Below are 1105785 nucleotides of genomic sequence, written 5' to 3'. Positions count from 1 at the left end.
AGCCAGGAGGTGTTGAGATATGTGGTTCCCTGGGACAGAGAGCGGACAGGGAAGGGTGATGGAGTAGACAAATGTCACTGCTCCACCTACCCCCACCTGCCACTATAGCCAGTAAATGGTGTGGGTCCCCCTCCCAGTTCACTTGGGAATTCTTTTGCTCCTGATTTCCTAACCCCACACTGGGGCTGCTCATGGAGGAGTGGTCTGAGCCCTGGATGGGCAGCAGTGTCAGCTCTGTGGCCAGCCTCTCTGGTGCCCATGGACCAGCCTGAGCCCCCCTTTTGCTCAGCCTGTCCTGGGAATACATGGCAGATCACACTCATCCCCCCTTACCACCACTATGCCCACACCCCACACCCAACGCCAGGGAGATCTGAAAGGACTGAGTGTGCTTCGTGGTACCTGGAGCCCTGCCCATAGCTCTGCACTGACTTGCTGCCTGCTTTTCACGCCTTGCTTACACGGCTGAAGGTGGGAAAAGCTTTCCAGGTCCTTCACCCTTGAGGGAGTACCAGGGGCATAGGAATGGGAGGCCTAAGAGCTGCCCTGAAGTGGCAGAGAGGGACTGAGTGTCTGCTCAGCTGGAGGGTGGGGGTGAGAGTATGACAGTATAATGTTCTATGTTAGATCAAGCAGGAGTTATAAACAACTCAGCAGTGAATTCAGCAGACAGGTAACCCCACTTGCTTTGAGACTGGAATCAACCAGCATCACGAACACTGTCCAAAAGCCCCCAGTGCCGATTTTACTTACAGGTTTACTGAGCCCCAGAATTGCTGTTCTTAGTAGAGAAGTCCTGAGAACCCTGGAAAGAAAAGTTGATATAAAAGCCTGGAAGGCCTCTGGCCCTTGCATTTCTGTGTTTCTGGCGGTAGCACCCAGGGTCCAGGGAGGCGGGTCTCTGCCTGCCAATCTGGCCTAGCAGGCGGCTCTGCAATGCCACTCCCTCGCCATGGCCATCCTGCCCGCTGCTGGGGATCAATTTCCTCACCCTGAGGAGGAAAGGGCTATCTGCTTACCCAGAGACTCCTGGAAAACTCCTAGGAGCTGTTGCCCAGGGAATATTAAATGTCTCAACTAGCATATTCTTGTAAGCATCTGGCCAGGAGCTCACCTGGGCCCTCCTTCACCTGGAATTTGCTGGGTTTTAGGCAAACTCTGTCAGGATGCAGCTCTCCTTCTCATGGTTTGAGGGAAAGGCCATAAATGCAGCAACTGAGAAAAATTCCTTGCTTTTTTGCTGTCTTACACCATAGAGCGGCAGGAATAGCTCTGCCTTTTTAGCTGCCCTGGGCCTCGAGGTGCCACCCTGAACCCCCACCTCCACCAATGCATGCCTGACCTTCGGAAGCCAGACAAGTGGCCCAGTGGTTCTGCTAATGTCCTCAGAGGCCTCTGAGGGTCCTTTGGTCCCCGTGGCCCACCTCTCTCCATGGCTACTCCCCTCTGCAAGGTGCTCCCACTGAGTTCTGTCCTGTGCAGCCCACATTAGCAAAGGGGGGCAGGTAAGGACAGAGCTCTGGGTCCATGTCTACACAGCACTGTGGGACTGTTTCCTGTCCCTGTAGGAGCACCTATGGTGCCTCCTGGGCTTGGCACCTCCTAGTGCCCATATTCCTGGCCTGGGGTCCTGAACAAAGGCATTTCAGACCCGTCTCCTGTGCTGCTCCCGCCTGATTCATGTGTGTTTTCTCAGTGAGCTCAGTCTGGGGTTTCCAGTGTCATGCCCATCCAAGTGCCGTGCACTCACCAAACTACAGCAGCACGCCGTGCCTTAGCAATCAGTCGTAGCAGCTGCCCTGGGCGAGCTGGCTGTATAAGCACGAGGGAAATGACAGTCAGCCCCAGAAAGTGGCCTCTTCTTCCCCTTAGGTAGAGGCTTTTGCCGAGGAGGTTAGGGCTAGTTAACAGGTGTGGGAGAGGAATTAGAAAACGGAAAGTCAAAGAAAACATGAGTAAGGCCAAAAGGACAAACTTTTAACTTCAGAATTGATTATGCACCTTAGAGGGACATGTGGGTATAAAAGCAGTTGTCAAATGGGAAGCCCTGTTTTTTGCCTACCTTGAGCACACCCAGCAGCCCATGGAAAACAAGAACTTACTACTGGATTTACAAAGTAAAATTCAGGGCGGGCAAAAGGGGTAAAGGTAGTCAAAAGGTAAGAGCTTCCAGTTACAAAATATGTAAGTTCAGGGATTTAATGGAAAGCATGGTGACTTTAGTTAATAATACTATATTGTATATTTGAAAATCACTAAAAGAGTAGATCTTAAAAGGTCTTAATCACAAGAAAAAATGTTTGTAACTATGTGTGTTGATACATGTTAACTATACTTATTTTTATGATCATTTTGCAACATATACAAAGGCCAAACTATTACATTGTATACCTGAAACTAATGTAATGTTATAGGTGAATTATACTTCAATTTCTTTAAATGCACAAAATTTATTCCTTAGACCTTTGACATTTCCTAGCTAACACACAGAACCCTAATTTTTTAAACTCCCAGGTGATTCCAAAGTTCGTTGGGGGCTTGATGTGAAAGCAGGTGGACAGGGTGGTGGCAGGAAGACAGGAGAGAGGCGAGAGGTCTCTGAGGCTCACGGAGGTACACTGTGTGCTGACTGGGAGCTCAGTCCAGAGCCTCAACTGGCCTGAGTGGGGAAAGGAAGACAGGAGAGAGAACCGGGGTCCCCGAAATGTTCTGCTGTATTTGAGAACTCACTTTGGAGGGTGCAGCCATCACCAGTCCCTGATTTTGGCTGCTTGAAATTTACCACAGCTCCTGGAGATAGCTGGTCTTCCAAGAGGATGAATGAGCACCTTCCCTACCAACCTGCCGCCCTGCAAGTAACTAACCCTACATGTCCTAAAGGCAGGAGAGCTGGGGTACTGGCTGTACTTGGGCAGGGAGCTCACCTCCCTTCTCTGGGAAAGGGGCTGTGATCCATATGTCTGTCTCCCTCCTCGCTGCCCTTCTGTCCCCACCTGAGAGGGCTTGGGGAGGAGCCCCATTCTGCCACAAAGTGGGCCATGAGCCTGTCAAAAAGTGCCTTGGCTCCAGAGGGAGAAGGAAAGCCCCACTGTCCAGCTCAGGGCCTCAGCAACCAGGTAAAGGAGAAGGGGGTTGACACTGCTGGAACCTGCTGTGTTCTAGGTGCATGTGGGGTGACTCTTATCTCTTATGAAATTAAAGCACTGTATCCAATGAGTTTGGCATTGCTATCTCCATTTTATAGATAAGGAAGGAGGGAGGCTCAAAGGGCAAGATGGAGTTGCCCAAGGTCACACAGCTCTGCAATGGTGGTGCAGGCCTGGCTGACCCCAGTGTCTTTGGGGGATAGTGCAGGCATTCGTTCTGTACAAACACTGCGGCTCCAGGTGAGGCCAGGATGTCCCCTCTCCTGTTTCAGTAGCATCTGCAGGCGTAAGGCTTCAGCTCTGGAGGAGGCATACTAGAACACTCTACATATTTTCTCATGGATGAAGCAGGTGTTAATACTGTCACTCCACTCGTGAGTCTCAGAGATGCATGGCTCCTGTCACTTCCCAGATTTTTACAGCAGATGGGGCAAAGCTGGAAAGCTAGCCAAGGTCTCTTGACCAGCTATACTAAAATGAGAAGGAATATACGACATTTACAGCTTTGGGATTTTGCATGCAAAGCTGATATGTTTACAGTCTCATCAAAAGACAAAGCTAATTCAAATGCAAAGTTTTCATTCAGAAATCTTCCAGTGCCAGTTATGCAATGCTCAGATAAATGAGTGCTTCAGAGCTTGTCAGAGAATAGGCCCAGACACATGTTATATACCGGCATCACTCTTCACAAAGAACGTCTCTGTGTTTCATGTAGATTTCCATCTCACCCCTTTTGTTTTCCATGCTTGTCCTCTCTGAGTAGTCAGAAATTGCTCTGGGCTTCCATAAGTCACAGTCTGTCCCTTCCTCCCTTCCCCTCTCCCTTAGACAAATGCCCTGCCTTCCTGGGAACTGCTTAGGAACATGGTTGAGATCAACTAAATCATTTTAAAGAAGAAAATTGCTTCTTCTGCTGTTTCAGCATGTTACCAAAGGTAAAAAAAATAACAAAGTACATAATTCCTGGGGTAGATGGAGCCTCTCTGTGTGCCCTAATTAATTAATGTGCCCCAATTCTCTCTCCTATCTTTCTTTCCTGACTCAGGCCAGTTCAGACTTTGGGTTGAGCTCCCAGTCAGCACACAGTGTACCTCCGTGAGCCTCAGAGACCTCTCGCCTCTCTCCTTTCTTCCTGCCCACCATCCTGTCCACCTGCTTTCACATCAAGCCCCCAACAAACATTGGAATCACCTGGGAGTTTAAAAAATTATGGTACCTAGAGCCCACCCCGAGAGACTCTGGATTTAGTTGGCCTGGGGTGTGGCCTATACATTGGAATTTTTTAAAATGCTGCCTAACAAAAATCATAGGCGTCCGATTGCATCTTTCTGCCAGTACTGTCCATGTACACACCTAGACTCACAGGTGAGCCCGCCCCTCCCCTCCCACTTGGCTCCAAACTCTCTGTTCTGCATACTGCTGCTTCTTTGGAGGTTAAGCCTGAAAGCAAACTCTCCCACTTTCTCTGACATGTAGCTGCTCAGTTCCTATCAGGCCTATCTAAGCCTCTGAAAAAAGGTGATGATGGGGGGTTCAGGTACTTGTTGCTTATGGGCAGAGGGACACAAGAGAGGAGCCTGGTGGCAGGGGCTGTGATTAGCAGAAGCTATGTAGCCAGGCGGACTTGGCAGGGTCCCTAGCCTGGCGTCTGCAGGTAGGATTCAGGGCATCCATGAACTCAGGTGAGAAAATGCTATCATTGCTTACACTAATCTTCATCTAAAATTTAGCATTTCCCATCATTAGAAACTCAGGCAAAACTCCACAGTAGTCTTACCTATAAATTTGTCACCCAGAGAAATCACTGCTACTTTTATATGACAGTTAAATTGTTGCAGATAATGGCATAGTATTGATTTTGTTCATGACTACTTCAAAATTATGGTCCTGCTTAGACCTGTCACCAGATCTTGTTGTTGATTCTTGAAGGAAACATTGTGTTACTCCATCACAAAATGCGTTATCTAATGTTTAAGTAACACTATTTCACCATAATTGGGTTCCTTTGTAGTCCTCTGTATTTTATTTTATGCATCGAAAATACTCCAGAGGCTGCACTGGAATCCAAAGTGATCCCTGGCACAGACGAGGTCAGAACTGTGGAGGAGAAGTTGAGGCAGGGGGTGTTCAGAGACCAGGAGGTGGGAGAAGACTCCTGTCTATGCCAACTTCACTTGTTCAGCTGTGCCCTGGTCCCTCAGCCAGCCAGTCTGACCAGGACTCTCCAACCTTGAGGCCCTACCATGCATCCCAACCTCTGAGCCTGGGCATCTGGCTGCAAGTTCTGCCTTCACCTCTCCTCAAATAGGTTGTGACTCCTTGCAGCCAGGACTGCTGATCAGCACCGTAAGGGTGATAGCTTCTGAGCCATGCTTGGGGCCTTTCACTGGAAAGACAAGAGTGGCCTTCACTGCAGGCCAGGGGCCTCCAGGGAGAGCTGGACAGAGACCAAGAAATGAGAGGCAGGTGAGGGCTCACTGCCATTTCCGGGGCTTCCCATCTGTCACAAAAAGGGATGCCCAGTGCCCCACAGCATGGACCCTCCAGCCGGCCTGCTGCTCTGTACTTTGTACTTCGAGAGGCTGTCATCTCCACTAGGAACCTCAGCCTTTTCCTGATCATCTAAAAGCTTCTTGGAATCCTAATTCTGAAAGCAAAAACTTCACAGCTTCTTCCCTAGGGCTACAGACGGAGAAGCCTGCAATTTCACACCCCTTCCCTGTGCTCCGCTCTGTACGCTGGACTGTATCTGCAGCACTGGTCAGGGGTGAGTAACTGCATGATGGGATTGAAGAGTGAGTGCTCCCTGCTGCCCCACAAATCCCTGAAGGGAAGGGAATTCTTGGATTTGTTTTGTAGTTTTTTTAAATATATTTTATTGATTATGCCATTACAGTTGTTCTATTTCCCCCTTCATTCCCCTCCACCCTTCACACCCCTCCCCCACCATTCCCCCCTTTAGTTCATTTCCATGTGTCACGAGTTCTTTAGATTCTATATTTCCGGAGACTTCCGCCAAGATGGAGGCATAGGTGGATGTGCCGTGCCTTCTCCCACAACCAAGTTTAGAGATAATTAAATATTAGCAACAGAAAACACAGCCAGAACACGGAAAATTGAACTTTTCGGAAGTCCGTTAACAACAAATTCTTCAGCCTGACCGGTAAGGGGCGAAACCAGCGGCTGGTGAAGCGGGGTTGCACAGGAGGTCTTGGTCAGCCGGACTCAGGCGCAGAATCCAGATGCGCGGAATCCAGGCGCAGGGTTGGACCTAGTGAGCCACCGAGCAAGCCACCAGGCGAGCGACCGCGGGGGAGACAGCGGGGGAGCGGTGCTGCGTGTTGACTGTGGTCACGCATTTGTGCGCTGGTGGACAGGCGAGGGAGTAGGCGGGTCCCCGAGGCCAGCGGCAGTGGAGGGCACCGCCATTTCCCCGCTCTGACCCCACCTCCACATACAGCGTCATAACCCAGCGACTCTGAGTGGTCCGGCCCAGGTGAACCACCTAAGACGCTAATCCTCACCCAGCTGTGAGAAACAGCAGAGGTGTTTCCCCGCTCTGACCACGCCCCCACATACAGCGTCACAACCCAGTGACCTGGGAGTCCAAGGCACCGCTTCTCACACTTAAAGGGCCAGAACAGACCAAAAATGTCGCAAGATCTCAAAGCCCCAGAGCCCATAGATCTAAGCGATGAAGAAATAGCAAAACTCTCAGACGCACAGTTTAAAACACTGGTCATCAGGAGCCTCACAGAACTGGTTGATTATACCGACAAATTAGACAAACATATGAAGGCGAAACTAATTGAAATGAATGGAATTGCACAGGACACCAATAGCAATGAAAAGGAAACTGGGACTCAAATCAATGGAGTGGACCAGAAGAAAGCAAATAATGGCCAAACAGAAAAGAGTCAAGAAGCAAGAATTCAAAGAAATAAGGAGAGTCTTAGGAACCTCCAGGACATCTTTAAACGCTCCAACATCTGAATTATAGGGGTACCAGAAGGGGGAAAGGCACAGCCACCAGTGGAAAACTTATTTGAACAAATAATAAAGGAGAATTTCCCCAATCTGGCAAAGGAAATAGACTTCCAAGAAATCCAGGAAGCTCAGAGTCCCAAAGAAGTTGGACCCAAGAAGGAACACACCAAGGCACATCATAATTACATTAGCTAGGATTAAAATGAAGGAGAGAATCCTAGAAGCAGCAAGAGCTAAGGGGACAGTCACCTACAAAGGAGTCCCCATCAGACTGTCAGCGGATTTCTCAAAAGAGACCTTACAGGCAAGAAGGGGCTGGAAAGAAGTTTTCCAAGTCAGGAAATTCAAAGACCTACAGCCAAGATTGATCTATCCAGCAGAGCTTTCATTTAGAATGGAAGGACAGATAAAGTGCTTCTCAGATAAGATCAAATTCAAGGAGTTCATCATCACCAAGCCCTTATTATATGAAATGTTAAAGGGACTTATCTAAGAAAAAGAAGTTAAAGAAACATGAACAGTGAAAGGACAACAAACTCACAGTTATTAACAACCACACCTAAAACAAAAGCAAACTAAAAGGACAGCTAGATCAGGAGTGGAAACATAGAAATGAATATCTCAAGGAGGGTTAGCAACAGGGGAGTGGGAGGAGGAGAAGGGGGAGAAGGTACAGAAAATAAGTAGCATAGACAGTAGATAGAAAATAGATGGGGGGGCAAGAATAGCATGGGAAATATAGAATCTAAAGGACTTGAGACACATGGTCATAAACTAAAGTGGGGGTAATGGTGGGGATGGGGGGTAGGGTGGAGGGGAATGAAAGGGGGAATAGAACAACTGTAACAGCATAATCAATAAAAAATTAAAAAAAAAAAAAAAGAAAGACTGCACTGGGGTTGGGGGGGCATTTTAGCCTGAATTATATACTGTAGGCCTCCATGTCTCAGATGGCCATTTCCAACTTTTCTGTGAGGAAGAGCTGGGGTTAAGATTTGGGGGCAACAATTTGCAGGGTTGTAACAATGGCTGGAGGTATTTGAAACCTGAGAAATTATTATTAAATTAGTAATACCTACCTCTTATCAGACAAAAAAAATTCTATATTTCCCCTACTACTTGCCCTCCCCCCATCTATTTTCTACCTACCATCTATGCTACTTATTCTCTGTACCTTCTCCCCCCTTCTCCTCCTCCCACTCCTCTGTTGCTAACTCTCCATGTGATCTTCATTTCTATGGTTCACTCCTGATCTAGCTGTTCTCTTAGTTTGCTTTTGTTTTAGGTGTGGTTGTTAATAACTGTGAGTTTGCTGTCCTTTCACTGTTCATGTTTTTTTAGCTTCTTTTTCTTAGGTAAGTCCCTTTAACATTTCATAGAATAAGGGCTTGGTGATGAGGAGCTCCTTGAATTTGATCTTATCTGAGAAGCACTATATCTGCCCTTCCATTCTAAATGAAAGCTTTGCTGAATAGATCAATCTTGAATTTAGGTCTTTGGATTTCATGACTTGGAATATTTCTTTCCAGCCCCTTCTTGCATGTAAGGTCTCTGTTGAGCAATCAGCTGACAGTCTGATGGGAACTCCTTTGTAGGTGACTGTCCCCTTATCTCTTGCTGCTTCTAGGATTCTCTCCTTCATTTTAATCTTGACTAATATAATTATGATGTGCCTTGGTGTGTTCCTTCTTGGGTCCAACTTCTTTGGGACTCTTTGAGCTTCCTAGATTTCCTGGAAGTCTATTTCCTTTGCCAGATTTGGGAAGTTCTCCTCTATTATTTGTTCAAATAAGTTTTCCACTTATTGCTCTTCCTTTTCTCCTTCTGGTACCCGTATAATTTGGATGTTGGAACGTTTAAAGATGTCCTGGAGGCTCCTAAGCCTCTACTGATTTTTTTGAATTCTTGTTTCTTCATATTTTTCTGTTTGGTCATTTTTTCTTCCTTCTGGTCCACTCCCTTGATTTGAGTCCCAGTTTCCTTTCCATCACTATTGGTTTCCTGTGCATTTCCCTTCATTTCAATTAGTTTAGCCTTCATATGTTCCTCTAATTTGTGACTAAAATCAACCAGTTCTGTGAGCATCCTGATCACCAGTGTTTCGAACTGTACCTCTGAAAGTTCGGCTATTTCTTGGTCGCTTAGAGTTATTGGCTCTGGGGCTTTGAGTTCTTCTTGAGCCATGTTTTGGTCTGTTCAAGACTGTTACATATGAGGAGAGGAGCCCTAGGTGTTCACCAGGGTGGGGCCACCCAGGTCACTGTGTTTTGACACTGTATGTGGGGGCGGGGTCAGAGAGGGGCAATAGCGGTTCCCTCTGCTGCTTCCCGCCACTGGGGCCTGCACGGTCTGTCTTACTGCTGGCTCCTTTGCTGGTTTATCTGTGTGGGAATGTGTGACCGCAGTCAGCCTGCCACCTTGTGCCCTTAGTGGGTCTGCCCTTTGCCACCCCACACCTAGGATCTGCGCACGGCTGCCTGCGTGCCTGGGTCGAGTGCCTGGGTCAGTCCGGTGGATCTTTCCTGCCCGACCCCACTTCGCTGCTGGCTTCGCACCTCTTACTGGTCTGGCTGAAGTTTTTGTTGTTGTCAGACTTCCGTATAATTCAATTTTCTGTATTTTGGCTGCGTTTTTGTTGCTAAAACTTTGTTTTTAAACTTGGTGGTATGAGGAGGCACAATGTTTCCACCTATGCCTCCATCTTGGCGGAAGTCTCTTGTTTTGTAGTTTTAATGTGTGATCTAATTGATACCAGCACATACTTTCAAAATGAAATTACACAAAAAGTTTATTATTAAAAACAGTGCCACTCTGGCCAGTGTGGCTCAGTGGGTTGGGCATTGTCCTCCAAACTGAAAGCTCACTGGTTCTATTCCCTGTCAGGGCACATGCCTCGGTATCAGGTATGGTCCCTGGTCTGGACACGTAAGGAAGGGTCGATGTTCCTCTCTCATATCCATGCTTCTCTCCCTCTTTCTCTCTCCCTTCCCTTCTCTCTCTCTCTAAAAAAAGAAAAAAACAGTGCCCTGTCCTATTCCTTCTACTCCCCTGGTTCACTTCCTGGAATAGTTTTCAACCCTTCAGTATTTTTTCTGCTATTTATCTTCGTATTGATAAATAAAAGACTTACACTACTGAATCTTGTTTAGAAAGATATGAAAAGAGACTTTTCCTGTTATTGGTCAAAACCCCAAAGTAGATGTCAAGAGGCTTAACGTCCCCACATTCTAGAAATAACAGCAAAGAACTGCCTGACAGCCTTCTAAGGGCACATCAGAGGAGCCCAGACTGGCCTTGGGAACTCCTCTTCCCCACCGTGCCTCGGCATTTTTGAGAAGTGCACTGGTGTTTTTCCTCCCACAGAGCTGGAGGCTTTGTGAGTGCCCCTCCCCCCTTCTTCACCGGGATGTTTGGCTAGGCCATTTGTTGGGGGGACCCCTAATAACAGTTTCTCTAGAGAGGAGCCGAGTGGAGAAGAGGAATGGTGAGGGAGAGGAGCATCTCAGCATCCCTTAGCCTCCTGTTTTCAATCCCCCCACACTCGCCCATGCCTGATGCCCCAGCGATGAGACCCTGTGATTTACCCACTCCAGAAAAGACCCTGTAGTCCACTGTGGTAGGAAGACAGGAGGGCACCAAGGGCTCTGAACAGTGTGCTACAATCCTCTTTGTCAGCTTCTTTCCTCCCCTTACCTCTTCCCAAGGTGCTGCTCACAGCGAAGCCTTTGGCAAATCCTTTGGTGGACAGTTGATGGTTATTCCATTGCTGGTTTAGGACGTGACTTTTGTGGGGCTACTGAAGCAGGAGTATCAGTTTCCACTCATCCACCTGTTTCTAGGTTCCAGACTTCTTTTGTTGTTTCCTCTGCAGTTTTCCTTATCTTTTGAGTTTTATGCCTTTATTATATCTGTTTACTGGGATTTTAATGGATGTTTGGGAAAGAGCAAAATTAGACGCACGTGTTCCATCTTCCATCTTTATCTGGAAGTCCCCAGTTTTGTTTTTTTTTTCTGAGATATATGAGGTTGTGCATTTTATGTTTTCGCCCTTCCCTGTAGGCTGCAAGGATGGGGGCAGGGACAGGAGTGGACAGAAGGCACCAGAGCACAGGGCCGACACGCTGCCAGTCTTTGTTAGGATAACTGTATTCTGCTGTCTTTTAAAAATGGTTAGGAGACTTCCGCCAAGATGGAGGTATAGGTGGATGTGCCGTGCCTTCTCACACAACCAAGTTTAGGGACAACTAAATATTAGCATCAGAAAACACAACCAGAACACAGAAAATTGAACTTTTCGGAAGTCCGTTAACAACAAATTCTTCAGCCCGACCGGTAAGGGGCGAAACCGGCGTCTGGTGAGGGGTTGCACAGGAGGGCTTGGTCGGACGGACCCAGGTTCGGAATCTGGACGCGAGAATCCAGACGCACGGGTTCCAAACGCAGGATTGGACCTAGTGAGCAACCGAGCAACCCACCAGGTGAGTGACTGCAGAGGAGACAGTGGGGAGGCGGTGCTGCTTGTTGACTGTGGTCGCCTATTTGCGCGCGAGCGGACAGGCGAGGGAGTGAGCGGTTGGACTGGCTTTGGCGGTAGAGGGCGCCGCCATTTCCCCGCTCTGACCACGCCTCCACATACAGCGTCACAACCCAGCGACCTGGGAGTCCAAGGCGCCGCTTCTCACACTTAAAGGGCCAGAACAGACCAAAAATGTCGCAAGAAGACCTCAAAGCCCCAGAGATAAATCTAAGCGACGAAGAAATAGCAAAACTCTCAGACGCACAGTTTAAAACACTGGTCATCAGGAGCCTCACAGAACTGGTTGATTATAGCCACAAATTAGACAAACATATGAAGGCTAAACTAATGGAAATGAATGGAATTCCACAGGAAACCAATAGCGATGAAAAGGAAACTGGGACTCAAATCAATGGAGTGGACCAGAAGAAAGCAAATAATGGCCAAACAGAAAAGAGTCAAGGAGCAAGAATTCAAAGAAATGAGGAGAGTCTTAGGAACCTCCAGGACATCTTTAAACGCTCCAATATCCGAATTATAGGGGTACCAGAAGGGGGAAAGGCACAGCCACCAGTGGAAAACTTATTTGAACAAATAATAAAAGAAAATTTCCCCAGTCTGGCAAAGGAAATAGACTTCCAAGAAATCCAAGAAGCTCAGAGAGTACCAAAAAAGTTGGACTCAAGAAGAAACACACCAAGGCACATCATAATTACATTAGCCAAAATTAAAATGAAGGAGAGAATCCTAGAAGCAGCAAGAGCTAAGGGGACAATCACCTACAAAGGAGTCCCCATCAGACTGTCAGCTGATTGCTCAAAAGAGACCTTACAGGCAAGAAGGGGCTGGAAAGAAATATTCCAAGTCATGAAATCTAAAGACCTACAACCAAGATTGCTCTATCCAGCAAAGCTTTCATTTAGAATGGAAGGACAGATAAGGTGCTTCTCAGATAAGATCAAATTCAAGGAGTTCATCATCACCAAGCCCTTATTATATGAAATGTTAAGGGGACTTGTCTAAGAAAAAGAAGTTAAAGAAACATGAACAGTGAAAGGACAACAAGCTCACAGTTATTAACAACCACACCTAAAACGAAAGCAAACTAAATGGACAGCTAGATCAGGAGTGGAAACATAGAAATGAAGATCTCAAGGAGGGTTAGCAACAGGGGAGTGGGAGGAGGAGAAGGGGGGAGAAGGTACAGAAAATAAGTAGCATAGACAATAGATAGAAAATAGATGGGGGGGCAAGAATAGCATGGGAAATATAGAACCTAAAGGACTTGAGACACATGGACATAAACTAAAGGGGGGTAATGGTGGGGATGGGGGGCAGGGTGGAGGGGAAATGAAGGGGGGAATAGAACAATTGTAACAGCATAATCAATTTTAAATAAATAAATAAATAAATAAATAAATGAATAAATAAAAAAATGGTTAATTAATCACAGGCTGCATTTTTTATTTTAGCTCACTTGGTTAGTTACTGGGGGAGAGGATATCTATGTGGAACTTTTCATTGATTACTGGAATCCATGACTTGGAAGATTCTCCATAATTATCTTTGTGCATCAACATGGTCCTTCTTGAGGCTTATTTACCCAAAGTGCCTGAGGGGGACAGTGAGATGTTGGTCAGGGATCTGGAGTTCTGGACTGAGGGTTGGCATCTGCCCTCCTCCTCCACAGTGCGGTTGCTTCACACAGTACAGCCAGCCCTGCATGACACAGCATCCTGGAGTGCGCTGAATAGGAAAGCCCAAATCAGAACAACCTGCTTTAATTTGGGGACTTAAAATGTTATTTGCTTTTATAGAACCAAGTTTTTAGTTTAAAAACTAAACGTTTTTAGTTTTTAAAGCACCTCCTTCCCCAAATCCTAGGTCTAGTTGAAAAACTCAACCAGAGTTCCACAGTCTTCTCCCTAGCCCTGAACTGGAGTTCCCTGGATTTGGGTTCCTGACCTTTAGACTTGTTACACAGAAGTGATGTCTCTGCGTGAGAAAGAAGCCAGTCTGGGATCCCTGACTATTTTGTTTTCAGCCTTATGGAGAAAATCTGAGCTACATTTGTCTCTATCACAGTTTTTGCTGTCTCTGCCTCTGGTTAGTGAACATGGAGAGGTTGAAACCTAGGGGGACTGGGTGCAAAGTCTCGGGCACCTCTGAGCCCTACGATGGGGACAGGACTCCCTCCTGGGTACAGCACCTGCTGAGGACACAAAGACAGAAGTCTGCTGGAGCCAGGGACAAGGCTAGGCTTTAAAGAGGAAACTGGCATCAGGAGTGACAGAGTCTGTCCTCAGAGCCAGGCTCAGGCACACTGAGAAGGGTAGAGGTACTCTTTGGACACGTGTGTGCCTCACTAAGGACCACTAAGCAAGAACTGGTCCCAGCCCTGGCCAATGTGGCTCGGTTGGAGTGTCATCCCATAGCTTAAGGGTTGTGGATTTGATTCCTGGTCAGGGCACATACTTGGGTTGCGGGTTCAGTCCCAGGTCTGGGTGTGAAAGGAAGGCAAATGTCGTATCAATGTTTCTCTCTCTCCCTACCCCTTTCCCTTCCTTTCTCTCTAAAAGCAATGGAAAAAATGTCCTAGGGTGAGGATTAAAAAAAAAACAAACAAACAGAAGAACTGGTCCTATTGAGGAATTACCCTGCTCCTTCCCTTCTGCCTCTCCCTCAGCCCCTGTCCTGTGCTAGAGCTGGCTCTTCCAGAATACCCACTGGTGTGTTTGAGTGGGGCTGACCAGGGTGGGGCCCAGGAAAGGCTCCCTAAGGGCTTCCTGCCTGTGCTCTGCACCTTTACAAAGGGAGGGACTGTGACTGGTGTTGTGTATGCCCTCAACCCACCCTTGCTGCCACTAGATCCTGCCTCCTGCCCACCTGCATAGAGCTCCAGGAACAGGGGCACTCTTGGCCTGCTCTTGAGGGCCCACCCAGATGACATTATTGCCACTTTTAATTCAGAATACCTGGAAGTTCAATTTTAAAAACACTGAAATATCAGGGTGGGAAGGACTGAGCCAGACCCAACAGTGGAGAGAGCAGAATAGGGAAGAGGAAAAGCAGCCAAATGTGATATTTCAGGCAAAGTCCTAGCCTCTGCCTGATACTGAGGAGAACTCTGGAGTATAAATTACACTTGGGAGTTGATTCAGCCTCAAAGCAGGGAGCTGAGCCTTTCTTCACTAGCAGTAAAGCGGTGGCTACAAGCTACTCTGGAGGAACATAAAAATCTAAGCACTTTCAGTTCACACAAGGGTTAAGGAATGCTCAGGTGCTAGCCCTGAGAAGGGGCTGGGTGCACAGCCCTGATGAATGGGTGCTACAGGACATGAGCAGAACACCAAAAATGCCTCCTGCATTTAGCAAGTAATTGGAATGAAATTTCCCCCAAAGATGAGCAGTGCTCGGTGAGACACAGAATTCAAGAGTAGGAAGGAAGGTCAGTTGTCACTATAGGTAGCCTCCTAGCTTCTGCTCCACACTCTCTGGAGACAAGGAGGCTCCCTTCCCTTACAAAGATTTAACATTCGAATTTAGTCACCCTCTCCATAGCCCACCAGAGTGTCCCACCTGACCCATCAGCTAACTCTCAAGCTACTAGAAGAGCCTTTGGCCAACATCTTCTCAGATGACTGCTATGACCCTAGTACTCACCTCACCAGCCCCCTCCATATTCACTCTTAGGAAACTTTCAGCAAAGAAGTTATCTGACGTGAAAAATTTCTGGTGAATCTGTCTGCTTCTCCCTTTTACCAGGTTTTAGAATTGACAAGTGTAGGGGTTTAGAACAAACCACCCAAGATGTACCTCAGCAGTATGCAGTGAGTTAAAAGCAATGGAGACCCTGTAGGCCCCAGATAAATTTCTGTCATCCCCCCCAACTATCTAAAACAATTTAAATTAAGGGTCTAGCACATGATAGGAGTAATCACTAGAAATGACTTTTTACCTATTTACTTATTTGTATGACAAGGCAAACTAATTCCTGAACATGTGCTCTCCCTGAAGTTACCTTCTGAGCCTTCAAGGTGCCTTACTTTCCTCATCCCTAGCTCAGAATGTCATTTCTGTCTCTGAACCTCTCTTGTAGCTGGGGTCTCTGACTCTCATGTATGTTGGGTTCCTATACACATATGCATGTAAATGAATTTAGTTATTCATTTAGTTATCTTACTAATCTGTCTCATGTCTATTTGATTATTAGGCCAGCTGTGAGAACCTTGAAGGGAGAAGAAAGTTTCTTCCTCTTCTACACCAGCAATGGATATAAAATCCTGAGGCTTCCAGAATTTGCCTTTTCTGCTTTCTATGTAGTGTGTCATTTATCCTCTTTTAGTGTGTCCTCTATCCCTGAGGGGTCTGGGTGCAAGGCCCACACCTGCTGTTTTCACCACTGTGTCCCAAGGTCACTCACTTCTAGGGCCCAGAAACAGAGGGAGGTGCTAAGTGACTGTGCATTGAACAGAGCTGATATCACAGGGTGGTTTTTATAAAACAAAGTGTGAAGAATAAGCTTTGTCTCAGTCTACATTATTTGGAAAACAGTCTGAAGCAAAAGCTTAGGTGCTAACACTTTTGGGGAGAGTAAGTCCCGGGGAAGCAGGAGTGAGGCAGGCAGAAAGGCAGGGAAGCAAAGGGAGGGCTTGACTGTGCTGGCCACAGCACTGTAATAAGGTCAGTGATTACTTAGCCATCTATGATGTCTTTAGAGGGGCAGTATGAACCATCGTGATGCCAAGAAATCTGCCTTGGAGAAGGAAGGGAGAAGCACTGACCAAACTCTCATCTCTGCATTGCTGCTTATTGAGTGTCCTGGACAGGAGCCTCTCCACCCTGCGCTTGTGTGTGGTACCCACCAAGGCCCAGCTAGCACTGAAAGAACTGAATCCCAAGGCCATGGTGGCACATCTTTGGCATTGGCCATTGCCTGTGGCTTAAGCTAGACAGTAGGCAGAAGCCGGTGGCACAACCCACCTGCCCTCCTGCAGCCCGTAGCTCTGCAGACTGGCCTTTCAGGTCAACAAGCATGTTGACCGCTATGGGCTTTTGGCTTTTCAGTGTCTCTGTATCTGGAGTTCTGGGTACCTTACCTTGAGACCAGCCTTGAGACCGGCCCTGGGACTCAACTGACCATGCCCCCCAGCCCCTGTCCCTTTCAAGTGAGTGCCATTTGTCAAGTCTGGAATCCTCACCATCCAGCCCTCAGAGATCCCACCTTGGCACCAAAAGACTTTAAGCTGCCTAGAAGCCCCTGGGGCAAGACCTTCCTGACTGAGTGGTTCTCTGGGAGGCAGAGAGTACTCATTTCACAGATGAGGCACTGGTATAGACCAGAAGCCAGCTTCAGCATACCCAAGGACACCCTGAAAACAAGGACACCCTGGAGTCCCAATCTGGTCCATCCTCCTACTCTCCCTCTCTGCAGTCTTAGAGCATCCCATGAGGGAGGCCTCAGGCCACCCCAGGGGCCTCATTGCAACCACAAGGTACAGCAGAGAGCCACTCTAGACAGAGCCCTGCATCTCTCAGACCTCAACACCCCAGGCTTGGAGTCTGCAGCTACAGATAAACCAGGCAGGCAGGTGCCTTATAGCAGTGACAATGCCAGTTTAGAGACTTTGCTACCTGAACCACTGCAGGGGAGGCACCAGTTACCCCCTCCACAACCTTTCTGGGTCCCCTCCTTTCCTGGTGCGTGCCAAAGCACCTGACTGCACCCCCAACCTAAAATTCAAACCCGTCATAGCTTTGATTCTCCCTCAGAAAGTCCATACATTGAATGGACAAACTCAAATGTAGTTCTTCTAACCCAAGAAATTAATTGTAAAGTGACATCTACAGGGAGAAATACATGCAAACAGTGGGAAATTTTTTACAAAAGAAAAGAACGAAAAGAGGCCCATGTCTTGTCAGATATAAACAAAATATTCACCAGAAAATCACTGTAATAAAACACTGTGGGAGTAACAAAGATAAATAAACAGATCGACAGAACAGAAAGTATACAGACCAGAGACCCACACACCCGCATATTTGTATGTCACAGGCCACACTTTCAAACTCTGGATAAAGAACAGACTATTCCATAAATGATGTTGTTAAGGTAATTTTCATCCATTTTAAAAAGAAATAACTTTTCACGGCAAACATTTAGTAGTTTTTAAAAATCAGTCATAATAACAGAGCAAAAACAATACAAACCAAACCAACTAAGCAAAAAATTTTAGGGATATATTTTCATAATTGTATAGATCTTTCCAAAACATTTCAGAAAAAAACAAAGCCACACAGAAAAATATTGACAGGTTTGTCTACTCAAAAATATAAATTTTATTTACAAAAAAATGCAACAAACACAGGCAAATTATAAGTACAGAAAGAGCATTGATGACATGTGTAACAGACAAGAAGCTGATATTTAAGTTTCATTAAAACAAATTGAGATCCCAGTAGATATCTGGAATCTGGGAAAAATATGTAAAATAGCCAATCACAAAAGAAACACTAATGGCCAATCAGGATACAAAAGACACTAAGGCTCACTAACATACAAAGAAGTGCACATTTAAAAAACAATGAACAGGCTTAAACTCTTCAGCAGTTTTCTTTTTTTTTTTTAGTATATTTTATTGATGATGTTATTACAGTTTTCCCAATTTTCCCCCTTAACCCCCTCCCTCCTACCCCCCCAACCCTCCAGCCTTCCCCCGCTTAGTTCATGTCCATGGATTGTACATATAAGTTTTTTGAGTCCTCTATTTCCTATGCCATTTTTATCTCTCCCTGTCTATTTTATGCCTACCAATTATGCTTCTCCTTTCTTGTACCTTTCCCCCCTATTCCTCCCTTCCCCTTCCCCACTGAAATTCTTTTGTGTGATATCCATTACTCTGATTCTGTTCCTGTTCTGGTTGTTTGCTTACTTTTTGTTTTCATTGTTTATTTTTTCTTTTAGGTTCATTTGTTGATAGTTGTGAGTTTGTGGTCATTTTATTGTTCATATTTTTTATCTCTTTTTCTTAGGTAAGTCCCTTTAACATTTCATATAATAATGGCTTGATGATGATGAACTCCTTTAACTTGACCTTATCTGGGAAGGACTTTATCCGCCCTTGCATTCTGAATGATAGCTTTGCTGGATAAAGGAAGCTTGGATGTAGGTCCTTGCCTTTCATGTCTTCAAATACTTCTTTCCAGCCCCTTCTTGCCTGCAAGGTTGTTTTGAGAAATCAGCTAATAGCCTAATGGTCACTCCTTTGTAGGTAACTCTCTCTTTTCCTCTTGCTTCTTTTAGGATTCTCTCTTTATATTTAATCTTGGGTAACTTAATGATGATGTACCTTGGTGTGTTCCTCTTTGGGTCCAACTTCTTTGAGACTCTCTAAGCTTCCTGGACTTCCTGGAAGTCTGTTTCCTTCCCAGAGTGGGGAAATTTTCCTTCATTATTTATTCAAATAAGTTTTCAATTTCTTGCTGTTGTTCTCCTTCTGGTACCCCTATAATTTAGATATTGGAATGTTTCAGGTTGTCCCAGAGGTTTGCAAGACTCTCTTTACTTTTTTTAATTCTCGTTTCTTAATTTCGTTCCAGATAGATGTTTATTTTTTCTTTTTGTTCCAGGTTTGACTCCTGGTTTCCTTCCTGTCACTGTTGGTTCCCTGAATATTTTGCTTTATTTCACTTTGGGTATCCTTCATTTGTTTTTTCAGGTTTTGACCAAGCTCAATCAGTTCTGTGAGCATTTTGATACCGGGGCTTTAAATTCTCCATCAGATATGTTGTCTATCTCCTCATCACTTACTCTCTTTCTTGGGCTTTGCTCTGTTCTTTCATTTGGGCCATATTTCTTTGTCTTGGCACACCTGATAGGTTGTAAGGGGGTGGAACCTTAGGTATTTAATGGGGCAAGGCACCCCTCTTTGCTACTCAGCAGTGCTACCTGTGGGGGAGGGGCTAGAGAGGGAACAGTGCAGCTCACCTGCTTACCTGCTTGTCTCTAATGCACTTTCCAATAGACTCTCATGTGAGACTGGGAGTTTCTCCCACCACTGCAACTGCCAGAGCCCACAGCCACTGCCGAGTCTCAGTTTTGCCTTCAGCCAGTCAGGCCCATGCAGCCTGCAGCCTCCCCACAGCCGGCCTGCTCGCCCCATTTGCACCTTGCTGCTGTTTTTCTGGGTCAGCCTGAGGGGTCCACTGCCTTACCAGTCTGGTTGATTTTTTCTTTAATTTCTTCGTTGTCAGAGTTCCCTGAAGTTTGATCTTCTGATGCTTTTGGTTGTTTATTGATTTTAGATTGGTCGTTATCCTCCTTTTGGTTGTGCAAGGAAGTGAAGGGTTTCTACCTATACCTCCGTCTTGGCTGGAACTCCTCTTCAGCAGTTTTCATTTCTAGTTATAGTGGCTTGTATTAAATTAACCATCCTGCTGATAATAGTTACAAATCCTACACAAAATATCTTTTCTCTCTCTCTTATTTTTACTTTACTTTTATTTTGTTGTTATTACAGATGTCCCCATTTCCCCTGTCCCGCCTTTGCTCTCCTCCACCCACTCCGACCCTCCCTTCCCTCAGGCCACCACCACACTGTGTCTGTGTGTATGGGTCATGCATATATGTTCTTTAGCTAATCCTTTCACCTTTTTTCATCTAGTCCCTCCTTCCCCTTCCCCTCTGACAGCTGTCAGTCTGTTATTGTCACATGTATCCATGCCTCTATTTCTATTTTGTTCATTAGATTCGACATCTAAATGAGATCATATAGCATTTGTCTCTTTTCAACTGGCTCATTTCACTTAGCATAATACTCTCCAGGTCTAGCCATGCTGTTGCAAAAAGGTAAGATTTTCTTCTTTTTTACAGTCACATAGTACTCCATTGTACAAATGTACCACAGCTTTTTTTATCCACTCATCTACTGATTGGGCAAAATATTTTTGAAAGCAACTGTTTGAAGGGGTTTGAGAGCAACTAAAAGCAGGCAGAAACCAGAGAGAGGGTATATGGTCCTTGAAAGAAAGGAAGAACATGGAGTGAGATTCTTGTTTACCCAGCTTTTCTCCTTGAGATCACTCACTCCTCAGATTCTGCATATCATGACCAGAGTGGAGTGGGTGGAGGTGGAGTGGGGATGGGAATAGATCTCAAGCAGAAAGATGCCGACATACTGAGCTGAGGAATCAGAGGTCAGGGCTTCAGAGTAGCTGAAATTGTGGGGTGGCACAGAGGGAATCTCAGAAACAAGGGGATAACAGAGGGAAAACCCCCAAGCGTGTGTACAAATTCTCAAATCCTTGGTTGACTGATTCCTAAACTGTATATGTATAATGAAGACTCCAAGAAATTCAGAGGAAAGCAAGAGCTTACCAGAAATTTCAACAGCTCTCTAATGCTAGAGAAACAAGAGTTTGGAGCTCAAATCCCATCAAATTAGAAGAGCTTTGCAGACACTTTGGCTTTCTCATTGAAAACCCAGAAAGACCGCTTTCTGGGATGAAGGACTATAGCCTGGGACTAAGAGCAAAATTGAAGCAGACCTGCTCTAAAAAGTCTAAAACTAAGGCTTCATTGGACCAAAATATCTGCCTATGATTTAGCTTCCTCCAAAAATCAAACTTGACACTCATAAGTGGAAGGTAACAGAATTTAAATTTTAAAATTGTACCAAGCACAGTATTCACAAGCCAATAAAAATTTGCCAGCCATAATAAAAAGCAAGAAAATGTGACTCATAATATAGTGGGAAATGGTTACTAACAGCAAACCAACTGGTGATAAAGATGTTGGAATTAGCAGCCAAGTATTTTTATTATTTATTTATTTATTTTTAGAAGGCAGGGAGGGAGGAGAGGGGGAGAAACATCGATATGAGAGAGAAACATGGACTGGTTGCTTCTCCCATGCTCCCCAGCTAGGGGACTGAACCAGCAACACAGGTATTTGTCCTGACCTAGAATTGAACTGGCAACCTTTCACTCTGTAGAATGCTGCCCAACCAACTGAGCCACACTGGCCAGGGCAGCAGCCAAGCATTTTTAAATAAGTACTATAAATATGCTTAAGAATGTGTGGGAAAATAAATATGAAAGGTAAGAATATGGAAATTTCAGGAGAGATGAAAATTCTAAAAGCGAAGCCAAATGCAGATGCTAAAACTAAACATAAACAATATCTAAAATTAAAAAAATAATATTGAAAGACCCTAAAAGTAAATTGGACTGCAGAGGAAAGAACCAATGAACTTGAAGACAGTCAATAAAAACTATTCGAACTGAAGAACAGAGAAAACAGATCAGGACAAAAAAGAACAGAGCTTCAGTAACTTGATAAATGAAGGCTGCATATTGTAATTGTTAGAGAAACTACTAAAATTATAATGTGAAAAGCTCTCGGTGAAATGGCAATAAATTAGATAAAATATAATACTTGAAAAAATGTTCAATTGACCCTAAAGAAAGCCAGAGAGGTGATACAAAGAATAAATAAAACAAATAAAAAATAAATAGCAAGGTGAAATAAATTCAACCATGTAAAACTTACACTAAATAAAGATTACTAACATAAATTAAAAGCAGAGGATAGAAAGTGGAGGAAATGAGTGAAGGTGGTCAAAACCTACAAACTTCCAGCTCTAAAGTTAATAAGTTCTAGAAAAGGTGACTATAGTTAACAATATTGTGTTGTATATTTGAAAGTTGCTAAGAGAATGGATTTTAAAAGTTTTCATTGCAGGAAAAAAATGTGTAACTATGTGAGGTGATAGATGTTAACTAAACTTATTGTGGTGATCATTTCACAATATATACCTACTCATATATCAAATCATTGTGCTGTACACCTTAAACTAACACAATGTTATATCTCTGTGAAACTGAGGAAAACATTAAAAGGCATAGATGATCAGATTGGATAATAAAGCAAAATACAAGTATTTACTGCTTACATATAAGCTGAAAACAAAATGGAAAAGCTGTACTGAAACTGATAAAATATACACCTAAACCTAATACAAAATAATATTGAATGTAAAATGTAATTTAAAAATAAAATTTGAAAAGCGACTACACTGCAGCTGGAATCCTGGCATCACAAAAACCCCACAAAATCTGATATGGCTATACTATTATCAGACAAATTGCACTTTAAGGCAAGGAGCAGTATCATAGATAAAGAAGGGCATTTTATTATAATTTTACCAATTTATGCCAATCAACTTTATTTGCAATAGCATACCCACAGTTCTTTCTTCTTTCCATCAATCACCTACTTAATACTAGGTACCTTGAAGCCATCTAGGTTGTTGGGAAAGTGTTATGAGCTGAACTGTAGCCTTCCACCAAATCCATATGTTCAAGTTCTCATCTCCAGGACCATAGAATATGTTTGTATTTGTAGATAGGGTCTTTAAACAGGTAATAATTAAGGTTAATGAGGTCATTGTATGGACTGTAATCCAATATAATTGGTGTCCGTCTAAGAAGAGATCAGGACACAAACACAGGACAGGAAAGACCATGTGAAGAGACAGAGAGAAGATAGTCCATCTAAAAGCCAAAGAGAGAGGCCTCAGAATGAAACCAACACTGGCAATACGTTGATCTTGGACTTGTAGCCTTCAGAACTGTGAGAAAATTAATTTTTGCTGTTTAAACTACCCAGTCTGTGGTACTTTGCCAAGGAAGTCAGAGAAAACTCTTACAGAGAGCAATACCTTTATTCTCTTCTTTCTGAGCAATTTTATACCATTGAAAGGATTTACTGGTGACACCTAAATCCATTCAGATTTTCATTATGATTTAACAGGAATGCTCTTTGTTTTGTTCCTCACCTAAAGGTCTAGTTCTAATTGTGCTTTTCTTGAAGGGCCTCTCAATTTTATAGTTTTCCCTATTGAGGGTGAGAAGCATTTGCCACTCCCAACCCTGCAACTTCCTGAATTTCTACATGCTTTCTATTTCCCTCAATCCCTCCTTATGATAAACTAGTCCATTATTTTCTGGGTACTTCCCTTGCTTAAAGTATCTTGTCATAGGCAGCTAACCTTGACCAACACATGCTATTAACATTTTGTTCTTTTGTCTCTTCTCCTGGAGCTATAAGCTTACTAGGTTTATTATCTACCTTCTAAGTTACTATAGGTGATGGTTTTGAAAGTTTGATGGTTTGAAAGTTTGAAAGTTTAATGGTTTTGAAAGTGTACCAATATAAATCAGTTTTCTTGCCCTACCAGTTGATCCTTGCTTGAGTCAATGTCACAAAAATAAGGTTCTTGTTAAGGCACACTCCATCTCCCAGCATCAATTTCTTTATCAATTGGGGTATGATAAATTAAGTGAAAATCTTAATGACATAAAATTGTTACTAGAAAAACCCTGGTTCTTCTTGCTGATGCAGTAAAGAATTACAGGTCAGCAAGCCTATTAGTGTGCTTGGGAAGTCTATTAGTAAATGGGAGAGCAAAAGCAAGGGTAACTAGAGCAAGGATGGCAAAAATCCCAGGAGGCCAGTACCCAGATGGCCAGAGTCTGGATACCAAAAAGGTCCAAGAGGCCAGGAGAAGAGAGAGAGTCCTTTGTTCTGATGACTTATATAGTTGGTGGGATGGGGGTGAGGGAGTTACATATTGATTGATGGGTAAAAGTGGTGTCAGCTTTTGCCCCAGAAAATGTGACTACCCAAACATAGGTATGGGTTGGGGTGTGTTAGCCTGAATCCTTATCTTTTTAAAAATTGTTCAAATACAGTTATCTCCATTTTCCTCCTACCATCCCCCTCACCCCAGCCATCCCCACCTCCCACCCTCGATCCTACCCACCTCAGGCTTTGTCCATGTGCCCTTTATATATGTTCCTCGATAACCCTTCCCCCTACCCCCGCCCCCAATATCCCCTCGCACCTCCCATCTGGTCACTGTTAGTTTGTGCTTAATTTTCTTATCTTGTTCCAGACTCTATTTGTTCATTTTATATACATGATGAGAGGCAAGCAGTAAACCAAAGTTGTTTTATGGCCCTTATTTTGGGCACCTGTTCCTGGGCCCTTACTTCTGCTTCCTGTTTCTGGGCCTTGGGATGAACATAGAGTCTCAAGATTTTCCTTTCCCCAGCTTGTGGAGATGATACACACAGAATTTCAAGGGCTTTTCCCCTGCACTATCATAGTTTACTTGTGTTGTTTGGAATGCCTGGCAGCCTTATCAGACCAGACTCAGGATTACTGGGTCACGGATGAGGCATGTCATCCTTTGCTTTTAGCCTCCTGTATTAAGTTCTTTGTACGGATAGCAATGGTGAGGGCCCTGCCTTCATTTCCCCTCTGGTCACTTATTCCTAGCTGCTACTTAAGTGTTAAAAGGCGTTGCCACCAATCAGGATGCTAGCAGCTGGCCAGCAACTGGCCAGCAACTGCAGCACTGTCTCAGAGCTCTTCCTATGCTATCTCCTACAACAAAATAACAAAGCTTATTTCTTGTTCATACTGTACATCTGTTGCCAGTTGCTGTGGTACCTGCATTTCGTACCCTCTCATGCCAAGATTTAGGATAAAAGAGCAGTCATGCCAGACTGAGAAGCATAGATGGCATTGTAGAATATGACATATTGGCAATTAGATGTTCTGGCCCTGAAGTGACACACATCATCTGTTCTGATTGGCCAGAACTAATCATGTAGTTCCCTAGCCAACCACAAGGAGGCCAGGAAGTGCAAACAATCAGGTACCCTGAAGGTGGATAGCAAGTATTTGGTCAAGAGCATATCCAACTGCATATGAACTATATAATCAAATATATTCTAGGTCTGGTGAATAGAGTAGCAACTTTACTAGAGTTGCAGCCCCTCATAAGCCCATTTCCAGACCCAAGAGTCCCATGACCAGTTTTTTTGACAGCATGAGTACATACTGTGAAAATTTCTCCTAGTCTTCCACCAAGGAACCTGTTGTGCTTTTGCGAGGTAAATGTGCCAGGTAAAGAGGTAACTTCTAAATTTTCCATTAGAATAGAGCCTGACTCTGAGATAAAAACAATCCCTTAATACTCAGACCACCAACTTGGTCCACCAATTAGGGCCTTAAGGGCATCAGGTTAAAAAAAAAGACCGGATTTCTGCCAAGATGGAGGCGTAGATGGAAGCACTGTGCCTCCTCCCATAACCAAGTTTAAAAACAACAAAGTTTTAGCGACAAAAACACAGCCAAAACCACAGAAAATTGAACTTCACGGAAGTCTGACAACAACGAACCCTTCAGCCAAACCGGTAAGAGGGGCAGAGCCAGCAGCAGAGCGGGGTAGGGCAGGAAAGATCCACCGTACTGACCGGGGCGCATGACCCAGGTGCACCTGCAGCCGTAGGTGGATCCCAGGTGTGGAGAAGCGGGCAGATCCACTGAGGGCACAAGGCGGTGGACTCACTGAAGGCTAACCAGGGTCACACATTTGCGTGCAGATAAACCGGTGAAGGAGGGAGCGGTAAGACAGACTGTGCAGGCCCCAGTGGCAGGAAGCAGCAAAGGGGACCACCATTGTCCCTCTTTGACCCCGCCCCCACCTACAGCGTCACAACACAGTGACCTGGGTGGCCCTGCCCTGGTGAACAACTAAGGCTCCACTTCTCATACCTAACAGGCACGAACAGATCAAAACATGGCTCAAGAAGAATTCAAAGCCCCAGAGCCAATAAATCTAAGCAATGAAGAAATAGCCAAACTTTTAGAGTTACAGTTCAAAACACTGGTGATCAGGATGCTCACAGAACTGGTTGATTTTAGTCACAAATTAGAGGAACATATGAAGGCTAAACTAATTGAAATGAAGGGAAATGCACAGAAAACCAATAGTAATGGAAAGGAAACTGGGACTCAGATCAAAGGAGTGGACCAGAAAGAGGAAAAAAATGACCAAAGAGAAAAGAATGTAGAAACAAGAATTCAAAAAAAATGAGGAGAGGCTTAGGAGCCTCCAAGACATCTTTAAACATTCCAACATCCGAATTATAGGGGTGCCAGAAGGGGAAGAGGAACAGCCACGAGGGGAAAACTTATTTGAACAAATAATAAAGGAGAATTTCCCCAATCTGGCAAAGGAAATAGACTTCCAGGAAATCCAGGAAGCTCAGAGAGTCCCAAAGAAGGTGAACCCAAGAAGGAACACACCAAGGCACATCATAACTATATTAGCCAAGATTAAAATGAAGGAGAGAATCCTAGAAGCAGCAAGAGATAAGGGGACAGTCACCTACAAAGGAGTTCCCATCAGACTGTCAGCTGATTGCTCAACAGAGACCTTACAGGCAAGAAGGGGCTGGAAAGAGGTATTCCAAGTCATGAAATCCAAAGACCTACATTCAAGATTGCTGTATCCAGCAAAGCTTTCATTTAGAATGGAAGGACAAATAAAGTGCTTCTCAGATAATATCAAATTCAAGGAGTTCATCATCACCAAGCCCTTATTATATGAAATGTTAAAGGGACTTACCTAAGAAAAAGAAGATAAAAAAGATGAACAGTGAAAGGACAGCAAACTCACAGTTATTAAGAACCACACCTAAAACAAAAGCAAACTAAGAGGATAGCTAGATCAGGAGCAGAACCATAGAAATGAAGATCACATGAGGGTTAGCAACAGGGGAGTGGGCGGAGGAGAAGGGGGGAGAAGGTACAGAGAATAAGTAGCATAGACAGGGGGAAGGCACGAATATTATGGGAAATATAGAATCTAAAGAACTTGAAACATGTGGTCATAAACTAAAGGGGGGAATGGTGGGGGAGGGTATGTGCAGGGGGGAGGGGAATGAAGAGGGGGAATAGAACAACTGTAATGGCATAATCAATAAAATATATTAAAAATTAAAAAAAAGAAAACCAATTAAAAAAAAAGACCATCAGGTGATAACTGAAGCTTTAACCAAACTAAACAACATGAACTATAAAGCAGCAATCACCAGTGTCTTAGTTTCTGAGTGCATAGATAGAGCAGATGGCTTGACTGTCATGGAACTGCTCCCCAACTTAAAGAGTGAGCCTACTGTAAGAATTGCAATAGGAATCACCAAGTAGAAGCCACTGGAGCAACACCCTTCCTGGCCAAAGGAGGAAATGAAAAGGAAGCTAACTCCCTTACTCCTAAGATTTGAGGTTGTGGGAGTGGTGTTGCCTTGTCTCCTACACTTGAGCCTTTGCTCCCACCTGGCTTTAAGAGTGTGCGCAGCTCCAGAAAGTGAGTCAGTGAGAAACCAGTAGAGACTCAGATAGGAGTCCTCATGTGGTACCTAGGGATAGCCAGTCACCAGGGACCAAATCCAGAGCATTTGCAGAGTTCTTCTTGGGGAGGAAGTGAGAGACCTATTTAAGGGCAAGTAGGAGTGAGTTCACAAAGCCAAAAAAAAAAAAAAACCATCTAGAAGGACAAGGAGAAGCAGAGTCTTCTCAGGAAACGCGTCTGTTCTTCTGTAACTAGAAAAGCATTGTATATAACCAATGGATGAAAACTCCTCATCAGAATATCTCAGGGTTTTTTCCCCCAGTTTTGGTTCATTATGAATACATAAAATTTTGAGATGTAGAAGAAATAGTTATGTCTGTGTTCACCTATTTTATTAGTTACTCATATATATTTTTTAAATGTTTATTGATTTTAGAGAGAGAGAGAGCCATCAATGTGAGGGAGAAACATTGATCAGTTGCCTCCAATACGTGTTCCAACTGGGGATTGAACCCGCAACCCAGGTATGTGCCCTGACCAGGAATCGAACCCCCAGCATTTTGGTGTAGGGGATAATGTAGTAATACCAGCCAGGGCATAGTTACTCATATTTTAAGCTACACATTTTGTAAAGCAATATTTCAATCTATATATTTTTTCCATTCTGCATTTTGTCAAACAACCCCAGAATCTTGATCACCCCCAAAGCTTCCTGTTGAGTCATCCAACAGGTTTTTTAAAAAACTTATTTCTTGAGAACAACAAAACCAAAAGCTTTGAAAATTTTCAATTCCCTGCTTATCGTCAAAAAGGTCTCACGGAAACAAGTTTTCAAATGGTGCACTTATCGTAGGCAGAAATGAGGACCCACTAGACCTTTCTGTGAAGGTGTGAGGCTGGTGTGACACTGAGGGGACACCCAAAGAACTGTCTACCAAGGGTGGTAAAAGCAAATGACCCTGGACTGACTTGTGAAATGGTCACAACAGATTGTGTGACAGACAAAGAATCCAAAAGTGCTGCTTAGGTTAAAAAGAGAAAGATTTGATAGATTAAAAGTAATGTAAGTGTCCAGTCAACAGAATGCAATGTATGACTCAAACCAACATTTGGAGACATGACTGGATATTATATGTTTTTAATAAATGATTGTTTATTTAAAAAATAAGATAATGGTATGGTGCTTATGTTAAAAGAGTCCTTTTCTTACAGATAGTGTTTAGCATTTACTTTAAAATAGTCCAGTAGCAGAGGCTGGGGAGGAGACAGAGGTTGGAGAGAAGAATAAAGAAGAAACAAGACAGGCCATAGCTGATCGCTGGTCAAGCTGGGTGACATGTACCTAGGAGATGATTATACTATTCTCTCTATTTTTAAGTATGACTTATCCATATTAAAAATAAAACAAAGAAACATAGAATATTTGCAAAAGTTTGGTTTTCAAACTCAGGTAATTTAAAGTAAATTTCATAATCTGAGATAGCTTTTACTTTTTTATTAATTTATTGAGGTGATGTCAGTTAATAAAATTGACACTTAGAAGGACTAGATTATTATTCCCTCTTCTCTGAAAGAGTCTATGAAAACAATAACTCTCAATATTGGTGTCTGTGTTGGTAATTGAACTGAAGTCACACATTTACTAAATAGTAGAGTTTGGATTTGGTCTCTGGCAGCTTCACTCCAGAGCTTTCTCCCTTAATAACCATGGTACTCTGAGTTGTAGCCAACCACCTCAGAACCTCAAATTAATTTAAAACACAGCTCTCTCTTCTGTCTTGATTTAGATTAGGACTTGTATTTGGTCAGCTAATCAGGCAGAAGTGACCACTTATGCTGGAAAGTGGCCTACCAGCCTTGAACATTCAGTATGCCACAGGCATTGCCAATGTCTTTTTTTTTTAATATTTTATTTATTTTAGAGGGGAAGGGAAGGAGAGAGGGAGTCTCCCTGGGGCGTAAATAAGAAAAGGAAAACAAGGGTCAACCTGGAAATTCAGTTAAGTGAAGTTCAGTTAAAAGAAGTGGAGTTCAGTTAAAATAACTGCTATTGTATTTTGAGGAAATAGTGTATTGGTCAGCTTTTCTGTGGTAACAAACAGCCCCTAATCTCAGTGATTTATAATGATTCATTCACATTGCATGTTGGGAATTGCACATTGCGAATCATTCATTTACATTGCATGTTGGTGTATGCAAATCAGTGGTAGTAACTTCATTTCATGTCCTCATTCCAGGACTAGCCTGAAAGAACAGCCCCTGTTTAGGATATGCCATTCTTATGGCAAAGAGAAACAAGCAAGAAACAGGGCTGAATCATCTAGTGGCTTCTTAAGTTTCCACTCAAATGGGGCGTGTATTACTCCTGCTCATATTCCAGTGGTCAAAGCAAGTGTCATATTGCCAATGATGTGGGGAAGTGCACTCAGCCTTTGGGAAAGCGCTGCAGATCACACATAACCCTCTTATAGGGAAGAGAACAGATGGTTGGAATCAATAATCCAATTTCCCGCATAGTCTAAAATGTTAACTGCAGTAGAGTGTAGGAATATGGGTATTATTTTTCCATTCTCACAGTTTCCCTTTTTGAATTATTTATATAATTTTTATAATTTAAGATCTGTTCTGTTAGGGTGAATTATAATGTCTACTATCTGGCCTTTAATATGTTGAAGAGATTTGCTGACTGAAAATCACACCATTCATCTTGTATCAATCAATCTGTGTGAAACTGGAAAGTCAGCATTTGTGCTGCCTGTTACTACCAGAACCAATAAGTAGAGACAAGGATTGAATCTTCCTATGGGTACTTTATTTAGATGCCAGTGATCTGAGAAGACAGTGGGTTATTTACCCTTAAAAACCATCTTAACATCTCATCTCAAGCAGACCTTTCTATAGGAAGAAAGGGTAGGTTAGGGGTTTGGAAGAAAGCTTAATTGGATAAGAGTTGCAGTCCAGGGCAATTTTCCTTGTATTTCTTTATTTGTTGATCAATGATTCTTTATCTGTGTCCAGACATTTCCTCCCTGGAAAACAATGGCTTGCAGACACCTGGGGAACAAAGGTTGAATTGCTTGTTGACATCTTGGAGTCATGTAGCTCATGTATTCCAGTTCCTGGAATAACAGCTGTCCACATGCATTAATCACTTAAATCTCTCAACTAAGGCTAAAATATTTAACTCTTGAGCTCCCTTAATATATGCACTTGATTATTTGTTGTTGTTGTCTTGTGTAAAGATTTTATTTATTTATTTTTTTAGAGAGATTGGAAAGGAGAAAGAAAGAGAGGTAGAGAAACATCAAAGGGTTGCCTCCTGGCCTGCAACCCAGGCATGTGTCCTGACCAGGAACTGAACTGGCAACCTTTTGGTTCTCAGGCCAGTGCTCAATCCTCTAAGCCACACCAGCCAGGGATGTTTTTTTTCTTTTTTATTTTTATTTTATTTTATTGATTATGCCATTACAGTTGTTCTATTCCCCCTTTTCATTCCCCTCCACCCTGCACCCCCTACCCCCACCATTCCCCCCTTTAGTCCATGACCATGTGTCTCAAGTTCTTTAGATTCTATATTTCCCATAATATTCTTGCCCCCCCATCTATTTTCTACCTATTGTCTATGCTACTTATTTTCTTTACCTGCTCCCCCCTTCTCCTCCTCCCACTCCCCTGTTGCTAGCCCTCCTTGACATCTTCATTTCTATGGTTCTGCTCCTGATCTAGCTGTCCTCTTAGTTTGCTTTTGTTTTAGGTGTGGTTCTTAGTAACTGTGAGTTTGCTGTCCTTTCACTGTTCATCTTTTTTATCTTCTTTTTCTTAGGTAAGTCCCTTTAACATTTCATATAATAAGGGCTTGGTGATGGTGAACTCCTTGAACTTGACATCATCTGAGAAGCACTTTATCTACCCTTCCATTCTAAATGAAAGTTTTGCTGGATAGAGTAATCTTGGATGTAGGTCTTTGGATGTCATTACTTAGAATACTTCTTTCCAGCCCCTTCTTGCCTGTAAGGTCTCTTTTGAGAAATCAGCTGACAGTCTGATGGGAACTCCTTTGTAGGTGACTGTCCTTTTACCTCTTCCTGCTTCTAGGATTCTCTCCTTCATTCCAATCTTGGCTAATGTAATGATGATGTGCCTTGGTGTGTTCCTTCTTGGGTCCACCTTCTTTGGGACTCTCTGAGCTTCCTGGATTTCCTGGAAGTCTATTTCCTTTGCCAGATTGGGGAAATTCCCCTTTATTATTTGTTCAAATAAGTTTTCCACTGGTGGCTGTTCCTTTTCCCCTTCTGGTATCCCTATAATTCTGATGTTGGAGCATTTAAAGTTGTCCTAGAGGCTCCTAAGTCTCTCCTCATTTTTTTAAATTCTTGTTTCTTCATATTTTCCTGTTTGGCCATTTTTTTCTTCCTTCTGGTTCACTACCTTGATTTGAGTCCCAGTTTCCTTTTCATCATTGTTGCTTTCCTGTGCAATTCCCTTCATTTCAATTAATTTTGCCTTCATGTTCCTCTAATTTGTGACTAAAATCAACCAGTACTGTGAGCATCCTGATCACCAGTGTTTTGAACTGTGCATCCGAAAGTTTTGCTATTTCTTCGTCACTTAGATTTATGGGCTCTGGGGCTTTGAGATCTTTCTGAGCCATTTTTGGTTTGTTCGCACCAGTTAAGTATGAGGAGCAGAGCCTTAGATGTTCACCAGGGCGGGGCCACCCAGGTCACTGGTTTGTGACGCTGTATTGTGGGGGCAGGGTCAGAGTGGGGAAATGGCGGCCCCCTTTGCTGCCTCTTGTCGCTGGGGCCTGCTTGGTCCCGTCTCACTGCCCACTCCCTCACTGGTCTATCTGCGCACGAATGTGGGACCAGTCAACCCACTGCCCTGCGCCCTTGCTGGGTCCTCCGATCGCTCACTGGGTTGCTCAGCAGGTCGCTCACTGGGCTCGCCCTTTGCAACCCCACACCTGGGATCCGTGGGCCTGAGTCCCTCTGACCGAGTTTTCCTGTGCAACCCCGCTCTGCCAGCTGCTGGCTTCGCCCCTCTTACCCGTCAGGCTGAAGAATTTGTTGTTATCAGACTTCTGAAAAGTTCAATTTTCTGTGTTCTGGCCATGTTTTCTGTTGCTTACATTTTGTTGTCTCTAAACTTGGTTGTGTGAGAAAGCACAGCGTCTCCACCTATGCCTCCATCTTGGCGGAAGTCTGAATTTCTCAGGGCTGTTTTTTTTTTTTTAAGAGTTTATGTATTCCTACAGAGAGGGGAAGGGAGGGAGAAAAGAGAGAGAGAAACATTATATGTGAGAGAAACATCAATCGGTTGGCTCTTGCACATTCCCAACTGCAGACCCAGCCCACAACCCAGGCATGTGCCCTAACTGGAATAAAACCAGTGACCTTCCAGTTTGCATGCTGGTGCTCAACCTACTGAGCAACACCAGCCAAGGCTTAATTTGTTTTTAACAGAACTCAGGATGCTTTGCCTTCACCTTCACAGCATTTGTGACTGAACCCCTCCCTCTCCTAGGGCATAGAGAAATAGTCACACCATATTGATAAGTGAAACTAGTCAATCACAATATGATCCTTTTTGATATATTTACATATAGTAGAAATATCACTGAAAATATATCCAGTACAATGCTAACAGTGACTTCCAGTCAAGATGGTGGCATAGGTAAACATGGTTCACCTCCTCACACAACCACATCTCAAAATTACAACTAAAATATACAACAACCATCACTCAGAACCATCAGAAATCAAGTTGAATGGAAGTCTGACAACTATAGAATTGAAGAAATCACGTCCCTCCAGACTGAGCCACAGAGCTGGCAGGTAAGTACCATATCTGAGACTCCATCAACCTGGCTAACACTGTTTGCTCTGCCCTGGAGATCCTCTGATACTCTTCCCACCCAACTTATGGGCCCATACAAGCTGTTAACAGAGAATTTTCCAAATGAATGGCTGGTCTTGTCTTATGCTTCACAACTTCCTAAATACTCTAAAAATAAATAAATAAATAACAGCTGGCCTCATTGAACTCCAGCTCCCTTACCTCTTGATAAGTGGCCCCAGGGTCAGCACTAGCAACAGCCAGCCTAAATTCACAGCTTGATTTCACCTGGGAACCTCCAAGCCCAGCACAAATAGCAGCCATCTCAGATTGCTTTATGGACCAGGCAGGGTAACCCTGGGCAAAACACAGGAGGGGGCTGAACTTGGCCTGCACCACCAGGAAACACCAGAGCCCAATGGACAGCTACAGATCGTGTTGGAGCACCATGACCCTGCCCCTGCATATCTGATCCAAATGGAGGGTGGATACTGGTGGTCAGTGGTCACAGCCAAACTTTTAGCTGGCTGGCCTGGGTAAATCCCTCCCACTGACTTGCCAACAGCAATGAAGGATTAACTACAAGAGGAGGGTGTACTCAGCCCACACAAAGGGTGCGCCTTTAGTACCCAGCTTGGGGGAGGCTATGCCACTGGACCCTACAGGACACTCACTACATTAGGCCACACTACCAAGGCATGGAGTCAGAGTAGCTCTATCTAACACATAGAAACAAACACAGGGAGGCTGCCAAAATGAGGAGACAAAGAAACGGGCCCAAATGAAAAAACAAATCAAAACTCCAGAAAAAGAACTTAACAAAATGAAGGTAAACAAGCTGTCAGATGAAGAGTTCAAAATAATGGTTATAAGGATATTCAAGGAACTTAGGACCTCAGCAGCATAAAAAAGATCAAGTCAAAAACGAAGGATATACTAATTGAAATAAATAACAATTTATAAGGAAATAATAGTAGAGTGGATAAAGCAGAGAATCAGATCAATGATTTGGAATACAAAGAAGCAAAAGCAACCAATCAGAACAACAAAAAGAAAAGGAATAAAAAAACAACAACCTGAGAATAGTGAAAGCAGCCTCTGGGACTACTTCAAATGTTCCAACATTTACCTCATAGGGGTGCCAGAAGGAGAAGAGAAAGAGCAAGAAATTGGAAGTCTATTTGAAAAAACAGTGTAAGAAAACTTTCCTAATTTGGTGAAGGAAATAGATATGCAAGTCCAGTAAGCACAGAGAGTCCCAAATGAGATGGACCGAAGGGGCCCACTCCAAGACACATCATAATTAAAATGTGCAAGGTTAAAGATAAAAAGAGAACCTTAAAAGCAGCAAGAGAAAAGCAGATACTTACTTACAAAGGAGTTCTCATGAGACTGCAGCTAGTTCTCAAAAGAAACTTGTAGGGGACCGGTTTGTCTTGGCCTGGCAAATGTGACTCAGCTCTGTATGGAAAACCTACAGATGCAATGTGGTGGGCAGGAGCCAGATCTTCAAACCGAGTTTTCCCATGGGAATCAGGCCTAGAAAATACTTACAGACTGTTATGGCTTGCTCTTGCTAAAACCCCATTACCCTGGTCTAAAGCAACAAATGTATATTGTTTATCCTCAAGGTAACTCCCAAAACCCGAGTGAGCACTCCCAAGGACAGAGCTAATGAGCTCATTGCCATCCCCTCTGCATGCTATTTCTATTTCCTTGATTGTACCTAGAATGTAGATAATAATGCTCTGTGTGATAGATAATAAATCTTTCTTTGATGTAAGACCCAAGGAAGACAATAAAAGCCTGTCTAGGCAGGGGCCAGGGCACTCCCCTCTTGAGGGAGTGGCCGAGGCACCATAGGCACTCACCCCTTGAGAGAGTAGTCGTGCCTGTTCCCTTTTTCCACACAGGGTTGTTGTCACCTGTGCATGTATACCACAACAGGCGGACTCTGCTGGCCGGGGTCTGCAACAGAAACTTTGCAGGTTAGAAGGGACTGAAAAGAAGTATACAAAGTGATGAAAAGCAAGGAGCTACAACCTAGATTATTCTATCTAGCAAAGCTATTATTTAGAATTGAAAGACAGATAAAGTGCTTCCTGGACAAGGTGAAGTTAAAGAGTTCATCATCACCAAACCATTATTATAAGAAATGTTAAAGTTACTTATTTAAGAAAAAAGATCAAAACTATGAACATTAAAATGGCAATAAATACATAAATATCAACAATCGAATCTAAAAAACAAACTAAGCAAACAAGCAGAACAGAAATAGGATCTTAGATATGGAGACCCTTGGGATAGTGGCCAGTAGGGAGGGGGGTCTAGGGGAATGGGGGAAAAGGTGAAGGTATTAAAAATACAAACTGATAGTTACAGGGTAGGCAGGGGGATGTTAAGAGCAATTATAGAAAATGGAGTTGCCAAAGAACTCATATGCATGACCCATGGACATGAACAAAGGAGAGGGATTGCTGGACAGAGTAGGGGGTTTGGGTTGGGGGGCCTTAGGGGAAAAAGTTATGACAACTATAATAGTATAATCAATAATTTTTAAATTAAAAACAAAAAATAAAATAGTAATGGTTTTCTTAGGGTGGTTAGATAATTAGTGACTTTATACATTTGCAAGATAAACAAAAATCCTTTCTGTTAGAAAATTATATCCTACCCTTAAAATTACTCCAATAAAATTTTTAGCACAGTTTCCTGCACACAATCAATAATAATCAGATTTAGGAGAAAATAAAATAATAATAACAAGAGTCAGAATAATGCTCTCCCTCTAGGGAGAAACCCAGCCCTCTCTTCTTCCATCTTCTCCTCAAGCATGTTACCTTTGCTTTTCCCTCTCTAAAGCTCCAAGGGCCCTTATTTTGTTTCTATAACTTGTTTCCTGAACCTACACAGGCCAGCTGGCTAACTCCTACTACCTTTGTGACTTTCTATGTAAACTTTGTTATCATTTGAAAAACAAGAATCATAATAAATAATAATCAACAGAAAGAGACTCACAGATACTTCAAATTGTGGAATTATTAGGTTAACACACCTCTGAAATAAACTGTAACCACATTTTGGAGAACATATAATCTTGTTAACTATCCAGTAATCCAGTCTCCACTTTTCTTCTTCCACCTCCATGTAATCTTTATTAGTTCCCTCCTTAATTTCAAATGTATAAAAGAAGCTGCAAAACTGTTGTTCTTGGGAGCATTTAAGATTTTGCTCTCCAGCACACATCATCAGTTTGGCTCAAGTAAACTCTTACAAAATTTTCTACAGGTTTGGACATTTCTTACATCAACAAAGGCCATTTCCATTCAGAACACTTCTCCTTTCACAGGAGCTTAATACAGTAATCAGAGGCTTTCCCGAATCTAAGCAAGAAGGCGAGCTACTGGGGGAGCCAAGACAGATATGATGCAGTATCTGCCAGAGCTCCCAGAGCTCATAGTGGGGAGGTACACTGACATCTAATGACTTTGAACGGCAAATCAATGGCTTCACTTAGTTATGATAAGTGATTACTCCTATTTGGGGAAGAAAGATGCATTTGAACTGATCGTTGAGCTTGGGTGAGTCAATAGGTCACATAATACAGTGTGACCAGGGCTATGCTATTAGCTCCCAATGCCCCAGGTACAGGCGAGGAGGGAGGGATAAGTCCCCGCTGGCTAGGCAAGGATTTGCTAGATGCATCAGAGTGCCCAGGAATTTGGAAAGGGAGCCCAGGGCCTCAGAGCAGCCAGCCTCCATGGTCTGGTATCTGCCCACGGCCCTGCCACCCCACGAAGGCCTGCCTGGAGGAAAGTGGGAGAGGCCCCTGCTAAGATTTCTCTGGGAAGTTGGGCCACCAGCACTCAAGGTTTTGCACTGCTGTGAAAGAGAGTCTTGGAGGGACTAAGATAGCTTGGTGTGAGGGCCAGAACATAGGGAGAGAAACAGGAACCTAGCTACCAGGTCCACAAACTGTGTGAGACCTAATCCCAAATACTTCGCTCATTGTTCACATCTGTAAAATGGATCATCCATAGGGGATCTTATGTTCTTCAAGTTCTTTTCAAGTTTCAGAGTTCTTGCAATCTAATCCTAAAGATCCACGAACAAATAAAATCATTTTGTGCAATATAAATGAAAAAGCAACATATTTAATGTATATGATTGTAATTCTTTAGAAATAACATACTTTAAGTAGTATACAATAGTTATTTGCTTATTTCAGCCACCTGTCTGTATAACAAATTCCGTTTGCCCTTCAGACTTAAGCTCCACCCTTCTCCCCCTGCATCTGCTCTTTATGAATTGCATCAGTTTGCTTTCAGATGCATTTGGCCAATGGGAAGAACCACAGGAATACAGAACCTCGCACTTATGCCCTGGCTTCAGGAAGTTGCACTAATCTCCAGGAGAGATGGGAGCCACCTGCAAGTTTATAGCCAGGGTCGAGACAGCACGGTCATCAGCAGGAACACAGGAGGCTGTAGCGCAGGGCTTACTTGGCCACAGCCCCGCACCAGCACCTGGTTAACTCATAGTGTAGGCAAGCACTTGGCGCCGGGACTCTGAGCCAGGGTCCAGCACCAGCTCCAGGAAGGAGGTTTCACCCGCTCCAGCCCCACCCAGAAAGTGAGATTTTTCGAAGGATGGGAGTGTTTACTGGCTGGGGTACGGGTGGAGAATCAGCGTCCTGGACTAAGCTCCTGAGGTTTGCAGAAAGGAGGAGGTCAGGGAGGGACGAGAGGGCTCTTTACCCTCTACAGGTCCCGACTGTGACACTAACAAATTAGAACTTTTCAAAGCAGTGGCAGATTGGAACCCGTTACACTGTGTGTCCCCACTTAGTACTGTCGGAACACTTTGGGATCCTCCACCAGCCCAAGGAGCGGAGAGCGCCCATTGCGCAGACGCAGAGCTAGAACGCGGAGAGGGTGCGTGACTTGCCCAAAGGGTGCTCTGCAGGCGCAGGCGGCTCAGGTGGGGATCTGGAAGTCCAGCTCCCGTCTATCCTTCGGACTACCCCAGCTGGTAGAGAAAGCCATTGAACCTCATTGAAACGCCAGGGCTTGGCCAAAACACCCGATGTGGGCCAGAGCCCGCATCTCTGCAGGAGCTCTCGGCATGGACGCTTTTGCCCCCTTATCGGCCCGCTCCAGGATGTGAACTTTCCTCTTCACCTGGAGACAAAGCGTTTTGACTCCTCAGTGGTTCTCACACTTTGGTGAGTATCAGAGTCACCTGCGAACTTGGTAAAAATGCAAAGGCCCAAAAGCCCACCTACTACAACTATCCACAGCTTTCGTGTTTGTTAGTAGCTCCCCAGTGATTGTTGGAGAACCACTGACTTAGAGCAATGACTGTATTTTTGTCAGAGATGCTGGACCACCTGAACTACACAGGGAAAAGCTCTCAACACCCTCTAGCCATTCCGAAAGTCACGAATGTCAACCCAAAGATCTGCTGAATCTCCTCAAATTACCGTATAGATATGCTCTCCAGTAAAAGCCACTTTGAATTTTGAGGAAACTTAAGGAATGAGTTCCAAATGAGACAAAAAAAAAACGAATGTATAGCCTGTGCTGGTGTGACTCAGTGGACTGAGTGCTGGCCTGCCAACGAAAGGTGGCCTGTTGGATTCCCAGTCAGAGCATAGGCCTGGGTTGCAATATGCAGGATCCACAGTTGGGGGCGGGCAAGAGACAACTGATGGGTGTATCTAGCACATCGAGTTTCTTTCCGTCTCCTGCCTCCCTTCCCCCCTATAAAAATAAATAAATTAATTATTTTTAAAAAATTAAAAATGAATGTATAAGTAATAACGAGTAGCAACATAATTAGTCATGGGGTAATTCAACTTAAAACCACAATGAGATGCAATTTTATACCCATTAATTTGAAGAAAAGAGGAAAGTAACAAGTATTGGCAAGGATGTGGAAGGATTGGAACCTTATGCATTGCTGGGCTACGTGTTCTTATTTTGTTACGTATGAGGAGAGGTGCCTTAGATGTTCACCAGGGCGGGGCCACCCAGGTCACTGGTTTGTGATGCTGTACGTGGTGGCAGGGTCAGAGAGGGAGCAGTAGCGGTCCTCTTCGCTTGCCCAGTCCACCTCACCACTCACCCCCGCCTGTTTATCTGAGTGCAAATGTGCGAGCCAGCCTCCCTGCACCGCCAGGGCCTGCTCAGTCTCAGTGCTCGTCTCTTCACTGGTTTATCTGTACGCAAATGTGGGACCCACCTCAGACAGCCAGCCGTGCCTCTTCCCTGGGTCCACCTGTAGCTAGCCCACACCTGGGATCCACGCCCTCGCTACCTGTACACTGCCCGGGTCGGGAGATCTTTTTTGCCTGACCTGCTCCACTGATGGCTTCGCCCCTCTCACCGGTTTAGCTGAGTGTTTCGTTATTTTTGGACTCCGTATTGTTCAATTTTCTGTGTGGTTTGGTTATGTTTATTGTTGTTAAAACTTTGTTGTTTTTAGATTTGGTTGTGCGAGGACACAAAGTGTTTCCATCTACACCTCCATTTTGGTGGAAGTCCCCTAATATCTCCATTTTAATATCTGTCCAATATCTGTGGATTTTAATATCTGTGGATTATCTGTGGATTTTAATATCTGTGGATTTATCACGGTCTCCTATTGGTGACTGCTTCTATTACTTTAATTTTGCACTGTTGTCAAGAATGTTATAATAAATCTCCTTGAATAAATCTTGGGGTACACCTACTGCTATTTCTTTAGGAGAGATACTCAGAAGTAGAATTTTAAGGCAAAGCACAAATATAATTGAAAGGGCCATTGGTATTAGGGGTGAACTAAATCCTCAAAGAATGGTAGGAGTTTGGACCCTAAAACGGCACTTGCTGATCCACATGCATGGCCTGCCTACTGGCAAAATCTCCAGGGGGACAGCCAACAACACCTGCTCAGGAGTCCAGGACCCCAACCAAAAACCTTTAGAGGAACCTTTCTCAGCGTTTGAACCAAGGTCCCTGCAGAGCACTTTCACTCCAGCTTCTGGGCATCTCCTAGAGAATTGGTTGAGCTTTATATTTGGTTGTTTATTTGATTAAAATTCTAGATTTGTTGAATATACTTTTAACCTTTGAAGCCCTGCCGCCACGTTTGATATTTTGGTGCTCTTCCTAGAGAGCAGGACCTATCACTTCCCAGGTGAGGACCCACTCTATTAACTTGACTTTCTTGTCGGTCCCACAGCTGTGTCATATATTTGCTGGTTGGGCACAGGGTGCAAAAGCTGAAAGCTGATTTTGTGTTTCTGTTCTCTCCCTCCTCACTCTCTCTGGTACACAAGGGCAGCCCCATCCCCTTTTTGAACAGTGGGACCCCCTCTTGCCCTCCATCTGAACCCAGGCCGGACTTATCCTTGCTTCCTGGCTCCACCCTGTAAAGATAAACCTTATCCCTTGTTCCAGAGCTGCTCCTCCCTCTCTCAAGGCCAACTGCACTCCTTATCTGGAGTACAGGTCCCATCTATTGCCTGAGCAGGGAAGCTTTATTCTATAACTAAAACTCTTGCCAATTCAAGAAAAATGCTTGAGGGTAGAGAAGGTTTAAGGAGGGAAAACTTCATCCTCTTCTGGAATCAGGAGTCCTGGAGCCCCATGAGGGTCAGCACAGCTTTGTAACAGTATAGCCTAACCCATGTGACTTACTCATGAGCAAACTAAGGCCCAGAGATGGGTGTGGCAAGTCCAAGGCCACACAATGAGAAAGTGTCACAGCCAGGACTAGGATAGGGGTCTTCCCCTGCCCCCTCTGCTGACTAAAACCAAAGTCAAAGGCTGACTGTTTCCATGAATTTGGCAGGTGCAGCACCTCTGCATTCCTGCCATACATCATACACCATACTTATGAGGATAAAATGGAGTGGATCCCATGTTGTCCCAGGCACTGTAATTGGCTGAGGGATAATAGTACAAACTAAACAGGCCCTTCACTTGCCCACACTTAGCCTGTATAGGTTCATTTATTCTTCACAACCCAGCCAGGCAGGTACTATTGTTATTCTCCATTTTATAGATAAACTGAGGCCAATGAAATTAAGTAACTTGCTTGCAGTCTCACAACACATAATGGGGAAAGCTGGGATGTGAATCTAGGCTGCATAAACTAGATATTTGTAGGTGCAAGCATATGAGAAGCTCCAGATGAAGGCAGTGTCTGAGCTGAATTTTGGAAGTTTTGATAGACTGGCAAGGGAGAGAGATCAGGAGGACAGGGAGAACCGCATGAGCCTCAGGCAGATAAAGGAACATAGAGCCACATCTCTGTGCCCAAGGATCCCAAAGGCACTGGGTATACTTCTCTGCTGCTGTACTCCCATTTTGACCCTAGCTGTGGGGTACAGGAGGGCCCTAAGGTTGAAGTTGGTTGCCTTCAACTCCTGCAGGAAGTGGCTACCACCGGCAGGGGGTAGGGCAGAGGGACCCTCTTTGAGCACCATCAGTACAACTATCCTGCCACTGGGTGACACTGCAGCTCCTCAGAAAGGGAACAGTGCTCTCAGAGAGACTGGAAACAAAAAGGAGTGGGGGTGCAGAGCCAATAACTCTAAGCGGTGAAGGAATAGCCAAACTCCCACATGCACAGTTCAAAACACTGGTGATCAGGATGCTCACAGACCTGGTTGATTTTAGTCACAAATTAGACAAACATATGAAGGTGAAACTAATTGAAATGAAGGGAAACGCACAGGAAACCAATAGTAATGGAAAGGAAACTGGGACTCAAACCAAGGGAGCAAACCAGAAGGAAGAAAAAAATGACCAAACAGAAAAGGATGAAGAAACAAGAATTCAAAAAAATGAAGAGAGGCTTAGGAACCTCCAGGACATCTTTAAATGCTCCAACATCCAAATTATAGGGATACCAGAAGGGGAAGAGGAACAGCCACTAGTAGAACACTTATTTGAACAAATAATAAAGGAGAATTTCCCCAAGATGGCAAAGGAAATAGACTTCCAGGAAATCCAGGAAGCTCAGAGAGTCCCAAAGAAGTTGGACCCAAGAAGAAACACACCAAGGCACATCACAATTATATTAGCCAAGATTAAAATGAAGGAGAGAATCCTAGAAGCAGCAAGAGATAAGGGGACAGTCACCTACAAAGGAGTTCCCATCAGACTGTCAGCTGATTGCTCAAAAGAGACCTTACAGGCAAGAAGGGGCTGGAAAGAAGTATTCCAAGTCATGAAATCCAAAGACCTACAACCAAGATTGCTCTATCCAGCAAAGCTTTCATTTAGAATGGATGGGCAGATAAAGTGCTTCTCAGATAATGTCAAGTTCTAGGAGTTCACCATCACCAAGCCCTTATTATATGAAATGTTAAAGGGACTTACCTAAGAAAAAGAAGATAAAAAAGATGAACAGTGAAAGGACAGCAAACTCACAGTTATTAAGAACCATACCTAAAACAAAAGCAAACTAAGAGGATAGCTAGATCAGGAGCAGAACCATAGAAATGAAGATCACATGGAGGGTTAGCAACAGGGGAGTGGGAAGAGGAGAAGGAGGGAGAAGGTACAGAAAATAAATAGCATAGACGGTAGGTAGAAAATAGATAGGGGGGAAGGGCAAGAATAGTATGGGAAATATAGAATCTAAAGAACTTGAGACACGTGGTCATAAACTAAAGAGGGGGAATGGTGGGGGAGGGGGTGTGCAGGGTGGAGAGGAATGAAGGGGGGGAAATAGAATAACTGTAATGGCATAATCAATAAAATATATTTTAAAAAAAGGATTGGGGGCATCCCTGGGGCCCTCCTCTGCAGGAATTTGGTGTTCAAAGAGGTATGAGAAATAGCTCCTTCCTTTCGGGAGCCCATGGTGAGGCAAAGGAAAACATGGGTAACTAGTACATTGCTCCAATAATAGACATAACTGTTTCAACAGCTGGTTCCAACTGAGAGTACCAGGGAGAAAGTGGCATTTGAGCCTTGATGTAAAATTTGTGGACTGGCCATTCTAGGACAGGATGGCTGTGATGGCACTGGCTCCCAGGGCACTGCACACAGACATGGGGATGGAGAAGGGGGCTTGCATAGTCTCTATGAAGGCAGGGGTTGGGAGCTGGGAGTTGGGGGTGGCAGAAGGGGGCCTCTGTACACAGAGGCTTCAGCACAGCCTTGCCAAGGCACTCTTTATCTCCATGAAGCACTTAGCTCAGAGACAGAGGAGAAGCCCCTGATGTTAAATGACTGGAAAGATGCTGGAAGCCCCAGGCAGGAATGGAAGACAACTGGCCTCCTGCCCTCTTGCCGTGCCTCCTTGGGGAGCACCTTCAGTCCCACCTTGCCGTAGGACCTGGGTCCAGATATGGCAGTTCTTGGGGCTCAGTGACTCTGCCTGTAAAAGGGTTTTTTCATGTACACAAATATATTGAAAAGTGAAAAAGGTTAATCAGAAGCCACAGGGTAGGAAAAAATAAATCCAGCAGCAAGAAGAACAGCCTCTGATGTCTCCTGCCGGTCTGAGACCAGCCCTGGTCTTCTTTTAGGAGATGGGGCATTGGGGAGGAGGACCCCCTCTCTGGCTTCAGGCCTGGGCAAGGCCCAGAAAATACCGTTGTCCTTGGAGAACAATTCATCTTCACGGTGTCTGTAAAATTTGATGGGCTGACCTTAGCAACACGGAGATGGTTTCATATCTATCTGGTAGACACACTTTCATTACATTTTTAAAGGTAAACAAAGACTCCCTATTTACAGAAAGTTTGTTCAGAAGTTAACCCATCATGGTGTTGAAACCCACATCCTAGCAGTTGAAGTAAAACTGGCTTCATAAAATCAAACACGAGGGGAGAGAGACTGGCTGCAGTTTGTGGCTAAAGCCTTCAAACCACTGGAATAGTCCTGAGGGCCTTTGCTGGACTCTTGCCCACCTGCATCCATCACCTGAAGGGGCCACCTGTTTCTGCTCAATCCAACAACAGGAACTGAGGGGTAAGGGAGCCGGGAGCTGTTGGCCAGGGCCCAGTGTATCATTTCAAGTGGATATTCCCATACTTCCTTTTACTATTTGCAAGTAATGCTGGTGAATGGTGATAAGGGCTCTTGGGGGCACCAAGGGTTTGCCAGGTTTGCCAGGCTGCTCCTCACACTGTCCTCCACCCATGTCCAGCCCCAGAACCAGATTTTCCCACCTAAACTGGTCACCTTTTAGAGAGATTTTTTCCTTCAACCCAAAGACGACTCTAAAAAAGGTACAAAGGCTTTTCTACAAGCTACATGTATAGCATGTACAAATTTTTCATTTAAATAATGTATTATATAGATCAATTAAATTGCAGTTTTCCAAAGATGCTTTTATTTACACATTTCACTTGAAAACAACAGATAATTATTAGAATAATAACGAGGGGAGGAGAGGAGGATGCCTGTGAAGAGGTTATGGGGATTAAGGGAGATAAAGCTTTTCTACTCCTGCCCTCCCCTCTGCCTTTGCCCCTGTTTGCTCCTAAACAATTACTTTTTAAAAAGTACAGAGTCTTGCGGCAATAAATGAAGAAATGCATCCCTGGCTAATGTGGGTCATGGGTTTGGGCATCATCCTGCAAACCAAAAGATCACTTGTTCAATTCCTGGTCAGGGCACATGCCCTTGGTGCAGGCTAGGTCCCTAGTTGGGGGTGTGCAAGAGGCAACTGATAGATGTTTCTCTCATACATCAATGTTTCTCTTCATCTCTTTCTCCCTCCCTTCCCCTCTCTCTGAAAATAAATAAATAAAATCTGAAAGGAAGAAGGAAGGAAGGAAGGAAGGAAGGAAGGAAGGAAGGAAGGAAGGAAGGAAGGAAGGAAGAAGGCACTTGGCCCAGGTTTTGGGGTACCACACTCTGTAATCAGATTGTATGTAATTTCATTCCCAAATTGATAACTGGCCAGATTTGATGCACAATTGCTTCAGCTCTGCACACAGAAAGCTGACCTTGGAGGAGGGGCCATTGAGTTCCTCCCCTTCTCTCCAACACACACACACACACACACACACACCCCATAGACGTATTATCTGCAACTGTATGTCCCAGGAGAGGATTTGGGGGACCTAGGAATTTATCTATCCCTCTTTTGCCCTGCAGAATACTTTTAATCTCTGTAGGTTTCCTGGCACCACTGAGTTCTCTTTATCAATTTAACACATATGAATTTAAGTAATTGATGTTTTGTCTGGTCTTTCCACCTGAGTTTACTGTTGATTTTGTCATATCTTCCTTGTATATTATCTCTAATACATAAATAATTCATATAAATAAAATTAAAATGAGTATTTCCATTAAAAAATGAGAAAAGATGTGATAAACACAATTCACAAAAGGTTAGAAAATGCCCAGGGTTAGTGAGGTGTAACTGGCCCTCACTTTCTATGACTATGCATATAGTTTTATACGGTTCTTTCAATCAGGCATAGTTTCAAAATTTTGAATGTGTACTCTTTAATCAAGCAATTCCACTTCTTGAAATTTATCCCATGGAAACATTTGCCAAACTAAGCAGAGGCAGATGTACAAGGATTTTCCTTGTAGCATTATTTACTATATAGTCCATCAAGAGTAGGTCAGTTAGCCTTGGCCAGGCAGCTCAGTTGGTTGGAGTGTCATCCTGTACACCTAAAGGTCGTGGGTTTAATTCCTGGTCAGGGCACATACCTAGGTTGTGGGAGGCAACAGACCGATGTTTCTCTCTCTCTCCTGTCTGTGTATGTATGTGTTGCCTGAGAGTGGGCTGCTGGAGCCCACTCTGATCTCAGAACAGTCCAGAAGAGACAGAGGGTTAATCCTTGCATGTACTGGCCATTTATTTAAGTGCAGGCAGCAGTTGGTGCATAAATACACCTGCTCCCTCCCTTCTCAGGTGGAGTAACATGGAAGCAGGTATTCTACACTGGCTTCCAGAGTTCTATAGCATGACCTCTAGTTGCCTACAATAGTAACTTGCTTGATAACATACTCTGTATTGACTTTCTTCCCTATCTTACTTTCTCATGCCCATCCTAGGGTTTCCAGGGACCCCTTCTCAAATAAATTACTTTCACTTAAATCCCTATCTCAAAATCTGCTTCTGGGCTTACTCAAACTAAGGCACTGTGCTTTGTTAGCCAGTAGGAAACAGGAATCAGCCACGGTATAGGATCCAGAAGGTCTGAGAACAATGATCACACACCACATGGCTCCTCGATGCCCAATTAGAGCTCCAGGACAACCTAGAAAAGAGGACGTATCAAACTTCCCTCAGTTTCAGCGTTCTAGGACAGGGTTGGTAAACTTTTTCTGTAAAGGGCCACCAGTAAATATTTTAGGTTTTGTGGGCCAGGTGGTCTCTGTTGCAATTGCCCAGCTTTGCTATTGTAGCATGAAAGCAAAGACGTACAGCAAAGAATGAGTGTCTGTGTTCCAAAAAACTTTATTTGTAAAAGGGCAGCAGGCTGTAGTAAAACTGTAGTTTATTGACCTCAGGACTACAGAGAGAGCTGGGCAATTAGCTGACCTGTATGGTGTGCTAAGGGCAGGGCCAGGGGCGGGGGAGGGGAGGCCAGTGCTGCCTTAGATTCTATGAGTCCAGCCACAGGACTCTCTGCATTAAAGTCCCATGGCTGTGTAACCAAGCCAGGAAATACTATAACTCTGTTAATAATGGTGCACTCAGTGTATTAGTTTCCAAGCTCAAGACAAGCTTTCTACTTCACTTTTCTGCTAATAGGCCACTGTTCCTAATAAGGAAAGTGGTGCCCTGTAAGAAAAAAAATTAGGCCTACCAGAAGGAAAAACAATTTAATATTTTAAAAGATACATAAAATGGTGAATTCAACTGATATTCCAAATAAGACAAAGAATGCAAAACTTGATTACAAATGATTTATGAAGCAATAAATGGAGTCTTTTGCTAGAAACTGAAGGTGTAATGTTGATAGATGACTGTGAGAAAGACTTTGTTTATGATACTAAAAAGTACAGAACCAAGTTCACCAAGAGGGAGTTGATTTAAAGATGGGTGAAGGTGTTAGTAAAACAACTATTCTAAATAATACAGATCTCCTGATCTGGTGAATTACATTTTGGAAAACCTGCAAATAAGCTACAAAGCTGCAGATGGTTACCCTTTTCAGTTCCCAAAAAGAATTCTCTATAGTGAGCTTCCTGTAGCCCCTAAGCCATGTTTAGACCTAGTTTTTGGAGAGGTTCATTTGTGAGCTTACCTAAAAAGGCAGTGAGCCCCAGAATGAAGAACAAGTAGTATCTGACTATTTTCTTTTTGATGATGTTTTTGGGCTGATGCATAAGAAAATGAAGAAGACAGAAGGTGTGACAGAAGCATATGTTGAAATATTAATCTTTGCGCTTTTCCCTGTTCCCTTCCTACTACCTTCTGGCCCTCCAAACACAGTCAGCCAGGACCTTCCCACAATCCTGCCTTAAGGTCAGATGGGTACAGGTATCAAAGAACTCTTAGAGTTTTAAAATAGGCTTTTGGCATTCATGACAAAGATAGCACTTTGATAGACAACATATTGAAATTCCCAAAGCTTTCTCTGGCCTTCAATGACCAAAAACAAACGAACAAACAAAACCCACAAAAGAATTCAGGGCATATAACTTACACCACAAATAACTGTTTTGGGAAGTGTAGATAAAATGACAAATTAACCCCAACTCACACATAGGAGAAAAAAGTTCCACTGATTGGCAAAACAAACTTGAAGAGATGGTAGAAGGGTTCAAGTCATTGTTCAGCAGAGGGGAGGGCTGTTGGCAGGGGCCTGCAGGATGCCACTTCAGTGAGGGGCTTGATCATGGCCTTTGCTTTTCTGGGCGCCACTCCTCCCACCTGCCTGATGCCGCGTGCCAGTAGCACAGACCCGATTCCTCTAGTGCTCTTGGGCGATGCTTTGAGCAGTGTCACCCTTTATGCTAGAAAGCTGGTGGGCACTATGGGGAAAAAACAAAACAAGAAGAAAGTGGAGGAGGTGCTAGAAGAGGAAGAGGAATATGTGGTGAAAAAAGTTCTCCACCATCGAGAGGTAAAGGGCAAAGTGGAGTACCTCCTCAAGTGGAAGGGGTTCTCAGATGAGGACCACAGGTGGAAGCCAGAAGAGACCCTGGATTGCCCCGACCTCACTGCTGAGTTTCTACAGTCATAGAAAGCAGCACACAAGACAGATAAATGAGAAGGAGGCAAGTGCAAAGCTGACTCTGATTCTGAAAATAAAGGAGAGGAGAGCAAACCAAAGAAGAAGAAAGAAGAGTCAGGAAAGCCATGAGGCTTTGCCTGGGGTCTGGAGCCGGAGAGGATTATTGGAGCTACAGACTCCAGTCCAGAATTCATGTTTCTGATAAAATGGAAAAACCTTGATGAGGCTAACCTGTTTCCAGCCAAGGAAGCCAATGTCAAGTGACAACCCAGGTTGTCATATCCTTCTATGAGGAAAGGCTGACGTGGCATTCCTTTCCCTTGGAGGATGATGACAAAAAAAAAAGATGACAAGAATTTACTCTTCTGAGTACCAGCCCCTGTCACATCTGACTGTGGGTTTCATGTGGAGTGGGGAAGGAGTTCTACTTGTCTTGACACCATAGAGGTGGCTTGAGAAAATGTCCTTTGACAAGCCAGTATAGTTTCTGTGTCCTACGGCAGCCCAAATGTTTTTAAGCCATTCCATATTGTATAGTTTGCACACCCATTCGAGTGGAAAGGAATGAAGATGTTTCAAGGCAACCTATGCTGCACTTTGCTGAGAAAAGCAAAGGGCCTTCTATGAAAGACAAAACTTTCAGAATGGGGTGCGGGAGAGCAGAAAGATACTGCAGATCTTCAAAAAGCATCTCCACAACCCATAGCTTTCTGCCCAATAGCGTTAACTGCATTTTTACAGCATAGCATGTGTGTAGTTTTTTTACTATTACTGGTGACTATTTGGGGGTCGGAGGGGTGGAATGGGAAAGAAGGAAAATGGGTAGGATTGTTTTAGTTAAAATTTGGAGCCCTGGCTGGTGTAGCTCAGTGGATTGAGCACGGGCCTGCGAACCAAAAGATTGTGGTTCGATTCCCAGTCAGGGCACATGCCTGGGTTGCAGGCCAGTTCCCAGCAGGGGCCAGTTCCCAGAAGGGGTCGCATGAGAAGCAACCATATATTGATATTTCTCTCCATCTCTTCTTCCCTTTCCTTCTAAAGATAAATAAATACAAACTAAAATAAATAAATAATTTAAATTATTTTTTAAAATTTGGGTCCATTTTGGGGAAATGGTGAAACAATGTATAGAACAAATAATTAATGATTTGGTTGTGTGTCCAAAATATTTTATCTTTTCAAAAAACACCATTGCCAACTAATTGAAGACTGTGAGAAACTATTTAAAAGCCGCTAATGCCTGAAACTTACAAGACAAGGTGTTCCCTGCCTGAACTTAATGCTGTTCCCAACAAAGGACTAAGCCAGTTGATAAATTCTCAAAGTTGCCATTTTGGGGAGTGAAACTGGTTGAGAAGGGCAAGTCTTTTATTGGAGCATATACATAAGCAGGTCATTCTATTTTAGAGGTGCTAATTCTTGAAATTGATGAGACCCTTTCTTTTCCAATTACGATGCTATAAATAATAGCTTGTCCATTCAAGTTACTGGTTGGGGTTTTTAGGGAGGGGAAGAGAGTGACATAGGAGGCATGAGAGTAAAGAGAAGAACACATGCTCTTAGGGTAGAAAATTCTTGGTGCCTCTCTGTTTTTTGAACTTTGGACTCTGAAACCATTGGTGGCAGGGTTTAGTCATTGACAGCACAAGTTCATTGAATCACTTGAAGAGTTGGATTATTTCAACAGCCCTGGTCTCAGGAGAAGATTAAACTTTCATGCTAGGGCAGTGGTTCACTTTAAAAACACATTCACACAAACCTTTTTTTCCCTTGAAAAATATTTTATTGATTATGCCATTACATTTGTCCCATCCACCCCCTTTATTCCCCTCCACCCTGCACACCCCTCCCCCACCACTCCCCCCCTTTAGTTTGTGTCCATGTGTCACAAGTTCTTTAGATTCTATATTTCCCATACTATTCTTGCCCTCCCCTTGTCTATTTTCTTCCTACTGTCTATGCTACTTATTCTCTGTATCTTCTTCCTCCTTCTCCTTCTCCCACTCCCCTGTTGTTAACCCTCCATGTGATCTCCATTTCTATGCTTCTACTCCCGATCTAGCTGTCCACTTAGTTTGCTTTTGTTTTAGGTGTGGTTGTCAATAACTGTGAGTTTGCTGTCCTTTCACTGTTCATCTTTTTTAGCTTCTTTTTCTTAGGTAAGTCCCTTTAACATTTCATAGAATAAGGGCTTGGTGATGATGAACTCTTTGAACTTGACATTATCTGAGAAGTACTTTATCTGCCCATCCATTCTAAATGAAAGCTTTGCTGGATAGATCAATCTTGGTTGTAGGTCTTTGGATTTCATGACTTGGAATACTTCTTTCCAGCCCCTTCTTGCCTGTAAGATCTCTTTTGAGAAATCAGCTGACAATCTGATGGGAACTCTTTTGTAGGTGACTGTCCCCTTATCTCTTGCTGCTTCTAGGATTCTGTCCTTCATTTTAATCTTGGCTAATGTAATGATGATGTGCCTTGGTGTATTCCTCCTTGGTCCACCTTCTTTGGGACTCTCTGAGCTTCCCGGATTTCCTGGAAGTCTATTTTCTTAGCCAGATTGGGGAAGTTCTCCTTTATTATTGTTCAAATAAGTTTTCCACTTATTGCTCTTCCTTTTCTCCTTCTGGTACCCGTATAATTTGGATGTTGGAACGTTTAAAGATGTCCTGGAGGTCCTTAGCCTCTCCTCATTTTTCTGAATTCTTGTTTCTTCATATTTTTCTGTTTGGTCATTTTTTTCTTCCTTCTGGTCCACTCCATTGATTTGAGTTCCAGTTTCCTTCCCATCACTATTTGTTCCCTGTGCATTTTGCTTCATTTCACTTAGTGTAGCCTTCGTTTTTTCATCTAATTTGCGACCAAATTCAACCAATTCTGTGAGCATCCTGATCACCAGTGCTTTGAACTGTGCATCTGATAGGTTAGCTATCTCTTGGTTGCTTAGTTGTTTATTTCTGGAGCTTTGATCTATTCTTCTTATTTGGCCATTTTTTTTGTCTTGTCATGCTGTTATGTCGTGAGGGGCAGAGTCTTAGGTGTTCACCAGGGTAGGGCAACCCAGTGTCTGGGTTTTGACACTGTATGAGGGGGCAGGGTCTGAGAGGGAATAATGGTGTTTGCTCTGCTCTCTGTCAGATTTCAGTCCCTTCTGCTGCTTCCCCCAACCAAACTGGGCCTTTTTGGTGCTGATTCTCGTGTGGGCGGGCTTGTGTACATTCTAGGACCCTGTAGGTCTCTCCAACAAACTCTCCTGTGAGGCTGGGAGTCTCTCCTGCACTTCAACCCCCACACTGCTTGAGGGGGTTGTGTTTTCAATTAGTGTTTTGAGGCTTTATTTCCCCAAGCTGGAGCCCTGGGTTGTGTGGTCTGTCTCACTCCCTAGTTTCACTTGGTTTATCTGCATAAGAATGTGGGACCGTCCAGTCAGCCAGCTGCCTTGCACACCATGCCCCACTTCATAATCACTGCCTCACTGGGTCTGCCCGTTGCCACCCCACGTTCAGGGTCTGCCAGTCACTGCCTCAGCATCCAGGGTCTGCTCCCTGCCATCTTGCGTGCCTGGAGTTTGTCAGCTGCTGCCTTGCGCACCTGGTGTCACTGCTTTTTTTTTTTTTTTTCTATAACCCATCTCCACCTGGATGCCTGACTCTGCCCCTTCTACTGGTCTGGATGAATGTGTCAATTTTAACTCCTTGGTCATCAGACTTTCATACAGTTCAATTTTCTGTCAGTTCTGGTTGTTATTTTGTTTCTAAATTTTTGTTGTTCTTATTTTGGTTGTGCAAGGAGGCACAGTGTGTCTACCTACACCTCCATCTTGGCTGGAAGTCATCGAAAACATTCTTTCTTTCCCATAGAATAGTCTTGGCATCTAGTTGAAGTCAATTAACCATAAATGTAAGGGTTTATTGTTAGATTCTAAATTCTACTTTCAGGGTTGTTATGAGCAACAGAAACCAATTCTGACAGATTTAAGAAAAATGGAATAAGGAATAAGCCCTATGAAATATAAACAAAAAATCACCAAAGAAGATATATCAATGGTCAATGAACACAGGAAAAGATGGTCACCATCTGTTATTATGAGGGAAATGTAAATTAAAACTATGATCAGATACTATTACACATCCACTAGATCAACTAAAATGGAAAAGACTGACAATTGTTTATGATTATAGGGATAAACTAGAACTCATATATTACTTTTTTGTTGTTTTGTTTTTTAAACATTTTATTTATTTATTTTTTTAGACAGGGGGGAAGGGAGGGAGAAAGAGAGGGAGACAAACATCAATGTGCAAGAGAAATATTGATCAGTTGCCTCTTGCATGCCATACCCCAAACCGGACACCTGGCCAGCAACCTGGGCTTGTGCCCTGACTGAGAATCTAATTAGTGACCCTTCACCCTGTGGGAGGACTCCCAACTCACTGAGCCACACCAGCCAGGGAACTTTTTTTTTTTAAATGATAGTGTGGGTGGAGGAACAAACTTTCCTCTACCCTCAAGGTTCTTTTGGCTGGTCTAATAATCAAATAGACATGAAAGAGATTAACAAGAGAAAATAATCAAATTCAACACATACATATGTACAGAAATCCCACATGCACAAGATAGTCTGAGCCCCTGCACACATGAGAAGTTCAGAGACAGAAAGTATGATTGACGCATATAAGACATCCTGAGCATCCTGGCCAAGTGGCTCAGTTGGTTGGCATGCCATCCCATACACCAAAAGTTTTCTGGTTCAGTCCCCAGTCAGGGCACATACTTAGGTTGTGGGTTCATCCCTGGTTGGGGCACATAAGGGAAACAACCAATCCATGTTTCATTTCTCCCTCTCTCTTTCTCTTTCCCTTCCCTTCTCTCTGAAATCAATTAACATACCCTCGCATGAAGATAAAAAAAAAAAGTTAATTATTATTTTTTAAAAAGACATTCTAAGCTAGGGATGAGGAAATGGCCCTTGAGACTTCAAAGGATCATTGCAGGATAAGAGCAGGTTTTTAGTAAATAAAAGTTTACTTTAACATATATGTGAGTCAAAATGAGATTATCACTGATAATGCTTTATGGGCAAGGCCCCTAATTTAAGTTCTTCTATGTAATTAAAGGGAGGGACTGAAGTCTCTCTTGAGCCAAAGCTAAAATTGCCTTTAGCTCAAAATAATTCTTGTCCCAGTGAAGCACATTTTTGGGTGGCTCATTCTGAACCCCTGCAATTGCTATCCTAAGAGTATGAAGTGGTATGTCATTGTGGTATAATTGCTTTTTTAATGGATAACCTCACAAAGCACGGACTATGCACCAAACCCTGTGTGATCATCAGCTTTCCATTCCATATCCAGGCCCTTTCGAGGCCTAAGTATGGTTGTTTCAACAAAGCAGAAAATTTCCCCAACACTGAGGACTTAGCTTAGTCTTTGGCATTCATGCCACATATCTCATCTCTCAGCCTGCATCCCAGATTCACACTTCGGCCTCCTATACCAACACTGATATATAAAAATGTATGTCCTTGACAACATTTGCTTATAAAAGCAAAAAAAAAGTCTACCATAACAAGGTAATTGTACCACAATAGGGGAATGCCAGATAAATTACAGCACATCTTCTCAATGGATATTATGCAATGATTAAAACATGATGATTTGAAGTCTTTGTTGAACCATTGAATCACTGAGAAACATTTAGTGGATAAAGATATCTATAGTTATACAACAATATGTATTTATATAAAGGCAGGAAACACCCCCCAAAAAGTTGCTATATTAGGGTATGGGATAATAGGTGATTTTTTTAATCCTCACATGAGGACATACTTATTGATTTTAGACAGCGAGCAAGGGAGAAATGGAGAGAGAGAGAAATATCAATCGGTTGCATCTTCTATGCACCTTGACCAGGGATGGAACTCATAACCTATGCATATGCCCTGACTAGGGATTGAACCTGCAACCTTTTCGTGTATGGGATGATGCTCCAACTACTGAGCCACCCTGCTAGGGCTACATTTTTCTATTTAATCTCTGAGCCACGTATCTTCTGTTTCCTGTTCCATAACCATTTTTCACCCCTCTGCACCCACTGTGTGCCCCAGAGACTAGCTAACCTGAGACAGAAGCAGCCAGATCTTCCCTCCTCCAGCTTCCCCTTGGTTTTGGCCAATGAGAAGCAGTAGCAGGAGATGGCACACAGAGGAGAGAGCACCTGAGGTGCTGATTCCCCAGGTCTCTCTGCAGACTTTCTACTGGCTCACTGGGTCCCGCCACCAATGGTCCCATCTCCCATAATGTGACCCTTCACAAAACCTCTCTGTCTCCAGATTTTGTCCTCTAGACCCAAGGGAGGTGTCATCTGTTTTCTGCCAAGGCCCTGACCGATATAATCCCTAAAGAGACAGGGAGTAACTCATTCAAATGGAAGAGTTAGTAAGTAGTATAACCAGGTGGAAAAACAGGTCTGTCTGTATCTTTTCTTTTTAATTACTTTATTGTTGTTCAATTACAGTTGTCTGCACTTTCCTCCCACCACTCCCCCCACACCCCAGGCAAACCCACCTCCCTCCCTTGTTTCCACCCTCCCCCATGGTTTTTTCCATGTGTCCTTTATAGTAGTTCCTGAAAACCCTTCCCCCCACTGTCCCCTTCCCCATCCCCTCTGGCTATTGTTAGATTGTTCTTAGTTTCAATGTCTCTGGTTATATTTTGTTTGCTTTTTGTTGTTGTTGATTGTGTTCCAGTTCAAGGTGAGATCATATGGTATTTGATCCTTTACCACCTGGCTTATTTCACTTAGCATAATGCTCTCCAGTTCCATCCATGCTGTTGCAAAGGGTAGGAGCTCCCTCTTTCTCTCTGCTGCATAGAATTCCATTCTGTAAATGTACCATAGTTTTTTGATCCAGTCATTTACTGATGGGAACTTAGGTTTCTTCAGCATTACTAGCCATCAAAGAGATCCAAATTAAAACCACAGTGAGATGCCACTTCACACTGGTCAGAATGGCCATTATAAACAAGTCAACAAACAAAGTGTTGGAGAGGATGTGGAGAAATGGGAACCCTGGTACACTGTTGGTGAGAATTTAGACTGGTGCAGCCACTATGGAAAACAGTATGGAATTTCCTCAGAAAATTAAAAATAGAACTGCCTTTTGACCTGGAAATTCCACTACTGGGATTATACCCTAAGAACCCTGAAACAACAATGCAAAATAACCTATGCACCCCAATGTTCATAGCAGCACAATTTACAATAGCCAAGTACTGGAAGCAGCCTAAGTGCCCATCAGTAAATGACTGGATCAAAAACTCTGGTACATTTACACAACGGAATTCTGTCTGCATCTTTTGCCAAGTCAGACTGCACTGTCCAGGAGGGAGATTGCTTGAGGACAGGGCAAGTTGGGCTCCTGAGATGTGATCCAGCACTGAGCATAGGGGATATACTCTTTGCCTGCTTAATGCCCTAGACCACTGCACAGCCAGTGCCCAATCCCTCTTCTGTCTTTCCTGAAATTGGTGTGTGTACCCCTCATTATTAGCTGTCACTGCATTTGTCCAGGAAGCTTTTGCAGATCCCAGAGGATTCTCCTTAATGGCCCCTTTAATGGTTTTTAAAACATGTTTACAAATTCCTGGACATTCTTCCATTGGGAGTGGAGTCTAATTCTCCTCCTTCCCCTGAATATGGGCTGCCCCTGGTGATTTGTTTCCAACAATTACAATACAGAAGAAGTGATGTGGCATCACTTCTGAGGTGAGGTCATAAAAGTTGATCAGTTTCTGCCTGCCTCTCTCTTCTTGGAATACTCATTCATGAAATCCAGCTGCCATGCTGTGAGGAGACCTGGGCCACCTGGAAAAGCCATATATGGGCTGGGCAATCTAGCTGTTAAAAAAACCTTTGACTCCCAGCCATGGTTTGACTACACCTACATGAGATAACCCACTGAGAACTACCTAGCTGAACTCAGCTTTCTCCAGGAATGGAGAGATAATGATAAAACAGTGTCCATTGTTTTTAATATATATATTTCATTGATTATGCCATTACAGTTGTTCTATTTTCCCCCTTCATTCCCCTCCACCCTGCACACCCCTCCCCCACCATTCCCCCTTTAGTTTATGACCACGTGTCTCAAGTTCTTTAGATTCTGTATTTCCCATACTGTTCTTGCCCTCCCCCCTATCTATTTTCTACATACTGTCTATGCTACTTATTCTCTGTACCTTCTCCCTCTTTCTCCTCCTCCCACTCCCCTGTTGCTAACCCTCCACGTGATCTTCATTTCTATGGTTCTGCTCCTGATCTAGCTGTCCTCTTAATTTGCTTTTGTTTTAGGTATGGTTGTTAATAACTGTGAGTTTGCTGTCCTTTCACTGTTCATCTTTTTTTAACTTCTTTTTCTTAGGTAAGTCCCTTTAACATTTCATATAATAAGGGCTTGGTGATGATGAACTCCTTGAATTTGATCTTATCTGAGAAGCACTTTATTTGTCCTTCCATTCTAAATGAAAGCTTTGCTGGATAGAGCAATCTTGGATGTAGGTCCTTGGATTTCATGACTTGGAATACCTCTTTCCAGCCCCTTCTTGCCTGTAAGGTCTCTTTTGAGAAATCAGCTGACAGTCTGATGGGGACTCCTTTGTAGGTGACTGTCTCCTTATCTCTTGCTGCTTCTAGGATTCTCTCCTTCATTTTAATCTTGGCTGATGTAATTATGATGTGCCTTGGTATGTTTCTTCTTGGGTCCAACTTCTTTGGGACTCTCTGAGCTTCCTGGATTTCCTGGAAGTCTATTTCCTTTGCCAGATTGGGGAAGTTCTCTTTTATTGCTTGTTCAAATAAGTTTTCCACTTGTTGCTCTTCCTCTTCCCCTTCTGGTACCCCTATAATTTGGATGTTGGAGCGTTTAAAGATGTCCAGGAAGTTCCTAAGCCTCTCCTCATTTTTTTGAATTCTTGTTTCTTCATCCTTTTCTGTTTGGTCATTTTTTCCTTCCTTCTGGTCTACTCCCTTGATTTGAGTCCCAGTTTCCTTTCTGTTACTATTGCTTTCCTGTGCATTTCCTTTCATTTCAATTAGTATAGCCTTCATATGTTCCTCTAATTTGTGACTAAAATCAACCAGTTCTGTGAGGATCCTGATCACCAGTGTTTTTGAACTGTGCATCTGATAGGTTGGCAATTTCTTGTTTGCTTAGATTTATCGGCTCTGGGGCTTTGAGTCCTTCTTAAGCCATGTTTTGGTCTGTTCTCGCCTGTTATGTAGGAGGAGAGGAGGCTTAGGTGTTTACCAGGGTTGGGCCACTCAGGTCACTGGGTTGTGACACTGTTTGTGGGGGCAGAGAGGGACTTACCTAAGAAAAAGAAGTTAAAAAAAGATGAACAGTGAAAGGACAGCAAACTCACAGTTATTAACAACCATACCTAAAACAAAAGCAAATGAAGAGTACAGCTAGATTAGGAGTGAACCATAGAAATGAAGATCACGTGGAGGGTTAGCAACAGGGGAGTGGGAGGAGGAGAAGGGGGGAGAAGGTAGAGAAAATAAGTAGCATAGATATGGTAGGTAGAAAATAGATAGGGGGGAGGGCAGGAACAGTATGGGAAATGTAGAATCTAGGGAACTTGAGAAAGGTGGTCATAAACTAAAGGGAGGGAATGGTGGGGAAGGGGGTGTGCAGGGTGGAGGGGAATGAAGGGGGAAATAGAACAACTGTAATGGCATAATCAATAAAATATATTTTAAAAAAGAAAAGGGAAAAAAATAAAGTATTAAGTTCCAGTTTTTAAGAGTTTTCCCAAGCTGGCTTCTTTCTGTGGCTCCTTAGAGGCAGTTTGCTGCTTCAGGATGAAGCTGAACACTTCTTTTTGGCTGCCAGAAACTCATTGAAGTGGACAATGAATGCAAACTTCATGCCTTTTATGAGAAGTATATGGCCACAGCTGTTGATGCTGACGCTCTGGGAGAAGAATGAAAGGGTTCAAATCAGTGGTGGGAATGACAAACAAGGTTTACTCATGAAGCAGGGAGTCTGTACTGAGTAAGGGGCATTCCTGTTTTAGACCAAGGTGGACTGGAGAAAGAAAGTGCAAATCTGTTCCCAGTTGCACTGTGGATGCCAATCTCAATGATCCCAACTGGGTCATTGTAAAAAGAAAAAGGCGGAGGAGAGGGGACTATGGAGATATTCCTGGTCTCACTGATACTTCTGTGCCTCATCACCTGAGGCCCAAAAAAGCTAGCAGAATCTGCAAACTTTTTGATCTCTCTAAAGAAGATGATGTATGCCAATATGTTTTGAAAAAGACCCTGAACAAAGAAGGTAAGAAACCTAGGTCCAAAGCACCCAAGATTTAGTGTCGTGTTACTCCACGTGTCCTGCAATACAAACATCATATATTGTTCTGAAGAAACAGTGTATTAAGAAAAATAAGAAGGAGACCACAGAATATGCTAAACTTTTGGTCAAGAGAATGAAGAACCTGAGAAGAATGCTGGGAACAGATTGCCAAGAGTTGTAGGCGATCCTGAGAGCTTCCACCTCTAAGTCTGAGTCCAATCAAAAATGAGTTTTTGTAAGAATAATGCATAAATAAGAATGGAGATTTTTTTCCTGGGCAAGGAGATGCTTCTTTATTGGTACTGGGGCTGTTCCTGAGGGAGTGGGGTCATTGGATCCTCACCCTCAGCTACTTCCTCCTGCAGGGGATACTCTGTCCCAAGGGCACCTCTTTCATCAGCTTCTGTAACAGGCAGGAGTGGTAGGCAGTGGCATCCTCCCCAGCCAGTGGCTGCAGCACACGTGCAAGTAGTGCTCAGCAGTCATCTCCAGCTCCTCTACCTCATACAGAGTGGTTGGGTCCAGTGAGTGGGCATTGATGAGGCTTGCAATATACTCTTTGTACTGTGCCTGGCAGAGACCCGCATAGCCAGTGGAAGACTCCTTGACACAAGCTTCATCCTGGACAGATTTTTTTTAAAACGAGTTTTCCTAAACTGAATATGTCACCAGATAACATGTCCTTCCCACTAGAGAAGTTGTTAATTTATTCATTTATACATTAATTTTCTCACTCACAACATCATACAGTGTTCCCTACATACACAGTGGTAGTTTTTAAGAATATTAAGAACTTTTTAGAACTCTAAGCCTAATTTTATAGAGACAATTTTTGCTTAAGTTAACCAAAGTTGGTTTTTAATTTTGCAATGAACCCTTAATAGAATAGCAGTTCACATAAAGTGTGAGATGCAAGCAAATAGACTCTCAGGGAAAAGGAAAGAATCTGAGGCTGGTCATCTTCCCTGGATAGGGCAGAAGCTATTTGTGGTAGGCAGTCTTTCAAGATGGCTCCTGCTATTCAGGCTATTGTGTAACGTGGACCCATGATTTGCTTCTAACAATGAGTTTGATAAAAGTGATGGGATATCACTTCCAAGATTAGATTACAAAAGACTCTGACTTCCACCTTGCTCTATTGCCTTCTATGTTTGCACACTTTAATAAAGCAAGCTGATATGTTGGAGAGGTCCAAATGACAAGGAACTGAGGGTGACTTCTGACCAAAAACTCTTTTTTAAAATTTATCTTTAGAGGGGAAGGGAAGGAGAGAGGGAGAGAAACATCAATGTGTGGTTGCCTCTCGTGAGTCCCCTGCTGGGAACTGGCCTGCAACCCAGGCATGCGCCCTGGCTATGAATCGAACCCCAATCGTGTGGTTCACAGGCCTGCGCTCAACCCACTGAGCTACACCAGCCAGGGTGACCAACAACTCTTAAGGAACTGGATCCTGTCAACAACCATATTAGTGAGCTTCATCATGGATTTTTCATCAGTCATATCTTCAGAGGAGACCACAGCCTTAACTAATACCTTGATTGCTGCCTTGACTAAAGGGTGCAAATAAACTGTGCCCAGATTCCTGCCATACAGACATTGTGAGATAACAAGTATGTGTTAAATTCCTAAACTGAGAGTAATTTGTTATGCACCAATAGATAACTAACATTAATTATTTAGGGATGGGAACTTTCAAGTCATAGCATGTTGCTTACGGTTTCCCATAATGAAGTACTCTTTGAGACAAGGCTCTGGGGTACCTAGTGGCTGCCACAAAAAAATATCACACAGGAAATGAGGAATTCAAGAATTATGCGTGATGGCATTGCTTTAAACTCTATTGGACAATTTAAGGAAAGAGATTGGTAAAAACAAGGTCATAAATTACTTTTCTGTTTCTACTTCCTTTTACTTTTATTCTTCCCTTCTCTTATTTTCCCCTACCTTCCTGAAAAATGCAATCCTAAAAGTATTAGGCAGGGCAAAGGAGGGAAGGCATTTGTGGCCAAAGACGGTGGAACTATGGAGGCACAAGGTAGAGTACTGCAAATGAATTGAATAGGGAGAGCATTTGCATAGGAGGGCTGTCCAAATGAAGAGTCAGAACCTGAGCTGTCAGAGGAAGGCATTCACATAGGATTGTGGTCTTGCATAGGTGTCAGAGTCAGAAGTTTGAGAAGGACAACACGCAGAGGAGGAGCTCAGTGAGGTGTCACAGCCTGAGCAGGGTAATGAAAGTGTGTTAGTTATCTCTTGTGGCATAAGAAATTACCCCCAAATTTAGTAAGTCAGAAAAATAATCTTTCACTACCTCATTGTTTCTGCAGGTCAAGAATACAGATAGGGCCTGTTTCCGTTTTGTGCCAAGTGGGGCCTTGGCTGGCAGACTGATTGACTGAGGGCTGAAATCATCTGAAGCATTGGCTGAGACTTCTATAAGGTGGCTACTTCATTCCTGGAAAGTCAGTGATAACAAATTGGCTTCTTTCCATGTGGGTCTATCCAAACATGGCCATCTTCACAGGACTGTTGAGTGGCCTCATGAAGCAGGAGATAGAATAGAAAATCCTGAGACACAGCAACTGTCATAATTCAGCATCCTGCTTTCTGAGAATCACCTTGTGACAGCTGATGATAATTAGTACTGTGGTTTTCTTCCTGAGTGGAAAATCAAGGAGGATTGTGGGAAATTGCATGTGTAGAAGTTTAAGTAAAAATCCTCTGAAGCCTGTAACCATTCAATAGAAGGGAGCCATTCCCTGGCCAGAGATGGCCCACTCCCATGTGTTGGGAAGTGTACTTTCCTTAATAAATTTCCTGCTTATTTTGCTTTACAATCTCTGTGTTATTAGTCCAATTCTTTGTTCACAATCACCAAGAGCCAGGACGCCATCTCCATCTGAGCCAGCCAGGAGGTTTTCTGTGAAAATGCCAGAGTGGTAAGAGCCTTTTCACCCCCTCCAGTGGTTGGAAGAGACTTTCATTCTCTCTGTCTCCTTTATGCCTTGGGACACTGGCTCTTTGAAGAGAGTTTGTCACTTTTGTGATAGGTTGGGCAGTTAAGAGCCAAAAGGGCACCTGCCACCTAAATGGACTCCCAAGTGAGAATTACCTGGTCATGGATTAGGATTAGAGACTAACTTCCCACCAAGCACGAGACAATATCCACGCATGAAGGCACTCTAACACATAACATTGCTCCTTCCCTTCAGATTTCCATTCAGAACCATTGTAACTCTTGGAAAGGGTTGCCAGGTGCACATCCCTTCTTTGCTATGTCCTCTTGTACTATCAGCTTCATTTACAAGGCAACCACATTCCTCCTAAGACTTGCTTTACCCACTAAATTTTGGCCTCTATTTGTACCTCTTCCCTGTGTGTCTACATTTGCTGAACTGAGGCCAAGGTTGGTGAGCCCTTTAAAATCCTTCTGGAGGCCTTCCCAACCCAGGTTAGGTTTGTAAAAAAAGATAAGGAAGAGCAGACATAGTAATCAATTACGAAATGCAGAGGAACAGAGGAAACTAGAAGTTAATCAATTATGAAAACATTTCAAGTAGCAGCAGAGGAAACTAATTCAATTTCAAGGAAACTAGTTTGAGGTAACCAATTATGAGGAGCAGAAGAGACTAGTTCAAGTTAATCAAGGATGAGGAACAGAGAAGAGTTCATCAATATCCTCTAGTACTTTAAAAGCAGTTTTTCTTTTGGTCTTAGGAAATGTTTCAAATGACTGGTAAAGTCTCCTCCCTACAACTCCTTGCAGGAGTTCAAATTAGCCAGTCTCTTGAGGCAGACCATGTCCAATTTACTGAAGCCTCTGAATTATATACCAGGAAAGAGGGTACAATTAGTCCATGGCAACTCTAGTTTGTTTTCTGCTGATCAGCACACTCAAGCCCTCTTAATTTCACAGAGATGTCTGGTAGCTTAGAACAGTGGGATAATGGGGGATGCCCTATAACCCAATAGAGAACTCTTGAGGTAAATGAAAAGGGACGCTTCTAGGGAGCAAGGGAATTCCACTCTCTTTTTCTTTTCCCCAAGTATGCCACAGACAAGATGGGTAATACACCCTTTATCCCCTTAGAATCCCCGTTGGGGTGCATTTTTAGAAATTGGGAGAAATTTGATCCTAAAATCTCAAGAGAAAGAGGCTAATTTTTTTTTCCAGTATGGCTTGGCCTCAGTAAAAACTAAGAGTTAGGGAATTTTGGCCTGAAAGTGGTAGCAAATATTAAAACACCATATCCAGTTAGACCTGTTTTATAGAAGGTTAGGCAAATAGTCAGAAGTTCCCTATCTTCAAGCCTTCATGATACTGTATCACAACCCAGTCCTTTGCTCTGAGCTAAGGGACACAGCCCTTCTAGGGGTCAATAATGACATTCCAGTTGGCCCCCTTCTCAGTTTCCCACTTGCCTCATAGGAGGAACCAAGTAGACCCCGGAGTCCTGAAGCCTCTGCTCCAACCTCAGAGGAATTAACTTCTCCATCCTACTACCAGAAACCAGTCCAGCAAGGCATACTCATAGCAGAGCTGCATATCTCCCCACCAGTCCTGCCCTCCTGACCCTAAGAAAAGTAGCAAGTACAGAAGGCCCTATGTGGGTACATGTACCCTTTTCAATAACTGACCTGCAGCGGTGCAGGGCTAGACTAGGAAACTTCTCTGAGGATCCCTCATGCTTCACTAGTGACTTCCAAACCTTAACCTTTGTCTTTACATGTTTTGGAGAGACCTTTATATAATCCTGACCACTTGTTGCTCTCCAGAAGAAAAGCAACAAATCTAGGAAAGGCCCACACACACGCATGCCAACCACATGCTCAAAACCCCAATGACATAGGACCCACAGCTCAGGCATTCCCAGATCAGCATCCTGAATGACACTACAATACAGTGGGAGGGAACAGAAATAAAGACACTATGATATAGTGTTTATCACCATAATAAAAATTGTATTAAAACAATAGTGAACTATGATAAAATCAAGGAAGTCATGCGGGGAAAGAAGGAGAACACTGCTCTTGTCTGTAAGCAACTGGTGGAGGCATTCTGGAAATATACTAATTTAGATGCATCCTCTCCAGAGGGCCAAGTACTAGGAGGACAACACTTTATCAGACAGTCAGCCACTGATATTTGTAGAAAGCTTCAGAAATTACAAATGGGCCCACAGACTCCTATAGCCCAGTTAATAAATATTGCCTTCTCAGTCTTTAACAATCGTGTCTTGCAAGAAAAGAGCAGAGCCAACATAGGAAAAAGGGGGAGGAAAGCAAGCCAAACCAGCGGTGCAAGCTGTTAGCAGCACAGTTGGCAATGCCAGGCTATCTCAAGGTAGCCCAGGAAAGCCACAAAAATGGCAAGGGCAAAAAGATTGAACATGCTTTAAGTGTAAATGTTCTGGACATTGGGCGAGGGATTACACTAGGCAACCCCCAGGACCATATCCCGTGTGCAAAGGTGAAAACCCTGACCCCTGGCACTGGAAAGTAGACTGTCCCTATTCCCAGAGTGGAAAAGGGTCATCACCTAGGCCCATGGCAGCACAAGGACTGAGGGCACCCAGGGAGCAGATCGATCCCAGCCTACACCAGCATTTTGATCTCTAATGAGGAACCCTGGGTAACTCTGGATGGGGCAGGTAAGAAAATGAACTTTCTTGTTGATACTGGGGCCACTTATTCTATCCTCAATTCTTACGCTGGACCTCTCTCCTCTAGGTCAATTAATATTATGGGTGTTGAAAGAAAATCTTGAACTTCTTTTTATACATCCTCTGTCATCTGTCAATTTGAAAGCCAAATTTTTAAACATTCTTTTCTAATTATTCCACAATGTCCTATACCATTACTAGAACTAAACTTTGGCCAGATTAGGGGCCATTTTGAGGTGTCAGGAGGTTCCAGTTAAGATCTATAAAAGTATGTTAGCTGATGAAAGAAAACTAGCAAATGGCATCCAGAACAAATTTTACAAAAAGTAGGTCCCATAGTTTGGGATGCTGGAGTTCCTAGAAAAGCTAAGACAGCCCAACCAGTTCAAATTCACTTAAAGCCCAGGATGGCCTATCCCAGTAGGAAACAGTGTCCTGTCAAACAGGAGGCCCTAGAAGGTCTGCAGCCCATCACAGAGAAATATGTAACGCAGAGTTGCTAGTGCCCTGTCAATCCATCTGAAATTTTCCAATTCTCTTCTGTTCTTAAATTGACAAGGAAATACAGATTGGTCCAAGATTGAAAACTAGTTAACAAGGCTGTGGTTGCCTTCCAACCTCTTGTAGCCAACATTTACATCATACTCACACAAGTACGAGCCTATACTCAGTGGTACACAATTTTAGACTAAAAGATGCCTTCTTTGGCATCCCTGTCCACCCAGATCCCCAATACCTGTATTGTATTTGAGTGGACAGACCCCAAAACAATGACCCCTCAGCAATATACTTGGATGATACTATGACAAATGTTTAGAGATAGCCTTCATCTATTTGCAAAAGCATTAGAAAATGATTGAAGGGAATTATAATTACAAGAGTGAGCTGTCTTACAATGCAGCCCTCAAAAGAAGCCTCAGATCATAGTACCATCCAAACTCTGAACTTTCTTGGGGACTGGGGATATTGAATCTCTAAGAAAAAGGCCCAGCCCTGGCTAGTTTGGCTCAGTGGATTGAGCGCCATCCCATAAACCAGGGAGTTGCTGGTTCAGTTCCCAGTCGGGGCATATGCCTGAGTTGCAGGCTAGGTCCCCAGTGGGAGGCACGTGAGAGGCAACCACACATTGTTCTTTCTCTTCCTCTCTTTCTCCTCCCCTTCTCCTCTCTCTAAAATGAATAATAAAATCTTTTTTAAGAAAAGAGAAAGAACTTCCGCCAAGATGGACGCATAGGTGGAGATGCGGTGCTTCCTCACACAACCAAGTTTAGAGACAACTAAATATTAGCAACAGAAAACCCAGCCAGAACACAGAAAATTGAACTTTTTGGAAGTCTGATAACAACAAATTCTTCAGCCTGACCGGTAAGAGGGACGAAACCAGCAGCTGGTGGAGCGGGGTAGCACAGCAAAACTCGGTCAGACGGACTCAGACGGGTGGAATCCAGGCGCAGGGTTGGACCTGGTGGGCAACTCAGCAAGCAATCTCAGGGAAACAGCGAGGGAGCAGGGCTGCGGGTTGACTGTGGTCACGCATGCCTGTGTGGATAGACGAGCGAGGGAGTGGGCGATTGGACAAGAGCCAGCAGCCCCAGAGGCAAGTGGCGGAGGGTACCGCCATTTCCCCGCTCTGACCCCGCCTCCACATACAGCGTCATAACCCAGCGACCTGGGAGTCCAAGGCTCCGCTCTTCATACTTAAGGGACGCGAACAGACCAAAAATGGCTCAAGAAGATCTCAAAGTCCCAGAGCCTATAAATCTAAGCAATGAAGAAATAGCAAAAGTCTCAGCCGCACAGTTTAAAACACTGGTGATCAGGATCCTCACAGAACTGGTTGATTATAGCCACAAATTAGACAAACATATGAAGGTGAAACTAATTGAAATGAATGGAATTGCACAGGACACCAATAGGGATGAAAAGGAAACTGGGACTCAAATCAATGGAGTGGACCAGAAGAAAGCAAATAATGGCCAAACAGAAAAGAGTGAAGAAGCAAGAATTCAAAAAAATGAGGAGAGGCTTAGGGACCTCCAGGACATCTTTAAACGCTCCAACATCCAAATTATAGGGGTACCAGAAGGGGGAAAGGAACAGCCACCAGTGGAAAACTTATTTGAACAAATAATAAAGGAGAATTTCCCCAATCTGGCAAAGACAATAGACTTCCAGGAAATGCAGGAAGCTCAGAGAGTCCCAAAGAAGTTGGACCCAAGAAGAAACACACCAAGGCACATCACAATTATATTAGCCAAGATTAAAATGAAGGAGAGAATCCTACAAGCAGCAAGAGATAAGGAGACAGTCACCTACAAAGGAGTCCCCATCAGACTGTCAGCGGATTTCTCAAAAGAGACCTTGCAGGCAAGAAGGGGCTGGAAAGAGGTATTCCAAGTCATGAAATCCAAAGGCCTACAACCAAGATTACTCTATCCAGCAAAACTTTCATTTAGAATGGATGGGCAGATAAAGTGCTTCTCAGATAAGATCAAATTCAAGGAGTTCATCATCACCAAGCCCTTATTATATGAAATGTTAAAGGGACTTATCTAAGAAAAAGAAGTTAAGAAAACATGAACAGTGAAAGGACAGCAAACTCACAGTTATTAACAACCACACCTAAAACAAAAGCAAACTAAAAGGACAGCTAGATCAGGAGTGGAAACATAGAAATGAAGATCTCAAGGAGGGTTATCAACAGGGGAGTGGGAAGAGGAGAAGGGGGGAGAAGGTAGAGAAAATAAGTAGCATAGACGGTAGATAGAAAATAGATGGGGGGAGGGCAAGAATAGTATGGGAAATATAGAATCTAAAGAACTTGAAACACATGGTCATAAACTAAGGGGGGGTAATGGTGGGGACGGTGGGGTAGGGTGGAGAGGAATGAAGGGGGGAATAGAACAACTGTAACAGCATAATCAATAAAAAATAAATTAAAAAAAAAAGAAAAAGGACCAAATTACCAGACAGAAAGTAAACTGTTTTTTTCAAGATTACATTTACTTATTTTTGGAAAGAGAAGAAGGGAGGGAGAAAGAGAGGAAGAGAGAAACATCAATTCATAGCCTCTTGCATGCTCCCAACCAGAGACCCAGCCTACAACCTAGGCATGTGTCCTGACTGGGACTCAAACTAGTAACCTTTTGAGTCGCAGGCCAGTGGTCAATCCACTTAACCACACCAGCCAGGGCAGAAAAGTAAACTATTTAGGATATATTCTCACCCCAAGATCTAGACAACAGTCAGAAGAAGGAATAAAAGCAGTCAGTGACCTAATACCATCTGCTACCATACAACAACTCTGCTCTTTCTTAGGAATGGCTGGATATTGCAGAATTTGGATCCCAGGCTTTGGATTAATTGCAAAACCTTCACAGGAACCTATTAAGGGACCAGATACCAAACCCATTATATGGGGAAAGAAACAAAATCAGGCTTTTAATAAAAGTAAGTAGCCCCTAGTTGAGGCCCCCAGCCCTAGGCATCTGTAACTTAAACAAGACTTTCTGTTTATACATAGCAGAGAAGCAGGCAATAGCCTAAGGGGCCTTAGTCCCATGAACCTGGACTGGTTGCATATTACTCTAAAAATCTAGGCAATGTAGCAACAACCAGGTGGCCTCCATCTCTAAGAGCAGTTGCAGCCACAGCTACGCTAACAGAGGAAGCTGCAAAGTGAACTCTCAGGCAGAGGTTAAAAGTCTTAACTCCATATCCGGTACAAGGAGTATTAAATATGAAAGAGTATTTCTGGCTAACAGGAAATAGGTTGACCAAATATCAGGCCCTTCTGGACGATCCGGAAGTAACTGTAAAAACCTGTAATAGCTTAAATCCAGTCTCCTTCATGCCTATAGAATCATCTCCAGACTTGATGCATTCCTGCTCAGACATTATTAATCATACCTATTCCAGGAGAACTGACTTGCTAGACCAATCAGAAAACCCTGATGAAGAGTGGTTCACTGATGAAAACAACTTGCATAGAATGGGCAGAGAAAGGTGGGATATGCAATAGTTAATGTGAAGCATGATCCCTTCTACCTTCGACCTTGGCCCAAAAGGCTGAAATTTTGGCCCTTGCCCAAGCTCTTATTCTAGGACAAAGAAAAAAAAAGGGTTAATATCTATACAGATTCCAAATATACCTCCTTTGTTCTGCATGCTCATACTGTCATATGGAAAGAAAGGGGGATCCTTACTCTTAGGAATTCTACCATTAAACACAGACCGGGTATCCTAAATCTATTTGAAGCAGGTAAGCTCTCTGAGCAAGTGGCAGTCATGCATTGCAAAGGTCACCAGAAGGGTATGTCCCCTATCTCCCAGGAAAATAGAAGGGCAGACCAAGAGGCAAAGAAAGCAGCGCTAGGGACTATTGAACAGCTGAGCTTATTCCCCTCTGTGGATGGCTCAGATATCAAGCCCAACTATACATCTGAGAAATAATTAGGGCTTTGGAGCAAGGGACCATCCATGAAGGACCTTGGATATACATTTGCCAAAAACTCTTCCTTCCCCAGGCCTCCCAGTAGAAATTTTTAAAGGCTTTGCATGACTCCTTCCACATAGGAAGGGATGCCACAAAAAAAATGGCTTACAAATTATTTGTAGGCAATGTACTAACAACTACCATAAAGGATATTTGTCAAGCCTGTGCCCTTTGTGCCCACAACATCCCTGGGGAAAAACAAAAAAACCCTTTCCCTGCTGTTAAGAGCCTATTCAGTGAAGAAGGACCTATCCGGGAGAAGACTGGCAGATTGACTTTGTCAAAATGCCTCCCTGTAGAGGATATAAATAAAGAATAGATACCTTTATTGGATTGACTGGGGCATTTTCAACAAGGGCAGAGAAGGCCACAGAAGTAGCAAAAGCTCTCCAAAAGAAAATAATATCCCAATTTGGTCTTCTATGCTTCCTATGAAGAGGTAATGAGCCACCCTTTACATTAAAGATTATTCAATCAATCTCTGAGCCTCCTGGCATAAAATATTACTTTCATTCTGCTTGGAGACTTCTCAAGGTCCTTTGAGAAAGTAGGATCGCAAATCAAGCCTTGAAAAGGGCATTGGCAAAGCTCTGTCAAAAACTTTGGAAAATTTTGGCCCTGGCTAGTGTAGCTCAGTGGTTGAGCACGGGCCTGTGAAGCAAAGGGTCATAAGTTTGATTCCCAATCAGGGCACATGCCTGGGTTGCAGGCCAGGTCCCCAGTGGGGGACACATGAGAGGCAACCACACATTGATGTTTCTCTCCCCCTCTTTCTCTTTCCCTTTCCCTCTTTCTAAAAATAAATAAATAAAATATTTTCTAAAAACTTTGGAAAATTGGGTTAAATTACTACCTATAGCACACGTGAGAATCAGGGGCTCCCCTGAGGTCAATACTAGACTCAATCCACTTTACATGCTAAATTGTAGGAGTTTCTTAACTCTAGATCTAATATTTGATACAGAGACCCATCAAATAGCTAAGTATATAATAAACTTAGGACAGGTACAAAAAGCACTACAGGTATATGAAAATAAGGTTTCAGTTGCTCCCAAAGGAGAATTCTGGGGGATTGGGTACTTCTCAAAATTTGGAAAGAGGGACCCTGTACAGAAAAACTTAGTCCTAAATGGAAAGGACCATACCAGGTTGTCCTAAGTACCCCCATATCTGTGAAGCTACTAGGGGTAGATAGTTTTGCCCATATTTCTAGAGTAAAACCACAGATCCTTCCCCAGATCAGCAGAAGAAATGGACTCTACCTATGCCTGTGAACCCTTAGAAGACCTCAGATTCCTGTTCAAAAAGAAGAAACCATAAAGGTGAGTCAATATTAAACCTCTTCTGGCTAACAATCTGCACTCTTGCTACTCCTTCTTAGGTCAATAACTCCCTCTTGCAAATTACCCAGGATTTGTTCTGGAGCAATACTTCTAACAATTGATGGACTGCCATCACCAACCAAGTTATAGTGGGTGAGGAATAATCCCTAATAGTACTTTGGGCAAACAAACTACCAATAGATAGTCCTAACCTCTGGCCTTGTATCTTTCCAGTCTTGAACAGTGCCACATCAACAAAATGATGCTCCAAGGTTTTCAATGAACCCCTAAGGAATCCAATGCCAACACCTTACAATACCAGGTGTCCATGCCAGTCTTAGGAGCTCCTCCCCAATCACTAGATAAGATAGGGTGAGAGTTTCACGGTTCTTAGCAGGCAGGGTTTATTGTCCTATTCCAGCAGGAATTAAATATGGAAGACTGGCTACCTTTATCAGTAACCTCCCCCCCAAAAAAAAATTTCTGAGAACCAGGTCTCTCAGTGGGGAGTTGAAACAGAAGATGGAAAAAGAAACCATGAGACACTGTAGCTGTCATCAGTCAGCATCCTGATTTTTGGGAAAAAAATCACCTTGTGACAGCTGATAACAATTAGCATTGTGGTTTCCTCCCTGAGTGAAAAATCAAGGAGGATTGTGGGAAATCACATGTGTAGAAGTTTAAGTAAAAATCCCATAAAGCCTGTAATTGTTCAATAGAAGGGAGCCATTTTTTGGTCAGAGATGGCCCACTTCCATTAATAAATTTCCTATTTGCTTTGCTTTACAATATCTATATCTATGTGGTCAGTCCAATTCTTTGTTCATGACCACCAAGAGTCTGGACCCCTTCTCCATCTGCAACACTCACAACATGGCAACTGGCTTCCCTGAGATCCCTGAGATTCTCAGTGATCCCTGAGAACGAGCCAGGAAGAAGCCATTTTTTTTTATTACCTAGACTAGAAAGTCTTGTAGTGTCATTTCCATCATATTTTATTCATTAGAAGTGAGTTACTAAATTCAGGTACCAGTCAAGGAGAGGGGTTCTACTTTTTTTTAAAGATTTTATTTATTTATTTTTAGAGAGAGGGGAAGGGAGAAAAAGAGGGAAAGAAACATCAATGTGTAGTTGCCTCTCACACCCCCCCCCCCACTGGGGAACTGGCCTCCAAAGGGGTTCCACTTTTTGAAGAAAGGAATATCAAAGAGTTTGCAGACACATTTCCAAACCATTACAGAAGACATGGAGGGGCAGTCTGGTGCGTGGGCTCAGAGCCTAAGCAAAGTGAAAAGGGTATACACACAGAGGCTGGGGAGGGGGACAGCTAGCATTGGTGTCAGAGCCCCAGCAAAATGAAGAGATACACATGCAAGTGTACGTATCCATGCACGGATCCATGCAAGGATACACATCTTGCATGGATACACATCCATGCAAGAGATACACACTGGTGTGGGGAGCTGGACTTCAAGTGTATTTGAGGAATCCTGTGAAGTTTCTAACATCTAAGGATTCACCTGGAGATTTCTGAACCATTCTTGGTGGCACATCTAGTCAAAGCAGTTTTTGGGAGATTATCTTGGAAGTGACATCATCAAAGGGGTCCACAAGCCAATGATGCAACCTGACAAATTCTGAGAGGGAGCTAGACTAACAGGGAGGGAGGGGACAGAGAAGAGCAAAAGAAAAACTGTCCTAGGAGCATGTCAGTAACAGGGACGGAGAAAAATTCAATGAAATAAAAGTCTAGGAGGCAACAAGCTCCACGCCTGAAGGTTCGACCAGCGGCTGTAGTGATGCAGGTGTTCGGAGGTCCAGAAACCAGGGCTCTGCAACCCAGTGTGGGCTCTTGGCTTCACACAGGAAAGAATTCAAAGATGGGCCAGCCGAGGGTTTAAAGTGAAAGAGAGTATATTAGTAAAGCAATGAGACAGAGAGCGACTACTCCACACACAGAGCAGCCCCTCTCTAGTGGGTTTTAATTCTTTTTTAAAACTTTTTCTATTTTTTTTAATTATTGTTCAAGTATGGTTGTCTCCATTTTCCCCCATCACTCCCCCAGGATCCCAGCCATCCCCTTAATTCTTTTACTGAGGTGTATTTAATAAAAGGGTAGGGCATTCAGTGAGAGGAAGGAACATTCAGAATTTTTCAGGGTGGGGGGAAGATGGAGACTTCTCAGAAGAGCCCTCTAGGCCATTGTGTGTCCCTAGATGGGCTGTCCTTTTCTGATCATGGTGGGGAGAGGTATGGTATTTAGCATGCTACTGTGTTACAATGAGCTTATAATGAGGGTAAGGATTGCTGCAAGGTGAGACTAGTTGCCATGTTGGATTGAGCTGGTCTTCTGTTGGATCTAAGCCATAAATCTGTGGGGGATTGGTTTTACTGTGTCCTAGCACTTACAGCCCTTTGGCCACATACCCTATTCTATCTCAGTTGCAGTGAAGAGGTGATGACCCTTGGCTGTGGTGGAGGGTGAAGGAACAGAACCTCAAAGGGGGGCATTCCATTAGGCAACTCACTGCTAACAAAAACCCTGGAACTGAATAGCCCAGGTAACTGCTATGGAATAACAAAGGCCAAGAGAAAGGAGAAAGGAGGTATAAACAGGAAAGTGGAGTCTGGGAAAGTCCTGGAACTGAATCCTTGTATCTGGGCCTGGGCAAATTTCATGTCCTGGCGCCCGAAACTGGATGCAACATTGAGAGACAACGTGCATTTTTCAAGGCGGAGTTAAAAACAGGGTAGGCATCCTTTCTCAGTGGTTGAGACTAGTAAGCAGTCTCTGTAACTGTCAGGCAACTGGCCCTGGGCAGGGCGAGATAAAACTTGTAGCTGCCTGGGATGGACCTTATAGTTAATCAAGGTGTCCTGAAGCAGCATGGCCCTTAACTCACTGGTGCCTCCTAAAAACCTTTTGGGAGGAGGGAAGAGAACTGTGTAATTGTCCTCATTTTTTCAAAACTGATAACCAATTCCCTTTCCACAATCTCAAGGGCACTCTTGGAGGTAATTCCGTGATTCCAGAGACAAGTGCACAGCCCGAGGTGAGTATGGGAGACCCTGTATGAAAACATTTATTCTCCAGGGGAGGCCCGTGTGGAGGGAAGCCAAGGCCTGGGAAAGCCGAGGGCGCACACAGCTAATTATAATTGCAGGTACGAGCTTCGTAGAATGCTATCAGGGGTCGTTGAGGGGTTTGGGAGTAGAGGGAGTAGGCCATGGGCCAGAGGGTTTGGGTATTCTGTGTGGATGAGCTGAAGCTGGACGAAGGAAGCGATGCAGGTGTGAGCTTGGGGCGGGGGGAGGGAAAGGAGAGCGCTGCAAAGACCCGAAGGAACCGTGAATCTGGGGGCTGAAGCTCTGGTAGCACTAGACTGTGGCTAGGTAGGCAATGCAGCTCGTGAGCCGCCATTAATGGGTCTCGGGTGCCCAAAGCCGGCTCCCCACGGCAGGTTCGCGCCCACGCTTTCTCGGACTGCGACGCCGCGCCACGATGAGACGCAGTGGGCGTCACGGGAGGCACGGAGGTGCGAGGTGTTCGTTCATCTAGTCGGGGCTGGGTAAGTGCCCGTTGCTAAGCCCTTTTGACCTCAACAGCCACAAACAAGGAGGTCAAAGCCCAGAGAGGGTGGCCAGCCAATCTCGCAGCCCCCAGTCGGTCCCCCACTGCTCTACAGCAACCGACTGCAGAGGCCGCGCGCTTTGGGACCGAAGGAGCCCTAGGACCTGCCTTCACTCATCGCTCTGCATCTGCTTCTCCAGCTTCGACATTTCAGCCCGGTAGCCTTGGGGCCATCGACCTGCCCAGAAAGTAGCCGGGAGGTCATTAGCACACCAAAAGCAGGCCCAAATGGTGTCTCTGTCTTGTAAATGCAGAATCCGGCCCCAGGGGAAAGTGGAGCCCCAGGGTACCCCGAGCTCGCTCCAGCCCATCTCCCACCTGGAGCACATTTATTTGAAATGAATGTAAATATTTTGAAGCTTCCCTTTTGTCCGGGTCTTGCTCTTTGAAAGCAGGCTGAAGCCTCTGGAATTAGTAAACAAACCAAACCTGCTTTTGGCTGGGTGGGAACCGGATAAACATTTGTTGCGCTAAAAGAGGGAGGAAGGCAGTACGTAGACAAACGCGGGTAAATTATTACACAGCGCCGGCCACTCTTTCAGAAGACCATTTTGTGCACACATTCCAGGACAGACCCTGATTTGCACCCCACAGTGTTAGGGGTGCTGTTGCGTGGCCTTTGACCTTAGCTGCGTGGCTTTCCGCCCCCGCCTCGAGCAAAAGAAACTAGGTCACTGGTAGAGGCGTTGGTGGGCGGAGCCAAGCCTCAGTCCCATCCCGGTCCAGCTTGGCTGGAGCCCAGCACGGTTCCACTGTGGAACTGTAGGCAATCATAGTACCCGCAAAAGAAAATAGTAACTTGGAGCACTGACACTCCACCAGGCACTTTTTCGGAGCCCTTCACGTGGATTAACCTGTGAAAAGACTTAAGTCATCGGAATCGCTTCTTTCTAGAAAGGGTACATTACCTGCTCTCCATCCACCGCATGAGGTGAGAACAGATTGGGCGGCGCGCCTCGGTTGTTTATGGGGTCCCAATTGTGCAGGTATGCCACCCACGGCCAGGTACTTGTGTGTGCTGGGGAGGATCTGCGGCTGTCACCGGGGCACTATTTCGTGGTCCTGAAACGCTGCCAGGCCTCCACAGTCCTCAACTTCAAGGTTCTTTAATCCACTAAATCCTCCAAGCAGTTGCTGTCTGGTCTCCCAAAAGACTTGCCTCAAGCTGGGAAAGCCCAGTAGAGGAATGATCATTTTTCAACCACGGGAGCCAGTAACACTCATACGTAATGAAGCAAGGCACACAAAAGACAGAATTCTTTCCCACTCTCCCTCAGCCCAGGCAATCTCAGACTGCCCAACCTACCCAAACTATGGGCCAGGCTGTGGTGTATACAGAGGAAAGGTGGCTCACTGAGGAGCTGTCATACTCACTAGAAGTCTGGAGTTGGTCACCAAAAGAAATCCCAGCCTGAATTTTTCATAAGCATTTCTTAGAAATCCAATTCCTCCTTTTTCTCCTCCCCAAGGGCAGTTGTGGATGCTCTGGACCAGCTGAAGGGCACAGGGAAGGGAAGAAAAATATAGTAGAGGAGCCCCCCTGTATTCCAGTGACAGCATCTGGGTGCTGTCAGAGGACCCAGTGGGCAGGGTAGGAAGAGGCTGCATCACTTGGTTAAGAGAAGACACTGTGGCCTCCAACTGGTGATGCCTAGCTTTGTATATTTTCATCTGCCCCTCTACCCTTGGTGCTCACAGAGATCATTCCTGACTCCTCTAACCTGGCCTTTTTCCTCTGAACACCTCTGAGATCTCAACTGGAGCCTCACTTCTCCGGAAAGGTCTGAACCTCCTGCTTGAAAGGACAAGCAGGATAGGGTTTTTCTACCTGGCATATTTAGGACCAAGGATAGAACATGCTTCATGCCTATAACCCTTGGAAAAACGGACACCTCTTAAGTTGCTGGGTGACCTTGGGCAAGTCATTTATCTTTGTGCAGTATTCATTAAGTCTCCCATCAGTGAAATGGTGGGGTAGTACATCACTGAAAGGGAGATGTAGAGATATCTGCACTGTAAACTCTGCACCTGGAAGCCTGTTCACCTGTTACTGCAATCTCTCCTGAAGCTCCACTATTAAGATGGTAGGGAGAGAGAGTAATGTCACTGCCACACTGTCATCAGTCCTGGAAGTGAAATACCTGAAACCTAATCACCCTGGCATCCTGGTTTGGGTGAGTAGCAGTCAGAGGCAGATTAGCTTTCAGAGCAGGTGAGGTCTCTCTCCTATCGTGCTAGGGAGGCAGTCAACTAACACCATCTCACTGCTAAGATGGATCTTGCTTCCAGCAGGGTATCCCACTGCCTTCTGCATAGGAAGTGAGCCCAAGGAAACCTTCACTAACATTCAATACCTTCCTTATTCTGCTTCCGCCGTTTCTATCTTAAGGATATTAATCCCCAGCCTGCCCATGGTTATCAGAATTCTATTCCAGTATTTCCAAGATCAATATGTAAAATCCTATTATCCACTTTCCAAACCGGGACAAAATATCATATTCCTGGTTTTCTGTGCCTACTTTTAATTTAGAACCTATGGAAATAAGGAAGAGAGGATGATTGACTTACATGGGAGAGTGTATGACACATGATAGGGGACTGCATGAGTCCAGCAATGGAGGCTTGAAATCTTTGAGCCATGTTGTTAACAGCAGGGGAGGAGAGGAGGCGGGAACCAAGAGTGTGTTTGGGTGGCAAAAGGCTGTAAATGACAATACAAATACCAATGGATATGCACTAATTTCTGGGAGACAATGGGGAGTCATGAAAGTTTTTTAAGAGGAAAGTGCCTTACTAAGTTTATGTTTAGAAATACCTACTTGGTGGTACAAGAGTGGATTAATTTTTTAAAATACACTTTTAAGTTCACAGAGCAATTGCATATATATGGGATATAGAGCTCCCATATGCCTTCCTCCCAGGCCCCACATTTATTATTGTAGTGTATTTGTTACAATTAATGAGCCAATACTGATACATTAATTAAAGTCCATAGTTTACATGAGCATTCACTTTTTGTGTTGTACAGTTCTCTGGGTTTTGAAAAATGAATAATGTGGACCCACCTTTACAGTATCGCACAGAATCATTCACAACTCTGCAAAATCTTGGCACTTTGCCCATTCATTACTCCTCTTCCTCCCTCACCATGAGCCCCTCCCTGGCTTGATAGCTCACTTATATTGGTAAGTCTATTTTATATTTTCCTTCAATAAATATTTACTGAACTTCTTTATGAGTCCTCTAACACAGAAATACAATGCAACTAACAAATTTACTTCTAGTGGCTGCATTAAAAAGGTAAAAAGGTGAAATTAATTTTAATAACATTCTACTTACTCGATATATTTAAAATATTTTAACATTTAATCTGTATAAAAATTGAGATACTTTATATATATTTTTTGTACCAAGCCTTTGAAATCCAGTTTATATTTTATATATCCAGCACATCTTAAGTTGGTCTAGCCATGCTTCCCATGTTCAGTGGACACATGCGGCCAGGCAGTGCATTACTGTGTGGGGAGAAAGCAGGGATCTGAATAGACAATGTCCCTGCCCTCACGCAGTTTATAGTCTAGGGTGGGAGGCAGATAATAAAGAAGTAAAATAATTTCAGAGAGTGTTGTTATAATTCAATGCACCTGAATTATACAGAGACGAGGAAGCTGATTTAGATTGCTAGAAGCCGATTTAGTCGGGGAAGGCCTTCCAAGACTGAAATCCAAATGAGAGGCATTAAACATCAATTATCTATTGCCACAATAATGCTGCAGAACAAACCATTCCAAAATTCAGAGGCTAACATAATAACTAGTTATTATTGCTCATGAGTCTGTAAGTCAGCTGGGCAGTTCTGGTCCCAGGTGGACGCACATGTGCATCTGTGGGTGGCTGCAGGTCAGGGAGATGGCTATGCTGATTTTGGCTAGGCTTGCATGTTTGGGGTCTGCTGGCTGTTGACTGGTGTTGGATGACCTCAGCTCTTTTCAATGTGGCTTCTCACTCTCCAGCAGGCTAGCCCAGGCCTGTTTTCATGGTGGAAGCAGGGATCCAAGAGAGAATGTGGAAACATTCAAGAATTCTTAAGGCTCAGAACTATATCGTTTCTGCCATGTTCTTTTGGCCAACCCAAATTACAAGTTCAGCCCAGATCTGTGGAGGAGCTGCAAAGTCACATTGCAAAAGGTGTGCATATAGGGAGGGATGGAAAGTACAAGTAATTTTTGCAATTAATCTCCCATATGACTTAAAAAGCTCTCAATTTCACCAGGAAGTTATAAAAATTTTAACTACTTATGTGTGCCCAATATTTTATCCTCAAAATATAAACGCAAAAGTAAAACTGCAGGGAGAAATTGGCCCTGTCTGGGTAGCTCAGTTGGTTAGAGTATTGTCCTAATATGCCAAGGTTGTGGGTTTGATCCCATTGTCAGGGTACATGTAAGAATCAACCAATCAATAAATGAAAAATATAAGAAAACTTTAGAGAAAAAAAAGTTACAGGGAGAATTTGACATAATTACTCTTCAACTGGGAGGTTTTAATGTACCTTTTGCAATTATTGGTAGGCCAAGCACACATAAAACATTAGTATATCTTTGTAAAGATATAGAAGAGTGGAACACAATTTACTAGGTTTTCGGTCAACTAATACTTATAGCACAACTTCTGTGTGTGAGGCACTGTTCTAGATCTGCTGGGCAGATAGCAATGAACAAAAGCCAACAATCCCTGTCCTCAAAGAGTTCATATTCTAGTGGAAGAAAACAAAAAATAAACAAGTTACTTATATAAAACAAACATGATGATTACTTTGGGGAAAATGACAGGTAAAGGATGTATGAAGTGTGGGGGGGGCAAGGTAAGGAGCAGGCACTACTGGGCAGACACTTGAGTGAAGAAGACCTGAAGGAGGTGAGGGAGTGAGTCACGTGCATATCTCCAGAACTAGTGAAGGGAACAGCAAGTACAATGACCCTGACAGGAGCTGGTTTGGCAGGTTTTAGAAGTTGACAGAGGCAAACTTGGCACTGTGGGAAGAGATGGGAGTAGTCAGGGGCCAGATCATGCAGGACCTTGTAAGCCATGCTAAGGATTTTGGATTTTCCTCTTGGTGATGGGAAACCCCAGGAGGGTTTTTTTCTGGAAAGAAGGGGTGAACACGGTGGGGAGAAGACAGCTATTTCAAGACAAGAGTCAGGTAGCTGGGCTTTAGAGATTGCTGGGTACCAATCCTTGTCAGGCAACATGTCCCCAGGTAATTTTCCTAGTTTTGTCTTTCAACTACCTACACAGCAGTTTATTTCCCAAGAGATATCACCACCTCTCTGGAGCATATTCCAATTATCCTGGAAAACAAGGTAATTGGGATTACAGTAGTATTATTTTTTCCAGTCTCAGAATGAAAACCTATCCAGAGCAAGAACAAAACTCTAACTCCAGAAAGCACCCCTCTCTCCATTGGGAAAACTGTCAACAGTTTATGGAACCATTTATTCAACAAATATTTGTTGGGCACCTGCCATGTGCCACACGCACACATTCTAGGTACTAGGGATACAGCAGAAAACAAGACGGGCAATGATCGCTGCCCTCACAGGGATGATAAACATGTCAGAGAAACATACAAAATGTGACATCACATGAGAATATAAATGCCCTGGAGGAAAATAAAGTAGGAATAGTGAGCATTTGGGAATGTGGGTGTTCAAATTTAAAATAGGTTGGTCAGGGTGAGATTAATTGAAAAGTCACATCTGCCCACATGGGCAGAGTTGGAGAGTATCACAGAGAAAGGACAGTGCCTGGCCCACCTCTTGTAGGGCCTTGTAACACAACTATTATAAGGTCTAAGTGTACAATTTATACTTTTATTTCACATTTGATGACAAGGAAGGATTTTCTGTAAATGTGTTAATTTCTGATTTCCAGTTCTCTGAACTGAGTTTTATAAGTTGTAATATATTTTACTAACATTATCAGAAAAAAGACTGAGCAGCTCTATTTAGCAACTCCAGTTCTGAGAGTTCCCATGTCAGGAGTAGAACGAAGGCATAGTAATGGCAAAACAGATTTTTCTGTTTTCCTTGCAGGATTTTCTTTACTTAGCTAAAGTCCACCTAAGTGGAACCCAAGGTCAAGGGGATTCTGCCCTCCTCCATGCAGCATAGAGGAGGGGGTCCTGCTGTACCAAAGGGTACAAGCTTCGCACAGATCCGGGATTTCAGTTTCTGGCATAAATATGACAACAGGGAGAAAAAGCCCTGCCCAGCATGATTCGGTTGAGCATTGTCCCTCAAAGTCAAAGGCTGCTGGTTTGATTTCCAGTCAGGGTAGAAGCCTGGGTCACAGGCCTGAGAGGCAACCAGTTGTTTTGCTCATACTTCGATATTTCTTCCTTTCTCCCTACCTTTCCCTCTCTCTAAAATAAATTAAAATTTAAAAAACACCCAGAAAAAAAGTCAGATGTTTGAGAGTTTGCATAGAGGCAAGCTAGCAAAGAAGAAAGCACCTAGCTACCTGCTGTGTGAGAGGCAGATCTGAATGAAGAGAACCAATCTAGATGATGGAGTATAAACTGAGGGAACTTAGCAAAGAAAAGCAAAATAAAAATAAAATAAAGCTGGTTGCCTATGTGTTATTTAAACTGGAATCCAGTTTGCTCACTTTGGCGTGGAACTTGGGGCCAAGTAAAGGGAAGAGGGGCCTTCAGGGCATTTGCTTGCTACATTGGAACCGAGGAGGTAAAGCCTGCAGGCCTAGAGCCTGGGCTTCCTCCAAAAGGGGTCCTACGGTGGGCAGGCTCTCCACTTGTCTCAAGTGGGGGGCATATAAGGGTCAAGAGGTCTACCTTAGCTCTGCTCCATACTCATATACTAAACTTCCACATACTTAAACACAATTTTTTTATACTTTTCAAATCATATATCATTTTCTACCAGATCCGAGAATGTCTACAATAATGGAAATCAAATATTTAAGAAAAAGATCAACTCCCTCATCAGTTGCAATGCCTTGAGTGAACGCCAACCTCTCCATTTTCTTGCCTGTAAAATAGTGATTAACAGGCAAGGACGCATGCGAGGCTTTCCAGAAGAGCCCAGCCTCATACATACTTGACACAGAGTAGGTTCTTAATGTCCCCTCTTGCTCCTTCTTCATCCAAACAAACAAACAAACAAACAAACAAAAAATCAAGCTGTTGCCAAATGCTATGCATATACTTTAAATCAGCAATTGTCAACCTTTAATGTGTGGACCAGCCACCTTGGGGAATCCTGTTAAAGTGGAGATTCTGATTCAGTGGAGTTTGGTTGTGAACAGGAATGCTGTGTTCCCAACAAGTTCCCAGGTCAAGCTTATGCTGCTGACTAGGGAATCATTCTTTGAATAACAAGAATTTAACACTACTAAGTTCCATTACTTAACACTATTACCATATAAAAAGCCCTCAAAAGAGCTCCACAGATTGTCCATTTCTTTTTTAAAAAGGAACTCTTCATTTTAGCTTAGTGCCATCACTGACCCAGTCAGTTCCCAGCACCAACCAGGCCAGGGCACAATGAATTTATCCTGTGGTCCTAGAGGGTTTACAGCACCCTTCTACAGAAAGATCTTGAAATTGTTTCTCCACCACTGTAGGCTTTTTGATCTTAGCCTTTCCCTCTGATAATTACCCCATAACTACCACCTACCATAGTGTTATTTAAATAATTATAGTAAGGGCAGTATGCGCCTCAGGGGGGAATCTTCAAACAAACTGATAAAACAAGATTCTACACTGATTTTTTAAAAAAAGACAAAACTGACCTAAGTATGTGCACACCAACCACAGTGGAATATACAAACTTGTTATAATTTCCATTTTCATGGGCTAAGAGCTGATTTATTTTGAACCAAAGAAAGTACCAATACAGCATTTGGAAAATTGTAAATGTCAGAATATTAATTTTGCAAGCAGTGGTGTGAAAGTTAAATACTTCAACCACGCTAAGATCCATCTCAAATTCCTATTGGGAAGGGCTGCAGGATATCAACTACTTTTTCCTTTATTCGGAGTTTTCTGAATATATTGGAGGAACTTGGTATTTTCTGGGTGCCTTCAAAGCAAATTACCCGTTTGTGGAAGAGGTTTTCCACTGAAAGCAATGAGCAATTTTCTAATTTCCCAGATGGATCTCCATTAACAGCCCATCAAAAGCAGGGCTGTCGGAGCCCCAATAATCGTGCCCCTCTCGGGAGAAAGCGACTGCGCTACTCTTGAGAACTGTTTTCCCTTACAGCCTTAAAAAACAAAACAAATAAAACAAAAACACCTTTCTACTTTTATAAATATGGGTGATATATTGACCCGCGAAAAATCTTACCTGGCACAAAAGATTGCATACTGAAAAAGACTTTTTTTCTATCTCCCACCTCTTTGTCCTCCCCGACAATCATTGTTTAACTTTTTATTATGAAAAATTATACACAAATAGAGACTGAAATAATGAACTCATGTGTACACATCACGCAGCGTCAACAAAAAACATCCCATTGGCTTGTTTTATTCTTTTTCCAACTCAGTTTCCATGGGAGTTAAGGTACATTCCAAGTACCAGCATCAGATCATTTTATCTGTCAAAACTTTAGGATGTCTTAAACAAACAAACAAAAAGCCATATTACCGTTATCACACACCCCAGAAGGTTAGTGTTAATTCCTTAATACAACCCAATATTCTCGGGGTCACTTTTAACGGGTGCGCGAGTCGGAGAACTACGAAGGTAAGGAGCGAGGGGTTGGAGCGGACGCATTAAAATGCTGCGGCCGGCGGGTGCCCAGCGTCCGGGGCCCCTCTGCTTCCGCTGTCGTTACCTGCGCCGGGCCAACACCAACCAGGCCCGGTTGATGGCAGCTCTGAGACCCGAGCTCCCGATTCCCCCACTCCCGAGCTGCTGCTGTCCCTGTAGGCCCAGCGCAGCTGCACAACCCACCGTCCCCAGACACCGGCGGGTCCCTGGAGGGGAAACGATTGACACAGCTGCTTGCACTGTGCCCCCGACCCTCCCCCGCGACACGTGCATCTGCCGGCGGGGCCGGGATCTGGAGTTGGCTACCGAGTTCGGCCAAGCCACGGCCGCCGGAGGTGCTCGGCCAGTCGCCCGCTCCCGCGCGGAGATCTGGGCACCCGCGACCTCGCAACCTGGACTACAACTCCCGTCGGGCCTCGCGGTCGGGCCAAAGGCGGGCACCGGAGCGTGCGGGGCGCGGCGCCTGCGCGGCGGTTTGAGTAAGCGGCCGCGCGATTGGCTGCGGGGTCAGGCGGCCGCGCGGAGCCTGTGGGAAGCGGAGTGACGGAGCGAGCGGCTGTTGGAGGAAGGAGGTGGGGGCCGGGAGCGCAAATGGCGTTGAGATGGTCCAGGGCCCTGTTCAAACTCCAGCGCTGACCATTCACCGGCGGAAGCGGCGGCGCAGGAGGCGGCGGCGGCCCAGCGGGAGCACGTAGCGGGGCCCGGTGGCCAGGGAGGCCTAGGCCCAGACTCGGTTGGCGGCGCTCAAGGCTAGGAGGGAAGTTGCGGTGCCGCCGCTCCCCCCCCACCCCTCCTTCATCGGGTTTCCTATTTACCGCGAGCGGAGTCGCAGGTTTTGACGGTGGTGGAGCCCCTTGGCACTCTTCGCGCACCAGTGGGCCCTGTTCTTCCGTGCGGGACTCCGGCGCCCGCCCGTGGGCCGTTGGGGGCGGGAGAGGCGGAGGCGGCCCGAGGCCAAAGCACCCGCTTGGCGCCGAGGGTAAGTGAGGTTCCGGGCGGCTGTCTAGGGCCGGAGCGAGCCAGTGAGGTTGAGGGAAGCAGGATTCTGGCTGGGGGTGAAGATAGTCTCGCTATCTCACCCACCCGGCTTCTGAGGAAGTTGGGTAGGGGAACCTGAAGAACTCTCCTTTTCCTCTATTATTTGTCCCTTTTCTGAGTTCTTTCCGTGTGGCTGCATTTACTTCCCACCCCAACCACGGTCGAGTGAGTTGGTTTCAGCCCTGACTCCTTGGCCGTCTTCTCCCTCTTTCCTGGCCGCTACCGAGGCCTTACACTGCCCTGGGGATTCGGTGGCAGAGGCTTCCGGGGCGTCGGAAGCGACATCCCTTTCCTGGGCGGTGGGGGCGGGGAGGAGAAAAGTTGCGTGAGCTTCCAGCCGGAGGGGGGCGGGGGTGCCTATCCTGTGGCGCACCGATGGGCCGCAGGTGAGGCTTTCTCGGTTAGCTTTAACCTTTCCGGTTTTCATTCCTAAAGGGAACCCCTTAAACCTTTGGGGAGCCGAAAGACACTAGATGTGGACGGGGTTTGGCAAGTGTGAGGACTTTTTATCCCAGAGCACTTCCCTGACAATTCGACCTGGCTTTGGGCTAAGGAAGGAAAAAAACCAGCGACCGAAAAAGACTGGTTTTGAATCGTTCTTTCCTTAGTAGTAGGATGATACAGTCTTTTGGAAGTCGAAGCCTGAACAAGATAGCGTGGATACTTAAAAGAATAAAAATATGAAATAAAACGTAAAATGTCAAGTATATTTGCACAACTATTTTGAATTTATACGTATTTTACATTAGTGACTTTAAAAAAAGGACTGTAAAGGAAAGCAAAAGTAGGGGATATTATATAATGAACCCCCGTGTAGTTATCTCAGATTTAACAGTAACTCCACTAAAATTTTCTCGTTTACATGCCTTACATTCTACACCCATTAACGTGAGAGAATCGTTGACATTATTTCATCAATATTTCAATATATCTTTGTAAAAAGACACAAATTCCCTTTAAAAGTATAGGCATTTTTCTTTAAAATAATTCCCTTAGGTGCATGCAGACTTTAAAGTTACAGCAGATTGTAGGACTACTGAATGCTTTATGGTTCTAGGACCATTTTTGCAATGCATTTTTCTGGTGTGGTTCTAAAGGAGCTCAAGTTTAGATTTTTAGCTTGGACTTCAGTCAACATTTTTAGGTCATTACCGTGTAAGTGTATCCAAAACATTCCAGCTTCATTGGGGTGTATGTGTAAATGTAGGTCTGTAGATCAGGGCTCTATATTATTGTAGGAATGAAAACCACTTTATTTTGTAATTCTTGTAGCTGCCAAATGTACTTAGTTTTGGTTAGGATATATCTAGAAAGACAATAAGATTTTTTAGTGTAAATCTACAGTAGAAAGGAGAAAAGATCTCCTTAGCAAAAAGTTTTGTGATGTGTTAAAAAGGTTTTCAAACAAACTATTCATGGAGTCTTAATGTAGACGTGTGTCTACATTAAGACACGTCATGGAGACGTGTGTGAAGATTAAATTATTTTGTCGTATTAGAGTTAGCTTCCAGTCATACATGAGAGGAGGAAGTCCTGTACTGAATGTATATGTGATAAAGTTAATGAAGAGAGAACATTTAAAGGTAGATCAACTCTTATTCAAGTATCATTCCAGTTGTTTTAATGGTGAAGATATTTTCAGTCCCTTAGGCAGTTGTTCATTTTTTTCTAGTTATATTTAAATATTGATATTTAAACTTTAAGAAGGTCAAAGAGTAAGAAATGGATGAGTTGGAAGCGCTTAAAAAGTACTGTAACTTTTTAAGTTTTTGATAATTTTGATTTATGTCCTAAAAATTTTTGTCCCAGTAATTGTTATTAAAATGTAGCTAAATCAGATAAATCAATGTATCTCTTATAAAGGGAAGAGAAAATTAAAGTTATGTTTCTGTGCTTCCTTTAATAATCCATGGACCACTGTAATACGCTGGAATTCACCAGCTCCAGAAAATGTCATTTCAGCAATGAGTGCAACGCTGTAGGGACAAGAAGACAGAATAAGTATAGTCTCTTGTGCTTATGGAGATGACCAACTAAAGAATATTTTTCAAATCACACTTCAGATTACATTAGATCAAGAATTAGAATTTAAGGTTGGGTTAAAAGCTGCATGTTATATGTAAAAAAGCTCACAATTCCCCCCCATATTAATAAGTGTTCTTAAATTTCAAAGAACTAAATTTAGTCAATTATTTGGTATTTTGTGCTTAACTTTTATATTAGGGAAAATTACCTTTGAGATTGTTTTTTAAGGTATAACTGGTGTTCTTAATAATAGTAGAGTCATTTGAAACAAAAAATGTGCTGTTCTACTATAAGTTGGTTTTTGTATATGCTGTATTATATAAGTCGGTTAGTCTTACTCTAAGGAACATATGAATACATACTTATTAAAAAATTGACAAGCAGTAGAGTAAAAACTGAGCTTCTTTCTTTACAGCCTCTCCCCATATTTATTTCACGACTTTAAAAGATTTTTATCTTGAAAATTGAGAAGTCACTCAAGGAGAATTCCTTAGTCCTTATTTTTGCATTGTGTTAACATTTGTGTATTTGGTGATTATATATTTTCTTACATTTTTTTCTGCAGAGAATATGAAACAGGTGTCAAAATGACATCCAGATTTGGGAAAACATACAGTAGGAAAGGAGGAAATGGCAGTTCAAAATTTGATGAAGTCTTTTCCAACAAACGGACCACCCTTAGCACAAAATGGGGAGAGACCACATTTATGGCCAAATTAGGGCAGAAGAGGCCCAATTTCAAACCAGATATCCAAGAAATTCCGAAGAAACCTAAGGTGGAAGAAGAAAATACTGGCGATCCTTTTGGATTTGATAGTGATGATGAGTCTCTACCAGTTTCTTCAAAAAATTTAGCCCAGGGTAAGGGTTCCTCATACTTAGAAACAAGTGAAGCTGCTCAGCTGGAGGATGTCACTTCTGTACTTGAAGCTAATAGCAAAACTACTCATGCAGTGGATGAAGACAATGTTGTGATTGATAAATGCTTACATTTGGAGGATACTTCACTTGAGAAAGAAAAGAACGCAAACCGAATCTTAGAAGATGATGCAAGCGAAAGTAGTTGCGCTAAAGTAATGACATTAGGTAAGTTTCGATTTTCTGTATTGTAAGCCAAAGAATTTTGTTAAAGGGTTAACTTTAAATGGTCAAAGCATTTAGTTAAAGGATTTACATTGTAAAATACCATACTTCTTGGGTTTTCTTCCTGCATTTATGATTAATGGGGACTACAAATAATTTTGTAGAAGATTTAAGAACTTCAAAGAAACCAGTTAGGGGTTGAAATTTTACAAAATACCTGGATAATATTTCTAGGTTATATCTCATTTTGGGAACAGTCTTTTATAAATCCTTAATTCCAGTTGCAATAAGAAATATCTCTTTTTGCTGTGTTAGGATTACACAGTATCTCATTTTTATTACTGTGGAGGATTTGGATGGCTACTGATAATGAAAATGAAATGAGCATTTACAATGAGGATTAGGTTTAGGCGTGGTCGGCTTTCCTCCAAAACTAGTTTAGAAAGATTAAGGAGGTATTGAGTGCAAATGCTGAAGAATTGAATTTCATGGCAAATTGATATTAGCTTGTAGTCTGTTCTGCACAGGTAGTAATTTGTATTAATAGATTTTAATTCACAAAATTAGATGTATTTTTAAAATGTTAATTTGTAGATCTGGCAGCTAGTGTTCATTCCTAAAACAGTGTATTTTATCAGTTGTACTCCTTTTGTAAAGGATTTGAGACTTATAATAAATGATAAAAGTGCAGTGAATTAAAACATTGGAGTGCTAAGATCAGAGGTGGCAGGGGAGAAACACTTGCATCTTATCAGCAATTGGACAACAGTGCCACTGTAGTTGAAAACAAACCTTAGTTCTTGACCTATATTACTAAACTTGTGGCAAAGTTTAGTAATATAGGTTATATAAATCTCATGTTTTGAAAGAAGACAAAACTTTAGTACTCAGTTCTTAAGAGGAATTTGTTCTTTGGAGGCTTTTAATATTGGGAGGCTTCAAACAGTATGATAAAAGACCCCCTTGCACAGTTTTTAGTAAAAACGCTGGAGCTTTTTTCACTCCCTTGAATGAGAGGACGAGCCAGCTCTTACTGTCATTCCCTTCATCCTCCTGGTTAATTCTGATTGGACTCTCCTTATGCTTTGGTCATGTTTTTCCTGAAGCATTATTCATAACTTAGGTTAACTTTGCATAAAAAAGCAGAGCATAAAAACTTTCCCAAAATCCGTTCTTAAAAATGTATTATAATGGAGCCAAAATGAGCTTTATTGTATACAGATATTAATTGATTGATTGATTGATTGATTGCTTGATTGCCTGCGGGACCATGCTCCAACCAACAGAGCCATACTGGCCCAGGCCACACAGCTGCTTTTATTTATTTATTTTTAGACAGAGAACAAGGGAGGGAGAAAGGGAGAGGAACATTGATCAGTTGCCTCTTGCATATACCCAACCAGCTGAGTCACATTGGTCAGGGTGATCCAAAATGAAATTTTAACTCAGCTCTTCTCATTTTATAATCAAGCTCAAAGAGCTCAAGTGCTTATCCAAGGTCAGCTAGTAGGAGAGGTGGGATGGGATTGATTTATTGATTTTTCAACACATTGAAAAATGTGTTGAAGAACAGTTGGAAGAACAGTGGAAGAACAGTTGTGTGTCTTCCACTTTGCTAAGGCTCTTGAAAGGCTATATTCTTACTGTCATATCTTGTCCTCTGACAGTTGACCCACAGTGTGGGGCAAATAGACTAGAGGAAGATGAGGCTGGGGAAGTGATAAAATTGGTCAAGGAAGGCAGACCCCAGTCTTCCCTCAGGGCTGTCTTTCGGAGGATAATAGATTGTCGTCATTGGCAGGTAGGGGGTGTCAAAAGGATGAATGTTTATGTAGAGGGAGAACAGGAAAGTTAAATATTCAAAGGCAGCAGCTGCATATATTGCTTTGCTGATGTTAAATCTATATATGAGGGAGACCTCCAAAAAGCAGAATTATCTTCTGGAGGGAGGGTCCCGTGTAGTACAGGCTTCCCTTGCTAGGCGAGTGTTCTCATCCTAGTTGGTACAAGCTGGTGTTGTGAAAGGCTGCGTTGGGCTTCAGTGAATTTTTTGAAGACTTTCAACAAGCTTGCCCATTTCATGATGGGTGATTTAGGAGTGCACCCGCCCACACCATACTGTGTTCAGCAGTTTTTGACCAAAAATGCCATGAGCCCTGTTCCCCACCCTCCCTATTTACCCAGTCTTGCCCCTACTGACTTTTGTTTCCCTGCATGAAAAAAGTCCTCAAAGGGAAACATTTTGCCCAGGTGGAGTAGGTGGAACAAAAAACAGCAGAAGTACTAAAAGGCATCAAAATTGACAAGTTCAAAAACTGTTTTGAGCAGTGGAAAAAATGTCTTAACGGGTGTATTGCATCAAATGGAGAGTAGTTTGAAAGTGACTGAAGTTTAAGCACTTAACAATAAATACATAAGTTTTTTTTTTAAATTATATTTTTTAAAGAGTGAAAGGGAGGGGGAAAGGGAGAGAAACAACATGTGGTTGCCTCTTGACTGCCCCCTACTGGAGACCTGGTCAGCAACCTAGGCATGTGTTCTGACTGGGCATTGTTTCAGTGAGCCTTTGATTCACAGACTGGCACTCAGTCCACTGAACCACAGAAGTCAGTGCTAAATATACTTTTTTAAAAAATTAATTATTTTTCAGGGAGAGGGGAGGGGAGGTAGAAAGAGAGGGAGAGAATACATCCATGAGCCAGAGAAACATCTATCAGTTGCCTCCTGCATGCTCCCAACCTGGAACCCAGCCTGCAATCCAGGCATGTGTCCTGCCTGGCGATTGAACCAAGTGTCCTTTCTGTTTGCGGGCCAGTGCTCAATCCACTGAGCAACAGCAGACAAGGCCAATATTTTACAAATAAATTATGGGTTTTTTTTTTTATACAATACCTATACCTCATGTAATGTATTGTATATGTCCAAACTACTATTTGAAGTTCCATGGGAATTGGAAACCGTTTTGTGTAGAAAGGAGATACTAGCTTCCTAGGCTGATGCAGCTAAATGATAATTAGTTTTGTTGCTGATACTGTGGCTTGACTGGCAATCCAAACTCCATTATAATGGGCTTGTGAGTAGAAAATGTATACCAAAATACGGATAAATAAATGTTAAAGAACATCTTGTCCCTATTCTTTCCTCCTTTGCAAGGCACCTATAGTTGGAGGGCTGTAGCACTGGGAATATTTCATTTTTATCTCCTCTCCTTTGGCCACTCAGAGCTCAGCAACCCTGGCAGCCCCTTGTAGGATAAGAAGGGACCTTTGAGGGAGTGCTTTTAAATCTCATGGTAGTCTCATCCTCAATTGTTCTTACAAAATTTAGTTCACAGGTTTACAACTTGGTTACAGTTCTGGGAATACTTCGATAAGTTACAACCTTTTCCTTTGCCTCTGCCCTGTAAAATTTGGTTTCCCTGTGTCTGAATTCTTTTTTTTTTTTTTTAATTTTATTTATCTGTAGAAGGGAAGGGAAGGAGAGAGGGAGAGAAATATCAATGTATGGTTGCTTCTGGTGCATCTTCTGCTGGGAACTGGCCCCTGCTGGGAACTGGCCTGTAACCCAGGCATGTGCCCCAACAGGGAATCAAACCATCAAACCGCGATCTTTTGGTTTGCAGGCCTGTGCTCAATCCACTGAGCTACACCAGCCAGGGCTGAACTCTTGAATTATGTCTGTCAGATTGTCATTGCCTTTATTCTCATCCAGAAAGCCTTCTAATTTTTATAGAATTTTAGAAACCCAAACCTAAGTTTTTGATAAAAGGAAACTATAAATGTAAAGTGGTCAAAAACATATTTATTTACTTTTAGAGAGAGGAGAAAGGAGGAAGGGAGGGAGAGAAACATCAATTGGTTGCCTTACTTAATGTGCCCCATCCGAGGGCTAATCTGCAATCCAGGCATGTGTCCTTACCAGGAATCCAACTGGCAACCTTTCACTTTGCAGGTTGATAACCAACCAACTCAGCCACACTGCTCAGAGCTCCTAACGTTTTTTGAGTTGGAGATCCTTCTGAAAATGATAAAATTTTGGGCTTAAGATAAAAGTACTTGTATACCTACTTAATGTCATAGAAGTCTCTGAAATCCTTTGCAGGTCATGTTCAGGCATTTTATTCAAGAACCTTTGAGAAGTTTTATTATCAAGCTTATTCAGAGTGTACACTTTCCATAGTATTCTTTCCAGTAGAATGTTCCTGTTCATTCAGACCATTTTTCACTGTATAGTTAGAGTAGTCCCCCCTTATCTGGAGGGGACATGTTCTAAGACCTCCAGTGGAATCTAGAAATTACAGGTAGTATTGAACCCTACATATACTATGTTTTTTCTTATATATACCTACTTATTGTAAAGTTTAATATATAAATGAGGCATAGTAAGAGATAAACAATAATAAACTAGAACAGTTATAATAATGTTCTGTAATAAAAGTTTCATGAATGGCTTTGAGGTCGTTATTAAGTAAAGTTTACTTCAAACAAAAGCATTATGAGACTGTGACAGTCATGTGATCAGTGGAAAAAGGCTTCTACTAAGTGACTAATGGATGGGTAGCTATATAAAGTGTGGATATGCTGGAAAAAGGGATGATTCAAGGCCCTGCAGGTTGGAGCAGGATAGTGAGATATTTTATCATGCTACTTAGAAAGGCACACAATATAAAACTAACAATTTCTTTATGTCATTTTTCATTTAATAATTTTGGGTCCTGGTGACTGTGAACAATTGAAACCATTGAAAACAAAATTGCATGTAAGGGTGGAGGGGTTTGCTGTTGTATATCACATCGGTGGAAAGGGCTTATCTAAGCTCAAACTTACTATATCATTTCTCCTGGAATTAAGTTTTAAAGTGATCTCTTTCTCTATAGGGGGGTTTGTGGTTAATTTTTAGATACTGTTGAAATTCTTTGTTTTAAATATTTTATACTGGATAATAGTTAAAAAATTACGACTTATTTGAAGAGGAAACTCAGAATGGTGAGGTCATGATAAAACATAATGGTTGCCATTTTCCAAATAGATGCTTTTGCTTGATGGGTAAGGGAATAAGAAGTAAGATTAGAGACTGAGAACCACAAGGAATAATTGAGTTAGTAAAATGTTCTAACTTTTGACTTAAAACAACAAAACTAAGCTAAAAACTTAACCAGCTTCGGTGGTTGTCAGCATATGGCAAATTTTATTTCATTTATTATATATACTGTTTTCCATCTTCCATCCTCTACCCTCTCCAGATTTAGGATTTCCTATTTATAAATACTTCAGTTGCAGTTGCTATTAAAGCCATGGGATCTTAATCAGGTGTGCTGCTTAAAAATGACTGTTAATAGTACCTAAATGTTTGCCCTTTTAAGACATCTTGGAATATTCTTTAGTGTAGAATCCAGAGCTGTGTGCATTAAGGGAAAAAGAAAGCTTCTCTTATATTTGTATAAGGTTATTCCATTTTCCATCTGTGCTTTCTGCTCTAGATTTTTAATCTGGAGTCTAGAATAAAGTGGGCAAAGATTTATATGTCTGTTTGGCACACTTCACTTGCCAGCCAGCTGGGATTCAGTCTACACATCCTGCCAAATATTGAGATAACTACTGCATAGGTTTTTGATTAGCATGACTGATTTTGTAGCAAGTAAATTTTGTTCCATTTGCTTAAGCTGTATGGAATATGTGTGTAAGTTAGAGGGATGCTACTGTCAGAAAGTTAAGAACTTCGATTTAGAATTGAGGATGATTTTTAAAAAGGGAAATGATTGTTCTATTTCTGAAAGCTTAAAGTAGGCCAGGAACTTACGACCTCAGATGAGATTGTCATCTGCTCATTGGATAGATGAAGTATAGGCGATTAATGAGATTTTTATTTTATAGGATTTTAAAAAGATTTAAAAAGATTTCATTCATTTATTTTTTAGAGCTAGAGGAAGGGAGGGAGAAAGAGAAACATCAATGTGTGGTTGCCTCTCACATGCTCCCACTGGGGATCTGACCTGCAGCCCAGGCATGTGCCCTGACCAGGAATTGAACTGGCAACCCTCTGGTTTGCAGCCTGTGCTTAATCCACTGAGCTACACCAGTCAGGGCTGGTTAATGAGGATTTAAATAATTCTGAAAATAAGTATCAGCAAGAGTTACTTGCCTTAATTTATGTATTGAATGTATTTGTTGTATAAAATATACTTAAGTCATACCTAAAATCAGCTTCTTTTAAGAGAAGTGTGTAGGACTCTGCCATAAAAGAGAATGAAATCTTACCATTTGCTACAGCATGGATGGACTTAGAGGGTATTATGCTAAACTGAAGTAAATCAGTCAGAGAAAGACATACTATATGATTTCATTTATTTGTGCACTCTAAAGAACAAAATAAATGAGCAAACAATTGAAACAGATTCTTAGGTACAGAGAACAGATTAATGGTTGTCGGAGGGGTGAGAGTTGAGGGACTGAGTGAAAGGTGAAAGAATTAAGAAGTTACAAATTGGTAGTTACAAAATAGACATGAGGAAGTAATGTACAGAGTAGGAAATATATTGACTGTATGGTGCCAGGTGGGTACTGCAAATATTGAGGGAGTACTTTGTGAAGGGTATGAGTGATTGCATGATCACTGTGCTGTGCACCTGAAGCTAATACAAAATAATATTGAGTGTAAACTAAAGGTAAAAAGAGAAGTGGGGAAGATTCCTATTGTTTATCAAGTTCCTACTTGTGCCAAGTTTTTAATACATCAATTGATTCTGAATCACAACTATGAAAGGCAGGCTTTACTCCCATTTTTTGGCGGGTAAGGCACAGTTCAGAGAGGCTGAATAGCTTGGAACTATTAGGTGGAAGCTCTGAGAAACATAGAAAGTATTCTTTTCATATAGTGCTGCTTTATTTTGATGTGAATAAATTTAATTTTATCATATTTAAAGTATTAGACTGTCGCTAAATGATCTGTTTTGTCTTGAGGTTGGAAATAACTTTATTTTGACAAAGAACAAATTATGGGTTCTCTCTAAGCAACTAAAAAAAAATTTTTATTTTTTTAGAGAGAAGGGAAGGGGGGAGAAGGAGGGAAAGAATTGGTTGCCTCTGATACACCCCCAACTGGGGACGTGGCCAAAAACCCAGGCAGGTGCCCTGACTCGGAATCAAACTGGCAACCCTCTGGTTGCAGGCTGGCATTCAGTCCATTGAGCCACACCAGCCAGGGCTATTTAAGTAATTTTTAAAAATAATAAAAATCATGGCCAAACTATTTATGATACTTAATGAATAAAACTGACCTTCTTTTTACAGGTAATAAGTATATTCTACTTTTTAATTTTTTTGTGCTATATTACAAATGAAAATTCAACAATATGGAAATTCTGAAGGAAGCACTGTAATTTTTTTTTAATTCTCGCCTAAGGATATGTTTATTCATTTTGAGAGAGAGAGAGAGAATGAGAGCTAGATAGAGAGCTAGATAAATACAGGCCCCTGCACTGTGGATCGGACCCAAAACCTAGGTATGTGCCCTGACTGGGGTTTGAATCTGCAACCTTTCAGTATACTATCAACTTTTCAGGGTGATGTTCCAACTAAGTGAGCCACCTGGCCAGGGCAGCACTATAATTTTAATTAAATTCATTTTGTTTTAAAGTAGAACTTTAATTTTTTGTAAAAGATTTTCTTAGTAAAAAAAAGATCGTTCTTACGGCTTGAGCAACAGCAAAAGTGCAGGTGACAACTGCACATTTTTGTATAGTATAGTACTTGATGCTTTTCAAAATTTTCCTTATGTATTTCATATTAGAATTTAGACCGGGGGTAAATTTTCCTTATGTATTTCATATTAGAATTTAGACCGGGGGTAAATTTTTCTGGTGTAGCCACTGACTCTTCAGGAAGCAGTCCTCAACTTTTCCAGAGCCCTGAAGGTAGAGGAGGATGAATTTGTTCATCAGAAGATTTGGCGGAGGCCTTTTTTCCAGCTGTCTAATTCTTATTTGGTGTCCTTTATGTCAGGAGTAGCCAACCCCTGGGCCTCCGACTGGTACCAGTCCTGGCCACATAGCAGGAGGTGAGTGGCAGGAGAGCAAGTGAAGCGTCCTTTCTGAAGAAGATACTGCTTATTCACATTCTACTGTGCAAGACAGAGATTGAATAAAAAATGAGAAATGTGTTGGAAATTATGGAAAAGTGTAACGTGCTATGAGAGTGTCGATGTGAGCTCAGTGGAAGGAAGATAAGATTGTTTATGGATAGAAGCGTTGTTTTGTTTTCTCCTATGCAGTGATAGAAGTTAACTCTGAAAAGGAGAAGGTAGGGTAGGGATAGTGTGGGGGCTCCAAGGGAGAAGCACAGGGTTCAGCTATGTTGCAGAAAGTGGAAGAAGCAGCTGTCTAAAGAGAGGATTTCTGGGTATTATTGGGGCCTAAGTTGAAGTTTGACACTAAAAACTTGTCACTAATTCACTCATTTTCTTAGTGACTATGTCCCCTCCCCCCAGTAGGACTTATTAGCCAGAACCCGAACAGAATAAAGAATGTTGGATAGGATAATTAGAATTATTCTGAATTGGCATTTTATCTGACAAGATGTGGAATGAACAGCTATTAGAAGAAAGAAAATTTCCCAGAGAGTGATGGACTTGTGGAATTTAAAATGTACAGTAACTGCACAGGCCTGGTTGGTAAGAGAAAGGAGAGAGAGGGTGAGTATACTGAGAGTCTTAATAAATAAAAGTCAAGAATGGGATTATTGGAACAAGCAAAGAGTGTAGTTGGTAGGTTGTATTAAAGTATTAAAAGTTGTTTTTTTGGTTTTAATACTTATGAAGTGAAATCTTTTAGGATATAAGTTTCTGGCAACATTGTAAGAACTGGTGGCTGAGATGGAACGTAGAAGACTGTTGATAGGAAGTTAAAGAACTGGGAGTTTGGGGCTTGGGATTTGGTGGAGTTCAGGATGATAACAAAACTGGCATGGAGAGGTGGATTATAAATCTTGTGTAAAAAATACTGTAAGTAAATGAAAACTTAGAGGTTGTTAGGTGATAGCTGTGAGAAAGATTAGAGGGTAACTAGCTAGGTGGCACAAGCCTCACAAGAATGGGCTTTTATAAGAGGGTAGCAGAGTAACAGTTTCATAAAGAAGCTCTGGGGAGCCAGCATACCATTGACCCCCAAACATTCTTAGTTAGGTTTCAGCTATGACAAGGAAGTGGGAGGAGAGCGAATGAGCCCCAAGTACACATGAGCATGCTGATGACTCAGAGCTGGATACTCTGGATTTAAAGCATGGGTGGGGTGGTAGTGGTGGGGGGGTTGTTGGATTGTTGGATTACAAGATTGGAAAGACATACAGATGCATTTTGAGTATTAGAGTATGAGGAAAGGTAGATGACAAGATGTGTTTACATTTTGTATCATGACCCAGAGAAATGGATGAGAGGCATGGTGGCTCTAGAACCAGATTTTACTAGAGCAGTTTTCAAACCTTTGTTTATAAATCATCTGAATAGTTTTTTGAAAACTGTCCCCACTTCATACATTTACCCCCTTTCCCAGAATATTTTTAAAGTTTTCATTTTGATGTATTAGTCAAGGTTCCAACTGGAAACAGGTGTCATGTTCCAGTTACTCTTATTAGAAAAGTTAATTTATGAAGGGGTTGGAGTTAATTTATGAAGGGGTTATGAAGTTATTTAACAGAGATGTGGGAGGAATGTTAGAGAAAGCAAAAGGTATGATACCCTGACCTTGGTTAGCTGCATTGAAGCTCATATCCCCCATTTTCATAGGGACAAAGGATTATCTATCTGAGGAGGCTATCGTTTGTAGAAGGGCCTTGTAAGGAAAACACTAGAGGAAGGGGTAAAAAATACCATATTCAGGCCATAAGATGCACCTAATTTTTAGAGGAGGAAAATAGGAAAACTTTGAAGCAAAAAATGTGGTGAAATATTTAATAACATAGATACTATAATATTTCACCAATGTAAATGTAAACAACTCAACAGCAGCATTAACAACCATTATTCCGCCCAAATTGGGGGTGGGTGGGTGTGTCTTATAGTCCGAAATGCCCAGTACCTGAACCTAAATTCTTTCCTTCCTTTGTCTTCCTGGGGCTCCTCATGGGTTGAATCCATGGTAGCCTGGGGGGTAAAGAAACTATTTTTACAAGTCACCTCCTAGGGCTGAGATTAGGGTGGCGAGTAAATCTGGAAGGACTAGTGGAAGATATCTGGTGTATTATCTAAAATAAGAACCTAAACACCAAACTAGAGTTATGTGGAAATATATACAATTATGTATTCACTGTCTAGAGATAGAATAATAGACTATTTCCATCACCTGAAAAGTTCCTCTGTGGTCAGTCTCTTCTGTCTCCAACCCCTGGCATCCACTGATCTGTTTTATGTCCCTGTAGTTTTTTGTCTGTTCCAAAATGGCATATACATGGGCTCATTTAGCATGTAGCCTTAACAGTCTGGCTTTTTTCATTTTGCATAATGCTTTTAAAGAGTATTCAATGCCATTGCATCATTAGTTCATTACTTTTTATTATTGGGTAGTATTGCATGTGCATTTGTCCCATGATCCATTCAGTAGTTGAAGGACATTGGGATTGTTTTCCGTTTCTGGCAATTATGAATGAAGCTGCTATAAAATACTCACATTGAGGTTTTGTGTAGATATGTCCTCATTTCTCTTGGGGAAGTACTAAGATGCGGGATTTCTGGGCTTGCAAAGGTTGTAATTTCTTGTAAATACATTTTAAAATAAAACTAACGTGTCCTTTAGGTATCATAGTGATTTCTTTTAACCTTTTTATTGTAAGATAAAACATGCAGAAAACTACATAGCATGATATATAGAAATATATATTTAGCTTAATGAATTATTTATAAGAGCAATAACCTTATACCCACCACCTAGGTCAAGAAACAGATTTTGCCGGCCATTCCAGAAGGTCTTCCATGTGACCCACTCCTTTACCCACCAAATAATTGCTATTCTGTCTTTTATCATAATCTCTTTGATTGCAAATGCTGTAACTATTTACTGTTCACCTTCATACATTAAAAAAAAAGTTCTTTAACAGCCAGATTTATAATGCTCCTTTTCCTTTTTGAAATTGTAGGTCTCTCCTACCTCCTCTTCAGAATTTTATACTAATGAATATGTGTAGTATTTTAATGGTCATTTCCCCATAAATCTTTGAACAAACTGTATATTTATATTTAAACTTCTAAGAATTTCTATGATTATAATGCTCTGGGTATTGAAGATTCTTGATTTTTATGGTCACAATTACTAGTGTATAATTGATCAAATATGAATGCTGTACATTTTAAAGGGAAATTGATTGGAAATGTACCTCTTAATCACATGGTGGGGCTTTTTCCATTTAGTTCATGTATATGGATGAATATAATTTCAATAATAAGACAAGCTTTGACATCCATCTTTATTTTTTTGTCCGTGTAAATATTGAGAGACTGTATTGATAAAAATAATGGACAGTTACAGCAGTTTCTATTTGGAGAGCAATAATTGGGAAGCAACTAACATGCAGAGGATTTGTTACCTAGATGTTAAAGTTACTCAGTTATTAAAAATAGAAGCCAATAGTTAGAGCAGTGTACCATAGTAATATTAAAGATAGGTGAGTGATAGGCTGTTTTTCATAATGTGGGAGAATGATTAATTACCAGTAGGTGGTTTGTGGACCAGAGTACATGTGAGGTTGAGGATTTAGAAGTGAATTTCCTTAAAACTTAATTTCTTTGTATATGAGGTCTGTCCCGAAAATGTCCAGCCACTGTTAATATAATGAGAATGATTTGTGTGATATCAATGTAACCTAGCAGTCGAGGAGAGTGGACTGGAATGCAAATGTGTGAACAATGACTACTTCACTGTACTAGTCAGTGGGGGTGCTGGACACCATTGAGTGATCATGTGCATTGTGGGGCCGTCGCATTCAAAACGACTGAGCGAGTAGAGTAACAAATCTGTGTCAAATTTTGCATTAAACTTGAGCATTCCTCTGTGGAAACTATTGGGATGATTCAGAAGGACACAGCTATGGGCAACTGGTAATTGGCAGCTTCATCACAACAATATGCCTGCTCATGTGTCACATCTTGTGCAGAGTTTTTTGGCACAACATCAAATCACCCAGGTGACTCAGGATCCCTACAGCCCAGATTTGGTGCCCTGAGACTTCTGGCTTTTCCCAAAACTAAAATCACCTTGAAAGGGAAGAGATTTCAGGCCTTCAATGAGATTCGGGAAAATACAAAGGGGCAGCCAATAGCTATTGGGAAAACTGTGTAAAGTCCCAAGGTGCCTACTCGCAAGGGGACTGAGGCATCAATGTTCCATGTACAGTGTTTCTTATGTCTTGTATCTTCTTCAGGAAATGTCTCTGTTTTTCATATTACATGGCTGGTTACCTTCTGGACAGACCTTTTTGGAAAGTGTTAGTGTAACTTGAGGGGCCTGAGGATCTAATTTAAAGAGTTAATTGCCACCTAGAGTTAATTGCCACCTAGAAGGGAGGCCCACTGGTTGAGGAGTTGCTGGGGTATGTGTTGTGCTTCCTGTTATATTGGTAAGCAGGTTGGGTAGCTTGAGCAGGAGGCCACACGCTCAGGTGGGCTATGGTAGTTGGCAATATGGCTGGCTCTCAACAGGCTGTGTGGATGTGGGATTAGGGGAGGCAGAGTTGACTGTAGTGGACCAAGTTGAGTAGTACTTCCAAAGTTCTATGTTTCTCTCTCTTTTTTTTTTTTTTTTTTTAGATTTTATTTATTTATCTTTAGAGGGGAAGGGAAGGAGAGAGGGAGAGAAACATCAATGTATGGTTGCCTCTCATGCATCCCCTGCTGGGAACTGGCCTGCAGGGAACCTGCCTGCAACCCCGGTATGTGCCCTGACTGGGAATCGAACTGCAATTGTCTGGTTCGCAGGCCTGCACTCAGTCCACTGAGCTACGCCAGCCAGGGCTCTATGTTTCTTTTTAAAATTACATGTAAAAGTTGTGTTTCATAGGTATGTTTTATGAAATATAAAAATGTTTTAAATTACCAGTTGAAATGTTTAACATTTTTAAAAGTACTTTTTACTTTCCAGTCTTTGAGTAAAATTGATCTAGTGTGGAAGATGTGGCTATTTTTCCTGTGGCTTTTTCGGTGTCTCTAATAAAGAGCCACATATCCTTGTTGACAGTGAAAAAAATAATTTCTTTTTCATAGAAGCAAATAATTTCTTACATAACTTTTCATTGTTTAATGTGCCATAGCATCACGTCTTTTTATCCTTAACTCACACATCACACAAATGGGAGCAAGATTCTCTGTGTGTGTGTAATATGTTTTATATAGAGAGAGAGTATTGTGCCTTTAAAAACACTTAAGGAAAGAGTTTTAAGATGTGTACTTAACTATTTTTAGATCTACCTTGTTCTTGTTTTTTAGCAGCTTCATGGTTTTCCATTGTATGTATGTACCTTGTACCTTAGTTTAAACTAGTCTTGGAATTTTGACTATTTTAAGTTTTTTCCTATTACAAATAAATGCTACATTGATCATCTTTGTACTTACATTTTGAAGCATTGTGTTTCAGTATAGGAGATGTTTCTAGGAGTGGAATTGCAAGGGCATACATTTTCTTTTTTCCCTTCTTCTCCTATTAGACTAGACTTTGCTAACTGAAAAGTAGAAAAATGTTTATTTGGGGGGCATAATTTAAAAATTTTAGGATATGTACTTTTTTTTTTTAATTAAAATTTTTTTATTTGGAGGCTTCCCAGTCACCGTTAGTCATCTCTAGGGTGACCATTTATTGTCGTTTCAGCCTTTCTGGTATAATGCTATGCACATCTGAGTAATTACGTGTGTGTGTGTGTGTGTGTGTGTGTGGTTAAAATCCACATGCTCTTTTGCATCTTTCTCTTTCACTTACTGTATTTTGGGAATGATTCTCTATCAGTATATAAACATTTTTTTTCTGGCCTCCATTCATGTTTTACTTAAGATATGGCTGCATGTTGTGTCAGTTTCTATACATGCTATGAATTCCTTAACTGGGTCTACCTTGATGTCAGATTTTTGAGTTGCTTTCACTGTTTCTGTGAAAGTGAAATTTTTAAGTTGCTTCATTTTTCAAACAAACACCATTTAATAACTGTGACCATCAACCAATAACTTAAGTGTACTGTTTATTATCTCCAGAATGGGGTACAGGCTCACATTTTCTTATCTGAAACTTTTGGTGCCAGATTTGTCTTGGAATTTAGAATTATTTTGGAATATAGAAAATGTATACATTTTACATTAATCCATCAGGGTCTGAGGTGTCAGTCAAAGATAGTTTTTCTTCATAAAAATACCATCCTAATATACTATTAATAGCCTCACTTAGGTAAGGTCAGGTTTTGCTTCAGAATTCATTATTCATTATGAGAAAACATTTAGTTTTCAGAACTTTTTGGATATTGGAGTTGTGGATAAAAGCATATAAACTTGTAATAGTACCTTCCTCAGATGGTTGTTATGAGATCAAATGAATTGATAGAAAGTTTTTAGACAATACAAGGAACATGCTGATGGTTTTGTGAATATAAATATAGTTCAACTTTGTTTTACGCTGATTTTTTCCCTAGCTTTATTGAGGTTTAATTGACATATAATGTTGTGCACTTTGATTTTTTAAAAATATTTTATTTATTTATCTTTAGAGGGGAAGGTGAGAGAGGGAGAGGAACATCAGTGTATGGTTGCCTCTCCTGCGTCCTTTGCTGGGAACTGGCCTGCAACCCAGGCACGTGCCTTGACTGGGAATTGAACCACGATGCTTTGGTTCACAGGCTTGCGCTCAATCCACTGAGCTACACCAGCCAGCGCTGTGCACTTTGATTTTTAATTCTGAATGAAATAGACTCTCTCGTTGTAAGTTATTCATTTCTATTTTTTTGTATTAATTGCTTCTATATCTCTAGTTTTTTTTTCTGTTGGGATGTTGGATTTAGTGATGTGTAAAAATTCTTCATATATTTTAAGGAAATTAGAATTTTATATTTTCCTAATAACTAATGAGTGCTTGTTTGATATTAGCATAGTTTGGTGATGATTGTTTGGGTTTTCTGCTTATTTTTATTTTTCTCCTTTTTTAAAAAAGATTTTATTTATCTATTTTTAGAGAGAGGGTAAGGGAGGGAGAAAGGGAAAGACACATCAGTGTGTGGTTGCCTCTTGCATGCCCTGGTGCCCTGCACAGGGTGGGGAACCTGGCTCATCAGTGTGTGGGTGCCTCTTGCATGCCCTGGTGCCCTGCACAGGGTGGGGAACCTGGCTCACAACCCAGGCATGTGCCCGGACTGGGCATTGAACCATTGACCCTTGGGTTCACAGGCTGGTGCTCAAGCTACTGATCCACACCAGCTAGGGCTTGCTTATTTTTAATTGGATTGTTAATTTCTCATTGAACTTCAAAAGTTTTTTACGTATTCTGGATACAGGGCTTTTTATCAGATATATTTATTGCAGACATTTCTTCAGGTCTGTGGCTTTCTCTTAACAGTATTTTTTGCAGAGAGATGTTACTAATTTTAATCAAGTCCCCTTTTTAAAAAGATTTATTTTTAGAGAGAGGGCAAGGGAAGAGGAAAGGGAGGGAGGAAAATACTGAAGTGCAAGAGGTACATCAGTCTGTTGTCAGTCTGTCGCCTCTCACATGCCCCCAAACTGGGGACCTGGCCTGCAACCCAGTCATGTACCCTGGCTGGGAGTCGAACCATTGGCTCTCAGACCAGCACTCAGTCCACTGAGCCACAAGCCAGGGCTGATCAAATCCCATTTTATTAAACATTTCTTTTATGAGAAAGAAGTATACTCTCTTTCCTAGGCAGCTCCTTCTTTGTTGAAATATTTTTGCTTATCAATTCTTACAGTTTTTATTGATTCAATGATTTCTACACATTGAATAATTTTTTCTCTTCTCCCCAGCTAGGTACTTAGATATTTAATTTAAAAGCAGTTTGTATCCTGACTGGTGTGGATCAATTGGTTGGGCATTGTCCCACAAAGCAAAAGGTTGTTAGTTTGATTGACAATCAGGGCATATGTCTGGGTTGTGGTTCAGTTCCCCATCAGAGTGCACATGAGAGTCAACCAATTGATGTTCTCACATCAATATTTTTCTCCCACTCTCCCTCCCTTTCCTTCTCTAAATGAATGAAATCTTTAAAAGCAACTTAGACGTGATGGCAGCATCCATTTACCTTCCAAGTTATTTCATGGGTTATGATATACAAAGCCACTTATTTATTATTTGTACAGCCCTCTTAGCAGAAGTTGTAGGGGTGTCTGTGTGTTTTAATTGATTTGAAGGGGAGATAGAAACATTGATTTGTTGCTCCACCTGTTTATGTTTGGTGTATTGGGATGACTCTCTAATCACCTGAGGTACCCCTCCAGGGTTGAAGGTTTTCTTTAAATTTAATTCTCAGCACATCATGTGATATACATTTGTGATATACATTACATTTTTAACTGCTCACTTGGATGTTTTTATTAATGTAGATTAAAAGATTAAGTAAAAAAATGAAGGTCAGCAATAAAAAAGAAGATAGTTTGTCTACTTTAGTATTTCAGTTTTTTTAGCGGCCATCACTATAGCTAGTGTGATATAATACAACTCAGTAGGGGTCTTTTTGTGAGGTCTTGGGCCATTGGTTTAATTGGTAGCCTTTGCTGTTTGTTAACCTCTTTCCTCATCTGTTTGGTGAAAAGTGAAAGAAAATATTTTCACTTTTTTTATAAGAAGGGTGAAGGAAATATACAAGATCTGTCCAGAAGGTATCCAGCCATGTAATACGAAAAAGAGACATTTCCTGAAGAAGATACAAGACACAAGAAACACTGTACATGGAACAATGATGCCTCAGTCCCCTTGCGAGTAGGCACCTTGGGACTTTACACAGTTTTCCCAATAGCTATTGGCTGCCCCTTTGTATTTTCCCGAATCTCATTGAAGGCCTGAAATCTCTTCCCTTTCAAGGTGATTTTAGTTTTGGGAAAAGCCAGAAGTCTCAGGGCACCAAATCTGGGCTGTAGGGATCCTGAGTCACCTGGGTGATTTGATGTTGTGCCAAAAAACTCTGCACAAGATGTGACACATGAGCAGGCATATTGTTGTGATGAAGCTGCCAATTACCAGTTGCCCATAGCTGTGTCCTTCTGAATCATCCCAATAGTTTCCACAGAGGAATGCTCAAGTTTAATGCAAAATTTGACACAGATTTGTTACTCTACTCGCTCAGTCGTTTTGAATGCGACGGCCCCACAGTGCACATGATCACTCAATGGTGTCCAGCACCCCCACTGACTAGTACAGTGAAGTAGTCATTGTTCACACATTTGCATTCCAGTCCACTCTCCTCGACTGCTAGGTTACATTGATACCACGCAAACCGTTCTCATATTAACAAAGGCTGGATGTTTTCTGGACAGACCTTGTATGTGTTGTTTGTATGTGTATGTGCATCCATCTTCAGTAAACATACATAGATAGTGTTGTCTTTTGGGGTGTTTTTTTTCTTTTGAAAATTGTTTATTTATTTTTAGAGAGGGGAAGGGAGGGAGAAAGAGAGGAAGAGATATCGATCAGTTGCCTGCCCTATGCAAAACCAGAAACCAAACTCACAACCTAGGCATGTGCCCTGATGGGGAATGGAACCAGCAAACTTGCTTTTATATTTTTCTCACCATCTATTCTCTTTTCAAAATGGATTATTTTGAATTAAGCTTAGGCATTGTATTTCATACATAAATGTAATTCTTTTACAGGTATGGTTTCAAAAAAGATAACTACAGTACTACTGTAAAGTACTTATGTACATTGGTGAATTTTTATGTTTTAAGCTCTTGAACAGGCTATATGTGGATAGTACACTACTCAGGAGATACAGAGATGTCTTTTCACTCATCCCCATTCCTAACTAATGGCAGTTATATTTACATATAATATTTTATACATAATGTAGATTTGCCACATTCTTTTTTATAGTTACATAGTATTTGGATATGTACTATATGATAATTTAGTTTTTTAATGATGGGTATTTGTATTGCTTATGAAAAACAAAAAGTAGAAAACAGTGTTGTGAGTTTCCTTGTTATATTTTATACTCATGGATAGTTTTTGTAAATACTTACAAATAAAACTGCTTGCTTAAAGGAAAGTTTATTTCTTCGACATGTACATTTTTAATTTGAGAAATACTACCAACTTGCTCTTCGTAGTGGTTGTGCTAGCATATGCTCCTATGGAAATGTAGTTCTATTTTTTATCGCTATGCAGTATTTCTTTGTATGAAAAGATTACTCTCTAGATTATACTGTTAATATTTAGATTTTATTGTTTTGCAATGATGTTGCTGTGAGCATATTTGTTATGTTGAATGATGTGGAATTGCTAATATTTGATTATTTTAAAAATGAGTTTTATATGGTTCAGTTTAATAGGTCTTTTGGTGCATATATGCATGAGTTTCTCTTAGGTAAGTACTTTTTAAGTGGAATTTCTTGGTCATATGATGACTTACGTTTAACACTGGTCATGTGGTAATATCTCATGGTTTTAAATTGCATCTTTCTAATAACTAATGAATGAATATAAGCACCTTTTAAAATACATATATATATTTTAATATGTTTATTGGATATCCTTTCTTATCAAGTGATTGGTCAAGTCTCTTGATATCTTTTACTGTTGAGTCGTTGGCATTCCTTTTGTAGTTTGTATACCTCCCATTTCTACTATAGTTTGTCTGGTAGTTCTCGTAAGTAGTGGGGTTTTCTGTTGTTTTTTTTTTTTCTAGTGCGTGTGTGTTTAATGTGCAGATTGGCTTTTGATGAAATATCTTTTCCTTTATAGTTAATGCTTTTGGTATCTTGTTTTTAAGAAATGCTTTCTGTGCCTGAGGTCATAGAGATACACTCCTGTTTTCTGCCCTGGCTGGTGTAGCTCAGTGGATTGAGCGCAGGCCCGCGAACAAAACAATTGCAGTTCGATTCCCAGTCAGGGCACATGCCTGGGTTGCAGGCCAGTTCCCAGCAGGGGATGTATGAGAGGCAACCGTATATTGATGTTTCCCTCTCTCCTTCCCTTCCCATGTAAAGGTAAATAAATAAAATCTTTAAAAAACAAAACAAAAAAACCCCTTTACCTTTTCTCCTTCATTTAGGTTTTTGATTTATCTGGGTTTGTAGGAAGAACTCTTTAAGGAAATTGACCTTCTAAAAATACAATGAATTGCAATTATATTTTCTACATTTTGTTACTTTTGACAAGTGTTTTTTTGCAGGGCTGAAATTTTAGATTTTATGTAAATTAATGTGGATTATGAGTTATCTATCAGAGAAGGAACTTCCTCATTCTAGGGTAATGCATTTTTAAAAATTATCTTTAGTGCCCTGGCTTGTACGGCTCAGTGTATTGAGCAATGGCCTGTGAACTGAAAGGTTAGATTTCTAGTGGATTCCTGGTCAGGACACATGTCTGGGTTGTGGACCAGGTCCCCAGTAGAGGGCATGTGAGAGGTAACGGATGAGGTGTTTCTCTCTTTCTCCCTCTCTTCCCATCTTTCTAAAAATAAATAAGTAAAGTATTTTAAAAATTCTTTATAAAATATATCTAGTTCCAGTTTTTGTGTTTATGTCTTAGATTCATCTAAAATATATTTTTGTGTTTGAGAGAAAATCCAACTTTTCTTTTTCCCACATATTTAAGTACCTTTATTGAATAATCTATCTTTTCTGTAGAGATTTGAAATTACAGTGAACATGTACTGATCTCCTGCATTTGGTTTGCTCTTTCACTTGTTCTTTAAACAAATAAAAATAAAGCATGTTTGGAAACTTAGTAAAACTACAGATGCTCTCCTGGAAAAATGTGTGCATAAACATTTTTTTAATACAGTTTCACTAGATTTGCATAACCTCTGAAAGCCATTCATAGATCTTTGATTAAACTTCTCTTCCTACTTTTTAAATACTTCAGCAAGTTCACTTCACTCACTGAAGCCTTGCATTGGGGCATCAAACTCATTTTTACTGGGACCCACATCAGCTTGTGGTTGCCTTCAAAGGGCTAAGATAATTTTAGGACTGTCTAAATGTAACGGTTAAGGCATTGAAATTACATTCGGCCCTTTGATGGCAATTGCAAGGTTGATGTAGCCCCTGGTGAAAATGAGTTTGACACTCCTGCCTTACATCATCTCACCTGTTTAATTTCCTCTATATAAAACTGTGGAGGAGACTTCCGCCAAGATGGAGGCATAGATGGAGATGCCTTGCTTTCTCACACAACCAAGTTTAGAGACAACAAAATATTAGCAACAGAAAACACAGCCAGAATACAGAAAATTGAGCTTTTTGGAAGTCTGATAACAATGAAATCTTCAGCCTGACCAGTAAGAGGGGCGAAGCCAGCAGCTGGCGGAGTGGGGTTGCACAGGAAAACTCGGTCAGACGGACTCAGGTGCATGGATCCCAGGTGTGGGGTTGCAACGGGCAGACACAGTGAGGGTGCAGGGCGGCGGGGTGACTGTGGTCTCTCATTCCTGCGCAGATAGACGGGCAAGGGAGTGGGCAGTGAGACGAGGCGAGCAGGCCCCAGAGGTGGGAGGCAGCAGAGGGGGCCGCCATTTCCCTGCTCTGACCCCGCCCCCACATACAGTGTCACAAACCAGTGACCTGAGCGGCCCTGCCCTTGTGAACACCTAAGGCCACTGCTCCTCATACTTAACAGGCACAAACAGACCAAAAATGGCTCAAGAAAATCTCAAAGCCCCAGAGCTTGTAACTGTAAGCGACCAAGAAATAGCCGAACTTTCAGATGGACAGTTCAGAACACTGGTGATCAGGATGCTCACAGAACTGGTTGATTTTAGTCACAAATTAGAGGAACATATGAAGGCTAAACTAATTGAAATGAAGGGAATTGCACAGGAAACCAATAATGATGAAAAGGAAACTGGGACTCAAATCAAGGGAGTGAATGAGAAGGAAGGAAAAAATGACCAAACAGGAAATATGAAGAAACAAGAATTCAAAAAAATGAGGAGAGACTTAGGAACCTCCAGGACATCTTTAAACGCTCCAACATCCAAATTATAGGGGTACCAGAAGGGGGAAAGGAACAGCCACCAGTGGAAAACTTATTTGAACAAATAATAAAAGAAAACTTCCCCAATCTGGCAAAGGAAATAGACTTCCAGGAAATCCAGGAAGCTCAGAGAGTCGCAAAGAAGGTGGACCCAAGAAGGAACACACCAAGGCACATCATCATTATATTAGCCAAGATTGGAATGAAGGAGAGAATCCTAGAAGCAGCAAGAGCTAAGGGGACAGTCACCTACAAAGGAGTTCTCATCAGACTGTCAGCGGATATCTCAAAAGAGACCTTACAGGCAAGAAGGGGCTGGAAAGAGGTATTCCAAGTCATGAAATCTAAAGACCTACAAGCAAGATTACTCTATCCAGCAAAACTTTCATTTAGAATGGAAGGACAGATAAAGTGCTTCTCAGATAAGATCAAATTCAAGGAGTTCCTCATCACCAAGCCCTTATTATGTGAAATGTTAAAGGGACTTATCTAAGAAAAAGAAGTTAAAAAAAGATGAACAGTGAAAGGACTGCAAACTCACAGTTATTAACAACCACACCTAAAACAAAAGCAAACTAAAAGGACAGCTAGATCAGGAGTGGAAACATAGAAATGAAGATATCATGGAGGGTTAGCAACAGGGGAGTGGGAGGAGGAGAAGGGGGGAGAAGGTACAGAGAATAAGTAGCATAGACAGTAGGTAGAAAATAGATAAGGAGGGCAAGAATAATACGGGAAATATAGAATCTAAAGAACTTAAGACGCGTGGTCATAAACTAAAGGGGGGGAATGGTGGGGGTGGGGGGTGCAGGGTGTAGGGGAATGAAGGGAATGGAACAACTAATGGCATAATCAATAAAATAAAAATAAAAACAAAAATGTGGATACACTCATTGAAAAATACTGATATACTTATATTTTTATTATTAAGGGAATCATTTGTTTCCTTTTAAAACCTAAGAATTCTTAAGGGAATAATGGGCATTTAATTTTTTATGTGAGGTTGCTCACTTTTTTTTTTTTAAGATAATTAGAATGAGTCTTAGAGAAGTAATATGACTTCGCAAACTTTTACACATCTAGTTGTTGGCTTAGCTGGGTGGTTCAACCCCATGCTATTCAAAACTCTCAAGTTCTGTGTAGTGTTCATTAGGATAAATTCCCTCCCTTGTGTGTTACCTAATACATTAAAGATTGAGTAACTATCTAGTGGTGTTAAAATGTAAAGAAGTCAAAAGGCATTAAGTATCGCCCTGGCTGGTGTAACTTAGTGGATTGAGCACGGGCCTGCGAAATGGGGTTGCCGATTTGAACCCCAGTCAGGGGACATGCCTGGGTTGCAGGCCAGGTGCCCGTTGGGGGACACATGAGAGGCAACCACATATTGATGTTTCTCTCCCACTCTTTCTCCTTTCCTTCTCCATTCTCTAAAAATAAATAAACATTTTTTTAAAAAGGCATTAAGTATCTAATTGCAGATGATGCTCAGTTAAGTCTTGTACCAAACTTTCTGCATGTCAGTGTTGTGCCGTCTAGCTTGAGGAAAACCAGTAGGCCTTAGAATGTGGTTATGGATTCCTTGCATGAAACTGATAGACACAGGACATAAGGGAGTTAGGTTACTTTTTTTATACTCACTGGAGGACATGCATACCGATTTAGTTTTTTGGTAAGAGAGGGAGAGAAACATCATCAATCAGTTGCCTCTTGTACCCAGGCTTGGCTGGAGACTGGACCTGCATGTGCCTTGACAGAAAATTGAACTGGTGACCTTTTTTTTACTGGATGATGCTTTAATCCACTGAACCATACCAGTCAAGGCAAAAGCATTTATTTTATATATTTGGATACTCTTGTCGAGAACTTGGACAGCTTTTCTTAGGCAGAACTTTTTGTTGATTAAATTGGCTTCTATTTGTGTAGTGTATTGCAGAAGTTTTAAAAATATGTAATATACTGTAATAATACAGCTAACTGTAGGGTTGTTTACACTATATAATTAAATACATGAATAGATTATACTTACTAATACAATCTAATTATATTTTTTAGGTGTAACTTGTTTCTGTAGGGTGTATTACTCTTTGCACTTAAAACAGATTTGTAAGATAGGCTCACAACTCTTATATAAAGGCAGCTTATTTATGAGATAGTTACTGTTAAGACATAATATGGACTCGTTCTGATCTTAGGGTAAATGGATATAATAAGTGAAGCTTGGAGTAGTAATTTTTAAAATTTGGGTAATAAAGTTTATTGTTCATTTAAACTTTTTATTTTAAGTCAGAAGGTGTTTATTACATAAAATAATTAGGAGCAGCCTAAATAAATTTTGTGACATTAAGACAATGGGATGTGCTGTACAGTTATAAATATGATGTAGTATGACATTCAGTTGACATCTTATGGACCTTTGTGTAACTAAATACTAATCATTTCCATAAACACTTAGTACTAAATAGTTCCTTCAGTAACAAGATAAAGTAGTCTGGGTCAGTGGCTTCCTTTTTCAACAGGTGAGGGAATTAAAGTCTTCAGAAAAACTACCAAAGTTAGGGGTCTTACCCGAGCTCTAAAAGAACTAGTTTAACCACGGAAATAATAGTTTCCAGATTCAGCTAATAGTGCTCTTTCCATTTGTTATAAAAGCAGTCGTATTATTTCTTCAAGTGTGAATTTAGACTTGGCCTCACTGCAACTCCTTTTATTTATTTATTTTATTTTTTAAAGATTTTATTTATTTGTCTTTAGGGGGGAAGGGGGGACGGAGAGAGGGAGAGAAACATCAATGTATGGTTGCCTTTCGTGCTTCCCCTTCTGGGAACTGTCCTGCAGGGACAGTCCTGCAGGGAACCGGCCTGCAACCCAGGCATGTGCCCCGACTGGGAATCAAACTACGATCATGTGGTTCCCAGGCCCGTGCTCAATCCACTGAGCTACACCAGCCAAGGCTTGTAACTCCTTTTAAAGTATCAGATGTCACCCTGGCAGGGTGGCTCAGTTGGTGGGTGTGTGGTCCTGGGTTCGACTTCTGGTCAGAGCATGTGGCTAGGTTGTGGGTTTGGTTTCTGGTTGGGATATATAGGAGAAGGCAGCCAATTGATATTTTTCTCTCACATCTATGTTTCCTTCCCTCCTTCTCTCTAAAAATTTATTGAAAAAATGTCTTCAGGTGAGGATAAAATAAGAAAGTTTTCTAATGTCATAGTAGTCAGCTTTTAAATTTGGTTTTTAATATTTTATGCTTAGTGATTGGAACTTCTAAGGTTATGATATTATAGTTCCTAGCCTTGAGCTGGGAAATATCTGAGAATAAAAGATATACCTATAAGTTAGATGTGTTCTAAAGGTTAGTAAATACAAATGTTAGCAAGTTAAATAATATTTAAACCCACTGGTTAGCATTAATAGGGACACTTTTATTTTTTGGTGTAAACATTTACCAGTGTTTTCCTACCAGTGAGTGCTGGGAAAATTAACATAACATCAGTTTGAATTGTATTTCCATCTCTCATTTAGAAAGGTTAACAAAAATGTCTCTGATAAAAAAATAGAGACAACAAGAATGATTCCTCAAGTACAATATGAATAAGCAGTTTAAAGTTTACTCCTGGCTGATATGCATAAATAACCACTTTAGCCACTTATGCATATCAGAGCCACTATTTAAAAAAAATTATTGGTTCTGACCATTGTGGCTCAATGGGTTAGCTATTCATCCTGCAAAGCAGAAGGTCACTGGTTCAATTCCTGGGCAGGACACATGCCTGGGTTGCAGGCTCCATCCCTAGTGTGTTTGAGAGGCAAATGATTGATGTTTCTCTTTCATATCAATGTTTATCTCTCTCTCTCCCTCCCCCTCTCTCTGAAAAGAAAGAAAATCTTTTAAAAAACCAACGTCTTTGAAAAGATTTAAAAAATTGTTGAAGGGGGGTGGGGTGGGATGGGAGAAATAGATTTAAAAAAATGTACTTGAAAAGTAACTAAATAAAATTTAATTTAAAAAAATTGTTGAAGTCATATGGCTATTAATTAATATGAAGAAAGAATGGAAAGCAGAGAAATAGCTAAGTAGACCTGATCCTGTGACAGGTTTCTGGACAGAGCTGATTTGCCTGATGCGTACTCTTACCCTAGAGAAGTGCAAATATATCAGAATGTTTTCATTTATTGTATTGATACTGTTTTTATTCTACTAAATACATTTTAATTTTAAGCATTTTTATTTGAAAGACCTATGTGCTTCTGAGGTTTGGCTGAGTCATTTACACGTCATTTTGAATTGATCCAGTTCCTTAGCACTACTGAAATCTCTTGAATTAGAGTAATCTCTTGAATTAGGTTAGTAATTTTAAGGGACCTGGGTGCCTATGGAGAGGTCACTAGAAGGCATGAAAGCTATATATATACATACAAAAAATGTGAAAGGGGAAATGTCAAATATGTAAACATTAATTTTATAATTTAAAATTATTGCAGTTACTTCAAAATTAATTGATTCTGTGCTTTTAGTCAAATATCCTTATTTGTTAACTTACTTTGATGTCTCTTGTCTTTAATCCTTTGACATATTTTTATTTTTATAGATAAAGTGGAGAATTTTAGTGATGAATATGAAAAGAATAGTCACCATATTTACAAAAATGCTGAAGACATTACTAAGAAACTCAATGCAGAAACTATAGTGGCTTCTGGATACAAAGCTGATGAAGTCAAGGAAACAAATGATACTTGGAACTCCCAACTTGGAAAAAGGTCAGACTCTCCATCAGAAATATCTCTGATTAAGGGATCTGTGAGAACTGGTTTGTATGAATGGGATAATGATTTCGAAGATGTCAGATCAGAAGATTGTATCTTAAGTTTGGATAGTGATCCTCTTTTGGAGATGAAGGATGAGGATTTAAAAAATCGATTGGAAAATCTGAATGAAGCCATTGAGGAAGAAGACATCATGCAAAGCGTCCTTAGGCCAAGCAACTGTAGGACGTACTGTAGGGTCAATAAAGCAAAATCCTCACAAGGAACATCAAATTTTGATAAGCTATTAGATGGCACCAGTCAGGCTTTAGCCAAAGCAAACAGTGAATCAAGTAAAGATGGCCTGAATCAGGCAAAGAAAGGCAGCGTCAGTTGTGGGACCAGTTTTAGAGGAACAGTTGGACGGACTAGAGATTACACTGTTTTACATCCATCTTGCTTGTCAGTTTGTAATGTTACCATACAGGATACTATGGAACGCAGCATGGATGAGTTTACTGCATCAACTCCTGCTGATTTGGGAGAAGCTGGCCGTCTAAGAAAAAAGGCAGATATTGCAACTTCTAAGACCACTACTAGATTTCGACCTAGTAATACTAAATCTAAAAAGGATGTTAAACTTGAATTTTTTGGTTTTGAAGATCATGATGAGACAGGAGGTGATGAAGGAGGTTCTGGGAGTTCTAATTACAAAATTAAGTATTTTGGCTTTGATGATCTCAGTGAAAGTGAAGATGATGAAGATGATGACTGTCTAGTGGAAAGAAAGACAAGCAAAAAAAGAACTAAAACAGCTGCATCATCCTCCTTGCATCCTCTTCCAGAAAGCAATGATAATTCCCAGGACAGTCAATCCAGTACTAATAATGCAGGTAAGATTTTAAGAAAATACTATTGTAATAAATCCTTGTCAAGCTTAAATCAGCAGCTATGTAGTTTCCTCCTAGATACTCAACTTTAACTTATGTTTTGTTTTAATAGAAGTACTGTTTAGAACAGGAGTGCCCAACCCTTTGGCGTCTCTAGGCCACACTGGAAGAAGAGTTTGTCTTGGGCCACACATAAATACACAAATACTAATGAAAACTGATGAGCAAAAAAAGGTCCATGCATAATTTTCATGTCCACCACCACAGATAAGCAAAAATAGTCCTCACATAATAACCCCAATTATGCAGCGGCCCTTCGATAATCTATTAAAATCATCAAGCAGGTCCCAAGTTTGTGCTCACTAATATAAAAAATTGTACGTATCTATGGGAGTAAAAAACAGAAAACTCTACGTACAACAATTAAAATAGCAAATTTAAAAAATTGTATGCATCTAAGTAGTAAAACCTACTATATAACTAATGTTTTAACTAAATTTACAATTTTGTGTTGGGCCTCATTCATAGCCATTCCTGGGCTGCAAGTTGGATATCCCTGGTACCTTATCCAAAGGTACAACATTTTAGATGTTAATAATCAAGTTCTACATTATAAGGAACTAATTTGTAGATTGTGGAGTCTTTCCATATTTTTGAATTATACCTTTAGTACTTGAGAATATTTAAGAGAGAGTGAGTATGTGTATGTTCAGGGTTAGACATCTTAATGTTTCAGTTTTGAAAATTCGAATCCACTGGAGACATAAGGATAGATTTTGGACATTTAGAACTACACTGATAGTAGATGGTAGTAATGAGGGAAATAATCAGAAAATTAAAATTGATTAATAGCTGTGCATTTGGCTCAAAAGTAATCAACTAATGTTTAAAACATCCTAAAGAAATCTTAAGTTTAAAGATTTAATAAAAATTAAATCTTTAACTTTTTTTTTTTAGAATTGAGAATGGATTCATTTAACTTTCTTTTTCTTAAAATGTATTTATTTAACACGTTTTAAAAATGATTTTATTTATTTATTTTAAATCTTTAACTTTTTTGAAGGTTAAAATTAAATCTTAAAATTTTTTCTCTTAAACTGATTTAATAAAACTAAAAAGTGATAGTGAAGTATTCATTTTTAATAGTAACAATTAAATTTGTTTTTTAATATAGTAGGATCAGTAATGGGTCCTCAAGGAGTTGATATACTTCACTGTGAGAGACAAACAAAAGGTATAGGTTAGCTTTGCTATAGTTAAGTCATTAGCTGGCAGAGGCTTTGTGAAGTGGATTGACTTTTGAGTGAGGAAGAATATGTGAAAACCTCTGGGACAGTAGCTATATTTATTTGTATTAGACCAAATGCAGTTTTTCTGCATTTGTTTATTTATTGCATAAAGCTTTTGTCCTGCTAGGGTCAGAGGAAGATGGTGAATTAGAAGTCTAATAGTACTCTTCCACATAGGTTTTCACATAGAGTGTAAGTCATATTTGAGACTGCCTACTATTTGGCCTTATTTGGCCTAAAAATAGTTTTGCTAGATTAGAATTACTGTTTTTTTTTTTTTAAAGATTTTATTTATTTATTTTTAGAGAAAGGAGAAGGGAGAGAATGGGAGAAACAATGCGTGGTTGTACCTCGCATGCCCCCTACTGGGGACCTGGCCTGCAACCCAGGCATGTGCCCTGACTGGTAATTGAAACAGCAACCCTTTGCTTCGAAGTCTGGTGCTCAGTCCACTAAGTCACACCAGCCAGAGCTAGATTAGAATTACTATTCATTTCAAAACTGGAATTATACAGCCCTCTAAAGTGTTCACCTCTGACTCCCCTGCTGCAAAAAAAATAAATAAGTGTATTGTCAGAATTTTCAATGTTGTCTTTAATGTCTTTGGAAAACTGAAAATTTAAGAATCTTGCTATATAATTACTTGAGATCTGACTGGGAAATCAGATTTAAAGTTGCTATCTCAGGGGGATGATAAGTAGCAATGTATGAAAACTGAGCTGTCCTGCTACAGTTTATGTAGCTCTTTTGCTAACCTTGATAGCAAATTACCTGCAATTGAAAATATGTGACTGAAATTTACATCTTGGGATAATGTAACTTTTTAAACTTAAAAAAGTGAAATCAGCTCTGGCTTGTGTGGATCACTGCATTGAGTGCTGCCCATGAAACGAAGGTTCAAAGTTTAGATTCCCAGTCAGGTTGCTGGCCAGGTCCCCAGTTTGGGGCATGTGAGAGGCAAATGATTGATGTGTCTCTCTTACATTGATGTTTCTCTCCCTCTCTTTCTCCTTCCTTCCTTCTCCCTCTCTAAAAATTAGTAAATAAAATCTTTTTTTGAAAAGTGAAATCATTAGGCTCTTTCAAACATTTAAGTGGATATCAAATAAAATTTAAAAATTAGAGACCATTTGAGTTGGCGTTTGAGTCTTCATAGAAAATATAAAATAAATAGCAAACATTTTTAATATTTGATCTTGAGAAAAGTTGTTTTTCTCCTAAGCTTTAAAAAAACATAATTATTTGGGAATTAATCTAATCTTTTCTTAGTTTTGTGTGAAGACCCCTTAAATTATTGAACTACATTGTATTAGGTCCTTTTGTATCTTTTGTGAAAGATAGCTATCCTTTAAAATCTTTTAAAGTATATGTAAGTGGGCATTCTTTGAAGGCCAATATGACCGCGTCCTTAAATTCTAGGAAAATACTACAGATACCACTTGATTTTGTGTGTGTGTGTGTGTGTGTGTGTGTTTAGACTATGCCAGTGTCAGTGCCCATATCCAGGAGTTACTTTGTAAAAGAATTGATTTTACCATTTATACAAAATAAAACTGGAACAACTAAGTTTCTTATTTTTTTTCTTGATGGGAGTGGTGGGGTGGGACAAGTACAGTGAGAATGGGAGAATGAGACTGAATATTGTTGGGAATATTTCCTATTTTGTCAACTGTGTAGTGCTTTTATTCCTTTCTTATTTTTTCTCCACAATATGCTCCCTCTCTCCCCATCAGATGTTTAGAGGTCGTTTGGTAGATAATTTCAAGTATTAGAAAGCTAGCTACTTTTGATTACCATTTCAGAAAACTTGGACTTTACAGAGGACTTACCTGGTGTACCAGAAAGTGTGAAGAAGCCCCCAAATAAACAAGGAGATAAATCAAAGGAAAATACCAGGAAGATTTTTAGTGGCCCAAAACGGGTAAGTAAAGCATTATCTATGAGTTACATTATTTGTTTATTATTGGAGGGCTCGGTGTTTTATGTTTTTTATTTGGAAATTACTGACAAACATGGCAATTAAATTTTCTTGCAAAGAATAAATGCAAGTCATTTTTTTAAAACACTGGAACCATTTCTTTCAAAGTGTGGTAAAATATATTATATGCAAATAGACAACTTGGTGACATTAAATGCATTCACAGTGTTATGTAACCATCACCATTATCTATATCCAAAACATTTTAATAGTGTCTAACAAAAATTCTGCACCCATTAAACAATAACTCATATGACTCTCTGTACCTTTACTTCCTCCTCCCAGTCCCGGTAAACACTATTCTTTCTGTCTCTGTGAACTTGCCTGTTGTACATAGGTACCTCATGTAAGCAGGTTATTTTACTAAGTATAATCTTGTCAAGATCCATCTATACTATAGCCTGTATCAAAACTCCATTCCTTTTACTGGCTAAATAATATTCCATTGTCTATCCATTTATCTGTTGTGGGACATTGGGTTGTTTTTATCTTTTGGCCATTTGAGTCCCTGCTTTCAATTCTGTTGGATATATACCTAGGAGTAGGATTTTCGGGACACATGGTAAGTTTTTGTTTAACTGCCCAGCTATTTTCTACTTGGGCTGTATGATTTTACACTCCTACCAGCATTGCATGAGGATTCTGATTTCTCCAAATCCTCACCAGTATATATTTTTTAGGTTGTTTTGTTTTGTTGATAATAGCTATACTAATGGCTGTGAAATAGTATCTCATTGTGGTTTGACTTGCATTTTCCTAACCAGTGATATTGAACATCTTTTCATGTCCTTGTTGGCCATCTGTGTATCTGTTTTGGAGACATGTCTAATTCAGGACCCTTTGCTCATTTTTGAACTGAGTTGTTTGTTTTTATTGTTGAGTTACAGTTCTTTATATATTCTAGATATTAATCCCTTATCAGATATATAATTTGTACATGGATTTCCCCATTCTGTGAGTTGACTCTTTACTCACTTGATAGTATGCTTTAATACACAAAAGTTTTAAAATTTTTATTCTTTTTATTTTAAGATTATTTTATTTTTTATTTTAGAGAGAGGGAAAAGGAGAAAAGAGGATGAGAAACATCGATTGGTTGCCTTCCTGCGTGCCCCAGGGGACCAAACCTGCAACTCAGGCATATGCCTTGCTGGGGAATCAAACTGTGGTGACCTTTTGATTTGCAGGGCGATGCCCAGCTAACTGAGCCACACTGGCAGGGGACCCAAGTTTTAACTTTGGCGAATTTCAGTTTATTTTTTCCTTTTGTTGCCTGTGCTTTTGGTTTCATATCCAAGAAATCATAGTGAAATCGAGTGTCATATAAGCTTTTCTACTGTATTCTTGTAAGAGTTTTAGTTTTTAAACTTACATTTAAATCTTTGATTCATTCTGAGTTAATTTTTGTATATGGAGTGACGCAGACATCGGCCTACCGTGTACGCGTCATTATGGATGAAATGAAACATTTGCAGGGACTACCAAGTCCTGTGGAGGAAAAGGGCAGGCATGTCTTTTCTCTTGAGGGGAGCAAAAAGCCTTGGCCCTCTCCAGTAGTGGCCTTTATTGGGTTTCTTGGCACATTACATGGTGGTCCTCATTTACTATGCACAGGTTGCTTTAAGTGGTTGGTTACCTTTTACAGAAAACAAATGAGAGGATGCCACTAATCAAATCACAGAACAGGGATATTTGCAAATGAAAAGCCAAAAATGTTTGCCACAAATCTGGGTCAGGGATTTTTTAGCAAAAAGCAAGACTCAAAGTGGCCTAGGTACATGGAAGGTTTTCTTAGACTCCACTGGGGAAGAAATGCCAATTAGCCACAAAGTTAGGCAGTATAGAGCTTTATTGGAGTTTGCGCACCCGGGTGAGGTTCTTCAGTCCACAGAGTGGGGCCGGGGAAGTTGCACGCTCCTGCAGGGGATATGGCAGGGTTTTATTTTGGGTGGCTCTCTTTGTGGGAGCTGGGGATTGGTCCCCTTTGAAAAAAGTGGCAATGTATCATTGGTGGTGCTCTTCGGGCTCAGGTTGCTATGCGGATAAAGCCCGCCCTTTTGGCTCTCTGGTTTGACGTCCTCCGTCTTTTCCGGTTGTAGTTCAGCCGCCATTTTGTCCTACCTCGCCCATCCTGACAGTATATAGCAGGCCTGATCCCCCATGGGAGAACCTATCCATGGGCATGGGTCCTGTGCATCTCCCAGTGGGAGCTGGGCCCATACCATGCAGAATGGTCTCATACAATGGTATAAGCAGTGGTCCCCAGCCTTTTTGGTACCATGGACCAGTTTCATGGAACACAGTTTTTCAAGGAGTGGGGTTGGGGAGTGACGGCAGGGGTGGGATAGGAGGCAGAGCTCAGGTGATAATGAAAGGAAAGCTTTGCTCACCTGCCGCTCACCTGCTGCTGTGTGATGTGGTTCCTAACAGGCCACAGATCAGTACTGATCCATGGCCCAGGGATCGGGGACCCCTGGGTGTAAGTTAAGGGTCCAGCTTCATTTTTAATGCATTATGTGTCATTTTAATATAGTTTAGCATAGTATTGTGAATAATTTGCTTGACTTTACCTTCTTATTACAAATTTCTTAAATTAGCTTGCTTTATAGTATTAAATTTATTTGTTATTAACATCACAGTTAGAAGTTGTCTGAACCTTTTATAGATTGAATTAATTTTAAATAACTGAGAAATGAGTGCTTTTTTATGGCTTAATTTAATTTTTACTTTTTAAAGTCTCTGTAAAGAGGAAATTGGGAATCTTGTCAAAGTAATTGGGCTGTACTCCTGTGCCCCCAGGTGCCCCACCCCCAGGTGAAAGAAAATGTGCTTAATGCTAATTTCAACAGCGCTAACTTGTTCTGGGGCTAGGATCCAGAGTGGTATGGTTTAGGCTGTAGTCATTAATGCTTAGGTTAAGTTTCTGGTTTATTGAAAATTGTGTATGGCATGCATTGATTTCCAGAGCAGCGATTTAAAGCAATCTTTATTTTGGTCTCAGGACCACTCTACAGTCTTAAAAAAACTACTGAGAATCACAAAGAGCTTTTGATTATATGTTATATCAATATCAAATTAGAGAAATGAAAATATTTCAAACATATTTAACACTATTCTACTTTAAAATAACAGTAACCCATTACATATTAACATATTTTTATGAAAAAAATTTCTTAAAAATAGTAGAATAACATTGTTTTACATTTTTTGCAACTTTTTTTTAAAGTTTGGCTTAAAAGACAGCTGGATTCTCATATCCCCTTCATTCCATATATTTCATTATATTATTTTGGTTGAAATATGTGAAGAAATCCAGTCTCACACAAATACGTGGTTATATTTTCAGTAGCCTATTCATGTATCTGTCAATAATCTGTGATACTACACTAAACTCAACAAATAGGATTTTCTTAAAGAGTAATTTCTTAAAGAACTTGGGATCTAAAACCATCCCAGTGATCTTTCTGTGCTGTTATGTTGAAATCTATTAGTCTGTCTTGCACATGTGCCTGCTTGTAACATACATTGGTCATTTGGAAAATTCTGGCTATATTTATGCAGATCTTTCAAAGGGGGTCACACGTCATTATGCAGCATCAGAAAATTATGTTAATATCGCTGCCAAACTCATAACAAAATCTTATAAGACCAGGACTCTAACCCACCACAAAATTCTTTTAAGTATTGGGAAGCTCTCAGGTTCACAGTTCTCCAAAATGTTAGTTTTTGCTTAAAAGTTGAAAATGTTTTATTGGTAGGAATTATTTCAGGGAATATGACTGACAGTGAGGGGCTCACTTTGTTCAATTTGAGAAAATGTCTGCCTAATAAAGTCTGTGTAGGCATAGTTTGTCAATCTTTCAAGTAAGGAATGGTGTGCCAGAAAAGAAAGTGGCTAGTTTAGCTTGCAACTTGAGCAGTAATGTTTTTTTCTTTAACTGAACCACTATACCTTGTACACAGCAGAAGAGTTTTATGCATACTTGTTTTGTCACACAGAATATTAGTGCATTCAAGGGTTGTGATTTGATAGATTATTAATTTTTTCATCATGGGCCTTTTCTAATGTGAACATGGCATTTTATTTTTTAACTGTGAAGTAGGTGGCAATGAAGAATCTGACTACTTAGTACACTTCGGAGTCTCTACCCAGTGTGGTAAGGCACCAACAGCTTTACCACAATTGCTTTTGTGCTATCTGTACAAATGTCAACATTGTGAAAAAGGCAAGTAACATTATTATTGTGGAAATGATTTTGGCTTTGTAGACAACCAGAAAGTTTTGTGGATCCCTAACAGATACACTTTGAGAACTTCTGAATTACAGCGTTCTGCTTTATTTTCCTCCCTCTGAACTTTTTTATTTTGAAAATATATGAAAGAGCAGTACCATGAATTAATTACCCATATTCCTCTACCTAGATTGATTTCCACATAACATTTTTACATAATTGCACACATACGGTGTTCTGTTTGTCTGTCTCTCTGTCTTTCTCTATGATATATACACATTTTTTTTCCTGTTTTATGTGGAAGTAAGTTGTAGGTAGTATTCGTTTCTTAAGAAAAAGGACAGTCTCATGGCTGTTTTTGGTGATGTGATTATAGTATTTGTGTCTTTATTCTTGAGCACTCACCTCATCTTTTAAAAATTTCCCATGGAACTGATTTTTTTTTTAAAGAGCCCAGGGTATTTGTCTTATAGAATGTACCATATTCAAAATTTATGTGATTGTTTCCTGATGACAATCCTGATGTAAGCTTTTATACCACTATTAAAGTTAGAATAGTGTCAGAGAACACTGGAAGTTAAGTCTGATAAGCTTAATTGGGTTCACATTAAATATATTTTGGCAAGAATACATCAAAGTGATATTGTATATGTTGTTTTACATCAGGAGCCACTATTCTTAATATGCTTGACCACCAAATGAAGGTTGTGATCTCCAGTTTTCTCCAAAATAAGGGTACATTTTTTTTCTTTTACAATTTATTTAGTAAGTAAGCTTCTGGGTACTGCTCTGGTACCATGTGAATATCTAACCTCCATTATTGTTTTATTTCAGTATTTTAGCATCCATTGTTAATCTTTGCCTGCATCATTTATCACACTGTCAGTTGAAAAAGAGAGTTTTCTAATTGCTATTTCTTCCACATTTAATAACTGGAATTCTGTAAAGAGGAGTTCTCCTCCTTCTGTAACTGAATGTAGGTCTGCCTGTGTACTGCTTCAAGAGCCCATAACTTGAGAGGCAGGTCCTGAAGTTAAGGAAAGTGATTTTTTTCAGGTCCCAGCAACATGTAAGATGGAGGGCTTGTCTCAAAGCCCATCTTAACATCTCAGTGCAGGCAGGGGTTTTTATAAGGAGGGAGGACAAGGAGAACAAAAAGATCGGGGGGAGATGCTGTGGACCTGCAGACAGTATCCTTTCTGGTCCTGATACAGATCTTTAATGTCAGCATTCTGGAACCAGTCGGTGCCAGCCAGATTCCTGCAGTTGGGTGATCTGTGTCACCTAAAGTTGTGGTCATGGCGTTTTTTGTACAAGCAGGAACTGGAACTGCTGGCACTTGCAATATGCTTACAAAAAAAACAGTCAGTATGTGAGTTTTTTTTTTTTTTTTATCAGTTTGTTGGTACATTTTACTGTAATTCCATTTCATGGTAAATCAGAATTAGTATAAAGGCTTCATTTCCTGTTACACCTCACCCCACTCTCTATCACAATAGACCAATAATTTTTACTTAATAAACATACTTAAATAGATTTGGCCACTGTGAACCTTTCAAGCTATCTCTTGTGTTCTTTTGCTATAACCCCATCATCTTTGAACACTTTCCTAGCTTTCTGCACAAAAGATTACCCAGGCTTATCTTGTACTTTATGTGTTTCAATCATGGAATCTTCCACTGATCCAAGGATCCTTGGTTTTTCTGCATGTGTGGATTAGTATTTAGAACCTGGATCAGAGTTCTGGGCTCTTTCATTGGACACATCTATGAAATATGTTGAAAAATAAACTATGAGTTTGTATCGATAGTTTGATTTTAAGTTCAACATTGTAAAATTTTGTACATAGCTTACTTGCTGTATTCTACAGCACACATTACTTTTAAAATTATGTAATTTACCAGTATTATGAATACTATGAACAGTAAATAAAGATTTCTTTACAGTTCTTTTTATCTTCAGATTATTTTAGTAAGGATGAAATAATAGTGATGGGTTCCCACAAGATACTTGGGTTATGGGTTTGGTCCCCAGTTGAGGCAAGTGCACAAAGCAACCAGTTGATGTTTCTCTCTCACAGGAATTTTTTTCTCTTTCCGTTCCTCTCCCTCTAAAATCAATAAGTATGTCCCCCAGTGAGGGTTAAAATTTTTTTTGAAATTTTATGTGCTTATGTTAACTCAATATTTATTTGAATTCATTTGTACTGATTTGTGTTCACCTTTTTAACTTTTGTTTTAAAATTAACATTGGAGTCACGTTTTGTTTTGGGGGGTGGCTAATGAATGGCATAGAAGGCAGCAGTATACATGTACTTGACCTAATTATGAAGGAGTATTTCTGGGTTAAAGTAAATCAGGTCATGCAACCTAGTAGGCAGAAGACCTATTTACTGTTGATAGATAATGTCAGAGGAAATATTACTTGTTTATAAAACCAAAAGATCCTTGAGGTTAAACTCATTTGAAAGATGTAACATGGTTAAAGCCCTGCCTTAAAACTATAGTCCTAAATATTTCCTGAAGAGGCTTATTTCAGTAAATGTTTTAATTTCCTTTTTTTTTTTTTTTTACAAAAAAGATTTTATTTATTTTTAGAGAGGGGGAAGGGAGGGAGAAAGAGAGGGACAGAAACATTGACGTGCTAAAAAAAACATCTGTCAGCTACCTCTCACACGCTCCCAGCTGGGGACCTGGCCCACAACACAGGCAGGTGCCTTGATGGGGAATAGAACCAGTAGCCTTTCCGTTTGGAAGCTGGTGCTCAATCCACTGAGCCACAACAGCCAGGGTTTAATTTCCTATTTAACCTCCCATTGCAGTATTTTTTAATACCCTTTTAATTTTAAGTGGAATTTAGAATTTTAAAATGTAGATACTACTACCATTAAGACAGCTCAGTAAGCTACAAAAATGAACCTTTGATCCTTAGTCTTTACTTCTTTTAAAAGGAATAAAAAGTATTTTAGACCCCATGAAAGTTATATGTTATGATGAAAATATCTAGGAAAAGAATTTAGCCCTGACCAGTGTGGCTCAGTTGGCTGGGCATTGTTCTGCAAAATGAAAGGTCTCCAGTTCAGTTCTTGGTTATAGCATATGCCTGGGTTGCAGGTTCTGTCTGGGTCGTGTATGAAAGGCAAGAGATTGATGTTTCTCTTTCGAGTTGATGTTTCTCTCCCTCTGTTTCTCCCTATTTCCCTTCTCTCTAAAAGTAAAATAAAATAGTTTTATAAAAGAATTTAGAAGCCTACTTCAGGAAGAGAGCAACAAGAAGTTTAGCAGCATAAAATCCCCAGTGTTTGTAAGAAATAGGTCATCCATTTGCCTTTAAGACATTAAAAGACTACTTAAAAGTTGTTAAAGATAATCATTGAGAAACAGAAATAAGGAATTATTTTACCTATTGAGATTTGATGAGTATAAAGAAACAGGAAATAGATGGGGTCAAAGTTTTTTAATCATTAAGTTAGGTTACATAAATTTATATAGTAAAAATAATAGAACTGTTTTATATATAACAAATTAGGATTCATGTTTTCTGTGCAAAACTAAGATAAGCTCAGTTTCCAAAGGAATTTTTATGTAGGTTATCTCTCAAATCTCCAGAGAAAGAAGAAAGGTGGGGAGCGCTTGTAAGTGGGTGTAGGAAATATTCTCAGTAGTTGTTCCACTTCTCCATTATAATAGAAACAGCATCCTGTAGCTTATAGGTCAGTGGGAGTATCTGGGTCTTCAGGACACTAATGACTTAATTTTCAAATGCTAAAGAGGTAGCCAGCCCATTGTTTATAGTGGCAGGAGTTTTCTTCCCTACCTATCAGGCTTAGCCTCACCACTGGAGGTGTTTTGCACTGAATAAGTCTTTGTTGTGGAGGGTGGCCCTGCATATTGGAGGATTGGCAACATGTTTGATTTCCACCCACTAGATGCAACACCACTCCCCTGTGGTATGCCCCCTTCCCCCACCCTCTCATTTCAACCAAAAATGTCTTCACACATTGCTAAATGTCTTTTGGAGGGTCAAAATGGAAGAAGCCCTTCCCATGTGGGGTTATGAATGATTTGAGAGTATGGTGCAGACCTGATGTCCATTACTCCTAAATACTTTAGCGTGTAGTCTCTGTACACAAGAGCACTCTCTTGTGTAGCTATAGCATGAAGTCTATCCAGAAATTATCCAGCAACTTAATAAGAACAGAGACATTTGTTGAAGAAGATAAAAGATACAAGAAATACTGTACTTAGGACAATGACACCTCAGTCCCCTTCAAAGTAGGCACCTTGGGACCTCACACAGTTCTCCCCGTGTCTCTTTACTGTTCAAAACATTCTGTAAAATCCTTTGTTGGAGTTGCCATCAGCTGCCTTGTATTTTCCTGAATCTCACCAATGGTCTGAAATCTCTTCCCTTTCAAGGGTGATTTTAATTTTGGGAAAGGCCAGGGTGCCAGATCTGGGCCAAGTCACCGGAGTGATTTGATGTTTCACCATAATCTATGCACAAGATGTGATGCATGAGCAGGTGCGTTGTCCTGATGAAGCTGCCAATCACCTGTTGCCCATAGTTGCAGCTGTTTATGTGGTATTACATTTCAGTCAATGGAGAACATTGAGGTGTAGTACTCTTTATTAGTTATTTGGCCTCGAGGGGTGTACTTGTGATTGACAACATCTTCCCAATCAAAAAACACAGTTAACATGGTCTTGAACTTGCTGCAATTTTGCTGCACCTTCTTCAGGCATGGAAACCAGGTGACCTCCATTGGGAGAACTGGGCCTTGGTTTCTGGATCATAGCTGTAAACCCATGGTTCATCTCTGGTTGTGACCTTCTTGAGGAAATGTGGTTCATTGGTAGTGGTTTGAATCAAGTCATTAGCACAATGTTCCTTCATGGAACGAATTTTGCCATGACATGATACATGCTGAGAACCACCTTCAAAGTCAGACACAGTAGTTTTTTGAGTCTTCAGATCAGCTTCTAGTCCTTGCACTGTCAGTTGCCGATCTTTGTTGATTGCAGTACATGTTCAGCATTCTCAGGTGTTCTGCCTGTTGCAGGCCTTTCAGAAAGTCGATCACTTTTCAACAGATTTTTGAACATCTTTGAAGTTTTGTGCCACACTTTTATTTGCATTGCACTCGTATTGCATTGTCCCCCTAAGCCTCCTGAATCATCTGAATAATTTCTGTGGAGGAATGTTCAAGCTTAATGCAAAATTTGATGCAGATTCATTGCTCTACTCACTCAGTCATTTTTAATGTGATGGCCCCACAGTATACATGCTCATTCAACAGCATCTGCTGCCTCCCACTGACTAATACAGTGAAGTTGTCATTGTTCACACATGTGCATTCCAGTTCACTCTCCTTGGCTGCCAGATTACATTGATGCCATGCAAACTGTTCTCATTATGTTGACAGTGGCTGGAATTTTCCTGGACAGAGCTCATATACCCATCAAAACCAATGCAGTAATATAGTCTAATACAAAAATTAATTCAAATTTCACCATTTGTCTCAATAATGGTCTTTATGGCAAAACAAATCACCTATTCCAATCTCCCAGAGAGCCCATGATCTAATCCATAACCATATGTACTGTATTTAGTTGTTATAAATCTCTACTCTCCTTCATTCTGTAACAACTGTGTCTAGTTTTTTTTCATGTCTTTGGCATCTTTGAAGAGTTAAGATGAGTTATTTGTGTAATGTGCCTCAATTTGTGTTTGTCAAATGCTTCCTCGTGATTAGATTTTGGTTATGTGTATTTGGCAAAAATACCACAGAAAAGATGCTGTGTTCTCACTGCATCATATCAGATGGCACAGTGTCAGTTTGTACCATTACTAATGGTATAATCACTTGGCATGGTATCTGTCAGGTTCCTAACTTCCTCATCAAACTTTGATCCACTAATTTCAGCATTGGTTTTTTTAATTATTTTTTAAATTTTATTTAATTATTTTTCAAGTATAATTTTCTGTCTGTTTCTCCCATCCCATCCCAGCCCACCCCATGCTCTCCACCTCTTTCCCATTTCCACCCCCCTTAGTTATTGTCCCTGTGTCCTTTCTATTTGTTCCTCTAAATCCCTCCCCTTTTTCCCCTTAAATTCCCTCCCCTCTCCCCTCTGGTCACTGTCCCCCTGTTTTCTATCTCAGTGTCTTTGTTTTTATTTTGCTTTCAGCATTGATTTTTGTTTGGATCAGTTTTTACTCTGATGGTGGTTTTGTTTTTTTTCCTTATTACACTATTTCTTCTGCAGTTATTAGTATTTGACTTTCTGCTCTAAGGTAGATCTTTTTCTCCCTCCCATATCTATAAGAACACATGTATTCATATATTCATTATATAATATAAATATATTCATGTATTCATTCCTTTATGTCAGTGTGAACATGAGTTCTTGTTTTATTAAATCATGTATTACTGTTATTTAACTGATAGTTTTAGAATTTGCCTGTGAATGTTACTTCACAGTGACTTTTAACATGTCCCACCATTTGGCATTTTCTTATACACTATGTTCAAGGCCCATCATACACATCCCAAGCCCTGTGTACAGCCATGGAGCCAAGGACTCCTGTTTCCTTTTTCTTTTGTTCTGTTTTTTTAAAATATTTGTTTATTTTTATGGTGGGGAGGGGAGGAAAAATAAAGGGAGAGAAACATCTGCGTGAAGAGAACCATCAGTCATTGTGTCTCTCATACAGCACCCAACTAAGGACCTGGCCCACAATCCAGGCATGTGTCCTGACCTGGATCAAACCAGCATCCTTTTGGTTTATAGGATGATGCTCAACCCACTGAGCCACATCAGTCAGGGAGACCCCTATTTTCTTTTAGTGGAGAATGGTATTTAGAAATAAAGACCTGGTCACTAGGTATGGTCATTTCCTATGGGGTGTCATTGCCTCTAGATCTTTTTTGAGTTGACAGAGCAGGAAAATTATATGCATATTCCCTTCTCTCTCACACACATACCCTTTTGTTTTCATATATGTTTAGAATCAGGAGTTCAAACTGATAACTTCAATTCTAGTTCAACACCATAATGTCTTATTCTGACCCTTAGCACTTTCTAAATTTTTTTCATCTGGTTCCTCCTATGTTCAACATGTTTATGTATTTTGTCAATCCTCATGTATACAACCAACTTTCTTTTTCTTCTCTCAAAGATTTTATTTTTAGAGAGGGGGGAAGGGAGGGAGAAAGAGAGGGAGAGAAACATCGATGTACAATAGACACATGATCAGTTGCCTTTGATCATGGCACACACACCCCCCACTTGGGGCACTGGATTGCAACTCAGGCATGTGCCCTCACTGGGAATCAAATCAGTGACCTCTTGGTTCATAGGTCAGTCAGTACTCAGCCCACTGAGCCATAGCAGCCAGTGCTGTATATAACCAGTTTTCTGACCACACAAACCATCTCCACAGGTTTAGTGCCACTGACCAAGAGGTCCATCTTCCCTTCCCTCATTTCCCCATGTTGGAAAGCATTAACTTTTAAAAAACATATATTTTATTGATTATGCTATTACAGTTGTCCCATTTTTTTCTCTCCTTTATTCCCCTCCACCCCCCTTTCTACCTGTATTCCCCCCTCCCTTAGTTCATGTCCATGGGTCATACATGTAAGTTCTTTGGCTTCTCCATTTCCTATACTATTCTTAACTTCCCCCTGTTTATTTTGTACATACCATTTATGCTTCTTATTCCCTGTACCTTTTCTCCCATTCTCCCACCCTTCCCCTCCCCACTGATAACCCTCCATATAATCTCCATTTTTGTGATTTTGTTCTGTTCTAGTTGTTGGCTTAGGTTTTTTTCTTCTTTTTTTTTAGGTTCAGTTGTTGGTAATTGTGAGTTTGACATCATTGTCATTTCACTGTTCATAGTTTTGATCATCTTCGTTTTCTTAGATAAGTCCCTTTAACATTTCATATAATAAGGGCTTAGTGATGATGAACTTCTTTAATTTGACCTTATCTGAGGAGCACTTTTATGCCCTTCCATTCTAAATGATAGTTTTGCTGGATAGAGTAATCTTGGATGTAGGTCCTTACCTTTCATGACTTGGAATACTTTTTCCAGACCCTTCTTACCTGTAAGGTTTCTTATGAGAAATCAAACAGTTGTATGGGAACTATTTTGTAGGTAACTCTCCTTTTCTCTTGCTGCTTTTAAGATCCTCCTCTTATCTTTAATCTTGGCTAATGTAATTATGATGTGCCTTGGTATTTGCGTCCTTGCATCCAACAAAAAAGTTAGGAGACTCTAAGCTTCCTGGACTTCCTGGAAGTCTATTTCCTTTGCCAGATTGGGGAAGTTCTCCTTCATTATTTGTTCAAATAAGTTTTTTGGTTTCTTGCTCTTCCTCTTCTCCTTCTGGCACCCCTGTGATTTGGATGTTGGAATGTTTAAAGTTGTTCTGTTCCTAAGCCTCTCCTCATTTTTTTTGAATTCTTGTTTCTTCATTCTGAGCTGGTTGAATGTTTATTTCTTCCTTCTGCTCCAGATGGTTGATTCGAGTACCAGTTTCCTTCCCTTCACTGTTGGTTCCCTCTATATTTTTAATTTATTTCACTTTTCATGGCCTTCACTTTTTACTCAAAATTTGTGACCATACTCAGCCATTTCTGTGAACATCCTGATTACCAGTCTTTTGAACTCTCTATCTGATAGGTTGGCTATTTCTTCATCTTTTAGTTCTGTTTAAGGAGCTTTCATCTGTTTTTTCATTTGGGCCATACTTTGTGTCTTGGCACATCTGTTACATTGTAAGGGGCAGAGTCTTTGGTAATCGCCAAGGCAAGGCAACCCACTTGGAGCTGTGTTGTGGCACTGTATGTGGGGGAGGGGTCTGAGGGGAAATGATGCAGCTTGCCTTTCCCAACCTAGCTTTCAGTCACTTCCCCTGTTACCCACAAGTAAATTGGGCCCTTCTGGTGCTGATTCCCAGGTGGGTAGGTTTGTGTACATTCTAGGACAGTGTGGGTCTCTCCAATGAAGTCCTGGGGGGCTGGGAGTTTCTCCTGCTGCTGCAACCCCCACAGGTTTTTACATCCAGAGGTTTTGAGGCTTTATTTCTATGTGGTGGAACCCTGGGTTGTGTGGTCTGTCTCACTCCCAAGTTGTTCCTTCCTGTTTATCTGCACACAAATGTGGGACTATCTAGTCTGCAGCTACCACCTTGCTGTGTGTCCTCTCCACCTGGCTGCCCTTCTCCACCCCTCCTACCAGTCTGGATGATTGTTTCTTCTTTAACTCCTTGGTTGTTGGACTTCCATACAGTTCGATTTTCTGGCCGTTCTGGTTGTTTTTGTTTCCTTCTTTTGTTGTGTGAAGAGGCAATGTGCATCTACCTATATCTCCATCTTGGCGGGAGGTCAGAAAGCATTAACTTTTTCAGCATGCCAGCTGTGAATTTCCTTCAACACCTCACCAGCGTGGGTTGTTTATAACAGTATTGAGGGCTGGCTGGAGCAACACATGAGGCAGAAAGAAGATGAGGAGGGTGAAGAAAACTTCTGGTAAGAACATAGTTGAAATGATTACTCAGAAGAGTTGTTACTTGTTGCCCTGACCGTTTTGGCTCAGTGGGTCAGGCATTGTCCAGCAAACTTAAGGTCGCCTGTTCAGTTTCCAGTCAAGGCACACGCCTGGGTTATAAACCACGTCCCTGGTTGGGGGTGTGCAAGAGACTACTGATTACACATTGATGTTTCTCCTCTTCTTTTTCTCCCACCCTTTCCCTCTCTCTAAAAATAAATAAAATCTTTTTTAAAAGGTGTCACTTGCTGGGGAGAAAAGTAAAGATAGGGTTTGAGAGATTGGATTGGGACATATCTGGATATAAGTACATGTTTCACCATACAGGTTTGTTCATAATTTGGCGATTTTAATGCCTTTTAAAAAAAAAATGCCATCATATTTCTGATCACTGGCTACCATTTCCCAGCATCCTGTTATTTGCAGTTCTCATATGTGTGCTGGTATACTTAGTTCTATTTTGCCTTCCTTGATTTTTGTTTAAATTTTAGCTTTTCATTCAGCTGCTGCCCATCTGCCTTCTTCATATTGTTTTACTTATGGGTACCTTTTTTCTGTGTTTGGAAATTTACTGACCATGCTGGGATCTAATCATTAAGACGTGACTGGGAGATTCACTGTATTCTCATGGACTAGATAGAAACCTGAGACATACAATGGATGTGCAGTGTGAAGAAAACAGAGATTGTAGCTATTGGTTTGCTAATGAAGGATACTGGCTGAAATAAAAAGTAAAAAGCCACAGCTGTGAATTTGGTGATCAAAAGAGCTGTTATAGCTGAACATGTTCTGGCAGAGCCTGGATGTGGAAGTGGGTCAGTGTTAGCTGGCTTTTCTTTGTCACTTTTTTCTATTTATTGATTTTAGAGAGAGGGAGGGAGGGAGAAAAAGAGAAACGTTGATTTGTTGTTCCACCCATTTATGTGTTCATTGGTTGATTCTTGTATGTCCTCTGACGAAGGATCGAACCCACAACCTTGGTGAATTGGGGCGATGCTCTAACCAGCTGAGCTTACCAAGCCAGGGCTCTTTGTCATTGTATTTATTCAACATACTTGTATACTACGTGTGTTTCACTGTGCTAGGTGCTGGGAATACAAAAAGAATAAGATGATTGTCTTAAAAATTCTGTCTGGTGAGGTATGTTTTTGCTGTATGGAAACTTTTCAGTAGTCTTAGTATTTCCTCAGTGTGTTTGTTCTGAAGCAGAAGCATTTACCTTCCTTTCATACAGATAGTATTTAACTTAAATTTTAAGTCACGTAATTAGATCATTGATCTGTATTACATGAAAACTTTGGAAAATCTGTATCATTTTTTCTGTGTAGTCTAAATCTTGTGGGGTTTTTTTTTCCTGTAGTATTTTATTCTGGAAGGATTTTAATGAGTAAAAGTACTATTAATATTTTTATTTCCTTTAGTTCAAGTGCCTTTAAAGTTTGAAAGTTCAAAATATTTCACTGTAATTTATTTTCTAGAAAATGAAGTTTGAAATGAGACAATCAAGAGCCTGGGAACTTTGACATACATTTGACACTTTGCCGAAGAGTGTGCGTGTATGTGTGTGTGTGAGAGTATTTATAGTATGGAATTTATTTTTCCAATTTTTCATATACTCTGTGGTTCATCAGGATTCAGACATTCAGAAAACGCTCTTGAACTTTTCTTGATTCTCTGACGACTTCATGCTAATGATAACCACAAGTTAACATAAGGTGTAATATAAGGTGGGAGTGTTTTGTAGGTGGTCACCATATTTTTTTCACCTTTAAATTTCCAGAGTCTGAAATGTACGAGGAGTTCATAAATGTTTGTTTCTGGAATTTTTGGAAGTACCTTTCAATAAAGAGTGGACAATTTAGTACTAAATACTATTTTTATATGTCTTTGAAAATCAGTAAGCCTATTAAATTTCAAAAGATTTTAGCCATCATTCTTCAAATATTTTTTCTCTTTGTCTCTGTCTCCCTTTGGAAATTCCAGTTTACACTTGTCTTATATCAGTCAGCCTAAAATCATCAGGTAAAACATGTAGTCTGACAAAATCAGCCTACTTACTGTAACAAAGGATATTGTGTATCAGTGAAGCCATGAGGCATTTTACCAAAGAAAAATTTTTGTAGGATTTGGGGGGGAACTGGGGATTTTAGGTGAAGTTCAAATGAAACTGTTTAAGGAGAAAAGTGGTACTGTCTGTGAAGGGCTCAACATCAGGTTGGCTGCAAAGTAGGCCCAGGGGTTCTCTTTACTTGGGAACCATGATATTAAAGTAATTGTGGAATGTTATCTCTTAAATCTCCTTATTTGAAGCTCTGCACCTCTCCAAAGGTATTTAGATTGTCCAAGAGAGTGTGGGACATTTGAATCTTAAGATTTCAAACAGCAGAGTTTCTGACAGTTTATGGTTACAGTAAATAAAGTTTCACTTGAAATAAGCAAGCAGCTGTAGTAGTCAAAGAGGGTATTTTTATAATACTACAGCTATAGCATGTTCTTTGGAACAATACTGTTTCCTATTGACTTTACAGCTTTTCCCCCTGTCCTTCCAGTCTCATGAATGACAGAGCAGAGTTTTATAATTGTAGTTCATTTTTGCCTTGTATACTTTAGAATCTAAAGTTCAGATGTTTAGTTTCTATTGCTACATTTTCAGATGTTCTGCAATGTCTAATCTGCTATTAACCACAACCATTATAATCTGAAAGTTTAGTTTGGGTCTATTTTATAGCTTTCTTATCTACTTAACATGTTCAGTGTTTCCTATACCTTATGTGGAATATAATTACAGTTATTTTTAATGGGCTTGTCTACTAATACCATCATCTGTATCATTTCTGGTCTGTTTGTATGGTTGATTTTTCTCCTCACTATGAGTCACATTTTCCTGCTGTTTTTGTATGTTTGATAGTTTTTTTTTTAAAGATTTTATTTATTTATTTTTAGAGAGAGGGGAAGGAAGGAGAGGGAGAGAAACATCAGTGTTTGGTTGCCTCTCACCTGGCCCCCATTGGGGACCTGGCCTGCAATCCAGGCATGTGCTCTGACTGGGAATTGAACTGGTGACCCTTTGGTTCACAGCCCACACTCAATCCACTGATCTACACCAGCCAGAGCTGTCTGATAATTTTTGATTGGATGCTAGTTATTTAAACTTATACTTTGTTTGGTACTGGGTATTTCCCTATTAATTTTTGGCTTATTCTGAGTGTACCTTTGTTATTCTTTATCTTTATGAGGCTTGTAAATTTTAAATGGGAGACCAGCCTTTTTAGGGTTCACCTCCTCTCCCCCAAAACATATTACCTGGCTGCCCTGAATTAAAAGATTTTCTACTGTAGCTAGTAGGAATATGAACGGTTTTCATCCCTGGGACAAAACAGTTTAAGGACTATTTCCTTTGGTTTTGGGGGGAAGTCCTTTTCCTTGCCTCAAGTACTTTTTTTTCCCACACATTACTTCATCATTACTCAGCCACCACTAGTTGAGGAGGACCCTCTGTAACTTTCTGAGTTCTTTGTGCAGCTCTCAGAGAAGAGCTGTGTTCCATGCACTCTAGATACCTTCATCTTCCTGGACTCCAGAGAGACTGCTACTGGTTGGACTCTGCATTCTCGCTGTGGTAATTATAGGGCTTATATCACGTGTTTCCCCTTCTCAGGGTTTATTGTGCTGCCTGATATTCATCGTCTGAACACATTTCGTAAAGTTTGTTCAGTTTGTTTTGGGTGGAAAGGTAAATTTGGTCTCTTTACTCCATCTTGTCTAGAAATGGAAAGCCTAGATTCATGATGAGTTAGGAAAATTGCTATGTTCTATATCCTGTAGTCTAGAAAATGGTTTTTTTTTTCCCTTGATGATGATTTAGGAATATAATGATTAACTCCAAAATTAATGAACCATTCTTGTTTCCTTCTCTTTTTTTTCTCTTCTAGCCTTGCTTTTGACTTGATCTGGAATTTCATATTAAGTTGAAATATAGTTGTATCCTCTTATGTTTAGTCATGATTTATATATTGCCTATATAAAAAACATTTTAATCTTTTGGTATGGTTATGTTTTAATCTTTTTCTGTGCCTCAGAGCACAGAACTGAGGTAGTATTGCTATTAAACCTTAATTTGTTATTGACGGGTTATTAACAATATTTAATTTTAGGGTATAAATGAAGGATATCTTTATCCCTTCCCACTTTGTAAAATTGCCTGTATTAAGGTTATATTAATTTTTTATTGCTCTTTGATTCCTTTCTTTTACCTGCATTTCATCTAGTTACTTCATGGGAATTAAAATTTTGTTAACTGATAGAATAATAAATGATTCATACTTTTTCTACTTTATAAGTTTTTTGAGAGAACTTAAAAACTTTATTTGGAGATAATTTTTTTAAGTTATTTTGGAAATAATATAAAAATTGTGGAAGAGTTATAAAAACAAAACAATACAAAGAACACTTCTTTTTTAAAAAAAGATTTTATTTTTTAGAGAGAAGGGAAGGGAGGGAGAAAGAGGGGGAGAGAAACATCAGTGTGTGGGAGAGACATATGTATCAATTGGTTGCCTCCCGAACATCCCCAACTAGGGACCTGGCCTAGAACCCAGGCAATGCGCCCTGACTGGGAATCGAACTGGTGATCTTTCTGTTTGTAGGCTGGTATTCAGTCCACTGAGCCATATCAGCCAGGACCTTCTTAGTCTGATTACCTTATAAATTTATTTCTAGTCATAGTTGACATGCAATATTATGTTAGTTTCAGGTATACTATTGATTCAGCGTTTACATACCTTGTGAAGTGATCACAGTAAGCCTGTCCACATACACAGTTATTACAGTGTTAATGACTATTCCTTACATTGTACATTACATCCCTGTGACTTATTTTATAACTGCAAGTTTGTACTTAGGCCCTTTTCCTACACATCTCCTCCCCCAAGCATCAGTTTGTTTTCTATATCTATGACTTTGTTTGTTTCATTTTGTTTGTTCATTTGTTTTGTATTTTAGATTTAACATGTAAGTAAAGTCATGATATTTCTCTTTCTCACCTAACGTAATACTCTGTAGGTGTATCCATTTGATTTTTTTATTGTTAAGTAATATTGTAAATATATACACCACATCTTTATTTGTATCAGTGGACACCTAGGTTGCTTCCTTACCTTGGCTATTGTAAGTAATGCCACAGTGAACATAGGGCTGCATATATCTTTTTGAATTACTGTTTTCATTTTCTTCCAATAAATACCCAGAAGTGGAATTTTTGGGTTGTATGGCAGTTCTCTTTTTAATTTTTTGAGGAATCTCCATACCGTTTTCTGTACTGGCTGCGCTAGTTATAATCCCACTAACTGTAATAGGGTTCTCTTTTTCCCATATCTTTGCTAGCAATTGTTGTCTCTTACCCTGATTATCTTAACATTTGCTTTTTCATTTGTTATCTCTCTGTTTTTGTGTGTGTTATATACACCCATACATATAAACACTTACTTCTTTTTTCCTGGGTATGTTATAAATACCATAGCCCTTTACCCCTAAATACACTGTACATTTCCTAGTCCAGTTATGTCCCCATCACAGTAATCAACTTCTGCAAATTTAACATCGGCTGGCGTTGTTATCTATTGTGTCACTTTTGTCAGTGGACACAATAATGTCCTTTATAGCATTTCTCTTCTGATCTAGGGTCCAGTTTAGGGTGAGCTACTCCATTTAGCTGTTACATTTCTTTATTCTTTAACATGGAATATTGCCACAGTCTTTTCTTCGTCTTTTATGACATTGACCTCCCCTGATCCCTTTTAAAAAATCTTGTCATTTTTGTTTATTCTGAGGTTTCCTCATAATTGGGTTCAGGTATTCATTCTAGGTCTGGATTCTGTATAAGTGATGTTTTCTTTCCATGTACCACATTTGGAGAATGTTAATTCTGATCAACCAGTCAAGAGGTTGTCTATTCTCCTACTGTATAATTATCTTTTCCCCTCGCAACTAAAAAGCAGTCTTTGAAGAGATAATGTAAGACTATTCAAATACCTTATTCCTTATTAGAATACTCTCCAACTTAGATTACATTTCCTGATCTGGTGGTTACTATGCTGCTTGTAAAATATTATTTTCCATCTCTCACACTCCTCTGTGTTTACTAGTCCATTCTCAATACTGCTATAATTGTGAGCCCACCCTTCACCTATCTCTCTATCTGTCTGTCTGTCTATCTACCTACCTACTTACTTACTTATTTATTTATTTATCTTTTATTAGTATGGACTCATGAATACTTATTTTTGTTTTTGAAGTTCAAATTGATTACTTATTTGGGGGTTAAATTTGTCTTTATTTAGCTAGTGGGACCTCTTCAGGCTGGATCTTTTGTCCATGTGACATGACATAATTTTATGAGCATTTCCTTTTTCTGGCATAACATAATGTTCCAGGTTCATCTTGTACCTGTTTGCTCCAGCCTTGAAATCAGGCCTATTCTCTGAGGAATTGTTGTTCCATTTAGAGGGATATGATACTAGAGACCAAGATCTGGGCTCTAGGTGTACTTAGTGCTCTTTGGCCCATTTAGCAGATGGTGATAGGAAACATGCATATGTATGCTTATACATTAACATACTGTCATATATGCATATAGATTCTTGCATATGTACATATTTGTTCCAGAAATCATGAGTTCACATTATCCCCACTAATAATCCATCCCCACAGGGTTCTTTCCTTGCTTTCTATCTGAACCCTGACTCCCATCAATGTCAATACATTTACTCAAACCTATAATACATTAAAAATAGTTACAGAATTTCTTTGTCCATTCTGCTACAGTGAATTAATTTAATGTGTTCAGGATTTCTTTGCAATCCTGCACATGCTCCACTTTAACCCAGTGCCTTACTAGTAGAGGGTATAAAGTCGAATACTGTGTTCATAAATTACTTAGATTAGTTCTATCTGCCTGCCTTTTGATTTGTCTTTCTGTTTTCCCTTTAATGTGTCTTTTTCTCACTTCAATTACAGGTAGGTTTATTTGTTCTGGCTTGCTTTCAGTTTTAGTTTTTTTCCCCCTCTTCCATTTTTAATGATTTATTCTTTTGAATATGTACAACATTAAAATGCTTCTAGAAGTCAAAACTACAAAAAGGTGAGTTCAGTGAAGGGGGTCACTTTATTGAGAAATATTCCAGTCCCTCATCCACCCCTCGTAGGGTTTCCTGCTTTGTCTTTTTTGTTTCTTTTTATATAAATAAGTGCAAATTTTTAAATTTTTCTTTATTCTTATATAAACAGTAACATCTGTAAATGCTTTTTTGCACTCCACTTTTTAAATTTAGTAATAACTTGCAATCTACTCTGGATTTATAGAGATCTTCTTGAGTATGTATATTTACATTTTTTTAAAAGTTGGTTTTGGACTATATTTTGAAATTATAAATTGTTTCTTGTTAAGCCTATTCGTGTATAGGTTAGATATGTGCAGTAAGGCCGCATTTAACATTGTTGATAGGGTCTGCAACTTTAATTGAAAACATATAACAAAACTAGTTTTACCATAGGTTAATGGATGTAGATAGGAGTTAAGTTCTTATGGTATTGATGATGGTTCTTTCATCAGTGTTATAATGAAACGATGTTATTATATTCAGCACTTTGGTTCTATTTGAGTTGGAGATTGTTCAAAGGTTGTTGTGTCAAGGGTTGGTTCAGTTGCTGTAAGAGAAGTTTCAAGTTAGTATTTATATAGGTAGCTTATTTTTCTGGCTTACCAGTTCTTAGGAGTTTATCTGTGGACTGTTTTCATCTTGTATTGTTGCTGACTTCCTCTCTTGTAGTGTTTTACCATTTCTAGACTATTGCAAGAGTGTAGAAGGAATGAGAAAGGGTAGGCAATGAATAGTCCTAGAAGACCTGGACCCAGATTTGCCCACACAAATAACAAGAGATGTTGGATAATCTGGTCAGGTATCTGTCAGTTAAATATTCTTAAAGAAAAATGAAGGGGATAACGAATATTCTCTGAGCACAGGTGTTTCAGTGTGTTTACAGTTTCTCTTTTTGTATTTCTAAGTATGATGATCCTTTCCCTAATACAACTGGTCCATTATATATTTAATGGTATTTTTACTTGTAAAAAGCTGATACCTATTTCAGCTGATATTTTTATCTTGGCCCATTCTAATATTTTTAATAATTGTTGAATTAAAGACTGAGTTGTATTTTTACAAAGTGCCAAATGTGGAATTTTGTGTTTTGTTACCTGGGCTTTTCAGAGTCCAGGTTATAATTCTGATGAACAATAGTTTGCTTTTATAAACCTTCTACTACCAATTATACTTTTGAAGTTACACTCACAAATAGCAGAGCTGTACTGCACATTATTCTTCAGGTAGATAATTAAGTTTTCTTATAAAAACAGCAGCATCTTTAAAAGGTTTATCTGTAGTAAATTGAATCAGGCAGTAAAGAAAGATTTTTTTTTTAGCTCTACTACTTCCTTGTACTTGTGGAATATATTCTCTTCATAATGCTCTGTATTACATCTAGTTCTTAGCAGTACTGACATTCTTGGTTTTAGTTTAGTGATAACTGGCAGTCTTCCCTCCAAATAATTTAGTTCTCTAATTTTTTTTAATTTTAATTTATTTGTTTTTAGAGATGGGGGGAGGGAAGGAGAAAGACAGGGAGAGAAACATCAGTGTGTGGTTGCCTTGAACTCTCTGTACTGGGGACCTGGCCTGCAACCCAGACATGTGCCCTGACCGGGAATTGAACCAGTAACCCTTTGGTTTGCAGGCTGGTACTCAATTCACTGAGCCACACTAGCCAGGGCTAGTCCTCTGAATATTTAACAAATTATGAAATTTTAATTTTATTTTTGTTATAGTTTAGAACATTTTGAAATTATATGATTGTGCTCAAAAGTTCTAAAAAGCTAAAAGTTACCTTAATCTTTGTAAAACTTTTACCTCAAACTTTCTCGGTGTCTAACACCCATTTTTAAAACAAAATTTCTTAACAGTTTTTTAAAAGGCCAAACCCAGATTAATTTTCTCTTTTGGATTGCCATCAAAGTACCATGCATACATGTACATTGCAGCCCTTTGCTTTTTTCAGAAGTCACTTAGTTTTATTGTAGAGCATGCTGATTGAATGTTGGTGAGAATGACTGGTTGCTTTTTTTTATATTCTTGAGTGGATGAGTCCTGATTAGCATACTGTATTTGTCCTCATTTAGTACAAGTCTTTGAAATTCAAATCAATTTAGTAATAATGTTTAAAAATCTTACATGACCCAAAGGAGTTACTTTAATTTTTTACCCTTTTGGGAACCAGTTTAACAAGGGATAGCATAATACTGCCATTTTTTTCTTAGCTTTTCACGAAGGAACTCTTCTTTCTTCTGCTTTTTTATTGTGATTTGGTTGACACACCAATTTGCTAACTACAGTCTTGGCATTATAATAGTAAAAAACTGATTTTTGTTCATTATTTTGAGAGAAACTGGGTTTTCTCTCATTGATAAATTCTTCTCAAGTCTGTCACTGACATATTTTTTTCTTAGCTATAATGGAGTGTTAAGATTCTCTTTCTTGTCATACCCTGGATAATTGAATAGTAAGAAGTAGTATGTTTAAGATGCTTAGGACTGAAATATGTTAGTAGAGTATTCCTAAAGAGCTTTCTATTTAATTTATTCTAAATAATTTTCCTCATTAGATTACAGAATAAACAGAAATCACAAATAACACAGAAAATACAAAGAATCTGGTTAATATGAAGTGTCTGCTTTTTAAACCAGAGTAAATTAACAAGATTAAGGATAAGCCTGGTGGGGCAATCAGAATGGCCCAATTAAAACTTAGGTTGCTGAATGGTAAGGATGATTTTCATTTTCTATGAAAAGTTGACTGTTTTCTTCTTGCAGATACTGTACACAGTAACTTTCACTGATTGACATTAGCATGTGACATAGTGTTGTGATTTTCATATACAATTCATTTAGGTGCATGTAAATTGTCATGTTGTTTTTAGAATAATGTAAAGCTCTCATTCCGTCATTGTCATATACCTGTGGTCCCCCTCTCCCAGTGTGTATTAGCCACATTCATATATGTTTTTTATCTCACTAATTTTTTAGGTAGTAGGATGTGTCTTCACTCCTCCCTCTCCCTATAATAAACCTTATATTAACCGTGTACAACTTTCAGTTAATAGTCAAAAGTTATCATTGGATCTGTTTTCTTTCAGATTACTTATTAGCATTAAAATGCTAAAAACATCATCAAAAACATTAAAATTAATAGGTCTTGGCTGGGCTCAGTTAGAGCATCTTTCTAGTATACAAAGGTTGCAGGTTTTATCCCAGATCAGGGCACATACAAGAATCAACCAACGAATACATAAATAAGTGGAACAAGAAACTGATGTTTCTCCCCGAGTAAAATCATTAAGTAAAAAAAATAAAAAATAAAATAACTTTAATAGTATTACTAGATAAACAAAGTTTATTGAATGTGTTCTTTTAATATAACTTACTCAGTTATCCTCTACATAGTTTTCAAGCGCTTTTGAAAAAAATTCATGTGGTACCCTCTAAGGAAAGTTTTCGTGATAGGCCCCTATGCCATAATGTCTGCTAGGCTTCTCATTTTTTGAGTCCAGTTAGCCACAGGAGCCCTTCTTAGTAGGTGCCCTTTTTTCCCTTTCAATATTTACAGGGTTCGTCCATATTTTAGCATATAATAGGATTTCCTTCTTTTTTATGGTCAAATAATACTTGGATGTGCAGCTGTATCTCATGTTTTCTTCATCCATTCATCCGTTGACCAGTTAGGTTGTTTCTACTTCTTGCCTATTGTGATAAAATGCTGCACTGAACATGAGAATGTAGATATATTTTTGAGATCCTGATTTCAGTTCTTGTGGATAAATAACCTTAAACTAGTAACCTTAAACGCCACATTATGTGGCGGTTCTATTTTTAATTTTGGGGGGACTGTGTTCCATAATGGCTTCACGATTTAAATTATCACCAGCAGTGTTCATGGAACCAGTTCTAATTTGTCTGCATTCATGCCAACACTTGTTTTTGTTTTTTTTTAATACAGTGTGATGTGATACTGTGATTTTTTTGAAAGGTTTTATTTATTTTTAGAGAGGGGAAGGGAAGAGAGAAAGAGGGAGAGAAACATTGATCGGTTGCCTCTCACATGCCTTAACCAAGAACCTGACCCACAATTCAGACATGTGCCCTGACCAGGAATTGAACTGGCAACCTGTAAGTTTGTGGGACAGCACCCAGCCTGCTGAGCCATTCCAATGCAGGACTCATTGTGATTTTGATTTGCAATTTTGTTTTATTTTTTATTTTTAATATGTTTTATTGATTATGCTATTATATTTGTCTTATTTCCCCCCTTTATTTCCCTGTACCCTGCATACCCCCCTCTCACCCACATTCCCCCCCCTTTAGTTCATGTCCATGGGTCATACATGTAAGTTCTTTGGCTACTGCATTTCCTATTCTATTCTTAATCCTCCCTGTCTGTTTTCTACCTACCATTTATGCTACTTGTTCTCTGTATCTTTTCCCTTTCCCTCCCCTCCCCACTCCACCACTGGTAACCCTCTATGTGATCTCCATTTCTGTGAACCTGTTCCTGGTCTGGTTGTTTGTTTTTGGTTTTGCTTTTGCTTTTTAGGTTCAGTTGTTGATAGTTGTGAGTTTCTCATCATTTTACTGTTAATATTTTTCATCTTCTTTTTCTTAGATAAGTCCCTTTAACATTGCATAAAATAAGAGCTTGGTGATGGTGAACTCCTTTAACTTGACCTTATTTGAGAAGCACTTTATCTATCCTTCCATTATTAATGATAGCTTTGCTGGATAGACTAATTCTGGATGTGTAGGTCCTTGCCTTTCATGACTTTGAATACTTCTTTCTAGCTCCTTCTTGCTTGCAAGGATTGTGTTGAGGAATCAGCTGATAGGCTTATGGGAACTCCTTTGTAGGTAACTGTCTCCTTTCCTCTTGCTGCTTTTAAGATCCTCTCCTTTAGTCTTGGCTAATGTAATTATGGTGTGCATTGGTGTGTTCCTTCTTAAGTCCAACTTCTTTGAGTTTCTTCTTCGACTCTGAGTCGAAGTTCCTTTGCCACGGCTTTCCTTTGCCAGATTGAGGAAGTTCTCCTTCATTATTTGCTCAAATAAGTTTTCAGTTTCTTGCTCTTCCTCTTCCCCTCTGGTACCCCTATGATTTGGATGTTAAAACATTTAAAGATATCCTGGAGGTTCCTAAGCCTCTCCTCATTTTTTTGAATTCTTTTTTCATTCTGTTCTGGTTGAATGTTTCTTTCTCCTGGTCCACACTGTTGATTTCAGTCACGTTTTCCTTCCCACCACTGTTAGTTCCCTGTACATTTTCCTTTATTTCACTTAGCATAGCCTTCCTTTTTTCATCCAATTTGCAACCATATTCAACCAGTCCTCTGAGCATCCTGATTACCAGTGTTTTGAACTGTGCGTCTGATAGGTTGGCTGTCTTCATTGTTTAGTTGTATTTCTTCTGGAGCTTTGATAATTTCTTTCACTTTGACTTTTTTTTTGGGAGGGCGGTCTCCGTGCGCTTTTATGTAGTAAGAGGCAGAGCTTTAGGTATTCACCAGGGTGGTGCAACCCACATGGCTGTGTTGTGAGGGAGGGGTCTGAGAGGGAGCAGTGGCACTTGCTCCGCTCTCTGCCAGTTTTCAGTCACTTCTCCCGCTACCCACAATCAAATTGGGGGGGGGCGTGTTGCTGATTCTGCGGGTGGGTGGGTTTGTGTATGTTCTAGAATCCTGTGGGTCTCTCCAGAGAACTCTCCTGTGAGGCTGGGAGTTTCTACCACTGCTGCACCAACCCCCACAGATGTTGGCAATCAGAGGTTTGAGGCTTTATTTCCCGGAACTGGAACCCTGGATTGCTAGGTCTGTCTCACTCCCCAGTTATTCCTTACAGTTTATTTGCACTCAAATGGGGGACCACCCAAGTCAGCCCGCCCAGGTCTTGCAGTTGCTGCCTTGGAGTGAGTCCTCTCCACTAGCTGCCCCTCTCTGCCCCTCCTACTGGTCTGGGTGAATGTTCGTTTTTTAACTCCTCGGTTGTCAGACTTCCATACAGTTTGGTTTTCTGTCAGTTGTGGTTGTTTTTTGTTTTCAATTTTTTTGTCCTTTTGTTTGTGCGTGGATTGCGAGGAGGCGCAGTGTGTCTACCTATGCCTCCATCTTGGCTGGAAGTCTTGAAATCTCCCTTTTTTCTTTTAAAATGTATTTCACTGATTATGCTGTTACAGTTGTCCCAGTTTTCTCCCCTTTACCACCCTCCACCTAGTACCCCCATTCCTTCTAGTGGTCTCCAACTCCTTAGTTCATGTCCATGGGTTATACATATAAGTTCTGTGGCTTCTCCATTTCCTATAGTGATCTTAACATCCCTCTGCTATTTTGTACCTACCAACTGGTACTTCTTAATTCCTGCACCTTAACCCCATTCTCTCCTTTCTGCCTCCCAACTGATAACCCTCCATATGCTTTCCATATTTGTGATTCTGTTTATGTTCTGCTTTGTTTGGTTTTTTAGAATCAATTGTTGATAGTTGTGAATTTATTGCTATTTTAATGTTTATAGTTTTGATACTCTTTTTTTAATACAGTTTCTTTTAACATTTCATGTGATAATGGCTTGGTGATGATGAACTTCTTTAGCTTTACCTTGTTTGGGAAGCACTTTATCTGCCCTTCGATTCTGAATAACTTTGCTCAGTAGAGTAATCTTGGCTGTAGATCCTTGTCTTTTATCACTTTGAATACTTCTTTCCAGTCTTTTCTAGCCTTGGAGTTTCTTTTGAGAAAGCAGCTGACAGTCTTACTGGGACTTCCCCTGTCGATAACTAACTCCTTTTCTCTTACTGCTTTTAAGATTCTTTCTTTGATCTTTGGCCTTTTAATTATGATTTGTCTTTCTGTGGGCCTTTTTGGGTCAACTTGTTTGGGACTCTGTCCTTTCTGCACTTGTATGTCTATTTCATTCACCAAATTTGGTAAATTTTATTTATATTTTTATTTTTATTTATTTTTTCAATTTCGTGCTCTTCTCCTTCTGGCACCCCTATGATTTGGATGTTGGAATGTTTGAAGATGTCCCAGAATGTTTCTTAGCCTATTATAGTTTTTTTGAATTCTGTTTTCTTCTTGTTGTTTTGATTGAATGTCTTTTTCTTCCTTACATTCCAAATCGTTGATTTGATTCTTGGCTTTATCCCCTCTATTGTTGGTTCCCTGCAGATTTTTCTTTATTTCAGTTAATGTAATCTTTGTTTCTGCCTGGGTCAGAAATGCTGTTGAAGTATCCAGTGAGTTCTTTGAGCATCCTGATACACCAGTGTTTTGAACTTCTCATCTGATAGGTTGCTTATCTCCATTTTGTTTAGTTTTTTTTCTGGAGTTCTGTTCTTTCATTTAGGACATATATCTTTGTCTCTTCATTTTGGCACCCTCCCTGTGTTTGTTTCTATGTATTAGGTAGCACTGCTTTGGTTGTCTGTCTTAGTAGCATGGCCTGTTGTAGAAAAGCACACTTTTAAGTTGTATGGGGTGGAGGCTTAGGTAATAGCCACCCGTGTTACCTCTCTTTGGCTCTGCGTGGGGGAGGACTCGGAGAGGGGACCTACTGCTTGGCCTCTGGAGTTCTGCCTGGGAGGAAGCTGTCACCCCCCGTATGCCACTAGTGCCCTTTTATCTGTTGTCCTGGTGCTGAATTCCAGAGGGAGTGAGGGGATTCCAGAGGCCTGTAAGTCAGTTAATGGGCCTTTTAGGAGGAGTCTCCCAAGAATCCTGCAGTTTCTTCTGCTGTCCCAGTCCCCACTGGTTTTTATAACCAGGAGTTATGGGGACTTCTCTTCCTGGTGCTAGAACCCTCGGCTGGGTGGTCTGATCTGGGGCTGAGATCCCTTGCTCCTGAGGTATCTCCTGATTTTTATCCACCACATGTGGATGTTGGACTGCCCATTCTGTGTCTCTGTGCAACTTGTACCACTCAGCTGTGCTTCTTTACCTGTCCACATCTCAGCTCCTTCTACCCATCTGGATGAATGTGGCTTCTTTAAATCCTTGTTTGTCACACTTCCATACAGCTTGATTTATGATTCTGGGTGATAATTTGTTTTGTGGCCTAGTTGTAAGTTTTTCTGTAGTTGCATGAGGCATGTATACCTATATTTCCATCTTGAGTAGAAGTCACCAAATTTGCATTTTTTCTTTTTTATTTATACAAGAACATTTATTAGACTATATAAAACCAAACTAATAGAGTCATGCCAGTGGGCTGGCAAGTGAATTTCTTCTGGGTTGAAGGGAAAACCTAAGTGAAAAGTGCAGACTGATCTGAAGGAGGTGTCTGGGGGTGGGTGGTATGTGCCTGTCCTCAACTTTGGCCCTGGCCCAGCCTAGTAGGGATGAGTGGGTTCTGGCAGCAGTGACTCCAAGGAACTAGACGAATAGGATAGGAAATTGATCAGGTACATTCTCTCAGTGGTATCTGGATGGGGACCTTGGGACCCTCCCCTATTGTCTCGTCTTCCTTCTCTTTTTTTTTTTTTAATTTATTTTTTTTATTGATTATGCCATTACATTTGCTCTATTCCCCCCCCCTTCCCCTCCACCCTGCATACCCCTCCCCCACCATTTCCCCCTTTAGTTCATGAACATGTGTCTCAAATTCTTTAGATTCTGTATTTCCCCCTACTATTCTTACCCTCCCCCCTATGTATTTTCTATCTACTGTCTATGCTACTTATTTTCTGTACCTTCTCCCCCCCTTCCCCTCCTCCCACTCCCCTGTTGCTAACCCTCCATGAGATCTTCATTTCTATGGTTCTGCTCCTGATCTAGCTATCCTCTTAGTTTGCTTTTGTTTTAGGTGTGGTTCTTAATAACTGTGAGTTTGCTGTCCTTTCACTGTTCGTCTTTTTTATCTTCTTTTTCTTAGGTAAGTCCCTTTAACATTTCATATAATAAGGGCTTGGTGATGATGAACTCCTTGAATTTGGTCTTATCTGAGAAGCACTTTATCTGTCCTTCCATTCTAAATGAAAGTTTTGCTGGGTAGAGCAATCTTGGTTGTAGATCTTTGGTTTTCATGACTTGGAATACCTCTTTCCAGCCCCTTCTTGCCTGTAAGGTCTCTTTTGAGAAATCAGCTGACAGTCTGATAGGAACTCCTTTGTAGGTGACTGTCCCCTTAGCTCTTGCTGCTTCTAGGATTCTCTCCTTCATTTTAATCTTGGCTAATGTAATTATGATGTGCCTTGGTGTGTTCCTTCTTGAGTCCAACTTCTTTGGGACTCTCTGAGCTTCCTGGATTTCCTGGAAGTCTATTTCCTTTGCCAGATTGGGGAAGTTTTCTTTTATTATTTGTTCAAATGACTTTTCTACTTGTTGCTCTTCTTCTTCTTCTTCTTCTTCTTCTCCTTCTGGTACCCCTATAATTCGGATGTTGGAACGTTTAAAGATGTCCTGGAGGTTCCTAAGCTTCTCCTCATTTTTCTGAATTCTTATTTCTTCATTCCTTTCTGTTTGATCATTTTTTTCTTCCTTCTGGTCCTCTCCCTTGATTTGAGTCCCAATTTTCTTTCCATTACTATTGGTATCTTTTGTATCACCATTCATTTCAATTAATTTAGCTTCCATATGTTTCTCTAATTTGTGACTAAAATCCACCAGTTCTGTAAGGATCCTTATAACCAGTGTTTTGAACTGTGCATCTGAAAGACTGGCTATTTCTTCATCACTTAGGTCTGTCGGTTCTGGGGCTCTGAGTTGTCCTAGTGCCATTTTTGGTCTATTCGTGCTGTTAAGTGAGCGGAGCGAAGCCTTAGTTGTTTACCAGGACGGGGCGACCCAGGTCGCTGGTTTGTGACGCTGTGTGTGGGGGCGGGGTCAGAGAGGGAGCAATGGCGTTCCTCTCCGCTAGCCCAGCGCATCCAGTCACTCACACGCCTCGGGCTTGTTTATCCGATCCTAATTGTGCGAGCCTGCTGCACCGCGTGGGTTTCCCTTCTCACTGGTTTCTCCGCACGTAAATGCGCGCGACCGACCGACCGACCCACCGCGCCTCTTCCCTGTGCGCTCCGGCAGCCAGCTCGCTGGCGATCAGCGCCCTCGGTTGCCTGCGCACACCGCGCACCGCCCCGGGAATTTTTTCTTGCTAACCTGCTCCGCTGCTGGCCTCGCTCCTCGTACCGGTCCAGCTGAGTATCTAGTTGTCCTTTGGACTCCGTATTGTCGATCTTCCGTGTGGCTTGGTTGTGACTGCTGTTAAAAATAGTTGTTCTTAGATTTGGTTGTGCACAGAGGCGAGGTGGATCCTCCATCTACGTCTCCATCTTGGCGGAAGTCCCTCGTCTTCCTTCTCTTGAGGCCCTGTTTCCTCCCTGGGTCTCTCCAGGATCTGGTGTTCTTTTAGCTCAAGCATGGTGGGCTTCTTCTTGGCAGCAAAGTGCTTTGTCCAGCTGGCTATGGATTTGTCAATGGTTCTTTTTTGTTGTTGTTCTTTTTTTAAAATATATTTTATTGATTATGTTATTACAGTTGTCTCATTTCCCCTCTTCATTCCCCTTCACTCGGCACACCCTCTCCCTCCTACATTCCCCCCCTTTAGTTCATGTCCATGTGTCTTAAGTTCTTTAGCTTTTACATTTCCCATACTATTCTTGCCCTCCCCTGTTCTTTGATATGCATTTCTCTTAATGATTACTGATGTTGAACATTTTTTCCATGTATTTTGTTGGCCCTTTGTCTTCTTTGGAAAAATGTAAGTCCTTTGCTTATTTCTTGTGGGTTTTTTTTTTCCTCATTCTTTTTTGCTGTTGAATTGTAGGAATTTCTTTTTTAATTGACCCTTGAACAATTTGGGAGTTAGGGGGTTCTGACAGCACACCCCCTCTGCAAGTCAGAAATCCACATATAACCTTATTTTTTTTTAATTTATTAATCTTGGGGAAGAGAAACTTTGTTGTTCCACGTATTGGTTTATTTATTGGTTCCCAGCTGGATGTTGTTCTAACCACTTGAACTACTCAGCCAGTATAGAAACCATGTATAACTTTTGACTATCCAGAAAACTGTAGTCGGTACTTAGCATGCATGGATTCAGCCAACTGTGGATTGAAAACAGTATTTCAGTCTACAGGTGGGAATTGGAAAATACAGTTTTTGATCCACTATAGGTTCAGTCTAGTGTTGGTTCATCTGTAGATGCAGAACTCAGATACAAGGGCCAACTGTATTTACTGAAAAAAATTGTGTATTAGTAGACCTGTGCGGTTTAAACCCCTATAGTTCGTGGGTTGACTGTATTTTGGATAGTAATCTCTTACCAAATATATGGTTTGGAAATATTTTCTCTAGTTCTGTAGGTTGCTTGTTCACTCTTAATCTTTTCCTTTTTTTTAAATTAAATTTAATTTTTTTTATTGATTATGCCATTACAGTTCTATTCCCCCCTTCATTCCCCTCCACCCTACCCCCCATCCCCACCATTACCCCCCCTTAAGTTTATGACCATGTGTCTCAAGTTCTTTAGATTCTATATTTCCCATACTATTCTTGGCCTCCCCCCATCTACTTTCTACCTACCATCTATGCTACTTATTTTCTGTACCTTCTCCCCTCTTCTCCTCCTCCCACTCCCCTATTGCTAACCCTCCATGTGATCTTCATTTCTGTGTTTCACTCTTGATCTAGCTGTCCACTTAGTTTGCTTTTGTTTTAGGTGTGGTTGTTAATAACTGTGAGTTTGCTGTCCTTTCACTGTTCATCTTTTTTACCTTCTTTTTCTTAGATAAATCCCTTTAACATTTCATATAATAAGGGCTTGGTGATGATGAACTCCTTGAATTTGATCTTATCTGAGAAGCATTTTATCTACCCTTCCATTCTAAATGAAAGTTTTGCTGGATAGAATAATCTTGGTTGTAGGTCTTCTCTTTCTAGCCCCTTCTTGCCTGTAAGATCTCTTTTGAGAAATCCACTGACAGTCTGATGGGAACTCCTTTGTAGGTGACTGTCCCCTTAGCTCTTGCTGCTTCTAGGATTCTCTCCTTCATTTTAATCTTGGCTAATGTAATGATGATGTGCCTTGGTGTGTTTCTTCTTGGATCCAACTTCTTTGGTACTCTCTGAGCTTCCTGGATTTCTTGGAAGTCTATTTCCTTTGGCAGATTGGGGAAATTCTCTTCTATTATTTGTTCAAGTAAGTTTTCCACTGGTGGCTGTTCCTTTCCCCATTCTGGTACCCCTATAATTTGGATGTTGGAGCGTTTAAAGTTGTCCTGGAGGTTCCTAAGCCTCTCCTCATTTTTTGGAATTCTTGCTTCTTCACTCTTTTCTGTTTGGCCATTATTTGCTTTCTTCTGGTCCACCCCATGGATTTGAGTCCCAGTTTCCTTTTCATCGCTATTGGTGTCCTGTGCAATTCCATTCATTTCAATTAGTTTCTCCTTCATATGTTTGTCTAATTTGTGGCTATAATCAACCAGATCTGTGAGCATCCTGATCACCAGTGTTTTAAACTGTGCGTCTGAGAGTTTTGCTATTTCTTCATTGCTTAGATTTATAGGCTCTGGGGCTTTGAGATCTTCTTGAGCCATTTTTGGTCTCTTCGCGCCTGTTAAGTATGAGGAGCAGAACCTTGGACTCTCAGGTCTCTGGGTTGTGATGCTGTGTGTGGGTGTGTGGTCAGAGTGAGGAAATGGCAGCCCCCTCTGCTGTTTTGCACTGCTGGGTGAGGAGCTGAGCCTTAGGTGGTTCACCAGGGTAGGGCCACTCAGGTCGCTGGGTTATGACTCTGTATGTGGAGACGAGGTTAGAGCGGGGAAATGGTGGCGCCCTCTGCTGCGCTCGCCGCTGGGGCCTGCTGGGTCCTGTCTAACCGCCCACTCCCTCGCTGGTTCCCCGCGGTCGCTCGCTGGGTCGCTCACTAAGTCCACCCGTTGCAACCCTGCGCCTGGGTTCTGCACGCCTGAGACCGTCTGACCGAGTTTTCCTGTGCAACCCCGCTCCGCCAGCTGCTGGTTTCGCCCCTCTTACTGGTCAAGCTGAAGAATTTGTTATCAGACTTCCAAAAAGTTCAATTTTCTGTGTTCTGGCTGTTTTCTGTTGCTAATATTTAGTTGTCTCTAAACTTGGTTGTGTGAGAAAGCAAGGCGTCTCCACCTATGCCTCCATCTTGGCGGAAGTTAATCTTTTCCTTTTCTTTGCAGAAACCTGTTAGTTTGATGGAGTCCTCCTTGTCTGTGTTTCTTCTGTTGCTTGTGCTTTTGGTGTCATTGTCAAGATCATTATTACCTATCTTTTCTTGCACTTTTTCCAGGAGTTTTACAATTTCAGGTTTAATATTTAAGTCTCTGATTCATTTTGAGTTGATTTTTGTGTAATCCACTTTCCCAGCACCTTTTTTCTTTATATTTATTTAATTCATTTTTTATTTTTAGAGAGGGGTAAAGGAGGGAGAGAAACATCAATGTGTGGTTGCCTCTCACATGACCGCTGCTGGGCACCTGGTCTGCAACCCAGGCATGTGCCCTGACTGGGATTCAAATTGCTAACCGTTTGGTTCGCAGGCTAGCACTCAGTGTACTGAGCCACACCAGACAGGGCCCCAGCACCACTTGTTGAAGAGACTATTCCCATTGTGTAATTGGTCTTGGCACCAAAAGAAGATCATTTGACCATATATATGTGGATTTAATTCTGGGCTGTCCATCCTGTTCCATTGGTTTGTATATATTGATAATACCTCTATGCCAGTACCTTAATGTTTGATAATGGTAGCTTTGTAATGTGTTTTTAGGTCAGGAAGTGTGAGTCCTCCATGTTTTCAAGGGTTTTTTGTTGTTGTTGTTGTTGTTGTTATTTCTCAAGTTTGTTTTGGCTAGTTAAGGTTGTTTAAGGTTGTTTGTGGTTCCATATGATTATTACTTTTGTTTTATTACTATAAAAATACCATTGATAGTAATACATCGTATCTGTAGGTCACTATAGATAATGTGGACATTTTAACAATATTGTTTTGCAATTTATGAAGACAGAATGTCCTTCCATTTCTTTGTGTCTTTAGTTTCTTTTAAACAGTGCTTCATAGGTGTTGGTATACGTATCTTTGGCCTCCTTGGTTAAATTTATTCCTAAGCATTTTTATTCTTTTTTTTTTATCCTCACCTGAGGACATTTTCATTTGCTTTTTTTAGGGAGAGGAAGGTAGAGAAGAAACATTGATGAGAGAATCAGTGATAGGTTGCCTCCTCATGCACCCTGACCAGACATTGTATGCACTCAAGCCAGGAATGAACCTATAACCTAGGCATGTGCCCCTAGCAGGAATCAAATCTGTAAACCTTTGGTTATGGGACAATGTTCCAACCACTAACCCACAGTGATCAGGGCTGCATTTTATTCTTTTTGATGCTACTGTAAATGGGTTTTTATTCATTTCATCTTTTGGATTGTTTTTTGTTGTACAGAAATGCAGCTGATTTTTATTTGTGATTTTGTAATGTGCAACTTTACTGAACACATTTACTAGTTCTAAAATTTTTTTGGTATGTATAATCTTTAGTGTTTCTAACATGAGATTATGTTATTTGTGAATAGAGGAAATTTTTACTACTTTCTGTTTTATTTTTTTTCCTGCCTGATTTCTTGTGCTAATATGTCCAGTACTAACTATGTTCAATAAAAGCAGTGAGAGGGTGTCTTTTTCTTGTTCTTGATGTTAGAGGAAAAGCTTTCAGTTTCTCATTGTTGAGAGTGATGTTAATTGTGCTGTGGAATTTTTTATAGATGCCCTTTATTATATTGAGGTAATTTCCTTCTATTCCTGGTTAGTTCGTGGAGTGTTTTTATCATGAAAAGGGGTGGAATTTAGTTGAATGATGGTTTTTATGTACCCGTTGAGATGATTGTGTGATTTTTGTCCTTCTTTCTGTTAATGTGGTTGGTTGATTTTCATGTTGACCCTTCTCTGCATCCTAGAGAGAAATCCCACTTGATCATGGTGTATGATTTTTTAAAAGATTTTATTTATTTGTTTTAACAGACAGAGGAAAGGAGGAAGAAAGAGAGAAACATCTATGCGTGAGAGAAACATTGATCGGTAGCCTCTCACTCACCCCTAACTGGGGATCTGTCCCGCAGCCCAGGCATGTGCCCTGTCTGGGAATTGTACTGGCAACCTTTTAGTCCACAGGCCAGCACTCAGTCCATTGAGCCACAACAGCCAGAGCATGGTGTCTGATTTTCTTTTAGTGTGCTATTGAATTTGTTCTAGTATTTTGTTAAGGATTTTTGCATCTATATTCATCAGGGTTATTATCCAGGACTTTTGAGCTGAGTTAGATTACTGTATCAAAGTCTGCTTTTAATGGTATTAACAAAGTGTTTTCATGTCAGTTACTCTATTTGTTTATTGCAGTCTCTCTGTTAGTTGGGTAGAGCATATATTCTAATTTTTCATATGAGGACTCTGTACTCAGAATTGTATATGATCACATAGTAATCGTTATAATTAGTATTATCAATAATTCTTGTGTAACATATATTGCTTCAGGCACTCTTATAAGTGTCTTACATATATTTATTTAAGCCTCAAAACAATGCATTGCAGTCAGTGGGTACTGATATTAATCCTATTTTACAGATGAGAAAAATGTTGAGTGACAAGTAATAGTAGAGCTTACTATTTATTTGGATTTTGTTTTTATTTTTTTTTAAGATTTTACTTACTTTTAGAGAGATGGGAAGGAAGGGCGAAAGAGAGGGAGAGAAACATTAATAGGTTGCCTCTCACACACCCCAACTTGGGACCTGGCCTGCAGCAACTCAGGCATGTGCCCTGGCTGGGATTCAAAACAGCAGCCTTTAGGTTTACAGGCTGGCACTCCATCCACTGAGCCACACCAGCCAGGAGTGAATTTTAATCTAGACTGTCTGGTTCCTGAGTCTGCTTTGTTGACTGGTGTGTTGCCACTTACAATTAACTAGAAGGGTATTAAGTATTAATTTAGTATATAACCTTGACCTGCTCTGGTATTTTGTTAACCTTTGGAACAAGATAACCTTTTAATTCCAAAGATTTCCTGAAATCAGTGCTTTAAAAAAAAAGTCCTTGAGGTTTGAGGCACCTGTTCTTTCCAAAAATTGGTTATGACTGTGCTTCAGATATTATAGGTTGCTTAAATGAAGAATCTCTCACCTAGTAGGCATATAGGTTATACAGCATATGCTTGAGTGCCTCAAGAGGCTTAAGTTATTGCATCAGTGCATAAATTGCTTTAGATTACTAATGCATCATCACTTTCTGGAAACATTTTACACAAGAATAATGGGTCTGTATACTGAATACAAATGAGATACTTTCTACATGTAATTTTCACAGTAACATTCTTTTTAACATTAAGATTTCATAACACATTTAGCCCTGGTGGGTCAGTTTGGAGCATTGTCCTGTACACCAAAAGGTGGTGGGTTCAATCCTAGTTGGGGCATGTATGGGAAGCACTTATCAGTGTTTCTTTCTTACATTAATGTTTCTCTCTCTCTGTGTCTCTTTCCACTTCTCTCCTCCTCTTCCCTCTCCTTTCCACTCTCCTAAAATCATTAAACGTATCTTTGGGTGAGGATTAAAAAAATTTCTTGACACATCTAATATGTGAATCCGTTTTAACTTTATCTTTTAAATACTAGTTCTTGTGGAATTTACACTGTTATCTTGATGTCATACATGGTTATTTCAAAGGTATATTTGCAAAAAAAGATAACTTTGTATGAATCTTAAGTATAGTTACATTAGTTTGTTGCAGGCTAGTAAGGGAAGATGGTGATTTTTTTTTTTAAGAATTTTTTTTTTATAGAGAGGGTAAGGGAGGGAAAAAGAGAAACATCAGTTGGTTGCATACTCTCAACTGAGAACCTGGGCGACCTTTTGGTTCACAGGTTGGCACTCAGCCCACTGAGCCACACTAACCAGGGCAGGTGGTTGATTTGTTAATACAGATTTTTCCCAATCTTAAAGTAGTATTTCTCCTCTTGTACTCTTTTTTTTTTTTGTATGTATGGCTGAAAATTTGATTATTGCACTCTTAATAAAGACAAAATCTCAAATGAGATTCAAAACATTTATTTGAAGATTAAAGGACAAATATTAACATTACTTTTGTAAAAGATGGACAAAATAGTTTTGCTTTTTGTTTATTTAGTCTCCTTTGAAAGTAAGGATTTGTACCTTTTGTACAGCTTAAATCCTATGGATTTAGTTATACAGGCTCACAGTTCTTCTCAGTTCTGAAATTCAAATGATTAAACTGAAAGTTTTTTTCATTGTTGTACTTGATTTGCCAGCAAATTACCCTGAACTGAGGTGAGGCAATACCCTACTTAGTGTAAATATGTGTACATTTTCCTACAGAAATCATAGATGCTATTATATAGTACTGCTTTAGAATCTACTGTGTTTTGTAACATGTGGCATATGTACCATATTTACCTTTATAAAATTTGAAAACTTTTGAATAATGGCACTCTGGCCACAACAGTTTTACTTAAATGAATATGAGCCTTTATCACTTGTCGTAAGCTGCCTGATTTCCATGGTTGGAGGAATGTGGGCTGAATCAGCAGCATGAGGAATAAGGAACATGTTGAATGAACTATATTGATTAATAAGTTAGTACAAGTTTGGGAAGAGTTTTAATTTCTTCTCTTGGATGATAATGGTTGTTCAGAGTACTGATTGTCAGTTTTGTGGCAAATTACCACAGTGACTTCGTCAGGCATTGTCATGGGAGTATGGTGGGAATACAAGCCAGATACTGTGTAACCTGCTGTGGCTAAGGTATATGCTTATGCATTTGTATTATTCATTATGATCTTATTTATGAAATAAGACAGTTTTATAAGAATGTAAAATATGGAAACAGTTGACCTTTCCCCCCCCCTCATTTCTATAGTCTCCTACAAAAGCTGTATATAATGCCAGGCATTGGAACCATCCGGACACAGAAGAACTACCTGGGCCACCAGTAGTAAAACCTCAGAGTGTCACAGTAAGTGAACTGTACTTTTTAATTTTTTAAATTTTGTGTTATTTGATTTGCTATCTTTGTATATAATTGGAAAGTCCCTGACTTTCCTGTTTAACTGATTATCTTTTATTATTTTTAGAGAGAGGGGAAAAGAAGGAGAAGGAAAGGGAATGAAACATCAGTTGGTTGCCTCTCACATGCCTCCATTTGGGGACCTGGCCCATAACCCAGGCGTGTGCCCTGACCGGGAATTGACAACCTTTTGGTTTGTGGGACAACGCCTAGCCCACCAGTCAGGGCTAACAGTTTCTTTTGGAGTTCCTAACTAAAATTTCGAGGCTTCAGTTTGATTCTTTGGAAAAGTAAGGAGTGTGGACAGGATTACAAAAATTCTGTTATTAGGTTATAAATAAAAGCCTTAAAAAATATTTAACCACTTTTTACTTCTGACCCACATCTTACGGAATTATAGTATTTAGTTTTAAAAATGCAAATTAGTCCATATTTGAAATTTGTATTAAATATTAAGAGCTGGATTATAAATTACATCTTAAATCAATCTTAAAGTGACTTTGAGTGGTTAATTTGCTTTTTAGAGGACTTTTTTTTCTGCATTTCTATAATATCTTTCACTTCAAAACACATTTGAAAAAGATTCTTACCAAATTACTTTCTGCAGAATAACTGGTAGGACCATACATTAATACTTCTAGGTAATGGTAGCAGCTCAGTCATCTGGAGCTATCAAAGAGTGAGTTCCTTATAACAAAAGTCAGGAATAGAGATATTTCTAAAATATAATGTATAGTTAGTTCCCTCTCTTCTTAAGTTGGGTATATTAAACTCCTTTTACTAGTATAAAACACACAGTGTGATTTAGCAATTAGTGGTTCCTTTAATGGTCCTGGAGACCAATAACAAGTAACAGATTGTGTGAAAATGTTAAATTTGAAAAGAGCAGAAGGAATTCCTGAGTGCTTCTTTTGTAAGTAAAATCTATATTAATCTTACCTAGTAGTGAATGGAATTTTAAAATATCTTTTATTATTGCCCTGTGACTGGATGGCTCAATTGGTTGGAGAGTCATCCTGTAACCAAAAGGTTGCCAGTTTGATTCCTGGTCTGGGCATATGCCTAGGTGTTAGGTTCAATCCTAAGTCAGGGTGCAGGTGGGAGGCAGCCAACAGATGTTTCTCTCTCACATTGATGTCTGTCTGCCTCTCCCTCCCCCTCTCTTTCTCTCCTGCTCTCCCTTTCCTCCTCTCTCAAATGAGAATGAAATAAACCTCTAAAAAAAATGCCTTAGGACCTTTCAGAGGTGTCCTCCCGTTTTTTTTTTTCTTAAGCTAAATTTTGCTAGGTAGAAAAGATGTTACTATTTTTATACATTTTAGAATAACTAACCACCTTTTTCAATAGGTAAGGCTGTCTTCAAAGGAACCAAATCAAAAAGATGATGGAGTTTTTAAGGCTCCTGCACCACCACCTAAAGTGATAAAAACTGTGACAATACCTACTCAGCCCTACCAAGATATAGTTACTGCACTAAAATGCAGAAAAGAAGACAAAGAAGTAAGCAGCCATATAGTTTTACTGCACGTGGATAGATTTCTGTATGTAACATTTAGCTTTTTAATGTCTGATATTCACAGCTTAGAGTCACGAACTTAATCTTGTATTAGTACTACAGTGTTTTAAAAAATCTTTTAGTTGCCATGTAATGATTTTATACACTTAAATAAAGTACAGAAAACCCATAGATTTAACTAACTATGCTAGTTCATAGTTAAAAAGAAGGTGGGCTTATTTTTTCTTGGCAGTTATACACTGTTGTTCAGCATGTGAAGCACTTCAATGATGTGGTAGAATTTGGTGAAAACCAAGAGTTCACTGATGACATTGAGTACTTGTTAAGTGGCTTAAAGAGCACTCAGCCTCTAAACACACGTTGCCTTAGGTAAGTTGTTCTTTTTATGTTTAATAATTGTATGTATGCTATAGCTCATTAAAATTTCCCAAGTGGATAGAACTAAACATTTGTGATTTAGTTATCATGGATATAGTTTATAGCCGGTGATAATATGTTAAAATATGATTGATTTCTTTAAGGGGCTTGACTTTACACGGACAAAGGAAAGTTGGATGGTCATAGCTTTTTAGCATAGAATATACTTAAGTTTCCAGGTTCTTGAAAGAAGTGTTATGTTAAAGAATCTTTTAAGTTCTTTTTCAGTCCAAAATTTTAGACATGCATGTGATAATTACATTCATTTAAGCATTTTTTCGTTTGGACAATCTTTTGCATACTGTAGTGGATTGAATATCTTTGAATTATCCAATCACAATATAGCCAATGAAATATTTATATATTCATGTATCAAAGGCTTTATGAAAAGCATCTGAAACTTTCTACTTTTAATGGTAGTAGAATGTAAGAAATACACTGAAGACGATTGTTTGTTATTTATATAGTTTAATATAACATACCTAATTATATATTATGCATGAATAAATTTTTAGTAATTTAGTTTGCTTATCGTTATATTACCATCTGCACAAGCAGTACTTTGACACCCACCCCCATTTGCTTGTTTTAGTATTGTACAAACAAAATACTAACGCACTAGCTATTTTTAGTCTCCCTAACCTAGTCTGTTTTCTCCCAGTGTTATTAGCTTGGCTACTAAATGTGCCATGCCCAGTTTTCGAATGCACCTGAGAGCACATGGAATGGTAGCAATGGTCTTTAAAACCTTGGATGATTGCCAGCACCATCAGGTATTTTTAAGTTTCTGGGGTTGAGAAGCAATATTTTAAAATTACACTCTATTTGTTTATTGACAGATATCTTTATTTGATATTCACATACAAATATTTCCTGGGTATTGGTTGAGCTTGCTAAATATGTAGAGCTTCATACCAGAAGTTATTGCTTAATAAATCATTTAAGATTATTTTCTTATGACAGTTTTCCCTCTTGTAGTTTTATACTATTAAAACATTATTCAGCCCTTGCAGGTGTGGCACAGTGGATTGAGCACTGGCCTGAGAACCAGAAATTTGCTGGTTTGATTCCTGGTTAGAGCACATGCCTGGGATGCAGGCCAGGTCCCTAGCTGAGGCATGTGATATAGGCAACCAGTGAATGTTTATGTTGCACATCAATGTTTTTCTCTCTCTCTCTCACTCCTCTATCTAAAAATAAAATTTAAAAAATTATTCAGGTATCATAGCTAACATACCATATCATACTGGATATTTAATTCTATGGGCACTGATTTTCTCTAATCAGAAGGTACTGGAAAAAATTTTACTACTCTTTGATATTAATAGCATGACAAAAAAGGTTTTGAATTTTTTTTTAAAGAATTTTTCTGGATGTTGAATTTGGCTCATTGCAAAAAAATCATTTTTATTTCTACTTTGATGCATTCTCTCAAAAATATGTAATAAAAGTCGTGTTTAATGTTTCTGAAGTTAAAAATATTGTCACTAATTATCAATAGTGGTATTTTAAGAGGGATTTATTATATTTTTGTTCAGGGAAATCATGTTTCAAATGCAGAATAGTATACATAATCTAATACTTAGTCTTCTGAAATGGAAAGCAATGTACTTAACCTTAAGTGAGAATAACTTTATTACCAAGTTGTAATACATATAGAACAATGAGAGAGGGAAAGAAAAAAACTGTTTCCTTTGTTACCCAGTTAGAAGAGGACCAAGGCGTTATTTAATGTGTTCTTGGGGGGAATCTCCCAAGGCCTCTACTTGTGTCATTCTAATTTCCAAAAGTAATTTCCTATGTAAGCATTTGATTAGTCACTTAGTCTGAAATCTCTCTACTTTGGGGGAATTAAAGTTTAAATGTTTACATAGTTAATTGTGTTTCTATGCATTGAAATAAGTATAATAATTACAGTGTTACTATATGTTGGACTAATGTTACCTAAACTATATCACTTTTATTACTTGTAGATTTTACAGCCTATTATAAGCAAAGTGTGCTGATTCAAATGATTTTGAGAACACATAATTTTATTTTTAATTACTTGGTTCAAACAAATCTGATTGGTTTATTTTAAAGAAATTATCTAAATATGTTTATTTGGGCTTCTTATTTTTATATATTGACACAGACTCAGTTTTGTTTATTTTACAGGAAAAATGTAGCTAAGTTTCTGATACAGTTTTAAAACAAATTACTGATTTTGTTAATTGAAATTGGGCTTTATCTGCTTAATCATAAAGAGTAAGAGTGAAATGTATTGTAAAATAGGATTATAGAGAGAGAGCTGAAAACAACATGTTTTGTAAACTCTTCCTTTAGCATGGAATGACCAAAGAAATATGTACCTCTACTTACATTCTAGCTTTGGAGCATTCATGTAGGGGAGATCTGTAGAAATCAAAAATTTAAGCAGCAGTACTTTTTTTGTTTGTTAGTTTGTTTAATTCACATATCTGTAGAATATTTTAAGAGGTAGGGGTTTCAATAAATAACATTTTTAAGGCTTCCACCATGTCAATAAATGTCAAAATGATCTTATTTCCTGAAATTGCCACTAATTGATTACATTATATTTTTTGGGGTCTGTTGAAGAATCTGTCCCTTTGTACAGCTGCCCTCATGTACATATTGAGTAGAGATCGTTTGAACATGGATCTTGATAGAGCTAGCCTAGATCTAATGATTCGACTTCTAGAACTGGAACAAGATGCTTCTTCAGCTAAGCTACTGAATGAAAAAGACATGAACAAAATCAAGGAAAAAATTCGAAGACTCTGTGAAACTGTACACAACAAGCATCTTGATTTGGAAAATATAACGGTGGGTTTCCTCCTTCTTTCCACTATAAAATGAAAATTACTTCTAGAAAGTTTTTAATTAGTCACAGCAAGTGTGTAACTTTGGACAAATCATTTAACCTCTTGGTTTATAATTCAGCAAATTCTCCTAAGATTTAGTTCTGAGCATAATTTCTGTTTGAAGTTCCTAAACTAGCTAATTTTATATTACATTTTGCCTAGTCCTTTTCTCTCTCTTTTTTAAATATAGAAACTACATTTAAGCTAATTAGGAATTTGAATTCTCATTCTCTCTGGATCTCTGCAGTAAAGATTCAGAGAATTTGCAACAGCCATTTTCAATGAGCATTCACTTATTCCAGAGTATCTCAGAGTGTCTCATTAACTGCTTCAAAGAACCAAGGCTCAGAAGGAACATTCCAAGACACCTCCCTCTCTGGAGCAGTGTACCTCATAATCAGGGTCATAGCCAGTTGGCTACCCTTATTCTCAACAAGTCTCTAAGTTTAAGATGACTGTGCTGCTTTTCATTGATTCCAGTTCTTTTTACTTTTACAATCAATAATAGCCCCTGAGATTAATGGGCCAATGGAAGATAATTTGTCTCGTTGCTTTGAAAACATAAGATTATTCATATATAACCTGACTTTCAGGTATTTCCAACATCAAAACTATGTAAACAGTATTTTTTTTCTACTACCCACTAAACCGAAGACTGTGCTAATTGCCTCAAAAATGATAGACTCATTTGTTGTGCTAGCCATATATGACTTAAGGATATTGCTGTGTTTGGAGAAGGTAGTAGAATAGAGAGTTTGTGTAAAGTGGGGTTTGAGGGGGAAAAGCAAGTTATCTCTAAAAGACAAGATACAAAATTGACATGTACTATTAAGTAGTACTTTCATGTATTAAGGTTAGACAAATAGTATTTTTATGATCAGATGGTAGATAAATGGTCCTTCTACCTCACTACTGTTTTTATACTACTTTACAAATTTATTAGTAATTTCTACTTGCTTTTAATATTTTTACAACATAGACAGATTTCTACTAATATAAAAATAACTTGAGCCTCTAATTCTTATTTGCTGCATAACTGAATAATAAATGAGTCTTTATGAGGTTTTATTTATTTGTGTGTTTATTTGGGGGGGGACAGGGGAAGGTCTTCCATATTGTTCAACATTTAGATTCTTTCCAAGTATTTGGTATTGACTAACATTATAAACTTGTTTATTGACTTTCCTTCATGGTTGTTGAATTTATTAGGATGGTAAATGCCAGCATAGTAATTTTCTTACATTTTGTTGAATAGTTTACTCACATGATTAAAACCAGAACAGAGTTGCTAATTTTAGAATTAGCAACAAAGTCCCTCCTAAGTTAATATTGTGTTTGTTTTAAATCTTACGTAGACATTGTTTATACTGTGACTGTCCCCTGTGCATAAGTTTTGTTTGTTTTATCATTTAATTTCTTTCTTGAAGTATATTGCTACTCCCGATATGCCATGGATAATTTAAAATATTGCTGTTATAATGTTTTCAGATATAACTCAGATAATAGAGCCAATTTGGCTGTGCTTTGCCTCTTTGAGGACTATTTCGGTTTTCAAATAAAATGTTTGAATTGTAGGTTGTGTTAAAATGCTAGTTTATAATACACTGAAAATAGCCTAAATGTCAACAATTCTCTTAATGCCAGTACAAATGATAAAGTTCCCATTTAGTATAAAAACTTAGGAACCTTTGCCATATTAACATCAAATTATTATCCCCTTTTTTCCTAAATAAAGAATACTTCATTAAGCTTCAGATTCGCTATGACTCATGAGCCTAATATACCTGAGCCAATCTCATTAAATTAGTCTTTCAGGGAATTAGAATGAGAATTGGGCAAAATGGATTGTTTTTGTGGTATTGAATTTTAGTTCTGTATTTGTCACTTAGGACATCAAGCTTGTTAAAGAGTACGTTAAAATGTTCTAGATGTCTTCTAAATCTGTAATACTAAGATTTGCTGGTAAGATGTGTTTTTTGCATAGCTAAATACCTAATTTATATTCAGCTCCAAATAGGTCAGCAGGGCTTAATGTAAATTTTCATCTTTCAAAGAAAAGAAGCTTTGGGAAGAAAACCAGGTCTTTTCAGCTTCATGCTAAAGTTGCTAATGCAGTAAGAACCAGATTGCTCTTTGTTGGGGGCTAGCTGTATACTTTTTAAAAGAAACACAGTAGAAGTTAAAATAATAATTAAAGGCAAATAAAGAGAAAGAGAAACTTCAGCCTGGCTGTGAATAGAACTTACTGTTCTATGTTTCCTCTAGTGGTGGTCCTGAATCATTATTTTATGTATAATTTTGTCGTGGTGGCCACATGATGTGTATCCAAGCTGCTCACTCTGCAGTATAAAATTTGAGCCTGGTAAATCTGAAACATGAAAAGTAACGAAGGATTTTTATTTGGAATAGATTAAAAAACATATATATAATAATAAGAAAAAGATAAGCAGCCTTCAGGTAAATAAGGAAAGAAGAATTGATAGGGGCAACACAGTTAATTAGTATGTGAAAAATACTGAAGTTTATTATAATTGGAAAAATACAAACCAAAGCAATAAGATACCATTTTTTTTTTACACTTAGGAAAATATTTAAAGTGATAAGCTTTTGAGGATTCAGGGCAACTGATAAATCTACACTTTGCTCCTGGAGCGTTACTTGTTATGGCCTTTGTGGTATATTAACCCAATAAATTGATGTACATTTGAATGCATGTACACTTTAATTCAACAGTTCCACCCTTAAGTCTCTATACCTTAGAAATATCACCAGTATATATCATTGAACTGATAAATGATAGACTAGTTTTAATAATATTTTTTTTCTATGAAAACAAATCCATAGTTAAACATTTCTTCAGCTTTTACTTACTATTCAGATAAAAATTAAAATCACTTCAGTTTTACTTTTAGAAGCACTTGCTACATTATAAAGAATACTGTGGGAAAAAAAAAGAATACTATGAGCTTGTAGCATGCAGTGAACTTTTCTAAAGAAAATCTGTAGAAGTGTTGCCTCAGAATTATTGCTAAGAGTGAATATTCATTAATGGTACTTCTGATTTTTAGACTGGGCATTTAGCTATGGAGACGTTATTGTCCCTTACTTCTAAACGAGCAGGAGACTGGTTTAAAGAAGAGCTTCGGCTTTTGGGTGGTCTGGATCATATTGTAGATAAAGGTAAGATAAATGCATGTATAACATTTTTATATATTACTTAAAATCTGAAGAAAATATTTTATTTACATAATTAAAAATAATGGCATCAGGTTGAAAAGATCTGTTCTTTTAGTAGCATCTTGCAAATCTCTTAACTTTTAAAGGAAATGCTATTAATGCTTTGAAATTGGGAAGTTATAAAATAATCACAATACATTAGTCTCATACATTTTAACATCTCATAGTGTAAAACATAATAAATAATGTTCAGGGAGGTTCCAGCATATTCATAGCATGTGTATAGAAGGTTTTTAATGTTAGTTAAGGGGGCTAGGTATTGAGATAATGAGACATACTAATGTATTTCCACTTACACTTCTTTTCTTCTAGTGAAAGAATGTGTGGATCATCTAAGTAGAGATGAGGATGAAGAGAAACTAGTAGCCTCATTATGGGGAGCAGAGAGATGTTTACGAGTTCTAGAAAGTGTAAGTATGGATAAGTATTTGAGGAAAATTCTTTAATCTTAATTGTGACTGCATGAGACTGTTAAATCACTTATATAGTTCCAGGGTTTTACTTTTTTAAAGTCCAGATTGAAATTGTATTCTTTGAGCAACCATTGTTAATGAACAAGTTAAATGAAGAGCAGTTTAGTCTTCCAAGAATACGTGCATGTCAAGTTTGTTTCTATTGCCAAGTGTTATTAATATGTTCTTTCCTTAATGTGGAATTCTGCTTAAATATCTTGTTTGAGGAAAATACTTAAATGCAGTCAGATTATTTAAAGAAATTAATAAGGATTTTCTTGATTTAGCCCTTACTAGAGTCAATTGTTTGTAATTGTTTATAGTAAATTTGGTATTGAATGATACTATTGAACTAAGTGCCATGAGTATATTTGTTTTGCTCTTATGAATAACTACCCAGTTCAGTGTAGTTTAGAATTTATGCTGCCCGTGAAGTTCAGGATGCATAGATTATTTGTTGATCAGTTGTAGTAGCTAAGTGCTTTTTGAAATCTGGGAAAATAATCTAGTACAACTGAAAGTTTCTAGCCCTGGCCAGGTAGCTCAGTTGGTTAGAGCATCATTCTGAGACATGAAGGTTACGGGTTTGATCTTGGGTTAGGGCACTTACAAGAAGCAACCAATGAGTACATGAGTAAGTGGAACAACAAATTGATATCTCTCTTGATGTCTTTTTCTGTTTCTCTCCCTCTGTCTTAAAACAATAAATCAAAATTTTAAAAAGTTATGGCATTGTTGAAATTAAAATCGTTTCTTCTGGAATGCATTAGGTACATTTCATAAACATATGCAGAGATGGGCAGAAGTATGTTTATAGTTGTTCATGGGTAAATAATACCATAAATAATAATACAGTAATAAACTGTTTCATATACTCACAAATGTAAACCTACTTTTGCCCAACCCTGTATATTTGTTTATTCTAATGAATCCATTTAAGAACTTTATTGTATAAGTTAGAGACTGCTCTTTTAATTTTATTAATAGAGTGATCGCTCTATTACTTTAAATCTGGAACATGTGGATTGTTATTCCCTTACATGACAAGGACTGAATATTCTCATCTTTATGTATTGTAGAGCAAGCACCAGGCATAGTGTGTTGTATGTGAATGAATAAAAGTTATGTATTGCCACAATGATTTCAAGATTTTTCCTTCTAGGTAACAGTGCATAATCCAGAGAATCAAAGCTACTTGATAGCATATAAAGATTCACAACTCATTGTTTCATCAGCTAAGTAAGTTTTTCTGAAATATGCTTTTTATTTAAAGCATTTGGATTGATCACAGAGGAAATATTATTGTGTCACTTTTCTCCCTAAAATATTTCTGTCTGTTGAATTCTGTGTACCAGAAGTAGTATAGCATAGCATAGCATAGCATAGCATAGCATAGCATAGCATAGCATAGCATAGCATAGCATAGTAAAGTAAAGTGAAGTACAAGTTAGGAATACAGATTCTGGAGCCAAAAAGACTTGAGTGTGGATCCCTTCTTTCTAACTTCAGTGTCTGGAACTTTGGGCAAGGCAGTTACCATATTTTTTGGACTATAAGACACACTTTTTACCATATTTTTTGCCTCAAAATTTTTTACCCTATTTTCCTCCTCTAAAACCTAGGTGCATCTGGGGTCCACTCCATAAGATGCACCTAGGTTTTACAGGAGGAAAATGGGGGGGGGGATTTTTGAAGCAAAAAATGTATGTTTTATAGTCTGAAAAATACAGTACTGGCTGCAAGTTCTTCAGGGGTATTAATCGTATCTACTTACTCAAGGTGGTTGTTTTAATAAAAAGAATTAATATACATGTTATGTGTTAAGTTATGTATAACATTTAAAATGTTTCTTGTATGTTTATATATTATGAAAAATATATTAGGAGAGTTCACACAGTGTGTGAAGTCTAGAACAATGCTCGATGTGTAGTAAACACTAAGTATTAGTCCTTATTTTTATTATACGGGAACTTCACTATTCCTCTTCTGCCCTTTTGTTACACCTGTTTTTCCAGATCTGTATGTAGCTTCTTCCCCCCATTCTGCACTCTCTCAGTCCAAGTTTTATGACATTAGGCAAATGATATCACCGCAGTGCAGCAGCCTCTTTCTAATATCTCTACCCTAGTTCTTGATATCTCTGGCCTCTTGCCTGTCCAGTACAGTATCACAGAGGGTTAACCTTCCTCAGATCTCTGCTTTATAAAATAATCCCAAACTCCAAATCCCTGTGGTTACTTTTTTGCATGTATGTCCAAAGTCCTTAGTATAGTGTCAGAGGCCCGCTAACTACCTGACCCTTATTTTGGAGAATTTCATACATGACAAAAGGAGATGAAATATGTAAACATTATTGAGCTTGAATAATCATTGATCATATCCAATTTTGTTTCCATCTGTAACCCTGTCCATTCCCCCTTTTATATTATCTTGAAGCAAAGTACAGATTTCTTATCATTTCATACATAGACACTTAAGTACATAAAAGCAGAGTCTTTAAAAATATAACTACTTTAGTATTTAATACCCTATATATTAATTGCTTAATATTATCATATGTTTAGTCAATATTCAATTTCCAGTAGTCTAATTTCTAGTAGTGTCTAGTTTCTGATAGATTTTCTTAATCTATAAATTTCCCCTCCATTTCTTATGTTCTGTATTTTTGTAAATTTTGTATCACCCTTAGTGTGTGTACCCTTAAGGCATGTGTTCTAGGTTTTTTTGGTTTTTTTTTTACCCTGTTATACCCTCCCTTACCAGAGAGTGTTGTTGCAAGTTAAATCTATTTCTTTTTCTAAAATGTCTTGTGTATTTTTACTCCTTACAGGGATAGGTTTTAGCTGTTTTGTTGTAATTAGGAACTTTGCCTCAAATGTCAAATGTCTTAGGAGTAGAGGTTAAAGCTGGATATTTGTGAAAGTTCACTCATCTGGCTTTTTAAATTATTCTGTAGAACTCTGATAAATGCAAGAATAGCATACTTGCATTCTCCACTTACCTCTCAACCCAAACTGTGATATAGCTCAGTACTACTTAAAGCATTTAACAATAACAGCATGGTAGTTCTGGCTAATGTCCCTAAACATATAAGTAAATGATTTTAGATGAGACAATGAGGAATACCTTTGTAACCAAAGAATATGATATAAGGAGTAGCTAGAGGGGGAATAGATACAGTACAGTTTTCTTAAAGGGCTTTTTGTGTTTGTATCATACAGTAAAATCAACTGACAGAGTCAGCTTATATCATCTCTCATCTTTCATGTCCTTCTTAATGGGCATGGTGATTTAAGGAGAATCTTTAGAAATACTAGGCCTGCTTAAACATCACTTTGTTGTTGTTATTTTGGGTAGCATGGTGAGAATCCTGGGGTGCAGCTGATACCTTGATGTCTGCCAGAACACAAACATGTATCAGTTAAATGACCTCTTGTCATTTGCTGTAATGTTTATGAAATATTTAATACCCATCTATACAAGGGTATTATGCAACATTAATATAAATAATATTCTCTACTTGCTAAGAACATGCATTGTAAATGAAATTCAAAATATTTGGTGTTAGCTCTTAAAACTTTTAGCTTGGCCCTTGCTGGCGTAGTTCAGTGGATTGAGTGCCAGACTGCAAAGCAAAGGGTTGCCAGTTCAATTCCCAGTTGAGGCACATGCCTGAGTTTTGGGCCTAGTCTCCAGTAGGGGATGCACAAGAGGCAGCCACACACTGATGATTCTCACCCTTTCTCCCTCTATTCCCCTTTCTCTAATAAATAAATAAATAAAATCTTTAAAAAAAACTTTTAGCTTGTTTGGGGAGGGGTTGTGGTGTGGTAAGTTACTTGTGTTGGAGAGATTGGTAAAGTGGGAGACTATAGGTAGTAATACAGACAAAAACTTCTGTATTAAGTTTATAGTTTAACTTGGCCTGGAAAAATCAAAATTATCAATTTTTCCCAAAATAAATCAAATGTTGCAGCTAGTGTGATACCAGACATGCTTGGTACCTGATTGAATTGTTGATACATTGTAACTTTGGGAATAAAAAAAATAAATGAATTTGGCAGCATTTATGACAGATTTGAAATATTAAAGTCTTAAGTAAATAGAAATTTTTGGTATAACTCTTTTTGTTTAGCCTAATAGTCTACATTTTGTTTTTTCTTAAGAGCATTACAACATTGTGAAGAATTGATTCAGCAGTATAACCGTGCTGAGAACAGTGTATGCTTTCCTGATAGTAAACCTCTGCCTCAGCAGAATGTAACTAATCATGTGGGCAAAGCAGTGGAAGACTGCATGAGGGCCATCATTGGCGTGTTGCTCAATTTAACTAATGATAATGGCAAGTAATATTTTTTATGTATGTTCTCATTGAAAGAATGTCTATTTACATGTAAAAATAAGTTATTCCCCTTATTTCTTAATGTAGTAATTTTTTAAATTGCCATCATGTATGTAATTTGCTTATTTATATATAGATTTAACTATTTTTAGTTGATAATTTGGAACCAGCCATGTATCTTGGCTTGGGAATATATAATAAAAAATGTATTTCAAAAAAGAAATATTTCATTTCTAACTTTAGTACCCTTGTTAATAAATATGGTGTCATACTTATTATTATAAATATGGTGTCATCTTTATTGGTGTCATAAAGAAGAATCAGTAACGGTTTTCACACTCGTATTTTGTATTTTAGAGTGGGGCAGCACCAAAACAGGAGAACAAGATGGCTTGATTGGCACAGCAATGAACTGTGTGCTTCAGGTTCCAAAGTACCTACCTCAGGAGCAGAGATTTGATATTCGAGTGCTGGTGAGTTGAAGTGACTATTTCAGAAATGAGTCCTTAAGTACTTGATTGATGATAAAAACTTCATCTTAGTTTTGGGGTTAGAACCAATTATTTGCTATATCATGGGTTTCAATAGATCTTTATGAATATAATTTCATGGTACAAAAGATCTACGAAGGGCCCTATGTACAAATAATAAATATACGAACTAAAAGTGATTTTTTAAAAGCGGTGAAATCATTCTTTGGGAAGACTTTACATGCTAGTTTTTAATCAATTTTGTGGATGGCAGGATGCTGATTAGGTGTGTAGTTGCCAATAAAAGTTATGTATATTGGGTTATTTTGCTTTTATTTCTCAACTAGTAATAATGCACATTTTAATTTTTGTAGGGCCTAGGTCTACTGATAAATCTAGTGGAGTATAGTGCTCGGAATCGGCACTGTCTTGTCAACATGGAAACAGCGTGTTCTTTTGATTCTTCATTCTGTAGTGAAGGAGATGATAGTTTAAGGATAGCTGGACAAGTTCATGCTGTTCAGGCTTTGGTGCAGGTAAGCAACAAGTTAAAACAAACTAACAACCTTAGTTTGTTGCATCTTTCCAATTTCCTTATTAATTGTACCTTCAATCCCCTGTGCCCCCACCTCTCTCACTCTCATTTTTCTTTCACCAGTTCAGCAAGGGGTACACTGGTTTAGAATGAATACCCTTACTTACGTTTACTCTCCTGACTGTATTCAACTGTTGTAATCACTTCTTAGGCATTGTTAGTGAAAAGCATAAACAAGGCATAATTGTTTATGAGTCAAAAATTGATTATTAATAAAAAAAATTAGGAATCATCATCCAGCCTCACCTTATCCAGTGTAAGTCCTGAATCATTTATTGGTCTGACCTAAATGTGGGGCCATACTTTTCAAAGTACATCTGTGAAGTAGTTTTCTGGCTTAGGAATTGTGTCAGAAGGTATATATTTAAAATTGATGTCCCCAGTTCACCCCATTCCAATCACCACACACACACACTTCCTCCCCCCAAACAACTATAAGTTATTATTTCTTGATAATGGTAGGCATTATAATTTTTACTTTTTGCCAGTCTCATAAGTTCCTAGCTACCTTTGTCATTTCCTTAGATATCCTTTTGCATATGTTCAGAAGTGATAATGAAACCCTTCATTGTTTCTGAAGCCTTTGGTAACCTGTTAATCATTTTGGCCTCTTTGAAACTAATAATGCTTGAACTGTGTCTTCCAAAAGTAATCTACAACAACTTAATCTTTTTCTTAATTGTAATTAGAAGCCCATTCTCTTCTCTTATTTTGATCTCAAGCCTTTATACTCTTGCCCTGGCCAGTGGGATCCAGTAGTTAGAGTGTTCACTGGTTGTGGGTTCAGTTCCTGGTCAGGGAATATACCCTAGGTTGTAGGGTACCCAGTTGTATACCCAGTCCAGGTGCATTTGATCCTCAGTCTAGGCGCACATGGGAGGCAACTGGTGCTTCTCTTTGCATCGATGTTTCTCTTTTCTTCTCTCCCTTCCTCTCTCTTTAAAAACAACGGAAAAAAGGTCCTCTGGTGAGGATTTAAAAAAACAAAAAAGACTTCTTTATACTCTTAAAAATTATTGGGAACTCCTGAGTTTTTTGTTTATGCGTGCTCTGTCTTTCCATATTTACCAAATTAGAAATCAAAACTGTGAAACACAGGCACCCGTTCCATTCAGCCATTACAGCAGTGATATAATCACATGACATGTATTCTGGAAAACTCATGACAAAAATGAAAGGAGTTACCTTGACCTTTTGATACTGTTATGAATGCAATTTTGACCTCACAGACTTCCTGAAAGGAACTTAGGGATCTTTGAGCCAATTTTAAGAAGTACTATACTTTAAAATGTAAATTTTATTTTGTAAGGGTATTAAGGTTTATATACCACTAGTCTATATACTAAGCAAATCTTGGAGATCTATTTGGCATTTTATTTTCAAGTAGTTGCCTTGAATAAATTGGGGTTTTTCCTAAATCATCATACCAGTATGTTTAGTGCTTTCTGTATGATCAGCGCTGTACCAGCACAGGGGAAATAAAGTAAGTGAAGGCAAGGAGTTTGATGTATTCCCATTTTGACTTAGAGCTTCACTGTGTACTTCCACTGACAATTGCACTTCCATTTTTAATAATATTAGTTGAGTTCCAGTTCACGGTCTTTCTCTGAGATCTTTTGCTCGTTACTTTTTCACTGGCTTTTTAGTTTATCTCTTAAATTTTCTTTTAAAGTAGCCATGTTGCTTTTACCCAATACTATGTAGTTTTAGTCAGTACTCTTTCTTCTTTTCAGTTAATCCATCCATTCTGCTTGGGTTTTTAATTTTTTTTTTTTAAATCAAGTTTTTGGGTGTTTTGCTTGAATTTTTTTGCAGTATTATCCATCAAAAGAAAATGATAAGATTTTCATTTTTACAAACAGAATGCCTCCATCATTAGTAAACACACTTTAATTTACTTGATTGAATCCCAATAGCAATTATACTTTTGTTTTGGCCTTCACAGGATGTAGAGCAAGGATGGTCAGAGCAAGGGCTTTTATTGATACTTAACCTTTGGTCTACTACCATACTACCCTGAACATGCCTGATCTCATCTGGTATTTAACCTTTTGATCAGAAAACATGCTTCCTGGGGTTAGTGATGTTTAAAAACAAAAAAACTTTATATTTGAGTACATATATGTTAGTTGGTGATGTCGTTTTAATGATCTTCAAAAATAATTTTTGTCAGCTATTCCTGGAACGAGAGCGAGCAGCCCAGTTGGCAGAAAGTAAAACAGATGAGTTGATCAAAGATGCTCCCACCACTCAGCATGATAAGAGTGGAGAGTGGCAAGAAACAAGTGGAGAAATACAGTGGGTATCAACTGAAAAGACTGATGGTACAGAAGAGAAACATAAGAAGGAGGAGGATGATGAAGAACTTGACCTCAATAAAGGTATACTTATTTTGGGTGGTGTATTCAAATAGAAAATAGTGGCGTATTTTTCTTCAGAACATACTTTTAATTCATATGTTACAATCTTTTATTTAATCTGTTTTATGGCCTCTTTACTTCAGTACACACAGGCTTTGATATTTCAGTGCTCATAGGAGTTCTTTGCTGGCTTCCTGGCAGTGAAGAAGGCATATGTGCAGTTCCAGAAAGGTCTGCCTTTCCTTCCTGGGCCAAGCTACTTAACTGTAAAGAGAAGCAGCCAAACAGTTTGCTCTCTAAAGGTTTTTACAATTATGAAATTTTGAGATTCTTTTATTGGCCTCACTTTATAAACTGAGATCTACTGTCAAAAATCATCGTTCTCTTCATTTCTATGTTTCCACTCCTGCTCTAGATGTCCTTTTAGTTTGCTTTTGTTTTAGGCGTGGTTGTTAATAACTGTGAGTTTGCTGTCCTTTCACTGTTCATGTTTTTTTAACTTCTTTTTCTTAGATAAGTCCCTTTAACATTTCATATAATAAGGGGCTTGGTGATGATGAACTCCTTGAATTTGATCTTATCTGAGAAGCACTTTATCTGTCCTTCCATTCTAAATGAAAGTTTTGCTGGTTAGAGCAATCTTGGATGTAGGTCTTTGGATTTCATGACTTGGAATACCTCTTTCCAGCCCCTTCTTGCCTGTAAGGTCTCTTTTGAGAAATCCGCTGACAGTCTGATGGGGACTCCTTTGTAGGTGATTGTCCCCTTATCTCTTGCTGCTTGTAGGATTCTCTCCTTCATTTTAATCTTGGCTAATGTAATGAAGATGTGCCTTGGTGTGTTTCTTCTTGGGTCGACAAGGGGGGAGAAGGTACAGAAAATAAGTAACATAGACAGTAGATAGAAAATAGATGGGGGGGGCAAGAACAGTATGGGAAATATAGAATCTAAAGAACTTGAGACACATGGTCATAAACTAAAGGGGGGATAATGGTGGGGACGGGGGCATAGGGTGGAGGGGATGAAGGGGGGGAATAGAACAACTGTAATGGCATAATCAATAAAAAAATAAATAAATAAAATCATCGTTCTCAAATGGTATATACATAGTTGGTAGCAAACACAGTAAGGAATATACTGAAGGTAATGTTTTCATTAACTAGACGTTACCTACCATTGTCAGGAACCACGATACTTGATTTATGCAAGTTCTGCAAAATAGCCACTTGTAATTTCATGTCACTTAAGTTTGAAAATTTAAGTAATATGTTCATTTTCACCCAGTTAGGAAGCAAGCACCAACAGTGCTTCTCAGTCTCTTTCTTTTATGTCCACTGCTCTCCAAATCTAATGTCATTAGTTCTGGCATTGTAATAAATGTTTTATTTTCTCATTTACTAAGTTTTGGTGTTTTCTTTGGCATAATATTTTTGGTTGCTTAGCAGTCTTTTAAATACTAGCTTTTTGGGGGGGATAAGTATTAGCTTGTGAGGGCTACCTTTGCAAAGCACCATAGACTGAGTGGCTTAAACAAAAGAATTAATTTCCTCATAGTTCTGGAGGTTTTAAGTCCAACATCTAGGTGTCATCACAGTTGGTGTCTCCTAAAGCCTCTCTTTTTGGCTCTAGATGATCAGATTCCCCTGTGTTTTTACATGGTCTTTCCTTCGTGAATGTCTTTGTTCTAATTTCTTATGTGGACAGTAGTTAATATTAGATTAAGGCCTACCCTAACAGCCTCATTTAAGTTAGCTGTCTTTTTAATGAAACACCCGATGTCCAAGTGTAGTCATGTCCCGAGGTCAACACATAAATTGGGTGGGAGATACAGTTCGGCCTCATATAAGATAACTCCATCCTTTTAAAGTAAACAATTGAGTAGTTTTCAATATGTTCACAAAGTTGTGCAGTCATCATTGCTGTTTAATTTCAAAATATTTTCATCACCCCCAAAAGAAACCCTGTACCCATGAACAACAATTATCCCTTGTTCTTCCCTCCTTAACCACTAGAAACTACTAGTCTACTTCTCTCTCTGGATTTGCCTATTCTGGATATTTCATATAAATAATATAATACAATATGACCCTTTGTGACTGGCCTCTTTCACTTAGCCTAATGTTTTCAGTGTTCATCCGTGTTATAGCATGTCTCAGTACTTAATTTCATTTTTATAGCCAAATGTTATTTTCCATTGTATGTAGATATCACATTTTGTTTATCTAGCCATCAGCTGGACATTTGGGTTTGTGTCTGCCTTTGGTTGTTAGGAATAATGCTGCTATAAACATTTTATATACAACTGTTAAATTATTTTCCAAAGTGGCTGTGTCAGTTTAATTTCCTACCAGCAACACAAAAGGGTTCCAGTTTCTCTGCATCCTTTCAGTTATTTGTCTCTTTCATTTTAGCCATCCTAGTCAGTATGAAGGTATATGTCACTTGGTTTGCAGTTCCCTAGTTAATAAATCATGTTGAGCATCTTTTCACATGCTTAGTGGTCATTTACATATCTTTGCAGAAATATCTATTTAATGCCCATATTACTTTGTGTTTTTGCTGCGCAAATTCTTTATATATTTTGGATACCTGGCCCCGATTACAGGTACATGATACGCAGATATATTCTGAGGGTTGTCTTTTCTTTCTTGATGGTATATGATAGGTTTCGAAACAAAAAGTTTTAAATTTAATGAAGTCCAACTTCCCTGTTTTTTTTTTTATTTTGTCACTTGTGGTTTTAGTGTTGTATCTAAGAAACTGTTTCCTAACAATGTCACAAAGATTGAGTATGTTTTTTTCTAAGAGTTTTATGGTTTTAGCTCTTATATTATCTTCCATGATCTTATATCTTCCATCTGAAATTTTTTTGTTGTTAATTTGTGTGGATATCCCATTATCTTAATATCATTTATCAATATTCAACAATTTTGAAGAAAAGGTAACTAGCAGAGTTGAACAGACTTCCTGGTTTCTTGAGTTTTTATTTTGATATACTGTTAACAGTTTTTTGTTTATTCTTAGCCCTTCAGCATGCTGGCAAACACATGGAGGATTGCATTGTGGCCTCATATACAGCATTGCTTCTTGGGTGTCTCTGCCAGGAGAGTCCAGTAAGTAATAGTTCAGTGTTGTTTTATGTGCGCTAAAAAAGATTCTATTATGACAGCTTCATACCATTATCTAATTAACTTATTTACTACTTTGACTGGTGTGGCTCGGTTGATTGTCTTGCAAACTGCAGGGTTGCGCGTTTGATTCCCAGTCAGGGCACATGCTTGTATTGCAAGCCAGGTTTCCAGTTGAGGGTGTGTGAGAAGCAACCGATGGATGTTCCTCTCCCTCTCTTTCTTCCCCCTTTCCTCTATCTAAAAATAAATAAAAAATTTTAAAGATAATTTTAAAGTATTTGGTCAACTTTTTTACATTTTATTTTTCAATTACAGTTTACATTCATTGTTATTTTGTACTAGTTTCAGGTGTACCACATAGTGGTCAGATAGTCATATGTACTTTATGCGTTCTATATTTCCAGTACCCACCTGGCACTAACAGTTATGACAGTATTAATTGATTGTGTTTCCTATGCTGAATCTTAAATTCCTGTGACTATTTTGAATTTGGGTGAACTTTCAAAGGTACATTCCAGAGTAAGAGTATATTGGGTTTAATGAGAGCATTCTTGACTAATGGATGATGAATCAATTCACATCCCTTAGGTTGAAATAAAAGAAGAGCATAATATGAAACCTATGTTCAGTTGGCTTAAGATGGAAAAGTCTAGCCTCAGTGATACCAGGGACTCAGATAATTTCTGTCTTTAAACTCTATTTTTCCTTTGCTAGTTGCCTTCATGGCCCTGTGCTGGCTCTAGGTATATCTAGCGGAAAATGGTGACTTCTTCATGTATATTTCTTTTTCAGAGTAATGCTTTTTTCCCCACATAGGACCCATTCCCACCCACCACAATAAGTAGACTTCCCCTCATCTTGGCCAGTATTGGCTCACATGCTTTTGTTTGAAGTACTCACTGGCCAGGAAAATGGAGATTTAGGTCATTGTGATTTAACTACCAGAAGTGTGAATTGTCTAGTCAGTCCTGCGCTGAAAGCATGAAAGTGGATGGTTCTGGCTTTGGGAGAGTCTGCTTTAAAATGGGAAACTCATGGGGTGGGGGGTTCAGTTGTTTTGCCTCTTTTTTTTTTTTTGCTTTCTTTTTTAAAGAAAAGGGACCAGTAGAAAAGCAAAATTTTAAAAGTCAGGATTTTTTTTTTTTTTCGGCATTTAGGAGGCAAAAGAAAGTGTCTATTGTGTAGTGGAAAGGTTAACTTCTCTTTTCTGAGACTGGAAAAAAGCACAGTGATAATGTGAAGGGCTTTTTTAGGAGAGGCATTCATGCTGTAGGCCTGTCTACCACCAGCACTTACTCATTTTTCCTATCCAGTTTTCTATATTGCCTTTTCCCTACCTACCTCCCCTGTCCTACAACCCTTCCTTGCCCCATCCCATATCCATGTGTCTTAAATCCTGTATATATCTCTTCAGTGTTTATATTGTAGTCAAGCTCTAAATGCACAGTAGCCCACTTTGTTATGGCTCTTGCTGGCACCACTGCTTTTAGGGTCAAGAGCAAATTTCTCATCATGACTCTGGAGAGTCCTGCAAAAATCTTCATTTTCTTTCTTTGAATCTCCTCAGTTAAGCCCTTCCAACAAAGGGAAGAAGGAAGAGGCAGATCTCAAAAATGGAAGAGGGGGCAGAGTATTTAAATTTTAGCGTCTTCTGACCACTCTTGTTTTTATTCGTGTTCTTTCTTAAATAATGGTTTTTGAAATTAGCTTGTTTTATTGCCCCATGTGGTCTGTCTTGGGACATCTTTCCTATTCATTTTACCTTATGTCTCTAAAGAAATGATAAGGTCTCTACATTGTGGGGAATGTTGTGAATTCATAGAGCCCAGACATCTTTCTTGTCTTGGGAATCATTGTAAGTAACCATAAAAAGCTAGCCAATACCATAAAATGTGAAGGAAATTGGTTTGCCCAGTGTGTAAGTGGAAGAGAGACAGGAAAGCAGGTAGTTATATACAGTAAATGCTAGAATGAAGGACATCATGCTTAGGAAGCCTCGGAGACCTGGTGTCATTTTCCATTGCTCATCAAGCACCTGGTGCATGCAGTGGTCAGTCCCCTTAATGGTCTCCTGTCTTGACTCTCCATTCCTGAAATCTAGTATACTGCCACCATAGCTAACTTCCTTAAGAGCACATTTGATCACATAACTCCTCTTATGAATTTTTCTTGGCTCATGTCATTTAGGGAGTGATGACTTTGTTTACTACTTACTATAAGACCCCAGATTTAAAACTGCTTCTCCAGTTTCTTAATCTGTCATACCCCTTGCATACTTTCTAAATTTTCCAAATAGGCCATGCTGTTTCCTCCTGTTCTTTTTGTACCTACCACACTACTCTTCCTATCACTGTACTGTCATGCTTCTTCCTAGAGAATGGTTAAAGACATTCTTTTTTTTTTTTTTTTAGATTTTTATTTATTTGTTTTTAGAGAGGGGAAGAGACAGAGAAAGGGAGGGAGAGAAACATCAATGTGTGGTTGCCACTCACACAACCTGGCCTGCAAACCAGGCGTGTGCCTCAGGTGGGAATCAAACCAGTGACACTTGGCCTCTCAGTTCCGCACTTAATCCACTGAGCTACACCAACCAGGGCTCTGTCAAAGACATTCTTAAATCCAGTTTTACCTTGCCATTACCCTTATATCCTCTACTTCAGTATATTTTTAAAACATTTTTAAAAATCTCTTAAGTGTTTTAGCTACAAGATTTGTGCTAGGGGGATCTATGGTGGCTTTTGCTGGAGAGGTTCACTTAGAATATGGGTGATTATATCACATATAAACTTAGCACACAGTGATTTTAGCAACTTGTTAAAAAAATCGTTGTTCAAGTACAGTTGTCTCCATTTTCCCCTTCCTCTCCCCCTGCTGTACCCATCTCCGCCTCTCACCTTATATATGTTCTTTGATGACCCTTCCCCTGTTTTCAAAGTAGGGAACACTTCACGAGTTTGCCTGTCATTCTTGCACTGGGGCCATGCTAATGTTCTCTGTATTGTTCCAGTTTCAGTATATGTACTGCTGAAGTGAACAGTTTCAGCAACATTTTTTATTAGATCTTTTCTGAAACTCTATTTGCACCAATATTTTGCTTCTTTACAATTTCAAAAGTACCTAGACAAGAATAAAAAACAGGAGAAGGGGACTTGTGGTAGATTTCCTAAAAGAGAGTAATTATAGTTTCTCCTTCCCTGCCCCCATCAACAAAACTAAAATCAGAAGAACTCTTGCCCTTGACCACCCCTCACCACCAACCTCAGGACAACATATTTCCTTTTTTTTTTTTTTTTTTTTAAATTTTTTTAAATTGATTATGCTGTTACAGTTGTTCTATTCCCCCTTTATTCCCGTCCACCCTACCCCCCATACCCACCATCACCCCCCCTTTAGTTTATGACCATGTGTCTCAAGTCCTTTAGATTCTATATTTCCCATGCTATTCTTGCCCCCCCATCTATTTTCTATCTACTGTCTATGCTACTTATTTTCTGTACCTTCTCCCCCCTTCTCCTCCTCCCACTCCCCTGTTGCTAACCCTCCTTGAGATCTTCATTTCTATGTTTCCACTCCTGATCTAGCTGTCCTTTTAGTTTGCTTTCTTTTTAGGTGTGGTTGTTAATAACTGTGAGTTTGTTGTCCTTTCACTGTTCATGTTTTTTTAACTTCTTTTTCTTAGATAAGTCCCTTTAACGTTTCATATAATAAGGGCTTGGTGATGATGAACTCCCTGAATTTGATCTTATCTGAGAAGCACCTTATCTGTCCTTCCATTTTAAATGAAAGTTTTGCTGGATAGAGCAATCTTGGTTGTAGGTCTTTAGATTTCATGACTTGGAATACCTCTTTCCAGCCCCTTCTTGCCTGTAAGGTCTCGTTTGAGAAATCTGCTGACAGTCTGATGGGGACTCCTTTGTAGGTGACTGTCCCCTTAGCTCTTGCTGCTTCTAGGATTCTCTCCTTCATTTTAATTTTGGCTAATGTAATTATGATGTGCCTTGGTGTGTTCCTTCTTGGGTCCAACTTCTTTGGGACTCTCTGAGCTTCCTGGATTTCCTGGAAGTCTATTTCCTTTGCCAGATTGGGGAAATTCTCCTTTATTATTTGTTCAAATAAGTTTTCCACTGGTGGCTGTGCCTTTCCCCCTTCTGGTACCCCTATAATTCGGATGTTGGAGCGTTTCAAGATGTCCTGGAGGTTCCTAAGACTCTCCTCATTTCTTTGAATTCTTGCTTCTTGACTCTTTTCTGTTTGGCCATTATTTTCTTTCTTCTGGTCCACTCCATTGATTTGAGTCCCAGTTTCCTTTTCATTGCTATTGGTTTCCTGTGCAATTCCATTCATTTCAATTAGTTTTGCCTTCATATATTTGTCTAATTTGTGGCTATAATCAACCAGTTCTGTGAGGATCCTGATCACCAATGTTTTAAACTGTGCGTCTGTGAGTTTTGCTATTTCTTCATCGCTTAGATTTATTGGCTCTGGGGCTCTGAGATCCTCCTGCGCCATTCTTGGTCTGTTCGGGCCCTTTAAGTGTGAGAAGTGGCGCCTTGGATTCCCAGGTTGCTGGTTTGTGACGCTGTATGTGGGGGCGTGGCCAGAGCGGGGAAATGGCGACCCCCTCTGCCGCTTCTCACAGCTGGGTGCAGAGGAGCAGTGCCTTAGGTGGTTCACCTGGGCCGGGCCACTCAGAGTCGCTGGGTTATGACGCTGTATGTGGAGGTGGGGTCAGTGCAGGGAAATGGCAGCGCCCTCCACTGCTGCTTGCCGTGGGGACCTGCCGCCCGGTCCAACCGCCCACTCCCTCGCCTGTCCACCCTCGCACAAATGCGCGACCTCAGTCAACACGCAGCCCCGGGCCTGGCTGTCTCCCCCGCGGTCGCTCGCCTGGTTGCTCGCTGGGTCGCTCACTAGGTCTTACCCTGCGCCTGGATTCCGCGGGGCTGAGTGTGTCTGACCGAGTTTTCCTGTGCAACCCTGCTCCGCCAGCCGCTGGTTTCGCCCCTTACCGGTCAGGCTGAAGAATTTGTTGTTAACGGACTTCCGAAAAGTTCAATTTTCCGTGTTCTGGCTGTGTTTTCTGTTGCTAATATTTAGTTTTCTCTAATCTTGGTTGTGGGAGAAGGCACGGCACATCCACCTATGCCTCCATCTTGGCGGAAGTCCTCACAACATATTTCTTTTGTGTTTTTTATTACTGGTGAACATTTTTAAAAGAGCTTTTCCTTTTATTTTTTATGAATTTTTAAAGCATTTTAAAGACATACTGAAATAGTTTATTTTCCCACAAATAAGATTTTTTTGTTTATCATCAGTAAGTTTGAATGTTAAACAGATCCTTGGACTGAAAGCTTATATCCATCAGCTCATTCAACTTTAAAACCTATCTCATCCTCAGTAACTTTTCCAGAACTGCTAACCTGAGTTTTTCCAGTTCAAACTTGGGTTTCTTCAGCATTTTGACTTTTCTAACAGTGACATTATGGTACAGATAAATAGAGGCAGGCCTTTTCTTTATCTTTTCCAATGTTGTCTGGGATTAATGTATTGACCACTTCTTCCAAGTTGTTTGTTTGTACCCTCTGTCATGATTTCCATCATTGTCTCCAGATTTGGCAGAACTGTCTATAATTGAGAATAACAGGTCCTCCAAATCTGGTTGTTTTGGTATTTAGTAAAACTTACAGAATAGATGAAGCAAATAACCACCAGTAAATTTTGACATCAACATGACTTTGAATCAGGTTATGTCATTTTTTGACCGTGGAGCACATTTTTGTCTCCGGTAAGATCCCTAGAAATTAGGCGGTTTTTGTCCGGAACATCCTCAGTAATTTAGCTTGAATTTTTTTAATGTAACTTCCTAATTCTGTAGATTAGCTAGGGTTACTTCAAAACTTGACCCTTGAGACCATCAGACATGATGTTGGTTCCTCGAGTCATTTTTCCACTATGTGTTTTCCATTGAACATAGCTCATGCTTTTACATCGTACCAGTCCTCTTAGAATATGGATCACCCACTTTGTTCTTGGCTCCCTTTTTGCTGCCTTTTGTAAGGTGCTCGTTTTTACCAACTGCCATGGTGCTGCTCAGAGAGCCAAAAGGCAAATAGAACAGTTTTTAAAGCAGGTTGTATATATTTTTTTAAAACAGATTGGTTTATATATAGTTTGGCTGCCTCTGGCTAACAATGTAGGGAACACCTTAATCTCTCCTGTTTTGATGGCATTTTCCTCCTGGATTATACTACACTTACTGGAAAGATCTAGTTCATTCCTAACCTGTGTAATTAGTTGACTTCACCTGTGGAATGTGAGAAATGTTCTTTGATCTTTCTCTTTCTGTTTCATAAACAGTCCTTGAGTACATTCTGAAGTGTAACTTTTTAAATCTGCACTCCTTCCTCCTCCTCTCCTAACAACCCTTCCCCCATAATATACACATAAATATACACACAAATATACACACTCAACAGCACATTTTCTTTTAGGCACTTTTTTGTGTATTTACAAAAGTAAATATGCACACATAATTTTCTTTTATAGCCTTGACAGCTTTACCTTTTTTCTTTCTGTAGATAGGATGGGCTAGGGAATGAGTGCACACATGCAGGCACAGTTAGGGAGTATGGAAAAAGGAAATTGTATGTTAACCACGGAGTTTCAGGGACCCTACAGAAAAGTTTGCAACAGAATGTATGCCAAAACCACCAACACAGTGCAAGGTGTCAAGCTCATGTTTTCTGCCACTGACTAATACTTCTTTGATGTTTCCTCAGATTAATGTGACCACTGTGAGGGAGTATCTTCCTGAAGGGGACTTTTCAATAATGACAGAGATGCTCAAAAAATTCCTGAGCTTTATGAATCTTACTGTAAGTAACTTCTTTTGCAACTTTTATGGTTTTATATATAACTATGATGCATTAATGACAGTAGAAATAAAAATACTATTGCCACAGAGTGGAAGGCAAAATGGATCTTTTAAGAAGTATGCTCTATTTTTTTAAAGATAATTGTTAAGTATTATGGCCAAATATATTGATAACTATATTATCAAAGCCACAGTGTAATCTCACTGTCTTGATTATAGTGTTCAGTTTAGTAAAGCTAAAGAATTTATGCTTTGCTGTAATACTTTTAAAAATTTGTAAAATATTAACTGTTACTTCCTCTCTACCCACCCCACCCTCCCCCTTTCAGTGTGCTGTTGGAACCACAGGCCAGAAATCTATCTCTAGAGTGATTGAATACTTGGAACATTGCTAGCTGCTTTACCTTTGCTTCAGGTGCTTGGTAATGCTGGAGCTATTATTAGACAAAGAAAAGTCATGAAAGAAGTCCTTGAAGATATACCAAGAACATTCATCAGTATCATTCACATTTGGATTTTTAAGGCCTCCTGATTTCTTCGTCATGCATTCTGCATTTGCTAAATGACAGTTACTACATCAATCTGCAGCTATCAAAAATGAGGGAAAAGGTTCAGGCTGTTAATTCCATGCAGTATTTAATTACACTTACTTTGGCAGAGTTTATACTATCCCCTTGTTTTCTTGCTTTAGTCTGGGCAAGTTTTAAGGGGAATATTTGTGCTGCTGTTAGTGCAACTGCTGTGTATGTTGAGCCACTGTTGTCATGCCAGCCAGGTGCAAAGGCAGCTTAGCTACTGAGGTATCGAATGTTCTGTGGACATTCTAGACAACAGCTTAGTTCCTTTTTTCAGGCTCATTTGCTTTTGCTATTTTGTTGAATGATTCCAATCGTAAATAAAGCTTCTAATAATTTTGTGAATTATTTTTCTTGTTGTTCCCTGAACTACTGTCTATATTTAAAATTAGATGGAATCCAAAGACACAAGGGATGAATAGCATATTTTTTATTCTTGATTTGATTTGGGTTGTCAAACTATTTTTCACTTTTAGAGACCATGACCATGTTCATTATGTTATAATAAGTCATAACTATAAACACAAGAAAACAAATAACAGCTTAAGGGACTATTAATGTAAGATGATGTGCCCTGTTAAAGGTTGAAGCAAAATAGACAAACCCAGGGTAGTTTACGCTTAATGTTAGGGGAGGCTCTTGAAACATTATTAAGTTTTATTGGAGGACTCTCTAGATATATTTTCTAATGTTCAGTACAGTAAATATAAGAAAGCTAAAACACCAATGTGGAATTCATGTTTCCAGATAACGTGTATATTCTTCTGTAGAGTGACAGGATCAAATGCATAAACGCAAAGCCTTAAATTGCTGGTGTAGAAAAGATCCTTTTTTTTTTCCCCATTCAGATTCTTAGTTCACAGAGCAGTGTGTTGTTTGGAAAACAGTCATGAAACACAAAACATATATTTAATTTCACAACATTGCAAATTTTTTTTGTATTATTGTTCAGACCACTGGTTATACATTTTATCTTAAAATTGATTGGGCCTGAACACAGGCATTCCAGAGATCTATTTCTTTAATATTTTTAATTACCTTTCAGATAGTTATATCATGTTTCTTTATTGGATTTGTAAAACTTGAAGCCATAAAAATATTAGTTTGGTGTGTACTGGGGAAAATAGCTAAAAGTCTAATTTTTACTCATTTAGACTTTGTTATTTCCTTGTATAAAGTGACAAATCGGGGCTCTTGTATCAGTGCCAGCTGTAATGTTTTTTAATGCAGTGGCTGCCTTCTAATGTCTTCCTATTTTTGATAATGCAGATTGTTGGGAAATCTATAAGGAAGTAACTGGTTGCAGGCAAATTATTTTTTTCTTCCTCCTACCTACTCCGACCCCACCCATCACCTTTTGAGAGCATAGTATGCCAGTGTAACTTGGGAAAGACTGAGGTTGTATTTGCCCTGAGTATAAAAGCTAGCCTAGCCAGCTATTTTAAAAGCTTATCAGTAAATGATATCCTTAAAATTGCATCAGATATATTTTGTTTAATTTTAAAGTACATTGATATTTATTAATCATTGATTTAAGAAAAGGAAGAGATTTAGGTAAAACTGACTTGTGACAGGTGGTAAAAAAATATAAAACATTTGGATGAGAACAATCAGGGCGAACTACATTTTCTGTTACACTGGTAATCATTTGAGAATTGATTTACCTCAGTGTTTAACAGTTTTTTGTTTTGTTATTTAAATAATAACTAATTGTCGAGCACTGATAGAGATGTAGATTTTGGTGGGGCAAGGTGGGGGAGAAATCACCTCACCAAACTGCAGTGCATTTGTGTGTTTAACCCTCAGAGAACTCTGCATTTTAGGGTACTTGAGGCTGACTTAACAAATTAAAGTTTTAAAGTAATGTTTTTTCCATTGTAAATATTTCTGTAAATATTACCAATTGGAAATTAGAACAGTAGAGTACTTTTCTGAATTCAATCTTATTTTTATTTTATACAGTATTTCTCAGCTGTGATCTTTGGAGCAAAAGCCAACGGCAGGAAAAAAATAGTTTGTACCAGTTTCATGAAGTATGTCTTTGGGTTTTTGTAAATAATTTTAACTCAAATAAAATTGCTACTTTCAATACACATGTTGTCTTTAACATAAATCTATTAAACTTTTGGAGGAAGAAGTCTCTTCTGAATTTGATATAGATGACCAATGGGAAACATAATGTGTCACTTAAGTGAATTTCACACTTTCAACCTACACATAAAAATTTAACCGATTTTTGTTAAATATTACGTACTTCTCCATGTTTTCAATAATACTCGTGAATGTAATGTTAATTCTCAACAACTCAGGTTCATTAGGTATAGTGGTTTTCTGGTTGTGTAGTTAGGTCCTTGATGTGGTTTTTACAAACTTCCTTTACTTGTTTATGCCTCTGAATATGACCTAAGACTGAGTTTCTACAGCTGGTTTTTAGTTTTTTTCAGTTTTTCTTCTTAGTGTTAGCCTTTTAAGTTTCGTGCATTTACTATTGGGTTGGGTAAAAAGTCCATGTGTTTTTTCTGTAAAATAGAAGACACATTTTTCATTTCCATCAATAGCTTTGATTTGGATATTTTGAGTATGTCAGCTATCAGCCACTATTGGCTTCTAGTGGGTAGAGGCCAGGGGGTGCTGCTAAACATCTTTCAATACATAAGAGCCCCACAGCAAAGATTTGGCCAAAATGTCAGTAGTACAGAGAAATTTCACAAACCACTTTTTTAAAAGTTACATTTTATTGGTTATGCTATTACAATTGTCCTGATTTTTTCCCTCTTTGTCCCCTGAGCACCCACCACTGCTTCAGGCAATGTCCCCCCCACCCTTATTCGTGTCCAGGGTTCCTGTGTTTAAGTTCTTTGGCTACTCTTTTTTATACTGTACTTGCATCCCCATGGCTATTCTGTAACTACCTATTTGTACTCTATTCTTTCACCTCTTCACTCATTCCTCTATACAACTCTCATCTGACAACCATCAAAACACTCTGTATGTCCATGATACTGTCTTTGTTATTCTTGTTTGCTTAGTTTTTTTAGAGTCAATTGTTGCTAGATTTGTATTTTTTGCCATTTTATTCATAGTTATGATCTTTTTCTTAAGTCCTTTAAAAATATTTCATATAATATTGTTTTGGGGGTTATGAACTCCTTTAGTTGTTTCTTGCCTAGGAAGCTCTTTATCTGCCCTTTGATTCTAAGTGATAGCTTTGCTGGGTACAGCAGTCTTGGCTGTAGGTCCCTGCTCTTCATGACTTTGAATATTTCTTGCCAATCCCTTCTAGCCTGCAGAGTTTCTTCTGAGAACTCAGCTGACAGTCTTCTGGAAACTATCTCCCCTATAGGTAATTAATTTCTCTCTTGCAGCTTTTAAAATTTTTTCTTTAACCTTTAGCAATTTAAAAAAATATTTTATTTATTTATTTTTAGAGAGGAGAAGGGAAGAAGAAAGAGTGGGAGAGAAGGATCAATGTGTGGTTGCCTCTCATGTGTCCCCTAGTGGGGACCTGGCCTGCAACCCAGGAATGTGCCCTGACTGGGAATCAAACCAGTGACCCTTTGCTTCATAGGCCCATGCTCAATCCACTGAGCCACACCAGCCAGGGCTAGCATTTTAATTGTGTCTTGGAGTGGGACTCTTTGCAGCCATCTTGTTTGGGACTCTGTGCTTCTTGGACTTGCATGTCTCTTCCCTTCACCCAAGTAGAGAAGTTTTCTTTCATTATTTTTTCAAATAGATTTCCAATTTCTTGCTCTTTACTTTTTATGGCACTCCTATTCTATGAATGTTGTACCTCTTGAAATTGTTCCAGAGGCTGCTTAAACTATTCTCTTTTTTTATGGGTTCTTTTTTTCTTCTGATTGGTTGTGGGGTTTTGTTTGTTTGTTTTCTTCCTTATGTTCCAAATCTTATTGCTTTAATTCCTGGCTTAATCCACGCTACTGTTGTTTACCTATAAATTATTTCAATTAGAGTATCCTTCATTTCTGACTGGATCTTTCTTTGTGATGCTGTGCTGAGGTCGTCACTAAGTTCCTTGAGAATCCTTATAACCAGTGTTTTGAACTCTGCATCTGATAGATTGCAATCTTCATTTCATTTAGCTCTTTTTCTGGAGTTCTGATCTGTTCTTTCATTTGGGCCATGTTTGTTTCCTTGTTCTGGCAGTCTCCCTGTGTTTGTTTCTATGTATTAGGTAGGGTTGCTTTGTCTCTGTGTCTTGGTAGTGTGGCCTATTGCAGTAGGTGTCCTGTAGGGTCCAGCGACCCAGCCTCCCCTAACACCCAAAGCTGCATACTTGAGCTGTGTCCTTCATGTGGGCTGAGTACATCCTCTTGTAGTTGAGTCTTGATTGATGTTGGCAGATCAATGGGAGGGATTTACCCAGGCCAGTCAGCTGCAAAGATTGGATGTGACCACTGATCACCAACCTCCATGCTCTGGAGCATCAGTTGTGCAGGGGCAGGGTGGTAGTGCTCTGGTGTGGTCTGTAGCCATCTACTGGGTGCACTGGCCTTAGGGTGTCCCGGTTGGTGCAGGCCAAGGTCAGTCCGCACCTGTGTTTTGCTGCAGGACCACCCTTCCTGAGCTGTCAAGCAATCAGATGGCTACAATTTGTGCTGGAGAGTCCCAAGCAAACCAAGTTGTGAATCTAGGCTAGGTGCTGCTAATGCCAAGCCTATAATAGCTCACTTAGGCCAGCTCTTGTTTGATAAGATTTAGGAAGTTGTGAAGCATGAGCCAAGACCAGCCATTCATACTGCAAACCAGCTTGGGTGGGTGGGGCAGAGTCTCTAGGGATCTCTAAGGCGGGTCAAAACATTGTATGCCAGGTTGATGGAGTCTCAGGTATGGCACTAGCTTACTGGCTTTGTGGGGGGAGGGTTGGGAAAAGGGGCAATGGCCTTTACTTTCCTTGATGTTAGACACGAGTTTCTCCCTGTGTATCAGTGGTGCCTTTCAAATGGCAGTACACTGGTGTTGGAGCTCAGAGGAAGTGAGTCTGAGTAGGTGAGACAGTGTGGTTTCTTTTAAGAGGAACTGTTTTGGGCTCCAGAAGTTACTTCCACCGACTAAAATCCCCACTGGTTTTTGCAGCCAGAAGTTGTGGGGACTTACCTTCTGGCCTTGGAACCTTGTGCTGGGGGGTCTGATGTGGGGCTGGGACTCCTTGCTCCTAAAGATAACAAATTTTTGCCTACCGCATGTGGGTGTGGGACCAATCTGTTCTGTGTCTGAACCCCTCCCACTAGTCTCAGTGGAAGTGTTTAATGTCTTACTTGTCAGACTTCCATTTAGCTCAATTTCTGACAGTTCTGAGTGATGGTTCTATATTTCAGTTGTAGTTTTGATGTGGTGGGAAGAGGCGAGCGTGTCTGCTTATACCACTATCTTGACCAGAAGTCCACAAACCACTTTTGACATGTTTGATTATTTACCACACCTCCATACACTGAACAAATCTTTTTTGTGTGTTTCAGTTGCATTTTTACCTTTCTTGAAATAATAAATCATAATCTGAAAATGTTGCATGTTATCTTTCATCTTCAGTATTAAAATGGCTGCACAAAAATTCAGTTTTGGTGTTTTTTTAAAATGATATGACGGCTGTCACAATACAGTCTAATGAAATTGTTCTGAATGAAGTTAAAAGACAACTAAGCACTACTAGAGCCATCTTACAGAGAAAAACTAAGGGAACTTTTTGGCCAACCCAGTACTAGTGCACCTCTCCTCACTTCTTTTAACCACAAAACTGGATTGAAGGACCTCTCCTGGGAGTTCAATCTACTTTCCCCCTTTACATAAACAATGTAGAACCATGTTTGAGAATGCAAGGTATGGATATAGAAGGACCTAAAATCATGTAAATTTTGAATATTAGTAATGTTTGTTTTATTGACTGAGCAAACTTCTGAACTAACTTCTGTTTCCTCGACTAGAAAATGGGGATAGTAAGTAGTTACGTAAGGGTTGTGAATGTTAAGTAAGACAATATATGTGAAGCATTAGCATAGTGTTCCAAACCCCCTGGTCTTGGTAAATAGTAGCTTTCCCCAAACAATTCTGTTCTAATTCTGTTGGGAAATTTAAATGTTCTAAAGAACAGAATACTTGACTATTTTGGACACTTGGACATTTCATATTAGGGAGGTGACGGAGTTTGGTGTATTTATTTTTGAAGATTTTACTAATTTTTAGAGTGGGGAACGGAGGGAGAAAGTTGGAAAAATATATTAACATGTGACAGATTGGTTGCCTCCCTCATGCCCCAAACTAGGGACCTGGCCCACAACCCAGATATGTGCCCTCACTGGGAATTGAACCATTTAGTTAATGGGCCAGAGCTCAATCCACTCAGCCAACACCAGCCAGGGCAAGTTTGGTTTGGTTTACTTTTAACAGCAAGTTTCTGAAATTGTCCCCAGAATTTGTATTAATATCTTGGTAATGACTAATAACACAGAGGCAAGGTGGAACTAACTTTGGAGTAAAATGTCTTAAACACATCTTTCAGGTTTTTAACAGGAGGAAAAACTAAGAGGTTTGCACTATTCTCTGTCAGTTAATAGTCTTCTGATACAGGATGCATAGATTAATAACTTCATGTACAAAGTTTTTAAACAAAATTTGAAAAATACTGTTGAGTGTTTTGGTAAAACCTATTTACTTAGATTTTGTATTTGCAGTTTGAAAACTTAAAAGACCATGTACTAGGTTAAGGAGCAAAAATAGAAACCATATCTGTATACTACCTAGTTTTCAGTTATCTAAAGGAACTCTCTCCTATCCAGAATTGTATTTCAGAGGATGCAGGTAAATGAATCATTCTGTTGCAAGTCTCATAAATCTTAATATAAAGGTGCATGTTAAAATCCTTATAAGCATCCAGTAAAAAATAGTGCAAAGTGAGAATAGAGCTTACAAGAATCAGAATGAAACACAAAAATGACTGACCAAGTGAAGGTGGGGAAAGACAAAAAAGTATAAGAAAAATAGAAACAAATAAAAGCAAAAAGTGCTTTTCTCCTAAAACAGGAACAAACTAACAATGTCCACTAAACCTAATGATTCCAATAAATATATTAAATGTAAGAAACAAGTTCTCAGTTAAAAGGCAGTGATTGTTAAACTAAAAGGTGGAGAGACATTCATTAAGTACAAATATACAAATAGTTTGAAAGAAAGGATGGGAAAAGATGTGCCATGCCAGCGCTAATTATAAACTTGGAGTGATAATCAGTAAAAACAATTATGTGTGCATCTTGATAGTAGGGCTGTTAAAATCAACAAAAATTCAAAGTCACAATTACAGTTTGATATTTTAACGGCCCTGAGGAATTGATAGGATATATTTTAAATATGATCTGAATGACTATCAACTCCTTTGACCTAATTGATACTGTACAGTACGCTCAACTATTTGTCAAATGCACAAGAAAGTTTCTGTAAGATCATATGATGGGTCATACAACAAGTCTAAATGAATTTCAGATTATTGAGTCCTTGACCACAGGAAGTATATTGGGAGTCAATACAGTACAATAGGTAGGAAATATTAGAAAATTAAACACAAAATAGTAAAAAAAAATGAGACATTAGTATTTTAATCCAAGTGACAAAATACAAGGATTTGTGGAATTCGGCTAAAGCAATGCTTGGAGGAAAAGCTTGACATATTTAGGAAGAAACCTTCATTCAAATCAACCATCTTAATTTCTACTTGAAATTAGAAACATAAGGAGAAATAAAAAATTTACAAAGCCAAAATTTGATTTTTCAAAAAGTTAATAAATTGATAGATGATTAGTAAGAATCCAGAAAAAGAAATTATGAATAATCAATGTCATGAAAGGTGGACTATTTATGAGTCTATAGACCTTTAAAAGAATATTACGAACAACTTAAGCCAGTAAGTTTTACAATTTAGGTGAACAAATTCCTTGAAAAGCAGAACTTACCTTGCTGACTTTGAGTCAGCAAGACTGACTCAAATACAAAACCTGCCCTGGCTGGTGCGGCTCAGTGGATTGAGCAGGGGCCTGTGAAGCAAAAAGTCACTGGTTCGATTCCCAGTCAGGACACATGCCTGGGTTGCAGGCCAGGTACCCAGTGCGGGGGGACATGGGAGAGGCAACCACACACTGATGTTTCTCTTCCACTCTTTCTTCCCTTCCCCTCTCTCTAAAAATAAATAAATGAAATATTTTTAAAGATTTTATTTATCTTTAGAGGGGAAGGAGAGAGGGAGAAAAACATCAATGTATGGTTGCCTTTCGTGCATCCCCTGCTGGGAACTGGCCTGCAGGGAACTGGCCTGCAACCCAGGCATGTGCAGGGAATCGAACCCCGATCCTCTGGTTCGCAGGCCCGCACTCAATCCACTGAGCTACACCAGCCAGGTAAATGAAATATTTTTTAAAAGTTAAGTATTTAAAAAAAGATACAAAACTTGATTTGCACTATTTCTATAAAAAGCAATTTATATTTTTTAATCTTCCTAAAAATAAAGGTCCTGTGCCAGAAAATTACTGGTGCATTATAAACCATTTAAAAAAATATCTTCGAGAATCTTCAAAGAATTCAATCTTCAAGATTTATTGAGAGCAGAGAATAATTCTCTGCGATTCACCCACATATCTCTAATACGAGGCAGGGAATGAGGGGGAAACAGCTTAAGACCAACGTTTCATACATGTTACCAAACAGAAGTGGGATACGGCTGCGCACTGCCACCCATATAGGCAAATTCCAGAGGCAGAGGTTTGGTGGGAAAGAGTTCTTTCACCCAAAAGCTGCAGAATCTGGCGGGATGGCAGGCTTCTGCCTCAAAGTCCATCCCATCTGGAAAAACCAGCCACTCTATGTCAGATTAGTTGAAGGCTGTACCCAGAGTTCCTTCTTCCACTGAAAAAATACAATCCTTTGGAAACTGCAGGTGGCCGCTGCATGATTATCCAGAGAGCTTGGTTTGTTCCAGGTTGCATTCTGGCTTTAGCCTCTGCCAGCAGCAAGGCAGTGGCCCGCACATCTGGACCAGCGGTGGGTTCTAGAGAAAGTGGGGGCTCTCCCTTCCCTCGATTTATGTAATCTACGCCTGTGGGCCAGGCCAGGTGCTCCAACTTCCGCACGCTTTGGGAGGGTCCGTCCCTCAACCCAACCAATCCTGTCTCTTCTGAGGCTAGACTGACAGGTCTCCACCAGACTTCTAAGGGAGTAGAGGATTTTTCCCTTAGCCAATCTACGCTTGCTAGCCTTCTATAAACTCAGCACAACGATTTCCTCCCGGGGCCTCCTGAGGTGGTGGTGGCGAGGAGGGGGGTAGTGTATCTATGTTGCGTGTCAAGCTAGCCTCGTTACTCAGGCAACGCGGTGCTTCCTCTGCACCTCTCCCGTTGGCTCCTGGGGCACTGGCCAGGGTCTGGCTATCCAATATAGATAAAAAATCTTTAACAAAATATTAGAAAATAAAATTTATTAATACACAAAAAGGATAATACATCACAATCAAGTGGGGTTTATCGAAGGAGTACAACGTTGTTTTAACATCTAAAAGTCAAGGTAATAAACTGTTAACAATATATTGCATGATCATGTCTTTAGATAGAAAGTATTTGACCAAATGCAACACCCATTCATAATTTTGGAAACCCCAAACTCTCAGCAAACTAGAAATAAATAGGAGCTACCTTAATCAGATAAAGAACATCTATGGAAAGTGCAATAATGCAATGTATAATGTTTTATGCCTAAGCAAGAGCAAGGCAGAGATGACCGCTATCAACACTTGTACTCTTCTAAAGTAGAATTGATGAGATGACCTCGAATTCATGTGGAAACAAAGAACCTAAAGTAGTCAACATAAACTTAAAGAATAACAAAGATGTACACTACTAAACTTCAAGTTTCATCATAAAGCTACAGTAGTCAAAACCATGTAATATAAGCACAAGTACAATATAGATTAGTACAACAAAGAGAGCCTAGAAATACATCTACATATATATGGTCAACTGATTTTTGACATAAAAAAATCACCTAAGCAATTTAATATAGAAAGAAACATATTTTTAACAAATGGTTCTAAAACAATTGGATATACATTGCAAACAAAAACTAAACTTGACCCCTATCTCATGCCAAACACAAAAATTAGTTACAGAAGGATCATAGATCTACGTGAAAAAGCTACAACTATAAAGCTTTTAGAAGAAAGAATGAAAGAACATCTTCATGAGTTGGGGACTGGCAATTTTTTAGACAAAATATAAAACCAGGAGCCACTAAGGAAAAAAATTGATTAATTAGAGAATCAAAATCAACAACTTCTCTTCCTTAATAGACACCATTAAGAAAATGAAAAGGGTCCTGACTGGTGTGGCTCAGTGGATGGGCATTGTTGTCCCACGAAGCAAGAGGCTAGATTCCTGGTCAGTGCACATGCCCAGCTTGTGGGCCAGGTCCCTGGTTGGGGGCGTGCTACAGACAACAGATCAATGTTTCTCTCTTTCTCCCTTCCTTCTCCCCCTCTAAAAATAAAAAATAAATTAGATCCTTTAAAAAAAGGAAATGGAAAGGCAGGCCAAGACTGGGACAAATTATTCACAACTCATATGCTTGACAAAGGACTTGTATCCAGAATTCATTAAGAGAATAATACTAAATATTGGCACAATGATCAGTTGGAACGCTGTGCATGGGAATATAAAATCATAACACTGCTTTGGAAAAGTTTGAGTAACTCTTCATAAAATTAAAGATATCTCTGTCCTTCAAACCAGCATTTCTATTTTGTGTAGGAGAAATTAAAACATTCAACAGAAAAACTTGTGAGAAAGTATTCGTAGCCATTATATTAACAATACCCAGCCCTGGCTGGTGTGGCTCAGTGGATTGAGTGCTGGCCTGCAAACCAAAGTGTTGCTGGTTCAATTCCCACTCAGTGCACATGCCTGGGTTGCAGGCCAGGTCCCCAGTAGGGGGTACATGAGAGGCAACCACACTGATGTTTCTCTCCCTCTCTTTCTCTCTTCCCCCTCTCTAAAAATTAAATAAAATCTTAAAAAAACACAACAATAGCCAAACACAATAACCAAACACTGGAAACAACCCAGCTGTCCATCAACAGGCAATGGATAAACAAATTGTGATACATTTACATAACAGAATATTACTTAGCAATAAATAGGAACGAACTCTTTCAATTAACAAATGTGGATGAATCTCATATAATGCTAAGTGGAAGAAGCTAAATAAAAAGCTTACATATAACATGAATCAACTATTACAAAATTGTAGAACAGGCAAAACTAGTCAAAGGTGAAAATGGTCACAACATTCATTTAAAAGACAAGAACAAAAATTAGATGAAAAATTCTATATGTTTACAAATTTTAAAATGCACATCTTGATAACTCATGGGTTTAAAGAAATGATAATGGAATTTTTTTTAAGAATTAGAACTAGCCCTGGCCCATGCAGCGCAGTTGGTTGGAGTATCGTTCCATAACCAAATGGTTGCAGGTGCAGTTCCCCATCTGAGCACATACATACCTGTTGTGTTTCTGGTCCAGAACGGAGGCAACAAGCCGATGCTTCTCTCTCACATCGATGTTTCTCTCTCTCCCTCTCTCATTCTTCCTCTCTCTCTAAAAGCAATGAAAAAATATCTTTGGGTAAGGATTAAAAAAAAGAATTAGAATAAAATGATAAAAATAAAATGTATTAGAAATCCTGGGATGTAGCAAACTGTATATAAGGAGAAATGTTTAACCTTAAATGTTTATATTTGGAAACCAAAATGGCTGAAAAATCTAAATTATACACTCTCCATTTTAAAGACAGAACAAGAGTTATAGACTAAGGAAAAAGACGGTAAGAAAAAAGAAGGTGATAGAATGTTAAAATAATTTGGCCAAAAATGGATTCTTTGGAAAGGGTAATCTAGCTTTGGGAATACTGATCAAGAAGGAAGAAATAAAGTACAAATTTAAAAATTAAATGTAAAAATATGTAAGTACAGAGACAGAGATAAAAAGTCATTAACTGAATACTCTGAATAAATATTTGTGAATGAATTTAATAAATGAAGTTAATTACTGGAAAAATAAAGTGAACAAAAACTGACACAAAATGAAATGTAAAGCTGAATCAGTATTAAAAAAATTCCGTAACACATATAACACAAAGTTTATGATTTTGAGAGTTATTTTCACTAAATTTCAAGAAATAAACAATTCCAATTTTATACAAATTCTTCTAGAACATTGAAAAAGTGGGAACTTCCCCTATATACTCAATAAAGTCTGTATAACATGGATAACAAAGTAAGACAAGGGCAACAGAGAAAAGAAAAATTGCAGGGTTATTCCACTCATAAACATTGACACTAAATTTCTTACTTAAAGCTTGTTAGCAAGTTGAGTCTACTAATTTATGAAAAGATAATACAACATGTCCAAAATGGATTTACCACAGGCATGCAGTGATAAATTAACAGAGAAATCAGTAACCACTGGCAACTCACCACACATTGATGGGGTAAAGGAAGAAAAACATGAGGTCTTCTCCATGGATGCACAACAGCATTTAATGAAATTCAAGTAGTACTGAAAGATAAATATTCAAAGTAAAATATTAGCTAAAATAAATATTTTACATTGGATATTTGATATTAACAAAACAAAGTCAAAGGTACTAAGGAAAAACAACTTTTAGCAAAGTAGAAATGGAAGGGAATTTTCTTGAAACAACTAAGGGTATCTAGTAAAAACCTACAGAAATTTTTCTTAGTAGTAAAATCCCTAGAAGCATTTGTTTTAAAATCAGGAGCAAAACAAGATTTTCCAGTGTTGGTAGTTCTATTTAACATTATATTAGAAGTCCTAGTATTGTGATAAAACAATACAAACAATTACAGACATAAAAGTTGGAAAGGAATAAGTAAAGCCTGACCTATGTGCAGATGATAATGGTCCACCATGAAAATCCAAATAAAAACACGGAGAATTTGTTAGAAGTAAAAGACAGGTTAACAGTTTGGCAGATATAAATTCAAAAAACAGCCAACAAAGGAGTTCAGATCAACTCTCCCGTAGAAAATAAATAAAATGCTGGATTTTTTTCTTAAAGCTTTGCAGCACTCACAATGGCACATTACTTGGCCTAATGAGACAAGGTGAGTAGGAAGAACCTACCGCCACAGTCACTTTTGCCCGAGTGGAGGGATCTGCTACTCCAGAAAAAGTAACAGTGAAACTCAAATGTAACAAGTTTTATGAGTCATAAACATTACACTTTCATTTTCTAGTGATAAAAAGGTCAATTCACCAGGAAGATAGAAAAGTTTAAAAATTGTTTTTACCTAATAATATGATCTTGAAATACATAAAGCAATAATTTCCAGAATTCTAATGATAAATAGATTGATAAGCAGGACTTTATCACAATCAAGACCTTCTGTTCTTAGAAGGACACTACTCAAAGAACAAATACACAAACGACACACTGGGAGATACATAAAAACTCTAAAAACTCACTCACAAATGGGCAAAAGATTTCAACAGACACTTCACTAAAATAAATACAGTACACATAATTGTTATGTGGGTTTGTAGGCTATGCAAGCAAGTGTCATGAGAAAACTTTTGGGGGTGAAATACACACTCATTATCTTGATTTTGGTGATAGTTTCATTGGTTATACCCATGTCAAAACTTACAAGATTGCACACTTTAAATCTATGTAATTTATTTGATGTCAGTTATACCTCAATAAATTTGTTAAAAATAACATACCTTCCTATAAAGAAAATAGTAGGCCCATTTACCTTTACTGGTGACTTTTCCAACATATTAAGGGGAAAAAAATGACAGTCTTACACACTCTTTCAGGGAATAGAAAAAAAGAAGACACTTCCCAACCAAACCATTTTATGGGACCAGTTTATCCTTCATATCAAAACCTGACAAGGACATTACCAGAAAGAAAAATTATAATCCAATCATTCATGATTTAAATGTAGAATGGTAAATAGAATATTAGTGAGCTGACTTTAGCAATATTTTAAAATGTTAATACCTCAGAACCAAGTTGAACTTAAATTAGGACCAAAGACAATCTGGGTATATGTACAAGAGCTTGCTGAGTGGCCTGGTCTCAATCCGTGGCCCTCTTCTCTGTCCCTCACCCCACGGTGGTCTTACCCAAAGTCATGGGTTCGAATATCATCTATGGACTGGTGAGTCCCAGCCTGACACCATGCTCACCCTTTCCCCTCGTTCATCTAATAGGCCTGTCTACAGTGAAATCCATGTCCCTCTTTACCCACAACCTGTGCTTAACCCATCAGGCTTTCATATCTCATTTCCTTTTGCTGAGCTTTTAGACTTCAAACTTGGAAAGATTTGGACCTTCCTCACCCTCTTTACATTGAATTCATTCGTCACCTCTCATTTTCATCTTCAGATATGCCCAGAATCCAATTACTTCTCACTACCTCATTGCCAGGTGTTGTATTTTCATTATTTATCATCTCTCACTCCCTCACTAGCATGAAACCTTTGTGAAGGCATGTCCTCACCTCTTCCATTACTACTAAGTATCAGTAGTAAGGTAACATCACCTGACATGTACTAGGCACTCAATCAATATTTTTATAATGAATGACCTACAGTAACTTTTCATATATCACAAAAGCTTAAAAAGTCGATAGCAATTTTATGAGGGTGTAGGGCCACAGGCACACTGGGGGTGTGACTGTAATTTGTTACAGCTTTGTTAGACATCAATTTAATGATGTCTATTGAAATTTTAAAGATATATATCTTTTGACCCAGAAATTTTGTCTCTAGGAATTGACTTGGAGAAAACACACTGTACACAAACAGTAAGTACTAATATGGTGCAAAGTCATTGTCAGGGGGGAATTTAAGTTGTGTACAACTTGCAGTCAAAGTATATATTTACATCATATACATGTACTTTGAGTCCATAGGTAAAAAGATTCTGGAAGTCTACTTATTAAGCTGATAACAGTGAATAAATCTGGGGAAAGCTAAGGGGAGGTATCAAGGTGACCTTGTTTACTTTGTATTGATTTGAATTTTTAAAAATATATTTATTCCTTTCATATGTATTAAACTATTTAAAAGGACAAAAAAATCAAATGAATAGATGGAAAGTTGGTATTATTGGCATTGCTACTCGGTAGCTGCCTGCAGAGGGTACTAAATATCGAACTATTCCTAAATGATGATCTGGTTATATTCAACAAGGTCCCAGCAAATCACACTTAACTTAGTTACAACAGTTCTAATAGCTCAGCATAAACTTGACCTTTGTGGTAACAGATTATTGTTATTGACAGTGGCAGGCAGTGAATATAAATGACATGTTACCTATAACTAAGAGTTCTTGAGGGGTTAGCAGGTAATGTACATTTCCCCACACACCATATGAATAGGCTAATGTACAACTGGAAATGGCTCTCAGAACTTTTTACTGAATGTCTTAATCCTATAAAAGTACCCTGGAAAACAGTGAATATTATTGAAAACAGAGTGGGTTTCCAAATAGTTTAAGGTATTTAAAGTGTTTTAAAATATCGGAACAGAGTGTAACTCAATAAGCTCTGAGCAAAGCTGTGATGAGAATGTGACTATTTGCTGATAAACAGTCACGACTGTGGGAGGAAAAGCAAGCCCTTGAGCGGCAGGAGCCCGACTGACTCTCTGAGGGAGTGTCCAGGGGAGGGAGGTGCCCAGGACTGTGGCCCTTTAAAAACAGTTCTTTAGCATTTAAGTTACACTAATGATGACTAATTGAAATCATATACTTCTCTGGGAGTGCGAGATAGCAGAATTTTTACTGGGGGAATTTTTCTCACAACCATGGCAAGGAATTTCTGACATAAAAAACTTCAGAGTTCATGCTCTGAAATGTGCATGAACTGAAATGAAGTTACCACCTTCCAGAAAAATTGAGCTTTTTACTCCTCTAGATACAAAACCGCAACATTGCAAACAATTTTATTATGCTTTCTGGGAGGATGTTATGATGCGAAATTCTTATTGGCATAAGTCTAAGGTATGTAGCCCTTAGATTTTATTTGGAGTGTTTTTGTGACTGCAACTGCTGAGGTTGGAAGGGCAGTGCTCTTTTTTTTAAAAGATTTTATTTATTTATCTTTTAGAGAGGAAGGAAAGGAGAGAGAGAGAGAGAAACATCAATGTATGGTTGCCTCTTGTGAATCCCCTGCTGGGAACTGGCCTGCAACCCAGGCATGTGTCCTGACTGGGAAACGAACCGGCGACCCTTTGCTTCACAGACCCATGCTCAATCCACTGAGCTACACCAGCCAGGGCCCAAGGTCAGTGCTATTTGAAAGGTCCAGTGTGGTGCTAGGTGCTTTCCATATCTCTTCTCTGATATGATCTCCGCAACGTCTGGAAGGGAGTGATGTCTGTGTTCAACTCAGAAATAAATCAAGGCTCCAGGAGGTTAAGTTGGTTACCTAAAGCCCCACTAGAGGCAGAATCAGGCCAAATCCATGTCTGCCTTATTCCAAAGGCAGGCAGGGGCCCAGCACCCACACTGCCTTTCTGGGGTGGCCTCTTGTTGTCTCCCCTGCATCTTTACGTGATCTCGCATATTTCTGTTCTATGGGTTTCCGGGCCCAGACTAAGTTTGCTGAGGGCAGGAAGCCAGGCTTGTTCATGTTTGAATACTCAGGGTCCTGATGAAACTATCTTAAAATAACTTTTTATTTTTATCTTGGTCAATTTCTAAAATAAATTCCAATTTCTTACAGCAAGGAAGAAAGGCTTAAAGTTCTAAGGAAGAAAGTAATTAGAAATTGGAGGACACCGGGAGGGACATAGTTAAGGAAAAAATTAAGTTAATGGGATACCTCATCAGGCTGAATGTTTTGAAAAGTGATTTACATGCCAGTTGGCGATTTGGGATGAATAAGAGATAGGGACTTAGAAAACAAAGCAAATTGTTGACTCAGAGGTAACAAAAAGTTACACAAGAAATGTAATCATGGTATAGTTATATGTGGCTCATGTAACTATATTATTACATTAATATTTAGTTAATATTATTAATATTATTTTAATATTTAGTTAATATTGTAAGTATTAACTAAATATTACAGATAGTAATATTTATGTAGCTGCACTACTCGGTCCTCACATTGAACACCGATCTCACCCAAACTTGTGATACAACGATGTCGGGAGAATACGTATGTGTGCAGGTGGCACCTAGGGGAGGGGAACCACAGGTTTCTAGGGGAGCCAGTCAGCAGAGATAGCAAGAAGTAGCAATGTAAGCCCAGGGAACCATTATATTTCATTTTAAGCTTTTTTATTGTAAAACTTTCGACATTTAAAGTACACACACATTTTACTCTGAAACAGATAAAACTTAAATTATAAAAGGAAACTGAGTGCCAGCTGGGACTAGCTGTAGGGTAGAAACCACATCCTGAGTCAAACATTTAGACCATGAACAGCTTCCGAAGTGCTTCAGCTTGAATTCTTGCATGATCGGTCATGTGAACCATCAAATAATTTTTGGTGATTAGACTAAAATAAAAAATAAGCTTTTAGGATTTCAGTATTGTAGCTATCAGTACTCTAGCTATATAACATATCAAAAAAATTAAACAATACAAACCAAATATTACTTAAGTATGTATTGGTTAAACACAGTTTTCATGAAAGTAGTTCATTGGTACTGAACATTCACTATATATACACCAGACCCTGAATAAACCTTTACCCTTGGATCACTGAAGAGTGTCTGAAATGGTAAGCATGAATGACTGTAGAGTCTACCATGTCCAGCCAGAAATAGTTTAAGTGGACTAATTTTAAATACATTTATTTTTAGGGTTTTAGGAGTAAGTGACATAGCAAAATCACATACAAGAGAAACCAAAATGGAGTTAAGCAAACTATTTTTCTTAGACACCTGTTATTTTCCCAACTGCTACCTCATCTTGCCTCCCTAACCTAGGATGACATTTTGAGGGATGTTTAGTATAAATTACTAACATTTATTGAGCACCTAGGATTTGCCTGACATGGCCTTCCATTTTTAGATACTTCCAGAAGAGCTGCTATTTCAACTCTGGGGTTCCAGGTCCATGCTTGAAGAGTTCATAAAGTGTGAACAAGCTACTCCTAACTAATGTCCAAGACAGTGCAAAGGTAAAAAAGCAACAACACAAGTTCCCCTTGAGCCTTGCCCCAAAGTTAACCTGTGCACACTATGATGCACCATGTAGATCTTCTCTACACATCAAATTAAGATGATGGCATTTCAGTCAAACCTCTCAGCTGGTGAAATGACTTGACAGTGACGCGCACTCCAGGGGTGAGCCACAGTATGCCCAGCCTTGGGTGGCAGGAAAGTGGGGAACCACTTTGCAGGAGGCAGTGCCAGATGGGGACAGCCTCCTGGGGCCTGTTCCATGACTGCCGATAAAGTGGGTGGACATGGCCGACTGTCTGCAGGGCTGGGCTGCTTCAGTTGTCCCAGTAGAAGCCAATACCCAATGAACACCTGTCAGGTACTATGAATGGTGTAGGGGCTTTAAGTGCACTGTTTCATTAATCATCACACTAACAGTTGTGGGAAATGTAGCCTAGAGAAGGCCACGGCTACAGTGAGCAGATAAGGATGAAGTCAGTTGTACCCCAGTTCTTCAAGCCTGTCCTGTAACAGTGACACTCCCTGCCTCTGCAAGCTCGGAAGGGCACAGGAATTTCCTGACTGAGCTCCATGGTACTCCCTGAAATAATCTGCTGGGTCAGAAAGCTGATTGATGTGTTTGATCCATTACATCTTTGATATTGATTTCTCTTTAGTTCTACCTACATTTATTTGTACTGATGCTTTGGCTTTACAACAATCTAACCTGGATGGGAAATCAAGGAAGTAGCTGGGTGTAGCAGGGAACAGTGTTAAGAGAAGGGACTGACTTCTTTGTCCAGTCTGGGGTTTACCCAAGATAAAGTTTTCTTTGCTTTCTTTTTTTTAAATATAACTTTTAAGGTTCTTTTTTAAAGATTTTATTTATTTAGTTTTAGAGAGAGGGGGAAGGAGGGAGAGAGGGACAGAAACATTGATGTGTGGTTGCCTCCCAAGTGCCCCCTACTGGAGACCTGGTCTGCAACCCAGGCATGTGCCTTGAGTAGGAATTGAACCAGCAACACTTTGGTTTGCAGGCCAGCTCTCAATCCACTGAGTCCACCCGCCAGGGCTCTTTCCTTTCTTAAAAGAAAGAAAATATTTTTAGACCAGCCTTAGTCTCCTAATCATAGGATGGACAATATCTCTGCATTTCCTTAAGTATGATTTCTTCCAAACACAGAGAATAACTGATGCAGGTACAAAGCCCAAGGCCCTGGTTTAACATTTGTTTATGTTTGTTTTAGGGATTATGATAGCTACTATTTGAGTTTTACAAGACCTCAAAGGGAAATAAAGTAATTCCTAATGAGCTGGTATTGTAAGAAAAGGGACAGCCTAGCTTTGCTGCCCCAGATTGTTACAGAAACAGGGCCAAGGGGGTACAATATACTATTAACGAAAGGACCCCCACTAGGTTCACATTGTTTGCTGCCAGAAAAGACATCTCTCAATGCAGGAAAGGAAATGTTTATTTAAAGCTATACAGACTTAAAGTAGTGACCTAATGTCCCCATTAATATATCAAAGTCCTTTAGGATACCCACAGACGCACACAGTCCTTCCTTCTCCCTCTGCCCTAATCTGGGGTACCGTATCTCAAGAAAAGAAGTAGAATGTCCATGATTCGGGTTCCCGGCACATCAGCTGTGTCCCCATCCAGGCAGGATCTTCAATTAATCCAAAGTCATGTGGCACCTTCTTATGGCCCACCAACAAAAGTCCTTGCACCCTTTTTCTTCCAGGCAAAGTCTCTCTTATTTCTTAAGCCATGTGGCCAAAGGGAACACCCCAAAGCCATGGGGTCCTCACTCTCACCAAAGCTGCAGGGGTCCCCCATCAAAGCTGTGGGGGTCCCCACTCTGGCAAAGTCACATGGTTCTCCCGGGGCAAAGCCATGTGGCAATTCTCTCTGCCACATGGTTGTGGGAGTCCCCACTCTGGCCACTGCTGCGTATACTCTCCTACCAAAGCTGCAGAGGGCAGAAGGTCCCCCACTCTGGCCAAAACCATATGGTTCTCCTCTTAATGGCTGCCATGTCTGGGTTTTAAATCACTGTGCCAATCTTCCTCTGCACCTTCATTTCTGACTCCTCCTACAATCGGTTACACTTGCCAGCACTCCCATATTTTCTAGCTTTTCTGGGCTGCCATAGTGGGTCTGGGCAGGCATGGCCCTGTGTGTGGAGCCAATCATCTCCCAGCTCTCATGCAGGTGCTGTAACCAGGAAAACCTGCCCCCAGTTACATCTTGGGTGAAAGTCCCTTCTGTCCCCCTGGCTCAAGGCATGGCCACAGTTATTTAACATATCTATGCAACCAGTTAAAGGTTATAGATATGTTAAATGACCAGGCCATGGATTAGCCGCAAAGCTGTGGCTATACAAGACAGCTCTGCATGTTCCTGCTCCATGTGTTCCTTCCCCCAGCTCACACCTGTAGGGGAAAGGGGTGAGGACATCTTATATGTCTTTCTACTATTTGCTGGACACCTTGAGTTCTGGACCCCATTCCAAATCCCTATTTGGGGCCCCCGTCTTGGCTGCACCCTGTTACAAGATGACACCATGTCTTCACCTAGCTCCACTCAAATTCTTGACCCACAGAACCATGAGGACAAAATGATTGTGGTTTTAACCTACTAACTTTAGATATACTTTGTTACATAGCTATAGCTGACTGAGACAGATGCTTATTAGGAAGAGCCTAGGTTGAATCCAAGTCAAATTAAACTCATGAGACACAAGAGGTCCACAGAGAAAAGGGTGAAAAGGTGAGAGGGTGAGGCAGGTTCAGAGGAGAACAGAATCTCTGGGGAAAGATCAAGCCAATTCTGTTGTAGAGGGATAAATAAGACGGCCTGACCCTTTAAGGAGAACTTTGCACAAGTCTGCACATGGCAGGTATTCAAAAGTGTTTGTTGAAGCCCTGATCATTGTGGTTCAGTAGGTTGGGTGTCATCTGGCAAAGTGAAGGATCATCAGTTTGATTCCCAGTTGGGGCACGTGCCTGTGTTGTGGGTTTGGTCCCCAGTCAGGATGTGTATGAGAGGCAACTGACTGATGTTTCTCTCTCACATTGATTCTCTCTCTCTCTTTTTCCCTTCCTTCCCTTCTTCCTAAAATAAATAAATAAATAAATGACTTAAAAAAACATTTGTTCAATAAACAAATTCCTGAGGCAGTCAGCCTTCCCATTCTGCTTATCTCCATTCTATCAGCAAAGTACATTCTTCTCAACTGTGTATATCTTATGAGCCATTTTGCACTTCTAATAAAACTCTTTAAAAATTAAAATTTTTCTTTAAAATTAAAATTAAAAAAAATGTTTCATTGATTATGCTACTACAGTTGTCCCATTTTCCCCCTTTCCCTCCCCTCCACCCTACACACCCTCTCCTACCCACATTCTCCTTTAGTTCATATCCATGTATCATAAGTTCTTTAGCTTCTACATTTCCCATACTATTCTTACCCTCCCTCTATTGTCTACCTACCGTATATGTTACTTATTCTCTGTACCTTTTCTCCATCTCTCTTCTTCCCACTCCCTTGTTGCTAAGCCTCCATGTGATCTCCATTTCTGTGGTTCTGTTCCTGTTCTAGTTGTTTACTTAGCTTGTTTAAGTTTTCATTTTAGGTGTGGTTGTTAATATTTGTGTTTGCTGTCATTTTACTATACAGTGTATTTTATCTTCTTTTTCTTTATTTTTTTAACTTTTTTTAATTGATTATGCCATTACATTTGTTCTATTCCCCCTCCTTTCCCCTCCACCCTGCACACCCCTCCCCCACCATTTCCCCCTTCTTTACTTCATGAACACGTGTCTCAAGTTCTTTAGATTCTGTATTTCCCCTACTATTATTACCCTCCCCCTATCTATTTTCTATCTACTGTCTGTGCTACTTATTTTCTGTACCTTTTCCCCCCTTCTCCTCCTCCCACTCCCCTGTTGCTAATCCTCCACGTGATCTTCATTTCTATGGTTCACTCCTGATCTAGCTGTCCTCTTAATTTGCTTTTGTTTTAGGTGTGGTTGTTGATAACTGTGAGTTTGCTGTCCTTTCACTGTTCATGTTTTTTTTTAACTTCTTTTTTCTTAGGTAAGTCCCTTTAACATTTCATATAATAAGGGCTTGGTGATGATGAACTCATTGAATTTGATCTTATCTGAAAAGCACTTTATCTGTCCTTCCATTCTAAATGAGAGCTTTGCTGGATAGAGCAATCATGGATGTAGGTCTTTGGATTTCATGACTTGGAATATTTCTTTCCAGCCCCTTCTTGCCTGTAAGGTCTCTTTTGAGAAATCAGCTGACAGTCTGATGGGAACTCCTTTGTAGGTGACTGTCCCCTTATCTCTTGCTGCTTCTAGGATTCTCTCCTTCATTTTAATCTTGGCTAATGTAATTATGATGTGCCTTGGTGTGTTCCTTCTTGGGTCCACCTTCTTTGGGACTCTCTGAGCTTCCTGGATTTCCTGGAAGTCTATTTCCTTTGCCAGAATGGGAAAGTTCTCTTTTATTATTTGTTCGAATAAGGTTTCCACTTGTTGCTCTTCCTCTTCCCCTTCTGCTACCCCTATAATTTGGATGTTGGAATGTTTAAAGATGTCCTGGAGTTTCCTAAGCCTCTCCTCATTTTTTTGAATTCTTGTTTCTTCATTCTTTTCTGTTTGGTCATTTTTTCCTTCCTTCTGGTCTACTCCCTTGATTTGAGTCCCAGTCTCCTTTCCATTACTGTTGGTTTCCTGTGCATTACCATTCATTTCAATTAGTTTAGCTTTCATATGTTTCTCTAATTTGTGACTAAAATCAACCAGTTCTGTGAGCATCCTGATCACCAGTGTTTTGAACTGTGCATCTGAAAGTTTGGCTATTTCTTCATCACTTAGATTTATCGGCTCTGGGGCTCTGAGTTGTTCTTGAGCCATGTTTTTATCTGTTTGTGCCTCTTAGTATGAGGAGAGGAGCCTTAGGTGTTCACCAGGGCGGGGCCACTCAGGTGGCTGGTTTGTGATGCTGTATGTGGGGGCGGGGTCAGAGAAGGAGCAATGGCGGTCCTCTCCGCTCGCCAGCCCGTCCCACTGCCCCGGCCTGTTTATCGGGAACTGTGTGAGCCCACTGCCCTGTGCTGTGCGGTCTCAATGCTCGCCTCTTCACTGGTTTATCTGCTTGCAAATGCTCGACCGACCGCAGACAGCCAGCCATGCCTCTTCCCTGTGTCCGCCTGTAGCCAGCCGGCACCTGGGATCTGCGCCTTCGGCTGCTTGTGCACCACCCGGTCGGGGATCTTTTTTGCCAACCCGCTCTGCTGCTGGCTTCGCTCCACTTACCGGTTTAGCTGAGCGTTTCGTTGTCTTCGGACTCCATTTTGTCCATTTTCTGTGTGGTTTGGTTATGTTTATGTTGTTAAAACTTTGTTTTTAGATTTGGTTGTGTGCGGATGCAAGGTGTTTCCACCTATGCCTCCATCTTGGCGGAAGTCCTCTTCTTTTTCTTAGATAAGTCCCTTTAACATTTTATGTAATAAGGGCTTGGTGATGATGAACTCCTTGAACTTGACCTTATCTGGGAAGCACTTTATCTGCCTTTCCTTTGTAAGTTAAAGCTTTTCTGGATAGAGGAATCTTGGATGTAGGTGTTTGGATTTCATGACTTGGAATATTCTTTCCAGCCCCTTCTTGACTGTAAGGTCTCTTTTGAGAAATTAGCTGACAGTCTGATGGGAATTCCTTTGTAGGTAACTGTCCCCTTATCTCTTCCTGCTTCTAGGATTCTCTCCTTCATTTTACTTATTTATTTATTTATTTAAAATATATTTTATTGAATATTTCATTACAGTTGTCCCATTTTCCCCCCTTCATTCCCCTCCACCCTGCACAACCCCTCCCACCCACCTTCCCCCTCTTTAGTTCATGTCCATGTGTTATAAGTTATTTAGCTTCTACATTTCCCACACTAATCCTGCCCTCCCTTATTTCTCCCCACTGTCTATGCTACTTTCTCAGTACCTTTTCCCCCTCTCTCCTTCTTCCATTCCCCTGTTGCTAACCCTCCATGTGATCTCCATTTCTGTGGTTCTGCTCCTGTTTTAGCTGTCTGTTTAGTTTGCTTTTGTTTTAAGTGTGGTTGTTAATAACTGTGAGTTTGCCGTCCTTTCACTGTTCGTGTTTTTTTTTTATCTTCTTTTTCTTAGATAAGTCCCTTTAACATTTCATATAATAAGGGCTTGGTGATGATAAACTCATTGAACTTGACCTTATCAGAAAAGCACTTTATCTGTCCTTCCATTCTAAATGAGAGCTTTGCTGGATAGAGCAATCATGGATGTAGGTGTTTGGATTTCATGACTTGGAATACCTCTTTCCAGCCCCTTCTTGCCTGTAAGGTCTCTTTTGATAAATCAGCTGACTGTCTGATGGGAACTCCTTTGCAGCTGACTGTCCTCTCATCTCTTGCTGCTTCTAGAATTCTCTCCTTCATTTTAATCTTGGGTAATGTAATGATGATGTGCCTTGGTGTGTTCCTCTTTGGGTCCACCTTCTTTGGGACTCTCTGAGCTTCCTGGACATCTATTTCCTCTGCCAGACTGGGGAAGTTCTCTTTTATTATTTGTCCAAATAAGTTTGCCACTTGTTGCTCTTCCTCTTCCTCTTCTCCTTCTGGCATCCCTATAATTTGGATGTTGGAACGTTTAAAGATGTCCTGGATCTCTTCATGTGTCTCTGGATATTCTGTATGTCCTCCTTGGAGAAGTGTCTGTTCAAGTCCTTTTCCCATTTTTTAATTTGGTTGGGTGTCTTCTTAGAGTGGAGCCGTGTAAGTTCTTTGCATATTTTGGAGATTAAACCTTTGTCTGAGGTATCATTGGCAAATATGTTTTCCCATACAGTTGGTTGTCTTTTTAATTTAATACTGTTTTCTTTAGCTATGCAGAAGCTTTTTATTTTGATGAGATCCCATTTGTTTATTCTTTCCTTTATATTCCTTGCTCTAGGGGACATATCGGTAAAAATGTTGCTGCGTGGAAGATCTGAGATTTTCTTGCCAATGTTCTCCTCTAGGACTTTAATGGTGTCATGGCTTATATTTAAGTCTTTTATCCACCTTGAATTTATTTTGGTGTATGGTGTAAGTTGGTGCTCAAATTTCATTTTTTTGCATGTAGCTGTCCACAATATTGTTAGCTATCAGAAAGATGCAAATTAAAACCACAATGAGATACCACTTTACACCAGTCAGGATGGCTATCATAAACAAAGCAACAAACAACAAATGTTGGAGAGGGTGTGGGCAAAAGGGGTCCTTAGTCCACTGTTGGTGGGATTGCAGACTGGTACAACCATTATGGAAAACAGTATGGAATTTTCTCAGAAAAATAAAAATTGACCTGCCTTTTGACCTAGCAATTCCACTGCTAGGATTATATCCTAAGAATCCTAAAACATCAGTATCAAAGAACCTGTGCACCACAATGTTCATAGCAGCACAATTTACAATAGCCAAGAGTTGGAAGCAACCTAGGTGCCCGTCAGTAAATGAATGGATCAAAAAATTGTGGTACATATACACAATGGAATTCTATGCAGCAGAGAGAAAGAAGGAGCTACTATCCTTTGCAACAACATGGATGGAACTGGAAAGCATTATGCTGAGTGAAATAGGCCAGGCGTGGAAAGACAAATACCGTATGATCTCACCTTTAACAGGAAGCTAAACAACAAAACAAACAAGCAAACAGAATAAAAACAAAGACACTGAAATGGAGAACAAGTGGGCAGTGACCAGAGGGGAGAGGGAAGGAAATTTAAGGGGGAAAAAGGGAGGGATTTTGAGGGAAGGGAGGGAACAAGTATGAAAGACACAGGGATGAGGACTAGAGGGGGAGGAAATGGGAGAGAGGTGGGGAGCAAGGGGCGGGGGGGGGGTGGCTGGGATGGGAGAAATAGACAAAAAACTGTACTTGAAAAATAACTAAATAAAATTAAAAAAAAAAAAAGATGTCCTGGAGGTTCCTAAGCCTCTCCTCACTTTTTTTTGAATTATTTTTTCTTCATTCTTTTCTGTTTGGTTGTTTCTTCTTTCTGGTCCACTCCCTTGATCTGAGTCCCAGTTTTCTTTCCATCACTATTGGATCCCGGTGCATTTCCCTTCGTTTCATTTAGTGTAGCCTTCATTTTTTCATCTAGTTTGTGTCCAAAATCAACCAGTTCTGTGACCATCCTGGTTACCAGTGCTTTGAACTGAGCATCTGGTAGGTTGGCTCTCTTGGTTGCTTAAAAGTATTGGCTCTGGGCCTTTGATTTGTTCTTCTGATTGAGCCATTTTTGGTCAGGTTGCGCCTGTTAGGTATGAGTGGTGGAGCCTTAGATGTTCACCAGGGCAGGGCAACCCAAGTTGCTGGGTTGTGACCGCTGTTTGTGGGGTCTGGGTCAGAGAGGGCACAGTGGCGCTTGTTCTGTGCTCTCTTGGATTTTAGTCCCCTCTGCTGCTTCACACAGGCGGCACTTTTTCATTCAGTGCTTTTAGGCTTTATTTCCCATTGCTGGGTCCCTGGGTTGTGCAGTATGTCTTGCTGCCCGTTTTTGCCTAGTTTAGCTGTGTGCGAATGTGTGACTCCAGTTAGTCCTGTGGCGCCTGCACTCCTGGGTCAGGCTGCCACTGCCTTTTCCTGCTGTGATCCCTCTCCACCGGCCGCTGACTCTGTCCCTCTTACTGGTCTGGTTAAATGGTTGTCGGACTTCTGTACAGTTTAACTTTCTGTCTGTTCTGGTTGTTTCTGTTTCTAAATCATTGTTGTCTTTAATTTTGGTTGTGCAAGGAAGCACAGTATTTCTACCTATGCCTCCATCTTGGCCGGAAGCCTCTCTCCTTCATTTTAATCTTGGCTAATGTAATTACGATGTGCCTTGGTGTGTTCCTTCTTGGGTCTAACTTCTTTGGGACTCCTTGAGCTTCCTGGATTTCCTGGAAGTCTATTTTCTTTGCCAGATTGGGGAAGTTCTCCTTTAGTATTTGTTCACATAACTTTTCCACTTGTTGCTCTTCCTTGTTGCTCCTTCTGGTACCCCTCTAATTCGGATGTTGGAACGTTTAAAGATGTCCTGGAGGTTCCTCAGCCTCTCCTCATTTTTTTAAATTCTCGTTTCTTTATTCTTTTCTGTTTGGTTCTTTTTTTCTTCTGGTCCACTCTATTGATTTGAGTCCCAGTTTTCTTCCTATCACTATTGGTTCCCTGTGCATTTTCCTTTATTTCACTTAGTGTAGGCTTCATATTTTCATCTAATTTTTGACCAAATTCAACCAATTCTGTGAGCATCCTGATCACCAGTGCTTTGAACTGTGCATCTGATAGGTTGGATATCTAGTCATTGGTTAGTTGTATTTTTTCTGTAGCTCTGATCTGTTCCTTTCGTTTGGGCCTTTTTTTTTTTTTTGTCTTGACGCACCTATTATGTAGTAAGGGGCAGAGCCTTAGGTTTTCACCAGGGCAGGGCAACCCAGTGTCTGGGTTGTGATGCTGCATGTGGGGGAGGGTTTGGAAGGGAACAGTTGTGTTTGCTCTGCTCTCTGCTGGATTTCAGTCCTTTCTGCTGCTTCCCCCAAGCAACCTGGGTCTTTCTAGTGCTGATTCCCAGTGGGTAGGCTTATGTATGTTCTAGGACCCTGTGGGTGTCTCCAACAATCTCTTCTGTGAGGTTGGGAGTCTCTCCTGGCACCCCAACCCCCACAGGTGTTTTCAATCAGTGTTTTGAGGCTTTATTTCCCTGCGCTGGGGCCCTGGGTTGCATAGTCTGTCTCACTCCCCAGTTTCACCTGGTTTATCTTCACTTGAATGTGGGACTGCTGGGTTCTGCAAGCCCCCTTGTGCACCAAGCCCCTCCACAATCTGCCGCCTCCCTTGGTCCACCAGCCTCTGCCTTGCATGCCTGCTGGGGTCTGCCAGCTGCTGCTTTGCACGCCTGGAGTTGTCCAGTCACCACTTTTTTTTTTTTTTTCCGCAATCCCTCTCTGCCCAGCCACCTCAGTCGGCCCCTCCTACCGGTCTGGATGAAAGTGTTTACTTTAACACCTTGGTCCTTGGACTGCCCTACAGTTCAATTTTTAATCAGTTATGGTTGTTATTTTGTTTCTAATTTTTTGTTGTCCTTACTTTGGTTGTGGAAGGAGGCACAGTATGTCTACCTATATCTACATCTTGGCTGGAAGAAAAACTCAGTTTCTTTGTTATGTTTTTTGCTGTGATTCAAGTTGCTTTCCTCAGGCAAAATGTCAAGGGGTCCAGAATTCTTATACAGAGAATCCCGGAAAGGAGAAAACTGGTTGAAAGGGAATACTAGAAGACTTTTTAAAAAGGGTATAACCTATATATAGGTACAAACACAAATCTTCATTAAACAATGCTATAAATATTTGCATATGTATATGCCATATAACCATTCAGATCAAGATCTAAAATATTCCCATCATCCAGAAGTTTCCCTCCTATACCTTCTAAGGCAAGACCTTCTCATACCAAGAGGTAGCCACTATTCTAATATCTATCATCATAGATTAATTAACCTGCCCCTCCTCCCATACACACAATTATTTGCTCAACATAGTGGAGATGAACCCATGTTGTTGTGTATCAGTAATTTGTTCTTTTCTATGTATTAATATAGCATAATTTATTAAACTTGTTAATAAGCATGCAGACTTTTTCCAGTTTGAGGCTATTGTGAATAAAGCTGTCAACATTCTCATGCATATCTTTTGTAGACATATGCACTTATTTCTGTTGGGTAGGTATCTGAGAATCAAATTGGTGAATCATAGTGTTGAGCATAAATTTAAACTTAGTAGTTAATGACAATTTTCAGATACTCCATCCATATCCTTGTCAGTAGTTACTATTGTCAGTTTTACATTTTAGCTGCCCTGTTTGGCATGCAGACGTATGTCACTGCAGTTTTAATTTGCATTTCCTCAATGAATGATAAAATTGAGTACTTTCTCACAGGCTTATTGGCCATTAGGATATTATCTTTATGAAATGTTTATTGCAGTCCTTTGTGTAATTTCTAATTGCACTGTTTGCCCTTTTCTTATTGGTATGCACATGTTCTTGTATCAGACATATATATATAGTGAATCTCTTCTCCCAGTCAGGCACTTGCTTATTAATGACATCTTTTGCTTAGTATAAGCACTTAATCTTAATAAACCAGGGCTTGTTTTTAGAAATATATAATGTAAATGTAAGCTATAATAATAATAACAACCTGAAAACCTGCAAACCAACCCAAAACTTCAGATCTGGAACATGATCACCCTTACTTCACAGCAGCATGCCCATCATTAAGTCACCTATTCCTTCCCCTGCCTTGAATTTTGTGTTTGTCATTCTTATGCTTTAAAAAATATTGTCACCTAATATGAATATATTTCTCAGAAACATGTTGCTCAGTTTTGCTTCTCTTTGAGATTTATAAAAACAGTGTCTTACAGTGTGTTGTCTTCTGAGGCTTTCCTTTTTCTTATTCACTTTATGTTTCCAAGATTCATCTTCAGTGCTGCATGTACTTACCAGTCATCCATTTTCACATCTGGGTAACATTACATGAATTTTTCAGTTTATTTATACATTAGTGCATCCATGAAAATATGGGTTGTAATGTTTTTTAATTTCAAAGACTGCTATTATGATCCATCTTGCAAATATCTCCTTAAACACCCATGCAAGAATTTTTCTAGGCATGTACCTAGGATTGGAATATCCTGCTCATGGGATATGCACATATTCAGTTTTATGAAATACTGACAAATCATTCCCCAAGTGGTTGTACCAATTCATACTCCCACCTGCAGTAAAGGCAACCTCCATGTTTTCACCAACACTTTGAACTGTCAGATTAAAATTTTTCTTTTCCAATTTGGTGGGTATAAAATGGCATCTCATTGTCATCCTGAGTTCCATTTTCTGCATTACTAATGAGATAGAGCATATTTATGGACCACTGGTTTTTCATTTTTCTATTGGGTTGTTTATCTTTTTATTATTTATTCTTTAAATTCTTTTTATTGTTTAAACTATTATAGTTGTCCCAATTTTCTCCCTTTGTCCCCCTCCTCCCAGATCCCCCTTTCCAGTCAATCCCCAAACTGTTGTCCATGTCCATGGGTGCTGCATATATGTTCTTTGTCTAATCCCTTCACCTTCTTTCAACCAGTCCCATCCTCCCTTCTCCCCTCTTAGAGCTGTCAGTTTATTCCTTATTTCTGTGCCTCTGATTCTATTTTACTTTTTAATTTATTTTGTTTCTTAGATTCCAGTTATAAGTAAAATCATATGGTATTTGTCTTTTATTGCCTGGCTTGTTTCTCTTAAGGGCAAGAATTTCTTCTTTTTTATTGCTGTATAGTATTCCATTGTGTAAATGTTCCACAACTTTTTAAATCCACTCATCTACTGATGGGCACTTAGGCTGTTTATCTTTTTCTTACTGATTATTATTTATTTGTTCTGAATACTCTTCCTTTGTTGCTTATATATGTTGTAGATATGTTCTCCTAGATGGTGGCTTGAGTTTTTACTTTCTTTAAAGCATCATTTAACAAACAGAAATTCTTAATTTTAATATAGTTACATTTATTAATCTTTTCTTTCATGATTAGAACTTTATGATCAAAGCACCAGAAATATAACCAAGTGATGAAGAGATAGCCAACCTATCAGATTCAGAGTTCAATACACTGGTAATCAGGATGTTCACGGAAATGGTTGAGTATGTCTGCAAAATGAAGGAAGAAATGAAGGCTATACAAAGTGAAATAAAGGAAAGTGTACAGGGAACCAGCAGTAACAGGAAGGAAATGAGGACTCAAATCAATGATTTGGACAATAAGAAAGAAATAAACATTCAACCAGAACAGAATGAAGAAACGAGAATTTTAAAAAATGAGGAGAGGCTCAGGAAACTCTGGGACAACTTTAAATGTTCCAACATCTGAATCATAAGGGTGCCAGAAGGAGAAGAAAAAAATTGAAAACTTAATGAAGGAGAACTCTCCCAATCTGGCAAAGGAAATAGACTTCCAAGGAAGTCGAGGAAGCTCAGAAAATTCCAAAGAAGTTGGACCCAAGGAAGCACACACCAAGGCACATCATAATTACATTACCCAATGTTAAAGATAAGGAAAGAATCTTAAAAGCAGAAAGAGGAAAGAAGACAGTTACCTACAAAGGAGTTCCCATAAGACTATCAGTTGATTTCTCAAAAGAAAATTTGCAGGCAAGAAGGGGCTAGAAAGAAATATTTCAGGTCATGAAAGGCAAGGACCTACATTGACGAATACTCTATCCAGCAAAGCTATCATTTAGAATGGAAGGGCAGAGAAAGCTCTTCTCAGGTAAGGTCAAGTTCAAGGAGTCCTTCATCACCAAGCCCTTATTATATGAAATGTTAAAGGAACTTATCTAAGAAAAAGAAGAAGATGAAAAATATGAACAGTAAAATGACAAGAAACTCACAACTATCAACAACTGAACTTAAAAACAAAAACAAAAACAAACTAAGCAAACAACTAGAACAGGAACACAATCACAGAAATGGAGATCACTTGGAGGGTTACCATTGGGGAGGGTGGGGTGGGGCAAATGGAGGAAAATGTACCGGGAATAAGAAGCAGGAGTGGTAGATACAAAATAGATGGGGGAGGTTAGGAATAGTATAGGAAATGGAGAAGCCAAAGAACTTATATGTATGACCCACGGACATGAACTAAGGTGTGGGAATGCTGGTGGTAGGAGGGGTGCAGGGAAGAGGGGAATAAAGGGGAAAAAAAATAAGACAATTATAATAGCATAATTAATAAAATATACTTAAAAAAATTAAAACCACAAGGACATATCACCTCACACCTGTCAGTATGGCTGTCATCTATACGTCAACAAAAAAGTGTTGAGAAGGGTATTGAGAAAAGGAAACCCTACTGCACTGCTGTTGGGATTGTAAGTTAGTGCAGCCACTATGGAGACAGTATGGAGATTCCTCAAAAAGTAAAAACAGTTGCCATATGATCCAGCAATTCCACACTGAGTATTTATCTGAAGACAGCTAGTAATAGCTAAGATGTGAAAACAACCTAGATGTTCTTTTATAGATGAATGGATAAAGAAGATGTGGCATATATGAAATGAAATATTATTTAGCAATGAAAAAGGTGAAATCTTGTCATTTGCAACAACAGACCTAGGGGGTATGTGCTAAGTTAAATAAGTCAGAGAGAGAATGACAAATACCAAAATGATTTCACTTACGGGAATTTAACAATTATTTTTTAAAGATTTTATTCATTTTTAGAGATGGGAAGGGAGGGAGAGAGAGAGAGAGAATGTGGTTGCCTCTCACATGGCCCCCACTGGGTACCTGTCCTGCAATCCAGGCATGTGCCCTGACTGGCAATCAAACCTGTGACCCTTTGGTTCACAGCCCAAGCTCAATCCACTGAGCTACACCAGCCAGGGTGGAATTTAACAATTACTGAATTAACATTTCATTTATCTTGATCACTTGGTTGTTTGGTGCCCCTTGAAATTGTGTGCCCAAGGCCGGTGCATTTCTCTTCCCAATCTGGTTCTGGACATGAGTGGGAGCTTCTCTCTGTCTTTATTATTCACATCTGACCTTATTTTGATTCCAGTCCTAACACTTGCTGTCCATTGTAGTTTCAGTCTGCGAAGGGAACCCTGGTGGCTCAGTGTGAGAATTCATAGGTCTTACTGCAGATCCCTGCCTCATTCACTGGTAGAGTGAACAAAGTCCCTCCCAGTCTCAGCTGTAGGTCCTTGCCTGATTCCTTTACTCTTCTCGAGCTTGTGTGGGGGGTGGAGGGGTGTGTGCTCACTCATCTTGCACTATGCTGTGTGTGCAGGGTCCTTAGGTGCCCTGGTACCCTTCTGCTTCATTCTGCTCTCCCCAAACCTCATACTGATATTGTGCAGGTCTCATGACTTATCTACCTGCTTGTATTTTGTAGTGACAGGGGGATTCCTTGTCTGATTGTCTTGTAAATATTGTCCTTGGATTTTGGTTTTAATACATCATTGTTCTGTGTTTATTTGCAGATTCTGAAATACACAAAACTATGTTTCTACCACCACTACCATCTTCCCAGGATTCTTAAATTTATTTTACAAAAATGATAATTTAAAAGAAAACAATAGAGACCCGAAATTCTTTTTTAATATACAGAAAGCATTAAAAAGTTATGCACACAAAAAGGGAAAATAGAGGCAGTTGTCTGCCCAAGGCCGGGATCTGTTTTCACGGTTAACAAGAGAGACTGCAACATTGCAACTGCTACAGATCTAACTGCTCCTGGTCTAGGCAGAATGGCAGCCCAGACGGTCAGAACAACCTTGTGTTACAAACACCCAGACATGTGATGGCCTGGCTAAGCTCAGATGGGAGAAATGCAAAGTCCCCATGAATGAAGAGAGAAGGGAAAACCAGGCTGTAAGTTCATGATCCAATGCTGCAGGTCCCAGGGTGGGCATCCTACTATTGGTCCAAGGAGTGAGGGGACTGAGTTGCACTACCTTATGACAGAAAATGAGGCAGGGATTAGGGACAGACACACATAAAGCTAGATTGTATGCCTAATGAAAGGTTTCCTAGAAAATGTTCTAGTCACTGAGGCAGCTTTATTGTCTGGGCTCTGAGTGACAAAGAAAAAGACTCCCCTGAGGTGAAAATATTCCTAGACCTGTGTTATAGACTGAATATTTATGTTCCACCTCCCCCAATTCATATGTTGGGATCCTAACCCTTAAGATGAGGATATTAGGAGGTGGGGCCTTGGGATGTGATTAGGTCATGATGAGGGCAAAGCCCTCACAAATGGGATCAGTGCCCTTATAAGAAAGGCCTGAGAGAACCCCCTTATCCCACAAACACATAATGACAGTGAAAAGATGCTGTATATGAACCAGTAAGGGGACTCTCAATAGACACTGGATTGATAAGCATCCTGATTTTGGACTTTCCAGCCTCTAGAACTGTGAGAAATACAAGTGTTAAACTTCTTTTGCTTATATAGCACTCAGTCTATGATATTTCTTTTCTTTTTTTGAAAAAGATTTTATTTATTTATATTTAGAGGGGACGGGAAGGAGAGAGGGAGAGAAATATCAATGTATGGTTGCCTCTTGTGCGTCCCCTGTTGGGAACTGGCCTGCAACCCAGGCATGTGCCCTGACATAGAATCGAACCGCGATCCTCTGGTTCGCAGGCCCATGCTCAATCCACTGAGCTACACCAGCCAGGGATATATATATATATTTTTTTTCTTTTCTAAAAGAGGAGTCTTTTTTTTTAAGATTTTATTTATTTATCTTTAGAGGGGAAGGGAAGGAGACAGGGAGAGAAACATCAATGTGTGGTTGCCTCTCGTGTGTCCCATGCTGGGAACTGGCCTGCAACCCAGGCTTGTACCCTGACTGGGAAGATATTTCTTTTTTTTGACAGCCCAAATGAACTACCTTTAATTTGAGAAGGTTTGGGATCAAAATTTGATTTTCAAAACATCCAAGAAGTTAGCATAAATCTGTTCATTCTGGTGATGTTTCTGCAGCCTTTTGAAGAAGCAAACATAAAACCACAACAGAGATCCGCGGTCGTCAGCAGGGTGCATTAGAGTCCCACAGACAATGCTCCATGGAAGAGAGGCTGGCAAGGTGCATGAAGTCCTCCAGCTTGAGATGGAGGAGTAAGGTCACCACCCCCCTCCTTCAAACTCTCCTAAGGGCAACAAGCGGAATAAGAAACGGAAATGCAAACTCTGTCTTCACTTAGACTAAGGAGCAGCTGAAATTCTGAACTGCAAAATAGCTGGGAAGGCATTTGAAAGAATTGGGGATTCAGTTAGAGCAAGCAGAGACAAACTTTCAGGGACTGCAGAGCTGGCAAAGCAAATGGCTTTAAGACAAAGAACACACTCTGAGGTTTAGAATCAAAAACTTTTACAAAAGTAGAAACAAGGAACCCAAACTATGAGCAAGAGTTTCCCTGGATCTATTGTGGTCCCAAGAAGCAGAGGAGGTGCAATGAATGAGGAACCAAATAGAGAGAGAGAGACCACACTTGTGGGGAGTAGTCCTCTGGGTGGAGAAGAGAGAAGGAAGACTTGTGTGGTGAGGAGCCCTACAACACCTCCTATTCTTCTCCACTGGTTGGGGGTGTGGTGGTGGAGGCTAAAACAACACAGACAAAACTCTGAATCTTAAAGATAATTTCTGCCAGCCTGGAACATGGCCCTAACCCCTTCCAAAGAAGAGGCTCCTGTAAAACAGGTGGCTTAACAAAGAAAGAACCCCCTCCCCAAAGACAACTGCAGACCAGTCTCTCTATGAAAGTGATGCAACACATTCTATCTACAATGTCAGGAAATTCTATCTACAATGTTCTAGTCACTAGGAATACAATAATGGGAAGAAAGTATCAGTGTTCTTACTGTCAGCTGGTGATAAGTGTTATGGATATAAATAAAACAGAGGAAGGGGGTGGGGGTAGGAAGTGGGGGACATTTTATTTTAATTAGAGTGATGAGTGAAATGTTTGTGTTAGAAGGAACCAAAAGGAAATTATATTTAAACAGAAAACTATATGATCATTTCCATAGGACCTAAAAGTACATGAGAAAAATTCAAAATCCTTTTCTGATTAAAAGACAAAGTACCACTTAACAAAATGGTGATTGTAGAACTGTCCTTAGCATGATAAACAAATACATTGCAACCCTAATACCATCAAGGATCCACTGTCACCAAAACATGCCCTCAATCAACATGAACGAGAGTCAGCAATCACTACAAAAAGTATTAGAACTTCAGGAAATACAATAGTCTAATGAAACCATAAAGTAAATTCTTCTAAATTGTTTAAACACCTAAAAGATTCTCTTAAAACCATAAGATAGCCCTGACTAGTTTGGTTCAGTTGGTAAGGCATTGTCCTTCAAACTCAAAGTCTGCCAGTTTGACTCCTAATCAGGGTACATGCCTGGGTTGTGGGCCTGGTCCTGAGTTGGGGCATGTGTGAGAAGCAACCAATTAATGTTTCTCTCTCACTCTTTCCCCTCCCTCTCTCTATAAAAATAAATAAATCTTAAAAAAAAAAACCTCTAAGATACTATGAAAACCATAAGTTACTATGAAAAAATAACCAGAAAATCAGAGAAACAAAACAAGATAAAAATAATTTCTCCAACTTGAAAACAGTGACATGGAAATTAGAACACCATTGGATGGGTTAGCTATCAGAGTAACTAATGTTGGAGAGAGAATTAGTGAACCAGAATGCTGCAGAGAGATAAAAGGATGGAGAATAAAAAGAGGGTAAGTACAAAAAACATGAAGTATAGAGGGTCTAATACACATTGGAATCTTAAGGTAAGAAATGGAAGGAATAGTGAGGAGATAATGTTTGAAGATTTTTAGAATTACTGAAAAACATGGCCCCAGCTGGTGTGGTTCAGTTGGTTGGGCATCTGTGTCCAAACAGTCAATGACTTTAAAAGTCCCAGTTCAATACCTGGTTGGGGCACATGCCTGGGTTGCAGGTTCAGTCTCAGGTTGGGCAAGCAATTGATGTTTCTCTCTCACAGTGATGTTTCTCTCCCTCTGTACCTCCCTCCCTTCCCCCCTCTCTAAAATAAAAAAGAAAATTAAAAAAGAAAAAAACAGTAGGTTATTTAAAATTAAAAAGAATTATTGAAAAACATAAATCTCCAGATTTAAGTCCTGAGCAGGAAAAATAAAAAGAAACTCAAACTTTGCCAGATAGTAACAAACTTGTAGACCATTAAAGACAAAAGACTTTGGTACAAAAAAGGAGGAAGAGGCAGAGTTCCAGAAAGGAACATCAGTGAGAGACACAGCAGACCACTCAGTAATAAGGACAGAACACAGTGGAATGATGTCTTCAGAGTACTGAAGAAAAATCACAGGAATAGTCTAGTTTTTATTCTAAACTATCATTCAAGAATAAGGGCAAAATAAGAATATTTCAGATAAGGAAATAAAAAGAGAGTTCCACTCTCAGATTCTCACTGAGTGTGTGAAGGAATATATGTAATGAGTCCACAAAGGAAGGAGTGGAGTACAGAAATGTGAGGGCACGAAATGGGTAAAAGTCTAAGTCCAAACAGGCATTGACTCTGTACAACAAAACTAAGAGTAGTGATAAAAATAATAATCACTAACTTAGGGGGCATAAAAATCATTCCTTACTCATCTCACATATTATCTTTGCACAGAACTTTTACTACTTCATTTTTATGCCTTCAAAATTAGTCATTGTTATTTTGTTACTCCTATTACTGTCGGTTTGTATAGTCAAAATGAAGTAGAACTGAAAATTCTAGACAAAGATAATGTGTAAGGTTGGTAAGGGGTGATTTGAAGCTTTCTTCAATCCTTCGTATTGTGTGGAAGACAGCAATGTTGATTAATTTTAGGCTTTGATAGGTATTCATATTACAAATTTAAAGACAACCACTACAAAATAGAAATATAGACTTTCTGCCAAGATGGAGGCATAGGTAGACATACTGTGTCTCCTCACATAGCCAAAAGGAGGAAAACAACAAATTTAGAAACAAAAAATAATCAGACCTCCCAGAAAATTGAACGGTATGGAAGTCTACCAACCAAGGAGTTAAAGAAGAAACATTCATTCGGACTGGTAGGAGGGGCAGAGATGGGCCGCCAAGTGGAGAGGACTCCTGGCAAGGCGGTGGCTGACAGATCAGGCAAGGCAGTGGCTGGTGGACCGGGTGGTCCCATGTTTGCATGTGGATAAACTGGGAGGAGCAACTGGGGAGCAAGACAGACCACACAACCCAGGGTTCCAGTGCAAGGGAAAAATACCTCAAAACCTGACTGAAAACACCTGTGGAGATTGTGGTGGTGGGAGAAACTCCCAGCCTCACAGGAGAGTTTGTTGGAGAGACCCACAGGGTCTAAGAATGTACACAAACCCACCTACCTGGGAATCAGTATCAGAAGGGCCCAATTTGCTTGTGGGTTGTGGGGGTAGTGACTGAAAGCTGGCTGAGAGCCAAGCAAATTGTTCCCTTTTGGACCCCTCCCCCACATACAGCACCATAACACTGTCCTGGGTTGCCCTGCCCTGGTGAATACGTAAGGCTTCACCCCTTACTACGTAACAAGTACACCAAAACAAAAAAACTACGGCCCAAATGAAAGAACAGATCAAAGCTCCAAAAATACAACTTAATGATGAAGAAATAGCCAACCTATCAGATGCAGAGTTCAAAACACTGGTAATCAGAATGCTCACAGAAATGGTTGAGTATGGTTGCAAAATAGAGGGGAAAAAAAGAAAAATGTATAGGGAATCAACTGTGAAAGGAAGGAAACTGGGACTCAAACCAAACCATTTGGACTAAAAGGAAGAAATAAACATTCAATCAGAACAGAATGAAGATATGAGAATCTAAAAAAACGAGGAGAGGCTTAGGAACCTCCAGGACAACTTTAAATGTTCCAACATCCAAGTCATAGGGATGCCAGAAGGACAAGAGGAAGAGCAAGAAATTGAAAACTTATTTGAAAAAATAATGGAGAACTTTTTCAGTCTGGCAAAGGAAATAGAGTTTCAGGAAGTCCAGGAAGCTCAGAAAATTCCAAAGAAGTTGGACCCAAGGAAGCACACAACAAGGCACATCATAATTACATTACCCAATGTTAAAGATAAGGAAAGAGTCTTAAAAGCAGCAAGAGGAAAGGAGACAGTCACTGACAAAGGAGTTCCCATAAGACTATCAGTTGATTTCTCAAAAGAAAATTTGCAGGCAAGAAGGGGCTAGAAAGAAATATTTCAGGTCATGAAAGGCAAGGACCTACATCGACAAATACTCTATCCAGCAAAGCTATTATATAGAATGGAAGGGCAGATATAGTGCTTCTCAGATAAGGTCAAGTTCAAGGAGTCCTTCATCACCAAGCCCTTATTATATGAAATGTTAAAGGAACTTATCTAAGAAAAAGAAGAAGATGAAAAATATGAACAGTAAAATGACAAGAAACTCACAACTATCAACAACTGAACTTAAAAACAAAAACAAAAACAAACTAAGCAAACAACTAGAACAGGAACAGAACCACAGAAATGGAGATCACTTGGAGGGTTACCATTGGGGAGGGTGGGGTGGGGCAAATGGAGGAAAATGTACCGGGAATAAGAAGCAGGAGTGGTAGATACAAAATAGATGGGGGAGGTTAGGAATAGTATAGGAAATGGAGAAGCCAAAGAACTTATATGTATGACCCACGGACATGAACTAAGGTGTGGGAATGCTGGTGGTAGGAGGGGTGCAGGGAAGAGGGGAATAAAGGGGAGAAAAAAATGGGATAACTAATGGCATAATCTATAAAATATATTAAAAAAGAAATGTAACATATAATCCATATAAGACACAAGAGTTCACCACATACTACCTGACCTAACAAGTGTCAACAAATCCCAAAGAATTTGTAATATGAAGATTATGTAAGGCTGCCCTAGCTGGTGTGGCTCAGTGGATTGTGTGCCAGCCTTCAAACCAAAAGGTTACTGGTTTGATTCCCAGTCAGGACATGTGCCTGGGTTGCAGGCCAGGTCCTCAGTTGAGGGCATAAAAAGGCAACCACATACTGATGTTTCTTTCCCTCTCTTTCTCCTTCCCTTCCCCTCTATAAAAATAAATGAATAAAATCTTTTTAAAAAGATTATGTAATTCTAAAAAAATTTAAAACAAAAGTTTTAAAAACTCCCATACATTTGGAAATTAAAAATATATTTCTAGATAATCTAGGGGTAAAAACAAAATAATAATGGACATTGAAAAACATTTGAAAGTAACCCACAGTAAAAAAATTACATCAACACTTAAGGCATACAGCTCAAACACTGGTTTCAGAAATATTTCTGGATGGACTAAAAATCTAACCATAAAAAGCAAAATTGTAAAACATTTAATAAGAAAATATTGGAAACTACCTTATGATACCAGAGGTAAGAAAGAACAAGATACAAAAAGCAAACCCCGTGGAGTGAAAGAATGATAAATTTGACTATATTAAACTTATAAGCCAAAAAATAAACAAAAAGGCAAAATACAGCATAGGAAAAGGTATTTCCAATGCCTATTGTTGACAATTAACATACAAATGTATGACAAACCCAGATAAAATAAGAAAAAGACGTGCATGGAATTTTCTAAGAAAACGAAAAATGGATCTGCCTTTTGACCCAGCAATTCCACTGCTAGGATTATATCCTAAAAACCCTGAAACACCAATCCGAAAGAACCTATGCACCCTAATGTTCATAGCAGCACAATTTACAATAGCCAACAGTTGGAAGCAACCTAGGTGCCCATCAATAAATGAATGGATCAAAAAACTGCGGTACATTTATACAATGGAATTCTATGCAGCAGAAAGAAAGAAGGAGCTCCTACCCTTTGCAACAACATGGATGGAACTGGAAAGCATGCTGAGTGGAATAAGCCAAGCGGTGAAAGACAAATACCGTATGATCTCATCTTTAATAGGAACCACAAAACAAAGACACTAAAGCTAAACAACAAAACAAACAAGCAAGCAAAATGTAAGCAAAGACACTGAAATAGAGAACAGGCTGACAGTGACCAGAGGGGAGAGGGGAGGGAATTTCAGGGGGAAAGGGGAAGGGTTTACAGGAACAAGTATAAAAGACACATGGGCAAAAACTAGGGTGGGGTGGAAATGGGAGGGAGGTGAGGAAGGCTGGGGATGGGTAGGCTGGGATGGGAGTAAAAGAAAACTGTACTTGAATGACAATTAAAATAAATTTATTAAAAAGGAAAAGACATGCAACCTAATTAAAAATGTGTGAAGAGAGAATGGGCAGTTTGCAAAGGAGAAAACATAATTGGCCATGAAGAACACAACCTCACTAATAATTGGGAAATGCTAGTTAAAAAAACAAAATATACACTTGTACACACCCATAAGATCTGCAGAAATTACAAAGCCTGATAATACACTGAGCTGGCGAGACTGTGGTGGAAGCAGGAAATCCTGTACTCTGCCTGGGGGAATATGAATCAGCTGACCACTTGGAAAGCAACTCGGCAACCCTACTTAGATTTTTGTATCCCTTGTGATATGATGATGTCATTTTTAAATGTATGCTCTAGAGAAGCCCTTTCCCATATTCATCAGGGCACATTACCAAGACGTTCACCGTGTCACTGTCGATAATTCTAGAAAGGAAATGACCCAACTCCACCATGGTTGGGGAATGGGCGAGTGAACACTGGCATTGCTCCAAAGCAGCAAAGTCAGCAAGGAAGAACTCCACCTGCATCACTCACCTACACATCAAAGACACGGTGCAAGAAACAGGCAAGTTGCCTGTGACAAGCATTGAAAAACACATGGAAACTGTAATATTCATTATTAATGGAGATATACACATATATCAAAGTATAGAAAAGTCAATGAGACCTTACATCAGAACACTTAACCCAATAACCAATCCTGCATAGCAAAGCTTCAGTGCTTAGGGAGGGGATGGGCCTCAGCTATAGCTAGAATGATTTATTTCTATTATCAGGAGAGTGTAAGGCCCCAAAGCATAAGGACATTGTGGGTTATTTCTGCATGGTGGGTACAGCAATGTCTGTTATATCTTTACTTGTCTGCATGTTTATAGGTTTTATAATTACAATATATTAGCTCTGCATCAGGACTGTTTTTTCCCATTGAAGTAATCAGAAGAGTTGGAAAATAATCAGGAAGGATATAACTTTATTGCTCTGTGGCTCAGTGCTGTATCTTTGGTGAATGGAAGAATCACCTCCTAGCCTACCAGCAGCTTTTTGTGGGGAGGGCTGGCCCATGCCCAGCAGGCATGTGCCCAGCAGGTGTTTTTTTTCTCTGATGCTTCTCTTGCTGCTGGCTTCTTCTCCTATTTCTGGGACTCACCCCTAATCCATCCTGGGGCCCTGCTCAGAGGCATGTTCTCCATGCTGTCTACAGCATCCCCAGCCCTGTGTTCCCCCCTTACTTTCCCCTTATTTATCTGGCAGTGCTAGAAATACATGTGAGGTCATAAGGAGTCTCACTATGAGAACACAGTGACAGAATGAACATTTTAAAAGAAAAACTGGCAGCAGCCCCCTCCTAATCACACCCCAATAGTTGTGTTTCTCCCAGGTGTGTCTATATTCCTGGTCCCCACCTCAGTGTGTGGGGGGAGCTGTGCTCACTGACCATTATATCACTTGCACACTTTTCTGCAGCTTCAGTCCGTCTGGGAGGATCAGTGTAGGGGACAGTGTGGGGCCCCACTCAGGAGGAGGAGGGGCAGAAGGCTGGCAGGAGTATGACTTGGTCCTTCCCATTTCACTTGTCTTGGAAGCTCTTGTGACTTTCACTCATGCTGCTCAAGTGAATTCCTTGGGACACCCAAATATTGTCTTTAAGCATCATTCACTTACTCATTTTGTTTATCCACCTATCCCAGCCCATCCTGAGCTATGTCTGACCTGAGTTGCCGGTGGGCACAGGCACTAGCTTTGTTTCAGAGCGCTTGTATGGGGACAGACAGGAAGGAGAACCTGAGCTCCTCTGGCAGTCTGTGAAAAGATTTCCAGGAGGAAGAAGAACCTGGCTGGGCCTGGCAGGGTGGGGCTGCAGGGCTGGAGGTATGAGAGCCCAGACACAGTGAACATGCTTCCCCTCTGGTTCCCACCTTCCCCTTGCAGCTCTTCCAATTGCTCTGCCTCCTCTCTCTCTCCCTCCCTCCTTTCCTTATACTCGGAGTATTCTCTCCCCATTGCAGACTTAGGGCCCCACACCTACGGAGAGTAGGTGGGGTAAGGGTCTGTTTCTTCTCCTCCCATCTAACCTTAGCCTGGGAAGGATGTAATCTGTCTTCCTTGCTGCTTTTGGAGCACATCTCCTTTTCTTCCAGACTTTCCTTGTCTTTAAACCCCTGTGCTCCACACTCCACTCTTGTTTTTGGAGGACAGGGGAGCCACAGTGTTACCTCCTTATTTCAGGTTCCTCACATGCTCTTTCTTGCCCAGCGCCTCCCTCCTCTTCTCACTCTGAGGTGGGCCCACAGGGCTCCGGGGCCTGCTCCCACACCCCCTCCTTCTCTCCTCTTTTTCCTGGAGGTTTTCCAGCACCCCAACTCGACCAGCAGGCCCCACCCTAAAAGAAAACAAACCAAACTTTCCTTGATTCCACATCTGCCTCCAGTTGCCCTCTGCTGTCCTTCTCCTTTCCATCTGCAAGCTTCTAAGAGGAACTGTGTACATGCCCTGCTACCCATTCTCTCCTTTCCCCATCTTTCTTGGTGGCTTTACTGTACACTTTAGTCTATCCCCACCCAGCATCTTGTCTGCTAAGGTCACTGGGGACCTCCCAGGGCCTTGTCCAGGTCCTGAAGCCCTTGACCTTCAGAGTTTGCTGGCCTCGGTCTCCTGGATGGCCCCTTCTCCTCAGCTGGCCTCTCAAATTGCACCCTGGCCCCCTCCACTACTGCTCATATCTTGCAGAATCTCCTTGCCTGCCCTGCCTAGAGCACAGATTCTCAGCTCTACCCATGAAGCTCTGTACAATACTTATGCCCAGGCCGTCTCAGTCTGAGCCCGCGGGGGAGGGGTGGGGTCGCTGGTATTTTTTCAAAGCCCTCAGGTGATGGTGATGCCCAGATTGCTTCCCAGCCTGACTCCACTGCTGAGCGCCTGCTGCTGGTGGGACAGCGCCACCTGGCGGCTTTCTCAGGACATAAAGTGGGGTGGAAAGAAACAACTTAAAAAATCTGGTGTTTATTAAAGAAATCTGTGCCTGCAGTTTGAGTTTGTCCAAGATACTCACTGCTCCCACATGATCAAGTCTCCTATCAAATACAAAATTTTTTATAATGTGCCTGGCACTCTTTTAAGTGCTTCACCACAATCATATGACATAAATATTATTATTCCCATTTTACAGATGAGAAAACTGAGGCACAAAAAAATTGCCTGAGGTCATGCAGGTAGCGGAACTGAAGCTGGGATTACAAACTCAGACAGTCTGGCTTGACTATCACATTCATAACCACAGCATTGGCTGCTGCGAGGCTGCTGTCTTCGCGGGGCACAGAGGCTGGCAGGATCAGCTTCTTGGGCTGTGCATAGGTTGGTATAGGGACAGGCAGGCAGATGACGGCTGCCATCACAAGAAACACTTGACACTCTCATTTGCTGCTGCATTTATATTCCTGTCCTTGGACGCTTCACCCCAAGAATGAGGCTGGCTGTAACATTTTATCCAGGTCCAACGCTAGTATTAGCAGAGTCCAACTTCACCAGTCACAAGAACATTTTCGTCAGCTGGAGCAAAAATACCCTCAGCTTCGCTGGAAGTCCCCTGATAGGCATTTTCTCCCAGTGACCTCAATAGGAAAGTGGATCAAATTTTATCTAATCTCTAGTTGTCTAAGTTTCAGTAAGGTCCCAAATTGTATTCTGGAACTCTCTTTTCACCCCTCACCCCCCCCCCCCCCCATCACGCAGCAGCTCCATCTCCGCAGTTGCTCAAACCAGAACCCTGAGGGGTTGCTGTGTCCCTTTCCTTCTTCACTTCGCATGCAATCAACTTACGCCCGTGTCCCACTGAACTTCATAATAGACTGATCAGCGCCATCGCTGCCACTGTTCCTACTTCACACTCTTTCCCTCCATTTCTCATCCTTATCCAAAAGAGGGATTAAAAAAAAGAAACAAACCTGTAAACTATCTGGCACTTCGGGAAAAAGTCCCAAACCTCAGCCAGCCAGCTCTCAAGCCCCTCCTCCTCCCAGCCACCGTCCTAGCCCTGCTCTCCTCAGTCGAGCCACATTGACCTTAAACCAGTCGTTCGAGATGACTCACCTTCAGGTTGTAGCTCAAATAACAGAGGTCCGTCTGTCCGGAGTCCGCGGTTCCTCCGCCAGGCCTCGGCTCAGGGTCCCGGGCACTGCCAGTCCTTTTGGCTCAGCCTCACTGGTCGCAGGAGGAAGGAGCAGGAGGCTGGGATCTGGGGCAACTTCAGGTGCGCCCAGCGGGATCTGTCGCCACCTTGCGGCAGGGGCGGACCTGGCCCTCTGGTTCCTTCACAGGTCCTGTGATGCCTTGAGTAGTCCCGGACCGGGAGAATAGGTCCCGCAGCGCCCTCCGGGTTCCCCGCTAGCTTCACACTTAACCGCACAGAGCATCTAGCTGGGGAGAGACTTCAGACTTCAGATACTGACCGCGCCCCACTGCTGGTCCCGCCCCTTCAGTTTCCTCGATGTTAACCAGGTTGATTGGTGGCCCGACACATGGGTGCAAATTCTCAGTTCTGCAGTTTTACTATGCAACGTGTGCAAGTCATGTTTATTTATTTTAGGAACGGTGGCCCACCCCCTTCTACGTGCCAGGCACTCTTCCAGACACTGGGTGTGCCGTAGTGAATAAAACCGACAAAAACCTGCTGTTGGTAGCTTACGGCCTAGTGTGGGGAGACTGATAAACAAAATAAATGAGTTTAAAAAGTATAGTATGTTAGATAATGATAAGTCCTTGGCGGAAAATATTTTAACACCCTAAAGAATCTTCAGAGCCCTGGCTGGTTGTGGATCAGTGGCCGGAGCTCCAGCCTGCAAACCCAAAGCCTGCAGATTCGATTCCTGATCAGTACACATGCCTGGATTGCCTGCCAGGTCCCCCAGCAGGGGGCGCGGGAGTGGTGACCCATCCAGGTTTCTCTCCCATATGGATGTTTCTCTTCCTTTCTTTCTCCCTTGCTTCCACCCTCTCTAAAAATAAATAAATGGAATCTTGAAGAAAAATCTTCCCAGTACTCCTCTCCTTCTGCTCTTCTCCTTCAAAAGAGAAAACGAATGGGTTTTCTCTTTTGAGAAGTATATGTTCAAATCTTTTGTCCATTTTTTCTGTTGGGTTGCTATTCTGGTTCTTTATTGCTGCATTTATAAAAGAACATCCCCAAACTTAGTGGCTTAAAGGGGCAGCACTAACTTTGCTCATGAGTCATCAATTTGAGCAGGACTGGGCTGTCAAATGGCTGAGATGTGGATCAGCTGAAAAATGGCTTTCTCACAGCATGTCATCTCAGCACAGTCAGGTTTCTTACATAGCAGCTGGTTTCCCCCAAGAGCAAGCATTACGAGAGACCTAGGTGGAAGCTGCATGTTCCAGATATGTTGGCGAATGCGCCAAGCAAGTCGCTAAGGCCAGCTACATTCAAGCAAAGAAGAGTCCACCTCTCGATGAGAGAAATATCAAGGAATCTGTAGTCATCTTTCACCTGCAGTTGTTTAGCTTTTTCTTATTGATTTAGAGAAGTTCTTTATATATTCTGTGTGTGTGTGTGTGTGTGTGTGTGTGTGTGTGTGTGTTTTGGAATGATCTCTTTCATCATGGCTTTCTTTCTACTCTTTTTATGTCTTTTTCCTGTTTTGCGACTAATGCTTTTTGAATCTTGTTTAAAATGTTTCTCTCTCTCTCAGGATCATAAAAATACTTTCTTTCTAACTTTCTAAACTTCTAAAAGCTTTCTAACTTTGTCTTTCCTAGTTGTGTCTTTAATCCACCTGGAATTACTTCAGTGTGTGTTGTGAAGCAGTAGTCTTTTTTCTATGTGGATATTTAAGTACCATTTATTAAGAAAAATGTAGACTTCCGGCCAAGATGGAGGCATAGGTGGAAACACTGTACCTCCTTGCGCAACCAAGTTTAAAGACAACAAAGTTTTAGTAACAAAAACATAGCCAAAACACAGAAAATTGAACTGTACAGAAGTCTGACAACAATGAACATTTCATCCACACTGGTAAGAGGGGTGGAGTCAGTGGCTGTCGGAATGGGGTTGGGCAGGAAAAAGCAGCAGGATCAGACTGACCCAGGCGTGGGTTGGCAATGGGTGGACCCAGTGAGGACACAAGGCGGCTGGCTGATGGCCGTCACACATTTGCACGCAGATAAACCAAGCAAAGGAGTGAGCAGTGAGACAGACTGCACAGGCTAGGATCCCAGCGATGGGAATTAAAGCCTAACAGCACCAATTGGAAAAACATTCAGGGTTGAGCTGTCGGAAGAAGCTCCCAGGCTCACAAAGAGTTTGTTGGAGAGACACAGGCCCACATACCCAGGAGCCGGCACCAGGGGGGCCAGGTTTGCTTGTGGGAAGCAACAGAGGGGACTGAAATCTAAGAGAGCAGAACAAATGCCATTGCCCCTCTCTGACCCCGCCTCCACATACAGCGTCACAAACCAGTGACTTGGGTCCCCCCACCCTGGTGAACACCTAAGGCTCTGCCCCTAACTACATAACAGGCATGAACAGACCAAAACATTATGGCTCGAGAACAGCTCAAAGCCCCAGAGCCAATAATTCTAAGTGACCAAGAGATAGCCAACCTATCAGATGCACAGTTCAAAACACTGGTGATCAGGATGCTCACAGAATTGGTTGATTTTAGTCACAAATTAGAGGAACAAATGAAGGCTACACTAAGTGAAATGAAGGGAAATGCACAGGAAACCAATAGTGATGGAAAGGAAACTGGGACTCAAATCAAGGGAGTAGACCAGAAGGAAAAAAAATTACCAAACAGAAAAGAATAAAGAAACAAGAATTTAAAAAAATGAGGAGAGGCTTAGGAACCCCCAGGACATCTTTAAACATTCCAACATCCAAATTATAGGGGTACCAGAAGGGGAAGAGGAAGAGCAACAAGTAGAACACTTATTTGAACAAATACTAAAGGAGAACTTCCCCAATCTGGCAAAGGAAATAGACTTCCAGGAAATCCAGGAAGCTCAGAGAGTCCCAAAGAAGTTGGACCCAAGAAGGAACACACCAAGGCACATCATCATTACATTAGCCAAGATTAAAATGAAGGACAGAATCCTAGAAACAGCAAGAGATAAGGGAACAGTCACCTACAAAGGAGTTCCCATCAGACTGTCAGCTGATTGCTCAAAAGAGACCTTACAGGCAAGAAGGGGCTGGAAAGAAGTATTCCAAGTCATGAAATCCAAAGACCTACATCCATGATTGCTCTATCCAGCAAAGCTTTCATTTAGAATGAAAGGGCAGATAAAGTGCTTCTCAGATAAGGTCAAGTTCAAGGAGTTCATCATCACCAAGCCCTTATTATATGAAATATTAAAGGGACTTATCTAAGAAAAAGAATATAAAAATATGAACAGGAAAAAGACAGCAAACGCACAGTTATGAACAACCACACTTAAAAACAAACTAAGCCAACAACTAGAACAGGAAGAGAACCACAGAAATGAAGATCACATGGAGGGTTAGCAATAGGGGAGTGGGAGGAGGAGAAGAGGGGAAAAGGTACAGAGAATAAGTAACATATACGGTAGGTAGAAAATAGGGGGAGGACAAGAATAGTATAGGAAATCTAGAAGCCAAAGAATGTAAGACACATGCACACGAACTAAGGGGGGAAAGTGTGGGTGGAAGAGGGTGTGCAGAGTGGAAGGGAATGAAGGGGGAAGGGGACAAGTGTAATAGCATAATAAAATATATTTAAAAATGGAAAAAATGTTTTTTGCCTTTTGTTTGATTTTCTATATTATGTTTTTATGTGTTTTATATATCATCATTTTCTAGTCCATATTATTTTTTAATTCTACCTTTTGAGTATTTCACTTTTTCTAATGTTTGAAATAGATGCTTTCTCATTAATGTTCTGTCTTTCTTCCTTCAAGACTATATAATTCTCCTTTTAAGTATTCTAAGAACTTCTTAAATGGAAGCACAAATCTTGATATGTAGTATTTTGTTATCATTCTACTCTAAATATTTAAAATTTTCCATTTGTCATTTCTTTTTTCCCACTAGGTTCTTTAAAATGTATTTCTTAATTTTAAATACATGGAGATTTTCAAAGTATCTTTTTATTATAAATTACCAAGTTAATCAACATTGTTTTTTTGTTTCACATGGTGTACTTTTTTCTTCTTCTTTTTTCTTTTATTGATTATGTCATTACATTTGTTTTATTTCCCCCCTCCATTCCCCTCCACCCTGCACACCCCTCCCCTGCCATTCCCTCCCCCTTTAGTTCATGAACACGTGTCTCAAGTTCTTTAACTTCTATATATTCCCATACTATTCTTACCCTCCCCATCTATTTTCTATCTACCATCTATGCTACTTATTTTCTGTACCTTCTCTTCCCTTCTCCTCCTCCCACTCCCCTGTTGCTAACCCTCCACGTGATCTTCATTTCTATGGTTCTGCTCCTGATCTAGCTGTCCTCTTAGTTTGCTTTTGTTTTAGGTGTGGTTGTTAATAACTGTGAGTTTGCTGTCCTTTCACTGTTCATCTTTTTTATCTTCTTTTTCTTAGATAAGTCCCTTTATCATTTCATATAATAAGGGCTTGGTGATGATGAACTCCTTGAATTAGACCTTATCTGAGAAGCACTATATCTGTCCTTCCATTCTAAATGAAACTTTGCTGGATAGAGCAATCATGGATGTAGGTCTTTGGTTTTCATGACTTGGAATACTTCTTTCCAGCCCCTTCTTGCCTGTAAGGTCTCTTTTGAGAAATCAGCTGACGGTCTGATGGGAACTCCTTTGTAGGTGACTGTCCCCTTATGTCTTGCTGTTTCTAGGATTCTGTCCTTCATTTTAATCTTGGCTAATGTAATTATGATGTGCCTTGGTGTGTTCCTTCTTGGGTCCAACTTCTTTGGAACTCTCTGAGCTTCCTGGATTTCCTGGAAGTCTATTTCCTTTTTCAGATTGGGGAAATTCTCCTTTAGTATTTGTTCAAATAAGTTTTCCACTCGTGGGTGTTCCTCTTCCCCTTCTGGTACCCCTATAATTTGAATGTTGGAGCATTTAAAGATGTCCTGGAGAATTCCTAAGCCTCTCCTCATTTTTCTGAATTCTTGTTTCTTCATATTTTTCTGTTTGGTAATTTTTTTCTTCCTTCTGGTCTACTCCCTTGATTTGAGTCCCAGTTTCCTTTCCATTACTATTGGTTTCCTGTGCATTACCATTCATTTCAATTAGTTTAGCTTTCATATATTCCTCTGATTTGTGACTAAAATCAACCAGTTCTGTGAGGATCCTGATCACCAGTGTTTTTGAACTGTGCATCTGAAAGTTTGGCTATTTCTTCATCACTTAGATTTATTGGCTCTGGGGCTGTGAGTTCTTCTTGAGACATGTTTTTATCTGTTTGTGCCTCTTAATATGAGAAGAGGCGGCTTAGGTGTTCACCAGGGTGGGGCCACCCAGGTCACTGGTTTGTGATGCTGTATGTGGGGGCGGGGTCAGAGAGGGAGCAATGGCGGTCCTCTCCACTCACCCAGTCTGTCCCACCACACACCCTCGCCTGTTGATCTGAGCACAAATGTAGGAGTCCGCCACCCTGCGCCACGTGGTCTCAATGCTCGCCTCTTCACTGGTTTATCTGTGGGCAAATGAGCAACCGGCCGCAGACAGCCAGCCGCTAGCCTCTTCCCTGTGTCAGCCCCTAGCTAGCCTTCACCTGGGATCCACACCTTCCGCTGCCCATTAACCATCGGGTCGGGGGATCTTCCCTGCTCGACCTGCTCCACTGCTGGCTTCGCCCCTCTCACTGGTTTAGCTGAGTGGTTCGCTATTTTCAGACTCCGTATTGTTGATTTTCTGTGTGGTTTGGTTGCATTTATTATTGTTAAAACTTTGTTGTTTTTAGGTTTCGTTGTGTGAGGACGCAAAGTGTTTCCACTTATGCCTCCATCTTGGCGGAAGTCCCTTAATTAACATTGTTGTTAGAAATCATGTTTAATACTATTTCAATCAAGCATGGTCTTCTTGTGAATGTTTCATGTATACTTGAAAAATGTGTATAGTCTTCTCTCATTGGGTACAGAGTTCTCGATGTCTCCTTTCAGGGGTGTCCAAACTTTTGGCGTCCCTGGGCCATATTGGAAGACAAGGAATTGTCTTGGGCACACACATTAAGTACATTGTAACATGTAATCACAAATAAATTCTCATAATGTAAGTAAATTTACGATTTTGTGTTGGGCCGCATTCATAACTGTCATGGGACACATGCAGCCCACTGGCCTCAGGTTGGACACTCCTGTGTATGTTAATAATATAGTTCAAATTGTCTGTTTCTTTATTACATTTAAACTGTTTTGACTGCTTTTTCTATGACTGGGAGACTCACAGTGAATTCTCCCATTATGATTTTGGTTTGTCTATTTCTTTTTGTAGATCTATAATGCGGGGTTTTATATGTTTTAAGACTCCATTATTAAGTGCATACAAATTTAAAATTGTTATGTCTCCTTGGTAAGTTGAACATTTTATCGTCATGTAATAACCCTCCTTACTTAAAATCTAGTTTGATAGTCACATAGCCACCCCAGCTCTTTTGTGGTTAGTACTTATGTAACACGCTGTTTTTATTCCCTTTACTCTCAATCATTCTATATCTTTATGTTTTAGATATAACTTTTTTGAACAATATGCAGTTGGAATTTTAACAAATCCAGTTTAGTACCATTTGCCATTTAATTAAAGCATTTAATCCTCTTACATTTAAAATAATGAGCCCTGGCTGGTTTAGCTCAGTGGATTGAGCATGGGCTGTGAACCAAAGGGTCAAAGTTCGATTCCGAGTCAGGGCATATGCCTCGGTTGTGGGTTAGGTCCCCAGTGGGGGGGCCATGTGAGAGGCAACCACACATGGATGTTTCTCTCTCTCTTTCTCCTTTTCTTCCCCTCTCTCTGTAAAAGTTTTTAAAAAAGAAATAAAATATTTTAAAAAATTAAAAAAATAAATTAAATAATCATTGTTGTATTTGAGTTTGAAAATAACATGTTATTTTGTGCATTATACTTGTCACTTCTTCTGTTTCTTTTTTCCTTTTTTGTTGAATTTGATTATATTGTATTATTTTATTCCACCCCCCACCTCAGAAGTTTCCTCTGTCACTTTTTCTGTGTGTGTTTTCCCTCAAAATTAAAATATACATTTTTAATTTACCCAAATCCACAGTTACTCAATATTTTCACCATATTCCTTGACAACACATGTGTTGTCTTGTATTTTAACTCCGATTTTTTTTAACTCCATGGACATTACTGTCGTAAACAGTGTTCATTTGTACTTACCCACATATTCAGACGCTCTTTGCTTTTCATCCCTCCTAGTGTGTCAGACCATCCATCTGGGATCACGTTCATCTCCTGAGTGTCTCTAGCATGTCCTTTAGTGAATGTCTGCTTCAAAATAAATGCTCCAACTTCTTACTTGTCTGAAAATTCTTATTTCATCATCATTCTTAAAAAATATAATTCCCTTAGTCTGGAGTTACAGGTTGAAAATGTTCATTCAGTTCATTAAGCCATCATTTCACTATTTTCTGTTTTTTATATGCATGTGAAGGAGTCAACTGTCACCCTAAGAAATCTTTTTTTTTTTTTCACTAGCTGCTTGTAAGATTTTTCTCTCTGTGTTTGGTTTTCTCTCATTTCACTATGAGGTATCTAGATGTAGCTTTCTTATTGATGATGTGATTGAATTCCAAGGGTGTATCGAGCCAGTTTTAGGAGTTCGTGAGGGCTGGAAGACAGGATCAGCCAAGGGGATGTACAGGCTTTGCAGGGGGCTGGGATCCCATATCTTGGAGCCTCAGTTGTTGGCTCAGTAAAAAAGCGTTGGTGATATTTACTTTGAATTCTGTATTCATTTAGTAAACATTTATTGACACCCTGGAAGGTGTCAGACCTTAACCTCGGTAGTGGGAACCCAAAGATAAGCCTCTGCTCCTGAGACTCTGCCAGCTAGTTTGGAGGCAGAGGTGTAAATAGGTGTGAATGGTGGGTGTGCTACAGCCAAAGGCAGTACAAATGGGGGTGGGGGGGGGCGGTGATTTTACATGGAGTTGGGTAACAAAGACTTCATGGTTGGAGGAGCTTGAATTTCTCTTAGAGGTTGAGTAAATTTTCACTTCTCAGGAGAGAGGGCATTCCTAAGAGGGAACTGATCTACATAAGCAAGGGCTCAGAGGTGACAAATAGTGTGGCTCATTACTGTTTCTGAAATGTTTTGTACTGAGGTCCCATTGGAGAGTTTCTGCCTTAGGCGTGTGTCTCTGGTTGCCAGTGACTAGAACAAATGGCAGAAACTCACACCCCAACTGCAGGGTGGGCAGGGTTACCCTCACCACCTCTTCTCTCTGCTTTTCTGGGTCTTCCGCCCAGCAGGGGTCATGTCTGCCTGCCTCACCTGAGTTTATATCTCACATTTACCATCACCCAAGAGAGACTGATTCTTTCTCTTCCAGTTCAAAACATCCTGAGGTGGGGGCTGCCGATTGGCCTACTTTGGATGAGGTAGTCATCCCTAGACCACTCTGGAATAGCCTGGGGTCTTCTAAGAACTTGGTTTCTCCCACTATGGCCCCTGGTGTTGATGCAGTTCCCAGGGGAGGGGACCTTAAGGGGGCATCAGTCCTGCAGATGTTCACTACAGGGCGAGGAGTCTGACCTTGGCTCTGCAGTGAAGGGGGCTCAGTAAAGGGCTCATTTTATTTAACTTACTTTAAATTTTTTTAAAATTACAGTTTACATCCAATAATATTTTGTATTAGTTTCAGGTGTACAGGATGGTAGTTAGACAATCCTGCACCTTACAGAGTGGTCCTCCTGATATTTCAGTACCCACCTGACACTGTACAGAGTTATCACAGTATTATTGACTATATTCCCTGTGCTGTATTTTACATCCCCCTGACCAATTTGTGATTATCAACTTGTACTTCTTAATCCCTTCACCTTTTTCATCCAGTCCCCCAAACCCCTTCCCTAATTTACTTTTACTTTTAACTGTGATAAAATACACACATAATACAATTTGCCACCTTAACCATTTTCAAGTGTACAGTTCAGTGGCATTAAGTGCATTCACAGTGTTGTGCAAACATCACCACCTGCCACCTCCAGAACTTTTTGATCCTCCCAAACTGAAATGCGATAACCATCAAATGTCAACTGCCCATCCTCCCTCATTTCCTCCAGCCGCTGGCAACCACCATTCTACTTCCTATCTCTATAAATTTGGCTTAGTTGGATGCTAGGTATGAGTGGAATCATACAGTATTTGTCCTTTTGTGTCTAGTTCATACACTTACATAATGTCCTCAGGGTTCACCCATGTTGTAGCATGTGTTGGAATTTCTTTTTAAAAGCTGAATAATATTCCATTGTTTGTATATACCACATTAAAAATTATCTGTTGGTGGACACTTGGATTGCTTCTACCTTTTGGCTATTGTGAATGCTAAAAACATAGGCACATAAATATCTCTTTGAGGTTCTCTTTCAATTCCTTTATGTATATGTCCCAAAGTTGAATTGCTGGGTCATATGGTAGTCCTATTTTTAGTGTTTTGAGAAACTCCCACGCTGTTTTCAGTGGGAGCTACATCATTTTACATTCCCACTAACTGTGCACAGGCTTCCAGTTTCTCTATATTCTCACCAATCCTTGTTAATTTTTTATTGTTTTGGTATTTTTTAATACTAATAGGTGTGAGGTGTATCCTGTGGTTTTTTGATTTGCATTTCCATGATTAGTGATGTTGAACATTTTTTCATGTGCTTATTGGCTATTTGCATATCTTCTTCAGAGAAATGTTGACTTAAGTTTTTTGCTCATTTTAACACATTGTTGTCATTATTATTGAGTTGTAATAAAGGGTTTTAAACAGGGTATCATAAATTGACCTGTGATTTGGGAAAACTTTTTTGGAGCTTGAAACTTTTGCAGTTATAGCAGACTGTTCTGCATGTGGTGGACCCAGACAGGACCCACGCCCACGGATAGGTTATCCCATGGGGAATTAGGCCTGCACTGTACCTAGGCTGCTTTGAGCCTGGCTTTTGCTAAAACTCCCTCACCCCGAATTGAGGCAGAAAACATTTACTGCAAAGTAACTTTCTAAAATCCATACTAAACCTTCCAAAGATGAGTGTAACTGGTTCAACTACTTTTCCCTTTGCATTTGCAAATATCCCTCTTCTGTGATGTGATTAGTGGCATCATGTCCTTTGTTTTCTGTAAAAGGTAACCACCTAAAGCGAAATTATGCATAGTAAATGAAGACCATCATGTAATGTGCCCAGAAAAAAATAAAGGCCTGTCATGGCGAGGGCTGAGGCTTTTTCTCCTCTTGAGAGAAAGGCCATGCTGTCCCTTTTCTCCCACAGGACTCGTAGTCCATGTGAATTTCTTGTGCCTCATCCACAATGTGGTGGACCCCACGAGCCAGGGTCCGCATCATGCAGTAATTGCCGTGAGAGGAGAGAAGGGCCAGAGCTGTAGGCTTTGGGGAGGACAGACGCTGCACACAGATGCCTTCCCAAAGGCCCACCTGGGCTCTCTTCGTACTCTGTATCTGGGATCTGCTGGGATCCTAGTAGACCCAGGGAAGGCTAAGGGCAGCCCCATTAGGTCCAAGGGAAGCATAGGGTCTCAGTCCTTGCACATGTGGCCCAAACAGAGAATGGTTATAACTGGGGATGCAGTACAACTGTCTTCTCTTCTGTAGCAGTGGTCTGGCCATAAGGGCTCAGCTCTAGAACTGTAGAAGTTACACTGCTGGGACATGCGAAGGTAAAGTCTCTGTTTCCTTTTCTGACTATGGGATGGTTCAAAGGTTGTTGGGCTGTGGAGCCAGACTGCCCAGGTCAAATCCCACTTTGCCAAGTAATAGCTGGGAAGGTTAAATAATCTTTAAAAAATTTTTTTTACCTCAGTTTCCCCCTCTGTTCCATGGGAATAATTAGTGTGCCTCCCTTATAAAGGGTAGAATGAGGATTAACTGAGTTAATAATGTATGTAAGGTATCAGAATGGTGGTTGGCTCATAATAACTGTTGGCTATTTTGCTGTTATTTTCACTGAGATCAGGCCCTGTCTAGATTTCGACTGACCATCTAGCTGTCCACAGCTCTCCCAGTCCAGGTCAAGGCACTTTTATCCTTGAGCTTTGTCCTCAGGTTTCACGGGGCTCTCAAAGCCCGCAGCCGGGCCTGTTCCCCAGGCCGCCGGAAGGGGGCAGCATTGCACCATGGCTGACCCTGGGCGAGGGCGTCAGTCAAGTCTGGGTGGCTGCATTTTTTCGTGGTCCCTCCAGCCAGGCAGGCTTGGTGGCTTGGCACAGGAGCCTGGAGACTGCTGGCCCAGGGCTCGTCGGGATCTGGGAGCCCCACCGCCTTCGCCCTACCCGCTCAGCGCAGGAGGCTCTTTCTTGGCACCTTGAGCAGCCTGGAACCGCCAAGCCGTGCACTGGATGAGTGCACTCGATTAGTGCACTCATCCAGTGCACAACCTCCCCCTCGTGGAATGCGGTGTCGCTGGGCTTGCGCCAGGCTAGCACGCACGTGTTTTCCGCTCAAGGCTGGTGGTGTGGTCCTGAAGAGAGGGCCGATCTGGGCACGAGGGAGGGAGCTTGAACACTGGCCAAAGGGATCCCACCTTCATCACTTAGGGTCACACACCAGCAGATGGTGGCAGATGCAGGTCAGCCCCCCCCCCCCCAGGACTCCCGTGGCAGGGAAAGACCTACCGAAGAGCAATAAGCTGGTAAAAGAGCCCTGAATGACCCCAGTGTTCAGGAAATGTACATTAAAACAACTTTGAGGTAGAACTTTTAAAAAAAAACCCCAAACCACCGGAAATTAATAATGCCTCATGTTGGTGGAGGTGCAGAGAAAAGAACATTTTCATGAATTGCTCGTGAAAATGCAAACTGGCTTTAAAAAACAGCTTTCAAGAGCAATTTTGGAAATATGCATTAAGAGATTTAAATTATGCATAACTGTTCTAGGCATTTATCCTAAGAAAATAATTGCATAAGAGCTGAAAATGCCTGTATAAGTATTTTTACAGTAGCATTGTTTATAATGGTGAAAATTGGAAAAAAGTGTCCCATAGCAAATGACTGGTTAAATAAAGTTTGATAGATTCTTGGGATGAAACCGTAATTGGCCATTAAAAGTAATGTTTTCAGGAAGCAATTTCATGGCAGGGGGAAATACTCACATTAAAATGTTCATTTATTCATTAATTAATTCATTGGTTTAACTAACATTTTTGAACATCTAGACATGCCAGGCATTGTTCTATATAAGAACAATATAAGGGAACAAGACATTGTTCTATATAAGGGAATAGAATTATAAACAAGATGGATAATATTCTTCTTCTCATGAAACTTATCTTCTATAGAGGGAAACGGACAATAAGTGAAAAGTAAATTAATTTCAGGAAGTGGCACTTTTATCTGCTTCTATTTAAAAATTATACCTGAGTAGAAAAAAGTACAGGAAGATAAACATCATGCTATCCAAGGGGTTATTTCTGGTTGGTGGTATCAGTTAGGATTTGTGTTACTAATAACTGAAAACTTTCAAACAGTAAGGGCTTAACTGTCTCATGTATACAGGGTTGAGAAAGCCCATCCCTGGCGTCTGGTGCTTTTGCCACCCTGGGACGAAGCTGTCACTCCCCATGCATGGCTTCTCAAGGCCACAAGATGGCAGCCTCTCTTCTGAATCTCCCCCCTGCATTCCAGGTGGGCGGAGGGGAAGTCTTTTTCCTCCTGAAGTGTTGCCTCTTTATTGCGAAGAAATAGAGCTTTAGCCATCTTTTCATTGGTCAGAAGGGGCCAGCCTACTCCTACCTGAAGGGAGATAAGGAAGAACTTGGAAGTGGTATTATGAGTGATTGTAATTTCTTTCTTCATGTTTTCTGGCATTTTCTAAATCAAACTAGATATTAAAACAAGTTTCGCATAGAGGGAAAAAATAGCTTTTTATGTTTTAAGACAAAGGGTGGGTGCGGATTGCTCCAGGGGAAGCCAGAGCAGAGTGAAAGCAACTGTAGCTGGGCTCAGACACACCTGAGAGGCGCGTAGGCCTCTGCCACTGATTCCTGTCCCCTTCGGTCTTGTGGGCTCTACCCCTGTCCCCACTGCAGGCTAGCACAGTTCTGAGAGGATGACGCGAGGTACCGGTCCACGGCTGCCCCGGTGAGGACTGCTCCCTTCTGTCTGTCCTAGCTCTCTCCATTTGCTGGTCTGCAGGAGGGGTAGATGTTTGCAGCCTGGGCTAATGCAGGGCTGGGCCCACTGGCCCTTGGGTCTTTCTCTGGAAATAAGCTGGAGTTTGTCCCCATGCCAGGCCCACCTGGGTTTGCATCCTGGCTTCTGTACTGTGTTTATTTCCTGTGGCTGTTGATTCAAATTACCACAAATGGGGCGGCTTAAAACAACAGAAATGTATTCTGTCACAGTTCTGGAGGCCAGAAATCTGAAATGTGGCAGTGGCTTTAGGGGAGAATCCATCCCTTGCCTCTTTGGGCTTCTAGTGGCTGCTGGCATTATTTGGCTTGTGGCTGCACCACTTGATCCCTGCCTACATGGTCACATTGCCTCTGTCCGCTTCTCTTATGTGGACACTCGTGATGTCATTTAGGGCCCACGCAAACAATCTAGGACCATCATCTGCAAAGACACTTTTTCCAAATAAGGTCACATTTACAGGTTCTGGGGATTAGGACCTGGATGTCCTTTGGTATATATATTTCAGCCTATCACACCCATTAACTGTCCAGGGACCTTATTGCTCTGAGTCTCTTATTTCATCTGTAGATTGGGGATGAGAACCCTGTTTCACAGGGTCTTGTATGGATCACCAACCATATGAGCAGGTGATAATGGGACTGGGCCTCTTTGCAGTCGAGCCCTGCCCTTCCACTCTGAGGTCTGAGGGCTATTCTCATCTTCTAGGGCAGCTTCTTCCTCCCTCCCCATTTAACATTGGCCTATCCTCTCTTCTGCAGATGCTTGTCCTCATCTCCACCCATTTCTCCTTGCATTGCCAGCTCCCTGCAGCAAGGTGGATGCAGTGCCTGGTGCAGTGCCCAGGCCTGGCACTTGGCAAGGGTTAGTCACATGCTGGTTCCCTTCTTCCCCTGGGGGCCTCCCCTTGGGACTTTTGCTCCCTCCTAATCTCACTTGTGTTCTCAAACACCAAATCCCTGGGTCTCTCTATTTCCCAGATAAATGTCCTGGAAGTTAGGGACCTTGCCTAACTAAGCCTGCCCAGCATGTCAGTGGTGGGTCCAGGGCCTGTGCCATCTCCCTGCCTCTTCTTGAGGAGCACTGGGCCACCCCTGCTCCAGGCTGAGTCCCCAGGAGCATCGCTGGGAGGTAGCACCTTTACTCTTTGGGTTTGTAGGGTGCTAATTGCACCGTGACGCTCAAACAGAGAAAATCAATCAAAATTTCATTTCATTGCCAGATAAAGAGGTTTACAGGCCAGAGATCCTGCTCTCGGGAATGGGTGTGTCCACTGTCAGATCTGTTAGGGGCTGCATAGCACAAGGGCTGGGTCTGGGGAGGGGGGGTTTGCCAGATGAGCCAGGGCTCCAGGCAAATGTAGCTCCCCCTATCTGCTCCCCTGGGATGGTGAGGGGCTCAGCTCTGAGAGGCGACAGGCCCAGGCTGGAGGGTGCTGCTGGGCTTTACCTGACTTAGGATGAGAAGAGGTGGGATGGGTGAGCCTCTCACATTCATTTAACCAAGTGTCTGGGGCCTCCTCTGTGCAGCTCCAAGCCTGGTGTGCAGGCTGACACCTGAGTACCCCTCACAGGTGTGAAGCAGGCTGGAGTGAGCCCTAAGGTCCCACCTCACCTTGGATACCTGCAGCTCCACCCCTGGGGAGGGCAGATGGCATATGAATGGCACTGAGCCAGGATGGGTCAGTCTCTTGCGAGCACCCTGGTGGCCAGGGGGACAAGGGCCTTACCTCTCTGTCTTGATTCTCTGTTGTGTATCAAGGGCCCTATGGGTTCCCCAGGATGCCCGCTGAGGACATGATGGTTGACATGACTCTGGCTGCTGTGTGGGGTCATCCCAGCCCTTGCTCTGTGAAGACCTGTCCGGCAAGGGGTGAGCCTGGCCTCAGCGTCTCCCACTCGGGCCATTTAGGCAACTTCCACCCCAGCCCTGCCACTGACTCTTCTTCACATCTTGCTGTTCTGATCTCTGCGCTCCTTCACAGGCTTCTACATCCATGCCTTTCTTTTGCTGGTCTCTCTGCTTGGAATGTGTACCTCTTTCTTAACTCAGTTCAACCTGCATGGTGTCAGTCCACTGCAGGGACCCACCGCAGCAGATGGGAGGGACAGGAGGAGACTTGGGCAGTGGTGGAGGGGCAGGAGGTCTCTGTGATGCTCCATGTCCTGGGTCTGGAAGGTTGTGACTAATGTTGGGGTGGCGGGGCATGACTTCAGCTCGGGGAGATAGATGGGCCAGGATTTGGCTCCCTGCCACTTGGCCCTACCTAGGGAGTCAGGAGCTCCCCAAATGCAAAAGGGGAAGAGCTACAGAGCCCAGGGGCTGGGAAGAGAGGGGAGAAGCTCCCTAGGCCTTGTAGCTTGGAAACAGGGACCGCAGCAAGCAGCCTAGGAGGGGCCTGGGCCAGCCTTTGGGTTTAGAGAGAGACACTTTGGGGCTGTGGTTTTCAAACTTTAGACTCTCAGTAGCCATACATCTTCCTCACGCACAATGAACTCAGAGCACCCATGTGTGGCAAGACTGACGCAAGTGGCATAGGTCTAGAGCCCCAGAAGCCCCATCTCCTCTAAATAGACTCCTCGGTCAAGGCTGGGGGGTGCACGCCTGGAGGATCACTGCTTTAGGAGGAGGTTGGGATACAGGCTGCCTCAGGTGGCCTGACACTAAGATGGCAGTTCCTGGGGGGCCTTCCTGGGAGCAGAACCTTCCTTCCCTTTTGTTTTCCTTTGGTATTTGGTAATGGCTTTGTGCAAACTCCAGCCTGCCTCTTCTGGCCTGAGAGATGGGTACACCTGGAGAACATGGTACAGGGACCAATTTCTGTAGTTCCAGCTTGTTTTTGTGAAGGCAGCATCTTGTCACACAGGTACCTTTTTGGACTACCTCGGTTCTAAGGAGACTGAGCAGCCTATCCTGGGCCTGTTTCTGGACTGTATACTGCAGATAAAGAGGGTTTATTTTGCCCTGCAAAAATGAGGAAATGCTGTGTATGATTTCCTTCTTCCTCATTGAACTGTGGGGCGTGGCTCCAGCAAGCAGAAGCCCCCCTCACTGGGGCTGCCGGCCATGAACACATGCCTTGTGCCGTGGGCAGTGCTCTGGGAAGGGTACCTGACAAATTCCAAAACCTGGTGTGGCTGGGGCATGGCTCCAGCAAGGCATGTTCAGGGAGGGCACGTTCAGGCGATCTCCCCCCACGCCTAACCCTGGGAAGACTGAAGGCTGAGTGAGCAGAAGGCTGGAATAGTAGAATGAGTCGTGCAAAAGACTTCCAGCCTGGAAAACTGAAAATAAAAGCCCATGAAACTACTAAGAGTAAAAAATAAAATACAGAATATGGTAATACAAAAGAAGATCAAATAAAGCAAATACAAGCTGAGAAACAGTAAAAATGAGATGAAAGAGTTTGACAAGGTGTAAGGAAGACAAAATAGAGATGGGCAGTTAACATACAAGGAAAGGCAGCTATTGCAGGTAGGGTGAAATAAGCAATACATAGGGCTTTTCTTTTCTTTTTAAAGAAAACTCTGGTGGGTTCCGAGGGGTTTCCTGAGCTCACATACTGGCAGAGAGTGGGTTCCCTGGAGTCCAGGGGTCAGGCCCAGCCTGGAACTTGGTCTATAGGGACCCATGCCTAGTTCCTTCTAAGATGCTGACTGGCCCCTTCCTGGGCAGTTGACCCCCAAGACTTGGGTTGGCCTCCTCCTGTGTACTCAGGAGACCTGGTCTTCTGTACCAAAAACCTGCAGAGAATCCCCTAGACTAGCCCTTGGTCTCTTGTGCTGGCATTACCCTTATGCAGAACCTGGGCTGAATTGTTTTGGAAATCCATAAAGCCTGGGTCAGCTCTATGCTGGAGAGAGAGGGGCCAAGGCAATCTTTCAGGGTACAGTACCATGTCTAGTACAGGGCTCTCTAGGAGAAACACGACTGGGGAGGGCGCACCTCTGCAGGGGTTGGGCTTTGATAGTTCCACATGGAACAGGTAGCTCTCAGGGACTGTGCCAGGGACTGAGAGGGTCCGAACTTCAGCTGGCCCTTCCTTAGCCCTGTTTTGGGTGGGGTGATAAAGAAGGTGACAGAGAAAGAAGAAGTCTGAGATTGTGGAATGACAGAGGTTAAGTTACAATAATTTTGGCTTCTGAGTGGATCACCATGGCCTCTCTCTTTTTGCCTTGACATTTAATCCGCAGCTTTGGTGGCAAACTCCTGGCTTCCAGTAATGTTCCAGTGGAGATTCTCAATGGCCCCAGTTTATTTTTCTGCACCTTCCTTCAGTTTTCTTGTGTGTAAAATGGGATAAGATATAGGGTACTAGGCACAGTGCCTGCCTGTGGCTAGAATCAGTATAACTGAAGGTTCTTTAGAAAAACAATTATCTCTGTTGGATGAACTCTGTGCAAGAGAAAAATTTATTGACTCAGTTTCAATTTCCGTGGGTACACCTTTGTGTGGTGAGGAACAAAACCAACAGGGCTGAGCTCTGGGTGTGCCAGTAACTCACTGGTGCCTTGAGCAAGCCCCTCCTTTCTCTGAGCCTCGGTTTCCCCTCTGTGAAATGAGTATGCATCATATGACCCAGATAATGCTAATGTATCTTCTCCAACCAGGTCCTGACAGTAGGGGTGAACTTACTCACTGGGTAGAGTGCCTTCCCCAGAAGCTAGTTTTTGGGCAGGCAGTTTTTGCAGTCTCAGAGGTTATCAGGGCTTAAAGGGACTGGGCTGGCCAGGATCAATAATTAGGGTCTTGATGAGCCTGGTAAAGCCCTGATAGTGTCCCTGAACCTGGCAATTCTAACTTAAGATGGCCCTTGAGATGGGTGTGCAGAGGGCACAGTGATCTCTGGGCCTGCCTCCCAGCTCTAGGAAACATGGGACTGGTGCAGAGTGACCTCTATGGCCAGGAAAGGGGTACCCAGGCCACTCTAGTCTGTCAGAGAAACTGGCCTGGCTTGGCAGCGTAAGAGGATAAGCATCTGGGGATGGTGAAGGACCCCACACTGTGGGAGATGGAGGGAAAACAGGGACCCAGGAGAGGAGGTGAGGTTGCTCCAGGCCAACAGCTTCCAAGGGGTTCCAACCTGAGTCATTACCCTCAGGTGCCAAACCACAGGGATCTCATCAACCATTTCATCATCCAAACTAGAAACTCGGATAGAGGTAGTCCCCAAACTGTGTGTGTTGGTGGGTTGCCTTCTTAATGTTTGGAAGTAGGTCTTACTGCAGTCATGCTACCTCTACTTAGCATAATATACATCAAGAAAAACTTCAGGCTGGGTTACAAGAATCACATACCTCCTTTACTGACACAGCAGGGGCTCAAACAAGTGAGCTTGGGGGTCCTTCATCCTATGGCTCTCGACCTCAGATTTGAATGCCTGACTGCAGCCACCACAGGAACCAAATTGTTATATAAAAAAATCCTTTATTTTTTTTTTCTCCTTACAACCGGTAGATGGAATTTAGAGGGGATGAGAACAGAGGCTGGGGTGGGGGGTTGGAGAGGTCGGGTGAGGTGTGTTTTACAATCCAGGGCTCCTAAGGCAGGTGCCTTGAGGAAGTGCTTTTGTGTGGGCATCACACTCACCCCCATGGCCCAGCCTCCCGCAGACATAGCCATTCCTCTCCCTTCTCACACTTTGGCCTCCTCATCCTGAAAGTCACTACCTGCTTATGTGGCTCCTTGAAACTTCTCCAACCCAGCTTCTCCTCTCCACCAGGCTGCCCCTGCCTAGCTGAGTCAGCCCCACTGGCCACTGCAAAGATTGCCTCATTGCTCTCCAAGACTGGCCCCATCTGCACCGACGCCTTGCCCACCTTTCCAAAGTGAAACTTGCCAGTACGTCTTCTAAGGGCCAGCCCAGTCCCTTTAAGCCCTGATAACCTCCAAGCCTCACAGCTTGGGGGACACACACACACACACACACACTTCTTTTTCTTCCTGTCTTGGCTGGCTAATAATCAACATCCAGTGTCTGTAGTCCTCCCTTCTTTCTTCCTTGGTAACGTCCACTCAGCCTTTAGAACAGTCACCTCCTCCAGGAAGCCATCCCTGACTGTATTCCAGGTTGTCTCAGAGCACGGGATGCATCTATGTTTACATAGCTCATTCAAGGAACTTGCCACATCTTTTAAGGATCTGTTTTTGTGTCCGACTCTCCCACTGCTCAGGGAGTTACGGGCAAGGGGTGCTGCCGTGCGCACTGCATGGCTTGGACCCCGGCAGGGGCCTTGGGACCAGATCCCCAGGGCCAGTGGGCAGTCCCGGGCTTGCGGGTACGGCCCGTTGCAGAAGGCGCTGCCAGGCGCGCCCAAACCGAGCTTCCGCGGAATCCGGGTCCCGAAATCGTGGACGTGCCACGTGGAGCCCAGTCTGCCTGGGACTTGGGCAGGATGTGGAGCTGCGCGTTTGCCTTGCGACCTCTTCCCAGGCTTAAGCCCGAGCAGTTTAACGCTAACACTGGTAGTGGGCGGCTGGAGACATTCACCCGGTGGCGGAGGGGGCCCCAAGTCAGGGCTCGCGCGTGAAGCTCGCTCGGTGCAGCCTCGGAGACTCAGAACGCCGCCGCTTGGAAGGCTCCTCACGTCCGGGCGCAGCGGTCACGGCTGCGCCGGTTTCCGGCCATGAATTGGGCTTCAGAGTCCGAGCCTCCTGCACGAATCCCGGCTGAGCGCGGGACCCGCGGGGCGGGGGGCGGGTGCACGCCAACCTCCCGGCGGCAGGCTAGGATTCGAGCCCGCAGTCGCCCGTCTGCTGGGTGACGCTCGGCCGCGGCGGGTTCCCCTTGGTTCCCGTGCCGTCTCGGTGCCCCGCCTCGTCTCTCTCCGTGGGCCCCCGAGAGGGGCTCTACGCCTCCGGCGCGGGGATGGCCGGAGAGGCTGGGCGGCCGAGGTCGGCGGGCGCCGGCGCTCCGGGACTCTCCGAGGGCGGTCGGTGGCCGAACCTTCTCCAACCTCCCGCCCCCGGCCGAAGTGGGAGGGGGGGCGCCAGGCCCAGGGCCGCCAAGTCCGTGCGCGTCTAAGGCCCGACCGACCTTCGCCACAGCACCGGCCTCCGAGTGTGCCCCGGACCGGGAGCACCGAGCGCCCGGCGCCCGCTCCGAGCCGTGCGCGCGGGCGCGGCGCACGTTGGGGCTGAGGCTCCGCAGTCACGTGGTGGAGCGGAGGGCGGCGGGGCGGGAGGCGGGCGGGGAGGGGAGGGGGAGCGGAGCCGGGGGGAGGGGGAGGGGAGGGGGCGTCCTCCGCAGTTCGCTCCTGGCCGGGGCTCAGACACCCGGCGAACCCGGAGCTGCCTCGCCGGCCCGGCCGCCGCGCCACCGCCTCCACCGCCGCCACCGCCTCTGCAGCCTCCGAAGCCGCCCGAGCCGCGGGAAGCGCCACCGTCGCCGCTACCGCTGGCCGCCCCCGCCGCGCCGGCCTGGGATCCGGCTGCCACCGCCTCTGCAGCCGCCACCGGAGCGGGAGCGGACCGAGCTGGGCTGGGCTGGGGGTGGGGGGGCACCGGGAGCAGGGGCGGGCGCGCGGGGAAGACGCACGGGCGCGTTCGGCTCTCCCGGGGACCAGCCCGGGACTGCACCCGGACGGGCGCCTCCCCGCTCCGCGCTGCCCTCGGCCTCACCCCGGGCCCGGGCGGATGAGCCGCGCGCCTGGGGGACATGGAAGCGCTGACGCTGTGGCTTCTCCCCTGGATATGCCAGTGCGTGTCGGTGCGGGCCGACTCCATCATCCACATTGGTGAGAGCAGCAGGCGGCTGGGCGAAGGCTGGGCGGGGGCCTCAGTAGCGCAGGAGGTGCGCGGCATCCAAACTTGGCGGTTCCCTGGTCCGAGGGGCTCCGAGGGCTGTGCTCCAGAAGGGCCGCGCCGCCCCGCGGAGGAGCTGGGCACGGGCCGCGCCGCGCCGCGCTCCCGCGGGCCCCTCGGTGCTCCCCCTTGGCTCCATCCCTGCGCGCGGGGGCCCCTCGGCCTCTGCCAACATTTAGGGCCGCGGCTGCGGGGACCCCGGTGCTGGACACGCGCCCAGGCCCGCACCCCTGGAGGAGCCGTCGGTGGGCTCCGGCTAGCCCTTCGGCGCAGCCCAGATCAGTGGGGACCAGGGGACGGACGCAGCCCGGGATCTCGCCAAGTTGGCAGGGCAGAATCTGGAGAGGCCCAACCCGAACCGTGTGTGGTGGGTGGGTGCTGTCAGCTTGTGCCGCTGTGTGTGCGCCTGGCCCGTGTTGGTATCTCGGCGAGAGGGCGTTGGGGTGTGTGGGGCTGTCTGAGCTTGTGTCGGTGAGTACGCGACTGTCAGCCAGCCTGTTAGAGTGGACCCAGTGTTTGTCTGTTTCTCCCGTGTGTGTCAGTGTATCTCTCCGTGTATGTGTGGGTGTGTGTGTATCTGGTTGTGGCGACTGCAGCCCAATCCTAGACAGTCCGAGAGTTTCCTGATGTTCAAGTCTTGGGCTCCAGCGAATGCTCCGGGTAGTGGGAGCCGAGGGAAGAAGAGTGTGGGCGGCGGCGGCGGCAGTGGCAGTGGCAGTGAGGGGAATGTGTGTGCGCTGAGCGGGAAGAGATGGATGGAGGGAGAGAACCCGTAGAGAAGAGGAGAGAGTGGAGAGGAGGAGGGGCGGACGGAGGGGGAATGTGTGGGATTTGGTAGCAGGAGAATAATCCTAGGAAGTTGGGCTGGGTCGGGGGGCCGAGGGCAGTTGATTTGGGTGAGCCCCTCTGCATCGCCTTTCCGGAAGTTGGGGAAGACCAGCGAGCACGGAGAAACTGGAGATTCGGAGATGTTAGAGGAGGCCCGGATGGTGGGCAAGGCGGGCGAGGGAGGAGGGCTTGGGGTGGAGAGGGGTGATGAGGGACCTAGGCTTGGGTTTGGTGGGCTGCATCGCCCCCCTTCCCTCGCCTGGGCCCGGGGATCAAACTACTTCCCATGGGGGGTGGGGTGAGTGTGGGTGTGTGGGCACTTGGGTCGGGGTCAGCCCCTCTGGGTGCATCCTGGAATTGGGGTCCCCCCTCCGCCACCAGCTCTGGGAGGATCATTGGGCCCATTTCTGGGTTGGTGGGCATTTTGGAGTTGCCCAGGCTACAGGGCCAGGCCTGGCCAGACAGAAGCTCAGAGTAGGCAAAGGCTGTGCTGAGCGTGAAAAAGGCCAGCCAGAGGCCACCCTTGAAGAGCTTCTGGTAATTCTAGAAGGCACTTTCAAGATCAGCTCTATTTGGGCTTCTCAGCCCTGCTGGGGCAGAAGGCAAGGGGTCGAGGGGACATTCCCCTCCACACAACATTCAAGGAGGAAGAGGAAGTGGGGAGAAATGGGGAGCAGAAGTTGGAGCCCATAGGCAGGGCTGGGCAGTGTTGCCCAGGAGCCAGGGTGGCACTGAAATGCTGGTTATTCAAGGCCCCGGAGCAAAAAAGCCTCTGAGCAGGAAAGCCACCTCAGACCTACCTGCTTAGCTCCACGCACAGGGGAATGTGCAGGGCAAAAGGAAGTCATCATTCGCTTTTGGGTTTGGGGCCGGGGATCTTCCTGGCTCCTGGGATGTCAGAGCATGTGTGTGCTACCTGAGGGCACTCCAGCTCGGCTCAGTCAGTTGTGTGGGGCACAGATGGATCATGAGGGAGCATGGTTTGAGACACTCATGAACTGGTGGGAGCATGTGTGATATGCATGTGTAACTCATGTCAACTCTGCACATGTGTGTCGTGTGTGTGGGGGGCATCCTGTGTTGTTTGACTTAGAAAAGCCTTTAACTGTTCTGAAACTTCAGTCCAGAACTCCCACCACCTGGCAACCAGAGGTTCTGCCAGCCCCATGACCAAGGCAGGAGTGGGGGTGGGGTGGGGAGGTAGAGCTTTTCAGGCCGGTCTTGACCCCTCGTCTCCTCCAGGTGCCATCTTCGAGGAGAACGCGGCCAAGGACGATAGGGTATTCCAGCTGGCTGTATCAGACCTGAGCCTCAACGATGATATCCTGCAGAGCGAGAAGATCACCTACTCCATCAAGGTCATCGAGGCCAACAACCCGTTCCAGGCCGTGCAAGAAGGTGAGGAGCCTCGGTGCCCAGGGTTAAATGGGCCGCGGCCTTCCAGGCTGCGGAGCAGAGGAGGTCTGTGAGCTTGCGACAGGCTTGGCCGTGCAGGGCCTCCTGTGTGCCTGGGCAGCCGCGCTGCCAGCCACGGTGGCGCTCTCTGCACCTCCCCAAAGCAGCGTTGCTGGTAGTGCTCTTACAGAGAGGCTGGGCAGGGGAGCTTGTGAGCGCGGGGTGTGTGGTAGGTTTGTGAGCCTCCTTTCCAGCTGGGTTGGCGCGTGTGCGCGTCCTGTGCTGGTCGCGCAGGAGTGAGTAGCTCAGGGCTGCGTTTGTTTCTTGAGTGTTTGTGCGTGAACGCGTCTGCGTCCGTGCACCTCCCCTGACCTCGATGGGCCGGTGTATGGTGTCTTCCTCAATGCCAACCGAGGACAGCTTGGAGGCTGAGCCTGCAGTCTCCTTTCTCCGGAACGCGGCCCAGAACCTGCCGCATTTCTCGTCCTTCGCCTGCTCAGTGCTTTGGCTCCTCGCTTCTCGGCCAGCCGTGCACCTCTGCCGGGTTTGGAGGAGCTGATTTCTCTGCTTTCGCTGTCACCATCTCGGGCCGAGGCGCCGCATGGGCCGGAGGTAGGCGCTGTTTGACCAGGAAAGGAGTGGAGTTGGTCCAGGCCTGGCTGCAGGTAAATCCTAGCCTGCGCCTGGGCAGCCCGGGGCCATACCTCTGCCTCAGATCAGGCCTGGGGGCAGGGACAAGTGCACGGGGCACTGGACAGGGTGGGGAGGACGGTATTTGCTGTTCCCTCCGCTTATTCCCTTCTTTCTCTTCTACCTGGCACTAGGCTGGTTCTGGAACCTGGGTTCCTCCCCGACACCGCTTACTTCCTGGTAAGGGCCTGAGGCTCTATTCGACCCTGACATCTGCCCAGCCCAGGTCCCTTTCCTTTCCTCTGCTTTCCTCCTCTTATCTGTGCGTGGACTAGACTTTGAGGCCAGGAGTGCTGAGGATAAAGGGCATAGCTGGTGGCACAGAATGTGGGGATTTTTCTAAGGAGAAACTGGCAGGACTGTGGGTGTAAGGAGGAGGAAGGTTGGTGGGGGACTCCAGGCTGCCCCTCCCTCCCCCAGCCTGCTGAGCCCAGAGTCTTTCTGCTGCCAAGGGTTATAGGTAGGCTGTGGGTTTCTTGGGTACCTGCAAAGACAGGGTGACTCGGTGAAGGCTCTGGTCTGGGCTCGGAGTTCATGCTAGAGAGAACTTTGCGTTGGGAATAGGTCTTTTGCGAGTCTCCTATTCTTAGGTGTAATAGAGGGAGAAGGCCCAGCTCTGGGGCCCGAACATCCAAGTAGTGTGTCTTAAGGTAGTTATATAAACCCAGAGTTCTGAGGTTACGCTTTGGGGGTTGTAGTGAGTGGGGTGAGGTTGCTGTTGCCCATTATGAGAACTGCTGCTTCCTGGCCTTGGCAGTACCCATGGTCAGATGTCCACTGGAGTCCTGGGGGAGGAATCCCTGTCGTTGGTGTGTGGTCCCACCAGCAGTCCCTGCCCCCCACATCGCCCACCCCTGGATTTCTTATGTGAGCCCTCGTGAAAGTGGGCTCCAGCCAGGTGATGGTGGGCCTCATTAGGCAGGAACGACTAACTTGAGTGGGGATCTGGTGACAGAAACTTGTCCAGTTATATGCCACCATTTTCAAAGAGCATCCTGCTTCTTTGGTATTGGTCCCACACACTTGTCTCTGTGGACATTCATTCTCTGTGCTGGGGGCTGAGGACAGTGCAGGGAAGCGCACATTCCCTGCACCCGGGAGCTCACAGTGTGACGGGACCCTGCCTGTGTGTTCCACAGCCCTAGCCAATTTTGCCATCTGGGAATGAAAATCCTAGTGTTGTAGATATGCTTAGTTTTTAAAAAGAGGAGTCCCAAATCTGGACTTTAATGTAAAATTTGATTTTGAACCACTGTTAACTAATCAAATAATTTACCAACATATTATAAGCCCAACAAAAATAGCTATGGGGCATTCAGCCTCCAAACCCCAATGCAGCTTTTTCCTGGAGACACAGGGCTCCACCCAGGGACTTTTTCTGATGTAAACCTTGCTTTTCTAGGTCTTAGTTTCTTTACTTGTGTAACTGAAAAATATCTTAGGCTCCAAAGATCACGGGCTGATACAGTCTCACGTGGGGTGAGAGCGAGTATGTGTGAACATCTGTCCTAGGCAGTTGGATTCTGATGTCTGCAGTTGTCCAGGTAGAGGGGTAGTGACCAGGTATTGCTGAGCTGTGTGCAGCCCAGAAGAGTATGTACTGGTTAAAGATGGTATGTGCTTTCAACTTATGAGCTATGTGGGCAGAAAGCCGGAGTGTTATCCCATTCCCTTATGTAGAACCTTGGATGTCTATGAGGGATGGGAGGGACCAGCCCCTCCAGGGCCTCAGGGAGTACAGAGAAGTGCTCAGAGGCTCCTTTTCCCTAGCCTGGGGATTGGCTGGGCAGGCACTCAACTTGCTTAGAGTCCTTCCTTCTCTGCTCTGTGGCTCGCTGTCCATTTGTGGCTTGGCCCTGCCTAATGGATATGTTATCTTTCTTGGGCCTGGATGTTCATTGCAATAGGACATGGGTGGTAGACACGGTTTGGGTGGGAAGGAAAGAACTTTTGGGGGTGGGGGAGGGGCCAAAGAGAAAGGGGGCAAAGATAGACTGGGGTTTAATCTCCCTCATGGATTGGAGAAGCTCCCAGTGATCCCCTGTGGATTGGGCTGATTCTGTCCCTGTTTTGGTCCAGGAGACAGCATTGTAACGGGGGTCCAGCTGCTTGCCACCATGTGCAAGAATAACATGAAGATTTGTGGGGAAGGAAAGAGGTTTTTGTTAACAGGGGACGCAAAGTGAGGGGGCCTAGAGCATTCCTGTTCCGAGCCAAGCTCATTCACAAATCACAGGAGACCAGCCACCCCCAGGACCAGAGTCAGAGTCTAGTCACCTCGCCCCATCTTATCTGTCCTTTTGAAGCTCATGGCAGCTACGTGAATGGGTCTCCGTCCTCAGGTTCTCTGTCTTTCTGGTGCACATGTGGGTCCTAGTGTCGCCATCACCTTGCTGCAGCTCTCTCTGCTGAGGTGTCCTTCCAGATCACTCCAGATGGCTGTTCAGGGGAAGCTACATCCATGGGGCCGTGGTGTCCAAGGTTGCCCGTGCCCCTGGGGCTGAGGAATGTTCCCAGATCATGCCTCTGTGTGCTGCTCTCAGGGTGAGCCCAAGGGCTGGTGCTGTTGAGGCCTGTGCCAACTTGGGACTGTGACTCTGCGACCTGGCTCCTGACTGTGCAAGGCCTAAGGCCTGAGTGCACTCCAGCTGAGGATGGGAGGCAAGCAAGAGTATAGGTTTCTGCCTGTGTTCTGTTTTCAAGTACGCTCCCTAAATCCCACCCACTGTGGGAGTGCCCAGCTTTTCAACCAATGTGTACTGTTGTATGCCATGTTTGTCTTTGCCCCTCTTCTGGCCACCATGTTCCACAAGGGGGCAGTGTTCAGAGCCATGCACTAGTCTATGGCGTCTTGGCCTAGGGTGGGGCTCTGGCCTCTGAGGTGGCTTGCTGAACTCTGCCATATACACAGGTGTTTGGACCTTTTCTGCCTGTGCAGCCCCAGTATAAGCTCCTCCTGGAGCTCAGCTGCCAGGGCCATGGACACTGGGTCGTTTACAGTTCCTCCAATAGCCTCCTCCTGCTGCTGCCGTTTTGATCTGTGGCCTTGGCATTTCTCCCTGCCCTTCATCCCTTCTCTGGGGGAGTGCAGCCTCTGTGCTGGGTCAGGGTTCCCCTGGATTAGAATCTCCCTCACTCCCCAGCTATCTGGTCAGACCGTCCTGTTGTAGCGCCATAAAGGGACTGTTTTCAAATCCTGTCTGTCTCACTTGCAATGTGACCCTGGGGGAGTCCGGGCTCTGCTCTGAGCTTCTGTTGACGTATGTTAAAAGGAAACAATCATAGTACCTTCCTTATAGGATTATTATGAGGATTAAATGAGTGAGATGTGTGTGCATTGTCTGTGGAAGGCCTGTGTTAGGTGTTCAGTAAACACCGAATCCCTCTCCTTTCCTTGTTCCAGCTGTGAATTCATCTCAGCTTCTCTTGAGGCTGTTGTTGTTTTCAGCTGCATCATTTCTTAAGCTAGTGTATTTCTTGACAGCAGACCCTCATTGACCTTTCTACAATATTTTCAGCTTTTTATTTAGCTCTCTCACCCCCGATTACAAAAGAAATGCATTGCTACAATGAGCATGTGTTAATTTAAAAATGTACAAAGAGAAAAGGCAATGCATGTTCAATTTATAAAATGTGGAGTGTACAGGAAAGATACAGGACAATTTATATTTGGGAGAAATTAGATTTATAACCTTGCAGTTTACCCAAAACTTCCTTACTTCCAAGTCTTGCTTGATTCTCAGCAGGAGACTTTGTCAGACTCATAATTAAAATGATGAAAACTGTAAATAACTTCTTTCAGGCTGAAAAAATGTTTTGTTTTAAAATAAAATAAAGTTCTCTTAAAGTAAGTAAAAAAAGAGACAGGAGAAAATCCTTCTGAATTCTATATTTGTTATTTCCTGCTAGTTTTTTTCTCCACTATATTTTATAAATGCTCAGAGCTCCCATTCAGTTGTTTGTCTTCCTTTTTTCATTTAACGTAGCGTTGATTTTTTCTGAAATCACTGTGAACTATTTGTAAACATTACTTTTAGCAGCTGCATATATTTTTCAATATTCAAATCAACTTATTGTTATTTTTAATACTTTTGATTTTTATTGTTGTTCAAGTACAGTTTTCTTCCATTTCCCTCCTCTCTCTGCACCACCCCAGCCCTCCCTCCCTCCCCGTCTCCACCCTCCTTGTTATTGTCCACGTGTCCTTTATAGCTGTTCCTTCCAAACCCTTTACCCTTTTTGCCCATTATCCCCTCCCCTTCCCTTCTGGTTACTGTCAACTTGTTCCCAGTTTCAATGTCTTCGATTATATCTTGCTTGCTTGTTTGTTTAAAACAACTTATTGTTTAAAAAATGGAATCATTGATGCTGAGATATGCTTAAGTATTACTGAAAAAAATAAGAAACTACTTTGAGTTTTGGTCCTATGATTTGCACCCACAATTTCTTCAGGCCGATTTTGTATATAAGCTCCTTACAAACTACCTTTTAAGCTAGTTGTTCAGTCTTTATGTGTTTATGTTAAAAAATGAATCACACTTGATGAAATATGCACTTGATGAAGATTTAAAGTTAGCAAATAATAACAGAAATTATATTTAACTCTTAAAAATGTTATATCTTAGATTTAGTTGGCAAAGATCATATTAACAAAGTGTCAGAATTTGTCTTCTAGATACTAGAAAAGATGCTAATTTGTTAAATAAAAAATTTATATTGTTTTACAGTGCCTGCTCAAGGAGAAGATTATATAAATGCATAAATGAATAAAATAACTGGCTGAATACTAGTCTTCCCTGTTCACAGTATTATCTTGTGGTATAAGTAAAAAACTCAAGTCATGGGTTATCCTGTAGAGATATCTGTCATAGAGTGGAAAGATGACAGTTTAAGGAAGAGGATGAATTAAGGAACATATGTGAGGCAATATTCCTTTTAAGCACAAGTGTTTTAGGAAGACAAGGTAAAATCCACCAAAGCATAGCTTAGTGTTCACAGAATGAAACAATGAAACAGTGAAATAAAACGAAGATAAACTCAGCAAGCTTGTTGATGGCCCTCTGATGGTCTTGGTTGTTTTGTGTTGGTCACTCCTAGGTTGTCACCCTGCCCTCACACACTGTGCTGGTACAGAGGCATTCTGCTAGGTGGTATTTCTCCCTGAGCTTTGATGCCTCTAGCATTTTCCTTGGCTTCCCTTCAGAATTATAGGTCCCATGGCAGTCGTATCCTTGTTGGATGGACTTCGGTATAGTTCAGTCTTCTGTCTATTTTGGTTGTGTTTTTGTTTCTATTCTTTCTTGTCCTTAAACTTGGTTGTGCAAGGAGGTACAGTGTTTCCACCTATGCCTCCATCTTGGCCAGAAGTCTCTTTTTTAGTATTTCTACTGCCATGTGCTTGTTCCCAGATTGGGAGGTTGGGCTTAACTGGCAGTGAACAGGTGGACACCTCACACCACTTCTGTAGGTTTCTCTTGGAGGGTAGCTGAGTTTGACCCTTCGCACTCAGAGCCACATCTTCTAAGGGCCGATAGAAATTGTCTCTCTAAATTCTTGTCAATGCCAGGTCAAAATCCCCTAGCCTGTCCCCTCTAGCCATCATCTTACTTCTTTACTTGGCCTTCTCACTACCCAGAAAATGCTGTCTCCTAAAAACTTGGAACATTCAGTCTGTACTTCTTGTTCCTAAACCATTTGTAACCCAGTCTGATCCCTGCATGTGAATCTTTTTAGATTTGGCTACTCAGGGCAGTGGCTCTTTGTCCCTACCCTTTGGTTTTGTTCTGTGGTTCCCTTTATGTCAGTCAGGAGAGATTATGTTATGCTGTGGTAACAAATAATTCCCAAATCTCAGTGGCTTAACATAAAAATTTATCTCTTGCTCATGCTACAACGGCCATCGTTGATCAGCTTAGAGCTTGGTTCATCTTGGTCATGGTCACTCGGCTTGAATATTGCCATTTGCTGTGCCAGAAGAAAAGAGCTCTGGATGTGACACATCCATGTCAGTTCTGTTCAAAACTTACTGGCTGAAACTAGTCGTGTTGTCCCAGCCAGGCTGAAGGAGTCCAGGAAGCACAGTCGTACGATGTGCCTGGAAAGGGGAGAACTTGGAGTATTTGGTGAATGACACAAGTGCCTGTGGCCCTATTCATGCAAAACAGCCTCCCATTTCCTTGGTCACTTATTAAAACAATAACAACAGTTTTAGGTCATGGATCCTTATTGAGTCAAATCCATGGCGCCTATCAATTTCCGTTTGCCCATTCATTTACTTTTCCTTCTGCCCCCCAAAGATCTGGGCAGCCCTTCGGTATGGTGGGAAGTCAGAAAGTCTGGGTCCTCAGCCCCAGCTGGGCTCTCACCTTTTATCAGTGTCTACTAATCTTGTCCCCTGAAAACTAGGGCCTGGACTGGTCCTGTTCTCAGAAGGCTTGGGTCAGATGCTTCCTAAGTAATGAGATGGAGATTGGCATCCAGGCTTTGCCATTGCTGGGGCCAGCACCAGTGAGCTCCCCCAGCTGGACTTCAGCAAGTTGGCCCTTCCTGTGGCATCAGCAGGGCTCCCTGTGGACCTGCTCCTCTTACAGACTTCTCCTGCTTTCTCCTTCATCCCCTCCCCATCCCCTCCTCACCCCTGCCTGCCTGCACAGCAGCTCCTCTTTCTTTGGTTACAGCATTGGGCAGGGCAGAGACTCATCTCTCTGCCATGGGCTGGCCTGTTACAGCCCTTTGGGAGTGTGGCCTCTCTGACTGGCCCGGAGCCTAGCAAGGTGATATCCCATCAGCTGGGTTCTCAAAGACCTTCCTCCCAGTGTATAAATAGCCAGTTTTCTGGCCAGTGGCCATAGATTGGGAAGAGAAAGACCCAGAGTTCTCCCTTCTAGGCCTGAAGCATCAGTAGCTGTGAGGTGATTAGATGGCCTCTTTCTTTATGTTTCTGGGCTTAAGCTGTGGGTGGGGCAGGCACACAGTGGGGGAAGCCACAGGCCGCCAGCTGGGGGCCCAGGATGGTCCTCAGCTCGGGCTGCATCTCCTCTTCCTGCCAGATCTGGGACATGTGGCCCTGGCTGGCCCAATCTACCCAATTGCTTCCCTCACATCAGTCCTTCACCAGACCCAGACAGAGGCAGCCAGATGTCACAGCTGCATCTCTGCGCCTGTCCCTTTCCAGGGCTCAGCCTGGGCTGCCCATGCCTCCACATGAGAACAGGCCTGGTGCTCAGGAGATGGGGGCAGGAGGAGGCTTGTTGCTCTCCCTTACAGACTGGGGTTCCCGTTCCTGCTCTGCTCTCTGACTCTGTGCAGGTTTCTGTGACTGGAGGAGGAGTAACAACACAGAGGACAGCTGTGACGATCAGCTGAGGAAATGAACTAAAATGCCTAGCTAAGGGCCAGGCAAAAAGCTAGGGATGGTTGTCACATTACCAGCCTGAGTGATCCCAAGGGTTTTTGGTCTCCAGCCCTTCCTCACCTGGGCTGGGCAGGATCCTCCAGCTGCTGCATCATTTAGGGGAGCTGGGAGTTGTGCTGTAGCCTTTTGCAGTGTCCCAAGGGAGCAGGGAAGGAGGTCGGTACTGACAACATGGTCCCTACGCAGGCTGCCTAGAGCCGTCTGTGTGGACTTGGGCTCCGGGAACCTGCAGACTGCCCCTGAACGATATTGCAGTCTTGCTTTTCTGAGTGCACAGAGTGGCTGGAGTCTGCCCCATGTGGCCTAGCCCCCCAGGAACCTGCCATAGGGCATACATAACTTGCTCTATTTAGTGGAAAGGTGTCAGGCAGGTCTGGGTTTAGATCTCAGCTCTGTGACTGATGAGCTGAGAAGTCACTCGCCCTGTCCTCCAAACAGTTCCACCATCTGTGAAGTGGTGATGGTTCTAGAGAAGTGATACATGCCCAGCGGGAAGAAGGCTGTCAGCCAGCAGCAATGCCATGGGATGCCCAGTAGAAGTGCCTCATGCTGGGATTAAGGGTTTGGGTAGTGGCATATAAGAGAGTTGGTAGACATTTGTTCTTAGGGTGTCCTGGGCCCCTGCCAAGGGTATATGATACCCCTTGGTGATACCAACTCTCAGGTAAGGGCAGAAATGGACTCCACTGGCTAAATTCCATCCCCTCTCCACCCCGCCCCTAGCAGTAGCCATTTCTGTGCTGGCCGCGGCATGGCCCGAGCCCCTGCACATTCAGCCTCAGCCTGGCCAGGCTGGTGGGCTCTGCACTGCCTCCCTGTGCAGAGGTGGAGCCTAGAGGTCTTGCTTTGGCTCTTCTCCTGGACTGGGGCTGGGGGCTTTCTTCTCAGCACCCAGAGGCTGGAGAAGAGAGGGACCACGTTTGGGGGCTCTGGACTGGGCTCCCTGTGCTTGTCTCAGCAGTGGTTTTTATGTGGGCTGGTGCCAGGCGCTGAGGTGGCCCTGACTTGGCTCTGACCTAGGGTGCCCTCTGCCTTTCCTGTCACGGCTACAGCTGTCAAATGCTGTTCCTCAGCCCTAGGACTCCCACAGCTCCACTCAGAGTTCTAAGTAGCCCACACAATCTGGTGGGGTGCCTCCGAGTCCTACAGACTCCTATTTTGGGCTTAGAGCTCTGACAGTGCATCTCTCCCTGTCGATGAGCCCCAAGCTAGAGCCTCTGCTTAGGGCCTTTCCTGGGTGCCTGATAGAGGCTTTGTGGGGCTGAGGTGTGACACTACATGCTCACAGCGCTGAGCTGGGGCTGCACAGTGTGTCTATAGCCAGTGTTCCTCCAGGGACAGTAGGCAGGGTGGCCATGCCCCTGGGGGAGCATGTTGTGATGGGCAGCACTGAGGAGGGAGGACTGTCAAGGAGGTTGGGTCAGGACCTTGGCAGTCTATGAAATCTAGGCAGAGATCCCTGGCCCTGTGTACGCATGAGTGCGTGAGTGTGTATCTATGTGTTCTTGAGTATGTGTGAGTGTATATGCGTGTATGTGCATGTGTGCTTCAGCATGTGTGCATGAGTGTGTGCACTTGAGTATGTGTGAGTGTATATGTGCATGTGGTGCAGATACTCGTGCTGCCCGGGCACATTCAGCAGAACTATCCAGCAGTGCTAGCTGCTGCTTGGAGCCCCTCCAGTCCCTTCTCTCTTTGTCCTCCTCCTGGACTTCCTTCAGGTCTCAGTCCAGAGGCAGCATGCCAAGGGCGCCCCCAGTGCCCAGAGGAACCTGGCCTTGTCACATGTTTTCCCTTGATTGGGCTGCAGGAAGAAAGGGACTCAATTTCTTTTGTGGCCTGTTGCATCCTCAGCTCTAAGACAGGGCAGTTCATGAGGCACTCAAAGAATATCACTTCCCCCTGACTCCTGGGGAAATCCTTGGACCCAGATGTGTGGTCCTGACTTGGGGTCCCTCAGAGATCACCCCAAAGACATGGTCATTGTGGTGGTAGCTGTTCAACTTGGCCAAGGTCAGGAGGAGGCTGTGGGCAGTAGCGTGGGCCCGTCTTCATTGTTGGTGTCCCCTTTGGCACTTAGGCATCATGTCTGTGGGGTGAGGGCGGGAGCCAGTCTGCCTGCCCACACCAGGGAGTGACTCTCCTGTGGTCCCAGCCATGTAGGTATTAAGCTGAATCAAAGGGTCCTGGTGTCCAGAACGGGAGGTGATGTGGTTGTGCATCCTCCCAGATTCTTCATGTGTTGGAGCCCCAGCTCTCAGTGCGATAGTATTTGGAAGTGGGGACTTTAGGAGGTGACTAGGTTTAGATGAGGTCTTGAGGGTGGGGGCTTCATGATAGGATTAGTTATAAGAATAGACCAGAGAGCTGCTCTCTCTTTACCCTGTGAGAAGGTGGTAGTCTACAAGCCAGGAAGAGATCTTATGAGGAACTGGATCAGCCAACACCTTGATCTTGGATTTCCCAGCATGCAGTCTGTGAAAAATAAATGTCTGTTGTTGAAACCCCGAATCTATGGTATTTTGTTATGGCAGTCTGAGCTAAAGCTGGAAGGGCAGGACTGTGGACACCCCTGGCCTGGCACTAGACTCTCTGTGGGAGAACTCACTGAGGGAATTGGGCCAGCCCTGCCCCTCCCAGGACCTTGGGGCTCACACACATCGGATAAGAGCCAGGTACCTTTGAGGATCAGAGATTCTTGTCTTTAACCTAACTTTGTATTCAGCCAGGCTGTGTCTACTACCCACATGTTTGAAGACAGCCACTGTGCCCCTCAGGCTTTCTCAAGGCTGCGCATCCTGGAGCCCAATGACGTTTCACCTGATTCTCTTTTGGATCCATCCGTTTGTCACTGCCCCTGTTAACACTCTTTGTGTCCCTCAGTGAGGGACTTAACTTGCTGACCTCAGTTTTCCTGCCTATAAAATGGGGACAGTGGCACCTCCCTTAACAGGTTGTCTTCAGGACCAAGTGAGGTGGCTGTAGAGAACTCAGCCAGTGCCTAGCACCACGGAGGTGCTCAGTAAACAGGAGCCACAGTTGTTGTCTTCACTGTCGTCTGGCCAGTGCAGAGGGAGGGGGGCTATCACTACTTCTTCTGGACTCTCTGCTGATATTAACGAAGGCTGAGTGAACACTGGCTGTCAGCACCGCCTCTCCCTGCGGCTCTGGGGGAGCCTTTGGTCCTGGAGCCTGGACTCTGTCCAGGAAAGGGCGATACCTCAGATGCCCCGACCTGGAGCCTGTGCTGTTTGACTCCAGTGTGCACCGTCACACCGACTGCTTTCACGTCCAGTTTGCTCAGGGCTTTTGGACGCTCACTAGTGCCTCTGGGGGCTGGCTCTCTCTCCCAGTCAGAGCCGGCTTGCAGGAGGCCTGTGCTGTCTTCACTGATTTCAGAAATGCTCCAAATGCCAGGCCTAGCCCCTCCCACTGCCCAGCTCCCTAGTCTGCTGTGGAGCTGATACTGGGTCTAACCAGCACCCATGGGACACAGGGTTGCATCAGATGGAAACACTGATATCTCACTAGCCACTGCACCACTGCACCTGACTCGGTCATGCACTATTTCTATCTGTGCACGTTGTCTTATGTACGGGCTTCACGAACCAGCGCACTGCAGTCCTCTGGGAGCCCGAGCCTTTTCAGTTCATCCTCCCTTCGTTGTAGAAACCTCAGGCATAGCCACGAGGGTGGTGCTGGGAGCCAGCACAGGAATCTCACCAAGGGAAAGAATATGGTGGGCTTGGTAATGTTTGTTCTACTACAGGATCCTGGTGATGGCCTGTTAAAAAGCTTAGGTATCTGGCGATACCTGGTGTCTGTTGACACCTTGTGCCCAGGGCTGGATGTGCAGCATCGCAGGATGAACCTGGGTGCCGCTGGGAATTATACAGGGAACAAAACTAAGTAGAGATTGCTTAGGAAACGTGAAGGATTGGCGGCCAAGTCAGGACTCTCCTCGTTATTTACCCGTGACCCTCCTTTTATCCTTGGCCCTTGTCCAGTTCTTTCTGCTTTCACTGCCATCTCTTCAGCTTCGGGTTGGACCTCTGCAGTCACTTGCTCACTGTTCCCTGCCTCTGCCCTCCTCTTTAGGCCCCTGTTCACACAGCAGCCAGAGTTACCTGTAAAATCAATCCAATCATCTCCCTCTCCTGTAGAAACCCTTAAATGGTTCCTGCTATATTAAAAATAAAATCCAGACCCCTTGCCAGAAACTGCAAACCCCTAAGTATCCAACAAGGTCTGACCTCACCTGCTCTTGATCTCTCTGCTTTAGCCACATTGGCTTTCTTCACGTCTCCAATAGGTGAAGCATGTTGCTGCCCAAGGGCCTTTGCACGTGCCATTACTGCCATCTGGAAGGCTCCTCGCTTGACATGCTCCTTTCCAGCCTTCAGCTGTGCCCCCGATATCACCTTCCAGGAGTAACTCCTCTTGGCTCTAAGCAGGGCCCCTCTTATTCTGTGGCAAAGCCTCCTTTTCCTCCTCTGTGTGCCTCCCCATCTGTAGTTGTTCTTAATTTATTTCCAAGGAACATCAGGTCCGTGAGGGTAGAGAAGTATCTGTCTTATTTACTGCCAAATTCCCAGAGTCAGGCCTGGTTTGGGCTGGTCATGGTTGCTCAGAAAAAGTCCCTGGATGGGGGACAGAATGGACATGTGGGACCTCCACTCTTGAGACCCCTGCAAGCTCACTGTGGTCCTGCCTTCCTGTTCTGGACTTGGAGCCCTGAGATATGGGCCTGGAGGCTTGCTGCACTTACAGCAGCCCTGTCCTGCCCACTAAAGCCCACTTGTGCTGGCCTTTCCCTCCCAGCCAGTTCTGGATTTGAAGATCTTTTCTTGGAGCTGATGGCGTTGCTCCTCCTTGGCATGTCTCTGGGGCAGTGAAAGGTCAGCATGAAGGGTACAGCTGGCATGGAGGAATCTTCCACACTCACTGGCCGGTGTGGGACACAATTTTTGTGGCTCCATTTCGGAAAAGTATTTCCCTACCTGAGTGCCCTGTCAGGAGCTCAGGACCAGTGTCCTGTCCATACCCTCTGTAGGCCTGAGGTGTGCCTGTGAGGGGGGGGAGTGGAGTTTGGTGGGGAGGGTAGCTATACAGGGGAAGCAGAAGCTCCCCTGGGCCCAGGTGCTAGCTGTTGGGGCCTCTGTGGCTGGTGGCTGCTTGGGTATTGGGTTGAGCCATGACCTGGGATTCTAGTCTTATCTGCCACCTGGAGTTCTCTGGTGGGCTTGTGAGACTCGGTCTCCACATGAGTGAAATGGGGATGAGGAGGGCAGGAGAAGGGTTTAGGGGAGGGAGGAGCAGCTGCAGGTCTGGATCCAGGGACCCTGGCCGCTCTGAGCTTGGTGGGGCAGGGCACTGCCCAGTACTCCTACCAGCACCTCTTCGGCAAGTGCTCCAGAGGCTGGGAAGCAGTGACTGTGCTAGGATGTAGCTGGCATCTCTACCACATTGGCATCTGAGGAAGCAGGAACTAGAAATCTCCTGGTGAGCAGGGGCTGTAGGGCCTTTGAAACTCAGTTGTTAATGATGAAAACTACATCAGGAGAGGACCCTGAGCATGGTTTGGGAGTCCGACTGTGTCAGACTGCTTAGCTCCTGCCAAGAACATGAATTTCGCTAAAGGGAGGAGAGCAGGTCTGTGATGCGTATTAGCACCCACTGATCAGTACTGGTGAGTGCTCTGCCCTGGCCGTGCCTATGGGACACCAGTACATTTGCACAAACATGCAGTGTGCATGGCAGCCCAGGTACCTGCACAGAGCGGGTGGGTCCCTGTCAGCCTTGCACCTCAAAGCCTACCAGGGCATTTTCCAGACACCCATGTCTGGCCAGGCTCCTGGGCTCCTGGCCTGCAGGATGGTGTCTGTGGTCAGCATTTGAGCCCTCATGGTCTGGCCCTAGCTGGGTGTCAAGCCTTGTCCCTGCTGCATCTGGTTGCCCTCCCTGCCAGCAGAGAGGGCATTGCTCTACTCTGTGTTCGCCCTCTTGCTCGCTCCTGTACCTCAGTCTCTCCATCATCTCGAGGTCTGGTCTCAGTTTGGCATGCTCTGCAGGAGGCCTTCCCTGACTGCTCTGCTCCCTTAGCTGGGTCTGGGGTCTCCTCTTTTCTGCCACCCTCTCCTGCATGTGTCCCATTGTGTCTTAGTTGGTGCCTGTGAGGCCTGTGAACTCGGGTACCTTGAGTTCTGCCTCTCAGCACTCTGAGTCACACAGGAGTGAGAGTCCCAGTGAGCTCACAGATGTACATCTACAGATGGGCTGAGACCTAAAGGCAGGTGGGGCCAAGGGTCATCTCCACAAAGAGGCCCTCCCTAGGGGAGCCTGTCATGTGGCTTGTTGGGGATGTGTTACGAGGACCCTGCCAGATGGCTGAACCATGCTGCCCTGGGGTGTGTGCCCCCACTTTATTTGTAGTTACAACCCATGCCCTTGGCCTCAGATTCAGCCTTCTGCACGTTGGTGGGTCTTTCCTATCTCCACATACCTATTGTGGGCAGGGGTCTGAAAAAGGGGTCTCCCTTTTTCCAGATGGCCCATGTGTGTCCGCTCCTGGGAGCTCTGTTCAAGGATCCAAGGGAGCGGAGGAGCCCTGGGCTGGCAGCCTCCTGACCGGCTCTGCTCACCCTTCTCTCTGGTGGAGGCACTGCCCCAGGTCAGCTGCAGGAGGCTGAGCTGTCAGGGCAGTACTAGGAATGCAGGGGGCGGGGGGCGGGGGAGTGGGAGAGGACCGGGTTCTGCCACATTGTCAAAGGCTCCTGCAGCCTCATGGGCAGCTTCTCCCTCCCTCTGAATCTGAAGACTAATTGAATAGAAATTCTCCAAACCGGGAGGCAGAGCTGGGGCCCTCCCTAATCTTGTTAAGAGGTCCCCTGATAGTCTCATTAGGTGGCTGGCTGCTGGGAGAAGGGTATATCTCTGCCAGGCGTGGTTAAGCCTTGGAGGCTGTTACTGGGATCAGGCCCCTGTCCAGCCACCCCTTCCAAACACAGGCCCAGGCAGAAGTGAGGCTGTAATAGGTTCACCAGCCACCAGTACTTATTTAATTGGTTACGGTTTGCTGGGCTTAATTGCTTAAAAATTATTAACTTCAGTTAGAGCAAGCAGGTGACAGGGGTTGAGGAAGAAATTTGAGCCTCCTTATGGGGCATGAGGTGGGCCAGAGCTACGAGGATGGTTTCCAATTAAGACCATTCTCTGGGGGAACCCAAGGGCAGGCTGTGCTTAGCAGCAAGGGCCTGGCCCTCCTGGCTCCCCACCCTGCTTGCTGTGGCAACAGAGCTGGTTGTGTCAAGGGCAGACCAGTGGGCTAAGAATGTGATCTCTACTACAAGAGAACAAAGCCATCTCAGGGCTGTGGGAACACAATGTGGCGCCTAAGCTAGTGTGAACTTGGGAGCAACCAGAGGAGGCTTCCTGGACGAAGAGACTTTTGGGCTGAGTTTTAACTGGGGAATAGGGGGTTGGTCAGGTGACGAAAGGGAAGCTGAATCTCTAGGTGGTCGAACAGCTTGAGTGACAGGCTTGGAGGCATGGCCTGGCAGGATCTGTGAGCTGTCCAAGGTTCTGGACGTAGGGGGAGGGTGCTGACATTCTGGTGAGATCCGCAGGGGTGTTAAGAGCTCCCTTTCTGTGGTCCCGGCAGCAGTGACTCAGTCTGTGGGCACTGAGCCTTTGCTTGGGTGCAGGCTGTAGACCATAAAACGGACATCAGGGCCCACAGCTGTACACCTAGGTCTAGGCTTTGATCTATGAGGGGAGAGACCCATAGGGATGTGGAGACCCCAAGAGGACAGTCAGCTCTACCCACTCTCTGCCCCTCCAGACCCACAGTAGGTGGAGCTGATGGGGTATGTACAGCTGTTGATTTTCTTCATCAGAGCTCTGGGCGGGCTCCTTCAGATCAGGCTGAGATGCATACTTTTGCTCTACGACGAGGGGTTCCTGGCTGGGTTACGAACTGTCATTTAGTCTGTCCCCCGTCCCAGGCCCTTTGGTTTTCCCTTCCCAGACACTGGGCTCTGGAGTTCAGTAGAGAGAGAGGAAAAGGAGAACCAGTCATCACTCACTTTGAGACCAGGGTCTCCAGAAGGTACCCTCACCCCCGTCATGTTGGCTTATGCGGGGGCCACCTGTTTTCTGACTTGGGAGCCTCAGCTACCAGATGCTGTGTGCACCCAGCAGAGTTCTGAAGTGGAGATGGCTTACATTCTCTGTAATGCATATTTCTCTGAAAGGAGTGACTTGTCTCATCTGATCAGGCAGTGGAGTGATGGTATGTGCATGTTCTAATTCATAATTTTACAGTAATTTTTAAAAAACTCAAGATACTGGTTTTGTTTCCATTAGTGAGATGGTGGCAGGCAGTAAAGTCTGCTGTCTTTTTATAATCAGATTTAAATTGTTTTAATTATACAGCCCATATTCTCCCAGTAACATACCATCTCTGTGAGTTAATGGGCTTTGAAATCTCCCTTTGTTGCATACTCTGTAGATACAGATGTTTTTGTTAAATGAGTTATTTTATATATAGAAATTCAGAAAATTAGCTTTGAGGTAGCTTCAGATGAGTATTGGGAGTTTCTGTTATGTTAGAAGAAGGCAAATAAATGCCTCTAGAAAACCCAGCCCAGATTCCTGGGTGGAATTCTTAGTATCTCCCCATCTCAAGAGCAGAGTTTTAAGAGCATAAATGATGTGCGGAACTATTAGCACTGCTTTGACAGCAGCAGAGAGAACATTTATTTGCTGTATAAGTTTCTCTGTTGATCCTTCAGTGGCGTATGAGAAAGGGTATCTTCACTCACTCATTCATTCATTCATTTGTTCGTTCATTGGTTCATTGGTTCATTTGTCCATCCATCCATCCATCCATCCATCCGTCCATCCATCCATTTCCTGAGCACCTACTGTGGCTTGGCCCTCAACTTGGGGATGCACAGCAAGGAAGGCCATGATCGTTATTCTGGGAGAGCTGATGCTTTACAGGGAAACATTTATTTATACTTGGAAATGCTTATTCCTAAGTGAGACCTTTTCAATGGATGGTGCTTCCACACACTGAACTGCTGCGCAGGCTCACCCTCTGCTAAGGAGGGTACTTGGCAAGGAAGCCGTGCAGGCTCCCCGTGGATTCCTGGAGGTGGGGTGGGCCAGGGAATTCTCCTGTTACCCAGACCCACAGCTCCCCTCAGCGGGGGACCTGATCGTGTCTCAGGACCCCCTTGGGGTCTACAAGGGCCCACCTTTGGTCAGTGGACCTCTAAACTGGATGGGGCTACCCCGGTCAGGCCATTTGTGTTGCCAGAAAAGATTCCTGGGTCCTGGTGGCCATTGGCTGGTGATTCAGATGGTGTGTGTGTGTGTGTGTGTGTGTGTGTGTGTGTGTGTGTGTATTGTGGGCAGGTGGGATTCAGCCTCCTTGGTTTCCCTGACCTGGGCCTGAGGCACCATTGGCATCAGAACCTGGTTGACCAGGAAGTGCTGTGTGACTTTTGTGATTCATAGCCTTCTCTGTACCTGATGCTGGCTGTGGCAGCATGTGCAGTGGTGCATCTCAGGGGACGTGCCCTCCAGTATGAGAGCAGTGTGACCTGGTCCTTCTCCAGCACCCTCTTCTTGTCCCTGCTTCTGGAGTACATGGGCACTGTATTTGGAGCTCCTTTGGCTAAAGGTCTCTTAACACTGGGATGGGGAAAGGCGTGAATCTCCTAAAGGACTCAGGAGTGAGCAGGGTGGGCAAGGCTGAAGAACCAGCTGTCCCTTGCCTGCACCACCCCCTCCATTGCAAAGGCCCAGAGTGACTCTTCTTTACCAGATGTCCCAGTAAAGAACTTCAAGCTTAGAACCCTTTCCCAGCCTATGGGAGAACTTCTAAAATTTACCATTAAATCTGGACCTTCCCCCCTACCCCAACTAGGCTCAGAAACCCTGGCAAAGCATCCCAGGCTAAGAATCCCCATGGCAAAACCATAGGGTCTGCATCTCTAAGTCAACCCCTCAAAATAAAAACTGCAGCCTTAGAAGGCTGTAGCCTAGAGAACCACTTTGGAAGCCTGCCTGCTCAGACCCTCCCAGCCAGGTCCCCTGTACCCTGCCCTCTCCCACCTCTCCTCCTGCCATAGTCAGATCAGTGGTACATTACTGTTTAGAGTCTTTGCATCTCTTGTTCCACGTTTTATTTCCCTTGGTGTTAATGACTGACTTTCTGGTAGTTTGGTGCTTTGATTTCCATGCATTTCTTACTAATCCCCATGCTGGTGGTCGGTCATCTGAATTCCCTCTTTCTTGGCCCATTCACATTGGCTGTGGCTTCCATTCCACCTCATGACCTGTGTCCTGGAGCCTCCAACTGCTACAGGGGCCTCTCCCTGAAAGTACCTGTGAGGCTTACTTATACCCTCCCTAGTCTGCTCAGAATGTCGCCGCTTCCACAAGCTTGTCCCTAACCCCTGTTCAGAATTTCATCCTGTTCCCCGTGCCACTCCCTGGTACTTTTGATGGTGCTTTCTTTCTCTCTGGAACTCATCTCCCTCTAATGTGCCATTTGTCTAGATGCTTGATCTTGTTCTTCTTTGTCCACTCCCATCTTGAGTGGAAGCTTTAGGAGGGTGGGCACTGCTGTCTTTTGAGTCCCCGTCTCTGGCACAGGGTCTGGCACACAGCTGATGCCAGTCAGTGCAGCTTGCATGAACAACTGAATGCTTCAGAGCTGGTCACCAGACTCTGGCACAAGATGCTGTCAGTGATTTCCTGAGAGGCCCTCACTTGCATTTCCTGAGGTCACCTCTCTTCTGAGGCCACCTCTGGTTGTGTTGACGTCCAGCCTTCCTCTTCTGTTCCCATGGGTTCCTCAGCTACGTGTGGCTGGCCTCATCACTGCCCATCAAGTGTGCTCAGTGTGGCCATCTCTGAGGGCTGGCTCTTGGCCATCCTCCCCAGTGGGAGAACGACTTCCCCAGTGTGTACCGTATAGTACTGTTCTGCCTGCCTGGCCCAGCCTTGAGGTGCAGTGGGAACTACCTGAGCCTCGGGAGAGGCAGGTTAATTAATGTGGCTGGAGCCAGCTCTGAGTAATTACTGACTCCGTCCCCAAGCGCAGGCACCATCTCGTGTGCGGGGCTCTGTAGTGCCAGGGCCCAGCCTCTGCCAACCTTGTGTTTTCTTCTACTTCACACTCCCACTTTCTCCTCTTCCCTTGCCTTCCCTGCAGCTCTTCCCAGGGGCTTTTCTGGAGGGCAGGATTCCTGGAAGACTCCTAGGAGATGCCCAGGTGTGGTACTGCTGTGGATATCTGTTCACTGGTGTCATGTCTGGGTCAGCAGCTGTGTTGGGTGTTGGGGTGGGTGGTGGATGTGGCAGGCACATGGAGTTCCTTGTCCAATGGAGAGGGGTTGAGAGACTTTGGAGGCAGAGTTTTTTTACCGTGATAATTTATTTAAGCTCCCTGATCTTCACCTCCCTCATTAATAACATGGGGATACTTGCGGGAAGCAGCAGGGGAGACCTAAATCTGAGAGAGCACAGAACAAGTGCCATTACCCCTCTCTGATCCTGCCCCCACATATAGCGTCACAACCCAGTGCTTGTGTCGCCCTGTCCTGGTGAACCCCTAAGGCTCCACCCCTCATACCTAACAGGAGCAACCTGACCAAAACATTATGGCTCAAGCAGAAGAACAGCTCAAAGTCCCAGAGCCAATACTTATAAGAGACCAAGAGAGAGCCGACCTATCAGATGCACAGTTCAAAACACTGGTGATCAGGATGCTCACAGAATTGGTTGATTTTAGTTGCAAATTAGATGAAAAAATGAAGGCTACACTAAGTTAAATGAGGCAAAATGCACAGGGAACCAATAGTGATGGAAACAAAACTGGGACTCAAGTCAATGCAGTGGACTAGAAGGAAGAAAGAAATGACCAAACAGAAAAGAATGAAGAAACAAGAATTCAGAAAAATGAGGAGAGGCTTAGGAACCTCCAGGACACCTTTAAACCTTCCAACATCCGAATTATAGGGGTACCAGAAGGGGAAGAGGAAGGGCAACAAGTGGAAAAGTTATTTGAACAAATAATAAAAGAGAACTTCCCCAATCCGGCAAAGGAAATAGACTTCCAGGAAGGCCAGGAAGCCCAGAGAGTCCCAGAGGTGGACCCAAGAAGGAACACACCAAGGCACATCATAATTATATTAGCCAAGATTAAAATGAAGGAGAGAATTCTAGAAGCAGCAAGAGATAAGGAAACAGTCACCTACAAAGGAGTTCCCATCAGACTGTCAGCTGATTTCTCAAAAGAGACCTTACAGGCAAGAAGGGGCTGGAAAGAGGTATTCCAAGTCATGAAATCCAAAGACCTACATCCAAGATTGCTCTATCCAGCAAAGCTTTCATTTAGAATGGAAGGGCAGATAAAGTGCTTCTCAGATAAGGTCAAGTTCAACCATCATGAGCCATGAGTCCATCATCACCAACCCCTTATTATATGAAATGTTAAAGGAACTTATCTAAGAAAAAGAAGATAAAAAAGATGAACAGTGAAAGGACAGCAAACTCACAGTTATTAACAAGCACACCTAAAACAAAAGCAAACTAAGAGGACAGCTAGATCAGGAGCAGAACCATAGAAATGAAGATCACATGAAGGGTTAGCAACAGGGGGGTGGGAGGTGGAGAAGGGGGAAAAGGTACAGAGAATAAGTAGCGTAGACGGTAGGTAGAAAATAGGCAGGGGGGAGGGCAAGAATACTATGGGAAATATAGAATCTAAAGAACTTATGACACATGGGCATAAGCTAAATGGGGGAAATGGTGGGGAAGGGGGTGTGCAGGGTGGAGGGGAATGAAGGGGGGAAATGGGACAACTATAATGGCATAATCAATAAAATATATATAAAAAGTAACATGGGGATAAACATAGCACCTGCTGCCCAGGTATTTGAGTGAATTAAAGTGGAAACAGGATGCTAAGAGGGTGCTTGCCATGGGTGGGTCTCGATCACACATCAGGGTGGCTCTGAGGAATTTAGTGGCATTCCATAAACTGGCTCCAGAACTCTAAGAACTCACCATGGAAGGGAGAGGAGAAGGGGAGAGGGTGAGATGAGAGCTGTACTGGACAAAGTAGCAGAGGAGTAGGACAGAGTTGAAAGTTTCAGGACATTCCTGTCCTGAAAGTAAGACAGGAATGGTCCTGGGGCAGTGGGACCTCCTGGGTCCCTACAGGGAGGCCGTTTCTGCTGGACTTAAGGGTTGAGCTGAGCTTGGTAAAGAAGGGCAGGGAAGGCACCCTGGGGATGTTGGGATGGGCATCGTCATGGAGTTCTTATGGCAGGTGGACCCTCAACATGGGTAGGAGCAGCAAGTTTCTTAAATGAATTCTAGTCAGAGCTCCTTCAGTTGTATGGGACAATGTTCAGCGCACCCTGGCCTTTGCTAAATGGGGGTTTAGGAAGGGCTGGATCCTGGGCTTTAGAGTGAAGTCTTTGTTGGTTCTGCTTGGCTTCATTCTTTTGCCAGTCTTCCTCCATCTGTCACTCATTCTTCCTTCTTAGCAAAACTGGCAGGGGAAGAGACCCATTTCCTATCTGCTCCAAGGGATCAATCCTCAGAGGACTCTAATTGGCCCAGCTTAGGTCATGTGCCCCATCCATGAGCCAGTCAGTGCTACCAGAGATGGGAGTGTCCTCACTGACCAGCCATATACCTCACTCCTCTCCAGGACTGCATGGAATTGGAAGAAAAAGTGCCTTGAAAGAAAAAGACTATTAGAAAAATAGGGTGAATGAGTAAATATGCTGGTCATTCAGAACTGTAACTGCCATGGCCACCTCAAGAGCACTTCTGCCTCTGCAGCTATCCTCGTGGGCCACTGTTTTCCTCGCCATGTTGTTTTCACACTGGGCCTGGGTCTTTCCTCTTAGTGAAGAATTTCCTTAGTTTAGGATAGCACATGTCTCCTTTACAGCTCTGGGGAAAGTCTCAAGTTTGGTCAGTGTCTCCCTAGGCAGGGCCTTCTGTGGTGTTTTACCTGGGGCCCTGCTGTGTTTAGGAGCTACCTGCCCCTTACAGGACAGTGTCCTTGGGGGGAATGAGCTGGCCACAGCCTCCTTGGCACATGAGTTAAGGATCAGAGGCTCCCACTCCTGGCATACCTGGAAGCAGACTCTGGTTCCGTCCTACCCACACTTAGTTTGGAGGGGTGGGCTGGCTTGCTTGGGACCTCTGTCATGGCCGTGTTCATGGCGGGTGGGCTTGTAGCCATCCATTGTTAAGTGATCAGTCAGTCAGATAGAGTGGGACAGGCAGTCAGCTCGGCTGTGCGACAAGGTCTCTCTAGAATGTGTACAGTTGAATGGGTGATGCTTGCATGAAATAAAACAACTGTCAGAAACAATTCACAGCTGTGTTCCCATGGAACCAGGCCTGGTTGTGACTTTGCATGTTGCCTCCTGGCAAATGAGGTTTGTCACCCAATCATTGCACAGTATCTGCTGCGAAAGCCAGCCCTGCAGCTGGCTGGGCAGGGGCACCCTAGGGCTCCAGGCACCCAGGGGATGGTATGGGGAGCTGATTCATGTCTGGGAAGGCGTGGAACCAGGGTAGATGGGAAGCAGCTCTAGGTGTGACAGTGGAGAGGCCAGGCTGTGGACACATACTTGGATTCATTATGTAGCTGCCTGCTTGGGCTCTAGAAGACCTCCTGAGTCAGCAGGCTCCATGTGCTGTGACTCTGTTTTAGGGGCACCAACATTCTTGGAGGACCTCACTCCCTGCCCTCCTGTCGCTGAGGTATCATAGCTCTTTCTTTCAGTCACCAAGCTTAAATGTGGGCTTGGTTTGGGAGTTAGGAGCTAGAGATCACAGTGGACACTAACTTTTAGTGTCTGCATCTGCCATTGTTAGTGTCTTCTTAATGTACATGTGTACACCTCATTGTAAATGCAGTGAAAAATCTTAGACACAACATTGGATTTATTAGTCCAGTGATCAAACTTTAGGAGGACAACTTAGTATCTATGACGACCCCAGGCTGCAGAAAGGTGGAACAGCTGCTGCCACTTTGCTGTCTCCAATCAGAGCCAACATTTGTGATCAGCTAGTGTGATGTTCGTGTGACCCCTGAATTCCTACCCCTTCACTGGCTGCAGAGGCCCCCCAGAAACCATAGTCCATCAACCACAGGGGAGGCTTCTTGAGGGTTTGCTTTGGGCCAGGTCCAGGAGAGAGTCAGGAGCCTGTATATCCTTTCCCATCTTCACAGTCTCCTGGGGGAGGTGCCCTCCTGTTTTGGGAGAAGCGGCCATGGGAAGTGCAAGGAGTTGGGAGTCAGGCAGTTCCAGAGGGCTCTCCAAGCTCTCCTCAATGTGCCAGTCCACTTGGCATCTCTTTATGCAGCTCCCAACTGCGTGCTGAGGGCCTGCTGCATGTTGCTGTCTGTGCTAGGTGCTGGGGATATAGCAGCGAATGGGAGAGACTTCATGAGTCTGTGTCATCATTTCTAAAATGGGGACAGCCATAGCTGCCTTCTAGGGCTGGTGAGAATGGAATGAAGTAAAGGCATGTCCCAATGTGAGTTCTGTAGAACTAATGCTACAAAATGTTTTGGGAGAGAGACTTTGTGGTTGTATACATGTGACTCAAATGCTTCTCTTGGAGACATTGCCATGCACGTTGGCATATTAAGGCTCTGAGAAGTCCTGCAGTCAAGAAGCTCAGTACTTTTGTGAACTCAGCATTTGTAGGCTCAGTTGAACATGAAACTTTCTTTGGCAGAGCACCTAGTAACAGTTTGTATGTCAACCCATGGTTGTTGGTGCCAATTCAAATGCCAGTAAGAATTCCCAATTTGAGAGGTGGTGAAGAAAGAAACTTTATTCAGTGCAAACAATGATACAGCATGGTTGTGAAAACAGCACTGCTGTGGAATAGCTCGACAGCATTACAGTGCTGCTGTGAAAACAGCATGGCTGTGGGGCCGCTCTTGGGCCAGGAGGCCCTGGGGCCAGGCTCTTCTCCAGCTAGACAGCTCTGCTCTGCTTCTGGAGGGTCTGCTTTGCTCTTCTCAGCTCCACTCCATGTTGGGCACTGCAGACAGTTGTTTCAGCTTAGCCGGGGAGAGGCAATCAGTGGAAAGGGAAAGTACTCTCCCCAAGTTAGAGGGGAGTTGGCTTATATGGACAGACATCTCTGTCCTGTCCCTGATTTGTCTGTCCTCATATAAATCAGGGCTCCAAATCATTGCAGTTTGATTGGCTCAGAAGGCACTGTCCTGATTGTTCATAATAAAGCCACTCTGATTGGATGGGGAAAGCCTCAATCCTATTGGTTGAAGTAGGATTCCAGGAAACCTTTATAAAGCTTGGCTCAGATGGCAGGAACACAGTGCAGGCAGGCAGGACAGTGCAGAGGCAGGCAGTTTAGCTCAGGCTTCTCCGTGAAATGTGAGAGGCTCCTGTGCAGAAATGACTGCTAGGCTCTGCTTTTTAAAATTTTGAGTGCAGTTACCTGCCAGGAGCACTTCTTACTAGGTGTCTTTTTTTTTTTCCTCAGGATTTACATATGTAATTACTGCTTCCCAAAACCCATTTTGGAAATGCCCAGGCAGCATCTCCAAAATACCCTGGGGAGTGCCCTGCACCTGGGAGGCTCTCAATAACTGTGAGCGTCTCTCTGTCTCTACCTTGAAGGAGGTCTAGGGACAAACCAGGCCCTAGTTGCCCACAAATCACCTTGGTGGAGCTGATAGTAGTTAACACACTCGGGTTTTAATGGTTATAGCAATGACAGTCAAAGTGAGTTTAGTTGTAAAAAGGCAAGGAGTGATTCCCCCATGCTCTGCCCAAACAGGACTCCATAATATACTGCAACAGGGTCTGCTGGGTGCGGGCATAGCTCCTGGTGGGGAAAATCTATGCACAGCACCATCCAATAGCAAATGTCTCTCTCTGCCCAAGCCACTTCTGTTCTTGCTAGCAGAACATACCACTTGAAAGATTTACCTGTCAGTGCCACTGGCAGGCTTGGGATGGCAGCTGATTTCCCAGGTCTGTGTTCTGGAAGAGGCGTCCCTGTAGCCACTGCAGTGGGGAGGGATGAGGACATGGGAAGCTCTGCAGACCTGGCCGCATCTTCAGCCTCCCAGTCATGGTGCAGGATCAGGGAGTCTCAGTTTAGGTCTCTGGAACATGGGAACCATCATGCCCAGCACCATCTCTGCCTTGAGGCAGGGACTGCATCATTCCCTCCTGTGTTGTTATAATCCGGCACAGGTGAAAATCAGAATTGGGTTTTGAAGGATGAATAGGAGTTTCTTATGCATACAGTAGATGAAGAGCATTCTAGGCAGAGAGCACTCCATATACAACGGCATGGAGGTTTCAAACAATTCCGACATGAAATGATTCATACATAATGAGGCCCAGGGGGGTATGTAAGGACTGGACAAGTGACAGAAAATCCTTCTCACTCAGGTTTGTTAGGGCATCTTTGGGAATGTGCTTCCTGTGCCAGAGAGACACCAGGAAGGGAAACACGGTGTGTTCAGAGACAGTGGTGTTCCTTGCCCTCACCCCACTCTAGAGAACTGGTTTACATCCTGACAGCCAGCAGCAACAATAAATGAGGGAGATGGAACGTGTTATTTTAATTATATACTCTCGCCACCTAATTATAATTTTAATTGATATGTGAGCAGGTGTTGTGCTCCTCTAAGCAGTTTAAGGAAGTGCATTCCCTGGAAAGGAGCACGGGTTGTTCTATTCATTAGTCAAGCAGATGGACAGACTGAAAGTGCTGGGCTGGAGCCAGGGGGCCAGAAGGTCAAGGGGAGGGGGAAGCAGCTTTTGCCCTGAGTGGTGTAGGAGGTGAGGGTCTTGCCCTGGAGGGGCTGGGCATAACATGAGAAAAGAGGAGTGGAGGGGAGGGAAGGAATGGAGGGGACAGAAGGGAGGGGAAGAGAGGAGGAGGTGGCTGGCGTCCTATGCTAGAGTATATGAATTCATTTAATTTTACCTCAGTAAACATTTATGGAGACCTTGCTGCAAGGCAGGCTCTGTGTTAAATGCAGAGGATTTCAGCATGACTTCAGCACAATTCTTCCCTCAGCATGCTCCCAGTCTGGAGGGGGAGGGAGGATATATGTGGAAACCAATCATTATAGTTCATGAAATAAATGGGAAGTTATCATAGAAGCAGCATAGACTACAGGGAAAGCTCTGCTCTCTAGTGAAGTCAGGGAAGGCTTCCTGGAGGACACTTGAGTTGGGGTTTTGAAGTGTAAATAGGAGTTGACCTGGTTGTCTAAGGGTAAGGATAGGAGAGAGTGGCATTCTAAGCAGAGGTGGGAAGCTGTGTGGGATGTGCAGGGAGTGCCTTGTGGTTTTCTGGATCACTGGTATGGGTGAAGATCTGGTGAGATGAGGCTGGAAATTTGACTGGTAAGAGTCTCTCAAGCACAGGAGCTGGACCTCAGTGTGATGGCAGAGAGGAGATGGGAGAGATTTAAAGCTGGGTGATGTGATGCGTTTGGGTTTCTGGGAGAGCTTTCTGGTGGAAGATAGAATAGAAAGGCTGATGTTGCAACCAGGGGGAGAAATGGGCAGGAGCTTCATGAATCCCAGGGCAGGTGCATGGCGGTTGGACTCTGGACTTTGTAGCGAGGGAAGGGGAGGGTCAGGGTGAAGGTCCAGTCTGGGCTCAGGCCTGTAGGGGAGGCCATACCTGAGATGGGAAGTTTGGGAGGAGCAGAGGGAGGCAATAAGGTTAATGTGGACTGTGGAGTCTGGGGTACCTGCAGAGTCTCCTGGTTGAGACATCCAGGAGGAGAAGGCTCTGCTGGAGGCAGTGCTGTGGGAGTCATTGTTGGAAGGCAGGGATTAGGAAGCCCCAGCAGGGATGAGGTAGGTATCTGGAACACAACTTTAAAATTTTAGCAATTATTTTTATTCCATTTAAAAATCATTTTTATTTTTCAATTACAGTTGACATACATTATTATATTAGTTTCAGGTGTATACCCCAGTGATTAGACATTACATAACTTACTAAGTGATCATCCTGATAAATCTTGCATCCATCTGGCACCATACATAGTTATTAAAATATTAGTGACTATATTTCCTATGTTGTACTTTACATCCCCATGACTGTTCTGTAGCAACCAGTTTGTACTTCTTTTTTTTACACTTTATTGTTTAAAATATATTTTGATTATGCCATTACAGTTGTCTCATTCCCCCCCTTCGTTCCCCTCCACTCTGCACACCTGCTCCCCCACCATTTCCCCCATTTAGTTTATGACCACCTGTCTCAAGTTCTTTAGATTCTATATTTCCCATACTATTCTTGCCCTCCCCCCTGCCTATTTTCTACCTACTGTCTATGCTACTTATTCTCTGTACCTTTTCCCCATTCTCCTCCTCCCACTCCCCTGTTGCTAACCCTCCATGTGATCTCCATTTCTATGGTTCTGCTCCTGATCTAGCTGTCCTCTTAGTTTGCTTTTGTTTTAGGTGTGGTTGTTAATAACTGTGAGTTTTCTGTCCTTTCACTGTTCAGATTTTTTATGTCCTTTTTCTTAGGTCAGTCTCTTTAACATTTCATATAATAAGGGCTTGGTGATGATGAACTCCTTGAACTTGACCTTATCTGAGAAGCACTTTATCTGTCCTTCCATTCTAAATGAAAGCTTTGCTGGATAGAGCAATCTTGGATGTAGGTCTTTGGATTTCATGACCTGGAATGCTTCTTTCCAGACTCTTCTTGCCTGTAAGGTCTCTTTTGAGAAATCAGCTGACAGTCTGATGGGAGCTCCTTTGTAGGTGACTGTCCCCTTATCTCTTGCTGCTTCTAGAATTCTCTCCTTCATTTTAATCTCAGCTAATATAATTATAATGTGCCTTGGTGTGTTCCTTCTTGGGTCCACCTTCTTTGGGACTCTCTGAGCTTCCTGGATTTCCTGGAAGTCTATTTCCTTTGCCAGATTGGGGAAGTTCTTTATTATTTGTTCAAATGACTTTTCTACTTGTTGCTCTTCTTCTTCTTCTTCTCCTTCTGGTACCCCTATAATTTGGATGTTGGAAGGTTTAAAGGTGTCCTGGAGGTTCCCTAAGCCTCTCCTCATTTTTTTGAATTCTTGTTTCTTCATTCTTTTCTGTTTGGTCATTTCTTCCTTCTGGTCCACTGCATTGATTTGAGTCCCAGTTTTGTTTCCATCACTCTTGGCTCCCTGTGCATTTTGCCTCATTTAACTTAGAGTAGCCTTCATTTTTTCATCTAATTTGCAACTAAAATCAACCAGTTCTGTGAGTATCCTGATCACCAGTGTTTTGAACTGTGCATCTGATAGGTTGGCTCTCTCTTGGTCTCTTAGAAGTATTGGCTTTGGGACTTTGACCTGTTCTTTTTGAGCCATAATATTTTGGTTTCTTTGTGCCTGTTACATATGAGGGGTGGAGCCTTAGGTGTTCACCAGGACAGAGTGACACCGGCACTGGTTTGTGACGCTATATGTGGGGGCTGGGTCAGAGAGGGAACAATGGTGCTTGCTCCACTCTCTCTCAGATTTCAGTCCCCTCTGCCACTTTCCACAAGCAAATTGGGCCCTTCTGGTGCTGGTACCTAGGTGTGTGGGCTTGTGTATGTTCTAATACCCTGTGGGTCTCTCCAGTGAGCTCTCTGTGAGCCTGCGAGCCTCTCTCAGCACCTCAACCCCCCAAAGTTTCTCCAGTTGGTGCTTTTCGGCTTTAATTCCCATTGCTGGGGCCCTGGTTTGCAGGTTCTGTCTCACTGCTTGCTCCTTTGCCTGGTTTATTGGTCTGTATGAATGGTTCATTTTTTGTCGGACTTCCATACAGTTCAATTTTCTGTTTGTTTTGGTTGCGTTTTTGTTACTAAATCTTTGTTGTCTTTAAACTTGGTTGTGTGAGGAGGTACAGTGTTTCTACCTATGCCTCCATCTTGGCCGAAAGTCTGCAGTTTGTACTTCTTATTCCCATCACCTTTTCTTTCTTTTTTTCCAATAGTTTTATTTATTTATTTTTAGGGAGAGGGGAAGGGAAGGAGAAAGAAAGAGAAACTTTAATGTGTGATTGCCTTTCGTGTCCCCCCTACTGGGGACCATGCTCACAACCCAGTCATGTGCCCTAATTAGGAATCAAACTGGAAACTCTTTGGCTTGCAGGCTGGCACTCAATCCATTGAGCCACACTAGCCAAGGCCTCTTCACCTTTTTCATCCATTTCCAGAACTGTCAAAATGTTCTCTGTATTTGAGTGTGTTTCTGTTCTGATTTTTTCTTTATTTTGTTTTTTAGATTCAATTATTGATAGATATATATATAAGTTGCCATTTTATTATTCATATTTTTGATGATGAGCCCATTATTATTATTATTATTATTATTATTATTATTCCTCTTCTCCTTTTCCTTTTTCTTCTTTGTGTTTTAATGTTTCATATAATACTGGTTTGGTGGTGATGAAGTCCTTTACCTTTTTCTTGTCTGCAAAGCTCTTCATCTGTCCATCTAAATGATAGCTTTGCTGGGTAGAGTAATCTTGGTTGTAGGTCCTTGCTTTTCATTAGTTTGAATATTTCATGCCAATTTCTTCTGGCCTGTAAAGTTTCTGGTGAGAAATCAGCCGACAGTCTATGAGAACTCCTTTGTAGATAACTAACTGCTTTTCACTTGGTGCTGGTAAGGTTCTCTCTTTGTTTTTAACCTTTGGCATTTTAATTGTGATGTGTCTTGGTGTGGGCCTCTTTGGGTTCATTGTGTTTGGGACTCTCTGCACTTTCTGAACGTGTATGTCTACTTCCTTCACCAAGTTAGGGAAGTTTACTGCCATTATTTTTTTCAAATAGGTTTTCAGTTTTTGCTCCCACTCTTCTTTTTCCAGCACCCACGCGATGCAAATGTTGATTTTGCTTAAAGTTGCCCCAGAGGCTCCTTACACTATCCTCATCTTTTTTTATTCTTTTTTCTTGCTTTCCTGATTGGTTGTTTTTTGTTTCCTTATACTCCAAATTGCTGATTTTATTCTTGTTTTCAACCACTGTACTGTTGATTCCTTGTAACTTATTCTTTATTTGAATTAGTGTATCTTTCATTTCTGAGTCCTCCTTTTTTATGCTGTGGAGGTTCTCAGTAAGTTCACTGAACATCCTAATAACTAGTGTTTTGAACTTGGCATCTGGTATAGATTGCTTGTCTACATTTTGTTTAGCTCTTTTCCTAAACTTTTCCTCTTTCTTTCATTTTGGACATATTTCTTTGTCTCCTTATCTTGGCAGCCTCCCTGTGTTTGTTTCTATCTATTAGGTAGGGCTGCCACATTTTCCAGGCTTGGTAGAGTGGCCTAATGTAGTAGTTATTCTTTAGTTTACAGTGGCACAGCCTCCTCAATACCCAAGCTAGGCACTTGAGGTGTACCACCTGTGTGGACTGTGTACCCCATCCTGTTATAATTGAGATTTGGTTGTTTGTGGCACGGTAATGGGAGAGATTTACTCCTAGGCTGATCAACTGCAAGGACTTGCTGTGTCCACTGACCACTGACCTTTGACCACTGTGGAGGATCAAGTCTGTTGGGGCCTACCCCACAGAGCAGTACTTACTTCACTGGGGCTCTGGTGCCCACTGAGTCTACCACTTGAGTGTGTCACTTTTGGAGGGGGTGGGGTGGTAATACTTCAGTGTGGTCTGAAGCTGTACACTGGATTCGTTGGCTCTGGGGATGCCCAGGATATTCAGGCCAAGATTAGCTGCTGCCTGTTTTCTGCCTGGGGCCACCTGGTATGAGCTACAAAGTGACTTATTGATGGCTGCTACTTGTGCTGGGCTTAGAGATGCTCAGGCAAGTTCAAGCTGTGAGTAAGGCCACTGGGGCCACTTAGTGAAAGGTACAAGCATGCTGAGGCCAGATGCTGCTTGTTTGAGAGATTTTAGGAAAATCTGAAACATGAGCCAAGATAGGTCATTCATATGGAAAAGCCAGTGGAGACAGCTTAGATGGGCCTGAAAGCTGGGTGGGGCAGGGTCTCAGGGAATCACTAGGACAGGGCAAACAGGGTGAGCCAGGTTTATGGAGTCTTAGATATGGCACCTGCCTGTTGCACTGTATGGGGTGCACTCACCAAAGGAGCAGTGACCTCTGCCAGCACTTATTTCTGGAAGAAAACTTTCTTCTTCAGCTCTCACTCTGATGCCAGGTAATTCAGTTCCTTCCAGTATGTCTCTGGTGACATTCAAGCTGCTTGCCTAGTGCTAGAACTCAGAGGGAGTGAATCCAAGTAAGTCTGTGTGGGGGTGAATGCCTGGGACTCCAGAAACCCCCTGCCTCTCTTGGCCTAAATCCCTGCTGGTTTTCACAGTCAGAAGTTGTGGGTACTTCTCTTCCTGCCACTGGAACCCTGGGCGGAGGGACCTGTTATGTGGCTGGAACCACTTATTCCTCAGGGAGGACCTCAGCAATCAAGATACCCTTCCCAATTTTTAACTGCCATACATGGGTGTGGGACCAGCTCATTCCTCATCTGTACCTCTCCTACCCTCTGGATGTGGCTTCTTTAATTCCCTAGTTGTAGGACTTTCCATTCAGCCAGATGTAAGGCAGTTCTGAATGATGGTTATTCCGTAGTTTAGTTTTGATGTGGTTGTGGGAGGAGATGACTACTCCATTTACCTGTGCCATCATCTTGCCCGGTAGTCTACATTATTTTTAATTTTTATTTTACTGTGGTAAGAACACTTAACCTCAGATCTATTCTCTTAACAGATTTTTAAGTGTACAGTAAAGTATTTTTAACTATAGGTACAATGTTGTACAACAGATCTCTGGAACTTACTCATTTTGCATGACTGAAACTTTATACTCCTTGAAGAGAAACTCCCCATTTTCCCTTCCTTTCCAGCCCCTGACAACACCATTCTATCCTGTTTCTATGAGTTTGACCATTTCAGATACTTTATATAAATAAAATCATGAGTATTTGTTCTGCTGTGACTAGCTTATTTCATTTAGCATAATGTCTTCAAGGTTTATCCATGCGGTCACATATTGCAGGATTTCTTCCTTTTTTAAAGTTGAATTGTAAGGATATATCTCATTTCTTTATCCATTCACCCACTGATGGATAATTTTGTTGCTTCCACACCTTGGCTGTTGTGAATAATGACGCAGTGAACACAGGAATGCTAATATCTCTTTCAGATACTAATTTCAATCCTTTTGGACATATACCCAGAAGTAGAATCGCTGGATCAAAGGGTAGCTAAATAATTTTTTGAGGAACCTCCATACTTTTTTCCATAGTGGCTACACCATTTTCATTTCTACTAACAGTGTTCAAGGCTTCTAATTTCTCCATATCTTTGCCAGCACTTATTTTCTTTTCTTAAAGTATATTTTATTGATCATGCTATTATAGTTGTTCCATTTTTTCTCCTCATATCGTCCTCCACCCTGAACCTCCCCTCACCCTCCAGCATTTCCTCCCACCCTTGGTCCATGTCTATGGGTTGTACATCTAAGTTCTTTGGCTTCTCCATTTCCTATACTGTTCTTAACCTCCCCTGTCTATTTTGTACATACCAATTACACTTCTTATTCCCTGTATCTTTTCCCCCATTCTCCCCTCCCCCTTCCCCAATGATAACCCTCCACATGATCTCCATTTCTGTGATTCTGCTTCTGTTCTAGTTGTTTGCTTAGTTTTTCTTTTTTAGGTTCAGTTGTTGATAGTTGTGGGTTTGTTGTCATTTTACTGTTCATAGTTTTTGATTTTCTACTTCTTAGATAACTCCTTTTAACATTTCATATAATAAGGGCTTGGTGATGATGAACTCCTTTAACTCTACCTTATCTGGGAAGCACTTTATCTGCCCTTCCATTGTAAATGATAGCTTTGCTGAGTAGAGTAATCTTGGATGTAGGTCCTTGCCTTTCATGACTTGGAATACTTCTTTCCAGCCCCTTCTTGCCTGTAAGGTTTCTTTTGAGAAATCGGCTGATAGCCTTATGGAAATTCCTTTATAGGTAACTGTCACCTTTTCTCTCACTGCTTTTAAGATTCTCTCCTTATCTTTAATCTTGGGTAATGTAATTATCAAGTGCCTTGGTGTGTGCTTCCTTGGGTCCAACTTCTTTGGGACTCTCTGAGCTTCCTGGCCTTCCTGGAAGTCTATTTCCTTTGCTAGACTGGGGAAGTTTTCCTTCATTATTTTTTCAAATAAATTTTCAATTTCTTGCTCTTATTCTTTTTCCTCTGTGACCCCTATGATTTGGATGTTGGAGCATTTAAAGATGTCCCAGAGGTTCCTAAGCCTCTCCTCATTTTTTAAAATTCTTGTTTCTTCACTCTGCTCTGGTTGGATCATTTCTGTGAGCATACTGATTACCAGTGTTTTGAACTCTGCATCATATAGGTTGTCTATTTTCTCATCACTTGGTTCTTTTTCTGAAGTTTTGATCTGTTCTTTCATTTGGGTCATATTTCTTTGTCTTGGCACACCTGTTACTTTGTAATGGGTAAGGGCTTAGGTATTTGCCAGGGCGGGGCAACCCTCTTGGCTGAATTTTGGGGCTGTCTGTGTGGGAGGGGTCTGAGAGGGAACAATGCTGCTTGCTTGCATGCTTGACTCTTGTCTCACTTTCCATCACTTCTCTCACTTCCCACGAGCAGATTGTGCCCTTTCAGGTGCTGACTTATGGGTGGTGAGTTTGTCTATGTTCTAAAACCCCATGGGCCTCTCTAATGTACTCTCCTGTGAGAACAGAAGTTCTTCTTGCCTTTGCAACCCCCGCAAGATCTTATAGCCAGAGCTTTTGAGTCTTTAGTTTCCTGCACTGAAACCCTGGATTTCTTGGTCTTTCTTGCTTTTCTGTTGTTCCTCCCTGCTCATTTGCCTTGCCTGCAAGGTCTGCCACTTTGCTGCATGTCCTGTTCGTCTGGCTGCCCATTTCCATCCCTCCTACCAGTCTGGATGAATGTTTCTTTAACTCCTTGGTTGTTGGAGTTCCATGAAGTTTGATTGTCTGGCAGTTCTGGTTGTTGTTTTTTTTAAATTGTTATCCTTCTTTTTGTTGTGTGAGGAAGCAAAGTGTTTCTATCCATCTTGGCTGGAACTCTTGTTTTCTTTTTAAAATATTTTATTTATTTATTTTTTAGAGAGAGGGGAAGGGAAGGAGAAAGAGAGGGAGAGAAACATCATTGTGTTTGCCTCTCACACACCCTGTACTGGGGACCCGGCTCCACAACCCAGGTATGTGCCTTGACTGGGAATTGAACTGGGAACCGTTTGGTTCGCAGGCCCATGCTCAATCCATTGAGCCACACCAGCCCTAACAGCTGGTATTAGGGTTTCAATACCACCCTAACAGGTTTGAAGTAACATCTCTTTGTCATTTTCATTTTCATTTTCCTGAGGATTGATTACATTGAACATTTTTTCATGTACTTATTTGCCTTTGTTTACCTTCTTTGGAGAAATGTCTATTCAAGTCCTTAGCCCATTTTTATTTGGGTTATTAGTTTTTGTTTTTTTATGTTTTTTTTCCTGTTGGCCAATGGAACAGAGTAGAGATACCAGAAATAATCCACACAGTAGCTTCAACTGATCTTGGATAAGAAGATGCAATGGGAAAGAATAGTCTTTTCTACAGATGCAGCTGGAAAAACTGGATATCCTCAATCAAAAGAATGAAATTGTGCCACTGTTTTATACCATATACAAAAATTCCCAAATCAACTCAGAATGGATTAAAGACTTAAACATAAGATCTGATACTGTATAACTCCTAGAAGAAAACATAGGGGAAAGGCTTCATGACAGGTCTTGACAATAATTTCGTAGGTTTCATACCATAGCCAAAACTGACAAGTGGGAGAATATTAAATGAAAAAACTTACACACAGCAAAGAAAATAATTAACAGAGTGAAAGGTAACCTATGGAATGGGAGAAAATATCTGCGAATTATGTATCAGATGAGGGGTTAGTTTCCAAAATATATATTGAGTTTGGCTTTTAAGAAGCTTTTTAGTGGGTGCTCTTGGGATCCATGCCTGGGAAGGGAAGGAAAGGGACAGAGTCAGGCCTGGGCAGGCGCCAAGACAAGGAGTGAGGCCATCTCAGGAAGCCCCCGCAGGCACCCCAGGAGCTCTGAAGATGAAATGTGATGACCCTGCAGAGGTGTTTTGACTTGAATGCAGAAGGCCAGGCCCATCATACCCCATGCTCTTCAGCCCTGAGGAGCAGCTGTCCATCAAGAGGACATGGCTTGGGTTTCTCATCATCTGGGGAGATCCTCTTTGGGGGCTGACAGTGAAGAGCATCTGAAAGCAGCATCCCAGGAGTCCTTCACTCCCAAAGAGGGGTTGGGGCACATTTCAGTGCCACTATATGTGGTGTTGAAGGAGACCAGAAGAGAATGCAGGCCCAGCTTCCACGCCCTCATCACCCTTGCTTTTTCTCACTTGCCTAGAGTTCTCCTCCTGAAATGCTTCTCTTTCTTCTCCATGGGCTATTCTCACCTGTCCATCACCTGGATAGTCTCTTATCCTTAGTTAAGAAGTCGACCTTGATTCCAAAGGGGTAGGGGAGGGCTGTGAAGGAACCAGTCCAGCCTTGAGGGTGGGAAAGGCCAGGGGCAGACAACTCCATGTTCTATCCTGCTACTAGCTGGCTGTGTGACCTGGGAAAGGCACTCCCTCCCTGTGCTCCAGTGTTTCCGTGGCTGAAGTGAATGGCCTTGATCCCACATGTTCTGACGTGTGCAGGTGGTTGTGGTATTGCAGGTCTGCCTCAAGCTCCCTCAGCCTCTGTCTGGTCTGCCCCCTGCAGTCAATTTCTACTCTCTGTGTCACCCCCATCCAACAAGATGGCCAGAGTTCCCAGCTGGGGACCTGTGTCTGCTTCAACTCTGCCTACCACACAGTGTTCAGTGAGATCCTGCAGTGACCAAGGGCCCACTACCATCTCTCTGGAGAAGAGGCTATGGCCCTGTTTTACCTCTTTTGTACCAGGTGTATTACAAGCAGTAGAGTGTTTATTTCTCAGGACAACCTGTCTGCAGATGAGGAAGCTGAGGCAGAGACTCTCAGTGTCTGCCCCAGGGAGCCAAGCTGGGACAGAAGTGACAACTGAGCTGGGAACCCAGGTCTGGTGACTCCAAAGTCTGGGCTCTTTCTGTTTAACCTTCTCCTGAGGCCCTGAGATAACCCTGAGGGGAGATTAGAGGTCTCTGTTCCCCGTTTAGCCCTACTTGGTAATGTCTACCATTATGTTGACCCTGGGCACTATAGTTTCAAATGGTGCTGGGGTGGGAGGTGCTGGAGGTACTGCCATGGCAGCTGAGCTCCTGAGCCTCCCCTCTTGGCCATTCACAGAGCTGCTCAAACTCAACTGTGCACTGACCTCCCTGCATGAGAGATCCTTTCAGGGTGGTTTTGGGTGTGCTTCCTGTCTTGTTCAGGGGTGCCCCTCATGGACAAAATGCTCAATGGGAATTTGGGAAGGTGCTTAAAGAGACCACAGGGCTCTGGGTAGCTGGGGAAGTGAGGGGTGGGGAAAAATGGAGTTTACCACATTCCACAGAACAGTCCAAGCCTCCAGCTTTGCACTGGTGACAGTGATCATCTGCAAAACCCTGCCTGCATGTGCTGGCCCTGCCAGCGATTGTCTATGGCAGGACCCTTGTCATCCTTCTGTGATGGGGTGTCCTGAGAGGAGGCCTGAGCCTGGGGCACACAGTCTGCCATCCCCTCTGTCCTGCTGATTTTCTTCTCTTCTTTCCTCCTTACTCACCAGGGTGAGGGGCGTTGTAGGTCTCTTGCACTGGTCCTCCAGCCTTCTGGGCCTCAGTTCCTGCACTGTGATGTGAATGTGGTGACTGGTGCCATGGGCTTAATGGGCCAGCTTGGCACATTGGCAGCTTCCCTGGACTTGTTGGTCTGTCTCCTCCCTTCTCCCCCACCCTCACACCTGGCCTCACTAGGGCTTTGCCATGAGCCATGCCAAGATTAGTTCCCAGCTCCTTCTTTTCCTGGCTTCATGACCTCACATGAAGACTGTCTGGGCCTCTCCTTGCTGCCCTGCCTGATGGTGACTGACTGTGACAGCAACCGTCTCACTTGATGAAGGGTGGACTGCATGCAATGATGTGCATGATGCTCAGTCAGGGCTGGGAAATGAATGCAGCCCTGTTGGTGATAGTGTGCAGCCTCCAGCTGTCTGCTCTAGGTGGCCTTTCTTGGGCCCTGGGCTGCGGATGAACTTGCGGAGGGGGTGCTGGCAGTCGGGAGACCTGCCCAGCCCCAGTGGTACTGTCAGCCGGCAGAACCAGGGGTCTGCAAGGGGCATCCTGTGCCTGCCTGAGGCACTCCAGAGGGAGGGGACCCTGAGCTTCCCTGGGATAGATGGAGAGGCTGGAGGGAGAAAGGAAAGTTTGTCCCCTCTGGAAGGGAGAGTGTGCACACTACCCCTGAGGCAGGAAAGGTGAGCCTGTGGTCAGAGGGCAAGGCTGTGTACCTGGTTTACTTAGCAACATTAGTTTGAGCCTCTCCAGCGGGCTGGAGACTCAGAAGAAACAGAGATGTGGTCCTGTCCTGGGGGACTTCACAGTCACATCCTCATACAGGTCCTGATGCCTGACTGCTGGGATTGGGGTAGAGGGGCTTCAGGGACAGGGGATGGAAGGGGTAGACAAGGCTCAGCTTGTGAGGGGGGGCATAATGGAGGCAGGAACATGGGGGCTGGACAGGAGCCGAGGAGGAGGATGTTGCAGTTGGGTTGTTGGATTCCTCATAGAAGCTGAACTGAATGGGAGGGCAGTGAGAAACCACTGATGTGGGGCTGCTAGGCTGTGATGTGGCCTGGTTTGCACTATAAGAGGTTCCCTTCAATGCCTCCAGAAAGATCAAGACTCTGGGTTCTTGATGTTGAATCTTGAGTTGTCCAAAATGTGGGTAGGGAGGAGATTGAAGTGCTGGGCGGAGCAGAGTGACCCCAGCAGGGCCCTGTCCCCTGGGAGTCTGCAATTGGGATCTCTGGGTTCTGCCAATTGGTTGGTAAGGGGGTGAGTGGTATGGTGTAGGGGATGGTCATTTGGGCCATTCTGTCATTGTCAGATGGGGCAATTAACTCCTCTTGGCCTGCTCCCATCCTCCAACCCAAAGGCAAGGGGTCCTTGTCCAAAGCCCTTCCCAGGGAACGTAGCCCACAGGCTCTGGTTCTTAGACATCAGCTACATTCCCTTCCCCTGGTTTTCATGGAAACATGTTGGGGTACTTTGCTCTCCAACCACATGGACCACAGACCCTTGGCTTGTTAGCAGTTGGTGGCCCTCTGTAACCACAGAGGCCCCTGAAGTCCTGACGTGGTTGGGGGTGCTCAGGGACACGGTGAGGCTGCAGTGGTGGGGTAGAGGCAGCCCAGTGTTGGCAGATCAGCTGGCATGTCTGAGGCTGGCAGGGCTGGCGAGGGCAGGTGAGCCAGGCAGCCACCTTATAACTTTACTTCTGACAGTGGAAAAGCTACATGTGGAGGACCCTGTACCCCTGCGCCAATCAGTCCCTTAGTTGGGGCTCCTTGGACCCATCCACCTATCCTAGCATGGCAGGACTTCTGAGGGGGTGGGCACTGAATCACATCTCAGGACATGAGAGAACCTGTAGGGAATCTCTCCCAGTGGAGCAGTGGGCTCCAGCCATCTGCACATAAAAATGTTTGCTGAAGTTTTCTGATTGTAAAAGCAACACATAAGGCACTACAGAAGAATTGGGATATACTGAAAAACACAAGAAGGAAGATAAATTTTGCTAGGAACCCCGTCATGCAGAGAACCTCTGTTCACATGTTCCAGCCTCTTTTCTTACAGACTTCCTCCTCACATGGTTGAGCTCATACTAATCACTTGGTTTTGTCTTCAACCTTAACACTTCAATTTCTTTAAATGTCACAAATGCATCCATTATAAAAGATTTAAGAAATAATTATAAGAAATAAAAGTCCCAGTTCCCTCATCAGGGGAAAACTGAAATCAGATTGCTCTATATCCTTCCAGAACTTTCTGTGTTTACATTTGAGTACACACAAAATGGAATATAGTGTTTTGCTTTGTGTGTTTTAACTGTATAAATAAGGCTGACTATATGTGTTATACTGGACCTTGTTTATTTTTACTCACCAATGTGTCTTGGCAAGCTTGCCATGCTCTTTCATATAAACACACTGTATTCTAAATAGATTCTTGTAACACTTCTCCCTGTTAATAGCTATCTAGGCTATTTCTGATTTTTCACAATTACAAGCCATATTGTGATGAAGATTTTTATACATGTCTACGAATATTTATCTAGGTAGATTCCAAGATATGGAATTGCTTGGGCAAATGGCAATGCATAGTTAAATTTTACCTTTTGCCCAATTGTCTTCTAGAAAGCTGAATCAATTTGTACTTTCTCCTGACAGTGTAAGAAGAGCATCTACTTTCTCACATTCTCCACAGCACTTGATATTATCAGCCTTTTGATTTTTGCCAATCTGATGGCTAATAAGTGGTACCTCATTGTTATTTTGATTTGCATTTTCCTATTACAGTGAGTCTTTTCATACTAGCTACATGACATGTGTTATTCTAGCAGATTTTAATCATTAATAAAGAGTATTTAAATTTATCCAAATAGTTTATTGCAAACATAATTAACAAAGGCTCCCTCCTCTGAGAGAACACTTAGTGCACTCAGTGGGGAAATCAGCACTCACTACAGCTAGTGATAGATTGGTGCCTACTGATGTGCACACTGTCGTTCTCAAGGTAGATGTGCTGCACTTTTTTGGAGCTTGTGTAAATTCTTCAAGATGTTGTTGTTGAAGGGTGAGGTCTCTGGCAGTGAACAGAGGGACTGCCTAGTGCTCTGGGTATAGATAACTAGTGTTTAACCAGGGTTCCAGTGAGCCTTGGGATCTCCGAGCACTGGGATTTTAGGATGTCCTACTTCCATATCTAAGTGAAAATAAAAACAGTGCCAAACTGCAGCATGAGTGTGAGGATGTCCAATGAAGGTGTTAGTTTTCTCAGGTTGACTTAATTTGAAATCAAATTATTTTAGAAACCTATTTGTGTTTAGAGCCCCTCCCACTGTGCTGGTCATCTGTAGGTAATCTGGCATGTGCTTTACTCTGGCCTCTGTTTAACTTGCAGTGTGCCTGAAGACTTGGCCATACCGCTCACGTAAGTGCGTTCAAGGGACCCAGCTGGTTAGTGGAGCATGGCACTGCCCTTGCTTGGACTAGTAGTACTCCATTGCTGCCCTTCCAATGGCCAGTCATTCTCCTCTGTCTTATATGCCCTTTAGTGCTTTAAAATTAGATTTTAATTTTAGTTTCATGGTCTGTTTGAACTGCCTTGTACTATTTAATTCTTTTCTCTGATTTCTCAGTTTTTCTTATGATTTAGACCATTTTACCCTTCTTAAAAACTTACACACATTTGATTAAGTAAGTGCTCTGAAAATGAATGAAATTCTTATAATCATTAGCTTCTTGTCACCTGCTTGTGTTGGCAATTGTAAATGAAAAGATGTGTCTGTCACTGGGTGCTTCGAATATGTAGGCTGATGAAGCAAGAGCTGCTGTTTTCACATCCCGATAGTCACCATGCAGAGACATAGTGTGTTTCTCTGCTTATTTGGAGTGTTTGATGCTTTTAATAAAGTTTTACATTTTTCTTCACATAGATCTTGCACATTTCTTATTAGGTTTTCCCTAGGGATTTTGTAGATGTTTTTCCCCAATATGAATGAGTTTTCTAGTAGATTACGTTTTCTAATCGGGGGTGCTGGCGTACACAAAAGCAATTCATTTTGCATATAGATTTTACATCCAGGAGTTTTGCTGAACTCCCTTGTGACCTCTAATAGTTTATTAATTCATTCTCTTTGGGCTTATTGGTAGATGCTTATAATTTCTACAAAATATACCAATTTTTATCTCATTTCTTTTTCAGGTGTTATCACATTGTCTAGGACAATGTTACATATTGATAGTGGTACAATATTTAAAAGTTTCACATTTAAGTATGCTTCTTGCTGTAGATTTCTAGGAGATGTACTTTATCAAGTTAGGGTAGTTCTTTTTGATCCCTATTTTACTAAGAGTTAGGAAGAGTTTTACTGAGGGTACTATTTTGGTCAAATCTATCAAGTTCCTCGATTCAAATTTACATCTAAATAGTCTGGAATTTCTGTTGCCATGTTCATTTAAGGCAGCAGTTATGAAAAAGAATGTTTTAAATTTTCTAAGTATAGCCCTGGCTGGTGTAGCTCAGTGGATTGAGCATGGGCTTGCAAACCAGAGTATTGTGGTTTGATTCCCAGTCAGGACACGTGCATGGGTTGCGGGCCAGGTCCCAGGAAGGGACTCACAAGAGGCAACCGTACACTGACATTTCTCTCCCTCTCTCCTTCCCTTCCCCTCTGAAGATAAATAAAGAAATATTTAAAAAAATTTCTAAGTATATAGATTGGAGGTGGTTTCTTTTCATTGTTAATTCCCAATCTTATTGCATTGGATTCAGTTAATGCACAATAAATTCATGAATAATTTCTCCTTTAGGATTCCACTGAGATTTTCACTGTTGAGAGTTGGGCGTGCATGGCAAAGACTGTGCTGTCTCTGTTGGGCTCCATGGAAGAGGGCTGAAGCTGAGGCTGAGACCCGACTCTGGGGTTACTGCCTGGACTTGGGCCCAGCCTGCTGACTGCATGATGGTGGGTAGTGGCTGGGCATCATTTTCATCCATGTAAAATTGGCATCACAAGAGTGCCTATTTTTTTTCCTTCTGAATCTGAAATGAAAATGTTGACCTCACCTTTGTGATTGTGGATTTGTTGGTTTCCTCTTTAATTAGTGTCAGTTTTGCTTCATCTATTCCGAAGTTGTGTTGTGAAATTCATAACATACCTGTTATATTTTTGGGGTGAGCTGTACCTTTTATCAGTATGAAATGTCCCTGACTATTCCTTTGAGTGCTTTCCATCTTGAATTATATTCTGTCTGATAAACATCTTCCTTTTCTTGAATTATTTTTTTATTTGGTATTGTGTTTCTTATCCTATTATTTTTAACCTTCCTGGCTATTTACCTTTGTATCTTTTGTAAAATAAAAAAAAATCTGCTTCATTTATTGCAGTATTTATTAGGGGAAATTAACCCATTTACATTTAATGGGATGACTGATAGGCTTGGACATTTTTGTGCCATTTTATTTTGTGCTTCTTATTTATTCTGCTTTCTTGTACAGTTTTTCCCTTTTCTTGACTTTTGTTGGGTTGATTGGGTTTTCTTTGTCTTGATTTTCTTCCTTAAAGCAATGTTTTCTGTAGTAGGGGTGCTGCTGGCACTGCTGTCGTTTTGGGTAGGGCTGTCCTGTGGAGGTGGCACTCTTCCCTGAATTGTAGGACATTTAGCCTTCTTGGCTCTGGACACTAAAGCACAGGTAGACCCCCTACTCATCACTGAGACAACTAAAAAATGTTCTCTTCCCTCTGTTCCCTATGGAGAACTATCTAATAAGTGCTTACATAATGTATTTTTGTTTTCTAGTGATTACTTATATTTCCGAGAACTATTTGAGCTCACATTTGATCTCACCATGTAGCAGTGTTTCGTCTCCCTGAGCAAATCAAGAACTTTAGTGTGCCTTAACTGTTTCGTACCCAAACCATGTCACCACTTAAGAAGAGACAAACTAGGATTTTAGTTTGAAATTTTAATATTTACAACCAATAGGTGGTTTTAATAGAGAATTCACAATTTTTCTCACCTCTGCTTTTGCTTTTCACATCTTGTTCTTTGATTTATATATTCTTTTTGTTGTCATTGAGGCAAAATTCATTTAACATAAAATTCATGATTTTAACCATTTTAAAGTGTATAATTCAGTGACTCCAGTACACTCGCAATGGTATACAACCATTGCCACTATCGATTTCCATAACATTTTCATCCCCCAGAAAGAAACTCTACTCACGAGCAATCATTTCTCATACCCCCTTTCCCCCTTTGCCCACTCATCTGTTGCCTGGATTCATTTTCACGGTGCCTGGACCACACCACTTGGTAATTCTTTCCATGTGGGTGATGAACTTTTCTGCTGGAGATGAACCTTCTGTGTACTAATGTGTATGAGAATGCCTGTTCCCTTCTTAAAGACTGAGAGAATTTAAGGTTTATACTATTCCTTCTTCAGCGCTGAGGTGTTTCACTGCCTTGTGTGCATTGGATGTTCTCATAACAGTATGAGCTGAATCTTGTACAGGGGCTCTATATGCCAGGGCCTTACACACATCAGCCCATCAAACTCGGACATCACTCTGGGAGGGAGGTACTGTTCCCCATACAATGGACAGAGGCAGTGACACAGAATGAGGACCACACTGTAGCAAGGAAAGAGGGGTTGTGGTTCACAGCCAGGCCACCTGACTCTCAGGTCGACATCGATTACTCTGACATTTGTTCCTCTGTAGGTGACCCATGTCTTTTTTTTTTCTCTGGAAGAATTTGGCATTTTTTCTTTTTTCTCTGGGTTCTTTTTTTAAAAATATATTTTATTGATTATGCTATTACAGTTGTCCCATTTCCCCTCTTCATTTTCCTCCACCCTGCACACCCTTTCCCACCCACATTCCCCTCCTTTAGTTCATATCCATATATCATAAGTTCTTTAGCTTCTACATTTCCCACACTATTCTTACCCTCCCCCTGTCTATTTTCTACCTACTGTCTATGCTACTTACTTTCTCTACCTTTCCCCCCTCTCTGTTCCTCCCACTTCCCTGTTGCTAACCCTCCATTGTGATCTCCATTTTTGTGGTTGTGTTCCTGTTATAGTTGTTTGCTTAGTTTGTTTTTGTTTTAGGTGTGGTTGTTAATAATTGTGAGTTTGCTGTCATTTTACTATACATGTTTTTTATCTTCTTTTTCTTAGAAAAGTCCCTTTAACTCTTTTAACTTGACCTTATTTGAGGAACACGTTATCTGCCCATCCCTTCTAAATGAAAGTTTTGCTGGATAGTGCAATGTTGGATATAGGTCCTTGCCTTTCATGACTTGGAATACATCTTTCTAGCCCCTTCTTGCCTGCAAGGTCTCTTTTGAGCAATCAGCTGATGGTCTGATGGGAAGTCCTTTATAAGTAACTCTCTCCTTATCTCTTTCTGCTTCTAGGATTCTCTTCTTCATTTTAATCTTGGCTAATGTAATTATTATGTGCCTTGGTGTGTTCCGCTGTGGGTCCAACTTCTTTGGGACTCTCTGAACTTCCTGGCCTTCTTGGAAGTCTATTTCCTTTGCCAGATTGGGAAAGTTCTCCTTTATTATTTGTTCAAATAAGTTTTCCACTTGTTGCTCTTCCTCTGCCCCTTCTGGTACCTCTATAATTCAGATTTTGGAACATTTAAAGATGTCTTGGAGGTTCCTAAGCCTCTCCTCTTTTTAAAAAATTTTTTTTTACTGATTATGCTGTTACAGTTGTTCTATCCCCCCCCATTACCCTCCACCCTACCCCCCGTCCCCACCATTACCCCCCCTTTAGTTTATGACAATGTGTCTCAAGTCCTTTAGATTCTATATTTCCCATGCTATTCTTGCCCCCCCATTTATTTTCTATCTACTGTCTATGCTACTTATTTTCTGTACCTTCTCCCCCCTTCTCCTCCTCCCACTCCCCTGTTGCTAACCCTCCTTGAGATCTTCATTTCTATGTTTCTGCTCCTGATCTAGCTGTCCTTTTAGTTTGCTTTTGTTTTAGGTGTGGTTGTTAATAACTGTGAGTTTGTTGTCCTTTCACTGTTCATGTTTCTTTAACTTCTTTTTCTTAGATAACACTTCATATAATAAGGGCTTGGTGATGATGAACTCCTTGAATTTGATCTTATCTGAGAAGCACTTTATCTGTCCTTCCATTCTAAATGAAAGTTTTGCTGGATAGAGCAATCTTGGTTGTAGGTCTTTGGATTTCATGACTTGGAATACCTCTTTCCAGCCCCTTCTTGCCTGTAAGGTCTCTTTTGAGAAATCCGCTGATAGTCTGATGGGAACTCCTTTGTAGGTGACTGTCCCCTTAGCTCTTGCTGCTTCTAGGATTCTCTCCTTCATTTTAATTTTGGCTAATGTAATGATGATGTGCCTTGGTGTGTTCCTTCTTGGGTCCAACTTCTTTGGTACTCTCTGAGCTTCCTGGATTTCCTGGAAGTCTATTTCCTTTGCCAGATTGGGGAAATTCTCCTTTATTATTTGTTCAAATAAGTTTTCCACTGGTGGCTGTGCCTTTCCCCCTTCTGGGACCCCTATAATTCGGATGTTGGAGCGTTTAAAGATGTCCTGGAGGTTCCTAAGACTCTCCTCATTTCTTTGAATTCTTGCTTCTTCACTCTTTTCTGTTTGGACATTATTTGCTTTCTTCTGGTCCACTCCATTGATTTGAGTCCCAGTTTCCTTTTCATCCCTATTGGTGTCCTATGCAATTCCATTCATTTCAATTAGTTTCGCCTTCATATATTTGTCTAATTTGTGGCTATAATCAACCAGTTCTGTGAGGATCCTGATCACCAGTGTTTTAAACTGTGCATCTGAGAGTTTTGCTATTTCTTCATTGCTTAGATTTATAGGCTCTGGAGCTTTGAGATCTTCTTGATCTATTTTTGGTCTGTTCTGGCCCTTTAAGTGTGAGAAGCGGCGCCTTAGACTCCCAGGTCGCTGGGTTGTGACGCTGTATGTGGGGGCGTGGTCAGAGCTGGGAAATGGCAGCACCCTCTGCTGTTTCGCGCCGCTGGGTGAGAAGCAGTGCCTTAGGTGGTTCACCAGTGCTGGGCCACTCAAAGTCGCTGGGTTATGACGCCGTATGTGGAGGTGGGGTCAGAGCCGGGAAATGGCGGCGCTGTTTGCTGCCGCAAACCCTGGGTCCTGCTCAGTCCCGTAGTCTCACCGCCCACTCCCTTGCTTGTTTATCTGCGCACGAAAGCGTGACCACAGTCAACCCACAGCCCTGCTCCCTTGCTGTTTCCCCGAGGTTGCTTGCTGAGTCGCTTACTAGGTCCAACTCTGCGTCTGGGTTCTGCGCGCCCGAGTCCGTCTGACCGAGTTTTTCTGTGCAACCCCGCTCCGCCAGCTGCTGGTTTCGCCCCTCTTACCGGCCAGGCTGAAGAATTTGTTGTTATCAGACTTCCGAAAAGTTCAGTTTTCTGTGTTCTGGCTGTGTTTTCTGTTGCTAATATTTAGTTGTCTCCAAACTTGGTTGTGAGAGCAGGCACGGCATCTCCACCTGTGCCTCCATCTTGGCGGAAGTCCCCCATGCTGTCAGTGTGTTTTTAAATGCTCGTTCTGTCTCCCTTTCTCCCTGAAAGTCCCCCTCCCCCATATTTGGGAATTGACAGTGCTCTTAGGAGGTGGCCTGAGCACCTCTTCATTTGTGTGCAGAAGGCCTTATCCTGGAGATCGCCATCCTTATTCACTTAGTGATTCATCTCAGAGCCAGAGCTGAGTAAAATGAAATTTCATTCCCAAAAGGGCTGGTCTGAAAGTTTGTGCCGATAAACGTGCTTTACTGTAACCTGTACATGTTTTGTGTTCTGCCTGCTCTGTTAGGGCTGCATCTGCCAGGGCTTTGCTGCCATGGGCTGTGGGGCCCAGATGTGGGAAGGCCCCATGACGCTCTGTGCCTGTGGGCTGCATGGGGGTGGTGACAGTGAGGGGGTGTGGTTTAAGTATGAAATGGCATTTTTATTACTTTACTACTGTCACTGAGGGAGTGAGGGGCTCCTGGTCCAGCTGCTTCTCACTGCAGTTCATGTTTGGATATGTGATACTAGGAGGAATTTCACAGAGTACAAGAGGAGGCGGGAGAGGGCCACCAAACCCAGCAAACCCTCTTTAAAACCGTCAGCAGAGTCCTTGCCACCCTTACTGTCCCCATCAGCAACTTCTGCAGACAGCAAGACTTCCTACTGCCCAGATCATCTCAAAAAACACTCTGAGGCAGCCATGACCACAGCCATTTTATAGGTGGGTAAATGGAGGCTCCTCACCCAATGTTGCAGCTCTGGTTTGTTCCTTGTGGCAGGTTGTATGCTTTATCCATGCAGTGAGGACAGCCAGAGGTCCATAGGGTCTGGAGCAGGCATGAGGAAGCAGTGGGAGGGGGAATCCTCATCAGTCCTCCCTGCTCTCCCACTTTCACCTCCCTGGGCTTTAGCAGGGACAGCAGAGCTATGCCAGTTCAGGCACCATTGTTTCTGCTGCTCACTGCAGGGGTTGCCCTGGGGAATGTGCGAGACTGGGCCAGCCAGGTAGTGGTGCAGTAGACAGAATCTTCTTAGGGTCCTGGAGGCAAAAGCTAGAGACCCAGGCTGGATTCCTGACTCTACGACCCTGGATGAGTGACCTGGGATCACCCACTTAACCCTTTAGAGCCTTGTTCTCTGTTGCTGTCACACCCTTGGGTTGTGGTGAGTTTTACTAAGGTTGATATGTCAGTCTGGTTTCTGTGCTTCTATTACCAGCACAGCTGACAGAGTGAGACTTGTAAAACAAAGGCAGATTATATCACTCTTCTGGCTATAACCTACCATGGCTCCCCATTCTCTTAGAATTGAAGCCCATGAGGCCACTCATGATCCGGTCCCTTAATACCTATTGAGTCTTATCTTTTTCTTCTCTCTGTGTGCTCCCTCTGCTTCAGCCACACAGCCTCCTCCAGGCTACTTGAGCATCCTAGGCATGGCCCAGCCTCCAGGCCTTTGTGTTCTCTGTTCCCGCTGCCTGCAGTATCCTTTCCAAGATACCCATGTGGCTTCCCTTCCTACCATCTCTGAGTGTTTGCTCACATGTCACCTTCTCAGTAAGACCTATCCTAGTTTCCTATTTTAAGTTAAAGCCCACTCCCCAATCCCAATTTGTCTTTCCGTGCTTGGACACTTGTCACCTGTATTTACTTGTGGGTTTTTTTTTAAAATTTTTATTTGTTTTGAATTTTTATGCATTTATTTGAGCCAAATTGACAGCAGTTGCCGAGAAGCAAAACCTCAACAGTTTGAGAAAATGTTCCCTACTTGTTATTTATTTATTATTTGCCCTTTCTCCTACTACAATGCTTGGTACACAGTAGGTGCTCAGTTAAGTCAATGAGTGAGTGAGTGAATAAGAGTGTCTAGCAAGTTGTCCTGCTTGGGATATGGTCTCAGGAAGAGTGAGTTCTTTCCTCTCCCACACTCCCTTCCTTTGCCCCTGTCCTTAGGCCTAGTCCCCTGGCTCAGATGTGTCCCAGCAGGGGGTAGACAGGCAGGACACTAGTCTTCTCACCTCCAGTACATCCCTGGGACATCAGAAGTGGGGCTTTCATAGCAGGAGGAGCAGCATTGTGGGCTTTACTCACAGCCCATAGTCTGGCCCTGCAGGTGTGGAGCAGGGGTTTGGAGCTGCTGCTGTAGCAGAGCACAGAGCTTGACTGGGGACAGAGTGGGTGTTTCCAACCCCGGTATGGCTTCTGCCTAGAAGTGGTGGCCTTGCCCATGTCTGAGTTAAATGCAACATGTAGAATTAAAGCCAGACTGAGAAATGATTTCTGGGGTCAGCCTTATGTCATTATCAAGAGGAACTTTGGTGGACAGTATTGAAGCTGACTGCTTAGCTCCTGTGTGTCCCTTGTGTCCCATAGCCCGCCCTGTCCTCTGCCTCTCTTACCCTGAGAGTTCTATCACTCTCCAGCTGTGCTGACTCTTAACAAGGGGCATAGCACTGTGGGGAGAATCAGCCTGCTATACCTGCTCAGGAACAATGGGCACAGCTGGAAAGAGAGGGTAGAATCTACTAAAAGAAGTGTGAAAGGCTGGCTTCCTTACCATCTAAGAGAGAGGCGTAGGCATCTTGTTGTAGGGAAGGCTGGAAGGAGGCTATGTCCATCAGCAGGGTCTGGTAGCTATCTGTTAGGGCAACTCTGCCCTTGGGTTCTTCACCTGTGCAGAGTGAGAATCTGCATTGTGGGTAGGCTGGTCACACGTGGCACGAGCACCAGGGTGTTGGGTCATTGCTAGTAGTGGCCCTATTGAGGTGGGCCACGGCCATTCTTTGAAGAGCAGGCCCACAGTGGTGTGCGGTGCCACAAGCACTTGGGGCTTTTTTTTTCTACTTGGGAAGCTCCATCTGGCCTTTCAGACTGTATGAACCAAGTGAATATACTCTGGGAGGTACCCCTTGGCCTCCTTCTACCTAAGTCAGAGCCTCAGAAGGGGACCCATTGCCCGCATGGCCTAGCCAGAAGCAGTGGCTGAGATCTCTGGGTGCAGGGTGCCTGCTGCATGTGGCCTGTCCATCGTTTCTTGCCATCCCAGTGAAGGCAGGGTGTGAACATGGCAGATGGGTGGTCCCTGGAACAATGGCAATGTGGATAATTCATTTCAGAAGGTAGATGTAGTTGGGGGTAATTGAAAACACTGTCATGCTATTTGTCATAGTTCATACAAGTGCTTTCTCCTTGGGTCATCCATAACACTTGCAGAAACCCAGTGCCCACAGAGTACCCCTTCCCTGTATTCCTCTCTGTGGAGTCTACATTGCTCAGAGCAGGTGGCTGGGGGTGCTAGCGGGTGGGCCAGCCCAGCAGGTGGAGGCATGCAGGCCTGGGCTCTACAGTCAGGGATCTGAACATTGCAGGACAAGGCACAGCCTGGTCATAGCACTGAGTTGCAAGCCAAGTGTTTAGAATCATGAAGTCAGGAAGTTGGAACAAAGGGGCAGCTATGCTCCCTTGGGCTGAGCCCTGAGTCCATAAGCAAGGGCCCAAGGTGGGCTGGGGATGACAGATGGAGTGTCTGGAGATAAGGAGATATCTCCTTTATAAAGGAGGTAAAGGATGGGGTCTTAGACAGTTCACTACGGAGAGAATTTAGGTATGTAGTATTCTTTGGTGAGTGGCCCTGGGGCCACCTGTCAGAATCACTGAGGATGGATTTCCATACAGCTCACCGTTCCCACCAGCCCTGCCTAGTCTTTTGGAGAAGGGCCTGGGATATGCATTTTAACAGGTCTGGTTCTTGTGATTCCTGTACACACTGTGTGAGAAGCACTGGCTTAGAATAAGGTGGTTCTGAACTTTAGTCTGCCTCTGTCTTGGAGAACACTACACAAGACCAAGATAGGTACTTTATCTGGAGGCTGAACAAGCTAGTGTTGGGTTTCTATGTTTGTGAGCAGTGTCCATAAAGATGACCTTGGAGTGACAGAGGCTGGTGTCCAGGACCACTCAGGTTTCACACACTTACTGCCAGGTCCTTCCAGGCCAAGCCCTCTAGGCACCCATCCTGAGGGACCACGGGACACAGGAAAGAGCTCAATGGCTGGGATGAGCCCTGGTCTCAGGGATCTGAGCCATCTTTATGCCACCCACCCTCACTGGAGCTTCTGACATCAGGGCTGGGACAACCTTGGGATTTGTCACATCCATGCTCATTTAGAGCTTATTTTATGGTGGGTTTCAGGCTGGGGGTGTCAGCCCTCATCAGTTCAGACCTTGAGCAACCAGTGCTACCTCTTGAGAGAAAAGTTCAAGGGGCAGAGCATGGAGCCTCAGGAATGAAGAGCAGGGAGCCCCCATGTTTGGGAGGAAGAAGAGAGGAAATTGGACCTGAGCTGGCCCTAGCAAGGAAAGATAAAGCTCGAAAAACAGAAAAGTTATTTTAGTGCATTAGGCTATAGATGGGAGAGACTGTTTATGGATCATTTTGTCTTTGGATGGTGATAGGATAGTAGTTAGATCAGTAGGAAGCCAGTCAGCTTGAAATGAGGACATTAATTTATGAGATTGCAAAGGGAAAAATTGTTTGCAAGAAGTACAGGGGTTTTGTTGTAATAGCATCAGGTTTAACAGAAATAACAAGCACCGGCAGGCCCGGTTGTGCATCAGGGAGCCAACGACCAGGAGTGCAAATCTGTGGGCTGGGAATTCAGGGGCAGTGGGAGCCTCCAGCTCTCAGCTGCTCCCCAGCCTGGAGAATCCCAGCCTGGAGGAGGCTGTTCCTGTTCTGTGGTGTTTCTGAGCTTTGGCATTGAGGTTTCAGATCCTGGAACCTGGCCCCATAGTAACCTTGGTGATTGTGGGGGTTGGGCAAGACCCAGATGCCACCAGTCCTAGGACAGTATTGCATCCCATGCCAAGTCATGAGGCACTGCACCTGTAGAGGGGAGACCTCCCTGCCATGAAGACCCAGAAAGGAGGCTCACAGGTAGCTCTTCCGGTTCCTGTGCCACACTGCGAGATTGGGTGATGGGGACCTTAGCAGGGAATCCCAGAGGCTTGGAGAGTCCTGTTTATTACATAGACATTCCTGTGCTCAGCTCACGTGCCCAAGAGATGGGCAAGGCCACAGGGACTGGGCTCCAACTCCAGCCCCTCCACCTGGTGGTTGAGTGGCTTGGCAAGTGGTGGAGCCTTTCAGAACATTCGTGTCATCATCTGTTAGTATCCCAGGGTTGTCCTGAGGGTACTCTGAGAAGATGTGTATCAAGAGCCTGGCACAGTGCCTGGGACATGGTTAGTGTGGGTTAATGGCAGCTGCCAGTATAATTACTATATTATTAATGGCAAGGGAGTAAAAGATAGCCTTCCAAGCCCCAGGTTCTGGAGCCCTCTCCTCACTGCCTACCCTTAGCCCTGGTCCCCTCCATGGGAGGCACCTCTTTCCTGGGCTCCTTCTTGTCCCAGGCCTTGACTGGCTGCTGTGTCCTGGCTCTCTGCTCTTGGCCTCTCCCTCAGCCCTGGAGCCCTGCTGTAGCTGAGCCTGGTGAACCTTTGCCCCCAGTGGTACCATGGACAGAGTCCTGAGTTTGGCATCCTCTGTCTTGGTTTCCTGTCTTATGGAGCTATTTTGAGGTCCTGTTGCTCCTCTGAATAGGAAACCAAAGTTGTTGGACCATTGCTGATGTTTTCCCTGGGATTTCCTGCAGGGGATGAAACCCTGGTCACCATCCACTGCAGTCTAGGTGAGTTGCACACCTGGCGATGGGGGGAGTTGGCTGTCCTGTCAGCACTTGATCATTTGCAAAGGGCTCATTCTCCTTAGCTGTCTTGTGAAATGTGGTCAGTGGTCACTTCCAGATAAGGAAATGGAGGCCAGAAAGTGGCAGGACTAGTAAGTGGTGGACCAAGACATGAGCCTCTCTCCCTCAGCCCTGCCCTGCCTCTTCCCACCCCACTGCCTCCAGGCCAAGCCTGTCCTGGGTTCATGGTTTGCAGGGAGGCAGGACCAGTGCCTCTCAATCCACTACTGGAGGCAGACAGAGAGAAATCCTTCCCTGGAGGAGCAGCTTGGAAAGGAAGGAAAGCAATCATTTTCCCTTAGCTGACTAATGAGGGGTGAGCCTGCTCCTTGGGAGACAATAAGTGGATGCTCTTGTCTGCAGCAGAGAAAGAGACAGCGTATTTAGGGCGGGGCAGGGGACCAAAGAGCACATTTTCTCCTTTCACGTCTCAGCAACACTGTAGAAAGTCATTTTTCCAGGTAGAGGAAATTTCATTTTTGAAAGTAAAATGACTCTAATGTCATCTGGGCTTGATGGAGCTAAACCACCTGGAAACATTAGGAGGTAGCTTTGCTTTGTTTTCACCCACATTTAACTTCACAGTAGCCAAGGTGGTCTGAACTTCACAGAAGTGTCCCCGTCAGCAGAAAGAGCCTGCACAATGGCACTCAGCCAGGAGGCACTTTGCACAAATTACAAGTGCTGGGAAATAGAGGCCAACCCAAGGGAGAAGCTGGCTTTCCACTCTGTCAATGTGGGTGGGGCAGGTACCCTGGGCTGAGTCATCAGGGACCCTGAAAGCGGTTGCCTCGAGAATTGCAAAACCAGCTAATTAAAACAGATTGCGGTGCTGCCAGTGGGGCTTTGACTTAGCTTCTGAACCCCAAACTCTGTTTGGAAGGATGGACAGACAGGGAGAGAGAATGAAGGATCATGTTGCATTTCTTCACTCTGGGCCTGGTGTTCTCAGGAGTTAGGAGGCCCATGACACTTCTCTAGGTGTTGGGTCAGAAAGGTGTGGTCTTGGCGTTTGCCTTGCCTGGTTGGGCAGGGGTGGTATGTGTGTGTGTTTGTATGTGCGTGAGAACAAGTAACACCTTCAGGTTTTGATGGAGGGAGGTTTTATTGTGTGTGGGGTTCACACTCCATGTGTGATATGATGGAACATTATGGGAGCAAGCCTGTGGGTGACACCCATTCTCTATGACTGGGCCTGCCAGTTGCCCTGAGTGTTCTCCAATTCCCAGTTGGAAACTTCATGTTACAGTGCAGAGGGCATGGGCTTTCACATGTGACAGTCTGAGTTTGTATTTACTGACTGTGTACTTTCAAGAATATTTCATAACCTCTCTGAGCCTTGATTTCCTCACTGGTAAAGAGGGAATGAATTTCTAACAGGCTCTTGGGGAATTGAACAAAACATCACCATATGTCTTAGTTCTCTGGCTGGCACAGAGGAGGTGCTCAGAAAATGTTAGTCTCTCCCTCCTAAACTTTCTCTTTCACATCCCTCACTGTCCCTTTCTCTTCCTCTTCCCCACCTCCTCCTTACGCTCCTCCTCCTCCATCTTGACCCATGAAGCTCTTTCAGGATGGGTTGGCTGGAAATCTATCATGCTCACCTTCCCGTACCCTCTGCTGTCTGGGGCAGAGAGATCTGAGCTTGGAGGTAACAGGTTATTATTGTGCAGACCGCTTCATAGTATTAGCAAAGCTGGCCAAGTTGTACACTCCTCTGGCTTTGGGTTTTTGGAAACTCCAGAAATAAATGTGGGGACATTTCAGACTCCAGCAACCGAAGTGCACCTGGAGTTTCTGGTACAGGATGACAGAAGGGCAGCAAGTGTGTTTGGCTGGGTCTGAGTGGCGTCAGCTGCCTCTTCTGGAATTTTCAGCCTCTTTGCAGAAACAAACAAAGCAAGCAGTGGGAAGCCTGCAGTCTGGACCTCTGTATGCCCCTCCCCTAACACTCAGACAGCTGGCTTCCCTGAAAAGACACTGGAAGGATGGTGAATCAAACTGTAGTTGGAGTCTTGGAGACTCAAGGCTTATTGGTGGGGTCAGGCACAGGCTGAGAGCTGACAGAGCCCTGTTCTTACCACTCTGTCCACCCTGGGTTGGGAAACACCCACTGTAGGCCCTGATGAGAGTTCTGGGTGATGAGGAGGCACCAAGTCCAAGTATATAAAGACTCGAGCAGCACCTCGGGGTATAGTCTGTTGAGAAGGGAATGGTGGGAAAAGATATGGAGCCCTGGGCTGTATATGTTTACAGTAGGAATCCACTAATGGCTGTTGCCTTGGTTAGAAGGATATAGGCTTGGGGATGAGGAAGGGGGAGTGAGAGCGGTCCCTAAATTACTCTGGGTCAGGGTAGAGCCAGTGGAAGAGTGAGATGAGGTGGGCAGACTGCCCAGTGAATTTGGGCTCTGGCTCAGGTGACAATAGAAGGGATTTCAAGCTGTGCAGATGGTGAAGCTGAGGCTACTTACTGGCCTTTTCAGGTGGTCTTGGTCCAGCCAGCTTGGACCTGAAGGAGTGGCAGTAGGCTTGAACAGATCTGTCTGTGAGTTCTGAGAGAGGATGGGGTAAAGAGACAGAATGGAGCTGACTCTGTCCTGGATGTGCGCATATCACAGGGTGGAATGGAGGGCAGGGTTTAGAACTCCAGCGGCTGAACTTTTTGAGGCACTGGCTTCGAAGATGCACTGGAGAGGATGAGGGCTTTGTAGGAGGAGCAGCGCAGTGCAACCTTTGTGTGTGCATTGCACAGGATAAGTTTCAGAAGGAAGACTATTGAAGGGTGTTGATCCCACTGCACTTATTGGTCTCCCCTAAGTGGGTTCTTTGATGGTAGTGACCATGGGGGCCAGAGGTCATGCTGCTACTAATTCAAGCCCATAATAAGAGTCACCAGAACAAACACTGTAATTTTCAATTCAGGATTCCTTTGGGGTAGAGGTGCTACCAGGTAGAACAGATGAGGCAGTGCGGACTCCTCCCATTTTCCACTCTACTTGAAACTATATGAATAAGAGACACAACAGGCAGATATGCCCACAACTCCCTACAATGTGTGCTCAGTTGTTTCACTTCATAAATAACCTGGCCTTCACCCTTACACCTTTTTTCTTTGTCTACTATTCAACCCCTCTATTCTACCCCAGAACCACCTCTAGAATAGTCCTTATAGGATCAAGTGTTTCCGGTTACTTCTTTTGTTAATTATCATTTATTAATATAAGAAGGAGACCCCTTCATGGGTGACTGAGAATGGAGCCTGCAATTTTTTTGTGTGAGCTGGACCCTTTTTTTCACTTTGTCAAATCCAGCTGTGTTTATGACTGTTGATGCTCTGTAATTTACCACCCCTTATATCCCCTGTGATTTTATAAATCTTAAGTTCTAAGACAGGTTCTCCTATATCCGCTAGTTTATTATATCATCTTACCATCATCTAAAGCATAGACTGTTTCCAAACATAAATAAGAAAATAATTATATCTTTAGAAACTCTCTAACAAGTATATTTTATATACGTACTATTGAATCCAATATATTCTCCTTTTCCAGCACAGCAATTTCTCTTTTTATAATAATTTGATTAATATCACATGACAGGAGGGTTTATGGCTTGTGAAAAATGACACAAGGTCACTCTGACACTGTGGCATTTTTTGTTCATAGTCCACCAACACATTTGGGCATAGACTTCCCAACTTTTTAGAATATATAGGAACAACAGCCTGTTTGAACCAAATATCTACAGATGCTGAAGTGGCTCTGGCACTGCCACCAAGGGTCAGGACCTCACCCCTATGTCTGATGGCCCTAGTTCAGGTCTAAGGGTAGAGGGACACATCTGATCACTCAGAGGTGGGCTAATTTCATAGGTCTATGAAGACTATGGTAAGCTGTATCTTGGGCAAGGTCTGGCTGGAAGGTAAAGTGTCTGGGGAAAGTAGCTGAGAGGGCTTGAAGCAGGAGGTGAGGGCAGACCTGGTACTTGAACTCTGGATGGTAAAATTGACTCCAAGATGGCAGTCAGGTATGGGGATAAAGAATGGTGGTCCAATATATAGAAGAAAGCACGCTGATACTGGTAGGAGGGACAGAGATGCAGACCAGGCTGGTCCCATACCCATATGTGTTGGGTAAAACCAAGAGGCATATCTTGACTGTGGAGGTCCTCCACTAAGGAGTGAGCAGGTGCCAGCCCCACAGCAGGCTCCCTAGCCCAGGGTTCCAGTGTTAGGAAGGAAAGTCCCCATAAATTCTGCCTGTAAAAACCGGAAGGGATTGTGGCTGAGTGAGAAAGAGGACTGTTGTAATTGCAGACATTCCTTTTAAAGGGCCCATGCACAAACTTACTTACTGACAGACTCACTTACTCTAAGTCCAACTCTGGGAAAGCAGCTGGAAAAATACCAGGAACATATGGGGAGGAACTGACATATCTGGCTTTGGGTTGAGGGCTGGAGGCCTTTCTCCCAGACAGAAGTGCTGGCAGAAGCCATTGTTCCTTTGCTGAGCCCTACCCCCTGCGGGTGCAGGCAGCCGCCATATCTGAGTCTCCATCAACCTGGCTCATAGTCTTTGCACTGGCCTTGTGATTCCCCGAGGTTTCAGGCTCAGCACTAGCGGCAGCTGGACTCAATTTGCAGCTTGACCTCTCCTGGGTACCTCCCTACAAAGCATAAGTAGTATCCATCTACTTTGTAGCTCATGTTGGGTGGTCCTGGTCTGGGCATAGGTGGCATCTGACCTTGGCTTGTACCTCCTATGTGGCCCCAAAGCCAGTGCACCCAGTGGCTAGCTCAGACCATGCCAGAGCACCACCCAACCATCTCCATGAGCCACACATTCAAGGGTTAGACTCAGTGGTACCAGAGCCATGCTGAAGTAAGTTCTGCTCCATGAGGTTGGCTACTGCACAGTAGCTCCTCTGCTGGAGTTGTGGCTGGTCCTTGTAGCTGCTGGGCCTAAGGGTCAATCCCTTTCATTGACAAGCCAATAGCAGTGGAGGCTCAACTACAACAGGGGGGGGTGCACACAGCCCATATGGGGGGATGTACCTGGAACCCAACTATGGTGTTTGGGGATGCTGCATCGCTGGGTCCTACGGGACATGTGCTATGTAAGACTACCTTGCCAAGACTGGGAGACATAGCAGATCTACCTAGTATATAGAAACAAACATAGGGAAGCAGCCAAAATGAGGAGACAAAGAAACCATGCCCCAGATGAAAGATTAGGAGAAATCTTCAGAAAAAGTGCTAAGTGAAGCAGAGGCAAGCAAACTACCAGAGTTCAAAACAATGTTTATAATGGTGCTTAAGGAACTTAGGGAGACTGCAACAGCATGCAAAAGGACATATAAACCATAAAAAAAACTGTCAGAAATGAAGAATATAATTGAAGAATACACTAGAAGAAATCAACAGCAGATTAGATGAAGCAGAGTATTGAATCAGTGAATTGGGAGACAAAGTAGCAGAAAACACTCTATTAGAGCAGAAATAATGATTAAAAATGAGAATAGTATGAGGGGCCTCTGGAACAACATCAAGAGTAACAATATCTGCATCATAGAGGTACCAGAAGGAGAAGAGATAGAGCAAGGGATTGAGAACCTATTTGAAAAAATAATGACTGAAAACTTATCTAACCTGGTGAAGTTGAAGAGGCACAGAGAATCCCAAACAATATGAACCCAAAGAGGCCCATATCAAGACACATCATAAATTAAATGGCAAAGGCTAAAGACAAAGAATCTTAAAAACAGCAAGAGAAAAGCAGTTAGTTATCTACAAGGGAGCTCCCATAAGACTGTCATCTGGTTTCTCAATATAAAATTTGCAGGCTAGAAGGGATTGGCAAGAAATATTCAAAGTGATAAAAGGCAAGGACCTAAAACTAAGATTATTCTATCTGGAAAAGCTATTGTTTAGAATTGAAGGATGGATAAAGAACTTCCCAGACAAGAAAAAGCTGAAGGAGTTCATCACCATTAAACCAGTGTTACAAGAAATGACAAAGGGTCTTCTTTAAGAAGAAGAAGAAAAAAGATAAAAAGATGAATAATAAGTTGGTAATAAATACATTTTTATCAACAATTATTTTAAATGCAAATGGTTAAGTGCTCCAATTAAGAGACATGATGGCTGAGTGGATAAGGAAACAAGACCCTTACATATGCTGTCTATGAGAGACTTACTTCAGATCAAAAGACATACACAGACTGGAAGTAAAGGGATGAAAAAATATATTTCATGAATATGGAAGCAAACAAACAAAAAAGGTGGGGTAGCAATACTTATGCCAGACCAAATAAATCTTAAAGCAAAGGCTGTAACAAGTGACAAAGAAGGACCCCACAATTCTACTTTTAGGTATTTACCCAAAGAAATCCACAACACTAAATCAAAAATACGTATGCATCCCTATGTTCATGGCAGCATTATTTACAGTAGCCATAATATGGAAGCAACCTAAGTGGCCATCAGTAGATGAATGTAGAAGTGGTGCATATAGAGAGTTAAATATGACTCAACCATAAAAAAAATGAAATCTAGCCATATGTGACAACGTGTATGAAAGTAGATGGTATTGTGCTGAGTGAAATAAGACAAAGACAAATGCCAGATGATTTCACTTATACTCATATGTGGAATCTAAAAAACAAAATAAAGGAGCAAGCAGAACCAAAACACTCACAGATAGAACATTTTGATAGTTGTCAGCTGGGAGAGGGGTTGGGGGATGGGTGAAAAAGGTGAAGAAATTAAGAAGCACAAATTGGTAGTTATAGAATAGCCATGGGGATGTAAAGTACAACATAGGGAGTATAGTCAATAATATTGTAATAACTATATATTGTGTCAGAGGGGTACTAGATTTATTGGGATGGCCATTTTGTAGGTTATGTAGATGTCTAATCACTGGGTTGTACACCTGAAACTAATATGATATTGTATGTCAACTGTAACTGAAAAATAAAAAAATATTTTTAAAAAAGAATGGTGGTTCTTCCCCTCCTAGCTCTGGTCAAAGCCCGCTTCAGGAGTGTAGGTCAGAACCTCGGACATAGCCAGTGTAGTGCCATTATCTCAAGCACTTCTGAGTCTTGATAGCCACGAGTGCCCTGCTTTCTCTCTGGAACTTTTAGTTCTTAGGGAACCTTGGATCCCTTTATGTCAACATGTGCCCCAGGACTTTGGATCTCTGTTTCAGGAAAGGTCCTTGTTTTCTAGCTTAGGAAACAGATCTCCTTTCTCCCGGTACCATTCTCTTCCTCTTTTTCTTCATTGCTTTGACTATTGTTTTTTTTTAATTAATTAATTAATTTATTTTTTAAATTATTTTTCAACTACAGTATTCTTTCTTTTACTCTCTTCCCAGCCCACCTCCCCATGCCTCCCACCTCCCTCCCCTTTCCACCCCCCTTTGTTGTTGTCCATGCGTCCTTTATGTTAGTTCCTATAAATCCTTCCCTTTTTCCCCCTGAAATTCCCTCCCCTCTCGTGACTACTGGTTTTTGAAAGCCAGACTATGAGAAGGACAGGAGGGAGAGAATGGAGGGAATTGAGATTCTTTGATTTGAGTCCAGATGTTTCCGGATAGCTTTTTGGCCTCTTCCTGTGATTTGGAAGTCTTAAAGCAGACAAGAGAGTGCCAAATGTGATTAAGTACTGTTTTAAATTACTGAGAGGAAGGTGACTGGGGAGGGTTACCCAAGCAAACAGCATTCTCCACTGGCCTTAGCTCAAGAGAGCCCTGGACAAGCTACCAGGGCTCATTCACACTCACAATTCTTGTGGGAGCCTGCTGGGTCTGGGACTGTGACAGGAGAGGCCCCCAAAATGGGCCATTTTTTTTTTCTAATTTTGGAGAAAAGGCTGGGACCCAAGTTGTTTGTGTAAAGAGTTTCTTGAAGAATCTAGATGGAATGATACCTGAAGGCATTTCCTCTTCTCTGCATTCACTTGTCAGGTATAGTCAGCATATCCCATGCCTGGGAGATGTCTGAGGAAGGAACATTTCTAAATGCAGTCAGGGTAAATTTTGGGGTGCTTATCAGCCCCTAAATGTTGGTGGGAGGAATTGGGCTGGATTTTGAAGTCAAAATACTCATTTGTAAACCTGGCTCCCTGCCATCTTGTCTCAGGGTCTTTGCAAGGAGGGCTGTGATGCTCCTCCAGCCCCAGGTGCCTCAGCTGTAAATGGGGTCAGTGTTGCCTGCCTTATAGACTTGTGAAAATAAGAGACAAATACACAAAGTGCTCAGAGGGAGTGTGAGCCTTCCTATTTCAGAGGAACCAAGACATTTTGTGATCCTTCAGAAATCTTTGGAGGGAGCCTGGCCCTGGAGGAGGACCTCACTGTTATTCCCAATTCCTTGTTTCTGAAAGTTGGTGCCTGTGGCTAATGTAGACCCCCACCCACTTCTCTGTGCATGGGAGGCTGAACTGAGGAGCCTCTCTCTCCATGCAGAGGTTATCCTGGTGATGCCGGCATCTCTCCCCTTGCCCCACAACCCTCCAGCCACTGGGGCTTCTTATCTACATGTTAGATATTCTGTTGTTCTCCAGGGCAGGAGGGAATGAGGGGTAGGAAATGAGGTCTGAGAATCCCATAGTTGTAAACTAACAGCTCTTTCTTCTAGGTTTTACACAATCATAAAGACAGGATCAATCCTTAGCCATGCTACTTCCAGTCACTTTAAGAGAAATAAAGGAAGATCTATGGGACACACCTCAGGGTAGGCACAGGCCCTGCTCCCTGCTTACCTCTCAGCAGCATGCTCCCCTGACCCTTCCAGGATCTTGAGGGAGGGCTTCTTTCAGGAGGTAGTGTATTTGTCAGGGTTCTCCAAAGAAAAGAACCCATAGCTATGCATGTTTCTGTCTCTCTTTCCCCATACAGAGATAGAGATAGAGAGAGAGAGAGAGAGAGAGAGCGAGCAAGTAGGGGTGGGAGAGTGGTTGGTGGGGGAGATTTATAAGGAATTGGTTCATGTGATTGTGGGCACTGGCAAGTCCCAAATCTGCCGAGCAGGCCAGCAGGCTAGACACCTGGGGACTGTTTTCCTTGGGGGACCTCATGTTTTCTAAGGTCTTCAGTGGGTTAGATGAGGTCCACTTACATTATGGAGCATAATCTGTTTTACTCAAAGTCTGCTGAGGTAAATGTTAATCACATCTAAAAATACATTTACAGCAACATTTACACTAGTGTTTGCCCAAACAATTGGTCACCATAGCCTGGCCAATTTGACACATAAAATTAACCATCACAGATGGGGACAGTGCCATCCAGTGGTTATGTTTAAATGTAAGAGGCTCAGATCTCGGAACAACCACACCTTGACCATGGAAAGAGAGTGGGTTCTGCATATGCCAGGCTGGATTCTGGTCTCTGCTCCTCCATGTTCTTGGCAGTGACATGTTACGTTGTCCTCCTTTGGGCCTTAATTTTCTCATCTGTAAAATGAAGATTATTTTATAGGAGTGCTAAAGATAGATTGAGGTCATGGGGATCATGGGTGGGGCACAGTCTAAGTTTACTCCCAATTTCTCTTTCTACCTTTGGGGGCCTCTGCCTGCAGCCCTGGTACCTGCCATACTCTCTAGGCTGAAGGAAGCGGATGGAGCTGAGTTCTGCAGGGCTGAGCAGGTGACTGCTGGATCCATGTCTGGGGTCCAGGAGAAGGTATCACTCTCTGAGGGACCTCAGCCACAGACTGTGGGTAGGGAAGGGCCAGAGTTCATGGGAAACCTGATGTGGTAGCTGAGGATGGGACATATGGAGTATGTGTTCAGTTGTAGGAAGGGGTGAGAAATCCTTTCTGCCAATGTCTTTCTCCTCTTAATCAGGTCCCCACTCTGCCCTTCCTTTGCCTTGGTGCATCTTAAATGTGCAGCTTCTGGGTTCCCCAGGAGAGGGCCTGTGGTATGCCACTGGGCAGAGTGCATTTTGAAGCAGGTTGTCGAAGAGGCAGACCATGTAGGCAGGACAGAGAAGTATAGTGAACTGAGCTGGGGACCCTCTCAATGCCTCCTCCGAGTGAGGTAAGAACAGAGTTTCACCACCAGGGTCAGAAGCTTCAACAGCCTGCCTGGGAAGAGTGGTTGAGAAGATTTAACATTATATCTTCCCATGGCACCACCGCCCATTCACGACCGAGTCCCAGGAACTTGGTTAAGGCACTGCTATTTGTTTCTAGGATCCGCCTGCAGGAGCCTTGGCTGGGTGTGGTCCATGACAGATGCCAGTGTGAGAGAAGCTATAGGTCAAATACAGAGAGCTGTGCAGAGTGAGGTGAGGCTTTCAGCAAAGCTGGGCCAGGAGCCAGGGTGAGTGGGGAGTAGAGTCAGAGCCAGTCAGAGTGAGTGACTCAGGAGAGAGGTGGCAAAGAATGCCCTGTGTCTGAAGTCCATTTTGGGGGTGCGACAACAACCTTGATGGCTTAAGAGGCTGCTTCAGATACAGAACAACATAAAACTCCAGAATATGTTCACTCTATTGAACAAGCAAGCATCCTGCTGAAGGGGAGGGAATATTGAAGATCAGAAAGGGCGGTATAATGAGAAGTAATGATCTGAGACTAGAAGGAAAATTTGTTACATCTTTGAAAGGTCAACAGCTGTGAGGTCAGTTAGCCTGGAGATAACTTGCAGAGGTGGGTCTTGGACAGAGTGTCCCAAAAGGCATCAGCATGGGCAGGAACAGCTCAGGATGAGCCTCGTCCCCTCTCCAGCCAGCATCGGGTGCTCGGGGAGAATTCAGGTGAGGCTTCTCAGATACCTCTTTCTGAAACCAGGAGGGCTGCTGGTGGGTTGGAGGTAACTGGGGTTGTCACAGAAATCCTGGCCCCAGCCATTGCCAGCTCTGTGATGTGGGGTAATGTGATATGCAGTAGGCAGCTCAATTGCAGTATACTACTTGTAAAATGGGGCTAATAAGGCCAGTCTCTGAAGTAGTGTGAAGATAAATGAGGAAAACAAATATCAACTATTCCCATGCCTAGTAGGTAGTAGGTGCTCAAGAAACATGTATTTTCCTTTTGCTTACATGTTCTCTACTCGCTCCCTACCTGCTGAGCCTAATCCCCACAAAGTCAGAGAATCACTTGGGCTGACTGTACCTTTTGTTTAGAAAATCTTTTTATGAAGTAAAATATTCTTTCCTTTTATTTCTAATTTGTATTATATAATTTTTCATATATACAAAGTAGTAGAATAGTATAATAAACACCCACATATTCATCACCTAGATTAAAATTGTTAACATTTTGCTACATGTCTGCTTCATCTATTTCTTTTTGGAAATATTTTAAAATAAATTACAGACATTATGATATTTTACTCCTACATACATAATAAATCCCTAAAAATTTAAGGACATTGTCTGCCCAATCACCAAACCATTATTATGCCTATCTGAATAATCATAATTCCCTATTATAATCTAACAATCCATATTGAAATTTCCCTAGTTGCCCTCAAAGTATCTCTTACAGCTGATTGGTTCAAGTCAGGATTCGCTATATATTGCCATTGGTTGTTATTTCTCATAGTCTCTTCTTATTGAGACTAGGGTTTGTCAGATTTTCATGTGTGCATGTGATTTATTTACCTGGAGTTTTGCTAAAATGCATTTTCTGATTGGAGGGCTGGAGAAGAGCCTGGGATTCAGCATTTCTAGCAAACTCTTAAGGGATACTGCTGCTGGTGGTCCATGGAATACACTTTGAGTAACAAGAGTCTAGAACATTCTGCCCATTTCCTTCCTATGACTGTGACTTGTTGTAGAGCATGGGCTGGTTGCCCTGTAAAATGTTTCCTCTGCTGAATCTAGCTGGTTGCTTCTTCCTAGTGTCATTTTACTTTTTAATCTACCATTGTATTGGAAGTTAGGTCTGGAGGTGAGAGTGATCCAGGTAAGACATTTGTGGCAAGAAAACATCATTGAGGAGTTGTGTGCTTTGTATTGCATCATATTGAGAGGCACTTAAAAACATCATTCATTGTGATTTATGGTTGGACATCAAAGTGCTTGACCACTTGGGATTGTAGCAGGTGCTATTAGATGTGAGGGTATACCTTTGTGGATTCACTAGCTGTGTCAGATTCTCAAAGAATTGTTACAAGTTTTCAGTCACAAAAGACACCTAAGAGTGCTTCTCAAACCCTCAAGTGATATCAGAGCTGTCCCTGGTTCATCCATCTGACCCATCTCCTCACCCGCAGAAGTACCATTGCAGTGTAAGGGTCATTGCCTTTTGCTGCTGTGTCTCCCAAGTAGGTGTGTTTACATCTTTGCACCGAGTCCCAGAAACTTGGTCAAGGCACTGCCATTTGTTTCTAGGATCCACCTGCCGGAGCCTTGGCTGGGTGTGGTCCATGACAGATGCCCGTGTGAGGAGAGAAACTAAAGGTCAAATATATGGAGCTGTGCAGAGTGAGATGAGTCTTTCAGCAAAGTTGGGCCTGGAGCCAGGATGAGTGGGGAGTAGAGTCAGAGCCAGTCAGAGTGAGTGACTCAGGAGAGAGGTGGCAAAGCATGCCCTGTGTCTGAAGTCCATTTTTGGGGGTGTGATGACAACCCCGATGGCTTAAGAGGCTGCTTCAGGTACAGAACAACCTAAAACTATAGAATATGTCGACTCTATTGAATCAGAACAGCTGGTATTCACAGTCTATAAACAGCTGCTCTCTTTAATAGTTACTGAGGTCTTAAGAAGGGTGAAGAGCCTGATCATAGAGGGGAACTTGGAGTGGGTTATCAGTGATTATTGTCAACCCCTGGGACCAGAATGACATTGGTTCAGGCAAACACTGCGTGGGGGCCAAATGAGCCAAGGGATTGATGAATTGGCTCTCTGATTCTGAGGCCCCTGGAATCCTTGCTGCCCCTTTCCCTGGAAAAGCTAGTCTACAAGTTGAATGGTACTATGTGTTTGAGAGTGCATCAGCTGGGCTGGTGTGCACTTTTAGAAATGGGTCTAAATCTAGATGAGATTTGTGCCTGCTCCCCTCTTTAAAGAGTAGGCAGAGCTGGAGAGAAAAGCACATGTGTGCAGGCTCAGGGGAAAGATAATGTTGTGTAATTTTATATCTTATTTTATGCTCTGGCTTAGCCACACACTGTTAGCACAACAGGAAGGAAAATGAACGGAAGTGAAGGGTGTCAGTGACTGAGATAGAGATGGGGTTTGATTGAATCTAGGTTTTTCTTTAATGTACTCCAAAGGGGAAAGTCAGTGAGATGGCCTATGTCAGAGTCAGCCCGGGCTTTGGCACCAGGGCCAAGCGGAGGCATCAAAGGTCTGTGTACTCTGAGCTTATCTGTGACTTGCAGCTGTAGTGGTGGTGAGCAGGCCTAGCTGTCTCTTTTTTGCTTCTCTGGTGGGTTTATTTTACTTTTCAGGTAAGTATTTATTCTCTTTGCCTTCCTTGGAGGACAGAAGGGCTCTCTAGGGCTTGCACATGGTTTAGCTCTCTGGTGTGGACTAGCATGGTGGGGAGTGGGAGTGCCATGCTCCCCACTTTCACATGCTTGCTGAGTTTCTGCTGATAAATGGTGGAGGTGAAATTTGAACTCAGACTTTCTGCTTCCAAAGTTCCTGCTCTTCCTGCTGCCTCATAACATGGTGGTTCTGCTGTCTCCCAATTTTTTTCTCTCAGCCCAGGCTCCTGGGTCCTATCTGGACTCTAAACCCATTTTCTAGGTGGGGGTGGGGAATTACTGTCTGCCCTGGGGCAGAGCCCAGGAAGTTTCTTCCTGGAGCATGTGAAGACCATGGACAAGTCCTGAAAGATGGGGAGTTTTCCAGGAGGTGGGGTGGCTCAGGCATCCTAGGAGAAGCAGGGCAGAGGTCTGGGGCTCCCACAGAGCCTGAGCAGGCCAGGCCTGGTTGGGCCCTGGGGCCTGATCCAGAATGGCCAGGGGTACCACGAGTCCTGAGCCCTACATGGTTTTTGGAACTCAGAGGTGAATGTCAGGTGAGGCTGACCACATAGCTGAAGAGATCCCTTTCTCCAGGTTTTGATGTGATACCTAAAAATGCTATTCCATTGGAATGGAAGTAATAGAGCTAAATCCCATGGTTCTATTTTCATTTTCTATATTTCCATACAATCCTTGTCCATAGACATATTTGTAGTCACAGTGCAATTGCAGTTTTGGTTACAACTTTATTTCTTATACTGTAAACATTTTCCACTGTAGCTGCAGAGTTTTTTCATAATTATCATTTCAGTGACTGCATAAATTGACCATTAAGTTGATGTTCTCTCTCTCTCTCTTTTTACTTCATGTAATTTTCTTTTTTTCCCTTGCAGTTTTTTTGAATAATTAACATATACCATGGTATAAATTTAAGGTGTACTAAGTTGATGTTCTTTATGTAAACATTCCCTTTTGGTAGAAGTTTAGATTGTTTTTTTTTGTTGTTGGATATTTTAAATCATGTATTGTTGAACATCTTCAAGTAGTCTTTTCCTTCTAATGAATTATTTTTTTCAGGAAAAGTGAGATTATTGGGCCAAAAACCATGGGCATTTTCATGGAACTTGCAGTGGTAACGCCATACTGTTTTCGAAAAGGATATTTCTTCATCAGCTGTGGGAGATCAGTTTTATTGCAACTCAGTAAGCATTTGGCATTACAGTTACAGTTACAAACCTTTGTTTTCCTTTGTTGTTGTTTGAATAGATGTGGAATGACTTACCATTTGATTACCAGAGAGATGGAGCCTTTCTGTGTCGTTGCTAAGGTTAAATCTTCACATGTGGATTTTCTGTTCAGTCCATTCACCTGTTGGCATCTTGAAGTTTTCATAATGATTTGTGAAAACAACACTCTGCCAGACACATTGCTGTAAATGATTTTCCCAGACTTTTTATTTTAGTTATCCTGTTTCTTTTCTGCAAAGCTTTGTGCTTTTATATTGTTGAACCTGTTATCTTTTTATTTTATTTTTTTTATCAGTGTGGAACTTGAAAAGTTATCACTCTCTCCAAAGAACAGATAAAGTTTTTCTGCTATTTTTTATTTGACTTTTCTATTTGATTCTTTTATCTCTCCAGAGTTTATTTTTGTTGTGTGAGGGAAAGTGTGTTTATGAATCAATTACTTTTCTTCCAAACTACCAGTTATTACAGCACAATTTATTCATTAACATTCGTTTCTGCATTATTTGATGAGGTCCACCTTGTAATACATTAATTTTTATGCACAATTAGGTCTATTTATGGATTTTAAAATCAGGTCCATATTTCCACTTTGTACCAGTTCTAAAGTACTTTTTTTATTATTGCTTTATAATGTATTTTTAGATCTAGTTTCCTTTTGTTATTTTTCTTTACCAAATTTTATGTATTATTCTCATCTGTTTATTTGCAAAATGACTTTAGAATAATTTTATTTAATTCCTTGAAGAAATTCTTTTGAGATTTTAATTAGGGTTGAATTAAATTTATAAATTAACTTTTAGGAAAATTGTCATTTTTAAAAGATAGTGTTCCCATTGGGGTACAGTTATTTTCTCTATTTATTCAAGTTGTTTTTTATAACTCCCAATAAAATTTGGTAGTTTTCTTTAGTAAGTCTTGCACATCTCCAGTTGAGTTTATTCCTAAGTAGTTATACTCTCTTGCTGTTGTGAATGAGATCTTTGTTTTAACTATATTTTATATTTACACCTGGCTGGAATACAATGGTAAAATAATTAGTTTTTAAACATTTATATAACCAAGATGGCAATAGTAATTGCAGAATTCAAAAAGAAAGCAAGGAAATAACTTACAATCTCACTAGTTTATTTTACTTTATTTTATTGATTTAGAGAGAGAGAGGGAGGAGGGGAGAGGGAAAGAGGCATTGATTTGTCGTCCCACTTATTTATGTGTTCCTTGGTTGACTCTTGCCTGACCAGGAATGGAACCCACAAACTCGGTACATGGAAACAATAATCTAACCAACTGAGCTACCTTGCTGGGGCAGTCTCACTTGTTTTAACAAATAAATGGGTTTAATTTTTCTTTTTTAAAAAATTATTTATTTCTTAATTTTAATTGTTGTTCAAGTACAGTTTTCTGTCTTTTACTCCCATCCCAGCCCACCCACCCAGCCCTCCCTGCTCCCTGCCATTTGGTTTTAATTTTTCTGTGGATCTTTCTAGAACTTATCCTCAAACAGATGTTGTACACAGCTGTAACCACAGTGGTGATCTGTTTGGCATCCTGCAGCTTCTCTTATAGTATATTAAAAGCATTTCTTTTCTTGCTGCTGAATTTTGTTAATGGTCCCATTTAATGGTGAGCCATGGGGATTGCATGTTTTTTTCTCAGACATTCTGATGAACATGTGGGGGCATGGGAAGTCAGCTTTGGCACTGGGCGTGGTGGGGAGGTGCAGTGATTAACAAGAGGTTGGCCGAGTGAGCATTATGGGAAGGCTGCCTGGTTCCCAGATCGGCTTCCCAGGGTAAGGCTGATCCCAGCTCCATGAATCTCCCTGGAAACTGGAGGAGCCAGGTATCAGAAGTACCATCTGCAGGGGGAATGGGGAAGGCAGCTTTTGAATCAACTGATGGAAATTGCCCTGTAAAGTCAGAGGAATAGTATATTTTCCAGCTATTTTTGGCTTTGGTGTCTTTTGGGCACAGTGCACATCACTGGTATGTCTGTCTCCCTCCCTCATTGTTACTTCTCTCAAATGTTTATGGAGTACCTGCAGAATGTTGATCAGTGCAGGAGATACAAATGAACACAAGCTCAGATGTGACCTATAGTGTCCTTGGACAAAGCACCAACCTGCTGCTCCTGGTGGAGAAAAATGAGCTTCCATGCTGACCAGTCTCAATTAAAATTCATGATGCCTACTTCAGGGGATACTTACTCATACTGGCTCCATCATAGTGCATTTCTCTAGTCCATTCATTCTACCATTTCCCTTGACCTTCTTGTCTCTTTTCACACCTCTGAGACCTTATCCCATCCATGCTGCCCAGCCCCACTAACAGACTTGCTTCCCATACATAATATCATGGAGAGAAGAGAAGCCAATGGAAGGTAACTTTCCCATGCTGACCACTACGTCAGCCTCCCCACCAGTCTGCCCACAGATGCTGCTCTGGGTCCTCCTGACTTGCTCAGGGCCCCAGCTTTGGCCATGCCTGCCCTCAGGCACTGGGTTCTATCCCCTCTTGCTCACTCAAGGCCACTGCTCTAGCAGCTCTTCTCTCTTTCATCCTCAGGTTTCCTTTTCTGCTAATCATTCCCATCAGTTTCCAAGCAGACTGTGCTATCTCCTGCCTAAGAAGCCTCTCACTAGGCCCCACTGTCTCTCCATTACTATCCCATTTTCCCCTCCCCTTTACTGCACCATCTGTCTACTGTCTCCAAAGCCTCGCCTTTCAATTGCTCAGGCATGTGCTGTCACAAGGATGCTGTCAGGACAGCCCCTCTCAAATGAGAGGGGCAGCCAGGGTGGAGAGAATGCGGGGGGCGGTGGGTGAGGTGGGCGGGGGGGTGATGAGGTATGGAATAACTGGGAGGTGAGACAGACCATGTAACCCAGGGTTCTAGCACAGGAAATTAAAGCCTCAGAACCTCTGGCTGTAAAAACTTGTGGGGGTTGTGGTGATGGGAGAAACTATCAGTCTCACAGGAGGGTTCATTGGAGAGACCTATGGGGACCTAGAACATACACAAGCCCACCCACCTTCAAATCAGCACCATAGGGACCCAGTTTGCTTGTGAGCAGCTGGGGAAGTGACTGAAAGAGGGGTGAGGGCTGAGCAAGCAGCATTGTTCCTTCTTTGACCCCTCCCCCACATACATTGCCACAGTGCAGTGAAGTGGGTTGTCCTGCCCTGGGGAATAACTAAGGCTCTGCCCCTTACAATGTAACAGGTGCTCTGAGACAAAGAGATATGGCCCAAATGAAAGAACAGATCAAAACTTCAGAAAAAAAGCTAAGCGACAAGAAAATAGCCAAACTATCAGATCCAGAGTTCAAAACACTGCTAATCAAGATGCTCACAGAAATGATTGAGTACAGATGCAAAATAGAGGAAGAAGCAAAGGCTATACAAAGTGAAATAAAGGAAAATGTACAGGGAACCAACAATGAAGTGAAGAAAAGGAGGACTCATATCAATAATTTGGAACAAAGGGAAGAAATATACATCCAACCAGAACAGAATGAAGAAACAAGAATTATAAAAAATGAGGAGAGGCTTAGGAACCTCTGGCACATCTTTAAATGCTCCAACATCCAAATCATAGGGGTCCCAGAAGGAAAAGAAGAAGAGCAAGAAATTGAAAACTTATTTGAAAAAATAATGGAGGAAAACTTCCCCAGTCTGGCAAAGGAAATAGACTTCCAGGAAGTCCAGGAAGCTCAGAGAGTCCCAGGGAAACTGGGCCCACTGAGGAAAACACCAAGGCATATCATAATTAAATTACCCAAGATTAAGGGTAAGGAGATAATCTTAAAAGCAGCCAGAGAAACGGAGATAGTTACCTTACAAAGGAGTGCCCAAAAGAATATCAGCTTATTTCTCAAAAGAAACCTTACAGCAAGCAAGGGCCAGAAAGAAGTATTCAAAGGCATGAAAACCAAAGACCTACAACCAAGATTGCTCTATCCAGCAAAGCTTTCATTTAGAATGGAAGATCAGATAAACTGCTTCCCAGATAAGGTTGAGTTAAAGGCGTTATTGTTACCACACTCTTACTAGATGAAATGTGAAAGGGATTTACCTCAGAAAAATAAGATTAAAACTATGAGCAGTAAAAGGACAACAAAGTCACAACTATCATCAACTGAAACTAAAAAACAAAAACAAACTGAGCAAATAATTAGAACAGGAACAGAATCACAGAAATGGAGTTCACATGGAGGCTTATCAATAGGGTTGGTGTGGCAGGAGAATGAGGGAAAAGGTACAGGGAATAAGAAGCATAATTGGTAGGTACAAAATGTGACAGGGGGAGGTTAAGAATAGTATAGGAAGTGGAGAAGCCAAAGAACTTATATGTGTGACCCATGGACATGAACTAAGGCGGGGGAATGCTGGAAGGAATGGGGGTACCAGGTGGAGAAGGATAAAGGGCAGAAAAAATGGGACAACTGTGACATAGCATAATCAATAAAATATACTTAAAAAACAAACAACCCCCCCCCAAGAAATTTAACCAATTAAAAAAAGAACAGCTCCTCTAAGCATCTTAAAGACTTCCACGTCACTCTGTCCAGTGATCCAATCATCTCAGTCCTCTTCTTACCTGAGCCAGGTTGGCATTTGTAACACCTGACACACCCCCTTCCCCTTTCCACTGGGCTGAGGGGAGCCAGTAGGCTCCTTTCTCCCAGTTCTTCTGCTGGCCTTCCTAGTTCTGTTGCCTGGTCCCATTCATCTTCCTGACCTCTACATATTTCAGTGTCTCATGCCTCAGACTTTGAACGTCTTCTCTAGTTACATTCTCTTCCTCAGTGATCTGGGCACTGCTCATCACTTTGAATACCACATACACCAATGACTCCCAAGTGTCAAGATCCAACTGGCCTCCATTCTCAATTCTAGGCTTGCTTGTTCACTGGATGTCCAAGTTGTCCACTCGGATCGCTAACAGGCCTCTCAAATGAGCATTTCCCCAGCAAAGCTTGGTTTACTAGTCTAAGGGGGCTCCCCAAGTTTACTACGTCTGCCCAATACTGTTCCAGGTGCTCAGGCTCAATGCTGTGGGATCCCCCTCACTCTCCTCTTTTTCCCTTGTTGCAGAAGTCCATCCTTCCACCTCACCCCACTTAATACCCCCACAGCTGCTGTTCTTTCTTTTATTTTTTAAAGTTTTTATTTATTTTTAGACAATTCAGGAAGGGAGGGAGAAAGAGAGGGAGAGAAATATCAATGTGTGGTTGCCTCTTGCACGCCCCACACTGGGAACCTGGCTTGCAACCCAGGCATGTGCCCTGACTGGGAATCGAATCAGTGACCCTAAAACAGCTGCTATTCTGATCCAAGCTGCCACTGGCTCTCACCTGGATTATTGCAATGGCCTCCCTGCCTCTGCCTTTACTCCTTTAGTCTGTTCGCATCCCAGCAATCAGAGTGATGCTGATGCAAATAACTCAAGTCACACGACTCCTCTGATCCCACCCTCCCAGTGGCTCCCATGTCACATGGCAAAAGCTAACATCATGATGGTGGTGCCAGGCCCTGCACAGGCTTCTCTGACTGACCCAGTTTCTCCTGGGCCCTCAGCACTAGTGTGGCTCCTTTGGGGACTGTGCCCCAGGTGCTCTTTCTGGAGCTCCACGAGTCACCCTCCCTAGCTTCAGAGACATTTGCTTCAAGTGCTCCCTCAACAAGGATTCCTGGCCTCCTTTCCATACTCCTCCAACTCCCCACCCGCGGCTCTTGAGACCCCATTTCAGATTTAGTTTTATCTACAGTGGTGATCACCAACTAATACACTCTATAATCTACTAAGTCATTTTCTCTTGTCTTGACTAGAGTGTAAACATCTAAGACATCAGGGATCTTTGTCCAGGGTGAAATGACTGCACCATGTGCCTGGCGCAGAGTGAGTGGTGATAATGTTTGTGAATTAATAAATAGTGAGTGAATGAAGGCCTTTCACTCCACCAAGAATCTCCCCCTTTGTATGGCTGGTGATATGCACCTCCTGAGGTTGGCCTTCCTGCTGGAAGCTTGATGTGGATGCAGGTTAATATGTGTTCTCCACTCTCCCAGCAGGGTCACCTCCCTGAACTGGGGCCTAAGCCTAAAGACAACGGCCTGCTTTGTGGAGAACACAGAAGGGTTGGGTCTGACACTGGCTTGGGGTTTTTTGTTTGAAATGTAATGTATAGAATATTAACAATAAAAGAAAAAATCTTTAACATGTATGTAACTGGCTCTGCTTGACAGAACCAAGTAATCAAATCAAATGGCTCTTCTTTTATGCCTACCCCAATTCCCAGGGCCTCTGCTGGCACTAAAAAGTTTCCATGGGGCTTTGTGAGCAAGCTCGTGGGGTGACTGTAGGAGCCTCATGGCCACCCTTTGGGGGCTGGGGCAGGACATGGGGTGAGGCCACTGTCTGCATTTGGCATATGTGAGCCCCAGAGGCCACAGGGTAGCCCTACAGTGGTCCAGAGAGAAGGGGGAGAGTGACTGCATGTCTTTGAAAAAGGCCTGGACTCTAGGAGACCCCGGGCTTCATGGGACCATCCCACAACATCCTCTGGATAGTTCTGGGCTGGGCACAGTGCGAGGCATGGGAGCAGATTACGAGCTGGATCTGCAGCAGGGCTGCCATGTGGCAGGTCTCTGGGGTACTTAGGCCTGGGGTTTTCAGAGAGTCCTGTGTGCTGTCTTTCACTAAGTCCATTTTTCTGAGCCCATCCATTTCTTAACACATATACCCACACTCACATGCACACACAGACTTACATCCTCTCACATCCACCCCCCCTTCATGCACTCATACAAATATACATATACACTCACACATGCATATACACTCATATACCCGCACTCACACTCACATGCCCACATTCATAGAAACACTTTGTGCTCTCAGGAGAGGGAGGAGGGAATTTGGTGAAAGCGTGGCCCAGGGCACAGGCGGCTCCCTCTAAGCACCAGAGGCAGCAGATCTGTTTCTCTCGAGGCCCAGAGGAGGTGCCTGGGGGTGGTATATTCTGGGAAGTTAATAGGAGCTTACCAGCAAATGCAGTAGGCTCTGCCTCCTTGAGAACTGAACCTTTCTTCCCAGTATAGTGATGCTTCTCTGGGGCATGTGGCTGCAGGGAAACGCAAGAATTATTTTCCTTTGTCATTCTGTTACCCTGCGTGTCTTGACAACCTCTTGAAATGGAGTTTGCAGCTGAGCAGATGAAGCTGCGTCCTGCAAATAGGAGCCATGGATGGGCCACCCACTCTGCAGCAGAACTGGGGCCACAGCAGAATGGGAGTAAGTGGACATGGAAGACCCCTGAGTGTGTGCTGGGTGTTGGCTCCTGCCTTGGACAGACCTGCAGTCGTTGCTTCTGCGGTCCTTCCAGGGAGGGAAGGGTATCTGTGGAGGGGCTTCCCCAACAATGTGCAGTCCTCAGCCTCCTCCTCTGCCCCAGTTTCCAGGTGTCAATGACAGTGAAGGGGAGGAGGAGGCTCCAGTCTGGGTTTGAGTCCTTCTGGTTATGGGGCCCTAGTTGTGTCACTGCCTTTGATTTTCTCTGTGAAATGGGGACACTAACCTTCCATCAAGGGCCATGTGTTGTTGGATTGCTGCCACCACAGGTGTGTGCTGTGTCCGTGTGTTGTGGTCGTGGGGTATGGTGCTAGCATTTACTGCGTAATACTTTGCTCTGGATATGGTGGAAGTGATGGACATGGAAGCGTAAATTCAACCCTGCACTGATTCTTGTACCAGCTGAGATTAATATGGGGGCAGGGGAAAGTCAGCCTCTTACTCTGGAGGAGGTGGAATAAGGTCTTCCTTCACAAGGAGGATGGCTAGTACTGAGGCCTGAAGGGTGAGTGGGAGTTTTGTCATATGTCCCAGGGCTGAGGCAGGGCCATTGCTGAGAAGGCTACTGTGGGCTGAGCTGGTGCTACCTGGAGGGGGCATGGACCCTGACTCAGCCTACACCTTCCCTGGGAATGACTCCTTCCTGCTTTCCCTGGCCTCCTCAGCTCCCCTTCCTCTAGCTTTTGATGCCATTTCTGGGCCAAGACTTGAGCCAGCTGAGGGCTGTGAGGCCTGGGAGTGGGGGCCTGAGTTCTGATCCTCCTCTGCCCCAACTTTATGTGTAGACTGTTGACCTTGAGATTTCTGGGCTCCCCATTTTTTTTTACCAGTGTCTCCTCTGGCTTATTAATGGGTCTCATGTACATGGCCTAGGGTGGCCACACCTTTGGGGGCCTCTGAAGCTCTGGGAGGAGAGCAGCTGGCACTCCCACAATCTGTCCTGGTCCTGTGAGTCTTTCAAGGCCTGCACCTTTTCTGTTCCTTCTGTACCTCTCTGGGCCTGGCAATTGGACCTTCAGGATGTCCTCGTCCTCCCTGGGGTACTTTCTTTCCAGGGCTCCTCTCTCTGGCCTGGACCTCAGGGATGCAGTGTGGCCTGATGGCAAATTCTTTTTCAGTTGTCTATGAAATGAGGTATGAGTGCTTCCCACATTGTAGCCTTTGCTTCCTTGCCTCTTCCCATTGTAGCCTTTCATGCTTTGTCATTGCTGCTACCCGAAACATCCTTTAAGGGATGGCTTGGCTCCCTCTTCCCCAGGGGAGCACCCCAGTACTCTCAGACATGGTGTACCCTCCCTCTTCAGTGCTCCCAAGGTTGCTTTGCCGTTCCTCTTTCACTGAGTCCACTGCTTATTGGAGGCATGGGAAACTGTGCTAATCAGGACTATTTTAGTTGTAAGCAACAAAAATTCAAATTAAACTGGTTTAAGTAAAAAAGTGAAAAAATTTTTTTGAAACTTAAAGACAGGGTGGTGATCCAAGGATATGGCTCGCTTCAGGCATGGTTGAATTTAGTGGTGAAGTATCTTCAAGATTCTCACTCTTACTTTTTCTTTCTTGCTTCTTCTGTGTGTCTTGTCTCTCTTCTTCCCACATTTGGCTTCATTCTCAGGAATGGAGTACCAGGTGCTCCAGCTTCCCTGGTCTCTGGTGTCTACAGTTGTAGCACAGCTGAGGGTTTCTGTTCTGAAAGCTCCAGCAAAGACCCTAGGGATGTTATGTTGGCCAAGCTTGAGCCACTAGCCGATCCCAGAGCCAGTCAGACACTTGATATGGACGGGCCTCCAAGTAGGGTAGTGGGGACAGCCTGCCAAAAGTCATGCACTCGGCCTGGAGGAGGGTGTCTCTGCAAACGAAAATCAAGGATGGAAAGCTGGATAGTGGATGGCCCTGCAAAAGTCATCCGAGCTTTTTCAGCAGGGAACTGAGGGGGATCGGAGCTGTGCTTTAGAAAGGTTAAGCCAGCAACAATTAGGTGAGTGGGTTGGTTTGGGTGTAGCATCCTGGGTCTGTGAAAGCATGGGTGGAGGAAGCTGAGGTAAGAGCTTGATCTTGGCCTGTATGGAATCACTATGGGCAACAGAGAGGTCCAAAAGGGATTGTAAGTTATAGACAGTAAAAGTTATTGATGTTCTGTTTATCAGGGATTCACAAATAAGTGAAAATAATGCCAGTGTCTCATGACACCTTCCTGTCTTCCTCATGCAAGTGCATGCCTCAGGAGTTCTGCTTCGTATTGCCTGGGGCTAATGTCTCTGGGTGCTGATTACTCTTTGTAGGGCTCTTACCCTGCAAAGGGAGAGATGTGCTCTCTTTGCAGAGAGCTTGAGGGTGCATTCGGCCTCACAGACCATGCTTCTCCCAGCTTGCATGGTGGGGTTCCCTGGTCTATCCATCTGCTGACCTTGAGTGTCAGGACTTATGAATGTGCCTGTCAAACTTGTGAAGGTGGGCTCTTGGGGCGCAGTGAGAGCTGTGGGACAGCGTATTTTTGTTCACATCTGAGCTGGGGCAGTCTGTTCAGGGCCTGCTGCAGCTGCTGACCAGGGAGGCAGACTTAGTGCTAGGAAACTGGGAGATTGCAGCTGTCCTGAAGCCTTTGCTCTGCAGCTTGTCTGGTGCTCGCACAGCCTGCTGCTGAGGAGGCCAGTGCAGCTGTGTGCGGTGTTCAGGGCAAAACCCTGGCCAAGTTATTTGGCAGTTTGAGTGCTGCTGCTTTGGGGCTGTTGTTGATTTTGGCTGCAGTGAAGTGTCAGGGGGAGCCTGAGGACTAAGGTGCCATTTTGAGGAGGCTACGATGAAACCGAGATTCTTTTCTAGAATGCTCCTTAAGGACCACGACGGCTGTTCAGCAGGACTTCTGGGTCCTCCTAAGGCCCTACATGTTTCCAGTTTCTGAGTCAATTGGAGAGGAAGGTTTTAAAGTGAACGGTGATCACATTCTGGAATAAAGTGCTCCATAAAAAACTCTTTCATAGGCCTATTACCTATGTCTTGAACTGATCTTAAGCTGATGTTGCTAGAGAGAACCTCCTTCCTCAACATGTAAGTATGCACAAACTCTCTAAATGAAAGGCATGGTTATTGTCCTTCTTAAGTCCTAACTGGAGACGATGGGTTCTCACCTCTTTGAGCATGTTTCTGGTGTGCCTGGTCCAACTGAGGGGCCGATTGGTCAGGAGACACTGGAGTCTCTTGGTGTTTGCTGCTGAATGCAGATCTGGCATGGCAGGGAGGTGCATGGGCAGGGAAATTCTGACCTGTGGTGAATGCAGCCCCATGGTCAGAACTGAGAGTCCCATCTTCCCTCCATATGCACAGGCTTGGGGTCCACTGGCCTGCAGTCCAGTAGAGCATCTCTGGTGTGGTGAGCAAAGCCATGGGGGCCTTTCCCCAGGAGGCAGCGGTATGACTCAGCAAGCAGCACTTGTAATGGAAGCAGAACACGGCAGGGACTGGGGGGCCATGGACATGGCGCTGGGCCCACATGGAGTGCATGTAGACCTGAAAGTTCTGGGTCATGTCCCCACTGAGGGCAGACTGAGGAGGAGTTTCCTGGAGCCTGTGTACACATCTTCCATTGATCCAGAGCACAGCCACCTAATGCCTTGGGTGGCTTGGTAACCTTGGAAAATCCCAGAGCAACAGTTCTGAATTAAAAGCACATGGCTCAGAATTGAGGTTGATCACATGAGATACTATCCAAAGCAGGAAACTTCTGAGAGTGAAAGTTGGTACCATCAATAACTATGCCAAAGAACCAGTGCAGCTGGGCTGTGCTGGGTGAACCAGGATGTGTGTTACCCTGCTAGGGCAGGCTCTGTGGAGAGAGCCAGGGTGAGGGCCTGATTGCTGCAGGTCTGCCTGAGTGTCACATCCTCCGGACTAGCCTTGCACCATTGTCTTTGCTTCTGGCTCAGTCCACATGGCCTGTTTGAGTCAGGGGGCTGGGCCAAGTACTGTACAGTTGTTCTTTTTTTTTTTCTCTTGCAAAATGCACTTGATTAAATAATAGCAGCAACTAACTGTAATTCAGTGGTAAGCCTTTTGGATCAGGGGTAATGCCCTGGACTTGCCCTTAATCATGCCTTGCTTTGAGATGGGCATCCAATTGTCAATTAGGGGTGAATTAGTGACAAACAAGCCCCAACCCCTCAGGAATACCTTGGAGAACTTAGGGGCCCTTTACAATGAGAGCTTCTCGCATGGCATGTCACATTCTGCCCGGCCTTGTTTCCTCTCCGCCCTCAGTGAGGCTCTGTCCCCAGTGGGCCTCCTGTGCCCTCGCACCTGGCTTGTGTATGCTTCTGCATCTCTCTGTATCACCCTTGAGGGTCCTGTTTTGTGTAGCCCTCTGGTTTCTGGGTGAAGTGGTCACCCTGTCCTGCTCTCCAAGCCCCTGTGGCACCAGCAGGAGTGAAGTGTCTATCTGCCTCACCAAGCTGGGGTTCTCCTGCTGGCACACGGGAGCCTGAACAAACACCGCCTCAGCTGGACAAAACAGGCATGCCTGCCGGGATCATGCTCAAGGAGGTGAGAACCTGTCGTCTCCGGGTAGGGCTTGATAAAGATAATAATGGTGCCTTTCATTTAGAGACTTTGTGTTCATTTACATATTGAGGAAGAAGGTTTCTCTCTAGCAAACACTTGTGGGTGGCCATGTGTATGACCCAGGACCTAGGATCTTGTAGGTGCCCAAACAGTGGTGGCTCAGTCCCAAGGGACCTTCTGCTGGGATGGGGTCTCCAGGGCCCCAGTTTCTTCCCCTCTTGTTCTCCACATGGGCCCAGCTTACTTTCTAGTCACAAGGGAGCATAGGCAACATTGATGGAGCCCTTGTGGGATCCAGGCCCAGAGTAGAGAGCTTCCTTGACTTTGTCATGAGGTGTACACACTGCTATTACCCCTGTCTCACAGATGAGGAAGCCAGGTTAGAACCCAGTAACTCCGTCCTGGTCACACAGCTATGCCCAGTGGGGCTGTGATTTCATCCTACACCTGTCTGACCTGATTCTAGGACAGTAACCCTGAGCCAACCTACTGAGAAGCATTCCCTCCCTGCCTGCTGTGGAGGGTATTCCCTGCCGCAAATTCCTGCCTGGCTCCTCGTGGCTTCACTTGTGAGAGGAAGCTGGGCCCAAGGAGCCCATGGTTGGAGGTAGAGCTACTTGACTGGGAATCTCTTCCCTGATGACAGAGCCACAACAAATGCTTCCATCTCCATCCCTTGACCATCCAGAGATGGAGTACATAGGCAGCTCTTCAAGACATTCTTCCTGGGTCCTTGATGAGAGCCAAGGCTCAGCTGTAGGGTCACTGCTGAGTGGTGATCCAGGCTTACCACCATCCTTGATTCCTCATCTGTAAAATGGGGGAATTGAATATATGATACTCACAAGGTTGTGGTGAAGATTAAGATTGAACCTATATACACACATTTAGAGTATATAAAATAAATGATCTAATTCATCTAATTATCTAATTTATTTTTATCTAATAAATAGAATAAAAAGATTTTATTTACCTATTTTTAGAGGAGGGAAAGGGAGGAAGATAAAAAATTTTTATTCTATTTATTTATTTCAGAGACAGGGGAAGGAATAGAAAAAGAGGGAGAGAAACATCACCATGTGGTTGCCTCTCATATGCCCCCTACCAGGGACCTGGCCTGCAACCCAGGCATGTGCCCCAACTGGGAATCAAGCCAGCGACCCTTTGGTTTGCAGGCCAGTGCTCGATCTACTAAGCCACACTAGCCAGGGTGATATGTATACACATGCATTTATAACTCTGAATACCTCTACTTCCACCTATATCTAATCTGCATTTATGCCTATGTCTACATCTATATCTGTATCTATATGTAATCTATACCTATATCTATATTTATACATTTATATATATATACATCTAATACATACCTATAGTTATATCTATACCTGCATGCACATCTATATCTCCCTATCTCAGAACAGTACCTCGCCTGCAGTGAGTACTGTGCATGTTAGCTGACTTACAGTTATTATTACTTAAAGCCAAGTGCTGGGGTGCAGTGCTGAGGACCTGGAAGCACACCCACCCCACCCTACCCTCTGCCACCTCCTTGCCTTGCACTGTCCCCAGGCCTGACCTGCAGACCATGTGGCCCAGGTTTCCTGTTTTATTGACCTGTTTTGCAGGGACCCTGGTCATTTAAACAGCATGTTTATTAGAAGCTGCTCCCTTTGTTTCTGTGTCTGAAGTCTCCCTGGCTGCACCCTCTTTGTGGATTGTTAAGAATGTCACACTTGGTTTAGGGGAGCTTGTCACCACAGGGCTTCTCTGTGAGTATCGAGTGCAGGGTGATCCTGAAGGTGCCATCCAGGAGCTCCCCTGCTGGCAAGCTGAGACTGAATGGGGGTTGGTGTGTGGCCCACATGTCATCTGGATGGCCACGGTGCCCTGGCTTGAGGGGCATAGGGCTTCTCCAAGCTGCTGAGTCTGATGTTGCTGGTGCTGGGGGGGCAGTCTTTACAGGAATACCTTGGACCCTCACCCTGCCTGCTAGGGGCAGAGGCAAAGGTCCCTAAGGTCACCTCACTCAAAGGGAGAACTGTTGACATGTGGAGTGTGAAGCTGATGTAGTAATATGTAGGGCTGGGTTCGGGAACAGCAAAGCCCCATTGTACCCTTCAGTGACACCACTGCTAATGTTTCTGTTGTGTAGGTCATGACACTTGAAGCCCAAGAGTGACGGAGCTACTCCAGGCCGCCTTGTGGATTGGGGCAGAGACAGACCTGTGTGACCACAGGTCCACTTCTCTTCGCTTGTGCCACAGGTCTTGCTCATTTCAGCTTGGCCATCTAACCTTACTCTCTCTTCCATGACTCTGCCCTTTCTTTAGATTCTGACCAGGATGTTGGCACCAATGGCAGAGGTGGTTCAGTCTCCCCCACAGCATCAGCTTCTTCTAGGGAGTGGTGCACTTGGCCTCTCTGTCCGGCCCACTGGCCACACTCGTAGCCTGCTGCGGACCATACTGCCGTGTGGCCTGGAGGTCTCACATTCATTATTTCAGATGTGCTTTGAGATGGGAGCATGAGGGCTCTTCTTGAATATGTGCTGTGTGCTAGGATCTCTGTGAGGATCTTGAAGTCTACCTTCCCATTTCATTCTCTAGCATCCATGACAAGTGAGAACTGCTTTCCAATTCTCTGTTAAGCAAACCGAGATTAAGTGGTAGAGTCACTTTTCAGGGTCCCAGTCTGTATGGTTGGGATGTAAATCTAGGTGATAGATGCTAGGGTCTGTTAGTGTCTGACTACTGGGCTAGCCTGCCTTCCACAGAGCGGTACAGAGAGTGAGGCAGGCCTTGCCTCTAGCTGCGGGCACTCTCCTTTAGTACCTATGTGCTGGCACTGAGGAATCCTTCCCAGGCTCAAGTTCTCCACCTGGCTGCCCAGGAGAATCATCTGGGGAGCATTTAAAATATGCTCATGCCTGGGCCTAAGCTCCGATCACTTGAAATTCCATTTCTGAAGGTGGAGCATGGGCTTCTGTGTTTACAAAAACCCACCTGAAGCTGATTCTGATGCCCAGTGAAGGCTCAGGACCACTGGTCCCAGGCCTCAGGTGGGTAGGTATCCGGGCAGCAGAGTCCAGAGTCCCTGCTTCCTCCTTCTAACTGCGGAAACCTGGGCCTCCCAAGTCTGGAAAATTTCATAAAGAATAAAGTTACTCTTTGCTTTAGTTCTTCATTTTGAGTTGTTGTATGAACTCTTAACAGGCCTGTGTTAGGCCCAACCACCTGGCTTGTGGGCAGGAGAGGACTGTAGATGTGGAAGAAAGAATGCCATAATTTCCCTCCAGCCCAGCACAGCCCTGGCTAGAAATTCTCTCTGAAAAGCTAGTCGACCTTACTGTACCTGATAACCCCTTAGCAGCCCCTGTGCACCTCAACTTCTTCCACATTTCCAGCAGTTCAGTGCCAGGCACAAGGTAAATGTCAGACCCCCTCCCCTTCTCAATTTTCTGCCTTTCTTTATCCATGGGTTTTTATTCTCTTCCTCCTTCAAGAAGTTACTTCCTCCCCTTCTTTCCTTCTAGCACTTACTGATGTTGTTTTTCTGTCTGTGCCAGGCCCTGTGAGAAGTGCTTTGGAAGTTGTAGACATGAGCCAGATATAGTCTCTGCCAGTGTCTTTCAGTACAGGGATCAGACAAAAAAAGAAAAATGTCCCAAAGGGAGCCAGCTCCTGGCCTCAGTTGAGGGACAGCATGTCCTGAGAGCTCAGAGGCAGTGTGATCCACTTGACTGGTAGAGTCAAGACTTCTTGAAGTAAGAGGCATTTTTAGCTGATCTCTCGGGGCTGGGAAGGATTTGGATGTGAGCAGAAGGAAGAGTGATTGAAGCTGGGGAGGGAGCCTAACAGGGAGGAGTGGGGGTGAGAGAAAACAGGAGGAGTTTTTAAGCACTGACGAGGGACACCTAGGGGATGTATGGGGATCAGTGAATCAGTTAAGCTGATAGGGAAGGGTCAGCTAAAGAGGTCAATGGAAATAACATTGGAAAGGTAGGTAGGGGGTTGGGGGTGACCTGTAAAGCTATGATGGAGTCCAGATAGTTTTCTAGTTGGGGGACAGGATGATGACAGTTTTTGTAAAATAAATGAAAGGGGGGAGAGCTAGTCAGTCCCTGTTACAGTGCAGGTGACTAGTGACTGAGAGAGGAGGGCCTTGCTCCCTGACACCCAGAAGGACTCTCATTATAATGAATAATCCCCATGTTAATTGTTAAAAATCTCATTGCAACTGATACCATTGCTGTTCTGAGTTTACCAGCCTCACTGAGGAATTTTTGAGCTTGACGTTGAATTTGCTCCTGAAATGGAGAGGCAAGGGATCATTGAGGGAGCAGCATATACAGGGAGGAGGAAAAGGAGGACATTATCTTGGCAGAAATTTTGTCAGACATGTCCCTACATACTTCATATTTTTGATGCTATAATACATTTTTTGGATTTTTAAAAATTTTAACTTGTGATTGCTTATTGCTACTATGTAGATGTGCAATTGACTTTTGTATATTGATCTTGCACTTAGCTGCATTGCTAAGCTCACTAGTTTTAGCACCTTTTTCAGGTCTCTTACATCCGATTTTCTACATAAATGATCATGTCTATGAATAAAGACAGTTACTTTTTTTCTAATTTGGATGACTTTTCCATTTCATTTTCTTGCCCTATTTCAAGTACTAGAACTTCCAGTAAAATGTTAAATAAAAGTGGTAAGAGTGAACAACTCTATCTTTTTCCTGATTTGGGGAGAAAAATCATTCAGTCTTTATCATTAAGTATGATGTTAGCTGTAGATTTTTAAAAATTTTTCATTTATTTATCTTTAGAAGTGGGGGGAAGGAGAGAAGGAGAGAAATATCAATGTATGGTTGCTTCTGGTGCATCCCCTGCTGGGAACTGGCCCCTGCTGGGAACTGGCTTGCAACCCAGGCATGTGCCCTGACGGGGAATTGAACTGCAGTCTTTTGGTTTGTAGGCCCTTGCTCAATCCACTGAGCTATACCAGCCAGGTCTATAGATGTCGTTTTATAAGTCAAACAGTCCCCATCCCTGTATAGTTTTCTGAGAGTTTTTATGAGAATGGCTAAGAGTTTTTATGAGGATGGCTCTTTTTGTGTTTATATATATATATATATATATATATATATATATATATATACACACACACACACACATACATATATATATAGGGGTAGGTAAAAGAAAGTTTATTCATATAGAAAAATAATATAATAATAATAAAAGAATAGATTCTATATTGCATGTACTCACAACTATAAACCTACTATATCTCTATATCTCTATCTCTGTATAATGTATTAATATAGTGAATTGTAGCAGTTGATTTAAAAAATATATTTAATTTATTTTAATTCTTGTTCAAGTACAGTTTTCTGTCTTTTACTCCTATCCCTCCCCCCCCAGTGCTCCCCACGTCCCTCCCATTTCCACCCCTGTTAGTTCTTGTCCATGTGTCCTCCACACTTGTTCCTGTAAGCCCTTCCCCTTTTCCCCTGAAATTCCCTCCCCTCTCCCCTCTGGTCACTGTCAGCCTGTTCTCTATTTCAGTGTCTTTGGTTATATTTTGCTTGTTTGATTTTTTTGTTGTTTAAGTTCTTGTTAAAGGTGAGATCATATGGTATTTGTCTTTCAACACCTGTCTTATTTCACTCAGTGTAATGCTTTCCAGTTCCATCCATGTTGTTGCAAAGGGTAGGAGCTGCTTCCTTCTTTCTGCTGCATAGAATTCCATTCTGTATATGTACCACAATTTTTTTATTCATTCATTTACTGATGGGCACCTAGGTTGCTTCCAACTCTTGGCTATCGTAAATTGTGCTGCTAGGAACATTGTGGTGCATAGGTTCTTTTGGATTGGTGTTTCAGGGTTCTTGGGGTATAACCCTAGCAGTGGAATTGCTGGGTCAAAAGGCAGGTCAATTTTTATTTTTCTGAGAAAGTTCCATACTGTTTTCCATAATGGTTGTACCAGTCTGCAATCCCATCAACAGTGAACTAAGGTCCCCTTTTCCCCACACCCTGTCCAACAATTGTTGTTTGTTGCTTTGTCAATTATAGCCATCCTGACTGGTGTAAAGTGGTATCTCATTGTGGTTTTAATTTGCATCTCTCTGATAGCTAACGATATTGAGCATCTCTTCATGTGTCTCTGGATATTCTGTATGTTCTCTTTAGAGAAGTGTCTGTTCAAGTCCTTTTCCCATTTTTTAATTGGGTTCGATGTCTTCCTAGAGTGGAGTCGTGTAAGTTCTTTGTATATTTTGGAGATTAAACCTTTGTCTGAGGAATCATTGGCAAATATGTTTTCCCATACAGTTGGTTGTCTTTTTAATTTAATACTGTTTTCTTTAGCCATGCAGAAGCTTTTTATTTTGATGAGATCCCATTTGCTTATTCTTTCCTTTATATCCCTTGCTCTAGGGGACATATCAGTAAAAATGTTGCTGTGTGGAATATCTGAGATTTTCTTGCCAATGTTCTCCTCTAGGGTTTTAATGGTGTCACGGCTTATATTTAAGTCTTTTATCCACCTTGAATTTATTTTTGTGTATGGTGTAAGTTGGTGCTCAAGTTTCATTTTTTTGCACGTAGCTGTCCAGTTCTCCCAACACCATTTGTTGAAGAGGCTATCTTTACTCCATTTTATGTTACTGCCCCCTTTGTCGAATATTAATTGACTGTAGAGGGTTGGGTTGATTTCTGGGCTCTCTGTTCTGTTCCATTGGGTCTATGTGCCTGTTTTTATGCCAGTACCAGGCTGTTTTGATTACTGTGGCTTTGTAATACAGTTTGGTATCAGGTATTGTGATCCCTCCTACTTTGTTCTTCTTTCTCAAAGAGCAGCTGCTATTTGGGCTCGTTTATGGTTCCATATAAATTTTTGAAGTGTTTGTTCTATGTCTGTGAAGTACGCCATTGGTACTTTAATAGGTATTGCATTGAATCTGTATATTGCTTTGGGTAGTATGGACATTTTGATGATGTTAATTCTTCCAATCCATGAACACAGTATATGTTTCCATTTGTTTGCGTCTTCCCTGATTTCTTTCTTCAGTGCTGTGTAGTTTTCTGCATACAGGTCTTTTACCTCTTTGGTTAGGTTTATTCCCAGGTATTTTATTTTTCTTTTTGCTATATCGAATGGGATTTTTTCCTTGATTTCTGCTTCTGCTGATTCATTGTTGGTATACAAAAATGCCTTTGATTTCTGGATATTGACTTTGTATCCTGCTGTTTTGCCAAATTCATTAATTCATTTGAGCAGTTTTTGGGTAGAGTCTATAGGATTTTCCATGTACACTATCATGTCATCTGCAAACAGTGACAGTTTTGTTTCCTCCTTTCCTATTTGGATGCCTTTTATTTCCTTTTCCTCCTGATCGCTGTGGCCAAAACTTCTAATACTATATTGAATAGAAGTGGTGAAAGTGGACATCCTTGTCTTGTTCCTGATCTTAGTGGAAAAGCTTTTAGTTTTTGCCCATTGAGTATGATATTGGCTGTAGGTCTCTCATAAATGGCCTTTATTATATTGAGGAATGTTCCCTCTATTCCCACTTTGCTGAGTGTTTTTATCATAAATGGATGCTGGACCTTATCGAAAGCTTTTTCTGCGTCTATTGATATGATCATGTGGTTTTTGTCTTTGCTTTTGTTTATGTGATGAATTACATTTACTGTTTTGCGAATGTTGAACCATCCTTGCATCCCTGGGATGAATCCCACTTGGTCATGGTGTATAATCTTTTGGATATATTGTTGGATGCGATTTGCCAATATTTTGTTGGGGATTTTAGTGTCTATGTTCATCAGCGATATTGGCCTGAAGTTTTCTTTCTTTGTTGTATCTCTATCTGGTTTTGGAATTAGGATGATGCTGGCTTCATAAAAGGAGTTTGGGAGTTTTCCATCCTTTTGGATTTTTTGGAATAGTCTGTGAAGAATGGGGGTTAGCTCTTCCTTAAATGCTTTGTAGAATTCTGTGAATCCATCTGGTCCGGGGCTTTTGTGTGATGGGAGTTTTTTGATTACTGCTTCAATTTCTTTTGCTGTTATTGGTCTATTCAGGTGTTCTACTTCTTTTTCATTGAGTTTTGGGAGATTATATTTTTCTAGAAATGTGTCCATTTCCCCTAGGTTCTCAAATTTCTTGGCATACAGTTCTTCATAGTAATTTCTTACAATCCTTTCTATTTCTGTGGTATCAGTTGTAATCTCTCCTGTTTCATTTCTGATTGTGTTTATTTGTGTCCATTCCCTTCTTTTTCTTGATGAGCCTACTTAAAGGCTTGTCTATTTTGTTTATTTTTTCAAAGAACCAACTCCTGGATTCATTGATCTTTAGAATTGTACTTTTAGTCTCTATGTCATTTAGTTCTGCTCTGATCTTAGTTATTTCCTTCCTTCTACTTGCTTTGGGCTGTTTTTGTTGTTGTTCCTCGAGTTCTTGCAGGCGCAGAGTAAGGTCATTTGTTTGAAATGTTTCTGTTTTCTTTAGGTAGGCCTGTATTGCTATAAACTTCCCTCTCAGGACTGCCTTGGCTGTATCCCATAAGTTTTGGGTTGTTGTGAGATCATTTTCATTTGTTTCCAGAAACTTTTTGATTTCTACCCTAATTTTATTCTTGACCCATTCATTGTTTAATAGCATACCGTTTAGTCTCCATGATTTTGGGTGTTTTGGGTTTTTTCCTTTGGGGTTGGTTTCCAGTTTCAGTCTCTTATGGTCAGAGAAAATGCTTGGTATGATTTCAATATTCTTGAATTTGTTGAGGCTTGTTTTGTGCCCTATCATGTGGTCTATCTTTGAGAATGTTCCATGTGCATTTGAAAAGAATGTGTATTTAGCTTCTTTTGGGGTGAAGAGCTCTGTATATATCAGTTAGGTCCATTTCATCAAGGTGTTGTTTAATGCCGCAATGTCTTTGTTGATATTTTGTTTGGAAGATCTGTCCATTTTTGATAGTGGGGTGTTAAAATCCCCCACTATAATTGTGTTGCTGTCTACATCTTTCTTGAATTCCTCTAAGATTTTCCTTATATATTTTGGTGCTCCTATGTTGGGTGCATATATATTTATGATGTTAATGTCTTCTTGGTGGATTCTTCCCTTGAGTATTATGAAGTGACCTTCTGGGTCACTCTTTATGGCTCTTTTTTTGAAGTCTATTTTGTCTGATATGAGAATTGCTACCCCAGCTTTTTTTTCTTGTCCATTTGCTTGGAAAATTTGTTTCCGTCCTTTCACTTTTAGTCTGTGATGGTCTTTTGTCCTGAGGTGGGTCTCTTGTAGGCAGCATATGTGTGGGTCATACTTTCTTATCCATGACGCTATTCTGTGTCTTTTGATTGGAGCATTTAATCCAGTTACATTTAAGGTTATTATTGATAGGTACTTATTCATTGCCATTTTTGTACCTGTGTTCCTCTCTGCCTCTCTCTTTTCTTTCCTTTCCTTAAAGTAGTCCTTTTAGTATTTCTTGTAGGACTGGTTTGGTGGAGGCATATTCTTTTAGACTTCTTTTGTCTTGGAAGCTCTTTATTTGGCCTTCTATCTTCATTGATAGCCTTGCTGGGTAAAGTAGCCTTGGTTGTAGGCCTCTGTTTCTCATTACTTGGAATATTTCTTGCCAATCTCTTCTTGCTTGGAGTGTTTCCATTGAGAAGTCAGTGGCTAACCTTATTGGGACACCCTTGTATGTTATTTCTTTTTCTCCCTTGCTGCCTTTAAGATTCTCTCTTTGTCTTGGAATTTTGCCATTTTAATGATGATGTGTCTTGAAGTGGGCCTCTTTGGGTTCCTCTTGAATGGGACTGTGTGTGATTCCTGGATTTGTGTGACTTTTTCTTTTGTCAAATTGGGGAAATTTTCTCTCATTACTCTTTCAAATATGTTTTCTATCCCTTGTTCTTCTTCTTCTCCTTCTGGTATTCCTATTATTCGGATATTATTACGTTTCATATTGTCTTGCATTTCTCTCTAATCTCTCTTCATTCTTTCTGAGCCTCTTTTCCCTTTTCTGTTCTTTCTGTGAGATGCTTTCTACTTTGTCCTCCAATTCACTAATCCGATCTTCTGTTTCATTCACCCTATTTTTAATGCTTTCCACTGTGTTTTTTAATTCAGAAATTGTATTCTTCATTTCCTCTTGGCCCTTGCTAATAATTTCCATTTCCTTTTTCATGTTGATATAGTTCACAGTGAGATCATTGTAGCTTCCCTGTAGTTTCTGGTAGCTGATTGTGAGCTCTTTGAACTTCCTGATAACCAGTGCTTTGAATTCAGTATCTGAGAGTTGACTTGCCTCTATTTCATCTAACATTCTTTCTGAGGATTCCTCCTTTCCTTTCATTTGGGGATTGTTTCTTTGTCTTTCCATTGTTTGTGAGACTCTTCTTGTTAGCCTCAGCTTCTTAGATTAATCTGTTTTGACACCCTGGGTTTATGGTATGAACTTTTGTGGTGGAATGCCTGTGAATTTCAATGGTGCAGCCTCTTTTGGTTATCCTGTTGTTCTCTGTTTCCACCTACTCAAATATGCAGCAACTTTTGGCTTCTCTCCTACAACAATGTGCAATTTGTCTCTCTGACTCTACTATTGGGAGGCCTCTTCTATGGGTCCAGCTCTGGTCTTTTCATATTTTCAAGTTGATTGTGACTCTTGTGGGTAAAAGAAATAAATGATAAGGAAAGAAATAAAAGGAAGAAAGAAAAAAATTGTAGGGGAATGGAAGAAAGAGCAATAAGTTTAGAAAGAAAAGAAAAAGAAATAAAACAGGAAATCCGGGAAAAGAGGACAAAAGTATGGAAAGATGAAACAGTAATAAAGTTTAAAAGAAATAACAGATTACTTTAAAGAAGCAAAAAGATAAAGAAAAGGAATGGAGAAGGAAGAAAGGTAAAAAAAGAAAGAAAGAATAAAAATAAAATAAAGTAAAAAAACAAAAATCGCACAAACAAAAATAATCTCTCAAAAACAACCTCAGAAAAGGAAATGTCACTTGTTGGCTTCAAACTAGCCGAACCGGTTTTTCTGGTTGCAGTTGGCTGAGGGTCGATTGTTGTGATTTTTTCAGCCAGCCCCTCTCAGGATCCAGACACTTGGCGCCTCTCCCCCAGCTCCCTACAGTGGGGAACTAGGACTTTCTCGCAGCGCTCCCCTCCCAGGGGTTACTGCCATAGTCTGGTTTGCTGTGTTTGCAGGCACCTGCACCAGCCTAGTTGCCTGGTTCCCTCGGGATTGAGCACAGGCCTGCCCCCGTTCAGTTGGGAGGCCCCAGACCCTCTGCCCAGTCCTGGGCTCGCTGCCAAGCTGGGTGTGAAGCAGACCAGGCTGCAGTGTCTACTGGATTCAGAGCCCCAGGCTGCACCTCTGAGTTCTCCTGGGCTGGCAACCACAGAGTCTTTGGTTGGGGCCCTTTGTCCTCAGCACCCTCTCTGTAAACTCTATCAAACAAGTCTCTCCTGGCCCCCCACCCTTGCTTGGCCAGAAAGGGAGGGGGGTTGAGGGTCTCAGCTCTTTTCCCTGGACCCCTCAGCGTCCCGGGCTTCCAGATAGTCTGAGGGGGTAGACTGGAAGCCGGGAGCCGATCTGAGGACTGGGCGCCGACCTAGAAACTCTGTGTGCTCGTCATGGCACGCTGCGTGGTGTGAATCCCTTCTGCTCCTGTGTTTGTCTGGGTCCCCTGGCCAACCTCTGGTAAAAAAAAAAACCTAGGGATGTAGCAGCACCACGCCGGGTGCTGGACCCAGAACTGTGTGCAGGCTGAAATCTCCTCTGCTCCCCTCTGGTTGGGTCTCTTGGCCGGTCCGGGCCCAAAAATCCTAGGGAGAGAGCTTTCTGGGCACTGAACCTTGGCCTAGGCGCCCTCAGGCACTTGCCCAGACACACTGCGTGTGGAGCGACTAGTTCCCCAAATTGCGAGCAGGCTGAAATTTCTTCCACACCTCTTTGCCTGGGCCACTGGGCCTGCCCGGCAGAAAAATCCCAGGGAGGGAGCCGTCGGGGCGCTGAAGGCTGTCCCAGGAGCCGTTGGAGCAGGGCGCTGGTTCCCCTACCCTGCACCGGCTGTTTCTCCCTGCTCCGCCCCAGAGACTACTGTACTGCTGCTGTCTCCCTACCGTCTGGTTCCTCCGTGACTGATGAGGTTTCTGGTCTCTTATTTTCATATATGCTTGGCAACTGCTGGCTTGCTGGCCTCACCTCCTCCGATCGGATAGGTTTCTGTCTCTTTTGTACTAGGAACTGGTACCTGCTCCGTCCTAGTCCACCGCCATCTTGAAACCCCCTCATTGCCATTTTTGTACCTGTGTTCCTCTCTGCCTCTCTCTTTTCCTTCCTTTCCTTAAAGCAGTCCTTTTAGCATCTCTTGTAAGGCTGGTTTGGTGGAAGCATATTCTTTTAGACTTCTTTTGTCTTGGAAGCTCTTTATTTGGCCTTCTGTCTTGATTGAGAGCCTTTCTGGGTAAAGTAGCTTTTGTTGCAGGCCTTTGGTTCTCATTACTTGGAATATTTCTTGCCATTCTCTTCTTGTTTGGAGTGTTTCCATTGAGAAGTCAGCAGCTAACCTTATCGGGGCTCCCTTGTATGTTACTTTCTTTTTCTCCCTTGCTGCCTTTAAGATTCTCTCTTTGTCTTGGAATTTTGCCATTTTAATGATGATATGTCTTAAAGTGGGTCTCTTTGGGTTCCTCTTGATTGGGACTCTTTGTGTCTCCTGGATTTGGGTGAGTTTTTCTCTCATCAAATTAGGGAAGTTTCCCATCATTACTTTTTCAAATAGGTTTTCTATCCCTTGCTCTTCTTCTTCTCCTTCTTGTATCCCTATTATACTGATATTATTATGTTTCATATTGTCTTGCATTTCTCTTCATTCCTCTTCATTCTTTCTGTGCCTCTTTTCCTTTTCTTGCTCTTTTCTGGGTTTTTTTTTGTACTTTGTCCTCCAACATGCTGATGTGATCTTATGTTTTATTGATCCTGCTTTTGATCCCTTCCACTGTGTTCTTCAGTTCAGAAATTTTATTCTTCATTTCCTCTTGGCCCTTGTTGATAGTTTCTGTTTTCTTGTTTATGTTGATATAAGTTTCAGTGAGTTCATTGTAGTTTCCCTGTAGTTTCTGGTAGCTCATTGTGAGCTCATTGAAATTCCTGATAACCAGTTCTTCGAACTCAATATCTGACAGTTGACTTGCCTCTATTTTATTTAGCATTCTTTCTGAGGCTTCCTTCTTTACTTTCATTTGGGTATTGTTTCTTTGTGTTCCCATTGTTTGTGAGATTTTTCTTGTTAGGTTCAGCTTCTTAAATTGATCTGTTTTGGTTCCTCGACTTTATGGTGTGAACTTTTGTGGTGTAATATCTGTGAGATTCAGTGGTATAGTCTCCTTGATCTCCCAAGCTCACTGGTCTTGGGCTGTCGTTTAAGTTAGCTTTGTGTTTGTCTTTGGGTTTTGATTGCTGTTTGGTCTTACTTCGGTGGGTCCTTCCTACCAGGTGGTTAACTGAGGGTCACTTTGTCCACCACCTCTTGTATTTTGTGCTGGTGAGGGAAGGTTGTGTTGAAGCTAGTTCTTCCATGTGTACAAGGTTTTGAGGATTCTCTTTTGTTCTTGTTCAGTTTTTTTACTGGGTAGTTTCTCCACTATTTAATTGTACTTCCAGATAGGTCCTGGATTGAAGTTTGTGTGGCTTCCACTCCCTCCTTCACCTTCTTCTGTGGCTATCTGTTGGTGGTTCCTTTGTTGTTGGGTTTTCTCTTCCAGTGAGTATCCTGCTGGTCACCACTTGTACCTGCTCTTTTTTTGTGATCAGTTGGAGGGGAAGGCAAAATGGTTTAAGGCAGCAGGAGAGTATTCTATGATATTTACAGTAGCAGCCAGTAGAGAAGAGATAGGAGATCCTTTGGCTATATATAGGGTTAACCGTGATCTTCCACCCGACTAGCCACTTTTAAGAAAGGATGGAAAGAAGATAGGACTCTTGTTGGGGAGAGAAAAATTGTGAGTTGGATGTAGAAAGCAGTGAGATTGTGGTAGGTCAGATTCTGAGGTAAAGTGAGAGTAAAGGATAGTAAATAGTTGTAGTGTGTGAGAGAATAGAGTTAACCACTACAGTGATAGAGTTCAGGAAACTGAAGCGGGCTAAGATCCAGGAGGGGTATTGTGAAGTATTTACAATTGTATGGAACAGCTGTTTTTTACAATAAAATTAGAGCAACAATGGCATGACAGAGTCTTTGTGGTCTGGATAACATGAATAGGGGACATAAACTTTGAGTGGTGTGCTAAAGGAACACAGATGATGTGAAGGACAGTAAATTAGCAACACAGTATGAATGAGAGAACAGGGGAAACCTTTCAAATGATACAATATAACCAGCGAAGCAAAGAAGACTATACAGAAAGAAGAGGCATACAAAAATGCTATTAAAATAAAAGATGTGAGAATAATGAAAAAAAAAAAAAGAATAATATAAATATGCAGTAACTTGCAGTTTCTCTGCAATAGCAAAGTGAAATTTGTCTCACTGTCTCAACTTTTTGGATGCCCACTCTTTGGGTCCAACTCTGGTCTTTTCACAGTTCCAGATTTTTTTCTCACTTGTGGGTATTAAGAAAAAATAAAAGCAGGAGAAGGGGGGAAGAAGAGATAAAATTGGAAAGAAAGGAAGAAGGAATAAACCAAGAAGGAAGGAAAGAGAGGAAAAAGGTATTGAAAGATAAAACAAAAATAAGTTTAGTATAAAAAAAAAAAAACAAGAGAAAACAAATCACCTCTTGTCGGTTTCAAACTGGCCAAACCGGTTTTTCTGGCCTTGGTGGGGGCAGCAGGCTGTGGGGCAATTGGTATGGCTTTTCTGCCGTCTGGATGTGTAGTCAGCCAGTCTTGCACACACTCTCTCTAGAGCTGGTTTGGCATCTCTCCTTGGTGTCTTTTGTGTGGGATCCAGGTTGTTCTCAGAGGCTCTTTCCTCACAGTTACCGCCTGTGGGCTGGGGTACGGGTGAGCTCAGCCAGACTGCCTGGGTCGCTTTGCAGTGCTGTAGGGGTATGCAGGGCCTTTCCCCTAGCCTTCCGCATGCAACCTTCCTTGCAACCTTGGGATCGCTGGCTGGGAGGGGAATAGGCCAAGCGGCTCTTGCTGGAGAATTCTTTAAACAGTTTTTCTTTTTGAGAAATTCCTCCTACTCAAGCCTGTCGCTCTGTATAGCCCAATTCTGCAGCCAGACTGGTGACTATTGGGGTCAGTGCACGTCACTGTGTGACTCTCAACTCTCCCAAGCCCATGACCACAGATTCCGCGGGTGATCACAGCCCCTGTGTGTTTGCTTCTTTGGCCTTATTCCCCATTCTGAGACTTCAAACAAGGAGGTCTCTCCCCGTGCTGCTTAAGCCTTGTTTGGCCAGGGAGGGAGGGAGCAGTTGACCCGGCTCTCTCCCAAGGACTCTGTGGCAGGCCCGCAGCTCCCAGGGAGTCTGTGGTGGACCCTAGCCAGGCAGGGTTCCGGGCCTGGGGCTATAGCAGCCCTGGTCCCTGAGCTGGTCCCTGGTACCTTACTGTCCTGAAGCACTCTCCTTACCGTCTGATTTTTCAGTGTTCGCTACAATTTTTGGTCTCTTATTTTCATATATGCTGAGGTACTGTTAACTTTTTTCTCAGTTCCTCTATAGATCAGCCATGTTTTTCTCCTGTGTGTAGGGGGGAGTGGAATCTGCTCCCTCCTGCTTCGTCACCATCTTCATTCTCCAGCAGTTGATTTTCAAATGTTAAATTAACATTGAATTCCTGGGATTAAATCCAATTTAGTTATGATGAATTATCATTTTTATGTATTGCTGGACTTCATTTGCTGAAGTTTTTAAAGTCTTTGTTTATGAGGTATATTACATATAATTTATTATTATTATTTTTAAAGTTTTTGGTGTTGTCAGGGTAACCTGCAACCAAGGTTATTTTGGCTTAATAATATGAATTGAGCAGTATTCACTTCTTTATAATTTTCTGAAAGGGTCTATGCAGAATAAGTATCACTTATTTCTTTTTTAATTTTTAAAATTAAAAAATATATTTTATTGATTATGCCATTACAGTTGTCCCATTCACCCCCTTCATTCCCCTCCACCCCTGCAGACCCCCTCCCACCCACATTCCTCCCCTTTTAGTTCATGTCCATGTGTCATAAGTTCTTTAGTTTCTATATTTCCCACACTACTCTTGCCCTCCCCCTATTATTCCCCACTGTGTACAGTACTTATTCTCTGTATCTTCTCCCCCTGGTCCTTCCACTCCCCTGTTGCTAACCTTCCATGTGATCTCCATTTCTGTGGCTCTGCTTCTGATCTAGCTGTCCTCTTAGTTTGCTTTTGTTTTAGGTGTGGTTCTTAATAACTGTGACTTTGCTGTCCATTCCCTGTTCATATTTTTTATCTTCTTTTCCTTAAATGAGTCCCTTTAACATTTTATATAGTAAGGGCTTGGTGATGATGAACTCCTTGAACTTGATCTTATCTAAGAAGCACTTTATCTGCCCTTCCATTCTAAATGACAGCTTTGCTGGATAGAGCAATCTTGGTGGTAGGTCCTTGCCTTTCATGACTTGGAATACTTCTTATCAGCCCCTTCTTGCCTGGAAGGCCTCTTTCGAGAAATCAGCTGACAGTCTGATGAGAACTCCTTTGTAGGTGACTCTCTCCTTATCTCTTGCTGCTTCTAGAATTCTCTCCTTCATTTAAATCTTGGCTAATGTAATTATGATGTGCCTTGGTGTATTCCTCTTTGAGACCACCTTCTTTGGGACTCTCTGAGCTTCCTGGACTTCTTGGAAGTCTATTTCCTTTGCCAGATTGCGGAAGTTCTCCTTTATTATTTGTTCAGATAAGTTTTCCACTTGTTGCTCTTCCTCTTCCCTTTCTGGTACCCCTATAATTTGTATGTTGGAATGTTTAAAGATGTCCTGGAGGTTCCTAAGCCTCTCCTCATTTTTTGAATTCTTGTTTGTTTGTTCTTTTCTGTTGGATTGTTTCTTTCTTCCTTCTGGTTCACTCCATTGATTTGAGTCCCAGTTTTCTTTCCATCACTGTTGGATCCCTGTGCATTTTCCTTCATTGCACTTAGTGTAGCCTTCATATTTTCATCTAACTTGTGACCAAAATCAACCAGTTCTGTGAGCATCCTTATCACCAGTGTTTTGAACTGTGCATCTGATAGGTTGGCTGTCTTTTGGTTGCTCGAAAATATTGGCTCTGGGCCTTTGATTTGTTCTTCTGATTGAGCCATTTTTGGTCAGGTCTCGTCTGGTGGGTAGTGAGGGGTGGAGCCTTAGGTATTCACCAGGGTGGGGCAACCCAGTCTCTGGGTTGTGATGCTGTATGTGGGGGTGGGGTCAGAGAGGGAACCATGGCACTCGTTCTGCTCTCTCTCCAATTTCAGTCCCCTCTGCTTCCCACAAGCTGGCACCTTTCAGCTGGTGCATTTAGGCTTTATGTCCCATGGCTGGGGCCCTGGGTTGCACAGTCTGTCTTGCTGCCCATTTTTTCCTAGTTTATCTGCATGTGGATGTGTGACCACGGTCAGCCCCACACCGCCTGTGCTCTTGGGTCTGGCTGCCACTGCCTTTTCCTGCTGTGATCCCTGTCCTCCAGCCACCGACTCTGCCCCTCTTACTGGTCTGGTTAAATGGTTGTCGGACTTTCATACAGTTCAATTTTCTGTCTTTTCTGGTTGTGTTTTTGTTTCTAAATCTTTGTTGTTCTTAATGTTGGTTGTGTGAGGTGGCACAGTGTTTCCACTTATGTCTCCATCTTGGCCAGAAGTCAGTATCACTTATTTCTTAAATGTTAGGTAGAATTCATCAGTGAAACCACCTGTTTCACTGAAGTTTTTCTTGTTGGAAGGTTTTCAACTACAAATTCCATTTCTTTGGTATGTATCAGGGTTATTCAGTATATCTTTTTCTTGAGTGAACTTTGGTATTATGTGTCTTTCTAGGAATTGGTCTATTTCATCTATATTGCTGAATTTGTTGTGGGTGTTCCAACAGTATAGTCATTTCCTACTGAAGGATATCTTGGCTTTCAAGTTTTGGCAATTATGAATAAATCCATTATAAACATCTTTATGCAGGTTTTTGTGAGGACATATGTTTTCAGCTCCTTTGAGTAAATACCAAGTAGTGTGATTGCTGGATCATCTGGTAAGAGTATGTTGCCAATCTGTCTTCCACAGTGGTGGAACCATTGTGCATTCCCTCCAGCAGTGTGTGGGGTTCCTATTGCTCCATATCCTTGTCAACATTTGGTGGTGTCAGTATCCCAGATTTTGGTCATTCTAATAGATGCATAGTAGTGTCTTACTGTTTTTTACCTGATTATATATGATGTGCACCATATTTTCATATGCTATCTTATCATTTGCCATCTGTCTATCTTCTTTGGTGAGGTGTCTATTAAGGTCTTTGGCCTATTTTTTAAATCGGGGTTTTTATTTTCTTATTGTTGAGTTTTAAATGTTTTTTGGGGTATATTTTGGATAATCATCTTTTATCAGATGTGTCCTTTGCAAGTACTTTTTTCTTGCTCTATACCTTTTTAAAATTCTCTTGGTATTGTCTTTTGTAGAGTGCAAACTTTTAATTTTAATGAAGTTCAGCTTGTCAATTATTTATGTCATTGATCATGTTTTTAGTGTTGTATTTAAAAAGACAACACCTTACTCAAGACCATATAGGCTTTGTCCTATCTTTCTTTTAGAAGTTTTGGGTTTTTGTTTTACATTTATACCTATGATCCATTTTGCATTATTTTTTTGAAACATATAAGGTCTGCGTCTAGATTATTTTTTTCTTTTTCTTTTTTTGCATGTGGATGGCCAGTTGTTCCAGCAGCATTTGTTGAAGAGATTGTCTTTACTCCATTGTATTGCTATTGGCTGCTTTGTCAAAGAGCAATGGACTATATTTATGTGGGGCTATTTCTGGGCTCTCTATTCTGTTTAATTGATCTGTTTGTCTATTCTTGTACCAAAACCATCTAGTCTTGATTACTGTCGTTTTATAATAAGTCTGGAAATTCGATATCATCGGTACTCCAACTTTGTTGTTTTCCTTCAATATTGTATCAATATTGTATGATTGTATCAACTGTGAACAAAGACAGTTTTATGCCTACCTTCCCAATCTGTATATTTTTTATTTCCTTTTCTTGACTTATTTTATTAGCAAGAACTTCTAACATGATGTGAAAAAGGAGTGCTGAGAGAAGACATCCTTGACTTGTATTTGATCTTAGTGGGAAAGCTGTAAATTTCTAACCATTAAGTATGATGTTAGCTGTAAGTTTTTTGTAGGTGGTCTTTATAAAGTTGAGAAAGCTCCCATCTATTCTTAGTTTACTGAATTTTTATTATGACTAGGTATTGGATTTTGTTAAGTGCCTTTTCTGCACCTATGATATGTTCATGTGCTTTTTCTTCTTCAGCCTGTTGATGTGATGGATTACATTGATTTTTAAAGTATATTTTATTGATTATGCTATAACACTTGTCCCAATTTTTGTCTCCCGTTTCTTCCACTCCTCCCTGCAATGCCCCCCTCACCCTCTAGCACCCCCCCCCCCAGTTCACGTCCATGGTGGTACATGTAAGTTCTCTGGCTTCTCTATTTCCTGTACTATTCTTAACCTCCCTGGGACTATTTTGTACTTACCTATTCTGCTTCTTATTCCCTGTACCTTTTCCCCTCATTGTCCCCCTCTCCCTCCCCACTGATAACCCTCCATGTGATCTCCATTTCCATGATTCCATTCCTGTTGTAGTTGTTTGCTTGGTTTTTCTTTTTTAGGTTCAGTTGTTGATAGTTGTGCCTTTGTTGTTATTTTACTGTTCATAGTTTTTGATCTTCTGTTTCTTAGATAAGTCATTTTAACATTTCATATAATAAGGGCTAGGTGATGATGAACTCCTTTAACTTGATCTTACCTAGGAAGCACTTTATCTGCCCTTCCATTCTAAATGATAAATTTGTTGGATAGAGTAATCTTGGATGTAGGTCCTTGCTTTTCAAGTCTTCAAATACTTCTTTCCAGCCCCTTCTTGCGTGTAAGATTTCTTTTGAGAAATCAGCTAGTAGTCTAATGGGCACTCCTTTGTAGGTAACTGTCTCCTTTTCTGTTTCTGCTTTTAAGATTCTCTCCTTATCTTTAATCTTGGGTAATGTAATTATGATGTGCCTTGGTATGTACTTCCTTGGGTCCAACTTTCATGGGACTCTCTGAGTTTCCTGGCTTTTGTAGAAGTCTGTTTCCTTTGCCAGATTGGGGAAGTTTTCCTTTATTATTTCTTCAAATACATTTTCAGTATTTTGTTCTTCTTCTTTGCCTTCTTGCATTCCCATGATTTGGATGCTGGGACATTTAAAGTTGTCCCAGAACCTCCTAACCATCTCCTAATTTTTTTTGAGAAGAATGCAAATTTTTTTTTGCATTCTTCTTTCTTCATTCTGTTCCATTCAGATGCTTATTTTTCCTTTTGTTACAAATCCTTGATCTGAGCCCAGGTTTCCTTCCCTTCACTGTTGGTTTCCTGTACATTTTGCTTTATTTCATTTTGTATAGCCTTCATTTCTTCCTTCATTTTGTGACCAAGCTCAACCAATTGTGTGAACATCTTGATTACCAGTGTTTTGAACTCTGCATCAGAAAAATTGTCTACCTCCTTGTTGCTTAGTTTTGGAGCAACAAGGAGCTTTGCTCTGTTCTCTCATTTGGGCCATATTTCTATGTTTCAGTGCACCTGTTAGGTCTAAGGGGCAGAACCTTAGGTGTTTGCCAGGGCAGGACAACCCACTTTGCTGCTTTGTGGTACTGTCTGTGAGGGAGGGGTCAGAGAAGGAACAATGTCACTTGCTCTGTTCTTATCCCACTTTCTGTCACTTCCCTCACTTCCCACAAGCAGTTTGTTCTTTTTGGGTGCTGATTTGCAGGTGGGTGGGCTTGTGCTTGTTTTAGGATCCAGTGGGTCTCTCCAATGTACTCTCCTATGAGGCTGGAAGTTTCTCTTACCACCACAATCCTCGTAGATCTTTTCTTCAAACTGTGGTTTTGATTCCCTAGTGGCCTGCACTGAAACCCTGGGTTTTGTGGTCCATCTCACTCCACTGCTTTCCCCCAGGCTTGTCTCCACACAAATGTAGGATCGCCTATGGGGTCATCCAGTTGCTGCTGTGCCCCATCCTCTCTGCCCCCATGCCTATCTCCGTCCCTCCTATTTCTGGTTGAATGTTTATTTAATTTCCTGGTTGTTGGACTTCTATGGAAATGTTTTTCTGGCAGTTGTGATTGTTCTTTGTTCTTTGTTTTTAAGTTGGTTGTTCTCCTTCTTTTGTTTGTGTGAGGAAGCGAAGCATTTCTGCCTATGTCTGTGTCTGGGCCCCTCTGGTACCTAAGTCCCATTAATTGATTTTCGAGTGTTAAATCAGTATTGCATACCTGAGGTAAATCCTTTTTGGTTGTGGGTTAAAATTCGTTTTACACATTGTTGGGTTTTACATGTTAATATTTGTTGGGAATTTTTGCATCAATATTCTTGAGAGATATTGGTTTGTAGTCATCTTCAGATCACTTTGTAGCTCATGTCAGGTGATTATGCACAGAACAGAGGGTACAGCTACCTCCCAGAAGCCCTAGAGCCAGTTCACTCAGCAGACAGCTTCACGCTACATCAAAGCCTTACCACCCAAACATTTCCACAACTGAGGCACTGAAGAGGCACACTCAGTGGACTCCAGAGCCCCTCTGAAGTAATTCCTTCTTTGTGGGACTTACACCTGCATGGCTGTTTGTGCATGGTGGTTGGAGGTTGATGGTCAGTGGTGGCAGCCAGTCCTTGCAGCTGCTCAGCCTGGGGGGTTAAATCCTTCCCATTGACGTGCCAATAGCAATAAAAGCTCAACTACAACAGGGGGGTGTACACAGCCCACAGAGGGGCACACCTTGAGTGACCAGCTCGGGTGATAGGTGAGGCTGTGCCATTGGATCCTACAGGATACCTACTACATTAGGCCACTCTACCAAGACAGGGAGCCATAGCAGTTCTACCTAAAACATAGGAACAAACACAGAGGGGCTACATAAATGAGAAGACAAAGAAATGTCCCAAATAAGAGAACAGAACAAAACTCCAAACAAAGTGGAGACAAGCAATCTACTAGATGCAGAGTTCAAAACACTGGTTGTAAGGACGTTCAATGAAATTAAGGGATGAGTAGATGAACTTGGAAAGAATTTCAACAGCATATAAAGGACATGGAAGCTATAAAAAAGAACCAGTCAGAAATAAAGGATACACTAATTGAAACGAAAACTAATTTACAGGGAATCGTCAGTAGAGTAGATGAAGCCTAGAATCAAAATAGTGATTTGGAATATAAGGAAGCAAAAAATACCTAATAAGAACAGCAAAAATAAAAAAAAATGAGGATAGTGTAAGGAGCCTCCTGGACAACTTTAAGCATACTAACCTTTGCATTATGGAGGTCCAAGGAGATGAGAAAGAGCAAAAAATTGAAAACCTATTTGAAAAAATAATGACAGAATACTCCCCTAACCTGGTAAAGGAAATAGACATGCAAGTTCAAGCAGTGCAGAGTCCCAAACAAGATGAACCCAAAGAGGCCCACGACAAGACACATCAGAATTAAAATGCCAAAGGTTAAAGACAAAGAGAGAATCTTACCAGCACCAAGTGAAAAGCATTTAGTTATCTACAAAGGAGTTCCCTTAGATCGTCAGCTGATTTCTCAACAGAAACTTTACAGGCCAGAAGAAATTGGCAAGAAATATTCAAACTGATGAAAAGCAAGGACCTATAACCAAGATTTACACAGTAAAAGCTATCATTTAGAGCCAAAGGATACATAAAGAGCTTCCCAGACAAGAAAAATCTAAAGGTGTCATTACCACTAAATAAGTATTATATAAAATGTTAAAGGATCTTCTTCAAGAACAAAAAGGATAAAAATATGAATAATAAAATGGCAATAAACTGGCAACTAAATCTAAAAAACAAAGTAAATGAACAAGCAGAGTGGAAACAAACTCATAGATACAAAGAACACTTTGATGGTTGCCTGGTGGGAGGGCAGTGGCGGGGGGATGGAGCAAAAGGTGAAGGGATTAAGAAGTACACATTGGGAGGACTTCCACCAAGACGGAGGCGTATGTGGAAGCACTGTGCCTTCTCACACAACCAAGTTTAAAAACAACAAAGTTTTAGCAATAAAAACGCAGCCAAACCACAGAAAATTGAACTACATGGAAGTCTGACAACAACGAACCTTTCAGCCAAACCGGTAAGAGGGGCAGAGCCAGCAGCAGAGCGGGGTTGGGCAGGAAAGATCCACCAGACTAACTAGGGTGCGCAACCCAGGCATGCCAGCAGCTGTAGGTGGATCCCAGGGGTGGAGGAGTGGGCAGACCCACTGAGGGTGGAAGGCGGTGGACTCACTGAGGGCTGACCAAAGTCACACAGTCGAGCGCAGATAAACTGGTGAAGGAGCGAAGCAGTGAGACAGACCGTGCAGGCCCCAGTGGCGGAAAGTGGCAGAGGGGACCGCTATTGTCCCTCTCTGACCCCACCCCCACATACAGCATCATAAACCAGCAACCTGGGTGGCCCCGCCATGGTAAACACCAAGGCACCTCTCCTCGTAGGTAACAGGTATGAACAGATCAAAATATGGCTCAAGAACAACTCAGAGCCCCAGAGCCAATAAATCTAAGCAATGAAGAAATAGCAAAACTTTCAGATGCACAGCTCAAAACACTGGTGATCAGGATGCTCACAGAACTGGTTGATTATAGTCACAAATTAGAGGAACATATGAAGGCTAAACTAATTGAAATGAATGGAAATGCACAGGAAACCAATAGTAATGGAAAGGAAACTGGGACTCAAATCAAAGGAGTGGACCAGAAGGAGAAAAAAAATGACCGAACAGAAAAGGATGAAGAAACAAGAATTCAAAAAAATGAGGAGAGTCTTAGGAACCTCCAGGACATCTTTAAACGTTCCAACATCCAAATTATAGGGGTACCAGAAGGGAGAAAGGAACAGCCACGAGTGGAACACTTATTTGAACAAATAATAAAGGAGAATTTCCCCAATCTGGCAAAGGAAATAGACTTCCAGGAAATCCAGGAAGTTCAGAGAGTCCCAAAGAAGTTGGACCCAAGAAGAAACACACACCAAGGCACATCATAATTACATTAGCCAAGATTAAAATGAAGGAGAGAATCCTAGAAGCAGCAAGAGATAAGGGGACAGTCACCTACAAAGGAGTTCCCATCAGATTGTCAGCTGATTTCTCAAAAGAGACCTTACAGGCAAGAAGGGGCTGGAAAGAGGTATTCCAAGTCATGAAATCCAAAGACCTACAACCAAGATTACTCTATCCAGAAAAGCTGTTATTTAGAATGGAAGGACAGATAAAGTGCTTCTCAGACAAGATCAAATTCAAGGAGTTCATCATCACCATGCCCTTATTATATGAAATGTTAAAGGGACTTACCTAAGAAAAAGAAGATAAAAAAGATGAACAGTGAAAGGACAGCAAACTCATAGTTATTAACAACCACACCTAAAACAAAAGCAAATTAAGAGGACAGCTAGTTCAGGAGCAGAACCATAGAAATGAAGATCACATGGAGGGTTAGCAACAGGGGAGTGGGAGGAGGAGAAGGGGGAGAAGGTACAGAAAATAAGTAGCATAGATGGTAGGTAAAAAATATGGGGGAGGGCAAGAATAGTATGGGAAATATAGAATCTAAAGAAGTTGAGACACGTGGTCATAAACTAAAGGGGGGTAATGGTGGGGAAGGGGTGTGCAGGGTGGAGGGGAATGAAGGGGGAACTAGAACTGTAATGACAAAATAAAATATATTAAAATAAAAAAATAACAAATGAGGAAAAAAAAAGAAGTACACATTGGTTGTCACAGAATGGTCATGAGCATAGGGGATATAGTCAATAATATTCTATTAATTTTGTATGGTATCAAGTTGGTGTGAGATTTGTTGGGATGACTACTTAGTAAGTTATGTAATTTCTAAACACTGGGGCATGCACCTAAATGCAATATAATAATGTGTGTCAACTGTAATTGAAAAATAAAAAGTGGTTTAAAGTAAAAAAATACTATACTGTCTATTAGAAAATGATAAATTTCACTTTAATAAACCCAACTTAAATAAAAATAAAGGGGGAAGGAAGGAAGGCAGGCCAATTTTTCCAGAAAATTGGGGAAATTAAGACAACTTTTTAAATGTCGATTTGTCTCATATTGTCACACATTAATGGCCACTACATATATTTTTGAAGTTATGCTATTTTTAATTTTAATTGTTGTTCAAGTACAGTTGTGTCTTTTACTCCCATCCCAGCCCATCCATCCAGCCCTCTCCCTCCCTCCCATTTCCACTGCACCCCCCTCCCCAATTTTTGTCCATGTGTCCTTTATACTTGTTCATGTAAACCCTTCCTTTTTTCCTCTGAAATTCCCTTTCCCCTCCCCTTTCCCCTCTGGACACTGTCAGCCTGTTCTCTATTTCAGTGTCTTTGGTTATATTTTGCTTGTTTGGTTGTTTTGTTGTTTAGGTTCCTGTTGAATGTGAGATCATGTTGTATTTGTCTTTTACCACCTGGCTTATTTTGCTTAGCATAATGCTTTCCAGTTCCATCCTTGCTGTTGCAAAGGGTAGGAGCTCATTTCTTTCTGCTGCATAGAATACCATTGTGTAAATGTACCATAGTTTTTTGATTCATTCATTTACTGATGGGCACCTAGGTTGCTTCCAGCACTTGGATATTGTAAATTGTGCTGCTATGAACATTGGGGTGCATGGATTATTTTTGTTTGATGTTTCAGGGTTATTAGGGTATAATCCTAGCAGTGGAATTGCTGGGTCAAAAGGCAAACCCATTTTTAGTTTTCTTAGAAAATTGCATACTGTTTTCCATAGTGGCTGTACCAGTCTGCAATCCCACCAACAGTGGCCACTATATTTTTAATAAAATATATTTTTTGTACGGACCTAAGTCAAAGAGTTTGTACCTGTAGTGGGTCAAACACTGTGGTCCCAAAAAAGATATGTCCATGTCCTAATACCTAGATTCAGTAAATGTTATCTATTTAATTTAAAGATCCAGCGAAACTATACTTCCAAAACTATATACAACAAAACTATACTTCAAAAATGAAAGGAGATTATGCTAAGTGAAATAGCATAAAAATAGATAAAGATCTTGAGTGAAGCTCCTCTTGGAATTCTGAGTAGACCCTAAATCCGATGACAAATCTTTTTATAAGAGACACAAGCGGAGAACAGATAGACACATGAAGAACAGGATATAAAGTGACTATGAATGCTGATCTGGGAGTGATTCATCAATGTGGAGTGCTGGCAGCCACTGGAAGCTAGAGAAGAAAGGGAGGATTCTCTTCTAGAGCTTCCGGAGGGATTGAAGCCCTTCTGCTACCTTAAGTTCAGACTTCTGGCCTCCAAATTGTGAGAGAATAAATTTCTGTTGCTTTAAGTGACAAAGAAGAAAAAAATTACATAACATAAAATTTGTCATGGTTATACCATGCTTAAACATACAGTTCAATGGCATTAAGTACATTCACATTGTTGTGCAATCACTACCCTTCATCTCAGAAATTTTTTGTCTTTCCAAACTGAAATTCTTTACTCATTAAGCAATAACTCCTCAATCCCCTTTTTCCTCTCCTCCTGACAACCACCATCTACTTTCTGTTTCTATGAATTTACTCCATGTGCCTCATGTAAGTAGAATCATACAGTATCTGTCCTTTGATTACTGGTTTATTTCACTTAGCATAATCTTTCATATTTGAAATATAGTTTTGCTGGATACAGAATTCTTTGTTGACAGCTTTATCTCTCCTCCCAGCACTTTAGGTATGTCATCTCCACTGCCTTCAGGTCTCCTTGATTTCTGATGAAAAAATTGGCTATTAGTCTTACTGAGTGTTATGGGTTCAATTGTCACTCCCCATTCATATGTTAAAGTCCTAGTCCACAGAATCTCAGACAGTTTATTTTGAAATAGGATCATTGCAGATGTAATTAGTTAAGATGAGATCATTAAGCATGGACCTTAATTCTGTATTACTGGTGTGCTTATAAAAATGAGAAATTTAGACATAGGCATATATACATAAAAGGAAGATAATGTCAAGGGAAGAAGGAAAAATAGTCATATACAAGCCTAGGAAAGAGGCCTGAAACAATCCTTCCCTCACAGTCCTCAGAAGGAACCAACACACTGCCAACACCTTGATTTCAGACTTCTGTGCTCTAGATCTGTGAGACAATTTCTGTCTAATCCATCTAGTTTGTGGTACTTGGTTATACTACCTCCAGTAAACCAATTTATTGGGGATCAGTTGTACATGATTAGTTGCTTTTCTCTTGCTGCCTTTGAGATTCTCTCTGTGTCTTTCAACAGTTTTTTATGATAGGTCTCTGTGTGGGTCTCATTGACTTTATTCTACTCAAAATTCATTGAGCTTCTTCAATGATAAATTTATGTATTTCATGACATTTGGGAAGTCCTTGGCCATTATTTCTTTAAATATTATTTCTTCCTTCCTCTCTTCCTTCTCCCTCTGGGACACTCATAGTGGTATTATTATGCCCCCCCCAAATCACTGACTGGTGTCCTTATAAAAATGAAAAATTTAGATGCTTAGCATGGGCTGCTATAACAATACCATTGACTGGGTAGCTTAAAATATAAATTATTTTCTCATAGTTCTGTAGGATGGGGAGGTCAAAGATCAAATTGCCAGCAGATTTGGTTCCTGGTGAGGACTCTCTACCTGGCTTACATGGTGGAGAGAGAGAGAAAGGCACTTTTTGATGTCTTTTCCTATAAGGACACTATTCCTGTTAGATCAGGGCTTTACCTTTATGACCTCTTTTAACCTTAAATAATGTTCTTGCTTCAAATATAGTCATGTGGCTGGGGGAAGGGCTTCAACATACAAATTGGAGGGGGGCACAATTTATTTTTTGTTTGCCTGTATGTTTTTATTTTTATTTATTTATTTAAACATTTATTTATTTATTTTCTGAGAAACGGGAAGGGAAGGGGAAAGAGAGGGAGAGAAATATCAGTGTGTAGTTGTCTCTCATGTACCCCCTACTGGGCACCTGGCCCACAATTCAGGCATGTGCCCTGACTGGAAATCAAACTGGTCACACACCCTTTGGTTCAAAGGCCTATGCTCAATCCACTGAGCCACACCAGCCAGGGCTTTTTTAAAAAATGGTTGATCAAGTACAGTTGACTCCATTTTCCCCCCACCACATCCTCCCCACCCCTCTGCTCCAGTGAGGGGCACAATTTACTCTGTAAAAATCACTTAGGAGATTGTTGTTCCTTTGTACAGCTTGGGGTTTTTTTCATATGTCCTTTTGTTTTAATCTGAAGGACAGCTTTAAGCATTTTATAGAAGGAAGATCTCAGCTTTTGTTTATCTAGGAATGCATTTTTATTTTTATTGTGGGAAAAATATATAACATAAAGTTCACATTTTAAAATTCTCTTCTTACTGTTAATTTCAATCGTTCTATCTTCAAGTGTACTGTCTTCTGCCTGCTCAAATCTTCTGTTGAACACCTCTAGGGAATTTTTCATGTTATTGTACTTTTCAGCTTTATTATTTTTAGAAATATTTTATTTATTTATTTTTAGAGAAAGAAGGGAAAAATCAATGTGTGGTTGCTTCCCAAGTACCCCCTGTTGGGGGCCTGGTGCTCAACCCAGCCATGTGCCCTGACTGGGAACTGAACCAGCAACCCTTTGGTTCGCAGGACTGCACTCAATCCACTGAACTACACCAGCCATGGCACATCTTTAGAATTTGTGTTTGATTCCTTCTTAATAATTTTATTTGTTGATGTTCTCATTTTGTTCATACATAATTTTCCTGATTTTGTTAGTTCTTCGTTTATATTTTCCTTAAGCTCTTTGAGCACATTTAAAACAGTTACTTTGAAGTTATTATCTAGTAATTCTGATGACCCTGTTTCCTCAGGGATAGTTTCTATAAATTAATTTTGTTCCTCTGCATGGACTATACTTGACTATGTTCTTGTGAACTTTGTGATTTTTGTTGTTTTTGAAAACTGGATCATTTCAGTATTATAATGCAGTAACTCTGGAAGTTATATTCTTTCTCAGAGTTTGATATTTTAAAAATTGTTGAAGTCTGAGTATTCCATTGCTTAGTGATTTTTTTTTCAAACTGTTTTTGAAAACACCATATACCTTGTTTTGTGTGTGGTCACTGAAGTCTGTTCCTTCAGCTTATGTTCAGCTACTGTTTTGATAGAGATTTTTTTCAAAGCCAGGAGTTCAAAACAAAGGAAAACAACAACAACTAAAAGAAACACAAATAAAAAAAGAAAAAAATTCAAAACATCTCTGAGAGAGGTTTATAGATTTATGGTGTGCTAGAGAATTCCTTTAACACTTACCCAGGCTTGTGCTGAGTCTAGGAGTCAGCCTGAGGTGAAAGTTTAGGGTTTTTTAAGGTTTTTTTCTGAGCATCTATCATTCCCTGTGATAGTGCAGCTTTCTAAATTCCTCCATACAAATGGGTGCTTTTGTATATCCTAATTTTCCAAAGAATCTGCCCCCCCATGTTTTTTTCCTGAGCCTCAGACAGACTCTCTCAACTGTATCTTTTGCCTCAACTGTATCTGTTTCTGGGTTGTTGTTTACCCTGCACTTTTTCAACTAACATCTGCTGCATTTTCATCTAAGTTTCAAGATAGGCAAAATATAGACTAGACTAGTGCCTAGTTCTTCAGGTAGCCCCCAGATAGTACATAACAGACGTACACAATAATTTGTGAAGAGGGTCTGCTCTGCTGCCTTCAGACACAGGGATTAGGGTTCTCCACTGGGAACACAGGCTGCCAAGATTTTAAGATTCCTGCTTTGTTGGAGTGGGAGTGGGGCAAAGCAAGTGAAAATGCCACAGTGTTTTCCTGCTGTTTTAAAGTTGCCTTTTTCTTGATTAAGTGTTCTCTTGGTTTCTGTAAAGCTTTGGCTCTTTTTGAAGAGTTGTGACAAGGTTCGTTAATAGGAGTTTCTGCTTGTGGGTTTTTTTTTTAAATTTCTGTAGGAAGATGAGAGCTGAGAAATGCCTATTCTGCCATTTTGCTCCACTTTCATTTATTTTGCATGATATTTTTGCTGGATGTAAAAATCTAGGTTGAGCCCTGGCTGGAGTGGTTCAGTGGACTGAGTGCTGGCCTGTGAACCAAAGATCACCGGTTCAATTCCCAATCAGGGTACAGCCTATGTTGTGGGCCAGGTCCCCAGTAGAGGGCACACGCAAGGCAACCACACATTGATGTTTATCTCCATCTTTCTCCCTCCCTTCTCCTCTCTCTAAAAGGTAAATAAATAAAAGGTTAAAAAATCTAGGTTGATAGTTTTTTCTTTTATTAACTTCAAAGATATTGATTCATTGTCTTCTATTTTGAAATTTGTTGTCATCCTTGTCCTTGTTCTACTGTATAGAACACATCTTATTTCTCTGGGTGTTTTTTTAAATATGTTCTCTTTATACTGATTTTGAACATTTTGATTATGATATGCCTTGATGCAATTTTCTTCTTCATGTTTCTTGTACCTGGGAATTTTTAAGATTTTTGGATATGTTGGTTTATATTTTTATTAAATTTGGAAAGTTTTCATGCATTATTTGTATCAATATTTTTTCATTTTCTTCTTCCTCTCCTTCCCTCTCCTCTGGAACTTTACTTATACATATGTTAGACCACTGGAAGTTGTTCCACAGCTCACTAATATTCTCTTTCTTTCTTCTTTTTCTGTGTTTTATTTAGGACTTTTTGGTCATGTCTTCATGTTTGCTGATGTCTTTTTCTGCTATATCTAACGTGACATTAATTTACTTAGTTTATGTTTTATCTCATACATTGTAATTTTATCTCCAGAAGTTTAATTTGCATCTTCTTTTATATCTTTCATGTCTCTACTTAACTTTAAAAAAATTATTTATTTATTGTTAGAGAGAGGGGAAGTGAAGGAGAAAGAGAGGGAGAGAAACATCAGTGTCTGGTTGCCTCTTACATGTCCTCACTGGGGACCTGGTCTGCAACCCAGGCATGTGCCCTGACTGGGAATCGAACTGGTGACTCTTTGGTTGTCAGACTGCACTCAATCCACTGAGCCACAGCAGCCATGAATCTACTTAATTTTTGAACATATGGCATGTAGTAATATGCCTGTTTTAATATCTTTGGTAATTCTGACATCTGTGCCAGTTTTGGTTTGGTTTTAATTGATTTTTGTCTTCATATGGGTAGTATTTTTCTGCTTCTTTACATACCTCATGAGTTTTGATTGGATTATAGACATTGTGATGATATTTCTGTATTTCTAGAAATACTCTTGAGCTTTATTCAGGGATGCAGTTAAGTTTCTTGGAAATGTTAGATCCTTTTGAGTCTTTTTAAAAATATTTTATTTTATTTTATTTTTATTGATTATGCCATTACAGTTGTCCTATTCCCCCTCTTCATTCCCCTCCACCCTACCCCCCGTCCCCACCATTACCCCCCTTTAGTTTATGACCATGTTTCTCAAGTTCTTTAGATTCTATATTTCCCATACTATTCTTGCCCCCCATCTATTTTCTATCTACCATCTATGCTACTTATTTTCTGTACCTTCTCTCCCCTTCTCCTCCTCCCACTCTCCTGTTGCTAACCCTCCTTGAGATCTTCATTTCTATGTTTCCACTCCTGATCTAGCTGTTCTTTTTAGTTTGCTTTCGTTTTAGGTGTGGTTGTTAATAACTGTGAGTTTGCTGTCCTTTCACTGTTCATGTTTTTTTAACTTCTATTTCTTAGATAAGTCCCTTTAACATTTCATATAATAAGGGCTTGGTGATGATGAACTCCTTGAATTTGATCTTGTCTGAGAAGCACTTTATCTGTCCTTCCATTCTAAATGAAAGTTTTGCTGGATAGAGTAATCTTGGTTGTAGGTCTTTGGATTTCATGACTTGGAATACCTCTTTCCAGCCCCTTCTTGCCTGTAAGGTCTCTTTTGAGAAATCTGCTGACAGTCTGATGGGAACTCCTTTGTAGGTGACTGTCCCCTTAGCTCTTGCTGCTTCTAGGATTCTCTCCTTCATTTTAATCTTGGCTAATGTAATGATGATGTGCCTTGGTGTGTTCCTTCTTGGGTCCAACTTCTTTGGGACTCTCTGAGCTTCCTGGATTTCCTGGAAGTCTATTTCCTTTGCCAGATTGGGGAAATTCTCCTTTATTATTTGTTCAAATAAGTTTTCCACTGATGGCTGTTCCTTTCTCCCTTCTGGTACCCCTATAATTCAGATGTTGGAGCGTTTAAAGATGTCCTGGAGGTTCCTAAGACTCTCCTCATTTCTTTGAATTCTTGCTTCTTGACTCTTTTCTTTTTTTTTTAATTTTTATTTTTTTAATTGATTATGCTGTTACAGTTGTTCTATTCCCCCCTTCATTCCCCTCTACCCTACCCCCCATCCCCACCATTACCCCCCTTTAGTTTATGACCATGTGTCTCCAGTCCTTTAGATTCTATATTTCCCATGCTATTCTTGCCTCCCCATCTATTTTCTTTCTACTGTCTATGCTACTTATTTTCTGTACCTTCTCCCCCCATCTCCTCCTCCCACTCCCCTGTTGCTAACCCTCCTTGAGATCTTCCTTTCTATGTCTCCACTCCTGATCTAGCTGTCCTTTTTAGTTTGCTTTTGTTTTAGGTGTGGTTGTTAATAACTGTGAGTTTGTTGTCCTTTCACTGTTCATGTTTCTTTAACTTCTTTTTCTTAGATAAGTCCCTTTAACATTTCATATAATAAGGGCTTGGTGATGATGAACCCCTTGAATTTGATCTTATCTGAGAAGCACCTTATCTGTCCTTCCATTCTAAATGAAAGTTTTGCTGGATAGAGCAATCTTGGTTGTAGGTCTTTGGATTTCATGACTTGGAATACCTCTTTCCAGCCCCTTCTTGCCTGTAAGGTCTCTTTTGAGAAATCTGCTGACAGTCTGATGGGGACTCCTTTGTAGGTGACTGTCCCCTTAGCTCTTGCTGCTTCTAGGATTCTGTCCTTCATTTTAATTTTGGCTAATGTAATGATGATGTGCCTTGGTGTGTTCCTTCTTGGGTCCAACTTCTTTGGTACTCTCTGAGCTTCCTGGATTTCCTGGAAGTCTATTTCCCTTTGCCAGATTGGGGAAATTTTCCTTTATTATTTGTTCAAATAAGTTTTCCACTGGTGGCTGTGCCTTTCCCCCTTTCTGGTACCCCTATAATTCGGATATTGGAGCGTTTAAAGATGTCCTGGAGGTTCCTAAGACTCTCCTCATTTCTTTGAATTCTTGCTTCTTGACTCTTTTCTGTTTGGCCATTATTTGCTTTTTTCTGGTCCACTCCTTTGATTTGAGTCCCAGTTTCCTTTTCATTGCTATTGGTTTCCTGTGCAATTCCGTTCATTTCAATTAGTTTCGCCTTCATATGTTTCTCTAATTTGTGGCTATAATCAACTAGTTCTGTGAGGATCCTGATGACCAGTGTTTTAAACTGTGCGTCTGAGGGTTTTGCTATTTCTTCATCGCTTAGGTCTATGGGCTCAGGGATTTTGAGAATTTGCGACATTTTTGGTCTGTTCTGGCCCTTTAAGTGTGAGAAGCGGCGCCTTGGACTCCCAGGTCGCTGGGTTGTGACGCTGTATGTGGGGGCGTGGTCAGAGCGGGGAAATGGCAGCGCCCTCTACTGCCGCTTGCCGCGGGGACACCGGGCCGGTCCAACCGCCCACTCCCTCGCCTGTCCGCTCGCGCACAAATGGGCAACCACAGTCAACACGCAGCACCGCTTCCCCGCTGTCTCCTCCGAGGTCGCTCACCTGGTCACTCGCTCGGTCGCTCACTAGGTCCTACCCTGCGCCTGGATTCCGCGTCTGGATTCTGAGCCTGAGCCCGTCTGACCGAGTCCTCCTGTGCAATCCCGCTCCACCAGCCACTGGTTTCGCCCCTTACTGATCAGGCTGCAGAATTTGTTGTTAACGGACTTCTGAAAAGTTCAATTTTCCGTGTTCTGGCTGTGTTTTGTGTTGCTAATATTTAGTTGTCCCTAAACTTGGTTGTGTGAGAAGGCACGGCACATCCACCTATACCTCCATTTTGGCGGAAGTCTTGACTCTTTTCTGTTTGGGCATTATTTGCTTTCTTCTGGTCCACTCCATTGATTTGAGTCCCAGTTTCCTTTTCATCACTGTTGGTTTCCTGTGCATTTCCATTAATTTCAATTAGTTTCGCCTTCATATGTTTCTCTAATTTGTGGATATGATCAACCAGTTCTGTGAGCATCCTGATCACCAGTGTTTTAAATTGTGCGTCTGAGAGTTTTGCTATTTCTTCATTGCTTAGATTTATAGGCTCCGGGGCTTTGAGATCTTCTTGAGCCATTTTTGGTCTATTCTCGCCCGTTAAGTATGAGGAGCGGAGTCTTGGACTCCCAGGCTGCTGGGCTGTGATGCTGTATGTGGGGGCATGGTCAGAGCAGGGAAATGGGTACCCCCTCTGCTGCCGTTCGCCGCTGGGGCCTGCTGGGTGCCATCTAACCACCCACTCCCTCGCTGGTCTATCTGCACACGAATGCGCGACCACAGTCAAATCTCGGCCCTGCTCCCTCGCTGGTTCGCCATGGTAGCTTGCTGGGTCACTCACTAGGTCCACCTGTTGCAACCCTGCGCCTGGGTTCCGTGCGCTTGAATCCATCTGACTGAGTTTTCCTGTGTAACCCCACTCCGCCAGCTGCTGGTTTCGCCCCTCTTACTGGTCAGGCTGAAGAATTTGTTGTTATCAGACTTCCGAAAAGTTCAGTTTTCTGTGTTCTGGCTGTGTTTTCTGTTGCTAATATTTAGTAGACTCTAAACTTGGTTGTGTGAGAAAGCAAGGCGTCTCCACCTATGCCTCCATCTTGGCAGAAGTTTTGAGTCTTTCTTTTATCATTTGTTTGGCAGGGCCTATTGCTGCTCAATCAGGACATTTCTGTGTAATCTACCCACTGTCTTTTGAATCATGAATTTTTCTAGTCTGGTTGGAAATAGGCACTGTTTTAGCATTCTGTGAATGCCAGGCACTATTCCTTCAAATACTTTTGGATTGTTCTTTTCATGGCCTTGGAAAAGTTTTACTGTACTAAGTATGTGAGTGGGACTTTCTGAAAAATGCCCAAATTTTTCTCCCTGGGTACATCTTCTTCTTCTCTGGTATCTGCTCTGTGAACCCTGGCTACCTTGATTTTCCTGGACTCCCAGTTTCAAATCCTTAACTCAAGTCATTTGCTGGACTCTGCCTATGTAGCTCCCACTCTGTGCCACCCTGGAAACTCTTATAACATAGTAAGCTGAGGCAACAGTATGGCTCACCTTGCTTTATTTTAGTCTCTCAGAAATCATTGTTCTTTGTTTCCTCATGTTTGGTGTCTTGAAAACTATTTTCTTCATATATTATAGCCCTCTGTTTTATTTTCAGGAGGGAGAGTATTTCTGGTTTCTGTTATTCCATCTTGGTCAGAAGCAGGAGCCCAAATTACTATTGTTCTTAATATTGATAATTTGGGCTTATTTAATGATGGAGGGAGTGGAGAGGATAAAGATGTGAGGGATGATGGAACAGAGACAATTAATTGTTGGAATGAGGTGGAATGGGGAAATTAAATTCTTTAATCTACTATTGATTAATACTCAAGATCCTATGGGTATTGGGTGAATAATTCATAGTCCCTGCCTTCAAGTAGCCCATGGTTTGAAAGGGTGGGGGAATGGTATATAGTTGTTTTAATTGGAGACACAGTTGCCGAGACAAAGAAGATGTTTCATGTTTCTAAACTCTAAAGAATTAGATTTATTTAAAACATTTTTTTCACTTAATGCAATTATAAATGCTGTTCCAGGAAGGCCTACAAATCAAGATAAATTTGTTCAGCCTTTAAGGGAAGATGATAGTTAATTTTGTGAGAAGACTATAGGAAGGAGCTTGAGATCTGGGCTCAGAAGACTCACCTGTGAGCCCCCTTGGCTCTTCCCTCAGGGTGCCTTAGTGCCTGCATGCACAGTAAAGTGGATCATGGCTGGCATTTTGTAAGGTTTTCTTGGGGTATACATGTAAAGGATCCAGCAGGATGCCTAGCACCTAGGAGGAGATCTGCAGATGTGGTTCCCATGTCTTTATGCAGAATGAGTCCTTGGTTTGTGTCTTTGTACAGTGTGACTCTCTGATGGGCATATCCTAGTGAGTACCATGTCCCCATACCTGACAGAGGTGGACCCTCTGCAGGTAGAAACTTTGGGGGCTTTGGTTTATATACTGCAATCTGCAAGATGCAATTTCTGGTTCTTATGAGTCTCCTTGTTCAATAGCAGTCACCCCACTGTTATTGCCTTTAATCAGACAAGTTTGAAGACTTAATGTGACAGCAGGAGGCAAACAGATGTGCCCATATCTCCAAGAGTTGTTGCCAACCTGCTTACAGAGTGGGTTCTGCTTGGGAATGAAGAGTAAAGGACAGTAAAAGCATCCCTAGATGGGCCCTGAGGAAAGGGCATTGTGATGCAAAGAGGAAGAGAGGAAGGATGAGTACAAGGGGAGGCATGAGGATGAGGACAGGAGGAATCCTTATGAACAAAGTATCAGTGCAAGTCAGGGTTCAGGTGCAACAGAGGAGCCCTAAACAGGAGCTCTCAGAGTGCTGCCGTTTGTCCATGTGCATGTGTGTCAGGGTCAGGCTTAACCTGGGGCACTGGCTTGGTGACTTTGGTGGGTCCAGGAGCCTGGGGCCTCTTTGTGCCCTGTGTGGGTGACAGATGCCATCATCTCAGATGCAGCCTGTCTTATGTCGGCTGGATGGTGCCTGAGCCTACCCATACCAAGCTGAGGGATCAGACTGGCACATCCTGCTCCCTAACCCTCAGACATTTTGGACCCAATCAGAGGGACTAACAGCCTTCAGCAAAGGAGGACTCCTAAAATGCTAGTACTTTACATGCAGTGTTTGTACTCCTGAAATTTTAGGAATACCCCAGGGGGATAAGCATTGCCGCACCAATTTTACAATGAGGAAGTGAGGTTCACAGAGAGTTGTCCAAGCTGAAATGTGTCTTAGCTTGGATTTGAACTTGTCTGCATCCAAACCTCAGTCTTTCTTTCTTTTTTTAAATAAGATTTTATTTATTTATTTTTAGAGAGAGGGGAAGGAAGGGAGACAGAAAGGGAGAGAAACATTGATGTGCAAGGGAAACATTGATTGGTTGCCTCTTGCATGCCTCCAGTCAGGAACCTGGCCCCCAACCAAGGCATGTGCCCTGACTGGGAATTGAACCAGTGATCTTTTGGTTTTGGGGACCATGCCCAACCTAGTTGAGCCATACTAGTCAGTACCAAACCTCAGTCTTTCTGACGTGACCCAGTTTCCCTTTCTTCTGGAGATTTAGTCATGTGGTCATCACAGGCCTGTAAAACACATCCAGAAGCAGGCCTGCTTAGGAAGCCAGCAGGGGGCGGTGTGTGTTATGGTATCCTATAGAGACCTGACACCTGTGCCTTCCTGGGCAGGTCCAGGAAGCATTTGTTCTCTCATTCATTGCCTTGCCCAAACAGGCTAGCCTATGTGGCTGTAACAAGCAGCTTCCAATCTCAGGAACTATGAGCTTGTTGTTGCCTTTTCACTCCAGAAACCAGGACAAGGAGCAGCCACTATCCAAAACACTTCTGATGATATTGGTAGAGAAGCAAGAACCAGCTGTGGAACTTCTGCCTGGAATGAGTACATATCACAACTGCTTACATTTCATTGGCCAGAGCAGGTTACGTGCCTGGCCTGGCTCAGTGGCAAAGGGGAGTTAATCAGGCATTGGTGACAGTAACAGTTTACAATGGATGCTCTGTGCTGTTCCATCAGTGATGATTTTCACAGCCCCTGAAGGTGTCTCCCTTTGCCATAGCTGGGACTGTCCTGGGGCTGTCTGGGGACAAGGGTCCTGCTCTCTGGACCTTTGAGCTCCAGTGAGCTCCAGGAACTCACTGTCTAGTGGAGAGAAAGCCATACTCCAAAATGGGCTGCTTCTGAGACAGAGGAACTTTGTCTGACACAGGTGAACACAGGGCTGGGGGGTACACAGAGGCGGTGTTGCATTCTGCATATGGAGATTTGCAGAGGAGCAACGGTTAGACACAACATTCAAAGATAAGAAGTCCTTAGCAAGGGACAAGAGAGGAAGGGGCCCTTCCGTTTGAGGGGCAGGATGTGCAAAGGATGGAAAGCCAAATGAAAGTAGGAGGTGTGTATGGAGCCCTGGGGGCTTCTGGGAGTGTGGTGGAAAGGGGAAGAGGCCAGAGGGGTTGGGGGGCCAGGAGTGAGGGTTTCAGGGACTTTGCTGTCTCCCTGCTGAGCTGTAGTTTTGGAATTTTAGCCTGTGGGTGTGGTGGGCACTGGGAATGGCTTCCCAGGAACCCCAGCTAGGTCCTCTCCCTACCTGGATCAGCCCAGCCTGGGTTGCTCCAGGCTACAGAGCCAGTCTAAACCCTGCTTCCCTGCTGGCAGCTCTTGTTGTTCACCCTGGGGGCATGAATCAGCTTCATTCTTTGAGAACAAAAGCTCCTGGGTTGCCAGGGAGATGCAGGGGCTGCCGCCTGCACTTCCTGGAGCTGCTGTTGGTGTTAGGAAGAGATGGGCACAGAGCTCCAGAGTCTTGTCCTGAGTAGGGCGGGGCTGCATGGAGGTGCCTCTCCTATGTCATCCTAGTTGAATGGGGTTTTCTGTGGGTCAGAGCTGAGCAGAGGATCTGTACAGACTTGGGTTTGAATGTGGCTCAACAAGCTGGTGGCTATACAAGTTTAGGTTTCCTATCTGACCTCTGATTCCTCAAATTGTTTGGGGTAATACTAATTACCCTAAAACTAACTACCCCAGCCGGATGGCTGAGATATTTCATGAGAGAATAGGTGGAAAGTCCTTCATCCATTCATCTATTCAGTAAAAGTTATTACTGTCTGCTGTGTGCCAGGCAGGTCCCAGGTGTGGACTCTCTGTGCTGATGTGAGGCTGACATGGCCCTGTGCGGAGTGAACAGCCTGGCTGGCACCATTCTGGGCACACGGGGCCACTCGCTAAATGGTAGTTGCTATTGTTCTTGAGGTGAGGAGCTCTGTGGGGGCTAGAAGAGCCCACTCAGGTTTTGAGCATTTCTGGGAAGTGGAGGAACTCATGGAAAACCCTGTGGATTTAAGCTCTGTCCTGTCCGTGAGTCCCAGGGTATTTCCTGAGCCAGTGAACGGTGCTACAGTTGGCTTTGGGCCCACCTGGAGTCAAAGCCCAGAGCAAAGTGGGGCTTTCTCCATCTCTCCTAGCAGGCTACAGAGCTGCGGGTGGGGAACCAGTGTGGGGAGGGCTCTGAGCTGAGCTGATACCAGTTTAGAGACCTGGGAGGGAGAACAGAGTCAAAAGTTCCCTCCCTGGGAAAGGACCTGTCTCATCTGACACTGCTGCCTTGACCTCAGCACCTGCTCACACACGGAAGGTGGGGAGCCTTGGGCCAGATTCAGGCAGGACTGCAGCTGGTGCAGAGCCTGGGGGCTCCTCAGCTACATGAAAGTGCTGGGAATCTGTGACATGTTTGGGGACCAGATGTGGTAGTTTGGGGGTTGTTGACAGAATTTGGGAGTATTCAGGAATGCTGTATGTGCATTGTCCATGATGGGATTTAGGGAGGGAGAGGGGTGTGTTTGGAGAGCTTTTGGATGGGTTGTTGGTGCTCTGTGTTGATGGCAGGTGCTGGGGATCATAGTTGTGTTGGAGAGTCTGTGACGCTGGGGTATTTGGAGAGGATCATTCATAGTGTACTCAGATTGCAGGCCAGTGAGGATGGGGTGGATACTGGTGGCCAGGCAGTCATCAGTGACTGTCCCTGTGGCTTCGTGCTTGAGCTCTGAAGGTGTGTTTCTTGTCTCAGCACCCCAGGGCCTTTGCAGCTTGGGCCTGAGGCTCCGAGAACGGGTATTGGGCAGAAGGTCCTCTCTGCAGGCTGAGTCTGGGGGCAGGGAGAGCAAGGGGGGTCATGGAAGTGGAAGGGCTGAGACAGGGCAGCTGGGGCTTAGGGGGCTGATGCTCAGCAACTTTTCAGATCCTCAGGGTCATTATATGCTGTTGTTAGTGGGAGAAAGTTACAAAATGAAAATCAACTGTTGGAGAAGATTGATTTGTTTGATGTCTAACCAGGAGCAGCCTTTTATTGTTGTAAAATGATTTCCTCTCACTGCCAAAGCAGGGGAGTCTTAGTGGCACTGAAGAAAGACAGACCCCTATTCAGAACTTGCAGAAAACATGCCTACGGGGACCAGGTATCTACCCTCCATTCACCATGACTGCAGGAGCAGACTTAGTGTCCAGTCAGATTTCACTCATAGGGCAAGAAGAAATCTGTGGGCATAGCAGCCACACAGTAGGCTGGTGGTAAGACTTCGGGCTGTAGATTCAGATACAGCTGGGTTGAAATGCAGGCTGGGCCCCTTCGAAGCTTTGTGCCCTGGGCAAACCTCTGTCCTCAACAGTGAAGTGGGGGGTGTGTGGCTGTTTTTGCCTTCACAGCACTCAGTAACAGTGCCTGGCTGGTCTGGGGTTATCGGGGTGGGGTTGGGCTGGCCGTAGCTGGAATGATCAGAAGCTGATGTGGTCCAAGGCTCAGATCACTTTCCTAGTAGCAGCATCAATGAGGAGTGAGCATTAGATTGAAGGCAGGACACAGGTCAAAAGATAGGGAAGTGGAATAGGCTAGTGAGGACAGTTCTTTAAGATGAGATTTTTGCCAAGATAGGGGCATCAGGAACTCATGTCTACTACTGGAGGCTGGTCAGTGTTGGCCATTCAGCCTAAAGGTCTGGGCCAGGCTGGCCTGGGGAGGCATGAGCAACACCTATCTGTCCCTAAGGTATGGGGAGCTTCTAGCCCATGACACTTTATTTTCTTGATTGTGGCTAGGAAGAAAGGGGCTGGGCAAATGCAGGTCCCACCTGGCTGGTCTTAGGCCTCAATGGCGTATAGCAATGTTTGGGGACTTACCAGAGGTTAGGAAGCAGCCATCCTTTCCTGGGAGCTTCTGGGTGACAAAGGGTGCAGTTGGCTGCAGGTTGGAGGGGCTTCTTCATCGGTGGGCCTGAGGAGGAAGGGGCAGTAGTGATGCAGCGAATGTATGGGAGGTCTCTGTGTTGGGCATCTGTCTGCCCGCATGCCTGCCTCTTTGTTTCTCTGAAGGAGGCAGGGGCTGGGCCTGCAGCTGCCTGGGCAGAGCGGATCCTTCGTGGGACACAGTTCCTCTCTCTGGTTACAGAATCACCGCCTCACTCCTCATCTACCTCGACAGTCCACATGGTGTATTGGGCCAGCCTATTTGGAGTGAGAAGACTGTGGAAGTCTCATTCTCCAGGTGGAGCAGCCAGTGCTCTGGGATGTGTTCAGGGAATGGTCCTGGCTCGGGGACAGTCCCTCGATTGGTGTGGTGAGCTGCAGCTGGGTGTGAGCCTGCATCCAAAGCTTTGAGGTGGTGGGGACAGCAAGGCCAGATGTCACTCAGTATCTAGGCTGGTCTCCAGCCCTGGGGGTGGGGATTTAGGGTGCTAAGGGGCAGACAAGATGTAGGGAGGACAAGCAGTCCAAGGAGATGCTGCAGAAACTGGAGGATGAAAAGAAATGACAAATGAAGGACAAATGGACAAGGAAGTGCCAGCTTCAGAGTGGGGGATGTGGAAGTTTGAGTGTCATGAGGTTTCACTGGCTGGTGGGGCTAGGCTGTCAGCTCCAGGGTGGGACAGTGCTGCAGCTGCTGCAATGGAAGAGGGGGGTGCCAGCAGGTATAATTCATGCTTGATCTGGCATTAGGTAGAGGCTGCTAAGACCCTTACTGATCATTAGGTGAATGAGCACTTTGGGGTCTCATGCTGCAAACAAAAAAATCTGACCTGGGGGCAGAAGGCCTGGACTGTGCTCCTAGCTCAGTCATGAACTTGCTGGAGGCCCTGGAGAAGTTCCTCTCCAACTTTCAATGTGTGCCTCCGTAAAATGCAAGCCATGGAGAGGTAGAAGGGCTTTCAAACATTTTGAAGCAATGGTATCCTTTGTTTAAATGAAATATTCTATCGCTTCTCGAACTCTTCTTAACTGAGTGAAAGGGTTGAAATGTCTGGGGGTATGGGATGGGGGAGCTGGTCAGTGCTCTGCTCACCTCCCCCTTATTGAGGAGACATTTAAGACCCAGTGGTCTAGCCTATTTCCAAAGCTAAGCTTGCATACACTTGTCCTAGATTTTTAAAATTATGTACATTTTAAACCAACATTTACTAAGCACTTGATATGTGCCAGGCACTGTTCTAAGCACATTATGATTACTAACTCATTTAATTCTCACAACCTGAGAAAGGAGGTGGGGAAACTGAGGCACAGAGAGGTAGAGTCACAACTCGAGGTCACACAGCGCTTTAATGGCACAACCAGGATTCCAGCCCAGACCAGGGGGGTATAGGTTCAGCTTTCCCGACTGTTCCCTTTGTCTGTAGATGACACCAGAAGGAGGTGGCTTGTCTCCTGGGAGAAAGGCCACCCAGTACGTGACTCAAGGCCTGTTGCTGCAAGCTCCTGTCCCAGACAGTGAGTCTCTGTCTGTGGATCCTGGACGTGGACCAGTTGGGAGAAACCAGATCTTCCTTGCTGTCCTCTCCCCATTTTCCAGCTGAGACCACCGAGGCATTGCGACATCAATGGTGGAGTTTATAACTGCAATATTGCAAGCATTGGTGTGTAGGAAATTGAATGCAGGAATTTCTCCACCAGGCACACACTCTAACCACCAAATTTATTTAAGCAGATAAAATGCAGGGGATGTAATGTCAGATTAATGGATAAATAACTGTTCTGGTTTTTGGCAGGATGGTAGGGAGCTGCAGTGAGAAGCCTCATTATGTGCTGCTCTGCCTCGAAGAACAAGTCTTGCGCAGCAACCCCAGCACCCGGGCCCGTGAACAGAGCATTAAATTGTTGGAAATGGCTCCCCTTCACTCGCAGAACAAAGATGTTTTCTCCAGAATAAATTGACTCCCTTTCAGCGCGCTGAGCCCGGGTTTCCCACAAATGCAGCCTATACTTGTCCTCCCCTCGGCTCAGCTCATGGGTGGGGAGGAGGAGGGAAGGCGTGCAGTCCTGGAAACCAGGCGCCGGGCGCTTCCTGCTGGGCGAGGGCACTGGCCCAAGGGGCTTCTGGCTACGGGGCTCTTTGTTGCCAGGCAATGGACCAGTGGATTTATGGGATCCAACCCGTAGTCGTGCGAGCAATGCAGGAGTTTCTGGAGGAATGAGGTTGGAATGAACACGCGTTGAGAGGCTGTGTGTGTTGATAGGATTTTGCATTTAAGGTCCCCTGGTTTGCGTGTTGCTCTCTAGCGATGTGATCTTCAGGCAAGGTATTTAACCTCTTTGAGCCCAGTTATCATGGAAATGGGGATGATGGCTCCTCTTACTGAACTGTGGGGAGTAATGAGATAGATAATGCAGACATTAACTCGAGGACTTCAGACTGGGCTAGCCATGGCCAACTTTTGGGGGTGGAGGCATGAGCGCAGTCCCACAAAGACTCCACCTCCTTTTTCAGCAAACCGGATGCCCAACGTGGGCTGGGTGTGGAGGGGACCAAGGAGGCTGCTGTGCTGCTGCTGGGCCTTGACCTCCTATCATGAACCGGGGGCTGCACTGAAGGACTCAATCTTCTTAAGGAGGCTGGGGAAACAAGGCTCCCTACAGGCTCCCCAAGGGCAGCCCAGTGCATGCCAGGCCCCTGGCTAGTTGGGATCGGAATCTCAGGGGAGACTGGGCTTTGCTCTGAGGTAGATTTGGGCTGCTGACCTGGGTGCCCAAATTGGGTACCCTGGGCTCAGTAGTGGCGGGGCTCAGAGAGGCTGCCCAGGGGAACATTACTGCTTTCTGCTTTAAAACAGCCTTTCCTCCTTCTCCTTCCTCTACCTAGAGGACATTTAGTGTAGTGGAAAGGGTTCGGGCTTTGAGGACAGATTCACTGCTGTCACCTCCTAGCTGTGTTACTCTGGGCAAATTGCTTCCTCTCTGAGCCTCTCAATTTTGCGCCCCCTACAGACAATGAAATAATATTCCCCCTGGTTTGGATATGAAGTGCGGAGTTCCTGGAGCAGTGACTGGCATAGAGTAGGCTCTTTGAGCAGTAATGTTCTGTAACATTGTGAAACACCTGCTCTGTACCAGGCCATGTGCTGGTCCCCAGAGATGCAATGGTGAGCAAGGCAGCCGTGTTCAGGCCTGGGGGTTGGATTGGGGAGCAGGGCTGACATGTATGCTGGGGGTTGCCTGGATGCATACATTTCCTTATGTGCTACATACACGTACCTGTCCTGGGCCTTCAAGGGCGGGTAATCTGGGATTCTGTGTGGGCCTGGGGATGCAACTGGGAACAGAGGACAGATCCTGGCAGTATCTGGCCTTTGGGCCAGTGGGCTGCCTCTCTCTTGCTCTGCCTTTCCCTTCCTCCTTCATGCCCTCCCCCTACTCCTCACCTGTTCCACCAGAGTTTCTGACTCATTCAGCCCAGAGTGTAGAAAAGGAAAGTTCAGAAATGCCACAGGCCCACATCTGGTCAGATGAAGCTTGCTGCAGGTCCATGGGTTACAGACTCCTAATCGTTAATGGGGTTTCTCCTACCAGGTGTCATCAGGCCCTAGAGTCCCGGGTGGGCAGAGTAGATGAGGTCCCTGTCCTTAGGCTTTCAGTCTTCTGAGAAATGACAGGTACTGAGCACTTTCCCAGCATCAGGCTCGGTGCTGGTGTTTTACACATCCAGTCTTCACCAGGAGATGGACGGTCTGTGGTCAGCTTTGAACCCCACCCCCTCCCATGCTGGCAGGTCCTGGGTGCCCTCCCTCCTTCCTAGGGTCCTTCAAGCCCTGCCAGGATGGAGCTCTGGGCTCAGACAAGTTGCATTGGAACTTGACTCTGTCCTATTATATTGCAAGTCACATAACCTGTCGGAGCCAGTTTCTTCATTCAAAAAATTGGGATAATACTCGTAAGCTCCCCCAGGGTATGAGGAGGGAACACCGAGCACAAAGCTGGGAGTGCTCTGGGGTTTGTCCCAGGCGACTGGGCCTTCTGTTCCCGGGGAACAGGCTTGGAGATGACAGTGGCACCCGCCGTCCCATCCCTGCTCCTGCCATGCCTCCAGGTTTGGAAACACATGTTTGGGGGGCATGGGAAGCTCCTGTGGCAGTTCTCCGCCCCCCTGCCCCACATCGTTGTTTAGCTCCAAATTAAAGCCCAAACAGAAAACACAAAACATTTCCTTCAAGGTGAGTCTGTCTCGTCACGAGAGTTGTCTGTCTTGTCAGCCCTAGAGCGAGCATGTGGCTGGTAATTGTGGAGTCTGGCTGTGAGGGTCTCCCCTGCGAGGCTCACTTTCCATCACTGTCTATGTCTGTTATCATGGTTCTCACATCCCCAAGCAGACACTGAGGGAGAAGTGGGGCTGACTGGTGATTTTCTGTTTTCTGAAGGCATAGCTTCCACCTCTACTTGCTGGCTCATTCTAGTGGCTCAGCTCCTTAAGGCTCTTGTTGGCCTCAACTTGGAGCCTTCCGAGAGGACCTGATATTGGTATAGTTTATTTCAGTTTGTCTGTGTGCTCATGAGACTGTGAACTCCTGAAGGCCCAGCTGGGGTCCAGACAGAAGTATGCCGCCTGGGACCATTAAAAAAGCTCTGATGAGGAGGGCAGCAAAGCACCTGGGGAGGGTGCAGACCTCAGAGGCATACCTGGCATCTAAATCTAGCTCTGTCACTTGCTGTGTGACCTTGGGAAAGTTGCCTAACTTCTCTGAGCCTTGCTTTCCTATTTCTAAAATGAGAGTGATATTGGTTCCCACTGGCTGTAAGGGTTGGTGTAAAGATCATCATGAAGTGATATCCATAGTGTGCAGCTAATGCCTGGTACATAGTCAGTGCTTAGAAACGTTGGCTCAATAGTGGTAAGAAGCCACATAGGCCGTTTCCAGATTTCCCTGTTGAAGGTAGAGCAGAGAACAAGGCATAGAAATGGATGGGTGCTTGTTGCCCAGGTCACTCTCCATGAGTGTCCCATTGGTTGGAGTGGGTTCCACAGGCTGGGATAGGAGCCAGACTCATGGTTGTCTTAGGACCAAGTGGGGCTGACTCCCACCAAACAGGCTCATGAGAGACTAGTTTTTTGTTGAACACATGCCAGCATGTTAATTCACAGGGAGAAACCACTGCCTGGGCTTTCACATGCTCCTCCAATGAGAAATCCCAGTAGGGAGTCCAGTCGCAATCAGCTTGTCTGTGAGCCAAGTACCAGGCATGCACCCTGTCCATCTCTCCTGGAGGGAGCCTCCCGGGTGGATCTAAGGAGCCCCCCGGATCACCATGTGGAGCCTGCTCTGGAAAGACATCAGGGTGCTCCTGTAACCTGGCTCCTGCACTGGCTGCACTTCTCACTGGGCTCTTTCCATCCTTCTTTTTACCTTTACCTCCTTTCCTTCTTCCCTGTCCCACTTCCACATGTGCTGAAACACAGACAGGCACTATTAGGAATGCAGTTCCAGCTGTGCTGTGCTCTTGATTAAATTGAAATAATTAACTTTTTTTTTTCTGATTTGAAACTTTCAGATTTCTTTCCCTCTGTTGGTGGTACCCAAGTTTCCCTCATTTCTCTTTATAATTTATATGTTAATATTCATCTAATTATGTATTTGTATGACTTAATAATATTCTGTGGTGGTTCAGAGACATTTTGTTCTCTGCATGCAGGTAGTTCACAGACACTAATAAGAAGGGTGGAACTATAATGTCCTTAGTGAACAAGGGTGCATGCAGAACTGAAAGAGAGGAAATAAAAAGACTGTGTGGTCTGGGAGCGGCCAGTCTTGTATTTACACTTTTGGGGAGAACTATTGAACTGACAGCTTGCAAAGAGGTCAGCCTGGGCTGACCTCCTGGGGCAAGGGGCTGGACTCATCAAAGGAAGCAAATCCATGTTCTTATGTATTCTCTCCAGGCTTTGAGGGCAAGGCAATGGAGCATGTGACAGTCTTCTCCTTGTCATTGTCAGCCTGCGTCTACGGGTCAGCACCCACCTGTGTAAGGCTAAAACTGCACCATTTCTCCATCAGTGTATCCCTCTTTTTTTCTTTGAAATGTAAACATGATTCAGTTATAAAACTTAGCATTACTTCCTGTGTACAAACTTTCCCTTAGACAGGGTGTGTCCTTCTGATTTCTAATCTCAGTTGTTTGTTCAGTTCCAGGAACTCTTCTGTTTGGCTTATGAAGATAGCTATGATGTGTTTCTCTGTCTTCTTTGGGAATCATAGCCCTTGCAGTTGGGTTCTGCCTGTACTTTATCTCATATTTGTCATATTCCCCATTTAAGAAAGAGCCTCCACTCATTTATTCTATTATTCTGGATATGTGTAGTCGATGGTCTTATTGTTTAGAATATTTACTGCTTCTTTCCATGGTAGAATTTGAAGTCTGTTCTGATGATGTTCCCTTCCATGTGACTTGTTTGAGCCAAAGAAATAGAGATGAGAGTGACATAAGCCTCTTCTGCACAGAGGATGTAAGAGTTGTCATGTGGCTCTGGCATGAGAGATGGGGGAATATGGATAAAGATGCTGTGGAGGTAACCTGCAGTTGATTGCAATAAATACGCAGTCTGGGAGGAAAGTAATCATTTGTTGATTTAAGCTACTCAGATTTGGGGCTAGCTTGTTATGACAGTATATCTTAGCTTAAATTGACTAATACAATACTGATACAGATGTTTCTCAAATGTATTTTTTGTCTTACTATACAATTCTTTTGGCAGTACCACTTCTGTTTTTATTGCTTCCAATAGTGGTTTTATTAGAACCAGAGATATTAATTTTGTTTTTATCTCTGTTATTCAATTGATGCAATACCTTTTTTTCTCTTTGAAAACAACTGGTAGCACATTTCTAAAATCTTATGCTCTATATGTGTGCTGGTTTTACGGTTGGCTATTCTGAAATTGTATTGCTTTTTATTCCACTGTAGGGATTTTTATTCCTTTTACCTATTTACATATCTTTGGTTTTTGTCTATTGTCCCTTTCTATTTTGCTGAGGAATTGGTAGCCTTATGGGGTAAAAAGCTAGGTTGTAAGGTTGTAAGGGGACATCCCCTCACCTTCAGGACCCTTGGGAGGTGGGAAGAAATATGTGGTTAGAAGCTGGGCACATTTTTGGTTCATCAGTGTTGGTCCTGCTGACGCTCTGTGTTTCAGTAATTGCAGACAGTTTTAATTGGATCAGAGGGAGAAAGTCCTTGGCACTGCTCCCTCATTTTTTATCGTCCTAGAGGTAATCAATTTAGGTGTCTGGAATTGGCTCTCTGGTTATCTTCCTGCTTGTCCTACCTCTTCCCAGGCTTCATCTGGTTGCCTCCCTTGTCCCTGGCTTTTACTTGGCTTCAACCACTGGGAGGCATCAGCAGGCGCTCGGAGCCCTGAGCTGGATTTGCAGTGACTGTGTTCCCCCGTCAAAGGACACAGCTCGCATCGGGCTGGGCCTCTCTGCCTGCTGCATCCCTGTCTAGGGTTCAGGCTCAGGAGTGGTGCAGTACCCTGGGACCATGAGTCCCTGAGTGTTTCCCCATCCCTGGTCAGTCTGTTTCTTGTCCAACACAAATTCACCTAGAGAATGTGCACGCTTAGGCTTTGATATCGAGTTGAATTTCAGCAAAGTATTCCACAGTTCTCTCTGAGGTGGGCTGTCTGCCAGGACAATTAGGTGGATTCAGAGATTGGATTAACCAGATCCAAAGAAGAATGATTCATAAAAAACAGCAAAGTGTCTCTAGTGATATGCCTAAGGGCTCTGTCCTCAGACCTGTCCATTCGACATTTTTATGAGTGACTTGGCAGAGGACATTGATTGCTACTGATCCCACTGTAAAGATAGTTAATACAATGAATGACAGTGTTTGGGATCCCAAAAGATATCAGCCATCTGGAACAGTGGGCCATATTCAGCAAAATATATCTCAGCAGAGAGAGATGAAGGTTTGGACGTTTAGAAGACCAATAGCATAAGAAGAGGTAAAGATTCAGTGAGAAGCTTGTGGGAAACAGATTTGGGTTCCACTACCTGTAAGTTAAATATAAGCCAACAGACTGATGTGGACAATACTGGGTGATTAACAGTATGGCACCCAGGACAAGCAGGGAGAGACTTCTCTTGAACAGGCCAGATGTCTGCTTCAAGCTGAGCTCCACATTCCAAAGAGGACAGCCAGGCCAGCTGTATAGGACACAGGAACTCACCACAGACATGGCTGCACTATTCCCGAGCCTGAAGGAGCAGGGGTGGGGGCAGTGTCAGCGAGCCCTAGACAGGGATGCAGCAGGCAGAGAGGCCCAGCCTGATGCGAGCTGAGTCCTTTGATGGGGGAACACAGTCACTGCAAATCCAGCTCAGGGCTCCGAGCGCCTGCTGATGCCTCCCAGTGGTTGAAGCCAAGTGACTAGGTTGAAGGGACAAGTGACTAGGAGTAGAGTCCCTGGAGGCTAGCCTTGACCTGGAGGGCACACAGCAGGTTGGATCAGGAGGGCTAGTAGAATAAGTAGCTTAGCAGGTCAGGCTGCGACCACGTGCACTTCCGCAAAAGTGCTGCCTAACCTCCATGTGGTGCTACACACAGTTACTTTATTAATGTTCTAAATACTCCTGTGAATTAAATATTTGTTTGAGGACTGATCCTTTGTAATAGAGAGAGGGCTTGTGTATTGTCACTTGTGGATTTGTTTACCAACAGGATGAATTTGATTGCATTTGACGGGCTGTGATGATATTTACATCATTTTTGCAAATTGGATGCCTGTGAGAGCCAGCCGGGCCATTGCTGGTGGGAGCAGAGGCCCTGTCCTGGCTAGACACATGGTCTCAGGCCAACAAAAAAGAGAGAGAAGAACAAGCAGAGTCCCCAGATTGGGAGGGGTCGGTTGGGTGCGCATGGAGACACCCCTCTCTGTCCAGCACTGTTCTGAGCAAGGCACACAGATAAAATCACACAGACACACCTGTGGGGCTAGTAGAGCTATGTCAGCTTCTGAAAGAGCTGGAGAGTTTCTGGTCCACACCTGCTTTTGAAGGAAATGAGGGGTTACAATCTCTGGTCCTGGTGTCCTCTCCAGGAGTGCTGGTTACCAGCTGTTGCGTGCACTCTGGGGAGGTGGTGTGATGGTTGAGGGTATGTGGGACATACAGAGGTCTCTCTAGCTGTGCAATCCAGGGCCTCGGCCCTACAAGGCCAAGTTGGGCTCTCATGGGGACAGTGTTGAGGATGGCCCGGGATCCCTAGGGACAGTGCAGGACCCCTCTGAGGCCCCAGGCTGGCACCGGGCTAGGGAGCTGGTGAGAGCAGCAGGAGGAGAGCCTTTCTAGCTGTGTGCTCAGAGCCGGACCAGGTGTGCCCATAGGCTGCAAAGGGGCTCAGCCAAGACATTGGGGGTGGGGGGTGGGAAGGACAGGAAAGGTTCCCCTGAAGGACTGCTGTGTGTGACATCGAGCTAGGTCATAAGGTATGGAGACAGTTTGTTTTAATTGTTGTTTTCATGTATAGGGGTAATATAATTATATGACAGAATCTTTAAAGAAGAAGAACAAGAAAAACCCTTCCACATTGTAGCCTAACCAGGGTTGCATTTTGGCTGTTTCCTCTCAGTCCTTTCTCAAACATTTGTGATTCCCGAGGGAGTAGAGGGCAGGAGTCACAGTGAGGTGGCATTTGGTGGGTGGAGGTCCCATGGAGCAGGAGATAGGGCGGTAACAACAGGAAGAAAGATTGGCTCCCAAGGACAGGCCTGGCCATGGGCTTTGGGGGCCAGGCTCAGACAGGACTTGTCCACTGTGAGCTCCTTCCCACTTCCTGCCCTGGAGGCTGGTCCTTATCTGGGCTTTCTGCATATCTGAGGCTTTCTGCTGTGAGTGCCTGTGGCTGTCAGTGAGTTAACAAGCCGTACTGAGACTGGCCCTGCCAGTGTGGGCCCCTTTGTACCATGGTCGGGGCCGTGCTGCAGGTGTGTGTCCAGCCAGGTCTACTTCCCAAACTTCTGGTCCCTGGGCATTTTTGTGGCCTAGAGGGGAGCTCTTGGACACCAGATGGGTGATGGCCATTCACAGGCATCAGGTGACTCTGCTGGCAGCATAGCCGGGAGCTTGCTGGGCCCTATCTGCTGTTCTGAAGAAGCGCACTGGGCCAGAGCTCTGGCTCTCAGCCCCAGATGCACATTAGAATCACCTGGAAGATATAAAAGCGGTGATGCCAGGGCCCCAGTATTCTGGGAGTACAACCTGGGTATCAGGTTTTGAAAGCCTCACAGGTGCTTCTCAAGAGCAGCCACAGTGTTCTTAAATTTCATGTGTCTCAGAATTACCTGGAAATCTTTTTTGAAAACCTCACAAATTTTAAGGCCCCACCTAAAATGTTTCTGATTCATTAGGTTTTGTCGGGGCCTGAGAATTTACAAGGTACTGAATTTCAGCACATTCTCAGGATGCTGTTGGTCTGGGGACAACAATTTGAGAACCACTGGCTTAGTGAAGATAATCAGGGAAAATCCTGGTACTCCAGGTGTGAGGAGGGGTCTCAGCTCTGCCAGCTGATAAGCGCAGGTGTTTTTGTCTGCCACCTAGAGGTGGCAAGAGATGTTTGTTAAACATGGGGAAGGAAGGGGTTGGCTGTCACAGGTGGTGAGGGAAGGTGCTGCTTGTCCCAAGTGGAGAGGGAAGGTATTGGGTTACCAGATGGTGAGGAAAGCTGTTGTCAGTCACACACCTGGGAGGAGAGAAGGTGTTGTCGGTTACAGGTGGAGAGGGAAGGTGCTAGCCCTCCTGGTTTGCTAATAGGGACATTAGATACTGAAGTGGAAGCAGCCTCTGGTTCCCAAGTTCAATTGCCTGTCTCTCCTTTCCTTTTTCCTGATGCCCCCTGAGCCTGGCCTGTGGGTCCCCCTATGCTACAGTATAGCTGGGGTCTGAGAAGGGCAGTGGAGCTCCACGGCCTCCTTCGAGGTAGGTGTGTTTCTTGGCCTGGGAGGGAGGGGTGTTAAGGTAGGGAAGCAGCACTGGGGCTCTGTGGTGGAAAGGGTTTTGCACCCTAGCGTGCTGGTCGTAAATAACACATTTGCCACAGAAGGATGGCCCCAGGAATCATAACTTCCTGGCATGTATTTAGGAGGCACATTTCAATGCAGAAGCCACAGGAAGAGTGTCTTCATCTCCATTTTTTTTTTAAATCATCAGTTTCCAGCTGAGAATTGCAGCACCTCATGTCCTGGGGCTGCAGCCTAGTACCTGTGGGAAAAAACAGTTCCCCCAGAGCAGGCTGCCAGAGGTAGGAGTTGGAGCCCAATCTTTGGAGCCGGTAACATGCAGATGAGCTGTTCTTGGGGGGAAAAGACAGAGCTGTCAGCAGGGCTGAGTCTGATGTCCCTCGTTTCTATAGCTACAGTAAATGTAATTACCAAAGAGTAACCCTTTATGGATTTCATTGTAACCTCAGATAGCTAATGACATTTACTGCATTTCCAGCAATCTGGAACAAAATGCTCATTTTGAATTATCATGAATAATGCCATTTTCCATCTTAGTTAAGTACTTTGTGTCATAAAAGAGTTATCTGCACAGAGCCCCTGGTCCTGTCAGTAAACATATTACAAATATTATCGCCACTTATTTTCTGGATGAAAGATGTGGTGAGGCCCAGAGAAACACTCCCCCCCTTACATTATGACTCTGCGTGGAGACTCGGCAAATTCAGCATGAAATCATCATGGAGGTAATTCAGACTGTGCACCAATATCTCACATGCAGCTGGAGGCCCCCAGAGATAGTAATGTTATTTCAGGGAGCCCAAACTATGTAAATACATCCTTCCACCAACAGCCACGGTAGGCATGTCAGTGTCACTTGGCTACCAGCACAGATGATGCATACTGAGTGTCTCTGGTCTAGAAAAATGGAAGTCACTGACTGCAGCTTGTTAGGAAGAAGGCACATCTCCTCTCGGTCTCTGGAGACATAAAGAATTTGCACACCAAAGTCGATTTGGCACCAAACCACATAATCGTTTCTCATTCATTTATTCGTGTGCCTTGTGATCCCATCAATAATCATTACAGCGCAGTGTGATAGGGGTTCTGATGGAGGGGTACCAGGAGGGCTGTGATGGGAGCGAGCACAGTGGGGCAGGCACATGAACTCCCTGGGGGAGTCCAGCTAGTCCCATTGGCAAGTACTGTTCAGTCAGGGCCTGGGTGGTGCGATGGAGTTGGGCAGCCTGAGACTGAAGGAAGCCGCTGCAGGCTGGGCATAGTAGGGGAGTTCTTCTCAGGTCAAGTCCAGTGTCTGTCTGGAGAGAAGACTGGCATTGCCCTGCCTCACATTGGACCATTCACTGCTTCGGAGGTTCATGGCTGGAGGGAAGAACTCCAGTGGGAGCTCAGAGATCAGCTGGACTCAGGCCCTATACCTGGCTCCGCCACTTAGTAGTGGGGCTACTTTAGGTAAGTCCAGAGCCTCCATTTCCTTATGTATAAATGGTCACACTCATACCTACCTCCTAGAGTGTCGGTAAAGGTGACACAAAACAATGCACCCAGATGCAGGTGTTTCTGCAGGTCTTGTGCAAGGCACCTACTGTATTATTTGGAGTGTAAGATGCAGTTTTTTCCCCAAATTTGGAAGGGATAATGGCTGTTAATGCTGCTGTTGAGTTCTGTTTACATTTACATTGGTGAAATATGTTATTTATGTTATTAAATATTTTACCACATTTTTTGCTTCAAAAAAATTTTCCCTATTTTCCTCCTCTAAAACCTAGGTGCATCTGTCTTGTGGTCTGAAAAACACAGTAATTTAGGCAAGGAGAGCACCCATCAGGCTACTCCCCAGGGAGGTCTGTGCTCGCCGTACTTTCCAGGACAGCCCTTGGCCCAGGTGGATCTAGAGAAGCCTCACCAGGTGCCTAGCCCTGAGCTGCCTCCTGGCTGCACAGATGTGTGGGAGGGGTCTGTGTCTGTGCCAGCTGTTCATGCTCCCTGATCTCGGTGATCCTATTGAGTGACCATAGAGGCAGCTGGGCGTTTGAGGGTCTGTTTCACTCAGACCATCACCTCATCCTGACTCTGACTCTTACTGGCAGTGGTTGGCAGACAGATTCCAAAGTGTGAGACCTTTGGAGGCCGTGTTCCTGTGTTGCCCTCCCAGCAGTGGATTGAATAGATTCAGGTGGCAGTACCCACCCCAACTCCAGATCCATAGCCTGCTGCTGGGGCCTGACATTCTGGGGATCCAAGTGGAAGGGTACAAATCTAGGATTTTCCAGGAAAAGCTGGGTGGTGGCCTTGCAAGGCTTGTGGGGACCAGCTCCTGGCAGAGGTGAGGAGTCTGTGAGTTGTGGGGTTGGGGGTTGGCTCTAGCCCTAAGGCTGTCCATTATTTAGGGCGATTTTGTTATGTTGCATATAAAAATACACTCAATATTTGACAGGCTTACTGAGTGACTCCGTTGGGGAACTGAGATGCAGAACACTCATTGAGCTGGATCTTTAGAGAAAGTTGGGAGCTCGGCTCCCAGCTGCTTCTTGAGACCATTTCCCTTTGTCCCCTGAAGACACTCTGAGGCTGAGGCCTCCATGAACTGCTGTTCCTGGAAGGCCTGTGTTTGGAGAAAGTAACTGTGGGAATGAAGGGGGTGTTCAAAGGCAGCAGAAGGGAGGAGCTTAATGTTGAGGGGATGCTGGAGAAGTCACCTCATCCATCCCTCTGCCTCTGCATAGAGCAGCCCTGAAAGCCCTGAGCAGAGAGAAACATGTGCCATATTTGTTCTCTGGTGAAAGCGTGTCTGTATGGAAGGAATCTTGGCCCCAGGAGACATTGTCACTACTGGCTCCTGCCTTTGCATATGCTTTGTGGGTCATTCTTGTTAGACTTATCCTTCCATCCATTCTTGCAAACATTTATTCATCCAAACATGTAATCACTGATTCTTCCATCCATTCATCAATATTGATGGGGCTGCCTATGAGCTGACCCTGCACCAGTAACTGGTGATTGGAAGGTCCCTTGCAGGGAGGCAGACATAGAAGCAGATGTGCAAGAGGGACCTGACCAGGAAGCCCAGTAATGGGGTGATAATTGAAGGCTTTCTTATTGGGGGGAGATGCCTGCCCTAAGTCTGAAATTCAAGAAGGCATTAACCTGGCAAAGTGGTGATTGACAGAAACAAGTCCAGGCAGAGAGGACTGACTGGGCAGAGGCATAGAGACCTGGAACTGCTTTCTGTTTGTGGTGGGGGGTGGTGGTGAAGACATGGAGGTGAGTGGAGTTCAGCAGAGGACAAATGGAGGTGGAGAATGGTGAGAAAAGAGCCTGGGTTGTAGGTGTGACCCTCAACGAAGATGTGACCTGCTGATGTTTTGCTCTGAGGGCCCAGCGGGGGTGGGTAGGACAATTAGGTCTGTGTTCAGGTAGATGTGTCTGATGTCAGAGACTGGAGAGGGTGAGGTAGGGGTATTGATCGGGGAAAAAACTAGTTCTAAAGGGGACCTTGAGGTAGGATGGATGGTGACCCCAGCTGGCTTCCCATGGCCAAATGCTGGGTCCTTTCTTGACTCTCGGTTCCAACCCAGGGCACAGGTCCTGCTGTCAGGAAGGGGCACCTGGGAACCTTCGGATCTTCTGAGATTCAAATGAGGGTGGCCTGTCTCTCCATCTAATGATATCAAAGGGAAAGGTACTGGGGGCAGGAGGGTTTTCTGGGGGCCTTTGTGGCTACCCCGCATCAAAGTAAGTGCGGGCCTCAGCACCTGGTGGCGTGGCCTCCTCTGGGAAAGTGAGGGTGGGTGTGGCTCCGCTTTCCAGAGCTCTCTCTCGGCTTCTTCAGTCCTGACAAATACTGGCAGGTGGGGATTGTCACACCCATTTTGTAGACAGGAGCTGAGGTTTAGAGAGAAGACTGTGATTTATCTGTAACTAGCCCAGAAAGTAGGGATTCTTTCAGGTCTGCTCATTCCAAAGCTCTAGGCTATTTTTTTTGTTGATTCATATAATATTGTTGTTGTTTCAACTACTCCAGGTAGCACACTCTGCCTCCTCTCCCTTCTCCCAGTTTGGTTCTGCAAATCTGTCTGAATATGGCCACTCACCTGGCCAGCCTCAGCACTCAGGAAGCCATAAGCCTGCTAGGGGGTGAATGTGGGTGAAGGTGACTGGTTGCTGGCAGAAGCCACCTCATTAGACAGTGCCTTGCATCTGAAGCCACTCTCTCTATTCTGTCTCCCTGCTTTGCTTGTGGGTTTTTGGGAAAGGAATCATAGATTTTTAGAAAGGCCCATGCTAGGCCTTTGGGAAAGGATTCCTTGATTAGCCATCTTTATAGAGGTTGTGGTGGCATGTGTCCCTGGTCCCATGTGTCTGGGGGACCCTTGGCCTCTTTCCGGGCTCATACCCCACTGTGCTGTAAGCTGGCCCAGGGGTGTCCAGATTGAGTGAGAGCTGTCTGGAGTCATCATCAGAGCTCCCTTGCGTATTTCTTCTGGTGGTGGCCCTGGTCCGGTCCCAGCCTGGACTTCTCTCGGGTCCCAGACTCACCATTCCCATCACCAGAGAGGCCACAGAGTGAGGAGGAGTGTCTATGCCAGGTTCTCAGTGAGCCCAGGTGTGCCATGTGGTTTCCCAGGGCCCTTGCCTTTGCATGGATGGCTCTGCTCAGAGGTGCTGGGAAGTGGCAGGGCCAGTGAGGAGAGGCGAGCTGAAGCCAGAGGCCTGGGGGTGGGGCCGTTCTGGCCAAGCCTGGTCCCTAAGCATAAGATACGTGTTAACTATGAGTAATTGAGTAAAGCTCAAGATGACAGGAGTTATGACCATAGTAATAACAAGCCTTGGGAATAGTTGACCATTTGAGGGGTGGGGCAGGTGCTGGGATGTGAGCCCCTGGGTGGGCAGCATTCTAACCTCCTAGGACCCCTGCCTAGACCTTGTCGTGAGCCCCTTGCCCTGAGGTGTTTCTATGTTAGCCCCAGGCCTGGTAGGTGGGGAATGTGTCTTGCTCCCCACCCCTCCCTGGGTGAAACTAGTCCCTGAGGGCCTGGGAGAGTTGTTTTCAGGTATTAGAAGCTGGGCACAGGCCTGTCAGTCTTTGAGGTGCCCCAGGCCACATGTCAGGCCAGGTTCCTGGTATCTAAGGTATCTGCCATTGCCTTGGGAAGGGAAAGGGACAGAACGAACACAGTGAATCAGTGGGACAGGGAGCTGATGGCCCTGGGTAGCATCAAGCCTCCAATTTTGGCCCTGGTGCTTCGTTTATTTGGGGTTTTTAAATATTTACCCAAAATGGAGGGGAAAAATCTTTTGGGCTGCAAGGCTATTCTGGTGGCAATGTGCTGAGAAATTCATTAAACCACAGTTAACGAGGGGATGAAAGATACATATATAGCTCATTAGTTCAACCCCCCTCACAATTCAGCTGAGGCTAAGAAATGATATCTTGAAACACAGCCTCTTTCTGTGGCTGCCTCTCTGGGCCTATAGGTCTGGGAGGGGGTGGTGGCTGTCCTTCGTCTGTCTGTCTGCCCACGAAAAGGGAAGCTGTGAGTCTCGCTGCCACTCCTGCTTTCCATGGGAGTGGTTGGCTGAGCTCCCACTGCAGGGATGATAAACTAGGCTGTGTAGCCCTCTCCAGCTGAGTTGCTTAGCATAATGGTGCCTTGTCTGAGCAGATTTAAAGCCCTATCGGATCCGGTTCCTAGATTGAGGACATTATCCCCAATTTAATCTGTAGCCATCAGAAAAATCAGGGCTTGAGCATCAAATCCCCGTGCCTCTTTACCAGATAATAGTTCTTGTTCTGATGCTTGCCTGGGCCTCTGAGGGGGCTGGGGCTGCCATGGCCTGCTGAGCCTGGCCTTGACACCCAGCTGGCCCCTGGAAGAAGAGCCTGCACCTTCTCAAGAACCTTCCTGACAACTTGGGGCTATGACAGGATTACTGACCTTGCTGAGGTTACCATTTCCTCACTGTCTCTTGTGGGGACCTGGGGGAAGGTAGTGTTGGTGGAAAGTGGGGTTGGTTCATAAAAATGACCTGTTTATAAAAAGTACCTGGCCCCACCATCCAGTGCCTACTCAGACTATCATAGACTGTCATAGTTTGGAAATAGAGACACGGAGAGGAAGGGAGAAGCTCTGTGTGCGTGTGCATGCGCATGTGCATACAGAGGGATGGCAGTGAGGGCCAGAGGAGGCTGGACTGAACATCCAAAAGAATTGGCATCTGCCCAAGTTATGTGGGGGATGTGAGCAGAAGGAGAGTGACCATGAGCCTGTGGGTGGGCATCCCACTCAGCTAGTGAATGGCTGTGGCACTTTGCTAAGTACCTTTCACTTCTAAGCCTTGGCTTCTTCATCTGTAAACTGGCAGCAATAATCCCAATTCTGAGGGAATTGGCACCAATTCAGGGAGATGGTGCAATGGAAATTCTTTATCCAGGGTCTAGCATGGAGCAACTGCTCAACAGGTGTTAACTCTTTTCATTATTAATTTTTGTTACTTTACCTTTCAGCCTCCAGGTTCTCATCTATTAAACGGGATGGATATTGTCTGTCAGTATAGGACCCAGCCACCTGGCTGGCTTGGGGGTCATATGGATGAATGGGGACAGGTGGGCAGAGCCTGGTGCTGTTTGGTCCCCTAGCCTGTGGTGGGACTCTGGAGTAACTGAGCCTTCAGATCTTCACCTGAGGACACCTGGCCTCAATCATGGCCTTCCTCAGTGAATCCCTGCTTTACTGAGCTCTGGTCTGTCAAGACAGACTATGTCCTCTTCCTTGGGATTGGTACCTGTTTCTGATGGCACACCTGTGCCAGGTACCTTGCTGTGATAGGTACCTTGTTGTAATAACACTGCAGCAGTGGCACCTAAAGTGACAGGTGACCTGCATTGTCCTTGTACCATGTGCTGGGCACCGTCCCTGGAACTGACATCCTCACCTCCATCCTGGGAAGTGGGCACCTTTGTGACCCTTGTGTTATAGGGAGCTTGAGCCTGGTCCCAGGCCAGGCCAGTGGAGGGGGAAGTGTGCTTGGGTCCAGGTAGGGGTTGGGTGCATGGCTGATGGAGAGGCCATGTCCATCTCTCCCTCTGTCCATCGGCTGTGAGGGTTGGATCTCTGCCTTGTCCCTTAACACTGTGATAGTGGGCAAATCACCTGAGCTTTGTACCTGAGCTTCCTCATCTGTGACCTGGGGTGTCATCACTCAGAGAAGATGGGGTGAATTTGCCATGTGACATGCTTAGCCTTGTACGGGGTACATGGAGAGCTCTCATTATTGGGGTCTAGGGAATGTGGTAAAATGTGCTTCTAGGGGACATGGGGGTGGGGTGCCTCTTAGAAGAGTGGGCCTGGAGCTGGTGCTGAGGTCCTGAGGCTGGCACATGCCACTTCCCTTACTGGGGTCCTTTTAGGTCCAGGTCCTATACACTGTCAGCTGGACTGTCAGCTGGCTGTATTACCCATATGGACTTGTATAAGCGACCTGAGCAAGGCTGTGCCAGGGTCTGCCAGGGTGAAGCCTCCTGTGGGAAATTCCTAGGAGTGTGGCTCTGGAGGCTGCCATACCCTGCCCAGCCTCATTCCCCTCTGGACATGGAAGTGTGTCAGGTCCTTCTGCCTGTCTCCCCAGGTCTCTTTGTCCCTCCATGCCCTTCTCAGCCTCATATGGGGCTCTCGCCCAAACACTCTCTGGATGATCCAAAAACTAACCACATTTCCCAGGGCCACCATGTCCTTCTGTCTCCAGGTCCTCGTACATACTATTCCTTCTGCTTGGGATGCCTGACCCTGTTTACTAGGCGAGCCTAGCTCAGCTTTCAAAGCTCAATTCATGCTTTTAAAAACCTCTAACACCTGCCAGGTGGGTTTATTGGCTCCATCAGACTCTACTGTGTTGATAGAAGTGGCACAGGAGTTGGCACATAGTAAATACTCAGGAAAGATTTGTGTAATGAATTAACACCCTTTCTTTCCATCTGTCTGCGCCATGTCTCTGTCTCCTCCATCTGAGCCCTTGAGGCAGGGCCCTGCAGGTGTAGGTTTGCTTGATCCCTGTGTCCGGGCAACAGCATGTGAGAGGTGATTCCTGAAGATCTAATCTGCACAATGCCACCCCTCAGGCTCTGGCCAGGTTGGCTTGGGTTCGAATGTCTTCTGCCCCTTCTCAGGCCAGGCTGGGTCATGTGCCCTCAAGCTCCTGGCAGGACATCTGCCTGCTGGCACCAGCTTTCAGGGGCAGTAGTCAGGAGTTTGTTCCAGTAGAATTGAGTAGGGACTCAATTGAGTAGGGACTTGCACTTGAACAGTTATCACTAATTATTTATATTGTGGAATTAAGACTCATTCCATTACTCACTGATGAGAAAATTAAATATCTATTGATATTGCAATAATTAATTGAACAAAAAGTGGAAATAACTATACAAACTCTGTCAGGGATTAAGTCAGTGCTATTAACTCCCCAGTTGTTAGATAGTGCTGAAGAAGAGTGTTGCTTAAGGGGAGTGTGGACTGGCCATGGTCAAGGGACCTTGTCCATTGGGGGGAGAGAGTGTAGGCTGATGGTGGCGTTCTCACTGGCTGGGTGCTGCCCAGAGAGCTGAGCCTGTGCCTGAGCTGTGGGGGGCCCCATAAGGATGCCTCATTCCTAACCTGCCAGGGATGAAGGGGTCCCAGTGGCCAGGGCCAACCAGAGGGCAGAGCCTTTCCCCGGAAGGGTTGGGGAGGGGGCTGGAGTTACCAAAAGGAGCCAGAGGCACTGAGCCCTGGGCAGGTGAGGAGAGGAGGAAGCAAGGTGGTTGGCAGGGCCGGGAGAGGCCAGGGCAGGTGGGCTGAAAGATCAGGGAGAATGGTGAGTAAGTGACTGATCCTCATGTATGGTAGGAGATGGGAGCAACTTAAAGCATAGGTCTCAGACAACTCATGAGAGAATACGCAACTGCCACCCACTCAACAGGAGATGGTCTCTTCCCAGAGCCCTATTGCCTAGATGTCAGCATCAGACTGTTTCCTCATGTAGCTCTGTAAAGAGACCGTGTCCACTGATGCTAGGTCCTCAGGGATCTGAGGGGCTTTTTCAGGGGCTCTGCCTCTGCCTGGAAGGTAGACTTGAGGTGCTTCATGGAAGGAAGGACACCTTTTATACCATTTCATGTGGTGGGGCACTGCTTCATGCCTGGCCCTCCTGCTCTGTGCTTTGGGCTTCCCAAGTCTGGTCCAGGGTTCCCATCCTGCTGCCTTTGGAGGCTGAGGACATGGAGACGGGTACAGGGGAACCACTTCGTGCTGGTGGCAATGGTTCTTTGGCCGGAATGCTGGAATAGTTTGCTGCTGCTCCTGTGTGCTGGCAGGTAGGGAGTCCTGAGACAGCATAGCCTTTAAGCTAGAGGACTTCGAGGAGAGCACCCTCTCTGATCTCCATCCTGTGTGTGTGCCTCACACTGGCACTGTGGCTGCTCCAACTCTCCACCAGGGAGCATATCTCATGCACACATGAGGTCTTTCCTCATCTGGAGCTAAAATGTTCTCTCTTGAGTTCTGGCTGTGCTCCTGAGGCCCTAGAGCACAGCTGGTTGCTCCCTCTGCTGAGGAGGTAGGGTCCTGGGGCATGTCTTTCCTCTAGACTCACACGAAGAATCTCTTAATGTTCTTGCTAGGAGCTTGCTTCTGATCTGCTCACCAACTTGCTGCCTTCTCTGCTCTTTCCTCTAGGTGCTCCCTGCACCTCCAGTATGGGGCTTAGTGCCGGGGGAGAGGGTAGTCAGCCCTCAACCCTCAGAGGCACCCTGAACCCCTCTGCGCCTGTTGTAATTCCAGGAAAGTTTCTGTGTCCTAGTGGAGTGGGTTGTGCTGGGGTGAGGTAAGGTGGAGAGGATGAGGACATAAGGTCCCCAAGCCAGATGGTCTGGCATGCCTGCCCCAGCTGTGAGCCTAAGGCATGATGCCACCTTCTGAGCCTCGATTTCTTATGTGGAAATGAGGCATTTTACTTTCCTTGGGTCATCAAAATGAAGCACCCCAGACTAGGGGGCTTAAACAACAGAAGTGTATTGCCTCACAGGCCTGGAGCCTAGAGACAGAGATCAAGATGTTGGCAGGGTTGTTTTGTTCTGGGGTCTCTCTCCTTGGCTTATAAATGGAAGTCTTCTCATTGTATCTTTCAACAGCATCTTCCCTCTGTGCTTATCTATGTCCTAATCTCCTCTTCTTACGAGGTTTGGAAGACACTAGTCATATTGGATTGGGGTCCACCCTAATGACCTCTTTTTAACTTAGTTATCTCTGCAAAGTCACTATTTTTAAATAAAGTAAATCACATTCTGAGATGCTGAAGCGTTAGGATCTTAACATGTGAATTTTGGGGACACAACTCATACCATACTGTGGGGTAACGTCACTTTCTGTCACAGTTGTAATGAGGGGATGGTATAGTGTCCTCTGGTTCTCTCTGGCTGACAGTGCCTTCCCGGGGGAAGAAATGCAGAAGCAGAAGCAGAGAACTGTGCCATCTTGGCAGCACGTGGAATTAAACATTGTTCATGAATGCATCTTGTCTGTAACCATTCTAGAATGTGCTGTGTGCCTTGTCATTCTCTGTGTTGTTCTTGTGCCGTTCCCTCTGCCAGTATATCTTGTTGTCCTCCCCCTGGTTAATATCCTGTGCCTTTCAGGCTGTGCTCCCTTCTCAGTGCTCACACAGGGTTCTCTCCTACTGCCCTGTACTCCGCTTTGCTGGTAAGAGTAGACAGGGACCCTGGAGAGAACATGGGGGGATGCCAGCATGGCTGTGGGTCCAACTTGACCAAGGTTCTCCTCTGCACCAAGCCCACACTGGGTGCTTCAAGTCAAAGACAAAGGCCAGAACTTGACTTCCAGAGATGGTGTCGATGATGTCGATGGTGGTGGCTCCAATTACTGAAGGCTGAATGTGTGGCAGGTCTCATGCCAGACACTTTGTATACATCACCCCTGTTCTTCATTGCAGCATGATAAGGTGTTATGATGAGCTCCATTTACAGATGAAAAAATGGAGAGGTTGAAATATTGCCTGAGGGGAAATATTTGCAAATCACTTATAATGGATTTGTATCTAGACTATATAAAGAACTCCTACAACTCAGTAAGATACAGGGGGCAAACACAAGGCCCGCAGACTGAATCCGGCCCTCCACCTTGTTTTATCTGGCTCAGCACCTTGTTTCTACCTGGTGGCAGTGCCGAGCTCTTGCTTAACTGTTAAGGAGCAGTTACATTTATGCAGTCCTAAAATTACATTCAGCCCTTCGAAAGCAACTGCTAGGCTGATGTGGCCCCTGGTGAAAATGAGTTTGACACCCCTGCAATAAGGCAAACCATCTAATACAAAATGGGCAAAAGATTTGAACAATACCAAAGAAGACATACAGATTACAAATAAATGCATGAAAGGTGCTCAACATTGTTAGTCACTAGAGAAATGCAAATCAAAACATGAGCCCTGGCCAGGTGGCTCAGTTGGTCAAAGTATTGTCCCATACACCAAGAGGTTGTGTGGGTTCAATCAGGGTGCAGATGGGAGGCAACCAATCAATGTCTCTCTCACACTGATGTTTATCTCTCTTTCCCTCTTTCTCTCTTAAATCAGTAAACATATCCTAGCGTGAGGATTCAAACAACAGCAACAACAACACTACCACGAGGTGCCCTTTCACACCTGTTGGGATAGCTGGGGATAAAGACAGACAGTGACAAGTGGTTCAAGGCTGTGTAGCCACTGCAACCCTTGTATACTGCTTTGGGAATGTAAAATAGTACAGATCCTTGGAAAACAGTTTGACAGTGTCTTAAAAAGATAAACATATACTTAATCATTCTATTCAGCAATTCCAGTCCTAGGAATTCACACAAGAAAAGTGGAAACCTGTCCATACAAAAGCTTGTACAGGAATGTTCATAGCAGCCTTATTTATGATAGTTCCAACCTGGAAGCAACCACAATGTCCATCCGCTGGGGAACAGATAAACAAAACTGGGCATATCTATTCAGGGGACTACTACTCAGCAATAACATGAAACAAATCACTGAGACAGGCTACACATGGATGAACCTCAGAAACAGTACTTTATGTGAAAGAAGCCAGACACAGAATACTTTATGTTGTATGGTTCCATTTATGTGAAATTTCTTGGAAAGGCAAAGCTACAGAGACAGCAAGAAGCTGAAGTGTTGCTTGGGACTGGGGGTGGAAACAAGGATTGACTACAAACAGGTATGAGGGGACTTTTGGGGGGTGATAGCACCATTCTAAAACTGGATAGTGGAGATGGTTGAACAACTGTATACATTTGCTAAAACTCAAAAAATGCGCATTTAAAATGGCTAAATTTCATGGTATGTAAATTATACCTCAGTGAAGCTGTTTAAACAATCTTGCTGAAGACCACAAAGCTTTCAAATGGCCAAGACAGACAGACTTTAAACAAAGGCTAGTCTTTTCCAAGGCCCATGCCTCTGGCCCACACTGTTAGGTAGGGACAGAGAGGTCAGGCTAAGCAGGAGTTGAAAGGCCTCTGCCCTCTACAGAGTAGGAACCCCAGGTGAGGTTATAATTACATTTGGCAGTGGTCGGAGGACTGGGAAGTTGGAAAGTGCCTTCTGGAGGGCCCAGATTTTTGGGAAGGGAATGTGCATATGTGTAGGGATGGGTGAGGGTCTGGCCTCAGGGTGCAGCCAGAGGCTAGGTGGGCTGGCCCGCAGCTCCAGGTTCTTTCTGCAGAGTCTGTCTGTATGTGCGTCCTCTGTGCTGTTTCTCCTCTCCACTCTACCTCCCTTCCTTCAAAGTTTCTCTACTGCTATTGATTGGGCTGGTGGTTCAGCTCTCCGTGAGCCTGCAGGTAGCGAGTGCAGAGATTTTCCCCAGAACACATCTCAGCTCATTAAAGAAGCCATGGCTCCTGGGGCCTCCAGAACCCCTGCTTGTGATATTTTGCTGATGGGAGGAGAGCCGGCAGGACCATGGAGGTCACTTTCTCACCTTCCTATTCCCATCATTAGCATTCCAAAGTGCAAAACAAGCCTGGTGTTTGCTGCCTAAATATTTATGGACTACTACTGGGGTCAGAGGATGGGAGCAGCAAATGAAATTAAAGATTTACACCAAAATACCAACCAGAGGAGGGCTTGGGCCATGGCTTGTTTTCTGTGTTGCTTGGAGGAAAGGGTTTTCTTTTTTCTTTCAAAAATTTTGCTTTTATAGATTTTTGAAGCAAAACACGTGAAATTTTAATTTTTTATTGTTTTACATCACATCTTCAAAAGTTGTTTCTGGGGAGCAGGCAAGCTGAAAGTGTGGGTACTTGTGTGGGTACTTATGTGTGTGAGACGCATACTTGGGGGTTTTGGAAAAACCAGCTCCTTTGCTTGGCTTTCATTCTCAGGAGGGTTGTTATACATACAGTGTGGGGGGAGCTATGCTCTGCATAAGGTAAATAAATTAGCGGGGAGCAGAAGTGCAGGACTGGGGCTGTCTCAGTACCCTGGCAATGGCATACTTTTTTATGGGGCTGCCTCTGATCAGACTGTGCATTTCATCTGAGGAGGTGAGGGAAGCTGGAGCATTCATTGCCTCCTGGATCACTAGAGGGCTGGTGGGAAAGGAAGGGTGCACTCAAAGGGTAATTGGAGTGAGGTTAGTGACCTGACTTTACAAAAGTGTGGGCAAGGTTAGGGAGACCAAGTGAGCCAGCACTCCTGGGGAGCAGTTACTGTCCCAGTCTGGAGGCAGCAGAGGGGACAGTGGTGAGAGCATGGATGCAGACACACCAATGCAGCAAGGAGGGAGCAGGGGAGCACCCCTCACTTCACCCTCTTACCCTCTCACCCTCTCATTTCCTGCTGGGGTTCCCCTTGGCCAGATCACAAAGGAAGCAGAGGACAGGAAGTCCTGGTGATGCCAGCAGTTAGCCTTCCAGGTTGCAAAAGTGGCTCCAGTGGGAGGGGCACATTGTCTTTGCTCAGGCTCCTTAGGAGCAGAGCCTGGAGCAGGGGATGAGGTCTGTGCTCTTTTGAGGGAAGCAGAATAGAGAAAGAGAAAAAGCCAGGCAAGAGTGTGGTGTCATGTAGGTCTAGTCTGTCCTGACCTGGGGACTCGGGGGAAATAGGATTGTCCCCTCTGGGGCTCGGGAGGAGGCAGCATTCTCTGCTACCATGACTGTGTGTGAGCTGCCCTTAAGTGGGGCGTGAGCCATTACCTCGGGCAAGGTGGGTCCCTCGGGTGAGGGGAATTTGCTGAATGAGGGAGCAGCTGTGACTTAGTGCCCCAACAATGGAGCAAGTGGGAGTGGGAGCACGGCCCAGTTAGAGAAAGGCTGCCATGCCACAAATGACTTTAAGGGCAGACTAAAGTCAATTAGCAAATGTCTCTGAATCAGAACCCAGATTCGTACTGCTTAAGCAGGTATTTAATCTGAATGCCAGTCTTCCAGAAGCAGCAATGATCCCAGATAGCTTGTGACAGCAGAGGCAGAGTCGCTCTGAGGCTGATGGACATTCCTTTCAAGGTACCCAGGGCTGTTCAGCTGTCACCCAAACACTCCTGCCTACCACGTAAGTTGGTCTGCCTTCCTGTCCTGAGACACCATGGCCAATGCAAAGGTTTAACTGAAATGCTCCCTCTGGTTACCTTGAGAAATTATACTGGAGGGTTTCTGCAAGTGCAGAATTTTTGATGAGGATATTTATCAGAGCCAAGCATTAATAATAAATGTTGCATGATTTTTTTTTATTAGGGGAGCCACAAAAGGATAGTTGCTTCAACTTTTTAACTCTGTGGAATCTTGAAGTTGCAGGCCACTTGGCTGTGGGAAAGTGCCTGGCTAATCAGTTCCCATTCATATGCAAAGTACTTGCTTAGCCAAGTACATCAAAATTCAGTCATTCCTTTAAAAAAAAATGTATGGTATATAGGCCTCCCTTCCTTCAAGGGACTATGAGGAAGGTGGATTGAGAAAAATACAAATTGTTAATATCCTGAAAAGGAAGCCTTGCTCTGAGCCCTGCTAAGCATTTCCTGTTCTTTGAAAAAAACTTAAAAATGGGCATTTACAGGTATACTGTGGCCTTCTCTACTTGCCTTTACTCCCTCCTCTTGTCCCACTGCTTCTCGGTGTCTCTTTCCTTGGAGCCTGGCCTGATTTGTCCTGGGGGTGGACAGGACATGGAACCTGGGAGGAAGCTACCTATATCAAGACTACCTTGGCCATTGCTGGGCATTGTGCAGGCCCTGCCTTTATGGTGACCCTGTCCTCATTATAGCGACTGGAAAACTGAGGCTCAAGAGAGATGCCCTCGACTGCCAGGTAGAGAGGGCTCCGTGTGTCGGTTCTTAAAAGAGCAGCACCCGGAGCTTTCAGGACTGGAGTTGCTCGGCTTTTCCTTCTGCTTGGCCCCAATCTGATGGCTGCTGTGTTACTCTGGACACCTCCCTGGACTTCTAGTTACTGTGTTTTTATAGGGACAGGGAGCCAAGATTCAGGGCTCCCATGCCTCCTTTTTCTAAACTTTCTTCTCCTCTCTAATCCCCAAGGGCAATGAAAGCAGGACACCGTAGTCCTTGGGAGGGAGGAAAAAAAAAGTCAATACAGGTACATGAGAGGGTTTGCAGTGCGGGTCCAATCCTCGCTTCATTTGCTGCACCCGCAACACTTGGGCATTTGTGGAGCGTGTTCTGTGTGCCGGCTGTGGGAATCATGGTAAAAGGGCCTGGGTGGCCTGCCTGCTGGGGAGACACACTGGCAAATGTAGATGACTGTAGAGGTCTTTGCTGATGAGGAAATGAAAACACAGTGGATAGGCACAGAATGGGAATTGGATCAATATCAGATATCCATTGATCCTCCTGGGTGCTCATCCTCTGCTGCCTCCCATGGTAGCAAGTATTTTTTTGAGACAGAGTTGGAAAGGCTACTTTTTCCATTTGTCAAGTGGGAAAACTAAGGTCTTTAAAGACACTGTGATTCATACAAAGTCTTGGGTGTGACAGTACTTGGATGCCTACCTGAGAGGTGGTCTCTCTGAGGGCCCCTGGTGTGTGAATGTTTGAGCAATAGATCTCTGTGCCCACCTAGTCTCAGCCCACTTCTGGCTCAGGGCATGGGGGTTTGCAGTGAGGCTGGAGTAAGGTTACAGGTGGCCTGCTGGCTCAGGGGCCATCAGAGCTGGGGCCTCTGTCCTGGGTGCAGAATGACTGGTTCTGAGGCAGACGGGCTATGCCTTAAGTGTTCGGAGATAGTGGGGGGAGATCAAGAGGGCATCTATGGCCTCCTAGGAACCAGCCCCAGGCCCTCTGTCATCCATCCAGGGGACACTCTCTTCAAATTTTTAGGCAAATTAGCAGGGAGTTCAGCAAACCAATCATTTCCATTTGGAATTTGAAATTGATTGTGGATGATTTTATGACATGTGTGCCTCCTGCCACTTGCAAAATGTGTATCACAGGCCCCTTGTGGAAGCCTGGCTAGGCAGGCAGCATCTCCTGTGTTTCTAACCATCACATGGGGTTCCAGGTTTGCTGGAGACAGCATTGTGTTTAGGGACCTTGGATAGAGCCCAGTGCTGAGAGGCTCTGAGGACAGAGAGCCTGGGAGAGCCTGGGATGGCACCTTGGACAGATGCAGGGCCACTTGGGGCCCATCACTGTCCATACTACAGGGCAGAGGTGAGTGTGCATCATTCTTGTACCTGTCCATGGACGGAGCCTGTCTATAGGGATTCCTTCCAACCAGCCCTGAGCAGGGGGCAGGGGACGCATAGTTGGTTTGGATATGGCCCTGCCTGAGGAAGCTCACAGATCATAGGGGAAGGCTGTTCTGGGAATACAGAGAAGGGACCTGGGAGAAATCAGGGAAGACTTTCTGGAGAAGATGACAGCTGAGCAAATTCTTGAAGCCACAGGTATGGGTGCATAGTGGCCAGTGTAGAGTTTTGCAGATGGAGGTAATGGCATGCAGAAGTGCAAAATCTTAAAAGGTGAGGTGGTTTAGGGAAGAGTAAGATGTGCAGGTATAGAGACAGAGCAAAGGCCTATTTCCTTGCCAGGGGCTTGGCTCATCCAGAGTGAACTAGTATTTGCTGCCCTTTTATTGTACATCACACGACCAACGGGGTTCTGGGAGGGATGAGGTTTCATAGAGGTCTGGCACGGCAATTCCTGGTTTTCTTGTCCATACTCGGAGACTCATTTTCTCATCTGTGAAGTGGAGATCATGATGAAAACTCCCACAGGTGATTGTGAGACAAGTGGAGACCAGTGGTGGCCTTTCTCCTCTGTCATTCTTGTCATTAACTCCCCAGCCCTGGTGAGCAGAGACTCTGGGATGGGGCAGGAAATGTAGGGCAGGGCCACATGGGGTCTGGAGCCAGATTTAAGAAGCTAGGACAGGTTGGGCTGTGTGTAGGGGTGTGTGGGAATGACAGTCAGGAGGGCTGAGGTGGGAGAAGGAACCTCTTTCATGAAATGAGCCCTGGAAGCTCAGGATGTCTGGACTGACTGTCATTTTTTTTCAGTGGACGAACACCTGCAGGGGTCTGCTGTATGCCAGGTTTTGTGGCAGGGGATTCTGAGGTGAGCCAGACAGGTGTGGCCATATGCTAAGAGAGTGCCTCAGAGACAGGGGCAGTGTGAGGTGGTGAAATTGTGCAACCTAGACTGGGGGCCAGGGCAGGTCAGGGAAGGTCCCCAGAGAAGGGTGCCCAGGCTGGACTTGGTGAAGTGGAGGCCGTGGAGGAGGCTACCAGCGGTTCCAGGGCCTGAGCAGGAGGACTGGCCTGCCATGCTTTCAGGGGGCATGGAGGGCACAGTGCTCATCTCTGCTGACCTGTCCCAAGCAGCCCTCCAGGGATCAAGGAAGGGTTGGGGACAAACTGCATGACTTGGAGTCCCTCTGGAGCCCCCTCCCCATCCCCAGGAAAGCATAACTCAGGAAAATTCCATGACCTAAGCAGTGACGGTCCAGGTGTTAAAAAGACGTTTTGGGTAACTGTGTTCCAGGCAGACTGGGCAATTACAGACCTGCTCAGAATTAAGTTCCATGGTGCCTGGAATGGGTCCCTTTACTGAGTTTTAAATAGTTTCTGTTTTTGAGGATGCAGACCCCTCTCTGGCCCGAGGTAGGCCCTCATCACTGATGTGCCAGTTGCCTCCATACAGCTCACCCTTGTTTGGGACACCCCTGGGCAAGCAGAGGATGTGGAGAGGATGGGCCCCTCTCCCTTACTCCCTCACACAGATTGAGATGCCCTGACCGGGAATTGATCCCACAGCCTGTTGGTGTGCAGGACAACACTCCAACCAACTGAGCTACTGACCAGGGTGAGGTGCCAACTATTTAGAGTCGTGACCTGTGGCTGGTGAGTGTGGGAGGAGTTTGGCCAGGGCAGAGGGGATCCAGGTATTCATTTCCTGAGGTTGACCTAGCTCATTTGGGAGTGTAGGGTCTCCAAGCTCTGCTCTGGGCTGCTGCCCACGGGGACTAATGTCCCTATTGGGCACTGGAGACTCAGACGGGTGGCTTTGCTCCAGCTCCTGTGGTCCCTTATATGGGGCCAACACCCAGGGGCTCCAAGTTTCCTGGCTAGGGTTTCAGGTGGAATTAACCGGCAGCAGGGGCAGGTCTGTGCTGATTGAAGCTGATTGCTGGAGGCAGCGGCCGCAGGCTGCACAGAGCTATTTCCAGCAGCTCCAATTGTATCAGGGAAGCTTAATCCTTCTTAGTTCGTTTGTGTTCTGGCACATTGAGTGAGGGCAGGGGGCCAAGGCCAGAGCAAGGTCAGACTTCCCCTGGTTGTCTGCATTTCCCTTTCCTTCTGCCTACCCATCTGTCCATGTGCCCACCCACCTACCCATCCATCCATTCACCATTCATCCTTCCACCCATTCACCCCTCTACCCAGCCACCCCCCTGTTGTCATCAGTCATTCCCTCCCACCCTCAGTGTTCACTGTTTATCTACCACATGCCAGTCACCATGCCAGGACCCCAAGATTTGAGGCCTGCCTTTCCCTGGCTCACAGTCTGGGGGTGGGGACTGCACTGAGGTCCCATGGTGGGGGGGAGCATGGCCACCATGGCAGCACCAGCTTGCCTTGGGAGGCGATCTGTGCTCAAGCTGTGGATTGGGGACTAATAGGGACTTCATGGGTGAGACTTGGGTTGACAGTCCTGCAAAAAGGGGGCCAGCATGGGTGAGGGCTCAGAGGCAGGGGGAAGGGCAGCAGGGGGCAGGAAGTCCCCTGTGTAATGCAGTGTGTGGGTGGGGCAGGTGCTAAGGAAGGGAGTGGAGAACTGGAGACTTAGCTCATGGGTGTTGCTCCAGGCCTAGGAGGGTGGCTGGTCCCATAGGGATGGGAATCTTTGAAGGTCCGACACAGGGGAGGGTTTTAGAAAGATTGCTTGGGTGAGGAATGTGTCAAAGGGCCAGGCTAGAGGCAGGAAGATGAAGGAAAACTCCTGAACTCGGCTTCAGAGCCCTATTCCCTGCTTCAAGCTGGGCATCCTCTCTCCTTCCCTCCAGGGCTATGGCCCCTGCTACTATCCAGCTGGCTCTGTGGGAGGGCTTGGGGTGGTGCCCCTGGGACTCAACGGGCCAGGCTTGTGGACTCTCTCAGGTACCTGAGGCCTGTCCCCCACCCCTTCCAGTGGATGGGTGGCTTCAGTGGCCACTGTCCTCTGGCCTCTTTTTCTTGACGCATTGTTCCCCAGCTCCTCCCTCCCCTGGGCTTCGTCTGTCCTCTCAGGCTTCTCCCTCACTGTGAGGGGGACCTGCTGTGGCTACACTCAGGCCCAGGGGCAGCCAGAGAGGGCGTACTCTGTTCTCCTGACAGTTCCCAAAGGGCTTACCCAAAGGGCTGTTTTAGGCTTCCCTTCATTGGGGTATATGTCCCTGCAGAGAGGAGAGAGAGTGCTGAGGCAGGATACCGAGTTCAGGTATCTCCAGGAGTGTCTGGAGTCACCCCTGCCAAATCCTAGTGAGGCTCAGTGGCCTGGGTTGTGGCTAGGGCGGCTGCTCCAATTGCCATGGGAACTCCTTCTCCGGGCAGAGCAGCCTGTATGTGCCTGTCTGGGGCTGTGTGGGTACAGGTGGTGTGGGTGCCTGCATGATTGCTGGGTGGGGTGTTCAGAAGGGCAAAGCCCCCAGTCCTGCAGCTTCCCCTTTCTTCTGACGTGGACGCTGGTGGCTGTGTTTTACCCCCTTGTCCCTTTGCCTTTCTTCAGGGAAGGTGTTTGGGCAGAGGAGAGAGGGGGCACTGCCTTCCATGCCTGGGGCGAGGTTTGTGCTGGGCACCATTTCAGTCTGCTGTGTCTTCTAGGCCTAGCCTTTCATGTGGAACCTCTTTCACAGCAGGAAAATGCCTTGAAGGAACACAAATCACGATGAGTGGCATATTGGGCTTTTATTTGGTAGGGAAAGAGGGGTGATTCTCATCTACTCTTAGAGCCTTTCTGCCCTGGTTTGGTGTACGTACCGCATTGCCCCCTAGAAGCAGGCCTTTGTGTGGGAATGTGTGTTTTTTCCAGCAGGAACTTACCCAGGCCTGTGCCCAGCTGAGCTCGCCCTGCGGGCCCCCACCTGGGGATGCTGCTGTTCTATGTGTGCACCTGGCACTGCCATCTAGTGGTGCCTGATGGTGAGACAGGGGGTTCCTGCTCCCCTCCTGCTCTAGGGAAGGGCTCACGTGCTGTTTTATGCCCCCTGTGACTTGGAGAGTTCTGTGACACAGCTCTGCCTGTGCTTATGCTTTCCGATGCCTTCAGAGGTCTCGGACATGATTAATCTCAGTGACAGGGCTCCTGTGCTTAGGGTCTCCCTTTAGTACTGATGTCCTGCATTGTCAGGCCATGTCTTCTAGGGTGAATCTTTTTTAAATTTACTTTAATTTAATTTAATTTATCTTTAGAGGGGAAGGGAAGGAGAGAAATATCAATGTATGGTTGCCTCTCGTGCATCCCATGCTGGGAACTGGCCTGCAACCCGGGCATGTGCCCTGACCGGGAATCGAACCACGATCCTTTGGTTCGCAGGCCCACGCTCAATCCACTGAGCTACACCAGCCAGGGCTTTAGGGTGAATCTTTTAGTAACCAGTAACCTCTTCAGTAACCAGGTCTGGCTGCCACATGTGCTGTTGTGTCTATGCCCCCAGATCAGCCTGGCCTGTGACACACATGGCCTGTGCCATTAGTGGCAGAGGTGGGTGAGAGCCACGCTTTCCCTTCCCATGCTGATCCACTCTCCTCTGCCAGCCCCTTCCATGGCACTCAGGTCTCAGACCTCTGGGGCACCCCAGTTGCTGACTGAGGGCTGAAGGGCTGACATCACTTCCTCCTGCCCTTTGAGCCTTTTGCCTGGGCTTAGGGTGGGCAGCTTGTACCTCTTGGAAGGCCTGGGTTCTGGACTTAACTTATGCTTACACCAGCGGGGTGTGCATGATACCTGCCAAGAGACCTCACATCTTCAGGCCTTGGCTGTCACCTCAGGAAAGGGGGGTATGTTGACCTCGTTCTAGGCCTATGGAGGATGCCAGGTGATGATGTGTAGGGGTAGCACGTGTCACCAGGTGGTAGATGTCCCTCCTCAGCCCTGTTGGTTCTGGGGCAGGGCATGGGCTCCTAGATTCACCCACCTCCTTGCCCCCCTAACTCTGTGCTTTTAGCTGACTCTGTTCTCTGACCTACAATGGCCCTGACTGTCCTTACTGCCTCCTGCCCCTGCACTCAGTACTCTAGGTCCTCCCAGGGAAAAGAGCAAGAAGAGGGAGATTAGGCCTCCTGTCCTCTTGCTGTGTCCTCACTGGGATCACCTTTCTAAAGGCAAGCTCTGAGCAGACCTCACCTGTGTTCAGGAAGCCTTCAAGCCTTTGTGGTGCTCATGGATCAAAACAAAGCCCCTCAGCTGAGCAGATGGGAAGTCCATTGTGAACCCACCCTCCTTAGACCCCCCCTTACCCTGGCATGAGAGGCCCAATCCTGGCAGATCCATAAATGCCATGTGTGTGCCTTGGCTTATGCCAGACTGCTAAAATGGTTGCCCTTTTTTATGGTCTTCTTTTTATCTATGTTCTTCCCTAGCATCATCTGCTCTGTGAAACCCTCTTTGCACTCTGGGCCACATGACCACCTGCCCATACTCCTCCTGTCTGGCATCCTTCTGTGGACAGTGAGCCACATCCCGATCCTACCCCAGCTCCCTCTCCAGACGGCATTTCTGGGACTTGGGGCCAGATCTGCATGATCTCCATGTTCCCAATGTAGACCTTGGAGTGGCTAGGATCTTGGAGAGATTTGTGGTGGGCTCAGGGGGCAATCTGATTATCCGGTGGGGAGGACCTGGCTCCCAGCCTGTCCTCTCATGGCTGGTAAGGTGCCAATGGCAAACTTGAGCCCCACCAATCAGGTTTCTCATAAGTTTCTGGTTTGTGAATTTTGTTGTATTGTTTTTCAGTTTTCTCTAAGCATCTGCTACTGTGAAATTTTTCATTATCACTGTCAGAGATCCCTTCTCATCCCTGCAGGCTGCAGGAGATTTCTGATTTTTCTCCCCATCTACTGCAAAGCACCTGGGAGCTGGGATGGGCAATGTCCCTGAGCCATTAGGGCTCTTTCTCCCAGACCTCGGGGTGAGCCATCTCTGAATTGGAGTCAGCAGGGCTGGCCCGAATGGTCAGGGTGGTGCGACCACACCTGTGTCCTGAAGGCTTTGCCTCCACTTCCTTGGGATGCAGGGTTGGCCCAGCTGGGAAAGCTGCCTTTGGGGGTCAGGCTAGCACCTGCACCATCCCCTTTCTGTTCTTGGCAGACGCTCAGATGTTGGCCACTGGGCACAGGGGAGCTGCTTCCTGTAATGGTGGCACTATCTTTACAATTTTGGAAGCTGGTGCTGCTGGTTGTTGTGATGTCTGGAGTATGATATGTTAGAAATCTTGGGATGAGTGAGAAAAGCAACAGTGGGCTTTGGCAGGTAGACTCCAGATTGAGTGTTGACCCTACTCACCCCATATCAGCAGAGCTGCTCCTGGGACACACTGGGGAGAGGATGGCCTTGGGCATGTTCAGCACTAACATTCAGCCTGGCCTTGCTTCCCTGGCCAGGTTCTGGGTTCTGCTGTGTTTTTGAACCTGGCTGTGTGGTACTTTTCTCTGGTCTTAGTTTGTTCTGTGTATAGCAGGTGATTGGTTAGCTGCACTTACCACTGGTGGCCAAAGTGCTTCCAGGGTTGTAACTTATTTGAGTGTTATTGATACCCTATAAGGTTGGTACTGTGTGTTTTTACCCTTTTTTGTTTTCTTTTTGGCAGTGTCAAGATAATGCATCTTTATTTTATAAACATGGAAATGATTTATTTATGTTTAATACTGTATAATTATTTATTTAACAAATACTTATTCATTTATTTATTTTTTCCAGATTTACTGGGATATTTGACACATATAACTTGTATATGTTAAAGGTATACGATGTGGTATTTTGCTATACTTACACACTGTGAAATATTCCCTTTTTCTTGATTAAGTGTATAGTTGACCCCTGAATAACATGCTGTTTCGTGGTGCCAACCCCCCATGCAGTGGAAAAGCAGCATATAACTTGACTCCCCCAAAACTTCATAGTTCCAGGACTCCCATGGGTCCCCAAACTGAGGATTCTCAAGTCCCCTGTATAAAATGGTGTAGATCAGTGCATATAGTTGGCGTTCCACATTTGTGAACTCCCAACTGTAGGTTGAAAACAGTACAGGCATTTATTGAAAAAAATCCATGCTCTGGCTGGGGCTTAGTTGGTTGGAGCATTGTCCTGTGCACCAAAAAGTTGTGTGTTTGATCCCCCATCAGGGCACGTACCTGGTTTGGTTCCATGCCTGGTTGGGGTGTGTATGGAAGGCAAATGATTGATGTTTTTCTCTCACATCAGGGTTTCTTTCTCTTTCTCTGTCTCCCATTTTCACTCTCTAAAATCAATAAACATATTCCTGAAAAAGGAGTAAAAAAAAAGTAATGATTGCCTCACTTTGGCTTTGAATCCAGTATCCTCTTATTATACTACACTGTCTCCACTAATAAAATCACTATTCTTTAGACATTAATAAATGTTAATTATAAATTTAAAAAATCCATGTATAAGTGGACCCGTGCTGTTCAAACTTATGTTGTTCAAGGGTCAACTTTATTGATTATGTTTGAAATCACTGTGATAGCCCATTTTGAGGTAGGGCACGGAGCCAGTGTGACTTGCCCATAGCCACCTGCCGCTCTAAGACTCACAGCAGGCACCTGAGTCCAGGCAGTTCAGCATCAGAACCTGTCCTCTTACCACTGGGCAGCTCCATCTTTCTCTGTGGGAATGAGCACTTTATTCCTTTCAGTTTTAGCCCCCAGAGGGCTGGATAGCAGCCTGCCACCTTCCCCTGTAGGGTAATTGGGCATCCTCTGCACTAATGTGGGTTTTGGTTTAAAAGAGGCTGGGAAGGAGGATGCTAAGCACATGATAAAGGAATGAATGATCAATGAATGAATGGACACTTCCCACAGGGAAGGAATTATCATCTTAGCATTGCTAATGATTCAATATGTATTTTGTGCCAGAGGCTGTACTGTCATGGCTTATGTGTGATGTGGGTGCTGTGACCTATTCTTTCCTGTCCTCTTCCCATTTGATAAAATAAGACACTGATGTTCTGACAAGTGACCAGCCCTGGCTCCTGGATGCCAAATGACATGATGGGGCCTGGACTTCATGACTGCCCCCTTCCTTGGAGGAGCATCAGTGGCTGGATGGACAGAAATTTGTAAAGAGGCACACCAGGAATTTGTAGGGCCACTTTTCCAACACTGTTTTGTTCAGTCAGCTGTGGGTTTGGACCGCAGGTGTGTGGGCACCAGCCTGGTTGGACTTCTGCACACAAAGACCATGACGAGGATGTGAAGAACACAGCAGGGCCTGGATGGTGTGACAGGTTCATTGGCTACCACCGGTCCCGGGTGTTGCCACTACCTGCTCCTGCGCTGGTGTCATGTGATGAGGGCTGTGGGGAGTGGTCTGCAGAGGTGTGAGGGAGTATGAAGGAGCTGTCCCTTTCTGGACATTTCTCTGGGCTTGGCTGCAAGACATGGGGTTAGATGGCAGCAAGGGCGTGGGCAGGTAGGCTGGACAGAGTGAGGAAGGGGCTGCACTATGGATGGCAGCACTAGAGGAGAGGTCGGCAGCCCAAAGACCTTATTTATATAAGGAACATTGTGTAAGGCGGGTGCAGGTCTTCTAGCTTTGGAATCAGGGAAGGTGGCAGGATGGAGTGGGGGTTCCCCTGGGTTAGTAGAGCCTAGAAGCTGGGGGTTCAGTGGTTTTCTCCCCATGAAAGTGGGCTATCCCTGCCCAGTGTGAGACCTTCAGGTCAGTTCTTCAGTTCAGGTCCTCACCAGGTGACCAGCTGGGGGAGGCAGAGAGGGTTAGATCTACTCACATTCAGTCTTCCCAGGCTGTTGGAAGGGGACGGAGATGTGTGTGAGTGTCCCTGTGGATGCTCACCCTAGAGATGAACCCACAGGGTGGTAATGACGACTGATTACCTGAGGTTTGCCTGGTGATAGCAGCCATCTGAGGCTGCCCCCGACATGGAGGATGGGCCAGAGCCAGCATTATGCTTATCTCACATTGTCCTATTGTTGCCTGCCCTCCTGGTGTACCTGGCTGTCCAGTCCCAGGCTGGGTGCTAGGTACAGAGAAACCCTGGACTGGGAGAGAGCTCAGTCCAGGGGGAAACAGAAGCCCACAAACAGACAATGACACTGAGCTGCAATCATGTACAAATCAGGGAGGAAGCAGGGGCATGGCCTGTGTTGTCCTGACTGGGTGAAAAGGCATCTGGAGAAGAGGCACCTGAACTGGGTCTGAGTGATGATGAAGGGACAGCAGGGGAATACAGGTGCAGAGATTTGAGTTTGATGCATTACAACCTCCTGGACCCCTGCTTTGCACCTTGAAGCCTAGAGGTTGCCTTCTGAAAGCCTTCTGGCAGACATGCCAAGCTGCAGAATTAGTGGAAGGTCTTGGAGCTGGGCTCAGAGCTGGAGTTTGGCTGTTTCTGTGCCCTACAGTGTTTCCAGGATGGGGCCATGGCTGAGAGGTGATTCTTGCTCCCACTATACTAATCCCCAGTGTGGGAGGGACAGGGGTATTAAGTGCTTAGCAGGCAGGCATCCATGGGTAAGCTTTCAGTCCAGGATGGAGACTGGGAGCCTAGACACAGATGTGGGGCTTGGTACCTTTCAGCCAGTCAGTCCTACCAGGGAGAGAGGGCACAGGCTGGGTATAGAGATATGAACAAAGAGCATGGAACATATGAAAGTTGGGAAATAGACCAGTGCCTTGCTTTTGGGGGAAATTCCAGTGCCTTGTGGAGTTGGAGGGTGGTGGGAGAGCCTTACAAACTGACTTTCAGGAAGTGGGGAGCATGGCAGGTATTTTGGGGGGTATGTATCGTGCTGAACTTTGGCCTGTAGAGTGGGTTGGTGGAAGAAGATCAGGGAGTATGGAGACCAGGGAACTGACAGGGGATTTGGGCAGACATTGGTCGGGGGTGGCATCACATACAGTATGAGGGGAGCTCAGGGAGAGATATCTGGGCTCAGGGCACTGACCATGCTACAAGAGGCCCCTGGGTGCTTGCTTGCTTTCGAGGTTCTTCATGTCTCCTAGGACTCTGTTCTGATTTCCCTTCCACATTGCACATTTCTGTGTGCCTCCTGGCCTGGAAGCCTGGTGTGCCATTGACAGAGCAGTAAAAGTCATGAATGAGGAGCTGGAAAACTACAAATGAGCCAGCAGGATCCCACCCAGGAGTGTTCCCTGAGTTTCTAATCTGGGGAGCAGGGAATCAGTTTTGGTTCATTAATTTGTATAAAGATGAGGTCCCAGAGATCGGTGTGGTGTCTCCAGCTCTTCCCTGCCCTCCTGCTTGGCTCTGTGCATCCTGCCTGCAACAGCTGTCCTTCCTCTAGCTACTGTTTGTCATCCAGTGGGACCCTTTGGCATCCCTGGGCTGGGCTGATTGTGAGGCCAGTGGGCTGTGGGAACTCCCAGCCTGGAGGTGTTCCAGGAGAGACACCTGCCTGGGTGCTGCTGCTCAGGCCAGGCCTCAGGCTCACTGTCTCCTTGGCATTCTCTAAAATCCTGCTGAAATCCTTTTTCAGAGCGGACGGTTGGTTTTCAGAAACTCCCCTTGTTCAAATTGTGGGATGTGGCTTCACTTTTGGAATGATGAGCATCTAGGGACCTTGGCAAGTTTGAAAATTGTGTCTGTACCCTAAAATATGGGCACCGACAGTGCTTATCTTAGCAGAGTGGTTAGGATTATTAATTACATAGTTTGTTGCTATGCGATGCCAAGTTGAGCACTGGGCTAGGGGTTGGGAGGATAAGCAGTATACAGATGATTCTGTTCATGGGCTCGTGATTTAGGGAATGACGACTGGCAGCAGCAACAACGTAGTTCACAATGGCAAACATGGGTGAGTGCTATGCAGACAAAATGCAGTGAGGGAGTATCAGGGTCACAGAAAGTTCTCTTGAGGGAGTGATGGTTACCCACAAAAGTACAGAATGAGGAGAGTTAGCCAGACAGATGTGGGAGGAGCCTTGCAGGCAGGTAGGGGGTGTGAAGAGACCCAAAAGTGGCAAGAGCTTGGGGTATCTGAGTTACTGCACAATGGCCAGCCTTCTGCAACACAGGATGTGGATATGATTAGGCAGGGCCTTGCAGGCACTGTTGAGCATGTGGAATTTATTTTAAGTACAATGGGAAGCTAATGCAGATTTTAACTGGGGACTGCACAGTCTGGTTGGTATTTCATGAAGGCTGCTCCACTATGGTGTGTAGAACCGGTGGCATGTGTCCTGGGGGGAGGTCTAGTGGGGGGTCATAGTGGTTTAGATGAAGGTGGTGGCAGTGAAGGTGGAAGAAAGTTGACAGATCTGAGATATATTTTGGAGATAAAACATCCAGGACTTGGTGATGGCTTGGGTGCAGAGAGTCAGGGAGAGAGAAGGGTCAAGAGCGAGTGGGTGGATGGGGTTCTATTTTACTGAGATTGGCAGATTAAGAGGGACAAGATAACACCCAGGAAGCTCAGTGTTGACATGCTAAGTTTGAGCTGCTAGTGGACTTACCAAGAGAGACCCCCAAACTGGGGGTCAGGAGCCTGGGGAGGGTTGTGGGCTGGAGCAATAACTATAGAATCATCAACGGGGCTGGGGGGTAACTTTTAATGGGATGGGTCTGATATACAAGGAAGGTTGATGATTTTATTGAAAGAGGACATAAGTGAGGGGTCTGGGCCTGAGTTTGGGGGAAGGAAGAGGTGGGACCACCCAGAGCTCATGAGCCCATGCTTGCTTAAGACAAGAGAAAGCTCTCTCTTCCTCATCTTTTGCCAGATAGGTTGAAGGATATGGTAGTAAGAAGTGGGGCAAAGTCCTAGTGATGATGGTTTCTATATTTATCTATGAATAATGAGCAAGGTCATTAGTTGAACTTGGGGGAGAAGCCCAGGAGGGTTGAGGAGAACAGCAAGGGAGTTGGTGGAGGGTTGCAAGATGAAGGGCAGGGTGGAGAGTCCCATTGAGGTTAGTGGTGCAACTTGGCAAGGGTCACTGTGTCACCGGCTGTGTGACTCTCTGACCCTCTGATTGCTCACAGTCATGGAGAAGTGTTTGGGCAGCTTGCCCCACCACAGGCTGATCCCAGGTTGGGATTTCACCAGCTGGGCTACATAGGAGCAAGAAGGGAGTGAGGGGGTCTGCAAAAGAGTGACTGGAAGGACCAACAGACGAAAAGTAATCTGAGCAAGGGACAGGGTGTAAGGGCAGGAAGTAGCTGGTGGGAGGGTTGCTTAAGCAAAGGTCTACAGGACAGTATGCTTGTCAGGACTGTCCTGTGCTCTGGAGGGAGGGCAGGGAGGGCAGGGAGGCCTTGTGACCCTCTGCTCAGGGGTGCCTCTTCATAAAGAGTGGCCTTTGTATAACTCTGCCACTGGCTTCCCCCATTTTATGGTTTTGTTTATCTTTTAATAAAACATGAAAAAACATATTCTCTATAGATCAATAATTTACTCTGAGTTATGACAATACTAAATTTGGTCAATTATTCATTGACTATAAAGTATTTATAAATACTATTTTAATTTAAAAGCATTAGCCATTAGAACTCAAATATTAATAAAGCTGGTACCAGCTAAAAGGAGGAGGGTAAGGGCACAGGTAATGAGGGTGTCAGGAGAGGGTGAGTCCTGTGGCTGTTAAGATTATTTGAAGTAAGGAGGTGGTAGCGAGAGCCCCCTGCTGGGGCAGGCGGAGGTGCTGGCGTGCCTGGGCTGGCCTTCTGGACCTCCTCAGAAAGAGGTCCTTCCTTCTGGAGGACTGGGCTGAGCCTGGGGCTTCCCAGACCCTGGCTCTCCCTTCCACTGCCTCCAAGACCAGTGAAGCCTCGCCAAGCTTCTTTGGGTTGAGGGTGCCTCTTCTATAGGCTGCTTGAGTGTCCAGGTAGAGTGTCCTCTGTGCCTTGTGCATCTGGAAAAGTCCTGTCATTCTGACTTTCCAAAGGCTATTTAATAGCACAGGATGTTGAGGGGCTTGTGGACTTGGAGTAGTAGGGGCTGCCTGAGTGGATCTTCCCTATTCAGGGACCACAGGAGGAGCAGGTATGGGTGTACCCTGGAGCATGACGCATTCAGGGCATATGGTGGAGGGAAGGACTGGGTTGGTTGTGGCTAGCATCACTCCCAGGTAGTGGCACTGGAAATTGTGCATCTCTTCTAGCACGAGCCTTTTATGGTATATTTTCTCCTGGCCCTGGAATTTCCTGGGAATTCCCATGGGTATCAAGAAGGTAGGACATGGATCAGCAGTGGTGCCAGAGTGATCTCAATGTCTGGGGGCACTTATCTTATCTCCAGCACCCACCCACAGGCAGGCATCCAGTGATGAGCTCAAGATTTGTCCTCAGAGAAGAGAGGCTTATGGCCTTCTTCTCTGGGGCCAGTGCTAAGTGTGGAGTTGCCCCAGGAGTTTCCATCCAAGGGAGGGTGGGGTAGATGCCCCAGGATCCTGACCTCTGTCTCGTTCTGGCTACTATGTCTTCCTGGGACTGGCTATGTAGGTACCTGGTGGTCTGGTTCTGAAGCTCTTTGTGCCATTTGCTCTCTGCCTGTGTGGCCCCCGACAAGTGGCCAGCCTTCTCTGAGCTTCACCAGGGGATCAGAAAACTCGTCAGGGGTGCAAGTTATGGAGATTCCCACCTTATGTGGCCAGTGCTGTGCCTGACTTGTCTCGCCCTGAGTGCTGTGTGTGGAGAGCCTGGATCAGCAGGGTGCTGACATCTCAGGGAGACTGATGGGATGTAATTGTGGGGCTGTCTGGGAATGTGGGCTGAGTCCCAGGAGTCCTCTTCTTTGGCCTCAACCCTGGCCTCTGAGCAGCCTCTTTCTTCCCAATTCCTGGGAAGCTGTTGAGCGACCCTCTGCTCTCCTAGGCCACCAGGCTCAGGTAGTGGGGCGCGAAGCTGCTCATTACATTCATCTCTGCTTCTTACTTTCCCAGCTGATGAGCCATTCTCAGGGAGCCTTTATCAATTCATCTGCCTGCATTGTTGTAATCAAGAGAGATCAGCTTTATGACCATGTGATATTGGAGGCAAAAAATTATTACAAAGGTTGTTATCTTCTAGTGAGCCACAGAAACACCTTTGGGATGGAGAGGCAAATAACAGTGGTGACTCCTATATTCCTACTATGTACTAGGTCATGTAAATGGCTCTTCACATACTAAGACCTTTCACTGGACATGCACAACAGCCCTGTGAAGTAGGTGCCATTGTCTTTACTGGAAGAAAAAAAAAACAGGCCCGGCTCCTTGCCCAAGGTCCCATGAAGTGTCTGTACCAGGGCCCAACTTCAGACCCAGGCTATTGGACCCCTCACTGGTGTTTAACATCTCTCTTCACAACCATGGTGTGAGTTGTGTAACTTCCTGTCCTGGGAATGAGCACGCAACGTTGATTAAGCTAATAGCTGATCTCGCTTTGATCTGATGTATTTTGATCTTATTATTTTTATGTTAGGAGCCTAACATAACCATCTAAATAACCATCATTTCAAGAGTGCCCCAATTAGCAGGCCATTCACAGTGGATTGGAAATTGATTTGCATCAGGCCTCTCCATTAGTCCCTGGGAGAGGCTTCCAGCCTTAATTACCCACCCCGTTTGCTGAACCCAGAGGCTTGAGGAGCTTGCATGCAGCTGCAGGTGGCTATAGGAGCATGAGCTGGTGGTGCCCACCTCCGAGGGGAGGGCCGTCAGCTGCAGGAGTGAGGTCACCCTCTATTGTACCTACAGTTTCTTAGGATCTTATGCATGACTTGGGTGGGGACATTGATGGGGAGGTGGGGGTGCTCAGGGAGAGGGGCAGGAAACTGACATCTATTTAGCATCTTTCCTATGCCAAGCATGGGGTTGACACTTGTGGTCCACATTAAGTCACTGCTCTTATAGCTCTGCTGGGTAGAGATTCTTATCCTCATTTAATAGAGACCAGAGGCTGAGAAAGGAGACATGACACAGTCACATGGCTGCTGAGTAGAGCAACCCAGACTGGAACCATCAGATTCCAGAGCTAGTTCTGCTGTCCCTGTGAACCCAAGCCTGGCCAGAGAGCTAGTGTCTCTGGCTGCTAAGGGGGCTGGGGCAGGTTGACCAGTCAGATACTTGTGTGTTCTCTGAGCATGTCCCTGCTGCCTAGCCCTGTTTCGTCATACTGCACTCTTATCACACTACTCTCCCCATCTCTGTTGTCTAAATCTTGCTATTCTTTTGAGGTCCAGATACCAACTCCACATGTGTTCACCCTCCCCTGGGTTCCTCTCTTTTTTCTAACAGGCTGAACTGTGGGGTCTGTCTCCTTGGTACATCGAAGATGGGACCCCTGGTCATTCTTCTCTTTGTTCTCCCCCCACCAGTGCTTAGTGCAGGGGTTTGCAAATAGGGGTGTGCTAAGTGTGTGTATGGAATGGGAGGTAAGGAACAGTCCACGAGGAGTAGGAACCATGTTTACATGGGGATACTGAGGCTCAGAAAAAATCCACCGTATTGGAGTAGGGACAGAGTTTGCCATCAGAAGTCAGATGATGGCCTGGCAACAGACACCTGGGACCCAATGAGGGCCACAATGAGGCATCTTCACTGGTGTCCTGGGCTGAGACCAGGGCTGGAGTTCCTGGATAACTTTATGTGCAGTTTATTTTGTAGGTTTACTTTTTTAAAAGTAGTAAGTGCAATGTATTGTCATTAAAGAGCATGTGCAAGAGAGGAAAGGGCAATCCTTTTTATCATAGCACCTTAGCGTTGAGGGCTTTCTCTTGCCTTTTTTGTGAGCATGCTTTTCACCTAGTTGTCATCCTAGTGAGGTCACAGTTCCGTGCCCTGGTTTTGTCACTTAGCCATGTCTCAGAGGTGTTTTTAGATCAGATGGCATCTTAGTCCAGCACTGTCCCTTATCAGTTGTGTGGCCTTATAACTTGATATTTGGAAAATGGGTGCAGTGACACCTACCCTATACAGATGTCATGAACATATTGTGAATTCATGTGTGTAGAGTACTTGAAAGAATATTTGGCACAGAGAAAATTCTCACAAAAGGGTCCCTCCTTTTACATAGCTTCATACTTATCTATTATTGTAGGGTTATATTCTTTGCTAAAGGAATTTTCTGTTCACAACATGAAATTTTAGCAAAATACAGAAAAGAAGGAAAACCATTTTTAGGTCTCTTTTAAAATGTGATCACTTTTAACATTTTTCAGGATTTCCTTCTGGTCTTATTTTCATGCATGCTCTTTTATTTACTTGATATTATAAAATATATACACTTGTGTATTATTTTCAGGTAACTTTTATGACAAGCACTTTCCTATGTTATTGTCGTGAACAGTTTTAGAGACTGCATGTGTTTCCAGCAAATGGAGCACTTTCATATCACTCACCTATTTGTATCTTTTAGATTGTTAGCAGTATTTCAAGAGTATGCACAAGTGTCCTTTGTAGTGTTTTTGTATCTAGAGCTATTTCCATAGTTTGGATAGGTGTCCAAAGTGGAATTATTGGCCAGAAGGCACGAAACCATCCAGGCTTATGGTATTTTTGCACCAGCCTTTATTGACTAAATGGGCTGAACATGGTGTGTGTCTGGGGAAGGATGGTGAACAGAATGGGTATGACCCTTGTCCCCTGAAACTTGAATTGATATAGGAGAGAAAGAGTAGGGAAGTGTGGGGTGCAGAGGGAGCACTGGACAAGGAATTCCTAGCCAGTCTGGGGATGTAGACTTTGAGTCTTAAAACTAAAGTTAATGTGAGGTTCTACAGGCAACAGAAAACATGGCAGATTCCATGGGCCAAAAGTTGGGCCACTGGTTGGGCATAGTAGGCAGAGGTATGTGAGCAGTGTGAAGCCACATATCTCTGGGGACTACTTAAGAGGTTTGACTCTATCCCCAAGGCTTTTCAGGAGCCACCATGATTGGATTTCTGTTTAGTGGAGAACACTACAGTGTAAAGCCTTGGATGAGGCTGCTTGATTCTCAAGATAGACTTCAGAGAGTCTCTTGTTTAACCATCCCAACCCCTGCCTCATGTGTGGAGACTGAGGGGTCAGCAGGCAGAGCTATGGGCATTTGAATTATTGTCCTGAGTGTGCAGTGTGAGTGTCCTCATATGGGGAGCAGCTATTTGATAGCATGGAGGTAATCCCTTTCTGTACATCCCAGCCTCCCACCACCTTGTTCTTTGGGGGTGCCTCTCCAGCTGTTGGACTTCTGCACCCAGCCTCACTGAGGCATTACATAAAACCATGGGCTCTCAACCAAAAGAACTGCATTGTCAAAGTTGTTCAGAAGTCTGCCGTCTGTAGCAGATGGCCTGCTGACATTCACAGGCTGTGTTTTGAAACTGCAGCTGCTTTCCCACATTTTTGCCATCACATGAAGCATTATTAATAAATGTTGCTCCAAAACTAGTGCAGGGGGGTCCAGTATGGTGAGATGTATCTTTCTGTTCATTGGTCTGATGTGCCCAAAAGGTCTAGGTGTGTAGGGGCGTCCTTTGTAGTCACTGAGTGACTTTAAAAGGTGAGTGCAGCTGTCCTAGAAAGGGCTGCTGGTGCTGCCTTGTGTTGGTTCTTTGAGCTCTGGTAACTGTCCTCAACTGGGAGCATCTTCCTTTGTTATTTTCAAGTGGCTTTTGAATAATCCTGGGCTTCTGGAACTAGCTGCTTCATCCTGGGTTTGACCTAGTATTTTTATGATATGAATAAAGTGGACTTGGCCAGAAGACAGAGGGTTCTGTCTCTCTTTTTACCGACAACCAGGTCCTCTGGGGTAAGTGTCTTCCTGATTTTCTGATGTAATTGACTCCCTTTAGCCCAATCAGTTCAGTTTAGCCAACAATTGAAGAGCAGAGCACACACTGTTTTCCTGGTCTGGGCCTGGCCTTGGGATACACAGACCAAAAAGATTAGTTCTTGACTCTTAAGGAGCTCACAGCCCAAGTAGGAAAGAGGATGGTTAATTTAGCAATGCTGATAGATGTCTCAAACAGATGTGGGCCGAATCCCTACTCTGCTACCCCTTCCTTGAATAGCCTAGGGCAAATAGTTCTGCCTCTCCTGACCTTTGTTTTCTTATCTGTTGAGTGAGCACAAGGATGTCAAAGTGGCAGGATCACTGAGGGCATTAGAGAGACTATGTGTCTGAGAGCCACTGGCGTGGCCTGGCCTGGCCTGGGATGGGGTCTTCGTTCTTGGAGGGGGGCAGCATTTCTTGGGGCTCAGGCATGAGCTGCTGGGCATAGGCTGTGTGGATCACAGCCAGTGCAGCATTACCCCCACGCTGACCCCTCCCTGTCTCTCCCCTCTCTTTCTAGCTTGTGACCTCATGACCCAGGGGATTTTGGCTTTGGTCACATCCACTGGCTGTGCATCTGCCAACGCTCTGCAGTCCCTCACAGATGCGATGCACATTCCGCACCTCTTTGTCCAGCGCAACCCAGGGGGGTCACCACGCACTGCTTGCCACCTGAATCCCAGTCCTGATGGTGAGGCCTACACACTGGCCTCAAGACCACCTGTGCGCCTCAACGACGTCATGCTCAGGCTGGTGACAGAACTGCGCTGGCAGAAGTTTGTCATGTTCTACGACAGTGAGTATGGTGAGTTGAGGGGGACTGGGGCTACTCTGGGGCTCCGATGGAGGCACAGCTGGGTGCTGGGAGGCCTGTGTGCTGGGCCATCGTGCATGGCAGCCAAGCGCTTTGGAGCATGTGTGGAAGGTGTGGGAAGCAATGGTGGTCTGAGTCAAGTGGGTCTCGGGTGATAGGGCCCAGCCTGGAGCTCTGTGAGTGGGGGAAGAGCTGTGAAAACAGATCCATAGATGGGCAGTAAAGTTGCCTAGCAACACCACCTTATCATGACAACTGAAATTGGAATCATCTTAGAGATTTCAATAAAATATTAATAAACTGCTGGCAGGGATCCGAAGACTGCAGGCAGGCGGTGCGGGAGAACAGCGAGCATGGGTCCTCTGGGAAGCCCCCTCTCCAAAGATTGCCTCTTACACTGGAAGGTTGCCCAGCCTTCTCAGCTCCTTCCTCTGTCCAACCTAATCAGCCCTTAGTTTTCTGGTCTCAAACCAGTGTCAGGGGGAGGGACACCCCTAGTGTCATAGAGCCAGGGTGGGGTTGTGTGGATCTGGGGACACTGGGAAGGGTTGGACATAGATTCTTTGAATACCTGCCATATGAAAAAAATCATAATTTGCTTGTTAGAAAACTGGAAAAATGCGCTATAAAGAAATAGCTTTAGGTGTTCTTATGACTGCTCTGTAAAAACAGACCAGTCCTAGTTCTAAGATAAGGTGGTTTTCACATTATGCATTTAAAAAAAAAACTTTATTTTGAGATAAAGATTCACATACAATTATGAGGGATAACACAGAGAGATCCCATGTGGCCTTCATCCAGCTTCCCCAGTGCAGCATTATGCACAACTGTCATACAATATCAGAAGGAGTATTTGACATTGACACTATCCATAGACCTTTTTCCTTTCCCCCAGTTTATATGCAGTTGGGTATGTGTATTCACTTGTGTGCTGTTTTATTATGTATGGATTCATGGGGCCCCACAGTCAGGATGCAGAGTGGTTTCCTCACGAGGATCTGCTCTGCTACCTTTTAATAGCCATGGCCACCCATTATGTGCCTTTAAAGGGGATGGGGGCTGTTGAAGGTTGGCAGCCCCATAGTTAGGGCCGGGATGGAGTGAGTGAACCCTTGAAAGTCCTACTTTGTCTCTTGGTGAAATAATTCCTTTGCCAAGAATGTAACTAAGAAAAGAATCCAGTATATGTTTGCATTTGCCTAAATACTCCGCTGCTCTAGGACTGGAGTGTTTTCCTCAGTTCTTGAGCAAATATACTGTTGGAGACTACCAGGAGGAATTGAAGGAACAGTTACTGTGCTGAAATAAACATGAGGCAGTGATGGGGGCAGGGCAGCCTGAGACTCTGGGCTCTGGGACTGGACTATGTCCAGGACCTGGCCTCTCCCTCCCACCTCCTCTTAGTCTCTGGCCCTGGGAGAAATTGGAGACATGTCAGAGCCCTGTGTAGCCCTCAGGGCATCCGTTGGGACCAGCCTTCCTCTGAGAATTCTTAGTGTTGGTGGCTCAACCCCACCGTTGGGCCAGCTCTGTGTGGGTAGGTGTGAATGTGGCAGGGTTGGAGGATGCTGAGGTCCACTGTCTATGGACCCTTCCTACCTTATTTCTCCTGGCATCTTTGTTCCCCTTTTGCTCTGACCTACAGAAACTCTTCAAGCCCTGGTTCTCCCTAAGGCTTCGAGATGGTTTTGGTAGGAACCTTAACCACAGGAGGTAGGGACCAGCTGTCTAGCCTGCCCATCCTGTCTGGACTCCTGTAATTCTTTTGTTTTAAAGATTTTATTTATTTATTTGTTTAGGGGAAAGGAGAGAGGGAGAGAAACATCAATGTGTGGTTGCCTCTTGAGCACCCCCTACTGGGGACCTGGTCTGTAACCCAGACATGTGCCCTGACTGGGAATCGAATTGGCTTCTGTAATTCTTGCGGACTGAGTGACACATGCTCAGACTCTGTGTTTTCTTCTTATTATGCCCCTAACCCACATTCAACTCCAGACAAGTCCTCAAGGAATGGTGCCCTGACCTCTGCCTGTCCAAGCCTCCTCCCTTTCTTGTGCATCTGGCTCCATGGTTACATGCTCCCATAGGCACATGTCTCCTTCCCGTGGTCTGCCCTCAGGTGGCCCTAACATACTCCTGAGGGCTGATCTTTGATGAACACTGTGCTCCTGTTCCAGGCTGTTAGCCTCAGAGAAGTGGGCTATGTGCTATTCACCACTGTGTCCCTGTTGCTTAGTGTGGGGCCTGGCACAGAGTAAGCCCTAAGAAATTGTCCTTGTGTGAGTGAACCAAATCATACAGAGGGCATGGAACTTTCAAAAAATTTTAGCACAAGACGAAGTAGAAATATGGGGAAATACAAGGGCACTGGGTGGATAGTCTGACTTCTGAGGTAGGGAGATGGGTTAGGTAACAGATGTTCATTCTCAGACACTCTCTCCTATGCCTCTCCTTTCTTCTTTCACCCAGAACCTCCAGTCAAAATAAAAGGTGTGTGTGCCCCTGTCTTCAAACACCTACACTGTTGAAACTTTTGGTGAGGTTGAAGTAAGTTTTCAAACAGACTGGCCTTTATCAGTAATTCCATAAATATGCAGGGTGACCAATAGCTCTCCTCTGGTGGACCACAGCAGGCAGTTGGTTCATTCTTGAATGTGAGGCTATTTGTGGGCAGTAAATGGAAAGTGCTGATTGCTCTGTGAGGCCTCCATTGTACAGGGGAGGGACTAGCAAGAATCTGACATGCTTGCTGATTCTGATCTAGGAGGTGGGTCGTGCAAACCTGACGTAATTTGAACACCGCTGTCCAGGGTGCTGACCCATTGGACTTACAGACTTTTTGGAGGCCAAAGCTCTTTCACTGGATTCTGTGCTGGACCTCCTGCCTTTTCCTACCATGGTCATCGGCCATGCTGATTTGACAAAGTTGGAGGCCAAGGTTTTGCCTCCAGACATTCTCTACTATAAAACTTTAACCTCCTGCCTCACTGCTTGTCCTGGCTCTGTCCCTCACTCACAGCCCAGCCTCTGGCCTGTTTCCCTATTCTTGTGCTAGGTGATCCCAGGAGGTGGAAATCCACATGCTCTCTGACGCAGCACATTTATTCCAAGAGTGCAGGGTCTGGGTCTCCCTCGATATGGCTGGCATTGGCCTGTCTGAGGGCCTTGGGAGGATTTACATTGCTGATATGCCCAAATGGGGTCTTCAGAACTCCTTTCCCTACCACTACAGCACTAGCTGCAGATAAGCCCAATGAAAGTCAGATTGACTCTGAAGATTGTATAATTCCTTCCAAAGTCAAACAGAAGTGGTTTGAGGATATAGGAAATTTTTGGGATGCTGATCTGCAAATGTTTTTACATGTATTATTTCATTTAAGACACTTGATTGACTCCCTTGGGTGGGCTAATTGCTGCATTTTACAAATGAGGAACGCAGGTCTCAGAGAGGTTCTTTTTTACTGTAATGCTCCTCTACTTGGTCAAGGCACCATCCTATTTCTGTAATTTAGAGCTTGCTAAGCTCCAACTTTCCTATCCTGTTCCAGTCAGGCAGAGTTGATGCCAAGGAGGAGGGTGGTGGTTTGGAATTGACTTGGCATGAGCTAGGCTGATGTCAGTTTAGTGCATGTCATGAGTAAGGTCCCAACCTTACTGGGCAAGGCCCCTTTTCCTCACTTGCTTTCAGCCTTCCTTTAAACCCAAGAATGTCCTGCCCTGGGTAGAGCCTCAGGACTGGCCATTTAAGTGAGGAGTCAAGGGTCAGAGAAGCAAAGCAGTGGGTCCTGAAACAGAACTTGGCAGAGTGGTGAGAGGGGTTTGTATGTATGTGGTTTACAAAACGCAAGATGTGCCATTTGGTAAGATTTTCTTGAAAATATATGTATGCTTGTTACAACAGTGAAAGGAAAAATAAAAGAGAAGCTGACATTTGGGAGAGAAAATCTGTAACATTAAAATACCAAAAGTTGGAGTGAGCAGAACAGAGAACTCTGACTTGCCACTGAAAATTCTGGGATATCCATTTGTGTGTTGGTGGGGGGCTGTGCTAGGAGCTGCAGCCATAATTCCTTCCTAGTGAATACTTTTGGATGAGTGGTGGAGTTGCGATAGGATTTTAGAAATCATTGACTCATTCATTCAACAAATATTCACCAACTTCCTACAATGTACATTTTAATTATTTGGCTACACACTCATTTTAGAGGAAGAAAAAGATGAGCGGAGTGATTTGGATGAAGTTGCACAAGGCTGGGCTGTGAAGTCAGGGCCCCAGATCTCTTTTCTCCTGGAGTCTCCACCTCTGCCTCTGGGCTAGCTGGCTGGCCTGGGATCTGTCAGCTGCTAGAACTCCACAGAAACATAAGCTCACTGCCATTGTCTATTTGCACTAGTTCTAAAATTATTTCGAAAACTTAAAAGCTGCACATGATTACAATATATATGTTAAGTTAAGAGAATGACAATAAAATGAAATCTCACGGATCCATACCAGTTTGAACAATACAAAGGAGCTCTACCCCAGGGACAGCTGCTCTCCTGATTATGTGCTCACCAGTTTCTTGTTTTTCTTTATAGTTTGTCATATAAAGAAATACAAAATACAGCCCAGGACAGGTGGTTTGGTTGGTTGGAGTGTTGTTCTGTACACTAAATGGTTCTGGGTTCACTTCCAGTTGGAGCATGTACGGGAGACAACCAATTGATATTTTTCTCTCTCTCTAAAGTTAATAAAACATATCTTTGGGAGAGGATAAAAAAAAGAAATACCAAAATACATGTGGCTTAGGTTGGTTTGTTTGTGAAACTTAAGTATGTGGAATGACTCTTCTGTATGCTTTTGTGTTTGCTTTATTCACTCATTGTTAGGATTTTAAGATTCACTCATGCCATGATGTAGGTATATTCAATCATTTTGATTGCTGCATAGTGTCATGTGACTCAGTTATGTATTTTACTGTTATGGCATGTGGGTTGTTTCCAGGTATTTGCTATTACAAATGTTAATAAGAACATTCTTGTATTTGTCTTCAGTGTTCCTGTGAGAGTTTTTTGAGGGTCTCTCCTGAGGAAAAGAATTGCTGGACTTTGGATTTATGCATGTTTCACTTCATTAGGTCACTCCAAATTGTTTTCCATCCTACCTCTTTATACTGCCATCTGCGATGTATGAGAGTTCTCAAAGCCCCCAAGCACACCGACACCTGGTAGTATTTGAATTTTAAGATTTTCATGTGAAAATGGTGTATTACTATGATTTTAATATACATTTTCCTGAAAACAGATGGGTTGAGCATCTTTTCATGTCTTTATGGGCTATTTTTATTTTCTGTTTTATGAAATGCCTATTAATTAAAAAATTTTTACCCATTTTTAAATTGAACTTTTTTTGTAAGTTAGGTATTGATCTTTCAGTTAGCTATCTTAACACGCAAAAGTTCTTTATTGCTTTCTTGTCAAATTTATTCATCTTTTATATGCTTAGCTTTTTCTTGTCTGTTTAAGAAGTTCTTCCCCACCCAAATGTCATAAAGATATTTTCCTGCTGCACTGAGGGCAGATGTTACCCTTCTGGCTTGGTGTCCATAGTTAGGTCCCCATGCAGGGTGCACCTGGCTCCTGATGCTAAGACACCTCTCCCTGCAACTGTGGCCCAACATTCCCTCCCTGTTATAGCCTTGGGGCCAATCTTTTTCTTGGTAGTGATTGTACAGCTTGTGGCAACGTGGTCAGGGAGAACTTCCTGGAGATGGTGACGTGTAAGCAGGGCCTAGAAGACTATTAGGAGGTAGGCAAGCAAAGGGCTCTGGGATGGAGGGGCATAGGAAGAATATCCCAGGCAGAGGGAAGAGCATGCTGCAAGGCTGGGTGGGGGTAATGGGCAGAGGGAAAGATCATATGGCTGTACTGTGGACAGTGGCTATAGCTGGGCAGGCCTTAGGGGTCTCACTGATGAGCTCAGGATCACTGGATATTTGTGGGATCCATCCCGTGATACCTCAGATGATGCCTCTAGGCCCTATTCTTCATGCCCATTCCAGAGCCTGAGGGCAGACATAGAGCCTGGTGGTCTTGATCTCCAGAAGATTCTGGTCCTTCCACTGCCTGTGTCCAGACTCACTGGCTGCACCTGGAAGGGAAGAAACTGACACAGGTAGAGGATCCATGATCTGACTGAGAACAAACCCCAGGCCCAAAGTTCAAGCCAGTGGCAGGGCCTGAATGTCCTGGATGACCCAGGTGACTTAGAAAACTGAGGAGGCTCAGGTGTCAGTGAGAGGGGGCTCATGTCTCTACAGCCCTTAGTCCATGCTGGGCACAGTGCAAGTGCTTCAGCTGCACCAGCTCACATCATCCTTACAGAAACCCTTCCAGGTGTTTGTGTGGTCCTTGTCTTACAGATGAGAAAAGGGGCTCAGAGAAACGAAGAGACTTGTTCTAGGTCATGTGGCTGGAGGGTGTGGGGCTGGCCAGGTCTGATTGCCAGTCCTTGGGTCAAAGGTGTGGGTAGCAAACACCACAGGTAGATTCTTTTTTTTTTTTTAATGCACAAGGTTTTATTGCAGCATTGTTGGTAACAGCAGAAATTGCCATATGTCCATCTTTAGCAAATTAGTTAAGTATGTTATGTTATATACATTTAATGGAAAACTGTAGTTCTTTATCTACTAAGAGGCAATCATTCCAATACATGGTGCTGTTAGCTGACAACTGCAGTGCAAGAACAGCGGTGTGGTGTTGCTCTTCACAAAAGCAAGCTTGTACGTGCGTGTATGTGAGCACACACACAGTATAAGAAAGTGTTATGTGTGGGAGGGAGACACAGTGACTTGGGACAGGGATGGGAGATAGATTTTTCACTGCATTTTTTATGCCTCTTGAGTTTTGTAGTAAGTGCAAGAATTAATACAATAGTAGACCGCCTCCCCTCTCTCGTACTTACTGCCTTTGGTGACTTCTCTGAGCTTCGGCCTCCTTGCCTAAGGAACAGGGATGGGGATTCCTGGGTCACAAGAGTAAAGCAACAGGTAGAGTGTCTGGTGCATGGCAAGCAGTCTGATAATAAACTATGTGTGGGAACCAGGAGTGGCAATATTATTTCTTCACAGGGCTAGATGTGGGCACAGGACCCTTATGGTACAAAAGGTTGGGTTGTTGTTTGCCTGTCTGTCCTGGTTAGGGGCATGGACTCAGGAGCAGTCCACCTGGGTTGAATCTGGCTCTGTCTGTCTAGCTGTGTGATGCTGAGCAAGGCACTCAATCTTTTTGTGCAGCAATCTCCTCACTTGTAAAATGGGATAAAATAGTCGTCCCTACCTGCTATGGTCTATGTGTGGATTAAATGACTTAATGCACTCAAAGGGCTTTGCCAGTCCTGGCATATGTTAAGTAGTCAGTAAGACTTTGTACTTAGGAACTGTGCCTGGTGGCCGCTTATTGCTGCCCCTTCTTTCTTGGCCTCCGAGCTGGTGCATCTCTACTGTGGCTTGTTCTCTGGCCCACACCACGTCTTGGTGTGTTCTTGGTTCCTGGGGAAACAGAGCTTGGAGTCAGCCCTCTCTCCTGCAGGGGATACTCTGGGTCTCCCTGAAGTCTTTCTGCAAGGTCACAGGTGGCTCTGGTGAGCCATCACACCTTCCCAGCGGGACAGCCTGACTGGTTCTCGCAGCAAGTAACCATCAGCTGTTGGACCTCACTCCCAAGCTTTCTTGAAGCAAAACTCCCATGAAAAAGGGAATTATTAGGACAAATGCTATTTAATTAATGTTCCATGCTGACAATGTCTAGTTTCTGGCCCCTGGCAAAGCAGGCCAGATGACTAAACCTCATTGGTGAGTGATCTTATTAATAACACATGGTATAATTATGGCATTAGTTTAAATTAAAGTAATAAATACTTTTTCAAGAACAAATGAGTAAGTGAGTTTAATTGCTAAGACACCTACTAAGAAGTTTGACAATAACTCTACGGGACGAGTGTTTTGGGTTTTGCTCTTCAATTTAATTACAAAGCAACTGTACTTCAGGCATGTTAATTGTAGTGTTTGCTAGAAGATTAAAGTTTATTAACTCTGAAGTTCCGTCACCACCCCCATCAGATTCCAGAGCCTGTCTAGGGATGTGAGGTCTCGCCTGATGCAGGCATGGAGGAAGGGCTGGAAGGTGAGACCACTCTGCCTTGTCACGCCACATGCCCCATTGTGCACCTGGCCCTGAGGGAGTTGGCGTGGCTGCAGAAGAGCTCTGCCAGACCTCTGTGCTTCCTCTTCCCATGTCACACTGTACTGTCCCTTGGAGGGCCCTAAGACATTTCCTTCCTGCTGACGTTGATTCTCTAGGTCTCTTTGGCTCCTGGACACAAGATGAAACAGCTTTTATTGTTAATTACCAGATTTTCAGCAAGGACACTAACAAGATATGGCCCCATCTGGGAGGACCATTGGCCCAAATGGGATCCCTCTCCTCCCCTAGTGAAGCAAAATATTATGTGCTCTTCAGGGTCTCAGTTAAACTGTCTCCTACACTCCTTTAGGGGAAAGCAGTGGCTCTTTTCTAATGGGACCCAGCAGTGTCAGGAGAGTGCCTTCATTCTTTATTGAGGCATAATCGGCATGTAATAAAATACATTTGTTAGATGTGTACTGTTTGATGAGTTTAGACAAATGTACATACCAGCATACCTGCCACTGCAGCTGAGGTACGAAACATTGCCACATATAGAAATGACTTTCTTTTGAAGAGAGAAAATTGTCAGTCACTTGCCCCTCACCCCAGTCACTTCAGCACTGGTCTGGTGGCCACAGGCTCTGTGCCTGGAGTCCGTGGGCAGCATCTCTGTAGCCGCTCCTCTGCTCCTATGAGGATTCTCAGGGACTGTGGTGTGAGTGTGGCTGGACAGAAGAGAGGGAGCAGGACAGGGATTTGTGGAAGGCAGGGAGGGGGTAGAGCCAGGGAAGCCCTTTGATGGAAGCACTTTCCAGCCAGGAAGAGAGTTTTTGATCATGGGCTCGCTAACCAGAGGTGGCTACTCAGCCCTTGCCAAGTGATGTCTGGCCCCTCCTTGGGGGTGGCATTGGGTGGTTAGGAGGACAAGTTTCCATGTCAAAAAGAACTACATTCCCTGTTCCAGTTCCTCCTTCATCCCAGGTGAGCCTTGTGTGCTTCAGAGCCTTGTTTTTTCTGATCTCTGAGATGGGTATCATAGCATCTTCTCCTAGGCTGCTGGCAGAGCCAGGCCATGCATGTGATCAGAACACAGTAGCAGGATGAGAACCTTGCACTTTGAAAGTTCTTTTGCCTTTTGCAAAGGGATCTCACCTGATGCCAATGAGCTCTGAAGAAGCCTTTTTGGAGGACTAGGAAGTAGGTTTGTCTGGCCAGTTGTTCAGCATGACTTGACTGGGCAGGGCCTGTGAGGGGAAGGCCTGTGGATCTTGCTTGTTTGTGTCCAGACAGCATCTCTGAATCACCTTTAGGAACATTTTTCCCCTTGGGGTCTCAGGAGGCAGGAAGCCTCTGGGGTGACCCCAAGATGTTTCCCTGTGAAGTGTCCTGTGGGAACCTTAGATTTTAATCCAAAGGACCACTGTGGCCACTAAAACTTTCCACCCTGCACTATAGTAACACCACTGTCCTTGCAGGAGCCTCTACACCTTGCCCGCTGTTGCCTCCCTTTCTCCAGCTGCTCCCCTCTGGCTGTTCCCTCTGCCTGGGACACTCTTCCCACAGGTGTCTGCAGGCTGTTTGCTTATCTGTGGGGCTTTGCTTTAATTCCACTCACAATGAGGCCTCTTTCCACCAACTCATTTAAAAATGGAACTTGTCTTCTCTTGAAACCCTTGCCCCCTTTTCTGACTTATTAGTTTTTCATCAAGTTTATTACAATTTATTTTCTTCATGTTTGTCTTCTCTCAGCTAGAATGTGAGTTCTACATAGGCAGGGATTTTGTCTGTTATGTTGAATGATGCTGCATACCCAGCATTTAGAACAGTTCCTGGGACATATTAAGTACTCAAGAAATATTTGATGACTGAGTGAATGAATCTATACTTTGTGGTGTTTCATTGTCTATTTATTCTTCCAGAAAGCATTTGTTCCTTTATTTCAGATTTCTAATTACAACAGTAATGCATGTTTACTATGGAGTCCAAAGATGTTTGAAGGCAAAGCTCTGCCCTCCGCTCCTCCCAGTGAACCGGTGTGCTCAGCCCACTGGATTTCTGTCTATACCTTCCTCCTTGGCAGGTGTGGAGGAAGGGCTTGCATATATGGGGCCTGGGCCTGGTGAGACAGGCCCAGTCCTTGAGAAAGTTCAGCTTCACTGGAGAAATGAACATGAACTAAATGTTTATATCACAATGTGGTGGCAGTAGTGGTGCCAGGGTTTTGTGGATGAGCCTGTGGGAGGATTTGGATTCCATTCTGCCTCAGCCCTTTTCTAACTTACCTCTGGGCACACTGACAGTTCTTTATCCTCCTTAGTTGTCTCACTTTATAGTGGAGATATAAACATGCCTACCTCAGGGGGTTCTTGGTTGTTGATATGAAATGAAATGATGGATCTGAGAGCGACTGAGCTCCCAAAGGTCCCAGGCCCTTTTTCATTTTTCTTCTTCCTCCTTGGCACCCAGGACAGGGCAGCTGACTGGTCTCTGACTGGGCCGAGTACTGGATAAAACTGCCCTGAGAGTCCGGAAGCAGAAAGCCCCGCTCTGCCCCTGGAGGTGGTGGATGTTGACTTACTTTCGGGAGCAAGGAGAGCTTTGTCGAGTAGAGGGAGAGGAAGGAAATTCCAGTAAGGGGAAGCTTGGGTGTAGAACATCAGGGTGTGAAACAGTGTGGTATGCTCACAAGGGAGGAGGGCCGGGAGGGCCGAGACTTCCTTCAAGAGCTGGGAAGTGATGGGAGGTGAGAGTGGGATGGGTGGGTGAAGCTTAGTCACCAGACTTGGGGGCATCTGAGTAACCTATTTGTCCAAGCTCATGGTAGGGCTCACCCTGGTCTGATGTGAGGCATGTACCGTGACATCAGGCCCGTCCTCCTGCAGGACTTCTCCTATTTAGTGGGACACTCAGGAATGGAAGCCTGAGTTTCCAAGGAACTGTCCTCCTTGCTTGCATCACTGGGGGTGTGAAGAGGATGAAATTGTTTGAATGTGGTGTGGCCAGTTCTCCACTGTAACAAGCCCAATGTTTTGGATTGTGGAGGCAGCTGTCCACCCCGTTTCCCAGGGGAGGCTCTGAGAGTGGTGACAAGGCCACTTAGAACCAGAAGATGAAGGTCATGCCTGACATGGCCATTGTTCCCATGGGGAGCATTTGTCTCCTCTCCAGGCCTCTGTTTACCTAATTCCTTGACCAAAATCCACCCCCTCCAATGCCACAGGATGTGTGCCTGTGAGGGCTTGCTGGCTGCCACCCCCCAGTCCCCACAAAGGCCTGGTACACTGTGTTTTGATTTTGGGTTTGTTTTGGGTTGCTGGTCTGCCTGTTTGCTTATTTCTTTATTTTCTGCACACATTCAGAGAAGGTTTTGGAGGCTTAGAGAGACAGAGAGGTTAAGACAGTGGCAGTCAGAAAATTAAGACAGGGCTCCCCTGGCTGGGAGGCTGGCAAGGATGCTGTGATTACCATCCTTGGCAACCCCCGTGAAAAGGGAAGAAGCCGTGGCTTACAGCAGCAGTCACCAACTTTTTGGCACCAGGGACTGGTTTTGTGGAAGGCGGGTTTCCCACAGATGGAGTGATTGGGGAGAAGGGACAGAAAGTGGAGCCCAGGAGGTAATGTGAGAGAAGCTTCGCTTGCTGGCCCACTGATAACCTCCTGCTGTGCGGCCCAGTTCCTAAAATGCCACGGACCGGACGGGTACCAGTCCACAACCAGGGGGTTGGGGATCCCTGGCTTATAGGGCCCTCTGGGTCCTCGAGAAGGAATAGCAGGCAGTTTGATCCTCAGAGGGCCCAGTCTTCTCCAGCTCTGTAAACGGACCTGATCTACGCAGGGAGACGGACGACAGAATGGGTGCTAACTCCTGCTCAACTTTAAAGCAGGTGCAGAGGTGGTTTTGTTTCTCAGTTGAGTATTGTTTGCTGACTGTGGAGTGTGGCCTTCTGACTGCCTTGCCCATCCTGTAGTAATGGCCCTTGCCATTCCCAGAGGACGGCAGGGTTAGGGTGGCCCTGGAGAGCTTTCTTTAAAGAGGTGACAGAGTTTTTGCATTCCTCTTCTGGTGTTTCTTGTTGGCCCCAAAGTGAGGCCTCTGACCCACTGAGGTCCAGGTACTGTGTGAGGCTCCAGGAAACTACAGGTGAGCATGGCAGGCTCGGTCTCTGCGTCTTTGGCCCAGCTGTAACTGCCATGAGCAGGGATGAGGATCATGATGAAGGCTGCTCTGAGGACCCTTGAGCTTTGGCAGGGAGCTGGGCTTGCCTGAAGAGCCTGGGAAGGCATTTTGGAGTCAAGTTGAGCCCTGGTAGAGTGAGGAAGGCTGAGCAGAGGGGAGGGCAGTGGAGAGAGGAGGCAGAGCTGTTCCGCGAACTGGAGGAAATGGTGCCTGGCTGGAGTGTGGCGTGTGGGATTAGGGGCTGAGACATGGGGCACCTGGCCCAGCTGGCAGACATGCTGTGTGTTCTAGGGAATGTGGAAATGTGGAAAGGTAGTACGCTTTGCTTTTTTCACCTGTGAGTTTTTTTGAAATTATTTTTTACTATGTAAAATATGAAATGAATATGTTCTTGTTTTTAAAAATGTAATGCAGACTGGTGCAGCCACTGTGGAAAACAGTATGGAATTTCCTCGGAAAACTAGAAATGGAACTGCCTATTGACCCGGCAATCCCACTGCTGGGATTATACCCCAGGAATCCTGAAACACCCATCCAAAAGCACCTATGCGCCCCAATGTTCATAGCAGCACCATTTACAATAGCCAAGTGCTGGAAGCAGCCTAAGTGCCCATTAACTAAATGAGTAGATTGAAAAACTATGGTGCATTTATACAATGGAATACTAGGGGGTAGAAAGAAAGGAGCTCCTACCCTTTGTGACAGCAGGGATGGAACTGGAGAGCATTATGCTAAGTGAAATAAGCCAGGCAGTGAAAGACAAATACCGTATGCTCTTTTGGTACCTAATAAGAGGGTATCAAATCATTAAAGTGGGACCTAATCAACAAAACAAGCAAGGAAAATATACCAGAGACATTGAAATAAAGAGCAAACTGACAGTAACCAGAAAGGGGGTTGGATGGAAATAATGGGGGAAATTAGGAGAAGGGCAATCAAAGAATGTGTATAAAAGACACATTGACAAAACCAAAGGGAGTAGGTTCGAGGGTAGAAGGCAGGGATGGGTGGGGCTGAGGGGTGTGTTAGAAAGTGGGGGACAACTGTACTTGAACAACAATAAAAAATATAAATAACATAGACATTTACGATGACAACTGTAAGTGCCTTCGAGGCTGCCTTCTCTCCTTCACCATCACTGGCTTTCCTTTAGAGGTGAGGGAAGGCCTTTCCTGGCCATGTCATAAGTATCAGCAGACATCCACATTCACATATGTGGTGCTTCTCAAAAGCAGAAGGAGGATCATGCCTTATGTGTAGTTTGTGCCATGCTTTTCACTGGAGCTGCTTTGGACCTTTCAACTCATGCTGGCCCACTTAGTTCAACCTTGTTCTCCTTACCTGCTGCACCACATTGCACAGGGTAGACTGTGAGCTTTAGTCATCCATTTTCCCATTTGGGTGGTTTCTAGTTTGCTATTTTAAATAGTGGGATAATGCACACCTTTGAATGCAGAGCTTTGTGCATGTGCCTAAGTATTTCTGTGGGATGGATTGCTAGAAAGTGATGGATTGCATGAGTTGTAGGGGACTCTGTTTTTAGTTAGGGAGCTAGAAGATAGTGGTGAGGTATTCAGTACCAAAAGAAGGCAGGTGGGAAGGGATGTGTTTGGAGGTGAACAGACCCTGTTCTGGTCCCTGTTTTTTTCTATGGCTTGGAGGAAGAGAAATTCTTGGATGTCAATGTTGCTAAAAAGAGAGTGATTAGGGACAAAATCCAAAATAAGAGAACCAGATGAAATGGGGCAGGGGTTCCCTTAGGTTAGTAATAGTGTTTGTAATAAGTGATGTGTGTTGAGTCAGCTGCAGCTTGGTGGAGGAGGGTAGTAGGAAATAGGTGGTGAGGAAGGAGGTGGTCCCTGTGGTGTGTCCTGCTCTGAAGAGACCACATCTGTATGGTGGGATTGAACCTAGCTGACATGAATGCAGTGAGAAGAGACCCCAAGGTCTCAGGAGGAGTAGCTGAGGGGCCAGGGTTGGGAGAAAGACTGATGTGAGGTGGGGAGGGAGGTGGGGGGCTGAGGGTAGGGGGTGTCCTCAGGGCCCTGGAATCAGGAGATGCTGTACTACAATGAGGCCCTGGAGCTGCTCCACCATCTCTTCATGCCCTTCTGCATCTCATTCTCCAGGCCCTCCTGACATACACTCTGGCCCCTCATAGGCACCATTCACAGAGGGACACACACAGAGCTCAGCTTTCGGGCCAGAACTCAGAGGCTGCACTCTCATTGTTTGGTTGGTAAGGATTTTGTTGCTGGAGATCCGTACAACTCTGTGGCATTGCCACAAATGTCGGTGTCACCTGTTAGTCCTTTTGACATGTACTGGAGTCTGCCTGTGCTGGGAACTTCCCACTTTGTGTTTTCACTTATTATTATTTTTTATTGAGGTAAAATATACAGTATGAAAATTACCACTTTAACTATTTGTAAGTGTACAATTCAGTGGCATTAAGTACACTCCCACCATTGTTCACCCATCACCACCATCCATCTATAGAACTCTTTTCTTCTTGCAGAACTGAAACTCTGCCCCCATCAAACATGAACTCCCTTCCCCTAGCCCCTGGCAACCATCATTCTACTTTCTGTCTCTGTGTGTTTGACTACTCCAGGCACCTCATATCAGTTGGATCAAACAGGATTTGTCCTTTTGTTACTAGCTTATTGTATGGCACAAAGTCTTTAAGGTTCATCCACATTGTAGCTGAATAATATTCTAGTGTGTGTATCACATTTTATTAACCTGTTTACCTGTTGATGGATATTTGGGTTGTTTTCACCTTTTGTCCACTTTGCTTTCTGAGGGTATTAGAAAAAAGTGTAGTCACTTGGGAACTTGTGTGTGGGGGGCATGGATTGGTGTGGTGTGTGTGATGTGAATTTTTATGTTATATCTTTTGGATGACATCCATTCATTCTTTATTTTGCCAACAAAATCACGTTCCTTATATTCAGTGCCCTGCTTAGAGCCTGACAGTGGCAACCTGTCTCTTCAACGATTGAGTTCAGATCCCTTCAGATAGCCCATGAGGTCTTTATGGTCAACCACTCACCCTTTCTGACCGCTTCTGTCATTACACCAGACTCCCTGTATGATGGCTACATAGGACGTACTAATGATTCAGAGAGGAAGGTACTTAACAGGGGGGACTACTGACTCGTTTCGGCAGAGGTGAAACGTCTAGTGGAATCAACCCAGACCAACAACTGTAGTAGGAAGGCATACTTGGTGTTGAGGGGGCAAATGGAGATGGTTCTAGAGTCAGGACCACCCAGTGGGGCTGGGACCTCCCAAAGGGACCACCACTCTAAGGGAGCTGAGAGCATGGAGGAGGCACTGAGCTAATGCTAATACTCATTGTATTAAATGGGTTAGTTGTAACAGAAGCTCACACACACACACATACACACACACACACACCACCACCACCACCACCACCACCACCACCACCACCAACCTTCAGGTGCCTGTGGTAATTAAAGTCAGAGGTACAGATATATGAAGTTTGTGGCCAGCTATGAGTCTTGCCAACAGTCACCAGGAAAGATCAGTAAATTTGCCTCCTTCTAAGTTGGTACAGGTTTCACTGGAGGGTCTAGGGCAGCTCAAGGTGAAAAATTTCCTGAGGATTTCCGGTAATGGACTACTAGGGGAGGAGAAATCAGACTGAAAGTCAGATGCATTTCTGACCTACAGGATAGGGATGGTGTGTCAGAGAGGCCTTGGGGCCTGGGGAGGGGGCTGCAGGAGAAGCATTCCTTCCTCCCAAGGGGTCCACCTTGGGCCTCTTTCTAGCCTTGGGGACTGACACTGCAGTCAGAGGCCTGGCCAGAAGGCCAGGCTGTGCCATGCTGCCTCAGCCTCTCTCCAACACTGTAGAGGGCATAGGCATTGGCACAGTGAGATTCCTCGGGCTCCCACATTTGTTGTGGGAACAGGGGCAGTGAGGGGAGGAGTGTGTGTGGTGCCCTGGAGCCTGTGTGCACAGGCTCACTAGAGCCACTGGGCCACCTCTCCCCATTTCCATGTTCAGTGACAGCACTTTGGTACATAGAAATCAGTCACAATGGGAGTACTTACACCATGAAAATCAGCAAATCTGTGCACCAGGGCTTTTTATTCTAGGGCCACATGTCCCACTCTCAGGGTTTTTGTCTGCCTGGTGATGGGGGACATGGTGGCTAAACAGGGGATAGTTAAGGGCACATTTTATGCTGAAAGAAAGGTGGGCGGCATGGGGCTGAGTCACAGGAAGGCTTCCTGTGGGGCCCTCTGGACCCTGAAGGGCAGGGAGATTTGGGTGGATAGAGCGGGGGCTTCAGGAGGGGAGCAGCCTGAGCACAGAAAAGCACCAAGGTTCTGAGACTGGGAATCATAGGAATTAAAGTCAGGTGAATTTGCAGGCAAAAATGAAAGGCCTGGAAAGCCATCTTAGAAGTTTGGACTTTAAAGACTTTCACCAAGATGGAAGTGTAGGTGGAAATACTTTGCTTCCTCACACAACCAAATCTAAAAACAACAAAGTTTTAACAACAATAAATGTAATCAAACCACGCAGAAAATCTAACAATATGGAGTCTGAAAACAATGAAAGGCTCAGCTAAACCAGTGAGAGGGGCGAAGCCAGCAGCGGAGCTGGTCCAGCAAAAATGATCCCCCTGACCAGGTGGTGTGCAAGCAGCTGAGGGAGCGGATCCCAGGTGCGGGGTAGCTATGGGAAGGCTCTGTGCAGCTGGCTGTCTGAGGTCGCGAATTTATGCACAGATAAACCAGTGAAGAGATGTGTGTTGAGACAGATCAAGCAGGCCCCCGGTGCAGGGCAGCGGACTCGCACATTTGTGCTCAGATAAACAGGCGGGGGCAAGTGGTGAGGCAGATAGGGTGAGCGGAGAGGGCCGCCATTGCTCCCTCTCTGACCCCGCCCCCACATACAGCTGTCACAAACCAGCGACCTGGGTGGCCCCGCCCTGGTGAACACCTAAGCCGCCTCTTCTCATACATAACAGACACAAACAGATCAAAACATGGCTCAAGAAAAACTCAGAGCCCCAGAGCCAATAAATCTAAGTGATGAAGAAGTAGCCAAACTTTCAGATGCACAGTTCAAAACACTGGTGATCAGGATGCTCACAGAACTGGTTGACTTTAGTCACAAATTAGAGGAACATGTGAAGGCTAAACTAATTGAAATGAATGAAAATGCACAGGAAACCAATAGTAATGGAAAGGAAACTGGGACTCAAATCAAAGGAGTGGACCAGAAAGAGGGAAAAAATGACCAAACAGGAAAGGATGAAGAAACAAAAATTCAAAAAAAATGAGGAGAGGCTTAGGAACCTCCAGGGCATCTTTAAATGCTCCAACATCCAAATTATAGGGGTACCAGAAGGGGAAGAGGAATGGCCACGAGTGGAAACCTTATTTGAACAAATAATAAAGGAGAACTTCCTCAATCTGGGAAAGGCAATAGACTTCCAGGAAATCCAGGAAGCTCAGAGAGTCCCAAAGAAGGTGGACCCAAGAAGGAACACACCAAGGCACATCATCATTGCATTAGCCAAGATTAAAATGAAAGAGAGAATCCTAGAAGCAGCAAGAGATAATGGGACAGTCACCTACAAAGGAGTTCCCATCAGACTGTCAGTGGATTTCTCAAAAGAGACCTTACAGGCAAGAAGGGGCTGGAAAGAAGTATTCCAAGTCATGAAAACCAAAGACCTACAACCAAGATTGCTCTATCCAGCAAAGGTTTTCATTTAGAATGGAAGGACAGATAAAGTGCTTCTCAGATAAGATCAAATTCAAGGAGTTCATCATCACCAAGCCCTTATTATATGAAATGTTAAAGGGACTTACCTAAGAAAAAGAAGATAAAAAAGATGAACAGTGAAAGGACAGCAAACTCACAGTTATTAACAACCACACCTAAAACAATAGCAAATTAAGAGGACAGCTAGATCAGGAGTGAACCATAGAAATGAAGATCACATGGAGGGTTAGCAACAGGGGAGTGTGAGGAGGAGAAGGGGGGATAAGATACAGAAAATAAGTAGCATAGACAGTAGATAGAAAATAGATAGGGGGGAGGGTAAGAATAGTAGGGGAAATATAGAATCTAAAGAACTTGAGACACGTGTTCATGAACTAAGGGGGGGGGAGATGGTGGGGGAGGGGTGTGCAGGGTGGAGGGGAATGGAGGGGGGGATAGAAGAAATGTAATGGCATAATCAATAAAATAAAAATATATTAAAGAAAAAGAAGTTTGGACTTTACCTTGTAGGGCAGTGGTTCTTGGTGGAACATTGGCTTATGTCTGGAGACATTTTTGGTTGTCATAATAGGACTGGGGAGGAGTGCTAGTGGCATCTAATGGGTAGACACCAGGGATGGTGCTGAACATCCAGTGCTCCTCCACCCAAGACAGCCCCTGACAACAAATAACTTTCTCACCCCAAATGGCAATAAAGCTAATGTTAGGAAACCCTGCTATTGGAGCAGATTCATGGTCAGGGATGTATAAAGTTGTATTTTTAGTTTGGTGAAGAAGTGTGTGTGTTTGTGCATGCATGTGCATTCAGGTGCATGTGTGACCAGAGATGGAAGCACATTGGTTAGGGTGGTGCCAGGCGAGGAGGTAGGCATCAGATGATCCCTGAAGACCCGAGTACAGTGAAAGGCAGTGATTCGTTGATCCAAAAGAACAGAGCAAGAGAAAGCTGAGAGGGAAGCGGCAAGTCCAGTTTGAATTATGGATTTTCAGGGAAATAGGATGTTATGGAAATGACCCTGTGTACCCCCTTTCTTTTCAGAGGAAGGCAGTGGAGCCTCAAAAAGTGCCGGCAAGTGCATGTGGAGTTTGAGACAGCAGAAAATCAGAGGAAAGTGTCTTTGGACAGTGGAAAATGGGTACTTCAGAATTAAGGTCACTGCTGCTTCTTGGGCAGGTATCAGGAGAGTCCTGGGCCTGGCAGACTGTGGCTTTGCTTGTGGCTTCCATGCCCCAGATGCCTATTTCCCTTGTGTTCCTTGTGGTTAAATCTCAGAAGGACAGGTTCAACTTCTGTCTGCTACTTTTTTAGCTCGACCATTCTGACCCTCAGTTTTCTTATCTGTCAAATGGAGATAACACTAGTATCTATCTCATGGCATTATCAGAATATTAAATGAGGTCATTGGTGTGCCAGGCAGGGGTAGCAATGAGTGGGGTGTTGTGATTATTAATTTTTTTATTGTCACCTGATATGTTTCATTGCTTTTAGAGGGGGAAGGGAGGGAGAGTGGGAGGGAGAGAGAGAGAAATATCAGCTGGTTCCCTCTTACATGTGCCCTAACTAGGGATGCAACCTAGGTATGTGCCCTGACTGGGACTTGAACCCATAACCTTTTTGGTGTATGGGACGATACTCCATTCAACCTAGCCATCTGGCCAGGACTGATTATTAATTCTCTAACAGAGAAGGTTGGCAGGGGTGGGTGGGGGATGGCAGGTGGAGGGGACACGTATTCTACAGCTCCAGAGCAGCTCTGGGTCTGTCTGCACTGAGGTGTGGGGGTCAGCCTCCAGTGACATCAGTTACAAACTCTCCCCCATTTAGAGCACAAAAGCAAGGGCTCTCAGTGACTCCTAAAAGTAAATATATCTCTCAAGTAATGACCATATGCACTTTCTGATTGTAAAATTTCAAACAACACCAAAATATACAAAGTAGAAATAAAATTTCTTCTTTGCACTCCCTCCTGTGGCACCCAGTTTCCTCTTGTCCACAAGGCCACCACCAACATTGTCTTTAGGGGTCTCCCAGCAGGACAGTCAGTGTGTGTTTTGGGGAAGAGGGGCTGCTCATACTGCCATATACTTTGTTCTGTATGTCACTTCAAATGTGTATGTGTTACTCAGCAGTGCTAATTGAGGGTCTGTTCTTAGGATCTACAAGGGATGGGTAGGGCAGGGCAGGGTGAAGGCCTAGAGACCAGCCCCTGGGCCTTGGGTGGGTCTCTTCCTGTGGGACTCATTTCTGCCATTCATCAGGACAAGGGTGGTCCCTGTGGCTCTGGCAGGGAGCCACTCTACTTATGTGTCTCTCAGTGGCCACGCAGTAGAAGCACCTTAGAAGATGGGTGGTGGGTGCTTCTCCTTGAATTAATTTCCCCATGCAACTGCTGTATGGAAATGAACCAACAACTACCAATTCCAGGTGCAAAGCAGCTCCAGGCCCAGGTCAGCTTGAGCAGGTGTGATGCCTTTGCACTGTAAGTACCTCCCCTGGAACTGAGGCAGCCCCAAGAGTGGCCTCAGTGCCCAGGAGCATCACCTGTTCTGCCTGGGGTGCCTGGCACTCTGTCTGCTTTCAGGGATCTGAAAGTTCCTGGCCAAGTTCAGTGCTGGGCCCCCAGATATATTTGTTAATTCTCACAAAATGCTGGTAGAATAGTCTAATTAGCAGCAGTAGATGATGGTTTAGTACTCAGCTTCTGGTGTAGACTGAGTTCACATCCCAACCTCCACCATTCTAGCTAATGTGAACTTGAGTGGGGTGCATAATCTGTGTGTGTGTTTGATTACCCATAGGTTTCTACAGCATAGCATTCTAGTGAGGTTTAGAAGAGCTGCCACTGGGATAATAATGCCTGGCATGCACAAAGCACTTAGCAGGTGTTTGGTATTACTATTAATTTCATTTGCCAAAGATGAAAATGAGCCTCAGGTTAAGTAATTTGTTTGAGGTCACAGATCCAGCAAGTGGCAGACCAGGTATAGTTGTTCTGAAAGACCATACTTTTCCCCACTACAACCTGTTTGGATCCGTGTCCTCTGGATATTTGTTAATTGAAGAAGGGTCACATGCTTAGGTAAAATTTAAAAGGGATCAGGGGAAGCCTTTTCTTGATTATTCCTTGGGATACCCACCAGCACCACTGATTACATGGAAATGCTGTGTCTGGGTTTCTGATTTTTCCAGCTTGGACCCCTATAGCTAACTCAGAGGTACAGGTGATTCTGCTTAGGTCTTAGTTTGTGCATCTTGGTTTGCTTGTCTCTGCACCTGTTTGCTTCTCTGTACATGAATAGACCAGACCTGTTGGACTTTCCAGCTGCATCAACTTCTATATCTTTTGACTGTGGGGTACGTATGTTCCCTTGCATGTTACCTGAGGAGGATGGAGTGATTGCTTATCATAAAAAGAGAAGAAGCACTTTATGAACAAATGTTGTGGGCTAGCGTTAGGTGTGGTGTTTAAAATTTGGTCTCATTGAATTGTCACAACAGCCTTGAAAGGTAAGCACTTTATTCCCATTTTCCAGATGGGAAAACTGAGGGTAGGACAAGCTATTTAGTTAGACTAAGGTCACAAAGCCAGAAAGTTACAAAAACCGATGACTATATGACTGGAAATTCCATTACCTCTTAGAAAGACAGAGGGTCTCAAATCAAGGATGTCAGCTTCCACCTAAGAAACTAGAAATAGAAGAGCAAATTAAATCCAAAATAAGTAGGAGAAAATAAGTAACATAGATAGGTATGGAAAATAAATAAATAGAACAAAAACAGAGAAAATAAATGAAACCAAAAGCTGGTTTTTTTCCTGAGGACAAAATTGATAAACCTTTATCATGATTAGGGGAGAAAGAGGGAGGGAGAGAGAGAAACACAAATCACCAATATCAGGAATGAGAGAAGTGACATCTCTACAGATTCTAAGACATTAAAAGAGTAATATGGGAATACTGTAAAAAACTTGATGACAGTAAATTTGACAAGCAAGCTGAAATTCCTTGAAAGACACTAACTACTAAAACAAGAAAGCTGTAATAGTCCTGTATCTATTAAAGAAATCTATTGAATTTATAGTTAAAAGACCCCAGGGAAGGAAACTCCAGATCAGGATGGCTTCACTAGGCCCTGGGGTAGTGGAGGGGACTCACTCTTTCCCTTCCCTTCCCTTTCTAGATGGCTTCACTATTCAATTTTGCCATATATTTAGGGAAAATATTAATAGTTTTACACAAAGTCTTTCAGAAAATGAAGAGAAGGAAATATTTCCCAATTCATTCTATGACACCAGTATTATCCTGATACTAAAACTGACCAAAAAAACAGTTACAAGAAAACTAAACCAATATCCTGTATAAACACAAACACATAAAAAACTTCAATAAAGTGTTGACAGCATGTAAAAGGGATGCTTCATTATGACCAAGTGGGGCTTAGCCCAGTGATGTAAGGTTAGTTTAGCATTAAAAATTCAATTGATGTAATTCACCATGACTATGGATTTAAAAAGAAAAACCATAGGATTATGTTGCAGAAAAAAATTTGACAAAATCTAACATCCAATTCTATTAAAACTCACAGCAAACTAGGGATATAAAGGAACCTTCTCAAGTTTTTATAAAGGGCATTTATGAACAGCCTACCACTAACATCATACTTACTGGTGAAAGACTGAATCCCTTCCCTTTAAGAGCAGAAATAAGACTGGAATGTTCATTCTTACCACATCTATTCAGCATTGTATCTGAGGTTTTAGCCAGTGTATTTAATAGGAAAAAGAAAAACCTTCCAGGTTGAAAAATAAATAAAAACCTTCCGGGTGGAAAAGAAAACTTTAAAAAGTTTTTAAAAACTAAAACTTTTTATTTGCTGATCACATGATCATCTATGTGCAAAATTCAATATAACCTACAGAAAATATACTACATATTAAATCAACACATTGTCTCAGCAACATTATAGTATAAAAAGTCAATATACAAAGATCCGTTGTATCTACATAATGTAATAACAACAGACAAAATAAAAATAAAATGTACTATTTACAATAGTATAAAATGTGAAATATGTAGAGATCAATCTGATAAAAATCAATAAGATTTGTACACTGAAAACTATGCTGCTGTGAGAAATTAAAGATCTAAATAAATCGAAAAATACTCAATGTTCATGGACTGGAAGACTCATTACTATTAAAATATCAGTTCTCAAATTAATCTATAGATTCAATGCAATTTCAAGAAAAATCCCAGCATACCTTTTTTGGGAGGGGGATAAAATTTACATGCTGATTTTAAAGTTCATATGGAAATGCAAAGTACATAGAATAGCAAAAACAACTTTGAACAGGAAGAATAAATTTAGATGACAAACTACAGGATTTCAAAATATTTCTAAAAGCTACAGTAATCAATGCTGTATTTTTGGTGTAAACATAGACAAATAGACCACTGCAACAGAATAGAGAACCCCAAAAGAGACCCCTCATGTATGGACAATCGATTTTCAACACTGATGGAAAGGCAATTTACTGGAAAGAGTATAGTCTTTTCAACAAATGGTGCTGGACTAAGTAAATATGTGCTAAGAAATAAACTTCAATCTAACCTTGCATTGTATATAAAAAAATAAATAAAAGATGGATCACAGACATATGAAAAACCTAAAACTATAAAACTATGAGAAAACACAAAAGGAAATCATTTCGGCCTTAGGTTAGCAAAAATTTCCTAGATATAACACCAAAAGCACTGTTGATAAAAGAAAAAAATTGATAAGTGGGATTTATTAAAATCAAGAACTCTAAGAATTAGCTTGCAAGATAGTGGTGTGGGCAGATGTGCCTTGCCTCTTTGCTCAACCACATCAAAATTACAACTAAAATGTAAAACAACCATCACTCAGAACCATCAGAAATTGCATCGAGTAGAAGTCTGACAACTACAGAATTAAAGAAACCACATCCATCCGGTATGGTAGGAGGGGTGCAAATGCAGAACGGGCTGGTCCCACACGCATGTGTGGTGGATAAAAATTCAGGAGAGATATCTCAGGAGCAGAGTCCCAGCCTCATACCAGCCCCCCTAGCCAGGGTTACAGTGCTAGGAAGATAAGTCCCCACAACTTCTTGCTGTAAAAACAAGCAGGGACTAAGTCAGTGGAAGAGACTGCTGGAGACTCAAGCAGTTTCTTTTAGAGAACCTACACCCAGACTCACCTACTCAGCCTTGTTCCCTCGGGTCTCTGGCACCAGGGTGGCAGCTTGGAAGGTACCGGTGTCGTGCTGGGGGAGACTGAAGTGTTTGGTATCAAGGTGAGCAGAGGACAAGTTGTCCCTTTTCTGGGCTTTACCCGCAAGAGCCACAGATCTGGCAAGCTGGTGCCATATCTGAGACCCCATCAATCTGGCTGACACTGTTTGACCTGCCGTGGATATCCCCAGAGTTTCTCCCCACCCAACTCATAGGCCCACCCAAGCTGCTTTTCCATATGAATGACTGACCTTGGTTCATGCTTCACACCTTCCTAAACCCTTTCAAACGAGCAACAGCTGGCCCCAGTGAGCCCCAGATTCTGCACTAGCAGCATCCAGCCTAGATTTGCAGCTTGCTTTGCCTGGGAACTTCTAATCCCAGCACTAGTAGCAGCCATCTCAGATTGCTTTATAGCTCAGGCAAGGTGGCCCTGAGCAAAACACAGGTCAGGGCTGACTTGGCCTGCACCACCTGGGAAATACCAGGGCCAGTGCACCCAGTGGAGAGCTATAGACCACATTGGAGCACCACCACCCTGCCCCTGCACACAGAGTCAAAGAAGCTCTACCTAATACATAAAAATGAACACAGAGAGGCTGCCAAAATGAGGAGACAAAGATATATGGCTCAAATGAAAGAATAGATCAAGACTCTAGAAAAAGAGCTAAACAAAATGGAGATAAGCAATCTGTCAAGTGCAGAGTTCAAAACACTGGTTATAAGAATGCTCCAGGAACTTAGGTGAGAACCTCAGCAGCATAAAAAAGATCAAGTCAAAAACAAAGGATATACTAATTGAAATAAAGAATAATTTACAAGAAAATAATAGTAGAGTGGATGAAGCCAAGAATCAAATCAATGATTTGGACCATAAGGAAGTAAAAAACAACCACAGAAAACAACAAGAAGAAAAAAGAATCCAAAAAAACGAGGACAGTTTAAATAGCCTCTGGGACAACTTCAAACGTTCCAACATTTGCATATAAGTGGTACCGGAAGGAGAAGAGAAAGAGCAAGAAATTGGGAAGTTATCTGAAAATATAGTAAAAGAAAACTTTCCTAATTTGGTGAAGGAAATAGACATGCAATTCTAGGAGGCACAGAGACCCAAGCAAGATGGAGGCAATGAGTCCCACTCCAAGACATATCATAATTAAAATGCCAAATGTTAAAGATAAAGAGAGAATCTTAAAAGCAGCAAGAGAAAAGCACTTAGTTACCTACAGGGGAGTTCCCATAAGACTGTCATCTGATTTCTCAAAAGAAACTTTGCAGGCTAGAAGGGATTGGCAAGAAATATTCAAAGCCATGAAAAGCAGGGACCTACAGCCAAGACTGCTGTACCCAGCAAAGCTATCATTTAGAATCTAAGAGCAAGTAAAGAGCTTCCCAAAGAGGCAAAAACTAAAAGAGTTCAGCATCACCAAACAATTATTATATAAAATGTTAAAGGAGCTTACTTAAGAAAAAGAAGATCAAAATTATGAACAATAAAATGTCAAAAATACATACCTATCAACAACTGAATCTAAAAAACAAACTAAGCAAACAAGAAGAACAGAGACAGGGATCATGGATATGAAGTACATTTTGATGGTTGCCAGATGGGAAGAGTTTGGGGGAGTAGGTGAAGAGGTGAGGGGATTAAGAAGTACAAATAGGTAAATACAGAATAGCTGTGAGGATATAAATTACAGTATAGGAAATGGAGTAGCCAAAGAACTTATACATATTACCCATGGACATGAACAATGGTGGAAGAATTGTCTGAGGGAGTCGAGGATGTTGGGTGGAGTCAGGCAAAGGGGGAAATATCAGGACAACTGTAATAGCATAATTAATAAGATATAGTTTAAAAAATAAAGAATGCTTAGACCTCTTTAAAATTAAACTCATTAAAAAGACACAGTTAAGAGAATAAAAACACAAGTCACAGACTGGGAGGAAATATATAAAACTTGTATTTGATAAAGGAATCACATACAGTTTATAAAAAACCCTTAAAACTCAATAGTAGTGCCTTGGCTGGTATAGGTCAGTGGACTGAGCGTGGGCTCAGTGGGATTGAACTAAAGGGTTCCCAGTTCAATTCCCAGTCAAGGCACGTGCCTGGGTTCAGGCCAGGTTCCCAAGTAGGGGGCACACAAGAGGCAACCACACATTGATGTTTCTCTCTTTTTCTTTCTCCCGTCCTTTCACTCTCTCTAAAAATAAATAAATAAATTCTTAAGAAGAAACTCAATAATAAACCACACAATTAAAAATGGACACAATATTTGAGTAGACACTGCACCAAAGAAGATACATGAATGACAAATAGGCTCATGGAAAGCTGCTTATAATGATTAGGGAAATGCAAATTAAAACCACAATGAAAAGGTTTTATATATCTATCAAAATGGCTAAATTAAAGAGATTGACAATGTCAAGTATTAGTAAGGTTATGGAATGACTGTTGGTGCAAATGTGAAATAACACAACTATTTTTGGGAACAGTTTGATAGTTTCTTAAACTGTTAAACATACACCTACCATGTTAGCTATTCTTCTACTAGGTATTTTACCCAGGAGAAGTAAAAGCATATGTCTACACTGAAGATTTATATAGCGGCTTAATTTTTAATAACCTCAAAATGAAAACAACTGAATGTCCCTCAAAAATGACTGGATAAACAAATTGCGTATTTATACAATGGAATCACTACTCAGCAATAAAATGGAATCAACTATTGGTACAAGCAACAGTATGTATAAATTTCAAAATTATTAGAGTGAAAGAAGACAAAAAGAGTACATACTGTATGACTACACTTACATAAAACTATAGATCATGCATACTAATCTGTGGTGACAAGCAGATCAATCAGTGGTTGCTTTGAGATGAGTGTTGGTGGGAGGGACCACAAAGTGGCACAAGGAAACTTTGGAGTTTTATGACTATGTTCACCATCCTGACTGAGTGGTGATTGCGGTGATACATATGTCAAAAATGTATTTAGATATTCACACAAATAAAATGGCAGAGCAGGATTTGGTATCATGATCTCTGTGCGGTTTGCACCACACGGTGCTTCCAGAAACCCAACTCAGTGGGGACAGAACTACAGGAATCCTGTAAGCCCTAACAGTGGGCTGGGCCTGAGCTTCTTGGGAGGATTTCAACAGGTCAAAAGATGGAGAAAGGGAGCTGCAATGTCAGGCAGGCCTCTGGACACCTAGTCCCAATGTTGAAGATAAGTTCAAAGGTGGAATCAGATGACTGAAGTCCAGCACACAGCCCTGCCAGCAAGTTGCTTTTCAGAATGAACCTGGTCTGATGATAGGAATGTAAGAGGAAACACTTCTACGCAGCACTGAACCTTGCCACTCCCAGGATCCCAGATGGTGGGGAGTAAGTGGGAGCTACATTAATATCCTCCCAGGAGCAATCTGGAATTACAACTAAATTGTAGAGAAATCATCATGAATAACCAACTGAACACTAGATGGAGAGAAGCCTTATAACCAAGAAAAGACAGAAGAAGCCATTTCACCACAATGAGACTGGTAGGAAGTGTGGAGGAGGTATGAGAGAGCTAGCTGGGCTCTCATGGGTTGCATCTGAAGATCCAGAGGGCTATTTCAGCAGCCAGGGGGTACCCCCTGAGAAGTGTGGGGACTAAATCCCAAGCTGGGCTCCCTAGCCTACAGCACTAGTGCTGGAAAGGAACCCAGATAACATCCAGCTATGAAGACTAGTGGGGTTTTTCTCTGCCAGGGTGAGATGGCTGGAGATGACGAGAGCCTCTTAAAGGGCCAACACACTTAATTTCATTTGCAGCCACATACTCTGAGCTCCAGCAGAAGCAGTGGACCAAAGACTCTTGAAGAGAGTCTGGGGTTGGTGACTATAGGGCGAGAACTGAAGGAACAGCTGCCAGGATCCCTATGCTGATTCATTCCTCACACTGAAGAAGCCATCTTTCTCATGCAGAGCACTCCTCTCCAACTGGCATCAGCCTGGGGGAAAGCAAGAGGCTGCCTGCAGGAATTACTTTTTCCCACTCTCTGGTGCTGATTACAGCTTGATTAGTTTAACAACTAAGGCAGAAAGTACAAAGAAGCAGACAAAACATGAATACAAAGAAACAGACCCCAAATGAAAGAAGAAGATAATTCTCCAGAAGACGAACTAAATGAAATGGAGGTAAGCAATTTACTAGATATAGAGTTTAGAGTAATGATTATAAGGATACTCAACAGCATGAAAAAAGACATAGAAACCATTAAAAAAAGGACCAGTCAGAAATAAAGAATGCAATAACTAAAATAAATAATACCCTGGGAGGAATAAACCTTCCAGGGTAGGTTAGATGAAGCAGAGGATTGAATCAATGATTTAGAAGACAAGGTATTAAATAACACCCAGGCAGAGCAGCAAAAAGAAAAAAGAATTTTAAAAAAAAACAAGGAGAACTTGAGAAACGTTTTGGACAACATGAAGCATAACAACATCTGTATCATGGGAATACCAGAAGTAGAAAAGATGAGCAAGGGATTGAGAACCTATTTGAAGAAATAATGACTGAAAACTTCCCTAATCTGGTGAAGGAAAAAGAAAAGTCCAGGAAGCTCAGAGAGTGCCAAGCAAGTTGAACCCAAAGAGGCCTACACTGAGACACATCAGAATTGAAATGACAAGGCTTAAAGACAAGGAAAGAATCCTAAAAGCTGCAAGAGAAAAGCAGGTAGTTACCTACGAGGAAGCACCAATTAGATTGGCATCTGATTATTCAAGAGAAACATTTCAGGGCAGAAGGGAGTAGCGTGAAATATTTAAGGTGATGAAAAGCAAGTACCCCAACCATGACTACTTTACCCAGTAAGGCTATCATTTAAAATTGAAGGAGAAATAAGGAGCTTTCCAGACAAGAAAAAGTGAAAGGAGTTTGTTAACACCAAACCAGTGCTGCAGCAGATGTTTGAGGGCTTGCTTTAAGAAGAATTAGAAAAAAAAGAAAGAAAAACAAGAGGAAAACAGTCTAATACTAAAATGGCACTACATATGTATCTATCAATAATCACCTTAAATGTAAATGGCTTAAATGCTCCAACCAAAAGACATAGGGTAACTGAATGGATAAGAAAGTAAGACCCATATACAAGGTCCAGCCGAAGTAATGCCTGTTTGACTGTGGTGGGAAGGTAATAATATAGGTGTAATACTTTATAGTTTTAATTTGAACATTTTATCTAAAATGTCACATGGTATGGTTGAATGTGATATTGTTATATTACAGAATTACATGCTTATGATTTTATAATAAGAAATTTTGTGACAAAAAAGGAATGTTATTTGTGCCCTGCCCAGTATATGCTGCCTCCAAGATATCCATCTCAGATCAAAAGATACACACAGACTGAAAGTAAAGATATAGAAAAAGATATCTCATTCAAATGGAAAAGGAAAAAAAAAGCTGGGGCAGCCATAGGTAGCCATACTTATATTCAAGACTATAGTAGGAGACAAGGAAGGATACTACATAGTAGTAAAGGGAACAATCCAACAACAGGATATAACCCTGGTAAACATTTATACTCCCAACATATGAGCACCTAAATATGTAAAGCAAATCTTGATGGACATAAAGGGGCAGATCAACAGAAATACAGTCATAGTTGGGGATACCCTATTGACTTCAATGGATAGATTTTCCAGACAGAAAGTCAACAAGAAGACAGCTGCCTTCAATGACCCCTTCAATCAGGAGTGCCCAAACTTTTGGAGTCTTTGAGCCACATTGGAAGAAGAAGAGTTTTCTTGGGCCACACATTAAATATATTGCAACATGTAATTCCAAAAAGTCTCATAATGTTTTAAGTAAATTTACGATTTTGCATTGGGCTATATCACAGCCATCTTGAGCTGCATGTGGCCTGCAGGCTGCAGGTTGGACACCTCTGAGACTAGATTAATGGATTTAATTGATATCTTCAGAGCATTTCACCCCAAAGCAGCTGAATATACATATTTTTCAAGTGCACATTGAATGTCTTCTAAGATAGACCACGTGTTAGGACATAAAACAAGTTTCAATAAGTTTAGTAAGATTGAAATCATATCAAGCATCTTCTCTGACCACAATGCTGTGAAACTAGATATCAACCACAAGAAGAACAGTGAAAAACATGCAAAGCATGGAAGCTAACTAGCAGTTATTAAACAATGATTGGGTCAACAATGAGATCAAGGAAGAAATCAAAAGGTACCTTGAAACAAATGAAAATGAGGACATAACAATCGAAAATCTGTGGACACTGGGAAAACAGTCGTAAGAGGGAAATTCATAGCATTACAGGTCTATCTCAAAAAAAAAAAACAAGAAAAAGCTCAAGTAAACAATCTAACTTATACTTAAAGGAATTTGAGAAAGAACAGCAAACAAAGCCCAGAGTGAGTATAAGGAAGGAGACTAGAGAAGAAATAAACAAAATGGAGTCTAAAAAATGATACAAAAGATCAGTGAATCCCAGAGCTAGTTCTTTGAAAAGATAAACATGATTGACAAACCTTTAACCAGACTCATCAAGAAAAAAAGAGAAAGGACCCAAATACATAAAACCAGAAATTAAAGAGGAGAAACAACAACTGACACCAAAAAAATACAAAGGATTGTACAAAAATATTATGAACATCTATATGCCAATAGCCTGGACAAACTGGATGAAATGGATACATTCCTAAAACCATACAGTCTTCCACAGCTAAACCAAGAACAACCAGAGAATCTGAATAGAAAGATTATACCTAGTGAAATCGAAGCACTGATCAAAAACTCCCAATAAACAGAAGCCCTGGACAGGATGGCTTCATAGTTGAATTTTACCAAATATTCCAATAAGAACTACCTTTCCTTCTCAAACTATTTCATAAAGTTCAAGAGGAGGGAAGGCACCCAAAAGAGAGAAAATTATAGGTCAATATACCCGATGAACATAGGCACTAAAATCCTCAACAAAATATTAGCAAACTGAATACAGTGATGCATTGAAAAGATCATACACCATGATCAAGTGGGATTTATTCTGGGAATATCAAGGTTGGTACAACATTTGCAAATCAATAAGTGTGATACACCACATAAACAAAATGAAGGATAAAAACCACATGATCATATGAATAGATGTAGAAAAGCACTTGATAGAACCCAGCACCCATTTGTGATAAAAACTCTCAGCAAAGTGGGAACAGAGGGAACATACCTGAACATAATAAAGGCCATATATGACAAACCCACTGCCAGCATCATACTCAACAGACAAAAACTAAAAATGTTCCCTTAAGATTGGGAACAAGACAGGGATGTTTCTGCTTTCACTTCTCTTATTCAACATAGTATTGGAAGTCCTAGCACACTAATCAGTCAAGAAGAAGAAATGAAAGGCATATAAATTGGAAAAGAAGTACAACTGTCTTTATTTGCAGATGACTTGATACTGTAAATAGAAAACCATAAATATTCCACCAAGAAACTACTAGAACTGATAAATGAATTTAGCAAAGTAGCAGGATACAAAATTAATATCCCCAAATCACTTTTATTTTTATATACCCATAATGAACTAACAGAAAGGGAAATTAAAAAAGCAATCTCATTCATAACTGTTCAAAAAAGATAAAATACCTAGGAATAAACCTAACCAAGGATGTAAAAGACCTGTACATGGAAAATTATAAGACACTGAAGAAAGAAATTGAAGAAGATACAAATAAGTGGAAGCACATACTATGTTCATGGATAGGAAGAATTAACATCATTAAAATGTCTATACTACCCAAAACAATCTATGCATTCAACACAATTCTTATCAAGATTTAAATGACATATTACATAGAACTAGAACAAATATTTAAAAAATATATATGGAACTACAGAAGGCCCTGCATAGCAACAGCAATCCTGAGAAAGATGAACAAAGTTGGAGGAATCATGCTACCTAATATCAAACTATACTACAAGGCCATAGTAATCAAAACAGCATGGTACTGGCAGAAAAACAGACATATAGATCAATGGAACAGAAAAGAGAGCCCAGAAATAAACCCACACCTTTATAATCAATTAATATTTTACAGAAGAAGCAAGCAGAACATACAGCACATACATTGGGCTAAAGATAGACTATTTGACAAATGGTGTTGGGAAAATCGGACAGATATATGCAGAAAAATGAAACTAGACCACCTTCTTATACCACACACAAGAATAAATTCGAAATGGATCAAAGACTTAAATGTTAGACCCAAAACCATAAAAATCATAGAAGAAAAGATAGGCAGCAAAGCCTCAGATATTGCTCATGTTAGTTTTTTATTGGATATATCTCCCCAGACAGGGAAAACAAAATAAAAAGTAAACAAATGGGACTACATCAAACTAAAAGTTTTCTCACAGCAAAGGAAATCATCAACAAAATAAAAAGACAATCCACAGAATGGGAGAACATTTTTGCTGATACATTTGATAAAGGGTTAATATCCAAAATTTATGAAGTACTTATAAAATTCAACACCAATAAAACAAACAACCCAGTTAAAAAATGGGCAGCCCTGGCTGGTGTAGCTCAGTGGATTGAGTGTGGGCTGCGAACCAAAGGGTCACTGGTTCGATTCCCAGTCAGGGCACATTCCTGGGTTGCAGGTCAATGTGAGAGGCAACCACACATTGATGTTTCTCTCCCTTTCTTCCCCCCTCTCACTCTCTAAAGATAAATAAAACTTTAAAAAAATGGGCAAAGGATCTGAATAGTCACTTCTACAAAGAGGACATACAGATGGCCAATGGACATATGAGAAGTTGCTCAACATCACAAATCATCAGGGAAGTACAAGTTAAAAAACCACAAGGAGATGCCATGTCACACCTATAAGAATGGCTATCATTAATAAATCAACAAACAAGTGCTGGTGAGGATGTGGAGAAAGAGGAACCCTTATGCATCGTTGACGGGAATGCAGATTGGCACAGCCACTGTGGAAAACAGTGGAGAGATAACTCAAAATATTCAAAATGGATCTTTCTTTTGACTCAGCATTCCCATTTCTGGGAATATATCTGAAGGAATCCAAAACACTACTTCAAAAGAACACAAGCACTCCTATGTTCTTTGAAGCATTATTTACAATCACCAAGATATGGAAGCAGCCCAAGTGCCCATTAACAGATGAGTGGATAAAACAACTATGGGGCATTTTGCAATGGAATACTACTTGACCTTAAAAAAGAAGAAAATTTTACCCTTTGTGACAGCATGGATGGTCCTGGAGAACATCATGCTAAGTGATAAAAGCCAGTCAGAGAAAGACAAATACCATATGATTTCAATCATATATGGAATCTAATGAACACACTGAATTAACAGCAAAACAGAGACAGACTCGTAGATAGAGAGCAGATGACAGCTAGTGGTGGGGTAATTTAGGGGGTGGAGGGATTGGACAAAAAAGAAAAAGGACTCATGGATGTGGACAACAGTGTGGTGATTGCTGGCGGTAGAGGGGTATAAGAGGACTGAATGGTAATGGAAAAAATACAAGGATGATTGAATAAAAATATAAAGAGGAAAAATATATTAAATTGTACATTGTATATTTGTAGTTTATTGCATATCAATTATACCTCAATAAAGCTGTTAAACAAATTCCTTTGCCTTTTCCAGATACCATGCTGCCTGTCACAGTGGTTTTGTTCCCATGCCAGAGAAACCATCATGCCTGAATTCCTGCAAACAATTGCATATTCCTTATGGTCTCCAAAGGCATGTTAGTTTGATAATCCATCTGTGTAACATCCATCACATAAGTGAATCATGCTGCCTTGCTGGAATCTGTCTCACATGGAAGAGAAGGGATGGAGCTGTGATGATTATATCAGGACTCCTTCCCCTCCCCCTTGAGTGATTTCAACTAATAGTCCTTGAAATGCACTACTAAGAATCTAAGTGAATCGAAATCTTCTACAAGCCGACATCATGGTTCTTGATCTCAGTGTTATAATTTTCTTCCTTTATCAACTGTCTGCATTAAGGTTGATTAGTAAGTCTCTGGCCTTCTCAGAAGCCATCAGGTGGGGGCAGATTAGCATGTCAGTTATGGAACAGTGGTGGGGAGAAGCTGATCAGATGTAGCCAGACAGCTACATAATTAGCATGCTTGAGACAGCAGGCTGCTGCACTGGGGTGGCCTTGGCCTGACTCACTGTGGAGCAGTTTGTTCCTTTCCACAAAGAAATTCATTAGTGGAGATCAATGGTGAGCAGTGTGGAGGCCCCAAACCCCTACCCCACTGCTGCCTAGCATCTCTGTGGCCTGGAGGCAGAGGTACATGCTAGTTTGCTGGCTGCTGTCCAGAACCAGTGGGCAGGCTCTTCAGGGCAAGAAAGACCTCGGAATTCTGCACACCAACATCGTGTCACCTCAAACTCCCAAGGGAAGGGCTGGGCACTCAGCTATGGGGCTTGCTGCTTTTGTGCATGTTGGTGTGGAATTGATGCCAAGTTCTGGTGGTAGTGGTGGTGGTAAGGTCTGAGGCTGCTGAGTTAAGCTCTTAAAGAAGTCCACTTCTTTTTGTGGTTTGTTCCACGCTAGTTTGCAAACCAGTGGGAGCAAGTCTATAGCAGCTAAGTACTGAAGCACACAGTTGTAAATCTCTTCATCTGACAAGTATTTATTATGTTCCTGCTGCATGCCAGGCTCTGTTTTAGGTATTGGGCATTCACCAAGAATGGTGGAGTCAAAGTTTCTGTTCTCATGGAGTTTATAGTCTAGCATAGGAAACAGAGACTAAATAGTAAGGAAGCAAAAAGATAGATACCAATAAGTAATTAATAATAACTTGCTATTACTTAATGCCCAAAATACATATGACTTCATCTCATTTAGAGCTTCTCTTCTTGGGTTCATGGACTCCATAAGCCCCTTGAAATTGTATGGAAAAGTGTGTGTGTGTGTGTGTACACACTTATGCATGTTTCTACTTTTTGTCTCTGGACAAAGTCTAGTTTTCACCAAATATTTAAAATGTCCATGTTTCAAGGAAGAGTAGATCCATGACTGTAGTTCACCAACAGCTCTCATGTTGATGGACACAGGCGTCCATTCCTCACTCTCTCCTGGGCCCACCATGACCCTTTCCTCCTGTCTTTCTGAGTCACCTCACTCCCAGAGAGGTTTGTGTTCCCTTCTCCCAGTTGTGCTCTAAGCTGTTGCCAACCTTTTTGGGATCACATTGGGCTTTCTGAGTGACGGGGGCCACTGTGCCCAGTACAAAATCTCCCTGCAATAATGAGAATGGGGTCTCTATGTACCATGGGATGTCCAGGTTCCAGGGGGTTCCAGGGGGTCAGGGCTAGTGGCCTTTGGATGAGAGACCATTTATCTCTGCCACCCCCACCGGATTGTTGCATACCAGTCTCTGGGGCTCTCTGTAGTACCACCAGAGTCATCCACCCCCTCTACCCCTCACCCACCCCGGCAGCCTGAGCTGAGAATTGCCCCACATGCAGAGAGCTAGATCCTCAATGCTGAGTCTCTTATCAACCCCTGGCACACATTTCCAAGAGCTGCAGAGCTGATATCTGCTCATGGCTTTTCAGTGGTATTGGTATGGATGACCTTGTTGCACCAAGGTTTCTATGCCTCCAACAGGGCACCTCCTGTGTGCCTCCCCTGAAAGCCTCCCCAAGGCTGTAGGGCCTACAGTCCAGGGCACCTTTCACCTGCATGGGTCACAGCCAGAATTTCTTTTGTCTTGAGAGTCCCAGGGAGCCATGGAATGCCTGCTGCCATCTGGTGCTTAGGGTTTCAGGAAATTTTCTTTAGAGCAAACTGCTTACGAGACCTGAGAAATGATGAAGGGCACTTTATCTTTGTTTTAGAAAAACACAGTGCTGCTGGTGCTGGTTGGAGCCAGAGTGTGTGGGCCTTCAGGTGCTCAGAAATCTGCTTTCCGTGTTCCTGACAAGGTCACCAAAGGCTGGTCAGGAGCCCACTGGCACCAAGTCTGAGCTCTTCCAGTTGTCCAGCATCCAAGTGAGGATTCTGATTCAGTCTGCCTGGGTCCTCAGCAACACTTTGGATCCTCCAGGTTAATTTACCGTGAGCTCACTAGGTCCATCCTGGGCATGGTGGCTTCTCTGGTCTGGCCTGGGCTCCATTGGCTTCTTCTCAAAAGGGTGCTGCTGGGGCCAGAGGAGCACCTGTTGCTATTTTTGTCTTAGTCCCGGAGGACTTTCATGGCCCAACTCCAGGGCCTGCCTTCAGCCCCTCACAGCTGCCTTGCTCCTGTCTGTAGGCCACACAGAGACAGGGCCTTTCATGGACAAGCCCCAGCAGAATGTGGGGGAGCCTTTGGAGTAAGTGGTACACTTGGGCTTTCCACCATGAGGCTCCCTTGCTCAGGCATTTGCCTTAGCCCAGCTTAGAATATGAAGCATATGGGGCTGGCATCTCTGGTTCCTCAAATGGTCCTTGCCCTTGGCTGTAGGACATTTACTGAGGCTTCCCTAGTCATGGCATGGATTGGGGGGCTGTCTCCAGAATAGATGGTCCCATTTAGAATTAATGGGGATGCTGGGGAGAAATCATGTGCTGGGAGAAGCATGGGTTGGGGCTGGGGAGAGGAAAGCCTCTCAAAGTCAGAAAGGCCCAGGAAAGCCTAGCTGCGGCTCCCAGGCACTGAGGTATGGGCCAGGGGGCTGCTGAATTTAAAGAGCCCCTGGTTCACCATGTGTAGAACATAGTTCTGAGGAATGAGCCAGTTGCTGGTCACCTGGAGGTTCCACGTTGGAGCATAGTCTGTCTTGGGTCTGTCGTTTGTGGCAGTTGGATAAAACCCTTCCTGGGGCCCCTGAGCAGCAGCAAAGTGGCCCATGGGCATGGTTCTGCAGCATGGACGGGAGCAGCTGTGCCACCAAAGACACTGTGCCCTCACCAAAGGCACTGTGCCAATTAGCTGAAAATCAGGCCAGTTTGCCTTTAGAGCAGTCATTGGATAGCCAGTTTTCTGAAAGCTCAAAGAAATTTTCCAAGGTGTGTTGTCACCCCAGCCCCTGCCTCTGCCCCTGTGATTTCCTCAGGCCAGTCCTTCTCCTTCTCCTGCTGTTTTCTATGCAAATGTAGGCAGGGGGAGGGGTAAGATGAATACAAGGGTGGGCAAAAGCAGGTTTAGTTGTTGCTATAGAAAGACGATTATTATTATTATTACAATAGCTTTATTAACTCAAAATAATAGAGTCTGTTTTTTTTCTTAGAATTTTTTAGCTTTTTACTTTGAAATAATTTAAAAAGTTGGTTTTTTAAATTTAATTGTTGTTCAGGTACAGTTTTCTGTCTTTTACTCCCATTCCAGCCCATTCCCCCAGTGCTCCCCACCTCTCTCCCATTTTTGCATACTCAAAACTGTAAACCTACTTTTGCTCACCCCTGTGTAACATGTAGGGAAACAATTCTCAGTGATACCAGTTGGCATTTGGGAAACCAGTGATCTTGAGATTTGGCTTCTGGTGAGTTGGCCCCTAGAACAGGTCACTAGATCTTGTCATTTGGGGAACTGACTTTGAAGATTTAGTTTTTGTGGAATTCACCTGATTTCTGAAGTGAAATATCACACAGAGGTTTGCAGGAAGCCGGATGCCCTCTCCCTTCAAAACGAGCACCTCACCCATTGTGACCCTCAAGACTGTGACTTGTGGAGGGCAGCAGGGCACGTTCTTCACCACTGTGGGCTCAGGTCTCAGGTCTCTCTCACTCTTTTTCTTTCACACTGGAGTCTCTTTGTCTTTTTTTCTCTGACACATACACACATGGAGGAGTCTCTCTCTCTCTCTCTCTCTCTCTCACACACACACACACACACACACACACACACACACACACACACACTCACTTCTGCCTGCAGTCTGCAGAGGAGAAGGCAGTTGGATGTCGTGGGCTTTTCCCCTGGGTGGCTCAGAACACAGCCATAATTGGAGGGAATGGGGAAAAGACAATGCACTGCAGTCAGTCTAAATAACCTTTTTTACTGAGTGTTAAAGGCAAATAAGTTCTTCAGGAGCAGACACAGCTTCTTCCTCCCTTGGGTTTTCTCACTGTTTCGGAAGTACTTGTTCTTCGAGGATGCATTCATCTGTCTCCTCTCAGGATGGGCGGAGGACCCTGCATGCTGCTGGCCTTTGTTGCTGCAGGGGCGAAACACTGACAGTGATGTGATGGCAGCTGTGCTCTGTGTGCCCAAGGCTGTTTCACAGATGCAGTGTCTGGACTCGCCACTTCTCCCCCATATTTGGTTCCCTTTGGTCTTGGCCAGTGGCACCACTGTCACCCAAGTGATATTTCTTACTTACAACTCTCAGATCTTCCTGAACATCCTTTAGTCTGCCCTTTTCCCATCCCTACTATTGCAGGTCATTCTTACCTAGGTTAGTACCGTAACAACCTATCACAGTTTCCCCAACCAGTATCTCTCTAATCGATAGCTACCAGAGGACACTTGGGAACATGAATGTGATCAGTTGAATTTCAGCCTGAAAACTTTCAGTGACTCTTGACTGACTCAGGATCAAGTTCAAGCCCTGCAGTATCACCTCTAAGACCCTTCCCAATTTGGGCCCTCCCTTCCCTCCAATACCGTTTTTCCATACTCTTCCACCTGTGCTATTAGTCTCCAACAATGCTGGATTGCCTTAGTTCTCAGAACCTGTGTGTGGACTGCTCCCTGCTAGTGCCCCCACATTTCCAAGCTGGGAGGAGAGAAACAGAGAAAATAGCCAGGTCAACATTTGGAGACATTATATCTATATCTATTTTCAACTTATGATGAAGTTACGTCCTGATAAACCCATTGTAAGTTGAAAATGCATTTTGTATACCTAACCTGCTGAATATCACAGCTTAGCCTAGCCTACCTTAAACATGCTCAGAACACTTACAGTAGCCTCTAGATGGGAAAAGTAATCTCACACAAAGCCTATTTTTTAAGATTTATACATTTATTCTGTGTGCCCCATCTAGGGATCAAACCTACAGCACTGGTATATTGGGACAATGCTGTAACTGAATGGGTACCTGGCCAGATCCTTGCACAAAGCCTTTTTTACAATAAAGAGCCAGATATCTCATGTAATTTGTTAGGTATATCATTTTTGCACAATCAAGAAGTCGAAAAATCTTCAAACCATCCTGAGTCAGGGATGGTGTGTATTTACATCTGTTTCTACATCTGTTTGCGTGTATCTCAGTCTTTTTGGGCTGCTATCTCTGTATCTCTATTTCATTTCCCTCTACACAACGCACACACACACTCACACACACACACCACTCACACTGGTCTTAATGTAACTTTTCATGATTCTCAAAGGTCCAGTGGAACACTGGTGTGCTGCTTAGTAAATAGATACATAAAACAACTGGCTGTGTGTAAGGGACTTTATTAAGACCCTGATTTGAAAAAAGCTGAAAAAAATTTAGAAGGCCTTGCAATATTTGAATATTGATTGGATATTGGAAGTTATTGAGGCAGTGTTCACTTTTTTGGATGTAGTCATGGTTGTGTGTGTGTGTTTTTTAAAACCTTGTCTTTCAGAGATATGATTGAAATATTAACATGTAAAAGGTAGGATATTGGAGATTACTTCAAATAATTTCAAAATAATTTGGGTGGCTGAGGTATAGGTGATAAGAGTTGAAACCTTTTCAAATACTTGAAGTTTTCCATAGTACAGAGTAAAATAAAATCATATAATAGCAATTTCCTCTATTTATGCAGGGAATATTATTTCTTTTTTATTTTAGGTTTTATGCCTTAACTTTTCTGGAATCTTAGGTGCTGTTATCACTTGCATCTAGAGAGAGGAGCAGATGGCAGGATGAATGGATAAGTATGAGCAAATATTAATGAGAACATGAAGCTATCAATTGAGTTTCCTGGACAGGTTGCTTTTGTCCCTGGATACTTCGTAAAATGACATGCATATAATATGTCATATTTATTTTTTGTGAGGAAATGATTCATATCATGGAATTAGGTGGGCCAGTACTTTATGGTGGTGGAGGTTCTGAGAGGCTTGAGAGTGGGCTCTGGAGGCAAACTGCCTGGCTCCGCATATAGTCATCTTCTGACCTTGGATTGTAACTCCCCATCTGCAAAATGAGGGTAAAGATAGCAGCTGGAATATTATTCAGTCACAAGAAGGAACGGAGTACTGAAAAATACTACAAGGTAAATGAGGCTTGAAGCCTTTGTGTTAAGTGAAAGAAGACAGTCATTAAAGACCACATATTGTGTGATTCCATTTATATGAAATATTCAGAATAGCCAAATCCATAGACATAGCAAGTGGTTGCCAGGGAGTGGAGTGTAGGGTATATCTCAGTCTGTCTTGGCTGCTGTAACAAAATACCATATACCTGGTGGCTTCATAAACAATGAACATTTCCTTCTCACAGTTCTGGAGGCCTGGAAGTCCAGGATGATGGTGTCTGGTGAAGAGCCTTTTCTGGATTGCAATGGCCAGCTTCTGGCGCTATCCTCATGTGGTGGGATAGGGTAGGGAGCTCTGTGGGGTCTCTCTTATAAGAGCTCTGATCTTATTATGAGGGCTCCACCCTCACAACCTAAGCATCTTCCAATACTATTAGAGTTTCAACATGTTAATTCTCGGGAGGTACAAACCTTCAGACCGTACCTGGGAGTGACTGCTAATGGACAAGAACCTGTCCATTGAGATGATGGGAATGTTCTGAATTAGACTGTAGCAATGGCTGCACAACTCTGAATATATTAAAAACCATTTAACTGTACACTTAAATGGATGAACCTGTGGCATGTAAATTATGTCTCAATAAAGCTGTTTGAAAGGCCTCACCCATATCATAGAGTTTAGTTGAGGATGAAGTACAATACTGTGTGTAAAGTGTTTGGAAGAGGTCCTGGCACATTGCACAGGGTTTATAATCCTAGATCCTTTACTGAAATCACTGGGAGTGATTTCCTCCAGCATTTACTTTCTGTAATGTTTAACGTGATTCATGCTATGAAAATTCTGAGTCAGTGGTTTAGGCAGAATTACCATCTCAAGGTTTTAATGACCACACACTGGTCTGGAATTAAAAGCCTTCTAAACAGCCCTAAAATAGATTATTTATATTTCTCTACATTTTTGGTCTTTAAAAAAAACCTCTTTTAAAGAAGCTGCAAATACTTTGGACTGTCTACAAACTGGCATTTTCTTGTATTGTTCCTCCCACTGCTGTTCCCCATATCTCCCTCCTTAGATTGTCTACTTCCAATACTCCAATTTTTCAGGTTGTAGAAATCTTTTTAAAAATTATTTTATTTATTTTTGGAGAGAGAAGAGAGGCAGAAAGAGAGGGAGAGAAACATCAATGCGAAAGAGAAATACTGATCGGTTGCCTGTCACACGCTGTCTGACTGGGGGACCAGACCCACGACCCAGGCATGCGCCCTGACCAGGAATCAAATCGGTAACCTTTTGCTTTGCAGGATGACGCTCCAGCCAACTGAGCCACCCTTGTCACGGCAGGTTGTAGAACATTTTGAATCTTGGTACAATGTCAACCTTTAGATTCTTACTTCCATTAAAAGGTTTAAAGCTAATTAGTAGCTAATCTAATTGATTCATCACCTCCTAATTTATCCTCTCTTTCGTCAATAATCCCTTAATTGACTAAATTGTTGTGAGAGAGATGGAGAGAACAGACCATAGAAGTGACTGAGAATTGGCCTTGAGGTTGGGGGTTTCCTGTTTTTTTCAAATTCCAGGCTTGCAGGCCATATCCCTGGGCTCCAGGCAGATGGCCCAAGCACCTTCTGCTCCCCAGGTCTATTTTTCAGTCCCTTTCTGGAGTACAAGGTAAATGAGCAGAATCCTTGTACTTTGTACTTTTGCTGCCGTGGCAGAGCTAAAGCATGCTTCCCATGGTGGTTGACATTGGAATTACTTGGGGAGATTAGAAAAATACCAATGCCCGAGTCCTGCCTCTGGGTGTTCTGATGTAACTGGTACATGGTGCAGAGATTATTAAAAGTTTCCGGGGGTGTGTTGAGACAGATCGAGCAGGCCCCTGGTGCAGGGCGGCGGGCTTGCACATTTGTGCTCAGATAAACAGGCGGGGGCAAGTGGTGAGGCGGATAGGGTGAGCGGAGAGGGCTGCCATTGCTCCCTCTCTGACCCCACCCCCACATACAGCTGTCACAAACCAGCGACCTGGGTGGCCCCACCCTGGTGAACACCTAAGCCGCCTCTTCTCATACATAACAGGCACAAACAGATCAAAACATGGCTCAAGAAAAACTCAGAGCCCCAGAGCCAATAAATCTAAGTGATGAAGAAATAGCCAACCTTTCAGATGCACAGTTCAAAACACTGGTGATCAGGATGCTCACAGAACTGGTTGACTTTAGTCACAAATTAGAGGAACATGTGAAGGCTAAACTAATTGAAATGAATGAAAATGCACAGGAAACCAATAGTAATGGAAAGGAAACTGGGACTCAAATCAAAGGAGTGGACCAGAAGGAAGGAAAAAATGACCAAATAGAAAAATATGAAGAAACAAGAAATCAAAAAAATGAGGAGAGGCTTAGGAACCTCCAGAACATCTTTAAACGTTCCAACATCCGAATTATAGGGGTACCAGGAGGGGAAGAGGAACAGTCACAAGTGGAAACCTTATTTGAACAAGTAATAAAAGAGAACTTCCCCATTCTGGCAAAGAAAAGAGAACTTCCCCATTCTGGGAACAGCAATAGACTTCCAGGAAATCAAGGAAGCTCAGAGAGTCCCAAAGAAGTTGGACCCAAGAAGAAACACACCAAGGCACATCATCATTGCATTAGCCAAGATTAAAATGAAGGACAGAATTCTAGAAGCAGCAAGAGATAATGGGACAGTCACCTACAAAGGAGTTCCCATCAGACTGTCAGTGGATTTCTCAAAAGAGACCTTACAGGCAAGAAGCGGCTGGAAAGAAGTATTCCAAGTCATGAAAACCAAAGACCTACAACCAAGATTGCTCTGTCCAGCAAAGCTTTCATTTAAAATGGAAGGATAGTTAAAGTGCTTCTCAGATAAGATCAAATTCAAGGAGTTCATCATCACCAAGCCCTTATTATATGAAATGTTAAAGGGACTTATCTAAGAAAAAGAAGATAAAAAAGATGAACAGTGAAAGGACAGCAAACTCACAGTTATTAACAACCACACCTAAAACAATAGCAAATTAAGAGGACAGCTAGATCATGAGTGAACCATAGAAATGAAGATCTCAAGGAGGGTTAGCAACAGGGAAGTGGTAGGAAGGATAAGGGGGGATAAGGTACAGAAAATAAGTAGCATAGACAGTAGATAGAAAATAGATAGGGGGAGGGTAAGAATAGTAGGGGAAATATAAAATCTAAAGAACTTGAGACACGTGTTCATGAACTAAAGGGGGGGAAATGGTGGGGGAGGGGTGTGCAGGGTGGAGGGGAATGAAGGGGTGGAAATAGAACAAATGTAATGGCATAATCAATAAAATAAGAAATATATTTAAAACAAAAAAAAAAGAAGTTTCTGGGTAATCTATTACAATATGTGGCAAAGTTTGAGAACCACTGCCTCAGTGTGAAGACACACCAGATGGGAGGTGTGAAGGCAGAGAAATCAAGAGTACTTAATTAGAGGGGGGAAGAAAGAAATGTGGAGGGTAAACATTTGACTTGGTGTAGAGGAAAAGCTGTGAGTAAACGTGCTATTTTAAACTGTCTGGCATTCTTCTGAAAATAGATGGGAAGCAAGAGTCCAGTAACCCATTCGGCTTTTTGAACATGGTCCAAAATAGCTTCCTTTCTGCTCCGACACATCCACGGGCAGGACTCTTCTTCCTTTGTCAACCAAACATGTCAGCAGCTGTTCTCTGACACTTAGGCATGTGTGCGCTGGTGACAGTGGGGAGGTTTTGCTCAGCTACAGGCTCTTCGTGGAGCACTTCTCTATAGTTTCCTGTTGCTGAGGCAGCAGAGGTGTGTGTCCTACTGGAGAAGAGCGGGCCCATGGGGAGGAGAAAAGGGTCCCTTCATTAAAGAACACAGTGTTGGCCTCTCTGGGGGTAGGCACCTCTTGAGGCAGGCACTGACAAGTTCCATTGTTCTCTGCAGGCTTCAAATTTTACTTCTATAAAAGGGCTGTCCTAGCTTCACTGTACAGGGAGTAAACTGAGGCTGGGGTGGGGCTGCTGTGTTGAAGGATGCACAGTTGCTGAGTGGTAGAGCTGGGATGAGAACCACATCATGTGCCCCCTGAGCAAGAACCCCTGGGTGCAGGAACCCAGTCCTGGGGCCTGGCCAGCGCCCCAGAGTCTTGGACATCACCACCCACTTTGGACCCTGGATTTCCTGAAGTCCTAGGCTTGCCCAGAGACTTCCTGGAGAGGTGGCTTGGGAAATTTGATTTTTATCCAGCATAGTGGGAAAGGCCTGCCTCCTGAGAGCCCCAGGAATGCTGGTTAGGAACTCACTTGGACTCCTCTGCTACCTCCTCTATCCCCTGCCAGCCCCAGCTGTGCCCTGAGCAACAGGACAGATTAGGTACTTTACCTTGCAGAAGGGGGGTTCTCAGAGCTCCAGGTGGAGCCATAGGGATGGCCTCTACGCTGTTATGACAATAAATCTCTTGGGATGGGATGTCTTTTGACAGTGTGGGAAAAGTGGTGGGGCTTTGTCTCTAGAACTGAGGCTTTTCCTCAGTGTGGGAAGGACCTATGTTCTAGAAACCTCAGCCTGGATTGCTGCTTGGAAATGTGTGGAGGAATTTTGAGTTCCTCTTAAGTTGCTCGACTTGCAGGCCCATATCTTTTCTCACCATACTGACTGAGTCAGGGGAATGAAGGCCCACCTATGCACAAGCTGACTTTGCCCTGTGGTGCCTCTGATAGCGTCTGGACTTCCTTGCCATCATGCCTCTGAGGGATTTCAAAACACTGATGCCTGTATCTACCTCCTCCAGGCAGCCTGCCTTGACTGTTCCCTTCTTCTCCTACCCTCATTGAACCGAGTCATCTCTTAAGTCTGAACTATGTGCTCAGGAGATATGGGGTCTGCATTGCTTATTGTTGCTCCTTCCTTCCATGAGAACCCACTGTGGGCCTGGCCTCTCCCTGCCCAAAGTCCTAGCTGTTCAGCCCTGGGTCTCCCCTCCCCTTGAAGTATCTTCTGTCTTACAGGTGTCCCTTGAGATGCTCAGGCCAGATGCCTGGGCTGTTGCTGCCCTAGACCAAGCCCAATATTCAGTTAGCCTTCTTTTGTGTCTAAAAGTTAGAGGCTGAGGAATAGACTTGGGAGGCTGATCTCACAAGTAGCTATGAGGCAGAGAAGTCAGCAGAAGCTCAGTTTTCTCATCTCTAAAACAGGGACAATGCTACAGACCCAACCTGGCCTTGGTAAAGCCAAATAGGATGGTTCAGGCCCAGCATGTTGGCCAGAGCTGGAGGACGCTGTCAGGAAGCCCTCCCACCTGCCACCCCTGCAACAACTTCTCTCTCCCCTTAGGACCTTGGGTCTATTTGCCTGGTTCTGATGTCCTTAGGAAGAGCTGGGTGAGTAATGTGTGTGACCTCTGGGATCTATTCTTTGCATCTTCCGGAGATGCATCATTCTCTTCCAGAGGAGACAAGTACTCTGTCTCTGGCTGGCTCAGTAGTTCCTATTGGAAGACAGGCACTATTTCTGGGAAAGGCCTGTATGAAGACTTTCAGGCTACCTCTGTGGCCCCCTGCCCCTGATCATCCACAGGAAGACAGGTACAGGGAGGGTCTGGCCAGATCCTGTCCAGTGGCTGAACATCTTCCAGGACTGGGCCCTTTGTTCTGCCTTGTTGGAAGCCCCAGGTTGGCTCCCCAGTGGACCAGCTCTTAGACTATAAAATGACCTTTTATCTCCCTGACAAGATGGCACCAGGGTTTTGGGGGAAGATTGCAGTGCCACAGGGAGGGGGTGGTATTCTCCTGCCCTACTTTGTAGGGTCTTTCCTGGGCTGGTGAGGGGAATGCTGTCATTCAGCCTCTGCCAACAGAGCCCTACTGTTTTTGCTGGAGCAGCTGGGCAGAGACTCCCACATGCTCCCAAATTCTGAGCCTGGGAACTTGGGACTTTGGGTTTGGGTCCTGGCTCAGGCTTAACTCTTTGGAAGGTAAGGAGGAACTGGGAACAGGCTAGCAACCAACCCTGCCACAGTGTGAAAATAGAGACACCCAGCAAAACCTTAGATATGGAGGTGGGCACCGATGGAAAGATACATCCTGTCACATATAATATTCTGGTTTGGGAAAGCAAAGATGGAGTATTTGTTCCTACCTGAACTTTTAAGTGTCAGCTAAACCAGCTTCCACTGTGTACTTGCAATTGGGCCATCTTGGCTACAGATTCTCTTTGATACATCCTAGCTGTGGTGCTGCATTCAGTTACTTATCCTCTCTGAGCCTTAGTGTCCTCATCTGCAGAATGGGACAATAATATAGATCTTAAAGAATTCTCATGAGAACTAAGTGAGAAAATGGTAAAGCTGGGCCTGAGGCCCAATTAGTGATGTTAATGACAATGACAAAAAGGACTGCTGATAAAGACAGAGCTCACATTATGGAGGCTGATTCATGGGGAGCTTTTACTCCATAGTCAGATGAGGTGTTGTGAACCATGCTTAGGATGGAATAAAGGAGAGTAGTTAATGTGCACTGAGAGCAAACCTGTAGGATCACAGCATTATTTGTGTTTTTTCTATTGGACATAGAGGGGCTGCTGGAACCCCCAGTAGGTGACTGCTCTGTGGTTGTTAGTTCTGCCAGGTGCCCAGTCTGCCTCAGGGAACACATAGTAGGCCAGCTGAGGGTATCCCTGCAGGGTTGGGCTCCTGGATTTCCACCCATCGCTGCTCATTTGTTTTCATCCACTGTTCTTTGCGCCCGAGGATGAGTGGCTTTTGATCTTAGGTCTGGTTCTTGGCTTGCAAACATTTACAGATATGCTTTACCATGGCCTCCCCATGCCACTGATGTGCAGGAGGAAGTCTGTACCCCACCTTCATGCCTATTTGGGGTCCCAAGGGAGGGGCTGAGTATGTTTAGGAGCCAGTGGATTAGAGGGAGGGCTTCTCTCGGGTCCTCTCTTGTTCTTTCATCTGCTCAAATGCATTCCCTCCTCATACCCCTGGCAAACTCCTTCTCCAAGCCTCAGCTTAAAATTATTTCTCAGGCAGCCCTTCTTAACCCTTCTGACCAGCACACTGAGCCCTTGTTTAATGTAAGGTAACTATTTGGTTGTGCAATGATCCGTTTAATTACACACTGTCTCTCCCCTGTTGTGGGTGCGAGCAGGGACTGTCTTCTAGGCCTGTGTTGAGTGGGCTGCTCGGAACACAGGTGCAACTCTATACATGTTTGTATTACATGTTTGTATTGAGCTTGGGGTCCAGGGCTGGGCCTCCAAGCCAAGTGTTCTTTTCTGTGCTCCAAGGTGCCAGCGAGTGTGGGCCCAGCAGTTCTGGTTTTGGGAGTCTCACCCACCCTCAGTTCTGAGCCTCTGTCTTTCCGGTTGCTAGGCTGTTGTGTGAGGTCACTGGGCAGGAGCCTCCCCCAGATTTTGTCCTTTAAAACTCATTGATTTTTTTGTGCTGACTTTTACAGTACAAATGTCATTGTTAGATAAAGTAATTGAAGCGAGTAATCTATTCGCTGAGCTCATATGGCCTCCCCCACTCTGTTTGGCCTGCTGTGTCCATGAAAGTGCTACTGGGGGAAAGTGCTTTGTCTCTACAACAGGCCCCACCTGGGCCCACTGGGGTGAGCAGGATGGGGTGATGCAAGATATTAGGCTGGAGACCCATCCCTGCCATACCAGTGCCTTCTAAGAGGCACAGTGTGCGTGATGAAAGGGGATGGGTGAGGCTGTGCCAGCAGCTGCTCACCAGCTGGGGTCCTGAGGCCACTCTATTTCTCAGCCATTCGGTAGGGATAATCATACTTCCTTAGAAAGATGATTAAATAACAGACCCCACACCAGTGGCTTTCACTGTCCTGGCCCCAGAGTAGGGACTCAGCAGGTATAGCTCCCTCCTCTCCTGAGCAAGTCCTCCAGGTATGGGAGGGGCCAGGTAACCAGCAAACTGCGTATTACATATCACTTGAAACAAAAGGGAGTGGGTACCCCAGAGAACAGAACTATATCACAAAGAACGGAAAACTGCCACTCTTTTGTTTTCAGGAGGTTTTTTTAGGTAAGTTGCACAGCAACCCCCAGTTTCTACTTCCAGCTTTCCCACATATGCCCTGTGTGACCCCTGGAAGGTTACTTCTCCTCTCTGAGCTGCAGGCACTGACCTTACAGTGAGGGTACTTATTCCCACCTAGGATTGTTTTGAGGGCTAAATGAGATAGAGCACGGTTTCTGACACACAGTATTCCCTCAATGCATGCAGATGGCTTTTTTCTCTCTGTAATGCTGAGGTTACTACTGATAAACTTCTCTCTGCTTAGCATGTGTGGAGCAGAGCTGTGAGCAGGCACTCGGGCTGGACAGTGGAGAACACTAACAGGTTGCTGGCTCCTGGCCATATAACTTCCAGATCCTTTGTTGACTTAGCCTCCTTCCCTTCATCTGAATGCTAGAGGTACACATCCGACTTCCCTCCTGTTGACATGGTTGTGTAAACTGTTGAAGTCATTGTTCCTAAAAAGTTACTCGAGAGTGGCAATGTCAGGTTTGGCCTGCAGGAGGCACGGTGGCTAGAGAGGACGGACAGAGTAGGTGGTCGGGAGTTCCATGTGTTTGAGATGCAATGTGTGCTTTGGAGAGGTGTGCTTAGTGGGGAGAAAGGAAGGCATAGAGTGCTCACTTACAGGATGACTTATCTTCAGCTGGGGACATTGGCAAGACTGGGCATAGTATTCAAATGGTAGGCCTTCTTTGCAGACAAGAGAGTCAGCCTAGCCCCATCCCCCAGCTTAGGGATTGGTGTCATGAAAATATGGGGTAGGGTGTCTTTTTGGCCCATGCGACGATGATGATGATGATGATAGTGATGATGATGGTGGTAGTGCTGATTATGATGGTGGTAGTGGCAATGATAATGATGTTGGCGATGCTACTGCTGCTGCCATAGTGATGGAGTTTGCAAAACAGTTTGCAAAAAAGTCAGGGACCAGCTTTGTTGGCCTTACCTGGATCATGTGTCCTCTCCTGAACCAGTGAGTGGGAACAGAGGGCTATGGATTATTATGTAGGTACTATTATGCTCATCTTACAGATGAGAAAAATTGATATTTGGAAAGGTTTGAAGTGACTTTCCAAGGTCACGTGGCTGGGGGCACTGAGTGGGCTAGGTTTCAAACCCAGAGCTGTCTAGTTCCAGACCTTGGCTCTCTTCACTCCAGCATGCTGCCCCTGAGTTAACATCTGGTAAGTGCCTGCTATGTGCCAGGCAGAGCTCTGGGTCCTGGGGACACAGTGGAAGAGAAGATGTGGGGACTGACTGATGATTATTTCAGGACATGAAAAGTGTTATGAAGAGGAGGGGCAGGGTTTGGCACAGTGTCACAGGTAGTGTGGAGAGGGGCCACCTGGCAGCTCAAGGAAGGGTCCTTTGAGGAAGTGACACTGAAACGATAGGGGGTGCATTGAAGGAGTCAGTAGATAAAAACTGGGGAAGAGCTTTCCAGCGGACGGAATAGTAGATGTGAAATCCCTGAGGTGGTGATGAGCTTAAGAGTGTCTGAAAAGAGAACGGAAGTCTGTGTGACTGGAGGGTGGGGAAGGAGGGGAGAGAGAGAAGCTGGGTTGGAGAAGGAGTTGGGCTATGTCTTTCGGAGCCTTTTGGGTCCTGGGTGACGAATTCAGATTTTATTCTAAGCATGTTATGAGGCCACTGGTGGGTTTTTAAGCAGAATAGAGACCTGTCTGCTTTATGCATAGAAAAACTGGTGTCTGTGTTATGTGGTGGACAGACTGCAAGAGGTGGGGGTAGAGGCAGGAAGGCCAGGTCATGGGGAAGAGGCTGTCAGAACACTGTCTGAGAGATGTGCATGGTGTGGCCCAGGGAGGCAGCAGTGGCAGTGGGGACACTGACAATAGAGAGGTTGAGTTTGAAGTATCTTGTGGATTAGAGGTGAGGAGTGAGGAAAAGGGAGGTCTCCAGGGAGACCCCCAGGTGATGCTCTTCATTGGGATAAGGATTGAGAATTGAGAGTTCTGTTTCGGTTGTTTTTTTGGGGAATCTTGTATCCAAGGGGACAGATATGTCTGGAAATCCTGGCAGAGTCCCGGGTAGTGATTTATGTCGGGTGTGGGTGGTACTTGAAGCCATAGGACTGGATATTATCTGGAGGGGAGAAGAGCCTGGTCAGGAACTGGGAGGGAGTGGGGAGCTGATTCCCAGATCCGAGCAAAATGGAGTCCCTCCTCCCAAGAAGCTCCTTCCCCATGGCTGCAGGAATTTTGGCAATAAACCATGACCTGAGAGCCCTATGTCCCCTTCCTTCTGAGACCCCATGCAGTTCCTAGCCTCTGAAATCCCAACTGTGCCTCTAAGGGAGTTGGTAGGCGAGCCCGGGTCCGGCACTCTGAGTCCTGACCTGTGGTTTCCAGGAGGAGTATGAGGTCGGAGCATGGGCTGGCCCCAGGCGTCTGGGGGGCTTGCTCCTATCCATCAACAGACCTACCTGGTCGCCCTTGGACATCTTGCAACACCCTCATTCCCTTTATGTTTTTCTGCCTTCCCATCCTCCTTGGACCTGTAGCTGTGCAGCAGGTCCTCAGACTTTCCCTGAGTGGCACACATCAGAGACCTGCCAGAGGGTCAGGGCTCTCCTCCCTCCTACACTCTGGTCTCCTCTCTCACAGAGAACCCTGAGGACTGTTAACCTGTCCCTTCCTTATTCTGATGTATATAGTCAGGAAAAGGCAGGGGAGTGGAGATGAGAAGGGAGAGCTCCTGCCAGAGCTCTGACATCTCCGACTGCCTAACCCGTGCCAGCCGACAGACAATTGGACCCGTCTTTTCTTCCGGGGACAGGGCTTGCTCTGAACTGCAAATATTTCATTCCGGATGGAGTTTTATTGCTACTCTAGACTGGTAGGATTAATTCTAAGTGCTTTCTGGGATGCTCATTTTCTTCTAAACTGAAAATCACTATCATGGCAATGAAAACTCACTCAGAATTCGAATCTGCATCTGCAGTTGCTCTTGTGAAGTTAGTGAAAAAGGCAGCTGTGGGCTGTGAAAAAGCCCATTTGGTGTCCCAAGCAAAGGCTAAGTGGCTACTGTTGCGAGACTGGCACACTGGCCATGGACCTCACCTATTCAGCATGATGACATGGGCACTGAGCAGTCACCTGCAGGCTGTGGTGTCTCTGTCCTGGGCCACGTAGGGCAGTCCTCAGTCCTTAGTAGACTGTACATAGTGCTGGCCTGGGGGGAGGACACTGGGAAGAAGGTGGATTTACTTTTGATTATTGGTTCTCAAATAATCTTTCTGGAGAGAAAGGGTGCTCAAAATACTGAGGGTCTGTGTGGCAGACATGTCCCCATAAAGCAGAGAGGCCAACTAAAGGCAGGGGCTTTGGAGTTGTGGCTTTAGCAGTTCCCTTCTTAAGTCTCAGTTTTGCTGTCTGTAAAATGGGGTAATCATAGAACGGCCTCCCAGCGTTGCTGGGGTGAGCAGATGAGATCGGGAAAGTACATAGCTGGGCACAGTGGCTGCATTGCCAGGGCATCGTCCATGGTTACTGCTCCTGGGGAGGACCCAGCCCCAGTGGGGTGTGCACCTCAGTTCAGGGGATTCTTCTTGGACCCGAGCTTGGACCCCTGGACAGAGAATTGCTTTTCATTAATTCACATAGCTTCCACATATGTCTTTATTGAAATGCTAGCAGGTGCCAGGCTTTGTGCTTTGAGCTCAGAATGTGCAGGATCCTGGGCCACTGGCCAGACATACGTGTTGCAGCTGGGATGGACCCCCTGAGATACTGAGGCCAGCCCAGAGTCAGACTGCAGTCAGGGGCCCTTCTCCAGGTCAGTCATGGACTGTGGTCTGTGGGGCTTGATGGGTAGGCCTGGCCAGCCTGTATTACCTGAGTGACTGATGCTCCTGGGGCTCCAGTTTTCTCATCTGTAAATCAGGAATGCTAACAGTGCTTCACAGGCTTGCTGTGAAGAGGCCACAAGTGACAGCATGTGGGGATAGCACACAGGGGTGCTGCATGGCTGGTGCTTTGCTCCCTTCCTCCTCTGGTCTCGAGCTCCTGGCAGGAAGGACATCTGCCTTTGGGAGGAGGTCTAGGGGTGGCATTGTGCTGGCAACCATGGCCCTGTTGCCTCACTGGCAGTGATCATACTATAGTCCAGTTGTCCCTATCTTCCTCCAAGCCCTAGAGTAGCCCTGGCTTTTCTAGGGCCTTCTGATGGCTGATGATGGATGACCCGACAGTTCAGCCTTCACTTGGGGCAGGCCTGGGCAGGGGCAAGCATATGATGGATCAGCTCAAGGATGTATTTTGGAATGAAAGTTCAAATTATGTTTCAGGATAATACCTGTCTCCCCTGGTCCCCACCCTGAATCCCATTTGTAATTTGGACCAAGAGGTTCTGGTGGGTATTAACTAGCTTGTGATGGATGGGCTGCCAGTCCTATTAGGACTGCAGATCCTGGCTCTTAATTAATATAGCTGTGGGTTTAATTTTGGGATTTAGCAGGCATGTTTTAAAAGCAGGGCTGTGTAGGGCCACAGAAGCCTTTGTCTACTATGTTTGCTCCCAGAATGGCCTGGCTGCCTGGGTTGGGGCATCCAGCCATGTCACCTTCTCTTTGCAGAGCTTGTAGTCTGCTAACTACCCACTTGATTATGACTGATCTTTGCCATGGTCTTGCTTTCAATGACCAGAGCGCGGTAACCTCTGCTTCCCAGGCAGCACAGGGAAACTGCAGTGCGCACACCTTCTGGGGGAGTCAACTCCCCAGCCCAGGGAGGGTGGGGGAGGAGCCAGTGAGCAGGATGTACAGTTTCTTCAGCCTCTGTGCAGCCTTGACTCTCCTTCCAGGCCTGGGCGTGGTTTCTGATGGTAATTTTAAGGCAGATGAAATGCTGGCGCAAGCGTAACAGTGAGAGTGTATTGTGTGTGGATGTGTGTGTGTGCACGTGAGTGTGTGCATGTGAGTTGAGTGCCACTGTGAATGTGTAATGTGGGTGTGGTATATGTGTGAATGAGTGTATGCACAGGTGCATGTGAGTGTGGAGTGTGTGAATGTGGGAGCATTGTAAGCAGTATCATGCTAGTAAATGTTTAACCACTGGCCTCCAAGAAAACAGAAAACCTTGACTTCTGGGGTGTAGATACTCTCAAGGTGGCTGATTTGAGCATCATGGTTTCACTGGACATGGATTTGGGAAGGGATGGCACACCATTGTGTGGTATTTCTGCTACAATAGGCATTAATAGCCTCATGAGCATGGATGATGGTAAAATGAAGCAAAATAGGAGGTGATGAGCTTTGGGTATTTATCAATTTCGTTTGTATTATAATTGGTTTAATTATACGTGTATATAATTTAATTTATAGTGGCTGTGTTTAATAACTGGCTCACAAATTTCCTGAAAATTTAACAATTGGCACTAATGTGATGGTTTAGGCCAGTTCTGGAACACCGCTATATGGGCATGTGTGTGAATGAGTGTGAGTATAAATGTGCAAGTGTATGTTTATATGTCAGCAAGTCTGTGCATGAAGGTATGTGTGAACATGACTGTCACGTGTGAGTGTGAGCCGGTGAGTGAGTGAGTGTGCCCATGCAAGCTGCCGGCTGGGAGGCCACCCTGCACTGCCAGTACAGGTCTGCCCAGGGTGAGCCCCCGCTCTCTTCCTGCCTATGTTTCCGTCCCATGTCATTCCCAGTCACCCATCCGTGAGGCATGACCTGTGACTGTCATCCTGTACTTCTTTCATGCTGTACTCTGCAGTCAAAGGCCCTTCTGTCTACCCCAGGCTCCTGCCTGCATTCAGGCTCCACTGGGCCTTGGCTTCTGATGGCCTCCCGACCTTCGCCCTCCAGGCCATACCCCCTCTTTCAGAATTGCCAAGTGGACTTTTGAAAATTAAATCCTTTCTTGCACCCTGCGGTGTGTCCACACTGTCCTCTGTGGCCTGCCCTGCCTTGGACTCCAGCCTCCTCTGCACCACATCCTTGGGATACCCACTCTTTGCTGCCTCAAAGAGGGCCTGGCAAAACCATCAGCACACCCACTGACTGCCCCTAACCCCAGCTCAGCCCGATGCCCAGCTCTACCCCTTCCCCAGCAGTGCCCAAGCAGAGGACTTGCACTCTCCTTCTGCCTGGCACGGCCTACACTGTCCTCAGGGACTGGCACAGAGAGTTGCTCCCGGGATGGTGTGAGGTCTTCGTGGGCACCATCTACCCCACCTGGTCCCCATCTGGCACAGGGAGGTGTGAGGCTCTGTACATGGTACCCAGGCTCGGCCGGGGCTGTGTTCTTTTGCAGAGGTGGCATTCAGGGTCCCCCAGGGAGTGGCAGTGGCGTTCAGAGACCCCTTGCCATGCTTCACTCCCAGGTCTGGTTGGCATTGCCTTGTCAAAGGCAAGTTCCAGAGGAAACAAATTAAACCCAAGTAAATACCAGAGAGTAATTATGTAAATTAAATCCATAAGTGAAAGAACATCTGTCATGAGGTCAGTGGAGCACTGTGAAGGCAGAGGCTTCCTGCACCAGGGCTGGCAAGGAGCAGGAGGTGCGGGATGGCAGTGGGGGTGGTGGTGGCAGTGGAGAGGCGGCCGTAGTTCCCAGTCCTCCCCACACCTGAATTCTGTCTCAGGTGCTGTGTCCATCATCCCGTATGCCCCTCACCATGGTCCTGCTATGTAGGAGGCTCCACCCTAAGCATTTCACAGAGGCAGCAACTGAGGCTCAGAGAGCTGAGGAAGCATGTTCTAGCCACAGACAGCAACGTGGATGGGCCCCTCCCCAGGTATCAGGCTGCCGGGCTCTGGCCGTAGGGGGCACATGCTGGGGCTCCTGGCTGACTCCAGAGCACTGATTTTTGGGGCCCTCAGTTGTTCCTCTGCCTCAGAGACTTGACATGGAGTATGCAGGAGGGGTGGACTATCGTGGGTGGGGTTGTCCTGCTGGGGCCATTGACCCTGGTCTCAACTGACCCACAGACTGCCTTGATGCCCTTCCTTCTGTCCGATGCTTTCTGGCCAGTCCCAGGAATGCCACCATGGCCGTTTCCCTCAGGCCACCTCAGGATTCATGCCTCTCCTGGCCAAATAGGACCATCGGTGGATTCCCCAGGTGGGCTGCTGGGCGCCAGGGGGCCTTTGATCCTGACATCTTTGTGGTCTGGAGAACTCATCTGTCTGTCTACCCAGAGAAGGGTGGATTCTCCTGCAAATCCCAGTTCCTGTGCTGAGCTCTCTGGAGGCTTCCTAGAGATTTTTCCTCCCCCAGACAGCACCTGAGCAAACACTATCCTTCCTATCTATTTCTCTGGGTTCCTAGCATATCTTTGAGAAGTGCTTGCTTATCTGTTTCCATTGAGCTCCTTGTGTGATCCATCAGAATCTGATCCATCTCTCTACCTCCACAATGGTGTGGCGCAGTATGGGCACCAGACATGTGCTTGGAGAAAGCCTGAGTGATGAGGTGTTCATATGGCCATACCATATCCTTGTCACTGAGCAGGTGAGCAAGGAGGAGGGTCAGCAGGTGGTGTCCCCAGCAAGTGGTAGCCCCTGGGTAGGCCTGCAGATGTGGAATCCATCCCAGTTGAGGCTGCTGTTTCCAGAAGCATGGGCTTTTCCTCAGAGTGAAAATTTATAGAATTAATGAAGATGCTACATTTCACTTATAATAATGTCAGTTATTAATACTGATTGCAATTTAACAGCTGGTAATGGCATGCATCACATTTTTATCTTGTCACCATTCTTAAAAGCTAGACTTGAGCACTTGACCAGTGTGCTGCATAGTCTCTCTGGAGCTCCATGTGCCTGGCCTCTTCCCCACTCTGGGCTGGGTGAGGAAGAGGCCTTGGCGGCTCCCATCAAGTCCCATGCCTGATGTGGCACTGAGAGCAGAGGCTCTCATTGTAGATGAGTCTGGGGTTGAATGTCAGCTCTGTTCTGAGCCCAGGACTTACTGTGAAATGGGCATAATCTAACAATTCCCCACAGGTGCTTAAGGCTCAGATGAACCTCAGCATCTACACATGACTGGAGGAGCTGACCTGCCTCCTTTTCATCTCTTTCCAGGTGCCTTTGGCTGATTGGCAAATGTTGGTAAAGTGTCCTGGGTCTGGTATCAAAGGCCCGGGTTTGAACCCCAGTCCTGCCTCTGGCTGGATGACTTTGGGCCATACCTCAGGGCATCAGGGAGGCAATACTGCGAAAGGCTTAGCATAGCACCTGCATAGTCAGGCCTTAATAAACAAGTGCTGTGATGGTTGTGCCAGCAACCTTACCGCCTGTGACACGAGTCCTACCCTGCCATGGAGGGAGGTCATTTGCTTGTAAAATTGGAAATTCAAACATGGCTGTCTTGGGCAGACACTGGGAAATCAATCACTTTTCTAGATTTGCTTTAGGATCTTACTTAAATTAGAGAGAAGTCCAGGAAAATAGCCCAAACTTTCTTAAAGCATGACTGTGGGTCATTCATCTTGCCTGCTATGTGGTGTTAATAGAGGGAGTTGAACTCTCAAATTTGGTTTTCCCATCTGTGAAATGGGATATTTATCCCTTCCTCATAGGCTGTTGCAGAAACAGGAAAGAAATGAAGCATCTAAGCACCGTGCGGCTCTGGGAGGGGGAATTCTGGCTCTGGGCCTGCCTGCCGGGCACCAAGGACCTGAGGCATGGAGCGGCCTCTCTGGGCTGGAGGCCAGTCTCCTGCAGATGAGTCTGGAGGGGTCTTGCTCCCTTTCTGAGAGGCCTGTTGGCACAGGAAAGAAGCCTATTGAGAAAGGCAGTTCTTGGTCCTCCTCCTGAAAAGATAGCATCAGAGCTGCAGGACTTTGCAAACCAACCCTACAATCTTGGAGGAAGAACCACTAAAATCAATGTCAAATACCTCGTAAGTGAAAGGTGACAGGAATATCAAACTTTATTTGTGAAAATTCTAAGATCATTAGCATGTTATGGATTTTTTAAGAAAATGATCTTACTTAGTTTGCAGAAGGGAATTGCAAATCCAAGGGACCATTTATTGCAGTGGGAATAAGGGACCTGCTAGATTTTAAAAAAACACTGAAGGAGACAGAGATTTGAAACACAAAGACAATAGCAGATCAACACCGCAGAATTTATCCAAATACTGGAACCCAACTTGGAACAGAAGTTGGTGAAGAATTATTTTATGAACCTATTTTCATCATAACATGTGTAAAATGCAAATGTTGATCATTATGTAAATTAGTTACTTGGTGTAATTTACTTAATTCAAAGCACTTAATGCAGCGTGGTATGTTTTTTCCAAAGTGCCAGAGTAGATGCTTATTTTAAATTGTTTTTAATCTTGATCTTACAGTCTGATTATTTAAAGTGCTTTCTCTTGTGTTTGTTTTTTAAATGGAAAGGAACAGAACTTTGGAGAAATGAACAAGTTATGATCAGGGGATGCTCTCCATTGCCAGGGCTTCAGGCCAGGACTATGGGTAGGGCTTACGCAGGGACGTCTGTGTCTGAAATGACACTCCTGTCACATACCATGTGTGCAAATGTGATCACAGATGACATTCTTCTTTCCAGAACCTGCTCTTGGATGGTTTCCTGGCTGGTCTGAAACCTGCTGGAGCAGAAGACTCCTCAGTATTGTGGGCTCCTGTTATGGGTAGAAATTTGTTCTCTTTCTCAGAGTTGTTAATGACAGACCTTCTCCTTCAACCACTTTACAATTTTGGAATTTCCATTATCACAGAAGGGAGAGCCAACCATTTTAGTCTTCTATTGTGTCATCTGATTATCAGGATGGCACCTCCTGTCTTGATGAGCCCCTAGAGGAAGAGAGATGACTTATTCATTTGAGAACCTTTTGGGGGCATTCCCAGGGCTGATGAGAATGTTGGAAGGGAGCCGACAGCCACCGAATATCTATTTTGCACCGTGCAGCAATGACGAACCCTTCTCTGAAGAATCAGCACTCCTATGAGGTTGGTGGTGTTAGCTGATTTGCAGATGGAGGAATGGACTCAGAGAGGTGGCTACCCAAAGTCACTGCCTAGTGAAGGGGGGGGGATTCAAACCCAGGCCTGTGCTTATTCTATGCCCTGGGGGAGTGTGACCAATGGGACTGCTGCTGCTATATTCCCCCCACTCCAACCTCAGGCTGCATCCCAGGTCACCATGGGAGAGGGTGACTTCTCATTATGCAGGCATGGAGAGACCAGCAGATTGAGAGACAACCTTCACTGACAAGGTAGTTTGTTACTAACAGTTCCCAGGAGGAGGGGTTGCACTGCACCAAGGGGACCATCAGGGTTGGTCAGGGGGCAGAGGGAGAAGGGGAGCTGTAGGCAAGCGTCTTTGTTGTGGTTTCTGCAGGACAGATTGGGTGAGGCAGGGTAAGCAGGCCAGTTTGAGTAATTTCAGTGGGCTCTGGGGCACAGGGGTGTCCTACATTGTGTGGTGCCTGGCTGTGGGGTGATTAGAGTAGGTGGATAGGGCCCAGTGTTTGAGAGCACACAGAAGAGATTGGTGGGGAGTGGGCTTTGGAGTGGTTGATTTGCATAGGATAGAGGTGCTCTGGGGAGAATTGTTTACTATCTCTAGGAATTGGCTAACCCTGGAGCGCAGTCCCTCCAGAGTCAGCAAATCCTCAGATATCAAAGCATCACAACACAGAAAATAAAAGGGCGTGGTTAATACAGAGAGTAGGGCTTTGGAGGGGTTTAGGGGTAGGGTGTCACTCTGAAGGACTCCCAGGGCCAGGTCTGCCAGGACTGCTGCCTGAGTAGCTGAGGCTGTGACTGGGAGTGGGGAGGCCTCCCTCCCAGAGAAGATCCTCAGCAAGAAGATGTAGAGCAGTGGCACAGTGACCCCCACCCCCAGGACTCTGGGACACGCGTGAGGGTTTTTCTGATCACCTATAGCCAGGCCTTGCCTGGGCCCTTAGGATATTTGCTCTGGGGGACCTAGTCACCCCAAGACTCAAGTCAGGGACAGGTCTGCCTTCTGTTTTACTGTAGTCTGCTAGATATGCCACACTTGTGTGTCTCTGCTCTTCCCTTTGTTGAACTCTTGTGGGCCTGCCTATTGCCTGCCTCTCGTCGAGATGCCCTTCGTCATACCTACATGAATTGACTGCCACAAATGAATTCATCCATGAAATGCAGACTGTGAATGGAACGGGTCTGGCATGTAGGAAATGCTCAGTACATGGCAGAAGGGAGCCACTGTCCGCTTTGGGCTCAGTCTTACTGCAGGACTGAGAGTTCCTTGAGGACATGTCTGTAAAGTTTTTTTTTTTTAATTTATTTATCTTTAGAGGGGAAGGGGAGGAAAGAGGGAGAGAAATATCAATGTATAGTTGCCTTTCATGCGTCCCCTGCTGAGAACTGGCCTGCGGGGAACCGGCCTGCAACCCAGGCGTGTGCCCTGATTGGAAATCGAACCACAATTGTCTAGTTTGCAGGCCTGCGCTCAATCCACTGAGCTCAATCCACTGAGCAATCCACCAGCCAGGGCAGGACATGTCTATAGTTTTACAACTCCGCTGCACTAGTGCCCAGCATAGGGCCTGACTCAGAATAGTGCTCCAGGAATATTTCAGGATGGAGGAAAGAAAGGGTAGAAGGAAGAGAAGAGAGAGGGAATGCATAGCCCAGGTTTTGCAGATGAGGCACCAAATGGATTCTGAGTAGAGGGAAGGGATATTAGTTTTGATTGGAAACATGGAAGGTGAGTCTTTGCCATCTTTCTTCTTGGAAACACTGGTTGCTTCATCACCTGCAGACCCAGCCTCCATCACACCCATTTCTGGAGCTGTTCCACACCTTGGTGATGGGGACAGCAGTGGGTAAATGAGGAGAGGACCTGGGCAGGAGTCTTGGGAATGAACTTGAATTTGGGTAAACTACATCTGGGAGGGAATTCAAAGCGTATATTTAGGGGCCAGATAAGAAGTCAAAAAAGTCCATAGAACCAAAATTGTGTTTCAGATTTTAGAAAATTTGCCAACAATTTCCAAACACTTGTAACTGTGAACTCCATCTGGGTGTGAGGAAACAGCCTTCTCGTGTGTGTGTGTGTGTATGTGTGTGTGTGTATAAAACAATGCTAAAATCTTCTTCATAGGTACTCTCAGTCGTTGGACCTTGCTTGGAAATTGAAAATAGTTGGATGAAGCAATTGGAAATGTGTTCTTTTGTTTCAGTTTTCAGAAAGAAAGTATTTAAAATACCCAGGGCCTATCTGATTTTTAGAGGGAGTATTAGAGAAGTCACAGGTACAATCTTAGATTTTGAAAAAACTTTTGCTCAATTTCAATTCCTAGCAGTAGGGCTTTGACTTCACCAGATACGTGACCACAGTGTGGTTGTTGAAGTTGCTCTGCATTTCAAGCTGGTTCTTACTTTGGTTCAATTTGATTCCACAGACTTCTACTATCTTTCACTCTGTGCATCACACTGAGCCTTGAGGTATGTAGCACAGGAGCCCCAAACCAGGCAGCTGCTTAAATGTTCATGATATCCCGACAAAACCACCTGGTGAACTTGCTGGTGTGGACATGCCATTTATTACTCACGTTACAGGGGAGTGCACTGACAGTGGCAGCTTGTGCAAGAGACCACACTGCCTCCGGTCTGAGGCTTGTTATAAGGGGTTTCAGACAAATAAGGCACACATCCCATGCATGACTCTCAACTCTATTACTTCAGTGTGTAAAAGGGTCAAGAAACAGTCACCGGATAAGAAGCCACTACCAGAAGGAGATAAGGAGGGAGTTACAATCCATTTCTAAAACAATATGCATTTCTTCCGCCCAGTGGTCATCTGACCAGTCCTCAGTCATGGGAGGGGGAAGGGCCATGTCCACTGACCCCACAGAGTGAATGGAGAAATGAGAAAGACCTAGCTCCTGCTTCCCAGATCCTTGAGTTAAGAAATTTGAGGGAAGTTTTAATTCTGACTCTGGATATGACAGGGTCTCTGATGAGAGGTATGACTTCAGTTGGGTCTTTTTTTTTTAAAGATTTTATTTATTTATATTTAGAGGGGAAGGGAAGGAGAGAGGGAGAGAAATATCAATGCGTGGTTGCCTCTCGTGGGTCCCCTGGTGGGAACTGGCCTGCAACCCAGGCATGTGCCCTGACTGGGAATCCAACCATGTTTGTTTGGTTTGCAGGCCTATCCTCAATCCACTGAACTACACCAGCCAGGGCATTTTCAGTTGGGTCTTGATGAAGAAATAGTGTTCTATAAATTGCAAATTGGGAGCACCCAGGTAGTGGGTATACATGTGTGCGGTATGTGTGTGGATGGTAGTGTGTGTGGTGTGTGTGTGGGCGGGGGATGTCCAGGGAAAGGCAGAGCTTCTTTTTTGGAGTTTGGGTACGTGCTTTCTGGTAGTTGCAGCCCCTTCCCCAGTGCCGTGGGTGCTCCCTAATGCCCAGTGAGCCCACTTCCTTCCATGGCAGCTCCGTGGTCCAGGCCTCCCTTTATGTGGTGGCACAGATGCAGAGGTTTCCATAGGCTTTACCCTGGTCTCTTCCCAGGAACCTTTCACACCCTACCCCCAGTTTCCTCCAGCCCAACACTTGTTTTCCTAGGAGCTCTGAGCATTGTTGGAAATGACCTATTTAGTACATTGTTTATTTGTTCTGGTCTGTTTTTCAGCCCCTGAAATGTGAGTTCCGTGACAGCAGGAACACTATGGGCTCATTCACTCTTGTTTTCCAGCCCCGAGGAGAGGGATCAACAGAGAAAGCTCCGAGTGAATATTGGAAAAAGGAGGGAGTGAATGAGCCTTGACAGGACAACTTGGTCGGGTGTGGGTATTGCAAGACTTCTGGTGATAGGGTCCCTTGAGAGCCCAGAGGGAGGATTAGGGAAGCTGAGGCCTGTCCTAAATGTTGTCACACCAGATTCCTCACCAGGACGGACTTGCCCATGCTCACTGAGCTGCCTCCTTTCCTAGGAGTCAGGAGGCCTGTCCATGTTCCTGTGGGTGGCTGATGCCCTCTACGTGGTTCCTGGTTCTCCTCACTGCCTCAGAAAGCCAGGGCCTTTGCCTTCTCCTGCCATTTCTGAAATGGGGCTGCTGTGAGGCCTGCTGTGGCCCCATCAGCTTCCCCATCGCAGGTGGGTCTGGTTGGGGAGAGGCACACGCATGGTAGACTGGGCCCACCAGTCTGCACAGGGGATGGCTTGGGCCAGGGTCTGGGGTTTTGGGAGCAACAAAGGGGGTACTGGGTGTCCATTCTACTGCCTATTGGAGTAGCCTCAGCTCTGTCCCAGATCTACTGTCTTGGAGGATCTTTCCTTCCTGGGGAGCAGCAGTGGACAGCTGGCTCTCCTGGGGGGTAGGGTGGCATTGCAAACTCAATCTCCTGTAAGAAGAAAGAGATTTTTGTTGGAGAAGCAGGTTTCCTTGGCCTCATTCATGGGGAATGGCAGGAAGGCCAAATTTAGCTTGTGCTCTCAACTGGTATTCTGACCCTAGCCTTCCTCAAGTGCAGCTGAATAAGAGCTTCAGAGGCTGAGAGCTGACCTTGTCAGCCAAGTGGGAGCAGGCAGTTGTAGCCAGGGGCTGTGGTCCCCTGGGAGTGCTGCCTTCATCATGCATCACTTATTCTAGGTGTGAGGATGCAGCTGCTTGACAGGGAGCTTAACTTCTCCCTGATAGCTCTGTCAGGGCAGCCTGAAAAGAAGGTAGACAGCAGCAGCTGGGGACATGCGACAGCTCTGAGGGTTTGGTTTTCTGTGTGTGCGTGCTCTCATGTCTTCTTGTGGCACCTGAGATACCTGTCACCCCCCTACCCACTCCTAGCACATTCTCTTCCCCAAGGAAATGAAACATTCCTTTGGGTTGTGATAGCTTTAGGCAGAGGACCTCAGGGAAGGGACTGAAGGGACTTCTCTCTGAGCCTGAGAAGAGTGACCATGTGGCATAATGCTGAGGTCCCTGGAGCCCTGCCAGACTTGTGGAGCCACAGGCACATACACAGAGCCTTGCCGGAGCCCTCCCTGAGCATGTGCTCATGTAAACATGCAGAAAGCATGCTGACACAGACACTGCCAGTCTCCTACACTTTAAAGACTTACAATGGCCTTGGAAGGCACTTGAAGAAGATTGGGAGCTGATAGATGGCATATGTCAGGGCATATGGCATATGCCTTCGTGCCTGTCCTAGGTGGTTCTCCCCATCTTGTTCTCTGTTCTTAGGTCTAAGTCAGAGCTCAGGTCATCAGAGTGAGGACTGTTGGTGTCCAAAGGGATAGGGCTGCAGAAGCTACCAGTGGTCTTACTTTGGGACTGGCTCCCATTCAGCCTCATGTGGGCAGTGGCATAGGAAATACATAATGCATCTGGTGAACTTGGTCTACCAGTTAGTTATTGCTGAGAAAAAAATCATCCCATGTTTTAGTGGCCTAGAAGAGCGGTCATTTATTATTTTTTACGTTTGTTGATCATCCAGGCAGTACTGCTCTGGCCTCACTTGTGCATCTGAATTTGGCTGGCATGCGGCTGGGGGTGGCTGCCTGGGGCCAACCTGGTTCTTCCTGATGTGTGTGCACCCTCCAGAAGGCTGGTCTGGGGATGTTCTGTGGCAGTGCCAGAGTCCAGGAGCAAAAACAGAAATGTGTAGAACTTGATTTAAACCTCTGCTTACGTCAAGTTATAACTGTCTTGTGGGACAAAGCAGACCATCTGTTGAAACCCGCAGTGGGGCTAGAAGGGTCGTCAGAGTGACGGGGAGAGGCCTGGAAATAGGATAGCCATTGCCAGGGGCCCAAATGCAACTGCTCTCCCAAGTTCGGAAACATTTATAGCAGCTTTGTGAAAGGACGGTTTCTCAGGCAGCACCATGCAGGAGAACGTTCTGTGATGATCCATCATACATGATCTATATCTGTGCTGTCCAATATGATAGTCACCAGCCAGATGTGGCTATTGACTACTTGGGGTGTGGCTGGTGTGACTGAGGAACTGAATGTGTGGTTTCATTTAATTTTAATGAATTTAAATTTAAATTTAAGTAGCCCCACGTGCCTAGTGGCTACTGTATTGGACAGGTCGGGGGAAGAACCGTCACGGGCACTGGTTGAAAAGGAGCTGGTTTGATCATGGATGTCTGCTTGGTGCTGAGATGTTCAAGCTAGTAACCGGCAGGTGTGAGTTGTGCTGTTCTCAGGAGAGGGAAGGTGCAGAGTTGACAGCAGCCCTGAGTTTTTCTAGTTGGGGGGGTCCCCTGTCCCTGTTGCACTTCTGCTTCCTGAGCCATTTCTGCATGTTTGCCCTGCCATTCTTTTGGATCGGTGAAGAAGCTCTGAAGGACCTCTTCATACTTTTCTTTTGAGAGTCTTTGGGGCCACAGATCTCCAGGGAAGGCTGATGGAGACAGCATGACCTCGCTGGGGATCGGAGGGTATTGACAACCTCGGGCCTGTGCGTCAGAAGCCCCAGTACTGGGCAGGCGTCAGGAACTGTGTGGTCTTCTGTCAGTTACCTTTCCTCACTCGGCAGCTTTGGGTGAAGAGGTACCATTATGCTACTGGGCACCTTCTTTCTGTCTGACTCAGTGGGCAGAGCAACACCGAGGTCCCCCTGCTTTGCCAGGCAAGCGGTTCTGGGCACACGTCTGTACTCCCGGGGCCACGCTGCCTATGGATGAAGCTGGCTGAGGTATGGCTGGACTGGAACACAGGGGCCACTGGCTTGAGTATCAGTCATGCATTTGCCATCTCTAGTTGGGCTCCTATTTGGGCACTTCTCGGACCTCCCTGTGGATCATAAGGCGCTTATGTCTTTGGGCCTCCCAGGTGCAGGCCCCTGAAGCACAAGCAGGTGATACCTTCAAGAATGTGGTTTTTCACAGTTCTGTGAAAACTGTAGTTGGTGACTTTCATCTCCAGTTTACAGATGAGCCAGATGAGCACAAACTGGTTGGGTGATTTGCTTGAATGTTTAAGGAATGATACTTGGTTGTAAGTGTGGTTGCCCACCGCTGGCCCTCAGGCCCCCCATCCTGAGGGCTTTTCTGAGGTGGGGAATAGGGCCTGTGTGCCGACCCCAGGACCCCAGTCAGGACTGTGTGCTCTGCTCCCCTCCCTGGCACTGCGTTTTGTTCTCCATGGCTACTCTTGTCATGTTCAGCTGACACTAGACTTACTGGTAAGCTAATCCATGGTAAGACAGGCAATGCAGGGACCCCGTGGCGCTCTCATGGTGCCCAGCATGTGTGGAGCTCTGGAAGTTTGTGGAATGGGCCTGAGGTGAAAGTTTGAGAGAGAAACTGGTTGGGAAAAAATCCGGTTGAATTAACACTATTTACTTTGAATTTGATTCTTGTGGTAGCCCATGGGCATCTGAAGCACCAGGAGAGCACAGCTTATGAAATCTTGGCAGGTCCAGAGTGTCCTTTAGAGGGAGTGGCTCAGGTATGGGTCTCGTCTTTGGGACCTATGGGCAGATATGGGCCAGATGAAGGAAACATCCCAGGCTTTGAAAAAGTGGCTTATGGGTTGAGACTTTGGGTTGCAAGTGATAGAAATCCACTTGACTTGACTTTGGCTCATGGAACTGAAAAATCCAGCAGAGACAGGCTGGACACAGATGGACCCAGAGGCTTAAATGACATCATCAGGACCCAGTCTCATGCTGGGACCTGCTTGCCTCTGTGGGCTCCATTCATTGGCAGGTCTGAGAGAAGATTTGGGCTCTGGCTAAAAAAAGGAATATTTAGCATTTGTGGCCCTCAGAAGAGGAGGCCTCTCTCCAGCCCAGGGCTTGCATCCTGCTCTTTCGGTGTCCACAGGGGAAAGAACAGTCCTCTCTTCTGGGTGCTGCACCAAAGTGCCAGGAGGGCACTTACTGGACCATCTTGGACCATCTGCTCTCCCTGTTGGACTTGGGATAAGAGTCACCCTGGCTAGAAAGAGAGTGGAAAAGTGTTTCATCCAGGAAAGTCAGTGTTTTCATCCTGGGAAGAGGCCTCAGGGCTGGGGTGTGAGAATACATAGGCTCTTCAGTCACAGGACTGGGGCAGGGCCTGCTTCAGTCAGGGCAGTCAGTGGCCTTAGATCACCGCTGAGGGTCAAGGAACCTCAGCTGTGGGGATAGTGGGAGGTGGAGGGAAGCAGGGGCCAGGGCCAGGGACCACCAGCACGTATAGCCACAAGGACAGAACTACCAGAGCTTTCACTCTCATTGGGTGAAAGAAATAGGGAGAGAAAGGGAAAGAATAGGGAGAGAACTCCTCATAAAGGATACTTTCTGGCCACAGGACCTGTTGAGTGGCAGAAAGTGCTCTCCATAGTGCGAGACACACTCTGGGACTGCATGTAGCCCAGCGATACATGGTATGTGTGTGCTTAGTTTGTCGGTGCCTGGGTTAATCAGGGATTTCTTAGGTAAACATGTCCACTAGGGGTTAGGACCCTCTCATAAAGACAGGCTCATATGTTTAACAGAAAGTCCATTAACTTTAGAACAGACAAGTAGAAAACACTCTGAGCTGTCTGATTGGTGCCAGCCCTGGTGGTCTGATGGTAGAGAGATGACAGCTGGAACTGGTGGGTTTCTCTCTGGCCCCAGGATGGTTTTAGGGGGCAGGGGCCATGCTGGTGAGCTAGTGTGCCCAGGAGCTGGGGCAAGCAGAAGGGGGTACCGGGTGGGTGGCTGTATGCTAGTGACAGGTGTTGGGCCTTAGTCCATGCCTTTATTCAGTGGACCACTGAGGTAGACTTGGGCCCTTACTTCTGTGGTGGCCTGTACCAGGTGGGAGTGTTGGAGTTAGATCTTCCACAGTCTCTTTCCACTTAAAGATTGTTCTCTCCTCCTCTTCTCCCCCTACACAGATATCCGTGGTCTCCAAGGCTTCCTGGACCAGGCCTCCCGGCTGGGCCTTGATGTCTCTTTACAAAAGGTGGACAAGAACATCAGCCACGTGTTCACCAGCCTCTTCACCACGATGAAGACGGAGGAGCTGAATCGCTACCGGGACACGTTGCGCCGTGCCATCCTGCTGCTCAGCCCACAGGGGGCTCACTCCTTCATCAACGAGGTAGGCGGTGGGGCCTGCAGCCACAGAAGGGGCTACACAGGTAGCTCAGGTGGGCTGCAGCCATGGTCCTCTCATTGTGAGTGGCCCAAACAGGCATGGGAGCCTCTGGGTGCTGAGATCACAGCACATGCCAGGAAGGGGGAGACCAAGCACAAATTGGCTCCTGACTGGTCCTCAGCAGGTTACCCAAGACTTGCCCAGTTGCTGAGAGGCTGGGGGTAGTGAGTAGGAAGCCTGTTTACAAGGCACTGCCAGAGATTTCTGAGGCAAAACTCAGGCTGGTAGTGTTTTTTTTTCTTTTAATTTTCTTCTCTTTTTTGACAGGTGTAAACCTCTAGAGATAAAGTAAATTTCCAGCTGTCTGCAGAGGGGGGCAGCTCTGCTTTGGGATGTGTTAGCACGTGGGGGAGGTGTTTAGCCCAGTGATACATGGTATGTGTGTACTTAGTTTGTCGGTGCCTGGGCTAATCAGGGATTTTTTAAAAAAACATGTCCACTAGGGGTTAGGGCCCTCTCATAAAGACAGGGCTCATATGTTTAACAGAAAGTCAATTAATTTTAGAACAGACAAGTAGAAAACACTCTGAGCTGTCTGATTGGTGCCAGCCCTGGTGGTCTGATGGTAGAGAGATGACAGCTGGAATTGGTGGGTTTCTCTCTGGCCCGGGTTGGTTTTAGGGGGCAGGGGCCATGCTGGTGAGCTAGTGTGCCCAGGAGCTGGGGCAAGCAGAAGAGGGTACCCAGCGGCTGAATGCTCTCTGTGGCTTCTCCTCCAACTCGTCGCCTTGTTGGCCCTCTGTGATTGAAAGTAAAATGAAGTAAAAGGCAGAATTATACTAATTCTGTTTGCTGTTCTTTGCTTGCTTATTCTGCTTCCCCCTCTAATTAATTATTACTCAAAATGCTACCTCATGCATCAGGAACCAGCGTGAAGCCCACTGCTGGAGAACTTTCAATTTGGAACACGTAATTTGGTGCAGTTGGCCAGCAGCCCTGACGCAGTCCACTAATCAGGCCTGGATCACGCTGGTGGTCAGCCAGGCCGTGATGTCCTGTCGGCACTCAACGTTTTCACCAGAACACATTTCCCTGTAGGGGGCGCATTCAGGCTGGTCATGGGTAGCCCAGGAGTAGCAGCTCTAATGTGTCCAGGTGTTGTCAGAATGTTTCCAGAAGTGTCTGCTCACAGGAAAGCTTTTCTCCGCCTTAAATTCCCCAGCTGGAGTTAGCTCCGGTGATGGTGTCTGCTGATTCTGCCGCCAGCCCCATCCCTCTTTTCTCACCAGTCCCTTGCCTCCTCTTTTTGCTTTCTCTCCTCCTTGTCCCTGCTCTTGCTGTTAAGCTTGGAAGTGGGAAGAATATTGGTTTGAAAGTTATACAGTTTGGGGGCAAATGCCAGTACTCCCTGCACTTACTGATTATGTGGCTTTGGGTAATTTGCCTCTCCTTATAACCTCACTTTCTTTGTCTATCAAGTAGAGATGAAGGAGATGACAGGTACAGATAAAGCATTCAGTGTGTAGCTTCTCAAGAAGCACCCATTATCTTTTCACTGCACACGTTCATCATATCCCTTCTGGAGAATTCAGCCTTTCCTCTGTCCCTAGGCCCTGCAAAAATTTAACACAAAACTAAGAATGGCCTAAGGATATTATTTCCAAGTGGCCAATTATGTAGACTCCTGCAGGGTTGGATGTGCTTGGCTGGCTTTGGCCCGTTGTTGTCTTCTCCTTCCCCTAGATCGGTTTGCAAAGCCTTTGCTTTGCCTGGTGCTGCAGAGCTGGGGATGCCCCTGGAGTGAATATCTGGCAAGAGTGACAAGGCCCTGCAAGTGGTGGCTGGAGACTGTGGGGAAAGACAGCAGCTGGGTTTCATTCCTTCAGCTCCAACTGGTCAGAGTCTTGGTCTCTGGTTCCATGTGCCTACAACCAGGAGGGGTATACTATCCTTTTGGGGGTGTCCACCATAGGCATCCCCTAATCTTCCCATTTACAGATGAGGGAACTGAAGCTGAAGAAGTTAAAGGATTTGCTTAAGGTCATGGAAATAGTCACCAGGGGACTGGACGAATCTGACCCACCCGTGTCCTCACTGCTGTGCTGCTGGGATGGCCACAGAAAGGACAAGGGGATTGCAGTGACTGTAGTGGCTAAAAGATGGCTATGCTGGCTTCATGCGGAGAGTATGGTTCCAGGGTCTGACATAAGTTTAGGGTGTTGATGCTGAAAGAATTTTAGTGCATCTACTGTGAGCCATAGGGGAAGGAATCTGACCCTAGAGGTGAACATGACACGTATGACCCATGTGGCTGACTAGCCCAGCAGGTCCCCTGGTAAGAGACCTGGGGATGCTATCCCAGCAAGGAAGTTTTGTTCACTACCTGGAGGCATTCCATGGGCTTATTGAGCAGACTGACACAACCTCTTCTTTGTTGTGACAAGAACGGACAATGTTCATAGGGTGACACAGTACCAGGACATGCCCTGAATTTGTGAACTCAAAACATTGTTATGGGGCAGTAAATGCCTCCCCACCCCACTGCTATGGATGGCGTGTAGCTGTTGTGCCTGACCAGGGCTGGCCTGGGTGACCACAGGAAAGATGGATTATGTGGCCCTCCCAGCTGTAACTGCTCCCCTCCCCCACTTGAAAAGCTTGGCTGTTGGAATGGATGGAACTGGAGACGGTAATGCTAAGTAACATTAGCTAGTTGGTAAAAGACAGACACCATATGATCTCACTTATGAGTGGATTCTAACAAACAAAATAAACTAATGAGCAAAATAGAACCAGAGGCGTTCAATCATGGAACAGACTGGCAGCTGTAAGAGGGCAGGGGGGAGGTGGGGACTGGTTGAAATAAGGCGAGGGGATCAAAGAACATACATGAAGGATCTATGGACATGGCCAACAGTGTGGGGATTGACCGTGTGAGTGTAGGGGAGCAGACTGGGTGGAGGGGGGCAAAGGGAGAAAATTGAAACAATCGTAGTAGCATAAACAATGAAACATTAAAGAACGAAAGGAAGGAATTCAGGGAAGCAGGCAGGCAGGCCTGGCTGTTGGGAGTCAGGGAGGAAGATGGCTTTGCTTGAGTCTTTTATATTTTGCTACATGTGTATTGTTGGGAAGGCTGGCACTTACATGGTCGTTGGTGACAAGTTCTGCACGACATGGACTTAGCTGCCTGGGGTCAGCCTGGCTGTCCATGTGCTGGATGTTGGGGGCCACTGCCTCTCCTGTGCTTGTGGGGGTCTTGGCCTGGGATCCCTGTAACACTAGCTTCTCTGTGATCCCTTTTATGGGGAGCTACCCTTGCTGGAGCCACAGGTTTGGGAACTCTGTGGACTCTGTGGTAGGTGAGAGGGTGGGGGGTGCAACAGGCTGGGGTACGGGGGTCTGCCTGGGGGACCGGGCTGCTATAACAGACCCACCTCCAGACCCCTTTTATTGTTCCTCTTCTTAAAGATTATATTTATTTATTTTTAGAGAGAGGGGAAGAGAGGGAGAAGGAGAGGGAGAGAAACATCAATGTGTGGTTGCCTCTTGTGCACCCTCTACTGGGGACCAGGCCTGCAACTCAGGCATGTGTCCTGACTGAAAATCGAAGCAACAATGCTTTGCTTTGCAGTCAGGCACTCAATCTACTGAGCCGCACCAGTGAGGCTTATTGCTCAGTTTTGATTCCACATCCCCTTCTTTGATTCCACATCAGTGCATTGTCTTTAAAAGGCTCCCCTCAGGGAGGCTGAGTTCAGGGGCGACAGCCATCTGGTCCTCTGACCCAAGATCTAGAGCCCATTGTGAGCTGCCCTTGGGGGCTGCCAAGGGCACAGGCTGTGGAAGGAACTCTTCTCAGCAGGAAGGCTGCTGCGCCTTGGGCTTGGTGTGGGAGCTGAGTGAGGGTGGGGGGGCTTTATAATGACCCTGTACCTGGGAAGTGAGTTGGAGTCTTTCTGTCCTTACCTGGGCCTCCGCCCCTCTCTGGATTGCTGGCTGCTATGTGAGGCTTCACCGGGCAGTGACAAGCACCCCTGATGCTCTGTTCTCACGTAGCCCATCAGCCTGAACTACTGGCCAGGGCAAGTGTGTTTCTTCTCTTCACTCTAGGGCAGTGAAACTCCTGAAGTGATCAAGGTGACAGCCGTTGGAAGGGGCCAAGAGCAGAGGCTGTTCCCTGGGGACTCCTGCCTATGGGTGCTGGAGCCTTCTCCATTCTGTTCATGGGTTCCTTCTTTTATTTCTCCAGCATGTTTATGAGCCTGAGCGCTGTGCCAGGTTCTGTGCTGGACACTGAGGCTATTGTCCCTGCCCTCATGGTGTTCCTAGCTTGGTGGGGAGGATAGAGGTATGAACAGACCCCTTTGCCTGTAATAGCAGAGGTGTGGACCTGCGAGAGCACCAAGGACTAGAGCAACACCCTCTGCCCAGCGACAAATGGTGTTGGCCAGAGGGTCAGTGATGCTTCCTGGAGTAGGTGACATTGTGGCCACGTCTATGGGAACAAACTTTCATTAACCCCATAGCCAAGGCAGGCCTGGGGGAAGAGAGCTCAGGGAGCCCCAGGGTGTTCGAGGACTCATATGTCTTCGGGTTGCAGCAGGGGGTGTGGAGGGTGCGAAGGGGCTAGAGCTGAGGCTGAGATGTCAGCAGAAAGGGGTTCCCTAGTCTAGGGAAGGGAATCCAAACTTTAGGATGGTTTATTCTTGGGTCTTTTTCGGGGTCTTTGAGGTTAATGGCCTAGAGCACATTCCATAACTATAGTACCGCGGCTCTTGGGCGGTATGTGTGTCTTACTGTTCTTTCTTCTCCAGTTCAGGTTTGATGGGCAGATCTCTAGTTCACAGTCCATTTTGGCCCTGGGCTTCATCTCATCTTCCTGGAGGAGATTCCTTTCGTCTGTCATCTATCTGTCCATCCGTCCATTCATCTATCCATCCATCCGGGGTGCCCCAGGCACCCTGTTATCAGTCCATCCAATATGAATTGGGTGCCTATGACAGACCAGGAACCATATCAAGAGCTATCTGGGAACACAGAGGTTCCCCTACTCTATGGCCATAGTCATTCTGGGCATTCTTTCCAGTGGCCTGTCAGACAGTGCAGGCGCAGGGCCCTTGTTCACTGAGGCCTCCTCTGGGCATGTGGGGGGCACTCCAGGACTTTGTCCTTTCAGCTCTCATTCCTCATTTCTGTGTCCCATCTCTAGTTGTACTTAGGCCTTCCTCTTCCTTTTTGTGTCCTCTTTATTTCCTCTTCTCTTCTCCCCTCCCATCTCTATTGTTTCACTGGAAAGAGTAGAAAAAGTAAACTGTTTTAAGCTACTTTAAGTGATTGTGCTTCAGGTGGCCTTTGCTTTGCAGTTAGATGCCACCGATCTCTTCCTGTAGTGAAAAGGGTGGGAGAGAGGACTTGAGGGCAATGGCCTGTTGGTGGGACAGCTCCCATTGATCTCCGAGTGGGTGTCACCTGTCACCCAGGCTAGGAAGGGTGAGTATATGTGAAGGGACAAAGGTAGAAACAGCCACTCGCAACAGCTCTCCCCACCCCTGCCCAGACTGGTTCCCCAGCAGGGAGTGTGGCTGGAGGCAATTTAACGCTCTGTGGAAGCATAGCCTGGGGTGACTCCCGGCTTCTAATCATTGCTTTTCAGAATATGCTGCAATGAGTGAGCTCCCTCCCACAATTTGAATATAAAGACTGAGCTTTTTAATTCATTTGTAGCAAAGGTAAATGAAGTAATCACAATGCTCTGTTGTCCCACATGATATATGCAAATGTTTCCCACTCTACCACGGTAACTCTTCAGCAGATGACGTTATCACTCAGAGCTAGGATTATTCTGTGCTATGTAAGTATCATTTACCAGAATATTTTAAATTACTAATTAATTATAGATTAATTTTTAAATGTGGCCCTGCATTTGCATTTAATTACATCCTACTGTTTATGGATTTTAAAGCCTCAGCACTGTAGCAAAAGTGCTACAAGTCTGAGAAATTCTTTCCCTCTGCCCCTCTCCAGTTTAGAAATTCTTAGAAATGAGATTGTGAAGAAGAGGTGTTCTCTAGAACAGGGGTGTCAAACTCATTTTCACTGGGGGCCACATCAGCCCCACGGTTGCCTTCAAAGGGCTGAATGTAATTTTAGGACTGCATAAATTTAACTACTCCTTAACAGTTAAGTGAAAACTTGGCACTGCCACCAGGTAGATACAAGGTGCTGGACCAGATAAAACAAAGTGGAGGGAGGCCATTGTGTTTGCCACCTGTGTTCTAGAGTTTTTTCTGGCAGGTTTGGAGCTCAGTGATGCTCAGGGCAGCCAGCACTCGGGGCCTGGCTGACATGGAGAAGGGAACAGGGAGATATTTGGCCAGGGCCTGTGTCCCAGATTCCACATGGCCACTGTCTCCTTCCTTCTCTGTCTCCGCACTCTGCTTATCCTTCCAAACCCTTTGCGTGCTGTGGAAGCCATTGTGGACTCCCTCCCTGGATATCAGCAACTTCTGGGCTCATCAGGCTCTGTGCATCCCAGCCCACTGTGCCCTCTCTGTGATGATACCTCACATCCTGGGCACCTGCTGCACTCTGACCACACAGCCATCGCCATCCCCACTCTGACCATCTGTTTGTACCTCCACCCATGGGACCTAGGAGTGCGTGAAGGCAGGAGCTGGGACATACGCATCTTTGTTCATTGCCTTCTGGGTTCTGTGAATATTGGTTGGCAGGCAGATGGAATCTAGGAGCTCCAACCTCTGCCCCAAGCAAACATTTTGTAGAAGCTGATTGCCCACTGTTCAGACTAAACGCATTCATAACTCTTTAGCCAAGCAGGGATGCTTGATTGTTCTGAAAGTATTTAATGTTTGATTTTTTGATATTTCAAAGGAGCATCCAAGCCCTTGTCAGGGGGAAATGCCAAATGTTGCTGGACCTCCTGGTGTTTGTTTTGATTGATTGTTGTCTCAATTTCCAGTTTGCCAGGAATCATGCCACACCATTCATGAACTCAGGGACAAGGAAGGCCTTACTGTGCTGTCTGGGAAGCCTCTTGGCCTCCTTTCCAGGGTAAAACAGGGGGGTTGTGAACCTGAAGTGTAGGCTTGGAGACACCTGGTATTCTCTCCTTCTTTTTTAGGTCATTATAAATAACCAGCAACACGTGTCAGTTCCTCCCTGCAGGAGTCTCTGTGGCTTATTAGCAGGTAGCCCCTGTGGTTGGGAAGGCAGCAAGAATGAGAAATAAATGTTTACAAAAGGAAACATCCTGCAGCAGCCAAATGACTCAATTAACCTTTCTGCTCCTGGATCCACAAGGCCATTGAGCTTGGGGGGCCCTCCCTAGGGTGGTGAGTCAGCCATTTGTTGATTGAAGGGGTGGGTGGGGAGCCCAAAGGGGAGGCAGCAGAACTTCCCCAGCACTGCAGGAAGCCAGAAATCTGGGATTGTGAAGAGAGGCAGAGGTGAAGCAAGGTTACCTAAACTGGAACAGATTCATTCAGAGAAGCTGTCTGCCATACAGCCCACATCTGGTGCCATCCTCTGTATGTTCCTAAATAGAGCCCTTGGTCAGTGCCAGCAGGAACTTGGCCTTGGCCACCTGTGTTTTAGCTGCCATTCAGCTTGGAGAAGGGAAGGCCTCTGCATCAGTTAGCTGGTGCTGTGTAACATACCATCCCACAACTCAGTGCTGTGAATAAAGCCTTTATTGTTGCTCATGAGTCTCCCAGTCAGCAGACTTGACTCTACTGATCTGGCTTTTACTTGCTTGTGCATCTGTGGCCAACTGGCCACTTGGTGGGGCTGGCTGGTTAGGATGGCGGTTGGCTGGCTGTAAGTTGGGGTGATGGGGTGACCAGGCCATGGGTCTCTCTAGCCCACACTTAACTCATATGGCAGCAGCAGAGTCCCAAGAGAGCGAATGCAAGTGCTCAGGGCCACTCCAGGCCCAGGCTCAGACCTGGACATCGTCATTTTTGCCATGATCTCTTTATCAAAGCAAGCTGTGAGGTCAGCCCAGACTGAAGGGCCAAGTGAGGGAACTCCTGGGAAACTTCTCCTGGGAGGATCCCTCCAGCTGGGATCCTGGGGGAACTGGGGTCCTGGGGGACCTCCTCCTGGAGGTCACATTGGATATAGGTAGTGGATACGGGAAAGGAATGGCAAGTTGGGGCCGTTTTGCAATCTGTCCACTATGTCCCAGTGTGCATATGGGCTTTTGGGGAAGAAGCAGACAACGTGCAGTTCTGTGGGTGACAAGATCATATGCAGAGGCACATGATCTTTCAACCTTGCTCAACTTTGGGGTGAGAGTAGTGAGGAGGGGCATATGAAACAGAGAGAGAGAGAGAAATGGAACGGGCCCTTGTTTATCTAGCTCCCATTGTGGACCAGTTAACTCACCTGACCTTCCAAATTGTGCCAGAAGGGAAGTGCTGTTCAGAGTAGGGGAGCCTCAGATAAAGGGACAGAACTGGGATGTGAGTTCAGACTCCTTGACTCAGAGCCCAGCTGTTTTCCACTAGTGCCATTGGCAGGAGGAAGCTTATTGCCAGTTTCCTCCTAGAGCATGCTGAAGTGAAGACTCGGTGACCACGACCACTGAGGTGGGATTGGGGAGAGAAAACTGGACACCTCTGAGAACTCATCTGAAGAATGGGGACACTCTCTCCCACCATAGTCCTGTGTCCACTAACACACCTGCAGAGAGTGTGAGGTGATGGTCAGACCGCCAGTACCTCTCTCCTTGACAGCTGGAAGAGCAGCTTCCATGAGACCCTCTGGTCACCAGTGAGTCCGAGAGCATTTTATGTAACCCTTTTGTGGTGAGGTCAGTGGGGCAGGAAAGGGCAGAGCTCCCAATGGACCTGGCCTGGCTCCTATTCCCCCTCCTCACCATGTGCCTCTCTTATCTCTGCTTCCCCATCTGTGCAGTGGATTTCATGACACTTGATGTACAAGGTTACCTTAAGAATTAGGCATGGGAGCATTCTGGGGCACGGGTCTCCCGTATTTTCTCTCATAGTTTCTAACACAGAGCTGGCACCCAGAATGTGCCCAGTAATTGCTGTGTGAATGGGGAGATGGATGAGTCTTAGAAAATGTGAAGATTTGGGGCACTGAGGGCATTGAGAAAAAGGAAAAGTCTTCTGTGACTTTGGGCAAGGTCAATATTCCCAATTTTGAAATGTGCTTGTGATTGAAATCAGGGATTCTCATGGTGACCTGCTGCTGAGTTGATTGAAGGATAGAAGTGGGCATGGTTGATGGACTGCTAACAGGCTTGTTTAATGCTTATTTCCCAGCTGTTTGCTGTGTGGGAGTGGTATGGCATCTCCTTCCCTCAGTGCATTACTGGCACATCTTTAGTGTCTGTGACCATGAGTGATGACAGGGAGAAAGCAGAGGATGGGGGTATGGTTTACAGTTAGAACCATGAAGACCTGGGGAGAAAGGAGCTGCTGTGGGTGATCAGTGTGAAGGTGAGAGAGAAAAGAAGAGATGGAAGCAGAACGTTGAAGGAGACATGCATGCATCTTCTAGCCCTACCCACAGAGCCCTGGTACGCTGGGGGCCAGGGCTGGTGTTGGGTTCCACCATACAGGAAAGGCAGAACTACAGGCACTTTAATTACAGTAACTAGAGACAGGGCAGAAGACCTGAGTGTGTCCCCCACTTCTGCATCAACCCCCCCTCATTTCCTTCTTCACAGAGGAAATCTGAGGCTTTCAAATACTTGGTTGGGAACACGATGATGCTTCTTTAGGGGCTATGGCTGCTGACTGCACAGAGGAAGGGGCATTACCTTTGGAGCAAATAGACAGCTCAGATCCCAGCTCACTGCTGGTGCCATCTTTCTGAGCCTGTTTACTAGTCTGTAAACTGGGATAATTATGCCTTTCTGTCTGTAAATGGTGTTTGGCTGAGATTGTAGAACCAACCTGGGCTGTTGGGGTCATGGGTGGATGTGTCAGTGGCTCAGACAAGCACTGCTGAGGCCAGTCTGACAGAAGGATGGCTTGACACTCACTCTGTGTCAGGAGGCATAGTTCCCGGAGCCAAGTGAGGAAAACCAGATGCAGGCTGCACCAGGTGGGGGTGGGGGGGACAGGGCTAGCAAAAAGTGACCAAGTGCTCATGCCCTCAGCCAGCCCAGAAGGGACTGAGCACCAGACTCTTGTGCCAGCATGCAGCTGGAGTGAACATTAGAGTCCATGGGAGATGGGGGAAGAGAGGGCTGCCGATGCTGGCCCAGGAGCAGGGTGGGAGTGCTCAGGGAACCTCCCATCTGGGCCTCCTTGGCTGGTAGGAGCAGGCACAACTGCTACTGGTTTCTTAGGACTGCTGGTGGCTGGGATGATAGAAGAAGGTGCTTTTTGGCTGTAGTATTACTCTTTGAACAAGAAAGTCTCATTTAGGTGGCCAACCATAACCAAGATAGAAGGGGCTCCTGCCCCCAGACCCCATGTACTAGGTGCTTTGGGGGAGAAAGAAACAGATTCTGCCCCTAAAGAACTGCCAGCTTAAATGGAGAGAAAATTGACACTCAGAAAAAATTATGAGCAGGAGAACTGGGTGCTCAGCTGTGAGCACCCAGTTGGAGACAGCTCCATGCCTAGTGCAGCAGAGTGGGGAAGGTGCTGCGTAGCTGCTCTTCCCTCTTTGGGTCCATCCAACCCACACAACTACATGAACCACTCGAGAATAATTCTGTAACTTGGGGATTTTGAAGATAGCCAAAAAATTAGATAAAAATGGCTAAAGCCACCCTTCGGGATTCTAGCCAGGCAGGTATAGCATGTCACAAATCTGAATGCCCATGACATCCAGGCAGGAATATCAAAGTTAAGAGGCAGGTTCACTGTAAGAATGAAGCATATAGCAGCCATGGGGACCTGGAGGGTACATCCTTCCCTGAAGGGGCTGGTCAGACTCCAGTGAGGTTCCACAGGAAGATCTGGTGTAGCCACTGCTTCCCGTGTCTCAGGAGGAGCCAGAAAAGAGGGCTTTGCTATGAAGTGTCTTAATTTTTTAATGTTGGCAATTAATTACAAAATTTATAAGCTCTCCCTTGACCACCTTTGCCTGTGGCAAGGCTGAGGGCAAGGAGCCATGGGTAGACTTAAGGGGAGAGGAGCCAGAGCAGGTAAGTGTGCATGGCCTTGGAGTTAGTGCATTTGAGGTTAGAACCCTAGCATTGTTCTATGTCTGCTGGCTGTGCACAAGTTATAAAGTTTCTCCAAACCTTTGTTTTCTTATTTCTAAGGTGGGGATAATGATGATGGTGATGATGTTGGTGGCAATGATCATGATATCTGTTGCTGTGATGATGATGGTGATGGTGGTGGTTGTGATGGTGATGGCAATGGTGCTGCAGCTATGCTTCCCACCAGAACCACTGTCTTTGGCATCATCTTTATCTTGCTTGGAAACATGAATAAGCTAGAGGTCTCAGCTCAAGTACTGAGTGTTCAAGTCAGTTTTTATTTCATTTCTGGATTGGTGAGAAGTAGGGAAAGGAGTCCCTGCTGTGTGGGGTTAATGGGTCCTGGGGCCCAAACCCTGTGTTTATGGAGTTTGAATTAATGTTTTAGAAGCACACCAGGGGGAGGGACAGAGTCCCCCCAAAGAGGGACAGATCCTTCTTTGTCCCACAGCGGGACCAGGGCTGTTAGGAAAGCTGAAGTCAAGTTCAACTCCTGGAAGAAGGATCAAGAGTGGTTTACTTCAGTGGCTCTAATGTTGGGGTTTGTCCTGGTTATCTATTGCTATGTGATAAACTATCCCAAAACTTAGTGGTTAAAAACAAAAAAACCATTTTATTATTTCTCATGTTTTTCTTGGGTCAGTAGGTGGTTTGGCTTAAAATCTGTCATGCAGTTCTGGTCACACAGTGGGTGGATCAAGAGGAGTGAGGGGCTGGGTAAGCTGGCCATCTCTCCTTCCTGAGATCTCTCCAGTATGCTAGTTTGAGCTTCCCCACAGCATGGTGGCCTTGTAGAGGGAAGATCTGGTTATGTGGCTGCTCAGGGCTCTGGGTTATGAGGGCTACAGCAAGAAAGAATGAAGCTTGGGCTTGTCTGTTTTAGAGTCCTGGCTGCATCCAGGGTGAGACCGTGCTGTGGTGGGCACCGCATATATTTGGCTTTTGTGGAGTAAACCTTCATGGTCCTACCACTTGAGAGTGGCCTAAAAGTGAGTAACAGAAGGCAATGTTTTTGTCAAGACACAAAATGAAATTACAGTTACTCAAGGGATGGAGCCAGAGACAGTTTGTAGGGTGGTTGGAGGGGAAGGAATGGTATAGGTTGGAGAATGAGGTGGGGCCTTCCTGGTCCACAGTGAGCTCAGCATCCCTTCCCTGACTTAGCAGGGCTACCTGCACCTTGTCATAGCTTCTGAGGGTCCCTCATTCCTCGTAGTTGCTCTTACTTGTTATGGAGGGAAATTGAGGTCATAAAGGAATGTGAGATACTTGGGGCTTGGACAGCTACCTTGAGAAATTCATCTGCCTAAGGTCCTTGGCTCATCCAGACCAGGGAGTCTGCCCTAAGGAATATGAGGGATGGGGTCCATATCAGGGCCAGGGGCCTGGAGCCTGGCTCAAGCCAGGGAAGAGGCACGTTGCTTTGAGGACAGTGGCAGCCGGCAAACTAGATGTTGTTCTTGGCATGACTTCCTCATGACAAAGACAATTCTCATCAAAAACTGGTATTTCTAAGCCCTGTAATCTCATATTTGGAGACTAGTCACATTGAGGGTGATATTTAATATATATGTCCAAACTGGCAATACCTGGAAATTAATTATCCTAGTTATAATTAAATCTAGTGATCCATTTCATTGCCATATAATGGAATGTGGTTATATAGGATTCTACTGAGGACAATGGAATTCTGAAGAGTAGAATTTGTAATTCAAACCCCAAGAACAAAAGCTCTAGATTGCAGGCCATGATTTTTTAAAATATACTTTATTGATCATGCTATTATAGTTGTCCCATTTTTCCCTTCACTCCCCTCCACCCTGCACACTCTTTCCCACTCACATTCCTGTCTTTAGTTCATGTCCATGTGTCATACTTACAAGTTCATTCATTAGCTCCTACATTTCCCACACTATTCTTACCCTCCCCCTGTCTATTTTCTACCTACCATCTATGCTACTTGTTCTCTGTACTTTTTCCCTCTCTTTCCTCCTCCCTCCTTCCCCTGTTACTAATCTTCCATTTCTGTGGTTCTGTTTCTGTTCTAGTTATTTTCTTAGTTTTGTTTTTGTTTTAGGTATGGTTGTTAATAATTGTGAGTTTGCTGTCATTTTATTGTACATGTTTTTTACCTTCTTTTTCTTAGATAAGTCTCATTAACATTTCATATAATAAGGGCTTGGTGATGATGAACTCCTTTAACTTGACCTTATCTGAGAAGCACTTTATCTGCCCTTCCATTCTAAATGAAAGCTTTGCTGGGTAGAGCAATCTTGGATGCATGTCCTTGCCTTTCATGACTTGGAATACTTCTTTCCAGCCCCTTCTTGCCTGTATGGCTATGATTTTTTATCCTGCCTTTTTTTGGGGGGATTTACTCATCATTAATTAAACATTTGGTGAAGACTGGCATTAGAGCTGTGTGGGTGAGACATCCCTGTCTGTCTGCAGGGAATGTAGGAAACCATCAACAGTACAGGATAGATGCAAGTATAGGGGTGATTGGGGTGCCCACCAAAGCCAACACGTCCATCCTGTGGTGAGGGAAGGCTTTCCATAGGAACCAAGATATGACCTGATTCTTGAAGGACAGGCAGGAGTCAGGCACAGAAAGCAGTGGAGAGAGAGAGATCCTAGGTGAGGGATCAGCAAATGCAGAAGCATGGAAGGGAAGCACATGGGAGCTAGAGGTATTTCATTCAGGGAAAAAGCAATAAGTATTTTAATACGACAACATCAAGAGAAGCACGTAAAGGAAGAGTAAGAGGCAAAGCTGTGAAAGAAGCCAGGGTGGCATGATGGGTGTTGCACTCACCCCTGCGGGCAGAGGGAGCCATCACAGTCTGGGTGTGCTTCATCACATCTGTATGGTCAAAGCTCTGGGTGGCCTCAGACAACAGCATAGATCAGATAGGGAGATCTGGAGCCAGGGAGGGAGGGTGGTATCAATATTTGAGTGAGCACAGATATAGCACTGAGGAAGGCAGAGGTGGTGGTGAGCGGGGAACAACTTGGAGGACTATTCAGGAAGTATATTGTACCGGACTTAGGAAAAAGTGTGAAGATGGTACAGAGAATTCTCATATACGCTACCTCCAGTTTTCCCTATTATGAGCATCTTGCATTAGTATGAGACATTTATTATAATTGATGAACCATTGTTGATACATTTGTTATTAGCTGAAGTCTAGCTTTATCCAGATTTTTGTAGTTTTTACGTATTGTCCCTTTTCTGCTCCAGAGTCCCATCCTGGCCACTACATTACATTAGTCACTGTGTGTCCCTAGGCTTCTTTTGTTTGTGACAGTTTCTTAGACTTTCCTTGCCTTTGATGCCTTGACAGTTTTGAGGAGTGCTGGCCAGGTGTTTTGTAGAATGCCTCTCAATTGGTATTTGTCTGGTGTTTTTCTCTGGGGGTATGGCTTTTGGGGAGGAAGGCCACAGAGCTAAAATGCCATTCTCATCATGTCATATTAGGGTGCCTGCTATCAACCCTGTTGATGTTGACCTTGACTAATTGGCAAGGGTAGTGTTTATCAGGTTGCTCCACTATAAAGTTACTCTTTTTTCCCTTCCCATACTGTCTGCTTTGGAAAGATATCACTATGTGCAGTGCATATGTGACTAGGGGGTTATACTTCACCTCTTTGAGGGTATCTACACACATTATTAGGACGTTGGGTTTTGTGTGTGTGTGTGTGTGTGTGTGTGTGTGTTTACATGGAAGAGTCCAATTCTCTTTTTGAAGGGAAAATTAGCTGGCTGTGGCCTGTGAGGTTGTTGGTACGTATGTGGCAGGAGAGGACTCAGAGTTGCCTTGAGAAGCATTCCTTGGGCCAGCTATGCTCCTCAGGCCTAGCAGTAAGCAGTAGTCTGATTGGTGGTGGATGGAGGACTTGGATACATTCTGAGCCTCTGAGGTGAGTAGGGCTCAGCACCTCCTCATACCAGAGCTCTCCTCATACCAGAGTCCTTCCTTCCTCATCTCCTCTTAAAGTACAGAAGGCTATTTAAATGAACTTAATTCATTTCAAGTCAAGCCTACAAGCATTTCTGCATGTTGAATTTTAGGTGTGTGTCAGACCTGGAGCTGATCTCTAGGAACAGAAAGATGAGTAAGACACATTCTCAGCCCTCGAGAAGCCCACCACCGGTGGGATTATCTTCCTCCTACAAGCAGACTCTAGCTCCATGGCCTCTCTCTAAGGCAAACCAAATTTGCTGGTGCTTCTAACCCTGCCCCTTTTGTCTGCTTGGGAGGGACATCTTCTCACCCCTGGGGCTTCTCCCTGAGTGTTCTTTTGGGAAGAAGGGAAGAGACTTGCTTTGGGTGTTTACATGACACTTTGGGGGTAGAGGCATTGCAGACATGCCGTGGCATCCACATTCAATGCCCAGCCCTTCCCAAATACCTATTTTCCATGTTTGTTATTGTGTTTCTGTAAAAATATTTTGTAAGCACTTACTGAATATAGCCAAGAAGGTGACAAGTGCTCTTGGTTGTTTTTCCTGCCATTTATCCCTGAGCTGCTGGAAGATATGCACATGTTTTGTGCTCCCAATGTCAGAGCCAGCAGGCTCTTTCATGCAGGAGCAGCCAGGCTTGGGTGACACCCTGTGGTGGGGTAACTGGCTCTGCCTGTCCTTTATTATGAGCAAGCTGGATCTCTGCTTGGTCAGTAGAGTGGCTGAGCAGATGGGCCAGGAAGCATCCTCCTGAGGTGCAGTTCTGGCTCTGCCACTTGCTACCTGTAGGACCACAGGAGAACGTCTCACCTTTTTCACCTGCAAAATGCAGGTAATGTTTTATTTACCTTGTAGATGGTTGCCAAGATTAGATAAGTTAATACACATAAAGCACTTAAAAAAGTGCCTAGTCAGCCTTTATGTAGGAAGTGTTTGCTGTTACTGCTTCTAACATAGACAGGATAGACTTAATGACTTTGTGGGCTAAGCAGTGTATTTTGGATTCTCATCCATTCATCCATTCATTCATTCGTTCATAAAATATATCAAGCATATATACATATATTCATAGATCATTTTATAGTCGACTATTTGAGGAGACATTTACTCTTTCAGAATTGGTGGTGGGGGCAACAGCCACTATGGAGAGATGAGAAAAGAGCTGAAGTTTTTTTGTATGTAATTCTAGGTATGTCCAGCATAGTAAGTTGCAGGTATTATCAGAGGAGACTGGTGTATCATTTATTTGTAATCATGTATAACCAGTGGTGTGTCATGTCCCTCTCTCTTTGTAGAGTCACATTAAGAGGAAAAAACAGGAAAGCGATGACTGCTTAACAGTTCTTTACTGTTGTCCTTTGAAGACTGTTAGAAGAGCTGATTTGTAACTCACACCACATCCTCTTAGAATCCTCATTCACTGTCTGTCTTCCCCCTTGTTTCTCACAAGTCACTGTTTCCCAAAGTTTTCCAGATATGTCACTGCTCATAGTCTATGGGTGCTCTTGCTTTTTCCTCTTTCCTCCTTTCTGTCCCTGTTTTCTCTCCACCGACTTTCTGTTCCTATAAAAGGACGGGAGCCAGCTCAGGAAGCCTGAGGAAGTGGAGAAGATACCAAGGCTGATATTGGATTCCTGTTAGTGGGCTGGGAGGGAGGAAGATTCAGACGTGACTTTGTCCTGCCACGTGGTGATTTGGCTGTCCCATGTGAGCAGCTGTGCCAGGTCATAGGAAGGTGACCGTGGTGTGCACAAGGAGATCTGTGCCTGCACAGTGCTGGGAGGAGACAACATGCAAATGCACTTGATCTACCAGTTTCCCTCCGAATGGGCTGGGTGACTGAACAAGGAACTGAATGCAGTTCAGACTTATGCTCCATCCAGGGAAGTTAAGGGGCTTTATTTTCTCAGAAGACAGGGAAGGCGAAAAGGCAGAATGAACTGAGAATGTTTCTAAGTGGGCAGACCTAAAATTGGAAGGAATTGCTTGGCATGTTGGGTGTTGAGGTGGCAGGATTTTAGACAGTGACATGTGTCAGATCTGACCTCAACCCCTGGCATCATCAAGACCCAGTGCAAAACGTGGATGAACCTGTCCTCCCTGGACCTGGTTTCCTCATCTGGGGGATGGAAGTCATGTCACCCCTTATAGGGCTGTGGGGAAGGTTGACTGGGACAAGCAATCAAGTGCAGGTCGTGGTATTCTGTAACTGCCCTCTCTTTCCCCTTCTTCCCTGTTCACTCTGTGGGCTTGTGTCCTTGGAGGAAGGCACAGGCCATGAGCTAAGTCCTGCTAGGAAGGTGCCTACTTCCACCTGCGGCCCCATGGAGATAGTCCTGCCTGGAGCTCCTGCTTTTATATTAAAGGGAGTAAGGCACATTTACTCCCCTCCACGTCTGGTGGATCCACGTGCTTCATCCAACAACTTGGCCCTGCCCTGAACAAAGTACCTTGGGGCCACACCAGAGAATGAGTCCTTGTTCTTGATCAGGGGAGTATGATTTGGCCAGGAGAACAAGACTACACCAGAAGAAACCAAAGTGGATGTTGCCATGACTTGTAGACTCAGGAACCTAGAAGGATGCTCATCTCTTCAACATAGACTTCAGCTGTGGCCTCTGCTTACATACTTCCAGAGATGGGCAACTCACCATCTATTAAGAAAACCCATTCTGTCATTGGGTAGGTATTTCAACAGTGAGAAAGCGTCTACTTAATGTTATACCAAATCTGTCTCATTACTCCTGGATCAGTGTTCTGGGGCCACATAACAATTTATATATTTTCCCGTGTCTGCTCCTCAGTTATCTGAAGATAGCATGCATTTACCTTGTGGTCCTCTTGGTAAGCCAGACCCTACCAGCTCCCCAAATGGTCTTTAGTCCATCGATATTTATTGAGCACTTTCTGTGCATACCCAGGCAACCATGCAAGGTGCTTGGGTATGGTGGGGAACAACATGGGTGAGGTCTTCATACTTATGGAACTTACATCATAGGTGCAAGAGGAAGAGAAAAAAAGCAAGGTAACATCAAATGGCGAAGAGCCCTGGGTCGGTCATTCAGTTGGTTGGAGCATTGTGCCAAACACCACAAGGTTTTGGGTTTGATCCCTGGTCTGGGCACATACCTAGGATGTGAGTTCTATCTCTGTTGAGAGTGCGTACAAGAGGCAACCAATTGATGTTTCTCACATCGATGTTTCTCTTTCTTTGCCCCTTCCTCTCTCTCTAAAATCAATAAACATATCTTTGGGTGAAGATTTAAAAAAAATGGTGGACAGTTCTCTAAGGAACCTAGAACAGGACGATGCAGTAGGGAGTGCCAGTGTGGCTAGGCCTTTGCTTTGGTAAGGGAGGCTTCGCCATTTCCAAGGTCCCAAGGTGAGAATAAAGCCTGGCTTGTCAAAGAACAGAAAGAACGTGCCGGTGCGACTGGAGCTTAGTGAGAAGAAGAAAGAGGGTGTGCGGGGATGTGAGAGAGGAGGGTGAGAGTATGCCACTTTGGGCTCTGGAGCCCTTGTGAGGAGATTTTAAGTGTGATTCAAAGTCATTGGAGTGTTTTTATAGGATGATGACATGACCTATGTACCATTTAGCTGCTCTGTGGGGAACAAGATGGATAGTTTTGCACACATTGCATGAATAAGACCCTCCAAGACTCACTTTGACAGCACTGGGCAAATCGGAGGCTAAAGTTCTAGTCTCTCAGCAGAGCTGTGGTCAATGACAGTGTCTGAGTGTTGGTCCCTTGAATATCCAGCTACTAAGGTTTTATCTGCTAATGTAAAATTTGTCTGTATTTTTAGCCCCAATTTGGCATAACCTTGGCCAGTGCAAAGCCTGCAGGCCTCAGCCATTGCTCCCAGGCTCTGTGCATGGCCAGGCCCGGGAGAAGTGTGCTCCTGACACCTTCACGTCAGCAAGCCACAGTGCTGCCTCATTCTCATGATGTATCATTAGAAAATATATCAGTGGAAATGATATATTTGGTCTTTCATCTTCATCAGCATCACTTTTGTGTTGTGGAAAAGGCTCATCCTCATTAGGAGAGGGGAGGAGATGAGATTTGAGTAGGAGCTCCATGGCAGATCCTGCCACTGCTGCTGCCACCCCCACTCCGACTCAGCCACAGTTGTCATCGAGCTGTATTTCACTCCTTTCATCCTTCACTTGCTGTTTGTCATTTTTGGAAAAGGATCCTCTCTGTTAGCACATTTGGAAACCTATTTCATAGCAGAAGAGAAGGGAACAATACAGGTTTTCATCTCAGACTAATTATGCCTCCAATACATTGATGCTAAATAAAACCAAGGGGAAGGTAATTGGAAATTCTTGATGTGACATTCACAGCTTTGAGGAAAACAGATGTTCACTTGAGCTGGGAAGAGAATGTGTATGCCTGTGACTGGTCAGTGAGATCAGTTCCAGTAGGCTGTGAGTAAGACCTGGGTCACACCCCTCATCTTGCAGACTTGGCCTGAGGATTCTCTGTGAGCCTATTTGTTTCTTGTTGGCCTGGCCTGTGCTCTCTCCTCACCTGGGCTGACATGGATTACTCATGTTGTCATCTAAGGCATTTAGTGCAGCTCAGGTTTGCAACAGAAGGCATCTGTTTGCAGCCTTGTATAAGCTGTGGGACTTTGGGCAAGGACTCTAGTCTCTGTGATTTTCCATTTCCTCATCCATCACACGGTTCCAGCACCTCACAGTGCTGTGCAAGTTCTTGGGAGAATTTGATGAAACAATGTGTGTAACATGGAAGGTTCTCCAGAAGTCTCCATTTTCTTTCAAAAAGATGGTACCTTCCTGAGGATTGAGGCTGTGCTTATCATGAGTACTTCTTAACATCGGTTTGAATTTTTAAAAATATTTTATTTATTTATTTTTAGAGAGAAGGGAATGGAGGGAGAAAGAGAGGGAAAGAAACATCAATGTGTGGTTGCCTCTCACGCACGCCCAAGTGGGGACCTGGCCTGCAACCCAGGCATGTGCTCTGACTGGGAATCGAACCAATGACTCTTTGGTTTGCAGGCTGGCACTCAGTCTACTGAGCCACACCAGCCAGGGCTGAGTTTGAAATTTTCAGCATCCTTAAATGACAAGACTGGTTGGATCATCCCAGAGTTGGTTTCTGTTAGTCTGGGAAGTGGTGCATACCAGATCTGCTTTCTTTTTCACATGAACATCTTCATCAAAATGCAAATATATTGGAGGACTGGAGCAGTGGAGTATGTCTTGAGCAAGCCCTTTGATCTCTCCAATGCACCTCTTCTCCACTTGTCAAGCGGGATGAGACCTGCCCCGTTCAATTTATAGGACATGCATATAAGGGGAATGGGATGGGACAGGTGTCCTTCAGGCTACAAAAGACTCTGGTCCCAAATGACTCCAGTGACTGGGGCAAAACTATATTGTCTGCAATTATTCTTGATTGTTTTCCCTCTATAGTTCAGGAGGAGATCTTGAAGGGCAGGGGCGGGGTGTGACTCACTGAGCAGTTGCTCTAAGTTCTTCATCACACCCTGCTGACTTCATGGTGGGTGCAGTATACATCCTGTGCTTTGGGTTTGGGTTCAGCCATGTGTCTTGCTTTGTCCAACAGTGTATAGGCAGAGATGACAGTGTACCACTTCTGAGCCTGGGCCATAGAGATACTGTTGTTTCCACTCTCTTTCCAGAGTTTCTGCCACCTTCACCATTAAGAAGAGAAAAAAATCCCGGGTAACCCACTGGTCCCAAGAGGGTGAGAAAGAAGGGGCATACTAGAGCCACTGAGTGGATCCACAAACCTATAGTGAGAAACACATCTGCCCCAACCAACCTATACATCTGTGAGAATAATTGATGGTTGTTTTAGCCACTGGCTTTGGTTGGTTAGTTATGAAATATTATTTTGGCAGTGTCTCTTTCTCTTTGCATGTGATGTTTGTTTCTTTCTCCCTTTGTTCACCATGTCCTGTTAGCTGCTATGCAGAGGACCTTACAGAAGTTGAGGGAATGGTTGTTCTGACTAACAGGGGAGGGAAACCACCTGCAAGCAAGAAAACAGGAAGACAGATTTGTGATGTGAAAGATGTTCAGTGTCTGCCATGGGTGGAGGAATGTTTGCTTAGAAAAGGGTCAGGAGAAAAGCAGGAAAAAGAGGAAAATAAGGAAACGTGGAATAAATATTTGGATTTCTTTAACGTAGAAGGCATTCAGGGCTGGGCAGAGGAGAGACCTCAGATAATGGTGTAGAGGGAGGGAAGGAGCTCCGAGGGGATGTGGGCCAGGCTGGGACCATGAAGCCAGCTGGGGCCAGGGCTGCCCTGAAACAGCCCAGGAAGCCCGGGGGAGCAAAGGCAGTAGCTGCCAGACTCCAGGCACTCATGGGCTCTTTGATGCAGCGCCTTTTCCAAAGGCACTGATAGGATTTTGAAAGTGAGCAAAGTCCTCCCCTATTAAACACAGAATGGGCAAATCAAAGAGTGTGGGAAATTAGAAAGACTAGAAGTAAGGTAAACAAGAAAATGTAAACAACCCTGTGGAGAAAAAATGAGGGGAGTATGGTGCAGGTGGTGGGTGTGAGGGCTGGCACTGCCCCAGCCCAGAGGCTTCCCTGGTGGGGCAGGGACGAAGTTCGGTCCTAGAATATCACCTGTGCATGTGTGCCTGTTTGTGCTCTCCTTTTCTAGTGGAAGTTTCCAGTTCCAGAGGAGAACAGGGCAATTTGGTGAGGAAATTTCCATTCCAAGAAGGTGGTAATAACAGGTAATATTTGTTGAGGCTTACCGTGGGGCAGGCACTTCCCAAACACTTTTTGTGTCTTTTCTACTTGAGTCCCTTCAGTTCCAGAATATGTATTTCTTTTTAAAAATCCATCCCTTTTCATTTGGGGAAACTGAGATGCAGAGTTTAGGTAACCTTGTCAGGGTTTGGGATGGCAGTCTGGCTTAGGGCTGCCTTCGGGGCTTACTGCTAACATTCGTGCTGCTTGTGTATTACACAAGTTCAAGGGACACCTTCTGACTGTGGTCACTGTAGCTGTGGACGGTTATCACAATACACTCCCAGCTGTCAACAGTCTTTAGCAGAATTGCTACGTGGGCTGGAGCAAGCCTCCTGTCTAATCCTGGGTTCCCTCCCAGAGGAGCAAACAGACAGCAGGAATGCGAGGTCCTGGGTAGGATGCAGTGAGTGGAGGAACTCCCCAGGCTCCCTCTGCCCAACCCTAAAGCTCCTGGAGATGCCCTTGAAGTTTGGGGTGTGAGCTGCCTGGAGGAGGGAGAGGCCCAGCAGACTGAAGGAGGGATAGTGTGCATGCTGAAGGCCTGTCAGCCCCTGGCATGCCAGCCCCAGACTGGCACCCAGTGCCCGGTGCTGCCTCAGGCAGTTGTGCTCACACTCACTGAGCCATCAGCAGGCATGGCATCTGGGTTCCAGGCCTCAGTGTTCCTGCTGTGCCTGTACCAGGAGAACCTCCTTTTCCTGGGCCTGTCCTGCAGCACTCCATTTGTGTCCACTTGGGGTTTCTGTAGGCAGGTCTGGTTCAGCCACACCACAGGGGTCTAGATTCCCATCTCAGGATTCTCTTAAACTAGAATCCATCTCTTCTTGGACTCCATCCCTCCATTAAACTCCTTTTTGCTTTTGTCAGATCTTACTATTTTTTCTTCACTTCTGGATGCCTTTACCTTTTCACCTCCTTTCTCCCATCATCTTAGCTATCAGTTCCCCTGACCACACCTGGAACTTGGGCAGCCCCAGAACAGCTCCACTTCTGGGCTCAAAACTTCAAAACTTCCATCCTGCTCTGTTGCTTACCTAGACATGTCTTTTGACCTCATTGAGACACCCTTATCCTAACCTCACAAGTGACCATGAATAAGAGAGGTAAATGACTTGGCCCAAGGAGCAGAGGTTTAACTTGAACTTAAGTCTCCCTTTTCCCCTCCCCGCAAACAGAAATCTCTGTTCCCATCCCCACACCTGAAAGCAGGTCCCTCCTCCCATCCCCACACCCAAAGGCAGGTCCCTCCTCACAGTCTGACCCCTATTATGTTTTCTTATAAGTCATTATGACCACTTCAGGAATAATTTCTTATCCCCCGCTGCTTAGCCCAGCCACTCTTTTCCTCGTCTGTGTTCTTCTCTGACTGCTTGTGTATCTGTGTTGCATAGAGGTACTCATAACCTAGATGCAATTTTGTCTTCTGCTTTTTTGGTCGAACATTCTGGTGTAAACATTTCCTGTGTTGTTGCAAACCCTTCCTAATGATCATTTTTAACGATTGCATTGAGACAAAGAATTGATGTTCCATAACCTACCTAATGTTTCCTGTTATTGGACATTGAGGCTATTTCTACCTTTTCAGTCAATTTTTTTGATGATGTTTCAATGAAAATCTTCATGTAATGTTTCATTTTTATCCTTGGATTATTGTTTCTGGGAAATTTCCAGAAGTGGGTCAGAAGGGTCAGTGCGTGGGCTCCTTAATGGCATCATCTTTTGTCTTGGTCCCCACGCCCAGTAGTGGGCATTGCCACCCTCCTTTTACAAACAGGAAAACTTCCTTTCTAGAATCATCTCATTCTGGCTTCCTCTTCCTGGAGCAGCCTTCACTCTTGTGCCCCCTTTGCAGGCTTCACTAACTCCCATGATTCTTTGCATATCAGCCCAATTGCTGCCCCACTGCACCGAGGCCTGTTAGACATGTGCATGACACCCGTGTTTTTCTTCAGAGAGTGTATTTCACGCTGGGATGCCATATAATTATTTGACCCATGTCAGTCTTACTCTCTAGATTCTAATCTGTATTACAGAGGGCAGTACAGCCACCATTGTCCCCAGTCCCACTCAGGGTCTGGCATACTAGAGGGTCTCACTAAGATCAGGGAATGAAGGCCCCATGTGCCCAGAACACTGCTGGTAAGGGGCCACTGGCCCCTTGGGCTCTGCTTTCCTTGAAGAAAATGATCTCCACACAGTCTACATGTGTACCTTGGAAGGTGCATCTCAGGCCTGAGAACTGAGTGAGAGACACAGGGGGCAAGAACAGTGAGCAAATGAGAGGTGTTCTTGGGAGACAGCATGGTGCAGTGGGATGAATGGGGCCGCAGTGGCAGGGGGGATGTGCTTCTGACAAACTCTGCACTCAGTAACTGTGGGACCTCAGTTGCTGCAAGACCCACTCAACACCTGTGGGTCTCAGCTTTCTTACCTGGCCAATGGACTTGGGAATGACCTTCCCTTCCCTGTCTCCTTGGACACATTAAAGCCACTCCAGTGCCCATGTCATTTGGCTCTCTCCACATGTATTTGGGATAACACTTGTGAAAACAGTCCATAAATTGAAAGTGTTCCTTCAACTTCAAAGGAATGTGGTAAAATCTTCATCCAGGAGTTCAGAGCAACTGTAAATCCCTGTATTTTAAAAAAAAACAACCTAGGTTATAATTACGTGAATAAATCATGAAGTCAGAAGTGGGTAGGATTGATTCGTCAGGAAAATTAATCTCAGCAGCAAGTGGAGGCGTGTGGGGGCAAAGGACCTGTCACAGCCCTGTCACCAGCTGCCAGTCTTGTTTGCTTTCCAGCTCTTGCTTCTGCCTCTGCCCTTCTGTTTTCCTCACCTTATAGCCCTGCACCTGCTTTCCAATATGCTGCTTGACCACTGGCCTCAGGGAAAGACCCAGTATACTGTCTCAGGCTCTGGAGGGTCCTGGGAGCAAGGTGTTGGGGTTGAGTTTCAGCAGAGCCTGAGTGTGGTGTGAGCCTGGGTGCAGGCATGTGTTGGACGCTGAAGGCAGGTCCTTGTCCTGAGGACCTGGGGTGGAGGCTACATGGGGGAAGACATGGATGGCTCTCGGCACTCAGTTTGCTGAGTTTGGCTCTGATGTAGAGTATGAGCTGTTCTCTGGACACAAAGGAGCTGGCCCTCCCTGTCTGCTTGTCTGCTGCCAGCTAGGGCTGGGCCCTGGGGCCTTGAGACGTTCTGAGCATGGTGGTCATTGCCACTGTCTGGGCCATCCTTGTAGCAGAGACCTGTCCCCTTGGCAGGGACCCCAAGTCCCCACCAAGAAAATGGGTATGAACTATACCCCCCTGAGGTTAAAGGATATAGGGGTGGGTGGCCTGTATTGGGCCTTTCCAGGGTGGTTTGGGTACCCCTTCACTTGCTGAGGCCTTGCCCACAGAACCCAGCAGGTTTGCAGGTTTGCATTGGGAACCAGCTGTAAGTGCATCCCAGGCTCTTAGCTGGGCTGCCTGGCAGCTTTGTAAGAGAAACAAGCTCTTCCTACCTATCAGGCACATTTGTACATGAGCACATTTATTTCTTATAAGCCAGGAGAGTCATCTTATAGGTGAGGAAGCTGAAGCTTGGGGGTTAAGTAATCTGCACAGACCTGTACAGATTAACCCCCAAGGGCTAAGTTAGGGGCCTTCATCCCCCTAATGAGTGGCAGGTTTGGGATTTGAATCCTGGTCCGTGTGTCTCTAAGCCTGTTCTTATCAACTCTGTGGCATTGAAAAGAGCCAGGGTGTCAGTGGGATGCTGCCTTACCCCCTGGAATGGGCTCCCACTTACCTCTCAGCATACTGGTGTGTGTGTGTGCATGTGTGTATCTGCATGTGTGGCCAGAATAGACTCTGAGGGCCACCCCAGAGATCACTGGTGCTTACGAGAGAAGTAAGGCAGAAGGAGCCATCCCTTTGAGGTTTGGGATGAATAATTTGTAATAAATGTCTAGAGATGGGGTAGGAACACTGAGGTATGTGCCCAGCATCCGTCATTGGCAGGGCTTGGCCCAGCAGTGCTTAGTGATGATTTTCGCTCTCTCGGTGGTTGAGGTCAGGGGAGGTGGGCAGTGTACCAGGGAGCTGTGCTCTGCTTTGCTAGCCTTGTGGTCTAAGGCATATCCTTTCTTAAGAACTATGGCTGGGAAAGAATGTGAGATGCTGTGGAATAAGGGGGACCTTTCCCTCACACCCGAGAGTTGCTATGTGACCAGCAGTGGGAATGCCCTCCCTGCTAATCCTGTCTGCAGTGTCATCACTCATCTAGATGGGATCGCAGCTCTGCTTGCCCTTGGGAGTCTGGGTGCATGACCTGGGATGGTGGACCATGGATTGGGATGAGGTGGAGTCTCCTTGGGTAGCAAATTGTAACTATAGCCCCAGGGACTGAGCTGTGGCCCATGGTAGGCAGGAGGCTATGACATCCATCACAGGTTTACCAGGAACTGATGAGGGGTCCAGAATTCCCCATCTGAGCCCTGTAAAGAATTCAGGGCCAGCTCCAGTCTCTGGCTTCGGGAGGAGCCAGACTGCCTTGGGTGGCAGAGTGGTGCTCAACTCTAGCACTGCCTTCTTCCCCGCGGGGCTCCCCAACAGTGCACTCAGGCTCAGGGGGCTGATGCCCGTGGAGTGTGGCAGGCCTGTGAGCCCCTCCCATTTGCCTTTGCTCACTTCATACCTTGTTCCCCTGCCCATCCCTAGGCCTTGTATTTTGGTTATGAACGGTCCAGGGGAAGTCCCAGCCCCCACCCTTGGGGCCTCTTGGTGGCTCTTCCTAGGCAGCTTCTCCTGGGCTGGGGCACTTTCGTGCTGTTGGAATCATTTTGGGAGGAATTCTGATGTACACTTATCTTTAGAAGAGTGATTGGTTCTCTCTCTGACATAAGGCACATGGTCTGGTGATGCTGAACAGCTCGCTTCTGGAACATCAGTCCTGGCTCTGCACCAGTCCTGGGTGGCCATGAGCAAATGTCTCATCCTCTGTAATCCTGGACTGGCCTTCTGTGTAAAAGAGGCTGAATACCCTCTCTTCAGTTGCTCAGGGCAAAAATTGTAGTGCTGTCTTTGAAGCTTCTTTCCCTTACATTTTGTAATTAGTCCTTCAAGATTCTGTCAGCTTGACCTTCAGGGCATCTGGAATCTGGTTACTTGTCACCGCGAAGTGGCTACCTCTCTGATCTAAACCAGCATTGTTCAAACAGCAGCTGTAATTGGCTCTCCTGCTTCTGTCCTTGCCCCCTTGTAGCCATAGTAATCCTGCTAAGATGCCTACTGATCACATCATTCCTCCGCTCAGGATCTTTCCATAGCTTCCCATCTCATCAGGGTAACAGTGGGAGTCCCTACCTTGACCTGAGTCAGGTAAACACTTCCCCATCTGCATGGATGGTTCCCATTTACACCTCTTGTCCCAGAGGAATAGTCACTCTGAAAATACTCACCCTGGTCCAATATATGTGAATGCATACAGCAGCTTTATTTATAACAGCCCCAAACTGGAAATAACCTAGAAGTCCTTCAGCTGGTGAGTGGATAACAAATCGAGTAACACACTGGAATATTATTCAGCATTAAAAAGGAATAACCTACTGATTACACAACAATGTGGGATGATTCTCAAAAGCATGTGCTGAGTGCAAGAAACCAGACTCAAAAGACTTTATTATACTCCATGAGTTGGTTTAATGATGTTGAAAATGGGCAAAAACTATAGGTGCAGAAACCGATCAGTGTTGTCGAGGACCAGGACCAGGGACATCGAGTATAAGCAGCACAGGGAATTTGGGTGGGTGATGGAACTGTTCTATATCTTCATTATAGTGTTGGTTACAGGACTATCTAAGTTCATCAAGTTTATAGAATTGTACCTTAAAAATAATATTTTGCTATATGTAAATTATACTTTAATTTTAGAAATGCTCTGTTGTAGATGATAAATTATATGGTCAACCTCCAAAGTGTTGCTTGACCCAGCCATTCATCATCTCTTTGACCTCATCTATTATCCTCCAGTTCTTGCTGTTCTAGCCTCATGGGCCTCAGTGCAGTGACTTAATTATGCAAGGTGGGCCCCTGCATATGATCTCTATCTATACTTGTTCTCCTCTCTGGAACAGTCAACCCCCAGACAAGAAAAATAGCCCCTTCTCTCACTTTCCTAATGTCTTTACCAAAAAGTCCCGCTGTCAGTCACTGATGACCACATAATGCTGTGTAAAAAACAACCCCAGATTTCACTGGCACTCAGCATCTTACTCATCCTTGCAGGCTGGCTGGCGTGGCTCAGCCAGGCTAGAATTGGTAGTTTCTGCTTCCACCTTTGGGTCTGCTTCCTGGCATCCCGGCTGGGGCTGAGGATGGAGGATACTCTTTTGGTCATGGCAGAAGCACAAGAAGGCATGTGCCTGCAAAAGCATATTTCAGGCTTTTGTTCATGTAAGGTTTGTTAATAATCAGAACTGTCACTGTTGCCTTCCCAGGGAGGCCTTCCCAGGGAGGCAGCCCACTGAAACGTTAACCCCCAGCCAGACTTGCTCTCCTTCCTCTCTGTGTTATTGTTTTTATCACTACTCATGCCCATATAACTTATTATACATTGTATTTATTTATCTTGTTTATTTTCTGACTTCCTCACTGGAATGTAAGTTTCACTGGAGCAGGGACATTTGTCTGTTTGTTCATTTCTATATCCCTAGCACCTAGAAAAGTGTTGAATAAATATTTGGCTAAATGAATGGGTTATGCTGAGAAATTACTGAGATGATGTATGAGACATGGTCAAAGTACAGCCCTGCATGCAAAAAATGTTCCGTAATTGTGGGTCTTGTTAGTCTATGGATGTTGTTGGGAGAGGCAGAGTGTCAGTTATGCTTGTGACTGCAATAATTTGTGTGATACACCTTTGAAGGAAGATCTGTTTTAATTTTGGCTTCAGAAGAAAGGCACTGAGGCACAGAGAGGCTGGCTTGTCCACAGTCTACAGTCACTTGGTGAGCCAAGGTCTCTTTGACCTGGAGGTCATGCATTTCTCCAGTATCATGCTGCCTCTGTACCTTCCTTCATGCCAATGACCAGGCTCTGGCCTCTCCGTGCACCAGAGTCCCTATGGAATCAGAATAAGTGATAGGATCAGAGCTTGGTTCCTTGGGGGTGCAGAAGGTTGGCCTCAAATACCTGTAAGAGCTTCCTGGGAGCCAGATGCAATGTGGATACTGGTGGCTGCCCTGTGTCACCTCAAGACACTAGGCCTCAGTGTCCTGAGACCCCATAGGGGTAGTGCTCTGTAGACTGTGAGGTGGTCAGACCCTGAGGTGAGTGGCCACGGCACTCATTCTGGTTCTAGCTTTGCTAATTAGTGGTCATGTGACCCTGGAAAAACTAATTTATTCATTGGACCTTTGCTTTCTGATCTGTAAAATGGGGATTACAAATTTCATTAGGCCTGCAAATAGGACTGTTGTGAAAAATCAAACCAGAGCGTCTTTGTATTAAGTGTTCTGTAGATCTAAAATATAGATTTCATAACCATTAATATACCAAATGGGCATCAGTGGCCATCAATAAACAGGGGATTTGTAGCAGAAGTGTGACAGAGGGCTTAGAGAAACTTAAGTATGATATTGATTATTCTTAGTAGGTAAACGTGCAGAGAAAACCATCAAACAAATCACAAGAGAACAGGCAGCTTGTTAAACATATGGGAAGCCACTAAAACCCCAGTTGTAGTCAAAGCAAAGACAGGATGCCATTTTCGCTGCTCAGTTAAAGAATACCCAGTGCTGGCAAGACTTGTGTAAAATGAATACTTGCTTCTGCTCTACATCTGGGGAAGGCTTTCTGGAAGATTACTTAGTAATGAGTATCTGGAACTATAAAATGTTTATACCCTTTGACGTTGTGATTTCATTTTTAGGAATCTCTCCTAAGGGATTATCCTAATTACATAGAAAACTTTCTGCAGGATGCATAATTCAGAGCATCTAGTGATAATCTAAAGAGCCAATGTTATGGGAATGGTTAAGGAAATTGGCATAGCCAAGTGACAGAGTTTCATACCTGCCCTCATTTCACAAATGTTTGCCAAATTGCATGAGATGAACACATAGACTATGAGGAGAAAAGTAAGCCACAAGATTGTACATACCTTGGGGATCTTTGTTAGATAGATAGATAGAACCAACTCTAGAAGGATTGAACAAAAATGTTAATAATGGTTGTGGTAGGGTGGACCGAATATGGGTAATTTAAAATCATCATTTAATAGTGAGCATGCACTCTTTTCATATCAGAAGAGTAGTGGAATAACCACATTGACTTTTAAGTGGCTGTAAGTGGCAACCTGGATGCTGCTGAACGGAGGTGTGGTGGTTGGCACACCGGGGTCAAGAAGCTGGTTTTTAATGTGGAATTATCATCAAAATTCATTTTTCCAGAAAACAAAGAGCTGCATTCTGATATGTCCTGCTGGAAAATAACCACTTGATTGTATTTTCTTCACACGTGGAATTTTTTGGATTTTTTTCACATTTAGTTTCTTATTACTTTCCCTTTTTCTTAAAATGTAACCTGAATCTTTTTGTTCTGCTTTCAAACTGAAGAGACAGTTTTTATACACTTCAATCATGATTAATCCCCATGCAGTTGGAAGGGAACAAGGCCTTGTCTCCCACCTTCTGGAGATAACCACTGTCAACCACTCCATTTTGAAATGGAGCCCATTCAAAAGCCAAAGGGAACCCCCAATTTGGAGTGTGTTGAAGAAGAAAACTCTATTCAGTGCAAACAGTGCAATTGTGCTGCAGCAAGGCTCTGAGGCTCTGTTGGGGCCAGGTCCCTTTTCAGCTAGGTAGCTCTGTTCCTGTGAGATGTCTTGGACGTTTCAGGAGAAACAGTCTTCAATCTTCCATAAGAAGGAACAGTGCACTCCAGAGCCAGAAGATAGAGGGTAGCTGGCTTATATGGACAGAGGTCCCTGCCCCTGGTCTCTAATTAGTCCAACCTTGGTGCAAATGAAAACTCTGAATCCTCACAGTTTCATTGGTTTAGTTAGAGATGCTGTTCTGTCTGGTCAGAATAGAGCTGCTCTAATTGGTCAAAAATTGTACAGCTCTGATTGGATGGAGAGAACCTCAGTCCTATTGGTTGAAACAGGACTCCAGGAACTCCTTTATAAGGGCTCTCTCTGCTGGTAGAAACACAGTGCAGGCAGGCACTTTAGTACAGAGGTGATTCAGTGCAGGCTTCTCCATGAAGTGCAGTTCATCTGAGAGGCTCCTGTGCAGATATGGCTGCTAGCCCCTCACACCCCACTTTGCCTTTTTTTAAAAAATAATTTGAACCCAGTTAGTCACCAGGAGTCCTTCTTAATAAGTGTCTTCTTCCTTTTTTTTTTTACATTCAGGGTTCATATCAGCCTTAAGAGTTTAGTACATATGTCTACCTTTTCCAACATGTACAGTGTCATGTAATCACACTTTATTCTTTTTGTAAAGGTTGGGTCAAAATATGTATCTATTTGTTTTTCATTTAGCAACATGTCTTGGACGTTTTTCTATTTCAGTAATATAATAGTTGTAGACAAATGTTCCCTCTCATACACTGTTGGCGGGAATGTAAATTCATATAAATATGTTGGATGGCAGTTTAGTAATATGTGTTATATTAATAATTTAAAATTCTCATATCTGTTAACTCTAGTCCTGAGAGTGTATCCTCCAGAGACACTCTGTTATGGACAGGATGTTTGTGTCCCCCATTTCCTGAATTTATATGTTGAAGTCTTAACCTGGATATGATGACGGTATTTGGAAGTGGGACCTTTGGAAGGTAATTAGGTTGAGATGAGGTTATGAGGGCGGAGTCCCCATGATGGGTAGCATTCGTGTAAGAAGAGGAAGAGGCTATTGTTCCCTCTCTTTCCCAATGTGAAGGTACAACAAAAATGCAGTCTGTCTCCTCTGCAAGCCAGGAAGGGGGCTCTTACCAAGGAACCAAATCTGCTGTCCCCTTGATCTGAGACTTCCCAGCCTCCAGAATTGTGAGAAATAAATGCTTAGATGTTGTTTAAGCTACCCAGTTGGTGCTATTTTGTTAATAGCAGCCCAAACTAATTAAGACATACTTCCCACAAAGAGACGTCTACTGGAGTGTTCAGTTGGCACTCTTATAGCCCACACTAGCACTTTGGTGTCTGGAGAATCAAGACACTTGCTTTGATAGGACAAAGGACACGTGGGTGTGGCAGCTCAGTCTTCCTATGGGCAGCCATGGGAGGCTGCACAGAAAGAAGCTTAGCAGGGCTGAGACAGTTAGCTGATGAAAGCCCTGGTGTGGTTAGGGTGACCAGGCGACGCCAGGTGCATAGCTTAAATCCAGGCACTGCATTCTTAACAGGGCTTTGCAAGTTGGAAGTGAGAAGGAACAGAAATTTTGCTGTGCATCCACTGTGTTATGGGTGCTTTACATTTACCCTGTTTAAGAGTGCAAACGTCGATGTCAGATGAATCTGGGTTTAGATTCCAGATGAGCCAGTCACCAGTGCTGATGGTAACATTGGGGAGTTCTTGACCATCTCTGAGCCTCTGCGTCCTTCTCTGACCCTAGGAATGTCTGCTATTAGAGTGGTGGAGGTCACCAAGCACAGCACCTGGCTCATAATAAGTGATCCATAAGGGTTGATATTACCATTGTTATTATTAATGAATACTAATACCTATTGTGTAAAGCAGGCATTATTAGCTCATTTACACATGAGTAAATAGAGCATTTATACAATTTTCCCAAGGCCTTATAGCTGCTTTTTTTTTGTAGCATAGCTGGATTCAGGTACACAGTTGTTTTTCCTCAGAGCCTTTGTTGTTTGAACCATGTCCAAAGGCACTGTCCCCTGCTTAGAGAGGCAGTGAGCTCCTCACTGCTGCATGCAAACAAATTTGACCATTGAATCCTTTTCACTAGAGTATCTTGTAAACCTAGTGTTCCCTAGAATGTGCCCTGGACAAGAGGCTTGCTTGACACTCTTTCACTTGGCATGTGCAAAGTCTGTGGCTGGGCTGGAAGGTATCTCCCAGAGTGACCCAGCCTCATGGTCATTATCTTGCCAGTGTATTCATGAGTCAGAGCCTTGTCCTCGGAACTGAGTGGTTCTGCCATCTTCTCCCTCTCATGGCCTCGGCCTCATGCCTCCCCCCTCTTAAATCAGTGTGCTGTGATGGGCAGCAAAGGTCAATGGCCACAATGGGACGCTGTGGAACATCTCCTTTGCCATCCAGGCGCCTCAAAAAGTTGCCTTCTGTGAGGACGGTCCAGCTCCTTTTCATGCTTCCTCCTGTGCCATGAGCCATTTAGGCTCAGGAATGGGCGGCTTGTTTCTATACTTTGTGGGGCTCCTGCAAGTGGCCATCAGGGATATTGTTTGGCATCCTGGATGCTGGACTTTGCTCTGTCCTCCACTTCTTTTTAAGTTAAACATTTTACTGAGACATAATTGTAGATTCCAATGAAGTTGTAAGAATAATGCAGAGATACTACAATGTATTTTTTTCCAGTTTCCCCAAAGGTAACATCTTGCAGAACTAGAACACAATGTCGATGGCGCTGATACAATGAAGAATATTCCTGTCACCAGCAGGATCCCACTTCCCTCCTGCCCCCAGACCTGCTTGACCCCTGGCAACCACTAATGTGTTCTCCATTTCTGTAATTTTGTCATTTCAAGAATGTTATGTGAATGGAATTATACAACATGTAGTCTATGGAATTAATTGTTTTTCACTAAACATAATTCTGTGCAGATCCCTCCAGGTTGTTTCATGTATCCATAGTTCATTTCTTTTTACTACCAAGTAGTACTTTATGATATGATGTTACCACAGTTTAACTAGTCATTCATTAAAAAAAAATCTGGGTTCCCTCCACAGCATCCCCTCAGTGTTGGTTATTACAAATAATGCTGCTATAAACATTCATGTGTAGGTTTTTGTGTGATCATGTTTTCACTTCTCTAGAATAGATGCTCAGGAGTGCTATTGTTGGGTCATATAGTAGGTAGTTGCATTTTTTTAAAGACTGCCAAACTGTTTTCTAGAGTGGCTGTACCATTTTATATCACCAACAGCAGTGTATGACTGATCTCATTTCTCCTTGCCCTCATAAGCATTTGACATTGTCATTGTTGTTTATTTTAGCCATTCTAACAGGTGTTTGGTGACATATCATCGAGGTTTCCCCATTTGCATCTCCCCTGTGGCTAATGATGGTGGATATCTTCACACGTGCTTATTTGTCACCTGTATATTTCAGTGAAGTTTCTCTTCATGCCTTTGTCCTTTCTAATTGATTTTTTTTTCTGTCAACTTTTGCTAGTTCTTGATATTCTGGGTAGCAGGTCGTTGTCAGATATGTGTTTTGAAAATGTTTTCTCCAAGTCTGCAGTTTGTCTTTTCACCCCTTCGTAGTTTGAAAAATATCTCTGGATCTTTTGCTGAAAGTTTTTCATTTTGATGAAGTCCAGTTTATCAATTTTTAATGATTTCAAACTTTATGGATCATGCCTTTGGTGTCAAGTATAAGAACTCTTTGTCTAGGCCTACACCCTGAAGATTTTCCCCTATTTTTTTCCTAAAAGCTTTATAGTTTTAGGTTTTACATTTAAGTCTGTGATTCATTTGGAGTTCATGTTTGTATAAGGTATGAGACTTAGTTTGAGATTATGTATCTATTTATTTATTTATTGCCTGTGGATGTCCAGTTGCTCCAGCACTGTTAAGGCTGTTCTTCCTCCACTGAATTATTTTGCACTTTGCTAAAGATCCATGTGGCATATGTGTGTGGGTCTGTTTCTGGGCTCTCTGTTCTTTTCCACTGATCTGTGTTTCTCTCTCCATCAGCACCACGTGGTCTTGGTTACTGTAGCTATAGCATGTTATAAAACCGAGTAGACTGATTCTCCCCACTCTTCTGTTTCTTTAAAGTTGTTTTAGCTGTTCTCATTTTTTCCCTTTCAAATACTTTTTAGATTAAATTTGTCTATATATTGAGAACTTGCTGGAATTTTGCTAGAAATTACTTGAATGTATACTTCAGTTTGGGTAGTATTGATGTTTGTACTATGTTGATTCTTCCAATCTATGAACGTGATACATCTCATCTCTCCATTTATTTAGATTTTTCCCCTTTAATTTTATTCATCAGCATTTGTAGTTTTCTGCATACAAGTCCTATACATGTTGTACTTGTTAGATTTATACTTAGATATTTATGTTTTGCAGTTGTATATGGTAATGTATTTTTAATTTCAGTGTCCATATGTTCATTGGTAGTATATAAATGTAATTGATTTTTATATGTATATCTTTTATTTATGTGGCCTTGATGAACTCATGATTTCTAGAAGATTTTTATAGATTCCTTGTGACTTTCTTTATATCATGTGATCTGCAAATAGGGCCAGTTTTATTTTTTCCTTTCTCATTTGTGGGCCTTTTATTTCTTACTTTTATTTGATTGAACTGGCTGAAACCTTTAGTGCTATGTTGCATAAGAGTGGTGAGAACAGATATTCTTGCTTTGTTCCTTATCAAATAAGAAACACGTGAAAGAGGAAAGCATTCAGGTTTTTTTTTTTTTTGCTGTTAAATATGATGTTAGCAGTAGGTTTATTGGTAGATGCTCTTTGTTAAGTTGAGAAAGTCCCTCCCCTCTATATTCTTTTTTTCTGAGAGTTTTTTATCATGGACAGATAGTGTAATTTGTGAAATGACTTTTCTACATTGATGGATATGATCATGTGAGTTTTTTTAACATGTTAATATGGTGGATTATTACACTGATTCATTTTCAGGTATTAAAACATACTTGCATCCCTGGAAAGAGCCCTACTTTGTCATGTTGTATAGTCCTTTTGTATATGACTGGGTTCCATTTACTAACTGTTGAGGATTCATGCATCTATGTGCATGATGATATTGGTCTGACATTTTCTTCTTTTGTACTGTCTTTGTCTGGTTTGGTGTCAGGATAATATTAGCCTCATAAAGTGATATGGGAAGTATTTTCTCCTCTTCCATATTTTGGAAGAGGTTGTGTAGAATTTGTGTTATTTCATCTTTAAGCATTTGACAGAATTTGTCAGTGAAACCATCTAGGTCTAGAGAATTCTTTTTGGTAAATGTTAAAATTATGAATTCAATTTTCTTAGTAGTTATAAGGTTATTGAAATTATCTAAGTCATACTGGGTAAATTTCCTGGTTTGTGCTTTTTGAGGAATTTGCCTATTTCGGCTAAATTGTCATATTTAGATGTGTGGAGTTGTTCTCAGTGCCCTCGTCATCCTTCCGATGATTCCAGGTTTATAGTAGCGTCCCCTGCTTCATTGCTGATGGTAGTAATTGTGTCTTTTTCTTTTTTTGCCAGTCTTGCTAGAGGTTTGTCAATTTTATTGATCTTTTCAAGGAAGCAACTTTTTTTAGTTATCTTTTCTACTTTCTCTGGTTGTTCTGTTTGTTTTCATTGATTTTGAGTTTTATCTTTATGATTTTCTTCCTTCTCCTTGTTTTGGGTTTATTTTGCTCTTCCTTTTCTAGACTGTTTAGGTATGAGCTTAGTTTATTCATTTGAGATTTTTCCTCTTTCCTTTTCTTTTTTAAAAGATTTTTTAAAATTTATTTTTAGACAGAGAGGAAGGGAGGAAGAAAGACAGGGAAAGAAACATCAATGTGTGGTTGCCTCTTGCGCTACCCACACTGGGGAGCTTGGCCTGCAACCCAGGCATGTGCCCTGACTGGGATTCAAACCAGCAACCCTCTGCTTTGCAGTTGGACACTCAATACACTGAGCCACACCAGCCTGGGAAGATTTTTCCTCTCTTCTAATGTGTGCATTTAGCATTGTAAATTTCCCTTGCATTACTGTTTCAGCCATGTTCCACAAGTTTTGATATGTTGTATTTTCATTTTCCTTTAGTTAAATGTATTTTCTTGGTTTTCCTTGTGACTCTTCTTTAACCTATGAACTGTTTTGTAGTGTGTTGTTTGGTTTCCAAGTGTTTAGAGATTTTAATGTTATTTTTCTGTCATTAATATCTAGTTTGATTTTATTGTGATCAGAGAATGCACTGTGTAAGATTTCGATTCTTTGAAATTGTTAACATTTGCTTTATGGCTCAAGATATGGTCTCTCTTGATCTGCGTTCCTTGCACACTTGAAGAAACCTGTGATCTGCTGCTTTGAGTGGAGTGTTCTATAAAGACATATCAAAATCTTTTGGTTGATGGTACTGTTTAGGTACTTCTATATTCTTGCTCATTTTCTGTCTAGTTGTTCTATCAGTTGTAGAGAGAGAGAGATGTTGAAGTCTTCAACTATAATTGCAGATTTTAATACTTAGCCTTTTAGTTCTATCAATTTTTCTGTGCATATTTTGTAGTTCTATTGTTTAGTGCATGTGCATTAAGGATACTGTGTCTTCTTTGTGGATTGACCTTTTATCATTATTGTAATGTCTCTGCCAATTTTTTTTGCTTGGAAGTCACTCTTGCTTTCTTTTGTTCAGTGTTTGCATGACATAGCTTTTTCCATTTTTTATTTTTGACCTTTATGTTTTTTGTATAGGAATGATGTTTCTACAACAAACCTGTTTGTTATGGAAAGCATACTTGCTAATGGTTTTTAATGTACTGTGCTAATCTCTTCTGGTTGTTGTGTTTAGCCTATTTACATAGTGTCATTTTGATATGTTAGAGCTTTAGTCTGCCATACTAGTTTTTGTTTTCTGTTGATTTTAGTTTTTGCTCCTTTGTTTCTTTTTTCCTGTCTCCTTCTGCATTACTTGAACACTTTTTAGAATTCAGTTTTGATTAATCTGTAGAGGTTTTAAGTGGATCTTTTCACCTAGCACTTGAAGTGGTTGCTGTAAGTATGACTCTCTCACTTTACACACACACACACACACACACACACACACACACACACACACACAGTCTCGTCACAACCTACTGTTGTTAGCATTTTACCAGTTCAAGTGAAGTATAGAAACCTTACCTCCCTTTGTTTTTTACCCTTCCCATTAATAATATATAATTGTCTTATCTTATGTATTTACCCTACATACACTTACAACCACATCAAACAGTGTTATAATTTTCTTCCAGCTTCAACCATAATTTAGAAAGCTTAACTGAAGAAGGAAAGTATATTGTATTTATGCATATTTCTACCTACTGCACTCTTTTCTCTTTTATAATACTCTAAAGTATTATTATATCTTTTTCTATCTGTTCAGAAAACTTCCTTTCACTATTTGGTTAGGTCTGCTGGCAACAAAGTCTCCTAGAGGCTCTTCATGTGAAAGTACTGTTGCTTTCCAATCATTTCTGAAGGATCTTTTTAGTGGACATAGGGTTCTGGACGGTAGGTTTTTTTCTTTCAGTGTTTGTAAAATAAAATGTTGTGTCGCTTCCTCATGGCCTTGATGGTTCTGATGAGAAATCTACTGTTACTCAAATTGTTTTTTCCCCCATCAGTAAGGTGCTGTTATCTCTTGCTGTCTCAGATAATTTTTTCTTTGTCTTTGGTTTTCTTCAGTTCGACTGTGATGTGTTTTGATATGGTTTGGGGAGCTGTGCCTGTCTGGGGTTCACTCAGCTCCCAAAACCCATAGATTTATATCTTTTGCTCAGTTTGAGTTTTCAGTCACTGTATCTTCAAGTACTTTTTTATGAGCCCCACTCTCTTTCACCTTACTTTTCATGACTCTGATGACATGAGTGTTAAATCTTTATTTTTTAAATAAGTCCCTCAAATCCTGAGACTATCTTCATGTTTTTCCAGCCTATTTTACCTTTGTTGTTAGATTGAGTGATTGATATTGTTACTTCTGCTGTCAAGAACTCCACTGAGCTTTTTTTATTTTTATTTTTTCAGTTATTGTATTGTCAGTTCTAAAATTTTAATTTGTTTTTTCTTTACAGTTTTTATTTCTTTCTGAGACTTTCTATTTTTTCATTTGTTTCAAGTGTATTCACAGTTGCCCATTGGAGCATTCTCATGATGGCTGCTTTAAAATCTTTGCCATATTGTTCTTAAACCTTTTCCTCATCTCCCTGCTGGAATCTATTGTTTGTTTTCTTTCTTTTTTTAATATTCACTTTGAGTTCTTCCTGGTTCTTGGTATGAATAATGATTTCAGTTGAATTCTGGACATTTTTTTAGGGATTTTGTTATGAGGCTTTGGGTCTTACTTAAACCTTCTGTTTTTGTTTTTTTCTGATTTCTTCTGACTACACTGGAGGGAGGGGGCTGCTGTCTGATTACTACCAAGTAGAGTCAAGTCCAAGTTCTCCTCTTGGCCTCTGTTGGGAGGTAGTTTCAGGATGTTACACTGGGTCAGATGTGAGATTTCTCGCTCCACACTAAGGCCTCATGGATCCCTCCCTGGCTGGAAGAAGTAGGGGTGCCCATTACTACTCCCCATGTGCACTGATGCCCTGAGGGAGTTGAACTCTCTATCCCTGGGTGGTAACAAAAGTCCTGACTCTCCACTGAGCTTCCTCTGGTATCATTGAAGTGGGAGGAAGGGAACCTGTCACAGCCTAGCGAAGGTGGAAGTCTAGCATCCACACATGCTTTTGCTGTGGTGGGTGAATGTGGGGTGATGCTTTGTTCCGGAGTTTTTGGCTGGATAGGGTGGTCATTGCCTGAAAGTTTTCTGTCTTGTTAGGCTACCCCCTCCATGGACCTTTGGTTAGAGAGAATGGGCTCTTTTATTTTTATTTTTGCCTGTTTCTGTTTTCAGGTTGTCAACTCTTTAGCTCCAAGTCTGGAATATATGAAGCGAAAGGAAAACCTGGGGACCTCATTACCATGTACTTCAGGTTCCAGGGTCCCTTGCCAGTGGTCTGACTTCTCTCTGTTCTTTAGGCTTTCCTTATGTTTGTCTTCTCTATAATGTTTGGGGTTTTGAACTGCCTTTAGTGGGAAGAATAGGGGAAAAATGTCTGCTTCATTTCCTTGGAAGCAGAAGGGCACACTCTGGCCAGCCCTGAAATATTAAAGCCCCTTTTTTGTTGAGCCCAAGTTTCTCTGAGTCACTGCCTCAGAGCTAGAATTCCGGTGCTCTCTGAACAAGTTTATCTGACTCTAAGAAAGTATTTAAGGACTCTCAAGTGGAGGATATTTATTTAGTTCTGAATTAACAGTTGTGATCTGCCTCTTTTTTCGCCTTTTCCCCCACTGTTGTCTTTTAATTAAACAATTTCTTCACAGGATGTTCTTTAGTAATTATGAATTATTAAAGATGTAAGCTTTCCTTTATCAAACCGTGAGCTGTGTAATTGCTTAGACTTTATGTTTTACTCTGGGGAAATTTAAGAATTGTAGGAGAGAAGGTGCTTCATTAATTGGTTGAGCAAGATTGTGCCTTTAATGGACACAAAACTACGGAAGCATTTGTGGGGCTGGAACAGTCCTCAGTTGTTGGTGAGGACAGAGGCGGCCAGTGTTGGGACTCTGCAGGCAGTTCCTCCTTCTGCACTGACTGCAGGACGTGCCCTGCATGAGCCGATGGAAAGGCCAGGGACTGGGAGGACTACCCTCTGCAGGAGCCGGAACGGGAGCTGGTGACTGCAAGCCAGCCTGAGCAGACCCTTGAGAACTTGGGCTGCCTTTTCAGGGTGGGGTGTCAGCAGTCCAGGGGGTGCTGGAGGACAGGTGTGAGTGGAGAAACGAGGCTGTCTCCCTTGTGCTGTCTGGGCTGGGTGCTCATCCCATGACACCAGGAGGCCGGACCATCTGAATGGGGAGGCAGGAGAAGGGAGAATCCTAAGCTCACTTGCTGTTAATTAATCAATTAGTCAGTTGTGTTTCTCAGACACCTAGTAAGTGGCCAGTGATGGAAACAGAAGGAGCCCGCCCTCTTCTCAGGAGTTTGTACTCTGGAACAGGCAGGAAATACACATATGCACACACTTAAGTCTACACGTAGATTCACAACCATAAAGAGTCTCAACAATACATCACACAATGCATAGATACTCCCAGACATACACACAAGACTTCACCCACCCAGAAACACACACTATTTTCCCATACAGAGTTGATGTAGCAGGCAGGGTGGAGAGGCTCAGATGGGAATTGTGTAGAGCCATTGAAGAGACATCGGAAGCTGTGTTGGTTCCAGGCTCCATGCTGTTCATTTAAGTACATTCATTTTTTAACCCTAAACTATTGCCAGTCTAGCCTCTATAGTCTCAGGTGCACTCATATCTCTTGTCATACCCATGTAGAAAAGCAGAGGAACTTGAAAAGTGATAGGTCACATATATATAGCTCTTCGGCTTATAATTGGTTCAGGTAACTTTTACTGAAGCTCAACTGAAGGCCCTGTGAAATGTGCTGGGCACAAACATGTGGAAGAGGTGAAGTCCCTCTCTTCCTATAGCTCCTGAACCTGTGGGATGGAGCCATCCTGGCCCAGGGTACTGGCCAGCACACCTGCAATGCACACTCTGATACAGGCCACACCTGTGCACACCCACACATATATACCCACTGTTTCATTTTCTCTTGTGATCCCTGTGGGCTCTCCTGGACCGTTAGACAGACTTTGAATCCCTGGCTTGTCACTGCCTACCTGTGTGACTGGCAGTCATTCTCCTGGGGCTCACCTTCGCACCTTTAAAGTAGGGATAGTAATTCCTATCTCCAATCAATTTCCTGATAGATCCGATGAGACTATAGGTGCAAAAGTGCTTGGCAGATAGTATCCATTGGTTTAGTTAGTCCAAGTATTTCTGACTCCTGTGTGCCCAGTGCTGAATCAGGTGCTAGGCCAAACATGACAGGTAAGACCCAGCCCTCATGGAACTACATGGTAGTGGGAGACAGATGGCAAATTAGTAAGTGAATAAACAGAGACAACATAAGTGGGGTAGATGAGTGTGGAGAGTGGTGAGCTCTGTGGAGGGAAGGTGCAGGGGATGTGTGAGAGAATAGCAGGGGGGTCAGGGAGCACCTCTTTGGGCTGAGGCCTGAAGGGTGAGCATGAGCCAGCCCTGGGATTGGTGAGCAGCACTCCTGGTGGAGGGGACGAGTGTAAAGGCGCGGAGGCTCTGAAGGGCTTGGCAAACTGAGGAACAGGAAGAAGCCCAGTGGGGTTGGGGTGTAGAGAACTGGAGAGTCAGGGTGCATGCCCAATGCAGGATGGTTCTGGTGGCCGTGGGGTGAGCCTGGATTCTGCTGGCAGGACATGACATGGTGCCGTGAGCATCAGGACCCGTCTAGTTCCTCGGCCTGTGCCTGGCCTAGTGCCATAATTAGGTGATCAGCAAGATGTGTGGGTCTGACATCTTCTCTCTTCCTGCAAGCCTTATGCACCCGTGGGGCCCACAGGTACATGGAGACTTCCAGGTGGAAGTGACAGCACCCAGCTGCCCTCCTGCCCTCCTGGGTGGCCAGGCAATGAAGGAACCGCGAGAGGTCCCTAATGGTTCTCCATTTGTTTTATGGGAGGATTCCTCTCTTTTGGCTTTGTCTTCCAGGAGTGGGCAGGGGGTTGCCTTCAACTCCTGGGGAGTGTAGCTCTTATGGGCTGCAGTGAGGTGGGGCATATTCTCACACTGGCCCAGCCATCCTCCCCTGACCTTGATCTGACTTTACTCTTGGTTCCAGTGTTTTCTCACACTTGCCTGCATCTGCTGGTCCCATTGTAATGTCTTGTCCTTGCGTGTCACCTGTGTCACACTGTCCTTCTTGGGACTGGTGTGGCAGGGCCTGTGGAATGGCCAGAGCAAGGCAGAACCTCTGTGGGCTGGTGGATGTGGGTGCGTCCCAAAAGCCCAGGAAGTGAGACCAAGGATTTGGAAGGCTTGTTGACAGTCCAGACTACCACCCTGCTGTCCCTGAAGGGTGTTCCTGCTCACTCCAAGGGCAGTTATTTCTACCCTCCCAACTCTGATTTCACAGTGCTTTGTGCAGAAACACTGTCCCCTGGATGGAGACTCCTCTTCATATTTCTTTCTTTCTTTATTTTTGAAATTGGGGTAATATATGCATAATGTAAAATTTACATTTTAACCATTTTAAGTATGTAGTTCAGTGGCATTAAGTACATTCACACATTGCTGTGCTGTGGGGGCGACTTCCTTCGCTAGTCCCCCTGTGTGCCAAGGATGAAAGTGAATATGACCGAGACATGATGCTTAGGGAGGAGAAGTGAGCAGTGGCCAGTTTCTCTGGGGAAAAAGGCCAGCAGCGGCCAGTTCCTCCAAGGAGAAAAAGGCCCCAAGCGCCCTCCTCCATGGCCTTTTATTGGGTTCTAATACACAGGAATATAGGGCAGCAAGGATCAAACAGTAGATACCATTTCAAAGAAGTGTGAGGGCTTCGAGTCTGTCAAGAACAGAGTTTTAGGGTTTCCTGCTCAAATTCTTAACATATGAATGAAAGCACTCTTTGCAGAGCAGATTTCATAGGTTTATCAGGAAGTCTTTGTGGTGCCAGATTTTTCCCCAGGACACGTTCTGGCCAGGTAGGGAGCTGCATCTCTCCCCATCAGGTATTCAGGTTTTAGGGGATTAGAGCCAGGAAGTGCTTCTCCCAGAGAACATGGGGACTCAGGCTATGTCAAAGCTGGGGGGTGAGAGTCCATTGCTCTTTGTTGCAGCCCCCCGAGTCCTGTCATCATGGCCTCCCAAGTGGTGGAGTCTGGCTTAGGTTGCTCCCTGCTGTGAGGAGACTTACTTGCCAAGGACTTCCGACCATGCTTTGGGGGCAGGGAGAGGAAACTGAGGCAGCGTTTGCTACCAGAGACAGGCTTTGTCTCCTGTGGCTCACACCTCTTGCCCTTAGCCACAAGGGGTAGAGATACAATTCCTAAAACCAGGCAGAGCGGCCCACAACGCTGTGCAACTGTCATCACTGTCCATCTGCAGAACTCCTTTATTACCTCAAAGTGTAGCTGTGTTTCCATTGAACGACTTCCCATTTCCCACTTCCCTAGCTCCTGGCAGCCAGTGTTCCACTTTCTCTCTCTGTGAATCTGACTACTCTAGGTACCTCATATCAGTGGTATTTGCTTTTTCTTGTTTTCCTTTTTTAAAGAGGATTTTGTTTATTTACTTTTAGAGAGGGGAAGGGAGAGAGAAAGAGAGGAAGGGAAACATTAGTGTGTGGTTGCCTCTTGCATGCCCTCAACTTAGGGACCTGGCCTGCAACCCAGGCATGTGCCCTGACTGGGAATCGAACTGATGACCCTTTGGTTCGCAGGCTGGCACTCAATCCACTGAGCCACACCAGCCAGGGCTGCTTTTTCTTTTTTGTGACAGCCTTCTTTTACTTAACATTATGTCCTTAAGGTTCATCCATGTTGTAGCATGTGTTAGAATTTTCCTCATTTTTAAAGCTGAATACTATTCCTTTGCATGTATATACCACATTTTGTGTATCCCTTCATCTATTGATGGAAATATGAGTTGCTTTTACCTTTTGGCTATTTCGAGTAATGCTGCTATAAAGATATTTCCTTTCAAATAGTACCCAGATGTGGAATTGCTGGGTCATGTGATAGTTTCATTTTTAATTTTTTGAGGGACTGCTGTACTGTGTGACTACACACATTTGCATTTCCACTAATAATGCATAAGTATTCCAACTTATACACATCCTAACAAACCCTTTCCTGTTTTTTTCTTTTTCTTTTTTAAATTGACTCAAGGGAGCACAGAGAGAGAGGGAGACAGAGAGAAACATCGACTTGCTGTTCCACTTATTTTATGCATTCCCTGGTGCTTCTTGTATGTTTCCTGACCAAGGATCAAACCCATATCCTTAGTATATCGGGATGATGCTCTAAGTGACTGAGCTACCTGGCCAGGCTGTTTTTTTTTTCCTTTTGAAATTAATAGTAGCCAATCTAGTGGGTGTGAGGCCTCTTTATTTTTTAAGACAAAGGCCAGCCATCGCCTCTTCTGGGAAGTCTTCACTGGTGCTTCCAGCCTGGCTGGGCACCTGGCTTCCTGCGATTACGTTTGGTCGTGTGCAGCTTCTCCCCGGCCTGTGAGCATACAGAGGGAACAAGCTGTGAATGCGCAGTGCTTGTCTCCCTGTTCATGCTAGGGTCTGACCCACAGGGGGCGCTCAGGAAATCTTTGTGGAATGAATGCATAACACTCAGATTTAGGCTCGTCTCCAGGGACTGCGGACTCAGGAAAAGAGCCAGGTCCCCGACCCTGAGGCTGCTGGTCCTAGGACATCAGAGGAGATTGAAAACACTGAAACACAACTTAGTGAATTAGAGTTTGGGCTGCTCGGGAGTGGGGTATTCAGGCAGACAACTGCACGGGAGGTATGTGCTGAGTGGAGGTCTTTGGTGGTGTTAGCCAGGGTGACCTGATTCCTGAAGCTGATGGTGGCAGATTTATCATTCTTGTTTCCAGTGATGAAGATAATAGCATAACTTATAATTTTGGTGATTTAGTGGCAGCCTGTTTATTTCCCAAAATGGCCAAGAGACCTGGATCTGAAGGTCAGAGAGCCTTTTACTATGAGCCACAGCTGTCCTCATCCTCTGGGGAACGTTGGCTTCTGAAACAAGGTTAGGGAGCAGACTTCTTTGCAGGGGTGTCCCCTTGCATCGAGGAAGGGGATGAACTGGCCATAATTGAGTGCCTACTGCATGTCAGCACTGTGCAAACCCTCAGTACACTTTCCCTCACTCTGGCCTCCCACAGCGCCTGAGGTAGAGAGCACCGCATGGGGCTTACAAAGCTGCGCTGACAGTGTGGGGCTCCTGCAGCTGGCAGGCTCAGGCCTGAGCCCCACTGAAGCCCCTGGTGTCCTTCTCAGAGTTGGAAGCACCCAACAAATGATGCTTTAGAAAGGGCTCTGCATGAGATAATACTGTTCAAGGGAAGAAGAAAATGTGGCTTTAAATTCCAGGTTCAGCTGGAAGGTGGACCAGGTGGCATATTATCCACATATATTCACTCATTTCCCTTAGTCATTCTCAGATTTTCTAGAGCCCCCAGGATGTGCCAGGCTTTATGTTGGCCGTGGTGATAAGATGAATAATGTGACCCCTTCCATCCTCCAGAAGGTCCTGGTCTAGTGGAGCAGAAAGGCAGGTGAGCCCTTCAATTGCAGCGTCATAAATGCTGGAATAGAAACAGGAGCCAAGAACTGCAAGAGCACAGATTTCTTCTGTGAACTTCAGCTGGGCCTGCAGAGGAGGGAACATGAGGTCTGGAGGGACAAAAGCAAAGAAAGAGGGCAGGTCAATGTGTGCGAGGGCACAGTGGCATGCTTAGCTGTGGGAGCCCTGAATGGCAGGAGCAGTGGGTGTAGGGGGGGATGGGGAGAGGAGGCTGGAGAGCCAGGCTGGGCTAGGGTGGCTGAAGGTTTCCTGTGTGTCATGTGAAGGAGCCTGGTATTTATCCTGTAGGCAACTGGGCCCCAGCAGAGACTGCAAAGCAGGGAAGTGACCCTCTTAGCTGAGTTTTCTTTGAAGCTCTCTGGCACTAATGTTGAGGATGGACTGCAGTCTGGGGGGCCAGTGAGTGGCTATTACAGTGGTCCAGGTGAGAGATGATGAGGATAGGGCAAGGGGAACATCTGAAGAAGCTTGCTTGCCTAGAACAGCCTGATCCTGGTTGAATACACTTCCTTTGCACTCAGTGCCTGCAGCTACACCTGGGCAGTCAGATGTAGTTGAAGAAAAACCCACAACAAGGCTGCAGCTGGTCTCTCTGTGACCTGGCTGCCCACCTAAAATAGGCCCTTGGTGCTGCCCAGGGATCCAACCACCTTTCTTAGGCCATTCATTCTTCCACTCTCCTAGATGAATATTTCACATGTTTCCTCTCCTTATTTCTCCAAAATGTACTTATTCTTTGCTGATTTTTTCTTTTTTAAAAGTTAATAGACGTTATTTCTTTTAAATATATTTTATTGATTATGACATTACAGTTCTATTCCCCCCCTTCATTCCCCTCCACCCCAAACCCCCCGCCCCCACCATTCCCCCTTTTAGATTATGACCATGTGCCTCAAGTTCTTTAGATTCTTTATTTCCCCTACTATTCTTGCCCTCCCCCCTATCTATTTTCTACCTACTGTCTATGCTACTTATTCTCTGTACCTTCTCCCCCCTTCTCCTTCTCCCACTCTCCTATTGCTAACCCTCCATGTGATCTTCATTTCTATGGTTCTGCTCCTGATCTAGCTGTCCTCTTAGTTTGCTTTTGTTTTAGGTGTGGTTCTTAGTAACTGTGAGTTTGCTGTCCTTTCACTGTTCATCTTTTTTATCTTCTTATTCTTAGGTAAGTCCCTTTAACATTTCATATAATAAGGGCTTGGTGATGATGAACTCCTTGAATTTGATCTTATCTGAGAAGCACTTTATCTGTCCTTCCATTCTAAATGAAAGCTTTGCTGGATAGATCAATTTTGGATGTAGGTCTTTGGATTTCATGACTTGGAATACTTTTTTCCAGCCCCTTCTTGCCTGTAAGGTCTCTTTTGAGAAATCCACTGACAGTCTGATGGGAACTCCTTTGTAGGTGACTGTCCCCTTATCTCTTGCTGCTTCTAGGATTCTCTCCTTCATTTTAATCTTGGCTAATGTAATGATGATGTGCCTTGGTGTGTTCCTTCTTGGGTCCAACTTCTTTGGGACTCTCTGAGCTTCCTGGATTTCCTGGAAGTCTATTTCTTTTGCCAGATTGGGGTAATTCTCCTTTATTATTTGTTCAAATAAGTTTTCCATTTGGCTAAACTAAGTGAAATAAATGGAAATGCACAGGAAACCAATAGTGATGGAAAGGAAACTGGGACTCAAATCAAAGGAGTAGACCAGAAAGAGGAAAAAAATGACCAAACAGAAAAGGATGAAGAAACAAGAATTCAAAAAAATGAGGAGAGGCGTAGGAACTTCTAGGACATCTTAGACGTTATTTCTTTTGGGCAGTTTTATTTTTACAGAAAAATTAAGCAGAAAGTACAGAGTTCCATATACCTCCTCACTCTCCTTCCTAACTTTCCCTATTAATATCTTACATTAATGGGGCATGTGTGTTACAAATGATCAACCAGTATTGATACATTATTATTAACTAAAGTCCATAGCTGAAATTAGTGTTCACTCTTGGTGTTATAATTCTTTGGAGTTGAACAAATGTATAATGACATATGTTTACTATTATAGTATCATATAGAATAGTTTTGCTGCCCTAAAAATCCCATGTTCCACCTCGTCCTTCCTTCCTCTTTCCTAACTCATGATAACCACTGATCTTTTTACTGTCTTCATAGTTTGCTCTTTCCAGAATGTCGTATAGTTGGAATCCTTTTTAGATTGGCTTCTTTCATTTAACAATATGCATTTGAAGTTCCAACATGAGTTTGTGTGGTTTAGTAGCTCATTTATTTCTAGCACTGAATAATATTCAGTGTATAGAAATACACAATATTTCTAGATGTACTATAGTTTATTTATTCATTCACCTATTGAAGGGCATCTTGGTTGCCCCCAAATTTTGGTAATTGTGACTAAAGCTGTGATAAACACAATGACCTTGCTTCTAAAATCACTGAGAAGACAGGAGCTTTGGTGACAGAGGTATCTGTACACCTGCTGCTACACACACAGGCTTCCATCATTGGTACCCATGAGTTTTGGCCTCTGTCCTGATGCTGTGTGTAACCACTGCAGGCCCTTAGAAAGGAAGCTGTCTCCTTGGATGAGGGAATCCATTTCCAAGGAGATGACAGATCCTGTCATCTACTCAAGGCTGGAACTCTTGCATTGTTAATGTTTCCTTTTCAAATGGGTCGCATAACATGCTATAATTTTCTCCATCTTTGCATAACCCTCTTTCCACCCCATATTCACCTCCTCTTTAAGTAAAACCTCTTCAAAAGAGTTGTCTGTACTTGCTATTTGCACTTCATCTCTTCCCATTCCTTCATGGAGCTGCTCTGTAGCAGATGCTGTTAGTGACTGGTCCACACCCCTCAGATCCTTCCCTTTTCGGTGGGCTCTGCCTGTACCTGCTTTTCTGTGCCCACAGTTTCTTTCTGGAAGGTGGAAGGCCATGCTCTGCTTCCACTCCTCACAGGCAAGAAGTACCGGAGAACTAGCACACCTGGAAGAGCCCTCAACTGAAGATGGATGGGAGCTGGTGTACAGATACCTTGTCCCCTGTCCCATGGGTGGCGTAATCCTGAGGCCCATACTGTTTTTCAGGAGTTCCCTGTGGAATGAAGCTCCAGTCTCTGTGTGGAAGCTTATCAACAACCCCACTACTGGCTGCCTGCCCTCCCCTGCATCACTTCCTACTCCTCACTGATTTTCTCTGCGCCTCCCAAATGAACCCCTGGCACTTGAATCCTTGTCTCAGTTTGCCCCTGGGGACCCAAACTCAGATGCTTGGGCCCAGGCCTAGGTCACTCCCTGGGCATCATCTGACTCTATTGCTTGATGGTTTCTGGCCCCGTTGATCACTTCCTCACTTGGGCTATGGGACATGTTCCCTGTGGGTCTACTTTACTGGGTGGTCCTTCCACAAACTTTTGCTAGCTGCCAGGGCTCAGCACCCACTGCCATGCAGGTCAGCCAACATATACAGAAAGGAAATTGCATGTGATTCCAAGAGAGCAGATGTCAGTTTTCTCTGACTTATAGGTCGAGGGGAAAGGCGATGAGGGCCCAATATATGCCAACACTTTGCATTGTTAACTCACTTGATCCTGGTTACCAGCTTATAAATAAAGCTGCTATTTATCACCGTGTACAGAGTTGGGAACAGAGGCTCAGACAGGTGGAGTGGCTTGGCCAAGGGATTCAAACCCTGGCATGTCCCACTCCTTCACCTTCACGGAGGGAGCTACCTCTGAGATAGCTGGGCTTGAAGGGGCCCTGATTTCTTTTTGTCTTCTTTCCCCCTCATTTCCTGCCCTGATGGATGCTTTTTTCCCTCCAGCCCAGTGCCCTGAGGCCTTGAATTGGCTTAGCCATGGAGTAAGCCCCAGAGGGTGGAAGAAAAGGTTAAATTATCAGTAGTGTGGAACCCTAGCCACTGGCAGGTGGCCCTCACCCTCACCTTCCTGTAACATTCAGCCTCCAATGGGGAGAATGAGGCTGACTTCAGAATTCCTTTTTGGAACTGTGTTTAAAGGTTCTAGACCATTGGCTAGAACAGGGCTGAGTAATTCAGCAGGCCACTGCAGATGGTGCCTGTGATTTGGCCCAAGCAGAGCCATTGAGGCTAATAATGGGGCTTCCTGGAAGTGATGCACCCACAGCCCCACTCATGCCTCTCTGACACTTGTGCTGCAGCCCTGTGAGGAAGCACTAGGCACTGGGTACAAAGCAGAAGGCCCTTCGTGTGTGAAGGAAACTGCAAGTGCTGGTCTATCACTGAGTTTCTCAGGGCTCTGGTACCCTCAAGGCAGCTCTGCCCTGGAAGGCTCCCTGCTCATGCCTGTTGAGCTCCCTGGAGGTAGATCTGATGCAGGGCCTGGTGTAGGCAGGCTACTGTCAATTCACACATGCGAGAAATGCCTTGCTGGCTTTCCTCTCTGGTGCTGATGCTGGGAGAAGGTGAACTCAGTGCCAGGAGGTTAGCTGCGATGCCCAGGTCACCAGGAACCTGGGCTCCAATGGTGAAGGTTGGGGTTGGACATGTGCCCACCTCTCCCCAGTGCCATGTGCGGCTCCTGCAGCCCAGCTGGCCCTGGGCCCTGAGTTGTGCCCGCTGCTCTGTTAACAGTGGAATGGGGTGGCAGTGAAGGCAGAGCCACATGCTCCCATATCCATTGCGTGTTTTATTTCCCATTCATGCAAGACAGAGGACAGAAGGCAAGGCTTTCAACAACATGAAGGCTTTTGAGAAAGAAGGTAGAACCCTTAATTTACACAACAGGGAGAAGAGTGGGGAGTGAGAGGGAAACAGTAAGGTGAAGGTATGTGGAGAAGCTGCCGCAGGCACAGGGCGCACCTGCTCCACCACCTGCCTGTGCTGAGGGGGCAGCTACTGGCTGTCCACAAGGGCACATTTTGGATTTACATACTTTATCCTTTGGGGTTTTGCAGTGAAGAAACAGCCATGCATTTTAGAAGTCATGAGGAGGAGGCAGAATGCCCAGGCAGGAAAGAATCAATTGTGTTGCCTGTGAAATTCATTTTAGGGCTTTTCCAAGTATATCCTTGGAGTTGTAGTGGTGTCTTGGCCTTTGGGAAAGCTAAGCCGTGTGACCACAGCCCTTATCTAGCTATGGAGTGGAACATCAAGCCCCATGCATTTCCTTGGAGATAACTTGCGTGTGCTCAGGGTAAGGGCTGCCAAGGGTGATGAGTACTGGCCCTGGCACTGCCAGGTCTCTCTTTAATCTATGTCCTGGAGAGTCTTTGGGCATTAAGGCCACTGTGCTGGCTATGGAGCTAGATGTTGGCTCCTGTAAGCCCCTTGGGTAGTCTCAGGGGAACCTTCCAGGTGAGCTCAGGAAAGTTCTCTGAGCTTGCCTTGTTAGCCACGACTATTGAGCCAGGTCCTTGTCACTTGATGTCCATGCAGAGGTGTGTGGGGTCTGAGGCCAAGATTCCTTCCCATTCATGGTTTAGCTACCTTCTGTACATTTGTTCCCCAGCCTCCCTTCCTGACATCTACCTGTCTCTCAATATATGTTGTCAGAAGGCTGCAAAGAGCTCCCAATCTACAGGGGGAGATAGCTCAGGCACTGTTCACGTCAAGATGGGGGCAGACTCCTCTTTTCTCCTTTAACATAGATGAATCTCTAATTATAGTCACACTGTACATGTTTTGATGGGGGTTTGTGCAGCTAGAGACATAGAAAGTAGAGCACATGATTCTGTCTGTAGGGAGCAGGGACCGCTTCATGGAGGAGAAGGCCCACCTAGTCCCAGCTCACAAGGTCCAGATGGGACAGAATGAGAAGGGGAAGGGCACTCCAGGTGGGAGAAATAGGTAGGCGAAGGCCTGGTGGCTGGAGACTGCAGGAGACTTCAGACAGTGAGGTGTGGTTTGGAATTATTGCATCAGAAGGCTTCACATGGAAGAGTTGGTGGTTACCAGATCAGGAAGGGGCTTTGGAGATAGTGGTGAGGAGCTGAGGCTTATTTTGTGGTAATTTGGAGGTAGGAGGAAGGTGTTGATGAATTGTGGAGGGAATGCTAAAGTCTGTGCTATTGGTCAGTTTTGGAGGAGGAATTGGAGGGGGCTGGGCTAGAGGTCAGAAGGGCAGTGAGGACATTGGTACGGGTCCATGGGGTGAGTGCTAGTGGGACCCTTTTCCAGTGCTGTGCTGGCCACTATTCTGTTGAGTCTGAAGTCTGGGAGACCTACTCGGTGTTGCACTTCAGGCCTTTCCAGCAGCAACTCACACTTTAATTCCCTAGGGATGACTAGTTTTGTGTCAGCCTGGCTGGGCCATGGTGCTCAGATGTGTGGGCAAACACCGTTCTGAAAATTTCTATGAGGATGCTTTTGGATGAGATCAACATGTAAATAGGTTGAGGGACACAATTCGATATAACAGGCTGCAACCACTGTCTCTGAGTCAAAGAGGCAGGGTTGGGTGGTGGTGTGTGAGGAGCCTTTTGTGAGGACCAAGGCGGGTGAGCTGAGCCAGGGCCCAGCCCCTCTGCACCTCTCATTGTGGGATGTTATGCTCAGATAGAAGCTTATTCTTTTTATACATCCATTCAGCATGTACAGTAATACTCATTTATCCATTCAATTACTCATTCCCATTCGTTCACACATTTATGGAGTTTGTCTCTTCATTCATTCATTCATTCATTCATTCATTCATTCAATGCAACAATAGTATTTGGTCATTTACTCCTTCCCTCTATCATTCACATATCAACAGTTCTTCCTTCCTCCCTTCCTCCCTTCCTCCCTCCCTCCCTCCCTCCCTCCCTCCCTCCCTCCCTCCCTCCCTCCCTCCCTCCCTCCCTCCCTCCCTCCCTCCCTCCCTTCCCCCATAAAAGGTAGTGGACCCTTGTCCTGCTCCATCATTGTACCAGGAGCTGAGGTTAGGTTTTAAAAACAGCTGTTGATGCCCTTCCCTCAAGGAACTCCCCAGGACTCTGAAGGTGAGGAACGGATTTTTTCTCTACTGTCTTTTGACAGTTAAACTGTTGAGCTAGCTCCATGTCTTCAAAGTGGTGTGGTTTCCAAGACTGAAGGAATATAATGGTTTGATGATGAATGGATCTACATTGTCTACTTGGTCTCTTAACCACTTCCACTTGGAAGAATGGGAATGGCCCACAACTGGCAAGGGTGGTACTGTGTCCTGCATTCCCATCACAGATCCCTGGGCTACACTGGTTTGAAACCAGTTCCTGTCTGCCATTGCCTCACCTGTCCATACCTCTATGTCTGGGTGCTGGTCAGCTGTGCAGGACATGTGTGTTCCTTCCTGTGTTCCTGCACATGGCTTTGTGTAGGTTCTGAGTCTTGCTCTGAGGATTCAGGCCCAGTGATGTAGTGATGTTGGTTCCTAGTGCTTAGATCAGCCTCAAACTGGCACTTGAGTGGTGCTCACATTGTGACCTGGGGTTTGCTGGAGGCCTGAGAGTGTTTCTAGTTATCCCTGGAGGAAAGATGTACACTTAAACTTCCCATCTGCAGGATAGGGCACCCAGCCTCCTTTTCCCTCTGGATCATTTCAGCAGGAGGCAAGGAAATAGTATCATTGAAACCTCTGTTTCTGGATGGCACAACCACATCCCCATGAAATCCACCACGGCCCTGTTGTGGGTAGACAGTGGGAACCAAAGATGTCCCACGAAGAAGGCAGTGGCTCCTGTCTGATCAGCAGCCACTCTTCCAGGATGCGGAGGCTGTCCTCAGCCAGCTCGTGTGCGAGGGAGGTAAACACTGGGTTTTCTGACACACAGACCTGAGTGAATCGGTCCCACCCTAGGTTCACTCTGACGGGCAGAAGGGCTGCATTATGAACGTACATATTAGTTTGCTTAGATGTTTACAGAGTCTGTTTTACTAATCATTTTATTCAGAACTTATTTCACTTACTGAAATATCTGGGGCTGTAAATGTATCCTCCTAAATCCCTTCAACAAGCGAGGATTTTTCCATTACTAGTAAGTTACCTCCAGGAAATATGAATGAAGGTGTTGCTCTCTATCAGTTCCTTATTCTTAGGACTCACAAAGCTACATTTGGATAATAAAAAAAACCCTATCAATTATCTCGATGTTTCCAAATATTGTGATTTGGGCCTTGGCTAGATGATAGAATGGAATTGTAAGTAATTCACATCACCAGTGTGCTGTGTGGACGCAGTGTGTGCTGGGTAGGAGTGTGCACCTTTGGCTCCAGTAATGTGGGTGAACTGAGGACACGTTGCCACTTGTTTTCCTATGTGTCCTTGGTGTAGACTGAGGTCTGTGACCATCAAAAAGTGTGGGATAGATTGAAGAAAACACGTTGGAGAGGTAGGAAAGGCAGTCTGCTGATAAGATCTGAGCTGCTTTGTTTTTGGTAAGACTCCTAATGTAGGCATACTGTTGGATTTTATTTCTTGACTCAGCTTGAGAACTTGTTTGTCTTCCTAAAGGATATATTTGGTTTTCTTTCTGATATTTTATATTTCTCGCTATTTCTTCTGGTTTTGTTTTTTGATATGTGATTTTGGGTTTCCATAGAATTATTTTCGCTAGTAATTTGGAATGAATACATCTCATTTTACATTTATAGTATTGTTTTGAATTACCTGTACTATTTTAAAACACATATCTGTATTTCCTGAAACATACCTGTATTTCTTTATGAGAGAGAGAGAGGGAGAGAGAGAGAGAGAAATGCAATTGATTCTTCTGAATAAGATGAGGAAATGCTGGTTACTGTCTGAGGGTGAAAGCAACAATTAGCCTAAAAAATGGTCAGGCAGTGCTTGCCCATGAGTCTTCCTTCAGCACTGTAGATATTACAAATTGCAAAAGTCTCTCCTGGCACCTGGCCTTTGGATAGCGATAAATCTGAATTTACCATTTTCATCTTGGTGTGAGTCTTCATAGATTTTTCTGAAGAGAAGTTGGCTGACATATGGATTGTTGCCAGATACTGTCTTAAGCTTGAAAATTTAAAAGATAAAACTTACTTTGTTAATCCCCTGCATAAAACCCTTCTGTGGTTCTCTACTGCCCAGACTCGTGTCCTGTACCCCCAGCCCCCGTGGGGTCCCCAGACAGCTGCCAGCCTTTCCTCGTCACCCTCCCCCATTTCCTCGAGCCTTCCCTTCTCTGCCAGCAACACCAAATGACTCCTGTCCAATCCTCACACTCTCCTTTCCTGGCCTCTGCCGGTCCCTCTAGGGCTTCTGCTCCTTCTTTGCCTTACTATTCCTGCACATTCTCCAACACCCATCCAGGTGTGGTCTCCTCCCGGAAGCTGTCCCAGCACCTGTCCCAGTGGCTGCGAAGGCTCCCCCAGTGGCAGTCTGGGCTCTCCTCTTTCACCAGCTACCATCTTAGGTTAGCATTTTCGCTCATGCAGCGGTGCCCTGGTCTTTCTCAGTAGACCAGAAACTCCTCGGGAGTTTATGCCCTACCTCCCTACCACCTCACCCAGCATACATGGGGCACAGAGCACAGCACATATTAGGTGCTCAGAAAATGTTTGTCATAACCTGTAAGAAGAAAGATCTCAATCATTGGTTTGTCAAAAAGAAGATGCATGAATTTAATGGAATGAGGGTAAAATTAGAGTAAGTAAATGGCTTGGACTTGAAGACAGAGGCCGTTGTCTGGGCTGCCACTCACTGAGCACCCAGCACACTGTCACAGCACACTTTAGAGGGCTACGAACCCCGTTTTATGCATGAGGAACCTGAGACTCAGAGAAGGTAAGTCACTGAGTTTGCTGACAGAGCCAGGACCCAAGTCCATGTGCTGCTGCACCTGAACTCTGCATTCATGCCAGGCAGACAGTCTGAGCAGCACCGGGGCGAGGGGCCAGTTTCTCTACCCTCCCACAGAGGTGCTTGCTCAGAGCAGGCCAGAAAGGGCCTGTGGAGGCTGTGTGTGCCTGCCTGTTGGGGAGACACTCCATCTGAGTTTATGCTGAAGTGGTTTTTCTTGTAGAAATGTTAAAATCAGGCCAAGTGATTAAAAATGTTTACACAAGTTACTACTTAAAGGGAGTGAGCGGAGGGCCACAGGCTGCAGCCTCAGTAGCTGTAGGTGAAAAGGGACAGGGCATGCAGTGGCTCCCAGCCCGTTCCAGACACATCCTTCTTTGTTGGGTCTCCTCCATTAGTCCCGGAGCTCTTCCAAGGCAAGAATGCAATCTAATCCATCCTGTTAATCTCTCTGTTGGCAGTGCCTAGTTCAGAGCCTGGCACATTCAAATGTTTGGTGAGAGGCCATTTAATACGCAAACTAGTGGTGTCATGTCACCGGAGTTGCTTTCTCTCATTGCCACTCTGGGGGTCTGAGAGGCCAATGAATACTTCCCATTGTTCACTGTGGAGGAAAGGGAACTTGAGCACCTTCTGGGATTCCCTTCACCCTGTTCTAGTCCAGACACCAATATAGGTGAGGATTCCTAGGGAGGGGCTTTGGGGGGACTGTGGGAGCAGGTAGGATGATGTCAGAGGAAGGGTTCCAAAGCCTGTGCCCATCCCAGACTGGCCAGTCAGAGTCTGAAATAATTAGGTTAATTTGAGCATAAGACCTCAAGGGCTAGGCTGGGAGGAAATTGCCTCAGTGTGACAGATTGGGTTCCGGAAGGAGATTGCTGGGTGAAGGTGGGGTTGGGTAGAGGGTGCGGACTGACTCTGCGCCCTGGGGGTTCATGTTTTGTATCCGCTGCTCCCTGGAATGCTGGCAGCCACACTGCCCACCCCCTGGTATTCTCATCTAGGCCTGGTGTCTAGTACTGTTCTGGACAGCCCAGCCAAGAGAGACTTGAACTTCCTCAAACTTTCTCAAGCACTGAGGGGAAATAATAAGGAGGTCAGCATGGAGTACAGGAAGAATAGATCAAAATGCTGATGTTCCTGGGCTTATATTGGGGTTACCATTCCACATTCTTCTGAGAAATAGTCTCGTGCTCCAAAGCCGAGAGCTGAAGTGACCACAGTGGCTCCTCACCAGGCTCCCTCTTTCCTCCTACCAGTTCCTTTCCTTGGCAGGCATCATATCAGGACCCAGAACAACCCAGGAGTTTCTCCCGGGGCGTCCCTGTCTCACCATGGTCATGAGCAGGTAGCCTCACTCCCTTCACACACCCACCATCCACTTGGGGCTTGCTGGGCTTGTTTTCTGCACCAGGAACAAATGATCCCTTCATCAGACCTCAGCTGAGGCATAGAGAGTGCTCTGCTCAACGGGAAAGGAAGATGTTGCTGGACTAGCTTACCTTGTGACTTCCCAGGAATTTTCGCACTAAAAATGGAATTCAACATGTCCTCACTGGTGAGGCTTCTCAGCTGTTTGGGATGTCTGTCAGGGAGTGAAGTATTCTCAGGGGCCTGGGATGTGTGGTCTGGAGTAACCCCCAACTCTGATAGCTGGGGCTTGCTTAGAATTCTGCTCATACCCGGGGAGAGCACACCAGCAGCTGGCAGCCATCCCCAAGTCTGCAGTGCCAAGTGTGGTTGCAAACCTGGCCTGGGTGAGTGGGGCCCGCTCCTGTCTGCTGCTCTCATTAGGGATCTCAAGTACATAAACATGCCCATGCTCCAGTCTTGTGCCTCACTTAGTCCTCCACTTCCCAATCTTCCCCTGCTGTTTGCTCACACTTCACTGCCCTGGGATTCCCCAGGAAATTGTCAGGTCAAATCTAGTCAGAGGCAGAGGGGCTGCTGACCAGATTGGAGTTTTGCACTGTGGCTGAAGAGCCAGGACTTGCTGCACCTGTGGGAGGGGGTGTGGGCACAGAAAAGTGAGACTGCGAGAAGGGAGCTTCCCCCAGCTCATGACCCCATGCTCACAGCATGCTGCCTGGCAGCTCTGGGGTCACCCCCTGGGACAGAAAGGAACATCCACACAGGAGTAGATGAGGGTTAAACTACCTGCCTCTTAGGAATGGTGGTACCCTTGGGTGATACCACCCAAGCAGTCTGCCTCTGCTGAGAGGTTCGTCACGGAGCATGCTATAATTAAGCTGGAGTGTTGGGCAGTGTCAGAAGGCACTGTTGCTGGTAGGAGCCTCCTTTACCTTTATCTTTATGGAAACTGTTACTTCCTTTAGGTAGGAGCCAAAAGTGGGAATGTGTGCCTCAATCAATTGACCAGAGAAATATGCCTCCTAAATAAAAATGTGGGGCATGCTTTACAATGGGGAGTCAGAGGGGCAGCCAGTGATTAGTTCCTTGCCACCGATATGTGTGGCCTCTTTTGGGGGTGCTGGGACGCACAGAATGGTGATTTGAGTACCTTTGCTCAGTGTGGTGAGGTTTTCTTTCTTCCTGCTGGTCTGTCAGCCTCGTCTGTGGGTCTTTTCGATCTGTATCTTTGTTAAATTTCATTCTCTCTTCTGACTTCACACAGCTCACGATAAACATGGGGAAGCAACATGGTGTCATGGAAACAGACTCTCTTTGACTTCAGCATTCACCAGACCTGGGTCGAATCTCACCTTTGCTATTTAGATACTATGTGTCCTTGGCCGAGTCACTTTCCCATTCAGAGCCTTGGTTTTCTTATCTGTGAACGAAAGCCTTATTCTATACTTCACAAGTTTATTAAAGAAAGTTAGTAAAATAGTGCATGGGGAATGTCTTAACACAGTGTCTGGTGCATTACTATGCTCAGAGGTTAGTACTTCTGAGCCCTAGCCTCTCCTGCTTGCATCTGCTTCCTCGGATGCAGAGCCTGCTGTTGCACAGTGACTGTCTCAGGGCAGCTGTCAGGTGAGAGTCTCCAGGGTGTGAAGGAAGCAGGACAGAGCAGGAGAAGACGCTGGGCAAAGCTGGGGTTCCTGGAGTAGGAATTGTAACACAAATGTATCCAAGCTTGAGGGGCTGGGCTTTTTTGTCCCCTCATCCATTGGCCACATCACCAAACTGCCCCCCCCCCCCCCCCGAGGGAGGAGGTAACCTCCCAGGCATTTCTGGGTAAGGCAGAGCCTGCAGCACAGCGGCTGGTACAGGGTCTGGGCAGGGAACCAGACCCGGCTATACAGTCCCCTTGCCAACTCTGAAACTTTTTATCCCAGGAGATTTTGTATCAGCTATAAATGTACGCTTGAGAAAATTGTTACTATGTTTCTGAATACCTTATACTTAAATGTTATTTGGTGCATAAGGGGTGTGTCCTGTTGTGGCCAGTTTCCCTGGCCATCTGGGGTGCAGCATGCTGACCCTGTCCCTTGGTGCTTAGTTCCATCTCCGTGCCCTGGACAAGCCACAGGGCAAACCTACCTGCCCGGCAGCTTTGAGTTGCTGGAGAGGGCATCTGCTGCCGACTTGGGATCAGTTCCAAATCAAGAAGATCCCAGCTTTAACTGGCCAACCCCGCAGTGTGTGCTGGAACAGAAGCTCTGTGCTGCTGGAGCAGCCTCTAATCAGCATTTGCTAAGGTTTATTAACACTTTATCAGTGCTTGGGACACTCAGTGTACACTACCTTGTCAGTGCCATAATCTCACTCCAGAAAACCTGGAAACATTAGATGCAGAGCCATCCGGCATGCCTCATTAGCTGTTCAAAGCGTATGTGGTTTGGGTGCCATCAGGGGGAAATCCGTCAGCTCCATGTGATGTTAAAGGAGGGTGATTGACAGGTTAAGCCTATGCCGAGGCTCTGCAGCAGCACCAGGGGCTCTCTGGGTAGGAGTGACAATGGCTCATGGGAAGCCCCAGGCTCTGCTCACCTACGGAATGCTTGTGCCCAGGGTTAGCCCAGGGGAAGATGGGAACTGGGCTCAGGGTGTGTGTTTGCCATCTGAGTCCATGCTGCTGTGCAGTCGCACCAAAGCACATTTCCTTAAAGGGGAGGAGGTGGCCCCATGGCAGGAAGGAGTACCCAGAGCCTCTGGAGTTAAGGAAACGGGTTTGGCCTCTGCTCTGCTGCTTAGAAGTTGTGTGAATTTGATGTTTCCCTGTCTCTCCTCATTTGGGAAATGGGCATAAATCCTTTTTTCAGGGATGATAAGTAACCTTGCCTTACACGCTGCCCATTGGAAAGTTCCCAGAGCATCTCTGGGAAGGGCTGGGGACTGAGGGGGATGGTGAATGACTTTTCAGTCAACTTAGCCTCCCGCTGTGTGTGGGAAATTGTACCATCTTAATATTGCTCTCCCCCCTCTTTAAACTGTCTTTTAAGAATGTTCTGTCAATTAGAAAATGCTTGTCAGCTAAGTGACTATTCTGGAAAACAACCTACATGACTTCTCTAGCACTTGAAGAATTTAAAATAATAGAAGGGGATTAACTTGCAGGGGAAGGCATTGTTAGGAAGAAGGACTGCTATTCAGAACTGCCTCCTTGTCTCTGTGGCTTCATTAATAACACCTTTCATTCTATAGCCTTTTGCATCTAGAAGGATCTTAAGTGATTAACGGATGCTGTGAATAGGAATCGCTTCATCTTCTGCTGAAACACTGTAGCTTGTACTGGAGTGGCAAGCATTTTATTCTTGACAGTCTTGTCATGTCTGAGGAGGGCTGAGGCTGCCTCATGGTGATTCTTGCCTCAACAAATCAGGAGGATGTACATAATCACCAAGTGAGGAGATTCAGTTCTGTAGAAGTCCCTGAGCCCCAACTGGGGGGCCTGGCTCTGTGCCAGGTGTTACAGAGGGGAGGGATCAGGATGGCCTCCACCCAAAGGAATCTCATCCCTAGGGAGATAGTTGGACAGGTAAATGACTGGGGACACAGGGCAGAGGAGTGCGTGAGACATAAGGGTAGCCCATTCGGTCATGAGCTGATGCAGGACTGAACACTGCAGGGACTGAGGATGGAAGAATGGAGGTTAGAGGTAGGGAAGGCTGGTGTTGAGAATACACAGGCTGCCTGCTGCTTGGGTGAAATCCCATGGTGCTGGAGCAGAGAGACTCACATTTAAGTGGCCGTCAGTCAGAATCCTGTGGGAAGTTGGATACAGTGTGGGTCGTTGGGCCCCATCCATGGAGTTTCTGGTTCAGGAGGTCTAGGATGGGGCCGGGAATGTGCATTTCTAACAAGTTTCCAGGTGCTGCTGCTGCTGCAGCTGCTGCTTCAAGGCCAGGAGACACACCATGAGGTGCACTGCAGTAGAGCATTAAATGCAGGGATTGCAATCTTAGCTCCCTAACAGAGGCCAGCAAGGGAACTGGGTGGAGGCACAAATGGGGTCTGTGGCCAACTGGGAAGCATGCACCCTGTGAAGAGAGAACAGCTGCTACTCAGCCACAGACTGTGGAATGTGGGATGAGTGTTACTAGATCTTCCATTTGGTCTGGAAAGACTGGGAGTCCCAATTTTTTTTCATAAGGTGCTTATTTTTATAATGCCACATGGTGTGAGAAAACACATCTGCAGACATCCGTGCCCAGTAAGTCCTTAGTTTGCAACCTTTCTTTTAAAGAATGAATAGAAATTTGTAAGTGGCCAGAGGGAGGGGACTTTCCATGCAAAGGGAACCTTCTGTGCAAATACCCAGAAGTCTAAGATACCTTGAGGGGAAAGGGAGGGGTGGAGCTGGAGCAGAGGGAGAGAGGCAGGCTGGGGACAGCCCTCTGTAACCTGCGGAAGGTTTAGATTTGATCTCTGATCCCAGCATTGCTGGCTTTGCTTGCCGACCTCAGTTTTTCTGCCTCAGACAGAAGACAGTTTGATTACCATTGCAATGGCCCTGGTAGTTGGAGGTATGCACTGTGGACACAGAGTTCTTATGCGTCACACCTGCGTAAGTGACATGCTTCCCATCAAGGCCAGTTTCTAGGAAGGGCCTTGGGTTTATGATGATGACTCCTGAGAGAGGGCCCTTTGCTCCTGCCTTCTCAGGATGGGGCCCTGGGGTCCCTTATTTTATTGTGATTCTGAGAAGGTGTTTATGTCAGACAGACCCAGGCTGAGGTCCCACATTCACCACTTGCTGGGTGACTTTGTGCAAATTACTACAACTTTCTCAAACTGGGTTCCTCATCTATAAAATGGAGAAAAATCATTGGGAGCACTAGTAAAATTATTACTATTATTGAAATTATTTTTAACATAAAAGTCAATATATTATTTTTCTAAACTACATGCTTTTAATAAATATATACCTACTACCTTAAAATAAACATTATTAATATTTTAATATTAACATTTTATATCTATTATTCTAGAACCTGGACTAACAAATTAATTCTTTCTTAAGGTGATATGTAGTAATAAGTATTGATGGTTTGTAGCACAGGTGGTCTCTGTCACAACTACTCAATTTTACCCTTGTAGCCTGAAAGTAGCCAGAGAAAATTCGTAAGTTGATGGGTATGGTTGTGTTCTAATCAAACTTTATTCCAAAAACAGGCCTGTGGGTTATAGTTTGCTGGTGCCCGCTGCTCCCTCCTCCCTCTGAATGAGGATGCCCAGTGCCATGCCAGCCAAGAGGCATGAGGCCACAGGAGGAGAGTGCCCCAGGCAGCAGGGATGATATGAAGTTGCTGCAGAGTGGGCAGCTGCTCTGCCCCTCCCCTTGGGCTTTGGGAAGGGTGCACTTGGGAGTCCACTGATGCCCTGATAATGGGGAGCTGGGAGCTCAGCTCACTCACATTCCAGCTCTGTTAGGTGTGGCTGTCCAGAGGGCTTTGATGCTGTGAAGGAAGGAGCTGCTGGTGGATAAGACACAGGTTCAAATGTCAGCCCAGGGAGGGACCCCAGAGTCTAAGTGGCTTGTCAGATGTGGGGCAGTTCCCTGTGGCCTGGAGGCTCAGGGTGTTGAACCAAGACTTGGAGCTGTGGTCTTGGGAGGGGTTGTGTTCACCCTGAACTCTGGGTACTGTTACTGAAACAGGAAGGGGGGCTGCTGAGGCCAGGGCCCTACTGTGGTGGAGCATTTGACACCGGGGCTTCAGACACAGTTAGGAGACAAGAGTTCAGAGTGGGGCAGGCAGGCTACAACCTTGGTTTGCCCTTTCATGCCTGTGCCCCTGAGCTGGTCAGCCTCCCAGGCCTTTCTGGACCTGATCCTGGGGATATGCTACCTTCAGATTTTGGGTATGCATGTTAGGTGCTGGGGCTGGCAGGGCTTCTTCTGTCTGATGGGTAGCACCGGACCAGCTTTCACTCTGCCTCCAGAGCTAGTTCCCATAAATGCTAGAATTCAGAATGGCTTCCAACAGGAAGCCACTTTTTGCATTTTGCTAGTGGGAATGTCCTCTTTTTAGGGGAGAGGCTCAACTTGAAGTTAAACATATGAAGTCTTAGAGATGTAGATAAAAGAGTCAGATGTCTGTGTGTAGCATTGGATTTATTAACTTAGTTACACAACCATATTTAAACTCACATGTTATGTAAAATAATACATTGATTTTAGAAATACTGCTTTCTTCCCCTCTCACATTTCATGGAGCAGTTTTATTCAGAGCCTTCCCAAGCCTTGTCAGCTTCCGTTGCTGCCAGAGCGGCTGTACGCAGTGACTAACCTAGTTTTCCAGGGGACAGAATCTCTGCTTCTATCGTAGTTGTTTGAGATCCAGCACTTTGTGGATCTCTGTAAAATGCTGTCACTGGAGATTTTATCCCAAGCCACCCCCATCATTTGCATAACATTAGGAGAGTGTTTTTTTTTTTTTTTTTGTACTGTAGGTTTATTCATGCTCTCCACAGTGTGACTACTTAGGGTCTTGCCCTTTATAGCAATTTGTAAAGGCTTGTTTAGAACAACATCCCAGCTTGCAATTCCAAGGTCATACTCAGGAATAATTATTGAATAGGGGTCAAGTATTTTTGCCTCTTTTTTTTTTTTTTAACAATTTCATCAGGCAACCTCTTATAAGCATCCAAAACTAGCATTGATTGAGGTCATTTCAGGCTAACGTCTTTTCCCCAAATGGTACTTTGCTGGTTAAAAGAAAATAAATGAGAGAACTACCCTTTAATAGGAGAGAGTTTGTCAGGAATTTAAATATAAATTCACTCTTTCATTTTTTGAAGGATGATTTTGCAGAAATTTATCCTGCTTTCTACTTGGTCATAAGGAGTAACAGTCGCTCTATCACTATTTGTTGAATTGAGTGAATGAATAAATCTAAGGATTTTATAAATACTTAAGTTTGGCACAGTGCCTGACATGTAGGAGGTACTCAGAAAAAGCCAATTCTTCCCCCACTCGCCTGAGTTTCATGGCACCTTTCCTTCTCTCTGTTTAAGAGGCGACCAGCACAGAAACAGATAGAAGGGGGGGGCAGGGGCTGGGTGAACATGGGCATAGATGGGGAAAATGGGGACCTTGTAATAGTGTCAACAATAAAATTCAAGTTAAAAAAAAGAGGTGACCAGCAAGTCACCTTTGCGTGCCCTCTCTCAAATGTGATGTTGTCAGGCCCCCTAGAATCAGGGACCTTTGACATCACCCTTCACAGCAGGACTCAGGACTGGAACAGGTCTTGCTTCCTCTGCCTGCCTTGTTTCAGACAACACCTGTCTTCATCATCTGTTTCTCCACTTTGTCATGATCCTCTTGTCAAAGGGCTTTGCACATGCTGTTCCTTCTGTTCTACACGCTTTCCCTGGCTCCTTCCTTCTCATTAACTCCTATATCAATCTCCGGTGTCCCTTCTTTAGGGAGTTGTTTCAGGTCTCTAAAGGAGGTCATTTCCTGCTCCTCCCCTCTCAGTTCTGAGTACCTTTCCTTCTCAGGTTGTAATTGAACATGCATTTGGGTGGTTGTTTGGTGCATGTTTCTTCTTCTGGATTATAAGCTCCTTAAGATCAAGGACCTCATCCACATTTACAGCTATGCTCCCCATGCTCAGTGTGGTGCCAGACACAACACAGGTGCTCAAGACGATGTTTGCTGGACATTTTGAAGAGTGCATGGTAGCTGTAGATTAAGAAGTTTGATGGAGGACGAGGCATGCTATTCATACAATCTCGACCTGCTTCCTGTATCTTGAATGCCTTCCCATTGGGCTCTGGTAGATGTTGGTTTTTGTCATTATACATAAGTATGATGGGAATAGAAAATGCCTGTGGATGCCCAGAGCCTCCATCCATGGGTCATGGTGCCATTTCTTCCCTTGGGAGAAATGAGTTGGACCTTTCAGTGTAATAGCCAGTTTGGGGATCACATGGAGCCAAGGGAAAGGGCTGAGAGTTATCTTAAAAGATTCTTGTAATGGAGAAGCTAAAATTGAGTGCAGATGAGGAACCGGTAGTAGTGAACACAGAGTTTGGACCTGATAGTTTCTGTATCAGCATATCTAGTGTTTGGGCCTGGGATCAGCACCAATCAAGTAGAAAGGCAAGCAGAAATGGGCTGATTTCTTCCTGTCTTCTACCTGACTTTTCATGCACACAGGTGTTTCATTCAGCCTCTAGTTTCTCCGTCCTCCCCTAGCCCTCTAGTCCAGGGGACTCACTTTTGCACCTGGGGCACCCTCCCCTCCCCTCCCCTCCCCTCCCCTCCCCTCCCCTCCCCTCCCCTCCCCTCCCCTCCCCTCCCCTTCCCCCTTCCCTTCCATCTTCCCTCCTCCCTGTTCCTCTTTCTCTAATAATCCCTCCTGGTTTTATTCTCCAAGGAAACTGAGTTATACTAAACTTTTTGTACCAGGATCTGCGTATAGAGATACCCAGCATAAGATACCATGGATCCTCCATTCCCCAGAGCAAAACTCTCAGAATTCTTGCAATCCATCCATCCATCCATCCATCCATCCATCCATCCATCCATCCGTCCATTCGTCCATTCATCCATTCATTCATTTAACAAATATTTGTTGAATGTATACCATGTACTGTGTTAGATATTAAGCATGCCTTGGTTGGTGTGGCTCAGTGGATTGAGTGCAGGCCTGTGAACCAAAGGGTCATAGATTTGATTCTTAGTTCAGGGCACTTGCCTGGGTTGCAGGCCCGGTCCCTGGTTGGGGGAGTGTGAGAGGCAACCACATGTTGATGTTTCTCTCCCTCTCTCCCTCCCTCCCTTCCCCTCTCTCTAAAAATAAATCAATAAAGTCTTTAATAAATAGATATTGAGCATACAAGTATAAGCAAAAGCAGGCACAATTCTTGCTCTCATGGGGTTTATCGACTTGTGAGAAAGGTGAAAATTAACTACAAAATTAACACTGACAGGAATATGACTTCAAGATGCATTGAAATGCAGGGAAAGAAAGGGATGTAGTTCTGTGAGAGAGAAATCAGACATGCTGACCCAACCTGGAGGGTCAGAAGAAACTACCCTGAGAAGTGATCTTTGAGGTGAGACCTAAAGGCATGGGAAACATGTGCCATGCCTGTGTGTGAGGAATGTGGCTTAAGGAACAGAACGAAAGCCAGGGTGCCTGGAACCTAGCAAGAGATGGTGAGAGTGAACCCATGAGAAGGCCAATGGAGGGGCAAAAGCCAAACTTGCAGGATCTTGTATTGAGGAGTATACTCTTCATTGAAAAATAAACCAACCAACCAACCAACCATGACTTGGTTTTAAACAGCATAGTAGCAATAAGTAGGGTGGGGATCCAAGCCATTTTGATGGCCATTGAAGGAGAAGGTAAGACCACATGCTGGTGAGCCTGGCACATCTAGGAGATCGATATTTGGGTAGCATAGGAGACAGAGTCTTTATCTACTTCATTCCTAACTTGAGTCCTAGATATCTCCTAGGCAACCTCTAGGGAAGGGATCATACGAAAGATCTTCCTGAAATTGCAGCGCAAAGATCGTGTCTTCTGAGAAGCTTTCTTTAAGGTCTTTCCTGTTCTTCTTAATCTCCAGACCAGAGTTGGTTGCCTTTTATGCACACCCATAACCGTATAAACCTCTGTAGGACTCTTCTCGCTACTTGATTAGGGTCCTTTAAGGACTATATTCACTTCTCATTCATCAGAGTGTTCCCAGAGCCCCAGAGACAGTGACTCTTTGCCTGTGTCCTGAGTGCATTTCATCTTTTCTAAGAGTTCCACTGCAGCCTGAAGGCTGGAGCAATGCTCCAGCTCTGAGGGAAGCACATGTTATCCTCTGATGCTTCATGGAATCTGAAATGAAACTCTCTTTGCACAGCAGTTGGGCCCCAAAGTTCCAGGGGCTCCTGATTGCTGTGTGGTTTGCAAGCTCTTGGAAGTAGCTGCCAGGCCACCATGTGAATGGCAATAGTCAAACTGCCTTCAGAAGCTACTACCTGTGCTACAAGGTCGACCGTGTGGCCTTGGAGAAGCTGTAAGGGGCTCTGTCTCCTACCTGGGCACAGACTACTGCTGTCTTTATGGTGATGGGGCCTAAAGCAGCCTCATTTCCTTGAATGTCCACTAGGGACCTGGGCCCCCCAGCTACTCATGCTGTGTTAAATGTGTGGCTCAGCAAGCACATTTGTGGAGATGGGTTTGGGGGAAGGTGGGTAATGGGGTAGGAATAAGCAGCTCCTAGGAATTTTGGTTTCTGGAGCTCAAGACTGGGATTTTTGGGGCACTGGAGTTGGGAGCAAGATGAAAATTCCTGAAAGACAATCCTTCCTTGTTCTTATTATCTATGGAGAGGCAAAGCAGACCAGTGTAGACAAAGGAGCAATTTCCTTGGGCTAGGAAAACTGCTTCAGTCTTGTCTTTGCTTTATGTATAGCCTGACAATTCATTTGGATCATCTGGTCTTCAGCATTATCACCTCTGTAATGAGGGAGTTGGAGTTAATGCCTTCCAGGTTTGTTTCCAGTTATATAATTCCATGTGCCTGGGACATTTAGGATTACAGGATAGCTCAAAGCAGAGGCAGCTGTTGGGTGTGGCAGAGAAATATCTTGGAAGTGGAGCCTACCTGCTCTGCTTACAGCCCTGAGGCTGTGAACGATTCCTTAAGAGCACAGGCTTTGGACTGCTGTGAGATCTTATCTTAGTCAGGTTGGGCTGCCCTGACAAAATATCGCAGGTTGGGGGACCTTAAACAAGAGACTCATTTTCTTAACCATTCTGGAGGCTGGAAATTCTACTTCAGGCTGGTGGCATGGTTGGCTTCTGGTGAAGGCCCTTTTACTGGCTAAGAGACAGCTGTCTTCTGACCATGCATTCTCCTGGGGTGGGGCAAGGGAGAGGAGAGTGAGAGAGAGAGAAGGGGAAGAAAGAGATTTAATGAGCTCTGGTGCTTCTTCTTACATGGGCAATGATCCTATCAGACCAGGGCCCTCCCCTTAGGACCTCATAGAATGCTAATTACCTTTCAAAGTCTCTATCTCCAAATACCAACACATTTTGGGGTAGGGTTTCAACATATGGATTTTGGAGGATACAGATCATAAATTCACTCCATAACTGGAAAATTTCTCAACTTGAATGTGGCAACAATAGTGTTACTCACCTGTATCTGTTATCTATTGCCATAATAATGCGGTGAGACAAAGTATTCCCAAAGTTAGCAGTTTAAAACAATCATGTATTATTTTTCATGCATCTATAGGTTAACTGGGTGGTTCTGCTGATCTGGGCCCAGCTTGGCTGATCTTGGCTGGGACCACTCACATCTGTGGTTAGTGGGGGTCTAGGCTGGTCTAGGTGGCCTTGGCCAGGGTGACTCTTCTCCACATGGTCTCTCACCTCCAGCAGGCTAACCCAGGACTGTTCTCAGGACAGTAGCAGGATTACAAGAGAATGAATGGAATCGAGGTCTAGGATGAGAATTGGCACATTATCACTTCTGTTTTACTTATTTTGCCAAAGAAAGTCACAATATCTGCCCCAAATCAAGGGGTGAAGTACAGACTCTACCTCTTAATGCAAAGCCTCATGGGACAGAGCACACACACAGGAAGAAGTAGAGAGGTGGGGTCATTGTTACCATGAGTCTTCTACACTACCTCCTGCCCTTGCTGGTAGACTTCAATAAATATTGTTTATATTATTGCAGTGCCTGATAGTGAAAATACATTAAGTGATAGCTGCTATTATATTATTAATAGATTGATGATTTTTTTGTGACTAGGTACAGGGTCAGCCACTTAATGTAGCCAAAGGCCAAAAGTGAGAAGTACATCTGAAGACTCAGTCTTTGCAGGGCAGGCTCAGAAAGAGAAAGTCTGTGGAAGAGTGAGGGGCCTTCTCCTAGAAGGGGAGTCAGCAGGGCGCTGGCCTTGACCTTCTTTTAGAGCCAAGGGAAGATCATCCAAAGTTTGAATCTCCAACATTGTCATCTTTGATGGGAGGTGCAGCTCAGCATATTCTCAAAGTTAGTCCACACTGCTCTGGTCTCTGCTGAGGGAAGGTATTTTGACCCCCCTTCCTCAGACTTTCTTTGCTTCTCAAGTGCCCATTCTGGTTTTACCTTGCCTGCAAGCTGCCCAACACTCATTTTGCTTTCTGGTAGACGGCACAGCCACTCTCTGCCCTGCCTCATGAGTCCTGTTGAATCGCACCTCTGGGTCTTTGTCTATGCTTTCCTCTGTCTGGGATAAAGTCCCCCTGGGCTGAGTCCTGAGAAGGCATTTCCAGGGATAATCAGAGTTATGTGGTTTCTTGGTTCTCGGACTAAGGCACAGGGACAGAACTTTGTGGGGGTAGTATTCCAGTGTTTTTATCTGAAGACTCCCTCATTAAAGTTACATCTTAGGCAGAAGGCCTATTTGTAAAGTTTGAACAAGTGGAGCTACTCTAAGTGTGTGCATGTGCGTGTGTAAGGGAGAAGCTAAGTGTGGGGTAGACCCTCAAATCCTGCCTTCTTCCCTCTTGCTCTCTACAGCCCCTGAGGAGTTTTTGGATTTCATCATTAGTGCAATTTAAAAAATACTGGAGTAGGGAATCTGGACAAGTGATGTGCAATAGGGTAGATCTCTTGGATATCAATAAACTAAGCTGAACTTTTCCTTCCTCCATCTTTTTAATAACATTTATTATTTTTTGTTATACAAGTAATACACATTCATTGAAGAAAATTGGAAAAAATATGCAAAAAAGGAATAAAAGTCACCCATAATCCCACTCCCAGAGATAACTGCAGTGAATATGTTAGTGTATGTCTTTGCCAGCAGAGAGTAAACATCTTTTGGTATCATTAAATATTTGGCAGAATGAATTTGACGCTTGCTTGCCATTCTTTTGTATGGGAGGCCATGATTTGTTGACTTTATTCTTTAGCATTTGCTTATGAGGTACAGTTTTGTGTCTAAGTCTTAAACCACATTCTTAATGATTTTCCTAAAAAAGGCTTCTAGATATTTAATTGCTTGGGACAAAGGGCATTCATTGCTCATTAAAATGTTTTGAACTATGAAATGTGCATAGGTTACACGCACACACGAGTTTCATATTATGTATGTGAAGAGTTCAAAAGCATTAGGACAGATACATCTTATGTTTTCTTTCTTTGCAATCCCAGTTATTCGTATTTGGCACTTGTTTGTTGAGTCCTACAGACCTTGTCCTTTTCCTTTCCCATCATTCTCTTTCTTTTATGCTCTCTATCTCTGTAGTTCTAGAGTTTCACTTTATTTTTGTCATCTCTATAATCTATTTTATTAGCATTTATTTATTTTGAAAAATAAATTTAACATATTAACTTTTGAATAAATAATGCATTCCCATGGTTCAAAAATTAGCAGTGTAAATAGGTAGATAGTGAAAATTCTCCTAAGCTCTATTCTGCTCCATCCCTTTCTGGTCCGTCAGATAAACACATTAGTAATTGTGGTGTGTGTGTGGGTTCTTCCCAGATTTTCATAAGTTATAAGCAGATATGAATATGAATCCACATCCCCCACCTTTTATGCTAATGGGGGCATGCTACGTGTAGCTATTCTGCATTTTGCTTTTATCACTTGGAAATGCCTCTAAGAGGTATTTCCATACTGGTATATAAGGAATTTCTCTATTCTTTTCCCCCGTTGCATCATATAATATTATATGGTTGTGCCATAACCTATTTAACCAGGGCCCTAATGATAATATTTTGGTTCTCTTCAACCTTTTCCTGTGAAAAACAGGGCTACAAAGAATAATTTTGTAATGAGGTCAGTTTATATTAATGCAAGTATCAGATGAAGTCCTAACAATGGAATTGCAGGGTAAAAGGACGTTTGCACTTGTAGTTTTGATAGAAACTGCACAGTTCCCTTCCAAAAGGGTTGTGCCAGTGAATGCTCCCACCAGCAATGTATACGCCTGCTTGTTTGCCAATAGTTTCGTCAAGAGGATACATTATCAAACTTTTGGAATTTTGTCAATCTGATAGATAAAAATAGTATGAGAGAATAGTTTTAGTTTGCAATTCTCTTTTGAGTGAGAGTAAGCATCTTCTCATATACTCAGGAGTTATACGTATTTCATTTTCTGTGCCATGAACTTTTCCTATTTTTTAGTGGTTTTAGGGAGCTCTTTATATTATAGATTTTATCCTTCAATCTTTTGAATAAGTTGAAAATATTGAACCCAGTTTGTTGTTACTTTGGTTTTTTTGTGTGCAAGTTTTTTATAGTAACTTATTAATCTTTTCTTTATTAACCTTTTATTAATCTTTTTACAGTAAAATTATTAATCTTTTTTCTTAATAAAATAATTATAATTAAAAAATATATTTTCAATTATAATTTACATTCAATATTACTTTGTATTATTTTAGGTGGTTAGGCATCATATAGTTTACAAAGTGGTCCCCCCGATATTTTAAGTACCCACCTGGCACCATGCATAGTTATTACAATACTATTGACTATATTTCTATGCTGTACTTTATATTCCATGACTATTTTGTAACCAGTAATTTGTACTTCTCAGTCTCTTTACCTTTTTTATTCAACTCCCTAACGCCCTTCTGTCTGGCAACCATCAGTCTGTTTTTTGCAACCATGAATCTGTCGCTGTTTTGTCTGTTCATTTATTATTTGTAGACTCCATATGTAAGTAAAATCATGTAACATTTGTTTTTGCCTGTTTGACTTATTTCACTTATCATAATACCTTTTTGATCCAACCATGTTCTTGCAAATGATAAGATTTTATTTTTTGTGGTTGAGTAATATTCCATTGTATATATGTACCAAGGTTTTTAAAAAGCTTTTTCATATTGTTGTTCAAGTACAGTTGTCCCACATTTTCCCCCATTGCTCTCCCTTGTCACACCCATCCCCCTTTCCATAGCCTCCCCACCCTGTTGTCCATGTCCATGGGGCCTCTATACATGTTCCTTGACTTGCCCTTTCCCTTCTTTCCCTATTATCTCCCTTCTTTTTCCCCTCTCCATTCGTCTATTGATGGGTGCTTAGGTTGCTTCCATATTTCGGCTGTGGTAAAATAACACTGCAGTGGAGATAGGGGTGCATATATTGTTTCAAATAAGTGTTTTGGATTTTTTTTGCACATATATCCAGAAGTGGAATCGCTGGACCATAAGGGACTTCCATTTTTAATGTTTCGAGGAAACTCCATACTGTTTTTCAGTGTGGCTGCACCAATCTGCATTCCCACCAACAGCGCACAAGGGATTCCCTTTTCTTCACATCCTTGCCAATGCTTGTTGATTTATCAATGATAGCCATTCTGACAGGTGTGAGGTGATATCTCATTGTGGTTTTAATTGGCATTTCTTTGATGATTAGTGGCATTGAGCATTTTCATATGTCTGTTGGCCATCTCTATGTCCTTTTAGGAGAAATGTCTATTCAGTAGATTGTATGGTCTTTTGTTGATTATTTTTTTGGTGTGCAAAAATAGAATGGGTTATAATCCCATTTGTTTATTTATTTTTTGTTTCCCTTGCCTGAGGAGATATATCATTAAAAATATTACTAGATTTTACTGCCTATGTTTTTTTCTAGAAGTTTTATAGATGAGCCTTACATTTAAGTCTTTAATCTATTTTGAGTTTAATTTTGTGTATGGTGTAAAAAAGTGGTCTAGTTTCATTCTTTTGGCATGTCTCTATCCAATTTTTCAACACTTTTATTGACTAGACTCTCTTTAACCCATTAAATACCAATCTCATCATTTCTCCCTTTCCAACCTGGTTTCTGGCGGAATTAGATTAGCAGATAATTTGAGATTGAGCTCTGGAAATTGCTTAATATGCATGGGTGTGCTCCATGGGAATGGTGGAAGAGAGTCTCACCTCTGAAAACCAGGTCTTCTTTGTTAGGAATAATGTCTGTAAGAAAGAAATTGTATGGTCAAAAGTATCTTCCTTGCTAGAATGTTGGGTCAGATCTAATGGGATAAAATTTGATGTGAAACAATGTAATATGTAAGAGACATCACCTCATCCCAACTATCTATTTGAAGTCTGACCCAAACTTTGGGTTGGTGGAGTGAGATTGTGGTTTCCACGTGAGAAGCTGTTGTGGGCCTGGTGTTTACACACACACACACACACACACACACACACACACACACGTGTGGTGGTGATACCTTCAGGATCTGATGAAGGCATTTAGTTTTTCATTGTCTGGTTGACTGATTCTCAACACACCAAGTTCAAATCTCAACTCTGTGATTGACTAGCTAATGACTTTTGGACCAAGTTGCTTAACTTCCCCAAACATGAACTTTCAATCTGTGAAGTAATAATAGTAATGCTATGTTCTTGAAATGCCTGAGACTGAGGCAATATGTATAAGTAGGCTGGCACCAGGATTGACATATAGAAGAGCTCTTTTTTTTTCTACTTCTTATGCCAATTCTGTGAGAGTAGTGAGTTACTATTTCCATTTTTCAGAGAAACTGAGCCTCAGAAAAGAGGAATTAAAGATGTGTACCTAGGTCTGTGGGGCTCTAACGCTGGTGAACTTTTCAGATATTCCTCAGGGTCCCATAAATTGTTATGATTATTTTTTGACATTAAGGACAAGGTGAGTGTTCAGTCTGATATGTCATGAACAAAGAGCCTAAGTGGCTTTAGGCCACATGGACTCACAGTTTTCAGCTCTCTCTCTCGTCTCCCAAATGGCATTTCTAGAAGCACCTACCCAGCCTCCTGGGTTAGGAGGTAAGAGACCTTTAGCATCAGCAGGAAGCATTGGCATGGACCCTGTGCACTGGATCTTGGGCCCAGACCACTGGTCTAGGGCCACTTTTTTGTGAAATGGCTTTATTTTTGAGTCTGATTGTATGCCCTGCCTCTGAGCCTGGAGGAGCCACTTGGGCCTATCCTGATAGTCTCTCTAACATAGAATATGAGGTTGAGCAGCTGGGGTTTTAGTGTTTTCTTCCTTGGAGGTCCCATGAGGCTTTGTAAAGTGCCAAGAAAAGTGACTGTGTTCAGAGACTCATAATCCCAGGCAGTGGTTCCTGTCTGCTATGCTTCTGCTTAAGATAGGTGCTCAAGTGATCTTTCAAAGGTCAAAGAAGTCAGTGTCTCTATTTTTTAAAGAAAGGCACTCTGCTTGATATGCCTATGAACTTGAAATAAAATGAATGCCAAATAGAGCCCTTAACTGGTGACCTTTGATCCTAGAGTATCAAAATAGTTTATCTTCTATCCTAGGCATTTGGAGTTAGCATCCAAAAATGAGGAAAACCTATAAATATGTTCCTTTGTCTTCTAGGATGATAAACTTGAGATCAAGTCCAGGAGAGCAAAAGCTGGAGGGGACAAGGGAATGCAGCCATCTCATTGCCACGTGTGTGTTTCCTAGGACAGAGAAGCCATTCATTTCCTCCTGGGAAATCCCGGTCAGCTAGAGAATGAAAATCCAAATGCCTTCATCAGCATAGTTTACATTCAAATTCTCCATGGCTTCTGAGAACGGAAGCTCAGTATTACAGTGAGCTCACTTGCTGGTGGTTTTGTGACTGTTTTTATCTAATTACACATGTAATTCCATTTCCCAGTCTTGATTAAAAGTCATTTTTCTCCCTGGACACCGTGTCTCCTGTGTTTCGGCTGCACTGTGGAGTGCATTGAGGTAGCTTGTGTGTGGATGAAAGGCCGTCAGGACGTGGCTGGTGCAGGATCACCACTGAAATTATCTCCAGCAATCATTGCTGGGTTCCAATTAGCCCAGCACTTCTTTGATTTCCTCTGTCCTTAGAGTTTACTTCATCACAGTGTAAAGGCAGGGAGAGGCACAGGGTTAGGAACTCAGTTTAAGCTAGGTAATGTAGTTGTGCTCTCCCCCCAAATCCTAATTAACCATGAAATTGTGCACACTGCCCTGGTAGTAATGAGTCCCTGAACATCTCCATTCACTGGGAATAATTGCATCATTTCTCAGGCGGCTGCCATGTCACAGGAAAGGGCCAGCACTATTAATCACTTGATGCAGAATAAATGATTTTTAGCTTATGTTTTAATAATGTGTGCCTGGCTCAGGTTTGTGGACTCAAGGCTTGGCTCTAGTCTGTGCTTATGGGTTACTGTTCAGCCTGTTGTCACACTCCCATCAGGGTCTGAGTAGCTCAGAGGCTAAGTTATTTAGATCAATGGGTTTCGTGCTGGGGAGCTGTCTTTGATGGTGAATTCAGGTTTGGTCTTCTCCGTCATTGATGGTGAGGCTTCAGTGAGCTTAACTAAGATTAATTGGTTTTGACTAGGAACAGCTAATTAGCTTAAAGGCAGTCCTTTGTTCTGATGCTCAGAGAACATGTTACTAAGCTCTGGAGAAGTTCTGCAACCCACTGTTCCAGTGGCCTGGCTTAAATGAGGACGGAATGAAGCCTTGGCTGTTAAATAGACCTAGATGGTGTCCCCACTTGACTGCTTTCTAACTGTGTGGCCTCATGGAGACCCCTCTGAGGCTCCATGTCTTCTATATGAAATGGGCTTAACAATTTGCAGTGTCTTGCAGGGAATCAATGCATTTACAGATGTAAAGCAGCTGCATAATAGTAATCAATAGTTGGGAGTTTTATGGGAGTAGTAGTCCAGAGATGAACAAATGGTATTTCCTTCCTTGATGGTGTCTCTTGCCAAGATAACAATTCCTCTTTCCTCTTCTGTTGGCATGGCGAAACCAGTCCAAATGGATCAGGATGAGTTTAGGATTTAACTATAATGTATGATTTTTGTCAGACCAATTCTTTGAGGGGATAAACTTTAAGAAGAGAATAAAGAGAGAAATTCTTTTTTTAAAAATTTTTATTTAGTTATTTTTCAAGTAGAGTTTTCTGTTTATTTCTCCCATCCCAGCCCACCCCACCCCATGCACCCCACCTCCCTCCCATTTCCACCCTCCTTAGTTTTTGCCCATGTGTCCTTTATACTTGTTTCTCTAAATCCCTCCCATTTTTCCCCTTAAATTCCCTCCCCTCTCCCCTCTGCTCGCTGTCCCCTTGTTCTCTATTTCAGTGTCTTTGTTGTTATTTTGCTTGCTTGTCTGTTTTGTTGTTTAGCTTCCTGTTAAAGGTGAGATCATATGGTATTTGTCTTTCACCGCCTGGCTTATTTCACTCAGCATAAATGCTTTCCAGTTCCATCCATGTTGTTGCTAAGGGTAGTAGTTCCTTCTTTCTCTCTGCTGCATAGAATTCCATTGTGTATATGTACCACAATTTTTTGATCCATTCATTTACTGACGGGCACCTAGGTTGCTTCCATCTCTTCGCTATTGTGAATTGTGCTGCTATGAACATTGTGGTGCATAGGTTCTTTGAAATTGATGTTTTGGAGTTCTTAGGATATATGCCTAGCAGTGGAATTGCTAGATCAAAAGGCAGGTCGATTTTCATTTTTCTGAGAAAATTCCATACTGTTTTCCATAATGGTTGTAACTTTCTACCTGATGTGGTCATGCTGGCTATAACCAAGAACTCCACAGGCAACTTTGTATCTTGAGACCAAGATAAAATCACCTTAATACCATTGTCCAAGTCCATGGCCAATGAAATTCCAAACCTGGCCCAGAGATAACCACCTGTCTCCAATGGTTTATAATCTGCTGGCCTCCTTTCTCTCTGGGCCATGGTTTCAACATGTGCATCCTCTCCCTGGCCCCATGTCTCCCCAGTGGGAACCTTAGCTCTCTTCTGGTTCCAACAATAACCAGAACAAGCCTTATGTCAGTCAACAGTCATCACACCAGCCAGTCACGGGACTGGGAGACTTTCCTCAGGATTTGCTGGTTGGGGCATCCTGAGACAGTCAGCTATCACTTGATGCCTAGCCTTCCTCCTGCCATCTTGCTTTCTCTTCTCCTCTCCCTCTCTCCATCTCTGCTCTTTATTCTTTCCTTCCCAGATTATTCCAGGGGCCCCATACTCTTTTCTTCTATTAAATGGACTGCATTCTCCTCCTCTGAAGCTTGGGGCTAGTCAACACTCAGGCCTTCTGTGGCTCATCAGTTGCCCTAAAGCAATTGTCAAATTCTTCCCTCACTAGATAATTCTCTCCCTAAGAAAAACCCCAGTCTTACTTGTCAAGATAATTTTTCCCACTTCATTACCTATTGACCACCTATTGATCTCCTCATTATATGTTCATTTTGCCTTGCAGTAACTGCTAGAGGACACGTGGATGTGGTAAACCAGCACCTCCAGACCTCTGCCCCATCAAGCCGCCATAGAGGCAGAGTAAGGGGTGGGATTCCAGTGCTGCCAGTGATAGTTGTGAGACCCTTGGACAAGTTATTTAACCTCTCTGTGCCTCAGTTTCCTTGTGTGAAAAGTGGAAATAACAACAGAATCTATCACATTGGGTTGTTTGTGGATTAAATTAGTTAATGCAGATAAAGCTCTAAGAATACTATCTGGCACATGATAAGCACTCAGCAAATGTTATCAATATTGAAATAATTTCCATTAGACTCTGATCCACAAGAACAGAATTTGTAAGTCTCTATATGCCAGTTTGGAGAGAGGGCCTAGCACATGACAGCTGTCCAATAAACATCTGAGGAATGAACGTATGATAAGTTTGCCTGACTTGGAGACCAACTGAGCCAAGGATGCTTTCTAGATGTTTTTTTGACCTGTATGAGACATCTTGTCAGAATGAGCTGCCAAGTTCTACCCAAGAACAAAGGGTTTAGACTTCTTTAGCAGAGGAATGTGTGATTTCAATGAGGGTCCCAGAAAGCCTGGAGATTACTCTAGTTGCTCTCCCTGACCAACTCCCCCCACTCCATACTGATTTACATCCCAAGGAGTTGAGAATTCCCTGAGGGGTGGGGGGCCGTAATAGCACTTTTGTGATGTGATTAATAGTTTTGCCTCCTTTGAGTAAGGCTTTCTATGGAAGGTCAGGAAAATTGGGTGGGGTATTATACACTCTCTGTGGACATGCGATAGAGAGAAGCCTGCTCAGATATGGAATTGCTTTTATGAATGATGCCTCTTTCTTCTCTAAGAAAATCATATAGCCTCTGCAGAACAGTAATGTTTCAGGCCTTTCTGGCTTGGCAGAAGGACTGGAATTAAAATATAAGCAAAGTTAAAATCACTGGCTGGCATATCAGAAATGGTTAGGCCAATGCAGGTTTATAAGCTTATGCACCGTGATTACCAAGAAGGAAAGGAGGAAGGTTGTGGGGATGTTTGCCTGAGATTTGAAAATTACTGGACACACTGGAATGCCATTGATTCCTTCACTCCTTCATTCAACAAACATGTAGTGCACGGCACAGAGAATTGAACAGAGCACAGTTCAGTTCTGGACCTTCGACTCCACTCTCCTGAGCAGTGTTTATGGAGCTCCAGTACACTGGAGCTTGGTAACATAGCTGACGTTTCTCTCGCTCTCTCTCTCTCTTTGACATTTTTAATGGATGATTAAAAAGAGATGTAAAAGTGATATTACACATTAATACATTACTTGCTTTCTTAATATTGAATACATGTGTAGATGATGTTTATTAAGTCTTTCGGTAATCAAAGTATTTTATTTTTATTCCCTATTGTCATGCATTAATTCTCACTGAAATTTAAAATCCTGTAGACCTATGTCACCTGGTATAATTCACCTTGTAGGTAAAGGATCTAGTTATTTGAAGTTCCAGAAAGTACAAGTTTCATAGATTAGTGAAATTTAATGTAAGGGCTGACATTTGGGGAAGAGAAATGGAAGATGTGAGAAGAAATTGTTTTTGTTAGAGTGGTCAGAATCTGGTGGTTGGGTTATTTATGATACAGTTATAGTTCTGGAGAGGGTTTATTGAATTCAGTCGAGCTATGAATTTGCCAGAGATCAAATTGAAGCTCTGGCTGCATGTAGAGCTGAGGTAGGTCACCTATAGCCTGCAGCCTGCCCACCTGTGTCCTTTCTTGCACCTACAGCCACATCACTGGTAATTCAGGCTGGAGTCAGCGGGAGGCCTGAAGGAGAGCCTTTAGGACACAGTCCTAGGGAAGGTGTGCCTGGGGCTCTCTGACTTCCTTGATGAATGGCCTGAACCCCCTGTCTGTCATGAAAGTCTTCCTTTTGCTGATCTAATTCCCTTTGGATGGAGGGGGAGTGCTTTTCTTGGTTTTGTTTCTCAGATTATTTATAGTCTTTTGAGGAAGCCACAGAGGTGGAGGGCTCAGGGTGTGTAGAGGTGAGAGACTCTGAGAGGGCTCATGTTCTGTGGGAAAGTCAGGCTGCCTCAGGTGGACCCGCAGCTGGCCCCCTCAGGCCTCCCACTCATTCCATTTCAGGTCACCACCCCCCATAAAGAATTGGCCAGGGAGGTTTCTAAACAAGGTCAGCTCTTCCCTGGGGTCATGGCAAAGGCCCTTGGGCTTCTCCTTGAGTCCCCGATGGTGGAGGTGGTGCAAGCAGGTGAGCCTCTTGCTCTGTTTCTGTGGTGTCTGCAAGACTTCAGGCCTTGTAAGGGCCTTGGGGCAAGGACCCAGGGCCTTGCCTCAAAGGCTGACTGACTGACACCCAGGTTGGTGTGCAGGTACAGATTTGAGAAGATCCACCCTTAAAACTGCTGGTCCAAGGTATTCTGGGAGGTGGATGAGTGGTTGGAGCATGATGTCATCCCTCTGTGATCTACGAGTGGTTGGCATTCCTACACCAATGGGCAGCCACATCACAGATCACACGTGCAGTGAGCACAAAAGAGGAATGATAAGGAACCCAGCAAGAGGGGAGACTGCAGAGGGACGCAGAACCATAGAGAGTGGCCCTCTGAGCTGTATCTGGAGCCCTCCAGGCTGAGTGTGTCCCTGCCCCGCACTGCAGAAGGCTTGTGTCCTGAGCCCAGAAGCTCAGGTTGGCCCAGGAACCCAGCTTGGCCCAGCTATTTTTTAGCGTTAGGTCCCACAACAGCCAATGTTCTACCTGGAATGGGGTGTACACTCCATGGAATGGGCTTTCCTTTTCACCTCTTCTTTCACTACCTGTGAGCTGGTTGATGAACGTTTACCAGCAGACCACTGGTTGTGGCTCTCACTGCCAACTCGTTCATCAACCTTTTGGTATATACATCCATTTCAGTGAGGTTGGTGACTCTTCAGAGAAAAACAGCTTCTGAGTTTCTGCATGAATAAGGCTAAGAACAGGCTCTAGAGCAGGAGTGTCAAACTCATTTTCACTGGGGCTGAATGTAATTTCAGCTCCTTAACAGTTAAGGAGTAGTTACATTTATGCAGTCCTAAAAATGTTTCCATACTTTGAAGGCAACCATGAGGCTGATGTGGCCCCTGGTGAAAATGAGTTTGACACCCCTGCTCTAGACTGTTCATGAAGGAAAGTTTGAGGCATCTAGGCTACCCAGTGTGCAAGGTTTCCCAAGATGATACCCTCTTGAGTCTTCCAATGGAAGTATATACTGGAATAATACTGGCAACCTCTTTTGGCTTCTCCGTATGGACCAGTCATGAAGTAAGCACTTGGCATGAAGTAACATATTAGTCCTCATAGGACCCCTGCAAGTTGGTATTATTATTACTACCATATCAGTTTCTGCATGAGAAGCTTGCCTAATAGCACACTTAGTACTCAGCCAAGCCAGATTCCAGGCCCTTGATGCCCATGCCCTTGACCCTTAGGCTTCTGGGCCCCACTTCTCTCAGGTCACACTGCCTCAAGTGACTGTTATCAACTCTTCCCAGAGGCCAGATCTTGGTCTTTGACAGTCTTTGGTTTCTTTCAAGAAAAGAAGGAGATCTTTTGGTGATTGAAGTGTGGATGGTGGGTTTGGTGATATTTCTATTGTTCTAGAGCCTCTTGTTCTGTCCCAGAAATTGGTGTCAAAGGGTACCTTTAGAATCCACTCTCACTGCATAAGAACTTTTAATAATACATCTGTAATTTGTGACATATATTCTCTAAGCAAAATATAGTAAGCCATGCTTCAGGGAACACACTGTGCTGCTGTACTAATTAATTTGTCAAGTTGTGGCTAATTATAAAATGCAGTGTTACTTATTTTGATCTGTAATGAAGCCTACATTGTTTGAACTACTAAATGGGAACTGGCAGAGTGTGGGAGAGCGGATACTTCCCTCCAGGCTTCAGAAGCCACAGGCCCAGTGTCTGGATTCCCTCTGAGAGTGTGTGTTTCAGCTAATCCCCCACTTCTCCCTGTAAGGCCAGAAGTCCTCTTGGACTCCTCATGCTCCCCCAGGTGGTTCCTCTCTCAGCTAGTCAGCTGGCTGCTGGGTGCTCTCACCTGGGAATGCATATTCTGAGGAGAGACTTTTGGGGTGAGACCAAAGCCCTTAGTTTTCCAATTCCCCCACTCCTCCCCCTGCCCCCCCCTCCAGGGATTGGGAGGCCAGACAGGGTCATTCCCTGTGGGCCTCTGTTGGCTACAGGGGAATGTCAGAGGAATTGGCTGTAGATCTCAGGCTGGGCCTTCTCAGGGTTGGGGGTGACAGGCTCTAAGGGAACAGTGGGGTAGCCACAGCCAGACAGAGGGTGGCTTCCAAGACTTCTTGGGGGGCAGTGTTCCTTGGGAGATGCACCAGTACAGGGGTGGGTCTTTGGATTGACTCCTTAGAAGCTTGATTTTGTCAGCACTTTTGGAGGGACTTCCTTCCCAGGATATACTCACAGCGAGGAAACTTGCAGCCAAGGAGTCCCAAGTACGTCCCTAGGCCAGGACACCTGGGACGGCAAAACGTGCACCTCCTACCTGCCCATCAACTGTTGTCTCCCAGCAGGGATGCCAGTGTCTGAGTCATCATCCCAGGGTCTGGGAGGCTCAAGTCTGAGGTCCTGACAGCACTTCCATGGGTGCTACCATGTTCGGCCCCTATTGGCTACCTTCCCCATGTTCCATGCTGATCACTTCCCCTTTCTTTTCCCCAAATTGATTATGATACATTTGGTGAGGTACCCCCACAGCCCTGTGCTCAGAGATTACCCCAGGTGGGCTACACTGGGGTGGGCTACAGAAGGCTCTTTTGGTTTGAGGCTCCCACCGCAGTGTCTGATGACATCAGTTTTCTACCCCCATCTTGTTCTATTAAAACAACTGCTATTTTCATTGGGAGTGTGTATTAGCTTATAACTGTCTATATTAATATTTATATATGTTATATAATATGTTATGTTGTAAAAATATTTACTTTATACTTATTGTCCATTTTCTTTATGAATAATATCTGTTTTGTTCACCAGGGCATACTTGGTGGCCAGCTCAAGGCCTGGCACCTGTGGGTACTTAATAGCTGCTGAATGCATAATTTCAGCCCTGAGAAGAGACCCTGGGAACACCTCATAGACCTCTGTGCTGCTGGCCCTTGGTTCTGGGCAGCCATTCATGGCATTTGCCTGGGACTCATAGGCATCCAGCTGCCACTGGATCCTGCACAGCACACCCCCACCTTCAGTGTTTCCATAGTCAAGAGGGTGCTTGATGAAATTGAAAGGCTACAAATTTAAAATAGATACATGGGAATCCTTTGGGGGGCAACATACAATTAATCAACCTTTGAAAGTCAATCCTGCAGTATATCATTGAGACAAATAATTCAGCATGACTAAGGAGGGGATTAGAAACCTCTATGAATAAGAATAGCATCTGATATCAGGAAGCTTCCCTTTCCAGGGAAACCCATCCCAGTGCTGTTAGGTAAGATTTCACTACCAGCTGTGGTGAAGGGAGATAAAATAAAGAGGGCTGGGGAGAGGGAGGTTGTAACTACTTCCCTTTGCTTGGCTGGGGAGAGAGGCCCTGACACACAAGGCAGCCCAACCCCAAAAGCCTCTGAACAAATAACCCTGATCCCTGAAGGCTAGAACCTACACTCAGTAAGCCCCCTATGATTCCGTGCATGTATGCCTCCACCCATCCATCCATTTGCTTATCTACCTTTCTGTCTCTTGCATCCTTCCATCCATCCATCCATCCATCCATCCATCCATCCATCCATCCATCCATCCATTTTCCCACTTGCTTGTCTGTCCATCCATCAATCAAGGCACAGTGCAGGGATATAAAGGTGAAAATATAGATGAAGCTCTTATTTTTGGAAACTCATAGCCCAGTAGGGGGAACATATTGAAAACAGACGATTGTAATAGTGCACAATGAGAGTGATTGCAGGGGACCTTCCAGATGCTATGGGAACCCTGGGGAGGGCCTCTTACTAGGAAGTGAAGCTTCAGCTGGTTCCTGGGAAGCATTGTTATACTGTAGAAAGAATGTTTGCTTTGAAACTAATCAGAAATGAATACTGGCTTTATTGTTTACAAGAGTGACTATTGGCAAATTATGAACCTCTTAGAGCCTTCATTTTCCTACCTTCAAAATAGAGACAAAGACATCCAAGCTGGGTCCTGTGGCAAGTTGGTGAGATGTCGTTGGTGAAGGGCTCAACAGAGTGTCTGCCACTAGGAGCTGGGGGATGAGGGGTAAATTTTGACATCTTTCCCTCTGCTTGTTCTGTGATAGGTCTCCTTTTAGTTAGTTAGTTTATAAGATACAGATACTGTTTAAGGATGTTTATATATCTTTTATTTAATGCATACACATTCACACATATCCATAGAATTGACAATTCTCAATTCAGTATTAAAGCCTTTTCCTGGACAACTCAGGAGGACATCTGTTACCTTGATGCCATTAGCTTCCTTAGTACGTATGTAAGTGCCTTGTTAAAAAAATTAAATACTAACACATATAGAAGGAGCCTTGGGCTTTCTGTTCGATTACTCTGAAGGGTAAGTCTACTTAATATGAACTAATTTGTAATTCTGAAGTTGTAAATTTAAATAACACTGTTCTCTTGGAACTTTTTTCTGATGAATCCAATTGTAGACATAGAATCTGCATTTCAGTGGTGGGGATTGGGGGTGGAACCCAGGTAAATGGGGTGAGGTAATACAGGATGGCACCTAAGGCAGAGGGAGTGGACTTAGTATGTTTTAACACTGGATCCCAGTTGGTGGGAATTTGGCATGTGTGGCTGCTATGGGGTGATTACCATTTCCATCTTGGGACCCCCCAGAGAGCCATTGGTTCTGTGGGTACAATGGGAGAGAGCTTATATTCTTGCCTGGTGGCCAGGATAGCTTGGAGGTCCAGTTCCTAAATGAGAGAGCTCAGGGTGGGAGTGGGGATGGGGGTTGACTGGTTGGGCAGTGCCTCCCTGTCTGGTGCTCCTGGTGGCTGACTGCAGTCCACACTTCTGTAGAGCAAGTCTGTAGTCCTCCTACAGGGCTTGAGATTTCCATGCAAGCCTAGGTAGGGTTTTTAAAAAAGGAACTCTAGCTTATTTCACTTAGCATTATGTTCTCCAGTTCCATCCATGCTGTCACAAAGGGTAGAAGCGCCTTCTTTCTCTCTGTTGCATAGTATTTCATTGTGTAAATGTATCACAGTTTTTTGATCCACTCATTTACTGATGGGCACTTAAGTTGCTGCCAGCACTTGGCTATTATAAATTTTGCTGTTATGAACATTGGGGTGCATAGGTTCTTTTGGATTTATGTTTCAGGGTTCTTAGGTTATAATCCCAGCAGTGAAGTTGCTGGGTCAAAGGTAGTTCCATTTTTAGTTTTCTGAGGAAATTCCATACTGTTTTCCACAGAGGCGGCACGAGTCTGCATTCCTACCCACAGTGCACTAGGGTTGCCTTTTCTCCACACCCTCTCCAATACTTGTTTGTCGAAAGCCAGGCAGTGAGGGACAAATACTATATGATCTCACTTTTAACTGGAACCTAATCAACAAAAGAAAAAAGCAAGTAGAGTATAATCAGAGACATTGAAATTAAGAACAATCTGACAGTAACCAGAGGGGAGGTGGGAGGGGATAATGGGGGGAAGGGTTTTCAGGAACAACTATAAAGGACACATGGACAAAATTAAGGGGTGGGAGTGAAAGCAAGGAAGGGAGGTGGGATTGGCTGGGGTGGGGGGCATTGGTGAGGGGTAAATGCAGACAAGTGTAATTGAATAATAGTAAAATAATTAAAGGAAAAAAGGAAGCCTAAATCCCATCTCAGCTGTACCAAATTCCTAGCCTTCTTTGACTCCGCTTTCTTCCCACCCTACTGACAGAGGCTGAAGCATCATTCATATTAATGAGCCTCCCATTGTCTGCTGTTCTAGTTTTCTCTGTCCCTCTGAGGAGCCTGCCAAGCAGGGCACCATGTGCTTATGGGTCCTTAATAAATGTTTGATGATGGTAATTAGATCATGGGCAATTTGTTACCATAACATTTATTTTTTTACATTTTTCTTAGACATGGTATCTGTCTCCAGCTCTGCTTGACTCAGGACAGTGATTTCATTTCTGTAAAGAGTGTGGCCCAGAGAGGCAGTGGTACACTGGTGAGGACAGAGCGCAGATTTTAGAGCCTTGCTGCAGGGCTGAGCCTGATGTGACATTAGGCTTTTTGACTGTCTAGCTAGATGAATTTCGATGAGTTGAATCTTGGTTTGAATTTTCATTATTGGTGAAGATACCTATATCTAAATATAATTCTCATCATTAATAAAATATTTCAGGGCAGGCAACAGATACTCATTTTGTTGGTCATGATCAGGGCCAGGACTACTTACCTGAAGTCAGATAGTAAATCAAGATCAGAGACCTGGGCTTCGAATCCTTCGGTCCACGACCCCAATTCTGTAACTTTGCTGGGTTTATACAATTCCATTATCTTCCCAAAATGAAGTGGGCAGAATTGTTCCCAACTTCAGCATACAAAGGTGGGAAATTTGTTCATTCACAGAGATGTGGGACTATTTAGTTGGGTGGGTCAGGGAGCAAAGAGGCTCTGTTGGAGACAAGGAGCAGCAGGCTAAGATGGCCCTTTGTTAATAACTATTCCATCAAGGAAGCATTGCATTGTGACATGGGATGGGCAGCCTTGGGGCCAAACACACATAGGGCTGACTGCTTGCCCAGCCTCTCTGTAGCTGCATAATTTGAGACAAGTCACTTTAGTGCTCTGAGCCTGAGTTTTCTCATCCATGTGACAGGGTGCTAATTCCTACCTCAAAGGGTGGATGTATGGATCAAGTCAGGTAAGGAGGCAGCACAGGGCCTGGTGCCAGACCTAACATTTGTTCTCTTTCCTCAACTATATGCAGCCAACAATTCATGTTGATGATAGTCACAGGTTAATGATGAACAGTTACTGTAATGACTATTAGAATAATGTGAGCATGGATCTTATGCCAATTAATTGATTAAGAAACCAGAGCTGTGGAAACACAAGGTGGAACCTGATGTTTAGGCAAAACAAAGACAACATCTGTGAATGGAACAGCCATCAGCTGCTGGCTTCATGTGAAGAATTCATTCTCGGGAAACTGGGAGGAGCATCTCCTGACCCCCTAAGGATGATATTTTTATCTGAGTTAATGAATAAAACTGTGAATCTGAAGCGATATTGCTTTCATCCATTAAAATGAGATAAGCATTTCATAGCAGTACTGTTCACAATGGCCAAAGAGTGGAAACAACCCAAACGTCCATTAGCTGTTGAATGGCGAAATAGAATGTGGTGTATATCCGTACAATGGAATGTTATTCAGCCAGAAAAAGGGATAAAGTACTGAAACATGCAACAATTTGAATGAAACTCAAAAACATTATGCTAAGTTGAAAGAAACCAATCATAAAAGGACAAATATGATTTGGATGTGATTCTGTTAATAAGAAATGTGCAGAATAGGCAAATCCACAGAGACAGAAAGCATGTTAGTGGTCGCTGGACCTGGGTATGGGAGGGGGGCCAGAAATGGAGAGTGACTGTTAACAGGTACAGGATTTCGTTTTGGGGAGATAAAATTTTTTTGGAACTAGTTAGAAGTGATGGTTGCACAACATTGTGAATGTACCAGATGCCACTGAATTGTACATTTTTAAATGGCTAAAATGGTAACTTTTATATCACATGTATTTTACCATAGTTAAAATAACCAGATAAGGGAGGTTTGGGTTCCATCTGAGGAGGCTCTCAGGGTAGACTGCCACCACCCTCCCCTGCTGCTGCTCCGTGGGTCGGACATGGCACAGAACACTTTAGACACATTCTTTCTTTCTTTTTTAAAATTTATTTTATTTTTAGAGGGAGGGGAAGGGAGAAAGAGGAAGAGAAACATTGATTGGTTTCCTCTTGCATACACCCAGGTGGGGACCTGGCCTGCAACCCAGGCATGCACCCTTATTGGGGATTGAACCAGTGACCTTTTGGTCCGCAGAATGATGCCCAACCCACTGATCCACACCAGCCAGGGCATAGACATGTTGTTTCTTAATCTTTACGGCAGGTCTTGAGTTATGCTTTATAGTCCAGGAGCCTGAGGCTGAGAGAACGTCATTCATTTCCTCAAGTCACAGAGCCAGCATATGCTGAGCTGATGTTCAAAGTCTAGCTGTCTATCTCCATGGTAGGGTTAGGCTTTCCAACATAAATGCTGGTTTCTTGTCAGCCATTATAGTCATTGCCATTTATTGAGCACCTACTATGTGCCTGGCTCTGTGCTAGGTTTGGGCTGCCTTCTCACCACCAAGGTTTGCTTCTGAACCCCCATGCCTAACACAGTGTGTGACCTCTGAAGGAGGGTAGAAACTGAGTGTTTGATAAATAAGTGACAGGTTTTTGTCATTGAGGTTGTTGACTTGCTGGTTGATTGTTAACAGAACTGGATGGGGGAGGGGTTTTCTCTTTGACCACCATTAATGTGAGTGATTTCAGCAATTGTGCGCCTGTCTCCTAACTTCTCTGAAATAAAGCTTCTTGAAACCATCATCTTCCTTTCCCCTGATACTTGGCAGCCACAGCTCATCAAGCAGTTGAAAATCATTTTTATGTGCAGAAATGAACAGCTCAGTATTGTAAATTTAAAAAATGAAGAAATTTTTAAAGTGTAAACAGTGTACTTCAAGTCACGGCAGAAAGCAAGCATTTCCACTCTTGTGAGAGCAATGTGTGCACATGTGAGTTTCAGATATTACCGAGTGACTGCAAAGCATATGTCTAGAACCTGCCATCTATATGCAAATAGTTTGTGGTGTGGTGCATAAATCCCCCACAAACAGTGTGAAGTGTGTATAAATTACGCAATAATATAGATGTTGCACATATGTTAGTTTGAGCTAATTACCATTGAAACTTTGGGCTTGTGGTGGGTGCATTAACAACACATTTACAGGCCCGATAGGGGCACTGGGGATGGTCTCTTCTGCAGTGGAGTGCTGGAGAACAGTGTGGCCCCTCAGGGCACTAAGAGGAAGGGCTAGACCCTAAGGCAGAGGGCTAAGAGCTAGGTTCCCAAGGCAGGAGCCTGGCTTTCAGTTTTGCAGTCCTGAAATTCAATTTTAAAGGAGCCCTGGGGAGTTCCATGGGCCAGAGGCACTGTTTTACATTAGCTGAAGGGCTGAGACTGGGTTCTTCATAGTGAGAATTCCACTGACCACTGGGCTAGACTCTCACCCTGGCTGAGTTGAGTGGGTTCAGCGCAGAGCACAGACATTAGGTTCTTCTCGGGTTCAAAATCCAGCCCTCTCACTTAGTGACTGTGTGTGTGAGATACCTGGGGGAAGCATGAACCCTCTGTAAGGGTCTGTTTTCTCTGTAAAATGTGGGGAGAATGGGTCCGCTCTCAGGGTTGTAGTGGGCATCAAAGTGATACCATTTGGAAAGAACTTGGCATGCATAATGAAGCCCCGCGTGTGGGCCCTTGACTGTGGCTGTGATTGTAGGAAAGAGGATGCCAATTCTGGTGAGAGGACTGCCTGGTCGCCTTATCGGAGCCAGGCGATGGCAATGGCAGTGTCAGTGAGCAGTGCAGCAGAATGCAGCATCTCCCCATTAGGGCTGGCACTGTCACCACACTACGACACAGGGGGACTGCTATAATCACAATTTTTGAGGACCTACTATGTGCCAGTCAAGTGCTTTGTATATATATTTTTTGCTCAATCTCCCAAAATGGAGGGGTGGTATTATTACTATTTCTGGTCTACTATTCCAGGAAATTATAATTCAGAGAGTGGCAGCCATATAATATACCCAGGCCACAGAGCTGATTAGAGGGAGCCAGGATTTGAGTCCAGCCCTGTCTTGAGTTTGGACCACGCTGCTCTGTGGCTGTCTTTTTCCATCAGTGCAGCCCCTCCCCAAGTAGTGCTATCCACATGGGGACATGCTTTTGCATTTTGAGCTCTTCTCATTACATTCTCTGTGTTTAAAGCAATTTCAAAACCATTGGTGCTATTTCAAGTTTCTGCTCATTGAGACTGACAGTGCAAACTTCTCAGGCTTAACTTTCTGGTATAAAGACCTCTGAGCCTCAGATGATGTCTTAGGATGACTGGCCTCACCTCACCTAGTATTTGGTGTTTATTCCTTGTTTATGTCTTGGCAGATGAGACTGAGGATCTCTCTGCTCCCAAAGTCCCTCTGTTCTGGGAAACTGGTAGCCCCCATATGCCTGCACCAGCAGTGAACAGAACACAGTAAGGTGCAGGCTGCATTGTTGCTGCGGTGGATTGTAGTGGCAACTGTTGCTTTGTCTTGTGTGTCTTGATTTATCTAGCCTTTTTTGGGCACACTGTTCACCTTTGGACTCACTCAATGAGGAAGGGAGCTGGGACTCTGGATCATCTTCCTCAGCTGGTCAGGGGGGACCCTGGGACAGAGTGGGAGGTGGCCATATAAGAAGGTGGCACCTCTGAGTGCCCAAGGCTGGATGAAAGGCCAGGAGAGCTGGGGTTGGTCTTCCCAGGAGCAGTGGTTAAAATCTCCTGTGGGTTTGCCCATGTGACTCTAGTTTGGGCCCCGGTTTGTTAATAATCTTATGGGTCTTGAAAGAGATGTTTGTGATACCATCTATTCTTTAGTTGACTAATGGCTTCAAACTAGCCCCTCGAGGAGAACTTGGGAGGAAAAAGAACTTCAGAACCTTCCTCATTCTCCCACATTTCTTGACTTTGAGATCCTGGGGGCTGGCATTGGCTAGCCCCTGGGACTTCCCTAGCCATGTCCAATAGTCTTTCTCTGTCCAACATGGGAATCACCAGCTACATGTGGCTACTAAGCACTTGAAATGTGGCTAGGGCCTGACTTTTTAATAATATTTAATTGTGATTAATTTAAATTAAAAAAATTGACAATTCCAGCATTAGAAAAATTTTAGATATTTTGGGACAACTTGATTATCTGAATCTACTTTTCTAAAGGTAAATTTTATGAAATCTAAATCAGATTGGGTATTTCTCATACAAATTTAGCATTCAGAGTGAGATGTGCTAAATTGTGTATGTGAATGTAAAAATACACACCAGTTTAGAAGGCAATACAAATGTAAGCTATCTTATTAATAATAATTTTATAATGATTACATGTTAAAATGGTAATATAGTAGTTTCCCCTTATCTACAGTTTCACTTTCTGTGGTTTCAGTCAACTGCAACCCCAAAAAATATTAAGTGGAAAATTCTAGATATAAACTACTTAAAAGTTTTTGATTGTGTGCCATTCTGAGAAGCATGATGAAATCTTGCGCTGGGTTATCACATCCCTTAGTCCAGTGTACTCAGGATTTATAAGTTACCCACCCATTAGTTACTTAGTAGTCATCTCAGTTACCAGATCTATTGTTCCAGTATCATAGTGCTTGTATTCAAGTTACTGGTGTGGCTCAGCAGATGAAGTGCTGGTGTGTGAACCAAAGAGTCGGTTCGATTCCCAGTCTGGTCACATGCCTGGGTTATGGGCCAGGTCCCCAGTTGGGGGCATGTGAGAGGCAACCACACATTGATGTTTCTCTCTCTCTCTCCCTTCCTTCCCTTCTCTCCAAAAATAAATAAGTAAAATAATTGAAAAAATGCTTATTTCACTTCATAATGGCCCTAAAGTGCGAGAGTAGTGATACTGACAATTTGGATGTGTCATAGAAAAGACGTTAAGTGCTTCTTACAAGTGAAAAGGTGAGAGCAGTACGTAAGGCTATTTTGAGAGAGAGAGAAACAGAGAGACCAATTCACATAACTTTTATTACAATATATTGTTACACTTTGTTATTGTTAATCTGTTACCATGCCAACTTTATAAATTGGTATGTGTCATAGGGATACCTTTTATCATAGGTATGTGTGTATAGGGATAAAGGTAGTATATATAGGGTTTGGTATTATTCACAATTTCAGGCATCCACTACCATATACTCCATGGATAAGGGGGAGTCTACTGTATTTTGGATCTATTGGGCTAAATAAAATATGCTATTAAAATTAATTTCACCTGTTTGTCTTTACCTTTTCAAGGTGGCTACTAGAAAACTGGGTAGACTGACTCAGCTTCTGGTCTGAGAAGCTCACAGCTCCAGGTTTCACTTAGAGAACATGCCATGGGGTGAATGTGGAAGTTCTGCAGGTTGAAACAGAGCAATCATAATGTGTGGTAAACTGTGGACTTGTGGTGATGGTGATGTGTCAGTGTAGGCTGCTCAGTGTTAACAGATGGGCCTCCCATGCAGGTGGGAAGCTCTGTGTGGGACAGGGTCAGGAGGAATGTGAGAACTCCCTGCACTTTGTACTCAGTTTTGCTGTGAACCTAAAACTCTTCTAAAAAATTGTGTATTTAAGAAAAATGCCAAACTTCAAGCAGAGGAGTGGGGAAAACAAGAAACAAACAAGAATCAAAACCAGACATCTCAGTGTGCCATCAATGCTTTCTTGGTAAAGAAATTTGTTCAATTAATCTCTCATCAAAGAAGACACCTGCTTATCAAAGCTTGTCATCATCAGAGTGTCCTTGAGACTGCCTGTCACAGCGCACAAAGCTGAGATGCAGGCAGGAGCTGCCTGCCCATAAAGTGAGGAGTTTCTCTTGAGGTTGTCATCAGGAAACTCAGAGAGGGCCAGAAAGGAAGGCAATGCTGTTTCTTAATTTGTCCTCTGTTTTGGAGAATAAGACCTCAAATTAAACCTGGTGATTACAAGCATACTGCTTCCCCCCCCCGCTCCGGCTTTGATCAGGGACATGGTTTTACACTGTAGAGCCAATTTCAGACACTGATCCTTTTCCCGGGCCCAGGGTTGAATTAAGCATGTTTGAGAGTCAGAAAGGACAAGAACATCTTGCAAAGTGGCCCTCAGGAGTTCTAAGGGAACTGTTAATATTATTTAATTTCCTCAGCTCTGTGTTCATTTATGATAATCATCAGTCTTAGAATTTTTTACTTTTCTGTTCACATATTGCACTCTAGTAAACATAGCATACGTGATGAAAGGCCCCAGATGTGGCCGTCACCATCACCAAACCCACAGGGAACTGGAGGGTGCTGTTGCCCAAGGGGCTTTTCCACCTCCCCCAGGAGGCCTGGCTGTCCGTGCTGGCTTTGCCTCTTGAGGGCCTGTAATGGTGGCTGAAAGGACATGATGCTTTAGGATTTTGCAAATGAAGGGGATGGAGTTAATGGTGATGGATGGCCAAGTACTTTCCACTCCTTTTCCACCATCTGCTACTTCCTCTGACCTACAGTCACCTTCACAGACTTCTTCATTTTAATAGGCTGGAAACTGGGGCCTAGAGAAGCCAAGAGACTTCAACATGGTCACTGGGCAAATATTTGAACTCAGTTCAGTTTGAGTCCCCTGGGCCCCACAGACTGTTACCAGGGGTCATGGTCCAGGGCTACATGGGGTCCCAAAGACTGCAGCTAAGTTGGTGGGCTGCCCCTACTGTGGGCTAGTCTGTCAGTCTGTCAGTGTCTAGGAGCCATCCTGCCAATCATGGGATCAGCTGGTGTTCTTCTCCTGTACCAAGCTCCATCCTTCCTCCCGTCTGGCACTTTACAAATGTGTGACAGCCGCCCCGCAGGCCCCACCACCATATAATGTCAATCAATTTTTCTCCCACATTGAATCACATTTGCTCATGAGTGGCTCTGCAGCATCTCACCTCTGCCAGTGTGTTGCCAGCCCTCAGAGGTGAGTGTGCAGAATGCTAAATGTGCTCCCTTGATGTTACACCTGAGACGTGTTTGTGTTATAAATGGGTACAAATTGAATTTGGCTTTAGGTGATGTATGATGTCTGTCACGTTTTTCCCCATGGTAGGACAGTTAGAGGAGAGCTAATTTGTTCCAGGTTGGGTATTTCCAAGCCTTTGGAGTGTTTGGGGCTGCCGTCTTCCCTCTGTGATTGGTAGGATGGAGCCACAGCACTCTGGTTGGAGAGTGAGCTGGCCATTGCCACCAGAATGCTTGCTCAGGCCCTCTGACCCTTGGCATGCCTGCCCAGGATGTCCTGTGGTCCTGACCAGAGGTGCCTTTGCCTTTTTTTGACCCCTGAAGACCTGGCTTGGAGTCAGACAGTGCTATATGTGAGTTCTAATCTGCTGTTCATTATTACCTACCACATCGGGGTGTGGCTTGAAGCAAGCCACGTGCCTGTTCTGCACCTGAATGCTAACTTCCACTCAGGGGCTTCTGGGAGGATCCAGAGGACAGTCTGACAAGGGCCTAGCAAGAGTGTTCCATACGTGTCAATTACTTTTTCTGATCTGTAAAGTGAGAACGTGAGGTCCACCTGCTACCCTGACAGGCTGGAGTGAGCAGGTTGGAGTGGGGTTGCGCTCCTGGGCAGGAAAAGGGGGAGCATCCTGTGTCCTGAAGCCCCCGGTCTTGCAGAAGCTCAGGGTTTGCTGCCTCCTCTCTGATGGGGTGCTGTGACCTTCATCATGATAACCTGTGGTGAGCATGTGGGGGCTTGCTGTTGCAGTGTTTGTGGGAGCACAGTCACTTTATGGGGGTGCAGTGTTTGTGCAGAGGGAAGCTGGGGTGGAGGCAGCAGCTGTGAGGCAGGCTTGCAGTTGTCGCACTGGGAGTAGGTTGTGTGCTGGCCCCTAGATCCCTCTGTGTATCAGAAGCCAAATCTGTCTGGATGTATCCCCGGGAGGGCTTCCAGGGACCACCAGGCCTCTGGCTCAAATTCCTTATGTCCCTCCCTTTGCCCTGACTTGACCAGAGACCCCTTCCTGTCCTAATGGTCTCTGAGTCTGGTATTCAGTGTTGGGTCTGCTGACTGTGCATCTTGATTTGGGGGTTTGCCAACTGTTCATTCCATGTGTTGAGTGTCTTTGAGAGGAGGTCCCTTGTGGACTGGATCTCCTGGGATGTGCCAAGTACAGAAGAATATATGGTTGTATCATGAGGAAGGAGGCGAGGGTAGTGTTTTGTGGCTGCTGGCAGAACCCTGGGTCTGAGGCTGGTGGAAACTCCTGCTACTCAGCCTTTGACAGGGCTGGGAGACAGGGCTGCTCCTCTCAGTAATACATCAGAGCCCAGTGCTGCACACCTTGGGGATGAGTCTGTGGCCACAGCATTTAGCTCTTTGTCCTGATCTGGTGGGCTCTAAGAGCTTGAAAGGAATAGCCTCCGCTGCCCAGCAGCTGGCATGGGCCCTGCTGTTGCATGGCATGCACCAAAGCCAGCTGTTTGCTCTTGGCCTTGGAGCTGTAATACAGAACCTGGAACTTGGAGTGAGAGATGGGTGGTTGTGCTGTGCTGACAACGTTGTATGTGTAATTAATGTTGCAGTGTAGGACATGTCTTCTTGTAGCATTTGCTCACTGCTGTCTTCTCTCTCCCAAAGAATGTGGGAAGCCGGAGAGCAAGTTATTGCTTCACTTGTATCTGCCACAGGTGCTCCCCAAATCCTGACTGAGCTGAGCATTTTTGGTGTTTCAAGGACAGGTGTCTGATGCCAGGGTTTGGTTATGGTTCATGGTGTGGAGGAGCTCATGAGAAGTTTATGTCCCCAGGGCTGAAGGGGATGACTCAAGACTGTCACCCCTGAAATGATGGTGTTGATCCTCCAGCTTGGAATGTAACCATTGCCCCAGACTTTTCCCCTTTATCCACATTTATGAGGCAAACACACCACCAGTTGAGAGGTGGTGTGTTTGCCTCATACCAAATGCCAGCAAGTCCAATTTTTTTTCTGTACTCTCTACTCTTCATAGTGACCTGTGTATAACCTCTTCCTGGGCTTTCAGACCCTTTCTAGCTCAGGGTCTGAAACTCTCCCAGAGTCTCAGAGTCTAGCTCTGAGTCTAGCTCTTCCAGACTCTCTCCTGGGAGAGTCTGTGCTGGAGGAGCAAGAAGGGTGCAGCAGGTGTGTGGTGAGCAAGAAGGGTACAGCAAGTCTGGGGCTGGACTGTTGGACTCAGAGATGGGCCAGGCACTCATGCGGGGGGGGGAGTCTCCTTGTCTCTTGGTAGCATTGCAGAGTCCACAAAGGCCTTGAATTCTTTCCACTTCTTCCTCGTTTCCCCTACATGTAATCTCTACAGTTGCCTTTCTTACCTAAGCATGCTCAGTTACCAAATCATTCTGTTTTCAAGCCCAGCTACACTGATTCAAGTGACTCAAGGGTAGGACATTGGAATAGTAAGCTGGACTCTGATTGGTTGTCTACCCCTTGTCCTGATGACATTAGGGACAAAATGACTCACTGTCACAGTGAGTAATGACCCTGGGATGCCTGCTCAAGGATTCCAGGTAAGGTGGTGGGTGAACCTCCATTTCTGCAAACAAGGCTGAGGCAATGGGCAGCAAAAGGTGAGATAGTGTTCTGGGGCTGTGTCAGTGCTCACCCAGATCTGATGTGGGGCCTTTCAGCCCAGCCCTCCCTGACAGCTCAACTTGCTCTGTGACCAGACACACATTAGGTCCCATGGGAGTTGCAGAGAAAGGAGCTGGAGAGCAAGGAAAGGTGATAGACATCTCTTGATACTTATCCACATGCCTGGACTTTTATGTTTAGTTGTTACTGTCATAGGTAAATGATGGAACTGAGCCTCACAGAGGTTTGGCTCATTTGCTCAGTGTCTCACTATAGCAAATAAATGTTGGGATAGAATTCGAACCCAGCAGGTCCAGTCTTTTTTTCTGTACCATCTCACCTTCACAGTGACATGTGTGTAACCTTTTCCTGGGCTTTCAGACCCTTTCTAGCTCAGGGCCTAACAGAATACCACTACATTATAGTGTTTAATAAAAGTTTATGGAGTGAATGAATGAGCCAGCGCTAGACTTAAGATTGATACTGTCCCTCACCAAAGTCCCCCGGTCCCGTGTATGTTGAGTGTAAGAGGTGAGGTCTCTAGTCTGTGGTCTCTCAGCCTGATGGTTCTGCCCATCAAAGTGCTCATTGTTTTGTGGGGAGACAGAATAGTGCACATATAAGAGGGACTGAGTTTAGGGGTGGAAGCCCAGGCTCTGAGAGAGAGAAGAGGACCGAGGTATGTGGCCAAACACGCTTCAGAGGCAACAGCAATGACATCACAGAAGCATGAAAGATGTGAAATGGAGGAAAGAAAGGCTTGAGTTCATTCATTCACTTTGTTTTCTTTTTTAATTACGGTTGATATTTAGTATTTTTTATATTAGCTTCAGGTGTACAGCATAGTGGCTAGATGTTTATATAATTTATGAAGTGATATTCCTGATAAGTGTAGTAGCCCCCTGGTGCCATACATAGTCATCACAACATTAGTTACTGTATTCCCTATGCTGTTCTTTACCTCCTCATGACTATTCTGTAACTACCAATTTGTACTTCTTAATCCCCTCATCTTTTCCACCCATCCCCCAACCTTCTTCCCATCTGGAAACAGTCAATTTGTTCTCTGTATCTAAGAGTGTTTCTATTTTGTTTGTTCATTTATTTTGTTCTTTAGGTTCCACATATAAGTAAAATCATATTGCATTTGCATTTTTCTCTGTCTGACTTATCTCACTCAGGTATGCATTTTAGAGAGGACTCATAGAAATAAACTTATTTATAACTTTTAACTATGTGGTTGGAAATGAAGAGGGCTTGCTTCCTTTGATTCCTCAGAAAAAAATGTGCTCTTCTATGTACTAGGGATTCTGAAATGATGATCTCTGACACTTAAGATACGCTGCTCTTTGGGGCCAATCTGACTATTGGGACTTTGGCCCCTGGATAACTCTTTCTCACCAGCCCAAGTTCAGACATAAGACTGGGTGTCTTCACTGACCATGTGGTTACCCTTCAACTATGTGACTTCACATTTCCTTTGACCTTATTTTCAGTGACCCTCTCCTCCATTGCTCTTCAGCTTCCTACCTGTGCGGCTGCACCTTGGTCCTTAGCATCCTCTGAAACTACTCCACCTCCAAGCTTCAGCTTTCTGACCACATCCTTAACACTCCCTTCTTCTTTACCTTCACCTCCTGTACCTTCAGGGTTTTGATTGCAAACAACAGAAATCAATTCTTGCTAACGTAACCAGTGAAAATAGTGAATTGTGAGGATATTGGGAAGCTCAGAGAATCAGTGTGAAGTCTGGGTAATTAGCTTGAGGAAACAGGCATCAACCAAGTGAGTTTGGGTCACAGAGGACACTCTTAAGTCACACTCTTGACAAGAGTCTGGTTAGACAGCCCAGCCATTGCCGGAGTCCTGCTGCCAGTTAGTTGCACTCTGCCCCACCTTTGTTATCACGATTGTTCTATTGATTGTACCACCGTGGTGTCAATACTCTTAGAGTTTTTGCATATTTTACCACTTTTATTAGACTTGGAAAGTTGGGAAAGACCCCATCTAGTTTCTGCTTTTACAGTAGCGGCCAGGGTATTGGGAGAGGAAATGTCTAGCCTCATGTAGTACTCTTATTCAGAGGCATGACCTTTTCTTCTACAAAAAGTAAAGTCATGGTTGAATTTCACCCAAACTTGAGGGGAGTTTAGATGCTGGACAGCCAAGTGAAAGCCAAATGGTCACTACATTTCATCCTTTTCACTGACTAAAGCCCGGATGCATTTATGCAATAACTACTTCTGAGCACTTGCCATGCGACTGGCTCTGTTCTAGGGGCTGGGCAGTGCACAAGACACAAGAATTCCTGTTCACGTGAAACTTAGGGAGATAGACAACAACTGCAATAAATAAGGATATGGTATATTTTGTGGTGATATATTTTATTTATTTTAAAAAAGATTTTATTTATTATCTTTAGAGGGGAAGGGAAGGAGAGAGGGAGAGAATATCAATGTATGGTTGCTTCTCGTGGGTCCCCTGGTGGGAACTGGCCTGCAACCCAGGCATGTGCCCTGACTGAGAATCGAACTGTGATCCTTTGGTTCACAGGCCGACGCTCAATCCACTGAGCTACATCACCCAGGGTGTGATACATTTTATTAAAACAATACAGAAAAAGGCCCCAGCTGGAGTGGCTCAGTGGATTGAGTGCTGGTCTGTGAACCAAAGGGTCACGGGTCTGATTCTCAGTCGGGGTACATGCCTGGGTTGCAGGCCAGGTCCCCAGTAGGGGGCGCAGAACAGACAACCACACATTGATGTTTCTCTCCCTCTCTTTCTCCTTCCTTTCCCCTCTTTCTAAAAATAAATAAATAAAAATTTTTATAAAATACAGGAGAAGGAGATATGAAATGTTTAGAGAGATTTCAAATATGGTGGTAAGAGAAGGTATTACTAGGAAGTTGATATTTGAGCAAATACTCAGAAGGTAGAGAAATGAGCTATCTGAATCTCTGGCAGAAGAGTATTCTGAGTAGAGAGGGCAGCCAGTGAGGAGACCTTAATGTGGGAGCTTGAATAGATGTGGGAACTCAAATGTAATGCTGTCTAATGAGGTGGGAGGCCAGTGTGGCTGGAGCCACATGAGACAGGCAGAAAGTAATAGGACATAAAGTGAGGCAGGTAATAGTGCCAAGTCTGAAAACTTGCTCCGTTTAAGTCTCTGACAATATGGTCAGTAAGATACCTACAGGCTGAGTGTTACTGTAGTGCTATCACAGTTCACTTCTGGTTAGCATCTTTAAATTTTGGCTAATGATCTTTATAGTATGCCTGAATTTGTTCCTCCATTCTCAACTGAAGGCAGGCCTGTATGGGTTGATGTCTTGTATGGATTGAGAGAGGGACTGTTGTAGGACCAAATGTGATGTTTGTGAGAGATGTTCTGGTGGTTTTCTTGTTGCTTCAGAACCTGACCAGGTATGACCAGGGATATTCCACTTGCACTGGATGAGGGGATGCTGGTACACATATCTCCTCTTTTGACTCAGAAAATCTGAAAACATCCAGTATACTTTGGGAAGTTCAGCCTAAGTGGTGATATTGTTTTCATTGTTGGGCATCCATTCTCTCCTAAGTCTCTTGGCAATTCAGATGCTATTTTGTAAGATGGGAATAGCTACTTTCCAACAGGGCATAACTGCTTCCAAACCCTAGGAACCTCCAGACAGGCCCTACTTTCCTGAGCTCTATACAGCATCCTGACTTACTGTTGCCACGTTGAGTCTGAGTTATGGGAGTGGAGTTGGCAGAGCAGCCTGGACAAAGCAGAGAGATCACTCTCTTTGGGTTCCTACTCAATGTTCTCAGAATTTCAACTCATGCAGTGAGTAGTTGGAAGTGATACACTTAAAGATGATGTTATTGCTTCTGAAATCCCAGGAGGTCCAGAACATTGGCTCCCCCAAAAATTTGGCCATGTTTAGAAGGTTCCTGTACTTTCATAGAAATTGTTTTCTAGTTATATACACGTCTTACTGAGGCACTTGGTACCTGCTAATTTATAATCTCCACATTTTATCAACATAATGTCCTCAATGTATTGGACTAGCATGATGTTCTGTTGGATGGTCAGACAGTCAAATTCTGGTGAACTATGTGGCTCAGAGCCAGAAAGTTGATATTGCCCTCAGGTAGGACATTGAAAATTTATTGTTGTATCTACCTGGAGAAAGATAAGTGCTTCTAGTGGGTTTTGTTGGTTGGTAAAGAAGAAAAAACATACTGACAGATAATAACTATGTACCAGTGGCTAGGGTCTGTATTGATTTGATCCAGTAAGGAGGCCACATCAGGAACAGCAGATATAATTGGAGTCACTACTTGATTAAGTTGATGGTAATCCATTGTCACTCCATATGACGCATTATGTTTTGCATCTGTCAATCTAGAAACTTACATAGGGATGTGATTGGAATCCTCTGCTTTACACCTTTCAAATTTTAATAATGATGCTAATTTCTCTGATTTCCCTAGGGATATTGTAGTGCTTTTATTTTTGTCTTTTGTCTGGGAGAGAGAAATGGTTTTCACATTGCCTTTTCTGCCTTATTAGCCCTTAGCCAATTTTCAGGGAGTCAATTAGGAAGTTCATCATATTGCTGAAGATATCTATTTCAAATACCCATTCAGAAAATGGAAAAACAACCTTTGAGTAAGGCTTGGGTCCTTGGACTTCCTATGAGGCTGACTTGGGTCAAAACTCAATTTTTCCTTTGACCTGCATTAGCCCATCTCTGACCGATGGCCCCCAGTGATGGTCCAGGTTTCTAGGAATTAGGATTAGCCAAGATTCAGCATCCAATAATACCTCGCAGGTCAGGCTGTTTCCTTTTCTCCAGTGAAAAGTTATCCTGATAAATAGTTTCAGGTCTCTTTGAAAAAGGCTAAGAACAGTCATGATACTTAATTGTGATGGTTCAGGAAGTTCAGGTCTTCCTTTCATTGAAAGAGTTCAGGGTCATTCAGGGGGCTCAGGGTTTGGACATTGGATGAAAATAGTCAATGGTTCTGTTTTTATGGATTAAAAAGAGACCTCTTATTTATCCCGCCCCCTGCCCCAGTTTTATGAATTAAGTAAGGTGTTGGTCGGTCACCAGTCTGCTTTGTTTTGGGAACCTCAGGGTCAATTAATTAACCATCAGCTGTCCCTGGAAGTGAGAACATTATGATGCCCATCTGGTCCTGCTGCTTATTCCAATCACCAGGCTCACTACCTTTGGTGTTTGGGTGCTGCCACTTGTCTTCTGTCTGCCTCTGTTGAAATAGGGCATCTGGTTTCAGCTGCAGTTGAACTCTATAGCCTGTAGAGATCATGCTCTGAAATATTTTCCCAAATTGCTGGTACTCCTCTCACCTTTGTATCTCAATATTTGTCAACACTTGGTGAAGGGAGTGGCTTAGGGGAGTATGTTTGAGGGTGAGTAGAGGGAGATGGCACATGATTAACTGATTTTAGTAATCTATGGTCTTTGGAATACTCTGTCTGCATTATGTCAGATAAGTTCTGGCATTTCACCTTCATTTGGAGTGAATCACTGTCGACTTTAGATGTCTGTCAAATAGCCGAGCAAACAATTAGGTGGCTTCTAGTTGCTTGAGTTAGAACATTAAATATAGAAGTCTGGCAAGTGCCTCCATATCAATAAATTTAATCTGATCTGAGATTGTATTTTGGTGTCCTTGGTCTAGTCCATTCAGGGTACGTTCCTGTACATGTATTCCTGGTGTAAATTAGCTAAGTCCTGTGACATTTTGTGTGTGAGCAAGCCTTCCACTGACAGGCTTAACTTTGCAATTGGTCCTCCAAAGATGCTGGGACTCTAATTATAGATGTAGAGACAGTGAAGTGTGTGTGTGTGTGTGTGTGGGGTGTGAAATAGTCAGTGGTGTTGGGGCATGATGAAATTGAGTTTCTTGTTTCAGAGTAGAAGCTGCAATCAAAGGAGTTTGGGCCCTGCAAACAAAGGAGAATTATGCTTATGGGGAAGGGAAGAGAGGTTGTTTCAGCTGATACGGGAGGCTGAACAGGATTGAGAGTAATGAGGCTACTTTGAGTCCTCTTAAATTCCTCCATTAATACCCATTTCAATCATTTGCTCTCTACTCATTCTCAGTCATTGCCCCAGCTCCACCATAAGAGACTTGGTGAGGTTATGAGTGCAACTAATATTATATTTCAGCACCTGTAAGGCCTAAAATTCAGAGATCTGAGTTTTTCTTTCATTTTTACAGTACAGTTAGAAACCGTCACTCTAACTGACTTCATTCTCATTATTTTCTTCATGCCTTTCATACTGCTTTTTGGGAGTAGAGCCTTAGTCCCCCAAAACCTTGCCTTTAATTAATGAATCAGTCCATTAAGTCATTAATCATTTTATCAATCCATTAATTAACCATTTAATAGTCCATTAAGTGACCATTTAATAATCCATTATTAACCATTTAATCACTCTATGAATTAGTCAATCAATTAATTAATTGATCCATCCATTGAATAAATACTTAATGAGTATCTATCATTAGGTATTATTCTAGGTGTTAAGCTATAGCAGAGGAAAACAAAAAACAAAACAAAAAGAAACTGAGAAAAATCCCTGACCTCATGGAGCTCTCAGTCTAGTAGACATTTTATTTCAGATGGTCACAGGTAATAATTTAATGAGTTGTTATTTCATCATTGCAAAGTACTGTTGGCTTTCAGCTTCTCATTACTGAATCCCAACGAGAACTTCATTATTTTACCCTCAGTGGCACCAGATTGTCAGTTCCAGATATCTCTCATTATTTCTTATTACAATAGACTATTAACTTGTCCTTACATGTTCACTGTGACCACCTCTGATCCTCATTCAGAGTGATTTTTTTCCAAAGGCAAAATGTAAAAGTCATTTCCTGCACCTACTCTCTCTTATCCAAAATTCCCTTTAAGATTTTAATTGAATTTGGGTAAAGACCAGAATCTTAAATGAGGCCTTTATAGTCTATCTACCACCGAATTTTGCACATATTTTCTCTGCTTTGTTGTTGCTTCAATCACACACACACACGTACACACACTTATAAGAGATTACTTCATAAACAGTTTAAAGCTCACTTTCTGACCCCCTTTGCACAGCTGCCAACATGACCTGTTCCTTCAGCACCCTACCTGCTCTTTAGAGCCCTTGGCTATGTATGTGATCAAGCACCCAGCATTAGGACTGTCTGATGAAGGGTTCTTCCTTTGCTAACAAATAAGTGGGGCCCCAGACAGCAGATGCCATGTTGGTGTTTGTTTACCATTGTATTCCCAGTGCTCAGCACAATGTCTCAATGTAGCAGTATTTAATGATGATTGCCTAATGAATTAATAACACCATGATATGCATTCTAAAGACTGCCCAGTTGCTGAAAAAATATAGATAGTACTGGTATTATTGTCAGTTGGGCCAGAGGCCCCTGTAAGGATTCCAGGGGGCAATCAGGGATGGCTTCCTGGAAGAGAAACAGTGAGCCAAGAAGTGAACTAAGTTTGTCTCTAAATGAGTGTTTGACAGTAGGCTGGGTCTTTTTGTTCTAGGTCCTATTCTATGCCTAATATTGAAAGCTGGCTGAGGTAATTGATGGTTTGAAATCACTGTCTGGAGTCAAGAAAGTGGAAAAAAGTAGCACTTTGGAGTATTGGCCTTTGGAGACCAGTGAACATGGGTTTCAGCCTGTAAACTTCCTCCTTGTTTATCTGCTAATGATTATGATCTGGCTTTTTGGGTTTATTTTCTTTTTGTCCCTTCTGGTTTCTGATACAGAGAATTTAGGCAGTTTATAGACCCCGGCTTAGGCTGGATTAGGAAACTTCCTTCCAGGTTATGTGTCCCTGTCCCTGGTTCTCCCAGGTCCTTTCAGAGAGCAAGAAAGCCTTTGCAGGGGAGGAGCATAAATAGTGTTTGGACACTAGAACATAACTACAGCTTATTACATTATTCTAGCTATTTTTACCTTTTTTCTAGGCGATGAGGTCACCTCTTTTTATCACTGCTATTTCATTTGTCCAATAAACTCCCTGTTATCCATCTTCAATAGCATGGCTTAGCTTTATCTCAGGCAAATCGGTTCCAGCAGATAGACTGATTATAAGCCATTTCCTTCTCAAATTCAGTATCTTGATGTTCCTGTTAACTTTCATCATTAGGCCTGTAGAATTCTCTTTTGCTCTGCTCAAATGCTTGCATAAATAAAAATGGCTGCAGCTAAGCCCCCATCCACTGCCATTTAAATCCCCATTTATCTCACTCTGGGATGCTGGCACAGAAACCTCATTTATGCTATTGCTCTGAGGAATGTCAGGAGGGACTTGCTGTTAAAGAATTCTCCTGCAATAAACATTTATGCCCCTTGCAAGGATGAGGTCACAGCATTTGCCTGACCAGAGAAAGTCAGGTGTCTTCTCAGAAAAATGTTACTACATTTTTTCATTTATATTTTGGACCTCACAATTGGATTAGTCATAGTCCCCAGTTTATGACACATTCTCATTACTCGATGTAGCCAGAGTTCGTTATATAGCATTTTGAGTGCTATATAATATTACAGTGGGATGCTATTGTAAATGGTGCCTCCTTTCTAATCCATTCTCCTATTGATGGGCATTAGGCATGATGCCAAGATTTTGCTATTATGAACTGTGCTGCTGTGAACATTCTGGTGCATGTTTCCTGCTATATATACATGGATAACTTTGTCCTGGAGTGGCATTGTTGGATTGTCGAACTAAATGTGCAATTTACAAGAAAGTTATAAATTGCTTTCTAAATTGGCTGTATCAATTTATCCTCCTCCCAGGAATGCATAGGAAGTGCTCTCAATTCACTGCTCCACAGCACATGGAGGGCCCTTGATCTGTGTCGACAGGGTGTGTGTAAATGGTGTTTTATTATGGTCTTCATGCTTATTTCTGTGACCACCCAGGAGAGGAAAGGTCTCACAGCTTTATTGTTCACAGGAGTTTCTTTTTTCTGAATTGCCCGTTTCTGTCTTTTGCTCATTTTTCTGTTTGTTTGAAGATTCTTTTCTTTGTTGTTCTTTATATATTATTGATATTAACCCATTCTCAGTTAAAACTTATAAATATTATATTATTTGTCTTTTTTACTTTCTTGAAAGTTTCCATTGATAAACAGGTGTTTTTAATTTGGATATAGTCAATATTTATCAACCATTTATTTTATGTAGTTTTTTAACTTAAGAAACTCTTTTCTGTACCTAGAGCAGAAGATATTTATCTGTATAAAGGTGTTAATGGTGTTAATCCGATTATAGTTAATGTTTATATTTGGAGTGAGTTAGGGATTGAAATTCACTTTTTTTCCCAAATGGATAACCATATTCTCTGGATCCATTTATTGAATAGTCCCTCATGTGTCCCATGACCTACCTGTTCTGCCACTTTTGTCGTCTAGAACATTTCCATATGCCTACAGTACGTGTTTCAGGGCTGTGTATTCTATTTCATAGGTTAGTCTACCTGTTACTGCCCTTGTACCACAATGTCTCAAGCTGTAGCTTCATAATAATTCTTGGTATCTGGTAACAGAAGCCTTTTCTCATCAGTCTTATTTCTTGGTAGTATATTGGTTATTTTTGTTCTTTATACTTCCATGTAAATTTGAGACCAAACTTATTAGGGTCCACGAACATCTTATTGGGATCTCGAGTAGAATTGCATTAATTATACAGATAAATTTGGGAAGAATTTACGTCAACATAATGGTATGCATCTTCATTTATTTAAGGTTTTCATAGCTCAGATAGAACCTTGTATCCCAATTTTCTCTTGGCTGCTGCCATGAGAAGCCCTCATCTATTTCTCAACAGTCATAACAGAAGCCATACCCCGTAATTATACATTTACATTTCTGTATATTGTCATAATTCAGTGTCTGATCAGTTACTAAATATTACCAGGAGGTAATGAATGTCTGACATCAAGGAGTCTGGGCTTGGTTGTTGCGGTCATAACTGTGCCCCTCTGTCAGGATTTTGACCACAGATCCCTTATTTGACATTGGCAGTTAATTTATCAATGGTTTTTATAGGTGTTTACTTTCACTTCTCTTGATACTGTTTTCCTGGTAGTCCAGGTGTCTTGTGCTTTGGTAGATATTTCAATCATGCCCACACCTTCATTCACCTGCTACCTAACTGATTAACCAATTGGTTAGTCTGCATGATTAACCAGGACACTCCCCAGCAGCATTTACCCTTGTCCTTGGTTTCTCTTAGTGTGTTAAGGGAAGCTCCTTCTGTGGTAGGAGGGCTGAAAGTTCTGTCTTTGTTTCATTCATTTAGCAAGTTTTTATTGAGTGGGGCTGGCCACTGGCATACACTGATGTATGTGTTGGGGGAAGAAGGTATCCAGGGAGCTCAGGGCAGAGCCATCAGGGTCAGCTGGTTAGAGCTCTGGGCCATGCATAGGGTCTTCTGCAGAGAAAAGCATGTTCAAATCAGCAGTCCTAACACGGAAACTGATCAGCTTTGAAGATTTCTGACCTGTATGCTATTTGTGTTTGATGGCTGGCAGAGCCAAGCCATGTCTACCACCTTGGCTTTTGTGTGCTTGTATGCTTTAGGGAAAGGTGTGGGATTTGAGTCCAAAAGTGCTTTGTCCCTATGTATCCAGATGATTACAGATGGGAGACCTGGACAAGTTGTTTAGCTTCTCTAAGCCTCAGTTTTCCTCCTAATAAGATGGGATTAATATTAACAATAGGTACCTGAGAGTGTGATTTTCTGATAATTAATGGCTTCTTTGTGGTTCTTTCAAGAGAGTCAAGACAGGAGGGAATAGGAGCAACCCAGCCAGGCCTTTTTTTCCTGCCCGTTGACAACTAAATTTGGGCTGCCTCTGCCAAGCAAGGGCTGGAGAGAGGGTATATGAGTCAGGGTCTTCCAGAGAAATAGCACCAGTAGGATGTGTGTGATTTATTTGTTTGTTTGTTTGTTTATTTATTTAAATAAGTGGCTCATACAGTTATGGTGGCTGGAAAGTCTAAAATCTGCAAGGGGACCAAGGAAGAGCCGATGTTGCAGATGAAATCTGAGGTCTTCTACTGGAGAGTTTCCTCTTGCTGGGGGACGTCAGCCTTTTGTTCTCTTTAAGCCTTCAACTGGTTCGATGAGGTCCACCCATATTATGCAGGGTAATATGCTTTACTTAAAGTCTACTGATTTAAGTGTAAATCTCATCCAAAAATGTCTTCACAGAAACATCCAGAGTAATGTTTGACCAAGTATCTGTCCACTGTGGCCCAGCCAAGTTGACACATAAAATTAACCATCATGGAGGGGCTTTGGGAAGTTCTTTTAGCACCTATATGTCTTCTTCAGTAACTAGAACATTTTTCAAACATATGTAAACATCAGGGAGAATTGCAATATAGCACCATGTCCATTTCACAGAGGCAGAATTCCAGAGTGTAAGAGCATAGATTTGGGGCTAGATGGGCCTAGGTTTGAATTCTGGATGTATAACCTTGGGCAAGTTACTTACCTTGTCAGTGCCTCAGTCTCCCCATTGGTAAATGGGGTAAATAGTACTTTTCCCTCAGAGTCACAGTGAGGGTTACATGATGTAATATATGTAAAACATAGATCAGTCACTGTTTCTATCACATCCTAGGTCTAATGAGTTTTAATGTGCTATGTTTGCTTCAGATTTTTAAAATTTTTTATTTATTTATTTTAGACAGAGTGGAAGGGAGGAAGACAGAGGGAGAGAACCATCAATGTGTGGTTGCCTCCCATGTGCCCCCACTGGGGACCTGACCTGGCCTGCAACCCAGGCATGTGCCCTGACTGGGAACTGAACCAGCGACGTTTTGGTTCATAGGCCAGTACTCAATCCAGTGAGCCACACCAGCCAGGGCCTGCATCAGACTTTTAAAATGAAAAATCACATATAGTTGAAGTCTCCTATGTTTCTCTCCTCAAGCTCACTTCCCCTTTTCACTCCTCAAAGGCAGCATTGTCTTGAATTTGGCATCTAATTTTTTCTGCATGTTAACTACATATCCATTAACAAGATAAAGCCATGTTTTCTGTGTTTCAGCTGGTGAAATTTGATATCATATTGTACATAATATCCTGTAACTTGCTTTATTTCTTACTCAGTTAATGTTTTGGGGATTTAACAACTCTGACATACAGAGATTCATCTCATTTTAGCTACCCATTTAGTTGGGTTTCTTTGTGTGAACAATTGACTTTCCTGGACCTCTGTTGCCAGACATTGGGGAGTTTCTAATGTTTCACTGTAATAGGCAGTGCTGTGATGAAAGTGTCCCATGGCTTTCCTTGTGTCCTGTGTGTGATGGGCTGCAGTTAGGGTGGTATGTTGGAAGTTCCCTGAGTGCCAAAGAACTCTCCAAGTTAGCTGTACTTTATTTTTTACACCCTAACACTTGGTTGATATTGTTGGACTTTAAAGTCTGCCTATCAGATATGTATAAATGGTGCCTTGTTATCACATGTAGCCTCCTGTTTGCAGATGTTTGAACATATTTTCAGATAAGCATAGGTCATTAAGTTTCAAAACCCTATAGAAAGAGAGCCACCCTCACATTTGGTGTCTGCTGATGGCAGCCTCCTGCACATACTTGGGCCTGGTGAAGACAGCAAAGTGGTCAGGGCCAGCCAGGGCTTCACAAGCCAGCTGCCCCATGTCCTGCTGGCTGCCAGAGGCCTTGGTAGCTTTGAGGAGCATCATGAGCTCTTCAGAGTCCAGAGCGGTTAGGCTCTCCTGGTTAGTGACTGAAGTAATGTTCTAAGTGGGGCACAAGTGCCAGAGAATTAAAAATACTTCTTGTTTTTGAATAGGAAGCTGACATGTTCTCAGGACAGCAGGGCTATATCTGGATGAGCAGCTGTCGGCTGCCTCGCGGGCTCTCCCAGCCAGCTGATGTGCCGAGGGCTCCCAATCTCCCAGCATCCTGCTTCCCAGGAGCAAGTCTAGAGTAGGTGCAGGTGCAGGCTCAGGGCCTGCAGCTCTCTACTGCCACTGCAGTTCTGCTACCCTACAGGGCACTTGGCATAGTGTGGTTGGGCACTTTCATTTGTTAATGAATATGCCAGGTGTCTCTGGCCTGTTCTGAGCTGTGTTGGAAAGGGGAGGTAGAAGAAGGGGAATATGCCTTTGTCCTTATGGGCTTGCCACTGACATGGCAAAATGAAACAAACTACTTGCAGGGCAGTCACCCCTCACTCTCCAGGAAGTTAAGGGCAGCCCCAAGCTCCCAAGGTACCCCAATGAAGAGGCTTAAAACAGTTTTTTTTAAATCAGTTTATGGCTTATCCTATTCATATTTGCACCTCCAGCAGAATATATAGGATATGGAATATAGTACATGTTCAGTGAGTATTTGCCAAGTGAATAAATAAGCCATTGAAGGAAGATGCATGATCCTGCAGTGACCCTCGTCAACTGTGGTTTTGAAATGCTGCTTTTGTTTCTGTGCACTATGAAATTTAAATTCCCCAATCTTTTAATGTATGCATAATTCAATGTAGTTACTTTAATCAAAGGAACACAGCGTTAAACATGTCTCCTTCCTAGAACATGTGGCTGAATCTGGGGGTTTTAAGGGGTTACAGGTTTGTTTATACCCCTCCCAGACCCAATAATTACCATAATTATTTTGTGAAAAGGCCAGACAGTTAAACAAGGATTTTACTGAGACTTAGGAAATTGAAACATGGGAGAATGCAAGTACAAAAACACCATTAAATTTTACATCTGTGAAGGCCGGTTCAAAACTTTAAAAGAGGTACAGCCTATATTATTCAGGGTGGGGCAAAAGCAGGTTTATAGATGTATGTGAAGCAGAATTTATTCTTATATTACCACTTATTAATTATTGTATCATTTTCACATAAACAACTATAAACCTGCTTTGCCTCATTCTGTATAAAAAACATACAACTCAGGGAGGCTCTTTTTTTCTAAGCATTTCAAAAATGTGATTCAGGATAGGGGTGCAGAGAATTAATGCCACTGGACCGCTTTAGCATCAATTGCAATTAGTACTTTGAACAAGTTAATGTAGGGCTATTGTTTTACCTGTTTTTTCCTATTTTCTATAAAATCTTGATTTTGTAGGTTGAATTGTATCCTCCAGAAAGGTATGTTGAAGTCCTAATTTCCCTTAGCAGTCAATGTGAACTTCTGTGGAAGTAGAGTCTTTCCAGATTTGATAAAATTAAAATGAGGTTTAATTAGGGAGGCTGTAATCCAGTATGTCTGTTGTTCTTGAAGAAGAGGGAAATTTGGACACAGACACACAGAGAGGAGACCATCAGATGATGGTATAGACACAGAGGGGAGACAGCCGTGTGAAGATGGAGGCAGGTTGCAGTGATGTGGCCACAAGCCCAGGAATGCCTGGGGCTACTAGAAATTTGGAGAGGTAGGCAGGATCCTTCCCCAGAGGCTTTGGAGAAAGCATGGGCCTGCCAGTACCTTGATTTTGAACCTGTAGCCTCCAGAACTGAGAATGAATACATTTCTTTGTTTTAAACCACTCACTTTGTGCTTACTTGGTTATAGCAGCCCTAGCAAACTAATGCACTTGATGTAGCTTTAGTTTCAATAATCAGTATGAGACATATTCTATGGATAAGGGGACTTTCTGAATCATTGGGTGGGATGCTGAGCGTGGAGCAGAATCAGACACCACTGAAGCCAAATCTCTGCTTTTATAACAGATGCCCTTTCATTGCATGGCCAAATTCCTTTAGGAAACCCTTTCAGACTGCATACAAGAAAGTTTGGGGATCAGTGCTATAAGAACTAACCAAGTTCAGGGAAAAGTGCCTGAATGGTGCTCCAGGCTCAGGAGGGGACCACATCTGCTCCATTAATGATTTATCATTTTTCTTCTGTGTCTTCTGCTTTCTGTGTGTTTTTTGTTTTATTAGTAAATTTTTAACCTAAGAAGCTCTCATGTAAGGACTTAGAGACTGATTGAGGCATGCCACTGTGCCCCATCTGGTTTGTGTCATTTTATTGCTGTTGTTTCTTTTGTTTTTGTTATTAGTCCTCTGGATCTTAACACATATGGAGATTCATAGGGTCACCACCTCAATCAGGATACCCAAGAGTTCCATAAACATTTCTCTCATACTGTTCCTTTATAGTCCCACCATTTCCCCATGCATTACCCCTGATCTTTTCTTCATCATAATAGTTTTATTATTTTAAGACTGTCATATAAATGAAGTCAGACAGTATGTAGCCTTCTGAGATTGGTTTCTTTCACTTAGAATAATGCCTTTGAGACTCATTCATGTATGTGTCAATAGTTCACTCATTTTATTGCAGAGTAGTATTTTATTGGATGTACCATAGTGTGTTTATCCACTCACCTGCTGAAGACACTTGGATTGTTTCCAGGCTTTGGTGATTATGAAGAGTGCTGCTAAAAGCATTTGCGTACATGTTTTTGTGTGAAGATTTTATTACTCTTGGGTCAACATCCAAGATTCAGTTTACTGGGTCATATAGTAAGTGCATGTTTAACTTAATAAAACAGCCAAACTTTTCCAGAATGATTGACTTATTTTGAGCTAGCTCTTATATAAATTGTGAGGCTTAGTTGAAGGGTTTTTTAGGGGCAGGGGGTGTATGGATGTCTAATTGTTTCTACACCCTTTGTTGAATATCTTTCTCTATTGAGCAGGTTTTTCACCATTAAAATCGATGGGTCATATTCATGTAAGTTTATTTCTGGACTCTTTGCTCTGTCCTGCTGATATGTTTGTCTATCCCTTTACCAATATCATGTCTTGATTACTTTAGCTCTTTAGTAAGTCATAAAATTGGATAAAGTGATTGTTTCAACTTCTTTAAAATTGTTGTAGCTATTCTAATTTCCTTGCCTTTTAATTGCTTTTCAAATACATTTTATGAAAAACATGTCCATATTTAAGAAGTACTCCTGGGATTTTGATCATATTTGCCTTAAAGTTATAAACCTATTCTGGGAAAATTGACATCATTGCTATGTCAAGTCTTCCAACCTGTGATCACAGTTTTTCTTCCATTTATTTAGGTCTTTGATTTTCTGTATCAGCATTTCATAGACATTCTTTACAAGTTATGTTAGCTTTATAATTCATTTCTCTTTTGGAGCTGCTGTAAATAGCAGTGCCTTAAAATTTTGTTTTCCAATTCTACATCGCTTGTATATAAAAATACAGTTGATTTTTGTGTGTTGATCTTGCATTCTGTGTGCTTGATAAACTTAATTTTTGGTTGTAGGAATTGTTTTGTAGAGTAATTCAAACTTCCTACATAGACAATCTTCATGATTGTGAATAGGTCAGTTTTATTTCCTTCCAATCCATGTGCTTTCATTTCTTTTTCTTGCCTTATTGGACTGCTTATAACCACTAATGAGATGTGGAATAGTGGACATCTTTGCCTTTTCCTGATGTTAAGGAAGAGCTTTCAGTATTTCAATATTAAGTATAATGTTAGCCATAGTCCAGAAAGGTTTTTTGGATATCCTTTATCAAGTTGAGGAGGTTCTCTTTCATTCTCAGTTTTCTGAGAGGTTTTTTATAATAAATGCATTCTGAATTTTGTCATATGATTTTTATGATCCAGGGATACATGTTTTATTCTTTAGTCTGTTAATATAGCATATTATATTAATTTATTTTTAAATATTGAATTAGTCTTATAGATCTCACATAATCATTGTTTATTATTCTTTTCATGCAGGGTCTGGCAGAAGTAACACCTGCTTGAGTGTGATTGGTAGGGTAATAACATGGGTGTAATAATTTATAGTTTTAATTTGGACATTTAACTTAAGATGTCATATGGTGTGCTTGAGTGTGATATTGTTATGTTACAGAATTACATACTTATGATTTTGTAATAAAAGATTTTATAATAAAGAAGGGGTGTTATTTGTGCTGGACCCTGTATATTGCTAGATTCAATTCTCTAAAAATAAATTTTTTGAAGATTTTTGTGTCTATGTGCATGAGAAATATTGGTGTCTGGTTTCCTGTTTTTGTGCTGTCTTTGTTTTTTTTTTAGTAGGGTATGCTAGTCTCATAAAATGAGGGAAAATGTACCCTTCTCTTATAGTTTCTTGAAGAGATTTTATAGAATTGGTTTTATGCCTTCTTTAAGAGTTTGGTAGAATTTTCCAGTATGATCATCTAGGACTGAGGATATTTTGGGAAGCTTTCACTATGCTTAGATTAATTTGATACTTATAGTACTATTCATGTTACTGATTTCATAACTTTAATAGTAACTATGGTGAATTTTGGTGTTTGTGTTTTTCAAACACCAAAATTCACCAAATTTTGTGGATTAGTCTGTGTCATCTAAGTTGCTGAATTTGGGCAGAATCATTCATTGTATTCCCTTATTTCCCTTTTTAATGTCAGCAGAGTCTGTAGTGAATCCTCTTACATTCCTAACATTGGTGATTTGTGTCTTCTCTCTCTTTTAATTTTTATTTTTTGGTCTTGTTACTCTTTGTTACTTTTTCTGAGAGGTTTATCAATTATGTTGATTTTTCAAAGGACTCATTTTGGTTCTATTTATCTTATCTGTTGTATCATGTTTTCAATTTATTTGATTTCTGCTTATCTTTATTTCCTACCTTCTGCTTGCTTTGAGTTCAGAAAAGCTGTTCCTTTTCTACTGTCTTAAAATAGAATCTTAAATTTTTGCTTTGAATTATTTCTTATTTTTTTAATGTAGATATTTTAATTCTACCATTTCTCTCTAAGCACTGCTTTACCTGCATCACATAAATTAAAAGTGTTGTGTTTTTATTTTTGTTTAGTTAAAAATGTTTTCTTACTTTTCTTTAGATTTTCTCTTTGATCGATGGATTATTTATGTGTGTTTTTAAGTATTTTAATGTTTTTGTATTATTTTTGTTACTGAATTTTAGTTTAATTCCATTATGATAAGAAAAGCTTTTTATGATACAATTATTTAAAATTTTTAAATATTTGTTCTATGAGCAGGATATGGTCTTTCTTGGGGAATGTTTAATGTGCACTAGATAATAAAGTACATTCTGCTGTTGCTGTGTAAAGTGTTCTATAAATGTTAATAAGAAGGACTAGTAGGTTGATGGTACTATCATGTATATCCTTGCTGGCTTTCTGTCTACTAATTCTATTGTTGAGAAAATGGTGTTGGAGTGTGTATAATTAAGAGTTTATTTATTGCTTATTTCATTTCCTCCAGGGATGTTTTTGTACATTTGAATTTCTGTTTTTAGATACATACACATTTAAGGGTGTTATATTTTCTTGGGAAATTGACCCTTTTATTATTATGTAATGTCCCTCTTTATCTATAGTAATTTTCTTTTCTCTGATGTCTCCTTTGTCTGATATTAATATAGCTGTTGCAGCTCTCATCTGATTATGTGTTTTTCTTCTTTTATGTTTCATTTACTTATATTTGCAGTGAGATTTTTTTAGGGAGCATATAATTAGTTTGTATGTAAAACTTCATTCTTACCACCTGTCTTTTGATTGGTATGTTCAGGGTTTTACATTTAATGCATTTGTTGATATGTTTAGATATAGGTGTATCATTTTCTTGTTTTTGTTTTATTCTTGTCATTTTTATTTCTTTGTTTTCCCTTTCCTGCCTTCTTTTGGGTTAATTTAACATTTTCTTTTTAGTATTTCTTTTGGATTTATGTGCTGTGATTTTTGTACTAGTACTTTGAGAGAAGGCGACTATTGTACTGTGTACTGAGATTCAATATTCTACCATTTTAAGTTAGTATATAAGTCTTACCCTCTTTTAGTTTCCTTTATTCTCCCTCAATTTATGTTATAGTTGTCTTACATGTTATACCTACACATATCAGAAACTCAGCCATTATTTCTTTAAATATATTTTTTCTTTTTTCATTCTTTTTAAATATATATAAATACTAGATCTTTTGTTTTTCTTCTACAGATCCTTGAGTTTATTTTTAAACAAAGATTTTGTTTATTTATTTTTAGAGAGTGGGGAAGGGAGGAAGAAAGAGAAAAACATTGATGTATGAGAGATATATCTGTTGGTTGCCTCTCCCATACCCCAGCTGGAGATCTGGCCTGCAACCCAGGCATGTTCCCTGACTGGGAATCAAACTGGCGACCCTTTGGTTCACAGGCTGGCACTCAATCCACTGAGCCACACCAGCCAGGGCTGAGGATCTGTTCATTTTTTTAAAATCTTATTTTCTTCTCTTAGTGGTAATTTCTACTGATGTGTTTTCAAGTTTATTCAGCATGACAGTTCCTCTATCATCTCCATTCTGCCATTGAGCTAATCCAATGAGTTTTTTTAATGTTATTGTACATCTCAGCTTAACATTTCTATTTGGTTGTTCTTTATTTCTTCTACTTTGTTGAGATTTAACTTTCCAATTTGTTACTTTTTAAAAAATATATTTTATTAATTATGCCATTACAGTTGTTCTATTTTCCCCCTTCATTCCCCTCCACCCTGCACACCCCTCCCCCACCATTCCCCCCCTTTAGTTTATGACCACGTGTCTCAAGTTCTTTAGATTCTATATTTCCCATACTAATCTTGCCTTCCCCCCTATCTATTTTCTACCTACCATCTATGCTACTTATTTTCTTTACCTTCTCCCCCCTTCTCCTTCTCCCACTCCCCTGTTGCTAACCCGCCATGTGATCTTTATTTCTATGGTTCTGCTCTTGATCTAGCTGTCCTCTTAGTTTGCTTTTGTTTTGGGTGTGGTTGTTAATAACTGTGAATTTGCTGTCCTTTCACTGTTCATCTTTTTTATCTTCTTTTTCTTAAGTAAGTCCCTTTAACATTTCGTATAATAAGGGCTTGGTGATGATGAACTTCTTGAATTTGATCTTATCTGAGAAGCACTTTATCTGTCCTTCCATTCTAAATGAAAGCTTTGCTGGATAGATCAATCTTGGTTGTAGGTCTTTGGATTTCATGACTTGGAATACTTATTTTCAGCCCCTTCTTGCCTGCAAGGTCTCTTTTGAGAAATCAGCTGACAGTCTGATGGGAACTCCTTTGTAGGTGACTATCCCCTTATCTCTTGCTGCTTCTAGGATTCTCTCCTTGATTTTAATCTTGGCTAATGTAATTATGATTTGCCTTGGTGTGTTCCTTCTTGGGTCCAACTTCTTTGGGGCTCTCTGAGCTTCCTGGACTTCCTGGAAGTCTATTTCCTTTGCCAGATTGGGGAAGTTCTCCTTTACTATTTGTTCAAATAAGTTTTCCACTGGTGGCTGTTCCTCTTCCCCTCCTGGTACCCCTATAATTCGGATGTTGGAACGTTTAAATATGTCCTGAAGGTTCCTAAGCCTCTCCTCATTTTTTTGAATTCTTGTTTCTTCATCCTTTTCTGTTTGGTCATTTTTTTCTTTCTTCTGGTCCACTCCTTTGATTTGAGTCCCAGTTTCCTTTCCATTACTATTGGTTTCCTGTGTATTGCCATTCATTTCAATTAGTTTATCCTTCATACGTTCCTCTAATTTGTGACTATAATCAACCAGTTCTGTGAGCATCCTGATCACCAGTGTTTTTAACTGTGCATCTGAAAGTTTGGCTATTTCTTCATCGCTTAGATCTGTGGGCTCTGGGGCTCTGAGTTGTTCTTGAGCCATGTTTTGATCTATTCGTGCCTGTTACGTATGAGGAGAGGAGCCTTAGTTATTGGAAAAACAACTTTCCAATTTATTTTAAGAGTCTTTACAATTGCTTGTTGGAAAATTTTAAAAAATATTTATTTTAGAGCTTTTGCCAAAAAATCCCAACATTGGTTATCTTGGAGTTGAGGTCTATTCAACTCCTCTTTCCTTTTGGAAAGAAGTCTATCTTTTCCTATGTGTATCGAGATTTTGCTGTTTTTTTTTTAATTGTGAGCATATTTGGATTGTATCTTGGACAATCGAAGATACAAGATACATTATGGAATATTGGAATATTATGAGATTCTTGGTCTCATCTACATCCTATGCAGGATATTGGTATTTTTGTTTTAGTGTTTAAGATAAGGCCACAAGTTCTAGCATGTTGCTTGTGGGTTGTTTCTAATGTCAGTTCTCTTCTCAAAGCATATGCAGTGTTCTTCTGATCTGTCCCATGCATATGCCTCCCAGTGGCCAGTCTGCAACTTAGTCGTAATCTGTTTTTAAATTTTGTTCTCACAGTTTTTCTTGTGTTTTTTTTTGTCTGTTTATTTTATATTCTGATCAGCATTCTACCCATGCATGAGGAGCTCAGGATGAGCCCAGGAGTTCATAAACAGCCTGATGGAACTGCTTTCCTAAGTTCCTTTCTCTCTGTGACATTCCCAGTACTTTTCTGTTTCTGGGTATTCTCTTTAATGGTCTTCCAGCCAGATATCTGTCACTTCTGTGTTTTCAACCTGCTGTATACTTTTGTGGCTGCACCTATCCAGGGCCAAGTGGTAAGAGAAAAAGAGGGGAAAAAACTTGATAAACTTAAAGCTAGTTTGGTGCTACTTCAAATTCTTGTTCCCTTTCTATATCTGTCTGCCACTATTTACTCTTCAGATTCTTCCAATAGCTGCTCCATGCATTCTGTCCAGTTTTTGTGGCTACATTCCAGGGGAGAATCCAGGTGGTGTGTTACTACACTATCGTGTTCTATCAGTGCTTCTTAACCAGATGTGCACTTTTAAATCTGGTATGGAATGTTTTTTCCTTGTGTAGTTTTTATGGAGCCCTCTAAGTGGGGTTCACAAACTTTCCTCACCCCTAAGGCTGCAGACCTTGAACAATATAGTCATGATGGGGAAGTCCCTAGAAACTGATACAGAACCAACGGACAGGGTGCAGGGGACCCAGCTGCTCCCTAGTTGGGGACTACTCTGCTAGCCAGATAGATGTTCCTAGGACATTTGGTCTACCAAGAAACAAAATACAGGATAGCCAGTAGATGGGAAATCAAAGAATTGGCTCGTAATACTATATTGAGAACTACTTTGTTCCTCGGTGAGGCCTCTACATCGAGTTGTTACATGTGAAGCTTCAGTTTCCTATGGGTGCAAAATAATTTTCTATGGGTGCAAGATTCCACTTCTGGAAAATCACTTTGTAACATAAAGGCTCTCAAGTCTAACATAAAAATAAATGAAAAGACCACACAACACAAAATTATATGCCTTTGAAACATTTATAGTAAGTTTTTGAAACCAAACAGGGTCTATAAAGGTTAATTTTACATTTGCCTCTGTTTCAACCAGATATGGGCTGGCAGCAATGCTGAAAACTATAAGCCCAGTGGCATTTGGAGTGAAGATACCATTTTCTCTTCTTAATAAATCTCATAGATTAGGTGGTGTTTCATTGTTCCAAGAAACTTTAAACTTCATTAAAAAAATAAGGTATTCTTGTCCACACAAGCCTCTCCCTTTAAAACACCACAGGCTGCTCTCCCTAGTGCCTGGTTAACTGGAGATAAGGTTCCAGCCATGGTTCTCAGACTATCATTTGACCCCCTGGGTGACCCCAGCATTTTGTCCACTGTCACAATTTTACCTCATGTGCCCAGCATGTAATAGCCCACCAGTAAATGAAGTGGGTGCTTGGTGCTCTGGCCAAGATAGACCTCTATTTTTGTGTCCCAGGACCTCCCAATATGTCTTGGATTCAGTTGGTTTTATAGATACACAGAAGTGGCAGCCGAGGGTCTGTGTGGTCCTCAGACCTTGACTCCAGGTGTGCAATTCAAGGGCAGCAGTGTTGCAGAGACTATAGTTGTTAGCAATTATTGGCTGGACTTCAGGCAACTTCAATCTAAGTCAGGTTTCCCCCCAAAAAACCACCCTGCCTGACTTCTGCCTGCTCACAGACATAGTGACTGTGATCCTCATGGCTGCCCGTGAGGGCCCAGCTGCCCAACTGTGGGTCACTGTACAGCATCTGTAAGACCAGATGGAGCATTTATTTTTTGGCTGGAAGAACTATTTGGGGGCATTAATTGAGCCCCTTTCTGGGTCTAGTCTGCTTATTTTTCTTTTCTGTTTTTCTGTTGTGTTTAAAAAATGTAAACAGCTTGCAGCCCCTGGCCCAAGAATGTCTGATTAGCTGAGTCATCATGGAGATGACTCAGCAGGGCTGGAGTCCAGTGAGGTTAAAAGATGTGGTGCTCATCCCTGTGGCAGGGATACCTGCTGTATATGGCTGGGCAATGGCCTGATAGGGCTTGGAGCACCCTCTGCAGGAGGGTTGCCCTTCAAGGAGACATCATATCCAACAACAGAAGAGGGTTGCCTGACTTTGACTCTGGGCAAGTCTCATTACTAAGCCACAATTCTCTCATCTTTAAAATGGGCATATAACTTAATTTACTTTGTAGCTTTGTCATGAGGAGTAAATAAGAATGCATGCAAAAGCAATCAGCCACAGGTCTGCCATGGAATAAGGGCTTACTTATTAATACTTACTAGTTGTGGGTCCTGGGTGAGATACCTAATTTCTCTAAATTTTCTCCTCATGCGTAAAGTGGGAAGAGTAATATCTTCTCTGCAGACTTGTGAGAGGAGTGGATGGGACACAAATATAATTAATTGTCTTCCTAACCCTCCTTCATTTATATACATATCTATGTGTTGGAAACATTTGCTAATATATAAAAAAGGTGACCCTTGTACAGAGAAGTACCCAAGAGAGGTAGTGTCCTGGGGTTAACCACACCATCAACCAGAGAATCAGAGACTGCAGCTCCAAAACCATCCATTTCCACTATGTATCTGTCAAATCCCATCTGGCTACCCCCGAACCTACACAACTTGTACTCTCTGTCCCTTTCCAAACCCTTTCTCTCTCCCTGTGCAACTACATGCCCTGGCCTCCATCTCTTCTCTTTCCCTAATTACCTTAACTCACACCTGTTGTCCTCTGGGGGTGGCCTTCAAGTTGAAGGTCTTTTTTCCCACATTCTGTGTTCCCCAGGAGGTATTGTCTTTGCTCCATATCACTACCTGCAGACCATTTCTTTGCCTTCTTCCTCTAGCACCCCAGCTCTTTCTAGACTCTGCCATTTGCCTGTACCACTCTCTCCCCCACCTCAAGGTCAGTTCCCTCCCTGCCCTTCCCTTTCTGTTCACTGAACACTAAGGCTCACTCTCTTTCCATCTCAAATCTGGCTCATTCCTAATAATTTTCACATCTTGGCTTCTCATTTCCTTAAACTCTGTATCTCCAATTACATTTCGCACCCACCTGAACCTCTACCTTCGTGAGTATCATACCCTAGACCTGCCCACCAGAAATAACTACACTGGATCTGAAATGCAAACATGATATGGCATTCCCCAAGCATTGCCAGTTTTTGAGCTGAAATAGTCTTCAAACTTAGTGAGGCCTCTAACCCCACACTTTTTCACAAAAGCCTTCTCTTCATGCCTTCTGAGTTCAACTTTAAAATAGTGATTTATAATAATTCTTTCCTTGCCCCCCCGCCCAACTTCTTGGATCCTTTCCTTTGAAACATTCACAGGAGCTGAACCCTGTAGCCCCTTTGCCATGTGCATCAGAGCACTGAGTGTTGTCGTAGAGAATCAGAAAACCAGGTGGCTGGTTTTACTCTGAGCTTCCACCACAAATCTCAGTTTGTGTGTTCTTCCTCCTTAAGTCCCCATTTCATACCTTGTCTTCTGCTCTCAAACCTTCCTCCTCTTCTTTTCCCACTTTTAAGCCATTAGGTGGGAGCATCATCATCTTCCATCTTCAGAGTTATAACCCCACTGAATCACACCTTTCGGCTCCCATCCCCAACCTGTTATTCCAGGGAGAGTAAGTGTCCCTCCTTGCAAAGCCACTTCCTGTCCTGGTCTCTGGATCTATCCCCTTTCTTCCTCTCTGATTTTGCCTTTCCTTTTCATATCTCCTTCCTATGTTATCAGTCTCTCCTCTCCACTTGTTCATTGCTGCTTTTGCCTAGGAACTTGTTTTACAATCTTCTATATAAAAACAAAAAAAACTACTAGGAGCATTATACATTTTCCCACACTCCCCTCCAGCTACTGCCCTGTTTCTTTAATCTCCATTTCCTCTCCTTTTCTCCACTTTTCAACCCACTACTGATATTAACCATTCCTGCTCTGAAATGGCTTCATCAGAGCTAAAGTCTTCATGTTTCCAGTCCAGCATGGTTTCCTCTTCCTTGCCTCTCTGGAATCTTTGACAAGGTTGAGCATCACTTCGTTGACACTTTCTTTTTCTGGTCTTCTAAGTTGTTACCGTTAGCCTGCCCTTCTGTTTCCCAGGCCCTTCTCTGCCATCCACAGGGCCCCTTCTCTTACCAAACCGTTCTGTTGGCAGTCCCCTAGGAGCAAGGCTGTGCGGCTTCTCACTTCCGTCAACTTCTCCCTGGTGATCTCATCTATACCAGTGCCTTTAAATATTTGCACATTAAACTACTTCAAATGTTAGTTTCTCGCTCAGGCTCTTCTTCTGAGCCTTGGCATCTGCCTGGATGTTTCACAGGATGTTTCCCAGGCACCAAAGCCCTAACAGACCCTGAAGAGAATTCTCCAACCTCCTCTTCCCCCAATTGTCCCACTGCACAAAATGGTCCCACAGCCATCCAGATACTTGAGCCCTAAACAGAAATCATCCCCATCCTCCTTTCTTTCACACTGCATTCTATTTGATGGGCCCTCCAGCAACATAAGGAACTATATCCAGCCAGTAGGAAACTAGGGGCCCCCACCTCATCGACACAGGATCAGATGCCTTAGACAATGCTGGCCACATCTCTACATCTGCTCCCTGCCCATGTAGGCTAGAGGAGTAGAGGCCTGAGAAGTAAGCGGGGACTCATAGGGGACCATACTTCCTTCCCCAGGACAAAGATTAGTCATGCCTTAGAGGACAATGTGAAAAAGCATTAAATGGGGTTGAAAGAGTCTGGAGTTTTAAATAACCAACAATGCTTAAAGTTTTGGGTGTGACTCTGGAACTAAGGAGAATGAGTGAAGGAAAAGAAAGCTTTATATATTTTTATTTCACTGGGTTCTGATTGTTAAATAAGCCAATGACAACAAACCTCCTGTTTAAGACTTTTCAAAGGCTTTCTATTAAACTTAAAAGGAAACCTGACTTCTCACAGTTTGTGTGTTAGCTGTAGGGACTCAATGGTGAACAAACTGAATGTTTTACCTTCCTTCATGGAGATTTCAGTGACTGTGGGATGTAGACATCAGGCAGATAATTGCTCAATCACGCAAAATGGTACAAATTGTGATGCCTGGAAGGAAAAGTCAAGGATATTAAGATGTGAGAGAGTATTGTTAAGGGTCTGATTCAGATCCAGTTTCTGGAAAGGAATGTGAAGAAGTGTCACTTATGCTTGGATATGAAGGGTAAGGATGCTTTTTTTAAACAGGAAGTCATGGGAAAGAGCATTCTGTGTTCGAGAGGAAGAAAGAGCTGGGTGAGGTAAGACTGAAAGGGGTGAGGTGAGGCTGAGAGGGAGGGAGGAGAGCCTGAGGGGAGCAGGGTGAGGTCTGCTATGAGTAAAGTAAGGCTGGGAGAGATGTCCTGATCCTCACAGTGAGGCTTTAGAAGGGTGAGGATAATGACTCCATCTGGGCAGGTTTCATTTTATTTATTTATTTGTAAATATATTTTATTGATTATGCCATTACAGTTGTCTCATTCCTCTCCTTCATCCCCTCCCCCCTGCACACCCCCTCCCACCCACATTCCCCCCCTTTAGTTCATGTCCATGTGTCATAAGTTCTTTAGCTTCTACATTTCCCACACTACTCTTGCCTCCCCCTATTTTCTCCCCATTGTCTATGCTACTTATTCCCTGTACCTTCTCCCCCTCTCTTCCTTCCACTTCCCTGTTGCTATACCTCCATGTGATCTTCATTTCTGTGGCTCTGCTCCTGTTTTAGGTGTTTGCTTAGTTTGCTTTTGTTCTAGGCGTGGTTGTTAATAACTGTGAATTTGCTGTCCTTTCACTGTTCATATTTTTTATCTTCTTTTTCTTAGATAAGTCCCTTTAATATTTCATATAGTAAGGACTTGGTGATGATGAACTCCTTCAGCTTGGCCTTATCTGAGAAGCACTTTATCTGCCCTTCCACTCTAAATGAAAGCTTTGCTGGATAGAGCAATCTTGGATGTAGGTGTTTGGATTTCATGACTCGGAATACTTCTTTCCAGCCCCTTCTTGCTTGTAAGGTCTCTTTTGAGAAATCCGCTGACAGTCTGATGGGAACTCCTTTGTAGGTGACTGTCCCCTTATCTCTTGCTACTTCTAGGATTCTATCCTTGATTTTAATCTTGGCTAATGTAATTATAATGTGCCTTGGTGTGTTCCTTCTTGGGTCCACCTTCTTTGGGATTCTCTGAGCTTCCTGGACTTCCTGGAAGTCTATTTTCTTTGCCAGATTGGGGAAGTTCTCCTTCATTATTTGTTCAAACAAGTTTTCTACTTGTGGCTGCTCCTCTTTCCCTTCTGGTACCCCTATAATTTAGATGTTGGAATGTTTATTGATGTCCTGAAGGTTCCTAAGCCTCTCTTCTTTTTTTTTTTTGTATTCTTGTTTCTTCATTCTTTTTGTTTCTTTCTTCATTCTGGTCTACTCCACTGATTTGAGTCCCAGTTTCTTTTCCATTACTATTGGTTCCCTGGGCATTTTCCTTTATTTTGCTTAGTGTAGCCTTCATTTTTTCATCTAATTTGTGACCAAAATCAACCAGTTCTGTGAGCATCCTGATCACCAGTGTTTTGAATTGTTCATCTAGTAGGATGGCTATCTCTTGGTTGCTTAAAAGTATTGGCTCTGGGGCTTTCATCTGTTCTTCTGATTGAGCCATTTTTGGTCAGGTCATGCCCGTTATGTATTAGTGGCAGAGCCCTAGATGTTCACCTAGGGTGGGGCAACCCAGTCACTGAGTTGTGACTCTGTATGTGGCGGCGGGGTCAGAGAAGGAACAGTGGCCCTTGCTCTGCTCTCTCTTGGATTTTGGTCCCCTCTGCCACTTCCCACAAGCAAATTGGGTCTTTCTGGGCTGGTTTCCAGGTGGGTGGGCTTGTGTATGTTCTAGGACCCTGTGGGTCTCTCCAACAAACTCTCCTCTGAGGCTGGGAGTCTCTCCTGGCACCATTTCAATTGGTGCTTTTAGGTTTTATTTCCCAACACTGGGGCCCTGCGCTGCACGGTCTGTCTTGCTGCCCATTTTTGCCTAATTTATCTGCACTCGAATGTGTAATCGTGGTCAGTTTTGTGCCTCCTGCACTCCCGGGTCTGGCTGCCACTGCCCTTTCCTCCTGTAATCGCTTTCTGCTGACCGCTGACTTCGCCCCTCTTACCAGTCTGGTTGAATGGTTGTCGGACTTCTGTACAGTTCAATTTTCTGTCTGTTCTGGTTGTGTTTTAGTCTCTAAATCTTTGTTGTTCTTAATTTTGGTTGTGCAAAGAGGTACAGTGTTCCCACCTATGGCTCCATCTGGGCTGGAAGTCTGGGGCAGGTTTTAGAAATACCACTCTAGCTTCTAGTCTGGGGAACTGGTAATACCCTCTGAAGCCTGGGCATTAGCATTGGGTAGCTACTCTGGAGTCTGTTGAGGTGCTCCACTCCCCTCAGTCCCCCTACTCTGGCACTGGCCCTAGATGGAAGGAGTGGTTAGGGTGGGGCAGGGAGGCAAGTTCTGACCCATTCTGAAGCTGAGGCTGAGTCCCCAGGAATCAGCACCCACAGCTGGGAGATGCAGCCATGTTGGAAGGGGTTGTTCTGACCAGGGAACTGAACAGGGGCATGATCAGAATCTGGGCTTTGTGGAATGAACTGAGCAAATGGGGACTGTTCCTTTTCCCACTCTCATGGAGGCTTTGAGAGAGAAGGCAGGTTTTTCTGTGTTGTCTTTTGCTGCATTTCAGTACCTAGAATGATCCTTTGGGCTTAGTGCTCAGCAAAGACTTGTTGAATAAATGACTATTCCACATATGTTAGACTCATGGGCAGAGACAGGTTGAACTGACCAAGGAGCCAAGGTAAGTTCCAGAAGGCTCCAGCACCCCTGCCCACTTCCTCACCTCTGTGGGCTGATATGCCTTTGCTTGCTCAGACCTTTTCTTTCACCCAGTGTAGCTGATAGGCAGGGCCAGTTGCAGGCAGGACTGGCTGGGATGCTTCCCACAGCTGGCCCCGTTGTCAGGCCTCTCTCTGCAGCTAATTAATGCATTTCCCCCAGCAGAATGTATAAATGCTTCAGACAACAACCTGAATTATTTTTTTGTCCTCTTGGACTGACTGCTTCGGTGCCCACCAAGGGCTTTCCATGGACATCTCACTAGGAAATATTCTGGGCTTGCCATCTGTAGTTGGTTCCCTTTAAGACAAAGGCAGTCTGAGACAACTTCATTACCTTCCAGGTTTTTCTTTATTGAATCTGGGCTGCCTCAAATATGGAAGCATGACCTAATGTGGATGTCTTAGCATACATTCTGTATGCACTCAATTTATCTGTAAGTTCAAAAACACCTGTGAGGCATGCAAAGTTTTTCCTCTAGTCATGTTTAGTGTTTTATAATTTTATTAAATGATTTATTGAACACCTTGAGTACAATAGACACTGTTTTAGGCATTTAGCCCCCAACATCTTGTTTTATTTCCACTACTATGTCCCTGTGAGGTAAGCATTGTTATTATTATTATTATTTTTTCTTTGAGAGATGAAGGCACTTCTCCAGAATTTGTCAGGATTTGTACCAAGGAACTGGGCCTTGCTCTTTTCTCCTTGTGGACCTGACAGTGGGGAGACAGGCTGAAGGCAACTGACTTGTTCTATTTTTGTCTCTCCCTTCGGGCCAGGCGGCCATATCTGGGAGAGCAGGTGGGGCTGCTTCTGGAGATGGGACCTCCTCCAGGCACTGCTTTAAGTCCTGCCGATAAAAAGGTGGATGGAAGGGAGGAGCTCAGAGGGGGGTGCACAGGAGAGATCGACACAAACAACTATTCAACCAGGCTGTGACAGTAGGCGTTGGCATTCCAGGGGCTCTGCAGGCACTGAGCAGCTATCCTGAGACCCTGGGAATGTAGGCTTTGTGCTGATAGTGGCTCCTGCAAAGAGGGGTGCCCCATAACATTACTGTAGCATGCTATAGGCCCTGCCTGTGGCCTCCGAATGCCATAATCTAGGAAGATACAGGGAGGGTACTTCAATTTTATTACTCAGGTTCACACATTTTCCTCATGGTTACTGTTGGAGAAGTCTGAAGTAGGTGGCAACTTAGTGTAGCTCTTTGCATTAGGAAGTAGAGTTATGTAGTGGAAGATGCCTTGTGCTTTCTTTGAATCAAAAAGCCCTGGGTTTGAACACAAGTCTGCTCCTTGTTTCATGACCTTGGTGAAGTCAATGAAGCTTCTCTCAGTCTCACTTGCAGCTTGGGATAGAAGTATCTACTGCTATTGTGAGGAGTAAATGGTATATATCATTGGTTCCCAACTCAAGATGTTTGTTCCCCAGGTGGCTTTTGGCAGTACCTAGAGACATTTTTGGTTGTGACAGCTGGTGGGGAGAGCCCAGGTGCTGTTAGGTGCTCTTGAGTGCAGAGAGCAGTCTTCACCAGTGCAAATTATTCAGCCCAAATGTCAGTAGTGCTGGGGTTGAGAAACCCGGGTGTCAGTGATAAGCTTCACCTAGTGCTGAGTACCCAGGAGGATGTTAATTAAGATGAATTAGATCAGAGGGTTAAAAGTGGGAGGCCTTCTTGCTGGGAGTCCTGTCAAGTACCCCGATGGTCCACAGTGGGTTGCTGGGACCCGGGGTGAGGGTGGGGGACTGTGAATCAGGGTGTTCATTGTCAGGGAGCATGAGGGGTCCTGGGATTTGCTGACTGAGGACACTTCCCTTTCCCTTTGGGGTCTTGTTTCCACCACCTGTAACAAAACATATCCAACAGCTTCCGAGGCCTATCTGGGTCTAATGTTTCTTTCCAGGGGCCAGCTGAAACTGGCCAGGACCAGTGCTTTTGAGGGCCTACCCCCTCCCAGCTCCTAGCCCAGACCAGGCATACTCCAGACTGCACCTGCCTGCACTTGCTAGAGAGAAGTCGCAGCAGCTGGGGGAGGGCTCTCTTTCCCGGAACCCTCATCATGGGCTTGGTTCTTGGCATAGCAGCTTGTACCTTGGCCTCAGACAGCTAGGTGGTAGATAGACAACAGACTGCACCAGGTATGGTGAAGGAGGCCCTTGAGCTTAGACTGGGGTGACAAGGAAAAAGGGAACTCTTGTCTCTTACTTGTTCCACATTGGCTGGTTCCAGTTTTCTCTGAGGCCACCAGGTAGGGGAGCCAGGGGCAAAAAGAATTGGGCATCTGTGAGAGTTGCTGGCAGCAAGTGCAAAGGAGACTAGTGGGGCAGGGAGAAAGCCAGGGGGATGTGCTAGGGTCTTCCTCTGTGGTCAGGGAGAGGTGAGGCCACTGAAGGTCATGGGGGTGGTGTGGAGAGAAGGGGTGGATTTTTGCCAGGGTGTGGGGCATGGCAGGGTGTGGAGGACAGAGGCTGACATCTAGGTGTCTAGAGGAGACAAGGGACAGAGGGAGGTGGAGCAGGCATGGGAAGAGCTCAATTTGGACAAGCTAAGAGTGAGGGGTCCTGGGAGCACTGGAGAGAACAGAATTGTGTGGTGAAGGATGGAGAGTGGGAGCCCTCTTCTCTTGGCTCTCCCCAAGCCCAAGGCCTAGTGAAGAAGTCCTCCCTCCTTTGATGGAGACTTGGCAAAACAAGTTCCTTGAGTGACAGACATGGCCTTGAGGAAAAGCTGGGCACCTGAAAGTGCCCAGCTCTCCATGGTCCTTCCTTGATTTGGCTACTTCCTACTGACCATCCACAGAGTCCAGAGGCTCATTGATCTAACAGCCCTTAATGTGATACACTGGCTCAGGGCAGGTTGCACAAGCAGGACTCTGGGTTGTCTTGGGGGTGGTTCATTCTGTTCAAGTCTCTGTTCATTCATCCCCTCTCTGGGCTTCAGTTTTCTCTTCTTTAAAATGGGATAATCACTTCTGCCTGTTCCTCTCACAGGACAGCTGTGAAAATGAACTGGGCTCATTTCTGAGGCAATGCAGCACTGTGAATTCAGTAGTTACCACCAGCTGAGGGCTTTCTCAGGGGACACTGCACTGGGGCACACAGCTTGTCTCCCTCCGTGAATTTGCATATGCACCCTGCTCCTGTCTTCCCCTCCCCCTTCCTTCTGCATGTGGCTCCCACAGCCTTCCTGGTTAACTGGGTCCTACCCCAAGCCGGGGCCCACTTGCCAACTTAGCAGAGGCTGTCCAGTCACACTCACTTCAGACAGAGTGGTGGGCACAGGACAGGGATGCCTACCTGCTCCTCCAGAAGCAGGTCACTGCCATTGTCTACTTCCACTTGGGCAGCTTACCCCTCAGCCGGTTGTCATGGGCTCCACAGCAGAGGGCCTCAGGAGAGAACGCCATGTGTGTTTCTAAAGTGTTTTTAGGGAGCCATAAAAGTGCCAGGCCATGTTCTTTATGGTGGTTTTTAAGGTCTGATTTAAGAGATTCTTGAGATTTCCTGTGTTTGCCTGTGGGTTGCTGTTGCTGGGAAACTTGTACTCCTTGGAAGGAGTCTTCTTTCCAGCTGCAGCAATCCTTACAGGGAGAAATTCTTCCCACAGAGTGGAGACAGTAGTGGAGGATAGAAAGTCCTGGTGTGAGCCAGGTGCTCTGCCAAGCAGATCACGTCTTATCGCTTTGCACTCCTAGTAGAGACCCATGCCGCACTGGAGTTGTCCGGGGACAGGCACTGAGGTTCCCAGAAGCCCCTGACTTGTCTCAAATCATGCAGCATTGAAGGGTTGGGCTTACTAGAGTAAGTCTTTGCCCTCCTCCCCTGACCATCAAAAATACCAAAAGCACTTGGACTGACCCTCTTAAATATAACTCGGATCATTTTTGTTCAAAATGCTTCCAGTGGTCTCTGTTCTCACATAGAATAAGACCCAAAGTCTTTTATTTTTTTGTCACCTTTAAGGCCCTCATGAAATGGCTGCTGCTCCCTCTGGCCTTCTCTCTGACTTCCCTCCCCCATGCTTACCTGATGCCTGCTTCCTTGTTCTCAAACATGTCAAGAAAGCTCCCACCTCAGGGCCTTTGCACCAAGTGTTCTTTCTAATTGCATCACCTTTTACCCAGAGGGCTGGGACTCTGAGATATGCTGCCTCATCAGAGCAGTTGCTGACTGCCCTTCCTAAAATAACACCCTCTTGCTTCCTTCTAGCCCTTGCCCTACTTTACTTTGCTGTGTTTTCATGACTGGATGCTCTATCACATGTTAGTTTGATGTTGATGTGTCTCTCCTACCACACTGAGATCAAAAGGGACTCTGTCTGTCTTGCCCCTATTGCACCCTCTATGCCAGTAGTGGCTCCTTGGTGAATGAAGGACTCATTGAATGAAAATCAGGATCCAAGGGCAGTGGGGAAAAGGAAGCACAGAGAGTGACAATAAAGAGAAGACCAGGCCTTTTGGACAAAGCTTCCAAGTGTGGATACCTAGGCCTAAGGACACCCGCTTGCCAGGGAGCCCAGGGCAAGAAGGCCCAGTGTGAAGGAGCTGGGGCACCATTTGAAGGAGGCCAGCATGAAGTCGTCTGCCTAGCACCCTCAGCTTTTTTCTTTGGTAATATACCAGTCTTTTACCCCATGATGTCTGGGTGGGAAAGCAGGAGTGTTTCCCATGGAGCAAAGAGCAGAGAGGTTTTTCTCCTGGCCAGGAAACTCCCAGAGATTAGATGCTGAGGGAGAAATCAGGGCAGTTCTGGGTAGGCACCAGCTTGGGAGCCAGTAGAGCTTTGGCTGAAAAGTTGAAAGTAGGAGTAAGATTTTTGTTAGCTGGGCGACCTTGGACAATCATTTCTGGTCTCAGAAAATCAGTTTTGTTGTCTGTTATATGAAAATAAAAGTTCTCTTTGTAGCTAAAGCTTAGTTTTCCTATGAAAAACACGAGAACCACCAAAATATCAGCATACCTGGCTTCTGCTGTAGGAGATTGAGACACAGTGGTGGTGATGGGGATTTGCAGGCGATGCTGATGTGCATCCTGGGGGTAGGGAGGGCTCCTGCAGGCCTCCTGCTGTGCACTGGTGCCCTTGGTCCTCAGCTGTATCATTGGGGAAAGCCAGACCACCAGGAAGTTCTGCACATGGACTCCATTATGCCCTCAGGCCCCTTTAGAGCCCCTTACACAAAGTGACAGCTTTTGTCAAGGGTTCTGAAGGAGACAAGCCATGTGAGATTTGCCTCAGTCTCTGGCTGTCACTAGAGAAGGAATCAGCACCCCTTCCATGCTGGGTCATGTTCTTGTAAGTATCTGTGGGCTGGGATGGTTCTCTATGTCAAGGATCTCATAGTGTTCCCAGCATGTAGTCGATAGTCAATAGCATTTGCTTTGTCCCTTGAGGAAATTGTCCATTGCCCAGTTTGGAGGAATATCTTTGAGAATTTAGTGAACATCTGCTTCTTCCTCCCTGACAACATGATCCATGAAACCGAACATATTTTCCTTTGTTGTTTTCACTGCCAGAAAGGTCAGGGCTATTAATTCTGTTGTTTGCACAATTGTATTCCCCTTTCCCTTGTTCTAATTTATTATGCTTTATTTATGTTGTGCCAGTGATTAAATATTTTCTTTGTGGTAAGCCACACCAGTTCCTCTGGAGAAAATGCTTATAAGTAAATGCAGTATATTTTTTGACGTTGATGGACACATCACTGGCCATGCTGGGGCTGTTAGCCTGGCTGACCGGGAGAGGCGAGTGATAGAGCCTTGCAGCTGCTAGGTGCTGGACTCAAGCTGCAAGGATGTGGCTTTGGGGCTAGCCCTTTGATCACAGGATGGGTGGGAGCTTGCTGTATGTGGGAAGTGTGTAGTTGCCACAGCCTGGAGTTTCTGCAGGAACATTGGGGGCCTGTGGTATAATTTGAGGAAGAAAAAAAAGACCATGTTACAGCATCGTGTCCTCAGGGAGCAGCCTTGAGTGTGTATGCAAAACAGAGCGCTTCCAGACTCTGCAGGTGTCTGTGGGGGCCTCACTCCGCTCTGCTCACTTTATGTTGCTAGAAATGTCCACAGGGGTTCTTATGTCCCTGATTTCCAGATTTCTCTCTCCTTCAGAGTTGAGAACTCACTGTTCATGGGCTGAACCTCATGCAGAGATGTGTTTGTGTGGCTGCGTTGTGTGTTTACAACACACATTGGAATGCCTTTAGGTGGGCTTATACTCTCAGGTCAGGCACAGGCCTCATCTCCCTCTTGGGCTTTTTTCCTGCCTGTTCCCTTCACTCCTCACTGTATGACTTTCCTGGGTCAGAGTCCATGCTGCCTCCAGCTCTGGTAGGTTGACACCATAGGCTGTAGGATGGAAGGAAAACACTGAGAAGTCACTTTCCTAAGCATTTTTACAACTCTATTCTTCTCCAACTATTTCAATTCCACAGTGTAGACATTAATTGTATTTACAGTGGAGGGGGCTGAACCCCAAATCAATTGTGTAAGCAGAGCCTATTTCAGTATTTTAAGCATCCTTAGATTCTACATAGGCTCTGGGGGTGCCACCTCTCCCTGGGGACTGTGTTTTGTCACAGGGAAGACTAGTCTGGGATCCATGGGCCAGCACCACCTGCTTAGGAATACCTGTTCTCTAAGGGCCTTCTGTATGGGGCAGGAGAGGGACAGTGGTTCCTCTGATGATTTCAGATCACTGTGGTCCCACAGCTCATTGGTCAGTTCCAGATTCTGCAAACTTGTGCCAATGTGCTACATTTTTCCTGCATGCTCAGCAACTCTGCATTTCTGTTTTTGCCTGTTATCTGGGGCTTGTGAAGATGGTTAGTCCTGAAGACAGAAGTTTGCAAATAGCAAGACAGGGACAGGGGGATATGGGCTATTGAGGCTGTTTTTCCTCGGGCTGCTCTAGGGACCCTGGGATACAGAACAGCTGTGTCTCCTAGGTATCAGCCCAGAATTTGAGCACTACTACTATTGGTGCATGCATGGGAGGGCCTGAGGTGGCAAGGGCCAGGGAGGCCAGTTGGGTGGGTCTAGTTTTCTAAAAGCAGGAAGCAGAAACTTGCTCCCTTTGTGAGTTATGAGGGGAGCCAGAATCTGGAGCTTTCCTTCAAGGTCAGTGAAATCTGGGAAGGGGCCACCCTTCTCTGCAGAGAGCCGGGCATGGTTCTGTTGAGTGATAGTTCAGACTGTCTTCACCCAGGCTGGAGGCACCCCTATTCCTCTGGGAAGTGATTCCAAATCATCTGACTATAGGCCACTCTAGCAATTGTGCTGTATTGATAGAGCAGAGCACCTACTGATTAGTGTGGATCAAAGTGCTCAGCAGAACTCAGCCTTACAGATAGATTGCTTCAGGGAATGATCACAGTAGGATCTTGGTTATTTTGTTTTTACTGGAACACAGAATAAAAACATAATAATCAAATTAGAGAAAATAAATGCTTTTATATTATGAGTAAAAAAATAAAGAGCATAGCACAAACATATTCAGGTTCTAAGAAGGACAGGACATATAATATGGAAACATTGGCATCCATTAAATAACACTTGCCCACACAATGGTTAGCTGGTGAAGTGAACAGAGGCAGAGAGTCCTGAGCCTTAGGTGAGCTCTCTTAGGGCTTCCTGGCACTCTGACATATGGTACATTATTTCTAAATGATTTTGGAGGAATAAAAAAGAAAATACATATGTATTGTTGATAGTTGTCATGTTGGTGACATATATTTTATAAGAAAGTAAATCACGATTGTGTTTTTTTATGGGGTGGGGATATGGCTTATGAGAGGACTTAACCTTGAGTACTGACTTCCTTGATTACCCATTGGGCCATCTACTGCTTCATGGGAGCTTGCTTGAAGGAAGCTATTTGGAAACCCACTGAGCACAAGTCTGGATAAGGATAAGCTATTCCCTGGAATTTTGAGTTCTAGCCGAGCCTACTGCAAACTGGCCCCAACTCATTGTCCACAGGGAGGTATAGTGGCTTCCTCTGTCTGCAAATTCTAGGCTGATCCCCATGCTGATCCCAATCAGAAACTCACCACCTACTAGGTCTAATTGAGCATCTTATAGATTTCATTTCCCATATGACAGAAGAGTTGATGAGAACAATTGCTACCTTGGGCTTAAATGTGGATGATGTAGAGGAATTGTTTGGCAAAGTAGAAGTGAGAAAAACCTGGTGCCAGGCTGCCCAGATGATCTTCCAGTTTCTGAAGTCAGGAATGGAAGGCTGGGCAAGCACATGCTCACCCCAGGCCTCCATAAGAGGGATTTCCAAAGGTCAAAGACATCTCAGTGTGTGTCTGTGTGTTTGTGTGTGTGTTTAATCCTTACTCGAGGACATTTTCCTTTGTTTTTTTAGAGAGCAATTGGAAGAAAGAGAGGGAAACATGGATACGAGAGAAGAACCGATTGGTTGCCTTTGTATGCACTGAGACCAGGGGTAGTACGTGCCTGCGCCAGGGCTTGCACATGCTGGCCGCACCTGAACTAGGGATGGATCTGCAACCCAGGCATGTGCCCCAGCTGAAATTGAACCCATAACCCTTTGTTTAGGGGACAATGCTCCAACTGCTGAGCATACTGGCCAGGGTGACATCTCAGTGTTTTTGTCAAAATAAGGGAAGATGGTTCTTTGGGCTGAAGAGACCCTGAACTGAATGTGGGCAAATGATCAGAATGCCCCCAGAGGAGAGAGGGGAAGTTGGAGCAAACTGACAGAGTCATACTTGGAGATTCTGGACAAATTCACATTTAGGGCATGGACATACAATGGGTAATTGTATGTGTAATTTTAAACATATGTACCCAGAGGTTATTGATTCACTGACTGATGTCAATCAGAAGAGGGCTTCAGAGTTGGCTTTGTCTCCTTTAACATGTCCACCATCTGTGAAGAGCAGTGGCATGATGACTAGACATGCAAATTACAGCAGATCAGCAGGGACAGCTATTTCCCTGGTAATATGTGCCAGCTAATACATGAGAGCCTACTTAGTGCAGGGCTCTCAGAGTTTGTTTACTTGATGGGTGACAATCCCAACTATCTCCAATGTCTGAAACAATGTGTCAGAGAGAAGGTCAAATCTGACATGGAAAAAGTGAGAATATTCTACCTTGGTTCAAAAGGTCAATTGCAGTATTTAGTCCAAAAATAAAAACAATAACAATACTTGACATTTATTGAGCTCTTGCTACTCATTAGGCATGATGCTGGGTGATTGTCAGACAAATCCCATATAGTCCTCATGGCAGCCCCATGAGATAGGCCTTTAGGTAACTGTCCCTGAGTCATGTGGTATGGTAGAGTAAATTACTGTACATCAAATATCCATTCTTTTCCCTAAATGTCCATTAGTGAGTTTAGTTCTATGTACAATCAATAGTGAACCTGACCATGAACTTGCTTTGGCCAATGACATGTGGGCAAAAGTGAGTGTGAGTTCTGAGCCTAGGCCTTCAGTGGGAAGGCATGTTTCCACCTGCCCTTCCTCTTCTGACCATGAGAAAAAGAACGTGTCCCAGGTACTCACTGCCTCCTCACTGAGCTCAAGAATGAGACATGTGAGACTGTGTCATCCAGCTGCCCCAGAGACCTGCCAGTGGAGAAAATATATCCTTAATGTTATATACCAGCAAGGTCTTGTGGTTGTCACTTAAAATGCTGACTGATAAATAGCTCCAGTCTGTAGTTGAGCTGTAATTCAAATGCAAATAATGTGACAGTAGAGCCCCTGCTTTTTGACATGTAGCCATGTTTGATTGAAAGAAATAGGGAGGAATAATTGAGGAGACTTACTATATTCCCAGGTACAATCTTTTGGCTAAATATAAAAAAATCTATTCTCAACTTATAATATAGTTAAATGTCTATCAAGATCTCAATCAAAGTGCCTATTAGTAGACAAGTGAATAAAAACCTGGGGTAATGCATACAGTGGAATATTACTTAAACATAAAAAAGAACAAAATCTTTCCATTTGCCACAGGGTGGATGGACCCAGAGGGTATTATCCTCAATGAAATAAGTCAGTCAGAGAAAGGCAAATATCATATGATGTCACTTATATGTGGAATATAATGAACAATATAAACAAACAAAACAAAACAACTCATAGATACAATACAGAGAACAGACTGATGGTTGCCAGAGGGGAGGAGTTGGGGGACTGGGTAGTAAAAAAGTGAAAAGGATGGGGAAGTACCCATTGGCAGTTACAAAATAGCCAGGGGATGTAAAGTCATAGGGAACATAGTTAATAATTATTGTAATAACTGTGTATAGTGTCAGGTGGGTACTGGAAATGTCAGGGGGAACACTGTAAAGTGCGTGATTGTCTAACCAATATGCTGTACAACTGAAACTAATACAGAATAATATTGAATGTAAACTGTAATTGAAAAAAATTAAAAACAATTTCAGTCAACATTGCTATTGTACTTTAACAAAATGATTACAAATTTGCACTGGAAAGAGAAACTTGGCTAATATAAAATTACTCAGGAAACAGAAAACAATAAAGGAGACCAGTATCAACAGATTTTAGAACATACAAACCAGCTATTTGATGAAGTAGAAGTGAGAACAATCTTGTGGCAGGCTGCTCAGATGACCTTCCAGTTCCTGAAGTCAGTAATGAAGGCTGAACAAGCACATGCTCACCCAAGACCGTGGTAAGAGGGATTTTCAAAGACCAAAGAAATTTCATTGTTTTTATCAAAATAAGGGAAGATGGCTTTTGGGGCTGTAGAGACTCTGAACTGAATATAGGCAAAAAATCAGAATGACCACAGAGGAGACAGGGAAGGTTGGAATAAACCAGCAGAGTCACACATGGAGATTCTGGACAAATTCACACTTAGGACTTGCCTACAATGGGAGTGGGGATGCCTAAGGTAGCATATTCTTACAGACCATTTGGATATCCTGTTGAAATCTTTTGCCAACTTTACTTTTTCTTGTTGTTGGTCTTTTTCTTTCTGATTTTAGGAGAATTATTTAAAACATATTCTGGATATGAATCCTATTTGGGCGTATGTATTATAAATATCTTCTGTCTTTCACTTGTTTTTTTTCACTCTCTGGTATCTTTTGATGAACAGCAGTTATTAACTTTAATAAAGTACAATAGATCATTATTTCTAAGGTTACTATAGTTTGTGTCTCGTTTAAGAAATCTTTGTCTACTTCAAGATCATGAAGTTACAAAAGTTACTTTTTTGTATTTCATTTTAGAAGCTTTATTATTTTACCCTTTACATTTAGGTCTGAAACTGAACAATTCCTGGGGAAGGTTGTTACTGGGGAATCGCTGTATCTCCTTTCCCTTAGGTTTGCTAATTATATTCCTAAATATTTTATCTTTTTATGCTGTGGTCAGTAAGATCGCCTTACTGATTCATGTTTGGACTGTTCACTGCTAGCAGCATATAGAAATACAGTTGGTTTTGTATGTTGATCTTGTATCCTGCAAACTTGCAGACTTAGTTTATTAGCTCTGATATTTTTTTGTGCTTACCTTAGGATTATCTTTCCACAAGTTCATGTATCTGCAAATAGAGATATTTTTATGTCTTCCTCCCTACTTATAGATGACTTTATTTTTTTTCCTTTCTTAATTGTCATGATTAGAAACTGCAGTACAATGTTGAGTAGAATTGGCAAGGGTGGGTATTCATGTTGTGTTCTGATCTTAGAGACACAGCATTCAATCCTTAATCATTAAGGATGAAAAAATATGTTTTTTTAATAGATGCCCTTTATTATCAGGTTGAGGAAGTTTTTTCTAGTCCTGATTTGTTAAGTGTTTTTTATCATGAAAAGGTGTGGGATTTTTTTCAAATGCTTTTTCTGCTCATATAGAGATAATCGTGTGGTTTTTGTACTTTATTCTGTTAATATATTATATCACGTTAATTAATTTTTTAGATGTTAAATAATCTTGCATGTGTGCATGCCCACACCTCCCCTGTTTCTGTCCCCACAGGTGGGTTCTCTCTGCCTTTCTTTTGCCTCTGTAACTTGGAGAGAGAGAGGGGGGGGGAGAGAAATTGAGAGATTGAGAATACCCTGAGGAAAGAAGAAAAGAAAGACTGCACCTTAATTTTAATTCTAATTCTGTTAAGGTCATATAATAGAATTAAAATCACTGTATGGGGGACCTCTGGCCAAGATGGAGGTGTAGGCAGCTACACTTTGGCTCCTCCCACAACCAAAAGTAGGACAACAAATTTGAAAACAAAAAATTACAAGAGCTGCCAGAAAATCGAACTGTATGGGAGTCCTTCTACCAAGGAGTTAAAGAAGAAACATTCATCCAGACTGGGAGGAGAGGTGGAGACAGGCAGCTAGGGTAGAGAGGACTTGTGGCAAGGCATGGCTGGAGGACTGGGGTGGGTGGTGGCTAGCAGAGCAAGTGGTCCCACATTTGTGTGCAGATAAACCAGGAGGAACAACTGGGGAGCAAGGCAGACTGGGCAAGCCAGGGTTCCAGTGTGGGGAAATAAAGCCTCAAAACCTCTGACTGAAAAAAACCTTGGGGGGGGGTTTGAGGTGGCAAGAGAAATTGCCAGCCTCACGCCAGTGTTCATTGGAAAGGCCCACAGATTCCTAGAACATAAACAAAACCATCCCCCAGAAATCAGCACCAGAAGGGCCCAATTTGTTTATGAGTAGTGGATGAAGTGACTGAAAGCCAGCAATAGCTGAACAAGCAGCATTATTCCTTCTTGGATTCCTCCCCCACATATAGCACCACGATGCAGCAATGCGGTTTGCCCTGCCCTGGCAAATACCTAAGGCTCCTTCCCTTACTACATAACAGGTGAGCCAAGACAAAAAAGTATGGCCCAAATGAAAGAACAGGTCAAAGTTCTATAAAAAATACAACTAAGCGAAAAAGAGATAGCCAACCTATCAGATGCACCGTTCAAAACACTAGTAATCAGGATGCTCACAGAATTGGTTGAATATGGTTGCAGAATAGAGAAAAAAGTGAAGGCTATGCAAAATGAAATAAAGGAAAATGTACAGGGAGCCAACAGTGACAGGAAGGAAGCTGGAACTCAAATCAACAGTTTGTACCAGAAGGAAGAAATAAACTGTCAACCAGAACAGAATGAAGAAATAAGAATTCAAATAAATGAGGAGAGGCTTATGAAACTCCAGGACAACCTTAAATGTTCCAACATCTGAATCATAGGAGTTTTAGAAGCAGAAGAGGAAGAGAAAGAAATAGAAATCTTATTTGGAAACATAATGAAGGAGAATTTGTCCAATCTGGCAAAGGAAATAGACTTCCAGGAAGTCCACGGAGCTCAGACATTCCCAAAGAAGTTGGACCTAAGGTAGCACACACCAAAGCACGTCATAATTATATTACCTAAGATTAAAGATAAGGAGAGAATCTTAAAAGCAGCAAGAGAAAAGGAGACAGTTACTACAAAGAAGTATCCATAAGGCTATCAAGCTGATTTCTCAAAAGAAACATTATAGGCAAGAAGGGGCTGGAAAGAAGTATTCAAAGTCATGAAAAGCAAGGACCTATATGCAAGATTACTCTATCCAGCAAAGCTATCATTTAGAATGGAAGGGCAGATAAAGTACTTCCCAGGTAAGATTAAGTTAAAGAAGTTCATCATCACAAGCCCTTGTTATATAAACTGTTAAAGGGACATACTTAAGAAAAAGAAGATAAAAAATATGAACAGTAAAATGAAAACAAACAACCTTCAACAACTGAACCTAAAAACACAAAAACAAAAATGAACTAAGCAAACAACTGAAACAAGAACAGATTCATAGAAATACATACCACATCTAGAGTTATCATTGTGGAGGGTGAAGGGGGAGAATGGGGGAAAAGGTACAGGGAATAAGAAGCATAAATAGTAGGTACAAAATAGACAGGGAGAGGTTAAGAATAGTATAGGAAATGGAGAAGCCAAGGAACTTATATGTGTGACCTATGGACATGAACTAAGGGTGGAGAATGTGGGTGGCAGGGGGTGTGCAGGGCAGAAGGGAATAAAGGGAAAAATGGGACAACTGTAATAGCATAATCATTAAAATATGTTAGAAGTAAAATAAAATAAGTTGCCTTGTATTTTAACCCTTTTAATTTTGTTGAGGCTTATTTAATGAGATAGCATATGATGGATCTATCCTGGGGAAATGTGTGCATGAGAAAAATGAGTATTTTCTCATCTTGTTGAATGGAGTTTTCTGTAGAATTCTGTTAGATCAGGTTGATTTATAACTGTTTCATTGTTGACCTTCTTTCTAGTTCTTTTATCAGTTATTGAAAGTGAAGTATTGTACTTTCCAAGTATTATTGTTGAAGATCCATTTTTACCTTCTTTCAGTTTTTGCTTCTTGTGTTTTGGGGGCTCTGTTTTTAGATATATGTATTTATACATATTTAATTAGATATAATTGTTATATATTCCTGGTGGATTGACTATTTTATCATTATAAAATACCCGACTTGCTTTTAATAACACTTTATATCTAAAAGTGTATTTTGTCTAATATTACTCTCTTTTTGTTGTTGTTTCTGTTTTTTTAAACTTATTTAATTACTGTTCAAGTACAGTTTTCTGTTTTTTCCTGCAATTCCAGCCCACTCCCCCCAGTGCTCCCCATCTCCCTCCCATTTCCACCCCCCTTAGTTGATGTCCATGTGTCCTTTATGCTAGTTCCTGTAAATCCTTCCCCCTTTTCCCCTGAAAATCCCTCTCCTCTCCCTTCTGGTCACTGTCCCCCTGTTCTCTATTTCAGTGTCTTTGTTTTTATTTTGCTTGCTTGTTTCGTCGTTTAGCTTCCTGTTAAAGGTGAGATCATATGATATTTGTCTTTCAACCCCTGGCTTATTTCATTCAGCATAATACTTTCCAGTTCCATCCATGCTGTTGCAAAGGGTAGGAGCTCCTTCTTTCTTTCTGCTGCATAGAATTCCATTGTGTATATGTACCATAATTTTTTGATCCATTCATTTACTGATGGGCACCTAGGTTGCTCCCAGCTCTTGGCTATTGTAAATTGTGCTGCTGTGAACATTGGGGTGCATAGGTTCTTTTGGATTGGTGTTTTAGGGTTCTTGGGATATAATCCCAGCAGTGGAATTGCTGGGTCAAAAGGCAGATCCATTTTTAGTTTTCTGAGAAAATTCTATAATGTTTTCCATAGTGGTTGTACCAGACTGCAATCCCACCAACAGTGAACTAGAGACCCCTTTTTCCCACACCCTCTCCAACACTTGTTGTTTGTTGCTTTGTTTATGATGGCCATTCTGACCGGTGTAAAGTGGTATCTCATTGTGGTTTTAATTTGCATCTCTCTGATAGCTAGTGATATTGAGCATCTTTTCATGTATCCCTGGATCTTCTGTATGTCTTTCTTGGAGAAATGTCTGTTCAAGTCCTTTGCCCACTTTTTAATTGGGTTGCTTGTCTTCTTAGAGTGGAGTTGTGTAAGTTCTTTATATATTTTGGAGATTAAACCCTTGTCTGAGGTATCATTGGCAAATATGTTTTCCCATACAGTTGGATCTCTTTTTATTTTAATACTGTTTTCTTTAGCCGTGCAAAAGCTTTTAATTTTGATGAGATCCCATTTATTTATTGTTCCCTTTATGTCCCTTGCTCTGGGGGACATATCAGTAAAAAAGTTGCTGTGTGAAATATCTGAGATTTTCTTGCCAATGTTCTCCTCTAGTACTTTAATTGTGTCACAACTTATATCTAAGTCTTTTATCCACCTTGAATTTATTTTGGCGTATTGTGTAAGTTGGTGCTTGAGTTTCATTTTTTTGCACATAGCTGTCCAGTTCTCCCAGCACCATTTGTTGAAGAGGATATTATTAGTCCATTTTATGTTGCTGCCCCCTTTGTTGAATATTAATTGACCATAGAGATTTGGGTTTATTTCTGGGCTCTGTTGTGTTCCATTGGTCTATGTGCCTGTTTTTATGCCAGTACCAGGCTGTTTTTATTACAGTGGCCTTATAATACAGTTTGGGATCAGGTATTGTGATCCCTCCTACTTTGTTCTTCTTTCTCAAAATTGCAGTTGCTATTCGGGGTCGTTTATGGTTCCATATAAATTTTTGAAGTGTTTGTTCTATGTCTGTGAAGTATGTCATTGGTACTTTAATAGGTATTGCATTGAATCTGTAAATTGCTTTGGGTAGTATGGGCATTTTGATAATGTTTCAATGCACATATTTTACTTTCAAACTGTATCTTTGAACCTATAGTGTGTCTGTTGTACACTACATCTGGTTGGATCTTTAAAAAAATTCATAAGTGCCAGTCTCTACTTTTTAAAAAATCCTTACCTGAGGACATCTTCTTTTTTTTTTTTTTTCATTGCTTTCAGAGAGAGAGGAAGGGAGAGAGAGCAACACCAATGCTTGCTAGAGAAAAGCATTGATTGGTTGCCTATCATATGTGCCTGGATCAGTTGTTAAAAGTGCAAGTTAGATATGTGCCCTGACCAGGTGTCAATCCTGCAACATTTCAGTTGTGGGACAGTGCTCCAACCAACTTTGCCACACCAGCCAGGCCCCAGTTTCTGCTTTTTGATTGAGGTGTTTATCTTATTTACATTTAATGTATTACTGGTAAAGTATAATTTGCATCTTCCACTTTGCCACTTGTTTTTATATGCTTTATGTCTTTGTTTCACTATTACATTATTACTGCCTTATTTTGCATTAAATAGATATTTTCTAGTGTAAACTTCTAATTCCCTTTTTATCATATATTTTTGTGTTATTTTTCTTAGTGGTTTCTCTGAAGATTTCAATTAAGATCTTAAAACAACCTAGTTCAAATTAATAGTAGCTTAATTTTTTTATTGATTATTCTATTACAGTTGTCTGAACTTTTCTCCCTTTGCCCCCCTCCACCCAGCCTACCCCATTCCTTCTAGTGATCCCCCCTCCTTTGTTCATGTCCGTGGGTCATGCATGTAAATTCTTTGGCTATTTTCTATAAGTACCCTTAATTCCTCTACCTGTCCTGTAACTATCAATTTGTACTTCTTAATCCCTTCACCTTTTACCCCATTCCCTTAGACCCCCTCCCCACTGGCCACCATCCCAATGGTTTTCATATCTATGATTTTGTTTCTGTTCTGCTTGTTTGCTTAGTTTGTTTTTTAGATTCAGTTGTTGATAGTTGTGAGTTTATTGCCATTTTAATGTTCATTGTTTCAATCTTTTTTTCTTCTATAATTTTCTTTAACATTTCATATGATAATGGTTTTGTGATGATGAACTCCTTTAGATTTACCTTGTCTGGGAAGCATTTGATCTGCTTTTTGATTCTAAATGATAGCTTTGCTGGATAGAGTAATCTAAGTTGTAGGTCCTTGTTTCTCATCACTTTGAATACTTCTTGCCAATCCCTTCTAGCCTGCAAAGTTTCTTTTGAGAAATCAGCTGGAAGTCTTATGGGAAAGCCCCTGTGGGTAACTCACTTCTTTTCTCTTGCTGATTATAAGATTCTCTCCTCATTTAACCCTTGGCATATTAATTATGATGTGTCTTGGATTGGACCTCTTTGCATCCATCTTGTTTGGGACTCTCTGTGCTTCTGGATTTGCGTGTCTGTTTCCTTCACCAAATTGGGGAAGTTTTCTTTCATTATTTTTTTCAAATAGATTTCTAATTTCTTGCTCATTCTCTTCTCCTCTGGCACCCCTATGATGAGAGTGTTGGAATGTTTGAAGTTGTCCCAGAAGCTGCTTACATTATCCTTGTTTTTTTGGATTCTTTTTTCTTATTGTTCTGATTGGTTGTTTTTTACTTCCTTTTGTTCCAAATTATTGATTAATTCTTGGCTTTATCTACTCTACTGTTATTTCCCTTAAATTGTTCTTTGTTTTGATTAGTATATCTTTCATTTCTGACTCAATCTTTTTTATGGGGCTGAAGTCCTCACTAAGCTCCTTGAGCATCTTTGTAACCAGTGTTTTGAACTCCGCATCTGATGACTGCTTATCTTTATTTTGTTTAGTTCTTTTTCTGGAGTTTTATTCTGTTCATTCATTGGGGCCATATTTCTTTCTCTCCTCACTTTGGCAGCCTCCCTGTGTTTGTTCTTATGTATTATGTAGAGCTGCTTTGATTCCATGTCTTGGTATCATGGTCTAATGTAGGTGTCCTATCCAGCAGCAGAGCTTCCTCTATCCCTCAAGCTGAGTACCTGAGTACACACTCTTTGTGGGATGAGTACTCCCTCCTCTTGTAGTTGAGTTTTGATTGATGTCACTAGGTCAATGGGAGGGATTTACCGAGGCCAGTCAGCTGGTAGGACTGGCTCTGACCCCTGGCCAGAAGCCACCTCCCTCTGTGACTTGTGGAGGTGGTTGGGTGGTGGTGCTCTGATATGGTCCGTAACTCTCCACTGGGTGCACAGGCTCTGGGTTTTCCTGGATGGTGCAGACTAAAGTCAGTCCGTACCTGTGTTCTGTCTGGGGCCCCTTGGTGTAAGTTACAAAGTGATCTGCTGATGGCTGCTGCTGGTTCTGGGTCTGGGGCCACTCAGTGATAGGTACAGGGTCTTGGATCAGCTGTTGTTAGTTTGAGTGGATTTAGGAAGGTCTGCATCCTGCATCTAGCCTGGCCATTCATATGGAAAAGCCCCTGTTTGTAGCTTGGGTGGGTCCATAAGTTGGATGAGGCAGAGCCTTAGGTAATCATCAGGGAGAAAATAACTTTGTGAGCCAGGCTGGTGGAGACTCAGATATGGTACCTCTGCACTGTGACTCTGTTTAAGGGAGGGCTCAGAAAAAGAAGAGTAGCTACTGTCTGCATTCTGTCTGGGAGGAAGCTGTCCCCCAGGTCTTGTCCTGATGCCAGACACTTCAGTTCCTTCCCATATGCCACTGGTTCCCTTTAAAATGCTGCCCCAGTGCTGGACCCTAGAGGGAGTGAGTCTGAGTATGTGGGGCCCTGCAACATGAGATGCCACAGTTTCTTTTGCCCACCAAAACTACACTGGTTTTAACAGACAAGAGTTTTAGGAAATTATTTTACTGGCACTGGAACCCTGCTCTGCATGGTCTGGTGTGGGACTGGGATCCCTTGTTCCCACGGTATACCTCCATTTTATATTCACCACACGTGGGTTCAAGACCAGCTCATTCTGCATCTCCATGTCTCTGCCCCCTGCCTCTCCTACCTATCTGGATACATGTGGTTTCTTTAATTCCTTAGTTGTCAGACTTCCATACGGCTCAATTTTCTGACAGTTCTGAGTGACATTTGTTCTGTAGTTTAGCTGTAATTTTGTTGTGGTTGTGCAAGGAGGCAAGCTGTGTTTACCTATTCCTTCATCTTGACCAGAAGTCAATAGTAGCTTAATTTTGACATTATACAAAAACTTTGCTCCAATATAGCCGTTTCTTCCTCTCCTATTGTACTATTATTGTCATATGGATTATGCAGAAGAGTGATAGCCAGCACCTGGGACTAAGGCAGTGACAGTGGCTAAGGGAAAATAGGAAGGGAGGGAGCAGAGAAAGAATTCAGTAGTGAAATCCATGGCCTTGGGACCTAGTTGTATGTGAAGGAAAAAGTCAGAAGAACCAATTTACGTCTGACAAATGGAGCTTGTTCCACATGAAGAATGCCATGGACTATTGGTTTCAGCTGGCTTTAGGAACACGTCCCAGAATCTATAATGCAGGTGTAGCAGAAATGAATGTGGGAGCAGCAGTCCCCAGCGCAGGCATTGGCAACACAGATAATTTTTCAGACTCTCTTGGCTGGTTGTGAAGCTCTTCCTAAGTCCATACAGAACCTACTTTTTATCTCCAGTGGACTCTTAGCACAATATTGTAAAATTATCTGCTTATATGCCTATCTTTCCTTGGAGACAGTGAATGCCTTAAGCATGAGAACCATTTTGAGTTGCTGGCTTATCCCAGAATAGAAGCTTCCCAATGGTGTGTTGAACTGAAGGTGGTTTGGGAGGAAAAGGGAATCTATCTGGCTAGTGCCTAGTGGTTCCATCAATTCCTAAATCCCTCTATAAGTTTAGGACTTCCCAAGCTTGAGCAGTGTATTTAGCAGTGTATTCTCAAAGAGCTGAGAATCCACAGATTGTGAATCTGGTGCCTAGTGATCAGTGTGCCAACAGTGGACAGCATCATGAGTGCTTACTGAGCAAGGAGACTCAGCTTCCCAATTCAGGGTGGCCAATTGTGACTTGGCCTTTCCCTAGCTTGCACTGCCAGTCCTTGTCTAGGTGGTGAAGTCGCTAACACTTCAACCATTCTCCCAGATCAATTGACTCTTTTACTCCAGGTATTTGTGAGGTCCCTGCACTGACTTGGTGGGGCAGGGCTCATTGAACTAGTGCTCCTATACTTGTTATCATGTGCTTAGCAGGATTGTGTCCACCCTCTGGAACTGGGCTCTTGCTTTCTGGTTAGGCGTGAAGTTGTCACAGCCCTCCTCAGTGTGCAAGATACCTCCCAGAGCAAGCTGCTCCCTGATGCATAGTGATTTCTCCAGAGCCACATCCTTGTTTTCCACGGTCCCCCCTGAGAGCTCCCAGGTACCTGCGGGCCCATGCTGCACTGGAAACAACATTGTGATGATGTATTCTTTCTTCCTGAGCTGAACTTTTCCTGACTTAGAGACAGGCAGCTTCAGGTTGTCTCCTTAAGTGGAGAAGCAAAGTAGAACCTGGGGGAGAAGGCTGAAGGGAGGGCTTCTCAGCAGAAGCATCTCCTCCCAGTCAGGTCCAGCCTCTGGATGCTAAGCAGCTTTATAGTCAGAAAAGTGAATCTGTGGATGTTTGGAAAGAGCGCTGAGGAAGGAAGAAGGGAAGGAAAAAAGAAGGGAGGGAAGGAGGGAGGATGGTAGAATTGCTGGGTCCTATAGCCTGAGGTGCTGGAACACATGCCTCCATTTGCCTCAGAGCCCCATTGGTGGGATACCCCCTTAACTGGTCTGGGCCTCATTGTGTTCCTCATACAAGGTCACTGGTGGATGCTGACTAGTTCTGTTCATAGCTTCTAGACTGACAGATATGAGGACTTATTCAGCACAGCTAATGAGCCTTGTGGTGCTCGCTGGTGGGTAGGGAGCAGACTGGGCAAGGAGAGACAAATGGGCCCTACCTTTGGGGAATAGTTGCCGTTTTTCAAAAAACACTTTAATATACATTACCTCATTTTATCCGCAGCAATATAATGAATGTGTTATTACCACTCTGTTCTTTTTAGAGGAGAAAATCTGGGCTTAGAACAGTCCTGCCACTCAACTGAGGCAAGGCTACTCCTGAGGCTTATGACACCCAACCCTGGAGCCCTTCACTCCAAGGTCCAAACAGCCACACTGAACTGGTGTTTGCCAGCCTGTGTGTGTGCAAGAGAGACTCCTCTAGTGGGCCTCTATCTGTCAGTCCACAGGGTGAAGGCAAGCATCAGTAGGAGACTTTGCAGAAGCCTCTCTTCCCGCCCCAAGCCATCTACTTCAGGAATCAGCATTTTCCTCAAAAGACTGAAGGAAATTTTTTGCCTAAGAGAGGTCAGTGCTCAAAATTGTGCACCCCCCAAAAGAAAGCGGGGTCCAATTGACTGAGGCAGGCATGGAAGTAGAAGTGATTAAACCAGGCTCCATTCATCATTCATTCATTCACTCATTCATTCATTTTGTTGTTCATCACACATGTACCAGGAAATGGTAATGCCAGGCATGGTGCAAGATTCTCAGGGCTGGAGGTCAGGGGAAGAGACATCCACATGAATAATACAGAGTCCTGCCTTTAGCAACTAGAAGCACAGAGTGTTCTCCCTTCTCAGCTGGGCCAGTGTTGTGTGCATGATTGCATGTCACTGTGCACACTGGAGGCACAGAAGAGAGTTCAGAATTGAGGGCTAGAGAAGATTGCAGCCAGTAGGGGACTCCAGACCTGGCCCTGAAGGCCCACTGCACTGTGATTGAGTAAGAAGCTTTTTTAGCCTGCATACCTGCAGGACCCACATGAACACCTCTTTGCTGTCTGCGGGAGTAGAGTGGTAAGACTTTGCTCCTGGGAGTGGAAGATAGTGCAATCACTTTGGAAGACTTAAAGTTGAGCATAAATTTACCTCATGAGTCTACTATTCTGTGCCTAAATATTTACCCAGAAGAAATGAAAACATATATCCACACAAAGACTTGGATGTGAAGTTTAGAGCAGTTTTAATCATAATAGAAAATATCTGGAAACAATCTAGATTCCAATTTGGTGAATAGATAAAGAGACTGTCATGAGTTCAGGTAATAAAAAACTACACAATAGTAAAAGAAAACCTGTTGATCCATACGATGATGAGGATGAATCTCAAAAACATCTCTCTATGTGGAGTAAAAGAAACCAGATAAAAAAAGAGTACTTTATGTATGATTCCATGTATATGAAACCCTAGAAAATGCTACTCTGATCTATGGTGAAAGCAGATCAGTGTTTTCCCGGGGTGAGGTGAGTGGAGGCTGACGGGGCAGGGCACAGGGAACTTGCTAGGGTGAAGAAAATGTGCTATATCATGATGATAGTGGTAGGTGTGTATACACTTGTCAGCTCACTGATTTGCATACCTCAAAGCACAAGCTGGAAGAGCTTGGGAAACATCTTGGAGAATTCCTGCTATGCCATGTCTTAACCCCTTTATCTGCCAGATCTTGGGAGGCCTAGGGTTCCCAGGAGAGGGTTCAGTGTGGCTAAGACAGTAGAGAGGTGTTACAGAGAGGTGTTGTATTAAGGCTCTCTAGAAGCACAAACAACAATATATACATATGTCTTATATATAATATTTTATATATATATAAAGAGATTTACTATGAGGAATTGGCTCACACAGTTATTGAAGTTGCCAAATCCCTAGTTCTATAGTCAGCAAGCTGGAGACCTTGGAGAGTTGATGGAGTAGTTCTAGCCTTAGACCAGAGTCCTGAGACCCAAGAAGATCTGATATTTCAGTTTAAGCCCAAAGGGAAAAGACAGATGTCTAGCTCAACAGTCAGGCAGGAGGAGTTACCTCTTACTCAGCCCTTTTATTCTATTTAGTCTTCAGTTGATTGAATGAGGTGCACTCACATCAGGAAGGACAGTCAGCTTGGCTGGGACTACTGATTCAAATGTTAATCTCATCCAGAAACACCCTCACAGACACTTGCAGAATAATGTTTTCATTTGACCAGTTTGGGTACCACATGGTCCAGTCAAGTTGACCCACAAAATTAACCACCACAGGGGTCTGTCTTGGGCCTTGGAGCAGTAGACAGGTGTATTATTTTGTCTGTGTATGCAGTTTAGTGTTCCAAGGTACTTGTGGGGCACGGAGGTAGTTTGGAACAACCCTCCTGCCTCCCCAAAACAGAATCAGTCTGTGGCTGGTGTAGCTCAGTGGATTGAGCATGGGCCTGCGAACCAAACAACTGCAGTTTGATTCCCAGTCAGGGCACATGGATTGCCCTGGATTGCAGGCCAGTTCCCAGCAGGGGACACACGAGAGGCAACCATACATTGATATTTCTCTCCCTCTCCCCTTCCCTTCCCCTCTAAAGATAAATACATAAAATCTTTTAAAAATTAAAAAAAATAGAATCAGGTTTCTCCCTTTTGGCACACATGCTTTTTACCCCACCAGCCCTTAATCTACATTTAGAATCTCTGATGCACAATTGGAAAAAGAAAATCAGTATTTCCTATAGACTTGTGACCACACTGAAACAGGAGTGATACATGAATAATTGGGATGTAGAAAATGAGCGAGTAAGGCTTAGTTTGTTCATTCATCTGTTCAGTGACTAATTTAACGTGTATTTACTGAGTTCCTGCTTCTGTGTGCTAGATGCTAAATGCTGTTAACATTTGTGGTGTCCTCGTCCTTGAAGAGATTATGATCCCGTGAGAAGAGCCATTATGAGTAAAAGTCACCCAAGGAAGTAAAATTCAGTCTGGTAATGCCCATGTAGGGGTTGTGTGGAGTCCAGGAGTGGCCCTTGGGTGGCCTGACCGAAGGTGTGTCAGGAGAGGTTTCTGGAGGATGATGGCCTTGGGTCTGAAGGTCTGCCTTTGTTATCAGCTTACTGAGTTCTGCCATCACCAACCTGAAAGGTCTCTTTTTCCTGATGGTCTGTTGTGGTAGTTACTGTGTTTGTAAAGGTGCATCTGAGTGACAGGTTCACCTGATGAGCCAGAAAAGATAGACCTCCCAAGCCTACCAGACTTTTCCTTTACCCCTCATCTGCAGCTCTGGAGAAGGTGCGTTGGGGAAGTGTGGCTGACCCTCTTGACTGGTGCACAGAAAGAGTGGACTGCACAGCAGACTAGGGGTCTTGCAGGGTCACCTGTGACTGTGAGCCAGAGTGTCCGAGGCAGGTATGACCTGCCAGGAGGGCTCAGAGTGTTTATCTTCCTTTTCTCTGGGTGGGCACTTCTATCTTTTCCTCCTCCCGCAGCTGTGTTCCTTTTGCAGAGCTGCCTCTTCCTCTGTGTGTTGTTTGGGGGGATTTCCCCCCATACAGATGACATGGGCCCCGATATTTTTCCTCTCTGTCTCATACAGCTAGAGGGGGCACCAAGACCCAACCTAAAGATTGCATGCTTTTTTGTGGGGCTTAGAAAATTGGAGGATCAAAGACCCACCCAGCTAGAGTTAACTCATCTGTGGGTGTACAGCTGGGGGACAGTCTTGTCACACCATTCTTGCTCCAAAGTTATTTCTGTAGTTTGTTCTCTAATCCCTGGAGCTGCCTCAGATCCCAGCTTCATTCTTATACCTTTGGCAGGAATTCTGTGAGCTCCCATATCCCCTCCAATAATTCCCTGACTTTAATTAGAACTAATTCCTGATGCTTATACTGGAAAACCCAGTGGTGGTTGTAACTTCCTGGACCCATTTCAAGTTGATGCTTCCCATTCTTATCCTGCCCTGCACTGACATCATCAGTGTGAGGAGGGCACTTTCAGTCAGCTCAGTGCATCTCTGTTAATTAGAGTTTGTAGAGTACTGGACTGTGAAGGGGCTGTTCTTGTGCTACTATTGCATATGTGGGCAGCTTATGGGAATTAGGCCACACCCATGAGCAGAAACCAGGCTAAGATTCTCTTGGGGTCAAAACTGCACTTAGTCCTCGCCAGTAGCTCAGTTGGTTGGAGTATTGTCCTGTACACAAAAAGGTTGCAGGTTCCATCTCTGGTCAGGGCACAAACCTAGGTTGCAGGTTTGGTTTCTGGTCAGGCAGGGCACATATGGGAGGAAATTGATTGATGTTTCTCACATCAGTGTTGCTCTCTCTAAAAAAAAAGTAAATAAAAGCAATAAACATATCTTTGGGTGAGGATTTAAAAAAAAATACCTGCATTTAATCCCCACCTGCCTCCATCTGAAAAGAAAAACCCTGAGTATCTATTTTATACTTTCTTAACACATGACATTTATGTAATATATTGAAGTTGCAAATATCCTCCTGAACTTTGAAAGGAATGAGCATCCAGAGAAGAGTATGGGGAAGGTTTGGGTTAGAAGGAGCTGGAATAGACGTTGTTTGGGAAGGGAGTTGGCACAACCAACTAAAGGCTCAGATGGTCAGTGGGGCCCAATTGCAAGGACTTTTCTAGCAGGCCAGACCATTTGAGGTAGAAGTTTACAATCTGATTCAGGAAACTATCTTGGTTAAAATTAAAAGCAAAAAAAATGTGGATAATGGAACATGAGCATGATGGGTGTTGAAGGGGGAGAGTATGAGCTGTCTGGCTGGTAGTGAGGCTGCCCAGAATGCTGAGCACCCTGGGCCCTAAGTAACCATAGCTGGACTGTAGCCCTCCACTTCAAGGTCCAGAATTGAGACTCAATTCTGCCAGGGTATTTGGAGGTGACTCAAGCTCACAAAAAGCTGTTGTATGTGTCAGATCTAATTTTCTTATTATACTGAGAATTAGAAAGGGCCTGGCAGCCCACATGGCCAGTGGCAACCAACAGACTCCCTTGTGGAAGCTGAGGTGGAGTAGCTTCATGAGGGTCCAGCAGTATATGTGTGCTGGGTGTGAGAAGGACAGTAGTGTTCCCTCCAGCATTGTTCACGGTGCCACTGGCAGACAAGGGCAACGTGTCTGGCACATAGAATGCTCAGTAACGCTGTTGACTGATGGACTGAGTGAATGAATTATGGAGGCCCGAAGTCTCCACCTATCTGTCAATTCAGACCTTTCTGTGCCACTGGACCCTCTGCTATCAAGAGCTTTCTTTTTTCTTATCCCAGGCAGAACTAGAGTCTTGGAAACACTTCCATTCTTCACTCTGCCCTGGGTCTTGCAGTAGAGCAATAATACCCTTAATGGGTTCATGTTCCTAGGTCCTGCTGTTCCTGCTTTGACTGCAAAGACCTTCCTAGGCCAGGGGCTGAGTAGCAAGCTTGCCAGACCCTTTTCTACTAATTTCACCAGCTTTACATCCAAAGGAGGACCTGGCATTCAGGTTCTCAGCACTTCCAGGCTTCTCATGGGTAGAGGTTGGAAACCTGGGTGCAGTTTCTGGGGGGCCTGTTGAGATCTCCATTTTTTTGTTGCTTGTTCATGGCTAGAGGTTTGCCACCATGACACTGACCACTAGTCCTTGTGGGCTGGGACTGTGGAGCAAGGTCAGAAAAGCTTCTGTGCCCTAATTCCTGCTGAGTGAGCAAGTTCCTCCTTGTACCATGCAGGGGACAGGGGGTGGGATTCTTTCCTTCCAGTTCTTAGCAGCTCATCATCTCAAAGGCCTGAGCCACTGAGGGGATCACTGCCCTCTCCACTCCATCAGGTTCATGATCTGCCCAGGGGAATGGGCTGAGAGCTGACAATCATGTATTAGAACAATGAGTATACTTGTATCTATGCACTTTAATTCTTTACACCTGTTTCAGAGAATGTTCTAGAAAAGGAGAAAAACCCTAAAGTTCAACAAGCACATGCAATGGGGTTGACATTTGCTATCCATGACCTCATTTAAACTCCAGTATCATGGGGAACTATGGCTCAGAGGGATTAAGTGGTTTATTTTAGATTACACAATTAGTAAGCATTTTGAGTTCACACTACTTCAACAATTATTAAATTTACTACCTTTATCTGTATCTTGAGCATTTAACGCAGTTTAACAAGATTGAAAGGACCTGGGAGGCAGGTATAGGAATAAATAACACTCAATTTTCTGCTTATACTAGAGCACATAGTTTATCACTTGGCATATTTGTTTGATACAATAATTGGCAGCCATTGATCTATAGTAGAAGTGATGGTGTAGTTCTTTCTGACAGTTTATATTTAATTGAACATCCTCCTCTTGTCACTCATCTATCATTAGAGGGCCATCCAATTATTACCTTCATTAATGGCATTTCCTGGTGGGACCAGGGCTTCCCCCAACTCCTTCTTTCCTCCATTGTATATGTTTGTTAATGTCAGGTCAGTTTCAGCTGCTTCCTGTACTTTGTGGAGCAGACTTGGTTGTGAAGTGCCAAATCCAAGTTCAAAAGCTCTTGTTACTTGGAGATTATTTAGCCCTCTTTTGCAAATTAATTTTTCTTGCAATGATAGCCAAAGCACCACAATGATTTTCTACCACAGAGAGTTAATGAGGCTTAGGGGAAGATGTTTAATAGGAAAACATTGTCCCATACTGAGTATTTCGAACTCCGGGTGGAAAAGAAGCCGATGAAAATTAAAACCAGAAAGTGTGATGTTTTTGTGTAAGTGTTTCTGTGAGAGTGCACATGTGTTGTGCTGAGGAGTTAAGCCTGCATCTTCATGCATATTGATATACTCACACAGACTGAAATGATAGGCCTAAAGCAAGGGAGAGGGGTGGGTATGTGATAGAGTTACTGCTGGGAAGCCAGGAGTATCCCAGGGCCCATGGAGTCTACACAATGGAGAAGATTTTTTAGCTTTATGTAGTCTGGAAATTTCTTCTTCCAAAATGTCCTAAAAACTCTATTGTTCTCGCAAGGTGATAGCCTAGATCTGTGGAAGTAAAAAAAATTCATACCAGTGAGCTCACAGAACTGAGATGCAGAGATGTAGTTCAGTTCATTCGTTCATTCCTTCCTTCTTTCCTTCCTTTGAAGATTTTATTTGGAAACAGAGGCAAGTTTTGGAGGAAAACAAACCTCCTTAAATATAAGTTTGTGCATATACTGAAGGCATTTCAATAACATTGTGATTAATAGCAGAGTGCCCACTGCATCACAGATGATTTGAGGAACTGACTTGTAGGGGGGGATTCAGGAAACAATGAAATGGATCAGTAAAAGAAAACAAAAATTTCTGAAATAGCAAAGTTCTGTCTAGCTTTCCCTTTGTATAGAATTAAAAATAGGCTGTTTTGTTGTTCTCTGAATTGTTTTGAAGTTTTAGCCTGTTCTAGAAGTTTGGTTTATTGTGCTATGTTTCTAGGTTTATGACATTTACTCCATATTTACTAAAAATTATTAACTCCACATTCAATTGCTCCCTCATACAACTACCTTCCTTTTGTTTTTTAGAGTGCCTCAAAGGCACCGCCCTATAAGAAATAGGAGGGGAATCAACAAATGTGTTTTTAAGAGATTGGTTGGGAAGTTGGCATGTTACCTGAGATCATATTCCTTAGAGGCAGAGCTGGGCAGGGAGATTTGTGAGCACTTGATTTATTGATGAAGGGAGAAACTTGGAAAGGAGTGAGGGACATGGGATGGAGAACAAGGTAGAGCTACTCAAGAATGTGGTTTCAGCAGAAACCGAGCTTTGGCCTGACCCCGAGGAGCATGAATGGTTCTGCAGAGTATCACCTTTAGGTGAGAGGGCCATCTTTTGTTTTCCAGACAGTGGCTATGGCATGGGAATGTGGTCCTGTGGGTAACTAACTCCCAGGTACCTGGGCTTCAGTTCCTCCTAGGAAGGTTGTAGGTGAGAGCCTTTACCCCAGCACCTGTGTCCTCGGGGGCAAAGTCATGGCCACTAGACCAGGAAAAGGGATCCTGGGGTGGGCACCAATGGTGTCTGCTGCAGCTGTGTTCATAAAGAGCCTTAAATCAAGGTAGAAGAATAAGAAGTGTCCCTAGAGGTTCAGATAACATGCAATTGGAGTTCAGAAGGCATAGAGGGTACTTTGATCTGGGAGAATCTGGGAACTGCATGGGAGAACTAGTATATGAAACAAATCTGAAGAGATTTGAAATTTTGCACATGGCTGTCTGTGACAGAATGCTAACTAAAGTTAGCATAAGCAGAGATTCAGAAATGGAACATGTGAGTTGACTTATGTCTAAAGGATACACTTTCAGAAATCTCTCTCTTTTTCTCTCTTTCTCCCCCCCGTACATCAATTCAGCCTGTCCTATTATTTGTCTGCTTATCTAATTAGATTCTGTCACATTCACTCATTCATTGAACAAATAAACATGTACTATGTGCCAGACAGAATCCCCTGCCCTTCCAGGGTTCAGAGGCCAATTTTCCCCATGGTGCAAAGGATGGTGGCATCCAGTCCCAGCCCACATTTTAGTGGTTTCTGATCCCAATGAAAATAGATGCTGAGTCTGTCCCTACATTTATCTGCCACCTCTCTTGGAAAGGCTGGGTTTGGTCTGGGTGGACTGTATTCCTATTCTGTGGGCTGGTCACTGAAAATGAGGATGGAAACCTTCAATGGCCAGGAGTAGAGTGGCATCTTGTGAGTGGTATCTAACCAGAACCAGATGAAGTCACTTAGGAACCAGTTCCAACGCATTTGGAAGTGTCTGCATCCCTCCATCTCTCCATTGGTCCAGACAGGCCCCAAACTCCAGGTGTCTACTATATGTACACAGGTCAGGGTACAAGTCAGGCAGTCATTACCATGGAAGGGAGCCCTTGTGTGGGTGTGAGATCAGAGTATAGGGTATGCAGAGGGGAGTGGGGCAAATCAGGCTCAGACCACGTTTGGGAGGATGCTGAATGCCAGGCCAGGACTTTACACTTTATTCTGTAAACCACAAAGGACTCTAGGGTTTTGTATGATTGACAGTGGGTTTACGAAGATTGGTACAGCAGGAGGTTTGTACTAGGCATATGGTTTATAAGATTTGAGAACTGACTGAATTAGAGGATGGATCAGAGGTGACTGCAAGGCTGTGCTCTTGCTTTTAAATATTTTGTTATCTTATAGGCCTCCTGAGATACTCCCTCCTTCTACTCCTCATAAGGACTGTTTATCTTAGTCTGGTCAGGTTTGGATTCTGGGAACTTGTCACATCTGTAGCTGTGTCATTAGTATTAATCTCACTTTTCCATGGGTGTTCTACAATCCCTCTGGCCAAAGTCTGGGATACACTTATGATTATATAGAGCTTTACCCTCCCTGGCTAACACATTGTATTAAAATGATGGGGCTCCTTTTCCCTCAATTTGCTTATCACTCATTTCCTGAACCACTTGTCCTTAAATCTGTAATAGTGACTTCTCTTCTATCACTTCTGAGGTAGGCAACTGTCACTTCAGGTGTACTGCTCTTAGTTTAATGGTTCCTCAAGCAGATACCTTAGAGGATATAAATTTCCCACAGCTTCTGTGTTTTGTCTGCTCCCTATTTCTGTAAGTAGAAAGGAAGCAACTTAAATTTATTGATTATTATTTTATGAAATTCCCTCCATGCCTTGTTAGTGAGGAGTAATTCCTGCTAGGCTTCCTTACCAAACAGGTATCTCTCTGTCTGTCTGTTTATCTTTGTATTCATCCATCCATCCATCCATCCATCCATCCATCCATCCATCCATCCATCCATTGGTCCATCCATCAGTTTGTCCCTTCATCTATTTTTATCTCTGTATCCCTTCATCTCTGTCTGTTTCTCTCTCCCCTATCTCCATCTATACAGACACACACACACACACTGGGGAAACCACCAAATGTTTTTTTGTTCATGTAATTTCACTCATTAACATAAACTCATCAAATCCATATAACCTCTCTCTAAAGTAAATATTATCTCCAATTAAAATGAGGGCACTGAGTTTCAGAGAGGTTCATGATCTGTCCAAAATCACAGAGTTGTGTTGGGAGGTGCCAGGAGGGTAGGTCAGATGGCTTGATGTAAAGATTGTGCTCATTAGAGCACAAACAATGTGGCATCATCATTTATAATGGCAAGAAGCTAGAAGCACTGTAAATGAAAATCAGTAGGAGATTAGATGAATAATTTAAGGTATATCCATGAAATGAAATACCATGCAGCTTCTCAAAAGAATGAGTTAGACCTGTGTACACAAAGGGTTGAAAAACATTCATGATCTATTGTTTCATGAACAAAAAGCAAATTATACAATTGTATGTATAATATGATCACATTTCTGTTAAGATTATCTTTATATATGCATACAAAGTATCTGGAAGGATGCCCAAAAGTGTGCAGTTACCAGTGGTTACTGCTTGAAAATGAGATTGGGGAATAGAAAGGAGTTTTGAATTAAAACTTGTTTGAAATTTTAATAAATATTACTTTAATAATAGTTATTTTTATTATAAAAATTTTAAAGCCAGCTTTTGACTACCACACTGAGTACCAAGAAAGGGTTGATATCTCTTTCTCTCCCTCCCAACTGTTCCTTCATCTCAAAGTGAAAGCTTTTCCTTTGTTCTCTCTGCCCAGATTCAACCATCATGTCCACATGTTTCACTCCTCTCCAGTTTGTGTATTTCTGTCAGCTTGAAGCTTTTTTGGATACTTAATAATAAAAATGTAAATTGAGACAACAATGAAGTATATTACCTTTCAGAATGATAATATATATATATTTCCATAAACCACATTTTTATTTAAAATTTAAAAGATAATACATAGAAGTATTCAGGATGTCAACAAAGCAGTTGCAACTTTTATTTTTCAGTTGTAAGCTAGCATTCATGTTCATGAATAGGAAGAATTAATGTCATTAAAATATTCATGCTACCCAAAGCAATCTATAGATTCAGTGCAATTATTATCAAGATCCCAATGGTGTATTTCACAAAACTAGAAAAAATATTCCAAAAATTAATATAGAATTACAAAAGATGTCGAATAGCTGCAGTAATCTTGAGAAAGAAGAAAGTAAGTTTGAGGAATCATGCTGCCTGATATCAAACTATCCTATAAGTCCATAGTAATCAAAACAGCATGGTATAGACTATGGCCCAGAAATAAACCCACACCTTCATGGACAGTTAATATTAGACAAAGGAGGCAAAAACTTACAATGGTATAAAGATAGTCTGTTCAGTAAATGGTGTTGGGAAAATAGGACAGATGCATGCCAAAAAAAGTAAAATGACACTGGCCTTGGCCAGATAGCTTAGTGGGTTGGAACATTGTCCCAATATACCAGGTTTGTGGGTTTGGTCCCCAGTCAGGGCACATATAGGAATCAACCAATGGATGCATAAATAAGTAGAATAACAAATCAAAAAGTGAAACTAGACCACCTTCTTACATCATATACAAGAATAAACTCTAACTGTTTTAAAAACTTAAATGTTAGACTCAAAACCATAAAAATTCTAGAAGAAAACAGAGGCAGAAAAATCTCAGACATTTCTCATAGCAATATTTTTTTTCTGGTATATCTCCTTAGGCAAGGGAAACAAAAGAAAACAAATAAACAGGTGGGACTATCTAGGTCAAACTGAAAATGTTTCTCACAGCAAAAGAAAGCATCAGCAAAATGAAAAGACAACCCACTGGATGGCAGAACATAGTGGCCAATGATATACCTAATAAGGTGTACCTTTTGTAATATTCAAAATTTATAAAAAATAAAAAGCTCAATTAAAAATGGACAAAGGACCTATGTAGACATTTCTTCAAAGAGGGCATACAAATGACCAATAGGCATATAAAAAGATGCTCAGCATTGCTAATCATTGGAGAGATGCAAATTAAAACCACAAGGAGATATGACCATATACCTGTCAGAATGTCTGTCACCAATAAATCAACAAACAACAAGTGCTGGCAAGGATGTGAAGAAAAGGGAACCTTCATGTAGACTGGTCACTGTGGAAAGCAGTATGGAGTTACCTCAAAAAATTAAAAATGGAACTGCTCATGACCCAGTGATTTCACTTCTGGGAATTTATCCAAAGAAACAAGAAACACTAATTTGAAAGAATATATGCACCCATGTACTCATTGCAGTGTTATTTACAATAGCCCAGGTCTGAAAGCAGCCCGTGTCCAGCAGTAGATGAATGGGTAAAAAAGCTGTGGTACATTTATACAATGGAAAACTACTTAGCCATAAAAAAGAAGAAAATTTTACCCTTTGTGACAGAATGGATGGACCTGGAGAACATTATGCTAAGTGAAATAAGCCAGTCAGAGAAAGACAAGACCATATTACTTCACTCAAACACGGAATCTAATTAACAAAATGAATTAATAAGCAAAATAGAGGCAGACTCATAGATAGAGAGCAGACTAACAATTCTGGAGTGGGGGTGTTGTGGGATGGGGTACAGAGAGTGTGGAGTGATTGAGCAAAAAAGAAAAAAAGAGAAAAAAACTCATGGACACAAACAACAGTGTGGTGATTACCAGAAGGATAGGGGGAAGGGGGGAGTTAGAAGAGGGTGAAGGAGGGGAAATGGTGATGGGAGGAGACATGGGGTGGTGAACACACAATACAGTGTATGGATGGTGTGTTGCAGAATTCACCTGAAACCTGTTAAATTTTGTTAACCAGTGTTACCCTAATAAATTCAATTAAAAGGAAAAAGTTATAAGCTGGTATTTGGTTGACAGAACAGTGATTTAATTTAAGCTGTGTCAAAAGCAAAACTACCATCTATGTATAATGTATACAACACATGATCTTCTTTAGATTTCCATGCAGTTTACAGCCCCCACACTGTGTTGCGCTAGGTGATGGCTATTGAAAACCTTACTGAAAGACAAGCTTACTACTAGGTTTACCATTAAAAATGATCTTACATATCCTTATAATTCAACTGTTCTAAAAAAAAAAAACAAGTGAGATGTGTGTAAGGCAGTAAATTCCTTTGGAGATGAGGAAAACCTGAACCAGAACCAGCCAGTTCATCAACTTATCTTCACCCACCTCATCCTCATCTTTTCTTCTTCCATGTCTTTCTCTTTTTATCCTTGATAACTTCCATCTTGGAACTAGAGAGTATTATGCCAAGTTAAATGAGGTAGGAGGTAAAAGTAAATACCATATGATCTTACCTATAAGTGGAACTTAACTAACAAAACAAACAAGTGAGCAAAAGAGAACCAGAGACATGGAAATGAAGAACAAACTGACAGCGACCAGAGGGGAGTGAGAGGGGGATAATGGGAAAGCAGGGGAAGGGTCGAGTTAAGGAGTATGTATATCAAGGACCCATGGACAAGGACAATGGGGAAGGAGGATTGAATGTAGGATGGGGTGTAGACAGGGCAGGGAGGAGCAATGGGGGAAAATGGGGACAGCTGTAACTGAATGACAATAAAAAGTTACAAAAATAAAAAATAAACTATTTTGGAATCATTTTTGTTTATTAAACATAGTATTGAGACTTATCTACCCTTTCACCCTGTTTGCCCTAATGTTAATGGTCAATCTAATAAAATCTTACCTTACCATGCATGGGTGAAAAACTAAGAGACAAAACTTGGCACATCACTATTAATTAAACCCCAGACTTTATTTGGATTTTATCTGCTTTTTCAGTAATGTCATTTTCCTGCTCCAGGGTCCCATCATGGATACCACACTGCATTTGGGACAACTTCCTTTTTCCTATGCCAGGCTCTCCTTTAACCCAGGAAAACAATCTCATTTTCAAAATTTTCTTCAGCTTAGCAGAGTTATAAGACCTCAGTGTTAATTCAATGTTCTCCCAATTCTTCTGCAACATCTCTGCTCCTTGATGTCTGTGTCATAGGCAGAACAAGCAAGAACCAGGTTAAAAGAAGCTGTTCTGTGTATTGAAATTCTCGAACCTCTTTTCTTTCCCTTTGGAGGCTTCTATAATTAGATTTGTATACTTTTGTCATGTCTTCAGGTTCTTCTTCCTCCTCAGAAGACATGGTGGTTCTTTTATTCACTAAGCATTCTTGAGAAAATTCTGTGAAGTTGACTGAAGCATCGGGGTGATGCTTCCTCTGTGTCTTCCTGTGGTAAACAGGAAGAAATGCCAAAACACTTTCTGTGCAGGAATGCTCAGTGGTGGCCTGGGGGTGAACCATAACACTCCAGGTCATCACCTGGATCTTCCAGAGCAACCTGTGATCACAGCTTCATTCACAAAACTGGACATTATGTCCCTTGCTCTAGGGGACATATCAGTGAAAATATTGCTGTGTGAAAGATATGAGATTTTCCTTCCTATATTCTCCTCTAGGACTTTAAAGGAGTCACGGCTTATATATAAATCTTTTATCCACCTGGAATTTATTTTTTGTATGGTATTAGTTGGTGCTCGAGTTTCATTTTTTTGCATGTAGCTGGCCAGCTCTCCTAACATAATTTGTTGAAGAGGCTATTTTTACTCCATTTTATGTTGCTGCCCCCTTTGTCGAATATTAACTGACCATAGAGACTTGAGTTTATTTCTGGGCTCTCTGTTCTGTTCCATTGGTCTATGTCCCATCAATAAATGAATGGACCAAAAAACTATGATACATTTACACAATGGAATTCTTTTTTTAATTAATTAATTAATTTTAAAAATTATTTTTCAACTACAGTATTCTTTTACACAATGGAATTGTTTGCAGCAGAAATAAAGAAGGAGCTCCTACCTACCCTTTTTGACAACATGGATGGAATTGGAAAGCATCATGCTAACTGAAATAAGCCAGGCAGCGAAAGACAAATACTGTATGATCTTACCTTTAGTAGGAACCTAATGAATAAAACAAACAAGTAATATATAACCAAAGACACTGACATTGAGAACAGGCTGACAGTGACCAGAGGGGAGATGGGAGGGAATTTCAGGGGAAAAGGAGAAGGATTTGCAGGAACCAGTATAAAGGACACATAGACCACAACTAAGGGGGGTGTGGAAATGGGAGGGAGGTGGGGAGGGCTGGGGAGGGTGGGATGGAATGGGGGTAAAAGGCAGAAACCTGTGCTTGAACAACAATTAAAATTTAAAAAAACTGGCTAACCTGCTGGCAAACACTCTCTCTCTACTTTTTAAATTACATTTTATCTGAATAGCAAAAGTTATGAATGGCTATCAGAACAAGTAAAAGAGTATAAAGGAATATAAAGAAACATAAATTGTTGGTTTCTTTCCCTCCCCCAACACCATACCACCTCCCAACTCTAGCTTGCTGAACTAAAAGTTATTGAATAAATATTATTTCTATGTCTATAGATGAATTTACTCCCCCCATCTGAGATATGCTTTCATTGATTTTAGAGAGAGAGGAAAGGGGCAAGAGGAGAGACAGGGACATTGATGTGGGAGAGAAACAGATGGGTTATCTCCAGCATGTGTCCTGACAGAGGATAGAACCCAAAACCTAGGTATGTGCCCTGACCAGGGATGTGGAACTTGCAGTCTTTTGATGTACAGGGCGGCGTTCCAACCACCAGAGCCACCTGGCCAGGACTGAACTTACTTTTTACCTTGAACTTGCATTTTCCCTGGGGGCAGAGAAAGCAGTCCTAGCCTTGTTGAGTTTCCCTGTCTTCCCTTCTCCAGGAGTCTCTTAGTGGCAGTGGAAATGTTGGTAGTGAGGACTGCTCTGATCTAAGGTTATCGTCTGCCTCCCTGCTTCTGAGCCACACCCCATTTCTTCCAGAATTGAGTGCTGTCATCTTTCCTGCTGTATGCACTTTCTCATGTCCTTAGTTGCTGGCGCTTACATGGTGTCTTTATATGCAGCTGTGATTGTCCTCATCCATGACTCTCAGGTCACCAGGTAGCTCCTGGCACTACACTGGCGAGTGTAAGCAGGGTTCTCTGAGGTGCCTGAGGTCTAGCTTCCTGGGTGCCTAGGAACCATAGCCTCCCAATAAAATCAAAGACCAGTTCCCCTTTACTCAGGGCCACCTGAGACTGACTTGCCATTTGCCTTACCACCCCTCCCCTGGGCTGGCTTTGGGCTGAGGCCCAAGACCTAAGGAGCAAGGACAGCACACCCTTCAGAGATCCCACTGGTCTCTATCATTCTGGTCTCTCTTGCTCTTTTCTTGCCTTATTAAGGTATTTTTTATCTCCTTTGGCACAGAAAGTAATTTTTCAAATGGGTTACTTAGAGTGGTGGTCTCTGAAGTGTGTGGCAGAGTTGATCCCTGGTATATGAAAAGAAAATATTAAAACTTATATTTATTTTGTAATTAAAAATAAAGGAGCTGTGCTTCCCTAATATTTAAGTTGGCACTGGGGCCGATGGAGTGGTAAGTGAATTTGTATTGGTGAGCACACCTGTCTGTCTAATGAAGCACATCCTGGCAAACCTGCCATGGGACTCCATTGGCTGTTTGCTTTGGCAAACCCTGACCCCCCAAAAAACCAAAACAGGACCTTTAAAATTCTTCACAGTACTTTGTAATGAAATGGGGAAAAATTTTGAAACCTTTTGTATACAACTCAGAGCTTCACCAATGACCTCATGGCAAAGTGTTTAAAGGACTTGTTGAAAGTGATGTTAAGGTATTTTTTCTTTCACAAAAAGACAGACATTCAAGTTTATTGACCTTTCTTTGAGATGTTAGTATTAATCAAATGCTACCTGGCATTAACTTTAAGTTTTTGAAAAATTAAACATATTTAATCTGTTCCTTCAGAGGTTCAATGTAAGACATGAAAAAGTAATTGCTTTTTGAAACACAAATCTTGCTCTTGAGAAAGCATTTTGAAAATGAATGTTTTCAAACATATCACACATAAATAATACTTTAAAAACCCTCATATCTGTAAATTAAAAACAAACAAACAGGGAACAGTATTTCCTAAACTGTATTATGAAATTTTCCGAAGTGAAGAGTTTCAACATATTTTGAAACTACTTATTAAAAATATGAAAATTCAATCCCTGAAAGCTAGGAAAGACATATTGCCAATTCATGTATAAAAATCTTCTAGAGTAAAAAATTTCAATGTGCTTTCAAATGACTTCCTGAAAACATAAAATTTCAGTATGTTCTGAAAATTTGCAAGAAGATTTGGTTAACATCTGGGAAGATAAAAATGTTTTAGCCTACTTTTGACATATTCTTTGCTTCTGAAATGGTGAGAAAGCAATGCCATCAATGATGAACATCTTCTATTTGGAAAATTGAAACTCTTGAGAGCAACCTCTTTTAGCTGCAATAACCGTTAAAATCAAGTATTGAAATAAATTAAAACTGGAATCAGGTCATTGAATTACTATATCACAAAACATTAAACCAAAATTAAAAAAAATAATGCATTTCAATTACATTGCTGTAACTAAATTTTTTTTGTGACTGAGAATGTTTTTAGTAATAGCAAAAATATTTTTTTATAACTATATAATAATATAATATTTAAAATAGCTTGATTCCTATTTTGACTCTCCTTTCAATAGTCATACTATTGTCTATATTCCATAATCTGTAACAATTCATGTCTGTAGTTTTTTAAATAATTTTATTTATCTTTAGGGAGAGAGGAAGGGAGGGAGAAAGAGAGGGAAAGAAACATCAATGTGTGGTTGCCTCTCACGCGGCCCTGACTGGGGACCTGGCCTGCAACCCAGGCATGTGCCCTGACTGGGAATTGAACTAGCGACCCTTTGATTCGCAGCCTGTGCTCAATCTGCTGAGCTACACTAGCCAGGGCTCGTGTCTGAAATTTTTAAGTACCTACATACACATGGGCACTTGCTTGAAAGGTTTTACTGATAGGTATACATAGTTAGGATGTTTGGTTGTCATGGTTTAGATGAGGACTGGAGAATTTGAAATTCCAAAGCCATGGATTAACCTCTCTATAATCTTTTGTGCAATCCATTATTTCCATGTCTTTCAGAAGACTGCTGGATAAAAGTAAATTGTGAAATAAAAACATGTCAGTATTCTTCTGCTAAAGCATGTACACGTACATCCTCTTTTTTATTTTAGAAAAATCAAATTATATCACTTATACTGTAAACTACTTTAAAATTTTCAATAGTAAATCAAATTCAATCCTCTTAAACTAGTAACTAGAGCTTTAATTCATTTGAAAATATTTATATATGCATGTACTAGCTGTTATTACACATTTTTCTATTGAGAGATATCATATTTTCTAAGGGGTTCTTTTCCTTTTTTTCCATCTTTCTCTTTCTCATTTTATCTTTACCCTCCCTTCCTTTCTTGTTTCCTTCTTTCTTTGATGGTTCTCCCCAATCTCCACCAATACGGACAAAGCTCTAATAAATATCCTTATACATTTTTATTTCTATTAGATTCCCTAAATTAGTCAAAAGGTTTGTGTATTTTCAGTTTTAATAGGTATTGTCCCATTATTTTTCAAATTAATTTTCAGCAATTTACACTCTTGTTTGTTCAGATTTCAAGTAAGAATAAAAGACCATTTTTTTTATTTTCACCAATAACTTTATTGAACAATGTATTCACTGTTTTGTTCCAGTACTTGCTACCATCTTTCAAGCAACTTCTTAATTCCATCTTCCCAAACTTTTTATCATTTTGAGCAAGAACTATCCCAGGTGCCTTTTGCAGTCTTCCATGGAATTGAAATTTTTTCCATTAAGAGAATTTTGTAAAGACTGAAATAAATGGAAATCCGGAGGTGCAATGTGTGGTGAATATGGAGGATTAGTCAGAACTTCCCAGCCAAGCTGTAATAGTTTTTGCCTGGTCATCAAAGAAACATGCAGTCTTAGATTATCCTGATGGAAGATTATGCATTTTCTGTTGACTAATTCTGATTAGAATTAGTTGAGTGCTGCTTTCAGTTGGTCTAATTGGAAACAGTACTTGCTGGAATTAATCATTTGGTTTTCTTGAAGGAATCATAATACAGGACTCCCTTCCAATTCCATCATATACACATCACCTTCTTGGGATGAAGACTGGCTTTTGGTCTGGTTGGTGGTGGTTCATTTCACTTGCCCCACGGTCTCTTCCCTTCCACATTATTGTAAAGTATCCACTTTTCATCACCTTTCACAATTCGGTTTAAAAACAGAACATTTTCATTAGGTTTAAGTATAGAATCACATGTGGAAATATGCTTAAGAAGGGTTTTTTTGCTTAACTTAATGTGGAACTCAAACATGAAAACGATTAGCATAACCAAGCTGGTGCAAATGATTTTCAATGCTTGATTTTGATATTTTGAGTATGTTGGCTATTGCCCATGCAGTATAACATTGATTGCTCTCAAGTAATGCCTTCATTTGTTTGCTATCAGTTTCGACTGGTCTTCTTGACCATGGAGCATCATCCAGTGAGAAATCTCCAGCATGAAACTTCGCAAACCACTTTTGGCACATTAGATCAGTCACAGCACCTTCTCCATACACTGTACAAATCTTTTTTGTTTGTTTGTTTCAGTTGCATTTTTACCTTTCTTGAAATAATAAAACATAGTATACCAAAAATGTTGGTTATTTTCTTCCATTTTCAATATTAAAATAGTTACACAAAAATTCACCAACTTTGCTAAAATTTTTAAAATGCATACTGATATGACAGCTGTCACAGTACAATCTAACAAAATCATCTCAAGTGAAGTTAAAGACAACTAAATGCTACTAGAGCCAGCCTATGGGGAAAACTGTACGAACTTTTTGGCCAACTCAATATTTATTTTTTCACATCCTTGCCTGCACTGAAGTTATCATTCTTCTTCATTTTTGTAAAATTGATGGGTAAAAAATGATGTTATGTTAAAATTTGGTGCTTGTGAATTTGAAAATGTTTTTTACTTATTAGCTGTTTTTGTTAGCTTTTGCTGCATAACAAACCCCCCAAAACTTGGTGGCCTAAGGCAACAGCCATTTATTTAGCTTACATTTATTTGGATCAACACTTTGAGCTAGGCTCAACTGGGCAGTTCTACTATTGGTCTTACTTCAGCTCCCTCATGGGGCTATAGTTATCTTCTGGTTAGCTAACTGGCTCTGGTGGTTGTAATTGGCAGGCTGTTGGCTATGGTGAGGGAGGGGAGTGGGCCATTTGTCTCTCATTTTCCACCAGGGTATCTTGGGCCTGTCACAGGGTTGCTGTGGCCAGGATCCTCAGAGAAGCAAGGCAGGGCAAGCCTTAATACCAAATACATATCTCTGCACTTCCCTTTGGCCAAAGACAGGGAGGATGTGGAGGAATAGACTCCGCCTCTGATGGGAAGGGTCTTTGCAACCAACCACGTTAGCCTTCTCAGTTTTGTTTTCTGCATCTTTTTGCAATCTTTTGCCCCCTTTGAAGAGCAATTCTAAAGGAGCTCTTTGTTTAGTGATATCAACCAGCTGCCTGTTTTATACGTTGCAGATATATTCTCTTGTCATTCATTTATCTCTTGCCTTTGTTTGTGGTATCTTTTATAGTACTAAAAATGATCTGACTTAAAAAGTTCTTTCTCGCCCTGGCTGGTATAGTAGTGGATTGAGTTTCTCTCCTCTCCTTCCTTCCTGATTTGTTCTTTCTCATTCCAAGGTGAAGTAATACTCATATTTCTAGCATTGTTTTCCCTAATAGTTTAGCTTTTTTATTGTTTTCATTTAGAGCTTTAATCTGTCTGGCATATATTTTTATATGGCATATATCTTACGTATCTTTAATTTATTCCAGCATCCTTTATTAAATTTATTTATTAAATAAAGCATCATTTTTCCATGAAGGTGAAAACGTAATTAAATTTTTTTAAAGATGTTATTTATTTATTTTTAGAAAAAGGGAGGGAGGAAGAGAGGGAGAGAAACATCAATGTGTGGTTGCTTCTCACGTGGCCCCAACTGGAGACCTGGCCTGCAGCCCAGGCATGTGTCCTGACTGGGAATCAAACCAGCAACCCTTTGGTTTGCAGACTGATGCTCAATCTACTGAACTACCCCACCCAGTGCTATTTTTTAATTTATAACATCTCTATACATATTTTGTTGGTGAATGCTATATACCAATACAACATAACAATTCCACCTCTAGGAGTTTATCCTGCAGAAATAGTTAATCAAGTAAACAAGACTTATGAACAAATGTGTTTGTTGGAGCATTACAATAGTGAAAAATTGAGAACTACTCTATTTTGAATCATAGAATTAGATAATTGAATGCATATCTTAGGGATATGTTCTGAGAACCCCAGTGGATGCCTGAAACCACAGACAGTACTAAACTCTATTATTGGAGAACCTTTATGGGTTCTCTTTGGTGTATAAGAATTGCTAGTGTCACTACTCTTATGGTCTGGGGCCATTATTGAATAGACTAAGGGTTACTTGAACATAAGCATTTCCGTATCGTGACAGTCGATCTGATAACTAGAAAGCTACTAAGTTACTTGTGGGGAGGGGAGGGTACATGTAGCATGGATACAGGCTAAGGGATGATTCATGCTTCATGTGGGAAAAATGAAATGGTGCAAGATTTCATCACACTATTGCAGGGTGATTTAAAACTTATGAATTGTTTTTGGAATTGTCCATTTAATATTTTCAGACCACTGTTTGACCATGGATAACTAAAACTGTGGAAAATAGGACTGCAGATAAGAGGGTGCTACTAGAGGGTAAGATAGTAGAATTTTACTCAGCTGTTACAAAGAATGTATTAGCCCGATAACTCTAAGACATATTGTTAAGCGAGGGAAAGAATACTGTGGAAAGCATGTGTGGTATGATCCAACTGTTATTAAACTACCTGTGTGTGTACCTGTATTGGACACAGTCGATAATATTTTAAAATACAGATTCTTTTCTTTCTATCCAGGCCCCTGACTTCCTTCCATTTTGGGCAGTAGTTAGGCTGTGTCCTGCTCCTGCTATAAGGAAGGGACAATAGTGCTAGTGCAGAACTGGAGACCTCAGAGCCACAGTTAATTATCAGCTTTGGAACTTCAAAACAGGTTAGAAGGGAAGGGTAGTGCAGGCTCTGTCAAAGGGCTCCTGACATCAGGTTTACGACATAAGCCTCGGCTACCCAAACACACTGCCCGACCCACACAGAGGCTGTAATATCATAGATCACACCAGCCCAGGAGAGGAGAGAATCTGAGCAGAGAGTGATCTTAGAGGGTAGAGGGCGCATCCGAAAAGGCTTTATGTCTTTGAGGCTTTCCAGGGTGAATAAGGGAGGTCTGGGCCACAGGTTTCAGTGGGGGATATCTGAGAGTCAGGGAGACCTGAACTCAGTCACAGTGGCAGCCCTCACAGAAGTCCCCTGAGTCAAGTGGCTGCAGCACAAGGAGAGCAAACATTTCTCTCAGCCTGAGAAAACCCTTCTCAGGGACCAGTGGGAGAGCATCGAGTTTTCCATGTGGCTCCTTGAAAGAGGTTTTGAGAAATGGAGGAACCAAAGCTGCTGCAGCAGAAGAGGGCTCAGAGTAGAGAAAGGGATGTCTCAGAGTGTTTGACATGATTTGGGAAACTTGTGGAAACTTGACGCCTTGGAGTCTGACAGTTGGGCTAGATCCTGCAGGCCAAGACCAGGTGAAAGGTGTATCTTGGCACACACTAGCAAGATCAGAAAAGTCAGCACCAGACCCCACCCCCACACACTTGGATAACATGTTAGACTGAAGATGCATGTCCGAGGAGAAAAAGAGAGCAGGTAATAAATACACAGAGAAAATCCTTATTTGCCTGAACTTATTCTCCATTGTTTCAATTGAAGTTTCTGCCACTAGGTGGAATGGGGGATTGAGACAGAAACAACACTCAGTTACCGAAAACTAAAGCTGCCCTCTTTGCACACCTGCATTTGTAGTCTGTGAAACTAATGCCCTCTACCTATATATTTATATATACATAGAAAAACATCTGGAAGGATTCATAACAAGCTGTTCCCAGTGGTAACAAAGTTTAATTTCCTGTACTGAACATGGATCACTTTTGCAATAAAAATGCAAATCTAGAAAAATATTTCAAAGTATGTCATGTTCATTGTAGGCAATTTGGAAAATACAAAAAGTACATTTAAAAATAAGTCATCTGAATTCCTACCAGGAAAATAACTATTGTTAATATTTTTATTTATTTTTTATATGTATATATTCAAAGTGTATAGATGGGGAAGGATTTGCAGGAATTAGTATAAAGGACACATGGACAAAAACTAGGGGGCAGAAATGAGAGGGAGGTGGGGAGCACAGGGGGGTGGGCCGGGGTGGGAGTAAAAGGCAGCACACTGTAATTGAACAACAATTAAATTTAAAAAGTGTATAAATGGGCATATATGTATATTCAAAGTGCATATAGCCTTTTTTCCTCACCTGAGGACACTTGTTAAAGATTTTATTTATTTATTTTTAGAGAGGGGAAGGGAGGGAGAAAGAGGGAGAGAAACATCAATGTGTGGTTGCCTCTCATGTGTCCTTCACTGGGGACCTGGCCTGCAACCCAGGCATATGCCCTGACTGGGAATTGAACCGGTGACCCTTTGGCTCACAGGCCAGTGCTCAATCTCCTGAGCCATACGAGTCATGGCACATACAGTCTTTTTATACTCAAAATTATACTGGTATTATCTACTGTTTCCCTTTTAATCTTGTTAATGAGCATTTTCCTATGCTATTAAATATTGTTTGAAAACATACTGTAAAAGAAGGTACATGCTCTGTGAGGTATATGCTACAATTTTATACACACACACACACACACACACACAATTTCTATATATAGGTGAGAAGATGGGGGTTAGAAAGGTTAATTAGCTTACCTAGGGACACCCAGCTAGCATATGGTACAACTGGGATTTGAACCTGTATCTTCCTGATTATTAAGACCAATCCTGGCAAGGTGGGATGAATAATTGAATAAATGTCATAGGTTGATTTAAAGTACCTGACAGGTGTGGGGTCTTAATGAATAAGTTCTTCAACTGTGCTGCTTTGCCTTCCTTGGGCAGGGCAATTCTCAGGTCCCCCCAGGTTCCCACCTCTGTCAGCCATGCTTTATAACCTCTCTTCCACAGAAGCTCTTGCTGCTTCAGCTCTTCTCTTTGGCACCTGGGTCTCTGCCTCTGTCTGCTCTCCAGGGTCTGGCTGACACTCTTCTCCAGCCTGGCTGCAGCTCCTGTGCATTCCCCTCCTCCACTGGCACCATGTTATTGCCATGGACCTCCAGGGCTTTGTGTCCAGGTTGTCCAGAAGTATAATGAAACTTTACCCAGAGGATAAGATTTAAATAGTTCAGGCAGCCAAGGTTCTTCAGGACCCCTTTAAATTTAAAGTGATTGATCCAATGAATTATTGTGGAAGCAGTAACTGGATTTCAGCTGGGAAAAGTCTAGGGTCTGTAAAGTTCACATAAATCATTCTGGAGGTATCTAGAACTATAAGTCACCCAGACATCAATAGGAAGAAATGCTTCTCCAGTTCTTTTTTTGGAAGTCATATCAGTGTGTGTGGTGTGTGTGTGTGTGTGTGTGCCGTGCGTGTGCGCGTCCCAGAATCTACAGTCATTATTTTTTTTTTATTCTATTTATTTATTTTTAGAGAGGGGAAGGGAGGGAGGAAGAGAGGGAGAGAAACATCAATGTGCGGTTGCTTCTTGCACTTCCCCTACTGGGGACCTGGCCTTTGCAATCCAGCATGTGCCCTGACTGGGAATCCAACCAGCAACACTTTGGTTCTCAGGCTGGCATGCAATTCAATGAGCCAGAATCTCCATTCATTATTCACTCTAGTAGCTTTGGAGAGGAATGCAGATGTCATGGTGCTGGGAATTCTTGGGGTCCATTCACAAGATCATTCCTCTGAGGTTGGCTTCCTAAGAGGAGTCCAAGCTAAGCAAGATTTGACCTCTCTCAAAGATTTACTAGATCTAGATTCTAAAACCTAAATGCCTCCTTGTTCCAGGCAGATAATGTAAATGAGGGCAAAAGGCTAGGGAAAGATGCTAAAGAGTGGTAGAGACTAAACAAACTAGAAAAGGCATATCCCTTAGAAAGGCTTTCAAATGCAATTAAGAAATTATTGTGGGAGCCAAAAACCCTGACAATTTGCTACTCCATCAAAGAGGTGATGTGGTTGGCAGAATAATGCCTGCCCCCCTGCACACATACGTTTCTGCCCTTACCCCTGGAACCTGTGAACACACATACAGGGTGGGGCAAAAGTAGATTTACAGTTTTGAGTATGTGAAACAGTTTATTATCATATTATTATTTATTATGGTTTTATTTTTCATATGAATAACTGTAAACATACTTTTGTCCCACCCTGTATATGTTAGATTACATGGCAAAGGAGGAATAAAATTGCAGGTGGAATTAAAATTGCTAACAGCTGACAGCTATGTCGGATTATCCAGGTGAGCCAAATGTAATAACAAGGGTCCTCAAAAGTGGAAGAGTGAGGCAGAAGAGTCAGAGGAAGATGTGACTACTGAAGAAAGGCCCAGAGAAATGCAGTGTTGCTGATTTTGAAGATGAAGGAGGCTCCACAAGCTAAGTAATGAGAATAGCTTCTAGAAGTCGGAAAGGGTGAGGACATGGGCTCTGTCCTTAGGGCTTTCAGAAGCAATACAGCCATGCCCACACCTTTATCTTACCAGACCAGGGCACATATCAGATTTCTAACATATAGAACTCACTCCAAGAAAATAAATTTGAGTTGTTTGAACTTCTAAATTTGGATTAATTTGTTGCAGCATACATAAATAAAGAACTATGATGGTATCTTTTCTATGAACTTCAAGGTTCTGAGAACATTGATGGTATCTTTTCTATGAACCGTAAGGAAATCTCAGTCTGCCCCATTGAGCCCAACAAGACCTCTGTGGTTAGGGTGAGGGAGGAAGGCATAGACTTTATTTAGGTATTGACTCCAGTGAGCAGGACCAGGGGCACTTGAGGCAGTTCAGGTGAGCTGAAAGAGGTGATTCTACAGACTTGGTTCCGTGTAGGGCTGAGCCAAGAGCCATCTGTAGAGGTGTCTACAGTCATCGGGCCAGGCATTGTTTTCCAGGGGGCCACAAGACTCACAGTCCATGCTTAAAATAACCAGCCTCGGGCAGACTTTAACAACCACACTAAATTTATCTCATTTACTTTTGTTATTTTTTGAGAAAATAAATTTTTAAAGGGATTATACATGGTGTATTTCTGTGTGATTTCTTTGGGTTCAGTATGACATGTTTCTTTTATTGTTGTCATTAACACACTTTAATTTTTTTTCTAGCACACCTTAGTTTTTTAAAGCTTCCTGTGTCAAGGATTAAGTGTCTGTCTTCAATTGTCCAGCTAGGGGGGCTAACAAAACTGGTTTGTGGCCTATTTCCAACCTATTGCTATGTTGTTACAGGTGATGTCCCGTGGAGCGCTGAGTTTTTGGCAAGTGTTCGGACTTCTGAATATTGCAGATTAGAGTTAGAGGGGCTCTTGTACATTTTCAGTGTGTGTAGTTACTACCCCTGAAGTGAGGTCCTGGCTATGCTGTACCACGGTGTATTCTCATGTGTCTGAGCCTCATGTTCTCATCTGTGTATTGGCCACAAAGACAGAAATTACCCCATAGGGTTGCTGTGAGTATTCCAGGAGCTCAGCCATATAAATTCTGAGCACATTGCCTAATATATATATATATATATATATATATATATATATATATATATATAGTTAAGTGTGAAAATAAAAATAACAATTTCTTTATATTTTATTTGAAATTTGGAATATGTACTCTGGGAAATTGGAGGAGGCTGTATTGATGGTCAGGACAAAAGTAGGAGGTGGGAGTTAAGCCCATCTGAGCATTTAGATGCTGGTGGTCCAGCAGGGATCACGGGTGAACCTGAGAGCTCTCCCTCAATATTGGGCCTACTTATAGAAAAATCTGTCCAGATATTTTCCTTCTTAATTCAGGGAGATTTTCTTGGAGAACTGGCCCTAGGGAGCTGGTCTTCCCCACCACATTTTGTCTAGCAAGAGCTTAGAAGTCATCAAAAGGGAGGCAGTTGGGTCTTCTGAATAAACTCTGTTGGTTAATATATTAAGCTTACAGGCTTGTCAGATTGAGACCATATAGCTTATGAACCTGACATGAAGAGTCTAGATGTTCACAGATCACATTAACCTTATCCGTATGATGAATACATATGTGAAGAAGAATGTTCTTGTTGGGCATGACTTTCTGATATTTAGTGTCAACTCTGTGTCAAGGTTAGACTAAACCAGGGTTTCTCAACCTATAAACTACTGACATTTTGGGGTCTGACAGTTCTTAGCCCTGTGTGTTGTAGGGTGTCTGGCAGCATGCCTGACTTCTGGATGCCCACTGGATGCCAGTAGCTCACCCTACTCCCCAAGTTTTGGCAGACGAAAGTCTCCTGATGTTCCCAAATGTTTTTGGGGTGGGGCCACAAAATTGCCCCTGGTTGAGAACCACTGAACTAGGAAATGGGGTTACAAAAATTAATCAGTCTCAGGCTTTGCCACTAGAAATCTCGTAATTTAGAGGGGAACCCCCATGAGCACTGGTCCATGACAGTGCAGGGCTGAATACATGTGGCAGAAGATTAGAAAGGACAAAAGGAGCAAGGGGTGGCTGAACATTCACCACTGTGGCTTTGCTGGGTAGAAAGACAAATGTTACTTTTCTTGTGAATATAGGTCAGTATTTTGAATATCGGTTTTGTTTTCCTGACTCCCATGAGGCCAGAGTACGCTACTTTTTGTCCCTATGGCAAATGACCCCAGACCAGTCTACATTTTTACTTTCTGAATCTGTTTCTCATATGTTAGATGGGGCAGTTTTTGCTTCTCGTTCCTGGTCTGGCTCTGGCACTCTTGCCCGGGCTCCACCCAGAGACTATGCCAGGATTGCCAGGGGTAGAGCCTGAGGATACACATTTTTTTTAAGGTTTCCCAGGTAAATCTATGTACAGGGTTGAGAGTCACTGGTGTCAAGGAAGAGAGAAGAGACTGACCGAGTGTTTGAGGAAAGTAGACCAGGTGGGCTTGTTGCATCTCTCAGAATCAGCTCTCCAGAGCTGGGCTGGTTCATGCAGTAAAGCCAGGGAATGACCACTTCAAAAAACCCCAAAGCATTGCTTTAATTTATAAAATTAACCCCATCAATTTGAAGAACAAATGTGAATTAAAATTAATTTATTAAACCAATCTTTAAACCTAGTACCAGAAATTTTATTAATGTTATTTTTAAACATGCTGTCTTTAACTAAATATTTTTTAACTAAACGTCAAAAATGGTTCAATAAAAACACTGAACATCAGCTTTTTCTCTCAAATTAGAATCGAGTGTTTTTTCTTGAATAGATTCTGTGAGCTGGTGTTCAAAAGAACCGGCTTTCCTTACCTTGGAACTGAAGGGTGATGCATATCCAAGTCAATCATGCAGCTGTATTCAGTGCAGCTTGCTTCAGTTTAAGAGACCTCTGTGGTGCCTACTATGTGCCCAGCACAACCTTAGAGGTTGAGAGGCAGATGCCTAAAGAACAGTCTCTTGAGGAATGTGTACAGAAGACGTATAAGGAACAGAAACTGTGCCTTGGGAACATCCATCAGTCTATCTAGGGCCAGGCCAGGAAGTAAGTGGAATAGGTAAGCGATCTGAACATTTTCAAATGTCCTCTGGGGAAGGCAGAAAGCAGCTGCATTCAGAAGCAATGTGGGAAAGGATGAAAGGTTCTTCCTGCAGCTGTGTGAGGACTATGAAGGTTGTGGTCAAATAGAGGACATTGGCAGAAACTTGACAGGAGTCTGAGTATCACAGGAGCCAAGTCAGCCAGGCAGGATCACTAGGCCCTCACCCAGCCAGAAAACCAACCATCAACACTGCCAGTGAGACCAGCACATGGGGGCAAAGGACCAAACCAGACCAGCTGCATCAGAGGAGAATGCTCAGCTCTGAGGTCTTTCTACATCACCAGGTCATGAAAACCTGCCTTTGGAAGAAGGAGCCGGGGCAAGGGGAGGATATCTAGAAGGCCCAGAATCCCCCCAAAAGACAACTGCGAGCATACCTCAGAGAAATTGTGGCTTCAGTTCTAGACCACTGCAATAAAGGGTATATCACAGTAAAGTGAGTCCTGATCTTTTTTTGCTGGTGGAGGGTCTTGCCTTCAGTTTATAAAAAAAGAGCATCTATTCTGGTGATTTATCCAAAGAAATTCAAAACGTGAATCCAAAAAGATTTATGCAGCCCAAAGTTCATTATTTACAATAGCCAAGATATGGAAACAACTAAAATGTCCATCAATAGATAAATGGATAAAGACTCTGTGGTACATCTTTATAATGGAATATTACTCAGCTATGAAAAAGAATGAAATCTTACCACTTGTGACAACATGTATGGACCTAAAGGGTATTATGCTAAGGGAAATAAGTCAGACAGAAAGAAGACAAATACCATGTGACCTCTCATATATGAAGTGTAAAAACAAATAAATGAACAAACAAAGCAGAAACAAACTCATTTATAGGGAGACAAACTGATGGTTGCTAAATGGAAGGGGGGTTAGGGAGCTGGGTGAAAAAGGTAAAGGGATTAAGGAGTACAATTGGTAGTTACAAAATAGTCACAGATGTGTAAAGTACAGCATAAGGAATATAGTCAGTAATAATGTAATAACTGTGTATGGTGCCAGGTGAGTACTAGACTTATCAGGAGATCCCTTCCTTCATAAGTTATATAAATGTCTAACCACTATGATGTACATCTGAAACTAATATAATATTGAATGTCAACTGAAAATTTTAAGGAATATTGATATGGAAAAGTAAAGGAAAAATTGGGGGAAAATTCTCACAACATTTGTGAAGTACAATAAAGCATTGTATTCCTGTAAACCTCCAAAGTGAATGAAACACAAAGTATGGACAAGTGTGTTTCCTTGGTGCTCAAGACTGGGGATGGAGCCCTGTGAAGATAGTTCTGGAAAATAAAGAGGCTATGTTATCTTTGCACATCTGAGTACAGAGGGGAGTAAATTGTGACTCAGGTATACATCATGTTGTCTGTTCAGATTTGTTGCTTGTTTACAATATTTGTTGAGTGAGTGTACTGTTCTAAGCATGAATATCTATTGGTTAGTTCCTAAAGGCCAGGAATTGCATTAGGCGCTGGAGATTAAAACAATCAGTAAGACATGCACAGTCCCCTCACCCTCAGGGGGATTGCACTCTAGCATGGAAAGGACATCTGAAGAGATGATCTATATTAACTGCCTGCTGTTTGCTAGGCACTTAATATGCATTATCTTTGTAATGCTTCATAACAACATCATTTTGTGGATGGGGACAAGACACCACTGATCATGCCAAGATGCAGCATAAGAATTAGGGTGGGTTTGGGTGTATGAGTGAATCCATACTTTCTGAAAGGTAGCTACATACTTCCTTTCATCAGAGTTACCTCAAATGCCTCTCAGCAGCTAGCCCTTGGAGGTCCCTATGAACATTTTCAGTGCTGTCTTGAAGATCTGTAGATGGTCACTCCTGGAGAGGTTTGAGGGGCAGATCTCCTATTCTGAGAGGAGACACCATAGCACAGATGGGAGAGGGGGACCACAGGTCAGAGAGGGTGATAGTTTTGGCCCATGGACCTTATTTGAATGCAGATCTGGACTCCTCCCTTTTGGGTCTAAAAAGGATTTGAAGATAATAAATAATGGGAAGTTGGTGGTATCAGTGTGTTGGAGAACAGGGTGAGTTTTGAGTGTTAAGCAAGCCTGCCCAACTGTTTTGCATGTGCTGAATGGTATCACAGTAGTATTGATAACTGGAAGTCCAGTACCAAAAAAGGTATGCAATGATAAGTTACTTAAAATAAAGTTACAATGTTAAAGCCAAATGACCAAGGGCAAAGGGATCTTTATGCCAGAAAATATACTAAAGGAAGCTCTTAATGATGACATCAGTTCTGAGCTTCCTGGTAGTCAAGGAAACAACAGAATGAGACAGCATAGCCCTCTGTGCTCACTACAACGAAGAATGACAGTCCATTGTGAGAGAGGCTTCTAGTTCCTATTTTATTCTTTAAGTTTAGTACTTTGGGAGACATATATCACATGAGTCTAGATAAGGGACACAGAACAATGTAATGGATAATGTCTTTGCTAGCAGATTTACAAACGATGCAAATGTGATTCATACAGCTGCTTCTTATATTAGCCCTGGCTGAAAGCCAAAAGCATAAAACAGTGTGATACTCCAGTTCAGTGCTAGTTTTTCTGTGGAAAGCTAAAATGATATCACCCACACTTGGAGCTTCTGAGGAATTTGGCTTACCATGAGGTAGAGCTTAGAAACTCTAGAAGAATTAAAATGCAAAGTTTCTTAGGCTGTCTTGCTGGCTAGCTTCTCCTTAATTTGTAACATGTTGCTCTAGCATTGTCTGTTTCAAGAAATCTTCCCTGACTCTTGAGGTTGAGTTAAATGTCCTGTTGTGTGTTGCGCTAATACCCCCTCCATCGAGTTCTCATTATACCTGGTTATGTGTCTGCATTTTAGATATGGTGAGATCCTGAAAGGTGGGCATGACCTCAGTTATGTTTCTATTCCAGGCTTACGCAGTGGCTTTGGAACATAGTAGGCCTTTGCGGGTATTTATTAAGCATACCAAACCTCAGGGGAGTTTTTGGTATAAGGGCAGGTAGTACACAGGGTGGTTAGGCTCTGGGCTTTCGCATCAGATTGCTGAGTTCCATTTTGGGCCTCTTACACTATGTAGTTCTGCTACCTTGGACAAATTAAAGAATCACTCTTGTTATTCATCTGAATTATGGGACTAATAACAGTAGCTGCCTTGGAGGATTGCTGAGGGAATTAAGGAAATTGATATATGGAATGTTCTTAGTACAAGTACAGTCCAGGTGCATAGACATTGCTGTGTGTGACTGGCTGTGATGCGTGGTGTCTGTGATTTCCTAGAATCTCTTTTGCCAAGGTTAGTGGGCAGATGGGCTGAGCTGTAGTCTCTGCTGAGCTTGGCATACAGCCACTTGTTGGTTACTCGAAAGCAGCTCCTGTGTCCACAAGCCTGGGCTTGTGGGCCTGCGGGGCACCAGGGAACCAAACTAAAGCTCCACTCGTTGGCAGTCCAGGCCACCTCCGTCTAGAGGCAGCCTCACCCGTCTTTCTCAGAGCTCCCTGTGCAGCCACACTGGAGCATGTCTCTGGAAGGACATTTGTGATTTCTGAGTTGAAACTCTGTCTCTGAGGCTTTCTAGTTTTCTTTGGGTGGCCTTTTACCCTGCCTTATTTTATCTTGGGAGGTAGTTGAGCTGTTTTAGGAGGCAGGTGGCAGAGACCTTGGGATCCTTTCCTGGGTCAGTTTCTTATTTTCTGTGTGAGCTTGGGTGGGTACTACAACATCTCCAGCCCCAACTGTCTTGTATTTAATAATAGAGATGATGGTGCCACCTGACAGGGTGGTTGTTGTAAGGATGCAGTGCAGTCATCTATGCAGAGTTCTTGGCCAGGACCTTGTACATGGTCAGCACACACTCGAAGCCACATGCTATTTCTCTAGACTTTGTTCAACTCATTTCTCTGAAGTCGGTCCTTCGCCATTTCTCCATAACTCACATTAGAATTCATCTTTGGGAACATGGCCAGGAAAATTCTGAAGGCCTTAAAGTTCCAAGTCAGCTTTATCCCAATCAAGGCTTCTAGGACTTATTTGTGGGTAGGAATTAGTGCTCACTAACTTGATCCTGGAATTATAGGGGCCTTCTGCACAACCCTCACCAACCTGGCCCTCTCATAGCAGGTAGGCAGCCTGACACTGGGCCCAGGCCTGACCAGCAACCCCTTGCCAGCCTCCAGCTACTTGTGGACATCCAGGCCAAAACAGGCTTCTCACTGCCATGTTCATGCTAACTGAATTTCTTACTTAAAAAAACACACAAATATTTTACAAGAAAAGGATTAGGAAAAAAGTTAAGTACTTTCCATCAGACTTGTGCAGGAAGGATCACACTAGGAGTACTTCCAGTCACTATTTTGGGTCATTGTAGGCAAGTTGGACTCAGAGCAATTTGTTGACATACTATTATTTTTAAGGGCAGGGGATGTTTTTGACCTTCACAGTTTTGCTCATTCTCATTCTTCCTACCTAGGACTTTAATGAACTCCTCTTTCCTTTAAGTTTGTTCATACCTCCTCACCCTCCAGACCAGCCTCTCCATGGAGCCCTCCCATTCTTCCAGCCTGCTTTTACTCCTCTGTTGAAAGCCCCTCCGGACAACTCACCCATCTATGAACTTCAGGTCCCTCATCCTCCTCCTCCCAACAGAACCCCAGTCTGATCTCCCACGGCTTCTATTGTGGCTCTATGCCCACCCTCCGTGTGGACAGGGCATCTAAGAAGCCCTCAGCCTGGATTTGGGTGGAAGGAGCCCGGATCCCTGTATTCTATAGATGTTTAAATCATTCACACTTCTAGAGGGATGTGTTGATCAAAGTGAGCCAGTGTGTTTGAACTATTTCTTTGAACAGGCTATTAGAAATCACCAGACTTTATGCACATCCAATTGATGGAACTGATGGAGCCTCTCCTGTCCTTACCTTGGGCTGCCTGAAGTATGTTTATTTAAATGGGCTCTGGGATGAAGTTGTGGGATAAAAATCCGACATTCTCTCTGCCTGGGAGTGATAAATAGAACCTGAGTCCAAAGTATGCTTGTGGACATGTTCAAAAATTCTCTGTGAAATCCTACCTGTTCAGTTGCTTGATCTCGCAAAGAACATGCCACCCCAAAGAGCTGCAGGGTTAGAACAGAGAAGGGAGCTGTCCTTCTCTCATTCTGAAGTCTGGGCAGGCAGCCTTACCACCCTACAGCTTATAAATTCTGCATAAGAAGTTTTGGAGTTTGGATTCTCACAGCTTTCCAAGCTTGGTGCAGAAAAATAATATTCCTTTTATTTCTAGTTTTGCCTCTGACTTGCCCTTTCTCATCAGCCTGGCACAGGCCACTGTTATCCCCAGCATGACTTCCTTCAGTGCCCTCTATCAGTCAGTATTCTTTGTTGCAACAACAAAAACCTACTCTAGGTGACTTGAGCAAAAAGGGAATTTATAGACTTATGATTGATTAAACAATTCTGATTGGTTTCCCCCCCTTTCCCCTAAACTATTCTAAACCGACAGTTAAGGTAAATTTTATAAACCCATAAGTCAGAGAGTAAATGGGAGGGGACAACAGCAGTTGGGAGCTTGGGGCTAGATTTTGAAAAACAGAGAGTAGATGGAGGAAGAGTGACTTGCTCAGCAGTGTAAGGATGTTTTAATGGCAGTGTCTCATAATATAGACGCTATTGAGAAGTGAGGTCTTTCTACCTGCTCTGAGAGCCTCAGCTCCCACTGCACCCCAATAGGCCCCAGGAAGTGGGATGAGGCAGGTGGCAGAGACCAGAGAAAATTAGGCAGAGATCTGCATGGTGGGTAGTGAGACTCTTACTTTCAGTTTTCTGGTCTGCTTCCTCAAACCTGGCAGCTGGAGTAAACCTTTCAGGCAGGATGTTGAAGGAATCTTTTCTGGAGAATATGAACAACTCTGGGGAAAAGACCTCTAGGTGCTGATATTGTGGAGAAGAGAGGTATCTTTTACAAAGGCAAGGAAGCCCAACAGTCCATCCACCCACAGGCACACCATGCCCTACAGTAGCTTTTGAATGCCTCACCTTGAATATGAAAGGACAACTAAGGATCTTATGCATTTGAGGAAACTCTTTTATAGGAGAGAGTATAAAACAAACAAAAAAGGAATCCGGGCTAACTTAGTTTGAACAGGATAATATGAAAAAGAACGGAGAGCACAAAAGAGCCATCAAATATAAAAAAGTAATAACTGAAATGTAAAAAAATCCATGTGAAGTATTAGAAAATAAAGTGGAGAAAAATAAAACAAAAAGTGAAGAGGTATAAAATGGGAGCAAGAAGTTGATAAAAATGAATGACTCAACCTAGGTTGTTCAGTGTTTTTCTAACAGAACTTCTAGAGAGAGAACAGAACAAAAATGAAGAAAAGGCAAATATCAAAAAACCAAACAAACCCACAACAAAATTGTCTTAGAACCAAAGGACATGTTTTTCCAGACTAAAAAGTCCCACTGACCATTTAATTCTTAACCAAATAAATTTAAAAAATACCTACATCAAGGCCCTTTAATGCCAAGTTTCAAAGTATAGGGGTAGGGGAGATCAGAAGAAAAGAAGGGAGAGGATGAAGAGGAGGAAGAAGGACAAGTGAAATTCAAGGAATAGGAATCAGAATGGCATTAGGATGCTTAAAAGCAAGACAGGATTATAGAAGATACTGGAGAAACATGATTTCTGTGGAAGAATTAGTATTACCTTATTTTGTAGTAAATAAAACAGTCAATATGATAGCAAATTTTTAAAAATTCTTATATGCAAAGACTCAAACATTTATACACCATGCACATTTTCTTAGGATGAGTTTCAGAAAAATAAAAATAAACAAACAAACAAACAAACAAATAAATAAATAAAAGTAAACAGCAAGAGGTACAGGGTTCCCCTACAGTAGAGAAGAAAGGTAAGTCTCAGGACAGCGCCTGGTCATTCATCTGGATAACGGGCAACAGAGGACTCTGAGAGGCTGTCTCCACCGTGGAAGAAAACAGGCTATTTTATGTGGTTGAGCATTTGGACAAATACATTATGGAACTGGTATAAATACATACAAATGAAGGCAAATGTTTGATTTGGAAAGCAAGAAACACACACAAAAAGGAAAAGTTATATAAGCAAGGAAATAATATAATCATCATCCACTACTCAGCTGAGTTGGATCCAGTATTTTCATAATAAAGTCAACACTTATGATATAATTTAAAAATTGTAATACAACTAAGTTGGAATATTGTGAAGGGAAATGAAAAGATGGGGGGTTACGTAAGAGATTTAAATCCTTAGAAAGATAATTGATAATGCTAATGTCTAAAATTGATCAAACTGGAGAAGTATGAATATATGATTAAGAAATGGAAGCAAATATTGAAGAAATAGCTGGAAGAGTTATAAGTGTTTGCCTCTGGAGGGCAGGACTAGGATCAGGGACTGCCATTTGTCAAAAGAGGGCTTTTAATACTGCTTGATTTTTAAACTATGATTTAGTATGAAATAATAGTTTTATAAACTATGGCATATGATTGTCAATTGTGCTTTGAAAATACTTTGTTGTTTCTTTCTTTAAAAAACGATTGTTTTTATTCATCACATTGGTCTTTCCAGTGTTTGATATTCAGATTTAAAAAATAAGTATTATTTTCTGTTGCTTATAAAAAGTTTTAAAACACAGTTAATAAGAAATAAAAGGAATTTATTCAATTAATATTAGGCAACTCACAGAGGTGGGTAGAAGGCTGGAGAACCAGGAATGGAAATCTATGGGAGGCTGGATGGTGGGGACATGATCAAGGTTACCCCTAGTCACAGTCTGGATAAGACATTATCATTAGCTAATGTGTTATACAATTCCCTTGTCACTGGAATTGACTTCAGATTAGATCTTTGCCTCACTCTCTCAAGAGTCAGAGAATCTACTGTGATAAGCTAGGTCCTGCACTGGCCTGTGCCACTGGAGAGAGGGACCTTTTTCCTTTCAACTAGCCAAGACGTACACACAGTGGGTGTCTTCACAAATCAAGGATTGTCTCATACGGGGTGGACAAAATGCTACAATGGTCTCTTACTCCTATGTGGAACACCCTTTCTCTCTACCCTAAACCGGTGGGTTCCCCTAACCACAGGGAACGAACCCGTCCATAGAACTTTAGGATACATTGAGACCCAAGCATCAGTCTTATCCATCTCTCAGACTTTTCAGATGAAGACAATGAAATCTAGAGAAGTAAAATGAGATAGAGGAAAAAAAATGACTAGGACCCAGATCTTGTTCACATACAGAATCTCCCTTGGCTAATCAGCATGGGCCTAAGCTGGTAAAATTCCCACCACCCCGTTCGGGAAATCTGAAGTGAAGAGGATCATGTTGCCAGATCGGAAGAGGCTCCAAAGTTGTTTGAACAGTTTGAATGGTGCAGTGGACAGTTTCCAACGCATGGAATTTACAAGGATAACGTGAAGTCGTCCAGTTGGGCTTAGAAACCTCTGAATCGGTACGGAGTATAGAGGGAAGGTAGCGGTATATGTGAGTGTGTGGGTATGCACATGCATGTGCATACAACTAATGATTTAAAAAATACATCCTTGGGGATTGAAAATGAGACAGCTGGGTATGTGCTCTGCTGTCCCTGGGGTGTGGTGGATTGGCCTGCACCACTAGAAGCAATAGTGGTCCAAAGGTGAAAGTGGAGAAATTCCTGTCTTCTTGTCATTATGCCTGGCTCCCAGGCTTCCCATATCACTGGTCCTACTTGCATGTGTCTGTAGATGAAGGCAGCTATCACCAGTTCTTACACTGGAAGATGGGCCCTCTAGGCTGACTTGATGCTGTAGAAGCTGCCTAGTGCTGTGTGTACACTTTCACCTTTTGTCCGAGCTAAGTCCTTGCTTTATTCTTCCTAGGATTAAAAAGTAATCACTTCTTCCCATGATTACTCCTCTCTCCCAAACTTCTAAGACTTTTTCTTCTAACTTCCTGCTGCATAGGAAGTTATACTAGAATTCATTGTCTTCCTCACTTAACCTTACATGCCTTCTGTCTCTATGTAGTTTCATGTAGCAGTCATGTCAGATTCCTTTATCTCCACAGCTCACTTGGTTTTCACCGATGAGCATAACCTTGTCAGTGTTTTTCTCTTAAACATTTTAAACCCTTTCTGCTCCTCTCCAGCCTAGTGCTTCTCTCTTTTTTGGATTTCATCACTACTTTTTGGACCACTGTAACTGCTTTCTACTTGATCTCCTAAACTCACACTTGTGAAATTCTCCTCCCTGTGGTTAATCTGACCTATGTGAATTCCAGATCTGATCATACACTTCCCATCTAAACTTTCTGTCCTAGGCTGCTGAAGCCTGAAGTGCCACTCATTCGACACTGTTCTGTTGTAAACTTAGTGTCTTGTAAAATATCAATGTTTTCCTTGAACAAAGAAACAATAGTCTGAGAAATAAGTGTCGTAAATACTGGATTTAGCCAAATTCAGTAATTTTCTCTGATATGAGGACTTTCCTCTTAGTGTGCTTTGTGATTCTTTAGGTTAGGGATGTAAATGCAGTGTATTTTAAACCTTATGACCACATATTCTTAGTCATTTTTTAAAAAATATTTTCACCTGAGGACGTACTCATTGAATTTTTTTTTTTCATCAAAGGGGAAGGGCAGGAGAGAGGGAAACATTGATGTGAGAGAAAAACATCAATCAAAACTTGCCTCTCATCTCTCTTACACACCCTGACTGGGACTAAAGCCACAAGTGAGGCCTGTGCTCTGACCAGCAATCGAACCCACAACCTTTTAGTTTATAGGATGATGCTCTACCAATCAAACCACACTGGTGAGGGCTCTTCTTTTTTAAGAGAATTTTAGCATATTCTGTATTAAAATACTTGAGTTTCCATAGATTGGTTGGGTTAAACAACAGAAATGTACATAATTCTGGGGGCTACATAGTTTCATAGTTCTGGGGGCTAGAAATTCAAGATCAAGGTGTTGGCAGAATTGATTTGTGTTTTTTTTTTGAGGGCTTTCTTCTTGGCTTATAGATGGTGTTGTCTCTGTGTGCCCTCACATGGCATTTTCTCTGTGACCATACATCCCTAGTGTCTCTCACTCTTGCAACAACAGTCACAGTGGAGTAAGCCTACTTTAATGGCCTTGTTTTAACTTAACACCTCTTTATAAACCTTAGCTCTAAATACAGCCACATGATGAGGTATTGAGGGTAAGTTGGGACTTCAACTTATAAATTTGGAGGGGCCAGAATTCAGCCTGTAATATCCCGAGGAAGTGAGTGTTAGTGTCCTTTGTGATTCTTCAGGATGGGAGTAGAAATGCAGAAGGCAGATATGACCATGCACTTTCCACTTTAACTTGCAAGGTAGGAAGAGGCTCCGAAGCTGTCTGGTCTGACTGGATAGAACAGTGACCTATCCTGACAGGATAGGGAGCCAGATATTTGAGTATATTTACTCCATATACTCAGGAAAGAAAATGAAGTTCTAATTGAGGGCCATAGAGAAACATGGATTAATAAAGATTAAAGGAACAGATTTGTGGCTCTATACAAATTATATTTTCTGTGCTATACTTTATCCATTTCTTATAACAATAAGATATATTTATGGTTGATTTTGATTATAATTGTTTTTGCCATCTAATAGAACCAAATCCTTATTCATATGCTGTTACTCATCCACCATTCCCCAACCTAATGCCCTGTATCACCTCCAAGCTTACACATGCTGTTACATTAGACTGGGAAACCTTACTGTGTCACTACTAACCATCCCCAACTAGGGACTTCTACTCTCCAGAGCAGTTGGTGTCTGGCTCCTGATTTGCTGAGCACATCACTATCACTGCACTTTCTCCCTTTACCCAGTAGAATTCTCTCTGTATGGGTCTCTCTCTCCTAGTAGGCTGGATTTACTGAAGGACAGGGCCCAAGATTGCCTTACCTCCATGTCCTGCTTTGTGCATAGAACTTGGCACCTTGTAGGAGCCCATGACATGCTTGTTAAATGGGTGAGTGGGTCCTGCTTTTGTCTCCATCCCGCCTGCTCATGGATTTTCCTGAATGTGCCACCTGCTTCTTTGACTTTTTAATCCCATAATTTTCAAAGTAGATGAGTCAGAGAAGCCTGTCATTCTCCCTTGGGCCTCCCTCATGCCTTGCTCTTTCTCTAGACATTGTAAACTCCTCCAGTGGCCTATGGGGCTGGGTTCTTTTCCAGCCCAAAGATTTATTTTAGTGGCCCTTTCCCTGGGCTCTGTACAGCTGTACCGGCACTAATCAGAACTTTCCCTACCCCTGGGCTACAGCCAACTTAGTGCTAGAGAGGAGAGTCAAGAAGCATCAAGTCTGTGCTGAATGGATGCAGGGAAGGGGCTGAGACCCCCAGTGAGCCTCCTCCTGGTGGGACAGCTGGCAAAGCATGTTATAAGACATGGTTTGTGGTGAGTTGTCTTACTGCTCTTTCCACCCCAGGTACTGATCCTAAAAGTCCTGTATTCACAGGTTTCTTGCCCAGCAATACTATCCATGGGAAGGGCCTTTCTAGGCCAGCCACAGGTGGAGGCAGGCCCATAGGGATGAGGAGTGGGCAGGTGGGTCATGCCCTGAGCATAAAGCACATGAGTGTTGGGCTTCTGCTTCTTCCCCTCCCAGCAGCTGAATTTGTGGTGACATTGCTTTATAATTGAGCCCAGAGGGCTTTGGGCAAAAACTCAGCTGCTGGTCATGCTCAGTTCTGCATCCCAACTACACAGAGGCTTTGCATTGCTCTTGGAGGGAAGCCATCTTAAAGGCTGCAAGACAATTTATACTGTGGATTCTAAAGAAGTTTCTTTCCTCTCTTCCTATTTCACCGAGTTTGCAATATTTTTCCTCCTTATTCTCCAAGACCTCAGAGCTCCAGCCATAGCCTCTTTTGGGTCATTTTCAGTGGAGCCAGAGTCCCAAGCTGAGCACCCAGGTGAGCCTCTATTCATCGCCCCCTCCCCCTCCCTGGTCCTCCAGTGCAGGGCACTTCCCTGCTTTCCCATATCACACATCAGGGACTCCTTTCCTGACAAATACTAAGCCAGGAAACTCCTGTAACTCTTGTCTCCAGAGTTGAAAAGAAGATATTTTTCTTTCTATTCCATTTTCTAAAGAGTCAGACTCATAAAAAAGAATACAAATTATACCCAGCAGCTCTTATCAGCTTAGGTAAAGAATTGCTCCTTTCAACTTTATTGCCTTAAAAAGAATTCAGATGCTTCCATCTTTTAAAAACAATTTAGGCTGAAGAAAGGAATTAGATCTATGTGCAGCCATGGCTTGCCTGGTTTTGATGATTTGAGGGGGTTGCAATGTTAACCTTGAATGCTGCTGCTTTAATTGAGCAGCCTAGGCAGTGTAGTTCCCCCAAGGGACATCCCACTGTGGGTCTGAGTCTCTGAGATGATAGCCACAGAAGGAGGCAGGCCTGTGGAGCCTTGTGTGATCCATAAATGCTGGGAGGGACTTTTGTGCCCTAAATGGTGCCCACCCCCTCCTTCAGCAGCTTCTGATGCTATGGATCCCCAGAGCCAGTCTCTGGATGCAGGCAGTTCCTTCTAAAGCTCCAGTATATATGTGCAAATACTTATGGGAAGAATAAGAAAACATTTCTAATCAGTTTTGGACTTGCTTTGCTTATATCTGAAAATCACCTGAAGCTGGAGCTAAACAGCAGAGTGAATGCGAAATGGCTCAGCACAGCCACCTCTCATCCAAGACTCAAGGTCCTCATCCATGGAAGACCATGTCATCCTCCAGATTGTTCACAGCCCACTGCAGAGGTTGGTGGCTGCTCTTGCCAAATCAGAGGAGGGCGCAAACAGGCTCAGAAGTGATTTGTTTTATTATATATTATGATCTTCAGAAGGGATTGTGTGATAGCATCCATGGAGCCAAGGGCCAGGAATGCATTTCTCCTGCATGAGACAAGGTAGGATAGAGAAGCTGTGGCCTTCCGTCAGGACACAGCCTAAGTGTCTGGAAGAGTGAGAACACAGGGAGATTTATTTGGCCTCTGTGCCCTCCAGGTGTCAGGGAAATTATCAACCATTGGTTAAAATCCAAGTATCCATCAGGTGATATCATTGGCACTGCCTGGCTGCACTTCTCTGAGTTGATCTCATTAAATGGCTCGTGCCTGTGAGCAGACTCCATTTCATTTTTCTGCCCATATTAATGTTTCTTCATAAATTGTCCACATGTAGCATATTCTCACTTTTTATTACAGTAAATTGCACCTTCTGCATGGCCCTGAAACCTGTCTCTATTTCATCTGAAGGATCCACAAATGATGTGTGATGAATCTTCATTCCCCAGAGGCTATGAGTGGGAACTTCTGCCCTCTGCACAAAGTGGAAGGCAGTTTGGAAGAGCTGTTTATCTCAAATTTGGTAAATAGTTAGGACTAAGGCTAGGGAGTTCTAATGATTGGCTAGAAATTGTCCAGATCTATCAGATTTTTATATGCATTTAATTAATTATACTTTCTTTTCTCAATAGCAACATAACAATTTCTCTGAGATCAAAGTCAATGTCAAAAAAAATCTAATGAACACTCTCTCTCCAGTTATGGTAATACTTTTTAAAATGCCATTAACTGACCAAACTAGTCCAGAACTTGCATTGTTGTTAAGAGGGATATATGGGAACTGGTATCAGGAGGTTTAGTGCTCAGCACAAATGAAGAAACAATTATTACATTCTGATAGAAAAGCTCTAAAATTTGACCATATTTTTATCAGCTTCCAAAAGGTCATAATATCTTGCATTCATCTACCTTTCAAGTTCGCTTTGTTTCATCTTCAAGTTCTCTCAGATGTGTAGGAAAGGAAAGATTTCAAATATAGGCAGTACTTACTTTGCATGACATAGTGTTAACTAAAAATAAGTGCATATTGAAGCTGTGTACAGTCCTATATACATGGGTTTTTGTACATATGGTACTGTGCACAGCAAGACTGCCTGTATATCAATATTCCTTTTCACTGTGTGGAGCCTCCTGTTTATGTCCCTGGCCTTTCTCATACTCAGCATCAGGAAATATGTGGGAATATTAATCCACCTACTTGTTCATTCCATAGAAATGTTTTGAAGTTCACAATGCCTGGTGCTGTGTTGGGCTAGGGTCTGTGTGATAAGTAGACCAGGCCTTAGCCCTTGAAGAACTCACCTCTTATGGAGGGACTGAAGGCTGCTCTACATGTACAGAAATCTTTCAGCAACCAGAGGACCAACTGACCTAGAGGTTCTTGGGGGTTGGAGAGCGGTGGCAGGATCTGACCCCAGAATCCAGGATCTGACTTTACAGAAGCATCTGGGGCTCCCTAGGTCCACTGTCCAGGCCTCACCACTGCCTGCATTGCTTTCCAACTCAGCCTTTACTGTTTTGCATTAACTATTTACTAAAAATGCAGAATGTGAGTTTTTCATCTCTCAGTTCCACATTGGTGTGAAGCATTAGTAAGTGCATGGGCTTTGCCTCTGAAAGGCTGCATTGTGCTGCCTTATTGCACTAATCTGCAGAGTGACTTTGGGCAAATTTTTCCAACTGCAGGCTCATATCTGTGGCTCTTTGTGAGGGCCCAGTGAAGTATCATGTGCAGAGGGCTTAGCTCAGGGTCTGGGTTTGGACCTGTTCAGTGCCAGTGATTGCACCATCCTGGACTAGCCCTCACCTCCAGCCTCTTTTCCTGTCAGCACCTTCTCTGGACTCCTGGGTGGCAGGCTCAGATCTTCCTCAGCAAAAGAGCCTTCTTTGCACTCCCAGAGATGGGTTTGGAAGCTATACAGCTTCCAGAGCAATAGTTGAGGTAGAAAGAAATAACCCATACTTGCTTAAGAGAGGCTGTATTCTAGGAAGGGTTTGGGATACGAATCTGGAAAAGAGATTTGCATAGAGTTCAAGATTCCCCAGTGGGACCTAGGAGTAGGATGGCTCCAGAAGTAGGAGCCACAGAATTGGGGAGAACGTTAGGGCAGTTTTCCTGTGAAAGCAACATCCCAGGAGGTTCTGGAGATAAGGCTGGGGTGAACAGAATTAGCTACACTAGAATCTTGAGTTCTTTTTTTTTTTTAAGAAGGCAGTCCCTGGGACCTGGAGTGGCCTGAAATAGTTCAGTGATAACCATGGTTTTCTGGTGATACTGGCATAACTTCTGAAACTCACACCCCATGGTAGTCGCTTTTCTTATTTACATGTAAACAGGCTCCTCAAATCAACCATAGCCTTGCAGCCAGTTACTCCCCTTGCCTGCAAGTGGAAGGTGGGGCATCACATTCCCTCATGCTTCAGAGGGTGACAAGGCACAGAGGACATTGTTCCTAAGTAGCATGTTGTTGCTAAGATAGCAGTGGGTCTTTAAACTTAGCTCCATATCTGCCCTTGAGAAAATGTCAGACCCTGGGCTCCACTGTGGGGGTTGGGTTGGGAAAGGAGTTCTGAAGTGTTAGGGCTTGGTTTTTAAAAATATCCTAACTGTCAACAAGCCTTGTGCTATCTTAAGGCTCCCAGTGTTGGGAGGGGGGTGCCTAGATAAGTGGCCTAGAATTAACACATACATAAATAATTGGTGGCATTTGCTCTTTGTAAAATAAATCCTCAGTAATGTGGCTGGAAGGCTTCCACGTGGAGGCTTTTTTCTACTTCACTTACTATTCCTTCAGGCCAAGCAAAAGTGAAACAGGCTCATGCTAGTGTGTGGCAGGCCTCGTCTGTTGAATGGAGGAAGAAACAAGAGATTATGCACTTCTATACATTCAAAAGAGACCATCAAATGCCAACCAGGTAGGAGATGTGAGTGGGATAAACGGAAGGACCTTTGTGTTAACTGTTCATCTATCGTGCTAGAAGCTTTACATTTAATTTCATCTAGTTCTCACAATAACCCCAAGATGGGAGGTGTTTGTACCACGTTAGGTTGCAGAAGCAGATTTGGAGGTGAGAATTTATTAAGAAGTTACCCACAGGATGAAAAAAAGACAGCAGGGGGTAAAGATATGCAACAGGGACATGAGGGAAGCCAGGGAGTGAACAAGGTCAAGGAAGCAGTTTTGGGTTGTCTTACAGAGGGATTCTGGAAACTGCTAAGCTTGCACACAGAGCTGTCCCCTTTGGGAACAGGACAGCTGGGATTTGTGTGTGTGATGCCCTCAGTGCTTGGTTACAGTTATAGATTTCCAGGCACCATGAATGCCAAGCAGGCTCTGGCAGCCTGACCACGGTGTCTGGCATTGGGAATGAGCACACAGAAGCCAGTGTGCTCAAGAATCCTAGTGGGAATTGAGGGAAAGGGGCAGAGCAGCGATAGCACTGTTGGCATTGGACCGCCTTTTAGGCAAGGAACTGTTGCTGCGAAAGGTGGAATGGCTCATCTGGGAACACTCAGCTAAGCAATGGCCAGACAGGGATTTGACATGTTCCGCCTGCCTGCTTCCTCCTTACATTTCTCACTCTGAGAGAAAAAGGAAGTGTTGGCCTCTGAGTGCCTCATGGTTGAGGAGAAACAGGGAAACGACAATACTTCGAAGGGGAATTTGGTCCTGGGAGGGACACTGCCCACTGAGCTCTTCCCACAGAGCTGGCAGCTCTCAGGTAATTAGGAAGGGAGTGAGAGGTATTTACTGCTTAATCTGCAGTAACTTCTTCTCACCATCCATTTTAGCTTCTGTGTGAGTTGCACCCTCTGGAAAAAGCTGCAGCCAAGTGCTATTTATCTCCACATGGGGAAAAGAGGCTTAACAAATTAGCTGGTGCTTAACTGGTGAGAGAAAGTAGGACAGAAAAGTTGGCCAGTTGTCCTGTGGGGTTTTCTGATCAATTCTCTTCATCAGTATTCTCTGTGCATGAGTCTGAGACTAGGTGGGAAGATTCCTTAGATTAGCCAGGGCTCCCACCTGTTCACAACTGGCAAGTGCCCACAACTAAGTCAGGTCTCTGTACTGCTGGTTCTGTATGGGGACATACAGAGGAGCTCTGTCACCTGCACAAGTGCACCCGCATCTTCAGATTCCCTACACATTCTGGAGTAGGGCTCCCAGTCCTGAAGGTCGAGAGAGATGGTTGGGGCTCTGAAACATCGCAGGATCACTATTTCAGTGATTTAGGATTCCTAGGACTGGGGCTGTGGTGTCCACATTTTAAAAAGCTCCCTAGGAAGCTTTTACATCAGGGGTGACAAATTCATTTTTACCAGGGGCCATATCATCCTCGCAATTGCCTTCAAAGGGCCGAATTTAATTTTAGGACTGTGTAAATGTAACTACTCCTTAACAGTTAAGCAAGAGCTTGGCCCTGCCACTGGGTAGAAATAAGGTGCTGGGGCCAGATAAAACAAGGTGGAGGGCCGTATTCTGGCCGTGGGCTTTGTATTTGCCACCTGTGCCTTAGATTGTTGTGGAAGGTCGTCCAGAAGATGTAATTGTTGGTTTGAACTGTGATATAAACCCAGACTTCCTACTCCTTCTCTTGTGCTTGGAATGTATATTCTGCCTGCCTCCCCAGTGCTAGAAGCTGCTTGAGGACACTACCTTGCAATAGCAAAGTGATGATAAGACTCTCTGGACTGGGTACATGACTGAACCCAGTTAAGGCCCCTATGTGCATAACAATCCAGTTACGACCTCTAAATAAACTTTTAAGATTCTGGAGGGCAGATGTAGAAAACTGTCCTTCAGCTACCTAATACAAACCTTGTAAGTGTCCCTCATTTATTAAATCTGCCATATACCAGTCTGGAGTGATCTTCCCTCTTCTCCAGTCTCTTCCTGTCCTCTGCATATAGAGGCTGGTTTCAGATTATACCCAGGAAGCTAGTGACCAGATTTGCAGAGCAACCTACATGCAGCCAGACTGGAGCCAGACTGGCTCCACTGCTGCAGAATGTCAGTGCATGTTGGAGCCTTAGCCCTCACCAATGACCAACCTCCATGCCGATATTTAAAACCTTTTGGGGCACTGCTGTTCACCTTCCATTTAGGCACTTCCCATGAGACTTCGCTACTCCTGAGGCAGCCCATTCCATCTTGGATGACTTGGAAAGTCAGAAAGTTCTCTTACATTGAGCTGATATCTGCCTTTCTGATTCCTGGAGACCTTCATCCTAGATCAACTTTCAAAGGCTGCAAAGAGTAATTCCGATCTCTCTTGCATATGACATTTCTTTATGTGTTTAGAGAAACTTATACTGAATTGGCCTCTAAGCTTCTGTGGTCACTTTAACTGGCCATTGATTTACCTGTTCCACTCCATGATCAATTCCAGTTTGCAGTGTTCTCCTTCAAGCCCAGTAGCCAACCCCTTAGGGTACAGAATGGACCTGTAGCTTTTTGCCTTTCACAGGCCTTTATTCAACACTATTGCTTTCAAGTCTCATCTTCCTATTTACCCTTCTGCTCCTGTTCTGTGTAGAACATTGAGATCAGCCTTGTTAAACCACATTTCTTCAGATTCAGTTCAGTGTCCTGGGTCTCTGAGATATTATGGCCTCCCCACAGCTCTATGTCATGTGCAGATTTGATGGGCATGTGACTGGTGTCCTCCTGTGAGCATTAAGGAGGTTCTGAGGGGTTAGGAATGAGGCAGACAAGAGCCCAGCAGGGTGCTTTGGAGTGTTCTCAGAGCACTGTGAGTCCACATCTTCCTCCCCCACCCACCACTTCCCTGGGCCTCCAAGCTCCTAAAGATACTCATGAAAGTCTGCCCGTTGAGAGGAGAGAGGCTGTGGGCTGGGTGGCCACAACTCTCCCCTGAGGTGCTTTTCCTTCTTAACCCCTTATAAGCCTCTGAAGTTCTTCTAGCTTCTGTGGAGAGGCCTTGGTTTACTGATTTATAGAATGAGGCAGCAGGTGTCTTTGGGATATCACCCCATGAGGTGCCCAGGCTAGTATAGACTCCTGTCTCTATTTGTCTTCACAGGGGCTGGCATCCTCATATTCATTCACAGGCTGGAGAAGGAGTTTCTACTCTTCATCCTGACATGGCCCAGGAGAGCCTCCTGGGACAACTGTTGGTGTAAAGATATGTGATGCTAGAGCTGCCCTGGGCACTCCCTAGGCTCTTATTTCCATATGCTTATTGTGTTGGTCAACAAACTTGTCCATTGCTTATCTAAGTGAGGTTCTAAAAGAACCCCATGTAATAACAGTGCTGTGTAATAATGGGTCTCACTTATGGCTGGTCACTGGGGAGGCAGGCTCTTTACCCTTTAGCTCCTTATCTGTTAAGAAGGATGAGTCAGATCTATACATATTGATAAGGAAAACTATTCTTGATACATCAATAAATAAAAAATGATAGCTATATCCTAATGTGTATTTCATGACCCTATTTTAATAAAAAATCTGTCTGATGTGTGTATATAGATAGTTCTTGCAGATGGGACTAAATATTTCTGGATGGAGATATCTCAAATGAACTCTAGGGGGTGAATTTGGAGGAATAATGGGACATTTTTACTACTTTAGCACATTTAAAAATGGGGCAGGGTTATGGGATGTTATTGAACATTCTTATTTTTCTGTATTTTTTCAAATAAAAAGAGTGATAAAATTACAAAAGTATAAAAAAATAAAAATGAAAGAGGGCTATGATCTGATAGCTCTTTGCCAGGTTCATAGATGGCCTGGCACAGTGCTTGGAGCTAAGCAAGTGCTTTGCACATGCAAAATGAGTATGTTTATGGGAGCATGCTTGAAAGCTATCAGTTTTTTCTGAATCAGATTCCGTCCAGCAGGGTCCATATGTTGTGGATGCTATGAACAAATTTACATGGGTTGCAGAAGTCCCGTTGAGGAAAAGGGACAGCACGGCCACTCCCTGAGTGAGAGAGCACCTTGACCCTTGCCTGGACAGGCTTTTATTGCTTTTCTGGGAGCATTACCACAAGGAAGGTCTTCATTCATCATTGTCAGGCAATAATAATCAAACAATAGATAACATTCAAAGAACCATGAGGGCTCATTCTGAGTCAGGGTCAGTTAGCTAAAGGGCCATAAAACTTTGGGAAACAAATCATATCACACTTGGACCCTTACCAGAAAATTGAGGACATTCTTAGCAAAGCAGGTTTCATAGGATTTTATGTATTCTTTCTTAGACCTGATCACCCAGAGGAACCACCCATTCTTGCCCAGGGCTGCACCACCCTCTGGCATTGTTTCAGGCTTAAGTAAGGCAGCCAAGACATTAGGAGATTTCTTGCCAACAGAATGAGGACTCAAGCTATGTCAAAACTGATGGGCGAGGGTCCATCACCTCCTTTTTCTATAGTGCCCAAGTTCTTCCCTGAGGGCCCCTTCATGACCATGCATGTCTTAGGTCATCCTTCCCTTGAGGAATCTTACCTGGCATTGACTAACCAGTCATCTACCTGGGACCAAGCAGGGTGAAGTAAAAGGAGGCAGAGGCAGCACCCCTACCAGGAAAATAAGCTTTATCTCCTCAGTGGCTTATGGTCCCAAGGTCTCTTTACTCAGCCTTAGCCATAGAGGGTTACAGCTTCTCAAACCAGGCAGGACAGTTCCCAACACTTTCTACTTCTTTCAAAAAAGACTAAAAAACATCTGAGAAACAATATAAGTTACTGGGTCCTATCCATCTTGTCCTCCACTTCATTCACACATTCAATAACACTTGTGGAACACCTACTCTGTGCTAATTATGGTTAAGTTTCTGACACATAACTGTGACAAAAACAGACATGGCCCCTGACCTCATGGAGACCCCCACAAAGCTTGGTGTTGCTTTCCTGGGTATCATTCAGGTGGCTAGAAAGCCGCTGTAACCCCCTCTTCCAGATTTCTAATACTCTTGCCTTGAGCAATGATGACACATCCCCTAAATGCTCTTCAAGAAAGGAGTTTGCAGGCATTCTCCGAGAGGGGAGAGGTGCTCAGCCTGGGGCCCTGTGATGCCCACAGGAACTGGAACTTCTAATCTTGCTCAGGGTTGGTGCATGAAAGCTCTGAAGAATAGCTGGAATCAGATGTCTGTGTTCAGATGACTTGTCTTGTAGCTCGGGCAGCCAGAGATGGCCCCAGGGGGACAGTATATTTTGTGAAGAAAAAATTCTTGAAGAACAGTGTTTATCAAACCCTATTTCAACAGTCATCCTGTGTATCTGCCAGCTTCTGGCTTGCTTCTGTTCATGTTCATTTTCTTTTTCTCTCTGCAGGCCGTTGAGACCAACCTGGCTTCCAAGGACAGCCACTGGGTCTTTGTCAATGAGGTAAGAGCGTAGAATGGAAGGGGCGTGGCCTTCCCTGAGCCCTGCCCCTTGGGAAAAGCTCAGAGTGATCCTTTCAGGTCCAATTCTGACTTGAGGTGCTGGAGTGATTCCAGGGGTCCACTGTGCCCAAATAAGAGGTTAGAGAGGTTAGGACTTGACCTGCCAAGATGCTTACCTGAAGCAGGTGTGAATCAGTGAAAGAATCTAGACTTGCGTCCATAAGGAGATCTGAAGTCAAAGAGAAGTTGTATCAGGTGTTTGGTGTGCAGAGTGAGTGGAGGCAGTCAGGTCAGGGTCTGGAGAGAGTAGGGTAGGTTAGAAAATGGGGTACAGAGGGGATGGGGAAAATGAGGAGGAGACAGAGGTTGCATTTCATGAAGTAGGTCAAAGGTGTGTGTCTTGTGATTCTGTGTGAGTGCATATACATAAGAGTATGTGTGTAAGCATGTATGTATGTAAAAATGCATGTGTGAGTGTATGGATAAGTGTGTGCATATGTATGTGAGTGTGTGAGTGTGCATGCATGTGCACATGTGAATGTATGGGTGTGTGATTGTATATATGTGTGCGTGTTCCCTGTGCATCTGATGGGGGTGAGATCTTTCCCATTGACTGTCCACCCCTCTGGTTTGACCCTGGGAGGAATGGCAACACCAAAGTTCCATGGCGGCTTGGTCAGTTCTCACTAATTATATCCAGGCCTCCTCCATGCTGCAGGCATGGCACAGGTATGTCCTGTAACCACACCCTAGCTTTACTGAAGAATCTCCTCTTCTCCCACATTCATTCAGGAAGCACTGACCCTGGTAGCCTGAGTGCCTTGCAGGCTATTAACCGCTAACTCCAGAAGATATTTTCTGGTGTCTGCTTTCATCAGGGCCTTGGCTTCGGCTGCTTCTAAATTAACTGATCAGTTTCTAATGGCCTCATCCTAGAAGATGCAAAGTTTATTGTGGGAGTAATTTATTTGTTTATGATGGGTGTTTCTTCTTTAGCTCAGTGCTAATATGGCTAGAATAGTTTTGGGAAGCTCATTTTAATAATTTCACAGGTATATCAGATAGTAGCTGCTTGCAAGGTCTACTTGTCATGGATTTCCTCCATATTTTTATGTCTTATTAGCTCCATGTCCCCATGGGCCAATTGGAGACATGTGCAATAGCTGTACATTGACCTTGAGTGGTTGATGGCTGTGCTGGTAATTAGGAGAAGGGATGAGATAGCCACCACCCCATTATTCAGAGATTCAGAGCCTGTAGAGTCCTCCTTGGTTTTCAGGAAGTTTTGATCCTCTGGGTTTTGCAAGCTTCTTTATAGGTTCTTCAAAGTCTGGTTTTCTTTGTTCTGGAGAAGGGCTGTGTTCCATGTGTCCCTTAAGGCAAATACATGCTGCTGGCTTTACTTTTTGGTGACTTCTCCAAGTTGGACAGCCAGTGTTTCTCTGTTTGCCAGTCTTCAAAGTGCTCTGTTTTCATGTTTCTAGCCTCTTTCCTTTTCTCTTCCCTGCATCTCAACTCACCCCCAGGGACCTCTGTCCCTCTTGATCCCCTCTTCAGGGCTGGGGTTCATTTTAGACTGGCCTGTGTAAGACACCCCCAGGGCATTGCTGGGGCACTAGAACCCAGGGTTTATTTCACGTCATCAGGAGGAATCAGGTGAAGGCACACCTATCAGAGCCACCCTGGAGCAGGCTCACCTAAGAGAATATCTGTGCCTCACCTGTCAGCAGTGCACCCTGGGCCAGCACACCCTGGGCTGAGTGTGTCCTCCAAAAGAGACTTGTCTCTTTCTGGGCTTCCTTTTCTATGGGGAGGCCTTTCCTCTTTAGGAATAAAGGGATAGCAGCTACCATTGCTTGATCATCTATTATATATGCCAGGCACTTTACTACACTTGTTACCATCTTTAGTATTTATCAACAACCATGAAGGCAGTTATTATCACCCCCATTTTACAGATGGGAAAAGGGAAGCTTGAGAGGTTAAATCACATGTTCAAGGTCATATAGCTATTAAATGGTGCATCTTGGTATTCTATATGATGACTTTCTGGCTCCGAAACCTTTTACCAAGTGGCACCATCATGCACATGGCCTTGGCAAAGTTCTTAACTGGTGGCCAGGGTCTAATTCAGTAAGACCAGTCAGTGGGTCTCAGGTATACACTCTGAGAGGGACACATCCAGACATTCTTGAGGTCTGCAAGGGGGTCTCTTGCAAAGCTTGGACCCACGGATCCTGGCAACCCCTGTGTGGCCTTTGGCTAATGATGGAAGTGTTCTCTAAATTGTACCTAGACTTGTCCTTAGGAGCCAGCTATATTCACAATGACCACTTCCTGTCATAGCATGGCCCCATTGAACACAAAAGTCTTGTTACTCTTAGGACAGTTGCTGGCTATAAAATAAGGTGGGAAAAAAGAGTCACATGCAGGTACTTGGTGGCTCTAAGATTCAGCAGCTGTACTGGGGCTCCATCGTTTTGCTTTCAGAAGTAAACGAAATTCAGTTTCTCATAGGAGCTGAGATCTAGGCCTCTTGTTTTCTCCCAAAGAGACCTGCAGTGGGTCCCCAGCTCTGCCTGCCTCAGTCCTTACAGGATCTGTCCTCCAGTTTTCTTCTATTTGTCTTGCTTAATGTATTTTCCTGGGCTCAAGATAAACACTCAAGGGCACATGTTTTTGTTTACTTTCTTTATGCAGCGGTTTTCTTACTATGCCTCCCTTTACTAGTGAGTATTGGTGTTGCATATGATAAGCCTGTTTCATTTGGAGAAGTCTGTGAGCCTCACTGATAGTTTCTTTGGGTATCTGGACTCTACTTTGGGGGAGGGCAAACAGAAGTGCTTTGGGGTATAAACTGTATTTTTATTGATTATGCTACATTTTAGCTTGGAGGATGGTGGAAGATTTGAAAGAACTTGAGGAAAGCAAAATAAACCATTAGTCAAGGGGGCCAGAATCCCCAATGCCCCATGCAAAGTGTAGATTTTTGAAAAGGTTTGCTGGAAGTCAGACTGGTGTACACAGGGTAGCACAAGTTGCTTTGATAAACACTTTCCAGTTGACATCCTAGAGAAGACAGCAGCAGTAGTTAAGACTAGAGTCTCAGGGCTGGTGGGGACCGTTCTGGGTCATTTATCAGAAGCTGCCAGTTCAGGGCCAGAGAGCTTTGACTTTGGATGAGCTAGGTTGCTTCTGGAACCTCATTATCAGCTAGGTTGGAGTGCTGCCTGTCCACTTGGGTGGCCTTCAGCAGATACCAGGTAAGCCAGTCCTCTCTATGGCTCCTTGATTCCCAGATGTGCTCAGGGCTGGGTGGAATCTGTACAAAGAGAGGAACAGCCTTCTGTGAGTCTCTGCATCCAGGAAGGAGACATGTATCTCATGGTTTGGCCTCCTGGGAACTTTTTGGAGCAAATTATTTTATGGAATATCTATATAACTTCCAGCTCCTTCTACAGCCAACCATGATGCAGACTTGAAGTTCTCTGTTGTTAAATACCTTGCATTGTTAGTCTACTCCTTCCAAACATGGAACCAAATTACACTTTGATGGAAATGGTTTAAATTGTTCAATAAGCACTGCAGAAGCACATGTATAACTCACGAGGTGCTTAGGTTTTCTCAGCAAGCAAAGCTCTGAGTTATGATCTGTGGCTCAGCAGGGGCCCAAAGGGTAGGTGGATTCTAGGGAGGGAGGAAGCACAGATGACAGGCCCTCTGCATCCCTGCCCTGTTTCCAGCATATGTTGATGACACCGCATCCCATGTCCATTCCAGACCCTGTCTCTGAGCTTTAGACCCAGAGATCCAGATGCTTTCTTGACTCAACTGCTTGGAGGCCTTATGACCACCTCCAGCTCAGTGAATCTCTATCTGAACCATGTGCCTCAATGTGGTTCTCACACAGTGCTCCAATTTTAGGGCCAGTGTCCCATCCCTCTTGTTGCCTCTCTAGCCAACAGAGAAAATCCCTCATCATGTGCCTGCCTCAAGCCCACTCCAAGATGGCCCCGACCACATCTGTACATGTTAATTTACTTCTCAGCCTTCTGCTCACTAACTCCTGGGTCATCCCAGCAAGCAATGGGTGACTTGCCGTTTCCTATATTTATTCTCCACTCCTGACTCTGAGCCTTTGCCAGGATTTCCTTTTATGCCTGGAATGCCTTTCATGAATCTTTGATTGTCAAGGACATACCTTTCATGCAAGAATCTGCTAAACATTGCCTCTGCCCAGAGGTCTTCCTTCATTTCCCCCATTAGAGGTACTCACTCTGCTATGATGGGGACTGATACAAGCACCTGACTCCCTGATCAGCCTGTAAGTAAGAGCTGAACCTCCTTTCTGTCCCAGCAATTCTAAGATCCTGAGAGTCCCCCATGCGAGGGGCTCAGCCACAGAGGAGGTGCTGGGTGAAGGCTTCCATTGTAGCATCTGCCTGTTGCTTCCTCACCTTGATGCTGCTTGTTTAATTGCCTACACATGGAGGGAGAGGCATTTATAACCACCTCAGTCTTTCATGGCCTCAGAAAGTTGTGATCCTCCTCCACGAGCCACAGCTGTGGTGTGCCAGCACCCCTTGTTCCATGGCCCCACCTTTTCCTGCACCTGCATTATGGGTCCCATGGGGTAGAAGTTCTTCCTCTGAGGCACATGCCTGCTCCCTTCAGCCTGCAGCAGGCCATTGGCAAGTAGCAGAATATCCTGGGAGGCGGGCAGGGGAAGCACTGGCTAGGCTTCCTACAGCAGTCTCCAAATTGTGTTTGGGAACACATGTTGTGCTAATTCATAGGAGTTTGTGGGAAAAGGATTCTGTGATCAAAGAGGGTGAATAATTTAAATGGCAAGGAGCAGGTGTCTCCTGCAGGCATCTTTTGTCTCTCACATATGCAGTGCTTTCCAAGGATGAGGCAGTGCACACTGTCTGCCACATGTGTTTGTGTTCCAGCACACTCCTGTGCCTTTTTTCTTGTTACCTGCTCACCTCTGCTGGAGTAGGTTGTTGGCAGATGGTGGAGTGCCAGGGCCCATAGAATAGAGTTCAGATTCCTTCACATGACACATGAGGCTACTCACAAGCTGACTTCAGAGCCCTCTGAACATAAAAAAACCATGAGATGAATGCTGAATTAAATAGCTTAAACAATTCTCTACTTGGGTCCTAGAGAAAGAGAGCAAGGGAAAAGATTTATTTTTTTCTTCCTTAAATTTTGAATATTCCAATTCTGTTTGGATATTAAGTCCCTGTTCATCTATCATCTGCAAATTAATTTAGTGACACTCAAAAAATGTTTCTTCTAACCTCTTCACTTATTTTTCTCTCCAGTCCTACTGAGGAGTCCTTAAGGACAGGAATCATATCTTACCCACCTCAGTAGTCCCAGCTGAGGACTCAAAACAAATAATCAGGGTTGCCATACATCAGACATTAGATGGAGCCAGGCACTTTTTTTGAGCATCATTTTTTATCTGTATTGTACTTGAAAAATTAACAGCTTTATTCAAGTTTAATTTACATACAAAAATGCATATATTTAAGTGTAGCACTTATGTTTGACACACATGTATACCTCTGAGACTATAACTATAGTGAAGGTAGCGAACAAGGAAGGCACCAACGTGTTTGTGTGTCCTTTTGTGATCCTAGCCCCTTGCCTCACCTGGCCATCTGTTTCTGGAACTACGAACTATTTTTACTTTGTAGAGTTTTATGGAGATGGAATTGTAGTATGTATTTTTTTTACTTTTTCTATGGCTATTTCCCTTCGGATAATTATTTTGAGATTCATGCCTATTGCTATGTGTAGCAGTAGTCCCTCTCTATTTGTTGATAAGTGGTATTCGAATACATCGATATGCCACAGTTTGAATATCCATTTACTGTTGGTGGGTATTTGAGTTGTTCTAGATTTTGATGATCATAAAAAAGGCTGCTATGAACATTGATGTACATACAAGTTTTTGTGTGGACATACGCTTTCATTTTTTGGGGGTACATATTTACAAGTAGAATTGCTGGGTCATATGATAGAATTATGTTTTAACTTTCTAAGAAACTTGTAGTTCTATGAGAACTCAGTTGCTCCACATCTTTTTCAATACTTGGTTTGATTGGGGTTTTTGGCATTAGCCATTGTAGGGTGTGTATGGTACCTCATTGTAATTTTTATTTCCTCAGTAAGAAATGATACTGAGCATCCTTTCCTGTGTTTACATGCATCTGTATCTGTGCCTTTCTTAAGGGGAGGCTGAGATTTTTGATTTGAGACATTTATTTATTGCTTTTTGTGCTATAAAGTTCTGCTTAAGGGATTTAATGGCAACCCCCAAATTTTGGTATGTTGTGCTTTCATTGTTATGCAGTTCAGAATACTTTGTATATTACCTCTTGATTTCTTCTTTGACCCATGGGTTGTTTAGAAGTATGTTACATAGTTTCCAGATATTTGGGGATTTTTCTTGTATTGACTTTTAATTTGGTTCCATTGTAGTTGTTAGAGAATGGTTTCTATTACTTGATTCCTTTTAAATTCACAGAGACTTTTTTGAAGTCCAGTATATTGTCCTTCTTGATAAATGTTATATGTGCATTTGAAAAGGATGTGTAATCTGTTGCTGTTTTATAAATGTCAATTAGGTCAATTTAGTTGATAGTGTTGTTTATATCTTTTGTCTCCTTGATGATTTTTTTGTCTGTATCTTCTATCAGTTATTGAAGGATGTATCAAAATAGCCTTTATTATTTTGTTATTTTATTTTATTTTTAGAAGGGAAGGGAGGGAAAAAGAGGAGAGAAACATCAATATGTGGTTGCCTCTAGCACACCCGTTACTGGGCACCTGGCCTGAAACCCAGGCTTGTGCCCTGACTGGCAATTGAAGTGACAACCATTTGGTTCGTGGGCTGGCACTCAATCCCCACTGAGCCACACCAGCCATGGCAAAATAGTCAACTTGAATTGTGAGCTTGTCTGTTTCTCCTTGAGGTTTAGTCAGTTGTTGTTTCATGTATTGTGAAGCTTTGTTATGAGGCATAAATGTTTAAAATTTTTATGTCATTTAAAAAAAGATTTTTATTTACTTTAGATAGAGGGGAAGGGAGAGAGAGGGGGCGACCAGTGTGTGGTTGCCTCTAGCATGCCTCCTGCTGGGGACCTGGCTGCAACCGAGGCATGTGCCCTGATTGGAAATCAAACCAGAGACCCTTTAGTTCGTAGGCTGGCACTCAACCCACTGAGCCATACCAGCCAGGGTAAAACTTTTATGTCCTTTTGATTAATTGATCTGTTATCATTAAGAAATGACTTTATCCCTCTGCTTCTGAAATAGTCTCTGCTTGGAAATATACTTTATCTGATGTCACTGTAGCTATTACAGATTAGTTTTGATTCATGTTAGCATAATTCTTTTTTCTTTTTTTTACTTTTAACTGACTTGTTTCTTTATGTTTAAAGTATGTTTACTGAAGTCCTTTCATACTTGGATCTAGTTATTTTATCCATTCTAACAGTCTGCTTTTTAATGGAAGTGCTTAGACAAGTCACATTTAGTGTGAGTGTTGATGTTGTTAGTAGAGGGTGGAGTCATGGAAGCCAAGTGAAGATCCCACTTCAAACAGGAGGGGGAGCTCACTTCTGTCACGTGCTGCCACCATGGGAACATGATCACCTAGTGGGTGATGCTGGGAACAGTTGGAGGACCAAGTTCCCAGGTACTTCAACTTATGTTATTCCATTTTACAGGCAAGGAAACAGAGGCTCAGAGAGATGGATTGACTTTTCAGTGTCACTCAGTAAGTGGCAAAGTCAGAATTTGAACATGGGTATGAGTGACTCCAAATTTAAGCAATACCTCATATATGCCCTATGTCATGCTGCCCCTCTCTTACCTGTTCCCCTCCCACTCAGCGCTAGCTAAATTCTGAATACCTGACTGATTCCCAGCAATATTAGAAATTTCTCATAATATAAAAGTACTGATAAGTTCTTGTTGTAGAAAGTCTTATTATAAATTTTTTATTGTTAGATTCATTCCCTTTATGTTATTTTACCTTATTTAAAAAACTCATATGGAAAAGGTGAAAGGGCCTGCAAAAGTCACAGAAATAAGCCAATACCTGTTACATGAGTAGTGTTTGAAAGGAACAAACTATATTCACTGGAAATGTGTCTATGAAATTGAAATTTCATGCTTATAGATACATGAGGAAGTTGTTATGTAATATTATTTTTCATCCCTTTTCAATGCCCCCTGGGGAGGGTACTCATTGCTGCACAGATGGGGGGTTTGGGGACCCATAACTAAGAAATTAGGGATGGACTGTTGTTTTAGACCAGATTTGGGGACACACTTATGGATATGTGTTGGCTCCAATGCTTGCCACTTCCATGATTTTGGGCCAGTTGGTTTACTTCCTTCTTTGAACCTTATGTTCTTTATCTACTCTGTAGTATTCATGATAGCCACCTCACAGGAGCGTTGTGAAGATTAGATGAGATAACTCACCTGAAGTGACCCAGCATGAGGTCAGGTTTACAGCAAGCTCTCTTAAAGGATAGCTTGTCTTGTTTTTTTTTTTTTTTTTTTTTTTAAATTTTTTATTGATTATGCCATTACATTTGCTCTATTCCCCCCTCCCCTCCCCTCCACCCTGCATACCCCCCCCCCCACCATTTCCCCCTTTAGTTCATGAACATGTGTCTCAAATTCTTTAGATTCTGTATTTCCCCTACTATTCTTACCCTCCCCCCTATCTATTTTCTATCTACTGTCTGTACTACTTATTTTCTGTACCTTCTCCCCCTTCCCCTCCTCCCACTCCCCTGTTGCTAACCCTCCATGTGGTCTTCATTTCTATGGTTCTGCTCCTGATCTAGCTATCCTCTTAGTTTGCTTTTGTTTTAGGTGTGGTTCTTAATAACTGTGAGTTTGCTGTCCTTTCACTGTTCATCTTTTTTATCTTCTTTTTCTTAGGTAAGTCCCTTTAACATTTCATTAGTAAGGGCTTGGTGATGATGAACTCCTTGAATTTGGTCTTATCTGAGAAGCACTTTATCTGTCCTTCCATTCTAAATGAAAGTTTTGCTGGATAGAGCAATCTTGGATGTAGGTCTTTGGATTTCATGATTTGGAATACCTCTGTCCAGCCCCTTCTTGCCTGTAAGGTCTCTTTTGAGAAATCAGCTGACAGTCTGATGGGAACTCCTTTGTAGGTGACTGTCCCCTTAGCTCTTGCTGCTTCTAGGATTCTCTCCTTCATTTTAATCTTGGCTAATGTAATTATGATGTGCCTTGGTGTGTTCCTTCTTGGGTCCAACTTCTTTGGGACTCTCTGAGCTTCCTGGATTTCTCGGAAGTCTATTTCCTTTGCCATCTTGGGGGAAATTCTCCTTTATTATTTGTTCAAATAATTTTTCAACTGGTGGTTGTGCCTTTCCCCCTTCTGGTACCCCTATAATTCGGATGTTGGAACGTTTAAAGATGTCCTGGAGGTTCCTAATCTTCTCCTCATTTTTCTGAATTCTTATTTCTTCATTCCTTTCTGTTTTATCATTTTTTTCTTCTGTCTGGTCCTCTCCCTTGATGTGAGTCCCAATTTTCTTTCCAATACTATTGGTATCTTTTGTATCAGCATTCATTTCAATTAATTTAGCTTCCATATGTTTCTCTAATTTGTGACTAAAATCCACCAGCTCTGTAAGGATCTTTATAACCAGTGTTTTGAACTGCGCATCTGAAAGACTGGCTATTTCTTCATCACTTAGGTCTATCGGTTCTGGGGCTCTGAGTTGTTCTAGAGCCATTTTTGGTTTATTCGTGCTGTTAAGTGAGCGGAGCGAAGCCTTAGTTGTTTACCATTAGGATCGGATAAGCAAGCCCGAGGCGTTTGTGTGAGTGACTGGATGCTCTGGGCTAGCGGAGAGGAATGCCATCGCTCCCTCTCTGACCCCGCCCCCACACATAGCGTCACAAACCAGGGACCTGGGTCGCCCTGTCTTGTTAATAAATAACTAACATCTTATGGGAAAGTTTGTCTTTGGAATTTAATCAAGCACACCCAGATTTAAGGAGCTGATAAGAGGTCAGTGTATTTCTTTATGGGGAGTATAGGGGGATTGGAACCTGGCTTGATGCATCAGCTGGAGGAACATGAATTATAGCATTTCTGTGTTTTGGGCTTGCTGATACCCTAGTTCTCCCTATCTCTGCCTTTTGAACCCTTACACATCCTTTTGGACTCAGCTCAAATTACTATCCCCCTACTCTGCAATACCTGTTGATTTCTTCCATGACCTTTACTTCTTTCATCACCCCAGGAACCGAGGCTGTGATTCTTCAGTGGTCCTTCATTTCTTCCTCTATGTCCTGTCTCCAAACCAGGACTTATAACTCTTAACAATCTGCCATTTATTCATCACATATGCACCAAACACTTATGAGGCACCAAAGATGGTCAGAAGAATTCTAGAAATTCTAGAGATGTGTTTCTCGCCCTCAGAGAGTATATGGTATCATGGCTTAGCAACATGTGGACCACTAAACTGGATCACTAAACTACAGTTAGGCAAGGGTTGTATGTAAGAGATGCTCCAGACCCCTGCTCCTTGCAGGCAGAACAGCTCAGACAGACCTTTACTACTGCTGTGGGATCAAACTCCCTGTTTTAGAAATGACTCAATTGTTACCAATAAGTGTGTTGTCGTTTTGTAGAGTTTTGACAGAGAATTGCTTGGGAAAGGGAGTGCTGACACTTTAGGAAGTTTTAAAAATAGCTGTAATTACCACATGCAGCAAATGTATCTGAAAACTAAAGGTTAGTGTCTCTACCTTTCTGCATTTCTATCCATCGTTCTTCCTACAAATGGATTCTGATGGATTCAGATAACTTGCTGCTTGTTCCAGAAAGACCCCATTATCTGTGCCTCCTACCCTGTTATTACACCTCCTTTGCCAGGCTAGATAATCATCATACATCGCATGAAGTGGCAAGAGGAAGTGCACACATACACACACTCCTGCGGTCTTCACATGCAGCATGGGGGATAGCAAGCCTCCAGTGGAGCCTCCAAAGACGGTCTTTTCAGACCTCAATATGAAAGCAGAAACAGAGACAGGAGACAGTTCAAGCTACCAGAACTTCTTGCGAAATGTCTTAAATGATTGTGAAGGGCTCACAGAGACCTTGGGCTCAGCTTTGGTTCTCTTTTTCATTGTCTCTAACCAGAGGATGTCATGTGCACTGGAACAGCCTGTCTTTTAGAGCTGGTTGAAAAATCCCAAATGAATATCGTGCAGTTTCAGAGAAGGGAATGAGGAAATCCCTAACTGTCAGGGATCAGAGCTAGAACGCCATTTCCAGCAGTCCTGGAGACTGACCGCTTGTCAGCTGCTGAAGTGAAGAGGGCTGGGGAGCCTACAGCTGTCACCGTGAGGCCTGCATTCCTGCTGGCCAGGTGCAGGGAGCAACTCCTGGTCAAGTACTGCTAAGGAACCCATCTTGTGAGGCCAGTAGGGTCTGAACTACACCCTCCTTGACCTCAGATTTGTGCTTGTTTGCTGTGAGTATGGGAAGAACAGCACCTCGTGTGGTTGCCCTTGGAAGTGAGGAGACTCACATTGCTGTCTGCTGTGTGCTAGGTGCTGTTTTCCATGCTCTGTAGACCTTATTTCAAAACTAATTAAAATCTATCTGTGAAATCCCATTAAAGGAATGCTAAGAAATCTGATCCCAGTTATAATAGGATTGCTTCCTCTTTGCCCTCACAAAGGTTGTGTAAAGGTTCTTGAGTTTTATACTGTCATCCAGGTCAATCATAGAAAATCTCTGTAGACACTCAGGAAGCTTTAACTTACTTTGGGTCTCAAGCTTGGCATGGCAATTTTTTTTTTGAGAGGCATGCATGGGCCCCAGCCTTCCTATGTGGCCACCAGCAGTCCTCTCTGACACCCTGTGGCTAATACGTATGAAGGCAGGGACAAACCCATCAGCTTCTCTCTTCCCCCTCTCCATGGAAACTGGCTGCTGTGACCAAGTTCATTCTCTAAGACTCTTAGCCAACCATCATTGTCAATCCACCTATTTATGGAAAGAAAATCTCTTCTTGGGATAAAGAAAAGCACAAACTTTCTAGAGCACAGAGTGTTGTCGATCTCTGTATGGATGTGTGGGGGAAGGCACGGTGGAGTGGGAGGGACAGGGATGGAAGAAAAGCGGAGAAAAATTGCTATAATTCTTTCTGATTCTTCTACTATAATAGAACAAAATGCAAATTAGTATACCAGTGAATTACCCTTTCCAATAGTCTTACATATGTCATTTATTTTGCCAGATTGAGGTTTTCCTGTTATGTTCAGTTTGTGTCCAACTGTTTTCAATTAATAATTATCATTAATATTTTATCATGAGAGTAACTAGTATTTGAGATAATATTTAATGGCCTTGTATTTGTCTCTCACTGGAAGAATCATAATTTATGAAAATCTCAATTTTTTGAAACCTAGCTTGGTTAATGCTATTGTAAATAATAGTGCAGTCCTTCTACCAGGATCTGCTGCTCTCTCTCTGACTCCTCGTGATGGTAGGAGTATTGTTTCTAAGTATAGGAACTCTCAAAGAGGCTCTTTTATCAGTCTGCTGATAAAAGTGAGCCTGCTTGTCTCATCTCACTCCTATGTCTTGTGAACATGAATATAATCAACATTTTTCATTTTTAACAATATTATAGGTGAAAAAAACTCACTACATTGTTTTAATTTGATTTTCTTTTGCCTGCTATCCAAATCAAACATTTTGAACATTTATTTATTGATCATGTCTATTTCAAACTTTGTGATTTATTTGCTCATATTCTTTGAAGATACTTTAGTGTTTTACTATATGGCTAATTTTTACAACAACCTTCTGAGAGAAGTATTATTATTATTTTTTAAAAGATTTTATTTATATTTAGAGGGGAAGGGAAGGAGAAAAGGAGAGAAATATAAATGTATGGTTGCCTCTCGTGATTCCCCTGCTGGGAACTGGCCTGCAACCCAGGCATGTGCCCTGACTGGGAATCGAACCGCAATTGTGTGGTTCACAGGCCCACACTCAATCCACTGAGCTACACCAGCCAGGGCCTGATAGAAGTATTATTAACACTAGAGTATAGAAAATGAAATTGAGGCCCAGAAGAGGTCTGAGGCATCACTGTTGTACAAAAACAAGTTGGAATTTTAAGCTCAAGTTGGTCTCATTTTAAAGCCTGTGTTATCTCCCTGTGGTACTGCCTTTGAACTAGCCCAGTACTGTCTTAATGGGAGATACATGTTGATTTGTGTATTTTAAAGGTCAACTTTTCTGCACTGAGCCAAGTAAGTCTTCCAGTTATTATATTGAATTAGATCATTTTAAATTTTGAATCAAAGCTTGGTTTTGCAACCCAAAGTGACATAAAATTTTCTATTAACCTTAGTTAATTAACAGCAAAGTCATGAAAGTTACCTTGATTTTCATCCAATAGAAGGAATGAGCAAGGTCAAAGGCTATGGAAGACAATATAAAGTCTATTTATGATTAAACCCAAGAAATGCTATTTGTCTGAGGCCTAGCCTCTGTTCTGTGGGAGTCCCCAATGGTCTAAAGTGGGCCCCTGTCTGAGGACTTGCAGGGAAGGAGCAGGCACCTTCTCATTCATACGAGGAGTGGAAAGCACACAGTTAGCGTTCCCCACTAAATCCTCTTTTCCTCAATTTTGACTCTTCGGGACTTTTTATAGCCTCCTTGAGTTGAGAGTTTTTAGAAACTGATTCTCAGTCATTTTCCTTGGCCAATCTGCATGTGTGCCAGGCACTTCATTATGGAAGTTCATATCATTAGAGCTTGGTCCTCCAAGGGAAATTCCAATTTAGCATAATAGTTCTGTTTAACATAAAATTCTGTTTCCTCCCACATATATTGGTTTTAGGAAAAGGGGCTCTATTATTTGCTAGGTTTTTGTACCTCAGCTCACACCACATAGTTGTGTATGGGATGAAAAGTAGTAATAGCAGTAAACTACTTGGGCTGGGAAGTGCGGTGATAATTGGGCGTGAGAGTATGGACAGACATCTAATAATTGACCAAAGCCTTGGAGTATAAGATGGTAGTAGGTGTGAAAGAGTGTGATACTCTGATGCATAAGAACTTTGGCTTCTATTCTGGGTGAGTTGAGGAACCATGGCAGCCTTTTGAGCTGAGGAGTGATGAAATCTGGATTATATTTTCACCCTGTTTCCTATGTTGAAAATACACTGTGGGAGTTGGGGTAGGAAAGAACAGAAAAAAGGGGAAAAATTAAGGCCTTTAATTAGAGATGGTGGTGACTTGGATCAGGAGTGGTGTGAGCGGTGGTGCTAAGGTGTGCTTAGATCTTGGACTTTTGAAGGTCAGGCTGGCAGACATTGCTCACCAAACTGATGTACAGAGAGGGCACAGGAGTAGCCCAAGAGCGAGCTCCTAGCAGGTGTTTAAAGCAGGGGAAGGGCAATAGGGGTTTTATGGTGTGTGATTTTATGTAGGGTACTCTGAATTTGAACCCAGGCAATCTGGCTCCAGTGCCTACAGTCTTATTATTTTACAAGCTTTTTGAAGTATAATTGATATTAGAAAAACTTTAGACTTTGATGAGTTACAATTTGGAGTTTTGACACACACACCCATGAAACTATCACCACAATCGTGATCATGTACATTTGCGTTATCCACACAATCTTTCTGCTGCCTCCATGTAATCAGTTTCTCCCTTGACCCAATCCCACACAAGTTCTGATCTGTTTTCTGTCACTATAGATTACTCTGCATTTTCTAGAATTTTATATCAATGTAATCATATAATACATTTTCTTTTTTGTCTAATTTATTTAATTGAGCCTAATGATTTTGAAATTTGTTCATGCTGTTGTGTTTATTGATGGTTAAGTTTTGTATGTGGTACGCAATGAGGGTTGAAATTAATTTTTATTTTATTTTTGCACATGGATACTTAATTGTTCCAGCAGTACCTGTGGAAAATAGCATCCTTTCCCCCTTGTATTTTTTTGCTGAAAATCAATTGGCCTTCAATATTTGGTTGTATTCCTGGACTCTCTGTTCTGTTCCATTTATTTATATATCTATCTTCACACCAGTGCCACACTGTATAATTATAGCTTTTTAGTTAGTTTTGAAATCAAGTGAAGTAAGTTCTCTACCTCTTTCTTTTCTAAAAAACTTACTTTCACCCTTCTAGGTCCTTCACATTGTCATAGTGCTGGACTCAGGTGAGGTGTGTGAGGCACCAGAGGCTCAGAATTGAGGAGGGACTCACTCAAAAGTTTATGCAAGCATCTCAGGCTAGTTCTGGCCCTGCACTGTCCACACCAGTGTTAGAATTAATTGGTCAGTTTCTAGGATTTAACTACTATTATGTTGAATCCAGAGATTATTTGAGGCAGAATTGAGATTGCCACAATATTGTCTTCTGATCTATGAACAAGGTATGTCTTTTCAGTTATTTATATCTTCCTTAATTATTTTTAGCAGTGTTTTGCAGTGTACTGGCATGTTCAAATCTTCCATTCTTGTTTAATAGTTTTAATGCAATTGTAAATAGTATTGCTTTTCAAATTTATATTGGCAATTGTTTGGTTATATTTGCAATTGCAACAATTTGCAATTGTTTACCACATAGAAAATACAATTAGATTCTGAATATTGACCTTGTATCACTTTCTTTTGTACCTTTTCACCTTTAATTATGGTATCAGGTGCGGGTTCACCATAGATGCCTTTAATCAGGTTGAAGAAGTTTTATTTAGTTTGCTGAGAGTTTGTAACACAATTGGAAGTTGGATTTTGTCAAATGCTTTTTACGCATCTGTTGAGATAATCACATGACCTGTCTTTTAAAAAATTCTTTTAATGTGGAGAACTAAATTGATTCATTTTAAATGTGAAACTAATGTCACAGTCCTGGATAAACCCCACTTGATCATGATGTTTTTCTTTTTCTTTTTTTGAATTGTTGGATTTAACATAGCTAGAGTATTTTAGCTAAAGTATTAGATACTTTAAAAAAGCTTTGTATTTATGTTCATGAGGGATATCAGTAAATAGTTTTTTAATGTTGTAAACCCATTGTTTGGTAATCAGGGTAATGCTGGCTTCCTTAAATAAGATGGGTTGTGTTTTCTTCTCAGCTCTTTTCTAAAAAATTTGTGTAAAATTGATATTATATATTCCTTAAACATATGTAGAATTCACCAGTGAGGATATCTGAGCCTGGAGGGGTCCCCTCCATGGGAAGATTTTAAACTACAAATCTATTCTTTTCGTAGTTATAAAGATAATTAGGTTACCTGTTTCTTTCTGAGTGTTTTTTTTGTTGTTGTTTGTGCATTTCAGGAAGTTGTCCATTTTATCTATATTTCTAATAGCTCTAATTTATTTGTGATATATTATTCACTTATTGTTTTTTATTCTTTAAAAATGTCATTTCAGTGACTTCTGGTTTGTCTTGCTTCTGATAAGTCAGCTGTCATTCTTATCTTTATATTTCTCTGTATTAAGTATCCTTTTCCTCTAGTTGCTTTAATTTTTTTCTCTGATTATGTGCTTGGCTGTGGATTTAATCAAATTTAGAAAATGCTTGGCCATTATTTTTTCAAATATTTTTTCTTTGTCTTTTCCCATAGTGGACTTAAATGACATGTATAATATTAGATTGCTTAAGTTTTTCCGCTGCTATCTAATGCTGTATTGATTTTCTTCCTCTGTGATTCATTCTGAAGATTTTTTTGTTCCAAACTTTTAAGTTTATTAAATGTTCTTCTATAGTATCCAATCTACTGTTGATTTCATCCAGAGTACTTTTCATCTCAGACACCGCATCTTTTATTTGTAGAAATTCAATTTATGTGTTTAATTTCTCTGCCTCACATGCACATACTTTCCTTTAACTTCTTAAACAAATGGTGTGTATTTATAATATTTATAATATGTTTTAATGTCCTGTTGTACTTATTCTGCCATCTGGGTTATTTCTGGGCTTGTTTCTCCACATCACGGGTCGTATTTTCCCATTTCTCTGCATGTCTGATAATTCTTAATTAGATGCCAGACATTGTGAATTTTATATGCTTGGTTGCTGAGTCTTTGATCCTTTTTTATTCCTTTAGTTACCACTTACCCCCTCCCAAGGACACAGTTAAATTACTTTGGAACATTTTTATTTTTGAAGACTTGCTTTGAAGTTTTGCTAGGCAGGTCAAAAATAGTCTTTAGGTGGTGCTACCTTGTTTAATTAGACCCATTATTGAGGATTGTTAAACATAATCCTTTCAGGTGATTCTCTTTTTTAAATATTAATACTTATTTTTAGAGCAGTTTTAGGTTCACAGATAATTTGGGTGGAAGGCACAGATTTCCCATATACCCTCTGCAGTGACAAGCACAGCCTCCCCATCATCACCATTGAGCATTGTGGTGCATTTGTCACAGTCACTGAACTTCCACTGACATGTCGTGATCACCCAGAGTCCATGATTTACATTATGTTCATTTCTGGTGTTGCACATTCTGTAGGTTTGAATAAATGTGTAATGGCGTGTGTCTACCATTATAATATACCATATAAAGAGTAGTGTTACTGCTTTGAAATTCCCCTCTGCTTCACCTATTCACCGACGTTCCTCCCAAACCCCCTGGTGACTGCTTATATTTTACTATCTCCACAGTTGTCTTTTTCAGAATGTCAGGGTTGGAATTATACAACGTGTAACCTTTTCAGATTGGCTTCTTCCACTTAGTAATAGGTATTTAATGTTCCTTCATGTCTTCATGGCTGGATAGGTATCTTTTTTCTTTTTGTTAGTTCTTTTTCTTGTTGTTCTAGTATAGTTGTCTCCATTTTCCTTCCACCATTCCCCCAATCCCAGCCATCCTCACATCCCACCCTCAATCCTACCCCACTTTGGCTTTGTCCATGAGTCCTTTATACATGTTCCTGACAGCCCTTCTCCCTTGTCCCCCCCATTACCCCCTCCAACCTCCCCTCTGGTTACCATCAGTTTGTTCTTAATGTCAATGTTTTTGGTATATTTTGCTTACGTGTTTGTTTTGTTGATTAGGTTCCACTTGTAGGTGAGATCATATGGTATTTTTGTTTCACTGCCTGGCTTATTTCACTCAACATAATGCTTTCCAGATCCATCCATGCTGTCACAAAGGGTCGGAGCTCCTTCTTTCTCTCTGCTGCGTAGTATTCCATTATGTAAATGTACCATAGTTTTTTTATCCATTCATTTGCTGATGGGCACCTAGGTTGCTTCTAGCACTTGGCTATTGCAAATTGTGCTGCTATGAACATTGGGGTGCATAGATTCTTCTGAATTGGTGTTTCAAGATTCTTAGGGTATAATCTCAGCAGTGGAACTGCTGGGTCAAAAGGCAGATCCATTTTTAGTTTTCTGAGGAAATTTCATACTGTTTTCCACAGTGGCCACACCAGTCTGCATTCCCACCAATACTGTACTAGGGTTCCCTTTTCTCCACAACCTTGCCAGCACTTGTTTTTTGTTGCTTTGTTTATGATGGCCATTCTGATTGGTGTGAAGTGGTATGACTGGTCATGGTGGTTTTAATTTGCATCTCTCTGTTGGCTACTGATGCTGAGCATCCTTTCATATGTCTCTGGGACCTCCATATGTCTTTCTTGGAAAAGTGTCTGTTCAGGTCCTTTGCCCACTTTTTTAATTGGGCTGTTTGTCTTCCTGGAGTGGAGTCCTGTGAGTTCTTTATATATTTTGGAAATCAAACCCTTGTACAAGGTATCATTGGCAAATGTTTTTTTTCCATACAGTTGGCTCCCTTTTCATTTTGCGGATGTTTTCTTTAGCCATGCAGAAGCTTTTTATTCTGATGAAGTCCCATTTGCTTATTCTTTCCTTTATGTCCCTTGCTTTAGGGGACATATTGGTTAAAATACTGCTGCATGGAATATCTGAAATTATCCTGTCTTTGTTCTCCTCTAGGACTTTTATGGTGTTGTGTCTTATATTTAAGTCTTTTATCCATCTTGAGTTTATTTTTGTATATAGTGTAAGTTTATGGTCGAGTTTCCCTTTTTTTTTTTGCATGTAGCTGTCTGGGTCTCTCAACACCATTTGTTGAAGAGGCTGTTTTTACTCCATTTTATGTTTCTGCCTGCTTTGTCTAATACTACTTGACCATAGAAACTTGAGTTTATTTCTGAGCTCTCTATTCTGTTCCGTTGATCTATGTGTCTGTTCTTATGCCAGAACTAGGCTGTTTTATTTACAGTGGCCTTGTAATACAGTTTGATATCAGGTATTATGATCCCTCCTACTTTGCTGTTCTTTCTCAAAATTTTTGTGGCTTTTTGGGAACATTTATGGTTCCATGTAAGTTTTTGAAAGGTTTGTTCTGTATCTATGAAATATGTCATTGGTACTTTAATAGGGGTTGTGTTGAATCTATAAATTGCTTTGAGTAGTATGGACATTTTGATGTGTTAATTTTTCCAATCCATGAACATGGCATATGCTTCCATTTGTTTCTGTTTTCCTTAATTTTTTTGTTCAGAGTTGTGTAGTTTTCTGAGTACAGGTCTTTTACCTCTTTCTTTAGGTTTATTCCTATGTACTTTATTTTTGTTGTTGCTATATCAAATGGGATTTTTTCCCTGATTTCTGTTTTTGATATTTCATTGTTGATGTGGAAAAATGCCTTTGATTTCGAGTTACTGACTTTGTTTCCTGCTGTTTTGCCAAATTCACTTATTAGGTCAAGTAGTTTTTTGGCGGGCTCTATAGGATTTTCTATGTACACTACCATGTCATCTGCAAATAATGACAGTTTTGCTTCCTTTTTTGCAATTTGGATACTGTTTATTTTTCTTGCCTGCTTACTGTGGCTAGGACTTCCAATACTGTATTAAATAGAAATGGTGAAAGTGGACAACCTCGTCTTATTTTTGATCTTAATGGGAAAACTTTTAGTTTTTTCCCATTGAGTATAATGTTGGCTGTAGGTATCTCATATATGGCCTTTATTATGTTGAGGAATGCTCCCTCTACTCCCACTTTGCTGAGTGTTTTTATCATAAATGGAGCTATACCTTATCAAATGCTTTTTCTTCATCTGTTGATAGGATCATATGATTTTTGTTTTTCCTTTTGTTTATGTGATGTATTACATTTACTGATTTGCAAATATTGAACCATCCTTGAATCCCTGGGATGAATTCCGCTTGATCATGGTGTATGATTTTTTTTAGTGTATTGCTGGATGTGGTTTGCCAATATTTTGTTGAGGATTTTAGCATGTATGTTCATCAGTGATATTGCCCTGAAGTTGTCTTTCTTTGTTATATCTTTGCCTGGTTTGGGGATTAGGATGATGCTGGCCTCATAAAAAGAGTTTTGGAATCTTCCTCTTCTTGAATATTTTAGAATAGTCTGTGAAGGATAGGGATTAGCTCTTCCTTAAATGTTTTGTAAACTTCTCCCATGAAATCATGTGGTCCAGAGCTTTTGTATGTTGGGAGTTTTTTTTTTTTTTCACTACTGCTTCAATTTCATCAGCTGTTATTGGTCTTTTCAGGCTTTCTGCTTTTTCTCATTCAGTTTTGGAAGATTACATTTTTCTAGAAATTTGTCCATTCATTTCTCCTAGGTTTTAAAATTTCTTGTCATATAGTTCTTTGCAGTAATTTCTTACAATCGTTTGTATTTCAGTGGTATCAGATGTAATCTCTCTTAGGTGATTCTTTGCATCAATTCAGGTAGTTTTCTCACACATATGTGCTTATTAATACTCAGCTACAAACTGAAAGTGAACTTCCTGCAGATTTTTGGAGGGCTTTTTCTTTGTTACTCCGTCTTCACTGGAATTCTGCCTTATGAATTCTAATTGCCTTGCCTACTCAAAGCCCACACTCTCTTTTCAATTCATAAACACCACCAAGTTCTGCTTATGTTCCCCTTCCTCTGCTGAGCTTCCTCTGTATGAAGCTCTGGCTCACTTATCTGTTTTTTCACTCCTGAGTATCACTGTTCAGGTATGCTCTCTGTCCAGTGTCTGAAAACAAGCTTGTTTTTGTTTTTTGTTATTTAAAGTGCAACGTGAGTCCAGCCCTTATTAATTTCATTATGTTCAACATTTACACTCTTAATTACCATACTGTATACCCTATATTCTCCTGAATTTATATTGTCACAAGTTACACTGGATCTACACAGTTAGATCCATTTACATGTAAAGGCTTTAATATGGTCAACGCAGGGCTTGTAAATTTCAGAGCCATCTTCTCCAGAGCTATGGGCCATGGACTTTTATTTTAAAATAATTTTTGGAATTTTTTCTATTATTTCAGGATATTAAATTATAAATGAAATTAAAATTATATATTTTTCAGCTTCTTGGGGATGAAAAGACATGTGATGTTAATGTGAAACATAAGGTCTCATTTTCCTAGTATTAAGGATAGTTGTGCACAAATAAAAGCAGATTTAAATATTCCCCTGAGACAAGCAAATAGGTATTACAAACAAAATAATTAAAGTGGTTTGTAACAGGTAAGCAAATCCATCTGCTATTATATTTATTTTTCTGGTTGAATATGTACCTAGGGAGTAAGGTGCAAAATGAAGCTTCAACAGGCTTCTAGAATTTTAACAGAATAAAAAACAATGGCTTTTTGTTATGGAGATAGTTACCTAGGTCAGAGTTTTAGATACCATAGTTTTTGAGGTTCTCATTATTTTTGTATGTAGTTCTGAGGAACTCCTTTCTCCTTTCCTCTCTTTCACTCTTTTTCTCCCCTCTATCCTTTATTCTTCCTTCACTCCTTCCTCCTTCCCTCATGAGCATTTAGTAGATCTTCAGCTTGGCACGCGGAAAAAAGAAGAATGTGAGAAACACATACCTTGCACTTAAAAGCTGGTTTTGTTTCTATCTCTAGTGTAGCTGGAGTGACAGGTTTCCTGCTGGTTATGTGTAGGGAGCACTGAGAATTCACAGTGCCTTCAAATATGAGTCAGAAATGTAGGTTTATAATAAAGGACCAGAGAATTTTGGATATGAGTAAATGGAGTTTCCTTATGCAGCTCTTTTCCAGGTGAATTTCATGCTTTTCTGCTGGGGGCATGGGATTGCATGAGGGGCCTCTACACTGCTTGTGACTGAGAGTGCTGTTACCTGTGGAACTTGTACTCAAACTCTGCCCTGAGTTGTTAAACTATGAAGACTCTAGATTTGCCTTGGCCTCCAAATGTCAGACAAAGATATTTTTAGCTCATCCCTATGGTTATTGTAATGCTTTTAATATCCAGGCCCAGACCTGCAGGGATATGTATTTCAGGTCCAATATAGAGCATATTTCAGGGATATCACATCTGAGAAAACAAGTGTAAAGTTAGTAATCACTGACCTACTTCTGGGAATTGATTTGACCTGCCTTAGATGTTCTGAGTTCATCAGAATAAAAGGAAATTGCATGGACAGAGGTGGGCGGGGTGTCATGGCTTGTGAGAATGCAGAACTTGTAAGGTTGGTGCAAGCAGGAAGGCAGAGGGGGATGGAGGAAAAAGAGGGAGAAGGAGGAAGAGTGAGAGAAAAAAGGAGATAGTGGAAACAGGCAAGGAGAAAGTAAAAGTAAGTGAAAGAAAAAAAAGAAAATAGTCAAAACCATCTTGACAAAGAAGGACAAAGATGGAAGCATCAGTTCCCTGATTTCAAATTATATTACAAAGCTATAATTATTAAAACAGAATGCTTTTGGTCTAAAACCAGACACGTGGATCACAGTAGAGAGTCCTATAACAAACCCACACATACATGGTCTATTAATTTATGACGAAGGACCCAAGAATATAAAATACACAGGGAGAATTTAAGAATGGTATAGGAAACAGAGAAGCCAAAGAACTTATTTGTACAATTTATGGACCTGAACTAAGGAAGGGGGCAGATGTTGGAGGGTGGGTGGTATGAACAGTGGAGAGGGGATAAAGAGGAGAAAAAAATTGAGAAGACTGTAATAGCATAATCAATAAAATATACTTAAAAAAACTACAGTGAAATATCATCTCACACCTATTAAGATGGCTATTATAAAAAAAACAAGAAATAAAGTGTTAGAGTATGGAGAAAATGGAAATCTTTCTCACAATGGTAGGAGTGTAAATAGTTGCAACATCATGGAAAACAGAATGGAAGTTCCTCAAAAAGTGAAAAATAGAGCTTCCACATGACCTAGCATTTCCATTTGTGGGTATTTACCCCAAGGCAATGAAAACATTAATTTCAAAAGATATGTGCACACCAATGTTCATTAAAGCATTGTTCATAATAGCCAAGATATGGAAACAACCTGAGTGCCCATCAGTGGAGGAATGGATAAAGAAAATTTTCAGCCATAGAAAATAATGAAATATTGCCATTCATGGCAGCTTGAATGGAACTTGAAGGTATTATGTTGAGTGAAATAAGTTAGACAAAGAAAGACAAATACCATATATCTCTCTTAAGTGTGAAATCTAAAACAAAAATAAAAACAATGTAAAATGAAGCTCATAGATACAGAGAATAGATTCAGATTGGTGGTTCCAAGAGTGTAAGGAACAGGGGTTAAGTTGGGGGGTGGTGGGAGGGTAGAGAATGAATGAACTTTTTTTTTAGTTTAAACAAATTGAATAAAAATTAGAAAATAAAAAGAATTCCTAAATTAAAAAAAAAACAGAGAAGAGAGCTGAGGAGAAAAGTGGTTAGGTCTCCATATGACCCACTTGAGCCTGTCCATCATCCTTAAATGACCAGCCAGCCAGAGAAGGTTTAGTGGCCTTCTGTAGTAAATTCTGGGAACATCTTTGGGTCCCCTGGCTCATTGGAGGGCAGATCTCCACCTTGTGCTCATGGTCAAATATAAAAGAATAAAACTGAATAAAATGTAATGAAATACAAAATCAATTAAATAGACTAAAAGAACCCCTAAAAATGCAAAGCACTAGGAACTTTCTTTGGGCTTCTGTGGATAAGATAGCAGATGCTCCTGATAAACCAGTAGATGTGGGGAGGATTTCCCAGCACTGCACAGAGAGCCTGAGGGGACATCTGCCCCCTCTCCCGTGACCATAGCCAGGTGCAGATCTTTAGGGAACAAGGTTAGCTGCTTATTGCTGGCTGATCTGACTGGGACCGGTCATGGGAATGGGCTGTGATAAGGAGGTGTGATGGGAGGAAAGCTCCCTCACCTGTCCCCTGGGCAGCCCAGGGTAAAAGGAACAGTCAGGGTGACAGCTTTATTGTAAATAGAAACTATTTGTGTAATTTATAAAAATAAAATAATTCAGAGCCCTGGCTGGTGTAGCTCAGTGGATTGCGTGCGGACCTGTGAACCAGACGATCGAGGTTTGATTCCCAGTCAGGGCACATGCCTGGGTTGCAGGCCAGTTCCCAGCAGGGGACTTACAAGAGGCAACCATATACTGATATTCCTCTCCTTCTCTCCTTTCCTTCCTCTCTAAAAATAAATAAATAAAATCTTTAAAAATAATAATAAAATAAAATAATTCATGTAAGTTTTCAATCAGAAGCCATTTTATTTAATGGTAAGATGTTTGAATACTGTTTTGATACCTTGGCAGGGAGTCCAGTGTATCTTGGGGTCTCTCAGGGATGAGGAGCAGGAAAGAGCTAAATGCTGATTGGGTGGTCTGATATATGCTCCCCAAAAGGGGTTTGGAAGAGGCTGCAGGAGCTATGGAGTGAGAAGAGGGCCAGGAAAAGGGCTACTCTGGCTTGCCTGGAGGCCAAGCTAAGGCAGGTCTTTTGATGGCTTTCAACAATTGTAGAAACTATTATTTCTTCAGAGTTGGAATAATGGTGATAGCATATAGGTGTTTGATAGACCTAGGTCTTTCTAAGGAATAAAAGGAAATGAATCACAATGTGATTACACAGCCCTATATAACTTTAGAGCTCTATATAAATGTTTAAAAATATTTTCCCCTCATATGAGAAGGTTCAGAAATTTTACTGGTGTTTTTTTAAAAATTTAATTTGTATCAATTTTTTACCATCATTTATTTCCCCTGTACCCTTTTCCATCTCTATCCATTTCCCTTCCCTTAAAGATCATACAAATACTTATTTGCACATAAGGTTTATATCTGTTTTGTCAAAATATGTACTTAGAAAAAGGATATTCTTTCCATTTGAATTGCTATTTTGAAGATTTTTCTCATTATAAAAATTTATCTACTTTGTTACTCAAATAGGCTTGGATCAAGACTTCTGCAGTGACTCTCTCTGTGCTTTCAGTTTTACAATATTCTTAGAAGCCTAAAAGATGCAGAATGTGTTATAACAAACACCTACATGTTCACCATTCAATTGTTGACTTTTTGAGATCTCAATTTTTAAAATATGGACTATTTCAGATATAATTGAAGTCTGCTCTGTCTACTCACCAGTCAACATTAAATTCTGTATCAGTCAGCTTGTTTTTTGACTATAAGCTACAGAAAAATCTGAATCCAATTTCCTTAAATGGTCTGAAGATTTATTAGGAACAGCTCAGAGACAGGTCATGAGGTTACAGTGCAGAGTGATTCAGAGGCTGAATAGTATTCTCAGGACCCTATTGTCTCTATTGTCTGTAGTGTGCTGGGTATGCTCTCAGGTGGAATCTCCCCATGATTCATTCAAACCTCCTCAGGCAAAAAACCCTAGATCTTCTTGGTCTTCTTCTTAGGATCAAGCAAACTTTCTCAGAACCCCCTTATACATCAAGACCATAAGTGAAGTTGTATATCCTCCCCTAAAACTGCCTAAATTAGTAGGACCACCCACTTTAGCTCTGACCAAGCAATGTACATCTGCTTTGGGGTATTGGAGTCACCTCCCATCACCTTGAATGCCATGTGGTACAGGGAAGGGCACTGTTTCATACTAGAAGTGTATTCCAGTGTAGAAGAGAAGGGCCAAGACTGTCAGGTAGGAAGCAAATTTGCTTGTTACCTCTCTTTATTTCCCCAGTGGCACCAACTGCCTGAAATTTTTGTGTGTTCCTTACATTTAAATTTGTATTATGCTATTACATAAATCTGGACTATAAATGTAGCTTACTAAATATGTAATTCTGTAACTTCTTCTTCATTTTCTTTGTTTCTCTTCTGTTTTCCTTACTTCTTTTATCTATATTTGTAAGGTAATGTAATATAGATCTGTTCAGTCATTTTTATAGCTGCTTAGTAGTTTATCATACAAATACCACTGCTTCTTCAATTATGTTTTTGTTGTTGTTGCATCAGAGACCTGGTGGAGGAGGAGAAGCAGCAGCTGAGTTTTACAAACACTGAAACTCCTGTGTCTCCAAATTAATCCTGTTAATGTTGTCATCATTTAAAATTTTTTTCACATAGTTAGCAACAAAGAGGACTTTAAAAATCATTTCTAATTTCCATATCAGTTTTTCATCACCTTTTTTTGAGTCAAAGTCTTTTTTGAAGATCTAATACAGTTAATCTTTACATTCTCCAATTCTCAACAGGAAAATGTGTGCTTGGAGACTTTATACTTTTTGGAATGGGGGGTTCCCTGAAGCCAGCCAGAGACCTTAGATGAAGACACACACTGCCTCTGAGTGGAGGCAGTCGGGTCTTATTCTGTTCGTGTTGTGCTCTTTAAGAAAGACAGTTTTGCTTTTAATCAGTGAATTAAGTACATACCTTCAGGGAAGATGTGAGGATTGGTTTTCTTTTAGAATTTGTGTGACTTTTCCTTAGTCTCAACTCTTTGTAAGTGAAATAGAGGTTTGTAGAGGTTTCCTAATAATTTATCTGACTAAAAATAAAGATTGTCTAAGCTTCAATGTGCATTCTTAGTACAAATTTAGAGGCAGTGAGTATTTTTATTATTCAGTGCATGAAACACATCTTACATTTTATTGTTTTGGTAGAAATATTTCTTTAAGTCACGGTACAAAAGAATATTCCCCCCCCCCATGACTGGCAAAAAGGATACAATGTTAATTGGAAACTCTATCCTGTTCTCTACTTGTTTTAGTTGTTATAATATTTTTGTTATTGGTCTGTAAGTACTCCATCCACTGGAAAAAGAGCTAGTCCCAGCAGTATTTTGCTATCATTCTATTCCAATTCCACCAATCAGTATATACTGTAGATCCTACATTTTTCTTTATAAAGGTGATTCATTTGAAACCATCCTAATCTAAGTCTCCATCATCTCTCAGAGATGATCTTTTAAATGAACAGTGTTGATGAGAGATTTACCAGTGGAACCTATTAGATTATAGGAAGGTAAGCTAACAAAGAAGTTCAAGACGAATAACAAAATGAGGTGGAACCTGAATAATATTTTCCTTCTTGCATCCACAATAGTGAAATGATTCAAGAATACAATTGGAATTTGATCAAATGGACAAAGTTACACATTCTTCTCTTGGGCCCCTCAGAAAGGATCCTCCTTTTGCTATTAATGACAATCAACTTAGGAAAAGACACTTAAATGAAGCAAATATAAATTTTAGCATAATAATTGAGGTTCAGCTACTTACACAGCCAAGATGTATATGGGGTTTGGGAGATAGGTGTATGTTCTAGAAAAAGGGGAAGATTATATGCTATAGAATGAAAATTCTATATGTAAGGCCCTGTAGTACTATTTTAATGGAAGAATAATTAGCCTGAGTGATACTCTCACAAGGAAAAGACCTAAAAAAAGCTGGATATTATATTTTTAAACAGATCACTGAGCAGTCAAGAGTAATGTGCACAGAGGCCAACTAGAGTGAAAATAAAAACTCTAGGAAATATGTGAGCTTCTAATTTAGTTTTTTGCCTTGAATCTATTGGCCAAACAGTGGAGATGTTAAGCTTTTATTCTTCTGGCTCATGTGGGGCATAGAACACATGAGATCAGGTGTAAGAGCCAATCAAATGTGAGGCTTAATGAAAAATTTACATATAAAGTTAGAAACTTAGAACTCATTGTAAGGGTTAACTAGAAATGAACTCGCTGTGAAGAGGGAGTAGTAAGGAAAATTTTCTATCTTGACTTTGGAGCTGCATGGAAGAAAGACATTTTCTTGAAATTTGGCAACTCTCGTGCATGCAGGATTGTGAGCTATGTCACACCTGTGCTCAAAGAAATACCGAGTATTAAATTGTGTGGTTACAGACTGGCAGTGCTTATAATATTCTCTGAAATAATGCAGATTCCAGTCAGATTTCACAGAACATATAAGAAAATTCTAAGGAAAATAATATTGTATACGTAAGAGAATAAAAGAGAGAAAGGAAGGAGGAGGGAAGGGAGAAAGGAAGAGAGAAAGAAAAGAGGAAGGAAGGAAGGATGGAAGGAAATAAAAGAGTCATCATGAGTGATAACCAGAAAAAGAAAAGGACAGTTCAAACAAATTTGAAGTGACTTTGGTTATTAGAATTAAATGATATAGAATATTAAATAAGTAGGCTTAAATATGTTTAAAACACAAAAAGATGCTTGAAAATATGATCAAGAAATAAAAGACATTTTATTAAAAAATAAACAACTGTGGAAAATTAAAAACCTAATAATTGAAGTTAAAAATAAGCATCAAAGTGGACACACATATAAAGAGAATTAATGAGCTGAAAAATATGAAGGGGTTATTTAGAATGCAGCCCTAAGAAACAAACAAATGGAAAATATGAAAAGAAGGTCAATACATAGAAGAATGATAGTATCTGACACACTTTTGACTGAAGTTCTAGAAAGAAATAGGAGATAATGGAGGAAGAAATCATATTAAATGATAATATGATTTAGAATTTTCAAGAATTATTAAAAGAAACCAAATGTGGCAGATGTGGAAAGCCCAAGGGTCAGGAGCAGAATAAAAATCTAAAAATTTACACCTAGACACCTTATAGCATGACGCTGCAGAACACCAAAGACAAAACAATCTAAGGAGCATGCAGAGAGAAAACATAGGCCATCTTCAAAGGAGTGGAAGCTAGACTGATTCCTAATACCTTGAGGTAGTGGGTTGAATAATGACCATCAAAGATATCCAGGGCCTAATCCTTGGATACTGTGTGTTACCTTGTATAGCAGGGGATATTTTGCAGAAGTGATTAAGTTGATGATCTTGAGGTGGGGAAATTATCCTGGTGGGCCCTTAAAAGTCCTTATAGAAGGGAGGCAAAGGGAGATCTGTGTGTGGAAGAGAATGCCATGTGGGCACAGAGGAAGAGATTAGAATGGTGTGGCTGCAACCCAAGAAATGCCAGCAGTCTCTGTAAGTAAAGATCTAAGAGGCAAGGAACAGATTCTCCCCTAGAACCTTTGGAAGGAGTGCCTCGCTTTTTGTGATAATTTTTTATTGCAGTTGTAGGAAACTAATACATTGGACAAAAATGGAAGCCAGAAGACCATGCCATAATTATTTTCAGTGTGCTAAGAGAAAATAGCAGTTAATTTAGGATTTATTTTTCAAGAATGAAATTAAAATAAAGATATTTTCTTTATTTTAAATAAAGAATAAATACATTAGCAAATAAAAAACTAAATTTATCATCGACAAACCCACATGAAAGGAAATTATAAATGAAGTACTTCAGGAGAAAGAAATGATCACAGATATAAGGTTCGATGTCTAGAAAAGAATGTCTAACAAATATGTTGGTACATACTAGTTCAATAGACAAATATCAACTGCATAAAGTAATGAAATTATGTATACTATGAGGGCATAAAGAAAGATAGAATTAAAATAATGGAAATTGTTATCACATTAGTTGGGAAGATGGTGATTAGAGATAGACACTGAAGAAGAGTAAAAATAGTGATTAACTTAACACTTTGTTAAGGTCTGTCTAATAAAAGTCTAGCCATTGTTAACATAATGAGAACAGTTTGCATGACACTGATGTAACCTGGCAGCCAAGGAGAGTGGACTGGAAGGCACATGCATGAACAATGATGACTTCACTGTACCAGTCAGTGGGGGCTGTAGATGCCATCCAGTCAGTGTGTGTACTATGTGGCCATCACATTCAAAATGACTGAGCAAGTAGAGCAACAAATCTGCACCAAATTTTGCATTAAGCTTGAACATTTCTCTGCAGAAACTCTTTGGATGATCAGAAGGCTTTTGGGGGTGATGTAATCAGTGCAGCACAAACAAAAGTGTGGCACAGACGCTTCAAAGATGGTTGAGAATCTGTTGAAAGTGAAGCATGTTCTGGAAGGCCTGCAACAAGCAGAACACCTGAGAATGTTGAACGTGTACAGGCTGCAATCAACAAAGATCAGTGACTGACACTGAGAGACCTAGAAGCTGATCTGGGGATTCCAAAAACTACTGTGCCTGAGATTTTGATGCAAGATCTTGACATGAAATGTGTTGTGGCAAAATTTATTCTGTGGCTTCTGCTACCAGAGCAGAAGGAACATCATGCTGCAGTTGCCAATGGCTTGATTCAATCTACTACATGAACAAGTATGCCAATCACATAGGAAAATCTGGACAACATGATGGAATTTTTAGAAAAAAATGATTTAGGACAAAGGAGGAAAAGCAAGCAAAATCCCTATAAAATCAAGAAATTTAACTAGTGACAAGAATGATTCTACAAAGAAAATGCCAGGTTAGATGAGTTTATGAACTAGTTCTACAAAACATTCTAGAAACTGGAGAAAATATTGGTAGCATGTGACACACTTATTATCCAGAATTTTTTTAAAGTTCATCAAATAAATATGCCAGAGACCCAACCTGATAGGAATTGGACAAAAATATAAAAACAGGAAAGGAAGCACCTATGATTCAAAATCTATGAAAGATACTTACCCTTTTAAGAATTATGGAAGTGGAAATTAAAATCCAACTATGTGCCCATTTATACTCACCAGATTGGCATATGTTAGGATGTTGTACACTGTCACATGCAGGCAAGGAGACAGAGCAGCAGGAACTGTCTTTACCATACAAGATTATAAATTGGTACAATCACTTTGGAAATTTTGTATTACCTAGGAAATTTGAACATGTTCATACTCTCCTGTCGAGGGTCTTTGTTCTAGGTAGGCACCCTAGAGAAATTCTTCCATAAGTGCACCAATATGCATACACCTGAAATACATACACTGAAGCTTTGTTCATGATAGCAATCAAAGAAAAACATTCAAATGGTAATCCACCATAGAGTAAATAAATGGTGGCAGAGTCATACAATGCAATTGTGTGCAGCTGTGAAAATGACTACACTAGAGTGGCATCCATCACCATGAATAAAAAGCAGAAAATGAAAGTTGGACTAGTGGAGTTTAAATGTTGGTGAGTGCTGGAATTATCAGGAGGGCTAATGGAGAGCTGGACCTCTGCAGTTTTATCACTTCCCAGGTGATCCTGATGCACAACAGAGCCACTGAGTTAAAACAACTACAGGAGGCCTGTGTGCAGACTGGTCAGCTCACACAAAGCTAAGCAAAACTTACAAGCTGCACATTATTTGGGTTACATACGTAGTCATAACATGACAAAGGCAGGCTCTTTGTGAGCAGGAAGGTTAAGTGTTTGGGGAGGAGGCATCTGACCAAGATGCCATTTATATTTTATTTCTTAGCTTGATGGAAGGCACACTGAAATTATTTTATCACCCATATGTTAATGTATGTGATATTTGCAAGTTAAATATGTTTGACAATATAAACTTAAAAAGTAATAAAATAAGTGAGATTATTTTGAGCCTATGCACTCCAGCAAGTGTCCGGGTATGACTGTTACTGTTGTCTCCACTGCTGCCTTGCTGACTTCAGGGGAGGTCACACAGTATATTCTGTTTTGCTTCTTCTACTCATCAACAACACTATCTGGAAGGAGTGTTCAGTGAGAAGGGCAAGTTCATTTTCCAAGAGAGTTGTGTAAATTGGCTGCTTCAGTGCCCCCTGTGCCCTTAGGAACCCAGGTTGGAACCCCTCAGGGCGGCCCAGAGGCAGATTTTGTATGCAGCATAGAAGCACTGCCTGGCAGGAGTGAGCAGATCCCTGCCTGTACTTCTTTGGTACTAAAGAGACCCAGTGAGACCAATAGGATTGGAGAGGGCCTGGCATGGAGCTGCTGAAACTGACTGGTGACATGGGTTTGGAATTCTCCAAAGATAAGGACATATCCCTAGGAAAAAAAAGTGATCTTTTTCATTGCCCCAAAGTAATGTAGAGAGTTCCTTCTGTGGTTTCTTAGATTCTGATTGCAGCTATCTTTGTACTGGATACTAAGAATAGGCCCAGGATTACTAGCAGGCAGGTAGCAGTGCACTGATGGACAGAGTGTATGGTTTGAACCAGAGTGAATGGATGAGAACTGAGCCACGGGGGACAGGAAGATCTCCAGAGATCCAGCAGATCCTCACTGCAAGATAGCTCTCCCCATACTGGGGAGAGCTATGCCAAGCTCTCTGTAAGTCCTGGGTGGGAAGAATGATGAACAGTCTGGAGACTAGGCAGCATAGGGTAGGGGCTGAGTCCTCTTATTTACGTCATGACTGCCACAGGCTCTCTCATCCCAGGAGCTGCTGCAGGTTTCCAGAGAAAGTGATAGTTACATTTAACTAGAAAGGTACTGTGTGCCTGTAAGTCAGACTCCCTGCAGACTTCCAGAGTCCTGCTTGAGGTGCAATGGGGAGTACTCAGTGTTACTGACTTTCCCTCTAGGAAACTGAGGATACAGGGAAGAGAGAATAAGAGAACTTCAAAAATAAGTGAGAAAAGCAAATGTGTGCAACATATCCATTTCCTCTCCAAGGTGTCTGGGCTCTGATTTAACCCCTATGCATAAGTCAAACTATGTTCTTCATGACCTCATGTTTCTTTCTACATAAAAAATCCTCCCTAAATCTACTTTCCTTTTCCAAGTAAAATTAGCTACTCTCCTCTTTGTTCTTTTTTATAGTCATCCTTACTATTAGATCAGAATGGAATTTTTCTCACCCCACTAGCCTAAGTTTGGGACAGGGCCTCTGTGAGCAGGGCAGCCCAGAGCAGAGCACCCAGGCCCAGGCTCAACTCCATTATCTGAGCGCGTTCTTGACCCAGCGGGCTTCGGGGCCCATCTCACCCTGTGGCTCTGGGATGTGAACACTGGTATTTCCCTGCTTTTGATTGTCAGTTGGTTCCCACCCAACAAGATAATTTTTCCTTCAACAGACTTTTGTCAGAAATATGTAGGTCAGTGGTTTATACTCAGATTCAATATGTAATAGCACTTTCATTCTTTTGAGATTACTGCATTTCAGCATATTTAAGAACTATTCATTATTCTAAAAGGTTGCAACTCTTAATTTCTTACCTTCTCCCAGATCCAGCACATGGTTTCAACTGACCAGTCTTTGCGCTCATATCAGATTTCTAAGGCAAGATTGCTCTATCCAGCAAAACTTTCATTTAGAATGGAAGGACAGATAAAGTGCTTCTCAGATAAGATCAAATTCAAGGAGTTCATCATCACCAAGCCCTTATTATATGAAATGTTAAAGGGACTTATCTAAGAAAAAGAAGTAAAAAAAACCATGAACAGTGAAAGGACAACAAACTCACAGTTATTAACAACTACACCTAAAACAAAAGCAAACTAAAAGGACAGCTAGATCAGGAGCAGAGACATAGAAATGAAGAGCTCATGGAGGGTTAGCAACAGGGGAGTGGGAGGAGCAGAAGGGGGGAGAAGGTACAGAAAATAAGTAGCATAGACAGTAGATAGAAAATAGATGGGGGGGGCAAGAATAGCATGGGAAATATAGAATCTAAAGGACTTGAGACACATGGTCATAAACTAAAGGGGGGTAATGGTGGGGATTGGGGCATAGGGTGGAGGGGAATGAAGGGGGGAATAGAACAACTGTAACAGCATAATCAATAAAAAAATAAATAAAAAAAAGAATAACCAAGAAACTTGTAAAGGAGTTCATGTTACCTGCTCTGATTAATATAAATACTTATGGCAAAGCTTAAAAAAAAAAGATTCGTAAGGCAGTTCTTGAAATACACTGTTTACCATTAAACATCTTGTTCTTTAAGTGACTTTGAAACAGATGATCACTAATATCTAACCTCATTAGCTCTAATTATAACACATCATTGTCTCAAAGCTAGAATGTATCATTTGCAAGAGGAAGACTGAAGAACTATTATAAAACGTGGTTATTCACAGTTAAAATCTTGACTTGCAGCCAACCACCAATTAGGGCACCTTTTAGGACAGTGAAACAGAGCAATCTGACTCTCCCCTGCTGCTGGAACCTCATGCCAGTTTCTGTCTGTAGTTCCTGTGTTGCTCTCAGCTGTGGAGCACTTTCTTTTCTTTTTTTTTTTTTTTGCCTATGGAATCCTCTTCTGTGCAGCAGCCAGAGGTTTACGAAAATGTACATCTGATTGTTTAGGCTTGTTTGTGCCTAAAACTTTTCAAGGGCTCCTCGTCAGTTCTTACTGTGGGCATTTTAGCCAGCTTTACTGATCCCCCACTGACATCTGTCCCAGGACACAGCTCAAGGGCTGACTTTGCCTGCCCCTCCTTTCTGCCAGCAGCCCTGCCCCTTTCTAATCCCTGGCAGCCTGTGATGTTTCAGAAGTCCTACTGCCTCACAGGATATAGCTGCCCTCCCATCTTCAGCAGCACCATCAATTCAGCTCTGCATTGCTGCACACCCTCTCTGCCCTACGTGCAAGCACTTTGCTTAACAAATTCATCCTACAGGTTTAGCTTCAGTGCTAATTCCTCAAAGAATCCTTGTCCTGGAAAAGGCTCCCTGTGGCTGGCTCCCTTTGCTGTTTCTATGCTTGAGAGTGCTCATTTTAAATGGGATAATAATAGTATCTACTTTGTAGAATTCCCAGGGCTGCTGTGAGCACCAAATGAGATAATGTATGTTAAGAGCTTAGCACACACTCTAACATGGGAAACACAAGGATTTCCTTTGTCTCTGTGTTTTCTTATTGCATCACCAGCATATTTCATCCTGTGATGACCTTGAACTTCACTGAATGGATTAGACCTGGCTCATTCACATCCATATCCCCAGTACTTAGCACAGAACAAAAACACGGAGGAGATGTTGAGTAGATTTTGTGCCACAAATGAATGGATGGATAAATTTTCAAAATTTTGTATGCAAGTTTAAAAAAGAATTTAATTATTGAAGACTTAGAGGGAACTCGTTGCATTTTGGTCATTTATGTCAGAGGAAACCAGTTTTCCTTGCTTAAATCAGATTGATGACTCCCAACAGAAAATTTAGCCTTTACTTCTAGCTAATGCCTACTATGATTTTTACATCACTGGTTCTTAAGGGCTTGATTTTGTGGAAGCCAATGCATTGGTGGTTTAGCCACAGACATCTTTTTTTGGCCTCAGGGAAAGTGTTGGATGATCCTATTTGCATTTTAGGGTGAGCAAGTATTATTTGTAGAGAAGCAACTAATGAAGTGTGTGACCAGGGCCCAACCATTAATCCCTTTGGCATCAGTTGTTCAGGCTGTCAGCTTCCTGATAGGCCTTATGCAGAGAAAGTTTGTGAGTCAATGGTAAGCACAGGTCTGGTTATCTTCCCAGGAAATCAGTGACCCGGAGATTCTGGATCTGGTGCACAGCGCTCTTGGCAGGATGACCGTGGTCCGACAGATCTTCCCATCTGCCAAGGACAACCAGAAATGCATGAGGAACAACCACCGCATCTCTTCCCTGCTCTGTGACCCCCAGGAGGGCTACCTCCAGATGCTTCAGGTCAGTGCTCACCTCCCAAACTCCCTCCAGGACAGAGTCACACCAATGCTCTTGGTGTGCCCACATCCTCTAATTACTAGAACTCGGTTATTTGATGACCTCGCAACCAGTCCGCAGGGTAGTGCCTCTGAGTAGCATTAGCCAACAGTCATAGCTACTCTCCACACACAGGTCCTCTTAGCTCATTGCGTGTCTCTTGCAGTTAAAAGTTACATGCTGACATAAGGAGCTTCCTGTCTCTTAGGCTTCTGTGAGGACTGTTTCATTTGGGGTGGGTTCTATGGCAGGACTAGAGATAGAGCCTTCCTGTGGGAAGTGATCATTTTGAACCTTCTGTAGGTTCTTCCCTGTAGGAAGTCAATTATATGGATGTGGCTCTTGTGAAACAACTAGGGCAAGGGTGTCCAACTCATTTTCAATGGGGGCCACATCAGCCTCTTGGTTGCCTTCAAAGGGCTGAATGTAGAGCTCCTTGCCCCTAGTTAAGGAGTAGTTACATTTATACAGTCCTAAAATTACATTCGGCCCTTTGAAGGTAACTGCAAGGCTGGTGTGGCCCCTGGTGAAAATGGGTTTGATACCCCTGAACTAGGGACTCAGATGAAGGACTCATCTGCTGAATACTGAGGTCCACCAGGATGCTGCTGCATCTCAGCTGAGCAGGGAGGGACAAGAGGGCAGGACCATCACCTGCCTACCCATTCCATTCCTTCTAAGTCAAGATGAACAGTATTTATGATCAGCCCTTCTGCCTGTCCCTCAGCAGAGGTGTAGCCTGGGAGCAGGCTGTGGAGCTGTGCACCTGTCATGAAAGGAGGTTTTCTCTTGGATGTTTGGGGGTAACAATGTAGCACTGTGGAAAATGTCCATTGGCAGCCTAGAACTGGCTTCTCTATTAAAAATATCATGCACAAGAAAACTTTCCTTTGCTATTTGGTGGGATCCAGGTAACATTTCTTCTAGTTGGGTTTGTGAAAATTGCCCAGAAGTTTGTGCATGTGACGTGCTTGCCATTAAGCATTTAAAACTAGTTACATCATTTTTCCCAGCCAGGCATGAGGAGTAGAAATCAGAGTTGCAGGACAGAGACAGGCTGTACCTGCTACTTGAGTTTCAGTCCTATTGCAAGGCATTTGATGGCACCTACCAGGAGATACACATTTTGGGGAGGGAAATTATTAGAATCTCTGGAGTAGACTAGGTACATGTGTAATTTGCCAAAGCATGGAATCCATTTTATAATCTTATATTTGGCAGGGGGTGAGGAGTGGGAAGAAACATTCCCCAACAGATGGTAAACACTAGAAATAGGTTCTTAAGGAAATACAGAAGACACTGATTTTTCTCTGGAGTAATTCCCACTTTTCATGTTCACTGCTCCAAGGAGTCCTAAGAAGGTCTGAGTCTTTCTAAGGTGATGAAAGGTTTGGCCAAGAGAAGACCAAAGGCCTCTGCAGGACCCATGGACTTGAGAGGTCTGGGCATAAGGGCCAGGAAGAGAGGCAGGTGCTTCATGCAAGATTTTATATTTTTGGATGCTGCTGGTCTGCTCTGGTTTCCTCTGTTCTGGAGTTTTGACGAAGGGTTGAGGGCTGAGCACATTTCTCTCAGTGTGCCTCTGTGTTTATCACCCCTACTCTCCATGAGGAAGGAAGAGCAGTGGATGATGTGGCTCAGGCAGTGTGAGCTCACCCCTCCATCCCCACCAGGGCAGGAGGGAGAGGGGACTTTGTCAGTTTCTGGAGCCACATCCTCTCTCCCTGAAGGGCTTCACCCTTCTCCAAACACATGCTAGCCTTATCCCTACCTCGCCTGTACCCCAGCCATTTGCCCAGTTCTTGCTTAGTCATACTGCACTTCTTCTACTTGAGGAAAGGAGGGGCCACTTCCCACTGCACAAACATGCACTACACAAGTTGGGGTAAAGACAGTAAAAACAGTTTTCCTTGAGGCCTATGGCTGCACAGCAGACACACTGGATGTAAAGAATCTAACCTGGAGCATAAGATAGAAAGGGGGACTGATGAGGAATCCAGCTGAGACCATACTAAAATGACCCATCCCCAATACAAGTATCAACAAAGGCACAGCTCAAAGGCATGTGGCTAGTCATCATCAAGTATAGTCAATGCAATATCAGACCTAGAACCCTATCCTCATACCTCTCTCTGTTCCTGCTGAGACCCAGGTACTATGTAAAGGGCAGGATTTAACAGTGACATCACAGAGATCTTTAAGTGGTAGCATCAGTAGTAGCAGTAGTGGCATAAGTAGTAGTAGCAGCATAGCACTAGTAGTAGCATTATTAGTGGCAACAGTCATAGCAGCAGCAGTAGAAGTAGCAGCAGTAATAGCAGCAGCAGCAGCAGCAACAGCAGCAGCAACAGCAGTAGCAGAAGTAGCAGCTTGTTAGCAGCAGCGGTAGTAATTGTAGCAGTGGCATCAGCAGCATAGTAGTAATTGAAGAAATTGTAGCAGCAGCAGTAGAGGCAGCAGCAGTAGTAGCAGTAATAGTAATTATAGCAGCAGCAGTGAAACAGGAGTGAGATTGCTTGGGTTCAAGTTTCAACAACTCTAGTACTAATTATTTAATCATTATTATTTATTTGCCATTCTGTATCTAGTTTCCTTCTCTGTACACTGGAGATTAGAATATTACCTATCTCTTAGTGTCACAATGAAAAGTTAGTAAGAGAACATACAGAAAGCATTTTAAGCATGACTGAGATATTAATGGTATCATTATAAAAGAGGTGGCCAGATGTGTCACATGGTTTCCATGGAAAAGATGACCATAGCCTCATTTTTTTCTATGATATTGTGCACCTATCTTCCTGGGTATGTTCTTTAAAAGCATCACAGCAGCTGGGGGAATATTTCTCACCCGTCCAAAGCCCCATATTATAGGTGTCATGCACCACTTACTGTCCACATCACTCATTCAGGTACTTAGAGTTGCCTTCTGTGGGAGAGGAGAAGACATGTCTTCGAGACCCACTGAGTTCTTCATATATAAGACCCTGCTCACCAGAGACCTTCAGTAGAGCAAATGGGGTGGATCTGTTAAGAATGCAAGTCTTACCATAAGTTAAATGGTCTCTAGAAGCCTTTTTATAGATTTGTAAATAAAATGCCTGTTTAAAAGAATGTCTTTGTTGCATTTGCTTCCTTGTGTGGGACAAAGATAAAAGGGAAATGTGGATTTATTTACTTGTCCTGCCCAGTAACCATTTGGACAGCTCGTAGATTCATCCCATTTATAAGCCAATCTCTTCAAGTTTCCTTAGTAGCTATTACCTCTTCTTTTTTCTTAACGACAGTGTAGAAGGCAAACTAATTTCTACTAGCCTCTGGCTGTGAAATTTATTGAGGAGATTCTAACATGTTTAGAACAACCAAGTGAGGAAAAAAACATTTATGTTATGGATTATTAACTTTGTCTTGATGAAATTAATAAAAATCCTTTTGGAAATGGAGCTCTCAAGTCCGTTTCAGTTTCTACCCCTGACAGCTGCTCTTAGGTTGATTATTCTGGGTTAGAAGTTTTCATGAGGACCATCAAGAAAAGGGACATTTTATAAGATCATTCGTCTCTTGGCTTCTCTGTGGATCTGGCCTCAGAAACTCCATCTTCTTCTATTAGGCCTGTGGTCAAGGCTTTCTGTGTTGTAAAGGCAACCAAGCACTATTACAGCAAATCAGTTTGGTTCCTATTTAGTAGAGAGGAAGTCCCTTGGAAGAAAATACCTAAATCAGTGTCTTCTAGTGGCTTTAAAAGCATTGCATTTGCCGATGTGCAGTGCTGTTGTATAGTTTTTCCTATCAAGCACTGTCTTATTTGGGTGTTTCCATTCTTGTTTCCTTGACAAGCTAGTTTAGGGCTTGTCTGATTCAGCCAGCAATAAAAGTGATAACCAGTCCCTAACAACCCTGAGACTTTGCTAAGATTCCATGGGCAGCAGTGCTCCGAGGAGCATCTATAACAAACTCGGTCTTCAGAACTGCGCTACCTGCCAACTTCCAGGCTGTAATTCACGTAACAGATATATTGTCATGTTGACACCCCATTTGTATTCAAATGTGTTCAAAAGGAGGACAGGCAAATGATATAAGCTGTGTTGTCTGGTCACTGTGGAGCCTGATCCTTAAATTAAATTGTGGGAGCCTGATGTGGTTTATGATAAAATGCTCCCTCAGGTTGGAATTTCTCTTCCTTGTGCATTTAAAATGGAGTGGCTTGATAGATGGATCCTCCTTTTCTTCATCTTTTAAAGCATTTCAAAATTCCACTTCCTGCATGCATCTTTGTTTCTTTAAGGCTTTTTGGTATCCTTCCTTGGCTACAACTTTTTTGTCAACCTGCAAGTAGAATCCTTTCCTCTGGAGCAACCCCCTCCAGAGCTACCTTGGACTTCATGTCACTTTCACTGGTTACTTCATCATAAAGACCTAGATGGAACCTTTAGCAACTAGAGTGGGGAAGTGTAATCGTCGATGTCTTTGTCAGAAACAATTGCACAGGTAGTCTCCTTGGGTATAACTGGTTGCCGTTCTGGCTACAGGTGGCAACATGTGCATTTGGAACTAGAAATTCTCTGATGTGGACGAATGCTCCTCCTCTCTTCCCACTCCCTCCTCTTAGATTCAGCTGTGAGTAGAGCTCCCCATCCCCTCTTCTCTCTGCCACCATCTGCTCCCTCCTCAGGCCTGGCCCTGGTGCCCTCTCTCTAGACAGGTGGGCTGGCAGCAGTTTGGCAGAGAGGCTTGGACTGGAGACGGATTTCTCAAGCTGTGACATCTGGGCGTCAGCCTGTCCTCCCAGCTGGACCCTCTGCTGGCTGCCTGTCTGACTTTTCTGGATGACCAGAGCCTGTCTGAGGATCTAGTCTGAGGTCAGTTCCAACTGGTTGCCTCTTTGAGGTCTCCCTGAACAGTCTACTTGGCTTGATTAATGACAGAGGGAAGAGAAAACTGGGTGTTTTTGAATCCTAGAGGAAATGCAGCCTTTCCTAATGAAAACATTTCCCAGGGTTTCGGCTTTGGTGTGGGGCAGATAATGGTCTGGTGGCAAGATGCAGCTGGCCCATGTGGCCCTCACTGTGGCCCGCTATTCATCTTCCTTTGCCTTTGAGGATGACTCTTATCTTGATAATGTGTATACAAAACAGTTTCCAGGGTCCCTGGAGTACAGTGTAATGAGTCAAGGCTGGAGCACCTTAGTCTAACTTGCATAAATTCTCAGAGCACAGAGCACCAGGAGGAAAGCCAGCCAGCTACAGGCAGGTCCTCCAGGACCTCTCTCTTCCAGTGTGATGAGGGTGGGCACAGGTCTCAGCCTGCTGAAGGCCTGACAGGACTGGAAACACAGCTCTCCTGAATTGCTTAGCACATTTTATGGGGGGCTTATATTTTAATTACTCCTGGTTCTAATCTTGCTTCTGAGGACATAGTAAGTAAACAGATCATCTGAGCCCCTAATGGGGCTGCCTTTACCCCACCCAGTGCTGACCCAGATGGGAAATCAATGCCTTTCCTGGTTCCAACAGACAACAAATCCGAGTCTCAGAGATGGTGTCACGTATAGGGGTTGAGGATCTCTGGTGGGCTTTGCACTATAGCTGAACAAACAGCCTCTGATGTGCTAAGTCCCCTCTGTCCATCTTGCTGGCTTCCTTATCCACCCTCTATTTTATCCTTCTGTGTCTTCACACCAAAGTGAATTCTCCTTATTTTCTCATGAAGATCAATTTAACAGTCTTACTGGTGGCCTTTGTTCCTGCTGACCCAAGGTATATTTCTCAATAAAATATAGTTACTGATGAAATGGGGATACTGGTTCTATTTTTTAAAAAATCAAACCTGTTTTTCCATCCCTGGCTCTCAGTTGGCCTTGTGTAATTGATCTTTAATTATCCGGGAAGGTGTACCTAGATATCTCAAGAGCTGCAAGGTCCAGTCAAGAGCCCTTGGCTGAATTGTCTTTTCTGTCTCCCAGAAATGTGGCTTCACCTTCCCTACTTCCCTTCTGGGGACCCACCTCTTTTATAGGTAAATGATTTTGGAAATCCAAGCCTTGCCAGGATCCCACATACCATGGAAATGCACACCCAGATTCTGACTGGAGGTGACAATTCCACATGGAACATACTGGTCTAGAGCTTCTATTTCCTTTTCCAAGCATCGCTTCTGCCCTCTATCATTCATATTCTAAGAGACTTCCTCTTTGCAAATACCTCACCATCTCTTTACCTTGGTGTTTTTCTTTCCTAAAAACAGGTTTCAAACTATCACAAATTTCAATTCCACAAATATCAATTATACACTTAATTCCACAAATATCAATTATACACTTGGTGCCAACTCATATGTTGACATTTCACAAAGGTTCTCTTTCTTGATTCTCACAAATTCCAAATAAATTGGGAATATTAGCCAGTATGTTGTAGTGCGTTCCAGTTAAGAGAATGGCATATGCAAAGGCACAGAGGCCCAGGTGAGTAGGGGCAGATTTCTGTGTGTCTGAGGCAAGAGGTGGGAGGGAAGAAGGTCAGTTGGAGATGAGGGCAGATTCCAGGGCACCAAGGGCAGGGTGTAGCCTTTAGAGATGTGTCAGGGTAGGTCATGCATCCAAGAAAGACAGTTGTGTACTGGGCAGAGGGGCAGAGCCTGAGGCTGGTAGATGAAGTCACTAGTGGTTACCATCTCCCTAAGGAGAAATGAGGGTACTCGAACCATGCTGTGGTGATGGGAGGTGACCATGTAGAGAGAACAGTAAGGAAGCTTCTGGGGACTGAAATATCTAAGCCTACCCTGCACGAGACAGGGAACACGGTGCCTCCCACAGGGCTGGGTGGCAGCTGGCCCTTGTTCTAGTCATGCCCTGCCTGCCTGCCTCTCTCTCCTGCATACCTGGGTGGTCTCATTGCAGTGTTGCCTGTGCTGGAGTCTCCAATGGCTGAGCCAGCCCTGCAGTGCAAGTGTCAGACTTTTGATTGCAGTGGACCAAGTCACCTCCCTTTGAGGGACCCTGGGGTCAGGGTATTATCAAGGACCCCACTCTAGGCCATCCTGCACTGGCACCTTTTATGGAACATCTCAGGGACAGAGATGTGGCCTTTCCCTCACCTCAGTGGAAGAAGCTCTGAAAAGGCCCTGCTCAGGAGCAAGGGGCTGTGGCAACTGTGACTTTGCATTTGGGGTTGGAAGGAGGCCAGGGGCATGTGTCCAGGTCAGCAGATTTTAGGCAGTGTTGGGAATAGAATGCTCAGGGCTGAGCCTTGCTCAGTCTCTGAGCCACAAAATGCAAAAGTCAGGTATGACTCCTGCTTACCCTTGAACAGCTTTTGGATTAAGATGATTTGAGGGAGAGGGTGAGTGGTGTTGGCAGATCCAAGTTCATTTCTCCAATAGGTTCCCTGCTGTGTGCACCAGACGTGTGCTGGTCCCCAGCGACTGCAGACACCCTGGAGGAGCTCTCAGCTCACCCACATTGAAGTCAGATGGAGAAGCCCACTTGGGTCCTTCATTTCCTCTTTTATTTCTTTCTGTCTCTGTCCCTCCAAAACAGAATACACATGCAAATTGCTTAGGACAATACTTGCATTGCTACCTGCATTCCATAGAAGGTAAGTCAGGGCCACCCATAATAATTCTTCAAGATCCCTGAACATATTGTATTTTATTATCATCTACATAATACTAGAACAAGTCTTGACTTGTTCAATAGCACTCAGTAAGTAAGTGCAAGTGGAGATTCAATTTGCTCATGCAGTAATTATTTATTGAGCACATTCTATATCTATGCATTTCAGTCCCGATGGGGGTTACAGCAATGAACAGAGCTGACTCAGGTTGTGGTGAAACCAAAACTTTGCCTCATCCTACCATGCCACCAGGCTAAACTGCACACACAGCGGAGTAAGAGTTGTACAGTATGACAGTGAAATAGGAACTTTACATATACGACAAAGTCTGTCCAGAAAGTATCCAACCATGTACTATGAAAAATAGAGACATTTATTGAAGAATGTACAAGATACAAGAAACATAGTACATAGGACAATAATGCCTCAGTCCCCTTCAAAGCAGGTACCTTGGGACCTCACAGTTCTCCCAGTGTCTCTTTCACTGTTGAATATCCTCTGCAAAATCTGAGACTTCCGCCAAAATGGAGGCATAGGTGGAAGCACTATGCCTTTTCGCACAACCAAGTTTAAAAACAACAAAGTTTTAGCAACAAAAACGCAGCCAAACCACAGAAAATTGAACTATACGGAAGTCTGACAACAAGGAACCCTTCAGCCAAACCGATAAGAGGGGCAGAACCAGCGGCAGAGTGGGGTCGGGCAGGAAAGATCCACCTGACCGACCTGGGCGCGTGACCCAGGCATGCCGGCAGCCATGGGAGGATCCCAGGTGTGGAATAGCAGTGGGTGGACCCACTGAGAGTGCAAGGTGGTGGACTCATTGAGGGCTGACCATGGTCACACATTCGCGCGCAGATAAACCGGTGAAGGAGTGAGCGGTGAGACAGACCATGCAGGCCCCAGTGGCGGGAAGCAGCAGAGGGGACCGCTATTGTCCCTCTCTGACCCCGCCCCCACATACAGCCTCACAAACTATCGACCTGGGTGGCCCTGCCCTGGTGAACACCTAAGGCTTTGCTCCTCATACCTAACAGGCATGAACAGATCAAAACATGGCTCAAGAACAACTCGGAGCCCCAGAGCTGATAAATATAAGTGATGAAGAAATAGCCAAACTTTCAGATGCACAGTTCAAAATGCTGGTGATCAGAATGCTCACAGAACTGGTTGCTTTTAGTCACAAATTAGAGGAACATATGAAGGCTAAACTAATTGAAATGAATGGAAATGCACAGGAAACCAATAACAATGGAAAGGAAACTGGGAATCAAATCAAAGAAGTGGACCAGAAAGAGGAAAAAAATGACCAAACAGAAAAGGATGAAGAAACAAGAATTCAAAAAAATGAGGAGAGGCTTAGGAACCTCCAGGACATCTTTAAACGTTCCAACATCCGAATTATAGGGGTACCAGAAGGGGAAGAGGAACAGCCATGAGTGGAAAACTTATTTGAACAAATAATAAAGGAGAATTTCCCCAATCTGGCAAAGGAGATAGACTTCCAGGAAATTCAGGAAGCTCAGAGAGTCCCAAAGAAGTTGGACCCAAGAAGGAACACACCCAGGCACATCGTCATTACATTAGCCAAGATTAAAATGAAGGAGAGAATTCTAGAAGCAGCAAGAGATAAGGGGACAGTCACATACAAAGGAGTTCCCATCAGACTGTCAGTGGATTTCTCAAAAGAGACCTTGCAGGCAAGAAGGGGCTGGAAAGACGTATTCCAAGTCATGAAATCCAAAGACCTACATCCAAGATTGATCTACCCAGCAAAGCTTTCATTTAGAATGGAAGGACAGATAAAGTGCTGTGGCGGCGACCACTTTCATGAAGTCCCCCCGGTGCCATGGACACGTGTGAGTGAATAAATATGGCTGAGACATGCTGGATCTGTTTGGGGATGGAGGCGTGGGCTGTGGCCAGTTTCTCTGTGGAGAAAAGGGGCCAGCAGCAGCCAGTTTCTCCAAGGAGAAAAAGTCCCTGAGAGCCTTTCTCCATAGCCTTTTATTGGGTTGTAATACACAGGAGTACAGGGTAGCAAGGATCAAACAGTAGATAACACTACAAAGAGATCTGAGGGCTTACTATGAGTCAGAGTTGCAGAAACTTTGGGAGACGAACTCATTTCCTCTCTGACCCTTATCATATGAATGAAAGCACTTTTAGCAGATTTCACAGGTTAATTAGCAAATCTTTGTGATGTCAGATTTTCCCCCAAGACACACTCTAGCAAGGCAAGGAGCTGCACTTCTCCCCAACAGGTATTCAGGCTTAAGGGGATTAGAGCCAGGAAGCGCTTCTCCCAGAGTACATGGGGACTCAGGCTTTGACAAAGCTGGGGGGCGAGAGTCCATTGCTCTCTGTTGCAGCCCCCTGAGTCCTTCCATGAAGGCCTCCCAGGTGATCAAGTCTGGTTTAGGTTGCCCCCCGCTGTGAGGGGTCTTACCTGTTATTGACTTCTGACCAAGATCTGGGGGCAGGAAGAGGAACTGAGGCAGCGTTTGCTACCAGAGACAGGCTTTGTCTCCTATGGCTGGCATTCTAAAGGTCGTTTCTCGCCCTTAGCCGCAAGGGGTAGAGATACAATTCCTAAAATCAGGCAGAGCGGTCTACTACAAAGTGCTTGTCGGATAAGATCAAATTCAAGGAGTTCATCATCATCAAGCCCTTATTATATGAAATGTTAAAGGGACTTACCTAAGAAAAAGAAGATAAAAAAGATGAACAGTGAAAGGACAGCAAACTCACAGTTGTTAAGAACCACACCTAAAACAAAAGCAAACTAAGAGGACAGCTAGATCAGGAGCAGAACCATAGAAATGAAGATCACATGGAGGGTTAGCAACAGGGGAGTGGAAGAAGGAGAAGGAGAAGGGGGGAGAAGGTACAGGGAATAAGTAGCATAGACGGTAGGTAGAAAATAGATGGGGGGAGGGCAAGAATAGTAGGGGAAATATAGAATCTAAAGAACTTGAGACACGTGGTCATAAACTAAAGGGGGGAATGGTGGGGGAGGGGGTGTGCAAGGTAGAGGGGAACGAAGGGGGAAATAGAACAACTGTAATGGCATAATCAATAAAATATGTTAAAAAAAGAAAATTCTCTGCAAAATCCTTTGTTGAAATTGCTATCAGCTGCCCCTTGGTATTTTCCTGAATCTCATCGATGGTCTGAAATTTCTTCCCTTTCAAAGGTGGTTTTAGTTTTGGGAAAATCCAGAAGTCACAGGGCACCAAATCTGGCCTGTAGGGGGACTGAGTCACCTGGATAATTTGAGGTTTTGCCAAAAAACTCGGCATAAGACATGATGTATAAGTTGGGCGCCTTTTCGTGATGAAGCTGCTGATCGCCCGTTGCCCATAGCTGACAGTTTTGTTGTATAGCATCTCAAACAACAAATAACATTGAGGCAGTACTCCTTATTAATTGTTTGGCCCTTAAGGACAACACCTTCCCAATTAAAAAAATACGGTTAACATGGTCTTGATCTTGCTATGACTTTCCTGTGCCTTCTTTGGGCATGGATTCATAATTCATCTCTGGTTCATAGCCATCAACCCATGAGACATCTCCAGTTATGATCTTTTTGAGGAAATCTCATTCATTGGTAGTGGTTTGAATCCAGACATTGGCAACTGCAGCACAATGTTCCTTCTGCTCTGGTAGCAGAAGCCACAGAATAAATTTTGCCACAACACATTTCATGCCAAGATCTTGCATCAAAATCTCAGGCACAGTAGTTTTTGGAATCCCCAGATCAGCTTCTAGGTCTCTCAGTGTCAGTCACTGATCTTTGTTGATTGCAGCCTGTACACGTTCAACATTCTCAGGTGTTCTGCTTGTTGCAGGCCTTCCAGAACATGCTTCACTTTCAACAGATTCTCAACCATCTTTGAAGCGTCTGTGCCACACTTTTGTTTGTGCTGCACTGATTACATCACCCCCAAAAGCCTTCTGATCATCCAAAGAGTTTCTGCAGAGAAATGTTCAAGCTTAATGCAAAATTTGGTGCAGATTTGTTGCTCTACTTGCTCAGTCATTTTGAATGTGATGGCCACATAGTACACACACTGACTGGATGGCATCTACAGCCCCCACTGACTGGTACAGTGAAGTCATCATTGTTCATGCATGTGCCTTCCAGTCCACTCTCCTTGGCTGCCAGGTTACATCAGTGTCATGCAAACTGTTCTCATTATGTTAACCATGGCCAGACTTTTCTGGACAGACCTTGCATCTCTAGGATGGTCAGCTGAACCAGCTGAGTTCCTGCCAGCTCTGTCCTCACCTAGAATGAGGTCACAGGCTTCAAGGAGAGCCTTAGGTCTCTCTCTTGATTCTGATTCTTGTTTGCCTCTGACTTAACTCCCTCTGGCATGTCTCACCTGGTTCCAGTTCCTTTGCTTTGCATCCAGATCTTTCCTATGCCAAAACCTTGGCCCTAACACTTTGGCTTTTCCTTTCTTCTTAAGAACTCTCACCTGAAATGCTTTTTTTGATTCCTTGTTTCTTTTGTGCTGCAGTATAGATAGGCTAGCCAGAGCCTCAGGTTCCCACTTTCATGGGGATGAGGGTTTAAATAATGACTGTATCTGCTCTGATTGCCTTTTCTTTGCAAATGAGCTTTGTGCTGTGCCTTACCTGAGATGTGAGGGAGAAAGAAGGACTTCTTTAGCCAACTCCTCACTATTGCCCCTGACCCTGTCCTCGGTAGCTCTTGCTTGGGCTGTTAACCCTCAAGACCAATGGTGAGGAGAGTCCACGCAGCTGGGAGCCTCTCTCCTTGCAGACTGCCCCTCTTGGTTCAAGGGATGGCATAACTAGGTCCTGACTCTAGTCTTCACCTACCTGACCTGAGGAAAGGCATTTCCTACATTTTTCAGGACCTAAGGGAGCCCCAAATAGAAGCTGCTTTTCTACTGTCCATTCTCGATCTTTCCCCCCAAACTTCCCTCTCTGGACAACCAGACTGTGGGGGCAGCACTCCTTTCTTTGCATCCCCATCAGTGAACCCAGCAGGTCACCCAAGTTAGGACACTGAGGTTGAGGAGGAGCTGCAGAACAATGCAGAGTGTCAGCTTCTGTTTGAGGCAGAAAGTACTGAGACAGCACCTCACCAGGAGAAGGGGCGGCAGTGAGTGGAGATTGGACCAGCTCCAAGTAAAGATTAAGACATTTTGAGTAGGCTATATATGAGAAGCAAATAGTCGTTTAAACAAAGGAGGTTCCCTGCCAAGTCACAGATGCAAGCAGCAAATCTTTTTTCCTGATATATTTATATATAAAAATATATGAAATATATTAATAAATATATAATAGAAACAATATATTACATAAATCAATAATATAAATAATCACAGAAATAAATAATATATATTAATAAATATATATTATATGAATGAACATATATTTAATGTGTAATATATTAAATGTATAAATATATTTATATATCAGGAAATATAAAATATATTTGCTTTATATATATTTCCTGTTTTTATATATATTTTATGTATATATATATTTTTTATAGAGAGAGAGCAGGAAAAAAATATATATATATTTGTTTTTTCCGTTTATATTTTCTCTCTTTGTGAACAAAGATTAGTATGTGTCTTCTCATCAGTAGATCCATCCATCCATCCATCCATCCATCCATCCATCCATCTCCCCATCACCCTATCTCCCCTCCCATGCATACCCATTCATCCACCTACACACTCATCCATCTATCTATTCATCCTCCCATCCATCCACCATGTGTCTACCCATCAAACATACATTAAGTACCAGTCATGTGTCTTGGGTAGTGCTGGATGCTGGGTTCTAGAGATAATGTATATATAGAGAGAAATATCTAGAATAGTGGGGAAAAAATCCCCTATGCATAAGAAACTCAGAGTTTGGTGAGTAAATACACTTACGAACTGACAGTGTGTAGATCATGGCAGAAGGTGCCCAGGGTGATAGATGTGGGGCAGTGGGAAGGCCTATCCATGCCTGGGAAAGAGCATTGCTCAAGCCTGTTACCTTGAACTGAAATGCATTCACCCTTCCCAGAAGACACTTGTGGGAGGGCTCAGGGCTTCCTTTGGCCTTTCTGAGTCACATCCTGTTTTTCCCTGTTCATTGCAGACCTCTCTGTATTCATACATTGGTTAAATACCTCAATTCATTGTGAATCGAAATGCTAGAGGGAAGAAGGGAAGTACCACTGGGTGCTGGTCTGGGCCACAGCTGTGGTGCTGCTGCCTCTGTGTGTGAGTGCATGTATAGGTGTAGATGGCTCAGAGCATGCCACTGGTTGAATAGCATCAGCTATGAGTGGGTGGTTGGTAAATCCATGAATGTCTTGAGGAGATAAATCTTCACATTGTTAAGGACTCTTAGCTTTGAGCTATCCTTTCAGAAAAAAATAAAATAAAAACAAGCTAACTCTAAGTGTCTTACATTCGCTTATAAAACATCTCCATTATGGCTTTGTATTCCAGAGAGGAGGCCAACATGTCAAAGATAATTTTGCAGTGGTAGGGACTCCTGAGAGCTGGGGTGGGGGGAGGCTGACAAGGGCAGGGAGTGGGTTAGTCTTTTGCCCCGAGGAAATACTCTCCCAGGGATGGAAGATGGGAGACACGGCTCTGTCCTGGTGTCCCCTATAGGGCGGAGGGTGAATTTTAGGTGGTCGGAATCATTTCTCTCTGCTGTCAGATAAGTACCTGTGTATTACAGGGCCCTGAGAAAGGTCACCAGATGCTGACATGCCTGCTTCCTCTTGGCCTGAGGCTCTCGTTTAAGTCAGCAGGGTCAGTCATCCCAGGCATCCTCCTGCCACCACAGGTATCTCCTGTCCATCCTCTATCCACTTCTTACCCCTGCAGCATGTAGAGGTGCCAGGAACACAGGCCTTAGTGGCATACATCCTTGTGCCTGCTGCAAGTACACAGGTTGAAAGCAGATAGGCCAGGGCTCTATGGGGATGGTCAGGGCACAGGTATACCACCAAAATAGTCAGCTCTGCTTGAGAGTTAGCAGGAGTGTCTGGGCAGACATGATATAGCAGATGTTTTTTGATGTCCTGCACCAGCTCCCTGGGCCTGCCTCTGATTTCAGTTACAGAGGACAGTTCCCTTAACACAAGCTCTTGTCTGTTTTGGGGGTATCCAGTCTATGTGATGACAGAAATTCCAGGCTTAGAAGAAGGTACGGGAGTGTTGGGAGTGCAAGGGACATTCTGGGGAGTGGTGGGAGTCAGGCTGGGAGTCAGCAGTGGTTTTTCCTGAAGCCCAAGGATCTTATTTGATCTTCCCAGGAGTCCTGTGAGGCCAACATATTGTCCTATTTATATCTGGTGATTTTGTTTTTCTGAAATATTTTTAGCAAACACCTTGCTGCTTAGAAGTGCTGAGAATTGTCCCTTTGACCCACTTTGGCTGATGGTTGTTTGTGCAGTAGCTCCCGGAGGAGGGAGTTTCCTGAGGGGTAACACCCGAGAACAAGGCTGCCCTCCCCCTCCCAGAGGGCCCCTGCGGAGCCCCTGAGAAGGTTGGTGTTGGTGTTTGGGCTCCTCCAGATTATGATCAGGGGAGTGAGCCAGGGCCCACCCCTCGGCCCCATTGTCATGGTGCAGCTCTTCCCGCTGTTATTCCAGCTTCTCCCTCACAAACCTGTTCTCAAGAGCTGAGATGGCTCGGTCTCCTCTAGGGCCCAGCTGTACTGTGGACAGCTAGGCAGAGGGCACGTTCTCTGATACACATAGTTGCAAATTTCTGAAGTGCCCCCGGCTGGCCCTGATGCCACTGTGAGCAAGTTCTGTGGCGTCTGAATCTCCATCCCCACAAGCTGCCACAGCTCACGCAGGCCACCATTGTCCCTAGGCCCAGCTAGGGACCAGAGCAGTTCTAAGGCACAAATGCGATTTCTTGGCATAGATCCTCCGCTGCAGCCCTTCTCCCTAAAGTCCCCAGTGTTACTACTTAGCACAGCAGAAAAGGCTCAGCATGGCTCAGTCCCTGCCTCTCTCTTGATCCCACCCACTTCCTCCGTACTCTACCCATTGGTTCAGTCACCTTGATCTGTTTTCTTAACCAGGGGTTGGCCCATCATCTGTTTTTATGAAAAATGTTTTATTCACACATCCTTTGTTTCTGTATCTTCTATGGCAACTTTACACTATAACAGCAGGGTCGAGCAGTTTCAAGGAGACTCTAAGTCCTACAAAGCCTAAAATCTTTACCTTTGGTCCTTTATAGGTTATTCTGATAGACGGTGCCCTACATGGCCCTATTCCTTTGCACAGTCATGTATTTGCATAATGCTGTGCCTTCTCTACAGACCCCTCCACTTTTTATCCTATAATTCTTCTTAGACTGAGCTTTCTGCCCATCCTTCCCTCCCACCTTTGCTACCCCAGCAGGATGTCCCACTCTAGTCGCCCACAGAACTTGCATGCAAGACTCAGTTGTGACAAGACCACTCTGGTTCTCCTGTTGATGTTCAGATCCACCCCCAATTCTAGCTCCTAAAGCAGGGCTAGGTCTTACTCTATTCACCTTCTGCCGGGGGTTTTGAATGCACACCCGGAAGGCAAAGGATTGCTGCATAGATAGTAGGTACTACTTCCTAGTGTCACCATCCTGAGTCACCCCAGCCCTCTACTGGTTTCTTCTCTCTCTGGAAGTATACCAGTGGAAAAGGTTTCACCACCTTTATCTTTGCAGATCTCCAACCTCTACCTGTATGACAGTGTTCTGATGCTGGCTAACGCCTTCCACAGGAAGCTGGAGGACCGGAAGTGGCACAGCATGGCAAGCCTCAACTGCATCCGCAAGTCCACCAAGCCATGGAATGGAGGGAGGTCCATGCTGGACACCATCAAAAAGGTGTGTGGGAAGGGAACCCTCATGGGCCAAGGCCTCCTTGCAAGTATTCCTCACCCCTGCCTCCTGCAGCAGGTGTCTTGAATGGAGCTCTTTTTGTGGTTGCCCTGGTAGGCCCCTCCCAAGCCCCTCTCCTTGCCACTCTTCCTGTCTCAGTGTTTGAGAGAGGAGTGAGCTAGGACTCACATCTCTGTGTTATTATGATTGTCTCTATTTTCATATATGAAGATTGAACATCAGAGAGGTTAAGTAACTTGCCCAAGGTAATAAGTACAGTAGTTCCCCCTTATCCAGGGTTTTACTTTTAGCAGTTGCAGTTACCCATGATCAACCATGAATGGAAAGTCTTAAATGGAAAATTCCAGAAATAAATAATTCATAAGTTTTAAATAGCACATCATTCTGCATACCTGCCTCATCTCATCACATTGGCATTGTATCGTCTCACATCATCACAGGAAGAAGAAGGTGCATGCAATGCAATAAGATATTTCAGGAGAGAGAAAGACCACATTTACATAACTTTTATTGCAGTATGTCATTTTGCAGTATGTTCTATTTTAGTATTAGTTATTGTTGTTAATATCCTATTGTGCCTTGTTTATACATTAAGCTTTATCATAGGTACATGTGTACGTGAGAAAATCATAGTATAAATAGGGTTTGGTACTATCCATGGTTTGGGGCATCTACTGGGGGTCTTGGAATATATTCCCTATGGGTAAGGGGGAACTACTACAAGTAAGAAAATAGAAGAAACTGCCTAGCTCATGTCTGCCCTGGTTTATGAGAGAGGCCGTCTCAGCTGGCAGTAGGTGTGCTAATCAGTCAAGACCTCAGCCTCTGTGTGTGTACATGCATGTGCATGTGGGTGTGTTCATCTGGGTGTGTGTGTGAATGTGCAGGCATTCTGTGCGTGTGATGTGTCCCATGATATGCTAAAGCATGACACCAAGTTAGAAAGCTAGATTTGAAGTGAATTGGGTAATCCACAGAAAATTTGTTAGTTTGAATTGGCTTTTAGAGGCTTCAAAAGAGCATTTAAGGAAATCTGCAGTGCTAGGAATTTTAGTCACAATAAATTGTGTGTGATTTCAGTAGCTGTGAAAATATTCTGGTGTTGGCTTAAATCTACTGCAGCCCAAGCCAGACCTGGGTGCTCTGTTGGGCTAGCTCAGGCCCTGGGACTCTCCCAGCTTACTGACTGTGGGGGATTAAGCCTGCACGAGACCCCCTCCCCAAATCTTGAAGAAAGAAGTGGTTTTACCACAGGGTAGCTCAGCCCCTCTGCCACCTGCTCTTACAGAGCCCACTGAGCCACTGGAGAGAGGCACTGGTCATGCACACCCCCACACTCAGTCTGTGCCCGTCACCGTGCTCTGTGCACAGTTTCTCCTTCTATCCCTACAGGATCTGTGAGTGGATGTAAGTAATCTAGGTGATGCTGGGAGGTGAGTGGTGACTTGCCTAAGGTGGCATAGGTGGCAAAGCCAGGATTGGAGCTGGGTTTTGGCTTCCAGGTCTCATGCTTGCTGCTTTGCAACTCCCACCATATGCCTAACATGGCTCCTGTCAACCTTTGACTTTCTGCTTGGCTCAAGCTAAGGTGAGCCCCTGGGGCAGGTTGCAAGAGTAGACTATAAGCTCCAGTGGGAGGGCACAAGGCTTGTCACGGCTAGCACAGTGTATGGCACAGGGCAGGTCCTCTAATCATATTGACTGCATAAATGACAGGTGCAAACCTTAGGGACCTTTTCCTGTGAGCCATGGCTGGGGAAGTGTCAATCTTGCTCAGAGGTCCTAGGACTGCCAGTGACTCTTCTCATTACAGTGTACCCAATACTCCCCCAGATTTTGACTGTTCACTTCTTGGTGACCACTTCTGTTTTCTTTCCTACCTTGGGCTTTCTTCCTCTCCCCTGTCCATATCTGCCTTACCCTCAATGATTTTTCCTTCTCTCTGCAGGGCCACATCACGGGCCTCACAGGTGTGATGGAGTTTCGGGAGGATAGCTCCAATCCCTATGTCCAGTTTGAAATCCTTGGCACAACCTACAGTGAAACCTTTGGCAAAGACATGCGTAAGGTAATCCTCAGGGGCTCACCTCCCGCCATTCCCGCTGTGGTGGCACAGGCCCTGTGTTCCCAGCAGTGCTGACCAGCACAGAGCCTCCACCCCCAGCCCCATTCTCTGCTGATGTTGCTGTGGTGTTGGTGTTTATGGGGTAAGGTGGGGAAGAGGCTCAGAGAATTCCAAACAGAAAGTGCCAAAGTGCTGCTGGTACAGTCTCTGAGTACAGTAGGGGCCTAGAGGGGCAGCCCTATGGTCCTGGGCAAGCCTGGGAGGTCAGTGTGTTTCTCCAGAATGGCTGGAATCAGCCCAACAGCAGGGACAGGTGTGACTGGCTGAGGCGGGAGTCAGAGGCTATAGACAGAGTGTTCTCTATATCCAAGGGTGAGACAAGGCCATGAGCAGACAAGTGACACAGGAGGAGGGTAAGAATCTGGGAGTGCTGGGGCTCACTGGAAAGAAGAGAGAGGCACATAGGCTTTATCACTCAGGGTGGGCTTTGGCTGTGTGATTTGGTACTCCTGCAAGTGGCAGGCCTGTGGGCTTTTCTAAAGATAATTCCCTTCTCTTATGAGGGAGTTTAGGATTGAGGAGTGGGGGCTGGCATTGCTCAGAGCTGGGATCCCTGGAATGAAGGCACAGATGGATGAGCTCATAATATGAAGGGGCCACAGGCTCAGTCTAATAAGGATAGCACCAAAGCATTGGTTGGTTGGCATGCACTCAGGTACAGACTCACACAGTGGTCACACATGTTCACAGAGTCACATTCACATTTCCATCCACTTGAGAGAAAGATGTTTCTTCTAATGACAGGAATGCCCAGGAGTCAAAGAACATGGTGATCTCTCAGCAGGGCAGGGTAAACCCTTGGCAGAGATCCCTCCACCCTGGGTGCTGGCACTGGCTCAGGGCAGAAAAGAGCTCCATGATGCAGGGGTCCTGAGAATCTAGGTGAGGGATTCTCTGCTGTGCTCCTGGAGGGCCAGATGGAAGGATGCGTGTGTGGGGTTGTGGAGGGTGTAAGAGCTGTTGAGCACTTAGGGACTGTCATTAGGACTGTTTCCCCAGGGAGAGGCTGGGGAGACTGAGGGTCCATGTGTGATGTGGGTAAGGGGCACTTTCAGCCCATCCTGTGACAGAAGGTAGAGTCATGGTTTGGTCTTAACAATAATATGGAAGGTTCAATAATTGATTGCGATGCAATGATGATGCACATGGTATGATGACATTTGGGGGCTTAGAGGTTTGTTCTTTTATAGCATCACAGATGGGGTGGATGATGGGTGTGATACCCTGGTGGGCCGGGGTGTAACCTGCAGTGCTGAGGGTGCCAGGGACATCAGTTAGGCATACCCAAAGCTGTGAGGTCTGGTAGAAAGCTGGGGATGGGTGGTCAGCATTGGTCTGGGACATTTATGGCCACAAAAGAAGTTGACTTGTGTTGGGACTCCCACCTGGAAAGGGGAAAGCAGGACACAGCACCCTTTCAGTCACTCTGGTAGGAAGGAGCTTGTCAAGCATAGCTGCTTGAGGCAGCGACCATTCCTGTCTGCCACGGTGCTCGCCTTCAGTCCTCAGTGTTCCTCTGCCATTAATGACAGTCAGGCTTTGTCTGCCAGCTCCTTCACTGCCTTGTTCTCTTCTGTCAGCTTAGCTCTAACACCAAGGTCCCCACAGTGGGCGGGAATACTGGCTATGGGGGTCTCTGCCTCATCTTAAGCAACTGATGAGGGGCATGCTGACCACTCCAGGGACCTGAGAGAGCAGGAGGCAGGAGTCTGCTTCAGGTGTCTAGGCCTTCTGTGTTGCCATGGAAACACTCCTCCAATACCCTGAAGCCAATGGGAGCTGGAATCTCTCAGTATAAGGAGCTTCTGAGCACAAAGCCTGGATGTAATTGAGTTGAAAGAGAAGCTGATTTTCAAGTGGGCTTTATTTTAAAATGTATCCTTTTATCATTTTAAAATCTGCCCTTAATAACTGCATATCCCAGTTGTTATCTGCCTGCCTGGCAGCTTATCATTGTTAAAGAGAAGTTATCAAGGAAGCAGGAATGGATTTACCATAGCAAATGTTTGTTATTCAGTCCCAGAGCATATTAAAGCAAGGTCTGGGAGGTGTCGGGATGAAGCAAGTAGAGCACATTGGGGCAGAGTGTCTCACAGCTATCCATCATCATTTACAGGCAGGGCTGAGCTGGGCTTCTTGGTGGAAGATGGGGTTGTGGGGGGTAAGGCTAGGAAATCGGGGTGGCATAAAAATAAAATTGGAGTGGGCAGAAGATTTGAGGATAGGGTTAGGGTCCTGAGGCACACAGAGGCTGTGCAAAGATCAGTCAATCTAAGAAGGCAGGGGTGCTCTGAGGAGCTCCTGGAGCTCTCTCAACTGCATGTCTATGGTCACACCCAGTGTGGAGCTGTTAGAACAGTCAGCAGGGTGGATTTACTAGATGCTTTCATGTTGGAGCAGAGCCAGGGGATCCCTGCAAAGATCACATGTATCTTAATATTTGTATATATCATAATACATTATTCATCTATCATCTATCTGTGTCTGTAAGTCTATCTATCTGTCTACATACATATGTTAATTGAAAAATAACTAGAGCAAGCAAACAAACGCAGACACAAAAACCCAAATCAGGTAGCTTCTTTAAGATTTAAACCAAGAGTGCTCATTTGAATGAATGCAAATGGTCATTTTTCAAAGTAAATAGTCTGAAGGGAGATCTCAGGGAGGGTGAGTCACCCAGATGTTTTAGATTAAGTGGCATCAGGAGACAGTGATTACTCAGCCCTTTCAGAGGATGGAATGAGTGGGTGATTACCTTTCACTGCAGGGTGCTGGACAAATACCAATAAAATTATCTCATCCAGGAAGTGTGTTCTTGTTGAGGGTGTGCTGGATGGCAAAATCAAAGGTCTGTGTCTCCAGCTTGCTGTGTATCTCTAGGCAGAACATTAATCATGTCTGTGTTCTGCTTGCTGGCCAGCAAGGGAGATGACCAAGCACCACCACCAAGGGCAAGCTTTGCTGGAAAGTCCAGTCCAGCTCCCAAAGTATTTGTCCTGACCTCCATCTTGGGGGTGCATGCTTGTTCTTGTTGGAGCCTTATAGCTTCTATTCGACTTTCTCTTTTTTTCAGACAGAAATCTCTAAAGAGGGCTCCTGTGGATCTGTACCTGTCCATGCAGATGTTCTTGACTTATGACATGAGCTGGGATGGGATTGTTGGAGGGCCTCTCTAGGAAAGTTTCCAATGGTGGGAGCATGGAAAGCTGTTTAGGACAGGACAAAGGAAGCTGAGCAGGGACAATGGGCCACCTACAGTGGGCAAAGGCACCTCATATGTATGTCCTCCCACTATCTAGGGAACCTCTGCATTATTCCTGGCTCTGCCCCCAACCCCCAACACTGCACCCACTTCCATTCAATGACTCTTTATTTTCTCAGATGGAAGATACAGGTGCTAGGAATCTCCTGGCTGACGAGGTCAGTATAATAACCCTGTTGCAGAATTGGCCGTGTGGCCTGGGACATTAGTTTGGGGCAGATGGGGCTTTTTTTCTTGAGCATTCTACCCCAGACTCCACAAGAACAGGGAGGCACAGGCAGGCTTAGAATGTGGCCTTGTGCTTCACAGTGCCCTGGACTGCATGTAGCTACTCCCCACACCAGGTGCCCACGCCTCAGGCTGGAGGAAGGAGGAGGGCTCTGCATGCCTGGGCAGTGTCCAGCCCTGCTTTCATGCCCATGAGCAGATGTCCTCTCCTTATAACCAAGGGCCAAGAGGGACCTCGGAGCTTCATCTCTGATGAGATTTTATTTTAGGACTGTTTTGATGTGATTAACTGAAGAAGGAAAACAGTTTTATTTTTTCCATAAGCATGACTTGCCCAGAGTATAACACCCACTACAGCCCCAGAGAAACATTTCTTCATGACATGATTGCTAAGGATGTCTGCCCTTCTCCATCTTAATGCTACTGGTGTGAAAGACTCATTTCCCTCTTTCCACTAACTCGGGGTCTCTGGTGTAGTGAAATCCTGGGAAAATTGCCAACTTCTTGCAGGTCCTTTTAAATTTTTTTAAAATTTTATTTGTTTTAATTGTTGTTTGAGTACAGTTTTCTGTCTTTTACTCCCATCCCATATCACCCCCCAGTGCTCCCCACCTCCTTGCCATTTCTACCCCCCTTAGTTGTTGTCCATGTGTCCTTTATACTTGTTCCTGTAAACCCTTTTTCCCCTGAAATTCCCTCCCCTCTCCCCTCTGGTCACTGTCAGCCTGTTCTCTATTTCAGTGTCTTTGGTTATATTTTGCTTGCTTGTTTGTTTTGTTGTTTAGGTTCCATACAAAGGTGAGATTTTGTGGTATTTGTCTTTTCAAGGCCTGGCTTATTTCATTCAGCATAATTCTTTCCATTTCCATACATGCTATTGCAAAGGGTAGAAGCTCCTTCTTTCTTTCTGCTGCGTAGAATTTTATAGTGTAAACGTACCATAGCTTTTTGATATTTACTGAGGGGCACCTAGGTTGCTTCTAGCACTTGGCTGTTGTAAATTGTGCTGCTATGAACATTGGAGTACGTAAGTTCTTTTGGATTGGTGGTTCAGTGTTCTTAGGGTATAATCCTAGCAGAGGAATTGCTGGGTCAAAAGGCAGATCCATTTTTAGTTTTCTTAGAAAAATTCCATACTGTTTTCCATAGTGGTTGTACCAGTTGGCAATCCCACCAACAGTGAAGTAGGGTCCCCTTTTCTCCACAACCTCTCCAACACTTGTTTGTTGATTTGTTTATGATGGCCATTCTGACTGTGTAAAGTGTTTTTAATTTGCATCTCTCTGATAGCTAGCAATATTGAGCATCTTTTCATGTGACTCTGGATCCTCTGTATGTCTTCCTTGGAGAGTTGTCTGTTCAAGTCCTTAGCCCACTTTTTAATTGGGTTGCTTATCTTCTTAGAGTGGAGTTGTATAAGTTCCTTGTATATTTTGGAGATTAAACCTTTGTCTGAGGTATCATAGGCAAATATGTTTTCCCATAAGGTTTGTTCTCTTTTTATTGTAATACTGTTTTCTTTAGCCGTGCAGAAGCTTTTAATTTTGATGAGATCCCATTTGTTTTTTCTTTCCTTTATGTCCCTTGCTCTAGGGGACATATCAGTAAATATGTTGCAGTTTGAAATATCTGAGATTTTCCTGCCTGTGTTCTCCTCTAGGACTTTAATGGTGTCACAGCTTATATTTAAGTCTTTTATCCACCTTGAATTTATTTTGGTGTAGTGTAAGTTGGTGCCAGAATTTCATTTTTTTGCATGTAGTTGTCCAGTTCTCCCAACACCATTTCTTGAAGAGGCTATTTTTACTCCATTTTATGTTGCTGCCCCCTTTGTTGAATGCTAATTGACCATAGAGACTTGGGTTGATTTCTGGGCTCTCTGTTCTGTTCCAATAGTCTATGTGCCTATTTTTATGCCAGTACCAGGCCGTATTGATTACAGTGGCTTTGTAATACAGTTTGGTATCAAGTTTTGTGATCCCTCCCACTTTGCTCTTCTTTCTCAAAATTGCAGCAGCTGTTTGGGTCATTTATGATTCCATATAAATTTTTGAAGTGTTTCTTCTATGTCTGTGAAATATGCCATTGGTACTTTAATAGGTATTCCATTGAATCTATACATTGCTTTGGGTAGTATGGATATTTTGATGATGTTAATTCTTCTAATCCATGAACACGGTATATGTTTTCATCTGTTTGTGTCTTCCTTGATTTCTTTCTTCAATGTTGTATAATTTTCTGCATACAGGTCTTTTATGTCCTTGGTTAGGTTTATTCCTAGGTATTTTATTTTTCTTTTTGCTATATGAAATGGGATTTTTTTCTTGATTTCTGCTTCTGCTGTTTCATTGTTGGCATACAAAAACACGTTTGATTTCTGGATGTTGACTTTGTATTCTGCTGTTTTTCCAAATTCGTTCATTAGGTCGAGCAGTTTTTGGGTGGAGTCTATAGGATATTTCATGTACACTATCATGTCATCTGCAAACAGTGACAGTTTTGTTTCCTACTTTCCTATTTGGATGCCTTTTATTTCCTTTTCTTGTCTGATTGCTATGGCTAAAAATTCCAATACTATACTGAATAGAAGTGGTGAAAGTGGACAACTTTGTCTTGTTCCTGGTCTTAGTGCAAAAGATTTTAGTTTTTTCCCATTGAGTATGATATTGGCTGTAGGTCTCTCATATATGGCCTTTATTATGTTGAGGGCTACTCCCTTTCTTCCCACTTTGCTGAGTGTTTTTATCATGAATGGGTGTTGTACCTTATCAAAAACTTTTTCCGCATCTATTGATATGATCATGTGATTTTTGTCTTTGCTCTTGTGTATGTGATATATTATACTTACTGATTTATGAATATTGAACCATCTTGCATCCCTGGGATGAATTCTACTTGATAATGGTGCATGATTCTTTTAATGAATTGTTGGATGTAGTTGCAAAAACTTTGTTGAGGATTTTAGCATCTATGTTCATCAGCGATATTGGCCTGAAGTTTTCTTTCTTTTTTATATCTTTATCTGGTTTGGGGATTAGAATGATGCTGGCTTCATAAAAAGAGTTTAGGAGTCTTCCATCATTTTTAATTTTTTTCCAATACTCTGTGAAGGATAGGGGTTAGCTCTTCCTTGAGTGCTTTGTAGAATTCTCCTGTGAAACCGTCTGGTCCAGGGCTTTTGTGTGTTGTGAGATTTTTAATTACCTCTTCAATTTCATTTGCTGTTATTGGTCTGTTCAGGTTTTCTGCTTCTTCATTTAGTCTTGAAAGATTTTATTTTTCTAGAAACTTGTCCATTTCACCTAGGTTTTCAAATTTCTTTGCATACAGTTCTTCATAGTACTTTCTTACAATCCTTTGTATTTCTGTGGTGTCAGTTGTAGTCTCTCCTCTTTCATTTCTGATTGTGTTTATTTGGGTCCTCTCTCTCTCTCTTTCTTTCTTTTTTTTTTTTTTTTTTGATTAGCCTGCTTAAAGGCTTGTCGATTTTGTTTATTTTTTCTAAAATCCAGGTCCTGTATTCGTTGATTGTAAGAATTATGCTTTTTCTCTCTATGCCATTTAATTTTGCTCTATTCTTGGTTATTTCTTTCCTTCTACTTGCTCTGAGCTGTCTTTGTTGTTGTTCCTCGAGTTCTTGTAGGCATAGGGTTAGGTTGTTTGTTTGAAATGTTTCTGTCTTTTTTAGGTAGTCCTGTATCTCTGTGAACTTTCCTCTGAGAACTGACTTCATGGTGTCCCATAAGTTTTGGGTTGTTGTGAGTTCATTTTCATTTGTTTCCAGAAACTTTTTGATTTCTTTCCTAATTTCATTTTTGACCCATTTGTTGTTTAATAGCATGCTATTTAATCTCCATGATTTTGTGTGTTTTGGATTTTTCCTTTGGGGTTGATTTCTAGTTTCAGTCTCTTTTGGTCAGAGAAAATGCTTGGTATGATTTCAGTTTTCTTGAATTTGTTGAGGCTTGTTTTGTGTCCTATCATGTGGTCTGTCTTTGAAAATGTTCCCTGTGCCTTTGAAAAGAATGTGTATTTAGCTTATTTGGGTTGAAGGGCTATATATATATCAGTTAAGTTCATTTCATCTAGGGCATTGTTCAATGCCGCAATATCTTTGTTGCTACTTTGCTTGGAAGATCTGTCCATTTTTGACAGTGGGGTGTTAAAATCCCCAATTATAAATGTGTTGCTGTCCATATATTTCTGGAAGTGCTCTAAGATTTTCTTTATGTATTTGGGTGCTCCTGTGCTGGGTGCATATATATTTACAGTGTTTGTGTCTTCTTGGTGGATTCTTCCCTTGAGTATTATGAAGTGACCTTCTGGGTATCTTTTTATGGCCCTTTTTTTGACGTCTATGTTGTCTGATATGAGTATTGCTACACTGGCTTTTTTTTTTCCTGGCCATTAGCTTGGAAAATTTGTTCCTAGCCCTTCACTTTTAGTCTGTGTAGGTCTTTTGCCCTAAGGTGAGTCTCTTGTAGACAGCATATGTGTGGGTTATGCTTTCTTATCCATTCAGATATTCTATGTCTTTTGATTGGAGCATTTAATCCATCTACGTTTAAGGTTATTATTGATAGGTACTTATTTATTGCCATTTTTATACCTATGTTCCTCTTTGTCTTTTCCTTCCTTTCCTTACCGCAGTCCTTTTAGTATCTCTTGCAGAACTTGTTTGGTGGAATCATATTCTTTTTAACTTCTTTTCTCTTGGAAGCTCTTTATTTGGCCTTCTATCTTGATTGAGAGCCTTGCTGGGTAAAGTAGCCTTGGTTGCAGGCCTATGGTTCTCATTATCTGGAATATTTCTTGCCATTCTCTTCTTGCTTGGAATATTTCCATTTAGAAGTGAGCAGCTAACCTTATTGGAGCTCTTGTATGTTACTGCTTGTTTCTTTTTTGTTGCCTTTAAGATTCTCTGTTTCTCTTGGAATTTTGCCATTTTAATTCTGATGTGTATTGAAGTGAGCCTCTTTGGGTTTCTCTTGATTAGGACTCTCTATGTTTCCTGGATTTGTGTGACTTTTTCTCTCATCAAATTAGGGAAGTTTTCCATCATTACTTTTTCAAATAGATTTTCTGTCACTTGCTCTCTTCTTCTCCTTCTAGTATTTCTATTATGTGGATATTGTTATGTTTCATATTTTCTTGCATTTCTCTTAATCCATCTTCATTCTGTCTGAGCCTGTTTTTCTTTTTTTGCTGTTTCTGGGGTTTTTTTTTTTCTACTTTGTCCTCCAACTCACTGATCTGATCTTCTGCTTTATTTATCCTGCTTTTGATTCCTTCCACTGTGTTCTTCAGTTCAGAAATTGTATTCTTCATTTCCTCTCGGCCCTTGCTGATAGTTTCTATTTCCTTTTTCATGTTGATATAGTTTGCAGTGATTTCATTGTGGTTCCCCTGTAGTTTCTGGTAGCTCATTGTGACCTGTTTGAACTTCCTTATAACCAGTGCTTTGCATTCAATATGTGATAGTTGACTTGCCTCTGTTTCATCCAGCATTCTTTCTGAGGCTTCCTCCTTTCCTTTCATTTGGGGATTGGTTCTGTGTCTTCCCATTGTTTGTGAGACTCTTCTTGTTAGCTTCAGCTTCTTAAATTGATTTGTTCTGCCTCCCTGGGTTTATTGTGTGAACTTCTGTGGTAGAATACTTGTGAAATTTAGTGGTGTGGTCTTCTTGATCTCCCCAGCTCACTGTTCTTGGGCTGTGTTTTATGTTGGCTCTGAGTTTGTCTTTGGTTTTTGGTTGTTTTGGGGTCTTTATTGTGTGGGTCCTTCCCACCAGGTGGTGAACTAATGGTCCCTCTGTCCACCACCCATTTTAATTTGTTGTGCTGTTGAGGGCATGTTACGTTGAAACTAGTTCTTATGTGTGTACAGGGTTTTGAGGATTTTCTTTTGTTCTTGTTCAATTGTTTGTATTGGGTAGTTTCTCCACTATTTAATTGTATTTCCAGGTAGGTAATGGGTTGAGGTTTGTATGGTTTCCATTCTCTCCTTCACCTTCTTGTGTTGTTATTTGTTGGTGGTTACTTTGTTGTTGGGTTTTCTCTTCCAGTGGGTATTCTGCTGTTTGCTGCTTTCACTTACTCTTTTTTTTGTGATCATTTGGAGGGGAAGGCAAAATGGTTTATGAGAGCAGGAGAGTATTCTATGATCTTTACAGGTCTTCTTCAGAGCACTCTTTACCTGGGAGTCATTGCTGTGGTCTGGGGTGCCGGTGGGCGCAGTCACTGGCCAGGCTGCCTGGGTCCTGCAGGCTCGGGTGCAAAACCCTTCCCAGTGTTATAGGGAAACACAGGGACTTCCACACAACCTAGGGATTGCTGCCCGACTGGGTGGGGAGTAAGCCGAGCGGCTGTCGCAAAAGAATCCCCCAGTTTTATCATTTCAGAAATTCCTTCTACTTAAGCCTCCTGCTCTGTACAGCGCAATTCTCCAGCCAGACCAGTGACTATCCGGTCAGCAATCATCAGTGCGTGGCTCTCAACTCTCCCAAGCTGGTGACCACAGACTCCAGGGGTGATCACAGCCCCTGTGTGTTTGTCTCTTTGTCCTTATTCCTCTTTCTGCAACTTCAAGCAATCTGGTCTCTCCCATTGCTGCTCAAACCCTGCTGGTCCAGAGAGGAAGGGAGCAGTTGACCCAGCTCTCTCCCAGGGACTCTGTGGCAGGCCAGCGGCTCCCAAAGAGACTGTGATAGACCCAGAGCTGGGCGCTGAGTGTGCAGGGCACTGGGCTCTGGGCGCTAGGCACCAGATGCCAGGCCTGGGGCTACAGCCAAGTCTCTGTGCTGGTGCCTAGGACTCTATTGTCCTGGAATAGTCTCCTTACCTTCTGGTTTTTCAGTGTCTGCTACAATTTCTGGTTTCTTATTTTCATATATGCTGGGGTACTGTTGGCTGTTTGCTCTATTCTTCCGTAGATTGGCCAGGTTTTTCTCCTGTGTGTCAGGGGAAGTGGAATCTGCTCCCTCCTACTCCATCTCCATCTTCCAACTCCTGAATGTTTTTTCCCATGGGTGCCATCCACCTGATTCACTGGTGCAGTGGAAGGCAGTCTGCCTTTTTGGGCAGGAGGGTGGGGAAGTAGGCAGCAGTATCTGGAAGGCCTATGGGTCTGCTCTATGAGTTGGCATTCCAGGACAAAAGACACCCTGATAAGAGAGAACAGGACTGTATTCTACTCCTTTCGATAGAATAGAATTGAATTAGGACCAAGAGACTGAGAAAGAAATTTGTTCAGTTGTTTTCAAGCCTCTCTCTAGTCCTAGAAAAATCTGTTTTAGCAGAATCTTACTGCAACCTTAATATATTAAATAATAGCAGAAGCAGACATGTAGTGGTTAAAATAGGTGGGGAATTGCAGTAGTGGGTCTAAGGTTCACCTGCACAGTCTCCCCTAGCCCGAGCATCTCCATGGGTTTTTGAGTATCTCCACCTGGGAAATTGGGGCCCCAAGACTGGAAAGCCTTGATTATGCAGCACCAACAAGTGTGTGGCTGTGCTGGGCTGAAAAGGAGATATATTGTACTGGGGTGGAGGGGTGGCATGATTTGTGGCACGGGACCCATAACATCCTTCCTGAACTCCCTCACTCCCCTCAGCTCACTTTCCACTCCATCCTCCTATCCTCCTCACTCCCCCAGCAAATATGGCCTCATGATCCCTTCCCATTGGTCTGGAGCCTACTGACCGTGCCTTGGGCCAGCCTTCTTGTTCAAGCAATTACCTAGGGAGTTGGGAGGGCTTCATTCTCCTTTATTAGTTTAAGATACTTCTGTTTTCTCTCTCAATTTAGATTCTTCATAAAAGCTTGCTTTGCACAGGAATCAAATGCTCCCTTGAGGTCATGTCCTCAGGAGGGCCTTATGGCTGCTGATAATTTAGAGAAATAATTGCTTATCATGCAGTGATCGCCACACCATAGGACCCCAGCCCTACCTGGGCTTAGAAATGCATATGCCATTAACATTCTGGCCCAGGTCTGCTACTCTCTGCTACAAACTGTCCCACATTGTTCTAAGCAATGAGTTTTTCCAGGTGGAAAAAGCAGCAGCCAGAAAACAGGATAGCTCTTAGTAATAAAGTAGAAGCTGCCTTGCACAGCACAGGTGGACTCCCTTACCTGGTGGCTCTAGCCGCGGGTTCCAGAAGCTGTGCAGTAGGTTCAGGACTGAGCATTGGGAGGTGGGAGGTGGTGGGACTAGGAAGATCAAGCCTGAGAATTTCTCAGGGTCTCTATTAAGCTGCTGATAGAGACTCCCAACTGTGCACAGAGAGTCACAGAAGAGAAATAAACTTCAGCCTTTTCATGCATTAACGTTCTTGCAGTATATTTCTCAAGAAAAATGTCAGCCTTTCCAAACTCTTGAATGGCTTTTAACAGAGTTGAGAACCAAAATAAATGCTACTTCATCTGAGTAAAGGGAAAAGGAAAAGGTACAATTAAGTACTGTTTCATTTCTGGAAATAGCACCAATACATGCTCATTTAGGGGACAATGTTTAGAAAATACAATAGATGGAAATAAGAATGAAGAAGTCAGCTATAATCTCTGAACTAAGGAATAAATACTGTTAATATTTCTGGTGCGTTTTCTTTTCTTACTTTTTCTTTTTTCCCCATCCTCTATCTCTATGGAGGTAGAGATAGTAATAGGTATGGTTTTCAAATTGGTATTTATTATACATATGTTTTATATCCTGACTTTCCCACTTAATGCTATATTGGGAGCATTTTCTCATTTCTCTATCCTTTTTCACTGTGGTTTTTAATGGGAACATGTTACTCAACTTACAGGGAGGCATCATTTATTTTATCTTCCTATATGATAAGTGTTGGGGCATTCTCACCATATTACTCTAGAATAGTAATTGTAAAGAACACCTAAAATATATACAATTTTATTACATCTATATTTATACCCTTGTATTTTTGAAGAACTAAAGTCAAACCAAGGATAATAATTTTTTGGTTCTTTCTGTACTTGATACATATTTCCAAATTCATTATAGAAAGATTTAATAATTTTCACATCTACCAGTTGTACATGGAAGTCTCTGTTATATCATGTGCTCAAAAAAATGAGTGATATATAATAAATATTTTTGCTAACTTGATAGCTAAATTTGTATTTTTTATGAGATTATATTTTTAAAAATATAATCATTGGTCATTTGAATTTTATATTTTATAAATTATACCTCAGGTCCTTTACTCTTTAATATTGGGGCTGAAATTTTTCTTGCCAACTCATACAACCTCTCTGTAGGGAGTTAGTATTTATTTGTGTCAAATATTTTATACTCATAAATTGTTTGCCTTTGAAAAGACAAAATCTTTTCAAGAAGATTTCACATATAAATACTTAATATTTATGTGTTTGTATTTCTTAGAAAGTCATTCCTAACTTGTAAAGTAGATCCTATTCATTCAAACTTTCTTCTAGTAGTTTTATGGTTTGGTGTTATTTCAGTGAAATCTGCCATCTACTTGGGATTAATTTAGGATAGATTGTGATGTGATGACCTAGCTTTTACATTTTTCAGTTATGTTTCCTACTACCATTTATCTAGAATCCTTCCTTGCCCCTTTGATTTGAATGGCACATTTATCATATGCTCTACTAAATTTTACATATCTCCTCATTGATTAAAAAATCTCAATCTTTTGTCCCTCTCCTTTCTTCCCTCTCAGTTTCATTTTATTCTGTCTTTGTACATTGTTAGAATGTACTTGCTGCAAGTAACAGAATGTTTACCTTGAGTGCATTAAACAACACCATAAACTTAGTATCTCACTTCAAGAGAGGCCTGCAGCTAGGGTGGCTCCTGGGTTGGCCAGTTCAGGTGTTCAGTGCCCAGATCAGAGGTTCTGGTCTTTTTCATCTCTTTACTTCCCTGTTCTCAGGGCAAGTCTCAGCTAGCCTGTTTCACCATGGCTGTGGCAGGCAGTTCCAGTTGTTGTACTCCTGAAGACAGCAGCACATGGAAGAAAAGGGTGATTTCTTTTCGAGTGTCTCCTTTATATAAATGGGGAGACCTTTCCCAGGAGTTGACCCTGGCTTTTTGTTTTTATGTAATGATCACTTGCTTTTTTGTTATTGCAGTTGAAATTGAGGTTTTCCACCTAGATGTGTGTGTGACATTGACCTATAGTTTTTCTCTCAGACACCTGTGTTCAACTTATGTTGGGCTCGTACTCCCTTCATAATATGAATAAGAAATCACTCATCATTTTACACTCGTATGGATAGAACCTTTGGAAATTGGAGAGAATTTAACTTCTAAAATTATCTCAGCTGGTTGTTGGTCTTAGAGCTATTAACTTCATATCTTGGAGACTTTTTTCCCTTGGTTTCTAGATTTCCTTGAGTCATTTTTAGTAATCTACAGAAAATCTTGCATATCATTGGCATTTTCAAATTCATTATTAAGCTCCATATACCATATGATCTCACCTTTAACAGGAAGCTAAACAACAAAACAAACAAGCAAGCAGGAAAAAAAACCCACAAAAAACAAAGACACTGAAATAGAGAACAAGGGGATAGTGACCAGAGGGGAGAAGGAAGGGAAGTTAAGGGGAAAAGGGGGAGGGATTTGGAGGAACAAATAGGAAGGACACAGGGACGAGAACTAAGGGGGGTGGAAATGGGAGGGAGGTGGGGAGCAAGGGGCGGGGGAGGTTGGGATGGGAAAAATAGACAAAAAACTGTACTTGAAAAATAACTAAATAAAATTTAAAAAAAAAACCCAAAAACAATGATTTTTCTCGCAAAGTAAAAAACAAAAATTCTCTTAAACTATGTCTTTTTTTCATTCTTCCTATTGTGTATTTGTGTTGTTTCACTTTATTTCTTCATTAGACTCCACAGAAGATTTTTTAAATGATTAAAAAAAGTCTGATTTGTTTGATCAATTTTGTTGTGTGTTGCTCTCATTAACGGATCTTTTTATATTCCTGCTTTCTAGTGCTCCTTTTATTGCTAATTTCACAACTTATTATATGAGGTGTTAGATAATTTATTTTTATTCTTTCTAGTTTTGAAATACTATTTTATTTTAGATATAATTGTGGCTGAATCCTAGTAGTTTTTCCTAATATAAACTAATACTGAAAAGTGCCCAAATCATGAGTAAACCACAGTGAATGAAATTTCTAGAAGTGATCAATCATTCACATCAACAGTTTGCATCAAGAAGTAGAACATCCCCAGTGCCCCAAAGGTCTCTTTGGTGCCCCCTTCTGGTGATTACACTCACCAGCAGAAACACTTTTTAAAAATTTATTTAATTTTTACTGTTGTTCAAGTACAGTTGTCTCCATCCCCTGACACTCCTCCCCACCCCAGCCATTCCCACCTCCTACCCGTGATCCCACCCCGCCTTGGTTTTGTCCATGTGTCCTTTATAGTTATTCTTGAAAACCCTTCCCCGTTTTCCCCCATTATCCCCTTCCACCTCCCCTCTGGTTACTGTCAGTTTGTTCTTAATTTCAATGTCTCTGGTTATATTTTACGTGCTTGTTTGTTTTGTTGATTAGGTTCCACTTATAGGTGAGATAATATGGTATTAGTCTTTCACCATCTGGCTTATTTCATTTAGCACAATGCTCTCCAGTTCCATCCATGCTGTTGCAAAGGGTAGGAGCTCCTCCCTTGTTTCTGTTTTGTAGTATTCCATCATGTAAATATACCATAGTTTTTTGATCCATCATTTACTGACAGGCACCTAGGTTGCTTCCAACTCTTGGCTATTGTAAATTGTGCTGCTATGAACATTTGAGTGCATAGATTCTTTTGGATTGGTATTTCAGGGCTCTTAAGATATAATCCCAGCAGTGGAATTGCTGGGTCAAAAGGCAATTCCATTTTTAGTTTTCTGAGGAAATTTCATACTGTTTTCAATGTAGCTACACCAGTCTGCATTCCTTCCAACAGTATACTAGGGTTCCCCTTTCTCCACATCCTCTCTAACACTTGTTTATTGATTTATTTGTGATGGACATTCTAACTGCTATGAAGTGCTATCTCATTGTGGTTTTAATTTGCATCTCTCTGACAGAAACACTTTGGACAGCTAAATCACAATTTCATACTCTTATATAACAGCCACTTTTTGCTCAACATCATGTTTGTGAGATTCATTGTGATTATTGCATGTAGTTTTAGTTCATTCATTCTTACTATGTTTTAAAACATAGATTTTATTATTATTCCACCATGGTGAGGCCAAGAGATCAGGATATGCCTGCCATGAAAAGATTGTTACATGTAGTTCCCAGATGGAGGGGCACACCACACTATGCCACAGCACACAGGGCCACATTGGAAAGCACCAGGGACAGGAGGAAGTGGAAGGAGCAGTAGAAAAAGTGGGTACGAGTCTTTATTGTGTTTTTTGCAGGACGAAATATGGGAGGCAGGGTAAGCAGGTTTAGGATTGGCTAGTTTGGATAATTTCAGGGGGCTGTGGGGTTGTAGGGATTACCCCTGGCTGTCTGATATGACACCTGGCTCATATGGTTAGGGCAGGGGAGTAGTAGCCCAGAGTATAAGAGCTCCATAAAGTTGGGAGTGCAGGTTCTGGATTGATTAGTTTGTGTATAAAAGGCACTATCTCTAGGAATTGACTAACCGTAGGTCAGGAATAAGGTTAGGAAGCCCCTGGATATTAGATATCAAAGCATCATCAATGCAGAAAATAACATTAAAAATGATTGACACTTGTTAACATATACTATTTTAATGAATATTTCACACTTTATTGTTGACATGAGTTGTTTCCATATTTTTGCTATTACCGATAATACTTCCATAAACATTTGGGGAATATATATGTATGTCTTTCTATCGGGTATATACCTGAGAGTGGAATTGTTACTGAATGAAAGTGAGATTTGGAAGCCCACCGTCAACAATACACAAGTCCCAGAGGCAGAGGTTGGTGAGAAAGGAAAGAGGCCTTTATTCAAATGCTGCACAAGTGGCAGGATGGGGGACTTCCCATCTCTAGGCTCTTCAGGCTCATCTGTTCTGCAAAACACAGGCAAAACCCAGATATTCGCAGCAAGACCGAAACCCAAGGCAATGCCCAGAATTCCCACTCCATCCTTATCTGTTCTTTGGAGCCAGAAGTGGCTAAGTGGGCAGCTTTCCAGTTTCAGGCTCCCTCCTGGAGTCTGTGTGTGTTGCTGGAGCTGCCATTGGCCAGGTGGCTTCCAGGGGTATAAGGTCCTGCAAATGTGGTGGCCAGTATGTTTGCAAGGGGGGTGAAGAAGTGGGAGTCTCTTCATTCCCCTGGGTTTATATAAGTTACCTGCATGGGTGGTGCCAGCTACTTTGTCCCAGCCCAAACTTCCACATGCTCTGGGAGGTTCCAGGCCCCTCAACCAATCCATTAGTTCCACAAGCTAGACCGATAGGTTTTTCTGGTTCTGCACCTCCCGCTCTGCCACCATTTTGACCTCTATGGCACATGTGCCTGCCTTCCCCTGGTTCCGCCCCTAATCAGGGACCAGACAGGGGAATAGGAGGGCTTTTCTCTAATTCAATTATTTTGCTAGCTTTGCATGCTCAGTGTAGTTCTTTCTTTCATGGCCTTCTTGCCCAGGGGCGGGGAATCTGTTACGAGGAGCAGTACACAACACATTGTGGCTGAGCGTTTACAAGGTTCTTGCTTGGTTACTCGGGCAATGCAGTCTCACCCCACTGCCTTGGGTCCCTTTTTTCCCTCTATGGTCTGGCCAGGTGGGCTTTTGTTCTTAGAATTACTAGGTCAAAAGACATATGCATAATAGATACTATGACACACTTTTCTAAAGCACTTGTACTAGTTTCAGATTTGCTCAGTCTGGTTGCTTTTAATGTGGGAGGAACTCCATTCCACAGAATTCCTCCTGTCCACTATGGATGAGAAATAAGTCATCCTGGACACAATTTTGCTGTTCTAGCGGGAAAGAGGGTGGCAATTCCCTTTAGTGGGGAACACCCCGAGTCCTTTTCCCAAATGGCTTTTATTGGGAATGGTATGTGCAGGGGTATACAACATACATGCATAGCTCATCAATCAATGTCAAAAAAGCTAGTCATAGAAAAACAGGTATTATCTATAGATAACAATTGAAGGCACACAGAGATTTGTTGTAGGTCAGGGTCTGTTAGTCTTGCCAACGCCAGATGGTCTTTAAGATGTATTTCATGAGATAAGGAGTTTACTCCTTACGCCTTGAACTTAAACATCTAGTTTATATTACCAGGGCTATACAAAGCAAAGCAGAGCAAGTTTCAAAGGATATAATATATTTATCAGGCTTGATTCCCATGGGAACCCTCAGTGTTAAAGTGGGGTCATGTCTGCTACCTGCATTACCTGGTTTTCCAGGGAGACATACTAGCTACTTTCAGACTCTGCTTGTGTGGGGCTGCAATCTTGGAAACCACAAAGAGTGGTCCCCAATATCTCCCCCTTTTTTGTTTGTTGTGGCAGCATAACCAAAGACACTGGTGCCACTGTAATCAACAGGGTTATGCTAAACAGGCTTCAAAGGACAAAGTGTACATTCTTTTTCAAGCCAGATTTGCCCCCAGGAATCATTCATTCCTGTACAAGGCTGAAATTGCCTCTGGCACTGTTTTCAGGCTGAGTCAGGTGTGGGAAGCAAAGCAGCCAAGAGATTAGGAGACTTTTTTACAAATAGAATGAGGGCTTAGGCTACAACAAAGCCAAGGGGTGAGGGTCTTTCTGCCCCTTCTCTATGATCCCCTAAGTCCTTCCCTGATTGTCCCTTCTCAACTGTGCCTGTCTTAGGTTGCCCCTCCCTTGAGGAATCTTACTTGTCATTGCCTAACCAGTCAGACACCCCACCCTCCTGTCCCGCCTCAGCCAAGGAGGGGGAAGTGATGGAGGCAGTAGCTGTGCTCCTGCCAGGAGGATAGGTTCTGTCCCCTTAGTGGCTCATAGCCCCAAGGCCTTTTCATTCAGCCCTAGCCTTAGTACTCTTTTGTCTGTTAATGAGGCTGCAGTCCCTGAAAGCAGGCAGGATGGCTCCCAATATGTCCCCCTTTTTTGTTTGTTATGGTGGATATGGTGGTAAGTCCAATGAAGCATATATGATCCCTGGAAAACAATTTGTATATGCATTTCAAGGCACAAAAGACTACAATGATTAAGAGGCATCCCATAGCCCCCATGACCCAGACATGCAAATTTAGTTCTTCAAACCAAGTTTTTGGATTGAGCCATTGTAAGTTGCCATGAAGGGTCTGAAGGACTTCTTGTTCAATGAGTTGATTAATCTCCTGAAGTTGTTGATGTAGCTCAAGCTGGACTCAATCGATTTGTCCCTTGAGATTGGAGGAAAAGGTCTCTTGAAGGTGGTGTTCAACATCCTCCCATGTGCTGACTAGAGTTCCACTTCAGGGGGGTGACACACAGCTTAGAGAAGCCTGGATCACAAGTGACTTGTTGGCAGGTGACAAGAGCATCTTCATCATCAGTACTACTTCTTCTCTTCCTGCTTCTTGAGGAGGGTAAAGATGGGCCAACTGGTACCTTTGGTTGAAGGAAGGGAATTACTGGCCAATGTAAGGTGAGGAATACTTTCCAGGCTGGGCACTTGTGACCAGAGCACTTCCCTGTCTAAGTTCTGGTTGTGGCAGGTTCCACCTTGCTAATGCTCCCTGGTGGGTCTAAGTGGAGGAGGGTATTCTCAGGTCTATGAAAACAAAGAGACTTCATGGACTGGCCACTTGCTGTGGTGGAATTTCCTTTGCCCAGGTACCCAAGTGTCTCTTGGTGGGTCATGGGAGGCTCAGGCTAGTGTGGAAGGATAGTATTTCCTAGGATGGGCCATTTGTTGCCTGAAGGTCGCCTGAGGATCAACTTTGTATCTAGTCCTGGGCTGGGCTGGCTCAGGGAAGAATGAGTAGGCTACCTTCTGCTGCTAGACTGGGAGTTCCCAATTGCAGGTCCAAGTTGTTTTCCTCTGTTGTTTGGGGATAAAAACACTCTGTCACTATGTTGTTCCTCCAGTTTCAGTTTCCCTAACCTGTTTGCCATCTTATTCTTCAGAGCTTGCTGTCCTTTGGTTGCCTCCTGCATTATTTCCCAGGGTTTAATTAATAGTCATGCTTCACAGAGAAGAGTGGGGAGAAATGTGACTGCCCCATCTCATTCAGAAGCTCTCATGCTGATTGATTTTTGAAAGTTAAGCAACTGTTTATTGCTTAAATAAACCCTGCTTGGTCATAATTTCTTAACCTTGAATATAATCACATTTAATTTTATAATATTTAATTAATAATTTATGTTCATAGAAAGTTTGTAGTTTTTCTATGTGGTAATGTTCTTGTTAGATTTTAGTACCAAGATTAGAGGGCTGTGGTTCTTGAAATGAGATGGAAATAATTTTCTTTATTTATATCTCTGGAAGAGTTTGTCTGAAGTTGCTTCAACTTCCCCCTTAAATGTTTGAAAGAACTCACTATAAAGCAAACTCATGTTGATTACATACACATACATAGGCACACACATGTTAGTGTGTGTATTTAGGTTTCATAGTCTTTCTTTAGTTAATTTTTTTAAGTTGTGATTTTTAAGGAATCTGTCCATTAAATTGTCAAGTATCAAGGCACAAAATATATTGTACTTTGTATTCTTGATTTTTGTTATTTGCACTTTGTCTTTTTAGTCTTTGCAAAAAGCAAATTTTGACTTATTACTTTTTATGTTTAAAAAATTTAAATTTATGTATATGTTCTTATTTTATTTTATAACTTCTTTTATTATGATTTGCAATTTTAATAGCTTCTCAATATGTATAGTTAGATAATTTATTATTTTTTGTTTCTCTTCTTTTTCTTTAAATCTATGAATGTCCTTCTTAGTACTGTTTAGATGTAATTTACAAATTTTGACATATTTACTTTTAATATTATCCCACTAAAACATTACTTGATTTCCTTTTAATGTTCTTTTTGAGCCATGATTTCATTTAGAATAGTGCTTATTTTCCAAGTGGAGATTTTTTAGTCATTGTTATTAATAGTATCTAACTTGTTTCCAACATGATTAAAGAAATTGTGAATGAGTTTTTGCTCTTCGAAAGTTTGGGTCTTACCTTATGACTGTCCCATGGTCTACTTGAGCCAATGTTCCATAAGCCCTTGAAAAGACTGTGTACTTTGTCTTATTGTCTCCTGTAGTAACAATGAATTTGCCTATTTCTCCTCTTATATTGGTCTAATTTTGAATGATATGGTGTGATGCTACTTTTGGTACATACAGATTTAGAATTTTGATATTTTGTTTGGGGACTGATCTTTTATCATTATGAATTGTTTTTTGTTATGTGTACTAATGTATCATGCCTTAAAATTTATTTGTTTTATACTATATCTGGTATATTTGATTTATTATGGGTATGTTTATTGGTCTATCATTTCCATTATTTTATTTTTAAACACTTTTTCCATATTGAAAGAATGTTTTATTTAAGCAGCTTGAAATTGTTAATTTTATTTTAACTAAATATTCATTTATTTATTTATTCATTTTTCAATTACAGTTACATTCAGTATTATTTTGTATTAATTTTAGGTGTACAGCATGGTGGTTAAACAATTATATAATTTGTGGAGTGATCCATTCAATAATTCTAGTACCTCCTGGTACCATACATAGTTATTACAATATTACTGATTATATTCCCTATACTGTACTTTACATCCCTATGACTATTTTGTAACTGCCAAATTGTATTTCTTAATCTCTTCACCTTTTTCACCCAAAGTGCCCAACTCATCCCTCCTGGCAACCCTGTAACTGTTGATTTGTTAAATTCACTCTGACAATTATAGACTATTGATTGGGATATTTTGTCTATTTATATACAAAGTAATGGCTAATTTATTTGGGCTTATGATAATTATTTTCCTATGTGTTTTCTATTTGATCCATATATTTCCTATTATTTTTCTCTTCTTTCTTGACTTTATATCAATTATTTATCATATTTTATTTTCTCTTTCTTCACTCTGTAATCTACATGTATTTTCAAGCCCTATAAATTATTACTATTTGGTTTACAGAGTCAATGCTTTATGTATTAGACTCATACAGGTGTTCCCTCTTCTTCTATTTTCTGGAAGAGATTGTATAAACTAGGTATTATTTCTTCCTGTAATGTTTGGTAGATTTCATAAATGAAGCCATTTGTGCCTAAATTTTTCTCTTTTGAAATATTTTTTATTTTAGCTACAAGTAAAATACCCTTAATAGATATTTGGTATATCCTGGTTATCTGTTTCTTTATGAATAATTATGACAGTTTATATCTTTTAAGGAACTGGTTCTTTTCATCTAAGTTATTTAATTTATGAGCATGTAGTTATTTATAATATTTCCTTATTATTTCAAAGTATGTGTTTTTTTTTAATTCTACCTACTTTGTGTTAATTTGCTGTTTTTTTAACCCCTTATCAAAATCTTGGTTTAGTGATTTTATGCCTCTTTCCTTTAAAAATATGTATTTACCTATTGGGTACTTACACATGTATTTTGAAACTTTCATGATTTAGAGCTTTTTTGGGGGAAAAGATTGTTATTCCAAATTGATTTTGTCTTGATCACATAATATTCTCTGTATGATTTTAGTCCTCTTAAATGTATTGAGACTGATGGGAAAACAATAGTTTTTCTATGTGAGTAGTCCATTTTACCCCATTTGTTACATGTGTTTGAGTTTGTACATAGTATTGTTCAGGTCTTCTATACATTTACCAGTATTGTGTTCTTTTTTAATGCGAATCACTGAGAGAAGAGTATTGTCATTTTCTGTCATTTTTTTGTTCATGTATTTTAATATTTTTATCATATGTGATACACAGATTATGATGATTTCTTGGTAAATTATTCCTTTTACTATTATAAAACTCCTTTCCTCTGCAGGGTACTTGATCAGATATTAATATAGCCACTGTATCTTTCTTTGTGAGTGGGTTTGTTTGCTTTTCTTTATTTATCCTGTTACTTTTAACCTGTTTATTTAAGTGTAACTAACATTTCTTATAGACAACATATTGGCTATAAAAATTCATCTGACAATCTTCTTTTATTTGTGCTTTAATTTTATTTGCATTTAATGTGCTAATAATTATTTACGTGGTTAGGTTTAAGTCTGTAAGTTTGCTGTGTGTCTATTTGTACCATCTTTTTTTTAATTTTTTTAAATTTTTTTTTATTTTAATATTTTTTTGAGGGAGGGAGGGAAAAAGAATTTTTTTTCGTCCGTGACTGACGTGCGGTCCCGCCATGCCTTGGGGGAGCGGTGTGTGTGTGTCGGCCTTCGCCGTTGATTTATAATTTTTTATATTTCAATTATAGTTGACATATAATATTATTAGTTTCAGGTGTGGAAGCAATGATTAGATATTATATAACTTACCAAGTGATCAGCATAATAAATCTTGTATCCATGTGACACTATAAATGGTAATTACATATTATTGACTATATTCCCTATACTGTACTTTACATCCCTATGACTATTCTGTAACTGACAATTTGTAATACTTTAAAAAACAGTTTTTATTTACTTTTTTTTAGAGAGGAAGGAAAAGAGAAGGAGAGGGAGAGAAACATCAACCTGTGGTTGCCTCTTGTGCACGCCCCACTGGGGACCTGGATTGCAACCCAGGCATGTACCAAGACTCAGAATTGAACCAGCGATGCTTTTGTTCACAGGCCAGTGCTCAATCTATTGAGCCATACCAGCCAGGGCCTAATTTGTAATTCTTTTTTAAAAAAATTTATTTAGTTATTTTTCAAGTACAGTTTTTTGTCTATTTCTCCCATCCCAGCCCCCCCTGCCCCATCTCCCCACCTCCCTCCCATTTCCTCCCCCACCCCAGTCCTCATCCCTGTGTCTTTCATACTTGTTCCTCAAAATCCCTCCCCATTTTTCCCCTTAAATTCCCTTCCCTCTCCCCTCTGGTCACTGCCCACTTGTTCTCTATTTCAGTGTCTTTGTTTTTATTCTGTTTGCTTGTTTGTTTTGTTGTTTAGCTTCCTGTTAAAGGTGAGATCATATGGTATTTGTCCTTCAATGCCTGGCCTATTTCACTCAGCATAATGCTTTCCAGTTCCATCCATGTTGTTGCAAAGGGTAGTAGCTCCTTCTTTCTCTCTGCTGCATAGAATTACATTGCATATATGTACCACAATTTTTTGATCCATTCATTTACTGATGGGCACCTAGGTTGCTTCCAACTCTTGGCTATTGTAAATTGTGCTGCTATGAACATTGTGGTGCATAGGTTCTTTGAAATTGATGTTTTAGGATTCTTGGGATATAATCCTAGCAGTGGAATTGCTGGGTCAAAAGGCAGGTCAATTTTTATTTTTCTGAGAAAATTCCATACTGTTTTCCATAATGGTTGTACCAGTCTACAATCCCACCAACAGTGAACTGAGGACCCCTTTTTCCCACAACCTCTCCAAGATTTGTTGTTAGTTGCTTTGTTTATGACAGCCATCTTGACTGGTGTAAAGTGGTATCTCATTGGGGTTTTAATTTGAGTCTCTCTGATAGCTAACGATATTGAGCATCTCTTCATGTGTCTCTGGATATTCTGTATGTCCTCTTTGGAGAAGTGTCTGTTCAAGTCCTTTTCCCATTTTTTAATTGGGTTAGATGTCTTCCTAGAGTGGAGTCGTGTAAGTTCTTTGCATATTTTGGAGATTAAACCTTTGTCTGAGGTATCATTGGCAAATATGTTTTCCCGTACAGTTGGTTGTCTTTTTAATTTAATACTGGAAAAGGAAATAAAAGGCATCCAAATAGGAAAGGAGGAAACAAAACTGTCACTGTTTGCAGATGACATGATAGTGTACATGAAATATCCTATAGACTCTACCAAAAAACTGCTCAAACTAATTAATGAATTTGGCAAAACAGCAGGATACAAAGTCAATATCCAGAAATCAAAGGCATTTTTGTATACAAACAATGAATCAGCAGAAGCAGAAATCAAGGAAAAAAATCCCATTCGATATAGCAAAAAGAAAAATAAAATATCTGGGAATAAACCTAACCAAGGAGGTAAAAGATGTGTACTCAGAAAACTACACAGCACTGAAGAAAGAAATCAGGGAAGACACAAACAAATGGAAACATATACCTTGTTCATGGATTGGAAGAATTAATATCATCAAAATATCCATAGTACCCAAAGCAATATACACATTCAATGCAATACCTATTAAAGTACCAATGGCATATTTCACAGACACTTCAGAAACACTTCTGAACAGTTCACTTCAGTGAACAAACACTTCAGAAATTTATATGGAATCATAAACAAGCCCGAATAGCAGCTACACTTTTGAGAAAGAAGAACAAAGTAGGAGGGATCACAATACCTGATATCAAACTGTATTACAAGGCCACTGTAATCAAAACAGCCTGGTACTGGCATAAAAACAGGCGCATAGACCAATGGAACAGAACAGAGAGCCCAGAAATTAACCCAACCCTCTACAGTCAATTAATATTTCACAAAGGGGGCAGTAACATAAAATGGAGTAAAGATAGCCTCTTCAGCAAATGGTGTTGGGAGAGATGGACAGCTACGTGCAAAAAAATGAAACTTGAGCACCAACTTACACCATACACCAAAATAAATTCAAGGTGGATAAAAGACTTAAATATAAGCCATGACACCATTAAAGTCCTAGAGGAGAACATTGGCAAGAAAATCTCAGATATTCCACGCAGCAACATTTTTACTGACATGTCCCCTAGAGCAAGGAATATAAAGGAAAGAATAAACAAATGGGATCTCATCAAAATAAAAAGCTTCTGCATGGCTGATTTGTAATTCTTAATCCCTTAATTTTTTTCACCCATCTCCCTAACCCTCTCCTATCTAGCAATGGTTAAAATGTTCTCTATATCTGTGTCTGTGTCTGTTCTGCTGTTAATTTTGTTTTTTAGATTCAATTGTTGATATATATGTATTTATTGCCATTTTATTATTAATATTTTAAAAATTATATTTGATTGATAATGCTATTACAGTTGTCCTGATGATTTTTCCCTCTTTGCCCCCCTCCATCCAGAACCACCTACTCCCTCAGGCAATCTCCCTACCATTGTTCATGTCCATGGGTCATGTGTGTAAGTTCTTTGGCTGCTCCATTTTCTATACTGTAATTTATACTCCCCTGGTTATTCTGTAACTATCTATTTGTACTTCTTAATCCCCTCACCTCCTCACCCATTCCCCCATGCACTCCTCTCTTCTGGCAACCATGAAAATGTACTTCATATACATGATTCTATCTATGCTCTTCTTGTTTGCTTAGTTTGTTTTTTATATTCAACTGTGGATAGATATGGGTTTTTTTCCATTTTATTATTCATAATTTTTATTTTCTTCTTCTTAAATAAGTCTCTTATTTCATATAATACTGGTTTGGTGATGATTAATGCCTTTAGTTTTATCCTGTCTGGAAAGTTCTTTATGTGCCCTTTTTTTTTTCTTTTTTATTTTTTTATTTTTATTAAATTTTATTTAGTTACTTTTCAAGTACATTTTTTTTTTTAATCTATTTCTCCCATCCCACCCCCCCCCGGCCCGGTCTCCCCCCTCCCTCCCATTCCCCCACCCCCCAGTCCTCATCTCTGTGTCTTTCATACTTGTTCCTCAAAATCCCTCCCCCTTTTTCCCCTTAAGTTCCCTTCCCTCTCCCCTCTGGTTACTGCCCACTTGTTCTCTATTTCAGCGTCTTTGTTTTTATTCTGTTTGCTTGTTTGTTTTATTCTTTAGCTTCCTGTCAAAGGTGAGATCATATGGTATTTGTCCTTCAATGCCTGGCCTGTTTCACTCAGCATAATGCTTTCCAGTTCCATCCATGTTGTTGCAAAAGGTAGTAGCTCCTTCTTTCTCTCTGCTGCATAAAATTCCATGGTGTATATGTACCACCATTTTTTGATCCATTCATTTACTGATGGGCACCTAGGTTGCTTCCAACTCTTGGCTATTGTAAATTGTGCTGCTATGAACATTGTGGTGCATAGGTTCTTTGAAATTGATGTTTTAGGATTCTTGGGGTATAATCCTAGCAGTGGAATTGCTGGGTCAAAAGGCAGGTCAATTTTTATTTTTCTGAGAAAATTCCATACTGTTTTCCATAATGGTTGTACCAGTCTACAATCCCACCAACAGTGAACTAAGGACCCCTTTTCCCCACACCCTCTCCAACATTTGTTGTTTGTTGCTTTGTCTATGATAGCCATCCTGACTGGTGTAAAGTGGTATCTCATTGTGGTTTTAATTTGCATCTCTCTGATAGCTAACGATATTGAGCATCTCTTCATGTGTCTCTGGATATTCTGTATGTCCTCTTTGGAGAAGTGTCTGTGCCCTTTGATTGTAAATGATAGCTTTGCTGGGTAGAGCAGTTTTGTTTGTAAGTCCCTGCTTTTCATGACTTTGAATGTTTTTTTGCCAATCCCTTCCAGCCTGTAAAGTTTCTTTTGAGAAATCAGCTGACAGTCTTATGGGAACTCCTCTGTAGGTAACAAACTTCTTTTCCTTTGCTGCTTTTAAGATTCTCTCTTTATCTTTAACCTTTGGCATTTTAATTATGATGTGTCTTGGAGTGGGACTCATTGCATCCATCTTGTTTGGGTCTCCCTCTGCTTCCTGGAATTGCATGTTTATTTCCTTCACAAAATTAGGGAGGATTTCTTTTGTTATTCTTCTCTTTTTTAAAACAATGTATCTTATTGATTCTGCTATTACAATTGTCCCATTTTCCAATCTTTATACCTCTCCACCCTGCAAACCCCCTCCCACACACATTCCCCCCTTAGTTCATGTGTATGTGTGTACATATAAGATATTTGGTTCTACATTTCCTATATTATTATTAACCCTCCCCTGCTGCCTGTTCATTTTGTACCTACCACTTATGGCACTTATTCCTTGTACCTTTTCCCCTATTCCCCCTTCCCCTTCCCCACTCAGAACCCTCCATATGATTTCCATTTCTGTGATTCTGTTCCTGTTCTAGTTGTTTGCTTAGTTAGTATGTTTTTTTAAGGTTTGGTTGTTGATAGTAGTGGGTGTCTTGTTATTGTACTGTTTATAGTTTTTGATCTTCTTCTTTTTCTTAGATAAGTTCCTTGAACATTTCATGTAATAAGGATTTGGTGATGATGAACTCCTTTAACTCATCCTTATCTGGGAAGTACTTTATCTGCCCTTCCATTCTAAATGATAGCTTTTCTGGATAGGGTAATCTTGGATGTAGGTCCTTGCCTTTCATGACTTGGAATACTTCTTTCCAGCCCCTTCTTGCCTGTAAGGTCTCTTTTGAGAAATCAGCTGACAGTCTGATGGAAACTCCTTTGTAGGTAACTAATTTCTTTTCTCTTGCTGCTTTTAAGATACTCTCCTTATCTTTAATCTTGGGTAATGTAATTATGATGTGCCTTGGTGTGTGCTTCCATGGGTCCAATTTCTTTGGGACTTTCTGAGCTTCCTGGACTTCCTGGAAGTCTATTTCCTTTGCCAGATTGGGAAAGTTCCCCATTATTTTTTCAAATAAGTTTCCAATTTCTTGCTTTTCTTCTCCTTCTGGCACCCCTATCTATGATTTGGATGTTGTAATGTTTAAAGTTGTCCCAGAGGTACTTAGGCCTGTCTTAATTTATTAAATTATTGTTTCTTCATTCTGTCCTGGCTAAATGTTTATTTCTTCCTTCCACTCCAAATTGTTGATTTGAGTCCCAGTTTCCTTCCCATCACTGTTGGTTCCCTATACATTTTTCTTTATTTCACTTTTCATAACCTTAATTTTTCCTCTATTCTGTGACCATACTCAACCAATTTTGTGAACATCCTGATTACCAGTGTTTTGAACTGTGCGCCTGATAGGTTAGCTATCTCTTCTTTGTTTAGTTGTATTTTTCTGGAGCTTTGATCTGTTCTTTCAGTTGAGCCTTTTTTGGGGGGGGGCTCTGTGCACCTGTTTTGTATTAAGGGGCTGAGCCTTAGGTATTTGCCAGGGTGGGGCAACCTGAGGCTATATGTGGGGGAGGGGTCTAAGAGGAAACAGTGCCACTTGTTCAGCTCTCTGCTGGCACTCAGTCACTTCCACAGCTACCCACAAGCAAATTGGGCCCATGAAGTGCTGATTCTTCAGTGGGTAGTTTTGTGTACATTCTAGGACCCTGTGGGTCTCTCCAACGAACTTTCCTTTGAGGCTGGGAATTTCTCCTGCCACCTCAATCCCCATAGGTTTTTTCAGTCAGAGGTTTTGAGGCTTTATTTTTCTGTACTAGAATCCTGGGTTACACAGCCTGTGTCCCTCCCAGTTGTTCCTATCCTTTTATGAATGCAAATGTGGGACCACCCACTCTGACAGCCGCCACCCCACCTGGTCTGCCAGCCACTGTCTTGCTGTGAGTCCTTTCCTCCTGGCTGCTTGTCTCTGCCCCTCTTACAAATCTGGATGAATGTTTCCTCTTAAACTTCTTGGTTGTCAGACTTCTATATAGTTCGATTTCCTGTCAGTGCTGGTTGTTTTTTGTTTTTAAATTTGTCATTGCCCTTCTTTTGGTTGTGCGAGGAGGTACAGTGTATCTTAACTACACTTCCATCCTGGCCTGAAGTCCTGTCATTATTATTTTTTCAAATAGATTTAAAATTTCTTGCTTTTTCTCTTCTCCTTCTCGCATCCCTATGATGTGAATGTTGTACCTCTTGAAGTTTTCCCAGAGGCTGCTTAGAGTATTGTCATTTTTAAAAATTTTTTTCTTCTTATTGTTCTTGGTGGTTCTTTTTGCTTTCTTATGTTCCAAATCATTTATTTGAATCTTGGCTTCATCCATTATACTGTTGTTTCTCTGTAAATTGTTCTTTAGTTCAATTAGGTTATGCTTCATTTTTGACTGGATATTTTTATGCTTTTGAGGTCCTCACTGAGTTCTTTGGGCATCCCAAGAGCCAGTGTTTTGAACTCTGAATCTCATAGTTTGCTTATCTCCATTTTATTTAGCTTTTTTTTCTGGAATTTTGATCTGTTCTTTCATTTGGGCTGTGTTTCTTTCTCTCCTTATTTTGCCAGCTACCTTGTGTTTGTTTCTATGTATCATGTATAGTTACTAATATATTTGACTTTTTTCTTGTTCTTCCTAAAGAAGACAATTAAACATATCATGTAATACTCATTTGGTGATGAGAACTCCTTCAGCTTTTTCTTCTGTAGGTATCTGTTTATAGGTCCTTCACTTGTAAATGATAGCTTTGCTGGGTAGAGTAATCTTGGTTGTAGGTTCTTGCTTTTCATCACTTCAAATGTTTCTTGTCAATCCCTTCTGGCCTATGAAGTTTCTGTTGAGAAATGAGCTGAAAGTCTTATAGAAGCTCCCTTGTGGTTAATTAACTAACTCCTTTTCTCTTGGTGCTTTTAAGATTCTTTGTCTTTAATGTTTGGCATTTCAATTATGATGTGTCTAGGTGTAAGCTTCTTTGGGTTCATCTTGTTTGGGTCTCTGCACATCCTGGACTTGTATACCTATTTCCTTTACTAGATTAAGGAAATTTTCTTTCATTTTTTTTCAAATAGGTTTTTTTTATTTCTTCTCTTTATGACATCCTCATGATGTGAATGTTGTTATGCTTGTAGTTGTCCTAGAGGCTCCTTACACCATCCTCATGTTTTTGGATTTTTTCTTTTCTTTCTTTTTTTTTTTGTTGTCCTGATTGGTTGTTTTTTGCTTCCTTATCTTCTAAATCTTTAATTTCACCCTCTGCTTCATTTACTCCAGTGTTGATTCCCTGTAATGGATTATTCATTTTTTCCATTTATTTTATTTTACTGTTCTTCAGTTATGGTTGTCTGTCTCTCCCCTCACCTCTCTCTCTAACCTAAGATATTCCCATTTTCCCTCTGCTTATTCTACCTCCTGGTTTTGTCCTTGGGTCCTTTATAGTTCCTGAAAGCCCTTCACCATTTTCTTCCCATAATCCCCTCCCATATTCCCTCTGGTTACAGTCCATTTGTTCTTTATTTCAATGACTCTGGTTATATTTTGCTCACTTGTTTGTTTTGTTGACTAGGTTCCACTTTTGGGTGAGATCATATGGTTTTTGTCTTTCACCATCTGGCTTATTTCATTTAGGATAATGCTCTCCAGTTCCATCCATGCTGTTGCAAAGGATAGGAGCTCCTTCTTTCTTTCTGCTGCATAGTATTCCATTGTGTAAGTGAACCATAAATTTTTTATCCATTTATTTACTGATGGGCACTTAGGTTACTTGTAGCACTTGGCTATTGTAAATTGTGCTGCTATGAACATTGGGGTGCATGGGTACTTTTGAGTTGGTGCTTCAGGGTTCTTAGGATATAATCTTCCAGTGGAGTTGCTGGGTCAAAAGGCAATTCCTTCTTTAGTTTTCTGAGGATATTCCATACTATTTTTCACAGTGGCTGCACCAGTCTGCAGTCCCACCGGCAACCCACCGGCACTAGGGTTCCTTTTTCTCCACATCCTCTCTAACACTTGTTGTTTGTTGCTTTGTTTATGATGGCCATTCTGACTGCTGTGAAATGATATCTAATTGTGATTTCAATGTGCAGCTCTCTCATGGCTAGCAATACTGAACATCTTTTCATATGTTTCTGGTCCCTTTGTATGTCCTCCTTGAAGAAGTGTCTGTTCAAGTTCTTTGCCCATTTTTTAATTGGGATTTTTGTTTTCCTAGAGTGGAGTTTTTTGAGTTCTTTATATATTTTGGAGATCAAATTGTTTTCTGAGATATTATTGGCAAATATGTTTTCCTATATAGTTGGTTCTCTTTTCATTTTAATACTGTTATCTTTAGCCATGCAGAAGCTTTTTATTTTGATGAGATCCCATTTATTTATTATTTCCTGTATGTCCTTTGCTCTAGGGAACATATCAGTGAAAATATTGTTGTATGGAATATCTGAGATTTTCCTGCCTATGTTCTCCTCTAGGACTTTTATGGTGTCCTGACTTATATTTAAGTCTTTTATCCACCTGGAATTAATTTTTGTGTATGAGGTAAGTTGGTGATCAAGTTTCAATTTTTTGCATGCAGCTGTCTAGGTCTCCCAATAGCATTTGTGGAAGAGGATATTTTTTACTTCATTTTACGCTTCTTCCCCCTTTGTCAAATATTAATTGACCATAGAAACTTGGGTTTATTTCAGGGCTTCCTATTCTGCCCCATTGGTCAATATGTCTGTTCTTATGCCAGTACCAGACTGTTTTTGTTACAATGGCCTTGTAATACAGTTTGATATCAGGTATTGTGATCCCTTCTGCTTTGTTCTTCTTTTTCAAAATTGCTACAGCTATTTGGGGTCATTTACAGTTTCATGTAAATTTTTGAAGTGTTTGTTCTATGTCTGTGAAATATGTTATTGGTACTTTAATCGCAATTACACTGGATCTATAAATCACTTTGAGTAGGATGGACATTTTCATGATGTTAATTCTCCCAATCCATGAACACAGTATATGTTTCCATTTGTTTGTGTCTTCCTTAATTTCTTCCTTCAGTGTTGTTTAGTTTTCTGAGTACACGTCCTTTACCTCCTTGGTTAGGTTTATTCCTAGGTAATAATTTTCCTTGTTGCTATATCAAATGGGATCTTTTCCTGATTTCTGTTTCTGATATTTTAGTGTTGGTGAACAAAAATGTCTTTGATTTCTGAATGTTGACTTTGTATTCGCTGTTTTTCCAAATTCATGTATTGTGCCAAGCAGTTTTTTGGTATAGTCTATAGTATTTTCTATGTAAAATATCATGTCATCCTCAAATAATGACAGTTTGTTTCTTCCTTTCCAGTATGGTTTCCTTTTCTTTCTTTATTTTTCACTTTTTTTTGTCTGATTGCTGTGGCTAGGACTTACAATACTATATTGAATAGGAGTGGTGAAAATGGACAACCTTGTCTTGTTCCTGATCTTAGTGGGAAAGTTTTTAGTTTTTTCCCTTTGGCTTTAGGTCTCTTGCATATGGCCTTCATTAGGTTGAGGAATGCTCCCTCAATTCCCACTTTGCTGTGTGTTTTGATCGTAAATAGGTGCTGTACCTTGTGAAATGCTTTTTCTGCATGTATTGATATGATCGTGTGATTTTTGTCTTTTTTCATTTATTATGTTTATAGATTTGTAAATATTGTATCATTCTTGCATCCCTGGGATGCATCCCGCTTGATCATGGTGTATGATCTTTTTAATGTATTGTTGGATGCAGTTTGACAATATTTTCTTGAGTGTCTATGTTCATCAGTGATATTGGCCTGAAGTGTTCTTTCTTTGTTGTGTCTTTATCTGGTTTTGGGATTAGGATGATGCTGGCTTCATAAAAGGAGTTTGTAAGTCTTCCACCTTCTTGGGTTTTTTGGAATAGTCTGTGAAGAATAGGGGTTAGCTCTTTTTTAAATGCTTTGTAGAATTCTCCCGTGAAACTGTCTAGTCTAGGGGTTTTGTGTGTTGGTAGTTTTTTGATAGCTGCTTTAGTTTTGTCAGTTGTTATTGGTTCAGGCTTTCTGCTTCTTCTTCATTCAGCTTTGGAAGATTGTATTTTTCTAGAAATTTGTCCATTTCACCTAGATTTTCAAATTTCTTGGCATACAGTTCTTCATAGTAATTTCTTACAATCCTTTGTAGTTCCGTGGTATCAGTTATAATCTCTCCTCTTTCATTTCTGATTGTGTTTATTTGGGTCTTCTCTTTTTTTTTCTTGATAAGTATGCTTAAAGGATTGCCAATTTTGTCTGTCTTTGCAAAGAACCAGGTCCTGGATTTATTGATCCTTAGAATTGTGCTTTTTGTCTCTATGTAATTTAGTTCTGCTCTGATCTTGGTTATTTCCTTCCTTCTGCTTGCTCTGGGCTGTCTTTGTTGTTGTTCCTCGAGTTCTTGCAGGCATAGGGTTAGGTTGTTTGTTTGAAATGTTTCTGTCTTTTTTTCAGATTTTATTTATTTATCTTTAGAGGTGAAGGGAAAGAGAGAGGGAGAGAAATATCAATGTATGGTTGCCTCTGATGTGTCCCCTGCTGGGAACTGGCCTGCAACCCAGGCATGTGCCCTGACTGGGAATTGAACCGTGATCATGTGGTTTACAGGCCCGTGCTCAATCCACTGAGCTATACCAGCCAGGGCTTGTTTCTGTTTTTTTGTTGTTGTTGTTGTTTTTTTAGGTAGGCCTGTATCTCTGTGAACTTTCCTCTGAGGACTGACTTCACAGTGTCCCATAAGTTTTGGGTTGTTGTGAGTTTGTTTTCATTTTTTCCAGGAACTTTTAAATTTCTTCCTCAATTTCCTTCTTGACCCATTCATTGTTTAATAGTATGCTATTCAATCTTCATTTTTTTTTAGTGTTTTAGATCTTTTCCCTTGGGGCTGATTTCCAGTTTTAGTCCCTTGTGGTCAAAGAAAATGCTTTGTATGATTTCAATTTTCTTGAATTTGTTGAGGCTTGTTTTGTGTCCTATCATGTGGTCTATGTTTGGAATGTATTCCATAAGCCTTTGAAAAGAATCTGTATTTAGCTTCTTTGGGATGAAGGGCTCTCTATATATCAGTTAAGTCCATTTTGTCTAGGGCGTTGTTCAATGTCACAATATCTTTGTTGCTATTTTGCTTGGAAGAACTGTCCATTTTTGACAGTGAGGTGTAAAACTCCCCTGCTGTAATTGTGTTGCTGTCCATATATTTCTTGAAGTCCTCTAAGATTTTCTGTATGCATTTGGGTGCTCCTATGTTGGATGCATACATATTTACAATGTTTATGTCTTCTTTGTGGATTCTTCCCTTGAGTATTATGGTGACCTTCTGGGTATCTTTTTATGGCACTTTTCTTGAAGTCTATTTTTTCTGATATGAGTATTGCTATGCCGGCTTTTTTTCCTGGCTGTTTACTTGGAAAATTTATTTCCAGTCATTCACTTTTACTCTGTGTAGCTCTTTTGTCCTGAGGTGGGTCTCTTGTAGGCAGCAAATGTGTGGGTCATGCTTTCTTATCCATTTAGCTATTCTGTGTCTTTTGATTGGAGCATTTAGTCCATTTATGTTTAAGGATATTATTGATAGGTACTTATTCATTGTCGTTTTTATACCTGTCTTTCTCTTTTTCTCTCTCTTTTCCTTTCTTTCCTTAAAGCAGTCCTTTCAGTATTTCTTGCCTCTTTTGTCTTGGAAGCACTGTATTTGGCCTTCTATCTTAATTGAGAGCCTTGCTGGATAAAGTAGCATTGGTTGCAAGCCTGTGGTTCTCATTACTTGGAATATTTCTTGCCATTCTCTTCTCGCTGGGAGGGTTTCCATTCAGAATTCAGCAGTTAACCTTATTGGGGCTCCCTTTTTCTTTCTTGCTGCCTTTGAGATTATCTCTTTCTCTTGGAATTTTGACATTTTAATTCTGATATATCTTGAAGTGGGCCTCTTTGGGTTCCTCTTGATTGGGACTCTCTGTGTTTCCTGGATTTGTGTGACTTTTTCTCTCATCAAATTAGGGAGGTTTTCCATCCTCCCTAATCTATTTTTCAAATAGATTTTCTGTCACTTGCTCTCTTCTTCTCCTTCTGGTATTTCTATTATGTGGATATTATTACATTTCATATTTTCTTGCATTTCTCTTAAACCCTCTTCATTCTTTGTGAGCCTCTTTTTTTTTCTTGCTCTTTCTGGGCGTTTTTTTTTTTTTCTACTTTGTCCTCCAACTCACTGATCCAATCTTCTGCTTCATTGATCCTGCTTTTGATTCCTTCCACTGTGTTCTTCAGTTCAGAAATTGTATTCTTCATTTCCTCTTGACCCTTGCTGATAATTTCTATTTCCTTTTTCATGTTGATATAGTTTGCAGTGAGTTCATTGTGGTTCCCCTGTAGTTTCTGGTAGCTGATTGTGAGCTCTTTGAACTTCCTGATAACCAGTGCTTTGCATTCAATATGTGAGAGCTGACTTGCCTCTGTTTCATCTAACATTCTTTCTGAGGCTTCCTCCTTTCCTTTCATTTGGGGATTGGTTCTGTGTCTTCCCATTGTTTGTGAGACTCTTCTTGTTAGCTTCAGCTTCTTAAATTGATTTGTTCTGCCTCCCTGGGTTTATTGTGTGAACTTCTGTGGTATAATATCTGTGAGATTCAATGATATAGTCTCCTTCATCTCTTCAGCCCACTGGTCTTGGACTGTCCATGTTGGTCTGAGTTTGTTTGGTTTTTTTGGTTGTTTTGGGGTCTTTCTCGCATGGGTCCTTCTCACCAGCTGGTGAACTGATGATCCCTCTGTCCACCACCTACTTTAATTTGTTATGCTGGTGAGGGTGGGTTGTGTTGAAGCTAGTTCTTCTCTGTGTACAGGATTTTGAGGATTCTCTTTTGCTCTTGTTCAGTTGTTTGCAGTGGGTATTTTCTCCACTGATTAGTTGTATTTCCAGATAGGTCTTGTATTGAGGTTTTTGTGGTTTCTACTCTCTCCTTCACCTTCTTCTGTTGCTATCTGTTGGTGGTTCTTTTGTTGTTGGGTTTTGTTTTCCAGTGGGTATCCTGGTGTTTACTGCTTCCACCTACTCTTTTTTTTTGTGATAAGTTGGAGGGGAAGGCAAACTGATTTATGACAGCAGGAGAGTATTCTATGCTATTTACAGTAGCAGCCAGTAGAGAAGAGATAGGAGATCCTTTGGGTATGTATAGTGATAACCGTAATCTTCCACACAACTAGACACTTTTTAGAAAGGATGGAAAGAAAGAAGATAAGGCTCTTGTTTGGGAGGGAAGGTTTGTGAGTTGGGTGTAGAAACTGAGATTGTGGGAGGTAAGATTATGAGGTAAGATGAGAATAAAGGATAGTAAATAGGTGTAGTGTGATAGAGAATAGAGTTAACCACTATATTATAGTTCAGGAAACAGTGAAGTGCGCTAAGATCTTGGAGGGGTGTTGTATAGTATTTACAATAGTATGGAATAACTATTATTTACAATAATATTAGAGCAACAATCATATTACAGAGTCTATGAGATACCAAGAGTAGGGAGTATTGGACCTTCAATAGTGTGTTGATGGAGCACAGGTGAAGTAAAGGATAGTAAATTTGCAATAGACTCTCAATGAGGGGACAGGGAAAACCTGTCAAATGGTATGATATATCCAGCCATGGCAAAGAAGACTATACTGAAAGAGGAGGAATACAAAGATACTATTAAAATAAAAGATGTAAGAGTAATGAAAAAATACAAATATGCAGTAACTTGTTGTTTCTCTGCTATAGCAAAGTGAAATTTGTCTCTGTGTCTCTACTGTTGGGATGCCCTGTATTTGCATCCAACTCTGTTTTTTTCACAGATCCAAGTTTTTTTTTTTCTCACTTGTGGGGGGAAGAAAAAAAAAGACAAGTCAGCAGAAGGGAGGAAAAAGCAATAATTTTGGAAAGAAAGGAATAAAACAAGAAAGAAGAAAAAATATCGAAAGATAAAACAATAATAAAGTTAAAAAAATGATTACTTAAAAACAAAACAAAACAAAACAAACACCCTTGTTGGTTTCAAGCTTCCCAAACTGGTTTTTCTGGTCTCACTGGCTGCAGCAGGCTGAGGGGTGATTGGTGTGGCCTTTCTCTCTTCTGGATGTACTCAGCCAGTCTCTAGAGCACTCTCCCAAGATCCAGACCAGCACCTCTCCCCAGCGCCCCACTGAGGGAATCCAGCCCCTCTTTAGAGCCTTCTTTCCCTGGGAGTCACCATTTGGGGCTGGGATGAGGGTGCGGGCGCCCAACCAGGTTTCCCTGGTCTAGGTGGCTTGGGCGCAAACTTTTCCTAGTGCTACGGGGGAATGCAAGGGTGACTCTCAATTCTCCCAAGTCTGCGACCACATACTCTATGGTCTATGACAAGGCCCCCTTGTTTGCTTCCTCGTGCCCATTTCTCTCTCTCTGACACTTGAAGCGAACAGGTGTCTCCTGGTATTTTTCACTCTGTGCCCGGCCAGGTAGGGAGGGAGCTGATGACCTGGCTCTCTCCCCCCTTTAACATTTCATGTAATAAGGGCTTGGTGATGATGAACTCCTTGAACTTGACCTTATCTGAGAAGCACTTTATCTGCCCTTCCATTCTAAATGAAAGCTTTTCTGGGTAGAGCAATCTTGGTTGTAGGTCTTTGGCTTTCATGACTTGGAATACCTCTTTCCAGCTTCTTCTTGCCTATAAGGTCTCTTTTGAGAAATCAGCTGACAGTCTGATGGGAACTCCTTTGTAGGTGACTGTCTCCTTATCTCTTGCTGCTTCTAGTATTCTCTCCTTCATTTTAATCTTGGCTAATGTAATTATGATGTGCCTTAGTGTGTTTCTTTTTGGGTCCAACTTCTTTGGAACTCTCTGAGCTTCCTGGATTTCCTGGAGGTCTATTTCCTTTGCCAGATTGGAGAAGTTCTCCTTTATTACTTGTTCAAATAAGTTTTCCGGTCATTGCACTTTCTCTTCCCCTTCTGGTACCCCTATAATTTGAATGTTGGAATGTTTAAAGATGTCCTGGAGGTTCCTAAGCCTCTCCTCTTTTTTTTGAATTCTTGTTTCTTCATTCTTTTTTGTTTGGTTGTTTTTTTCTTCCTTCTGGTCCTTTCCATTTATTTGAGTCTCAGTCTTCTTCCCATCACTATTGGTTGCTTGTACATTTTCCTTTATTTCACTTAGTATATCCTTCATTTGTGCATGTAATTTGCGACCAAATTCAACCAATTCTGTGAGCATCCTGATCACCAGTGTTTTGAACTGTGCATCTGATAGGTTGGCTACCTCTTCCTCACTTAGTTGTATTTATTCTGGAGCTTTGATCTGTCCTTTTGTTTGGGCCATTTGTTTTTGTCTTGATGCACCTTTTATGTACTGAGGGGCAGAGTCTTAGGTCTTCACCACCTAAGCTGGGTCAACCCAGTCTCTGGGTTGTGACATTGTATGTGGGGGAGGGGTCAGAGAGGGAACACTAGCGCTTGCTCCACTCACTGTCTGTCAAGTTTAGTCTCTTCAACAACTTCCCCCAATCAAACTGGGCTTTTTTTGGTGCTGATTCTTGGGTGGGTAGGCTTGTGTACATTTTAGGACCCTGTGGGTCTCTCCAATGAACTCTCCTGTGAGGCTGGGAGTCTCTCACACTGCCTCAACCTCCACAGGTGTTTTCAATCAGTGTTTTGAAGCTTTATTTCCCCTGCTCCGGAGTCCTGGTTTGTTTGGTCTGTCTCACTCCCCAGTTTTGCCTCATTTATCTTCATGTGAATGTGGGACCATCAGTCAGCCAGCTGCCTTGTGTGCTGTGCTGTGCCACACCCCTCCACAGTCTGCTGTGTCACTGGGTCTGTCCGATGCCAGCCCACACCTGGGGTCTGCCAGCCACTGCCTGTGCACCTGGGGTCTGTAAGCTACCACTTTTTTTGCCGAGAGCCCTCTCTGCCCAGCAGCCAGACTCCACCCCTCCTACTGGTCTGGATGAGTGTGTCTATTTTAATTCCTTGGTTGTTGGACTTCTGTACAGTTCAGTTTTCTGTCAGTTCTGGTTATTTTTTTGTTTCTAAGTTTTGTCCTCATTTTGGTTGTGCAAGGAGGCACAGTGTGTCTACCTACATCTCCATCTTGGCCAGAAGTCCCCTTCTTTCTCATTTAACAACAATCTCTTCTGGGTTTTTACAGCCAGAAGTTGTAGGGACTTCTCTTTCTGGCACTGAAACTCTTAGCAGTGGAGCCTGATCTGGGGCTGGGAACCCTCCCTGTTTGGGGGAACTATCAGATGCATCCTATCAGATGCATCCAAAATATCCCTCTCAGTTTTTACCAAATATAAGTGGGTGAGGAACCAGCCAGTTCTGTGTCTCTACTCCACCTACAATTTCCATGTGGCGTCTTCTTTATATCCTTAGTTGTAGAACTTTTTTTAAACTGTCACACTAGGAATTTTATTGCATTTTTTAAAAATATATTTTATTGATATGCTATTACAGTTGCTCCATTTTTCCTTCCTTTATTCCCCTGTGCTCTGCATCCCCTTCCCACCTGCATTCCCCCACCCTTAGTTTATGTCTATGTATCATAGACACATAGACATGTAAGTTCTTTGGCTTCTCTATTTCCTCTGCTATCCTTGACCTCCCCCTGTCTATTTGTACCTACTCTTTATGATACTTATTTCCTGTACCTTTCCCCCATTCCTCCTTTCCTTCTCTTCACTGTTGGTTCCCTGTACATTTTCCTTTATTTTACTTTTTATAGCCTTTACTGTTTCCTCTATTTTGTTGCCATACTCAAGCAATTCTGTGAGCATCCTGAATACCAGTGTTTTGAACTCTGCATCTGATAGGTTGGCTATCTCTTTATCACTTAGTTCTTTTTTTGGAGCTTTGATTTGTTATTTCATTTGGGCCATATTTCTTTGTCTCTGTACAGCTGTTACATAGTAAGGAATGTATCCTTGGTAACTGGCCAGGGTAGGACAACCCACATCACTGTGTTGTGGCACTGTAAGTGGGGGAGTGGTTTAAGGGGGGAGCAATGACAGTTGCTCAGCTCTTGGCTGTGTTTCTGTCACTTCTGCCAGTACCCACAGCTAATTGGGTCCTTCTGGTGCTGATTCCTGTGTGGGTGGGTTTGTGTATGTTCTAGGACCCTATAGGTTTCTCCAGTAAACTTTCCTGTGAGGCTGGGAGTTTCTCCCACTGCTGCAATCCCCATGAGTTTTTATGTTCAGAGGTTTTGAAGCTTTATTTCCTCATGCTGGAACCCTGGGTTTAGTGGTCTCACTTGCTCTCCAGTTGTTCCTCCTGGTTTATACACATGCAAATGTGGGACTTTCTGGTCTGCCAGCCACTGCCTTACCAACCTGGTCCTCCACCTGCGGTCTTGCTGTGAGTCCTCTCCACCTTGGCTGCCTGTCTCTACCCCTCCTACCAGTGTGGATGAATATTTCTTCTTTAACTCCTTGGTTGTTGGACTTCCATACATTCTGATTTTCTGGCAGTTCTGGTTATTTTTTGTTTTTAAATTTGTTGTTGGTTATGCAGGGTGGCAAAGTGTGTCTACCTACCCGTCCATCTTGGCTGGAAGTGTAGTTGTAGGACTTTTGTTGAGCTTTATTTCCTGTGGTTCCAAATGATGATTGTTCTGTAGTTTAGTTACAATTTTGATATGGTCAAGGGAAGATGAAATAAAGAATTTAATCTTTGCCACCATCTTGACCAAAAGTCCTTTCTGGGGTTTTTGTTGTTTTTTCTTTCTTTGTTACTATCTTCTTGGTATCATGTTTTAGTTCACCATTTAATCTCCTTTCTTCATTTATTAGATATGTGTGTTCATTTTTAAATGTATTTTTAGTGCTCGTTTTAGTGTTTATTATATGCGTCATTAATTTATCAAGTATTATTATACTAATTCACGCATAATGTAAGAACCTTACAACTGTATACTTGCAATTTCCAGTATCCCATACTTTATTACTATTATTATTTTTATTTCTACTTACATTTTATACTCATAGTTTATTGTTAGTAATTTTGCTTTATACATTCAAATACCTTTTAAAAATGATAAAAATGAAAAGGAATGATATATTTACAATTTACTTTTTATTGATGTTAGATTCACATTTCCATGTGATATTTTCAAGCAGTCAAAAAAAACTAAATTTAACATTTTTTGCTGGGCATTTGTCTATAAATGTGTTTTATTTTTCCTTCTTTTGAGGTATTTTATTTTTGCTACATATAGAATTCTACTTTGATCATTAATTTAATTTTTATTATTACTTAAATTTTTTAAATTTCAGTTTACATTTAAAATTAATTTCTGTTACTCAAGTGTACAAAATAGTGGTTAGACAAGCATATCTTTTACAAAGCATTCTTTGTGTTATTTCAAGTATTCACCTTGCACTGTACATAGTTATTATCCCGTTATTGACTATATTTCATATGCTAGCCACTACTTCCTCATGACTGCTTTGTAACCACCAATTTGTACTTCTTCACCCTTTATTTTTTTCACCTATTTCTCCAAACTTCCTCCCCTTTGACAACCATCAGTTTTTTCTCTGTATCTGAGTCAATTTCTGTTTTGTTTGTTTACTCTGTTCTTTAGATTTCACATGTAAGTGAAATCTTATTGTATTTGTTTTTCTCTGACTAACATTTCATTTAGCATAATATCCTCTAGGTCCATTTATGTTGTCCCACATGGTAGGATTTCATTTTTTTTTATGGATGAGTAATTTCATTGTATATAAGTACCTTATCTTCTTTATCCCTCATCTATCGATGGGCACTTGGGTTGCTTCCATGTCTGGGCTCTTGTACATAATGTTGCAGGGAGCATAGCGGTGCATACATCTTTTTGAATTAGGGCTTTGGATTTCTTCAGCTGAACACCCGGAAGTGGGATTGCTGGGTCATATTATAGTACTGTGCTTTAATTTCTTGAGGACCCTTCATACCATCTTCCATAGTGACTGTACCAATTAGCAATTCTACCAAGAGTGCATGAGGTTTCCCCTTTCTCACATCCTTGACAACACCTGTTGTTTGTTAATTTATTGATGATAGCCATTCTGATAGATGTGAGGTGATATCTTATTGTGGTTTTAATTTGTATTTTTCTAATAATTAGTGACATTGAGCATCTTTTCATAGGTCCATTGGCCATCTGTATGTTCTCTTTGGAGAAATGTGTATCCAGATCCTCTGCTCATTTTCTAATTGGATTATTTTTGGTGTTAAGTTGTATAAGTTGTTTATAAATTTTGAATGTTAATCCTTTATTGGATCTATCATTGTCAAGTATGTTCTTTCATTCAGTAGGCTGGTTTTTTATTTTGTTGATGGTTGCCTTTGCCATGCAAACACATTTCAATTTGATATAGTCCCATTTGTTTATTTTTTCTCTAGTTTTCTTTATTCAAAGAGATATGTCAGAAAATAAATTATGAAGTGCAGTATCAGAGAGGTTATTTTCTGTTTTCTTCTAAAAGTTCTATGGTTTCAGGTCTTACATTTAAGTCTTTAATCCATTTTGAGTTTATTTTTGTATGTAACATAAAAAGATGGTCAGGTTTCATATTTTTTTGTATGTACCTGTCCAATTATTCCAATACATTTTATTGAATAGAATGAGTTTACCCCACTGTATATGCTTTCCTCTTTTGTCACAGATTAATTGGCTATATAGATGTGGGTTTCTTTTTTCTGGGCTTTTTTTTTTTAAATTTTATTTAGTTATTTTTCAAGTACAGTTTTTTGTCTATTTTTCCCATCCCAGCCTCCCCTGCCCCTTGCTCCCCACCTCCCTCCCATTTCCTCCCCCCCCCCTTAGTTCTCGTCCCTGTGTCCTTCCTATTTGTTCCTCCAAATCCCTCCCCCCTTTTTCCCCTTAACTTCCCTTCCTTCTCCCCTCTGGTCACTATCCCCTTGTTCTCTATTTCAGTGTCTTTGTTTTTTGGGGTTTTTTTTTTCTGCTTACTTGTTTGTTTTGTTGTTTAGCTTCCTGTTAAAGGTGAGATCATATGGTATTTGTCTTTCAGCACCTGGCCTATTTCACTCAGCATAATGCTTTCCAGTTCCATCCATGTTGTTGCAAAGGGTAGTAGCTCCTTCTTTCTCTCTGCAGCATAGAATTCCATTGTGTATATGTACCACCATTTTTGGATCCATTCATTTACTGATGTGCACCTAGGTTGCTTCCAACTCTTGGCTATTGTAAATTGTGCTGCTATGAACATTGTGGTGCATAGGTTCTTTGATATTGATGTTTTAGGATTCTTAGGATATAATCCTAGCAGTGGAATTGCTGGGTCAAAAGGCAGGTCGATTTTTATTTTTCTGAGAAAAATCCATACTGTTTTCCATAATGGTTGTACCAGTCTGCACTCCCACCAACAGTGAACTAAGGACCCCGTTTCCTCACAACCCCTCCAACATTTGTTGTTTGTTGCTTTGTTTATGATAGCCATCCTGACTGGTGTAAAGTGGTATCTCATTGTGGTTTTAATTTGCATCTCTCTGATAGCTAATGATATTGAGCATCTCTTCATGTGTCTCTGAATGTTCTGTATGTCCTCCTTGGAGAAGTGTTTGTTCAAGTCCTTTTCCCATTTTCTAATTGGGTTGGGTGTCTTCTTAGAGTGGAGTCGTGTAGGTCCTTTGTATATTTTGGAGATTAAACCTTTGTCTGAGGTATCATTGGCAAATATGTTTTCCCATACAGTTGGTTGTCTTGCTAATTTAATACTGTTTTCTTTAGCCATGCAGAAGCTTTTTATTTTGATGAGATCCCATTTGTTTATTCTTTCCTTTACATTCCTTGCTCTAGGGGACATATCAGTAAAGAAGTTGCTGCGTGAAATATCTGAGATTTTCTTGCCAATGTTCTCCTCTAGGTCTTTAATGGTGTTATGACTTACATTTAAGTCTTTTATCCACCTTGAATTTATTTTGGTGTATGGTGTAAGTCTGTGCTCAAGTTTCATTTTTTTGCATGTAGCTGTCCAGTTCTCCCAACACCATTTGTTGAAGAGGCTATCTTTACTCCATTTTATGTTACTGCCCCCTTTGTCGAATATTAATTGACTGTAGAGAGTTGGGTTGATTTCTGGGCTCTCTGTTCTGTTCCATTGGTCTATGTGCCTGTTTTTATGCCCGTACCAGGCTGTTTTGATTACAGTGGCCTTGTAATACAGTTTGATATCAGGTATTGTGATCCCCCCTACTTTGTTCTTCTTTCTCAAAAGAGCAGCTGCTATTCGAGCTCGTTTATGGTTCCATATAAATTTTCGAAGTGTTTGTTCTATGTCTGTGAAATATGCCATTGGTACTTTAATAGGTATTGCATTGAATCTGTATATTGCTTTGGGTAGTATGGACATTTTGATAATGTTAATTCTTCCAATCCATGAACATAGTATATGTTTCCATTTGTTTGTGTCTTCCTTGATTTCGTTCTTCAGGGCTGTGTAGTTTTCTGCATACAGGTTTTTTACCTCCTTGGTTAGGTTTATTCCCAGATATTTTATTTTTCTTTTTGCTATATCAAATGGGATTTTTCTCTTTATTTCTGCTTCTGCTGATTCACTGTTGGTATACAAAAATGCCTTTGATTTCTGGATATTGACGTTATAACCAGCTGTTTTGCCAAACTCATCAATTAGTTTGAGGAGTTTTTGGGTAGAGTCTATAGGATTTTCCATGTACACTATCATGTCATCTGCAAACAGTGACAGTTTTGTTTCCTCCTTTCCTATTTGGATTCCTTTTATTTCCTTTTCTTGCCTGATCGCTGTGGCTAAAACTTCCAATACTATATTGAATAGAAGTGGTGAAAGTGGACAACCTTGTCTTGTTCCTGATCTTAGTGGAAAAGCTTTTAGTTTTTTCCCATTGAGTATGATATTGGCTGTAGGTCTCTCATATATGGCCTTTATTATTTTGAGAAATGCTCCTTGTATTCCCACTTTGCTGAGTGTTTTTATCATAAATGGGTGTTGTACCTTATTGAAAGCTTTTTCTGCATCTATTGATATGATCATGTGATTTTTGTCTTTGCTTTTGTTTATATGATGTATTACATTTACTGATTTGCGAATATTGAACCATCCTTGCATTCCTGGGATGAATCCTACTTGATCATGGTGTATGATCTTTTTGATATGTTGTTGGATGCGATTTGCCAATATTTTGTTGAGGATTTTAGCATCTATGTTCATCAGCGATATTGGCCTGAAGTTTTCTTTCTTTGTTGTGTCTCTATCTGGTTTTGGAATTAAGATGATGCTGGCTTCATAAAAAGAATTTGGGAGTTTTCCATTCTTCTGAATTTTTTGAAATAGTCTGTGGAGAATAGGGGTTAGCTCTTCCTTAAATGCTTTGTAGAATTCTCCTGTGAAACCATCTGGTCCAGGGCTTTTGTGTGATGGGAGTTTTTTTGATTACTGCTTCAATTTCTTTTGCTGTTATTGGTGAATTTAGATTTTCTGCTTCTTTTTCACTGAGTTTTGGAAGATTGTATTTTTCTAGAAATGTGTCCATTTCCCCTAGGTTTTCAAGTTTCTTGGCATACAGTTCTTCATAGTAATTTCTTACAATCTCTTCTATTTCTGTGGTATCAGTTGTAATCTCTCCTTTTTCATTTCTGATTGTGTTTATTTGTGTCCTCTCTCTTCTTTTCTTGATGAGCCTACTTAAAGGCTTGTCTATTTTGTTTATCTTCTCAAAGAACCAACTCCTGGATTCATTGATCCTTAAAATTGTGCTTTTAGTTTCTATGTCATTTAATTCTGCTCTAATCTTGGTTATTTCCTTCCTTCTGCTTGCTCTGGGCTGTCTTTGTTGTTGTTCCTCAAGTTCTTGCAGGCGTATGGTTAGGTTGTTTGTTTGAAATGTTTCTATATTCTTTAGGTAGGCCTGTATTGCTATAAACTTCCCTCTCAGGACTGCCTTCGCTGTGTCCCATAAGTTTTGGGTTGTTGTGCGATCATTTTCATTTGTTTCCAGAAATGTTTTGATTTCTTCCCTAATTTCATTCTTGACCCATTCATTGTTTAATAGCATACCATTCAGTCTCCATGTTTTTGGGTGCTTTGGGTTTTTTTCTTTGGGGTTGGTTTCTAATTTCAGTGCCTTGTGGTCAGAGAAGATGCTTGGTATGATTTCAATTTTCTTGAATTTGTTGAGGCTCCTTTTGTGTCCTATCATGTGGTCTATCTTTGAGAATGTTCCATGTACATTTGAAAAGAATGTGTATTTAGCTTCTTTGGGATGAAGGGCTCTATATATATCAGTTAAGTCCATTTCATCTAGGGTGTTGTTTAATGCCACAATATCTTTTTTGATAATTTGTTTGGAAGATCTGTCCATTTTTGATAGTGGGGTGTTCAAATCCCCTACTATGATTGTATTGCTGTCAATATCTTTCTTGAAGTCCTCTAAGATTTTCTTGATATATTTGGGTGCCCCTATGTTTGGTGCATATATGTTTACAATGTTAATGTCTTCTTGGTGGATTCCTCCCTTGAGTATAATGAAATGACCTTCTGGGTCTCTCTTTACAGCCTTTTTTTTGAAGTCTATTTTGTCTGATATGAGAATTGCTACCCCAGCTTTTTTTCTTGTCCGTTTGCTTGGAAAACTTGTTTCCAGCCTTTCACTTTTAGTCTGTGATGGTCTTTTGTCCTGAGGTGAGTCTCTTGTAGGCAGCATATGTGTGGGTCATGCTTTCTTATCCATTGAGCTATTCTGTGTCTTTTGATTGGAGAATTTAATCCATTTACGTTTAAGGTTATTATTGATAGGTACTTATTCATTGCCATTTTTGTACCTGTGTTCCTCTCTGTCTCCCTCTTATCCTTCCTTCCCTTAAAGCAGTCCTTTTAGTATTTCTTGTAGAGCTGGTTTGGTGGAGGCATATTCTTTTAGACTTCTTTTGTCTTGGAAGCTCTTTATTTGGCCTTCTATCTTGATTGAGAGCCTTTCTGGGTAAAGTAGCCTTGGTTGTAGGCCTCTGGTTCTCATTACTTGAAATATTTCTTGCCATTCTCTTCTTGCTTGAAGTGTTTCCATTGAGAAGTCGGTAGCTAACCTTATTGGGGCTCCCTTGTATGTTATTTCTTTTTTCTCCCTTGCTGCCTTTAAGATTCTCTCTTTGTCTTGGAATTTTGCCATTTTGATGATGATGTGTCTTGAGGTGGGCCTCCTTGGGTTCCTCTTGATTGGGACTCTCTGTGATTCCTGGATTTGTGAGACTTTTTCTCTTATCAAATTAGGAAAATTTTCTCTCATTACTCGTTCAAATACGTTTTCTATCCCTTGTTCTTCTTCTTCTCCTTCTGGTATTCCTATTATTCGTATATTATTACGTTTCATATTGTCTTGCATTTCTCTTAATCCCTCTTCATTCTTTCTGAGCCTCTTTTCATTTTCTTGCTCTTTCTGTGATATGCTTTCTACCCTGTCCTCCAACTCACTAATCCTATCCTCCGCTTCATCTATCCTACTTTGGAAACTTTCTACTGTGTACTTCAATTCGGAAATTGTATTCTTCATTTCCTCTTGTCTCTTGCTGATGGTTTCCATTTCCTTTTGATGTTGCTGTAGTTTGCAGAGAGATCATTATAATTTCCCTGTAGTTTCTGGTAGCTCACTGTGAGCTCTTTGAGCTCTTTGAACTTCGTAATAACCAGTGCTTTGAATTCACTGTCTGATAGTTGATCAGCGTCTATTTCATCTAACATTCTTTCTGAAGTTTCTGCTTTTTCTTTCATTTGGGGATTGTTTCTTTGTCTTCCCATTGTTTGAGACTCTTCTTGTTAGTCTCTGCTTCCAAAATTGATCTGTTCTGAAACACTGGTTTTATGGTGTAAACTTCTGTGGTATGTTCCTTGTGAAGTTCAGTGGTGCAGACTCCTTGAAGTTTCTTGATGTTCTTCGTCTCCACCTACACTCACGCTGGTCCTCGCACTGGTCTCTGCGTTGGTCGCCTACCACTGCTGAATGTCCCGGCTCTAGTAGCCGCCTCCTCAAGCACCCAGGCCCGTTACTAGGGCAGTGGCACAGAGGCTGGGAATGTCCTGGCTCCCGTATCTGGCTCTCTCTGCCGCCCAGGGCCGTCACAGGGGCTTGGAGTGTCCCGGTTTCCGTACCTGACTCCCCGGCGTCTAGTCCTGTCTCTATGGCAGTGGCACAGAGGCTTAGAAAGTCCCAACTCCCGTACCTGATTCCCCAGTGTCCAATCCCCTTGCTATGGCAGCAGCACAAGGGTTGTGACCCTCCCAGTTCCCGTAGAGGGATCCTCTGCCACCCCGGGCTGTCTCAGGGGTTTGGAGTGTCCGGGCTTCCGTACCTGGCTCCCTGGCGTCCAGTCTCGTCGCTATGGCAGCGGCCCAGGATTTGAGAGCTTCCCGGCTCCCGTAGCTGGCTCCTCAGCTGCGTCACAGGGGTTTGGAGTGACTGGCTCCCCGGCGTCCAGTCTCATCGCTATGGCAGCGACACAGGATTTGAGAGCTTCCCGGCTCCCGTAGCTGGCTCCTCAGGGTCCAGGCCTGTCTCTATGGCGGCGTCACAGGGGCCTTTGGTGTCCCAGCTCCTGCAACTGACCCTTCCGTTGCCCAGGCTAGTAGCTATGGCATCGGCACAAGGGTGTCCCCGCTCTGGTTCCTGACTCTTCTGTCTCCCAGGACCGTCACAGGGGCTTGGAGTGTCCGGCTTCCGTACCTGAGGCCCCGGCTCCCAGGCCTGTTGCTCTGGCGGCAGTACAGGGGCCGCGTGAGACCCAGCTCCGGTAGCTGACTCTGCCGCCGTCTGGTGTTTCAGCGTCGGTCACAATCTCTGGTCTTTTAATTTCATAAATGCTGGGTAACCGATGGTTTATTGTGCTGTTTTTCCATAGATCTGCCAGGATTTTCACCCATGAGTACAGGAGCTAGTATCCGCTCCATCTTACTCCGTCGCCATCTTCCCAGCATCCTCCTTCACAGCAGCTCTCTGGTCCCTGGCTGACTCTCCTGAAAAATTTTCTGGGCTTTTTGTTCTGTTTCATTGATGTATGTGTATGTTTTTATGCTGGTACCATGCTGTTTTGTTTACTGGAGCCTTGTAGTATAGTTTATTATGAAGCAGCATAATACCTCCAACATTGTTCTTTTTTTCTCAAGGTTGTACCTATTTGGGTTCTTTTGTGCTTCCATATAAATTTTAGGATTATTTTTCTAGTTCCGTGCAAAATGCCATTGGTATTTTGATAGGGGTTACACTGAACCTACTGATTGCTTTGGATAGTATGAACATTTTAACTACGTTAATTATTTTTATCTGTGAGCATGGTATATGCTTTTATTTATTTGTATCTTCTTCAGCTTCTTCTTCACTGCCTTATAATTTTTCAAATACAGGTTGTTTACATCCTTGGTTAAATTTACTTGTAAGTATTTTCTTTTCTGATGCAATTGTAAATGGCATTTAAAAATATTTTTGTTCAGAATCACAGAAATAGATCTCATGGAGAGTTATCAGTGTGGAGGGGACAAGGGGATGGTTGAGGAAAAGGTACAGGGAATAAGAAGCATAAATGGTAGGTACAAAATAGACAGGGGAAGGTTAAGAGTAGTATGGGAAATGGAGAAGCCAAAGGACTTATAAGAATGGCCCATGAACATGAAGTAAGATGAGGGATGTTGGTGGGAGGGGGTTGCAGGGCTGAGGGGAATAAAGGGAAGAAAAAAATTAGACAACTGTAATAGCATAATCAATAATATATATGAAAAATTTTTGTGATAGCTATAGTGTATAAAAAGGCAACCAATTTCTGAATATTAATTTTGTATCCTGCTGCTTTACTGAATTTGATTAATTTTTTTACTAATAATTTTTATGATATTTTGGATTATATTATAATTGGTAAGAAGTCTGCAATAATTTTTATAGTTTTACTTTGAATATCTTTTTCCTTTGGCATATTTTAAAAGATAATCTCTTCTTTTTAGCAGTTTGATTATAATGTGCCTTACTGATTGTGTGTGTGTGTGTGTGCACTCAAGCACCTGCCTTGTTATTCTGGTGAGTCTCCAAGGCTGTCTTTTATCTGTCACTTTTCTGTCATAGATCACAGCCCTATAATGCCTCTTGTTTAATATCTTAAAGTAGTTGTTTTGAATATAAAAAGTAACTTTTTTAGTTATTTATGTTTGACATGCTTGTGTGATATCAATTACTTTGTTTGATATTACCAATATTAAGAGTTCTTTTTAAAGTTTAAAATTTTCCCTTTTAAACTTTCGGTCTCAAAATATCTGGAAGTGATTTTAGTGTATAACATGAATTGGATATAATTTTATATTTAAAAAATTATGAGTAACCACTTATCCCAGTGCATTTATTGAATAGGACTTTCCCTAATGATTTATACATACAGAGACACACACTACTGGATTCTCTGTTCTTCCAAGTTCCTGGGAAAACATTGTTTTTTTGATTAGCATTTTTGCCTGTACTGATTAATTTAGACAGAACTGATCATAACCATATCATATTATGTAACATATGTCTTTCCTTGATCATTGTTTAACTTTTTTAAGGTCTTTAATGAGTTTTAGTAATTCTTATGTTTCTCCATGGGAATCTTGCATATATTTTATTAGATTTATCCAATATTGTAAGTGCTGTATTAAAATTTTTTTCTAATTGCTTAGGGCATAAACATACTTTTGACTTTAGATGAAACAGGTTTTATATTCATTCATCTTGCTAAATTCTTGCTATATGTTATAACCAATAATTTTTTTCAAGTTTATTTTATTTGTTTAATATATAAACATATAATCTACAAATAATAACTCATTTTCTTCTTTCTATTCCTTATGTCTTTTTCCTCTTATTGTATATTCTAGAATTTCTAGTATAATTGTTTTATTATTCTCTCATTTCAGCTTATGTTTATTAAATGTACTTTGCAGTACCTTTTTTGTAGTATTTGTTTTTTATTCATCCTCATTGTAGGTAATGGATTTAAAGCATGTCTTTGGATTTGGATCTGTTTGATTTAGCTTTTTTTTTAATATTAAATTTTATTTAGTTACTTTTCAAGTACATTTTTTTTAATCTATTTCTCCCATCCCCCCCCCCCCCCCCCACCCGGTCTCCCCGCTCCCTCCCATTCCCCCCCCCCAGTCCTCATCTCTGTGTCTTTCATACTTGTTCCTCAAAATCCCTCCTCCTTTTTCAAACCCTTAAGTTCCCTTCCCTCTCCCCTCTGGTCGCTGCCCACTTGTTCTCTATTTCAGCGTCTTTGTTTTTATTCTGTTGGCTTGTTTGTTTTATTCTTTAGCTTCCTGTCAAAGGTGAGATCATATGGTATTTGTCCTTCAATGCCTGGCCTATTTCACTCAGCATAATGCTTTCCAGTTCCATCCATGTTGTTGCAAAAGGTAGTAGCTCCTTCTTTCTCTCTGCTGCATAGAATTCCATTGTGTATATGTACCACAATTTTTTGATCCATTCATTTACTGATGGGCACCTAGGTTGCTTCCAACTCTTGGCTATTGTAAATTGTGCTGCTATGAACATTGTGGTGCATAGGTTCTTTGAAATTGATGTTTTAGGATTCTTGGGGTATAATCCTAGCAGTGGAATTGCTGGGTCAAAAGGCAGGTCAATTTTTATTTTTCTGAGAAAATTCCATACTGTTTTCCATAATGGTTGTACCAGTCTGCAATCCCACCAACAGTGAACTAAGGTTCCCTTTTCCCCACACCCTCTCCAACATTTGTTGTTTGTTGCTTTGTCTATTATAGCCATCCTGACTGGTGTAAAGTGGTATCTCATTGTGGTTTTAATTTGCATCTCTCTGATAGCTAACGATATTGAGCATCTCTTCATGTGTCTCTGGATATTCTGTATGTCCTCTTTAGAGAAGTGTCTGTTCAAGTCCTTTTCCCATTTTTTAATTGGGTTCGATGTCTTCCTAGAGTGGAGTCGTGTAAGTTCTTTGTATATTTTGGAGATTAAACCTTTGTCTGAGGTATCATTGGCAAATATGTTTTCCCATACAGTTGGTTGTCTTTTTAATTTAATACTGTTTTCTTTAGCCATGCAGAAGCTTTTTATTTTGATGCGATCCCATTTGTTTATTCTTTCCTTTATATTCCTTGCTCTAGGGGACATATCCGTAAAAATGTTGCTGCGTGGAATATCTGAGATTTTCTTGCCAATGTTCTCCTCTAGGACTTTAATGGTGTCATGGCTTATATTTAAGTCTTTTATCCACCTTGAATTTATTTTGGTGTATGGTGTAAGTTGGTGCTCAAGTTTCATTTTTTTTGCACGTATCTGTCCAGTTCTCCCAACACCATTTGCTGAAGAGGCTATCTTTACTCCATTTTATGTTACTGCCCCCTTTGTCAAATATTAATTGACTGTAGAGGGTTGGGTTAATTTCTGGGCTCTCTGTTCTGTTCCATTGGTCTATGTGCCTGTTTTTATGCCAGTACCAGGCTGTTTTGATTACAGTGGCCTTGTAATACAGTTTGATATCAGGTATTGTGATCCCTCCTACTTTGTTCTTCTTTCTCAAAAGAGCAGCTGCTATTCGGGCTCGTTTATGATTCCATATAAATTTTTGAAGTGTTTGTTCTATGTCTGTGAAATACGCCATTGGTACTTTAATAGGTATTGCATTGAATCTGTATATTGCTTTGGGTAGTATGGACATTTTGATGATGTTAATTCTTCCAATCCATGAACACGGTATATGTTTCCATTTGTTTGTGTCTTCCCTGATTTCTTTCTTCAGTGTTGTGTAGTTTTCTGCATACAGGTCTTTTACCTCTTTGGTTAGGTTTATTCCCAGATATTTTATTTTTCTTTTTGCTATATCGAATGGGATTTTTTTCCTTGATTTCTGCTTCTGCTGATTCATTGTTTGTATACAAAAATGCCTTTGGTTTCTGGATATTGACTTTGTATCCTGCTGTTTTGCCAAATTCATTAATTAGTTTGAGCAGTTTTTGGGTAGAGTCTATAGGATTTTCCATGTACACTATCATGTCATCTGCAAACAGTGACAGTTTTGTTTCCCTCCTTTCCTATTTGGATGCCTTTTATTTCCTTTTCCTGCCTGATCGCTGTGGCCAAAACTTCTAATACTATATTGAATAGAAGTGGTGAAAGTGGACATCCTTGTCTTGTTCCTGATCTTAGTGGAAAAGCTTTTAGTTTTTGTCCATTGAGTATGATATTGGCTGTAGGTCTCTCATAAATGGCCTTTATTATATTGAGGAATGTTCCCTCTATTCCCATTTTGCTGAGTGTTTTTATCATAAATGGGTGTTGTACCTTATCGAAAGCTTTTTCTGTGTCTATTGATATGATCATGTGGTTTTTGTCTTTGCTTTTGTTTATGTGATGAATTACATTTACTGTTTTGCGAATGTTGAACCATCCTTGCATCCCTGGGATGAATCCCACTTGGTCATGGTGTATAATCTTTTGGATATATTGTTGGATGCGATTTGCTAATATTTTGTTGAGGATTTTAGCGTCTATGTTCATCAGCGATATTGGCCTGAAGTTTTCTTTCTTTGTTGTATCTCTATCTGGTTTTGGAGTTAGGATGATGCTGGCTTCATAAAAGCAGTTTGGGAGTTTTCTATCCTTTTGGATTTTTTGGAATAGTCTGTGAAGAATGGGGGTTAGCTCTTCCTTAAATGCTTTGTAGAATTCTCCTGTGAATCCATCTGGTCCGGGGCTTTTGTGTGATGGGAGTTTTTTGATTACTGCTTCAATTTCTTTTGCTGTTATTGGTCTATTCAGCTGTTCTACTTCTTTTTCATTGAGTTTTGGGAGATTATATTTTTCTAGAAATGTGTCCATTTCCCCTAGGTTCTCAAATTTCTTGGCATACAGTTCTTCATAGTAATTTCTTACAATCCTCTCTATTTCTGTGGTATCAGTTGTAATCTCTCCTCTTTCATTTCTGATTGTGTTTATGTGTGTCCGTTCCCTTCTTTTCTTGATGAGCCTACTTAAAGGCTTGTCTATTTTGTTTATTTTTTCAAAGAACCAACTCCTGGATTCATTGATCTTTAGAATTGTACTTTTAGTCTCTATGTCATTTAGTTCTGCTCTGATCTTAGTTATTTCCTTCCTTCTACTTGCTTTGGGCTGTTTTTGTTGTTGTTCCTCGAGTTCTTGCAGGCGTAGAGTAAGGTCATTTGTTTGAAATGTTTCTGTTTTTTTTAGGTAGGCCTGTATTGCTATAAACTTCCCTCTCAGGACTGCCTTGGCTGTATCCCATAAGTTTTGGGTTGTTGTGAGATCATTTTCATTTGTTTCCAGAAACTTTTTGATTTCTTCCCTAATTTCATTCTTGACCCATTTGTTGTTTAATAGCATACCGTTCAGTCTCCATGATTTTGGGTGTTTTGGGTTTTTTCCTTTGGGGTTGGTTTCCAGTTTCAGTCCCTTATGGTCAGAGAAAATGCTTGGTATGATTTCAATATTCTTGAATTTGTTGAGGCTTGTTTTGTGCCCTATCATGTGGTCTATCTTTGAGAATGTTCCATGTGCATTTGAAAAGAATGTGTATTTAGCTTCTTTGGGGTGAAGAGCTCTGTATATATCAGTTAGGTCCATTTCATCAAGGGTGTTGTTTAATGCCGCAATGTCTTTGTTGATATTTTGTTTGGAAGATCTGTCCATTTTTGATAGTGGGGTGTTAAAATCCCCCACTATAATTGTGTTGCTGTCTATATCTTTCTTGAATTCCTCTAAGATTTTCCTTATATATTTTGGTGCTCCTATGTTGGGTGCATATATATTTATGATGTTAATGTCTTCTTGGTGGATTCTTCCCTTGAGTATTATGAAGTGACCTTCTGGGTCACTCTTTATGGCTCTTTTTTTGAAGTCTATTTTGTCTGATATGAGAATTGCTACCCCAGCTTTTTTTCTTGTCCATTTGCTTGGAAAATTTGTTTCCAGCCTTTCACTTTTAGTCTGTGATGGTCTTTTGTCCTGAGGTGGGTCTCTTGTAGGCAGCATATGTGTGGGTCATACTTTCTTATCCATGACGCTATTCTGTGTCTTTTGATTGGAGCATTTAATCCATTTACATTTAAGGTTATTATTGATAGGTACTTATTCATTGCCATTTTTGTACCTGTGTTCCTCTCTGTCTGTCTCTTTTCCTTCCTTTCCTTAAAGCAGACCTTTTAGTATTTCTTGTAGAGCTGGCTTGATGGCAGCAAATTCTTTTAGACTTCTTTTGTCTTGGAAGCTCTTTATTTGGCCTTCTATCTTGATTGAGAGCCTTGCTGGGTAAAGTAGCCTTGGTTGTAGGCCTCTGTTTCTCATTACTTGGAATATTTCTTGCCAATCTCTTCTTGCTTGGAGTGTTTCCATTGAGAAGTCCGTGGCTAACCTTATTGGGATGCCCTTGTATGTTATTTCTTTTTTCTCCCTTGCTGCCTTTAAGATTCTCTCTTTGTCTTGGAATTTTGCCATTTTAATGATGATGTGTCTTGAAGTGGGCCTCTTTGGGTTCCTCTTGAATGGGACTCTGTGTGATTCCTGGAGTTGTGTGACTTTTTTTTTTGTCAAATTAGGGAAATTTTCTCTCATTACTCTTTCAAATATGTTTTCTATCCCTTGTTCTTCTTCTTCACCTTCTGGTATTCCTATTATTTGGATATTATTACGTTTCATATTGTCTTGCATTTCTCTTAATCTCTCTTCATTCTTTCTGAGCCTCTTTTCCCTTTCCTGTTCTTTCTGTGAGATGCTTTCTACTTTGTCCTCCAATTCACTAATCCTATCTTCTGTTTCATCCACCCTATTTTTAATGCTTTCCACTGTGTTTTTTAATTCAGAAATTGTATTCTTCATTTCCTCTTGGCCCTTGCTAATAATTTCCATTTCCTTTTTCATGTTGATATAGTTCACAGTGAGATCATTGTAGCTTCCCTGTAGTTTCTGGTAGCTGATTGTGAGCTCTTTGAACTTCCTGATCACCAGTGCTTTGAATTCAGTATCTAATAGTTGACTTGCCTCTATTTCATCTAACATTCTTTCTGAGGATTCCTCCTTTCCTTTCATTTGGGGATTGTTTCTTTGTCTTCCCATTGTTTGTGAGACTCTTCTTGTTAGCCTCAGCTTCTTAGATTAATCTGTTTTGACACCCTGGGTTTATGGTATGAACTTTTGTGGTGGAATGCCTGTGAATTTCAATGGTGCAGCCTCTTTTGGTTATCCTGTTGTTCTCTGCTTCCACCTACTCAAATATGCAGCAACTTGTGGCTTCTCTCCTACAACAATGTGCAATTTGTCTCTCTGACTCTACTATTGGGAGGCCTCTTCTATGGGTCCAGCTCTGGTCTTTTCATATTTTCAAGTTGATTGTGACTCTTGTGGGTAAAAGAAAGAAATGATAATGAAAGAAATAAAAGGAAGAAAGAAAAAAATAGTAGGGGAATGGAAGAAAGAGCAATAAGTTTAGAAAGAAAAGAAAAAGAAATAAAACAGAAAATCTGGGAAAAGAGGACAAAAGTATGGAAAGATGGAACAGTAATAAAGTTTAAAAGAAATAACAGATTACTTTAAAAAAGCAAAAAGATAAAGAAAAGGAATGGAGAAGGAAGAAAGGTAAATAATAAAAAAAGAAAGAATAAAATTAAAATAAAGTAAAAAAACAAAAAACAAAAAACGCACAAACAAAAATAATCTCTCAAAAACAACCTCAGAAAAAGGAATGTCACTTGTTGCCGAACCAGTTTTTCTGGTTGCAGTTGGCTGATGGTGGATTGTTGTGATTTTTTTCAGCCAGCCCCTCTCAGGATCCAGACACTTGGCACCTCTCCCCCAGCTCCCTACAATGGGGAACTAGGACTTTCTCGCAGCGCTCCCCTCCCATGGGTTACTGCCATAGTCTGGTTTGCTGTGTTTGCAGGCACCTGCACCAGCCTAGTTGCCTGGTTCCCTCGGGATTGAGCACAGGCCTGCCCCCATTCAATTGGGAGGCCCCAGACCCTCTGCCCAGTCCTGGGCTCGCTGCCTAGCTGGGTGTGAAGCAGACCAGGCTGCAGTGTCTACTGGATTCAGAGCCCCAGGCTGCACCTCTGAGTTCTCCTGGGCTGGCAACCACAGAGTCTTTGGTTGGGGCCCTTTGTCCTCCGCACCCTCTCTGTAAACTCTATCAAACAAGTCTCTCCTGGCCCCCCACCTTGCTTGGCCAGAAAGGGAGGGGGTTGAGGGTCTCAGCTCTTTTCCCAGGTCCCCTCGGCGTCCCGGGCTTCCAGATAGTCTGAGGGGGGTAGACTGGAAGCCGGGAGCCGATCTGAGGACTGGGCGCAGACCTAGAAACTCTGTGTGCTTGTCATGGCACGCTGCGTGCTGTGTATCCCTTCTGCTCCTGTGTTTGTCTGGGTCCCCTGGCCAACCTCTGGCAAAAAAAAAAAAAAAAACCCTAGGGATGTAGCAGCACCACGCCGGGTGCTGGACCCAGAACTGTGTGCAGGCTGAAATCTCCTCTGCTCCCCTCTGGTTGGGTCTCTTGGCCGGTCCAGCGCCAAAAATCCTAGGGAGGGAGCTTTCTGGGCGCTGAACGTTGGCCTAGGCGCCCTCAGGCACTTGCCCAGACACACTGCGTGTGGAGCGACTAGATCCCCAAATTGCGCGCAGGCTGAAGTTTCTTCCACACCTCTTTGCCTGGGCCAGTGGGCCTGCCTGGCAGAAAAATTCCAGGGAGGGAGCCTTCCGGGCGCTGAAAGCTGTCCCAGGCGCCTTTAGGCACTCTCCCAGACACAGTTCCCAGCAGGCGCTGAACCTCCGAGCTATGCACAGACTGAAATCACCTCTGCTCCCCTCTGGTTGGGCCACTTGGCAGGTCCCCGGCCCAAAAATCCTAGGGAGGGAGCTTTCCGGGCGCTGAATGTTGTCCTAGGTGCCCTTAGGCACCTGCCCAGACACACTGCGTGTGGATCGACTAGTTCCCCAGATTGCGCGCAGGCTGAAATTTCTTCCACACCTCTTTGCCTGGGCCACTCGGCCTGCCCGGCAGAAAAATCCGAGGGAGGGAGCCCTCCGGGCGCTGAAGGCTGTCCCAGGAGCCGTTGGGCTCTCGCCACCCCTACCCTGCACCGGCTGTTTCTCCCTGCTCCATCCCAGAGACTACTCTACCGCTGCTGTCTCCCTACCGGCTGGTTCCTCCGTGACCGATGAGGTTTCTGGTCTCTTATTTTCATATATGCTTGGCAACTGCTGGCTTGCTGGCCTCACCTCCTCCGATCGGATAGGTTTCTGTCTCTTTTGTACTAGGAACTGGTATCTGCTCCGTCCTAGTCCACCGCCATCTTGAAACCCTCTCAGTACCTTTTATCAGATTAAAGAACTTTCCTTCTATTCTTAGTACGTCATGATTTTTTTCATCATGAATAGATATGAACAGTATGGAAACTCTTCTGCCTTTGTGAACTGATGACATGGGCTTTTTCTATTAATTTGCTTAATCTAGATTGTATGCTATTATACTTAGTTATTTAGAATTTTGTTTTAGATATTTTTGTTTAGATATTTGCATCTTTATTTATGAATGAAGCGGTTCTGTAAAATTCCCTTCTGGTCCTGATTTTGTTTCTTTGGTGGTTAAAATTATAATGGATTCATAAGATGATTGAGAGCCTGCTTTTTCTTTGTATAATTTCTTAACGGACAGAGACTTTATAAATATACTAGAAATTGCTTATTAAGGTGTCAAGAACTGCTCCGTAGAAAATTTTTTAAGTACTGCTTTAAAATTACTTCAAAAGCTGTAGGAATTTTCATGTTTTATTCCTTTTTGAGTCATTTATATACCAGTTTCAGGAAATACATTTTTTAACTTTAAAATTTTATTAGCATAAATGAATTAATAATATTTTCTAATATTTTATCTCTGATATGTTGGTAATTATTACTTTTTTATTGATAGAATTTATTTGTACCTTCCCTCTCTCTCCCTCTGCCTTTCTTTTTCTTGAAAAATTAATATTCACTTATTAGTGACATTAATATAAACTTATTTTGTTATTTATTCTTTAAAAAATTAGCTTTATTGTTGATTCTTTCTATTTTAACAAAGCAAACAGTCCAACTTTGTAACCAGATTCTGCCAGAAGTGATTACTAGCTGTGTTGTCTTGTGTAAATTACATAAGTTCTTTGATATTCTATTTCCACCTCTGTAATGGAAGTAATCATTATACCTACATCACATAGTTGTTATGATTAGATGAGTTGCTAATTGTAAAACACTTAGAATAGTGCTGGGCCAATAGACAGTGATATAATAACAATTTTTTAGTAAATAAATATTTTCTTTCTGTTATCTTTATTATCTCCTTTGTTAAATATCTTGGGGATTACTGTTATCTTCTTTCTAAATTTTTAGGTCTTGCTTGTCTTCTAATGTATAGATTGGAAACTTTTTTCAAATTACCATTTTTGCTATATGGTTGCTGTGTTGTTATTATTGTTATTTGGTTAGCATTATTAAATTAATCTCTGATCTCTGAGTTATTTAGAAGTACTTAATTTTTTATATATAAGGATAGCTTACTTATGTTATTTTCATTAACTCATAACCTTTGATTAACAAAGTAGCTTGTTTATGTTTAGTATGTAATCAATTTTTGGAAATGTACCATGTGTGTTTGAGAAAAATGTGTGTTTTTATATTATCCCAGTGCATAATTATAAGTTCATTAAATTGTGTTATTTACATCTTCTTATATCTTTGGTGATATTTGGTCTGCTCGACCAGTGATTGAGAAAGCTGCTTAGAAACTGGTCATTATGTTGCCATATTTTTACATTTATTTTTGCAATTCTATATGTTTGCATTATACATTTTAAGGCTAGTTTATTAGGTGCAAGCTTGTTTAAACATATTTTTGATTAATTAAACTCTTTAACATTCCTAGTAACTTTCTGCATATTCTTTATATTTTTGCCTTAATTTCTATGTAGATACTGAATTTCTATTTCTGATATTGATTTAGGTTTTCTTTTTACTAGGATTCCTTGGCATTCCTTTTCTCATTTGTTTACTTTAACCTCTTTGTGTCTTTAAAGCACAGTTTATAAACAACACCCAGCCGATTTTCCCCCAATCATTGCTTTTAAATTAGAAATAATTATTATGACTAAGACATTTGAGTTTTCTATCATTTGAAAGATTGATTTAAATTACCCAACTTATTTTGCATTTTTAAATCTTTTTTTTTCTTTTCCCAAACGATAAGAAGTTTAGCTGCATTACACCATTAACTTCCCTATCACCCACAGCATCTTGCTATTTTCTAGAATTTTCAATTTGGTTTGTTATGGGACTATTTGCCTTTTCCTTCTGGGGGTGTTCTAGGCCTTTTGAAAGACAAAGGAAACTGTACAGGTATGTTTTCATCCCTATTTTATGAATCTCCTTCAACATCTGCTAGGTTTGTCCCTTTTCTTATTTCAGTGTTTTCTCACAAAATCTTTTTTAAATGGACCTTTGTGTGACAAACCTAATAAAGCTTTGTATGTCTGAGGATTTTTTTAATGACGTTTGAAAGGCAGTTTAGCGGGATGTAAAATTCCAGGTTCAGTGTTCCTTTGTCTCAAATGCCTTAAAAATACTACTCCATTGTCATGTGAGGCCAGCGCTGCTTTTGAGAAGTTTGCTGTCAAATGGTGCTGATTGATTATTTGCTCTTCAGAAAATGGTTTGAATTTTTCCTGGTTCTGGATTTTCTTAAATTTCATGTAAATACTTCCTTATTTCCCGATATTTCATTCTGTGGCAGTTTCAACCTTAGGTCGTAAATCGTTCTTTAAGTCTTAAAAATTTAACTGTAGAATTCCCTTATTTAGTTTCTCCTTACCATGCCTCGGTACCTCACCCACAGTGGGCTTTTTGTCTGTCTTCCTTAGCCCTCCTCCTCTGATTTTCCGTGGTGCTGGTGTGGTCCATGGATTCTTCTGCTACTTCCCTAAGTCTTGCATTACTGTGCTCCAAATGAAAACAGCATTGCTTCTTGATATTCTACCTACTTTTGAGAGGAAAGTGGCAGATTGGCATATAATTATTAAACATCCAGAAATTTGTTTTCAGATGTATAAACCGTGTGCTTAAATCATTTCAGTGTTCAGTGTTGTTGCCTTTTCTCTGTGATTTGCCCATCTTGATTTTTGAGCTCTGCTTCTCTTTTAGGTTGCCAGATTATGTAGTCACACTATTTTTTAATATCCTGGATTATATATTCATGTAATTTTTTTCAAGCATGTCACTTTTTATTAATTTCTGAGCCTTTTAAATCTTGCAGTGCCTTACTTAACCTAGATTTTACTTCTTGTGTCATTACATGAACTGGAGGAGACATTTACTCCTTTTTCTCTTCCTAGTGTATAAAAAAGTGAAAGTCTGAAATCAAGCTGACTTTAGTCAACATCATTTTTTATCTGTACAAATTTGTGGTAGTATGTATTTTTTGTTCAATTAAAACTTTTTAAAAGCAGCAGCAGTGTTTATTCAGGACACAAAAGACATGACAATGAGGGAATCTGGTCATGTTCTCTTCTACCTGGAGGGGGTGGATCTCAGGAAAACCACTCCCTTTGCCCGGTACCTTGTTTTACCAGAATATGTCAAGATTTATTGGAAGTAATTTCCCTTAGAGCATTTTAAGTCCCTTTGATTTACAATAGTTTATTCTGTTTGTTTTGGTTCTGCTAAAGTTTTTGTGCACTTGCAGGTGTGTGCATGTATTTCCTAAGCATCTGCGTTTCTGGTGTTGCTCCCTTTTTCTATCCTCTCCACACTTTTCACCTGGGCCCTTGTCGTTGCTGTCTTGGTCATTCCCCTCACCTTGCCAGGAAGAGAAGGTGTCTCCTCACCAATTCAGCCTTCTTTTCTTTGATTCCAATGTAGAGTTGAATGTGGGAATTAGATGTTTGGTTGTATTTGCAACCCTTCATTCCTTAATTAATGAACTCCCCTTTGAAGGTCAGCTTATTTTTCTTTCTCTTCCTGTGACTTTCCATCTTAGTCCACTTTTTCTTTAGTTCTTTGTAACAGTTTCATAAAGAAATGTCCTTAAAATGACTTTACAGATGTGGTTGACTACATTGTTTCTTGCACTGTCAGTAGTCACTTTCTCTGGCACTCTAATCAATTATTGGATAAGCAAACCATCGTCCTGGCTGTAAGAAGGTAAGATTTTTTCTATATGAGCAACAAGTGTTCATTTCCCAGGGTAGAAGGTGGCCTTGCTTATTCCCTTTCTTCTTCACATTTTGCCTGATAGCTCTCTGGGAATTGTTTTCCCTGAATGGATTCAGAGCATTTTCTGAAAATATGTTTCAGGGAACAGTAGTTCTTCCAGATGGGTATAATGTTAAGTGAAAAATAAAATCCTGTGCATTCAAATGCTTTTAAGAAATGCTGAGTGAAACAAAACTGTCAAGAATTCTTTACTGAATGGTTTTTCAGAGCCTTTGATGGATCTGTAGCTGTTTGAGATCTGAAGCTCTTTGAAGTGCATCTTTTGAGACTGGTCCTCTGCAGAACACCTTTGGAAACATTACCATCGCTTATCTAGGTTGATGCAGATATTTGTCTAGTTGGCCAGGAAGTACATACTATGGGAGTTGGTGGAAACCACCCAAGTTGGCATAGACCCTGGGCTCCAGAGCAGGCAAAGAGGGCAGGGGGAAGTTAGAACATCTGCCTTGGTGTTTTAGAAGGCAAAGCTGTCCTCTCTTCTGCTGAAAAACATAGGTAGTCCTAACTGTATTTCTCAGCTCATATCCATAAACCTTATTCAATGGAAAGTCCCCCAATATTTACATTGGGGGAATAAAATGACTACCAGTATTGTCTTCTTCTTTTCTCTTTTCTCTTATCATTTCTTTGTCTTCATAAATATTTTAGTAAGAAGTTGGGAGAGAATGTGCTATCTTCCATTTTAAACTAGAGACATAAATACTGCAAGAGTTTGGGGAATCATCACATTGAGTTTGCTATCTCTTTTAGATCAGGAAAAGCAATCATTTGGAAGCATGCCAGCTTTATACGTCTCCATGAGTGTGTGACCTCAAGGACAGGGCTATGTTGCTTAATGATTGCAGCAGGAAAATGCAAGGTCATATCTCTGGCTCAGCAGCCTTTGTAGTATATGGCTCTGTTGGCACCCAGCAGTAATATTGGCTGCACATCTGGCAGTTGTTTAGAAGTAAAACTTTGAACTTGTTACTACTTAATCCTCATTAAAGGTAAAATGAAAGAAACAATACTTCTAGTGGATTACCTGGAAGCTATTCAATCTGTCAATCATTTTGACACTAAAGTTTATAATCTGATGAAACTGGGTATCAAGTGAGCTTCCTCTGTTGGAGACCCATTTTTGGTGTGATATCATTGGCTGTCACTGAGGGACATGGTTAGAAAAACTCATTATTGACTGTATTGTGAGCATGATCTTGGAAACATTTGATGCCTGTCACGTTTTTTTCTGTAAGCACTGAAGCACTGAGATTCAGTCTCAGGGGTAGAAATAGCTATGTGTGTTTTGTTGTATAGTATTACAAATCATGTAAATGATTAGGTTACTGATCATATTAAGTAGTTAAAATGATGGGTGACAGAGTTGATATTTAAATTATTATAGCAGGCTGATAGAGGCTAACTAAGTAACCTCAGCAGGGGTTAATCGACAGCCTTCATTTAGGTGAAAACAATTAATTGAAACACCTGTCCTGACAAAGAGTTTAATTAGGTGTTTCCCAAAATGTGTTTTGAGCAACAGTACTCAAAGGAGATATTTCCCAAAGGAAGAGGGCCCTGGGGAAAAGTAAGTGTGGGAATCATTATATGTTAAATTTTCCTTATGATGAGTCACAACACATATTAGCATATTACAGTTTGTAATAAAGTAATTTGTTTAATTTCTGTTGTATCCATTTTTTTTCTCCCACAGGACTTTCCTTTCACTGCTGTTTTTCCTTGTAGGACCTAGTGCTGTTTGAGAACTGCTTAGTATAATTCACTTTAGAAGGTGCTGGGCTAAGTTATTCCACTTCAGACCAATGAGTTTTTCCTCACACCGTTGACTGTCTCTCCCATTAAAATAATGCTTTTATTTTTTCATGCACTCTTTATTATCTGCCTGGAACCTTTTCTTTACAATAGTGGTAATAGTTACTATTTCCAGAGTATCTAGGACATGTTATATTTTGTATAAAGTGAAATTAATGAGTATAATGAGAATGCTGAAAGGTGGGCCTTTGGGTGACCATCCAGCACTGTTCAGGTTGCAGAACTACATGGAACAGCTGGGGGTCCAAGAGCAGGATGTGATTCCTTCATTCATATTTATTCTGACCTTCTTCATGTCTGTCCTCAATTCTTTTATTTAAAAAAATTTTAATTGCAGTTTACATTCAATATTATTTTGTACTAGTTTCAAGTGTATAGCGTAATGGTTAGACAATCAATCATATCATTTACAGACTGGTCCCCCTGATATTTCCAGTATCCAACTGGCACCATACCGAGTTATTATGATATTAAGGGCTACATTCCCTATGCTGTACTTTACAACCCCGTCACTATTTTGTAACAACCAATATGTACTTCTCAACCCTCCTCTCACCTGGCAACCATCAGTCTGTTCTTTGTATTTATGAGTCTGTTTCTGTTTGGTTTGTTTGTTTATATTGTTCTTTAAATTTCACAGATAAGTGTAATTATATTGTATTTGTTTTTCTCTGATTTATTTCACTTAGCAAAATACCCTCTAGGTCCAAGATTTCATTATTTTTTTATGGCTGACCAGTATTCCATTGTACACATGTATCACAGTTTTTTGTTTTTCTTTCTTTTTTTATCCACTTGTCTACTAATGGGCACTTTGGCTGCTTCCATACCTTGGCTATTATAAATGACACTGCTATAAACATAGTATAGTTTTTTTAGTTAGTGTTTTGGGTCTCTTCAGATATCCGAATGTGGAATTGCTGGGTCATAAGGCTGTTTCACTTTTGAATTTTTGAAGGAACCTTCATTTTCTCAAAAATGTTTAGGCCTTCCCTAGATTCTGTGAATACATTTATGACTAAGAAATAGGCATTGTCTCCAAAGGGTTAATATCTGGAGTGGTAACTGGCAAATGAACATACAAGGGCCCCACATGTGACAGAAACTGAGGGAAGAGACTCCAAAAGAGGAAGTGATTAATAGAGGATTCTGGCTTCTAGTGTCTGATGACCTATTATGATATAGAGGTTCAGATAAAACTTGATTGAGAAGAGCTTACCTGAGCTGCTGGATGGACAGAAGCTGCCAGGTTGGTAGCAGGCTAAGGATTCAAGGAAGGCAATGTACAAGTAATGTCACTGCAGGATGTGGCACCAAGGTGTGGATAAGGAACTTCCAATAGTTGCTTTTGCTTGAGGCACTGAAGTTAGTGTAGCTGGACCACAGAACCCTTGGGGAGAGGAAGATGGATGATGGACCTGGAGGGGCTGCCAGGGCCCATCCTTGTACTAAATTACAGTGACTGGGTGTGTTTTCATTCTATGCAAGAAACACTTGACTGGGATCTAATACCAAATCTACTCAGAGAGTTGGTAAAGGCCTTTATCTTCACTTGGTAAATGGGGATAAAAGTGGAACTCACCTCATAAGACTTTGCAAGGCTTAAATAAGATAGCGTGGGCTTAGCCCAGTGCCTGGCACACCATCTGAGTTCTATAAGTTGCCTGTATTATATAAAAGCTAGTTATCCATTATAGAAATTCTTACTGAGGAATGTGGGTTTGTCCAAAGGCAGTGGGTAGCCACTGAAGGGTAGTAAAAGGACGATAGCATGGTCAGTTTTCGTTTTAGAAAGATCATTCCAGGTGGTAGGGGGTTGAAGAGAGGAGAGATCGGAAGCAAGGAGGTCACTGAAATAGTCCAGGAGGGAGATATTGAAAGGGTGGGCCAGAGCTCTGTCAGGGAGTCTATAAAGGTCCACAAAGGAATTGTAGAAGGGAGATGGGACTCGAAACTGCTTAGGATGAGTACGTTACCATTAATAATTGAGGCCTTGGCTTTTAAAAGTACACATTGGTCTAGAAGTGGTGTTGAGACGGTATGTCTTATAGAGGAACGGGGGTGTGCTTTGTGTTGTTCCAGAGGGAGAGACTATTGGGAGACAGCTTGAAACTAACATAAATTTTTAACAAGTTGGTAAGAAGACAGCACATGTTGTCTTGTGCGATAGCAAGTGCCCAGCTCTGGGGTGTTACTTCTATCTTTCTATCAGGATATCAGGAACAGAGGCTTCGACTTCAAGGGGGAGGAGAAAACTTCCTTTGAGAAGCTTCTGAACCTCCCTGTGGATCTGGGTACTCAGGGCTGTCACCTGTCGTTTTGTGTAGCCTGTATGTGGGGGGACCAGGGTCCTGAGGCCTTCAGTAACTCTCAGCTGAGATGCTGAGCTGGATTCCTGATCAATAAACCCTGCCTCCTGCCAAAGAACAATTAATTTCAGCAAGAAAGAGGATTCTGGCTTCTAGTGTCTGATAAGTTATTGTAATGTAGAGTCAAGAGGAAAAATAATTTTCAAAGTACTGAAAGGCACCTCACTAGGGCTCCTTCTACTGGTGGAAATAGCAATACAGAGTTTGAGGCCCCGAGTCTTGAGGCATCATGCAGAGGCAGGGACAAGCAGTCTGCATTTGGGAACTGACAGCTATAAATTGTTTCTCCACTTCTGCCACCACCACCACCATGGGGAACTTTACCTGTCAAAGTGGGTTTCTGGTGACACTGGTAGTGGGGACGTGATCGCCCGGTGAGGTGGGGAGCCATTCTAGGGTGGCTTAGGTTTTGGAACAGGCTGGGTGGACAGAGAATTTTTGCCATGTCCTAGCCTGTAAATGAGTTTTCTCTGGGCCTCTCCTCTGCCTAGCTCTTTCCTGAGCTTCACAATTTGCTTTTCATCTCTGTCTGTTGTTTTATAATCTCCTCTTTGAACTTTTTTCTTTCTTCCTAGATTTTATTTTTCCTTTGAGAGACCACGTTATCTGTAACTTATTTGAGGCAGGGGAGGATGTTTGTCTGAACTCTTTATCTTTTTATTTTTTTCCCCTAAGAGATAGTTCTAGTGATGGAATTCACATTTTCTTTATCTGCTTTTCCTGGTGTTTCTTTCTCCTCTATGCCTGCTTCCACCCGCCACCCATTTTGGGGGAAAGTTCTGTTCATGTGTTCATTATTGCTCCCTTTCTGGTTGACACCCATCTTTGAGGAGTGCTTGCTTCCTGATAAAGAAAGTGGGGTGGGGGAGATAGGAACTGGGGTTACAGGGGTGGGGGGACGTCCCTGCACTCTACTGATACACTCTACTCTCACAAGTGTGCAATTCACTTTGTCCTGGGCGTGTGTCTCTCCATAATTTTCAGGATTCAAAATATGAAGGGATTTTCAGACAATGCCCTTAAGATTTTCATTGTTTTTGTTGTGACTTGGGCCATCTGCCTTCAGCTCCTTTACTCTGCCTCATCTCAGGGCATCTTTCTGGGCTGGGGCATGATGGGAGACCACAGCATGGACTTTTCCTTGCTCCTTCTCACACCTTCTGTGGAATCCCTATGATCCTCTCCTCTGGGGATACCTGCGTTCTGCTCGTGAGCATCTGTCTCTTCACTCAGGTGTATCCCCACAGGTGTCCTCCTGGAACTGTTTTGCAGTCTCTGGGATGAAAGCCACTCACTGTCTTCGGGAAAAGCAAGATTAGAAGGAAAGCAGGTTATGGGGGTGGCAGCAGAATGTCACCCCCAGGCCCTCAGGGAGCCTAGAATCAATTGTCACCTCTGCTTCAGAAAACCTAGGCTGTGGCTGGCATCCTGGAGAGCTTCTCTAGTAGGAGAGCAGGGACTGGGTGGCACAGGGCTCTGTGCAGCCTGTAAGGAGGGCTTCGATGGGGCAGTGGCCGGAGGAGGAGGAATGACACACTAGGATGGCCCTATGTGGACCATCCCACTCCACAGGTTTGGACACAGGGGCCTGATCAATAGAGTTGCACACACCTCCATTTTATGTCTCTGGATGTCCCCTCACCAAGCAAGGCAGTATCCACCCTATGTGTACCTGATCAGCCAGGACAGGACCAGGCCCAAAGCCAATGACCCCTGTGTGTCCTGGTCCCCCATCCTGATGGTACTTCAACCCTCTCTATCCTATCCTATCTATTGCCCTCACCCAATGAGCCCATTTCCTTGGATAGAGCTTTCCTTAGACCTAGTCCTGAATTTCCCTTGAAATTTCTCTGCCCTGAATGCAGTGTCCTCTCAGATGCAGACCTTGTTTGTTTCTTGCCAGTTTCCCCTTTTCAAGGCCTGAAATGGCCCCTGGGTATAGAGCCAGGTCCCTTGAAGACAATTGCCTAGTAACAAACTGCTGGTGCTTGGCAAACTGCGTGTCATCTCATTTAATCATTCTTCTGCTCAATCTGTGCTTATTAAGTTCCTGGTATCTACTAGTCATGGAGTTAGGTGCTATGGAAATGACAGGGACAAAAGGAGACACAGCCTTGCATTCCCACATTTGGAGTCTGGTGACTGGTCCTCACCCCATCCAGGTGATGCTCTGAGTGCTGTGATTGGGGGAGGACAGGGTTGCTATAGGAGAACACAGAGCAGTGCCCACAGCCTGCCTGGGTGTGGCCTCAGGGAAAGCTTCCTGACAGGTGACATCTAAGGTGAAGGCCGAAGCAGAGTTAGGCAAAGGAGTAGAAAAGGCAAAGGGCTCCCTACCGATGGGAGAGTAGGTGTGAATGGCCAGAGGCATGAGAAGGGTGGGTGCTGCTATTAAAGAACTGGGTGCTCTTCAGTGTGGGTGAATAGGGAGATTAGCAGGGCCAGTCACTGTAACTCTTACACTTGTACCTGTGTGTTTGGACTATATTCAAGGGCAGTGGGGAGGTTTGCATTTTTATAAGATTACTATAGCACAGTGTGGGTCTGTTTAGGACCAGTTGAGCCTGGGGTGCCTTTGCCACCTGTATCATGAGGGCTGAAATTGCCTCAGTGCCTTGGGGACTATCTACCCCACTTATGCAGGTCTGAAGTCAGCCTGGTTCAGAACCTATGTTCTGAAACTTAAGAGCACTTGCTGCTTTAAATGTGGCAGAGGGATTTGTAAGGTCCTGTTAAGGCACCGTCATCTGAAAGCCCACTGGGGAGCTGGAAGGGCTGGTTGATATTTAGAACCACACCTTGTTTCAGACATGGCACTGGGTGCTCTGAGAAACCCACTTTTCACTTTCAGAAATGATCTTTGTTCAAAACTCCCATTTTCCATAAGTTTAAGCTGAGGCCCAGGGGGAGGAGATGTGACTATAGACTATTCCTCTGGATTCATGGTGCTGCCCAGGCCTGGCGTGCTGACAGTCCTTTTGTGGAAGATCCCACATCTGCCCCAGGGCCCTGGGCTGCCTCAGCTTGCACATGAGCCGCAGAGCTCTGTGGAGTGTTGATGTTGGCAGGTGTTTTGGTCCCAGGGCCAGCTCTGTGGTTCCTGCTTACACAGTCAGAATCCTGAAATTCAGAAATATATCATAAATAGATGACCTAAATCCAAGTGGAGTGGGGCACCCAGGGGGAAGACAGAGCAAATTTATTTATTTATATCCTGCCTCATAGCAGGAAATGATTAGTCGCAGCTTATAGAAATAATGTACAATGAGAGGGTTTTTTGTTTGTTTGTTTGTTTTTGTTTCTTCACCTTAATGAAGGAATGGAGGAAATCCAGGAAAAAGAGGAAATGAGGTCAGGGATGCAACATGAAGCTGTGAAAAGATTAGTGTATAAAATGCATGCAACCCCTAGTCCTCTCACCCCAGGCGTTCTCCAGCCCAGTTGTAGTTCCCCAGTGAGTCCTGACTTGGGCTGAAGCCTCGAAAGCAGCCATATCCTCCCAGCTAGTATAGGTGATGCTCAGTGACTCATCTGCTGAGAACTTGACCAGTTACCGGAGGTCAGCACCTGATACTCTTCTAGTGTTCAGGGGCCTCCTACTAGCCACAGAGGAGAAGGCGACAGTTGCTGGCCATGTCAGGCAAACATAAATCAGGCATTGGAGAAGATGAGCCCTCCCAGATACTGAGGACTGAGGAAATCTTCAGTGAATGATTTATATTAAGAAACATCAGTGCTTGCCTTTCACCAGAGACTGAATTCCTGTGGCCAACCTACAAATCCTCACTGACCTGCCTCTGAGTAATCCACCCTACTAAGTGCTCTCAAAGAGGGGACAATGGGGAAACTGCCCACAGCAAGAAAACCCACAAATATAATAACAAAAGGTCAGGTAGATGCTAGGAAGGTAATGGAAGGGCCCTGGCGGAAATGGACCCATGCTGGAGGCAGGGATGTGTTCTGCAGAGGTCTTTCTGAGGAAGCAATGTACAAATCAAAACCTAAACATGGAGAGGCACAAAGCCACATAAATATTCGTGGGAAACATGTTGTAGGCAGAGGAAAGGGCAGAGCAAAGACAGCAAGGTGTGACCAACTTTGCAGAGTTCTGGGGATTGATGGAGGTCCACATGGCTTCAATGATGTCTTTGACTTCACAATTTTTGTTTTTGTCCTAGGGCTCCAAGGGCCTGTACCAGAGAGCCTGGCTTGGACTAGTCCAGGTGAGAGGCTGGCCCTGGTGGAGGTAGGAATGGCTTAGGTGGATCTGACAGTTCTGCCTCTTAAAGCAGAGGGAGCTCATGAGGCCTGAGTGGACATGGGGTTAGGGCAGCAGGGGGTCGAAGGAGACTTCTTTCCCAGTTAGGTTTGGCCTCACTGGATGAGAGGGGAGAAGAGCTGGAATAGGGACTGCATGCCTGAGAGTGGAATAAGGGATAAGGACTGGAAGAGAGAACCAAGGGCAGGAACTAGGTATCCTCTGACAGGTGCCCTCACACTCCAGAGATCAGGTGCTTCCTTCAAAAAGTGTCCATGGCTCTTGTTTCTAACTTGAGATGTCTCTATGGTTTTCAGGGGAAGAAGCTCCATGTAAGGACCATCTAGTCATTGCTTCAGCTTACCCATTACTGGGAAACTCCTGGTCCCCCAAGCAGAGGATGGAGGGCCAAACTTAGCATTATATCTAGGACCTGTAATAAAATGACCTTGACTGGCTTCCCCCACCAGTGAGATCTGATCATTGGCAGTGCATGGTATGTAGGGACTGAGATCATATTTACTTTGCTTTCCTCTTATCAGATACTGGCTTTGAAAGAGAGCGACAGGGATGTTGTGAGCATGCCACCAGAGAGTCTGCCTTGGGCGGGATCTGTCCCATGCTGAGTGGTGCTCCTTCTGAGGCTGTCATCACCACAGATGCTCCCCGAGTCAAGGTTGGTTGGGGTTTCAGATGCCTGGCAGTGGGAAATAGGTGTGTGAGCTCAATCGTTTGGGCCATGTGGTAGCATTGTGACTGGTCTCTCTCTGTTCCTGGATACATCTGTACTTTGGTTCTCTATCCAGCAGGCAGAGGCCAACAGTCAAACTTAGCGCTGGAAAACAAAAACTGGCCTGGTAGTACCTTGTAGATTTTCGGAAAAGCATTATGTTAGATTCAGTTTTTCTTTGTGAATGTAGGGAGCAGAGATAATGATCTAGCAGCACTGGCTGAGCCATGTAAGCCCCATGTCAAGTCCAGAGATTTCCACATTCGCAGGAATGGCTGCCAGCTAAGAGGAGACCGTGTGGATGTACAAAGCTCCTGGTTTATTTACACTAACACCAGTATCCATAGCCAAGGCTTTTCAGCACTTTCGGGCTCCATTCAAATGTGTTATTTCCCAGTGTCTACACAGATAGAATGGGGCCCATGTTTGTAATCTGCCAAACACTCCTTCTTTACTGCCTCGATGGGCCCAACTCAATGCCTAATGGTACAATGAGCACCTGTCTTTCTAGCCAGGCCTGACTGTATTCTATAATGAAAATTTCTCCCTATAAAGAAGGAGTATATCTGGAAAGTTAAAGGGAGGCAAGCTTCTGGGCATTAATACTTTTAAATTTTTTTCCTTCATTCATCAGCTGTTAATTGGAATCTACTATGTGTCAGACACTCTACTAAGGGGTAATTAAAAGCAAAATGATTCCTTTTTTATGAAGTTTTATAGCCTCCTGAGGGTGACCAATGAGTATGCAGATAGTTATGATGTGATAAGTATTTTGCAGGGCTAATAGAAGATAAAAGCAGAGAGCTTAGCTGGGAGCAAACCCTGGGGAGTGATTGTAGAATGGATTCCATGAGTTCTATGGACCCTTCTCAGACCCAGGAAGAAACTGTGGTGAGGAATACCTGGCAGCACGGGCCCTTGGCTGCTGTTTGTCAGCTGGACAGACAAGATCAGAAGAGGGTTAGGTTTTGGTAGACCTCCTGGTTCGGGGATGGTCTGGCCAGGGAGATGGTAGAGGTCTAATGGTGAAGCTGTGCACTCAGCTGGTCATATGCCTGGCTCCATCCATGGTTCAGAGAAGTGGGAAGTCCTGGGGTCTGAGTAGTGGTGGTGTCACTGAATGGGGGCAGCTCTGGGTAGGGAAATTGGGTTGGTTGGGCAGGAGATATTCATGACATCAGTACCCGGTTATCCTACCCCCACATTCAAAATTCCTATAGGCTTAAATTCCTACAGGAGAGATTAGTGAGAGGGAATGAAGCCTAGACATTGGAGGCTAATACTGAGGTTGGTACCCAGCCTGTGGGCAAACCAGGAGCTACTCAGGTAGCAGCCTTAGTTATGGAACTTGTTTTAATGGTGCCCAGGTGTGGGGGGGCAACTTTGCCTGCAAAGTCCCCCCATCTGCCACAGATGAAAACAAAACTACCAAGACATGATCTACTTGGGGAGGAGAGGTGGACAATTTCTCAGAGGAGAAAGACTAAGAGCCCCTTCATCAACGGCTTTTATTGGGTTGTAATACACAGGAATACAGGAGGCAAGGATCAAACAGTAGATAACATTTCAAAGAAATCTGAAGGCTTAGTCTGAGTCAGTGTCTGTCAGGTAAGGGGGTTGCAGAAACTTTGGGAGACATAGTCATTTCCTGCTTGGACCCTTATCATATGAATGAAAGCACTCTTAGCAAAGCAGGAATCACAGGACTTTAGGAACTTCTTATGCTCGGTCACCCCGGGTCCCGCTGTAGCCAGCAAGGGGCTGCACCACCTTCCCAGTCATAGGTTTTTAGACTTAAGTGGATTAGAGCCAGAAAGCGCTTCTTCCAGACAGAATTGGGGACTCGGGCTATGTCAGAATAGCAGGTGGGGGGAGGGTCCATCACACCCTGTTTGCTGCAGCCCCCCCGAGTCCTTCATTGATGGCCTCCCAAGTGATCGTGTCTGGCTTAGGTTGCCCCTCCTCTAAAGGCCCATACCAGTCATTGACTAACCGACAGAGCGTTGGGGGTAGGGGATGAAGCAGAAGCAGCTTTGCTGCCAGGGAGATAAGCTTTGTCTCCTTAGTGGCTCACATTCCAGAGCCACTAAGGCTGAGCCACTCACTCAGCCTTAGCCATGGGGGGCAGTTACAACTCCTGAAACTAGGCAGAGTGGTTCCCAACACAGGTGGATAGCAGAGCTGTGACTCAGAGGGCGGTGCAGATTTCATAGCCAAGGCATCTGTAGGCTAAGTCCTTCTACCCAAGTTCAGCATTGTTCAGCCTAGGCTGGGCATGAGGATGGGAGTACTGGCAGGCTTCATGGGGGACAGGGAGTGGCCAGCCAGGGCAGGGAAAAACTAGTCACATTTTCCAGACCTTCCTCCTCACCAGACACAGTCTGTCCTGGATGTTGTATATCTGTGATCTCACTACAATGCTACATGAATGGGAATGGTCTCCCTACCCACCAGAAAGGCAGTGCGGCTCAGAGGGAGTCTAAGGCACTTGCTAGTGTCTCAGTAGTCCTTGGTAGATTCTGCTCTCTAAGCAGGCCTTTGTGGCCTGATGGGAGATGGCAGACCAGAGCTGAGAGATGGGGTGGGGAGTGTCCCTACATAGTGAAGTCTCTGACTGCACTGGGCACGGTTGGAAGCCCAGCCATGACTCTGCCCTTCACAGGGCCAGCATGGTTGGCTGGGTGTGACCCCCAGGCAAGCTGGCAGGAGGTCTTGTTCTCTAATGGTTGGTTTGTTTCAGGGTTGAAAGTTTCTCCCTCCCACTGCCCCTCCTTAGCTCCCCTGTCCTTTGCAGCCTGGGCCCTGGGAGGCCTTAGCAACTTCCAGAGGTCACGGCAGGTGCATCAGCCTCTGCACAGATCTCCTTCATTGGCTGGGTCCTGGTGGGGGAGTGAGCATGCTAATCTAATCGGCCCTTTCCCCCTCTGTAATTACTGTAATCTATAACAATAATTACAGTCCATTTTATTTTAGTGCCACTTATCTAAATGTGGATGTGCACTACTGAGATTGCCAATAGAATTAAGCCTCTGGGTGCAGCAGCAGGGTGGGGATGGTGTGTGGGCTGGGGAGAAGCTGCCTCACAGCTGTGGATACTGCCTTTGCCTTTGCAAGGCCTTTGCTGCTCTCCTGAAACAACCATCTCTCCTCTGGAGTTCATCATGCTGCAGGGCCTGGGCCACTGAGCCACAGGGAAAGAGGAAGGATTATCATGTGAACTCTAGGTGGAGTGACTCAGGTTACTAGGGAGGGAGTGACCTGAAAGCCAGAGCAACCATTGGCTACAGCACCCAGGAGGTGGCCACTGTAGTCTGGTTGCAAAATCCTTCAAGGTCAGGGATGGCATCTTCTACACTCACTTTTTCAACTGCCTAATATGAAGTCTGGCACATGGTAGGTGTCTGAGTGTTTGGTGAATGTTGTAAAAGTAGCATTAAAAAATACTGTGTCATTTACAATAGCCATTGATCTAGGCAGCTTTCTATTCATGAGTCCAGACTCACTGCCTCTGTAACCTGGAAAAGATGATTACTTGGGGAAATATGTTATTTAACAAAAACATTTTATTTTACACAGCATTATGTGGTAGAGCCAGAGACAGTGTGTGTGCATGTGTGCATGTGCACGTGTAGGCAACTGTAGTCCCTGTGTGGGTATGTTGTATTTTATGTGTATGTGTGCACTTGTTTGATATGTTTCTGTGGACATTTTTCCTTTTCCTTCTATTGGAGGGGAGCTAATCTCCTGTCTTGTCTCACTCTGAGCCAGACAAACTTCGTAATTCCTTTCCAGGGTTCAGAGGTCTGGGGGACAGAGGTGGTTGTGGTGCTGGAAAGTTGCATTTATTGCTGGAGGCTTTGCTATGTAGTCCAATGGGGCTTCTTTACTGTACTCACTAGATATCACCAACAGAGACAGATGAAGTCAGCATACCTGTTCTTGGAGACTGGTAGAAACAGATGATTTCATTCTAGCTTGCAAGCCTCAGACTCTGGAGGTCATGCTTCTGTCAATATGTGTCTGAGTCCTCACCCAAATTTGGGTGGCAACCCCAAACCTCCCCTGCTCCACACCAGGAGTGCTATGCATCTCAGAGAACCTTGCTTTGTCCTATTCACCCATCTGTCTTCTTCTTTCCTGCCTCCATTAAATTCATCTGATGCTCATTTTATCTCCTGTTGTGATCTCTTTCCTTGGTGTTGCTCTGAACCACTGTGTAACCACACTCTTTTCCTTTTGTACTATAATGCTTTGTCACAGAGTTTCAGTAAAGGTTTGGGGATGTTCAGAGACCAGCATAGGGCATTCTTTATCTCAATTTTTAGCCTCTAAGATTAAAATCTTTTCCAACCCAGTCAGGTTTATTTCTTATTCATATGACATCCACAATGAATGTTTCTGACTGCTAGCAGTGTGTGGGGGCACATGTGTCGTGTGTGTGTGTGTGTGTGTGTGTGTGTGTGTGTGTGAGAGAGAGAGAGAGAGATCCTCCTAGTCACGCTGGGCCACAGATTGAATAACCAGTCCCAAAGCAACACTGGGCAAGAGTATCCTGTCTTCAGACAGAGGATAGCTTGGGGATCTCCTTAGAGAATCCTTGCCAGGCTTAGAAATGTCATGTGTCACATATCATTGAGCAGAACTCAGTCACAGGGCCATGCTAAAATGGGAGTGAAACTGGCAATGCAGTCCCACTGTGTGCAGAGAAAAGCAAGAGAATCTGGTAATCAGCTGCCACATCCTGCCACAGTTAACCCTTCTGGTCACCATTATAATATTTCATCTTTTCCTCACACAAAATCTATACACTCCATCCTCAAAGGAGGCAATAATCCGAAATCCCATGCGGCCTCTGGGTCTAGCCCAAAGACCAGAAATTCTGGACTCTGTCAGCTTATGCTGAGGCTCCTTGTGGTCCTGTGATGGAGCTAAAACAGGCAAACTGAAACCTCTGGTTGTCAGCAGGCCTCTCCTCAAGCCACTCATATATAGTCCTCAAATTGGGAACAGATAAATGCAACAAATGCTCTTACTCAGGAGAAAGAAGAAAAAGAAGTAGCCAGCACTCACTGAGAGCAATGCCAAGTTCCCAGGAGCCCCTGTGAGGTCCTCTCCTTGGCAGTGGGTGAAGTTACCTGGTGGAGTTCAGTTTTGGGGTTTTACTCTCTGGGGGAGCTTCCTTGATCCATGTCCTCTGCAGTCCCTCTCTAGAGGCTTGTTCCTTACCCATCAGCTGCTGTGGTCACATCTGAGGTGGGTGCTGTACACTGCATATGGGCTTGAGGACTGGTTTATACAGTCAGGGCTTGTGTTTGATATATGTATATAATCTCAATCATCCAGCACAAATAATGCCCCTTTTTATCACAAGATCATAAGCATGTAATTCTGTAACATAACACTAGCACACTCAAGCACATCATGTGACATTTCAGCTTAAATGTTCAAATTAAAACTAAAAATTCTTACACTCATGTTATTACCCTACCAATCACACTCAAGAAGGTGTTCTTTTGCTGGACTCTGTATATATTAATATGTATATAAGTAGGTAAGCACATGATCAGGTGTGAGTCAACAAATACAGAGCTGACACACTGAAAATCTTGAACTGGGAGATTCCTAGTCAAACAATAAACCCTCCAAAATAATTCCTCCAAGAGAAGAGCCACATTTCTTCAACTTTCCTAAAATTTATGTTATTATCTTTGCTCAATGTCCCCCAGATCTTTTTAATCTGTAGCAGATTTTACTGAAGGTTTGATGTGATGGAGGGAAGTTACATTACAGATCCATGTAGGAAACCACACAGACACTGAACATTACATGTTCTTATTTTTATTTTTTCGTTTTTAATCTTTTAATCCTCACCCAAGGATGTGTTTATTGATTTTAGAGAGAGAGGAAGGAAAAGAGAAAGAGAGAAACATTGATGTAAGAGAAACATCAATTGGTTGCCTCCTTTACATGCCCCAACTGGGGATCGAACCTGCCCTAACCTAGTGTGTGCCCTAACCCAGAATCAAACTCATAACCTTTTGGTGTATGGGATGATGCTCCAACCAACTGAACCACCTGGCCAGAGCTGCATGCCCTTGATTTTAAAGGCTCTAAGCTCTTTGTGATGCCAGGAACACCAACTGACTTCAACGAACCAATCCATTCACATAACCTGTGTTTCCTGTTATGTGCTGGAGCGGCTGTCCTTTTTCAAAGGCCACAGATCTCTGGATGCTCTTGGGACATTTTATTTTGACTCAAGCATTTGTCTGGTGGCAATGCCTTTACATTTTTTTCAGAGTAAAATCATTCTGGCCTTGCTAGAAGAAAAGGAACATTGAGTCCACCCTGAGTGCCCATTTGTGCCCTCAAGCAGTTTTCAGAGGTGATTCCTGGCCTTGCCAGTGGTAATCCTCACTCAGCTCACCTCAGGACACAAGTTGGGTGTTTTTCTATTAGGACTTGTGGCTTCTGTAAAAGGATTTCCTCTCCACCTGGCTCTATTTCCTCCTAAGTCTCAGAGGTCACTACTCAACTGGTGACCAGAAAGCTGTACTCCATGAGTTTACTAGGCAGTACCAGGAAAATCGCAAGTATACCATTGACCTTTCTTTCTATAAATCAAGTTCAAGAAAGTCCATTCATTGAGGAATATATGAAGGACGATTGGTCTTTCCTCTCTTTTTGATGTTATAAACTATATCCTAAAGTCAGTCTATGATTTGAGGGTGACCCCTTAAATGTCCAGCCCTCTCTCTACCCTTATCACAACTAGTTTGAGTGCCTTGTACTTTGGCGCAAAGGAAACAGAATATAGGAAGCTTCTCATTGCATTTATTTCAAGGCTGCTACTAATGATGCTGTTGGCCACTTTGTTCCACAAAATCTGAGTTTATGATCTCCCAGGAGACAGTCTTCTGAATGATAATGGCAAAAACAGGTATAATCCCCAGAGCAAATTGTTTGCTTGTATCTTCAGGATATGAGGAATTAGATGATTAACAGCCTTTCCCTATCTGTGCCAACTCCTAGGAGGTTGAGAGCAAAAGTGAGGCTCACCTATTGGAGATGTGGAGATTATCTTTGAATTGTAGTTAGCTTCTGGTTCCAGTTTATTTATATTCTTATTTGTTTTCTTTCTTCTTTAGACCTCATGTCAATATATGCTATTTTATTGCAATTACTTTGTAAGCTGCTTCAAATCTCTCCTGGAAGAAGGTTTAGACATGCGCATACAAACACACTGACTGACACGTGAATCTTTCTAGAACAGGTTTCCAGGCTAATGTGTCCTGTCACCCCTGACCTTCCTGACTCCACTGCAGCTGCCCTGGCCTCCTTGCTGCTGCTTTTGTTTACTAGGCATGCACCTCAGGACCTTCACACTTGCTCTTCCCTCAGCCTGAAGTGCTCTTCTCCCCCATATTCATATGGCTTACTTTCTTAATATTTTCAGGTTTTTATTCAAATGTCTCCTTTTCAGTGAGGCATTTTTGCCCACTTTACTTAAAATTTCATGTCCTGGCCTGGTGGCCATGTAGCTTGGTTGGTTGGAGCTTCATCTTATACACCAAAAGGTTGCAAGTTCAATTCCCAGGAAGGGAACATACCTAGATTGTGGGTTTGATCCCCAGTCCAGGCAACCTATTGATGTTTCTCTCTCTCTGTCTCTCCCCCTCTTCCTCTTTCTCAAAAATATCAATAAACATATCCTCAGATGAGGATTAAAACAATTCACTACCCACACATGTGCTCTGCCTTTTCTTATATGATCATTTGTATTAGTCTGTTAGGGCTCTCTAGAGAGACACTAGAGAAGTGATAGATAGATGATAGATAGATAGATAGATAGATAGATAGATAGATAGATAGATAGCAAATGTGATTATGGAGGCTGACAAGTCCTAAGATCAGCAGGGTTAGTTGTTAAGCTGATGAAACTCAGGAGAACTAATGGTAGTTTCAGTCAGGAAGCCCTGTAGGCTCAAGAATCAGGAATGTTTAGGGTTTTTTAAAATATATATTGATTTTTTTTTTTTTACAGAGAGCAGGGAGAGAGAGAGAGATTTGTTGTTCCACTTACTTATGCATTCATTGGTTGATTCTTATATGTGCCCTAACGGGAATCAAACCCACCACGTTGGCGTAACAGGACAATGCTGTAACCAAATGAATACCCAGCTAGGGCAAGAGATCAATGTTTTAGTTCAAGCACAAAGTCAGGAGAAAGACAATGTCCCAATCTGAAGACAGTCAGGCAGGAGATATTCTCTTTTAGTCAGAGAGGGTCAGCCTTTTTGTTCTATTCAGGCCTTCAACTGATTGCATGAGGCCCACCCACATTGAGGAGAGAAATCTGCTTTATTACAGATTTCAATGTTAATTTCATTCAAAAATACCCTCACAGAAATACCAAAAACAATGTTTGACCAATGAACTATCAGGTTACCCAGTGGCCCAGTCAAGTTGACACCATATTACCCATCCTTCTAACTAACACACACTTTATTTCGCCTTGTTTTGCTTTTTGCCTGTATTCCTCCACTAGACTGTAGCATACAGAGGAGCTGTAATTTTTGCTTGTTTGTTTATTTCTGGACCCCAAGGTTTAGAATGGAGCCTGGAATGCTAAGTCAACATTAGTGGACTAAACAAATTCTGTTTTCAAGCTGTCAATAGATAATACTGCCCATTCCACAGAGATCCTGTGAAATACACTGAGTGTCAATAGTTCAGGCCTTTCCTTAGCAGTATGTTATGATGTAGATTCGAACTGCTTGGTGTGTGCATGTGTGTGCATATGCACACATGTTTCTGGGGTGGGGGTTGTTGTTAAGGGTTGTATTAGTGTTGCTGCACTGGTTATCATTCTGTCCTGACTATAGTAGTTCCCTACTGTAGTAGACCTAGCTGGATTTTCAACTTAGAATGTCATGCAGTTCTTAAAAGAATATTAATTTGGGTTTATTATAATTAACCTTTTAATTTATGCCTTGAGGAAGATTAATTTTAAAACAAAAGAGTAATAAAAATAGGTCAAACCCATGCTAACCTATGGAGAATTTTTGACCTTCCGAATTACCAGCAAGTTTATAAAAACTTGTCAGGGCCTCGTGATTAAACTCATGGCTTTTGAGACCAGATATTTTGAGGTTCAAATTCAGGCCCAACCAGTTACTGACAGTGTGGAAACTAGTTTGAATTAGCTTTTTATGCACAAAAAAAAACCAACCCCATTTGTTTATTTGCTGGAAAACTGAGACAATTATATTTACTTCATTGACTTATTAAATATGATCGTTTGTATAAAATGCCTACCACAAGGCCAGGCACTTTGTAGGTGTTTATTAAATGCAGATTTTACTCAAGAAGCTAAAAGGAATACATGAGCAGTTCTTGAGCCAAGCCCTGAGGTTGGAAATTCTGTACCTCAGTAACCTGCCCATTAACTACCTCATACTAAAATTTTCTCAATGGAAGTACGTGTTTACACTGGTGAATCACCACTATATTACAGCTTATGTCATTGACAGTGCTGCATTTTACAAAAGGAAAGATTATTCATTTGTCAGACACACTATAAAAATAACATTATGGATTTTGGAAGAAATAATTAATTTCTGATGGTACCGGAGTGCTTATGTGGTATAGTAGGAACATCGAGAGGATTCTTGATATTTGAAGGGAAATGTTCTTCCCCAGATGAAATTATGACTCAGGAGTCCAGGGGTATTAACTTTTGTTTCTTTGTAGTAGAGGAAAAATTACACTTGATTTGATATTGATTTTTTTTAAAATAGTGTTTTGCTGCTTTCAGACTTACTTTGAGGGCAGAGATTCAAATGCTGGCTTTTAATCCTACAAACACCTACTCTCTTCTCATTTCCCTTGTGGAGCTGGGAAGAGGCTCCCAGTGATATTCTTCAGGGATTGGAGGAAATATTCACTGGGATACAGAGAACCATTTGCTTCTTTGCCCTCTAGGGATCTAAGCATGGAACTGTGGGGGCGACTTCTTTCTCGAGGTCCCCCTAGTGCCATGGACATGCGTGAGTGAATAAATATGGCCGAGACAAGATGAGATCTGTTTGGGGATGGAGGCGTGGGCTGTGGCCAGTTTCTCAGGGGAGACAGAGGCCAGCAGCGGCCATTTTCTCCAAGGAGAATAAGGCCTTGAGCGCGCCTTCTTCCATAGCCTTTTATTGGGTTGTAATACACAGGAATACAGGGCAGCAAGGATCAAACAGTAGATAACATTTCAAAGAGGTCTGAGGGTTTCAGTCTGAGTGAGTGTCTGTCAGGAAGAGAGTTGCAGAAACTTTGGGAGACATACTCATTTCCTCTTGGACCTTTATCATATGAATGAAAACACTCTTAGCAGAGCAGGTTTCACAGGTTTATCAGCAAGTCTTGGTGGTGCCAGATTTTTCCCCAGGGCATGCTCTGTCCAGGCTCCTTGCTGCACCTCTCCCCATCAGGTATTCAGACTTAAGGGGATTAGAGCATGAAGCACTTCTCCCAGAGTACATGGGGACTTGGGCTATTTCAAAGCTGGGGGACAAGAGTCTATTGCTCTTTGTTGCAGCCCCCCTAGTCCTTCCATGAAGGCCTTCCAGGTGATCCAGTCTGGCTTAGGTTGCCCCCCCACTGTGAGGGGTCTTACCTGTCATTGACTTCCGACCAAGCTCTGGGGGCAGGGAGAGGAACTGAGGCAGCGTTTGCAACCACAGACAAGCTTTGTCTCCTGTGGCTGGCATTCCAAAGGTCGTCTCTCACTCTTAGCTACAAGGGGTAGAGATACAATTCTTAAAACTAGGCAGAGCGGTCTACAACATGGAACCACCCACTGGGTCAAGCAGGACATGCAGTCTCTCTTGAGAAGACTATGCAAATGGGAAATTATAATGGTAGCAACTCTTTATTAAGCACTCAGGACATGTCAGAAATGTGAAGCTCAGAAGCCCCTTCTTTTGTTTCAACCTGTTTTGATCTGGCACCACTTGAGTTGTGAGGGAGAGTATGCAAGTCTGGGCCAGTGCCTCTGGAAAGTAGGTACAATGAGATTTTGCCTAAAGCTGTATTGCCCTTATCATCACCTCTTCCATGCCCTGGCAGGCATCTTTCCATTATCTAAGACTAGTGTGCAAAGCCAACCAGGTCTCAGTGCAAAGGACCTGAACACACTGGTATCAGTGAAGCCACCTACCATTTCTGCATGTCACTTTTCCTGTGCTCTGTCATCCTCATCCCTGCAGCTGCTTTGTCACTGTCTCTTGGGGGAGATTAGCTGGTATTACTGACTGCTGGCTGAGGGGCAAAGTGATAGGAAAACATGCCTGGAAGGGGCAGTTAGGACCTCTTTAGATGCTGTAATTAACCTCATCATGTTTGTGCTTGTAGAACAGATACACTGTCAGATGCTGTCCAACCTTTCTGGTATTCAACATGTTTTAATTAAAATGGAAAGGGATGGACTGGGCAGGGAGAGGAGCAGTTGAGCCTGTCCTTTTGGATTTTCAGAGGAGTTCATTGTCCTGTTGGTCTCTGTTTTTTTGAAAGCTCTGGGAGTAGGGTCTGCTGGGAGCACAGGGTCTGGCACTGGGCAGGTGCTCAGTGAGCCTCGGACTGAGGCAAGTGCAGTGAGGAAACCCTGGCAGGAGAACGGAGCTGGCTCCCACCGGTGAGAGAGGTTCCACCCCCCCAAGGCAGATCGTGCATTTTCTGATTGAGTGAGGCAGGGGAAGAGAAATCAAACCCTGTTTTCTTTTGATGTGTTTTATGTGCTTGCCTGGAGGCATTCACGAAGCAGAAATACCAGCAAATGAGACAAGGCATTCCAGGGCCAGGGGTGTCTGAGCTACACATTTTCCTTACTTGAAAGGTATGGACTTTTCTGTTCAATTTTTCTCCAGCAGCAACTTGGTTACATGAACAGGAAGAAAGAAAGGTATTTTACTTCTCAGAAAATATTTTGGAAAATGACAAAACATTTCTAGAACTCTGTTTCAATAGTCATCTAATTCTCGGACTTCTTAGATGCTTTCTCCTCCACATCTCTCTAAATACCGCTATTTCCTGAAGATATTGTATCACCCCAGCCATTGCTCAGTTGATACCTGTCATGCCCCACCTTGGAGGATCTTCCATTTTCTTCATTTTTACCTCAGGAATCTTCCTAAAGTACATTGTTGAGGTCTTTTATTTTTCCTGCTAGGAATCCTTGGTTTCCTATTGACCATAAGTTAAAATCCACAACCTCAGCACAGCACATGTGGTAGACTTGTGCCCATTTGCTAATATTATTTCCCACAGGTCCCTCCCCAGCCACTAGACTACATGTGGCAAACACGAGGCCCAAGGGCTGAATCCAGCCTTCCACCTGGTTTTATCTAGCTAGGCACCTGGTTTCTACCTGGCAGCAGTGCTGAGCTCTTGCTTACCTGTTAAGGAGTAGTTACATTTACTACTCCTACAGTTTTGAAATTACATTCGGCCCTTTGAAGGCAACAACAAGTATGATGTGACTTCCGGTGAAAATGAGTTTGACACCCCTGCACTCAACAGTGAGCTTCTTAGGGTCAGGAACCACATTTTTTGCTCATCACAGAAACCCATAGCAACTAGCAGAGAGAAGAACCCCATTTTTCTGTGAATAACTGCACAGTTCTTGGCAACCTGGGCCAGGGGGCACATTGCCAGGTGCCATCAGCTGCCATCTCACCTTGGCTCTCCTTGGTGCCCATGTCTTACTTCATGGAGCCATCTGCTCATCTTCTGGTCACTCTGTACCCCTCTTTCCCACCCGTGAGCCCCATGGGTTTCTGTCCTGCCTCACAGGTGTGTCAGATGTGGGTTCATCCCATGAATCTGAGCTCACAGCTGCTCTCACACCCCCAGGATGCCTTCTGCGAAAGTTGGTGCTCTCCATACTCCTCTGTTTTAGCCCTTATACATTGTTTCCTGCTTCTGTCTTCTGTTTCTTCATCTCTAAAATTTTATATGGGGGATGGCTCCTTCTAGTAGATCCCATGGGCAACATGGAATCTGGCCTTTAGATACCCAGGAACTGGTTAAATGAATGAGTCCTGAGATCACAGATTATGGACAAATATACTTGGGGTGTGGATGCAGTCTTCCCTCAATATCTTCTGCATACCAGAGTGTCTAATGATTGCTAAATATCTGTCTACTACAGATGAGTGATGTGATATCCTGAACTGCCTGATATCCAAGATCACTTCCTGATTTGCTTGGGACTAAGGGGCTTCTTGGGAGGTAGGACTTTCCACACCAAACCTGGGTTGGTTCATCTTTCTATCCTGATCTGTGGACAGTTGAGAAGCCTCATTGGTAGATAACAGGCAAATAGAATTGGGTATTAGCTGCCGTAAGAATCCTTGCTGCCTCTTTCATTGAATTACTATCTCCATGAAGATGGATAATGAGAACTTAAAAAAATGGTAGTGTGGAATAATCAAAATTTGTATGTTGGTTATCCTGCATGAGGCTGTGTATATCTCCAAACATTTTTACAGACATTTGTATTACCAGCTCAAAATCTATTTGCCTTACACTTTAAAATATCAGAGTTTGGAATAAAGAAAGTTTTATTGATTAAGAAGGTGCCAGTTAAGAACATGGGGGCGTCAAAGGTTCCTCATATCCATCTTAAGAGAGTCCAGGATTCAGGCTTATTTTCATCAAGGGAAAGGAGAATGGGAGGGGCAAGAGGTGACTGACAACTCCATACATCTGGGCACCAACAGGGATCCAAGGAGGAGCAGGAAATTTCTAAATCTCTTTGTTCCCTGTCTGTTGAATCCTGTTGATCTGAGTCTGGTCTTGAGGCTCCTACAAATCTTTGATAAACAGTCATTATTTTATACAGGTTTTCCCACCTCTTTGGGAGAGATACCTTCTGACAAGGGGCTGTTCTAAAAACTCAAGCCTCAAGGGGAATTCCTCTTGCAATTAGCACATCTCTAGCAGGAGCTATTAGCATGAAGGCCATGGGGAAATTGCAGACAAATTAAGACAAAGTCAAAGACATTAAGCATTTGATTTACCTTTTCCATTAATTGCTATTCATATAATTTTCTGTGGTAACAATTGGGTTGTTGATGTGTCTCTTTCTTGTTCATTTGTAGATGTTTTTAAGGATCAGGGAGATTAACATTTTTGTTGTAATCTCAACATTGCCAATATTTACCCCAGAGTATTGTTAGATTTTTTTACTCTACTTATTATCATTATTATTCACTATTGTTTTTTTAAATTTTTATTTATTTATTTTTTAGAGAGAAGGGAAGGGAGGGAGGAAGAGAGGGAGAGAAACATCAATGTGCAGCTGCCTCTCATGTTGCTCCCACTGGGGTCTGGCCCTCAACCCAGGCATGTGCCCTGACTGGGAGTCGAATTGGCGACCCTCTGATTCCCAGTCCATGCTCAACCCACTGAGCCACACCAGCCAGGGCGAGAAGGTTTTTTATGTAGTATTATTACCATTCTTTCTGGTGTGCTGTGTGCCTTGTGTGAAGACTGGATCCAACATAATATTTTTGCAGATGGTCACCCAGTTGTCCCAACACCATTTTTATTGAATAATTGATATTTTCTCTACTTAGGGTTTTTGGTTAAGGGCAAAACATTCTGAACTTTCATCCTGCTGTAATGGATTTTAGCCTAGGATTTCCAAGGAAGGTGATAAATCTCTCTGTCAAGGGCTCTGATGTTTGTATTCCCAGTTCTGTTTGGTATTATTATGCACTTCTTAGCTGTGTCACCTCCTTTCCAAGTCTTTGAGGTTGTTATCCTTGGCAAAAGGATTCTTCCTCTACAAAAAGCAGCTTAAAGGGCCACTGTGTCTGATGTGCTTTCCTGGTGGCTACAGTTACAATGCCAGCCACTACCATTTGCAAGCAGAGAGCTCTCAACAAATAGCTCTTGCCTTACTAGTCTCTATTGGATAATTCTGCTTCAGGACAGGATGGGTGCTGCCAGCTGAACAAAATATTTGCAGGTGGGATTGCTTCTGCATCTGGGAAAGGAGAGTTTAAAGGCAGAGGACAATGCCAGCAGTCGGGCATATGGAAGTATCCAGGAGATGGCCACTCTCTTCCCCTGAATTCTGCTCTACCCCTTTTCCACCCCCCACAACTCTTGCAGATGGAATAACTAAGAATAAGCTGAAAACTCCAGGAAAATGTAAACAACTCAGGATTTCTGAGTTCTGTTCGTCTGTCTATGCATTTTTACGAAAAGTTTATTTCCTCTTTATAAAACTAAGCATGCTTATTGTATAAAGATAAGCTTTTTAAGAAAATAGGAACTTAAAAAAATTTTAATTTTTCATGTACTGTTTTCTGCCTTTTACTCCCATCCCAGCCCACCCCCCTAGCCCTCCCCACCTCCCTCCCATTTCCTCCCCCTGTAGTTTTTGTCTATGTGTCCTTTATACTTGTTCCTGCAAATCCTTCCCCTTTTCCCCCTGAAATTCCCTCCCCTCTCCCCTCTGGTCACTGTCAGCCTGTTGTAAATTTCAGTGTGTTTGGTTACATTTTGCTTGTTTGTTTGTTTTGTTGATTAGGTTCCTATTAAAGGTGAGATCATATGGTATTTGTCTTTCATCACCTGGCTTATTTCATTTAGCATAATGCTTTCCAGTTCCATCCATGCTGTTACAAAGGGGAGGAGCTCCTTCTTTCTTTCTGCTGCATAGAACTCCATTGTGTAAATGTACCATAGCTTTTTTATATTACATTGTATTGATTATGCTATTACAGTTGTCTGATTTCTTACCCTCATTCCCTTCCACACTGCACACCCTCTCTCACCAACATTCCCCCCTTTAGTTCATTTCCATGTGTCATAAGTTCTTTAGCTTCTACATTTCCCATACTATTCTTGCCCTCCCCCTATTTTCTACCTACCATCTGTGCTACTTATTCTCTTTTCCCTCTCTCTCCTCCTCCCACTCCCCTGTTGCTAACCCTCCATGTGATCTCTATTTCTGTGGTTCTGTTCCTTTCCTAGTTGTTTGCTTAGTTTGCTTTTGTTTTTGTTTTAGGTGTGGTTGTTAGTAATTGTGAGCTTGCTGTCATCTTACTGTACATGTTTTTATCTTCTCTTTCTTAGAGAAGTCCCTTTAACATTTCATATAATAAGGGCTTGGTGATGATGAACTCATTTTAACTTGACCTTATCCGAGAAGCGCTTTTTCTGCCCTTCCATTCTAAATGACAGCTTTGCTGGATAGAACAATCTTGGGTGTAGGTCTGTGGATTTCATGACTTGGAATACTTCTTTCCAGCCCTTTCTTGCTTGTAAGGTCTCTTTTGAGAAATCCACTGACAGTCGATGGGAACTCCTTTGTAGGTAACTGTCTCTTTATCTCTTGCTGCTTGTAGAATTCTCTCCTTCATTTTAATCTTAGCTAATGTAATTATGATGTGCCTTGGTGTGTTCCTCCTTGGGTCCACCTTCTTTGGGATTCTCTGAGCTTCCTGGACTTCCTGGAAGTCTATTTCCTTTGCCAGATTGGGGAAGTTCTCCTTTATTATTTGATCAAATAAGTTTTCCAGTTGTTTCACTTCCTCTTCCCCTTCTGGTACCCCTATAATTTGGATGTTGGAATGTTTAAAGATTTCCTGGAGGTTCATAAGCTTCTCCTCATTTTTTTTGAATTCTTGTTTCTTCATTGTTTTGTGTTTGGTCATTTCTTTCTTGCTTCTGGTCCACTCCATTGATTTGAGTCCCAGTTTCCTTCCCATCACTGTTGATTGCCTGTACATTTTCCTTTATTTCACTTAGTATAGCCTTCATTTGTTCATCTAATTTGCTACCAAATTCAACCAATTCTGTGAGCATCCTGATCACCAGTGCTTTGAACTGTGCAGCTGATAGGTTGGCTACCTCTTCTGCACTTAGTTGTGTTTGTTCTGGAGCTTTGATCTGTTCTTCCATTTGGGCCATTTTTTTTTTTTTGTCTTGAAATGCCTGTTATGTAGTAAGGGGTGGGGCCTTAGGTATTCTCCAGGGCAGGGCAGCCAGTCTCTGGTTTGTGATGCTGTATGTGGGGAGGGGTCAGAGAGGGAACAGTGGCACTTGTTCTGTTCTCTGTTGAATTTCAGTCCCTTCCTCGGCTTCCCCCAAGCAAACTGGGCCCTTCTGGTGCTGATTTCCATGTGGGTGGGCTTGTGTACATTCTAAGACCCTGTGGGTCTCTCCAACGAACTCTCCTGTGAGGCTAGGAGTCTCTCCCAATGGTTTCTCAACCCCCATAGGTGTTTTTAATAGATGTTTTGAGGCTTTATTTCCCTTGGACTGGAGCCCTGGGTTGAGCAGTCTGTCTTGTTCCCCAGTTTTGCCTGGTTTATCTGCGCATGAATATGAGACCTCCAGTCAGCCAGCTGCTTTACGTGCCGCACCCCTCCACAATTTGCCCTTTCAATGGGTCTGCCTACTTGCACCCTGTGCCTGGCGTCCGCCCACTGCTGTCTTGCATGCCCGGGGTCCACAAGCCACTGGTTTTTATGCCATGACCCCTCTCTGCCAGGCCTCCCGACTCTGTCCCTCCTACTGGTCTCTATGAATGTGTCTATATTAACTCCCTGGTTGTCAGACTTCTGTACAGTTCAATTATCTGTCTGTTCTGGTTGTTTTTTTGTTTCTAAAGTTTTGTTGTCCTTATTTTGGTTATGTGAGGAGGAACAGTGTGTCTACCTACACCTCCATCTTGGCCAAAAGTTCTAAATGTACCATAGTTATTTGATCCATTCATTTACTGATGGGCACCTAGGTTGCTTCCAACACTTGGCTATTATAAATTGTGCTGCTATGAACATATGCTTTTTAATGTATTTGCATATTTATAAGTATGATTCAATAAAGAATTTGAAGCAGCTAAAGACACCAGTAATTTTAGAAAACAACTGGTGAAATTGGAGTCTAGATAATGAAGGACAAGAAATTAATCAAGCTGGAGGTGGGGGGTGACTGTACAGGAGAATAGGAAGTGTGAGCTCTATAATACAGAACAAGAGCAACACTGCACACACATTTGGCTCCACATTTTCTAACTGACAAAGTGAAAAGGGGAATATTAGTTACAATCTTTACAATAAGTTAAAAGTCCCAAGTCCTGAGGCCTAATTATCCCAAAGGTCCAAATGGTCATTATAAAGAAGTTTCAGACCTTAGCGGGATTGACAGTCGTCTGTGTGGATTTGATTACAGGAAACAGGAGGAGCATAGATGGGTCTGTCCGAACCTGGTGAAGGAGAAGGTCCTTCACTTCTGGTCAGCTTTGCTGGCAGGGTGGATCCAGGTTTAGTGAGACACAGAATGTGTCCAATTTAAGAGGATTTACAAAAAGGTTTATATAAAATCAGGCATGAAAATGAATACTTACTGAGAAAAATTCATAAAACATATTAAAATATATGGAAATGTCGACAAATACAACAAAATCATACACACACCAACTGCCTGGCACACAGTTCTGTCATACTCTTTCCCCTATGTATTTTTGGCTACTGTTTGATCTTTTTTTCCCATGATCTTTTTGAATTTTATTTTTTTATAGCAAGGCTAGAAAGATAATTAAATCTTTTGGTATGGTTGATTAAAAGTTGTTTTTTTATTTAGTAGTTGTTAAGAAAAGTTTTATTCAGCTTCTCATTATTGTTAAGGTCTTGTAAGTTTATGATTATTGTCAGATTAGGGTTTTCATATGTGAGTTGTAAGATGTGCAAGATTTTTCCACGGCTGGATTCTGACCGGACTTATTTGAAATCTTATCTTTTTACCGCTGCCACGTGCTTCCGGTGCCAGAGGCTGCAGGGCATATGCTGCCGCATTGCAGCCTCACCTGTGCACCTCCGTATGAGCCCCGGTGAGTGGGCGCATAGGGTGACTAAAAGAAGCCTTGGATCGCCACCCTGGGACAGCTGGCAACAAGTTAACTATGCACAGAAGTGAGGTTACACTGTAGAAATGTATCCTGCTAAACTCAAACCAAACATATAAAAGAGAAAGTGTGGCTGAAGGGATTTTGAGTGGAGCATCGGTCTGAATTGATTTGAGTTAAGTATCTAACTTTTGCAAATTTTACGAAATCCAAGGAACATGAAAGACCATAGCCAGGGCCCATTGCTAGCAGTTGTTGGGGAGCCAGAGCAACAAAAATGCCCTGAGGTGAAAATCTTTCCCTTTAGTTAAATCTTCCTCTGCCTCCAGAGCTCCATGAGGTAGCCAGGATTACTTCCCACACCTGAGGGTGAGGGTTGTCATATGGCATTTGGAGGCAGACACCAGGTCCCATTTTTTTTTTTTTTTGCAGTGGGACCCTGGGCTAATTATTTAACATCTCTGAGACTCAGCTTCAAAATCGAGATCATTAAGATAATACAAATATATGGGATTGTCCTGAGAATTAAATGGCATGTGTTAGTTGCTTTGTGGAGCACTTGGAACATCGTAAGCTTGAAATAAATATTAAGCATAAAAATACACTGGGCATCTTGAAAGAGACTGTCTAACCACTTGCTTGTCCTCATTGGTACCAAGAAGAGATTCTGCTGCATTATAATCCAAAGACCTTTCATATTTTAGAGCCATAAAGGTATGCCCTTCAGATTAGTAGAATTTTGAATTTAGTGATCCCAATTTTTGTTTTCATTTTTCCTTGAACTGTGCTTGGGTCCATACTCTGGCTGCATTAACCAGAAGTGTAAGCTCAGGATTAGGGCAAATTTTAGCTGCTTTTTGTGAGTGGAGTGAAAGCGCTGACCTAGCGTGGGTGGAGGAGGACTAACTGAGGGTCACAGGTTTACTAACTTAGAGTGGATTGGGGAATAAAGTCTAAATATGTTTTCAAAGGTTTTGGACAACCCCTTAGCATGGGTTGGACATTTATCTGCCAACGTCTACCCACTGTGTCCTGGGTGCTAGTTTGCTCTGGACCCTTTCCTGTCTACAGGCTACCTGCAGCAGCCCAGGTGGCCAAGTTTCTTCACTCCAAGAAGGCTGGCTGTGAAGGGGATTAGGGAAACCTTTCCACCTGGGTTTTTTCTCCCTGTCCCTGTAGGGTGTAATGGAGAGCTTGTGAATGCTGCCAAAAAGCACTAGGTGGGGCTGGCGAGAAGTCCCATATTTATTCCTGAGGCTCTGCAGTGGGTCGCTTTGCCAGATGTACCCTTACTAATCATTAGGGGGACTCTGTTGCCCTTTTAGAAATGGTCACTTTGAGGACAGGGCCCGGCCAGCAGCGTAGAAGGACACTGGACCTCTCTGATTATTAAATTCCGCTGCTCTTTGGCTGAGGAAGGATTTATTGAGCATTTCAGGTCACCTCTCATAACTCTTTCTGAAAAGGCTCACCATATCATCCTGTTCCTGAACAAACTGGATTTCTGCAACAGAAAACATGTTTATTTAACTTTTATTAAGAACTAATTTGGAAGCATCCAGCAGTCTCCAGAGGTCTTTTCTGTGGCCTCCTCTGCAGTTTATGTATTATTTAATCGCAAATGCAATCTCACTGAGACTTTGCTGGATTTTTCTCATCTGCCTCCCTACAAAGAAATGAAATTATTCCCTGAACATCTTAGATCACGAAATGGTACCTTTTGGAAATGAAAAGATAATGCTGTTTTTGTGTGAACATGAGAGAATTACTTAACTTCTCTGTAGTAACACTGATTAAATTGAAATGTCAGAGCTAATGTTATAGTTAATAAATGTTATACATATTCAAACCTGTCTAAATATTCAAGATTCTAAGTAATGCAGAGGATGCTGTTTAAAATAGCAGGGATGTCCATATTTTCTTGCAAATGTTATTTGTGCTATCCATTTCCAGTGATGAAGAGTAAACTGTATTATAGGTAAGACCCATGTTGGTGATACTGTGGGTACTGTTTTGTCACTTAGAATTTTCTTAGCCAGATAAATTGGTACTGCTATGAGTCATTGACCTAGCATTTGGGGATGGTTTTGTGACTGGTTTCATTTTGTAAATCAGAAGGTGGTGGGGTAGTGTGTGATGGGAAAATGGAGCATCAGACATCAGTAAGCAGGAGCCTTCAATGGGGGTTGGCAGGTAGGCCTCCCCTGTGTTCCTCTCTCACAGCCTCCTAGAGAAATTTCATCATTGTCCCTTCCCTTCTTCATAAGAGAAAGTGTATAGGTGAGAACTGTTATTTCCATGGCTCTGTGGGCATGTTTGGGCTGATAGCCATAGTACGCTCTCTTTAGAGGAATAGAGCATAGAACATGGAGGGGCAGGAACCCAGAGGAATGGGGATTAGGGCTGCGGTATGGGCAGCTGGCTTGGGGTCACTGACAATGGGGACCGAGGCTTCAGTCTTAAAGGACATGCCTGTCCTCTGGAAAGTAAAGTCTTGATTTCTGAAGAAAAGTGGCACCTCTTCCTCTGGCCACAGGAGATCGTTGCCAATTTGTTGTCTATCACTCCCTTTTCCCGGTTGCCGTGTTCTGTTTCCAGAGAGAGTGTGAGATTTCTAGTCCCCAAGATATAGTTGCAAATTCTACCCCTTCCTCATGTTAGGTGTGTGACCTTAGATTAGGTTTGAAAGCTGAGGTTGCTCAGAGGCCTCATGTGTTGGGCTGGGGCAGGACATAGCTGTCTCATGTCTCTTATTTTGCTTCATCAGTGAGCTGATGTATATCAGGCATCTGGGAAATCACCTGGTACATGTCAGGCACTCCTTCTTCAACATGCTCCCACCTGACTTGCAGTTTTACATCTAGACTGAGGGTTCCCTTCCCTTCCCTGCTTCCTACCCTCTGTCCTGGAAAAGTTCATTACTAATCCTTTGGACAGAAGAAAGGGAACAAGCAGTCTGTTCCCACTCTTCCTGGCATGTGGTGTAGCCCAGGGCTCAGCTGAAAGGAGGAAGGTGGTTGAGTCAAAGTTCCTGCATCCAGGCAGATCGGGCGTGACTTGTTCACTCCAGCTCCATAGTGGAATGTCCGTGACAGCACAGCTGGCATCCGAGGACAGGTAGCTCGTCACCCTCGGAGAATTCTAATTCAGCAGGATTTACCAGCAAACCGCTGGAACAAAGAAAGGATATATTAAAGTGTGCATTAGGGATTATGGTTATTATAAATCACATTCTTTGAAATCTCATTTAGACCCAGGAAACAGACTGTGTTTGGAAGGTTCTGAGGATTAATCCTTTCAGAACAATGAAGTGTCAGTGATCATTTGGAGAAGTAATTATGCCAAATTTAATTATCATGCACGTGCATTTCATTGACATCACCATGCACACCCAGAGGACAATGGGGAAAAGACTGCCCCAGTACTGGCCCTTGATTGAAGAACATGGCACAAAATTATACATGTAGTAATTGAGCGTCACTTAATATGCGGCTTGATGCATACAGAGATTGTGGGGGGGTGAATGGGAGTGGCATTTGGCATACTCAGCAGATGTGTGAGATATTTGGAAAAGCTTTTCAATGTTTTCAACATATTGGAGAGGAGCAAACTACATTTCAAGTAGGCTGATTAAAATGTTCCCCTGTCTTAAGCATTTTTTTTTTGTTCTCTGTTCTCCTGGTACCCTCGCCTCTTCTGAATTGCAGGACTCTGCAGTGTTCAAATGAGCCGCTCAATGGAACTTTGGAAGTGTGTGTGTGTGTGTGTGTGTGTGTGTTTCTGGGAGCACAAGGGAAGTCCAGGGGTGTCCGGTGAACCACAGCTGTGTGGATACAAAGGTTTTTAGAGTTTGTAATATTGCAGGCTGACCTACGGGGGTCCCATGTCAGGTTTATCTGTGTCCTGGTCTTCCCAGCTTCCTCCCTTTCACTGTAGAACGTATTGCTTCACCTCTTCTTTGGAGGGCTTCCCCTGGTGAACCCAGGTTGGGTTGGGTGCCTGGCACTAACTTGCACAGCAGAACAATATCATTGCTAATTTATATACCTGTTACCTTTTTACAGTGTGGCCATCTACCATGAAAGCAGTGACCATATCCTTTGCTCAGCCCCCAGCACAGCACCTGCCTTGTAAAAGTCTCAGTAATATTTGTTTGATAAATGATCAAAAACCAGAAAGAACAGAAGTCAGTTTCTCTCTACACATCCCTAACTGTGCTGAAGTCTAAACAAGCTGCCTCCATCGCTGCTTTCTGATTTGGGGGTGTGATCTATAACACTCTGAAGATAACACCATTAGTGTCTGAAATGTGAATCTTCCACTTGATTTGTGATCAGGAGCTAGTGAGTTAGCTTATCTGGTTCTCAATGTGAATTGTAAAACTGGCATGGGCATCCTTGAAGGAACAAACTGAAATCATCTGTGGCAGGTGCCTGGCAGGTGGCAGGTGTTTTGTGCTTCCTGGGATACCCATGAAAAGTTACTTTTTATTTGCTGAGCTGAGCTCAGAGTCTTTTTATCTTTTGAAGAGTTGGCTAAGAATTAATTAAGGATCCACAGCTAGAAACTAACTTTAGGTTGGAATAGCTGTTATTGCACCATCAGTGCTGTGGGGCTGAAGCCACATCTCATGGGCAGACATGGGCAGTGGGCGAATATGCCCATGTTGAAGAAAACCCTTTTCCTGGCTTTCAGCTTAGAATCTTGCTGCCACAGGTGGACTTTGATGACCCTGCTAGGGTTTGGTATCCATGAAATGCATTTTTTCCTCAGACAGGGTGTTTTGCCTTCAAATTGCTATGGCCAGGAATGGCTATCACACAGGAAATTCAGGCATAACTCCCATCTCACAGAGCACTTAGGAGAGATAAATGGGAGCACTCTGGGGGCTGTTCTTGAGAAACCATGGAGAGTGTTGCAGATATACATCTGTTGTTGACCTCTGTCTCACTAGCAGATGCAAAGAGTGTGACTGGCCTCAGTTGCTTTTATAAGAGATTGACAGGCTTAAGGAGAAAGGGTTGCAAAGCCCCTGTGACTTCTGCTGAGTTAATCTGGTTTCCCAGGCAGCAAACCCCAAATTGGCAAAGTGGCCTATATGTCAGTCAGAGTTATGAGTACATTATCTCATATAATTTCATCAAATTCTCCCAAGAGCCCAGGAAATAGGTGGTATTGTCTCCATTTACAATTGAGTTGCTCAAATAATGCATTTAATAATAATAATAATAATAATAATAATAATAATAATACCATCTGCAGTCTATTGAGTGCTTACCATGTATAGCCATTTAATAAACTTGAATTATAGAAAATTGTCATCCGTATCGGTCAAGAACAGTTGAAGGTCAGCACTTTCCATGTTTCTCATTTGTGGCTGAACTAACAAGTCAGACAGGGCCGTGTAAGTTTTCTGTTGTGTCACCATTTTCCAAGAAGGTAAGCTAGCTGCAGTGCTACTGACAAAAATGGGTGTCAGAATTCTGTTTTATATACTTACAACAATAACAGTGATGATGACCAGAGAGAAGGCTTAGGACTGGGGATTGGAGGAGGAGGGGATGGAATGGGGCAAGAGAGCAAGCCCCAAGGTGCCAGGCTTTGGGGACCATTTCTTTCTTGCACTCATTCTTTTTTAAAAGATTTTATTTATTTATCTTTAGAGGGGAAGAAGAAAGGGAGAGAAATATCAATGTATGGTTGCCTTTCGTCCCCTGCTGGGAACTGGCCTGTAACCAAGGCATGTGCCCTGATTGGGAATTGAACCACCATCCTTTGGGTCACAGGCCCGTGCTCAGTCCACTGAGCTACACCAGCCAGGGCTTTTGCACTCATTCTTTACCTGGCATGGCAGGGTGCCCTCAGAGGGGGAATGCATTTTAATGTATTAAGTTTAAGATAAATCCCATATGATCTCACCTGTAAGAGGATCCTAATGAACAAAACAAACAAATGAGCAGAATAGAAACAAGTCCCTTTCCCTTACCTGGCATGGAAACAAGGAACAGACTGACAGTGACCAGAGGGGAGAGGGATAATGGTGGAAAGAAGGGAAAGGGACTAGTCAAGGGACATGTATGAATGACTCATGGACATGGACAACAGGGTGGAGATTGACTGTGGGGGTGGGGGAGCAGTGGAGAGCAATGGGGGGAAAATTGGGACAATTGTAATAGAACAATAATAAAATATTCAATAAAAAAGAAGTCATCAATACTTATCTAGGATTTCAGGCTGGAGTGATACTGCACCAGGCCTGGGGAATTCACTTTATAGACATAGAATTGAAGGGAAAATACATTTTTCAAATTCATTTTTAAAATAGTTTCCCTTGGAAATTAAAACCATTAAGTGCACATCATTATGCAGATTAGTATTCATGCTTCAAAGACACATAATTTTGCCTTCATTTAATTTGTTTCTCCAAGACCTAATTATGGTTGGGTGAAAAAATGTTTTTTTTTTCTTTCTACTCTGCGAATCGCCTTTTACTACCCAGGAGGACAGTTCTCTCTGGTTATCAAGTGTTGTTTCCATATAGTGATCAGTCAAGAGAAAGTCAGGGAGATGTATTCTAAGAGGGAATTGATTGTTCATGAAGACAAAGAAACAAGTGTGATCCTTGTCAGTAAGGCCAAGTAGTGGGGACTTCCCTGGGGGAGGTTTCAGAACTTCCCCCAAGAATAGAAGCATTCAGCTGCTTGACCAGGCCCTAGGGGTATAAGGATGCCAGCAGGCTAAGGTGGTTCAGGAGCCAGCAGCGAGTCCCATAAGACTGGACTGTCTGGCAGTGAGCAGCTGGGTGGCAGAGGGCAGGATGACCTTGACTGGCACTCAGGTACTAGGCAGAAGACAGGGCTTCTGTAGAAGTCACTTTGCTTTGTGGGAAGTGCTGATGCTAGTGACTTGATCTACTGAAAGACTCAGAGATTTGATTTGGCTCTGATTAGGATGAAAATAACAAACACTTCTGTCATGTTTACTGTGTCAGGTACTTTAGTGCCCCAAATGATAAAAGGTTAAACACTAGTGCTAAACTTCAGCGTTGTTAAAGTGTTTCAAACACTTTACAAACATCCACTTATGTAATTCCTACAGCATTCTAGAGGCAAGTGCTTATTATTATCTATACTTTACAAATGAGGACTTTGAGGCCCATAGGGTTAAGTAGCTTGTCTCAGATCACATTGCTAGTGAGGGGTGGGATAGCTGCAGTTTGGCTGGATTCTCTATATGTGACATTCTGTTGTCCTACCTCTCATTATAAGAGGGTCCCTCAGGACTGGGCAAGAACTGTAGACTCATAAAGACATTTAATCCCCTCAACAGCCTTCTGAGAGAGATGGGACTGTGGTGAGCTCTCCTGGTAGTCCTCAATGATTCATACCTCCAGATAGTCATGCCCTTTTCTAGTGCCCTCCCCTTGAACCTGGGCAGCCCTGTGACCTGCTTTCATCAACACAACAGGACAGAACTGATGCTGAGGCAGTTCTCACTTCAACCATCAGACACATGACAGCCTTCACTTTACACTCTGGGTGACACCAGCAGCCATGCAAGAAGTCTGACCGCCCTGAGGCCACCATGCCCAGCAATGATGAGAAACTATGTGGAAGGAAACTGAGGCACCCCAGCCAGTAGCTCCTGCTGAGCTCCAGACAGCCCCACCTACCACCTGTCCTGCCTTGTGAGTGAAGCCATCGTGGAAGTAAATCCATTGATCCTCTCAGACTAATGCTTCATGAAACAAAGATGAGCTACTGATGAACTCTTTCCAACAGCAAAAACATGAGAAACAAGTAAAATGCTTGAAAATGATTTCTGTCTTAAGCCACTAAGTTTGATAATTGTTTTAATGTGGTAAAAGATAATTGAACCAGCTATTAACTTCACTTTACAGGTAAAATATGCTAGGTACAAGGAGGCTGTGGAACTTGCCCAAAATGATTCGACTGGGAAGTGGCAGATTCAGAGACTGAATCAGGGAAAGTCAGTGCAGAGATGCACTCTAAGCACTAATCTGTACTACCCCCTGATAATGTATCTGCAAGGATGTCCTTGGTGCCTGAGAGAGGCTGTGCAGGGAGTGCTGTGGTACAAACAGGTTGTCCTGGCCTTCTTGGTGCTTCTGTTCCCCCTTAGAATATTTCCCAGCATAGGGGCATGCTACAGGCTTTACTGAGGCCCAAGAATGCATCAGACACTTTTTAAAGCAGCCTCATCATGTAATCGTATAGAAGATAAGATGATTGCCTCCACCTTGCAGATAGGGAAACTGAGGCTTGGAGATTAAAATAATTTGCTTAGATTTACACAATATGTTTGGAGTGCACCTAGAGTTTGAACCTGGTTCCGCTCTACCTCTGTACACAGTACATGGCTCAGCTCTGCATCCTATGCCCAGTCTTTAGTATCCCTGTCAAGCTCTGTCACACTAGTCAAGCTGTTGCTGAGCTTTGTCCAAATTCAGCTCCTTCCTAGCTTTCCTTCAACAACAAGGTCAGCCACTACCTGGGGATGCTTTCAAAGTTTGTAAGACCACCCATACCTAGTAGTCCATCCTCACCTCCTCAGATCATAGACCATATGTGTGTTTTCCCTGCATGCCAGCCCCCACAGAAGACAGCTGGGGGGATTTTCTGCCCTCACTCTACCTGAGTGCATAGTGGGCAGCAGTTCCTCTAGGCCTCTGGACACTGTTCTCTCCACAGCTACAGCAGGACCAGGTTCTCTTAGCTAGGTCCAGATTGGGCTGGACCATGGAAAACTCTTTTCTTCTTACCCACAGATAATGAGCAGGGAGTTGTTCTGAAGCAAGGGCTGGTTTGTCCTAGGGAACAGGGACAAATGAGCCTCAAAGGGAAGTTAGAGGCACTGAAGCTGTGCCAGAGAGCAGTGAATGAGCATCTGTTGAGTAGGGGTTTAAAGGGGCCAGCATGGGAGCCCTTGTCACATGTGTTTGCAGGTCTGCTTTGTCATCAGGGCTCCGGCACAAGTATCCAGGTATGCCTGAGTAGAAGTACCATGTCAGAGTCCAAGAAGAGAGGATAGCACAGTAACCTGCTGTGTTCTCTTCTACAAGGGTGGCAGGTTCCTCAGTTCAGCATGTGCCCCCCTTGGAAAAATGCCTTTACTGCTCCTCCCTTCCAGACTGGGAGCGACTCCAAAGGCCCCATATCTTGGTGACTTGGATGGGAAAGTCCTGAACAGGCTAATGTGAATAGCACAGGCCTCTCTCTCCTGGCTCTGGCCCCAAAGTCATCCTATTGTAAAATTAGACTGTGGCACCTTAACCTCTCAGAGCCCTTTCCACAGCCACAATGACATACTATTACCCAGCTATGGGCTGAACACCACTCCACCCCTCTACCTCTCATCCCCCACCTACATATACACACAGACATCCAGCCACTTGTTCATTTTTCCTGTGCACTGAACTATTCATCCCTTCCCTATTTAATTGGTAAGTATATGGTGCTGTTCTGAGCACTGTACAAATAAAAATTCCTCTAACCCTCAAGATGCCCAAATGAGGTAGGTACCATTACCAGCTTTGTGTACAAGGGAGAAGACAGAGGCCATTAGTAGCTTTCCAGTTTAAGGAGAGGTGGCTGCACATTTTTGATAAAAATGTGCTTACAGTTTGCCAACTACTTGTGTACTGTACCTCCAGGGATCTACTAGCTGTTGGGATGTGCCCTGAGCTAAGAGCAGGATCTAAGGCATGAGAACTAAACCAAGCCAATAGAGGAGAAACCCAGGGACTAAGGGTTTCAGTGGACATTCCTTCACTGGCCTCTGGTACAGCTGTGCTTTCACCAATAGACACAAATGACTTTGCAGGAGTTCTGCAGGCTCAGGGGGTAGCTTAGATTCAGCTTTGTGATCTGGGACCCTACTCTGAGCTGGGAAGAGCTCAGGATGAAAACCACTTGGAGAGCAAGGCCCAGTCCTTTAGACCCCTTGCTGATCCAACAGCTGAATGAAGTCCCATAAATGAGCCCCATTAGCTCACTGAGCTATTGGAAATGATGAAGTGACTGTTTTAAGCCACTAGGTTATGTGGCAGATTGTTTTGGTGCAACAGATAACTGAAACTCCTACCAGGTCAGACCATGCTTGGAGTCCTGGCTCTTTCTAGCTGCCCCTGTGGCAACTAATGAAATCAAATTGCATTGTGTCTGGAGAAGGGCAACTCAGGCACATTGCCTCCGAAGTAACACTGGGAAGAGCTGGTGAGAAGACAGGACACTTTTGGGCACACCAGTAACCTACCTTAAACAGCAGGAGGTCTGTTGTGTGCTGGAAAGACTAGATCAATTCAAAACATCCTTAGTGCTTTAAGAAAAATAATAATAGACCCACTTCTGGACAAAATGGAGGTGTAGGTAAACACATTGTGCCTCCTTGCACAACCAAAATAAGAACAACAAAAATTTAGAAACAAAAAAATAACCAGAACTGACAAAATTGAACTGTATGGAAGTCCAACAACCAAGGAGTTAAAATAGAGACATTCATCCAGATTGGTATGAAGGGTGGAGTTGGGTGCCAGGGGAGAGGGGTCACAGCAAAAAATTGGTGGCTTGGGTACAAACCCTGGGTGCTTGAGGCAGCAGCTGACAGAGCCTGGGTGCACAAGAAGGCAGAGGGCAGACACTGAGCAGCTGGTGGCAGCTGGCTGGCAGACCCCAGGCTCTGGGTGGAAGCAGGCAGACCCAGTAAGGTGTGGAAGGTGGCTGGCTGACCTGGGAGTCACACATTTGTACGCAGATAAACCAGGTGAAACTGGGGAGCAAGACAGACTGTGCAACTCAGGGCCCCAGTATGGGGAAATAAAGCCTCAAAACATCTATTAAAAACACCTGTGGGGGTTGAGAAACCAGTGGGAGAGACTCCCAGCCTCACAGGAGAGTTCATTGGAGAGACAGGGTCCTAGAACATACACAAGCCCACCCACATGGAAATCAGCACCAGAAGGGCCCAGTTTGCTTGGGGGAAGCCGAGGAAGGGACTGAAATTCAACAGAGAGCAGAGCAAGTGCCACTGTTCCCTCTCTGACCCCTCCCCACATACAGCATCACAAACCAGAGACTGGCTGCTCTGCCCTGGAGAACACCTAAGGCCCCACCCCTTACTACATAACAGGCATGTCAAGACAAAAAAAAAATCGCCCAAATGGAAGAACAGATCAAAGCTCCAGAACAAACACAACTAAGTGCAGAAGAGGTAGCCAACCTATCAGCTGCACAGTTCAAAGCACTGGTGATCAGGATGCTCACAGAATTGGTTGAATTTGGTAGCAAATTAGATGAACAAATGAAGGCTATACTAAGTGAAATAAAGGTAAATGTACAGGCAACCAATAGTGATGGGAAGGAAACTGGGACTCAAATCAGTGGAGTGGACTAGAAGGAAGAAAGAAATGACCAAACAGAAAACAATGAAGAAACAAGAATTCAAAAAAAATGAGGAGAAGCTTATGAACCTCCAGGACATCTTTAAATGCTCCAACATCTGAATTATAGGGGTACCAGAAGGGGAAGAGGAAGAGAAACAAGTGGAAAACTTATTTGAACAAATAATAAAGGAGAATTTCCCCAATCTGGTGAAGGAAATAGACTTCCAGGAAGTCCAGGAAGCTCAGAGAGTCCCAAAGAAGGTGGACCCAAGGAGGAACACACCAAGGCACATCATAATTACATTAGTTAAGATTAAAATGAAGGAGAGAATTCTACAAGCAGCAAGAGATAAAGAGACAGTTACCTACAAAGGAGTTCCCTTCGACTGTCAGCTGATATCTCAAAAGAGACCTTACAGGCAAGAAAGGGCTGGAAAGAAGTATTCCAAGTCATGAAATCCAAAGACCTACATCCAAGATTGTTCTATCCAGCAAAGCTGTCATTTAGAATGGAAGGGCAGATAAAGTGCTTCTCAGATAAGGTCAAGTTAAAATGAGTTCATCATCACCAAGCCCTTATTATATGAAATGTTAAAGGGACTTCTCTAAGAAAGAGAAGATAAAAACATGTACAGTAAGATGACAGCAAGCTCACAATTACTAACAACCACAATTACTAAAACAAAAACAAAAGCAAACTAAGAAACAACTAGAAAAGGAACAGAACCACAGAAATAGAGATCACATGGAGGGTTAGCAACAGGGGAGTCGGAGGAGGAGAGAGGGGAGAAAAGGTAAAGAGAATAAGTAGCATAGATGATAGATAGAAAATAGACAGGGGGAGGGCAAGAATAGCATGGGAAATGTAGGAGCTAAAGAACTTATGACACATGGAAATGAACTAAAGGGGGGAAATGTTGGTGAGAGAGGGTGTGCAGAGTGGAGGGGAGCGAAGGGGGAAAATGGGACAACTGTAATAGTATAATCAATAAAATATATTTTAAAAAAGAAAAAAGTTACTTGTAAAGAAAAAGAAAAAAATAATGAAAAGAAGCTCAGCACTTCCAGTATGCCAGTCATTTTGTATACAGCCTACCCTAATCCTGTAAAGACTTTTTAAGGTATACTATAACTATTTTGCAGGTGAAGAAACAGAATCAAAGAGGCTAAGTTACTTGCCCAAGATCATGTGGTATGTCAGGGGAGGCAATAGAATTTGAGCCTGAGTTTGACTCTCAAGCCCACAACCTCTTTCTATTATGCCTTGCTGTCTCTTTCTTGGCCCACTGGATGAAACTCAAGAAAAGGGGGCTCTTTCCTTTGGGGAAGGAGGGAATCTATGAGCATGCCATGATCTTTTTCAACTCCATTACTTTACACATGCTCTTCCTTTAAGGAGCAATGGCCTTTTTGTTCTTCTCTGTTTGGAGAAATCCTAATCACTCTTTAACATCATGTATCCCTTTCCTTGTCATACTTTTCATGAGCTTTCTGGGCCCAGAGGATTGTTCTTTCCTCTGTCTTTCCACAATGCATTCTACAAATTGTCTTCTGATCAGCAACTCATGATTTTAATTACTTTCTATTGTTGTACTTTTTTCCCTCCAAGGCCACAAATTTCTCTAGGACAGGGACTATGCTTTGTTCATCTCTGTGACCTATGTGTGTCAGTTTCCAGCATGTGCTGGGCTTTGATAAATGTTTAATTAATCAATCTTTTGATGATTTGATGGAAGAAATCACTCTCTGAATTATTGCCTAGATTTGGAAAATGACACCTGTGATGGAAGTGAGGCCATCTTCCATCTCCATCTGTTGACTAAATAGTCATTTAGGCTGCTATGATGTGGATTTTAATATTGTATGGGGATTTCACTAGATCAGTGATCTCATGGGTGAAATAGGCCATTAAGTGAATGTTTTATTATAGGTCTTTCATCTAAAACTTGAGGAGGAAATGACACCTTGCAATATTTACTATCTAGATTGACACTCGTGCTTGTAAGGGAATGGTTCTGCCATGATGCCCTGATAGTCTTGCATGTATCCAGACAGGCCACACAGGCAAAAGCTTGAACTGCAGCTAAGGTGAGTCTTACTGGAATGCCTTGTGATCCTTCTGGAACATGAGCAAAGGGAGGCCTGTGAGGAGTGGTTCTGCAGTCATCTCTCACTCTCCTCCATATTTGTTTTGTGAGGCTGTCCTGAGACAGTTTCTTCTTGCCTCTCAGGTTCTAATAAGTTATGAGACTTTCTGTACACTGGATTTAACTGCAGTCTATATAACCACTTAGCTGAAGTCTAGAACTGGCTCCTCAGGAACAGACCCCCCTACCTCTGTGTCACAGTCCTCCAGACCCTATTGTTTCAGTGCTGTCATGTTTGATATGTGGTAAGAAGCACCAAGGGAGCTAGCACATTTGGCTACTCTCCTTTCTACGCATGTATAAATAACAAAACTATTAATCTAAAAATGCCTCGTTGTATCTATCAGCCTAATGCATCACGGTTGGCTGGGTTTTGCCTGTGTGCCTGACAGTCCTGTTCACATATGGCAGAGCTGCCCAGCGATCTGCGGTAAAGAACAGCTTCCTTTGATTTTCAGTCTGCCACCAACCACTATTTTCAGGAAGTATAATAACAAGAATTTCTAAAAAGATGAAATGAAATAAAAGACATACAAAATGGAGAAGTTCCTCCCTCTTTTAGTTAAGTTAGATTACTCAGTGTAATCTGTCAAATTACTAGGTGTTTATAACCACTCCTTGTTTTTCTACTTATCTTATTGAGGACTAGAGACAGTCTGAGGGCTGGCATTGGCCCACGGACCACACTCCACACAGTGCTGCTGTGTGAGTGTGAGGTGCCCAAGGGAACAGTAGGGATTTTAGAACAGAGATGGTTTGTCTGAGTGCTCAAGTTTTTATTTGATTTCAATAAATCATAATGTATTATAATTCATATTTGCAATTTAAAGGATTCATTGGTAATACTGAGTTCTAAAAGCGTCTTAAAAGTTACATGCTGTAATTTATAGATTGGAGATAGTACTAGAAGGCCAACACAGCTAATCATATGAAAATGGAGGAGTAGACATTTCTCCAGATGTTAATTTCAGCTCCTTGTCAGCTATATTATAAGCTAAAAACAATAACATATTCTTATATTATAGGAAATTGGTTAAAAATTCCAAGTTATTAATAGAACCATTTAAGGTATTCAATTATAGTGGGTTAAGTATATATATGGTTTTGAAATATTCCCTAATGATAATATGATTTATTGAGTCTGGCAAGAAACTTAATAATAATTTATTGTATCTGTATCTCCACTTGTAAAATTCCACTTTATATATATATATATAATGTATATGGTATGTTAATATGTATATAGTATTCATAAATAATCATTCATATATTGTTTTGAGGCTTAACACTCCTTCACTGATGGAGTAGTATCTAGGAAATGTGAGACCATGGCACAAGGTCACCTACAAGGCTTTGTCAAACCTTGGAGAAGGTAGTTAGGCACATTTCAACCTTTACCCTGTAAGCCCAGGTCAGCATTTCTGGACTTGATCCAGCTGCAGTGTATCTCTAAGAGCATGAGCTCAGTGCTGGCTCAGAAATGTGTTTCCCAACAATTCTACATCATAAAGGGCCCAAGGGCTGGGATTGTGTGCTTTGGTCTTGTATCAACTACAAGGATCATAAAAATAGACTCAAGGGGTGCATTGACTCTTTCTCTGATTTGTTTATTCCAAGCCTTGTTAAAGAATGTTGATTGGAGAAAGGCCACTGTGGGAAGGCTGATGTGCCTCTGTCCTGGCAATCAGAGTAGGCTGACCTGCATAAATGAGGGGGTGTCATGACTTTCAGTGGGTCACTCACATGGCCATACTATGGGCTTTTCATCCTGAAACACTGCCTTCCTGCATGAAAGCATGACTTAATTTAAAATTACAGTTTATTTTTCTCATTATAAAAACAAGCCAAGCTCATTATAAAATGTTTTTAAATACATTAAAGATTTTAAATACTGAAAGATTGTATTTCTTATTCTGTTTTGCCTGTTTCACCCATCATAACCTCCCTCTTTCTGGCAACTGTCAGTTTCCTCTTTTGTTTTGTTTTGTTTAGAGCACATGTGTAAGTGCAATCATGTGGTCTTTGTCTTTCTTGTCTTACTTATTTCACTTAGCATAATACCCCCTAGGCCCATCCATGTTGTCACAAATGGCAAGATTTCATTCTTTGTTTTATTGAGGTGAAATATTCCATTGTATTCACATCTTTTTAAAATCCACTTATCTATAGATCAGTACCTTGGCTACTTCCATATCTTGGCTATTATAAATAATGCTACAGTGAACATGGGGGCCAACTACACTTTAATAAGAAAATTTTTTTAAAGTGCATTGAATTCTAAAGAAAAAAACCCAGCAATAATTTCATTCCTTAAAGGAATCATTGTTAACTTTTGTATGTATCCATTTATTTTTATCTACTATGATTTATTCTATATCCCCATACTATATGACATATATTAATATTAAATATAAATGGTTGTAATAAGAATATATATTTATCATTTGTGGTTTTTTAAGTCATGTAATCTCAATTCCCCACCTCTTACCTCTACTGACCTCAAAATGTTACCTCTACTGGCCTCCCATGTTACAAAGCTCAACAAGTGAAGGCATGTGGGCTCACTGAAGTGATGAGCAGTAGTACATTCTTACTTTGAATGTGACCTTGTCCCCTAATGTCACTTTTGTCTCCTGTATAAACCTTTTCCAAATTCTTTCCCAGACCTACCCCAGTGCAGAGCTTGTTAGAGCCAGCTCTGTTCATCCCTAATATCTGCTGATTTCATTTGCATGTGATTTGGCTCATTTATAATACCATTACCAAGAGAAGGAGGCCTGTAACCAGGGCAACCAGAATGGATGCTTTTGCAATTCAGACTTAGCCAGACTTTCTGCTCTGCTTAGTTGGGTTCTGATCTACTCTTGGCTCCCTCCTCTCTTGATATGGTAAGAATGTGCACACCCAGAATACCCCTTTCTCTCATGTCCTTTTCTCCCAGAGCCTTCCCTCAATCCACTGACACAACACATTCTATTTCTACTGACTAAACATTTCTTCAACAGTTATAAAATTTCCCTTCTAATTATAACCACCTAACTAACATTTTAGGGGCATCATATTTTCTGTTATTATAAACTTTAATAATAATTTGAACACTGCACAATAATTATGTCTCTTAACTAACAGTTCTCTAACTTTGATTTTAAAGTATATTTTTTGTTTGTTTTTATCATTATATTTAGTTCCCTGATAATCATCTTTGTGGATAATTTTTCTGTCTTTAATATCTAAACTTCTTTCCCCATAAAGTCTCCCAGAACTGAAATGACTGGTCAAGAGGTGTAGTTGAAAGGCTCTTGATGCATACTGCTAAGTGTCTTCCACAGAGCATCAGTGTACTCTGGATTATATTATTCTCATTTTAGTTTATCATCACTAGGTATATTACTTTCAAAAATATATTTATTTTTATTTTTAAAAATATTTTATTTATTGATCTTTAGAGGGGAAGGGAAGGAGAGAGGGAGAGAAATATCAATGTATGGTTGCCTCTCATGTGTCCCCTGTTGGGAACTGGCCTGCAACCCAGGCATGTGCCCTGACTGGGAATCAAACCAGTATCCTTTGGTTCGCAGGCCCATGCTCAATCCACTGAACTACACCAGCCAGGGCCAAAAAATTTTTTATAAGCAAGAGATAGCATTATCACTACAACTTATCTTGTGTTGTTAGGTTGAACATATTTTCACACTTGTTAGGTAATTGGATATTCTCTTTTGTGGAAATATTTGTAGTTTTTTCCACAAAATTACCAGTTTCCTCATTTTATAGTTTTTATAAATTGCAAGGTGTTCTGTCTATTAAGGCAGGACAGATGCTCTGTTTTTGACACAAAAGTATTACACCTTTCAACTAATCATGATAATGACCAGATGACCAAGTTCTTAAGTGAAAATAGGTCAAAAGTGTCTTATACCTCTGAGCTGAATGTTCTCTAAATTTTGGGTGAGGAAAAGCACTGTATGAGCTTATTTTAGGATTCTTCCAGGTCCACACTCTATTTACCTGTCTGCACTGAGATAGATGTTCCTGTTGGAATTTAGCTAGCTATAAAAATAGGCATGCATAACTGCATTATTTGTTATAATGATAGTAATAATCATTAGCTTCTACTAAGTGCCTGCTCTGTGCCAGGCATTTTAACAAGTGCTGAGGGTGCTGCTGAAAATGGGTCAAAAATATTCTGTCCTTATGTATCATATATTCTAGTGAGTGGAGATAAACTATACACGTATAGAAATTTTAGCAATTATATAAAATAATTTGGATAACTTCATGCATACTATTCAAACACGAAATGAGAATAAAAGAGACTGGAAATTAGGGAGTCTACTTGGATAGGATGGGCATGGATTCCCTTTGGAGCAAATGAGAACAGATTGATGCAAAGAAACCAATGCAAAATTCTTCAGGGTAAAATGTCTCTAGATGAAAAACATGTACAAAGACTCTACACTAGGAACAATTTTGAAATGTCTGAGAAACAGAAAGAAGACCAGAGTAGCTGTTCTCGATAACTAGGAGAAAATGATAAGATGTTATTAGAGGACTGAGCAGGGATCATGGAGAATGTTGTAGGTCATGCTTAGAAGTATAGATATTTAATTGGGAGCTAATGAAGCATTTTAAAGTAAGAATGATATAAAATCATTTATGTTTCTAAAATATCACTCTGCCTGCTGCGAAGGATAGACTAGAGTCAGGATAAGTTAGATTGTGCTATTGTCAGAGACTTAATACAATATGAGTTTGTTTCTTGTTTATGCAAAGTTAGTTGCTTTGCAAAGACTTCAGAGATGTCCTTGACTTCACCTTCCATGTAAAATCCACATGCTAGTAATGAGGCCATGCATCCAAGTTCTAACAAATGTAATGTTTGCAAAAGTGTTTCTTCTTTTGGTCCAGAGGGCATAAGACTTTGTGTGTTTATCCTTCCATCTCTTCTTTAGTGCCATGGAGGTCGCATGTTTATAGCCTGTAATCACAAGATAGACATTGTTGGAATCCCTGAGTCACTGCATAGAGAAAGTATTCTCTGGAAGTGACTCTAACCTACTAAATTGAGGCTTAGCAATTTAAAGGAAGATATGCATAATTGATAAACAGTAACTACCTATAACCATGTGCAGCTGGCAAGGAAATAGTAATAATAATAGGGATACCCATTACAAGGCAGCTTCAATGATCTTGGTAATGATGGCTGGGATGTGGGAGGTAGCAATAGAGATAGTTCAATGTCAGGATATATTTTAGGATGATGTAGAATCAAAAGCAGGTGGCTTTTATGTGGGAGGTAAAATCAGGGATGAATCTAATGTCTTTGACTTAAGCAACTAAGTGAGTGATGGTACTTATAACTGAGATGAGGAAGAAAATAAAAGATTATTGCATGATGTGTATTTAGAGAGTTTGGGGATCAAAAGTTATGTTTTGGAGATTTTTGACTCTGACTCTTCTATTTGGCATTCAAATGGAGATGTCAAGTTGGAACCTGAACATTGGAATCTGGAGCCCAGGGAAGAAATCTGTTCTAGGAATACAAATTTGGAAGGGATTAGAACACAGGTGGATTTTAAAACTCACAAGAACCTGCCATCAATGTTATTACATTCTTTATTTTTTAAAGCAGCAAGACCTGAGACTAAAAAGGATTAAGTAGCTTACCCAAGGTCATAATTAGCATGTAATTGAGATAGTGTTCAAATTCAGGTCTCTCCAAACTTATTCTGCCAAAGATAATGATTGCTTTAGAGTAATTTTGAAAAGTTTTTATTGTTATTATATTACAGTTATCCTAATTTTTCCCATTTGCCCTCCTCCACCCAGCCCACCTCCCTTTCACAGTCCATCCCCACCATGTTGTCCATGTCCATGGGTCATTCATACATGTTCTTTGACTAGTCCCTTTCTCTCCTTCCCACCATTATCCCCTCCCCACTCCCCTCTGGTCACTGTCAGTCTGTTCCATGTTTCCATACCTCTGGTTCTATTTGCTCACTAGTTTATTTTGTCCATTAGATTCCTCTTGTAAGTGAGATCATATGGTATTTATCTTTCACCAACTGGCTTATTTCACTTAGCATAATACTCTCCAGTTTCATCCATGCTATTGCAAAAAGTAAGAGATCCTTCTTTCTTTCTGCTGGGTAGTATTCCATTGTGTAAATGTACCATAGTTTTTTTTATCCAACTCATCTACTGATGGGCACTTACACAATGTCAACTGATTCTTCCATTTTATAGCTCTCAACCCTCTGTTTTTTTTATACATGGTTTTACTAGTGGAGAAAGTATATGAAAAAAATTCCTACCATAAATTTTCAGATGATAACTATGAGACATAGGATATTCAAAATAATTGTCTAAGATCATATGATATTTCTCAGGGAACCTTATTCTTGATCTGCAAGTTTTTCAGCTGTACTGCATTATAGTATACTGTACTGCCTCTTAATCAAAAAGGAGTCCTGTGAACATTTTACTGCATTTCCTTTATTTCCATTCAAGTACAAATGCCTTTACTGAGTATTTGCTGTGGGATTTGGAGGTCAGAAACAGGCAAATACTCTCAGCTGCTAACCTGCAGATGCACACAGTGGAGATGGCCAGATGCCCCTTACTCTTGAGACTCATTTCCCTGCACATAGTCTTAGCTTACCAGAGGCAGAGCCCTCTGCAAATCTTACATGGTAGTGTATTGATAATTTTCTGTTTTTTCCATTGTGCAAATAAAGATGCTTTATTTGGGTTACCTTCAGATCTGAGTTATATATGTAATCTAAAGAAGAATTGCCAGTACTGGAAGCAAATATTATTTACCTTCCGATTATGGATTATGAAAGGGAAAGTAAGAGGTGGGAAGAACCATTCTTCTCCTATACTCTCTACATAGTCAGCTCAAGGGATCTACAATCCCATGTAAAGTTTTCAAAACTCTGTCTCTTGGTTTCTATTTCCTAATACCACCCCAGGTTATATATACTAATCACTTTTATGAGTAGATTTTAACTTTCTATTGTCACCTTTATAATACATTTTCTGGGTTAATATTAGCTGTTTGACTCTAGTGCTGAGGGAAATGAGGCTCCATTTTCCTTCTGTGCAGTTGGAGAAGTCTCTGAAGTACAGGGCTAGAAGGAAGGGACAGGAGGAAAGAGATATGAGGCCTGTGAAGATTCCAGGTTGCTCCTGTGTAATTATCACACTTCCAGGAGGTCAATAAAATGTTGAGAGAATGGGAGAATGATGACCTCAGGGATGTGTCTGGCTTCTGTGCCTTATCAGTAGCCTCAGAGTTTAGATGAGATTCCATTACCATGGAAGCTAACAACCTTTGGGACATTTGTTCTTTCTTTCTTCCTTTATGAAATAAGGAAATGCTTATGTAGGCCATACTATGTGCAGAGGGAACATTTTACAAGGAAAGTCCAGTGGTCTTGGATTTAGAAATCTTGAGTTTACAGCCTTCCTGAAATATTTAGTAGACACTCAGCAAGTCTGAGCCTCAGTTTCTGCACTAGCAAAATTGAGGATAGTAATTGCTATTCTGCTTACCTCACAAAGTGTTTGTGGCAATCAAATGAAATGTAGTATGTGACGATGCTTTGCAGAGTAAAAACAAGTCCACCTGTTATGTGGGAGGCATTACTTTAGATGCTGTGAGAATACAAAGGAATGAATCAGCACTTTCCTTAAGATGAGCATGAGGACAAATGCATAGGAACCTTATTATTGATGCACAATAAACTATCCTGAAACTCAGTGGCTTCAAACAGAAACCATTGTATTATATTTTACAAATTCTGCAGGTCAGGGCTTTGGTTGGGCAGGCCTTGGCTGGGTGATTTTTGCTTTTTGTAGCATCAACTGAGATCACTTAGTTATACTTAGCCAGCAAGTTGAAGAGTTCACTTGTATGTCTATCACTTTGACAAGGTCACAGAAGCATGAGCCCATGTGGAACTATCTTCCAGGGCTCCTACATGTGGCCTTGTCAGCACAGCAAGTCTCAGGGCTATTGGATATATTACATGAACAAGTGTTACAAGAGAACAAATTGGATGTTGCATTGCTGCTTAGAATGTAACCTGAGAAATCACAGTGTCATTTTCACCATAATGAATAAATTCCAAGTGAAAACAGTCAGAATTCAAGGAGAAGAAGAGAGGTTAGGCTCTACATTATCATGGGTAAGTGTCAAGGCCACGTTCTAGAAGAACATGAGATAGATGATGTTGTTCCTACCCTTGGAAGATACAATCTGCTGTAGTCCTTCCTCTGGGCACTATGACCCACACCCCTCCCAAATACAAACTACTCTTACTCCTTCCCTCAAGAACCCCAGAGTCTCACTCCATAATGGCATCAGATAAAAGTCCAGGATCTTATCGTGTAAATCAGGTCAAGGAGAGAATGAAGCTCTTTGAGTGCAGATTCTTGGGTTTGGCTCTTCAGGTATAGTTCCTGTCTGTCTGAAGAAATCATTGTAAAAAGACAAGTTATGTGACCTCCCCATACTTAATATATTAAGGTAAGACAGTGATAGGATGACTACAATAAACATTACTATTCATAAGGGAAAGAGGTGATGGAAGGCACATAATGGTTGCTGGTCTGGAGAGTAATTCTGTTATCCATCTGGACTAATGTTATTAACATCATGATTAGGGCCTGTTCCTGCTACCTGGGAATGATTCTCCACCTTATCCATCCTCTGAGCTCTTGATTCTGCCATGTAAGTGATTCTTACTTTTCCATAAATGTATACTGTTTACAGCTGAACAGTTTTCTTGGCTACTTCCTATACATAAGAAATTCAGGGACCTATAAGTCTCTTTCATTTTACATTTTTTGTCTCATTTAGTCTAAACTGGCTGCGCTTCTGTCATTACAGTTCTTTTAAAAATTGTGTGTTTTTATTAAGTTTATTGGTTATTCACTACATTAAATGAAGACCACCTCTACAGATTTCTTGGAGACAGGTACTTTTCTTCCGTGGGGTCCCTAACAGGCTGCTATGGATTTTTAGGAGGTATTGTCACACACTCCTCAGGTTGTAGAAAGACACTTTTCTCTCTGAATGGTTACAAGACACTACCTTAAGTATTTCTGAGGGCTTAAAAAAGGGTTTTACAGTTGCACTTTTGATTCCCTGGGTTCACATTTTCTGAGTAGCTTGTGGGGTTTGTTGTTTGGGGATCTTATCAAGATCCTCTATAATTTTGGAATTTTCTGCTACACAAGACTGCCTTTAAGAAATACTTTTATTGTTGAATTCAACAAATCATGGCTTCTATATATTTTCTCTAAAATTTTAAAACAAAAGTCCTTTAGTCTCTCTATGAACTATTTATGCATGCATGCTTACATTCTGGTATACAGCTAAAAGAAAACAGAGTACTTAAATATTCTGATTGATATTTTCTTAGCAAGATCCATCAGTTTATTAAGTAGATTTTTATACTTTCCATATCACTGCTGGTAACAATTTTGCTAAATTTTCTGCCACGGTGTAACAAGGGTACTCTTTCCTCCAGCTTTGAATAATATTTTCCTCTTTCCTTTAAACTGCTACAGTCAGTCTCCTTGAAGCCCATTTTGTTTCTACTAAAAGTTTAAGATCCCGCTATGTTCCTCCTTCTACCCAGTCCCAAAGGCAATCCCACTCATATTTTCTTTATAACACCACTATACTTCCATGTATCAAGCTCTGTTCAAATGTCCTAAATTTGCTATTATAAACATAAACTTTATTATATCTTAAATATTCAGCATGTCATAAATTTTGTCAGGGCTTGGCTTGGTGGTTCTTTTAATATTAACTGAGATCACTTGATGATCTGCACTGGCTGATGGGTGAATCCTAAGGGTCAACAATGGCTTCATTCACAAGTCTAGTGTTTTCATAGAGGGGGCTGGAAGGCTGGATGCATTGGAGACTGTTACCAGAGTAACTGTATGTGATTTTTCCAGCATGATGGTCTCAGGGCAGTCGAATTTTTACCATGGCAGCTGGCTCCTTCTTAAAAAGGGATTTTAAATAGTGATTCTGTCTTCCAAAGGATATTTGGTAAGGTTTGGAAATATTTGTCATTGTTATGCTGGAAAAGGGAATCCTATTGGTATCAATGAAGCCAAGGCTGAAAATCTCCATCCTAGAACAAGCATCCGAAGAGTCAAGCAGAAGCCTGATGGCCTTTTCCAACAGAATCTCAAAGACATGCAGCTTCAGATTAAGACCAGATTTTAAGACATAAGAATTAAACTTCACTTCTTGATAAAGAAGGGAAGTCACATTATAGAAGAGCACATGAGATGGGAAATATTGTCACAATCACATTTAGAAAATACAATCTGCTGTAAGAACTACCAGAGAAATCTGGATGTGATTAGTACCATGAAAAGGGGCAAGTGTATGCTATAAGGATGCAGTCAGACCTGTCACTTTCTGTCAGAAGGATAAAAATGGGGTTTCCCAAAAGCATAACAATTAAACAATTTTTTATAATGACGAATTAAACCTGAAAGGATAGTGTTTTGAAAAGTAGCCCCTTCAACACATGGTGCTGGGAGATCTGGAGAGCTACATGCAAAAAAAAAAAAAAAAAAGAAAGAAAGAAAGAAAGAAAAAAGCCCTAGAGGAGAACATAGGCAGAAATATCTCAGATATTTCATGCGGCAATATTTTCACCAATATATCCCCTAGAGCAAGGGACATGAAGGAAAGAATAAACAAATAGGATTACATCAAAATAATAAGTTTCTGCATGGTTAAAGAAAATATCAGTAAAATGAAAAAGGAACTAGTTGAATGGGAAATTATATTTGCTAATGATATTTTGGACAATGGTTTGATCTCTGAAATATATAAAGAACTCAAACAACTTTACTCTAGGAGCACAATTCAATTAAAAAATGGATGAAGAACCTGAACAGACACTTTTCCAAAGAGGACATACAGAGGGCCCAGAGACATATGAAAGGATGCTCAGCATCACTAGCCATCAGAGAGATGCAAATTAAAACCACAATTAGATACCACTTAACACCAATCAGAATGGCCATCATAAACAAATCAATAAACAGCAAGTGCTGGCGAGGTTGTGGAGAAAAGGGGCCCCTAGTATAGTGTTGGTGGGAATGCATACTGGTGCTGCCATTGTGGAAAACACTATGGAATTTCCTCACAAGACTAAAAATGGAACTGCCTTTTGACCTGGTAATTCCACTGCTGGGATTATATCCTAAGAACCTTGAAACACCAATCCAGAAGAACCTATGCACCCCAATGTTCATAGCAGCACAATTTACAATAGCCAAGTGCTGTAAGCAACCTACGTGCCCATCAGTAAAGGGATAGGTAAAAAACCTATGATACAGTTACATGATTGAATACTATGCAGCAAAAAAAAAAAAAAAAAAGAAGGAACCTTCTACCCTTCACAACAGCATGAATCAAACTGGAGAGCATTATGCTAAATGAAATAAGCCAGGTGGTGAAAGACAAATGCCGTATGATCTCACCTTTAACTGGAAACTAATCAACAAAACAAACAACCAAGCAAAATATAACCAGAGATAGCGATATTAAGAACAAACTGACAGTAACCAGAGGGAAGGTGAGAGGGGGTCATGGGGGGAAAAGTGGGAAGGGTTTTCAGGAACATCTATAAAGGACACATGGAAAAAACCAAAAGGGGTCAGGATCAAGGGTGGGAAGTGGGGATGGCTGGGGTGGGGGGAAAATGGAGACAGCTATACTTGAACAGCAATTATAAAAAAGTTAAAAAAAAACCCATGCACCCCAATGTTCATAGCAGCACAATTTACAGTAGCCAAGTGCTGGAAGTGGCCTAGGTGTCCATCAGTAAGTGAGTGGATCAAAAAACCATGGTACATTTACACAGTGGAATACTACTATGCAGCAGAAAGAAGAAGCTCCTTCCCTTCACGACAGCATGGATGGAACTAGAGAGCATTGTGCTAAGTGAAATAAGCTAGTCCGTGAAAGAAATACCATATGATCTCACCTATAAGTGGAACCTAATCAACAAAACAAACAACCAAGCAAGCTATAGCCAGAGACATTAAAATTAAGAACAAACTGACAGTAATCAGAGGGGAGAGGAGAGGGAAATAAAGGGGAAAAGGAGGAAAAGTGTCATCAAAGAACATGTATAAAGGACCCATGGACAAAGCCAAAGGCGGATAGGATTGAGGGTAGGACATGGGGCTGTGTGGGGCAGGGGAAAATGGTGGTGGGAAAATGAAGACAACTGTATTTGAATAACAGTAAAGTTATTTTAAAAGAATAATAATTAAATATATCTCTTTTAAAAAGGAGAAGTTCATTTGGGGGTAGAACATTCTAGATGGAAGGAACAATGGAAATAAAGGCATTCAACTATTAGGGATCAGTCACATATGGCTTTCGGGCCAAATCCAGTAAAGTTTTTTGGAACCCAAGCACACTCATCGAGTAATGGACCAAAGAGATCATATTACTTCAGAACCCTAAAATATTTACTGTCTAGCTCTTTATGGAAAAGTTTGCTGACCCCTTGACTAGTCAATTGATTTATCTGTTTATTCAACAAATAATTGTTAAGTGCATTCTACATGCCATAAACTAATCAGATGCTGAATATATAATGCTGAGCAAACACAAGCAAAACAGACAATTTCTATTTTAGGGGGTGGTATCAGACATTGCAATATACGAGAGCCATAGAGAAAATGACAAAATCCTATGCTTATGACAATTAAGCATACTGTGGAAGTGTGATCTAGGAAGGCTTTTTCAAGAGGATATAGCTCATCAACTCACTGGGTAAGACCTGCCAGATGAGAAAGAGCCAACCATGGGGTGTGAAAATAATAATATCAAGAAAAGACCTTGGCATGAGAGAGTAATTGAAAGGTGGCCAGTGTCAGTGAAGTGTGGTGAGCAAGGTGGAAAATGTGGCATAAGACAAGATCTAGGCATGGGCCGGATCTTGGACAGTCTTATAGGCTATGAGAAATATATGCTTTTAATCTGACTTTAACAAGAAACCACCTGAGAATTTTAAGAAGGAGAGTTAAATTAAACAATTTTCATTGAAAATGGAAGAAAGCAGGAAAGAAAATTTTCTGGCTGCTGGGTGGGGATTACATAGGAAGCAGATAAGAGAGGAATTGGGAAAGAAGTAAAGTAGCTTATAAAGATCTGGGCAAGAAATAATAGTGGTATGATCAAGAAACTGTGCTTTTTAGACTTTCTTGTGCCTGTGCATGGCCTGGGAATCTTATGAAAATGCAGACACTGACTCTACAGACATGGGATGGAGCCAAGATTCTTTGATTTAAACAAGTCCCAGATGACCTAGTTCATAGAGTACACTTATGTACCATGCTTGGGTCAGGAGGTAAAGGCATAATAAGTGAATTTTTTCAAGTGTCTTCAGAATCATCCATTTTACTAATTTTTTATGACTTGAAGTCATAAAGCAAGTTTGCAAAAACAAAACAAAACAACAACAACAAAAAACATGCAAAAGAGAAAATCCAGCCCAGGCACTTTCAATCATTATAAATAAATGAGTGTTGAGTGCAAATGCCTTTTACAGAGCTTCAGACATGAATGTAACCTGGGAACTAGAGTTTGAGAAAAGCCCATTATTCCAGCCAGTTAATGAGCAAGTGCCCAGGGATGGTTAATTTTATTAATTTTTATAATAAAATTTTATTGGGTGAATAAAAATGAAGAGATAGTCCCTGCCTTAAAAGAGATATAGTGTATTTGAGAATAGATAGGCATGAATTTTAATATATTGTGTGGGATGGTTTTGTAAGAGGGAGACAGTCTTGTTAAAAGGTAGAAGGAAGGCTCTCTATAGTGATCTCCAGAGGGTAAGCAGTCAGAGAACAAAGGAAGAGGAAAGTGTTCTAGGGAGAGGAGGTGGCCCAGATTTTACAGAAAGTATGAGGAAAAACATCTGCTTTTTTCAATGTAAGATCTCATAGAACTGGTTGTCTGAGGTATCTTGTCAGACTTCAGACTTATATATAGTGTATATAGTATATATAGTAACATTAATTCTAATTAATGTAAACTAGCAAGATTTTTTTATGCTGCTTGATGGATCCAAGCCTAGTATAGATCTGAGAGAAAAGAAAGTTTTGTCAATAACAATAACTAATGTCTGTTAATAACTTAGTAATAGAGGAGGACACTTTAGCCCAGAGAAAGAAAATGGCCAGTTAAGTGACTTGCCAGAGGTCACTCAACATGAGAGCAGAAGGACCAGAATTCCAGCCTGGCTTGTCTCACTGCAGATACTGCCTTTGCTAGAACTTGCAGTTTATTTAGAGAGAAAAAACCAATATACCTAAAACAATTAAAGATACAAAATCAACATTGCAGTTATAAGCTATATTGCAGTGCAGTCTCAAAATGTAAGTAGCTTTATTGTTTTCTGATTATAGAAGAAAGACTAATAAGAGAGATTCCTATTAGTAAGACAATTGAAACATATGATTGTATAGAACAAGAGATGAATATTCCCATAATCTTATCACTCTACCTAGTGCCAGTAATAGCCACTTATAGCTACTTTTTTTTGTCTTAGGCATGCACAAGCACCATCTCACAAAAAGAAATAAGCATTAAGAAAAAAATGGATCATACTGTATTTAATGTTATGAAAACTATCTTTCCATGCACACTAAGGAACTCTTTGAAGGTTAAACTGTACCTATGTTCTTCCTAAACTTTAAAAAAGATACATTCAGATTTTCTAGATTGTCAGATAATTTCTTGGTCCCTTGATACCCTGTATCTCTAGCTAGTTCAAGTATGACCCAAGGGCACTAACATTGGTCATGATTACTGTCGTCATTATTGTTGCCATAAGGTCATCATCTGTGCCAAAGGGTCAGAGTTGGGTCACATGACAGTACAGGTCAGAGCCATTACCTGGCCTCTCCAGTCTGTGGCTCCATCCTTTCTTCAGATCACTATCAACAAATTTGTGTGTATGTGTGAAACAAGTCAGGCTTATTTAGATGCAATTTTCTGTAATAAAGTTACCCATTTTAGGTGTACAGTGTTTGATTGGCTCTGACAAATGCATACAGTAGTATAATCACCAAAACTCTCATAATTCAGAATGTTTCCATTATCCTCAATAGCCCTCCATTCTCTTTGCATTAAATATCCTTCTCCATTCCTGGGCCAGGAAACCACTGGTCTACTTTCAGGACCTATAATAATGCCTCTTCAAGAAAGTCATATAAATGGAATCATTAAGTATGTGATCTTCTGTGTCTGGCTTCAGTCATTTGGTATAATGCTTTTGAGTTTTACCCAGAATGTTACATGTGTGGGTAGCTTGTTGCTTTTTATTGCTGAGTAGTATTTCATTTAATAAATAGTCTACACTTTGTTTGTCCATTCACTGATCACCATGATTGACATTTGGAGAATTTCCATTTTTGACTATTATGAATAAAGCTTCTATGAACATCCATATACTGATCTTTGTGTGGACATACTTTCTACTTCTCTTTGGTAAATGAGTAGGAGGAAAAATACTGGTTGGTATGTTCAGTGTATGGTTAACTGGATAGGACATTGTCAAACTGTCTTGTGGTGTAGCTGCAACTTTTGATTTCCAGATCCTTACCACCATGTGATAATGTCAGTCTTTGATTTTAGCCACTCTACTGAGGTTTAATGCTATATCCTGTGGTCTTATTTTGCACTTCCCTGATAAGTCATGATTTTGAATATATATATATATATTTTTTTCTGTGCTTCTTTTCATGTATCTTCTTTAGAAAAATGTCTTTTTATCTAGTTTTAAAAGTTGGGTTGTTTGTCTTTTTATAATTGAATTATAGGATTTCTTTACATATATTGAATACAAGTCTTACATTGGCTATGTATATATACTTTCAATATATATATCTAATATTGTCCCATAACTTTTGGATGCTCTCTTCTGTTTTTTTTCCTCTCTCTCCACCTGGTAGAGGTTTGATGGAAGAGCTGATGAGCATGTGTGTATGTCTAGGCACCCAAAGAGCCCCACTGTTTTGCTGGCCCATACTTGGCCTTTAAGAATATGATAAAATTTAATTGTTTTCTTCTTATTCACTTGTATAACTATCACTCTTTTGTCCTGCACTCTGTCGGGAATGAAACATTTCTTGTATCCTATCTCTCTTTGGAGGGTCTTCTCATTTCCTATGCTGATTACCTGACTTTTTGTTTGTTACAATGAGAGCAACATCATCTTCCTGCTTTCTATATGATAACAGAATTAGAACTTCCCCCATCCTTGCTGTGAATGTGATGGAAAGACTCCATTGCTGGCTCCATTGCAATCCAGGCCCAGTGGGCTCCACATGCTCCAGACCCTCAGATATGAGAGGCTAGGGATCGGACATGTCCACAATCTCCATCCAGAATGGCCTGGTTGCCAGCATCAGTGACACTTCTGCTAGTTTTCCTTGTCTTCCACCCCAACACCACTGGGGGTGTATCTTTCTCTCATCCTTACTATGGTTTTTTCATGAAGCCCACATATGTGATTGCGCTCCAGTCTGTTTTATGTACTTTTCAGTGTCTTGTGGTTCAGCTGTCTGGACATTTAGCACAAGTTCTGCTGGGGCTCGTTTTAAGAGAGTACAACTTTCACCAAATGCTTAATTCCCTGTGCAAATTGTCCTGGGCTGAGATTTCAAGTTGTCCCCTGCCTCAGAGTGAGCCCCTTTCTCCCTTTTACAGGTGTCTAATCTTTGGCTGTGGTCACAGCTCTTTTCTCAGCAGGTACATATGACCTGATGATCATCCTCTGTGGTGTTTGTTCTCTCAGACCCACATTTTAGGGCCCCGATATAGTGCACTTTCAAAAGCAGACTTTTCCCCCCAGAATAACAGATATAAAGCATTTAATTCAAATTTCTATTATTGAATGATTAAAAATGCCATTGGTGATTGCTAGGGGGAAGTGGGTATATGGGGAGTAAATGGTAATGAAAAAAATTACAATAAAGATTAAATATTTTTAAAATGCCATTTGGTACACTTTTCAATGTACTTTCATAATTAAGAGATTTGCTCTATCTAAAATTTTTTTGGCTTTTCCTTTTTGTTGCATAGGTCATATTATCTAAGTAGTATATTGGCAAACATTTTTAGAATTCTCTTCTGTATTTATTTATTTTTCTCCTTTTAATATATTTTATTGATTATGCTATTATAGTTGTCCCATTTTTTTGCCCCTTTATTCCCCTTCTCCCTGCACACCCCCTCCCACCCGCATTCCCCCACCTTAGTTCATGTCCGTTGGTTGTACATATAAGTTCTTTGGCCTTTACATTTTCTTTTCTTTTTTTTCAAAGCCTTTCTTTTTTTTTTAAATTTTATCGATTATGCCATTACAGTTGTTCTATTCCCCTCTTCATTCCCCTCCACCCTGCACCACCCCGCCCCCACCATTCCCCACCTTTAGTTTGTGACCATGTGTCTCAAGTTCTTTAGATTCTATATTTCCTGTACTATTCTTGCCCCCCCCATCTATTTTCTACCTACCGTCTATGCTACTTATTTTCTGTACCTTCTCCCCCCTTCTCCTCCTCCCACTCCCCTGTTGCTAACTCTCCATGTGATCTTCATTTCTATGTTTCTGCTCCCCATCTAGCTGTCCTTTTAGTTTGCATTTGTTTTAGGTGTGGTTGTTAATAACTGTGAGTTTGCTGTCCTTTCACTGTTCCTCTTTTTTATCTTCTTTTTCTTGGGTAAGTCCCTTTAACATTTCATATAATAAAAGCTTGGTGATGATGAACTCCTTGAATTTGATCTTATCTGAGAAGCACTTTATCTGTCCTTCCATTCTAAATGAAAGTTTTGCTGGATAGAGTAATCTTGGTTGTAGGTCTTTGGATTTCATGACTTGGAATACCTCTTCTTGCTCCTTCTTTCCTGTAGGGTCTCTTTTGAGAAATCTGCTGACAGTCTGATGGGAACTCCTTTGTAGGTGACTGTTCCCTTATCTCTTGCTGCTTCTAGGATTCTCTCCTTCATCTTAATCTTGGCTAATGTAATGATGATGTGCCTTGGTGTGTTCCTTCTTGGGTCCAACTTCTTTGGGACTCTCTGAGCTTCCTGGATTTCTTGGAAGTCTATTTCCTTTGCCAGATTGGGGAAATTCTCCTTTATTATTTGTTCTAATAAGGTTTCCACTCATGACTGTTCCTCTTCCCCTTCTGTTACCCCTATAATTCGGATGTTGGAGCATTTAAAGATGTCCTGGAGGTTCCCAAGTCTCTTCTCATTTTTTTGAATTCTTGTTTCTTCATATTTTCCTGTGTGGCCATTATTTTCTTCCTTCTGGTTCACTCCTTTGATTTGAGTCCCAGTTTCCTCTTCATCACTATTGGTTTCCTGTATAATTCCCTTCATTTCAATTAGTTTAGCTTTCATATGTTTCTCTAATTTGTGACTAAAATCAACCAGTTCTGTGAGCATCCTGATCACCAGTGTTTTGAACTGTGCATCTGAAAGTTTTGCTATTTCTTCGTCATTTAGAGTTATGGGCTCTGGGGCTTTGAGATCTTCTTGAGCCATTTTTGGTCTGTTCGCGCCCATTAAGTATGAGGAGTGGAGCCTTAGGTGTTTACCAGGGCGGGGCCACCCAGGTCACTGGGTTGTGATGCTGTATGTGGGGGCAGGGCCATAGCAGGGAAATGGCGGCCCCCTCTGCTGTTTCTCGCCACTGGGGCCTGCTCAGTCCTGTCTCACTACCCACTCCATCGCTGGTCTATCTGTGCACGAATGCGGGACCACCGTCAACCTGCCGCCCTGCACCCTCGCTGGGTACGCCAGTCGCTCACTGGGTCGCTCACTGGGTCTGCCTGTTGCAACCCCACGCCTGGGATCTGCGCACCTGAGTCCATCTGACCAAGTTTTCCTGTGCATCCCTGTTCCACCAGCTGCTGGCTTCGCCCTTCTTACCAGTCAGGCTGAAGAATTTGTTGTTATCAGACTTCCGAAAAGTTCAATTTTCTGTGTTCTGGCTGTGTTTTCTATTGCTAATATTTTATTGTCTCTCAACTTGTTTGTGGGAGAGAGCACGGCGTCTCCACCTATGCCTCCATCTGGGCAGAAGTCTGGCCTTTACATTTTCTATACTATTCTTAACCTCCCCCGTGTCTATTTTCTACCTACCATTTATGCTACTTATTTCCTGTACCTTTTTCCCCATTACCTCCCTCCCCTTCCCTGCTAACCCTCCATTGATCTCCATTTCTCTGATTCTGTTCCTGTTCTAGGTGTTTACTTTGTTCATTTTTTTGTTTTTTTAGGTTAAGTTGTTGATAGTTGTGACTTTCTTGTCATTTTAGTGTTCGTAGTTTTGGTCATCTTCTTTTTCTTCGGTAGGTCCTTTTAACATTTCATATAATAAAGAATTGGTGATCATGAACTCCTTTAACTTGACCTTTATCTGACCTTCCATTCTAAATAATAGCTTTGCTGGAGGGAGTAAACTTGGATGTAGGTCCTTGCTTTTCATGACTTTGAATACTTCTTTCCAGCCCCTTCTTGCCTGCAAGGTCTCTTTTGAGAAATCCGCTGACAGTCTGATGGGAACTCCTTTGTAGGTGACTGTCCCCTTATATCTTGCTGCTTCTAAAATTCTCTCCTTCATTTTAACTTTGGCTAATGTAATTATGATGTGCCTTGGTGTGTTCCTTCTTGGGTCCAACTTCTTTGGGACTCTCTGAGCTTCCTGGATTTCTTGGAAGTCTATTTCCTTTGCCAGATTGGGGAAGTTCCCCTTCATTATTTTTTCGAATAAGTTTTCCATTTCTTGCTCTTCCTTTTCTGTTTCTGAAACTCCTATGACTAGGATGTTGGAATATTTAAGGTTGGCCTGGAGTTTCCCAAGCCTCTCCTCATTTTTTTTTTTTTTAGATTCTTGTTTCTTCATTGTGTTCTGGTTGAATGTTTATTTCTACCTTCTGGTCCAAACTGTTGATTTGAGTTACAGCTTCCTTCCTGTCACTGTAGGTTCCCTGTACATTTTCCTTTATTCACTTTTCATAGCCTTCAATTTTTCCTCTGTTTTGCAACCATACTGAACCAATTCTATGAGCATCCTGATTTTGTATGAACTGTGCACCTGATAGGTTGGCTATCTCTTCTTTGCTTAGTTGTATTTTTTTCTGGAGCTTTGATCTGTTCTTTCATTTGGGTCATTTTTTCTTGTCTCTGCATGCCTGTTACATACTTAGGTGCAAAGCCTTATGTTTTTTCGCCAGGGCGGGGCAACCCACATTGCTCTGTTGTGGTGCAGTATATGGGGGAGGGATCTGAGAGGGAACAATGCCACTTATTCAGCTCTCTGCCAGCTTTCAGTGGCTGCTACCTACAACCAAATTGGTCCCTTCTGGTGCTGATTCCTGGGTGGGTGGGTTTGTGTACATTCTAGGGCCCTGTGGGTCTCTCCAGTAAACTCTCTTGTGAGGCTTGGAGTTTTTCCCACCACATCAACCCCCAGAGGATTTTTTAGTCAGAGGTTTTGAGGCATTATTTCTCCACACTGGAACCCTGAGTTGTGCATTCTGTTTCACTCCCCAATTGTTCCTCCTTGCACACAAATATGGGACCACCCACTCCACCAGCTGTTGCCTAGCTTGCCCTGCCAGCCACCATCTTGCAGTGAGTCCTCTCTGCCTAGCTGCCCATCTCCACCCCTCCTACTGGTCTGGATAAATGTTTTTTCTTTAATTACTTGGTTGTCAGATTTTTATACAGTTCAATTTTCTGTCAGTTCTGGTTACTTTTTGTTTCAAATTTGTTGTCCTCTTTTTTGGTCGTACGAGGAGACACAGTATATCTACCTACACCTCCATCTTGGCCAGTGCTTCTGTATCTAAAAATAAATTCTTAGTTAGACCTTACTTCAGGAACCCTGGCTACCAATGTTGATATTCTATCCTGAGATGCTTATACTTGCTTCTGAGATACTGTGTTTGTGTTATCCCTGCAGTTAGCCATATATTAAAATTGACAACTTGAAATTAGTGTGGGCCAAATGCCCAATTCAAACTGATTCAAGATGCAGCTTCCTGCTTTACCTGATCCCCACCAAAGACTGTGATCCTTTGAAGCATACAGTGAACACATTTATTTTCCAATAACAATGGAAAAATGAACAAAAGCTGATAGTGTGGTGTTTTAGAAAATTCCATGCACTGCCACAATGATAAAGGCATTGTGGCCATAGTTACTGAAACCTGTATCCCAGCTGCTGGCAGTTACTGGTTAATGAGGATACAGCTCACATGGGATTCCCACTATAGCTGTGAGGTGTACAGACACAGTCATAAAAACTTTACTTCCTGTTTCCAGCACTCACTCTAGACAAGCTTACTACAAAAATATGGTTCACTCAGTTGTAAAATGTGATAAGATAGTTAAATATGACATTTGGGATTAAGCATACCAACCTTCCTTTCCTCTTTCCCTTCCTCCCTCTTTATGTGAAATTGGTCATATTCAGTTTCAGAACTATAAAGCAGTTGGATTGACTCTCTGCTCCTTTTTTACCACTTTAAAACATGTCTAATTAGATTGCAGTCCAAAAAAGTCTAATCTCCTATAAGAAGCATGTTGCATCGAGGGTTAATAGTCCTGTGTTTATTAAGGACAGGGCCACAAAGTCCCAAATCCTTGCATCCCACAATTCAAACACTAACATGAATACCCCAACTGACTTGGAAAATATATTGGCCCGAGGCCAGTGGTTTATGAAATTTATTCTCCAATTGGCTGATCTCATGAACAGTTGTTTGTCATAATCAATTTTGAAAGCATTTATCTCCCTTCAAGTAATGATTGTGCTATAACCTCTGGCTCCATGTGCATCTCTGGTCTGGGCAGAGCAGATCTTGGTGATGAGCAAAAACCGTAGTCGTCTTATCAAACAGTGGCAGTTCTGGTTTTGTTTAACCGTGCTGGAAATTAGTTTTTCAGGCACTGATCTTGACAGGTCAGCTGTCAAAAGTGGGTGTCTATGACCGTAAATTCATCAATCCCATAAACAAAATTCTTTCTGTGAAGTACAAGGGGAAGTCAGAGCAGAAGCACATGTGTACAGATGAAATCACCTGTGGCTGTATGTTGAAGTGTCAGGCCTTCTTTGGGTAAAAGGCATTTCTGGCTCCCTGTTTATCAAGCCCATCAGCCTCATCTGGCTTTTATTGACTGAAACTTTTTCCTCAGTGCTTTGAACCAGGAGAGCCAGGTACCCACAGCTAGGAGTTGGGATACAGTCTCTCCTGTTCTTGGTAGGCTACAAGTTTGGGAATCCAGTTAAAGGCTTTATTTAATAATAAAAAAATTCCACTGGAGTCTTTTGTTTGGATTGTGTCTTTCTCTGTTCTGGTCTTATGTCTCACATGTCCAGAGGGATGGCCTCTCTCAGAAATGATGAAGGTTTACCTCACTGGTCTTAAGATTTTGGCAACAGCACAAAGCTTTGTGGAAATAGTGGGGTTCACTCAGTCTGTGATTCTCAACTTTGGGCTTATCTGAGGGATTAATGAAGTTTTACCCAACTTAATGGATCCCAGATCTTGAAACATGCTTGCATTTGATGTGTTTGAAAGCGGAATTTTGGTTCATTTTGAAGTGTTTTGTTTTTTGGTTTTGGTGTTTTTTTGGTCATAATATAGAATGCCTGAAGGCCAGTGAGGGAGAAATCTGTGTTTTAAAAAAACACCAAAAATAATAAAAAATAACCTTAAGCCCTAATTATTTTTAGACAAAAAATAGGAATAATAGCTTATATACTTAGAGGAATGTTTTTCTTTCTCATGAAGTTCTACTTTGATTTCAATGGCCTTACATTGGGATTGTCTGAGTAGTAACTAACATGGTGCTATCCCACTTCCTTTGTGGAAAAAGAGTGCCTGTCTTCATAAAGGTGGGCTTCTGCAGTGGCCACTTCCGTGTCTTTAAACTTGATCAGCTTATGGGCCCTGGAGAGGTTGTAGAATGAGCTGCCATGCTGAACCAACTATCAGTGTGCCTCTTCTAGGAGATTGGCACCCCTCAGCCATGGCTCCTTGCAACCAATGGACTGATTTATGGGGTTCTGACTCTCAGATTGGCCTTGACATAGCAACAGATAATTTAATACATTTGGCTTTCTTCCACTCAGCCAAGCGTACAAATGCACGTGACAGGATTTTAGTTGATTGCCTGAGCTACTTATTTTTATCAAAAGCTTATTTTCCTTTCTGTGAAAGTAGTGAAAAACATGTTAAAAACCTTGAAGAGCATAAAGAAGTAATAATAACCATTCATAATTCTATCAGTTAGACATATTCACATAATACTATTCAACATACCTTCTCCCACTTTTGCTACCATCTTTTCTAAAAAACGCAATTAAGGTTGTATTGTATACATAGTCTTATACTCTGATTCTTTATTTTGTGATTATTAATTTATTTTGTAATAGTTTATAGCAAAATGATTTTCTCCTTTGAATATCCCCTCAACATGGTAGGCAGGGAAGGCATTTTTTTCTATTTTACAGATATGAAAATGGAATTTCAGTGTAGTTAAATTTATTCAACAAATATTTGTTCACCGCCTTCTGTTTTGTAAGCATCGTACTGTAAAATGTGCTGTCTGAGGTCATTCAGGTAAGTGGTGGACCACAGCTAGAATATAGCTTTGCTGAATCATAAACATATGCTAACTCCACACCAAGTTTCCATCTTCTTCTACAAGTCTACCTCAGTTATATTATTAGGTGATCTTCAGGAGAACATGGCATTTAAGGCATGGTTGGAAGACAGGATTTTCATCCCAGGGGACAGGGTGAGAAACCCAGATAGCACAGCTGTATCAGTCCTAGGGCCAGAATGGAAAGCACTGGAGATTATTTCTATTGCAGCCTTGCAGACACGGTGATGACTGGGCTAAGCTTGTTATAAGCTATGAGGAGTGTATCCTACTAGTGAAACAATAATGCGATCCTGGGGAGGGGGGTTATTGAACAGTCTCTGGACAATGCCCACAGATAAAAACTATTTGCAAATAAAAACTATTCTAAGGTGAAAACATTTTAAAAAAATAAGAGTTTACCAGGCTCAGTTGAGGAGAAATGGCATTTCTGGCAAAAGAATTGGATATAGAAAGTCAGGAGGGAACATGATGCATATGAGAAATGTTAGGCATAAAGGGGGCATGGAGTGCACTGTGGTTATATAAACTAAAGTGAAGCTGCAAGTCAGGCTTCGGTCTAAAATAGGAAAGCCTTTGTTTTAGGCGAAGCTTAAAAGTGTTAGTATTTATCCTGTAGGAAATGGGAAGTCATTGGGACAATATAACTAACACAGTTCATGTTAGTGAACTTAGTTTAAGTTTGTTCATTATCAAGGTCCCTTTCAGCACATTAGAAAAGGGCCATAAGAGAGGGTGGGTGAGGGTAATCAATGGGAAAACTGTTGCAGTGCTCTGAGACACAGGTGCTGCTGCCCCAAACCAGGCAGTGGGCTAGAAGCATAGGGTGGTGTGGGCAGGTGTTGAGAGGCAGAGACCTTCTTGGAGCTGAGCTGAAATCCTAGGACCTGGCTTCATCCCAACAGCTTCTTCCAGCCTCCATTTCCTATTCTCATGACTTAATTACAATCCCAATATAAAGACAGGTAGAGCCTGGTTTATCCAGGACACACAGAGCTGCCTTGTAGGCACCTTCCAAACCAGGGCATCACAGAGTCAAGATGTCCCTTCACCTATGCCAGGGAGGTTCAGCAGGAGGTGTTAGAAATACAAGTCCTAGTGCAGGCAGAATATCCACTCCTTGGAACAGATACATGATCATGAGTACCAGATTGCCTCCATTTCAACACTGTGAGTCACTGAGGTGGGCTGCTGAACCTCCCTAGGATGAGTGAAGGAATATCTTGACCATGTGATGCCCTGGCTTGGAGGGTGCCTAAAAGGGGCCTCTGTGTGTCCTGGATAAACCAGGCTCTACCTGTCTTTATATTGGGATTGTCATTAAGTCATGAGATTAGGAAATGGAGGCTGGAAGAAGCTGTTGGGATGAAGCCAGGTCCTAGGATTTCAGCTCAGCTCCAAGAAGGTCTCTGCCTCTCAACACCTGCCCACACCACCCTATGCTTCTAGCCCACAGCCTGAATCAGGGCAGCAGCACTTTTTGTGCAACAGACCACACATCAGGGTTAAGTGAAGAAGATTCAAGTAACCCAGATACACACCAAGAGTTGCCTGAGTCCATGTAGGAGCATCCAGAGAAGGCAGGGACTCAATACCTTGACTCCTTTTGGCTGAGTTTGTTCTCTTTTCTTTGACCAGCATTTTAGTCCAGCTGCAGGAATTAAATCTGGTCCCAGTGCTATTTTCTGAGACCTAGTGTAGAAGGAGCCATGCAGTTTTCTTCTCACTATTCCAGTTCCCAGAGTTTCATGTCTTTGATGTTCTTGAGCAGGATATTAGGGAGATTTTAACTTTGCTCTTTACTACACTGTTCCTGAAATTATTGTGGCCGTGGTGATCTCATAGTACACAGCCATGCTTTTAGCTAAATGACTCCACTCATTCATCACTGCCAAACATTCTATTAATTTGGAAGAAGTGTGTCTTAGTTGGCATCATGTCCTAAGTAACAGCAGGAGTTTCCAGGTTCATTTAAAACTAGATCTAGAATGATGTATATCATTCTTATGTTCCCACTTGAGGCCTCAATATTGTAGTATCTTCTAAATGGATTGGTCCCACAGTTCTGGAACTGTGGCCTCATAGGCATGGCTCAGTGTGCAGAGCTTGCTGCAGATGTCAAGACTATGAGAAATGCTGGGAGAGTACAAGTGTCTTTAAATGGCACTAGTGGTGGCACCTTTAGGGCCCCTGCTAGTACTTTTCTGCAGATGGGTGGTTCTTCTTGTCTTCACTAGGGCTCTTCTGTATTTTCCCTGATGAAGAGTAGATGTCACCTCTGGCAGTCTGAATCTTTAACCCCTTGCTACTTAAATGGTGGTCCATGAATCAGCAGTAGCACCTGAGAGCTTATCAGACAAATAATCTTGGGTCCTGTACTCAGAAAGTTCCTGAAAAAAGTTCATGGGTGTTTTGTGTGCCTGTCACATTTTGAGGATCACTGTTTTAGTCTGTACCATGGTTCATTTTCTCAGATATGCATTAGAATCTCCTGGAGAGCTAAAATATCCATATCTAGTTCACCACAGATTAATGAAATCTAAATCCATGGGGTCTGACCTTCAGAATGTTTTAAAAGTCCTATTTAGAAATTCTAACATGAAACCACGTTAGAGGTCCAATGACCTGGAAGAATAGGGGTTGTCAACCAGGATCATGGGGAAGCCTTAACTTTCCACATGAGGAAGTGCTGAGATCCTGATTAGGTTGGATTGAGATGGGGGCTATTACCTGTATGTTTTTACCTATCGCCAGTTAACAACTGAGAATCATTAATGAGATGAAACTTTCATCGTTGCTGTCTAGGACCTGCAGAGATAAAGGGAGGGGAAGCAGTTGTAAGAACAACTGTTTCTTATTTTATGAGCCAAGATAGGGTCCTACAACCATGTGAGTGTGCCTGTCAGACACATCAGACTATTAGATAGATCCTGCAGGCTCAGGGAGGTATGGAAGATCCAGAGCCCATGTATTCTTGGCATCTATGTGCACGTTGGGGAGAATGATGGAAGTTTGCACTACAGTGAAGACAGGCAGTGAACTCTTGATTCTGCTGGCAGTAGGCACCAAGGGGGCAAGCCAAGTTGTACGCTTGTGTCTTTGTTACCAGCTTCACTGATGAGCATCATCCTATGCTGGCAGGTGGTGACAATGGCTGAACTCAAGGGCTCTCCCACCCTGGTGAGTCCAAGGAGTAATTAAAGAAAGAGGGCACTCTGTGGGAGACACAGTGACATGGCTTCAGTGAGTGGAAAGAATAAAACTGGACATGGATGTTCATTCCAGAAACAAGTTTTTACCTGTTGGTTTCACTTTAAGGAAATGGCAAGCCCTCAAGATCCAGGTGGGCCGATGGGAAATTTAAACTTGTCTGTCACACTTTTGTCCTTTCTAAGGGTTTAAGATGGCTCTGGGTCTTTGAGAAACTCAGAAGGTGCAGTCCACCTACCTGCCTGATTCAGAATCCTGGTTTAAAAAGCAAGTTCCAACAGTGGGCACATGTGCTATGTCCCTCAAACTTTCTTTTTCCTTCACAGCTGGCAACATGGGACTCAGAGAAGGGCCTGAATGGCAGCCTGCAAGAGAGGCCCATGGGCAGCCGCCTCCAAGGACTGACTCTCAAAGTGGTGACTGTCTTGGTAGGATCATGGGCCTATTGGGGCTTTTCAGGCAGAGGTTTCTCCCTCTTGGATTTAATGCTGGGTCTGGAGAGATGGGGATCTTGAGTAGTGGCTTGAGTTTTCATAAGACCTTTCACTCAAATAATTTTGTGAGTAAGGAAAGAAGAGTACATTGGAGCTTCTGTCCCAGGGCCTCCTGCCTCTGAGGCCTCCTGTGGAAGTTGCTGGGCTTCTATAGGGAAGGACCACTGAGCCAGATCTGCTGCTGGGCACCAGAGCAGGCAAAGCTTCTCTACTTGTTCTTCGATGTAAACAGGATCTTGACCTACTGGTGGTCCTTAGGAGAGCTTTGCTAGCAAGCAGAGTCTTTAGAAAGATGCTGGGAGGAGGGTATTTTCTCAGCACTCAACACCACTGATGGGTCTATGTGACACCACAGTTCATACTGAAGACTATTGGCTGCAATTTTTCTGCACAGTTGTTCTGGAATCATAGACTTTTATATCTTTAAGTGACCTTAGAAACATGTTGCTTTCAGTTTCTTTTAAAAATCTTTTTAGAACTATAGCCAGTGGGTTCTCTTATTAGCTGGTCACAGATAGTCCAAATGTTCCCTTCAGTCCTAGCAGGCACTAGTGTTTCAGCTCTAGAAATCTTCAGTAGTGGTGATCAGGCATTCCCTATACACACGCCCAAACAAGCATTGTATTCTGTTTTCCTCAAAAATATTAAATTAAGGAGATACATTCTTTGGGTTGTTTGCAAAAAGGCTTATTCTTGTTCAGTTTCATAGGATGTGGTGGGGGAAGACTGAGGTGTTTTCTAGATGGCCACATGCCCTACAGAAGCACATGTGACTGTGAATATGGCATGATTTTGGACTTGGGACTTGGGATCTAATCTTATTCTATCCTTTGATTTATGATATGATCATGGTCCATTAATCAGTATCCATTTTCTAGTACAACCTGATGTAATACTATATTTTCTCAATCTAATAGCATATAATTTTATTGTTATTTGTTATCTTGGGTAGAAATATATACATTTCTTATGTGGGTATTGAAGAATTATGGCATTTCCTAAGGACAGAGTGCTGAATATCACAAACAAAAGAATGAAAGCAAGCCATATTTTCTGAGTGATGGTGTCTTGGGAAGAGCCTGAGATAGCATAACATAGAACAAGTAAATCTTTGTTCTTCCATTGACAAGCTGGCCAGAGGGATCTTCCTGTTACTGTATGCTGAGTGTCCATAAACTGCTTTAGGGAAAGGCCAAGAGGTTCAGACTCCAGGCCTAAAGGGTAAATAAATACATGCATATGTCTGCAAACATTCTGAAGCTGCAATTCATCAGATGGGTGTCTTCAACAATACTCTGGAGATGTTTATTAATTAACCCATTAATTAATTGAAGAATATTCATTTTTTTGTCCTCAGGAAGAGCCTTTTGTGATGGTGGCTGAGAACATCCTTGGGCAGCCCAAGCGCTACAAAGGTTTCTCCATAGATGTCCTGGATGCACTAGCCAAGGCTCTGGGCTTCAAATATGAGATTTACCAGGCCCCTGATGGCAGGTATGGTCACCAGCTTCATAACACCTCCTGGAACGGGATGATCGGGGAGCTCATCAGCAAGGTAGGTCCCAGAAGTGTGTCCATGGGGTGGGGTACCCTAGTCTGCCTCTGGGGTGATATCCACATTTGGTCCATTGAGCAGTTGGAACCCTGGGACCAACTAAACAGACCACAGTTACCACTCTCCACACTAAAGTCCTCTTTGTTTCAAAGTCTTCTATGGTGGTTCCCCACCGTATCCATTTCTGTTTTTTCTTCTCATTTCCTGGTACTCTTCATTTTTCTTCTGTGCCCATTGTTCTCATTCCTTTAAAGTCTATCCATTGTGTCTGCTCTGTAATATACCCTTCATGAAATCTGTCCCCACATTTTGGGCTGAAATAGGAATCTAGTTCTCAAAGGAGATGGGTACTGGTGAGTGCCTATTCCCTCCCACATGGCCCATCGGTGGGGTGTGTATGCATGTGTACGTGTGTGTCTGCATTGCTTGCATTGCTCTGTACAAGTGGTATGGCATTCCTCAGCTCCTCATACTAATTTAGAGTCAATACTCTTCCTCCCTGCTGCAGAGCCTGAGTCCTCACTGAGACCCATGACGTGAAGCCAATTCACTGTGTTCACATTCTTGTCCCTGTCATCCCATGACCTCTGGGTCACTTCGTCACTTTCTCACAACCATTATGATGGGGGCATCTGACTCAAGCCCTCCCTGTCCGTGGTTACTGTCACCACTGACCTTGATGTTTTCAATTTGCCTATGGACAACTGGGATCACAATACTTTGAATGTCCCACCTTTAGTGATCTTTGCTTGTTCTTCATTCCAGCAACCACATTCATGCATCTTGTTAGCACCTTACTGGTTGTTGTCACTGTTCATTTTATGACTACAACCTATTGTACTTCAGAGTCTTTGGGCCTTTGCTCCTAAAACACAGCTCTTTTGCTTTATAAATCCATAAAGGCAGAGCAGAGGCCCATAGCTCTCCAATTTTCCCCAGGCTTTAAAAAAAACTTATCATAGTATAACTTATATACTATAAAATGCTCCCACTAATCCCCTTCTCAACCCCAGCACTAGGCAATCATCAATCTACTTTCTGTCTCTATAGACTTGCTTTAATGAACACTCAATATAAATAGAGTCATGTGTTTGTGGTCTTTTGCATCTGGTCCTTTCCACTTCGCATATGGATTCGAGTTTCATCCTCCTCTAAGGTTTCTGTGCTCTTATACTTCATTCTTTCCTGCCTGCTGTGCACTCTGTAATTGACCAGACAAATCCCTGTGATTCCCTTCATCCCTTGTGATTCTCTGTTTTTTATTTCTTCTTCCACCCCAACCCTGACTTTATTCTGTTATCTCTCCTGTAACTCTGACATTTAGGTTGTTGCATATAATTAGGGAAGAAAACCACAAATCTATCCAGATGGGTGTATGAGCAATGTGTGGCTCCTTCCTCAGCTGGGCCTTCAAGACAGCCTGAGGTTTCATAACTTGTTCTTTGTTAGGTCCTTTGGCAACATTTCTTAGGGAATGTTTCAAAAGTTTACCTTTCTCCTCAATCAACCTAATAAGCTCTCCTCAATTAAAAAAAGAAAAAGATTGGGCCCTGACTGTTGTGGCTCAGTGGATTGAGCACCAGACTAGTAAGCAAATGATAGCTGGTTTGATTCCCAGTCAGGGCACATGCCTGGGTTGCAGGCCAGGGGGTGAGTGAGAGGCAACCACACATTGATGTTTCTCTCCCTCTCTTTCTCCCTTTCCCTCTGTCTAAAATAAATAAATAAAATATTTTTAAAACAACAACAACAAAAAAGAAGATTGTGCTTCTACATTACAGAAAGAAGTGAAGACTTTGGGGTGTGAAATTCTTTTTTAATCTCTTACAAAATTCACATCTGCAGATATAGGCCCCCACCACCATTTTAGAGGGGGGAGTGTTTTTCTTTCTGCTAGAGGTCATCTTTCTGCCTGTTGATTCCCTGTGTCTCCTCTAGACCTGGCTTCATATAGTTGCCCTCCATCCTACATTGTAGACCAATCATGCTCCACTAGACCTCTTTCTCAGTACTTAACTATGCTCCAAATTCTCTAGACCCTAAAACAAACAAACAAAATTCCTGGATCTTGGGTTTGTGCTAAGAGAAGCAAAAGCAAAGAGATACAAATGTGACAAGTATAAGAAGAGAGTGCTAACATCATCACCTCCAATATCTTTCTCTTTTCTTTAGATATGTCATTGGATTCCAGTGTAGAACATCAATATATCTGTCCCTCTAGCCCACATATTGAATCTGACAAAATATTTCTATATATGTTTTCCCAATTTGAATATGCAGGTTAGAGCTGTTGTTATAATTTGGTCATTTTATTTATTTATATTTTTATTGTTGTTCATGTACAGTTGTGTCCATTTTCCCCACACCACTCTTCTCACCCTAACCATTCCCACCTTTCACCCTCAATCCTACCCCATTTTGGTGTTGTCCATGTGTCCTTTATACGTGTTTCTGAAACCCTTCCCTTCTTGCCCCTGTTTATCCCCTCCTACCTCTCCTCTGGTTACTGTCAGTTTGTTCTTAATTTCAGTGTCTCCAGTTATATTTTGCTTGCTTATTTGTTTTGTTGATTATTTGTCATTTAAAACTGAACCTAGTTATGAGGATACCTCCAACTTCAAGGCTCAAGAGCCAAGATCAAGATGATCACTGTAGTGCTCTTGTGGTTGAGGGGGTACTCTAGCCCATGACTACCTGTCAACATCCATCTAGGCACAGGGATCCTAACCTCTGCCAGTCTTGGCAGCTTTATTTCTTAGTCTAGCTCTTTCTCAATGGGGATCTTTGATTATCCTTAAAATTAAGCCCGTCTTAGAAATCAAGAATCTTGCCAGGGACATTTAAGGTCACAGCACAGCATGCCCAGAGAGTCCCTTCACAACATAGCATTACTATATGAAGAATCAACCATGTATCTGTAGGCCATGAGTAAAGGGAGGTGAAAGAACAAAAGAAGCAGAGGACCCTTTTTTTCTTGGTGGATGTTACTGTCTGTCACTGAGTCTGCATATAAAACAGGGACTGATACATTAATGAGGTTCAAGGTAGTTGTAAAACTCACCATACAACTTCTAAAGTGTTTTTTAAAAAGACATTAGTGTGTGCTAATGGAGTTTAGAAAGGCTTGATGGAAAAATGGAGTGTCTTTGTGGCCTTGAAGAATAAGGAGGATGCAGATACAGTAGAAGAAGATAAAAGGAACTTCCTGGGGTGTGTGCTGTTGTTGTTGGTAGTGGTGGTGTCAGTGGTGTCAGAGGGAAATAACAGCATAAGAAAGGGGGTAGCTAAAGTTTTCCAGGGGGAACAAGGAAGTGAAGAAAAAAAACTGTAAGTTATACAGAAGTTAAGAAGCTTTTTAGGCTCTTTTCTCCAGATGAGGGTCCCAGGAGTTTTGAGTGTTTGGCAAGTAACACTCAAAAGGAAGTAATAATAGACAAGTTGGTGTTGGATTTGCCTTAAATTTTTCAAGGTCACAGGATATCAACTAAAAAATCCCATATCCTCTGAATAGAACAACTCAAAGGGCAGAGGTAGACCTTGACACGGTGAAACTCTGCAGTTAGCTGAGGACTGGTCTGATGAGATGTTTCTGCCTTTCAGAGAGCAGACTTGGCCATTTCCGCCATCACCATCACCCCAGAGAGGGAGAGCGTTGTGGACTTCAGCAAGCGATACATGGACTACTCCGTGGGGATCTTAATAAAGAAGCCTGAGGAGAAAATCAGCATCTTCTCTCTTTTTGCTCCATTTGATTTTGCAGTCTGGGCCTGCATTGCAGCAGCCATCCCTGTGGTTGGTGTGCTGATATTTGTGTTGAACCGGATACAGGCTGTGAGGACTCAGAATGCAGCCCAGCCCCGGCCATCTGCATCTGCCACTTTACACAGTGCCATTTGGATCATCTATGGGGCCTTTGTACAGCAAGGTATCTCCCTTGTTTCCTGATAGAGTAGCCCCAGGAGTCTGGGAGAATTTATCCACTGGCAAATTTCTGAGATGTGTGTTGCCAAGACCATTTTAAAGGCGATTTTATTTAATCTCTAGGAGAGTACTATTAAGCTGCATTCAATTTCTCTGAGTAACATCAAATAAAAATTAAATGAAATGATATCAAGGACCTCAACTTCGAATCCTGATTCTCCACTTTAGATAAAATTAAATTTGGAGTCCTGCTTGGCACTTTCTTCCCCCTCCCACAGTAGATTGATTGCTGTGTACATGGGGTCATGAGATGACACCGAATCTTTTTTAAATTGAAAGTCTTCTTGGGAAAAACATGACAGTTGTTTTTCCAATCATCTATGCAGTACTTTAGCCATTCTTGGGGTACAATGTCTCCTATCTCTGTGAAGTCAGAGAAATACCTGCAGAGTTACAGGATTGTGCAATTTTGATCAGAAACAACAAATTGGGTTCTGAATATGGGTCTTGGCTCTGTTTGTACCATGGCAGACATGCATCATTTGTTTGTGAGGTTATATGAGACTGTTCAGTAGGACCTTTTTGTCTGCTACCACATAAGGGACCAAGGAGAAAAAAAGCTGACCTCAAAGAGACAGCTTCTACCAGAAAGTTACATGCAGTAATTTCTGAAAATCCTGGAGAAAAAGATTATCTAGTGAGGGCTGAATATTAATAAATGTGATTTTATACATCTTTTTTCTGAGGTTTAAAAGAAAGCTAGGGAACCCTCCAGGAATAAGGTAATTCTATATTGATAGAATTCCTGAGACTACTCTATGTGAGGTTGACATTGGGAATAGATCTTACATCAACCAGGTGGTGGCATGGAAGTTCTCAACACAGTGAGGTGGAGTTTCCTCACTGGAAGATTTGATATTAGAACTTTATCCTTGGTGTTTTCACAAATACCATATCAGTAAAATTCCAGTCCTGACTTTTCCGTGTTTTTTTGGTCCTCCATCCCTTTCCAAGATTGGTGGTCTTAGGGTTCTTTCCCAAATCGTCACAGCCCTCCATAATAAGCTGGCATCATTTTGCTGCTTCCCAGAGCACCACCAGTGGAGGCTCCCTTTGTACAGATCACCTCTGTGGGGAGGGGAGTGAGAGTGGAAGCCCAGGGCCAACCTACTTTGCCTGCTTCCCGCAGGTGGCGAATCCTCAGTGAACTCCATGGCCATGCGCATCGTGATGGGAAGCTGGTGGCTCTTCACACTCATTGTGTGCTCCTCCTACACAGCCAATCTTGCTGCCTTCCTCACAGTGTCTAGGATGGACAACCCCATAAGGTAAGATAACCCAGCCTCTTTCCAGAGCTGGGCCATTCACCTCTGAGAGGCTGTGGAGAGAGGATGCAAACTTGGTGTCATGGAGGCAGAGAAGGTCTTATTTAAAGCCATGAAGAGCTTCACTCCTGTTGTATTTTATTTCATGCACAGTGAAATAAATGTATAAATTTATTAAATAATATTTCTATGAACATATAAATGCTTCTTAGACTAATAAATCAAAACACTGAAAATTAACAAATTAAAATTTCCCAGGCATTTAAACATTGATTACAAACTGATTTAATCAAATTTTCTAAACATTCAATTAAAATGAAAACCACAAGTCTAATATATTTATCAAAACTTCAAATACCTTAAAATTATTTTAAGAAATGCTAATTATCTTAGTGATGAGAAAACTTATTTAACTTATATTTATAAAATTATAAAATATTGAAACCTAGGACTAAAAATGTTCCTTCATTTTACCGAAATGTTCAAAATATGGAAATGCCTTTCTTTTGTGATCAGATTCCCACCTGTGTAAATTACCAAAGAACTTGGACAAAGTAAATGTATGTTGGATATGTGGTTGCTGAAGTGACCACAGGCACAGATCTGTTACCGAACAAGAGGTCCGAGGGAGGGGCAATACAATATTTGGCCCACCTAGGAATGCCCAAAACTGCTATACAACAGGGGTACCTCTCCAAAAAACAAAATACTAATATTTACTGGGCTCTTCCATCTGCCGCCAATTGGAAAGACATCTCTCAATGCCAGAGATTTGTGAAAAGGAAACAAAATGTTTATTTAATGCTATTCAGGCCTAATGCCTCCACTAAAATATCAAAGTCCTTTAGGTTGTACACCTACACCCACACAGCTCCCTTCTCCCACTGTCCCAACTCCGGGTACCGTAAATCAGGAAAAGAGCACACGTCCCTTTTTCAGGCTGCTGGCACCGTCAGCTGTGTCACTGTGCAGGGTCTCCAGTTAATCCAAAGTACTGTGGTACCCTCTCATGGTCCACTGGCAAGAGTCCTTTGTACCCAGTTCCAGTCAAAGTCTCTCCTGGTTTTCCAGGCCACACGGCCAAAGGAGCATCCCAAAGCCGCGTGGGCTTCTTCTACCAAAGCTGCAGGGGTTCGAATGTGGCTTTCTTCTTCACCTGGCTGCAGGGATCTCCATTCTGGAAAAGCTGCCTGGTTTTCCCTTTCACCTGGGCAGTTATCCCCTCATGTCCTGGAGCCCATCTTTTCCAAGCTCTCACACAGCGGCCTCCTCACTCTCCGGGAGCGCAGACCCTAGTCACCCTCTTGAGTCCCGAGCCCTTCTCACTCAGGAGTGCAGTCCATAGTTACCATCCTCAGTCCCGCCACTACCTTCTCCCTGGCTCAAAACCTGGCCACAGCTATTTAACATATCTATGAAACCAGTTAAAGGTTATAGATATGTTAAATAATCATTCCAGAGGTTAGCTGCAAAACTATTGCTATGCAAAACAGCTCTCAATGGCCTGGCTCCATTCGTTTCTTCCCCCTGGGGGGAGGCGGTGAGGACATCTTATATGTCTCTCCAATATTCCTATACACTTTGAATTCTGGACACCATTCCAAAATCCTTTTTTTGGGCCCCCCCTCCTTGGCTGCACCCTGTATTAGATCTATCCTCCACTTCCATGGGTATAATATCTGTTTCAGTATCATCTCTTACTTGATCCCTTATGGTTTTCTGTTTCTTTTTTTTTTTTTTTAATTTTACTGTTCTTCAAGTATAGTTGTACAAGCCCTTTTCTCCCATCACTTCCCCCACCCCAGCCGTCCCCATCTACCTCCTCTGGTTTCACCCTGCCTTGTTTTTTTCCATGTGTCCTTTATAGTCAGTTTTCTGTGTCCCTGCCTTAAGTGATTTCTCTTTTAATTCATCATACTCACTATCATTGTAAGGATTCTTTTGATCCACAGCACTAATCAAGTCATTCATCCTCAACCAGTTTCTGTGGCTTCCAACTACCTACTTAAAAAAAAATCTTTATTGAGTTTATGGGGTGACATTGGTTAATAAAATCATAAAAGTTTCAAGATGAATTTCACCTGTTATATGTATTGCGTGTTCACCACCCAAAGTCAAGTCTTCTTCTGTCACCATTTATCCAATGCTTTGTTTATAAGCATTCTGATTCCTTGAGCAGGATTCAATTTTAGTATGATATAATCTAGGTTTTTTAAGTTGGCATTTTTATTAAGGTAATTACAGATTTATATGTGGTTGTAGAAATAATGCAGCAAAATTTTGTTCTTTAATGAGTTTTTTTCCGATGGTGTCATTTTATTGACAATTTTATTTTATTAACATTTTATTGAATATAATTGATTGATTCTATTTGGAGTTCTCCTCTTGTATTCATTTCTGTACTGTGTGTGTGTTTGGGCCATCCTTCGGTTCTATACAATCTTGTGGGAGCGACTTTTTCTGTACATCCCCCCACCCCCACCGACCACCACGGATGAAAGTAAACACTGCCAACCCAAGGTGTGATCTGCTTGAGGAGAGGTGGCCAGTTTCTCAGGGAAAACAAAAGCCTGGAGCCCCTTTCTCCAGGTGCTTTTGTTGGGTTGTAATACACAGGAATACAGGGTGGCAAGGATCAAACAGTAGATAGTCTGAGTCAGAGTCTGTCAGGCAGAGAGTTTTAGAGTTTCCTGCTCAAACCCTGTAACATATGAATGAAAGCACTCTTAGCAGAGCAGATTTCACAGGTTTATCAGGAAGTTTTTGTGACACCTCTCCCCATCAAGTATTCAGGCTTAAGGGGATTCGAGCCAGGAAGCCCTTCTCTCAGAGAACGTGGGGACTCAGGCTTTGTCAAAGCCCCGGGCGGGGGGGGGGGGGGGGGGGGAGGTGCGGCAAGAGTCCATTGCTGTTTGTTGCAGCCCTGCCCCCCACCCAGTCCTTCTATGAAGGCCTCCCAAGTGATTGAGTCTGGCTTGGGTTTCCCCTGCTGTGAGGGGTCTTACCTGTCATTGACTTCTGACCAAGCTTTGGGGGCAGGGAAAGGAAACTGAGGCAGAATTTGCTACCAGAGACAAGCTTTGTTTCCTTCAGTTCACATTCCAGAGGTCACTGACTCATCCTTAGCCACAGAGGGTAGAGAGTTACAATTCCTGAAATCAGGAGAGCGGTCCACAACATTATCTTATGTGTAGATTTGTGTATCTACCACCACAGCAGAGATCTAAATGATTTTATTCCTGTAAGGATACCTTGTGTAGTCCTTTCATAACAACACTCCCCTCTAAACTTCTTCCCTTCCAGTTCTGTTTTTAACACTGGAACTGCTAGTGTGCTCTCTATTTTCTAAAGTTTTGCCATTTTAAATATGTTATTTAAATGCAATCATACCTTTTGGGCTTGACTTCATTTAGCATAATTATCTGGAATTCATTAAGTTGTTGTATATATTAATAGCTGATTGCCTTTTGTTTCTCAGTAGTATGCAATGTACCATTTTCTTTAATGATTCACCCATTGAAGGACATGTGGGTAGTTGTCAGTTTCTGGCAATTATGAAAAAAGCCACTGTGAACACTTGTGTGTATGTTTTTGTGTGAACATTTGTGTATATGTTTTTGTGTGAACGTTTGTTTTTATTCATGTCCAAGAGCGCAATTGCTTAGTCGTGTGGTAATTTCATGCTGAGTTTTATAAGAAACTGTCAAACTACTTCCCACAGTAACTACCATTTTACATTAGTACTAGTGATGTAGGAATGATCCAGTTTCTTTGTTGTATTTTACCATTCTGATAGAGTGATATCTCATGATATTTTACTTTGCATTTCCCTAATGACTAATTATGCTGAATACCTTTTCAGGTGCTTATTGCTATCTGTATATCCTCTTTGGTGAAATATCTCTTTATTTATATTATCCATTTTCTAAATGGATTGCTTGATTATTACTGTTGAGTGTTGAATGTTTTTTATATAAATACCAGTCCTTTGCCAGATATGGGGTTTGAAAACATTTCCCATCTCTCTGTATTTTGTCTTTTCAACCCCTGAACCAAGGTATTTTGTAGATGAAAGTATTTAATTCTTATGAGGTCCAATTTATAAGTTTGTTATTTTGTGGGTCATGTGTTTAGTATCAAGTCTAACTCTTTGCCTAGCCCTAGACCCTGAAGATAATCTCCTGTTTTGAGGTTCTTTTTCATAAACAATTTTGTAGTTTTACATTTTATTCTACAATCAATTTTGAGTTAATTTTTATATAAGATATGGGTTAAGTTCTATTTATTCATTTGTTTTGTCTATGGATGCCTAATTGATCTAGTACCACTTATTAAAAAGCCCACCATCCTTTATTTAGTAACTTGTCAGAAATCAATTGGACATATTAGTGTGGGTCTATTTCTAAGTTCACTATTTAGTTCCATTGATCTAAATGCCTATCTTTTGCCAATATAAAACTTCTTGATTACTGTAGCTACAGAGTAAGACTTAGTATTGGGAAGAGTAATTCTTCCCATTTTATTTTTTCTTGTTAAGATTGTTTTAAGTATTCTAGGGCCTGCATGTTTTCATGTAAATTTTTAGAATAAGCTTACCTATGTCTATAAAAGAAACTTCTGTGGTTTTAATAGGAGTTGCACTAATTACAGTTATAATTGTATTAAACCAATGGGTTTATGCAATTAAATTAAATTAATTTAATTTAATTAACTTGCTGAGAATATTTATTATGAATGAGTATTCAGTTTTATAAAATGCCTTTTCACGTTGACATGATCATGTGATTTTTCTTCTTTAGCTTGTAAATAGAGTAGATTACATTGATTGTTTTTCAGGTACTGTAAACTTTGAATGAATCTCATGTGGTAGTGATTTATAATTCTCTTTATATGTTGTTGGATTTTGCTGATATTTTAGTTGAGGATTTTCTCTTCTAAATTCATTAGAAATATTAGTTTATACTTTTATTTTTGTGCTGTTTTCATGTCAGGGTAACACTGTATACTGCTATTAATTTTTCAGAATCAAGAGTGAGACCATATGGTTATATTTCTTCTTATGTAAGATGATACTAGAATACTTTTATTTCCTTTTCTCTTTCTATTTAACCATTTTGTTGTTGATAGAATTTAAGATTTTAGATCCAGTTTACTATGGTTCTTCCTTTTCTTTTTATGAAATTTTTTATGGTTTCTCTAAGATACATATATGGCATTTTCATTCTTTTATTTTATGTCATCCATATTTATAGTCACTACTTGGATTGAATTCTATGTTCCAATGATTTCAATGCTTATTGAGTGTCTCTTTATTCCATGATTTAACCATTATTAATCTTTATTTTGCTTAATTTTTGTCCAGCTAGAGTAGCCCTTTGAGCAATATATTTTAGCAAGAGTGATATATTTTCTGAGATAACACATCTGAGAATGTTTTCCTGTTGCATGTACACATGAATGAAACTTATCTGTGTATATAACATTTTTGTGTCATAATTTCCCCCTAATATTGCATAGAATTTGCTCCATTGCTTGAATTTCACAGAATTTGTTCCATTACTCGTCCCATATGTAATGCTACAAAGAAGCATGAAAATACCCCATTCACCTCTTTCCTTTCCTACTTTCATTTCCACTATTTCCTTTGTTTCCCCTCTTTTTCTCTATCTCCTTTCTATCTCTCCTTTCCTCCTTTTCTTCTTCCTCGTCCCTCCCTAACTCTTCTCTTCCTCCTCTCTCCCTCTTCTCTTTTTTCTCGCCCATTCTCCTTTTTCATGTGTTTTATTTTCTGTCCTCCTTCCTCTTTCCCCTTCCTTTTCTATTCTCTCATCTCCTTCCTCACCTCCTCATTTTCCTCTTCATGTTCCCTTTTTTCTCCTTCTCCTCCACCTTTTCTTTCTCCTCTCCCTCTTCTCTATCCTTCCCCTTTCTTCCTCCTCCTGCACATCTTCCTCCCTCACTTTTAAGTTTTTCCTTGTCTCCCATTTCATTTCTTTCCCCTCCCCCCTTCTTCTCCACTTCTTCTTCAGGATACTTTTTCTCCTTTTTCTATTACCCTCTCCTTCACTTCCTCTTCCTCCTCTCCTTTCTTTTTCTCATTTCATATGCTTTCTTCTTTATAATTAACCTTAGTAATATTCTTTAACTTTAAAATATCCATCGATATTTAATAAAGAGTCAACCTACATGCAATTAATTATGCTTGGAATTCTATGATTCTTATTTACATGCAAGAAGAAACTTGAACTTCAGCTCAATAACTTTATCATCTATTAAATCTTTCCTATCTACTTTATCTTTCCCATTTATCTTTGTTTTGTTTCCAACATTAATTTTATTATATGTTGGTGCTATTCATTCTCTATCTCCATTGTTTCCTCTTTGATCATTTTCTCATGATCCATTTAATTTTTTAATTTAATTATTGTTCAAGTACAGTTTTCTGTCTTTTACTCCCATCCCAGCCCACCCCAACCAGTGCTCCCCACCTCCCTCCCATTTCCATCCCCCTTAGTTGTTGTCCATGTGTCCTTTATACTTGTTCCTGTAAATCTTTCCCCCTGAAATTCCCTCCCCTTTACCCTCTGGTCACTGTCTGTCTGTTCTCTATTTCATTGTTTTTGGTTATATTTTGCTTGCTTGTTTGTTTTGTTGTTTAGGTTCCTGTTAAAGGTGAAATCATATGGTATTTGTCTTTCAAGGCCTGGCTTATTTCACTCAGCATAATGCTTTCCAGTTCCATCCATGCTGTTGCAAAGGGTAGGAGCTCCTTCTTTCTTTCTGCTGCATAGAATTCAATTGTATAAATGTACCATAGTTTTTTGATCCATTCATTTACTGATGGGCATGTAGGTCGCTTTCAGCACTTGGCTATTGTAAATTGTGCTGCTATGAACATTGGGGTGCATAGGTTCTTTTGGATTGGTGTTTTAGGGTTCTTAGGATATAATCCTAGCAGTAGAATTGCTGGGTCAAAGGGTAGGTGGATTTTTATTTTTCCGAGAGAATTCCATACTGTTTTCCATAGTGGTTGTACCAGGTTGCCAGCTTACCAACAGTGAACTAGGGTCCCCTTTTCTCCACAACCTCTCTAACACTTGTTTGTTGGTTTTTTTATGATGGCCATTCTGACTGGTGTAAAGTGTTATCTCATTGTGATTTTAATCTGCATCTCTCTGATAGCTAGTGATATTGAGCATCTTTTTATGTGTCTTTGGATTTTTTGTATGTCCTTCTTGGAGAAATGTCTGTTCAAGTCCTTTGCCCACTTTTTAATTGGGTTGCTTGTCTTAGAGTGGAGTCATGTAAGTTCTTTGTATATTTTGGAGATTAAACCTTTGTCTGAGGAATCATTGGCAAATATGTTTTCTCATACAGTTGGTTCTCTTTTTAATACTGTTTTCTTTAGCCGTGCAAAAGCTTTTAATTTTGATGAGATCACATTTGTTTATTCTTTTCATTATGTCCCTTGCTCTAGAGGACATATCAGTAAAAAAGTTGCTGCACTTTCCTGGCTGGCATAGCTCAGTGGATTGAGCATGGCCTGCAAATCAAAGGATCGTGGTTTGATTCCCAGTCAGGGCATATGCCTGGGTTGCAGGCCAGTTCCCAGCAGGGGATGCACTAGATGCAACCATATATTGATATTTTTCTCCTTCTCTCCTTTCCTCCCCCTCTAAAGATAAATAAATAAAATCTTTTAAAAAATTTGCTGCATGAAATATCTGAGATTTTCTTGCCAATGTTCTCCTCTAGGACTTTAATGGTGTCATGGCTTATATTTAAGTCTTTTATCCACCTTGAATTTATTTTGGTGTGTGGTGTAAGTTGGTGCTCAAGTTTCATTTATTTTTGCATGTAGCTGTCCAGTTCTCCCAACACCATTTGTTGAGGAGGCTATTATTGGTCCATTTTATGTTTGCTGCCCCCTTTGTTGAATATTAATTGACTATAGAGAGTTGGGTTGATTTCTGGGCTCTCTGTTCTGTTCCATTGGTCTGTGTGCCTGTTTTTATGCCAGTACCAGGCTGTTTTGATTACAGTGGCCTTGTAATACAGTTTTGTATCAGGTATTGTGATCTCTCAACTTTGTTCTTCTTTCTCAAAATTGCAGTAGCTATTCAGGGTCCTTTATAATTCCATATAAATTTTTGTATGTTTGTTCTATGTCTGTGAAATATGCTATTGGTACTTTAATAGGTATTGCATTGAATCTGTAAATTGCTTTGGGTAGTATGGACATTTTGATGATGTTAATTCTTCCAATCCATGAACATGGTACATGTTTCCATTTGTTTGTATCTTCATTGATTTCTTTCTTCAGTGTTGCATAGTTTTCTTTTTACAGGTCTTTTACGTCCTTGGTTAAGTTTATTTCTAGGTATTTTATTTTTCTTTTTGCTATATCAAATGGGATTTTTTCCTTGATTCCTGCTTCTGCTGATTCATTGTTAGTATACAAAAATGCCTTTGATTTCTGGATATTGATGTTGTAACCAGCTGTTTTGCCAAATTCATTAATTAGTTTGAGCAGTTTTTTGGTAGCGTCTATAGGATTTTCCATGTCCACTATCATGTCATCTGCAAACAGTGACAATTTTGTTTCCTCTTTTTCAATGTGGATACCTTTTATTTCATTTTATTGTCTGATTGCCGTGGCTGGGACTTCCAATACTATATTGAATAGAAGTGGTTAAAGTGGACAACCTTGTCTTGTTCCTGATCTTAGTGGAAAAGCTTTTAGTTTTTGCCCATTGATGTTGGCTTTAAATCTCTCATATATGGCCTTCATTATGTTGAGCAATGCTCCCTCTATTCCCACTTTGCTGAGTGTTTTTATCATAAATGGGTGTTGTATCTTATCAAAAACTTTTTCTGCATCTATTGCTCCGATCATGTGATTTTTGGCTTTGCTTTTGTTTACATAATGTATTACATTTACTGATTTGTGAATGTTGTACCATTCTTGCATCTCTGGGATGAATCCCACTTGGTCATGGTGAATGATCTTTTTAATGTATTGTTGGATGTAGTTTGTCAATATTTGGTTGAGGATTTTAGTGATTATGTTCATCAGTGATATTGGCCTGAAGTTTTCTTTCTTCCTTATGTCTTTATTTGGTTTTGGAATTAGGATGATGCTGGCTTCATAAAAAGAGTTTGGGAGTCTTCCATCATGTCGGATTTTTTTGGAATAGCCTGTGAAGCATAGGGGTTAGCTCTTCCTTAAATGCTTTTTAGTATTCTCCTGTGAAACCATCTGGTCCAGGACTTTTGTGCTTCAGGAGATTTTTGATTACTGCTTCAATTTCATTTGCTGTAATTGGTCTTTTCAGGCTTTCTGATTCTTCTTCATTGAGTTTTGGAAGATTATATATTTTCTAGAAATTTGTCCATTTCACCTAAGTTTTCAATTTTTTTGGCATACAGTTCTTCATAGAACTGGCATATAATTTCTTACATCCTATGTATTTCTGTTGTGTCAGTTGTAATCTCTCCTCTTTCATTTCTGATTGTGTTTATTTGAGTCCTCTCTTTTTTTTGTTGATGAGCCTGCTTAAAGGCTTATTTATATTGTTTATCTTTAAAAAAACAGCTCCTGGATTCATTGATTTTTAGAATTGTGCTTTTAGTCCCTATGTCATTTAATTTCCCTCTGATCTTGGTTATTTCCTTCCTTCTACTTGCTCTGAACTGTCTTTGTTGACTTACTTCTCAGGACTGCCTTCACAGTGTCCCATAAGTTTTGGGTTATTGTGAGTTCATTTTCATTTTTTCCAGAAACTTTTTGATTTATTCCCCAATTTCATTCCTGACCCATTCATTGTTTAGAAGTATGCTATTCAATCTCCATTTTTTTCCCAGTGATTTAGATCTTTTTTCTTGGGGCTGGTTTCCAATTTCAGTCCCTTGTGGTCACAGAAAATGCTTGGGAGGAGTTCAATTTTTTTTAATTTGCTGAGGCTCATTTTGTGTTCTATCATGTTGTCTGTCTTTGAAAATGTTCCATACGCATTTGAAAAAAATGTGTATTTAGCTTCTTTGGGATGAAAGGTTCTATATATATCAGTTAAGTCCACTTCATCTAGGACGTTGTTCAATTCCAAAATATCTTTGTTGATATTTTTTGGAAGATATGTCCACTTTTAACAGTGGGGTGTTATAAACCCCAACTACAATTGTGTTGCTGTCAATATCTTTCTTGAATTCCCCTAAGATTTTCCTTATATGTTTGAGTGCTCCTGTGTTGGGCGAATATATATTTACAATGTTTATGTCTTCTTGGTGGATTCTTCCCTCGAGTGTTATGAAGTGACCTTCTGGGTCTCTTTCTATGGCCCTCTTTTTGAAGACTATTTTGTCTAATATGAGTATTGCTACCCCAGCTTTTTTTTCTTGTCCTTTTACTTGGAAAATTTGTTTTCAGCCTTCACTTTTAGTTGGTGTAGGTCTTTGGTCCTGAGGTGGGTCTTTTGTAGGCAGCAAATGTGTGGGTCATGGTTTCTTATCCATTCAGCTATTCTATGTCTTTTGATTTGATCATTTAGTCCATTTACGTTTAAGGTTATTATTGATAGGTACTTATTCATTGTCATTTTTATACCCATGTTTCTCATTGTCTCTCTTTTCCTTCCTTTCCTTACAGCAGATCTTTTAGTATTTCTTGCAGAAATGGTTTGGTGGAGGTATAGTCTTTTAGACTTCTCTTGTCTTGGAAGCTCGTTATTTGACCTTCCTATCTTAATTGAGAGCTTTGCTGGATAAATTAACCTTGATTGCAGGCCTCTGGTTCTCATTACTTGGAATATTTCTTGCCATTCTCTTCTTGCTTGGAGCGTTTCCATTGAGAAGTCAGCAGCTAACCTTATTTGGGCTCCCCTGTATGTTAGTACCTTTTTCCCCCTTGCTGCCTTTAAGATTCTCTCTTTGTCTTGAAATTTTGCCATTTTAATTCTGATGTGTCTTGAAGTGGGTCTCTTTGGGTTACTCTTGATTGGGACTGTGTGTTTTCTGGATTTGTGTGACTTTTTTCCTCATGAAATTAGAAAAATTTTCTATCATTACTTTTTCAAATAGATTTTCTATCCCTTGCTCTTCTCCTTCTGGCATCCCTATTATTTGGATATTATTACATTTCATATTGTCTTGCATTTCTCTTAAACCCTTTTCATTTTTGTGAGCCTCTTTTCCTTTTCTTGTTTTTTATGGCTATTTTTTTCTACTTTTTTCTCCAAGTTGCTGATTTAATCTTCTGCTTCATTGATCCTGCTTTTGATTCCTTCCACTGTGTTCTTCAGCTCCAAAATTGTATTTTCCATTTCCTCTTTGTCCTTGTCTATAGTTTTTATTTCCTTATTCATGTTGATATAGTTTGCAGAGAGTTCATTGTAGCTCCCCTGTAGTTTCTGATAGCTCATTGTGAGCTCTTTGAAGTTCCTGATAACCAGTGCTTTGAATTCAATATTTGACAGCTGACTTGCCTCTATTTCATCTAGCATTCTTTCTGAGGCTTCTTCCTTTTCTTTCATTGAGGCGGTTGTTTCTTAGTCTTCCCATTGTTTGTGAGACTCTTCTTGTTAGCTTCAGCTTCTTAAATTGATTTATTCTTGCTTCCTATATATATGGTGTGAACTTCTGTGGTATAATATCTGTGAGATTCAGTGGTGTAGTCTCCTTGATCTCCCCAGCTCGCTGGTCTTGGGCTGTTTTTTACATTGGCTCTGAGTTTGTCTCTGGGTTTTTGTTGTTTCTAGGTGTTTTTTTTGTGGGTCCTTCCCACTAGCTGTTGAACTGATGATCCCTCTGTCCAGTAATCATTTTAATTTGTTTTGCTGGTGAGCACAGGTTGCATTGTAGCTAGTCCTTCTGTGTGTACAGGGGTTTGAGGATTCTCTTTTGCTCTTGTTCAGTTGTTTGCCCTGGGTAGTTCCTCCACTGTTTAGTTGTATTTCCAGGTAGGTCTTGAGTTGAGGTTTCTGTGGTTTCTCCTCCCTCCTTCACCTTCTTCTGTTGTTATCTATTGGTGGTTCCTTTGTTGTTAGGTTTCCTCTTCCAGTGGGTATCTTGGTGTTCACCGCTTCCACCCACTCTTTTTTTGTGTGTGATCAGTTGGAGGGGGAGGCAAACTGGTTTATGACAGGGGAGAATATTCTATGATATTTACAGTAGCAGCCAGTAGAGAAGAAATAGGAGATCCTTTGGGTATGTACAGTGATAACCATAATCTTCAACCCAACTAGCCACTTTTTAGAAAGGATGGAAAGAAGATTAGCTCTTGTTTGGGAGGGAAGTTTTGTGATTTGGATCTAGAAAGGAGTGAGGTTGAGGGAGGTCAGATTTTGAGGTAAGGAGAGAATAAAGGATGGTAAATAGGTGTAGTGAGAGAGAGAATAGAGTTGACCACTACAGTATTATAGCCCAAGCAACAGTGAAGTGGGCTAAAATCTGGGGGGGGGGGTTGTGTAGTATTTACAATAGTATGGAACAGGTATTATTTACAATAATATTAGAGCAACAATCATATGACAGAATCTATGATATACCAAGATTAGGGAGTATTAGACCCTCAGTAGTGTGCTAACTGGGCAAGGGGAAGTAAATGACAGTAAATTAGCAATACACTATGATTGAGGGGACAGGGCAAACCTGTCAAGTGATACAATATATCCAGCCAAGGTAAAAAAGACTATACAGAAAGAGGAGGAATACAGAGATACTATTAAAGTAAAAGATGTAGGAATAATGAAAAAGTAATGAAAAAATACAAATATGCAGTAACTTGCAGTATTTCTGTTATAGCATAGTGAATTTTGTCTCTCTGTCTCTACTGTTGGGATGCCCCCTCTTTGAGTCCAGCTCTGGTCTTTTTGCCATTTCAAGTCTTTTGTGTCACTTGGTGGGAAGGGGGGTGAAAAGAAAGAAAAAAAAAGGCAGCAGAAGGGAGGAAAAAGTGGTAGGTTTGGAAAGAAAGGAAGAGGGAATAAAACAAGAAAGAAGAGAGAGGGTAAAAGTATTGAAAGATAAAAGAATAATAAATTTAAAAAGTAAAAGATTATTTAAAAACAAAACAAAACAAAACAAAAAAACCTCTTTGATTTCAAGCTGGTCAAACCGTTTTTTCTGGTCACACTAACTGCAGCAGTCTGAGGGGCAGTTGGTGTGGCTTTTCTCTGTTCTCAGTGAACTCAGCTGGTCTCAGGAGTGCTCTCTGAAGATCTGGACTGGTGCCTCTCCCCAGCGCCCCACTGAGAGCAGACTTTTTCTAGGATTCATAGTCCTGGGCTTCGGTGTGGGCATGTGTTCCTGGCCAGGCTTCCTTCCTCTTGCAGGCTTGGGCAGGAACCTTTCCCAGTGCTATGGAGGACCATAAGGGTGACTCTCAGTTCTCCCAAGTTGGTGACCACACAGACTCCATGGGTGATGAAAGCCCTCTGGTTTGCTTCTGGTGCCCACTCCTCTCTCTGACACTGTAAGCATACAGATCTCTCCTGGCTTTTTCAAACTGCACCCGTGGGGTAGGGTGGGAGCTGATGACCCAGCTCTCTCCCAAGGATCTTGCTGCCAGCCATGGGCTCCCAGAGTCCAAGGAAGACTGGGCACAGGCCAGTGCAAAGGGACGCAAGGGTGACTCTCAGTTCTCCCAAGCTGGCGACCACAGACGCCACAGGTGATCAAAGCCCTCTTGTTTGTTTCCTCATGCCCATTCCTCTCTCTGACTCTTTAAGCAAATAGATCTCTCCTGGCTTTTTTCAAACTGCACCCAACCAGGTAGGGAGGGAGCTGATGACCGGCTCTCTCCCAAGGACCTTGCTGCCATCCCTTGGTTCCCAGAGACCTAGGCAGACCATCCCAGGCCCTGTCATGGCCTGGCAGAGGGCCTGTGGCCTCTGCACTGTTCCCTTGGACCTTACTGTCCTGCAGCCGTCTCCTCACCATCTGCTCATTCAGAGTCTGCTCCAATTTCTGGAGTCCTATTTTTCTATATGCTGGGTCCCTGTTGGCTATCCACTGCACTCCTCCCCAGATCAGCCAGGTTTTTCTCTGGTGGGTGGGGGGAAGTGGAATCCTTTGTCCTACTCTGCCACCATCTTGATCCATTTCATTTTTATTCTGGAAAAGTTTTTCAGTATGTCTTCCACATTTCTGATTAGATTTTCTCCAGTGTGCATATGCTTTAGATAATATTAGAGCAACAGTCATATGACAGACAACATTAATGAATATATAAATTCTGTGGTTTTATTTCCATTTATTCTTTCTTCCTCCTACTCTGCTAGTATCTTTTTTCTTTTGTAGCTACTATTTATGGCACAAGTTCTTATTATAATAAATTATACCTATAGAGAAACAAATATTTAAAAAATTTGACTTCATTTTCTTAGCATATATTTTTCTAACAATCTGTTTTTAGTGTCTTTAGTGAAATATAATATAGATCTATTTATACATTATTTTAAATGCTGCATTTTTTATGGCTTCAGATAGGGTCTCCTTGGATCACTCAATAGTACACCTGGCTTCAGGTAGATTCATTCTCTCAGGACTTAATTTTGGAAATATATGTAGAAGCTATGATGTAAATTGCTATAACCAGTCCTGTGCCTAGGTGGAAAACTTTCTCATTTGAGTTTTTGTCCTAGAGACAGTTTCTGTTTCTCATATTCTCATTGATCGAGCCCTTTAGCAGTAAGAAAATCCATAGTGTAGTTTTTATTTAACATTTTTTTCTGGTATTTCTATTCTCTATACCAGTGACAAATGCCAGTGAACTGGGGTTTTGTATACTATACTCTGCAGAGCCCAGAGGAAACTAGGGGCCTTCCATTGCTGCTACTTTGCACTGCATTATCTATGTAGATATAAAAGAAAATTCCCTGAGATGATGCAGGATAAATTTGAATTTTCCATTACTATTTCCATTAACTTGCTCCCATCTCCCAAAAGTATCTGATAAGTTGGTAGTATTCTTCCTTAGGTTTATGAGACATTATTCTCTATAATTAAAAAAAATTGCCTAGTCATTTCATTAGGTTCCCTGAAGAATGAGTGATTGATATTTATCTTCTATCAATGTATCTTTCTTATTAATCCAAATATACATTATCAAACTAATATAAACTATTCAATAAAAATTATAATCCTTCTATAAGTATTTATAGTTATTTTGTAAATAAATATTTTATACTTTATTTTGTTAATGTGGCATCTCATTGTTTGACTTATGGGTGTTAAACCATCCTTGCATCCCTGGGATAAATCTCACTAAGTCATGATGTATAATCTTTATAATGTATTGTCAGATCCAGTTTGCTAATAATTTGCTAAGAATTTTTGTATCTATGTTCATCAAGGGCATTGGTGTATAATTTTCTTTTTATTTTTATAATGTCTTTTGTTTTGCTATCAGAGAAATGCTAGCTTTGTAGAGTGAGTTTGGAATCATTCCTTCTTGATTTTTTGAGTGGAACTTTTTCTTGTGCCCATATATCTACACATTTTCAGAGAAGAAAAATAAAATTTAAAAAAAAAACTGAACTTACCTGTAGCCTAATTTATCCCGTTAGTTTTCCTTTCAGTCATCTTATTATAAAGAAATAACCATCCCTGGCTGGTGTGGCTCAGTTGGTTGAGTGCTGGCCTGTGAACTCAAGGGTTGCTGGTTCGATTCCCTGTCGGGGCACATGACTGGGGGTTGCATGCCAGATTCCCAGTAGAGGGTGCATGAGAGGCAACCAAACACTGATGTCTCTCTTCTTCTCTTTTTTACCTCCTTCTCCCTCTAAAAATAAATAAGTAAAATATTTTTTTAAAGAGAGAAATAACCACTATTTCTTGCTATAAACTTTTGATTTTAAGTGGTCTATTATTTTTTGCAGTTTTATGATAAACTGAAATTCTAGATGACCTTGGGTTTAATGATGACTTCTTAGACTCAAAACCAAAAAAACAATCAATAATAAATTGATGCTAGACTTAATTAATATAAAAAGTTCTGTGACAAAGACACTTAAAATGAGAAGGCTAGTTACAGAGTGGGAGAAAATCTTTGCAAAACACATCGGTAATATACAAAGAACTATTTATATAGTAATAAAGAAAACAAACAGCCCATTTTTAAGAAATGAGCAAAATATGTGAACATAAACCTTACCAAACAAGATATACACATGGCAGAAAAGCATATGAAAAGGTGCGTAGTGTCATATAATATTAAAGAACTGAAAAATAAACCAAAAGTTAAATACCACTACACACCGGTTAGAATGGCCACAATTTACAATACTGATACCATCAAATGCTGATGAGAATGTGGAGCAACAGGAACTCTGTTTTTATTGCCAATGGTAATTCAAAATGGTATAGTTGCTTTAGAATAAAGTTTGACAGTTTCTAACAAAAGCAAATGTACTCATACTTTGTGACCCAGAAGTCATGGTCCTTGGTATTTATCCCTATTAATTGAAAACACATGAACACAAAAGCATTCATATGAATCTTTATAGCAGCTTTATTTACCAAAATGTGGAAGCAACCAAGATGTCTTTCAGTAGGTGAATGGATTAAACTTTGATAAGTCCAGACAATGGAATATTATTCAGTGCCAAGAAGAAATGAACTATTAAGTCATGAAAACATGTGGAGGAACTTTATATATTGGTAAGTGAAAGTTTTATGATAGATATATTTAAAATATATATAAAATAAATTTTAAAGACAGAGAAATATGTATGGATTTTAATGAGACCTATGTCAGTTTTAAGATATATTTGTGAATAAAAAGGGAGAAATGTAAACAATTTATAGATTCAATGCAATCCCTATTAAATACCAATGACATAGTTCACGGATATAGAACAAACATTTTGAAAATTTATATGGGACCATGAATGACTCCAAATAGCCTCAGGAATTTTGAAAAGTACAAAATAGGAATCTGAAATAAACTATATTACAAGGCTATGGTAATCAAAACAGTCTGTTATGGGCATAACAACAAACTCAGACCAATGGAACAGAACAGAGAGCCCAGAAATAAACCCAAGTCTCTATGGTCAATTAATATTTGACAAGTGGGAAAGAAGCATAAAATGGAGTAAAATTAGCCCCTTCAACAAATGCTATTGAGAGTTTCAGATAACTACATGCAAAAAGAAGAAACTTGACCACCAACTTACACCATACAGAATAACAAGTTCAAGGTAGATAAAAGACTTAAATATAAGTTGTGACACCATGAATGTCCTAGGGGAGAACATAGGCAGGAAAATCTCAGATATTCCATGCAGCAATATTTTCACCAATATATTCCCTAGAGCAAGGGATATAAAGGAAAGAATAAACAAATGGGACTTCATCAAAATAAAAACTTCTGCAAGGCTAAAGACAACAACATTAAAATGAAAAGAGGACCAACTGTATGGGAAAACACATTTGCCAATGATACCTTGGATAAGGGTTTGATCTCCAAAATATATAAAGAACTCACACAACTCTACTCCAGGAAGACAAACAACCTCATTTAAAAAATGGGCAAAGGACCTGAACAGACACTTCTCCAAGGAGGACATACAAAGGGCCCAGAATCATATGAAAGGATGCTCAGCATCACTAACCATCAGAGAGATGCACATTAAAACCACAATGAGATACCACTTTACACCAGTCACAGTGGTCATCATAATAAACAAATCAACAAACAACAAGTGTTGGAGAGAAGCCTGTGGAGAAAGGGAAATAAACAAATCAACAAACAACAAGCCTGTGGAGAAAGGGAAACCCTAGTGGACTGTTGATGGGAATGCAGACTGGTGCTGCCACTATGGAAATCAGTATGGAATTTCTTCAGAAAACTAAAAACGGAACTGCCTTTTTACCCAGCAATTCCCCTGCTTGGATTATATCCTAAGAACCCTGAAACACCAAATCAAAATAACCTGTGCTTCCCAATATTCATAACAGCGCAATTGACAATAGTCAAAGTGCTGGAAGCAGCCTAAGTGCCCATCAGTAAATGAGTGGATCAAAAAACTGTGGTACATTTGCATGATGGAATACTATGCAGCAGAAAGAAAGAGGGAGCTCTTACCCTTTGCAACAGCATGGATAGAACTGGAAAGCATTATGCTAAGTGAAATTAGCCACACAGTGAGACAAATACCATATGATCTCACCTATAAGTGAAACCTAATCAACAAAACAAACAAGCAAGTGAAATATGACCAGAGGCATGGAAGTAAAGAAAAAACTGACAGTAACCACAGGGGAAAGAAGGGAAAGCATCCTCAAGAATTAGGTATAAAGGACCCATGGAGAAAGCCAAAGGGGTATAGGATTTAGGGTGGGAAGTGCATGTGGGTGTGCTGGGGTGAGCGGTGTAGGATTTAGGGTGAGAGGTGGCTGTGGTGGGGAAAAGTGGTAGTGTGAAAATGGACACAACTGTATTCAAACAAAAATTTAAAAAATGACTGATAAAAATAAATTCTAATATATGGATAAAGGTATTGAACAGTAATCATAACCAGACAAATATGATCTGAATTTACCTTATCAACTCTTGGGAGGAGCATGTTTAAAATGTTTAAATTTTATTGGTCTTGGACTTCCGCCAAGATGGAGGCATAGGTGGAGATGCCGTGCTCTCTCCCACAAACAAGTTGAGAGACACAAAATATTAGCAATAGAAAACACAGCCAAAACACAGAAAATTGAACTTTTCAGAAGTCTGATAACAACAAATTCTTCAGCCTGACTGGTAAGAAGGGCGAAGCCAGCAGCTGGAGGAGCAGGATTGCACAGGAAAACTTGGTCAGATGGACTCAGGTGTGCAGATCCCAGGCGTGGGGTTGCAACAGGCGGACCCAGTGAGCAACTCAGTGAGTGACCCAGTGAGTGACTGGCGTACCCACCAAGGGTGCAGGGCGGCGGGTTGACTATGGTCCCGAATTCGTACACAGATAGACCAACGAGAGAGTAGGCGGTGAGACAATGGGACTGAGCAGGCCCCAGTGGTGAGAGGCAGCAGAGGGGGCCACCATTTCCCAACTCTGACCCCGCCCCCACATACAGCGTCACAACCCAGCGACCTGGGTGGCCCTGCCCTGGTAAAGACCTAAGGCTCCGCTCCTCATACTTAATGGGCGCGAACAGACCAAAAATGGCTCAATAAGATCTCAAAGTCCCAGAGCCCATAAATCTAAGTGACAAAGAAATAGCAAAACTTTCAGATGCACAGTTCAAAACACTGGTGATCAGGATGCTCACAGAACTGGTTGATTATAGTCACAAATTAGAGGAACATATGAAGGCTTAACTAATTGAAATGAAGGGAAAGGCACAGGAAACCAATAGTGATGGAAAGGAAACTGGGACTCAAATCAAGGGAGTGGACCAGAAGGAAGAAAAAAATGATCAAACAGAAAAATATTAAGAAACAAGAATTCAAAAAAAATGAGGTGAGGCTAAGGAACCTCCAGGACATCTTTAAATGCTCCAACATCCGAATTATAGGGGTACCAGAAGGGGGAAAGGAAGAGCCACCAGTGGAAAATTTATTTGAGCAAATAATAAAGGAGAATTTCCCCAATCTGGCAAAGGAAATAGACTTCCAGGAAATCCAGGAAGCTCAGAGAGTCCCAAAGAAGTTGGACCCAAGAAGAAACACACCAAGGCACATCATAATTATATTAGCCAAGGTTAAAATGAAGGAGAGAATCCTAGAAGCCGCAAGAGATAAGGGAACATTCACCTACAAAGGAGTTCCCATCAGACTGTCAGCAGATTTCTCAAAAGAGACCCTACAGGCAAGAAGGGGCTGGAAAAAGGTATTCTAAGTCATGAAAACCAAAGATCTACAACCAAGATTGCTCTATCCAGCAAAGTTTTCATTTAGAATGGAAGGACAGAAAAAGTGCTTCTCAGATAAGATCAAATTCAAGGAGTTCATCATTACCAAGCCCTTATTATTTGAAATGTTAAAGGGACTTACCTAAGAAAAAGAAGATAAAAAATATGAACAGTGAAAGAACAGCAAACTCACAGTTATTAACATCCACACCTAAAACACAAGCAAACTAAGAGGACAGCTAGATCAGAAGCAGAATCATAGAAATGAAGATCACGTGGAGGGTTAGCAACAGGGGAGTGGGAGGAGGAGAAGGGGGGAGAAAGTACAGAAAATAAGTAGCATAGACAGTAGATAGAAAATAGACAGGGGGGAGGGTAAGAATAGTATGGGAAATATAGAATCTAAAGAACTTGAGACACGTGGTCATAAACTATTGGGGGGAATGGTGCGGGAGGGGGTGTGCAGGATGGAGGGGAATGAATGGAGGAAATAGAATAATTGTAATGGCATAATTAATAAAATATATTTTTAAAAATAAATAAATTTTATTGGTCTTGATTGTGCTAGCGGTCTTCACTGGCCCCTGCTGGCTTCACACTCTCAGGTGCCCACTTTCCATCATCAAGTTATTCAAGTTTGTAACCTCAAAATTAGAAGACCTGAGTAACTGTGAATTAGCAAATTCTGTAGACCCTTGTCATTCAAAGTGTGGCACAGAGAGCCTCATTGCCGGCATAAATTGGAGCCTTGCCTTAGATTCTCTGAATCAGAATCTACATCTAATTAGGTCTCCAAATGATGTATATTCACACTGAAGTCTGTAAAGCTCTGCTTCTGATTGGAAAAAAGAAAAATGATCTTTAAAATCTGAATAGTCTGAAGCAATTGGTTGCATCTAACAAATGCATTTTAACAGAGTTACACACCAGTTTTTGCCTTTGGGGCACTACAAATTGGAAAAGGAAGGCATTGCATAGTAATGGTACTTGTAACAAAGAACATGGCACTTCCTCCACATGCCATGATGGAGTAATAGGTCTGATCAAATCAGACCTTCTATCATTAACAAGCATAAGACTGAGAAAAAATATGCTGTCCACAAGCATTTTAAACATAAAGGTGCATGTGTGTTGAGAGGAAAGAGAAGACATATGCTGTGAAAACAGTAAGCAAAAGAAATCTGGTGAAACTCCCTTAATGTCAGACAAAGTAGACTTTATAGCATGAGCAGTGATTTTCAAAGTTTTTCATCTCATCATACATGTAAACTAATTACTAAAATTCTGCAGCACACCAAAAATATATTTTTGCTGATCACATAAGAAATAGGTATAATTTTGCTTCATTCACAGTGGATAGCTACTATTGTGTGGGCTGTCATCATCTTTTAATTTGACAATCTAAAAGAAAAGAGTCTAGTGCCCCTGACTAAATAGTTAGGTATTGCATGCCTTAAAAATTCCTGCAGCACACCAGTTGAAAATCACTGCCATTGGAAATTACAGTGATAAAAGGCTCAATTTCACGGGAAGGACAACAATTCCAAATATGAAGTGTCAAAGTTTAAGATATAAAATTTGACAAATCTCATGGGAGACATAGAAAAATCTAAAATAGTCACTATTTCCACTTTATTCCCTTAGAAATTGACATAAACTAAAGAACAGTAAGGCTATAGAAAATTTAAATGACACTATCAGCTAACTTGACATAATTTACATTTCTAGACTAGAACACTACATCCAACAATTACAGAGTACACATATTTTTCAAGTATTTGTTGAACATCCAACAAGACAGATCACTCATTGGTCACAGAGTTAAATCTTACTAAATTTTAAAAGAGTAAAATGTTAAAGAACATGTTATACCACTATGATAAGTTAAATTGTAAATCACTAATCTAGAAAATTCCCAGTAAAATTTTAAAAACATAATTCTAAACTTGTATGTTAAAGAAAAAAATTCTTAATTTAAATCACCTTTTTCTACTTTTCTTTTTCATAGACTCCAGCACTTTTCTTTCTTAGCAATTATCACATTGCATAAATATGTATTTATGTGTTTACTTTTGGTTTAATATGCATCCATCCCACCAGATAATAAATTCCATGGATCTGGGGACTGTTTTTCCCCATTTTATAACCAATGCTCAAGACAACACAGTAACTTACACAGCTCAGCTACCATAACAAAATCCTATAGTCTGAGCGTGTTAAACAACAGGAATGATTTGTCATGGTTCCGAAGGTTGGGAAATCTAAGGTCTATGTGCTTGTAGGTGTGGTTCCTGGTGTGAACCCTCTTCCTGGTCTGCAGATGGCCACCTTCTACCTGCTGATAAAGAGAGAAGGAGCTCTGGCGTTTCCTTCTGATAAGGTCACCAATCCCATCACAATGTCCCTACCTTTGTGACCCCATCTAAACCTAATTACCTCCAAAAAGCTCCACCTCTAAACAAACACCTCTAAAGACGGTGAAGTCTTTACCATCACATGAAGTAAAGACTATAAACATGTGAATTTAGGGGGAAACACAAACATTAAGTCTATAGCGCACAGTGTGTATACCTAATTCATAGGTTAAGTGAATGAATTAATTATTGAAAGTAGATCTGTTCTTTTCAGTCTGTACATAGATAACTAGGTTCTTTTGGCATCAGATGTGTTTGAAGTTGAGTAAATACCCTTTGGAAGTGACAAATTGCTTATTTCTAGAGGTGTGGCTACAATAGCTAGGAATCAGAATTGTCTCTGTTGTACTCTAAATTCATGTGTTATGTGTTCCCTGTTTTTTGGGTCACACTCCATTTATATTTCTGTATGCAAGGAAGGAGATAGCTTTTTTTCTAATTATTTTTATCTTGGGGGCAGATATTATGTTGGGTAATGTATTGATCTGCTTGGCAAAGAGTTGACAGGACACCTTTCTCTAAATGTCGTATTGGAGGTTTTTCACCTTTTTATTTTTTCCTTTTCTTCTATTGCTCCTGTCTTCATGTATCCATTAGAATTGTATGAAATGCAGTTTGAAGTCTATGTACCGTTTCACATATGAAGCATGAGATGCATGAACTGAAAAACTCTGGATCCTGTAGCTAAGTCAGAAATCTGTATGCACAAACTATCTGTAGACTTTGTATTATGTTCAAGTTTATGAATGTATGATATGTTAACAGGAATTATATCATTCAGGAAATCTGGGCTCATAAGAGACAAAAACGTTTTGTGTAACTCCTGTGAAGGGGGGCATGCCCCCCTCTCTCCTGTCACATCCAGAACTACAGCATCCTGTTACAAAAGGAACATTAAAGGCATGAATCTAGCCCTCTGTAACAGAGTGCTGGGTTCCAAAGGAAGTGTAGAGACAGGTCTTCCAAAGACTTACTCTGTAGACTATGTTTAAGAAGACCTTCCTCTATGGCTAACCTCAAGCTGCATACCCAAGATGCTGGGAGACTTCAAATTGGTATCACTCCTGTTTTATTATTATTATTATTATTATTATTATTATTATTATTCCTCAGCCAAGTATATATTTATTGATTTTAGGGAGAAGAGAAAAGGGAGGGATGTTGGAGGGGGAGAGAGAGAGAGAGAGAGAGAGAGAGAGAGAGAGAGAGATTGGTTGTCTCCTATATGAGCACCTACAGGGATAGAATTCACAAACTTCTGGTGTACAGAATGACATTCCAGCCAAGCCTACCTGTTACCTGGCCAGGGCCTATTTTATTTATTTTTTAAATAATTGACTTTTTTCATGAAAAGTTTTAGGTTTACAGGAAAACTGATTGGAAAATATAGCATTCCCATATACTTTCCTTGTTTTCCCCTGTTCTTAATATTTTGCATTAGTGAGACACATTTGATGAGCCAACATAATGCCACAAATTATTATTAACAAAAGGTCATAGTGTATGTAGGGCTCACTCATTGTGTTGTATATTCAAGAGATTTTGATAAATGTATAATGACATGTATCCACCATTAGAGGAGTTAACACAGTAGTCTCACAGTATTGATATCCCCCGTGCTTCACCTATTCATCCTATTTTCTCTCCCCTGAAATAATTTTTTAACTAAGCAGAAACTGGGGTCATTCTGAATAATTACCTCCATACTCTTTAGAACTACTCTATCAATAGATTATATCCATTCTACCTCCTAAATCTTCCAAATTTGTGTCATTTTTCTGCCACTGCCAGGTCCTGATGACCACTTAAATTATTAAACATCCTGCTGACTTTCCTTTTTCTCTCCTTTTTTCCTTCAAACCTTGCCCTATATTGCCATAGGAAACATCTTTTTGGAGATAAGTGCTTATCAAACAGTTCTTTGCTTATAAATCTCCAGTGGTTCCCCAATGGATATCTCAATACACATCCTGTACTTAGCTAGTTTAAGAGTTGAATTTTTCACAATGTGGGTCTTTTTTTTTCTTTTGATTTTTATCTTGTAGGATTTTCCTTCCCTTATTTTCTATGGCAGATTCTGTATAAAACTTCTAAAATTGAATTTTAACTGTCATTCATTTTCCCTTTATATTTCTCATCAGACTTCTAAGTTGAATTATTGACATTTATTTATAAAATCTCTTCTTCATTAGACCTTGAGCTCTTTGAGGGTAGGAATGGTGTCATATTCATAGTAGAATTCTTTATAGTAAGCAAAGGGCTTGGCACTTAGTAGGGCTTAGTAGCAGTTGAGTAAGTGCAAAGGAAATTGGCAAACTCAGGTAACCTAGAGTAAGTAGGGAAATAAATAGTTAAAAAGTGAGCATTGAAAGATGGAGGAAGAAATGAATGGATGTAGAGAGCAAAGAGCATAAATGAGGTACTTGTGAAACTAGGGAAAAAATATCTACTGCTGAGAATGAACTGCCTCACTGGTCTTGTATAGTCTGATGTGGAACATTTGGGTGCCAGGGAGGCTATCTCAAGAAATATCAAGACGGATATAGTGACAACTTGAAAGTGAGATGACCCAGTGTACAAGGGGTCCCCAACCCCAGAATCCTCTGAAGTGGAAACAAGGTAGTTTGGATGAGTTGGCTGTTGTTCTTGGTGTTTGGTGACTGTAGAATCATCTATCTTCTAGCTAATGCAGGTGTTCTTGATCTTCAGGGACTGCATTCTGCCATGCCCGGGTCAAGCATCTTGAAAACAACAAAAATATTTATGTCAAAATTGGGAATACGTGGAGCTGTTATCATCGTAATTATTTCAGAAGGAAAATAATTGATTGATAATGTAGCACCCCCCCATTTGTGGGTGATATGTTTCAAGACCCCTAGTAAATGACTGAAGTGGCAAACAGTACCAACCCCTATATATACCCTTTTTTCTATATATACATAGCTATGATAAAGTTTTATTTATAAATTAAGCATAATAAGATATTGACAATAACTAATAACAATAAACTATAATAAAGGTTTTGTGAATGTGGTCTATTTCTTTCTCTTGAAGTATCATATTGTGATGAGAGGAAGTGAGGTGAATAATGTAAACGCTACTACATAGCATTAAGCTACTATTGACCTTCTGACAATACATCAGAAGGAGCATTACCTGCTTCAAGTGATTCTGGGACATCAAGCCATGATGGTGTCAGTGGCTGGATGTCAGGAGCAGGCAGTGTTGATGGTTGGAAAATTTTGATATTTTCTGACTGCAGCTGACCATGGGTAACTGGAATTAAGAAAGGAAAAAACGTTTGGGAGAAAGAGAAACTGTTTCATTTAAATTTATTATAATAGACATGAAATATAAGGAAAAACTAAGTATAATTTGGAAGCTCACACTACATGAAAGAAGAGTTCTAAAATTTTAGGGGGAAAGGTCTTGAAATAATGAAATGGTAATGGTCTAACTCAGAAATGATCCCAGTGAGTGAGGGACAGGAGGTTGCTGCCCAGGGTCTCTCCCGTGGTATTAGACAAGTACAGAAATTAGGAGGCAGTGCACAGGGTAATAACAAAAAACAAAGATAGCACTTGAAGACACAGGGCCAAATTACACAGATTAGCTTCAGTTGAGAAAAAATGGTGAGAAAACAAATGTAAACTTTTGGCAGAATTGACTTTCAAATTCAAGTTTTGATTTTTAAAATGTCACAAGGAAAGAGAATGTCAATGCCTCAGGAATACTGTGTGGTATTAACAGATAATAAAGTAAAGCGGAATCTTGCTGCAGTGTAAAAATTATTGAATTAGAACTGTGTGCTAACAAAGTGGCTTATTATTTGTGTGACTTTCAGTGGTCACTTCATGGATCAAAGCCTTAGTCTTTTCACCTCCAAAATAAACACATAGGATTCAATTCAACACCAGTTCAGTGGTGTGTTATGTTTTTTAACTGAATTAAACTTCGTAAGATCCAGCATGATATGGGCACTCAGTTGTTCCTCAATAAGTAAATAAATCCATTTTTCCCTTGACACCTTTTTAAAATCTACTCCCAGATTCAATTGAATAACTATCACAAGACACTGGAAATTTGCTCAAATATATGCAAGTGCACTGATAATAATATTCGAAATTGGGAATGGTATGAGAATATCAAAGATAGTTAAATATCTATATTTTTGAAACACAGTTGAATTATTCAGTTTTTGATTTAATATCTAGTGATTTGATGTTCAGCCACAGAAAAAATTATAAATTATTTGAAAGGAGATTAGTGAATACTTAGAAAGAAAAAAGTGATCCCTAGGTACCAACATCCCAAGAACAAGTCAGGTTGGCTTATTCTAACATCTTTTGATTTGTTTTTGATAGGTTTATTAGACTAGCAAATGAGAATAATTCTATAGAAATAGTATATCTTTATTTCAGCAGTATATTTGATGGTCTTGCATAGTAATCTTGTAGATAATGTGGAAAACATGGTTTATGCTTAAATTCATTTGCAATTGGTTAAAACTGTTTCAGAGCATTAATAAAATAACATTTGATTTAATTTGACAGACAGTTGGAACCATTGTGTTCAACAGCATGAAAGACTTACATTAAGATAGCAAAGCCATGCTAATCAATTTCACAGATGATGCAAAATTTAAAGGACATGATATGTTTTATGTAAAAGTTATTATAAAAGTACATGCTGCTTAAAGACAATTAAGTATAAAAAATCAAAGTACAAAAATACAAGAATGGGTATTTCAATATAAAATTATCTTATTGCAGATTTAATTCCTGAGACATTCAAACAGGTATGGCTTATTAAAATCTTCCTCTTTAAGATAATTTTGATAAAGTTGTATGTGCCAATAATTTTTTTTGAAAATCTGAGTCATTTTATGCAACTTTTTTTATATTTAGTCTCTTATCATCAATTTAACTCCTATTATTTGCAGAATGCTTTCAGTAGATATTTCAACAACAAAACTTAGATATTTTTTCTTTTCTAAAGTCCTGTGTTTATATAGATACATTTTGTTTCTGTTCTTTGTTTTATTTCTTTAAATAATTTTTTGTTATTCTATTATGGTTGTACCAATTTTTCCTCCTTTGCCCTCCTGCTCCCCAACAGCCCACGGGGAATGGACTGTTGTCCGTGTCCATGGATCATTCATACGTATTCTTTGTCTAGTCCCTTCCCCTTCTTTCTACTGTTATACCCCTTCCATTTCCCCTTCCCCTCTGATCACTCTCATTCTGTTCCATATTCCCATGACTGTGGTTCTGTTTTGTTTGTTAGTTTATTTTGTTCATTGGATTCCTCTTATAGGTGAGATCATATGGTATTTGTCTTTCACCTACTGACTTATTTCACTTAGCATAATATTCTCGAGTTCCATCCATGCTGTCACAAAAGGTAGAAGTTCCTTTCTTTCTGCTGTGTAGTATTCCATTGTGATTTTTACATTGAAGTATACTGGTTGGATCCAAGTTTATGCTCTCTAGAATGCAGATTCTATAAGAGATGAATGACCAGCTTTATTTTTCTTCCTTTGCATCTGCCCCACCTTCTCTCTCTTTGTTTGAGCTTGAATTCTTGTAGGATATGTTTGACAGATATTTTTAGTATGTGTATAAGTAGTACATGTTACATTTTATTATATTTCCTCCCTTTCAGTTCTCATGTTCCTATATTTTATTGCTTTGTTGTATTGGAGGATTTTTTTCTTCAAGTATAGCTTTTGTGATTCCTTCCAAAGTTATTTACACAAATCTTAGCAACCCCTGAATTCCAAGGATTGTGCTCTGGTCTCTGCAGCTATCATCTCTTTATTTTCTTTGCTCTTTTATATAGATTCAGAGGCAACTTTTAAAGTGTGTCCTTTATATAATTTATTCTGTGTTCTCAACTGTCAGTGTGGCTTTCATTTGAGTGATTATAATTCCCCCCCTGCAATTCATTTTATAAATCATTTTCTTTTACGTCTTAACTTTGTTGCTGTTTTCTTCTTAGACTTTCTATAGTAGTTCAAAAACGTTTGTAAAGAAATGGCACATTTGCTATTTTATCAAGTTGTAATTTTTGAGTGATTGTGTCATATTTTATTATTTTTATGGTTATTTTATTAAGAAGTTGGGTGATTAGTGTGTACTAGACAGAAACCACTTTAAACTTGAAAGTTTGGGATGGCTAATCTGTTGACTGATTGAATTAAGACTCCGGATGATATCAACAAGATGAAACAAAGTGCTGAAACCAGCAAGATGAATAAATGTAATCTGACAGGCTGCCTAAAAATAATCAGCCACTTAAGTACAGGAAAGGATAGGGGATGCCTGAATTGGTATATTTCCAGGCTTATACGTTCAGCTCACTGTTTAGCCTATTCTCCTGCCCTTCCCAGGCAATCTGTCCACTCTGAAGGCTTCAGTTACCAACAAATGCTGAAGATGTGACATCTGTGGCCCTGGGCCAACATTATTTATTAGTTCACCAACATTATTTATTAGTTGAAGAACATCCCCATCCACCTGATTACTCACTCTTCCTTAGCCCAGCCCGTTCCTGTTTTTCCACGGGAAATCATTTGCCACTTATAGATTCAGTCTGCCTCATAATTAATTATTTCTCAAAATGTTTCCCTCAGAGCAGGTGCTCAGACACCTAGACTTCCTCCCTGCCTTGAATGTGTTTACATTTTTTCCTTCTTTCCTTTCATTCAGTTCCTCCTGAGTATCTTTTTAAAAGACAAATTTGATCATGTTATTTCCCAGCACCACCCTTCTCCAAGGAAAGGTTTGTTAATGATTCTTTGCTAGAAGTGTAAGCTGTTTTAGAAATTATCGAAGGTAGTAGTAACATTACCAACTTTGCCTGCCTTTGCAACTTCACCTTTCTCTGTTCCCTCTCAGGCTCTGGTATTTTAATCACAATAGTTGCCTCATTTCTGTGTTTTTGCATTTTTTCCATCCTGGGATACTTTACCCCTCTAATCTTCCTGGAAACCTCATGATTTTCCAACAGAACCTACTTGAATGTTCCATTTTCTGTGAATCCTTCTGAATCTACCAGATACTGTGGACAGTCTTATTTTTCTATGCTTTTGCAGAACTTTTCATACACTAATACTAATGGGCAATTCCTTCTATTGAAAATGTGTCACAAATAGATACTATATTCCCTACAATTTTAAATACATTCTGTGAACCAATCATTTTCAGGTTAGTTGTCCCCATCCCCCATCATACATTAAGCCCTTCAATTCTAACTGTTTCAGATCTAGTTAAAATCTGCTCTCCTTGAGTTGTTCCTGAACTTCTCCAATTTAGTTTGTGTTCCCTTTAAAATTTCTGATCATAGACTCTCTGTTTCTAGTATGTTGTATGTTATTCTCATTGCCTTATGAGTCTTAAAATAGTCATTGTATTTTAATAAATATTTATTATTTAATATTTATTATCATAAAAATGTAAATATCAAAAAATAACAATCACGAAAGTTCTCCTTCTCCCAAAATAATCAATATTTTTATTTGGAGAAAATTATTTTAGGTGTCTGGCTCTGTATATTTATAAATGGATATAGAGGGGTAATCTAAAAAAAATGGAATTATATGACCAAACCTATTTTTAGTAAATCATCACATTTATTTTTACTTGACTTTTAGTAAAAGTGTATATAAATAGAACTAAAGATATTACTGGAATTTGATAGATATTTTTTAAATTTTATTTAGTTATTTTTCAAGTACAGTTTTTTGCCTATTTCTCCCAGCCCAGCCCCCCCCGCCCCTTGCTCCCCACCTCCCTCCCATTTCCTCACCCCCAATCCTCGTCCCCATGTCCTTCATACTTGTTCCTCCAAATCCCTCCCATTTTTCCCCCTTAAATTCCCTTCCCTATCCCCTCTGGTCACTGTCCCCTTGTTCTCTATTTCAGTGTCTTGGTTTTTATTCTGCTTGCTTGTTTGCTTTGTTGTTTAGCTTCCTGTTAAAGGTGAGATCATATGGTATTTGTCTTTCAGCACCTGGCCCATTTCACTCAGCATAATGCTTTCCAGTTCCATCCATGTTGTTGCAAAGGGTAGTAGTTCCTTCTTTCTCTCTGCTGCATGGAATTCCATTGTGTATATGTACCACAATTTTTTGATCCATTCATTTACTGATGGGCACCTAGGTTGCTTCCATCTCTTGGCTATTGTAAATTGTGCTGCTATAAACATTGTGGTGCATAGGTTCTTTGATATTGATGTTTTAGGATTCTTAGGATATAATTCTAGCAGTGGAATTGCTGGGTCAAAAGGAAGATCAATTTTTATTTTTCTGAGAAAATTCCATACTGTTTTCCATAATGGTTGTACCAGTCTGCAATCCCACCAACAGTGAACTAAGGACCCCTTTTCCCCACAACCTCTCCAACATTTGTTGTTTGTTGCTTTGTTTATGATAGCCATCCTGACTGGTGTAAAGTGGTATCTCATTGTGGTTTTAATTTGCATCTCTCTGATAGCTAATGATATTGAGCATCTCTTCATGTGTCTCTGGATATTCTGTATGTCCTCCTTGGAGAATTGTCTGTTCAAGTCCTTTTTCCATCTTTAATTGGGTTAGATGTCTTCTTAGAGTGGAGTCCTGTAAGTTCTTTGTATATTTTGGAGATTAAACCTTTGTCTGAGGAATCATTGGCAAATATGTTTTCCCATACAGTTGGTTGTCTTTTTAATTTAATACTGTTTTCTTTAGCCAGACAGAAGCTTTTTATTTTGATGAGATCCCATTTGTTTATTCTTTCCTTTATGTCCCTTGGTCTAGGGGACATTTCGGTAAAAATGTTGCTGCATGAAATATCTGAGATTTTCTTGCCAATGTTCTCCTCCAGGACTTTAATGGTGTCATGGCTTATATTTAAGTCTTTTATCCACCTTGAATCTATTTTGGTGTATGGTGTAAGTTGGTGCTCAAGTTTCATTTTTTTGCATGTAGCTGTCCAGTTCTCCCATCACCATTTGTTGAAGAGGCTATTATTGGTCCATTTTATATTTGCTACCCCCTTTGTTGACTATTAATTGACTGTAGAGACTTGGGTTCATTTCTGGGCTCTCTGTTCTGTTCCATTGGTCTGTGTGCCTGTTTTTATGCCAGTACCATGCTGTTTTGATTACAGTGGCCTTGTAATACAGTTTGATATCAGGTATTGTGATCCCTCCTACTTTGTTCATCTTTCTCAAAAGTGCAGCTGCTATTCGGGGTTGTCTATGGTTCCATATAAATTTTTGAAGTGTTTGTTCTATGTCTGTGAAATATGCCATTGGTACTTCAATAGGTATTGCATCGAATCTATAAATTGCTTTGGGTACTATGGACATTTTGATGATGTTAATTCTTCTAATCCATGAACAAGGTATGTGTTTCCATTTCTTTGTGTCTTCCCTGATTTCTTTCTTCAGTGCTGTGTAGTTTTCTGCATACAGGTTTTTTACCTCCTTGGTTAGGTTTATTCCCATATGTTTTATTTTTCTTTTTGCTATATCAAATGGGATTTTTTTTCTTGATTTCTGCTTCTGCTGATTCTTTGTTAGTATACAAAAATACCTTTGATTTCTGGATATTGACTTTGTATCCTGCTGTTTTGCCAAATTCATTAATTAGTTTCACCAGTTTTTTTGGTAGAGTCTATAGTATTTTTTATGTACACTATCATGTCATTTGCAAACAGTGACAGTTTTGCTTCCTCCTTTCCTATTTGGATGCCTTTTATTTTCTTTTCGTGCCTGATTGCTGTCGCTAAAACTTCCAAAATTATATTGAATAGAAGTGGTGAAAGTGGACATCCTTGTCTTGTTCCTGATCTTAGTGGAAAAGCTTTTAGTTTTTGCCCATTGAGTATGATATTGGCTGTAGGTCTCTCATATATGGCCTTTATTATATTGAGGAATGCTCCCTCTATTTCCTCTTTGGTGAGTGTTTTTATCATAAATGGGTGTTGTATCTTATCAAAAGCTTTTTCTGCATCTTTTGATATGATCATGTGGTTTTTGGTTTTGCTTTTGTTTATGTGAGGAATTACATTTACTGATTTGCAAATGTTGAACCATCCTTGCATCCCTGGGATGAATCCCACTTGGTCATGGTTTATTATCTTTTGGATATATTTGCCAATATATATCCAAATCGTTGGATGCGATTTGCCAACATTTTGTTGAAGATTTTAGCATCTATGTTCATCAGTGATATTGGCCTGAAGTTTTCTTTCTTTGTGGTGTTTTTATCTGGTTTTGGAATTAGGATGATGCTGGCTTCATAAAAGGAGTTTGGGAGTTTTCCATCCTTTTGGATTTTTTGGAATAGTCTGTGAAGAATAGGGGTTAGTTCTTCCTTAAATGCTTTGTAGAATTCTTCTGTGAAACCATTTGTTCTGGGCATTTTGTGTGATGGAAATTTTTTGATTACTGCTTCAATTTCTTTTGCTGTTATTGGTCCATTCAGGTTTTCTACCTCTTTTTCATTGAGTTTTGGAAGATTATATTTTTCTAGAAATGTGTCCATTTCACCTAGGTTTTCAAATTCCTTGGCATATCGTTCTTAATAGTCATTTCTTACAGTCCTTTCTATTTCTGTGGTATCAGTTGTAATCTCTCCTGTTTAATTTCTGATTGTGTTTATTTGTGTCCACTCCCTTCTTTTCCTGATGAGCCTACTTAAAGGCTTGTCTATTTTGTTTATCTTTTCAAAGAACCAACTGCTGTATTCATTGATCCTTAGAGTTGTGCTTTTAGTCTCTATGTCATTTAGTTCTGCTCTGATCTTGGTTATTTTCTTCTTTCTACTTGCTTTGGGCTGTTTTTGTTGTTGTTCCTTGAGTTCTTGCTGGGGTAGGGTTAGGTTGTTTGTTAGAAATGTTTCTGTCTTCTTTAGGTAGGCCTGTATTGCTATAAACTTCCCTCTCAGGGCTGCCTTCACTGTGTCCCATAAGTTTTGGGTTGTTGTGAGATCGTTTTCATTTGTTTCCAGAAACTTTTTGATTTCTTCCTTAATTTAAGTCTTGACCCATTTGTTGTTTAATAGCATACCATTCAGTCTCCATGATTTTGGGTGTTTCGGGTTTTTTCCTTTGCGGTTGGTTTCCAGTTTCAGTCCCTTGTGGTCAGAGAAAATGCTTCGTATAATTTCAATATTCTTGAATTTGTTGAGGCTTGTTTTGTGTCCTATCATGTGGTCTATCTTTGAGAATGTTTCATGTGCATTTGAAAAGAATGTGTATATAGCTTCTTTGGGATGAAGGGCTCTGTATATATCAGTTAGGTTTATTTCATCAAGGATGTTGTTTAATACCGCAATGTCTTTGTTGATATTTTGTTTGGAAGATCTGTCCATTTTTGATAGTGGTGTGTTAAAATCCCCTACTATAGTTGTGTTGCTGTCTATATCTTTCTTGAATTCCTCTAAGATTTTCTTTATATATTTGGGTGCTCCTATGTTGGGTGCATATATATTTAAGATGTTAATGTCTTCTTGGTGGATTCTTCCCTTCAGTATTATGAAGTGATCTTCTGGGTCTCTCTTTATGGCCCTTCTTTTGAAGTCTACTTTGTCTGATATGAGAATTGCTACCCCAGCTTTTTTTTCTTGTCCATTTGCTTGAAAAATTTGTTTCCAGCCTTTCACTTTTAGTCTGTGATGGTCTTTTGTCCTGAGGTGGGTCTCTTGTAGGCAGCATATGTGTGGGTCATGCTTTCTTATCCATGCAGCTATTCTGTGTCTTTTGATTGGAGCATTTAATCCATTTATGTTTAAGGTTATTATTGATAGGTACTTATTCATTGCCATTTTTGTACCTGTGTTCCTCTCTGCCTCTCTCTTTTCCTTCCTTTCCTTAAAGCAGTCCCTTTAGTATTTCTTGTAGGGCTGATTTGGTAGAGGCATATTCTTTTAGACTTCTTTTGTCTGGGAAGCTCTCTATTTGGCCTTCTATGTTGATTGAGAGCCTTGCTGGGTAAAGTAGCTTTGGTTGTAGGCCTCTGGTTCTCATTACTTGGAATATTTCTTGCCATTCTCTTCTTGCTTGGAGTGTTTCCATTGAGAAGTCAGTAGCTAACCTTATTGGGGCTCCCTTGTATGTAACTTCTTCTTTCTCCCTTGCTGCCTTTAAGATTCTCTCTTTGTCTTGGAATTTTGCCATTTTGATGATGATGTGTCTTGAAGTGGCCTCCTTGGTTTCCTCTTGATTGGGACTCTTTGTGATTCCTGGATTTGTGTGACTTTTTCTCTCATAAAATTAGGGAAATTTTCTCTCATTACTCTTTTGAATACGTTTTCTATCTTTTGTTCTTCTTCTTCTCCTTCTGATATTTCTATTATTCGGATATTATTATGTTTCATATTGTCTTGCATTTCTCTTAATCCTTCTTCATTCTTTCTGAGCCTCTTTTGTCTTTCCTGTTCTTTCTGTGAGATGCTTTCTACTTTGCCCTCCAACTCACTAATCCGATCTTCTGTCTCATGTATCCTATTTTTAATGCTTTCCACTGTGTTTTTCAATTCAGAAATTGTATTCTTCATTTCCTCTTGGCCTTTGCTAATAGTTTCCATTTCCTTTTTCATGTTGATATAGTTTGCAGTGAGATTGTTGTAGCTCCCCTGTATTTTCTGGTACCTCATTGTGAGCTCTTTGAATTTCCTGATAACCAGTGCTTTGAATTCAATATCTGATAGTTGACTTGCCTGTGTTTCATCTAACGTTCTTTCTGAGGGTTCCTCCTTTGTTTTTATTTGGGGATTGTTTCTTTGTCTTCCCATTGTTTGTAAGACTTTCTTGTTAGCCTCAGCTTCTTAGATTAATCTGTTTTGACTCCCTGGGTTTATGGTGTGAACTTCTGTGGTGGAATGCCTGCGAATTTCAGTGATGCAGTCTCTTTTGGGTATCCTGTCGTTCTCTGCTTCCACCTACTCAAATCTGCAGCAACTTTTGGCATCTCTCCTACAGCAAAGTGCAATTTGTCTCTCTGACTCTACTATTGGGAGGCCTCTTGTATGGGTCCAGCTCTGGTCTTTTCATATTTTCAAGTTGATTGTGACTCTTGTGGGTAAAAGAAATAAAAGACAAGGAAAGAAATAAAAGGAAGGAAAAAAAAAGTAGGGGAATGGAAGAAAGAGCGATAAGTTTAGAAAGAAAGGAAGAAGAAATAAAACAGAAAATCCGAGAAAAGAGGAGAAAAGTATGGAAAGATGAATCAGTAATAAAATTTAAAAGAAATAACAGATTACTTTAAAAAAGCAAAAAGATAAAGAAAAGGAAAGGAGAAAGAAAGAAAAGTAAAAAAATAAAGAATAAAAATAAAATAAAGAGAAAAAACCCCCAAAACAGCAACAACAAAAAGGAAACGTCACTTGTCGTTTTCAAACTAGCTGAACAGGTATTTCTGGCTGCAGTTTGCTGAGGGTCAATTGTTGTGATTTTTCTGCCTGCCCTCTCTCAGGAGTCAGATAGTGGATGCCTTTCCCCAGCTCCCTACATTGGGGAACTAGGACTTCCCCAGAGCTCTCCCCTCCCAGGGGTTACTGCCATGGGCTGGTTTGCGGTGCTTGCAGGCACCTGGGCCGGCCTAGTTGCTTGGTTTCCTCAGGATTGAGCACAGACCTGCCCTCGTTTTGTGGGGAAGCCCTAGGCCCTCTGTCCAATCTCGGGTTCACTGCCAACCTGGGTGTGAAGCAGACCAGGCTGTTGTGTCTATTGGATTCAGAGCCCCATGCTGTACCTATCAGATCTCCTGGGCTGGCAACCACAGAGTCTTTGGTTGGGGCCCTTGGTCCTCAGCCCCCTCTCCGCAAACTCTATCAAACAAGTCTCTCCTGGCTCCCCACCTTGCTTGGCCAGAAAGGGAGGGGGTTGAGGGTCTCAGCTCTTTCCCCAGGACCCCTTGGCACCCAGGGCTTCCAGATAGTCTGAGGGGGATGCACTGGAAGCCGGGAGCCGATCTGAGGTCTGGGCGCTGACCTAGAAACTCTGTGCACATGTCATGGCATGCTGTGTGGTGTGTACTGATTCCCCAAACTGCGAGGACTGAAATCCCTTCTGCTCCTGTGTTTGTCTGGGTCCCCTGGCCAACCTGGGCCGAAAAATCCTAGGGAGGGGGCAGCTCCGGGGACCAGTCTGGGCACTGGATGTTGTCCCAGGCGCCCTCAGGCACTGGCCCAGACACACTGCGCACCAGGCGCTGGACCCCCGAACTGTGCACAGGCTGAAATTCCCTCTGCTCCTCTCTGTTTGGGCCAGTTGGCCAGCCCCAGCCGAAAAATCCCAGGGAGGGAGCTGTCCTGGCGCTGAACATTGGCCCAGGCACTGTTGGGCACTCGCCACTGGGCGCTGATCCCCCAACCATGCACTGGTGGAGATCCCTGCTGTTACTTTTTGCTCTGTCCCCAAGAGTATTGTACCACTGCTGTCTCCCTACGGTCTTGTTCCTCCGTGACCGTCGAGGTTTCTGCTCCCTTATTTTCATAGATGCTTGGCAACTGCTGGCTTGCTGGCTTCTCCTCCTCCGATCATACAGGTTTCTCTCCCTTTTGTACTAGGAACTGGTATCTGCTCCGTCCTACTCCATTGCCATCTTGAAAACCCTGATAGATATTTCTTCATGAAGGGAATTATGACTTACTAAATTATTCTTCTGTGGTTATAAAATCAAATCAGAAAAACCAAAAAAAAATTTAAGTACTTTTTAACTACATGCTTTAGTTATTTGAATCTCTAGTAAGGAAGAAAATGAAATTATCCTAAACAGATGTCCTCTCATTTCTATAACCATTAGTTTCCCTTTTTTGCTATTTATTATATTTACATTATTAAAATTATGACATTTGCATTTCTTTTCTGTAACCATAATAACCCAGAATTGCCTAATATTAATTCTGTAACTAATGAGTTTAGGGCTTGCTTAGGGCTTGTAATTTTATCATAGGTCACATCTCATTAGTTATCTTGATTTTGGTACAAACATTTGAATGTAAAAAAATTTTCAAAATAATATTACAAACACTTATGCCCTACCACCCACATGTAACAAATATTACTTAATCAATTTGCTTCAAATTATGTTTCTAAAATAAAATCTTATAGATACACATTTGAACCTACCCCCAGTTTTCTTGTTTTTTTATGCTACCCACAAACATTTACTGATGTGAATTCAGAGTGTTCAGCATACATATCGTTATTTTTAACATATTTAATATCTATTTCAAAATATCTTAATATATTTAATATATTTATCTTTAATATATTCAATGTAATATTTTAAGAAATAGTATTATACTGTTTATAATCTACATAGGGTAGAAAATCTATGTAATGCCCTTTACAATCAATATTTTATACATATAGGTCTAGTCCATTTATTTAGATACCACAGTGTGGTATATTGTAACTTTACATTCATATATATTTACCTATCTCTCTACAGACATTTGGATAGTTTTTAGTATTTTGCCAGTATTGATAGCTCTGCAGTATGCATGTTTGTATGTGTCTTGTGAGCCCATGGATGTACTTCTTGGGATACATACCTTGAAGTAGAATTGCTGACTCATCAGTATAGGCCTATTGTATTAGTTATTGATGACATATTGCTCTCTAATTTGGTTTTGCAAATTTACCTTGCCAATAACTGTAGCAGAGAGTACTCATTGTTTATCGACATTGTGAATGTTTGATAATTTCATAGTTTTCACTTTTGAAAATATGATGGATATGATGTCATATTTTATGACTAGATTATTTTGCAGTGTCCTTAGCATTTTTCATAAGTTTATTTCCACTTGGGCTTATTCTTCTTCACATTTCCTATTCACATTTTTTGCTTTTGTTCAAGTGGATTGTTTTAATTTTATCAAGATTATATTTGTCAGCCCTGGCTGGTGTAGCTCAGTGGATTGAGCATGGGCCTGTGAAGCAAAGGCATGCCAGTTCGATTCCCAGTCAGGGCACATGCCTGGGTTGCAGTGTAGGCCAGGACCCCAGTAGGGGACACATGAGAGGCAACCACACATTGATATTTCTCTCCTACTCTTTCTTCTTCCCTTCCCCTCTCTCTAAAAATAAATAAATAAAATATTTTTAAAAAGATTACATTTGTCTGTTACATGTGTAAATATATTTTCTTTCTCTTTGAGGCTTATATTTTGTTTTCAGTATTTTTTATTGTGAAGAAGCTTTTAATATTAATATAGTCAATTTTATAGTTTATTCTCTTTAGGGTTGTTATATTTGTGTGTTATTTAAAACTATCATCCTTAACTCCAAGTGGTATAATTTACTTTAAAAATTATGCAGTATTGATTTTTCACATACAGGTCTTTTATTCATCTTAAATTTATTTTGGAGAATATCATTTAACCTATGCGAATAAACAATTTTTATAGCACCATTTATTGGAGACTCTATGCTTCGACTTCTGATTCTTTTAAATAAACATTTTAATTTAGAATAGTTTACATTTACAGAAATAGAATAGTTTATATTTACATAAATCATATAGAGAATTCATGTATACTCCTCACCCAGTTTCACATATTATTAATATCTTTCACTACAATGGAAGAAAATATTAAGTTCCCCTTCTGGTGGAGGGAATAGCTATGTAAGTTATTTTGGAATTCTTCTCTAATGGAGATTTATTCCTTCTCTCCCTTTTTATGTATTTATTCAGACATTAATTTATATTAGTGTAAATTAATATTTTATTCTTCAAAAATAATCCAATACTACTGTGTGTATTTTGTTACTGAAATTATTTTAGCTTTGGCCATTAGTAGCTGTTTTGGGTTTGTTCCTAAGGAACACCCCCACTGTTTTGATTTTTGTAGCATTCTCTGCTTTCTGAATGCACTAAAAATGCTACATGACCATCTTGTATAGTCCCTGCTCCAACTCCAGAATCAGCCATTTTTCCAAGTACTCTTGTTCCTTTTGTTTAAGAAACATATTAGAATCTAAGATGTGGGCTTTCGGTGTGTTCGTTGTCACTGGGTACCACTGTTTCTAGAGACTCTTCTAGACCTTCTCAGATATCATACCCAGGAAGTATCTGTATATATACTAACTCATGTAACTATTGTTCTTTCTTTGTCTACTCATCAGTTTCTTTACTAAGCTAAACATGAACTCATACTGTTGTCTCTGATTCTAATCTAGTAGCACATGTTTATTCTAGTTTTCTCTCCTTGCTTATCTGTAATTTTCCTCTCCAACAGTCAGAAACCTGGATCTTATTCTCTATGCTTCATTTATTGTTTTGATCCCAGTATATATGTACAACAGTCTCAGTATTATTAGGTAACTCCTGTGAAAGACAAATTTACCAACCAGAAGACTGTTCACAGGCACTTCTTTTGTCTGAGGCTTACACTTCTCACTCCAACTCCATTTTCTAAGGTTACTTAGGTTAGCCTATTCTTCCCCATACTTTTCAAAGATTATGTCATACATTCATATTGCAGTTAGATTCCTGTTACAATTTATATTCTATCTAAGGTTGCCCTGACATCCTGATCAATTTTTAAAATGTGTAGACATTAAAGTTCACTCCTTTTGCTCTAAAGTTCTGTGGGTTTGGACAAGCCCCACTGGTTTCCAGTGCCTCTTCTATCACATAAGCAGGCTTTGTATGTCTCTGAGTCTCTGTCTGAACTTTCATTGCTCTTCCAGTGATCTTTTTGTCTGTGACTATGCACTGTAATACTCTTGTAATTGCCACCTTCATCTTTGGCTTCCTTTTCCAGAACTGCCTTTGAGGCATTATCCTTTTAAATACATTTAATAATAAGCTTCTTAGATTTTACAAAAACAAAATCAATGATATATTTGGGAGAATTGGCCTTTTTATGACATGGGTCTTTCTAGTCATGAACATAGTATATTGTTCCTTCCTTCCCCCCCCCCAACCTCCCTTCCTTTCTTTCTCTTTCTTTTTTCTTATCTTCTTTTTGCTTCTTTTTTCTTTCTTTCATTCATATTGAATTTTCTAATCAATGTAAATGGCAGTCTCTCTATTTAAGTATTCCTTCTCTTAATTTAATTTATCTAATGGTGTTTTCCATAAATACATAAATACCTTTTGATAGATTTATTACTTGGTTCTTGAAATTTTCATGGTATTTTAAATGGTATCTATAAGTTTTAACTTTTATTTGATGTGTATATCTTATACACATATTTTATATAACTAGTATATAGAAAATTATTTTGTATATTGATTTTATATCTAATAACTTCAGAAAAGTCATGAATTTTAATAATTTAATTATAGATTCTCTTGGGATTTCTATGTACATAATTATATCATTTGTGAAAAATCAGGATTTTATTTTTTTCATTCCTCAGAGTTTCATTTCCTCCTCCCATTTAATGTACTAAATAAGATCTGCAGTATAATGCTGAATAAAAGCAAAGTTAGCAGGTGCTATGGACTGAATTGTATCTTTCCAAAATTCATATGTCAAGGCCCTAACTTCCAATGGGTCCGTGTCTGGAGATATGTCTCTAGGGTCTCTAAGGTCTCTAAGAGGTAATAAGGTTAAATAAGGTCATAAGGTTGGGGGTCTAATCTAATAATATTATGGCCTTGTAAGGAAAGGAAGAGGGATTTCTCTCTCTTTCTCTGTCTCTCTGACATGTGAGGACACAGTGAGAAGTGCCATCTGCAAGCCAGAAGAGACCTCTCAGCAGAACATGACCATGCTGGCCCCTTGATCACAGCTTTCAGAACAGAGAAAATAAATTTCTGTTTTTCAAGCCACCAGTCTATGGTATTTTGTTATGCTAGTTTGAGTTGAGTAATACAGATTTGGTACTGAGAGAGGGGTGCTATTGTAACACATACCGAACTTGTGGAAGTGGCTTTGGAACTTAGTAACGGATGGGAGAGTTTTGAGGTACATGCTAGAAATATGGAAGAGAAGTTCTGGTGAGGTCTCAGATGAAAATAAGAATGTGTATTGGTAACTGAAAAAAGGCAGTCCTTGCAAGGTGGCAAAGAACTTCACTGAACTATGTTCTAGTGTTTTGGAAGGTAGAACTTACGAACAATGAAATTAGATATTTAGCTGAAAAGATTTCTAAGCAAAGTGTTGAAATAGAAGGTGGTTTCTCCTAAAAGATTATAGTAAAATGTCACAGGAAAGAGGAATTGAGAAAGGAATTGTTAAGTGAAAAGGAACCAGAACTTGAAGATTTAGAAAATTTTCAATTTATCTGTATTGCAAAATAGAGAAGGCCTGTTCTAAAGAGAACACAGAGGGTATGGCTAAACAACCATTTAATAAAGAGATCACAGGTGGGGCTCATAGACTTAATCAGATATTTCAGCAAAAGCCAGGAATAGAATGGAAGGTAGGAAGTCAGTTGGACTTCTTGGCTGCTACAGGACTGGCCCATGGATTTATTTGGCTGTGAATGTACACTGTTCTTCAAGGAGGGGGGATCACATGAAGGTGATTTAGAGATGATCTTGACCTTTACTCCTTCCACAGGCCCCAGGGGCAAGGCTGTTTTCTTCCAGGTTTCAAAGGATGGGGCCCACCTCCCTTTGAGTTGAAATCATCCCACTTTGCCTCAGGGGTGGAGCCACCTTTGAGAGCTTCCTGGGCACAGCCTTGCAGAGAGCTAAAGGGGAGGGCTGGCCCTTCAGAGCCTTCAGGGTGGGTGGTGGCAACTCCAGTGAAAGAGTATTAAGCCAAAGAGGGTGATTCTTCAGCCTTAAGACTCAATGGAACTTATCATTAGGCTTTGAACTTGCTTGGGACCCATTGTGCCTTTTTCTTCCAATTTCTTTCTTTACAAGAGGACTATCTGTTCCTCTCTTAAGTTCTAGAAATCACCTTTTCAATCAAATTTGTATATTGTAATTGAAAAAGACTTGGAGCCTTCCCTATCTACTTTGATAGTCACACATCCCTCAAAATGTCTTTAGAAGATCTCCTTCACTTTTGCCAGTGAAAATTTGTTTTCCTGTTTTTCTTCTGCATGTTTACAATAAGCCTCTAGGACTTTCTATAAAGTGAGGTCTCTCATGTTAAGTATGTTTCAGGAATATCTATCTATCTATTCCTTCTGACAGAAGGAATATCTGTCAGAATTGCTGTTTATTTGGGAGTGGTAATGAGCTGGATGTGAGAGCTGCTCACCCAACATGTTGCTGTGGGAAATGAGAATCACTGAAGTACTAATTGTGAAAAGAGGTGCTTTACCAGACTGGCTGAGGCAAACTGATGAAAATAGTAGAAATTAATCATGAGGGAAAATGTAGGATGTTCTTCACATCCTTGGACATTAAAAAATGACCACATCTGAAAGGCTGTCTAACCATGAGCCATCTTTCCCGGAAGAGAATGCTGTGAGATGGCTGTTCTTGTGAATTTGAAGAGAATTCTCAGAACAGGCAAGCTTGTAATTCCTTCCAAGTGCCTATTTCAATGAACCTAGCTGCATCCCACACACAGTGACTCAACCCAGTCAAGTCTATGTTGAGTCCATGCAGACACACTTGGAGGAGACCTCAGCCTCTGCTGGGAAAGGTTGCCTGAGGTCTCAGCCACCTCTTCACACTCAAATTGCAATCACAGTTTTTGTTTCTTTTTCTACACAGCAAAGAAGTCTGCATTTTAGAGGGAGATGGAGAGAATGGCAAACAGGATTCACATATTTTGTGAGCCACAAAAAATCAGTAACCCAGCAGTAGTGTGCTGGACCCAACTAGTAATAGTTCAGTGACATCATGTTTCTAGTTTAAAACTGGCCATGGTGACAGTATCATACCATAGAAATGTGCATACTTTACAGTTCAGGGCTTTTTATTTATTTATTTATTTAGGTTTTTCTTGAAAGTCTGTTGAACAGTCACTCTGTGGACCACACACTATAATTGCTGTACAACCACTATATGTTATGCTTGCTAGTAAATGTCTTAAAATATTATGCTATTGTGTCTCACAATTTTATTATTATTCCAGTTCTGTATGAGGTGGGTACCATAGTATTTCTGTTTCACTGAGCAGAAAATAGAGGATCTAAGAAATTAGAAACTTGCTCACTATGACCTGAGAACGCACAGAAGCTCTGGTCCTGGGGTTCTTCCCTCATGCTTCTCATATTGGCTCATTATTTTTTTCCTCTATCCTCATCCTCCAGATCTTTTGGGATCCTTGTCTCTTGCCACAGAGAAGCCCATTGGTTCTGACAGGACAAATCTGTCTTCCTGTCTTCATCATCTAGGACTTATTGCTCACTCCTGCTTCTCCCACATAAAAAATACTCCAGATCAGGATGTGGAAGGAGATGGGATGCTTTCTCCATGTTTGTTAGTGCATAATCTCTGCCAGGGAGTTCACTGAGAACATACTTTGGAACTAATTGCTTTGGGTACCCTGACATCTCTTCAACTTGGTTGATCATCAGTTCTGTATAAACATGTGTGGGGAGAGCAGAACATACATACTGTCATGCTTAGAAAAGATTCTCTACAGAGAGATTGCTGTTTGACATGGAAAATAAGAGAAAAGTAACAATTCTAACAGAACAACCAGAGTGATGTGTCAGGTGTGTGGGCCGAAGGCAGTGTGAAGGAAATAATTATTCTCCACTGAGTTGGCAGGAAAGGAGCTGAGCCGTGAAGGAGGTGTAAGATTTAATGTGATGGCAAGCAGTAGGGCATTCCAGGTAAAGAGGCAATGCTTGTTAGGTAAAAAATAGAGGTGAGAATCAATAGTGTATTCTAGGGAGGCATCAGGCTGGAGCGAAAGGAACAAAAATATGGAGGCTGTTAGTCAAAGGTCTGAATAACTTGTGCAACTTTTCCGACCCAGGTTTTTTCCCCCATAAACAAATGAAAATACTAGCATAAGCTAATGCGCTTAAAAATGTTGCATGCAGTGGTGGACCCCCAGCAAGTGGCCAGAGAACTCATTCAGTGTGCCTTTGCTCTATTCAAGGGTTCAGACTAGGTGGAGAACAGGAATCATAGAGGAAGCAAGAGGATAAATTTGGACCTGAGGTTGGGCCTGGTTCTTAGATGGAGGGCCTTGCATTGAAGATCAAGTATTTCAGCAGTTAACGTCTAGGTGAAAAAGGATTTTAGGAATTGGCTGTGATCATGGTGATGCATTTTGGAAATGTGCTTGTATGAATATACTGGAGTGAAAAGCTGTGAGATCCTCGCTAGAGCAGGGGTGAGGGTATGGTGTTCAGGCGGTGTTCCTGGGAAAAGAAGCACCAGTGGAAGAAGATAGAGTGGAAGATGATGGCAGAATTTGGATCCTGGGGGGATGTGACCTGAAAAGAAGAGTTGGATAAAGAGTATTAAACTAGGCAGATCTGCCTGCTGCCTAGTTCCATTGCCATACTCTGAACTCTTCTCCCACTCAACATAGACTTATCCTCACATTTACCCTTCAATGTTATTGGGAACTCCAGCACTTCCAGGGAATGGCTGGAGGAGCAAGCTTGGGCATCTAAAGAAAGAACAAGCCAGTGTTGTTGTCCACTATATGGCCTGACATGGTCAAGTTTACAACAGGTGCATTGGAACCCAGGATGTCCTCTAGAGTAGCATGACAACTTCTGTAAAAACACCCATGCTGATCCATTAACCCTTCCTAGGCCATTATGACCATTGCCTGCTCAACACTCTCACACTATTCCTTACAGGGAGTAGGGCTGCCTCAATTACAGGTACTAGAGTGTGTTAAGGTTACTGTAGGGGATCTTATAGATGATTTGCCCCTGTGTCTTAAATTTAATTATGGACACTTTCTGCTTTTGTTATATCACTTGATCCTCTTTTAGTTTCTTTTCAGCTAGATGGGTGACATTTTCCTGGGAAATATTTTTGCCTCTTACACATTTCTACTCCTACCAGTAATACATTTTGTTTAGCAGACCAGGGGCTCCTTGGCTCTGTATCCTATGTTCTACATCTTTCTCCCACTTCCTGGAAGACCTTGCTGTCCTGCTTCTCCAGGGCACTGCTTTCCCCTTTAGTTTTGTTGTTACATTCTCTAAGAGGCCTCCCCAGATACCTCTAGGATGGGTTGAGGAATAGATAGAAATGTATAACTGCTGGACTGAGAGAAGTAAGGCCTGTTAAACCCAGAGCCTTCAGAAGCTCCTGCCAGGAAGTTCATGTACTATTGCAGAAGTTAATGAATTCCCAGTGGAGATGCTGTATAGATCAAATCCAGGAGGGCTTGCACAGAACCTTGGACAGGACTCACATTCTAGGAAATGGCCATGGACAAGGAAGAAGGTATGTGGTTAGGGAGGTGGAGGAGAGGGCTAGGGAGTGGGATTGCCATGGGGTTCTAGGTAGCAGGCATTGTGGGGACACAGCAGGGGTGGTGGAAGTGATTGGTCTGGGGTTGATATCAAAATCTCCTGGGGAGCTTGAAACTATGTCTCTGACCACCACTGAGAATGGCTGCCATGATAGTTAGGCCTTATTGCCAACAGGAGGATAGTCTATCTCTAAATTTTACAGGATATTTAAGACTGGAAAGAACACTGGATTAAATGACAAATTAAGTCATCAACATTCTTTCAGAGCCTGTTTTCTCTTATGGCAGGTATAGATTACCTATAATGATGCATATAAAACAGCAGTGTGGCACTTGGCTTAGTGTAGTTCCCTCTCCTTTACCCACTGAGAGAGAAATTTAGTTGCATGCTAAGGATGTAATTTAAATTTCAAGGATACAAATCAAAATTGAAGAAGTGAAGATATGTGATTATTGAGAACTCCAATAGTGGAAGGGAAAAGAGAGAGAGCAGTACTGTTATAGGAAAACGAAGCAACCAGACACCGAGGGTTTCTGGAGTACGAGGTTTTATTAACGTGCATGGGCTCAGAGGAGTCTAGTCTCCAAATTCTGAGCCCCGAAAAAAGGATTCTTGGGGTTTATATAGCCTATAGGGTCTTCTTGTCTATGTAGCAAAGTGAGATACAGAAGCGGAATGCGGTAATTAGTTCTATCTACGGGGCAGAAGCAGAGTACAAAGGCTAAATGTGAAAATTAGTTCTATCAGCGGGGGTGCTAGTCCCAGTCCTTGTGACTATCCTGCTGTTTGCTTTTCCCAGATGGCCTTATCACTCTTGCAGAGCGCCTGGGGTTTTGGGTGAACAAAGGTTTTCCAAAGCTTCCCACATCAGTACCTTTCGGCTGTGGTGGTGGCAGGGTTTGGGGTTGGGAATGAGATGTCCAGGAATATTTGGATGTTATAGTTACTGTTTTCAGATGGGGCAGGACTAATCAAGCTTTTGAGAGTGACCAGAGGTAAGAGAAAGGGGCTAATCTAGAGGGCAGTCTTTAAGAAGACTGGAGAAAATTAGATTAAAGGAACGATTCTAGTAAAAAAGGGAAACAGAGGTGCAAAAACCGCTTGAGGTGATGAGACCTCTCTGCACTCCACCAGCTGCAGAAAAACCCAAACTTCAAGCTCATCTTTAAGTATAGATCCTTTTAGATGTACACTGTTCCCAGTTTACAATTTCAGCTCCTAGGGCTGATAAAGGGCAGAAGAGAAGCCTTGAGCCATAATTGTCTTTGAATGTGTTTGAAGGAAGCTAGTGCAGGAGTAGAAATAAGGGCATTATATCCAGCCTTTCATCTTTTCCTTTATGGCATCAACAAGGAAAAAAATTCTCTACTGAATCATCCCAGTTGAGATTTCTCTTGTGTCATTAGCCAGGAGAAAGGTAATCATTCCAGTTGGCATCCAGCACAGGCTTGAGCCCCCTCACCCTGAGGCCTCAATGAAAAGACTCAGTAATGAATGATAATTCTGTTCTTGCAAGGAAGCCTACTCCAGGCCTTTCCTCAGCTCTGGCCAACTTAAAATTTGGGTGTGGAGGCAGGGTAGGGAGTGTTCGAGAAATGGGATTCTTGGTCCTGGAGTGCCACGTAACTAAAGAATAAGAAATAGCACCTTACCTGCACATGTCCTACTCAGATCCCTTCTGTAGATTCCAGTGCTTTCTTGGTGTTTGAGGACTCTCTAGAGCTGCTTATTTCTTGTGCTGCAAGGTGCAGCTCTGTCAACTCACTTCTTTCTAACATCACCAGTCTTCAAAACGCATTGTGCCTTCTTTTGTCCATCATTATTCATGCTGTTCCTGCCCCCTGGATGTTCTTTGCAGTTTATTTACATGCAATATCCTGCTTTTCATTCAGGGATCAGCTCATAAACACTACCTCCTAGGAGAGACTCAGGTTCAGACTCAAGATTTTATTCTCTCCAGGGAAGTTCCCATCTAGCTAGGATATCAGAAAAGTATTAAGTGTAGGATGAAGTGAGGTAAAAATAACCTAGGCTTTGATACTCGATGGATGTAGGTTTGTATCTTTTCAGCTCTGTTTTCTTGGGCTCTTAGAAATATGAATCCCTTTTCCATTGGCTGTTGAAAAGATTGGTACAAACACTATATGAGGAGTACATATAACACATAGTAGGTCTTCCGTTAGGATTATGGGATGTCTTTTCTTTCCCCTCTTCTTAAATTCCTAATTCTTTTTTAATTTATTTTTTATTGTTGTTCAAATACAGTTTTCTTTATTTTCATTCCACCAAACTCCCCCCTGCCCCACCCATTCCCACCTCCCACCCTCAAACCTATGCCCTTTGGTTTTGTCCACGTGTCCTTTATGCATGTTCATTGATGGCCCTTTCACTGTTTTAACCCATTATTCCTCTCTCCCATCCCCTCTGGTTACTGTCAGTTTGTTCTTTATTTCAATATCTCTGGTATATTTTGCTTGCTTGTTTGTTTTATTGGTTAGGTTCCACTTAAAGGTGAGCTCATATGGTATTTGTCTTTCACTGCTTGGTTTATTTCACACAGCATAATGCTCTCCAGTTCCATTCATGCTGTCATGAAGGGTACAAGCTCCTTCTTTCTTTCCGCTGCATAGAATTCCACTGTGAAATGTGCCAAGACTTTTAATCGGGTCATTTATTGGTGGACACTTTGGTTTCTTCCAGCACTAAGCTATTGTAAATGGTGCTGCTCTGAACAATGGGATGCATAGGTTTTTTTGAATTGGTGTTTCAGGGCTCTTAGGGCATAATCCCAGCATTGGAATTGCCAGGTCAAAAGGCAGTTTCATTTTTAGTTTTCTGAAGAAATTCCATACTGTTTTCCCCAGTGGCCACACCAGTCTGCATTCCCATCAACAGTGCACTAGGGTTCCCCTTTCTCCACATGCTCTCCAACACTTGTTGTTTGTTGATTTGTTTATTATGATGACCATTGTGACTGGTGTAAAGTGGTATCTCATTGTGGTTTTAATGTGCATCTCTCTGATGGCTAGTGATGCTGAGCATCCTTTCATATGTCTCTGGGCCCTTTGTATGTCCTCCTTGGAGAAGGGTCAGGTCCTTTGCCCATTTTTTAAAAGAGGTTGTTTGTCTTCCTGGAGTGGAGTTGTATGAGTTCTTTATGTATTTTGGAGATCAAACCCTTATCCAAGGTATCATTGGCAAATGTGTTTTCCCATACAGTTGGTCCTCTTTTCATTTTAATGCTGTTGTCTTTAGTATTGCAGAAGTTTTTATTTTGATGAAGTCCCATTTGTTTATTCTTTCCTTTATGTCCCTTGCTCTAGGGAATATATTGGTGAAAATATTGCTGCATGGAACATCTGAGATTTTCCTGCCTATGTTCTCCTCTGGGACTTTTATGGTCATTACTTATATTTAAGTCTTTTATCCACCTTGATAAATTCCTAATTCTTGATGCATCCAGGAACTCTCTGATCTATGATCCATGCTCCTTACCCAACCACCAAATCACAAAGGTGAATCAAGCTAGACCCAACACCTCTGTTCACTGGAAACTTTGTGCTGGTATGCTGGCTGGCTGGTAATGCTTGGTCTGCTTTGACCTGGTCTTAATTAAAAGTTACCTGTTCTAGTTCTACTTCATCTCCTCTCCTGGTGAACATTTGGGATCTTGAGATCCCATTTTGGTGATAGATTTCAGGCTTACCACTGAGGTGACTCTGGCTGTATTGGTGGTTAGGAAGTCTTGCTCAGAGGTTATCAGAAAGAGCAAGATGTATTGGACAGTCTGAAATCATCAGGAGAGCTAAGAATGTGCATTCCAAACATGGGAGCTGAAGAATGTGTTCTTCATCTTGCCTGTAAACAGCAGCCACTATAGAACATAAGCCTTATTTATTTTATTTCTCCCCCTAAATGAAAAATGATTGTTTTGATAACTCTGTCTGCCACTAATAGCAAACTCAGTGACTAATTGTGCTTGAACCTGATGAGCAAGTGAAATTAATTGTCCTTGCAGAGCCTGGATCCTGAAGACTTGGGGGAGAGCAGAAATGCAGGTTTATAGAGAGCTTGCCATGTGAAAATGTGGAGTTTTATTAATCAAGTCAGACCTTCAGGATTCAATGGGCATTTATGATGTGCTCACTTCTGTACCTCAGAGTTTTCTGTAACTTGGAAGTAGATGCATTTGAAGCTTCCATCTGCCAACCTGGGGCAGGGACAGGCTCCTGGGAGTCTGTATCTCCATTTTGGTGAGTTTGACCTACAGATACAGGCCTCTTGCCTCTAGTTAGGGCCCCTGAAAGTACAGCCTGAGCTGAGAATAATTGCTTTACATGGGTATGGGTGGAAGGGGGAGAATCTCAAGAAAAGCAGAATGAAGGAAATAGGGTAAGTCAAGGAAACATTGCTAAGCAAGAATGTACTAGCAGCTGGAAACTAGTGGTCTACAAGAGCCCCAGAGAGCTGTCCCTACCCTCAGTCAGACAAAGGGACTGGTCTTTTATGGTCTTATGTCATTCAATTGTTTGCCCCTGCCCCCTACAGAGGAGATGGGAGGAAGGTAATTTCTAGTAGAGGTAATTCCCTTTATGGAGGGCAATTCTCCTGTGCCATTAGCAAGTCTAGCTGATCTCCAGTCTATGAGCAAGAACTTGGAAAGAAGACCATAGTAGGAGGGATCACAATACCTGATATCAAACTTTATTACAAGGCAACTATAATCAAAGCAGCCTGGTACTGGCATAAGAACAGACACATAGACCAATGGAACAGAGCAGAAAGCACCGAAATAAACCCAAGTCTCTATGGTCAATTAATATTTGACAAGTGGGAAAAAAGCATAAAATGGAGTAAAATTAACCTGTTCAACAAATGGTGTTAGGAAATCTGGACAGCTACAGGCAAAAAAAAAAAAAAAAAGAAACTCAGTCACCAACTTACACCATACACAAAAATAAATTTAAGGTGCTAAAAGACTTAAATAGGGAATTCTCAAGATGGCAGCAAAATAGGTGGGAGCAGAGTCCACTTCCCCCTGCACATGGGTGAAACACCTAGGCGATATTCTGAGGAACAGAGTGAATAGCCACCAGTACCCCAGCATACATGAAGTTTGGAGACCAAAAATTGTAGAGGACATAGAAAAATCAGACAAGTAGGTGGAAGCTATGGACACCAGGCTACCCACTGGAAGAGAAAACCCAACAACAAAGGAACCACCAACAGATAACAACAGAAGAAGGTGAAGGAGGGAGTGGAAGCCACATGAACTCAACCCAGCACATATCTGGAAATACAACTAAATGATGAAGAAATTACTCAGGACAAATAACTGAACAAGAGCAAGAGAGAATCCTCAAAACCCTGTACACACAGAAGAACCAGCTTCTATACAACCTGTCCATACCTGGGCAACAGAATACAAGAGGTGGTAGGTAGAGTGACCCTCAGTTAACCAGCTGGTGGAAAGGACCTAGCAAAGAAAGACCCAACAACAATCAAAACTGAAAGACATACAGAGAGCCAACATAAATGACAGCCCAAGACCATCAAGCTCAGGAAATCAGGGAAACGGCACCACTGAATCTCACAGGTCTTCAACCATAGAAGTTCACACCATAAACCCAGGGAGACAAAACAAATCAATTTAAGAAGCTGAGGCTAACAAGAAGAATCTCACAAACAATGAGAAGAAAAAGAAACAATCCCCAAATTAAAGGAAAGGAGGAAATCTCAGAAAGAATGCTAAATGAAATAGAGGCAAGTCTACTATTAGATATTGAGTTCAAAGCAATGGTTATAAGAAAGCTCAATGAACTCACAGAGAATTGCCAAAAACTACAGGGAAACTACAATGAACTCACTGTATCAACATGAAAAAGGAAATAGAAACTATCAACAAGGGCCAAGAGAAAAAAAAAAGAATACAATTTCTGAACTGAACAACACAGTAGAAGGAAACAAAAGCAGGCTTGATGAAGCAGAGAATTGGATCAGCGAGCTGGAAGACAAAGTATAAAAAACACCCAGAATGAGCATGAAAAGGAAAAGAGGCTCAGAAAGAATGAAGAAGTGTTAAGGGAAGTCCAGAGCAATATGAAACATAATGATTTTTATATAGTAGGGATACAAGGAGGAGAAGAAGAACAAGGGATAGAAAACCTGTTTGAAAAAGTGATGAGGGAAAACTTCCCTAATATGATGAGAGAAAAAGTCACACAAATCCAGGAAACACAGAGTCCCAATCAACAGGAACCCAAAGAGGCCCACTTCAAGACACATCAGAATTAAAGTGGGAAAATTTCAAGACAAAGAGAGAATCTTAAAGGCAACAAGGGAAAAACAGGAAGTAACGTACAAGGGAGCCCTGATAAGACTAGCAGCTGAGTTCTCAATAGAAACACTACAAGCCAGAAGGGAATGGCAAAAAATATTCCAAGTAATGAGAACCAGAGGCCTACAACCAAGACTGCTTTATCCAGCAAGGCTCTCAATGAAAATGGATGGCCAAATGAGGAGCTTCTTGACAAAAGCAGCCTCAAAGAATATATCTCCTCCAAACCAGCTCTGCAAGAGATACTAAAGGGTTTGCTTTAAGAACGAGAATAAAAACAGTGAAAGAGAGAGGAACACAGGTACAAAAACTGACAATGAATAAGTATCTATCAATAATAACCTTACACATAAATGGATTAAATGTTCCTATCAAAAGACACATAATAGCTGAATGGATAAGAAAATATGACCTACACATATGCTGCCTACAAGAGACCCACCTCAGAACAAAAGACATACACAGACTGAAAGTGAAGGGCTGGAAACAAATATTCCAAGCAAATCGATAGGAAAAGAAAATCCAGGGTAGCAATATTCATATCAGGCAAAATAGACTTCATAAAAAGAGCCATAAAGAGAGACACAGAAGGTCACTTCATAATACTCAAGGGAAGAATCATCAAGAAGACATACAGTGTAAATATATATGCACCCAATATAGGAGCACCCAAATACATTAAAAAAATCCTGGAGGACTTCAAGAAAGATACTGACAGCAACACAATTATAGTAGGGGATATTAACACCCCATTGTCAAAAATGGACAGATCTTCCAAACAAAATATCAACAAAGATATTGTGGCATTGAACAAGAAAAGGACTTAACTGATTTTTTATATATATATATATATATATATATATATATATATATATATATTATATATATTATATATAGAGAGAGAGAGAGAGAGAGAGAGAGAGAGAGAGCCTTTTATCCCAAAGAAACAAAATACACATTCTCTTCAAATGCACAAGGAACATTTTTGAAGACAGACCACATGATAGGGCACACAACAAGCCTCAACAAATTTAAGAAAACTGAAATCCTCCCAAGCATTTTCTCCAACCACAAGGGACTGAAACTAGAAACCAACCTCAGGGGAAAAAATGCAAAGCACTCAAACTCATGGAAATTGAATAGCATGCTATTCAACAATGGATGAGTCAAGAATGAGATCAGGGATGAAATCAGGAAGTTTCTGGAAACAACCAGAAAGGAAGTCACAACAATCCAAAACTTATGGGACACAGTGAAGGCAATCCTGAGAGGGAAGTTCATAGTGATACAGGCCTACCTAAAACAGACAGAAACATTTCAAATAAACAAACATAATCCTATGCCTACAAGAACTCAAGGAACAAGAATAAAGACAGCCCATAGGAAGTATAAGGAAAGAAATAACCAAGATGAAAGCAGAATTAAAAGACATAGAGACTAAAAAAACAATTCTAAAGATCAGTGAATCTAGGACCTGGTTCTTTGAAAAGATAAACAAAATGGACAACCTTTAAGCAGACTCATCAAGAAAAAAAAAGAGGGGCCCAAATAAACACAATCAGAAATGAAAGAGGCAAGATTATAACTGATATCACAGAAATACAAAAAATTATAAGAAATTACTACAAAGATCTATATGTCAAGAAATTTGAAAACCTAGGTGAAATGGACAAATTTCTTGAAAAAATATAATCTTCCAAAACTCAATAAAGAAGAAGCAGAAAGGTTGAAGAGAACAATAACAGCTGGTAAAATTGAAACTGCAATCAATAAGCTTCCAACACACAAGAGCTGTGGACCTGACAGTTTCACAGAATTTTACAGAGCATTTAAAGAAGAGCTAACCCCCATCCTCCACAGATGATTTCAAAAAATTCAAGAAGATGGACAACTCCCAAACTCTTTTTATGAAGCCAGCATCATCCTAATGCCAAAACCAGATAAATACATAACAAAGAAAGAAAACTTCAGGCCAATATTGCTGATGAACATAGATACTAAAATCCTCAACAACATATTTGCAAACTGCAACCAGAAACACGTTAAAAAGATCATGCACCATGATTAAGTAGGATTCATCTCAGGGATGCAAGGATGGTACAATATTCACAAATCAGTAAATGTGATACCTCACATAAACAAAACAAAAGGCAAAAATCACATGATCATAGCAATAGATGGGGAAAAAGCATTTGATAAGGTATAGCACCCATTTATGATAAAAAACCCACTCAACAAAGTGGGAATAGAGGGAGCATTCCTCTACATAAAAAAGGCTGTATGTGAGAGGCCTACAGCCAACATCATACTCAATGGGAAAAAAACTACAATCTTTTCCACAAAGATCAGGAACAAGATAAGGTTGTCCACTTTCACCACTCCTCTTCAACATTGTATGGAAGTCCTAGCCACAGCAAACTGACAAGAAAAAGAAATAAAAGGCATCCAAATTGGAAAGGAGGAAGTAAAACTGTCATTGTTTGCAGATGACATGATAGTGTACATAAAAAATCCTATGGACTCCACCAAAAAATTGCTGGACCTAATAAATGAATTTGGAAAAACAGCAGGGTACAAAGTCAATATCCAGAAATCAAAGGCATTTTTGTATACCAACAATGAAACAGCAGAAGCAGAAATCAAGAAAAAATCCCATTCAATATAGCAAAAAGAAAAATAAAATACCTAGGGATACACCTAACCAAGGAGGTGAAACACCTGTATGCAGAAAACTACACAACGCTGAAGAAAGAAATCAAGGAAGACACAAACAAATGGAAACATATACTATGTTCATGGATTGGAAGAATTAACATCCTCAAAATGTCCATAGTACCCAAAGCAATTTACAGATTCAATGCAATACCTGTTAAAGTACCAATGACATGCTTCACAGACATAGGAACAACACTTCAGAAATTTACATGGAACCATAAATGACCCCGAATAGCAGCTGCAATTTTGAGAAAGAAGAACAAAGTAGGAGGGATCACAATACCTGATACCAAACTGTATACAAGACCACTGTAATCAAAACAGCCTGGTACTGGCACAAAAACAGGCACATAGACCAATGGAACAGAACAGAAGCCCAGAAATAAACCCAAGTCTCTATGGTCAATTAATATTCGACAAAGGGACTATAAGATATAGCAAAATAAAATAGCTGCAACATAAAATGGACTAAACATAGCCTCTTCAACAAATGGTGTTGGGAAAACTGGACAGCTATGTGCAAAAAAATGAAACTCAAGCATCAACTTATACCATACACCAAAATAAATTCAAGCTGGATAAAAGACTTATATATAATTTGTGACACCATTAAAGTCCTGGAGGAGAACATTGGCAAAAAAACCTCAGACATTTCACCCAGCAACTTTTTTACTGATATATCCCCTAGAGCAAGGGACATATAGGAAAGAATAAAGAAATGGGATGTCATCAAAATTAAAATCTTCTGCATGGCTAAAGAAAACAGTATTAAAATAAAAAGAGAACCAACTATATGGGAAAACATATTTGCCAATGATACCTCAGACAAGGGTTTAATCTCCAAAATATACAAAGAGCTTCCACAACTCCACTCTGAGAAGACAAGCAACCCAATTAAAAAGTGGGCAAAGGACTTGAACAGACATTTCTTCAAGAAGGACATACAGAAGATCCAGATACACATGAAAAAATGCTCAGTATTGCAAGCTATCAGAGAAATGCAAATTAAAACCACAATGAGATACCACTTTAAACCAGTCAGGATGGCCATCATAAACAAAGCAACAAACAACAAGTGTTGGAGAGGTTGTGGAGAAAAGGGGACCCTAATCCATTGTTGGTGGGATTGTGGACTGGTACAACCACTATGGAAAACAGTATGGAATTTTTTCAGAAAACTAAAAATGGACCTGCCTTTTGACCCAGCAATTCTACTGCTAGGATTATATCCTAAGAACCCTAAAATACCAATTCAAAAGAACCTATGCACCCCAGTGTTGATAGCAGCACAACTCACAATAGCCAAGTGCTGAAAGTGACCTACGTGCCCATTAGTAAATGAATGGATCAAAAAATTATGGTACATTTATACAATTGAATTCTATGCAGGAGAAAGAAAGAAGGAGCTCCTACCCTTTGTAACAGCATGGATGGAACTGGAAAGCAGTATGCTGAGTGAAATAAGCCAGGCGTTGAAAGACAAATACCATATGATCTCACCTTTAACAGGAACCTAAATAACAAAACAAATAAGCAAGCAAAATATAACCAAAAACAATGAAATAGAGAACAGACAGACAGTGACCAGAGGGTAAAGGGGAGAAAATTTCAGAGGGAAAAGGGGGAAATATTTACAGGAACAAGTATAAAGAACACATAGACAACAACTAAGGGGGATGGAAATGGGAGGGAGGTGGGGAGTATTAGCAGGGTGGGCTGGGATGGGAGTAAAAGACAGAAAACTGTACTTGAATAACAATTAAATAAAAAGAAAGAAACAGAAATCAGGAAAAAATCCCATTTGATATAGCAATAAGAAAGATAAAGCATGTAGGAATAAACCTAACTAAGGAGGTAAAAGACCTGTACTCAGCAAACTACACAACAGTGTAGAAAGAAATTAAGCAAGACAGAAACAAATGGAAGCATGTACCATGTTCATGGGTTGGGAGAATTAACATAATCAAAATAGCCATACTATACAAAGAGATTTATAGTTTCAATGCAATCTCTATTAAACTAGCAGTGACATATTTCACAAGATAGAGAACAAACATTTCAGAAATTTATATGGAACCATAAATGACCCCAAATAGCTGCAGCAATTTTGAGAAAGAAGAACAAAGCAGGAGGGATCACAATACCGGATATCAAAGTATATTACAACATCACTGTAATCAAAACAGTCTAGAAGTGGCATAAAAACAGGCACATAGGCCAATGCAACAGAACAGAGCCTGGAAATAAACCTAAGTCTCTACAATCAGTTAATATTTGACAAATATGGAAATATCATAAAATGGTGTAAAATTAGCCTCTTCAACAAATGGTGTTGGGAGATCTGGACAGCTACATGCAAAAAAGTGAAGCTTGATCACCAACTTACACCATACACAAAAATAAATTTAAGGTTGATAAAAGACTTAACTGTAAGTCATGACACCATAAAAGTCCTACAGGAAATCATCATCAGGAAAATTTCAGGGATTCCATGCAGCAACATCTTCACTGAAATGTCTCCTAAAGCAAAGGGCATAAAGGAAAGAATAAACAAATGGGATCTCATCAAAGTAAAAAGCTACTTCATAGCCAAAGAAAACAGCATTAAAATGAAAAGAGAACCAACTGCATGGGAAAACATATTTGCCAATGATACATTGGACAAGGGTTTGATCTCCAGAATATATAAAGCACTCATACAACTCCACTCCAGGAAGAAAAAAAAAAACAACCATTAAAAAATGGGCAAAAGGCTTGAATAGACAGTTCTCCAAGGAGGACATACAGAGGGCCCAGAGACATATGAGAAGATGCTCAGTGTCACTAGCTATCAGAGAGATGCAAATTAAAACCACAGTGAGATAGTACTTCACAGCAGTTAGAATGTCCTTCACAAACAAATCATTAAACAAGTGTTGGAAAGGATGTGGAGACAGGGCAGCCGTGGCGCACTGTTGATGGGAATGCAGACTGGCGTAGCTACTGTTGAAAACAATATGGAATTTCCTCAGAAAACTAAAAATGGAATTGCCTTTTGACCCAGCAATTCCACTGCTGGGACTATACCCTAAGAGCTCTGAAACACCAATTCAATAGAACCTATGCATCCCAATGTTCATAGCAGCACAATTTACAATAGCCAAGTGCTAGAAGCAGCCTAAGTCCCCTTCAGTAAATGAGTGGATCAAAGAACCATGGTACATTCACACGATGGAATACTATGCAGCAAAGAGAAAGAAGGAACTCCTACCCTTTGCAACAGCATGGATGGCACTAGAGAGCATTATGCTAAGTGAAATCAGCCAGGTGGTGAGGGACAAATACCATATGAGCTCACCTTTAAGTGTAACCTAATCAACAAAACAAACAACCAAGCAAAATATACCCAGAGACATTGAAATGAAGAACAACTGGACAATAATAACCAGAGGGGAGATGGGAAGGGATAATGGGTGGCAAGTATTTTCAGGAACTAGTATAAAGGACACATTGACAAAACCAAGAAGAGGTGGAATCAGGAGAGGAAGGTGAGGATGGCTGTGGTAGGGGGAGTAGTGTTGGGAAAATGCAGACAACTGTACATGAACAACAATAAAACAATTTAAAAGAAAGAATTCAACCTTGGCCTCTGATGCTGTCTCAGGTGCCAAGAACCCAGGACAAGCAGACATCTGAACAACTGACACTTCGAATTTTGTCTGCGTGGGTTAATGTTATTCTAGGCTCCACAGCATTTCTATACTAGTGCCCCTGCTGGACACTGAAGAACATTATTCCTGTTGTCCCAGAAGTTTGAATGCTGACTTCATCGTGCTTATAATCTCCCCACTGTTTGGGGGACATAAAGGTAGAAAGAGTGGTAGGGGTTCACTCTCCACTACATAAAGACATTTTAATTCACTTGCTTTGTCATTCTCTCTTACCCCTGTGGTATTCCATCATGTAAATGTACCATGGTTTTTTGATTCACTCATTCACTGAAGGGAACTTAGGCTGCTTGTAGCACTTGGCTATTTTAAATGGTGTTGCTGTGAACATTGGGGTACATAGATTCTTATGAAATGTTTGACCCAGCCATTCCACTGCTGGGATTCTATCCTAAGAACCCTGAAACAGGTTGGATTCTTTATTGTCACTAACCTGGAAGAAGCGGGGCAGGAGGTAGGGTAGAAGAAAAGGGCATTTGCATTCTGGGCTGTCCATGCAGGGTGGATTGCTAGCCCTACTGTAGCTCATCTCTCCCTCCCATCCATGTCTCTTATGAGTGTGCTGCCCCAGGGTAGACACTCACATTAGGTTCCTTCTGGACCCCATAATAGTGTGAATAACTTCTGAATATTTTTCCTGAGATAGGTTTCTCTTTTGGGGGGCAATTTTCCTAAGAGGTAATGTCACAAACCAATAATATTGAGCCCGATGGACAATCTCTTATCACTTCTAAAATAGCTGTAAGGCCATTCATATTGCATTGAATATGAACCCAGCAATGAGCTGTAAAATTTTTTAATAAACTTCAATAGCATATATCATCAGTGTAGGTAGACCAATTCTCTGCATTTCTGAATTTCATATCTGGGGTTTGCCTTCTTGTATCTTTTCCTGGGATGAAGGACCTAGTGTATTTTTGGCTATGATTTGTATGAGTAATGAATGAACTTCCCATTAACCTACACTAGGTGTGTTAGTGGCAGGTAATCCATTTGTCTCTTCTCTGCTAGGATATATATATATATATATATATATATATATATATATATATATATATATATATGAAGCACTTCTAAAGTTTACAGTGTCAGCTCTTTTTTATTTTAATTTTATTTTTATTTTTATTTTACAGAGAGTGGAAGGGAGGGAGAAGGAAAGAGAAACTTCAATATGTGGTTACCTCTCATGTGCTCCTTACTGGGTATCTGGCCTGAAACACAGATATGTGCCCTAGACTGGGAATCCAACCAGCAACCCTTTGGTTTGCAGTCCAGTACTCAATCCATTGAGCCACACCAGCCAGGGCAGTGTCAGCTAACTCTTAATTTCTCTTGTGTTAACTGGTGTGACAGAGTTCCACAAAATACTAATTCTGTGATCCTGAATAACCCTGAAACTCCCTGAGTCTCTAATTCCTCATCATTCAAAAAAGATAATGGCTTCAGTTGATTTCATAGGATAGTAATCTTAATCAATGTAATCTGATTATTGGAAAATTGTAAAATGTCATATGAGATATAACATATACGTTTTTATAACCCATAAATCTGAAACTTTTTTAACATGTCTTTCTTGAGTTTTGAGCTGTGCAACAGGGTACCCTGAAGCTGTTCTCTTTGATTTGGTTTCTCCTGAGCACATGCTTCCTGGATAGCTGGTCTGTAGGAGGCTTTTGGAAGGACATGTAGAACCACGTGGAGAAAGATGCAGACTTTTCAATTTAGGTGACTACATGGAGAGAACAGACTAGCCCACAGCTTTGTAACTAATGAGTATGTCATAGCACAGAAGCCAGAGAAAAGGACCAAAGAGAAGGGCATGTGGTCTGGAAGGGTGGATGATAAAGGGAGCCGAAAGGAATTCACATCTGAAGTAGGACAAGTAGAGACGTGGAAAAGAAGAGTAAACAATTTTTAATTGCAGCCAAGTTAAAAAGTGAATCGATAAATACATGAGAGTGATCTGAGAGGAATTCACAGCTAGACTAAAGCAGAGAGAGATTGGAGTCATGGGGGCCTGAGAGGAGAATGCTGCACTAGCTGGTGACAGGGAAAGAAAGTAGGAATGGAAAAAAGAAAGGGTTGTCAATAGAATTCTATTGATTAAATATGGTAGATTTAGAAAAGAAAGGATTATTAAATAGGCCTAGGACTTGTGTTTTGGGGGACTGAAGGGATGGCAGTGTCCTTAGGGAAATAGAGAAGTTAAGAGGAAGAGCTAGTTTTGGAATAGGAGTAGAAGATCCCTATTTTAGTATTCTGGACATGCTTGTTGCAACCCTGTGAGAGTGAGGGGATCTGATGGATAAGGGAGAAGCAGAAAACCATCTGAAAGTGGGTGGGATGAGAGATAGGAGAAGGAAGAAGTGATGTTTTGAGATGAAAGAAAAAGGCAAACCATCATGTTACCAAGACAGATGTTCAAGGAGAAGGCAGTTTCCAGGAGGTGGTGGTCTGCAGAGTCCACAGCTGCAGCATGATAGAGGTCCCACTGACTGAGAGGTGAAAACAGAAGGTGAAGGTGAAGAACCTGAGGGGGCTGTGGGGGATTCACCTGTGCTTTTCATGCTGTAGTTGTAGTCAGTTTTGTCTTTATAGATCCAACATTACATCTTTAGATTCTCTTATGCCTGGGCCCCATTTTAACCTTGTAATGTTGTTTTTGGACCTTTTTCTGAGGTATCTATTTTTGTAGTCTTTCTTTTTTTGAGGAGCAGTGTTTCTTCAGTTAATTATTCAATAATGAAATACAATGAGCTTGTAGATGGCAAAACATTCCTGGAAGTTCTTCTAACACCCATCTTGTTGCTGACTCAACATTTGATGCCTATTTTGGAGCCGTCCGGTTTTTGGAAAGTCTGTACACCAGCATTTCCAAAGTGAACTCACAGTAACACTACTTTTCTGAGGTAGAAATAGTGGGGGTAAATAAAGCTAAAAGTTTTCTATTAAAGGATGTCTCTGAGTCTTTACTATATTATTATGCACTGTAAGTCTCCAAGAAAGAGCCATGGTGTTCAGCATTTCCCAAATGCATTTTTTTTATGAACTCTCCTTTAAAAAATAAACGTTTATTTCCTAAAGAACATGAGAAAGACAATTCAATAAACTAACTCAATACAAATATTTTCATCACATTTTTAAAGAAAACAAAATTCTTTTTTTTAATGACACAGTTTTGCCAGTATCCCTCATGGTAAGCCAAAACATAACAACACATTCTGGGAGATGAGAGCCTACAGTCCTTCTTTAAACAACCTGATCTAAGGATGGGCAAAACAAGGACCTGTGATGCAGGGCAGAGTTAGGAAGCCAAGAGGGGTAGAGCTGGGAGTCACACTGAGAAGCAGGAGGAAGCCTTGGTTGGAACTGAGTCAGGAGCCATGTGAGGGGTGGAGATGTAGAAGATGAGCTAGGGGCTTCAGAGAGTGTGAGCATTGTTATATGTGGGTGTGTTTTGATTTTTATTTTCCTCAGCTGGCTTATTCATTCACACTGGACATTGTTTGACTTGTATGCCTCTCTTCCTGTCCCCTCAAGAAGCTCTCAGAGTCCTCCCAGATCCCCAGTTCCCTCCTTTGTGAGGTAATACCAGCTTCCCAATGATTCCATGATTGTGAAAAGAGATGCCATCTGTACAGCACTCTGCATGGTGCCTGGCACATGAGGGTATTTAATAAAGAGGAGAGTCCCCCAACAGTCTCTACCTTTCCTTCCCCACTTTCCCACCTGGAATGGACTTTGTGGAGCCAGAGGAAAAGATAATGCCCTGGGCTTGGATTTTGGCCATGAAATAGCCATTGGCTGTGGCAAGATGGGATGGGGCCTTGAGCTTGTTCAGTCCAGGAGTGGGGATCCTGTGATTAGCTCTGTGTTATCTGATGTAGGAATTGGGGGGGGGGTCCCAACTTGGGTAGTGTTTTCCAAACACCTGATTCTACCAGTGCAAATCCCCAGGGGCTGCCAATATATATCCTCTGGGTCACTTTGTTTTCCCATTTGTCCACCTGAGATCTGGACTTCTTACATCACACTCCATTGTCATGACTTGACTTTTGGACTCACAGGAAGAGTCATGAGCCATTGAGGAAACACTGGCCAATGTGACTCTTTGCTGTGCCATATGCAGCATGAATATTGGTGGCCTTCCCTTAGGAGTCTTGTCTTACTCCATGTTTGAAACAGGGGATGAAGTCCACCTTTCAGCTGAAGTGAGTTCTGCCACACACCTCAGACAAGATACAGAGTCTAGTAAATAAGGACTGAGAGTCCTGGCTATTCACCCTTGGGAAAGTAACTGTCCTATCTGAGCCTGCTTTTCTTAATCTATGAATTGATGTAATTTTACGTGATTTCTAATTTCCCCTCTCACTTTCTACAGAGCATCTCAGAAGTGGCTTCTCCTGGCTCAGCACACCAAGAAAAACACTTTTTAATGTAAGGTCAAGAACAGAATTTTTTCCTCTACTGCAGAGCTCTACATTGAGAGGATGCATGTCAGCCCACACAGACTACCAGTGGTGCCCCCTCCCCAACCCCAGTCATAGCCACACATTTTGTTGCTCACACACAGAAGGGAATCAGATCTCTTTGTGCATTGCCTTCTTATATTCTTGCTCTCTATTTTTTGCTGAGAAGTGCAGGGCTTGTACTGCACTTTCCTCTCCAGGATTTCTCTTGATACCTCTGTGTTGGAGCATTTCCTATGCCTGAGTCTGACAGTTCGTGGGAGGTGTGTGGGTGCCCGATGCCCTCACATGGCTAATATGCCTTCTATCTTAATAATGGTGGTCCAGACACACAGCAGGTTAGCACAGGCTTTTTCTCGGAACATGGGAGCACTCAGCTGGCAAGATGTGAATGATCTCTGCAAGGCTGTCTTTTGCTTGGGATATGGGGAATGGTGGGAATGGTGGGTGCCTGGATCAATGGAGACACAGAGAAGGAGGAGGTGTCATTTTTTATAGGGGAAGGAAGTGGAGTCAGACAGCAGGGCCAGGATCAGTGTCACTGAACTGTTATCAAGGTTTATAGTAATGATATACTCTGCAGTAGGACAAGCTGGACTCATCCATTCACCAACTCTTTATTGATTATGTACTACATTGCAGGCACTGTGTTCAGTTCTGGGGACACAGTGAGGGAGAAATTAGACCTATCCATTATTTTCATGGAGCTTAAAATATAGAAGTACTGTTAGTAATATAGGCTAGGGAGCCAGATTGCCTGAGCTTATATCCTGGACCCAATATTTAATGGAGGCATGACTCTGAGCAACTTGCTTAACCTTCTGGGCCCAGGATTCCTCTTCCGTGGATTATGGATCATAATAGGCCTACCTAGAAGGGTTGTTCTGCAAATACTCAGAACACTGCTCTGTACTTAGTAAGCACTCACAAACAATCTCTTATGTATATTTCTTCTTTTTATAAATAACAGCTTATTAGAGGAGCAAGCAAGCAAATATGAGACATGTATTATATATAAGACTTTGGTTAAAGAGGAGGGTGCTACATATAGGATGCCGAGGGTGGGGGTCTACTGCAATTTTCTTTTTAAAAATATTTTATTTATTTATTTTCAGATAGAGGGGAATGGAGGGAGAAAGAGAAGGAGAGAAACCTCAATGTATGGTTGCCTCTCACATGCCCCCAACTGGGGACCTGGCCTGCAACCCAGGCATGTGCCCTGACTGGGAATTGAACCGGCACCCTTTGGTTTGCAGGCCAGCACTCAATCCACTGAGCCACACCACCTAGGGCTATCCTATTTTTTCTGATGCTAATGAGATTCAACTCCTCTCTGTCTGTCTGTTTCTCTCTGCTTCTGCTTATTTCTCACCTTATAGGCCAATAAACATGCTCTTTTGAAGTAGGGAATTGGCAGTATTGGAGGAAGAGATACATCTGAGAAACATTGAGGATGTCAGCTTAATCACACCTGTTAGGATATGACATATGGGACAAAAGCTGAAGCGAGAGGCTGGGCAGCCCCAGTCCTAGTCAAAGGCCTGGGTAGCTGGTGATGGCTCACCTCCCATGATGTATACAATGAAGGAGCAGACTCAGGTGCCATCAGGAGGTCCAGTTGGGACAGATAAATTTTAGATGCTTGTGGAGATGTCCAACAGATAATGACTATAAGGAAGATCAGGATGGCCTGAGGTCATATCCCCTATAGTATAATAAATTGGGGCATACAATACAGTACAGTTGACTGTTAAGCCTAATTTACTAACTATAGTGGAATTGACCTAAATTTAAAAATACAAACATGAGCATTTCTGAAATCATCTCCCTTTATATCCTCATGCCTTACAAGTTAACCCCAATTAAATGTTGTACTTGTCCATCCAAAGTTGCCTTACCTGTCTTCCCCAGAGAAAAGAGTCTCTGGTTGGGAAGTCAGAATCCCAGTGTAGCCTCTGCTTGTGGGAGGGGCTGCAGGAGGTGATGATCTTGCAGAAGGAAACTCTAAGTCTGGGAGGCTGTCCCACCAGGAGAACCATCCCAGGACTGGTATCCTGGACAAAGCCTGTTCATTCTACCCTGGCTTCCATGCCTCCTATTTCATCATGGCATTGTGGGCTAGCGGTTTTAGTTAAACATGGTTTTGAACTCTGGCTGAGCCATTGACTAGCTAGACCTCAGTTTCCTCCTCTATAAATGGCACAACTCTGTCAGTATATTATGAAAATTGAAGGCATAATAACTATCTATTAAATATTAGCTACTCCCTAGGCAATATGAGGAGACATTTATAAAATTAATGTCTAGCTTTTTTCAAAAGGGGTGGGATATCAGATGGTCACTCTTGGTCTAGTTTCCTTGTCTGATTTTAGGTGGCATTTGCCAGAACCAGAGCTGTTACCTCCATGGGTGAGCTGGATACACTTCTTTCCATCCTCCCTGTGATGGAATTATGATGATCTTGCCTGGCAATGCACCTCCCTTCCCGAGACAGCCTGGAGATGCATATTTATGTATTTGCAGTCATCACCTAGGAGCTCAAATTTTGCTGTCCTTGGTGTCACTTTAATTAATATGCTTCTGTGCACTGGGTGACAAAATTAGGTTGCAGGGGTGGTAGGCATTTATATCACGATGAGAGAGAAAAGGTGTTTTGTGCCATTTTTCTTCTTGAGTTTCATTATTAATCTTTGCAATCAATACTACTTTATTTTTTGGCTCCAGGAGGTGGTGGAGTGGAATCAGACGGTCAAGCAATTTAAGGCTGCATCTGCATAAGTAATAGAGATGGTATGGTACTTTCACTCTAGGTGAGAACATGTGTCCCCAGCCAGATGTGGCAGTGCCAGGCTCTGTGATTCTCATGCCAGGTTTATGATATGTTTGATTTAGGTAGAGTGCCTGGAACCTGCTGGGACTAAGTTGTTGTGAGACACCATCTGCAGTTTTCCCTTTAATTAATATCATAAGAATTAGGATCTCATGCTTTAATTACCATGTTAACCCTTTATAATCACAGGAAGAGAAGGGAGAATGGGAGGGTGGATGAAGGTGTTCTTTAGAGGCTGTTGGATCTATGTATTAGTCTCCTTTATTTTGAGCCCTAGAGCTTTTGGTATGTGGGCTGATCACTGCCCAGATGTGACCTTGGGGTTGCTTATGTTTGCTTATGTGGAAAGGAAACTGGAGTGTGTGGGCCTGATAGAGAAGGAGTTCACTGAAATATGTCACACCCAATTCCCAGACTCTGATAGGGAATTTACTTCAACAACATCATTAATAATAATTATATAATGATGATGATGATGATGATGACATCAGTGAGTGTCATTTATTGAATTACTCTTATTTTAATATATTATATATTATACTATATATACTATATATTTGTGTGTATATGTGTATATATTATATATGCACACATATATATAATATATACATTGTGTTGTACAGTTATGTGCTAGAAGTTGCCTAAGCACAGTACATAAATTTTATCATTTAATTTTTACTACATTGAGCTTTTATTGCTGATGAGGAAACTGAGGCAGAGAACCAGAGCCTGGATTCAAATATAAGCTCATTTGAATCAAAAGCATTGCTTTTCACAGACATGCATCATCGAATAAAATATCCATGTTCAAAGTTGAAAGGAAAGTGTCCAGGTTATGGGGGGACCTCGGCTTCCAATATTGCTGCTATCACACTCTCCATGATACCCATAGCTGTGGCTTCAAGCTTGGCTACCAGCAAAGAGGCTGAACTCATGCTTGGGTTCCTTAAGCACAGCTCGGGTTGGCTGGGACTATGAAAGTGCTTCATCAGTTCATGTGAAATTAAAAAAACATAAGTATATTTGGACATTATAAGAGATAGAAGACTAAAAACATAAATTGTAAACCCTGCGATATAAGTCTAGCCTCAAAATTATCCTCCAATTCCCAGGGAAGAGCACTCTGGAGCTAGACACTGTTAGGAAACCTTTGCTTACACCAGTCCTGGCTGCATGACCACTGACAAGTTACCTGTCCTATATGCCATGGCTTCTTCACAGGAAAATGGAGATGTTTATATACATTTCCACTTTTGGTTTTCATGAAAATTTGACAGAGTGTCTGACACACAGTGGGCATTCTTTAAATAGCATGAGTGCTGTTGCTTGAAGCTCCTACATATGGCCCCTCAGACTAACTGTGCAAATAGGCTGTGATCTCAGACTCCCAGGTAGGAGCTGCCTACTAGGCATCTCAACATATGTATGCTTCAGCTCTGCTGCACATTAATATCAAGTCACTATTCCTTGTGGGTGGGCTCATCTCAAGGAGCCTGGTACCAGGAATGCACATGTCATGCTAGAGGGGAACTGTATCTTCTATATTCTAGGAAAGCCCAAGTCTCCTCATAGGTTAACTGACTCATGTATTTCCTTATTCCTCAGGCAGCCATTGAGCACTTACTATACCTAGACTGGACTGGGAATTGGTGGGGTAACAGAACTACAGTAAATTCACCATGTAATGGACATATGACCATACATCAAGGGTTTGCCCATAAGCAAGGGTTGCGTCTTCCTTCCTTCCTTCCTTCCTTCCTTCCTTCCTTCCTTCCTTCCTTCCTTCCTTCCTTCCTTCCTTCCTTCCTTCCTTCCCTCCTTCCTTTCTTCCTTACTTTACTTTTCCTCCCTCCCTCCTTTCTCTCTCTCTCTTTCTCTATTTCTTTCATATATTCCAACAGCAAAGATAATTTATTTGTTTCTGTTATGTTCCTGGCCCTGTGTCAGGCTCTACAGTTTAAACAAATGTGAATGAGAAAAACATGGTCCACACCTTTATGGAATGGCATTTGAAAAATCAAGAGGAGCCAGCAGACTGGTGACTCAATACAGTTCAGTGAGACAGTGTTGTATAGGGAAGTGTTGGGGGCTGTCAATGCATAGGAGTATATTAGTTTCCAGGGCTGCTGTAACAGTGCACTACAAATTGGGTGGCTGAAATAATAGAAATTGTCCCCCAGTTCTGGATGCTAGAAATTCACCATCAAGGTGTTTGTAGTTTGTTTCCTTTTGAGAACTGTGAGGGAGAATCTGTTCCATTTTCTCTCCAGCAGAAGGTGATTTCTGATGATGTTTGGCATTTCTTGGCTTGTCGATACATTACATTGTAGATATCTGCCTTCATTTTCACATGCTGCTCTCCCCCTGTGCATGACTGTTTGTGTCCAAGTTTACCCTTGTTATAAGCACATCGGTCATAATATGACCCATGCATTGGTACCATGCTGACGACCTCATGACAACCTCTGAAGGTAGGATTTCAACGTATCTATTTTGATGGGGAAGTGCACAATTCAACCCATGAAAGGGGAACTATCTTAGACTGAATTCTTGAAATAGTGATATGTAAATCATGATGCAGAATATGAGGAAGTGGCTGTGTGTTTAGAAAGAAGGGTCCTTGTGGCAGAAGGGGAGGACTGAAAGTGAGAGAAAACACAGTGAACATGGGAAGGAGTCTGGCCAGAACAAAGTGTAGGTGTGGTGGCAAGAGGATCAGGTGAGCACAAATATTCCTGCAAGACTCAGAGGATTGTGGTAGGAGAGGTCAATGTGTTTGACCTTTCAAACACAGAGCCATTTCATAGCAGAGCCATGAAAGGTTGTTCAGGCAAGCATTATGGTCAGAACTCACTACAGCCTCTACTGAGAACCTTGTCACACCAGCAGGGAGCTGTGCCTCCCACAATACAAGGTGCATTTCTGACCTGGTCAACTGAATTTTCCCATTAGGTCTGACATGAGAAAAATACTGTACATGATTCAGTTCAAGCATGATGGGGACACAGCCTTTCCTCTGGGAGATAAGGCCTATGGTTTGAAAGGAGAAGGGAGACTGTCTGTAGTTGGCAATAAGCTTTTGGGTTATAAGAAAACAATGTGCAGGGATGGAGGGAGATGGGTCTCCCTAGCGATGTCCCTAGTCTTCTGACTGCTTCCTCACTGGGTTCTTTCATGGTGCATGGAGCCTCTCATATCCCTATTGAGCCCTCTTCTACCTAGTGGTCTCCTCATGCCACCTCCCTCTATTGGCCTCTGCTATTTCTAGATTGACTGGTCAGACCAATGAAGGATGTTTTCAGAAATACCTTTACAGAGAGTTGTGAGCATTCTCTGAGTTGTTTACCTGACTAGAACCTTGAGAATAGAAGAAAAGGATGAGGCTTCAGAGATGTGTGGCTTATACATCATTCATCTACTCAAACAAATAGAAACACGCTGTTTATAAAATAATCCTTGTGATCTGGGCATCAAATCAAGGTACAGCCTGGTCTGGTGCTCTAGGCTCAAAATCCTGGGAGGCAGAAGTCATGGCTTCCACCCTGCCTGGCCAGATGCCCAGAGAATGGAGCAGGGCAGGTACATTAAAGGGTGAGCCTTGTTTCTGGCAGACACAGTGATATAGAGGGTCAGTAGGCACAGAGCACACCATATTTGAATAACAGCCCTTTGGGGAGTCCCATGGAACTCTCGTTTCTCTAGGAGGTGACAGGCAGCTTCCTCCTAAAATTCATCATCTATTCTCCCTGCCAGAAGATGCTCTTACCCCATGGAGGAAGGAGTTGGCTTTACTTTGGGTTTGTAGCTGTCTTTTGCACATTTTCTTTCATCCCAACCCACCATAGGGGCAATATTATGTTGCTAAGTGTGTATGGCTTTGAGGATGGTTAATTTGCTTTTCTATGTCAGGTATGGTGTGGCTGCAGTCTTGGTGTGACCTGGAGGCAAGGTTCTGCAGCCCTCATTTCTGTGGAGGTGGTTGCAAGGACCCTGTAGGTGCAAAGCCCCTGACATCCAGACAAACTGGATTTTGACTTCTAGTTGCCTGTTGTTTGTGAGATCCTCTCCACAGTTGCTGTGAGATCCTAACAGATCTCAAAATGAGAATCAGTTTTCAAAGTAAACTACTGTGTTTCAGAGAAAACAGTCCACAGTGCTGCTTTGTTGGAAGAGAGTACTAAATAAGATAAGGTTTTTAGTTCCACCCTATGTAATTGAATCATGAAATATCACAGCAAAGAAAGACCTGAGAGATCATCTTGCTTAGGAGTTTTAATCCCAAATGTTTACAGGACAGAGAATGTTAGTGTGGGTCTAAAACCAAGTGCAGTGCTGGGGCTTACAGTGACCCAGGAATCATATGCACAAGTTAAAAGCATTCAAATTCAAAACAAACACTACACTAGCCCAACAAGCCACTTCTGGACCTATCATGAAGACTGGCATTTTATAGCCACGATGCACTATAATTCTCCCATAGAATAATTGGGATAATTGAGGCACCCATTTACTGAGTGTCTCCCATGGACCAGCACTAGTCTCAGTGCTTTGCCTGAATTTGCTCAATCTGTGATTATCCCTGCTGTGTAGAGAAGAAAACTAATGCACAGAGAGGTTGAGTACCTAGTCCAACCCATAGAGTTAGCAAGTGGTAGAGTGGTATTTACAGCCACAGTGTAACTCTATTACAGAAATTCTGGATCCCTTCTCTCCCATGCCACATCAGTGCAGGTGCCCCTCAGAGCACAAGGGGCATTCTGTTTCCTGGACAAGACTCAGAACCCAGGTTCTGGACTGTCAGTATGGTAGCACCAAACGGAATCATGTGGCTTCCTTCATTTGCTTCTGCTTCTCAAGAGGTAAAAGGTCAAGATGTAGAGCTAAGTATTTGGAGCCAGAGCAGACTGGTATACATGCTCAGGAGGGTCCTGAGTAAATTGATGCATATCTTGTTCTTGGAGAAGTTAGTTTCCCTCTCAAGATAAAGACAGCAATAACTTCCTCCCAGGGCTAGTGAGAAGATCCAATATGGAAGTGACTAGCATGAGGCCTGAGTCTGTTTGGATGCGCCTTAAATGCCAGTGTCCTTTTTTCCCCCACAGGGCTACAGAAGCCATGGTTTATTTTTGCATCATCTTCCATGCTGGCTTATGTACTGTTCCACAGCTACTGGGCATTCTGCTCCCATCAGTCTACTGGTGGACATGGGAAGAGTTGTCCTGAGTAGCTTGTCCAGCCCCTAAGAAGTTAATGTGATGAATAATTATCTTAGAAGACAAAAAGCAGGACCATGATGAGTTCTGCCAGGATCCTGGTACTGCAGCTGTAGGCAGTGTTCTTCTGAGCAGCACAGTGGTGCCCACCTGGAGAGTGCAGCAGACAGTCTCTGTCACCAGCCAGAGGGAGTGCCAAGTGGAGACTTTTTGGCTTGTAGGGATCCTGGGGTGGTGGCTGGCACTTGTCATCACTAATGATGCTAGAAGAGCTTTTGTCCAAGAGAACACCAGCTGTAACTGAATGGTCCAATCATCCTTAGTTGGAGTTGGTTTGGGAAGATCTCTCAGGCACTGCAGAGATGCAGGCATGGAAAAGCTCAACACAGCAGGCCAGCAAGCTCAATCTGCTGTGGCCTGGAATAACTCAAAAAACCTCACCATATCCTCATCTGTAAGGCAGGTGAACAGCTTACCACAGAGGGTATTTCTGAAGATTAAACAAGCCAACCCTCATTTAGCACTTGGTGCAAAGTAGTGTCCCTCCTCCTGAACCCAAATAAGACTTATCAACAATAGAATATACCTTTATTGTTCTTACTCTCTTACCTAACTTTTCCATCAGAGTCTCTATCCTTGTTAAAATATTTTTTCTGCAAAGTAATTCAAAGTGGCTAGCATGTTGTAGCCATATTTAATTACAGCTGGTTTTGTGGTGTTCAGTAACAGGCTCACGTGTACTACTTTCTTGTCAGCTTCCCCATGAGGGAGGGGCTGGAGTCTCTCTTGCACTGTGTACTGGTTGCCCAGGCCCATAAACAAGCTTAGGGGGTTGATGTTTCATGTGCTGTGATCCCTGCACTAACTGCTGCTTCGTTTGGTTTTTCTGTCACATAATTCTGTCTCCTGTGGAATCATTACCATTTCACCATAGCTTCTCCTTTATTTCAAAGCTTGTCATAGCAAACTGTAGTCTGAGTGTTCCAGCCCTCCAACAATACCTGCTCCTTCTTTCCTCTGTTCCTCCTGTCCTGAAGTTCTTCCATGTACACTCATAAATGAGCACTCTCAGGGCCTAAACTGGTGTGCACTCATGCATGCACCCACATGTACAAGTACATGGACTCATGCTGCTCCTTAGCTCTGCCCTAAAATACATGTGACAGCTTTCTGCAGTACCTTCCCACTGCCCAGTGTACAGGACACACCTACTTGCTCATCTCACACATACACAGACCCTATAATTGTCTAGGGAACTTCAGTAGTTCATTTTCCCATAATTAAAAAAAAGTCTCTTATTTTTAAATTCCAGTTGACATAAAATAATATATTAGTTTCAGGTGTACAACTGTGATTAGACAGACATTCATATAATTTACTAAGTGAACACTCCAATAAATCTAGTATTCACCTGGCACTATACATAGTTATTACAATATTTTCTACTGTAGTCCCTATGCTGTACCTTACATCCCAATGACTATTCCGTAACTACCACTTTGTGCTTCTTAATCTCTACTTTAGTCACCCATTCCTTCAATCCCTCTCCCATCTAGCAACTGTAAAAATGCCCTCTGCATGTATGAATCTGTTTCCGTTCTGCTTGTTTGTTCATTTTTTTTTTTAGATTCCACATATAAGTAAAATTATCTGGCGTTTATCTTATTCTCTCTGACTTTTTTTCTTCAGCACAATACCTTCTAGGTCTATCCATGTTGTTACAGATGGTAAGATGGCTGAGTTACATTTCATTGTATATATGACCACTTCTTTATCTGTTCATCTATTTATGGACCCTTAGGTCGTTTCCATCTTTGGCTCTCTCTAGTGAACAGTGGTACAGTGAACATGTGGATACATATACCTTTTGATTTAGTGTTTCGGATTTCTTTGGATTAATATCTGGAATTGAAATTGCTGGGTTTTTCTTTGTCTCTTGATAGCCAATATTTTAAAGTCTATTTTATCTGGTATAAGTATTGCTAACCTAGACTGTTATTTTGTTCTGTTTTATTTTATTTTCTTTTCACTGTCACAATATATCTTTTTCCATCAGTTTATTTTTTAATTTTTTGTCTTATTTTTTATTTTAATTGTTTTTCAAGTACAGTTTTCTGTTTTTTACTCCCATCCCAGCCCACCTATCCAGCCCTTCCTACCTCCCTCCCATTTTCACCCCCCCTAGTTTTTGTTCATGTGTCTTTTATACTTGTTTCTGTAAACCCTTTCCCCTGAAATTCCATCCCCTCTCCTGTCTGGTCCCTGTCAGCCTGTTCTCTATTTCAGTGTGTTTGGTTATATTTTGCTTGCATGTTTGTTTTGTTGTTTAGGTTCCTGTTAAAGATGAGATCATATGGTATTTGTCTTTTACCACCTGGCTTATTTTGCTTAGCATAATGCTTTCCAGTTCCATCCATGCTGTGGCAAAGGGTAGGAGCTCCTTCTTTCTTTCTGCTGTATAGAATTCCATTGTGTAAATGTACCATAGTTTTTGGATCCATTCATTTACTGATGGGCATCTAGGTTGCTTCCAGCACTTGGCTATTATTAATTGTGCTTCTATAAACATTGGAGTGCATAGGTTCTTTTGGATTGGTGTTTCAGAGTTCTTGGGGTATAATCCTAGCAGTGGAATTGCCAGGTCAAAAGGCAAATCTATTTTCAGTTTTCTTAGAAAATTCCATACTGTTTTCCATAGTGGTTGTACCAGTCTGCAATCCCACCAACAGTGCACTAGGATCCCCTTTTCTCCACAACCTCTCCAACACTTGTTGTTTGTTGCTTTGTTTATTCTGACTGGTGTAAGGTGGTATTTCATTGTGGTTTTAATTTGCATTTCTCTTATAGCTAGCAATATTGATCATCTTTTCATTTGTCTCTAGATTGTCTGTATGTCCTCCTTGGAGAAGTGTCTGTTAAGTCCTTTATGCAATTTTTTTAAATCTTTAAAAATATTTTATGTATTTATTTTTAGAGAGAGGGGAAGGAAAGGAGAAATAGTGGGAAGTCCCTTCTAATTGGGAGCAACCCTTTGTGGTTGAGCTACGACCAGGTCCTTGCCCATTTTTTTAATTGAGTTGCTTGTCTTGTTAGAGTGGAGTCATGTAAGTGCTTTATATATTTTGGAGAATAAACCATGTGTCAGATATCATTGGCAACTATGTTTACCCATAAAATTGGTTTTTTTATTTTAATAGTATCTTCTTTAGTAATGCAGAAGTTTTTTATTTTGATGAGATCCCATTTGTTTATTCTTTCCTTTATTTCCCTTGCTCTAGGGGGCATATCAGTGAAAATGTTGCTGCATGAAATATCTGAGATTTTCCTGCCTATGTTCTCCTCTAGGACTTCAATGGTGTAATGGCTTACCTTTCAGTCTTTCATCCATCTCAAATTTATTTTGTGTATGGTCTAATTTGGTGCTCCAGTTTCTTTTTTTTGCACATAGCTTTCCAGTTGTCCCAACACCATTTGTTGAGGAGGCTATTTTTACTCCATTTTTGTTGCTGCCCCCTTTGTCAAATATTAATTGACCATAGAGACTTGAGTTTATTTCTGGGCTCTCTGTTCTGTTCCACTGGTCTATATGCCTGTTTTTATGGCAGTACCAGGCTGTTTTGATTACATTGGCCTTGTAATACAGTTTGGTGTCAGGTATTGTGATCCCTCCTACTTTGCTCTTCTTTCTCAAAATTGCAGCAGCTATTCAGGGTCATTTATAGTTCCATGTAATTTTTTGAATGTTTGTTTTATGTCTGTGAAGTATGTCATTGGTACTTTAATAGGTATTGCATTGAATCTGTAAATTGCTTTGGGTACTATGGACATTCTGAGGATGTCAATTCTTCTGATCCATGAACACAGTATATGTTCCCATTTGTTTGTGTCTTCCTTGATTTCTTTCTTCAGTGTTGTGTAGTTTTCTGCATACAGGTGTTTCACCTCCTTGGTTAGGTGTATCCCTAGGTATTTTATTTTTCTTTTTGCTATATTGAATGGGATTTTTTCTTGATTTCTGCTTCTGCTGTTTCATTGTTGGTATACAAAAATGCCTTTGATTTCTGGATATTGACTTTGTATCCTGCTGTTTTGCCAAATTCATTAATTAGTTCGAGCAGTTTTTGGGTGGAGTCTATAGGATTTTCTATGTACACTATCATGTCATCTGCAAACAATGACAGTTTTGTTTCCTCCTTTCCAGTTTGGATGCCTTTTATTTCCTTTTCTTTTCTGATCACTGTGGCTAAAACTTCTGATATTATATTGAATAGAAGTGGTGAAAGTGGACACCTTGTCTTGTTCCTGATCTTAGTGAAAAAGGTTTATTTTTTTCCCATTGAGTATAATGTTGGCTGTAGGTGTCTCATATATGGCCTTTATTATGTTGAGGAACGCTCCCTCTATTTTATTTTGCTGAGTGTTTTTTATTGTAAATAAGTGCTATATGTTATCAAATGCTTTTTCAGCATCTATTGTATGATCATGTGATTTTTGACTTTTATTTTGTGTATGTGGTGTATCACATTTACTGATTTGAAAATGTTGAACCATCCTTGCATCCCTGGGGTGAATCCCACTTGATCGTGGTGTATGATATTTTTAATATATTGTTGGATGTGGTTTGCCAATATTTTGTTGAGGATTTTAGGATCTATGTTATTCAGCGATATCGGCCTGAAGTTTTCTTTCTTTGTTGTGTCTTTGTCTAGTTTTGGGATTAGGGTGATGTTGGCTTCATCAAAAGAGTTTGGGAGTCTTTCATCATTTTGAATTTTTTTGAATAGTCTTTGAAGCATAGGGGTTAGCTCTTCCTTAAATGCTTTGTAGAATTCTCCTGTGAAACCATCTGGTCCACAGCTTTTGTGTGTCAGGAATTTTTTGATTACAGCCTCAATTTCTTCTGTTGCTATTGGTCTGTTCAGGATTTCTGCTCCTTCTTCATTGAGTTTTGGAAGATTATATTTTTCTAAAAATTTGTCCATTTTCCCTAGGTTTTCACATTTCTTGGCATACAGTTCTTCATAATACTTTCTTACAATGTATTGTATTTCTAAGGTGTCAGTTGTAATCTCTCCTCTTTAATTTCTGATTGTGTTTATTTGGGTCTTCTCTCTTTTTTCCTTGATGAGCCTGCTTAAAACCAGGTCCTGGATTTATTGATCCTTAGAATTGTGCTTTTAGTCTCTATGTCATTTAGTTCTGCTCTGATCTTGGTTGTTTCCTTCCTTCCACTTGCTCTGGGCTGTCTTTGTTGTTGTTCCTCAAGTTCTTGTAGGCATAGGGTTAGGTTGTTTGTTTGAAATGTTTCTATCTGTTTTAGGTAGGCCTGTATTGCAGTGAACTTCCCTCTCAGGACTGTCTTTGCTGTGTGTCATAATTTTTGAGTTGTTGTGAGTTTATTTTCACTTTTTTCCAGGAACTTTTTGATTTCTTCTCTAATTTCACTTCCTACCCATTCATTGTTTAAGAGCCTGCTATTCAATCTCCATGATTTTGAGTGTGTGGGGTGTCTTCTCTTGAGGTTGGTTTCTAATTTCAGTCCCTTGTGGTCAGAGAAAATGCTTAATATGATTTTAATTTTTTTGAATTTGTTGAGTGTTGTTTTGTGTCCTATCATGTGGTCTATCTTTGAAAATGTTCCATGTGCATTTGAAAAAAATGTGTATTTAGCCTCTTTGGAATGAAGGGCTCTTTATATATCAGTTAAGTCCATTTAATCTAGGGGTTTGTTCAATGCCACAATATCTCTGTTGATATTTCATTTGGAAGATCTGTCCATTTTTGACAGTGGGGTGTTAAAATTCCCTACTATAATTGTGTTGCTGTCCATATCTTTCTTGAAGTATTCTAAGATTGTCTTTATGTATTTGAGTGCTCCTAGTTTGGATCCATATATATTTACAGTGTTTGTTTCTTCTTGAGTTTCTTCTTCACAGGATTCTTCCCTTGAGTATTATAAAGTGACCTTCTGTGTCTCACCTTATGGCCCTTTTTTTAAGTCTATTTTGTCTGATATGAATATTGCTGCCCTGGATTTTCTTTTCCTGTCCATTTGCTTGGAATATTTGTTTCCAGTCCTTCATTTTCAGTATGTGTAGATCTTTTGTCCTGAAGTGGGTCTCTTGTAGGCAGCATATGTGTGGGTCATTCTTTCTCATCCATTCAGCCATTCTGTGTCTTCTGATTGGAGCATTTAATCCATTTACATTTAAGGTTATTATTGATAGGTTCTTATTCATTGTCATTTTCGTACTTGTGTTCCTCTCTCTCTCTCTGTCTCTCTCTGTCTGTCTGTCTGTCTGTCTCTCTCTCTCTCTGCCTTCCTTCCTTTCCTTAAAGCAGTCCCTTTAGTCTGTCTTGCAGAGCTGGTTTGGTGCAGGTACATTTTTTTTAGACATCTTTTGTCTGGAAACCTTTTTATTTGGCCTTCTATCTTGATTGAGAGCCTTGCTGGGTAAAGTAGCATTAGTTGTAGCCCTCTGGTTTTTATTACTTGGAGTATTTCTTGCCATTCTTTTCTGGTTTGGAGTATTTCCATTGAGAAGTCAGCAGCTAACATTACTGGGGCTCCCTTGTATGTTCTTTCCTTTTAGTCCTTTGGTGTCTTTAAGATTGTCTCTTTGTCTTGGAATTTTGGCATTTTAATTCTGATGTGTCTGGAGGTGGATCTCTTTGGGTCCTCTTGATTGGGACTCTCTCTCTGTGTTTCCTGAATTTGTGTGACTTTTTCTCTCATCAAATTAGGGAAGTTTTCCATCATTACTTTTTCAAATAGATTTTCTATCCCTTGCTCTTCTACTTCTTCTTCTGCTATCCCTATTATTTGGATATTATTACATTTCATATTGTCTTGCATTCCTCTTAATTCCTCTTCATTCTTTCTGAGCCTCTTTTTCTTTTCATGCTCATTCTGGGTGTTTTTTTATACTTTGTTTTCCAGCTCGCTGATCCAATTCTCTGCTTCATCAAGCCTGCTTTTGTTTCCTTCTACTGTGTTGTTCAGTTCAGAAATTGTATTCTTTTTTTTTTCTCTTGGCCCTTGTTGATAGTTTCTATTTCCTTTTTCATGTTGATACAGTTTGCAGTGAGTTCATTGTAGTTTCCCTGTAGTTTTTGGTAATTCTCTTTGAGCTCATTGAGCTTTCTTATAACTATTGCTTTGAATTCAATATCTGATAGTTGACTTGCCTGTATTTCATCTAACATTCTTTCTGAGATTTCCTCCTTTCCTTTCATTTGGGAATTGTTTCTTTGTCTTCCCACTGTTTGTGAGACTCTTCTTGTTAGCCTAAGCTTCTTAAATTGATCGTTCTGACTACCTGGGTTTATGGTGTGAGCTTCTGTCGTCCAATACCTGTGAGATTCAGTGGTGCAGTCTCCTTCAGGTATCCTGGTATTCACTGCTTCCACCTACTCTTTTTTTGTGATCAGTTGTAGGGGTAAGGCAAAATGGTTTAAGACAGTAAGAGATTATTCTATGCTATTTACAGTAGCATCTGGTAAAGAAGAGATAGGAGATCCTTTGGCTATGTATAGTATTAACCATAATATAGCACCCAACTAACCCCTTTTTAGAAAGGGTGGAAAGAAGATAAGACTCTTGTTGGGGAGGGAAGGATTGTGAGTTGGATCTAGAAAGCAATGAGATTGTAGGAAGTCAGATTCTGAGGTAACATAAGAATAAAGGTTAGTAAATAAAGGTGTAGTGTGTGAGAGAATAGAGTTAACCACTACAGTAATAGAGTTGAGGAAACTGTGAAGTGTGTGAAGATCTGAGAGGGGTTTTGTGTAGTGTTTACAATAGTATGGAACAGCTATTATTTACAATAATATTAGAGCAAGAATCATTTGACAGAATCTATGAAATCTAGATACCAAGAATTGGGAGTATAGAACCTTCAGTAGTGTACTAATGGAACACAGGTGAAATGAAGGAAAGTAAATTAGTAACACACTATGAATGAGAGAACAGGGGAAACCTGTCAAATGATACAATATAATCAGCCAAGCAAAGAAGACCAAACAGAAAGAAGAATATAAAAATATTCAAATAAAAGATGTAAGAACAATGTAAAAATAATAATACAAATATGCACTATCTTGCAGTTTCTTTGTAATAGCAAAGTGAAATTTGTCTTTCTGTCTCAGCTGTTGGGATGCCCCCTCTTTGAGTCCAACTCTGGTCCTTTTACAGTTCCAGTTTTTTTTTTTTTTTTTGTCTCACTTGTGGGTATTAAAAAAAAAGCAGGAGAAGGGAGGAAGAAGAGATAAAATTGGAAAAAAGGAAGAAGGAATAACACTAGAAAGAAGAAAAGAGAAGCAAAAGGAATTGAGAGATAAAAAATAACAAAATTTAAAAAATTAAAAATTACTTAAAAATATCAAACAAACAAAAAACAAAAACACTAAAAACCAAACAAACAAAAAATAAAACCTCTTGCTGTTTTCAGACTGGCCAAACCAGTTTTTCTTTTCTTGCTGGCTGCATCAGGCTGAGGGGTGGGTTTACAGATGTGGTCTCTGGGTCTGCTGAGTTGTGTGTGCTCACTCTGGATTTATGGGTACAGGCTCCCGGTCTCCTGAGGCGTGCACGCTCTCTCTGGGTCCGTGAGTGTGGTCTCCAGGTGTTCCACGAAGCTCTCTTTACCTGGTTTGTGGGCACATGCACCTGGCCAGGCCACCTCTGGTCGCATGGGCTTGGTCAAATGGGCTCAGTTTCACACTCTTTGTAGGGCTCTGTGTGGGAGCTCACAGCCCCCATGTGTTTGCCACTCAGTCCTTACTCCCCTCTATGCATCTTCAAGCAACCAAGTTTCTCCTGGTGCTGCTCAAACTGTGCTTGGCCGGGGAGGGAGCGCAGACCCAGCTCTCTCCCAAGAGCCCTGTGGCCAGCCCAGTTGGCCCAGGCCTGGGACGGCAGCCTCCTTGGTTCCTGTGCTGATCTCTGGGTTCTTATTGTTCTGAAGCACTCTCCTTACTGTCTGGTTTTTCAATGTTTGCTACAATTCTTGATCTCCTATTTTCATATATGCTCTGGTACTGTTGGCTTTCTGCTGTGTTCCTCTGTAGATCGACCAGGTTTCTCTCCTGTATGTGGGGGGAAGTGGAATCTGCTCCCTCTTACCTAGCTGCCATCTTCTCTCTCTCCTCCATCACTTTACTTTCAGTCTGCGTGTGTATTTTGTTCAGAAGTGTGTCTCTTATAGATAATATATGTAAGGGTCCTGTATTTTTTATCCATCCAGACACTGTGTCTTTTGATCAGAGCATTTAATACATTTGCATTTAAAGTAATTGTTAAGACATATATTTATTACCCTCTTGTTATTCATATTTTGATCTTTTTTCTTGTTCTTCCTAAAGAAGACCTTTTAACATTTCTTATAATACTGATTTGGTGGTAATGAATGCTTAGCTTTTTCTTGGAAGCCTTGTATCTGTCCTTCAAGTCCAAATCATAGCTTTGCTGGGTAGAGTAATCTTAGTTGTAGGTCCTTGCTTTTCATCACTTTGAATATTTCTTGTCAATCCCTTCTGGCCTTCAAAGTTTCTGTTGAGAAATTAGCTGACAGTCTTATGGGAGCTCCCTTGTAGGAAACTAAAGTACTTTACTCTTGCTTCTTTTTTTTCTTTGAGAAATTAGGGGGCCTTGTAGAAAAGTACTTTACTCTTGCTTCTTTTAAGATTTTCTCTGTCTTTAGATGGGCCCAAACAAGGGACTTAAATAACATTCTGAAGCATTTAGACTGTACTCTCAAAATAATAAAGAGATAATGGAAAAAAAAAGATTTTCTCTGTCTTTAATTTTGACCTTTAAATTATTATGTATCTTGTTGTGAGCTTTTTTGGGCTCATCTTATTTGTGACTATTTTTTCTGGACTTGTATTTCTATTTCCTTCACCAGGTTAAGGAAGTTTTCTGTCATTTTTTTTCAAATAGATTTTTAATTTCTTGCTCTCTCTTCTTATGGCACTCCCAAGATGCAAATGTTAATACACTTAAAGTTGTCCCAGAGGCTACTTACCCAATCCTTATTTTTTTAATATTTTTTTTGTTTTTGCTGTTTTGATTGGGTATTTTCTGCTTTCTTATATTCCAAATCTCTTATTTGATCCTCTGCTTTGTCTACTCCACTATTGATTCCTTGTAATGAATTCTTCTTTTCATTTAGTGTATTCTTCATTTCTGAAGTATTTTTTCTTTTTAGTTTCCTATCTCCGTGTTGAAGTTCTCACTAAGTTCATCAGATCTTAGTGAGACTAAGTTCAACAATCTTCCCCTAAAGTTTATTGACTATCCTTATAAGCAGTGTTTTGAACTCTGCATCTGATGGATTGCTTGTCTCCATTTTGTTTAGTTTAATTTTAATTTTCTGGAGTTTTGTTCTGTTCTTTCATGTGGGACCTTTCTTTGCCTCCTCATTTTGGCTGCTTCCCTGTGTTTGTTTCTATGTGTTAAGTAGAACCTCTATGTCTCCTGAGCAGGAGAATGGCCTTGGTAGAATGGCCTTATGTAGTATGTGTCCTATAGGATTCAGTGGCACAGCCTGCCCAGACACCTGAGCTGGGCACTCCAGGTGCACCTCTCCCCATCTGTGTGGACTGGATGTATTCTGTGTACCCTCCTGTTATAGTTGAGCCTTGGTTGCTGTTGGCAATCAAGACTATAAGCTCATTTTCCCATCATTTTTGTACTTTTATTACAATGTACTTCTGTAATTATTTTGTGAGTACTTATCCCCTCAATCCTATTCTTACTGCTTCTTAGTTTTCATTATTTTTGCTTTTTCACAGTAAATTGTTAGATGTTCCCATCTTTAATTCCTCTTCTCTATGTGTCAGTTTCGCTTTCTCCTTTCCTGCTAAGACTTTTTGTTCTCACCCCAATCTCTCATCTGCCAAACTGGAAGTGATTTCACATCATGTTCCAATGACTCTGAGCTTTCTTCCTACAATGCATTTTGCACAATGGTTTTGATTATCAGTTCACTTGTTAACCTTTCTTACTTACCTATGAACTACTTACCATTGCTGGCAACTAAGTGTGTGAGTTTTTGGATCAAGTAGTCCTGAGTGGGAATACAGCTCTCCTACTTGCTGCTTCTGTGACCTACCATCACTTACTTCATCTACTTTATACTTTATTTCTTCATCTGTAAAATGGGAGAATAATACTAGTTTTATGAAAAAGTATTGCCAAGGTTAAGTGAAGCAATACAAATGAAGAATTAGCACAGTACCTGCAAGTTAGCATTATTACAGCTTTCTCCAGCATAACAAATGACTGCCTGCTGAGGAAGTGGACACAATGGAGGGGCTCAGTCAGACATGTGAGAAAAAGGAGAAGTGGGAGGTAAGGATGGTGAAAACAAAAGCTAGCAGGGAAGAAGGAGTTTGGGCTATTCCTCTGGGGAAGAGGAGGATGCAGGCTGTGCCAGGAAGCAGTGAAGGCACTTTCACAGCCTCTGGAAGGGCTTCTGCTCCTATTTACATTTCAGTCACATTTATGACAGCCTCAAAATGGATTAAGAGCCCTAGCACTGATATACTAAAGGTTAATGGTGCATACTGCTTTTGTATTGATTTGTAGCAGCAAATATTTGTGGATTTTGAGAGGTGGGCACCAGCCATGTTCTGGGCATGGAGGTATTTCTGGCTGGCAAGGCTGTTGGTACAGGGCTCTTCTGAAGTGGGGGATGAGGGCAGCTCGTCAGGGAACTGGGGAAGCAGACAGAGGTTGCTGGGGTTTGGGCCCGATAGTGTTCTCTTAGTTAATATTGACTTCTGTTAGATCTATAAGAAATCTGAATTTTAAAGCTTCAAGAGCCTGGGGAGAACCTGTCCTCATTCCTGGGCTCCATAATTATTAGTTTCTTGGCTGGCTCTGGTCACAGGGCTTTGTTCTCTGCCTTCTGGCCCAGGCCTGAAGCATTTCCACTCAAGCTCCTCAAGCCATCACTATGGCTGCAGATGACTGAGCCACACTTGTCCTGAAAGGAGGCTCATCCACCCTAGATGAAGACTTCCAACAGAATATACAATCTATATATTTGAAAAATAAAAAAGTGGCTAATCCATTCACGTATTACTCATGCATGTAATGCTTATTTATACAACCCTGTGTTCCAGTCTTTATTGTAGGTAGGGGGACAAATTATCTCAATTTGACTGGAACTTGCCTGGTTTTAGGACTGAAAGTCCTGTGACAAGGAAACCTCTCTGACCTGTGCAAACCAGGATGCTTGGTCATGTGGCTATAGGCACTGGCGATATAACAATAAACCAAACAACTCAGCCCATTCTAGGGTAAAAACTGATATTAAACATCTAGGGATATATTTCTTTGTTTTTATCACATAATTTCAGGAAGGTGGTATTTTATGTAGGGTTGACAGAAAAAAAACTTGACAGAAAAGGTGACATTTAATCAGAGACCCAGGACATGGAAGGACTGAGCCAGTTGGAGATGTGAGGGAAGAGTGTGCCTGGCTGAGGGGAAAACAGTTACAGAAATCCTGAGACAGGATGACAGGGAGGCCAGGGTGGTAAGAGCAGAGGCACTGGGGTCCAGATTTTTTGGGGCATTTTAGGCCATGTGATGATTTTGGATGTTCCTCTGTGAGATGAAAAGCAATTGGTGGGTTTTGAGCAATGAAATGACATGATATGACAAAGGATCACTCTTTCCCTTGAGGAACAGGCTATAGAGTTAAAGGTGGAAGCAGGAGACAATTAGGGAGATGATTTCAATATCCTGGTAAGATGCAAAGGAGTTCATCATGAAGGTGATGAAAAATGATCAGATTCTGGATCTATCTTGATGATGGCAGATATCCAACATGCTGAGATTGTATGTGACATATGCAAGAAATGAAAATATCAGCAGAGATCCTAAAGCTGTTGGGTACAGCATGTCAAGAAATAAAGCAACATTTGACAGAGATGGATGAACGGAGAAAGAGCAGATGTAATGGTGGGTTTTGGGGTTTATAATTCAAGAGCTTGGGCATGAATATGTTAAGTATAGGGACCTATTGGCTATCCATACAAAGATATCAAGTGGTCAGTTGCCTAGAGATGACAGGGTCAGTGGTGTCAGGGAGGGGTGGGGTCATCCATTGGTGTCATAAATTTACAGAGTATATATACAGTGTGTGTGTGTGTGTGTGTGTGTGTGTGTGTGTGTGTATGGAAAAATTCAACCACTGTTAATATAACAGGAATGGTTTGTGTGAAATCAATGTAAACTGGCAGCCAAAGAAAGTGCACTGGAATATGTGTCTGTGAACAATGATGACCTCACTGTATTAGGAAGTGGGGGTGGTTGACACTGTTGAGTGATCATGTGTACCATGTGGCCTTCATATTCAGACTGACTGAGCAAGTAGAGTAACCAATCTGCATTAAATTTGCATTAAGTTTGAACATTCTTCCTTGGAAACTATTCAGATGATTCAGAAGTCTGCAGCAATAAACAACTGATGATTGGCAGCTTCATCACAACAATGCACCTGCTCATGCAACACATGTTGTGCAGTTTTTTTTATTATTTTTCAGCTACAGTATTCTGTCTTTTAATCCCATCCCAGCCCAACTCCCCGTGCCCCCCACCTCTGTCCCATTTCCACCCCCCTTAGTTGTTGTCCATGTGTCCTTTATACTAGTTCCTGTAAATTCTTCCCCTTTTTCCCCTGAAATTCCCTCCCCTCTCCCCTCCTGTCACTGTCCCACTGTTCTATATTTCAGTGTCTTTGTTTTTATTTCGCTTGCTTGTTTGTTTTGTTGTTTAGGTTCCTGTTAAAGGTGAGATCATATGATATTTGTCTTTTACTGCCTGGCTGATTTCACTTAGCATAATGCTTCCCAGTTCCATCCAACCTGTTGCAAAGAGTAGGAGCTCCTTCTTTCTTTCTGCTGCATAGAATTCCATTGTGTTTATGTACCATAATTTTTTGATCCATTCATTTACTGAAGGGCTCCTAGGTTGCATCCAGCTCTTGGCTATTGTAAATTGTGCTGCTATGAACACTGGGGTGCATAGGTTCTTTTCGATTGGTGTTTTAGGGTTCTTAGGATATAGTCCCAGTAATAGAATTGCTGGGTCATAAGGCAGGTCCATTTTTAGTTTTCTTAGGAAATTCCATACTGTTTTCCATAATGGTTGTACCAGTCTGCATTCCCAGCAACAGAGAACTAGGGACCACTTTTCCCCACAACCTCTCCAGCACTTGTTTGTTGCTTTGTTTATGATAGCCATTCTGACTGAGGTAAAGTGGTATCTCATTGTGGTTTTAATTTGCATCTCTCTGATAGCTAGGGATATTCAGCATCTCTTCATGTGTCTCTGAATGTTCTGTATGTCCTCCTTGGAGAAATGTCTGTTCATGTTCTTTGCCCATTTTTAAAATTGGGTTATTTGTCTTCTTAGAGTGGAGTCGTGGAAGCTCTTTGTATATTTTGGAGATTAAACTCTTATCTGAGGTATCATTGGCAATTATGTTTTTCCATACAGTTGGTTCTCCTTTTATTTTAATACTATTTTCTTTAGCCATGCAGAAGGTTTTTATTTTGATGAGATCCCATTTCTTTATTCTTTCCTTTATGTCCTCTGCTCTAGGGGACATATCAGTAAAAAAGTTGATGCGTGAAATACCAGAGATTTTCTTGCCAGTGTTCTCCTCTAGGATTTTAATGGTACACAGCTTATATTTAAGTCTTTTATCCGCCTTGAATTTATTTTGGTATATGGTGTAAGTCAGTTCTCAAGTTTCTTTTTTTGCGTGTAGCTGTCCAGTTCTCCCAACACCATTTGTTGAAGAGGCTATCTTTACTCTATTTTATGTTACTGACCTTTTTGTCAAATATTAATTGACTGTAGAGAGTTGGGTTTATTTCTGGGCTCTCTGTTCTGTTCCAGTGGTCTATGTGCCTGTTTTTATGCCAGTACCAGGCTGTTTTGATTACAGTGGCCTTGTAATACAGTTTGATATCAGGTATTGTGATCCCTCCTACTTTGTTCATCTTTCTCAAAATAGCAGCTGCTATTTGGCGTAGTTTATGGTTCCATATAAATTTTTGAAGTGTTTGTTCTATGTCTGTGAAATATGCCACTGATACCTTAATAGGTATTGCATTGAATCTGTATATTGCTTTGGGTAGTATGGACATTTTGATGATAATTCTTCCAAACCATGAACAAGGTATATATTCCCATTTGTCTGTGTCTTCCTTGATTTCTTTCTTCAGGGCTATGTAGTTTTCTGCATACAGGTCTTTTACCTCCTTGGTTAGGTTTATTCCCAGATATTTTATTTTTCTTTTTGCTGTATTGAATGGTACTTTTTCTTGATTTCTGCTTCTGCTGATTTATTGTTAGTATATAAAAATGCATTTGATTTCTGGATATTGACTTTGTAACCAGCTGTTTTACCAAATTTATTTATTAGTCGAGCAGTTTTTGAGTAGAGTCTATAGGTTTTCCCATGTACACTATTATGTCATCTGCAAACAGTGACAGTTTTGTTTCCTCCTTTCCAATTTGGATACCTTTTATTTTATTTTTTTGTATGATACCTGTGCCTAAAAATTCCAGTAATATATTGAATAGAAGTGGTTAAAGTGGACATTCTTGTCTTGTCCCTGATCTTAATGGAAAGGATTTTAGTTTTTGCCCATTGAGTATGATGTTGGCTGTAGGGCTCTCATATATGGCCTTTATTATATTGAGGAATGCTCCCTCTATTCCCATTTTGCTGAATGTTTTTATCATAAATGGTGTTGGACCTTATCAACAGCCTTTTCTGCGTCTATTGATATGAACGTGTGGTTTTTGTCTTAGCTTTTGTTTATGTGATGTATTACATTTACTGATTTGTGAATATTGAACCATCCTTGCATCCCTGGGATGAATCCCACTTGGTCATGGTGTATGATCTTTTGGATATATTGTTGGATGCGATTTGCCAATATTTTGTTGCGGATTTTAGGGTCTATGTTCATCAGCGATATTGGCCTGAAGTTTTCTTTCTTTGTGGTGTCTTTATCTGGTTTTGGAATTAGGTTGATGCTGGCTTCATAAAAAAAGTTTTGGAGTTATCCATCCTTTTAGATTTTTTGGCATAGTCTGTGAAAAATAGGGGTTAGCTCTTCCTTAATTGCTTTGTAGAATTCTCCTGTGAACCAATCTGGTCCGGGGCTTTTGTGTGATGGGAGTTTTTTTTTTTTTATTATTACTTCAATTTCTTTTGCTATTATTTGTCTGTTAAGGTTTTCTACTTCTTTTCCATTGAGTTTTGGGAGATTATATTTTTCCAGAAATATGTCCATTTCCCCTAGGTTTTCAAATTTCTTGGCATACAGGTCTTCATAGTACTTTAATACAATCCTTTGTATTTCTGTGGTATCAGTTGTAATCTCTCCTCTTTCATTTTTGATTGTGTTTATTCGTGTTCACTTTCTTTTTTTCTTCATGAGCCTACTTAAAGGCTTGTCTATTTTGTTTATCTTCTCAAAGAACCAACTGCTGTATTCATTGATCCTTAGAATTGTCCTTTTAGTCTCTATGTCATTTAGTTCTGCTCTGATCTTGGTTATTTCCTTCCTTCTCTTTGCTCTGGCCTGTTTTTGTTGTTGTTCCCTGAGTTCTTGCAGGCGTAGGGTTAGGTTGTTTGTTAGAAATGTTTCTATCTGCTTTAGGTAAGCCTGTATTGCTATAAACTTCTCTCTTGGGACTGCCTTTGCTGTGTCTACATAAATTTTGGGTTGTTGTGAGATCATTTTCATTTGTTTCCAGAAAGTTTTTGATTTCTTCCCTAATTTCATTCTTGACCCATTTGTTGTTTAATAGCATACCATTCAGTCTCCATCATTTTGGGTGCTTTGGGTTTTTTTCCTTTGGGGTTGGTTTCCAATTTCAGGCCCTTGTGGTCAGAGAAGATGCTTGGTATGATTTCAATTTTCTTGAATTTGTTTAGGCTCGTTTTGTGTCACATCACGTGGTCTATCTTTGAAACTGTTCCATGTGCATTTGAAAAGAATGTGTATTTAGCTTCTTTGGGATGAAGGGCTCTCTATATATCAATTCAGTCCATTTTATCTAGGGTGTTGTTTAATGCTGCAATACCTTTGTTGATATTTTGTTTGGAAGCTCTGTCCATTTTTGATGGTGGGGTGTTAAAATCCTCTACTATAATTGTGTTGGTCTAAATATCTTTCTTGAAGTCCTCTAAGATTTTCATAATATATTTGGGTGCTCCTGTGTTGAGTGCATATATATTCATAATGTTAATGTCTTCTTGGTGGATTCTTCCCTTAGTATAGTGAAGTGACCTTCTGGGTCTCTCCTTATGGCCCTTTTTTGAAGTCTATTTTGTCGGATATGAGAATTGCTACCCCAGCTTTTTTTCTTGTCTGTTTGCTTGGAAAACTTGTTTCCAGCCTTTCACTTTTAGTCTGTGATGGTCTTTTGTTCTGAGGTGGGTCTCTTGTAAGCAGCATATGTGTGGGTCATGCTTTCTTATGCATGCAGCTATTCTGTGTCTTTTGATTGGAGCATTTAATCCATTTATGTTTAAGGTTATTATTGATAGGTACTTATTCATTGCCATTTTTGTACCTGTGTTCCTCTCTCTTTTCCTCTTTTGCTTCCTTTCCTTAAAGCAGTCCTTTTAGTATTTCTTGTAGAGCTGGTTTGGTGGAAGCATATTCTTTTAGACTTCTTTTGTCTTGGAAGCTCTTTATTTGGCCTTCTATCTTGATTGAGAGCCTTTCTGGGTAAAGTAGCCTTGGTTGTAGGCCTCTGGTTCTCATTACTTGGAATATTTCTTGCCATTCTCTTCTTGCTTGGAGTGTTTCCATTGAGAAGTCAATAGCTAACCTTATTGGGGCTTTCTGGTATGTTACTTCTTCTTTCTCCCTTGCTGCCTTTAAGATTCTCTCTTTGTCTTGGAATTTTGCCATTTTAATGATAATGTGTCTTGAAGAGGGCCTCTTTGGTTTCCTGTCCGTTGGGACTCTCTGTGATTCCTGGATTTGCGTGACTTGTTCTGTCTTCAAACTAGGGAAATTCTGTCTCATCACCCTTTCAAATATATTTTCTGTCCCATGTTCTTCTTCTTCTCCTTCTGGTATTTCTATTATTCGGATATTATTACATTTCATATTGTCTTGCATTTCACTTAATCCCTCTTCATTCTTTCTGAGCCTCTTTTCATTTTCCTGCTCTTTCTGTGAGATGCTTTCTACTTTGTCCTCCAACTCGCTGATCCAATCTTCTGTCTCATAGACTCTACTTGTAATACTTTCTACTGTGTTCTTCAATTCGGAAACTGTATTCTTCATTTTGTCTTTCCCTTGCTAATAGTTTCCATTTCCTTTTTCATGTTGATATAATTTTCAGTGAGATCGTTGTAACTCTCCTGTAATTTCTGGTACCTCATTTTGAGCTCTTTGAACTTCCTGATAACCAGTGCTTTGAATTGAATATCTGATAGTTGACTTAACTGTATTTCTTCTAACCTTCTTTCTGAGGGTTCCTCCTTTTCTTTCATTTGGGGATTTTTTTTTGTCTTTCAGTTGTTTGTGAGACTCTTCTTGTTAGCCTCAGCTTCTTAGATTGATCTGTTCTGACTCCGTGTGTTTATGGTGTGAACTTCTGTGGTGGAATGCCTGTGAAATTCAGTGGAATAGTCTCTTTCGGTTATCCTGTCATTCTCTGCTTCCCCCTACTCAAATATGCAGCATCTCATGGCTTCTCTCCTACAGCAAAGTGAAATTTGCGTCTCTGACTCTGCTGTTGGGAAGCTTCTTCTATGGGTCCAACTCTAGTGTTTTGTATTTTCAAGTTGCTTGTGTCTCTTGTGGGTAAAAGAAATAAAAGGCAAGGAAAAAATAAAAGGAGAAAGAAAAAAAAAGGCTGGGGAATGGAGGTAGAGCGATAAGTTTGGAAACAGAAAATATGAAAAAAGAGGAGAAAAGTATTGAAAGATATAGCAATAATAAAATTTAAAGAATAAAACGTTACTTAAAAAGAGAAAAAAGAAAAGGAAAGAAAAAAGAAAGAAAAAAAGAATAAAAAGAAAAAAGAATTAAAAAAGAGAGAGAGACTGGGTAGATGCCGACGGAATAGGAAGGATCGGATTCTAGCTCCCGTACTCATGGGTGAAAATCCTGGCAGATCTATAGGGAAACAGCACAATAAAACATCGGTTACCCAGCATTTATGAAATTAAAAGACCAAAGATTGTGACTGATGCTGAAACACCAGACAGTGGCAGAGTCAGCTATGGGAGGTGGAACACACGTGGCCCCTGTGCCACAGCAGTGGGCCTTGGAGCTTGGGAGTCAGGTATGGTAGCAGGACACTCCAAATCCCTGTGACAAACTTGGGCACCAGAGGAGTCAGCTACGGGAGCTGGGACATTCTCGGCCCCTGTGCCACTGCCATAGCAATGGGACTGGACTCCGGGGAGTCAGGTACGGGAGCTGAGACACTAGAGGCTACTGTACCACAGCCATAGAGATCGGCCTGGACACCAAGGAGTCAGCTATGGGAGCCGGACACTCCAAGCCCCTGTGATGGACCTGGGCGCCAAATGAGTCAAGTACAGGATCCGGGATATTCTTGGGAGTCAGGTATGGGAGCTAGGACATTAGAGGCTACTGTGCCCCAGCCATAGAGACGGGCCTGGTCTCTGGGGAGTCAGCTACCACAGCCGGGACACTCAGCAGTGGTAGGCGACCAGCTGGGGGACCAGCTACAGGTCCAGCGTGAGAGTAGGTGGACATGGAGAACATCAAGATACCTGAAGGAGTCTGCACCACTGAACTTCACAGGTATCATACCACAGAAGTTCACACCATAGACCCAGGGAGTCAGAACAGATCAATTTTAGATGCCAAGACTAACAAGAAGATTCTCAAACGATGGGAAGACAAGGAAACAATCCCCAGATGAAAGAAAAAGCAGAAACTTCTAGAAAGAAAGTTAGATGAAATACAGGCTAATCAACTATCAGATAGTGAATTCAAAGCACTGGTTATCAGGAAGTTGAAAGAGCTCAAAATGAGCTATCAGAAACTACAGGGGAACTACAATGATCTCTCTGAAAACTACATCAACATGAAAAAGGCAATAGAAACTATCAGCAAGGGACAAGAGGAAATGAAGAATACAGTTTCCGAATTGAAGAACACAGTAGAAAGTTTCAAAAGTAGGATAGATGAGGCAGAGGATAGCATTAGCAAGTTGGAGGACAAAGTAGAAAGCATCTCACAGAAAGAGCAGGAAAATGAAAAGAGGCTCAGAAAGAATGAAGAGGGATTAAGTGAAATGCAAGACAATATGAAACGTAATAATATCCAAATAATAGAAATACCAGAAGGAGAAGAATAAGAACAAGGGACAGAAAACATATTTGAAAGAGTAATGAGACAAAATTTCCCTAATTTGAAGAGAGAAACAGTCACAAATCCAGGAATCATAGAGAATCCTAATAAAGAGGAACCCAAGGAGGCCCACTTGAAGACACATCATCATTAAAATGGCAAAATTCCAAGACAAAGAGAATCTTAAAGGCAGCAAGGAAGAAAGAAGAAGTAACATACAAGGGAGCTCCAATAAGGTTAGCTATTGACTTCTCAATGGAAATACTCCAAGCAAGAAGAGAATGGCAAGAAATATTCCAAGTAATGAGAACCAGAGGCCTACAACCAAGGCTACTTTACCCAGAAAGGCTCTCAATCAAGATAGAAGGCCAAATAAAGAGCTTCCAAGACAAAAGAAGTCTAAAAGAATATGCTTCCACCAAACCAGCTCTACAAGAAATACTAAAAGGACTGCTTTAAGGAAAGGAAGCAAAAGAGGAAAAGAGAGAGGAACACAGAAACATAAATGGATTAAATGCTCCAATCAAAAGACACAGAATAGCTGCATGCATAAGAAAGCATGACCCACACATATTCTGCTTACAAGAGTCCCACCTCAGAACAAAAGACCATCACAGACTAAAAGTGAAAGGCTGGAAACAAGTTTTCCAAGCAAACAGACAAGAAAAAAAAAGCTGGGGTAGCAATTCTCATATCCGACAAAATAGACTTCAAAAAAGGGCCATAAGGAGAGACCCAGAGGTCACTTCATTATACTCAAGGGAAGAATCCACCAAGAAGACATTAACATCATAAGTATATATGCACGAAACATAGGGGCACCCAAATATATTATGAAAATCTTAGAGGACTTCAAGAAAGATATTTAGACCAACACAATTATAGTAGGGGATTTTAACACCCCACTATCAAAAATGGACAGAGCTTCCAAACAAAATGTCAACAAAGGTATTGCAGCATTAAACAACACCCTAGATAAAATGGACTGAACTGATATATAGAGAGCCCTTCATTCCAAAGAAACTATATACACATTCTTTTCAAATGCACATGGAACAGTTTCAAAGATAGACCACGTGATGTGACACAAAACGAGCCTAAACAAATTCAAGAAAATTGAAATCATACCAAGCATCTTCTCTGACCATAAGGGAGTGAAATTGAAAACCAACCCCAAAGGAAAAAAACCCAAAGCACCCAAAATGATGGAGACTGAATGGTATGCTATTAAACAACAAATGGGTCAACAATGTAATTAGGAAAGAAATCAAAACGTTTTTGGAAACAAATGAAAATGATCTCACAACAACCCAAAACTTATGGGACACAGTGAAGGCAGTCCTGAGAGGGAAGTTTATAGCAATACAGTCTTACCTAAAGCAGATAGAAACATTTCTAACAAACATCCTAACCCTACACCTGGAAGAACTCGAGGAACAACAAGGAAGACAGCCCAGAGCAAGCAGAAGGAAGAAAATAACCAAGATTAGAGCAGAATTAAATGACATAGAGACTAAAAGCACAACTCTAAGGATCAATGAATCCAGGAGTTGGTTCTCTGAGAAGATAAACAAAATAGACAAGCCTTTAAGTAGGCTCATCAAGAAAAGAAGAGAGGACAGAAATAAACACAATCGGAAATGAAAGAGGAGAGATTACAACTGATACCACAGAAATACAAAGATTGCAATAAAATACTATGAAGACCTGTATGCCAAGAAATTTGAAAACCTAGGGGAAATGGACATATTTCTGGAAAAATATAATCTCCCAAAACTCAATGGAAAAGAAGTAGAAAACCTTAACAGACAAATAATAGCGAAAGAAATTGAAGTAATAATAATAAAAAAAAAACTCCCATCACACAAAAGCCCCGGACCAGATTGGTTCACAGGAGAATTCTACAAAGCATTTAAGGAAGAGCTAACCCCTATTTTTCACAGACTATTCAAAAAAATCCACAAGGATGGAAAACTCCCAAATTCTTTTTATGAAGCCAGCATCATCCTAATTCCAAAACCAGATAGAGACACAACAAAGAAAGAAAACTTCAGGCCAGTATCGGTGATGAACATAGACCCTAAAATTCTCAACAAAATATTGGCAAATCGCATCCAACAATATATCCAAAAGATCATACACCATGACCAAGTGGGATTCATCCCAGGGATGCAAGGATGGTTCAATATTCACAAATCAGTAAATGTAATACATCACATAAACAAAAGCAAATATAAAAACCACATGATCATATCAATAGGCTCAGAAAAAGGTTTTGATAACATCCAACACCTATTTATGATAAAAACACTCAGCAAAATGGGAATAGAGGGAGCATTCCTCAATATAATAAAGGCCATATATGAGAGACCTACAGCCAAAATCATACTCAATAGGCAAAATCTAAAAGCTTTTTCACTAAGATCAGGAACAAGACAAGAATGTCCACTTTCATCACTTCTATTCAATATAGTTTTGGAAGTTTTAGCCATAGCGATCAGGCAGGAGAAGGAAATAAAGGCATCCAAATAGGAAAAGAGGAAGCAAAACTGTCACTGTTTGCAAATGACATGATAGTGTACATGGAAAATCCTATAGACTCTTCCCAAAAACTGCTAGAACTAATTAATGAATTTTGCAAAACAGAGGTTTACAAAGTCAATATCCAGAAATCAGAGGCATTTTTGTATACCAACAATGAATCAGCACAAGAAGAAATCAAGGAAAAAATCCCATTCAATATAGGAAAAAGAAAAATAAAATATCTGGGAATAAACCTAACCAAGAAGGTAAAAGACCTGTATGCAGAAAACTACACAGCTCTGAAGAAAGAAATCAAGGAAGACACAAACAAATGGGAATATATACTTGTTCATAGATTGGAAGAATTAACATAATCAAAATGTCTATAGTACCCAAAGCAATATACAGATTCAATGCAATACCTATTAAAGTACCAAGGGCATATTTCACAGACATAGAACAAACACTTCAAAAATTTATATGGAACCATAAATAACCCCGAATAGCAGCTACACTTCTGAGAAAGAAGAACAAAGTAGGAGGGATCACAATACCTGATATCAAACTGTATTACAAGACCACTGTAATCAAAACAGCCTGGTACTGGCATAAAAACAGGCACATAGACCAATGGAACAGAACAGAGAGCCCAGAAATAAACCCAACTCTCTACAGTCAATTAATATTTGACAAAAAGGTCAGTAACGTAAAATAGAGTAAAGATAGCCTCTTCAACAAATGTTGTTGGGAGAACTGGACAGCTACATGCAAAAAAATGAAACTTGAGCACCAACTTACACCATACACCAATATAAATTCAAGGTGGATAAAAGACTTAAATATAAGCCATGACACCATTAAAGTCCTGGAGGAGAACATTGGCAAGAAAATCTCAGATATTTCATGCAGCAACATTTTTACCGAAATGTCCCCTAGAGCAAGGAATGTAAAGGAAAGAATAAACAAATGGGATCTCATCAAAATAAAAACTTCTGCATGGCTAAAGAAATCAGTATTAAATTGAAAAGACAACCAACTGTATGGGAAAACGTATTTGCCAAGGATACCTCAGACAAAGGTTTAATCTCCAATATATACAAAGAACTTACAGGACTCCATTCTAAGAAGACAGCTAACCCGATTAAAAAATGGGAAAAGGACTTGAACAGACACTTCTCTAAGGAGGACATACAGAATATCCAGAGACACATGAAGGGATGCTCAATATCATTAGCTATCAGAGAGATGCTAATTAATACCACAATGAGATACCACTTTATACCAGTCAGGATGGCTATCATAAACAAAACAACAAACAACAAGTGTTGGAGAGGTTGTGGGGAAAAGGGGTCCTTAGTTCACTGTTGGTGGTATTGCTGACTTGTACAACCAATCTGGAAAACAGTATGGAATTTTCTCAGAAAAATAAAAATCGACCTGTCTTTTGATCCAGCAATTCCACTGCTAGGATTATACCCCAAGAATCCTAAAACATCAATTTCAAAGAACTTATGCACCACAATGTTCATAGCAGCACAATTTACAATAGCCAAGATTTGGAGGCAACCTAGGTACCCATCAGTAAATGAATGGATCAAAAAATTGTGGTATATATATACACAATGGAATTCTATGCAGCAGAGAGAAAGAAGGAGCTACTACCCTTTGCAACAACATGAATGGAACTGGAAAGCAGTATGCTGAGTGAAATAGGCCAGGCATTGAAAGACAAATACCATATGATCTCACCTTTAACAGGAAGCTAAACAACAAAATAAATAAGAAGCAGAATAAAAACAAAGACACTGAAATAGAGAACAAGGGGACAGTGACCAAAGGGGTGAGGGGAAGGAATTTAAGGGGAAAAAAGGGGAGGGATTTGGAGGAACAAATAGGAAGGACAGAAGCACGAGAACTAAGAGGGGTGGAAATGGGAGGTAGGTGGGGAGCATGGGGCGGAAGGGGCTGGGATAGGAGAAATAGACAAAAAAAACTGTACTTGAAAAATAACTAAATAAAATTAATTTTAGAAAATGAAAACAATCAAATTTTTTAAAAATCAGGAAGAAAGTATAATTTAAATGGTTAAAGGAAACTGCAATTTCAGAACATCAAGTTTCACAACATAACACAAAATGGTATATACACTCTAAACCAAAATACAACATGCAGATCCTATTTAAAATTCAGTAAATGCCAATTATTACTTACTGTTTTCAAAGCCAATAGATCCTCTAATTGAGTAAGAGGTTTTAAACTGTGCATCATTAACTTATACTCCTTGTTAGTAATAAAGTGTTAAGAAATGCTTTCAGTGAACTAAGAATGTGAAAAATTCTGAATAAAGGTAGCTTATGATCTTTAAAAAAAAAAAAGAAAGAAAGAAAAAAACTTTGCTTGTTGGTTTAGAACTGGCCAATCAGTTTTTCCGGCTGCAGCTGGCTGAGGGTCCATTAGTGTGTTTTTTCTGCCATCCCTTTCTCAGGACCCAGACTGTCCTCGCCTCTCCCCAGCTCCCTAGGATGGGGAACTAGGGTTTCCTCACAGCACTCTTTTCTCAGGGGTTACCACCATGGGTTGGGTTGCAGCATAACCCGGCCTGTCCAGGCTGCCTGGTTCCCACGGGATTGAGCACAGACCTGCCCCAGTTCTGTGGGGGAACTCCAGGCTTTCTGCCCATCCTTGGGTTTGCTGCCAGGCTGTGTCTATTGGAGTCAGAGCCCCACACTGTGCCAATCAGTTCTCCTGGGCTGTCAACTGCAGAGTCCGCAGTTGAAGCCCATCGTCCTCAGCACCCTCTCTGTAAACTCTAGCAAACAAGTCTCTCCTGGCGCCCAACTTTGCTTGGCCAGAAAAGGAGGGAGTTGAGGATCCCAGCTCTCTCCCAAGGGCCTCTCCGCAGGCCCAGGGCTCCCAAAGTGTCGGAGGGAGATGAACCAGAAGCCGGAAGTCGATCTGAGGGCTGGGCGCGGACCTTGACACGCTGGGCACACATCAAGGCGGGCTGCGCAGTGTGCACTGGTCCCTGGACTGTGCCCCACCAAAAACCCTTCTGCTCCTGTCTGTGTTTCAGTCCCTTCAGCAGGCCCCGGCCTCCCGACAAATCCGAGGGAGGGAGAAGCATGGGGAACTGGTCCGGAGACTGTGCACCCCCCGAATTCCCTGCTGTTTCTGTCTTTGCTCCATCCCTGAGACTCTACTGTACCGCTGCTGTCTCCCTAACATCTGGGTCCTCCGTGACTGTCAAGATTTCTGGTCCTTTATTTTCATATATGCTGAGCAACTGCTGGCTGCCTGTCTTCTCCTCCGCCGATTGGACAGGATTCTCCGTTTTCTTTCTTTAAGACTTTTTTCTTTTCTTTATTTTTTCTTTATTGTTGGTTTTTCCTTTTAATAAGTCAATTTTCCAGAAACTTTAGTCCCTCATCACTAAGGGATTGCTGGCTCCTTCAAGACACCCACTCTGTTCCACACCTCATGAACCCTATGCACCACAAATTCAAATAAGAGTACCAGAGCTTCGCCTTCTTGACTGCCTTCCACAATCTGCAGTTTTTTTGACAACATATCAAATCACCCAGGTGGCTCAGTCCCACTACAGCTCAGATTTGGCGCCCTGCAACTTCTGGCTTTTCCCCAAACTAAGATTAGTTTTGAAAGGAAAGAGATTTCATACCATTGATGAGATTCAGGAAAATATGACAGGGCAGCTGATGGTTACTGGGAAAACTGTGTGAGGTCCTAAGGTGCCCACTTTGAAAGGGATTGAGGCATTATTTTTCTATGTGCAATGTTTCTCGTATCCTGTATCTTCTTCAATAAATGTCTCTACTTTCCATATTACATGACTGAATACCTTCTGGGCAGATCATATATATATATATATATATATATATATATATATAATTAATTATTATATATAGTATTATATATAATCTTCAATTAACTTGACTAGCATGGGGAAAGGGATATCACTAGAGAAGGGAAGGGATCTCTGAACTAAGCCTGGGACACCCCAAAATTTAGTTTGGGAAGAAAAGAACTAAAATGCTGACAGATATGGAAGCATCTTAAAGGTTGGAGAACTAAGAAAAGGTGATGCCTGAGAAGCCAAGGAGGGTTATCAAGGACAGTGCAATCAAGTTTTTCATTCTCTGCTGGGGATTAAAGTGAGAATAGGGATTGGTCCTCATATTTGGGAGATCATTAATGACCTTGACAAAAGCAATTTCAGTTCAGTGGTGGAATGAAAACTTAAAGTAGGTTCATGAGAAATGGGAAGATTGTCATGGAGATGATAGCCATGGGTAACTCCCTGGAAGACTAGAGAGTGGTTGGAAGAACCTCTAATCTCAAAGCAGGACTTTTTTTAAGTGACAGATGATATATGCCCAGACATGCTAATGGAAATGATCCACAGAGAGAAGCAATTTCATGGTGTAGGAAATCGAGTTGACAACTGGAAGAGCAATGCACTTGAGAAGGGAAGAAATTCTGGGATCCAGGAGGCAAGTAGAGTTAGTCCTGCATAGGAACAGGGTGGAGCCACCACTTTAAAAGGGGACAGGTAGGTATTTTTGTGGTTTTAGAAAAGGGAATTCTTTATACAGAGGCAACGTTCTCTACTGATTGCTTCTGCTCTTTCAGGAAACAGGGTTATTTTCTGAATGACCTAAGGGTCACCTAAGAGGGTGGAAGATGAATTGAACAGAAGAATTTAGAATATTTCCAGGAAGCATAAGGATACATTGAGATTAGTGGTCATAATTCTAAAGTTAGATCCATTAGCATGCTTGTCTTCAACCTGAATTTTCCCCTGCCATGGACGCTATAAACACAGAGTTGTTTTAAACCAGGTTTGATTCTGTTAGAAAACATGAAATCTGTTGTCTGTCAGGCTGGATGTGGAGTGACAAGGATAGAGATATACACAGAGTCCAGCTCTGAGGGAGCCCACTGTTGAGGTGGGGAGGCAGACACATCAACATCCACAAGGGATACACATTAAGATAGGCTAAGATGAGAACACAGAGAGGGGCATGGGTATGGAAGGATCTAGTTTTACTCCTGGAGATGAAAGCTGAGCTGATTCTTGGAAGGAAGGTGGGTTTTAGTCACAAAAATAAGTAAGGGTAGGCCCCTTAACATTTCTTGCAATACTGGTTTGGTGGTAATGAACTCCTTTAGCTTTGTCTTGCTGGATAGAGTAATCTTGGTCATAGGTCCTTGCTTTTCATCACTTTGAGTATTTCATGCCAATCCCTTCTGGCCTGAAGTGCTTCTGTTGAGAAATCAAGTTGACAGTCTTATGGGAGCTCCCTGGCAGGTAACTGTCTCTCTTGCTGCTTTTAAGATCCTTTCTTTGACCCTGGCTAGTGTAGCTCAGTGGATTGAGCGTGGGTATGCAAACCAAAGGATTGCTATTCAATTTCCAGTCAGGACACATGCCTCGGTTGCAGGCCAGTTCCCAGCAGGGGATACACGAGAGGCAACCATACATTGACATTTCTCTTTCTCCTTCCCTTCCTCTTTAAAATAAATAAAATCTTTTTTAAAAAGATCCTTTCTTTGTCTTTAATCTGTGCCATTTTAATTATTATGTGTCTTGGTGTTGGCTTATTTGGGTTCATCTTGGTGATCTCACTTATATTTGGAATCTAATGAATAAAATAAACTGATGAATAAAATAGAAAAAGAGAGATGGATACATGGAACAGACTGACAGCTGTCAGATAGGAGGGGTTTTTGGGTGGCTGGGTGAAAGAAAGTGCAGGGATTAAGCTAAAAAAAACCACTTATATATAACACATAGACACAGATAACAGTATAGTGATAGCCAGAGGGAGCAAGGTGAGTGTAGGTGGAAGTGGGCAAAAGGGGGGAAATGAGTATGGAACAAGACTGCTTTGGGTGATGGATGCATGATGCAATGTACAGATGATGTTTTGCTGAGTTGTACCCTTGACACCTGTATGGTTTTGTGAATCAATGTCACCCCAATAAATTCAATAAAAACAAATAAATAAAAGAAGGCAGGGTATTTGCATGGCAGACAGGCAATGAGCCTCAGTTAAAGCTGGGAGGTCTAAGAGAGTGAAGTACCTTCCAGGCTGGCACCTGAGGACAGGGTAGCCTGAGGCCAAAGACCCTTTGCCAAGCACATTAGAGTTCCCTAGATTTCACTTAGTGAAGGATGAAGACACTCAACCTCTGCTTCATGCCATGAATCTGGCCTAATACCTGACCACTGTTATTTGACTTAACTGAGGTGATTGATTCTCACAGCCCCTGCCCTCAGCACCTATTATTGCACCCTGCTCACGTCTAGGGTCCAGGCTGAGTTTGGCAAGTCAGCAGCACATGACACGCTTGCCTTCCTTTCAGAAATTTATATTGGTCTACCCTGCTCTGCTTCAGGAGCCAGGACACCAGGCCCAGGCTGAATCTAGGCAGAAGGTTCACAAGTGAGGGCAATTCCAGTATGCATTGGTGATGGAGCCTGTGTCCTAGTGGACCCTGGATGCGTGGGATGGCTTGGGTCCCTCTGGGTATGTCTTGCTCTGGGAATTGAAGATACAGCTATCACAGCCCTGCAGGGCTTCCTACAGTCAGCAGGGTAGATGTTTGATGGGGGGCAAAAGAGGAGTCTCTCCTCTTAGTAGATCTTGGCTGCACTGGGTCAAGGGAGGGGAAATGGAAGAGACAGGGAGGCAGAGAGCTAAGTTCTCAAGGCCCGGTACTGACTTTTTTCAGGCAGAAGGATTTTTTAAATCATTCAGATTGTACTTGTGTTTACAGTGTAATAAAAATACAAACTTTACAGAAATACATTTGTAAAAAGTAGAAGCCTTACAACTGTTTGGTGCTTATTTCTCTCACTTTTGTCCTATATTTATTTACATTTATTAATGGTTTATTTTAAAATACACAAATACATTGAGTTTTTTTCACAGGGTTTATTTTGTCTGTCTTTTAATTTCAACAGTAATCAAAGAAATGGGATTTAGAGTGAAAAGAATGTGGAGAGAAAGTTGGAGCAGGGGTTGAGCACATCTCAGCTGGGCACTTGATACGCAGAGGGCGCTCTGGGGCCAGTGTGTGGGGCACATATTTGAAGAAAAGCTGTGTGGCCTCCCATGTCCTGTAAGGATGTGTTTTCCTGCCGTGGGCCACACAGCTCTCATCCTGTGTCCTTATACTGCATGAACCTGACACTGTCCCTAGCTGGAATTCACTCTGCAGTCACTCTGATGATGGATTTTGGATACAAGGAGCCTGGTATGAGACCCCAGCATCACCTTCCCCAGTGTTCCTAGAAGTTCCCCTGCAAGTGTCGAGGGAGCTGTGCTGGAGGAGAAGAGGCTGGCAAGCCCCGAGCCCACTGGCCTTGGTATGCAGAAGGCCAGGCTTCTGCCTTCTCAGCCCGCAATCTCTCTTCCCATCTCTTCTCAGCCCAGCTCAAGGAAAGAAAGATGTTAGAGAAATACAGGCTCTAAATGTCCACTCCAATGGCTAATGCACCCCCTACATACTTTATATTATCACTCACTGCATTGTTTTCCATAGTCCTCATTCTGCTTTATTTATCTTCATTGCACTTTTTATCACTGACTACGTGACATCTGGGGTCCATTGACTGTGCCCCCACAGGCCATATCTGACCTATACAGCCTGTTTTCCTCTAGCCTGAAAGCTAAGACATTTTCTTTATTAAAATATTTTTTAAAGTGTTTCAATTTAGAAAACCCCACAAAGCCAAGAAATATGCAACAGAGTAGTATATGGCTCTCATTACTCACATATGCACTGTCTGTGCCTTTCTAAAAAGTTTGCTGACCCTGGATTTGCATAATTATTTGTATCTTTATTGTCAATGTTTACATGTTTATTTTTTGTGCTCACCTCCACCAGGTCCACTCCACATAGCAGAAACTTTGTGCTGTTCATGCCATATTCTTAGATCTAGCATAGTGGTTGACACTAGCAGATGCTTAGGAAATGTTTTCTTGAATGAATGAATGAATGAATGAATGAATGAATGAATGAATGAATGAATACCCCTGGAAAGCCTTTCAGAGTCCAAGGTTGAACTTGCTTCTTGGAGTGTCTCAGTCTTCACCTTGAAAAGCTTGGGTCTGGGGGAGAAGAAAATGGTAAATGTGGCAAAGCTTGGGCTAGGAGAACAGTACATGAGAAAAATATGAGAGAGAACACAAGGCTCAGTGGGGAAACTTGGGGAAGAAGACCCAGGAGAAATGGGGAGATGGTAGCTCTGGTATCTGAAAGTCCTGTAAGCAGGCAGTGGAAACATAGCCAGGCAATCCCCACCTATCTGTGAGCATCATCTCTTGTGGAGTCAGACATGAGAGATAGAAAAGTGAGATGCTGGAATGATAGTGAAGACATCTGGGGCTGTAGTCAAGATGAGAAAATAACAAAAATGAGCACTCCATTCTCTTGTGCCTTTTGGTCACTCCAGTACCCTGTTTTCTCCATAAGGAAGAATAATAGGGCTTTGGGATTTAAATAAATCAGGACCATGATTATGGCAACTCTGCAGTTGTTAAAATCTGTTTACATGTGGTATAAATTGATTCTGCTCTTTTTGCAAGTGTATTTATCTCCATTTCCAATATAAATATTTCTGTAACATGCAAAGATATATTTATAAATTGTGCATTATTGATTTTTCTCATGTTGCAAACACATTTATCTTTTTGTTAATGAAAGTGTATCTAGGAAATAGTAAGATTGATTTATGGAGAAAGGTATGGGGAGGGAGAGAGGTAGAGCTGAGCTGGATAAACTGTTCTTGGCCATGGCTGAAGGAGACCTTGTAGGTCTATCAGAAGGTGCATATTTAATTGGAGGAAACTGCTGTCAGAGGCAAGGGATGCTTTCAAAGTCCTTTAATAAAGCATTCTCATGTTCTTACAGGAATCAGATATGCTTTCAGTTAAGAGAGACCCCAACAAGAAGCACTCCAGGCCAGGAGATACAGAAGAGCAGCTCCCATTGGTCCCAAATGCAGTTTCAGTTAGTGTACGTTTGAGTAACAAATATTGACTTAAGTTGGAGGGGAGGCTAAGCTTTGCCATGGGAGGATGCCAATACTGAAGGTTTCTGAAAGGTGAAGTACAGAGATAGGCATCAGACCATAGAGGTAAAGAGTAAGGTACAAATGCACACGCCTATACCTTGACACCTAATTAGTGGATCCAGAGCAGGTGGGTAGCCTGGGGATGATGCCTTTAAAGACATCAACTTTAGCAGCTTCTTTTGCCCAGATGTTCACAATTTCCTCAGGGAGGCCTCTTCTATGCAGGACCCCTCATGGGCTATAAAAACCAGGGTCCAGGTTGTCTACCAGGGAAGTTTGTTGTCTCCACACACATCCTGGGGTTCAGACATTCTCAGATCAGATCGCCACTTTAGGCAGATGCCTGAAGATGGCAGATTGGACACTGATAGTCAATCATTTGCATGTACCTTGGCAAGGAGGGGGAAACAAGATCTACCACAGGCATCTTACTGGGGAGACAGATGGGCAGATGCCTTGAGCCTGGAAGCACTGGAAACATGCTGCCTGCCCACAACTACTTCCATCCAGGTGTGACTGCCTGGGTGCCATCACTTGTCACTCCTTAATGTGGCCTTATGTGACTTATCATATTGATATGTCATTCAATGATTTGAATTACTTATTGGTAGCCTAACAGAAGAGCTTATTTATTAAACATTGACTACATGCTGGATATATGTCTGTGATTTTTAATCTTCACCCATTCTGTTAGAAAGGTATGAATTAAGAAAAGGCTTGCCTCAGTTAGTGGTTACGGAATTTGTACATACATCAGAATTGCCTGGAGGGTGGTGAAAACACAAATTGCTCAGGGCTGCCCCAAAATTTCTGAGGCAATAGATCCAAGAATTTGCATTTCTCAAAAGGGTCCATATGGTGCTGATGTCATAGCCCTGACACCACACCTTGAGAGCTACTGGTCTACCTCAAACAGCCCAGCTGTCCGAGGTGGGATCCACACCCATGTCTGATTCCAAAACCTATATTGTTTTAGCTGATACAAATTGCTCCATGCTGTGTCCCAAATGAACCTTATGTTTACACATATCAGTGCCTTCTCTACCCCTTGGTTCTCCATCTGGCTCCTTCCACCCATTCTTCATGACTCAGCCTAATGTTTCCACTTCTAGGAAGTTTTTTTTTTTTTTTTCTGAAGGCATGGACTGCTCCTTCTCTGTGTTTCCAGGCTCCCCCATGCAGAATTCTGTTTTAGTCTCTTTCATGTTGTTTAGTTGCTTCTCTGACCATTCACTTATCCCTCTCTGTGGACCCCATGAGAGGGATAGTCCTTGCTTTATGTGCTGCTGAGCCTTACCTAGTAGTCATTCAGTGACTGTGGATGGAACAATTGGTTGAATTATTTCTGCCAGTTATTCATATACCTAAGGTTTATAGAAGCCCTACCTGTGATGAGCAGCTCTTCATATTTCTGGGGTAGAGGAAGCACTTTCTAGCAGTTGTTGCTGAAGAGACTAGTTTGCCAAAGATGCTAAATTAGGTGTGTGCTAGTGCAGCTTTCCCCAGGCTAGGCACCCTGGCTAGTTTCAAGGGTCATCCTATTTAATGGGAACATCTGTTTTCTGCTGCCTGCCAGTGTTGGCTTGGAGCCTGGGTGGTTGGCTGCCCTTGTTCTCCTTTATTCCTCCCCATGTGTCCCTTCCAAAACTGTGCACTCTGACAAGATGATGAGTGCTCCAGGATGGCAGCTTTGGTGTGTGAATAGTTGGGCTTTCCTGCTCAAACCTCCAAATAGCTTTTTATAGGTATATTCACTCTGAAATATGGTAGAACCCACTGTGTGCTGGGCACAGTGAGCTTGGAAATCTTTGAAAGAAAAAGTGTGCATTTGAGATAAGAGAGATCCCTCTACATAGACCAAACATTATGGGAGGTGATGGATAGAGTTGATTGGACTGAGCCATGAGATTGGCATAGCAGAGATGGGGGGAGTATTTTTTGGGTGGGAACACTGAGCTCTACTGAGACAAAAATGGAGGTAAAGCCATAGCATTTGGGCTGCCTGTTTGTCATCTAGAGATGTTCCCTGAACCTCTGGGCAGGAGCACAGTTGTGAATAAATACCAAGGGAAAGGAGGACATCTCCATTTCAAATGTGGGGATGAAACAGTAGTGCCATATCCCTTGGAAGTAATACATTTAATCCATACTCATGGGAACTGCAGTCATGTAGAGCAGTTCGGTATTTAGACTCAATTGTGTAATTCATCCTGATGTTTCCCATTCATCAAAGCCTTGTGTTTGTTTGTATTAATATAAGAAAAAATTAAAATGTGGGGGAAAGATCCCCCTCCTGTACAGGCAAATTACCATGGAGTTATAGCCCTTGGGACCCTTCAAGCAAAGCAACATCTTGCTTCAATTAGATGTAAATAATGAACAATAATTAGAAATAGTTCTTCATCAAATTTGTTATTTTATGTTTCCTTTCATTTGTGATGTATTGAAAGGAATACTGAACTCTGATTCTGGGCCACGTAGCAGGGTGTGAAAGATTGCTATGGAGTATGTCTTGAAAGCAAGAGGAAGTATTCATTGCTGGCTCCTCAGTGCATGTGCTGTGAAGGCTGGTGTCAGCCTGGGTCCATTGTTGCAGATGCAAAGATGGGCAGCTTCAGCTTCAGCCTTCCAAATTGTTAAAGTCTAATGGAGGGCATATACAGATAATAGTGCAGAATAATTGCTGCTAGTTACTGGACACTGAGTTTGCATCAGACACTTCTCTAAGAGCTGAATACACATAACCCCATTTAATCTCTACTGCAGCCCTCTGCTCTAGGCTTTCATTCATTTATTTATTTATTTGTTTGTTTGTTTATTCATTCATTCATTCATTCATTTATCTATATCTTTCTTAAGAAAAAATGTTATTATTGTTCAGGTTCAGTTAGCTGTCTCCATTTCCCCCCAACCACTGCCCACCCTCCCTACCCATCCTCACCTCCCATTTGACTTTGTCCAGGGGTCCTTTATATGTGCTCCTTGATGACCCTTCCCCATTTTCCCTTGTTAATCCCTCCCCCTCCCCTCTGGTTACTGTCAGTTTGTTTTTTGTTTCAATGTCTCTGGTTATATTTTGCTCATTTGTTTTGTTGATTAGGTTCCACTTATAGGTGAGGTCATGTGGTATTTGTCTTTTAGAGCCTATACTTTCAGGGAGCATTTCTATAGTTTGTTACTCTAACTTTATTTTTAAAAGATTTGAAAACTGAGGTGCAGAGTTTAGCTAAATGCCCAGGCCGTCAAGTATTTAGTGATGGTGGTTGGGAAGGAAGGCCTGTTGTTGGACTCCAGAGTCCTTGCTTGACCCCATCCTGGTGTGCCACACTCTGAAGTCAGGGAGATCATGCTGTCCTAGAGCCATGCAAAATCTAGGGATGGCACCGGGAGGTGAGGGGTAGCCATGGCTTCCCATGGGAAGAGGTGGCAGCTGGATCATCAAGAGGTTTGTAGAAGTGTGTGCTGTGGATGAATGAGATAAAGGTATTCCAGGCAGAGGGAACCCATGGCCTGGTGCCATAGATGGGGACTGTGTGGGAGTTCTCATTTCAATATTGACTATGGAGCTGTGTGTAAGGTGAGCAACAGCTGCAGATGAGACCAGGGATGGAGGGTTTTGAAGATCATGCTGAGGAGATTAGATTTCCTTGGAACAATGACTCAGTGAGAAGTGGGGATGATATTCTGGTTGATAAAAAAAAAGAAGATACCAATTTACAGAAGAGAAATAAGCAAAGAGCAGTCAGATTGAAGCCTGGAGTAAGAGCCTGCCTCACCACTGAGCTTTTTGTTTTTTGAAATTCTGTTCTTTGTGTGAACATTCTCTCAACACACTGAGCCAGGTACTGCTTATCTTGGGGCAAGTAAGAACTTTGTGCCTATTGGTCCTTTCTGGTGTGACTCCATCTCTTACACCAGAGGGCTCTCCTCCTCCTCCTATTCCTCTGCCATGGGCTCTTGGGCTGTTTCTGGGCTTTTCTGATACACCCCTTCCTTCAATGTGTACCTGGCCTGAGTTACCTGCTTCTCCTCCATGTACAACAAACCCAAGGCCCTCAGAAATGTCTTGTTTTTTATCTTTGCCATCTTTTAAGTAGTGGTCAACACAAAAAAATCAAGTGATCTCATATAAAAACCCGGATTTATTTCTTTATTGACAAACAAATAGGTGGGAAATGCCCCAAAGCTGACAATAGGTTAGAACTCCAGAAGAGCTGTGAGCTTTGGGGGCACGTCTCTTAATTGGTAGAGTCTCTGCATGTGTGTCTGACCCATTTCAGCACTCAGGGTCAGAGAGCAGTCACTGTCATCACTCTTGCAATCATGTGTTTCTTTCCTGTGCTTCAGGTGTTTGAGTTGAGGCTGTCAGTATCCAGCCTCTCGTGTTGCCCTGACTCTCACTTTGTGATTGTCTGTCTATATGTTTCTGCAGCTAGACTGTAAGCTCCTTGAGAGTAGGAATCATGTCTTATTTATCCTTTGATCCTCTGAACTTAGCACAGGACCTGGTTTTAGGCATGGATAACTTTACTGAATTAATGTATGCTGAGGAAACATAACTTTGATAAAATAAGGCCTTGGCAAGTCACACTCTGGGCTGAGGGATCTGTGCTGCTGGGGATTAAGTGTGAGGAATGTGGGCCATGGGTCATAACTTGGCTCAGATCTCAGGAGGGCCTTGCAGCCCATTGTATCCCTTCAGTGGCAGCCTAGGACCATGGCTCACAACTTTTTTGCATTTCAGGACATTCCAGGACCTGTCCAAACAAGTGGAGATGTCTTATGGCACCGTCCGGGACTCTGCTGTGTATGAGTACTTCCGAGCCAAGGGTACCAACCCCCTGGAGCAGGACAGTACATTTGCTGAGCTCTGGAGGACCATCAGCAAGAATGGAGGGGCTGACAACTGTGTGTCCAGTCCTTCAGAAGGCATCAGGAAGGTAGGTGGGAGCTGGCCACCTGGGCACCTGGGCATTTGTTGCTGTGATAGGTGCTGTGGGCATGGTCATCCCCAAGGTGGGAATCTTCTTTGAATAGCCTTGTTACCTGAAGAGTCAACCATCTTCAGCAGGTCAGATAGGCATTTCTCCCTGGCCTGTGAGTGTCAAGTGAAGATGCACACCTATTCTTTAGGTAGGTGCACATTTTTGGCAACAGAAGTGGAAGAAGCAGCCCATTAGGTACCACATGATTGGTTTTCAAGGGGTCAGTGAAGCACAGGCTGATTAAGCTTGAGACAAGAACCCCCTTCCTTGTGGGCTGATAGGATGGTGTCCCAGGGGTACCTTCCTACCCCACATGAGAACACTCAGCAAAAGAAAAAGAAGAGGGCCAGGGAAGAGGTGGGGGAAGTGAAACAAGGTTCAGGAGAGGGTGCTACACTGTGGGTCTCTGCTGTGGAGACGGGGTGTGCTTGGAAGATGGTGGTAAGGGCATCAAGCTCAGGATTGAGGCTGTGCTTGGAGAGGATAGGTTTGGAAGAAGCCAGGAGAGAGGGAGGGTGGAGAGAAGTCATTACCTTCTTCAGCACTCAGAATTTGCTTATTTATTTCAGTTAATTTTCACTATGAACTGAATTGATTATTGTTACCCCATTATACAGATGAGAATCAGAGACACTGGGTCACCATCCTGTTAGGGCCCAACTCCAGAGGTTTCAGGCTGAGGTGTTTGGTATTTCTCCACCATATGCTGTGGAGATCAGTGAGGAGGAAGAGAATGGGATGAAGGAAGGTGTCATAGCATGCCACTGATGGTGGCATCCTTTGTCCAGTGATCCTCACATTCAGTGGCTACTGTCCATGTAGCCATTAGTGAACAAGGTGAGAAAGATCTGCCCTCATGCCCAGCACCACTGCCTCTCTGAACAGGGTGGTTGTCCAGGGTGCCTCAGCTCCCCTCCCTTCTGTTCCCTTTCCACCTGCCTATACCTTCTGTGGCACCTTCCACACACAGTCATGTGCATTTCCTCTCATGTACATACACTTAGACAGACTCACATACACTCACACACATGATCTTACACACACACGGACCCCTGTCCAGCCTGCCTCAGTTATCCATGTCTGTGGAACCATCTCATAGGTTCTCACACACTCTCCCACATACTCACACATCTATGCACACACACACCTGGGTTCCATATCCTCTGCTGCTTGGGGATCACTTGACCTGACTGCAGAAGGCAATGGATATAAAAGGACAGTCTTAGGAATGCTTCAGGGCCACCAGGGTCCACCACCCTGCTCTCCATGATGACAAGGGTCCTCAGCAATCTTCCAGCCCTCCCAGGAGAACCCCAAGGAGACCCAGAGAGAGAGGCAGAGACAGAGTCCTGCTTCAGAAGCAGTGCTCATTCTGGCTGAGCATGTCCTCTGTCCAGGGGAGAGACAGGACAGCTGGTGGCAGTGCCTGGGTATATTGAGAGCCCCATGGGCATGTGTCCTCACACTGCAGTTAGCTCAAGATGGCTTCTAGTCCCTGAGCCTCTTTGAACAGCAGAAAGTGTCTGGGTTCTGGAGCCTGACACATCTGAGTGGGAGTCCCAGTTCCATGGTTCACCAGCTGTGTGAACTGGAGCACCACTCTTCTTGTCTGGAAACCCTCAGAGTTGAGAGAGGCCTGGGCAACTATGGGCTTTCTTTCAGTGCTTAAAACATGTAAAAGTTCACATTATGATAGAGTTTGAATGTTTACATTTAATCAAGTAATTCCCTAGCAAATATGATAAAGTACAATATAAATGTTGCTATTCCCATGCTTACAAGATTTATTAAAACCTCTTCATTTTTAGTGCGCTACATAGGATGGCACTCTGACCTCAAGCCATTGGTCTTCTTTCACCCCTGAAAGGGAATCTTTGTGGCTGTAGGTGACCTCATTTGGAGATAATGAATACAAAGTTGATTTAAGGCTTTTCATTAATTTAAGTCCTGGATCAAATGGCCTTAGAGTTCCTCGTGTCTGCTTTCTTTGTCTCTCGTAGAGAGCCAATACTCCTGTCCACACAGGAGGCTTATGAAGATTCATTGCAATGATGTTATAAAAAGCACTTGTTATAAAAGAAAAGATAGCTACTTTTGACTTATTAAACTTATATTCACTACAAAACACTTTAAAAATAGAAAATCAAGTAACACATTGGCAGGAGATATTTACGGTGCATAAAACCTGTATAAGATTAATATCAAGATTATATGAAGAACTTTTACAAATCAATAAGAAAAGTTCAAACGATTTAGTGGAAAAATGGGCAAAAGATTTACAAGGCCTTTTACAGAAGTGACAATGCATATGGCCAATAATTACCTGAAGAGATATTCAAAATCATTAGTGATTCAGGAAATGCAAATTGAGACCATAAAGATATTTCATTTTACACCAATTAGACTCAAATAAGAGGTGGTGGAAAGGATGGGAATAACAGGTGGTCAATTGCTGGTGGGAGTGTACTCAGTATAACCACTTTACAAACTGGTTTGTCATTCTCTTATAAAACGGAGTGTTTGTGTACCCTATGATCTGACAATTCTACTCCTATGTATTCATCCCAAATAAACTTCCATATGCATTCCAGAGACAAGAAAGGCCACAGTAGCATTGCTTATGGAGCCAAAACCCTGGAAATAATCCAAGTGAGCATTAACAAGGTAAAAAATATATAACCTGGAATGAAATGAATCCACTCTAGCTTCATGTAATACTATGGATGAATCTTAGCAGAATAATAATGAGTAAAGAAAAGGCATTAGATGCAATTTCATATGGGTCATATAATAATAACTTACAACACAATACCCTTACAAATATATGAGACTCATACATACATTCATACTAATGACAAAACACAAGATTCATGATAGTAGTTACTGCAGGGGTGGGGCAGACCCACAGGGTGGGGAGAAAAGCCTATTGATGGATATAAGTCAAGTTCAGTGTAGGCTTTAGATTCAGGGATTTTTTTGAAACAAAGCATTTCTCATTATAATAAATAATAAATGAGTTAATTAAAAAAATTGGCCATTCCTGGACAAAAGGACGGGTGTCTGGAACCAAAAACTGTGATCAGTCCCATTCTGTGCACCAACCTACTCTTTGAAATAAATAAGTCCAGACCAAGGCAGGCCAAGTCTGGCTCTCACATGCCAGCTCCTTCTCTCCTTGCAGGCTCCCTGTGCTGCCTACTCCTCCTGGCGTATGTCACAAGGGCAGACACCACTATTAAACCCTCTCGGAGGTGGTAAATCCGGATACGGGTCATCAGAGAAATGTCTCTTTGTCACTCTTCTTACCCTTTGTCTGTTGCTGACAATTAGAAATCATCCACCTCCTGGTGATATTTAGGGTCCTACTCATCAATAAAACAATTTTAAGAAAAATAAATAATGGAAGATGTAAGTATAGGACTCCTTACAAATGCCTACAGTTTCATGGTGTCGAACCTACTTTTTTTTCTTCAATACATGGGATATGTTACTTTTATGAAAACTTCATTTTATAACTCCCAACCTGGCTTTGGGGTCACAAATCTTTCTCTTGCATTTGGATCTTTAAGGAGAAAAAGTGGATTTCCAGCAGCAGACAAATGTTAAGGGTTTTATAACTAGTGTCATAAAAGTGAGTTTATAGTATTGTCTCAAAGTGGAGTGCACTGCATTTTTTTACTGGGAGGAGAGCTCAGATTCACTCCCAGATTCTCCTTCTCATGACTGTTTGGATGGCTACTGCACCTAAATGCTTTTCTGAAACTCTTCCCATCCCTGGCCCCTGCAGTGCTACCCCTCACCCCAGGCCATGGCTTCAGAAACCTTGTGAATCCTGGGCTTCGGCAGACTAGGCTGGCAATGGCCATGTCCCAAATGAGAGTCATGTTTTGAACCCAGGCACTATAAGGAAAAATCCAGCATGTTGGGAAATATGGGCCCAATTCTGATAGTCAGGGACAAGTGGCTTCTCTAAATCCTGAACAGAGCCTGCTTCTGTGCAGAGCAGGCCATCTGTGAAGGTGAGGAGGGGATGCTCTTGAGGGGCGTTGCAGGAAACTTCTGCAAGGGGAAGATGACCCCCTTCTAACTTTCAGTTCTTTCTTGGTGACTCTGCTCCATTTCTGGAGAGTGCTTGGTAGTGAAACAATGTCTAATTGTAGCTAAAGTTAAGCTTAGTATGGAGTGTAACCTTAGAGAGATGCTACTGTTTTTTCATTGGCAGTGCTGTTTTTAATGACGACACCAATTTAGGTGGGAAAGTGCTTAGCAAGAGGTGATCACTCTTCCACCGAATCAGAACTGAAGGAAGGAGTTATGAGTGTCATGATTGCTCTACCACTGTGACCCGCTCTCTCTGCCACTGTCCTCCCAGACAAGGAAGGGCAGCTCTTTCTGGGCTCTGCTGAAGAGAGCAGGAAGGAATTTGGAAGTAGAGGGAAGTTTCATTTATTTATTAAGAGCCTACAACATACATATTTTTCAACAAACCTCCCTGGCACCTAGTAAATCTCAATGAATACTGGATTATCCCTGAGCGAGGCATCTGTTTGCTGTCTCACTGAGTAGAGTCACATAAATTGGGGAGGAAGTTAGTGCTGTCAATTAGCTGGTTATCCCCCATGGCTTCTCTGATGGAAGGGACAAGAGAAATATCTTTGGGTCCCTTTTAGGCTTATCTCTGGATAGCCATTTCTAAGAGAAGACCGTTTGGTCTTCAGAGAGAAGGGAGAGGCTGCCTTCATTCTTCTTAGTTGCCTGTACCTGTTAGACTTGAGGAAAGAGTAAACCAAGGGCTGGCATACTACCATCCAAAGGCCAAGTCTGGCCCAGCACCTGTTGTTGTAAATAGTTTTATTGGAATACAGCCATACCCATCCATTCCCATAACGCCCACGATGCTTTCCTGCTACTTTGGCAGACCTGAGCAGTTGTGGCAGAGATCATGAAGTCCCCAAAGTCTAAAATAGTTTATTTCCTGACTCTTTACAGAAAAATTTGAGGAGTGGGTGGTCCAGGAATACTGGCCCTGGGTCTATATCCTCTAATAGCACATGGGCACATGCAGCAGCACATCATACAGCTCGATACCACCTAATAGCATGTTGGCATGCTAGTGGTGTATCATCTAGCTCTACGCCACTGAGTAGTGTATAGGCTCTGCCCACAGACTGTCCTTTCGTGTCCTATTCAGGTCTAACTTTGTTGGCCCAGAAGCTTCCCCCTCACTGAACCAGCACCCAGCTTTATTCCTGCCTGGCCTAGTCTCTCCCCGGAATCTATTGAGCAGGTTCTATGTCCCTGGCACTGTGCCAGATGATGTACGTACATTCTTCCTTTCATCCAGAACAAAACTTCTTTAATATTATCTCCAGCATGTAGAAGTGGGACCTGAACCTCAGAGAGATTAAGTGGCTGCTGAAGGACATATAAATAGGAGTGAACCATGGCACAGCCCATCAGAGTCTTACTCCAGCCTGCCCCTTCCCAGGGAGCCACATCCCCATTTCTATACCTCAGCAGGTCTCCAACCCATGCATAATCTTTACTTACACCTTTATTTCCCTTCCTCTTTTACATCAGAATAGTAAGATATATGCCTGGCTCTCATTTTTAAAAGTTTGCTATGTATCATAGCAAAGGTTTTTTAAGTTTTTGATTTTATCTTTTGATTTTCAAGCTATTAAAATATCAATTAGAAAAAAATCTGAGATGCAGAATTGAACTGGCGAGTGGTTCAAATTTATATGATAATAACTTTGTTACATGAAATCAGACTATAATATTGTCAGTGGGTTTTTATTTTCTCTAGCTTATCAACTCTATCAAGTAACATCCAGCATAACACAATTTCTCTGCAGTGCAAGGGCTAACCTAGACTGCCAATTTATTAAGCCTTTTCATAAATCAGATCTAATATTTAATAACATTGTCAAATGGAATACAGTGTTAATAGTTTAAATGTCAGTCTTCACAGCTCATTGAGCTCTTTAAATAAATAGACAAATAGTTCATTTCAGACCCTGAAGCCAGGGATAGTATTTTTCAGAGGGAAGTAGCTTTTGAGTCCAGCAGTTGTAACAGAAGGTAGTTTTTTCCACTCAGTAAATACCTCTGAGGTCATAAAGTACAAATACAAATGCAGGGAGAAAATGTGCTAGCAAATCTTATTTATTTCCACACTGATCCAATGCTTGCCCTGGCAGCAGCTTTTGGGTGGGTATTGCCCATTGGCACCTGCATTTGTTCCTTCCCTTCGCTCTTTGCTCTGTAGTGAGGGCTGCTCTTACTGTGCACACTCCCTGTGGAGTGTTAGGGACCATGCCCTGTGGAAGAGAGAGTGATCCCAGGAGGACCCTACCTTCCATGCAAGGATCAGGAACTTCATGCCCCACAGTGCTCTCCATTTGGAGGGAGCGAGGTAAGGAAGCATCCTGGTTCCACAGCATGCTGGGAGTTCTACTGAGGTGGAGGAAGAAGCTTTCGTGGATGGTACCCCTTGCATTTTGGGGATTATCAGGAGGGTTTGGCCAAGTTGATGAAAGGGGTCCTTAATACAGGTCTGATAGTCTAGAAAATGGACTGATACAAACTAGACAGCCTTGTGCAGTGGAAAGCAGTAAGGGGCTATGGGCCTTGCAGTCATGCTCTAAGACATATATTTTGTCCTTTCTCTGTTTCTACATCAGTTCAGATCAGGGATTCTATATGCCTCCTTCTTTCTCATGTAGAATAATAATTTATCTTGATGTCTTCCGTACTTGCTGAAAAGGCACTTATATCCATTTTATAAGTCAGCTAGACTCTTCTCTTTATTCATTCATTTATTCACTAATTTACCCATTCAAGAAATGTAGTTTGAATAGCTTCTATGTAGGAGTTTGGTATTTAAGTTCCAATTTCAACCTAATTTAATCCATGGCTTTGGTCAAGTGAATTCAGCCCTTTGAGCTATCTCTGTATGTACATTCAAACTAAAATGTTTGCATAAGACTTGTGAGTTTACCAATGCATAAAGTAGGCAGTGTGGATTGTAGTACAAGGCCAACATTCAGTGGATGTCAGCAAACTGTTTTAGTACCTGCTCTGTATTATGAAAAGAAGATAATAAAAGTATAAAGGAAAATATTGCTTTTTTAAGAGGTATATTTTAAATACAATAAATGCACATATATTCTTTATCTCTTGGGTTAAGACAAGTGTATATAACAATGTAATCACCAATCAAAACAAGATACAGAAGGTGATTTCCATCACCTTGAAAAAAGTTTTCTCAAGTCGCTTTCTAGATATCTCTTCCTATTCCCAGAAGCAACCACTTATATATTTCTAGTGCTACAGATTAAGTTTACCTGTTCTTGTAATTCAGATAAATAGGATAATATAAAATATGCATATTTATGTTTAGTTTTCTTTCACCCAACAAAATCTCTATGAGATTTATCTATGTAGTTGTGGATGTCAGTACTTAGTTATTTTTTCCCTTTGAGTAGTATAGTATTTGATTGTATGAACAAACCTCTATTTGTTTTTTTATTCTCCAATTAACATACATTTCAGTTGCTGATAACTTATGGCTATTATGAATAAGACAGTATGATAATTTTTGCGTGTCTCTTGTGGAGATACATTTTCATTTCTCTTTGCTAAGTCTAATATGAACGAGTAGAACTCCCAGGTGTATGAGGAACTGCTTCACCACCTCCAGTGTGGTTACTCTATTTCACACTCCCACTAGTAATAACCTACTTAGGCACTTATAAGTTTCATTTGCTGGACATCCTAGCCAACATTTAGTGTTGTCAGTGTCTTTGACTATATAATTCAATAATATCTGCTATGAAGGCTATCTCATGGTTTTGATTAGCATTCCTTTGGTGACTAATAATGTCCAGCTTTCTTTCATGTGCTCACTGGCCTTCCACATAGTTTCTTTCATGAATTGTGTGCTCAAGTCTTTTGTTAATTTTTACTGGGAAATTCCTGTTTTCACTGTTGATTTAAATGAGTTTTTTAAAATATATTTTATGGATATAGGTCTTTGATGAAATATAAGTAATGCAATTATAATTCCCAGTTTGTAATTTGCCTATTTATTTTCCTAATGCTCTTGTTTGAGGAGAAGAAAATTTTAATTTTGATAAAAACCTATGTATTAAATTTTTATTTATGGTTAATACTTTTTTGTGACATGTCTAAGAAAGTTGAAAGTTTTCTTCTAGAAGTTTTTACATTATGTATATGTTGCATCTAAAATTTGGTTTGTGTATGGAATAAAGAAGTGGTTCAGGTTCACTTTTTCTTTTCCATACATATATCCAATTCACTGACCTTGCACCAGTTATTAAATAAACATATATTCACTTAACAAGTAGACTAGCTGCCTTGATTAAAAATCAACAGGCAGTATATGTGTTAGTCTATTTCTGGATTCTCTATTATGTTCCATTGATTTATGTATCTATTCCTATATCAATACAAAAATGTCTTGATCACTGTAGCTTTATAATTATTCCTTAATTCTATCCCTTAAATTAGGTATTATAGGTTTTCCAACTTCTTTTTTTATAGAATTTGGACAATTTTAGATTTTTTGCATTTTCATTTAAGCTTTAGAATTGTTTCATCAATTTCTTTAACAAAACTTGAGATTTTGATAGCTATTATATTGAATCAATAGATCATTTTGGGAAAACTGATATCTTCACAACACTGAGTGTTCTAATCCACAGACATAGTTTTTCCTTTCAAAACACCAACTTTGACATTATTGATTTTATCTGTTTTTATATTTTATTGATTTCAGCTTCTTTGTTTTTTTTTATTTCTCCTATTTACTCTGATTTTAATTTGTTTGTACCTCCTCTAGCTTCTTAAGGTTGAAACTTTAGATATTGCTTTTATTCTTGTTTTCTTCCCTAATCTAAGTATTTAAAGCTATAAATTTCCCTCCATGCACTGTTTTAGTTGACTCCGATGGAGCTTTATGTGTTGCCTTTTCATTATCATTCGCTCTAAATGCAAAGCATCAGACTTAGTCATTTTCTTCAAGGTATCTCTACTGAGTTCTGAAGGACAGCAAATGATTGTGACTTCATGTGGAGGAGGCTTCTGGAACAGAGAACTGGGATTTATTCTGCTTAGTGAGGTTGAGAAAAGCTTTCTAAGGTAGTCTTATCATGCACAAGCATTTTGCAATCCAAATGCCAAATTTCTTTTCAGTTTTGAAGATACCATTGTGAGAATGTGGGAGAAAGCTGGCAAACAAGAAATAAAATACAGAGGAAAATAAGGGAAACCAGAGAGAAAGAAACAGTTGCCTGCCACGTGAGGAAAACGCACTTTTAATTTTAATAAATGTGTAGATTTCTTGTAGGGGATTACAGGGAGTAGGATTTTCTCTGCTTGACAGTCACTGTTTACAGAGCCCCTTCTTGGGTTTCAGGCTTAGGGCCAGGTGTTTTGGCTACTTAACATGCCTGAGCCTTTTTTACATGCTTTAACTCTGGTCCAACCCAATTCCAAGTGCACTAAGGTTAAATAGCCCCTCATCTATGTCAACATTTAAAATAATAATAGATTTTTAGAGAAAATTTTAGGTTACACATTTATTATAATTTAAATTTAATATGCTATCAATATAAGAAGTTTAGTTAAGGGGAAAATGGGGGAGGGATTTGGAGGAACAAATAGGAAGGAGAGGGGGGGGGGGGGTTAATATTCCTAAAAATAAGTAGAAAAGAACCAACCAAACATGTTTTTTTCCTACCACCTAAATAAAGTACTAAGAATTTTTGTTTTTGTGTAGTCTTTTCTGAATGTTTTCAAAAATTGTAAAAAATATAATGTTATAAAAATATAACTTGTTCTGCCTTTTTCTAACACCATTGTAAAACTTTATAAAAATCATGTTAGTGGTGAATTGATATTTCATCCAATAGATATAAAATAATTTATTTAAGCATTTCCCTCTCAATTGTCATTTGGTCTGATAGTTGCCTTTCATCTGTGCCCTGACCTAGAAATAGAACTGGCCACCTTTCACTCTGTGGGACAATGCCCAACCAAGCCACACCAGAAAGAGCTTCAGGTCAAATTTTTAAAAGTAAAATTATGATATCAAAAGAGTATATAAACATATTCCACACAGCAACATTTTTACCGATATGTCCCCTAGAGCAAGGAATATAAAGGAAAGAATAAACAAATGGGATCTCATCAAAATAAAAAGCTTCTGCATGGCTAAAGAAAACAGTATTAAATTAAAAAGACAACCAACTGTATGGGAAAACATATTTGCCAATGATACCTCAGACAAAGGTTTAATCTCCAAAATATACAAAGAACTTACAGGACTCCACTCTAAGAAGACAACTAACCCAATTAAAAAATGGGAAAATGACTTGAACAGACACTTCTCCAAAGAGGACATACAGAATATCCAGAGACACATGAAGAGATGCTCAATATCATTAGCTATCAGAGAGATGCAAATTAAAACCACAATGAGATACCACTTTACACCAGTCAGGATGGCTATCATAAACAAAGCAACAAACAACAAATGTTGGAGAGGTTGTGGGGAAAAGGGGTCCTCAGTTCACTGTTGGTGGGATTGCAGACTGCTACAACCATTATGGAAAACAGTATGGAATTTTCTCAGAAAAATAAAAATCTACCTGCCTTTTGACCCAGCAATTCCACTGCTAGGATTATATCCCAAGAATCCTAAAACATCAGTATCAATGAACCTATGCACCACAACGTTCATAGCAGCACAATTCACAATAGCCAAGAGATGGAAGCAACCTAGGTGCCCGTCAGTAAATGAATGGATCAAAAAATTGTGGTACATATACACAATGGAATTCTATGCAGCAGAGAGAAAGAAGGAGCTACTACCCTTTGCAACAACAGGGATGGAACTGGAAAGCATTATGCTGAGTGAAATAAGCCAGGCATTGAAAGACAAATACCATATGATCTCACCTTTAACAGGAAGCTAAACAACAAAACAAACAAGCAAACAGAATAAAAACAAAGACACTGAAACAGAGAACAAGTGGGCAGTGACCAGAGGGGGTAGGGAAGGGAATTTAAGGGGGAAAAGGGGGAGGGTTTTTGAGGAGCAAGTGTAAAAGACACAGGGATGAGGACTGGGGGGGAAGAAGTGGGAGGGCGGTGGGGAGATGGGGCAGGGGGGGCTGGGATGGGAGAAATAGACAAAAAACTGTACTTGAAAAATAACTAAATAATATTAAAAAAATAAAAAATAAAAATAAAAAATTATATAAACATATATACTGCATATATGTTTATATACTTTATATATAAACATATATAAAGCTCTTGACAAAATATTCCTGAGAATTGCCGTAAGTAGGGCTGTGAATTAATTTTATTGTTATCTTTGGGATCAAAAGAATACTCAGGTTTCAGTGTTTCTTGTTTTTTAAAAAAATCAAATCCTATAGATTTTTTAGACTTTTTTAAATAAATTGTTTTTTTTTTTTACTTTTCCCATATCCTTTATTGTGACTTTTCCTTTCCTTCCTCTTTATACAAATGCATATATACATATATATTTTTGCCATATTTTGCTTTATTATTCTGGAGACTGGAGTTCAGAAGAAGTCACTTTTATTTCAACTCATTTTTTTATTGGCCCACATTCAACATTGCCATCAGTGATCCATGAATTTTAGTGGGTATAAGGAAATTGAGTAAGGTCACAGTTCGGTATCTTTATTTAATACTCAAAATTGATGCACATAGACCCCTTTGGCAAATGTGTATTTCTACAGTGATTTACTATATGAAATATTGTGTCTTTTATCCAGTCATTTATTTCATCAACTCATTTATTAGTGTTGAGCTCAGTTAATATGTAAGAGAGTACTTGATCCTTTCCTCCTAACACAGAATTGTTGTAGGTCAAAATGAAAACAAAGACTGACTTTGGATAGTATGTTATTTCAGAAAAAAAAATATTTGTTGTTTTCTTTTTTATTACTTTACTGAGAGCCCTTCCCTCCTTTGGGGCCCTGGGTCAATGTTTGGACAATAATTTAATCATAATGGCCACCAATAGAGAGGCTGGGAATGGATTGAGTGCGGTATTTTCTCCCATCCATTAGATCAGTTGTGCTTCAACACAGCCCACTTATAAATGAGGAAACTAAAGTTTGAGGAGAGCAAGAGACTTCTTTTCTTTCTTTTTTTAAAATATATTTTATTGATTAAGCCATTACAGTTCTATTTTCCCCTTCATTCCCCTCCACCCTGCACACCCCTCCCCCACCATTCCCCCCCTTTAGTTTATGACCATGTGTCTAAAGTTCTTTGGATTCTATATTTCCCATACTATTCTTGCCCTCCCCCTATCCATTTTCTACCTACCATCTATGCTACTTATTTTCTGTACCTTCTCCCCCCTTCTCCTCCTCCCACTCCCCTGTTGCTAACCCTCCATGTGATCTTCATTTCTATGGTTCTGCTCCTGATCTAGCTGTCCTCTTAGTTTGCTTTTGTTTTAGGTGTGGTTGTTAATAACTGTGAGTTTGCTGTCCTTTCACTGTTCATCTTTTTTATCTTCTTTTTCTTAGGTAAGTCCCTTTAACATTTCATATAATAAGGGCTTGGTGATGATGAACTCCTTGAATTTGATCTTATCTGAGAAGCACTTTATCCATCCTTCCGTTCTATATGAAAGCTTTGCTGGATAGATCAATCTTGAATGTAGGTCTTTGGATTTCATGACTTGGAATACTTCTTTCCGGCCCCTTCTTGCCTGTAAGAAGTCTTCTTTTGAGAAGTCCGTTGACAGTCTGATGGGAACGCCTTTGTAGGTGACTGTTCCCTTATCTCTTGCTGCTTCTAGGATTCTCTCCTTCATTTTAATCTTGGCTAATGTAATTATGCTGTGCCTTGGTGTGTTCCTTCTTGGGTCCAACTTCTTTGGGACTCTCTGAGCTTCCTGGATTTCCTGGAAGTCTATTTCCTTTGCCAGATTGGGGAAATTCTCCTTTATTATTTGTTCAAATAAGTTTTCCACTCATGGCTGTTACTCTTCCCCTTCTGGTATCCCTATAATTTGGATGTTGGAACGTTTAAAGATGTCCTGGAGGTTCCTAAGCCTTTCCTCATTTTTTTGAATTCTTGTTTCTTCATCCTTTTCTGTTTGGTCATTTTTTTTCTCTTTCTGGTCTACTCCTTTGATTTGAGTCCCAGTTTCCTTTCCATTACTGTTGGTTCCCTGTGCATTTCCATTAATTTCAATTAGTTTAGCCTTCATATGTTTCTCTAATTTGTGACTATAATCAACCAGTTCTGTGAGCATCCTGATCACCAGTGTTTTGAACTGTGCATCTGAAAGTTTAGCTATTTCTTCATTGCTTAGATTTATCGGCTCTGGGGCTCTGAGTTGTTCTTGAGCCATGTTTTGATCTGTTTGTGCCTGTTATGTACAAGGAGGTGTTCACCAGGGCGGGGCTACCCAGGTCACTGGTTTGTGATGCTATATGTGGGGGGCGGGTCAGAGAGAGGCCACCCAGGTCACTGGTTTGTGATGCTGTATGTGGGGGCGGGGTCAGAGAGGGACAATGGAGGTCCCCTCTGCTACTTTCCACCACTGGGGCCTGCAGGGTCTGTCTCACTGCTTGCTCCTTCACTGGTTTATCTGCGCTCGAATGTGTGACCATGGTCAGCCCTCAGTGAGTCCACTGTCTTGCGCCCTCAGTGGGTCTGCCCAATACTCCACACCTGGGATCCGCCCACGGCTGCCTGCTCACCTGGGTTGCACGACTGGGTCGGTCCAGTGGATCTTTTCTGCCCGGCCTCACTCTGCTGCTGGCTCTGCCTCTCTTACCAGTTTGGCTGAAGGGTTTCTTGTTGTCAGACTTTCATATATTTCAATTTTCTGTGGTTTGGCTGCGTTTCTGTTGCTAAAACTTTGTTGTTTTTAAACTTGGTTGTGTGAGAAGGCTCAGTGCTTCCACCTACACCTCCATCTTGGCAGAAGTCCTCCAGAGACTGCTAGCAAGAGACTTCTGAAAATCAAGCTTTAGTCAGTACTGGACCCAAGGTTTGAACTCAGTGTTTTTGTTACATCAGCACCTGTGGTATTGGCTTGTGAGACTCAGCAAAAATGGAGGAGATACATGATCGAAGAGGAGCTTTAGCCCCCTCCTGCCAATCACTGTGTGTTCTGTTCACAGGAGGGAAAGTTGAGTTCCTTTCTCTCTCTGCACATTTGTACACCTTGATGTGTGCTGCATGGCATACCGTTTCCTTCCTTTGTTGGCCAAGGTGGTTTCTGGTTATCTTTCTAGTCTTAACCAAAGCATTCACACTTCCTGTGTTCCACCTGAAGTTCCTCCATTCTCTGCACAGGGCCAGGGGCTTTCCTAAGACACTGTGCAGCCTAGAGTACAACTTGATCAGATGTAACTATATCCTCAGTGTCCTGCTCTGTCACATTCCTCACTCAAAGCCTCCCTGGGGCCTGACCTGTCCCTTATTAATTTGTCTGTGTCCAGGGCCTAGAACAGAGGTAGCCACAGGGGCAAAGCACTTGGACATCCAAAGCCTTCTATCCTTAAAAAAAACAAACAAAATAAATGTTCAGTGAGTAAGAGATGAGAATGTGCAGAAATGTAGCTGTGTGCAGAAATGCATCCATGTGCAATCTTTCTTCATTGTGAATGAGTAGGATGCTGGCACCCAGTTTCAGGGAGAGCAAGGAGTGAGGAAGAAAAGGGAGGGCAGGGGGGCCTAGTCATTTTCCTGAAGCAGGATTCCATACAATGGACTACAATGGACTTACAATACTCTGCTGTGTAACTCTGTTTGGTGCTGATTGGTTTGGGATAATACAGTCCAAAGAATAAGGAAAGTCCCCACTGTGACTCCCTTATTAAATTGGTTTGCTTTGAGTTTCGAGCATTGCCAAGCAAATCTTGTTATGAATTCTTCAGTTACTTTCTTTAGCAATTTTTATAATTTGGTAGGGAAAGCTTTGGACTCAAACCAATATCTGTGCCATCGTGTTCACTTTGATTATTTTCAAACTCCTTCTTAGAAAAATAGGAGGATGTTCACTCCTCTTAAATATGACTTTATTTTTCAGATTTCCTCTGCCCTGTAATTTACTCCATACCCAAGTCTAGTATGCTTCACCTTAGTGCTGACTATAAATGTGAGCTGATTTTACCTTATTTGTTCCCCTGAGTTTTATTGACTTTGGGCTTTGTGACTTAAGTTTTTACATTTTGAACTGAATTGTTTATTTTATTAAATTAAAATCAAGGAGTGATTGCTTATGAAAACAATTTTGATTTATCATATCAGCTAGTTTCTTGGAAATTTTTTAGCTTTTATAGTTAGTATATTTTATTCTTGTTACATATTTTTGTTTGTTCAGGCGCAAAAAGAGAGAAAGAGGGAAGGGAAATAACATTTATAGAGCATTATCATATGTATTTTATCTTCACCAGGGTATTTTATGATATTTCTCTTTTGAAAATAAGGCATGCAGAACTCAAAAAGGTAAAAAAAAACTTGCTAAATAAAAAAGAAATTGCCCAAAGATGATCAGACTCTTTCTACCATGCCTGTGTTTATTATTATTTCTAATATTATTACCATCACCATTGTCATCATCAGTAATGTTGAGTAGGAGTCATGGTCTCAACTGGCATAGGTAGCTCTCAGAGTTTCTTTACTCTCCAGCATACATGTATTAAGATTGTCTTTGAACCCTATGTTTTAACATTTGTGTGTGCGCGCGCACGTGTGTGTGCATGAGACAGAGAGAGAGGGGAGAGATGAAGAGGGAGAGCGAAAAGTAAGAGATATGAAGCAAATTAACTTGAATCAGGAAGAGCAGAGAGAACAGTAAAAGCATGCCTCCCAAGGATAAGGTAAAGAAAACAGAAATGGTGAAGAAATGGCGAGGGCAGAGTGAATTGGGTATATCTACTGTTTTAAGGCTCTCCACATGGAGGAGGTCTTGGACCTGTTCTGTAAGACCCTGATCTCAGACCTCAGTTAGGTATACATAAGGTATTGAGGGGCGATCACAACACTTTGTAGTAAGTGTTTGTAATCCCTGGGATATATGGCAGGTTTCTATTAAGGCAGTGCCCCTGGCAGGCCCCTCTGGTAGCAAGTCTTTCTGATTCTTTGACTTTAAAAAGCTGTACATCCTGACAGTATAGCTAAGAGCTTTCTCTGTGAGCAATGGGAATCCATTAGGATCTTTTTAGGCAGAACATGACCTCTTTTGTAGCTCCTCAAAGTGCTTTAAGGCTATTGTGTGAATTCTTACTCTCAAGGCTGACATCTTAGCAAAGGCCATAAGGGGATACTTAGCCACAAGTGGGGTTACAGAATGAGACTCTTCAACATAAAGCGACGAGGATGGTCTCTCAACACACTAAGGGGTAATCTTTAATATTAATTGTGATCACATGCAGTTTTACTACTTCTCTCTCCTTCCAGTTTTATAGTTTGAATTGTGAGTTTCCAACAACCCTTTATAGCTAAAAAACAAACACTGGGAGGAAAGTCACCATGGCTTCAGGTTACAGTTTCATGGGTTTTGTTTGAGCTTTGTCTCAATGAAGTAAAATGCCCAGTTAAGACAACTTAATGTACTGAATAGTATGGGATTGAATTAACAAGAACTGGGTTTTGTTCTTGCAATTTATCTTTTGCCAGAGATGAAATGTTGGGCAAGTTAACTATTGAACAGTCATATGAAAAATAGGAATAATGGTACTGGGTCTTCCCAGAGTTATGATAAAGATTATAGGTGATGTTAAAAGGATTGCTGCAATGCCTTAAAGAGCATATTTTAAAACAGGAGTTCTAGAAGCATGGCCCTTCAACTAGCAGCCTCAGCATTATCTAGGAATGTTCTAGAAATGAAATTCTTAGGCCCCACTTTAGACCTAATGAATGCAAAGCTGGGTATGGGAGCAAGGGTTGGGGGAAGTTAGTAATCTGTACTTGAACTTGCCCCCCAGGTGATTCTCATCCCCTCTTAAGTTTGAGAACATAAACTTGAATGAATGTGCTTAATGTTATGTTTGTTGTTGTATTAGTACTTGATTTGTTCTGGAATCATAGAAAGTGACTCCTAGCCAGAGGCTGAAGGTACCTATTGATTCTGTTTTTGAGGGTCACCTCTGGAGGAGCAAGGAGAAAGGACAAGGGTAGGGGGCAGAACCAGAGGGGCAAACAGGACATATTCAATTCAACTCACTTTGATTCAAAGTCCAGGATTTTCAGATTTTAGTATATATCCCTTCTATTCTTCACTAATCATTATATACATATTTATTCAGCACCAACTGTATGCCAGATGTCATGCTTGGACAGTGAAAGGATGTGAATGGTCTAGAGACTTAAAAGCTACTATGTGTGTGCATGTGCACAGGGAGTATCTGCACAGCCTTATCCCTGCGCTTGTTTATGGGATGTTTGACCACATGGATGCCTATCCTCTATTCATGTATTCTTAGGTTGTTTCCCTTCTCTAGGATGACATTTTTCATTCGGTATTATTTTCTCTTTGTAATCTACTTTATATCTAGGCAACCCAATTTACTCTTTCTCTTAGATCATTTTTAATCTTTTCCATGGAATACTTCAGACTAGAATGCTGTTTATCATGGTCTTTGAACACTTTTAAATTTTGACAAATCATTGAAAATCAGTGTGTTCCTTTGCCCTACTGATGGTGTGCAATTTCAGACTTCAAGGAAAGAGACATTGATTCTTCCCAATTAGGGCTTTTCCTTTTCCTTTATACCAAACCCACTCCTTCTCCCTTGGAAATATGAGAAACCATCTCCCACTGAGACAATACTCAGTTTACTAAGTAAGACTGTTTCTTCCCAGAGTGCCAGATGCCCCGAAAAAGAATGCAGTCACAAAGCTTTTGTGAGGTCAGGTGCTGGAGGCAGATGTCATTAGCAAAAGCTTGGCTAGCATTCAGCAGCAGGAGAGAGAAAAACCAGCAGTGTAACAGAAGCAATTTCTTGGGGAGTCTGTATGGCTCTTCCAGGACACCGTTGTTGAACTTCTTATGTGTGAGGAAGACCATTTGTATTCAAGTAGATATGGGCAGATATTCAAGCTCTGCCAGTAGCTGATTCTGTGATCTTGGACAGAGCCCATCCTTTCAGAGCCTTGATTCCCTTGAAAAATGGATATGATTTGTACCATGGAAGTTTGTCCTGAACTTACTAAAAAGAGAGTGCATGGGAAAGCATCAAGTAGAGGGCTCTGTGGGAAGAAGACATCATTGTGACTTTCCTTTAATATTTGTTCTCAATAGCCTTGGTATCTCAACTCTATGATTTATCCTCCTGTATTTAGTGCTCTAACCCAAGACCCTTGAGACATAATACTAAACATGTTCTCAAAAAAAGACCAGAGATTAATTGATACTGTGGTGTATATCCTTGGTTCTCAACTTTAACACACATCAGGATCACCTGGAGAGATTATTAAAACATAGATTTTTGGGCCACACACTTCCAGAGTCTTATTCAGTGGGTCTGATATGGAGCCCGAGAAAAGTTCTCTTGATGGTCCAGGGAAGACAATTAGATAACCACTGGTATAGAGGATGTTAAAGCTGAAGAAGACCTTAAGGACTTTCTGGACTGTTTTCCATTTATATAAATTGGTAGTGAGTCAGTAACTGGGCCAGGACTATGGCCCAGTCTAATAATCTTTCTAATTTACCAGGCTCATGAGTGAAGACAAGTTCAAGTATTATTTTCCCCAAAGCAATTGCATTTTAATGAGGATCCAACCCTTAAGCTATAAGGATGATGCTGGTAATGATTATCATGATCATGAGAATAGTGTCTTTTTTTAACTCTTTTGTTATTGTTCAATTACAGTTGTCCCCCATTCTCCCCCATTTCTCTCCCCTGCCTACCCCTACTCCCACAGTATCCTACACTGAATGTGGAATGTAGGATAGTATCTTATTGTTTGAGTTTCTTCAGTGCATCAGATATTTGCCATGCTATCTCTTTCTGTGATGAGCCAGTGAGGACTTGCTCTTCCTGAGTTCCAGATGAAATCTCTTAGGTTCAGAGAGTTCAAGCGCCTGGCCAAGGACACTAGGGGAAAGGCCCGGTTTACCCATCTCCAGACCCTTGCTCTTGCCAACATACCGTGCAATGCTGTCTATCAAGTGGAGTTGAAGACTTTATAAAGAAAGTTAAGAAATCTCCCTGGCTGGTGTAGCTCAGTGGATTGAGCACAGGCCTGTGAACCACATGATTTCGGTTCGATTCCCAGTCAGGGCACATGCCTGGGTTGCAGGCCAGTTCCGGGCACAGGACTCACAAGAGGAAACCACACATCACACATTGGTGTTTTTCTCCTTCTCTCCTTCCCTTCCTCTCTAAAGATAAATAAATAAAATCTTTTAAAAAGAAAGAAAGAAAGTTAAGAAATCAAAGATACGGTACTGTAAGAATAAGGACATTGGTGGTATGAGAAATTACTTGTTAACCTCTCTAGCCCTTGCTGTGCTCCTCACTATTGACTGTATTTCTCTGGAACATGGGGATACCAGAATTAGACAGGAAACTATTTGCAAAAATTGTTTTGCAAATAGTGTCTGGCCATCAGGAGCACTGCTGCTGTAGCCTTAGCACATCTTCATTATCTAGGTCTTCTGGCCTAGGTAATGGATACCCTCCCTGGAACCACCATGATGGGTTTCTTATGGCCACACACATACACACACACACACACAGCATCCATCCTACCAGATGGCCTTGCTTTCCATTTGGTTGTGTTATCTCATTGCCCAGCTCTATTCCATTTACTCTGATTTGAAGCCAGAAGCCAAATTGACTTTGTATCCTGTGGACACTTGAAGAAAGCAGCCATTATACAATTGTGGTAGAGCTCAGATGCCATCTGGCCCTCCCATGAGCCTGGCGGTGTGCCTGTTCTTGCTGGTCCAGGGACTGATCCAGGTAAAGGGTGGCAGATTTCCCTAGAGATTCCTGAGGTGGGCTATGAATATGTCTGAGGGTCTGCTGTTGGTCTGCCCTACATTTTTTGTCATTTTGGACAGTGTTTCTATTATTTTGAAAGGCCAGAGAAAGATAGGCTCTTATCTCCAGCTAAAGGTCTGCATTTCCTGAACCCTTTGTGGCTCTCCATGTGCTTTGTACCTACATTCACTTCGCTGCTGCTTCCCTGGGGGCTGTGGGCTTATACTCACATATGTACAAATGGACATTCCCAAGCACACACATGCACACATTTACACACACTTACACAAATGCATGCATTCATGTGCACAGATTCTCCTGTGTACACTGACACATATACTATCCACACACTCTCACAGAGTGGTTTCTGACTTGGTCAAGGTGTAGGAAAAACAGCTGACAGATTGATCTGAGTCAAGCAAGGACCATAGGAAAGAGAAGAAGATAGAAATTGTGTTGAGCCCTCATTATGTGCCATCCAAAGTCTTTGCATGTGCCATGCAAAGACAAGATGCTGTCTTGCATCTTGTTAATTTTTTGCTCAGAATAATCCTCTAGAAAACGACTATAGGCCCTCAAAACTTGAGGCTCACCAAAGAGCTTAGATGTGGAGTAAGTGTGTCTTCACCCAGAATCCTGCCATTTTCACCACACTGTGCTCAAGGAACAAGGCTGAATCACTAACATTACCTTCTTGGTAAGCTGCAATCAGAACAAATGCCTGTGGAGCTTCAGAAAACATGGGCAACACTGGGTCATGAGAAAAATCAACAGAAATCACTTGTGATGGCATCACCCAAATATGAGTGTTTGGTGCTTGGTTTTGAGTCTTCATAAACAAAATTTTTACATAGTGATTTAAAAAGGATATCACAGTATAAATATTCTGTTGTAAGAGATCTTTTACACTAAACAGTATAATACTAGTTATCATTTATTTAGCACTTAGCATATGCTTCAAGGCCCTACATATGTCGCATTTATTGATAAGTATAATGCTCATCAGAATTCTGTGAGGGATGCACCATTTTCCATCCAGTGGAGCCAAGGCCTGGAGATGGTGAGCAACTTGCCTGCACTCACACAGACAGCAAGCAGTGGGGTTGGAATTTGAATTCACACAGTTGAAGTTCAGAGCCCAGGCTGGCTCTCCTTTACCATGAACAGTTGTTTCCCTTAGCAATAAATGCTCTTTTAAAACACAACAGTAACATAATACTCCATCATCTAATGCTGTCATTTACCTGGATAATTCTCAGTTGTTAAGCATTCAGATTGTTTCTAATTTTTGCTAGTTTAAACAGTGTTGCCCTGAAACTTTTTGCACCAGCATCTTTTCAGAAACTGAACAATTCCTTGGACTAAATCCCTAGGAGTAGAATTGCTACATATACACATTTTAAAAGCATTTGATTCTCCCTTCCAAATTGCTATTCCAGGAATACATGCAAGTCCAAAGTCCTGCTAGCAACTGTAAAATCATCCTTTTCTCCACAGAAAACCTGGGTTTGTTTTATTTTGTGATTTGGCACAGTGCATGTACAGGTATAACTATAACCAACGTGCAGGCTGTATGTGGCAGTGTGTTACCATTTCATAAATATGACCAGAGGAGCAGAATTATGGGATGCTCCAAAGGGTCAAGCCCAGCTTTGTTGGTGTGAGGGTTGGATAAGAAGTAGTGGGCCTGCCGCTGGGTGGTGAAAGCACAGGAGAGTTCATCAGGTTTCTAAGAGTCCCTAGTACCCTGATGACCCCATCCAAAGATGGCACAGCACCCCCTTCCCCGTCCTCCCTCATCTGGTGTTTCAGCAGCTCCATGAACCACCTTTGTCTGTGAAGCTGGAAAAAGACAGTCATTACCATTCTAGTATGTCTTGTCACCAGCAGCATTCCCCTGGGATGTACTCAGAGTACAGAGACACTGAGAGCAATTTCCCTGCCTGTCCCCCATGAGTCCCAGTAGGGCAGAGGGGAGAGCACAGGCTTTTCTGCAAGCAGATGGACCTCAGGATGACCTGGCTCTGCCACTCACTATCTGGATTTATTTGGGAGAAATTACTTTATTTTTCTGAGTCTCAGTTACTTCATCTCTAAAATGGGATTCACATTCTGCCCTTTGGAAGTATATAGTTGTTGGAAAAGGAATCAGGTTTCTTGAGGCCCCAGCACCCAGCAGGCCCCCCATACCTACCCTGTACCTGGCACTGCAGACACCTGATTTCCTTCTGTACTTCTTTTCTTAGCATTTGTGTTTGGTGTTGGCAGTATCAGCATTCTTGTTTTGGGAACAATATGGTTGCTTACTCCTTCCAAAAGCAGTTAGGATGGAGTACATGAACATAATGAAGTTCTTGCCTTGAAGGCTGCTGTCTCCAAAAGTTTGTGCTCCAAGTGAGTTCTGATCAGGACGGAATCAGTTGTGCAATGAAAGGCCATGCAATCTCATTTTATTACCAATGTGGAGCAGCAGAATGAGTCATAGAATATCCAGCCCACTTATGGCTGGGTTTGTGGTACTCAATCTTCCTCCAGCCAGTATTACAGGCTGATTGTGTTCCCCTAATGTTAGGGAGGATGCTCCAAGCACTGGGGCCAGTCTCATGGTCTCAGTACCTTTCCATTTGTCGCACTGTAGTGTGTGGGTAGACTGGGGATGGCATGGACTTCAGGGAAGGGCTTGGGTCCTGTTTGCTAAGACACTTGCTGGGAGATTAGCCAGGGGTGACCTGTCTACCTGCTTCTGTCCTGACATCCTGGAGATGGATGCCCAGGTGCCCTTGACTTTCTCTAATGTTAACACTGTTCTTTTCTCCTTTCTCTAAAGTCCTCATATCTGTTCTTTTTGTGTGTGTGTGAACCAAGTGCCTTTTGTTTTCTTGTATTCTTCTTTATTTTTTTTTAAAGGAAAGGGGAGAGTGAAATGATGCAAAATGTTTAGATGCAGGTCAGGCAGGCAAAGGATGCTTTCCCAACTATTCAGGTGTTGTTGGGGAGCCAGTGCTCTGGGAAATGGGAGTGCTCTGCCAGGCTTTTGTGTTCTGTGGATAGGCAAGGGCACCTCTAGGCACCAAGGGCACACCAGGAGATGAAGATCGGCTTTGGTGTCTATATAGTATGCGATAGCATAGATGGTATAACAAGGTTAAAGAAGACATTTTAATCAATTTGTCTTAAGACTTATCACTAATCCCATTCAGTTCTGTTACAATCTTGTCTATCTTTGGGCAGATTATATATCACATGTATACAGAATATTAATGATAATGAACATATCCTACTGTTTTCCACTACTTTTTATATGTAAAGGAGGTCTGTCTGCAAAAAGTCCAGCCACAATTAATATAATGAGAATGGTTTACATGACATTCATGTAACCTGGAAGCCAAGGAGATTGGACTGGAATGCACATGTTTGAATAATGATGACTATACTAGTCAGTACTAGTATATACATAGTACTAGTCAGTGGGAGTGGTAGATGCCATTGCGTGAGCTTGTGTACTGTGTGGCTGTCACATTCAAAATGACTGAGTGAGCAGAGCAACCAATCTGCATCAAATTTTGCTTTAAGCTTGAACATTCCTCCATGGAAACTATTCAGATGATTCAGAAGGTCATAGCTATGGGCAGCTGGTGATTGGCACCTTCATGATGAGAACATGCCCACTCATGTATCACATCTCATGCAGTTTTTTTGCAGATTGTCAAATCACACAGGTTACTGAGACCCCCTACAGCCCAGATTTGGCACCCTGTGACTTCTTTCTTTTCCCCAAACTAAAATCACCTTTGAAAGAGAAGTGATTTCAGACCATCGATAAGATTCAGGAGAATATGACGAGGCAGCTGATGGTGATTGGGAGAGCCCTGTGAGGTCACAAGGTGCCCACTTTGAAGGGGACTGAGGCATCAGTGTCCTGTGTACAATGTTTTTTGTATCTTCTTTAGCAAATGTCTCTTTTTCATATTAATGGCTGTGTACCATACATATATGTTTCTACTTAGTCTTTATAATTATTATTTGTTGCCTAAAAACTCATTTAATTTGTGAACCATAATTTATTAGATTATTACCCTAAATTAAATATTTAAATTGGTCCCATGCTTATTTTATAGGCAATACTGAATTTAAAATGTCTTTCATATCTTTAAGATACATAGATGCATTTGGCTTACTTTCTTGGTTAAATCCCCAATTTGATAGGGTAAAGGATGTGACTTAAATGTTTATGTTATGTATGCTGTATTATTTTCCTTAGTATTATGGCTTTCTGTGATGCCTATAGCCATGAAGAATCATGCCAACTTTATCAAAACCTCACTAACACTGGATATTGTTAATTTAAAAATATGGAAATGGTAACTTACATTTCCAGGTGATATTAACTTTCATTCTTCCATGTTATTAGATGATCTGCAAATGCTTTCCACAGTTCCTGGAGGAATCTTGGGCCCTAGTCCCAGGACTACAGAGCTAGCCCTAAAGGGCTCTCTAGGTTGCCTTGCCTACCTGAGCTTTGTATAAAGCCAAAGGGTTAGGGAAGGTTAAGCTAAATACACTGGTCTTGTCTCCAGTGTTACTTTCCAACAGGCACATTCTGTGGCATTGATGCGTGCTAAGTCAATTATTAGAATTTCAGAATACATTTAATATTGTAAATGAGCAAGCCAGATAAAGGAAATTTAACCCATTAAAGAAGTGAATACAGTATTTTTTGTTTTAATGTAGAACACAAATCTATGATATCACTTTTATTTTTAAGGCATTATAAAATAAATGTCAATAAACTATTTGTAAATAGCTTACCATCTGTCATACCTCTTCTCAGATAACATTCTTCTTCAGTTTACTCTCTATAGCCACCTGGGAAGTGAGGAAAGACAGGACCAGGAAACACAAAGAAGAACAAGTTGGTATGAATAGGAAGTGGCAAAACAGCCAACTCTGATGATCTGTTGTGCCACTTGGCCAAGGGACTCCGAGCTCCTACAGGAAGGTGTTTGGGTTCACAGAGGGTCTCCCTCTGTGAGGAATACCAAATGGAACATGGTAGGGAAGAGACTAGATTCCTGTCAATACTCTGTCCTCCCAAGAGACTAAAAAAAACCCCTCAACAAAAAGGAGTAGTTAATATAAATAGGAAAGGAAAATGTCTCAAAGTGGGACATGTCTCTGGCATGGAGTTGAAGGGATGGAGATTGGAGGAAGAGGGGTAAAAATGAAATGCCTTCCCAGTGGAAGTAGGTAATAGATGAGAGCCCACAAAAGAGGGAGCTGGACCTCAGAATAAAATGGGAGACATATTCAGACCCAGGAAAGGAAGATAATGAGCTTGGAAGAAGAGAGGAGCAAAAGGAAATTCTTGGCTCTCCTGGGGGCAGGTGTTTAATATATTTGCTGTCCCCTACATATAGAGAAGCTCATGGATAAGCATCACAGAGTAAGAAGGTGGATACCTAATTATAAGGGGCCACATGGAAAACCAGTTCTAATCCTACAAGGAAGAGGTGCATTTTAGAATTTGGGGAGATCATAGAGCTTATTCTTAATGGGGAAAGAAGAAGGTCTATGCAATATAGTCATGATGGGTGGGGTATTTGGACTTCTTAGAGATGGAGTCTGAAATATTCCTGAGAACATGGTCAGATCTAAGAAGCCTTCTGTCTCACACAGGGTCTGTGACACACCAAGAAGATCAAGGGGACTGTGCGAGTTCCAGAAAGTTTTACTTGAAACTGATGAACTTGAGAACCCCAGGGAGGGTGTTGGTGCTGCATTTTACTCAGCCTGGAGCAGTGTGAGGAGGACCTAGGAAGCTCTAGGATGCTGAGGAAGTGAGGAAGGAATGTTGGGATGGAGAGTGTTTCATAAGAGTAGAGCCCCACTGGAGCTGGAGCTTCTGATTTGGCCCACATACAAGATGTGGCACATCAGCTCCTCAGGGTCCTTCCTGTTCTGTCATTGTCAGATAGATTAGGTATCTGCCACATGCTTCTTGAAGCAGACATAAAAATGTAATAGTAAATCTAGTTCCTGTTTACAAATGAGATTGAGGGTCTGGAGTCAATCAGCATTTCAACAAGAGAACTGCAGTACTTTCCCCTCTCTTCTTGGTTGCATTCCTGGTTAACAGGGATTTGCCACTGAGACATTGCCAGTATCCATGCCATATGTTTTCTGCCTTTTCAGCTTAGACCGACAGGACTATAAATGCAACTTCCTTCATGCAGCTGTACTTACCTGTCAGCCCAAACTGGAGCCACAAATGCTTGAGGCTTGAAGAAATCCAAGAGCCCCATCAGAATGGCCATGCCAGGCTTTTGTCAGAGTCAGTTTCCACTTGATCTAGTCCAGCTTATTTCTTTTACCTTTGTGGAACATCACTTGAAAAGTAGAAGCAAACTTGATCTTAATCCTTCCTTCAGCATGACATGCCCTCTTGAAATTGTACAAATAACAATGTCTGATTGTCATGTTGAATTGTGAGCATGGATGTAAAATGCTCCAAAGTCAGACTAAAGCCAAATACTAGGTCATAAGTCAACATTTTGCTGAGAAGCTTAGTTACTAAGAGTGGAAAATGTATATCTTTTCATGAGAAAACTTGTTTGTCAGCAGGAAAATGTTCTGAAGGCTGTTATCTTCCCATGTGGAGGAAGAGAGATGGGTGCAATTTTGCGACCTGGGTCAAAGTCCTTTAGGGACTTCTAAAATTTGGATGGCCAGGAACAAGAATTTGATGTAATCCTTGAATTGCTTCCTGAGGTGAAAGTCAATAGGCGGCACAGGTGTGTCACTGGACAAAATTGCATGAATGGCCAGGAGCAGCCTGTTCCAGGGATGCCACATTCTGCTCACAAATCCTTCTGATGGAAAACTTGGAATGAGAAAATGAGCTATTTTGGCCAGTCGGCACTTTGGGTCCCAAAGGAAGTCAACTCTTGACTAGCTTCATGTAAGGATTTATGGTACTTCTTGGAAAGTCTAAGTGAACATAAAGACTCAACTGAATAAAGAAAGGCGACAGGAACACACCCTTGACAACACCATGAATCTGGTGGATTGCCAGCATGGCCTTTCGTTGCCTAGATGTTTCAGCCTAGACACCAACCCCAGACTCAGGTCCTCTAGGATCTGTGTGAGCTATAGTGAGAGGGAAGGAAAAGGCAAAGAGGTTTACTCACTGTAGAAATAAAAACAAAAACTTTGCTGCATTAAGAATATTATGCTCTATTTGAACCTGGCCAAGTGACAATTTCTGGTTTGCATCTCCTTCCAAAATGCAAAGCAGCTTACATTTTTTTCTCAGTGCTCAAACTCCAGACAAAATGGCTCAGGATAGAATTGAGCGTCTGCTGTGGATGGTTGTGCTGGAGTGGGACTTCAGCTGTGGCTGCAGGCAAATTCCTAAAGGCATAATCTGCAGCTATGGCATTGACACAGAAACAGTGACATCAAAAACTTGGTCCTGTGTATGTGTGCATGTGTGCATGTGTATACATAAATGTGTGCATGCAGGTATGTATACATATGTGTGCATGTGTGTATGTATGTGCATACCTTTAAAAAATTATTTTATTGTTGTTCAGTTATACTTATCTGTATTTTCCCCCGCCACTGCACCCCCACCCCAGCCAAACCCACCTCCCTCCCTTGCTTCCACACCCCCACCCTTGGTTTTGTCCATGTGTCCTTTATAGTAATTCCTGAAAACCCTTCCCCCCATTTTCTCCTCCCACCTCCACTCTGGTTACTCTCAGATTGCTTTTAATTTCAGTGTCTCTGGTTATATTTTGCTTGGTTATTTGTTTTGTTGATTAGGTTCCACTTAAAGGTGAGATCATATAATATTTGTCTTTCACCACCTGGCTTATTTCACTTAGCATAATGCTCTCTAGTTCCATCCATGCTGTTGCAAAGGGTAGGAGCTCCTTCTGTCTTTCTGCTGAGTAGTATTCCATTGTGTAAAGGTACCACAGTTTTTTAGTCCACTCATTTACTGATGAGCACTTAGGTTGCTTCTTGCACATGATTACTGTAAATGGTGCTGTTATGAATATTGGGGTGCATAGGTTCTTATGGATTGCTGTTTCAGGGTTCTTAAGATATAATCCCAGCAGTGGAATTACTGGGTCAAAAGGCAGTTGCATTTTTAGTTTTCTGAGGAAATTCCATACTGTTTTTCACAGTGGTTGTACCAGTCTGCAATCCCACCAACAATGGATTAGGGTCCCCTCTTCTCCACAACCTCTCCAACACTTGTTTGTTGCTTTGTTCATGATGGCCATTCTGACTGGTGTAAAGTGGTATCTCATTGTGGTTTTAATTTGCATTTCTTTGATAGCTAGTGATATTGCACATCTTTTCATGTGTCCCTGGATCTTTTGTATGTCCTCCTTGGAGAAATGTCTGTTCAAGTCCTGTGCCCACTTTTTAATTGGGTTGCTTGTCTCCTTAGAGTGGAGTTGTGTAAGTTCTTTATATATTTTGGAGATCAAACCCTTGTCTGAGTTATCATTGGCAAATATGTTTTCCCATATAGTTGGTACTCTTTTCATTTTAATGCTGTTTTCTTTAGCCATGCAGAAGCTTTTTAATTTGATGAGGTCCCATTTCCTTATTCTTTCCTTTATGTCCCTTTCTATGTGCATACTCTTCTGTGGGCAGTGAAAGGCAAGTGGCAGAAACTCAGCCTGGCACCATAATATCAGGACCGTGTCTTTAATAGGTCTTCCCCTTGCATAATAATGCCCCGATTTAGATATTTAGTCACAGCCACTTTGGACCACTGAACCTAAGGCTATCTCCCATGTTCGCACTAAGCAGGGCCCAGACCAGGTTTGTGTAGCAATTATTAAATGGATACTATTATGCTCCCCCTACATCTCTGGTTGGAAAAATTTCAGTTCCCTGGGGTCAGATTTTTGTTGTCTCCAAGGTGAGCCTGCTACTCTGAGAAACAGGTCCGTGCCACTGTGAGATGTGCTGCACTGAGCCTGCTAGAGGCAGTACCCCATGCTTTTCTGTCTTACCTCAGTCAGTGGTATCAACCAGCGGTGGAATCTATAGACCAGGAAATTGGCGGAGAGTTTGTGGTGCTGGCTGGTGGGCAGGAGGAGCCATTTAGGAGGGTCCCTTAAAAATCTCACCTTTGAGATGCCTCACTGCTTGAAACTAATACAGCAGGCCAGGCCTGTCTGATTGCATGATAACTTTCATTTTTCAGGCGAAGAAGGGGAACTATGCCTTTCTATGGGATGTGGCTGTGGTGGAGTATGCGGCCCTGACTGACGACGACTGCTCTGTGACTGTCATCAGCAACAGTGTCAGCAGCAAGGGCTACGGGATTGCCCTGCAGCACGGCAGCCCCTACAGGGACCTCTTCTCCCAGAGGTAGGAACAGTCATCAACGCAGCTCTGGTAGCCCCCTCTGCTGAGGTGGGAGGATAACCTCCTCTGAGGAGATGAGAGCCAACACAAATTTGTTTATTTATCACCTTTTCCTCAGCACCGACTGTGTGCCAGTATTCGATCCTCCTCTTACCCCCATTAGTTCTGTGCCAGGCCCTGAGCTGCACAGCAGGAAGTATATGATCCCTTCCCATGAAGGTGCATGGTCTTGCTGTGAGATGTGATATGAGAAGGCATTGTCAGCATGGGGCAGTAAGTGTGACAGAGAGGATATTCTGGTGATAAAGGAGGGTTTCTGATCAGACCCAGAAGAGCAGGGAGGGCTTCCCAGAGGAAATGACACCTGTAGCCTGAGGATGAGAAGGAGTTAGCTAGATAGTCCCAGTAATTTAAAATTAATGAATAATTAATTGGACCTGGCAAGGGCCCAGTAATTACTTATTTTTATTTTAAGATTTTAAAATTGTTATTCTATTAGAATTGTCCCAATTTTCCCCCTTTGTTCTCCTCTGCCTATCCCACCCCCTACTTCCACAGTCAGTTCCCACACTGTTGTCTATGTCCATGGGTTACTCATACATGTTCTTTAACTAGTCCCTTCTTTCCACCACTATCTACTTCTTGAGATAAATGCAAAGTAGGAAGAGCCAATTTGGAGACTTGAAAAAGAGTGAGGTCAGAGAAGCAGATAAATTCCATAATTATCTGTTTATAAAATAGGGGATAGATGCTCTCTGCTGGGGCAGAGAGGGGCCTGGCCCTCATTACATGCCTCATCCTGGTCCTCCCCAGATCAGCTTCCTGGTAATTATTACTAGCAAATGGTAGGCATGTTGGTGGAAGTGGGGAGGAGGGCTGTATAGGTAGGAGTATTCAGCCTAAGACAATGTACATGGATTCCCTCCACCAGAAATTAATGCAGTGTGTCTAGCTTGCCTTATACTTGTCTAGTGTTGCCTTATACTTAGCTTCCCATGTTATTTGCTGGTGTGAGTACATCCCTAGCCCCTTGAGTAAAATATTTTGTCATCAACCACCTCTGTTTCTTGCCACAGTTGTTTACTTTGGTCCTTGACCAGGTGACCTGGCCTTAGCAGAGAGGGTAGAAGTGAAGAGTATGGGTAAGCTCAGTGGCCTTTTGCCAGGAAGCAGCCTGATAACAGGAGCTCTAATTCCTAGGGACATCTAAGCCTTAAGCCAACCACTCATACATGTCTGTGAGGTGACATCCCAGTGGGTGAAGAGAGCAGAGCTATAGAGCCTAGAGAAGCATCCATAAGGACAAGCTCTGCCTTTGTCCACCAAAACCCAAAATGTGACAAAGGTGTCCAAGTGAAAAGGTCCAGAGGGTGGTCAGGCATAGGAGTAAACCCCAGTTGCCTGATTAATGCACACATTCCAGCACTGAGGGTCACCTGTTTGGAGGGGTGTGGGGGCAACTTTGCCAGCAAGTCCCCCCATCTGCTACAGACGAAAGTGAAACTACCAAGACATGATCTGCATGGGGAGGAAAGGCGGTCAATCACTCAGAGGAGAAAGACCAGGAGCCTCTTCCTCAATGGCTTTTATTGGGTTGTAATACACAGGAATGCAGGTGGCAAGAATCAAACAGTAGATAACATTTCAAAGAAATCTGAGGGCTTAGTCTGAGTCAGTGTTTGTCAGGTAAGGGGGTTGAAAAACTTTGGAAGACATAGTCATTTCCTGCTTGGACCCTTATCATATGAATGAAAGCACTCTTAGCAAAGCAGGACTCACAGGACTTTAGGAACTTTTTCTTATGCTCGGTCATCCCAGATCCCAGTCTAGCCAGCAAGGGGCTGCACCACCTTCCCAGTCATAGGTTTTTAGGCTTAAGTGGATTAAAGCCAGGAAGCACTTCTCCAAGACAGAAATGGAGACTCAGGCTACGTCAGAGTAGCTGGGGGGGGTGAGGGTCCATCACACCCTCTTTGCTGCAGCCCCCCCCGAGTCCTTCATTGATGGCCTCCCAAGTGATTGTGTCTGGCTTAGGTCGCCCCTCTCTGAGGAGTTGTACCATTATGGACTAACCAACCATGCTTTGGGGGCAGGGAGAAGAAGCAGAAGCAGTGTTGCTGCTGGAGATAAGCTTTGTCTCCTTAGTGGCTCACAGACAGGAGGTCACTCTCTCAGCCTTAGCCATGGGGGGCAGTTACAACTTTTGAAACCAGGCAGAGCAGTGCCCAACAGAGGGGCAGGCATCATTAGAGATCGTCAGTTTAACCTGGGGCTACTCAACCAGCTGCTGTCAGAGTTGGAAGGAAAATGAAAGTCTGTTGAGCCCCAGTGCTCTGCCCATGTTGCTGTCAGGTCTACCACCTTCCATCTCCTACCTCCTAGATTTTGACTGGGATCTTCTCATTATGAGCACTTGAGCCTAAGCCCCATCAGGGGAAGGCCAAGTAGGAGGGCCTCCAATTCATTTATTCAGAGGCTCTTTTGCAAAACTGGGAAAAGGGATAGAACTAATTAAGTTAAATGAGGTTTTTGTGTTTTCTCTGGGTTTTAATCAAGTGTACATTCTGTGCCACCCCTTGCTCCCTGGAGCAGAGAGAGATGACAAGAGAGAAGAAGGAGTAGTGATTTATCAATTGCTCAGATTAGAGCCAATTGATGAGAAAATGGCTTCTCTCCAGATGTATAACACACTAGTGTTCTTGAGGTTTACCTCAGCCTGCATTCTGAGACAGGAGGCTCAGGGCAATCCACAGACAACCAACCTGTGGGCACCTTTCTGGAGCAGATGGTCAGGGAGCTTGGGGAGTGGTGCAGCAGCAGCAGCAGCAGCAGCAGCAGCAGCAGGTAGCTAATGTGCCCTAGGAGAGAGCTCACAGAAGCACAAAGGTCCCCAGGGAGAGAAGTGTGGAGTCCCTGTGCACTCACCCTGCTCAAAGATCTCCTGCAAGTCTGCTGAAGTGAATGCTGATGCACAGAGAAAGGAGAGAGCTTGACTCTTAGCTGGATTGTTCAATGGAGTCAGGGCAGTAGGGGTTTCAAATGATGTTGGAGGGGGACTTGGGGATATTCAACCTGGAGATGAGTGGGGAGAGGGTGGTTGATCGCCACTAATATCTAAGCCTTGCTGGATGCAGAAGGAACTTGATGTCGTTTGTGTGCCTCTAGAGGGCAATGGACCAGGACTACTGTGGGAGTGTGGGGTCCCAGAGAAGCAGACTGGCCCTGGAATAGGCCTGTGCATTTCTCTCCACTTGCTGACTGCAAGGCTCTACTAAAAATTTCTCCCAGTAGAAACTGCTCCCCCAGCCCCAGGGGTCATCATAAACAAAAGTGGCTACCTCAGTTTCCTTGTTATTCTGGCAAGAAGCAATTTATTACTCTTTGCTTGAATCAGAAGGCCATGTGTTCTATGACTATAGGTAAACGTCACCAGTGGATTATGCTGGCCTCTTCAATTATGTCATTTGTCTCTATATTGCAGCCCCTTCTGGACTGGAAGCACCACCCTCTCTAGCCTGGGCACATGGGTGTCTACTTGGGGGGATGCGCAGATCTCAGGTTGTCAGTTGACTGCTGCCAATGGCTCTTTAAGAGGCTCTGTTGTTTGGTGCATGCAGAACTATGAGCTGTCTCCAGCTGGGGCATGAGTGAGAGGGACAAGGCTGCAGGTCCAGAAATCAATGCTTCATTCCATGAACAGAAAAAAGGGTCTTATGTAAATAACAGATCCCAGTCTTGTCTGGAACTATTGTTATCTTCTTTTCCTTAGTCATAGGAACTAAGCTATTCTCTAAATTTGCCTATGGTCCCTTGCTTTGGCAAAGAAGAGAGTCTATAGACTACAACTTATACGTATGGTGGGGGTTAAGAGCTATAGCCCATTTATGGACTATGGCATGCAGAGTGAGCATTCAATAAATGTTTAGCAACTTAATACCCATTTATAGAGCACCTACTGTGTAGCAGGCTCCACACCTATTGATTAAAGGAAAGCACCTGCAATTACATCTGTCTGGAAAGTAGAAAAACTGGTTTCAGGAAGTAGCTATTATCACTCTGGCTCCCTCATAAGCAGTATAGATTATTATGCTGTCCATTGGTTTAGCCTCATTCTAGGAATTACTCTGTGCCTATGACTTGTTTTATATTTCTTCTGTTGCTTACATATTTAAATTTTCTTTTTGATTTGTTGGTTTTTATTTTGCTTGATGTTTTTGTATAAATGCCTTACATTTGTCCTGGAATAATATTGGGCATAAAAAATACCTGTAATTATAAGGAGCCAAAGAAGAGACACATCAGCAAAATGAAGCAGCCTGCCTGACACTGCAGTCAATGAGCAGGACAGTGGAATCTGGCCTCACAGTGTGCTCTGGCTGGTCTCATCATCCCCTCTGCCAGAATCTGGCTCTCAGAGAGCAGGCTGGCTGCACTATCACCTGATGCTCTGGAAAGATCATGGCCTGTTAGGTCAGCATGACCCAGCTCTCAAGAGGAGCTTTGCTACTTTCTAAGTGCAACTGTGGACAAGTCATCTATATTCTGAGCCCCAGGTCTTCAATAGGTAAAACAGACACAGTAAGAATTACTTTGCAGGCTCTTATGAAGATTAAAATAATGTGAATTCATGAGTTCCCACTATGTTCTCAGTAAAAGGCAGTTCACATCAATATTGGGCCAATAGGACTGGTCAATATGGCTACTAGACCACAACTATTAACCAGCTTTTATGATCTTTAGCTGAGCAGTAGGCATGCGTTCCCTCCTTTCATTTTGTCACAATAATTCTGCAAGATAGGTGCATTTTTTTGTGATCTCAGATGTTAGTGATGAGAGAGTTCAAGTGGTGAGGTTTGGTAATACGACTAGTACAATGTCAGAATCTGGGTACAAGCTGATGTTCATCAGAGCACAATCTGTCCAGTGAACATGAAGCTCAGCTGATTCTCCATGGTGAGCCAGTACTTCAGCCAAAAGTCTTCTCAGAGGCCCTGAGGTCCTGCATATCCAGCCCAGTATTTCTGTAACAGCTCAGAGGCCCAGCCTACTCATGTCTACCAACAGAGACTTCATGAATGGCTGGCTAGCATGGACCAGTGGACATATAGACATGTAGCTTCCCTAACACATCCTTAGCACAGAGGTAGTGGGATGCTACCCACTCAGTTAAACAAGGGAAGTGCCATGTGAGATATCTCTGGCCTCAGCGGCATACTGAGCTTGATTCTATACCACACAAATACAGCATTTAAATCATGTGTTTATCTTAAGGGCCAAAGTTCTACATGCACAGCCACACTCTAAATCTTTTGTACTGATCTATACCCTGGGCACTTAATGGACATTATCTCATTATCTCACCATGCCCATTTCAGTTTAGGTTTATTTTTAATATTCAGTTAATAAAGTCACATAATTATTGATACAATAAACATCCAGTGGATGGCCCAAGTGATGCTGGCCGTTGTGCTTGGTTAGGGGAAATCATGGACCTACAGCCCCTGTCCCTAAGGACCAACTCACTTATTGGGAATCCAGGGTCTTTGTTGCAAAGATGAGGAAGCTGAGGTTAACAGGATAAGTCACTCATCTGAGGACAGCAAACTGAGATCTGGTGCTTCCAAAGCCTACCTACTCTGTACACTGAGCTGGGCTAATCCCAGCCAGTGAGAGTCCATGCTATGCTGCACCCAAGATGCTGACAGGCCAGGGAACCCCTTGGGCTATTACTTTCCCTGTCCACTCATGACAGCTCATGCATGGGCATTGAACTCAGCCTCAGCCTGTATCGCAGCTGGCCTGCAATGCAGATCCAGGGCAGAGACTGCTCAACTGGGCAGTTGACAATGAGTTTCTCTTGTTTATAAAGAACCACCACTTTCAAACTGTATAAACCCATAGGGGTCAGAGAGGTCCAGAGAGTGTTGTCTGCAGAATATATTACTTTAGCTTGGGCTTAAAGATCCCCCTCCACAAATGGAAAAGCTTGGATGTGAGGAGCCTGGGGGCTACCAGCTACTGCTACCCTGCTGTTCAGAATGGATTATAGAGGGAGCCCTTTACATAGCACAACAAAGGAAAATTGCCACTTACTTGGGGAATATGGGGACAGTGAGTGTTGCTGCACATTTGCACTCAGGATATAATGCAAACTTCCTCCCACTCTCTCAGAGCCCGTGATCTGTCTTGGTTCCACCTGCTTCCTTGTCTTCATCTCCAACGTCCTCCTCCTCATGCACCACACCCCTTATCAGTCTAACTGGCCACATTTTATCTTCCCAGACATGCTGAACATTTATCTCATATCAAATGTGGTTCTAGTCTCCAGAAGGTTTTTCCTTCTCCTCACTTAATGCTAACCCTTCTACCAACTGTAAAGGGACTTTGGCAAGGTATTTTACCTCTTTGTGCCTCGATTTCCTCCTCTGTAGAAATGTGAAAATGGAAGTTACCATTTCAAAGCGTTGACATGAGGAGTGAATATGATTTGTTAAGCACTTAGAATACTTCTTCACACTTTCCTCTTATCTCCTTGATGAGGTTTTCCCTAAGCCTTCAGTTTAGGCCATCATCTCAGTGCTAGCACTACCTTCATTTCATGGTATGGTCACAACTTTGTCTCCACATTGATGGTCTGATTGTTTTCATGTTTGTGTATGTGTGTCTAGACCATAAGCACAGTGAACATCATACTTGGTACAATGAAGATGCTCCTTAAATTGAATAAATGAATGAATGATTTGGTGAATCCTAGTGATAGAGACTTAGGATATAGGTATTGAAGTTTGAGAGAAAGCATTTTGTAAGCATGAATATCCTAAGTCCACAGCCTAAGTGTGTGTCTCATCCATTTCTATATTTCCTGATTTCATCCTCCAAGAGTACCCCAGGATCCCATGTGAAGGGTCCTTAACGTGTTTTGCTACTGGACTTTATCCCTGGCCAGGTGGACAGGGTGGGAGAGGGCTTAGAGGCTTTTGAGGGGGAGAGTTACAAAACCTGATTTGATTTTGGAAAAAGCATTCTGCCTGCAGAGTGAAGAATGGATTGGGCGGAGAGGAAAGCTGAGGCAGAGAGCTGCTATGATGGTTCAGCATTGTCTTTGGTGGGGCCACTGTGGTGGGAAAGGGGCTGAGCCCCCCATGGCTCATGTGGATTATATCTTTCAGAATCCTGGAGCTGCAAGACACCGGGGACCTGGATGTGCTTAAGCAGAAGTGGTGGCCACACACAGGCCGTTGCGACCTTATCAGCCATGCCAATGCCCAGGCTGACGGCAAGTCCCTCAAGCTGCACAGCTTTGCTGGTGTCTTCTGCATCCTGGCTGTTGGCCTCCTCCTTGCCTGCCTGGTGGCTGCCCTAGAGTTGTGGTGGAACAGCAACCGCTGCCACCAGGAGACCCCCAAAGAGGTCTGTGCCCTGGGTCCTGCTTCTTCCTGGTCTAGAGGCTGGGCAGTGCTATTGGGCTACTTGATGGGTGGTTTTCTTCCCATTAGTGTTTCCCTGAGTCACTTGTCTGGAGGCAGCAGTCTTATATTGGGGGGTGGTGTCATCATTTTATTTTGATTTTAAAGCCAGAAAAAAATGTAGGGGGTGTTTTCATGCTTGAGCAAAGTATCAAGGCATCAGCAATGGCCACATAAATCCTGGTTTTATCTGTAGAGTGGGTATAGCATGAACAGTACCAGATAGCCCTTCCCCACCCTGCCCTACTCCTGTACCTCCTCCTCCTCAAGTGGAGGGACCCACTTTAGGGTAAGAAAGGAGGCCACATTCCCTCTTGGTTCTTTTTGGCTTCTCACCAAGGCCCACAGGGCCTGTGCCCCCAGCATGTGAGGACCAGCTCCTATCCCTCCCATTGTCCCTTCCTTCCTCTCTGGCTCCTCCTTGGAAGACTTAGCCTTGCCCTCTTTCTACTAGGCACACCCTGCACAGGGAACATTGTAAGTTTGTTCAGCCTTCAGGTTTTAGGCACACTTTCCTTCCTGTGTGTATCAACCACAAGCTGATTCTGCCTTTCACACTTCCTTCTCATTGGGGTTTTTGCTCTTCTCCAGGCTCATTTTTAAAAAATATGAAGCCTTCATTAAGGTCCCCTGGAGAAAACTCCTCTAGGGGAGGGTGGTGAGGAGTATGGTTTGTAATGATGCTCTACCATCAGAAACCTGTACACAGGCATCGTAGCACAAGCCCAGCCAGTCCATCACAGGGCTGTCACTGCAGATATATGTACCTTGGCTACTTCTAGAATCACAGCTCATTTATAGTTTACATGAAGACAAACAGGTATAAATTTCAAATAAGAGGCAGTAAAGTAACCAGCACCAAATCCAAAGAGGCAGCAGAGGCATGGCTGCCATCTCAGCCACCATCTCTGCCACCTGGAGAGACTGGCTCACCATGCATCATACATCAGTCTGTTATGGAGCCCTGGTTGGGCTGGGGGTGAGGACAGACTCTCACCAGCTGCTTCTCCCCACCCAGGTCTATAAGCACAGAAGTGGGCAGGTGGGTGGTGTGCTCTTGGAACCACTCCCAATTGGACCAGGGAGGACCAGCTCACATTGTACCCACTCTCCATGTTTTTTTTTAAACCTAAGCCACCAGCCCATTTTCCTTTGTGCAAATTTCCTTTGGGTCGGGGAGCTGGAGAGACTTCTAGGTGGGTGAGCATCGCACTGTCATGGAGGTACTATCCTGGGGTGGTGTGGTGGGGTAGGGATGCAGGGGCAAGAGACTCAGGCTCAGCCCCCCAGAATGTTCTTTGTAAGCCAGGTTCAGGGAGATGTCATCCTTCCACTATTGGAAGTACTTGTCTGCTTTCAGCTGTGTCCCCCAGCTTAGTGTTTAGTGACAGGCCTGGCCTGGACAGCCCAGAACGGGTATGTCAGGATATGAGTATGTGAATGTGTGTGTCTGTGAATGGGTATCTGTGTTTGTGAGTGTGTGTCTGAGTGTGTGGGTGGGGGTAGAGAGAAACTAGAGAGACACTGAAGGCAGAGGTGAAAAGAGAGGGAGACAGAGAAAGACCAGGAGACAAGGGATGACCTAGAATGAGGAGCAGCTACCTCTTTACCAGAAAGCACGTGGTCTTCCATTCTGGTTTCTACATATGCCTGAGATCTCGGGCATGAAAGTGAGGACAAAATATATCATTCCTGCTTGCAAAATATGCAACTTCCTGTCCAAGCCCCTGCTGACCCACTTCCAGATAGGAAGGAGAAGGAACGAAGAAGCAGGTTGGAAAAGCACAGTAGCTGCCTTTCCTTCAGCCCCTTTGGGTGTTGAATGGGGAAAAAAAGGGAAATATTCTATCCTTTTCCTGTTTTTAAGGGTTTCTGATTGTCAAATGAAGTTTCTCCTTCTCTTTTCGTCTTCCTTTAATACATGGTCCCTTAGGAACACAGGTCCTGTCCTCAGGGACTCACCTCCACATGGGCAGGTGGACAGAGGGATAACCTCTGTCCTGCTGATCAGGGCCACCCTGAAGTGACCAGTGGGTTCTGTCAAATGTTGAGGGGCATGCTGTCATCCTGGGCATGGTAGGGACCATCAAGGGTAGGGTACAGGTTAGTAGTGAGCTGCGTACTGAAGGATTTGTACAAATCCTAGAACTTGGGATGAGACAAAGTGGCCTTGTAGGCAGGGTGAACAGCGTGAGGATAAACAAAGTCATTATACCTCCAAGAGCTCTGGGTTCTACAGTGTCAGCACCAGCAAGGAGGTAGGTATGGAAAGTGCTGGAGTGGAAGCAGGGGCTTCCTCTGAAGGACTTAGATGCCAGGGGCTTTGAATTTTATGAATGGAGTAAGAACCAGGAAAGCAGTGGAAACAACAGGATTTTAGAAGCATACCTTTAAAACCTTCAGCAAATAATGAGGGTATTTAATGCAGACCTTTGTGTTACTGGTTGGCTGTATTTTATGGAGCAAAATTTGCAATTGGGTGAGAGTGTCTGGTTCATCTTAGAATGCTTTATTTTTGGGGCATTGGCCATATTTATTAAGAGACAGAAACCTGTCTTTGGTTGGAGTCCTAGTCATGTTTAATGGCCTGTACAGATAGATGTCTTTAGAGCTTAGATACCTGCTTGAGGAAAAGTAGTAAAATGTGCATTCAACCCCTTAATACTCATGTGGATTTGAGCTCATATTTTTTCTAAGGAATCATATGATTATATAGTTGCCTAATGCAGGTGAGCACACCAAGCTCTGCAGATGCAGTTAAGAGCCACCTGCTAGATTTATGAGGGAAGTGGAATCATTGCTCTCAGAATAAAATATTCATGAAATAAAGATGAGAACTGCACAAATGGGAGATGACATGAGGACTGAGGGATGAATCATCCATCACTGGCTGGAAGTTTGGAGTTCTTGTTGCCTCCTGCCTTGCCTGCCCTCTCTAGCCTCTGCATCCATTGCAGACAGGACCTGACAGAGGCCATGGTGGCCAGGCAGCAGTGGTAGAGAAACAGCTGGGCCCCTCCATGTGGGCAGTGGGCTGGCCTTGGTCTGCATGCCTGCTTGCTCTTTGTGGGAAGATTTGATCCTGGGACCCATTTTTTGACTCTACACCCTTCCTCGCCTCCATGCCTCTAATGCTTTTTAAACTCCACATAGAGATTTTTCTCTCTGGTTCCTTTTCTCTCTTTATTTATGCTAAACTCACAGTGTACCTCTGGGGTTCAAAAAGGGAAGGTGTGTGAAATGCTATATGCAACACGTGTCCCATGGGCTTGCTGAATTATGTCCAAGGGGCTACTCCCTTAAAGGACCTTGTGTTGTACAGGAAGGGATGTACAGATGACCAGTCACATCTTTAGTACACCTTCCCTATGCCAAGAAAATGACATGTTACTTTCTTAACTTTTCAAGTCTCTTCAACAACATTTGAGGGAGGCCTCCTCACCCTTGGGAAAATGGGACTCAGAAGTAGTCTGGGAAGAACTGGAATATGAGGGAAGTATCTGTCACTGGGCCTTCCATAAGGTGTGTACAAGAGCAGGAGCTTCCTCCTATCCTTTTTCAGAGGTTTTCGAGAATGAAGAGTGTAACTGAGGATTCTTCCCTATGCCAGAGAGAAACTGAACCCCAGTTTTTCTCTTCTGAAAACTAAGCCTGGCTCAATGGCTACATTGTTGATGTTAGGCCACTTACTGTGAGAGGAAACTCATGCCCTTAGCCCAAGACCTTCTAGGAAGAAGGCATTAACACTTGTCATCTGTTATATCTATCTCACAAGCACCTCAGAAATGACTCCCCTTCATAAAACCTCCCCTGCCTACCTCCATGGCCCACCTTCATGCCAGGGGTGATGCCAAATTGCCACTTATGCTATACCTACCTGCCTCTACTTTAGGTTTGCTGGCATTTCCCACCTCTGCATTGCCATCACTTTGCCCAGTTTCTGGAACAGTGGGATCTCTTGTTGAGGGATGATGAATATAACTGAAGTATTGAGCACCTTCCATGTGCCAGGGACCAAGATGGATGCTTTACCAAGAACATTAGCTCATCTGGTAGTAGGAGCTCAAAAGTATTTATTGAAGGAATGAGCCAGTCTGGGCACCTATAAAGAAAACATTATTAATGTTAAATTGTTGTGTAAATCATTGTAGCTGAATCAATGGCTTTCAATTCTTGCTGCACATCATGGGTCATTAATCCTGGGGCTTTTTCAAAGTACAGATGCTTGGGATCCATTCTCCAAAGTGTTGTATTAGTCAGATCTGGACAACTATAATTTCTAGAAGCTTCAGATGTGCTTTGATGTCCTGGCAAGGTTGAAAACACTGGTTTATACCATCCTGCCAAGGGGAGATTGGGAATGTGCAGCTCAGGTTTGGGAGCTGGGCAGATGTTGACTCTGATCCTGACACTCCACTTACTGTGGAATTGTGTAACCTTGAGCAAGACTGTTCACCCCTAGCCTTGGTTCACCTGATGTATACCTGTTGCATCATTGGTTCCCTCCTCTCATTGCCCTCCCCTACAAAATCTGCAGTTGAGCTCATCAGAACTTTTTCTCATCATGCTCTGAAAAACTGCCCAGCATCTCCTGAGACTTCATTGACTTAACTAACATTCAACTTCTTTGCACTTACACAGCATTAATCTCAGACTCCCAACCGAGCTCTTTGGGGTCAGGAATGTCTTTGGAACAATACTTAAGAAGATTATGTTGATGGTGTTTCTCCCAGCTGTTGGGTCTCATTTACCACTTGGTTGGTCTCAAGGACACCTCCTACAAGCATCCCAGATGGGAAGTCCCTCAATACATTTTGTTCTTGCCAAACTTAAATAGAAGCCATTGGATGCCAAACACAGTTAATTCTAACATGTCCCACGTGTGCCTGGCTATTACATAGATGATAGTTTAGTTAATTACTGTTTTCCAATACACTGTGTTATTTCCACAATAGTGAACATCAGCTTAATTACAGAACTTTATCTCTGCAAGACAACGTCTGGGAAAGGGTCCCCAGTAACCTCTGCTGGTATATCTGTCATCATGTTTAATATGAGGTGAGAAACAGAGCTGAATTCAGCTGGATTTATGGATTAATGCCATTAGTAAATTTTATGTAATAGTCAGGGATATTTCACTAGGTTAGTTACCTACAGCAAATTAATGAAGGGAGGAACAAGTTTTCAAGTATCTCTCTATAGCTGTCATTACTTGGTTGAACACCGAAACTTTGGGATAATGAGGGTATAAAGGGATATAGTTCACATTTAAAAGCTCATTTTTTGAATTTGCATAACATAATAGAATGCCTAATTTTGTCTAAATGATGATTATTTGGGTCATTCTTTCCTTGAGTAGGTAGATTATTTCAGCCTCTTTCCTTGGCCTGGGGGCCACCAGAAATAACTTAGTGTGTGCTAAATCTGTGGACCAGGTGATCCAAGAAGACAGCACTCCCAGGGTTTCCAAACAAGGTAGTTTTCTCCACTTCTCTGCACTACAGCTCTGGCTCTGGCAGGAGCAGGTAGCATGGAGGGTATGTTGGGAGCCTCAGAAACAGGCTGCCTGTGTTTTCCAGAGAGAATGCAGAGGTGTTTGCCACAGTTCCACTTATTTTCTTGTTCAATTAAATGATAAATGCAGGAAGCTCATGATGATATCCTTTTTCTCTAGGGTTTGCTTTGTGTTGGGGCTACTATCAGGATTAGAATTTGGATAGAATGAGGTCCAATTGGTACATAGAGGATGAATTCTTGACTGCCATTCAGTGTGGGAAGGTAACCCTTGAAAGTTTGTTCAAGTGATATGGATATTTTTTCTTTTTGTCTTAAAATGGGCAGGTTACAGGCCAATAAGTAACCTTAAATTGGGGCTGATACCCACTGCACACTTTGTAGTCCTTGGAACTGCTTCATTTGCCCTCAATTTAAGGCAAGAAGTATATATATATATATATATATATATATATATATATATATATATATATATATGAAACTATTTATTCACGCTCTTTCTTCCAGAAATACTAACTCTAGGGGAATTGGACCATCTTCATAACAATGCTCTGGGTTGGTATTTATTCTAGAAGCTTTGATGTTACCTGATCTACTCCTCACTGCTGTGATTATTATGCTAGATTGATGCTGGTTTCCTACCACTTTATTGCACTCCTCTCCTCCCCAACCTCCTCATCCTTATCCTTCACTAATGAAGGATTTCATTTTGAAGACATACTTTGCTCATATTTTTCAGAGGACTTCTGTTGGTGGGTCTTCTCCCAAAGCTCCCTTATGTTTATTCCCCTGGCATTTAGTGGAGAGGCTCCTTTCACTTTTCCTCTATTCTCAACTCTCTGCCCCCCTGTGGTCTTCTTTGTTAGGAAGTTCTCTTTTATCTGTCCCTAGACTCTGGCAAAACTGGGAGCATCTCATGAACACCTGTCCTGACCCAGTGCTCATTTGACTGATAAAAAGGGCCAAGCCCTTTCTTCTGAATGCCAGAATCCAGAGTGGACACATCTGGGAGTAAAACACTTGCCTCCCACTTTAAGTTATTCTGCTCTTAAACTTGACTTTTTTCCACATCAAATGGGATCCTTAAATCCCTGAAAGGAAAATAGAAAGGAAGAAAGGCAAGATTGTGCAACTAACTAGTTTTCCCAATGATCCCAGGATCCCAAACTGACTTACTTGGTCATCAGTTTTTCTTTGACAGAAACTAAAAGCTGTGCCAGAGAGGCACTCTGTTTGTCCAGCCTTCTCCAAGCTTCTCTGGCTGCAAAGAGAAGGGAAAGTTATATTATTAAACCCCAAAGATATCTGAAATTATCTCTCAGTTTCTCTGTCTTCAAGGACCTCTGACTTCAGTCTTATGCCTTTCACACATTTTGAAAGGAAAGCAGTCTATAGATACAAATATTTCCCAACATGGCTGTGGTACTGACTTTGGCTAATGCAGATAAAGGAGCCAAAGCATAAGCTTATCAGATCTCACAGCACCCATGAGAAGGCAGGAGAAGTAGGCTGGGTAATAAGTAGGAGTCAAGGCTTGTCCAGATGGCTGGGAGGCAAGATCCAGGATGATGGTCATGGAAGAGAAAGTTTGTTGAAGCACAACTGCTGTAATGGATGGAACATCAACTACTTTCTGTCTCTTTATACCTTTGTTCAGGATTCAGATTCAGTCTTTGCTTGGGTCATGGTCCTGCCTTTTGGTTACAGGTGGTCAGACAACTTAAACCCTTATCCAGAAGGGAGGAAGTAATTTCCCCAAAGTAAACAAACCACAGTTTTCTTAAATTGGGTGAATTGATGGTGAGTGGCCCTGAAACAGCCAGTACTCAATATAACAGTTAAAAATACTATTAGATTTTCACATGCAAGAATAAAAACAAATAAATAAAATGGAAGATATATTACATAGAGAAAAGGGTCAACCATGTTGTAACATAATTGAGAAGAAAAATTTAATTTGCTTTGTTATATATTTTACAAACTGTTGAAGGATTCAGTGAAAGACATTGCATGTATCATATTTAGTTGGGCAATGTAAGGGTTTTGTGGTCCCTAGTCACTTCTCCCAATTTTACCTATGACACTTGCCACCCAAAGGTGATCCCAACTCAGAGATGGTGTTTCAACATCAACTAGGAGAGTTCTGCTTTGCGGGGCTTCAGATCACTGGAATCTTGGCTCTGTCCCCAGAGATGTACCTATGATATCTGATGTCATTTTCATCTATGACAGCAAGCCATACCCATAGTCTCTTCCACCCTCAAACTAGTTGGCTTTCTTATTCTCGGGTTTACTCCTGGCCTGGAATGTTATCATGTTTTTTTTGTCTTGGGGAAGGTTCTGGGAAAAAACAGCAAGTGTCACACTGGAAGCCAGGATCTCTGTGCTAGTCATGAACTCAACAAAGGTGTGGAGAGAGCAATGGCTCTGTTTCATCCACACCAGTGGATGAAAAGGAGTGAACTTCAGAAGCACCTTCTTTGCCTGAGAAAGGCTGGCTTGAGTTTTCATGGGTCAGTCACATGATTGTACACTCAAGTGAGAGGGAGTTCAAGTCAGTTATTTAGGGTTTCCACTTTCCTTCTCCTTCCAGCCCTGTAGGATCTCAAACAGCCACTGGAATGGTCCTTAGATTTGTGTAGTTTCTTCTTTTGTTTTCCTTTGAAAGCACATTAAGGACTTTCACATTTCTTGGTTTTTCTAACAACTCTACAAGATAGGCACTGGACAGGTTCTTCTTTCCACTGTATACATGTCAACATTAGACAGCCTGTGGTGTTTCATCTCAGAATTGGGCTTTGACATGGTGTTTCTCTTGGAGTTTGACATCAGGGAAGTACAGGCAGGAGGCACGACTTTGACCTTGCTTGGCACATCAGAACTCATGATGCCTGAAGATAGATCTGCAACTTCTAACACTTCATTGAGGGGCTGTTGTAGGTCCTCCGTTGGGCAGCTGGTCTTGTGCCCCACTTCACCGTGGAAAACTGAGGAAGCAGATTCTATTATATTTGTTTTTGGGGAGCTTTAAAACAATGTGATGTCCTTGGTTTATTCTGACATTGTCAACAAATCATCAAGTTATTTGAAAGGAATGACATTTGTTCTAGTTTCTTTCTTAGGCAAATAAATAACTAAACAAAACAATTTTCTTGATGTCATTCATCATATGCAGAGACTCAGGAGTTAGGGCCATAACCATCTGGACAGCCAAGGCCTTATGTTACCAGAAATGTCAGTTGACTTCTGGGAAGTCCCTTTCTTCACCATCCTTACTCCTTACCCCCATCCCCATCCCCATCCTCATCCTGGAACCAGGCCCCTGAGCTTTTAAACAGAGACATGCCCCTCCCTGACCTCTTGGAGATTTTATTCATGGAGAAAACAAGTCCCCAGAGTGAAGTAGGACCTCCCCTGTGGCTCCAGGCACTACCTCTGCCTCTCACTGTGGTATGTCTCTGGGGACTCATTTATCTTTCTGATTCCAAGCTTTCTTTGTGTAGGATGGGCAGGAGTACACCAAGTCTGTTGAGCATTATAAACTCTAAATGGCAAACATATGGGGCACATTAGGAGCTTAAGGATCATTTCCTTCTGCTCTCAAGGTAAACTTTATCCTGTGTCTTCCAGTTCTTCAAAGCATTTTCTCCCAAGATTGTTGGGTGGGACGGCAATGATTTGAAGCAGAGTGTGAAAGGGAAGCACATGCTGCCAAAGCTGGCTGGTGGAATCCTTGCTCCCTAGGGGCAGTGTCCTAGGCTGCTGGTCCCAGGTAGTTGAGGGCTGGACACAGCTGAGGGGCAATGGGAAAGATGGGAGGAATGGGAGCATGCTCACCCACTGTCTAACCAGCCAAAGAGACCTGGGGTCTCCAGGCCTTGAGAATTGTAGATAGCCAGCCTGGGCTCATGATAGGGCTCAGCCTGACCTTCCTGTGCTTTCCCTCCAGGACAAAGAAGTGAATCTGGAGCAGGTTCATCGGCGTATGAACAGTCTAATGGATGAAGACATTGCCCACAAGCAGATTTCCCCAGCATCTATTGAGCTCTCGGCCTTGGAGATGGGGGGTCTGGCTCCCAGCCAGGCTTTGGAGCCAACACGGGAATACCAGAACACCCAGCTCTCAGTCAGCACCTTCCTGCCTGAGCAAAGTAGCCATGGCACCAGCCGGACACTCTCATCAGGGCCCAGCAGCAACCTGCCACTGCCGCTGAGCAGTTCGGCCACCATGCCCTCCATGCAGTGCAAACACAGGTCGCCCAACGGGGGACTGTTCCGCCAGAGCCCAGTGAAGACCCCCATCCCCATGTCCTTCCAGCCTGTGCCTGGAGGCGTCCTTCCAGAGGCCTTGGACACCTCCCATGGCACCTCCATCTGACCACGCTGCCCACCCTTCTGCCCGCCCATCTGCCCACCCGACCAGCAGAGCTTTTTAATACAAGGAAACAACACAAACCACACACACACAGACTTTCATTTTTCTTGTACATACCTGTAAATAATGACAGAATGGAGTGGGGTAAAAGTGTATTTTGAATATTCCCAATTTTCAAAGTCAGTAAAAAAAAACCACAAAAACTGTATGAATGGCTTTGTAAATTTTGTTCTATATGAATAAAAAGGCAAATTACTTGTGATCATTCTGAAGTGCCAAAGAAGCCCCCTGTTCCTGAGCCTTTCTGAGAGCAGGAGTGGTGAACAGATAAGAAGCCCCTTTCTGCTGGGAGAAGGGAAAGTGAGGAGCAGGTCCCTTTAGAGGAGCCCCAAATGCTGCTTGCTGTAGTGTCCATGGTTTCGTCCCACTTCCCTCCACTCCTGACACCTTGTTCTGTTTTTAGTCCTCTTGGGTGAGCCTTGACCAGCATTGGCTTGGCCCACTTGGTCACTGCTATAGGAGGCTCCTGGGACACGAGGCAGTCCCATTGGTCACCCCACTGTCTGTCACAGTGTGCTGTGGGCCTAAGAGAAGTGCCCATACTGAGGTGATGGTCTCTGAGGGCTTTGATGATGACATGCTCTACTACTGGCCTTGTTTTTTACTTTGTTTTCCTAATTAGAAGAACCAAGTGATAGAATATGAGAGAAGGGGGGCAGGTCCCAACACTGCCTTGAAAAGGGCAGGGCAGAGGTGGGTTTGGCCTGGTGAAAGGTTTGTAGTATAGGGAAATTCAGGGTATCATGGGTAGACCAGGTGAGGTAATGGGATGAGAGGCCAGGAAGAGGGAGAACATTCTGTTGGGTTTGGTACCTTGGTCCCAGGTGAGAGAGGAAAGTGTGGTCTTAGATGCAAAGAGTATAAGCTTTGTGGTTTCAGGTAAAAGGATGCTGTTGGAATGGAGGGAGGGCCCTAGGTAGGCAGACTAATGCTCTAGGTGATGGCGAGGGCTGGGAATGATAAAATAGACCATGAGCATTCAGATGGGAAGGAGCCTTGGCTCTTAGAGAAGGAACAGCATAACTTTATGCGAATGTGAGGACAAGTAACTCTCATCTGCCAGGGAAGTAGACCCCCAAAATAAAAGGATGTCTCTGGGTATTGAACTTTGAAGATAGGCTGCCAAACAGAGCCAGAACCCAGCATGCATCCTCATTCCCTGCTTTGCCATTTCTCTTGAACTCCATAAGCCTACAAGCTCTTAGCAGGGGCCCTCCTGGCTGAGAGCATCTTATAGTTTCTGAGATTCCCAGGCTTATCACTGAGCTGGTGAAACTGCTAGGAAACTCTGCTTCTTAAGGTTAGGATAACCTGACAGTCTGCCTCCCTCTATTGCCCTTTCTGGGACAATTAAACAATAAAATCAGAGAAAATACCACTGGGAGCAGCATAAGTTGAGTAATCTTACCTGTATCACTTTATTTCTTCTCCTGCAGACTAAGGTGATTCTGCTCTCCTCCCCTGCCAGAATGGTGCATGCAGCCTACAGCTGGCACCAAAAGGTGGGGGGCTCCCTCTCCAGCAGGAATCAAGGAGATGAGAGCCTGGGTCTGTGGTCATGGAGAAATATAAAGTCCTATTGATTGCCTTTCCAATAGCCTTGTAGAGTTACTCCAGAGATGTATTTATGAGGGTGATAACTAGTCCAGGATTGATTTCTTCCCTGAAGTCTTGAATGACCTGATTGAGCAGTAAGGAATGGCTGCATCACAGTCAGCTGAAAGCACCCTGGGGAGGAGAGTGTTTATAATTATGCTATTTATCTCTGGATGCTAAGAATGGTCTGATATCAGTGCTACCAGGAGATGCACTGACTGACATTTCTCCAATCAGAGTGAGTAAAGCCAGAAGCTGGGTGCATGCTCACGGTGATGTCCAGGGGAGCAGTTGTTACACTGAGGAAGATCAGGCTCCATTTTTTTTCCATCAGCACTTTGGGGGCTCTTCCCTGGATGGTCATTTTTCATATATATCTATTTTTTAAATCAAATTGTGGTCTCACTGCCTTATCTTACACCCAAGTCTGCTTTTCCCTTGAGATGACCTGTCTTTGGGGAGTATCATGGATGTTTTCTTGGACAGCTTTGCTTAGAATGGGTGTCAGGGAGAGGAGGGAGATGGTGCATGTCATGTGTGTGTGTGTGTGTGTGTGTTTATTTGTGTGTGTCAGAGAGAGAGAGAGAGCAAGTGAGTGAGCATCTCTCATGGTGTGACCCTTCACCATGTTTATGTTATTTTTTAAAAATTCCTAACCTTGGCATGAGGGGAAATGATTAATATTCAAGCAGGTTCTCTAGAAAAAAAATTTTCCCAACTCAGATTTCTGTCTCAGCTCAGAATGTATCATTTTTTCATGCTTTGCTCTTTGGATTTATAACTCTGTTTAGACTATTCCATACACTATAGGTATATTTTGTGCCTTCAGACACTGCAAATAATAATCAGCATTTGGATTAAAGTTGTTTAATAATAAAACTTGGCTTTGCTCCCTACCCTCTTCTTCTCTGGGGTGAAGAAATGCTAGCTGCTTGTTCCTGCATGCTCTGGCCAAGAGCTGCATTCTTTCCCATTGGTGTGGGCAGTAATGAGTGAAACTTTGCTGATTAAGTGGGTCTCAGATATGCTTTGAGGTAGACGCATGCCCTCCTCATCCTTTATATCCAGAGTCCTTCACATTGACTGGGGGCTGTGTGAGGACATGCTGAAAAGCAAGTCTAATTTTTGGTTAACCTAACAGTTTCCTTGAACATGCAAGTTCTTGGAAATCTCCTAGGTTAGAATTTGGCTGCACTACACAGAGAAGTGTTCACGTGGCCTTGTGAAATGAACTCCTTTTAAGTGTTAGCTGATTTTGTTTCTTCTCTCATCTCTACACTCACTTAGACCTGAGATAAGTTGCCTCTCTGTGCTTAGGCTTCTGCCTTAAGGGAGTGGCTATCTTTATTTAAGGATGCACAACTTGGCTTAGCATTTGGCTCTCAGAGGGCTTTGGGTACCACTGCACAATGAAATCTCATATTCCCAGTCATCTCTGTAGTCTCCGATCACCAGCCTGGTCCATGGACTCCCAGATTCATATGCTCCCAGCTCTACCTTTTGCATCATAAGGATCCACTCTGACTTCTCAGCCTTCATAGGAGAAACAACTCCACTGTCATCCTTGGGTCAGGGAGGACAAACTTGAGGAGTGTGGTTTTCATGATCAAAATCTCAACTTCCAGGAAGTGAAAGTAGAGTGTCCAGCCCTTACCCCTCCATCCCTGCACCAATGAGAAACTTCTCCAATGCTGGGGACAAACTCCAAAGGCTGGGGGTGTGGAGACTGGCAGACATTTCCAGATTATCTGAACAGACAAATGAATCTGAATGGGACTCCCAAAGGGCTATGTTTTCTCTTATCATTATTAAAGATTTTTATTTATTTCTTTTTAGAGAGGGGGAAGGGAAGGATAAAGAGATAGGGAGAGACATTAATGTGAGAGTTAAAATATTGATCATTTGCCTCCCACATGTGTCCTGATCTGGGACCAAACCTATAACCTAGGTATGTGCCCTGACAGGGAATTAAACCAGTGACCTTTCACATTTTTTAATGACACCCAACCAACTAAGGCACACCAGTAAGGGCAGGGCTATGCTTTCTAAAGGAAAAGCAGCCCTATTCCTAAATTCTAAATACTTCCAAATATTACCAAAATGGCACAAATTCCATATCCAAGTGTATCTTTTCAAGCACTGAAAGAAGACCAAGGACACATAAAAGAAGGAAAAAAACCCACTCTCTGGCCTATGCCCTCTCATTTAATAGGTATAGATATGGGCAAGTTCCCATGGAGAGCTTGTATCCATGCATGAACTTATGCTTCCAAGGCTAAAGGGTTCCCTACTCATGGACCTCTGCCATCATTCTGAGTAAAGATCCTTGAGAAACTTATCTTTCTCTCCCAAAGGTACATGCTCTCAGATTAACATCTATATCTTAACGAAAGCCTTGTTTTATGCTCCTAGCTTTGACAACACAAGATTTGATAAAGCTCCCAAAAATCTGAACTGACCTTTACTTGCTTTGGACATAATAAAAGAGAGAGCATTTGTGTTCCTATTGTAAGATTTGCTACAACTAAACCATTATTTTATTTCATACCTGCAGTTGCTTTTAATAAATGGAATTGTGCTTGATTCTCATTATACTCACCCTTCATACCAGGCAACTCCGGTTAGGTAACAATTCCCTATTCTAATACTTTTATTTTTTCCACATCCCTGGTATGTAGTTAGGTTACTTTTGAAAGAAGTGGACACATTTCAGATAAACTAGGTGAGCTAATAGTTGACAAAGGAGGGACAATTGTCAATGATACCGGATCCTCCTGCTAGTTTTCATTCTCTCACCTCTGAACTTGATATTGGGTGATGAGCTCCAGAGAGAGAAGAGGTTCTTTCCACAGCAAGAGAAACTCCTGCTGGAAAAATTTGCAATGCCCAATGGCCAGGATCTGAAAGAGGGGATATGTGACCAAATATGCCTCAGGAAGTGCTAGGTCACTAGCAGATTCAAGCATACAGTTGCCAGGGGCAACCAGGTATCTAAGATCAGAGGAAAATGAAACACTTGCCAACACACTAAATAAGTCATGCACAGGTATATGCATGCATATGCACACATATACAGACACTAAAGTCCCTACAGATACCCTTTCAGGCATACACACGCAGAATTGAACACGCATGGCAATGTTTGAGTGATGCAAGCAAATAAATTTCTACTCATCAGATCTGGAAAACATCCCAGGTAAGGAAGGATGCCATTTCAGGGCTTCCCTGTTCACTGCAGTCTTAATGCAACAATCAACCAAGCACTTTTCTATAATTATTTGCTAAAGAGGGACACATCTCCTGCTAAGTGGCCTTTTTCTGGCCAAGCACCCAGGTGTGCACAGCAAACTGTCCAATAACCCTTGCTCTGAAATCCTTCTGATTTTCAATTAGAATCCCTGCAATATGCATAGAAGTCTCAGGCATTCCCAAAGGCATGCTAATTGTTTCTGAATAAGAATACACGTTATCATCATATTGACATGAGCAGCCATTTATTGATTAGGTATAGTATTCCAGGGCCTATACTGTTCCCTTTATATACAAATGCTCTCGCATTCTGAGGTGAGCCCTACAAGGTAGAAATTACTATCTAAAATTCATAGAAATGGAAAATGAGACAAAAAAGCACGGCCCCAAACCTGGTAAGTGACAGTGCTGGCACTCACAGTTCCTTGTCTGTCTGATTTCCTAGCACATGTTCCTTTCTGCACAGTTGGATCTCCCTTGGTAGGAGTGCATCTACTGTCCCTCAGCCCTGGGCGCATGTTGGCCTGCTCTGTCCCAAGATGCAGTGGCACCAGCCTCCCAGGTCTCTCAGCCTATACATCTGCTGCCTTCTCTCTGGTGGCTTCAGGGAGCATTGATTAGTATAAGCTTGTGCATCTCTGAAGAAGTGTGGCTACCCTGGGTTAAGAGGATCATGCCTAACCAGAGTCTGGGCCAGGTGCCTGCTTCCCTGAAGCTGCCCTTAGCCAGGGAGGAAGTCAGGGTCAGAAAACACGCTGCTTCTCTAAGGGAATGTCTTCATTCAGTAGGCTCTGCTTCTGCATAGAGCAAACTGTGCACCAGACCAAGGGAAGCTCCAGGGCCAATTAGTGCTCTAAAGAGCTTTATGATTCTCCATTAGAGCAAGAGTTCCATCCCTGAAATCCCTGGATACATCTCAGAGGTGCCTGAGAAAATTCTAAAATTGTTTGCCATATTGATGAGTACTGTGGGTGTGTGCATTCCTCCCCAAAACAATGTCCATATTTTCCAATATACCTTTTAAATTCTCTTATAAAAGCTCTAAGCCATTGCCTGTAAAAGTTGGGAGTCAGACAAGCCCCTGTATTCCACTCTCACAGGGCATGTGTTTAGGTGTAATTCCATTTTGGTACTCATCTGAGGGGAAAATCATTGCAGAACAGTGATGGGAGGAGAGAATGTGGAAAATGCCTTGCAAGTGGGGCCTCTGGGACTTTAACACAGAGGCAGAGAAGTCCCACTGGCAGGCCACATAGGGAACTGCTAGACACAGGGGCAGAGAATAATGCTGATTAGGTGCCTTAAACCTGGTGCATGGATGGGAAGGTGGTCCAGAAAAGATGAGGGAACAGATACTGAAACTGGTTGAGTCTGGGCTGGAATCCCACTCTGACCATGACATCTTAAGCACATTGTTTTTTATTTCTTTGAGTCTTACTGGTCCCTGCATATATTAATGATAATAATACCTATCTGACTTTTGTGAGAACTCCATAGTTAAAATCATAATGATAGTTGGAAGATATTGAGTGTTTTCTATGTGTCAAAGCTTTCCCTAAATCATCTTCTTTGTTCCTATTATTACCATGTATGGTAGTTAGTGAGGCAAATGAAGCACAGAGAAGTTGAATGTCATGCTAATATTGTGGAGAAGGGACGAGATATTCAGGAAGTTGGAGTGCAGAGCCTGTGCTTCTACCCATGACCCAGTATTAGTACTCTACATTGCAAGTGTCAGTGCAGGGACTGAGACAATCTGTACTTGCCTTGTTCTCCAAGTCCTTGCACATGCTGTGGAGGGTGCAGGAAGAAGGGATTGGGTGTGCCTTCAACCTCAAACTAGACAAATGTTCAGTGTTAATAAAATAAGTGAGACCTGGTTTTTCATTTTGGTTCTGGATTTTCCAGCTGTGTGATCTTGAATATGGGGTGCAGAGAATGAATTTATAGAGCTATCTGTGATCCATGATTGCTAGAATGAAGTTTTCCCAGTTCATAAACTCTCCTATTTTGACATCTGAGTCTCTTGTGGATAATACTACACAGATCCAAAAGACCAGGGTTGGTCCTAACAAAGCAAGAGCATGCTTGCCTTTGCTTCTTGGAGACCAAATTACTTTTTCTCTCCATTAAGGTAGAGCCACATGCATACCTTACTGCTCATGGAATAGGTACAAACTGGGTACCAGACAGATCTGGCTTAAAATTGGTCATTTTTGCTTACCAGATGGGCATCCTTAATCACATCACTATAATCTCAGAGCCTCCTCTCCATCATCTCACCTGTAGAATAGGTTCTGAATCCTGAACTGCTGTGATGATCAATGATAATGCAGGTAAGGTGCCTGCACAAACACATCCTCATTAATGGAAGCGCTTGGGGTGATCTACATACCCACCGCTCAGCCTGAGCTCAGCCAACCATCTCATCTGTGACATTCACATATGCAACATTTGCTGCCAGCTTGGGGAGCAGGAAGAGTGCCAGTCAGGGCAGAGAAAGCATTTCCATTTTCACCCGGCACTGGCTTATTTGCTATGTGCCCCATCTCTGTGCCTCTGGGAAATAACAGTGCTGGCAGCCCTTGCTTCTGGTTCCTGAGATCCACTCAGGTAATGATTCTGATTGTTCCCAGAAAGCATATGAAAAGCAGCCTGGCTTGCCTGCAGAGGTATGATTTGATTGTAAGTTGCTCAATCAGTGCTCTCAGAGCCTGACTTCCAGGTGTGCTAATACTGAAATGCAGACAAAAAGAATCAGGGTCTGGGGAAAGAGTACCTCCAAAGTTGCCAAGGCACTGATGAGTCTACAGGAATATAGCTTGAGGGGTGAAGTATATGCCATAAGTCTCTGGACTTTTGGTGGCTTCCTGGGGTGCAAGCCCTTTGCTTCTTGCAGTAAAACTCAAATTCCTCGTGTTTGATAGGAAAAATAAACACATAATTTTGAGTGACAAAGAATGTGTGTGCTGATATAATTTTATGTTTATTCTGTGCCTGTTTTTACCTTCTGCCACTACATTAGGTCTGAAGTTCACAGTAGCTGAATCATCCTCAGTCAGCAACATGTTTCTGGACTAACTAAGTTTTCTCAGGTGGAAAGAAGGTGTTTCTTGCATTCAGTAGAAAGTGACATAGCTGACTGCTAGATTAGTAAGAATCCAGCCCAGTAAGAAAGAGAGGACATGTTGAAACAAGAATTTGAGGAGGGACCACTCAGAAAGTTGTCATGAAGAACCACAAGGACATTGGAAGGAAGAAGCCTGTGGATGTCAACAGCGGCACACACTCACTGCAGTGGGAGGGGCGTGTCTTCTAACTGGGAGAGAAGAAACTAAGAGGGGCGACCCTAATCCATCTCCATGAATGAGACAACTAAGGGTGACTCCAGGAGCAGAGAGCTGAGGGAACACAAACTCTGACCTCATAGCCCTCTCTCCCTCTTACTCTCAGCCCATCCCAACTGCAGGGCAGGGAGCCCAGTGACAATGTTCACACTAACCAGCTTCTTGGAGCAGAAAGCAGGGTGGAGAAAAATGAATGCTTGTGAGGGTATGAGGAGGAAGGAAAACAAAATATATTTAATGTAGTGGGTCGAGAGGAGAAATAAAGGGACTTACATGGATTATATGCTCAAGATGTCCTATGAGAATTATCTTTTCTCATCTTGGTAAATTAAAAAAAAAATTACAAATGAGGGAAATGAGACACAAAAATTAAGTTGTTTGCTCAAGATGGTCCAACTAGACTGTTGTCTTAATAAAACCTGTGCTCTTTTCACCCTGGATTGATTGCCCTGCATGTTCAGAAGTTGTAGTGATTAGACAGCTTCAGGCACGGGGTCACCTCCCAGATTTGGGACACAGCCATCAAGGATTTTGCAAACTGTGAGTTAAGGCAGGCAGAGTGGAGTATATGGCTTTTGTGGAGAAAACAGTTGAGGTAGAACAACGGTCTCCAGCAGAACTCTAATTTAGTTGTTGGAGGCCAGTCTTTTGAAGGATCTTCAGATACCAATGTGGGGAATTACGTATGAGGCAATGTGTTGGAATCAGAAAGTTGTGCTTTTAAAGTCAGGTTCTGTTATTTTCTAGCTACATCACTTTAAGTCACTTAACCTCCCTGGGCATCAGTTCCCACATCTATGAAATCAATACACTGAGGGCAGCAATGCCACCACAAAGCATATAATTACAAAATTAGAATAAAGCACCTAGTACCAGCATGAGTGGGTAACACATAGCAAATGTTCAATCAATGATGATCATCATTAGTGTAAGAAATATGATGGCAAAGGGCCCAACTACAAAGTGACAATTTTAAAAAATACTTTAAAAATTATAAAGCACACTTGGAAAGGTGTACAAATCATAAGTGTACACAGCTTTATTCAAGTAAAGAAGCTGATTTATCCCCCATAGTCACCATCCAAAACAGAAATAGAACATTACCACCTTCCCAGTTGATATGCTCAGCACCCCAAAGTTAACCATGACTAATCTATACTATAACCACTGACTAATTTTGTATATCTTTGAAATTTGTATAGATGGATTCAGTTATCCTTCTTTTGATCCAGCTTTAAAAATCCCCACCCAAGGACATGTTCACTTATTTTTAAGAGAGAAAGAGAGGCAGAAAGAGAGATAGAGAGACATCAATTTGTTGCCTTCTATATGTGCCCCAACTGGAGATTGAACTCACAACCTAGGCGTATGCCCTGACCAGTAATTGAACCTGAAACCCTTTGGTGCACAGGACAATGTGATGGTCCAACCAACTGAGCCACTCAGCCGGGGATGGTTCAGCTTTTTTTCTCACTCAATATTGCATTTAGAGATATATCTATGTACCTGTGTGAAGTTCATTTTCACTGCTATCAAGGATTTAACTGTACAAATGTCACAATTTATGCATTCTACTGTTGGTAGACTTTTGGTTTGTTTTCATTTTGCATAATCACAGTCTCCCTATGAACATTTTTTGTGAATTTATGTATGCCTTTGTGTTAGAGAGCTGGGTCATAGGCATACATCTGTTCTACTTTATGTAGATACTACTAAAATGTTTGAAGAAATAGTGGTACTGATTTATGCACTTTACCTGCAATGCTTGAAAGTTGCAATTGTTCCACATTCTCACTATCACTAGTGCTGCAGGGTATTTTAATTTCAGCCATTCTAATGGGAATGTAGTATAGCTTATCATGGTTTTAATTTCCATTTTCCTGATAACAAGACTGAGACTTTTACATATGCCTATCTGAATTTCTGCTTTTGTGAACTCTCTTCTTTCAAGACTTGCCTTCTCATTCTCTCTCTGGTATCTTTTTTTTAATATTTAAATTTATTTTTATTATTTTTTAATTTTATATTCACGTTTTTAAAACTTTATTTAGTTATTTTTCAAGTACAGTTTTTTGTCTATTTTTCCCATCCCAGCCCCCCCCGCCCCGTGCTCCCCACCTCCCTCCCATTTCCTCCCCCCTAGTCCTCGTCCCTGTGTCCTTCATACTTATTCCTCCAAATCCCTCCCCCTTTTCCCCCTTAAATTCCCTTCCCTATCCCCTCTTGTCACTGTCCCCTTGTTCTCTATTTCAGTGTCTTGGTTTTTATTTTGCTTGCATGTTTGTTTTGTTGTTTAGCTTCCTATTAAAGATGAGATCATATGGTATTTGTCTTTCAACCCCTGGCCGATTTCACTCAGCAAAATGCTTTCCAGTTCCATCCATGTTGTTGCAAAGGGTAGTAGCTCTTTCTTTCTCTCTGCTGCATAGAATTCCATTGTGTATATGTACCACAATTTTTTGATCCATTCATTTACTGATGGGCACCAACAGCTTCCAACTGTTGGCTATTGTAAATTGTGCTGCTATGAACATTGCGGTGCATAGATTCTTTGATATTGATGTTTTAAGATTCTTAGGATATAATCCTAGCAGTGGAATTGCTGGGTCAAAAGGCAGGTAGATTTTTATTTTTCTGAGAAAATTCCATACTGTTTTCCAGAATGGTTGTACCAGTCTGCAATCCCACCAACAGTGAACTAAGGACCCCTTTTCCCCACAACCTCTCCAACATTTGTTGTTTGTTGCTTTGTCTATTATAGCCATTCTGACTGGTGTAAAGTGGTATCTCATTGTGGTTTTAATTTGCATCTGTCTGATAGCTAATGATATTGAGCATCTCTTCATGTGTCTCTGAACGTTCTGTATGTCCTCCTTGAAGAAGTGTCTGTTCAAGTCCTTTTCCCATTGTTTAATTGGGTTAGATGTCTTCTTAGAGTGGAGTCCTGTAAGTTCTTTGTATATTTTGGAGATTAAACCTTTGTCTGATGTATCATTGGCAAATATGTTTTCCCATACAGTTGGTTGTCTTTTTAATTTAATACTGTTTTCTTTAGCCACGCAGAAGCGTTTTCTTTTGATGACACCCTATTTGTTTATTCTTTCCTTTATATTCCTTGCTCTAGGGGACATATTGGTAAAAATGTTGCTGTGTGAAATATCTTGAGATTTTCCTGCCAATGTTCTCCTCTAGGACTTTAATGGTGTCATGGCTTATATTTAAGTCTTTTATCCACCTTGAATCTATTTTGGTGTATGGTGTAAGTTGGTGCTCAAGTTTCATTTTTTTGCATGTAGTTGTCCAGTTCTCCCAACACCATTTGTTGAAGAGGCTATCTTTACTCCATTTTATATTACTGCCCCCTTTGTCGAATATTAATTGACTGTAGAGGGTTTATTTCTGGGCTTTCTGTTTTGTTCCATTGGTCTATGTGCCTGTTTTTAAGCCAGTACCAAGCTGTTTTGATCACAGTGGCCTTGTAATACAGTTTGATATCAGGTATTGTGATCCCTCCTACTTTGTTCTTCTTTCTCAAAAGTGCAGCTGCTATTTGGGGTCGTTTATGGTTCCATATAAATTTTTGAAGTGTTTGTTCTATGTCTGTGAAATATGCCATTGGTACTTTAATAGGTATTGCATTGAATCCGTATATTGCTTTGGGTACTGTGGACATTTTGATGATGTTAATTCTTCCAATCCATGAACAAGGTATATGTTTCCATTTGTTTGTGTCTTCCCTGATTTCTTTCTTCAGTGTTGTGTAGTTTTCTCCATACAGGTCTTTTACCTTCTTGGTTAGGTTTATTCCTAACTATTTTATTTTTCTTGTTGCTATATCGAATGAGATTTTTTTCTTGATTTCTGCTTCTGCTGCTTCATTGTTCATATATAAAACACCTTTGATTTCTGGATATTAACTTTGTATCCTGCTGTTTTACCAAACTCATTTACTAGGCCGAGCAGTTTTTTTAGCAAAATCTATAGGATTTTTTAATGTACACTATCATGTGATCTGCAAACAGTGACAGTTTATCTTTCTCCTTTCCGATTTAAATGCCTCTTATTTTTTTTCCTTGTCTGATCACTGTGACTACAACTTTCAATACTATATTGAATAAAAGTGGTGAAAGTGGACAACCTTGTCTTGTTCCTGACCTTAGTGGAAAATCTTTTTGTTTTTGCCCAGTGAGTATGATGTTGGCTTTAAGTCTCTCACATATGGCCTTTATTATATTGAGGAATACTTCCTCAATTCCCACTTTGCTGAGCATTTTATCATAAATGGGAGTTGTACCTTATAAATAGCTTTTTCCACATCATTGATATGATCATGTGATTTTTGTCGTTGCTTTTGTTTATGTGATGTACTACATTTACTGATTTGTGAATATTGAACCATCCTTGCATCCCTGGGATGAATCCCACTCGATCATGGTGTATGACCTTTGTAATGTATTTTTGGATGCAGTTGTAAATACTTTGTTGAGGATTTTAATGTCTATGTTCATCAGTGATATTGGCCTGAAGTTTTCTTCCTTTCTTATGTCTTTGTCTGGTTTTGGGATTATGATGATGCTGGCTTCATAAAAAGAGTTTGGGAGTCTTCCATCATTTTGGATTTGTTTGGAATAGTCTGTGAAGGATAGGGGTTAGCTTTTCCTTAAATGGTTTGTAGAATTCTCCTGTGAAACCACCTGGTCCAGGGCTTTTGTGTGATGGGAATTTTTGATTACTGCTTAAATTTCTTATACTGTTTTTGGACTATTCAGGCTTCCTGCTTCTTCTTCATTGAGTTTTGAAAGATTATATTTTTCTAGAAATTTGTGCATTTCAGCTAGGTTTTCAAATTTCTTGGCATACAGTTCTTCATAGTAATTTTTTTACAATCCTTTGTATTTCTGTGGTGTTAGTTGTAATCTCTCCTCTTTTCATTTCTGATTGTGTTTATTTGTGTCCTCTCTCTTTTTTTATTGATGAGCCTGATTAAAGGCTTGTCTATTTTGTTTATCTTTGAAAAAAAACAGCTCCTGGAGTCATTGATCCTTAGAACTGTGCTTTTAGTCTCCATGTCATTTAATTCTGCTCTGATCTTAGTTACTTTCTTCCTTCTACTTGCTTTGGGCTGTTTTTGTTGTTGTTCCTTGAGTTCCTGTAGGCGTAGGGTTAGGTTGTTTTTTTGAAATGTTTCTATCTGTTTTAGGTAGGCCTGTATTGCTGTGAACTTCCCTCTCAGGACTGTCTTTGCTGTGTGTCATAATTTTGGGGTTCTTGCGAGTTCATTTTCATTTGTTTCCAGAAATTTTTGATTTTTTCCCTAATTTCATTCTTGACCCATTCATTGTTTAATAGCATACCATCCGGTCTTCATGATTTTTGGTGATTTGCATTTTTCCTTTGGGATTGATTTCTAATTTCAGTCCCTTGTAGTTGAAGAAAGTTCTTGGGATGATTTCAATTTTCTTAAATTTGTTGAGGCTTGTTTTGAGTCCTATCATGTGGTCTATCTTTGAAAATGTTTCATGTACATTTGAAAAGAATGTGTATTTAGCTTCTTTGGAATGAAGGGCTCTATATATATTGGTTAAATCAATTTCATCTAGGGTGTTGTTCAATGCCACAATATCTTTGTTGATATTTTGTTTGGAATATCTGTCCATTTTTGATAGTGGGGTGTTAAAATTCCCAACTACAATTGTGTTGGTGTCGATATCTTTCTTGAATTCCTCTAAGATTTTCTTCATATATTTGGGTGCTCTTATGTTGGGTGCATATATATTTACAATGTTTATGTCTTCTTGGTGGATTCTTCCCTTGAGTATTATGAAGTGAGCTTCTGGGTCTCTCTTTTTGGCCCTCTTTTTGAAGTCTATTTTGTCTGATATGAGAATTGCTACCCCAGGTTTTTTTCTTGTTCGTTTGCTTGGTAAATTTGTTTCCAGCCTTTCACTTTTAGTCTGTGATGGTCTTTTGTCCTGAGGTGAGTCTCTCATAGGCAGCATATCAGTGGGTCATGCTTTCTTATCCATGCAGCTATTCTGTGTCTTTTAATTGGAGCATTTAATCCATTTACGTTTAAGGTTATTATTGATAGGTACTTATTCATGGCCATTTTTGTACCTGTGTTCCTCTCTTTCTGTCTCTTTTCCTTCCTTTTCTTAAAGCAGTCCTTTTAGTATTTATTGTAGGACTGGTTTGGTGGAGGCATATTCTTTTAGACTTCTTTTGTCTTGGAAGCTCTTTATTTGGCCTTCTATCTTGATTGAGAGCCTTGCTGGGTAAAGTAGCCTTGGTTGTAGGCCTCTGGTTCTCATTACTTAGAATATTTCTTGCCATTCTCTTCTTGCTTGGAGTGTTTCCATTGAGAAGTCAGTAGCTAACCTTATTGGGGCTCCCTTATATGTTATTTCTTTTTTCTCCCTTGCTGCCTTTAAGATTCTCTCTTTGTCTTGGAATTTTGCCATTTTGATGATGATGTGTCTTGAAGTGGGCCTCCTTGGCTTCCTCTTGATTGGGACCCTCTGTGTTTCCTGGATTTGTGTGAGTTTTTCTCTCTTCAAATTAGGGAAGTTTTTCATCATTACTTTTTCAAATAGATTTTCTATCTCTTCCTCTTCTCCTTCTCCTTCTGGCATCCCTATTATTTGGATATTATTACATTTCATATTGTCTTGAATTTCTCTTCATCCTTCTTCATTGTTTCTGAGCCTCTTTTTTTTCTTTTCTTGCTCTTTTTGGTAGTTTTTTCCTACTTTGTCCTCCAACTCACTGATCCAATCTTCTGCTTCAATGGCCCAGCTTTTGATTCCATCCACTGTGTTCTTCAGTTCAGAAATTATATTCTTCATTCCCTCTTGGCCCTTGCTGATAGTTTCTATTTTTTTTCATGTTGATATATTTTGCAGTGAGTTTATTGTAATTCCCCTGTAGTTGCTGGTAGCTCATTATGAGCTCTTTAAACTTCCTGATAACCTGTGCTTTGAATTCAATATCTGATAGCTTGCCTCTATTTCATTTAGCATTTTTTTTCTGAAGGTTCCTCCTTTCCTTTCATTTGGGGTTTGTTTCTTTGTTTTCTGATTGTTTGTGAGACTCTTCTTGTTAGATTCAGCTTCTTAAATTGATCTCTTCTGGCTTTGGGGTTTATGGTGTGAACTTCTGTGATGTGGTACCTGTGAGATTCAGTGGTGTAGTCTCCTTGATCTCCACAGCTCACTGATCTTGAGTTGTCCTTTACATGGTGTCTGAGTTTGTCTTTGGTTTTAGTTGTTTTGGGGCTTTTCTTTTGTGGGTCCTCTCCTCCAGTGGGTGAACTGATGGCCCCTCTGTCCATCACCCACTTTAATTTGTTTTGCTGGTGAGGACAGGTTCTGTTGAAGCTAGTTCTTCTCTTTGTACAGGGTTTTGAGGATTCTCTTTTGCTCTTGTTCAGTGGTTTGTACTGGGTAGTTTCTCCACTGTTTAGCTGTATTTCCAGGTAGGTCTTGGGTTGAGGTTTCTGTGGTTTCTATTCCCTCCTTCACCTTCTTCTGTTGTTGTCTGTTGGTGGTTCCTTTGGTATTAGGTTTCCTCTTCCAGTGGGTATCCAGGTAGTCACTGCTTCTACTTACTCTTTTTTTTTTTTGATCAGTTGGAGGGGAAGGCAAACTGGTTTATGACAGGGGATAGTATTCTATGATATTTACAGTACCAGCTGGTAGAGAAGAGATAGGAGATCCTTTGGGTATGAATAGTGATAACCATAATTTTCAACACAACTAGCCACTTTTTAGAAAGGATGGAAAGAAGATAAGCTCTTGTTTGGGAGGGAAGGTTTGTGAGTTGGATCTAGAAAGCAGTGAGATTGTGGGAGGTCAGATTCTGAGGTAAATTGAGAGTAAAGGATAGTAAATAGGTGTAGTGTGAGAGAGAATAGAGTTAACCACTATAGTATTATAGTTCAGGAAACAATGAAGTGGGCTAAGATCTGGAAGGGGTGTTGTGTAGTGTTTACAATAGTATGGAATAGCTATTATTTACAATAATATTAGAGCAACAATTATATTACAGAATCTATGAGATCCCAAGAATAAGGAGTATTGGACCTTCAATAGTGTGTTGACGGAGCACAGGTGAAGTAAAGGATAGTAAATTTGCAATAGAGTATGAATGAGGGGACAGGGGAAACCTGTCACATGATATAATATAACCAGCCAAGGCGAAAAAGACTATACAGAAAGAGGAGGAATACAAAGACACTATTAAAATAAAAGATGTGTGTAGCTCAGTGGATTGAGCATGGGCCTGCGAAACAGACAATCACAGTTTGATTCCCAGCCAGGGTACATGCTTGGGTTGCAGCCCAGTTCCCTGCAGGCCAGTTCCCAGCAGGGGATGCACGAAAGGCAATCATACATTGATGTTTCTCTTCCTCTCCCCTTCCCTTCCTCTCTAAAGATAAATAAATAAAATATTTTTAAAAATAAATAAAAGATGTAAGAATAATAAAATATAATAAAAATAATAATACAAATATGCAGTAACTTGTAGTTTCTCTCCTATAGCAAAGTGAATATGTCTCTCTGTCTCTACTGTTGGGATGCCCCCTCTTTGAGTCCAACTGTGGTATTTTCACCATTCCAAGTCTTTTGTCTCACTTTGGGGAGGTGAAAAGAATGAAAAAAAAAAGGCAGCAGAAGGGAGGAAAAAGTGCTTAGTTTGGAAAGAAAGGAAGAAGGAATAAAACAAGACAGAAGAAGAGAGAGGTTAAAAGTACTGAAAGATAAAACAATAATAAAGTTTAAAAAAAAGATTATTAAAAAAAAACCCACCTGTTGTTTTCCAGCTGGCCAGACCAGTTTTTCTGGTCTCACTGGCTGCAGCAGTCTGAGGAGCCATTGGTGTGGCCTTTTTCCCTTCTCAGTGTACTGAGCCAGTCTCACGAGTGCTCTCCCAAGATCCAGACCAGCACCTCTCTCAGCGCCCCACTGAGGGAATCCAGGTCCTCTTTAAAGCACTCTTTCCCCAGGAGTCATCATTATGGGCTGGGGTGTGGGTGCATGTGCCCAGCCAGGCATTTCTGGTCTCAAAGGTTTGGGTGCCAACCTTTCCCAGTGCCACGGGGAACGTGAGGGCAACTCTCAATTCTCCCAAGCCTGCGACCACAGACTCCACGGGTGATCAAGGTCCCCATGTTTGCTTCCTTGTGCCCATTCCTCTCTCTGACACTTCAAAGAAAACAGGTCTAAGGAGGAAGCTGATGACCCGGCTCTCTCCCGAGGACTTTGCTGCCAGCCCTGGGCTCCCAAGGAGTCTGGTCCAGACCCAGCCTGGGCCCCTGGTGCCATGCCCAGCAGAGGCGACAGCCTAGGGTTGCAGCCTCTGGACTGGTCCCTTGGACCTTATTAACCTGCAGCTGTTTCCTCACCATCTGGTCTTTTGGTGTCCGCTACAATTTCTGAACTCCTATTTTCCTATATGCTGGGGCACTGTTGGCTATTTGCTGTGTTCCTCCGCAGATCGGCCAGGTTTTTTTTCCATGCGTGGGTGGAAGTGGAATCCTCTTTGTCCTTCTCCACCTCTTTGTCCTTCGTGTTCTGTAATCAGTCTTGATACCTGGTAATGTAAATTAGTTCTTGGCATTTACACACAGTTTTTGAAATAACCATCCTATTTTTCCAAAAAGTCCTCTTGAGGTTTTTATTGAAATTGCATTTAATCTTATACATAAATTTGGGGAAAATTGACATCTTTCCATTTCATTCCTTTCAAGTTTTCCATGTTATTATATTTAAGGCATGGCATTTGTAAGCAGATTAAAGTTCTGTGTAAGTGTGTGTGTCAAATTTAATATAATTTTTTAAATTTTTATTTTATTTTAATTGTTTAAGTACAGTTATCTGCTTAATTGAAGTAATTAGTTCATTCACATTGATGTAGTTGATTATGTATTTGGGTTAGAGCTATAGCCGTTTTTTTCTATTTGCCCTCTTGTTCTATGTTAATTATCTCCTTTTTTCCCATCTTTGTACTTAAAATAATACTTTGTTGTTCAATATTCTGTTACTTTGTTAGTGATACATTCTTACATGCTCAAAATTCTTAAAGAAATTACCTAAAAGATATAAATACATATTTTTGCAGGTCCATGGCAAGGTCAGGATCTTAAAACATTCTAAATCTGTTTATTATTTTATTTCCAACCTTTTATTATTTTAACTCTACATATATTTTCAACAACACTTTATCATTGTTACACAGTCAGGAATCACGTGGGTTTACTAATACATTTACCTTTTCTGTGTCTCTTCATTTCTTAATCTTTTTTTCTCTTTCCTTATAATGTTATTTTTTTTTCTGCCTCAATGACTGCCTTAAGAATTTCTTTAGCTGGCCATTTTCTGGTGACCAGCATCACTCCCTTTTGGTGAGGAAGATGGATAGAAACACATCTTTATTTTATTTTTCCTTTCAAATTATAATTTCACAGGTTACAGAATTCTAGGTCAGCATTTATTTTCTTTCAACACCTTAAAAATATTAATCTTTTGTTTTCTGGCTTCCAGACTTTATGCTGAGATGTCTCTTCTCAGTACTATTAGGTTGTTTTTGAAAGTATTGTTTCTTCTTCTGACTGCTTTCAAGATTTCTCTTTGTGTGTGTGTGGGGGGATGTCAGTTTTCTATGATGTGCTTAGGTGTGGTTTTCTTTGAGCTTCTCATGCTTGTTTTTTTTTTAGAATTTCTTAAATCTATGAGTTATTGTCATTTGTCAGTTTTGGTAAAATTTCAACCACTCTCTTTTTCTTTCCCTTCTGTGCTTCTATGTGCATTTAAATATTTTTAAAAGAACAATACATATGTCCCTTGAGTTCTTTGATGTATTTTACATTACTTTTCCTTTTAAATTTTTTCGGTATAGATTTTTTTTAACATTTTTTATTGATTATGCCATTACATTTGTTCTATTCCCCCCTTCTGTTCCCCTCTACCCTGCACACCCCTCCCCCACCATTCCCCCCCTTTAGTTTATGACCACATGTCTTGAGTCCTTTAGATTCTATATTTCCCATACTATTCTTGCCCTCCCCTCTATCTATTTTCTACCTACCATCTATGCTACTTATTTTCTGTACCTTCTCCTTCTCCCACTCCCCTGTTACTAACCCTCCATGAGATCTTCATTTCTATGGTTCTGCTCCTGATCTAGCTGTCCTCTTAATTTGCTTTTGTTTTAGGTGTGGCTGTTGATAACTGTGAGTTTGCTGTCCTTTCACTGTTCATATTTTTTATCTTCTTCTTTTTAGGTAAGACCCTTTAACATTTCATATAATAAGGGCTTGGTGATGATGAACTTCTTGAATTTGATCTTATCTGAGTAGCACTTTATCTGTCCTTCCATTCTAAATGAAAGCTTTGCTGGATAGATCAATCTTGGATGTAGGTCTTTGGATTTCATGACTTGGAATATCTCTTTCTAGCCCCTTCTTGCCTGTAAGGTCTCTTTTGAGAAATTAGCTGACAGTCTGATGGGAACTCCTTTGTAGGTGACTATCCCCTTATCTCTTGCTGCTTCTAGAATTCTTTCCTTCATTTTAATCTTGGCTAATGTAGTGATGATGTGCCTTGGTGTGTTTCTTCTTGGGTCCAACTTCTTTGGGACTCTCTGAGCTTCCTAGATGTCCTGGAAGTCTATTTCCTTTGCCAGATTGGGGAAGTTCTCCTTTATTATTTGTTCAAATAAGGTTTCCACTCATGGCTGTTCCTTTCCCCCTTCTGGTACCCCTATAATTAGGATGTTGGAGCATTTAAAGATGGCCTGGAGGTTCCTAAGCCTCTCCTCATTTTTTTGAATTCTTGTTTCTTCATCCTTTTCTGGTTGGTCATTTTTTTCCTTCCTTCTGGTCTACTCCCTTGATTTGAGTCCCAGTCTCCTTTCCATTACTATTGGTTTCCTGTGCATTACCATTCATTTCAATTAGTTTAGCTTTCATATGTTCCTCTAATTTGTGACTAAAATCAACCAGTTCTGTGAGGATCCTGATCACCAGTGTTTTGAACTGTGCATCTGAAAGTTTGGCTATTTCTTCATCACTTAGATTTATAGGCTCTGGGGCTCTGAGTTGTTCTTGAGCCATTTTTGGTCTGTTCGTGCGCATTAAGTATGAGGAGCGGAGCCTTAGTTGTTCACCAGGGGGAGGCCACCCAGGTTGCTGTATGTGGGTGCGGGGTCAGAGAGGGAGCAATGGCGGTCCTCTCCACTCACCCAGTCCATCCCACCACTTGCCCTGGCCTGTTTATCCAAATGGAAATGTGCGAGCCTGCTGCCCTGAGCTGTGCGGTCTCAATGCTTGCCTCTTCACTGGTTTATCTGCACGCGAATGCTCGACCGACTGCAGACAGCCAGCCGCGCCTCTTCCCTGTGCCCGCCCCTAGCTAGCCTGCACCTGGGATCCACGCCTTCAGCTGCTTGCGCACCACCCTAGTCAGGGATCCTAAGCGGAGCCAACCTGCTCCGCTGCTGGCTTTGCCCCTCTTACCAGTTTAGCTGAGCATTTCGTTGTTTTTGGACTCCGTATTGTCGATTTTCCGTGTGGTTTGGTTATGTTTATTATTGTTAAAATTTTTTTGTTTTTAGATTTGGTTGTGCACGGATGCAAGGTGTTTCCACCTACGTCTCCATCTTGGCGGAAGTCCTAGATTTTTAAAAATGGACTGAACTTATCTTGCTTTTCTTTGTCCAAATTCTACATCATTTATGGGTCTCATTTTATAATCTGTTTTTTCCAATTGGTTGTGGTTTTAATTTGCTTTTTCATTCTTTAAAATTTTCTACAGTTTACATATATTCATTTTTATGGTATAATACTATTATTTTTACTAGGTGTTAATTTTAGAATAATTTCAGTTTCAAAGCAAAATCAAGTGGAAAGTACAGAGTTCTTACACACCCTTTATCCCCACACATGCACAGCCTCCTCCACCATCAACATTCTGTTATGTGTTTTATCTCTGTCTTTCCTATTCTGTCTAAAAGAATTCCCTGTCTCTGCTTACATTACCCATCTGTTATTGTATATGGTCTACTTCTGCAATATCTGCAATATCTGATGCTGATTCTGATGATTGCCCTATCTCATAATTTTTTTTGCCTTTTAGCATAATTTTATAATTTTTTTTTACTAAAATCTATACATGATGTATGTGGTAAATTGAAACTAGTAAATGGGCCTTTAATAATGTGGTGCTAGGTTGTGAGGGTAGGAGAACTATCCTATAGTCCTATGATTAGGTTTCAACATTTTTTAGTGAACCTGTGTCCCTAGCATGTGAACTTAATGTGTTTTTTATCCCTCCCCTCTTAGGTTAGAGAAGCAGAGGTGATGTACAGAATTTTGGAAGCCCTAGAGGAGCAGGTATTATCATCAAAGCCATATAACCTACAACAGGATGGCTAGAGGGGGCTGGAATTATGTATTTCCCTTTTCTCATGTTTGTCAGGTTCAGATAAAACCCCAATAGGTTAAGCTTGGTAAGATAGCCTCTCTTGACTTGAAAGTCTTGTTTAAAAGAAAATAATGCTCTAGTGTATTTCAAAATGATTAGTTTTCTTTTCCCCCTGCTGGCAGCATAAGAAGGTTTTTGTTTGTATTCATCATAAGAACCTGGTAAGGTTCTTATAATATATTTGTACATAATAAAAATAATAAACTGTGACCGTGTAACTACAACCATTGGGGTCCTACCACTCACTGCCAACAAGCAAAAACTCTGGGGGCGGAATTTGGTGGAAAGGTAAAGAAATATTTTATTCAAAGGCTATATGCAGTTTGAAATAATGGCAGGACTCTGCCTCAAAGCCCATTTCCTCTAAGACACCCAAAGAAAATCACCCTGCCATCCTCTGCAGGCTCAGTTCGAGGTTGTGCCAGGAACTACTTCTGCCACCCAAAAATACATCCTTTAAGAAATTGCAACTTGATTAGCTGGTTTCCAGTCACTGTCTGGCTTCAGGCATCTTTCAGAGTCTGTGCCTGGCACACTGACCTCTTCCTCCTTCTGCTGCCCTCCAGTGTGTCTGTATACCTGGTTGGGCAGGACCCCCTTGTAGCCCAGCCGTGCAGGGGAAGGGTGTGGGGCTTGCTGCTTGGACACACCACCTAGGCTTCCTCCTTTTCTGCCCTGCTGGCCCAGTGCCTGCTGTACTCCTGGTCAGGCAGGCCCACACAGCAGTCTGGGAGGAGCGCTGGACTGGAGTTCCCAGACCACGTGGTCACCAGGGCCTGCCAGTCCAAGAAATCTAGCCCCACCCATCCGACCCCACCCAGACCCCACAGGAAGAAAGAGGGGAAAACAAGGAGAGCGATGTTTCTGTGCTCTCTGCTTCATATAGTGTAGTGTGCAAAATCCTCTGCATGGCAGAAGCATATAGGTGGCTACTTCCCTCCATCATACTGCTCTGCCTGGTTGCCAGGACAACTACTCATGCGCAGTTCTCCGAGTTTCCCAACCCCACCTGCCGTACTGGTGGCGAGGTTCAGCCTCTTCTGCTGTGCCTGGGTTCCGCAAGCCCCTCTGCCCAGCAAAGCACCTAGGCCACCACTTTTACAAGGGTGCCCCTCTTACAGAGACCCTGGGGTTCCTAATTCTCTGACCTGTCCACACTGAGCCTCTAGCAATTTGTTAATTACATTTCAAGTTTTCTTACCCTGTGTTGTTTCCCATGGAGTTTTCTGCTTTATGGATTTCTGCTCTGATAAGTTGTGATTCTCTATATCTGCTAATTTATCTCTAGTTTTTGTACAGTAGTTTGCCCTGTGACCTTGTAAGGGTGGTCTGGCCATATCGCTGGGGAGCAGGGGAGACCACAGTCTGGGGAACCCCAGTCTGGCCTGAGAGGCTGCCCCTTGCAGAAGGGAGGGGGAGCAAGGGAGAAACCCTGAAGTGGCAGGGAAGCCTTCTCTCCCAGAGAAGGGAGGGTCTGCCAGGAAAGGGAGGTTGCCTGAGGCAATAGCAAATAAGCTAGTGCTGCTGTTGCACTGGCAACTGAGCAGCAGCAACCACCTTGTGCTTCCATATCCTCAGGCAACAGTAAACAACTAACACAGCTCATGACTCTGCTTGCACAGAGCCTGCATGGGCTGTGGAGTCTGGATGCTTTGCCGCTGGCCAAGACTCATGTGCCCCTGCATGCATCTGGGCAACTCTTACCCTCTTCCAGATATTGGTGGCTAGAGGAGGGGCAAAGACACTCTGTGGGCTGATTCTCATGGTGCACATTGCCTGGGATTGGTTGGGATTTGGATGCTTTGACAGCATGTGGGATTTCCGGAAAAGATTTAAAACAGTGGGCATGCAGAAGTTCATTCTCTCTTCCTCACCCCTTGCCCCCAGTCAAGGTGTTGTGCAGAGCATTCCCAGGATCTGCAGGCCCTGCTCTAGTGTTGCTCTACTCTCACGGTCTGGAACAGGCTTGCATGGAATGCACACTTTGCCAGCAGTGGGCTTGCAGGACACTGTGACCTGCACTACAAAGCTCAAGTCTTGAATTGTTCCCATTCTTTCACCTTGAGAACAACACATGGACATGCAGTCAAGGAAAGCTCCTCAGCCTCAGCAACATGAGCCACCTTGAACATCCAGGCCCCACAGGGGGAGCCCCTAGTATGATGGCTGTAGTGATCTGACAGTGTGCTCAGCACTGGGAGAGGGAGAAAGCTTCTGTGGGGCAATGGAGATGCTGGCCTCACAAGTGCACATGCCAGAGAGAGAGATCCTGGACCTGGCGAGATGGAGATCCATCTGTATAGTGGCCTTGTACTTCAAAAAGGGCAGATAAGCATGGAAGGGGACTTCTGGGCATAGCTTTGGATTTCAGTCTTTTGGGGAACAAGGGGATTTCTATGTTTTGCGAAAGTGAATGGCTTGGAGTAGGGGAGATCTCAGCTCCCCCAGTTTGGGAACCCTGTTAATAAAAACTCATTTCTTTCCCCACCAGTGTTCGTTTTTTGGTTGTGTATTGTGTCAGGTGGCCAAATCCCAAATTGCCCTGTAACAGCCTCACTTCTTTAATGGATCTAAGAGTTGATTTTTCAGTTTGTTAAGAATTTTACTTGTTAAGACAGAGTGATAACCGCCAAGCTTCTTATGTGCCAGACAAGAAACCAGGAGTTATTATTTTCTTATGCCTGGCAATTTTTTATCAAAAGCTGGACGTTGTATATGACAAAATATGGAAACTCAAAAAGATACTTTTCCCAGAGATAATTCACTCTATCATATAGCAGACAACTAAAATGAGACAGATAACCTCAATCAATCAGGAACTAAACTGACTTGAGCCAGCATTTCATATTTTATAAGATCCTGTGCACTCCGGGTTCATTATACTCCTAGGCTCTGTAGTTCCCCAGAGATCACAACAGAAGTCCTGAAATGCTTGCCAGCTCCCTCCTCATGGCTTATTCTCATCTTTATTTTTTGTTTCCCCATCACACAGTAATATAGCCAAAGACTCCACTCCGATTTTTCATTCTACTTTTCCTCAATTTCTTAGTCTATTATTGTATATAGCTTAAAAATAAGCAAATCCTTTAACAGAAAAACTGGCACAGAATGTGGTTCTCACTACGCCCTGCCTCTCCCAGGATCTTGGTTTCCTAAGACATGGCTGCCTCGACTGGCCCATTCTTTAACTTTCATTCCCCCATTCTATGAGATGTGGAAAACTTGCTTAACTCACAATCCTCCCTTAGGTTCTACTCAGTTTTCAGACTGGCTTTTCATCCCCTTGCTGAACTCCAAATTGGAAATTGCCACGGGGAAAAGCCTTATGCAGTTCTTCATGGGATGGTGGCTCTTGGCTTTTGGCTGTTTCAGTTGCTCCTTAAAAATTTCAGACTGATGGTTCTTTTGTTTTATTTAACTTTTATAATTGTTATTCCTTGAAATATTGCTCTTAATAAGCAAGAATGGACACCCTGAGACCACTTACTCAGAAAAAGTAAAAGTTGCAGCCAAATGTTCATAGCAACCATGAGGTAAACAAAGGTGATGTAGAGAATTCTGAAAGCTCCTATAGTGGCAGATCTTACCATCAAATTCATGAAGTGACCTGTAGCCAGAGTGGAAGAGGCCAAGATTCCTTTCAGATAAGAATGATTTGTAATACGTTGTTTGGAAAGATGAGACTATGTACTTGATACAGGGCCACCCCCAGTAAAGTGAAGAAAGCAGTTCTCTGACAGACCATACAACAATAGCTTCTTGGTCATGGATTATAAAGGAATTCCTCATAAGAAGGCCAGGGTAGAGCAGACCCATGGGCCAGGGCAGCTCCAGTATCAGCGGTGTGTTGGAGACTGCTCTTACCAGATCACAAGAGTATATTGTGTATATTTTCTCCCAACTCTGTGTGTGGTGACATGAAATTAGCTATGATGGGAGTATTTATACCATGGAAATCAGGAAACATTATAAATCAGACCTTTGTTTTATTCAAATAAATAGTTATAAAACATATACCAGCATACTACTATCCAGATAGAAGGACGTGTGGTAGAATACTGGGGCCACATTTCAAGCCCTACAGGTGTCTATACTGAGGGTGACTCAGTTCTAGGCACTGTGAGAAACTCTTTGCATATACCTCACCATTTAAACCTCAGAAAAACACTCATACAGTGTTTTGGGGATACAATCATGGAGGCTAGGAGATTTTGTGCAAGATTACATAGCAAAACAGATCTGTCTGACCCCTGAATTATTGTGCTTAACCACTGCATTAATCATCTACCTTGGAGCAACAAAAATGGGAGGACAGATTCCAGATTTGAAGCCTAGAAAGTTGTCAAGTTATTGAGAGCAGACAGTGTAGTGTGGAGAAGGCTTAAGACTGGTGCTGAAACTGAGCACACAGTGAAACCACATAAAAATGCAGGTGCTACAGGTGCTTAGTCACAGGAGAGCAAGCGTAGGAAGCTGGGAGGCAATAGCTAGTCTTAGGCATCTCTTTGACTAAAGGGCATAGGACGGTGATATGGGAGACTAGAATGAGCAATATGAGAAGGATGCATGCTTGCAGTTAGCAGGAACCTAATCATGGGGCTTGGTGGCAGCTCTCTGCACTCATAGTGAGGGATTTTTAAGAGTCAGACTTTGTCTCAAAGATATGAAGTTCTAGTTATGCTTTTCAGCCTGGTACATGGGCATGACTGGAGGCTTCTGTGTCCAGAAGAGGCAATTTGATCAAAGTAGAACTAGCAATCAAGATACTGATTGTGTCCAATTGTTTCAGTATTATACAAGGACTCTGCAGGGTAGGGAGTCAGATATTCTTACCTATGAAGAAATCCCTTGCAAAGACTGAAACACTGAGGTAAGAGGACATGAAAACATTCTAAGGACCGAGCAGACCTAGCAGCAAGACTGAGGAAGGACATAGGGACCCCAAGTTAAGGGTCTGAGGGACTCAGTGCAATAATCAAACCAGGCAGAGTAAGGGCTTGCATATAGTAGCCATCAACCCAATGGCAGCTTTTCTTGAAGCTAGGGCCATGACCTCTGTGTGCTTAGGTTGGGATAATAACTTCTTTTTTCATTGCTATTGAATATTGTTTCTTTGGAGGCATGAGAAATACAGGCAACTTATCAGGGTATAAAAAAACCATCCTTTATTGGATGAGTCTGGGAGATATCAGATGGATGGGGAGAAACTGAATGGACTACATGGTGAGATAAATGGAACCCAGGATGGGCTAAGAGAGGTAGTTAACATTTATAAACAGCATGCTGGGCACCAGCTTCTTCTGGTGGTGCAGAGATGTATAGAAACTCCCATGCAAATATCAAAGCAACATCACACCCCATGGGGATATCAGAGTGTCATGAGAGTGTCCTTACATGCTGGTCTGCTAGAGACAGTCCCAGTTTATGCCTGCTGTTTAAGCAGAATTATTAGTAGCTTCAATTAGAAGAATAATTTATGTGGTCACTCTAGCTATCATGGATATATGGTTAATTTTAAGTGTCAATTTGGCTAGGGCATGGCAACCAGATGTTTGTTTAAATGTCAGACTAGATAACTCATGAAGGTATGTTTTATGAGATTAAAATTCAATTCAATAGACTTTAAATAAAAAGCAGATGGCCCTTCATATTATGAGTAGGCTGATCAAGGTCTCAAGGAAAGAGAATGCTGCCTCCATTTTGCCTTCAGACGCAAACTGCCCTGGATTTCCAGCCTGCTAGTTTGCCCTAAAGATTTCAGACTTGCTAGCATTCTCTCTCTCTCCCTCTCTTTCCACCCATCTCCCTCTCCCTCTCTCCACATGCACACACAGTGTCGATTCTGTTTCTCTGGAGAACCTTGACTAATACAATGAACCTTGTGTATAAAGGAGGACATAGCTGTAAGAGGCTTTGTTTCTCCTGAGCCCAGGAATTTGAAGAGCAAGCTGCTCAATAACAAGGCTGATGAGGTGGTAGCTCTGTAGATGAGGTAAGAACTTGGGGATGTTGGGGAGTATTATATGGCTGAGAACTGGTGGGAAGGGTCTGGAAGAGAAAGTGGTGGGTGGACCTCTGAAGAGCCAAAGCAGTTTGCCCTCCTGATAAAATGTTCCCTAGGTAATGAGAAGCCAACAGGGGAAAACCTAGGTCAATTTACTTTTTCCTAGGGCTCTCTTTTGCTGTGGATGAAGTGGTAGGATGGAGGGAAGGGTGACAATAGGGATAAGAGTGAGGACATGTTCTCCATAGCTCAGCGAGTCAGAACACCATTCTAAGTCAAGGCAATTGCAGGGAGGATGGAAAGGACAGAGATGGATTTGAGAAAATTTTTCCTTTATTTCTTGTTGTTGCACCTGTTTGGTGACACCTGTATCCTAAATAAACCTAACCAACTGTTTTGTCTATTTTTATGCCTAGACAATGGAGCACAGGTGATAAAAGCTATGCAGTAGAGCAGATTGCTGTTATAAATTCATGATCACCAGTCTCAAAGAGACCTGAAAATTCTGCTAGGACTTTCTGGCCAATTCAATCTTTACTTTCCCCAGAAACTGTTCATATACTTTTTCAATGCCATGAACATGTTTCCTTTTCCCTCACTCAACATTTTTAATTAAACATTTTTATTTTTATTTTATTTACTTATTTTTAGAGGGGGGAAGGGAGGGAGAAAGAGAGGGAGAGAAACATTCATGTGTGGTTGCCTCACATGGCCCCTACTGGGGACCTGGCCCACAACTCAGGCATGTGCCCTGACTGGGAATGGAACTGGCAATCCTTTGATTTGCAGCCCGTGCTCAATCCACTGAGCCACAGCAGCCAGGGCATTTTTAATTAAAGTTTAAAAAATTGAGATAATTATAGATTCACACATAGTTTTAAGAAATAATACAGAGAGATCCAATGTACCTTTTAGTCAGTCTCCTCCAATGGTAACATCTTACAAAATAGTGGTGCACTATAAATCAGGATATTGACAGTGATGTAGCCAAGTTAGATAATATTTTCATCATCATAGGACTCTTCATGTTATCTTTTTATTGACTTCCCTTTGCCTCTCCTTCACTTCTAGTAATACTAATCTGTTTATCTTTTTTTTAACTTATTTTTACTGTTGACATTACACAGATGTCTCCATTTCCCCTCCCCTGCCTTTGCCCACCTGCACCCAGTTCTTTCCCCTCCGTTCCCTCTGGCCATCGCCACAATGTTGTCTTTGTTTAGGGGTTTACTTATATGTTCTTTGGCTAATCACTTCACTTTCTTTTAACTAGCCCCACTTCTCCCTCCCTCTGACAGCTGTCAATCTATTCCATCTATCCATGCTTCTGGTTCTATTTTGTTTGTGAATTTATTTTGTTCCTTAGATTCCACATATAAGTGAGATCATATGGTACTTGTCTTTCTCTGACTGACTTACTTCACTTAGAATAATAATCTCTAGGTCCATTCATGCTGTCGCAAAAGGTAAGATTTCTTTCCTTTTTTGTGGCTGTGTAGTATTCCATTGTGTCAGTGTATCACAGATTTTTTATCCACTCATCTACTGCTGGATGCTTATAGACATGCCCACTTCCTTCTGCCCTTCCTTAACTCCTAGATACCACTAATCTGTTTTCTATTTTCATAATTTTGTCATTTTTAGAATGATAAAATTCAGCAGTTTCTTATAAAATCAACATGTAACTTTCATAACAGCAACTGAGTAGAATCAATACAGTATGTAGCTTTTGGGGATTTGATTTTATCACTCAGCATAGTTCTCTGGAGAGCTTTCCAAGTTGTTGTGTGTACTAATAGTTTGCTGAGTAATATTTCATGATATAGATATAGCACTGTTATTTTAACTGTTTACCATTTAAGGTCATCTGGATATTTCTTGTTTTTGCCTGTTACAAATAAACCTGCTATGGGCATACATATTCAGGTTTTAATGCGAATATAAGTATTATTTTTATGGGATAAATGTCCAGAATTACAATGATCAGGTTGTAGTTGTTATGCAAGTTACATGTTAGTTTTATTTTTAAAAATGGGCAAATGTTTTTATACATCAATATAGCAGTGGCCAAGGTTTTCTGTATTCCCTCCAGCATTGGTGTTCTCATATTTTTTGTTTTAGCCATTCTTATAGGTTTGTAGTGGTATTTCCTTCTGATTTTCATTTTATTTCCCTAATGGCTAAATGATATTGAACACTCATTTTGCCATCAGAATATCCTTTTGTGTGAAATGTATGTCTCTTGTATCTTTACATTTTTTCTTTTCCTTTCAAATTATTACCTGAGGATATATTTCTTAACTTTAGAGAGAAAGGATGGGAGAAAAAGAGAAAGAGAGAAAGAGAAGCAGACAGGCATTGATGTGAAAGAGAAACATTGATCAGTTGCCTCCAATTGACTGAACCACTGGCCAGGGCCTTATTCCATCTTTTCTTACTTTCTCTATTTATAACATAATCACCTTAAATATTTCCATTACATAGATTTAGAACCATATAAGACTGTGTTATAATTTTTGCTTCAACCATCAAATACAATTATGTAAATTCAAGAGAAGAATGGTTTATTGCATGTACCAAGACTTGAGCTTACATGTTCTTTCTTCCTCCTCATGTTCTGAGATTCATTCTTTTATCACTCTCTCTTTTTTTTTTTTTTTAGAGAACTTGCTTTAATCATTTTTAGGGTAATCTGTTGATAACAAATTCTCTTAATTTTTCTTTTATTTGATTCTGTTTCAATTTTCTCACTTTTCCTGAGGATATCTTTGCCAGGTACAGGATTCTGTGTTGACAATTCTTTCCTTCTCAGCACTTGGAAAATGTTTTATACTTCCTTTTGGTCTACATGGTTTCTGATGAGAATATCACTATTATCCAAATTATTTTTTCCTTAATAGGTATGAGGAAATACAAGAGAGGTAAAAACAAAATGATGTAATTTTGTTTTTACCTATGACTTCTATTTATTTGTTGAAACTTTCTATTTCTTTGCTAAAACTTTATTTTTCTTTTTTATTTCAAGAGCATTCTTAATTGCCATTAAAGCACTTTTTAGTTAAAGCTGTATTAAAACCTTTGTCAGATAATTCCAACATCTTTGTTATCTCAGCATTGGCATCTATTGATCATCTTATTTTATACATTTTGAGATCTTCTGGGTTTTTGGTATAATGAGTGGTTTTCTATGTGAACCTGGATATTTGGGGTATTATGCTTTGAAGCTCTGAGTTGTCTTTAAAACTTCTACTTTAGCTGGCTTTGTCTTACTGATATTGCTCTGGTAGGAGACAGTATAAGCACTTCCTGGTTACTTTCTTGTAGGAATTGAAATTCAGGTTTAGAACTTAGCCTCCATTGACACCCAAGATTGAAGGCTCTGTTATTTCTGGGTAGAGGTAGAAGTTTTCCCACTAGTCCTCCACTGACACTGATGGGGGTTGCCTTTTTACTGTTGGACACTCGTGTATGTCTCCCAGTTCTGACTCCTAGTTCTTTTTTTTTTTTAATTTTATTTAGTTACTTTTCAAGTACATTTTTTTTTCCCTTTCCCGCCCCGCCCGGTCTCCCCCCTCCCTCCCCATTCCCCCCCCCACCCCCAGTCCTCATCTCTGTGTCTTTCATACTTGTTCCTCAAAATCCCTCCCCCTTTTTCCCCTTAAGTTTCCTTCCCTCTCCCCTCTGGTCGCTGCCCACTTGTTCTCTATTTCAGCGTCTTTGTTTTTATTCTGTTTGCTTGTTTGTTTTATTCTTTAGCTTCCTGTCAAAGGTGAGATCATATGGTATTTGTCCTTCAATGCCTGGCCTATTTCACTCAGCATAATGCTTTCCAGTTCCATCCATGTTGTTGCAAAAGGTAGTAGCTCCTTCTTTCTCTCTGCTGCATAAAATTCCATGGTGTATATGTACCACAATTTTTGGATCCATTCATTTACTGATGGGCACCTAGGTTGCTTCCAACTCTTGACTCCTAGTTCTGACTCCCAGTTCTCCCTGGCTCCCAGTTCTGACTCCCAGTTCTCCCTGGCTACTTGCCCAGTTCCTGGGTAAAATGGGTAACTTTGGGGGGGGGGTTCTCTAATTGGCCTTATATGTTACTACCTCAGTTTGGGGAGAGGTGTATTGTTGCAACCTGACAAGGGTAAAAGTCCAGACTCTGCACTTGGCTTTTGTTGGCTTGCGTAGAGGTGGGCCACGGTTTTTTTCAGTTACATTTTATTGTAAGAAATTATTGTTTATAGTGTTCTGTCTTGTTAGACTACCCATTTCCTAATCATTTGGCTAGAGAGAGCAGGCTTTTTTTGAAGTTTTTAAAAAATTTTTATTTTATTGATTATGCCATAGTTGTTCTATTCCTTCCTTCATTCCCCTCTACCCTGTACCCCCCCACCCCTACCATTCCTCCCCTTTAGTTTATGACCATGTGTCTAAAGTTCTTTGGATTCTATATTTCCCATACATTCTTGCCCTCCCCATATCTATTTTGTACCTACTGTCTATGCTACTTATTTTCTGTACCTTCTCCCCCCTTCTCCTCCTCCTACTCCCCTGTTGCTAACCCTTCATGAGATCTTCATTTCTATGGTTCTGCTCCTGATCTAGCAGCTGTCCTTTTAGCTTGCTTTTGTTTTAGATGTGGTTGTTAATAACTGTGAGCTTGCTGTCCTTTCACTGTTTATATTTTTTTAACTTCTTTTTCTTAGATAAGTCCGTTTAACATTTCATATAATAAGGGCTCGGTGATGATGAACTTCTTGAATTTGATCTTATCTGAGTAGCACTTTATCTGCCATTCCATTCTAAATGAAAGTTTTGCTGGATAGAGCAATCTTGGTTGTAGGTCTTTGGATTTCATGACTTGGAATACCTCTTTCCAGCCCCTTCTTGCCTGCAAGGTCTCTTTTGAGAAATCAGCTGACAGTCTGATGGGAACTCCTTTGTAGGTGACTGTTTCCTTATCTCTTGCTGCTTCTAGAATTCTTTCCTTCATTTTAATCTTGGCTAATGTAGTGATGATGTGCCTTGGTGTGTTTCTTCTTGGATCCAGCTTCTTTGGGACTCTCTGAGCTTCCTAGATGTCCTGGAAGTCTATTTCCTTTGCCAGATTGGGGAAGTTCTCCTTCATTATTTGTTCAAATAAGGTTTCCACTCATGGCTGTTCCTTTCCCCCTTCTGGTACCCCTATAATTAGGATGTTGGATCGTTTAAAGATGGCCTGGAGGTTCCTAAGCCTCTCCTCATTTTTTTGAATTCTTGTTTCTTCATCCTTTTCTGTTTGGTCATTTTTTTCTTCCTTTTGGTCCACTCCTTTGATTTGAGTCCCAGTTTCCTTTCCATTACTATTGGTTTCCTGTGTGTTGCCATTCATTTCAATTAGTTTAGCCTTCATATGTTCCTGTAATTTGTGACTTAAATCAACCAGTTCTGTGAGGATCCTGATGACCAGTGTTTTGAACTGTGCATCTGAAAGTTTGGCTATTTCTTCGTCACTTAGATTTATGGGCTCTGGGGCTTTGAGATCTTCTTGAGCCATTTTTGGTCTGTTCGTGCCCATTAAGTATGAGAAGTGGAGCCATAGGGGTGGGGCAGGGCCTCCAGGGCAGGGTTGCTGGATTGTGACGCTGTATGTGGGGGCTGGGTCAGAGCCGGGAAATGGTGGTCCTCTCTGTTGCCTCCCGTCTCTGGGACCGGCTGGGTCCCGTCTCACTGCCCACTCCCTCACCAGTCTATCTGCACAGGAATGTGCCAGCACAGTCAATCCGCTGCCCTTCACCCTTGCCAGATCTGCCAGTCGCTCACTAGGTAGCTCACTGGGTCCGCCCTTTGCAACCACACGCCTGGGATCCATGCACCTGAGTCTGTCTGACCAAGTTTTCCTGTGCAACCCCGCTCCTCCAGCTGCTGGTTTCACCCCTCTTACCGGTCAGGCTGAAGCATTCGTTGTTATCAGACCTCCGAAAAGTTCAATTTTCTGTGTTCTAACTGTGTTTCCTGTTGCTAATATTTTGTTGTCTCTAAACTTGATTGTGTGAGAAAGCACGACATCTCCACCTATGCCTCCATCTTAGCAGAAGTCCCCTTGTTTTTTTGTTTTTAAAAATCCATGCCTATTAGTGTTCTCAGGTTGCCTGCTTCTTCAGCTCTATGTCTGGGATATATGAGACAAAAACAAAAGAAACTCACTATTATATTGTTCCTTCTCATTCCCAAATCCAGTTAGTTTGACACTTTTTCACCTTTCAGAGTCTTCTTCTATGTGTTTTACAACTGTGGACCCTGAGAAAGAAGATACCTACTAAGAAGTGCTCCTGGTAAAACAGAGTCTAGCAGTCATTTCTACACAGGTGGCAGAAACACAGTGCAGCCATTTCATGCAAACCACTCTTCAGAGATAAGCCTGCACTGAACTACCTACCTCTTCACTGAACTGCCCGCCTGTACTGTGTTTCTGTCATCTCAGTTAGCCCTTATAAAGAAGTTCCTGGAATTCTATTTCCAGTAGGAAATAGAACCAGTAGGACTGAAGCTTTCCCCCATTCAGTCAGAATTACACAGCTATATTCCCATCAATGTCTTCACTAACCAATCAAGTCAAAGTATTGCCAGTCGAAATCAGGATCTTTCATGGGATTGTGAGGAAATTATTTCAAGGACCCATGTACAGGAGATTGTAGTGTGGCAAGATGGTTTATTCTGATGGAAATCTGCCACTGGGTTTCCAATTTCTCATCTCCCTCCAATCTGCCATGGAAAATTGGCCGAAACAAAGGCCAGTGCCCAGAGTTTCTGTGCTGTATTAAAGTTTAATCCAGTCCAGCCCACAAGCAGCTGCTAAGTAGTCTCAGTCCCCATCTGGCTAGTTTACCTTGCATTCTTGGTTGTGATCTGTTTCTTTGCTGCTATAGCCTAGCTCCTGCCTGGATCATGTGTTTGGAGTTCATGTGGCCAGTGGCCATATGCCTGCTAGGGCCACATGGCTATGTAGAGAGGAGGTATGAGTGAAATGGGGCAAGTGTGGGTCAGCAAGGGAGAGAAAGAAAGCTGTTCTTTGTTACCCTAAGATTATATCCAGGAGCTTCTTTAAAATAACCAAGCAAATCCCAATCTTTTGTGGGCTTTTGATAGGTACACCCCCTAGTTAGACTGATAGGCTTTTAAGGTCAAGCACCTCCCCTGGTGCTCCCCCAGCAATCTGGTACCAAAGTGGGGAAGGGAGGAGTATTAATCCCCTTGGTGGAGAAATGCTGTAATCCCTATAGTGTGAAACTGTAGATTCCTGGTGAAGCAAACAGACTCATGCTCCTCAGTTTATTAAGCTCAGTGTCTAAACCCCTTGCTCACCCTCTCATTAATAACTAGCTAATTACATACAGTAATAAGAGGAGCTTCATTCTGACCAATCAGGACAATGCCATTTGGATCAATCAAACTGAGAGAATTTCGGAGTCCTCATTTGCATGAAGACAGAGCAATCAAAGAACAGGGGTGAGGACTTCTGTTTATATAAGTCAGCTCCCTACTAGCTTTGGGAGTGTGCTTTTCCTTTCCACTAGAGACTGAAATCTGTGTTCCCCTGGCTAAGCTGAAACCCCAAAGAATTGCCAGAGCAGAGCAGACCAGCACAGGCCAGAGTATACTGGCACAGAATGAAGCAGATTGGAACAGACCACTGCAGAGCAACACAGACTGGCACAGAGCAGAGAGCTCTCTAGCTAGAGAGGGCTAGATGCCCTAGGCATCTAGGGGTGCCTAGATGCCTCATAGCTATGCTATTTTCACAGCTGTGCTGTATTACAATTGAGCTGTGTGCACTGAATAAAGTTACCTTCTTCACCACATCCTAATTGGTGATTTCTGTTGGCATTGAATTAACACTAAAGACCATAAGTTGACATATGTGTTAAAAATATATATATATGTGTGTGTATATACATACATATACATATATATACACACATATATGTGTGTGTATTTAGATATAAGAATTGGGAAACATGTTTTCTCCAACTTCCTTGAAGCGGAAATCCTTGCTTAGCTTATTTTACTCCATATCTACTTCACAGAAATAACAAAATATAACTTATAAAATAAGAATTTCATTGTTTTCCCAATTATAGACCTATGAAATGACCTGTTTCTGTCCCCAATTACTCCCCTTTTTCTTGTAATAAAGAAGCCTTCCAACCTGTGAGCTAAGACCAAACCTCCTATTGAACACTAGGTCTCATTTACACCTGCTTCCACTGGAACATTAAAAATAGATTAATTATCTTTCTTTTCCCTTATACATAGCTTTCTTCTGTTAACTAGATTTTTCTATTAGCCTTTAATTGTGCTCAGCCCCTTTCCATTAAATACAAGTCAAATGTTGGCCTCACATTTCCTACAGCTATTGCTCTGGTTTGCCTCTTCCTTCATTGAATTTCTCAAGAGAAAATGCCCTTATTTATCTCTCATCTCCTCCTCAACCATTCCAATGTGCCTTTGGTTCCCATAATTCCACCTCTAAAGTAGCTCTACTAAATAGAGGCATTTTTTTTTGTGTGCAATCTTTCTTGAACTCTTAGAATCTTTTGTCTCTGATGATCTTGCCCCACTTCTTAAAATACTCTCTGCCCTTAGTTCCAGTGAGGCAGCATTATCCTGGTTTCCCTCCACTTCTATGGCCATTACTCTGTCTTTTTTCTGAACCCATTCTCTTCTATCCTACCAGGATGTTGTAGTTCTCAGAGTTTGGTCAAAGACTCTCATCACAGGCCACTCAAGTTTTTCTCCCTGCATATTTTCATCTATTCTATGACTTCATTAAACAACTATATGCAGATATTTACATATTCATGTCCAGACTCATCTTTCCTCTAAGGTTCATCCTTGTAATCTATAATTCTTCTTGGAAGGCTAAAAGTCCCTACAAACTAAAATGTCCTGAATTAAAGTCAAGATCTCCTCAACAATCCCTTAGTACCCTTCCCCATAACATAATGCTCTTCCCCTGTTCTCTGGGTTTATATATGATACCATTATCCATCCAATTACAGAAGCCAGGAACCTATTTAGTAATCAAACATGCAGTTCTCTTCTTCTTCACCTCCCATATTCAGCACACCATTGTGTCCTGCTGACTTTACCTCCCAAGTAACACACTAACCTATCCACTTGTCTCTAGTTCCACTGCCCTTATACTCATTGAAGAAAGTCGAGGGAACATAATGGAAGCAAGAGGCTGTGAAGTTTGCCTTATGTATATACCACCCACAAATTTTTGAATTTTTAAGGCAACCATGAAACCACATCCTGAACTTCACTTTTTCCTTATTAGACCATCTGCATTCTTCACTTTGATAGGAACCAATCCATTTTAACAGCTAGCACCCTTCATTTACATCTGGACCTAACTAATTAACCTAGCCAATTCTGTATCTGCAAAGACAACTTGAATAAAATTGTAGTTGTGGTTTTTTGACCTTATAAATCTTGCCTCTCTTTGTCCTGTTTGGATCACAATTTAGGTTGCTACCTGTATCTGTGCCTTCCACAACACAATCCTCCTTCCCCCTTTTCCTTTAAAAATATTTTATTTATTTATTTTTAGAGAGAGGGGAAGGGAAAACCAAGGAGGAGGAGAAACATGGATGTGTGAGAGAAACATCAATCAGTTGCTTCTTCATACCCCCTACCGGGGCCCACAACCCAGGCATGAGAATCCAACAGGTGGTCTTTAGGTTTATGGGACCATGCCCAACTCACTGAGACACACCAATCAGCCCCCTCTTTTCTTACTCAAATAAATGCTCTGTATCTTCTATTACAGATTAAATTTTTTTGTTGTTGTTAACAAGGCTATCATCTCTCCTCTGCCACAGCTACTGCCACAGTAGCCTAAATAGTTCCCTACATCTACTCTTGTTCCTTACCAATCTGGTTACCACACTTCAGCCAGAGTAATTTTTTCAAAATTCAAATTAGATTCTGTCTCTAATTTTCTCATTCCCTCTTTTTTGTCTCTCTCTCACACACACATACTCACATGCTTAAAATTTGTAGATGTCTTTGTCTTGCTAATATTCTTAGAGTTATAACTCATTTATGTAGTCTAAAGCTCCATATGGTCAGCTTTTCCACTCCATAAATGAGACTGGAAAGTCTGAAGAGTCTCATTTTACACAAATTTCCCCCAATTTTGTTTCAGTCACACTGGCTTTTCAATGAAGGTCGTTTTCCTGCATGAGCCCATTTATCCTCCTCTACTTAAACTCTTTATCTTTCCCTCATCTTTCAGTTCCTGGCTCAGTCATCATTTCCTGTTGTACCTTAGCAGTTTTTCTTTTGTATGATGCTTATCTTATTTATGTATCTGCCTCTGCATTTGACTTTAAGAGTCGTGAAGCATGGAATGTTGTTTATTGCTTGTCCTTATATTCCCCATGTGTAGCGAAATACCTCACAAAATGTGTTGCACAAAATGCTGTAGTTGATATTTACTTCAGTTGCAAAGGATTTCAAATACATATTTTGGAATAAATGAATGAGATTAAACCAATGGGACTTAATATTAATTAGGCATATGTATGGGAGTAATTGATATGAAAAAGTAAAATGTCGGAGACCTAGAGAAAGCACCAGGGAGCAGTGCTCACAGGCCAGGACACTGCCCAGGGCAAGACTGCAATTTTGCCCTGCGGGATGGGTCGGGGAGGAATGTAGCTGAGCGCAGAAGCCACCATCGAGGGTGGAAAGGTGCAGAGGGCATACCCAGGATGGAGAGAGTGATGGAGCAACTCAGCCTCCTGACTAATTGGCTGTGCAGCACTAGCACCATGGAGCTATGGGGCGATAATGAATCTGCTGTTTATATGTTAATTGCCATGATTATGGCTGATGAACACAAGTCTGTTTCTGAACTACTATCAAATCCAAGTTTGACGTTAATTATGCATTTGGACATCAAAGAAGCTTGCTTCACTTTGCAGCAAATTATGAATCTGTGGAATGCTTGATTCTATTAAAGACAGGAACAAATCCTTACTGTCAAGATATTTCAGGCTGTGCTCTACTTCATTTGGCAACTAGATATGTTCATAAGAAATGCATGAGTAGCCCTGGCTGGTGTAGCTCAGTGATTTGAGTGTGGGCCTGTGAATCAATCAACCACGGTTCAATTCCCAGCCAGGGCACATACCTGGGTTGCAGGCCAATTCCCAGCAGGGGATGCACGAGAGGCAACCATATATTGATATTCCTCTCCCTCTTTCCTTTCCCCTCTAAAGATAAATAAATATAATCTTTTAAAAATTACTATGAAATATGTTTAAAAATGCATGAGTAAATTATTAGAATATGGGAGATAGCACTGCATGTGGCCTGCCAGAATGATCACAAGACAACAGTGCAGTGCTTTCTAGACAGTGGTACTCATATTAACAGGCCAAATGTATCAGGAGCAACTCCATCATACTTTGCTTGCAGTCATGGTCAGAGTGACACAACACAGATTTTTCTTTTACAAGGAGCCAGATAAAAATGAAATAATCCCTCTGGATATGTGTACTGGGTGGATGTGGAGGGACCTGTGAAGTATTAATTCAGTATCACCCTAGGCTTGACACAGAATGAAGGTGTCTGAGAAAACATGTTATGGCAAGTTCTAGATCATTTATGTCAGCAAAGTGAAAGCCAACACCTAAAGATTTTAACAAGCTTTGCTGAATAAAATTGCCACCACAAATGGTCATAAACTGCTTTGTAATCATAAAGCATTTGTACTTTATGTATACCAAGGCCTATCTTTAAAAATCCAGCCATTGTTAATTTAATGAGAACACTTTGTGCAACATCTATGTTACCTGTGCAGCATCTATGCAGCCAAAGAGAGTGGACTGGAATGCACATGTGCGAACAATGATAACTTCACTGTACTAGTCAGAGGGGACAGTAGATATCATTGAGTGAGCATGTGTACTGTGTGGCTGTCACCTTCAAAATGACTGATCAAGTAGAGCAACAAATCTACATCAAATTTTGTGTTAAGCTTAAACATTCCTCCATGTGAACTCTTCAGACAATTCAGAAGTCCTCAGCTATGGGCACCTGGTAATTGGCAGCTTCATCACAACAATGTGCCCACTCATGCATCATGTCTCCTGCAGAGTTTTTGGCATAAACATCAAGTCACCCAGGTGACTCAGTGCCCCTCCAGTCCAGATGTGGTTCCCTGTGACTTCTGGCTTTTCCCAAAACTAAAATCACCTTTGAAAGGATGATTTTAGACCATCGATGAGTTTCAGGGAAATACAATACTGAAGCTGATGGTGACAGGGAGAACTATGTGAGGCCCCAAAGTGCCTAATTTGAAGGAGACTGAGGTGTCATTGCCCTATGTACAATATTTCCTGTATCTTCTTCGATAAATACCTCTATTTTTCATTAAAAAAGAAAAAAAAAAGACTTCTGGCCAAGATGGAGGTACAGGTAGAATCACTGTCCCTCCTCACATGACCAAAAGAAGGACAACAACAAATTTAAAAACAACGAGAACAGACAGAAAAATTGAACTACATGGAAGTCTGACAACCAAGGAGTTAAAGAAGAAACACTCATTCACACCAGTAGGAGGGGTGGAGACTGGCAGCTGGGTGGAGAGGATTTGTGGCAAGGTGGCAGCTGGAGGATTGGGGTGGCCAAGAAAGCAGCTGGCACACCAAATGGTCCCACGTTTGCAGTGGACAAACCAGGAGGAAGAACTGGGGAGTGATACAGACTGCACAACCCATGGTTCCAGTGTGGGTAAATAGAGCCTCAAAGCCTCTGACTGAAAAAAATCTGTGGAAGTTGAGGTGGTGGGAGAAACTCCCAGCGTCACAAGAGAGTTTATTGGAGAGATTCATGGGGTCCTAGAATATACACAAACCCACCCATCTGGGAATTAGAACCAGAAGTGCCCAATTTGCTTATGGGTAGTGGCAGAGGGGACTGGAAGCTGGCAGAGAGCTGAGCGAGCCTTATTGTTCACTCTTGGACCATTCCCCCACACACAGTGCAGCGATACATGTTGCCCCACCCTGGCCAATACCTAAGGCCCTGCCCTTTACTACATAACAGGTGCTCTGAGTCAAAAGCCATGGCCTAAATGAAAGAACAGATCAAAGCTCCAGAAAAAAAATACAACTAAGCAATGAAGAGATAGCCAACTTATCACATGCGCAGGTCAAAACACTGGTAATCAGGATGCTCATAGAATTGGTTGAGTGTGGTTGAATAATAGAGGAAGAAGTGAAGGCTACAAAAAGTGGAATAAAGGGAACCAACAGTGAAGGAAGGAAACTGGGACTCAGATCAATGGTTTGGATCAGAAGGAAGAAATAAACATTCAACCAGAAAAAAATGAAGAAACAAGAATTCAGAAAAAATTAGGAGAGGCTTAGGAACCTCCAGGACAATGTTAAATATCTCAACATCTAAATCATAGGGATGACAGAAGGAGAAGAGAAAGAGCAAGAAAGAAAAAAAACTAATTTGAAAAAAGAATGAAGAAGAACTTCCCTCATTTGGCAAAAAGAAATAGACTTTCAGGAAGTCCAGGAAGCTCAGAGAGTCCCGAAGAAGTTGGACCCAAGTAAGCACACACCAAGGCACATCATAATTACATTACCCAAGATTAAAGATAAGGAGAGCATCTTAAAAGCAGCAGGAGAAAAGGAGACCGTTACCTACAAAGGAGTTCCCAACAGACTGTCAGCTGATTTCTCAAAAGAAACCTGGCAGACAAGAAGAGGCTGGAAAGAAGTATTCCAAGTCATGTAAAGCAAGGACCTACATGCAAGATTACTCTATCCAGCAAAGTTTTCTGTTATTTAGGATGGAAGGGCAGATAAAGTACTTCCCAGATAAGGTAAAGTTAAAGGAGTTCATCATCACCAAATCCTTATTATATAAAATGTTACAGAGACTTATCTAAGAAAAAGAAGATGATGAAAAATATGAACTGTAAAATGACAAAAATTGCAATTATCAACAACCAAACCTAAAAAACCAAAACCTAAAACAAACTAGGAAACAACTGGAACAGGAACAGAATCACAGAAATGGAGATTACATGGAGGGTTATCAGCAGGGAAGGAGAGGGACAGAATGGGGGAAAAGGTACAGGGAATAAGTACATAAATAGTAGGTAGAAAATAGATAAGGGGAGGTTTAGATTAGTATAGGAAACATAGAAGCCAAAGAACTTGTATATGACCTATGGAGATGACAGGGTGGGGGGTTCCAGTGGAAGTTGGGTGTGCAGGGCAGAGAAGAATGAAGTGGGGGGGGATGGGACAACTGTAATAGCATAATCGATAAAATATATTTTTAAAAAAGTAAAATATCATTCTTAAGTTTTGATTTTGGGCAGTTTTATTGATGATAGTGCAATTAACTAAAGAGATTACAAAAATAATTTAGTAGGAGGAGATTGGTCTTATTTTTTGACATATACATAGGGTTTACTAAATAAGTATAGGTCTCTATTCTTCACTTGAGGTCCAGACTTGGTAAATTCATTTTGTAATCACCAGCTTATAAATGGTATTTGTAGTCTTTTTTAAAAAATATATTTTATTGATTATGCTATTACAGTTGTCCCATTTTCCCCCTTCATTCCCCTTTACCATGCACACCCTCTCCCACCCACATTCCTCACCCTTAGTTGATGTCCATGTGTCATAAGTTCTTTAGCTTCTACGCTTCCTATACTATTCTTGCCCTCCCCTATTTTCTATCTACCATCTATGCTAATTATTCTCTGTACCTTTTCCCCCTCTCTACTCCCACTCCCCTGTTGATAACCCTCCATATGATTTCCATTTCTGTGGTTCTGTTCCTGTTCTAGTTGTTTGCTTTTTTTTTTTTTTAGGTACGGTTGTTAATAATTGTGAATTTGCTTTCATTTCACTATACATGTTTTTTATCTTCTTTTTCTTAGATAAATCCCTTTAACATTTCATATAATAAAGATTTTGTGATGATGAACTCCTTAAACTTATCTGAGAAGCACTTTATCTGCCCTTCCATTCTAAATGAAAGCTTTGCTGGATAGAGCAATCTTGGATGTAGATCCATGCCTTTCATGACTTGGAATACTTCTTTCCCACTCCCCCATTGCCTGTAAGGTCTCTTTGAGAAATCAGCTGACAATCTGATGGGAACTCCTTTGTAGGTAACTCTCTCCTTATCCCTTGCTGCTTCTTGGATTCTCTCTTACATTTTAATCTCAGGTAATGTAATTATGATGTGCGTTGGTGTGTTCCTCCTTGGGTCCACCTTCTTTGGGACTCTCTGAGCTTCCTGGCCTTCCTGGAAGTCTATTTCCTTTGTCAGATTGGGGAAGTTCTCCTTTACTATTTGTTCAAATAACTTTTCCACTTGTTGCTCTTATGCTTCTCCTTCTAGTACCCCTATAATTCGGATGTTGGAATGTTTAAAGATGTCCTGGAAGTTCCTAAGGCTCTCCTCATTATTTTAAATTCTTGTTTCTTCATTCTTTTCTGGTTGGTTGTTTCTTTCTTCCTTCTGGTCCACACCATTGATTTGAATCCCAGTTTCCTTCCCATCACTATTGGTTCCCTGTGCATTTTCCTTCATTTCACTTAGGGTAGCCTTCATTTTTTCATCTAATTTGTAATTAAATTCAACCAATTTGTGAGCATCTTGATAATCAGTGTTTTGAACTGTGCATGTTATAGGTTGGCTATCTTTTTATCACTTAGTTGTGTTTGCTCTGGAGGTTGATCTGTTCTTTCATTTGGGCCATTTTTTTCTTGTCTCAGTGCATCTGTTATGTGTGAGGGGCAGAGCCTTAGGTGTTCACCAGGGTGGGGCAACCCAGTAGCTGTATCATGATGCTGTGTGTGGGGGCAGGGTCCAAGAGGGAACAAGGGCACTTGCTCTCCTCTGTTGGATTTTAGTCCCTTCCCCAGCTTCCTTCCAGCAAAGTGGCCCTTTCTGGTGCTGTTTCCTGGGTGGGTGGGCTTGTGTCCCTTTTAGGACTTTGTGGGTCTCTCCAACAAACTCTCCTGTGGGGGTGGGAATCTCTCCCTGCATCTCAACCCCCAGAGGTGTTTTCAATTGGTGTTTTGTGGCTTTATTTCCCCAAGCTAGAGCTCTGGGTTGTATGGTCTGTCTCCCTCCCCAGTTTCACCTGGTTTATCTGTGCGTGAATGTGTGACCCCCAGGTCAGACAGCCACCTTGCATACTGTGCCCTGCTTCACAATCACCACCTCGCTGAGTCCACCCCATGCCTGGGGTCTGCCAGCCACTCCCTGTGCACCCAGGTCTGCCTGCTGCCATCTTGTGTGCCTGGGGTTTGTCAACCGCTGCCTTGCATGCCTGGTGCCACCACTTTTTTTTTTGCTGTCATCTGTCTCTGCCTGGCCATGTGACTCCTCCTCTCCTACTGGTCTGGATGAATATGTTTATTTGAACTCTTTGGTTGTCAGACTTCCATACAATTCAATTTTCTGTCAGTTCTGGTTGTTATTTTGTTTCTAAATTGTTTTTGTCCTTATTTTGGTTGTGTGAGGAGACACAGTGTGTCTACCTATGCCTCCATCTTGGCCAGAAGTGGTATTTGTAGTCTTAAATGTAGATCTATACTGTGATGGAGGGGGAACAAATAGAAAAGAAAGGAGGGTCAAAGATAAAACCCTGATTAGTGTACCCTAAGATTAAAAATGTGTCATCATAGAAGTCACTGGAAGAGGAAGTTTCAAAAGAAGAGTATGTTAGAAGCTACAAATTTTCATTAATATGAGGAATGAATTGGGAATTGTGGAGTTAGTCTTTCCCTAGTGGCCCTGTGGAGATGGCAGGAGACTCCGGAATGAATTAAGTGATTAATAATAAAGAGAAGATCATAGTAGACACTTGATGGCAAGATGGGATCCAGGGAACTTTGTGATAAAGTGAGGTCCTAGTTAAGAACAGGATATTTAAAACCTGGGGGGACAGAATAGGGAAGGTAAAGGGAATTCAGAGGTAAGTGGAAGGAGGTCATGTGTAATGACCTAAATTTTTTCAGTGACATAGACTATTTCTTGATCAGTTGAGAGAATAAGGGGACCTTTTGCAGGGTAGGGGAGCTGAAGATGAAGATAAAACTGAGAGCCATCACTGTGGGGAATAGGCAAGGGAACTAACTAGAGCAGGAGAAAGGATTTTTGAGTGAGACTGAAAGCCAACAGCTACTTTATACTTGTGTAGTGGAATTTACCCATTAGCACTCTGCATCCTCAGGGAAGCAAAGGGGAAAATAGGGGGTTGTGTCATTTTAGGTGTGGACATCATCAGAGTATATGCAGAGAAATATTAAGAATGAGGACAGGGAAAGGAATTGGTAAACATGTAGTTGAAATAATTGATGACAGCAACCAAGTTGACAGGAAAGAAACTGAGGCTATACTGAGGCTGATGCACTCAGAAGATGAAATAGGATTAAGTTAGAGTAGTTTTATTGAGACAGGTTAAGAGGAAAACTTTAGTTGGACATTGAAAGGTTAAATTAGAGATCGTAGAAAAGCAGTAATGTGAAACCAATAAAAATTCATAGCTTGATGTTAGACACAACTGTGTATGAGTCTTGTTTCTTTTAATTAATAGTTGTACAAACTTGGACTCAATTGTTTAATCTTTAAAGTAGAGATAACAATAATTCTGATGTCAAAAGCTCATAGTGAAAATTAAATGTGATAGTGCTCATGAAGCACTTAACACAGTTTAAAAGATTGTACACTCTCTAGAAGCAGGTGAATATTTGTACTCTTACTTTCATGATGATCATGATATGACCTGAGTGTGGCTGTAACTGAGTGGCTGAGGATGTCCAGAAGTTCAGGATTTTGGAGTGGAGAAGACTGGAAACCAGTCTTCTATTACTCTATAGAAAGAGTAATTCACATAGCTGTTTAGATGCATAACAATATCCTTGGTTTGTCTCATAACTGATATGGGTGCCATGGTTATAGACTAGAGATGGTGCTCTTGGCTTCCCCTTCCCACAAAGAGCACTTAACCAAGGAAGCCCAAGGCCCATCCCAACTGGGACCATTTTGTAACTGCAACTACATGCACAGCCAAGTTGAGTTTTGTTTGCTTGAAGTCATTCCCTGTATATCACAGTGCTTTATTTGAAGAGAAGCATGCCCAGGTTTCAGTAATGAGACCTCTTTAATTGTTTTATTTCTGCCCATAAATTGGTTCTGAGTCAGCCAAATATGCTATTAATTAGGAGACAAACAGCAGAGGACCGTCCATAGCATTTCCTTTTGCTTATTTAACTAGTCAGCTTGTTTGGAGTCAAGCCATATTGATTCTGAGAAAGCTTTATTCAATTAGTGCCCATGTGTACATTCAGCACTGTGTAGTCAGTGAGGACTCAGGTGGGCCTTCAAGTGACTCTGGGTACTTCCCAGGAGTATTTAGTCACCACGTGTCCTGCATAGAAGATGGAGAGACTCTGGCCCCTGCAAGATGGACCTTGTGTTGCCTTTGTGGACACTGACTACAATCAGCACTATAATCAGCGACTACAATCAGCACCTTCAGGGCCCCTATACTCCAGCTGGAAACCCATTAAAGACCACATCAGGGTCCCCAGGGCCACCAAAAAAACCCGGGGAAGATAAATAATGGTGCCTAGCTTAAGAAAAGAAAGAAAGTTAGCAGTTAGTAAGTGCCTACTGTGTACCAGATACTGTTCTAAATGCATTAGTGATAAAAAATCATTTTATTGTCTCTTATAGCAATGAAACTAGGCTCAAAGAAGTAAATGCCTTGTCTAGGATCATGCAATATGGTGAAACTGAGATACAAACCTAAGCATTATGGATTCTATAGCACACATGCTTATAGGACTGCTAATGGTTTTTTGTTTTTTGTTTTCCTATGTGTATATGTGTGTGTTGGGGGTGGTTTCAGGGCTTACTGGGAAATTTGAACAAATTACATAATGAATTATGTATTTGTAGCTAAGGGACTGTCTATGGGGGGAACATCCAGGTCCAAGGTAAGATTCTTGTGTGTCAAAGCAGGGCATTGGGTTTCTAAGACTCCAAGGCTTATTGGGAAGGTGATGATGAGAATACTTGGGACTGATAGTTGCCTATAAATGGTGATGAGAGGCTTTTCTGGGAAGTTTTAAGAAAGATCAGAGATCCAGTTCTGTCAGTTGGATCTAATAGAACATTACCATATGGCATAAGTGATGACTATCTTTCTCTTTGGCTTAAACAGCCTGGAATGAAGTGAGAAGAAAGATGAAGACCAGAACACACAGGGGTGGTAATAGGATTCAGCATAATATTAGGGTTATGGAAATTTTGGCAGAAGAATGACTTCATTGGGATAATGGATAAAGTCAATGAGATATCCTCTCAGCAGGAAAAATTACAAAAATAAAGTGCAGGAATCTGGATGTAGGGTGCTCAACCATCTAGATAGTTTGCCTAGAGTTGTCTTGGTTCTTAACTGAAAGGCCATATTCTGGAAAATCTCACAGTCTGGAATTAGTCATCAATACAGATTCCATGACAGGCTCAGGAAGAGGGTAAGGAGAGGTGGTAGGGCATCTAAGTGCCTGTAATTGTAATCAATTATCTTTCTCAGCCTCTGTGTTTTTAATTATAAAGTAGACAGAAGGATTCCTCTCTTGTGTGGTTACTGTGAGGCCAAGAATATAATGAGAATTTTTTTCAATTTATCCACACTCAGCTTTATTCTGAATTAACCACCTGTGAAGAGTGCACATCAAAAGAATTGAAAAAAGTAAAAGAGCCCATTAAAAAAAGTTCCCTGGCAAGTGAGAGAGAGGTATGGCATTAGTTAGGAGCCCTGTTTAGGGAGGGAAATGTTGTCTAGGTTATGGATGCCATTTTTTGTCAATAATCCAAACACTGAAGGTTGGCAGATTCAGGATGAAGGATTTCTGGAGTTCCTCTAGACATTTCCTAGGAGCTTCACTGCCATCTCACATGAGATAGTTGGTGTCTAGTACTGGTCCAGGATACTGAGAGTCAGGAAGGCACCATAGCCATGTGCTACAAAAGGGGCCTTGGCCAAGGCTGCCAGAAAGTCTACATAGTAGAATATCAGACCTTAATGCTCATTATAGCCAGTCAGGAGGAAGTCAACATGTAAGGGGTTCACCTCCTGAGACAGTCAGCCAGGTTTTGGCATGTGGAATTAGCTGCTGCTGTGGGAGACAGTTCATAACCATTTTGCATTTTATAAAGTTGCACATTTTTTTCTGAATATATGCTGCAAACTATACAGTGTTCCCAGTCCTTCAAATACATAGGAGTGAGGTTTTTTTCACTCATATAAAATATCTTGTCAAGATTGTCCTTCATCTGGACAACACTGGCAGCAGCCACCTGGTTGGAGGTAACAAGGATAAAGTCAGAGCCCTGGATTCTGATGATACCTCATGCAGAAGTACTCCATGCTGGTGTGAGGGTTCGGAACTAAAAGGGGTGAGAAACTAATATCATGGAGCATTCTCTATGAACCATGCTGACACTACAGTGTCTCTTTAATACTCACTTGTAATGTTATTATTTTCCTTGTTTCATAGATAAGAAAAATGAGTTAATGAGGCACTAAGTCACTTGTCCCAAACTATATGATGGAGGTTGTGGAGTTACATTTGAGAATAAGATAGTAGGGATAAGGAATTACATATAGCTTAAAAAATAATTTCTTGCGAGTGGGGTTGTAAAAAATCCAGGGTTGGTTGCCCCACTGCCTAAATAGGTCCCTTTGATGCAGGTGGTCCATGGGTCTAAGGACCCTCAAGTTCACAACACACTGTGGATTCTTGCCTTTGTGCAGGAAAGAATTAAAATACAAGCCAGAATAGAGTTCAAAGTGTGAGAGAGTTTATTAGTGAAGTAGTGACACAGACAGTGGCTACTCCACAGACAAAAAAAGTCCCTCCATAGTGGGATTTACTTCTTTATTTAGGTTCATTTAATCCAGGAGTAGGACATTCACTAAGAGGGAGGAATATTCAGGATTTTTCCAGGAAGGGGGTGGAGACTTCTCAGGAAGTCTTGTCAGCCATTTTGTGTTCTCATATGGGCTTTCCTTCCTGATCACAGAAGGGTATCATGGTGGTGTCACAGGGTGCTGTTGAGCACTCCAATGCATTATGATAGGTATATGATGAGGCTAGTGGTTACTGCAAGGTGAAATTAGTGGACACATTGGGTGTAGCAAGCTGGTCTTCTGCTGGTTCTAAGCAACAAATTAATTGGGGTGTTGATCTTACTATCTCCATGATAGTCTCTGTAGCCCTTACAGGATGTAGCCATTTGATCACAAACCTCGTCTCACCTTCTACTGAGAAGAATGGCAGGAGATGAAATTACTCTGGTTTGAAGTGTCTGAGCTACAGGGTGCCTGATGATTCTTAAAAGAGCTGACACGTTTGACCTGAAATTTTGTATTTTTAAGAAAAAAAACTACTCCTTTGAATTTCTATTAAGTAGAGAATTAGTCATTCCAAGCAAATAATCAGAGATAAAATGGAATAGGATCTGCTGCAGTAATGCCTAAGCATGCTTGTCAGGGATTATTTCTTCCTGGCTTGAAAAAGGAAAATCATCTCATAAAAGAAAAGATGCCTTTGGGTATGAAATCTGTATTCACAGAAGCTAGTTGGCAAGCATTTAATCAGGTGGTGATACACATACCCTAATCCACTGAAACCCAGAAGTTCACAATTTCTATTGGGAAAATAATAATTTCTAACTGAATTAACTTTTCCAAAACAAACGCTGTGGAAGTACAGAGCTCCTTGAGAGATCTCTGGATCATGGCACTCAGAACTTCATGGAAGCTTGGATCTGCCATCCTGTTCTGATGTAGAAAACTCCAGCCAGACTGGTTTTCACATTCAGCACCCCCAACTTTATACCTCTTAAAAGGAACAAGTAACATAAACATTCTGGTCTTTGAAATGATAATTTTATTTATGTATTTATTTGGAGGTCTTCCACTATTCACTTTGTTATCATAAAGTTGTGGTATGACATTGTTAGAAGCTTGTGCCCCATGCCTGCTGAGAGGCAGCCCCAAGGACTAACTAGAGTAGTCACAAAAGAGAGATCTATGGGCAGGTGTCCATGAGGTGGTGCCAAAATAAAGTAGTTATAGTCATCTTCCAAGTGTGGATTTGGTAGACAGGAGGATGGGAATTTTTCAAAAATCATTTTCAAGAGTATGTGAAAATATTAGGACTTTTTCCATCTATCTGCAAGTTTTTTGGGGAACACTCTCCTCTTTGTATTCTTAATTGGCACTGGTAACCAGTTCCTTTGGTCGGCAGGCTCTGATTCCACATGCACCAAAGAGCTCCTAGTGGCAGCTTTCTTTTCAGTTTATTGGAGGACTCGTACCTTTTTTGGAAAATTGAGATATCTTAATTCTTGGATGACATAAGAAGTTTGTCATGTCTCTGTTAATTAACTTGCCTTTACTTTAATAATGTATACTTCTTTTTTGTTTATTTTTTAACTTGAATTTATTAGGATGAAATTGGTTTATAAAATTATATAAGTTTCAGGCTATAACACATCATCTGTGTATTGTATTGTGTGTTCACCATCCTAAGTCAAGCTTTTTTCATCACCATTTATCCCTCTTCTACATCCCCCACCTCTCTTTACTTCTTGCAATCACTATATTGTTGTCTGAGTCTATGAGTTGTTTTGTTTGCTTAATACCTTCAACATTTTTTGCCCAGCCATCAACCTCCTTACCCTCTGACAGCTGACAATCTGCTCTCTGTATCTATGAATGTTTCTATTTTGTTAGTTTTCTTCATCAGATTTCATATATAGGTGAAACTAGAACATATACTTCAAAATTGTATATGAAACCACAAAAGACCCCAAGTAGCCACAGTGATCTTAAGAACAAAGGACAAATTTGGAAGAATCATGCTACCTGATATCAAACTATACAACAAACTATATCAAAACAGCATAGTACCAGCATAAAAACATAAAAAATACATCAATGGAACAGAATAGAGACCCCAGAAATAAACCCATACTTTTATAGTCAATTAGTATTTGACAAAGGAAGTAAAAACACACAATGGAGCAAATATAGTCTATTCAATAAATGGTGTTGGGAAAAATTGGACAGATACATGCAAAAAATTAAACTAGACCACCTTCTTACACTGTACAAAAAAAAAACAAACCTTGAGTGGATTAAAGACTTAAATGTTAGACTTGAAACCATAAAAATCCTAGGAGAAAACATAGGCCATAAAATCCCAGACATTGCTCACAGCAATATTTTTTTCTGATATATGACTTCAAGCAACAGGAACAAAAGAAAAAATAAACAAATGGGACTACATCAAGCTGAAAGTTTTTCATAGCAAAGGAAACCATCTACAAAATGAAAAGATAACCCACTGAATGAGAGAACATATTCACCAAAATATCTGGTATGGCTTAATATTCAAAATTTGTAAGAAATTTATAAAAATAATGCCACCCCCCATAAAAAAGAAACAATCTGATTAAGGAATCAGCAAAGAACCTGAATAGACACTTCTCCAGAGGAGACCAATAACCATATGAGAAGATGCTGTGCATCACTAATCATCAGAGAAATGCAAATTAAAATCACAAGGAAGCATGGGCCTATGAACCAGAGGATCGCAGTTCGATTCCCAGTCAGGGCACATTCCTGGGTTGCAGGCAGGTTCCCTGCAGGCCAGTTCCCTGCAGGGGATGCACTAGAGGCAACCATACTTTGATGTTTCTCTCCCTCTCTCCTTCCCCTCTAAAGATAAATAAATAAAATCTTTAAAAAAATCACAAGGAGATATCACCTCACACCTGTCAGAATAAATCAATAAATCAACAAACAACAAATGTTGGGGAAGATGTATAGAAAAGGGAATCCTTTTGCAGTGTTTGTAGGAATGCAGACTGACACAACCACTGTGTAGAGCAGTATGGAGTTACCTCAAAAAATTAAAAATGGAACTACCTTATTACCCAGCAATTTCACTTCTGGAAATATACCCAAAGAAACTTGAAAAACTAATTTGCAGGAATATGGCTCCCCTGTTTATTGCAGCATTATTTGCAATAGCCAAGATTTGGAAGCAGCCCAAGTACTCATCAGTAGATGTGTAAATGAAAAGAGGTGCTACATGTATGCAATGGAGTACTATTCAGTCATAAAGATAATCTTGCCTTTAGTAACAGCATGGATGGACCTGGAGAGTATTATGCTAAGTGCAATAAGTAAATCAGAGAAGAAAATGATAATTAAAAAAATTTTATTCATAAGCTTTCAATTTCCGTAGAGAAAAATTTTCTAAGCAGGGCAAAAGTGACAGTTAATCAGTGTAGAATTAGAAAACCAACAATTTGCAACTCATGATATAAAAAAATTATTCAAAAAATGTTAGCAACGGATTAAAAACCTTTGGGAAATGTTTTTGGGAAAAAATTGTGCAGTGACAAACATTAGTGACTTGATACCAATTACAGAGACTGCAGGTGTGTAATTCAATATTACATCATTCATATGACAATAAACATGCAGAGAACAAAGTAAATTAAACTTCTACAGCAAGGTTTTTATATTCCTGTTAGAAATATTGTGATTTGTAATAAGAAATATATATTTGAATTTTACCTCATTCTGGCACAGAACTCCAAAAATGTTTAGAATTTCTTATAACATGATAAAGGTATCTCATGTTATGTTGAAGGGGTGTTTTTTCCAATGCACCTACAAATGAGGGTAAGCTGCTAGGAGAACCAACCATGTGATTGGAAGATTGGAACATTCAGTCCCACCCTTCTTGACCTCCAGAGTATGTAGAATGGCTGGAGGTTAAATCAATAACCAACAGTCAGTGATTTAATCAATCATGCTTAAGTAAGGAAGCTTCCATAAAACCTCCAAAGGGAGGATTTCAGAGAGGTTCTGGTTTGATGAACATGTGATGAGAGATGATGGGAAAAGTGGCTAAATGCTAGAAACCACAGAAGGTCTTCATCCTCGCATACCATGAGCTACACATCTCTGCCATCTGGCTGTCCCAAATCATATCCTTGTATAATAAATTGGTGATTTAGTAAGTAAATGTTTTTCTGAGTTCTGTGAGCCACTCTAGCAAATGAATCAAATCTGTTGGTATCTCTGATGTTTAGCTAGTTGGTCATAACCTAATGTGACAACATGGATTTGCTATTGGTCTGTGAAGGGGGAGGCAGTCTTATAGTCTGAACCCTTAATCTTTGGGATCTGATATATATCCGAGTAGATATTATCAGAATTGACTTGAATTATAAGATACTGGTGTAATAAAACCTCTGCTTATGTCAGAATTGGTGCTCAGAATTTTTCCTTTTAATAGTAAAGTGGTATGTCTAACTTTTAAATTAAGGATTCTTACTGTAATTTAACCACTAATGTAATACAAAGAGGTATAACTGAAAATCTAACAAAAAAATTAAAATTAATGACCAAAATGGGTTTTTAAGCAAGAAAAAAAAGAGTGAGAAGAACAAAAAACAATTGAAAGAAATGAAATAATGCAACTAAAACCAGCATGTCAATATATACATTCAATGAAAACAATGAAACACTCCAATTAAAAGATACAGTTAATAGGTTAGGTTATTTAAAAATGACAACTTTTGACCCGGCATTTCAACTGCTGGGATTATATCTTAAGAGCCCTGAAACACCAGTCCATAAGAACCTATGCACCCCAATGTTCATAGCAGCACAATTCACAATAGCCAAGTGCTGGAAGCAACCTAAGTGCCCATCAGTGAATGAATGGATCAAAAAAACTATATGGTACATTTACACAATGGAATACTACACAACAGAGAGAAAGAAGGAACTCCTACCATTTGCAACAGCATGGGTGGAACTAGAGAGCATTATGCTAAGTGAAATAAGCCAGGCGGTGAAAGACAAATATTATATGATCTCACCTTTAACTGGAACAGAATCAACAAAACAAACAAACAAGAAAAATATAACCAGAGACACTGAAATTAAGAACAATCTGAAAGTAACCAGCGAGGAGGAGTGAGGGGATAATGGGGGAAAAGGGGGAAAGTGTTTTCAGGAACAACTATAAAGGACACATGGACAAAACCAAGGGTGGTGTGGAATCAGGAGATGGAGGCATGGGTGGCTGGGATGGGGGGAAGCGGTGGGGAATAAATGCAGACAACTATACTTGAACAACAATAAAATAATTTTAAAAATTGTTGATCAGTAGGTAAAGAATACTAGGAAAATTACTGTCAGACTGCATCTCTCATCTCATTAACCTTTCCCCAAACCCCTTACCTACCCTTTTCTTCTTCTTATAAAATGACCAGCTTGAGATGAGATGTTAAAATGGTTCTTAGTGTTCATCACCTGCCAACTTCTCAGATTGCCAGCATCTGAATAAAGTACCCATAAAGATTAAAAAATGAAATAGAATAAAATAAAATAAAATGTAAGTCAGAATTTTGACAAAAAATTTGACAAAAATTTTGACAAAAAAAAATGACAAGACTGCTGGTTTGTTGTCTGTAAGAGAAGGGAATTGACTGCATGGGAGAACATATTTGCCAATGATATCTCAGACAAAGGTTTAATCTCAAAAATATATAAAGAACTCACATGACTCAATACCAGGAAGACAAACAACCCAATTAAAAAAATGGGCAAAGGACTTGAATAGACACTTCTTCAAGGAGTACATACAGGTAGCCCATAGACATATGAAAGGCTGCTCAACGTCAGTAGCCATTAGAGAGATAGATGCAAATTAAAACCACAATAAAATATCACTTCACACTTTTCAGGATGGTTATCATTAATCAGTCAACAAACAAGTGCTGGGGAGGTTGTATAGAAAAAGGAACCCTAATACAGTGTTGGTGGGAATGCAGACTGCCATAGCCACTGTGGAAAACAGTATGAAATTTCTTCAAAAAAATTAAAAGTGGAACTTGCCTTTTGACCCAGCAATTCCACTGCTGGGATTATACTCTGAGAATCCTGAAACTTCCAAAGAATTTAGGCACTCCTATGTTCACAGAAGTGCTATTTACAACAGCCAATTGTTGGAAACAGCCTAAATGCCCATCAGTAGATGAACGGATTAAAAAAAACTATGCTACATTTACACAATGGAGAACTATGCAGAAAGAAAGAAGACATTCCTGCCTTCAGCAACAGCATGAATGGAACTGGAGAGTTTTATGCTATGTGAAATAAACCAGTCAGTGAAAAACAAATACCATCTGATTTCACTTATAAAAAGAATCTAATGAACAAAATAAATTAGCAAGTAAAACAGAACAAGAGACATGGAAACATGGAACACACTGACAGCTGCCAGAGAGGAAGGAAGAGGTGGAGACAGGCTGAAAAAAGGTGAAGGGATTAGTCAAAGAATATATGTGAATATGTATGAATGACCCGTGGACATAGACAACAGTGTGGGAATTAACTGTGGGAGTGGGAGGTAGGCTGGGCAGAGGAGGGCTAAGGGGGAAAAATGTGATAACTGTAATAGAGTAAAGAAGAATAATAAAATAAATATATGCTTAGATTGAGCAAATATTGATAAAAATAATACTATGAAACAAATAACCAAATGAACACTGCTGGCAATATTAATATTAGACCAAATAGAATTCAAGTTATGGAGACTTACCATGAAAAAGAGAAATATTTTATAATAATGTCAGTTTACTTGGAAGACATAAGCATAATAAAAATGTTTGCAAATGAACATCAACTCCTACTTCATAAAACTGAATTAAAAAGGATCAAGATTCAAAAAGTTAAACATAAAAAGCATTTAATAGAAAACATAGAATAACTCCGTGACCTGATACAGACAAACATTTCTTAGGACATATATAACATTTTTCTGTTATTTTCCATAACACAAAATAATGTGGATAAATTATACTTTATCAAAGTTCTGCTGATCAAATAACATTCTTAATAAAATATATAAGGAAGCCAGAAATAGGGAGAAAATATTTATATTTATAGCACATAAAACTGAAAAAAGAGCATCCAATATACATAAAAACATTAAAACCTAGTGAAAATAGTTAAAAATTGAACAAACACATCACAAAATGACATCAGAATGATTTGCATCCCCCCACAAAAGTATTTAACCTCATTGGCCCTTCCTCTCTCTCCATCTTCTTCCCTCTCACCTGCTCAGGTTCTTCTTACTTGCTCTGTTGAAACAAGCTGCAGTATTACCCAGGGTTATCCTGGGTAATACTGCAGAGCTTCCCTTTGGAGAGACCCATTTGTTAAGAAACTGAAGTTCAATAGTTAATAAAAAACTAAGGTCCTCAGTTCAACAACCTGTTAGGAACTGAATCTTGCCCATAACCCCATGAGTGGTACAGAATCATAATTTTTCCCAATAGCACTTTGAAGTTACTGATGTGCCAGCCACATCTTGAGCGCAGTCCAGTGAGAGACCCTGAGCCACAGGACCCACTAACCTGTGTGTGCCCAGATTTCTGTGCTCAGATTCCTAATCCACAAGAATTGTGAGATAATAAATATTTATTGCTATAAGCTGCTAAGCTTTGTGGTAATTTGTTACATAGCAATAGATACTTAATATAGTGACTTTGTCAAAAATCAATTGATTAATTGACTCTGTCTGGGCTTTTTCACCTATTGACCTATTTGTCTGTATTTTACCCCAAGAACCCACTCCTATGATTTCTGAAATTTTTAAATTAGGGATTTCAAGTTCTCTAATTTTGTTATTTTTTCTCAAGGGTGTTTTAGTTATTCTAGTGCCTTTGTTTCCCAATTAATTTTGGTGTCGTATTATCAATTTCTAAAATAAGTAAATACATAAATAAATAATAAAAACCTGATGTGATTTTGATGGGGATTGTATTGAATCTAGATCATTTGCAATGAATTGACATCTTAACCAAGTTGAGTATTCTAATACAGGAGAATGATAGATAAGATCTATAATCTACCTATATATCTATCTACATATCTATCATCTATTTCTTATTTTTCTCTATAATTTCTTTTTTTTTAATCTTTAAACCTTTTTTTGTTAATTGATTTTGGAGGGAAAGAGAGAGAGAAAGAAACACTGATTTGAGTTCCACTTACTAATGCATTCATTGGTTGATTCTTGTATATGGCCCTGACTAAAAATCAAACCTGCAAGCTTGACATGTTGAGATGATGTTATAACCAACTGGGCTACCTGGCCAGGACCATCTTATCTAATTTCTTTTTTTAAAAAATATTTTATTATTTATTTATCTTTAGAGGGGAAGGGGGGGAGGAGAGAGGGAGAGAAACATCAATGTATGGTTGCCTTTCGTGCGTCCCCTGCTGGGAACTGGCCTGCAGGGAACCTGCCTGCAACCCAGGCATGTGCCCTGACTGGGAATCAAACCGCGATCGTGTGGTTCGCAGGCCCGCGCTCAATCCACTGAGCTACACCGGCCGGGCCATCTTATCTAATTTCTTACTGTAATAGTTTGCAATATTTAATATAGAAAATTTGCATATTATTAATTTTTTTCTCTATATACGTTTTATAATATTGTTTGAGGTGTTACTATTTTATAAATTTTATTTGCTAGAATTACAATTCTATATATTTCAATTCAATATATTTTGGTAGAATTACAATTATATTTGCTTTTATATATTGATATTTTCTTCTGTGACTATGATAAATTTATTTTTTTTTACTTTTGGTAGTGTTTTAGTAGATTCCAGTGGTGGCTTTTACATACACAATCATTATCTGAAATTAGTAGGCAACAATTTTATATCTTGTTTTCCAATCTTTATTTTCCTTCCCTCTCTCCTCCCCTCCATGCCAACCCCCTTTTCCTTCTTTCTTGCCTTCCCTCATGTTCACTTGTCTGGATGTCCAGGGCAATGTGGACTACAAATTAGGGAGCAGATATTTTTCCTTCTTCCTGATATTACTGGAAAAGCATCCAGTATTTCACAATTAAGCACGGTGTTAGTTATCATGGGTCTTTTGTGTTTGTTCTGTAAATGTACTTTATCAAAATGAGGGATTTCTCTTTTTTGTTCTTGGTTTCCTGAGAGTTGTTATTGTGAAAAGGTGGTATATTCAGTCAAATGCTTTTCTTCATTGACTAAGGTGATAATTTCTTTATTTTTTAAATATATGGAATTGCACTGGTTGATTTGCAAATGTTAAGACAACCTTGCACTCCTGAAATAAATTGCAGTTGATGCTTTATTATCCTTTTAATCAAATGCTGGCAACTTGCATTTTTTCTATTTAACTAATTTTGCTAGATTTTGACTAATTTTATTACTATTTTTAAAGCACTGAGTTATTTCTTTTAAACTTGTCACTCTTATGTTTTATCGACTACTAATATTTATTGTTTTTCCTTCTACTTATTTTTGGTGTCATTTTTTTCTTTTAGCACCTCTTCAGCTATAACCCACTTATTTAGATATGCTGTTTTTTCACTATCACTCATTTTGAAATATTTTTCAATTTTTTGTCTATGTATTATTTAAAGCGATATTACTAAATTACTAAATGTTTGGAGATTATCTTAATATCTTAATGTTGTTCATTTCCAATTGGAAATCATTTTTGTCAGAGAATATATCCTGCATGATTCTACTTTTTTATACTGAAACTCATTTTATGACCTAGAATAACTATGTCCTGGTGACTTCTATCTGCATCTGAAAATAATGGGTATACTGCAGTTTTGAGGTGAGTTGTCCTATAAATGTAAATTAAGTCAACTTGCTTGACAGCACTTTTCATATCTTGTTTTTACTGATTTTATATACTTCCTCAGTTACTCAAAGTATAAAACAATCCAACTACAGTTTCTTTCAGCTCTCATGCTCTGCCTTTAGTCTTTCAGTTAATGAAAGCCAGAGTTGCCTTCATTAATTATTTTTTCTCAGTTCTCTCCCTACTCTGCTTTTGGGGGATATTTAACTTATACTTGGGGGTGGGTCCATGCACATCACTGGGCCCTCTGTCAGCTTTTGCCCTATAACCAATAATTCACATACTAACCCTGGGTATTCAGGGAAGATCCATGGGAAAGGGTTGGTGGATGGAGAAAACTATGGCTAAGGTAGCTGAGAATTTCAAACTACCATGCAAACCCTCCTACTCATCCATGGCAGGTTTTCGTGCATTCCCCTAAACCTCCTCCATGATGAATTTTTCCTCTTCACACTTCAGGAGTCATCAGCTCCTTTTATCCTATAATATGTTTTTCTTTTCTGGAATTTAATATATTTGTGATCTCAAGTTTCTGACAGTTTTTAAAAATATATATTTTATTGATTATGCTATTACAGTTGTCCCATTTTCCCCCTTCACTCCCCTCTACCCTGCACACCTCCTCTCACCCATATTCCACCCTTTAGTTCATGTCCATGGGTCATACATATATGTTCTTTGGCTTTTACATTTTCTATACTATTCTTACCCTCTCCCTGTATATTTTCTACCTACCATCTATGCAACTTATTCTCTGTACGTTTTCCTCCTCTCTCCTCCTCCCACTCCCCTGTTGATAACCCTCCAGGTGATCTCCATTTCTGTGCTTCTGTTCCTGTTGTAGTTGTTTGCTTAGTTTGTTTTTGTTTTTGCTTTAGGTCTGGTTGTTAATAATTGTGAGTTTGCTATAATTTTACTGTTCATATTTTTATCTTCTTTTTCTTAGATAAATCCCTTTAACATTTCATATAATAAGGGTTTCGTGATGATGAACTCATTTAACTTGATTTTATCTGAGAAGCACTTTATCTTCCCTTCCATTTTAAATGAAACGTTTGCTGGATAGAGCAATCTTGGATTGTAGGTCCTTGCCTTTCATGACTTTGAATACTTCTTTCCAATGCCTTCTTGCCTGTAAGGACTCTTTTGCGAAATTAGCTGACAGTCTGATAGGAACTCCTTTGTAGGTAACTGTCTCCTTTTCTATTGCTGTTTCTATGATTCTCTCCTTAATTTTAATATCCAGTAATGTAATTATGACGTGCCTTTGTGTGCTTCTCCTTGGGTCCAATGTCTTTGGGACCCTTTGAGTTTCCTGGACTTCCCAGAAGTTTATTTCCTTTGCCAGATTGGGGAATTTCTCCTTCATTGTTTGTTTGAATAACTTCCACTTGCTGCTTTTCCTCTTCTCCTTCTGGTACCCCTATAATTCAGGTGTTGGAACATTTAAAGATGTTCTGGAGGTTCCTAAGGTTCTCCTCATTATTTTGAATTCTTGTTTTTTCATTCTTTTCTGTTTAGATGTGTCTTTCTTCCTTCTGGTCCACGCCATTGAATTTGAGTCCCAGTTTCCTTCCCATCACTATTGGTTCTCTGTACATTTTCCTTTATTTCACTTAATGTAGCCTTCATTTTTAAATCTAATTTGTGATCAAATTCAACCAATTCTGTGAGCATCTTGATCCTCAGTGCTTTGAACTGCGCATCTGATAGTTTGGCTATCTCTTCGCTGCTTAGTTGTGTTTGTTCTGGAGCTTTGATCTGTTTTTTTTTGGGGGGGGGACATTTTTTTTTGTCTTGTGCCTATTAACATAGTGAGGAGTGGAGCCTTATGTATTCACCTGGGCAAGGTAATCCACATGGCTGTGTTGTGATGCTGTATGTGGGGAAGGAGTCTGAGAGGGAACAATGGCACTCGCTCCACTTTCTGCTGTATTTCAGTCACTTCCCCCACTTCCCACAAGAAAATTGGGCTCTTCTGGTGCTGATTCCCATGTGGGTGGGTTTGTGTATGTTTTAGGACCCTGTGGGTCTCTCTAATGAACTCTCCTGTGAGGCCAGGAGTTTCTCCTGCTGCCTCAACCCCTACAGGTGTTTTCATTTGGTGGTTTTAGGCTTCATTTCCCCCATGCTAGGCCCTGGGTTTTGAGGTCCATCCCACCCCTCAGTTGTTCCTCCTGGTTTATCTGCATGCAAATGTGGGACCACCAGCTCCACAATCAGCTGCCTCACTGGGTCCTTCAGCGACCACTTTGTCATGAGTCCTCTTTCTCTACCTGCCTGTCTCCACCCCTCCTACAGGTCTGGATGAATGTGTTTTCAACTTCTTGGTTGTCGGATTTCCATACAGTTTGATTTTCTGTCAGTTCTGGTTGTTTTTTGTTTTTAAATTGTTGTTGTCCTTCCTTTGGTTGTGCAAGAATGCACAGAGTATCTACCTATGCCTCCATCTTGGCTGGAAGTCTTTCTGACAATTTTTTTAAAAGTATAGTTTTGTTGCATAACCAGCTTGTTTCATTGATAGTATAAGAAAAATGATATCTTAAAAAGAAGAAAAATGATATCTTGCGACTTTCTAAATAAGAGCAGAAAGAGAAAGTATGAGTTGATTTTTCATTATAGTGTTTACATTTTAAAGTCTATTTTTAAATATGTAAAATCATATTAAATATGATTTTGGTTCAAAACCAAAAGTATATAAAAATATAAACATTTTTATTTTAATTCTTTTCTTTTAAAAATAATGGACTATGCTTATTTCTACAATCTCTCCTTTTTCAAACATAAGTGTGTGTGTGTGTGTGTATGTAGATATGTAATTTAGGTAGATAAGTATTAATTTCCCATTCGTTTTACACAAAAGCCAGAATTCTAAAAATTTTCCTGTACTTTATCAGATTATTTTTTTAGGGTTTAAAAGAACTTTAAAAAATTTATTTAATTGTTGTTCAAGTACAGTTTTCTGTCTTTTACTTGCATTCCAACCCACCCCTCCAGTGCTCCTCACCTCTTTCCCATTTCCACCCCTCTTAGTTGTTGTTCATGTGTCCTTTATACTAGTTCCTGTAAATTTAAGAAATATTGTAGTTGGTTATAATATAGAAAAGTATAAAAATGACAAGAATATAGCCTAGTGAATAATTACAAATGAACATGTTTGTGTGATTACTATATTTTCCTCCAAGAAATAAATGTTAATAGGAACCCATAAACCTCTCTCATGTCTTCTTTCACTTATGACACTCTTACCCCTCCTCAAATATAACCACTATTCAGGCTTTTATAACACTATTACTGATGAGTCCTACCAGCTTTTAAAATTTTACATGTGAAGTCATACAGACATTCTTTTGTGTCTGGCTTATTTATTCAACAATATATTTGTAAGAGTCAACACTGTTTTCATTCAAACTTTAGGTCATTAATTTTTTATTACTGCATAATATTCCATTGTATGAACTCATAAAATTTATTTATTTATATTAGTAGAGAGTTTAAAAAGCTGAACAAAAATCACCTACATTATAGACCTTGGCTGTTCACAAGGCTTCCTCAGTTTTGGCAAATCAATATTTTTAAAGGGTAAGTGTGTGGTAGGGAAAGGGTCGTCTATTGTTTACTGTGTATTTATTTGTATCAATGAGAGGTGTGCATTACTGGAACTCCACCATTCAACCATGTAGTACAAATACTTTTATTTTCACTTTATTTTTTAGAGCTGTTTTAGGTTCACAGAAAAGTTGAAAGAATGGTACAGAAGTAATTAATATAGCCCCTACCCCTACCACATGCACAACCTCCCCCATTATCAGTATTTCTCACCATAGTGGTTCATTCATTATAATTGGTAAATATATATTGATACATCATAATCATCCAAAGTCCGTGGTTGATATTAGGGGTCATTCTTGGTGTTGTACCTTCTGTGAATTTGGACAAATGTATGACGAAATGTATCCACCGTTATAGAATCATACAGAGAATTTTCACTGCCCTGAAAATCCTTAGTTCTCCACCTCTACAATTGTTTCCTTCCAGAATGTCATGTAGTTGAAATCATACAGTATGTGTTCTTCTCAAATTGTCTTTGTTCACTTAATAATGTGATGTTCAAATATTCTTTTGAATTGGTGTTTCAGGATTCTTAGGGTACAATCCCAGCAGTGGAATTGCTGGGCAAAAGGCTGTTCTATTTCTGGTTTTCTGAGGAAATTCCATACTGTTTTCCACAGTGCCTACACCAGTCTGCATTCCCACCAACAGTGCACTAGGGTTCCCTTGACTGCACAACCTTGCCAACAGTTGTTCGTTGGTTTGATTATGATAGCCATTCTGACTAGTGTGATGTGGTATCTCATTGTGGTTTTAATTTATATTTCTCTGATTGTTAGGGATGCTGACCATCCTTTCCTATGTCTCTGGGCCCTCTGTATGTCCTCCTTAGAGAAGTGTCTATTTGGGTCCTTTGCCCATTTTTTAATTGGACTCTTTGTCTTCCTGGAATGAAGTCATGTAAGTTCTTTATGTATTTTGGAGATCAAACTTTTGTCCAAAATGTCATTGGCAAATATATTTTTCCATATGGTTGGTTCCCTTTTCATTTTGCTGATGTTTTCTTTAGCTGTGCAGAAGCTTTCTTTTTTGTTGTTGTTTGTAATAATTTCTTACAATCATTTGTATTTCTGCGGTATCAGTTGTAATTTATCCTCTTTCATTTCCGATTTTATTTATTTGGGTCATCTCTCTCTTTATATTGATGAGTCTGCTTAAAGGCTTGTCAATTTTGTTTATTTTTTTTTCAAAGAACCGGCTCCTGGATTTATGAATCCTTTGAATTATTCTTTTATTCACCATGTCATTTAATTCTGCTCTGATTTTGGTTATTTCCTCCTTCTACTCACACTGGGTTTTGTTTGTTGTTGTTCCTCCAGTTCTTGTAGATGTAAGGTTAGGTTGTTTATTTGAAATGTTTCTATCTTTTTTAGGGAGGCCTGTATTGCTATGAACTTCCCTCTCAGGACTGCTTTTGCTGTGTTGCATAAGTTTTGGGTTGTCATGAGCTCATTTTCGTATGTTTCCAGAAACTTTTTTATTTTTTCTTTAATCTCATTAATAACCCATTCATTGTTTAATAGCATGCTATTCAATCTCCATGAATTTGAGTATTTCTGAGTTTTTCCTTGAGGCTGGTTCCTAGTTTGAGGCCCTGGTTGTCTGAGAAAATGCTTGATATGATTTCAATTGTCTTGTATTTTTTGAAGGTTGTTTTGTGTCATATCATGCGATCTATCTTTGAAAATGTTCAAAGTACATTTAAAATAAATGTATTTTGCTTCTTTGGGATGAAAGGTTGCTATATATCAGTTAAGTCCATTTCATCTAGGACATTGTTCAATGCTGAAATATCTTTTTTGATGCTTTGTTTGAAAGGTCTATTCATTTTTGACAGTGGGGTGTCAAAATCTCCTAGTATAAGTGTGTTGCTGTCGATATCTTTCTTGAATTCTTCCAAGATTTTTCTTATATGTTTGGGTGCTCCTATGTTGGGTGCATATATATTTACAATGTTTATGTCTTCTTTTTTTTTAATTTTATTTATTTATCTTTAGAGGGAAAGGGAAGGAGAGAGCGAGAGAAACATCAATGTATGGTTGCCTTTCATGCGTCCCCTGCTGGGAATTGGCCTGCAAGGAACTGGCCTGCAACCCAGGAATGTGCCCTGACTGGGAATTGAACTGCGATTGTCTGGTTTGCAGGCCCGCGCTCAATCCACTGAGCTACACCAGCCAGGTATGTCTTCTTGATGGATTCTTCTTGATGGATTCTTCCCTTGAGTATTATGAAGTGTCCTTTTGGGTCTCTTTTTTTTTTTTAGTTTTTTTTCTTTTAAAGATTATTTATTTATTTATTTATCTTTAGAGGGGAAGGGAAGGAGAGAGGGAGAGAAACATCAATGTATGGTTGCCTTTCATGCATCCCCTGCTGGGAACTGGCCTGCAGGGAACTGGCCTGCAACCCCGGTATGTGCCCTGACTGGGAATCGAACCACGATTGTCTGGTCTGCAGGCCCGCGCTCAATCCACTGAGCTACACCAGCCAGGTTGGGTCTCTTTTTACGGCCTTTGTTTTGAAGTCTATTTTGTCTGATATGAGTATTGCTACCCCATCTTGTTTTCCCTGTTCATTTACTTGGAATACTTTTTTCCAACTCTTCACTTTCAGTTTGTGTAGATATTTTGTTTTGCGGTGGGTCTCTTGTAGGCAGCATGTGTGTGGGTCATGTTTTTTCATCCATTCAGCTATGCTTTGTTTTTTTTTATTGGAGAATTTAACCCATTTACACTTAAGCTTATTATCAATAGGTGCTTATTCATTACCATTTTACCCCTTTTGGACTTGTATTTCTCTGTCTTTCACTCTTTTACTTCCTCTTTTTATGGCAATCCCTTTAGCATATCCTGCAGTGCTGGTTTGGTGGAGGTGTATTATTTCAGCCTTCTTTTGTCTGGGAAGCTCCCTATTTGGCTCTCTACCTTGATTGAGAGCCTTTCTGAGTAGAGTAGTCTTGGTTGCTGGCCTTTGCCTTTCATTCCTTGGAATATTTCTTGCCACTCTCTCCAGGCATGCAGTGTTTCTGTTGAGAAGTCAGCTGCTGGCCTTATTGTAGCTACCTTGTACATTACTTCTTATTTTTCCCTTGCTGCTTTTAAGATTCTCTCTTTATCTAGAAAACTTGGCATTTTAATTATGATGTGTCTTAGAGTAGGCCTCTTTGAGTTCATCTTGATTTGGACCCTCTGTGCTTCCTCAGCTTGGGTGAATTTTTTCCTTTTAAAGTTAGGGCAGTTTTCTGATATTTTTTCAAACAGAGTTTCTATCCCTTGTTCCTTTTCTTCTCCTTCTTGTATTACTATTATTTAAATGTCGTTGTGTTTCATATTGTCTTGCAGTTCCCTTAAGCTATTTTCATATTTTTTAGTCTTTTTTCATGCAGCTTCCCTATCTGGGTATTTCTTTCTAGTTTGTCTTCCAGCTCACTAATTCAGTCATCTACTTTGTCCAGCCTGCTTGTGATTTCTATAGTATGTTTTTATTTCAGAAATTGTATTATTCATTTCTTCCTGGTTCTTGTTTACAGTTTCTATTTCCTTTTTCATACTATTGTCATTCCCACTCAGTCCTTTGTAGTTGTTTGGGAGTTTCTTGAGCATCCTTATAATCCTTTTGAAACCTATATCTGATAGTTGCTCATCTCTCCATTTCATTTAGCTCTTGTAGTGGGGAGTCCTTCATTGCTTTTGATTGTAGGTTAGTTCTTTGTCTTCCCATTTTAGGTGACTCATTTTGTTTGTGATTCCTGATGCTCTTCTTTGTTAGCTGTCTTCATATAGTAAATTTGGGTAGTACCAGTTCTGTGGGATTCAGTGGTGTGTTCTCTTTGATCTTGTCTTGATGCTCTAACATTGTCCTTCTCTTTCCATTTCAGTGAGCTTTCTTGTACTTGGGTTTTACCCATTGGAGGCTGCTTTGTTGGTGTGTTCTTTCGTCCAGGGCATTAACTGGCATTCACAACTCCTACCTTGTCTTGTATGTGATCTGGAGCAGGGAGAAATTGGAGTGGATTGTGACAGCAGATTAGGTTATTCTATGGGATTTAAAGTACCGACAAGTGGAGAACAGGTAGGAGATCCTATGGAGAAGTATAGCAGTAACTGTGATATTTCATCCAACTGGCCACTTTTTTAAAGTGTGGAAAAGAGATAAGACTCTTGTTAGAGGGGGAAAAGAATGTGACCTGACTCTAAAAGGCAGAGTACTTATGGGAGGTTAGATGGTGAGATATAGTGACAGTAAGGGATAGAAACTTGATATAGTATGTGAGAGAATGAAGTTAACCACAACAGTAATAAAGCTCAGGAACCACAACAGTAATAAAGCTTGGTCCAATAGTAAAATGGACCAAGACTAGGGAAAGATGCTATGTGGGAATGGGAACAACAATAACATGAAAAGAAATATGTTATCTGAATAAAAAGAATAAAAAGTAAAAGATGAAGAGTAGTGTGTTGTAAAAATATGAGTGAAGTGAAGGAAGGGAAATTAAAATGCAATATGAAAGGGAGAACAAAGAAAACCAAACAATGAAATCAAACCAAAAAATCGAAGAAAATTACACTACAAAGAAAATAATAACAAAAATAATAATAAAATTAAAAGTAAGAAATAAAATGTAAGTTCTATAGTATAGTGAAGTGAATTTTGTCTCAGTTGCTTGCGTTAGTCTTCTGATGTCTCTCTGGATCTGTCTTTTATACTTTCACAGCTCCAGGTCTTACTGTCTTACACTTGGAAGAAAAAAGAAGAAAAAAATCCCCCAAAACAAATACCTCTTGATGACTTTTAACCCACCAAGCAGGCTCTGCTTGTGTTCCTGGTTGTCGCAGGCAAAGGGAGGCTGGGTTACATTTGTTTACTTTTTCCTTCCCTGTGGTTCTGCATTTGTATTTACATTTAAATCTGTAATCCATTTTGAATTAATTTTTGTGAAAAGTGTGAGGTCTGTATCTAGATTCATGATTTTTTTGTATGTGAATGTCCAGTTGTTCCAACTGGACATTGTTGTTGTTCCAACAACATTTGCTGAGACTATCTTTTCTGAGACTATGATTTGCCTTTGATTTTGTAAAAGTTCAATAGAGTGTATTTTCATGGGCCAATTTTGTGTGCTCTCTATTCTGTTTCATTGATTTATTTGTCTATTCTTTTGTCAATATCACAGTTTCTTAATTACTGTCATTTCTATGAATTTTAATACATATCTAGGTTCATATAACTACCATTATAATCAGCAAACAAAACAATTTCATCACTCCAAAATAACTCCCTGATGTTCTTTCTTTATATCCATATTTCCCACCCACTCATAATGTCTGGCAACCACTGATCTGTTTTCTATCACAATAGTTTTGTCCTTTTGGGACTGTTATATGAATGAAATCACATGATATGTAATGTCTTAAGATTATTGCTTTCCCCCATTTCATTGAATTTATTGGAGTGATGCTTGTTACAATTATACAGGTTTCAGGTGCACAATTCTGTAACACATTATCTATACACTGTATCATTTTGTTCACCAACCCAAGTCAAGTCTCCATCCATCACCATTTATCCCCCCATATCCTCCATCTCCTATTATATCCTAATCTGTCACCATACTGTTTTTGTCTGTGTCTACTAGTTTTTTTCTCTTCTTATTTGCTAAATTCCTATACCCACCTATCCAGCTGCACCCCCTCACCCAACAGCTGCCATCCTGTCCTCTTTCTATGAGTCTGTCACTATTTTGCTTGTTAGTTCATTTATTCATTAGATTTCACATATGTTTGAAATCATATATTTGTCTTTATCTAACTAGTTTATTTCACTTAGCATAATGTCCTCCAGGTCCATCCATGCTGTCACAAAGGGTAATATTGGGTTGGCCAAAAAGTCTATATGTTTTTTTTCCCCATAAAACAAAAGACACATTCTTCATTTTCACCAATAACCTTACTGATTTGAATGTTTTAGTATTGTTCACTATCTCTCACATGGTACAATGTTGATTATTCTCAGTTAATGTCTTGATTTGATCACTATCAACTTCAACTGGTCTACCCAACTATGGAGCATTGTGCAGCAAGAAATCTCCAGCATGAATTTTTGCAAACCACTTTTTAAAAAATTTATTTAGTTATTTTTCAAGTACAGTTTTTTTTTTGTCTATTTCTCCCATCCCAGCCCCCCCTCCGCCCCGTGTCCCCACCTCCCTACCATTCCCCCCCCCCAGTCCTCATCCCTGTGTCTTTCATACTTGTTCTTCAAAATCCCTCCCCGTTTTTCCCCTTAAATTCCCTTCCCTTTCCCCTCTGGTCGCTGCCCACTTGTTCTCTATTTTAAAGCATTATGCTGAGTGAAATAGGCCAGGCATTGAAGGACAAATACCATATGATCTCACCTTTAACAGGAAGCTAAATAACAAAATAAACAAGCAAATAGAATAAAATGCAAACCACTTTTGACACATTTGATCAGTCACAGCACCTTCTCCATACACTGCACAATTTTTTTTTTTGCATTTCAGTTGTGGTTTTACCTTTTCTTTCTTTTTTCTTTTTTTAATTTTATTTAGTTATTTTTCAAGTACAGTTTTTTGTCTATTTTTCCCATCCCAGCCTCCCCCGCCCCTTGCTCCCCACCTCCCTTCCATTTCCACCCCCCTTAGTTCTCGTCCCTGTGTCCTTCCTATTTGTTCCTCCAAATCCCTCCCCCATTTTCCCCTTAACTTCCCTTCCTTCTCCCCTCTGGTCACTATCCCTTGTTCTCTATTTCAGTGTCTTTGTTTTTTGTTTGTTTTTTTTTTCTGCTTGTTTGTTTGTTTTGTTGTTTAGCTTCCTGTTAAAGGTGAGATCATATGGTATTTGTCTTTCAACCCCTGGCTTATTTCACTCAGCATAATGCTTTCCAATTCCATCCATGTTGTTGCAAATGGTAGTAGCTCCTTCTTTCTCTCTGCAGCATAGATGGTTTTACCTTTTCTGAAATGATAAAGTATGATGTGCATACTTTGCATATTTCCTTCAATCTTCAATATTAAAATGCCTTCAAAAATTTTACCAATTTTAAAGTTTATTTTAATGCATGTGATAATGATACCTGACATAAAATCTAATGAAATTGTTTAAGTGAAATTAAAGAGAACTAAGTGCTACTACAGCCATCTTATGGAGAAAAAAAATTCAGGCCAACCTAATATTTTATCTTTTTTTATGGTGACATAATATTCCATTGTTTAAATGTACCATAGTTTTTGTTATGTACTCATCTACTGATGGACATCAGAACAGCTTCAAAATCCTGGCTATTGTAAATAAGGATGCAATGAGCACAGGGATGCACATATTTTTTCAAATTAGTGTTTTGATATTTTCGAGGTAATTTTTAAGAAGTGGAACTGCTGGGTCATAAAAGTAGAACTTCAAGAAAGTTCTATTTTTAATTTTTGAAATAACTCTATACTGTTCTTCACAGTGGCTACACCAATCAATATGAGGGCAGTCTTTCCTCAACATCCTTGCCAACACATCCTGTTTATTGATTTATTCATGATAGAAATTCTGATATGTGTGAGGTGATATCTCATTGTGGTTTTAATTTGCATTTCTCCCATGATTAGTTATGATGAGTGTATTTTCACATGCCTATTGGCCATCTGTATGCTGTGTGTCCTCTTTGAAGAAGTGTGTATTTAGGTCCTTTGCCCATGTTTTTTTTTTCCTAGTTTGCATTCTTTATTTCTTTTAAAAAATTTATTTAATAATTGTTCAAGTACAGTTTTCTGTTTTTTACTCCCATCCCAGTGCATCCTGCCAGTGCTCCCCACCTCCATCCCATTTCCACCCCTTTTAGTTGTTGTCCATGTGTCCTTTAGACTAGTTCCTGTAAATCCTTCAACTTTTCCCCCTGAAATTCCCTCCCCTCTCCCCTCTGGTCACTGTCCCCTTGTTCTCTGTTTCAGTGTCTTTGTTTTTATTTTGCTTGCTTCTTTGTTTTATTGTTTAGCTTCCTGTTAACAGTTAGATCATATGCTATTTGTCTCTCAACACCTGGCTTATTTTACTCAGCATAATGCTTTCCAGTTCCATCCAAGCTGTTGCAAAGTGTAGGAGCTCCTTCTTTGTCTCTGCTGCATAGAATTCCATTGTGTATATGTACCACAATTTTTTGATCCATTCATTTACTGACAGGCACCTAGGTTGCTTCCAACTGTTGGCTGTTGTAAATTGTGCTGCTATGAACATTGTGGTGCATAGGTTCTTTTGGATTGGTGTTTTAGGGTTCTTAGGATATAATCCCAGCAGTGGAATTGCTGGATCAAAAGGCAGGTCCATTTTTAGTTTTTTAGATAATTCCATACTGTTTTCCACAGTGGTTGTACCAGTCTGCAATCCCACCAACAATGAACTAGGGTCCCCTTTTCTCCACAACCTTTTCAACATTGGTTGTTTGTTGCTTCGTTCACGATGACCATTCTGACCACTGTAAAGTGGTATCTCATTGTGGTTTTAATTTGCATCTCTCTGATAGCTAGTGATATTGAGCATCTTTTCATGTGTCTCTGGATCCTCTGTATGTCCTCCTTGGGGAAGTGTCTGTGTTTGTTCAAGTCCTTTGCCCACTTTTTAATTGGGTTGCTTGTCTTCATAGAGTGGAGTCATGTAAATTCTTTGTATATTTTGGAGATTAAATCCTTGTCTGAGGTACCATTGGGAAATATGTTTTCCCATAGAGTTGGATCTCTTTTTATTTTAATACTGTTTTATTTAGATGTGCAAAACCTTTTAATTTTGATAAGATCCCATTTGTTTATTCATTCCTTTATGTCCCTTGCTCTGAAGGACATATCAGTAAAAAAGTTGCTGTGTGAAATATCTGAGATTTTCTTGCCAATGTTCTCCTCTAGAACTTTAATGGTGTTACAGCTTATATTTAAGTCTTTTATCTACCTTGAATTTATTTTGGTGTATGGTGTAAGTTGGTGCTCGAGTTTCATTTTTTTTGCCCATAGCTGTCCAGTTCTCCCAACAGTATTTGTTGAAGAGGCTATTATTAGTCCATTTTGTGTCGCTGCCCTCTTTGTAGCATATTAACTGACCATAGAGATTTGGGTTGATTTCTGCACTCTCTGTTCTGTTCCATTGGTCTATGTGCCTGTTTTTAAGCCGGTACCAAGCTGTTTTGATTACAGTGGCCTTGTAATACAGTTTGATATCAGGTATTGTGATCCCTCCTACTTTGTTCTTCTTTGTCAAAAGTGCAGCTGCTATTCGGGGTTGTTTATGGATCCATATAAATTTTTGAAGTGCTTGTTCTATGTCTGTGAAGTATGCCATTGGTACTTCAATAAGTATTGCATTGAATCAGTAAATTGCTTTGGGTAGTATGGACATGTTGAGGATGTTAATTCTTCCAATTTATGAGCACAGTATATGTTTCCATTTGTTTGTGTCTTCTTTGATTTCTTTCTTCAGTGTTGTGTAGTTTTCTGCATGCAGTAGTTTTACGTCTTTGGTTAGGTTTATTCCTAAGTATTTTATTTTTCTTTTTGCTATATCGAATGGGATTTTTTTTCTTGATTTCTGCTTCTGCTATTTCATTATTGGTGTACAAGAATGCCTTGATCTCTGGATATTGACTTTGTAACCTGCTGTTTTGCCAAGTTCATTTATTAGGTTGAGCAGTTTTTTGGTAGAGTCTGTAGGATTTTCCATGTACACTATCATGTCATCTGCAAACAGTGACTGTTTTGTTTCCTCCTTTCCAATTTGGATGCCTTTTATTTCCTTTTATTGTCTTATCACTGTGGCTAAAACTTCCAATGCTATATTGAATAGAAGTGGTGAAAGTGGACAACCTTGTCTTGTTCCTGATCTTAGTGGAAAAAATTTTAATTTTTGCCCATTGAGTATGATGTTGGTTGTAGGTCTCTCATATATAGCTTCTATTATGTTGAGGAATGCTCCTTTAGGTCCCACTTTGCTGAGTGTTTTTACCATAAATGTGTGTTGTACCTTATCAAAAGCTTTTTTCACATCTATTTATATGATCATATGGTTAGTGTCTTTGCTTTTGTTTATGTGATATATTACATTTACTGATTTGCAAATATTGAACCATCCTTGCATCCCTGGGATGAATCCCACTTGATCATGCTGTATGATCTTTTTAATGTATTGCTGGATGTGGTAGCAAATACTTTGTTGAGGATTTTAGTGTCTATGTTCATCAGCAATATTGGCCTGAAGTTTTCTTTCTTTCTTTCTTTTGTCTTTATCTGTTTCTGGGATTAGGATGATGCTGGCTTCATAAAAAGAGTTTGGGATTCTTCCACCATTTTGGATTTTTTGGAATAGCCTGTAAAGAATAGGAGTTAGCTCTTCCTTAAATGCTTGGTAGAATTCTCCTGTGAACCCATCTGGTCCAGGGATTTTGTGCTTTGGGAGATTTTTGATTACTGCTTCAATTTCATCTGCTGTTATTGTTCTCTTCAGGCTTTCTGCTTCTTCATTGAGTTTTGAAGATTATATTTTTCTAGAAATTTGTCCTTTTCACCTAAGTTTTCAAATTTCATGGCATACAGTTCTTCATAATAATTTCTTACAATCCTTTGTCTTCCTGTAGTGTCAGTTGTAATCTCTCCTCTTTCATTTCTGATTGTGTTTATGTGGGTTCTCTCTCTTCTTTTCTTGATGAGCCTGCTTAAAGGCTTGTCTATTTTGTTTATCTTTTCTAAAAATCAGCTCCTGGATTCATTAATTTTTAGAATTGTGCTTTTAGTTTCTATGTCATTTAATTCTGCTCTGATCTTGGTTATTTCCTTCCTTCTACTTGCTCTGGGCTGTCTTTGTTGTTGTTCCTCAAGTTCTTGTAGATGTAGGGTTAGGTTGTTTGAAATGTTTCTGTCTTTTTTAGGTAGGCCTGTATTGCTATGAACTTCCCTCTCAGGACTGCCATTGATGTGTCCCATAAGTTTTGGGTTGTCATGAGTTCATTGTGATTTGTTTCCAAAAATGTTTTGATTTTGTCCCTAATTTCATTCTTGACCTATTCATTGTTTAATAGCATGCTGTTAAATCCCGAAGATTTTTACTGTTTTGGGTTTTTTCTCTTGAGGCTGGTTTCCAATTTCAGTCCCTCGTGGTCAGAGAAAATGCATGGTATGATTTCAATTTTCTTAAATTTGTTGAGGCATGTTTTATGTCCTATCATGTGGTCTATCTTTGAAAATGTTATATGTGCATTTGAAAAGAATGTGTATTTAGTTTCTTATAAATGAAGGGTTCTATATATATCAGTTAAGTCCATTTCATCTAGGGTGTTGTTCAGTTCCACAATATCATTATTGATTTTTTGTTTGGAAGATCTGTTTCTTCTTGACAGTGGGGTGTTAAAATCCCCAACTATAATTGTGTTTCTGTCAATATCTTTCTTGAAGTTTTTTTTTATATATTTGGGTGCTCCTCTGTTGGGTGCATGTATATTTACTATGTTTATGTCTTCTTGGTGGATTATGAAGTGACCTTCTGGGTCTCTTTTTATGGACATTTTTTTGAAGACTATTTCATCTGATATGAGTATTGCTACCCAGGCTTTTTTTCCCTGGCCGTTTGCCTGGAAAATTTGTTTCCAGCCCCTCGCTTTTAGTCTGTGTAGGTCTTTTGTCCTGAGGTGGGTCTATTGTAGGCAGCAAATGTGTGGGTCTTGCCTTCTTATCCATTCAGCTATTCTATGTCTTTTGATTGGAGCATTTAGTCCACTTATGTTTAAGGATATTATTTATAGGTACTTATTCATTATCATTTTTATACCTGTGCTTCTTATTGTCTCTCTTTTTTCTTTCCTTTCCTTAAAGAAGACCTTTTAGTATTTCTTGCAGAGCTGTTTTGGATGAGGTGTATTCTTTTAGACTTCTTTTGTCTTGGAAACTCTTTATTTGGCTTTCTATCTTGACTGAGAGCCTGGCTGGATAAAGTAACCTTGGTTGAAGGCCTCTGGTTCTCACTGCTTGGAATATTTCTTGCCATTCTCTTCTGCCCTGGAGTGTTTCGACTGAGAGGTCAGTTGCTAACCTTTTTAGGGCTCCCTTATAGGTTACTTCCTTTTTCTCCCTTGCTGCCTTTAAGATTCTCTTTCCTGAAATTTTGCCGTTTTAATTCTGATGTGTCTTGAAGTGGGTCTTTTTGGGTTCCTCTTGATTGGGACCCTCTGTGATTCCTGGATTTGTGTTACTTCTTCTCTCATCAAATTAGGGAAATTTTCTCCAATTACTCTTTCAAATACGTTTTCTATCCCTTGTTCTTCTTCTCCTTCTGGTATTCCTATTATTTGGATATTATTACATTTCATATTATCTTGCATTTCTCTTAATCCCTCTTCCTTCTTTCTGAGACTCTTTTCTTTTTCTTGCTCTTTCTGGGCATTTTTTTCTAGTTTGTCCTTCGACTCACTGATCCGATCTTCTGCTTCAAAGATCCTGCTTTTTATACCTTCTACTGTGTTCTTCAGCTGTGAAATTGTGTTCTTCATTTCCTCTTGGCCCTTGCTGATAGTTTCTATTTCCTTTTTCATGTTGATATCATTTCCAGTGAGTTCATTGTAGCTCCCCTGTAGTTTCTTGTAGCTCATTGTGAGCTCTTTGAACTTCATCATAACCAGTGCTTTGAATTGAATATCTGATAGCTGACTTGCCTCTATTTCATCTAGCATTCTTTCTGTGACTTTCTCCTTTCCTTTCATTGGGGGTTGTTTCTTTGTCTTCCCATTGTTTGTGAGACTCTTCTTGTTAGCTTCAGCTTCTTAAATTGATTTCTTCTGGCTTCCTGGATTTATGGTGTGCACTTCTGTGGAATAATGCCTGTGAGATTCAGTGGTGTAGTCTCCTTGATCTCCCCAAATCACTGGTCTTGGGCTGTCCTTAATGTTGGCTCTGAGTTTTTCTGTGTTTTTTTGTTGTTTCCGAAGTGATGGTCCCTTTGTCCCCTATCTTTTTTAATTCACTGTCCTGGTGAGGGTGGTTTGGGTTGAAGCTAGTTCTTCTGCATATACAGGGTTTTGAGATTCTGTTTTGCTCTTGTTCAGTTGTTTGCCCTGGGAAGTTTCTCTGCTGTTTAGTTGTATTTCCATATAGGTCTTGGTTTGAGGTTTGTGTGGTTTCTACTCCCTCCTTCACCTTCTTCTTTTGTTATCTGTTGGTCGTTCCCTTGTTGTTGGGTTTCCTCTTCCTTTGGGTATCCTGGTGTTCGCCGCTTCTACCTATTCTCTTTTTTTGTGTGTGTGTGATCAGTTCGAGGGAAAGGCAAAGTGGTTTATGACAGCAGGAGAGTATTCTATGATATTTACAGTAGCAGCCAGTAGAGAAGAGATAGGCATTCCCCTGACTATGTACAGTGACAACCATTATCTTCAACTCACCTAGCCACTTTTCAGAAAGGGTGGAAGGAAGATAAGGCTCTTGTTGGGGAGGGAAGGCTTGTGATTTGGATCCAGAAAGGAGTGAGGTTGAGGAAGATCAGATTCTGAGTTAAGGTGAGAATAAGGAATGGGGGGAAATAGATGTAAATAGGTGTAGTGTGAGAAAGAACATTTTCAACCACTGCAGTATTATAGTTCAGGCAACAATGTAGTGGGGTAAGATCTGGGGGGAGGGGTGGGTGTTGTGTAGTATTTACAACAGCATGCAAGAACTATTACTGTAGTATTAGAGCAACAATCATGTGACAGAATCTATGATATACCAAGATTAGGGAGTATTGGACTTTCAATTGTTTGCTAACTGGGCAAGGGGAAGTAAAGGACAGTAAATTAGCAATACACTATGGTTGAGGGGACAGGGGAAACCCGTCAAGTGATACAATATATCCAGCCAAGGTAAAGAAGACTATACAGAAAGAGGAGGAATACAGAGATACTTTTAAAATTAAAAATGTAATAATAATGAAAATATAATGAAAAATTCAAATATGCTGTAACTTGTAGTTTTTCTTTCATAGCAAAGTGAATTTTGTGTCTCTGTCTCTACTGTTGGGATGCCCCCTCTTTGAGTCCAACTCTGGTTTCTTCACTGTTCCATGTCTTTTGTCTCACTTGGCAGGGGAGGGTGTCAAAAAGAAAGAAAAAAAAGGCAGCAGAAGGGAGGAAAAACAGAAAGGTTTGGAAAGAAATGAAGAAGGAATAAAACAAGAAATAAGAAGAGAGAGGATAAAAGTATTGAAAGATAAAACAATAATAAAGTTAAAAATAAAAGTTTATTAAAAACAAACAAACAAACAAACAAACAAACAATCAAAAAACCCTCTTGTTGGTTTCCAGGTGGTCAAGCCTTTTCTTCTGGTCCTACTAGTTGTAGCAGTCTGAGGGTTGATTAGTGTTGCTTTTCTCCCTTGTGGGTGAACTCAGCCAGTCTCACGATTTCTCTCCCAAGATTCTTTCCTCAGTGCCCCACTGAGAGCAGACTTTCTGCAGGATTCACAGTCCTGGCTTGGGGTGTAGACGTGCATTGCGGCCAGGCTTCTCTGGTCCAGCAGCCCTGAGCACAAATCCTTCCCAGTGCTATGTGGAACGCAAAGGTGACTCTATTCTACCAA

General features: G+C 42.3%; 2 protein-coding genes, 1 long non-coding RNA gene, 1 other non-coding gene and 4 pseudogenes across 8 annotated transcripts; 5 read left to right on the top strand and 3 right to left on the bottom strand.

The window, feature by feature from the left end:
• Positions 1 to 48618: 48618 nt before the first annotated feature.
• Positions 48619 to 49199, top strand: LOC119062387 (chromobox protein homolog 1-like; annotated as a pseudogene).
• A 9511-nt stretch (positions 49200 to 58710) lies between these two features.
• LOC128627205 (40S ribosomal protein S6-like) lies at positions 58711 to 59384 on the top strand (annotated as a pseudogene).
• A 24620-nt stretch (positions 59385 to 84004) lies between these two features.
• Positions 84005 to 185212, top strand: WAPL (WAPL cohesin release factor). 2 transcript variants are annotated; one of them, XM_053663834.1, is made up of 20 exons: positions 84005 to 84088; positions 86738 to 87258; positions 113002 to 114048; positions 117137 to 117255; positions 156140 to 156235; positions 157634 to 157786; positions 158035 to 158171; positions 158881 to 158992; positions 160818 to 161045; positions 164152 to 164263; positions 164633 to 164730; positions 165935 to 166011; positions 168939 to 169114; positions 169472 to 169587; positions 169959 to 170120; positions 172353 to 172560; positions 175564 to 175652; positions 182450 to 182545; positions 182874 to 182959; positions 185082 to 185212. In XM_053663834.1, the coding sequence occupies exons 2-19, from the start codon at positions 86760 to 86762 to the stop codon at positions 182937 to 182939; spliced, it is 3591 nt and encodes a 1196-aa protein (XP_053519809.1). In that variant the 5' UTR covers positions 84005 to 84088; positions 86738 to 86759; the 3' UTR covers positions 182940 to 182959; positions 185082 to 185212. The 2 variants fall into 2 exon arrangements, with proteins under 2 accessions (XP_053519809.1, XP_037019268.2); XM_037163373.2 differs by having other exon boundaries at positions 182874 to 185212.
• LOC119062405 (U6 spliceosomal RNA) lies at positions 178601 to 178705 on the bottom strand. Its single transcript, XR_005084969.1, has one exon. It is a non-coding gene; the product is annotated as a U6 spliceosomal RNA (small nuclear RNA).
• Positions 185213 to 192674: 7462 nt separating the features above from the next.
• On the bottom strand, positions 192675 to 228599 carry LOC128627192 (uncharacterized). Of its 2 annotated transcripts, XR_008391350.1 has the most exons (4): positions 228281 to 228599; positions 195646 to 195727; positions 194673 to 194767; positions 192675 to 193648 (listed from the first exon to the last, which is right to left on the bottom strand). It is a non-coding gene; the product is annotated as an uncharacterized LOC128627192 (long non-coding RNA). The 2 variants fall into 2 exon arrangements; XR_008391349.1 differs by lacking the exon at positions 192675 to 193648 and having other exon boundaries at positions 194525 to 194767.
• Positions 228600 to 249079: 20480 nt separating this feature from the next.
• GRID1 (glutamate ionotropic receptor delta type subunit 1) lies at positions 249080 to 1029225 on the top strand. Of its 3 annotated transcripts, XM_053663813.1 has the most exons (16): positions 249080 to 249253; positions 251391 to 251546; positions 417678 to 417962; positions 485457 to 485662; positions 681660 to 681713; positions 717346 to 717516; positions 733877 to 734038; positions 736002 to 736121; positions 867440 to 867541; positions 868965 to 869162; positions 872763 to 873087; positions 874273 to 874411; positions 981997 to 982192; positions 1011497 to 1011663; positions 1018830 to 1019070; positions 1028590 to 1029225. In XM_053663813.1, exons 1-16 carry the CDS (start codon positions 249175 to 249177, stop codon positions 1029016 to 1029018), a joined length of 3030 nt encoding a protein of 1009 aa, XP_053519788.1. In that variant the 5' UTR covers positions 249080 to 249174; the 3' UTR covers positions 1029019 to 1029225. The 3 variants fall into 3 exon arrangements, with proteins under 3 accessions (XP_053519788.1, XP_053519790.1, XP_053519789.1); XM_053663815.1 differs by lacking the exon at positions 417678 to 417962; XM_053663814.1 differs by lacking the exons at positions 249080 to 249253; positions 251391 to 251546 and adding an exon at positions 401477 to 401487.
• LOC119050124 (uncharacterized) lies at positions 980393 to 980507 on the top strand (annotated as a pseudogene).
• Positions 1029226 to 1076607: 47382 nt separating the features above from the next.
• On the bottom strand, positions 1076608 to 1078638 carry LOC119050122 (proteasome subunit beta type-2-like; annotated as a pseudogene).
• Between the last annotated feature and the right edge of the window lie 27147 nt (positions 1078639 to 1105785).

The sequence above is a fragment of the Artibeus jamaicensis genome, unplaced genomic scaffold, assembly GCF_021234435.1.
Source record: "Artibeus jamaicensis isolate MK-2021 breed Jamaican fruit bat unplaced genomic scaffold, CSHL_Jam_final contig_332, whole genome shotgun sequence".
Taxonomy (NCBI): domain Eukaryota; kingdom Metazoa; phylum Chordata; class Mammalia; order Chiroptera; family Phyllostomidae; genus Artibeus; species Artibeus jamaicensis.
This window is presented reverse-complemented; position numbering and strand designations above follow the sequence as displayed.

Coding starts and splice junctions, on each gene's coding strand:
- WAPL (XM_053663834.1), top strand. CDS start 86,760: ATGACATCCAGATTTGGGAAAACATACAGTAGGAAAGGAGGAAATGGC. Junction 157,787..158,034: donor GCAGAAAAGAAGACAAAGAA/GTAAGCAGCCAT, acceptor TTTTCTTGGCAG/TTATACACTGTTGTTCAGCA. Junction 164,264..164,632: donor GGATCATATTGTAGATAAAG/GTAAGATAAATG, acceptor CTTTTCTTCTAG/TGAAAGAATGTGTGGATCAT.
- GRID1 (XM_053663813.1), top strand. CDS start 249,175: ATGGAAGCGCTGACGCTGTGGCTTCTCCCCTGGATATGCCAGTGCGTG. Junction 736,122..867,439: donor TTGGCAAAGACATGCGTAAG/GTAATCCTCAGG, acceptor TTTCCTTCACAG/CTGGCAACATGGGACTCAGA. Junction 1,019,071..1,028,589: donor ACCAGGAGACCCCCAAAGAG/GTCTGTGCCCTG, acceptor CTTTCCCTCCAG/GACAAAGAAGTGAATCTGGA.